The 833,438-nt window shown below is 33.8% G+C and overlaps 13 protein-coding genes and 12 long non-coding RNA genes across 58 annotated transcripts; 14 read left to right on the forward strand and 11 right to left on the reverse strand.

Moving 5' to 3' along the window:
* Positions 1-10,340: 10,340 nt before the first annotated feature.
* NaPi-III (Na[+]-dependent inorganic phosphate cotransporter type III) lies at positions 10,341-98,320 on the reverse strand. Of its 3 annotated transcripts, XM_074115965.1 has the most exons (14): positions 98,163-98,320; positions 34,189-35,223; positions 27,679-27,777; positions 21,969-22,112; positions 20,740-20,922; positions 18,943-19,062; positions 17,305-17,361; positions 16,834-16,970; positions 15,322-15,412; positions 15,185-15,243; positions 14,101-14,219; positions 13,765-13,950; positions 13,426-13,578; positions 10,341-11,914 (listed from the first exon to the last, which is right to left on the reverse strand). In XM_074115965.1, exons 2-14 carry the CDS (start codon positions 34,379-34,381, stop codon positions 11,821-11,823), a joined length of 1,635 nt encoding a protein of 544 aa, XP_073972066.1. In that variant the 5' UTR covers positions 34,382-35,223; positions 98,163-98,320; the 3' UTR covers positions 10,341-11,820. The 3 variants fall into 3 exon arrangements, with proteins under 3 accessions (XP_073972066.1, XP_073972067.1, XP_073972068.1); XM_074115966.1 differs by lacking the exon at positions 17,305-17,361; XM_074115967.1 differs by lacking the exon at positions 13,426-13,578.
* Positions 57,691-74,543, forward strand: LOC141447979 (E3 ubiquitin-protein ligase MARCHF3-like). Of its 2 annotated transcripts, none has more exons than XM_074115975.1 (3): positions 57,691-58,011; positions 62,029-62,161; positions 72,708-74,543. In XM_074115975.1, the coding sequence occupies exons 1-3, from the start codon at positions 57,897-57,899 to the stop codon at positions 73,114-73,116; spliced, it is 657 nt and encodes a 218-aa protein (XP_073972076.1). In that variant the 5' UTR covers positions 57,691-57,896; the 3' UTR covers positions 73,117-74,543. The 2 variants fall into 2 exon arrangements, with proteins under 2 accessions (XP_073972076.1, XP_073972075.1); XM_074115974.1 differs by lacking the exon at positions 72,708-74,543 and adding an exon at positions 71,254-71,968.
* A 3,601-nt stretch (positions 98,321-101,921) lies between the features above and the next one.
* On the reverse strand, positions 101,922-104,574 carry LOC141447978 (cilia- and flagella-associated protein 300-like). 2 transcript variants are annotated; one of them, XR_012454736.1, is made up of 7 exons: positions 104,267-104,574; positions 104,083-104,164; positions 102,973-103,042; positions 102,707-102,876; positions 102,461-102,633; positions 102,127-102,380; positions 101,922-102,050 (listed from the first exon to the last, which is right to left on the reverse strand). XR_012454736.1 is itself a non-coding variant. In XM_074115973.1 (6 exons), the coding sequence occupies exons 1-6, from the start codon at positions 104,371-104,373 to the stop codon at positions 102,182-102,184; spliced, it is 801 nt and encodes a 266-aa protein (XP_073972074.1). In that variant the 5' UTR covers positions 104,374-104,573; the 3' UTR covers positions 101,922-102,181. The 2 variants fall into 2 exon arrangements, 1 of the variants encoding a protein (XP_073972074.1); XM_074115973.1 differs by having other exon boundaries at positions 101,922-102,380; positions 104,267-104,573.
* Positions 104,575-104,644: 70 nt separating this feature from the next.
* On the forward strand, positions 104,645-121,288 carry Karybeta3 (karyopherin beta 3). Its single transcript, XM_074115959.1, has 23 exons — positions 104,645-104,804; positions 105,062-105,211; positions 105,294-105,520; positions 105,594-105,690; positions 109,005-109,109; positions 109,193-109,318; positions 109,420-109,631; positions 109,748-109,870; positions 109,950-110,058; positions 110,145-110,298; positions 110,686-110,795; positions 110,896-110,996; positions 111,898-112,015; positions 112,824-112,950; positions 113,362-113,535; positions 113,637-113,828; positions 114,268-114,380; positions 114,485-114,625; positions 115,079-115,228; positions 115,838-116,045; positions 116,987-117,149; positions 117,276-117,495; positions 118,463-121,288. Exons 1-23 carry the CDS (start codon positions 104,724-104,726, stop codon positions 118,553-118,555), a joined length of 3,294 nt encoding a protein of 1,097 aa, XP_073972060.1. The 5' UTR covers positions 104,645-104,723; the 3' UTR covers positions 118,556-121,288.
* A 2,033-nt stretch (positions 121,289-123,321) lies between these two features.
* On the reverse strand, positions 123,322-130,680 carry LOC141447977 (battenin-like). 5 transcript variants are annotated; one of them, XM_074115969.1, is made up of 3 exons: positions 130,577-130,680; positions 130,290-130,398; positions 123,322-126,664 (listed from the first exon to the last, which is right to left on the reverse strand). In XM_074115969.1, the coding sequence occupies exon 3, from the start codon at positions 126,535-126,537 to the stop codon at positions 125,326-125,328; it is 1,212 nt and encodes a 403-aa protein (XP_073972070.1). In that variant the 5' UTR covers positions 126,538-126,664; positions 130,290-130,398; positions 130,577-130,680; the 3' UTR covers positions 123,322-125,325. The 5 variants fall into 5 exon arrangements, with proteins under 5 accessions (XP_073972070.1, XP_073972069.1, XP_073972071.1 ...); XM_074115968.1 differs by having other exon boundaries at positions 130,481-130,642; XM_074115970.1 differs by lacking the exon at positions 130,577-130,680 and adding an exon at positions 130,477-130,504.
* A 106-nt stretch (positions 130,681-130,786) lies between these two features.
* On the forward strand, positions 130,787-134,317 carry LOC141447980 (small ribosomal subunit protein uS8A). Of its 2 annotated transcripts, none has more exons than XM_074115976.1 (4): positions 130,787-130,943; positions 131,261-131,397; positions 132,062-132,227; positions 134,186-134,317. In XM_074115976.1, the coding sequence occupies exons 2-4, from the start codon at positions 131,265-131,267 to the stop codon at positions 134,277-134,279; spliced, it is 393 nt and encodes a 130-aa protein (XP_073972077.1). In that variant the 5' UTR covers positions 130,787-130,943; positions 131,261-131,264; the 3' UTR covers positions 134,280-134,317. The 2 variants fall into 2 exon arrangements, with proteins under 2 accessions (XP_073972077.1, XP_073972078.1); XM_074115977.1 differs by having other exon boundaries at positions 130,802-130,943; positions 131,264-131,397.
* A 34-nt stretch (positions 134,318-134,351) lies between these two features.
* LOC141447987 (uncharacterized) lies at positions 134,352-135,502 on the reverse strand. The gene is made up of 3 exons (XR_012454746.1): positions 135,143-135,502; positions 134,884-135,043; positions 134,352-134,651 (listed from the first exon to the last, which is right to left on the reverse strand). It is a non-coding gene; the product is annotated as an uncharacterized lncRNA (long non-coding RNA).
* A 1,342-nt stretch (positions 135,503-136,844) lies between these two features.
* On the forward strand, positions 136,845-140,454 carry LOC141447985 (uncharacterized). 2 transcript variants are annotated; one of them, XR_012454745.1, is made up of 4 exons: positions 136,845-136,990; positions 138,167-138,294; positions 139,213-139,358; positions 140,012-140,454. It is a non-coding gene; the product is annotated as an uncharacterized lncRNA (long non-coding RNA). The 2 variants fall into 2 exon arrangements; XR_012454744.1 differs by having other exon boundaries at positions 139,213-140,454.
* A 510-nt stretch (positions 140,455-140,964) lies between these two features.
* On the reverse strand, positions 140,965-142,359 carry LOC141447983 (uncharacterized). Its single transcript, XR_012454742.1, has 4 exons — positions 141,975-142,359; positions 141,812-141,880; positions 141,475-141,598; positions 140,965-141,386 (listed from the first exon to the last, which is right to left on the reverse strand). It is a non-coding gene; the product is annotated as an uncharacterized lncRNA (long non-coding RNA).
* An 89-nt stretch (positions 142,360-142,448) lies between these two features.
* Positions 142,449-145,482, forward strand: LOC141447981 (uncharacterized). 2 transcript variants are annotated; one of them, XR_012454737.1, is made up of 4 exons: positions 142,449-142,689; positions 143,488-143,607; positions 143,886-144,521; positions 145,182-145,482. It is a non-coding gene; the product is annotated as an uncharacterized lncRNA (long non-coding RNA). The 2 variants fall into 2 exon arrangements; XR_012454738.1 differs by lacking the exon at positions 142,449-142,689 and adding an exon at positions 142,697-143,316.
* LOC141447982 (uncharacterized) lies at positions 145,474-148,510 on the reverse strand. Of its 3 annotated transcripts, none has more exons than XR_012454739.1 (3): positions 148,112-148,495; positions 147,115-147,310; positions 145,474-145,915 (listed from the first exon to the last, which is right to left on the reverse strand). It is a non-coding gene; the product is annotated as an uncharacterized lncRNA (long non-coding RNA). The 3 variants fall into 3 exon arrangements; XR_012454741.1 differs by lacking the exon at positions 145,474-145,915 and adding an exon at positions 145,979-146,299; XR_012454740.1 differs by lacking the exon at positions 145,474-145,915 and having other exon boundaries at positions 145,979-147,310; positions 148,112-148,510.
* A 41-nt stretch (positions 148,511-148,551) lies between these two features.
* Positions 148,552-150,268, forward strand: LOC141447984 (uncharacterized). Its single transcript, XR_012454743.1, has 4 exons — positions 148,552-148,852; positions 148,977-149,182; positions 149,449-149,529; positions 149,628-150,268. It is a non-coding gene; the product is annotated as an uncharacterized lncRNA (long non-coding RNA).
* A 25,033-nt stretch (positions 150,269-175,301) lies between these two features.
* sdk (sidekick cell adhesion molecule) lies at positions 175,302-447,528 on the forward strand. Of its 4 annotated transcripts, none has more exons than XM_074115983.1 (36): positions 175,302-175,781; positions 397,934-398,029; positions 425,949-426,125; positions 426,736-426,952; positions 428,191-428,367; positions 428,465-428,673; positions 429,921-430,074; positions 430,366-430,493; positions 431,363-431,434; positions 433,241-433,360; positions 433,474-433,629; positions 433,755-433,881; positions 433,988-434,139; positions 434,229-434,366; positions 435,050-435,235; positions 435,480-435,658; positions 435,744-435,870; positions 435,958-436,089; positions 436,224-436,403; positions 436,496-436,692; positions 437,430-437,639; positions 437,787-438,041; positions 438,370-438,598; positions 438,687-438,989; positions 439,071-439,266; positions 439,357-439,572; positions 440,327-440,523; positions 440,610-440,806; positions 440,888-441,127; positions 441,207-441,410; positions 441,974-442,115; positions 442,200-442,478; positions 444,214-444,371; positions 444,453-444,615; positions 445,736-445,998; positions 446,085-447,528. In XM_074115983.1, the coding sequence occupies exons 1-36, from the start codon at positions 175,646-175,648 to the stop codon at positions 446,325-446,327; spliced, it is 6,555 nt and encodes a 2,184-aa protein (XP_073972084.1). In that variant the 5' UTR covers positions 175,302-175,645; the 3' UTR covers positions 446,328-447,528. The 4 variants fall into 4 exon arrangements, with proteins under 4 accessions (XP_073972084.1, XP_073972083.1, XP_073972085.1 ...); XM_074115982.1 differs by having other exon boundaries at positions 175,303-175,781; positions 445,733-445,998; XM_074115985.1 differs by lacking the exon at positions 175,302-175,781 and adding an exon at positions 178,389-178,623 and having other exon boundaries at positions 445,733-445,998.
* LOC141448001 (uncharacterized) lies at positions 397,856-427,806 on the reverse strand. The gene is made up of 2 exons (XR_012454767.1): positions 427,542-427,806; positions 397,856-398,060 (listed from the first exon to the last, which is right to left on the reverse strand). It is a non-coding gene; the product is annotated as an uncharacterized lncRNA (long non-coding RNA).
* Positions 447,529-447,927: 399 nt separating the features above from the next.
* On the forward strand, positions 447,928-456,912 carry LOC141447995 (uncharacterized). Of its 4 annotated transcripts, none has more exons than XM_074115989.1 (8): positions 447,928-448,098; positions 448,177-448,328; positions 449,954-450,265; positions 451,303-451,595; positions 451,761-451,910; positions 452,939-453,068; positions 453,350-453,563; positions 454,685-455,424. In XM_074115989.1, exons 1-8 carry the CDS (start codon positions 448,071-448,073, stop codon positions 454,840-454,842), a joined length of 1,437 nt encoding a protein of 478 aa, XP_073972090.1. In that variant the 5' UTR covers positions 447,928-448,070; the 3' UTR covers positions 454,843-455,424. The 4 variants fall into 4 exon arrangements, with proteins under 4 accessions (XP_073972090.1, XP_073972092.1, XP_073972091.1 ...); XM_074115991.1 differs by lacking the exon at positions 454,685-455,424 and adding an exon at positions 456,717-456,912 and having other exon boundaries at positions 447,929-448,098; XM_074115990.1 differs by lacking the exon at positions 454,685-455,424 and adding an exon at positions 455,438-456,157 and having other exon boundaries at positions 447,929-448,098.
* Positions 456,913-457,136: 224 nt separating this feature from the next.
* On the reverse strand, positions 457,137-459,255 carry AIMP2 (aaRS-interacting multifunctional protein 2). Of its 2 annotated transcripts, XM_074115993.1 has the most exons (4): positions 458,755-459,255; positions 458,155-458,229; positions 457,782-458,013; positions 457,137-457,559 (listed from the first exon to the last, which is right to left on the reverse strand). In XM_074115993.1, the coding sequence occupies exons 1-4, from the start codon at positions 459,073-459,075 to the stop codon at positions 457,189-457,191; spliced, it is 999 nt and encodes a 332-aa protein (XP_073972094.1). In that variant the 5' UTR covers positions 459,076-459,255; the 3' UTR covers positions 457,137-457,188. The 2 variants fall into 2 exon arrangements, with proteins under 2 accessions (XP_073972094.1, XP_073972095.1); XM_074115994.1 differs by lacking the exon at positions 458,155-458,229 and having other exon boundaries at positions 458,755-459,214.
* A 245-nt stretch (positions 459,256-459,500) lies between these two features.
* On the forward strand, positions 459,501-507,082 carry E(bx) (nucleosome-remodeling factor subunit NURF301 E(bx)). 3 transcript variants are annotated; one of them, XM_074115978.1, is made up of 40 exons: positions 459,501-461,260; positions 461,332-461,492; positions 464,233-464,354; positions 467,796-468,004; positions 468,136-468,212; positions 469,326-469,374; positions 469,458-469,553; positions 470,340-470,489; positions 470,635-470,817; positions 470,934-471,155; positions 472,976-473,124; positions 478,705-478,849; positions 478,944-479,072; positions 479,227-479,408; positions 479,775-480,069; positions 480,717-480,970; positions 481,065-481,273; positions 483,037-483,199; positions 483,295-483,486; positions 484,187-484,342; positions 484,466-484,628; positions 485,515-485,650; positions 485,769-486,007; positions 486,252-486,407; positions 486,494-486,607; positions 487,500-487,571; positions 488,005-488,177; positions 489,607-489,744; positions 489,860-490,075; positions 490,185-490,424; positions 490,708-490,882; positions 490,964-491,118; positions 491,213-491,330; positions 491,421-491,694; positions 492,591-492,756; positions 495,224-495,576; positions 496,584-496,751; positions 497,573-497,768; positions 497,861-497,945; positions 503,410-507,082. In XM_074115978.1, exons 1-40 carry the CDS (start codon positions 460,228-460,230, stop codon positions 503,610-503,612), a joined length of 7,716 nt encoding a protein of 2,571 aa, XP_073972079.1. In that variant the 5' UTR covers positions 459,501-460,227; the 3' UTR covers positions 503,613-507,082. The 3 variants fall into 3 exon arrangements, with proteins under 3 accessions (XP_073972079.1, XP_073972080.1, XP_073972081.1); XM_074115979.1 differs by having other exon boundaries at positions 492,591-492,744; XM_074115980.1 differs by lacking the exon at positions 489,607-489,744.
* Positions 507,083-507,826: 744 nt separating this feature from the next.
* Positions 507,827-516,478, forward strand: Gabat (4-aminobutyrate aminotransferase). Its single transcript, XM_074115988.1, has 10 exons — positions 507,827-508,055; positions 508,135-508,244; positions 508,323-508,490; positions 510,220-510,300; positions 510,670-510,868; positions 511,191-511,363; positions 511,439-511,573; positions 512,135-512,292; positions 512,386-512,654; positions 513,787-516,478. Exons 1-10 carry the CDS (start codon positions 507,995-507,997, stop codon positions 513,906-513,908), a joined length of 1,476 nt encoding a protein of 491 aa, XP_073972089.1. The 5' UTR covers positions 507,827-507,994; the 3' UTR covers positions 513,909-516,478.
* On the reverse strand, positions 508,057-509,252 carry Atg10 (Autophagy-related 10). The gene has a single exon (XM_074115995.1). The coding sequence runs from the start codon at positions 509,035-509,037 to the stop codon at positions 508,498-508,500; it is 540 nt and encodes a 179-aa protein (XP_073972096.1). The 5' UTR covers positions 509,038-509,252; the 3' UTR covers positions 508,057-508,497.
* On the reverse strand, positions 516,296-558,396 carry LOC141448000 (uncharacterized). Of its 3 annotated transcripts, XR_012454766.1 has the most exons (6): positions 558,240-558,396; positions 558,007-558,066; positions 555,587-555,732; positions 555,145-555,318; positions 551,998-552,144; positions 516,296-516,686 (listed from the first exon to the last, which is right to left on the reverse strand). It is a non-coding gene; the product is annotated as an uncharacterized lncRNA (long non-coding RNA). The 3 variants fall into 3 exon arrangements; XR_012454764.1 differs by lacking the exon at positions 516,296-516,686 and having other exon boundaries at positions 549,320-552,144; XR_012454765.1 differs by lacking the exons at positions 516,296-516,686; positions 558,007-558,066 and having other exon boundaries at positions 549,320-552,144; positions 558,240-558,395.
* Positions 545,510-819,743, forward strand: LOC141447998 (uncharacterized). Of its 6 annotated transcripts, none has more exons than XR_012454760.1 (5): positions 545,510-545,996; positions 811,682-811,812; positions 811,890-811,922; positions 812,008-812,141; positions 812,827-819,743. It is a non-coding gene; the product is annotated as an uncharacterized lncRNA (long non-coding RNA). The 6 variants fall into 6 exon arrangements; XR_012454759.1 differs by lacking the exon at positions 545,510-545,996 and having other exon boundaries at positions 811,109-811,812; positions 812,827-818,627; positions 819,487-819,743; XR_012454762.1 differs by lacking the exon at positions 545,510-545,996 and having other exon boundaries at positions 811,109-811,812; positions 812,827-818,360; positions 819,487-819,743.
* On the forward strand, positions 546,004-549,330 carry LOC141447999 (uncharacterized). Its single transcript, XR_012454763.1, has 4 exons — positions 546,004-546,251; positions 546,342-546,374; positions 546,460-547,941; positions 549,074-549,330. It is a non-coding gene; the product is annotated as an uncharacterized lncRNA (long non-coding RNA).
* On the forward strand, positions 555,981-562,283 carry LOC141447993 (ionotropic receptor 21a-like). Its single transcript, XM_074115987.1, has 9 exons — positions 555,981-556,070; positions 557,786-557,972; positions 558,064-558,212; positions 559,116-559,338; positions 559,435-559,602; positions 560,102-560,388; positions 560,469-560,894; positions 561,093-561,358; positions 561,444-562,283. Exons 1-9 carry the CDS (start codon positions 555,994-555,996, stop codon positions 561,845-561,847), a joined length of 2,187 nt encoding a protein of 728 aa, XP_073972088.1. The 5' UTR covers positions 555,981-555,993; the 3' UTR covers positions 561,848-562,283.
* Positions 586,910-597,703, reverse strand: LOC141447989 (uncharacterized). Of its 3 annotated transcripts, none has more exons than XR_012454753.1 (7): positions 596,967-597,703; positions 592,519-592,615; positions 592,108-592,293; positions 591,701-591,975; positions 590,903-591,142; positions 590,274-590,443; positions 586,910-588,963 (listed from the first exon to the last, which is right to left on the reverse strand). It is a non-coding gene; the product is annotated as an uncharacterized lncRNA (long non-coding RNA). The 3 variants fall into 3 exon arrangements; XR_012454750.1 differs by having other exon boundaries at positions 592,108-592,296; XR_012454752.1 differs by having other exon boundaries at positions 592,108-592,326.
* On the forward strand, positions 593,509-595,702 carry LOC141447988 (uncharacterized). Of its 3 annotated transcripts, none has more exons than XR_012454748.1 (4): positions 593,509-593,746; positions 594,423-594,487; positions 594,616-594,773; positions 594,855-595,391. It is a non-coding gene; the product is annotated as an uncharacterized lncRNA (long non-coding RNA). The 3 variants fall into 3 exon arrangements; XR_012454749.1 differs by lacking the exon at positions 594,855-595,391 and adding an exon at positions 595,460-595,702 and having other exon boundaries at positions 593,515-593,746; XR_012454747.1 differs by having other exon boundaries at positions 593,528-593,746; positions 594,616-595,391.
* Positions 819,744-833,438: the final 13,695 nt, after the last annotated feature.

Here is an 833,438-nt window from a genome sequence, read left to right on the forward strand (position 1 = left end):
TTTTTTTTTTAGAAAATTAGCATTTTTGACTTTGAACTTTTATATTAAAGTATTGGTAAATCTTTACAATAGCCCACGGAGGTGTGGCCTAATATCGAAGTGATTCTAATTCGCTGTTACCATATAACCCGCCAAATTCAAATGTAAATATAAAAATATTTCTTTATTTTATATTTACATTTAAATCTGGCGGGTTGTATGGTAACGCGAATCAGAATCACTTCGAATTATTAATTCAAGATTGAAAATTTTATTTAAAAACAATAGTTTGAATTAAATACAAATTATTGAGGATTTACACTGAGGTCTTAATGTATTTTTTTCTTTTGTTTAGTGCTTTCACCTTGGGCTTTTTCGATTTTTTGTCAACTTACAGCCCGTTAAGCTCAGCTTTCACATGACATGATCATTTTAAGGGCTCCTCAGTACTTACTGTAGCACGACCGTAAATATGAGGTGACTCACAAACATCCATTCTATTTCTAGTAATAAACTAAACTAGAAAATTACCTACACTCCATCTGGGGAACAGTTCTTCAGGTAGTTTTATCTATTATTTCATACTAATATCCTAGTTCTAGCATTATTCCTAGTAATACTAGGAATTCAATTTTTAATTTGAAGGAAAAATACAACATAAAACGTGCACGTTAATTTCTATATCATCCTTCAATCACAAAAAACATAGTCTAGCTAATAATAATTCGTTTTCAGGGAAGGGATTAGCTATGAGGTTAGCATACTGGACTCCCACGCGGAGGTCCCGGGTTCGAATCCAGCAGCTGACCCTTAGATTTTCTCTTCCTAGGAGCTTCTTACAGCTCACTGTCCGGTGATGGACAGTGTTGTCTGTAACGAGAGAACACTGTCCGGAGGCCGGCAGTGCACTGGAAAAAGCTCCGAGCGCTAATGACCTCAGCTGTTGATGCGCAAAAAAAAAAAAAAAAAAAAAAAAAAAAAAAAAAAAAAAAATAATAATTCGTTTTCTTAAAAATAATTAAAAATTTAGCATATTAGTGGAGTGTGTGTTGTATTTTGCAATCAGATTTATTAAGGAGAAAGTAAGTCAAGTTCATTCAGTCTTTGTTTTTTCTTAATTTTATTATTCTATTTTTTAAGCTCTAATTGTTTCTTAAGTCAATATCCTTCTTTTTTTTTTTTAATTCTTTAAGGTATAAAAAAATATTAACTTTGCTTAATGTTCCAATAATATATTAATTTTATATATTAATTCAGATGTTTATTGTGCATTGTGTTATAGCTTAAGCCCTTATTAACATGAGTTTTGCAGTGGAAAAAATTAAATACAATTATTGACATTTTAAAATGCAAGGATTAAAACTGTCCGGTAGTTATGTAAGGATTGATCCTCAAAAATGAAGATATGGACTATGCCAACTTAAAACAGCAGCAAAAACAGCTGATAAGAAAGCTCTAAAATTTACGCGCATAATAGTGATGTGTATAATTAAAAAAATGAATACATAAATAGGTTGCAAGAGACCCGGCAAAAAATAAATTAAATGTATGTTCAAAGCGACTCAATATAGGTCTAGAGAGTCGCCGGCATGGTTAAATGGGAGTACAAGATAGTCCTATATAGATCTAGATCTAGGACCAACATAGTTAATCGTAAGTATGGGTAATCTTATTTAAGTCTTTAGAGTCATCAGCATGGTTAAACGTGAGTGAAAGGTCGTATATATGTCATGAAAGTCGCTAGCATGGGAAAATGTGAAAAAGTCATGAGAGTCGTTAGCATGATTAAATGTGAGAAAGTCATGAGAGTCGTTAGCATGATTAAATGTGAGAAAGTCATGAGAGTCGTTAGCATGGGAAAATGTGAGAAAGTCATGAGAGTCGTTAGCATGATTAAATGTGAAAAAGTCATGAGAGTCGTTAGCATGGGAAAATGTGAGAAAGTCATGAGAGTCGTTAGCATGATTAAATGTGAAAAAGTCATGAGAGTCTGTGGGATGGTTAAATGTGAGGAAGTCATGTGAGTCGTTAGCATGGTTAAATGTTAGTGCAAGGTCGTATATATGTCATGAGAGTCGCCAGCATGGTTAAATGTAAAAAGTCATGAGAGTGGTTGGCATGGTTAAATGTGAGATAGTCATGTGAGTCGTTAGCACGGTTAGATATGAGTGCAAGGTCGTATATATGTCATGAGAGTCGTCAGCATGGTTAAAAGTTGGGAAGTCATGAGAGTGGTTGGCATGGATAAAAGTTGGGAAGTCATGAGAGTGGTTGGCATGGATAAAAGTTGGGAAGTCATGAGAGTGGTTGGCATGGTTAAATGTTTGGAAGTCATGAGAGTGGTTGGCATGGTTAAATGTTTGGAAGTCATGAGAGTCTTAAGCATGGTAAAACAGGGCATGGGAGCGATCTAGCGGCAGTTTGCTGAATGTTTGGCGGTTGGCATGGTGATGTGACGCGTTGTTATGGAAACATGGCCTCCAGAGGGTATATAAGAAAGTTCGTCGCGGGGGTGGGGTTGGGTGGGGAGAATAGTTGCTTTCCGGCCGTCGAAGCGACAACATCTTCATAACCATTACACTGCCATCATGATTCTTTGGGAGAGAGGTGTCGACAAGATATCGATGTTTTTTGGAGTGACGAGCGAGAGCGATATACCCCCCTGCATCACTCAAGTCGTACTGAAGAAAATTTGTTTACGTTTACGTATATATACCAGAGGTGACAGCTGTGCAATCTGGTGGTCATTTTTAGAACTACTAACTGTCAAAGTTGTTTACGTTTGTAAACAAACTGCTAAACTTGCCTGTTTTGTGGCGCCCTCCCGACGGATTTTTTAGAACTAATTTTTTATTAACTTTTTTGATGTTTTGCGTACTCTTACGCATTTTTTTAGAACTAATTTTTAATTTTTTATCTTTTTCGATATTTTGCGTTCTCTGCCGGATTTTTCTTGAACTAATTTTTTATTTTTGATGTTTTTTGTTCCAATTTTTTCTTTTTTTTAGTTTTTATTATTTTTTAGCACTTCTTTTGGCTTTTTTAATAATTTTTATTGTTTTATTTGTACAATAATAGAATATAAATATTAAGTCTGTGTAAAAAAAATAGGTATTCAAATAAATAGACTTTTTTTTTTAATTCAAGTGTTTTCTTTATTCTCATCCAAGCTATACATTATATTTACAAAAGTAAAAGTTTCATTTAAATTAATTAGATTGTGACATACATGCATATTACCAACTATATAACTAAATAATACATTTTATAATAGCTGACTGATAACAAAAGTTGTTTGTATATTTTCATTGAATGGATGTTCTCCACGTCTTTTTCATTTTACCTTCATTTGATGAATAGATTTGCAGGTAGTACTCCCAGTATTGGCTGTTTCAATCTGAAAAGCATCATTATTCAATGAAATAAAGTGTAGTTAATCTTGAATTAAAACACGTACTGTCTAAAGATACTACAAATTAAAACTCGAACTATTTTTACTTACCGGAATTAAAGAAATAAATAAAATCTTTTTAACAGAATGTTTTATGAGTATTAGTCTTTTAGAATGAACTACGAGTTCATTAACTCTATTGTTCAGTAACTGTTGTAAAACATACGAAACAGTAAATAATTTGACCTTGAATGGCTTTTACGTTGCAATTTTACTTTTGTACTGAATTTGTTCTAGTTGAGTTACACTTATTGCCATAGATGTATGAAAAATAATCACACGTAATTCTGCAATAAACTTAATGAACATGGTTGAAATAAACCAACCGAGCTGACATGTATTAACACCTAAATGTTTAATAACCTTTTTTTTATCAATAAAATGGAATTAAACCTACAAAAGTTCTTTTTTTTATTGTCAACTAGCTCAAAAGTCTAGATAATTAAATGAAATTTTTAAGTTTTCAAATACTTTTCAACTTCTACATATCTTCTACAAAAGTGAAAGGAAACATTATTTATTCTGATTTAAAGGGAAAGATTAATCATCATAAAAAAGGTTTTTAGTTCTCATCAGTTAAAAGCTAATACTTAAAACGTACTAAATAATGGAGATGATTACCTGAAGCAAATTTTCACAAGCCAAATGGTAGGTATGTAGATATCCTTGACTTCTTTTTTCTCCAGACCATTCTGATGGAATGGTTGAGAATAGGCAGATTCTCTCGTTTAGTTTATTAGCAGGAACAGAATGGATGCGAATTACCTTATATTTACAGTCGTGCTGATGGAAGTACAGAGGAGCCCTGAAATAATGAAATAATCATTTCATGTGAGAGCTGAGCTTAACAGACAGCGAGTTAACAAAGGATCGGAAAAGCCCAAGGAAGAAAGCACTAGAGAAAAGAAAGAAATACTATATTCAAACCTCAGTGGATAATTAGAATTTATTCACACTATTGAACACAATTGCTAACGAACGATTTTTCTGTTAAACTACACCTTTTTTTAAATGTAAATGTAAATTAAAACAAACTGATTTTTCAAAGAAAAAATAATATGATTCAAAAAGTTTACCTATTATCGGAAAAAGATGGATTAATCACAAGTAATTCTTACTACGAACAAACTAAATGAACTGGTTAAAATAAACCGAGTTGACATGTACTATTAGATACATTTTCTACAACTATACTTCATGTTTACAAATAAAATCTTAAAAAATACCTTACATATTTTATTGTCAATTAAAAAAATGAACAAAATTTTTAAATTTTCATACATTACAACAAGTTTTCTTCAACTTTTCTTGTACGAAAGTGGAAAATTACTTATTCCGATTTAAAGGAAAAGATTAATCATCATAAAAAATGTTTCATTTTGAACGTATTGAATGGATAAGATTACCTGTTGTACATTTTCACATACCAAATGGAAGGTAGATTTCATTTACTTCATACTCCAGGGTGGAATGGAAAACAATCATCTATACGTATTTACCAACGTACTCCTGAAAGTGTAAAAGGTAATCACTCCAGATGAAAGCTGAGCAATCCTGGTCTACAAACCGGCAAAAAATGGTAAAAGCCCATGGATGATACTGGGCATTTATAAAGAATTAATAATTCCTTAATAATAAAAAAGAAAAAATAACAATCAATTAATAATTTGAACTAGATTCACACCTTCTGTATGAATACAGAAATCAGAGCATTTTTAAGTTGATGTAAATCTTTTACCAAGCAGTTTAAGTAGTTAGCAACCAAATTAAACCATTCCGTATTCAATTTTCTTGGAAAAAGTTTCACTAGGGTCAAAATAATTAAATATTTCTATTTCAATAAAGTCTCCATCACGCACTATTTCACATATTATGGAATAAACAAGACTAATCACACGTAATTCTTATTGACAAACAAACTAAATGAAAGTACTAGAAATTTACCACGAATTAATCATTTTAAGTAAACTCACTCTTAAGCTAACTATAACATTGATGAAGTAATCTTTATTGGCACGCATATTTGTATTGTGAAAAGACACTTACATAGTAAAAAAGTCATCCAGATAAATGAACAGAGATGCAATTACATTTTGCCCGTACAAAACGATCATCCAAAATCCAGTCACTTCTTGAGATATTGGTGTAGATCCCCTTAACCATTTAATACATTACTAGAACCCTTAGTAACCTGTTTGCACTTTAAGTGAGATTATAACCCTCATATAGCCTGCTTAGATAATAAAAAGTAAATCGAATAAGGGCTAGAAGTACTGCCTGTGCTATCTAGCGACGGCTAAATGAACTAACTGCCACTTAATAATTCCACTTAGTTTAAGCAATCGTCACTAGATAGCACAGGCATTCACTTTCGCACAACTTTTAACAGCCTAACAGTTTTTTGTTTAATAAGATTTTGTTTATCGTCTTTTAAGTAGTAAATAGTCAACATGAAATTGATAGAACACTATTGATTCCCCCGAACGTAGTGTACTTTTTTATAAGCTCTATTCTGTGGACATATCATCTAAATTTATACAAATCTCAGAGTTAATATAAAGATTCGCCACCTACAGTTTGGACCAGAGATGGGCTAACAAACATGTTTGTATCTAAAGTAGGTCTCAGGCAAGGATGTACATGATCACCAAATTGATTTACATACTTTATTAACGATCTACCGGAGTTGCTCGAAGGCGGTGTTAAGAATGGAAATAAAAAAGTAAATTGCTTAATGATTGCAGACGACATTGTCTTGATGGCAACTGAACCTAATTGATTATGACAAAAAGATTAAGTGAATATTGCTCATAATGGAATTTGGAGATAAATTTAAATAAGACTAAAGTAATGGTATTACGCAAAGGAGGAAGACTTTCAATGAAAGACAAATGGACGTACCAAGGAAGTGGCATTGAAATCGTTAACTACTATAAAGTATCTTAGAATTGGTCTGTCCCCCAAAATTGTTGAAGAAACATTTCAAACATACTTTGCAAAATTTGGGATGCATTCCACATGGCCCTCTTTTATTCATAACAAGAATATCAATTCAACAGCATAATATTTTTGAGGCTGATCTGTTATTAGTTATGGAGCACAGATTTGGGGATATGAAAACATAAAAGAGGTGGAGGATGTTCACTAATTTTTAATTGAGAAGTTGTTTTGTCTGCCAAAGAATACACCTGATTATGTATTATACATAGAAACTAAAAGAGACCCTTTATATTTGTATACATTGAAATTGCACTTGCAGTAATTGAATTAAGTATTTCACATGCTTGAACTCGTTTACCATTAATTGTTGCCGGACAAATAATTAAAAAGAATATTTTCTGGTATCCAAAACTCGTAGAATTAAGTAGTAAGGAATAATTAATATAAACTAAATAAAAGAAACCGAAAAAAGTTATCAGTTATTTAAAGTTAGAATTTAGTAATGAAATGTTTAATTGAGTGAAAAAGTCAAATTTTCATTTGGTGTATAAGGATGTGAATTGAAATTTGGAAAAGAATGTGTATATTACATTGAATAGTAAGAATATAAATATGATGCGTATCAATATAATGGCAGATCAGATATGTTCAATTTGAATTATTTGAATTATGTGAAGATAGATGGTTTTGTTCTTTATGTAATCCCAAACAAATAGAAAATACCTATCATTTTGTTGATGTTTGCCCCGTGCTAAACGAATTTAGATTTATGTGTTTCAAAAGCAAAAGTTTAATTATCAAGAATTTATTTTGTATTTAAATGGGAAAAATTGGCAAGCACTGTATAAATTTATAATTATCGCGGGTGGTTACAGACGGTTTATGATAGGAGAATTCAATTATTAATTAAGGAATTTTATACGCAAAAGTAATGTAATTAAAAAGTAAATATCAGTATAATTTTGTATGTTTAATAGTTTTATATTTTGTATTTATATGTTGTCTGATCATTCTGGTTTTGTAATAGTTTATATTTAATTTTAAATTTTATCATTTACGCCTTATAAATGTATGTAATTTATATTTGTTTTAATCAAGGTCTATCGACCAGGAGTATTGCTTTATTTGACTTTAAATTCAAACATGTAATTTGGAGTTGTATATTTTAAATAAAGCATATTATTATTACCTGCTCAGATAATAAAAATCTGTTATTCCTTATTTAACGAATTGCTGCCTGTGCTATCTAGCGTCGACTGAGTAAACTAACTGCCACTTAATAAATCAAACTAGTTTCAGCAATCGTCGCTAGATGGCACAGGCATTCACTTTTGCACAACTTTTGACAGGCTATCAATAATTTTTTCTACATAAGATTTTGTTAATAGTTTTTTAAGTAGTAAGTAACCAATATGAAATTGATATAACACTATTAATTTGTTTGCCTATTTCTTTCATTTGGGCAGATTTGTAAGTTTTAAATTTTCAATCGTATTTGATATTCACATTGTACAAATATCTAAATAATATACTAATAAATTCTGCTCTCATCAAAAGCTGTGCGTTAAAAATCCCGTGAATGTTTTATAAATTCGATATAAGATTTTTTTTTTCACAGCCAAACTATTCCTTTAAAATTTCCATAATGCCTACTTTTCTTTACAAGTAACTAAAAGGAAAGTAATAAACTACAAGTGATCTGTCGTCTGTAAATTTAAAGTTTCTATGGAACCTATCTGATCTTGTATATCAGTAATCTTCTGCAGGCCTCCAATCTTCTATAGTGATATGTATTACTTGCAACTGTATTTTCCGATCAAAAATCAGCCAATCTCTAGCCACATTAATGAATAGGAAAATCTCCAATAATTTCTTAAAATTTACATGCTTAACTCGCTAGAAAATGGGAGTTCTGTTTATTCAAAAATTTAACTACCATTCAAGGAGAAAATGAACGGGATCAATTCAATGCAGGATCGGCATTCTTTCGAGATACTTAAGACTGTCCAAATGGGCAAACTCAAATTGTGCTCTGTTCGGCGATGATGAGAACCACAGTAAACATTGGCTGGTAACAGCGAGCCTTAAATTAATTTCCTACAACTTGCTTCGAAGAAAAGTTTAATGAAAACATTTCCTTAAGTCAACTTAATTTTAACTACTTCCCAGGTGCATTATTACAAAATAAACCGATATTTTGAAAAAGTATTGCAAAAAAAAAAAAAAAACAGTACCCACTTCGTTTGATGCACAAAAATGAAAATTATTTTGGTGTTCCTTCGTAAAGAGGGGGGGACTCTTAGAAAGAAAAAAAAAAATTCAATTTTCACATAGCGAAAGTAAAAATTGATTGCAGCTTTTATTGTAGTCCAAGACTTCATTGATTTGGACCGTTTTCGGAATTTTCATCCATTACCAGAGATCTGTTTGGTATACAGAATTTGACATCCACCAAGATAAGTAGTGTGACAGTCGTTGATGATGGGAAAAATCCGAGACTGGACTGAAATTAAAGCAACAAACTAGCCCAGACGAACAAAGTCATTGATGTTATACTACAACATAATGAATAAAATGTACAATGTACAGAAATTTACGAAGAGTTTGTATTAATACCCAACAACCGTAACGAATACTTAAGACAAAAAAACATACTTCAAAGATGCACATTTTAGTTTTAAACACGAACTACGTAAAAATCCTCGGTTAAGGTATTACCCAATTCTAATCGCTCGATTTTTATTTGATTTTTACCAACTTCAACACGTAAAATCATTATTGTTTTTTTTTATTCATTACTGTACCTCATAAGTTTGGTAAAAATGCTCAGTATAAGGTAATTTTATTATTTATTATTTCTTTAGTTTATTGAAAAAGTGGATGGAGCTCTTAATTTCTCATTAAAATAATATTGATAGAATTGCTTTTCTAGTGAAAATACGCATCACGGGGAGCTGACCAACTAGACTTGTAAGAAACATGAATCTAGGAATTTAAAGACGAACGACAAATTTCTTTTTCCTTCTTTTTTTTTTACAAAACATTATTATTTATTGACCAGTTCAGGAGAGAAAGTAGAAAACTAAGTTAATTTACAAAAAAAAAAAATATATTAACAATAAATAAAATAAATTATTGAAAAATACGTAGTTTTTTTGGTACTTTGTTTTTGTTCTTTTATTTATAAATTCTTGAGAATCTAACCAAATGTAAATAAATCATTACCTTATGTATATTTATTTTTAAACCTGTTAATTTTTACAAAAACAAATTTGTAGAGATTTGATAATAGGTTTAGGGAAACAAATAAAATTTTAAAAATTTAATCTCTCACTATTAGGTTTTTTAAATATGTGTATTTAAAAAAAAAAAAAATAAAAATAAACTTCTTTGTAAAAACTCTAAAAAAAAATATATCTAATAAAAAATAATCTAATTAACACACAGTTAATTATAAAATAATCCATTCTACTAAGTATTTGTTTTCAAAAATTATTTCTTTCTAAAAAAAAATTCTTTTGTACTATAAATAATTTGAAATTTCTTATAACAATGATTTACTTTTCATTGGTAACCAAAATAAATACTAAAAACGATCGAAAATTCACAAATAAATAAATACCAAATAAACTGAACCATTTATTATAATCATTGGAAAGGTTTTTTGTTTATTTTATTTTTCTCTTTTAGATAAATAATTGTTAAATAAAACCCAAAATCTATTTAGAGAGACTGCTAGGTTTCTTTGCTGGAACTATTTTTGTGCATATTGAAACATTGTAATAAGCCGCTTACCGAAGTCTACTAAAACTGGTGATTCCATCAAATTACTAGATAGTACACATTATAGCTAATTAAGTAGAATTATTGTTGACAAAATGATTAAAAAAAAAAATGAACAATTAATTGTTTTGAACCAGTGGCGTAGCTTCCTGCCCCGTCTGCACAATATATTTTCTTGTTATATTGCTTGTTTTTTTTTTATCTTATTTTTCATTATCGTATTTCAGCACACAAATGCAGCTTTTCCATGACAATAAAATCCTTAAGGACTCTACGAGTAAATAGAACTCTGAACGTTCATGAACTATGAAGAAAAGCTCTTTTTTATGTCCTTAATCTCCATTAAATGGCATTGCATGAGAAGTACAGCAGACTATAAGTTCTTCTAAATGACTGTGAACCACAAAAAGAATACAAAAGAGTTATTTCACATTGGGAAACCAAGCATATAGTAAAAATAAACCTGGTTTTCGTACAAATTTTATAAACAAACCTCTCATGTGGTTTAAGAATTTACAATTCGGCTAGAAATGAAAATTAGTTCTTATGGAATTTATTTTAATTAAGGCTTTTAAATTGGAATCGAACAGTTACAACAGGTATTTTAATAGAATCTGCCGTCTTTCTACACTTAAAACAAATTTTAAGAAAGTGTAAAACTTTCAAAAAGTTGGTGTTTTATCCTCGATTACCCGGCATGATTACACCTGACCTAGATGAACGTAACCATGCTACGCCACTGGATGGAACTACATTGAATTTTGTTTGTTTATAAAAACAAAAACAAAAATTATAACCACAAAGGTTATTTTTTTAAGAGATTAAAGCCAAGTTCAAACTGGGAGCAAATTTCACCAGCTGGGTTTTTTGTATTCTCTACTAACTCCATTTTCTACCTTATTATTATTTATTCATTTTAAATGAATAAATAATAATATTTTCTAAAAAAAATACCTTGGAAAAAGAAAATGTTACAATAACAGATAAAAAATAAAAACCATGGGGTACAATTTGAGCAAATGAGTGCACAATTGAACAAAATTTTATGTTACCTCTTTTTCAATTGGTCAAATTTGCCGGAAAAAAAAAATAAAACAAAATATTTTTTAGAAAACAGTGATAGGGAATGATTTTAAAGAAATTTAGGTATTCAATCCTTTAAAATAAAAATAAATAAATAAAATGAAATAGTAAATAATAAAACCCCATTTTTCCAATCACAGTGTTTTTATAATTAACTCCCCTTAGTTATTTGCTAAATTTTAGGCTTTTTTTTTTTTTGTTTTCCTCCATCTTTACACATTTATAATACTTTGTATAACATCCTTCCCGTACATGGTCATTTATTATTTAATTTTTCTTAATATCAAAAAATACAGTAATTTCTATTTCTTTGCCAGTTTGAACAAAAATATATATATATTTAAATCACTGCTTTGTTTCAATTATTGGGATAACCATTCCTTTTTTTTTTATTTATTTAAATTATTATTAACGCCTTAATTTATTAATTAAATATGCAAAAAGAAAAAACAAAAAAAAATTTAATTACATCTCTATAGATTTAAAACCTACAACATCAATATGTAGGAGAGAAGTAATAGAATAGAATTTGGATGATGAAATTTTACTTGTTAAAATTTAACTCTGATGGATGATAGCTGGGTTCAGTTGACAACAAATGGACGCAGTAGGGCCATAAAGCCACCACTAAGCAGGCCAGCAACAGGCACTGTCACCACCCAAGCTGATATTATATTCCTGGAAATGTAATAAATACAATTCTTGTTAAATATATTTAATTAATACAAAAACCAAATTTCCTTCTCCATTCCCCCTCCCAACCCAAAAACAAAATCCCACGAAGAGTTCATACTAATACCCAACAACCGTAATGGATACTTAAGAAAAAAAACATACTTCAAAGATGCACATTTTAGTTTTAAACACGAACTACGTAAAAATCCTCGGTTAAGGTATTACCCAATTCTAATCGCTCGATTTTTATTTGATTTTTACCTACTTCAACACGCAAAATCATTATTGTTTTTTTTTATTCATTAGTGTACCTCATAAGTTTGGTAAAAATGTTCAGTATAAGGTAATTTTACTATTTATTATTTCTTTAGTTTATTGAAAAAGTGGATGGAGCTCTTAATTTCTCATTAAAACAAAGAGGCCAAATAATTTGACTAAAGGATGATTTATAATAGTTTCTCTTAGGATCATGATGGTAGGGTGACAAAGCATTTCAAAAAAGTTGCCCATTAAAACGATATTTTGAATCTTAGTCTGACATTACTGATACTTGGTAAATCCGAGGTCAACAAAATGTCAACCTTAAGACTCTACTTATTATTGATGATAATACAGCGTTTTAATTCTGTCGTTACAGAATTTAATTCAATAATCACTGAGGAGTGTTTTAAAAGTGCAGCGGTCCTCTTATGCTGTGAGTGACCTTCAATTATCCACTCTTAGCGAGATAAAGTACCGACTAAGGCTATCAGGAAGTAATTTGTATATTTGTAGCCAAGAGGAATCTTCGGCATATGTCCTCTGCCTAGATTTGGCTACGATGGGTCTGAATAGATAAACTTTGGCTTAAAAAAAAGGCTGGTCTTATACAATTCAACATCGGAGATTTCTTGCCTCTTACATTGAAAGCTTTGGAATCCTAAGGCACACTTCTATAGAGAACTCATTTTCAGTTAACTATGAGATTTACCCAGTTATACTTGTTTTGTGAGTTGTCGAGAGATTTTAAGAAGAGAAAATATAATGGAAGTCAATTAGCGCTATTACTATGCTCATTAATTTCAACTTCCACACACAAAGAAACAAACTGACAAGCTTTAGTGGATCTCAAAAGCAAACTGGGAGGTCGAACAAATTACCTATTTCAGTTGTTCCGACTTGTAAGGACCAAATATTAGTAAAGTTTGGATTTTATAAAGTTTGGCAAAAAGAAAAAAAATGACTGAAATTTGCAATAAACATTCTTTTGAATTTATGAATCAAGACACCAAAAACGATGTGTATGTGATGTACATAATCATGCATGTTTTACTATAACTGGATTCATTCATTGTTGTGGAAAAGCTCCATTTTCCGATATTTATGCAATTGTAAAACAAAAAAAAGGAGCTATTCAAAATTAATAGTCCGAGAAAAGTATGCCCCACTCCATGAAAGCTAAAAGATACCGTATTATTTATCTTTTTTGTTTTATTTCTTTTCTATTATTACATAATTAATAATTTCAGATTTACCTAAATAAATGCCAGTCAACTCCAGCTGAAGAAGAGCTAACCCATCCAACAAATACCACAGAACCCACTTTGCAGTGTGTCGTACTAATCGGTATTCCTATTTTTGAAGCTAATAACACGGTAAGGGCTGCTCCTATTTCAATTGTAAAACCACTAAAAAGGTACAAAAAGTTTACCATATTGTGAAGAAAACTTTTCTTCTTTTTACTATTATTATTTAAAGAAAACAAAATGAAATCAATTAATAATTTATTAGATATAATAAAACTAAAATTGATTGTCTTTTTTTTTAATATAGCAATAAATATCTCTGTTGATTTATATAAAAGGTACACTTACGTGGACGGCGTGATCTTGGTCAGATCTTCTCCTATAGTTTTGATAACTCTTCTTCCCCACACCCACAGACCGACAGAAATACCGACACCACCGTATACCAGTATCAGTAGTGGGGTCTCGGATTTTTGTAAAACACTACCTTCAGTGAATATCAGCCAGACAGCGATTAACGGGCCAATGGCGTTACTGCAACAAAAGCAGATATCTTTGAATTTTCCAAAGATATTATTTTACTGAATATTAGGAGCTAGTAAAATGTTAATCGTTATACAAAAAAAAAAAAATTAAAATAAATAAAATATTTCTATTTTTTAAAATCATAATCTATTTACTAACCTAACATCGTTTCCACCATGAGCAAACGACCCAAACGTTGCCGTCAGAATCTGAAGAAATGAAAAAACACGAGCAATTTCTGGCCGTTCTTCATTTTCTGCTTTAGTAATGTCAATTTGCTGGTAAAAAAAAAAACAAAAGGAATTAGATTCGAAAATTTATTATATTAAAAAAAGAAATTGAAACAAAAGTTCGGTTGCTTAACAAAATAGAAAAGCAGGACCAATTAAAGAAGTATTTCTTATACTTTTAAAACATGATGAAAATTCCAAAAGAAAAACAAATGCAATCATTAAATTAAAAGGCAAATTTTATTCATACATATAAGAATATATATATTTTCAACCCTTACTTAGCCTTTCGACTTACGTCTTTTTCGAATAATACACAAGAAGTGCGTTTATTTCAAAAATGAATCTTAAATAGAATGCACTGTTCCTCAATTGAAGGCACAGAGGTAAATATTCTCCTGCCATGAATTCTTCATTTAAGAGCGACTATTCGCAACTCCTATGCGTTGCAGGTGCATCTACAGTAGGTAGTGGACAAAATTACTTTAGACTTTTAAGTCAAAAACCAGAACTGTAAGGTGGCTTCATTCTCAAGTAAAATAGTTAAAACTGTATTGACCATTACATCAAAACGATCAATTTATATCATGTTGAAACATGTTAATATTTACCATATGAATATTATACCACACCAAGGGAATAATGATGTGTCAGTTTGTGAGAATTCTGTAAAAATATCACTTTAAATAGATCGTTACTGAATTAATTTTTAACTTTGATTATGATGTATGCGTAAGAAGTTGGCTTAAAAAGTCAATCTGTTGAAGTTTTCCAAATTATATCCAGTATTTGATGGAAAATAGCGATGGCACAAAAGAGCCAGGCATCTAAAATGTTATTTGCACCAAACTGTTTACCCTATGTTAAGCTTCAGGAAAAATTGAGGCAAAAAAAGCCAACAACCTAAATGAGTAGCCAATTCACTTCTACCATTATTAGAACAATTCAATCCAGAATTTCTAAATCTTTTGAAGTGGCAAAACAAAAGAAAATCAAATAGAAATGAAATTTACCATTGGTTCAATAGGCTTTTCTTTTATTAACGGTACAGCGCTGCTGTTAGGCGACAATCCTGAGAAAAAAAAAAAAATTATTGAGTTAAGTTTTAAGTTTTAGATCGCTTGTAATAATAATGTATCTAAATACAAACCGTAAGCTGGTGTGACGTTTCCATTTACAGGTAATGTTAATTTCGGCGAAAGATGGTCTTTGACAGTCTTACTCTCCTTTAATGGTATATCCTATACAAAAAAAAAAAGAAAGATGAAAGCATCTCAATAAACAGACCATATTGTTTCAATACCAATAATTATAATTTAATACAAAATGTTTGTGTAAAGATGGCTAGCAAATTTAAAATAACAGCAAGTACAATAATGATTCTGTAGATACATGATTAGCACTTAAGAATAAATCTCTTGTTTTCCTTCTTGTATCATTTAAGTTTATAATTAAATAAAACGCACGAAATAGCAGTTTGGAAATTTTATTAAGAATGACTGCAAGCTAAATCATCTACAACGTATTTAGAGACATCCTTTAGTGATGTAGATTACTAATTAAAATGAATTTTATGTAAGGTTTTCTTGAATAGCAATAAATGTAATGTTTAATAAACAATAAAAGAGATCATTTTTAATCAATAATTTTTCAATTTCTTTTATCTGACTCTTGACAACACGTTTTTAGATAGAAACTTGGAAATGTCAAAAGCTTACTGATGTGCAATTAATTGATTGTTCTCTTCAGTTAATTCCACAATTAACAGAAGAGAATTGGAGAGTCAACATCCTCCGAATTGAAGACTACTATTGGACTCGGTCAGTCCAATTCAAACACAGAAAAGTTCTTCAGAAGGAAAAGAGTAGATCGCCAGTTAAAAAAAAAAAAATACTCTGCTTATAATACTTGCGATAAAGTATGTAATACTATTATTTTTTTTTTTGCTTTTTTTGGCATTGGCTTCCGCCATACAGCCAGCATCGTCTAGGTGCTTATCACTAGAATATCACTCACTCTCCATTCTTACCTACAAATACCTTCGCTTCACACATTCATCATTCTACTATATACAACTATTTACATAAACTACTGCTAATGGATGGAGCAGCACTCTGTGCTCCTGCCATCCTTATAGCTTAACCAAAATTAAAATCACGTAATCCTTCTCTAAGCATTTTCTTCCATTCATTCTAATTCGGCTATAGCTTTTAAATACATTCATATTTCATTGCTAGCTCTGCTATCGACTTAAGCACATAAATGTTGGTGGAGAATATAATGTCTTCGTAGCGAACTGGTGCATCTAAATACCTGTATATATCGTCAAACATTCGTTTCCTTTCTACCACATAACGTGGACATATCATTATTACATGTTTGAAATCCTCCTCCTCATTGCAATCTACGCAAAGAGGAGAGGACCTTTTGTTGATCCTGTGTAGATACGATCCGTACACCGCGTGGTTCGCTCTCAGCCTGCTTATTGTCGTAACAACCCATTTATTAGTGACAGTTCCCTTAAACCATTGTTGTCTAGGTAACTGATCTGCCATAGTTTTATAGAATCTACCTTTATCACCATTATTGTAATCTGTCTGCCATTTTTGTAGTACTGCTTTTGCTATTATTTAAAAAAAAATATATATATACATTTACTCACAGATAATGATTCTGATTGGGCAAGTATATATCCATTATTGTTAGCCGGCACTTCTACTATGACTGGAAGACCTTTTGCTGTAGCTATGCCTTCTTCCATCAAACGTGATGTCCTTGGACTGCCATCTCTTGAAGAATCTATTTCAGGGGGAAGGATAATCATTACAATAAATAATATATTTTTAACAAAAAAAAAATTTAAAGTCAAAATGCAAAACCTAAGGCAAGACCACAAAAGCATCATTTTCTTTTTGTGAATATCAATAAAAAAAAATCGATAGTAAAAACAAAAAAATTAGTAAGCAATAAATTATCTTTTAAAAATAGTTTTGAATATTTAGTGGGAAAAATGTTTGAAAGTGCATTTTTAAGCCATTCAAATTGAAAAAAAAATTGCAAAAAATAAAATTATCCCACAAAAAGTTTTTTTGGTAAAAATAAAAAAGACAAGAAGAAGAAGCCCTTTTTATACCTGTCGATTCCCCAAAAGTAAACTGAACATCCTTGTTAGTTGATTTTCTGATATCCTCTGAAAATAATTTTGCCAAAAAAAAAGTCTTATTAAAATTTTTTTCTAATTTTAGGTATAGTTAAATAAAAAGCAGATACAAAAAATTAAGTAAAAAAGAGCCATATTCAGTGTCATAGTCACTTCATAAGAATTAGATTAATTAAAAAATGCCTTTTTTATGAATGGGAGCTTGAACGAGACAAAAATCACGAAGGTTCGTTCGTTCGAAAAAAAAGAAAAGTTATGTATACATAACGATGGGCTAATTTTGCAAACCTTGATACTTTTATAATAATTCTAAAGTGGAGCAGTTAAAAGTAATTTTTCACTTATAAAACCAATTAACTTAAAAGATCGAATTAAGAGATACCTCGCAACACGTAATTTTCTCATCAGTGAGTTAAAAATGGCAACCAAAATGGCTGTAAAATGAATTTTCTAAGTGGGGGGAAGTTACAAACTAAAGTTTTAGTCCTTACAAAAGTTTAGCAAATGATTTTACTAAGCAGAGTAGAAATGATTCTGAACAAATTTATTTCAAACTTTATATGAATTTTCAAAGAAATTAGTCGTAATGAAAGTAATAGAAAAATTAACATCAAACCAGATCGACAAAAACTAGATTATAAGCTTGTTAGGAACCCCAAGATGTATTTGTATCGAAAAGAGCAAAGAAAAGACTGATCACAGCATATATCCAAGTAGGAAACATGCTTATTTTTATAGACTAGAAACAATTTTTAATGTGTTCTTAAGAATGAACTGTCACAATCAAAGTACGAGTAATTGAAACATCACCACAAGTACGTAGATCTTTAATTTTCTTCAAGCAGTTGCTATAAAGCTACATCTACTGCGATCTAGAAGATCAAAGGTACTATGGCTTCCTACCATCACTGTATTGTTTATTTAATGTAGCTTGCTCATGTTAAAGCCCAAAAGTTATACGTAGAAGCGCCAACATTTAATTAACGACAGGTATTCTCGCATAGGCCCCCCCCCCCAATTCCTGAATAAATTTACAATCTTAAATAGAATTTAAAATGGGGAATTTCGACAGATATATTTTTTGATACGTTTCAAGTTTTATAACTGGGCAAAGCCACATGAATTAAACTAAGTTAAAATTACAAATATTGAAAGCTTGTAAAGTTTCGCACGATTTACCTGTACCGTAAATAGCTTGTAAACACGACACCAACACGGAAAGAGCTTAAAGAATCAACTTCTTTGGTAAGATAGTCCTCAAAAGTATCTCAACCAAACACATCTCGAATGAACCAATTTTCTTAAAGGAAACCATTTTGAAAAATTATTTTCTTAAGTATAAAGCATACGCTTTTTTTAAAAACTAAATTATTTAATGAAATGGTCTTCCAGTAAGATAGTTAATTTTTTTTTGGAACTGAAACCTTTTAAATACAATTACACTAGTCCTAAAAGCTCTACTGTAATTATTACCTCCTTGAACAAAATAATTTTTTGAAAAGAATATTTGGATTAGATTTTTCTACGCTAAAATAATTAGTACTGTAGGAAATATTTCCTCGTACCAAACTACGTAATAAAGTGTATTTAAATTTGATTAATCATACTTACCGAGTACCTTCCGCCTTTGCCAAGGTACCAAAAATAATTGTACTACTATGGCAACAATGCAACCAATGCCCACACTAACTACGAGCGCCAACCATAATGGAGTATTGTCCAGGTATAACACTGCAATTTACAAACATTATTAATAAAGATTATACATAAATAGAATTTTACATAAAACTTGGTTGACGGTAACTATAGGAATAGCCTTTTATTTTAATCAAGTATTGCCCACACTAACTACGAGCGCCAACCATAATGGAGTATTGTCCAGGTATAACACTGCAATTTACAAACATTATTAATAAAGATTATACATAAATAGAATTTTACATAAAACTTGGTTGACGGTAACTATAGGAATAGCCTTTTATTTTAATCAAGTATTCATTATAATTTTACGAAAATTATACTTAAATCTTGTTCATTCAGTGTAGCAGTCAGAACTAAATATAGAAAGGTAGGGTGATATTTTATTTTTGTCGCAGCCACAAAAATGGCTAGAATCTGTTAAATGATAAATTTTTATTTGGAACGAGATGAAGTTGCAGTTTCCTAACGACTTATAATTTTGAATTTTGCAGCTAAGGTTCTAAAATTTACTAGCGACAATGCTGCTTAAAGTATTTCTGAAATGAAATACGGAAAGCTACTAAGCATAGCCCACTCAATTTTATACCTATTCTTATACTTGTACATGAAAATGTTCATTATAAACTCTTAACAGAAACTGAACTACTTGCCAAAAAAAAGTTGCTGACTTGAAACATTTTAAATAGCAAATGATTTTAACTGTGGAAAACAATGACAACAATTAAAGAAGGTGTTTAACAATGCGGTATAGTAACCATGTTTAACAATAAGTTCTGTACCAAGACACAATTAAGATAATCGACGACCTCAAGTGGTAACTCATTCTAAACTTGCTCAAGGTAAGACTGTGTTGTTTTATGGATGGTAGGGATGGTCTTAAACCCTAACATCATCCATATTCATCAATCCCATTCAACGCCATTACGCCCATATTGGATTCAATTCGGGAGTAATAAGCTGGCAAGTAAAATGTTCTTCTTGGAAAATGGCACCAGCATGTTCGTTCAATAAGAATTTTAAAAACTTGTCTTCTTTCGTTGATATACGGAACAGCATTGAATCTATTTTTGATAATAGGTGACCTAAACCCAATACCTACATCAATCCATACCATAACACCTGAACTAACGCCACAATAAACCCGAGCGGCAAACAAGTCTTCTACCAGACAACAACCTCAACGTCAAAAAAGAAGATCTTATAGCCAAAGATAATGATGCAACACAACTGTACACAAAAATACTCTTCATCCAATCCACTCCAATATCAGCCAAAGGATGTAATTTTTTTTCAAAATTCATTTCGTCGCAGCCAAATACATAAGACTACTTGCTTATCAGCTATTTCTGCACCATTACCAGGAAAACCGTACTGGATGTCTTTCTCAGACCAGGATCTCTTAACAAAAATTCATAGAAGAATGGTTTCGGTTCGTATGACACGCGATTTAACGAAAGAAGATAGCTATTTCCAAGAATTAATTGTTAGGTTTAACAATAAAATCTTTTTAACACAAACTTCTTTAATTTTTGTTCATTTTGTTCCCTTAATTTTCTCTTAGGTTATGTAAATAAACTTAAAAGTTTCGGAAATTTCGAGTATTTTGGAGTTGCAACAATCTTTATGGCAAGTAGTTTACATATTTATTGGCTACTTATTTAACTTAAATTTCTTAAAACTAATAAAAAATATATAAAAATAACTTACATTTGGGGCCATTATGTATAATGGAGAATATATTGACGGATATAGTAGCCATATAGATGAAAGGTAATGCCCGAAGGGCAGGTTTAAGAGGTGTTTCAGCCGATAAGATGAACCAGTTTATGCATTTGAACAATAACACAGACATCAGTCCAGACAATACTGGTGAGATAAACCACGAGGCCACTGGAACAAAATAAAATTTGTGTAAAAATAAAATTTAATAAAATCAAAACATTGTAGTATGTATAAAATTATTTAAGTATAACATCTAAAAATAAAGACTAAAAAATGAACTATGCAATCAATTAAAAATCCTTATTTCACAATGATCAATTTTAAAGATGCTCAATTACAATAGATCGAATCAATGAACTGTTGATTTATTCCACAAGATTGGTCCGATTAATAATTGAAAATTATCAATATTCCCACACTATTAATAATATGGTAAGCATGAAATGAAACAAGACTCAACAGTAACGGTCTAAATTTCGTGTAATTGCATTACTAATCGTACAGATTCAATATCTTTTAATAATTTTAAAAAGCTTCTCAAATTCTACTGATAAAATTTATGTTTCCAAACTATATTTTATAGAGATACTTTTCCGAAATTAGTTCCCAGCTTTTTTTTGTAAGAATTAAGCACACATGCAACTACTTTGAAAGGAATAAAGTAATCCAAATTAATAAAATATACGAGCGTATATACGCTGTCTAACCCTTGATTAACAATAATTACTAATCAAAATTAAATGATAAACATTTAAGAGGCATTTACAATCAACAGATTTTCTACAAATTAGAAATTTGGTTCATTAAATTCCTAAAAGTATTATACAAATAACGTGGCAGTACATTACATTTAAACGACGCTTTTGAATCAAGCAAAACCCCACGTTTATATTCTGAGTAAAAACTTAAAATAGAAAAATCTACACGCAATACTAGGAGTAAAAAAGATAAAAGTAGTAATTAGTTAAAAATTATTTGAGCAAACAATTTCTTGGTCTGTATATTCTCTGGATATTTATTATCTGAATTATTTCCCATAACACTATAAAAATTAATGACGTCAAAAAACAGCCAAATGTGATATATTATATAATAAAGAAGAAATTCAGTATCTATCATCATAAACCATTTTATAACTAGTAATACTTAAGAAACTAGTTTCGTTTCTTCTATAAAACTTTTGCAATATTTATGTTATGGATGTTTTTATTTACCTATAGTTCCCAATGTTTTCAAATGTAATCCATTAGTGCCACGACAGACTAGTGAAAAGCCGACCGTAGCACCAACTATTGAATGTGTGCCAGATATTGGAAGCTTTAGAAATGTGGCCGCTATCAACCAGATCGCACTTCCAACTGTAAAAATTAATAACAATACAATTTTTTAAAGCAAACAACAAAGAAATTGCAGTAAAAATTAATGCAGTAATGCAATAGGGTGGAATAAACTAGTACCTTTAACTACGAGTATTTCTATTAACCCTCAGCTTATCTAGGAACTATTTACGAGAAAGTAAGCATGTGATAACCATTCTGGACTCAATGTTTTTTTTTGTTTAAGTTACAAAAACTCTTAGAAATTGTAAACGAGATGGCTGAACTTTTTAGCCTCTAAGGTTGTAAATTTTACAGTAGTAAAAAATGATATTCTTTATATCATTAAAAGTGAGCTTAATAACTATTAACTCAGCCAACTATTTCTTAGTTGTACAATAAGACTGTAAATTGTTACAAGCTGATAAAGATACTTCCATTAAACAATTTAACATGGCGACATTAACGAGCAACAACCATACCCAGCTGATCACATCGATCACTAAATAAATCAGCTGTTTTCAAGAGAAACTTGATCTATTCGTCTTAATTTAAAAAATGTGTAATATATATTTCTAAATGAGAGTTTTAATAAAATAAAAGTTCAAAAAAATAAAATAAAATAATAAACTGCTCCACAAAAAAAAGTGGCGCACTTTGAAAAAAGCGTTTATTTTTTGTTTTATCACATTTTGGGGAAAGATTATTAGTTTTAATTATTTTCATAAACTGTCAGGGAACAATTAATCGAATCAAGGTCCAAAGTTTCTTGTAAATAGAGAAGCAATTCCTCGTTTAATCCCCTTCGGTCTATTTGTGTAAACAACAACGTGAACTTTACCTCAACAGTAAATAAATTTATTGACCTCTACAGTTGCGTTTCGACTTTTTTCAAGCTGAAAGCATTGCAAATTCTCAATTACTGCTGAGCAAGTGGCCCGTATTATTGCATTAGTTGAGGATGGACGGAGTCAGCGGTACGCAGCACGGTTTGCCTGAGACCACCGTCCGTAGAGCCATCCATCGTTACCGGGAGACAGGTCTCTGCACTCGCAGACAAGGTTCGGGTCGACCAAGAGCCACAGAAGCACTTGATGACCGATTTATCAGAATTCACACTCTAAGAAATCGTACATTAACTGCTTCTGAAACAGCTCAAACACTGCTTATTGTTACTGGAGTTTCACTCAGTGCCGAAACCGAACGAAGAAGGTTCGCTGAAATGAATTTACGCTCTAGGAAGAAGCCACAGGACCATTGCTCACCGTAGATCATCGGAGAGCCCGTCTAGAGTTCGCTAGGGAACACCGTAACTGGTCTGAGAACGATTGGAGAAACGTTCTCTTTTCAGACGAGTCCCGTTTTGCTCTCTATGCACCTGATGGGAGGCGACGAGTTTACCGAAGGCCTGGGGAGCGTTACGCTCCGTGCAATATTTCTGGTAGTCTACAATTCAGAGGTGGTTCAGTGATGGTGTGGGCTGGGATTTCTATGGAGGCTAAGACTGAGCTCCACGTGTTCAACAGGGCAATCTTGAAGGCAGATTTGTATGTGAGGGAAATTTTGCAGCAATATGTGATACCCTATCACCATTATTTATTGGGGAGAATTTTATTTTTATACAAGATAATGCCCGACCACACACTGCCGCCTGTGTTGTTCAATATCTCCACGATACTGGCATTCGTGTTCTGGGATGACCAGCACGCAGCCCGGATTTAAATCTAATTGAACATCTTTGGGATGAGCTGGGTAGGCGATTAAGATGGAGAAATAATCCTCCCAGGAGCTTAGAAGAGTTGTGAGGTGCTCTGGTGGAGAAATGGGAGGAATTAACACAAGATTTCGTGAGAAATTTAATAAGGAGTATCCCGAGGAGATCGGATGCAGTAATGCGAGCAATACACGTCACTAAAATTCTTTTTCTCTTTTTTTAATCGGAAGAAATACATTGTTTTTCCAAACTCATTTTTTGCTGAGAAGTACTTTTTTGTTAAATTAAAGGTTTTCATTTCTTTTAGATCATTTTTTATTTTATTTTAGCCTTCCCGTAACTTTATACATCTTATATTTGCTAACTAAAATAAAATGTAGAATAAAAAAGTTACAGAGAAAAAAACAACGCATTTTTAAAGTGCGCCACTTTTTGTGTGGAACAGTGTATTTTTGTACTTCTTATTTATGAACAAAAAATTAAGTACGGTTCAGTGATCTAATTTTATGGAATGTAGCCCCCCTAAAAATTAAATTTCTCGTATAAAAAAAAATAAGGCAAAATAAAATAGAATTGAAGAGTATACATTTTTTATAAATTAAGGCGAGCCAGCCAACGTTAAAGGTCAGCTATTTTTTTTTTTGCCATCCTCTGGAAAATGTTATGTTTTCCTCAGTGAAATTTATTATTTTCACAAATTAATTATTTAACCCTTCATTTAAAAATGTTTTAGGAAAGGCTTTAGCTCGGTGTTTAATGCAATGAATTTCCAGGGGTAGGTTTCTTGGTTCAAAAGCAGCTACTTCTTTACTTAAGAATTTCTTCTTACAGCTCAATTTCTGGTGGTGGATACGCTGGCTGTAACGAGGGAACATTGTGCAAATGCAACGACAAAAAAAAAAGCTGTAGGTGCTAATGACCTGGAGAAGTTTAAACGATTTTAAAATACACAAATAATAATGCTAAAAATTAAAAATAATAATTCGATGACATCCAAATGATTGAAGCTAAGTAATATATACAGTAACATTGGGCCAAGAATGTGAACTTCGTTATTTTAACACACATTTTTTTTAAGCTGTCAATTCTTAGCGTATCGCATCCCCTAAAATGAAAACATTTCCCCTGCAACTATTTTTTCCAAGTCTATAGTTACATCCCCGCGTTTGCCATTAATTTAAACCACTAAAATAATAATGGATACCTGCATGTGGTATAAGAGATCAGTTTTATTATTATTTTGGCTTGACGAATATACCAGCAAACTTCACTACACAATTTTGTACATTTTTTCCTCCCAAGAGCTATAATCCAAAAGAATTCTAATGCTCCCACCTGTTGTATAATTAGGGGGCACTCCATGATAGTACCTCTTCCAGGTCTATTTTCTGAATCCTCTGTTTTGCAAAGGCAAGATAAGTAACCTTACTTGCAAACTTCCTCTTAAAGATGGAATCACAGATCTAATATCAATTTTAGTTATATTTTTTTGGCCCTTTTATAAAAATAAATAAATTAAACATTTGTGAGATTTAAATTTATTTGCCAAGTTAGGAAATGACCAGACCCTATAAAAGCTAAGAAATTAAGAAGTGAAGAATGAACACACAACGTTTACGATGTGATTATGATCACTTATCTCGCTGCACTTTTACTAGATATTCTAAGTAAAAAAACAACATCCTCATTTTTCCTAATTTCTTCAGACAAATTCAATAAAAGACTCTTGCAGAACCAGAAACAGAAAAGGTGGCATTGATCATTAACTTAGTTTGACAGCCATAAGTGAGTGATGAATATCTGCAATAAGTCAGTGCCAAACACTTGCCAAATAGTGACTGGAAAGATCTCGGTTAAATCTTGATTTACAAGAAACATGCCAGCTTTATCAATCCCACTCTTTTTCTTAAATATAGTTAATAAATCCCATATTACCAAATATAAATGCGGAGTGCGTAGATTCTATACTTAATGAAATGAGGCTAATTATGATATTTATTATTTTATTTTTTTCTCTTACTGTAGCAAGTGGAAGCATTGCAATCGTACAGGTTTTGAGTTTGCACCAGAAATATCCGTTTTGAGATTCGTGGAGTACCAAAAAAAAAAAAAAAAAAAGTTTGGGTATATTAACTCTAGAATAGAGCATCACAGAGAGTTCAGATTTACTATCGTGAATCAGTGCCCAACTTTGGACCAGGTTCAACATAAGGTCTTAGAAGTTTTTGAGTTTTTGGAGCGCAAAAAAAGCGGCTCCAATAATTTACTTTATAACATTGAACATTTTTTCCAAGTAAATGCTTCTCAAGGAGAGTTCAAAATTTGCTATTATAGACTGATTCATTTTATTTTTGCCAAATTAATTATAGGAATTAAAAGTAAAATTCCAAAATTGGGGGATTGATTGTTGGTGCCATTTTATGGAAAAAAATATAGTTTCTTTCTGAGAGAGATAGAGAAAAAACTATTTTCATAAGCTAGATATTATGAACATGATGTAAGCAGCATCATAATGGGCTGTAGCAATCTGTTATAGATACTGCAATTGTTAATCCACATTAGAGATCTATTTGCACACAATACCAGAGACACATATTAGGACAGGTGAATAGAGCAGTAATTCAATTATTCATCAATGAATTAACTAGTGCAAATCACTGCATCGCCGCTTCCATTTCCTCTTCATTCAATATGTACAAACTTGCAATTTAAATTGAGGAAGGAGAATGTACAAGAAATTTACGCAGAAAACAGGAAATAATTCAATTTAAATAACCAACAGGGTAACCTTGTTTTCTGTTCTTCATGCAGCTACGTTACTTTTTTTTAATAATTAAAGAGAAAAGATTAAAAATAAAAAGATGGTTCTGGCGTTGTAATAATCAGCAAGGACTTGAAAAAAGGGGTTCAGAGGAAATGATTCCTGCGTGCAGCTAAGTTTAATTTGTTAATAGATAAGTATGTGCTTCTGCTACCGTCTACGACGTTAAACCACTCCTAAAACAAAAACAATATGAAATTAGTTCACTTATTACCTTTTTGGACAGATATTAATGGATAACGTTCTTGTATAATGAGGGAGGGACTTAGAAACTGAGTAACTTGGATTAGTGAAATTCATCCTCTTCTCAGTGATTCTTTATTTTATTTTATTTTTTAAAAAAATTCTATTCAAAGATTCAAAGTAGTGCGCGATTTACCATCACTTCCAGATAATGTGTGTGTACTCGTCATAGATCACAAGGCCTTTGAACGAAATGATGCATAATTTGACTTATTTTCCTCTTGGGGTTTAGAAATCATGGATGAGGAGCCAGAGTCAAGAGTTAATGTCACTACTAACGAATAAAATTTACCTTGATCTGGAAGCTAAACTTACGGTAATAATTTGAATCCTCTTTAGTAATGAAGACTCCAAGCTACAAGAAACCATTTCTCTGTGAGCTAGTTACTTCCAAAGGTTGAAATAGTATATCTATGAAATCTCATAAGAGTAGAAAGGTTGGTTAAAAAATACGTATACATATAAAAGAAACAAAAGTTCCTGAGCCGAGAAAGATTTGAGATGGACGTCGTAAGAGATGAGATATTTACAAGAGGTCTCCGAAAAGAGCAAACAGGAATCACTTTTGAGCATTAGGAATGCGATTCGCTCCAAGAATTGCCAGCTTAACAACAAGTTACAGCTTTTTCCTATTTTTTATGTACAAAATTCAAGGCTAAATATTTAATAAAATAATACAATAAACTATACTCTTCAATACAATTTCACTAAATCTAGCGAAAAGGATTAATTAAAGATGAACTAAAATGAAATCAGGGGCACATTACCCTCATTCATCTTACACAATTATTTTTAAAGTATATATAAAAAAGTGAATAAGTCCAACTTACTAAGGGAAGATAGACAACCAGTCATCAATTCCATTTCAGCGTTCTGATACAGGTTCACATCCAATATTCCCTTTCTCATTGTGTCAGACACCTTATAACCTGGAAAATTTAATGAAATATCAGATATAAGGTCTACTTGGAGAACACCAAACAATTTAATATAGGATATTTTAGGGAGGTTGAAAACTCACTTTGTCGCCATGAAGTGAAAAATATAATGAACATTGTTCTAGTGGCTAGTACAATAACAAACACATCTTCATTAAGCAATTTGGGAAATCTTAATTAGAAAATGCGGATAACAACATGACTAGGATGGAGCCGAAGACATTCATTCTCTGAGTTTTACTAGTTATGCAATTTCAAATAAACTTAAATTACCAAAAATAAATATTAATAAAGAAATTGTACGGAGAATTGGAAGAGTTGAAAAAGAAAAATTTAATAACAGATTACGGAAGACGTCGGAGATGATAACCGCCTGGGTCGCCATTCCACGTCCAAAACGGATGAAAATATCGATTACAATTAATTAACATTACTACCGTGAGGTGTTTGCTCAACTCCGTGAAAGAGTAAGGAAAAAACGACCCGATTTGTGGAAGAACAAGTCATGGGTTCCCCATCAAGACAACGTGCCGGCTCACATTGCATTGTCTCTCAAGACATTTCTAGCCAAGTACAACATCCCAGTTTTAGGCCATCCGCCATATTTGCCTGACCTGGCCCCATGTGACTTTTATCTGTTCCCCAAAGTCAAATCTGCGTTAAAAGGAACGCGAGATTTCAGTCCGTTGAAGCTGTGAAAGAAAAAGCCACACGTGTCATGCAGGAGCTCACGGAAAAAGACTTCCAGCACTGTTTCGAACAATGGTAAATTCGCATGGAGCGTTGAAGGGATAGGGGAGGGGTGTATATTGAAGGTGATAATAACCAAATATGTGTAAATTTAAAATAAAATGTTTTACAGCAATAGTCTCGTTATTTAATAGCCACACCTCGTAGATACAAAGAGGTATGTAAAACTAGCTGCTTTGGACGCGGCGATTTACTCTTATTTTGGAAAACAATAAATACAAGTCTGAACGATCTGTAAGCGTTCATCAGGGCGGGTTGTCATGCTTTCAAAAGGTACAGGGCTAAGCTCAGGATCTGCACTAACTGATTTGCATCCAAGATGTAGAGTTATAGGAGCTCTACTTTAACCAAGCTAAAAAGCCGAAATTATTCGCCATTTAATGAAACATAACCCAGAAATCAACCTGTCTATTTTTGACATTATCAAGAGAGAAGCGCCTGATACATTTTTTTTGGGGGGGGCATATCTGAAAGTAATGACAATTTCCTCGTTGTTATTATATTGACAATAACGAGAAGTCAAATAATTATTTGGCACCCATTAAATACATTATATAATAATTTATTAATAATCGCCAAGCACATAAAATTTGCCCAAAAAACAATAAATATTTAGAATGGCCATTAAATTTTGCCAAGGAATTTTAATATTCTACAGTAAATAAATTAAAACTATATTATATAGGTGTTTCGATATAAATATTACAGACTAGCGCCTACAAATGCGCACAATGAAATGTAGCAGTATCTTGGGATGCCAGCAGCCAAATGCAATGACCTCAACAGTGCAGGCGGGGTGTTGGCCAGGGCCTTGCAAATATCAACTCGCGAGTCGCTCTCTTTTGGCTCTTATATTTATTAATATTTAATGGCCCATATTCTCGTATCTTGCATTAAAGTTCATTTTATTACTGGCAATTAAAAACAGTTACTCATTCATAGATACAAAAAATAAGATATGAAAAACTAGTACTTTTATCTCTTACTAAAATTTACAAAATAAAATTGTTTGTATTCTTAGCATCCAATGTTTGTTATCTTTAAATTGAAATAATAACGAGTGGAGGAATCATAACTTCTGCTTTCCATCTGAATCCCAAAAATGAACCAGAAAAAGTTACCAAAATCACATGAGCAATTTTCTGTAAAATCATCAAAAACGGAAAAAATATATTCACTATAGTAGTAACTTTTTGAGAGATGATTTTCAACTTAAATCTTACTGTCCGGTAGATTAGGGCAGCGGGCATCCTTCACAGCGATTTCCTCCCCAAGTTATGGTATGAATTGCATTAATCTAACTATAATATTAAGCGAGATATAGAAGGTTAAATTTTGGATGTTTTCGATCTAAGTATTCAAATTCGTTCTAAAATCCCTGTTAAACACCAAGGGATCGGAGAGATTAGAGAATAAACGATTCCCCTAGTTTACCCAGCGAGAAAACATCCTACCCTAATTTCTGGAAATCACTCGAGATTTTCTGGGTGCACCTCTAGGGAAAGATTAGGGAGAGAGCTCAATCATGCTGTAAGGTTCTCTAAGCATCGGACGGAGGGAAGATGAAGTTACTGTAACTAAATTTTCTTCGTCTTAAGATAACAGCTTCCTTTCATTTATTTATTCTGAGTGGTTGTTTCTGTTTAGAAATCATTCATTAAGTAGAAATAAATTTAAAGTTTACTAGACCGAAATAATTTAACTTTTGAGCTAAAAAAACCAGAGAGAGAAACTCCATCAGATTCTGTTAACATCTGACAAGATTAATTGTAGACATTCACGTAGATGTGCAGAAATAAATTGAATTCTCACGACCCCAGAACCGGAAAGAAACTGCAAACGTTATTTTTGTTTTTTACCGTCATAGAAAGATGTTTATTTGGGTTACCATTTAATAATATTGCTGGTACTTTGCTAGGTTATGTTACGCTAAAGTTTTTATACGAGGGTCGTTTGAAAAGTCCGTGCAAAAATAAAAACTACTTAATTTTTTGGGGTAAACCTTTTTTATTTTTCAACATAGTCTCCTTTTAGGCTTATACACTTCGTCCAACGCTGCTCTAGTTTGTTGATCCCTTCCGAATAATAGGATTTGTCCAAGTCTGAAAAATAGCCATTCGTTTCTGCAATCACCTCCTCATTTGAATAAAATCTTTTTCCCGCCAGCCATTTCTTCATATTGGGGAACAAATAGTAGTCCGAGGGAGCCAAGTCTGGAGAATAGGGGGGATGTGAAACGAGTTGGAACCCTATTTCCATTAATTTTGCGACCACAACTGCTGAGGTGTGAGCTGTTGCGTTGTCGTGATTGAAAAGGACTTTTTTGTGGGCCAATCATGGGCGTTTTTCTTGCAGCTCGGTTTTCAAACGGTCCAATAACGATGAATAATATGCACCTGTAATAGTTTTACCCTTTTCCAGATAGTCGAAGAGGATTATTCCTTGCGAATCCCAAAAGACAGTCGCCATAATCTTTCCGGCCGAAGGAACGGTCTTCGCCTTTTTTCGCGCAGATTCCCCCTTGGTCTCAGGAGTGTAGTGATGTATCCATGTTTCATCCATAGTGACGAAACAACGCTTAAAGTCCTGCGGATTCTTCTGGAACAGCTGCAAACCGTCCTTGCAACACTTCACACGATTTCGTTTTTGGTCAAGCGTGAGCAATCGCGGCACCCATCTTGCAGATAGCTTTGTCATGTCCAAATGTTGATGCAAAATATTATGTACCCGTTCATTTGAGATACCCACAGCACTAGCAATCTCACGCACCTTCACTCTTCTGTCATCCATCACCATATCATGGATTTTATCAATGATTTCTGGAGTAGTAACCTCAACAGGGCGTCCAGAACGTTCAGCGTCACCTGTGCCCCATATAGCCACTCCGAAAATTTTGAAACCACTTATAAACTGTTCTAATCGAAGGTGCAGAGTCACCATAATGTTTATCAAGCTTCTCTTTAGTCTCCTGAGGCGTTTTGCCTTTCATAAAGTAGTGTTTAATCAACACACGAAATTCTTTTTCGTCCATTTTTTGAAAATCACTCGACTTCCTCGATTCAAACGAATGCCAAACACAAAGAAATGGACCGATCTGGCTGAAACTTGGTGTGTGTTCTTCCAAGAGATGCTACTAACTAAACATAACCTCGATACGCGCCAGTAGTGCTATCTCTCAGACTTCGCACGGACTTTTCAAACGACCCTCGTACATTGCAACCGTTTAATTTTATAAGCAAATAAAGAAAACGTTTTAAGTATATCTCATTCTGTAATAAAATTTCTATGGCAGACAGCAACGTTGAAAGATGGTCATTAATTTTCTTCCGACGTACTGCATGCACATGGTGCAGAGATAAAGTCCTAAAACTAGACTCGTGGCCAAATAATTAAGGAGACAAGTAAGCAACATTATTCGTACAGCGGATATGCGGTTAGACCTCTTTAAAGGAATGGAGGTGATTTAAAGATCAACATCCTGTTTATCTCAGTTAATTTTAGAATATTTCCCAGCAATATATCTTATTTATTTATTTATTGAGCAGTTAGAATCGAAGGATTATTTACTTACTTAGTCACCCTAATTAAGAGTTTATAATAGTAGCCAACACGCTGATGAAAACCATATTTCGATAAATGAATAACAAAGAACAGAAATGGACTAGATATCGCTAAACAGTTGTCAAAAAATGCACTACCTCTGCTGGATATATAGGTTAAATACAAGAAATGTCTGTCATCTAATTTATACAATTTGGGCGCCTCAATGCACAATCTAAAACAAACTGCCGTAAGCCCAATTTACCACTTTAATATTAAGCGTACATATTTTGGAAGTTTTTACAAGAAGGGTGAGCTCTAATTTGATTCTCACATAGTCTTTGAAGGCATATTGAAGACTATGTGGGAATGACTTTTATCAAGGATGTCTGTATGCCTTTTTCAGTCCAGAAACTCAATACTCGAAGAACATGCCAAAGGTTGCGGTTGACGCGTTTTCTGGAGAAAGTAGATAAATGTTCCAAACTTACAGGACAATTCTTCCTTCCTCTTTTACGAAAGTTCAATGTTCCACTTCCTCATGATTATTATTATTTTATTGAATAAAAATCTCTAACAATTGCTTAAATATGGCTTTGTCCTTCGTATAAATTTTGATAAATAATTTGCAAATATCAACTAAATTCAAGAAAGTAATTATTCAACACCAAAATCATAATAGCACAGTAGAACTGTGTTACTAGTATAAAGACCTTGTTACCAAAATATCTTAGACCACGCCGTACCGTCTAGAGAAAACGGTGACTCGCTAACGCGTAAAAAAATAAAAAAAAAATAAATAACCCAAATATAATTACAATCAATCGTTCTATCAACCAAAGTAAAGTTATCTTCTTAATCTGTATTATTCTTAAACGTTCCTAGAAGATACTGATGACAACGTTAGAATTAGCAACGATATCTACTCTTTACTCTTTAAGCAAGCAAGTGAAAGTGGATTCAGTAACAATAATTACACCAAAACTTATATCGTTTTGTTCAAACATTTAGAAATAAATTTTACAACGTTATATTTCCCTGTAGAACCGAAATACTATATGACTTCAAAGCTCACTTTACTAGAGGAGGTAAGTACGTAGAATGTGGAATGCAGGTTAGGTGTACTGATTAACAGCTGTTCTAAATAAAAACAGGGATACCAACTTAATTTATTGAAATTTTTTTGTATTCTTATAAATATCTTGTAATTCGCAATTATGCGTTATTTTACGTATAGAATCTATTTTGGTAATTATTAGTTTAATTTTATTTAAAAAAAACTACTAATTTACAAATGATATGTTGTAATTAAGAAAATTGGTATCCCGAAGCAAACGAAACTTTTGCTAAATAGGAAATACAAAAAAGTATATTTCTTTCGAGTAGCATCTTGTTAGAAAAGTGCTAACCGATTTCCAAAAGTGTAAAGTCGTACGGCAGAAGTATCTTCAAGAATTGTCCTATAGGTCCTAGTTGATGAAACTACATCAACAAACTATATCTAGCTCAATGAAACTATACTTTCATGCAGCCAGTTACGACAAGCCAGATGAACAATTAGTACTATGGCCTGCAATCGGCAGCCGCAAATCAGTTTCAAACTATAGTCAAACCGCTAACCAAAATAGATTGTCATCGCATACGGTGGGTATGAGTAAAATACATTTATTGACTTTCACTAAGTGCCTAGAGGCGTAACATTAACAAACGAATTGGAAGTTAGCCAGTAAAATACTTTGCTCCTTCACATTTACAGTAGTTTGCGTTTTCTCATTGCGTACACCCAGGTAATCACCAATCTAAAACGCTTTGTTGGAATCAAATTAAATAAAAGTAAAGTAAAGTAATCGCCTATTTTTTCAGGCGAGGAGTTAACGTCCAACTACCAATTAGGGTATCGTATACGGAGGCGACTAGCAAACATACTTTACTATAAATTTCTTTTTATTAACCATTAAATAAAATCCAAGGCCTCTAGACCGGGGAATCGAACCCAGTACTACAATACATATTAGCTTCGCAGGTCTCGCCTCTAACCGCTCGGCTACCGTGGCGCCTGAATCAAATTACATAAAAACGCTTACAATAAAATAAATAAATAAATAAACTTACCAATCAACAATGCTCCAGCCATTTCAAAGATGGTGGCCAAAATGCAGGCAAGTTTAACGGTTAACACTTTAGATCCGACAGAAGTTCCAAATGAGTTTGCCACATCGTTCGCACCAATACCGAACGCTAATATAAACGCTACCATAAAACTGACTATCACCAGCCATAATGCTTCATCCGCAAATGCTTCCATTATTCTACCTCTCCTCAGGACTATTGCTTATATACCTCACTACCGTTTCCTCAAATTACCTCTATTCTTACTTCCTCGGATGCGCTTCGACGTTTACTCCTTTTTTTTACTATATATAATTTTGTATTTTTTTATGTGTTCATAAATCAAACCAACTAATTATAACAGTTCTGTAGCCCTGTTCTTGTTTTTTTGTTCAACAAGACCGAATTGATTTTATTTTTATGAAACCCAATTTTCCAAACTTAAAAAACTGGAGCCAAAAATAGGAGAAGAAATTATTGAACAATCTTATTTCCTTTAACAATCAATTGCTTCCGCAAACGAATTTAAAAATTAAAAAAAGAAAAAAGAAAATAATTCTATCACAGCCAATAAAAACTTATTACAAAAATACCTGAGTTTTTACTAAATTTATTTATTACTTTCTTTTTTTAATTATTATTAAATTTGAAAGAAAACTGATATTGTTTATATAATGGGAGAATTTACGTATTTATATGTTTGTTAAAATTCAGTCAATTGTCTTTTCTTGACGTGCGCTTGCACGTGACTGTGGTGCCTGATATCGGCCATTTGGATGTTCACCTCTCTTTGGAAGAGGAGGGGCTTCCTTAAGGGGGTTTTTATTTACGGGAAGAGTTTTTCCTCTTTCGTCTGATTTCTCCCCTCTTTGTTTTCTCTCAATTCTCTGAAAATTCGAATTTTCCTTAGCCTCCTTTTCTATGTTGAATTTAAATGCTGCTAAATTTTATTTCTTTCTATTGTTTATTGGACTTATAGCCGTAAATGGTTATCTACTCCGCTTATTTTCAAAGTCTTCTATCTTGATTTTTTCACACCTGCAACATAAAAAAAAACAAAAATTCAGTCTTAAAACTTTATGTTTCACAATTTGCATACACTTTATTGGTGGAAAGGGGAAAATTGGGAGCAAAAAAGGATGAATTGAGCCGTTTATTTTGAAAATGGTGCAAGTCCATCTTAGGTTGAAATTATTTAACCGTACAGCAAAATTTAACTCCGGTTGCTGTATGGTGAAGCAATTGTGATGGTTTAACATCATGTCTTATCTATCTATCTCTGATATTGGTGACAGTATTGGTGACAATCAGTGATTGTACAATATTTCATAAAATTTGTTATTATTTAATGATAATAGGTATATCTTAATTTTGTGTTTCGATAATACCACCAACACCGGGAAATTTTAGTACTATTGGCTCTGAAAAACTGTAAATTGTATAACATTCGACTTATATTATCGGCTATCAAGTAAGTTGTGTTGTTTTGTGCTCGGTGTACGAAAAAAAGTTTCATTATTTGAAAATTAATAACGGATTGTGGTTTATTTTATAAAAAGAAAAAAATGGCTGAAACCGATTACAACGGTAATTATAACTCTGATGCATCTGAAAGTGAATCTGGTTGGTAACAAAAATAAAATAAAAATACTTTTCTGGGAAATAACGCCATTTCAATTAAAATCCTCGTTTGTAAGTAATTTTATTATGTTTGTAGAAATAAGACCCGATGACAATCGGTAATAAAAGAAGAATCTTGGAATCAGAATCTGAATACGAAGGCAATTCGGACCAAAATGGTTTTAAAAAAGAAGAAGAATAGTCGAACTATAGATTAGTATTTTGTTTTTATTGTTAAAAAAAGACTGATACGACTGAAATATCCATTTAAATCAACGATTACAATAATTCATTAATTTTGAAAGTGAGGCAAGTCCATTTAGTTATAATAAAACCTTTATTTTTCTTAGCCAGCACTATAAACACTATTGGATTACGAGGGTCGTTTGAAAAGTCCGTGCGAAGTCAGAGAGATAGCACTACTGGCGCGTATCGAGGTTATGTTTAGTTAGTAGCATCTCTTGGAAGAACACACACCAAGTTTCAGCCAGATCGATCTATTTCTTTGTGTTTGGCATTCGTTTGAATCGAGGAAGTCGAGTGATTTTCAAAAAATGGACGAAAAAGAATTTCGTGTGTTGATTAAACACTACTTTATGAAAGGCAAACCGCCTCAGGAGACTAAAGAGAAGCTTGATAAACATTATGGTGACTCTGCACCTTCGATTAGAACAGTTTATAAGTGGTTTCAAAATTTTCGGAGTGGCCATATGGGCACAAGTGACGCTGAACGTTCTGGACGCCCTGTTGAGGTTACTACTCCAGAAATGATTGATAAAATCCATGATATGGTGATGGATGACAGAAGAGTGAAGGTGCGTGAGATTGCTAGTGCTGTGGGTATCTCGAATGAACGGGTACATAATATTTTGCATCAACATTTGGACATGACAAACCTATCCGCAAGATGGGTGCCACGATTGCTCACGCTTGACCAAAAACGAAATGGTGTGAAGTGTTGCAAGGACGGTTTGCAGCTGTTCCAGAAGAATCCGCAGGACTTTAAGCGTCGTTTCGTCACTGTGGATGAAACATGGATACATCACTTTACTCCTGAGACCAAAGAACAATCTAAACAATGGGTTACCAAGGGGGAATCTGCGCCAAAAAAGGCGAAGACCGTTCCTTCGGCCAGAAAGATTATGGCGACTGTCTTTTGGGATTCGCAAGGAATAATCCTCATCGACTATGTGGAAAAGGGTAAAACTATTACAGGTGCATATTATTCATCGTTATTGGACCGTTTGGAAAACCGAGCTGCAAGAAAAACGCCCACGATTGGCCCCACAAAAAAGTCCTTTTCCATCACGACAACGCACCAGCTCACACCTCAGCAGATGTGGTCGCAAAATTAATGGAAATAGGGTTCCAACTCGTTTCACATCCCCCTATTCTCCAGACTTGGCTCCCTCGGACTACTATTTGTTCCCCATTATGAAGAAATGGCTGGCGGGAAAAAGATTTTATTCAAACGAGGAGGTGATTGCAGAAACGAATGGCTATTTTTCAGACTTGGACAAATCCTATTATTCGGAAGGGATCAACAAACTAGAGCAGCGTTGGACGAAGTGTATAAGCCTAAAAGGAGACTATGTTGGAAAATAAAAAAGGTTTACCCCAAAAAATTAAGTAGTTTTTATTTTTGTACGGACTTTTCAAACGACCCTCGTATAAACTTACATTATCTAACACCACAAAATACAAAAAATATGCCTATTAATATTTACCAATATTTTTAAATTTATTGAACCGCAAAACCTTAAATATCTCGAAATAAAAAATGGACTTGCCCCACTTTCAAAATAAACGACACAATTGTTAATGTTATGTTGGTCACAATAAGCCTACAATCGATTGCTGCCTCTGCAGATGATAATAGAAATCTTAATGGGATTCGATAAAAACATCGAAAAAGTATATAACAAAGTAAAAAAAGAAAAGTATATAGCTTTTGGAGGTGATACTGGGCTAAAATAAGAAGCAAATATGGGGCTATCTCGTCAAAATGATCTGGGTGGACAATGTCGGTCAACGGAACCTTCCCAGAAACCACAGCTAACAGCACAGTTTACTAGGGCTCTTCTATCAACGGTCAATCTTCTCCGTCAGAACGATGTTCGTTAAAATGACTAAAGGAATCACTCCTGAAAACTCAGGAAATCTTATCGCACCCAGGAGGCGGTCTTCCTCTTTGCCATAATGGGAGACAGGGAATGAATTGTGGTCAGCAATGTCCATAGTCTCCGTTGGAGTCTTATCCAGCGAGGCTCGTTCGAGCTTCCACTTGCTCGGTCCAAAATAATCACAAACATTCTTTCTTCTTCGTGTTATTTTCAAGGTTCTTGTAATAAAGCATCTTCCAGTTCACTTTTTTTCCTGGAAATATGATTGAATAGGTCATCTCAGTCACATCATCGCGGAGAACCGGACACTCTGTCTTGACAGAATGGAGAGACCAAACACATTGTGTAGGTTAGAACCTCACCCTGGTTGCAACCATAGGCGACACAGTTCCCTAGAACGTGACAACGGTAGCTGAGCTTAGAAAAACTACTCCATCTTAGACAGAATTATAGTTAGCGATTATTATACAGAAATAAATTAAAACCAGAAAAGATCCTTCGTTTGAATCCAATTCTTATAATAATTTTCAACCCTGACCCAGTTAGAGTAAAATAATGGCATATTTTTTGGAGGAGGGGCTTAAAGTCCAACTACCAATTAGGTATCTTGGACGGGGGGAAGCTCATACTTTAACTATAAACCATTTTTTCCAACAAATACACACGCTGGATTCGAACTGGGGATCTCCCACTTAAAAAAAAACACGCTCTTGACCACTAGACCAACTGACGGCCTCTTGACCCAGATAAAACAAATACTATAACACTTAGATTTGATGTCGCTCTGCTGTTTACACGACTCACTAATGACCTGCAAAGTTATTATTAAATTGTGTAGAGTATGCAATACTGTATTCTATTATTAACTTTGTCACTACCAACTTATTTAGTTCGTCTGCATTGTTAAACATATCCGGATTTTATTTGTATTTATTTCCTACTGTAAATGCAGTTTAAGAAATATGTAGTATAGTTTTTAGAATTATATGTTTGCACTAAGAATGTTTTTTGGAAATAGAAGTCACAGATATGGACGCCAAGTTTAAAGGAAGCTGTGGTAGAAATGGTTTTTGTAAAATTCATTAAAAACTGAAAAATCTATTCATCAATAAACTGGTTCCAGTTACCAATTTTGTCAAAACCGGAATAAGATATTTAATTTTTCAGTTATGGTGGACACACACACACGCCACTCTTCCGAAAACTCAAAACGGAACCTAAACACGGATATATCCTGCGAAAATACGAAATCGGCACGATTACATTACTTCTCTCATAGCGGAGTAAGAGAAAGAACAAAATTGAGTACATTGCATATCATACTTAAATTTCTTTCGCGTATAACTAACCTAGAGTTGTAACTTTTTTATTCTTTAATTAAAAAATTTAAGTTTGCTACTTCATTGAGATTAGTTAAGCACGACACACTTAACGCTTAACTTATTATTAAGTGCAAAACGAAAAAAGGAGCATTTATATCAAAATTTCCCAACCATACTGTTTTGGTTATTTCCGCTAGAGATCCGCCACAAAGAGTACGAGGTAAGATCTACCAAGTGGAAAACTAGCTCACCAAATTTAGCTTTATCACTACTCCCATTTCAATCAGGATTTGGGGATCAAGGAAGAAGTTTCTCTATAAAATGTTGTCCCAGGTTAGTCGCTTCTTAAATCTCTATTATTATCCCACTGTAATATTGACTAGCATTAATATTAAAGTTTTTCACATTTAAAGTTCTACTTTAGTAAAATTATGAACTACGTCTAAAACTTTGAATTAATGAAAATAATGAGAACTGAGTTCTATTTGATTAAAAAAACATCGCCCAGAACACAGTAAATTATCCTAAAACACCAAATCTTTCGCTTGGAAGTATACGACTCTCGTTAACATTAAAGATATTACTGACGAACAGAGAGAACTCGAAAGACATAAAAAGTAGTGGCACACCGTTTCTTCTTATCACATAATTCCAGCAATTAGGAATGAACATCCTCTATCTTGTATAGTTGACCATGCTGCCCAATGAGTACACCTAGCCAATATCTTAAGCTGAGTACTTACTCAACCTATCTAGAAGCAGCCAACAATGGTGGTCTCTTCATAACTATTCCAAACTCTCTGAAATACATCTTAACTTGTAGATAGCTTAACTGAACTCTACTGAGCTTTATTTCAGTCTAAATACCGACCCTTCATTGCTAATTTTTGTAATGCCTTCTAAATATCGACTAATCAATAACTTTACCAACCTTTACTTTATAAGTCTTACAAGTGAATAGAAGAACTGCTTTGCAGTAATAAAAAGAAGCAATTTAGACCAGCACATCTAAGTTTCAATTTTCTTAGACCACACGCAGCAAACTTAATTTTGGAAAACTGAAACTTGTTTTTCTGACTAGAAGAAGAGAAGATGGAAAAAATCCTGGATGTTGATTAAGAAGCGAGGAAGATTTCTAAATGAGAAAACACTAATTACCGAGAATGAGACGGCAAAGAGACTAGTGGAGGAGTTTAGAGGTTTTATTTTTAGAAACATCAAAGTCCAGCCAGTTTTTTTTTTTTTATCATCTTATCCTGATTTTATCTTCAGGATTACTGGAATAAACTGGTCTTACACAACTTCATTAAGGATCTCTGAACTATAGTTACAAAATAGAACATTCTAGAACGCCAGATTACTAATATCTAGTTATCATTGTTTTTCTATGACCACTACTCAAATTAGTTTTAATTAAAAATAAACTTTCAAGTTATATAAAAAAAAAGTATTGCCGGAAATGGCCGGCCTTCACAGACGGGTAGATAAATCAATTCAGGCTTCCGTCGGCCGCAAACTACTCGTAGTTACAACCCTCATGAAGTTGGGGGACCTTTACCGCAAGCTGACCTAACTTCAGTGGACTAAAGTAATTACAGCTAAATGAAATTAGAGGCTACCTTTCAAGTTACAACCATTATAGGGACACATGGCTTCTTATCCATCATAAGAAAAATGAGCAAGAAACAATGAAGATGTTAGATGTTATTGTTATAAGAAACGTTTTGAGGCTCTGTACCAAGTAAATTTATAGGAAATTTAATGCTAATAATTTTCGTTTGGAATAAGCAGATTTGTTGTAGGATTTTTTTTTTTTTTTTTTTTTTTTGGCATTGGCTTCCGCCATACAGCCAGCATCGTCTAGGTGCTTATCACTAGAATATCACTCACTCTCCATTCTTACTTATAGATACATTCGCTTCACACATTCATCATTCTACTATATACCGCTATTTACATAAACTACTGCTAATGGATGGAGCAGCACTCTGTGCTCCTACCATCCTTCTACGAGCTTAACCAAAATTAAAATCACGTAATCCTTCTCTAAGCATTTTCTTCCATTCATACTAATTCGGCTATCGCTTTTAAATACTGTAACGAAGTTGACCTGGGCGGAGAAGAAAGGCCTAGATTGTTCTAGAGGTTGAACGACCAAAGTCAGTAACAGGCCGCCACTGCATAAACAAAAGGGGCGGTATCTACTTGTGGCAGAAAAGAAAGGCCTAGATTGTTCTAGGGGTTAAGCGACTAAAGCCGGTAACAGGCCACCACTGTGTAGACAAAAGGGCCGGTCTTTATTGAACTAGAAAGGAAAGGGCTAGATTGTTCAAGGAGTTAGTGACCTGTGTAAAAGCCAGCTAAGAGAAAGGCCTCAGTTGGGGTGGTGGCATATGTGTTTCCCAGCCTGTGATTGACAGGTGAGAGGGAGACAGACGGAGTTGGAGAGAGACGGAGAATGGGAGGAGGCGGCTCACAGCTGAGGTGGTGGCAGTATGTTTTCTCCAGCCAATGAACATCAGGAGGGCGTGGAAACTTATGCTCAGAGAGTTGGAGGAGGGCAGTCCCAGTTGGAGGGAGGCACGCAGTTAAAAGGAGGCAGACACAGCTGGAGAAGTCAGTTTTCAATCTAGTTTTCAAGTCAGTGTTAATCGAGTTTCAAGCAAGTTTTAAGGAGTTATTAGAGTTTATAGTTATTAGTCAAGTTTATGAGTTAGTCTTGGGAGAGTCAGTGTTGCGGAGTGCTTCAGTGGTAGCTAGTTGGGCAATTAGTCAGTTGATGAGTAGAGCTGTGTTAGTGTAGCTGAGACTAGTGCAATTCGGTGCAGTGCGGACCAGTGGTCAGTCGTGGAACAGTTTTGTGGCGTTACGAAGTGAGTAAGTAACAGTAAACTGTTGTGACTGTTGTAAATGGTGACTGTAATGAATAGCGTTAGTTGCTTGTAAATGTTAATGTGAGTAATGTTAACGTGTGAATAAATCAGGTTATTACTTACAACTTTAGCGAGTTTTATTATGTAATCAAACCCATATATTAAAATAACTAGTGGCAGGCACTAGTTGTGTAAGTAAAGTTATTTGGAAAAAGTTTACATTGGTGTCAGAAGTGGGATCTAGTAGAACCGCTAAACGAGTAAGTGTGAATTGCCGGAAAGTTTTGGAAAATAGACGAGTGTTATATGCCAGTGAGTACTAGGAAGCAGAACATGGAAGAGTTAATGACACTGATGAGGGAGATGATGGAAGACATGAGAAAGGGCCAAGATGAGATGAACAAGCGCCAAGATGAGATGAACAAGCGCTTAGATGAAAGAAACAAGGGCCAGGAAAAGATGAAAGAAGAACTAACAAGGGATATAACCAGGCAAATAAGTAGGATGCAAGAAGAAATGAAGAATGAAATAGGTAAAGTCCAAGAAGAAGACGAAGGCGGCAAGGATGATGCAGGTAGTGGAGATAGCAGGTCGCAATGTATATGTGAATGTGACCAGATTAAGGGAGGACGTAGCCGGGTAGAACTTCAGGAAGCTGCGTGGGAAGAAGAAAGCATAAAAGCGCTAGAAAACTGCAGCGGACAGGAAGAGCAAGACCAAGGTAAGAGTACCATTATTGTTCAACCAGGAGGGGAATGGAGCCCTGAAGCGACCAGGGAGGAACAACTTCTGGGTGAGGACACGGGGTCTGTGCTCAAGTGTCAGGAGGAAGCGGTCCGGAAAGTGGTCCTCAGCAGTCGGGACGTACCGAGCTACTGTGCCCAGCGGAATTCGCTCGCCATTGAAATGGACATTTTGTCGCGAGACCGGAAAAGTTTGGACAGGAAAGAAGAGGAGCTGTCGGGAATTCACGGAGGTATCACCGAGAGGCACCTTGGAGTGAAGAGGGCATGGGCCAAGCGAAGGCAGCGGTTCTCTTTGGTAGGCTACCACGAGGACGGTGTAGACTGGGGTAGTCGTAGCACCGAGTGGGTAGCAAGAAAGGGAACCAGCCGGAAAACCAATGGCGCCCTGAGGCAGGACAAGGTTGGGTTGACGCTCAAGAGGATAGCCTTCGATATGGCAGGACCTTTTCCTGATTCCAGAAGAGAGATACGCAACATTCCGGTTGTGAAGGACCACTTCAGTAAGCGGGCAGAGGCCCACGACTTAGCAGGTCAGGACTCGTCACCGGCAGCTGCAGCATCGGCGGTCTACCAGATCCTCGGCGTCAGGAGGAAAAGGACAACGCCGCTACACCCTCACTCTGACGGCATGGTGGAGCGAATCTACAGGACCCTAGAAGGCAGCTTGGAAGCTGAAGAGTCGGACGTGAGCGGCTACGTTGCGGAACTTCGCCGGAAGTGGAGAGCTGCACGTGGAAAGGCACGCGGCAGGAAAAGACTGGACAGCGACCGGACGAGGACATCGTATGACAGGCAGGTCATTGGAAGAACGTTCCGGAGAGGTGAGGAAGTTTTGTCGTACAAGCGTGTCCGCAAAAAGGGAAAACCTCCTAAGTTGCTGGGAAGGAACTTGCACCATTGTCTGTCGGCTCAACGACCTGGTGTAACGGATTCAACGCACGCCCAGATCCAAGATGAAGGTGGTACACTTGGACCGATTGCTGCCCAACATCACGAAGGAGACTTCTGTTCGGGACGAACAGTTCTAAGAGGGGAGCAGTGTAACGAAGTTGACCTGGGCGGAGAAGAAAGGCCTAGATTGTTCTAGAGGTTGAACGACCAAAGTCAGTAACAGGCCGCCACTGCATAAACAAAAGGGGCGGTATCTACTTGTGGCAGAAAAGAAAGGCCTAGATTGTTCTAGGGGTTAAGCGACTAAAGCCGGTAACAGGCCACCACTGTGTAGACAAAAGGGCCGGTCTTTATTGAACTAGAAAGGAAAGGGCTAGATTGTTCAAGGAGTTAGTGACCTGTGTAAAAGCCAGCTAAGAGAAAGGCCTCAGTTGGGGTGGTGGCATATGTGTTTCCCAGCCTGTGATTGACAGGTGAGAGGGAGACAGACGGAGTTGGAGAGAGACGGAGAATGGGAGGAGGCGGCTCACAGCTGAGGTGGTGGCAGTATGTTTTCTCCAGCCAATGAACATCAGGAGGGCGTGGAAACTTATGCTCAGAGAGTTGGAGGAGGGCAGTCCCAGTTGGAGGGAGGCACGCAGTTAAAAGGAGGCAGACACAGCTGGAGAAGTCAGTTTTCAATCTAGTTTTCAAGTCAGTGTTAATCGAGTTTCAAGCAAGTTTTAAGGAGTTATTAGAGTTTATAGTTATTAGTCAAGTTTATGAGTTAGTCTTGGGAGAGTCAGTGTTGCGGAGTGCTTCAGTGGTAGCTAGTTGGGCAATTAGTCAGTTGATGAGTAGAGCTGTGTTAGTGTAGCTGAGACTAGTGCAATTCGGTGCAGTGCGGACCAGTGGTCAGTCGTGGAACAGTTTTGTGGCGTTACGAAGTGAGTAAGTAACAGTAAACTGTTGTGACTGTTGTAAATGGTGACTGTAATGAATAGCGTTAGTTGCTTGTAAATGTTAATGTGAGTAATGTTAACGTGTGAATAAATCAGGTTATTACTTACAACTTTAGCGAGTTTTATTATGTAATCAAACCCACATATTTAATAACTAGTGGCAGGCATTAGTTGTGTAAGTAAAGTTTTTGGGAAAAACTTTACAATACATTCATATTTCATTGCTAGCTCTGCTATCGACTTAAGCACATAAATGTTGGTGGAGAATATAATGTCTTCGTAGCGAAATGGTGCATCTAAATACCTGTATATATCGTCAAACATGCGTTTCCTTTCTACCACATAACGTGGACATATCATTATTACATGTTTGAAATCCTCCTCCTCATTGCAATCTACGCAAAGAGGAGAGGACCTTTTGTTGATCCTGTGTAGATACGATCCGCACACCGCGTGGTTCGCTCTCAGCCTGCTTATTGTCGTAACAACCCATTTATTAGTGACAGTTGTTGTAGGATAAAGGATAGAAAAGTTACGGCCGTTTTTATGGTGGGAAAAAAAACGCGAATATCGACCTGAAAAGTTAAAAATGCAAAATATTTTGGTCACTATTGAAAATTGGGCCAAAGTGAAGAGAATATTTTTTGTTCCATTTGAGCTGTTGAATCACCTCCCAAAGTTTCGACCACTCCTCCGTATACACCCTGTATAATAGGAGGTTTCAGGCTGCAGTGCCCTATATCCTCTCCACAACATATTAACATTTATCTTGGTGGATATAAGTCGAACTTAATACTAAGGCAAAACATTTTTTTTAAAAAAAACCTTACTACATACAGTTAATTAAAGCAAGATATGTTTAAACCTTCTATGCTTGTATTTTTTATAATTAAGAGAACTTCGAGTTATAGTCAACAATACTCTTTATATGTGGGTAGGGACTGCGTTTACAGGAGGTTACAAAGTTTTCCGTAGCAGATTATTATATAAATATATTACATATTATTGTAAATAAATAATAATATTAAAAACTCAGCTTCGAAGTTGTTTACAGGGTTGATAATATAAGTTGATAAAAATAATAAAAGATGGCCGAAGAAGAGCAAGACAAAACGCACGTACCGTTGGATTTTTATGAGTTAAATTTTGGAAATTTGATTTTAAATTCGGGAGCATTTCGGGGGACTGAGCGTTCATCTATAAAAATTAACACTAAAAAGAAATAAAGGAATAATTAAGGACTTTGTTGGAAGGTTTCAAATGGTGGCGATTAAAAGAAATCAACAAGCTTAGGTTCTTTCTCTTGCTCGCAGCTTCTCTTAGCAGATGGTATTTCCGGTGATAGACAGCACTGCACTGTAACGGGAGAACACTGTTCACAAGAGCCAACGGTGCAATGAAAAAGAAAAAAACAACTTCCGGTCCCAAAATCCTTAGACTTAAATCAACGAACACAAAAAATGAACATACACATAGAATTTACGCGTACTTTGTAAACCAAACCTTAACGTAACATCGACCCTTAGTAATCTCCCTCTGGCTCCATTTTGGTTAAATTCCATCCCTAATCTCTCTCCGCGTTACAGTAATTAAACACACATCTCAAATTACACAAAAGGGCTTACTTTACACTTGTGTGTGTAAACACCTGTTTCTCAACTTTCTCAAATAGTTTTAATTATATGTCATTATAATTATTTCAGACAGAGAGAGAAAAAAAAGTTGGTTTCATTAATAAACTTTGTTTAAATTAATTATAACTACAAGGATGAATATTTTCTAAATATAGATTGAAATGGCCAGTTATTAAAATAGAACCACTAAATAAACTAAAGCTATAGGCGCCACGATAGCCGAGCGGTTAAAGGCAAGGCCCGCAAAGCGAAGATGTATTGTTGGTTAGTAGGTTCGATCCCTGGTTCTAACCCCTTGGATTTTATTTAATGCGGTTAATATGAGAAATTTACAGTAAAGTATGTTTAGCTAGTCGTCTCCGTCCACGGCACCTAATTTGATAGTTGGATGTGTAAAGTCGCCTGAAAAAACTGGCATTATACTAAACTAAAACAATACTTTACAGTATTATAACAATATTTCATTTTATTAAACGGAATAACGTGGCGATCAGAACCCCGTTCTTAAATAAAACAAAGAGATATTTATGATGTTACAGATGGTTCACGATGGTTTAGGTCAGGGGTTGGCAACCTATTTCAAGTAGAGAACCATTTTTCCTTAAATAATTTTAATAAATCTTACCAAGAGCCGCAAGGATGATAGTGAAGGAACTCTGTAGATCATTCACAAAATATTATTTTATGATATTCAATAACATTGTTTTATACATTTATTTTCACACCTTGCAAAGTAAATAAACAAATAAATAATAACTTAACGAATGAAAAGGCGGCAGTCTTACAATATAAATCAAGTACTTTATTTTGATATTGTATAATTCTATTCAATTTCGAACCTATCATATTTAAAATTATTTTTGAAAAAATACCTTTAATAAATGGAATTTTCATTCGTTTAAATAAAATTAAAATATACAATATATTTTGGGCAGGCTGAAGAGCCACACAATTTGGATAAAAGAGCCGCATGCGGCTCGCGAGCCGCGGGTTGCCGACCCCTGGTTTAGGTGATTCATATTTCAAGATGCAAAGGATGTCTTCGAATTTGGAATTTTAAGAAATATGTTTGCTTTTCGACAAATTATAGAAATAAATAAATACTTATGATCTATGTGGGAAGTTTTGAGAATAACGTAGGTGAACTTGTGGGTTTCTACCTAGTTAAGTTGTAATTTCGGTAGAAATATTTTGATGGCTGTGTTGTATTTAGATCCTTTCGGTGCAATCCGATCTTGTCAAGTTTCAAGTGCACCCAAGACTGTCTAAATTTAAGAAAAAAAATCTGTTTATTTTTTGGAAATATTTTATTATGATGTTATTGTTACTATTCAATGTATTTTGTCTAGGTATTCAGAATAAAGAAAATATCGATCTATCGTTTGTATTATTTCCCTGTCTGTATACTTATAAATAGTAAATAGAGCATTTTATTTTGTTCAGCTAAAAAAAAACAAAATTCTACTAAATTTATGGTAAATGATAGTTGAATAATTGTCGATGTCGAATAAAATCGAAACGATGCGATCTGTTAAAATTGTCATGAATGAATAAGCGACAAACACCTGTCGGCTATAAATTCACAAAAAACAAACATAGCAAAAGAAGAATCTTTTAAAAGAATTAAATTCTAGAAGAGAGAGAGCAATAGTCAGTCTCCAACATTTAAATTCTCCCACGCAGAACTTTATTCTAAAATTATACAGGAAGGAAGCGACCAACACCAGGTGATAGTAGAGATAAATTAAATTTAAACTGGCGAAGCTAGCGGCTGGTTGCTACTCCACGCGCTTGGGAAATCTCAATTAGTTACAACTTGGAAAAATACGGCCACTATTTATACCCTAACATTTAAACAATTTTTCTTAGACAGTTATAAATAATTATAAAAAATATTCATCAAATAAATTTAGAATTTGATAGAAATTTCCTCCTTGACTTCATCATCTATTTATATAGATAAGCGCATCACTCAAATTTTCTTTATTTATAAAATTGGAAGGCTCAAAACTACAGTTTATGATAAATAATTATTCTGCTACTAAAGATCTGTGCGAAAGTAGTATGCTTAAATTATCGCAGAGTATTCAATTATATTAATTTCAAAATTGGTGGCCATTTAATGGGGCTAGAGTTTCGAAAACTAGGGCCTTATTCTTGAAATTAGAATAAAAATAAGCCTATTTTTATTAAGAGGACCAACTATCATTAGAGAGGGTAATAATAATAATAATAATAGTAATAAGGGAAGGGATTAGCTATGAGGTTAGCATACTGGACTCCCACGCGGAGGTCCCGGGTTCGAATCCAGCAGCTGACCCTTAGATTTTCTCTTCCTAGGAGCTTCTTACAGCTCACTGTCCGGTGATGGACAGTGTTGTCTGTAACGAGAGAACACTGTCCGGAGGCCGGCAGTGCACTGAAAAAAGCTCCGGGCGCTAATGACCTCAGCTGTTGACGCGCCTTAAATCATTTGAAATAAATAAATAATAATAATAATTTTCCATAAATATATAAACATAGCAGTAAAAATCATTAGAAGGGGTATATTCCAACGCATTTTTGTATTCCAGTGCACTTTTTGACGATCAACCCTACCTGAACAGTTTTAATTAGATTATATTCGATAAGTCTTTATCTAAGTAACGAACCAATCAGGGCAGAAAGTAAATTTACCAACCTTTTAATATTAAAATATGTAACCAGTTTAGCAATAATTGCAAAAGTAAAGTGCAACTGCAATAAGAACCATTAATTGCAGGTATCCTGCGTACCAGATAAGCCGAACAGACCCACAGATAAATACTCTACCAATCTTTTAGTCGTTCTTGGCAAGCCTAAAATCTTAACATCATTTATCTTCATTGTATTATATTGAAATCTAAAGAAACTATTTGTAATATCAGTTAATGTATGCAAATTAAATACATTATGAATATGCAATAAACCAGGGAACAAATAATAAATGAATGGAAATAGTACAAATCTAAAAATTTACCTGCAAAAATTTAGAAGCTACAGTCCAACTTGTACTACAAATATTGACAAGGCACTAACCGCTGTCCAAACATTGGAGCACATCGTAGATTACTGGTCCAAACATTCTGAGGAGGAATGGGCATCTTTATTGACTTTGGGAAATTTATTTATAGTAACCTTTTTACATCATTTCTGTCAATTAGCCTTGTCACTTTAATTTGCAACATATAGGGCTAGAATATGTACGAACATTATTCAATTCTTTGAAAATTGTGTTCACAGGAAGGAAGTAATTTCAATTTATAAAACAAAATTTGTATTTGTTATGGTGATATTTTTAAAAAATTAAAATTGCTTTGGACATATTTTAGATTTGTAAATTGATATTTATGGACTGGTCGACTACAATTGGTTAAATGGATTTAAATTGAATTGTGTAATGTAACAAAACGTTTAAACTGGTTACATTTAATTAAGCCTCACTTTTTAAATTCTTCTACATTCTTCACTCAATGCCGCCTAAACAGAGGGATTAGCTTCTGATTTTCAAAACCTAACATAGTTCTAAAGAAAAGTTTCTTAGTTACAGAAGGGTTACTTCCTTAAGGGGTTATAGGCAGTCAGAAATTTGAAAAAATCGATTTATTTTTTATTTTTTTATATTAAAGTATCTCAGGAATGTTGTCCTAAAATTTCAAGTCGATCCGAGCAAAATTGTAAGAGTGAAAGTGTTTACAAGCCCCGACCGTTCGAATTACCATCGCTGAGCACAGAGCTCAACTTGCTACGCGGGAGACAAGAATCCTACGCAGACAGCAGAAATCGGAAAACTTGGACATTTTGGAAGACATGGAGGACTTATTTTATGGGCCTGGAATCGATGACTCTGTGTAAGTTGAAAAAAAAGATTATCCAGGTTTTATTCGCAAACCTTTAACGGCTGAAAACTTTAAACGCGTTTTTCTCAAAACTACGTTTTCAAAGTCGGTGGACACGATATCTCAAAATCTACTGCACCGATCTTTTTGAAATTTTACGTATTTCTTTTACACATATTAAAATCGTACTTGGACGAAGGATTTTTTTTTTCAACGAGTAGAACTTGTTTTACAAACATAAAATGGTCAATTTTTTTTAGTGAAAATCGTGAATCAAACTTTAAAGTTGTCCCAAAAATTAAAAATTCAATTTTTTTCTAAATCCTTCGTTCAAGTACGAGATAAAGTCATCTACTAACGAAATCTTTTCGAAATTTTGATTTCAGATGACCCAGTCTCAAGATATCATGTCCACGAGAGGGTTGCATTTTTTTGACGTGTTGCATTAAAATATTCGCCATTAGTACAATTATTATTAATTTGTAACGAAAAAATTACAATAAGTTCTTTAAACATGGACTGAAATGACGCAAAAGTTCCCGAATAAAAAAGTAAACACGTTTTCCCCCCCAAAAAATTGAAAAAATGACTTTTTTGGCGCCTCTGACTGCCTATAACCCCTTAAATAAAATTAAATTGTGACTTTCGTCAAAATCTCTACCGTAGCATGACATAAACTTCTGTAATGCGCACCGTGAATAAGTTTTGATATTAATCATGAAAACATTTTGGAAGTTTCTTAATTAGAATTACTGCTTGCCAAAAATATACTTAAAACTGAAAAAAAAAAAACACCTAGCACGTAGCTCATCCAAGAAATATTATCTAAATAAACTATTTGTCTTAATTTTTCCATTTTTTCAAGCCAAAAAAACTTCTCCCATTAAGTTATTTAAAAGTAAAAAAAAATAAAAAAAGTGCGATATAATGTTCGCCATTAACAAATTATTTGGCTAGTAAGATATGAAGCGGATTGACGTCATTTGTTCTTACATAAATGAATGTTTTTCTTATGACTAATAATTTTCAAAATAAGAATAAACATATTCTAGGGAAAGGATTAGCTTATCGAAGGCGGAGATCTCAGGTTCGAATCTAGCAGAATGAAGTATCTTAAGACTTACTTCTTTAAAGGAGCTTCTTCTTAACAGCTAAACTATACGGTGATGAACAGTTTGTAACGAGATAAAACTGTCCCGAGAGGATAGTAATGCACTGAGTAAAACTCCGACTGGGCCATTCAAAGCCATTTACCACCATTAAATCTTAAGTTTGGTCATCCAACCACAAAACCATTTGGTGCTAGAAGTGAACTAGTTAAGAAAAACCAGACGCTTGTGAGGGTCTAAATATTTACTGAAATTAGAAGATAGTAGATTTTGTTACGACCTCTTTCATTGCCTAATCCATTCTATTCCAAAGTATTGCCTACTTTTTTCAGGCAAGCTGTCACATACTTTACTATAAATTTCTCATTTTAACCGTTAAATAAAACTTAAAGCCTAGACCGGGGATCGAACCTACTAGACCAACAATACATCTTAGCTTTGTGGGTCTAGCCTCTAACCGCTCGGCTATCGTGGTCGCTTAATACGACTATTTAAAAGAATATTTTAAGTTGAGTAATAATTTTTCGCGGCCAGGTCATTGATCTGAACTATAATAGAAAGACCAGACCAGTTACCAAGGTAACTATTAAAAATCATTTTCAGTTCTGTATAAAATAAATATAAATGCCAATCAAGTGAAAATAAACTTGCTTATGGCTGAACAGGCCTTCAATAAGACCACAATGGATGAAATATAGACAAGAGAGGTCCCCAGCAGCAGGTGGCGTATTTGATTTGCAGACCAGAGGAGAGTCCTAGCTGTGCTGGTACTCCCCTATTGTCTGCAGACTGCACTAGTCAGTTAGGACATCCTCTGTCAGCACCCAGGAGATGTGCAGCACACACTTCCAACGATTCCCTTTCCACAATCAGCCGTTACTGTCTCTGCTGGCTTCTAGTTCACTTTGAACAATAAACATTTTACCAATACTGGAGAGCCTACTATACTATCACGGATCTCTGTGTTCACATACGTGTTCCTGGTGGTGTTGGCTATATCACCTGCTACTATTTGACTGGGTGAGAATCGCCATCTTTGAACACTATGGTTTTTGTCCGGGGAAAGTCTCACCCTCTCTTACTCCAGCAGATAACCTTTCTCACTATAACCTCTCTGTTACAGTCTCCTCATGTCAATAAACGACGTGACAATACTGCGATATTTCCATAATAATTCTACCCATTTCCAAGAAGAATAATGTAAATGTGACCCTATTTTATAACAACATAAGTTTAATTACAGACGGAGGCAAACAATGGTTTCGAAATGTTAGATTAATAACGATTTAACTGAATCTGAATACTAGAATAGGCACAGATCTTACTGTATAAACGGTTAAAGCTTTAGAATCAGTGATTGTTCTATATCTGTCTGTAGTCTACATGTATCTGGTCTACTGGTTCATGTAGTAGTTGTGATAATGATATTGATTCTGTAGAAGTTGTTACAGCTTCAAAGCAATCACCTGAATTAACCAGGAAACCTTGTAAACACTGTCTCCGCAACCTCATATAACCTTTGTTTGTTTCTAACAATGCAATTCTGCTCATTATCATAGCAAAATGTAATCTTGAAACTAGCAAAACAGGGAATAAGGAAACTACTACTTGATAATAACAGGAAAACATTAATAATTTCCACGTAAATATTGAATTTTTTGAACTTGAATATTTTCAACAGACTGTAATTAAAAGAAAATCCCGAACCATATGAAGTCAATTCAGTGACCGTGGCAAACCACAAACAATTTTTAGTTTGAACTCTTCTAAAGAGTCACATCTCAATAATGTTCACATGAAAGTAACAATTTTAAATTTAGGATAGGGTAAAGTCGGGTGAGATGGCCAACAGCCGAAATTTAACCGAAACGTCATCCGACGGCGCTGCGTGACCTCTCAAGTGATGAACCTTTATGTCTGACTACAGTGAGTTCATTTTAGGTCTGCGTCAAAGCGTTATTACTTAACTCAGAGAATAAAAACATTATCGTCTCAACAAAAATTTTTATGATAGTTGCGTATTGCGTGCTGCAGCGAATGTATGTGCCGAAATTTTAGAGTTGTTTTTTACATATTAGGAAAGTACAGTATACATTAATGAATCCTAACTTCTAAAACTGTCAAAAAGTCCGCGTTGAGTTATGTTTATCATGTTGGCCATCTCTCTCTCTCTAGCATTCGGGACAGATGGCCATTCCAACAGTAGGGATAGATGGCCAATTATTTTTACTTTTTGCTGTTATAGTTTGGCTCAGTTTCCAATTCACTGCAGAAAAATGCCAACTGAGCATAAAAGGCAGAACACTAACCGCGGAAATTATACTGTAGAAAATTTGAGATCGTATTAACCCCACACCCAAAACTGTCGTCTCTGCAAGAAAACGAGCCAAGTCTGTTGTCACTTTATTAACTTCTCTCGAGCACATTGCTGTTGTTAAAAACAGAGTTGCAAAGAAAACCAAACCAACAAGAAATACCATCCCCAATAAGACAATTCTGAAAGAAAGGATTGTCCGAAAAAGAAAACGCTCACCTTTCCCAAGTTCCGATGAAGAGGACAAAACAGGAATCGAATTTGAAGAGGAAAGTGATGCGATTTCAGAAATCGATGAAACTGAATGTACAAGATATGGGGAAAGCTACAACAAGACCAGAAGAAAAAGATTGGTTGGAATGCATAATATGCTGGAAGTGTTCCACGAAAATTGCTCTTCTTTTGCATACGCTTGCCCAAAATTGTAGTAAAAGTGCATTTAAAAAGAAGAATAATAAGTAAATATTAAGTAACCATTCATTTCTTTCTGCTATTTTTACGTTTTACTAATGCAATTTCATTTACAATATGTGGCCATCTCTCCCAAGTTACACTGGCCAACTCACCCAACCCAGTGGGGATAGATGGCCAACTGCTATTTTTTTTTTTTTTTGTAAGAATAAAAAAATGTTTCCCTTAGCATTTTCTCTGAAATTTTCTCCTTCTCTTATGTTTGTGAGCGTATGAGGTTTCCAAAAATAATAATAAAGTAAGCCTAGCCCCTTGCAGGCACCCTCCAAATAAAATGGTGGCCATCTCACCCAACTTTATCCTAACAGATAACTTACTAAGCGCAAGCTAAGCTGGAATACTCAGCAAAAATGATTAAGCATTGAATGTTCAGTGCAATTAAAAACTTGGTATTAGTTGCATAATTTAAATTCTTTATGAACTAACTGGTAATATAGAAATTTCGAGGACACTATATAATATAGATCTACTGTAATTATGCTTTCAGAAGAACAAATATTTATGTATAATATTCTTTTAAAAAAAGGGTGATTCAAACGTTTAAAAGTGCAGCATTATTAGCCTTGAACCCATTTCACTCGGATGTCACGAACAGAATCTGTCAATCTCCTAAAAAAAACAACGGGAATAACATTCTATGATTTTGTTTTTCTTTAGCAATTCAAAAAATTGCAATTATTAATTGTCTCTGCAGACTTCAGTGTCATTGCATTGACATGGTAGAAATATGAACGTCAGATACGACAGGTAGAGCGCCAAAATCTTTGAAAAAATGGCTAGCCCACTTTCTACTTGCTGCTCTGGGAGAAGCTCTGTTCAGATGTTGGAAGATAATTAAGATTAAGTTAGGCATCTCGGATAGATTGATGACAAAGTTAAAGTTGCAAGTCTTTTCCTTAATTTATACAATTGCAAAGTCAGTTACAAGAAGAAATTTGGGATTAACTTGGAGATCGCAGTAGTAGAGGCCAGAACCTCTTAAGCCGAGTTGTTACTGAAGTGGAGGATGATGTCTCTAACAGTAATTATCTTTCTTAAAAAATCTTAATAATTATTTCATTTAAGGGGGAAAAAAAAAAACTCAATAATCTAGTAAGCAGAGATACACAAAGAGTGAACATCCCTTTTTTTTAAGCATAAAAATTGTAAAAAAAGATATTTACTAGCAAGATCTGCAACGCACCGGAGGAAATCCATATCTTCTGTAATTAAGAAGGATGATTTAAATTTTACAGAAACTCTAAAACACCCGAAGAACTTGATACAAGAAGACGGTTGATGGAATCCGGCTGAAGACTGTTCTCCCAGCCAATGGGAGTATCGTTTATATGTCAATACGTCAGTGTTTTCCGCAGTGATAAAGATAATTGGTCAAAACGTAAATAATCCAAAAACAAATAAAATTACTTAGTAGAAGTGGTTACAAATTTTGATGTATGTATATATATATATATTTTCAAGAATCAATTACTATTTGTTATTAAATTATTATCAACTTAGTTTTTTGGACAAAATACGTAGACCGGTAGAGCTTATTGTCGTATAGAATTTTCCAGAACTTTTCTAGGTATAAAAGAAAGTTATTAAAGACTTTTCTTTTAACTTAATAATACATTATTTTCATCAAGCTTTGACGAAATATTTTGGTCGTAATATTCGAGGGGGGGCTTCTGCGGAGATTATCAAAATTTGGAATTTGGAAAATAGGTGGTCCGGGTAGTTGGATTTTTCTTTAAAGTTCCCTCTTTTTGGTTTAATTTTGGGCGATTTTCTCGGAAACTAAACGAATGCTTTAAACCAGAAGTTGAGAAAATGCTTTAAGCTAATAGATATGATGCTTGCTTGAATAGTAATCGAGCTTTGCTTGAAACGTTTTCCGTGAAAAATTGATTATAGAATAGTTTCCATGCAAAGAACCATTTGTGGAAATGCAAAGATTTTGACAAGTTAAAACTTACTGCAGTAAGAGGATGATCTACAAGTTTTTCATGTAGGATTTTTTCGTCGTACCGATCAAACAGGCGGTGGTTATAATTAAAACCAGACAATGCAGGAGGAAAAGAGTTCTAATGGAAAAAATTTAAAAAAAATTGGTCAAATTTTAATCGAGAACTCCTATTTTTCCTACGATACAATGTAAAAGGAAAATCCGTTGAGAAAATAGAATGGTGTAGCCTGAAGTATCGATTAGCAGCCTGCAGTAAGCACTGAATAAATACCTCGTAGACGGAAGAACGTCATAAATAATTTATACGTATATAAAGACGATAAAGCAAAATCAAACCATTCTCCGCCAATTCTTCAAAAATATATCTTTTGGTACAAAACCGTATTACGCGCACAATTTAAAATTGTATGACGTAATATTTATAATATTACGTCATACAATGAAGAAAGATTCTCTGAAAAGGTTATTTCCACATTTTTGAAAAGTTAATCAACTAAGTTAGTTTGGACAAAATACAAAGCAGTTAACTTTGTCAATTACTTTAATGATCTTGGTATCAACAGATCAAGGACCTAATCACTCTCTCTCTCTCCCCCTTCAAATTTCTTCTTAAGAAGTTTGAAGAGTAATAACTCTTTGGTTGATGACCCCCTATTTTTCGTTCATTGCATTTTGAACCCTTTAACTTGGATGAAAAAATTGTTTTCCTAGATTCTCGCCGAACGCTTTGGCACTGGATATGTGTACAATCTTTGGTGTCACTGTTGTGTTATGAATGTACGAATCGCGTAGGTTATACTTGGTTGAGGTTACATTCAAATTATTGCTATAAAGGTAGATTGCCACGGTCATCTTAATCTGAATTTGGAATGGGTGGTAAATTGTTGAATTAAGATTTACATCAATATACGAGTATATTCTGGTACTCCTAAATTCTAGAGATGAATGAATCTGGAAATAAAAAAAAAAAACTCTGGGTTTTTCACAATAACTGTCCAAAAATAATAATAATAATAATAATAATAACTGATGAGCAGATAAAGTTTTAAGGTAGCTGATTGCTCTAAAAGATTGACGGCCAGAGACTCCTCAGAACAAAAACAGAACTGAACGGACTCTATAGAGGGATGTAAAGTGTACCAGTAGTGACATCGTTGAGATGTCTGGATTACGTTAAAAGATTTTGGACGCTATAGCTATACGTAAAGTCACGTGGTGCTTGAGAGAAAGACGAATTAATTTACGACTGAAGTGGACTAGATATCAGAAGTAAAAAAAACGAAAGTCTGAAGTAATTCAAAGCATTTTTTTTAATTATTTTTAAGGCGCGTCAAGCTGAGGTTAATTGGCGTCCGGAGTGTATTCTAGTGTTTTGCCAGGCTCCGGACAGCGTTCCCTCGTTCCAGATAACACTGTCCTCATCGCTCAGTTGGAAAAAGCTATTTGGGAGCAGTTAAAAAGTCATTTTGCAGAATGTCAAGGTGAGATTTAACCACTTTCATTAATTTTCATCCTACAGGAAACCACTTCAACATCTAGTACAGAAATTATTACACAACATTCCAAACACAATACAATGAAATCATCAATATTTTGGAATTCAACGTCCAGAAGATCAAACCATCATGTGATTTTTGAACATATGCTAAGAAAAGATTTAATTATTTAAAAAAAAATTAATGATACAAATTTAGGAAATACTTAATTCAATTTAATTTAGATAATACATTTTAGTATTAATAATTGAGAATAAAAAAAAATTGAAAGACAAAACGGAAGGCACACGAGAAGATATAGAAGACGAACGTAGTGAAATTAAAATACCAAAAGATGGCAGTACGACCGAAGAAGAAACAACAGAAATGTGTACAGTACAGACAAATCGTGACGGAGCATCAAATATTTCACTGTGTACCTGCAGGATATGTCAAACGGCCAAGAGTAAGGAAGCACTAATCTCTCCTTGCTACTGTAAAGGTAAAGTCGATTTTTTTTAAAAGGATTATTTGAATGATTGATGGGTCAAAAAATGTGGCTCATTTTAATCGTTGTAAATTTAAAGTTAAGTGGTACGGCCATCAGAGTACACGAAAATGGCCCCCTTAAGAAGGAAAATCTATTAATACATAAAACTTGACAAAAAAATAGCCCAGTAATGAAGGACTACCGAGGTTTACAAATCAATCTTAACAAATCCAGCCGGTTGTCCCCACAGATGATGGACAGTGTTGCCTGTAACAAGAGAACACTGTCCCGGTAGCCGGCTGTATTACTAAAACAAGGCTCCAGATGCCAATGAACTCAGATGATGACGCGTTAAGGAAACACACCAAAATGAAAGGTTATACATTATTACCACGTTAATTGAGGTAAAAATCCATCCCCTCCACTCTTATGACCCTAAAGGTCACCACAGTGCTTATCTATTACACTTAAAAGGTAAATTAACGTTTAGCGAGAAACCGAGGTCTTTTTTATACCTAGTACGTACATATTATATACTGACGTACACGGAGGAAGGTGATAAAACGTAGGTCGGGAAAAACTGTCTCCATTAGCTGCCGGCATGAAAGAAAAACTAGTGCAAAGAACAGAAAATGAAATAAGTTTACGATTTCCAACCAGGAAAGAGCTCCACCAAGAAATATTTTATAATTTTACTTTATTTTACATCTATAACAATACGAATTTGTGAAATATAGATGGTGAGTGGTACTGTACTTACATTTTGCTACATCTCAAAAGTTACCGAGAAATATGAAATAACGATAGCTTAATTAAAATTAAAGAGTTCATTAACAATTTTTACTTGCCTCAATTATTATTTTATTTCTTTGCAATAGAGCTTCATTTGCACACTGAGCTTATCTTTTTCTTACACTACGAGTTGTGGCTATTAAATAACGAGACTGATGCTGCTACAGAAGAACTATGTATGCGCCAAATCCTAACGACCGACAGCTGTGCAGCGTAAAGCCTTCTCTTTTGATTGCAGCGTCTCACGTTTTTGTAGAGAAATCTGTCTCTGACCGGAACCGTCGTTTGTGTCAGAGCTGTTAGTATCTTTTGTCGAAAACATGATACTACACATGTAGTAGAGCAACGAATTGTCGTGAAATTTCACATGAAACTTGGTAAAAACTGCTACTGAAACTTATCTTTTATTAAAAGAAGTTTAAGGCGATGAATGTTTATCACGTGCGCGAGTTTTTGAGTGGTTCAAAGCGTTTCCAAGATGGCCGAGAAGACGTCGGAGATGATGGCCGCCCGGGTCGCCCTTCCACGTCCAAAAAGGATGAAAATATCGATTATAATTAATCAACATTACTACCGGTGTGGGTGCTTGCTCAACTCTGTGAAAGAGTAAGGAAAAAAAAACCGACCCGATTTGTGGAAGAACAAGTCACGGGGTTCTCGATCAAGACAACGCGCCGGCTCACACTGCATTGTCTGTCAAGAACAGTTTCTAGCCAAGTACAACATCCCAGTTTTAGGCCATCCGCCTTATTCGCCTGACCTGTGACGTTTATCTGTTCCCCAAAGTCAAATCTGCATTAAAAGGAACACGATTTCAGTCCGTTGATGGTTTTGAAAGAAAAAGCGGCACGCGTCATGCAGAAAAAGGCTTCCAGCACTGTTTCGAACAATGGTAAATTCGCATGGAGCGTTGTAGGGATAGAAGAGGGGTGTATATTGAAGGTGATAATAACTAAATATGTATAAATTTAAAATAAAATGTTTTACAGCAATAGTCTCGTTATTTAATAGCCACACCTCGTACATTCAACATCGCGGCAACCTTATTGGTAACAACTCCAATAAATAATTGGGCTATTTAGTACATTACTTAGAGCAAGTTGAATACGTGACTCAACCAGATATTTTAAGCTCTCCATTCAAGAGATAGATATAGCGTTTGCACCTTTAAAAATATCTCGTTAAGTTTAACATGTTTTTATCATACAACGACAATCAGACCCAACAATAACAACTTCTTGAAAAGATTCTAAAACTAATGAAGGAAAACAATCAAGATAAAAAAATAATAATAATTCATAGATATTCTGCAATAAAAGATAAAATGACTCAACTTGTGTTTGAAGAAAACTTATTTGTTGAGAATTCGTCTATATTTTCTCTTCTATTACTATTACTATTACTATTACTATTAGAGAGTATTCTAGAAAAAGAAATACTGAAATACCTCAATTTTCGAGAGGTTATCGAGGGAAAAAAAAGTACCGTGGTTAATCGAATCGCAGGAAAAATCGTGATAAATGGAGATGTCAATTTCTGATGACGATTTTAGAGTCTGCCATTTTAGAAATTTCTTACAGTGCCACATAAATTTTTTGTTTTTAAATTTCTTAGTCAATTTTCTTATTTATATTTCTCTTATTAATTGTGCCTTTTTCAACAACCAGTTGTTATCTATTTCTACGAATGAAGCGCAGGAAATAGGATATGAATGTTCTTTGTTTCTTAATCTTAACCCATTAACTGCCACGATCCCCAATTGGGGATATTTTTTTATATATTTTTTTAAAAATTTGTAGAACTGTTTTAGGCGGCAAATAACAAATTAATTTAGAGCAGTAAGCAGTGAACTGTATTGATGGTAAACATTTACATTTTCTTGCCTAGTTTTTGGTCAATAAGAAAACAAAGTGAAAATTTCCAGATTAGTCGTTCATAGCAGCCATGTTAATTTTCAAGTTTGTTTTTTATCAATTATTTTTGTAATAATTAAACTAAGCGTTTTAGCACAGTTAATTCAAAGGTTCTAGTTGTAGGAAACAATATTATCTTCCATAAATATTTTGGAGAATTAGAGAAAATGGAGTTTGAACAGTGATCCCCAAATGGGGATCGTGGCATATAGGGTGAACAAATTTCCGAGTTATAGAATACTTTTAGTATTTATTTATAGAAATGGGAACCAAATAATTTTATACATTCAGTGAACTAGAAGAAGGAGTAAAGGGCCTTCACTTTTTAGAGCAGTTTGACTTTGAGTCTGATACTGATTCAACAATAGATATTGTTGAACAGCCTCCGGACTTACTAAATATTGTTTCTGATGTTGAAGAAATTGACGAAAATGAATTAGTTCATTGCCAGCCAAAGGATGTCCCGGAGATATTAGAGCTTCATTCCAGTAATTTTTCTGTAGAGTTCTCTTTTATGAAACCAGACACTGTCAGTTATATCCCACCAAATCAGATCAAGGATGTACAGATAGTGCGATATTACGGTCATCACTTTTTGAATCAGTTTATAAGAGGGAAACCAATACGATTTGGCTTCAAGCAAGGGGTCATATGCAACCGGTTACGGTTTTCGTGCTGAATAATACGAAGGCAAACAAAACGGTGCGTTTCAAGTTGAAAATTATGGTGCTTCCGTCATATTGAAAAATATTTCAATCCATTGATAATCCTTCAAATCTATTTTCTATTATTTTTTTTTTTAAATTTTCTATTACTGACAAATAAGAAAACCCGTTAAATCCACAGAGCTAATAAATACATGTTTCAATGAGACGTAACAACTAGTACTCAGTTTTGAACATACAATCTGCCACGATCCCCAAATGGGACTTTTTTAAAAAACCTTTTATTTTTTTCATATAATGCATTATTTCATAAATTTCACTTATGAATGACAATTTTGACTCAAACTGAACATGATAGAGTAAAAAAAAAAATACATTTGAAAAATTTGGCAGTTAATGGGTTAATGTGATATTTTAATCTCATTGTTAATATGGATGCTACTTCATTTTCAAATCCTATAAACACAATATGCACAATGTGTGATTGCGAGTAAAGTTTTTGAAATTTATTGGTCACGATAAGTTGGAACACAATAATGGGAATTTCATTTTCAAATTTGGATTACGCCAAAAAACGAGAATCACGTTTTTGACATCATTATTTGTCAAAAATTTTAGCGATTATATTTTAAAATATTCTTTTCATATTTTCTTTACAGGAACGCTTGGTAAAGTTCATTTAAGCTGTTTAGAACGATGGCTAAACATGTGCGAAAGACAACATTGTGAAATATGTAGATACCAATTTGAAGCTAAACGTAAAAGACGTTATACAATTTGCCAAGCTATAAGGTAGGTCAGAATTTTACCAATATAATTTAGTTAATTAGTTACTATGACGTCATATTCTATGTGACTAGTCTCGTTTAAATTTATTAATTATGTCATAGTCGTTGATTATAGTTAACGTGAATCTAGTTCTAGTTTTTGTACACTAGAAAGGATTAATAAATTTTAATTTCAAATTTCTTTTTTATTGTATTTAATTAAAATTAACCTACGCAAACAGAAGCCTGGAACCCCATTTGATGATTAAAAATTTTATTTGCTGCAAAATTGGATACGTCAAATTAGCTTCAGTGGAAGGAGAGGATAAGCACATTCTTGTCTTTCTCGAGTGGAGACATACCTACAGAATGTGGAGATTAATATTTTTTCGCAGGTATTAACTGATAAGCTAAGTTAAAAGTTACGTGCACTAAATAAATAAGCGACATACGTCATCGTTAAGAAATAAAATTTTAACACGAAATCTTATCTCAAAAATAATTGAGCGTGTCTTTTTGTTTTCCAATCGTTGTACATACTTCTTGCTAACCAGAGAAAGTAAGAGATGCAAATAATTTAAGATAAAATAAGAAAATAGCGGAAATTGAACTAAATTCAATTGAATAAGTTGACAATGAATATCGAATTGGAATGAATTATTGAGGTGATAAGAGTGAGTAGGTAAGAGATGGATTGATATGGCCACCCATCAATGTACGAGGTCTGTAAATTAAGTAATGAGACTGATTTTTTTTAATTCAAAAAGAATTACAATTCTATATTGTCACCTTCAAAATAACTTTCTTCTGAAGCCACACAGCGCTGTGGAGACGTTTCTTCCACTCCTCATAGCAGTGCTCGAACTCCGATACTGGAATAGCCTTCAGCTGGTCGGTTACAGCCGTTTGAATGTTTTCGTCTGTCCCAAAATGAGTTCCCTTGAGGTGATTTTTTTCAACTTCGGGAAGAGAAAAAAAAGTCACAAGGACTCGAAGTCAGGCGAATAAGGAGGCTGTGAGGAGCCACAGGAATGTTTTTTACTGGCCCAAAACTCTGGTTTATTGAAATTGCTGGGTGACAAGCGAGCATTATCGAAGTAGAAGATCAAATGCATGCTGATTTGTTTTTTCGATATCCACGGAATCGTCCACAAAGAGTTTCTACCTCAAGGTCAACACTTTTACCGAGAGGTTCTTGAAAAAAAACTTCGAAAAAGGGTCATTCGTGTGAGACCAAACATCCAAGAACAAGTGGGTGTTGCATCACGATTATGCTCGCTTGTCACACAGCAATTTCAATAAACCAGAGTTTTGGGCCAGTAAAAAACATTCCTGTGGCTCCTCAAGCCTCCTTATTCGCCTGACTTCGAGTCTTTGTAACTTTTTTTTCTCTTCCCGAAGTTGAAAAAAATCATTTCAAGGGAACTCATTTTGGGACAGACGAAAACATTCAAACGGCTGTAAGCGACCAGCTGAAGGCTATTCCAGTATCGGAGTTCCAGCACTGCTATGAGGAGTGGAAGAAACGTCTCCAGCGCTGTGTGGCTTCAGAAGGAAGTTATTTTGAAGGCGACAATATAGAATTCTAATTCTTTTTGAATAAATTTTTTTTTAAAAAATCAGTCTCATTACTTAATTTACAGACCTCGTATTATACAATCTGAAGAGACCGGAGAGAATATATTTCATTCAATCTTAGTGAATGGAGATAAAAACATTACAATGCATAAGATCAATGGTGGACAATTGTCAAATAAAAAAAAAGCAGAGTAGTTATGTGTATAACAACTTCCGGAATATTTATTTACGCTACAGTTACATAATAAATAATCAAGAAAATCTCATCTTAAACTCATACTTTTCGATTTCGAAAAATAATTAATAATTTTCTTACAGATAATTTTGTATTTATGTAAATCCCAGCCTAACAACACGAATAAATTACGAGGGTCGTTTGAAAAGTCCGTGCAAAGTCAGAGAGGTAGCATTACTGGCGCGTATCGAGGTTATGTTTAGTTAGTAGCATCTCTTGGAAGAACACACACCAAGTTTCAGCCAGATCGGTCTATTTCTTTGTGTTTGGCATTCGTTTGAATCGAGGAAGTCGAGTGATTTTCAAAAAATGGACCAAAAAGAATTTCGTGTGTTGATTAAACACTACTTTATGAAAGGCAAAACGCCTCAGGAGACTAAAGAGAAGCTTGATAAACATTATGGTGACTCTGCACCTTCGATTAGAACAGTTTATAAGTGGTTTCAAAATTTTCGGAGTGGCAATATGGGGCACAACTGACGCTGAACGTTCTGGACGCCCTGTTGAGGTTACTACTCCAGAAATCATTGATAAAATCCATGATATGGTGATGGATGACAGAAGAGTGAAGGTGCGTGAGATTGCTAGTGCTGTGGGCATCTCGAATGAACGGGTACATAATATTTTGCATCAACATTTGGACATGACAAAGCTATCCGCAAGATGGGTGCCGCGATTGCTCACGCTTGACCAAAAACGAAATCGTGTGAAGTGTTGCAAGGACGGTTTGCAGCTGTTCCAGAAGAATCCGCAGGACTTTAAGCGTCGTTTCGTCACTGTGGATGAAACATGGATACAACACTACACTCCAGAGACCAAGGGGGAATCTGCGCCAAAAAAGGCGAAGACCGTTCCTTCGGCCGGAAAGATTATGGCGACTGTCTTTTGGGATTCGCAAGGAATAATCCTCATCGACTATCTGGAAAAGGGTAAAACTATTACAGGTGTATATTATTCATTGTTATTGGACCGTTTGAAAACCGAGCTGCAAGAAAAACGCCCACGATTGGCCCCACAAAAAAGTCCTTTTCAATCACGACAACGCAACAGCTCACACCTCAGCAGTTGTGGTGCAAAATTAATGGAAATAGGGTTCCAACTCGTTTCACATCCCCCCTATTCTCCAGACTTGGCTCCCTCGGACTACTATTTGTTCCCCAATATGAAGAAATGGCTGGCGGGAAAAAGATTTTATTCAAACGAGGAGGTGATTGCAGAAACGAATGGCTATTTTTCAGACTTGGACAAATCCTATTATTCGGAAGGGATCACAAACTAGAGCAGCGTTGGACGAAGTGTATAAGCCTAAAAGGAGACTATGTTGAAAAATAAAAAAGGTTTACCCCAAAAAATTAAGTAGTTTTTATTTTTGCACGGACTTTTCAAACGACCCTCGTACATCTGACATTAATACACAATAAGAAAAGTTCCGTTTTTACCCCCGCCTTATACAAAATTCTTAAAACATATTCCAAAAAGTCTTGTCCAAATCGCCATTCAACCTCTTTAATCAATTTTAAATTCATATCAAATTTATTATTACTTCAAAATGAATTTTTTTTTGAACAGAAAATACCATTCAAAAAGGAAATTGTTGAAACTTATTACTCAGGAAGGAAGTGGGCCTTTGTTAACTACATGTTATACGTATATCGTATATATACATGGAACATCACGGATACAATTTAATACTTAACAATAAATCACTTAAGCGTATTCGAGTTCATCCATGCAGTATACATGCAATGTACCTACGTCATCAGCAGAGCTATTTAAAGCTCAAAATTATTGTTAGTGTTTTGCAATGGTATTCAAGTGTGCAGTCTGTGCAGGTGTACTGTTGCACCCACGTAACCAAGCTCATACATAATATATTGTAAGATGGATGAAGGGTGGGTGGGTAAGAGAGAGTGAGATGGAGAATAACAGAAGTACCAACCTTCAAATTATAACTAAGTGTTGCTATTGAATACTTAATTAAGGAAAATGTTGAAAATAAATTAATTCAATAGCGATTTTATCATCCAAAAAAAAAAAAATAATGACAAAACGATAACCACCATCGGATATCCGGGCTCGAGTCTCTATGTGCGCGTAGATTTATTTCTCCCTTCCTCTTCTGCGGAGTCTCACGTTCCTGGTCAAACAGTGAAAAAAATCGACTCGAATAAAGTTAGCACTTGCTTTTAGATCGATTTTGACAAGAAAAAATATCAATTTTGAACTGACTACGACTTTTTTAGTTTTTGGTGGCTGAACTGGACACGCTCTTACTTACAGAGAGAGAAACCAAGTTTGACTTTACACTATTTTACTCTTTGAGGTATAAATGGAACCTCAAACACCCAATCAAAAACCCAATCGAAAAACACGTTAGTAATACTTTACCTACCAAATAAAGATCGATAAGTTTTAATATCCCTGACTGGCTGCAGAATTTCCTTCATCATTAGAAATAGATTAATCTGATTGGTTGTAGAGATGTACGTATGACTGAATGAGGTAAGTTACACACAGCTCTACACTTGCTGCCTGATTTAAGGGAGGTTACTTGGTGCTAATCTCTGTTATCCCAAATGTATCGTACGTAATTATGTAAATATAATGGAATAAAATTATTAAAATTTTTAGTACTTGTACTAAGTATTTTGGACTTTTATTTACATCAAATGTAATTTGATGAATGGAAAACCGAAACCAGCCATTAGATACAAATAAACATCCATCGACGAATAAAATCAAAGTTATTATCCAACATGGCGGAACCTAACCACATTTTCAAAACTTTATTATTGCCTACAATATGAGTGGGTAATACCGAATCAATAGGCTACGAGGGTCGTTTGAAAAGTCCGTGCAAAAATAAAAACTACTTAATTTTTGGGGGTAAACCGTTTTTATTTTTCAACATAGTCTCCTTTTAGGCTTATACACTTCGTCCAACGCTGCTCTAGTTTGTTGATACCTTCCGAATAATAGGATTTGTCCAAGTCTGAAAAATAGCCATTCGTTTCTGCAATCACCTCCTCGTTTGAATAAAATCTTTTTCCCGCCAGCCATTTCTTCATATTGGAGAACAAATAGTAGTCCGAGGGAGCCAAGTCTGGAGAATAGGGGGGATGTGAAACGAGTTGGAACCCTATTTCCATTAATTTTGCGACCACAACTGCTGAGGTGTGAGCTGGTGCGTTGTCGTGATGGAAAAGGACTTTTTTGTGGGCCAATCGTGGGCGTTTTTCTTGCAGCTCGGTTTTCAAACGGTCCAATAACGATGAATAATATGCACCTGTAATAGTTTTACCCTTTTCCAGATAGTCGATGAGGATTATTCCTTGCGAATCCCAAAAGACAGTCGCCATAATCTTTCCGGCCGAAGGAACGGTCTTCGCTTTTTTTGGCGCCGATTCCCCCTTGGTAACCCATTGTTTAGATTGTTCTTTGGTCTCAGGAGTGTAGTGATGTATCCATGTTTCATCTACAGTGACGAAACGACGCTTAAAGTCCTGCGGATTCTTCTGGAACAGCTGCAAACCGTCCTTGCAACACTTCACACGATTTCGTTTTTGGTCAAGCGTGAGCAATCGCGGCACCACCCATCTTGCGGATAGCTTTGTCATGTCCAAATGTTGATGCAAAATATTATGTACCCGTTCATTCGAGATGCCCACAGCACTAGCAATCTCACGCACCTTCACTCTTCTGTCATCCATCACCATATCATGGATTTTATCAATGATTTCTGGAGTAGTAACCTCAACAGGGCGTTCAGAACGTTCAGCGTCACTTGTGCCCATATGGCCACTCCGAAAATTTTGAAACCACTTATAAACTGTTCTAATCGAAGGTGCAGAGTCACCATAATGTTTATCAAGCTTCTCTTTTAGTCTCCTGAGGCGTTTTGCCTTTCATAAAGTAGTGTTTAATTAACACACGAAATTCTTTTTCGTCCATTTTTGAAAATCACTCGACTTCCTCGATTCAAACGAATGCCAAACACAAAGAAATGGACCGATCTGGCTGAAACTTGGTGTGTGTTCTTCCAAGAGATGCTACTAACTAAACATAATCTCGATACGCGCCAGTGGTGCTATCTCTCTGACTTTGCACGGACTTTTCAAACGACCCTCGTATATAGTCGCAAGATTATACGGTGAGCGCTTTAAATTGCAGGACTTAAAAGAGCTTTCAAAAAGCTATCTAGCTTTTCATTCGCTTTCCCATTTACGACCATCCCTAGCGTCAAAAAATTCCTGGATAAATCGCCACCAAAGTTATAACATTTCTAACCTATATTTTCCTTTTTTTAAAAAATATTTTTTGTTACTTTACTGTTTTATTACAAAATGTTTTTCCTTTTAAACAGTGGCGTGATGCTGTTATGTTTACTAAATCAATTTAATTTTGAATAAGTTATCTTTAAGTATTTTAAATAACAATAATAAATACTTCAAGAATATTGTCGAAATTTGTTGTTCAATAAAACAATATATATAGTATTATCTTATTTGGGCACACCCCACAAAAATGGCATTCTTTTAAAGTTTACTAATTGTTCAAAAAGTGTTTATTGACCAATTTACATAATTTATTACCTAAAATGTTTAGTTAAAAAAACTATAGAATTAACCACAGATGGTAGAATCGCTCTTTGTAAGACACACTGCAAAAAGGTAGACCGTAATTTTTGTAGTCCATAGTAATGCCTTAAAAAAAAGTCAACTTTTTGGGGCAATTTTGGGATAAATCTAAAGTACTTCCGGATCCGCATTTTTTTTTTTTTTTCTAAAATCCAACCCACGAAGATGAGTTCTCCGAAAATCCTTCATTTTATCCCTTTACTCAGGAAGTTTAAGAAATAAAATCAAATTAAAAATGAAAATATACTTTACAATCGCAGTACTTACTTAATAAGTTGAAGTACAATTAAATAGAATTACCATTAATTGATCAATTACCAGTTTTTCAAATAACCTATTTTAGCAAATTATTATTACAGCGATGTATATAAACAATATTTACTATAATTTATAATTTACTTTAATATTTAAAGTACCCGAGATTTCAAAATATTTCAAATTGTAACTTCAATCAATTGCACGCAATGTTTACGGATCTTGCGAATTCATGGAAATGATACTAATTATAATGATGGTTAACTTGAAGGTTAATTTATGCGAATATATTTTTTTGCGGAGGAGTAGAGAAGAGCTGTATAAAACTCTTAAGATAACAGGTCTACCAATCTCTATAAGTTGTGCCAATCTAGAATTACTGGAGTGAATTGATAATACTATATACTAAAGCCGTATCCAGTCATTTTGGAAATGTGAAAAAACTGATGGGTATAACTCGATAAAAAACCGAGACGGTTCGGCCATATTTTGAAGCTAACAAAGTGTAGTAGCCCTTCCTCCTGATCTTTAAGAGAGGGAGACCCCCGAAGAACCAGGAAATGATTAGTTTAGAAATAGCCGCCACTATGAGATTACTCTATAGGTACACTATTTCCGGTTTTACACAGGGGAACTTGTCTTAAGCCGGAAGAAAAATATAAACAAGTTCTCAAAACAGCAAAAAATGATTTGACTATCAAAATAATTAAAAAAAAAAAAAAGGACACTTACCATAACTACTTTTGGAAATTGAAAAAGATTCTTGTTTAAAATACTCACCTGAAACGGAAAAAAAAGTGTCATTAGTTAAAGTATTTTGGGAAAAGTTTATTTATTTTTGATTTTTCAACACTAAAATCTGCAGTGAGCCTTATAAATGTTAAGAATTTAGTTAAATTTTACCGTAATTATGAGTATTCAACAATTTGATTATCAGGCTAACCCAATTATCAAACATTTGCCCACAAAAATGCTCTAAATTTGTTACCCAAGATATCAGCTCAATTTATCAAACTCAAGATATGAACTCAACAGTACTTTTGTGCCCAACCCTTTATAATTATCATTCTGCCCAATAAAAACTCCACCCCTAAGCTTGGCCAACACTAATTCTTCTTCTTGAACAGTAGCGGGAGATCCTATCCTAGATCCACATCTATTTATCACTTTCAATTATCCTCATTCTCAATTAACGAAACAGGACACTTACACTACCCGAAATTAAAAACAAAATAAAAGATATATCAAGACCAAAATTTAGAAATATGTAGATTATTAGACTATATTTCACCTGTTAGATTACAAGACATAACAATATACAGCTGCACTGCTAATCTCCACTATTGCACAATTCACCATAATTAAACCTTCTTTTACTTACAAATTATTTCTCGAAGGTTAAAGCTTTTCACAGAATATATATTTTACATAAATTTAAATAAATAGAATAATATTTTACAAGAATCGTTCTAAACGTTACCAGTAATAGTAATATTTGGGGCCAGATGGTTTGCTCTTTTTTTTTTTAAATAATCCGTCAAAACATCAAAAGATAACTTCGTTTTAGGGCAGCTGAAGTTGTTTTTTCAGCTTGATGGAAATTATTTATGAAATTTTAACCTCATTCATATTCATTATAAGACTATGTTTAGTTTATATTTAAGTTGAAAGTAAAATTAAGTAAAGATAAATACAAAAAAAGATATATTAAAAAAATAACTGACATCAATGTAAATTAATAGCAAAACGTTTTATCAATGGACTCCAATAAAACAAAACAAACAGACTAACCTTACTAACTGATAACAGTGTAATATTATAACAGCACCTATCTCATGATCTCTTTTAAAATACTACGCGTATCATCTGGGCACACTTCAAATGAATTTTACTTCATTTTTTTTTTTATATCTATATTTATTGCACACAAATTTAAAATTCAGTGAAAAAATATAACGTAACAGATAAAGACACATATTTACTGAGTTAATACTGAGTCACTTTGTGTAATATTTCACAATATGACTTTTATTTATTTATTTATTTATTTTTTTACTAATAAAAAAAACTATATTAAGATCGTGTAGATTTTTAAATTTTCAATTTTTACGGGAAATATCTGTTTTTGGCAAAATTACATCCGAAAAATGGTGTTTACAAAATGAGTGTTTTGTATGGCGTTAGTGTGAGCAGCCATAACTTACAATACGAAAAATTGCGGAAGGGTTCTTAATTTGATATTTCGAATGGGGTGCAACAATTTTTTGGACCGGAAATGTCAATTTAATGAGTTGATTTTAAAGGGGTTTCCCCCTCTCACCCCACCACCTATGTACGACGACCAAGAAAAAGAAATAACTTCCGTTTTGTTCATTTATCTAACCTTACTTATTATTCTCTTGTGTTTTATAGGATCTGGGTACGTCATCCAGCCCATCGTATGCTTATGAAATCAGATCTAATAGTGGCCTGCATTCTGACAACGGTTACCATGGGATTGTGTTCAGTATCCATATTTGGTTTGAAATATTTTGTTGAAGAAGGACAGAAAATTGGTGTACCATCCGTTTATACGAAAGGTGTATTAATAATGTTTTTAGCCATCATAATCATTGGCTATTTAACCTCATTATATCTAATGGCTAAAGATCATATAATACCATGGTACCGATGGTGGACCAGATGTATGATTATAAAGATTGTTGTGTCCACATCCAGGATATCGCAAGATGAACTGTTGAAACAAAATCCAGAAACCTCCAATCGGAAACTACAACAATCGCTGCCTCTGCACCAATCCGTGACTATTACCTCGCCAGTACGCGAAGCGTAAAACAGTTTCTGCTCATGATCAGTTGTTTTTTAATCAAAAAGAACGGAAAAAGGGAAACTCAATTTTGATTTATATTATTATTTATTTATTTATTTTTTGTATTCGGGAAAACTGCAAAAAAGTTTTCTGTTTATATATTATTGAAGTGAAAATGCACTGTATAGATAAGTGAGAAATTTTGTTTACCATATATTTTTGATACTTTATGTATTTTTCTATTATTATTTTTGTGTGTATCATTAAATGTATCTTATTTTATATATTTAATAAAATGTGAGTTAAGATTTTTCCTTATTTTGATTATAATCAATAATAGATTTTATGAAATATTCCGATGATTTTCTACAGATTAGATTAAATTTTATGCTTTATGGATCAGATACTTGATTATGCAGGCACTGAAGCCAAAATGGGCTTATTTGTGGCTTCCTTTTTAATAAATTAAATAAATAGATAGCCAATTCAAATACTTACGTCGGTCACTATCTAAGGCAACCCAATCGGATGTTGACAGTTGTTAGAAATTAATTTAGAGATATCCCAGAACCCATTTAAATATAACATAACCCATTTCCATCTACTTCATCCTTAGCTACAAAATTTCCTTTTGCGATTCATGTTCATTATTCAGAAAGCAGTGAGTTATTCGCCTACATAGACCTTCTTTTTCCATTCTTGACGATCCAGAACCATTTTCTACCACTTAAAATCACATTTCTTAGTCACAGATATGTCTCTATCTTCTTATTCTCCTTCTGGGTACTTCTCGCAGGCTAGGTATTTTATCTTAAGGTTTCATCTTCTAAACTGAGGGCGCTCGATTAGCAAGTGTATTTTCTGTATACCTGTATTCTCTAGTTCCTGTTTGCTTCTATATTCCCTTATTACGCCCCCTATTTCTTTTGTTACGTCTTTTTTCATACTTCCTTCCATGCTGTGGGTTCCTGGGTTAGACCCTTAGTTTATTCTGATAGATTCAAGTTTTTCATTCATTAAATTTTTATTCTATCTTTTTTATTTGTTTTTTTTGTAGGATCTGGGTAAGACATCCAGCACATCGTATCCTCTTGAAAACGGATCTAATAGCCATGTGCATCTTGACCACACTAACCATGGTACTGTGCTCAATATCCATCTATGGTTTGAAGCATTTTTCAAAAGAAAGACCAACGCTTGGTTTAGGAACTGTTTATGTAAAATCTGTATTAATATTAGTTTTAACTACAACACTTATCGGTTATTCATATGCATTGTATTTATTCGTTAAAGAGCACATAACACCGTGGTATCGTTGGTGGAATAGATGTAAAATAGTAAAAATTTACGTATCAACTAGAATATCTGAGGAAGGTATTGTGATAAATACACCAGAAAGCGCAAATAAGAAACTGCAACATTCACACCAAAGTATCAACATAAACATGCCGACAAGACAATCATGAAAACATTATTTTTTCCTTAAATAGAGTTTTAGTTTTTGTAAAAAATGAAAACTAAAAATATGTAAATGTAAAACGTTTTGTTTTATTTCTATTTGTAAAAAAAAAAGAAGTTCTGCTTCAAGTTTATTGTTTTATGCTCACTATAAACCTGTATTCAACTTTTAAACTGGGCACATCCGCCAGGAAGAAGCTCCGAAGAGAATGAATATTAACGGAAACATTATAGTCAAGATAGTGGAATAAGGCGTTTCCTGTTGTAAATTCGAAGTGGAAAAAAAAAATTTGGCACCATCGCGATTAAATAAAACAGTCAACCTCCACTCCTGAATGAAGGAAGTTTCCAGTTTGAATAAGAACTTGCTCCTTTGGACAATCAACTAAAAAGTAATAGAGTAACAGAGGTACGACGAGAACAAGCGATTTAAGACTTCGCGAAGTAGTCGAGAGACCACTACCGTCAATCAGCACCCACTGTAATGGATTAGATTATAAATCTGGCAGTATTTAATGATGCCTAGACAATGCCTGAGAAATTGCTTAGGCTTAGTGTGTGGTTTCACCTCTTCTAGGACCTCAAATCGGCTAATTAGACCTTTTTTTTTTTCTCTTCTCAGGTTTCAATCGATTAACCTTAGAGCCTTTGTTTTGTGACACTATAACAGAAAAGAATAGTGAACAGCCACTGTTCGATAGTTTTAGAATCGCTAGAACTTTGGCAACCTAAAAGAAATGAAGACGAAATTACGTCGCAATGGACGAGGAAATAATGGGCAGTATTTGCTTGAGTTCCGGCCAACGAGTTCGAGCAAACAGTCGTTGATAACAGTTATTGTGATGTAGTTGACCTTATTATAATTCTAGACAGATTTATAATATTATAATTCCAATAAAATTGCCGAAACGTCTAGGATTTAAAAATCAAAAAACAGAAATACATCTACCAAAAAAATGTTTTGGACCCACACTTCAACATCCCCAAGAAAAACCACTGATTAATTTTTTAATTAATAGTTTCGGAAGAATTTTTAAATTTTTCATTCATCTTCTAACTTCTTCAGCAATACTCTCTTTTCTTCCGTTGGTTTAAGAGATGAGTTAGCAAGAGTTTCGCTGGGTGAATGCTAAAACTATAGGACACGAACTACTTGTTTTTACTGACGTAAGCGTATTAGATGAGTTAGAACAGGAGGGGATATATTCAGTATAGCCGCAGGGATGGTGATCTTGCTAAACAGAATTCTGCTTACTAAATAAGAAAACAAGATAGATCACTGTAGTAAAATTCCCTAATCATACCATAGAAATCATCTAAAAACACATTGTAGAAATGCTGAAGTATTGAAGTGTCTAGTTTATAAGAGAGATAAGGTATTTATGATTTGAAGTTACCTTTAAAAAAATGAAATAAAATGAAATTTTTGATGCAACAAATAATTAATAATTAATTAAAAGGGGCAATTATAATTATAACAGTATTAGGAGAAACATAATTGTAATTTTAAAATTAACCAACAAAACTTAGCACCCAAAATAACATTAATTTGCTACAAACTAGAACAACTTACAAAAAAGATATGATAATGTTGCATGTTAAAGAAACCAATCTCTTACCAGTGCTATAAATCAAGTCTAGACGGTAACTCTTATTGTAAGAGAACTGAAAACTGTAAGAGAAGAGATATGTATACAGATTAACTTTTTACTCTAATATGGCGTGGTCACACAAGGGGGGTAAGTGTGAAGACTTAACCCGCAATACAGGTACGTTATGCGTTATTAATATAACCTCATAACCTGTAAGGCGTCGAGATAGCTTTTTAAAGGAGAAGAAAAAGGTTTTAATTAATTATTTTCAAGGATACAATTAGGGAGTCTGTAGAACTAATCTACTTAAATCTGAGAAATTTACTGTAATTAGTACAATGAGAATTACGTAACTAGTAATTTATTATTATATAACCAATATTTTAAGGAATTATTTTCAATACTAAGTTGAGACAATTACTCGAAAAAAGAAGCTTACAACTCATTTACCGGAAATATGACAGTGTTTTATCGTCTGGCAGCCGAAGCTGAAGGCGCCAAAATGGGGAAACTTGGTATCTTTCTTCCTGCAGACATTTCCGGACCAATGCAGGATGCCCCTTATTTTCCGACTGCACTATTAGTGGCTCAATTTTTCAACGAATCAACTTATTTTTCAATTTATGATTCGCAATCATAAGTGAGAAAGAATGAGGATTAATAATGTAGAGCAATATACTTGCTATTTAGTTTTATAATTACAAAAAAAAAAATGGGATTGTAGGTCAATTCCTCACATCCCAGAAAATTAAAAAGTTTAAAAATAGCCAACTTGGACGACGCTCCAAATTATCCATTGAACACAAACGATTACTATACAGCACTATCCTCAAACCTATGTGGACTTATGGACTAGAGCTGTGGGGTTCAGCCAAAGCAACAAACGTACGGACTGTACAGGACATTTCAGTCAAAACTCCTCCGACAGATAGCTGACGCTCCTTTCTACGTAACTAACCTCACCCTTCACACCGACCTCAACATTCCCTTCATAGGCCAACACGCTAAGACGAAATAGCGCAAGTTCCACCCTACTCTCTCGACTAGCTCTAATCCTCTTGTACAGTCTCTCGCCTCCTCTGACATCCCTAACAATACTACTCGACCACTAAATCGCCAGTGGCCCCGCGACTTCCTTACAGTCTGAAGAACTAAATCTCTCCTCTCTCCTGCTCAAATTCTCCTCTTCACATTCCCCTATCTCACATAGAGTGCTACTCTCCTCCTGCTCTTCCTGCACCAGTTCATCTCATTCATCTGCTATTTACTTATTGTATATATTTATACAGATTGTAAATTACAAAATAAATTAAAAAAAAAAAAAAAAAAATAGCCAATGGAAAAATCGGACCATTTCTCAATTATTATTTTTTTTAATTACTGCCCGTTGAAAATAATAAATGCGATTACAACCAACCCATAAACAACTGAAAGAACTGAATGAGAACCAACCAACGATGACCAATCATAAGGGCGGCTAACACACACACAGGATACCTATAAAGTGACTTCGAAGGATTTCCTGTTCTATCATACGATGAAGTGACCTCAAGGCCGACGTCACTTCTACTTTTTCTAGCTTGGCACTACAGTCCATGAAGGACCTTGGCCACCTCAATAATGCTGTGCCATTCATCTCTCTCTCTCTTAGGCCACTCTTCTCCATCTTCTCAAGCCCAAATCTCTCAGATCCTGCTCAACACCCGGAGCCTCCCTCTCCTCCTAGCCCCTCCTGGATGTCCAAGAAAGAGTTTCTTGGCTATTCTTTCCTCCAACCCATTCGCTCCAAGTGACCTAACCATCTAATCCTTCCTTGTTTGATAAGGCCAACGAGGTCCTGACCAGAAGGACCTTGTTGGACCTTATCCTCCATCTGCCTCCTTCCAGAATGGTGCCATATATTCAACGACACTTCCTCAGCAGAGGAAAATTAGAAAATCCAAAATCTTGTGGTGAACACACGCAGGCAATTTTCTCTTACCGCTATTTCATTTAGTGAAATGGCATTTCCGGTCGCAGGAGGGGGTTCATCGTTAAGTTAATGTCAGATTCCCTGTAGGGGGAGTAAATTTACAGTTATAGCTCCCTTCGATTTCCTGTTTTAGCCATTGTTCTTAATGATGCACACATGCACATCAATTCTCAATAAACCATTTTGATGGAAACTTGATCCAGATAATTTGACGCGATTATAATATAATATAATATAATATAATATAATAATAATAATAATAATAATAAAAAAGAGATGTATCTTCATCGACACTACAGCAGCCAGAGTGGATTGTATTAAGAAATCAATAAAGCGACGGCGCGGCCACTAGTGCATGCAACGAAAGTGGAGCACTGACTTCAAAATGGACTCGGCAAATAAGAAAGCTGGTCTAAATCCATGGATTTATAAATTAAATCCTATACTAAAAAGGCTTTAAGAAATCAAAAAGGCGATCATAAAATCAACGTTACCAATACTTTGAAAAGAGTCTCAAGCATTTGAAGAAAAAAAAAAAAGTATTATTAAAAAATGACCTAGATTTAAAATAATAATTATAAAATGCATTTTTCAAAATGCCCTTTTATTTTTGTTTAACTTTAAATTATTAATACAAATATTTATTTAGCTACCAAAAACCCTTTTATACATGAAGTGTACCATAACTTTTAACTTGAGATAAAGGTTGCTGATAGATAAAAAATAAATCGAGTACTTTTAATTTAATTTTTTTAGTTTAGTTTCCTGTTTATCTCCATGCTCCACCCCCTCAAAAAAATGTATTCGAGAAAGCAACAAAAAAAATCTCAAAAATAGAATATTTTTTTTTGAACAGCGATATAATCGTTTCCGGTCAATTTCCATTAATGAATCGATAATATCGATTTTTTTTAATACTCTCAACTATTGCTATTGGTTTATTGGTGACTCTTGAAAAACGATTTACCTAAAACGCATTTGCAAAAAATAATAATCTATATATATAAAAATGAATGTGTGTTTGTTTGTTTGTACTCGATAGATTCAAAAACCATACATCCAATCGCCGTGAGAGTTTGGGAAATTATTAGGTACGAGGGTCGTTTGAAAAGTCCGTGCAAAAATAAAAACTACTTAATTTTTTGGGGTAAACCTTTTTTATTTTCCAACGTAGTCTCCTTTTAGGCTTATACACTTCGTCCAACGCTGCTCTAGTTTGTTGATCCCTTCCGAATAATAGGATTTGTCCAAGTCTGAAAAATAGCCATTCGTTTCTGCAATCACCTCCTCGTTTGAATAAAATATTTTTCCCGCCAGCCATTTCTTCATATTGGGGAACAAATAGTAGTCCGAGGGAGCCAAGTCTGGAGAATAGGGGGTATGTGAAACGAGTTGGAACCCTATTTCCATTAATTTTGCGACCACAACTGCTGAGGTGTGAGCTGGTGCGTTGTCGTGATGGAAAAGGACTTTTTTGTGGGCCAATCGTGGGCGTTTTTCTTGCAGCTCGGTTTTCAAACGGTCCAATAACGATGAATAATATGTACCTGTAATAGTTTTACCCTTTTCCAGATAGTTGATGAGGATTATTCCTTGCGAATCCCAAAAGACAGTCGCCATAATCTTTCCGGCCGAAGGAACGGTCTTCGCCTTTTTTGGCGCAGATTCCCCCTTGGTAACCCATTGTTTAGATTGTTCTTTGGTCTCAGGATGTATCCATGTTTCATCCACAGTGACGAAACGACGCTTAAAGTTCTGCGGATTCTTCTGGAACAGCTGCAAACCGTCCTTGCAACACTTCACACGATTTCGTTTTTGGTCAAGCGTGAGCAATCGCGGCACCCATCTTGCGGATAGCTTTGTCATGTCCAAATGTTGATGCAAAATATTATGTACCCGTTCATTCGAGATGCCCACAGCACTAGCAATCTCACGCACCTTCACTCTTCTGTCATCCATCACCATATAATGGATTTTATCAATGATTTCTGGAGTAGTAACCTCAACAGGGCGTCCAGAACGTTCAGCGTCACTTGTGCCCATATGGCCACTCCGAAAATTTTAAAACCACTTATAAACTGTTCTAATCGAAGGTGCAGAGTCACCATAATGTTTATCAAGCTTCTCTTTAGTCTCCTGAGGCGTTTTGCCTTTCATAAAGTAGTGTTTAATCAACACACGAAATTCTTTTTCGTCTATTTTTTGAAAATCACTCGACTTCCTCGATTCAAACGAATGCCAAACACAAAGAAATAGACCAATCTGGCTGAAACTTGGTGTGTGTTCTTCCAAGAGATGCTACTAACTAAACATAACCTCGATATGCGCCAGTAGTGCTATCTCTCTGACTTTGCACGGACTTTTCAAACGACCCTCGTATATCCCCGGGAAGGTTTTTGGATTTTTTTTTTTTAAATCAGAGTTGGGGCTCTAGGCGCACCCGAACAAATATCCCAAAAATATCAAAATAACATTTAATTAGTAATATTTGTTGAAAGTGTAACCATGAAAACTATGAAAAACAGTTTTTTGCAATTATTAATACGAGAATAAATTATACCGAAGATGGTGGAAAATCCATTAAACTAAAAGAACTCAACAATACTATTGATGTTGATAATCGTTGGGTAGTACCATATTCTCCATTACTACTAAAAACGTATAACGCACACATAAATATTGGGTACTGCAATTTAGTGAAAGCTAGAAAATATATTTGCAAATATGTGAACAAAGGAAGCGATATGGCAGTGTTTGGAATGGAAAATACAACTGCATCTAACGATGAAGTCACCCAATATCAACTGGGACGCTTCATAAGTAGCAATGAGGCTGTATGGCGTATTACCTGTATATCATTTTCCATTCATGCAACGATATTCAACGGTTGTTCATTTAGCTGTACATCTTGAAAATGGACAGCGTGTGTATTTTACATCAGAAAATGTACGTGCAAGAGCAATGTCACCACCGCCAACAACATTAACTGAATTTTTCACATTATGTAGAAATGATACCTTTGCAAGGACACTACTGTACTCTGAAGTAGGGGTAATTTTATTGTTAATTTTCATTTCGATGTATTGTATACATTTGGTCATTAATAAATTATGTTTGAGGTATCAAAACTGCCTTTTTGTTCAAACACAGCAACGTGTGAACGGGTACAGCTAGTAATTCATAAAAATAAAAAACTAATTCTAATGGTGGTGGTACACTCCAAAAAAACGTGCCTTTTGGGGGGGGGTTCGACGCTAACAGTTTTACAACGTCTGGTTCTTTTAAAAACGGGTCACTAAAAAATAAAAAATCAATCACGCTCAAAGAGATTTAGAGTTCAACATACCAGCACCGAAACGAAACCAGCACTATTTTGGTGACCTCTACAGGGTGAACCCTAACCAAGACTCCTGGCAAGTGCTAACCAAATAAATTCTGGAGGAGAATGGTACACAGTCTAGCCAACTATAATTGGAAATGTTTAACAGATTTCGTGTAAAAACAGGAGGAATTGTGTGTCACAATATACCTGTATATTATAACTAAGTACATTATCTATGGTGTAGAGTAACCAGTAAACGTTATTACCCCAAAACTTGGTGGCAATGATTAAAGCCTGACATCGCTCAGTGGAGAAGGGGGTGGGCGGCTTAAATGACCAAAAAAAAAGGAATCGAAGAGGAAGCAGAAGTATCAGGGAAGAAATTAATTCAAAAACCGGTAACCGTTGAGCGCCACGCTGTTAATAAAGTGGTAACAGCGAACCACAAAAAAAAAGGATAAAATAATAAAACAATGAACAGAAACAAGAAAAAAATAGAACAATAAAAGTTAATATCAAACGCAAAACGCAATATGTATTTATAATAAAGTGAAAAAACCCAAATACAAAAAAAAAAAATGACAAATACAGTTTATTAAATTAATAATTAACTATTGGCCAATATTACAAAATGATCTTACAGCTTTGTTTTCGCAGTTTTCTAAAGAAGCCTCACTTCCGGTCGTCCACGTAGGTGGTAGGCGTTTCCCTAAATCCCTCCGAGGTGGTCTGCCTGAGAAAACTCCTCCAGACAGGTACGCTGGCAGGGTACCTCTGTTTGCCTATTTTGTCCTTAAGAAAAAGTTCCTTAAAAAATCCGGTATTGACCGTATAATGGACGTCCGTCTCACATGAAGTCTTTCAATACTCTGTCCCCGTCTCTCCCCTCTCACGGCCTCCGCGTCCACCAGTCTCCTATTCCCCCACCGTTCTAAGGGGTTTCCGGCCTATTCCTTTTACGAGTATTAATAAAATAAATTATCTATATTACCCGAATATATTCGGGTAATAACGTATTTATAGTACATTTTAAAAAGAAAATGCCCCCCCCCCAAAAATAATAAAAATAAATCCGTGAAAAACCAATTACAAGATCTATTTGTGAAAGAAAAGCGTCAGCTGATAGATTGTTGGGGGAAATCCATTGCAGGAGAACTGAACCAAAACCTGCACACCTGTTGCTTCACCTAATTTTCCAAGCTCTCAGCTGGTTCTTTTTCTTTTTTGTTTCTTTGAAACAACTTTATTTTATAAAAGTATCATTTTACATTAAATTAAAAGCTCCAATTTAATTCCCTTTTTTAAAAAAAATCACTTTACTGATTCAATTGACCAGATTCAACATTATGAGATTCAAGTTTTAAAACAACCAAATGATTCAATTCAACAAATTGGATGACCTATTGTTTCTGTTAATTCTGCAATGAAGTCAATTGAAAAACTGTCTTAACACGGAAATAGTTATTTATTTAACAAGTGTGGAAAGTAGTACTTTTCCTCACACGAGGCAGGGTTTGCACGCACGAGCAAGCGAAGCGAGGCGAGTGCAAGGGCAAATTGCCGAGTGTGAGGAAAATACTTTACACTCGAGTTAAATATTATATTTTTTCTGCAACCATTAGGGTTATTAACTAAAAAAAAAACTAAACAGGAATCACTAGAATCCATTTTAAATTTCTATAAGGTAACACTATAACCTGTTTAACTGTTATAATTAAAAATATCTAATTATTTATTAAAGTATTATTTTTATTTCTATATTCCTTTCAATTTTTATTTTATTTTTTAATATTCGTTTTTTAATTATTTAGTTACGTTAAATAAGCTTATTAAAGTTTTACAGAAAATATTTAATAACAAAACTTCTTATATCAAGGAAGCACAATAAAGTTTTTTCACTCACTTGTGAGGAAAGTGACACTAATGGGAATTTATCCCCACTAGTGAGGTAAAGTTGGGCATTACACAGCTGATTTTAATTGAGTAATGAGAACATTCCTACATGGTTGCAGAAAAAGATAATTTATTATTATTATTATTTCAAGGCGCGGTAACATCTGAAGTCTTTGGCGCCCGGAGATTTTTGTTTTCAGCGCTCGGCAGCCACGAGTGATCTCCTCTCGTAACAGACACTCACGACAATCACTGGACAGTGAGGTATAAAAGGTAGCCTGTGCCAGCAGCTGGATTCGAACCCAAGATCTCCGCGTGAATAATTATCATCTATTAGTGGCTTTAGCTTAGGTTTAGACTGTGTGGGCGGAGCCTGTACTATAGTATATTAAAAATTAAATAAATCTGTATTTTATATATTTAATAAATTTATTACTGTAGTATAAGAAATCCTATGTATCCATGCATCGTGTCCTCTTTGTACTGTAACCAGAAATACTCGGATTCAGTTACAATCGCAAGACAATCAGGATAACAAGAGGGAGTAAATTGTACGAGGGTCGTTTGAAAAATCCGTGCAAAGTCAGAGAGATAGCACTACTGGCGCGTATCGAGGTTATGTTTAGTTAGTAGCATCTCTTGGAAGAACACACACCAAGTTTCAGCCAGATCGGTCTATTTCATTGTGTTTGGCATTCGTTTGAATCGAGGAAGTCGAGTGATTTTCAAAAAATGGACGAAAAAGAATTTCGTGTGTTGATTAAACACTACTTTATGAAAGGCAAACCGCCTCAGGAGACTAAAGAGAAGCTTGATAAACATTATGGTGACTCTGCACCTTCGATTAGAACAGTTTATAAGTGGTTTCAAAATTTTCGGAGTGGCCATATGGGCACAAGTGACGCTGAACGTTCTGGACACCCTGTTGAGGTTACTACTCCAGAAATCATTGATAAAATCCATGATATGGTGATGGATGACAGAAGAGTGAAGGTGCGTGAGATTGCTAGTGCTGTGGGCATCTCGAATGAACGGGTACATAATATTTTGCATCAACATTTGGACATGACAAAGCTATCCGCAAGATGGGTGCCGCGATTGCTCACGCTTGACCAAAAACGAAATCGTGTGAAGTGTTGCAAGAACGGTTTGCAGCTGTTCCAGAAGAATCCGCAGGACTTTAAGCGTCGTTTCGTCACTGTGGATGAAACATGGATACATCACTACACTCCTGAGACCAAGGGGGAATCTGCGCCAAAAAAGGCGAAGACCGTTCCTTCGGCCGGAAAGATTATGGCGACTGTCTTTTGGGATTCGCAAGGAATAATCCTCATCGACTATCTGGAAAAGGGTAAAACTATTACAGGTGCATATTATTCATCGTTATTGGACCGTTTGGAAAACCGAGCTGCAAGAAAAACGCCCACGATTGGCCCCACAAAAAAGTCCTTTTCCATCACTACAACGCACCAGCTCACACCTCAGCAGATGTGGTCGCAAAATTAATGGAAATAGGGTTCCAACTCGTTTCACATCCCCCTATTCTCCAGACTTGGCTCCCTCGGACTACTATTTGTTCCCCATTATGAAGAAATGGCTGGCGGGAAAAAGATTTTATTCAAACGAGGAGGTGATTGCAGAAACGAATGGCTATTTTTCAGACTTGGACAAATCCTATTATTCGGAAGGGATCAACAAACTAGAGCAGCGTTGGACGAAGTGTATAAGCCTAAAAGGAGACTATGTTGAAAAATAAGAAAGGTTTACCCCAAAAAATTAAGTAGTTTTTATTTTTGCACGGACTTTGCCCCCCCCCCCCAGTACAAAATGTTAGTGTAACGAGTAATAAATACAAATACATCTATAAATAAATAAGTATAATGGGTAGAAACATGAAGTCAAACCACGTGGAAATTTTACAGCTGTTGCAAGAATGGGAAATAGAAAAGTTACAAAATTGTTAAGATTCTGAAAATAGAGACGTTAACGTTTTGATCTAAAAATATTTAGTTGAAAAGTGCATAAGGATAACCCGTATCTTAAAAAGTTGCAATCTCCATAATTCATGCACGCTCCAGTTCATTAATTTTCCTACTCCAATTTAATTTATTTATTTATTTTTTAAACAAAGGCGCGCCTAACATTTAAGGTTGTTGGCGCCCTAGTCTTTCTTTGTAGTGCACCACCGGCTTCCGACACTGTGTTTACTCGTTAAGGACAACACTCGCATCAATGGATGGTTGTAAGAAGCTTCTAGGAAGATAAAAATCCAATGACCGGCACCTGGATTCGAACCAAGGATTCTGCGGGAACTAATCTTCAATTTTTTATAATTACTTTTAACAGTAACTCTATCTAGTGATTATTACATGAACTCAAATAAATAGAATTACAAAAAGTTGAAAAACTTTTAAATAATAAATTCTGGCTAGATGCCATTAGTCTGGCTAAAATATTTCTGTTCTTAACGTCACTGTAACTTACTTTTATTTTAAATTTTTTAAATCATAATATGCTTGTTTTTATAGGTCTCGTAGATTCATTTTCGAAACAATGTTAATTCTCTATACACTGTAAAAGATACTAAATGCGATCTCAAAACTCTGTAATTTTTTTCCTCAGGTCCAAATGAGATAACCTTCCTTTTTAAACTATTCAATATCCGGTTAAATTGTTAATAATTCTTTAATCAAGACTGAATTCAATAATCTGACTTTCAGAATCTGACAATTCTTTAATCTGACTTTCATGTGTTCCAAACATTTTAAAAGAGAGATTCTATTTAAATTGACTCCAAAATCAGTCCATTAGTATAGTTAATTGAGGCACTACGGGCAGTAATAATGATCTCCTTTACTCTTGTATCCGTTAGAATAGGAATATTTAAGAAATGAAATGTAGGTTAAGGAGGCTGTAGAAGCACTCTTCTATGCTAAGAAGAAGGTTGCAATATAATGGACAAAACTCTCATTTCTTGCCACAGTATCTCCTGAAGATAAGTCTTGTGGTCGCGGATGGTGCGACAGAGATCCAACGTAGTCTAACTCGTTTGCAGTTTACCATATCATATCGTATTGATACGGTACGGTAGTGTGGAGGAACACTCTTTGTCTGATCTGACTCAGGTTTCAGGTGAGAAAGAAGAAAAAAAAAATGACACTACACAAACCGTAAAAGTGACTATGGAAAATTATAATGGCCGTGAGAATCCACTTTTGAGAGAATCTTCAAAGGAACAGAGCTGCAAAAGCTTAGATCATCTCTTTGAGGAGGTGATGAATCCATGAGATCATAAATGAAGAAAAATTAAAATTTAGGCATCGATATTTCAATTACAATGCAATCGATAATTTTATTGCAGGCTAAGCACTTTGCGTAATAACTTGGAATCGATCGTTAGAGTGCGCGTATCTCATTTTTTTTGTAAAAATTTCTCAACATTTCCGGTCTAATAAATAAAATATAATATAAATATGAGTGACTTGTTAAGTGTAATCAGCATTAAAGGCAAATCTCAAACAAGTGACGATTTCGATTTGTTTGGAGGGGGAGGTTTCTGAGGGGAAATTTGTTTCCTCTAAAACAGCTCTACTTGGTTTTGCGTACGATACGATAATGGAATATTAAGTATAAAACGCACATACTAGAGCAATTAATTATGCAAAACTTACATCAACTAAAAAACTATCTCGCATTTTATTGAGAATATACAGCTTAACCTTCATAGTGTTAGCGGATTGGATGCACTTTATTGCCCCCGGAAGTGGGGGGGGGAAACTATGGCTACTGCTCTAATTTTTTCAGGATAACCACTTCCTAATGTGCCTGGATAGGCACGACCTCCTACGGCAGCGCTGATAATTGTAAAATAGTCGAGACTTCAGCCTAGCAAATTAATTAGGCAAACATTGAACAATTTGCATCACTTCTCCGGCCTTGAAATGAGAAAATATCAAGGACAAACTAAGAATATACTCACGATCAAAATTCGAAAAACGAAACATGATTTAAGTACGATAATTTAAAAAAATAAAATAAAACAAATAATAAGTACCTTTAAATTACTTAATTCTATAAAACAAGGTGGAATTCTTACAGAAAATTGTATTAACTATTACATCATTTTGGATAAAGATTCTTAAACTTAATAAATAAGGATTACACCTTAAACTCAGGGAGAGTAAACTAGATACAATGGTTGAATTATCCAATATAAACTAGGTCAAAACAGGTGTACAAATGCCAATCTGTAATGATGTCAAGGTAATTGCAAAAAAAAGATAAAATTAATTATTAATTACTTTAAAAAAATAAATAAATAAAAAACGAATTTTACACTTGATTTCGATTTGACAAAATAAAAAAATTATCGATAAGTATAAAAAAACACATGACGTAATTTATAAATAAGAAAAAAGAAAAAAAGATCAGGTGAAGGAATCTTTTTAACCTTCACCAGGGTTATAGTTAGAAAATCTAGAATAGATTTATAAGGCTTTGCCAAAAAATTACTTTCTTTTATAAAATTAGGGTGGACCCCCTTTTTTCTTTTTTTTTGGTTTTTTTCCTATGACTTTAAAATCACTAATCATATTGTGGGGGGGATACACTCCGAGATTCTAAGTGAAATCGGTCTTTTTAATTGAACTAAGAAACGTAATAAGCTATGATTGGTAGAGCCTAGAAAGTCGACTACAAACAATTCATCGCAAAAAGAAAAAAGTATTTGAATAAGTCATAGACGAAGAAAAACAACACATAATAATGCAGTAAACCTGCACAATTCCTGACGATCTCAACAGCAATTATAATTTTTAAAAACTTATCGAAATGCGCTGCCTGACGTCGAATGAAAAGCAAGTCAATTTCTGCAATTGAGTGGGATGAAATAGATATTATACAAAGAAGAAAGATAAAAGAGTTTCATTGTATTTAAAATTAAAAACAAGAAAATGCATTCACGATTAAAAATTATCATTATCTATATTGCTATTATCACAGTCCTTAATCAATGTATTATTTACTTCCTACTTAAGAATCATCAATTATTTGAGTAAAATAATAGTCTCATTAATTATCAATAGCAGAAAAACTAGTTGTTCTTAGCAAACATCTCTGGTCTAACCTGATCTCAAGAAAGACGAAGGTGGGGACTCTATAAAACACTGAAATACGGCCAGTTCTTACCTATGGCTCGGAAACCTAGACCACTAGAAAGGCAGATGAAAAGAAGCTCCTGGCGTTTGAAAGAAAAAAATACTCCGCAAAATATATATTGCCCCGGTTAGGAGCGGGCAGATATGGAGAAGAAGGAAAAAAAACCAGGAGCTTTACAGCCTATATGAGGAGAAATGGATGTGGTAAGGTTTATAAAACTAGGAAAGCTAAGATGAGCAAGGACACTGGTTATCAAAATGGAAGAAGGCGAGATAGCCAGGAGAGTGCTGAAAGACGAGTAGATCCACAGTCTAAGAAAGGTGTGGATCGATGGTGTTGCCGCGGACGCAAGTTCATTACTTAGCGTCACAAACTGGATGGATGCCGCACAAAATAAGGATGCCTGGCGGAGGAGGCCAAGACTCATTAGTGGGTTTTTGCGCCATTTAGGTAAGTAAGAAAAACTAGTTTTAGAATGTTCCTAATGGAGAAGGTTCTCTTTTAACAACCACATGGTTACAATTAATCTGGAAAATATTCAAAGAAAACAACAGCAAGTAAAGCTCAAAGAAAATTCGTTTGAGATAGAACTTCATAAGAATCTCAGGTGGAAAAATTAGTACGGCTTTTCAGACAAGATTCATTTTCCTCTTTATTAATCGCCTTAAGAAAAGGAAAATAAAATGAAAAATAAACTTTACCTTTTTTATTAGATAAATGTTAACAGAAAACCTGCTAACTTGATTACTTTACACAAACAGAGAGGGAAAATAAAAAAAGATAATTGCTAAAACTGTTATTATGTTTACATAGAGCTCCTATCCGCAATGTTGTAATTTGTTTATTTAGATGACAGCTGGCCGTGAACAAAAAAAACCAAACTGTTGTGAAACTGTCACGCGAACAGAACAAAAAAAATAAGCGCTCTCATAAAAATTGTAAACATTGTAAAAACGTTTTCAGTTTACAATTCAGTAAATAGAAACAGCGAACAGAGATCTCTCTACAAAAAAAAAAACTTAAAAGGTATTCTTTTTTTGGTATTTTTACATTCCAATTTTAATGTTTTACTAACACTAAATTTGAAAGAATGTGTTTAGTTATCCTTAATTATATATTGATAGGTAAAACTGCTAATTGGAAGGTTGCACGATAGCCGAGCGGTTAGAGGCAAGGCCTGCAAAGCTAAGATGTATTGCGTTATAGTGGGTTCGATTCCTGCCTCAGGTGTTTTGGATTTTATTTAATGGTTAATATTAGAAATTGTTATTGTTTAAGTCGCCTACGACCACGATCATGGTCTTCTTTCAAATTTGTAATTCCAGGTAAAGCTGTGTAATTAATACTACTTGTATTATACTAGCGATATCCTAGGAATGGGATTAAGCTTACAGGTTGGTGTCTATTGGCTTTCAACGCGGAGATTTCAGGGCTCGAATCTAGCTGCTGGCTGTTAAGATTATCCTCTACCTAGAAGCTTCTTTCAGCTCACTGTCTGGTATTGGTCCAGTGTTATTCGTAAGGAGAGAACATAGTACGGAAGATGGTAGTGCACTTATCTTGTTTTGAAATAAGTGCACCGATTAGAATGAATGCAAGAAAATGATTAGAGAAGGATTACGTGGTATTAATGTAGATTAAGCTATAAGGATGGCAGGAATATAGAGTACTGATCCATCCATTAGTTGTGGTTTATGTAAATAGTTGTATATAGTAGAGGGATGAATGTGTGAAGCGAATGTGTTTATAAGTAAGAATGGAGAGTGAGTGATATTCTAGTGATAAGCACCTAGTATGGCGAAAGACAATGCCAAAAAAGGCACAAAAGAAAAACAAAACCTTGTTTTGAAGTGACATGATTGCAAATCACAATCTCCTCACTAGGAGTAGGAAATAGTAAGTAAAGTAAAGTAATTGCCTATTTTTTCCAGGCAGGCTTTACGTCCAACTACTAAATTAGGTGTCGTGGAAGGAGGCGACTAGCAAACATACTTTACTGTAAATTTCTTTTATTAACCATTAAATAAAATCCAAGGGCTAAAGACCGGGAATCGAACCCAGTGCCACAATACATATTAGCTTTGCAGGTCTCGCCTCTAACCGTTCGGCTACCGTGGCGCCTGAGTAGGAAATAGTAATGAGCAGTCAAATAAACGAGATCTATAGAACAAACATTAATCTTAATGGACCGCGATAATTTACAGAGAAAGAGAACATCACCAATTGGAATTTAAAGCGGAGAAAGGCCATCCAACTATTAACATAGTTTAATTGAACTGTATTCAAAAACCACGTGACCTCCATGTGAGTGCATGTATTGGCTTCAGTTTCTGCTCACTTTTTGAATAGTTTCAGTATTTAAAATTACATAGTTTTAAGAAATACAAACATTGAATGAATTCTGGCTTACAATAGTTATTAATGTAGCGACAATAACTTTTCTTTCCAACCCCCCAATGGTCCCCAAGAGCCATAATTTCCGGTTCCGCCAATCTCATTTTCTAGGTCCTCTAGAGTCTATGCTTGACACTCTACATCCTCTATCCAGCGTTTTCTAGGTCTACCTCGTTGGCATCTTTGTTTTGGAAGGTACTCTTTTTGGCCAGCAATTTCCGTCCATTCTCATTAGATGGTCACACCATTTTAGGCGTTTAGATTCCATAGCTATAGTTTTTTTTATTATGTCAACTCACTAACCAAAAAAAAAAAAAAATTAATATCGAACTATAAATTTTGGGTAAAAATTATATTTGGAAGCTTTTCAAACGACCGCAACCGCTTTCTTTTACCGGAAGTGAGAGAAATTAAAAATATATATATATATAGTACTGCGATGAAAACAGGGTCAAATAAGTAGGGCAAGGACAAAAATTTGGAAACTAATGTCAATTGGTATTTTAACCAAGGCCATTGGCAAGTTCATGACAGCCGAACATATGATAACTGCTTTTACTTAAAGCATCTAAGATATACATTTCTAAACTTAATGTACCTATACATCTAGCCAAAGAAATGTCACAGATATCCGTTCTAGAAGGTAATATATCGAAACAAATTCTTCAAAGAAAGCTACAACTTATATTCACTAAACAAAAATGTTTCATAAATGCTGACACAAAAGGATGTGTAATCGATAATGATGGGTAGATATCCCAAGTGAAATAGTTAATAATCATTACCCAGTTCGATTAAGTCTCAATTAGGCCATATAAGTTACATATGGAGTCCCTCAACAACCTGTCTAAGAATCCTAGCACACTAAGTATGAAAAAGCAACTCGTGAACCTGCTAAAGAATCGAATAAGGTTTCAACAGGAAAAAGAGGAATCGGCATAGCATGTAAAAGTGTTCTTGCACAGGCTTAGGAGTTCGGCTCCGTCGAGATCTAGAAGAGGAGCTCGCACTAATGGTGCCACAAGCAGGATGTACAGAAAAGGCTGGCTTTCTGGAATTCCACCACAAGAAGATAATCTTATCTTCCTGGTCAAGGTTTATAAGTTAAGACAGTCCAGTTTCAAAACAAGTACTGGATTTCCCCGCGAAGATTCCAGGTACGAATCCACGCTGCTAAGCCCCTTGGAGCTTCTAACAAGTTTAAGAGAACACGGTAGTGCACTGAAAAAAGACACCGGGCGCTTATGACCACAGATGTTGACGCGCCTTAAATTAGTTTTGGAAAGAAAAAAGAAGCTACAAACGTGTGCGTTGGTTTAACCCCAAATTTCATTTCTACCCCCCCCCCCATAAAACCTCCATTTAGAGAAAGGAGTTTCCACATTTTCCAAAGAAAATGCTGGACTCCAGTACTTCTTTTAATATTCCACTTTCATGTTCATATAATCTTCAAACAGTGAACTTAATCACTACTTTCTAAAACAACGAACAGTTTTCATTTAGGAAGTCACATAATTTGGATGAATCTTTCATAATCTATTTCAAAAATCTAAAACCACGCAACACTTACTTTTAGAAAACGAAATTTTCCAACAGATAAACAATGGCCTCTATTTAGAAATGGAATCAACAATAGAAAAATTGTGATACCCATCTGTGACGTAAATTCTATTCTATCATTGGCTATTTCATTTACAAACCAACATTTACCTCAAAACCTTGGAAACTGATTTTGATGATGTTTTTTTTCACTTAAGACCATGAGCTCTGCAGATGTAATGATTGCATCATCCGACATTAACATTAAACATTACTTGCATAATGTCAATAATTTTCTTAACATTACGTGAGTCATGTATCCAACTTTATCGTCCCATAGTACGCGTATTGTATTTTTGTTTAAATTTCTGTCCAGATTCGGATTTTCATCCATCATCAGAGCTCAATTAATTAGTTGGGAGTAGAGGATTTAACTTCAACTGTGCCTGCATCGTACACTTCACCATGCTGACTGAGTGAGGAAGGTTACATAGTGGGAATAAACATGTGTTATTTAAAATGTTAACAGTAAACATTTTTTGTATAAAAATAATGAAATAAAATTAATGAAACCTATAATATAATTTATGCTGTGAGCATAGGCAATGTTTTAAAATTTTGGAAATTGGAGTTGTACTTTATAAGAGGGGGCGCGCAAATTTAAGTCGGCAATACTGAATTATACCTAGTTCATTTGTATTGGGAAATAATTGTTATATTATTCTAATCGTTAAATAAATAATGAGGAAATTAGTAAAATCTTTAAAAGAAAACTATAAACTGTAGAGAGCTTGCAACATGCTCGTATTATTAAAGTCAAATTCTCTTACAACAGAATGATGAATCAACCTCTCTGAAGGTGGACCGATCAGGAATACAATACGAGGGTCGTTTGAAAAGTCCGTGCAAAGTCAGAGAGATAGCACCACTGGCGCGTATCGAGGTTATGTTTAGTTAGTAGCATCTCTTGGAAGAACACACACCAAGTTTCAACCAGATCGGTCTATTTCTTTGTGTTTGGCATTCGTTTGAATCGAAGAAGTCGAGTGATTTTCAAAAAATGGACCAAAAAGAATTTCGTGTGTTGATTAAACACTACTTTATGAAAGGCAAAACGCCTCAGGAGACTAAAGAGAAGCTTGATAAACATTATGGTGACTCTGCACCTTCGATTAGAACAGTTTATAAGTGATTTCAAAATTTTCGGAGTGGCCATATGGGCACAAGTGACGCTGAACGTTCTGGACGCCCTGTTGAGGTTACTACTCCACAAATCATTGATAAAATCCATGATATGGTGATGGATGACAGAAGAGTGAAGGTGCGTGAGATTGCTAGTGCTGTGGGCATTTCGAATGAACGGGTACATAATATTTTGCATCAACATTTGGACATGAGAAAGCTATCCGCTAGATGGGTGCCGCGATTGCTCACGCTTGACCAAAAACGAAATCGTGTGAAGTGTTGCAAGGACGGTTTGCAGCTGTTCCAGAAGAATCCGCAGGACTTTAAGCGTCATTTCGTCACTGTGGATGAAACATGGATACATCACTACACTCCTGAGACCAAAGAACAATCTAAACAATGGGTTACCAAGGGGGAATCTGCGCCAAAAACGGCGAAGACCGTTCCTTCAGCCGGAAATATTATGGCGACTGTCTTTTGGGATTCGCAAGGAATAATCCTCATCGACTATCTGGAAAAGGGTAAAACTATTACAGGCGCATATTAATCATCGTTATTGGACCGTTTGAAAACCGAGCTGCAAGAAAAACGCCCACGATTGGCCCACAAAAAAGTCCTTTTCCATCACGACAACGCACCAGCTCACACCTCAGCAGTTGTGGTCGCAAAATTAATGGAAATAGGGTTCCAACTCGTTTCACATCCCCCCTATTCTCCAGACTTGGCTCCCCTCGGACTACTATTTGTTCCCCAATATGAAGAAATGGCTGGCGGGAAAAAGATTTTATTCAAACGAGGAGGTGATTGCGGAAACGAATGGCTATTTTTCAGACTTGGACAAATCCTATTATTCGGAAGGGATCAACAAACTAGAGGGATCAACAGCGTTGGACGAAGTGTATAAGCCTAAAAGGAGACTATGTTGAAAAATAAAAAAGGTTTACCCCAAAAAAATAAGTAGTTTTTATTTTTGCACGGACTTTTCAAACGACCCTCGTAAACATGCATGCTAAGACAGATAAAATCAAAGATATCATCCAGTAATGCTCTCCTAACCACACTTTTAACGACTCCCTCCTTTTGCGTTAATTCTAACATTTATCTAAGAATTGTAAATTATATAAATTTAATTGACTTCCATTAAAGCGATGAGGAAGATTGCCCGGGAAGAAGAGCTGATGGATTTAATGGATTAAGACAGAAGGCCGTTTTAGTAATGATAATGAATTGAGACGGAGTGATATTAGGCTGTGAAGCTTACGGTAATAGGATTTAGCAAGATCAGCGACAAAAGAGATGTGAAGTTAATAGTGAACGATAAGATTTAAAATGAAATACGAATCATTACGTTTAGAATGTGGAATATAATTGAGCACCACAATGTAGCTACATGTTGCAGGTGAAAAACAAAATTTAAATCGACTGATTTTGAGAACTATAAAAATTTGAGGACCAATTAAAATGAGATAATTTTTAATTAAATTGCTAGAAAAAGAACCCAGGATATTCTCCTTAAAGCTTGCTGATGTTTTTTAATTTTGAGACGTTTTAGACAATCGTCCATCTTCAAAATGTCTAATAAAACAAATCATGGTTGATGAAATGGAACTTTGAAATTGTTATATGTCGACTGTGTTGTTTTATTATTGGAAACATTTTTAAAAATGGATAACTCCCTAAAACAGTCATTAACAATGACCCAAGTATAATAAAAAAACAAAATACATTACATGTTAATAGTTATTGTGTATACAGTGATATTAAGATGTCGATAGCTGGATGACATTTCATTAATAGATTATTATTTAAACGAAATTTAAGCAAGTTTTCAGTAGATCAAAATAATTGTATAAACAATTTAAATTCTTTAAAGCAAATTTCTTGTCAGTAATTAGGAATAAATCAGCTGATCCACTAAGGCTGAATTAAAAAAAAAAACAAATGATTTCCAAATAGTAAACAAAGGGTAATGCCCCTCCAACGTAAAACCAGATTCCTAAACTAAACGAGTAGAATCTTAATGTATAATTATATATACATTACCATATAATTAAGTTCAATTTATCTATGCCAATTTAGTTAGAAGACCTTCACGTTCAATTTTCCTTATAGCTTTCTAAGTAGAAATCATAGAGAATATTCTTAGAAGCACATTTCCTGACAGCTACACAGAATGTTATGAAGAATTTTGGAGGACTTGAGGATTATTTCAATCCATAATTAACAATTAAATATGCGATCCAAACTTAAGATTTATGTACCACAAACACTTTGTTTGAAAACGTTTCCAAAAAAATAAAAATAATTTTTTTCCAAATTTAACTAGTAGAATGTTCACCAAAAACCAATAAATATTGTTCACAGACTTACAACAATTTCATCCTTCTTCGACGCGAATAGATCTCTGGAGTGCTGAACAAGCAGTTATCTAAGTGTTAGATCTAAGGTTATTTGTTGGTGACGTACGGTCGGGACCTAGAGCTAACTCGGTTAAGAAACCGAAACCAGAAGAAGGAAATATCTCGAACAGAATAAAGAAAGCGAATTAAACATCTTAGAAAAAGAAGAAATGAAGGGAGAATAGCGATATAGAACTTCCTAGAAGATCGGGCAGATAAACAGTTGCAAGAAGTATCGTTACGATATACAAACAGTGTAGGGAAATTTCTTGTTAAAGAGGAATTCGCGATAAAACCCTGAATTCTTGTATAAGAAACCTTTTTTACAGCAAAAGCAACAAAAAAAAAAGAAAAGTATTACCATTGAAACATAAGTGTTCGGAAAATGCTTATTTTAAATTAAAACAATGTTTGCTTAATAAGTGAAAAAAAAAATAAAATCGTAGCTCACAATAAATCATGGGGTTGTCCTTTTAAATAACAAACTACAATAATGGGTAATGTTCTTAGTAAATTAATGGCAATTTACAGGGTCCTTGAATTACTTTTATAATCACGTGATATATTTTATTTAAATAAGCAGAGTTAATTTGGGATTAAATAGGGTTAACAAGAATTTTATTAGGTTACAAAGATTTTTTTAAATAAAATGAAACCAAATTTTGTTGGTGATCTTTTTTAAATAGGGAAGGGACTTTATCTAATCGAAAAATGCATCAAACGTCAACATGGCTATTGAATGACTTTTTTTTTTACTTACATTATCTGACAGAACTTATTTCGTCAGGAAGTTCGACGTTGAGTCGTCGTTTATTATTTCCTACGATTATTACATTTGATAAGCAAAGCCATTCTGATCTAACTATATTTAAACTTAATACGAAATAACAATAATCCGAAAAGATGCTAGCTGAATTATATGAATGCAAAATCTAAGTAATATTCTTTTTCAAGAGATCTAAAAAAACAGCATTCACAGAAAAAAGAAACAAGAGCATAGATTAGGAAATTAGATTCCCTGTTATATATATTTTGGAAATTATTAATCATCTTGAAGGGTTTATATATGACGCTGACCTAAATAATAGTTGAAATGAAAAATTGATACAAGAGAGTTGAAAAAAAAAGAAAGAAAATCTCAAGTAATCACTTCAATCAGAACTTGAATGTAACAGAATGTCGGTGGTATGAGAATGTTAGAACTCACGGGCTCGTAAAGAACATTAAAGTAGGAGGTATGGAGGAATCTCTGTTGAAGGAGAAATGGATATGAACTCGACGAATTCAGGTCTAATACTTGGGAGACCATTCGCCCCAAATTAGGATACCCGAGGTACATCTTGAGATTTTATAGAAACAAGCAACGACCAAAGCGTGAAATCTGATAAGTAAACAAGATTTTCAGATAATGGTTGGCCCAGTATTTGAACGGTACAACGGTACACGAAAAATGAAAAGAAAAAATGAAGATTAAAATTTCGATTGGTTCTTTTAAAATCAATCAATCTAACATTTTTAAAAGACATAAAAACCAAAATCCACAAAAGTATCTAAGATCCAAAGATTTCAATCGAATTTTAACATTCAATTGTTTTCACTAAACTCTCAAAACAAAAAATTCAACTGTTGACTCCTAAAATTTTGGAATCAATCAAAATTCAGTTGCAATAACAAAAATAAAGAAATTATTTTTTATTAATTAAAAGTTGACTTGTTAGACCTACTAACATACAAATGAAAATACAAAATGATAGATGAGTTAAGAATCGATTTCAGACATTTATTTTTATTTTTAAAAAGCTAGATTCTAATTCAGTAAAAATTCAGCTTTAAGTTTTCAATAAAAATTCTATAAGATGGTTTTTAATTATAAATACCATTATAAATGTTCACTACTATTGTAGATGATAAATGAAAAGTAATGTTATTCCTTAATTCTAATCAGAATTATTTTTATAACAAGGACTACATTAAATTGCATTTAAAATAGTTCAATTTTAGGTAGCTAAAATAAACTTATTTCAAACTTAGATCAATATTGGGGGCAGCAATCTCTTTCTTTAACCTTTAGCCGTAAACATAAAAAAAATAAATAAATATTCGCAACGTCCTTCGCAAAAATATTTACATTCATCTATTATTTTAGTTCAAATTAACTATACATTTTATTTAATGAATAATTCATTGAAAATGTTCTGAACTGAAATTTATTTTTTTAATTACCTTTAAATGTTTAAAGTTTAAGAAACAATGATTTAACTTACTTTATCTTTTATTTAAAAGTTAATTTAAGATTTGTAACTAATTAGAGCCACAGTGACCAAAGATTGCGATTTTAACAATATCAAAAAAATGGTAAAAGTTTGAATATCTAAGAGAAAATTATTTTTCAATCAGCGAAAAATTCACAGCTTAAATTTTTAAATAAATAAAGCATTTAGAATTCATTATCATTCTTTGATACACAGTTATAAAATTGAATCTTCACATTCAGTTACAACTAATATTGCTAATTAGTTTTTAAAAAAATCTAAAAAATCGTCTACTTAGGAGCTAATAAAGAAAATAGAGAATAATTATTCATAATTATAAAATATTCATTACGTAATGCTCTTAATTTAAGGAATAAAGATATTCCAATTTGCATTAACGATTGACGTACCGGCTTGTTCTAAGAATTTAGTCCAAAGGAATGTGTACAAAAAATGTAGGGGCTCATTCCATTATTTTGGGTGCTCGCAATGGGTTACAACAGGTACCTGACCTATCTTAACATCGGAAGGGTCCAGACCGGTATATGATATGCTGCGTTTAGATTGTTTTAGAAAAATCACCTTTCTACAAAAAAAATAAAAATAAAAACTACCTAATTACTATCTTAACTATTCAATGAAGTAAATTATAACCAAAACCAACAATTAAAAGTTACACAATTGCAAAAACTAGTTATAAAATCATAGCCAGCTAAATTGGGTTAAGTTCTAAAAAAAAAAAATCTTCAAATAGATCAATTGATTAGCTATTAATTGCAATTAGAAGAAAGCAACGTAACCGTATTCATAAAAAAATTAATCATATGGCCAATAAACTTTTCCAATTGTGCGTCAGAACAATCAAAAGTCTATTATATTTTTAGTACCAGAGCTACAAATTCTTTTGAAAGTTTGTTTCCAACACTGATGTTCTTTCTTGGCACCAATGTATCATTATAAATGTTCAGTTTTATCAGCAACATTGTATTAACATAATCAAAAAGTGAATTGGGGTCTTGGATAAGATTCAAATTACAAAAAAAAAAAAAAAAAAATAGTAAGGTAACTTTGATGATTGCGTTATCAACGTAGAAAGTCTCCCGGTATTCTAAGATTTATTGAATCAATCATAATTATTATTGAATTTTTAGAAAATATTAACTCATTAAAATTAGCATCAAACAAGAAAAGTGATGCAACAATGAAATGTAAAGCTATTATCGATACAAGAGGTATTGCGGTAACACGTGGGTGAAGTTCGGTTATGGGAATAGATACGATTTTTATCATCAATACTAATATTTATAACAATTTAGAGTTAAGAAATAAATAAACAATTCATAACTTACCAATTAAAAAATGAGCCTATACTCTGATTACCCTGTCACGATAAAAAAAAAAATCTGAAAAAAAATTAAACCACCCTATCACCGGTATTCCTTGAAGTTCCAATAAAGTATAACAGTCCACTAAATATAAGGAACTAGGTTCTTCCACTGTATGGCGTGTACTGATTTGCGCATGCGTGCACACGCTAGCAATGTCCCTGGCAAAAGCGCGGCACTTGGGCGCATCTTGGCATGTGTCCATCTTATCGATTATTGGTTACAGGGTTTTTTGCTTTAACCCTTTTCCTAGAAAAGCACTTATTTGTTGTTTTTTTTTTCTCTACAGATATGGATTGTAATAAAAATACATTACGAATTACGCAAATATTATGGTCAATAACTCGTAGAATATAATAAAATAAAAAAAATAACTAACGCAAAAACGTCAATTACCTTTTTGATAATTCCTAAGCACCACTTAACAAATTTCTATTACCCAATTACTACAATGTAGTTAATTTTTCTTATATTTAGAAGTGAAAATTGCACTTATTTATTGACGTATTACTTTAGAAGAAAGTAAATTTCCAAACTTCTGTTTCATTTTGAACAGCAACATTTTTTATATATATAATTTGAGACGCGTTCAACAGGTGAGGGACAATAGAGCCTGGAGCCTTCTAAGTACCCTTCCATCCTCTGGGTAGTATCCTTGCGATTTAGACACAGTTCATAATCGGACGTTGAGTTGTAAAGACAAAAAAGTATCTAATACCCATCACTTACACTCGAACCTGGGAATTCCACTTGGGTGTCCGCAACTACCCAAAGTAAAAGCTTTTATTGTAGTTCTATATTTATGGGTACCGTAGGTGTAGATGGCCATCCATCAACTTGGAGTTAAAAGACCTAGCACGTTATAACTGGTTTTTCAGCCCTTTGTTTTTCTTATGGCCTATCTTTTATCTAACTCCTATTCTTTAAGGAAACATACAGGAGACCTCTAACCGTTTGTTTTTCGTAACCTATTCATTCTTATAACATGTCCATATCATAGTAGTCTGTTCAGATAAACGAATCTTAATATTCTTGAAATCGGACGGTCTCTCCTTAAACATATATCACGTTTTCAGTTTCTAAAATAAATCATTTGTGAAGTAGGCTGCCCAAAATACAAACGTATATAGAAGCGTTTTTTAATTTAAAAAAAACCCTTAAAGTGGCTCTTAAAGTGTAGATAACTGTGCTAATTTGGAAATATTGTCTCGCTAAACCATAAGATAAACAAGAATCCAAACCTAAAGAAGGAAAACAGAATAAGTAGCCACATTTTCAGAGATCGTAACATTCTTGCGTGTAACATCCCCTACAATCAAATTGAACATAAGAGGCCCAGCAAGGTGATAAACCAAGTTCTCGCCAATCAGCACAAACACATTAACAAACTGTATTAAAGGATACTACTTCTGTTTAGAAAAAAAATTATGAATCAACAAAACAACTTAATTTTGAATAATCTATATGAGTAAACATTCGAAGTTAAGAAAAGGCAAGACTTCTAAATCCTTGGCGCTTCAGTGAGGGATTACAGTCAAACAATTTGAAAAATTGGAACAGTGTCTTATATCTTACGGAGTTTTCAAATAATCCAAACCAAAGAATAAATAATTAGACGGACAGTTTGTTGAAAGAAATTCCTGTCTCAAAAGCACATCTAATCACCATCTATTGTAATATATACCACCTACAGTTTTCTAGTATGAATAATGTATATCTGTGATAATAATAATAATAATAAAAATAATGATAATGATAATAATAATAAATAAATAAACGCGATATCTATAGTATTTTAAAGTACACATTTTAAAAAGGAACTAAAACATTTAAGACAAATACCTGGTACAATTTCCCCACTTGAAACTTGTTTACTTTAGTTATACAAATATATTCTCAAGGAATAGAGATAAACAATTATTAAAACTATATAAAAAAAACTATAATTAATCGTTATAAAAAAGTACCAAGAGAGAAAAAAATTTAAACCATATAATGCCCAATAAGGCACGTTTTATATTTGAAAAGTTTTTTGTTTTGGTTTTTTTTAGAAGATTATTTTATTGTGAAAAACAAAAAAATCTTAAATATAAACGCCCTCAAATATCTAAGGTGAATATTTTATCACATATTCTACATTTAGTTTTTTTCCTCATTACTTTTAAGGTGAAAAGTAAAACTAATATATGACTGAAAATTCTCAACAACTTTGAGCTGACTCATACGACTTGGCTAAGTGGTTTAATGCTATAAAATTATGTGCCAAGACAGGCAAAAAAATTGAAAACAAATAGTTGAAGTGTTTATAAAAAACAATTGTTTAAGTGCTTCCTGATAATTTTAGATATTTCACTGCATAAAATTCACTTAATACAGAAATATTTTAATGATACTACGTTAAAAATAAATCTATTACATCATTTGATTCTTTCATTTTTTCTTTTCCATACCATCTCTTTTAAATAATTAGAAATTTCAGCGAAAGAGATGAGTAAGCAATCAATATTAACTAAAAGGAGTGTTCTAAATTTGAGTAATTAAATAACTTTCTTATGCAATAAAAAAATATTTTGAGAAAATGGCTTATTCTGAGTTAAATAAAATTAACAACCGTCCCTATATCAATTTTAATGAACAAAAAATATTAAAAATCCACTTATATTTTTCCAAATACTGTCCAAGACAAAAATGTTGGTTGTACGCTGAGAAAATTTATAAAAGTCTATCTTATCAAATCTAAAGAATGGTGAAAAGTTGAACTTTTCAGTTTGTTTAAAATGAAAAATACCAAAACACTAATCTTATTATTATGCTGCAATATTTGTATATGCACCTGAAAGAAATGCCACTATAATAACTATTTCATACATATAAATCATACACCTTTATCGTTAGTACATACTTATACAAGCACTGAAAGCTATTACTGGTATTTATGGGTGCAGGATTAAATATTTTAATGTTTTTCGTTAATGATAGTTTAAGCAGGATATTTCTGAAAACATATATTACAGATGTTCAACAGAGACAATAGGATGTATAAGACAGTTTGAACACCATATTTATTGGCCTCACAGTTTTAAAAGTTTTGAATTAAGATATAGGAAATTAAGAAACATAAAGATCAGGAAGAATACAAGAATAATGAGGAATCAACAGGAGTTGATAGATGTCACGCAACTATCATAGTAAGGACTAAGTAAGGAATTTGACCGCAAAGCTCAACTATGGCGGTGATGGACAAGGAATATTTATTTTGAAGGAAAAAAGAAAGACCTAAGAAAAAAAATGAAAGGCTAAGTTGAGGACATGAGTCAGATTACCGGCTGGAAGAAAGAACATGCAAAAGATGTAAAGGTTAAAGGTTACCACTAATTGTTGAAAATTACTGATAAATAAATACATATGTTCCAGCACATCATCAAATATCTTCTCTCGTTCTTTAGAATCTATCAGTGTACAAACAACACTGCGTTGTGCGATTATGTGCGACTGTCAATGAGTGTATGCTCTCCGACTTGGTCGATAAAACGTAAGTTAAGTAGTGAACAGGTAAAATGAACGCTGAGGTTATACTTTACACCGAAGCTAAAAGCGGAGTTAAGTACTTTTTGTTTCCAATCCCAAAGAATAGTATCATCGAGGGATTCAACAGCTGGTAGTCGGAAGATTTACAACAGTCATAGTGAACTAACTATATTTTAAATATAAAAAAAAAAGTAATTTACGATCATTTTTTGAAGGAAACTTCATTTTATTAAATATCTCAATTTTTAATACAATTTGACTTTTCCTTTCATCTAATTACATAGCTGAACATATCCGCAATAAAGACCATGATCTAATATAGAGCTAATAATAAAAATACTTTCAGACGACAAGGAATATGAAATTGTAGAATTTTTTTAGTATAAACTAAAAAACCTACCTACTATTTATACTTTAGATTTTCCAGTAGAGAAATTTTCCTTTTAATGTAGTACTTATAAAAAAACATTTCCACTGTCCTGATGTGTAAGTACAGCCACTTGCCTTTTAAAATCATCGATGATAAGATAAACAACATTTTGTTTGTTGCCAGGATCAACAGGGCAAATTGCTTCATGATCTTTCCCATAGGCAACAACTTTTAACACTGTAGTTCGTATGTTAATTTCATTTTCTTTAGCTCCACGATGCACACTAAAATTTTTAAAAAAAGTTTAAAATGAAAAGAATCTCAATTTTTTATTCATATCACAAAATAAACCAACATTGCTAACCTAATTAATTCTTTATAAGTTTCCCTAGTCATATCTAAATATGGTTGAATTTCAATTTCTTGCTGGCAATATTTACCTCCTAAGGTAAAAAGCATCATAAGTAAGAATATGAATTCCCGTCTTTCAGACGAAGAATACAGGTTGAAATATTCACTACTCGGATCAAGAAATAACTGGAATAATAATTAAATGAATTAACTGTTTATTAGGAAGCACCACAAGATTATGCTTTAATTAATTACATACAGCACGTAGATTGTCATTGACATAAAATCCATCAATTGTTTCCTCCATACACTGTTTAATAGAACCTTGATAGGTGATACCATTATCAGGTGCAGTAATTCTACTAAAAAAATCCATGGAAGTAACAGTACATGGAATTTGTTGAAAACTTATTTCATTAGCTGGCTTTCCTAAAAATATTTTTTTTAAATAAATAAAAGTTTTAATAAAGCTTAATTTAATAGGAATAAACATAAAACCCAGATGTATCATCTTAACTAACTTACTTAAAATGTTCCATGTTCCTGACTTCACAGTTTCAAATGTCGCGCAGACGTTGGGATCAGAAAAAAATGACTAAAACAAACAATATTTCTTAAGTGTGAAGGAGATTCGAAGATTATTCTTTAATAGTTTAATTTTTTTTCATATGGAATTTAGTGACGGAATTGAAAAGAGAAATTTATTCAATTCTGAGACATGATTTAATAAGATGTAGCTCAATATTTTGTTAGAAGAATAACGATGAAAAAGTTAGAATTCCTACATCGTTGGCTCATCCCAAGTTCATCACCGCTTTTCATTGAGAAGTTTTAGTCTCAATAACATAAATAAATGATTAAGTATCGTAGAGCTACCGGAACAGCAACATTTTTGGTGAGAATGTGACAATATAACCAAATATTCTGTTAAAAGTAGTAAATCAGAATGCATACTTTTTTATCTACTTACTGTAATAGTTTTAGTTTTTATTGTTTAGTGTTTTTGTGCTTAACCCACGGTCGATAACCAACAATTTTTAAAGAAACAGTCCAACGTCTAACACAATTGGTCTCAAATCGTTAATGTTATGTTTACTATCAGACCATATAATGCGTTTCTAATAAGTTATTGTTGAATCTCTTATGATTCTCACCCATAGGAAAAATAAATCACTCAATGCTATTGTGGGGCTTCAAAGATTTACTTTAAAAATGGAATTACATAATTACCTGGATTGTTCACAAATAGTAAAGATACATGTGATAAATGACAGGCATCGTTTACCAATTCTTGAAACTTTTATTCTGCAAACGATCTCCTGTGATCGCCCAGGTGGAGCAAATCATAATTTATAACGCGAATACTTTGGCGATTAAGTATATTCCTGAAAGTCAATTTATAGAAAAATGTGCTTATAGGTAATTGATAGACTAGAAGGAGTCCTTCTCTTCCAAAAAGGCCGTAACTAGGAATGAAACAAAAAACCCAAATGTTTGAGAACATTAGGCTCCAGATAAGTAGCTCTAAGGTAACAAAAGAACACGCTACTGTTATCTATAGGTTTAGGAACTAAGATCGAGTCAGTTGACTATTAGTATGTATTAAATTTAACAACACTACATTAAAAAATTTACCTCAACAAATTCTTGCTTTTGGCAAGGAAGAAACTTTTCATTAAAGTTGTAGTATTTAACTTTAATGTTGCCTTTAAGGGACCTGAAAGAATGTATTATCAATTACTTATACCTCAAATAAGTCAGAACATACTACAAAAATGCAAAACTACTTTTACAAATAATAAGTAATAACCAAGTTTACCACTTCATTAAGTAAGTCAAATTGGACTTCTTTTGAAGACACTGGAATTCTTTTTTAGGTAAGTGTACAAAATTAAAGTTCCCGCTCTGCATTTTGTTTCCCGCCATTTCTAATTTTTTTTATTTAATGACGAATTAAAATAAAATTAAAGTATTAAGTTAAATTTAATTAAGTTAAATTTACATTAAATGGCTTAATAATGCGTTTTTTAAGTGCAGCATACGTTGTTTATATTGTATGCATAGCAACAAGCAATTTACAATCTCTTTATTAAGGCACAAAAGTTATTAGTTTTATATCTTTTTTAATTTATATTTCATAGTTACATATATTTAAAACAAAATATATCATTTTAGTTGTAACACTTACTTAAGGTTATATGCATGAAATAAAGAAATCGTAAATAATAGAGGTGGTGCTCTTTATAACCCCCAAACCCTTTTGGATGTAAGTGAATATGGCGGCAGATCCGGAGAGATTTCATCAAATTTTAATTTCTCTGTTAAGTAGTGACAATGACATTAGGACTCAAGCAGAGGTATTTTAAATATAGTATAATCAATTGTCTAAGCTTTATTAAAGCCTTTTTTCAATTTGGATGTAACTTTTTACTTCATTATTCGTCAAACCCCATGTGTCATTAGGCGCATGGTTAAATTTCCTTGTAAAAATAGTTGTTAATCTTGCTGAACTTTGTTATCATTTATATGCTGATAGACATAAGTTACACCATTAATGAAGTAAAATTATAAATTTTGACTTGTCAGTAACACTTAAGAATTTATTGCTTTACAGAAATCGTACAATGAACTCCCTACGGAAACAAAAGTGCTGCTTTTATTGAATGTTATACAAAATGTATCACAACGGGAAGAAGAACGTCAGATGGCAACAGTCCTGCTACGGCGGCTCTTTTCATCCGAATTTTCAGAATTTTATCCTAAGGTTAGTAGTTGTTCAACATAACATCTGTTTCATAGGTTTTAAAGATCTATTTTTAGTGTTCTTTGGCGATAATCTTTTGTAGATACCACCAGAATCACAGCTGGAACTCAAGAGACGTGTGCTGTCTATTTTACAAACAGAACAGTCGGATAACTTAAGACGTAAATCATGTGAAGTTGTAGCCGAAATGGCTAGGAATTTAATTGATGATGAAGGCAATAATTCATGGCCAGAGTTTTTAGAATTTCTTTTCCAATGTGTTAATTCTAATTCACCAATCTTGAAAGAATCTGCCCTTCGTATGTTCGCGTGAGTAATTCAGAGTTCATTTGTTTTCAGTGATTTTCATCTTGGCAATATCTAAAACCCTTTTTGTTTATAGATCTGTACCCGGTGTTTTTGGTAATCAACAAACTCAGCATCTCGATCTGATTAAATTAATGTTACAGCAGTCACTTGTTGATTCTACGTCTTATAATGTGAGTCATTATTTATTCTGATATTTGATTGCACTAAACGTACCTTTAGGTTGTTTATTTCGATTTTTAAACTTATTACTATTTGTTGCGTAATACTCACAAACATTGGTGATTTTTAATTGAAAATTGTGATAAATTTTAAGTGTTAAGAACACAGAGTTGATTCTAGACAGGGTTCCTTTTTTTTATGTGGTTAGGTTCTGTTTTTGTGATATCATTTGGAACCGTCAGCATTTTAAGCACATTTCTGCCAGTGTAACCTTCTCATTTCAATGCCGTCACCCGTACAGTGTTTTCTCGTTAAGGGTTAATATAAAGGACTGCATGATGCAGAGGATACGAGGAGAATTTGAACCTGATATTTCGGGCTTGCAATTGTACCGCGATACCAACTGAGCTAATGCATTCCCTTTTAAGCTATTGTTCTATGCGAGGACTTTACAGCTGAAGTTTGGACAATTTCGAGGTTTCGTAAAGATTGCAGTATCTCAACCTCCAATTAATCCTTATATAAAAATTAAAGTTTTAACTGTAATTCACATTTCTTGCAATACATTAATATCCCAAATATATTTCCCAAAGTTTAAATTCATACTTTACATTCCTTACCCAATACCATGTTTCTTCTAAAGTATTCATAATATTTAAAAAAACTGGTGAGCTTACTTAAAGAAATACAGTTTATAAACCTCGAAATATTCCGACCACAGACGGTAGCGGTTTTTAAGAAAGTAGGCACTCAGTTTGTTTTGTTAACTTCACAATGTTAGGTTTAGTGTGTGTACTTACTTTTTAAGTTTGTAAGCTATTCGAAATAGTTCTTTAAATTTCAATTATGTGTTTTAGCCAGACCATCCCTCGACGGTTTTTTCTTTTTCAATTTTATTGTAGACGCTTGCCACTCTTTCAAACTTCCATAACCGTCCGGTATCCAAAGTTTCTTCACTCTATTTTCTTGGTCTATCCACCTCATCTGCGCTTTCTCAATTAATTGAACTAGTGTTTCGCATTTTACCTTGATCTGATCGTAATTTTCCGATTCAGTCTCTGGTGGCCATGTCATATAAAAAAAAAACAATATTAAATAAATGAATATCTTATTAACTCTTTGGATACTCTGGTGCAAAGTAACAAACAAATGGCCTAACAGAGAAAGTTTTCTTCAGGGATTCCGAATGTTAATGATGGTTTGTTTAGGATTGTGTATCCTTAGTGAAACTCACTGAAAGTGCCTATATTCTTTGACACTCAACGGAGTTCAATCGCGTATTTACGTTGTAGTTTTACTCTCTTCCCTCTTCAAAAATCGATAGAAACAAAGTGCGCTACTAGAATATATTAATATTTAAAATGACCCCTTGAGTCATTATTGATCATTAAAGATCTTATTGAGGCAGACGTGTCTTAAATGGAGTGATGGCGGCATTTGAGAAAATAAGCAAGGTGATAGTCTGTTGACGTCAGAGCGAGTTTGCCTAACTAGAGGGGCCTATTTAGTGGCTAGGCACTATCTCGTCTGCGGTTTGCAAGCGTTGTGCGGTTCTCTTCATCATCGCTTTGTTAAGAAAGTTATTGGATGTGAAGTCATCACTTGCTGCCGATTATTCACTAGTCATGACAACCTAGAATCTCATTAAGTAGACTACGTAATCTGAAAATGGATTTTATGTCAGACACCAAACACAAAATGGAATTAGAAAAAAATCTAAAGCATTTAACTGAAAGCATTTTGTATAAAAACTGATTGTAAAAACAATTTTAAAAGTAATAATAAGATAATAATAAATTCCTTGATATGAAGAGAAAAAATGAGAATTTTCTATAATTGCTTTCTTTCAACCCAGCCTTCTCCGTATTAATTTTTGGGCGCGAAAATAATTTCGGATACAAAAAGTTCACTCTCTTAAATTTTTACTGTACACGGATTGTACTGGTGAATTTATTAGTGCAATTCATTATTTTAATTTAAAAAAATTATCCCAATTAATTTAAAGTAAAAAAGAAGTAATAAATAATACTTTGGAAAAAGACTGCCTAAATACTTATGCTTCTTTTATTTTCAAAACCGTATAGTGTCTTTTATTTTACTTTAACAAATGATTAAGGCGAACGAAGAATAATTTAGACAAGTAAATGCTGTTAGCAACTTGCTGTTGCAAATCAATTGCAAAAGTTGGGAAAGTGGGCGTAAAAAAAAAAGATGAAAAGATTTTCATCCCACGTACTTAATGTTCTTGAACTTTTTTAGTTTCTCTTACTCTATTATTTCTAGGCGATCGGTGGCAAATATTGAAAAAACAGCATTTTCAGAAATTGTAGCCTTTTGGAAACAACGTAGCGTCTTTAGCTTCAATCGATTTTTCATAAATGAAGTGTCATTCTATTAGAAGTTTTACGTAGATATGGCTCATTGTATACTGAGATCCCGTGATCGAATCCAGCAAACTGTCCAAAGGCCGGCATTGTTCTAAAAGCTCCGCTCGCCTATGACCTCAGATGTTGAAGCACGCACTTTAAATTAAAACAAAAAAAATGATAACTCTTTAAATCTTCTCCCGATAATGATAAAAATTAACAGGCTAGAGCTTCTTTACATACCATCCTGCTCTTACACCTACCTACTAACGGAAAATACTCGTATTAATGTCATGTCGTATTCGCAGTGCACTTTTTCTTTGCTTTTTTAGGGAGAAATATTGTAATCACCGTTTAATTTTTTTATTTATTCAAAGAGAAAGTACTGCAATCGCAGTTTAATTTCTCTTACTTTTCTTTAAAGAAAGTTCTACAATCGCAGTGTCATTTTTCTTCCCCTTTTTTAGAAGTTATTGTAATAGCAACTTGATTTCTTTTAAATTCTTAAGAGGAAGTAATTTAATCACACTTTATCATACCAGCTCTTAGAAATTATTGTAACCTCAACTTTCTTTCTGTTATCATACTTAACTTTCTTAAAGTCTGATTCTTCTTTCCGCAACTTAGTATCGTTCACCCATAACTTTTCTTACAGTCTAACATAACTTCGTCAATGTTTCTAAATTGCTAAAATTACGAATTTGCTTTTTATTTATTATGATTCTTGCACTGAATATCATAAACGGGTCATTGTTTATTCATGTAAATAAACATAACAAGTAAGTTACAAAAATAGTGTAGTGCTTACAGCTTAACAGACGTAAAATAAAATATCTTCTTCCACAAAAAAATTCAGTCAAGTAATGTAAATTGTCTGCTCCTATTGACATGCTTCAAGCGGCAGATTTATAAAGAGTTGTATTACCGGTACAGTAACTAAAATGTATGTTAATTCACAGGTAAGGTTTCAAGCAGTGAAAGCAGTGTGTGCTTTTATTATGTTACATGCCAAAGAAGACCAAATCCATAAATTTTTAATCGAATCATTAGCACCAATTATTCAGGTAAAGAAGTACATTCTTTCTATTGGACGAATAGGTTTTTCAAATGAGTTAAAGTATTTGTTTCTAATTATTATTATTATTAGGTAATTGCTGAAAGTGTAGAAAAGAATGAAGATGATTCCTTGCTGAAATGTTTGATTGATTTAGCTGAAAGTGCTCCTAAATTTCTTCGTTCTCAATTGGATAGTATCATGCAAATGTGTCTTAAGGTATATTTCATCATTATTAATCATTAATGATTTTTAATCTTAATTAAAATATTAAACGTATTAATTTTTTTTTTTCACTGGCCAAATTTAAATAATTGCAGGTAATTTCTAATGAAGACATGGACAATGCTTGGAAACATCTCGCTTTAGAAACTTTAGTAACTTTAGCAGAAATGGCACCAGCTATGGTTAGAAAAGAAGCAAGTCAATATATACCAGTACTTATTCCTCTTGTTCTAAATATGATGACCGATTTAGAAGATAATCCTGAATGGAGTGTATCTGATGAAATTGTTGAAGATGACAACGAAAGGTAAAATTTAGTTAATTTCTTTTGTTGAGAATTAAGAAGCTAAGCCATATAACGACCTAGGTACACTTCGACATATTGGGTTAGGTATAATCTATTTTTTTCTTTCTTTGTTTTAGTAATAATGTTGTGGCCGAATCAGCGTTGGATAGGTTAGCTTGTGGACTTGGTGGGAAAACAGTGTTTCCTCAAGTAATATCTAATATACCACCGATGCTTAGCAATCAGAATTGGAAATTTAGGTACGTAAAGATTATTACTTCAATTATTTTCTTCTCATACTCTTCGTCATTTCGGGTAACATCTTATTTTCCACCCTAGACATGCTGCTCTAATGGCAATCTCAGCAGTTGGCGAAGGATGCTTTAAACAGATGGAATCAATGCTGCCACAAATTATGGAAGGTGTTCTTAATTATTTACAAGATCAAGTAGGTGTAATGAAATTATTTTTTGTTTTAAATTATAATAATTTTTTAAATAAATTTCCAAGTTTTTTTTCTATATTGTTTGATAGCATCCAAGAGTTAGATATGCTGCTTGTAATGCAATAGGACAGATGTCTACTGATTTTGCACCATCTTTTGAAAAAAAATTCCACAGTAAAGTTATACCTGGGCTACTGATGGTGCTAGAAGATGATCAAAATCCAAGGGTGCAAGCTCATGCAGGTATAAAAAGAAACAAAAGTTAAATAGATTGATTTTACAAACCGTGGCAAAGAGTAGATTTTTTCAAAGTGGCTTTTTGATGGTCTCGATTTGTTTTTAGTGTTCCCTTTATTCTTGTAAGCTTCTCAAACAGCACGGTCTGATTTTGTTTATACTTATCAGAACAAAAAAAGATCTAAGGGGAAAAAATTGAATATAATAATATAGAAAGGTGGGTTTGGCGACCGAGACAGCTATAACACTTCTCTAATATCCCGTTAAGCGTACCTTGAAAGATGAAGTAGGATGTTTTATTCTGTGCTATTTCTATTGTAGACACCGATTATCCAGAAATACTAATGATTATTTCCCAAATTTAGTGTACCATAAATGTATTTGTAATTTCAGGTGCTGCACTCGTAAATTTTAGTGAAGATTGCCCAAAACCAATTTTAATTCAATATCTGGATGAAATCATGGCCAAATTAGAGGCCATTTTAAGTGCAAAGTTTAATGAGGTATTACTACCTTCATTTACATTCTCTTTTAAATAATTATATGAGATAAAATTAATTTATATTTTAGAATTTGTTTATAATTTATACATTGTGTCGTTAGCTCGTAGAAAAGGGTACTAAGCTAGTCCTAGAACAGGTTGTCACTACAATCGCTTCAGTCGCCGATACATCAGAAGAACAATTTATGGCATATTATGATAGGTTAGTTTCTTTTTTAATTTTAATTGTATAATTAGAAAAGTGTTTACTGTTTATTAGTAATTTATGTATTAAAACATAAATTAACACAAGCTGAGGCACAAGTCCAACCTTTAGGCAATATGTTTTGACTTGAATGTTTAACGCTCTCCTGCTTATTCTGACAGTTTCCACTAATACTACTTTTTGCACTTCAGAAAAAAAAAAAATTAACAGAAACTGTGGAGATAATAATTCGGCAGTATTTATGATTAGGCAACTGTTCCAGAGCCTCCATCAACTGCTGGTATTCCTTAACAATTTCCCTCATTTTTATTACTGAACACGCCACACTCGCATTATTATTTTCTGTCTCATTTATGGTTATATTTGCCCTGTTATGGCCTTACGTTTAATATCAGTAAAAATACGTTGCGTTGTATTTTCTCTCTTTCGTCTTTTAAAATTCTGCGCCGAGAGTACAGAGAATAGGAAGAGCTCACAATTGGATGCTCCAGATGGTAAACAAACCAAGAAAACATGCCCAATGTCTTCTCACACATTCGCAATATGTTGGATGGATTTAATAGTCCTTTCACTGAGTCTATACATAACGGGCAAATCAAATTCTTACAAGGAATACCCCATATATGCACTTATTTCGATCGCCTGGTCTTGAATGGTCACTCTGATTAGAAAAAGAGCGGAGACAGCAGGTTGTCATTGGCCATTATTATTTTTTTGTACTACACACAATTATTTGAGATTGGAGATACTAAATAGGGCACAATTCACAACAGCTCTTAAAAGTTTTTTTTACTACTTTGGCAAATCAGCCATCTTAAAATTGTTCTAAGTAAAAAACGTTTTGTCCTAAAATTATTGTTACGCCATTCTTGTTGATTTATCATTTTATTGTTTACAGACTTATGCCTTGCTTAAAATATATAATATTGAACGCCAACACAGCTGAATTAAAAATGTTAAGAGGCAAGACAATAGAATGTGTTAGTCTAATTGGATTGGCAGTTGGAAAAGAGAAGGTATTTTCAGACATTTTGTTTTTTTTTTATTCTACTAGTGTTGAATGATGTTTACAATCGCTTTTAAGTAATAATCGAATCTAATGACTTGCTTATTGTTCTTAAACTTAATCAGTATTTAATTAATCATGGACACAAGAATTCCCACAACAGTTTCAGATCATCTTACTTTTACTAATTAAGATTTGATGTGAGCACTAAGTGTTTGATATCATCAAGTTCTTAGCATGTCTTGCATAAATAGAGGGTCTTTAATATTGAGCTAGATATTGATGTAGTTCCACAGGCAACTTTCAATGGTTATTTACCAAATGCTTGATTACCACGAGACTCTTTAAACCATGGAGGATTTCCCAATTTAGTTAGTTTTACATTATAGAGGTTTAATTACCTGTATCATCCCATTCTACTCGATATTTCACTTCCGCTGAAGGGAGATATATAGATATTTTCACCCGATTGGCAACAATACCAATATTGTCACGTTTATACCAAAACAACTTTAACAAAAATGGAGTGGATTTTCCAGTTTTACCAACAAAGTTTTAATATCATTGAATATTGGAAATTTCTAATCCTTTCTATAGTATTTATTATTATTGCAATAATGTATATCAGCAGTTTTGGATAAAGTTAATACATCATACTAATTATAGAGCTCATTTGCTTTTAATAGATAACGATCCGGCTTGAAAGTCAATTCCGTATTTAGATTCATTTTATTTTCAGATTGTATGCATTAGTATTAATTGTTAAAAAATATCCTATTCTCTCTTTACTATTAGAATTAAAATATTATACTTCACAGTTTATGAGAGATGCTACAGAAATCATGGATCTACTGCTTAAAACTCATGCTGAAGGTGAATTACCTGACGATGATCCTCAAACGTCATATCTAATTTCTGCTTGGGCCAGAATTTGTAAAATTTTAGGTTAGTTAACTGTCATTTATATATTATAATAAAGAAATGATTTCCCTTATTGTCGGATTTTACCAAATGAGATTATTTGAGTTGTGCTAAAGTATGTAATGTCTATCTGCTAAAATAGACATTACTAAAAAATTTTATTTTGGCGTATCACTTTTTCAAATGTCGATTTTTGTTTTCTGATAATGAACGTAGCAAAACTAATTCATGTGATCTTCGTCGTAATTTAAAAAGGAATTCGATTCATTAAAAGCTATAAGAACATTTCATAAGACCTTAAACTTCGTCGAACAAGGAATTGTTGACTCAAGAATTTGTAAATCTACGATAGATGTCAGTGGTGTGTGAATAATGTGGCAGGAATTTCAATTGGAATACCCTGTAAGTTATATAAATCACTTGTGTTCTTTGTAGGTAAACAGTTCCAACAGTACCTGCCTTTAGTAATTGGTCCAATCATGCGGAAGGCTTCACTTAAACCTGAAGTGGCACTTATGGATAATGAAGATATGGATGAAGTATCCGGTGGGGATGAATGGCAGTTTGTATCATTAGGTGAACAGCAAAATTTTGGAATTAGAACAGCTGGTGAGTAAAAGTACCTTATTGAAGGATAAATAAGTTTCTAAGTGTATTTATCAATCAACATTGCTACTGAACATTTTTAATTCTATTAATACTTTTTTTAGGAATCGAGGATAAAGCTTCTGCTTGTGATATGCTTGTATGCTACGCTTTAGCTTTGAAAGAAGGCTTTGCTGATTATGCTGAACCGGTAGTGAAATTAATGGTACCAATGTTGAAATTCTATTTCCACGATGGTGTTCGAACAGCGGCTGCACAAAGTCTTCCATGCCTGCTGGATTGTGCTAAAGTAAAAGGTACATTTTATAATTTCCTCTTCACTGTAATATTTAGTCTGCGTAGAGAGAACTGGCCACTTGTTAAGGGATCGCAGCATAACCTCTCAAACATAATTATTAGTTTACTGTCGAATAATTATTATTATTCTAATTATTATTGTGATATTATAATATTTAATATATTTGTACAAATTCTGGCTCTGAATATGAGAATAAAATTTAAAATTCATTCATTCATTTATTCATTGAAGCCCAGAGTTTTTTTTTTTATGCACTGCCCTCATAAGGACAGAGTTCTTACTTTAAGGACACTTACCGTACAGTGAACTGTAAGAGCCGGCAGCTGTATTCGAACATGGGATTTGCGCATGGGAATCCAATATGCAAGTGCCAGTGCCAGTGTGATAATGAAAATGAATCATTATGATAAAAATAAATCTTCCTTTGTATTTTTAAGGTACAACATTTCTGAAAGGGATGTGGGATTATATCTGTCCAGAATTATTAAAAGCAATTGAAACAGAGCCTGAAACGGATGTCCGACATGAACATATGTTTTCTTTAGCCAAGGTTTGATTTTTTTTATCATTATTATCTATTTCTTCATATCTATATTGATTCCTTCTTTATTCTAATTAATTAAAATATGTTTATAATTCATTTTAATTCCATAGTGTATTGAAACTCTTGGTAAGGGATGCATGAATGAAGAATCTATGAAAGAACTTTTAAGAATATTAGATGTATTACTGAAGCAACATTTCGAACGAGCTACTGAAAGATTAAACAAGAGAAAGGATGAAGATTACGATGAAGTAAGAATATTTAACAGTTACTTATTGATTGAGCAATTCATAATTATCATCAGGAAGAATATTTATTTTTACTTTTTCTTTCTCGTAATAGGAGAAAATATTGCTATCGTGATCAAATTTTCGACGTCGAGTTTTGCTTAGAATTACTCTTTTTTGAAGACATTTGCGTACAAACTTTATATTTTATTGATTCATATTCCATGTGACCTGACCGTAATTGGCAGTCAAAAACCAGGGGCACCTCTATATTGCGATTTCTCATTGCAAGCATGAAGATCTATAACATACACATTACATATCGTATAAATCTATAATTTTTATTTGAAAGATTTTTTTTTTTCTAGGAAAATTCGATTAAGGCATTTCCCACCGGAATTTTTACTTTGTTTTAAAGGAAATGAATTAATATTTCTTTCATGCCTTGTCAATAATGTGCTCAATTTTTATTTACAGATTGTAGAAGAACAATTAGAAGATGAAGATACTGATGATAATTATACATTAGGAAAAATTGCTGACATACTTCACGCACTATTTGTCACATATAAAGAAGAATTCTATTCGTACTTCGATTTGATTGTGGTGCACTTTATTAAAATGATTGTAAGGAGTTGTTTGTTTTACTAAGATTATTTGGAACTATAGGTTTTTAGGAAGGTGCCCTATTATAGGGAAGGAGGGAGGGGATACTTTCATCGGTTCTCAAAAAGTGTCAAGATTGAGATCTTCAGCCATTTTTTTAATTGTTTTCTTAAGTCCTAACAAAATCTATTATGAAACGAGAACTTTTTAGCTAAAATATAATAACCAAATAATGATGGCAGGAAGATATAAATTGGTGATGGTTGCAGAGCCAATTTCTCTACGATCTAAAATAACGTATGTTTGTTAATAGAATGAAGTTGTCTCTAAGATATTTATTGAGTGAAGAGGTTTTTCGCTCTGCTAGAGCTAATGAGTTAGTGTTCGCCAATGGGTAATTGAGAACATTAATGCCACTAAAGACTAATTCTGTACTGTGTGAATGTTAGAGAAAACAAAGCGCGCTATAAAATTTATAAAATTACAGTATTAATAAAACTAATAAAACAAAAATTGTAGGATGGCTTTGTTTATAAAAAAAAGGGCAAAAATTGAAAATCTCTACTTAAATTTAAAAAAAGGTAATATTAATTAATTTTTTGGATTTTCTAATTGTATAAATTATTACAGGGTAGCGATCAGCCTTGGTCAGATCGTCAATGGGGATTGTGTGTATTTGATGATGTAATCGAATTTGGAGGACCTGCCTGTGTTAAATATCAACAATATTTCTTACGCCCAATAATTGAAGGTGTTTCTGATAAAAATGCAGCAGTCAGGCAAGCAGCTGCATATGGTTGTGGCACGCTAGCAATTAATGGTGGACCAGCTTTTGCAGGTAATTTTTCTTTATCTCGTTTGTGATTTTAAAGATATCATGAATGAAAAAAAGTAACTCAATAATTTGTTTTGATAATCAAGAGCAATATTTACGTTCTTGCTTAGAACTGGAGCTTCAAAAGATGTATTTATTATTTTTTTTAAACAGAAAAAAAGAAACAGAATAATCTCCACTGTAGGAGAACCAAAGAACCTAAAAATAGATCTGTGAAAAAAAACTCAGGCCTTTTTTAAAACAAGAATTCTTATGGCCCTTAATTTGCTTTTGAGCAAGAAATTTTGCAATTATCCGTCTAATGGAAATACTTTCTCCTCTCCTCATTATGGTTTCACCTGAGAGTGAAGATTCTTCTTATTCCTGATTTTCCACGTACAAAGTACATCAAAATTTCCCAGGATCTACCATCAGCGGCCAAATTTTTTCATGAAGATTGTTGACTTGGCAAAATATAGTGATGACAGATACCTATAATCCATTGGTATTTCCATTCTGAAGACTTTTATCTAATTTAACATTACAGAATTCAGGTAGATGTTGAAGAGTGTGGAAGTTGTTGCATCCTTACTTAAGCCGTCTGATTTTTCCTTACTCAAAACCATGATTTTTTTTTTTAGATATTTCTTTGCCAATCGTACGATCATGCTAAATTTTCATATAACTTACCCATCTGAATTAATGACTGCCCCTTATTTTTTAAAGAGTTTATCTACAGCCTTGTTATCGTTAAATTGGTGAAATTGAGTTTTGACAGGTATCTAGTACTAAAATGTTTTTCGGGCATGATTGTATAAAAACAATTTTGGTTCGTAGCTGGACAAGATGATTTTTTCATAAAATCCTTCTGTACTTTTATACATGTTGAAAAAACCTTCTTGAAAGAGGCCATCTTTTTTTTTTTTTTGAAAGTTAATAATTTGTGTGTGGTTTCTATGTTACAGCTACGTGTGCAGAAGCTCTACCAAGATTAGCAGAGATGATTAATGACCCTGAATCTAGATCGGAAGAAAATATTAATCCTACAGAAAATGCAATATCCGCTGTTACTAAAATACTGCAACATAACAATTCAAATATAAATGTTGATGAAATTTTACCTCATTGGTAAGTACTAATTGTGAAGTCCAGTTAAAATAAGTATTGGGGAGGTTTTTTTTTTTTTTTCTTTGTTACCTAAGTGAGAAAATATTTTAACATATTATATCATTATTTTAAAATTAATTTTTCTAGGCTCTCATGGTTACCCGTCTGGGAAGATACAGATGAAGCACCTTATGTATACGGATACCTCTGTCATTTAATAGAAACTAACAATAGTATAATACTTGGGCCAAATAGCAGTAACATTCCTAGATTAATCGCCCTAATAGCAGAAGCTTTCTATAGAAATGCCATACCTGTAGATCACCCTGTTGCGCAAAGGATGACAAATATTGTTAGACAAATACAGGTAAATAAATCTAAATTATATGAGGGAATTTTAATATTAATTATTTAGGGAATTATTCACTGATACAAAACTTGCCAATCCCTTACTTTGGTTTCTCTAATCAACTTCTTCTTCTGATGATGTATCCTTTGATGGGCGGCGTGAATAACATTCTGAGCCATCCTACTTGTCACCCGAGATTCATGATAAGAATCCCCTTTTGCCAGTGGGCAGAAACTCATTAACCTTGCTTCATTTCCGCTTCCCATTCTCAGATCATGGACACCTCATCGAAATCAACCAACATTTGGATTCTATTCCAAGCTCTTCTCCAATTACTTCCTCGAATTCAATCCCTTAAATCACCTCTTTCCCAAGATCCGCCTGAGAAAGAGCATTTCTACAGTCTAACATTTTGCGATCATACGCACTTCAATTCACAGAGGAACATATGCAGTAAGTTTCTCTGGCTACAATGCCCTGATCACTCTCCCCAAGATTCGAAATTAATAAAAATATATCGTACTGTACAGGTGTTTGGGCATTGCTGCTTTCTAATTTGGAGTGGTTTATTCAATAGAAAATGTTTTTTACTTCTCTTTTTACTGTTCAGTAAGTCCTGGTAGTTAATTTTGCCAATCAGCGACAATGTAGAGAAGTGATTCTTGGTTATTTGGTTGAGATCAAAGCTTAGTATTTAATTAAATTCATAGAAAATAAATTATATGGGTGTCTTATGAATGATAAGCTCAAAGGATAATATTTAATATAACCCTTGTATAAAAAAAAATTATGCTTGTTTGGTGTTATTTAATATTAGCGAAGGTTATATTTTAAAACATCAAACTAGGTTGATAAGCAATGGAACTGGGAAAAAATCCCTTCCTTACCACAATTGCTACATTTCGTTGTTGTGACTGCCAAAATACGCCAATTAGCCCACTTTGGGAGATTTTAATTAATTTTAATGCTTGATTTATATTTTCAGGGCAGTGGTGAAATGTTTCAAATTTGTATAAGCCAGTTAACATCGGAACAACAAGTTGCTCTCCACGATGTGCTCAGCAGTCCAAACAAATAAGAATGATATATTTTTCTTTCCTTTATATTTTTAAGAATAATAGAAGAAACAAAAATATTTCCACGAATCCTTTTTATCCCTAAGACAATTTTTGATATTTTTCTGTGATTATTAATTTTTCTTTCTTCGTTTTTTTTGTTTTTTAAGAAAAATTTTTTCGACCATTTTTCAATTAATATAAATGTTTTAAAAATATTTTTTAGATCTTTTAGATATTGTATAAAATGTTAGTTAAAAAGGAAAAAAAAAAAATAGTTAATTTCAGCTTTATGTAGGGGCGTTATTTCATTGAAATACGACATTTAAAATAACAATAATTAAAAGTAAAATAAAAATATTTTTATACAGAAAAAAAAAGAAAAAAGAAACTTTTGATGAACTGGGATGAAAAGAGAAAGAAAAAATCCGAAAGGCGTGTCAGTTAATTATTTATAATCAATTGCAAATAGAAAAGTTGTTGTTTTCCTGTATCTTGTATATAGTTCTTTAAAAAAAAAATGGGAAAAATCTTATTAATCCTTTTTTTTTTAAATCACAAAGAAATTCAGGTTCTAGATTTAGCAAAACATGGGATGTATTGCTAGTTATTTTTATTTTTTTTAAAGTCCGTAATTATTCTCAAGTATCTTGCTTTTTTTTATTGAGTTATGTTTCTATTATTCTCATAACATTTATTTTTATTCGTTAGAACAACTCTATAGGGCAATGTATAATATTAAAAATAACTGTTAATTATGAATTGAGAATACTGTAAAAATTTCCAGAAATGTTTGTTTATACCCTTAAAAGTCTTAACATCCCCCCAATAAGAGAAATTTTTTGTGAGGAACTTCCCATTACTCCAATCACAATTCTTGAATCTGGCATGGAGAGAGCACGGTGCTTAAAACCTGCTAGATTTCGTATGTAATTATTTAATTAAAGGCATTTTCATAATATGTGGGCCAATTGAAAACAAAGTAGGAAGCGGAAAATAAAGCCACTAACATTTAGGTAGTTAATAGAATGTATCTTTAAACTTGAACGACAACCAAATAAAATAACAAAATATATATTAAAACTGAACCACTGGAAATGCCACACATTAATGCCGAGAAGCGTTAGGCTTTTGAATGTAGGTAGTAAACAACAAAATATGTAAATAAAATAAATGTATTTTTGTGAATAGAAAAGTATACGTGAAAGTTTTCTTCGAAACATTTTTTGACCATTTGTACAAACAAAATCATTCAATGTCTTCTGCAAATTCCCTCATTTGCGGACAAAATTCCAACGTGTTACGAGAATTTGTCAAAAATATCACATTCTGTCCGCTAAGGCATACTTCCTTTTTTTTCAATGGCCTTCTCAGAATTTCATGCCAGCTTCAGTGACAGATTCAAAATCAAATGTATTTAGAGATTTTAGTAAACTTCCGCGTTTCAAAAGTGATTTAAAAATATTAACTTTCGATGAACCTGACACTTATAGAATCACATCAAGAGAGCTGTCCAAAATTAAGGAAAGAATAGATTCTGTGATAAGACAGTAACCGAAAGACAAACATTCGCCAACAATACAGGAACCTGACTTTAATTTTATTAAGAAAATAATCCTTAAAATATTTAATTCAGAATCACGATCCGATATTTTATCATTCAATATTTTAAAAAAAGTTGTTAGGAACAGAATTTTCATGCAAGATTCAAGAATTGTTAATACACTTCAGTGATATTTAATAAAAGTATATCAGCCGTCAATAATAATAGGTTCTGAAACAAATGAGAGATGTAAAGATGCTAACGTTTCTTTCTATTTAATATCTTATGCTACACTAGAGATAGGATGTGTAAAATGATGCTTAATGCATCTCTAGGTATTGTGTGTAATAAATAAAATATGATGCATTAAACAAAAAAGCATATCACATCTATGTGCCTTGAATGGGATATTAAATATATCGAAACTTGGACATCTTTACATGTTTTATACGTTGCTGCTTTCATAATAATTACAGACAAATATTTAGTAAAATGGTAGCAAAATTTAAATAGGAACCTTGTCTAGGAAGGTTTATTTCTTATTCATATTGCCTTAAACCGTACCAAATTTAAAAAGATTTGGTGTTCCTAACATTTATTGCTATTTATTATTAGTGCTTTCGAATGCTTTATTTTTATTATGTTATTTTTAATTTAATGGATTCTAATTGCAAATGATTACATATTTTCTTAGGAATGTATATATTTTTTTTTTTTCTTAATTTGGTTATTATATTATTATATTTTTAAAATAGTTTCAGAGCTTTTATACAGTTGCAGTTATTATATTGAAAATCGTTATTAAATATGCAAAAAAAAAGTATTGTTAAACAGGCAGATCATACGATATATCAGTGAAAACGTATGGGATGTACCTTTTTGAATTGGTTGTATTAGTCATAATACAGTTTTTGTTACATTTCATTTCGTACAAATAAGGTGCATCAAAATTTAATTTGTTTCATAAAATTCCCAATGCGAGAGATAAATAAACATTATAAAATAAAGGTATTCTTTTTTTTTCAGTGTAAATAATCAATTCGACAAATACACTTTGTATCTACTATCTTTTTAGGCCTAATTTAAAATTGTAAATTTTTTGTTGTTTAAAAAAAAAAAGTAAGTTTTCAAAAATGAAAACAAAATGCATAAAATTACTTTTTAAATTTGTGCAAAATCTGAATACAATGAAAGATTATTATTGAAGAAATAATGGATTTGTTTTATTGCCAAATTACCTCTCCCTTAAATTATTTCTTTTCTTTATTATAATTTTTTAAATAAATCTATATATACATATAGGTAAATATAAAAATGTACTTCTTTATATAACTTTAGCCAAAACTATTACATTCTCAAGTTTTAAGCATTCATTTGAAAAAAAAAAGGATATTTGTATACAGGGTGAACCAGTAAGAATTGTCCATAGGCCTACTGTATGTAGTACATCAAAAGTGGAGTTCAATGACGTATTGGCCAACTTCATATTTTCCTCTGTTCTTGAGTGACACTTTAAAGTTTTTTTCTAAAATCATTACTTTTTTCCAATAAAAATGTTATTACTCAGAAAGTTTTAGTCTGGATTCGATTCTGATGACACAGTTAGAAAGGCAGATAAATTTTCTAAAAACTGACTTCATTTCGAAGCATAAGTTATTCTCCAAACAGCCTCAATCTTCCACCGAATGCTGGAAAAATAAAAGTAATCGAAATTTTTAAGAAAACTCATTCAGCCCTTACGTGATCATTATCCGACCTAGGTGCTGGCACTTTTTGTAAAAGTTTCCTTGTTTAATGGGCTTTCAAACGATGTATTATTTTCCATGATTCCTTTTATCTTCGTATGATAATAAATTACGTTTGTATTACCAGAAAACGTGTTCACGAGCACTCAACAGTGTTATGGTACGATAGAAAATTTTGAAACCAAGGTAACAGATAAGTGAAGTTTATTTGTAAGGCCCTAGTTGTACTGGTTAATACCTAATTCAGATACAACGATTATCTGTTAGAGGGTTCAAAGGGCGGTTAAGGCTTATTTACATTTTTTTCTTTTTCAACAGTGTATTGTGTGTGAAATTGTAATTTAGAGTTAATACAAACTAGGTATATGATTTTTTTTGTTTATAAAAATAGTACTTGTTTAAAATATTTCCTAACATTTTCTCAGATATTTCAGAATTTAGATTTTTTTTTTTTTTAGTGCAATTTGTAACTTTTGACTTCCTAATTTAAGGACAGTCTACATTAAAATTGACTACTGGTCCATCTAAAAGAGTTTTCAATGAATTAAACAACTTGATAACTAACACTGTTGAGGCCTCGTGAACACGTTTTCTTGTAAAACAAACGTAATTTCTCATACGAAGATAAAAGGAATCCTGGAAAATGATATACCGTTTGAAAGCCCATTAAACAAGGAAACTTTTATAAAAGTGACCAGCACCTAGGTCTGATAATGATCACGTAAGGGCCGAATGAGTTTTCTTGAAAATTTCGATTACTATTATTTTTCCAGCATTCGGAGGAAGATTGAGGCTGTTTGGAGAATAACTTATGCTTCGAAATGGTATCAATTTTTAGAAAATTTATCTGTCTTTCTAACCGTGTCATCAGAATCGAATTCGGACTAAAACTTTCTGAGTAATAACATTTTTATTGGAAAAAAGTAATGATTTTAGAAAAAAACTTTAAAGTGACGTCACTCAAGAACAGAGGAAAATATGAAGTTGGCCAATACGTCATTGAACTCCACTTTAGAAGTACTACATACAGTAGGCCTATGGACAATTCTTACTGGTTCACCCTGTATATTAAAGTGAAAAATTCGTTTTCTTCTGTTTCCGAACTGGCTATCCGAAAATTAGTTGAGAATATTCTCTTAAGAAAATGTACGTACTATGGAAAAATAGGTAAACTTTTAATTTACTTTTTTATAATGAAAAGCAGGCTCTACACCTTGTTCCAAATGAATGTTAATTTGAAGCTAGTTTTCAATGTTTAACGATACCTTGCTTGTAAATTATTTTTATTACCTCTTATACTATATTTAAATGGAAAGTTGCCTTACACTAGCGGATTCATCTTAATTGAGCCCAAGACAATTATTACTCTCAGTCCAATAGCTCCTACTTGTTCATGGAAGCGTTAATGACCAAACTCTCATCAATTTGAAGGAAGCAAAAGCATGGGTTTAAACCTCAGGAATACGATATAAATGAAACATCTATAAAATAGAAAAAGATGGAACTACAAAAAGTGTATATTTATATTAGAAAAATTCAGATTACATATAAAAAGATCTTTCATTTCTTGAAGAGCACAATCACAATCATTTTTCTTTAATTATTGCGAAGTATAAAATTATAATAAAGATTTCATTTATAAAAATAGTTGGATATGTATTCTGAGACATGTTTCATTAATTTTTGCTATTAGAGAAATAATCTATTAGAAAAAAAGGATTCTATCCAGTTAATTCTAATAATCTTAATAAAATGAGATTAACTTACCCTTAAATTACTGTAAATAATCGCTTCTTAAAAAGTATAAAATTAAAAAAGTAAAGTCATTATACTAATACAAAATATTGAATTATACATATTTTTTAAAATTCCATTAGAAAATAATAATATAAAAAAAGGGTCAAAAATAAGTACTGAGACATCTAACCACTTTCGCCTGATTTGTACTGTTAACTGGCCATATTTTACTACCATAAGCTTCTTTAAGTAAATAATTTAGTTGATATTAGGAACAGATAACTTATGTTTCTTAATTTTATTAATATTATTTTTAGGCGATTTTATGAGATGGACGTAGTGAATTATTTTCCTGAGTCCTTGTTCACTTCGTTATTATTTTTGAGATACTGGAATAATACAAAATAAAAAATTGTGATAATGCTAGACCGTTGATAACATCAAAAATCTAATCGTTTCTGATGCTCTTTTCAAGCCTGAATTTGCAACACTATTATTGCATTAAGCAAATGTATTCGAGTAAAAACAAAAATATTAAATTAAAAGATGAACTGTGAAATCTTAAGTAAAATCAGTGTTTCTTACGATAGTCCAACCTTATAACCATCACTAGAGGAGCTAAATCGACCACGGTTTTCTTGAGAGTCGAAGCCCTCAGAAGAAGAAAAAATCTGTTCACTTTCTGGGCGGAAATATATTTAAAAATGCAAAGGACTGCACTCCATACGATGTGCAAGTAGATGTCCAAAATCCCATAGAATATTTCATGGTCAGGTGGAAGAATGGCCCAACGAACACCAACTGAGGTCAGGTATCCTTAATGCCGTAAATGCGTTACACTTGTAAGATTTAACTTGTAAGTAATAGTCTGATGTTTTCAAAGATATCAACAAGTAAAAATTTTTACCATGGAATTAAACTGGTGTATTCTAAAAAATATATACCAACAACTAATATTCTAACAAGTTGAAACATTTTGAAATAAAACGTAATTGATTAATCAATGTAAATTTGGATCAATATTTTTAAATTATCTGTTTGTAACACCTAAATTTTGAATCAACAGCAAAATCTGCACAATGCTAGAATGAAATTTTAAATGAAAGCACATAATTGTACTCTTACCCAGGAGAACACCTGACTCTATCAGACCTACAGTCATTTGGCCCAAAGATGTCACAAGAAGTCAGAGTAGCGGAAGAAGCCCGGACTGTAACATACAGAATGACCGAGAGGTCACAACTGCAAGTAATTAATAAGTTATTAATTAAAAAGGAGAAGTTGGTTCGTTTCTTTAATAATATGTAACTACTTAAAATATTTCAAAACTAATTTAAACTATTAAACAATATAAGACATGAAAGAAAGTGAAATATCTAAAACTAAAAATTAGAAAATAAATCAACTGGTAATGTTAAACATTACGCTCACCAAAAATATATGTTGATACTTCTACTCTTTGGATAGAACTCACTAAATTACATAAATATTAAAATATATTTTGGAATTTATTGTATAAATCCAAATGCTAATGAATACTTTTTTTATTTTTGGCACAAATTTGGCAAGTTCAGTTTATTTTAACTTAATACTTTTTTCTTTTTTGTTTTTAATTGAATTAAAATTAAGCTTTAAAACTTTGTTATTAAGTAAAATTACGAATAATATATGAATATATATTTTTTTTATTATTATTTTCTTTTTCCATTAAAAGTGTTAAAAATGAACACATCCAATTACAAATAAATTTCGGGTAAGTATGGAGACTTTAATAGTAAGGTGATTTCAATTTGCACAATTGGTTATGAGACGGTATAGCAATAATGCCAGCAAGTGTAATCATAACTGCATCCCCGAATGAATTCATTGCCATTGAAAACTCTCTTTCAGCTGGGGCAATTTCACTGGCAATTCTTCTGTAAGTATTTACATAAGAGGCTCCACCTAGTAATCCTTCCCATAGTACAACCAACATTACTATTATTAAATATCTCATGTAACCATAGACCACTTCAAGTACTAACAATATTAAATTTAAGCCTTGTAATATGGCTAGTAGCCAAGTATTGTTAATTTTCACTAAATTCATTGAAGATCTAGAGATGAATACCCCTGTTTGATACAGTACTTGATACCATCTGTATTGGCTATGATGGTTCAAAAATGTTTGCGGAAAGTATAACAATTCAAATAGTCCTTGGTTAACAAAATATTCAAACAGGTATACTAAACCAAATGGAGCTGTATATACTACTATTAAATGTGGCAATAACGCCACTTTTTCCTTGAATGTATGCTTATCTTGTACTGTGGGTCGATCAACCTCTAAGTAACTTTCTTTTTTATTAATTTTTGGATGTTCCACTAAGCCCCAAAAACAAAATGCCATCGCTGCAGGTGACACTAACATACTAAGTAGAGTCGTGGTCGGTGATAAGCCAAGGTTAATCAAAGCGGCATAAGCAAAAGAACCAAAGAGTCCGGCAGCTCCTGTACCCGAAGACCAAGTAGAGATAACGTTCTTTGTTTTGAAAAAAACTGTGTACGCAAGTAAGGACGTTTCACCCAGACCTGATGATATTGAGGTCAGAATAACGCCTAATATAATCGACCATTTGTTCCACTTCAGTGCCACAAGTATAAATCCAAATGCTGAAGTAATTACAGTTGTAGCTACTCTTACATGTATGAAAAGTGGAAAAAATGGTGCCACTAATTTTATCAGAATTGATGGAAAGATGTCGGCTAATAATATGGCACCAGTACCGTATACATTACATTCTCTTTTATAAAATGCTTTAACTTTCTCTACAGAACCGTCGGTTTCATCAAATTCTCGCATTATATCATGCGCTGCACTCAACATAACCACATATCCAAAATTATTGCACAAACCAAACATCCAAAATGAAATCATGGTTTTTAAACCTTGCCATCGTTTAGGACGTTCTTGTGGTGTTTCTTGTCTTCGTTCTTCCATAACTTCAATTTTTTTAGTAGTGCTTATAATTTCGCAAGTTTCAATAAAAAGTCTATACTTCTCTTTTAGCGCAATAAGGATTGATTTTTATAACAGTAAAACTTCTTTATATCTTCATTTCAGGAAACTGCAAAATCAAAAAAAGTTTACTAGTACAACTTTTATCATTTTAAACATCTACTTATAAAACTTTTTACTAAGCTTTAAAGAAAAAGATCAATTAATTTCTAAGTTTTCATTAGTAGGTGGCATGTTTGACTTCGATAAATACCTATAGCACCTAGTACTTTTAGAACCATTTAAAAAGCTGTATTTATCTCTATGATTATAATTATTTTTGTGAATACCATTTTCTGTATAAGTGTGAGCATAAGAGATAATTGTGTTACAGAGAAAACTGTATCACTACAACAGTGAGAATATTAAGAGGAATTATGTTAACACAGAATTCTTGATTTGAGGTTATTTAATATCTTAAGGAGCGTTTTCTTTTCTCAGACAATTATCTTTATATTTGGACAGTGGAAACTCTTACGAAAAGAGAAATCTGTGAGCGGTAAGCTGCACTGCACTTGAACTCAGTTTAAAGTCCGATGCATTATGTAAGACAGATGGTTTCTGAACAAAAAATTGTTACCTTGTTTTAATGAAAACAATCCTGATCCAAAGCCAATGCACTTTATTCTACATACAATTACTTCATTAAAAAATATAAACCATTTGGAATATTTTAGAAATAAAAGATACAATTATTCATAAATGGAAACCAAAAATCAATTATAGTACGTTAATTATGCACTGGCAGTATTATTAACATGTTGAGGCAGAGATGTGTCTCCATCAGAAGTACCCATATTAGGCGCATGAAATACTTTTTTCACTATGTAGATTTTCCGATTTGATAAGCAGATAATGTAGCAGTAATCTTTATAGATAACTGAAACAATATTTTTATTATTTACAATTAAACCATTTAAATAGAGAACAAAATTAAAATTATATTGTAATAGGATTGTTTTGAGCACCTTGTGGTATCTGTCACTTGATTTTACAATTTACGGCATACATAAGCGAATTAAAAAATTACGCGTTTTTATGAAATTAAAAAATAAATTTAAACGCAGATTATTGGGGCAGAATAATTTAAATAATTTCCACAAGCAATAAATGACAAAAAAATTGTTTTCGCCTAATATGGCGGGGACTGATATTTTACCCTTACATTATAAAGAAATATTCACTCAAGTTTCTTCAATCATTTCCATTTTAGAGGGTGACACAAAGAGATAGCAGGAAGTGGGATTTAGAGTTTAGGTTGTTCTCCAGGATGCCAAGCTACTTTAATATTGGCTGTTGTAATGGCTTCTCGGGCCATCGTTGGGCATCTAGACTAGTCAAGTTCTTTATCTACGACCTATTATTACAACTTTTACCCGTGAGTGTTAATCAGACAACCTACGCCACTAATAGACCTCTTGGATCTATTGTGGTAACTTCAAGGAGGGCACCGATTCCAGTGTTAAGAGTTTAATTAAGAGTTTCTTGATCTCTCAGTCCAAACAAACAAATCACACTAGCATTATTCAAACTTTAAAATTTAGATAAGTTTAAAATGACATTGCCTATGAGCAGAAAATCATTCATTACTTCTGCGATACAAGCACTTGGCTATAGTTTATAAAACATCTTTGTAAGCGCAAAAAAAAAGAAGAAAAAAAGACAAAAACCACGACTACAGTCTGTGTCACAATGAATCTATTGCTTCAAAAAAGAAGTACGGACTTTTTGATCTCAAAGAATAGTAAATAAATTAAAAATATTAAAAGAGAAAAATTATAAAAATACTAAAAAAATGGCAGAGATAATAATTAGATTTAGGTAATGAAACTTCAGCAAGCTTGTTCTAAGTTCAATGAATGAATTTGTGAATGAGTTTTTACTAATGAATTTCGTGAATCTATCAAAGTTTCTTGAAGTCAAAAACTATAACTGTAACCAATTCATCGATATTTTAATTTGTGGAGTGCAAATACGTGGAAATAGATAATAACTAGTCAGTCTCTGTAAGTAAGTTTTTGACGATCAACCCTTATACAACTGTCCTACCGGACAGTTTTAACCCCTTAACGTGCACGCTCGAGTTAACTCGAGCGCGCTAAATTGGCCAAACTGTGCACACTCGAGATAATTCGAGCGGCGTTGTACTTTATGCTGCTTTATCTCAGCAATCCAAATTTAATTTCCATCGTGCATAAAATGTATGAAAAAAGCATTCTCAGATTTGAAACAATTACTGTAATTTAGATTTTACTTCCATCTAATGTCATTGAAAAACTATCCGAGAGTTGACGAAGTATATATTAAAATTTAAACCACCATATTGGGTACAATGCCAAAAGAGTGTTCTAAATGGAGTCACCTCAAATGCCTCAAAAGAACAATCAATTTAGAGAAATGTTCCCAAATATAATTTTTAATAGAAAAAAAGTCATACCACTGGTGGATAATTGGGCATGGTATACAAATACATCTAAGATATTGCTAAACAATTGGTAACTATTGCTATATAACTATTAAGATACACTGTTTTCTGATTTCTGCGATGTGGAAATTGTGAGATTTAATTTCAGACTGACAAGAGTTAAAAGAATTCTTTTACTTCAGCAATAGCTCTGAAAATATTGAAAGCTAGAATAATGGAGATGGAGGGCCAAAAATAAATACTAGATATAAATTGCTGATGTTCAGGTTTAAATTAGTCTGTTTTTTTTTTTTAATTTATTGTACAAAAATTTTATGGCTGCTTATACTGGGTAAAATATAAGTTTTTGTAAATTATATGTATTATAAATTCTCTGTAAAGTCAGACGTATCTTATGAAAATTTTTACAAAACTACACTCGTTGATTCCAATATACTGTCACTACAAGAAAATGTTTACTTTTTGAGGCAGCTGTATTTAAATGTAATAAGTTTCTGACCACTATTTATGCGCATTTAATTCTTATCCCTTAAATAACGACGAAGTGTTATTTTAATTAACAATGTTTCTGATCAAACGCTTTAAAATTAGTCTCTTTATATCTTATTCATTGTACAAAATTTTTGACTGTTTATAAACTAGTTAAAGCACAGTTACTAAAGTTAACGTAAAGAGAAGCCTTTGCTTTAAAGTTTTGGTACTTTTCCGTTAGCCGGGCGCAAATGTCGCCAATTGTGAACCAAACGCGAGCCAAGTCAACGGAAAAAAGTCGAAAACGTTCAACTATAAACAAATATTAATTAATAGTAAGCAAAACAAGATCAACTATAAACAAATATTAATGAATTGTAAAGAAAACAGTTTTACCCAATACTGTTTTTCGCTTGCGCCCGGCTAACGGAAAAGTACCAAAGTTTTTTTTGGCTTCAGCTTTTAGATAATTATTATCTCAACAGTTTTGAGTATTCTCATTTTGTAAAAATTTAAAGCTTGAAGAAACCTCGAGAGTTCTGTAAAAGATCTTAAAAGCGTTCACATCAGATTTTTTTTTTTGCTTACATGAAAAAGAAATATTCCTACCAATTTTTTTTTAAGCCTTTTCAAATAAAAATTACAACCACAATTAAGACGAAGCGTGAACCATGTTAGTGAAAAGGTCTGGGGAAACTCAATTGAATTTTCCCTGTGATACAAAGTTCCCAAATAAAATGCTCAATTACTTTTTATATAAATACGAAATGAATATTATAAAAAAAAAAATTCAAGTCACCTGATATCTTTTGATACGGTTCTTCGTCTTGTTTCAGTTTATCGCTCAATGAAATAAGGGTTGGCACAACATTAATTAAATGCTCTGCGTTTTCAAGATCCCCTCCAGACTGTGTATGAAAAAATACATTCATTTTAGCATATTAATAAATATTTCTTTAAATCACTAGCATTATTATAAAACTTACAGACATTATGGTAGTATCTTCATTGAGAACTAAATATCCTAGAAGATCTGGAATATTTTCCATACAATTCATTTAATAATAAGAAATTGAGATTAATTACCTTGGAATTCAATTAACAATTACTGGCTATTAACCAACTATGCTATGCACTTATTAAATGCTGGAAGGTTTCAATCTCAATTCCACTATGGATGTAATATTTTCAGTAAATAAAAAAATAAATAATTTTAATTTTAGAAACATCTTTTGTATTAATTAAATGTAATAAAGAATTTTTTTTAGAAATAAATAACAAAGACTATTTTTAAAGTATAAAATAGCAAATTGAGTCAAAAGTATACTATTTTTTGGGCAGTGGTACTTAGGTACTTGTACTTTCATGACTGCCATTCCAACTTCCTTTTGTTTTTAACTGTACATTTGTTACATTAAATGCTTAACGTGTGTGAGTAAATATCAAATCCCAGGTAATCCAATAATTTTGTGGTCTAAATTTGAAATCTTTATCTTTACTGTTATAATTTTACTTTATTAAGTGACTTTTTATTATTTTGAGCAACTTTCATTACATGTGGATGTAGTGTTTATGTTATTAACATAACCTATATTGCAACCGATTAATTTGTCTTATTTTCTACTCTTGTATTTTTTTTTGTTGATTCTATATATATAATATAAGAAAAACTACATACAGCGGTTATTCTAAATATTGAAACATAAAAATTGAAAATATTCTTCAGAAGTTATTGATTTTGAGGCTTGGTTTTATTACTTTATTGTTTAGCAGGATGGTGCGTATGAACGTTTTAAGCGATGCCCTCAAATCTATCAACAATGCTGAAAAGAGGGGTAAAAGGCAGGTTCTAATTAGACCCTGTTCAAAAGTTATAATCAAGTTTTTAACAGTAATGATGAAGAAAGGTAAGTGATTTCATTATATTTTGCTTTTTGTTATTAACATAAAACTAATCCAAATTAAATGGTATACTGGCACGGATATGCCCTAGTATGTCCCTCAATCCCTTCTTATCCCCAAAAACAGTATTCGAACTTAATTAGTTCACCCCTTGTTCTTCTACTAGTAAAACTTTTCATCACTTTCTCGACATGGTTTTCCCACTGTAGGTTTTGGAAGTTAAGAAAGAAACTTGGGTGGTTGAGGTGAATACACCTCATTTATTTATTTTTTTAATCTATCCATGAAATAGAAATAGCGGCTTAATATTCAACAAATGCGGGGTACTTTTGGTTTGGTTAGTTGGTCTTTGATCTTTTGAAGAACGCTTCGCCAGATAGCATTAATAAATTCGCTTAGCTCTAATACATTTTTCAGATCAGAACTAAGATACAGGAAACTTTCGTCCTCGACTTTACATAGAACCTGCTTATCTGGCGGCTGTAAACTTTGCATTGAGGTTTAATTGCATTAAGACGTGTCTCGGTTTCTAAAAAAAAAATATAGTAATAATTGAATTGTATGAAGTAGTATCTGAAATTCTTTTCCCTCCATAAGAAAATTAAAAGTGGCTACCTGACAACTTTTGCAATGGAATAGAACAATTAATGTTGATAATTTTTATTCTAGGTTACATAGGAGAATTTGAGATAGTCGATGATCATAGATCTGGTAAAATTGTAGTAAACCTCAATGGTAGGTTGAATAAATGTGGTGTCATATCCCCAAGATTTGACGTCCCTATTACACAAATTGAAAAATGGACAAATAACCTTCTACCTTCCAGACAATTTGGGTAAGTTATCTTACTTTTACATATTATTAATAATATCTGTAATATATCTAGTTTTTTGTAAGAGCATTTATTTTCAAATTTACCAAGTTAGTGAGGCCCATTGTGTCTAAGGCGCGGCTTTATGAACTTTTTAATAGTTTATTCCTTTTAAGGAATTAGTAAGCCACATCAGATCCTAATTGTTTTGTTAGAGAATCTGGTGTACTTGAATTACCTTCAAAGGCGACAAGATTAGTGAATCCCTAAACTATACTGAATTTGAATTCTGATTATTATTAAACCTGAGTAAATGGTTGCACTATTTTTCATTTTTTCTGTTTGATCTGCTACAGAAAAAATTCATTAATGAATTACAGCTGAAAATCTACTTCCCAAAATAGTGACTTTTTGTTCAGGACAAGACGTCCATTCTCAATTTCTTGTTTGAACATTTTTATTCTGAAATTGCCTTGAGCTGAAGGTTCTTTAATTTCTTTTTTAGTAGCACTTCTCAACCTTCCTTTCTTCATAAGTAATTTCAGTTAAGACAAAATAAGATTGTGATAAATGAAAAGAATAGTTCAGTTAATAAAATTCGGCAGACCGATCTCAGTCTCATAATCTTGATGACGTCGCTGTCTATGCTTCGTCCTGGAAATTGGACACGATAGTCAACAGGCTTACTAGGGCCATGTCATGTATGGACCGATTTTTTACCAAGTGGAAAATAAAAATTAACCCCTTAAAAACAGAGGCTATCCTTTTCACTAAGCGCAGGCCGATCTTGTATCGACATGTCCACTTCGGGGGACGGATTGTGCCGTGGGCTGCCACTATCAGGTACCTGGGTGAATTAATGGATCGCGGGCTGACTTTTACCCCCCACATAAAGGACAGAGTAAATAAAGGCAAGGCAGCCATTCGAGTGTCATTCCCGCTGTTCTGCAGGGACTCTAAACTGTCTCCAGAGAATAAACTCCTCCTGGACAAGGTAGTGGTCAGGCCCATGTTACTTTATGCTTGTCCCTCCTGGAGTCTGACGTGTCGATCCAATATCGCCTCGCTGCAAATAATCCAAAATAAATTCCTCAGGCTTGTGAAAACTTACAACCTCGCTACACCCGTATTATAGACTTACACTCTAACACCAACATGGACTAGGTAGAACACTACATCAAGTACTTCGCTACTGGTTTCTTCAGTAAGTGTGTATTAAGTCACAACCACCTATGCAGACAAATAGAGGACTATAGTTTGGACACGGTGCACGGGCACACAGGAGAGTTAAGGACTCCCTGAAGTAAAACTTTCCTTAGAGGCTGAGGGTTTTTCATTGTTTTTTTCCCCCATTACTTTTATTTTTTTTATTTTGTAACAATTTATGTAATTAGCTGGAGGTTATAGTATTTATACTGGAACTCCGATGTACATAAGTATGTATAAACTTTCAACTATTAAATAAAATGTTTCTTCTTCTTCTTCAGTCTCATAGGCATTTTTGCATATTTCTGTTTATGGCTATTATTTTTTAAAAAGGAATGCACTAGTAGAAGAGTTACGAATGTCTTCCAAGTTTAATGTTTAGTTTATTGGCCACTTTTTTCCATCTACGAAAATGGATGTCAAATCTACATTGCCCTACCCATTTTTCACAATCTATTTTCTTTAAAGTATGTAGTCCTGTCGTGATGATTCAGGTCTCCTATTCATTATAAACTTCACAGCTTTTCACTGGAAGAAGAAAGCATGAATTTGGCGAAACGTTTGTGAAAAGCAGTAACTTAGCTACCAACTCCCGACTTGTTAAACTTAGTAGCTAACTTTTATTAGTGGTTCTACTAATAAAATATTCAATAAAATTATTGTTGAAGGGAGATGCATATAATTTCGAAATAAAGGAAGCTTATTTATTTTTTTTATTATTCTATTTTCACTCAACGAATTTAAATATTTTATGCTTATATTTTTTTTGTTTTCAGATACGTTGTATTAACAACGAGTGGAGGGATTATGGACCATGAGGAAGCGAGGCGGAAACATCTTGGGGGAAAAATTTTAGGATTTTTCTTTTAATGTGAAAGAATAAAAAAAATAAATTTTTTATTTCGTTATATTCTTTCTCCTTATTTCTTGTGGCATGAATTTTTGTTTTTTTTTTAATGAGTAAAGATTATGAGACTGAATATGATTTAAAAACTACTAACAAGGCACAAATTGTCTTATTTCGAGAGTTCAAATTAGATGTAGTTTTTTGTCGTTGTCTCATACTGATTTTCGGCTTAGATGATTTCATTTCTTTAATTACATTCAAAATCTTCCAACTAATTTATCTTTTAAGCTTACCACTGTATGAATAATGTTGTGCATTCAAAAAGCAGTAAAGATTTATGTCTATAGATTTCTGGATGATGAAGTCAGCTAGTAATTCAGTTCAATTTGTATCCCCTTTAATAAAATTGAGATAATAACTTGTTAAGACTCAGACATGCGAGAATAATATAGCAAATAAGGGGTAAAATGTAGCAGTTTAAGAGAACTACTTTTTTAAGAGCAAGCATCCAGAGGCTAGCAGGTTTGTAAACACTTGTTTAGGAAATAAGCAAATTTTCCTACTGAAAAATATTATTTAATGGAATAAAGAAAACAATTTATACAGTATGAAGTAAAGACGACTCACCTGTTGATAGTTATGCTGTCACAAAATAGTACATTGCGTTTTTTGTACGCATATTTTAATTTTCAAAGTTTAAAACGAACTAAAGAACTACCGTATATCTGCCAGATTGTAAATTATATTTTTAGTAAAAACTCTGGGCTTTCTCATACTGTTTTATGGCCTTAAACAGAAACAATAATATTCTTTTTTACTTAAAAAAAAGGAAGCGCTCTTTCTAACTTAAAGTCTAGAAATTGATTAAAATTCATAATAATATTACCAAATAACATTTTTAAAAAACCTATATTGAAAGAACAAAAATAATTGAATCACTAAATAAGTTAAATGAAAAATAATATTGCCAAAAATTAAGGAACGAATGTAAACAAAAAAGAGCTCCTACGCCGGTTTGTATCCTAATACAAAACTTGATATTTTGACCATGTTTTAAGGTTGTTGAAGCTTTTTTCCAGTTTGGAGAGCACCCTGGTGGCGATTTTTATAAACCTAATGTAAACAATAACCTTTCTCTTTTGCTAATATTCAGTTCGTATTCGTAATTTAATGAACAATAATTTGCTACATTCTCTACTATTATGTTTTTTTCGATAGGATAATAGCAAACCGACTTTATTGTTATCTTACACGTCAAGTGCATATCTTGCTTGGGAAGCTACGATAATGAAGAATTCTGTAATGGCAAAAGTTTCCTGAAAGAAAGGTATTATTTATTATTATTAAAATGTTACTTACTTAGTAGGACATATCTAGAATTGGCATATCACAGACAAATCCACTTGTTCTAAAAGGATCTGTGGATTTTAACACAAACTTCGTTCGGTGTTGTTTTTTTTATAGCCCTCTTCGTAATCAGTTAATTAATCCTTCTATTGATCACCTGCAGAACTCCAATGATGTATTCAGCAGTAAATGTTACTAAGTAATTTTATGTCAGGGAAGGCCCGTCATGTTATAAAAGTTTGTGGATAGAAATAAGCCCCATTTAACTCAGGTTCCAACAAATAATATATGTATGTACCTGTTACATGTACAGCTATGAAATTAGCTAAATTGTTCCGCAATGGTTCATCTGGCCGTCTTCTTTTGACTTGGCACAGGTTTCTCTGGGTAGAATTATTTTTTCAGAGCCTCTGTGAAAGGAGAAACTATTGGCTTGTACCGTGTTTGTGCTTCAATCATTAGTTTGCGATATGATTCCATTGACTTACAAAATTGTGAGGTCTGATATGTGTCCCACATATTCTCTCAACGGAGAAGCATTTATTTATTTGTTATTCTATTAAAATGTGAGTAATTTTCTTCTGGAGTAGGTAATATTCTATGATAGATAGATGTTTATCGAGTTGATATAAAAGCCAAATCCGCTTTTAAAGTTTTAACACGTATTTCTCTCTAGTGTAAATATTCATACTTTTTTTTAGCTTTCGCCCGTGTTGGTGCATAGACTGGGTTTTGTCCTCTGAAAATAAATATAAATCAATTTTATATGGAGAGCTTACTTCGCAAGATAGAGATAATACAGATCGCTTTGGAATGGTTTAGAGTGGTAAGAAATTGTTATAGTATGTTGATTTGAGAATTAATGAAAAAATTTCAGTTAAAATTTGTCGTAATTTTGGATGTATGTGCCCTGATCATCCTTATTTGGTTAAACAAAGAAGAGAAATGGCCAAGCAGTATAAATTAATTTATGGAAAAAGTTCAAAGAATGGCTATATTTGTGCAAGAGTATATTCAGTGAGGGTATGAAGTAAAAAAAAAGTATTTAAATCATTTAAGTTCTTTTAATATACTTGAAGCTAATTGTTGAGAATCTTTCATCACAAAATTCATTGATAATTAAATTTAAGTTCTTCGTCATCTTTAATTTCTATTTTTTTTTTTTAGAGGTGCTACATATTGCTAACAAGTAGAACTAAATAATTTTAGTACAAATTGAATGGGTACCAAAAAAAAGAAGAAAGTGGAGTGATTTTGAGGACTGAATTTATATTTCGCAGAACTGTGAACAAATACTTATTTGAAATTTTTGTTTTACAACCAACCTGAATTGGCGATTAAAAAATATAAAATTCAGCTTGTTACGAAAATATTGCCAGCATTAGTCGTATGTTTTATTTATATTAATTATTGTAGAGTACTATTTACATTTTATGATTATGATTATTATTATTCATTATTTCTAAGGAAGATAGATTATTGCCAGTTTGTTTTACATTGTGTGTCCAATTTTACCAGTGAAACTCACGATACAAAACAAGTTACACTGCTAATAAGTATTGAAGGTGACCTAGTCCCTAGAAGAAAGTTTGACAAAACAACAAAGTTAATACAGAAAATGGCAATAAACTAATTTCTCTTTTTTTAATTATTACAGAAATATTATTATAGAATCTCCTGCGATACCCCAACTATATGTATCCGTCAGTTGATGTCACGAAGTAATTTTGTGATATAGGTGACAGCTAAGGTATTTAGAGAGGATAAAGATAGTTGGGAAACGAGCCACATTAGACTAAGTTTCCAAGTCGTTGACACTTCAAAATAATTACATAATAATGTGTAAAACCTATAAATTATGCTATACTCTAATAAATATTATAAATAAAATATAATATTTATACTTAACGGCAATAAAGTACGCGTAAACCTGCAGAATTAGATGAATTGCACTAGACTGATTCATCTGGCTATACTCTTGTTAGAGAAAATCTTCTCTAGGTGAAATATTGGCTTTATATAACATGTTTATTGCCTAAGGTGAATGCAAAAAGGACTGGTGGTAAAACCCAAGGATGTCAGAAAATAGGGAGGATTTTCTCTCTTACAGACCTAGAAGAATTATCACGTTTCTTTTGGCAGCAGATTCTTGGGCGTGGGAGGTGGTGGTCTAATTGGAACGGAACGAAAAGGAGCATAATTATTCATTGTATCCAAAATATAACTGTTGAATAGCATCACTTGATCGTCTATAGAAGTAGATTCCTGCAAATTAGACCAGTCACGTTCTGTAAATCTACTGTATAATTTCCAATCGAAAAATATTTTAAGTCTCTAATAATTAAACTTTTTCCATTTAAACACAAAACTTAAAAACTTTCCTGTAAGTACATGTAGGAAATATAGATGCTGTCAGAAGACACTACATTCATGTCCGTATTCTTTCACCTGATATAATGTGATTGTACTGGTGATAATATTGATGAAACAAATTTCCAAGTCCAAAGTTAAAACCTATCTTAGTATAATAATATTTTTGATGACCGTTGATCAATTATTTCAGAAAAGAAGAATCCAGGTCGGGAACAATGTGGAGCAGCTGAAGTGGCTAATGTATTGGCATGTAAAGACTGATGAGCAAACTGAGCTTCACCACCACCCATTTTCACCAAACGGACCTACCTAATTCATGTAAGATTGACCGCTATATTGATTGATGTTAAGTTTCAACCATGTCTCAGACATAGAAACAATATGTTAGAAATTTTCTTAATAACAATATGGAATCTTATGTGTAATCTATTAATTTTTTTTTCGTTTTTCCTGTATGATTTTCTCTGAACATATTTAAAGCAGTAGTATTTCCCACTTCTTCGTTCTTTATAGATGAAACTTCATTGTTTATCTAGTTAATTGTTATTATTATTAATAATTTAATATTAATAATAATAATGAATAATATTGCTGCGAAAGGTGTTGCAGGAGTAGAATCAATTCGTGCATTTCTTAACTCCCTATTACAGTAGCTTCTCATACAGGGCTTATTAATTTATTTAAAAATTGTCTATTCGTCAATAGAGAGACCAGCCTAGTTAAAATGAAATAAGAAGTTATAATTATCGCTGTACCTGAGTGCTGTTGGCGCTGCGCGTTAAAAGAACATTGCAGTTGCCATATTTTGTCATCAATTCTTATCAATAGTGTAGAAGCTACAAGGTCAAAAGTTCAAATAATAGATCCTCCAAAAATGAAAGAGATAAATGTATCCGTAGGTGTTAATTTATAAACATACTTAAGTATTATAAAATAAACAAATCGGTCTTTCTTCAAATAACTCATTATTAATTCAACAAAAAAGTTTCTAATTAACGCAAAAAACAAAATAACCTATTAACACTATGGCATGCAAAAACTAGCACTTAAAACTACATAAATTCAAAATGATAATGTACACGACTAAACTGTGTAAAAGCTACCAGCTAAGAGAGAGATAGTGCATCGGACTTTTACACTTTCCTTTTCGAATTCCGGCCACTTATGTGAGGAATGGTATTAAAATTCTATGAATGCTTCTTATCTCCAACATCAGTCCTTTACTATATGTTACAGATAATCCGAGACATTGAAATAGGATGTTGCTGAACATTCAGCTATCTAACATTGAAGGAAGGATTTAAGGTCAAATGACAGCCGTATAGTTCGGAGATTTTGTCGTCCCGGTATTATAAGGCAGCGTTTTTATAAAATGAGACGAGGTATTAAATTGCATACTAGTTTTTGTAGTTCCAGCAAGAGTGTTGCTACTGTTAGTGGTCGCGAACAGTGGACCATCTTAATTTTAAATGGATGAATTATATGATGTATGATTGCGACAATGATACGAAAAGCATAAAGGCTTATTTGTAAACTTTACGGGGAAGCTAAACTTTTGAGTACAGGACAATCTAAGAACGAGTTTGATAAGTTAAGCGGTTATTATAATACTAAGTACCATGAGGAGAATTTACAAGCTGGAACTTATCATTTTCTTGAAGATATTACTATTAATGTTCTATCTGGAACTGGGCAAAAAGTATTTGAGTACTTTTATAATAATAGTTATACTAAGAAAGGTATTACACAAACAGCTTTTACTATACCGATGGAATCCTAAGACTAATACTGTTGATGCTTCGGATTTATTAAATGATTCTAAGACATTTGGTGCTTTTTGTAATAAATTGAAAATTAAAAAGGCTCCGCCATTACTGTATATACGTCCCTATAAGTGGGGAAAAGAAAGATATAAATGTTCAAGACGGTACTCAAATGATTGCTTCTTATATTACATGTAGAGTTAGAGCTTGTTATAGATAGCTTATTTATGTTTAGTGGCCGTCTTTATAATGTAAATATTTGATTTTTGCAGATGGGCGCTAGAAGAATAAATATGTTTGAAAAGTTTAATGTTGTCTATTCATTGAAACTCTGGCCAGCCTACTTCCTTGAGGTTCTGTTTTGTATGAATCTTAATTACTACGCAAATAGACTTAAATTTGCATCATTCGTCGGTATAAATGAATTCCCATGGAATGACATAGTGGACATACTGGAATTGTTTCACGAGAATTTGTCGGGCAGGAATTATGTTAATAATAATACAGGAGTTGGTGACTGCGATGAAGTGTGATTTAGAGGCTGTATCCGATCACGAAGAGACTACCTCGTGAACATTCCTTAAGGGTACTGTAATTCTGCTAGAAAAACATTTCATCAGTTAAAGTTTATTGTTCAAAGGAGTTATCGTTTGTATTATTCTTATTATTGTAATATTCATGTTCTCTATTAAATAAATTTGGATAAATGTTGGTATTTTTTATATATTATATTCCACCTAAACCTTATCAAATTAAAAGTTTAAAAGACGTAAAGTGGTAAGTCAAATCGTACTTCAAATCTTGGAGCTAAATTAATTATATTACAAACATAAACTACTAGTTATCTTTTGCAAAAACTGAAACATTCATGCCGACATACCCAAGTACATCTGAGGATTGCAAATATTCTTCTAACTCACCATATCAAACCTTATTGAAACAGATTCACGTTAAAATTAATTAAGTTAATGTTTGGAACAAAATTTTAAAATTAAGGTAGCCTAATTTTATTTATTTCTATGTTCAACAATAATTTGTTTTCTTATAGATGAAGTTAGCATATTCAAAAGACTGTTATTATTATAATAATTAAAAAAAAATCATTTCATCAAGAGATAACATTATTAAAGTTTATTAACCATTGATTCCATGGTTAAATTGATGTGGTACTGTACATTTAATATAAAGTGCAGAAGTTTTAATGCTGATATTTGGTATTAATAAATTATTTTACTTAACAAGACTTTATTTACAAGAGATCCAAATAAATGGCTTACCTAAATACAGAGTTAGGAAGATATTTCTAATAACCATGCACAGTGCAATTGAATAGTAAGTGGCGGTCTCCAATATTTTTTGATTATGTAGAGCACATAATTGATACTTTTCAATTATTGCTAATTCTATTATTCTATTTAAACAGCACTACCTATGTTGGATCTTTAATCTTGACTTATCAATACTTGTCTTAAGTAACATCCCCACCTCAAGCTGTAGATTATTCAGTACTTCGTGTTTAGAGAAATTTAAAGCACAAAAGCGGTATCTTGCGACCAACGTATCTTGTTGAAACACTTGGAAGTCCTTACAGTTTACATACGAGATATCCCATATCCTCCTTTCTTCTCTAACTGTGGATGGATCAGTCTAAAGGAGAAAACATAAGTTTAGATTAATGATTTTCAACAAGATCGCTAAGGTAAAAGTAGAGGAAGACAGAGAAAAGGAAACTAACCTATAACGTTCCTTTGGAAAATTGTTACATACTTAGTACATTAATACGACAGTAGTTTTTTTTCGAATAAAATATGGCAATGAAGTCTGCAAAGTATTTTAACACTAAATTTTCACATTATTCTCTGAAAAATAGGAGTTAAAATTTTTAGCAGGAAAATATTTGTGATATTTGCAGGTAAAGAGTAAATGGGTAATGTCTCTAAACTTGTTTTAAATAAAATGAAATTACTCATAATTTTTTGAAAACCTAGACTAGTTTCTATTTTTAGAAAGACGTTTTAATCTAATTTCCCAACGTAATAAAGCTAAGTGATTCTTCAAAGTATTTAACTTACAAAGAGCAAGGGAGAGACTTAGAAATGCAGAATTATTTAAATTGACCAGTTCTTGCTTATGTTATTTTCCTGTAAAAACATACTTGCTCTTAAATAGGTATTTTAAATCACTTTTGCATAAGCCACAAGAACTTATCACTCTTAATCATATTGTGAAATTTACCTTGTGACTGCCAGTTTGTAAATTATTCTCTTAGTAAAACTCAGGGCTTTCTCATACCGTTTTAATTTGTTTCTAAAATTTGTAATTTCCAAATAGTTTTTAAGGAAATTGTGGCCTGTAACAGAAACATTTCATTCTTTATACACAAAAAATGATAAAAAAAAAAAAAAAAAAGGTAATGCTCCTCCTGACGCAGATTAAATAGAAAACAGGTTAAAATTCACAATAATGTTACTAAATAACATTTTTAAAAAACCTAAAGTTAAAAAACACAAATCATTTTATTTATATATACGTTAAATGAAAAATAAAATTGACAAAAACAAAAATACGAATGTAAACAGAAAAGAGCTCCTCCGCTGGTTTGTATCCTAATACAAAACTCGTAATTTTGACTATGTTTTAAGGATGTTGAAGCTTTTTTCCAATTTACAGAGCACTCCAGTGGCGATTTTTGGAAACTTAAATATAAATATTACCTTTTTTTTCAGTATTCAGTCCGCATTTTGTGGGGAGACAACTAGTTTGGGGTGAAATTTAATTTTTTTATGATTTCATAATTTTGATTCTCTGATAGAATGATAGCATAGTGACAACATTCCATAGTGATTCATCAGTTGCATATTTTTCTTTTAAAGCTACAGCAAATAAGAATTATGTTAATGGAAACGAATTCCTTGAAAAAAAAAAAAAAAAAAAGACTATTATTAAAAAAGTTAGTACTAATATTTTCTATTTCCTAAAGGATCTGTAAATTGTAACATTAACTTTCCTTTAGGGTTCAATTTTTGTTAGCTCAAATATTCTCTCAAATGGAGAAGCATTTATTTATTTGTTTTTCAATTAATATGTGAGTAATATTCTTCTTGCACTGCACGTGTTGTGTCAGTGTAAGGGGCTTGTCTGGCCAAAGATTTTACTTCTCTGGGAGGAAAAACCAAGTCCTGTGGGGCTTTACCCAGGAGTCGCTCTCCAGAATTAAGAGTCTGATTAAACGTGCAGGTCTGGAGGGCAAGCCCTAAAGTTGGGGAGCCACAATAGATCCAAAGAGGTCGCAGTGTGTAGGCCTTGGGCCGCCCTATTAGAATCTTATCTTAATAATATTCTTAGTTGAGTGCCTTGAGTGTGGTTCCTTTCTTTACCAGAAAAAATAAGTTTTCATGTTCTATTTTCCACCCATTGCTCTTAATTGAAACCCAATCTTTAGTTTACATATATCAATTAATTAATTGGTTAATAATTCTTTAGGTCCTGAAATAAAAGACCTTTTCGTCCGTAGCTTAAAATATATCAATTTTTTAGTTTCTTTTTCTGTTGGCATCATTCAATCAGGAACTTTTGAGTGAGTTTCTGATGTAGTTAACATCAGAAGTTAACAGAATCACATTCAGAATATGAATAAAGAAATAAATAAAAGGCACCAACGAACCCATAAATATTAATTAAAACAAAAAAATTCAGCTTATTTCTTGTGAATATCTAATTAATTTTTAAAATTATTTTCATTTCTGAGGAGTTCCACCTTTTGGTATCTCACTATTGATCAGCGGATTGGATGCTGGCGAACGGACTTGACTCCAGAGTGGTACATCAGAAAGAATTTAACCAATGGAAAAACATTTCTTGAAAGAAGGTTTATTTTATTTCTATTATTTGTGCTAATGGCAAATGTTTTATAGTATTCCGCACTTTTTTATTTTCACTCATAGTTGGCCACATTTTCTAATCTGATAATATACTCTTCTGTTATGTGACCCAAATATTCTCTCAACGGAGAAGCATTTATTTATTTGTTATTATATAATATTCTATGATAGATGTTTATGGAATTGATACAAAAGCCAAATCTGCTTTTAATGTTTTAACACATATTCCCCTGTAGCGTAAAAATTCACTAAATTTTTTTTTTAGCTTTCGCCCGTGTTTGTATAGACTGTTTTTGCCACTGTAAATAAATATAAATCAATACATATGAGATCGCATTGGAATGGTTTAGAGTGGTAAGAAATTGATACAATAATATGTTCGATTTGAGAATTATTGGAAGAATTTCAATTAATATTTATCATAATTTTGGATGTATGTTCCCTGATCATCCTTATTTGGTTAAAGAAGGAAGAAAAATGGCCAAGCAATATATAAATGAATTTATGGAAAAATTGTGCAAAGAATGGTTATATTTGTGCAAGAGTATATTCAGTGAGGGTATGAAGTAAAAAAAAAGTATTTAAATCATTTAAGTTCTTTTAATATTCTTGAAGCTAAATGTTGAGAATCTTTCATCACAAAATTCATTGATAAGTAAATTTAAGTTCTTCGTCATCTTTAATTTCAATTTTTTTTTTTTAGAGGTGCTACATTTGCTAACAAGTAGAACTAAATAATTTTAATACAAAGTGGAGTGATTTTGAGGACTGAATTTATATCTCGCCGAACTGTGAGCAAATACTTATTTGAAATTTTTGATTTTATTACAACCAACCTGAATTGGCGATTAAAAATTAAAATGAAATTCAGCTTGTTACGAAAATATTACCAACCTTAGTCGTATGTTTTATTTATATTAATTATTGTAGAGTACTATTTACATTTTATGACGATTATTATTCATTATTTCTAAGGAAAATAGATTATTGCCAGTTTGTTTTACATTGTGTGTCCAGATTAACGTGTTTATGAAGTTGATGTCAAAGCCAAATACGCCGCTCATGAAAGATCTGTGTATTCTGATACAAACTTCCTTAAGTGTTATATTTGTAAAAACGTTTTTTAAATTCCAATTGGCGACCGTGTTTGTATAAAGAATTTTTCTCCTGAAAATAAATATAAATATACGGAGAACAGTCTATTCGTCAGGTGGCAGTAACAAGCGATACTATTAGTATTGTTTACAGTGTTGAGAAGTGTTCAAAAAAATAACTCAAAAAACAACTTCAACAAATAAAATTGTCAAATGCAAAAAACTAGCAGATAAAATTTCCGAAAACTATAGTAAACAGTAAATATATTTTAAAAGACACGATGTGAACTGAGTAAAATCTACTTATTATTCTTATTATTGTAATATTCATGTTCGCTTCGGGACAGATAGTTCATCAGTCTGTTAAATTTCCTTGTCGAATCCCTACCACTTATGTAATCATGCGAGGAATTAATAGATTAATTCCTCTTATCCCCAATATCAAACAGTCCCTTACTGTGTTTCAGATATTCCGAGACATTGAAACTGGATGTTGCTGAACATTCAGCTGAACTATCACTGAAGGAAGGATTAAGGTCAAATGACATCCGATAATATAGAAGTTGGTGACTACGATGAAGTGGGATTTAGAGGACTGTATCCGATCACGAAGAGACTACCTCGTGAACATTCCTTAAGGGTACTGTAATTCTGCCAGAAAAACATTTCATCAGTTAAAGTTTATTGTTCAAAGGAGTTATCGTTTGTATTATTCTTATTATTGTAATATTCATGTTCTCTTTTAAATATATGGGTATTAATTGGGTATTTATTTCTTATATATTATATCCCACCTAAACCTAATCAAATTAAAAGTTTAGAAGACGTAAAGTGGTAAGTCAAATCGTACTTCAAATCTCAGAAAAAGAGGAGCTAAATTAATTGTATTACAAATATAAACTACTAGTTATCTTTTGCAAAAACTGAAACATTCATGCCGACATACCCAAATACATCTGAGGACTACAAACATTCTTCTAACTTATTATATCATATCTTATTGAAACAGATTCACATACGTGAAAATTAATTAAGTGTACATATGTATGGAAAAAAATTATAAATTTAAGATAGCCTAATTTTATTTGTTTCTATGTTCAACAATAATGTTTTGTGTTGTTTGTAACGAGAGAACACTGTCTGGAAGCCGGCAGTGTGCTGTAAAAGCTCTGGGCGCCAATGATCTCAGATGTTGACGTGCCTTAAATTAAAAAAAATAAATAAAATAATTTGTTTCTTCATCTTACTAGTTAAAGTTAGCTTGTTACAATGAAATAAAATATAATTTATTAAATATAAAGTAATATAATTTTAAAAAAACTACTTAATTTCATCAAGAGATAAATTATTAATGTATAAGAGCACTAAATAGTTACAAAATTTAATTTAAAAAAACATTTACAGAGCAACCAGCGATAAATTTTTATATAAGATAGTAATAATACAATCATTGGCTCCATGTTGAACCTCATCAGATATTGTACATTTAATATAATGTGCAGTAGTTTCAATGCCGATATTTGGAATTAATAAATTATTTTACTTTACAAGACTTATTTACAAGGGATCCACATAAATGGAGTACCTAAAAACAGAATTATGAAGATATTTCTTTCTAATAACCGTACACAGTGCAATTGACTAATAAGTGACAGTCTCTAATAGTTTTTCATGGCGTAGAGTACATAAATGATTACTTTTAACATCTATTCTATTCATTCAACCAGCACTGCCTACGTTGGCTCATTAATCTTGACCTTATCAGTAATTGACTTAAGTTGCAGATCATCTTAAACTTTGTACTTTAATAGAAATTTAAATCACAAGTACAATATCTTGTGACCAGGGATGGAAAATTTGTAAATAATTTCTCTAAAGAAATCTTTAGTGTACAAAGAAACGATCCCATATCATCCTTTCTTTCCAAATGAGGATAGGATCAATTCAAAAATAAATCCATAAAAAAAAATGAAAATAAAATTTTTACATTCAATATAAACTGCAGTAATTTTAATGCCAATATTTGAAATTAAACTCTTACTCAATTTAACTCAAGTTTAGATTAATGAGTTCTAATGAGATTCTTTAATATTTTATTATTAATATATTAAATATTTTAATGAGGTAATATGAAAAGAAAATACTGTACATTTTGGAAAAATGAACATCAGATATAAATTCAACTATATTAAAATATGGTAATAATGAGCAGCAAATATGTATTTTTTTTATTAAAATTTTTATGATGTTTTCTAAAATATTAGGAGTTAAATATCTTTGGCATTTAAAATAAGTTTCTGAGAAATAGAGAAACAATATTTAACTAACCAAATAGATTAGAGAGGAAAATATCTGCTAAATGCAAAACGATTACCTAAATAGAATATATTTTATGATTACCTTTTTTGAAATGTTAATTTTACGGTTTCTAAATGCTTTCAACCATCAATATGTTGGTAAAATCAGCCTTATCAAGTAAATTATTATCTAAAAATTGGTAATTTTTCTGTTATACTTGCTTTCTTCTTTCTCAAACCTCGTGGATCCAATCGTATCTTGAGAGCAACACCCTCGCCAGGAATGTCAATCTTCATTCCTAAGATTAGTAAGATTACATTAGTATTTTTGGTGTTTTAGAGAAAATAATTCAGATATTCGGAAGGAATGCATTAGCATATATTAATACTGATAAGGACTTTTACCTATTTTAACTACTTTTGTTTTGAAGTGTAAATGAGCTTTTTTTTAATGAACTTTAACTTAACTTTTTTGAAAATCTGTACCTATTAAAATCTTTTTAGAAAGTTATCTTAATTTGATTTTACAACTAAATAATTTTAAATGATTCTTTAAAGTATTCAAATTACAGAGAGTAAACAAGAGATATGGTCATTTTTTTTTTAAAATTTAAATTGAATGGTTCTAGCTTTTACTTTATTTTATAGTAAAAGAATTTTTCTTTTATCCTAATATGTTCAACATTTTATCTAAAAATAGGCTGAAATATCAGCAGAGCTTTACTTTCCTGAGAGGTCTCAAAGCAGGAATTTGTACATAGTTGCTTTCTGTTTCACTTCAATTACTTATGCTTTCAGTATTCTTAAAACTAATCTTTTACAAGCTACGAGCACACGACACTATTAATAATAAGGTGATACTTGAAAAGAGATTTCAATAAGAAAGTAATATAGTTTAAAGTCAAAAACACCATTTGCCTTAACCCCAAATTGAGCTGCATTCCCTTGAAAATTCAAAAAACCTAGACCATCTTTTAAACTTGTAAAAGCTAGAATCATTATATATGTCACTGTTGAAAAAATTAACTATTAAACAAACTATCTTTACTAAGCAAATTTCTATTTTCTGAGTTAAAAAAAAAAACTTAAGAATTACTTACCGTGATTGCCAGTTTGTAAATTATTCTATCAGTAAAACTATGTACTTTATCATAATTTTTATGAGATCTCTTTACAATTTATAACTTCCACATAGTGTTCAACAAGTCATTGGGTCCTGTAATGGAAACATTTTATTTTTCTTACCTAAAAAAAACTTAATTAAAAAGTGGGAAATCCTCTTTCTGAACTTAGTCTAGAAATTAATTAAATAAATTTAAAAATGAATTTAAGTCACTAATTTAGAAATAAAAAGCTTGCATTAATGCATGCAAAAAATTTTATAACTATAAATGAGTAAAATGAAAAAAGAAAAATAAATTAAAAAAGACGTGATGTAAACAAAAAAGAGCTCCTAGGCACATCTATCTCCTAATACAAAATTGAATATTTCGACATTGTTTAAGGTTGTAAAAGTTATTTTACAATTATCAGAGTGCTCTGGTGGCGATTTGTGTAAACGTAATGTAAACAATAACCTTTTATTATTTTTTGAAATCTTTTTGGTATTTAATGTAGCAAAATTTTGTTTTGGGCTATGATTTTATTTTTTATGATGTTTATTTTATTTTCAATTGAAATCTATTGATAATTGTGTAAGTGCGGGGCCTGATAATCGTTTATTGTTTCAAAAAATCTACATAAATGTCCCAGCAATATAAATTAATTTATGGAGAAAAGATTCCTACGCCTAAATTAGTACAAAGGATAGCTATAGATATGAAAGAATATAATCAACCAGGGTATGTAGTCAAAATTATTGAAATCATTAATTTGCGTTATTATTCAATATTCAGAATCGTACATTCATTGATCACTAAATTTTTGCTGGCACTTAGATTTTCTATTCATTGGAGCTTCTTACAGATCATTGTCCGATGATGGGCAGTGAGAACCTTTAAAGAGAGAACACTGTCTAGAGACCGGCAGTGCACTGAAAAAAGCTATGGGCGCGAACGTCCTCCGATGTTGGAGCGTCAAAAACAAAAAACAACAACAGTAAATTGAAGTGTTTCGTCACCTTGAAGTGTTCATTATTTTTAAGGATGCTACATATTTCTAATGAGTAAAACGTAAGTGATTAGTTTTGCAACCGTTCAGTTAAAACACTTTAGGACATAGAAGGGTAATTAAGCACTGAATTGCTCACCCAAATGTAAGCAACCTCTAGAAGTGTTAATATTATTACTAACCACTTTCCTCTGTGATGTGAAGATTATTACAAAAATTAGTCGTCAGCTTTATAAATAATTGTAGCTGTTTACCTCTTTTAGTGACTGATTATTAATCTTAGAAAAAGATAGTTTATTACCTTTTTAATTAATATTTTTTGTATTAGTTTTAGTGTCAATCTTTCCACCTTAGGAGTAGGTCATCTTCGGGTCTTATACTTATTAACAATTTTAACTGGCTTTAAATTGTGAGTTGATATTAAAGTTTACATACTCTATTTAATTAAAATAACAAATATCTGTTTATTTCTTGTAAATCCTCATTTTCTTATTGTTTTGATTTCAGAGAAATTCGTCTTTTTGGTGTTTCACTATTATTCTGCGGATAGGATGATGCCAAATCTTAGGATATTACAAAAATGGGAGGATTCTCCTACTAGACCTAGAAGAATCGTGTCATATTTTTTGGCTGCAGTTTCTGGGGATGCCCTCATTCCGTAATCTGATAATTAGCATTCTAACTGTAATGTAACTAAGAAAATCTCAGAAGAACAGCATTATTCATTTTTGTTCTGTGGAAATATGAATCAAATTCTTCTGGATTGAGTTTGGAAATATATGTCACAGTTAACATCGGTTCTGAATTATGTTAATAAATATTGTTCACTTAAAAGTCAGCAGATTTAATTGAATTTATGTGAAATCGATCCGTTTCAATTTCAATGATTAGAGTTTCAGTTTTGATGATCAGTTTCTTATTTTGTAGAATTAATTTGTAATTAAAGATGAAAATTGTGCACATTTTACGAGAATAAATGAGTATTGGGGAAATGTTTACATTTGTAGCAAGAAAGGACGTGGAAACGGTATTCTCGAGCTTACTCTCGTAAGGTTTAGAGCCCATTGAAAATAAATTCATAGTCTAAATACTATTGAAACTGTTATAAATACAGCTATTGCAAAATATAAAGAAATTTCGTCATTAGGTGCCACAAGATTGGAAATTTCTGTAATTTCGTAAATAAGTTTCTATCAGGTGCTGGGCAAAGCATAATAGATTTGGTTTTTGAAGATCAGAATATCACTGAGATAATTTCGGATAAGGGAATTTATATTATATCTGATAACTGAAATCATTGACTCTGCTGGCTCTCTTTAGGAGAACAAAATCGTAAATTAATATTCGGATTGATAAAAATATCAAATAGGACAATAACGAATGTTCAATTTTTGAATTCAGTTTAGGAGCTTCATATAATTGTGATTTCTATAAACTTGATATAAATGGGCTGTACGATAGGTTTGTTAGTGATATAAAATTATGTATAAATAATAATTAAATAGACGTAAATGTAAGGTACAGTAATGTTGAAGAAATTTGTATTAATAAAAAATAAACTCTGGTAATGTATGTAAATCTAATAGAGCAGAAATATGTAGATCAAGCAGGAAGCTTAAGAATAAGCTAGACCAGTGTTTAATAAGCTAGTGCTCTTCAAAATTATTTACTCTGCAGAGATTTTTATTGGCGAACTGTTAAAAAGAAACGTAATTTATTCGCTCCATATATATTATAGATTTTCAATATTTCGTTATAGTTAAGTATTGTGTGAAGCTATTAGATAAGTTACACCTTTTTCTGTTAGTAAATGTGCAATTATTTTCGCAAAATGATTAATATTCTATGTTCCTAAATAAGGGTAAGCGATTCGAAAACACCCTCTCAACAAAGTACTTTACTTATTTTTGTATGATTTGATCTCGAAATGCAAGTTAAATAAAGCTATAGATTTGTGTAAAAAGATTTCTCAGCATTCGGAGTTGGTCCCTAAAATTATCTTTAAAAACTTAGACCTAAAATTGGCGAAAGTATATTTTACAATTATTCCATATTATCATAGAAAAGGCAAACAACATTAGTTTATTAAACTGGGCTAGTCAGGTGCAAAATATTTTTGTATCTGACAGTGCTGATTATGTTTAAAAAAAATCTGAACTATGACGTGTTAGAAAACTACCGAAATACTTTTATTGCAGAAATGCGAAACCATTCACTCTCTAAAGAGCTAGCTAGTGTATTAAACTCCTGACCTGTGCACTGTCCAATTTCTTCCTTAAATTCTGAAGAGCACTACATCAACTTTGAATGTGTTAACTTCTATTTTAGGCCTTAATCTAATGGAAATAAGATTAATCAGCCAGATAAGAGACTCAAATAAAAAAGTCTTCAAACATGAATACATAGAGGAATCTTTTACTTCAGTTAACAGCTAATTTCACCGGGTGTGCAATCATAAAGAGGGAGATGATCCCTCCTTTTTTCGCTGCCTGAGTTTTGTGAAGTTAAGGCGATCTTATATTGAAATATTGTGTTTAACCAATGATTCTGTGACTAATACTTTAAGAGTAGACAACGAACAACCTTTTAATTGTCTATGCTATTACTATCCAAAGATCTCTTATACTGAGAAAATATTTCTTACAAGAATGTTCACTTAATTATTGCAGTTCCAATTAATTAAGACAACAAAACAAAAATTGTATTACTTTAACTCTGTGTACCCCAAATTTCTTTATGTATTAAGTTTTTGTAAATATATTAATACAAAATACTTAAACTCTGTGTACCCCAAATTTCTTTATGTATTAAGTTTTTGTAAATATATAAATAAATAAATATTCTTCTGGATTCAGTGCTTGAGCATGGTTCCAGTAGAACTCTTAAAAAGTGTTCAGATTTTCATTTCTACTCACAAACCCATTCTTAATAAGATATAAATATCAAAGTTGATACATCTAAACAATCAGTTCTCTGCAAGAATTACTACTATTTTAGGCCTTAAAGTAATGAGAATTGTTAGGCTTTAGCAGGAAAAGTCTTTAAAACAATCAATTATTTTTCTTTCAGTTTCTGGTCCATAGGTATCATTCATCAGGGTCTTTTGAATATGTATCTGTTGGCAGAAGATGTAATGGTTAACATAAAAAGATTACAAAAATATCTACACAAGAAAATAGGTGAAAAGAAACAGCAGTAAACAAAACTAATTAAAAAAATCTTGAAGTAAAAAAAGATGAATTGTTTTTCTTCATACATTATATTTTTAAGCCGAGGGTACATTAAGTCAGCTAGTTTAATTAAAACAGAAGCTAAGAAATAAAAGGAAAAATGGAAAATCTTTCTCTCGTTAATAGGAATTACTTATTTTGGGTTTCAAACATTGTATTTCTATGCCAATTGTTTATTTTACTTATAAGATTGGCTAGTTATACATACAGAGGTGCAAGAAAAGAGGAAAACAAAATCTTTCATAGTTATACTGGAATTCTCTGCTTCCTGCATCTAACATTATATTTTTATGTCAAACAAGTATTATACACGTTAGATCGGCAAGTTTACAATACAGAAATTCAGGAATAAAGGAAAACCAAACAATTCTCGAAAATATTACTGGAATTTCCTCGCAATCTGATTCTAACGTATTCTCATGCTAGCCCTAAATTATTCTGATTAGGTTGACTTGCATTTGGATATGGAGGCTTAGAAAGAAGTGGAAATTGTCAAATCTTACTTAGTTTCACTGGAATTTCCTTGCTTTCTGTTTCTATTATAGTATTCTAATGCCAGGTCTATTTTATTCTGATTACGTTGGCTTCCTTTTGGATCTGGGGGCATAGAAAAAAGAGGAAATTTTCAAATCCTACTTAGTTTTACTGGTGTTTCACTGCTATCTTTTTCAAATATTGTATTATTATGCCAGACGAATATCATCCTCATTAGGTCGGTCGTTTTGCATGTAGAGGTTCAGAAAGAAGTGGAAAATATCAAATCTTTCTTAATTATACTGAGATTTCCCTGCTTCCTGTATCTAACATAGTATTCTAATGCCACGCCTATATTATACTTATTAGGTAAGCGTTCTATGGGATCTAGAGGTTCAGACAAAAGTGGAAAGTGTCCAATCATACTTAGTGTTACAAGAATTTCCCCGCATTCGGTTTCTTATATTTTATTCTTATGCCAGGCGAATATCAACCACATTAGGTCGGTCGTTTTGGATGTACAGGTTCAGAAAGAAGTAGAAAATATAAAATCTTTCTTAGTGTTACAGGAATTTCCTAGCTTCTGATTCTAACACAGTATTCTAATGTCAGGCCTATATTATACTCATTAGGTTGGGCTGTTTTTGTACTGGTGGCTTAGAAAGAATTAGATAATGTCAAATCTTACTTAGTGTTAAAGGAATTTCCAAGCATTCTGTTTCTAACATAGTATTCTAATGCCAGGCCTATATTATACTCATTAGGTTGGCCTGTTTTTTTTACTGGGGGCTAACAAAGAGGTGGAAAACGCCAAATCTTCCTTAGTTTTACTGCAATTTCCATGCTTTCTGTTTCTAACATAGTATTCTAATGCCAGGCCTACATTATACTCATTAGGTTGGCCTGTTTTTTTTACTGGAGGCTAATAAAGAAGTGGAAAACGCCAAATCTTCCTTAGTTTTACTGCAATTTCCATGCTTTCTGTTTCTAACATAGTATTCTAATGCCAGGCCTATATCATACTCATTAGGTCGGCCTGTTTTTGGACTGGAGGCTTAGATAGAATTAGATAATGTCAAATCTTACTTAGTTTTACTGCAATTTCCATGCTTTCTGTTTCTAACATAGTATTCTAATGCCAGGCCTATATCATACTCATTAGGTTGGCCTGTATTTGTACTACACACTTAGAAAGAAGTGGAAAATGTCAAATCTTACTTAAATTTACTGGAATTTCCTTGCTTCCTGTTTCTAACATAGTATTCTAATGCCAGGCTTATATCATACTCGATAGGTCGTCCTGTTTTTTGGACAGGAGGCTTAGAAAGAAGTGGAAAATGTAAAATCTTACTTAGTTTTACTGGAATTTCCTTGCTTCCTGTTTCTAACATAGTATTCTAATGCCAGGCGTATATCATACACGTTAGGTCGGCCTGTTTTTGGACTGGAGGCTTAGATAGAATTAGATAATGTCAAATCTTACTTAGTTTTACTGCAATTTCCAAGCTTTCTGTTTCTAACATAGTATTCTATACCAGGCTTATATCATACTCGTTAGGTCGTACTGTTTTTGTACTGGAGGCTTAGAAAGAAGTGGAAAATGTCAAATCTTACTTAGTTTTACTGGAATTTCCTTGCTTCCTGTTTCTAACATAGTATTCTAATGCCAGGCTTAAATCATACTCATTTGGTCGGCCTGTTTTTGTACTCGAGCCTTAGAAAGAAGTGGAAAATGTCAAATCTTACTTAGTTTTACTGGAATTTCCATGCTTTCTGCTTCTAACATAGTATTCTAATGACAGGCCCATATTATACTCATTAGGTCGGCCTGTTTTTGGACTGGAGGCTTAGATAGAATTAGATAATGTCAAATCTTACTTAGTTTTACTGGAATTTCCATGCTTTCTGTTTCTAACATAGTATTCTAATGTCAGGCCTATATTATACTCATTAGGTTGGGCTGTTTTTGTACTGTTAGCTTAGAAAGAAGTGGAAAATGTCAAATCTTACTTAGTTTTACTGCAATTTCCATGCTTTCTGTTTCTAACATAGTATTCTAATGCCAGGCCTACATTATACTCATTAGGTTGGCCTGTTTTTTTTTCTGGAGGCTTAGAAAGAAGTGGAAAATGTCAAATCTTACTTAGTTTTACTGGAATTTCCTTGCTTCCTGTTTCTAACATAGTATTCTAATGCCAGGCTTATATCATACTCGTTAGGTCGGCCTGTTTTTGGACTGGAGGCTTAGATAGAATTAGATAATGTCAAATCATACTTAGTTTTACTGCAATTTCCAAGCTTTCTGTTTCTAAAATAGTATTCTATACCAGGCTTATATCATACTCGTTAGGTCGTCCTTTTTTTGTACTGGAGGCTTAGAAAGAAGTGGAAAATATCAAATCTTACTTAGTTTTACTGGAATTTCCTAGCTTCTGATTCTAACACAGTATTCTAATGTCAGGCCTATATTATACTCATTAGGTTGGGCTGTTTTTGTACTGGTGGCTTAGAAAGAATTAGATAATGTCAAATCTTACTTAGTGTTAAAGGAATTTCCAAGCATTCTGTTTCTAACATAGTATTCTAATGCCAGGCCTATATTATACTCATTAGGTTGGCCTGTTTTTTTTACTGGGGGCTAACAAAGAGGTGGAAAACGCCAAATCTTCCTTAGTTTTACTGCAATTTCCATGCTTTCTGTTTCTAACATAGTATTCTAATGCCAGGCCTACATTATACTCATTAGGTTGGCCTGTTTTTTTTACTGGAGGCTAATAAAGAAGTGGAAAACGCCAAATCTTCCTTAGTTTTACTGCAATTTCCATGCTTTCTGTTTCTAACATAGTATTCTAATGCCAGGCCTATATCATACTCATTAGGTCGGCCTGTTTTTGGACTGGAGGCTTAGATAGAATTAGATAATGTCAAATCTTACTTAGTTTTACTGCAATTTCCATGCTTTCTGTTTCTAACATAGTATTCTAATGCCAGGCCTATATCATACTCATTAGGTTGGCCTGTATTTGTACTACACACTTAGAAAGAAGTGGAAAATGTCAAATCTTACTTAAATTTACTGGAATTTCCTTGCTTCCTGTTTCTAACATAGTATTCTAATGCCAGGCTTATATCATACTCGATAGGTCGTCCTGTTTTTTGGACAGGAGGCTTAGAAAGAAGTGGAAAATGTAAAATCTTACTTAGTTTTACTGGAATTTCCTTGCTTCCTGTTTCTAACATAGTATTCTAATGCCAGGCGTATATCATACACGTTAGGTCGGCCTGTTTTTGGACTGGAGGCTTAGATAGAATTAGATAATGTCAAATCTTACTTAGTTTTACTGCAATTTCCAAGCTTTCTGTTTCTAACATAGTATTCTATACCAGGCTTATATCATACTCGTTAGGTCGTACTGTTTTTGTACTGGAGGCTTAGAAAGAAGTGGAAAATGTCAAATCTTACTTAGTTTTACTGGAATTTCCTTGCTTCCTGTTTCTAACATAGTATTCTAATGCCAGGCTTAAATCATACTCATTTGGTCGGCCTGTTTTTGTACTCGAGCCTTAGAAAGAAGTGGAAAATGTCAAATCTTACTTAGTTTTACTGGAATTTCCATGCTTTCTGCTTCTAACATAGTATTCTAATGACAGGCCCATATTATACTCATTAGGTCGGCCTGTTTTTGGACTGGAGGCTTAGATAGAATTAGATAATGTCAAATCTTACTTAGTTTTACTGGAATTTCCATGCTTTCTGTTTCTAACATAGTATTCTAATGTCAGGCCTATATTATACTCATTAGGTTGGGCTGTTTTTGTACTGTTAGCTTAGAAAGAAGTGGAAAATGTCAAATCTTACTTAGTTTTACTGCAATTTCCATGCTTTCTGTTTCTAACATAGTATTCTAATGCCAGGCCTACATTATACTCATTAGGTTGGCCTGTTTTTTTTTCTGGAGGCTTAGAAAGAAGTGGAAAATGTCAAATCTTACTTAGTTTTACTGGAATTTCCTTGCTTCCTGTTTCTAACATAGTATTCTAATGCCAGGCTTATATCATACTCGTTAGGTCGGCCTGTTTTTGGACTGGAGGCTTAGATAGAATTAGATAATGTCAAATCATACTTAGTTTTACTGCAATTTCCAAGCTTTCTGTTTCTAAAATAGTATTCTAATGCCAGGCTTAAATCATACTCGTTAGGTCGTCCTGTATATGTACTGGAGGCTTAGAAAGAAGTTGAAAATATCAAATCTTACTTAGTGTTACAGGAATTTTCTAGCTTTCTGTTTCTAACACAGTATTCTAATGTCAGGCCTATATTATACTCATTAGGTTGGGCTGTTTTTGTACTGGTGGCTTAGAAAGAATTAGATAATGTCAAATCTTACTTAGTTTTACTGGAATTTCCTTGCTTTCTGTTTCTAACATAGTATTCTAATGCCAGGCTTATATCATACTCGATAGGTCGTCCTGTTTTATGGACAGGAGGCTTAGAAAGAAGTGGAAAATGTCAAATCTTACTTAGTTTTACAGGAATTTCCTTGCTTCCTGTTTCTAACATAGTATTCTAATGCCAGGCTTATATCATACACGTTAGGTCGGCCTGTTTTTGGACTGGAGGCTTAGATAGAATTAGATAATGTCAAATCTTACTTAGTTTTACTGCAATTTCCAAGCTTTCTGTTTCTAACATAGTATTCTATACCAGGCTTATATCATACTCGTTAGGTCGTACTGTTTTTGTACTGGAGGCTTAGAAAGAAGTGGAAAATGTCAAATCTTACTTAGTTTTACTGGAATTTCCTTGCTTCCTGTTTCTAACATAGTATTCTAATGCCAGGCTTAAATCATACTCATTTGGTCGGCCTGTTCTTGTACTCGAGGCTTAGAAAGAAGTGGAAAATGTCAAATCTTACTTAGTTTTACTGGAATTTCCATGCTTTCTGTTTCTAACATAGTATTCTAATGACAGGCCCATATTATACTCATTAGGTCGGCCTGTTTTTGGACTGGAGGCTTAGGTAGAATTAGATAATCTCAAATCTTACTTAGTTTTACTGGAATTTCCATGCTTTCTGTTTCTAACATAGTATTCTAATGTCAGGCCTATATTATACTCATTAGGTTGGGATGTTTTTGTACTGGTGGCTTAGAAAGAATTAGATAATGTCAAATCTTACTTAGTTTTACTGGAATTTCCATGCTTTCTGTTTCTAACATAGTATTCTAATGTCAGGCCTATATTATACTCATTAGGTTGGGCTGTTTTTGTACTGTTAGCTTAGAAAGAAGTGGAAATTGTCAAATCTTACTTAGTTTTACTGCAATTTCCATGCTTTCTGTTTCTAACATAGTATTCTAATGCCAGGCCTACATTATACACATTAGGTTGGCCTGTTTTTTTTTCTGGAGGCTTACAAAGAGGTGAAAAACGCCAAATCTTCCTTAGTTTTACTGCAATTTCCATGCTTTCTGTTTCTAACATAGTATTCTAATGCCAGGCCTATATCATACTCGATAGGTCGTCCTGTTTTTTGGACAGGAGGCTTAGAAAGAAGTGGAAAATGTCAAATCTTACTTAGTTTTACTGGAATTTCCTTGCTTCCTGTTTCTAACATAGTATTCTAATGCCAGGCTTATATCATACTCGTTAGGTCGTCCTGTATATGTACTGGAGGCTTAGAAAGAAGTGGAAAATATCAAATCTTACTTAGTTTTAATGCAATTTCTTTGCTTTCTGTTTCTAACATAGTATTCTAATGCCAGGCCTGTATCATACTCATTAGGTCGGCCTGTATTTGTACTGGTTGCTTCGAAATGTGTGGAAATAGTCAAATCATACATAGTTTTCTGGAATTTCCATGCTTATAGTTTCTAACATAGTATTCTAATGCCAGGCCTATATTATACTCATTAGTTTGGGCTGTTTTTGTACTGGTGGCTTAGAAAGAATTAGATAATGTCAAATCTTACTTAGTTTTACTAGAATCTCCATGCTTACAGTTTTTAACATATTATTCTATGGCCAGGCCTATATCATACTCATTAGGTCGGCCTGTATTTGTACTGGTGTCTTCGAAATGTGTGGAAATTGTCAAATTATACTTAGTTTTACTAGAATCTCCTTGCTTACAATTTCTAACATAGTATTCTAATGCCAGGCCTATATCATACTCATTTGGTTGGCCTGTTTTTGGACTGGAGGCTTAGAAAGAAGTGGAAAATGTCAAATCTTACTTAGTTTTTCTGGAATTTCCATGCTTACAGTTTTTAACATATTATTCTAATGCCAGGCCTATATCATACTCATTTGGTTGGCCTGTTTTTGGACTGGAGGCTTAGAAAGAAGTGGAAAATGTCAAATCTTACTTAGTTTTACTGGAATTTCCATGCTTTCTGTTTCTAACATAGTATTCTAATGCCAGGCCTATATTATACTCATTAGACTGGCCCGTATTTGTACTGGAGGCTTAGAAAGAAGTGGAAATTGTCAAATCTTCCTTAGTTTTACTGGAATTTCCAGGCTTACAGTTTCTAACATAGTATTCTAATGCCAGGCCTATTTTATACTCATTAGGTTGGCCTGTATTTGTACTGGTGGTTTAGAATGAAGTGGAAATTGTCAAATCTTACATAGTTTTCTGGAATTTCCATGCTTATAGTTTCTAACATAGTATTCTAATGCCAGACCTATATCATACTCAGTGGACAGGCTTGTGTTTGTACTGGAGGTTTAGGAAGAAGTGGAAGTTGTCAAATCTTCCTTAGTTTTACTAGAATTTCCTTGCTTCCTGTTTCTAACATAGTATTCTAATGCCAGGCTTATATCATACTCGTTAGGTCGTCCTGTATATGTACTGGAGGCTTAGAAAGAAGTGGAAAATATCAAATCTTACTTAGTTTTACTGGAATTTCCTTGCTTTCGGTTTCTAACATAGTATTCTAATGCCAGGCCTATATCATACTCAGTAGACAGGCTTGTGTTTGTACTGGAGGCTTAGGAAGAAGTGGAAAATATCAAATCTTACTTAGTTTTACTGGAATTTCCTTGCTTTCTGTTTCTAACATAGTATTCTAATGCCAGGCCTATTTTATACTCATTAGGTTGGCCTGTTTTTGGACTGGTGGCTTAGATAGTTGTGGAAATTGTCAAATCTTCCTTAGTTTTACTAGAATCTCCATGCTTACAGTTTTTAACATATTATTCTATGGCCAGGCCTATATCATACTCATTAGGTCGGCCTGTATTTGTACTGGTGTCTTCGAAATGTGTGGAAATTGTCAAATTATACTTAGTTTTACTAGAATCTCCTTGCTTACAATTTCTAACATAGTATTCTAATGCCAGGCCTGTATCATACTCATTAGGTCGGCCTGTATTTGTACTGGTGGCTTCGAAATGTGTGGAAATAGTCAAATCTTACATAGTTTTCTGGAATTTCCATGCTTATAGTTTCTAACATAGTATTCTAATGCCAGACCTATATTATACTCATTAGTTTGGGCTGTTTTTGTACTGGTGGCTTAGAAAGAATTAGATAATGTCAAATCTTACTTAGTTTTACTAGAATCTCCTTGCTTATAGTTTCTAACATAGTATTCTAATGCCAGGCCTGTATCATACTCATTAGGTCGGCCTGTATTTGTACTGGTGGCTTCGAAATGTGTGGAAAAAGTCAAATCTTACTTAGTTTTACTAGAATTTCCATGCTTATAGTTTCTAACATAGTATTCTAATGCCAGGCTTATATCATACTCGTTAGGTCGGCCTGTATTTGTACTGGTGGCTTCGAAATGTGTGGAAATAGTCAAATCTTACTTAGTTTTACTAGAATTTCCATGCTTATAGTTTCTAACATAGTATTCTAATGCCAGGCCTGTATCATACTCATTAGGTCGGCCTTTATTTGTACTGGTGGCTTCGAAATGTGTGGAAATAGTCAAATCTTACTTAGTTTTACTAGAATTTCCATGCTTATAGTTTCTAACATAGTATTCTAATGCCAGACCTATATCATACTCAGTAGACCGGCTTGTGTTTGTACTGGAGGCTTAGGAAGAAGTGGAAGTTGTCAAATCTTCCTTAGTTTTACTAGAATTTCCTTGCTTCCTGTTTCTAACATAGTATTCTAATGCCAGGCTTATATCATACTCATTTGGTTGGCCTGTTTATGAACTGGAGGCTTAGAAAGAAGTGGAAAATGTCAAATCTTCCTTAGTTTTACTAGAATCCCTTTGCTTATAGTTTCTAACATAGTATTCGAATGCCAGGCCTGTATCATACTCATTAGGTCGGCCTGTATTTGTACTGGTGGCTATGAAATGTGTGGAAAATATCAAATCTTACTTAGTTTTACTGGAATTTCCATGCTTACAGTTTCTAACATAGTATTCTAATGCCAGGCCTATATCATACTCATTTGGTTGGCCTGTTTTTGGACTGGAGGCTTGGAAAGAAGTGGAAAATGTCAAATCTTACTTAGTTTTACTGGAATTTCCATGCTTTCTGTTTCTAACATAGTATTCTAATGCCAGGCCTATATCATACTCATGAGGTCGGCCTGTTTTTGCACTGGAGGCTTAGAAAGAAGTGGAAATTGTCAAATCTTACTTAGTTTTCTGCAATTTCCATGCTTATAGTTTCTAACATAGTATTCTATTGCCAGGCCTGTATCATACTCATTAGGTTGGCCTGTTTTTGGACTGGAGGCTTGGAAATATGTGTAAATTGTCAAATCTTACTTAGTTTTCTGGAATTTCCATGCTTTCAGTTTCTAACATAGTATTCTATTGCCAGGCCTATATCATACTCATTTGGTTGGCCTGTTTATGAACTGGAGGCTTAGAAAGAAGTGGAAAATGTCAAATCTTCCTTAGTTTTACTAGAATCCCTTTGCTTATAGTTTCTAACATAGTATTCTAATGCCAGGCCTGTATCATACTCATTAGGTCGGCCTGTATTTGTACTGGTGGCTTCGAAATGTGTAGAAATAGTCAAATCTTACATAGTTTTCTGGAATTTCCATGCTTATAGTTTCTAACATAGTATTCTAATGCCAGACCTATATTATACTCATTAGTTTGGGCTGTTTTTGTACTGGTGGCTTAGAAAGAATTAGATAATGTCAAATCTTACTTAGTTTTACTAGAATCTCCTTGCTTATAGTTTCTAACATAGTATTCTAATGCCAGGCCTGTATCATACTCATTAGGTCGGCCTGTATTTGTACTGGTGGCTTCGAAATGTGTGGAAATAGTCAAATCTTACTTAGTTTTACTAGAATTTCCATGCTTATAGTTTCTAACATAGTATTCTAATGCCAGGCTTATATCATACTCGTTAGGTCGGCCTGTATTTGTACTGGTGGCTTCGAAATGTGTGGAAATAGTCAAATCTTACTTAGTTTTACTAGAATTTCCATGCTTATAGTTTCTAACATAGTATTCTAATGCCAGGCCTGTATCATACTCATTAGGTCGGCCTGTATTTGTACTGGTGGCTTCGAAATGTGTGGAAATAGTCAAATCTTACTTAGTTTTACTAGAATTTCCATGCTTATAGTTTCTAACATAGTATTCTAATGCCAGAACTATATCATACTCAGTAGACCGGCTTGTGTTTGTACTGGAGGCTTAGGAAGAAGTGGAAGTTGTCAAATCTTCCTTAGTTTTACTAGAATTTCCTTGCTTCCTGTTTCTAACATAGTATTCTAATGCCAGGCTTATATCATACTCGTTAGGTCGTCCTGTATATGTACTGGAGGCTTAGAAAGAAGTGGAAAATATCAAATCTTACTTAGTTTTACTGGAATTTCCTTGCTTTCTGTTTCTAACATAGTATTCTAATGCCAGGCTTATATCATACTCGTTAGGTCGGCCTGTATTTGTACTGGTGGCTTCGAAATGTGTGGAAATAGTCAAATCTTACTTAGTTTTACTAGAATTTCCTTGCTTTCTGTTTCTAACATAGTATTCTAATGCCAGGCTTATATCATACTCGTTAGGTCGGCCTGTATTTGTACTGGTGGCTTCGAAATGTGTGGAAATAGTCAAATCTTACTTAGTTTTACTAGAATTTCCTTGCTTTCTGTTTCTAACATAGTATTCTAATGCCAGGCTTATATCATACTCGTTAGGTCGGCCTGTATTTGTACTGGTGGCTTCGAAATGTGTGGAAATAGTCAAATCTTACTTAGTTTTACTGGAATTTCCTTGCTTTCTGTTTCTAACATAGTATTCTAATGCCAGGCTTATATCATACTCGTTAGGTCGGCCTGTATTTGTACTGGTGGCTTCGAAATGTGTGGAAATAGTCAAATCTTACTTAGTTTTACTAGAATTTCCATGCTTATAGTTTCTAACATAGTATTCTAATGCCAGGCCTGTATCATACTCATTAGGTCGGCCTGTATTTGTACTGGTGGCTTCGAAATGTGTGGAAATAGTCAAATCTTACTTAGTTTTACTAGAATTTCCATGCTTATAGTTTCTAACATAGTATTCTAATGCCAGACCTATATCATACTCAGTAGACCGGCTTGTGTTTGTACTGGAGGCTTAGGAAGAAGTGGAAGTTGTCAAATCTTCCTTAGTTTTACTAGAATTTCCTTGCTTCCTGTTTCTAACATAGTATTCTAATGCCAGGCTTATATCATACTCGTTAGGTCGTCCTGTATATGTACTGGAGGCTTAGAAAGAAGTGGAAAATATCAAATCTTACTTAGTTTTACTGGAATTTCCTTGCTTTCTGTTTCTAACATAGTATTCTAATGCCAGGCCTATATCATACTCAGTAGACAGGCTTGTGTTTGTACTGGAGGCTTAGGAAGAAGTGGAAAATATGAAATCTTACTTAGTTTTACTGGAATTTCCTTGCTTTCTTTTTCTAACATAGTATTCTAATGCTAGGCCTATTTCATACTCATTAGACTGGACCGTATTTGTACTGGAGGCTTAGAAAGAAGTGGAAATTGTCAAATCTTCCTTAGTTTTACTGGAATTTCCCTGCTTACAGTTTCTAACATATTATTCTAATGCCAGGCCTATATCATACTCATTTGGTTGGCCTGTTTTTGGACTGGAGGCTTAGAAAGAAGTGGAAAATGTCAAATCTTACTTAGTTTTACTGGAATTTCTATGCTTACAGTTTTTAACATATTATTCTAATGCCAGGCCTATATCATACTCATTTGGTTGGCCTGTTTTTGGACTGGAGGCTTAGAAAGAAGTGGAAAATGTCAAATCTTACTTAGTTTTACTGGAATTTCCATGCTTACAGTTTTTAACATATAATTCTAATGCCAGGCCTATATCATACTCAGTAGACAGGCTTGTGTTTGTACTGGAGGCTTAGGAAGAAGTGGAAAATATCAAATCTTACTTAGTTTTACTGGAATTTCCTTGCTTTCTGTTTCTAACATAGTATTCTAATGCCAGGCCTATTTTATACTCATTAGGTTGGCCTGTTTTTGGACTGGTGGCTTAGATAGTTGTGGAAATTGTCAAATCTTCCTTAGTTTTACTAGAATCTCCATGCTTACAGTTTTTAACATATTATTCTATGGCCAGGCCTATATCATACTCATTAGGTCGGCCTGTATTTGTACTGGTGTCTTCGAAATGTGTGGAAATTGTCAAATTATACTTAGTTTTACTAGAATCTCGTTGCTTACAATTTCTAACATAGTATTCTAATGCCAGGCCTATATCATACTCATTTGGTTGGCCTGTTTTTGGACTGGAGGCTTAGAAAGAAGTGGAAAATGTCAAATCTTACTTAGTTTTTCTGGAATTTCCATGCTTACAGTTTTTAACATATTATTCTAATGCCAGGCCTATATCATACTCATTTGGTTGGCCTGTTTTTGGACTGGAGGCTTAGAAAGAAGTGGAAAATGTCAAATCTTACTTAGTTTTACTGGAATTTCCATGCTTTCTGTTTCTAACATAGTATTCTAATGCCAGGCCTATATTATACTCATTAGACTGGCCCGTATTTGTACTGGAGGCTTAGAAAGAAGTGGAAATTGTCAAATCTTCCTTAGTTTTACTGGAATTTCCAGGCTTACAGTTTCTAACATAGTATTCTAATGCCAGGCCTATTTTATACTCATTAGGTTGGCCTGTATTTGTACTGGTGGTTTAGAATGAAGTGGAAATTGTCAAATCTTACATAGTTTTCTGGAATTTCCATGCTTATAGTTTCTAACATAGTATTCTAATGCCAGACCTATATCATACTCAGTGGACAGGCTTGTGTTTGTACTGGAGGTTTAGGAAGAAGTGGAAGTTGTCAAATCTTCCTTAGTTTTACTAGAATTTCCTTGCTTCCTGTTTCTAACATAGTATTCTAATGCCAGGCTTATATCATACTCGTTAGGTCGTCCTGTATATGTACTGGAGGCTTAGAAAGAAGTGGAAAATATCAAATCTTACTTAGTTTTACTGGAATTTCCTTGCTTTCGGTTTCTAACATAGTATTCTAATGCCAGGCCTATATCATACTCAGTAGACAGGCTTGTGTTTGTACTGGAGGCTTAGGAAGAAGTGGAAAATATCAAATCTTACTTAGTTTTACTGGAATTTCCTTGCTTTCTGTTTCTAACATAGTATTCTAATGCCAGGCCTATTTTATACTCATTAGGTTGGCCTGTTTTTGGACTGGTGGCTTAGATAGTTGTGGAAATTGTCAAATCTTCCTTAGTTTTACTAGAATCTCCATGCTTACAGTTTTTAACATATTATTCTATGGCCAGGCCTATATCATACTCATTAGGTCGGCCTGTATTTGTACTGGTGTCTTCGAAATGTGTGGAAATTGTCAAATTATACTTAGTTTTACTAGAATCTCCTTGCTTACAATTTCTAACATAGTATTCTAATGCCAGGCCTGTATCATACTCATTAGGTCGGCCTGTATTTGTACTGGTGGCTTCGAAATGTGTGGAAATAGTCAAATCTTACATAGTTTTCTGGAATTTCCATGCTTATAGTTTCTAACATAGTATTCTAATGCCAGACCTATATTATACTCATTAGTTTGGGCTGTTTTTGTACTGGTGGCTTAGAAAGAATTAGATAATGTCAAATCTTACTTAGTTTTACTAGAATCTCCTTGCTTATAGTTTCTAACATAGTATTCTAATGCCAGGCCTGTATCATACTCATTAGGTCGGCCTGTATTTGTACTGGTGGCTTCGAAATGTGTGGAAAAAGTCAAATCTTACTTAGTTTTACTAGAATTTCCATGCTTATAGTTTCTAACATAGTATTCTAATGCCAGGCTTATATCATACTCGTTAGGTCGGCCTGTATTTGTACTGGTGGCTTCGAAATGTGTGGAAATAGTCAAATCTTACTTAGTTTTACTAGAATTTCCATGCTTATAGTTTCTAACATAGTATTCTAATGCCAGGCCTGTATCATACTCATTAGGTCGGCCTTTATTTGTACTGGTGGCTTCGAAATGTGTGGAAATAGTCAAATCTTACTTAGTTTTACTAGAATTTCCATGCTTATAGTTTCTAACATAGTATTCTAATGCCAGACCTATATCATACTCAGTAGACCGGCTTGTGTTTGTACTGGAGGCTTAGGAAGAAGTGGAAGTTGTCAAATCTTCCTTAGTTTTACTAGAATTTCCTTGCTTCCTGTTTCTAACATAGTATTCTAATGCCAGGCTTATATCATACTCATTTGGTTGGCCTGTTTATGAACTGGAGGCTTAGAAAGAAGTGGAAAATGTCAAATCTTCCTTAGTTTTACTAGAATCCCTTTGCTTATAGTTTCTAACATAGTATTCGAATGCCAGGCCTGTATCATACTCATTAGGTCGGCCTGTATTTGTACTGGTGGCTATGAAATGTGTGGAAAATATCAAATCTTACTTAGTTTTACTGGAATTTCCATGCTTACAGTTTCTAACATAGTATTCTAATGCCAGGCCTATATCATACTCATTTGGTTGGCCTGTTTTTGGACTGGAGGCTTGGAAAGAAGTGGAAAATGTCAAATCTTACTTAGTTTTACTGGAATTTCTATGCTTTCTGTTTCTAACATAGTATTCTAATGCCAGGCCTATATCATACTCATGAGGTCGGCCTGTTTTTGCACTGGAGGCTTAGAAAGAAGTGGAAATTGTCAAATCTTACTTAGTTTTCTGCAATTTCCATGCTTATAGTTTCTAACATAGTATTCTATTGCCAGGCCTGTATCATACTCATTAGGTTGGCCTGTTTTTGGACTGGAGGCTTGGAAATATGTGTAAATTGTCAAATCTTACTTAGTTTTCTGGAATTTCCATGCTTTCAGTTTCTAACATAGTATTCTATTGCCAGGCCTATATCATACTCATTTGGTTGGCCTGTTTATGAACTGGAGGCTTAGAAAGAAGTGGAAAATGTCAAATCTTCCTTAGTTTTACTAGAATCCCTTTGCTTATAGTTTCTAACATAGTATTCTAATGCCAGGCCTGTATCATACTCATTAGGTCGGCCTGTATTTGTACTGGTGGCTTCGAAATGTGTAGAAATAGTCAAATCTTACATAGTTTTCTGGAATTTCCATGCTTATAGTTTCTAACATAGTATTCTAATGCCAGACCTATATTATACTCATTAGTTTGGGCTGTTTTTGTACTGGTGGCTTAGAAAGAATTAGATAATGTCAAATCTTACTTAGTTTTACTAGAATCTCCTTGCTTATAGTTTCTAACATAGTATTCTAATGCCAGGCCTGTATCATACTCATTAGGTCGGCCTGTATTTGTACTGGTGGCTTCGAAATGTGTGGAAATAGTCAAATCTTACTTAGTTTTACTAGAATTTCCATGCTTATAGTTTCTAACATAGTATTCTAATGCCAGGCTTATATCATACTCGTTAGGTCGGCCTGTATTTGTACTGGTGGCTTCGAAATGTGTGGAAATAGTCAAATCTTACTTAGTTTTACTAGAATTTCCATGCTTATAGTTTCTAACATAGTATTCTAATGCCAGGCCTGTATCATACTCATTAGGTCGGCCTGTATTTGTACTGGTGGCTTCGAAATGTGTGGAAATAGTCAAATCTTACTTAGTTTTACTAGAATTTCCATGCTTATAGTTTCTAACATAGTATTCTAATGCCAGAACTATATCATACTCAGTAGACCGGCTTGTGTTTGTACTGGAGGCTTAGGAAGAAGTGGAAGTTGTCAAATCTTCCTTAGTTTTACTAGAATTTCCTTGCTTCCTGTTTCTAACATAGTATTCTAATGCCAGGCTTATATCATACTCGTTAGGTCGTCCTGTATATGTACTGGAGGCTTAGAAAGAAGTGGAAAATATCAAATCTTACTTAGTTTTACTGGAATTTCCTTGCTTTCTGTTTCTAACATAGTATTCTAATGCCAGGCTTATATCATACTCGTTAGGTCGGCCTGTATTTGTACTGGTGGCTTCGAAATGTGTGGAAATAGTCAAATCTTACTTAGTTTTACTAGAATTTCCTTGCTTTCTGTTTCTAACATAGTATTCTAATGCCAGGCTTATATCATACTCGTTAGGTCGGCCTGTATTTGTACTGGTGGCTTCGAAATGTGTGGAAATAGTCAAATCTTACTTAGTTTTACTAGAATTTCCTTGCTTTCTGTTTCTAACATAGTATTCTAATGCCAGGCTTATATCATACTCGTTAGGTCGGCCTGTATTTGTACTGGTGGCTTCGAAATGTGTGGAAATTGTCAAATTATACTTAGTTTTACTAGAATCTCCTTGCTTACAATTTCTAACATAGTATTCTAATGCCAGGCCTGTATCATACTCATTAGGTCGGCCTGTATTTGTACTGGTGGCTTCGAAATGTGTGGAAATAGTCAAATCTTACATAGTTTTCTGGAATTTCCATGCTTATAGTTTCTAACATAGTATTCTAATGCCAGACCTATATTATACTCATTAGTTTGGGCTGTTTTTGTACTGGTGGCTTAGAAAGAATTAGATAATGTCAAATCTTACTTAGTTTTACTAGAATCTCCTTGCTTATAGTTTCTAACATAGTATTCTAATGCCAGGCCTGTATCATACTCATTAGGTCGGCCTGTATTTGTACTGGTGGCTTCGAAATGTGTGGAAAAAGTCAAATCTTACTTAGTTTTACTAGAATTTCCATGCTTATAGTTTCTAACATAGTATTCTAATGCCAGGCTTATATCATACTCGTTAGGTCGGCCTGTATTTGTACTGGTGGCTTCGAAATGTGTGGAAATAGTCAAATCTTACTTAGTTTTACTAGAATTTCCATGCTTATAGTTTCTAACATAGTATTCTAATGCCAGGCCTGTATCATACTCATTAGGTCGGCCTTTATTTGTACTGGTGGCTTCGAAATGTGTGGAAATAGTCAAATCTTACTTAGTTTTACTAGAATTTCCATGCTTATAGTTTCTAACATAGTATTCTAATGCCAGACCTATATCATACTCAGTAGACCGGCTTGTGTTTGTACTGGAGGCTTAGGAAGAAGTGGAAGTTGTCAAATCTTCCTTAGTTTTACTAGAATTTCCTTGCTTCCTGTTTCTAACATAGTATTCTAATGCCAGGCTTATATCATACTCATTTGGTTGGCCTGTTTATGAACTGGAGGCTTAGAAAGAAGTGGAAAATGTCAAATCTTCCTTAGTTTTACTAGAATCCCTTTGCTTATAGTTTCTAACATAGTATTCGAATGCCAGGCCTGTATCATACTCATTAGGTCGGCCTGTATTTGTACTGGTGGCTATGAAATGTGTGGAAAATATCAAATCTTACTTAGTTTTACTGGAATTTCCATGCTTACAGTTTCTAACATAGTATTCTAATGCCAGGCCTATATCATACTCATTTGGTTGGCCTGTTTTTGGACTGGAGGCTTGGAAAGAAGTGGAAAATGTCAAATCTTACTTAGTTTTACTGGAATTTCTATGCTTTCTGTTTCTAACATAGTATTCTAATGCCAGGCCTATATCATACTCATGAGGTCGGCCTGTTTTTGCACTGGAGGCTTAGAAAGAAGTGGAAATTGTCAAATCTTACTTAGTTTTCTGCAATTTCCATGCTTATAGTTTCTAACATAGTATTCTATTGCCAGGCCTGTATCATACTCATTAGGTTGGCCTGTTTTTGGACTGGAGGCTTGGAAATATGTGTAAATTGTCAAATCTTACTTAGTTTTCTGGAATTTCCATGCTTTCAGTTTCTAACATAGTATTCTATTGCCAGGCCTATATCATACTCATTTGGTTGGCCTGTTTATGAACTGGAGGCTTAGAAAGAAGTGGAAAATGTCAAATCTTCCTTAGTTTTACTAGAATCCCTTTGCTTATAGTTTCTAACATAGTATTCTAATGCCAGGCCTGTATCATACTCATTAGGTCGGCCTGTATTTGTACTGGTGGCTTCGAAATGTGTAGAAATAGTCAAATCTTACATAGTTTTCTGGAATTTCCATGCTTATAGTTTCTAACATAGTATTCTAATGCCAGACCTATATTATACTCATTAGTTTGGGCTGTTTTTGTACTGGTGGCTTAGAAAGAATTAGATAATGTCAAATCTTACTTAGTTTTACTAGAATCTCCTTGCTTATAGTTTCTAACATAGTATTCTAATGCCAGGCCTGTATCATACTCATTAGGTCGGCCTGTATTTGTACTGGTGGCTTCGAAATGTGTGGAAATAGTCAAATCTTACTTAGTTTTACTAGAATTTCCATGCTTATAGTTTCTAACATAGTATTCTAATGCCAGGCTTATATCATACTCGTTAGGTCGGCCTGTATTTGTACTGGTGGCTTCGAAATGTGTGGAAATAGTCAAATCTTACTTAGTTTTACTAGAATTTCCATGCTTATAGTTTCTAACATAGTATTCTAATGCCAGGCCTGTATTATACTCATTAGGTCGGCCTGTATTTGTACTGGTGGCTTCGAAATGTGTGGAAATAGTCAAATCTTACTTAGTTTTACTAGAATTTCCATGCTTATAGTTTCTAACATAGTATTCTAATGCCAGAACTATATCATACTCAGTAGACCGGCTTGTGTTTGTACTGGAGGCTTAGGAAGAAGTGGAAGTTGTCAAATCTTCCTTAGTTTTACTAGAATTTCCTTGCTTCCTGTTTCTAACATAGTATTCTAATGCCAGGCTTATATCATACTCGTTAGGTCGTCCTGTATATGTACTGGAGGCTTAGAAAGAAGTGGAAAATATCAAATCTTACTTAGTTTTACTGGAATTTCCTTGCTTTCTGTTTCTAACATAGTATTCTAATGCCAGGCTTATATCATACTCGTTAGGTCGGCCTGTATTTGTACTGGTGGCTTCGAAATGTGTGGAAATAGTCAAATCTTACTTAGTTTTACTAGAATTTCCTTGCTTTCTGTTTCTAACATAGTATTCTAATGCCAGGCTTATATCATACTCGTTAGGTCGGCCTGTATTTGTACTGGTGGCTTCGAAATGTGTGGAAATAGTCAAATCTTACTTAGTTTTACTAGAATTTCCTTGCTTTCTGTTTCTAACATAGTATTCTAATGCCAGGCTTATATCATACTCGTTAGGTCGGCCTGTATTTGTACTGGTGGCTTCGAAATGTGTGGAAATAGTCAAATCTTACTTAGTTTTACTAGAATTTCCTTGCTTTCTGTTTCTAACATAGTATTCTAATGCCAGGCTTATATCATACTCGTTAGGTCGGCCTGTATTTGTACTGGTGGCTTCGAAATGTGTGGAAATAGTCAAATCTTACTTAGTTTTACTGGAATTTCCTTGCTTTCTGTTTCTAACATAGTATTCTAATGCCAGGCTTATATCATACTCGTTAGGTCGGCCTGTATTTGTACTGGTGGCTTCGAAATGTGTGGAAATAGTCAAATCTTACTTAGTTTTACTAGAATTTCCATGCTTATAGTTTCTAACATAGTATTCTAATGCCAGGCCTGTATCATACTCATTAGGTCGGCCTGTATTTGTACTGGTGGCTTCGAAATGTGTGGAAATAGTCAAATCTTACTTAGTTTTACTAGAATTTCCATGCTTATAGTTTCTAACATAGTATTCTAATGCCAGACCTATATCATACTCAGTAGACCGGCTTGTGTTTGTACTGGAGGCTTAGGAAGAAGTGGAAGTTGTCAAATCTTCCTTAGTTTTACTAGAATTTCCTTGCTTCCTGTTTCTAACATAGTATTCTAATGCCAGGCTTATATCATACTCGTTAGGTCGTCCTGTATATGTACTGGAGGCTTAGAAAGAAGTGGAAAATATCAAATCTTACTTAGTTTTACTGGAATTTCCTTGCTTTCTGTTTCTAACATAGTATTCTAATGCCAGGCCTATATCATACTCAGTAGACAGGCTTGTGTTTGTACTGGAGGCTTAGGAAGAAGTGGAAAATATGAAATCTTACTTAGTTTTACTGGAATTTCCTTGCTTTCTTTTTCTAACATAGTATTCTAATGCTAGGCCTATTTCATACTCATTAGACTGGACCGTATTTGTACTGGAGGCTTAGAAAGAAGTGGAAATTGTCAAATCTTCCTTAGTTTTACTGGAATTTCCCTGCTTACAGTTTCTAACATATTATTCTAATGCCAGGCCTATATCATACTCATTTGGTTGGCCTGTTTTTGGACTGGAGGCTTAGAAAGAAGTGGAAAATGTCAAATCTTACTTAGTTTTACTGGAATTTCTATGCTTACAGTTTTTAACATATTATTCTAATGCCAGGCCTATATCATACTCATTTGGTTGGCCTGTTTTTGGACTGGAGGCTTAGAAAGAAGTGGAAAATGTCAAATCTTACTTAGTTTTACTGGAATTTCCATGCTTACAGTTTTTAACATATAATTCTAATGCCAGGCCTATATCATACTCAGTAGACAGGCTTGTGTTTGTACTGGAGGCTTAGGAAGAAGTGGAAAATATCAAATCTTACTTAGTTTTACTGGAATTTCCTTGCTTTCTGTTTCTAACATAGTATTCTAATGCCAGGCCTATTTTATACTCATTAGGTTGGCCTGTTTTTGGACTGGTGGCTTAGATAGTTGTGGAAATTGTCAAATCTTCCTTAGTTTTACTAGAATCTCCATGCTTACAGTTTTTAACATATTATTCTATGGCCAGGCCTATATCATACTCATTAGGTCGGCCTGTATTTGTACTGGTGTCTTCGAAATGTGTGGAAATTGTCAAATTATACTTAGTTTTACTAGAATCTCGTTGCTTACAATTTCTAACATAGTATTCTAATGCCAGGCCTATATCATACTCATTTGGTTGGCCTGTTTTTGGACTGGAGGCTTAGAAAGAAGTGGAAAATGTCAAATCTTACTTAGTTTTTCTGGAATTTCCATGCTTACAGTTTTTAACATATTATTCTAATGCCAGGCCTATATCATACTCATTTGGTTGGCCTGTTTTTGGACTGGAGGCTTAGAAAGAAGTGGAAAATGTCAAATCTTACTTAGTTTTACTGGAATTTCCATGCTTTCTGTTTCTAACATAGTATTCTAATGCCAGGCCTATATTATACTCATTAGACTGGCCCGTATTTGTACTGGAGGCTTAGAAAGAAGTGGAAATTGTCAAATCTTCCTTAGTTTTACTGGAATTTCCAGGCTTACAGTTTCTAACATAGTATTCTAATGCCAGGCCTATTTTATACTCATTAGGTTGGCCTGTATTTGTACTGGTGGTTTAGAATGAAGTGGAAATTGTCAAATCTTACATAGTTTTCTGGAATTTCCATGCTTATAGTTTCTAACATAGTATTCTAATGCCAGACCTATATCATACTCAGTGGACAGGCTTGTGTTTGTACTGGAGGTTTAGGAAGAAGTGGAAGTTGTCAAATCTTCCTTAGTTTTACTAGAATTTCCTTGCTTCCTGTTTCTAACATAGTATTCTAATGCCAGGCTTATATCATACTCGTTAGGTCGTCCTGTATATGTACTGGAGGCTTAGAAAGAAGTGGAAAATATCAAATCTTACTTAGTTTTACTGGAATTTCCTTGCTTTCGGTTTCTAACATAGTATTCTAATGCCAGGCCTATATCATACTCAGTAGACAGGCTTGTGTTTGTACTGGAGGCTTAGGAAGAAGTGGAAAATATCAAATCTTACTTAGTTTTACTGGAATTTCCTTGCTTTCTGTTTCTAACATAGTATTCTAATGCCAGGCCTATTTTATACTCATTAGGTTGGCCTGTTTTTGGACTGGTGGCTTAGATAGTTGTGGAAATTGTCAAATCTTCCTTAGTTTTACTAGAATCTCCATGCTTACAGTTTTTAACATATTATTCTATGGCCAGGCCTATATCATACTCATTAGGTCGGCCTGTATTTGTACTGGTGTCTTCGAAATGTGTGGAAATTGTCAAATTATACTTAGTTTTACTAGAATCTCCTTGCTTACAATTTCTAACATAGTATTCTAATGCCAGGCCTATATCATACTCATTTGGTTGGCCTGTTTTTGGACTGGAGGCTTAGAAAGAAGTGGAAAATGTCAAATCTTACTTAGTGTTTCTGGAATTTCCATGCTTACAGTTTTTAACATATTATTCTAATGCCAGGCCTATATCATACTCATTTGGTTGGCCTGTTTTTTGGACTGGAGGCTTAGAAAGAAGTGGAAAATATCAAATCTTACTTAGTTTTACTGGAATTTCCTTGCTTTCTGTTTCTAACATAGTATTCTAATGGCAGGCCTATATCATACTCATTAGGTCGGCCTGTATTTGTACTGGTGGTATAGAAGAAAGTGAAAATGGTCAAATCGTCCTTAGTTTTACTAGAATTTCCTTGCATCGGGTTTCTAATATTGTATTCTCATAGCAGGCCTAAATTATACTTTTTAGGTCGTCCAGTTTTGCACCTAGAGTTTCAGAAAAAAGGGAAAACTGTTAAAACTTAGTTTGACTGTAAATTGCTTGCTCTCTGTCTTTAACATCGTATTCTTATGGCAGGTGTGTTTTATACTTATTTGGTTTGCTAATTTTCCCTTAGAGCTTCAAAAAATGTGGGAACTATCAAATCTTATTTAGTTTTTCAAGAATTCTCTCGTATTCTGTTCCTAACATTTTATTCTTATGCCTGTCCTTTATTATTAAATTATGGGGAATCATCACTATTTTTGTTAGCAGAGTTTTTTGGGAATTAGATAAAATGGAAATAGGGAATTATCTTCACTCAATATTCTTTATTTTTTTCTTTTAAACATGCTATGCCAATCGCAGTGGTTGATGGCACAAAGTAGACTTAGTAATTTTTGCTTTGGAGCTTCATGAAAAGAAGTAAAATTGAATAAACTTAACTTTTTTAATGGTATTGAATTATTTGAGTTATTGAAAGTGCTTTATGCACCATAGTAGGTGTCGGTAGCTGGTGGTTACCGTTAGAACTAGTCGTGGCAAGATGGCTGTGTGAAGTGGAATAACTAGTTCTGGCATAACGGACTGTTCAATTCATTTCATTGTAGTGCGGTGCTTCTTGGTGTTGTGAACTACTGTTCCGTCGCTCCCATTCTATTGAAAGTAGTTTTTTGTTGGTTTTAAACTAAATGACAGTGTCAACCATGGTGTTTGTTAGTGTTAACTTGTATTCAGAATTCGGATTTTCAGAATTTCCTAATGTTTCAGTGTTTAACAACGTAGGAAATTGAAAAAAAAAAATTAAATAAGAGATTAATTCCTTTAAGTGTTTTCATCTCTCTTAAATTAATTTTAAGTGTGTGCCATCGTTAATAGATCTCTAGTATTTTTAAGATGGATATACTGCAGAGATTCTGTGTAGATAAGTGAGATTATGTTGAGGGAGCGAACGGTTTTTAATAAAATGGAAGAAAAGGAAAGAGCGTTAACAAACATTCTGTTCTTGGGAAATGTCAAATGTGTTTTCTTTCTGTTTATTTCCTTTATAATGACAGGAAACTTAAAAGCAGGTAATTATTTTCCATGTTTTCTATGATTAGTTTTTAGAATTGGTTTTTCCAATTATGTTTGGTTTCTTTTACAAACCTAAGAAGAAAGCCTGGTCAGGTAGATTGCAGGTGTTCAAGCTTCTTTAGCAAACATTCCATTTATGGCAGCATATTTGTTAAATAAAGTAGCCTAAAACTTTATTTAAAAAAATAAATAAATAAAGGCTTTCTTTAAAAATTAAAACCAAAAATGGTTTCTACAATTTTAAAATTGTTAAAACTTGGTATCTCCGTTTTGCTTGCTTTAAGATTGGCAAAGGACCTTCAAAAACTAGTTCCTGTCTCTCAACTTGATTTTTTGTTAATGATATTTTTTTTTTCACTTCTTTACTCAGCACTCAGTTATTATTAGTGCTTTAGATCGTAATATAAAAGAAGTAATTGTCAAGAAAAAATTCTTAAATTAAAGGTACAATTCTTTAAAAAGGTCGGCCTAAGGCAATTAATTGGAGATCATTTTTTAAAATATCTACTTTTTGGGGTTCTTTTAAAGATAATTTTTTGACCATTAATCCGATAATTATTATGATAGTTTTAATGCACTACTTTCTTCGGCTTCCACTTACTCAAGGGTCTTGTCTTAGTGATTGAGATTCAACAAAGACAAAGAAGAAGAAGAATACAAAAAATGAATAAACTGAAGTGGTATTTTAGTGGCTAGTCGCAATTATTTCACTTCGCATTGCATCTCGCCTATTTAAGTCTCTCAAAGATTTCAAATTAGCTATAGCTAGATTCAGTGTTAATTTTAATTAATGGTACTTTGGGGATTGTTTTTTATTTCCTTGTATTTTTCTTTATAGTGAACTGTTTATGCGATAATATAGAGTTATTTATTCATTGGCTCTATTAAAATTTATGCAGAAAGAAATATTGATGGAGCGTAATTCTGCTTCATTAGTAATTATGCTCTGTACCAATGTTTAGATCTTTACAGCTACTCGGAGACAATTTAAGACTTGCCGTAGTGATTTTATTTAATGTTGTCTTTGTTAGAGAATTTATTGTATATTGGAAGAAAACTTTTCGAAATAGTTCTCAACGGGAAATACAAGTTTTAATGTCTCGGATTTCTGGAATAGTGTTTGAAGTATCGACTTTTATTTTGTGGCCTCCCTTGATGAGGATTTGACTGGAATTTCATCAACCAAAAATGTGTCTTTCTTAAAAAATGATCTTTGCAATTTTCTTTACTACTTTATGTGACATTTCCTATCCATCGAGCATGATTGTTGTATTCATAAATTCAACAGTCATTATCAATTAACATTACACAAAAAAAAAGAACCATGGTTAGAGTTTTTAATTTTGGTTGAACCAAAAGGTTCTTTACACATTTTTGGAACTTATTGGACTGTGTCAATGTTGTATGATGATAATTTTACATACAATGCATTGTGATGTAAAATCTTGTGAGTGTATACTCAATTATTATTTTGTAATATCCTTTAAACGCGTTAAAAAAAAAAAAAATAAATAAGGAATATTCTCACCAAACTGTCAATAACTTTAATATCGCCACTATAGATGGTTGCTTTTTTTTTTCTTTTTTTTTAATTTAAAACATAAATCGCGTCATATCTGAGGTCATGGCGCCCGGACAGTGTTCTCCGGGCATTAAGCTGTAAGAAGCTTCTATTGGAGGAGGGAAATACAATGCTGGTATCAAGATTCCAAACCTGAAGAACTCCACGCGAGTATTCTGGAATTTATTCTAATTATGTTGACTTGTAGGAAGTTACTTAAGTATCTTACATACTTTTTACAATCAAAACTTGATTAAATCATAGCAGGAAATTGAATGAATAAAGCCTGGGTTTGAGTTGACTTCAGTGTGGTACAGGTTTGATGCTTTGGGATACATCTTCTTGGCTTTACCCTAGCCACAGGTTGCGCTCTGTTGGTGTAGAAGCTTTGTGAAACTTGGTATGGAATAGCTGTAAAATAGTTTAAAGATATGTGTTTTGAGCTTTAGGAATGGTCCTTATCACCATTTAGGCCCTGAGGCAGAATCCTCGTCTAAGTGCCAAGTATTAAGTTGAGTTGTTTGCTTAATTTAATTAAATAATCCCAACAAAAACTTGATCTCTTTTTACTTCTTTCTTTTGTGGTGCAATACACAAATTTAATTTCCTAAATAAAATTTTACTCTTTGAAATAGAAACATTCAACATTTTTGTCTTTTTTTTAATTTACATTTAATTCTCTAATTTAACTTTCATTATGTGCACCAATTACTTTGTTCTAACTCGACTTCTTTTTTTGTAGAAAACATCCTTAAAATGGCTTAATAAAAGAAGAAATAATAATTTGCATATTAATGAGAGAGAATTTTATGTAATTTCAAGGTTATGACTTGTATAATAGTTAAAATAAGATGGAATAACATTGTCTGGGTAAAACAGTTGTTTAACCTCCTTATAAAGAGGACATACCTGAGAGAGATTAATATATTGGCATGTGTATACAAATTACTGCCTTCTTAGATTTGATTAGGTTGGCAGTATTGTTTTCAATCTAGTTATCATTAGGAAACTTAACTTCCATTTTCTTGTTAAATTCGATTTGAGTGGTTTATTTAAGTGATTAAATTAAGTTTTACTTTTGTTCTTTTCTATTCTTTAAACTGTAATTCAATAAAATTTCAAATTCTATGTGTCTTAAAGTTTAAAATAATAAATGAAGTGTTAGTTTTCGGAGTTAGTGTAATATCGTGAGGGAACATTTCTTGAAGACTGAAACCCATTTCTTTTGTTTGATATGAATAGAACAGATCTTTCTAGAACGTTTTTTTTTTTCCAAGGTAAGATGAAATATTGAAACATTAATCATATTTTACAAATCAACAATAATATTCTGGAAAAATCTTTTATTAAGACTGGTGAAAAGCGAATGAATTTTGTTGGAAATTAGTTAAATACAAATTTTCTTAGTGTAGCAGCCATATTGTTAGATTGTCATTTAACATATGGAAATTCAGATTTAATATTCAACCAGCTCAGTTTATACTTTATTTTAGTTTTTACTTTATATGTATTCCTTATTGATGTTTTAAAACTGGAAAAAGGATACATATTTTTAAGGAAAAACATAGAAAATCATTTTAAAAAGTTATTTTAAGAAATTAACAATTTCCCATTATTCTATTTGAGTGCTTAAATATTTTGTTTTATTCAATATAACTAGAAATGGAACGTTCCTTTTCAGTTCTCAAGGCTGGAAAAGTGGTTATATTGATTTTTCTTGCACCCCTATTTAGCAGAATTACTAAAATAAAAAATATTTTTTCTTGACTCTTGCCCATTTTAAGAGGAATTATTGCAATCGTGCAGATTTACGATTTTGATTGTTCACATGACATTTTTTTTAGAGGTCGATTTGTCTTGTACTCACTCATGTAATGATTTTTATCTTATTAATATTTATTATGATTTTACTCGATTATGATCGACTTACCGGAAATACGACTTTTACTGAATTTCCTCATTTCTTTTTTATCATCTTCCTTCTTTAACTATTTAACTTTTGGTTACGATTAATGTGAGTTAATATCTCTCAATTAAACAAGACTCACTGTCATCACAATGGATGAGATAACTTTCTTATGTTTTGGTTGTTATTTGTTGCTTTAATTGAGTATACCACTTGTATTTTGGTAGATCAGTAATTTAATATATCTGGTAACATACAATTATGACCCTCATCTTGTTTGATTAGATAAAAATTATATTCTGAATTGTCCTCTGTGAGTTTATTGTGCCTCCAGCAACTAAATTGATTGGTAACATTTTTAAACATTTATTTCATTAATGTTTTTCTTCTTTTTTTTAACTTATTATTGGAAAAATTCCATTAGACTTTTCCTAAGAATGGAAAACACAATGTTAAAAATCATTTTTATTTTATTCTTTTGTTATATAAGAGATCTTGGACCACCTTTAGCTAATAACTCCACTTACCGGAAATACGATTGTATTGTATATCTAATTTTTGGAAGATTTTCTGGCATTTTATTCCATTGATTAAATATTATACTCTACCACACATTTGGCTTATGGACCCTTTTAATGTATCGCTTCGGTTCACTCCCTCTAACTAATATTGTAACAATAATCAGGGAAGAAATTTAGTTTTATGGTTAGCCTACTGGATTCCCACGCGTATTACCCATGTTCGAATCCAGCTGGTGGCCCTTACATTTTTTTTTTTTTGTTTTGTTTCCATTACAGACAACATTTTACCGGAAGCCAGTAGTGCACTGAGAAATACTTCGGGCGCTAATCACCTCACTAATGTTTTGTGCGCCTTAAATTAAAATAGTAATTAACAAATTCATGAAAAATCATCTGAATTTAAGGTGAACAGTGTAGCCAGCCGGCTAATTAGGATGAATTTCTCTCAAATTTTGTAGACAATCAGGCCACTTTGTCTAATTTATTTTTTTTCGTAATTTTTGATATTTATTCGATGACGGCCGCTGCATATTTATTTAAACTTTGTGCAGTAATTGAAATTCATAAATCTAAAATTTGAAATATTATTTTCCGAAAATTCGATTCAGGGTACTTCTGCAAGGAGGGGGGCGTGATTTGTAAAATGGTTGGAGTTAAAAAAAAGAAATGCAACTGTTACCTTGATAATGGTATTATGGCAAAGTCTTGTGGGTCTGTAGACCATTTTATTTTTGCAATTAAGGGCAACCGACCAATAAAATTTAATTTACAAAATACCTGCTTTTAATACTAATGATTTCTTTTCGTGTAAATTGAATTTAAATCTATTTTGTGCGCCAGTTTCTTTGCATATTGATTTGCAATTTGCATTGGTTTAGTTGCAGATGTTGTTGGCTGATATATTGAAATGTGAGTTTTGTCCAGTGTGCGAACATCTGTTCTTATTTAAATTAGTTTGCCGTTTCTTCTGTTCATTGTTGTGTGGGAGGGTTTGAGAGGAGGAGGAGGAGGGGGGGTTTTGGCCCTTCGGTTGTCAATTCTTGCTAAAAACGCTGTTGTTCTATGTCCGGGTGTGAGCAGTCATGTTTGTGTATGTGTCTAGGATTATTTTCTATCTTGTTATACGTACATCGCACTGTATTAAGTTTTTTCATAGTTGCCCAACGTAATTTGTATAAATCTGACTTCTTTCTCATTTGCAAAGTTCTAACCAATACATTTTCTCCATTATATAATGGGAATAATTTTAAAAATTTGTTCTTTTCACATTTGTATGAGCTCTAATTCTCAAATTTAATATTGGACAGAATAATTTACTTAACTGTTCATTATTTTTGGTGACTGATTCATAGTTTCAATAGGATGAAAAATTAATGCCAGTTTCAGTTATGATAGTTTTCAAAATTATTTACCTAATTTACAATCTAATATTTTACGTCATTAAAGGGTTGGTGTGTCTTCTGTCTTGTCTGCACATGGACTGAGTGTGATCCGGTCTGTGTGTGATATGTGTTAAGATTGTGTGGAAGTCAGTGTTGCCAATTGTCAAGTATTTTGTAGTAAGTTTGGCGTATATGTTGTTTAAATTGTTGGTGTCAGTTTTCGAAATTTAGACTGTTTTCTGTTTTAGTTATGTATATATAATTTTTCTACAACCATGTAGGAATGTTCTCATTACTCAATTAAAATCAGCTGTGTAATGCCCAACTTTACCTCACCAGCGGGGAAAAATTCCCATTAGTGTCACTTTCCTCACTAGTGAGTGATAAAACTTTATTGTGCTTCCTTGATATAAGAAGTTTTGTTATTAAATATTTTCTGTAAAACTTTAATAAGCTTATTTACATTTATTTTATCTAAATAATTAAAAAACGAATATTAAAAAAAATAAAATAAAAATTGAAAGGAATATAGAAATGAAAATAATATTTTAATAAATAATTAGATATTTTTAATTATAACAGTTAAAAAGGTTATAGTGTTACCTCATAGAAATTTAAAATGGATTCTAGTGATTCCTGTTTAGTTTTTTATTTTAGTTAATAACCCTAATGGTTGCAGAAAAAATATAATATTTAACTCGAGTGTAAAGTATTTTCCTCACCCTCGGCAATTTGCACTTGCACTCGCCTCGCTTCGCTCGCTCGCTCGTACGTGCAAACCCTGCCTTGTGTGAGGAAAAGTACTACTTTCCACACTTGTTAAATAAATAACTATTCTAGCACTTTCCATTTTTGTGTGTTGGTTTCTGATTTAACATTGATTTGTGTAGTATTTTTATAGTAAGTTGGCCGTATATGTTGTTTAAATTGTTGGTGTCAGTTTTCGAAATTTAGACTGTTTTCTGTATTAGATATGTAAAGGGTGACCCAGTGAAAATGACCGCATTTATTTCTTTAATAACAACCAAATTTTTACAGATATAAAAGTAACAAAAAAATCTTTGAAAAGTAGAAAGATGGGAGATTATTTGTGGAATATTACATCCTTCAAATGATGACCGTTCTGGGCTTTACATTCTTCCAATCGTTTAACCAAGTTTTTGAATACTTTCTTCAGCATGGAAGCCGAAATTTTTGCGAATTCGGCTCTAATCCTCGATTTTAAATCCTCTAGATCACGGGGCTTGGTTTCATAAACACGACTTTTCAAATACCCCCACAGAAAAAAAATCTGGAACCGTCAAATCTGGCGAGCGAGCGAGGCGGCCAAGCGAAATCTGAAGAACGTGACAATAAACGAATTCCAAACGTTTCTTTCAACAACGCAAGTGTAAGAGCGGCGGTGTGACAAGTTGCCCCGTCTTGCTGGAACCAGGTTCGATTCAAACGACGTTTGCGGCGGAGTTGGGGGATGAGGAACGAGTTTAACATCTTCCTGTATCTCTCTCCATTGACGGTTCCGTCGAAAAAATACGGTCCGATAATTCCCCACGACGCTACACCGGCCCATACTGTAACTCGTTGGCTATGTGACGGTTTTTCTGGAATGAATTGGGGATTACCACTTGCCCAGTACCGAAAGTTTTGTTTATTTACCGATCCAGAGAGTTCGAAATGAGCTTCATCGCACCATCCTCCAATTTAACATGTTCTCGGCGAAAAGTAATCTCTGTCGGTAATCAGTTTCTTTCAACTCTTGAGTGATCATCAACTTATATGGATGGTGGTTCAAGTCTGAGGTTAGAATTCGACGCACAGATTCCCTTGATAACTTTAAAAGAAGCTGCGTGACGGCGAGCGGAACGAATTGGACTAATTTTTATTGCTTGGCAAACTTTTCCGATGTTTTCCGGTGTACGAACTGTTCTTTTGGCACCTGGATGAATCTTATCAGTCGTCTTGCCACTTTCACGGAAGTTTTCAACCCACCTGAGGATCGATTTTCGCGTAGGAACAGATTCATTACTTTTAATTTTGAACTGTTTACGAAACGCTCTATGAACTTTCACAACCGATTTATCTTGAAAATACGCTTCTACACAAAATGCTCGTTCTTTTGCAGTTTAACGTTCCATGATTACTAAAATGTTGATAACAGGAATCTCCCAGGTTTCTACTAACCATAGAGCGCGCATTCGTCCCTGTAGCAGTGTTACCACCACAGTTATTCAAAAAAGAAATGTGGTCATTTTCACTGGGTCACCCTCTACATCCTCTACAGAAGCCAAATTGTTGGAGGTTTAAAACATTTTTTTAACTAGAACCATTATTTAGCAACTTATACAATCAACTTTCCCGGGAAATTGTTGCAAAAAAAAATCCAAATATCTGTATTCGCTCAAAAACATTTCCGCCTTTCACGAAACTTACTAAAAACCGAAACAATGGGCTCAAAATTAAGATTTTGTATTTAATAACATAGTTGCAGATTTTTTATATTTGTTACTGAAAATATTAGGTTTTTTTTTCATTTTTTTGCCTCTGACGTCCGGGGGAAGGGTTGTTTAAGCAGCAAAACGTCACAACCGGAAGTCTCGTTGTACTGAATGGGATATTTTCACGTTCCAGAAACTTCTTTTTTTTTCCAACTCCAACGTTTTCCCGGAGGTCTCCCACTGGACTCCCACGCGGAGGTCCTGGGTTCGAATCCAGCTGCTGACCCTTAGATTTTCTCTTCCTAGGAGCTTCTTACAGCTCACTGTCCGGTGATGGACAGTGTTGTCTGTAACGAGAGAACACTGTCCGGAGGCCGGCAGTGCACTGAAAACAGCTCCGGGCGCCAATAACCTTAGATGTTGACGCGCCTTAAATCATAAAAAAAAAAAAAATAATAATAATAATGGTCCCGGGTTCGAATTCAGCAGCTGATCCTTAGATTTTCTCTTCCTAGGAGCTTCTTACAGCTCAATGTCCGGTGATGGACAGTGTTGTCTGTAACGAGAGAAAACTGTCCGGAGGCCGGCAGTGCACTGGAAAAAGCTCCGGGCGCCAATAACCTTAGATGTTGACGCGCCTTAAATCACAAAAAAAAAAAAAACAGGAATCTCCCAGGCCTCTACTAATCATAGAGCGCGCGTTCGTCCCTGTAGCAGTGTTACCACCACAGTTATTCAAAAAAAGAAATGTGGTCATTTTCACTGGGTCACCCTGTATATCATTTCTAGTTCGAAAGCTCGGCATAATAAAAATGTATATCATGACTGAAACTGACAATTATTTTTTTCATCCTATTTACTTAACGATCTTTTTTTTTTTTTTTTTTTTTTTTTGGCGCATCAACAGCTGAGGTCATTAGCGCCCGGAGCTTTTTCCAGTGCACTGCCGGCCTCCGGACAGTGTTCTCTCGTTACAGACAACACTGTCCATCACCGGACAGTGAGCTGTAAGAAGCTCCTAGGAAGAGAAAATCTAAGGGTCAGCTGCTGGATTCGAACCCGGGACCTCCGCGTGGGAGTCCAGTATGCTAACCTCATAGCTAATCCCTTCCCTTACTTAACGATCTAATAATAAATCAATTTCATAATATTGAGAAGAATAATAACCAACGGTTTGTAAAACCATATAAGGTTACATTAAAGAGAAGTCTACCCCTCTCATGACTGCCTTAAAATGAATTCTTCTTAAAACATTATTTAAAAAAAAAGAAGATATTACAGACGTACACGCATGTTTATGTATTCTATATATTTTTCCATACAAAGCACGTAGAGTCTATTCTTCCCTTGAAAAAGCATTAAAATTTTAAAGGTTTTTTTTGGCTATCAAATGGGGGGGGGGAACGCTCTATTGTTTTCTAGCTAGCTAATAGATTTTTATTCTCGGAATTACAGCTGTTTTGTATTTTTAACTTTTGTGTACTTTAGGGTTTATATATTATTTTATAAGTCCCAAGTTGGTTTGGTGCGGGTGAATTTAATAGTTTTATTCCTTTTACCTTGCCTTTCTTTACTCAATGGTCTTCTTCATCTTTCATAGCCCTTTCTCAACTTCAAAGTGTTTTTTTTTTTTTTTGTAAGGAAGTGGTTGGTATTCCTGAAAGCAAACAAACCAAGCAAAGGGTGGAGTGGGGAAGCAAGAAAAAAGGTTGTTTTTTTATGTGTAACCAGTGCCTTGTACACTGTGTAAGCATAGACAGTAGTGTACTCTAGCGAAATGATGCTTCAACTATTCATGTAACAATCTGCCGGAAGGTTCGTATATATCTGTCCCTGGTGGTTTTTATGGACCCCAAGCTCGTTACTTTACCCAAACACAAGAACCATGGTCCACTACCTGGATACCATACAGCGCGCGGCTACCTGGCTCTGGGCGTATTCTATGTATGTGTGTTTTGCGAGTCCATATACTATATGTAACTAAAGCGATTTTTTTTTTTTTTTTTTTTTCCACACTTTCTGTTGAAATCCTAGTTTTCAGCCAAAGAGATAGCAAACAATTAATAATGACCATAGAGGTAAAGCTGGCTACAAAACTTCAGTTAGGAGAGTCTATAGTCTTCTAGGTTATCTTACTCCATAGAATTTGTTCACCTCTCTCTCTCAGTTGCTACCTCTGATTGAAACCGGTTTGTGACGTCACCATGAATGCCAAGGTATCCCCTCCTTGGTCCCGTTGAACAGCTGCATACACATGCATGTCCCCAGTACGCCCAGTGGGGTTTTTTTCTTCTCTCTTTCTCTGTCTTTTTTCTATTAACATCGCATTCTTGAATACTTCCCTTTCAAAAGTTTAAAACATCGATTAACATATTAACTGCTGTTTGCACATCTATGGTTTGCTTTCTCTTCATAGTGAGGATGACTTCATAGTTATTGTGGAATTATTCTTCACTTTGGCTCGTATTTTATACATTACAAAAAAAATCTTTGCAATTCACTTTAGAGATTAAATTTCTATTGTTCTGAAAATAGTTCATCTAGGATTGTTTTTTTAGGACGATTACTGCGACTTTTAATATCTGTTGTGCCGCTTTATACTGGTGCCAGGCGAGTCCTACAGAACCGCCCCCGTAGTTCCATATGTCAGTAAAACGTCAGTATCTAAGAGGGTGCAAGGGAAGGTAGCTTCTGCAGCACCTGGTAGTTTCCCAGGTACATGAATTGGCCTTAAATTAGGGCATCATGGTTAGGAGGGGAAATGGAGTTTACACATGGCTAGTGCCATGATTTGTTGATTTTGTAGATTTTATTAGACGAGCGGTTCCATCAGAAAGGGGAAGGAACGCAGGCAATCCAAAAAGACCATTGTTCCCCCGCCCACCCCTCATCTCATGAGAGATACCGGGGTTTTAAAACAACAAATCCGGCTAAAGTTTGCCAGAGGCCAATACAATAAACTAATAAAGTAGTAACAGGACACTAGGGAGCATGGCGACTCAATCGCCACAGTGCACTGAATAATCCTAGAAAGTTCTGGTAAAGATTACCAGATGCTACAATCTCCGGTAGGGAAACATTAAACCTCCCGAAGACGAGAAATCTAGTTTCATGATTTTCTAGACCCCGATTAAAATTTCCAAGGCAGATAATTGATTGCCTCAGGACACGGTAGTGTGGTCCAAACAGTACCTAGCACAGACGTTTTTCTACACTTCTACAGCTCTTCAAAGGGGAAAAGAAACCCATCGCCAATCCCACAAAAAAAAGAAAAGAAAGAAAAGTGCTTTCACTGCCCATTTCTTGAGTTGGACAACAGGAGTTCAACGCTTTAACCCTGGATGCCCGGTCTTCGGATAAAAGTAAAGTAAAGTAGTCGCCTATTTCTTCAGACGGGGCTTTACGTCCAACATCCAAATTAGGGGTCGTGGACGGAGGCGACTAGCAAACATACTTTACCATAAATTTCTCATATTAACCATTAAATAAAATCCAACGCCTAAGACAAGGGAATCGAACTTATTAGCTTCACAGGTCTCCGTCTTCGGATAATCTCGTTCCAAATACTCCCTCGATTAGGATTAATAAGGATTTAGATTGTATTAAAGGGTGGTTCCACAAAAAAAAGGGGGAAGGAACTCAGGCGATTGGAAATTGCCCATTGTCCCCTCCAAAAAGAGTTTTATTAGAATTGATAAAGTAAAACATACACAATCGGTTTTTTTAAACTTGTTAGCATTACCATACAAAAATAATGCATTTATCAAAAAGTTATAGGTCAGATGTGGCGTAATCTGGGGCGCGTGCGCGTGTGTATGTGAAGGCCATTTATATGTTGGAATTAGCCTTAACTTTGTTCAATAGAGTTCTATAACAGCTGTAATACGATTCCAATAATAATAACAAATATGCGGAAAACAAATGTAACGAACCTTTTTCATTATTATTTTATTTAGTTAAAAAAAATCATTAAATTAATTTTATCATTAAAAAATTGTCAGAAAAAAGCGGGTCATCGGGTCTAACTTGGAAGAAAAATCGGGTGGGTTCCTTAGTCCTGAATTATTATGCGAATCGGGTGCTCTGAATGACTACATCCAACGATGTAAAATAGAGCAACATACGTAGATGCCGCAGGTATGGTCGCTATGACTCCCAAGATTGCTAAATCTCTGTATCTTTCCAGAGGAGTTTATTGTTCCTCTGTAACTAAAAACTCCAACTCCAGGCCGCCCAAATTAAAGCTGCATAGAGCGATCCTAGACTTAACTACTGCCGTTAACATCCAATTCCAGTACTCTGGGACTAAGTCCTTCAGATTACCTACTACTTCTTCCCAAACGGCACAGCCAGAGAGTTCTAAACTGTTTTCATCATTTCAATGTAATGATGTCAGTTAAGTTTCTTATAAAATAGGATGAAAAAAATAACTGCCAGTTTCATTCATGATATATTTTTATTATGCCGGAGCTTTCGACCTAGGTACTAGGTCACATCTTCAGGGCTAATTTACAATGCAGTCTTTTACATCAATTAAGGGTTGGTGTGTCTTCTGTCTTGTCTGCTCATTGAAGTGAGTGTGTGCCCCTGAAGATGACATAGTCCCTTTAGGTCGAAAGCTTGGCATAATAAAAATATATCATGACTGAAACTGGTAGTTATTTTTGTCATCCTATTGAAAACTATGAATCAGTCACCAAAAATAATGAACAGTAAAACTCTATGATACTTTATATCTCCCGAAAATATCAGGTGGACCTTTAAAATGAGTTTAAAATGGATAACAGGAAAGGTATAAAGGCTCATCACAGTGGGGGTTAGCTTTTACGCGGAGATGCCGGATTCGAATCCATCTGCTGGTCTTTAGATTTTCTTTTTCTAGAAGCTTCTTACAGCTAACTGTCCGGTGCTGGACCATAAAACAGAGACACGCCTTTAATTGAAAGACTCTTTTTTTTTCGTAAGTTAAGCCCTGTCACTTTGGCTTAACTTTTTGTCTCTGGGAATATTGATTTAGGTCGCAGATCTGTGAAGTCCCAAAAAACGAACTTTTTGTCTTAACTTGTCTGATTGGGCCATCTCTTACTAACATTTATAAAAATTAATGGTACAGTAAATGGGACCATATTATCTTCATTGAGAAGCGTTTAATCTACTTTTCTTTTCTTTTTTTAACCAATCTTTCGGTAACTTTATTACCTTCTTCAGGGTCTGTTACAAAAGAATGAACACAAATTAGGGTCAAGTTAAGTTATGAAATCTTTCATTGATTGAGAAATGAGGAATTGATCTGAGAGGGGCATAATTCTGTCAAAATTGTGAAATGGAAGATTTTTGAAATGAATTTCGGAGTTTTCTAGAAATGGAAAGTAAATGTTTTCTGAATTATTTTCCCAAGATTTTCCATTCACACTAAATAAATTACATACAAACATAAATATTTACGTAGTGGTTGTGTAAAGTAAGTGATTTAAGGCTGTTTATTAATGCTAAGGACAAAGTTAACGCTGTTAATGATCCATATACTTATAGGGAAAGAAGTGTAGAGGAATCTCGTGGCCATTAAGCCAGAGCGGACGCTGGTATTGCAGTCGAGGGCCGGATATGGGTGAACTGTTTTTTTTCTCCTACAGCCTCACTTTGGTGCTCCTAATGGAACGTAAATTCATGCCCACCGATTGAAGTACTCTAGTGCAAAGGAATTAAAAGTAGAGGCCGTTCTTCACTTAGTATATCCTAACCACTACTTCACCATTGAGGATACTTAATTTTTAAAAGTTGCATAGCTTTGCGGGTTTTTGTCTAAGTTTGTCATCTTATTTTCTTGTTTCAGCTTGATAACCTTTTTACCTGAGTTACATTATTGTTCTTATTTTCCGAATTAATAACCAATATCATCATAGATTTAATAGACTTATTAGCTTTAATAGCTTTATTCTTACTTTTTACACCCCTCAATATTCGTTTGCAGGTTTTCTCTTTTTTCAATTTCACCTGGAACAAGGGCTCAATTCGATTCTTTGAGTGTTCTATTTTTGTATCTAAAATGAATTGTTCACTTCCAACTGTTAGAGAATGAAACTGAAACTGTTATATTACTAACCAGGTGAACTTATATACTTCTATCCTATAGATTTAGGTACCAGGAGAGCCGTACGGTTATATGCTAGACCCGCAAAGCTAAGATGTATTGCGGTACTAATCTAGGTCTTGGATTTTATTTCATGGTTAATATGAGAAATTAGTAAAGTATGTTAGGCGGTTATAGGCTAGACCCTCAAAGCTAAGATGTATAGCGGTACTAGTCTAGGTCTTGGATTTTATTTCATGGTTAATATGAGAAATTAGTAAAGTATGTTAGGCGGTTATAGGCTAGACCCGCAAAACTAAGATGTATAGCGGTACTAGTCTAGGTCTTGGATTTTATTTCATGGTTAATATGAGAAATTAGTAAAGTATGTTAGGCGGTTATAGGCTAGACCCGCAAAGCTAAGATGTATTGCGGTACTGTCTAGGTCTTGGATTTTATTTCATGGTTAATATGAGAAATTAGTAAAGTATGTTAGGCGGTTATTGGCTAGACCCGCAAAGCTAAGGCGTATTGTTGGTTTAGTGGGTTCGATGCCCCCATTTTGTTTAATTGTTAATATGAGAAATTTATAGTAAAGTATGTTAGGCGGTTATAGGCTAGACCCGCAAAGCTAAGATGTATTGCGGTACTAGTCTAGGTCTTGGATTTTATTTCATGGTTAATATGAGAAATTAGTAAAGTATGTTAGGCGGTTATAGGCTAGACCCGCAAAGCTAAGATGTATTGCGGTACTGTCTAGGTCTTGGATTTTATTTCATGGTTAATATGAGAAATTAGTAAAGTATGTTAGGCGGTTATAGGCTAGACCCTCAAAGCTAAGATGTATAGCGGTACTAGTCTAGGTCTTGGATTTTATTTCATGGTTAATATGAGAAATTAGTAAAGTATGTTAGGCGGTTATAGGCTAGACCCGCAAAGCTAAGATGTATAGCGGTACTAGTCTAGGTCTTGGATTTTATTTCATGGTTAATATGAGAAATTAGTAAAGTATGTTAGGCGGTTATTCGCTAGACCCGCAAAGCTAAGATGTATTGCGGTACTGTCTAGGTCTTGGATTATATTTAATGGTTAATATGAGAAATTTATACTAAAGTAAGTTCGGCGGTTATAGGCTAGACCCGCAAAGCTAAGATGTATTGCGGTACTAGTCTAGCTCTTGGATTTTATTTCATGGTTAATATGAGAAATTAGTAAAGTACGTTAGGCGGTTATAGGCTAGACCCGCAAAGCTAAGGCGTATTGTTGGTTTAGTGGGTTCGATGCCCCCATTTTGTTTAATTGTTAATATGAGAAATTTATAGTAAAGTATGTTAGGCGGTTATAGGCTAGACCCGCAAAGCTAAGATGTATTGCGGTACTAGTCTAGGTCTTGGATTTTATTTCATGGTTAATATGAGAAATTAGTAAAGTACGTTAGGCGGTTATAGGCTAGACCCGCAAAGCTAAGGCGTATTGTTGGTTTAGTGGGTTCGATGCCCCCATTTTGTTTAATTGTTAATATGAGAAATTTATAGTAAAGTATGTTAGGCGGTTATAGGCTAGACCCGCAAAGCTAAGATGTATTGCGGTACTAGTCTAGGTCTTGGATTTTATTTCATGGTTAATATGAGAAATTAGTAAAGTATGTTAGGCGGTTATTGGCTAGACCCGCAAAGCTAAGATGTATTGCGGTACTAGTCTAGGTCTTGGATTTTATTTCATGGTTAATATGAGAAATTAGTAAAGTATGTTAGGCGGTTATTGGCTAGACCCGCAAAGCTAAGGCGTATTGTTGGTTTAGTGGGTTCGATGCCCCCATTTTGTTTAATTGTTAATATGAGAAATTTATAGTAAAGTATGTTAGGCGGTTATAGGCTAGACCCGCAAAGCTAAGATGTATTGCGGTACTAGTCTAGGTCTTGGATTTTATTTCATGGTTAATATGAGAAATTAGTAAAGTATGTTAGGCGGTTATAGGCTAGACCCGCAAAGCTAAGATGTATTGCGGTACTAGTCTAGGTCTTGGATTTTATTTCATGGTTAATATGAGAAATTAGTAAAGTATGTTAGGCGGTTATAGGCTAGACCCGCAAAGCTAAGATGTATTGCGGTACTAGTCTAGGTCTTGGATTTTATTTCATGGTTAATATGAGAAATTAGTAAAGTATGTTAGGCGGTTATAGGCTAGACCCGCAAAGCTAAGATGTATTGCGGTACTGTCTAGGTCTTGGATTATATTTAATGGTTAATATGAGAAATTTATACTAAAGTAAGTTCGGCGGTTATAGGCTAGACCCGCAAAGCTAAGATGTATTGCGGTACTAGTCTAGCTCTTGGATTTTATTTCATGGTTAATATGAGAAATTAGTAAAGTACGTTAGGCGGTTATAGGCTAGACCCGCAAAGCTAAGGCGTATTGTTGGTTTAGTGGGTTCGATGCCCCCATTTTGTTTAATTGTTAATATGAGAAATTTATAGTAAAGTATGTTAGGCGGTTATAGGCTAGACCCGCAAAGCTAAGATGTATTGCGGTACTAGTCTAGGTCTTGGATTTTATTTCATGGTTAATATGAGAAATTAGTAAAGTACGTTAGGCGGTTATAGGCTAGACCCGCAAAGCTAAGGCGTATTGTTGGTTTAGTGGGTTCGATGCCCCCATTTTGTTTAATTGTTAATATGAGAAATTTATAGTAAAGTATGTTAGGCGGTTATAGGCTAGACCCGCAAAGCTAAGATGTATTGCGGTACTAGTCTAGGTCTTGGATTTTATTTCATGGTTAATATGAGAAATTAGTAAAGTATGTTAGGCGGTTATAGGCTAGACCCGCAAAGCTAAGATGTATTGCGGTACTGTCTAGGTCTTGGATTTTATTTCATGGTTAATATGAGAAATTAGTAAAGTATGTTAGGCGGTTATAGGCTAGACCCTCAAAGCTAAGATGTATAGCGGTACTAGTCTAGGTCTTGGATTTTATTTCATGGTTAATATGAGAAATTAGTAAAGTATGTTAGGCGGTTATTGGCTAGACCCGCAAAGCTAAGATGTATTGCGGTACTGTCTAGGTCTTGGATTATATTTAATGGTTAATATGAGAAATTTATACTAAAGTAAGTTCGGCGGTTATAGGCTAGACCCGCAAAGCTAAGATGTATTGCGGTACTAGTCTAGCTCTTGGATTTTATTTAATGGTTAATATGAGAAAATAGTAAAGTATGTTAGGCGATTATAGGCTAGACCCGCAAAGCTAAGGCGTATTGTTGGTTTAGTGGGTTCGATGCCCCCATTTTGTTTAATTGTTAATATGAGAAATTTATAGTAAAGTATGTTAGGCGATTATAGGCTAGACCCGCAAAGCTAAGGCGTATTGTTGGTTTAGTGGGTTCGATGCCCCCATTTTGTTTAATTGTTAATATGAGAAATTTATAGTAAAGAATGTTAGGCGGTTATAGGCTAGACCCGCAAAGCTAAGATGTATTGCGGTACTAGTCTGTACTAGCCTTGTATTAAAACTGTCCGGTAGGACAGTTGTATAAGGGTTGATCATCAAAAACTGCACGAAAAAGCGTAACGTTGAAAAACACCCAACTTTGACAATTTTTTTCTCTTTTTCTATAAAAGATAAAATTCCCAAATTTTCTTTATAATGTAGGGCAAATCCTCCTTTATGACTGTAATTTTTTTGCAACAACCTAGATTTGATAGGTTTTGAGAAAAAAGATGCTGAAAATGAGCAAAAACGGCATTTTCAAAAAATGTTCTTGTTCTTGTTCTTCTTGTTCTTCTTCTTGTTGTTGTTGTTGTTACCTTTTTTGTAAACAACGTAGCGCCTAAACGCGTGAACCGATTTTCATGAATGAGGTATCATTCGAGTCGGAATGTTATGTAGATGTGCCTTTTGGGGGTCTCGACCCTGTACATCAAATGGGAGAGGAGTTAGCCCCTTTTATGTAAGGCCCCCTCCAAAATTATTATCATTAATTACTCTGTAAATCTTAGCCCGATTTTGATAAAATTTGGTAGGATGACAGGGTTAGGGTTCCCCTACGTAACATTAAAGCGACGATCTGCTCCTTCACTTGTTAAGGGGAAGTATTGCAATCGTTTCAAATTATCGAAACGTGAACCGATTTTCATGAATGAAGTGTCATTCGAATCGAAATTTTGTACAGATTTGCACTTTAAAAGTCTCGACGCTGTGCCTCATAAGGAGGGGAGTTTGCCCCACCCAAGTAAGGCCCTTTCTAAAACTATTATTACCAATATTTCTATAACGCTTAGTCCGATTTTGATAAAATTCAGCCCGAATAAGTGGTTAAAGCTCCTCTACGTGGCTGTGAAGTGCCATCATGCTCTTACACCTACTAAGAGGAAGTACTGCAATCGTTAAAATTTTCAATGAGTGAACCGATTTTCATTAATGAATTGTAGTTCGATTCAAAATCTTTGCCTCTTTGCCTTTTAGGGAGAAGTACTGTAATCGCAGTTTATTTTTCTTACTCCTCTTAAAGGGAAGTACTGAAATCGCAGTTTAATTTTGCTATTTACGTACAAATTACCTTCCTATTTTATTCAAAACGCTTTCTCAAAAAAATTGTTATTGAGGATGGTTTGGGGACCGCAACTATAATCATTCTTTAAAAAGATCTCTCCAGTGGTAGTAACTCCGACTTAACACCTTTTCAGGTTATAATGATACAATTAAAATTTATTATTCCAAATTTTAAAAAAATCTGTAAAGCAGATATGTAACTTTGCAAAATAGACAAAAAGGAAAATCCATCCAAAAGGTACAAAAATCTCTTTAACAAAAACTTACAGTTTAAAATGTTAAGTATAAGGGTTGATTAAACGCCACGTGCCTCATAAGGAGGGGAGTTTGCCCCACCCAAATAAGGCCCTTTCTAAAACTATTATTACCAATATTTCTATAACGCTTAGTCCGATTTTGATAAAATTCAGCTCGAATAAGTGGTTAAAGCTCCTCTACGTTGCTGATTCTCTTGCTCCTACTAAGAGGAAGTACTGCAATCGTTTAAATTATCAATGAGTTAACCGATTTAAATCAATGAATTGTTCGATTAAAAAATCTTTGCCTCTTTGCCTTTTAGGGAGAAGTACTGCAATCCTAGTTTATTTTTCTTACTCCTCTTAAAAGGAAGTACTGAAATCGCAGTTTAATTTTGCTATTTACGTACAAATACCTTCCTATGTTATTCAAAACGCTTTTTAAAAAAAATTGTTATTGAGGATGGTTTGGGAGCCGCAACTACAATCATTTTTTAAAAAGATCTCTCCAGTGGTAGTTACGGTTCCGACTTAACACCTTATCAGGTTATAATGATAGAATTGCCTATTCCAAATTTTAAAAAAATCTGTAAAGCAGATATGTAACTTTGTAAAATAGACAAAAAGGAAAATCTATCCAAAAGGTACAAAAATCTCCTTAACAAAAACTTACAGTTTAAAATGTTAAGTATAAGGGTTGATTAAACGCCAAAAGGTACACAAATCAGCGAGTACCCAACATTTCATTAATACTTCATTAATATTTAAGTAATTCTACTGCATTAATTTTCATTAATAAGTTATTTTTTAGAATTTATTAGATATCACAGACCTTTATGCTGGCCACTTCATTTATATTATTTTTTTGTTATAATTATGATAAATCACATATACGTACATGCATGTTAAAGTAAAGATAAAGTTAGAGTAGGCTACTGTCTTGAATTCGTCTTACCGAAATATTCGTGAGCACAATTAACACACAGTTAATAACAAGTAGATTATTAAACAATAGTTATTCATTTCTCTATTGTAATTTAATTTAGTCCCCCTAATTTTACTTATACTAAAATACTGGAATAATTAGCTGTCCTAAATATATGCATATCTTATTTACTTTATATTGCATATATACAACATTGTGAGAAGAACAGCTACATTGAGAATGTAATTGAAGAAAACTATATTATTTGCGATAAAGCCATATAATTATTACCTATTATTATAAACGTTTGACTACTTCATACAATAACAATTACTTTAATCGAAGAATGAACTTAAACCGACGATTTTTATTTAAGAAATAAAAATAAATAAATAAAATAAACAAAATCATTGATGTAAGTTGGTGTAAGCATTTTTTTAAACAAGGTTTTGAATTTTTTAGCCTCATATTTTTATTTTATTTTTTATAACGTTTTTTTTTTAACCTGTAATTAATAGTTTGATTATTATAAATAACTAGATATTACAGTCAATCTACAGTGCTACTTGAACATATATTTTGTAGACGAAAATGGCCAGCATAAGGGTCTGTGATATCTAATAAATTCTAAAAAATAACTTATTAATGAAAATTAATGCAGTAGAATTACTTAAATATTAATGAAGTATTAATGAAATGTTGGGTACTCGCTGATTTGTGTACCTTTTGGCGTTTAATCAACCCTTATACTTAACATTTTAAACTGTAAGTTTTTGTTAAGGAGATTTTATTTAATGGTTAATATGAGAAATTCATAACCAAGTATGTTTGCTAGTCGCTTTTTCTAATGGTAGTTGGACTTAAAGCCCACCTGAACTTGATTGACTTAACTTGACTTCACGATCGGATTGACTTCATTACCTGATAGACTTCCATCAATCTCATCAATCTCGCTAACAACCTTCACACTGGTTGATTGTCCTTCCTTTATTTAAAAAAAAAAAATTGCAGAGGAAATAGACTAACTGAATTGTTAGGCACTAGATTTTCACACGGAATTCATGGGTTCGAGTCCTGGGTGCTCTTAGATTTCTTATTTTCCCCTAGGTACTTCTTACAGTTTGCTATCCTATGGGTGGACTATGCTGTCCGAAAAATGAGCGAAGTTTTTTTTTCCCGGAAGCCAGCAGTGCTCTGAAAAAAGACTTCTTAACAAAACGAAAGATATTAAAAATGAGTAACTTTTCCGTCATTAAAATATTTTATGTACAGTAAACAATCTCCTTTAATATTGGTGTCATATTACATAACTAAATTATGTAACTCAATCTATCGATTAATTTAGTCTAATTGCAAGCCTCCATTGTGTTTTACTCGTTTTTTATTTATTTATAAACAAATTAAATTTACAATTTAAATTATTATTATCATTTTTTAATTTGATGCGCGTAAAACGTTTAGATCATTGGTCCTTAGAGCATTTTCAGGGCACTGCTGGCCTCCAGACAGTGTTCTCTCTAATCAGATTCTAAATCACTTTCAACCACACGAACTGCGATGAAATTTTGCGTGTCTTTCACATTGATTCCATTGACTAAAAAAAATGACATCAATATTAAAGTATACGTCGTCAAGTTAATAACTTCCTTGTATTGGATGATGTTAACAAATTATCCATGGAATGCCCACCATTGGTTAGCTACATTTGCCCGTACATTGCTACAATAGCCGCCATTAGGATTAGCTAGTAAGCTAGGCCATAAATTAATCCAGTATATCGTTGTTATCACTTAACCATGGTGGAATGTATTGGTAGGATAGATGGGTGGATTAACTCCGGCTGAGGATATATTACCTGCTGTTAGTTGATTTAGCTGTTGCCAGGTGTGATTTGTAAGTTTTGCGCTCTATTACCTTAACCTCGAAAGTAAGATCTTATTAATTTACTAGTTTTCTAAAACAAAACAAGATTTAAGGCGTGACATTTTCCATTCAGGTAATGCTTTAATGCTCACAAAAATTTGAAAATATCCTACACATTTTTTGCGAAATTTATTATGAAGTCAGAGTTCAAAAATCGCCGAATTCGCCGGAAAGATATCGGTAAGAGAAGCAAGTAATCTTTCTAACATTACCATAATCAAACTAAATTGGCAGCTTTTAAAGACATTCCGTAAAAAAAAAAAAAAATGTATATCCGGTTTGTTCCGAGTGAAGCTTAAATGGATTGCTAAAATTACGAGATTAGAAAAATATATATCATCCCGGAAGTGGGAATTACTTGCATTTTTTTTGCTCTTTTAAATCGAAAATCTGAAGAATATTTATCTCTCATAAGTGTAACGAGTTTGAGTACATCGAGCCGGTTTTTGGTTTTAAATTGAAGGAGAATATATTTACAAGGTTATTTCCTTTTCGAAGACCACGATATATTGTGAAGCATTAAGTTAAATTTAAGCCACCTAAATTTAATTGGGACTTCTAAGTCTTTTTTGCATCCTCTGATCAATATTCCTTAATTATCAAGTACCTTTATTCCTTAATAACGAAGGGTTTAACAGAAGTACATACGTCATATAAAATAAATCAGCTATTCTTAAAAACCCCGTGTGTTAGAAGTGGAAATCCCCTCTGCTAATTCGCCTTGTATTTCCTATCTTTAATTAATGCGATTTAATTGTTTCCTGGTTTTTCTTTTCATTATTCTAATTAGAGCAGTTTTTTCTTTCGTATTTCGTGTACCGCAGGAAGGAAAAAGAGATTTTTTTTCTCCAACTGGAGGAGAGATGTTAAGTGAAGACTATATCCGGTTTGCTAATATAGTATTCCAACGAAACCAAAATCTTTTCGACATTCAAAAAAGTCGTTCAGAATTTATCTACACATAGAATCTGATCCCCTACTTCCGTTTAGAGTGTAAGACAGTCCTTACAGGTGCCTCCAATCTGAAACCACATCTCGTCATTGAATCCACTATAGATCCTCTTGTCTGAAATACTTCTCTACTTTTTTTCTATTTCTTGGCCATTCTCCGGCATCCTCTAGCCACTATTCTTGGCTAAGACTAACTAGCTGTGGTTGTAGGTCTAGATTAGTCCCGGATGGTTCTTACTTCTTATGCTATCTCTTGTTTTCAACGCCAAAACTATTTTAAAAGAACTGGCGGTCTTTCTGGTGATATTGAAGCTAAGCTTAGGCGCCTCATGTACTGCTTCATGAGATTTATTTTCAGCATTTCCAGAGACTCTCGCATTTCGCACGGCTACGATGAGTTGAAGTGGTTTTTTCCTGTCTATTGCCGCCAATATCTTTTGGCTTCTTTCCTTTTTCAAGTCATCCAGTCTCAAAGGCCTTCCTATATTTTTCAACTCTTTAGGTTTAAATCCTCCATCCATTCCCGTAATACTAGATCTCGCTCATCCGATCTCTATATTCCCTCTCACCGTAACTCATCCTTTGACAAATCCTTCCTTGTACGTGCTACCTCTCTCTGGAACTCCTTGCAATCATCTGTCCGCCATGCTCCTACCCTATCCATCTTATATCCCGTCTATTCAGTTATCTCCTTTCTATTCAGCTTCCTCCGAAATTCTAATTGTTTCAACTTATTTCCTTAATTTCTGCTGTTATTTTTATTTTCACTTTTTGTAAATACTTATTTATTTATTTATTTTTTGTTTAATCACAGGCCAAACTGTTAAGGCCTCTATTTGTTCCTGTATTTATTCTTAGGGGACAATTGTCCCAGTATAATAAATTTCTTTTCTATTTCTATTAAATTTTACCTACTCTTTGCCATGCTCTCTTTATCTATATCAAGTCCTCGTGTTCAGTGTTCATTGTTCAGTCCCAGTACCATCTCTTGGTTTTTGCAACTCCTTGGCTTAGTATTTTTCCTTTTACACCGTTCCTATTAGAGTAATGTCGCGCTAGATTGTGGGTGATAGTAAGAGAAGAAGTCGTTCTTGAACACTGTTAATCTAGTCCACGCCTTTTCTGAGCAAGCTAAAGAGTCATTTCTGCAAATCTAAACCTCTCATTGTTCTTCTCAACTCATGTTCTTGAGTTCAATTCATAAAATATTCAAATTGATGCACTTATTCTCGTTTTTTACTTCCTCCAAGCGTACCAACCTTCTCGGTTCTAATTATTAACAAGAGAAACAAGATTGCTGCGGCGGATATAATCAACGTTACTGTACTCCAAATACATTTTTAACAGAAATTTGGCGTAGTACAACAATTATTCACTTGTCTTTTAAATATTTTTTACGTTTAACTCCCTTGCACACCTTTTAACTCCCTCCATTTACATCATTTTTTATTGTTATGCTCTTTGTGATTGCACAATTGACCTAATATAGGTGAAATGCTTACGTATTCATTAGCTATCTGGTAGTTGTAAATTGAGTTTAGTTTAGTTTTAAGCCGCTATGCATTTTGCATTTTTTTTTTTAAACGCCCTACAATTTCCAACAAGCCGATTTGTATGGAACTCAGTAAATATCAATTGAGGTGGCTTAGAAATGTCGGACTTTGCAAATACGTGATCTATTCTTTAGATACTTAATTATGTTTGTAATAGTAAAAAAACTAACTATTCCTGTCTAGTTTTACGATAAATGCCCTATTTTGCATTTTATATACATTTACTTTCAAACTCACAACTACTCTTTTTTTTTCTGTTTGTCTGTTTATTGTATCCTAAGAGGCGTGTTGCATTGTAAATTTACTATTTTAGATTATTTTACCGGAAGAAAAGATAGTTTACATTTATTTGACTTCAATTCTTTGGAGGAGGCATTTAAACATCTGTTTAATTTTTTAATAATTAAGAATTAAAGTAAATTGGAAAATAACAGTGTTTGTAATTAATAGCGGTTGTTAGGGAAAGGATTAGCTATTAATAGAAGGGTTAGCGTACTGGACTCCCACGCGGAGGTCCCGGGTTTGAATCCAGCTGCTGACCCTTAGATTTTCTCTTACAGCTCACTGTCCGGTGATGGACAGTGTTGTCTGTAACGAGAGAACACTGTCCGGAGGCCGGCAGTACACTGAAAAAAGCTCCGGGCGCCAATAACCTTAGATGTTGACGCGCCTTAAATCATTAAAAAAAAATAGCGGTTGTTTGTAGCTTTGGCAAGTTTTTTTGGCAAAGTGATGGAAAGCGTTTATTTTAACAACATTTCCTTTTTTTAGTCCAATGATTTAAAGTTTTAGTCTGGGACTTAGCCTCCTAGTTGGTGACTTCAGTATGTAATATTAGAAACCTTTTCTTACTTAAATTGTTATTAATACTTTGTAAGGTGAGTTACCTGTTGAATGTTAAGGGGGTTAATACATATTTAAGCGTGCGAAGTTAGAAAGGTTAAAAACATTATATGATGTGAATTCTTAGCCAATAAGTAAGCCAGATCTCAACGCCATAAACTATTTTAAAAGAACATTTTGTTCCAACTGCATTAAATTTTACCTGTTTTTTGAGATGCCCTTTTTACCTGTATCAGATCCTCGAGTAGGAATGTTCAAGGATGGCCTAAAACTGGGAGGTTGTATTTGCCTAGAAACATCTTGACAGACAATGCAGTGTGAGCCGGTGCGTTGTCTTGATGGAGAATCCCGTGACTTGTTCTACCACAAATCGGGTCGTTTTTTCCTAACTCTTTCACGGAGTTAAGCAAGCACCTCACCGGTAGTAATGTTGATTAATTATAATCGATATTTTCATCCGTTTTTGGACGTGGAAACGCTTGAACCGCTCATAAAACTTGCGCACTTGATAAACATTCATCGCCATAAACTTCTTTTAATAAAAGATAAGTTTCAGTAGCGGTTTTTACCCACTTTCATGTGAAATTTCACGACAATTTTGTTGCTCTACCACATGTGTAGTAGACATGTTTTCGGCAAAACGAAACTAACACCTCTTAACTACACAAACGACGGTTCCGGTCAGACAGATTTCTCTACAAACACGAGAGAGACGCTGCAATCGAAAGTGAAGGCTTTACGCTGCACAGCTGTCGGTCGTTACGGATTTGGCGCATGCATAGTTCTTCTGTAGCAGCATCAGTCTCCTTTTTTTAATAGCCACACCTCGTATAATTATGAGAATAAAATGTCGATGTAAATTCTCGAATTTGGAAAATTGCGGTTGATTGATAGTGCCAAAATATCTCTAACGATTTATTGTTTTAAACTTGGCTTCTAGCTGACTGGTCCAGAGTCCATCTCTGCAGATTTCTATCTTTCTTTCTTCAACTTCTCACGAAGAAAATCATCGCCTAAGCCTTGTTTGTCGGCCACTTCATTCCTCTCCACGCCGACGTGATTTGTAACCGACATGAAAATTTCAATAAGTAAAAAAATCGCGTGACTAGATTTCCTTTAATTATTTTATAAGTTGGGCCAAAAAAACTAGAAGAAAAAGAAAAAAAGAAATCAATAACTGGCTGGTTGTTGCATTTTGCATGCTCTGTAATCATATTAGCCAGCTATTCACAGACTTGTGCAGGTTAAAGTGTCTGATGTAATTGTGCGGTCTGACATATAAAGATTGTATTACAGAGAACGGGTTGTCATGGTGCGGTTGGAAGGGGCGAGACAGCAGGTTAGAAAGCCTTTAACATCCACTCACAATGGCCACCTGAATATTAACATCTACCATCTTTTTAATATATATATATATATATTTTTTCAACCTTTTAAAAAGGTTTTTCTCAAACCTGCACAAAGGTATATTTGCCCTTTCTTTTTAAATTCATTTTCTAACCTGTTCCATTCAGTTACACCTGTAAGTTAAGCAATAAGAAGATCTGTCTTTCGTATATTTTGAAGGTTCTAATTGCTTTTAAGCGCATATTATAATTAAGCGCTTCTACTTCCTTTTTATACATTTTACGGCATACCTAACACAATTATCGATGCATCACACCTGGATGACTCAGGTACAAGATCCTTGAACGATAGAATTAACTCTTATGATCAGATTCATTCCTTCTGAGAACTATCTATCGTATTATTAGATTCCAAAGTTTATACGTCAGCCAGGGTCGGATTTAGATGAAAAGAGGCCCTAGGCTATTCCACTTATGAGGCCATTTCACCTCCCATTTTTAAGTTTGTAAATTACTCGTACATGAGAGTTAATAAAATACATCACTAATGTGATTAAAACTGTCCGGTAGGACAGTTGTATAAGGGTTGATCGTCAAAAACTGGCACGAAAAAGCGTAACGTTGATAAACACCCAACTTTGACAATTTTTTTCTCGTTTTCTATAAAAGATAAAATTCCCAAATTTTCTTTAAATTATTGGGCAAACCCTCCTTTATGACTGTAATTTTTTTACAATAACCCAGATTTAATAGGTTGCGAGAAAAATGTTGCCGAAAATGAGCAAAAACGGCTTTTTCAAAAAATGTTCTTGTTGTTACCTTTTTTGTAAACAACGTAGCGCCTAATCGCGTGAACCGATTTTCATAAATGAGGTGTCATTCGATTCGGAATTTTATGTAGATGTGCCTTTTGGGGGTCTCGACGCTGTACATCAAATGGGAGAGGAGTTAGCCCCCTTTAAGTAAGGCCCTCTCCAAGATTATTATTACTAATTACTCTGTAAATCTTGGCCCGATTATGATAAAATTTGGTAGGATGATAGGGTTAGGGCTCCCCTACGTAACAATAAAGCGACGATCTGCTCTTACACTTGTTAAGGGGAAGTATAGCAATTGTTTCAAATTATCGACACGTGAACCGATTTTCATGAATGAAGTGTCATTCGAATCGAAATTTTGTACAGATTTGCTCTTTAAAATAAAGTATATCAATATGTTAAATCAATATGTTGTTATTGGTACTGTTTTTAGAATAGTATAATTTTAATTTTGCTAACTACACTGATGGACAGAATTAACGCACCATCCTTATTTTTTTTATTATTTCTAATTTGTGCAAATTTTGGACTTTCAAAATATTGTTGGCTGAAAAAATAAGCCATTTGTAACTACGGCCATCTGAAGAATTTACGCCTATTCTCACCTCATCTGTAAAGAGAACTCTCTTCCAGTTGTCTTAAGTCCAATTCACATGTTCACGTGCAAACTGAAGCCTGGTCATTTTGTGAACTGTGGTAAGGAGAGGGCCACGAGCAGGATGTCTGGCTCTAAGGTTACTTTCATTAAGTCTTCTTCTAACAGTCCTGCTGGAGATGGAAACATTTCGGACTCGCCTTATGAGACTTTTTATCTCATTTCTCGTTATGCTCCTGTTTCGTAAAGCCAGGTGCCGGATGTACCTATCGTCTCTCTCTCTGCTGTACATCTCTTCTTGAATGACCTCTTGTCTCCCTAAATCGCTTTAGACAAGTGATGTACGTCCAACACAAAAGCGGAAGATAATTTATTTAATTTTAACTAAACAAAAACTGAGTGGTGCGCTAATTTTGTCCATCAGTACGTATATTTGAATGTAGGCCCTTCTTGATCTTGAGGCTCTAGGCTGAAGCCTAGTTAGCCTATAGGAAAATCCGGCCCTGACGTCAGCTTATAGTTAAAATTTTCATTGTCTGTCTAGTCTCAATTTGATTACCTGTAATCTTTTACATTGAGTAATATTGAGTGAATTCTTAAATTTGATTTTTTTTTAAAAAAAATTTAAAGAACGGTCAACTTCTAAGTTCATTGTTACGTTTCCCAATAGCTACAATAAAATGTCAGCTCGAAAATTCCGCTATGGGGAACAAAGTCGTTCTCCACATTTTTTGGGGAGGTTGTCAAACAGGTTTTAGTTCTTCTGAAATAGCGACTGTTTATTTATTATTTGTTTTTCTTGTAAACTAGAAGATGCAGTTATAACTTACTTTTTTATTTTGTTTCACGTGCATTCTCTAATTTAATTGGATTAAATTTTTTTTTTTACTAAAGAAAACATCTGGTTGAAACATATACACGCCATTCACCTTACCCCATTTTAAGAGGGGTATTATTTATATTATAGAACAGGATAAGCACCTATTTCCTCAATTATTTCTTTACAGTTCTTACATTTCCCCAAATCTAAGTGTGGATAATCTAAACTCTAATTCGTCTGCTAAAACTCCTTTCCATCCTAAACTGCCATTCCAATCCACTATACCGCGACATATGTCTGCTCAAACTCCTTTCCATCCTAAACTGCCATTCCAATCCACTCTGCCGCGACATAGCCTCCTACAGATCCTTCTACAACATACAGACACAGAAGACTAAAACATATCCTACTCTAACTCTCTACACTAGCAGCAGGTTTTTCCTCTCCTTTTTTCCCTGTATTCTAATCCTACTCACCTAACTTTTCTCTTTCTTCAGTAGATTAGAAGGTTGAAATGTTTTTATACATTTATACTTCTATATTTATTTTATGTATATATTTATTGTAATAAATATTTATTCAATTCATTCAATTCTGAACTCTAATTTAATCAAATCAATTATTTTTTTTTCCGGCGCATCGATAGCTTGGTCATTAGCGCCACAAATTTAGGCAAGAATTTAATATACAATCAATCCTTAAATGTACATATACGTATTTTTTTGGAACTTATTTCTCATTAATATTAAAATAGGTGATAAGAGATTAAAACTGATGCTTTAGTTTAAAGGGAAGTCAAATATAACCTCTATCTTAACCGGAACTCACGCTGGACAAATATCGATAGGGTAATTTAAGCCACTTTAAGTGCATTTGCTAGGAATCAAGTACCCTTAAACTTGTTTTTGTTGGCTAATTAGGACTTGATAGGGGGAGATCACGATTACCTGCAGTAACATACAATACATATAGATTGGAGGGAAGGAAAGATTTTCTCCTGTGGCCTCAAAGGAAACGCTAAATGTCGTCTTAGATTTAAAGCTAGCACCGCTCAATGGCGCATCTTTAAAAATTTATGTAGCAAAAGAAAAGGACTTCCATTAAGGAAGAAGCCTTTCGTCAATGTTTCCTTGTTGATCAAACTTAAAAAAAATAAAATTAGAGTTGGAGGTAAACTTTACGCTGCAAATCTGCACGCACGTTCGAAGTATTTCCGCTAATATGTGGTGATGGGCGAGTCACAGTTAGTGAAATATTATACATATTTCCATGAATTGTCTTCAAAAATTATAATTAGAAAACTCCCAACCTGGACATGCATTTGTTTTTGATAGCAGAACGTGTACGGAAGAGATTTCTGTTAGTAGCGTTTCTGCCTTAATAATATACCTGTTGGCAGTGGCACTTCCTGTCTTTGTATTTAACGAGGGTTTCCATTGTTTCACCTGTATATAATATAATTTGTAAAATGTGCCCATGAAAGCACTCTTGCAATGAGAAATGAGACCTGGCTCAAACATGTGCTAGTGGAATAAGGAACAGGTTATTTATGGTAGGTTTTTTTCTTTTAGTTGGTTTAGGTGTTGTGTTGTTATTGTTTAAGATTGTTAGTGGCAGCTGAAGAGAATTCTAGTAAATAACATCACAAAACATAGCGCCTAGTTTTACAATATAAGATTCTTGACAATACAAACGTACCTACATACTTATAGACACTTAGAGTCTGGCTCTTTGAAGGCTACCTGTACAAGGAGAGTCACTGACCGTGCACAGTGTTGCCAACTCTCATCTTTTTACTTCTTCTTCAATTTTTTTATTTTTTTTAAACGGTGACTCTCTGTTTCTTTCTTTGGTTTCTTAAAGGTTCTGTTCTAGTATCGGTGGAAAAGGAAGAAGTGCATCGTTACTAATTTTTTAAATTGAAAAGTACAAGTTTGAAGTTTGTTTTTTTTTAGAAAATAAATAGTTTTAAGTAATACTTACGAGTGATACTTGTGTTGTAACTATGGTTGGGGGAGCAGAAAGTCAAAAACAAAAAGAAACCGGAGTCAAAAGGACTAAAGAGCTTAGTATTCGTCTGGCCTACATCCGGTGATTCAAAACGTCCAATTTTCGCTCATTATTTTTGGTGACTGAATCATAGTTTCAATAGGATGAAAAATTAATGCCAGTTTCAGTCATTATAAACTTTATTATGCCGAGCTTTCGACCTAGAGACTAGGTCATCTTCCGGGCTAATTTACAATTTACTGTTTTTACATCATTAGAGGGCTGGTGTGTCTTCTCTGTTCATGGACTGAATGTGCACATTCATGTAAAACAGTACAGTGGAGTCTCGGTTGTCCGTCACCCTTTTATCCGTCTATTCCAATTAACCGTCACTGTCCTCAGTATTTAAAAAAAAAAAAAAAAAAAACTTGCTGAACGCAGACCAATTCGTTAAGTTACCATAATTTAGACTCTAATAAAAGATAAGATAATCAGACCATTGTCTGATTATAATCGTAATCTAGGTGGACAGCAGGACTAGCAGTATCATCATCTTGCACTGTTAATACTATCCGTCAATACTAGCCTACGATCCGTCAATAATATCGTACTATCCGTCAATAATATCGTACTATCCGTCAATGCTATATGCACACTAACAAAGGCTCTGATTTGAGCACCAAATTAACATTTACAATGAACAATTCCAGCTCTGTATTGTAAAGGAAACTTATAAGTCAAACCCTGTTTTTAAATATATTGTGCGAATATTTCAGATCATAACCTCATCTTCCGGATAACCACATGATAATAATAACCTCCTCTAGATGTTTAACCTATTTAGTTTTAGATATGTAAGCGCCTCCTTAAGATAAATCTTAGAACCCATAACCGTTGGGGTACCTCCTTTGGATAGTAACTAATTTTCTAGTACGTCACTTAAACTGAAAACTTAGCCCATTCTAGTTAATATAAGTTAACCCCATTTTCAAGTATAATAACTAACTTAGGCCTGGAGTGGTTGAAGCCTCTACTACGTACTATCGCAGCCTCACTCATTCCGTCAGCTTCCTCCCCCACTTTTGACTTAGGGAAATACCCTAATTAATAAATCTTTATCCCTCGGGCGGGAAGATCATCCTATCCCATAGCTGTGTTCGTACAGATGAACTATTTAATATTCTCCAGTTTATTCCCTGCTTCCGGGTTGCCTAAAATATCTTCTGGTTCCCTCTTTCTCTCTACACAATCCAAATCTATATTAAAGCATTTAATGAACTAACTGACCTTATTATTAATCAAGTGACCTTATTAATAAATACTATTAATAATTTATCTATAGAGGTTTCGCAGCAGTCTAAAATCTATGTTCTACATTTATAAAGGCTTTTGTAAATAACAAAAAACAAAATTATGTCTATTATTATTTTTTTTTTTTAAATGCAATATCTGTCGTTGATACCATTCGCTCCCAATTGTACTTTCATATCAATTCAATTTCACTGGCTGATTTGGGTACCTCAAGACGTTTAATCGACGCTGTTAAATAAAAGTAAAAGTAAATAATAACTTTAAAAAAACTAAATTTTGTGCAACTGTATTAATTAAATACTGCATACAGTGGTTGCAATTCTTAATAAATATAAAAAATAATTAATAAAGGGTTAACGTGAATCTAAAAGTAGGCCACAAGTTAACTGTGGGCGATCTGCCACCAGGTAGCTTACCTTTAGTGACGAGATATTACCTTGTAACGCTCAAATGATCCATAAACTGTCCACCTGTGACGTAATAAAATCTTCAGTAACCCTTGTTCAACTACATATATCTTCTGTTTTTTTTTTAACTTGGCTACCGTAAATATTTCTTACATTAATGTTGGTGAGTTTTACAGTATCAGTATTACTGATCAAAAAATATGTATTTATTTTTTAATATTGGTCCTTAGATGGCTTTTAGGTTTGGTTATTCGATAATAATATTTATTTTTTTATTATGGAGGGCGACCTTACAATTTTATTTGATAAAAAATGCAACATCTCCTCCTTACCGCAGTAAATTGAATCAAATTTAAGTTCTTTATTCATCAGTTGACTTCAAAACCCTGCACTCTACAAAATCCTGAAACTTTGACCTAAATATACCTCTCGCTTCTGAAGTAGTTTACGGTGACGTCTTTTATTTAAGAGAACAGTCCTTTATTTCACCGCTCTGTCCTCTAAACTTTATTTATTTTCTAAATTAGGCCTTTTTGTCTATTATTTTGTAAAGTCGATGCAAAGTTTAAAAAAAAAAAAAAAATCGAATATTTTCATTGGTGAATAATATGGGAGACGAATGAAAGAAAGCCAGTTAAAGGTAAGCACATTAGAAGCATTTCCTCTCTTATATTCCCCCATTTCGACTATGGTTGTTTAGTGTATGGCGGTCTTTCTGGTGATATTGAAGCTAAGCTCAAGCGCCTTCATGAACTGCTTCATAAGATTTATTTTCAGCATTTCCAGAGACTCTCGCATTTCGCACTGCTACGATGAGTTGAAGTGGCTTTTTCCTGTCTATCGCCGCCAATATTTTTTAGCTTCTTTCCTTTTTCAAGTCATCCAGTCTCAAAGGCCTTCCTATATTTTTCAACTCCTTAAGGTTAAATCCTCGATACATTCCCGTAACACTAGATCTCGCTCATCTGATCTCTATATTCCCTCTCACCGTACCTCATCCTTTGACAAGTCCTTCCTAATGCGTGCTACCTCTCTCTGGAATATGGTGCATCTAAATACCTGTTTATGTCGTCAAACATTCGTTTTCTTTCTACCACATAACGTGGACATATCATTATTATATGTTTGATATCCTCCTCCTCATTGCAATCTACGCAAAGAGGAGAGAGAGAACCTTTTGTTGATCCTGTGAAGATACGATCCGCACACCGTGTGGTTCGCTCTCAGCCCGCTTATTGTCGTAACAATCCATTTATTAGCTCCCTTAAACCATGGTTGTCTAGGTAAGTGATCTGCCATAGTTTTATAGAATCTCTCTTTATTACCATTACTGTAATCTGTCTGCTATTTTTTTAGTGCTGCTTTTGCAATTATACACTTGTGTAAGAGATTGTCGTGTGAGTGGTTATTTTCGTATTTTTATTGGTTGTAATTAGTACAAATAAATGGGGGGGGGGGGCAGTCAGGTTAGGGACTTACCGCTAGCAGGTCTGTCGTTAATATAATTTTTTTCATGTGTAATAAACCTATCTAATGTTTACTTTTTATGGAGTGTAATAAATTTTTAAAAGCAATTTTGCTTTTATTACTGACCCTTAAAAAATCTTTACTTATTTTTTTTTATAGCCATATTTATAGTTAAACCTTCTGATTGTATTAATTACTTCACTTTCTTGGGTGTTGGAGAGTCGCCAAAGATCTGAAAATCATATTAGAGTTCGCTTAGTTTTGGTCCAATTTAAGACGCATCAAATAACTGAGGTTATTGGCGCGTCTTGAGCCCCTTTTTGAGTGCATAGGAATTTACCCTGATCAATACAATGTTTTTTTATCAACCCGGAAGTTGGCCAGTTCAAGTTTATCGAATTGTCATCACTTTCTGATTTAAATTAATTAACTAACCTTCACTGAAAAGAGGATTTCTGTGAAAGTTTGGTTTTTCCGTGTCAGAAATTTTCTTTAATTAGGCTTTTACTTAAACTACTGGAAAAATTACAGTAATTTATTTTCATTTAGTTGTGGTAGTTATTTTATTTCACTTCTTTTTCACACCAATAAACAACTTTACGGAATAACATGAAGATTGGTAGCCATTAAGTAGTTACTTTCAACAAAAATAATTGGAAAAAACGAGAGAAATTGATAATTATTTATTTGCAGAATGGTTTGCTCAACCATCCAACATCCAGCTGGATCTATTTCCTGTATCTACGTTCTCTTCCATTCTAATAGTTGACTTATTTTTGTTCTAATAAATATACAAAATTTCAGATGTAAGCGAGTGCGTGCTTAATGTCCAGTTGAAATATACTATTCTGGATTAATACTAAATTCGAAATTTAGTTTCTAGTTTCCGGTTTGTTGCTACCAAATAGGAAATTTTGTTTGTTTGCAGAGAAAAATTATTTTGTATTTCTATTCATCCTTCCTAGCACTTATTACCTCATACTCAGCTCTTACCTCTCTGACAGATTCTTTCAAGTTCTTCAAGGCACTACTCACTCTTCCATCTATCCTGTCCTTGCTGGTGTACCACAGGGAAGTGTCTTAGCTCCTCTACTTTACACAATCTACACCGCCGACTTACCTTCTAACCTTAATACCTCTATTTACACCTTCGCTGACGACACTGCCATTCTCTCCACACACTCTGACCCTATCCTCGCAGTAAGCTCACTACAGTCCCACCTTCACTCAATAGAACCTTGGTTAGAAAACTGGCGTATAAAAATTAACCCAACTAAGTCTAAATACATAGTCTTCACTCTCAAACGTCAAACTCCACCACCTGTCTTCTTGCATCATACACCTATTCCACCAGCCGACCATGTGCGGTACCTTGGAATTTACCTAGACAAGAGACTTATCTGGAACCCCCCATACGAGACTTAAACGTACCGAACTAAACAAACGATACAAACTTCTAGCCAGGCTACTCGACAAACGCTCAAAACTCTCACTACAGAACAAACGGCGACTCTATACAGCTCTTCTCACCACCAATATGGACTTAAGGACTCGAACTTTACGGAGCAGTTAAAAAAAATCCAACATCAATTTGGACTGCAAACACTCCAATTCAAAATACTCCGCCGCATAGTAGACGCTCCATTCTATGTTAGCAACCCATAACAATCCATACAGATCTCCAAATTCCACTCATCTCCAAACTTGCCAAAATCCGATATAAAAATTTTCATCAAAAACTCTCATTTTATCCCAACCCTTTAGCTGCAAACTTGTCTTCAACTACGCTGCCCTCCAATCCTCGAAGACGGCTGAGGCGCAGTGACCAACTGGGTGACTGATGGCGGCCATCACTGGATGACCGTCATTCACTTCTGACACGTTCTGTATACATACAATCACCTTATTTACTGATTGTACCCTGTAGGTACAGGTGTAAATTTCATTAAAAGGATAAATAATAATAATAATAAAAAAATTCTATTAGTTTACAAATCGATAATTGCATCTAAAGTCGATATCTAAATTTGAACTTATTGCATTTTATCTTCTTTTTTTTTTTAAGTTAATCTGATTTCACATTGCGCAGAACTAATTCGTAAAACAAAGATTTTTAAGATTTCGAAATAAATTAATCGAGGGTAATCTCGTTATTGAAAATTTGACTCGTTTCAATAATTCCAGTTTCCTGTTTTGTAGTTAGAGAAAGTAAAAAGACTAAATTTCCTGCATCACATTAAAGTCACTTTACTGCTTGTTTGGGCAACAATGGACGCACGTACGGGGGGACTGTAGTGCCCACTTTAAGGTTCCTTACAGAAGACGCTATTTACTGAGCGTTTCAAAACGAAGAATATTTTTAAATAGCATCCGTCCATGACGTGTTCTATACAGTTGGGAATCACTAGGAGATATAAAACTGGCAGGAGCGGTACACTTTGTTAGGGTATATCCTGCTGATGGACATACTGCCTTTCCGGATCCAATGATCTGAAGTGTTTGTATATCTGTGCGTGCTTGTATGTGTGGAGAGAGCGAGAAAGACCAACAATAACAATTTGTTAATGTTTAGATTAGCGTTCTAAATCCATTTTTATGTTAAAGTGATGTATGGGGATACAAACATGCTATCCAGTTCTTTATGTGTGGCTGTAGACAGAGAGACTTGTGGTCGCCACATGCTGTTGTTCTTCCGGTAATTATAACCCAACTTAGAATAGAACCTCGTTTTGGCCTAGCCCGTTCTTGTAAACAATACTTCAGTTTCCTACATACTGACAAAAGAATTAGATCGCAACGTTTCCTTCCTCCCACACACTGTCAGCTTCTCTACCTCCTCCTGCTTACTGGTAGTTAGTAAAATAACTTCTGTCCAACAGTTATGGCTCTTTCTTTTAAACTTTACTGTAATTTAGGACTCTTAAAGCACCTCAGCACTTCTCGGGTTGCAATGGTCGTTCATTTTCTTTTCGTCACTCTTACTTGAAAATCTGTGGAGGAAATATGACTATTACTGCAATATTAAAATAATGTGCATATTATCCAAATTGTATCCATTATTGCAATTTTTATGGTGTAGAACATTTTTCTGAAAATTAAATTAATTGGAAATTACTTATTTAATACTTATTGTTATTTAGTATTAATAAAAATTAAATATTAAAACAATTTTTTTAAATATGACCAGAAGTGCCACTAAATACATAAATATATATTTTTTTAAATGTTTTCATCTAATTTTTTTAAGTTCAAATTTTACGTTTCGAGAAAATTTGAATATCAATTTACTTGAACTATTCTAAAAGAATAATTCGTTTGAGTGTTTATATGGTTTTAATTTAACTGCAAATTTAGATATTATTATTTAAATGAAGAATTTTTGTGATTAAAACTGTCCGGTAGGACAGTTGTATAAGGGTTGATCATCAAAAAATGCACGAAAAAGCGTAACGTTGAAAAACACCCATCTTTGACAATTTTTTTCTCTTTTTCTATAAAAGATAAAATTCCTAAATTTTCTTTAAAATAAAGGGCAAACCTTCCTTTATAACTAATTTTTTTGCAACCACCCAGATCTAATAGGTTTTGAGAAAAAAGTTGCCGAAAATGAGCAAAAACGGCTTTTTCAAAAAATGTTGTTGTTCTTGTTGTTGTTGTAGTTACCTTGTTTTTGTGAACAACGTAGCGCCTAAACGCGCGAACCGATTTTCATGAATGAGGTGTCATTCGATTCGGAATTTTATGTAGATGTGCCTTTTGGGGGTCTCGACGCTGTACATCGAATGGGAGTGGAGTTAGCCCCCTTTATGTAAGGCCCCCTCCAAAATTATTATTACTAATTACTCTGTAAATTTTGGCCCGATTTTGATAAAATTTGGTAGGATGATAGGGTTAGGGCTCCCCTACGTAACATTAAAGCAACGATCTGCTCTTACACTTGTTAAGGGGAAGTATAGCAATCGTTTCAAATTATCGACACGTGAACCGATTTTCATGAATGAAGTGTCATTCGAATCGAAATTTTGTACAGATTTGCACTTTAAAAGTCTCTTAAATATTAATGAAATTTTGGGTGCTTGCTGATTTGTGTACCTTTTGGCGTTTAATCAACCCTTATACTTAACATTTTAAACTGTAAGTTTTTGTTATTATTATTAAAAATTGAATTGTCAAAGTTGGGTGTTATTCAACGTTACGCTTTTTCGTGCAGTTTTTGGTCGGATCAACTCTTATAAAACTGTCCTACCAGACAGTTTTAACCAGTTAAGCGCGGAATTTAGTTTGAAAAATCCCCGCACAGTGTGCGTAATTAAAATCAGAAAATGACGTGTATATACGTGTCGAACGTAGGACAAAACAACCAAAAGTTTACAACGTCACTGCAAGCACTTCTTCTGGGGCTTGAGATTACCAGAGCATTCCTGTGCTCATTCAAAATCTTGCACCGCTTTACGTATGCATTGCTTTAGTTAACTAGGGATGCAAGAGCTTTTACAAGGAGCTTTGAATTCTATACAAAATGAAATCATGCTAGTACTGAGGTCTGAACCTCTAACAAAGGTAAAAACGGCATTGCACTAGGGTTGAAAGCTGCTTAATTCCCCAATCTCTAATGCGGAGACCAAACATGTACCAACCACTTATCATTTGGTTGACTCCCACAACCTCCCTCCGTATAAAATACTTGACAGTTCTATTGGTAAGATAAAGGAAACATCCTACCAAATAATATTCTTATTGTATTTTATTAAAATTTCGAGGTTTTATAGTTAATGGCAATTTTATATTTTTCACAACGAGTATACAAGTCGAACGCACACGGTAATAGAGATTTGGTTTGACGTGTATACACGTCAAATACACTTAACAGGTTATTTATTAATGTTTTTGTACGAACAAAAGGACATTGACTTTTTAAAATGGGATAATTTTAAATTATCTTAAAATTTCTCTAGCCAGATAAAAACGATCTAATAATGGGCTAATTGATTTCTGCTATTCATCATTATTCTAATGATTTCTTAGAATTCCATAGCAACGATTAGTGCAAGATTTTTTGTAAAGAATATTTTGAATTTATCAAATTTTAATTATATTTAAAAATGGTTTTAATTGGTTTGTAACAGTTGGGAATTTATTTTACGGTTCTCTCCCACATTTTCTATTTTTATAAGTCCTTAAGGATAGTTCTTTGGCCAATAACATGCGTGATCAATAACAATTAAATAAACTTGTGACACAAATTAAGGAAAATTTTTAAGGGCAATTTTGAGGGGCGGGATTCACAACATTTTCGTAAAAATGTTATCCAGAGAACAGTGTCCGAAGGCCGGCAAGGACCTCTGTAGGCTTCAGGCGTCCAGTAACTGGATCTTGATGTGTCCTCGTAAAGTCTGTTACTACAATTAGTAGCAGCGTTACTATGATTACACTTTCTAGATACACGTGTAATAGGATAGTGCTTCAACTAGTATGACAGATAGTGGCGGGGATATTGCGTCCTTGAATTCATGTTAGTTTAAACATAGTTATTTTACCAATTCATGAATAAGGCACACATACAGTTCATATTCAATTTATTTTAATCAGTAAAATTCAATAAAGAATAGATTTTTTTTAAATCTAAATTCTTGGCGATTAGTTATTAAAATAGTTCAATTGTACAGCCTCAAAATTCTAGTACTCAAAAAAAATAACTTACAGCTATGAAAATTATAGATTGGTACCTAAAATTGGGATCAAACTTATATCCCAGCTAATTCATCAGATAAAATTTTAGAAGCAAGACGGCGTTAAATCCGATAGCACGCATTACATCACAGCTTAGCGGGTCTAGTCTTAGAACGCCTTAAAAACGTTCAGCTTCTATTTGGGTTAATCAAACAATTTTTCCTTATTATTTATTTATTTTGTTTACAATTATAATTGTTTATATTGTGAGAGAATTAATTGTTTTTTACATTATAAATAAACAATTATATTATTATTACTTAATAATTAATTAATTCATTTCTGAATTCTTTTCAAGCCTTAGTAATTAGTTTATAAATAATTTTCGATTTTATAAATTAAAATCGAATCAATTAAAAAATATTAATAATAATTTACATTTTCTTAATTATAAGTTGAATTTTTGATTCTCACGTGGAACCCACACTCTAGACTTAAAAGACAAGCAATGACAAATCGTGCGAAACTACTTTACAGGCAACTTGGAGGACGCTCCAAATTGCCCATTGAACTCTAACGTTTAATATACGAGGGTCGTTTGAAAAGTCCGTGCAAAAATAAAAACTACTTAATTTTTTGGGGTAAACCTTTTTTATTTTTCAACTTAGTCTCCTTTTAGGCTTATACACTTCGTCCAACGCTGCTCTAGTTTGTTGATCCCTTCCGAATAATAGGATTTGTCCAAGTCTGAAAAATAGCCATTCGTTTCTGCAATCACCTCCTCATTTGAATAAAATCTTTTTCCCGCCAGCTATTTCTTCATATTGGGGAACAAATAGTAGTCCGAGGAAGCCAAGTCTGGAGAATAGGGGGGATGTGAAACGAGTTGGAACCCTATTTCCATTAAATTTGCGACCACAACTGCTGAGGTGTGAGCTGGTGCGTTGTCGTTATGGAAAAGGACTTATTTTGTGGGCCAATCGTGGGCGTGGCGTTTTTCTTGCAGCTCGGTTTTCGAACGGTCTAATAACGATGAATAATATGCACCTGTAATAGTTTTACCCTTTTCCAGATAGTCGATGAGGATTATTCCTTGCGAATCCCAAAAGACAGTCGCCATAATCTTTCCGGTTGAAGGAACGGTCTTCGCCTTTTTTTTGGCGCAGATTCCCCCTTGGTAACCCATTGTTTAGATTGTTCTTTGGTCTCAGGAGTGCAGTGATGTATCCATGTTTCATCCACAGTGACGAAACGACGCTTAAAGTCCTGCGGATTCTTCTGGAACAGCTGCAAACCGTCCTTGCAACACTTCACACGATTTCGTTTTTGGTCAAGCGTGAGCAATCGCGGCACCCATCTTGCGGATAGCTTTGTCATGTCCAAATGTTGATGTACCCGTTCATTCGAGATGCCCACAGCACTAGCAATCTCACGCACCTTCACTCTTCTGTCATCCATCACCATATCATGGATTTTATCAATGATTTCTGGAGTAGTAACCTCAACAGGGCGTCCAGAACGTTCAGCGTCACTTATGCCCACATGGCCACTCTGAAAATTTTGAAACCACTTATAAACTGTTCTAATCGAAGGTGCAGAGTCACCATAATGTTTATCAAGCTTCTCTTTAGTCTCCTGAGGCGTTTTGCCTTTCATAAAGTAGTGTTTAATCCGCACACGAAATTCTTTTTCGTCCATTTTTTGAAAATCACTCGACTTCCTCGATTCAAACGAATGCCAAACACAAAGAAATAGACCGATCTGGCTGAAACTTGGTGAGTGTTCTTTTGGAAGATACTACTAACTAAACATAACCTCGATACGCGCCGCCAGTAGTGCTATCTCTCTGACTTTTCAAACGACCCTCGTACAGTACCATCCTCAAACCTATGTGGACTTACGGACTAGAGCTGTAGGGGTTCAGCCAAACCTACAAAACATACGGACTGTACAAGACATTTCAGTCAAAACTCCTGCCGACAGATAGTTGACGCACCTTTCTACGGTGACTAATCTCACTCTTCACAATGACCTCAACATTCCCTTCATAGACCAACTCGCCAAGACTAAATATCAATAGTTCCATACTGCTCTCTCTACTAGCTCAAATCCTCTTGTACAGTCTCTTGCCTCCTCTGACATCCCTAAGAATCCTACTCGCCGACTGAATCGCCAGTGGCCCTGCGACTTCCTTGTAGGCTGACGAACTAAATCATTATTCTCCTCCTCACATTCCCCTATCTCCTATAGAGAGTGCTACCGCTGGGTAGCTTCTCTCCTCCTGCTCTCCTCCCGCTCCAGTTCATCTCATTCTCCTCCTATTTACTTATTGTATATATTTATATGGATTGTAAATTACAAAATAAATTAAAAATGGTTTTTGATTTAATTTTCTTCAAGCACATAGTTCTGCATTGTTAATTGCAAAATTGAGAGTAATTAAGTAATCAGATTGCATTTTTTCTGTACCCTGCACTCTGGTGGGTCCAAAAAAATTGTTTATTTGATAGAAAATTTATTCGAAATGAAAAATCATTGGCTTTTCATAGCATATTGTTAATTGAGAAAGCAGAATTTCGTCTCATGTGGTTTTATTGTTAAATAAATAATAAGCACAATACAAAAGGAAAGAAAGAATATTGTTTTTTTTGGCCAAGCTTTCTAGCAAAGGTACCTAGGTCTTCTTCAGCGGCTTGTGCTTATTAACAGTTAACAGTTAGAGAAAGACAAAGCGGTAAAATTTTTACGTGAAAAACAACCAATCATGCTTTTTATTACACAATGAACGTTGGAAAATATAAGGCTGGGTTTATTTCTACCTTATATTGGCAGTCTATTAAAACCAATGCCTTTTTTTTTGTATTTTGTATTTTTCCGGCCCCTCAGAAAGAAAAAATTTTTTTATGTACAAGCAAGGTAACAGCCCAATAAATAGATATAATATACAATAGTATTTGGAGCGATATATTTACCAAGTTTATAAATATTTATATTTCTTTATTTAAATTTTTGATACTACATATTTTATCATTACTCCAGGAATATGATGATGTATTTACATAATAATATAATGTAAATTTAAATCTGTATATGTATTTGTATTTATATACATATATACATATATATATATATATATATATATATATATATGCGGCAACATGCGAATGGGAAGGTAGAACTAAGAGTCGACAAGTGAGAATTTCTATTAGAGAGCGAACGTTAACTATTTCTGGGCTAACTGGTTGGATAATGTACGATATACTGAACTGTCTCTGAGTTACTAGCTTAGTTACCACCATAGGATACATGTATATATGCATCTGTTTATATACATATGTTTGAACATGGTTAATATGTAAGGCATTTTAACTATACAGAGCGGTACATACCGCTCTGTGTATTAGGAAACAATAACGTGTATATATGTATACTGACAAACATTACACATATACATTATATCTATGTATATAAAATCTTATTCATTCTTAACTCATCAGAGCACAATTCAAAGTGGTATATAAGTAGTTTTATCAAAATGAATTGCCATTGTTGAAAGCTGCGTTCGTCTGTTAGTCTGATGAAGTCGGCAAGAACTTCCTATAAAAATAAAAATTGGCCTTAAATCTTGAGCCAATTTGGTACTGAAATCTTCTGCAGGAATTTTGGCCTTTTCTACGTACTGATTTACCTTGCTAGGTATAGAAGGAAAGGGCATTGCGATCATACAAGAGCTTTTCTTTTAAATTTTTCAAATTCGATGAAGTTTTGCACGAATATGTTAGTGGTTTCGTCGACTTACTATACTTATACTCAGGCGTTTCCCCTGAAGAGTTCGCCTCAAGTCAGCACTTCCTTCCACAGCCACCTATCATCCCAATATCAGTCTCTCAGACCTCTGCCTCCTCGATTTCTTCCAGTCGTGCTAGTCTTCCACTTCTTCTTCTAGAATCAAATCCCGCACTTTCACGAACCATTTGTTTAGAGGGTTAATTCGACGTACATGCCCATAATATCACGGCTTCCTTTCCACTATCTTATGATCATTTCTTCTCTTGATGCTCATTTCTTTCAGAATTTTTTCATTTTTTATAATGATGGAATCTTGTTTTTCTTGAATATCTCCTTCAATTCTTCATTCGTCACTTCATTCATTTCGATTGCTTTTTATTTCAAACATAGATTTTCGGAGGTGTTCCAAGTTTAGGACCCTTACAAAAGGAGTAATGGAGCTGAAGATTCTAATTTTACATCCGCTGGAAAGAATTTGGCCACCACCTAACGCTTCCATTATTCTTCCCACAGTACAAGTTGATTAAAGTGCATTATTTGATAAATTAAGGAATAAGTTTGATCCTTTACATGAAAGATATTGATCACTTAAATATGTGGCAGGAGGTTTCCAATTTTTTTCGGTAATTAAACGCAACTCTCCCAAAATTACCAAATAATTATTAAACCTTCTTGTTTGTAACAGATGTAAAATTATTTTTTAGCCATTTTGTGCATGCTTGAGAACATCTAAAGCTCTTAACATTTGATTTTTCTTAGAAAAATCACTCAGGAAAACTACTTATTTCCCCTTATACTAGAAAAATACTAGCTTTACTGTCTTGGCAATATTTTCAGAAGAAAGAGCATGAAAAAAATACATAAAAATGACCAATCGCGAGCTCTTCTTTCTCTTTGATAACAAGTTAAAAAATTGAAATATGATTAATAAATACCAGATTTTGAAATAGCCTAGCATCTTTAATTTTGAAGATATCGAATTACGGTTTCCGGTTTCTTTCATAACTTTTTATACTCTTTAAAACTGAGTACATGAAAATAGGGGTCAACTGCGTACCCTCACTTTTGGTCGCGCGTCAGCCGCGTATGTGGGCAGGAATCAAAAATCAAGTCACATATTCTAAAACTAGAGGCGACTGGCGACAAATTTTTCCTCTACCATTTTTTGCCCAGATCAACCGTTTAAGCATGAAATGCATTTGAGCCGTCTTAAAATGAACACCCTGTATAATATAGAATTTCATTATGTTGGTACAAATTTCATTATAAATTATAGAAGAATGTGTAGCATTGTTAGAATACTATAAAGCCTTTTTATAATACTTATTTGGGATAGGGCACTTTGATATTTAATTTCTTTTATACCTTTGAAGGATAAATCCTGTTTTATAAATTGAAGTTTACAAAAGAGGCAGGATAGAACAGGAAAGGGGAAAAAAAGAGAAAGAGAATAATTCTTTTGTTGAATCATTGGATTGGAATGTCTTGGACAGGAAGAAGGTTGTAAGAGCGCGGCCTCAGATCATCAGCCAGCTTGTTGCATTGTGTATCCATAGAGAGTATGATAGTCTGGGAGATTAACCTGTGCGACTTGATCTGGCTCCTCTTTTGTGGTATTTATCCCTGGAAGGTCGTACAATATTACTTTATTTTCAATTAGAGAACTTAGTTTAAGAATTTCTTCTTTTTCAACTTTTTATCTCCTTCAATTATAGCTCTGACTTGCGCAGTTATATTCAAGTACAAATAAAGTTTCGATCGGCTTACTTAATTTTTCTTTTATTAAGGTATATTTTCCTTGATATTTATGCTACATTAATTCTTTGTTTGATTTCCGCTTTCCAAAAAAATTTAATCAATTAAATTCCAATTGAATCATCAATGGGCTCATCACCATCAATATAATCACTTTACTGAAACTCGGCATCTTCATTCTACCAATACGAGTGCCGCCATTAATTGTAGAAAGTGCTTGGAAAATTAAGAAAAACTTTTGAATTATCTTCTCTCTAACTATTGTTCTCTTTCTCTCTAAAAAAAAAAATAATCTAAATTTAGCAGCGTTAAATTGTGCCACGTAAATTAAAGCATCCTACAGTTTTTTTTTCGTTCCCATGTTGCTTTGTTCTTACAGACTAAGGAACACAAAGGAAATCGAAGCTTTCCCTATCCTTTCCATACGATGAAACGTAGTCACCGACCTGAAGAATTGGGTCATAACCTGTCTGGTAGATTGAATTAGACTTTATCTCTAAAATGACATTTCAATTTAGGATCAATTCCTAGCAACTGATACGATATTATTATAGAGAATGACCTTTTGAGATGTTGATGTTTATCCAATCGACTTGACAGGATTTCAAAAAAAAACTTCCAGTGGTATTTAGACTTCGAATGATTAAGGAACTCAAATTTTTATAAAATTTAAATTAAAGAAAACAAAATTTGCAACATCTTAAATTATTTTGTACCGAGATTAAACACGTCATTAGTTATCTTTAGCTCAGAATTTGGCTTTTAGATTTAGAAAATTGGGCATACAATTTTTCACTTCTTTTCTTCGTATCTAAATCGTGCAGATTTTCTATTTTAATTTTTCACGTTTTTTTTTTTTAAAGTCACCTTGTTTTTGGAAAAGTATATTTTACAAATATATTTGTATCAATAGTTGCACTCTAGCTCTTTATCCAAACAGAGAATCTATTGACAATTTTATTCTACGTACGGCTGTTTTTCATAACGGAAATGGTTGTATTATATTGAATGGACGGATATCACATACAGTAGGATTCCTTTGTTCGTCTATATAAAAGGGTAATTATGCAATAAAGGCTAACTACTACATTTTATTAGATTCCTCTAGTTGAACTCTATTTATTAAATATATTATCTCACGAAACCTACTTGATTTGCATTGTTGCGAAAAAAAAGTGCAGTTAAAAAGAAAAACATTTGGAAATTTCATGTTTTGTAGAGGAAGAGGAAAAAATGGTCAAAGAATTGCTTTTCTCGTCCTTCCGGAATGTTTTATTTCATTTATTTTTTATCTAAAATTACTCCCCATGAATACGATATTTTTTGCTTCATGACTAATTTTCTTTTTAATTTTCTCTTTGGACAAGTTCTTTTTTAACTGCTAAATCCTATCTATTCTACCATTTTCTAGTGAGCCAAATAGTTTAGAATCGAAAAACGAAAACTATTCCTTCAATATGGCTTTGCCCTTTTATTAGCAACAGCTTTCTCTTCCTTCATATGTCTGCAATGGACCTGATGCAAGACTTGTTACTCTCAACTATGAGACTGTGTCGTTCCTCTGTAATGGCTGCCTTAGATTGCCACTTCCTTATATACTTTTCCAACCGAGGAATGTTCTCGATGTTGTCCATTCATCTTAATGTGCGTTTTTTCTCTTTGTGCTATGTTCTCGTAGCACATTATTTTTCTTCCCAATTTATTCGTTCCTCATGAGGCCAAGTTATCGCTAGTCTTCCCTTTTCTTTCGTTGATTTTTTTATCCTTAGTTGGATGCATTGTTGCACCTCTGACCGGTTGGCGTACTGATGTCCATTTTGAGAGGTAATCAGTTTAGAGCAGAGAATCTCTTTTCGTCTTACACTAAACTTCTATACAAGTTTACATTGTTATCTCTTTCAGTAAAAACATATGTTTATCTCAGCCCTGAAGATGCTCTAGTTCTTAAGACGCAAAAGCTTGTCAAAAAAAGTAAAATAAAATTAAAACAATAATGACTGAGATAGCTATATCGTGTGTTTAATGAATCAGTCACCAAAAAGTAGATGAACGACCACTTGTTGAGCTACTCGTGAGCAGTGAGAAAGAGAGAAAAAACTTTAACATCGATTCAGAAAAATGCCACTTCCGTTTCGCAGATTTCCTTCAAAAGAATACAGACCGGATCTTATGATTGCAACTAGTGAAATATCAATTTTAAATTTACTATTTTTTTTTAAAAATCTGCACGATTACAAATACAGTGGACTATCGATAATTCGAAACTCGATAATTCGAATTTTTCGATAATTCGAACTCTACAGCTGCTAACTTCGGTAAATCGAAAAAATTCAGTGTATTTAGATACGCTCGATAATTCGAAATGCTTTTCTTAACAACAGGGGAAGAGAAGGCTCTATAATTCGAACGAGGCCGCTTCCCCTCTTTATAATTCGAATTTTCCCTAGTAATGTTTACTTCTCATTTTCCGCTTATTGTTCATTTCCTGAGTAATGTTTCCCTCCTTCCAGCCCAGTTTAACTTTACAATTCTCTTTCTTAGTTTGTCACGATAGGAAGTACGTCTCCCTGACTATGTCCCACAAAGAAAACAGTATCGCGGCCGTGAAAAGTGGTTCGAAAAAAAGAAGATATCGCCAAAATTTTCAATATTCCACCATCAACGCTTTCTACAATTCTAAGTCACTTGACTAAGTCAAGCCACATTCAAACAAAAAACTGTTCTTCATTTTTTTAATTAGGTACATATGTATATTATTATTTATTGAAAGGTTAATACATATGTAATTTTTTTGTTCTTTTTTGTCGTTTTCATTATTTTTACTTTTTTACTTGAGGCTGTATATGTCTAAAACTTAGGTAAGCTCATACGTATTTTCAATATACGTATGTACATACATATATACATAATAAAAACTCTTAATAATTCGAATTTTTCTTGTAGTCCCTTGGATTTCGATTTCGACTGTACTTCCTCTAACTGGTAAGAGGAAATAATAGACACAAACTTCCTGTGAATATTTGACCAGAGGCCTACTTCTTTTTTTTTTTGCAGTTCAAAATGGCGCTTTGGAAGCGATTAATGAAGCGTGATGCCTTTTGTAAGCGGTAATAGCTTTCTCTTTGCCCTGGGAATCCCTAATTATGAAACATCTGGGCACAATTCGGGTCATTTCCATTTAGAGTTATTGATTTATCTTGTTAACAATAATTTATTGAGGTCTCTTAAATCTTACAACTATTGGAATATCTATCCATCCACCTTATTGAACTAAGTCTAATCCATTTCTTGCTAATTATTTCTGGGGAGTCAAGAATCTTTTTGATAAAGTAAGTTTCATGCTCACGTCAGTTTTATAACTACTAAACTGTCCTTTATGCAGGGTGAACACGGAGGAGAGGTCGAAACTTTGGGAGGTGATTCAGCAGCTCAAATGCAACAAAAAATATTCTATTCACTGAGAACTGGTTCTCAATAGTGTCCAAGATATTTTGCATTTTTAACTTTTTCGTCGATATTCGCGTTTTCCGTCATAAAAACGTCCGTAACTTTTCTATCCTTTATCCTACAACAAATCTGCTTATTCCAAACGAAAGAGCATTAAATTTCCTATAAATCTGCTTGATACAAAATCTCAAAACGTTTCTTATAAACAATGAAATTTTTACTTTAAAGTCTCAAAAAAATTTGTTTTCGATAATTTTTTGTTAAAACATTTTTAGCTCTTTATTTTAGTTCTTCTACTTCGATCACTTTTCTTAAGTTATTGTTTTTCTTAATATTTTCTGAATAAATTGATTTCGGAATATGGTTAATTGCCGGAGAACAGTGTTCACTCAAGACAAAACTCTTTTACCACCATTAATGAAATACTTTGTCTAGTAATCGAAGTGAACATTAGTTTTTTTGTTGTACTTCCTGTTGTTGATTTGGGACTTTGTCGCTCCTTGGACATCATGGGCTAACGAACAAAAGAAAAACTGTTGGGACCAAGATCACGGACAATAAGGCGGATGTGGTGAATTTCCCAGCCTAATTTCTCTTTAGTTATGAGTTAGAGAGCCGCAGTTTCCGGACAGGCATTGTCCTATAGTTTATTACACTTTTCCACAGCAAACTATATAGCTTAGTTGCACTTTTCAAAAGTGTTCTATTTCTCCCTCTAAAAGCACTGTTCAAAATCACTTAAGTATTAAAAAAATTGCAATTAGAGTTATAATATTGTTGGTATGAATACCTGAAAGTGCATTACATCAATTTTGCTCCTATATCTATCATTAACACAATTATTAGTCATTATTTAACTGCTCCATGCACCAAAAATATATTACTCTGCTAGAAATGCAAAATTATTTTTAAAAATTTAACTTTTAATGGATTTTTCTGTCTTCTTATTAATTTTTTTTTTTTTGTAAAGTGGGGGCTGCAAAGCAAATCGTGACCGTTATTAAGAAAGATTTTGCAATATCGTGACTTCTTTGACAAAAATGGCGTGATTTATTATTATTATTAAGGAAACTATTCCGTTACATTGATTTGATTTAATATATTTTGTGAATAATTAAATTTAAGGTAAAAAACTTGGATAATTTTTTACAGTATTACTTTTATTATTAGTTGTTTTAAAAGTGAATCCTCCAACAGGTGATAGTACTGACGAAAGAACAGGGAATAGAATTGTTATTAGCTTTCTAAGTGAGCCGCATACTCCTAAATCGATCTTAGTTACCCCATTCTGGAAGGGTATAATTAGAAAGAAGGAGACAAACTCCTTTGGTACAGGAGTTTTTAGTTCCTTTAACAACATTTACGTTTGTGTGCTAGTTGATTACTTTTTTCTTTTTTTTTAATTGGTAATTTAGAACTTCTATAATTTCCTATTCTTCTTTTAATTAAAACTTATCAAAATAGGATGCAATAATACGATATTTTGATCAATGTAAATTGTTTAATCGATTATTGTAATCAATATTGCTTTCCGGCCCGAACAATTTTAACAATATCACACAGTACTGTACAGCGTCACTTCACTTGTATCCTCAATTAGTCCATAGATATTCGAATTAATGTTCTACCTGTCATGAAAATGGATAAAATGGATAAGCTAAAATCAAAATTTTAATTTATATCCAATTTTGTTCGTCTACTGAATTTAGTCAAAATTAATTGATGTCCATTTTCAAACTGTCTTTGTAAAATCAATTTTGTAAATAGTTATATCCAAGTTATGTTTGTATTTCAATTAATTGCATTTATCTTGTTTATTGGAGAGATTGCTCCTAGTTATTTGTGTAACTAATGCGGGAATTGGTGACTATTTAGGCGTGTACCATCGACCTTATGACTTAAGTGACGTGAGAGGCCAAAAAGCTTTACTCTTTTTAGTTATTTACTTAGTTTTTTTTTTTTTAGGCTAGAAGGTGTGAATATCATGGCCTTAACAATTTATTAATGATCTCTAAATATCTGCTGTTCTGTCAGTTTGTCTGTAAGATTTTTGTCCAACTTAACTGATAAAAAAACAGACTGTTTTTTTCCATAGCGATATTTTAAGCGTCATTTCTTTTAACGGTGAGCAAATAAAATTTGAGATTCATATATCGGGTCTGGCACTCGGGCTTACTGCACAAACTTAAAAATCGTCTTCCTTTCACCTACTATCTGATCTTAAAATCTTACTTAACCGATCGGTACTGCCGCGTTCGTCAAGGGCAGGCCCTCTCGTCCTTTATACCCATAAAAGCTGGAGTCACTCAAGGAAGCATACTGGGCCCTTTCCTTTCTCTAATATACACTGCTGACTTACCTCTTTCCCAAAATACAATAGTTTCAACATTCGCTGATGATACTGCTATACTTTCATCCCACTCCGAGATCCGGTCCAAGCCAGTCAGAACATTCAAACTCACTTAAAGCTTCTCGAAACCTGGTTCCGAAAATGGAAAATTAAAATTAATGAACAAAAGTCAGTACACATTACTTTTACTTTACGAAAATCTGCGAGTCCACCAGTTCAACTGAACGGTGTAACGATTCCTTCAGCTGACGTAGTACGATACTTAGGACTGTACATTGACAAGAGTCTCACCTGGAACCCACATACTCGACTGAAATGACAAGACGTGAACAGACGCTACAAGCTACTTAGTAGACTACTTGACCGCAGATCCAAACTCGACGTGAATCACAAATTGATTATTTACAAGACCCTGTTAAGACCCATATGGGCATACGAAGCAGAAGTGTGGGGCTCAACCAAACCCTCTAACTCCAAACGCCTACAGACATTACAATCTAAAATCCTAAGGAAAATCCTGAATGCTCCATACTACATTTCTAACCTTACCATACACACTGACCTACACATCCCTTTTGTCACTGACAGAAAGTCTCGCTAGCGCAAATTTCACAGCCTCCTAGCTCTCCATCCTAATCCTCTTGTCCAACAACTCTCCTCTCCTCACCTTCCCGACAATCCTCCTCGTCGTTTGAAGCGGAAGTGGCCTAGGGATCTATTGCTGTGATTAAATCACTTTGAAAGAGATTCACCAGTCGGTGATTGCTCTGACCATGTCATTACAAGTGAACTGAACCAGTAAGATCAAATTTACTTGATGCAACAATTGTTGCAGTTGTAAATATGGCTAATAAAGTGAAAAAAAAAAGATTCATATGATTATCACCGACCTTTCTGTCATAGAATTATTGTCATGTCCATAGAACGGTATATCTACAAATAATTGGCCGCCGTCATTTCCTTGTTGGTAATAATCCATATTGTCGGTCTCAGATGTAAAACGAATTATATATTATTAAATTAATTATTATAACAAATTTTGTTGCTGATAACAGGGTATTCTTTTAAAATATTATTTTGTTTTTCTTCAGATTTTTTTAAAAAATTGAATTGACCAGAACGCTGACCTTTCATTATTATTTTTATCATTTTTAATCCTTTATCTTTCATATTCTCAGAATAATTTTAATGAACTCCGTAATGTAATTAAAATGGTTATGTTATAAAAAATTTAATATTACTTTTTTCTTTTTTTTAAATTAACGCAAGAGGGAGTATTATAATTAAGTTCCAAAGTTTTGATATCAGCTGACTGAAAATACCAATCAGAAGTTCGCATGAGACCAAATTAGTGGTATTTTGAAAATTATAAGTGTATTTTTTTTTACATATTTAAACACCCTAGCAGCTCAAAGGCGGCAAATCGCCGGAAGTTTCACGAAATCTGACAGAAAATTAACATTTTAGAAAAGCCGACTACCGGGAAATACCTCTTTATCGAATGATTATTTTTTAATTTTATTTTTCGAGTTTCTCTCATAAACGGCTACAAAGATTTTCTTTTTGACGTGAATACGTCTTTAAATTTGCTAGCATATGGAGGCAATCCAAAAAAACCTAATGATAACAAAATCGGGGGATAAAGTTTGGCACTATAGTTTCGAATCTATCGTCTACATCCAAAATTAAATTAGACCACTGGATAGCTAAAGGATCAAAGAATTCATTACGATAAACGAGAACTGTGACGCATCGCGCGCGGTAGAGGGGGAAGCGCCGCGCCATTTTGAGATCATTTTGCTGCGTATCGAGATTTGCAATTAGTATAACTTTTGACTCGGAGAAGCTACGATGTTCGTTTAAGTTTTAATCGTCAGCTGTAGTCACAATCTATCGATTGTATATAAAACATTAGTGTAAAATAGTGACAGTGAATATAATAAGGTGTTAGAATAAAAAAAATATTATCAAAAATATATAATATCCGTCTATATGCATCGAAAAGCCAAAACCAAATTCAGAGATCGTATACGGTTGGAAAGGGCTTCTCAAGAACAGTCGAATGGTAATGATAAAACACCATATGATCGGGTCCAGCTGTGTCGGGAACGTAAAAGAATGAATGCGGCCGAGCGGATCAACCGAGCGGTGTCAGTGCATCTGCAGCTGGGGCGGTTGAAATTATGCAAGTGGATGATGGAAATCGCTTCTACATCGACAACGGACTGTATAGGCGTAGATTGTGTTCGGTCGTCGATTTGTTTCCTTGATTTCATCGTAAATATATAAATAAAAATATTTTGTATTAAAAATATAACCCGTTACGTAAACGTCTTCACATAGAAAACACGGTCGTGTCCATGACACAGCCACAGTTTTTTTCTGTGGTATTTACCCCCTGTCTTAATCCTCTCCCACATTCAAAGTCTCTGGAGAGGGCACCTTGTATTCGAACAGCACAGTTAGAGCCTTCCATAGTCATCCGAATCAGTCGAACAAGTTTTGGGGGTACAGACATCTCTAATAATGCCTCATAAAGCTCCTTCCGCAGAACGCTATCATAGACCGACTTGTAATCGACAAAGATGTGGTGGGTGGTGATATTAAATTCCCTACTTTTTTCCAAGATCATACGCAAAGAGAATAGCTGATCTGACGTTGATTTGTTACTCCTGAAACCACACTGATAATTTCCTATCTCCCTTTCGGCATGCGGGAGCAGTCTTTTATAAATAATATTCGATAGAACCTTGTAGGCGCAGTTTAATAAAGATATTCCCCTATAATTATTACAGTCCAAATGATCTCCCTTCTTAAATATTGGGCAAATTATTGCCATACTCCAGGATGGTGGCATTTGTTCTGTAGTCCAAACCTTTAGAAAAATTTCCTGTAGAATCCTAACAAGATCATTACCTCCAAATTTTAGGAGTTCAGATGGTAGATTGTCTGGACCAGGAGCTTTGTTACACTTCAGTTTTTCCAATTATTTCACTTTCTTCTGGGGGTTCTATCTCTTCACAATACTCCTCTCTCGGGCTGGTCTCCTCCTGCATATTACCGTTCATCAATTCTTCAAAAAATTCTGCCCATCGGTTCAAAATTCCTTCATTACTGGACGCTAGAGATCCATCCACTAGGCGGCAGGGGCCTAATTTTGACTTGAACGGGGTCCTAACTCGGTTAACCTTCTGAAAGAACCGTCTAGTATCTTTTGAGCTACTTAGCTCCTCAATTTTTTGGATTCCGCTTTTTTCCCACTGTCTCTTTTTCCTCCTGTGCACCTTCTTCTCTCTTCTCCTCCATGCCTTGTACCCTTCCTTTGATGCCCTAGTCGATCTTACTTGTAGCATTCTCTTGTAGGCCTTGTTCTTTAACTCTGTAATAATCTGGCACTGTTCATCGAACCAGTGGTTTCTTTCATGGGCTTGCTCATATCCAATGACGGAGCGGGCAGCTTTATCGATTGCCTCAACACAATTTGTCCACTGATCGTCTACACTTTCTCCAGGACTGAGGCTTAATATTAATAATTAATTAAAATATATGGGTATAATTCCGCCATCAAAGAAAACCGCTTGACGTTCAGGTGGGAAAAATAAAATATCAGTTGCCTTTCAGTAGCCTCTGGTAAAGCAGAGATTACAGCATTCCAATACACTGTACTGATTACAGTATTCTCTTTAATGACATTTTACTCGCCAGAATCTTCATTGATTTTTAGGGTTCGTTGTGTGTGAAGCAATCAACATGTGGGCGAATTATTTTCTTTTTGCTCTTAATGGAAGTAAAGTTCTGGGGATTGAGGGATAAATTTTTATATATAGAAGTTTATATATACAGAGAACAGTTGCTCTGAGACTTCCTGTGATGTAAACAATTTAGAAGAAGGTATATCTAGTTTCTTGTCCGCGTAGGCGACACTAATATCCTACGCTTTGACTCCTACGATCTTATTTTGGCTTTACTCAGTTCTTTATTCTTTATTTGAACTTCACATTACTTTAGTATATTGATCATTGAAACGGAAAGAATATGTGATAAATTATTTTCATAAAAGTAATGTTACTCCGATAAGAGATAAGAGCCTAAATTATTATCAGTACTTTTTATTTATTATATTTGTTATTAATGGTTTGTATGTTTGGTAAATTAATAAAAATATTGGTTGATGAGCATACCTTTTTAACATTAACATGCTCCAATAACTACAGTAAGAACTGGTAAATGGTAAAAAAAAGAACTGCAAATCATGTTGCATTATTACTTTATCAGATGCTGTCTCTGCGACATCTATGTCAGCAAACTGTTGCAATTCACACGGTTACTATGTTTACACATCTAGTCTTCGATTAACGATGATCTCTCTAGGAAGTTGTAATAATTGAAATTATTTGTGCCATGCAGGGTCTTTTTGTTGTGTTTTAACCGGAAATCAGGTTTTGATGGCTGCCTTTGAGTTCCAACTTTTACTTTTTTGCCCCAAACCCCTCTTTCTCTTTTACTGTTCCGTTTAAATACTCTCAATCACATCCGGTACTAAGGTCCCACACAATCGAAGTGTGACTTACAGAATGTTTTATAAATTTTTAGTAGTAGGTACCCTTTAAATTGTTTCCAGCTCTTAACTTACTGCAATAAGGTTTAAGGTAAACCTTTCTTAATTTTATTGAAAACATCCTCAAGAACAGCGTTTCTTAGTGATCTCACAATTAATGAATAAAGGAAATAAAATGAAAACGCTGCTATGGGCCGTTTAGTTTGCCACATCAGCGAAATAGATTCGTACATTTCCGGCTCAGGTTTTTTTTTTGCAAAAAAAAAGGCTGTAATTCACGAGATTTATTGAAAATCACGATCTTGGTCTTTTTTTTTTAAGTTTAGCTGCTCTAGTTATTTTAATAAAATCATTGTAGAATTTGATTGTAAATTCGAAAACATTTATTCTTAGTAAATTCTTGATTAAATTTTCAAAGAATTGAAATCTTGATTAAATTTTTACATTTACATTTTTCATTTTAAAATTTGAGACGAACATTTTTCTTTTATCAGTTATATGACCAATATATTCCTTCCTGAATTCTTGAACATTTTCTTGAATTTCGTGAATCTACTGTGAGGGGATACAGTTCGAAGATGTGCAATCAATTGTCTCTTTAATACCAGTACTGTTAATAAATTTAAATAACTATAAATGAGTGTAATTTAAACTATAAATGGGAATATATTTTAATTATTAATTTCTATTTTGCAGTTTTTCTAATTATTATTATTATTTTTGTTCCAGGTAAGAACTATAAAATGTATTCTTCAGTTTTCAAAATAATAACGTAAGTGAATTTTCTTTTTCCAAAATGACGTATGAATTCTGAATTTTTTTGAATGTAATTAATGTTACTTTATCCATCATATATTTTAAGATTGAATTTTTAAAAATATTGAATATTCCGTTGAAATCTAAATTATTTGATGAAGCAGATCAGCCAGATTTTCCCCAGGAAATTCAAAAAAGAGAAGACGGAATTATAACTCAAACCTCCCATTGATGCCCTCCCTAAATATTCTCTTTCATACCCTAGCTACTCCCTTGAACGCTCGCAAGAAGTTCACCTTGATCAAAACGGGGATACCAAGCTCATCAGGAAAATTTTAGACAGAGAATGGAGCCTGTAGACAGGTGTAATCTCATTGGGTGACTTCCATAGATGCTTGTAGTTGAGACCAACTTAAAGGTTGGTTAGTGTACTACAGAGTAACCCTGGAAACCGTTCAGGCCAGGATATCAGGTAGAGATCACTTGCTGGCCTCTGACCCCCCTACTCAAAGGGGCAAGACGAGAGAAAAGATCCGATTTTGATGACCACTACATAAAAAAAAAAAAAAAAGTCCCCTTGCTTACTACCCGATATTTACGAAGCCTTTCAGGGGAGGTGCCCTCTAAATTTAGGCTATTTACTCCCAGAAAACGCCGGGTTTTTGTCTTTCTTATTAAATTCGATAATTTTAAATTTCAAAACAAATGAACTAATACAATATCGGAACATGAAATTGAATATTTTCAAATTTTACCAACAGTCTGACAGTTTTCTCGCAGATCGTGCACCAAACAATGACGTTATATTCCAAACAATGACGCAGAAATTTATTACAACTATTATCGCATTTGAATTAAACTATATGATGATTAGATGATTTCCTTAAAGACAATGAATATGAAAGATGATACTAAATTCTTTACACGCCAGGGAGATATACCTGTATAGAGTTGCAAGATAATGTAATTGTGTTGAAGTGTGCATTTAGCAACAAAGAAAAGAGATTCTCTTTGATTCACAGTAAATAACTTGAATGAAGATTTGAAATCTTATCATCACAGAGAATCATATTTCTAATCTTCTCTTCTATCTATTTTTTCTCAAGGTTCTTGTATTTTATTTTTTATTTTTTTAAACAAATTTCTATTGTTCTCTCTTTATTGTTTCGCCTCTTCGGTTATCGTTCTTCATCAAGCGAGAAAAATGCACAATTAGTTTTACAATATACTGTATTTTTTTTTTAATTAAATTGATAAATGTTAAAGTTGCAAATGATCTGAGTGAGATTATGGTTGTACTTATAACCTTTGGTGTACCTTCTCTTTAAGCTCCAAGGCTAAGCCTACCCAAAATATTTAAAAATATCAAAATTTGCTTTGATTAAGTAAGCCTTTTATAAATAATATATTTCAGCTTATAAAATAGAGCTTTGATAAAAGTAATCTGAATAATTTTGAATTTCGTGCTCTATATGATTAAACGGAGCATGGTATACTTATTTAAAGTAAGTCGATTTTCACAGCCTCCTGTTCTTCCGCAGTTATCCCACTTCAGCTGTGATTATTGCTTGTTAATATTGAAGGCTAGCTTTTTTGTCTAACTTCGTGTATTTTCGCACAGGTTGCTTTTTAATCAAGCTATCATTTTGCTATGTAAAACTTAAAACTTAAACGCTGGTTCATTATACAGTCGGAAATACTTTCGTCAATTTCCTGTTAACCATATCACCGGTTTTCATTACTGTATTAGTGTGTAGTTATTTTTTTTTTTTTGTCCCGTGTTGGCAAGAGAAATACTGTGAGATTGAAAATGATAAATAGTTTGTACAGAATTAATATCTTTTTTTTCTTATTTTTTGAACTCGATCTTGGCATTAATTTCAAAAATTTAACGGACACTTTTAATCAAATCTCCGTGTTTTTTTTTTTTTTTTTTTTTTTTTTTTTTTTTTTTTTTTTAAATCTCTAAAAGTCAGCTGACTGCTCTAATGTAAGCAAGACGCGATTATTTATTGTGCTTATTGAAATTAAAAGTTTTTGGTGATTTATGGACTATTTGTGCCGATTTTTGGTAAGTAAGTACCTTACCTCAAGTGGTACTTGATTCTAAAACATTCTCCGGTACATTGTGTTCGGAAGTTTGATTTTTTTTTTCCTTCTTTTCCTAGTGACAATTTATTAACAATATTATTAGCTAGTTTTATGTGACATTTATTATTTTTAGTGAGTATTTCGGTTTTAGGATCTAATAAACTATAATAGCAGTAGAACTTATTTTAAAAAAGTTCAAAAAGTAATTGTACAAATTTAACCTGGACAGTAATTTAATTATTTTGTTTATAATTATAATCATATGTTAAATTGTAAATATTATTGTAAATATTATTATTAGTGTTAAGTTGTGTACATACGCATTTAGTTCGCTTTTCTTTTTTGTTTATTAACTTTTTATTACTCTCTTTCTGTTTATATTGTTATTCTCTTATTTATTTCTCTTTCACGATGAGCAATTCTAGTGACCGCACAGTAATAGCTACCTCCACGGACAACGAGTCCACTACGTCCACTTCTTACAAGAGGAACTATCCTTCCGGTGTCTCCCCCAAAAAAATCAAAAAAACCAAAAGTTCACGGAACGCCTCTGCCAAGAAGAGTCCTCAGTGCCCCATGCGCACTGCAACCTGCACTGCGGATCAACCGCAAAACCCTCCTGTTTTTGTTCAGCCAGCAACACCCCTCGCTCAGAAACCTGAAGTCTCAGCGACTGTAACAGCTCCCCCAGGAGTGCTAACCAATAATCCCTTCGCTCCTTTGGCTGATCTACAGGACATGGAAACTGCAGCGCCCGCCTCAATACGTGTCCACAAGCCACCTCCTATCTACGTGAAAAACCTCAGTCAGTACACTGTTTTATGCTCTGCATTATCGCAACTCGTGGGAAGAGATACCTTTATATGCAAAGCAAGAATCACAGATCTAGTCATACACGCAAAAACAATCGACAGCTACAGGGGTATCATCAGGTACCTCAAACAAAATAAAGCAGACTACCACACATTCCAACTGGAGGAGGACAAAGCCTACAGGGTAGTCTTAAGACACCTCCACCAAAGCGTGCCCGTAGAATATATAAAGGAAGAACTTAATGAGCTGGGCCACACTGTTCGAAATGTGGCACCAGTTATTCACCCAGTCACCAAACAGACATTGCCTCTCTTCTTTGTGGATCTCGAGCCACGGCCAAATAACAGAGATGTTTTTAATATAGAAACTCTTTGTTACTCGAGAATTAAGGTCGAAGAGCCACACAAGCAACGGATTGTTGTGCAGTGCAAGCGCTGCCAGGAGTACGGGCACACGAAGAGCTACTGCCAGCACAAACCAAGGTGCGTTAAATGTGCCGGTGAGCACTTTACTCAAGATTGCGGCAAGATGCCAACCACACCAGCCAAGTGTGCTCTCTGCAGCGGCGACCATACAGCCAGCTATAAAGGGTGTATGGTGTACAGAGAGTTGCAGCGAGCTCGGAGACAGCCTCCCGTGTACGAACATCGCTCAGCACAACAGAGTACTCCACAACCACCGCCGACAACACAACAGTCAAGAAACTTTCCTCCTCTGCATACTCCCATCACTAACCAAAATCTATCATATGCAAGGGTGGCCGCGGGACCTCAGCCGCCTCCTATTTCTCAAATGCCCACGACCTCATCCACAGGAGACATCAATACACTTCTCACAAGCTTCTTAACAGACTTCAAATCCCTCATCACACCTCTGATATCTCTCCTTACAACTGTCGTTTCCAGACTCCTTCCTAACCAATCTCCTTAATGGCTCTTTCACAACACTCTCTTACCATCATCGTCTGGAATTCTAATGGACTGACTAACCGCAGACATGAACTAGAAATATTACTACGAGACAAACGTATTGACATCGCCCTTATAACTGAGACGCACTTCACTGACAGATCAAGATTTTTCATCCCAGGATACACGACTTACAAGACCAATCACCCTGACGGAACTGGACACGGAGGAACTGCAATACTTATTCGAACTTCTTTACAACATTTCTTAATACCCTACAACGCTACACCCTTCCTACAATCTACAGTAGTCTCTTTACTGACAGAGCCCTTCTCCTACACTTTTGCAGCTGTTTACTGTCCTCCTAACCACAATATCCATCAAAACGATTTCTCATCCTTTCTCTCTTCTCTTGGGTCTCGTTTCATATGTGGTGGCGATTACAACGCTAAGCATCCGAGTTGGGGCAGCCGGGTGGCGAATCCGAGAGGTCGAACTCTTTGCACTATCCTCAATCAAAATAGTTACATTTCCTTATCCCCTTCTCAACCGACTTACTGGCCAACTTCTCCTCGCAAAAGACCTGACCTTCTTGACTTCTTTATCTGTTCTAATATTACCTCTTTACACACTGACATACAAACATTAAACGACTTGTCTTCAGATCATAGCCCCGTCATTCTAACCCTTGACATTCACCCGAAACAAGCTCTTCCCCGACAAACCCTAATAAACGGAACTATTGACTGGGACTTATTTCGAGAAACTCTTGACGAAAAACTGAACTTAAATGTGTCCTTAAAAACTCCTCAACAACTAGACGATAACGTGGCATACTTGACTACCGCTATTCAGCAAAGTATTTGGCATTCTACTCAACGGACTTCACATAACAGAACTGCACCATTACCTCTCAATCTACCTCTTCACTTGAGAGAACTGATAACGCGCAAACGTCGCGCTAGAGCTCTTTGGCATCGCACCAGATATCCCTCTCACAAAAGACTGTTTAACCAACTTACTAGAGAACTGACAACAAAACTAAGGGACTACTTTAACGACCAATTCTCTGATTATACACAATCACTTACAACTGAAGACAACTCTCTGTGGACAGCAACCAAAAGAATTCTCAAATACAGAAAAACTTCTCACCCACTAAGACGCCCGGACAATTCTTGGGCTAAATCCGACGAAGAGAGAGCCCAGTACTTTGCCGAACATCTTTCTACAGTCTTCACTCCTCATCCCGACGTACAAGACTTACAACATACTGAAAATATTCTCAAAGAACTGGAAATCCCTCTACAACTTTCACCTCCTCCTAAGCCATTCACTCCTAAAGACATCATGGACGTAATCAACTGTCTTCCCAAAAAGAAAAGTCCGGGCTATGATCTGATTACTGCTAACATCCTTTTACAACTCTCCAGGAAAGCAATAGTATTTCTAACTACTCTCTATAATGCTGTACTTCGAACCACTTACTTTCCTATTCTCTACAAATTCTCTTCTGTAACAATGATCCCTAAACCAAATAAACCTTCTCATTTCCCCAACTCTTACCGACCAATCAGCCTTCTACCCATCCTGGGGAAAGTCCTCGAAAAACTTCTACTACTCCGCCTCCAAACTGAAATAGCCCCTTTAAATATCATTCCTGACCATCAGTTCGGTTTTCGGAGTTGCCACTCGACTGTTCTCCAAGCACATCGAGTAGTTGATGTAATCGCTACTTCCCTTGAATTAAAGCAGTATTGCCCGGGTGTCTTCCTTGACATATCTCAGGCATTCGACCGGGTATGGCACGCAGGGCTGCTTTATAAACTCAAACGCCTACTGTCTTCTACCTTTTATCTCATTCTTAAGTCTTATCTCTCCGACCGTTTCTTCCAAGTTAAACAAGGTTCTTCTTCTTCTCTTATCCTTCCAATACTTGCTGGAGTTCCTCAAGGAAGCATTCTAGCCCCCTTACTTTATATTCTCTATACTGCCGACTTACCAACTCACCCGACTACAATTACTTTCACATTCGCCGACGACACTGCAATCCTTTCTCCTCATCTAGATCCTGTAATAGCATGCCGTGCTCTCCAAACTCACCTAAATCTTCTCGAGCCTTGGCTGCAAAAGTGGAGAATCAAAGTGAATGAATCAAAATCTAAATACATAGTATTCACTCTAAACAAGAAAACTCTCCCTCCTCTCTCCTTCCACAATACTTCTATACCAACGACTAACCAAGTACGATATCTCGGACTACATCTTGACAAACGACTGACGTGGAACCCACACACGAGACTCAAACGAATTGACCTCAATCTCCGATATAAAATGTTGAAAAGGCTACTCGACAAACGATCAAAACTGACCCTGACGAACAAACGATCTTTATATACCGCTCTACTTGCCCCAATATGGACGTACGGAATACAACTCTACGGAAGTGCCAAAAAATCGAACATCAACCGACTTCAGACCTTACAATCAAAAATCCTGAGAACAATAGTTAACGCTCCTTTCTACGTCTCCAATCATACAATACACACTGATCTCAATATTCCTCTCGTTTCTGAAATAGCACAATCTCGCTACACAAAACTCCACTCAAATCTACACAGTCATTACAACCCTCTTATCCACAACATGTCTACCACAACACTTCCTTCTAATCCTCATCGCAGACTAAAGCGGCGGTGGCCACGCGACCATCTCAACACAACGCCGACCTCCTAGGATGGTTGCTGTGTAAGCTTGCCAATCAGGCGAACTAACGGCTTCCATCACTGGATGGTCGTCGTTCACTCCACTCACGCCTCTTGGCGCACATGCATATGCGCGCGCGTGTATATAAGTGCATATATGTGCGTGCCCGTGTATTTGCGCCATTTCCTTACTCTCATCCCTTTTGCTTGTTATATCTATTATAGTTGCAAAATAAATAAACAAATTAAAAAAAAAAAAAAAAAAAATCTCTAAAAAAAAAAAAAAAAAATTAAAACTCTTTCAGGAGAGTGAAATTTCTCGGCTAAATTGCAATTTATCAAGCGAGTCCTTCCATAGTGCGGCACCTTTCTTTTATTAAGGCGCCACGCCACGGTAAACAAGCGGTTAGAGAGGAGACTTGTAAAGCTAATATACGAGGGTCGTTTGAAAAGTCCGTGCAAAAATAAAAACTACTTAATTTTTTGGGGTAAACCTTTTTTATTTTTCAACATAGTCTCCTTTTAGGCTTATACACTTCGTCCAACGCTGCTCTAGTTTGTTGATCCCTTCCGAATAATAGGATTTGTCCAAGTCTGAAAAATAGCCATTCGTTTCTGCAATCACCTCCTCGTTTGAATAAAATCTTTTTCCCGCCAGCCATTTCTTCATATTGGGGAAGAAATAGTAGTCCGAGGGAGCCAAGTCTGGAGAATAGGGGGGATGTGAAACGAGTTGGAACCCTATTTCCATTAATTTTGCGACCACAACTGCTGAGGTGTGAGCTGGTGCGTTGTCGTGATGGAAAAGGACTTTTTTGTGGGCCAATCGTGGGCGTTTTTCTTGCAGCTCGGTTTTCAAACGGTCCAATAACGATGAATAATATGCACCTGTAATAGTTTTACCCTTTTCCAGATAGTCGACAAGGATTATTCCTTGCGAATCCCAAAAGACAGTCGCCATAATCTTTCCGGTCGAAGCAACGGTCTTCGCCTTTTTTGGCGCAGATTCCCCCTTGGTAACCCATTGTTTAGATTGTTCTTTGGTCTCAGGAGTGTAGTGATGTATCCATGTTTCATCCGCAGTGACGAAACGACGCTTAAAGTCCTGCGGATTCTTCTGAAACAGCTGCAAACCGTCCTTGCAACACTTCACACGATTTCGTTTTTGGTCAAGCGTGAGCAATCGCGACACCCATCTTGCGGATAGCTTTGTCATGGTCCAAATGTTGGTGCAAAATATTATGTACCCGTTCATTCGAGATGCCCACAGCACTAGCAATCTCACGCACCTTCACTCTTCTGTCATCCATCACCCTATCATGGATTTTATCAATGGTTTCTGGTGTAGTAACCTCAACAGGGCGTCCAGAACGTTTAGCGTCACTTGTGCCCATATGGCCACTCCGAAAATTTTGAAACCACTTATAAACTGTTCTAATCGAAGGTGCAGAGTCACCATAATGTTTATCAAGCTTCTCTTTAGTCTCCTGAGGCGTTTTGCCTTTCATAAAGTAGTGTTTAATCAACACACAAAATTCTTTTTCGTCCATTTTTTGAAAATCACTCGACTTCCTCGATTCAAACGAATGCCAAACACAAAGAAATAGACCGATCTGGCTGAAACTTGGTGTGTGTTCTTCCAAGAGATGCTACTAACTAAACATAACGGACTTTTCAAACGACCCTCGTATATTGTGTGGTATTGGGTTCGATTCCCGGTCTTTAGGCCTTGGATCTTATTTAATGGTTAATAAAAAGAAATTTACAGTAAAGTATGTTTGCTAGTCGCCTCCGTCCACGACACCTAATTTTGGTAGTTGGATGTAAAGTTTGCCTGAAAAAAATAGGCAATTACTTTACTTTGCTTTACTTATTATTTAAGGCGCGTCAATATCCATGTGATTTGCGCCCGGAGTTCTTTTTGAGAGCACATCCGGCCACCGAACAGTGTCTTCTCTCGACGGAAACAATTCTCTCAATTCGTAAATCGATTCTCAGAGAGTGTTAAATCGATACTCAGAGAGAGAGAGACGACATTTTTTGTTGCTGTATATTTTACATTGTCTAGACGACATACATTCGTAAAAAAAAGCAAACTTTGTTCGAAAAATTAATTTAAAAATATAAACATGGAGTTTCATAAATATTAAAAATAAAATATATAAATGATAAAAAGTAAAGTATACGTAGAATACTATATGAATGTATTATTTATTACAATATTCAACAGGTGAGGCTGTATATGTACCAGTGTATGTCTGTAACATACACCTTTTCCACCTATATGAGATGAAGCTATTATTATTTTGAGCATAAGGAGATTACATATAGCTCGCTTTCACTCGTTCAATCTATATATTTCTCTCAAATAGGGAAACTTGTGAAATGAGATTTTTTTGTGGGAGGGGGAAGGCTGGAAGGTACAGTGAAGGTTATTATAACCTTGTTGAAAGGCGGGACTATATTTCTATTGGAAAAGGAATTAAAGTGTTAATGGGCGGGAAAAAAGAATAAGCTTCTTTATATCTATTTACTGGAAGGAAAAATTGCAATTATTTTCTGCTTAATAATATTTTACAGTTCATTGGACCTGTTCTTTATAAAGATTTTTCTTTTCTGTTGCCAGGAAATCAAATAAGTTATATTTTAGGTTCAATTTAATAGTTTTTTTTTCGTAGCAGATTTAAAATTAAATTTTTTGAAAAAATAGTTGAACAATTACAAAAATCAGATGGCAACACCCACGCATCCTCTCTTTTACCATAATTTGAGTAAAAATATTTTCTTGCAACTATATTTTAATGCATTTATTCAGTAATCCGAAATCTCTACACTAAACTGCTTTTTTAATCTGCCTCTGATAAATGGATGGAAATCTGAAATAGTTAAGGGATACAACTCATTTATCTGATCTCAAATCTATTAGATCTGAGTTGTTGCAAAAAAATTGCAGATATAAAGGAGGATTTGCCCTTTATTTTAAAGAAAATTTGAGAATTCTATCTTTTATAGAAAAAGAGAAAAAAATTATCAAAGTTGGGGTGTTTTGTTTTTCAACGTTACGCTTTTTCGTGTGATTTTTTGACGATCAACCACTTATACAACTGTCCTACCGGAAACAGTTTTAATAAACTGGCTCATTATGATTAGTTAAAAAGCCAATAATATTACACCTTATTACCACATTTTCAGACAATAATTAAACATTAAATTGTTCCCGTTAACGTTAGATGTAAAAAAAAAACGGGTATCGGAACTCAGTACCCCAATACATCTTAGCATTGCTGGTGTAGCCTCTTATCCGCTCGGCTGTTCGGGGCACTGATTGGTGAAAGTCGAGAACCCAAAAAGGCACATCTACATAAAATTCCGGATCGAATAACACCTCATTCATGAAAATCGGTTCACGCGTTTAGGCGCTACGTTGTTTACAAAAAAAGGTAACAACAACAAGAAGAACAAGAACATTTTTTGAAAAAGCCGTTTTTGCTCATTTTCAGCAACTTTTTTCTCAAAATCTATCAGATCTAGGTTGTTGCAAAAGAAATTACAAAATCGACAAAATATAGTTTATTCTAAACCAAGTCTCAGAGCCTCAAAACCTTTTTGCATTTTTATTGATTAAGCAATCTTACGCTAATTGATCGAATACTTTTTCAGCAATAAAAAATTCCTTGTTTTAAAATTTTTACTTTTTCTTAAAAAGAATTTTCTCAGTTTTCTTTTTCACTAATCAAGTTGGCTCTATGTGTACACGTATTTTTCAGAAAATTTAATTTCAGCTTCTTTTCTTAGTTCAAGTATTAACAAAAATAAAGGTTTTACTGTTAGCTGAGATTTGTTGTGTCTTTATAGTGTTTAAACTGAGCCAGTCAAGGTGAAAAGGGACAGAATGATAGTGTGATTGAACAGTAGGGTTTGGGTTCAAACTTTACCTTTACCACCTAAGGCAGCAATGAATGTATAATATAGTGCAAAGAAGGTTATACTAGATGGTTGGTTATGATTCATCCCCCACTCTGGCTGTCAAGAATTTGTATTTCCCTTTAAAGATTGAGTTTTATTGTACACCTATTTCCTTTCACACAGCATCCGCCTGTCTTAAATATCTGTTTAATTAACTAATTTAATTAAAGTATTAAATACATGCATTTTAGCTGTTTCTCTCTCTTGGTTTGTTAATTAAACTCGTCCTACTCTTTTTATAACCTGTTGAGTATAAAATTAATTCACGTCTATAACCTTTCTTCTAATCCCGTTTTGTTGTTTTAGCTCGCAGCTTGTCTTATTTTCTGACAGTATACCATTTGCATAAATTTGGTTTATTTTTATAAAATATTGGGCTTCATTCATTTCTGGATTAACAAGAAAAACCAAAAAAAGGAATTAATAATTGTTTTAGATTAATCCAGGCAACAATACTTTATTTACACATCATCCAAAGATAACCAACAATGCAGAATTACTGTAAAAAACGACTAATCTGTAGTATAGAATAGAATAGCCTTATTGGGTAGAAATATATATACAATTTTATATTAAATAAAAGGCTACAAGAAAACAAAAAGCATTTTCGGCTTGGTAAATTACCGTCAGCCTAGAATTGCTGGTTTATTTACACAACTGAAAAAATATAATAATAGGCAAAATTCAAAAAAAAAAAAAAAATAAAAAAAAGCATTGTGGCAGGTGGTTTTCAATTTTTTTGGTAATTAAACGCAACTCTCCCAAAATTAACAAATAATTATTAAACCTTCTTGTTTGTAACAGATGTAAAATTAATTTTTAGCCATTTTGTGCATGCTTGAGAACATCTAAAGCTCTTAAAATTTGATTTTTCTTAGAAAAATCACTCGGAAAACTACTTATTTCCCCTTATACTAGAAAAATACTAGCTTTACTGTCTTGGCAATATTTTCAGAAGAAAGAGCATGAAAAAATACATAAAAATGACCTATCGCGAGCTCTTCTTTCTCTTTGATAACAAGTTAAAAATTTGAAATATGATTAATAAATACCAGATTTTGAAATGGCTCATCACCTTTAATTTTGAAGATATCGAATTACGGTTTCCGGTTTCTTTCATAACTTTTTATACTCTTTAAAACTGAGTACATGAAAATAGGGGTCAACTGCGAACCCCCACTTTTGGTCGCGCGTCAGCCGCGTATGTGGGCAGGAATCAAAAATCAAGTCACATATTCTAAAACTAGAGGTGACTGGCAACAAATTTTTCCTCTACCATTTTTTGCTCACAACAACCATTTAAGCATGAAATGCATTTGAGCCGTCTTAAAATGAACACCCTAATCTAATTTGAACTTCTAGCGAACTCTAAATTCTGCAGACCCCCCCCCCCCCCGACAAATTTGATAAAAATTACTATTTCTAAATCATATGCCCGGATATTTCTCTTATTAGTTAGAGATAAGTTAAAATCTAATAGGTTGTGAGTTCAAACTTTATAAGCTTAAGTTAATTATTTTCTTTGGATCAAAATTGAGGACCCATCGCTGTACTAATTACATTTAGTTTCCTTTTAAATCCTGTAGGACAGGAAACAGGTTGACCCATCATGTAGCCATGAAATTAATTAAGATATTTATTGAAAACTACCCTCCAGATTCGGCGAACTTCCACCAATTATATATTCAGAAACGCATCACCCATTACTATAATCATGTTCCAATAAAGTTTTCATCAATTACTTTAATAAGTCCATTACTTAATTGAATTATAAACTAAATTCAAGAGTATAATTATTTTTTAAGTATATAATATGCAAATTAAATGTATACATATCTTGAAACTAGATTTTATTCAAAATAGGCTGGAATGGATTAAGTCATTTATGAATACATAAAATCCTTTTGATCCAAACGCCGCCCTCTTTAGTTCTCTCTACGTGGATTATTAAGATACAATGGAGGGGTATTTGTAGTAACATGAAGGGGAGGGGTTACTAAACATTCAAGTGAAAATGTTCTCTCCTAAAACATGGCCTCTCTTCTTCTTCTGTCGGGTCGTTGTAAGACTTAGGAGGAACAAAATGATACTACGAGGACAAGCTAGAGAATCACGCTTTCGGATTTTCCTCAACAATTGTTTGGGGGGGGATACATTTAAGGGAAGCTCAAAGGGCTTTTCTCTGAGCACCTGCCAAAAATAAATCTTTCCAAAAAAAAAGTTGCAAATAAACGTGGATCTCTTTGTAATGCCAATTTTCAAATAAACGTGGATCTCTTTGTAATGCCAATTTTCAAATAAACGTGGATCTCTTTGTAATGCCAATTTTCAAATAAACGTGGATCTCTTTGTAATGCCAATTTTCAAATAAACGTGGATCTCTTTGTAATGCCAATTTTCAAATAAACGTGGATCTCTTTGTAATGCCAATTTTCAAATATACGTGGATCTCTTTGTAATGCCAATTTTCAAATATACGTGGATCTTTTTTAAGGCCAATTTTCAAATAAACGTGGATCTCTTTGTAATGCCAATTTTCAAATAAACGTGGATCTCTTTGTAATGCCAATTTTCAAATATACGTGGATCTCTTTGTAATGCCAATTTTCAAATATACGTGGATCTTTTTTAAGGCCAATTTTCAAATAAACGTGGATCTCTTTGTAATGCCAATTTTCAAATAAACGTGGATCTCTTTGTAATGCCAATTTTCAAATAAACGTGGATCTCTTTGTAATGCCAAGTTTTAAGATTATCTTTGGAGCTTTTCTCGAGGAAAAATGAAATCTGGTGTAAACATTCTAGATAGTTTTGATCCCCACTAATTAAGAAATTGATTTAAAACAAAAATAAACGATACAGAAAACTCCCACTTCAGCCTGCAATCTCATATAAATCCTCTAGCTCAAACTCTTTCTTCAAGAACCCTTCCTGATAACCCGGACAAGATGCCTTAAGAGACAGTATGGTCTCGTGATCTCCTCTCAAGTGAAGAGAGTGACTAATACCCTAATATTTTGGAGTGTTACCACTGGGTAACTTCTCCACTCAATTACTTCTACTGTTCACTGTTATCATTGTTACTTATAGCGCTAACCCGCTGATTGTAGCACAAATAAACGCAAAAAAAAATAATAATAATTATAAAACAAGTATAATTATATACTATACATTTTCCAGCATTCCATATTACAGAGATAGCTATAACACGGTGTATATTTCTTTTAAAAGACAACCGATGTGCTGTACGACCGGTTATTGACTTAGAGATAACCTTTCCTTTGTCCGGAGATAAGTTGTGCTAACTTGTATGTTTCCAACATGAGAGATAACCGTTATTTAACGACTAGGTTAGCCTATTATTAAAACGTATTATTTTGTGGAAAAGTTTGGTATTTATCTTATTTGTGTCACTTGTTGCATTCTCCTGTGGAGAACAGTTCCTGAGAGTGTTGGGAGTTGGACAAGAATTTCATGCAATTGTTTAAGGAGCTCAAAGTACCCTTATAAGTCTACTTCCGCTTCAGTGCAATTGTTTATAAGGTCCCTTTTTAGCTAATAGTTGTAATTGTGCGAAAATCCAATATCTGCTCTTGATTTTGAATTTACCGCCATTTTCTCGTGTTTTATTTTGTTTTTTAAGTTTTTAGCGATTTCTTTCTCAAAACACATTTACTAACAATTTCCCATTTTCTATGAACTCCCAAAAGATTTTGTTTTTTAAGTTTTTAGCGATTTCTTTCTCAAAACACATTTACTAACAATTTCCCATTTTCTATGAACTCCCAAAAGATTTTGTTTTTTAAGTTTTTAGCGATTTCTTTCTCAAAACACATTTACTAACAATTTCCCATTTTCTATGAACTCCCAAAAGATTTTGTTTTTTAAGTTTTTAGCGATTTCTTTCTCAAAACACATTTACTAACAATTTCCCATTTTCTATGAACTCCCAAAGGATTTTGTTTTTTAAAACTTCGGAATGGGAATTTCCTTTTAACTCGGAATTTCAACAATGCATTGAACCATTCTTCATCAGTTATACACCAGGCCGAAATACTGAATACCGAATACTGAAATGGAACAAATAACACAGTTAATAACAAGTAAATTATTCAACAATAATTATTGATTTCTCTATTGTAATTTACTGTAGTCCCTTTAATTGAGTACTTGCAGTAAAATACATTAATAATTTATTGGCTGCCCTAAAAATATACATATATTTATCTAGTTTATTACATATATACAACATTGTGGGAAGAACACCTAGATTAAGAATGTAGTTGAAGAAAACTATATTATTTGCGATAAAGCCAGATAATTATTACCTATTATTATAAACGTTTGACTACTTCATAAAGTAACAATTACTTTAATCGAAGAATGAACTTAAACTGACGATTTTTATTTAAAAATATAAATAAATAAACCAAATCATTAAAGTATGTTGATGTAACCTTTCTAAAAACGTTTTTTTAACGTTTTTCTTTTTAATCTGTGATTAATAGTCTGATTATTATAGATAAATAGATATTGCAGTCAATCTAAGTTAAGTGGTGTGCTACTAGAAAAATCTATGAAAATAGCCAGCGTTAGGGTCTGTGACAATATGAATATACGTGACCGTAAATTATTAAGCTAAGGATTCAAGATTGGCGAGGAATCGGTGAAATAAAAAACAACTCCTTCTTTTTGCCAACGTTTCGACAAATATATTGTCCTCTTCAGGGCCTGGATATTACAAATACACAAATATAAACAATTTAGAGAATCAGTAACATAGAAAATCAGTAAAAAAACAGTAATATAAAAATAAAATTAAATATAAAAATTAAATACAATAAATTCTTTATAATAATTGAAAACTTACTTATGAAACTTAATTATAAAGAATTTATTGTATTTTATTTTTATATTACTGTTTTTTTTACTGATTTTCTGTGTTACTGAATTGTTTGTATTTGTGTATTTGTAATATCTAGGCCCTGAAGAAGACAATATATTTGTCGAAACGTTAGCAAAAAGACGAGTTGTTTTATTTGACCGATTCCTCGCCAATCTTCAATTCCTAACTTTAACAATTTATGGTCACGAAACCTATATATTCTTATTTTTATAATACAGTAAAAGCTCTTTATTCGCGGGATATACGAGGGTCGTTTGAAAAGTCCGTGCAAAGTCATAGAGATAGCACCACTGGCGCGTATCGAGGTTATGTTTAGTTAGTAGCATCTCTTGGAAGAACACACACCAAGTTTCAGCCAGATCGGTCTATTTCTTTGTGTTTGGCATTCGTTTGAATCGAGGAAGTCGAGTGATTTTCAAAAAATGGACGAAAAAGAATTTCGTGTGTTGATTAAACACTACTTTATGAAAGGCAAACCGCCTCAGGAGACTAAAGAGAAGCTTGATAAACATTATGGTGACTCTGCACCTTCGATTAGAACAGTTTATAAGTGGTTTCAAAATTTTCGGAGTGGCCATATGGGCACAAGTGACGCTGAACGTTCTGGACGCCCTGTTGAGGTTACTACTCCAGAAATCATTGATAAAATCCATGATATGGTGATGGATGACAGAAGAGTGAAGGTGCGTGAGATTGCTAGTGCTGTGGGCATCTCGAATGAACGGGTACATAATATTTTGCATCAACATTTGGACATGACAAAGCTATCCGCAAGATGGGTGCCGCGATTGCTCACGCTTGACCAAAAACGAAATCGTGTGAAGTGTTGCAAGGACGGTTTGCAGCTGTTCCAGAAGAATCCGCAGGACTTTAAGCGTCGTTTCGTCACTGTGGATGAAACATGGATACATCACTACACTCCTGAGACCAAAGAACAATCTAAACAATGGGTTACCAAGGGGGAATCTGCGCCAAAAAAGGCGAAGACCGTTCCTTCGGCCGGAAAGATTATGGCGACTGTCTTTTGGGATTCGCAAGGAATAATCCTCATCGACTATCTGGAAAAGGGTAAAACTATTACAGGTGCATATTATTCATCGTTATTGGACCGTTTGAAAACCGAGCTGCAAGAAAAACGCCCACGATTGGCCCCACAAAAAAGTCCTTTTCCATCACGACAACGCACCAGATCACACCTCAGCAGTTGTGGTCGCAAAATTAATGGAAATAGGGTTCCAACTCGTTTCACATCCCCCCTATTCTCCAGACTTGGCTCCCTCGGACTACTATTTGTTCCCCAATATGAAGAAATGGCTGGCGGGAAAAAGATTTTATTCAAACGAGGAGGTGATTGCAGAAACGAATGGCTATTTTTCAGACTTGGACAAATCCTATTATTCGGAAGGGATCAACAAAGTAGAGCAGCGTTGGACGAAGTGTATAAGCCTAAAAGGAGACTATGTTGAAAAATAAAAAAGGTTTACCCCAAAAAATTAAGTAGTTTTTATTTTTGCACGGACTTTTCAAACGACCCTCGTATGTTCCATAAATATGCCGCGAATACAGAAACCGTGAATACGGAATGGTAATTTATATGGGATTATAGGGGATACGTTCCTAGCTGACAAAATAAAAAAAAACTAATATATAAAAAAATCAATTTAATTGAAGTTTTTGAACATTTTGATAAATTATCTTAAGGCTTAGGCAATGGTTTGAAGAATTTTGTAATTTTCTCTTGCTTGGCAGTTTTTAAAAGCTTTTGTTTGCAGTCAAAGTTTGAACTTGCCACTACAACTACCATCAGGTTCTTTAAAATGAGCGTAAAGATACTTTGCCTTCACCCGGACCATTGGACCACTCAGGGGCACCCTTTTTTGATTGCGGTCTTCGATCCATAATGGCAACGCCACTTCCATTTTTCCTATTGCTGGATCACGAACAATTACTTTCATTCTGTGCATTTACATTCTCAAAAACACCGATCGCGGCGAAGGCGGCATATGTCAAAGTCCTCGGCTATATCATTTAACAACATACTTTAGGCAAAGTTGTAATAAGATCTATTTTACTTTTTTTATTAGTCCATTTGACGGCATTTACAAAGGATATTGGGTTGGATACCTATTGGAATCCTTTTATTATCATAGTGTACTTCCGCGAATATCCGCGAATATAGGAATTGGGTCGCATTTTTTTAATCCGCGAATAGTGAAAACGCGAATGAAGGAAGCGCGAATAAGGAGCTTTTACTGTATTTTTTACTTTCTTATCATTAAAAGTATTAATGAAATGTTGGGTACTTGCTGATTTGTGTACCTTTTGGCGTTTAATCAATCATTTATACTATTAACTTCTTATAGTGTAAGTTTTCGTTAGAGTTGGAAATTGTGACCGTCGGTGAACCAAAAACGTTGCTGCATTATATTCCTTATAAATTTCTATCCACGCTTATAAGTATTGAGTCGATATAGTTGAATAGATAAAAGGGAATAGTGGAAAGTATACACTTTCAAAGGTAAAAGTACCAGTAAATTCTTACAAAGGTAAAACCCTAGCATTAAAGGGCTGTCATTAGACAAATCGTGACAATAGCGGTCTTACCTCTACCATTTTTATCTTGTTTAAGACCAGGTTACCTGAGGCCCACTTTGTTTCTTTTTAACTTAAAACGTTCATCTTTCTTAACTCACCTTTTCCTTCTAGATTTCTTTTTATTATAATTTTTATTCTTACAATTCAAAGAATAATCGAAATTATTTTTTTAATAGAAAGATTTTGAGTTACCTTTGTAAATAAAATATTGAAACAATGAAAGAGTGCCTCAGCTTTATGCCTCAAAATGGTAACTCAAATTTGTGATTCCGTTCGAATACTTCTAAGAAGGTTTCCTTGACAACTGACAAAAATGAGCTTTTATCTTTATTAGTTATTGATTTTTGGGGAATATTGAGGCGCGGTCAATAAATTTACTAACAAATATCTTCCTTCATACCAACGTTTTAAAAGTTATGATGATGTAGCATTAACATTAAACTCCACAAATTTTTCAGCATCCTGAAGAAGGTAATAAATTTACTGTAACGTTGGTGTGAAGAAGGAAATTAGTTTTGTGAATTTATCGATCGCACGTCTAATGTTGCCAAAAATCATCAATTAACAACGGTCGAAAACCAAAACTATCTGTTAGAGGAAATATGGCGTTCGTTATCGGTTCCCTTGATATGTTTGTCAGTGTATGTGCGGAAAACTATTTTAAAAAATGGAAATCGCCGTGAGCTTTTTACTTTATATTACATTTTTGGTTCTTGTAAATTAGGTTATCATAATCTTCTAATCGATAGCAGGACCATGTTACTGAAGAGGTATTTTATATGTATATTTAACTCCAGACGTTTTTTAACTTATCGATAAAGGTTTCATATCGCAAACTAGTTATCGCATCGAAATCGAACAGGATGTGAGAGGTTGGAAATTTATTTAGGACGTCTCGCACTCAAACAGGGTCAGAATAAACAAACCCTCTCCAGGCAATTGTCTTCCGACTTATCACCACTTATCTGGCATATTACCACTCTTCCTGTTAGAGGCTATGGGGTTCATCTAATCGAATTTCTCTCTGAACTTTTTCCGAAAAGCGTAGTTTTCTCACGAAAAGCTGGGTAGATTTTTTTTTTTTCCAACTGTGCCAAAATCTAAATGGCTGTTTATTCTTGGAGATCGCGCACGGGGACCACAGACCAATCTGTCCTATAATGTGCATTAAATTGGTAGTAGCAAGACTAACGGATTTAATTGGCAATTATTCTCTGCCGGAAGCCAATTCATGAAGGTTTTTGAACATTGTTTCCTCTTTGGTCTACAAATTCCTGTGTGTTTGGGTGTTCGAGTATCTATTTGTGATGATCTGTTGTACGGAGTATGACTTGACGAGTTCCTTGGTGATGCCGTTCTCTCAATAGAGGCAGCTCTCTATATTTTATTGGTTTGGTATGAGAAATAGATATGGCAAGAAGTGGGAGATTCCGGAAGTGAGAGAAAAACTGGCCAGCGTAAGAGCTTTTTCCACTTCCTCGACCAGAAAAATAATTATCTTCAACTAAATGACAATTTAAATTGATAACGTGAAGTAATCGAACTATTAATCACTTCCAGCCACTTGTAATATTAATTGTGCCTGATAAGTGATATCGTAGAATGAACACGTGTCAAGAACAGACATGTCTGATAGCAGTGGAACATTAAACGTACTTTTTTTTTATTAAAAGAAATAATAATAATGTGACCGAGCGCCGCTAAGGGCGATCAGGGCAAGGGGAATTTCGCTCGCTCAGCAGGGGGGTACAAATAACTCGTCAGGCTATGAATACACTGATTTATTGTTGGTCCCAATACACCAATTAGAAAATCGCATACAAAGAGTTGAGCTCATTAATACAAAACCAAACTAATACTTCCAAAAACATAATTAACAATAGAAATATAAACGAAACTGAAGAAACTATAAGATAACATAAAAGTAAGATTAAATAGGCAAATTACAAATTAAATCAACAAAGTTGGGCCCTTATTCTCAAACATTCCATTATTATTACTGTTATTATTATTATTATTATTATTATTACTATTATTATTATTATTACTATTATTATTATTAATACTATCGGTTATCTTTTGTTAATCTACACTCTAGCAAATGTACTTCTCCCTCACTACGGCAACAGTTAGCCTCGGCCGGAAGCAATGCGTAAAAATTTATGTTCAATACTCACAGCAAAACAATCCCATCAAACGCATAACACTTGTTTCCTCTCACACACTCTAACTAACTCTGCCGGTGTCTATACACTATACACCACGCGCTCGCTATTCTCTCTCTCTCTCTCACGCGGTACATTGCTCTCGGCCGCTACCAGCCGTGCCGTCAGCAGTTTAACTTAACAATTGCATTTTTTTCCTACTAATTATTCAATTATTATTTACAAATTAAATGCTCTCCCTTTACACTTACCCCCCCGTTAAAGTGGGTTCTACCGCCTTGCGGAGGACCCACCACTCGCTTGTCACTTCCCAACTCTCCACCGGGCTCTCCGGAGCTTCGCGTCTTCACGCTCGGCGGACGATAGGGAACAAGTGGTGCCCCTGCATTCGCTGGTTGGTTGTCTCCAGGATCTCTCTGTGTCGGTGGGTGCCCTCATGCCACGGCGGTGCAATTCAGCTTGACTGGCTCGAGCAAACTGTATAACCACTCGTTCGACTCCTCCCTCCAGCTCTACGTAAGCTTGAATCTCGTTACCAGCATCCGCCACGCTCACAAGGGGTTCGCCTTCTCTTATAGTTTCTTGAACAGTAGTGTATGGCGAGACGGTCTATGGAGGGAGAAGACCGGCAATCGTGCTGGGCAGATTAGTGGACTCCTTCCCCAACAGTGCCTGAGGTCCTCCGTTTTCAGAAACACGAAGCTCTCTCAGTCTACTCCCACCAGTGTGAAGTCGGCCTTAGGTTGTAGCAGCAGGTATAGTCCAGTTATCGGATCCTTCACGGGTATTGGTCCACCCGGTAGTTGTCAAAATATATCTTCCTTTGGTCACCGAGGGTATGTCCACCAAGATGTGAATGTCGTCATGTGTGGAGGCAGCGTCTATCTCAGCGATGCCGTAGTAATGGTACATATCCGCCGGCAGCGGTTCCCGACACGAACCATAGTCTCTCGGATAATATCTGACTGTCTTTATACACTATCCTACTCAGTCACTTGGGGCCAATAGCCTGCTAACTTTCTCCTGGCTAGGGTGCTGAGGGCACCCTCGAGCGACCGCAATTCCACCTTCGCCTCCAAGGTATTGATCTCAAGATTCCGGAGGACGTGAGGAAGAGGAGGTGCATGAGGTTAGAGGTGGTTACCCTTAATTCCCTAATGGCTGTGCGGGTGCCTCCCATCGTGGTTGTCAAGGCTAGTTGGCTAATTTTGTCATTGGTCCCGGGTCAGCAGCACTCGTCCCTCGTTCGGGGACTCAGCTCCGCTGCTCAACCAAATTCATCCGACCACCGCCCAATAGTTTCCTACACCGGATTACTTCATCAGTCCTCCCGGCTCCTTTGGGAACGCAACGCGTAGGACGAGCGAGTGCAGGGAAGCCTAGGTGTACCGACTGGGGTGTATGTAGGGTCTCGTATCGTGTCATCTGGGGGTGAGTACGCCGACGGGGAGAGCTCTCCCACGTTCAGCTCAGTGGCTAGTTCTGTCGTCTCCGTTCTGTCATCAGCCCGCTGGTAACCCCGCGGCCTCAAGTTGACCCCTGCATAAAGATCGTCACCTCCTGAGGTGTTAATTTCAGTCTGCTCCTCTTCGATGGATTCTGCAGTTTGTCCAGACTCGGCGTTCCTTACGCCGTTCCCTGCAACTTCTCCCACGATCCCCGGCGCCCCTTCGAGTGACAACCCTTCGTAAAACAAGTCGTGCGTGTCCTCCGCTCCTAGGTTCTGGCTTAAGGAGGTGGGGACATCTTCCTCCGGGGTTTCTTGGGGGATTCCCTCCACCACCACCGGTTTCAAGCGATTTATATGCACCATCCGAGTGCTTCCGTCGCCCATCGCAATCTCAAATGTCACATCTGTGATACTCCGCTGTACGCGGAAAGGCCCCTCCCACGGCCTGCGGAACTTCTGCGCTTCTCCTCGGCGTCCAGCGGGGTTGTGTAGGTAAACCCATTGCCCTTCTACCAAGCTCCGTACCCGCGCCTTTTTATTATACTGAGCCGCTTGTCCCTCGAAGGCCCGCTCGGTCGTCTCAGCGGCTATCCGGTATGCTTCCCTTAACCTCCCACGTAATGCCTCTGCATAACTCGTTTCTTGATCTACCTCTTGACGAGGCCTAGGGTCGAGTGCGCTAGGGCGCGGCAGCTCTCGGCCGTAAAGGAGATAATTCGGGGTGAATCCCGTCGCAGAATGTGGCGTACTATTATATGCCATCAATACGTAGGGCACCCATCTGTCCCAGTCTTCCCCATCGCGGCGCACAAAATGCGATAACGCATCTACCAACGTGCGGTGGAACCTCTCCACTCTTCCGTTACTCTGGGGATGGTAAGCGGTCGTGAACAACTTCTTTATTCCAAGCGTATCGCAGGCGTCCCTTACCAAGGCCGAGGTGAAATTTCGTCCCTGATCAGTTAGTAGCCGACTAGGAGCTCCATGTCGGACTACCAAGTGGTTCACAAATTTTTGGGCCGTCTCTTGGGCTGTTTGGCTTTTTAGCGGTACTGCTTCGGCGTAGCGCGTTAAATGGTCGATCATCGTAAGGAGGTACATGTTACCCTCCCTTGTTCGTGGTAGGGGTCCCACTATGTCCATGGACACCTGCTCAAAGGGGCGCCCGGCCGCGTATGGTACCTGCAGTGGTACTCGTAACTGCTGGGGCGTCTTCCGTTCCAGGCAACTCCGGCACTTCTCTATATGCCTCTTAGCGTCTTGAGACATAGTCGGCCAATAATAACCTTGCCTCAACAGAGCCAGGGTCCTCTCTAGTCCGGGGTGTCCCGCGAAAGGGGAGTCATGGCACTCCTGCAAAATGGTCTCCCGCATTGGCTCTGGTACCATCAGTTGGTACGGCTCGTTTCCCCCCGCAAATCTATATAATAGTCCGTCCAGATCCATGACGCATTGAGCTGTGTTGGTGTTCTTAAAGTGCACACAGTCCGCGTCCGCTAATTGCAGCGCCCGGATCGTCCCTCTCCCCGAATCCGCTTCCCCGTTTATCGTGGCCACCCGTCGACTCAGCGCATCGGCGTTGGAGTTTTTACGCCCAGGCTTATGAAACACTTCATACTGAAATTCCGCTAGGCGGAGCTGCCATCGAGTTAGACGCGATGATGGGTCTTTCACTGTGAGAAGCCACCGCAGCGCTGCGTGGTCCGTGATCAGGTTGAAGGGCCGGCCGTATAAATAACACCTAAAGTGTTTCGTGGCCCAGACGACCGCTAGCATTTCCCGTTCGGTCGTACTATAATTTTGTTCTGCCTTATTCAGTTGGCGACTTGCATAAGCAATGGGCCGTTCCGCCCCGTCTTGTAGCTGAGACAGTACCGCCCCGAGGGCAACTCCTGAAGCGTCAGTAGCTAAAATGAAGGGTAGTGAGAAATCTGGATATGCTAACACCGAATCGCTGCATAGCTCATCCTTTAGGCCCTGAAAGGCTTGTTCCTCTGCCTCTCCCCACTGGAACCGCTGGTCTAGGCGTGTCAGATAAGTTAGGGGTCGGGCTTTTTCCGCAAACCTTGAGATATACCTCCGGTAGTAACCTACTAGCCCTAGAAACGAGCGTAGCTCTCTAACATTGCCAGGAGGGGGAAAGTCCTTCACAGCAGTTACTTTCTCAGGATCCACTTGAACTCCCCTCCGACTCACAACGTGCCCTAAGTAGCAAACCCTTTCCGTAGCGAATTGGCACTTGGCGAGGTTAACCACTAGGTGCGCTTCTCTCAGTTTGCTCAACACCCCACTTAGTCTCTCGGCATGTTCTTCGATCGTCGCGCTATGGATGATCACATCATCCAGATATACAAAGCATGTTACTCCTTTAAGGTCCGCTAATAGCCGGTCCATCAGTAACTGGAACGTAGCAGGAGCCCCCGCCAGGCCGAAAGCCATCCGACGGTACTGATAATGCCCCTCGGGTGTGGAAAATCCGGTTTTTGCCTGGTCCTCCGTAGCTATTTCGATCTGGTGATAGCCCGAGGCCAGATCCAAGGTGCTGAAATAGCGGCTCCTTCCCAGACTTTCTAGCGTCTCATTGATATTTGGTAGCGGATAAACCGGAACCTTCGTTACAGCGTTCAACGCCCGGAAATCGGTACAAAACCGGTACTTCACCGATCCATCGGAGGTCTTCTTCCGTACCAACACCACTGGTGCCGACCATGGACTGTCAGACGGTTCAATTACGCCTTTCGTCAGCATGTCGTCAACCAGCTCCTTAATAGTTTCACGTTGGTGGTATGGCACCCGGTAAGGGCGCTTCGCAATAGGGGTCGCATTTCCCGTATTAATGGTGTGTTTGATTTGGGAAGTACACCCTAGCGAGGATGTGTCCGGGTCCTGAAAAACATCCTCAAACTGGGCTAGAACCGTAGCCAAGAGGTCTCGTTCCTTCCCCCGTAAATGGCCTAGCTTGTCCCCAAGGAGCTTTCCCAATCCTTCACGGGCTCTGGGAACCCCGCCACTCTCTTGGCAAACGCCGACCCACTTGCTTCCCTGAGTTTCTATTTCCGTCACCCACCCTAGCCTCTCAGATTTCCCTATCATCACTTCCGTTTGCGATACATTTACCATCCGCACCCACACGGCGCCATCAACTACTTGACTTATCCCTCTGCCTACACACCAGTCCCGATTGGTCTCTGCTGGGTAGGGTTCCACCAGCACAGTGGCGCCTGAGCGCCAGCCGGAGGCCCTACCACGTACCAACACTTCACAACGGGGTGGGATCCTTATCTTTTCTGCCGCGACCAGGTATACGGCTCCCGACCCATCTCTCTCTTCCTCGTCCTCGGGGAACTCATTTCTCTCAACTCTGGATTGAGGTTCACCCTTCCCTACGAGTAACACCTTCTCCTGTCCATCCGAGGCTCCTTCCCCCTCATCTCCTACCAATTCACGCGTCCGCATATCCAGCCTCATCTTCAAAGCAGCCATACCATCGATCCCTAGAATGCCATCTCCCTCAACATCTATCTCCGCTATTAAAAACTCCTGGGCGATGGTTTGACCCCGCCACATCAAGTCTAGCCGCTGTACTCCCTTGACTCCAACGGGGCTACCCGTCACACCCCGTGCTACCACCCCACTCTCTAACAACGGAACCCCCGGTACTGGTTGCCGCAAGATGGAAACACCCGCCCCCGTATCCACGAGCAAGGTCCTGGTCTCTCCTGAGAGCTTCACCGGGATCCTGATGAATCTGGAGCTGGGAGTGGCAACGTTTATAATCCTGTATCTTGGCCCCGTGGTGGCATCCCTCCCGCAGGTGGGGCTGACTGCGGGAGGAGGGATTTTGGGGCAGCCTCCAAATAGTTGGATTCCCTAACAGCATAGTCTGGTCTCACGGATCCAGGTGTAGCTCTCTTCGGGCACATCCTACAGATGTGCCCCAATTCCCCGCAGGTATAACATTTCACACCCCTCGCCCGTGGTTCTCTCACCCTATCACTAGTACTCGAGCTTTTCCACTCACGAGGGGGCGACTGGTAGGGGCGGGGGCACTCCCGCGCAAAATGCCCCTCTTGTGCACAGTTGAAACATCTCCCCCGGCGCCCATAGCTACTATCCGCGTTTCTTGCTATGGCATATATCCCCCTCTCCAGGGTGGATCTAGCAATGCCGGGCCCGCTTTCCGCCTCTTCAACCAGATGCGCTCGCTTCACAGCTTCCGCCAAGCCTGTGGGGGGATGAAAGCGTAACTGGCGTCCCGGTTCACCCGCGAGGCCCTGGATGAACGCAGCGAGGACCACTCGCTCCATGAAATTGCGCTCCCACTGCTTCTGCTCCCCGCTCCCCGAGTGAGAAGTAGCAAACTCCCCCAATTGCCTACAGCGATCCGCAAACTCTCGGACACCCTCCCCACGACGCTGGGACACTGAGTTGAGCGCGAGTAAGTTTTGCTCAGGGGTACGGTGGTCCTGGAATCTTTCCAGGATGGCTCTCTTGTAGTCCTCAAAGGAGGACACCGCAGCGGAAAATATAGGGTGGCTCGACACAAACACAGCAGCTGCGCCTGTCGTCTTTAGCTTACAGATCAGCCTCTTATCGTGGTCCGTCCAGGCACCACTCTCCGCCACCATCTCTATCTCGTTCAGGAAGTCCTTCGCTGGGGGCGCCCCGGTTTCCCCCGACCATGGCTTGATCAAGGCTTGTAAGCCCATCTCCCTCCGCCCGGAATGACCAGTCGATTCACGCTCGCTCGCTAAGGAAGGGCCATCCGTGCCTACCATTGTCCTCAACGTGGTTAACTCCCCCTCCATGCGTAAACGTTCCTCATCTAGGGTCTGTAACTCACGATTGGCTCGGCGTAATTCCTCCACCTCCCTCCTCAGAGCCTCCATGGTAGGGTCCGTTAGTGGCATAGAGATCCCACTTCTGACACCAGAATTGTGACCGAGCGCCGCTAAGGGCGATCAGGGCAAGGGGAATTTCGCTCGCTCAGCAGGGGGGTACAAATAACTCGTCAGGCTATGAATACACTGATTTATTGTTGGTCCCAATACACCAATTAGAAAATCGCATACAAAGAGTTGAGCTCATTAATACAAAACCAAACTAATACTTCCAAAAACATAATTAACAATAGAAATATAAACGAAACTGAAGAAACTATAAGATAACATAAAAGTAAGATTAAATAGGCAAATTACAAATTAAATCAACAAAGTTGGGCCCTTATTCTCAAACATTCCATTATTATTACTGTTATTATTATTATTATTATTATTATTACTATTATTATTATTATTACTATTATTATTATTATTACTATTATTATTATTAATACTATCGGTTATCTTTTGTTAATCTACACTCTAGCAAATGTACTTCTCCCTCACTACGGCAACAGTTAGCCTCGGCCGGAAGCAATGCGTAAAAATTTATGTTCAATACTCACAGCAAAACAATCCCATCAAACGCATAACACTTGTTTCCTCTCACACACTCTAACTAACTCTGCCGGTGTCTATACACTATACACCACGCGCTCGCTATTCTCTCTCTCTCTCTCACGCGGTACATTGCTCTCGGCCGCTACCAGCCGTGCCGTCAGCAGTTTAACTTAACAATTGCATTTTTTTCCTACTAATTATTCAATTATTATTTACAAATTAAATGCTCTCCCTTTACAATAATAATTCTAACATTATTACAGGAAACCTAAAAGATGAATCAAATTTATATACGTGATAAGCAAAAAAGAAATTATATTTTTCGATATTGAAAGAGTAAATATTTTTGGGCTGAATATTGCTGCTAAATAAATCACCTTATTCTTTATAGCTTGAGGTATGTTCATAATTGATGTTGAATTGATGAATTGATGTTCATAATTGCTGTTAAAAGTCAGCGGACCGGAAGTGCGATCTGAAAGAATGAATTTATTTAGTGCCTTAAGTGAGCACAGAATTATTTAAATAGAACATTACAAAGGTCATTTGTCCAATTGGTACTACTTTTGGAAAAATCTAGATTAGTTTTCTTGAAAACACTAGCTGGTATTGATTAGAAAATTTATGAAAATCGCTTTTCTTCGTGTTGAAGGAGAAAAAGTTTATCCTTTTTGAAGGGGGCAAAATCTGGAGAATAGGTTGTTTTACTGGAGAACTCGGATTAGCTGGGTGGGTGATTTGGTTTATTTGTGCTATGAAATCGAGCGCTATATTATTTTGGACGATGACCTCGTTTCATCGATTTAGACGTTACTGTTGAGTTGCCATCTTTACATAGTTTCTAACACATCTTCCTGAGTTTGAAGTCTTGGTTTCCTATCTGAGTTTAACCAAGTTCTTTCTTTACCAGAACAGTGGTACCGCTTTTCATCTTCAATGACGATTTAAGCTAGAAAATTGATTTGTGATGGCCAGAATTGGACCAGCAGCAACGAACAAATATACAAACATGCATGACTTCCTTCCTTTGTTCCTTTGTGGTGAGAATGTGCGACCGATTCTAGTCCCTCTAACAACATGATGAAAGTTGACGATTGGTTTGACGAGTATCCCATGTATACAACTAGCGATCATGTTGAAACTATTCTCTCTCATCAAAAAAACGATAGACGAGCAGAGCTTAAAGAAATCATCACCAGCAATTGTACCATTTTATGACTCTGCTGAGCAATTAGACAATCAACTTTTTGGCTGAGGTTTTCTTGTAAAACTCGTAAAAGGATTGCCAGAGGATGTAAGTTCACCTCTACATCCTATAAACGGACGAACGTTTTGCCAAAATCGCATAACCTACTTTGATGTAGTACTAGCCAAATAGACAAAAGATTATAACCAATTTCAGTAATAGTTTTTTTAAAAAATTTTTCCCCAAGTTTACGATCAGGGACTCTGTTATCTTCTGGGCTTATACTTATTAATTGTTATAATATTAGGAATTGAAGATTGGCGAGGAATCGGTCAAATAAATCAACTCGTCTTTTTGCCAACGTTTCGACAAATATATTGTCTTCTTCAACCCGCATAGCCACGCTCTGAAGAAGACAATATATTTGGCAAAAAGACGAGTTTTGTTTTGTTTGACCGATTCCTCGCCAATCTTCAATTCCTAACTTTAACAATTTACGGTCACGAAACCTATATATTCTTATTTTTATAATATTTTTTACTTTCTTATCATTAAAAGGTCGATTTTAATGTGTTCTATTTGATCAACAGATATTTCTACTTTTTAGCTTAGTGAATTAGACATCGAAAACGACGAACTCTACCAACAGCAATGACTACATTTTGATGCCCCATTGTTTTCGTCATTATAAAACGGCCTGAATCTAAAGTACTATCCAATTATTAAAGCCTTAACGATCAGATTATTAGCACATTCACTTTCTAAATCCAAATTTAGAGTGCAATAATGCAACCCTTCCAAAAAACTTGCAACTTTTCAGAAAATTGGTTGAATAATTCTAGTAAGAGAAAATACAGTTACAAAGTTGAATTTTTCAAACTGAATAAGAAAAAAAAGAAGCGTGAATAGCATGATGCTGGGGCATCATATTCGTTGCATCTGTTACTTGTAAATATTATAGTTGCTTTTATGCAATGAAACAAAAGACTGAAACACTATCCTTGTAAATAAAAGTGCAAATAATTATTTCAATCCATTTTATAAATCATAATAACTGTTAATAAATATTTTATAAATATATAGAGAAACGTCATACCAGTAACAACCAGAGGACTGCCAGTTCCGGCGGCCAGTCGAACTGTGTAAATAATCTCCTGTAACATTTCCCGTCTCGTCTTGCCGCTGTTCCTTCTGCTCTCGGCTAGTCTGGTCATGTTCCTTAATAACTGTTCCTGTAGATCTTGTTTTTTTACTCTCTCCTCTTTCTCCTCTTGTCTGGTTCTTCTCTTCAACTCTTCTCCTCCACTTATCTACTAATTCTAAGTGTAAGTGTGTTGTTTGTACGCGGTTTATCAGTTGAAACCCTCTTTAAAAGTGAGCTCTGTTTTATGAATGCCCACTCTTTGTTACAAGAGGTTCTACTAGCCTCCTTTTTGCCCCCTTTTTGGTCTGGATTCCCCTTCACTGCTACGTTTAAAATTAATCAGGGTATCTATGCTGTTTTGATCTTAACAAAGATGATACTAACTTAGCTTGTTCGATAACTCCACAATTCGATAGTTTGGTTTATACTCTGTTAACAATTTTCATTCTCCTATTATCAGGAGAATTATATCGATTATTTCAAATTTCCAACTGGAAATGGTACTTTGTTAAATGGATTTTTCAAATTTTTGAGACATTTTCTTTTAAGTTTTTCCTACGATATTATTTTACTTTGTTCTTATTACTTATTCAATTCATTGAGTTCACTTTGATTCGAAACATTTTTTTCTTTATTCGGGAAAATTTTGGTTAAGACATATCTGTGGAAAAGCGTTAATTATATTTATTTATTTTCTCCTTTTTAATAAATCCCTTAGCAATATCCTTGTGAATTAAAATGATTTATACTCTTTAACTGGGTTTCCGAGCTTAGGAGCTGCTTTTATTTGTTGGGTGCCGACAATGTTTGGTCGGAACAGAATCCTGCTCTTATTAAGAAATATAAAAAGCAACATTTTGTCTAGATTGAGAAACCATTTGGTCAGTACAGACATTGAATTTGTATTAAATTCCTTTTATAATCCATGGCACAGGAATATTTCTTCCTTTGGTTTACCTGAGAATTATTTAGCATTAAAATGTCACATAAATAAGATCAGATTATTTAGCCAGATAAGGTTGGCATATAAAAGGCACACCCGAATTATTTGTGGTGAAATGCGCTACATATTTTCTGAAGAGAAACCTTGCGAGCTCTGCCAGTCCCACCAGCCAGAATTAAAATGGTTTGCTAATATTTATAGTTTTAAGGGAAAACCCATTTTATTACAGATTTTCCGCTATTTTCTTGAAAACACCTTCTGTAACTTTAATTATTTCTATTACACCATTTTACTACTGCACGCCTAGTTTTAGTTGCTATTACAAATGTTCCAGTAAAACTGTTAAATCATAAAAATTTTATTGCTCTAAAGTGTAGAGTATAATATAACCGGCTATTAAACATTTTAATTGCGCCAGTTCATTTTTTTTCCTTACCAATGGCATTTTACTTGATTTATTACAATGTTTAATAAAGTTGTATTATAATATTTTCACTTAGAATGCTGTTTTCACCGTTAATAAAAACTGGTGTGAACACTTATACAGACTTTGTGCAATACTCTGGGTTTCCTACCAAATTAGGTGTCGTGGACGGAGGCGACTAGCAAACATACTTTACTATAAATTTCTCATATTAACCATTAAATAAAATCCAAGGGCTAGACTAGTACCGCAATACATCTTAGCTTTGACGTAGAAAGGAGCATCAACTCTATTTGTGGCAATAACCTAAATTAAATTGCCTGAATTCTCCGTACATTTAGTCTGCTTGGCTTAGCCTAAAAATTTTAGTCCGTAGGTCTACATTAAATCAGCCTTCGTCGACAGTTTAGATCGTCTTCTAATAAATCAAGAAGAAATGGACGTTAAAGACGTTTAACATAGTTTAGTTATGGCTCATCTTTTGCGTGTAGTTAGGTGCCATGTTTAGTCGTTTAACTGTGGCACCAGATCTATTATTGAAGAAATCAGATGGACAATCAGGTGTGTGTAGTATGTGCAGTCTATTTTCCAGGTGTTGTGGACGGAGGCGACTAGCAAACATACTTTACTATAAATTTCTTTTATTAACCATTAAATAAAATCCCAAGACCTAGACCCTGGGAATCGAACCCACTAAACCAACAATACATCTTAGCTCTGCGGGTCTAGCCTATAACCTCCTAGCAAACATACTTTACTGTGAATTTCTCATATTAAACATTAAATAAAATCCAAGGGCTAGACTAGTACCGCAATACATCTTAGCTTTGCGGGTCTAGCCTATCACCGCCTAACATACTTTACTATAAATTTCTCATATTAACCATTAAATAAAATCCAAGGGCTAGACTAGTACCGCAATACATCTTAGCTGTGCGGGTCTAGCCTATAACCGCTCGGCTATCCGTGGCGCCTAAGTACTTGAAGCAAACCTACGATATCTGGCTCTATAGGCCTACGCTCTAACTATCTGCTTTACCATTATTTAATGACATTTAATGGTAATTAAAAGTTACTTAGTTTTATGGATCGAATCGAACCCAGTACCACAGTACAATTTAGCTTTGCGGGACTTGCCTCTAACAACTCGGCTACCGTTGCGCCTTTTACTAAATGTAAATTTCCTTCAATGTAATTGTTCAATTTACGCGATAGTTTAATTTTAATTACAAAAAATCAATTTTATATTTTTTTGTCTGTGCATATAATTTATAATTTTATTATAATTCGATGGCCTAATCAATAAAATGATTAAACTGTGGCTGTAAATCAATTAATCAGTAAATGAAGTCATTTAAAGGAACTAGCAACAATTAAAACGCAAATAATTTAAACTGAAATATTTGTATAAAAACTAATTTGTAATATATTCAACTTAGTCAGGTAACAGCACTGCTTATCTGTAATAGAGTCGTATACTAGAGAGTGAAAGAGATAAAGGCTCGGAGAAGTAGTGGGAAACGTTATCTAGACGGCTGGTGTAGTTTGCTTAAAAACGAAACTTGTAACTATTTCTCACGATAATCGATTTATCATCCTTTTTTTACTATCGTTTACCGCTCGTAAATATAATTGTAGTAATCGTGTTGATTTTTAATGTTTTAATGTAGTTCTAGTAGCTTCTTGTTGATACATTTCTATAAAAAATTAATTTTGGGACATTTTATCGAAGGGTAGACGTTAAGCTACCATTTAAAGTGTCATTTCAGAAATTGTGTACTCTTTAATCGTATGTAAAACATTAAGTTCGAATTGTGAAAGAAAAAATTTGAAAAATGAAACTTATTGAGTCGTCACGTGCCAGAAATATTAGAAAAAGTTCAAGTAACTCTTGGATTGTGTACAAATTTATGGAGATGATTGGATGTAATGCTTTACATCATATTTTATTACAGGAGTCATAAAACATATAGTTTTATTACTATTATGGTAATTTTCGCTGGACCTTGTGACGCCAATTTGTTGTCAGCCTGCCTATTGAATGAGGTTTGGCCCGCTAACCTTTAAATATAAAACTAATCGATTATTGATTCCAATTTCAATAACATACGTCCAATTACCGCGCTGAACTTTTTGCCCAAGTTTGTTAAAATGCGTAAAATTTTATGATACTAATATTTTTGTAATGAATGCTAAATTTCGCATTTTTTAGTATGAATTTCCGCCGGAAATTTATGTAATGACGTACCGGGCAGTTTTTTTAAAAAAAAGTGGCTCAAATTGTAACGATTTTATTTTTCTACACCAACAGGAAAGATTAGGTTAACTCGAGTTATTTATTTATTTATATTTTTTTTTTTGTGGGGCATTTTTCAAGGCGCGTCATCATTTGAGGGCATTGACGCCCATAGCTTTTCTTCAGTACAATCTAAGGGCTAAGGGTTTGGATTCGAACCGAAGAACTCCACGTTGGAATCCAGTACACGTTAATTGACCTAAACCCTTCTTTGTTTTGTTAAAGTAAATTAATTATAAACCCTATTTTTGTGTCTGTTTTTGAACAGGCCTAATTGAATTGAGTGGTTTTAATTAGTGGGCAGGAAGTAAGTTTCATTCCGTAAAGGCCAGTACTTTCAGAACACGTAACCAAGTCATCGATCATCAGTCATTACCATCGATATCTTAAGATAACTTTTGGTGGAATGTTTACAATTTTTTATCTAGTTTTTTGTAACAAAAATATTTATTCAAACCATTTTGGATGTTTAATTTTCGTGAATAATTGACTTTAGTACTTGAATAGTTTAACTAAATTTTATAGTTGCTTCAATTTTAATTGACGGGAGCGTTGCTAGCTAAGAAAATGCAATAAAGCAGTTCAACTGTTCCTTCCTTTCTATTTAATTAAATAGAGAATATTCAGTTTTATTAAGATGTTTTATATATATATATATATATATATATATATTTGTGAGCGTGCCGAGAGGGAGGAAGAGCTGTAGTACTTCCGTCTAGATCAAGCGGCACTTTGTTATTGCTGAAACAGCTGACTGTAATTAATTTTAATAAAGACTTTTTAATTACATATATTATAACTAATGGAGAAATAGATTTTATGATTATGGATTTCTGTAAATATTAAATCTATATTACTGATTAGTTTTTCCACTTCATCATGTTACATACATGATCCTCAAATAATGTTATTGGGCAGAATTTCGATTTTTGGATTTCCAATAGAATTTTGCACTTTTTTTTTCTGAGCTTTGAGTAGGTTTTCCCAAATTGTATATAAACATATATGCGTTTGTGAGTGTGTGCTTTCAAAACATAGATCTATTTCTATGATTTATTTCGTCGTAGCTCGCAGATTTATGTTTCTTGAATCCCTGACCGCTTTCGAACTTTAATTCATTCAACAGAGATAAATTATTCTAGCTCTAATGATGAACGTAGATCAGAAATTGGCCAGGAAAATCAATGAATGTGCACGCTACAATGGATAAAATCAAAGACATCCAACATTACGGTACTAATCACATTTTCATTGTTCCAAATTTTATTGTTTAAATTAATGTGCAATTTTAAAGCTATCTCTTGAACAACTTTGAATAACAATTAGTTGCAAATCGATTCCACCGGAAGTGAATAGTAATAGTGACTACTTTTTTTAACAAATCCACAGGAATCTGGAGACACTTACTCGGAAAGGTATTTCTGGTGGAAAATTAATATTCAAAACCGATCACGAATAGATAAAATTGTAACTTAGATCATAAATATCTCGACAAATATTACGGATATCGAAACGGGGTCAACGGCATTTTCCACAGTTTTTTTTTTATGTAGTTTTCATAATCATTGTGAAAACCAGTGGTCCTTGTGAAACCTCAATCAGGTTTTTGGCCGTAACTCCGCCAAAAATGAAGATACAGCATCAGGGGTAAAAAATTTGAAAACTAGAGCCAAAAAAAACCTATAGTTTACTTTGTGGATTTTTTTTAGAAATTCTGCTTTCCTAAAACGTTATTAGCGATTGGTGCGTTTTAGAATGGATCACCCTGTATGTACGAGGATAGCACTACTGGCGCGTATCGAGATTATGTTTAGTTAGTAGCATCTCTTGGAAGAACACACACCAAGTTTCAGCCAGATCGGTCTATTTCTTTGTGTTTGGCATTCGTTTGAATCGAGGAAGTCGAGTGATTTTCAAAAAATGGACGAAAAAGAATTTCGTGTGTTGATTAAACACTACTTTATGAAAGGCAAAACGCCTGAGGAGACTAAAGAGAAGCTTGATAAACATTATGGTGACTCTGCACCTTCCATTAGAACAGTTTATAAGTGGTTTCAAAATTTTCGGAGTGGCCATATGGGTCACAAGTGACGCTGAACGTTCTGGACTCCCTGTTGTTGAGGTGACTACTCCAGAAATCATTGATAAAATCCATGATATTGTGATGGATGACAGAAGAATGAAGGTGCGTGAGATTGCTAGTGCTGTGGGCATCTCGAATGAACGGGCACATAATATTTTGCATGAACATTTGGACCATGACAAAGCTATCCGCAAGATGGGTGGTGCCGCGATTGCTCACGCTTGACCAAAAACGAAATCGTGTGAAGTGTTGCAAGGACGGTTTGCAGCTGTTCCAGAAGAATCCGCAGGACTTTAAGCGTCGTTTCGTCACTGTGGATGAAACATGGATACATCACTACACTCCTGAGACCAAAGAACAATCTAAACAATGGGTTACCAAGGGGGGAATCTGCGCCAAAAAAAGGCGAAGACCGTTCCTTCGGCCGGAAAGATTATGGCGACTGTCTTTTGGGATTCGCAAGGAATAATCCTCATCTACTATCTGGAAAAGGGTAAAACTCTTACAGGTGCATATTATTCATCGTTATTGGACCGTTTGAAAACCGAGCTGCAAGAAAAACGCCCACGATTGGCCCACAAAAAAGTCCTTTTCCATCACGACAACGCACCAGCTCACACCTCAGCAGTTGTGGTCGCAAAATTAATGGAAATAGGGTTCCAACTCGTTTCACATCCCCCCTATTCTCCAGACTTGGCTCCCTCGGACTACTATTTGTTCCCCAATATAAAGAAATGGCTGGCGGGAAAAAGATTTTATTCAAACGAGGAGGTGATTGCAGAAACGAATGGCTATTTTTCAGACTTGGACAAATCCTATTATTCGGAAGGGATCAACAAACTAGAGCAGCGTTGGACGAAGTGTATAAGCCTAAAAGGAGACTATGTTGAAAAATAAAAAAGGTTTACCCCCAAAAATTAAGTAGTTTTTATTTTTGCACGGACTTTTCAAACGACCCTCGTATCTCTACCAATCACATTGCAATTATTAGTAAGTTATTTTTCGTGTATAAAATTTTAAGATTAAATTTTTTTTTTTTTTTGAAGTGTTTACACAGAAGATAGCGGCGCCATGTTTGTTTTTCCGCGCCTTGTTTTATAAATATATAAGGTTAAGTGTTCTCAATAACATTTAACATGACAAATTACAGATATAATTATACAAACATGATCGATTTTTTTTTTTAAATTTTTATTTTCAACATTTATGCTGAAAAATTAATCTTAAGCGCTTAAACGATGAGTTTAATTACTAACAGCCGTTACAAGATACAAGGAGTTACAATAAGAAATTATTGCTCGCTCGCAAGGCACACGACCTAACCTTAACGGTTTTTACCTTTTTTTTGATTTTTTATCTTCCAAGTTCCATGTGCGAGGTAAGAACTTGGGTAATAAAACAGTGTTATAAATAGGCTGTTTATGGTTTATGTTTGTATTTTAAGTTAAACTCGTAGAATTAAAATAATAAAAAATCTAAAATTTATCATAACAAAAGGGATGTTGAAATAAATAAATGTTATGGCCATGTTAAATATGGCCCAATAGCTGAAGGCAATTTTCAGAGACGTCAACCATTAACTGAAACTTTTCAAGAGTTTAGGAACTGTTTTGATTCTTTTTGCAATAAAGTCAAGCAATTATCGGTTGTCATGGTGATAACTAGAAAGAAAGTACTTAAGCTACAACATTAGGGGGTGACTGGATCAAAACAGAAAAGCTGATAATCTGATAGAGAAGGCCTTTTTAAAATAATTAACAGTGAAATTGTAATTATTATCAAATTTATTGGTATACAGCCAAACATCGATAATCGTTTGAAGAGCACTGCGATAAGGCAGGCTACATTATTGAATATTTCATCTCATTTTCTAAAACATATGTAAAACAAAGAAGTGAACGTGTAATGTATCGATAGTAGCGGAGAATGAGGTCAAAGAGATAAATCTAAATAAAACAGAACACTTAAACTGAACAAACAGGATTGGAGAGAGCAGATAAAACACAGGAATATATTAAAAAACAAAAATAAAGAAAATCCATTATGTTTCCAGTAACGGCTTTTCACTTATCCTCAACTTAATGGGGAATTTCTCTCGCTTTATTTTTTTTCTCAAATAAAGAGTATTAATGGAAAGATAAAGCAAAATAAAATATTAATGTGAAAAAAAAAATATTTGCGAGATGTATAAAGAAGGAATTGTTTAAATAATTTAGAATTTAAAATTCATGCAGATGTTTTTGAAAAGTGAGAAGTTTTGAATTTTTTAAATTGAAGACTCAAGCATATAAATACTAAAAGCATATTTCACAACTTAAAAGCCTTCACAAAAAGTATTAAGTATTTTGTTTTGTAGTTCTTCAGGCTTAAATTTATGAGATGCAAGGTTGTTCGGCAATGACTAAAGAATTTTAAAACAGAATCTTTTGTTAAACTCTTTAAGAGTACCAACTGACGGTGTTCATCAACAGATCCTTAAGGGTTTAAACTGGGACAACTGGCTCGGCACAATAAAGTTTTGACAAATTTCCTCAATCAAATCCAAATTAGGCACATCATAATTTTTTTATTTTATTTATTCTTTTAATGTAATTTACACCTGTACTTACAGGTTACAATAAGTAAATGCGATAAGTGTATATGAATAGCGTGGCAGACGTGAATGACGGTCATCCAGTGATGGCCGCCATTAGTCACCCAGTTGATCACGGGAGCCAACGGCGCCTCAGCCGTCTCTTCGAGGATTGGAGGGTAGCGTAGTTGAAGACAAGTTTGCAGCTAAAGGGTTAGGGGATGAAGTGAGAGTTTTTGGTGAAAATTTGTATATCGAATTTTGACAAGTTCGGAGATGAGTGGAATTTGGATATCTGTATGTATTGTGTGGTTGCTAACACATAGAATGGAGCGTCTACTATGCGGCGGAGTATTTTGGATTGGAGTGTTCGTGCAGTCTATTGATATTGAATTTTTTTAGCTGTTCCGTAAAGTTCGAGTCCGTAAGTCCCATATTGGTGGTGAGAAGAGCTGTATAGAGTCGTCGTTTGTTCTGGAGTGAGAGTTTTGAGCGTTTGTCAAGTAGTCTGGCTAGAAGTTTGTATCGTTTGTTTAGTTCGGTACGTTTAAGTCTCGTATGGGGGTTCCAGGTCTAGGTACATTCCATGGTACCGCACATGGTCGGCTGGTGGGATAGGTGTATGATGTAAGAAGACAGGTGGTGGAGTTTGTCGTTTGAGTGTGTAGACTATGTATTTAGACTTAGTTGGGTTAATTTTTATACGCCAGTTTTCTAACCAAGGTTCTATTGAGTGAAGGTGGGACTGTAGTGAGCGTACTGCGAGGATAGGGTCAGAGTGTGTGTGGAGAGAATGGCAGTGTCGTCAGCGAAGGTGTAAATAGAGGTATTAAGGTTAGTCGGCAGAGTAGATTGTGTAAAGAAGAGGAGCTAAGACATCATAATTGAAATAAAACATATTCCGCAATAATTTAGTATCCTTAGTTGTTGGTGAAACGTAAAATAAATCTTCAAAATAAATCTCTGACGAAGTTTTGAAAGTTCTTTTGCCATTTCCTTTATCATATCTTTACTATTTTTGTCATTGGTAATTTTGGGAGAGGAGGAAACCTCCTGCCACATATTTAAGTGATCATTATCTTTCATGTAGTCTTTCATACTTATGTGAATCAACATTTTCAACTTTAACGTTTATTAAAAAAACAAAGTACCTTTCCATTATAGAAAATATTGAATATAGACTTTAAATATAGACCTTCAATAATAAATATTTATCCCACATTTAATTTATTGTGCGAAGCTAAAAAAGCACATCCTTCTCATTAAAAATAATTAAACAATTGTAATACGAAACATTTTTTATAGTTTTCTAGTTACAATAAAAGTTTATTTCTGATAATTTAAAATAAAATTTATATTTATGTTTTTTACTTTTTAAGAAGTGCTGATATTGATTATCAATATTTTTCTAAATTTATAAGTCTATTAATATACGGGTTTTTCATTTTTACAAATTTTTTCCTTTTTAAAAAAATCCAGGATATATTTAGCGGTGTTACAGCCTAATGTTTTCATATTATACTCGTAGTAACTATAACCTTCTACTGGGTGTTCATTTTAAGACGGCCCAAATGAAATTCATGCTTAAACAATTAATCTGAGCAAAAAATGGTAGAGGAACAATTTTGAAGTCCGTCACCTCTAGTTTCAGAAAATGTGACCTGATTTTAGATTCCTGCCCGCATACGCGGCTGACGCGCGACCAAAAGTGAGGGTTCGCAGTTGACCCCCGTTTTCATATACACAGTTTTAAAGAGTGTAAAAAGTTATGAAAGAAACTGGAAACTGCAATTCGATACCTTCAAAATTAAAGATGTTAGGCCATTTCAAAATCAGGTATTTATTAATCATATTTCAATTTTTTAACTTGTTATCAAAGAGAAAGAAGAGCTCGCGATAGGTCATTTTCATGTATTTTTTCATCCCCTTTCTACCAAAAATATTGCCAAGGCAGTAAAGCTAGTAATTTTTCTTAATATCGGGAAATAATTCGTTTTCCGAGTGATTTTTCTAAGAAAAATCAAATGTTAAGAGCTTTAGATGTTCTCAAGCATTCACAAAATGGCTAAAAATTAATTTTACATCTGTTACAAACAAGAAGGTTTAATAATTATTTGGTAAATTTTGGGAGAGTTGCGTTTAATTACCCAAAAAGAAATTGGAAACCTCCTGCCACATATTTAAGTGATCAATATCTTTCATTTTCCTTAATTTATCAAATAATGCACTTTACTCAACTTGTGAAGTATGTACTGTGCCTTCAAAGGTGCCTCCTCAGATACAGAGAGCAGTTGATAACCTCTTGGCTTGCGAGCCAGAGGAGGCACCTTTTAATTCACTCCACAAGCTGCGTAAAACAATTTTTGATAAAATATTTAGTATCAGAGTTCACAGCAGCTTTTGACGTATGTATAGAGATGTTTTTTTTTGACTAAAAATACCACAATTTATACCACCAACAATATTATTAAGAAAATTAGCACTATCATTGTTTTTTCTAGAACATGGCCGCTAGATGAGTGTATGTCTGTGTGTGTAAATCAAAGCTGCAAGAGTTGATGACTCGATGAAATTCTACTACTTCTTCTTTCTTGACTTTAAGCATGAACAGCTGGTTTTTTATTAAAAAAAAGCAAAGAAAACAAGATGGCTACAAAGCGTCTTTACTAAATTGCTAGAAGATGAAATGCATATCCCAATGATGGTGTACGTGATTCTATCAAGATTCCATTTTTTTCCATCTTGACATTTCATGGTTCTTTTTTTTTAGCTAAGGATGAGTGAATGTAGTAGATTGGCATTGTCACTCTGCTGCAGTTAACTAGAATAGTGCAGCATGCAATAGCTTTACTCTTATTTTTTTTTAAAAAATATTACGATTGCATTACTTCCTTTTTGTTTTATGGTCGACCTGTAATGCAGAAAAGTTAATTTTCAACCATTTATGTAAGTTTTTTCGTTCGTTCATTTTGACGTAAAATAGGGTTTGATTTCCGGTGTTGATCTTTGATTTCCGATGTTGAGTTAGTGGTTGGAGGTAAAGCCTGCCTAAAATAATGGGCATTACTTTACTTTTACTCAGTAAATATTGCGATTAACCAAATTCTCGATATAGAATTCGCTCACGCAGTACAGGAAATGCGAAAAATGTTTTCTTAATTAGCTAAAGGGCGAAAACGTTGCGGCTACCTCTTTATATTTCGTTTGCATTCCTCCATGATGCCTAAATTTGGCATGAGAATCCCTAAACTGGAAGTACAACTTTTTTGATGATTTATTTTTATTTTTAGGGGGTCATCATGCCCAATTTCTGCACAACCTCTGTCCTATTTTGAGGCCCATTAGTCCCCTGATTAATCATGATGATGTAGCTCATACATATACGAGGGTCGTTTGAAAAGTCCGTGCAAAAATAAAAACTACTAATTTTTTGGGGTAAACCTTTTTTATTTTTCAACATAGTCTCCTTTTAGGCTTATACACTTCGTCCAACGCTGCTCTAGTTTGTTGATCCCTTCTGAATAATAGGATTTGTCCAAGTCTGAAAAATAGCCATTCGTTTCTGCAATCACCTCCTCGTTTGAATAAAATCTTTTTCCCGCCAGCCATTTCTTCATATTGGGGAACAAATAATAGTCCGAGGGAGCCAAGTCTGGAGAATAGGGAGGATTTGAAACGAGTTGGAACCCTATTTCCATTAATTTTGCGACCACAACTGCTGAGGTGTGAGCTGGTGCGTTGTCGTGATGGAAAAGGACTTTTTTGTGGGCCAATCGTGGGCGTTTTTCTTGCAGCTCGGTTTTCAAACGGTCCAATAACGATAAATAATATGCACCTGTAATAGTTTTACCCTTTTCCAGAAAGTCGATGAGGATTATTCCTTGCGAATCCCAAAAGACAGTCGTCATAATCTTTCCGGCCGAAGGAACGGTCTTCGCTTTTTTGGCGCAGATTCCCCCTTGGTAACCCATTGTTTAGATTGTTCTTTGGTCTCAGGAGTGTAGTGATGTATCCATGTTTCATCCACAGTGACGAAACGACGCTTAAAGTCCTGCGGATTCTTTTGGAACAGCTGCAAACCGTCCTTGCAACACTTCACACGATTTCATTTTTGGTCAAGCGTGAGCAATCGCGGCACCCATCTTGCGGATAGCTTTGTCATGTCCAAATGTTGATGCAAAATGTTATGTACCCCTTCATTCGAGATGCCCACAGCACTAGCAATCTCACGCATCTTCACTCTTCTGTCATCCATCACCATATCATGGATTTTATCAATGATTTCTGGAGTAGTAACCTCAACAGGGCGTCCAGAACGTTCAGCGTCACTTGTGCCCATATGGCCACTCCGAAAATTTTGAAACCACCTATAAACTGTTCTAATCGAAGGTGCAGAGTCACCATAATGTTTATCAAGCTTCTCTTTAGTCTCCTGAGGCGTTTTGCCTTTCATAAAGTAGTGTTTAATCAACACACGAAATTCTTTTTCGTCCATTTTTTTGAAAATCACTCGACTTCCTCGATTCAAACGAATGCCAAACACAAAGAAATAGACCGATCTGGCTGAAACTTGATGTGTGTTCTTCCAAGAGATGCTACTAACTAAACATAACCTCGATACGCGCCTGTAGTGCTATCTCTCTGATTTTGCACGGACTTTTCAAACGACCCTCGTAACTCTACAAATTTATAATTTTTGCCTTAAAACGTCGATATGAGTTCAATCTTCAATGAATTCAATATCTTCAGTCTAAAATTCTTCGCACTATCGTTAAAGCTCTATGTTTCAAATCTAACCATCCACACAGTCTTAGAAATTCCGTTTGTAAGTCCTGGTTGCACGAACTAGCCATAAAATTTTTCATCTAAACTTACACTCTTTCATTCCAATCCTCTTGCCCGCCATTTATCATCTCATCATCATCCTGATCATCCTCCTAGGCGATTAAAATCAGCCAGTGGCCTCGCGATTTTCTCACTTCTGAAGAGTGTAGCTAATTCTGGAGACGACTTAGGGAGTGTTATCACTGGGTAACTTCTCCCCTCAATTAGTGAGTTTGTAGTGGTGTCAGTTATTGTCATTGTTACTAATAGTGTATCTAGCGCTGGTGTAACTTAACAAATAAATTTAAAAAAAAGAAGTCTGTATGAAAAAAGATATATGTCTACAAAATTTGATTGACCGCTCCTCAAAATTTCCAAGGACAATCTATTAAAAACGGTCGAAAATCAAACCATCATTCTAAAAATTTACTATTACTTTAAAGAATTATTACTTTCACAGATCCTTTTGAGATTAGGTGCTCTGAATAATGTTTTAACAGACATTGCAGGCGCATGGAAGCAAAACTTTGTCCAAATATTAAATTATACGATTACATGATAGTGCAGTGACTGGTCCACTTCCGTTTTCTGCTTGTCATATTATGAAAAAATTTAAGAAATATAATTTTACAAAAATTACGGACGATTTGAATCAAAACTTTAAAAAACGGATGAGTAGCCAAAAACGCTCCTTTTCTAATTTATTAATGAAGAAGAGAAGGCTTTGGTTTTTTTAAGGAACTGGTTCTTTAAAATTTAGAAGGTTGATAAGCGGCAGGAACTGCATGGTTACCAGCAGCTACAGTAGATCTTGATCAGAACAGAACCCAGCAACTCACAAGACTGAAGACAGTATAATATCCTTCTTCCAAAGTGAGAGGATTAATCAAAACGTTTAAAATTAGATAGTTTATCATTAGATAAGATTTCTTAACTTCCTTTTGCACATAAAGGGACGTCTTACTGATTTCCGAATATCGCCAGATCTGCATGTAGGTACAGAAAAATATTTTTTTGTCCTGCAGGGCTTGATTTGAACTGCACGCATTCTCACATAAATATTCTATCAACCTAAAGGTACGTCATTATACGAGGGTCGTTTGAAAAGTCCGTGCAAAAATAAAAACTACTTAATTTTTTGGGGTAAACCTTTTTTATTTTTCAACATAGTCTCCTTTTAGGCTTATACACTTCGTCCAACGCTGCTCTAGTTTGTTGATCCCTTCCGAATAATAGGATTTGTCCAAGTCTGAAAAATAGCCATTCGTTTCTGCAATCACCTCCTCGTTTGAATAAAATCTTTTTCCCGCCAGCCATTTCTTCATATTGGGGAAGAAATAGTAGTCCGAGGGAGCCAAGTCTGGAGAATAGGGGGGATGTGAAACGAGTTGGAACCCTATTTCCATTAATTTTGCAACTACAACTGCTGAGGTGTGAGCTGGTGCGTTGTCGTGATGGAAAAGGACTTTTTTGTGGGCCAATCGTGGGCGTTTTTCTTGCAGCTCGGTTTTCAAACGGTCCAATAACGATGAATAATATGCACCTGTAATAGTTTTACCCTTTTCCAGATAGTCGATGAGGATTATTCCTTGCGAATCCCAAAAGACAGTCGTGATAATCTTTCCGGCCGAAGGAACGGTCTTCGCCTTTTTTGGCGCAGATTCCCCCTTGGTAACCCATTGTTTAGATTGTTCTTTGGTCTCAGAAATGTAGTGATGTATCCATGTTTTATCCACAGAGACGAAACGACGCTTAAAGTCCTGCGGATTCTTCTGGAACAGCTGCAAACCGTCCTTGCAACACTTCACACGATTTCGTTTTTGGTCAAGCGTGAGCAATCGCGGCACCCATCTTGCGGATAGCTTTGTCATGGTCCAAATGTTGATGCAAAATATTATGTGCCCGTTCATTCGAGATGCCCACAGCTCTAGCAATCTCACGCACCTTCATTCTTCTGTCATCCATCACAATATCATGGATTTTATCAATGATTTCTGGAGTAGTCACCTCAACAACAGGGCGTCCAGAACGTTCAGCGTCACTTGTGCCCATATGGCCACTCCGAAAATTTTGAAACCACTTATAAACTGTTCTAATCGAAGGTGCAGAGTCACCATAATGTTTATCAAGCTTCTCTTTAGTCTCCTCAGGCGTTTTGCCTTTCATAAAGTAGTGTTTAATCAACACACGAAATTCTTTTTCAACCATTTTTTGAAAATCACTCGACTTCCTCGATTCAAACGAATGCCAAACACAAAGAAATAGACCGATCTGGCTGAAACTTGGTGTGTGTTCTTCCAAGAGATGCTACTAACTAAATATAACCTCGACACGCGCCAGTGGTGCTATCTCTCTGACTTTGAACGGACTTTTCAAACGACCCTCGTAGTTATCCCATGTGTAACGAAATTTATCAAATTATTTACTTTTGTTGATATTAATGCAAAATGCCATAGAAATTGTCTGATATTATTTTACATATCTACCTCAATATCTGACATTTGTTACATTTACGTAAATCTATCAATTTTACAATTATTTAAAATTCATGACGTGACCATTATTCCGCTTTTTGAAAAGACTAACCCAGTTTTGGATTGGTTTATTATGAATAGCCTAACTCAAACGGTTGACTGTTGCATCCACTCTCCTGGAGATAGCATAAATATTGTCCAGTTTAATGACGTTTGGTAGTATTGGCTAAAATAATCAGAAAAAGCATTGCTCCTAAAATAGATCTCTGAGGTACTCAGAACTGATAGCGTTCAAATATTATTGATTAGTTATCAACAAAAAACAGTGGGCTGGAAAACAATTTGATACCTAAGTTTTTTGACTAAGCTCGAGAAGCTTTTTGTAAGTTCTTGCATCTATGTTAATTAATAAAAAAAAAAACTGAATAAGCTAAATAAAACCGAAATTTGTTGAAAAATGCCTTACCCTGGCGGGGTTCCATTCTTCGTATCTTCGCTAATAAATCTGTCACTAATAGACCTGACTTCCTTCGGCTGTTCATAAACATACCACTCACCTGAAGTCCATAAATAAGAACTTGAAAGGCAAGCCAAGTGCAAACATATTCACCGAGGAAGATCGAAACAACTGACGGAAATAAAAAGACCACTCAAGAATTAAACCTAAGTGGAACTCTAAAGTCCTGGTGGACAATACAGACATTCTAGTCCAAGGAATTGAGACAAATCTCCTGTCCCATAAAGTCTCTTGCCGTTCCTGCCATCCCTGAAATCAACCATGACGGCTCTGTCCACCAGGAACCCAGTAGATTTCCTCCGGAACTGATATCAAGCGCCCAGTTATCAAGTCGAGAGTGCTACCTGTTGGTAGTTTCTCTCCTCTTTGTGTTCACATCTTAAAGATCCCACTTAAATTACATTTAATACTTTTATTAAATTTACATAAGCACTTAATTAAGAAAAAAGATGGCTACCCTTCCAATGGCTTCCAATTCTCTGTATTAATTGACCTAATTTTTAATGATAATGGAATAGATTAAATAAAAATAATGCAAGTCTAACCAAAGGAGTGATGGATTTATTCAAGTATAGCGCCAATACGACTGCATACATGGACATTACGCATACATAAATATATAGTTAGGTTCGTCGTTCTGTGTGAACAAATAGAGAACATTCATCATTATAATTGGAAGTGGCTAACGGCACTATGGTTTAATTAATCTCCCATTGATTGGACATAATCAAACTCTGTGTTTAAACTCATCTGTTCATATTAACACCTTTATAAGTGTTCGTTCGCCGTTCGCTCGCTTCTATTGTTCAAACTTACACGTTTAGCCGCTATAATGTATTTTGATTAAATAGATTAATTTTAGCTTTTCCATTAGTGTTCACTAATTTGTGAAAATTAAAAGGGTGGAGGGGTTAAAAAAAAGGCATTAATTTAAACTTTCGGCTTTTCACTCTTGATTTCCATTAGATTTTCTGTTAATTGTCGGTCACACTGTGAAAGGGCAAAAAAAATTGAAAACGGGTCAAATATACGATATCATAAATAAGTATTAAGAAAAAAACAATTAAATAAAATAACGAGGCCACCAAACAAATTGTGAATATCGGGTAACATAAAGTGCGATGAACTTAAGTATTGAACTTAGAAAGTAGATAAATAACATCTTTTTAAAGTACTGAAACTTTAGGTCAACCTTTCTAGCTATAAAATTTTAATACTTTCAACTTCTTTTTCTTTTTTATAGACTCCTCCCCCCCCAAGAAAACTGTGGAAAATTTAAAAATTTATCCAGTTCAATTGATATATAGGCCTTTGAAGTTTTCCTTTATATTTTCTTTGGATATAATCATTAGGAAAATCCTGGGCGGCTTTCATTTATTTATTTATTGCTTTATTTTATTTTTATTTTCTAAAGATGAAAGGTAAGATAAAGTTGAAGCGAGAAGATTCCTCAGATTCTGTATTTTATTAAAATAGACAGGCAATTTTTTTTTGCTACAATAGATGCCTTTATAAAATAGTGGGCGTTTCTTCTAGCAGAATAGAAGATCTATGCAACTTTACTGTGCATCACCTGCATATATTCTCCTTCTACGTACAAACTTTACGGCCTTAAAAAAATCCTTACAGAAAAAACAAAAATTCCTTCTTGATTCCTTAAACAGAAATAACTTCCTGTAAAAATAAAAAGGTGTAATAACGTCGAATTCAGTTTACCACAATGTTCCCCATGCCAAGACATTACATTTCTCTTGTAAAAAATATGTAACATTTTTCTTCTTTGGAAATGTTATCTGCATTTATGATAATTACTATTAGGCTGGAAACATAGTGGAGCGGTGATGATAGCGAAGAGCGAAGCGGTGAAAACAAACATAAGTTAACCGTATGGGACCGCGCATAGCGGGGGAGCAAAGCGAAGATAGAGCAACGCTACCAAGAGAGAGAGTAGAGCAACTTGTTGTGACATGTTTCGATTTCTTCGCTCTCATCGCGTTTTATAGTTAAGATGGATATTGCTGCATTTATTGGTGTAGTAGTTTTTTTTAAAGAAACCTCTGTGGAAAGAACTGGAACAGGATTAATGGGGTTAACACTGAAATTAGTCCTATTATATGCCTTCAACACTGGCTAGTAAGTGATCAAATGTTGAAATAGATATTCAAAAATACGTGTGAAACTTGCTAGGATGCTCCCCCGAAGTTGTTTGGTACAAAGTGATGGAATTCACCAAGTTCATGTCCTAGTCCTGTTTATAACAAGGAACACTGCAGCCTCCTGCTTCTAAGCTGCTGTAAATACCAAAATATTTTCATATAGAAATAATTCCTCCTCCATCATATTTCGTCGAATGGAGAAACACGACTAAACTTGGTCACTAGTTGCACCTCTTTTTTGGTCGTTGCTCGTCGCTCTCTTTGATTTGAAGCAACTATCATCGCCGCTCCACTATGTTCACAGCCTTTTGGGAAACCCATACTTACCAGTGTGGGAATATTGCACACTATTCTATGTGAAAGACGTATATGCACATAGCTTCCGGTTTTGAGAAAGTTCACGTAAACTGTAATCGATTCTTAATCGTTTTGAGACAGCGGTCATTTTATTTATTTTTCTTTAATTTTCTTTTTATAAATATGGTCTTGATCTCTTAGGGACGTTTAGCAAATTTAATTACACCATTCGATTGGAAGTTTGATTTTTATTGTTATTTTATTTGGCTCTGCATGAATAAATATTTCGCAATTGTAACTACAAAAAAAAATGGAAACAGATATTTCATTCGAAATTTTTTTCTGGGATGGGGCTAAATCTGTTCCCCACTAATGAGGGCCCACAGGAGACTAATTAATAAAAAACAAAATTTTCAAAACCAAGTCTTACATTTTAAAACACCCATTTTCTGTGGAATCAATGTAATTAGTTAGTGTATTTGGTTCCATAGAGAAAGGTTTTTTATTTTTAAATTTGTATATTTGTTTCCAATTAACACTTCCGGCTACCGTATTTTTAGTATTTTTTCATCCCCTTTTTTAATGGACTTTATTGATTTTGTTTAAATTGGTACAGTAATTGGAAATAGTGTTTTGTAATTCTGTTTTAAATTTTACTTTAAAATAAACAAAAATTTAGAACGCCATTTTGATTTTGATTTTACTAGGTTTTTGTTTTTTTTGGTGCAATTCCCTTTAGGTTTTCATTTGGTTTTTCTATTACTCAGAAAGAAAAGTCACTCATGCTGTGTTTTCCATCAACTTCCGGTCTAGAATAGAATAGAATAATTTTACTCGTTTTCAGGGTATTACCCTATATCAGGGGGTCGGCAACCTATTTTAAGTCGAGAGCCATTTCTCCTTAAATAATTTTAATAAATCTTACCAAGAGCCTCAAGGATAATAGTGTAAACAAACTCTGTAGTTCAATTTGTATTCATAAATTATTATTTTATGATATTCAATAACATTTAATTGTTTTATATATTTATTTTCACATATTGCAAAGTAAATAAACGAATAAATAATAACTAAACCTGTGTTTGAATGAAAATGGCGGCAGTCCTAAGTATTACGTACTGTATTTTAATATAATTCTATTTAATTCCAAACCAAATCTCATTTAAAATTCTTTTTGAAAAAATATCTTTACTATAATAAATGAAATTTCCATTTGTTTCAATAAAATTGAAATATACAATATATTTTGGACAGGCTGAAGAGCCACAAAATTTGGATAAAAGAGCGGCTTGTGGCTCGCGAGCCGCGGTTTGCCGACCCCCGCCCTATACGAATTGAGTTTGGTTACATAAAATAAATTATGTATTATCTCATTTCACATAAATAAAAACTTAAATTGTACATAATATGTTAGAATATATTATATTCTAATCGAATAAAAAGCAACTAAAAGAACCTAAATTTAGAAACAAAACAAAAGTAATCTTTTATAAACAGAAAACGAAATTCCTCATTTTCAAAGCACTCCGTACGAAATGAAATAAATGATTTAATTTGTCAATATCGGCTACATCTAATAGAGCTTGAACTTGAGTTCTACGACTGAAATACTAGAGATGTATTTATTCAAGTATTTATCTCTACAAGATTGCAGCCTCATACATTTTAATAAAAAGTGCTGTAAATCCTCTTTTTCGGAGATGCTGGAAAGTGCAAGCACAGAACTTAAGCTAAACTTTTCGACATAAACAAAGTTTCTGTCCTCACAATAATCCAGCTTCTCCTGCTGGACAAGACAGGGCATCGCTCAATCCTACCTTAGCGCCCGCAGAACATGGTGTGAAAATAGCCAGTAAATAGGCGGGGAAAATGGATGATTTTCCAGCTAATCTTCCACCCGAAGACACAACTTTTTCGCTCTATTCACTTACCTTCTTCCTGCATAACCATACGAGGTGTGGCTATTAAATAACGGATACTATTGCTGTAAAACATTTTATTTTAAATTTATACATATTTAGTTATTATCACCTTCAATATACACCCCTTCCCTATCCCTATAACGCTCCATGCGAATTTACCATAGTTCGAAACAGTGCTGGAAGTCTTTTTCTGGTGAGTTCCTGCATGACGCGTGCCGCTTTTTCTTTCACAGCTTCACAACGGACTGAAATCCTGTTCCTTTTAATGCAGATTTGACTTTGGGAAACAGATAAAAGTCACATGGGGCGGTCAGGTCAGGCGAATAAGGGTGGATAGCCTAAAACTGGGATGTTGTACTTGGCTAGAAACGGTTTTGACAGACAATGAAAGCTGGCGCGTTGTCTTGATGGAGAACCTATGACTTGTTCTTCGACAAATCGGGTCGTTTTTTCGTTACTCTTTTACGGAGTTGAGCAAGTACCTCACGGTAGTAATGTGGGATTAATTATGATCGATATTTTCATCCGTTTTGGACGTGAAAGGGCGACCCGGGCGGTCATCATCTAATATAATTTAAGATTTGAATTGTAGATTTCAAAGCTTTGTTAGATGGTAAGATGGTGTACGTATACACCAGTTATGTTTAAATGTAAGGAAAAACCATTGCAGATAGGAAATTTGTGAGAATTTTAATTGGGCATTTAATGAGGCATTGGATGGTTTATCTATTTTTAGAAAATGTATTTATTGTGGAAAACACAATTTGACAATTTGGCACAATCGTACAACTCCTTCTAGCTTACAGTAGGAGGTAAAAAAACACAATTTGACAATTTGGCACAATCGTACAACTCCTTCTAGCTTACAGTAAGAGGTAAAAAAACACAATTTGACAATTTGGCACAATCGTACAACTCCTTCTAGCTTACAGTAAGAGGTAAAAAAACACAATTTGACAATTTGGCACAATCGTACAACTCCTTCTAGCTTACAGTAAGAGGTAAAAAAACACAATTTGACAATTTGGCACAATCGTACAACTCCTTCTAGCTTACAGTAAGAGGTAAAAAAACACAATTTGACAATTTGGCACAATCGTACAACTCCTTCTAGCTTACAGTAAGAGGTAAAAAAACACAATTTGACAATTTGGCACAATCGTACAACTCCTTCTAGCTTACAGTAAGAGGTAAAAAAACACAATTTGACAATTTGGCACAATCGTACAACTCCTTCTAGCTTACAGTAAGAGGTAAAAAAACACAATTTGACAATTTGGCACAATCGTACAACTCCTTCTAGCTTACAGTAAGAGGTAAAAAAACACAATTTGACAATTTGGCACAATCGTACAACTCCTTCTAGCTTACAGTAAGAGGTAAAAAAACACAATTTGACAATTTGGCACAATCGTACAACTCCTTCTAGCTTACAGTAAGAGGTAAAAAAACACAATACGTAAAACATGAGCTAAGTATTTCCATACATGATTCTTTATTTGCGCATGTAATCAATTTTCTAGCATATAATTGGAATTGGGAGATATGGGCCACTGAGCCGCCCTAAATTTGCTTACGACAACATAATCTGGATCTGGCCCTTTAAATGGACCTTATTACGCCTTGACTAACTAAGCCTACGTGGCGAATAATTGGTTACTCGTGGTAGAATTCCTAAAGAAATTGCCTTGGCTGAATTTAATTGGATTTTGGATGAATAAGCAATTAAGAAGTGTGAATCACCATGCTGTGTGAAGTTTTATATACGAGTATTATATATTTTTGAAGTCTACAGCAAATGCATCGACCTTATGCTCAATATTAGGTTGCTGAGTTTTATGCAATTGAACTTTAATTAGGTGTTTTCCGTCCAATTTCAGGTGGCTCCTTTTTTTCCCTAATAATTTCTGCTGGAAACGAATATACCATCTTCGAATATCCCATCGGGTACACTATTCAGAGTAAGATTTTAAGGCCTTTTCTGTCCATTCTGAGTCCTCGTTTGTGTTGCATTCAGTTGTCAATTCCTCAACGCCTTAGCAACATCATTATCATCATCGATATCCTGTAGAGCAGCGTTTCCCAACCTTTTTTTGGCTCGCGTACCTCTTGGTAGTATATCATTCTAAATTGTACCACTTCGTCAAAATGATTGTATTTCGTGAAATTTGTTATTCCGAGTGTGTTATTTTATTATTATTATCTTTATTTGTATAGAGATACAATTTATCTGTTACAAAGGAGTTCAAGTTCATGTTCATTTTATAAACTTTGTAAAGTGTAAGATCTTAGTTTTAAACTTTTTTTTTGGTTAGAAAACTGGCGTATAAAAATTAACCCAACTAATTCTAAATACATAGTCTTCACACTCAAACGTCAAACTCCGCCACCTGTCTTCTTACATCACACACCTATCCCACGAGCCGACCATGTGCGGTACCTTGGAATGTACCTAGACAAGAGACTTACCTGGAACCCCCATACGAGACTTAAACGTACCGAACTAAACAAACGATACAAACTTCTAGCCAGGCTACTCGACAAACGCTCAAAACTCTCACTACAGAACAAACGACGACTCTATACAGCCCTTCTCACACCAATATGTACTTACGGACTCGAACTTTACGGTACAGCTAAAAAATCCAACCTCAATAGACTACAAACACTGCAATCCAAAATTCTCCGCCGCATACTAGACGCTCCATTCTACGTAAGCAACCACACTATACATACAGATCTCCAAATTCCACTTATCTCCGAACTTGCCAAAATTCGATACAAAAATTTTCACCAAAAACTCTCACTGCATCCCAACCCTTTAGCTGCAAACCTGTCTACAACTACGCAACCCTCCAATCCTCGAAGACGGCTGAGGCGCTGTTGGCCCCGTGACCAACTGGGTGACTAACGGCGGCCATCAATGGATGACCGTCATTCACGTCTGCCACGCTATTCACATACATTCATCGCATTTACCTATTGTACCTGTAGGTACAGGTGTAAATTTCATTAAAAGGATAATAAAAAAAAAAAAAAAAACTTTTTTTTAAATAATTAAAAATTGCGTGCATATTTTTCTTTTCAAAATTATTAATTAATTTACACACTTCCTTTAAATCCACAGCGCAGACTAAAGCGGCGGTGGCCACGCGACCATCTCAACACAACGCCCACCTCCTAGGATGGTTGCTGTGTAAGCTTGCCAATCTGGCGAACTAACGGCTTCCATCACTGGATGGTCGTCGTTCACTCCACTCACGCCTCTTGGCGGACATGCATGTGCGCGCAGGTGTATGTAAGTGCATATATGTGCGTGCCCGTGTATTTGCGCCATTTCCTTACTCTCATCTCTTCTGCTTGTTGTATCTATTATAGTTGCAAAATAAATAAATTAAAAAAAAAAAAATTACAAAGTTAAAGTTCTTCTTTAGGATTATTTTATTTGTGCCCAAATCTTCTAAATTAATTTCTTTTAAGCAATCAACAGTCTCTTTAAGCAGATGTTTATATAGTCATCATTTAAGTTCTGTCACAAGATAATTCTATTAAATTTTCTTTATCTTTTGTTGATAAAGATGTAGCTTTTCCTAAATTTTCTTTATAGAAGGGGTTAGAAATCCAGTTATATTTATGTTTTCGGGTTTTGGAAAATACTCCATGAAAGACAATTTGAATCCAGTTAAATGTTCTATTATATTTTCTCGTATATCTTGAGAGAGACTTACTTTATTACTGTACATATTAACAATTTTACTGCATAATATTATTAATTAAAATAATTTATTGTCGGAAAGACGTTTCTCTGGGATTTTTATGATTAAATTTTTAATGTCCGCCATTTTAGAATATTTTTCGCGTACCACAGGTTGGGAAACGCTGCTGTAGAGAGTTGCTATCGCTGGGTAGATTCTCTTCTCTTCCTGCTCATCACGCATCATATATATCTTCACCCATATTTACTTTTTGTATATCTTTTTACACAGATTGTGCACTATTAAATAATATACAAAAATAAAAAAAATAAAACGTACAACTTCAGTTTCTGCTTCTATGTATTTATAGACAAAGAAAATGACAATAAGAGAAACGTTAGCTATTTATATGCGCATATCAATTGTTTCCTTTCTTCCCATATAAACCTGATTTCAGCTTCATTAATACAGGCAAGAAAAATGAACTTATTAATTAAAATAAATTAATATTGTAAATTATTGTTACAGGTAAGACGCAGTTTTTGCATTTTGAATTCAAATCACATTTAACGTAAGTAATACCATTAAAATATAACTTTTTCTTTGATAGATATTTTTAATTGATTTGGATTTAAGAATTATTAACATTATTGAATGGAGAATGAGATTATATATATTAGAACATAATATTAGAGATCGTTCACCAAATACGTCATTATAATGTGCGCTAGTCATTTATCTTGTATTGTAGGCAATACACATATAATGTACATATAACAGTGTAGGGTGGAGTCGCCAGCTATTCCCCTAACTTCTTAGGGACAAGAAACTATGAAACCATGTTGGGCGTAATATTCTATTTGAAATGGCGGATTTTGTTTTAATAATTTTCTCCCAAAATTGATTATAAAGTAAATAAATTGTTTGACGTGAATACGTCTTTAAATTTGCTATCATATGGAGGCAATCCAAAAAAAACCTAATGATAACAAAATCGGGGGATAAAGTTTGGCATTATAGTTTCGAGTCTATCGTCTACATCCAAAATTAAATTAGACCACAGGATAGCTAAAGGATCAAAGAATTCATTACTATAAGCGAGGACTGTGACGCATCGCGCTTGGTGGAGGAGGAAGCGCCGCCATTTTGAGATCATTTTGCTGCGTATCGAGATTTGCAATTAGTATAACTTTTGACTCGGAGAAGCTACGATATTCGTTTAAGTTTTAATCGTCAGCTGTCGTCACAATCTATCGATTGTATATAAAACATTAGTGTAAAATAGTGATAGTGATTATAATAAGGTGTTCGAATAAAGAAATATTATCAAAAATATATAATGGCGGCCTATACGCGTCGAAAAGCCAAAACCAAATACAGAGATCGTATACGGTTGGAAAAGGCTTCTCAAGAACAATCGAATGGTAATAATAAAACACCATATGACCGAGTGAAGCTGTTGCCGGGAACGTAAAAGAATGAATGCGGCCGAGGCGGATCAACCGAGCGGTGTCAGTACATCTGCAGTTGGGGCGGTTGAAATTATGCAAGTGGCTGATGGAAATCGCTTCTACATCGACAACGGACTGTATAGCCATAGATTGTGTTCGATCGTCGATTAATGAAGACACATTGGGCAGCAACTAGTGCACGTTTCACTACGACGTTTGGTCAACAATCCATTCGGACGTAAGTGTGAAGTGTGTGATCGTCTATGGTTTCTGCGCTCATTGAAGCTAACAAAAGAAAAACACTTACCGCTCCTTTTTGTTTCCTTGCTTTCATCCTAAACATATAAATAAAAATATTTTATATAAAAAAATAACAGTTTTTACTTAGTCCACAGACTTATAATACAGGCTGAGATAAACATATCCAAGAAATCGGAGCCATATCCAAAAAATCTCCATTTGGTAATAGCTCACAAATAATTTTAAGTAATCATAGAGTACAACTATAGTTTTGAATTGAACTATTTTTTTTTTTTTGTTGTACAAATCTTCAGTTTCAACGAAAGTTTAGAGATTAACATGTTCCTTAATTCTACGTTTCCGTTACTTTATGGATTCCGTCTACCTGTTTTCCATTGCCAAATACACTTCTATCAGGTCCTTTGCTCGAAGAGGAATTATTTTCTTTTTTTCTTATACTTTTATTTCATTCTTCTCTCCGAATCAAAGAGCAAGAGTAAAAAAGTAACGAAAGTGCAGATATATATATTCCATTAGGTATTCACCCTTTGGTCTCCGCTGCTTTACAAAATACGTTTGTTGAATTTAAACAAAGATAATCCCTTTTTTTCTGTGCCTCCTTGATCCTTCCCTTCGCCATTTCCTTCAACCTCTTGTTCACAACGGGAAATAAGGTTTTTTTTTTCGTTTTTCCCTTTTTTGGCTCTTTGCTTTTTTCAAAAGTAATAATTATTAACTCGAAGATTGTTTTAAGTTGAAACACAATGGCTTAAAAATGGAAGAGTTAAATGGACTGTTTCATTGCGCTATTAACCTTCTCTAATGAGTTTAATTCAAGTATCAATTTGATAATAAAAAAAAACAAATTCTAAAAATATGGGAATATTATCTATAATATTGGAATAAAATTGAATGAGAAATACGCACCTATTTGAGGAGCACTTAGCCTTTTATTGGTCGGGGAGTGACTTATTTCTTCACGACGTGTATCAACAGAACTTACGCTAAACTGGAAAGTGCAAAGACAACTGATCTTCCGCCCGAAGACACAACTTTTTTGCTCTATTCCCTGCCTTCTTCTTCCTGCATAACCATACGAGGTGTGGCTATTAAAAAACGGAGACTATTGCTGTAAAACATTTTATTTTAAATTTATACATATTTAGTTATTATCACCTTCAATATACACTCCTTCCCTATCCCTACAACGCTCCATGCGAATTTACCATTGTTCGAAACAGTGCTGGAAGTCTTTTTTCAGTGAGCTCCTGCATGACGCGTGCCGCTTTTTCTTTCACAGCTTCAACGGACTGAAATCGTGTTCCTTTTAATACAGATTTGACTTTGGGGAACAAATAAAAGTCACATAGGGCCAGGTCAGGCGAATAAGGGTGGATGGCCTAAAACTGGGATGTTGTACTTGGCTAGAAACGTCGTCTTGACAGACAATGCAGTGTGAGCCCGGCGCGTTGTCAAAGATGGAGAACCAATGACTTGTTCTTCCACAAATCGGGTCGTTTTTTTCCTTACTCTTTCACCAGAGTTGAGCAAGCACCTCACGGTAGTAATGTGGATTAATTATGAACGATATTTTCATCCGTTTTGGACGTGAAAGGGCGACCCGGGCGGTCATCTTCTCCGACGTCTCCTCGGCTATCATGGAAACGCTTGAACCACTCAAAAAACTCGCGCACGTAATTAACATTCATCACCATAAACTCTTTTAATAAAAGATAAGTTTCAGTAGCGGTTTCACCAAGTTTCATGTGAAATTTCACGACAATTCGTTGCTCTACTACATGTGTAGTATCATGTTTTCGGCAAAACGAAACTAAACACCTCTTACACAAACGACGGTTCCGGTCAGACAGATTTCTCTACAAACACGTGAGACGCTAGAATCGAAAGGCTTTACGCTGCACAGCTGACGGTCGTTAGGATTTGGCGCATGTTCTTCTGTAGCAGCATCAGTCTTGTTATTTAATAGCCTCACCTCGTAATTCATTTATGGTAATAATCATTAGGCTCAATTAGTTATTCAAGTATAAATGTTGGTCTAGTTAAATAATTTTTTAATTTACTTTATCTAAAGTACATTTTAACTTCTATTCACTCAAAACCTACTTTTAGCAGTTACATTTTTGACATCTATATATTTCTCCATCACTCTATACATATTTACCGAATTCAGGCTCATTATTACCGTGTCTGTAATACTGCCTTTCCAGAATTGACTAATATTTTTAAGTAATAACTTTTAATAAAATATTTTAATTTTAAGAGATCATTAAAAATTCTCACACTTTTATTTTTAATAGTGGGGGAAGGCATGCAACAACTGGAGAAATTCCCATGGCTCCTACCTCCTCTGACTCCAGTTCAAAATAATAACGTCCAAAAAACATTGAAACAATCTCTTCCTAGCCTCCCTATAATTACCTTTAATGATGGTTATCACCGTTCAGAAAAAAGGTGGTATTTAAATTGTTCTTTAATTGTTTGAAATTTCCGGTGTAAATTTTTATATCCTTTGGATTAGTGATCGAGTACAATAACCTGAAAGGTGCGAACAAGTGATAAAGTTGGATTAGATGTCTTGTTCTTTTATCGCTTTCAAAGAATTCCTGAGTTTTTTGAAAATATGATACAATCGTGTTGCACTAAATGGGTGGAGTCTATAGTTATTTATCTGTAATTTCATAAGTATTTTCAGAATTTATTCATGAGCTTGTGACATAACTAATGTTGTAAATTTAGACGGGTGGCACTTCCGTCTGGGTACGAACATTGAAAACTTTTAAACAGGTTGTATCAGAGGAATGATTAACGAAGGAGCTCATTTGGTGACAGCTTGTCTTTCACAGTTATAAGAAAATTGTTCACTTTTGCTGTTTTCTCAAATAATTATTAACTTTAAAATTTAAAAATGAATGAATGAGATTTGAAAACGAACCCTTCCATGCCTAAAAAAATAAAAATAAACTTGAGAATGGCTGTTGGTGTAGTGGTTATGAAGCGTGGATCTGTAAGTGGGAGATCCTCAGTTCGAATCCCGCGTATAGCTCCTTTTTTTTTATTTGTTAGCAAAAATGCTGCAGTAAAGTATGTGCTTCTGTCCCGAACAAGACACTTAATTTAGTAGTTGGACTTAAGGGATTAGATTTAATGAAATGGCACAAATACATACGCATAAACATATAAATATATGCACCTAGAGACATGATTGGACTGAATGACGACCATCCAGTGATGGAAACCGTTAGTTCGCCAGGTTGGCTTGCTTACGCAGCAACCATCTTAGGAGATCGGTGTTATGTGTTGAGATGGTCGTGTGGCCACCGCCGCTTTTGTCTGCGATGTGGATTTGAATGAAGTGTTATAGTAGACATGTTGTGGATCAGATGGTTGTAATGACTATGTAGATTTGAGTGAAGTTTTATGTAGATTGATAGATAAATAATCTTTATTATAAGATGTACAATAAATAAATACATGAATTGCCAATGAACAATACATTATAACCTTCATAACAATGGTATGTGAAAAGCTTAAGATATGAAGGTTAAAGAATGCAGGGAAAATGGATGGAAAAATCTGCAGCTAGTGAAGAAATTTATAGAAGAATGTGTTCTAGTGATTTGTGCCTTGTTGGGAATAGAAGGATCTGTAGGAGGCTATATCGTGGCAGAATGGGTTTGGGTGACAGTCTAGAGTGGAAAAGAGTTTGAGCAGACGATTTTTGGATATAGGCGTGTACCAGGGGATAATGGATGCAGTCTCGTGATTTTAGTGCATCATGGAGAGCCTGTCGAGAGTCTGTGTTGTTCTGGAATTTCTTGATGTTGCTACTACAGGTTAGGCTCCAAGCGGAACAACATTAGCCCGATGACCACCTCTGTAAAGGAGGTGTTTGTTGGGCACAGTCATATGTTGAGTCACGTGAGAAAGGAGTTTTATGTAGGCGAGATTGGGCTACTTCAGAAAACGAGAGAAATATTTAGGCCTAAGTTTATTGAGCGATTGGAGACGGTAGAAGGCTGTAATGTCTTAATTAATTTTGAATTTTATTTTAGCACTTCCGTTCAGCTGTATTCCATTTTATCCATATTTGTATTTAGTTTTCTTTTGCTTCGTTAATCAGTTTTGAACGTTTATCGAAGTAGTCTATTTAACATTTTTGTATCTCAACTTGAAGTCAATTCGTTTGAGTCTCGCAATTTTCAGTTTTTATAATTTTTTATTGGCTAAAATGCACATAAATAGATGCGCAAACTATATTAATCTGTAAAAACCACTTTTCTGAACTTAGGAGGTTCACAAAACGTATATAAAAGAAAAGAAGCGATCCTATTTTAGTAAAGATAAACTAAAAACACTTAGATCATTTATTAAAATCTAACTATCTGCATATCGGTAAAAAAAAAAAAATTACATATTCTTTGTATTTCTTTATATCTCTTTGGGAGAACAACTTATTGTATTAAATTGATTCTGTGATGATTTCTCCAATATTGTATATTACATTACTAATATTTTTTCCTTTTGTGCAGTAGTGTGCGCGTATATGTATGTATATATAAAGGAATATTTAGTATGGCAGACGTTATCTGTTTGTCTGACTGTACAACAGCGGCCCCATTTCCTGCTATAGCAGACAGAAGGAAATACCGCGGTGAGCCGAGCTGCTCTTGTACCACCGTTCTTCTAGTAAATATATATATATATATATATATATATATATATATATAACCTTATGAATTCTTCATCACTTGATGCATATACAATATCCTCTCGCCATAGCCCCAATTTCCCCTCACTCTTTCTCTCAGTAACATTAGAGAAAATATTGTACCGTCGTAACAAATTTTTCTAAATTGATTTAGCTCTTGAAGAGAAATGTCTTGAGATAGACGGAGCAGGAGAAACAAACAAAAAAGGGTTTTAGCTTAAGGTCTTTTGTATGCATGAGTAAAAAATGGTTCAGAAGAAAACATCGCAAGAAGCTAATATAATTCCGTCCTGCAGCACGATCAGATACAAAATGGAGGTTTAGGAAATACGCCATCTACTGTGCAACTTTATTGAGTTCATATTTTTAATTCTACAGTTAAACTCGATTTTTTTTTTTCGATTGTTATCTCTATCCTTCAATTCTACGAGGCATGTCCAGTAAGTAAGTGTACTGAGGCTCTCACGGCCGGTGGGATTTTTTTTTTCTCGACATGTTGGCTACACTGCCGTGTAGCCTGATTCCTCTCCTCCGCAACGAGACCGGTTCGAGGTCAGTACGTTGAGAACTGTCGACGCGACAATAGGTTTCCTGCAAAAATGTCAATCCAATCTCCCGCCAAGTGCGAGTTTTTAAGACGCTACAAACTCTGTGGAGATGAATTTCTCCACTCCATTGTTACTGGAGATGAAACTTGGGTTTCAACACCTGAAATCAAAAGGCAGTCTCGAACAGTGGCGTCACACCTCTTCACCCTCCGCCAAAAAGGTTCAAAACCACCACAATTTCAGCCCTAGAAAATCATGGCATCCGTGTTTTGGGTCTGTCAAGGCATAAATTTAATTGAATAATATGCCTCAAGGGGAGATCCATCAACTCTGCAAGGTACTGTGAGACACTAAAAAAAAATTGCGGAGGGCGATTCAGAACAAGAGAAGAGGCATACTGACAAAGGGAGTCTGCCTGCTGCACGCGACAATGCCAGACCACACACGGCCAAAAGCCACGAAGGAACTGCTCGCCCCTCGTTTAAATGGGATGTCCTGAACCATTCCGCGCATTCCCCTGACCTAGCACCTTCAGATTACTATATCTTTACCTCCCTGAAGCTGCATATGGGTGGAAAAAGGTTTTCAACCGACGAGGAGACGAAGGGGTTAGATTAGATTAGATTAGATTCCATCTGGGGAATTGGCTATTCAGCCTACGCCACCGCGACACCCCAAGAGACGAAGGGGTTGGCGGAAAACTACTTCGAGGAAGGCATCAAAAAATTATACCCCGGGTTCACCACCTGCACTGAGAGGAATGGTGACTATGTCGAAAAATAGCTTACCTATGTACTAATGTAACCAGGTAATGTTTTTGATCAAATAAACATTTTTGTAACCTACAAAAATTCAGTACACTTACTTTCTGGACATGCCAGAGTATAAAGAACAAGATTCGATTTTAATATTTTTTAAGACCTGTGTAGGCGCTTACACCCAGGTGCGAAGACGTTCCTCTAGTTTCCTTAGTTTGCAAGCCCCACCACTTCATCAAGGTTGGACACAAAGTGGAGTCAAAGGCCGGAAGGACCCAGGGCCTTAAAGAGGGCAAAAATTAAGAACACCGAGAGCCAACCTTAAAGCTGAAGATGGAGAAAACACTGATGGTGAAGTGATGAAAATGTAAAGGAAACAGGAAGGCGGTTGTTGCTCTTTCTGGCTTGCCTATAGAATGAGATGCACTGTCTAGTAGCCTGGAGGCTACAGAAGATTGACAGGAACCAGAAGCGCTGGAAAAGGCGTAAAGATGATGGCGGGAAAGTAGTGCGATGATTGGAAAGATAAACCGCCAAGAAATAGTTGTGTACGACTGAACAAGTACCAAAACGAGACAAATTGTTTGCACCTTTAGGAATATGCAACAAATATTGGCCTTAAGATCCATAAAAAAACTGTTATCTCTAATAACTCGGACGTCCAGCGAGTTTACAGAGCTAAGTACGTAGAAATGACTCACTATTCTCGTGTAACCTTCTAAAACTGGTTATAAAATTGGTAATAAAAGGTGGTAGTCAGCCAGGTGATTGTTTATACCCATTTATTTGTTCTCTCTGATCGTTAAAATTACCAGTATTGTGTTTGTTGAAATTTTTATGATTTTTAATTAATTTTATTTTGTTTTAATGACAATTTTTTTAGCAAAAGAGTAATTTAAATTTGCAATTTCATTTATATGGAAGAGTGACTTAATTAAAATGGTTATGACGAAATAATTTTGTTGTGAAAAATCTCCCACCACTTTTTGTTAATTGCAAACTATTTAATTAAACGTTTTTGAGATTTAGAATTCATAATAAAGAAATGATTGGTATCAAAATTATAAATATTATAAAAAATACATTATTGTACTTAAATTATTCTGCTGAAGGATGCGTAACGTCAAATTTTTGAAACCATTGGATGAATTTCTAAGAATAAAAAATAAATGAATCGTTCTGAACTGGAAAATTCAATTTTGGCTTTTTCAACGCTCAAATTATATCATCAGTAATACGATATATGAAATGGCATTTTGCCTTCATCTCTGTCTCTAAGTACCCGCGTTAATATAGTTTCTTTTTGCAAAAATATTTAAAATACAAGTTGAGAGAACTTTATCAATTGCGTGCAAAGCACGATAATCGTAGGATCAATTTTCTGGATAAACTAAAAACCAAAAACATAAACTTTGATTCAATCACGTGACACTTCCCGTTTGATAATTCTGTGGAAAAGCTTTTTCATCGGGTTTCTTTTACGGTAAACCAAGTATGAGCTTTGAACATTGTTAATTTTCATTTTTTTTTAATTTATGGTGGATAGAAGACAGACTGACAGATATGCTGGCTAATTTGTTTAAAAAACCATCTTAATAATTAGAGACGTTTGAAGTTTTGAACTGCAAAATTCTGTGATCGTAAAGACACGATACTTGTTTTAAACCAGAAACATTTTTAGATAAATGTGTAAATAAATAAATAAATAAACCGTGTGGAATCTTTCACACCAAAATACCGAAAAATATTTGCAAAATGAATCCATCTAGGCATCCATCAATTGTAGATGGAGATATTGTCAAGAAATGGACTAAATGTACCGGAAATTACACCCAATGTAGAGACACCATTGGCCAACTGGTTGGGGTCCGATTCTGTTGCATGACAACCTTCCCTCCCCGCCAACATGTTTCACAAATCACCGGTCCAAAAAATTGAATGAGTTTTGGAAGATCGAAGTTATGTATAGCTAAGGACCAATAAGAAATGGCTAGGATGTTTTTTTTTATTTATGTATATATACTCGTATTTAAGGCGCATCAAAAACCTGAGCTTTTTTTCTGTGCACTGCCGGCCTCCGGACAATGAATTTCTCGTTCCGGACAACACTGTCCGACAACGGATACTGTAAAGAGCTAAGAAGAAAATTTTCAACTTCTTATTCATAATCCTGTATTTCTATCCTCTTGAATTTTCCTTGTTGTTGCATTTTTATAGTTCATCTTATCCCGCACCGTACGATGAAATTCTTTGTTAAAGAGTTAAGCATCGATATCTCTTTTCTCCTAAAAACGAAGGTGCTGGAAGTCTTCAACATTTTTGTCTTCTCCCACTTCTACCTTAACTGCAGTCTATGATATTCTTCATGTGATCACTATCATTGATTATTATTGCTTCTTATTATTCTAACCCATTTCATATTCGGTTCCGCCAAACTTCTGCACGTACCATTTCCATTAAAAAGCTTCGTAAGCCAACCAGCTGATCATCTTCAAAGAGGAAGTTATACACTTTATCCAAACAAACGGTTCCGCTTTTCATTTTCTGGTTTCAATTAAACAATATAATGAACCTTTGATATGTTATCGCATTAAATATTAACATGACGCCATTTCTATCTAGAAAAAAACTAAGTAAAACCATTTTAATTCTGGTTACTTTAGTGAAGAGTTTGGATGGTTATTGAAATACTGAAGTTTCGCCCGCATTGATTTTTTGTTTTTAATTTATGCAAAACAAAGGACGGTATCGAATTTCACCCTTTAAGGGACCTTTTTTCACCCTTTAAATGATCTGAACACTTCCCTTAATAAAATTATCAACGATTTTTCTAAGTATTTACACGATTTTATTTGGTTACGTTAAAAAAAAGAAAAGTGTTTTCTCAGAAGGTACCCAGTAATAAAAGGCTCCTTGAGGGAATTTTTTTCCCTCGGAAACACAATTTTCATGAACAGCATTTAAATCAAGGAAAAACTCTGGTGAGTTTTCGAAGTCTAGCTAGAACTCCTCAAACCAATTCATGGCACAATTCAATGGAAAATGCTTTAAAAAAGCAAGCCAAACTCTCCTCCCTCAACTTTGATTAAATTGCGTTTTCCTTGAAAAAAAAATTACAGATCTGGACGTTTTCTTAGTATATTTGAAAATTTAATTACGTAATGAAAAATTACTAAACTCCATCTAACAGTCTCGATAGTGTCATCGTCTAATTTGAAAATTAGCATATTCGTACTAGTTTTTTCCAAATTTTTACCTATTTAAATGTATAATTTGTTTTATAATTTTCTATTTTCATATTTCATTTTTACTGTATAAAAATTCTAAAGCGCACACTCGCATGACTTTATTAAAGATTAATTTATATAAAGAATTTTTCTGAAATTTATTCTGCGCAAATATTCGCTTTCAACCATTAAATTAAATTCAGTAAAATGGCCGTCTCATACAAAAGATTTCTTTTTAAGTTAGAATTTTACTTACAATTAGATTCCTTTTAGTATTATAAAGATTAAAAGGCCGTACATTGTAATTAAATGACACATTAGAGGCCTTAAGAAACATTTTCTCTAAAAAAAAATAAATAAATAAAATAAAACGAAGTGAAAACCAACTTCGGTTAGCTATTTTTTGTCCTAAAGCTTAATAGCGGATCCTCAAGATGGCACTGAGTCGAAAGAACAAATTAGAACTTTCCGGTGCGTTTTCTTTTCCGGTATTGCGTTTTGCTGTCCATAAACATACAAACCCGACAGGCTAATTAGTGGAAACATCTTTTTTCGAGTTCAGGGTGCCTTAAAACTGCTATTTCCGGAAAATTCTCAAAAATCTTCACGCTCACTGTTTCCGGTTTTTGGTGGGAAAAGAAAAAGAAAAAAATCGATAATATTTGATCTTTTAGGTCTATCAAATTCCATAGCAATAAATAAAATTCCGGAATTCTTAAAATTCTTGCTTAGAATAGTTTCAGAAAGAAACAAACCTATGCTGGAAGTGAAGGTGTGTTGCGGTGTACTTTAGTGGAAGTAGGTCTGTAAAGGGGGAGAGAAGAACTCCAATGCAGGCCAAGAAGAGGAACACTAGGGTGGTAGTAGGTGCAAGATTTATGCGGCAGTGGATGCTGTATAGGTGTCGGCCGAGCTGCGGTAGCTGGAGGTCTGTTGTTGTAGGGTCACCTTGCCACTGCAGAAAAACTGTTAGACTTTGTCTGTGTCTGTGTTTGTCACGCAGTCTCAGCGCTCTCCAGCAGCACTGACCGTGGAGGGAGGGATGTAACAGAGCAGAGGGTTCAATAATAAATAAAATTTTTGTAGAGGCAACACACCGGGACAGGAAATGGTTGGGACTTTCAATACAACACGAAATGACTTAGATTTACTGAAGAGTAAGATTTACCCAGTGACAAGATAGGAGATTTGGTCTGGAGCCATGACTGGGATGGTCCAGCTGTAGGTATGATTGTGACCTCCTTGAGGGAGTTCGCCGTACTGAGTTTGAGAGCAGGAGGTCTGGTGAAAGCTCTGGAGACTCCAGGCTTCCTCATACTCAGCAACCTGATAAGCTCCTGTTTTCCTTTTGCTCTCATCTAATTGCCATCACAGCATCACACTCTTCTTCAACTTCTCCACCACCACCATCTCCATCTTATTTGTAAAGCCTCCCTCTACTATTGAACCAGACCAAGACTTTTTTTCTTTTTTCCTGAGGCATACAATACCGCCTTCTCTAGTTGTTTCAACTTACCAGTTTAATTTCTAAGCCAAAGAATATGAACAAACTTTTTTAAAATGAACTCTTTTCACGAAGACTTAGAAAACTCTTCTCTAGACCACTACACAAGCTGCTCTTCTCATTTTCCACAACTCTTCAAGATTTTCCTCTCTCCATTTTGACAATTTCTTTTTTGTTTTGTTCCTACCTAATTCCTATCTAATCAAATCAGTTTTTTATTCTCCCCACTATTTGCACATTTATATTCAGAAAAGTTTTAAGTGGCATATTTTTTGTCTCTTCTATAAGACACCCTTATTTTCTTGATTGTTTTTTTTATTTTTCTTACCAATATTAAGAGAAATCGTTTCATACTTTCTCATTCTAGAGTTTTGACTCGATGTTTTAAAGATTTCCGGTTTACAAAAAAGATTTTAACGTTTAAAGGTCAAAAAATTAGCTCCTTCCTCTCTCTCCGTCACACTCTTTCACAATAATGATTGTTGATCTTCATTTAGAAATTTACAATCTGCGTAGTTAAGCGCACAATCAGCCGGAAGCGAGAAGCGGGAGTTGTGAAACTACCTTCTCAAAGTGTTACCCATCTTGCTGGGCAGAATAGAGATGAGAGACTTCACGAAATGATTAGGGCAATGGAAGAGGGTATCTTTTTGGTATTTCGGGTACATTTCCATTCGCTTTACGGAAGAAATACTGAAGTCGTTAAGAAAAAATAAGATTTGTGACGTACAAAAGGATCATCAACTCTATTTGTGGCAATAACCTAAATTAAAATGCCTGCATTGTCCATACATTTGTCTGCTTGTCTTAGCCTCAGAATTTTAGTCCGTAGGTCCACATTAAATCAGCCTTCGTCGACAGTTTAGATCGTCGTCTAATAAGTCATAAAGAAATGGACGTTAAAGACGTTTAACATAGTTTAGTTATGGCTCATCTTTTGTTTGTGGTTAGACGCCTTGTTTAGTCGTTTATCTGCGGCACCAGATCTATTATTGAAGAAATGAGGTGGACAATCAGGTGTGTGTAGTAATGTGCAGTCTATTTTCCAAATTAGGGTGGACGGAGGCGACTAGCAAACATATTTTACTATAAATTTCTCATATTAACCATTAAATAAAATCCAAGACCTAGACCCCGGGAATCGAACCCACTAAACCAACAATACATCTTAGCATTGCAGGTCTAGCCTATAACCGCCTAAGATACTTTACTATAAATTTCTCATATTAACCATTAAATAAAATCAAAGGGCTAGACTAGTACTGCAATACATCTTAGCTTTGCGGGTCTAGCCTATTACCGCCTAACATACTTTGCTATAAATTTCTCATATTAACCATTAAATAAAATCCAAGACCTAGACCCTGGGAATCGAACCCACTAAACCAACAATACGTCTTCGTTTAATGGAATTTCATCAAATTTCAGAAAATCATTATTATTTTTATTATTATGTCAGTCTGACTACAATAATGTATTTGGAAAAAGCTTTTTACTTATTCCATTAATAAAAGGCTTACTCACAAAGGAAGTCAAGGTATTTAGAGTTCGTTTCGGTAATAAAGAAAATCCCAAAAGGGATTACGTGTTTTATTTAGGATTAATTAACATTTAAAGGAATAATCTTTACAAAAATTTAATTGAAATCACAGCTTGTTGTAAAATAGAATATTCTGGATTAAATCTAGCTTTTATTGTGATGTATTTGAGAATAAAGGGAATGCATTATGAAATACTCTTTAGAGTAATTTATTAATAAAATTAGGGCATTTTTTTGGATAGTTTTGAATTTCTGTCAGATTTACGATATTAAATTCTTAATAAATAATTATATAATTTGACAGTTTTCAGACATAACTTCTTTTTTGTACTCTGTCCAAAACTAGCCTGAAGATGGCGGCATCTACGAGTAATTCACACTAAAATTGGCTTATTACTTAAAACTTTTTTTCTTGCCCCTAATTATGTATTCATATTACCGGATATTACTTAGTTATCTCAGTTGACTTTGAAGTAGCGATTTTAATCATCATTTTGTTGCGGTTGTTCTTTACATCCTGTTGAATATATATACATAATGGTGTTTGAAGATAGGGGAGGAAAAAATGAATTTTGTGAACTTCATGAACAAACAGTAGATGAATGTCCCAGAAACTTGACCAGTTAAGCACGTTTGACGTGTATACACGTCAAACCAAATCTCTGTTATGGTGAGTTCGACGTGTGTACTCGTTGTGAAAAATATAAAATTGCCATTAACTATAAAAACTCGAAAATTTAATAAAATACAATAAGAATACTATTTGGTGTGATGTTTCCTTTATCATACCAACAGAACTGCCAAGTATTTTATAAGGAGGGGGATGGTGGGAGTCAGCCAAATGATAAGTGGTTGGTATATGTTTGGTCTCCGCATTAGAGATTGGGGAATTACGCAGCTTTCAACCCTTGTGCAATGCCGTTTTTACCTTAGATAGAGATTCAGACCTCAGTACGAACGAGCATGATTTCATTTTGCGCAGAATTCAAAGCCCTTTTCTTCCTAGTAAACTTGCCTAGTTAACTAGAGCAATGCATACGTGAAGCGGTGCAAGATTTTAATGAGCACAGAATGCTCTGTAATCTCAAGCCCCCCCCACCCCAGAGATTGCAGAAAAAGTCGCTTGCAATGAGTGTTATGGCGTTGTAAACTTTTGGGTTGTTTTGCCCTGCGTTCGACGTGTATAATACAAGTCATTGTCTTGTTTTTAATTCCGCACACTGTGGGGAGTTTTTTTAAAACTAAATTCCACGCTTAACTGGTTAAGTTGAGCAGGAGATCGTTTTATCATCCAATAATTAATAAGACATAATTGCTTGAGCAATCAAACAATAATATGGACAAAGATTAATGTTCGGTTACAAACTACATAATCTTGGTGAGAGTTAATATGGGCATAATATTCTGGGTTTGGAGATACTTTGTGGGTTAGAACCTTGTGGGTTACTAGAAAGATAAAGTCGTACGAGTGTTCACAGCAAATTTTTTTGTAATTTAATTTAAGGGGCACCAAAATTAGATCAATTTTGTTGAATTATTTTAATGACTGCAGCAGTATTGCTATAATTAACTAAATTATTCAATTTTTCGCTATCGCAGCCTGGAACTTCCTCCATGATAAATGACGTAAAAATTATTTAATCAATATCCGCCCAGCAAAGTAGGTGCCTGTGCCACAACAACTTTATTGGTGAACTAATTGTAGCTGGGAGAGGCTTCTCAATAAATCAAAATCCAAAGATTTTATTGGAGAAAGTAATACTAAAGTATTGGCTCGCTGCTCAATTTACATGGCATCAAATTAGACCATTGTCCTGGCGACTTGCTGTTGACAGGTACCCGGCTGCCCCTCCAGACATCTTTTAACAATTGATTCTTACTTTTTTTGTGTACTAACACATACTCGTTCCTTTCTTTATTGTTTGCCAAAACTGGGTTGCCCTAAAAATAGCAAAGTTAATTAATTATACATTCAAATATTGTAGCGGTGTGAGGGGTGACCACGAGACACCAGCGGTGCTGATACAGTGGGAAGTAGACATTACGGTTGGTAACCTTGCTCGATACGGTGAAAAGATTACGGTGAATTCTAGACCAGCACCACTCTAATAATTCAGATCTTATCTCTTAGTTTTACGTCAACCTAGCCAAGTTTATCTATTTTACAATATAATTTCATGCTACAATAATTTACTATTTCAACAACCTTTCAGCGGTTGTTTTTAAAATAGATATTATTATTAATATTATTATTTAAAGCAACTGAGGTCAGTGGCACCCTGGAGTGTTCTCGGTGTACTGCCTCCATTCAGAGGGCATGTTCCATCAAAGGGCAGCGATCTGTAGATATGAGATTATTGCCAGAGGGTTGGCCACTAAGCCACCTCTTTCTATCAGATGGCCTGTAGCGGCACCCTCTAAATAAAGGTACGCCCTTTGGTGGTTGCACTGTACGGGCATTATGCAATGCCACAAAATAGTTTGGCCCTGTGAAAGGGCCTTATTATGTACCTTGAATGTACCCAGATGAAAAGTTCTTCTGGCTACTAGTTCTCATCACGGTTTTCTGTACAATCCTTCCTACACATGCCTTGAGCAGACCCTAAAAGAATTTAATGGCCAGTAAAGCCGCTGGGCTGACGGAGGAATTAATTACGATTTTGGAATTGATTATTTCGTGATCATATGTAGATCTTTTCAGCAAAAAGGTACATCGTGTCCAGCTCCGTCTGAAAGATTGTGACTCTCCTAATTATCACTAGGAACTCTTCAAACTTTGAATGTTTACTAACGTTGTTGGCTTCAATTCAGTGTAATGAAAGACCACCTGTCTTCTTACATCATACACCTATCCCACCAGCCGGCCATGTGCGGTACCTTGGAATGTACCTAGACAAGAGACTTACCTGGAACCCCCATACGAGACTGAAACGTACCGAACTAAATAAACGATACAAACTTCTAGCCAGACTGCTCGACAAACGCTCAAAACTCTCACTACAGAACAAACGACGGCTCTATACAGCTCTTCTCACACCAATATGAACTTTACGGAACAGCTAAAAAATCCAACATCAATAGACTGCAAACACTCCAATCCAAAATACTTCGCCGCATAGTAGACGCTCCATTCTATGTCAGCAAGCACACAATACTCGTACATACAGATTTCCAAATTCCACTCATCTCCGAACTTGCCTAAATCCGATGTAAAAATTTTCATCAAAAACTCTCATTTTATCCCCTACCCTTTAGCTTTAGAAAGAAAATTTAAAAACGAAAAAAAAACGTGACATTCAAGAAAAACCAATTTTCAAAGTGATTGGTCTTTATCTGGAGTTGGTGGATTGTTATCGCTGAAATTTGGGATCGTTAAGTTGAGCGATAAGTTTGACTACGTTGGCCAATTGTTTTCAATGCGAATCTTGCATCTTTTCCGCTTTGCTATTGTGGCGCCTTGGAAGAACTAGTATTTAGGGGATACATGTTTCCAGTCTGGAATGCTTGCTACCTAATTTGAGGACGATGTGGGATTGCTCTAGGGTGATGATATCCTGGTCTAAAGCAAGCATCCTGGATTGGAACGGAGACATGTACTCTAGGCCCATTAAGGAGTATTAAGGGAGTGCGTGTTTTGAGCTGGAGAGGCCTTATGCCATACCAGTTCAATATCTATTAGCCTATGTAGTCAATAAATGGTCGCGAATCTGAAACTAAGCTAAATCGAGTGCCCAACCAGATTTATCTAACCTCAGGCTTTTTCATTACACTCTATAGGTCACAAAACACAGCCTACTTATAACTTGTAGTTAATATTGATTTTATCGTTACAGGTAAGTCGCTGTCCCTTATTTATTCAAGTAAAACTGATGTAAGTAATATTGCATTGTTGAAATATTCATAGATCTAGACACAATTTACTGCCGAACTTAGTTTTAATGAATAATCCGCTTCGAAATTAATAATTTAAATTTATCTGGGGCTTCGTAGCATTTAAATATTAATATGTTTATCCCAAATAACTAAAATATTCACCATAATATAACTAATAGACATCTAATCTTGTCATTTTGGCTAGTTCCGAAGAGAGGAACCTCTGATTTACAAATTTTCAGGGTCTGGTGATGATCGATTCGAATATTAATCGATTTACGATTAGGGGAATTCAACACTTAAGATATTTTACCTCATGGAATGCTATCTGATCTGAATTTCAGACTTCTGTTGAGGACTTACGAGGTTTTATTTCGTCAACAGTATTGCTCATGAGTTTAGCTTATGATGATGATACTTTTGGCTCTTCTAAGTCTGATAGACTGATATTTTTCGAACGTTGTGAATCTTATCGCGAGTCTCCGACCTTATTATCGTTTAGTCTCTGCTTGAATGATATACATCTCACATAAGTTAGATGTGAAATACAAACAAAAAAAATTAAATTTTGCTTTCAAACATTTTTACAAAATACACTTTTTTATTTATTTGATTATCATTTAGAAATTAGTAGGTAAATATTTTTCATTCAGAATCACTTTAGAGAAGTTTGCATTTAAGTTAATTATAAGTGAATACATTAGTATTCATGTAGAGATAATTAGTAAGTAGTGAAATACTGAATCATTAACAAGATGAGGGACGATGGTACCTACCGATGGTCTGTACACACAGAGCTTGGACGAGCAAACATTAATTCCCTCAGCAACACTGTCCACTGATTAGCGAGCAAATGTTGGGAGTTCAAAAATTTACAGAAATTTTATTGATATAAACACGGCCGGAAGAGCATTCATCTTCCACATTATCTCTGGAAGATATATTTGTTCTCTTATAAATTTCTATCTTCTGTTTATCCATTCACTTCTTCTTCGTGTTTTTTTGGTCTCTCCTTTTCACCAGTGATTTCGCTATTTTTGTGGATTCCTTCAACCTTCTTATGTGGTAGTGCTTCTTTCTTCAAGTTGCAAGTTCCATTGTTCATTGTCGCGTCTGTCTTTATGCCGCCATCATCATCCTTTTCTTATCCTCTCTTTATTTGATATATTAGAACCATGACTTCTATCTTATCTAGGACGTTCGTTTCCATTTTCATCCCTCTTCATTACCATGACTTTTCTAATCTTCTCTGCGCCTCCATAATCCTGTTGATTTCCACCGTATTCACTGGCAAGAAAGAAACGTTGTCTTCTCTTCAGAACTCAGGTACACTCTGGAAGATTAGTCTCTTAGCAGCTGGCTCTAGAGCATTCTAATACTTTCTTTCGCCCCGTTCGATTCTCTTATCTATTTCCTGCTAGGAAGCAGTTCTATTAAATCCTTTACTCGCTGTTGATGTTCAATCTATTGATGCTCTAGCGTTCCATTTGTAATATCTGTACCCTATCGCAAACAGTCTCCGCTTTTTATTGAAACTTATCCTCTATTTATCCCATTCAATAGTTCTGCTTCTAACACCCTTCACAGAATCTAGCATAGGTAATGACAGTGATCTTCAGCATAGAATAGGTACAGATTTCCTACAATCTGAAAACCCATTCTACTACGCATCTACTTTCATCTTTTGAGAGCATGGTGACGGTATATTTAATGTAGGATGTTCATAAATGCTTAGTGTTTAAGCCTCGCAAGATGTGATTTAGGAGTCCTATTTCTTAAGTTGGGAAATCTCCAAGATAGTTTGATAACTAAAGTAATACAGAGAAATTAATCTATCTTTTTCTGCGATATTATTACAATATTTTCTTAATTCAACAATATAACGGAGTTATCTTAAACTGAACATAACTTTGGAAGTAGTTTTTAGTAACTTACTTGCTAGTGAACAGAATGTTCCTACACATTGTAGAATTTGTAATTAAAATAACAAATAATTTACCTTTGTGAATATCAAAAAACTTTGTGAATATCAAATTTTCATTGTGAGCGAGCAAAATGGATGAGCAAAAATGAAGAGATCCTGCCCTGAAGATAAGAAATATAATTAACAGAATGAAGTAGAGTGACGTGCCTCAAGAAATTTCTGATAACGTTAATGTTCTCATTTCAAAGAAAGAACATTTTAGCCGTCAAATTAACTCACAAAGCTTAAGAATTAAAGTGGCTTTTTTCTAAGAAGTTTTTTTTTATAAGCAGAGAGCGCTTCTAGCTGATCTTAAGCTAGCTTTCAAGTTGTGCTTCATTTCCAAAGAATTTTCTTAATCTTCTTAAATAAGAAAATAATAATTTTAGTTAGAGATAATTCAGCTAGCAGGCAATCTGGTCTAGTCAGGCTCAATTGTTAAGAACCATTTCAGGAAAAATAAAAATAAATAGTTTTTGGCATTACTCCTTTTGAGGACTAACTACATTTACACAACTTGAGTTCAGAGGAACTCTCAGAATTTTCTGAGATGAGCAATTGCGCAAAAGTACGTGAGTGAACTCTGATGGATCCTTTTTACATTTGTTTTGGTTGTTTCCTTTTAATCATTGAACATGATTTTCTAAACTTAAAAAAAAAGAGTTCATTAAAGATGCAGTTGTAACGGATGAGAAACACTAAGTATGAGAGATACAAAAAGAGGCTGATAATGAAGTAGTGAATGAAGTAAAATTAGAGAAGGGAAAACTTGCCCTTTTTGTTGCGTCTTTCTCTCTAGACCAATAGGAACGCCCTGGAGCCCTTTCTATTGCTATCTATAGGGCACAGACTTGGGACGTAACGAAGCAGTAGGGAGAGAAATCGCTAGAAGCTTCATTCTTTTTTTTTTTTGAAGAAAAGTCTGCTAGAAAATCGAAAAGAGAGAAAAATTGAGAACTACGAAATAAAGTGACAAATTAAGAAGAAAAGGAAACCACCTGGAGATCAGTAGATACTCCACAGTATTTTGGCCACCCACAGTCACAAAGAGAACAGATAAAATAGAGAAGAACCAAAGAGAGAGATAGAGATAGACGAGTGTATGGCTCAGATCGCAGAAGGAGGATTCAGAAGGCAGTACTGTGGGAGACGTGAGGCACTCCATTCTAATTAGGGGGCCCAGGATGGCCTCGTTTTTGAGGAGAAATTCTAAAAGAAAATACAAATTTTTTTTTTATTTCTTTTGTAATTTACAATCTGCATACAGTTGTATACAATAAGTAAATATGGAGAGAGTGATGAACTGGTGCGGGAAGAGCAGGAGGAGAGAAACTACCCAGCGGTAGCACTCTCTGTATGAGAGAGGAGAATGTGAAGAGGAGAATACGAGGAGGAGAGAGGAGAGATAGGAGAATAATGATGTTTAGGTCTTCAGACTACAAGGAAGTCGCGGGGCCACTGGCGATTCAGTCGGCGAGGAGTATTAGTGATGTTAGAGGAAGCGAGAGACAATACAAGAGGATTAGAACTAGTCGAGAGAGTAGTGTGGAATTTTTGGTATTTAGTCCTTAGCGAGTTGGTCTATGAAGAGAATGTTGAGGTTGTTTTGAAGAGTAAGGTTAGTCACCGTAGAAAGGAGCGACTGTTAACGAAGTCGCGGGGCCACTGGCGAGGAGTATTAGGGATGTCAGAGGAAGCGAGAGACAATACAAGAGGATTAGAGCTAGTCTAGAGAGTAGTATGGAATTTTTGATACTTAGTTTTGGCGAGTTGGTCTATGAAGGGAATGTTGAGGTCGTTGTTGAAGAGTGAGGTTAGTCACCTTAGAAAGGAGCGTCAGCTATCTGTCGGAGGAGTTTTGACTGAAATGTCCTGTACAGTCCGTATATTTGTAGGTTTGGCTGAACCCCACAGCTCTAGTCCTGTAAGTCCACATAGGTTTGAGAATAGTGTTGTATGTTAAACGTTTGAGTTTTAAGGGCAATTTGGAGCGTTGTCCAAGTAGTCTGTAAAGAAATTTCGCACGTTTTTTGTCATTGCTTGTCTTTTAAGTTAGTGTGTGGGTTCCACGTGAGTCATTTGTCTATGTAGAGCCCAAGGTAGCGCACCAGATCTGTACAAGGAAGAGGATTGCTGTTGTAGAGGACAGGTGGACAGGAGCTCCGCCAGAGAGTAAACGTGGCATGCTGGCATTTCTGTGGGTTCAATACAAAAATTAATAATAATCCTGGGGTCAAACACGGCAAGACTATTATGCCCTTGCTGTTTAAACAAAGAACCGAAGGTACTCTGTGCTTGGGCAGAAATCAGATTACTCTGATCACAGGCCTATTCACAGGGGCATGGTAGGTTCAGAAAGCACCTGTACAAGGTGGGGGCTTATTAGCTTGGAACCGTTGGGCAGATTGTGTCAGGAAGAGGAGGAAATGGCCTCTCACTTGTTCGATTGCGTTGCAATCTTGGCGGTTGCGCTATGATATCTTTGGAACTTTCGAGACCAGAGAAGATTGTAGCGCTGAAGGAACTGGTGGGGAAAGTCCTCAACCTTTTTTAGAAGGGGGAGGTTTCATCTATTAGACTTAAAGGGGAAAGCACAATAAGCCTCTTGTGGTTGAGGTTCTAATCTAATCTAAGATGGTCTCGAAAAAATCAATTTAAAATACTTATTTTCCAGGTAAATTTAACATTTACAAAAGTAATTACTTCAGTAAATTGATTGAGCGTTTCACACAGTATTACACTTTATTGTTACTGTCCAATAAAAGTAACAGTTACTGACCAGAACAAAAGAGAGCTTTGAGGCCAATAACACAGGTCTACAGTGATTTTGCTGTTTTGAGTTTTTGAGTCATTTTGAAGTAATATGCATGTCCTGATACCAAGTATGATACCCGTTTACTTGTATCACATACCATTTTCTTTTTTAGTCATAGTCTTAATTTTTTAGTCTTAGTAGCGTTATTGCATACTTCACACTATCTTTTATTTTTAATATTGTAACGAAGTTGACCTGAGGAGCCTGGCAAGCCTTTATAGATGTAACCAAGAGGTTTTTAGGAAACACCAAAAATCCTTACTACGCAAAATTAGTAGCCACAATGCTTGAGAAATTCAGAATTCTCGGATGCAACATGAGTATTAAGGTGCACTTTCTATTTTCGCATTTGGATGTATTTCCTGGGAATCTGGGGGCGGTGAGCGAGGAACAAGGCGAACGCTTCCATCAGGATATCCGGGAGATGGAACGACGGTACCAAGGACGATGGAGTATATCAATGATAGCGGATTACTGCTGGACGCTTCAAAGAGAAGACTCTGCAGCAGGTCATAAGAAAAGATCACTGGAAGGCAAACGAACACGTTATTATTGATTAAATAACATTCTAGTGAATCAACATTGCGCATTTCCAAGTAATACAACCAGCATTTTAATCAAAACTGTACCAACATTTGAAAAGAAATAGGTATTTTTTGCAATTAACGCTGAATTTTTCATTCTCGATTTGTGAAAAAACTTGACGTGATAGGGGAAAAGGGGGGTTATTTTTGAAAATGGCTGTACTCAATTGTATATAATCACTTTGCAGAAGTGAAACAGCTCTTAAAAAGTTTCATTTTATAGACCTGTGTAATTCATATTCACAATTGGAATTGAAACCTTCCATTCGATTGGCGGTCCAACAAAAGACCGGAATTCTGGATTGATTACCTCTTGACCAATAAAAAGAGAAAGATGAAAATTGACAATGTGATTTAAATTTCTATTCAAATATTTAATTTCATAAATTAATTAAAAAAAACAAAAAATAATTTACTCCCTCTTGTTTAAATTTATTTATTTTAATTTTTTTAAAAAAAGAAGACCTTGCTCATATCATAAGCACACTTACACTAAAGAAATAGCCTTTAAAAAAAATTAATGTAACCAACTCTGAGTAGTTGTCACAAAGTTTACCTGTCACAACTGTCTAACTTTTAATTTTTGAACTTAAAAAAAAAATGTTAAAGCTTATGAACTTATTTCTTTTTTAAATTTGTTAAATTAAAAAAATAATTGAAAATAATAATTATAAAATCTGTAGTTTACAAATACTATGCAGGGCTTTAAAGCCTCTTTAAAAAAAAGGGAATTTAAAAGAGAACACAACTCAGAAGATACAGTACGGCGACGACCCAGCATCCATTTAGAGAAACTCTACAGCCTTAGGGGTTTTTTTTTCGTCATTTGTTTCAAGCTCCTCGATGGCTGATCACTTCAAAACCTTGAAGCACAACCTTTAAAATTAATGGGTTGCAGTGTACATAAACTACATCTCAGTTTATTGTGCAATTTTTAAGTTAAATTGCACTCCCAGCTCTCTCTGTAGGGCACGAGTCCCCAGCATCTCTGGATCCACTTAACATCAGTTCTCAAAAAGTCCTCAAACCAAAAAAGTGACGCTATCGATTGACAGGAACTAATGGAACCGGAACACGCGTCACACAATATGTTTCCGGTAATAAAAACTTGAAAATTTAATTATAGAATTGGGTCAAATATTTTAATAGTCCTATTAACCAATAGCACTTACTCGCTGTGAATATTCTAATTAGTATTTTGATTTATTATTAAATAAAGTTGAATTATTGCCCCAACTGATGGTGTTTCCGATTTTAGTGTTCACGCTTTTTTTTAAATATTTAATAATTCCACGCCCATGTTAAATGAATTAAAAAGCCAATCAATTCGATATCAATACCGTGCTAATTATGACGTCCTAGTTTAGCTACGAGGGTCGTTTGAAAAGTCCATGCAAAAATAAAAACTACTTAATTTTTTGGGGTAAACCTTTTTTATTTTTCAACATAGTCTCCTTTTAGGCTTATACACTTCGTCCAACGCTGCTCTAGTTTGTTGATCCCTTCCGAATAATAGGATTTGTCCAAGTCTGAAAAATAGCCATTCGTTTCTGCAATCACCTCCTCGTTTGAATAAAATCTTTTTCCCGCCAGCCATTTCTTCATATTGGGGAACAAATAGTAGTCCGAGGGAGCCAAGTCTGGAGAATAGGGGGGATGTGAAACGAGTTGGAACCCTATTTCCATTAATTTTGCGACCACAACTGCTGAGGTGTGAGCTGGTGCGTTGTCGTGATGGAAAAGGACTTTTTTGTGGGCCAATCGTGGGCGTTTTTCTTGCAGCTCGGTTTTCAAACGATGAATAATATGCACCTGTAATAGTTTTACCCTTTTCCAGATAGTCCATGAGGATTATTCCTTGCGAATCCCAAAAGACAGTCGCCATAATCTTTCCGGCCGAAGGAACGGTCTTCGCCTTTTTTGGCACAGATTCCCCCTTGGTAACCCATTGTTTAGATTGTTCTTTGGACTCAGGAGTGTAGTGATGTATCCATGTTTTATCCACAGTGACGAAACGACGCTTAAAGTCCTGCGGATTCTTCTGGAACAGCTGCAAACCGTCCTTGCAACACTTCACACGATTTCGTTTTTGGTCAAGCGTGAGCTATCGCGGCACCCATTTTGCGGATAGCTTTGTCATGGTCCAAATGTTGATGCAAAATATTATGTACCCGTTCATTCGAGATGCCCACAGCACTAGCAATCTCACGCACCTTCACTCTTCTGTCATCCATCACCATATCATGGATTTTATCAATGATTTCTGGAGTAATAACCTCAACAGGGCGTCCAGAACGTTCAGCGTCACTTGTGCCCATATGGCCACTCCGAAAATTTTGAAACCACTTATAAACTGTTCTAATCGAAGGTGCAGAGTCACCATAATGTTTATCAAGCTTCTCTTTAGTCTCCTGAGGCGTTTTGCCTTTCATAAAGTAGTGTTTAATCAACACACGAAATTCTTTTTCGTCCATTTTTTGAAAATCACTCGACTTCCTCGATTCAAACGAATGCCAAACACAAAGAAATAGACCGATCTGGCTGAAACTTGGTGTGTGTTCTTCCAAGAAATGCTACTAACTAAACATAACCTCGATACGCGCCAGTAGTGCTATCTCTCTGACTTTGCACGGACTTTTCAAACGACCCTCGTATTTATTCCAGGCTGAATATTTGCATAGAAGATTCTGTTTTATTTCTCTATTGAAATGTTGATGTAGTTCAACCTTATAATTAAATTAGGTGCATCTTTGAATTATTATTTTATTTATTGCATTTTTTTAGCAGCATCTATGGCTGTAATCAATTCAGAGCATTGAATAAACTCCCTAGTTCTTTAAAAATGATATTCTTTCTTATCTAAAAAATTGAGTATTTACTTTATAAAAATTTGGTTTCAAAATTAACGGCTAGCTTTTGTTTTTTATAATTAATTTATTCCTTTATACAAAAATAAAAAGGTCTACAACCTCTTTAGGCAAAAGAAAAGCTGATATGAAACATTTAGGGCTGGTTTGAAAAGGTATTGATAAGAATATGGGCAAGAAAAAAGAAAAATTAAATAAATATAAAGCCCTTCTAAACCCTTATCTATTTCATGTATAAATTAGTTTCACTTCTAGTTTTATTTACATTTCGGTTAAAAATTTACCTTCTTAAAATAAATTGTAGTCTAACATGCTACTTAAATAAAAAGAAAGGAAAAAAAATTATCAAAATTAATTTCAATTTTTTCCTTTCAATTAATTTTCTCCCAGCCGGAAAAACTTTGAGGAAAAAAAACAACAACATCAAATGATCTCCACAAGTGTGCATGCTAGTGAATCTGTCTCGAGTACATTACTACACAAAATCGAAGAATAGTTCAAAAATTTTTTTTATTTAGGTGCAGTCAATGATAATAATTTTGTACAAAATTACCTAAAACAGAAAGAAGTGTCAGTTAATAGATGATTATTTTTTTTCATTTATAAACGGTTTATGACGTAAACGATTCCAGCGATTTCAAGATGAGTGATTCCGGTTTGTATGTGGAACTACCCAATTAGGTGTCGTGGACGGAGCCGACTAGCAAACATACTTTACTGTAAATTTCTCATATTAACCATTAAATAAAATCCAAGGGGTTAGACTAGTACCGCAATACATCTTAGCTTTGCGGGTCTAGCCTATAACCGCCTAACAAACACTTTACAGTAAATGTCTCATATTAACCATTAAATAAAATCCAAGGTCTATACTAGTACCGCAATACATCTTAGCTTTGCGGGTCTAGCCTATAACCGCCTAACATACTTTACTATAAATTTCTCATATTAACCATTAAATAAAATCCAAGGGCTAGACTATTACCGCAATACATCTCAGCTTTGCGGGTCTAGTCTATAAACGCCTAACAAACACTTTACAATAAATGTCTCATATTAACCATTAAATAAAATCCAAGACCTAGACTAGTACCGCATTACATCTTAGCTTTGCGGGTCTAGCCTATAACCGCCTAACAAACACTTTACAGTAAATGTCTCATATTAACCATTAAATAAAATCCAAGGGCTAGACTATTACCGCAATACATCTCAGCTTTGCGGGTCTAGTCTATAAACGCCTAACAAACACTTTACAGTAAATGTCTCATATTAACCATTAAATAAAATCCAAGACCTAGACTAGTACCGCAATACATCTTAGCTTTGCGGGTCTAGCCTATAACCGCTCGGCTTCGAGGTAGATTATTGTCTCGTGCTTCAATTTATTGAACAAAGCACTATTTGGTTTTTAAATATATCAGTACCACGGAGGTACACCACACTATGTCATATTTTTAATTTTTTACAGGAGAGCAAATGAAAGATGTTTTTCGCGGTATTTACTTATAAGCCCACGGGAGTTATTTTGCTTAAATCTTTGGTGGATAATAAGTAACATACGAGGTGTGGCTATTAAATAACGAGACTGATGCTGCTAAAGAAGAACTATGCATACGCCAAATCCTAACGACCGACAGCTGTGCACCGTAAAGCCTTCTCTTTCGATTGCACCGTCCCACGTGCTTTTAGAGAAATCAGTCTGACCGGAACCGTCGTTTGTGTGTTAGTTAGGTGTTAGTTTCGTTTTCCCGAAAACATGATACTACACATTTAGTAGAGCAACGAATTGTCGTGAAATTTCACATGAAACTGGGTGAAACCGGTACTGAAACTTATCTTTTATTAAAAGAAGTTTATGGCGATGAATGTTTATTACGTGCGCAAGTTTTTGAGTGATTCAAGCGTTTCCAAGATGTCCGAGAAGACGTCGGAGATGATGACCGTCCAGGTCGCCCTTCCACGTCCAAAACGGATGAAAATATCGATTACAATTAATCAACATTACTACCGTTAGGTGCTTGCTCAACTCCGTGAAAGAGTAAGGAAAAAAACGACCCGATTTGTGGAAGAACAAGTCATGGGTTCTCCATTAAGACAACGCACCGGCTCACACTGCATTGTCTGTCTTTCAAGACGTTTCTAGCCAAGTACAACATCCCAGTTTTAGACCATCCGCCCTTATTCGCCTGACCAGGCCCCCATGTGACTTGAATCTGTTCCCTAAAGTCAAATCTGCAATAAAAGAAACACGATTTCAGTCCGTTGAAGCTGTGAAAGAAAAAGCGGCAAGCGTCATGCAGGAGCTGACAGAAAAAGACTTCCAGCACTGCTTCGAACAATGGTAAATTCGCATGGAGCGTTATAGGGATAGGGGAGGGGTGTATGTTAGAGGCGATAATAACTAAATATGTATAAATTTAAAATAAAATGTTTTACAGCAATAGTCTGGTTATTGCCACACCTCGTAGATGCACGTTAACAGATGGTTGAGTAATAAAAAAGATTATTTTGAATTAGAAACTGTGGAAAAAATGGACTTAGTGTTGTGTGCATCCCTGGTACTGATATTTATAATCGATGTGGCAGACAGAGTGCAATTTTATGCAATATAATTTTAAGTAGAATAGATCTTTTTTTTTTGTTCCTAAGTGTTGTAAAGTGTACAAGATAATCTTAAGATAATCTCCTTGGAAATCATTCTAGATGCTGACAAATTCTTGAGAAAATAAAATTAAAAAGTGAGCACAAAAAGAAAAAAACAGGTAGAGTTTAAAGAAGCAGAAAAGAGAAGAGAGATTCCTGATGGATAAGTACAGATTGTCTAGAGGTTGAGGGGAACAAGGTTTAACCATTAAGAGTCAGCTGATGCTGGCTGCTGCTCTACTGCCAACTTGATCACTCTTTTTGCATTTCAATCATTTATCAGTCTTTCCCGGCGTGGAGGAGGAGGCCCCGTTGGTAATGGCGAGACTTCTCACGCCTCTTTCGACTAGTTTTATCTCCACAGCAGCTTTTTTTTTTTTGCACATCTGCACATCGTGTTGCTGCTGCTGGGATGGCCGTTTTATAGTAGACGATCAGTCAATATTGAATTATTTGATAATCTAAAAATATGAGTCCGCTAGGTTGTCCATCAATCCTCCAAGCTCGTATTGATTTGGTCCAATGGACATTGTTCACATGTAGTTTATCTGGGACTAATTTGATTTATTTCTCCACGTTTTTCCTGTGATAAAACGTATTTTTCATTATTTCTTTTAACATACTCACAGTATGAGACAAGTTTTACGGTCGTACTAATTTTTTTTTTTTTGAAAATTGAGTACTCTTTAGCCCCAAAATTCTAAAAAAAACTCTCTTTGGTGAACACTCACATGTCTCTTACTCGAATGCTCAAATTCCCAGATTTGTTTTTTCTGTCTTTTGACTTACTTACTCCATGGCTCTACAGCCCTTGTAGGGCCTTGGCCTCCTTCAACAATTCACTCCAAGCCGTTCTATCTCTCGTTTTCCTTCTCTATCCTCCCGCATTTAACTTGGAGAGGTCTTCCTCGACCTTGTTCAACCATCTTAGTCTTGGCCTCCCTCTAGGCCTTCTGCCTCCAGGATGCCCTTCATAGGCGATGCGAGGTGCTCTACCTTGGTCCATTCTGTGGAGGTGCCCCAACCAGCGTAGTCTTCCCAGCTTAATGCTCTTTACAATGTTCGCCTCCTTAAAAAGCTCCCTCAGCTCAGCATTTTTCCTACATCTATAAGTACCATTCTCCACCACCGGGCCATAAATCCTTCTCTATACCATTTCTCTCCCAGCAGTTCAGCGTACTTTCATCCGCTGAGGTTAGCGTCCATGTTTCTGAGCCATACAATAGGACTGGTTTGATAAGGGTCTTGTAAATGGTGAGTTGGGCATTTCTCGAGATGTCCCTTTTTCGGAGGATCGGGCTTAATGTCCATAGGCACCTATTTGCAGCTGCAATCCGACTGGTAATGTCCTCCTTTACCTCGTTTTTTGAAGTAATGGTGGCACCAAAATACTTACGCCATTAAAAACGTGCTGAGCAACTTGTAGGCTGCCAAATCTTCTTGCTCTCCTAGTTGTCACCATATATTTTGTCTTACCCTCGTTCACCTTAAGCCCATATTCCAGCTCAGTGTAGGCCTTTTTCAAATCCGCAGCTGATCTTACGATTATTGCTACATCATCAGTCGTTTGACCATTTTCCAAAAATAAATTTGATGATCCCCTTAACAGAAGTCTGATTAGAGTGACTAGTCTCCATTTCGGGCCTTATCACATTTACAATGACTTCCCAGACTTGATAAGCACGTCCTTTATAGTCCTGTAACACAGATAAGAACCTTAGTCTTTAAACTCACTTTTAAGAGTTTCCCGTTGTCTCTATTTAGTCATAACAATGGCCATAGTATTGTAATTAAATGCATTTTACTTCATTAATTGCAGTACCGCTGCAACTCGTCCATTCAAAAAAAAGAAAGAAAAAGTCTATCATTTTCTATGTCGTAGTTAGGACGGTACAAAGCGGCACCGTAAAGTACTTTTGTTGCAAATGCTTATTTACACTAGCAAATAGTATTTCTTATTTCAAAGTCGAAACGATTTAGAAGGTAGTCTTATGCTGAACACCCTGCATAAGAGATTTTTTTGAAAATTGAACCGACTCTTTACTAAATTCTTTACATTAAACTGCGCAAATCCTGTTCCGGAAAAGAGATACCTTATTGCTTAGAATAATTGATATGATTGATCAAATTAAATGTGAGATCTAAATTAATTTTGTTATTTTAACGGTAATACCAGTAAAATTATTTTTATACAAATTTTTTAATATTTACAGGCATTTTTAATTACAATCAGCAATTGTTACATTGTCTTACATAACAAGTACTAAAGTAATAACGTCATACTTGGAGAAGTAATAGTGAATAGGGAGACACCCCTATATCAGTTCAGGTTTCCTTGTCTCTTGAACCAGCTTTCTCCCCTCCTTGTTACAGGAAGTACGCTCTACAGAACAGGAAGTGGCAAAACCACATGATCAACCCCTCTCTCTTCCCTTCATCATACCACAGGAAAGGCCACATAGTGGAAGGTTCTTTACAGCAAAATATTGATGTATTATATACTTAACCAGTCAGCTCTTTCTATTCTTCAATGAGGAAAACCAAAATTCTGCCATTAGATTTAATTATAGATAAAAAGTGAGAGATCACATTTCCTCCAGCCTCTTTCCAAAGTCGTGCTGCTTTAATTAGTTTACCAGTTTTTCCCAAAAAAGGCTGTTTTTTTTAAAAAAAAAAAAATTAACCAATTATTTTTCTTTGGAGTTCAAGCAAGCAACTTTTTTTTGATTGGATTGTTCTTAAATTGAGTTTCCATTTTCTGGAATCAAATTTACAATTTAAGATTTCTTTTTTTAGAAATAGTGCTGGAATGTTCAAAAGATTAGAAAGACGTTTCTTCAGCTTCTAGATGCACCTCCTAGACCTGGGTTGCCAGGTCATATGGATATTTCATTAAAATGATTGAGTAGATTTTTTTTATTGTCCAGCTTTGATTGTCTCGAACTTGCTGTTAGCTTGTCACTAAGATCATATGTCCTCCTAACTTCCGGAAATGGATAGCTTCCATAGTATTCAGTTCAAGTGATGACCGTCAGTCACTAGCAGTTCTGTTTGTAACATGATTCTGTCATGAGATTTGTAATTGGATCTCCTCTTACTGAGTATTATGATTTAGGGTGGTGATTTAGTTGCTGTTGTTACATTTTTGGCAGGGGGGTAGCTTTTGTGTATTTAGGAGAGACATTGGGACAGGTAAGCTTTTGTCAACCCTTGACAATTCTACCTAAATGGCCACCGGCAGTTAAATAAAATTTTACTTTTTTTGGTTGTGACAGGTTGAAAAATTAATGTTTTTGTAATATGTATATACCTCTGTTCCAACCACTGTAGTAAAGCTTGTTTTGGAGTATCGTTTACCTGATTTCCTGGTTATGATCAGCAATGATTATTATTTGAACAAAAAAATGGCGTTCTAAATAACATGCAAGGCTAAATAGCCATTCGTTTCTGTAATCACCTCCTCGTTTGAATAAAATCTTTTTCCCGCCAGCCATTTCTTCATATTGGGGGAACAAATAGTAGTCTGAGGGAGCCAAGTCTGGAGAATAGGGGGGGATGTGAAACGAGTTGGAACCCTATTTCCATTAATTTTGCGACCACAACTGCTGAGGTGTGAGCTGGTGCGTTGTCGTGATGGAAAAGGACTTTTTTGTGGGCCAATTGTGGGCGTTTTTCTTGCAGCTCGGTTTTCAAACGGTCCAATAACGATGAATAATATGCACCTGTAATAGTTTTACCCTTTTCCAGATAGTCGATGAGGATTATTCCTTGCGAATCCCAAAAGACAGTCGCCATAATCTTTCCGGCCGAAGGAACGGTCTTCGCCTTTTTTGGCGCAGATTCCCCCTTGGTAACCCATTGTTTAGATTGTTCTTTGGTCTCAGGAGTGTAGTGATGTATCCATGTTTCATCCACAGTGACGAAACGACGCTTAAAGTCCTGCGGATTCTTCTGGAACTGCTGCAAACCGTCCTTGCAACACTTGATGCAAAATATTATGTACCCGTTCATTCGAGATGCCCACAGCACTAGCAATCTCACGCACCTTCACTCTTCTGTCATCCATCACCATATCATGGATTTTATCAATGATTTCTGGAGTAGTAACCTCAACAGGGCGTCCAGAACGTTCAGCGCCACTTGTGCCCGTATGGCCACTCCGAAAATTTTGAAAACACTTATAAACTGTTCTAATCGAAGGTGCAGTGTCACCATAATGTTTATCAAGCTTCTCTTTAGTCTCCTGAGGCGTTTTGCCTTTCATAAAGTAGTGTTTATTCAACACACGAAATTCTTTTTCGTCCATTTTTTGAAAATCACTCGACTTCCTCGATTCAAACGAATGCCAAACACAAAGAAATAGACCGATCTGGCTGAAACTTGGTGTGTGTTCTTCCAAGAGATGCTACTAACTAAACATAACCTCGATACGCGCCAATAGTGCTATCTCTCTGACTTTGCACGGACTTTTCAAACGACCCTATGTAAGTGCATGTATGTGCGTGCGCGTGTATTAGCGCCATCTCTTCTGCTTGTTGTATCTATTACAGTTGCAAAATAAACATAAACATTAAAAATAAAATAAATTGATGATTGGAACTCCAATTAGTTTATTTATTTTATTTTATTTCGAAAATTGATGTTAAAATAATGAGACGCAAAACAAGATTTCGAAAACTTTGAGCAGGAAATGAGAGCAGTGTTGCCATTCAATTTGAGAGAAACATTCACATTAAATTTATTCTTTTGTTTAAAAATAAATGTTAATTTTTTTTTATTTTATTCTAAAGAATCTTAAATAGTAATACAATGAAACTAATGGATTCGTGAAACTGTAACAAAAAAAAACTATTTATCACTAATTTTGCGGTCTAATTACTAGAACTATTGTTATGTAGATAAATATGTGAACAGATTAACTAAGAAAAGTAACAATTGTGCCAATAAACGTGAGCATTCCGTTTTGATGCCCATTGTTGTCCCAAACCTGTGAATCCGAAGTGCTGCGTCTTGAGTATGACCACTAATAGTTATTGGCTCCAACCCACTTCTTAAATCATTGGCTCCTCTTCCTAATCTTTTCCTTTGCAATACCCCAATAAAATATTGTTCCTCTGTGAAAAACCTTGGTATCACTTTCGATCAAAACCTATCCTGGAAAAACCATGTTTCCCAAATCTCTCGTCATTCCATCCATATCCTTAAGCAGTTTAATAGTTCCCGTCACCTTTTTCCAATTAAGACCCGGCAACTCCTAGTTTTCTCTCTCATATTCCCCCATTTCGACTATGGTTGTTTAGTGTATGGCGGTCTTTCTGGTGATATTGAAGCTAAGCTTAAGCGCCTCATGAACTGCTTCATAAGATTTATTTTCAGCATTCTCCAGAGACTCTCGCATTTCGCACTGCTACGATGAGTTGAAGTGGCTTTTTCCTGTCTAGCGCCGCCAATATTTTTTGGCTTCTTTCCTTTTTCAAGTCATCCAGTCTCAAAGGCCTTCCTATATTTTTCAACTCCTTAAGTTTAAATCCTCCATCCATTCCCGTAACACTAGATCTCGCTCATCTGATCTCTATATTCCCTCTCACCGTACCTCATCCTTTGACAAGTCCTTCCTAATACGTGCTACCTCTTTCTAGAACTCCTTACCATCATCTGTCCGCCATGCTCCTACCCTATCTATCTTTAAATCCCTTCTATTCAGTTATCTCCTTTCTGTTCAGCTTCCTCCGAAATTCTAATTGTTTTAATTTATTTCCTTAATTTCTGCTGTTTTATTATTTTATTTTTACTTTCATTTTCACTTATTATATTTTCACTTTTGTAAATACTTATTTATTTATTTATTTTCTGTTTAATCACAGGCCAAACTGTTAAGGCCCCTATTTGTTCCTGTATTTATTCTTAGGGGACAATTATCCCAGAATAATAAATTTCTTTTCTATTTCTATTTCTAATAAGTCTGGGCCTCCTCAATAAGCCTCCGCCAGGCATCCCTATTTTGTGCGGCAGCCATCCAGTTTGTGACGCTAAGTAATGAACTTGCGTCCGCGGCAACACCATCGATCCACACACCGCCTCGCCTTCGGCCGGCCAAATCTTTCTTAGACTGTGGATCTTCTCATCTTTCAGCACTCTCCTGGCTATCTCGCCTTCATGCCATTCTGATAACCAGTGTCCATCTTAGCTTTCCTAGTTTTATGAACCTTACCACATCCATTTCTCCTCATATAGGCTGTAAAGCTCCTGGTTCTTCCTTCTTCTCCATATCTGCCCGTTCCTAACCGGGGCCATACATTTTGCTGAGTATTTTTTTCTATTTAAACGCCAGGAGCTTCTTTTCATCTGCCTTTCTAGTGGTCCAGGTTTCGGATGAGTATGACATTGACTTCATATAAATACAGATGGTGGAAATTGTACTTTCATTTTTCCGACTACAATTTATTATTTAATCTCGCCTTCTCTCTCTCTCCATTTTCTGCCAGTCAGAAAACAGATATGACATTAAACATGGAAAATACGTATGTTTTATTTAAATTTCATCCCTTTTTGAAGAGCAAAAAATATTTTTTCCCCACTCTAATTTTTACTAATAATACAACATTCTCACAAAGTGAATTCTTTTACAACTTTATTTTTATCTGCGAGAAGAGGATATAGCTTTGTAAAAGAAAGATTTTTGCTATGTTATAAAAATTCTATGTGTAGATATACAACAAAAATGGAATTCACTTCTCATATGCCACAATATGAATAAATAAATTTATACCTAAAAATAAATAAATAAAAGCTTTTTGAATGAGAGAAAAAGGAAAATCGGCAATAAAATTTCTTTTTGAGAGGAAAACCAGGCAATGAAATTGTTCTTTTGTACGCTGGAAAGATGAATTCTTGAAAATACCAGCTACAGGAATTTAACCTCGCCTTCTAAACAATTTCTTTAAAATAAATATAAGTTTTTCTTTTACCGTTTTTCCCTGGTTAAATATTAAATATGAACAATTTTACCTTTTATTGAAATTCAATTAGATCCCCGTTAAAGCTAAAATTTATTTAGAGTAGATTTTTTGCGGTTTTTAGATTTCATCCGGTGTCCACGTTTTACTGTTGTCAGAATACGGAAAAGCCTTACGTTTACTAATAACACAGATCTACAGTGATTTTGCTGTTTTGAGTTTTTGAGTCATTTTGAAGTAATATGCATGTCCTGATACCAAGTATGATACCCGTTTACTTGTATCGCATACCATTTTTTTTTTAGTCAGTCTCAATTTTTTAGTCTTAGTAGCGTTATTGCATACTTCACACTATCTTTTATTTTTAATATTGTAACGAAGTTGACCTGAGGAGCCTGGCAAGCCTTTATAGATGTAACCAAGAAGTTTTTAGGAAACACCAAAGATCCTTACTACGCAAAATTAGTAGCCACAATGCTTGAGAAATTCAGAATTCTCGGATGCAACATGAGTATTAAGGTGCACTTTCCATTTTTCGCATTTGGATGTATTTCCTGAGAATCTGGGGGCGGTGAGCGAGGAACAAGGCGAACGTTTCCATCAGGACATCCGGGAGATGGAACGACGGTACCAAGGACGATGGTGTATATCAATGATAGCGGATTACTGCTGGACGCTTCAAAGAGAAGACTCTGCAGCAGGTCATAAGAGAATTTCCAAGAAAAGATCACTGGAAGGCAAACGAAAACGTTATTATTGATTAAATAACATTCTAGTGAATCAACATTGCGCATTTCCAAGTAATACAACCAGCATTTTAATCAAAACTGTATCAACATTTGAAAAGAAATGTGTATTTTTTGTAATTAACGCTGAATTTTTCATTCTCGATTTGTGAAAAAATCTGATGTGATAGGAGAAAAGGGGGGCTATTTTTGAAAATGGCTGTACTCAATTGTATATAATCACTTTTCAGAAGTAAAACAGCTCTCAAAAAGTTTCATTTTGTAGACCTGTGTTATTGTCAAATTTCTAAAATTATCTTCAGGCTCCAAATTTTGTAAAAACCATATTTCTATATTTTCTATCGTTTCTATTTTATCGCTGTGTCTATTTTTATTTATTTTAAACCTGTATATTTTACCAAAATACCATTTTATCTCGCTTAGAAATAAAAAGATACGAATAAAGGTTCCGGGATCTACTTATACCAGTAAGTATTTGTCCATAGGCCTACTGTGTGTAGTGTAGTACGTCTAAAGTGGAGTTCAATGATGTATTGGCCAACTTCATATTTTCTACTCTTCTTGTGTGACGTAACATTAATTTTTTTTTTTTTTCTAAAATTATTACTTTTTTCCATTAAAAATGTTATTACTCAGAAAGTTTTAGTCCGAATTCGATTCTGGATGACACGGTTAGAAAGACAGATAAATTTCCTAAAAATTGATACCATTTTGAAGCATATGTTATTCTCCAAACAGCCTCAATCTTCCTCCCGAATGCTGGAAAAATAAAAGTAATCGAAAATTTTTGAAGAAAACTCATTAGGCCCTTACGTGATCATTATCAGACCTAGGTGCTGGCACTTTTTATAAAAGTTTCCTTGTTTAATGGGCTCTCGAACGGTATATCATTTTCCAGGATTCCTTTTATCTTTGTATGAGAAATTTACGTTTGTTTTACAAGAAAACTTGTTCACGAGCACTCAACAGTGTTAGTTTATCATGTTGTTTAATTCATTGAAAACTTTTTTAGATGGACCAATAGTCAATTTTAAAGTAGGCTGTCTTAAAATAAGGAAGTCAAAGGTTACAAATTGCATTAGGAATTAACCAATACAACTAGGTGTCTTACAAATTAACTTCCCTTATCTGTTAGACTTGGTTTCAAAATTTTCTATTGTACCATATTTGAAACTAAGCAAATTAACCTTCGATTATAAAAATAGCATTTGTTCGAAAAATATTTCCTAACATTTTCTCAAATATTTCAGAGAGATCAGATTTTTTTTTTTTGAAGTGCAATTTTTAGTTGTTTTTTTTAAGGGTCATTATGTATGTAAAAACCCAAAATATGGTGCAAAAATAAAAAAAAAGGATCGCCGTCTAAGATAGGAGTTGATCTCTGGGACGAAATGGCTTTTTAATTTACATATTTTCACAAAGGCATCTTACTGATGAGTCTACCGATGCACCCATATAATAAATACATACTTATATGTGCATATATACATTCATAGGTACAAATGAATACTGTGTATTCGGTTTAACCGGGATTTCTGTTTTCCGGGGTGGGTATAGCCGGAGGTCAGCCCGGTTAATCGAGGTTGTACTGTAATACAAATTAAGGAAATAAATGCATTCAATTATTATTTCGGAGGAAGCTGGGTAGAAAGGAGATAATTGAACAGAAGGGATTTAAAGTTGGAAAGGGTAGGAGCATGGCGGACAGATGATGGTAAGGAGTTCCAGAGAGAGGTAGCGCGTATTAGGAAGGACTTGTCAAAGGATGAAGTACGGTGTGAGGGGAATATCAGAGATCAGAGGAACGAGATCTAACATTAACGAGAATGGATCGAGGATTTGGAACTTGAAGAGTTGTAAAATATAAGAATGGTCTTTATGATTGAGGATAACTTGGAAAAAAGAATGAAGCCCAAAAAAGTACTGGCGGCTGTAGACAGGGGAAAAAGCCCTCTTCAACTCATCGTAGTAGCGCAAAATGCGGGAGTATCTGGGAATAATTCTCTTCATTTTACCGCCGTTTTCCCCCCAACAGTTTTCATTTCTCATATTTTTTATTAATTTGTCTGGCATTTGTTCTAAACCAGAAAAAAAATTGGGACGAATATTTTTATTATTTAATGGTCTCCTGTTTTTTGGTTCTGCTTTTTGAATTTATCTTAATTCTTTATTACGTGATTTTCTTTTCTTTTCTTTTTTACACAATTTGAAATTAAAGTAACTGAAATGGTGCTTAAAAAAAGCTATAATAGTATTATAATTATAGTTGGGTTCAAGTGAAGTGGGTGGTTACAGTGATAAAATGCAGATGTCACATATGTAAACAGAGTTACAGTATAAACATATGGCTCGGACCCTTTACTTATTGCTCCATAAGTCTTCCTCTGCACGTGGCACATATTTGTCTGTCTGTACTAATTTTTTTTAATTTTTTTTTTTTTTTTTTATCTTTTGTTATTTTCATTATATAATTTTTTTTTCAATATATATTTAAATTCAATTAGATTCCATCCATTGGATGAGAAGCATACTTCTGCTAGATTGAAAAGAGCATCCAGCTCAGCAATCTTCCGGTATAAAGCCTGCGAGACATGAACAAAGAATCCGTGACAAATTTTCTAGCTCCGTAGATGGATTTCTGGCAAGAATGAACAGTGAATAAGAAATTCTTGAATCAAGAAGGGCCCATAATGAACACAAAAGAAAAAATTTCCTTCAAAACTATCCAATGAATTGAGATGAGACTTGAGAGAGAGAGAGAGAGAGAGAGAGAGTGGTCGGCCATGTGAAAAGAATGCCGCAAGCAAGGTGGAATTCCCGAAGGAGACTATATAATAGGTGGCTAAAGAAAGTAGACCCAAAAGGTAGGGCCATGACCGTACTTGGGTGGTTTGGGATAGAAGTAAGCCACAGGAAGGAGTGAGACCTAAATGATGAGGCGATCCCTAAAGGGGGCGGTGGAAAATTGCAGACATTTAAATTCGTTGGGAAATATGTGCCTAGCTTTTCACTTTTCAACCACTAAATACTTTAACCCTAAATCTGTGTATTATAAATTCTTAAAATGTTAAATCAATTGAGAAATCATATAGTTTAAAAAGAGATTATCTGCAGCTTGCAAAGTTTGCATCATGATTATCTTTAATTCTAGAATACCTATCCCAAGTGAGGGAAGATCGTGCAGATTTTTACTCTCTCTTTCTCTTAACGCTACTGCAGTAAGAGAAAATATTGTAATCTTCATATTAGATTTCTTCTTCCCTAAGAGCTTCTTACATCTCACTGACCGGTTGTTGTTGGACAGTGTGGTCTGAAATGTGAAAAATTACTGTCTGGAGGCGACGGCACGTTTTTTTTTTGTTAAAATTGTCCCGCTCGGAAGTTGTTCAATCCCTAATTGTTGTTGTTTAGAAATTCCCAAAATTTAGAGTTTGAGAGGGGGATAACCAGGAACCAATAAAAAATATAATGTGCACTAGATTAAAACATGAATGTTGTTTGTTTAACGATCAATAATTAGTAATTAGCTTAAGTTATTCTTAAAAGAAAAATAATTATTTCCGCTTTTATTGTTTCAGGTAAGTTGCTGCTATTTGATCTTTGATCCAAACAATTTAAATAACGTGAGTAAATTATTACAGTATTTATTCACGAATAATGTATTCTACGTTAAATGCATACTCGTAACAATGTGCCAAACATTCTCATGCTTAAAATAATTATTAAATACTTGTTACCTTCAATTTTTTGCTTAACTAAAACTAAAGCTGATCATTATTTTTGGTGACTGAATCATAGTTTCAATAGGATGAATAAATGCCAGTTTTAGTCATGATTAACTTTATTATGCTGAGCTTTTCGACGTAGGGACTAGGTCATCTTCAGGGCTAATTGACAATGTAATATTTTACATCATTAGAGGGTTGGTGCGTCTTCTGACTTGTTTGTTTATGGACTCCAAGAGAGAAGGCACACCAACCCCTCTAATGATGTAAAAATAGTGCATTGTCAATTAGCCCTGAAGATGACCTTGTCCCTCCCTAGGTCGAAAAGCTCGGCGAAAGTTTATCATGACTGAAACTGGCATTTATTTTTTTCATCCTATTGAAACTAAAGCGTTTTTTGAAGGGCCATTTTCTTGCCCCAGTTCTCTTAAAATCAGCCGGAAAAGGAAATTACCAACAAAACGTTTAGACAGTTATCGGGAGTTGTTCGCTGGTCAAACACAAAACAACTGTGGCGGGGTTGTTGTGGATATCTATGCAATTGGTAGGTTGGTTATAGATGCGTGTACTGACTTGGGTGTCACGTGGTTGCTATTCATTCTGAAGAGGCAATTAGACTAACTCCTTATCCCATGATCTAAGATAGGGATATGGAAAAGGACAAGAATATGGTAAGACTTAAAATTTAAAGTGGGAGGAAATTTCAATACAAGCGAGTAGGGTTAATCCGTGAGCTCGCTAGAGCTCTGTCAAGGTGTAGCCTTTGTATTAGGTGTCCGGCACCTTGAGGAGGACTCATGGCCAGCTGGAATTGCTTTAGGCTTTAACGGTTAAATTTTAAGAATAAGAGTACTGAACAATGTTATCGTAGTTTAAAACCAAAACCGGAAATAGTAATTTTGCGAAAACACTTTTAACCGTATTTCTATCAGATTAATTTCCACTTCCTTCAATAAAAGATTAAGTTCCAAAATCTCGTTAAATTTTTAAGCCGTATTTATCTTCAAATAACTATACTACTTGTATACATTCTACTGTAACACTTTGACCTTTTGTTCGTCGTGTTAGAAGATAAATACTTGATGAATTAACTAGGTATTGATGGAGAAACACTGTCGGCAAAGTTCACACTAAGCTTGCCGTAGAAGGCGGGCGTATCTCGATTGATTCCTAGGGTAGGAACGGCCCACCGTTACAAACCACAAACCCTTGTAGCAATAACCAATAGTGAACCACATATCTGTAACAATTACAGGAACAATTCATCAACTTATCTTATTTGGCCTTTTAATTAAAAGAGCGTCGTGATCAAAATGTTTTATAAATTGAAATTTGATTGTTTTGTAACTAAAAAATTTAAGTTTTGTTTTTTTTTCACTTTATTTGTCATATTTACACCTACAACAAATGTTGCATCAAGTAAATTTGATGAAACTGGTTAAATTTTCACATGAAAGACACCACCCATTGATGGAACTCTTTCTCAGTGGATTGCACTCACAACAGTAGGTCCCTAGGCCATTTCCGCTTCAAGCGACGAGGAGGATTGTCTGGAAGGTGAGGAGAATAGAGTTGTCTGACGAGATGATTAGGATGGAGAGCTAGGAGGCTGTGAAAGTTGTAGTAGCGAGACTTTATTAGGTCGGTTACAGGGATGTGAAGTTCAGTATGAATGGTAAGGTTAGAGATGTAGAATGGAGCATTCAGGATTTTCCGTAAGATTTTAGACTGTAGTGTCTACAGGCGTTTGGAGTTAAGAGGGTTTGGTTGAGCCCCACACTTCTCCTCCGTATGTCCATATGGGTCTTAACAGTGTCTTGTAAATTGTCGGTTTGTGATTCAAGTCGAATTTAGATCTGCGGTCAAGTAGTCTCCTAAGTAGCTTGTAGCGTCTGTTCACGTCTTGTCGTTTCAGTCGAGTATGTGGGTTCCAGGTGAGTCCCCAGTCAATGTACAGTCCTAAGTATCGTACTACATCAGCTGGAGGAATCGTTACACCGTTCAGTTGAACACTGATGGATTCGCAGATTTTCGTAAAGCAAACGTAATGCGCACTGATTTTTGTTCATTAATTTTTATTGTCCATTTTTGGAACCAGGTTTCGTGAAGCTGTAATTGAATATTCTGACTGGTTAAGTATTTTTTAAAATTTTTAAGTTTTTAAATCTTATTTCAGAATATTTTTATTATTCATATTATTTTAATAATATTTTTATTTGAAGTTCAAGAATTTTTACGATACTTTTTTACGGTTAGTACGCGACATCTGAGTCATCGATGATCATAATCGATATCACAATTGAAATCAGGCTGCAGTTCACATATTATATTGATTAGCAACGTTTATGATTGCTAATTCTTTTAAATTGGGCTTCGCCTGCAACCATTGTATCTGTTCTGCTCCAGAAGTTGAAGAAGTCATCACAAAAACAGAAAAGGGATTGGTCAATTGAGAAGCAGATATCATCAAAAGAAATCATCCTTAATAAACCTTTTTTATTAAACCAGCGCACCCTACTCAGAACATTTTTTTGGGAAGCAGCAGGATAATAACGCAGTGGTGCTGCATAATAGGCTAAGTTGATACAGCTCGTGTGAGCTTAGCGTTGTGAGAAGCAGGATTTTCTCTGACTAAATAGGATAAGAAACACATATCAGATGAGAGGCGCCAGGACCTGTAGCCCTCTCTCTCCCCATTTCAAGATGAAAATGTAACCCTTAAGGGCTAGCATTCTTTAGTACTGTTCTTATCGAGCCAATTAGTGTTCTACCATGTTTCATATTTCCAACACGACTCCATATTTGTCTTACAACGTATCTTCAAATATTCATTTATTGATTTACATAATTCATTCTCTATTCTCAGTTTATTTGTATCCCTTATACTGAGCGTTACCAGAGATCTGCAGAGCTAATATGTATTGTGGTACTTGGTTCGATTCCCGGTCTTGGATTTTATTTAATAGTTAAATGAGAAATAGTAAAAGTACGTTTGCTAGTCGCCTCCGTCCACGACACCTAGAAAATGGTAGTTGGACGTTAAGCCCCGCCTGAAAAAATAGGCGATTACTTACTGACCGTTTACCATCTCTACCATTCTTGTACACATCATCTCAGCAAATATCTAAATTCTGATTCTATAACCGTTACTATAAAAATTCAAAAGATTGCCAATCATTTTCTAAAAGACAAAAACAGTTGCCCACGGTTCAGAGAGTTGTTGGATTCAATGTCGATACCATACTTTAGATTTCGGAGTAAAGAATTCCCGATACTATATCCTAAGATTTCCTTTAAATGATTAAAATCACCGGCCTGGAAAGGAGCCATTTATCGGTGGAATCCATCAGATCTGGGTTGTTGCAAAAAAATTACATTTCTAAAAGAAAGATTTGCCCTATATTTTAAAGAAAACTTGGGAATTTTATCTTTTAAAAAAAAAATTCTCAAAGTTGGGTGTTTTTCAATGAAAAAGTTGGGTGCAATAGGATGAAAAATTAATTACCATTTCAGTCATGATACATTTATTCTGCCTAGCTTTCGACCTAGGGACTAGGTCATCCTCAGGGCTAGTTTACAAAGTAATATTTTTACATTTCAGGGTTCGTGTGTCTTCTGTCTTGTCTGTTCATGGATTAAGTGTGATCGGTCCTCACAACCATACACATATCACGCACAGACCGATCACACTCAATCCATGTCCATCAGACAAGACAGAAGACACACCAACCCTGTAATGTAAAATATTACTTTGTAAACTAGCCCTGAAGATGACCTAGTCCCTAGGTCGAAAGCTCGGCAGAATAAATGTACGTATCACGACTGAAATGGCAATTATTTTCTCATCCTATTGAAACTATGAATCAGTCACTAAAAATAATGAAGAGCAGTTACTTGTGCACTTTTTTTTTTGACGATCAACCCTTGTACGACTGTCCTACCATTCTAAATGTATGCCAGATAGAGTAAATAGGCTGAATGTAACTGGATAAATTGCATGAAGTACTGGTATTTCTCCCAGGTTAATTTCGATATATTAGAGATGCTGGCAATTTCTGAACGAAATCTAGCATTAAACTCACAAGTTTCTAGCTGTTCAAGAATGGTGGTGATCACCAATTTGCTAATTGGTTTCCTTCGACTGCAGGTCGTCCTTTTTTCTTCAATATAGTGTCTACAAACTAAAAAATTGTATAAACCCCAAATTGCATTGATCAAATGATAGAGAAAAATCGCCCCAAATTTGTATTACTTACAGGACTAGAGCTGTGGGGTTCAGCCAAACCTACAAAACATACGGACTATACAAGACATTTCAGTCAAAATTCCTGCCGACAGATAGCTGACGCTCCTTTCTACGGTGACTAACCTCACTCTTCAACAACGACCTCAACATTCCCTTCATAGACCAACTCGCCAAAACTAAGTATCAAAAATTCCATACTACTCTCTAGACTAGCTCTAATCCTCTTGTATTGTCTCTCGCTTCCTCTGACATCCCTAATACTCCTCGCCAGTGGCCCCGCGACTTTGTTAACAGTCTGAAGAACTAAACGCCATTATTCTCCTTCTCACACTCTCCTCCTCACATTCTCCTCTCTCCTATAGAGAGTGCTACCGCTGGGTAGCTTCTCTCCTCCTGCTCTCCTCCCGAACCAGTTCATCATACTCTTCATATTTACTGATTGTATACAATGTATACAGATTGTAAATTACAAAATAAATGTGTATTATGTTCAAAGAACACTTTATCAATGGTACAAGTATCAAGTAATGTCATTCACTAACCAAGTCTTGCTCAATAAACAGATTCTAGACTCAATACAAATGATTAAACATAAAAGAAAACAATTATTTTGACACCCCCCCCCCCCACCCGTTAGAAGGGAAACTAAATTTCCCATCTCTGTTTATTCAAGGGTGATTTTTTTTTTATAAATAATTTATGTTAAGGGCTTTTTTCCTGTTCAGTATTCCCTTCCAAACATAAACGAATTTCCCTCTACTTGTACCAAACTATACACGTAATTTTTCCCATCACAAAGGGAGAAGCACTTCAAAGACTCGAGTAAGTCTTTTTACACCACATTATCTGACCGTTACTAACTTTTTTTTATTATTATTATTATCATATTCAATTTTTCAATAAATGTTTTATTATTTATTTTATTTAAACTATTTTCTTGCTCGGAAAAACTCTTTTTTCTTTGGAGTTTTTCACCTGAAATATCCGTTTTGAGATAAAACTGAGAACAAAAAAAAACGCAAAATACGAAAGAGGAGAATTCGTTTTGATGGCACTTCCAGTGAAAGGGTGAGGTTGGGCTTCTCTTTAAAGAAAACCATTACTTATCTTTATGATGGTCTACCTCATAAACAATAATTATTAATACAAATTAAAACACCTCTTAAATACGTAATTTTACAATTACTCTTCATTTAGACCTTTTTCCAAACGACCCTATTTTCCGGACCGTATAGCGGCAGCATGGCCTCGCAATTTCCTCGGCGATGGAGGTCAGTAATTAAAAAAAAAAAAAAAAAAAATCCTGTAATTATAGATCGCTGGATCCATTTCTCATTCATGATCACTCCATTTAGTTGCTTTAAATTTCACATAAATAAATCAAAAATCTTCGTTCATTTCAATTCATTTAATGTGACATAAAATCATAACGAATTGTTTGGAATAAATTGCCACGCATTTACAGGCGGGCTGTATGCCGTCGTGTTCGCGGGCTATTATTTACGGATAAATGTATATATATATACGTATATACATCAGAAGCGGAAAGATTATCTGCGCTATAATGTTTGGTGGTAAATTTAGTAAAAAAAAAAAAAAGACAAAATAAATGTTATGAATGAAAACGAACGACTTCCGTTTTTTGTTTCACAAAGCAATTCGATGTTCATATTGCATGTTTTGCGCCAGTGTGTAATTGAGTAATGTACGGTTATGTCTTTCCTCCTCCTCTGCCGCCCCCCAAAAGTGGGTAGCGTAACCCAAATATATATGAAAATAATGTTTTTCTATAATTCTCTATTAATGCACACTGTTTCTTTTCAGACATTTTGGTTTTTTAACTTCATTTTTTCTTAGTACTTTATTTTCCTTCTTTACTATTTATGAGCTTTTGTAGCCTGTTATGGGAGAAGCTTAAGGGCTTTTTCGGGGGTTAAGGGTAGGGGGATAAATTAACCTATTTCACTTCCTGCTAAAAAAAAAGAAGAAAAATCTAAATTGTGACTTCCTAAGCTTTCAGTGCCCTTTAAGCAAAATTTAGGCGACTGTAAAATTTTTGAATATGAGTGTTGGGGAGGTATCAGTTCAGGTTGTAAGACTGGGCTACCTGCAGGGACCCTAAGGTCCGTGAAAAAAAAATGTGTATGGCGTATTTTCAGGTATATTTCAGTCCGATTTTGAGCTAAAGTAAATCTAAAAGCTTTCGAAGCTTCTTCATCAAAACCTTTTTTTTGTAATTAGTCCTTAAATAGTAGTCTATTGTTTTTAAAGTAGGATACATTTTATTTATTTATTTTGTAATTTACAATCTGTATAAATATATAAAATAAGTAAATAGGAGGTGATTGAGATGAACTGGTGCGGGAAGAGCAGGAGGAGAGAAGCTATCCAGTGGTAGCACTCTCTATAGGAGAGAGGGGAATATGAGGAGGAGGGTGTGAGGAGGAGAGAGGAGAGATTTAGTGCTTCAGACTGGCGATTCAGTCGGCGAGGAGTATTAGGGATGTCAGAGGAGGCGAGAGACAGTACAAGAGGATTTGAGCAAGTAGAGAGAGCAGTATGGAATTTTTGATATTTAGTCTTGGCGTGTTGTTCTATAAAGGGAATGTTGAGGTCGTTGTGAAGAGTGTGAGGTTAGTCACCGTAGAAAGGAGCGTCAGCTATCTGTCGGCAGGAGTTTTGACTGAAATGTTTGCACCGTCCGGCGTCCGTACGTTTGTTGGTTTGGCTTGAACCCCACAGCTCTAGACCGTAAGTCAACATAGGTTTGAGAATAGTATTGTATAGTAATCGTTTGAGTTCAATAGTCCAAGTAGTCTGTAAAGCAGTTTCTCACGTTTCGTCATTGCTTTCCAATTCCACGTGAAAGTAGGATACAAAATCCCTTACAAAAATTTAATTTTGACAGACTTACATGCGGCCAAACGACTAACTTGGAATGCCGAAAAGAATTGAGACTAACAGACAATTTCGCAAGTGATTACAATTAGTAACTAAAACTGCCAACCAAAGAGAACAAATTGTTATTAAAGATATCCAATATTTTCTTTATATTATTTATAAAATAGAAATATATTTACGTGCCGAATATAAATATGTAGATTACCATATTAGTAAAGAAATGCGGCTCTATTGAACTCTATACGTGCGGTTTACGATCGATTCAAATGGCAGTGGCTGATATAGGAAAGCTGGACGGAATGATAAGCAACACAGCTTCTCCTTGGATTTCTAATTTTTGCTGATCTAGTCTACATATTGCGAAAATTGTGATTTATTACTATTCGCTGGCGCAGAACTTAAATAAAAAAAAATTTGAAGAAAATGGGGAGATCTTTCTTTTATTTACTTTGAAATTGGGTCTTTTGTTTTTTTATATTTCTATAAGTCTACTATGTATTTATGGTGTATTTTATTGAAGAGTTTACAAAAATATTTTAGGTTTTTAAAAAAACTCTCTCTGGACAACAAAAGACTGATTTATACTTCTATTTTGAAACCCATCTGGGCGTATAGAATAGAGCTGTGTGGGGTTCAACCAAACGTTCCAATCTCCTCAACCTAAAATACTTCGAACTATTTGTAAACGCTCCATTTTATGTCTCCAACCTGGACTATACACACTGACCTTGACATAACATTCCTTTTATCGCAAGAGTCGCTGAAAACACGATACAGAAAAGTCCACTTCAGCCTGCAATCTCATATAAATCCTCTAGCTCAAAATCTTTCTTCTAGAACTCTTCCTGATAACCCGGACAAGACTTCTTGAAAAGACAGTGGCCTCGTGATCTCCTCTCAATTGAAGAGAGTGACTAACCACTCTAATGTTTTGGAGTGTTACCACTGGGTAACTTCTCCACTCATTTACTTCTACTGTTCACTGTTATCATTGTTACTTATAGCGCTAACACCGCTGATTGTAGCACAATAAACGCAAAAAAAGGAAAAAGGTTTTTAAAAGAGACAGTAAAATGAGATACTCAATTATTGTTTTATATTGACTTTTTAAGTGGAATTCTTTAAGGAATTTATCCTTCTGATGCTAATTTATGGAACTGGCATAATCATCTGCTTTATCTCTTTTACTTTTCTTTCTCTTTCGACCAATAAGCTTAAAGTTTATGAAGTAAATAGAGGCTGGAGTTTGCTCTTAATTCTGTTTTGGAATCTTTTAATGAAAAGAGGCTGTTGAGGGTTTTTTTTAGAGAGGGGAACAAAGGCTCCATTTGCAGCCGAAAGGAAGCATTGTCCTAGAAAGGCGCCGCCTCTAGATTAGATTAGATGAATAAGTGTGAGTAATTTTAGTGCCAAGTTATATACGTGCAAACAAAATTCTTTTTTTGTCCAGCCTATCGCCTTTAATCTACATGATCTGTACTATTTAAGTATGTCTGATTTATAAATCAAGTTTTATCACAATTTAGTCGTTCTTAGGAAGTCAAACAAGTTCTTTTTTTTTTGGCTATTGACATCATGTAGTTTGTTCGGGAGCAGTCAGAATGAAGTCCTAGTCAGTTGTAAGGTCAGCTTGTCTGTGAAAATGTGTTTAAGTTTGAAGCGTGAGAACCTCATGATGGGCAAATTGATGGAAATGGTCCATGTGTCAGCCTCAGAGGCGGCTCATTATCAATGAATCACTTGTTTCCAATTCTCTTTTTAATCAGATTCAATTTTAGTCTGATACTGGAGCCTACAGATTCAGAATTCTGTCGTAATTTTATAATAGCTCTTCGAGCTCCGCTGTCAACCACTTAATTGTCGGTCATGCCTAAACGACCAAATATAGTTTACTGAAACAATGAAAGCCTGAAATATTAGTTTGAACTTCTAATGTCGCAACTTTTTTGCTCTTCAAAAATTACAAACGTAATTTTTTTTCTCAAGCAAGTTCACATGTACAGGAGTATCTTGTATATCATTGGGCCTTGTTTTTTATTTATTTTTTTTAATATCCTTTTCATTCAGATGTCTGTAACGTACGTATACGTGCCAAAATTGTACTCCTTAATTTTGACTTTTGTGTAATTTTTAAGATAGTTCATTAACTTTTTTCCTTCATTTCTGGAAGAAAGCAAAAAAAAAAATTTCTTGATTCTGTAATGTCAATATTAATACTTTTAAGTTCATCTAAGCACAATAATTTTCAAATTGGCCCAAGTTAGAAACCTGCTCCTCTTGAAAATAATGTAAGAATTTACTTCTCAACCAGTTTAAAATTTTACATCCTGTAAAGAAATGACAAAGATCGTCCTTAGAACTAGCCTCATTACACAATTTACATTGGCATTTAGGAAAAAATTTGTATTTCCTTCCGTTAATAAATAATCGAACAGACTTTTTAGATAGTAGTAGCGAAGTAACTACTAAGTCCAGTATTATACCATGGTCTCCTTATGTTTTATACTTTTCCCTAAATTGATGTATGAACCAGTAATTAATGTCCATAGGCCTACTGTGTGTTGTACATCTAAAGTGGGGTTCAACGACGTATTCACCAACTTCATATTTAACACTGTTCTTGAGTGACATCACTTTAATTTTTTTTTTTTTTCTAAAATCATTACTTTTTTTTGCAATAAAAAGGTTATTACTCAGAAAGTTTTAGTCCGAATTCTGTATTCCGATAACACGGTTAGAAAGACAGATAAATTTTCTAAAAATTGATACCATTTCAAAGCATAAGTTATTCTCCAAGCAATGTAATTTGTAACTTTTGACTTCCTTATTTTAAGACAACCTACTTTAAAATTGACTACTGGTCCATCTAAAAAAGAGTTTTCAATGAATTGAACAACTTGATAAACTAACACTGTTCGAGCACTCAACGTTTTCTTGTAAAACAAACGTAAATTTCTCATACGAAGATAAAAGGAATCCTGGAAAATGATATACCATTTGAAAGCCCATTAAACAAGGAAACTTTTTATAAAAAGTGCCAGCACCTAGGTCTGATAATGATCACGTAAGGGCCTAATGAGTTTTCTTCAAAAATTTCGATTACTTTTATTTTTCCAGCATTTGGGAGGAAGATTGAGGCTGTTTGGAGAATGACTTATGCTTCGAAATGGTGTCGGTTTTAAGAAAAATTTATCTGCCTTTCTAACCGTGTTATCAAAATTGAAATCGGACTAAAACTTTCTGAGTAATAACATTTTTATAGCAAAAAAGTAATGATTTTAGAAAAAAAAAATTAAAGTTACGTCACTCAAGAACGGTGGCAAATATGAAGTTGGCCAATACGTCATTAAACTCCACTTTAGATGTACTACACACAGTAGGCCTATGGACATTACTTACTGGTTCACCCTGTATATATTGTGAAAGGGCCTGGTGAAAGTAACGTATTCTACAGATTTTTTTAGAAGCTAGTCTAATCCTGAGAAATAATTCTGATTTTGCTGATTTGAGAAATTGAATTCAGATAAGTATCTTGGCCAACTAATAAACTATTGTAGTATTCCTGTAGAACAAATAAAAATTTGAATTTATAGCAGAATCTATATCTTTTCTCAAGTAATGACAAAAAGACAAGTAGTGCGGGGGGGGCCTGTAAATCTGCCTGAAAATTTTAGGCTAACTTCTCAAAGAGGGAGGTGCTGGTGAAAGTTTAAAAAAAATAAAGTAAAAAACCACCAAGTTCATGGAGAGCGAAGAAAAACTTTCCTTTAACAACATGACCTCTGCCCTTCGTATAAATATGTTAATATGGATCATATATTATACATATATGAATACATAAGCAACAACGCATCCAGTGTTTAAGTATTATGTATTTTGTACACGCATGATGGTGTAGTTCAAGCAAAGGAATTGTGAAGGTTTTAACCTCCGTCCGCAAGTTGAATATAAAGAATTCCATCAACAAAGCTTTAAAGCTTCAGAACAGTTTTCTTCAGCCTGTGTATTGTGTGGTAGATGTCCATGTTCTAACCAAGCGTTACACGGCATACATAAGCTTCTTGCTTGCCAGCAATCATCTCCCATCATCACTAGAAACAAGGCAAAGAAGTAGACAAGGCAGGCAAGTGAGTTCGAAACTTTAGAGGACGATGTCTTTACACTACGTAGTGGTAGCGAAGTAACTACTAAGTCCATGGTCTCCTTATGTTTTATACTTTTCCCTAAATTGTTGTGTATATATAAATTGTGAAAGGGCCCTGGGTAAAAGTAACGTATTCCAAAACTTCCAACTAAAAACATACATTAGTTAAGTTAGTAAAAGGGTTTCAGTTAACTTTACTTGACTCTACCTTTCACCCTTTTTCCTTCCGCATGTGCGTCAGTTTTGTATAATATTTACATAATATATTCTCACACCGAGTCTACAGCTCTGTAACTACTTTAAAGGTATACTTACAGAAATAAATACATATTTATTTATAAAGTATACATTAATCTTACTCACTCTAACTAAAGGTCATTTTAATTTTTTACTTTTTTATCGAATTTGCTGCAAAAAATCTGCTGGGTTCGATGTACATATTGAGGCACGAGATATTGTGAATAGTGATTCTCTAATTTACACGAGCATAACTTGAAACTTGTCCCGTGAGTCGCACAATTTTAATTCCAAACCTCGCTCAACTCTAAACTATATTAATAGTTTATTAACATTAATAAGATTGTCCAAGGTCCTCCTCCTCTTTGCGTAGAGTGCAATGAGGAAGAGGATTTCAAACATATAATAATGAATATGTCCACGTTATGTGGTAGAAAGGAAACGAATGTTAGACGACATATACAGGTATTTAGATGCACCATTTCGCTAAGAAGACATAATATTCTCCACTAACATGTATGTGCTTAAGTCTATAGCAGAGTTAGCAATGAAATATGAATGTATTTAAAAGTTATAGATTGAATGCTAGAAAATGATTAGAGAAGGATTACGTGATTTTAATTTCGGTTAAGCTATAAGGATGGCAGGAATATAAAGTACTGATCCATCCATTAGCTTTAGTTTATGTAAATAGTTGTATATAGTAGAGGGATGAATGTGTGAAGCGAATGTATTTGTAGGTAAGAATGGAGAGTGAGTGATATTCTAGTGATAAGCACCTAGACGATGCTGGCTGTATGGAGGAAGCCAATGCCAAAAAAAAAAAAAAAGTAATGAATCTTCATTCTAGAAAAAATGCACCTGTGCAGATATTGAAGATCATGGACTACCACTTTGCACAAGCTTTTTACCGCAATAGCGTGAGACTTTTTCCTAGTAACAAATTCTTAATGTTGGAAGAAATTAATTCAGAGATTAGTTTGTAGTGGTCCATCCACTCAGTGATCCCTGCTTCTCCAGGCACATTGCACTAGTTACCAGCGCTGATGACCTTAGAGTCGATGCGTTCTTAATTAAAGAAGAGTAATAATTATAATACATTCTTATTTTTTTTTCATTCAATCTGAGGTTCTTCTAAAAGCTCCCAGTTCTCAGATTAGCCTCTTAGTTCTGGGTTTGTTTCTCCGTCAAACCCAGCCACTTCTAGGCAGGTAGTTAACTTTGAATTTTCTTAATGAATTAATCAAGGCCAATAAAGGAAATAGAACCCAGTTTCCCGTGTAACCTTAACTCTGAGGTCCTCTCATATACTGTTTTTTTTTTCTTTTTCTAATGTACCTCAAATGTTTCCTGCTAGATGTGATCAGCTGCGAAACAGAGCAGGTGTAAATTCTGGAAATATGTAGTTGAAAGGGTGTAGTTAACTGAAGCATAACTGCATCGCCATTAGGGGAACTTCCCCTCTCCACTACTCCTAACTTTACTAAACTGCACTCATTGAGCTCAGTAAAGAGGGATGTGCACCCTATTTTTACTACGTTTTATTGTCTCCTTCAGGAGGGAAGGGAAAAATAACTATTCATCTTAGCCTTTAAGATTCTGTGAATCGGTGAGGACAGTGCGGTTCGTTACTCCCCTAACTTTAAAGGATAACTTCTTGGGTAAAAAAAACTTTAAAGAAATTAGTGAAGGCACTTGAAAGATTGAAATTTAAGTCGCACTGATTCAAGAAATACCTGATTTGTTTTCAAGCAACGATATGTATCTTCATGTAGCCAAATAAAAATACAGACAGGAAGTGAATGACGTACAAAAACTCATGCCACTTCCGTTTACCTACTTTGAGGGCTCTTCCGGGTTTAGCTCAAGTTCTTGACGTCATTTCCGAAGACTTTGCTCAAGTCCCTTACCCAGCTTTAATTTATTTTCTGTATTTCCTATTGTTAGTTAAAAAATAACTTTGCTTTTGAAAAATCTTTTCTCAGTAGAGATCCATTTTAGAAATTTCTCAAAGTAGGTTTAAAAAGACGTTCCTAGAAGATTCGTTCCTTTAGTTTTAATTTTCTTGTAACAATTGTTCAAAAATGTTTGCGAATAATATAATAATATAAAGTATCATTGATTTTATTCATAATAGCATGCATATTTCTTGTATCCCTAATCGGTTTCGAACGTTCATACATCATCAGAGGTAGATTGTAATCAGTTTAATGTAGTGATTTCGACTTCTCTTACGTCACCGTTACGCACTACACTTGCTGATTGAGTGGCAGAAGTTTTATGGTTATATATTTGTAAGTCGAAATTTTAATGAATCTTTTTTTTGCGATTATTTGTGCTACAATCAGCGCGTTAGCGCCATAAGTAACAATGATACAATGGAGTAGTAAATGATAAGGTAACGAGTGGAGAAGTTACCCAGTGGTAGCACTCCAAAACATTATATGGTTAGTCACTCTCTTCACTTGAGAGGAGATCACTGACTTTTAAGACGTCTTGTCCGGGTTGTCAGGAAGAGTTCTTGAAGAAAGATTTTGAGCTAGAAGGATTTATATGAAATTGCAGGCTGAAGTGGAGTTTCCTGTATCGTGTTTTCAGCGACTTGTGCGATAAAAGGGAATGTTAATGTCAGTGTGTATAGTCCAGGTTGGGAGACATAAAATGGAGCGTTTACGATAGTTCGAAGTATTTCAGATTGTAGCGATTGAATCCTTTGGAGATTGGAGCGTTTGGTTGAACCCCACAGCTCTATTCCATACCCCCAGAGAGGTTTCAAAATAGAAGTATAAATCAGTCTTTTGTTGTTAGTCTTTTGTTCAGTTTTGATCTATTGTCAAATTTGATCATTAAGCTTTATAGCCCATCTCTTGAACCACTGTTCTAATGAAGAGAGATGAGATTGCAGATTTCTGTGAGCAAGTACAGGATCATGATTAGGAGACAGTAAGGCAGTGTCGTTTGCATATGTAAGAAGTGTGGTGTTAGGATTAGTTGGTAAGTCTGAAGTGTAAATGGAGTAAAGAATAGGACCAGAATGCTGCCCTGTGGAACTCCAGCATCGATAGGTTTAAGTGGGGAGAAAGAAGATCCTATTTGCACTCGGAAGTATCTGTCGGACAAGTAAGATTTTATGATTAAATAAAAAGTGGCTGGTAAAATATTCTTAAGCTTCCATAAGAGGCCAGTTTAATGAATCGTAAAACATTTGTAGTTATGAAGATGGACATGTAGAACATTTGAAGATGGACCTAACTAAATTTTTAAATCCATTTTGTAAATGCGGAACTTCCGTTTGAGATATTCGGATCGCTAAGACACAGTTGGGTTACCTGTTGGGATTCCAAAGAAATATACAAGTATAACTTCTTGCAATTTTTCTATTTTTGGGCATCACTTGCGCACACAAGACCATTTTATAAAAAATTATACTGAGAGAACTTCAAAAAAGGACATTCCAGGGTTCAAAGTCGAATATTTGACTCTGTATTTTGACTCGAAAACAATTTGATCACAATACTTCTTCATGCCAAAAAAAGTTATTGTAATTATTAGAGTGAGTAATAATCTACGAGTTGTATACACATAAAATGAGTTAATCCTCCACTGTGTCAGCCGAGCAGATAATGAAAACAGTTGTTAAAAAGATAATAACGGGCAGTATCTCTGTTAGCTACTTATCTACTCTGTTCGATAAAATTAACTCTGTTGTTAACAGAGCAGAGTTGGCAACATTAGATTCCCTCTCCGCGGGCTGTAAGTAGCTGTAATAATCATAATGGTAATTCTATTTTGAATGAACACAAATTATTATTTGCCTTATTCCTCCTTAAAAATTACTTTCTTTTGGATACTTCATTTTATTTTATCGTTTTTCCTCTCTGTTTCTTCCTTTTTTTATTAAGCATAATAAAAAGTAAAATATGTTCCTAAATTATCTATTCAAAGAAAAAACAACATCAACAACATGGGATGTGGGTGGGTATATTTTGGATACGCCTTTATGATTATGCACAATGCGTAATTCTATTTATGCTTTATCCCACAGCCTGCGCGAGATAATATACGTTTTGATAAATCTGTTTTTTTTTTTTATATATATAATTTAAACATCTCTCTTTTTTTATTTTAACTTCCTGTCTTATGAAGCGGGAAGGGAAATGACGTAAAGTTTAGGAGGAAGGTTGGGACCATATAAAGATGATTGTATCTGATTTTACATGATTTTTTAGAATCGTCTTTCTTTCATAATTTTATTATACAGGGTGTTCATTTTAAGACGGCTCAAATGCATTTCATGCTTAAACAGTTGTTCTGAGCGAAAATGGTAGAGGAAAAATTTGTTGCCTGACACCTCTAGTTTCAGAATATGTGACTTGATTTTAGATTCCTGCTCGCATACGCGGCTGACGCGCGACCAAAAGTGAGGGTTCGCAGTTGTCCCCCATTTTCATATACACAGTTTTAAAGAGTACAAAAAGTAATGAAAGAAACCGGAAACCGTAATTCGATATCTTCAAAATTAAAGGTGCTAGGTCATTTCAAAATCTGGTATTTTTAATCATATTTCAATTTTTTTAACTTGTTATCAAAGAGAAAGAAGAGCACGCGATAGGTCATTTCTATGTATTTTTTCATCCCCTTTCTACAAAAAATATTGCCAAGGCAGTAAAGCTAGTATTTTTCTTAATATCGGGAAATAAGTCGTTTTCCGAGTGATTTTTCTAAGAAAAATCAAATGTTAAGAGCTTTAGATGTTCTCAAGCATACACAAAATGGCTAAAAATTAATTTTACATCTGTTACAAACAAGAAAGTTTGATAATTATTTGGTAATTTTGGGAGAGTTGCGTTTAATTACCAAAAAAATTGGAAACCTCCTGCCACATATATAAGTGATCAATATCTTTCATGTAAAGGATCAAACTTATTCCTTAATTTATCAAATAATGCACTTTACTCAACTTGTGAAGCATGTACTGTGTCTTGAAAGGTGCCTCCTCTGGCTCGCAAGCCAGGTTAGCCAGGAGGTTATTAACTGCTCTCTGTGTCTGATCTGGCACCTTTAAAGACACAGTACATGCTTCACAAGTTGAGTAAAGTGCATTATTTGATAAATTAAGGAATAACTTTGATCCTTTACATGAAAGATATTGATCACTCAAATATGTGGTAGGAGGTTTCCAATTTTTTTGGTAATTAAACGCAACTCTCTCAAAATTACCAAATAATTATCAAACTTTCTTGTTTGTAACAGATGTAAAATTAATTTTTAGCCATTTTGTGTATGCTTGAGAACATCTAAAGCTCTTAACATTTGATTTTTCTTAGAAAAATCACTCGGAAAACGACTTATTTCCCGATATTAAGAAAAATACTAGCTTTACTGCCTTGGCAATATTTTTTGTAGAAAGGGGATGAAAAAATACATAGAAATGACCTATCGCGTGCTCTTCTTTCTCTTTGATAACAAGTTAAAAAATTGAGATATGATTAAAAATACTAGATTTTGAAATAGCCTAGCACCTTTAATTTTGAAGATATCGAATTACGGTTTCCGGTTTCTTTCATTACTTTTTGTACTCTTTAAAACTGTGTATATGAAAATGGGGGACAACTGCGAACCCTCACTTTTGGTCGCGCGTCAGCCGCGTATGCGGGAAGGAATCTAAAATCAAGTCACATATTCTGAAACTAGAGGTAACAGACAACAAATTTTTCCTCTACCATTTTTCGCTCAGAACAACCGTTTAAGTATGAAATGCATTTGAGCCGTCTTAAAATGAACACCCTGTATATTATAGGGGATTTTTCAACTGAAGATTCTCTTATAGTTATCGTTGATTTTATCCGTCCATAGTTACCATAGTTACCCCATTATCCAGTACCGCGGTGCTAACCACTTTTTCTTGATAGTTTGTATGGTTTTTGATACGCGTAGAATGGTCTATCTTATTGTGTTGTAGCTACATAATCAACATGATTGTTTCCTGTATTGTGTTTGTGGTGAGAAAAATCATCACTCATCGTGCAAACCGGAAAGCCTTGAAATTCTTCAAAGTGAATCTTTGATCTTTAAAATTGATTAGAAATGATCTTAATTGTGAATCCAAGGGAGTCTTCCTCTCTTAGGTGAAGAAGTTATACCAGGAATGCTTTTGTTTAAATGTCCAGAGGAATAAATAATTTTCTCAGGATAGTGATTTTATTATATTTCCGCTTCCTCTAATTCCGAAGAAATTGGTTCTCAAGGTACTATCTTCTGTACCGAACTATTTATAATGCAAATTAGTACTCAGTCAGACCTGTGAAGCTAAGAAGTATTGTTGGTTACTGGGTTCGATTCCCGGTGACTAGGCCTTGGATTTTATTTAATGGTTAATATGAGAGAATTTACAGTAAAGTATGTTCGCTAGTCGCCTCCGTCCACGACACCTAATTGGTAGTTGGACGTTAAGCCCTGCCTGAAAAAATAGGCGATTACTTTATTATTCAGTCCAATCCTATTCATACGAATCTAGGCAACAGAAAAACACTAAATACAACTATGCTTTGCTCTTTTGCATTGTCTCAGCATAACTCTGGACAAATAAATTGATAACAAAAACGACCATTCAGTTGCAACTCCTCAGGAGCGAATCTAAGTTATGTCCTCTTAAGCCTGCATACTTCAAGGAGGGGTTTAGGCTGTTATACGTCAAGAAGTGCGTGAAATTATGTGGTGAATTCTTGATTGAATCCACACTTGAATCAATTATTCCATTCTTCTTGGCATGTTTGTTTTCTGCTAAGCTTTTCCGGGTTCATATCATCATGTATCTTTGAGAATGAGGAGATTGGAGACTGATGAAAATCCCTAAGCGTTTTTCCACATACTTCTTTTCTTGACGTGCTAAAGGGAATTAATCTTTCGCCTTCCTTTGAATCTTAGGGTTCCTAAGTTGCTTTACCGCACTCTCTTTTAGAATTTCTAAACGAATTCATCAGTAAACATTACCTTCCTTTCATTTTAAGATGTTAGAATAGAATGATGTGGAATACAGTCGGCCCTAATCATTTATATTCCATACCCATATCTTGAAGCATTTTCTTTCTTGTCTTGAACGCAGCCGTATGTTAAGAGACAATTCTGAGAGGTCGTCCTCTAAGGGTGCGTGTTAATAAGGGTTCAGGGATTTTTTCAATTAAAAAAAAAAAACAAAAACAAACGAGTTCTAACGGAAGTGAAAGTTAAGATAAATTTTGGTAAAATTCTTATAATTGCAAGATAAATGTTACTCTTCAGTAACTCTGTTCTATCCCATAGTTACCGACTGACGATGCAACCCATTCCTGTATCGAATGTTCAACGTAACAGTCAGACATCTGATAGATTTTGTCTTTTAGCCTATCAACCAACCGACCTAACTGACAGACAACACCCTCCCTAGGTCTGAGCAAGCATATTGGAAACCTTACACCTGACTCCTAGGAAGCCTTCCAAGTATTCTGACCTATTCTTCAAGAGCTTTGTCAGCTTAACATCTTTAAATAAATATTAGTCACAAATTGTTCAAATAATTTACCCATTCATTTGATGTCTGCTTATTTTAAAGTACTGTAAGTTTACGTAGTTATTTAGTTCCAAATGTGATAAAATCTGTGAAGGATTGACTTTCCCAAATTATCCTAAAGCTGTTTTATATCTTCTTTTTTTATTTTTTTTTTTCAATTTAAATTTAGGGCGCTTTTTAAGTTTGAGTTCTGTTCCTTTCTTCTATATTTTAATATAATTTTAAATTGGGTATTTGGATTTGTTTTTTTAAATTCTAAAATTCGATTTAAATATTAATTAGTCACATATTACTCGTATCATCAACAAGGGCAGCAATTAGCTCAGAGGTTAGAGTTTACTGGATTTCAACGCGGAGATCGCAGGTTCGAATCCAGCTGTTGGCCCTTAAATTTTTCTCTTTCTAGAAGCTTCTTATAGCTCACTGTCCGGTGATAGACAGTGTTGTCTGTAACGAGAGAACACTGTCCTAAAGTGCTCTGGAAAAAGATGCGGGCGCCAATAACCTCAGATGTAGAAGCGCCTTAAATTAAAAATTATCGTTAACAACTATAGTGTAATTGAAAGAAGAAGTAAAGTTCTCCGTAATGTTATTTAAAAATTACAAAACTGACAGCAATTTGAAGTAACATTAAGGCCAAATTCGTCACTTTATGTAGTTAGAAGTTATCATGCAACCTTGGTCATGCGATTAAAAGTTAGCAAATATTTTAATTGAGAATGTTCGTTTGATTGTGCTGTAAATGTTTATATTGTATGATAGCGAGTAATTAAGGATTGTGCTATTTTTTATTGATTAATTTACCTAATGGTAATTAAGTATTAGGTTTCGTCTCAAACGAATTACTAAGTTTGGCTTGCATTAAAGTAATCAGACGCCATGTTCGTCCATATCTAGAGGAAGTATGGCCGATAAAGTGATTGGGTTCTTTATTTCAACTTCCTGCTTGTTTCAAATTTTTGTAATGGTACTTTTACTACTTTAAAGTTGTATGAATGAGAGATTTTCATTCACTAATTCCAACATGGCCCTTTTGCAGTTAGCAAATGAAAACAAAAGCACTAATGAAAGCCTTCCACTTTAAATAATCAAATTTAAATAGCTGGAAAACCTAATATTTACCTTTACTCTTCAACAAGCAGCTGGGTAATGTAAAATTTTGTAGACTTACTTATTCTGCTTGCTAAACAGGGGCTTTACTACTGTTGAACTTTAGTTACGTAAATACTCTAAAACTGTTCCACCTAATTTTAGAGTTGTTTGGAGGCGGTAGAAAAAGGGAGTCAGTCGCTCACTCAAATTTTATTTAATTAAACTAAAAGAATTAATTATTTCGAGGTGGTTTACGGGTATGGGTATTTTTTTATGAATCGTGGATTAAAAATTGTCCTGCAGGATTGAATAACAAAATAGGTTTTTGTTGAAAGTACCCATCTTTGACTGAATTTTTTCTGTAAAAGATGAAATCTAAAATTTCTTGTAAAATTAAGTTCTTATCTTTGTTTATAAGAGTAATTTATCGCAACATTGGAAATCAAATAGATTTCTAAATTTAGGAATATTTTTCTGTGTCTAATTCTTGTAAACAACGTTGAGCCTAAATTACATGAATCCATCTATATCAGGGGCCCCCAAACTTTTTACACAGGGGGCCAGTTCGCTGCCCCTCAGACCGTTGGAGGGCCGGACTATAAAAGAAACTATGAACTAATCTCTACGCACACTGCACATATCTCATTTTAAAGTAAAAAAAAACAAAACTGGAACAAATAGAATATTTCAAATAAAGAACAAGTAAATTTAAATCACCAAACTGTCCAGTATTTCTGTGGGAATTATGGGCCTGCTTTTGGCTAATGAGGTGGTCAATATCCGGTTTAGTTATAGTGCTTTGTCTTTCTTCCTACATCCGCTGTAATTTCACACTGCTTCCGGAGCCACGTGACTTATGCGTCCCGCGGCCCTGCGGAAGTAGTACTATACTCCAGTACTCCAGGAGCACAGGATGCGGATGTGCTCTCCTCTCACTGACCACCAATGGAAAAGGTGCCTCTTTTGGAAGTGCAGCGGGGGCTGGGTAACTGGCCTCAGGGGGCCGCATGTGGCCCGTGGGCCGTAGTTTGGGGACTCCTGATCTATATGATTAAAAATTTTTATTCTATTCCACATTTCATGTGGATCTACCTTTGAGAGGGTGGAATTAGGTGCTGCTGAAATCATTAAAAAATAAATAAATTGGCAAATCTTATCCGTATTCTGCTGAAATTTTTTAGGAGAAAGAGGATAGGGATTTCCTATTTAATTGCAAAGTGCGATCCTTTTTTTAAAAAACGAAAATAAAGGATATATTGCAAAAATGTCACAAAATTTTAGAAACGGAATGCTCACTGGGTATGGTCCGCTTAGAAAGGTCCTCTGACGTCAAAAAGGGGTGTTTTTAAATGGAGGGGCTGTTGTATCTCTCTCTTTGTGGGAGGGATAGTTAGTATATTCCCCCCCCCGCAAAAAATAAATAAAACAAAAATTGCAGATAGTTTTAAATTGGAACAGAACGGGGAGGCACTCAGTAACATGTTGGGTAGGTCGAGATTTCAAAACGAGCGTCTACCTTTTCAGAGCAGCCCCATCAGTTTTTTTGTGTTCTCTCAGGTTTTTTTTTTTGTTTCGAACCTGGTAACTTTATTCCATCCGTTCCAATTAAAATATATATATATATTTCTATCCTGTAAACTGACAAGTTACCTTGTGCATCGTGCTACATAAAGCCTTATTATCGCTTCTCTCGACACATTTTTGTAACGCTGACGATGCTCTTATTTCAGACCTTCGTCATTCATCATCAACTACAACCATTAGTCTTTAAAAATATATATCTATATATATGTATCTATTACTCCATGTGTTAAAATTATGAACGCAAAATCCTAAAGAGGTTTAAAAACCAGCACAAATGTATTTATGCTCTGTAAAAGAAAAAGATAAAGTATTTTAAATAAATAAATAATTTTTTCAGTATAATTTGAGGCTAATTCATAAAATTTGATTGGTCAATGCTGGTTTTTTCACCTTTAAAAAGAGAATCAATAAATTATTAATAATGAGAAAGTATTGATTAGGGTTTTTTTTTTCATTAATTTAAATAATTAAAATGAGGTAGTTGGATATATTGAAATGAGAAAATCTCAAATTACCAACACAGCATCCAAACAGTGGGAGCTAATTAAAGTCAGAGCTATTGTTCTGTTTTCTCCTATTTCTTTTTTTGCCTTTACTGACGTATGAATGTTGTTGCAACTGGGTGAATGGTGCATAGAGAATGAACCATGCAGCAGTGTACATTGTCTCTAGTTGTAGGATTAATCATGCAGAGTGAGACAGATCATTGTTACAATTACATTTATAGCACTCTGATGGTGCCTGAAGTGGAGGAGGGAGGTTGACAACTTTATGATGTCACGGCTAAGATACCATTCTATTAATTAAATTTATCAGGTCCTACTCTCCGCCCCATATACACCACCTCGTCTAGTTTCTCATAATTAGATGTACAAAATCTACTCGCTAAACTTCATAGTTTTATGCCATGTCATTCTATTTTATCATCAAACTAATCATTATCATAAAGTTCATTCCCATCTGGGCCACTATCATCTCTCTGTCTCTAAAATGTATTACAACCAAGTCTGCAGCTAGATTCTTGTCAATTTTAATTATGTATATCAGAATTTGGATTAAGGATTTAGCGTTTAATAAATATTTTCAGAAAAATTGTGTCTTACTGTTACCATGTTTGTACGTTTATTACTAAGACGCCTTGCCTTGTTCTTCTGGGATCGATCCCGGATCTAGGAATAAAAATAACTACTTTAAGGCGTCTCAACTGCTGAGGTTGTGGTCGGTCGGAGCTTTTTTCTCAGTGCACTGCCGGCTTCCGGACACTCTTTACAAACAACACTGTCCATCATCGGACGGTGAAAGCTGTAAGAAGCTCTTAGGGGGGAAAAATCCAAGGGCCAGCAGCTGGATTCGAACCCAAGATGTCCGTGTTATTATTGGTAAATGAGATTATTATATAATGGGTAATTTGGAAAAAGGAAATATAGAAGATCAAGGCTTACTAATTAATTGTTTGAAATTTGAAAATGCAAGTATATAATTAGACTCATTAAACAATAATTAGATCGCTGTTATTACCATTATTATTTTGTATTAATCTAGCAAACAATTTGAAATGACAACACTGCGGTAATTTAGTGAAAATGGGATGAAAACTTTACTATCTTTCCCCAACACTTATATTGGCATTTTTCTTTTTACGGGCTCACAACTATGGTTCGCACTATCACCTAGTCGCCATTTTGCTCATATCTGCATTATTTATGAGGTCGAAAACGCAATAGAATGTGCTAGTAATTGTAACATGTGCCACTATGATACATTTTTTTGCTATATTACTTTTTTTATTCTTGCTTTTTTTGCCACAGATCTTTAAAGTGGTATTGATTATTTGGTTTTTCAATTGAAAAAGTAAAATAGTTTTGTGCACAGATATTTACATATTTCAAAACGTGTAACGATGCAACAAAGTTCAATTAGAGCATTTAGTTTCAAAATAAGTAGAAAGTGCATCTTGTTTTTATTTCAATTTAAATGTGAAGGTTACGTTTGTAGATATATTTTATACTAAGGTATCTTTGTATCACACACATTAAGCTACAGCATATTACGCCATAACAGTGAGCTATATTAAAAGTATTCTCAGTTTTTAGACAATTTTATTTAGTTTATATTTGATAAAAGGAAGGCAATTTTAATCTTGCGCAATACCATTATTGGCGCTTATAGACTATTTCATTATTTTATTCGAATCTTTTTCTTTTAATTTAGGCGCGTCCAATACGAGGGGGTACCCAAAAAAAACCGGAATTATTTTTTAAAAGCTATTTATTTACAAATTTTTTACAGAACAACCTTATCCCCTTCAAAATACTCTCCATTACAACTAATACATTTGTCCCACCGGTGCTTCCACTGTTCGAAACATTTTTTGTAGTCATCTTTAGAAATGGCTGACAGCTCCTTCTTCGTTTTTTTCTTGACCTCTTCAATGTTGTGAAATCGGTGACCTTTCATGCCCTTTTTCATGCGTGGAAATAAGAAAAAGTCGCACAGAGCCAGGTCAGGCGAGTAAGGTGCGTGGGGCCAGCGGAACCATGCCATTTTTAGCCAAAAACTGTGTAACAGAAATGGCTGTGTGTGCAGGTGCATTGTCGTGGTGGAAGAACCAGTCTCCTGTTTGCCACAAATCGGGTCTTTTTTGGCGAACACTATTGCGCAATCTTTTCAAAACTTCCAAATACAAGGTTTGATTGACGGTCTGACCTGGAGGGGACAAACTTTGAATGGACTACGCCTTTGGCATCAAAAAAGCAAATCAGCATTGTTTTGATGTTTGACTTGACTTGACGACATTTTTTTGGTCGGGGTGAAGATGACGTCTTCCATTGGCTCGACTGTTGCTTTGTTTCTGGGTCATAACCATAGCACCATGACTCATCACCAGTAATGACCTTTGACAGAAAGTCTGGATCAGTTTCAAGCTGTTATTTCAAAGCACGACATGTTTCAACTCGATGTTCTTTTTGATTGTCAGTCAGAACTCGAGGAACAAACTTGGCAGCAACCCTTTTCATCCCCAAATCTTCCGTTAAAATTCGCTGAACCGAGCTCCAAGATAACCCACTACTCTCTGACAGTTGATCAATTGTCTGTCGACGGTCTGTGAACACCAGCTCTCGAATTTTTTCAACATTTTCGTCGATTCGGGCAGTTGATGGACGTCCAGAACGAGGTTTGTCATCAATCGACATGTCGCCATTTTTAAACCGAGTAAACCACTCGTATACTTGAGTTTTTCACATAGCGTCATCTTTGTAAGCTGTTTTCAACATTAAAACACTTTCAGCAGCATTTTTGCCGAGTAGAAAACAAAATTTCAGAGCTGCACGTTGTTCACTTAAACTTGCCATCATAAAAAACGAAAGAAGAACAAAACAGCGCTGGTAAAAACAATCACTGCAGATGAACAGAACAAGCCAGGCAGACAACACAGGCAGGACTGAACTGGCAAAGAATTGCGCTATACACGTCTAGCGGCAGAAATGCGTACTACATAAGCTCCATGCGCGGCAACGCAATTCCGGTTATTTTTGGGTACCCCCTCGTATCTTGGGTAATTGGCGTCTGGGCCACTTTTTCACTGCACTTCCGGCCTCCTGACAGTGTTCACTCGTTACTGGACAATCCTGTCCATCATTGGACAGTAAGGTGTAAGAAGCTTTTCAACGGATCTTAGTACTACTTGACGGAACAATGAATATTGTTTCTACAACTACCTAGATTGGACGAATCTTTTATTACTAGTTCAAACATATCGATTACAATAGGATGGAAAAAATTATTGCCAGTTTCAGTCATTATAAACTTTATTGTGCCGAGCTTTCGACCTAGGAACTTGACAAAACAGAAGACACACCAACTCTCTAATGATGTAAAACAGTACATTGTAAATCAGCCCTGAAGATGGAACTAGTCCCTAGGTCGAAAGCTAGGCATAATAAAGTTTGTAATGACTGAAACTGGCAGTAATTTTTTCCATCTTATTGAAACTATGATTCAGTCACCAAAAATAATGAACAGTAATATAGATTACAGTTTGCCTTTCAACGAGAATAGTTTTAAAGTTATTAAAAGCAATTTCTGAATTATTTTTGAAATTTCTACTGTCATCAGCTGACCATTTCAATTTCGGCATCAATGGCATAACTTTATTTTCATTTCTAACAATATTCAAATTAAGAATTAAATTAGTGGGTAAATGAGCAGACCAATCCCGGGGAAGAAGCTCCTAGGAAGAGAAAAATCAAAGGGCCTGCCAGGAGCTGGATTTGAAACCGGGATTTCTGCGTTATAAGCTAACCCCTGAGCCAATCATTTTTCTCTACTTGACTTCATATATTGGGTGATTGCGGATTTTAAATAAGAAGAAAAATTCAAAATTTTCGCTTAAAAATATAACTTTATTCAATTAAGCATTTTTCGTTTTTGTCGATGACCTTTTGCCATATTTCAGGCAGTGTCATAATTCCATGTTCAGAAAACTTCTGATTTTTGCCAGCAAAAAACGAATTAATTGTGATTTTACATCATCAGCATCATTAAAAATTTTACGATTTAAGGAGATCTGTATGGAACGAAATAAATGGCAATCTGAAGGCGCAAGGTCTGGGCTATATGGTGGATGTGACAACACATCCCAACCTAGTTCCAATAATCTTTGGTGGGTGACCAAAGATGTGTGGGGCTTTGCGTTATCATGCTGGAAAACAACACCCTTACGATTTGCCAATTCTGGCCGCTTTTCTTGAACTTTATCGCTCAGTTTGGCGAGTTGTTCAACGTAGACGCTTAAATTAATCGTTTGGTTTCTTGGTAAAAGTTCAAAGTGCAGAATTCCTTTATAATCTCAACAAACTGACAGCATAATCTTTTTTTGTTGAATCTCAGCTTTTGGTGACGTCTGGGCTGGTTCATTTTGCATCATGCACGACCTTTTCGGATTAACCTTGTTGTAAACTAATTTCTTTTCGTCGCTAGTAATCAGTCGTTTCAGAAATGGATCAATTTCGTTGTGTTTCAGAAGCGAATCGCAGACGCTAACGCGTTGCGTCAAATGAATTTCCTTAAGCTGATGAGGGATCCATAAATCGTGTTTCTTGACGTAGCCAAGTGGTTTTAATTTTTTTTTTAATGCATGTACGCGATACATTGAGCTACTCTGCAATCTCACGAGTTGTGCTATGACGATCTGAATCAAAAATAGTCTTGATATGGGTCTCATCAACTTCAACTGGACAGCCAGATCGTTGCGCATTTTTCAGTGAAAAGTCACCAGAGAGAAATTAGGCAAACCAATTTTGACACTGCCTTTCTTTCAAGGCTTCATGCCCATTTATGGCACATAACGTCTTATGTGCTTGCGATGCGTTCTGGCCTTTTCGGAAATAATATGATAAAATTTGTCTGAAATGCGCGTCTTGTTCTTCCATTTTTAAATTGGATAAAAAGGAAACTAAATGACTTATCGATAAAATTTTTTTTACTAAATTAAAGGCGAAAGTCCTAAGAACAAGAAAACAATCCAGCTTAGATGCTTTGATCACGTAAACAAAGCAAAAGAATGTGCTAAAACCATCTGTTGGCAAAATCCGCAATAACTTAGTAGCCGACCCATTACATTAAGTTCTTGAATTTGCTCTGAAATCGTCACTTAGTTTCACTTCAATGAGACTGAACAGCGGTTTAAGGAAAATCTTTTTTCTTTAGAAAGAGAATAGGGAGGTGATTCCTCTTGGGAGTGATACTAGAAGAGAATTCCTTGACTAACAGTGGATTGGCCGGGACTTGGTGTTGGGGACTTGGCTTTGTAAGTAGCAGATCTGCAGTTCGAATCCCGCGTGTAGCTACTTTTTATTTCTTAAATAAATATATTAACCGTAAAGTATGTGCTTCCGCCTGAGTCTACGACTAACCTAATTCGGTAGTTTGACATTAAAGCTCGCCTTAAAAAAACAAACGACCTACTTTACCTTTTCTTTTTTTTTACCGTGGATTGTTAGTGACTTCGCACATCCGCAAGCCTTAGTGATGGAATCATTTTTATTTATTTATTTATTTTAACTTTTTGGTGAATCGTCCAATCGGATTAATTGAAAAATTGAAACTGTTAGTAATAAATATGAAAATGAAAAGCCTTCCATGACTTATTGCCTAGAAAACCATCCGCTTTTCTTCTTTTTCCGTTTACTTTAATTCTGTAGGTAATATTAAAACTCGAACAGCACGCACTATCGTTTCGCAGATTAACGACTTTTTGTTATAGTGGTGGGGGTGTGGCGGGACAGGAAATCCACCCTCACTTTTCTACTTTTCATCTTCGGTCCCCTTCCTTTTGAAAGTGAAGCCCCTAATTATGGCTTCCAGATACTTACCAATGAAGTCCATTGTTAGTCATGTAATTCCAGATGGAAGCGGTCGAATAACACCTCGAATTGCTGACTGTCACGCTATCCCGTACATTCCAGAGTCAGGAATAGAAGTTCTATATTTTTTTAAATAAAATAATTTTTAACATTTCATGTTTTTGTTAATTGTGCATTAAAGATAGTTTTTTACTTCTTTTCAATTTTAATATTTTGTTTTTTATGCTGCAATTAAATGGCTGTAATTTAGTAGAAGATAGAACTAAGATAATTTTTTGTAATTCATTTTGAAAGTAACACCTAGAGCTAGATGCATTAATAGTAACTATGACGATAATATTGACCCTACTACAAACAAGGGGAGAAGTTATTCAGCTCTAAGTCATCTCCCGAATTAACTACACTCTTCAGAAGAGAGAGAATCGTGAAGTTATTGGCGTTTTAATCGCTTGGGAGGATAATCTGGAAGGTCTTGAGTTGATAAATGGCGAACAAGAGAATTGGAATGAGACTGTAAGTTCAGATGAGAGTTTTTATGGGGAGTTCCAGCCACCTGGATCTATAAACGGAATTTCTAAGTCTGTGCGGACGTTTAGATTTGAAACATAATATGGAGACTACGTCGCCTTGAGTTCCGATTAGAACTTGAAAATAGCGTTCGAACAAATGAGACTCAGGAGATGAGTGAATTGAGGTATGTCCTTGAAGTCCCAGAGCAATCCTGGGTGCTAAACAACACTCTTCTTTCTCAAAGGAGGATGACATTGTATCTACTACTCGATAACACTGTTACACTTTGTAGCCTAAATCCAAACTGATGCTCTGAGATAATACTGAGGAAGGTTCGAGTATGGGAAGAATGTGTTTAAAAATAAGTTTCTCAAGTATTGGCAGTAGACTTTATCAGTCAGCAAGAGAAAGAAAGATTTTTGAATGAAATTGCCATATTTTTTTGGCAAAATATGGTATATCTCGGATGCAGAACTGTCTCTCACAAAGATGTGAACATCTATTAACAAATAGTGAAAGGGTTAATACTAAGGCTCCATTTTTAAGGCAGACTCCATTTGATTCCAAAGAATCCCGGTAAATATAGTTCAGCACAGAATGTAAGTAAAAGTAAAAGTAAAGTAATTGCCTATTTTTTCAGGCGGGGCTTAACGTCCAACTACCAATTAGGTGTCGTGGACGTAGGTGACTAGCAAATATACTTTACTGTAAATTTCTTTTATTAACCATTAAATAAAATCCAAGGCCTAAGACCGGGGAATCGAACCCAGTACCACAATACATAGGTATTAGCTTTACTGGTACAGCACAGAATGTACTTGGTGATCAAATGAAGTGAAGAAGGATATTGCTTTTTCCTCTTTTGAGTTAAAAGTAGAACAGTTTCCTGTTAGAATTCTGGGTATTGTTCCATTTTAGACCAAGCTCACAGAGAGTTGAAGAACAATTGACTTCTGACATTTATAACAACTCCCCATCAGCACAAGAATAACCACGAGGTAACTTGTTTCTTAGAGATAGGATTCTGTTATAAAATCTTGAACGTTCTATTGGACTTTATCTAATTAAAGAATCTTATTCGCAATTTAAAAAATTGAAGTTTTTATAAAATAATTTTAATGTGAGTCAGTGTTCAGTGTAACTCAAAAAATCGGAAGCTTTCAAAAATTCTTCTATTTATTTATTTTTTCCCAGTTTCCGGTTTAAAATGTACATTTTTTCCGTCTTTCGAATTGTCACGCACAGACAAAAAAAGGAAATTGTTCGTGATTATGGGCTAAAACTGAAATAACTTTTTGTTTTTTGTCTAATCTTCTATTTACTGTCAGTGCTCCATTGCAGTACACAATCTAGAATTAAGCATTAGAGATAGTTTAGAGTCTGTGATAAATTGCCCAAACTATTAATAGAACGTGGAAGTAGTTTCTAACAGCTTTTTTAGCTGTGTGCTTTGATTAATATCATTACGAAGATAAACCTATGCATATGGCAAACTCAAAACGGAAATAGATTCTTTGAAGGTATTTTTTATTTTCTCCTACTCTAGAAAAAAAGAAGTATTGCTATCCTGTTAATTTTCAAAATTCCTGCCTTCAAAAAAAACAAGTCCTTTTGGCTAAGAAGAAACGTCTTCTTTACAAAATTTTTGAAAAATAATTTACTCATTTCAAACTTGAATCAGAAATGAACTGTTATTTTTATACGTATAAAAAAGTATATTAAAGAAATATACAATTATTACGTATTCAATCCTTACGCAATTCCCAAATTAAGTCGTGTCCTTAAACAGCAAAAGGAATTATTCCTAGTGAGTGATTGTTTAAAGATAAAGGGGTTTTTCAAATTTAGTTTTCTGAAAAACGTGTTCATCTTGAACCAGTTAGTTTTGTAACACATTCCTCCTACTTATTCTGATCACCATTGTTTTTTTGGGAAATTGTAAGACATTAGGACATAATTTACTAGGATGTCAGACTAGTAAAGTAACAGTGGCCGTGTGACATCTTCACGGCTTTGTACCTATCAACATTTATCTTTGAATAACCACTTCAGAGAATAAGAACTGAATGAACAACAGAATGGATAAAATGCAGACATTAAAAAGAAGTTAAGCGTACAGCTGGCCTAAAAAAAACCAAAGTCTACGATGTAAGTTCTGAAAGATTCATTGGAATCATCAACAATATTTCTGGCTGAAATCTTCATCATCAAAAGATCTGTGCTGAAGAAAATCTTCAGAATGAGGGGGGGAAAAAAATAATTAAGCTGCTCTAAGCGTTACCATCTCATCCATTGCCAATAAACTGTAGCTTACTTGGTAAATTTACATTTTAGGGTGTCAGAACTAGCTGGATCAGAAGAATTCAATCTACCAATCAGTTGGCCAGGAATAGGGCAACCTTCCTTTACATTAATCCTAGAACACAAGCGAAAGCAAGGTATTAAGGGCACCGAGCTAATATCTCTTAAGCAAGAAAAGCTCTGGCACAAAAAAAAAAATCCGCCAACAGCGCAGTAATTCAATACCAGTACTGAGGTGACAAGATAGATGAAAACCTGATCAGGGTGAACCTGATTCCTGTAGGGCCTCCTACTTTCAGGAAACATCCTCTACAAGAAAGCGTCCCTCCCTCTTTCAACCTTTTGGATTGCTTCTTTGGCATTTCAAGTCCAGAGGAGACCATTTCACAAAACCCATGAAGTAATCTCTAGACGATTCTTATGAAAAGTGAATGTTAAAAATCTTATGCAATAAAGTTTATCTAAAAAATAACTTTTATTTAATGCAAGAATATGGGCAAATAGTATCATTTATCAACTTACGTTAGTAATGGCCACATTTCTGTGCAATGTTCTCCTAAGTGCCATCTGTTAGGACGTAATGTGTAAACTTCTTAATGTAGAAGTCTTCGCTTTTATTTGAATTTACTTTCCTTTTCAATATTTCTGTAAACATTTATTCAGATTTTATGCAAACGTGATGCCTTTTAACTAAGGACACAACTAAATGTTATTGATTATTTGCAACTAACGTTTTGCAGTGCGTGCCGTTATCCTTACCATTTTGAAACACGTTATCTGTTTTCCATTTTCATACTTTATGCAGTTGTATACAGCCCATCCGGTCTAGTGAAAAAATATTCCTCTTTGTCCAGATCTTCAGGAATCCGTGATTATCCGGTAGTGCAGCTTCTGCGGTGTATTATTAGATAAGAATTGAGTGTGTAATTAAATCGCCATTTTTCAGAATATTAGTTGTGGAAGCATCAATGGCATTCTGTTATTTCCGGTTGTATATAACCTGCATCTGTAAATCGGCTTGCAAAGTCATTTTTGAAAAATTTGTACATCTTAGTATCTCAATTAAATCGGCTGCATCGCATTGTCTGGCTTTGTTAATTTGAAAAAAGAAAACTTTGTTCCAGAAATTTTAAATTAATTTGAAATATATTTTATAATACTTCTACAACAAGGAAATTCAATCGGTCTACGATATAACTGTAAATATAACTTTTACCTCCTTAGAAAGTAACCATAGAATAAACAGGTTGCATTAGTTGACCATATTAGACAAATGCATTTGTTACCAACAAATAATAAATTGTTAAGTGCTGATGTCATAGTTATATTTGTAAATGATGTCATTTATTGTTAAAAATTAGAATTTGTTGCGTTTATTGTATGGATAGACAAACGAACGGAAAAACACATACGACCAAATTTTGTAATCCCTTGAATTTGTTCAGGAAGTGAGTTGTCTACCGTTATTTAATGTTTCTGGTTTAAAGTCTTTTGGTTATTCTACTTCCTTTTTGTGAGACCGCTTTCTGTGATGAAGATACTGGTTCGAATCCCATATTGGGCACTGGTTAAATCTTAAACTATTATTATGTATAGGAACTAATCTGTTAAAGAGAATCTATTTCTAAAGTATAAAACAAAGTCAATGTTCTACAAATTTTAGAAAATCTAAAAGTATACAAACTAAACACGCAATGTCAAATCATGTGAGTGTTCATACGAGATTCTTTTCATGAGAAAGTAAAGTGAAACTGTCGAATATTGGCGAAAACTATTCGAAACCGATCTTAACTTAATAACAAATTGCTTGTAAATTAAGAATATTTGAAAAAATAATAATAATTTGTTAGCTATTTTTCTCAATATCCACTTAAGATTAATATTTTTTCTAAAATAACAAAGAAAAGTTAATAAAATATGAGAAAATAATGAAAAATATAGAGAAATAAGAGATAGGTATTGTAGCACCATTGTTAATACGCTTTGGCCCAGCCCATAACTGGTTTTCATTGGAAGGGGCGTGACTAAACTAGAGGTGGGCATGACCCGCCCACCGCTTGCTACCTTACTGCGCTGTGATTGGCTAGTGCTTTAAAATCAATGAAATAATTAATTTAAAATTTTTTTTTCCACATTTCTCCCATAGGTATTTGATAAACAATCGATTTAAGCAAGAAAAAAAAATCTTCTTTAAAATTCGATAAATAATATTTCTTTTGGAGTAATACTTCATGTTTTACCTAATTATCGATAACAGAAACAAAAAAGTTCAGAATTTGAGTTGTTTAATCGTGAAATAGATAAATGAGAAATAGGCATATTATAGACTGTAAGCCGCCATTAAATAGGCTGTAAGCTTACATTACAGTCCAGTCGGTGGAGAACTCTAGTGGCAATTTCTGTAAACAGAAATGCAGTTACTACAGCTGGGCTATTTCTTGATTTTCTTCTCAGTATTTTTTAGGTTTATAAATTGAATTTGCTCGGAAGGTTTTTTTTTTCTATTTTCAGTTCATGAAATAGATTCTTAATCATCTTGGTAACTCACAGGACTTTTATAGGTCAACCTTACACTCACAATTAACCATGTAGGTAACTCAGAAGACTTATATAGATCAACCTTACGCTCACAATTACCCATGTTGGTTACTCACAAGACTTATATAGGTCTACCTTACACTCACCATTAACCATGTTGGTAACTCACAAGACTTATATAGATCAACCTTACGCTCACAATTACCCATGTTGGTTACTCACAAGACTTATATAGGTCTACCTTACACTCACCATTAACCATGTTGGTAATTCACAAGACATATAGGTCTACCATACACTCACATTCAATAACTTTGACGACTCTCTGGACTTATATAGGACTATCTTACACTCATATTTAACCATGTTGACCACTCACTAGACTTATATAGGACTATCTAACCACGTTAGTGACTTACAAGACTTATACAGGTTTACTTTGCAATGGTATTTAACTTATTATTTACCACATTACATGTAACCTATTCATGTAATAATCTATTTATTGTCAATCTATCTACTACATATCTTCATGTTAGTAAGTAATTTGAGCTACTTCATTTTCATCTTTGCTATACCAGTTTCTTGAGAACCTCATTTTTTAGGACGTCCCAGGACTAAAAAGATCCTACGTAGGACTAATTAATAACTAATTTTAGCCCTTTTAAATTTGTTTAATCAGGTTTAAAATTATATTTTGGTTTAAATATTGGAATTTTATTGATGCAATTTTTAACCATCTCTGTCCCAGTCTCCACCGTTTAGATAATGGCCGACATCGTTTCCGGATGACCATCTCTGGCTAATTTCGTTGGAATACAATCCTAAGAGCAAGTAAGAGTATGTAGTGATCATAAATGTCTTTTCTATTTCTCACTTATAGGGTTGTGAAAAATCTGTATGCAGGAAATGAAAATTTACAGAAAGCACGACTAGATATCAAGGATTAGTAATGACATGATACCCTAAAGATTTGAATCCGCAAAGTGCCTCTAATGACTATTCTATAGGGTTTTACTATTTTTGCCAATCAATGAATAGCTCTTTTCCTACTGGTAGTTGGTTTTTTACAGTTCCGATAATTGAAGCAGTAGTGTGGTTGTAGTTTTAGTTTTCTTTTTGGCTATTGTTTTGATTAAATTTTAAAACAAACTTAAGCAAAAAACAACATTCATTAAATAAAAACGGCATTCTATTGTAGTATTTATTTTTGGAAAGTCCAATTAAAAATTTATTGCAGTTCTCCAATCATTTCTTTTTTTTTCTATGGTATAACAAATTTAGATTTATTGCTGGGGAGGTACGCTATGTAAATTGGTTGGTTGTGCGTATGTTCTATCGTTGAAATTTGATTTGTTATAACGGTGATTTATTATTCACATGCTTTTAACTTAATTCAACTTTTGTTTTTCTCTCTCCATTTTCTCTCCCTTAAATATTTAATAACGGAAGTGAAATGAAAAATGAAAAAGCTCTTAAACTAACTTCCTTAACTGTCGTAAGATTTTTTTCTAGTTTTTGGAGATCGAGTTTCCATCCAAAGAACATGTATTGTGGTCTTCCGATTATAGAAAAAATAAAATAATGGGATCTCGGTTTATTATTTAGTATGTTCAGTAATATTATTAATATATTAAAACTCTGGATTATTGAAATTGCTGTGTGACAAGGAGCACTATCGTGATGCAACACCCACTTGTTCTTGATGAATTTCAATAAACGAGTTTTTGGACAGTAAAAACATTCCTGTGGCTCCTCAGCCTCCTTATTCGCCTGACTTGAGTCCTTGTGACTTTTTTTTTCTTTCCGAAGTTGAAAAATCACCTCAAGGGAACTTATTTTGGGACAGTCGAAAACATTCAAATGGTTGTAACCGACCAGCTGAAGGCTATTCCAGTATCGGAGTTCGAGCACAGCTATGAGGAGTGGAAGAAACGTCTCCAGCGCTGTTTGGCTTCAGAAGGAAGTTATTTTGAAGGTGACAATTTAGAACTGTAATTCTTTTTGAATAAAAAAAAATAAAAAAATCAGTCTCATTACTTAATTTACAGACCTCGTAGTTTCCTAGTTTAGGAAGGATCTAAATCTAGTTTATTTATCAGCTATTATTTCTTTATTTTGATTTAAATCCTGAATCAGCTAAAGCTAACCATTTCTTTGTTAATACTTATCTCTTTGTAATCAAAATTTTTTTCAAAATCAAAACAATAAATGATGAATTATTTGTTGCAGGTAAATTTCACTTATCACACTATTTGATCGCAAGCTTACATTTTATAGCGTAAGTAATATTTCTTTAGATTAATTATATTTACAAAACAATAATCTGTTAAATATGTATATAAATTACATAAATGAAGTAACAGGAAAGTTATAGAGTAATATCTTCTAAAGGAAGATATCCTGGAATGAACAAGGATGAAGAAGACTTAAAAATTTAAAAAACGGGGGGTCCGAACTTGTGGGATTATCGGTAAATCAAGTAATTTAAGGATGACTGGTTCAAGTAACAGAAGATATACGAAAGGTATTCTGAGTTAAAGAGGGTATTTTTAAAGAATAGATATCGAGAACTAAGTACTGGGTTTTGTTGTTGGATCGATAATGTTAAATCGATAACTGTACTAAGCTAAAAACAGTGAAGAAAATTGTTTTTTTGTTATCATTGATGTTATTTCTTTCCTCGTTAATTTTTGAATAGATTAAACATCATTGCATGAACTGGGGTGTGACTATTTCTGTGTAAGCAGTCTTCCTTTTAAACTGCACTTGGAAATTTTTATCTGCAACAGTTATCCATGGAAATTAATTCTATGGCAGGCGCCTCGGTAGCCGAGCTGGTTAAGAGGCGAGACCTGCAAAGCTAAAATGCATTGTGGTACTGGGTTCGATTCCCGGTCTTGGCCTTGGATTTTATTTAATGGTTAATATGAGAAAATTATAGTAAAGTACGTTTGCTATTCGCCTCCGTCCACGACACCTAGTAAATGGTAGTTGGACGTTAAGCCCCGCCTGAAAAAATAGGCGATTACTTTACTTTACTTTAATTCTATGGCTGTTCCAGGTGTGGTGCTAAATTAAAACTGTCCTTTGTGCACCTTTTGGCGTTTAATTAATCCTTATACTAAACATTTAAAACTGTAAGTTTTTGTTAAGGAGATTTAATTTTAGTTAATCTTAATGGGAATTAAGTGGGTTGGTAAACTTGGATGCGTAAAGAAAATTGCATGGCCTAAAGTGCAATTTCCAGGAGTCAGTTTTCTGCGATTTATTTTTTTAGAAAAAACTTCAGCTAATATCTTTAATAAACTAAGTGCATTAACTGCATTCTGGCCAACAGTTTAGTTTAACTGCATCCGACGTGCCTTAGCGATGACTGTAAGAAATGATTCCATTTTTTCATTAACCTTTAAAGTATTTATAAGTCCTTCAATATTTCAAGTGGATCGCCTTCTCTCATCTTTCTTTAAAATAATAAATAAAATTGAAAATTACTTTCTAAAGGTCAGGATTATTTTTATTTTTCCTTTTAAAGTGAAAATTCTATGTTAATTTTCGCACGCATTCACACACGCATATTCTAATCAATAATTGTTAAATGATGAGTGAAGATAGATACACGAAAGCTATTTCAATAAAACATTAAAACGACACTAAATTATTATTTAAAAGCCGAGAATGTGGGAACTAAGCCGAATATGAGGTTCACATAGATGTTCAATTCCCACATCAATAGTTTACGTTATTGAAAGCATCTGTACATTTAGCACACTATGTACATTTCTTTCACCATCTATTTATCTTATTTTTAAACTTAAAACAAGATATATTGTGTCCAAGTTCATTCGTCAGTAATTAAATGTTTGTATTTTTTGCTATTGGTTAAGGACGGGCACTTTATTAATTTATTTTTAGATGCAATATCCATAAAACTATGAAACTTTTAATTACCATTAAATGTCATTAAATAGTGGTAAAGCAGATAGTTGAGTGGTTAGAACGTAGGCCTAGAGAGCCGGATATCGTAGGTATGCGACCTGGTTACCTCTTCAAGTACTCGTACTTAGGCGCCACGATAGTCGAGCAGTTAAAGACCAGCAAAGCTATGATGTATCGTAAAGTAATGCCTATTTTTTCAGGCCGGCTTTACATCCAACTACCAAATTAGGTGAATGGACGGAAGCGACTAGCAAATATACTTTACTATAAATTCCTCATATTAATCATTAAATAAAATCCTGGGCCTATAGACCGGGAATCGAACCCAGTACCACAATACATCTTAGCTTTGCAGGTGTGTATTGCTGGTTTAATAAGAGAGATTTCTAGTAAAGTATGTTTGCTAGTCGCTTCCGTCCACGACACCTAATTTGGTTGTTAGATTAGATTAGATTTGACTAGGCCTACGCCACTGCGACCCTTTTGGATCTATTGTGGCTCACTTTAAAGCTCACCCTCCAGACCCGTCCTTTTGATCAGACTCTCAATTCCTGGAGAGCGACTCCTGGGTAAAGCTCACCTGCCTTGGTTTTCACCTCCCCGAGAAGTAAAACATCCTTAGCCCTAGACAAGCCCCTCACACTGACACAACACGTGCAGTGCCGTTTCCTCCTCTTCCTCTTGACAGAACCTACAGAGGCTATCATCTGCCAGGCCCATGCGATGCATGTGTTTTCTGAGCCTGCAGTGGCCCAGTTAATAGGCCTACAATTATCCTTATAGCCCCACGCGGCCTTGACGGATTAATTCTGCAGTCAGCCTCGGCGAATAGCCTTTAATAAACTCCTTTGCCTGTCTCTGCCCAGTGGTGGCAAGCCACTACTCCTGAGACCCTACTCTGCACCCATAAGTTAATGGTCGCAGTCTTAACACACTTCGGAACCCCAAAACAGGGCTCCGGGCCAACGTTTAATATGAGAAATTTACAGTAAAGTATTTGCTAGTCACCTCCGTCCAAGACACCTAATTGGTAGTTGGATGTAAAGCCTGCCTAAAAAAAAATAGTCTTTACTTTTTACGTCCTTAAATAGTCGTTTGTTTCTTTTCATTGTTAACCTTCCCATTTTTTTACTTCTTTTATGTTCTGAAATTAGGGTTTTTTAGCCAGCAGATTCGGCACAAATGTTGGCCCTCAGCGGTGGCTATTTCGGTATATGGAACTGTGCTACGAGAGAGAGAAGTACCACTCTATTTAGGATACAATCAGGAGATCATAAAGTGCCATCGGATCGTAAAACTATGGTCTCTGTGAGAACTTAATTCACAATGTAGTGAAATTTTTTTTTTTTTTTAAACCCCAATAAACTAAACGTTTTACATCCCACATTTTTTTGGGGCATTCAGGGTTTATTTAAGGGCAATAATCAATGTCTCTGGGCAATAATTATTTAATATGCGTTATGTGCATGTATATAAATAAATATATATAGTGTTATGTACAAGATACCATGGCTACACTTCACGCAGTGTAAGCCAGACATAGTTGATCGATAATGGATGGTTAATACAGTATTTTGATGGCTATGTACCAGATTACTCTTTAAATCTCTCTCTTTCTCTCTCATTTTCTCTCTCTATCTTTCACAAACACACTCCCTCTTTTGATTGTGATAAATTTGAATTTAGTAATTAGTTCAAATTCTTTTTTTAAAGGTGTATGGCTTGTTATTTAGTGGTTTAGCAATTGCTTCTGCAGCCTTAATTCGTCAGGTAGGGAGGGATAAGGCTACTAACCAATGAGCTTTTTCTTCCCATTATTATTATTATTTTATTATTATTATTATTATTAATATTATTCTCGAGTGTTCAGTCCATGACTACCATTCAGCTACCTCTCCAGATACCTAAGTAAATAATTGTTAGGCTGTTAGTTTTAGGGGGCAGGGTCAATGTTGAGATCTCCGAAGATGAGGGCTCCCCTCTAGGGATTACACTCCCCCTTCTGAAAGCAATATTCCCGCCTGTAGATGAGTTTCGAGTAGAAGTATATAGCCAAGTAAAGTAATTGTCTATTTTTTCAGGCAGGCTTTACGTCCAACTACTAAATTAGGTGCCGTGGACGAAGGCGACTAGCAAAAATACTTTACTATAAATGTCTCATATTAACCATTAAATAAAATCGAAGGCCTAGACCGGGAATCGAACCCAGTATATTCATCGAGGAAGCAGAAGTTGAATTTCGATAATTAAATCGTTATTTTATTGAATCTTAAAATCCCCCAAAAAAGAAAAATGGTGTCAGATCTTCCAAGACTTATCTCTTATCGTAGCTTACAAGTCAATTTCCTTGAAGCTTTGTATTTCCACAATAAGATAATATTATATATATTGTCCATCACAATAAAAGGTTACTGTTAAAGCATGCTGACTGTCCCAACTCTCTCTCTCGCGTACCTCCAATAAAATCAATATTCTCAGAGAAGAGAAAGTGTGAACCCAAAGTGACTGGCTTTGCTAGGCGTACGTGATGTCCTGGTCACTAAATGCCTTAGTGACTATTCGAGACTGCCACGAGATTTTTGGTGAGCTGAGTATCTTGCGCGACTAAGGATTTTAGCAATATATATAATCCTTAAATAGTTTACTGGTACTTGCTCTCCAATCTGAACTATATTCCTATCATACCAGCAATGTCAGATATTTGGACAAATCTCTCGTGTGGAATCTCCATACCTGAATCAAGCGACCTGAATTTAACTTAGAATACCGAATGATCAAAAGACTACTCGACAAACGATCCTAATTGACTCTTATGAACAAATAGGAGCTCTATAAAGCCCTACTAGCCTTAATTTGGACATACTGACTTAAACTGTACGGTTCAGTTGAGCGCACAAATTCTGCCAATTGAAAATCGGTTGACGCCCCTTTCTAAGTTATTAATCAGACTATTAAGACTGACCTAGCCATATCCTGTTACACGAAATTCCATTCCATACTGTTCTCCAGCATTACCATCCCCTCCAATCCTTGTCCGAAGGCTCAGATCTTGCATTCGTATAATAGAAAAAAGAGCATCCTATGAAATCACTTCATCAGCATCCTTAGTTTAGCCTACTGAAAAATGGTCATTGTTACGACTATAAGCAGGCTGAGAGCGAACCACGCGGTGTGCGGATCGTATCTACACAGGATCAAAAAAAGGTCCTCCTCTCCTCTTTGCGTAGTTTGCAATGAGGAGGAGGATTTCAAACATATAATAATGATATGTCCACGTTATGTGGTAGAAAGGAAACGAATGTTTGACGACATATACAGGTATTTAGATGCACCATTTCGGCTACGAAGACATTATATTCTCCACCAACATAAATGTGCTTAAATCTGTAGCTGAGCTAGCAAAGAAATATGAACGTATTTAAAAGTTATAGCCGATTAGAATGAATGGAAGAAAATGATTAGAGAAGGATTACGTGATTTTAATTTAGCTTTATAAGGATGGCAGGAGCACAGAGTACTGATCCATACATTAGTTGTAAGTTTGTATGTATGCAGTAGAGGGATGAATGTGTGAAGCGAATGTAATGAATATTTATAAGTAAGAATGGAGAGTGAGTGATATTCTAGTGATAAGCACCTAGACGATGCTGGCTGTATGGCGGAAGACAGTGCCAAAATAAAAAGAAAAAGAAACTTCTTCCCCTAAGAACCCCGCCATAAATAAACTTACCACCAAAAATATTTAGATAAATCTGATTGGCTTACATCGTAGAACTAGCGTAAAGAAAATCGTAAGTGCATTATTTGAGAAAATTGATACAGTAACATGGAATTTTCGGTTGGTAGATCTAGTTTAAAATCTTAATTTTTGCTATTTCCGTTTTTAAGTTCAAGTTACTTCACATTTTCTGAGAGTAATACAGAGAAATACCTCAGGATTGTGGAATCCGTATTTTTTATTGAAAATTCGAAAGTCTACATTCTTAATCTGCATTCTGTCTACAGTTATGCAGTTGTAATATCGTTTTTTAATAATTAAATTGGCCATCCATTGTAGTAATTGCACTTACATGGGTACCAGGTCAAAGTCATAGCATTTAGATTTCGTGCTTTTGTAATTCACTTAATTAATAATTTGTAATTTACAAGTAGAGAGGTGAAGATACTTTTGTTTGTTAGTCTAGCGACGTAGTATCCAGGTACAGATAAAGAGATAAACTTACGGGAAGGTTAATATTAACGCATTAAGGAGGGTGTGTTTGGAACAGTTAGAGAAGTAGCGGTTGGTTATTCTACTATTCTAACAGTATGGAGAAGGTAAATTAATGGGAATAGGTGGTGAGCAGGAAGTGGTGGTAACACTGTATACAGCCACCAGAAACAGGATATAACAATAGAGAAGTGTTGAAACAAACCCTTAGCCTGCTACCCCCTTCTCCAAACCCCTTTAAATTCCGAATACACAAACAATGGATCATGTTTTCTTAACTTTACACTTAAATGTTGGGAAATATGATATTTTGTTAGTTGTTGATTATTTTAAACTGTATATATTTCCCCTTAACCCTAAAACATACCTTCTAATTCACCGCAATAGTTCTCGAGTCTCGAGTTTAACTAATAGTCGGTCTTCACACATTTTAAACGCTTTATGCTTTAAGAAATTAAAGTTTGTTCCGTTTAAGGGGATTTTGACACCACTAAGTTATAGTTTAGGTGCTTTCAAAAATCAAACTATACCTACTACCGTCTTTGCATTTTGAGAATATTGGATCTTCATTATCCAGACTAAGGAGCCTTCAAAACAAAAATTTTCTTTTAAAAACGAATCTTTGCATGATTGCAAATAATTCCTCTTAAAGAAAGTGTTAATGGAACAAAAACAAAAAATAATTATTTTTAAAAACCAAATCTAGACGTCTTAAAAGACAGTGGCCTCGCGATCTCTTCTCTGATGAAGAGAGTCAGTAGAATCATGTAGAATGATATTGGAGAGTTACCGCTGGGTAGCTTCTCCACTCTGGTATGTGTGATACGAGGTCTGTAAATTAAGTAATGAGACTGATTTTTTAAATTTTTTTATTCACAAAGAATAAAAATGATAATTCTATATTGTCACCTTCAAAATAACTTCCTTCTGAAGCCATACAGCACTGGAGACGTTTCTTCCACTCCTCATAGCAGTGCTCGAACTCCGATACTGGAATAGCCTTCAGCTGGTCGGTTACAGCCTTTTGAATGTTTTCGACTGTCCCAAAATGAGTTCCCTTGAGGTGATTTTTCAACTTCGGGAAGAGAAAAAAGTCACAAGGACTCAAGTCAGGCGAATAAGGAGGGTGAGGAGCCACAGGAATGAGCATGGAGCGACACACTTCAACCTCTCCATGGCCCAAAAAGCAAGGATGGCGAAGTCGAAGAACAAATGCATGCTGATTTGTTTTTTCGAGATATCCACGGAATCGTTCCAAACAAAGAGTTTCTTCCTCAAGGTCAAACGGTCAATACTTTTACAGAGAGGTTCTTAAAAAACTTCGAAAAAGGGTCATTCGTGTGAGACCAAACATCAAGAACAAGTGGGTGTTGCATCACGATAATGCTCCTTATTACACAGCAATTTCAATAAACGAGTTTTTGGCCAGTAAAAACATTTCTGTGGCTCCTCAGCCTCCTTATCATGATATTTCTGCTTAAACGAGGTTTTCAATGTTTAAAATAAATGAACTATTTCAATGTGTAATGTACGATTCTAACACTCATTTGCTTCTTTGAATCATTTTCAAGATGAACAAATCATGAGGAATGGTACTGTTCACTCCAGGATTTTGTTGTTTACATAAACGAAGAAAATCTTTTTTGTCCTCCGAAAAAGGGCAGAAAACTTTGAACTCTTTGTGTTTTCCCTTTGGGTATTGTGTTGGATCTTGAAAATGACAAAAAAAAAAAAAAAAGGTCCTCTGTACAAGATACCACTGTGCTCTGTCAGTCAGTGGAGGCACTAACTCCATTGTATTGAGAACCGGCTTCAAGCCGAGTGTGGAACGAATCGTGATGCCTTCTTTTGCTTTTCACGATCTCTTTTCCTTCCTTAAATTAGCTCGCCAATTAAATCTTTATTTATAGCTATCTACTTTTTTCCCCCCGTATTCTTTATATTATTATTAATTTATTTTGACATTTAATATAATGTTTATAGCAATTTTTATGTTGAACATCCATCATTTTTTAGTAATTATTTCTTATGTAAAAACGTTAATTAATTTAGCAAAGATATTAGCTCAGTGGTTCAAATACCGGGTTCAAAATCAGTTGCCTCTCCTTAGGATTTTCACTTCTTACAGATCTTTTATTGTGGCACCTTAATTCTAGCTTTAATATCCACTTTATGAGACTAAAGATGCCCTGGAATTGTGACGAAATCTTAATCAGCACACCCAGTGGTTAATTACCAGCAGCAGGTCTCAGATCCCTGGCTAAGTAGTCGCTCATATACATCGCAGTTTCTCACTTAAGTAATCGTTTACTTACTTTCAATTACTCTGACGGATTCAAATTGTACATTCTGTCGAAATTCACAAACGCTTCTCAATTGTTCATCCTTTCTCTTTCATGTTTAGAGATGAAATTAATGAAATGAAACGAAAAACACGTTATAACAGGACAGGAAATATTTTTTTGAACAATATTTTGCTTATCAATTATCAACTTATCTATTTATTCTCTAAAGAAATCATAAAGTAGCTGTTAAATCAACTATTTTCTAGCAGTTGACCGTAGAAGTGAGTCGAACGAATTGGTTCGATACGCCCTCCACCGGATGTGGCCTTGAGTTGGTCATCACCACCTTAAGAAGCCAGAACCTTGGACATTGACAGATCCTAGACCTTTTTCCTCTTCAATCTAAATTGAATTTAATATTTCCTTTTTCGTTTGTAATTCCAACAGAATTTGACTTCAGCATGATTTATTGGCTAAAGAAATTTATTTTCATCTTGGGGGGGTCGTATTATCAATAAATTTTTTAGTATTTTTACTCCACAAATTTTTAAATTAAGCATATAATAGGGCATTAATCTGCCTTCAGCATCCCTAACTTAGGAAAATAGGGTTTATGAGTCATTGAAAATAAAGCATTAAACCTTTTAAATTAATAAACCATGGCATGCATTTCAATTATTCTAACATGTGCCTTATTTTTAAGCTTAAATTGTAACTTTTTTTTGCGTTTATTTGTGCTACAATCAGCACGTTAGCTCTACAAGTAACAATGATAACAATGGAGTAACAAATGATAAGGAAACGAGTGGAGAAGTTACCCAATGGTAACCCTCCAAAACATTGAGACGGTTAGTCACTCTCTTCACTTGAAAGGAGATCACGAGGCTACTATCTTTTCTTATTGGGTTATCAGGAAGAGTTCTAGAAGAAAGATTTTTTAGCTAGAGGATTTATATGAGTTTGCACGTTGAAGTGGTATCGTGCGATAAAAGGAATGTTAAGGTCATTGTGTATAGTACAGGTTGGGAGACATAAAATGCAGCGTTTACAGTAGTTCGAAGTATTTTAGATTGTAGAGATTGAATCCTTTGAAGATTGGAGCGTTTGGGTTGAACCCCACAGCTCTATTTCATTCGCCCAGATGGGTAAACTGTATAAATTATTGGAGCATTTGGAAGTAAAGAGCACTGACTCCTCACTGCCATGTCAATCGTCCACGGCGTTTCCTAGCCTACATTCCTCTACCACTTCCTCAAATGGTTTCAAGTTCAGTTTGGCTCTTAGTGGGTGGCTCTTTCTTACTCTTCTCCACTCCATTTTCTCAGCCTTTCTCTTAAACTTCTTTACAAAAGGGGTCCCTGACTCTGATGAGCTCGTTTTACTATCGGCAAAAAGTGTATCGATTTATAGCCTGGAAATTTTTTAGTTTGTATCGATAGTTTCCTTCGATTTATGATCCAGTTTTTACAGATTTATACATTCTTGCGTCACCCCTAATCTGTTCACTTATTTCCAAAGCTTCAGCTTTTATGAGATTCGTGTTATTTAAAGCTTGAGTTCTGTTCACTTTCTTCATTATCTTAGTCTTCTTTTTATTGATTCTCATCTTATTTATGTCACCTAATTCCTTCTTCAGAAGGTTAAGATGCTTCAGAAAATTATGATCTATTTTTGCTAGTACTTCCCAACGCTTACAGGTATATCCGTGGTGATATTGTGGCTTCCATTGACCAAATTCAAGCCTTGAAGGCTTCCCTCATGGTCGAAATACTGTCTCTTACTTCAGTAAGAAAAAAAGTAACCATTCTTTAAACAGAAATGCCTATATTATTTTATATTTTAGGGTGGTTTTATTAAACCAAAATCTAGTAAACATAAAAAACTACGTTAAAAGCTCGGCTTTTGTCCGACAGAAAGAGAGTTTTAGAGGTAAATTTAGAACCAAGGAGAGTGGGTAGATACAAAATAAATATGGTGCACTCTCCAGGGAGCTGAATAAGTCCAGCTTTGCCGCTGTGAAACATCTCTTGTTCTTTGTGCTATTGTTTTTACTTCTAGGATGTTTAACTTTCTGTTAGGTTGTATCTTGGTAGTAAACATAAATTAAGAAATAAGACCAGTTAGGAAGGCATAATGGGCTGCTAAGCCGGAGGGGCTGCAGAGAGGGCGTTATGCTCACTTCAGTAATTTATTTAGGAGGCTGAGGTAAATAAGTTTGTTGTCTACTTCTGATTTGAATCGTTTTAATTCATTGAACATCCCGTTTTTTATTAAAGTTGTCAAACCTAAGGATTTATAATACTTCCTGCTTTAAACAGATAATGGAATCTTTTAGAATAACTTTTATTCACAACATATTCTTTATTCTGGAAAGTATCCCAAACACACACACATACACCATAGAAAATACCATCATAGGCTCTAAAATAAATCATCAGATCAAGGCACGGTTCTGCCAGCAAAATAGTAAAAGATTATTTGCTTATATTTAAAAACGTCACTAGAATAACCTGAATCTGAAGACCTATTTTACGTGTGGCCGACCAAAGTTTGACAAGTTCCGGCTGCGGTAGACCTTCCATTTATATTCTGTAAATAGGTAAACCTGGAGGGCGGGCGATCAGGATTGACGTCCTGGATACATGTGAATGAAATTGAGGATGGGATGTACACAGGGTACAGAATCCGGTAGCTTGTAATTTCCAACTAAATAGCGTACAGTATTTACGAGGGGCACTTCTTATATTTTGAGCCTTGGCAACACTGAGTGTTTCCACTTGAAAGTTTCGACATTTTTGACCATAACCTTCTTCAGAACGTTTTGTTATTTGAGCGCGATTTGTGTTGTTTACAGTCACTTGAAAATTGTGTCTCAGTGAAAAAATGAAATTAACTCGTGAAAATTTTCGTGCAATGATTTATTACGACTTTCGACCTTCGTATGTAAGTAATATGATCGTAGATATGTACATAAGGTTTTTATATGCTCTCAGATGTATTAACATCTGTTAAGTGCAGATAAAAATATTAATAAGATAACTAATGATTAATATATTAATTAATGAGTGATAATTTAGATGATTAAGTGGGCGTGTCAACATGGCGGTGGCCAACGAGCCAATGCAGAAAATAAAAAATTTAAACGAAAACACGCCCTAGTTTTTTGAAATTTACTTGAAAATCGGTCTGCCATGTTTCTTTAAATATCCCATCATTTTTTTAAAAAACAATTCTTACTTTTGGGGAGTTCTTTGGAATTTAGGAGTCTGATCTGTTCGTTCGGAGAGAGGACGAAATGTAAGATTATAATCAAAATTATAAAACTGGCAGAAGAATTACGTTTAATGAATTTATGAATTAGAGAGACAGTAGTTGTATTTTTAAACTCACGTAGATTGTACGTAAACTTTACAGTATATTGTAAGATTGACTTTAGATTTTGGGCTAGATTGGTGCTTTGAACGATTGAGTGAGAATCACAAAGATTGTAAGGATTTTGGTTCTTCAAATTTCCTCTTCTCTCTTTAAATTTCTCCATTATAATTCTTTATTTCATGAACTTCTTGCAGCTGAAAGTTATTTCTTACGTCCACTATTTCTCTTCCTCTACCCCAGTTTGAAAGGAACCCACCAATGTGGACCCCAATTGTAAATATTAGCCAACTTACACCAACAAATCTTACCACTTATGGTTTTGGAGAGAAGTACCCTTTTACGCCCATTTACAGTGGTAAATTAGAATTGGTAATTATTACCGTAAATGATCAATCGTGTGAGTGTAGTTCATAGCAGGATTTTGTTAAATAACAAAAGATATATGTGTACTCGAAACAATGGATACAATGTGTTACACTTTAGAAACAAGAAATTGTCTTTAGCGTTATAATCCATTTATCAGTAAAGTATGGATTTTAGATTACTGTGGCAGTTCGCTGAGCTTATAACCTCTTATCCGGTTATGGATGTATGTATGTACGTTTGTGCGTTCACAGATTGTCTAACATGGATCTATTCCGGTGGAGATCTACAGATTACTCCTACAAACTTGAACAGAGGCTCATCACTTGTTTGTCTCCGTTGTATTGCATGTTCTAACAATTCTAGTTAATGATTTTGAATTCTGTAATCCAATTTCTGTGGATAACAGGTTCTTATTTTACATTTGGTTGGGTTGATATCTGCCATATCGCAGGTCTCGTATTTCCCTACTCCGTATTTCTCTTCGCCTCTCTTCATACCATTAGCTTTGTCTCAAAATACTTTTATTTGTTTGTTTTAAATTTCCAAAATACTTAGTGTGGGTTCTATTCCTTTGTTCTCGGCCCACTTTTAAAGTCTATGTTTGGACCAACTCATCCGTAGAACTGATAGTATTATCTTCATAAATTAATCCAATATATTCATATATATGCTCAGAAAGACAGAGAGTGGGAGTGAAAATGAAGAAGAGTTATGTATTTCCGGAAAGTAGATTGTTTCAATGTTTATTTTTCTTTATTTTGTACTTTTTTTCCACTTCCTGGCGTATGAATTATTTGGGATCTTGGTATCCTAGGTTACCAAAAAAAAAAAAGAATTAATTATGCCATACCAACATTATCGTTGAGTCGTGAGTCGTTTCAGAAATGGTCAAATAGTCAATTACCTTCTTAAGCTGATGAGCGATCCATAAATCTTATTTCTTATCATATCCAAGTTCTTTTAATTTTCTTTTTTTGAATGCATGTTTGCTATACATTGAGCTTTTCGGCAATCTCACGTGTTATTCTATGGCGATCTAAATCGTTAATGCCCTTGATACGGGGTCTTCATCAACTTCAACTGGACGGCCAGCTCTATACGCATTTTTCAGTGAAAAATCACCATAACAAAATTTGGCAAACCAATTTTCTGCGTTCCAGCCTTTTCGGAAATAATATAATAAAATATGTCTGAAATGCGCGTCCTGTTCATCCAATTATAAATGAGGATAAAAGCGAAACTAAGTAACTAATCGATACAATTTTTTTTTTTTACTAAATTAAAGGCGGAAGTCCAAACAACAAGAAAACAATCTCTTTGAACACGCAAATAAAACTAAAGAATGTGCTAGGATCATCTATTGAAAAAATCCGCAATTACTTATATCCGCCAACCTAATATTTGGGTTTAGTCATCAAAGGCTCATTGCAGCTCATAACATGAGCTTAAATTATTGTATTAGCTATACAGACACGAAAACGATTTTAACGTTGCGTTATACTTAGCATTGATTACTTCCTTTTAAATCTACCACGTATTTCCTAAAAGCCCTAAACTGTTGTTGGAAATCTGATGTTTTTTATAAGTTTTAAGGCAAAAATAATCAAATTCTATTGAATTTAATAAAGTTTTATATTTTCATGCTTTTTTTTTGTTAATTTAAGTCGAGTGCAAAATCACCCGGAGCCATCTCAGTGCACTGCCGGCCTTCGGACAGTGATTTCTCTTTATCATTGACAACAATGCCAATCGCTATAACCGTGAACTTTAGAAGAAGAAGAAGTCTAAAAATAACGCTCCTGGATGTTTGCTTTATTTATATTTATATTTAGCGCAGTTGTACTTGGATTGCGTTGGCGATTTTCCAGGTTCCTAGATAGTTTTTACTGTGCAGAATGTAGGAGAGGTTGGGGATACCAAAGTGTGGTGGCGTTTCAGCTTTATTCTTTCTTTACATGGAGTCCCTGATGGATTCTTGGCATCTAAGAATCTGCCAATCACTGAACACATTATATGCCAAACAAGAGCGGTGAAGTAAGCACATTATCACTTTCATTTTTCTCCTATATTCAGGTCAGCGATCAGCGGGAAGGCTATGGTATCCTTAAAGAACTAGTAGAACAAAAGAATTAGCATTTAATGTACTTTTTAAGCCGAAAATTATGAAAAATCACGTGTCTCTTATGAGAAATTGCATGAATGGTTACAGATATTAGAGCTTTATACTTCATTGTGAGGACTTAATATGGCACCCTAAACTTGGGCTTTTTGGGCTAAGTATCAATTTCACAACCTAAGGCCCTTCTCAAATACCATCTTATCATTATCCTCTCTCTAATTTCACGTCAGGATGAAAGTTCAATTCTGGTTTGGTACCAGAGATCTTGTTTTAAGCCCAGCCACTACTTACCAAGCTGTAAGCTTGCATAAATAAGATGGCAACTCCAGAAGATTTTATATTTCCTAGCCAAAGAAGTCCAAGCTAAATGTTTTGGCTATATACAGCCAAGGTGACGACGCCAACTTCTTTGTATTGCGTGTTACATGTTGCGGGTTTCCTGAAGAATGTGTTCTTCTACCCATTGCTCTTTTTCATCCTTCATTAAATAACCAAACAAAAACAATTACTATTTTGTATGCTCTATCATTAATTGATTAATTTAAATGTTTAAAATTATTTCAATTGTCAAAATTAATGTAGAGATGAATCGTTAAATTAAAATACCACCTCTAATCGAGAACACTTCTACAATCGTTAAAGTTCTAAATATTTTATAATTAATGTAATTGTCTCTGTCGCTAAATGCTTATAATTACAAAATTTCTCACTTCATTCCTATAAAGTCACTTGAAGTTCACTGATCATTTTAATTTTCATCGTTAAACCCGGACTCGTTAAATTTTTATTCTTGGTAGTGTCGCATTTAGATGCTGCAAAACATGGCTTTCTTAATATTATTAATAATGACTTTTTCATGACGTCTTGTTGAATTCTAATTGCTTTTTATTTCCTTTCTTAGCTATTTCATTAAATTATGAACATGACTATTTTCGAAATGCTATTTTGCACCGGAAATAGTCTAAACATAATCTTGAACAATCAAAGTATTTTCCGGTTTTCTCTAAATTGGTAATAACAGTGCTTTAATATAATCGAGAGCTTTTCAGACAAAGTTTAAAACAATAACCGTTTTATTATCTACAATTGATAGTCACGAACATTTATAGGTGAAATTTTTTCGAATAGAGGGCACTAAATAAAAAATAAAAGATTAACTTTAAATCAGACTCCCTTTTTAAATTCTGTTTGATGATTGAAAATTTTATAATTCTTCTTTTAAATATGCTGCTACGCAATCATTCAAGAAAGCTTTAGAAACCTAGGTAATTTACAGGCGGTGAAAAAGAGTTGCTTTTTGGGGAAATTCACACTTTCGGTAGCCCAATATTATTTAAACTCTAGAGTATAAATAATCTAAATACTCTCTAGATATATTTTCCAATCCAAAAATGGACTCCATTTTGAAGGGTGGCCTTAAAATCCAATTCTTCCAGAAATAGAGAGTAAATCAATTTTATCGATTTAATCGAAACATGAAAGTTGTACTTTTGCAATTTTTTTTTATTTACATTATTTATTTAATTTTCCTAACAGACAACGCAATAGACATACTCAGAACGCACTCAGTCATCGATCATTTCCGGTCACACAGCAGTTTTTCTGGTTCAGAATAATTCGATACTGGTGAATAATCGATCCTAGTACTTTCTCTTGATAGGAATAAAAATGAAATAGGATTTAAATTCTTATACTCAATATATATTTGTGAAAAGATACCCAAGTACTTGGTTTACAATGTTTCTGTATCTACTACATATACACGTTGCTCGAACAAAACGATTTTAATATCCCGCCGTAGAGGAACTAACGGTACTCCTGCGGCGGAAGTGAATTCTACACCTTCTTCACCACCTTGAAGCTCAGTGGAATGTGTATTAACATTCTAAATATATACTTTTATATATATATATGAACTTTTTTTATTATCTCATTAAAAATTTCTTTCTCAACTTTCTCAAGCCTGTATAGTTTCCTGCGTGCTGTCATATATACCTACGTGATTAATAAGGTAACTTTTTTGTTATTGTCCTACTTGGTTGGCACCACTGGGAATATTTTTCCATTATATTCTCAGATGGCTTCTCCATCTTGTGGAAAAGTAATTAATATAATTATAATTATAGCTATGATCGAAAATCGGGTGTGAAACGTTATGACTGACTCTCTTACTGCGATTAAACACAATTTTTTTTTTTTTTTTAAAGAAAAGGTGCTCTTCAACAGAACGTTTCTCCCACCATTTAGATGTTTTTACCATAATAGTGTCACGAGTTCTGTAAATTAAATAATGTGAGACTGACTTTTTTAAATTTTTTTATTCAAAAAGAATTACAGTTCTATATTGTCACCTTCAAAATAACTTCCTTCTGAAGTCACACAGCGCTGGAGAAGTTTCTTCCACTCCTCATAGCAGTGCTCGAACTCCGATACTTAAATAGCCTTCAGCTGGTCGGTTACAGCCGTTTGAATGTTTTCAACTGCCCCAGAATGAGTTCCCTTGAGGTGATTTTTCAACTTCGGGAAGAGAAAAAAGTCACAAGGACTCAAGTCAGGCGAATAAGGAGGCTGAAGAGCCACAGGAATGTTTTTTTACAGGCCAAAAACTCTGGTTTATTGAAATTGCTGTGTGACAAGGAGCATTATCGTGGATGCAACACCCAATTGTTCTTGGATGTTTGGTCTCACGCGAATGACCCTTTTTCGAAGTTTTTCAAGAATCTCTCGGTAAAAGTGTTGATTGACCGTTTGACCTTGAGGTAGAAACTCTCTACGACCGTTTGGAACGATTCCGTGGATATCGAAAAAACAAATCAGCATGCATTTGATCTTCGACTTCGCCATCCTTGCTTTTTTTGGGTCTTGGAGAGGTCTTGAAGTGTGTCACTCCATGCTCATTCCTGTGGCTCCTCCAGCCTCCTTATTCGCCTGACTTCGAGTCCTTGTGACTTTTTTCTCTTCCCGAAGTTGAAAAATCACCTGAAGGGACTCATTTTGGGACAGTCTGAAAACATTCAAACGGCTGTAACCGACCAGCTGAAGGCTATTCCAGTATCGGAGTTCCAGCACTGCTATGAGGAGTGGAAGAAACGTCTCCAGCGCTGTGTGGCTTCAGAAGGAAGTTATTTTGAAGGTGACAATATAGAATTGTAATTCTTTTTGAATAAAAAAAATTAAAAAAATCAGTCTCATTACTTAATTTACAGACCTCGTATATTACAATTCCCAACACTTGGTTACTAACTTCTGTATGAACTCCCAATTTTTTTAAATTTTTATTTAATTATTTTTAATATCATTGGTTGCCCCAAACCGTTTTAATTTTTTAAACCAATACAGTGCTGCGCTTTTAACCAGTTTGACGAAAATCGTCTGGAATTTCTTCATCTGCATGTTACGGTGGTCCAAAAACAAATTGTGTTTACTTGTTTCAAAATACTCAAATAAAGGTGGCACTTCCGCTCTAACTATCTTGTTTAAATTGGCAGCATTGTCAAAGCACGCAAAACTTCCTTTACAACTTTAATAAACGTTTGTTCCCTCTATTCTTGTATTAGTTTCATTCATTTAAAAGAAAAAAACCAAACTATTATTTCATTCAATCCTATATTTAACAATGACCGACTTAGTGGCTTACCCAGTGAAACTATAAATTAATTGATAATTTCTTGAGTCATTGTTTTGATTAAATAGTTTGGGAATAGGTCCGTTGTATAAACTCTGAACGAGGACAGATCATTCAAGATCATGGACCCACTCAATTTACTGGGTAAACACTTCAATTAATTTGCTTGCTTACACCAGAACAAACAACGGGACACATAGTCTATGTCTCAGAGTTTTGTGTAAAGCAGATAATTGGTTGTCGTTAATGATAATTCAATACTGGCACTTAATAGGTTATTGTTTAATTGCATTTAATTAGACTACTGAACTAGGTTTTCTGCAAGCATTTCTTAATTATGATCAGAAACTTTTGGAATTTCTCTTTTCTTCCATCTCTTTTTACAATTCCATTACAGGACATTGAGTTATTATCGTTAGTAACTACAGTACCCTTAGAATTGAACGGGAGCGAACTAAATCTTAGATGGATTTTCTATGTCGAATTCTACGTATATTTTCGTGTAAAAACTAAGTACCTTGAAGAAGAGATCGCCAAAACGTTGGCAGTTATAAATTATGTATTTATTTGACCAGACTGAATATATTTTGAAATAAATCATTTCGCTAAAATTAATTCAATTTAATTGAAACACTGATTGATCATGAAAGCAGTGCCAAGACTAACATTAATTGGGAAATTGCGTGTTGTCCCTTTATTACAGTTTGTCCCTCATATTGTTATTTATTTTGAAGCTATTCGATTTTTATTGAAACTTTTCGTTACATTAGTCAAATCTTCATCAAAAATCATGCTCATTTATATACCCATCCTAATAAATACTAGGAGAACATTTTACTGCACAAACTCCACTTCTTGAAATATCTTACAATTTAAGCATACGAGTACATAGTCTTCACACTCAAACGTCAAACTTCACCACCTGTCTTCTTACATCATACACTTATCCCACCAGCCGAGACCATGTGCGGTACCTTGGAATGTACTTAGACAAGAGGACCCCCCCCCCCCATACAAGACTTAAACGATACAAACTTCAAGCCAGACTACTCGACAAACGCTCAAAACTCTCACTACAGAACAAAAACGATGACTCTATACAGGCTCTTCTCACCACCAATATGGGACTTACGGACTCGAACTTTACGGAGCAGCTAAAAAAAAATCCAACATCAATTTGGACTGCACAAACACTCCAATCCAAAAAAACTCCAGCGCATAGTAGATGCCCCATTCTATGTTAGCAACCACAATAACAATCCATACAGATCTCCAAATTCCACTCATCTCCGAACTTGCCAAAAATCCGATATAAAAAGTTTTCATCAAAAACTCTCCATTTCATCCCCCAACCCTTTAGCTGCAAACCTATCTTCAACTATGGCTACCCTCCAATCCTCGAAGAGACGGCTGAGGCGCCGTTGGCCCCCGTGACCAACTGGGTGACTAATGGCGGCCATCACTGGATGACCGTCATTCACGTCTGCCTCGCTATTTATTTATACACTTCTCACATTTACTTATAGTACCCTGTAGGTACAGGTGTAAATTTCATTAAAAGGATAAAAAATTAAGCGTCAAAACACTTGGTTTACCAACTTTTTATATTTATAACAAAATTTCCCCAAATTAAAACTGTCCGATAGGACAGTTGTATAAGGGTTGATCGTCAAAAACTGCACGAAAAAGCGTGACGTTGAAAAACACCCAACTTTGACAATTTTTTTCTCTTTTTCTATAAAAGATAAAATTCCCAAATTTTCTTTAAAATATAGGGCAAACCCTCCTTTATAACTGTAATTTTTTTGCAACAGCCCAGATCTAATAGGTTTCGAGAAAAAAGTTGCCGAAAATGAGCAAAAACGGCTTTTCCAAAAAATGTTCTTGTTCTTGTTCTTGTTACCTTTTTTGTAAACAACGTAGCGCCTAAACGCGGGAACCGATTTTCATGAATGAGGTGTCATTCGATTCGGAATTTTATGTAGATGTGCCCTTTGGGGGTCTCCACGCTGTACATCGAATGGGAGAGGAGTAAGCCCCCTTTATGTAAGACCCCCTCCAAAATTATTATTACTAATTACTCTGTAAATCTTGGCCCGATTTTGATAAAATTTGGTAGGATGATAGGGATAAGGCTCCCCTACGTAACAATAAAGCGGCGACCAGCTCTTACACTTGTTAAGAGGAAGTATAGCAATCGTTTCAAATTATCGAGACGTGAACCGATTTTCATGAATGAAGTGTCATTCGAATCGAAATTTTGTACAGATTTGCACTTTAAAAGTCTCGACGCTATGCCTCATAAGGAGGGGAGTTGGCCCTACCTAAATAAGGCCCTTTCTAAAACTATTATTACCAATATTTCTATAAAGCTTAGTCCAATTTTAATAAAATTTAGCACGAAGTGATTAAAGCTCCTCTACGTGGCTGTGAAGTGCCATCATGCTAACTAAAAGTGATTTATCATAATTATAACAAAAAAATATTATAAGTGAAGTGGCCAGCATGAGGGTCTGTGACATCTAATAAATTCTAAAAATGTGAAGGAAAAGTTAATGCAGTAAAATTACTTAAATAATATCAATGAAGTATAAATGAAATGATGGGTACTTGCTGATTTGTGTACCTTTTGGCGTTTAATCAACCCTTATACTTAACATTTTAAACTGTAAGTTTTTGTTAAGGAGATAATAAATGGACTAACACCATTAAATGATAAAAATTTTACTGGCCATTGGATAGTAAATAATTTATTTCTGCGAACATATTGATTAACTCCCTATGCTCGTTATGTAAATCGTTGTAATAATTTAGTAGCAGGCGGCTACTGTATTTGAATTTATATTACAAACGTAATTTTTTTTTAAAAAACCATTAACATTATTTCAGCTCATTTCTCCATATTTTTTTTTGTATTGTTTGTGCAGTGAGCGGCTCAAATATTGCCCAGTATTGAATTTATTTCCAAAACTTTGTATTGACCAAAATAAAATCTAAAGATTAAAATAAACATCTCCCCTTTTTTCATCCAGTTAAAATAATGATAAAAAACAGTTTGAGTTTCAACTGAAAGCTTCATCCATTCAAAAGTTTTATTTTTAATTTTTAAACACTCATTAATTATAATAATGTAGCCAAACCACAGCCTCCTCTATCTTGTTCTCACTTGGAGTTATGGATAGCCTAACATGTCGGGCTTGTTTTCTAAAACTGATTATACCCGGAAAATTCTCCACATATCCTCTTCCGCCGGCATCCCTTTAGATTTAGAAGCTACTAGCTACAGTCTCTCTTACCTGTAACCCATTTAGAGAATGACATGAATAGAATATAATACATACATACTTGTATGTATATATATGTACACACACACACACACGTGTATGGTAGGAATTATAATTGATAGGTTTTGCATTGATCCAAATAAATCCAGTAGCTTGAGAAAATATGAGAAAAATTTCGTCATTTCTCTGGTTGTTTTTAACCTACAGGGTAGGGCTAAAGGTATGAACCGGTTTTAAAGGGATGTAAAACAAAAACAATTCAACTTACAGAAATTATGTTTATATTGTTTAATTCAGTACAGAATCTAGTTTTTTTACATTAAGTTTCGAAAGATGATATCACGTAGGTGGCGGCCGTCAGCCGCGATGCACTCTTGAAGGCGAATTATGAAGTTTTCAACCGCTCTTCTGCACATTTCGATGGGGTATTGCCGTAACTTCCTCTCTGATTCTGTCCTTAAGTTCTTCCTGGGTATGTGGACGATGTTTAAAAACTTTTTCCTTTATGTAACCCCAAAGAAAAAAAAAAATCACAAATGCTCAAATCTGGTGAGCGCGCAGGCCACTTCACGTCACCCCTCAAAGAGACGAGGCGCTGGGAGAAAACTTGCCTCAATCTCGCCATTGAAATACTAGCAGTGTGGGATGTAGCCCCGTCCTGTTGGAACCAGATTTCTCCCAGATTAGTTGCTTCACTCAATTCTTCCAGCTTCCGTCACTGTCCACCGCTCAGCGGTTCGCCCATTATCCTCGAAAAAGTAAGGACCAATAATCCCAAATTGGGATACTACACACCATACAGTCACTTTAGGGGAGTGAAGTGGCCTCTGGTAAATTTCCCTTGGGTTTTCATTAGCCCATCAAATGTGCAGCAGAGCGGTTGAAAACTTCTGAATTCGCCTTCAAGAGTGCATCGCGGCTGACGGCCGCCACCTACGTGATATCATCTTTCGAAACTTAATGTAAAAAACTAGATTCTGTACTGAATTAAACAATATAAACATAATTTCTGTAAGTTGAATTGTTTTTGTTTTACATCCCTTTAAAACCGGTTCATACCTTTTGCCCCACCCTGTATCTATAAAGTAAGTAGAATAATATTTTACAATATTTGTTCCAAGCAATGCAGAGATTTCTAATTGAAGATCTATGATGTTTACATTGTTAGATTAATTTAACCTGATTGAAAGATATCGCTGAATATCCTCTGTGTGAACTCGGTGACCACGTGACTACCGATTATAATCGTCGTGAAAGCCAATAAACGCTGGCGCTGAAACAAAAACAAAAACTGCTCTACAGTTTCAAAATATACAGGATTTGTGCTCCAACCAAATGGGCTGGATACAAAACTCAAATTTTGGGGTAAATATAAAATTCCTACCTAAGGGAACCTAAAGTTGCGCTAACCAATTGCAAAATCATGTTCCCTGGTGACCATTTATCAGAAATCCCTTTTCAAATAACTAAAATGCAAGGATAGAAGATTTGTTATTAATTCTGGTCTATGATCTATACAACTATGATCGTGTATTGTCGGAAAATAATCTCCTAAAGTTATATAAATATGAAAAATAAACATTAGGATAGAGAACATTGTTTTTAGAAAATTGGAATGCACTAGGAGACGTAGTAATTGATTATTGATCCTTATTATTTATTTTCCACGGGTTTTTGCATCATCTATACATATTTATCTATTGTTATTGCTGTATAATGCAATAAATTTTTAAAGTAAACATTATAATACTATTTGTGGAGCCTGGAGGGCATAGTTTAGAACAACAGATTATCCCTATACGGACTAGATCGACTTAATAAGTGGGGCTTTATGGATCATTTTATTGTATAACGTAGGGCTTTTCCTTATTTGCTGAGCAAGATATTGCTTGTGGATGCCACTCAAGGGTTTGAGGCTTGAGCGGCCAATGGATTGTGTAAAAAAAGAGTTTCGCCCAGAAGACAGGATGTAGCAGTTTAATAGTTCCCTGACACCTTTTTCCCAATTAAGACCCGGCAACTCCTAGTTTCCTCTCTTATATTCCCCCATTTCGACTATGGTTGTTTAGTGTATGGCCCGGTCTTTCTGGTGATATTGAAGCTAAGCTCAAGCGCCTCCATGAACTGCTTCATAAGATTTATTTTCAGCATTTCCAGAGACTCGCGCATTTCGCACTGCTACGATGAGTTGAAGTGGCTTTTTCCTGTCTATCGCCGCCAATATTTTTTGGCTTCTTTCCTTTTTCAAGTCATCCAGTCTCAAAGGCCTTCCTATATTTTTCAACTCCTTAAGTTTAAATCCTCCATACATTCCAGTAACACTAGATCTCGCTCATCTGATCTCTATATTCCCTCTCACCGTACCTCATCCTTTGACAAGTCCTTCCTAATACGTGCTACCTCTCTCTGGAACTCCTTGCCAACATCTGTCCGCCATGCTCCTACTCTATCCATCTTTAAATCCCGTCTATTCAGTTATCTCCTTTCTATTCAGCTTCCTCCGAAATTCTAATTGTTTTAATTTATTTCCTTAATTTCTGCTGTTATTTTTATTTTCACTTTTTGTAAACACTTATTTATTTATTTATTTTCTGTTTAATCACAGGCCAAACTATTAAGGCCTCTATTTGTACCTGTATTTATTCTTAGGGGACAAGTGTCCCAGAATAATAAATTTTATTTCTATTTCTATTTCTATCCTGATGCGCAAAACTATGTAAAATTAACTGGATTCAGTTTGACAAGAAATAGAATCAAACTTATACTTAAGGAAAAAAAGACTAGTTAGTTTTTTCAAGGTTCTTGACGTACACAAAGACAAAACAGTTACACTGAACCCATCTAAACCCAAATAAAGTGTATTATAGTTGAGTAACAACGCGCTCATCTACTTCTGTTTGGCAGAACCCATGTACAAAAGCAAACTCTAGGTTTACCTTTAACCCCACATTCTCACTTCCATTTGCAAATTCCTAGCTTTTACTCCCCGTATAAACTAACTCCAGACAACACGAAGATTCCAAACTAGGTAACCACAAACAGATATTCTAGCTTGTACAGGAAATTGCTTTTCCAGTCCCTGGCCATTAAACTTCTACACCTATACTATTACCAATTGGTAAACTTTAAAGGTTTTCCGTTTTTACTGGGATATATTTTTCATTTCAAATATCATGACGTCCCTGTGAATTTTAAATAATTAGTTCCAACCATTTAAATAATATTCTATTATAGAAAAATATGGATGAAACTGTAGAACTCTAGTGAAGGTGGTGTAAAAGGAAGCGGACAGAGTGCGTGACGGACAGGCCGAGGCTAATTGTACGCTGGAATGCCAGTCCATCAAGGACGCCGTGCCAAGCGCAATACGAGCTCTTTACATGCATTATACATGCAGCCCATCGGTAGCCGCTGGTTAACTCAACCAACCGTGATAATGTCTTTGAAACGATCGTAAAAAAAAAAAAAAAGACTACAGTATTTTACAACAAATCTTTTAAAATCCATAAAGTGTTCCACAAATATTGCTTTTAACATTTTTATATTACATTTAAAAGAAACAAGCTCGCGTTACTTTTAATATGAATTAATATTTTACTTTAATTTATTCAAATTTTTGAAGCTAACAATTTTACGTTTCTACAAATTAATTTTTCAAAAATCGTGTTAAAAAAAATACATCCGAGCCGTTGGCGGAAGCACATCCTGGTGGTGAACTTGAAGATCTTCAGCAACCTTCCGGTCTAAACGTTTTCCTTTACTAGTCTTCCAAGCCCATGGTACCTTGCTAAGGACATTGAACTTGAAGATTTGCAGCCCATAACAGGGTAGATAACGAGCAGACAACCGGCTCAATGTCTACAATTTTGATGGGTCATCAATACCTGGAGCTAGTGGTGCAGGTTGATTCTATAGGCCAGGGATGGCGAACCTATGACCCGGGCGGGTCAGACACAGAGCGCAAACTTTTTCATTGACCCACAATTGCTAGGCAACCATTTGTTTGTGTTTACGCGGGTTGATTTAGATTTTCTAATTGTGTGGATAAATTTATATTCTATCTGTATTTTTTTCAATCACGCATTGACACAAAAGCAATTTAAATGCTATCTATAACCTTTTTGTTTGATCATTACAGTTCTAAAACGCAAATGACGACAAATGCTTTTGTAGTATTTGAAATAAAGCAAAAGTGTTTAACAAAATATCAAATAAAATGTATAATTTTATTCATATTTTATTTGTTAAAATAACCAACAACCCAAAGCAAATAACCATAGATAAAACACACTTTTGTAAGGTTTTGTTCAGTTATGTTTGTAAAAAGAGACTTCCATAGCCACTTGTTTCGTCCCGTTTTACCCGTTAAGCCAACTGAATTTTAAAGATGTTTAGTTTTGAAAATATTCAGTTTAAAATTTTTAAACTTAACTCTTGTGCAAATGGGCATTAGTGACCCAAGAGCTAGTACTACAAAAAAAAAGAACAAAATTTGACCCACGTCTCAAAAAGGTTCGCCATTCCTGTTCTTGGCTATAAAGTTAGTTTAGTAAAATGTCGTAGTCAAAAAATGGTCGGCTGTCCATCAGAGCCCAGCCTTAGAATCGTTCAACCATTGAAAATGAGCCAGGGAGGGTTTTTTATCGCCTAAAAGCAAACATAATTAATCTTATCTGCGATTAGATTTCCGTTACTCTTAAAGTAAATAAATGGGCTTACAACAATCCTAACGAGCTAAATATTGTTCAGAGGGAGGGAAGGGAAACAAAATGGCTCGCTTTTCCGCAATAAACACAATAACAATTGTAAACTGGTAAAAGAATTACAGCGTGTAAAAAAAGTAACTATTCCTTAAGTGGTGGGACAGTTTTAAATTGCGCCACTGATTATTATGACATTTAGCAACAAGTGTTAAATTAACCGTTCTATTTGCTTACACTACTTTTACTCGTCATTCCTAGGGGTCGTTGGACTTAACAAACTTGGAACAATGATCGGTCTAGTGAGTCTTATGCTTCTGAAGTCCAAGTCTATTTAAAAAAAAAAAATTAATCGATAAGTTTTAGTTGGAGCAACTCAGAAAGGTGGCCTCGCCAAAACCGTGGTACAAACCATTACAGTACAAACTCGATTAACCGGGCTGACCTCCGGCTATACCCACCCCGGAAAACTGAAATCCCGGTTACAGTATTACCTAGTACATTTGTAGCTATGAATGTACATATGTATATAAGTATGTATGTATTATACGGGTGCATAGGTAGACTCATCAGTAAGATGCCTATGTGAAAATATGTAAATTAAAAAGCCGTTTCGTCCCAGAGATCAACTCCTATCTTAGATGGCTATCCTTTTTTTTTATTTTTGCACCATATTTTGGGTTTTTACATACATAATGACCCTTCAAGAAAATCAGGTATAAAAGAGTTGCTGCCACACCTACCAATTATGTTACATCGGAAGACAAAAAATTTTCCTGTCGCCACCGAAAATTAACTTTTGTTTCGGCGCCGATCTGAGGTGTTCTTATGATGGACTCAACATCATCTCGGTTAATCCGAATCCCGATTAACCGAAAGCCGGTTAATCGAGGTTGTAATGTATTTTAAAACTCTAAAAATTTATATTTTATTCCAGCAGTTTCTTGATCTATTTAGGTTTTAATAGACTCGTTAAGTGTAATGGTGGGAATTGTAGCCTCAAATTGAGGCAGCCAGTTTTGCTTGATGGAGGAAGTGACACGCCCTAATTTGCTCTTATGAGTTAAGAGTTTAGTCCCTCTAATATATTACTCAAAGTACCAAATTAAGGACGTTGCGTTTCCTCGAGGGAGTTATTAATGCATGATCTCTTTGTCCATCTAAATAGTCTGTAGTGGCAAACCCACTGGGGTTTAGATTCCCTCTTCATGTTCCGTCTGTGTGATCCAGGGATTGGCTCCTGGCCAAAATACAAGGTGAGCATGAAGGTGGACCTGGGCCCTGATACAATACGTGCGGTAGCCATTTCCTCTTCTTCTTCTTCTTGGTAAGACTAAAACCTACTCAGACTCTCTGTTTTCGGGTCTAAATGTTGCATGTAATTCCACAGCCTGCAGTGGAAGCCTATGATTATCCGAAAGGCTAGAAAACCATTGTGCACAGGAAGCGAGTAGCTAGCCAATAAAAAACTTTCTCATTTTTTACTGTTATGTTAGAAATAGCAGAGATAAATTCCACAGAATTTAAACCTATAGAAAAAGGTGTAAAAAGGCCGAAGGCTTCACGTACATAAAGGACGAGGATAGATAGTGGTACCAACCTATAGCTATCTCTCTCTACCTCTAAAGTTTATTTAAGATACTGACCAGAACTCCAGAATCTTTATGGTTCAACCATTCTGCCTGCTTACGCTGCCGATACGCACCATTTAGCCCTAAGTACTTAATCTTAGATTGTGTTAGTTAGTTCCCCTGTTAAGTATTGCAATTACTTCTCGTAGATTAGGTGAGTATTAGTGTCGGCCATTGAGCTACATAATATTTAAATCTAACTTTATTGATTATTATTATTATTTATAATAGCCTTTTCTAGTAAAAAAAAAAAGAAGTTAAGTAATCGCCTATTTTTTCAGGCGGGCTTTACGTCCAACTACCAAATTAGGTGTCGTGGACGGTGGCGACTAGCAAACATACTTTACTGTAAATTTCTCATACTAACCATTAGATAAATTCCAAGGCCTAAGACCAGGCAATCGGACCCAATACCACAATACATCTTAGCTTTACAGCCATTTCTAGTAAATTTCTTGTAATTTACATCTCGTTTACACGAAAATACTTTGTAACTTCCATTACATCTGCTTCTGACCTAGCGATTTTCACATCACCACTTCAACAACTTGTTACGCTCCATGCGTTTTTTTTTTTTTTGCCTGGCCAAAGGATTTAGACCTTTCTGAAAGCTTCTCCAGACCCCTGTTTCAGGGCGATCAGTTTTGCCACCTTATTGTTACGAATTCCCGAATAATTTGGCCATTCAAACTTTTCCAATTTTAAAACTTGAACAGATTTCGCTATTCTTAAGCAGCTTACTGTAGGAGTAGAGGCTATTGTGGCTCCCCCTATGAGGCCAAAAGCTCAAACTAAATCCCCTATTCCTATTTTTTTTTACCAGCTGATCACTTTTCACTTTTAGCAATAAGAAAAAGTTAGAAAATACAATTGAAAAAATTTGCTTCTTACTGTAGGTTGTAATTTAGACGAAATAGATAATGTTTGATTGAAGGCCCTTTAATTTGATTGAATTATAGACTTATTTAAGACCAATTATTGCTCTTCCTCAATAGTCTTTCTCAAATAGACAATTCTACAATGAATTGAAGCCCACTTTAAAAGGAAATGCATGAAGTTTATTTTTCTTTCTTCCAATCATAAATGTATGACGTTATTTTTAAAAAAGAAAAGAAAATAGAACATACAAGAGTTTTCCAATCCCATTGCGATGCAGTTAAATCGTTTTTCCATCTAGCTGAACCATTCCTTAGACCATCATCCAGTAATCTTATACAACGTCAGACAGGGAACTCACCATCATCGAAATCTGCATCCAGATGAAACTTTATCTTGTTTCTCTTCATTTCCATTCTTCTATTTCTTTCTAACCTTATTTTTCCTTTAAATAGAATTCCCATTTGTTTGTGGTCCTTTACAGCGTGCGGAAGAGTTCTTTGCAGATAAACATTGCTAAAGTACGATATACTTTTTTTACGAAAACTAAAAATATTTTTGATATTTTTGTAATACTCAATTTTAACAAAAGATTTTTTTGGGGGGGAGGTGGCGTGTATAGTATGTATTTTGAAAACAAGAATGTGAACTATGTACAGGTAATAGTGGTGCACAGCATAAAAAGAAAATGGAAAAGCTGAAAAGGTTTTTATTTAGAAAAAAGAAAAGAAAAATCACGTTGTGGAAACGATCACTCTTTTTGCTTGCCCGTCCTGAAATTATATTGAATGTCATCAGTTTGTTATTTTATAAAGATAACAACGAACATGGTGTTCATCCGGTATAACTCATTGTCTGTCGCTTGGTTAGCTTGATTATTCAGCTGTAAGTTTTCTAGCATATATTGGTTTAGATTTTCAACATTGTCAAACATCTTTTGATTCTGTTATAAATGAATTTATTAAAAGCTCTTCAATTTTGCTAGTAACTTATTCAAAAGTTCATGTCTTTATATTTTTAAGACTTTGTTTGATTTAAGGTTGAACAACATTAGGCAAACTTAAATATGATTGATTCAAGACATAAATTTCTTATCCTTAAATGAGCTTCAAATTTAAAAATCATTCAAATAATTTTAAATCTCTCTTATCCGTCAAAAGAGGAAGCATTTGTGATATTAAAGAAATGTCGTTTCCGTTTTTTAGGTTCCCTGAAAGGAACAATATTTAACAAAACAAAACTATACAGGAACATAAAGTGGGATTACAGCAGGGTTGAATCGATAATCTGCTTTATATTCTGGGGATTTTAGAATTTCAATTTTTGGAAATATAGTACACTTACAGATATACAGTGGAGCCTCCCATAAAGGACACTCTCACTAGCGGCCACCTCCATTTACGGACAGTTTTTTTGGATTTCCCCGTTTTATCCCTATACACTTTCTATATAAAAGAACCTCCGTCTAACGGACACTCTACATAGCGACCGTGAACATTGATTTTGGGGAACGGATTACTATATGTTTCACCTCCCACCAACCGTCCACGTTATTATTAAAAGTTCGTTTGACGCGGTGATAAAAAGTGATTATCCCCTCTCAAGTTTTTGCTTTTTTTTTTACTGGTTTTTCCAAAAGTTTCCTATATAAGCTCCATACATCTTGTACCATTTTAATCATTTTTTCAATATTACTTTGGACGAACAATATTATTTTTTCCTATAATATGTCTCTCAAACGAAAGTGGTTAACTCTAGAAGAGAAAATAAATGTGTTGGAAGATTTTGCAAAAACCAAATCGAGCCATCGTCAACTTGCCGAAAGGTTTGTTCTATTTTTCTAATAATAGATGATAGTATGATGATAATTTTACCATAAATTATTATTGTTATGAATAAATGTGATGATAATTATAAAAATTATTAATTAAGTCAATAATATGTAGTTTTTTGATAAATTTTTTGGATAATTAAGAAAAACTTGATGCATATCATATAGCTGCAATAATTATGCAATTATGTACGTTTTTAAATCTATTAATAATAAACAATTTTTAAATAGGTGTTTGGAAAAAAACCCATATTTTTTCATTATGAAACTTGCCGTACACTCCTTCTAACGACCACCTTCAAACAGCGGCCATTTTGCTTTCCCCCGCCAGTGCCTGTTATTGAGAGGTTCGACTGTAATTAAATTTTTACTAAAATAGGGTAAAATTTTGGGAGAAAAAAATATGCAGAATAAGTAAGCAACAAATGTAAATCTTAGAATTATAAATATGTAGAAATAAAAGCTACTATAAATAGAATCGTCAGCAATAGTCCTCAAATTGGCCCAATTATCAATATCGCCTCCAGTCATCCTGGGAGGTTCTTTAAAATGGTCCCACTAAACTTAGTTCCTTCGACATCACCACTTAATAATGAGTCACTTTCATCCAAGGTGTGCGTATTTCGTGTTATTATTTCTGGGAGTGTATTTCTTCTTGTTTATTTTTTAGATAATCACTTATTGATTGAGAGAACCAAACTCATTATCTAATATTCTTAAAATATTATTAGAACATAAAAGGAATTTAATTTTTATTAATAGAATTATTAGAAAAACTGATGTAAGTAAATTGAGTTTGAATCTTCTGCTCGAATGTGTCGGAAGCTTGCTCTACTTTAGCTATTTCGCTGACAGTATAAAGTTAGCTTCTTCCAGCAATGACAGTAAACCGGTGCTTCAGTAATTTAACAGACATACACAGCCGTCATATCAATCTGGTCCCAAAGATGGATGCTGCATTGACTCCTTCACAAACAGAAGTAAAACTTGCGGAGGTTCCTGAATAAAGTGACCACCATCTATTGAAACCTTTTGAAATTCCCTAGCACCAAAAGGATCTCCTCAGCGTAAACCTTGCAAAAACGAATTCACCTGAAGAGACATCAGGTACATCAACACTTTTAACTCCATCTTTAGATATCCAGCCCCCGACAGTAACCAGTTATACCCGCTAATCCAGAGGTTCTCAATCTTTTTCGGTTTGAGGTTTCCTGGATAATCGGTTTTTTTTTTTTTCCGCGGCGCTTTGGGAATCACCTGTGCTAATCAATATAAACTCTCCAGCTCAAACACTTTTACACCCTTATTGCTCTATAAGGAGACATTGCTTAGATCTCTTTTTAACAATACCTCCTACACAGTTTGGGGATTACAGCTAAGCAACACACTGTTGCAGTTAATGTCCATGCATTACTCTAATCTACAAAGAATTCTACATTACAGATCATTCACACTCTCATGACTAAACTTGAGGATAAATTATCTTTCGCACTTCATACATTAACATGCCACTATCACTGTAATGCAAATCTCTTAGTGTGCTCCACGATGTTTAATTAGTAAATGTAATTACATATTACTTTGTCAAAATTAAATAAAAATACTTACAATACATTTTTTCTTCTAAAGTAATAAATATTTAAATGCTTTGACTATTTGACCATCAGGATGTGGAAAGGGTAAGTTTATGTTGGTAAAAGTAGAAGAATAAAGGAAGTGGAAGCTGTGAGAACGGAGGAAATTGCTTGAAGACGCTCTCCTCTAGTTGTACATCTAGATGAATATAGATCCATTGGAAGTACGATTGCAATAGCTGTCCTCTCTCTATCTCCCTCTGCCTGGAACTTCTCTTTTATTTTAGTTTTCTTTACTCCTTGGGTTCTATTTTTATTCTGCGTTCCAGCAATATTCCAGTTTTGAAAGGTTTTCTTCCCACCCTACTTATTGTCGCTAGGTTTTTTCCCTCTTTTATATTGCCAGTAGTGTGAAGTCTATTTTACTTTAATACTTATTTTCATGGACGCTACTTTTTTTGTGATTTTTTTTTATTTTTATTCATTTTTTAAAGCGGTAGTTGTCTTTCTTAGTTCTTTCTATCCCGATACTCTTTTGGTAGCTTACAGTTTTCCTAACAATACATAATTTAGTTCACTACCTCCCGTTCTCATGTGGTGAAAGTACGGTGAAGAACTTGGCCAACATCATAAATTTTAAGTGAAAACTTAATTCAGTTTCTTAATTGGTGAATAGGGAGGGTGAATTCAACCAAACTGTAGTTATTTCACTGAGAAGTCCACGTGGATAATGCTGCTTCTAACTTCCTAAAGGGGGTCTAGCGGGGGTTGAAATGAAAGAAAACCAGAAATGTATCAACTTTTCGCCGTTTAGATCTCTCAACTTTGGTGATTTAGGAAACTATAAAGTCCCTACTATTGGGTTAGGGTATTATTGGGTACAAAGTACCCGGTGTTCCCGACTGTAAGTGATGCATTCTAAATCTGTTGTTTGCATTGATTGAATGTTGCATGTTCCATTCCTTAAATAACAGACAGGTTTAAATTAAAAGAATTTTATGATGTAGTGCAGTGATGGCGAACCTTTTGAGCTCGGTGTGTCAAAATTTGTTAAAATCGAAACATAATTTTCGTGGCGTGTCCACACATCACAAAAGTAGACTAAAAAAAAAATAGAAATAATTATACTTTTTTAAAGTTAATTATTAATTTATTAATACCATTTAAAATATTTTTATATTAATACCAATTTTGATACAATGTATTTAAATGTATTTAAATATTTAATATTTTATAAATGTATTTAATAGTATTTAATTTGTTACTTGTGGTTCATTCTTTTTGGTGACTGATTCATAGTTTCAATAGGATGAAAAAATAATTGCCATTTCAGTCGTGATCTATGTGTATTAGGCCGAGCTTTCGACCTAAGGACTAGGTCATCTACGAGGGTCGTTTGTAAAGTCCGTGCAAAAATAAAAACTACTTAATTTTTTGGGGTAAACCTTTTTTATTTTTCAACATAGTCTCCTTTTAGGCTTATACACTTCGTCCAACGCTGCTCTAGTTTGTTGATCCCTTCCGAATAATAGGATTTGTCCAAGTCTGAAAAATAGCCATTCGTTTCTGCAATCACCTCCTCGTTTGAATAAAATCTTTTTCCCGCCAGCCATTTCTTCATATTGGGGAAGAAATAGTAGTCCGAGGGAGCCAAGTCTGGAGAATAGGGGGGATGTGAAACGAGTTGGAACCCTATTTCCATTAATTTTGCAACTACAACTGCTGAGGTGTGAGCTGGTGCGTTGTCGTGATGGAAAAGGACTTTTTTGTGGGCCAATCGTGGGCGTTTTTCTTGCAGCTCGGTTTTCAAACGGTGAATAATATGCACCTGTAATAGTTTTACCCTTTTCCAGATAGTCGATGAGGATTATTCCTTGCGAATCCCAAAAGTCAGTCGCCATAATCTTTCCGGCCGATGGAACGGTCTTCGCCTTTTTTGGCGCAGATTCCCCCTTGGTAACCCACTGTTTAGATTGTTCTTTGGTCTCAGGAGTGTAGTGATGTATCCATGTTTCATCCACAGTGACGAAACGACGCTGAAAGTCCTGCGGATTCTTCTGGAACAGCTGCAAACCGTCCTTGCAACACTTCACACGATTTCGTTTTTGGTCAAGCGTGAGCAATCGCGGCACCCATCTTGCGGATAGCTTTGTCATGTCCAAATGTTGGATGCAAAATATTATGTACCCGTTCATTCGAGATGCCCACAGCACTAGCAATCTCACGCACCTTCACTCTTCTGTCATCCATCACCATATCATGGATTTTATCAATGATTTCTGGAGTAGTAACCTCAACAGGGCGTCCAGAACGTTCAGCGTCACATGTGCCCATATGGCCACTCCGAAAATTTTGAAACCACTTATAAACTGTTCTAATCGAAGGTGCAGAGTCACCATAATGTTTATCAAGCTTCTCTTTAGTCTCCTGAGGCGTTTTGCCTTTCATAAAGTAGTGTTTAATCAACACACGAAATTCTTTTTCGTCCATTTTTTGAAAATCACTCGACCTCTTCGATTCAAACGAATGCCAAACACAAAGAAATAGACCGATCTGGCTGAAACTTGGTGCGTGTTCTTCCAAGAGATGCTACTAACTAAACTTAATCTCGATACGCGCCAGTGGTGCTATCTCTCTGACTTTGCACGGACTTTTCAAACGACCCTCGTACAGGGCTGTATTTACAGATTGTTAACAATGATTCTATTAAAATGAATATGTATAATATAACGATACATTATATGTATAATGTATAATACCTAGTTTACAAAGTAATATTTTTATATTACAGGGTTGGTGTATCTTCTGTCTTGTCTGTTCATGGACTGAGTGTGATCGGTCTGTGTGTGATATGTGTTAGGTTGTGTGGAAGTCAGTGTGCCCATTGTCAAGTTTTTTATTGTCAAGTATTGTGTTACACATATTATTATACTTGTACATGCACGTCTGGGTTCAGAATTAAATTATTAATTATTATTAACGTAAGCAATAATATTATTAATAACAAACTCTGGCCGTTATGAGAGACAAATATTTGAATTATGAATTTTTTTTTTATCTTTGAAGATGCGTGTCCACCAAAAATGAGCTCGCGTGTCATAGGTTCGCCATCACTGATGTAGTGTAAGCTTTCGATCTTTTTTCAAGACGTCTGAAGAGATGTTTGGTATCGTCAGTTCAGTTCAAGTTTGTCTTAGAAATAATACAAACTTTGATAGGAAGAGGTGACTTCATTTTTTAGTTTCTCTTAGTTTCCTAAAGGAAGTAGTGTTTGGTAAAGACTCATAGGATTCAATTTGTGTGGCGGAAGGACTCAATAAGAAGTGCCAGTTTGGTTTTGATGAGAATTCCTATATAATCAGAGTATCTGAAATGGAAATCCTAGTTTATTTCATCTTTCGAATAGGAATCCAGGTGACTTCTGGTTTTATCCTAAAGAAGGCGTTATTGTGATTTTTAAGAGTCTTATTTTCATCGCGAATCTTAAGAATTGAGTCTGTGAATCAGAGGAGAGAAAAAAAAACCCTTTGCCCTCAGATTAAGACATTTTGGGTGCGGAAAAGGTTAAGGTTGATGGTACAAGAACTTGCACAGGTTGCTCGTGTCATTATTAATTCGATTCATGATGACTGAAGTCCGGATCTGGATTTACGTCCTAGGATTCGTATTCTCTTCTGTTCTTGTTCCCTGGTCCAGGTATTATGTTGTCATAAAGGACGTCTTAATAGAGTTTTGTTCCTCTCTCAATGACAAGTTATATTATAGGTATAGATCCAAAAATAACGCCCATAATGTTTGATAAAAAAAAGCAACCAGAAGTTCGTGTTAAAATTTCAGAGACTTCCCGCAATTTAATGACGGAATCTATCATTAAAATATTCAATTATGTTCTGAATTCTGATTTAAATGTTCTCTTTTATTTTTTAGAGAATGTAATTAATACAAATTATTATTTATTACTTTTACTATTACTAAATTAAATTATTACTAAATTAATTAATTACTAAATTATTACTATTATTAAATTATTATTACAAATTATTATTTAGGCAGAAATTTGATTAGTTTATTTAAGCTAATTGAGAATGCATCGATCCATGTGAGCTTGCTGTTTCCGGTCGTGTGTTCCAAAAAAAAAAAGAACACGCAAAAGACGATTTGTTGCATTAAAATATGCATTTTGGAAGCTGGTTGGATGTGAATAACTACAGAAAAAAGTGTATATATTAGTTTCACTTCTCCAAATATACGTTAACCACGCAGTGTTGCATTAGATTCAGATGAAAACTACTTTAAGAAAACTATCCATTTCCGGTTTAAATAAATAATAGGAAATTGTTTTGTCTTTTTTTTTTTTTAAAGTAATTTCACAAGTAATTTCTCTAACTTTCTTTCAACCTGACCCTCTTGTTCACGCACAGGTAAACTAGTTTTTCTCACGTTTTTCCTTTTTAACAGAGAAATTCTTAATTATTAGCAGTTCGAAATTTTCTTTTTGTTTTTTTCCCCTAGAAAACTTATTGTTTTTTTTAAAAAATGCTTTAAATGTGCCCATTTGTATCTGTAACCAATTATAACGAGCAATTTCTTTTCCTTTACAAACTACTGCTCTCTTCTTCTTTGTTAATAAAGGAATTACTTTTAGCTGGATTTACAGTGTTAATTGTTAACAGTAGTAATTATGTCAATCAAAAGTATTTATTTATTAAAACTATCCGGTAGGACAGTTGTTTAAGGATTGATCGTCAAAAAGTGCATGAAAAAGTTGTAACGTTGAAAAACACCCAACTTTGACAATTTTTTTCTCTTTTTCAATAAAAGATAAAATTCCCAAATTTTCTTTAAAATAAAGGGCAAACCCTCCTTTATGACTGTAATTTTTTTGCAACCACCCAGATCTAATAGATTTTGAGAAAAAAGTTGCTGAAAATGAGTAAAAACGGCTTTTTCAAAAAATGTTCTTCTTTTATTGATAAATTATCGCATATAGTTCATATTTTTTTATTATCTTGAAATGAGGCACTGTATTCTGAACGAGAATTCACTGGATTCAAGCTTAAGCTTGAAATTTTACTACCTTAGAACCTTGGGAATATAAAAAGACATATGCATTTTTAAATCAGATTTTTATTTGTGAATATAATAATTTTTCTTTCAACTTAATTAACTGAGATTAACTGTTTACAGAATCACTGCAGGCTCCCAGGTTCATCACTCAGCCATCTTCCTCAAGTAGTTACGTTAGTGAGGGTAGAACGAAAATTCTTCAGTGCCAAGCTTTAGGTAAGTGAAGATTTAGTTTTGATTGTTCTGTCTGTGCGTACAAATAAATATTATTTTAGGTTAATTGCAAACTGGTGAATAGCACCAATATCGTGTTTTCAGTAAAGGGTGAATATTAAAACTGGTATTTATCTTTGGTGGTTGTAGAAGAAGAAGAAGGAAGTAAATTGATTATCCTGGGACTATTGTCCCCTAAAAATGAAAACATGTACAATTGGAGGCCCTATTAGCTTGGCCTGTATTTCAGATATTTATAAACAAAAATAGGCAAATATTTACAAAAATAAGAATACAAATTAAGGAAATAAATCCATTCAATTATAATTTCGGAGGAAGCTGGGTAGAAAGGAGATAATTGAACAAAAGAGATTTAAAGATGGAAAGGGGTAGGAGCATGGCGGACAGATGATGGTAAGGAGTTCCAGAAAGAGGTAGCGCGTATTAGAAAGGATTTGTCGAAGGATGAAGTACGGTGTGAGGGAATATAGAGATCAGAGGAACGAGATCTAGTATCAACGGGAATGGATCGAGAATTTAAACTTGAAGAGTTGGAAAATATAAGATGGCCTTCGAGAGGCTACTACTTTGTAGCAGGTTGTTCGTAGTACGCAACAAGTGTAAAGCTAATTCAAGGTTTACAAAAAAAATAAATAAAACGGAAGACAAGTTGATTTGTAAGCAATATGTAGAAGTGCAGGGGTAAATTCTGTTTGTAGCTGGTACAGTCGGAGAAGAACTACATCCACCTTTAGAATAATAATCAGTTTATGTCCGACCATATTATGAAGTTCTTTGAACTTGTATGTTCATTGTTCACTCTATTTCAACAGATTGTTTAAGAGCAACACACTGATATTTCTTAATAACGACCATTTTTTTTTTTTTTTTACTTTTGTACTGAAGATCATCCTTGCTCACCTTCTTTCTCAACGATTTCAAATCTCAGTGAGCTGCTTCTGATAGAGATGAACTCTCCTTCTCGCAGTTCTCTTCAAATTCTCCCATGGAATACCAATTACCTGGGAGACCACTACGAGGAACACTCATTACTGTTGAACGACAGATAAATTGAAATTGCCTAAATTTACCTTTACCTTTGCTTTTACCAAGCGCTCAATCAGTGACCACGAACATTCCAATCAAATGATCTTTAATTTTTTGTAAAAATGTAAAATATCCTTCGCTCTTCTCATACAGTTAAACATCATTATTCCACTAATTACTCTCATCTCCCTCAACTTTGCTTGTAAATACCTTCATCTCATCCACTATCTATCGCCTGCATATTTCTCCATTTCTCATTACTTGTAATTGTCACAGAGGGTTGTCACTGGCGTAAAAAGAGAAAAGTGTTTTTCTGAAAATGGTAGCAGTTCTCAACCAATCGTCAATAAGATATTGTATCTAAAGAATCTTTAGTTTTGGTAAAAATTCTTTTAAAACATTTTTTAAAAAAAGTCAACTGAGAATATCTGAAGCTCATTACTGTTCCTGAAAAAGCTCTAAAGTTGGAATCATCTCCCTGATGCTGTAGTATTAATATTCTATCTTTTCTATGAAAGTGTGCTGTGTAAACAAGGCCTATATATGAGAGAAAAGCGCTGACAAGTAAATAAAAGAAAATCTACTTATTGAATACAGAATGTATTATACATATTGTTTTCAGCCTTCATATCCTCCAACGGCAGCATCAAGCTTCGCTAGTCTTGGCTGTAGAGGGTGAAATAGTAGATCTTGCTAACAGAATGTATTGCTGATACGGCATTTGGGCTCCCGCCGGATGTAGGCTAGGCCTTTAGCTCATTCTACTTTATGCCACCTTTTTCCACTTATTTATGTTCATTTTTCTATCCATTCTTCTTATATGGCTAATGTTTTTGCCTTATTTCATCTTATAAAGAGCACTTCTCTTCGTAATTATATCTACATTATTATAAGGCCGCCATTTGCTGTCTTATCTGTCAGAGGCTGAGTTTGCTTTTGTTTTGAGAATGAAGGTGATTAAATAACAAGTTTTAATATCATTCCATAAACAACTTCAGATGATTATGCGTTATTAGAAGAAAGATCTTTTAATTCTTAATTACCAATCTGATGACGAGAATGAGATCAAACTAAAAAAAAAGAATATCAGCTAATAGAGGTTAGCGTATTAGATCCCCACGCGGAGATCCGAGGTTCGAATCCAAGCTGCTGGCCCATAGATTTTCTCTTCCTAGGAGCTCCTTACAGCTTACTGTCCCGTGGCCGGCAGTGCACTGAAAATAGCTCCGGGCGCCGTTAACCTCAGATCTTGACGCGCCTTAAATAAAGGAAAAGAATATCAGCTAATAAAGTACACCCTGGTAAAATCAGTACATCTAGCATTTAGTTTAGATTATTTAGACACCGGAATTAGTTCAATGATTTCTGTTGAACTAAAGTATAAAAAAAACACCTCCTTCCGTTTAAGAGGATGTTTTCAACAGTGCTTTTCCTGAAAAGGGAGGAAATTATGAATATTTCTATAGAAGTACAAATGAATACCAGAGTTTCAGTTTCCGCCCATTAGGACATTAATATTAATTTCCGGCAGACGGAAAAACCATGCCGATTAAAGTATTTTGTTCTGTTTAAAAAAGAAATCTTGAATTTTGAATTTAAATAAACTTTATTATACTATTATTATGAATATTTTAAATAAACTCGCATCACTTTATGCTTTAATACATGAGGCACTGGAGAATGAAGCCGCAGTAATGCTATAGTTCAAAATTACGAGTATAAACTAAACCTATATCATTTATTTTTAGTTTCATTTTCAAAATTCTCCTTGAATATTAGTATTTTACTTGCATGTCTAAACGAGATGGGATTCACTACCGACAATGCTTTTATTTGTGGTCAAGTTCTCACGAACGGAAGTATGAAGTCAAGAAAACGGAAAAAACCACAGTTCGATAAGGCTAGAAAGGAATCCACAATCCATAAGGCTTCAGAGGATAGCGTGAACTCCTTTCTTTTGCAAAAGGTTCCTAAAATACTTCCTGGGGAAGATTAAGATCTAAGGTTGTACAAATTTACAATCAACTCAAAGAAAATAGTTAAAGTTTTTTTTTCTAGCAATTTATTAGAAAACTGAATACAAAATATTAATAACAGTGTTAACTCGGTTGAGAGATTTAGTAGTTTCGGTTGAAATATTTTGTCCACTAAGTTACAGTTGGGAAACATCCTAATATCCAATCCTAACTTAAAGTGTTTCGTGTTTTTCCGTTTTTGAGTTGTTTACTCAAGAAGACTGATATACAAAACTGTTTCCTCTCTTAGGGGACTCAAAACGTGTACTTTCAGTACAAAACTTGATATCAAATATTTGAAATAATCGCGTAGTATCCGCTTTGTAAGTGAAAGTAATACGTGAATTGGTAAAAAAAAAGTGCAGATATTTTTTTTAAAGTTGTTTGCAAAGTTTTAAGCGGTAAACAAAATTAAGTTCTACAATAAAAATTTACTGAAAATAGTTGACTCTTCAAAAAATAAAAAAGTATTGTGAGAAAGTTGAAAAACACCAGAACGTAGAAGATTTAAGACCGTTTGATAGTGATCCAGGAAGACCGAATTGAAATAAATGGCCAGAAATAATGGTTGGAACGGTAGTTCTCTTCTACAAATATATTCGCTTTTATCTTTAGAAGCAATAGATTCTGGCTGTCTTTGAAAATCCATGGTTAGAAACAAACACACTAATATGGATTTAGAATGATCTGATTTTTCCTAAAGGCCCGTTTTGATAATCTTATCAAATAGTGGATCCATTATCCTCTTTCTCACTTCTGTAACAATTTTTATGTTCCTCTTATCTTCAGCAAGTGGAAGTGTTGCAATCTTGTTGCCTTTAGTGGCCCCGAAGGCACTTTTTTGTGGGGGAGGAAGTGATAAGATATTCCTCTAAAGAACTATTTAGGTGTAATATATTGGATTATAGGCGCCACGATAGTCGAGCGGTTATAGGCTAGACCCGCAAAGCTAAGATGTATTGTGGAACTAGTCTAGCCCTTGGATTTTATTTAATGGTTAATATGAGAAATTTATAGTAAAGTATGTTAGGCGGTTATAGGCTAGACCCGCAAAGCTAAGATGTATTGCGGTACTAGTATAGCTCTTGGATCTTATTTAATGGTTAATATGAGAAATTTATAGTAAAGTATGTTCGGCGGGAAACTGGTTTGGGACTGTCTGGGTGTCCTGAAGGAAATTAGTGACCATAATAAGGTCTTTCTGGCTTGGGTACCTGGTCATTCAGGTCATAAGGGAAACGAAGCGGCAGAGTTATTGGCCCGGAAAGGCTCTGCGGGTCACTTCATTGGCCTGGAGCCCTGTTTTGGGGTTCCGAAGTGTGTGAAGACTGCGGCCATTAACTTATGGGTGCAGAGTAGGTCTCAAGAGTGGTGGCTTACCACCACGGGGCAGAGACAGGCGAAGGAGTTCATTAAAGGCTATTCGCCGAGGCTGACTGCAGAATTAATCCGTCAAGGCCGCGTGGGGCTATAAGGATGATTGTAGGCCTATTAACTGGGCCACTGCAGGCTCAGGAAACACATGCATCACATGGGCCTGGCAGATGATAGCCTTTGCAGGTGTTGTGTCAGTGCTTTGGGGCTCGTGCGGCTAAGGATGTTACTTCTCGGGGTGGTGAAAACCAAGGCCCGTGAGCTTTACCCAGGGAGTCGCTCTCCAGCATCAAGAGTCTGATTAAAAGGACAGGTCTGGAGGGTGAGCTTTAGAGTGAGGGGAGCCACAATAGATCCAAAGGGGTCGCAGTGGCGTAGGCCTTGAGGCAGCCCTAGTTTAATCTATCTATCTATCTATGTTTGGCGGTTATAGGCTACACCCGCCAAGCTAAGATGTATTGCGGTACTAGTCTAGCCCTTGGATTCTATTTAATGGTTAATATGAGAAATTTATAGTAAAGTATGTTAGGCGGTTATAGGCTAGACCCGCAAAGCTAAGATGTATTGCGGTACTAGTCTAGCCCTTGGATTTTATTTAATGGTTAATATGAGAAATTTATAGTAAAGTATGTTAGGCGGTTATAGGCTAGACCCGCAAAGCTAAGATGTATTGCGGTACTAGTCTAGCCCTTGGATTCTATTTAATGGTTAATATGAGAAATTTATAGTAAAGTATCGTATGTTTGCTGGTCGCCTCCGTCCGCGACTCCTAATTTGGTAGTTGGACGTAAAGCCTGACTGAAAAAATAGGCAATTACTTTACTTACTTCATTACAAACTATTTTTTTTTTCAAATATTTTTATGGTTAACTGTGCCTTCGAAATTTCAAATTCAACTAAAAAATTAAACATAAATAATTCCAAATTATTAAAATTTATAAAGAAAGTATTTAGGTATATTACAATTTTTATGCGATGTGTAAACAATTAAATGGAATTTTGTACAATAAAAGACCATATATATGTTAATCGTTCTAATCATGTAAAACAGAACAATAGTTTAATAAAAATTAATTATAGAATTAATTAGTGAAATTGTAAGTAATCAAAATTAAGTAACTGACAATCAATGTTAAAGATGTGAAAAGTTTATATTTTTGAACAGCTGTTTCCACTTTTCGGAGAAAGTTCTGTGGGAAGAGGTTTTTCTTTTCTGCGTTAAAATGAATAAATTCAAAAGTAACAGCAGTTTGACTACAAACATCTGATAAGATCCGGTTGTTCTTATCTCCTCTTTAACAGAAGGACGTAAATTTTGCGCAGTTACTTAGACATAATATATTCATTTGATAGAAATCAGGTATAAACAGAGCTGTTTGCTTTCTTTTGTTGCAATTAAGTATCTCAATTGAAATTGTAAGATATTGTCTGCATTTTCCCATAATTTACATGGACGGGTTAGTTCAATTAGTTGAAACGGGAGTCTGTACTTTGGGGAGTTAAGTGTTCTCTTATTGGAAATGCATGTTTTCAAGTTAAATCTCCTGTCTGCCAAATACTTTACACTTGCAGATCGTGTAGGACAGTGGTTCTTAACCGGTGTTCCGCGAATATGGTCCAAGTGTTCCGCGAAATTTCAATTTTTAATGTATTGAAAATTAGAAACTTAAGAAAGATACGAAAACAAAAAATCGTTCCCTTTTTTTAAATTTGAATTTTCCACTACCAAAGCTGGCCTATCTTTTTAAGTCATAGTCTTTTACAGCATTTTTCCAGTGGAAGTGAATTAGTGTTGGGCAAAATCGTTCATTTTTTAAAACTATGTAATAATTTATCCTTTTTAATTTCAATTAATACATATATCTTTTTTGAAAATTATATTAGATTTTTTAGTATTCATTAATTTTAAGTTCTTGCTAAATACCGAATTTCAAATTTTTTAATGTTAGTGTTCCGCGAAAAAATATATACATAATTGTGTTCCGCGTCTTTAAAAAAGGTTAAGAACCACTGGTGTAGAATATGGGCAGAAACATAGTAAAGTCTAATTCACTATACCAATTTAATGAGTCAATCTCTGAAGATGATTGAAAATTCGAAACCAGTCAGGGACATAAAATACATGTAGCCTAAGAACGGTTAAAATCATCGTTTTACTTAATTACTACTTTAGATTACCTCTGCTGTTTTGAAATGCCCCTCGTTTTTGAACCTAAAATGAGCACCTGAGTTTTCTCAACGCTCCAGAGCTTCACTCTGGTCAGAAGCTTAAATTCAAGTACTTGCTTAAATTTCTGTAGAAACTTCTTTGTAAAGTAATTGTGGACTTTGTCGAGGCTTCATAGTTAAGTAAATTCATTCGCCCATTCAAACCAGTAAGCGCTAAAATAAAGACTCTTTTTTTTCTGTCCCTTGTAGTTAACCACAAAAACAACGAGGTTTCTTGTTGTTGCTTTTAAGGCTAAAAATATTTCTTCTAACATCTTTTTAGACTTTACTATGGTATCCGGAACAACGAAATAACCGAAAACATTTCTAGCTATTAAATAACAGGCGCTTAGCCAAAGTTTAATTGTTTGACACCATTCTCTAGGAGACATCAGGCATATCTCCCTGTATTCTGTACTTTACAATGCAAGTAACCATTACATTACTTACTACTTAATTTTGTAACCCTTTTATAAGAATGCCAAAGTCCTAGATCGTTCGATGAAGTGGCACTAACAGAACACTATCGTATTTAAAATCATTAAATAAGTGAATGAGTATCCAGTATTCACTTTCTTTTTTCCTCAAATCATGCGTATGGAGAAAATGTTTGCTTTACAATGTATTTAATGTTGCAGTCGTAATTGTAGTTATATATAGTGTCGCGTTACATTTATGTTCTTATTTAATCAATATCATGTTCCTCAAAGGTAATGCACTTCACAAATATCTTCCGTTTATTCCCGCCTTCTACTCCATCCATGTGGTTAATATTTCCTCGCGCCAAAAGCCAAAGGCCAGTATGCTTTGCCCGGCAGAGGCATTCAGTTACATGATCTACTTAAATTGTTGAATGGAATCAAATCGGCTTAGTTCAGCTGTGAGTAATTGTTATTTCCTGACTTTCCATCTCTATCCTATTTCAGGATTTTTCCCTGTACGCTTATTTCTACCGGTGCTAAATTTGATTAGATCTAGTTTATGTTCTGTGGTGTAATTTTTTCCCTCTCCCTGCTTTGTTATTTCCAATTAATGTTACAAAGATAATAGCGAAGGAATTAATGATGATGATTTTGTTTGATTATTTTTTATTAGAGGCCCGACAACATCTGAGTCCATTAACGCCCGGAGTGCACCAGCGCTAGATGCACTATATTAGTAACAATGACAATAATTGATACCTCTACAAACTCACTAATTGTTGGGAGAAGTTAGCCTGTGATAACACACCGTAAGTCCGTCTCCAGGATTAGCTACTCTCTTCAGAAGCAAGAGAATCGTGAGGTCATTGGCGTTTTAATCGCCTGCGAGGATGATCTGGAAGGTGATGAGATGATATATGGCGGACAAGAGGATTGGAATGAGAGTGCAAGTTTTTATAGCGAGTTCCAGCAACCAGGACTTACATACGAAATTTCTGTGCGGATGGTTAGATTTGAGGCGTAAAATGGAGCGTTAACGATAGTGCGGAGAATTTTAGTCTGAAGAGATTGAATTCTGTGATGATTGGAGCGTTTAGTTGAACCCCACAGTTCAATACCAGTACGTCCAGGTGGGTTCTAGTAGGTATAGAATTGTAAATCAGTCGTCACCAAACGTTAAATACTTTTTTCTTGTTAATGAAACATTTTGCTTTTTATAGAAAGGTAACCAAGGTTTTTCTCTAAAATTTCGCAAACAATAGTTCGGCTTTTAATAGTTTTTTATTGATAATAGTTTTTCAATTAAAAACACTTTTTTCACGAGCACTCTCTGCAATAAAATGAAAACGAACGATGTGAAACAGTTTATTTGATAAGAGAATTATAAAAACGAAATAGTACAAAGTTCAATTTACCTCTTGCATTTAAGCTTCCTGAATAGCTTCCGGCTCAGTTAAAGGTTACGAGTACATCTGCAGTAATTTTTATAGATAAATTTGGATATGTAATTGCTATAACTGAATTGTTTTTGAAATTATTACGCTAAAAGCGTAATTTCCTCTAGCGAATTGAACGCTTACTAACTCGATAGTATGTCCTGTCTTTCTAATGGATACTTCCGGGTTAATGATGGTTCTACCTTAAGCTATAGAGGCTGGATTTCTTCCAGGTAGTATTCTTGGACCTATTCTCATCACTTTGTACCATTGCAACCTTCCAACTCCTTCAAACAAAACATCACTGACTTACGGCGGACCAATCTAGTATTCTTCTCATTGTGTTTCCGGTACAATCCTCTGAACATTCAGGAATGCTGGTTTGAGTAATGGAAAATGTCTGAATATAACTTTCACTATTAGACTTACTACTTGCCTTTCAGTTCATCTAAAATAGGCTGCTTACCCTTGCGCCGGTCACCATCAGGAATTTAGGGCTGTACATTGCAAACAACTACATGGTATCCGACATTCGGCTCAAACCAAAAGAACTAAAGAAACGTTACTTGCTAGCGCGACTTCTTGACAAAGGTTAAAAACTAATCCTGACCAATAAAGTACTTATAAAGAAAGTAGTAGATAACGCTGAGTTAGTCTTACGGACTTGGTGTATGGTAGTCATCTAAGCAGTTTAATATCCATCACCTTCCAATATTAGCCATTCAAAATACTTTGATGAATAAAAAATAAGGCATAATGATCTTAACGTATCTTAATATCTTCTCGCTTCAGGAAATTCGATACTATTCAACCGGATCATCTACTAATCCAACAGCTCTCATCAGCGGCGTAACTAGATTTTTTAGGCCCATAAGCAAATTCTAACTACGGGGCCCCACCCCTACTAACATTACGTGGATGATTATTTAATAATGTAGTTTTGTAGTTATAATTTAATTTTAAATAAATGAATATATTTGATATTTTAATACTTCTAAACGATATTTATAAATAAAAAAAGTTAATTAGGTAAATATATGATTTTTTATGACATAAATAGTAAATAAATACATTTTTAAAGGGGCCCCGGCTTTAGGGGGCCCGAAAGCGTTGCTTCCCTGTAGCTACGCCACTGGCTCTCATCTTTTACTCTTCCCAACAATTCTATTTGAGGTTTGTGGTCAGGAATTGGGCATTGTTTTTGGAGAGCCACCATTATGTGTTGACTTCTCCCACACGTCCATTTCAACAAAACATTTTACATGTTGAAGGCAATCTTTCTCAAGTTGTACATTTCAAATAAATGTATTGAAAAAAAACTGTAGTTCTTTAGGTGCGAAAATTGAAATACCATTATATGGTTGCATTTGATAGCTACCATATTTGAAATTATTTTTCAACCAGCTCCGATGAAAGTTATATATCGACTTCGACCCCCCTGGTACAAAATTCCTGTAGCTATAACCTGTAAGAGTACAATAATAGCATTGTATAGTATGCAATAAGTAGGGTTTGTGTAGCCTGGCAAGCAATGCCTTCTGCCCTCACTTTCTTTTTAATTAAAGTGTGGAATTTTTAATTGCAATATCCTGGAGAGAGAGACCACAGAATTGGTCTAGCCACCACCATTAGGTATTTCTGCTAGAGTGATGAAATAAAAAAAAAACAATAAGAATACAAAGGTGAGTCTTGCAAAATAATTAAGTTCCTTACCTGGTGATGTTCTTCAGCATTTCTTCATAAATAAAAGACTGGGTTCAAAAAAAATGGCGCCATTTTTCTTCTCTCCATAACAGACATCTCATTCTGCATAAACATTACTTCCTCTTCTTCCTCTTCTTCTTCTTGGAGTCGTCCTCTTGTTGCCTCCTTCTCGTTTATCATGTCTTTACTAACAACTAATCGTATTTTTTGATTCGCTTCATCAGAATTTTAGATCAAACCGGAAGCAGACGTAAAAGTTTATTTTTAAAAAGTTATTTAATTTAAGGCGCGCTAATATATGTGGTCATTGGCGCCTGAAGTTGTAGACAACATTGTCCATCGCTGGACAGTGAGCTGTAAGTAGTTTTTAGGAAAAGAAAATCCAGCTAGCAGCTGGATTCGAACCCGGAATGTACGAGGTCTGTAAATTAAGTAATGAGAATGATTTTTTAAAAAAAAATTATTCAAAAAGAATTACAATTCTATATTGTCACCTTCAAAATAATTTCCTTCTGAAGCCACACAGCGCTGGAGACGTTTCTTCCACTCCTCATAGCAGTGCTCGAACTCCGATACTGGAATAGCCTTCAGCTGGTCGCTTACAGCCGTTTGAATGTTTTCGACTGTCCCAAAATGAGTTCTCTTGAGGTGATTTTTCAACTTCGGGAAGAGAAAAAAAGTCACAAGTACTCAAGTCAGGCGAATAAGGAGGCTGAGGAGCCACAGGAATGTTTTTTTACAGGCCAAAAACTCTGGTTTATTGAAATAGCTGTGTGACAAGCGAGCATTATCGTGATGCAACACCCACTTGTTCTTGATGTTTGGTCTCACACGAATGACCCTTTTTCGAAGTTTTTCAAGAACCTCTCGGTAAAAGTGTTGATTGACCGTTTGACCTTGAGGTAGAAACTCTTTGTGGACGATTCCGTGGTTATCGAAAAAACAAATCAGCATTCCTGTGGCTCCTCAGCCTCCTTATTCGCCTGACTTGAGTACTTGTGACTTTTTTTCTCTTCCCGAAGTTGAAAAATCACCTCAAGGGAACTCATTTTGGGACTGTCGAAAACATTCAAACGGCTGTAACCGACCAGCTGAAGGCTATTCCAGTATCGGAGTTCGAGCACTGCTATGAGGAGTGGAAGAAACGTCTCCAGCGCTGTGTAGCTTCAGAAGGAAGTTATTTTGAAGGTGACAATATAGAATTGTAATTATTTTTGAACAAAAAAAATCAATCTCATTACTTTATTTACAGACCTCGTATGCGTGAGGATCCAGTACGCAAACCACTGAGCTAATCCCTTCCCTCCTTTAAAAGAAAAGTTACTCCAATAAAGCACCACGATATCTGGGCGGTTATAGGCTAGACCCGCAAAGCTAAGATGTATTGCCTTACTAGTCTGTGTTCCCAATGGTTAATGTGAGAAATTTATTGTAAAGTATGTTTGCTAGTCGCCTCCGTCCACGACACCTAATTTGGTAGTTTTGGATGTAAAGCCCGTCTGAAAATAAAGCCGTTTCTGTACTTTCATTTTATTTTGTTTACTTCAAGAAAACTGTCAATTCATTTAGAATGTTGCAGGCTTCTTGAACGGCTACTACAAACTGAGTTGACACATGAGTTGGGCCTGACAATGGATAATCTACATTGGTTTTTCCTTAAAGAAATAGTGATTCTCATCAGATGTTTTGACGTGAATCGAATAAACAAAGTTTCTTTTAATTCGACGAGTTACCGAAATGGAAGATAAGTAAGGCCCGTTTAATAACAATCGCACTTTGCCTCTGACGTGACACCAGACCTTCAGGTTTTGGTTAAATAGTGTTCATTTTAGAAACAGGTCGCGTATCTAGGAGGATTAAATTGTTCAACCCTAAAAAGCAGGTTATAATGTTTTTACAATTCTATTAAGGTCCAGGGTTTAATTAATATTTGAATTTAATATATTAAAATGAGCTAATCTGCTGATGATATTTTTTTGTTTCATTATTGTAACTAATTTAATTAAATGAACGTTTTCTTTTTTCGAACTCAGGAGACCACAAAACGGAAACAAAATAGTAATCAAATTATTAGACAAGAAATATGCCACTCAGTTAACACTATTAAATAAATGGGATAATCTGGAATGTTGGTAAAAGAGTATGGGGTTGTTGAAGGGGCTGTACAATATTTAAGCAGATAGATAACACATTTGTATCACAAAAGCCAGCAATATAGAGAATATGGTTATTATATGCTAATATGAGTGCAAGAGGTTACATTTGTGGGCGGGGTTGGATTGTAAGTGAGCACGATGTCGTCGAATGGGTCTCGGGTATCTCAACTAACTTCTACACATTACTGCACAATATTAATACAAATTTGTGTTTTTGTCTGTCTGTCCGGAGTCAGTGTTTCATGCGCCAACTTTTATAAATATATACTTAGATATATTTCTTTATATTGATCAACCAGAAGGAAACAGATAATATTCAAGATAGAAGAGATTTATAAAGAAAAGAAATTTCTCATTCATCTTTGTTCTCTTTCCCTTTTGTGTCGCCATTTCTTCCTTGTTTAACTAACTCTTTGAAGTTTATTTTTTTAGTTTTAATTTTTTTATTTTTATTTTTACATTGTCAAAATTATCTCTCTATTGAAAGTAGATATGCCCTTTTTCTTAAAAATGGCAACCCCTCAGGCTGTACTATCCAATCTTGAAAACTTGTTTCACCACGATTGAAGGTGGTGAAGAAAAAGTTTATTTTAAAATAGTTGTGACAGCTGCTGCGTGGATCTTTATAGGGGTTGTCGCATATATAAAGTTCTGTTAAGAATCTACAGGTCGGAATGAATGCAAGTGAGGGAGGTTTTTCCTCCTCCAAGGAACATTGTAGAAGACTCAGAAGACTTCCTGAAGAAGCTGGGAATAAAGTATTTTGATTCCTGGCCGGAATGTGGTGATTTGTTCAGGCTAGGTTTTAAACAAACTGGTTATTCCCATTTGTATCATCCTAGAAACTTTTCTGCATCCTAGAATTTGTTGAAGAACAAGGCTTGAAAGAAAAAGCAATGACGTAGATTAGCCTGCTCAAAATATTTCCTTGAAAAAATAATTATTTGCCATTACAATCAATAAGACTACAGTCAATATTAATTAACACACAGCTTCTTCTTCTTCTTCTTCTTATTTGGCGCGACAGTCCGTCTAGCGAACCTTGGCCTCCGTCAAATGCTTCCGTCAGTTTTCCTGATTTTGGGCAGCCATTTTCCAGTTACTTACGCATCCCTACTTCACTCCGTCCAGCCAACGTTTGGCCTGCCTCTCTTCCTACCACCGTGTAGTACCACTAGCATAAGCCTCTTCGGCACGTCATCATCACACAATCTAGCCACATGTCCCGCTCACATCTTAGTCTGCCCATCCTTATCACATTAATGATGTCCAGTTCTTTGTATAGTGAGTAGATTTCCGTTTTAGTGCGTTTTCACCAAGTCGGGCCATCCCGAATTGGTCCAAATATTCTTCTTAAAATCTTTCTCTAAAAAATCAGGAGGTCTTTTTCCATCTGTTTTAGAAAAAGCCCCACGTTTCCGAACCATAAGTTTATAACTGGGCGAATTAGTGACTTGTAGAGGATGATAGTCTTCCTACAGCTATCAGCTTGCTTTTCATCTGCTTGGTAAGTCCAAAAGTAGCATCGATTCGCGCTTATTGTTCTACTTTTAATCTCTGCTGATATTTCATTCCCTTGAGTGTAACCACGGATCCGAGGTATTTCAAGTTGTCAACCCTCTCGAATTTATAGGAACCCACCGTTATATCGGTGCCACCACTGTCTGTACCATCTCCTCCAGTCTGCATATACTTGGTCTTGGCTTGGTTGACAACTAGGCCTAATTTCTTTGCAGCTTCATCTAAACATAAGAATGCTTCTTTCACCCCTCTCGAGAGATCTCCCGATTATGTCGACGTCATCTGCGTATGCCAGGATTAACACACAGCTTAGTTGCCATTTAACGACAGAGTATAGCCACGACACTATAGCGTTATTCAGTTTGAACTCAGAAAACTGTTACCAATAAAATTATTACGTCATTTATATGAAGAATAAATGTTTCAACATTTTTTTCACGAGAAATCTGGAGAACTCAACTAAAGATTCATGATTGGCAGAATTTATGGTATTTCCGACCAATTAAACTCATAACATACCTACAAACACATGTCTAGGGAGAGAGAGATTAGATCAATAATATGGCTTCCGTCATCCGATATCATAAAACTATTAATGAAGTCACTAAAACTATATTTCCTAATCAAACACAGTCCATTATTCTTTTTAATTTATTTAATTAGACGCCCATAAACTATTATACAGTTATGTCATGTATAAATTAATTGTGTAAATTAAAAAAAAAAGCCTGCCTATTAACCCATTGTTCTGACATGTCTGTACATGTCTATGTGCTCTTAGTTAACCTCCATTAAGATAATGATGCACTTGAATAAGATACCAGAGATGTGCTCTCCCCCAATTCAGGTCAATATACAGATATTGATTCCATTAATCATACTTTTTTTTCTTAATTATAATCAATCATGTCTTCCTGATTGGTGAGATATTTCTTTTTTTTGTTCCTTTTTGTGGTCAAGAATTCTTTAAATGAAATATTGATGCTTCGCTCGCCCATGAATGCAAAGCATTCCAATGCATTTCTTTGGATTTTTTTTATATTTTATTAATTAGTATTCCTGACAGTAATTGTTTATGAAAAGTTTTTAATTTTGATAAATATAACCAGAATAATTTGTTTTAGAATAATTATTAATTTAAAGTAAGTAATTATTGATTTGTGTCGTTCAGCGGCGACACGGTTACGCTGTTAAAGAATATAAAAATATGCGGTTTTATAAGATAAACCGCCTGTTGGACAATTGTAATTTAGTACACGCAATAACTTTTAGCAGCACTATGCAGGCGGCTTTTTCTTGAATTAAAAACTGAACGACTCTTACGTAAAAGAATTTGGTAGCCATTTTTGTGTGTTTTTTTCTGTATTTAGTGCTGAATTTTTAGGAATCTACCTTTTTTGCTCTATTTTGCGGCGAGGTCATTTGTTATTTATTGTAAATAATGAATAAGACGATATAATTGAACAATTATTTGAGAATCTATTAATGGCAAAATAATTCAATGCAGTTAATTGTATGTTTGTAAACTTTTATAAGAATTTTTTTTTTATTTTGTAATTTACAATCTGTATTCAGTATACAATAAGTAAATATGAAGACTATGATGAACTGGTGCGGGAGGAGAGAAGCTACCAAGCGGTAGTACTCTCTATAGGAGAGAGGAGAATGTGAGGAGAAGGAGTTACGAGGAGGAGAGAGGAGAGTAATAATTTAGGTCTTCAGCCTACCAGGAAGTCGCGGGGCCATTGGCGATTCAGTCGGCGAGGATTGTTAGGGATGTCAGAGAAAGCGACAGACAGTAAAAGAGGATTAGAGCTATTCGAGAGAGTAGTATGGAATTTTTGGTATTTAGTCTTAGCGAGTTGGTCTATGAAGGGAATGTTGAGGTCGTTGTTGAAGAGTGAGGTTAGTCACGTAGAAAGGAGCGTCAGCTATCTGTCGGAGGAGTTTTGACTGAAATGTCTTAAGAATATGTTATAAGAATTAAATACTAGTTTATAAAAATGTTTTTAAGTACATTATTGCATGAGTTGGGTTAAACCCAGAAGGCTTGGTTGGTCACTTAAATTAGAAAGTTATCAGATTCGTAGCAATTATAGTTCCAGATTGTATTCCATTGTTCGATTAAAGTTCTCTGCCTCGGAAAGTGTGCGAAAAATTTTCTAATTTGTTTCATTTCAACTTGGAAAATAGTTTTAGATCCTCTCATATCTTTTGAGAAGTCTTCAATGAATTATCAATTAAATTAATCCAATATGTATAATAAGTGGTAAATAACGTCATAGGGGACTTGAGGGGAATGAGGTATCAGGCCAAATTAATAGCTGGTGCCAGTTACCAGTGTGACCTCGACAAGAAGCTAGTACGATGGACTGGTACGCCGTAGACTGGCCTTCCTTAAGTTAAATTTCTAGCTCCAAAACTACAAAGGCTGAAGAAGGTCCTGTAGGGCCAGTTCAGTAAGACTTAATACCTGAATGTGAAGCCAAAAGATCACCCAATAGGCTATCTACTTTGGCCCAGACAACGTAGATAACCGACATTGCGCCCTAGAATAGCCTAGAATCGTTTAATACCGAAATATAAGGTTGGAGCTATGGAATACAAAAAAAATTGAATGCCGAATGGGAAGTCAATCTCAACTTATGTAATTAAACATTAATTTTAAGAATTTTTAAAAAATAATTAACACAACGAATGTTTGCATTTGCAAGTTGAATTACCATTTCTAATGAATTAAATATAAGTGATGGAAAATATAATAGCCTTTAAATAATGTTAAGCTCAGGTGTATTTGTGCAATTCTGGGTGCAAACTAGAAAAAGGAAGTACAGCATTGAGGCAGTAGAGCTCGCCACGACTGTTCCCTCGGCAAGTGAGAGAGAGGTAGCCTCTTTCCTTTCTCTCTTATAAATGATTCCAGCAGTTGCAGGAGCTCTGGGCATATTGCTGAACACTAACCATCTCTCAGCCTCCTACTTCCTCCATAGTCGGCATGCCTTACGTTTTCCTTTCGTTCGTTCGGCCAGCTTACCCCCCCATACCCTTCAACTTACTCTCTCTCTCTCATTTTACACCCCTTTATTTTTATTATTATTATTTTTTTTTTGTAGAGATGTGAAATTATTCTTCGCTACAGGAAATGACCTGCTTGGACTGCTCCAATTTTTTTTAAAGCTTACTCCACTTTTAAAACAGTTAAAACTTTATTTTTTCCACTTTATTATTTTTCAAGGCGTAAAATTTATTTTCATTCTATTCATATTTTATCTTAATGTGAATGTGGTGACGACTCTTTTTTATATAACCACTTCTCCAGAGATCTATGCTGGTGCCACAGCAAAGTATAAAGTCATGCATCCACTTGTTGCGAATTGGCACAATGTTACCACTGTTGCGCATTATATACGGCAAACGTAGTTTCCGGCCCTACAATCTGTGATACAAAGAAACGCAACTGTTTGGCCTTTATTTATTACCTACCACACCGTAGAGATGTTACGATTGGCAGCACTGTGAACAGCTTTTTGAATAACAGTCTGTTTCTGTTCGGACCACCAAAACATTTTTTTTTAAACATGTTTTTGGTTCCCATTTTTGGGTTAATGCATTTCATTGTTGAGTTCATTAAAGTAAAGTACAGTGGAGTCTCGGTTATCCGTCATGACCGGGACCGAACACGTGACGGATAGTCGAATAGACGGATAATGGAGAAAAACAGGAAAATTTCCAGATTCTTTTGTTTAACGTGTATAAAACTTTGTATTAACTGGAATACATATTTTATACGTTTATACGCTTAAGCTTTAAAGGTCAGGTATCTTTCATTATTCAATTCATTCTATTGTGTATTAAAATTAATGAATACAATGTCTGCGACATAATATTTTGGGAATTTTTTTCATTTTTAAATACTGAGGACAGTGACGGTTAATTGGAATAGACGGTTAAAAGGGTGACGGATAACCGAGACTCCACTGTAATAGCCTATTTTTTTCAGGCGGGGCTTAACGTCCAACTACCAATCAGGTGTGGACGGAGGTGACTAGCAAACATATTTAACTGTAAATTTCTTTAATTAACCTTGTAAATAAAATCCAAGGCCTAAAGACCGGGAATCGAACCTAGTACCACAATGCATATTTGCTTTGCAGGTCTCGCCTCTTAACCGCTCGGCTATCGTGGCGCCTGTTGAGTTCATTATTACAGCTTTTAACACTAAACTCAGGAACGAGCGTAAATTACACTAACTAATTAGGGTCTACTAACGAGTAGATTAAATGCTGCGATATGAGTGAATACATAGCATATGTAACGGTCTGGCGTCCCTTATACTATACATATTACCTTATACTATCCAAGCGGACAGCTTCTATTTTTCTGAGTCTGGCTATAACCCTTTAAACCCTTCGCATCTAATATTTCTAACTTTTGAATTACCTAATTCTGTGACACTACATCCCTACGGCTACATCCAGACCGAACTAAGGGGGAGATTCAGAAGTTAAAGTTCCCCAATTTTTTTGAAAGATAATCAGTTTACTTCACGCTAACCGTTCGCTAAAAAGAATTTTTTTTTTTTCCGGCTCTCAGAACCTCAATACATAAAATTTCAGATAAAAATCTTATTATGCAATTTACCATAATTGCAGTACTTTCTCTAATGAGCAGTAATAACTCGTTAAATACATTATTGCAGCATTGATTCGAAAAGTTTTTTTCTTTTTTAATGCATAAAAAACTCTCAGCAATAAATGCTATAATATGCATCGCCATAAGAATAAACTGAATAACTGAACTACAGGTAGGCATGGCCCTTTTATGACTGCGAACAGTAAGGGCTTGGGCAGAATGCAAGGGTCATTAAATGAAAAGTTGTAAAAAATTTATGACTTTTATATACATCTATAATCAAATTGCAAAAGCAGGTCACTAAATGCGTTCCTATAAAAAAATAAAAGAAAATAAAATAAATAAACTAATTTATAACTTGTGATTTTCTTCTTTAAAGCTCTTCAAAATCATTGTGTTATCCAGAATCACTGTTTGAGCTATCCTATATCTGAAATCCGTTTTGAACTTATTTTGTTCGAAAAATCCCGGCCTTAGGCTACATCGCGTATTTTGTTTAGTTTCTAATATAGATAGCGCCCAGTGCATCTATTTAAATTTTAAACAATATTTTTAAATTCAGCTTTAAATTTCCTGATACATCAATTTAATTTCATTTTTATAGAACTTCAATAAGGGTTTTTTTTTAAATCAAGTTTTATCACAGAAAAAGTAAACAATTGATAGTTGCCAATCTTTCAAAAAATAAAATAGCCCTGGAGTTCTTCGTCAAATTTCACAAAAACTTTTGCATTTAAATAAACTCTTTAACAGTGTGTTGTAAGTTGTAAAAAAAAAGTTCACTCTTTCTTTGGAGGTAAAAAAAAAAGTGATTCAAGCGCTTAAAAGTCAGTTCACGCGGGAATTATTAGCCTGAGAAATTTTGGAACGTTTCAAAAAACATAACCTAAATATGTGATGAGATTTTATTCAACAATCGGAGATAGTTCATTCAACATTTTGGGATTCAGCATCTTTTTTTTAAATAATTTTGTATGAAAGAGTTAATTTTTGGTTAACACTAAGTGAAGTTTACTAAAAATGAAAATAGATTTTATATATGTTACTCAGAATTTAGTGCTAAATTCTAAATTGTGATTTAAAATAGAAATAGTTGTAGTAGAACTTTAGGAAGGGCTGTGTTAGTGCTTAAGGTCGGCAGGTTTTTTTCAAGAAAGAAAATTTTAACTTCAAAATGCATTGAGGATGAGGTATAGTTGTTTTTGGATTGAGAAAAACTATCTTGTATGTAGCGTGTAAAGTTATACCTTAGTTGTTAGTAGTACAATAGTAATAATGATATTTACTTGCCAAACTTTAAAGTTTTCGTTTGAGACTTGAATTTAAAAGTTAAATTAATAGTGGTTACTTCAGAAATCATGAAAATTGTAATATTCTTCCTTCTAAAGGCATAGATTGTCTTCGTTATCTATCTTAGTGCAATATATATAACTACAGCTCACAAAATGGAACTTAGTACTGAGTAACTATCAACTATTTCCCTAAACTTCTATTCCTAAATTTGTAACCATCCGTGCATCACCGAACGAAGAATGTCATACCTTTTCTCTGGATGGTCAAGATTTCTGTATAAAGTGATTTTAAATGGGATTCCAGATTCTGGATTATCTGATTGTGATGTTAAATCAATTATGAATGCTTTATGCTGCACTAAAACGTTTATTTATGTAGTATACCCAAATCCCTCGTCGTTCCATCCATATCCTTAAGCAGTTTAATAGTTCCCGTCACCTTTTTCCAATTAAGACCCGGCAACTCCTAGTTTCCTCTCTTATATTCCCCCATTTCGACTATGGTTGTTTAGTGTATGGCAGTCTTTCTGGTGATATTGAAGCTAAGCTCAAGCGCCTCATGAACTGCTTCATAAGATTTATTTTCAGCATTTCCAGAGACTCTCGCATTTCGCACTGCTACGATGAGTTGAAGTGGCTTTTTCCTATCTATCGCCGCCAATATTTTTTGGCTTCTTTCCTTTTTCAAGTCATCCAGTCTCAAAGGCCTTCCTATGTTTTTCAACTCCTTAAGTTTAAATCCTCGATACATTCCAGTAACACAGATCTCGCTCATCTGATCTCTATGTTCCCTCTCACCGTACCTCATCCTTTGACAAGTCCTTCCTAATACGTGCTACCTCTCTCTGGAACTCCTTACCATCATCTGTCCGCCATGCTCCTACCCTATCTATCTTTAAATCCCGTCTATTCAGTTATCTCCTTTCTATTCAGCTTCCTCCGAAATTCTAATTGTTTTAATTTATTTCCTTAATTTCTGCTGTTATTTTTATTTTCACTTTTTGTAAATACTTACAATATATTTTCTGTTTAATCACAGGCCAAACTGTTAAGGCCTCTATTTGTTCCTGTATTTATTCTTAGGGGACAATTGTCCCAGAATAATATAATATAATAGAATATAATATTTAAAATGAGATTAACATTTCTCATGCCTGGACTGTTTTCTCTGGTACAAATCTTCAGCATATTCACTTTCCTAGTACAATTGTAACATTGTACAAAAAAAAAAGAAGAAGAAGGGCCTCCCGCGATATTTCTTGCTGCGTAATTTCTATTTTCTTGACGTATACATAAGATGACAAGAAGACATTGTCATCAAGTTTTTGTACATAAATAATATAAAGAAATATATTACACTTCAGACACAACAGCCAGTGCAGAGTGAGATAAGGAGAGCGTTGCCTGTTCATAGGAGACAGAAAATTCCTCGTGAAGGATCTAGCTGGAACGCCAGTACTTACTCTAGTTATAATATATAAGGCAGTGACAAGGCTAGCTTCCATCACATGATACATAACTCTTGTGTAAACCTTGTACGTGTTACAAACTAAAGTATAGCACTCATACGAATTACATGCAACTTTTACAAGAAACTACTTACATATAAAACATAGTTTTCTACTTAGGTAATGTTTTTTAATTATGAGTTAAAATGATTATTAGAGATATTTAAAAATTTGGCATTTTATCAGTAGTACGTGTGGTGAATTCGCTGAGATAGAAAAGACATAATCTTCGAGAAAACTTCTTGGCAACGTGGTGCTCCTTTCTGCAAAACAAGGACCAGTGTTTTTATATCCTGTGCCTTCGCTTTTAAAAATGCTAGTCCGCTCCTTTGAGCCCTTGGTTGTTCTGGGTATTTCTCTCCTGACCTGTTCCGAGTATTTTTGCTTCATATACCTTTCTTAGCAAACGATTTTTCCGCGTTCTTAAAGTCAAACTAACTTAACTCATTTTTTTTTCGCCCATGGTCAAAGGTGATAAAGCATTCCTGCGGCCTGAACCCAGCCTTTTCTTTGCGAAACTTGAGTCACACTTTGGGTTGGAGATGAACGAAATGTTTGAAAACTGCGATCTTTGAGCTTTTTCGTGAATTCACTTCTTGGAAAGGAGCCGTTTTTTAAAAAGTTGGAATAACTTCAGGTTGAAACATTTAGTCGTATTAGTTTCTCACTCATTAACTTACAATCTTCATGTTATTTTCTAAAACTTTTTATAATTTCACAACTTCCGTTTCTTCAGAGTTCATCAACTAGTTGTCGTTCCTTAATTCTTTCTTTTGATCTGTTAATCCGTCATGTAATCCCAGACCCTTCTACCTTTGTTTTCTTATAAGTCAAAATTTAAGGATGGTACACAGTAATCCAATTTCAACATTTAATCAACACCCTACTTATAACCTCCGGCTTATCATTGCCGACTGACAGCCATCCATTTGGGATCAGGAACTAGCTGCTAGTTACCATGTATTTAACTTCAAAAGTTAAATAAAACGAAGGTAGTTTCTAGGCTTCTTATTTGGATGTAGTTGAAGCTTGACAAGTCTCAACTTTTCCTACTTTAAAAGAGTTAGATGGGGATAGAGTAACTGACGTAAATTTAAAAAGTTTTCTTTAAAGAAGTCTTTGAAAATTATAATATATATTTACCATTATTATATTCAAAGTAAAATTTGTATTGAATTTGAAAACTTATACTTAGATTCAGCTAGATAAATATTTCAACACTATATCGGAGAAAACTATTATCAAACTAATTTTCAAGTTAAAAGTAATGTTATCTCATCTACTTTCTTGGAAATCACTCCATCATCCTGAGTGTGCCTTACCATAACTTAAAAACGAAAAATCACAGAACTTTTCAAATTTGTTCTGTGCTACGTGATTAGGTAAGCAGGTTTTGGAGAAATCCAGTATTTTAGGTGCACCAATCACAGTCGGATTATGGTATCTTAAGGGATAACAAATTATTTCAGCTAGTATTTCCTTTTTTTTTGTTATTTGTTTGAGATATTTTGTTAGTATTTTAATAAATCAGATGCGCGAAATTGATGGAAACTTTCAAAGCCCAGAAAGTGAACAGAATTTAAAGATCGGAGGCTTTTGAATTTAATGATTAAAAAGGTGAAAGGTCTGTAATAAAAAAAAATTAAATTTTCAACCAATAACGTTAGTACTTCTTTAAGCAGGACAAAAGGGAATAAATAATTAGGTATAAAACTGGGGCACACTTTTGTGAACCTATCACAATAAGCCTTAGATGTGCATATAAAAAGAAGAATTATTATTTTGCGCATAGTATGTTTTGAAATAAATGACATTTATCGAATTAAACTATCGATCTTAGGAGGATGGAGGTAAAATAAAAATATCTTGTAATTAATATATTTTGATATTAAACACTGAACTGTAAACCTATCGAACAGGAATTATACGCAATATCCATATCAATTGCACATTGATTGGTTTAAGCGATTCCATTTAAGATGGAATCAAACTTTAGGAAACATAGTACGTTTATCTAGCCATAATACACAGTTCATCCAAGATTCACATTCACTTCTGGATGAATTATTAAGATTGTATTGATTTGAGAGCATAGCTAAGAATTTATAAACTATTTATTTTATCCCAACTAGATAGGTAGGATATTGGGCCCTCATTTTCTTGGGAAAATGGAAAAATTTTCTCAACTTCAGCTTTATTTTCATGATCCTCGACTGGTTTTGGTTAGATTATTTTTTTTCAAGTATTGATTCCATGCCTATTTTGAAAACAACTAAACATTTAGAAGCAAATGCCAGCTTTAGCGAACTTTAAATTGAATTGTGAGGAGTTGGATCAATGTATTAAAATTAGTACTAATCACTTAAGAGACTATTCCGTTGTAAAAGTAATTCTGGAGACTTATGTACTACATTACTGCATTTTTAATATTGAGTTTAACTCTAATTGAATTTGTATAATAGAACTCTACTTGTCTAAATCATACTTCTTCCTTCTTTCTGTGACGCGACGGCCCGTGCAGAAGGACCTTGGCCTCCTTTAATAACTCTCCCCTACTTTTGGAGGTGTACCGTCTTTCTCCACCATAGTCACACTCCCAAATCCTCCGCTACATCGTCCAACCGACTGCATTGAGATCTACCACAAACCTCGAGATATCCTTCATATAACCGGCTCGCACCACAATCTCTTTCTCCATGCAATGCAGAGCCGAATAGTCTTAGTTCTAGCATCAAGAACTTCTCTCATCAAAGAGCTCTTTCAGCCGTTAGTTTTCTTCGCGCATTGTACACCCGATCTTTCCACTTTTGGATCTAAGATGTTCCTTAGTATTCGCCTCTTACCATCAGATGCTATAGTCTGGACCCTGACTCTGAGCTTTACCCATGACTGCAGGCCGCAGTCATGTTTTTTTTTTTTTTAAACAGTTAATTTGGGAGATGTTCTTATTTCTTAGAATAAGGCCTTAAGCCAGCGGTACACCTATTCCCATTCGCAAGCCGGCTCCGCATATCTTAGGTTACAATCCGTCGCTTAAACATATTGTAGTTCATCGAAAGATCAGCAAATTGCTTCCTTATCCTAATCGTTACCATAAACTTGTCTTTCTCTGCATTTACCTTTAACATCTAGCAGATTTCTGCTCTAAATCTGCCTACTTTATTGGTAAGTAATATTTCCTCTTTAAAGAGCAAATCACAAATTTTAAGTTTTAATTTGTTTACGTGTTATAGTATTCGTTGTTTTTAAAGATTAATTTTGTCTGCTGGCTCTATTTTAATTAGAACTAGTTTTTCCTTTGGAAGTACCGAATTTCTTCTTCTTCAACTGATATACGAGAGTTTCTTTTAAACTATTCATTTTAGTGCATAATTCTTAATTAATAAAGACTCTTTAGATGGTGTAGAAGGAAGTGAAGATATGAAGGTTGGTGAAGGTCATCCAATCCCAACGGTAAGTGGCAGAGAGAGGAACAAACTTAGCTGTTGTAGAAATGGTTGCAAGAGTGAGTGAATGCTCAACAACTTGATGAGCACGTTCTCCGCTGGTGAACCCAGAGCCGGTTTGCTCGCTATCCAAGAATGCAGTCCAGTTTCTTCTTGGTTCCCATGTCCCCGCAGACTTGAGAGGAAAAAAAACTGGAAACTATCTCCCATAAATTAACCACGCATTACTAACCATTTTTTGTTTTTCATACTCTTTTTTTTTACAAAATTATTTCTTTCACTTCACCCGTACATAACTGCCAATAAATAATGAAATGATAATGAAAATTCGAGGACGATCTTCTAATGCATTTGCTGCGTGGCTAATTTTATAATTAGGCGTGCATTGTTATGTGCAAGAATCTATATTTTATATTTTGAATTCCTCGTAGAAGTTGTTCACATTTGCATAATGGTCTTATTTCCCAAAAATATGTCTTTCGTGTCCCACCAGATTCTCAATACCATCTTAGAATGAAAACTTCTAGCCTTAAACCATTCCTTCCTGTGCAGGAAATTTAAAAGTTTCACCTTCTATGTCGATTAGAGCAAGGACGAATGCGGTCCATGAGTGCTCCCGAACAGCCACCGGCTAATCTGTTTGACCTAGCTGAGGATGTACGAGGTGTGCTATTAAATATAGAGACTATTGCTGTAAAACATTTTATTTTAAATTTATACATATTTAGTTATTACCACCTTCAATATACACCCCTCCCCAATCCCTACAACGCTCCATGCGAGTTTACCATTGTTCGAAAACAGTGCTGGAAGTCTTTTTCTGTTAGCTCCTGCATGGACGCGTGCCGCTTTTTCTTTCACAGCTTTACAACGGACTGAAATCGTGTTCCTTTTAACGCAGATTTGACTTTAGGGAACAGATAAAAAGTCACATGGGGCCAGGTCAGGCGAATAAGGCGGATGGCCAAAAACTGGGATGTTGTACTTGGCTAGAAACGTCTTGACAGACAATGCAGTGTGAGCACCGGCGCGTGGTCTTGATGGAGAACCAACCCATGACTTGTTCTTCCACAAATCGGGTCGTTTTTTTTCCTTACTCTTTCACGGAGTTGAGCAAGCACCTCACGATAGTAATGTTGACGTGGAAGGGCGACCCCGGCGGTCATCATCTCCGAAGTCTTCTCGGCCATCTTGGAAACGCTTGAACCATTCAAAAACTTGCAAACATAAACATTATTCGCCATAAATTACTTTTAATAAAAGATAAGTTTCAGTAGCGTACCAAGTTTCATGTGAAATTTCACGGCAATTCGTTGCTCTACATGTGTAGCATCATGTTTTCGGCAAAACGAAACTAACACCTCTTACAGAAATGACGGTTCCGGTCAGACAGATTTCTCTACAAACACATGAGACGCTGCAATCGAAAGAGAAGGCTTTACGCTGCACAGCTGTCGGTCGTTAGGATTTGACGCATGCATAGTTCTTCTGTAGCAGCATCAGTCTCGTTATTTAATAGCCACACCTCTTATTGTAGGTTTGCCATTTGGGAAAAGCAACAATGTAGAAGTGTTCGGCTTAGTTAATCCCTAATTCGGCTATTAGTCAGTTACCAAATGACAGAATGAGATCCCTATTATATCTAGATACGCAGTATTAAGATGTAGGAGATCTGTTATCAATGAAATGCAACAGGTGTTGTGCTCTAAAAAGGGTTTATAAATATTTCGTTCAATGGAACTGGCTTTGATTATAGTAAAGTACAACTGAAATTAATCAAAGGAAATTAATTAAAGGCTTCTTAATATTTGATTTTTTTTATTTTATTAAAACAGATTATTTTTTTGTAAAGTATAAAACAAGAAAAGAAATGAATCTGTTTCAGTTACAAGAAATGTTAGATAAGCTGCCTGCAGTGAATTAAACCGGAAATTAGTACGATCGAATCCAATCTTAGTAACCAGATTAGTCGTCTCAATAATTAATATTTGAAACTAGATTTAAAAAAATTAAAAATCGTCAACACTTTATTGCATTTTAAGTTAATAAGTATTTAACCTTACACAATTCATTTATTATATGAGGAATAGAAGTATGAAATGTTACATTAAATGTAGGAAATTACTTTAGACAGCTAGGTTACACCTAAACTCATCATACATTTGTTGACCAAGTAATTTCAAAACCCTTATATTATCTACTTATTATTATTATTTTTAGATGATTTTTGGGGAATATCGAGGTGCGGTCATCAATAAGAACAACTTTTTTGCTTTATACCAACGTTTCGGTAATTTTTTACTACCTTCTTCAGGGTATTATAAAAAAAGTTTGTGAAGTTTAATGTAGAGCTATATCATCATAACTGTTGATTAATTTTGAAAATGGTCATTTTAATCTCTAAATTTAATAAACTTTTCTTATATTTTTGATTAATTTTATTTAACTCATTAACAAACGTCTTATTAAAGTTTATTAAATTTAGAGAATTAGTTTCAAGACTGCAGACAAGTCAACATGCCACCTAAAGCAACTTTGGTCAAGAACAGTTATGATGATATAGCTCTACATTAAACTTCACAAACTTTCTTTTATAATACCCTGAAGAAGGTAGTAAAAATTAACTGAAACGTTGGTATAAAGCAAGAAAAGTTGTATTTATTGATGACCGCACCTCGATATTCCCCAAAAATCATCCATCAACAACGGTCGAAAAATACCAAAACCAATTATTATTTTTAATTAAATACCTATGATTGCAACACACATAATATAAGATAATCTGTACGGTCAATTTTGGATCTTAACCCAGTAAGAGGTAGTTCCTCAGAGCTACCGTGGTGGGGAACATGAGGTATGTTGGGAGGGTTAATGGTGAAAATTCACTTAAACCGGATATTTCCTATTTACTGTTAAATATTTCCTTAACAAAAACTTACCAGTTTTAAAAGTTAAGTTAAAGGGTTGATTAAACGACAAAAGGTACCCAAATCAGCGAGTAGCCAACATCTCATTCAGTAGTGGTAAAAGTCGTGAGTGTGTAGATTTTTCTAAAATAGTTTCATCAGAATTTATTGTGTAATTTACTAATCTATAGATTTTCATTTCCAAAAAAAAAATAAACTGTATTTTATCTATACATCTTTTTATTTATGTTCCAGGTTATCCACAGCCGCAGTACAAATGGTTAAAAGATGGTGTAGAACTATCAGATTTCACTTCTGAACATTTCCATAGAATTCTAAATACAAGAAGGGAAGATGGTGGCTCCTACCAATGTATGGCTAGGAATGATGTTGGTGCAATACTTAGCAAAAAATTAGATATCACCGTAGCCTGTAAGTGTTCTCTCTACAATAATATTTATATTTTCTAATTAATATAAATATTTAAAAGTAAAAAACAACAACAAATATGTCCAACCATAGAAGTTTAACAATAAATTGTTTAACAAATCTTATTTACAATTCTCTAGTAATAAAATTTTATGTATCAGCCACAATTCTCTCAGTTTTTGTGGTGAGTAATAAATCTAAGGGATTTAACTATGTAATAAAAACAAGAAATTTTAAAACCAAGAATTATGAAATAGTATGGTAAGCAATAAAACGTGTTACAGCTATAAACATTTTTAAAACGTTTTCTGTACAATGTTTAATAATTAATTATTTTTCTTTGATTTTGAACCAAACATACCAATATCCAAATACCAATCCCTCCATTTAAAAAAAAAAAAGTGATCGACAGTAAATGCCCCTTTTTACGACTAGTAACTACAAAATTAGAGGTACTACAAGTACAGATCTCAATATTTAAGTCACAAGCAAATCTTCTTGTCCAAAATCTTTCTTCAAGAACTCTTCCTGACAACCCTTAAAAAACATTGGCCTAGTGATTCAGTGCCTTTTTTGGAGTATTGCTTAATTAATTACTTATTCTGTATTTCAGATATGGGAGTATTTGATGATACACGAGAGAGGACAGTACAAGTTCGTCCTGGAGAAGCGGCCATATTAGATTTACCATCAATATCTAGCCATCCTGCACCTTTAGTACAGTGGCAAGCTGACGATGGATCACAGTTATTTGACAGAGATTACGCTATATCACCATCAAATCAATTAATTATATTAGCCGCTAAACCATCGCATCAGAAAGCTTACAGGTTTGTAATAACTTTGTGGCATTAATTGGTCTTTATTTGTGCACTATTATCCCATTTAATTGTTAAACAAAAGGGTAGGATGCCCAATTTAGGATGAATGAATTTCACAAAAGATTTCAGAAAACCAAAGTTACATTGTGAATCTCAGTTTTAGTGTTTGAATACAGCTCAACAAGATAGTTTATGAAATCTTAGAAGATGCGCTAAGTGTTGTCATCTTCATGCCAGAAGCCTTAAGGGCAGCTATAGCAATACGTCAAAGGTCTCATAATATCTTGTCGAGCTATACATAGAATATAAACTTGAAAGTGACTGTTGGTAAATAGGGTGTATACAATGGAATTGGAGACTGCCTTTATCGGTACGCTAAAGAAAAGGAAAATTGTAGCACAGATCAACTACCTCTCTACAGTCCATTATAAATTGTGTGAATGTTGCATAATTGCATGTCTAGTTCACTTATTATAGGCTGCTATCAACAATAACACTAGCCAGGATACCAAAAGCTTTGTTTAGTAGCTAAGCCACTTTCTTCCGAAATGCTAATAAATACTGGTTGGTCTAGAAAATTTCAAAATAATTTACTTACATCATCCGTTTATAGTTTTCTTTACCCAGGAAAATATAAAGGAGCACGAGACTCGCATTTATATTTTTGGAAAAATAGTAAAGTACTGGAGCATTTTGGGTTAAGCCTACTTGCAAAATAAGCATTGCTTGATCGTATTAGAACTGATAAAACAACTAATTATAAATCGTAAACGAATTTCTTGAAAGAAATTTATGTACAATAAAACAAAAAATTAAAACAATTGATAATCAGCTGTTTATAACCTCCCCATCTATTCTCAGCACACCAGTTGCAGCACAACAGCGTATCAGGGGCTGTCAAAAAAGCGCAAATCCATCACGAACTGTTTGGCAAATTTAATGAATTAGGGAAATAGGTTTTTTGGTGTAATTGATATGAGTTCGGAATATAAATGGAAGATCCCAAGTTTCGGGCTTTTCCAAAATACAACTCATGTTCTCTAAGAAAGTAAACATAAGTGAAATGCACATTTCTAAGTGTTTTATCAAACTTTTTTGTTTGTAGTTCAGTTTATGTTATATACAGTTTTAACTAAGTGTAAATTATACTTGCCATCAATCGCGCGGTCTAGTATATATAAAAGAGATTTTCTATCTTATCAATTGACTACAGGTGCTGTGTAATGTTTTTTTTTATTCCTTTATAGGGCGAGAGCCACAAATACTCAACTAGGTAAAGAAGAAAACAGTGCGTACATAAGACTGAGAGTTGTTGGTGAAGATAATGAACCCGAAGTGGCACCAGAATTAATAGTCCCACCACAAGATGTTCATATTATTAAAGGACAATTAGAAACTAACTTACATTGTATTGTTAATGCTAAGTAAGTTTTTTTTTTGGACTCAATATTTAGTTATCTAAATTTACTGATTGATTTTCTTTAACAGCACAGTATAATTTGTTTTTGTTTACATTTTCAGGCCATTGTATGAATTAGAAACAATATGGTATAAAGATGGTATTATCATTGAGAATACTGGAATTAGTTATACGTTTAGCGACCCTTGGAATAGAACACTTTCCTTAGTTAGCGCTAACTTAACACATACTGGACAGTATACATGTACTGCAGCTTTAAAAACTGGCGGATTTTCACCAGTTAGTGCAACAGCTAATGTTATCGTACTTGGTAAGCTAGGAAGTCTTTATTTTCTAAATTTTATCTCATGAATAAAATAGTTAGAGATGAAAATCGTGAAATGGATTAGTTTTGGAATATAGCTTGGTGTGTAAGGGCAATTATTTAGCACGCATTAGTCAATGCATAAATCCTATATTACTCCAGGCATCAGGGCGCGTAATCATATCGTGAGTATAATTTCGATTAAAGAAACCATTGCCTTAATTTCAAGAATTTCGATCAGGCAAAAATTGATCGTAAAGAAAAAACGTATAATCTTCTTACACTCACCCTCTTTATGAATGCGTAATTGACTGAAATAATCTCTTTCAGGATGGAATCTACCTAACTTGGTAATCTTTGTTTAAAACACGCGACGTGAAAATATTTCCTTATTGAGGATATAGTTTCTATCTCTTAGTTCTGTCTCAGTTCAACTTTATTTTTAAACTAGTACACTGATATATTACCGAATGGCGTGATTTTATTTTTAAATCACTTTTGGATTATCGCACTAGCATTTAATTATCTTTGCCAGTTTTTTAATGCTTAAATTGATTAATTTTCGGAAAATGTTGCTCCGTACTTTTGTTTTTGAAATGACTCAGTTTTTTTGATTTGGATTCTTTCCCAAATGTTTAGGGCTGTTAAGGTCGTACTGTTTTTGTGCAAGGGCAGATTATTATTTTCTATATGTGGTTTAACAATGCAAATACTAGTTTGAAAAACTGTACATAGGTATGGATTAAATGAAGCGATTAATCCTGTTCAGAAAGGTCGCTTGCTGTTTTTATCATAGTTCTCTTTGCGTTCAGTCACGTTTAGGACGCGGAATGTTCATAATAATTTTAGGAATATATTATCTTCGGTTATCGAATTTGTCATTAGCATACGTAATTTGTTAGACACTTATTTTTACTAACTATTAGATAAGAAACTGCAAGTTTCATATAATTAACCTACTAGATAGCTCAGTCCTCTTATTGAACTATTACACAATGTGCGCGTCTATTTTTATGTTGTAAACAGAGCTACTTAAGTTAAATGGTATTTTATTCAGATGTGTTACACATAATTTCATTTATCATTTATATAAATCGGAAAATTCTTCTGAAAAGAAGCATTTAAAGACTTGCAAGTCTTCTGTCTGCAAAACATTGGTGCAGTTCAGATGGTGCACTTTGAATTTTTTTTCAGATGGATTTTAAACTAAAAAATCCTTGAAAATTTTTAAAAATTTATTGTTCATATTTCAGAAAGCCCATCATTCGTTGGTAGTATGCGTCCAGAGACACTGACTGAATACGGTTCTACGGTGACCCTTCCTTGCGAAGCCATTGGTGTTCCTGTTCCTAATATTACCTGGTATCGAAATGGTTATAATGTTTTATCGACTGCGCAGAAAGATAGGTGAGTTCAATTTTATAAAATAGTTTCTTAGTAATTTAATTTTTTTTTTCTCTTTTAAAGCTTTGTCTATGCTACAGCTTTAGTCGAACATAATTTCTTCACTTTTAAGAAATATTACTCCAATTACTTTTAAAAATTAGTACTAAATGTCGTAACAGATTGTGGGTGAGGATTGAATCTAGTACTCCCATAAGGCACCCAATAGAACTAATTCAGCTTTTTTTGGAATACTTTAAATTTATTAATTCCAAATAGTGTATAAACATACTTATTAATGTATTTATTTTTTAGATATAGAATAGAAGAAGATGGTTCCTTAATAATTAAAAAGATCAAAATGGAAGATACAGGAATGTTACAATGCGTAGCGACAAATGAAGCAGGTTCTGAATCTGTAGCAACTTGGTTAAAAGTTAAAAGTAAATATATTTGTATATTTAATAATTATTTTTAATTAAGTGATTTTAATATTCTTTGTTTTTTTGTTGTTTTTTTTGTGGTAAACGTGTTATTAAAAGAACTTTAAAAATTGTTTCTTTATTAAAGAAAAATTCATGTCATGTCGTTGCTTAAGTGTGCTTTGGTAAAACAAAATACAAGCTTTCAGATTTTTTTATCGAAGAAAATAAGTATTTTTACAATATAATGCATTAATCTTTAGTTAATAGTTAATTAGCTGATTTTTAATCAGATGTTATCAGTTAGAGTACTGGATTGGACTTCTAATTTCAAAAGTTCTGTCTCTACAGCGACAGCCGACTGCGATAAAGAGAAACTTTATGAGTGGAAATCATATACTCCACAATTAATTTAAAAATTAGCTGCAAATAATATCAGATATAGTAGTCAATACTGCGGGCTCAACAATATTATCAAATAATTAACTGCTCATTTTCTTAGTATCGAATTTATTGAAGTTTAAATTAGTACTAGGCATTATAGCCTCGTGTCAAACATATTGGCTGTACCAACCGCGACATCCTGCAATAAAAATTGCCATGAGTTCGGTTTAAGATGTTCTCCAGAAGTTACATCAAGATTTTCATAACTAGAGGCGTTAAAACATAATTTATTCAAGATTAATTGTTATCTGAAGCTTGTATTTTATTTGTTTGCTCAATTGCTGGGTTTTTAATGCCACTACTATTGCAATTACCTCCTTACTAGTACAATTATTGAAACATATGTAAAGAATAAAGAACAATTGAATTTATTAATTCAAAGTTTCTAATAACTTCTTAAATAAAGAAAAAAAAATCAAAATTAAAACATCCACATTTTCTGACAGAAGTGAGATTTCGCCGATGGGAAGAAAATATATTTCGCCTTCGTGGTTCACAATTTCACAGGCCTACTTATTGTAAGAGATTTATTTAAATACAAGATTTAAAATAAAAAATTCCCCTTTTATTTTGTTGGCATTTTTAATTATTATTTTGTCTTCACTTCGTGTGTGCTTGTAACACTGTTTTTTGATTTTGTTTTTTTGGCACGATTTTTTATTTATGTTTTTATTTTGTATTTTATAAAGCACGCACAAATTTCTACTTTCTCTTACCGCCAAGAGAAAGTCAGCTAAATCGTTTTGGTTGGATATAGTTATCTACCAGATAATGTTGTTGGAAAAAATAATTATAATTGAGTGAGCAATGCGTAACAGAAAGTATTATGAGTTTTCTTTTACAACATATTTTTTGTTTGTAAATTTATTTTCATATTGTTTTGGTCCCTTTTTTTGTTTTATTAGAATTGAATATTTTTTTTCTAGAAAGAGTAGAAAATAGATATTAAAATTTCTATTCATTAGAAGTAGTTTCAATTTTTTAAATTAGTATTTGTTTCAGTATGTCGAAGCTTTTTTTTAAAAAAACAAAAAAGTTATCTTGCTAAAAAAAGCGTTTTTATACGTAGCTTACATTATTATTTTGAATTATTTCATTAGCTGTTCTATCTCCCTCTTTTTTTCACCACCTACCACTAGAAATTACAAGTAAAGGTTATTATGAATAACAAAATTAAAATGTTGTATTCATTTATTCTCGATTTTGGTAAAATCAAAAACTTTTTTGAAGCAGTGCATAAAATCGTTCTTGAAACTATAATTGTATAAATATTTACAAGATTTTTTAAAAGAATCACAAAACAATACGAGGGTCGTTTGAAAAGTGCGTGCAAAGTCAGAGAGATAGCACTACTGGCGCGTATCGAGCTTATGTTTAGTTAGTAGCAACTCTTGGAAGAACACACACACCAAGTTTCAGCCAGATCGGTCTATTTCTTTGTGTTTGGCATTCGTTTGAATCGAGGAAGTCGAGTGATTTTCTCACGCTTGACCAAAAACGAAATCGTGTGAATTGTTGCAAGGACGGTTTGCAGCTGTTCCAGAAGAATCCGCATGACTTTAAGCGTCGTTTCGTCACTGTGGATGAAACATGGATACATCACTACACTCCTGAGACCAAAGAACAATCTAAACAATGGGTTACCAAGGGGGAATCTGCGCCAAAAAAAGGCGAAGACCGTTCCTTCGGCCGGAAAGATTATGGCGACTGTCTTTTGGGATTCGCAAGGAATAATCCTCATCGACTATCTGGAAAAGGGTAAAACTATTACAGGTGCATATTATTCATCGTTATTGGACCGTTTGAAAACCGAGCTGCAAGAAAAACGCCCACGATTGGCCCACAAAAAAAGTCCTTTTCCATCACGACAACGCACCAGCTCACACCTCAGCAGTTGTGGTCGCAAAATTAATGGAAATAGGGTTCCAACTCGTTTCACATCCCCCCTATTCTCCAGACTTGGATCCCTCGGACTACTATTTGTTCCCCAATATGAAGAAATGGCTGGCGGGAAAAAGATTTTATTCAAACGAGGAGGTGATTGCAGAAACGAATGGCTATTTTTCAGATTTGGACAAATCCTATTATTCGGAAGGGATCAACAAACTAGAGCAGCGTTGGACGAAGTGTATAAGCCTAAAAGGAGACTATGTTGAAAAATAAAAAAGGTTTACCCCAAAAAATTAAGTAGTTTTTATTTTTGCACGGTCTTTTCAAACGACCCTCTTATCTCTTTGTGATTCTCTTTTATAATTTTACTCAATAGAATTTTTTGCTCAACAGTTACATTTTTATTCACATTATTTCTCATGTTTTTAAAAAAGCTTCTGCTCCAGTCATGGAATCTCCACCTCAAAATGCCACAGTTTTAGACGGAAAAGATGTTATTATGGTTTGTAGAGTAGCTGGTTCTCCACTTCCGAATATAACATGGATTTATGAAGGTTAGCTCTACTATCATTTTTTTTTTTTAAATTTTTAATTTTATAACTCTCTCAAAAATTAACAATTTTATTTAATCATAAAAATTAATAATTTTATCCTACTTTTTTTTAAGATAATGAAATTGTTGGAGCTACGGGACGAATACAAGTTTTAGAAGCCGGTGATTTGCTTATTGCTGCTGTCCGTGAAGCTGATGGTGGTAAGTATACTTGCGTCCGAACGAATGAAGCTGGTAAAATTGAAGCTACAGGATATTTGTCGGTTTTAGGTAAATATAACTTATTAGTTTATTGATTTTTTTATTGCATTGTTTTAAAATGATAAAATGATTTATTTATTTAGTTGGGAACTATTGATTTTATCAATTAAGCACGATTAAACGTTTTGTTTTAGTACGTACCCAAATAATACAACCTCCTGTTGATACCAAAGTTTTACTGGGCAATACAGCCGTGTTACAGTGTAAAGTCTCTAGTGATCCATCTGTACCTTATCAAATTGACTGGTTCCATAATTCAAAGTAAGCATTAAGGCGTGTAGTACACATGAAATAATGTCAAGAAAAATTCCACTTGACTAAAATTATTAAATTATTCAGTAAAATGAATGGAGCGTTATTTTTATAGGCCGGTAGGTATTGGAACACAGAGGGTTAAGGTAGGAGGCGATGGAACTTTAACTATCAATGCTGTCAGGGCAGCAGATGTTGGAAATTATACTTGCATGCTTGTCTCGGCCGGTGGAAACGAAACAAGAACTGCTAAACTTAGTGTCATTGGTAAGTAATTGTATACTTACTGAATTTATTTTTGTAAATATAGTGAACTTCTAATGAAAATGCGATTAATTTCTTTCTTTTTCGTTTAGAATTACCGTACCCTGTAATGGGTGTAAAGGCAGTACGGTCCAATCAACGTGTGGTCAATGTAAGTTGGACCCCGGCTTTTGATGGTAACAGTCCAGTTATAAAATACATAATTCAGCGAAGAGAGGTTTCTGATTTTGGTGAGTAAAATTATGAATACATGTTGTTTTGATTAATTTTACTAAGTTATCTACAAATTAGAATCGCCTTAAAATCTTTCCTTTAAAGGTGGAGGTTAAAAAAAACATAAAAAATGGTTCTATTCTGTGATTTCCTCATGCTATTTGGATTATTAGTTCAAGCAAACGTTTAGTTCTAATTTGTTCACTTTTTTATTCTTCATTATCTTCCTACCATGCTACTAAATATGCACTCATAAATATGCTTTTTTTGCACATTTCAGTAAGCGCGATGTTGGACGTCAGGATACGTCCAGAACATCTTCATTTCTGATCATTTAACAGCTTCATTTGGTAGCATTTATTGTGTAATAAATTCTTATTACTCTTCTACTTTAAAGAGTGGATGACAAATGATTCAGTAGCAATTTTAATGACCCTAGTTTTGTTTTGTCTCCAAAAGTGATCAGTGGAAAATTCGTATTGTATCAGATAGAATAAATAGCATACGATGAATGATATGACTAGAAAATCACTTTTATTAAACGATTAAAAAGGACACGCCAATGGAACGTCACTATATATTTCTTTAATTTTTTTGAAGCATATAAGACGTCATGTTTCATCCGACTTATCCGAATTTAAATAACTCTTTCTTTAGAAGTTGTCTTCAGTTGTTCACTCTTGATGTTATTCTTTTCCAGGATTAATTGCAGACCCACTATTAAATTGGGTTACAGAAGATACCAATGTTTCTGCTAATGCTAGATGGGTAGTGTTAAACAATTTAAAGGCTGCTTCTTCTTATCAGTTCAGGGTTTCCGCTGTGAATAGCGTTGGTGAAGGGCCGCCTTCTGATCCGAGTAATATTGTAGCCTTACCGCAAGAACGTAAGTATCAACTGAATCATTACAATTTTTTTTTTTTTAAGTCCTTTTAGATTTCCGCGCATGATATTCTTGTAAATCTAGAGAAGACATGCTATTTTTATAAGGGCCAAAACTTGAAGCTTACAGTGTTTGATGAAACACGTTTTACAAAAAATTTAGTGGTAGATATCTGTAATTGCAGATCCAGGATGTAGAACAATTTTTTTGTGCTATTTTAAGCCGAATTTTTCATTGTAATTTATAGCACCATCTGGCCCTCCTTTGGGTTTTGCTGGATCCGCTAGATCTTCCTCAGAAATAATTACTCAATGGCAACCTCCTTTAGAAGAACATAGAAATGGACAAATATTAGGTTATATGATTCGTTATAGATTATTTGGTTATAATCACAGCCCATGGACAACACATAATGTTACGAATGAAGTAAGTTTTGGGATTCTTTATTTTTATTTATTTATGTTTGTAGATAGTACTGTATATTTAAATATTGCAAATGTTTTTGTTTTAGGCCCAAAGAAATTTTCTAATTCAAGATTTAATAACATGGAAAGATTACATTTTACAAATAGCAGCTTATAATAATAAAGGCGTTGGAGTATATAGCGATGGTATAAAAATAAAGACCAAAGAAGGAGGTATACATCTTTATTTGAATTAATGATTGGTTAAATTTGCAGTTTTTATTTATTTTTTCTTGAATTATTGCTTATGAATAATTGCAGTACCCGAAGCTCCACCTGCTAACGTTAAAGTGACGGCTGTAAATTCTACAGCAGTTTTAGTTTCTTGGAAGCCGCCAAATCCACAGAAAATCAATGGTATTAACCAAGGTTATAAACTGCAAGCTTATCAAGGTAAAAAATAAGGATAAATCGCCAGTTTTAGAATATATATATATATATAAAAAAAAAAACAATCTTACATAGTCTAAAGCTAAGTTCCCATTAAGCAGAACCTATATATGATGTATTGTTATATTTTGCTTTAGGCAACAACATAGTACATTCTATTACGGTGCCGCCAAGCCTGTTAGATCCGTTAGAGGAACAGAGCGCAATTATGAATGGCTTAGAAAAATACACAGAATATAATATCACTGTACTATGTTTCACCGACCCTGGTGATGGTATTCAAAGCAAACCTGTTCAAATTACAACACTTGAAGATGGTATTGATATAAATTATACTTAAAATATTGGTTTTTAATTGATACATTAATCATACATTACATATTTTTATTTTGTCTTCTTTTTTTTTTAGTCCCTGATGAAGTTGTCAACTTACAATTTGAAGATGTATCTGATAGAGCGGTTAAAGTTGTTTGGAGTCCACCCACTCATCCAAATGGCGTATTAACTGGATACACATTATCCTATGCTATGAAAGATCGTCCGGAAACTTTAAAAATTGAAGAACTACCATCAGACACTACCAGTATAAAAATTGAACAACTGCAGGTAAACCTATTAAGACAAATATTACTTTTGGGCAAAGTTTTTGGATCTAGCTAGTTACATATTTATTATTCTCTCTTACTAAGAAAGCGTTAGATATTGATTCTTCCGTTGTCCATCACACCTAATTTGGTTGTTGGACGTAAAGCCCGCCTGTAAAAATGGGCAATTACTTTTTATTGATTTTTTTTTTAGAATAACTTTTAATTCACAGATTTCTTAAAACTTTCCCTAAACTCAGTTTTTATGACACAGTATATTACTCAGTTTTTCCTATGCCGATTCCGGAGGGAATGATCGATTTCCCTAGGGCTTTCAAACATTTGGTAGAATTAGGTTTCCAGGAGTATCTCTTCATTACTTGAACAACCGAAAGCTATCAAGTGGGCTGGATCCATTCTAGTAACACTGCTATTTAAAGGACCAGTAAACAAAGACTTTGTATAAAAAAAGAACCGTAATCGGTGGAGGTTAGATTGCCCTATGCCCGGCGGAAATTCGCCGTGACGTAGCTACGCGGAAGGTTAATTACCTAGTAAATGTTCCCACGGCTTTCTCTAATCACTTGGTGAAACGTTACTGGGCCTTCTGACAGCAGAAGATAGAATTTGGCTTTTAAACTTAGAATATTATAAAATATATTTATATTTTTTATAAATTTTATTGCATATATTGTTGGTACTTGAATTTGGGGCCTTCGAAATAAAAAAATATATTTTAAATTTTCTTGTAAATTTCAGGCTACGACCCATTACAAATTTTCTGTTGCTGCCAAAACAAGTAAAGGTACTGGCTCAGTGAGGGAAGCGACCATCCAATCAGGAGTAGAACCAGTTCTGCCCTCTCCTCCTTCAAAATTAGCTGTAACAAATATAGAACCTTTCTCAGTAGTTCTACAGTTTACACCTGGTTTTGATGGAAACAGTTCAATCACCAAATGGACTGTTGAGGTAAAATTGATTTTATTCAGTGATTAGAAATTTTGTTTTAATGAGAAATATTATATAATTTTTTTAAATATATTAGGATGTACTTAATATCTTCTTTAATATTTATAATGTAGTGGCGGAAATATGTATAATGTTTTTTCCCTTCAGGCAAAAACTGCTAGAAATACAACTTGGTACACTATTCAAGAAGTGTGCAACCCAGAAGGAAATACGGTAACAGTAAAAGGTTTAATGCCGTTCACTGTGTACATGTTAAGAATGATTGCCAGCAATGTTGTAGGAGAATCTGAACCATCTCAGCCAACAAAAGAATTTCAGACTATACAAGCCCCACCAGCCCATCCTCCAAGGAATGTTACTGTTAGAGCGATGAGCGCTACAGAGCTTCGAGTTAGATGGATTGTAAGTCTATTTTGATTTGTGAAAAATTCTTATTAACTTTCTTCCGTCACCAACCAATCACCAACCCTCTGAACCATACTCAATTTCTCTTCTCCCGTCACTCCATGCCGAAAGTATAAATCAGGAATTGGTAAAAGGGACGTTAGTGTTCAAAACCTAAAAATAGGTCAGTTAAGCTTACTCTTGGAAGAACATCCAAAGCCGGGCAGGGATTTAAAAAAAAATACAATCATAAACTGCCTCTCTTAGTAATTTACTTTTTTGTTTTATTCAACTTAAGTAGAAGAAAGATATAACATATGATAATTGAAATCATCCTATTTTGCAGCCCCTACAACAAGTTGAATGGTTTGGAAACGCTAGGGGTTACAATATTTCATACGCAGAGATTGGAACATCAGATTTTAAAAGCATAACAATTGAAGATCACACTGCTAATTCTCATATTTTAAATAACCTAGAAGAATATACCCAATATCAAGTAATTATGACTGCTTTCAATGACGTTGGAACTTCTCTGCCAAGTCCAGCTGCTTTGGAAAGGACTCGTGAATCAGGTAACTTGTTTTTATTATTGTTGTTATTATTTTGTTTGACCAATTATAATTTTCTTTTTAAAAACAAAAAAAAAATTATATTTTATAGTTCCATCATTTGGTCCAATGGATGTTGAAGCAAATACAACTTCATCTACAACAATTGTTGTAAAATGGGGAGATGTACCAAAAGAACATCGCAATGGTCAGATTGAAGGTTTTAAAGTGTTCTATGGTGGTGTTAGAAATCAAGCTGCAAAAATTAAAGACATTCCTTCTAACAAAACGTTTACGACAACTTTAACCGAGCTGCGTAAATTTCAAGTGTATAGTATACAAGTGTTAGCGTACACCCGACTTGGAGATGGTATATTATCATCGCCGCCAGAAAGAGTTCAAACTTTTGAGGATGGTATGTAATTTATTGTTTTTTTGCAACATCACTTTAAATTCTAAAAAAAACTACATCAATTCATATAATACTTTTTTTTAGTACCTGGTCCTCCATCTAATGTATCTTTCCCTGATGTTTCACTGACAACTGCTCGCATTATTTGGGATGAACCTGAGGAGCCTAATGGAGAAATAATTGCATACAGAATTACTTATACCTTACAAGATTCGGGACATTCCAGCTCTCCTTCCACTAATTATTCAAGAGAATTTCCTCCATCAGATAGAACTTACAGGTACTGATTTTTATCAATTTATTACAGATTAGTTTTAGTATTCCAGTATTAAAGCTAATCAGCTTATTAATTCACTTCACAAAATTTCAGGGTAACAGAGCTTGAAGCTGAAAAGAATTATTTATTCGCCGTTGGTGCTCAGACAAGATTAGGCTGGGGTAAAGTTGCAACTGCACTTGTCTATACTACTAATAACAGAGATGCACCAGAACCGCCTTCTAAACCTCAAATATCAAGAAGCCAGTTGCAAGCTACTCAAATAACTTTCAGTTGGACTCCTGGTAGAGATGGATATGCACCATTAAGGTGATTTAAAGTTTTGTATTTAGTTAAAATGTAGGCTTGAAGGTTTCCTAGTTTTTAATTTTCTACTGAAGAAATTATGTTAGAGACTTCTGTCGAAAGTTTTTGTGAAGAAATTGTGCATACTGCATACATCCCCCACATCCTTTTTTATATTTAGTAACTGGTTTGATGCCTCTCTGTCTTTGTGCTCCCAGACTACACCAAAGTTTTTCAACTGTCAGAAGAACGTTTAGCTGCAAAGTTAAAGCAATACAAATAATAGTTTATAAATGATCCAGGTTTAAAGAACTTTCCAAAACGTACAGCAGTCAATTTCCTTAGATAATTTACATATTTTTGAAAACATATTTACTGAAGTGGGTGATAAGTATTAAAATATTAAATCTATCAGGTAGGACAGTTGTATAAGGGTTGATCGTCAAAATCTGCACGAAAAAACTTGAAACGTTAAAAAAAACTGCCATTTTTTTTCTCTTTTTCTATAAAATTTGCTTTAAAATACAGGTAACATCATCGTTTTCAGGAGTAATATTTTTACAACTACGTAGATTTGACATATTTCGAGAACAAGGTTTCAAAAAATGAGTTTAATACGTGATATTTGAATTAAAAATAATTACACTTTTTCCAATTGTGCTGGTCTACTCACTCCTACAACTTAAGTTTAAGCATTAATGTCTATATTTCTTTTTGTTGAAATGATTTTATTTCTGTAAATTACATAAATAAAGATTTAAAATAATAAATTTGTTAGATACTACACTGTGGAAGTATCGGAAGGTGTAGGCCCATGGGTTGGATTGACCGACAGGTTGGATCCTCAGGTTACATCGTTCACTGCTACAAATCTTAAGCCTTTTACACTTTATCGATTCAGAATACAAGCCACGAATGATATTGGTCCTAGTGGCTGGAGTCCGGAGAGTGCCCAAGTGAGAACTTTACCAGCTGGTACGTTTAATTCTACTTCACTTTTTTGCAATGTTTAAGTCAGCGCAAAAAAAAAAAAGTGTTATTTTAAATGAATCACATTTTAGCACCAAGCAGAGCTGTAACTGGTGTCAGAGTAGTGCCGATCACCACGACTAGTGTAGAGGTGCACTGGATACCGATATCGGCTGCATATTGGAGCGGTGACCAACAAACTGGCGGATATCGAATCATGTTTCAACCACTCTCTGACTTCCCAACATCACTTCAGACTACCCCTAAACAAGAGGTTCAAGGCGTGGAGGTCAGGGATACTCCTCTTAATAAAATGTTTTTTTATTTTTAACTTTTTAATATTACCTTTTTTTTTACTCGTTTGTTACAGTCCAAAAAAGTTGTACTCACCGATTTAACAAGAGATCATAATTATGAAATTGTAGTGGCTGCTTTTAACTCAGAAGGTGTAGGACCGTTAAGTACTCCTGTAACAGTGTATGTCGGTGAGGCTGTTCCTACAGGTCAACCACAAAAAGTTAATGCCACCCCAGTATCACCTACTGAAATTAAAGTTAGTTGGACCCCACCACAAAGTAGTATGCAAAACGGCGATCTGCTTGGATATAAAGTGAGATTATTACTAAAGTTGTACTGTTTAAAAAATTCTATTATTCTGTAAACTAAATGTTAATAAATCCTCTGTTTAGATATTTTATTTAATGACTGATTCACCACAAGAGCTCTCACCAGAAGAAAAGGTTGAAGAAGAAACTGAAGTTGTACCAGCTTCCTACACATCTCACAGCCTTGTATTTCTGGATAAATTTACTACTTACAAAATACAAATACTTGCTTTCAATCCAGCAGGAGATGGGCCAAGATCTGCTCCTGTAACCGTTAGAACTTTTCAGGTAATTTTCTAAATTAGAATTTTAGGCATTTTATTAAAAATTCTTGACCACCTTTTTTCAGCACACAGGATTGTCTCCTTTTTTTGTAAACGTGTGAATATAAAAGATGAAAAAATCAAAGAAAAATCAACTGCCAAAATAAGTTAAAAAAAAAAAAAAATCTTGTGTCAAAATAAGGGCGAAATTTAAAGCTCTGATTCCCTTATTCCTAAATCCAATAGAATTTTTGTATTTAAAATTTTCTTCTTTCAGCAACCCCCTTTGTGCGTAAACTTGGACCAAATGCACTAAAGGTAATTACGCAAAGGGATCTCTAGCCTTTTGGCAATACACCGTTTTAATTTTTCCTCCAGGCTAACCATCGAACCTATTATGTGTAAGCGATAAATCACAGAAGCTTGCACTCCGACTAAAATTGCTGTTTTGACATGAGTGCTTTGTTTAAAAGTTAAAAATCAGATTTACTTTTGTATTTTTTTATTATCATGATTTTTATTTTCCCTTTGGCGTAAGCAACCATTTTCATTTTAAACCTTGATCAATGATTGTGATTCAAATTTTAGGGCCTTCCTGGACCTCCTAGATCTTTAAGGTTTTCAGAAATCACGATGACAAGTTTATTAGTTTCTTGGGATCCTCCTAAGAAACGTAATGGTGAACTTAGAGGTTATATTGTCACGTATGAAACTGCAGAACAGAATGATAGTAAGTATTGAAGGCTGACTTGAAATAAAACAATTTCATTATAGCTTGCATTGTAATTAATTTTTTTTTTTTTTTTTTTTTAAGGATTTAGTAAACAAGTTAAGCAAAAAGTATCTGAACCAAAACTAGAAGTACAGACTTTAGAAGAAGAAGTTACTTATACGTTTGCTGTTAGAGCTGAGACAATAGATTATGGACCACCAATTAGAGCAAATGTTACAACAGGTCCGCAAGAAGGTTCGCCAAGTACCCCAAGGGGATTTTCTATTGGGAAAACTGTTTCCAGTGTAGAAATGCACTGGTCTAATGGTGCTTCAGGAAAAGGGCCCATACTTGGCTATTATATACAAAGTAAAAGGAAAGGTTGGTAAAGTCTGTTAATTTTATAAATAAATTTTATCTTGATGTCAAAAATTACTCTTGCATTGCGTATTACTCCTTAGGTGACAGAATACTATTCTCACGTGATAATACTCAAAGGATAGTTTTTTAAATGAGAATATTATCAAAAATATAATCATCAATATTTTGAAATACTCCTTGTTCTCTGCTCTAATTTCTACTTGTTTGTTATACTTATTTTTCGCAGTTTATATTATTGATATCAGAATTTTTTTGCTGAAATTCTAATATGAATAAAAACTATGGACTAGAAATGATAACCTCTTAAGTCACCTCTTTTTTTTTTTTTTTTTTGCAAACTGACGTGCAAATTAACGTGACGTTTCGGGTCGTCACTCCTTTCTCAAAAATCCTTCTATTGCACTGAACTAACATTAACGCAAAGTAGTTTGAAAAAACTTTGAGAGTTCCAGTAACAAAAAGTTGTGGGAGTGTTAACATCCAAATTTATCATTAGTTTCTAAATTTGCAGCTCATTGCCCCTTCATGAAGTTAATTATGAATCTTAGATCTCAATAATTGTACTCTTAAGTGAAATACTTCTATTAAGATATTAAAATTATTTTTACAGTGGGAATTGTGTGGAATTGGTGTAAGTAAAACTATGAAAAAAATTTGTTTGGCACTGGTTTTTGTAAAAGATAGATTAAAACAAACATAAAAATAATTGTTGAGTTTCTTTCAACTATTACCTGTTGTTGTTTCCTGGTGTTGTTGCTTTTAAATTAAAAAGTAAAAATATTCTGCAATGTTGTAAAAACTTTATAAATTATTAAATTTCACATCTGTAGTATAAGTTAATTGACGCAAAAATTCCAATATAACTTAGATATTGATTATGTGGCCATTGAAATGAGGGTTTTTGTTTTTTAAGCTGTTAGGCAAAACTATGGAATTAGTCAGCTAACATAAATGTTGTACTTTTGAATTTAAAAACTTCTTTTTTTTTCAATATTTACTTCTTTTCACTAAAATTCTCTTGTTGATCCAATGACTGTATTGTTCAAAACAAAAATCTATTTTATGATCATTAACAACTTTGTAGTATTAATGTTACTTCTAAAGGAAAGGATAAATCCCTTCGTTTTGTCTAAAGATGACGTAGCTTTACCTAGGGAAGGGTCAAAAGCACACTACCAATCCTACTCCACTAAGGGCGAATTCCCTGGTAAGGATTTAACCCGGATTCCCAGTAGACCGAAAAAATCTTAATTGGAATCCAAATTACCATAAGCGCCTATAGCTCAAGGCTCTTTCACGGTCAACCTGTTCTGAATGACTCAGTCTTTTACAACCCAAGCTATCCAGAAATGAAAGATGCTTCCTCTTTCGTATCCTAAAAAATGGTTCTGTTAAAAGTCTAATTAGAGATAGATGTCTTCTTAAATCAGAATGATTATTGAAATGTCCTCAACACACACTAATTAATCTGTTCGATCATTCGTAATTATATTTAATGTGTAATTATTGTAAGAAATATTAAATAAAGCTAACTTGTTTTTAAGTAGATTTGAAACTAACTGCACTAGTGCCAATATTGTAATTTTTCGTACTGAAGTTTGTTCACTTTTACTCTGTAATAATATAATATTAATTATAAAGATAGAGTATTCAGATTTTAACTTTGAGTAGAATTTGAAAAAGTAAGATTTCCAACGTCAATGTATAACCAAGCAATATTTTTCTTTTATTTCAGACGATACAAGATGGTCAACAGTAACTAGAACTGGTAATGGCCCCCTTCAAGAATTTAGTGTCTCTTATCAAAATTTATTGCCTTCAACTACTTACAATTTTCGGCTAATAACTTATAATAAATTTGGTATTAGTTACCCGGCATACTCTGATGTTAATGTAAGTGTTTTAAAGTACTTTCTATTGACGATGATCTTAATATAAACGAAGTGTTTTCAAAAAGTGTTATCTATTTTTCAGATTTTAACCCCCTCGAAATTATATTTAGAATATGGTTATCTTCAAATGAAACCATTTTACCGGCAGACATGGTTTATGGTCGCTGTTGCAGCCACATCAATTATCATTATCATTATGGTGATAGCAGTGCTTTGTGTGAAAAGTAAAAGTTATAAATACAAACGTAAGTTAAAACTGCAACAAAACGCATTTTTCAAAAAATAAGTAAAATTGAATAAGAAAATATTTAAGCCTTCTTTTATTCAATTTTTCACTTTTGTATTCGTATTTCTTTCTTCTGATATTTTAAAAAGCCTCTCTTTCTCCTTTTCTCCTTGCGAACTCAAAAACTTTTGAGTTGGTTTTTAAATTATCCGATGTAAATTCTTACGTTTTTGTACAGCTTTGGCAAAGTATTTTGAAAAAATATTTGTAATTGCTCTTTATTTCTGTTCCACAGGGGTTCCTCTCTTTAGAGTTGTAGAGTAGAATTCGTTCCAAAAATGTGAAAACTGAAGTTTTTCCAACTCATTCACAAAAAGGGACCCTCGATGTACTCTTGTTCAAGTCGCATTATACTTAAAACTCATTTTCTTATGTTTAACTAAAAATGGAAATTGTAGCCTTAAAGACTTAGGCTTCAATATTAATTCATTTCGTATTTTGAAATGATTTTTTTGATCTGTTGGTTTCTTTAGAATGCAGAATATGTTTGTGCTGTGCTTTTAATAATTTCTTTAAGTTATTATTCCTATCTTCAGACAGTTGGTGCTGAAATAAAAAAAGCACAAAATTTACATTGAAAATTGACATTAATTGTTGTTTTAAGGCTTTCAATATGGCCCGGGAAGCCGTTGGTCTGTTGCATGTTGGTTTTCTGTACATGTTGGTGCGATAAGTCCAGCATCCATTGTCTACAGGTTATCTCTAAATCTGTTCTGTCTTTGTGGTCTTCGTTCTGGATCCTTCAAATTTCCTGTGAATTTTGATATTCAATTTTATTTTGCAATATCGCAATTAATCTTATTACCCCTCGATCCACCAGAAGTGTAAGTTGTAAAAGTCTTACTTAAGATATAGGGGCATTCAGGATTCAGGAGTCAACACCATTGCAGTTTTATGGGTTTCCCTTGGTTAATTAGATTTCTAAAGATTAAGATCGGATTCAGTTTTAAAGTTACGAGTGAAGTACAGCATAGTCTAGTATCGTGTTCTATTCCAAGATATTTTAAGATTTCGCCCAATCTTTCATCGTATGTAAAATGTTGTAGATCATGCTCCTACAATTTTGTTTTGTTTAGAAGAAGCTCAGAAAACTTTAGAAGAATCAATGGCAATGGATATTGACGACCGGCAAGAATTGGCCATGGAAGTATATCGTGGCAAACGAGGAGGTACACTGGGTAGATCGACTGCAGCACCGGTACTAGCTAAATCTCCGCCTAGACCATCTCCAGCTTCAGTCGCCTATCACAGTGACGATGAAAGCCTTAAAGCATACGATGAAAATCCAGACGATAGTAGTTTAACGGAAAAACCTTCAGAAATTAGCTCTACTGATTCTCAAGTATGGATATTCAATACTCTTTATTTGTCACCTATGTAAAATTATACATATTTTAAATCATTTTTCCTCTCACCTCTTTTTTTTAGGGTTCTGAAAGTGAAAATGAAAGTGTTAGATCGGATCCGCACAGTTTCGTAAATCATTATGCAAACGTGAATGATTCATTACGTCAATCATGGAAACGCCAGAAACCTGTACGCAATTATTCCAGTTATACAGATTCAGAGCCAGAAGGTAGCGCAGTGGTTAGTTTAAACGGTGGACAGATAATTATGAATAATATGGCCAGATCTAGGGCACCTTTGCCAGGATTTTCATCATTCGTATAATACCCACTTGGTAAAGTAGAAGAGGAAGAAATTGACAATCAAAATGTAAATAATGTTGGAAGTGAAAGGTTTTAAAAAAATTAAGAAATTAAAAAAAGCCTTATGTAAATATTCGTAAATAAAAGCTTAAAAACACTTCCGAAAAAAAATGACGCCTCTTCTACTTTACCGCAGGAGTAATTTTTTACTTAATTAATTCATCAAGAGACTCTCATGTTGATTTGTGAGAGAAAAGCCTGGTAAATATGTTTACTTTATAACAAATAAACATGTAATGCAGGGAATTTAATATTTATTTATTTTTGTATTTTCAAACTTTTTTTTTTTTTGTAAAAATAAATAATATTAATAATAATGAATTTATATAAAGTAAAGATGAACGTAGAAAGTATTACTTCTACATCATTTTGTACTGAAAATTAAATAGAATAATAATGCAATTTTGTAAATTTAATAAAAACTTTTCTACTTTTTGGATTCTAAAAGTGGAATCCCTTTTATACTTTTTAGAGTTCTGTGATAATTATTTTATCTAATTCACATTAGGCCTAATTGCATCTTTTATTTTAAAAAATGATAAAATAACAATAATACTATAAATTTCATTCAAAATAATTTGTCTTATTTTTAAGAAAATTGTTAGAAATTTTATTAAATTTTATAAAATTTCAGTTCTTAAGACTTTCTATTTATCAAAATTGAGATAAAATAGTTGTAATAAATTAGGTTAAACTAAAAAAAAAAAAAAAAGAAGTTTTTTGTGTGTAAATAACCGTTGAAATGTTCAAATCTTTGTAAATAAAATATTATTATTTTATTTTCCTTTAAATTATCATTGTACTGATAAGTGAAGTTTCAAGTTTAGAAAATTTTTAAGGATGTTAATTTTGTATTTTTTTTTTTTTTTTTTTTATCCTTCACTGTAAATACCATGTCTTTAATTATTATAGTTAATTGGTCCTACATTGTCTTTCCTTAGATTTAAATATGTTGCATTTGAAAAAACTCACAAGGTGACTTTTATCAAATAATGCAACATTGAAGTACTGAAATTTCGCCCTCACCTCCGCTCTTTTTATATAATAATTATTATATAAATAGATAATATTTAGATGCAAATAAGCTGTAGAAAATAGAAGGCCATAGTGAAGAAGAAAAAAAATATATATAAGAATTTATAATAAAATTAATTCATAATGTATTTCTCTCTTCTTTTTTTTTACCTTTGAAAGTTTCGGAAAGTTATCTCTCTCGAGGGGTATTACATTCATGCAATATAATATTTTGAGATCCCCTAAGACGATTATATATATCTGTCTGAGTAGGTGTATCTCAAAATTGAAAATATCGCAGAAAGTTCAAATTTCTATGTTTGGTGTTGCTACTTTATGGGAAACAACAGTGTTTTTAACTAATAATGTATTGTCAAAAAAAAATAAATAATAAATAAATAAATAAAACAGAGAATGTGTGATACAACTAACAAATTTAGACAGCATCAGTTATTGTATTGTCGAATTTTTTTTTAGATAATATAAAATAATTTATTTCCTAGAGCTAGCTAAAAAAAATAATCGTTTCCTAGATACTAATAAACAAAAGTTAGAACGAGTTAAGAGAAAGGTTTCCTAGATACTAATAAAACAATTTCAGCAAACTTAGACTTTTATATAGTAATTTCAGAATTGTTCATTATAGAATAATTTTTAGCATATTATAAATATTTTCTCATCAATAAAAAAAATGGCAAACAAGCTGAAGAAGATAGGAGGTATTTTCATTTAATAACTTAGTTTAGTTAGTTACAAGTTAATGAATGCAAGGCTTACTCTTTTTTCATTTTTAACAGAAAGCGCTAAGATTTATAAAGATTTCTCTTCAGAAAAAACTGGTACTTACTCAGACATACCTAAATTTGATACCTCAGATATTGTATATAAGGTGGAAGTTAATAAAATTAAGCAAATCCTGCGTGAGACGCTATACAAGTTCAAGTTTGCGGTGAGTTGACTGTATTCATTTTTAGTTAAATACAATTTTTTTCTTAGATTATTAATAGAATTAATTAATTAATTTCTTGGAATTAGTAATGGTTTTAATAAACGCGGTCATCAATGGAACTACTCTACTCTATTATTATGGTTCGTTTTCAATCAAAATTGCAAGTTTAAAATGTAGGTAATTCAACATTATCAAATTTTGCCATTATTTTTTCTCTCTCTAAAATATACTCCATTTTATTTAGACTTCATAAATATAATTTATTTTACACCTTATTGTATGGATAATCAAGTATAGTAAGTCTTGCTAACTTACAAACCTAAAATGGACACCGATGCGACCATGCTAACATGCCCTACCGTGTATCCGCGCCCTATTGAGTTCTAGAGTTACGAGAGAAAAAGCTTATTGAGATGATCCCTTGCAGTTCTGTTGAGAACAACCTTGCATTCTTACAAGGTTCTGGTTTTCCTACCAATCGTTTTTGAATACTATCTCTTTTGGTCTCTAAGTGACAGAAACCTCATATCGTAATCTGTCAAGGTACGCGAGACACATTTTATCATACACAGTCTGAGTTGGAGATGGGTCCAATGAACAGTGGGACACCCGGGGAAAGAGTTTTCTGAGCCTATATGTAGGCGTACTAAATCGGTGTAGTTAGTCAGTTACAGCTTGATCCCAAGGAGGTATGCCGTTTGCCTTTACACGGAGCTAGAGGGATGAAGTGTGTGGCAAGCTGGGACCAATCAAGGCACAAAAATGAGAAACTTGAGCGAAGCGAGATGACGCCTTTCCACCATAAAAAAGCAAATTGATATATTTCTGATGAATAAACTGGATGTCGGACCGAGGTTACTAGTTATAATGATAAGTTATGCACTTGTTACTTTTGGAACCTAGAAACACAAATTTTCTATTGAAAGTTCAAAGTTTCGGACGCCTCTGGTGTCCTTCATCAGGAACTCCAGAAGAATTTAAATTAAAATTGAAATTGAGGATATAAATATGGAAAAGAACTTATAAGACATACTATACATGGGGAAGAGAGTGTTGTGGAGGTATTGAAGATTGAAGGTGATACATGCAGCCGATGACAGAATATTGATGTGACTTTTTAAATAGTTTATTATACATATAAAACAAAAATAGAAAAGACTAAATAGTTAAAGAAATATACAAAAATGACAAGGAATTACAAGGAGAATTAAAGTGCTACGATAATAAACAAAGAATAAATTACAATATTGAATCCAGAGATTTTGTGAGGTGACGAAAGATGTTACTCTATAAGGATGTGATGACGTCCTTACAGAATTAGGGTGGTAATGGATGTGATAGATCCGGAAGTAAAGGAGAGGTCAAGGGTGAGACGTGTTTTCCATGTGCAGTTCCGACAGTTTTTTGGTCCCAAATCCAAAACAGTGTAGAAAACGTGGTTGATAGAATTAATATTTTTATTTTTTTAATGTCAGAATAGTCCTGGAGTTTCGCAGTTTTTTAAGCGAATAGAAACTAATTAAGAATTAAATGAAATTATCATTTCAAATTACTTTTCTTAGGGTTAATTAAAGTACTACAACTAAAATTGCAACTTTTAACACAAGTTTATTATGTATTTATAGGTTTGTCTGCCATATTTGTTGGACGAAAATTGCAAATTGCTTTCACAATTGTTGGACAGTAAACAAGATTTCGAAAATATTAGACACTTAATTGTCAAATATAAGCCCAAGGAAGATATAGATGAACCGAAAGGGGAGAATACAGTGGAATTTGACTATGCAAATGTACAGGAATTTCAAGATTTTTTTAACAATTATGTATCCGAGTTTCGAGGCATAGACAATTCATATGACGAACTAAATTTAGCCATTGATTTCTTATATAAGCAAGATAAAATTAAAGATGTTTGTGATAAAGCAATATTTGGAGAGGTATTTTTTTTTTTTTTTAAGTTTTTTTGCTGAGAGGAAAATATACTTTCTCGTAGACATTTATAAGAAAAAATTACATGTGTCAGTAGCCCAACGGTAGAAAAGCATGATACAAATACACATATTGAGCAAGACTGGAACAATAAAAAGACGACTAGGCATGATACTTGAACTTCGTTTCAAAATTATTCTCTCAGTTTTCAGATAAAATCAGAATTTATAGAAAACGGTTTCAATTAATTCATCCGACTTGGCATGCTTGATTTCTTTCATTCTGAACGGTTTTGGATTTTCAGTGATGGCTTCATCTAGCAATTGAACTTTCACTTATAATGCTTTGGTCACTTTGTCACCACACTGTGGTGGAGTTTGAAGGTACTGGACCGGGAAGGGTCTAACTAAATTTACCTGCGACTAAAACTCTTCTGCGGCGTGCAATCTCTCACAAGAACAGCCGAAAGAGGTCTTGCTGGGTCGCTCTCAAACATTTACGACAGACTTTCTAACCGGGACCAAGGGGTTTGAGAGTCCTAATCCGTCAAGGCCAGGAAAGTACAAGCATAAAAGGCATTTGACCCAATTTAGCCCAGAATGATCACAACAGATTTTTGTTTGATTGAGGAAGAGCCTTCTTCGCTCAACTCACTCTAAATTGTAAAAGCAATGAATGAAGTTGTAAAACCTGAAGGAGCCACAAAACGTTTAAAACTGGAAGTTTTTAGAACTTTTCTTGCTTCCTATTCTCTTGATAACCAGAAATAAGTAAAAAATGTTGATTTCTAAGTTAGTTTGCAAAAGAAAGTTTAAAACTTGAACGTAAGTTTAAATTATTAATACTAGAGTACTTCACAATGTTTATTAACCAACTTCTTAAGTGAAAATTAGCATATTATAATATTAATATAATAATTTGTCCAGGCAATTTTATAAATCACCATTAATTAATTAAGCTAGAATAAGATCTAAATAATTTCAAACATAAATAGTTACCTGTGCAATACGTTGAGTCAAGTAACTATTTCTTTTAATTGTTGCAGTTACCAAATAATATTCAAGATTTAGTGAAAGCGTTGGATCTATTTTTTAATATTTTATTAGATCGTATGAGTACAACGCCACGTCAAGAACGTATGTCTGAATCAAATATTTCGAAAATCATCAACGAAAGTTCTGGTATTACAGATGAAATTAATAAATTACAATCTATAGTGTTGAAACTTACTGACGAGAAAACTAAAATCGTTTTTGGTAATCAAAAACAAATTGATAAAATTGAAAGCGATACAATAGAACTACGTGAAGTCTTACGCAAAAGTTTAGAAAAGAATACGTAAGTATGGAAATAGACAAATAAATTTTCGGTATAAATCATTCTAGTGATAATGGATTCAAGGAATTATTATTTTTAACCGAGGAAATTGAATGTTTTGCCATTGCTACAATATACGTTGAAAATTAATTGCTGAGGTCAAGCAACTTGTAATTTTTTTTTCAGGATGCTATTTGAACGGAAGATGGAGTGGGAATGGAAGATACATGACGTAAATGAAAAGAAACAATTGGAAATCCTTAAAGAGAAAAAAGCAGTTTTAGAATCATTAATAAATACGAATGCAGATCAAGAATCCCAAGCGAGAACTCTAAAGTATTTTTTTGTTTGTTTTTTTTTTTTTTGTATAAGTACAACTTATCTACAAAACATTTCTGACTAGAATTCATAAAAAGTACATAAATTCCGTTTACTTAGGTGGATTGAAGTAAGGTACAGAGCAATTATAATTGCGCCACTGTAATTCCATTTTATTTATTTATTTTTTTAACTCTGGCCACAGCAGACAATATTGTATATTATTATATAATATAAAGAAAAAATATGTAACGTATAATACAGCAATAGCTCATTCGATCACCTCTCTACTTGTGTGCTTTTGTTGGATTCGAAGTGTTAGCGGCTAGGCTGAAGATTGAATTGCTTAGAAAAACTAAGATAGTTGTACGATTGGGTCATTGTAGTCTGTACAAAACACGCAGCACTGAGTTGGCTTCAAAAGGCGTACCACAACTATTCCAGAAGTGTATTAACTTCATCAGAACTCGATTATCACATGTCGCTTCACGATATTACTGAAACTGGCTTTCATATCTATCTTTTGGTAAACTGAGATTTATCCTTTTTGAACAATCAGTCTCATTATTGAAGAATCGAGCAGAGGAAATAGCTGTATTCTCTCAGCACTTATTTAAGACTGGCTTAAGGTCTCTTGCCCTATTGTGTGCTGAAAGAAATGTACGCCTAAAACTTACGACGATGAATGGTGTTCAATAAACTTCCGGTAGTATGATTAGTAATAATTCTAAATGTGAATGAATTTGTGCATATTTATAAGCTAAGAATTTTGACTGTGGGCGGGCACTATGGACTCAAGTAGTTGCAAAAATATATATAAATTTAAAGGTAAACCAAAAATTGTTATTGACAAAAAACAGACTGTAATGGAAAAAAAATAATGCGAAAAATTATTTATTCAAAAAGCAGAAAACAGTATGTAATAAATAAATTATGATACTATTAATTGAAATATCTTTTCTTCAAATAGGTTTGGTAAATTTTTTGTCTTTATTTATTCATTTTTTTTTTTTTTTTTTTTGCTCATTATTCTGATCTCGCTACAGATTCAGGCAGAACACACAACTTGAAGCGTTGATAAACAAGTATGATAAGGATATGACTGAAAAGAAACATTATCTGGGTGAACTTTCAAATAAATGGAAAAAATTAAGATTAGATTTGGCTTACGCTGAGGTAAAATCACATTTTTTTTTTTTTAGTTTAAATCACAGATCTATCGTAATGTCATAAATAAGTTGCCTCTTTTTTTTTCTTTCATTAGTCTGCTGAAATTCAATGTTTAAATGTTTTCAAAGGATACATAAACTTTTTAAATATGTATTTAGTAGTAATAGTCTTTATTGAATTATACATAAACCTTGAATACTACAAATTTAACATATTTACAAATAAACTAGACAATCACCATGGTCATGGACCAAATATGTATTTATACATATATATTTTTTTTTCAGAAAGTCTTTTCCGATCAACATATTGATTATTTAAAACACAAAAGTGATAAACATGCTTATGAAAAACAATTATGGGATAAAAAGTTATACAGGATTAGATGCAGTATTGCAGCACGTAAAATACAAAGATATTTTCGACTTTATCTTAAAATTGCTGCAAAATTTGAGTCTCAAACTCCTAAAAAATCGAAAAGTCGTCAAAAGTCAATTTTAGGTATGAAAGTTATTATTATTTTTTTGTTTATTAGAAATCGTATTCTGTATTATGAAAACAAACAATTTATCTGTTTGTCTAAATGTTTTGTTAAATTTATTTTCTAGGGAGTAAAGGTGTTTAAATGGGGAAAAGGGACTAAACATTTAGCGTTATCAGCGTTCATATTTCCAGTGCTTCCTTTTCTAAAGCACCAAAAAAGTTTAAAGAAACCACATACACTTTATACTTATTTTTTAACTCCATTTCAAATTTAGTTGCTAGAAAATAATTCGTAGTAGTAAAATGAATCATTTCAATTCAGTCGAAGAGCAATAAGTTTTGTTGGCTGACAGAAATTTGCTAAATCTTTTTTAAGAAAAAATCTTTCTTATTATAATAGGTTTCTGGTTCTTTATCAAAAACTTTTGGAAGGTCATTGTTAACTGACAGTAAAAGTTAAACCTAAATTATAATAATTTTATCCGAATCGTAAAGCAAAATTGAAAATTTTTACCATCGAAATTGTCTGGCCATTGTCGGAAAAAGTTCCTTCCTCTCAGTGATAAATTTTTTTAACATATGTAATTTAATCAGAAATTGCTACGGTGCGGTCTATCTTTTGCTATTTCTTCTCTTTCGCAAAGAGCTAAACTTAATTATCATAAAATTAATTAATTAATCATATCAAAGTTTCAGTTAGAGATCATTTTTCCAAATTCACAATAATTTTGTTTATTAAATGCCACCTCTTTATTATAATGCAACAATGTCGAATAACGGATCTCACAGCAACCTCTTGATTAGAAGAAAACCATTATTACCTGAAACCATTATTGCCGGAGCTTTTGATCGGAATATCACATATTCATTTTAATAAGACTTCGTTACTCTTGCCTATTCTTGATTTTGTAAGAAAGATTTTTCTAGATTCTACTCCTCATATCATAAAAAGTAAAATGCTTGACATTATAGATGTGTATTATGCCCAAACTACCATTGTGGGTGGTTAGCAAACATTTTTGATGAATAGTTTAGATATTCTGATAAAATAATATTATGCAGGCTACTTTAGGATTGATAATGTTTCAAAGGATAGAAGTAATGTATTAAATAAGGAAACCTAACAGAAAAGTTTGCAGGAAGAAAGTCATTTTCCATCGGAGTATACTGTCAAAAAGGTCGCAAACCCACAGATGGAACTGAGCAGAATTACTTCCTCTACTCCGAAAAAAAAAATCGATTATCTAGACAATTTAGACAAAGTGAAGAAAACGCAGAGAATGAGAGGGAGGATTGAACCTTTAACCACCGCCATAAATAATACAAATACTGACAATTTATGACATTTTTAGTCATCAAAAGAATTGTGTAATCATATTTATGAGTAAAGTAACCAGAGTAAATCAAATCTCCACCAAGATTTTTTTTTTTATTTATTTTGGTCAAAGGGAAAGTAAAAGATGAAGAAAAAGAAGAAGAACTGCAAGATGTTATAGCTTGTACTTTTTAAAATTCCTTTGGGTATCATGGCGCTTTCCACTTTAATAATTGGAGCTCATTATTTTCTTTTTATATGTTCCCTTGCTATTGCTAATTTTTAATTCATAAATTATATATCCTAAGATTTAAGTTCATACATCTTTTTCCCCTTAGATGATTTTAGGTGACAGAAACATTTAGAAAGTCAGTTAAAGAGGAGGACTATATTTTTCGAGTTTTGAAAATAATATTAGGGAAACTGGACTTAGGTGGACGGAGTGGAAAAATATCTGAATTTTCTCTTTTATTTTTGCAAGTTTTGTTTTCTTGATTTGTAGTTATAATTCACCGCGCTTTTTTAATTATATTTAACCAACAGTGAACACTTCTCAAGCAATTTTTTGCTGTTTCAGCGGTAACCAACTCCAGACTAGTTGGGAGACGTCTGTTTAACGTGATTCCAGTGCTATATTTCAGTGGTTGGCAGGATAATAAAATGTTATTCTATTAGTTTCCAAATCCAAAGGACTCCTTAAGGTAAATGGAAAATATTGGTGGTCTACTTTAAGGTGTGCCTCCGGAATTGGAGAAGTAAATTGGGAATCCGCTTAAGGGAAGAGCATACAAAGATAGCCTGCTTACTTTTCGGCGATCAAGTCGAGTAAAATTCTAGATTTTGAATCAAAAGAAAATTATGAAGCAAATGGACTTAAAAGTATGGTAAACAGAACACCGGAAAAAAGAGGGAGTTAAGCTTGAGCAAACATCTGAAATTGGGAGACTCACCATAGTGAGTATTAGGGGCAGAAGCATTCTGGAGGGTACATAAAAAAACATATGGCAAAAGAACGTTTGCGAGACTGGCAGCCAGAACTTTTCTGGATACGATTAAGTACGTAAATGACAGTACAAAAAATAAATTTGAAAGATTGCCGAAAGAAAGTTTAAAAATGGCAAAAATAATGAAGTAATAGTCGAGGTAGGCAGTGTATGCTTGACATGTTGCTTCCAAATTTTGCTAATCACTCAACCCGATTAACCATACTTTATAGGATGATGGATGCAAACCTGCTACTAAAAATAAGCCAAGCAGAAAATGTTTATTCTTATTTAAAAAATGCTTTTTCTTTAAATGCAGTTTGTTTTTTTATTATTAATTTTTTAATTACAATTAATTAATTTACAATCTGTACACATACATACAAGCGAGGAAATAAGAAAATATGCGTGAAGAGCAGCGGGAAAAAAAACTACCCAGCGGTAGCACTTTATAGGATATCCATGCTACTGATAATAATGATCTTCAGACCTCAAGGAAGTGGCGGAGGCATTGACGATTGGCGTGGTGGACTGTCAGAAGAGGCAAGAGACTGTATAAATAGATTAGAGCTTCAAGAGTTAAAAAGTTAAATGTAAATTTTATGGATATGATTATTGATGACAAAACTTTGTCTCTAAAACGTAATTTTTCTTAATATAAATGCCATCATTTTCTCAGTAACTCTGAGAAAATAGGACTTAGTAGTGTAAAACAGTAGCTCTATATATATATATATATGTGGTATGTGGTAGAAAAATCCAGATGAAATTTCATATTATGTTGAGGATTTTTCTTTTCGCAAATGTACTATACAGTTCAGTGAATAAATAAACTTAATTACAATAATTTAGCTATTTTATTAATTTTTTCAGATTCCAGTGAACTAAAAATTGGGCTAGAGTTTGAAGCCTATGACACCTTTTAGTAGAAGTAGAAAAATAATATGTAGAAGCAATGTTTTTAAGCACTTATGTGATGTACATTCATAACTAGAAGAAAGTTATTTGGCAGGGAACTAACAGAAATTTTATTTAAGATTTGTATTAAAGGAAATAGAAGCAGGTCTAATTATTGTCTTTCTACTGATAATAGCATACTGGAAAAGTATGGTAGATAATCTGTACTCTAAATCTAAGTAATATAAGGTAGAATACTTGAATTCTTTTAATTAATTTTTGTGAATGCCATACATTTCTCCATCTTCATTTTTGAAGATTTGACTTAAATACAGACAATAATATTTTCTTTCTTAGGGGACAAATAGAAAGGTAAAAACAAATAAATAACCAATATTTTGGTTAAAAGTAAAATACTTTAATATATGTTGATAAGTACAATAATCTCTTAGACATCTAAATATTTATTACATTTTTCAAACCAATTACTCAATAACGGAAAACAGAAATTAAGTTTTTTCATTTGCTTAAATACTGACCAAGCCGCCAAATCAACGACTGTCACTTTCTCCCCGCAAAGCCATTGAGTGTTTTGTTCTAAACCATTCGATAAAATTTGTAAATACGTTTTCACATCGTCATTAGTGTTATTACAGCGAGATAAACAATAACAAGCGTCCAATTTTTCATCGATTAACGTTTGTGTTACAACGTCATTATTGTTACTGAGAGAAGCGCCTAAGAACCTCAAGAAATTGACTTCACCAATTAGAGGTACACTTTTGATGGGTGAAATGATAAATTCACAATCAGTATCAGCTGAAACATATAGCAGTAATTGAAATTAAAACGGTATACAAGAAAGGACAACAAGTAAACAACGCAAGTACTTAAAATAAAAGCAATTTTTAGATGTGCAAAAAATACTAATATTAATCTATTTTGCTGAATTGTGACACTTCATTACTAGCACTACTGATACAGCAATTAATGACGTAAATACTAAAAATTCTAGTTCAGTTATGATTATATTATCCTTACCTACTTTCCATACTACTCTAATGTTCAGATCTGGTTCACGATCGAGTACTTTATTATCTAAATGTTCCTGGAATTGTTTGAAAGCTAGCGGGAGATCTGGCGCAGAAGAATGAAGATGCCATGAGAACTTCATTACAATTTCCGGCCAGATCTTATCTATAGCTAATAGAGAGTACGGAGGATACTGTCTGGCCACACTTATATTTAGTACTACGTCGTGAGTGATTCCAAACTGAAAATAAGAAAACACTTCTATTGGATTTGATTAAGTAAAATAATAAAATAGGAATTAGTAAAAAGAAAGAAACATTCCTTTAGATTAGCATAGAGTAGGGACTCAAAATTCAAATAGAGGGTTTTAGAAGAAACCTGCCTTTTTCATTAGGACCAAATTTTTCTCAAAAGTTTGTTTAGTCTCTGAATAATGTTTCATAACGCTAACTAATAACTGCAATGTAATCAAACAAGTAAGAGACGTAATTTTACTTATTACACATTACCAGTTTGTTGACATGAATCGGGAGGATTTTTTAAAGATATTTTTGGCAAGCAGCTATTCTTTTTAAATCTTTTCCACAATATGGAGATGTGTGGGCACTGCCAGTTCTGAAGATACTGCTAGATTACTTGCGTTTTGCTTTACTCGACAGCTTCCTCTAGACACTCTTAAACATCTCAGGTGCCAATCTGCATTTGTTGATAGCTTTTAAGGCACATGGTACATTTTTGGTAGTAAAAATACCGTCTGTTTTATACACTTAATTATAATCTTCTGCATGAATTATCTTTTTCGTCTAAGAAAAAGTATTTTATTCATCATTACCAAAAGCATTAGCTTCACTGGTTCCACTAATAAAGCATTGTAATCTATTTTTGTGCTTATATGAAATAGCAAAACTTCAGATAATGTTGACAATAGGGTCATAAAATTATATAGAAATAAAAACCGAACCATATCTAAAGAATTACTCACTTCTGTAAAATTAGGTTTGTTGCACATATTTAGGGTCCCACTTCCGACTGTGGCTATTTTTGGCGCATGCAATTCATCTTTTAAGGTGGACAGTATCTTTTTTATCTCTGCTAACTTAAGCAGTAAAATTTCTTGCCTTTTCCTAATTTTCTCCAAACCAGTGTCATCTTCCAAACCAGTACCATTTGTTGCTGTATCTGAGCAATTAATAATTCCCGTAGATTGCAAATTTCTCATTTTATACATATTGGTAGGTACAGAAATTTCCTTTAGCTCGAAAACTGGTTTCAAGCGGTACATCGCTATACCGTCACTTTGCATTTCATTAATGAAATCGATTCGAGAAACGTTTAAGCATAAAATAAACACAATGTGTTCATAACCTGATATACAGCAACCTATTAGCCAAGTACTAAAGCATGTTGGTTTTCGTTAAAACAAAATGTAATTTTTTATGAATAGTCAATCAAGAAATTGGGTTCTTTTGTAATTTAAAAAAAAAATCAAATCAATATTATGCGTTTCTTCAATTAGTTTTAGAGTTTTTTAGGATTTTTAGTATTTAAAGGTAATTTTAGTGAGATTTGTAATGTTTAGAAAACTTACAGGTTTTGAAATGTTGTAGAGAAAAGTGAAGTTTGCATAAATTGATTAAGTAATAAGTTATAGGCTAAGGGAATTTTAAAGGACATTCTTACACTAGTTAAGAAAAAACCAATTGGCAACATTGATTATTACTATATTATTAAAAAATGTGTATCTTTGACAGTTTTACTTATATGAGAAACTAAAAAATTATTCAGTAAAATGTAGAACCGCCATATTATTTTCTGCCTGAATCTGGATTTTAATGTTGATCACTTGTAAAAATAAAATTCTCTTCCAAAACACAGTTCAGTGTTAGTGATGTTTAGGTTCTGTTATTGGCAGACGCCATGTTTTGTTAACTATGTAACGTATTTATGGTGACTTTGGTAACTGGTTAACTACTTTTTAGAAGCTTCCCAAAACACCGAAAGGTGATTTTTTTTAAAAAATCATTCGTATAAGATTATTTTGCCTTCATAATGTGTGGTCATTTATTCATTTTGACCTATTGATGAGGGGTGGAAATTGTGGCCAATCAGGGACTTCGTTACATAAAAGTTTAATCTTCACTGCACTGTACATACTCAACTCCCTGTATGGTACTTTGTGTTGTAATATTGCAAAAGAAACTCGCGTTTTTTGTTTTAACTGTGCTTAAGTGATGAGTTAGTGATTAAATAGGTTTTATTTTTGGGTATTTAAAAATATTGTGTGCAGTCTGAAAGCGTCTGCTAGGTCACGTGACCTGAGTGAAAAATGGCGCAAAGATGGACTGCAAACATGGACCCGTCTTGATAAAGTTATGTCATTTGGATTTGTTTACCAGTGCAAGTTAACGTAAACACGTGAATTATAACCTGATATAGTGTAAATAATACATCAAAAATGTCCGCCAGAGGTGGAAAACGAAGGGGAAGGCCTCCGAAATCTGTTGTTATGGAGAGGCCTAGAAAATTTCAGTATCACTTAATGAAAAAGCCAAAATACCTCCTTGGACTAAATAATGATGGGAAAGGTTCGGAAACACCAAATTCTCAAACAAGTACACCGACACCATCTAGAGCTTCTTCGCCTTTTGGAAGTGAAAGCAGTAGAAGAAGTTTTAGGCCTAGAGGAAGACCAAAATCTATTAGAGGTACAACAAGAGGTAGGCCTCCATATAGAAGGGGTTATAATCCTGACATAGTAGATTACAAAGACTCTGAGTACCATTATGGTTCTGATTTTGGTGAAGATTCAAGTGGTAAAAGTGATCACGACGACGATATTTTGTCAAAAAGTAATAGTGAATCAGAATCAAATCCTAAAGATGATTTGAGTGATAGTGATTTTTCTTTGTCTAGTTACAGTACGGCGAGTGGTGCAACTCGTAAATCTTACAGTTATATACGAAATCCAAGTCCTATTCCTTTATGGCTTCAAGATATAGAACTACCTTCTTTAGTATTACCAAAATCTTCAGATGATCTGCTTATTCCTAGGGATTTAATAATGCAGGCCTTATCTGTTTATGAGGTGATAAGACATTTTAGAAATCTTGTACGGTTATCTCCATTTCGTTTTGAAGATTTTTGTGCTGTAATGATGTGTGAAGAACAAACATATATGATAGCTGAAATGCATATCATGTTATTGAAAGCTATTTTGAGAGAAGAAGATGCCCAACAAACCCATTTTGGTCCTTTAGACCAGAAGGATAGTATAAATATTTCACTCTATTTTGTGGATGCAGTAACTTGGCCTGAAGTATTACGGTCTTATGTAGAAAGTGATAAAAGTTTTGATCAAAACGTTTTAGAAATATTAACTAACTGCGATTATCCTTTTACCGATGTAGATAATAGGTTGAAAGTTTTACAGTTTCTCACTGATCAGTTTCTAATAACGAATCCTGTTAGGGAGGATCTAATTCATGAAGGTAAATAAACATAATTAAGTACAATGAGTTTTTATTAGATAGAGCATATCAAATAACTTACTTGGGTTTAGGAAATTTTACCTATGATGACCACTGCCGTATTTGTCATCGTGTCGGGGATCTTCTTTGCTGTGAAACTTGTCCAGCAGTTTTTCACTTGGAATGTGTGGACCCTCCACTCCAGGACATCCCGCAAGAGGATTGGCAGTGTAATATTTGTCGAGCCCATAAAGTAATTAATTTTTATTAATATACTGTTATTACACGCACTTATTATTTTCTGAGCTTCATATTTTAAAAATGTATTTAATAAATGTAGAGTACTAGTACTAGTAACAGTTGGTTTTTTCATGTCATTCACTCAGGCGATCCCAGATATTTCTCCATGTGATTTAAATTAAAAATTAAATTCATTTTTATGAAATATTAACTTTCATTCGCTAATGAGGTAACATTTTATCTTTGAATTATCCGTTGTAGCATGCATGTTCATTGTATCCCTGATAAAATAAAGATATCCACCTCTACGGCCCTTAACACATTTTCAATAATATTTTGCATTAATTGAGCCTTTTTAAAATTTGTGATTTTACTAGGGACGATCATTTCGCCCACCCGTTTAGTAATTTAAAAGATTTTCATGTTTTATATAACTTCATTAAATTTTAGACCCATAAAATTCATCTTTAGAGTGTTATTTTTTTTAAATTCAAAAATAGTACAATTTGTAATTTCAGTGAATTTTTATATTACTATATGAAATTACTTATTACTTACTTAAATCAATTATTTTCGAATTTCTGGGAAGCTTAAATTTCGCAGTTCTTGTCCATTTTATTCTCAATATAACTAATTATGAGAAATTCGAATTATTCACAATGTATGCATCTGTATCATATTTTTTACATTTCTGCCACATTAACTATGAAACATGATTTATTTATTTTATTTTATTCTTTTGTTTTTGTTGAAGAAAGACAGAGTGAGTGAGGGGGCTAGAAATTCATAAAATAACGCCAATAATGTTTTTATAAATAAAATACTTAATTTAAGTAATGCAATATTATCTTTTATGGTAACGGCGACATACTTCAATAAATTAGTGTTCATTTTATTTTGTTTATTTAAATTATCTAACTTGTCATTAAAAAAGGTCATTTTCAAATATTCCAGTGTTCAAAAACAAAGAATTCTAATATTGGGATAGGATTTTTTTTCAAATTTTTAATACAATTTTTAAAATAACTTTTCTTACATAAACGTTTTAAAATGCATTCAAGCTACATTATCTTCAGGGTAAATTATCGATTTAAAATTAAATGAATGTAATTCTTTTAATACAATAATCAGACTAGCTTTGCCTTTAATTTAAGTCATCAATATTCCCGGGACAATGACAGCTATTCACCTAATCGATGTGGACTAACTGCATGCTAGAAGTAGGTTGGACTCGTTTTGATCTTCATTTTTGTCGCTACCTTTGTTTGAATTTATTATTTAATAGTCAGTTCTAAATCGAGTTTCCTCAAGTTTATTATCTAAATAATCAGTTAATTCTAAATCCGTTGCAACATTGAGATCGCGCTCATTATTATTGAACTATTCACTACAGCTGTCGTTAAACTCACTAATATCTGCTGTATTAAAAGGTAGCCGAGAAGAACATTTGTTTTCAAATGAATAATTGTTGAAAAATTCAATTATAATATTCATTGTTTTGGGTAATTTTTTTTTATATTTGCACTAAATATGAACCAAATTTACTTAGAATTGTCACAAAAATGTAGTATTTATCAGAATAAATAATCTTCTTATTTGATATTTACAGTTTACTTAAAATAAATACTATAAGTAAATATATTTTATGTGTTGATGATGCGAGTTCTTGAGGTGAGAAGTTACTTATTGGTAACATTTCTGCTAGATATTAGACTATAATGGCACAATAGTGATTAGGATTCTGGAATGTATAGTGGAATACATAGTAGAGGCGAGATTTTAGAAGGAGAGTTGAAGATGAGATTTATGGAATATTTGATATTTGGATATTTTTTTTCTTTATATATGGAATATTTAGATCTTTATGTAAAATATAATTAGATTTGTAATTTGACAGAGAATTTCGAATGGGAAGGATAGAGTTTTTTGTGCGTTCGAGCGTTTGGTTGAAACCCACAAATCTTTTCCGCACAATTCTCATTGGTTTTGAGTGTGTCATAAAAGTGATATTTCTATCTTCTTCGTAGTGGTGAAAAGTAGTAAGGTTCTTTAAATGCTAGGTTTCCAAAACAGTAGTTTTTTCAATGCGTTTGCTTAGATAGTAAATCATGTTTCCTGGAATGTGTTGAGTCAAGCTTGACGAAAGGCCAAAAGTGGTATACGTCGCGGTATACGATGTGTACTGCGTTTGTGATGATTGAATATGATTCGCCACTTTTTGGATTAGAATTGAAGAAAAATGTATCATTCTTCAGTTAAGGCTGAGTCTCCTTATCGCTTGTTTTCTCTCTCTCTCTGTCTATCTCTCTCTCTCTCTCTCAACATTGAGACAAGTGTTAATTTTGTTTTGAGCATTAAGCAAAATAACAAGTTTTAAAATTATTTTAATTATATTTTTAAATTGTCGATGGACCGTCTAAATAATCTAATTTTTCATTTTACCTCTTTTCAAGTTAATTAATGAACAAATTTTTTGATAAGTCATTCTAATTTATTATTAATGCACTGAATTCAGCTTCCTAAATTTTCTTGTTCGCGTTTTGTTTTCATTTATTGTTAGTCCAATAGATAACACAGGAAATCGATTCATTTTAGTACCTCAATGAGGTAATAAGAGTACCGATTTTTTATTCATATTTAATGAACTGGCTTTTTTATAATTTTTATTTTGAAATTATAATTTTAATAAGTTTATGTTTCACTATTTATTTTTGAAACAATAATATTAAAAATTTATAATTTTTTTATTTTAGGTTAGTGGAGTCAATGATTGTATACCCGATGTAGAAAAATCGGGACAATTATGTCGACAAGAACACTTGGGTTTTGATCGACATGGAAGAAAGTATTGGTTTTTGACAAGACGAATTTTCGTGTAAGTAAAAGAACATTAATTCTTAAATATTGTGAATAGTTCTTAAATCTGTGAAAGATAGTAAACTTAAACAATTTAATATTTTTATAAAAGAATATTTTGAAGAAATAACTTTTAAAAATTGGGAAGTTTAATTTCATGCACAGACATTATTTATTGATATCATTATTTCAAGTTCTAGCTAAGAATCTAAACATGAAAAAAATAAATAAAACAATCAATTCTATATTCATAAGCGAATAACTTGGGCTAATAGTTGTATAGTAAGATAACATTACCTTTATATTTACTTATGTTCCTCCTATAGAAGCGGAAATTAATGCTGTGGACGTAAATTAACATTCATGCAGTGAATAATCCTTGTCTATCAACCCTTCCCCCAAAGTGACCTCGTTTTCTAGGGATGTCCTGATTGACTATGTATGACTTAACCACTGATATTGCAGTGATACAATATACGTCGATAAATCTATATTTCTTCAAACCTAAATTCAATTGATGATAAATCACATGATAAATTTGTCAAAGTAGACTTGTTATTAAATTTTACTTGAGATAAAATGTTAATAAAGGTTGATCTTCCGCCCTGACCGCAACACCTAATTTGTAGACGACGGTAAACAGCTTAAAAAATGTGGTCATTATTTTAGTTATTTTAGATTTAAAATATCCAGTGCAGATGATAGACAGGGGTACATTTGCGTGGACTTCACAACTTGGTGAGAATATCCTTCACACCTACCACTGAAGGCCTAACTGTACTAGTTTCTTCTGTTTTGCGTTTTTGGAACTAACATTGAGCACAGTTCATTTCATCACCTATTCCACCTTCAACTTCATAAATGTTTCTGATTGTTTCAGTTGTAGAATTTTTCAATAATCTCTTCCAACAATATTGAATGATCAGAATTTGAATAAACTTTTTGTCATCAAAGGTAGAGAATTAAGATATCATGTGCAACTAATTAAAAAGCGACCAGAGATTGACAGTATTGCCAGGCATACACAGTAATTAACAGGACTGAATTAAAAATTACAATTATGAATAACATTTAAATAGAAACCTACCAAATTTGGTTTGATAGTTCAAACTAGTAAAATAATTTGGTTAATTCCATAGCATCTACTTATTTTAACTTTGTATTTAAAGAAGGTAAAGTCTTCCGCCAGGTATACACAGATGATTAAATTCATCTATTTTCTTTATTATTATTATTTATTTTTTATTATTATAGAACTTTGTTTGAAATTGTAAACTTCCCTTCTATGTTCTTCTGTTAGTTAATCTTATCAAGGAATTTCATGATGCCTACTTTCATGTATAGGGCGATATAAAACCTAAATTCTAAAGTACTAAGTATCTTCGTGAACTCTGATTGAACGCGTTTCTATTTTATTTAAATTTACTAGCAGCATACTTATAGATAGCTCCTATGTGTGAAATTCGGATGCTATTTACCTAGTTTTCCCTTTTTGGTATGTTTATTTTTTAATTACCTTTTCAATTGCTTCAGGTTGTTTCGCAATTGCTCCTTGACGTGGTGTTGCATTGCGTTATTTTATTATTATGTACGATCCTGCACTCTACGTTTGTCTTTTCGTATGAAACACTTTTACAGGCTCACAGTCAAACAGTAACTTTTTAAACATTCTCTGACAGTTAACACAGTTGAGCAATCGACTTGATAGAACTATACTTAACATATGTGATTCTTTTATAATTAAATTTCACCCCTTGAAAACAGTTGTGTTCTCGCTAAGAGTAATTTTTCTAGAGAATTGGTCTATCACTTTGTGAACAAGATTTTTTGTATTAAATCATAGGTCATACAAGTTTTATTAGATTATGGAGGGCAAGTGCTGCTAGTTTTTATAGTGTTGGATTTTCAATCTAATCCATAAACCATTAACTTTTTCATTTCCTTCAATTTTCGTAGTTATTACTGTTTAATTCGTGTTAAACACGATGCCAGTGTTTCTAGTAAATTTTCGCTTTGACAGGATATTATACAAAATTTCAATCTCTCTCTTTTTTTCTTTTCCCGGAAATGGAACGAAAGCATACACATAAGTTAAAAATGCTTTGTGACTGTCTTATATGTAGTTTGAAGCGAGAAATTGAATTATTTCCAACAAGCTAATTAAAAAATATTTCGCCGCACTAAGATGTGTCAAATTTTATAGTTATCCTTTACAATCAAACAATACTGAAAGATATATCTAACGGCTTTCATTATATTATCAACTATGTACAAATCATATTAGGTAATTAACGTTCATCGAGAATTTAGAACAAGAAGCTATTGTAAAAAACTGGACATGTGCAAACTATGTTCATTTACTTTGTCATAATGGCCTGTGTATACTTGTACCATGGAACTACATACAATATTGTTATCTAAATTACTACGATAGTTTGTTTCCTCAATAAAATAAAAATAATAAAATAAAATAAGTCATTTAATGTGAATTTTAACCAATGCTATTTTTATTTACCAAAAATAACTACAAAGAATATAATATTTAATAGTAATGCATGTTTCGGTAACAGCAAAGTTGTGTGGCTCTTCACAAATGCTGACTGATTTTAAATAATAGCATTCCATCGTTCATTGGCGATAACCTTGTCGAAGGGCCGATATTAACTTTTAGTGGATTAGTTCATACTAGATATTAAAATTTCTTAATATTTTAATAAAAAGAACTAGTTACTAACGTAAACCTCTTCATAATACAATTGATTTAACGTTAGTCTAAATTCAGTCAATTGTTTCCAATTTTAAAAATTAAATAAACCTGCTTTATTATTATTAATAATATTATTAATAGGGACCTATCGATAATATCTAAAGCCATATTATCTGCTTGTTGCCAGTGGTGACATTGTATACACTGATCCAAAACTTATGCTATTATAACTTGATTTCATTTGTCGAATGTAAATTTTATTATTTTGCGCAGCACTACCCAATAAGTGATACAGTTGTAGGTTTTATCCGTCATACGTATGCACACCCAGAAATTAGCAGCAGTTGGTCTACGTTTATTCATATCCCTTGAAAAGTAATGAACACAATACAACCAGTGCAGTGTACAAGCTTATTAGGTTGTAGACTTCTATCAGTTCCGAGAATTTCAGTTTTTACTAGAATGCAACCAAGAAGTGATTTAGAATCTATTGGTTGTTAATTGGGATGTAATTTCTAAATACTACATTTTGGAAAGATACTCGTATTCCAGCCCAGCACTAACATGACGTTTTTTTTGTAACTTTTCCTTCATGTTTCGGGAAAAATCGTCTTATAGCCGTTCGGTCTAATTGTGTTGCTTTGTATTTTATTTGATAAAGAAAAAACTGCGTGCACTTTCTGATAATACATTATTGACTGTTGATAGGTCAATAGGTCAAAACTTTAATGTACATTTTTTTCTTTTTTCCAGTGAAAGTGACGATGGAGAAGCTTGGTATTATTCTTGCCCGGCGCAATTTGAACTTTTACTAGATACATTAGATAGTTCAAATTATGAAGTCGCTCTTTGCCAAGAAATGTTCGAATTTAAGGAAGAAATTATACGCCAAATGAATATAACAGAAAAAATTACCAATCAAGCTAAGGGAAATAGAAAATCCTATCTAGAAGTTGAAACTTGTAAGTAATATTGTTTTTATAGTTGATGTTATTGCTACAATTATTCTGCTCCTACTTTAACAATTTTTGCCTTATATTAATATAATAAGTTTGTTATTTAAATCTAAATTCTAATTAAACTATGTGTCTAGTGGCTATTCAGAAAAGAAGAAGAGAAATGGAAATCAGACAAGAGGAAGGAAACGAAAATGATCATTTCTCATTAATGGTACTTTGCCTTATTCAATTTATAATTAGCATTAGAAATATTGAAGAAATTCTTTTTATTATATGTATCACTCTCCATTAATTTAGCTCTAAATCGGTCCTACTCTAAGTATCCTCTTTTTGAGATGTACTCTTACAGGTACAGTAACCTTTAGCTAGTAATTTCTCGTATACTTTGCTGCCAATTACATATTTCTCCTTCAAGATCTGGAATCGTCCTGCAATTTTGCTATCCATTTTGGTCACAACCCATCTGTACCTGCGTGAACACATGTAACATCCTAAATGGACCTAAGATTCTAATGAAGAACTAGCTTATTGGCACCGAAGGGCTTTGTTTGTGCTATAGTTTTGATACATTTCTAACCCGGAATCCCAGGATAAACGGAGTTTATTCCTAAGTTTTAATTCCTCTTATTATTGACATTAGTTGGCCATATGCGTACGAGAGTTGCTGATAAATTCATTTGCAATCTATAAGATCTGTTATTGCATCCTAGGTGTAAGTCGTTGATAAAAGAATCTTATCTCTCTAAGTAATAGAATGGGTACGTTATTTCGGATAGAATGTGACGAACTACCTAGATCTGTTGAATGCTGAACATAAGATATAAAAATCCTGGTTATTCAATGGTAAAATCTGCTGAGATAAGATGTAGAAGTTTTCCTCACACAAGTTGCTAACGATATCTACTTTATTTCCGTGAGACGTCACTGACAAATACCCGTTGCAATAGACTTTGCGAAAAAAATAATGCCGAAATATACTAAACGTCTTCCGAAAAACAAAATGTAACTGCTAATTCAAAAATGCATTAATGACAACTTTTTTTTTGTTATAGTCATCTATTCTTCTAAAGGCCTTCTTTATTACAACAGTGTTTCGTCACTACTGTTCCCACAGCCATAACTTTTAGAATTTATAAACAACCGACCTAATCATATTCTCCATGATTTTTTAATTCTCTCTCTCTTTCGCTCTTTTTATTTATTTATTTTTATTTTTTAAATTCTTTCTCCTAATAAAAAGATGTTGGGTTGAATTAAAAAAAAAAAAATGTTACTTATACTTTTATAAATATTTATACCAATATTTATTTTTTATTTTACCAAGGGGTCTTCGGATATAGGAAATGAAGAAATAGTGGACTCAACTGATGCAGGTAATTTATTCTTCAGTTTGGATTATTTAAATTGATCAGCCTAATTTTCAATCTTTATAATGGAAAATAATCCTGTTTGAAAGGTTCTCCACAAACATCACCCGATGAAAGTAAAAGTCATGATGATATGGACTGTGAAGATGATGACAATATGACTACTACCAAAATTGGTAAAGATGGTAAGTGCTATTGCTTTTCCCCTCTTCTTTTCTCCATTTTGGAGGTTGATAATTGTTAATTGAAGGCGGATCAGTGAACCTTTGGCTTCATAATCCGTCACCGCTAGTCTTTTCCATTTTTTTTTCTGCAACCTTCCAATTTCGAACGTCTAATTGAGGTCTATATTACCACCAAATTTACTAAAATCGAAATCTACATCTCCATCTAAATTTACATTATTGGCTACGTAGCACAATTATGCCTGGTAGTTTATCATCTCCAGATCTCATCATGTTTTTGTCTTAAAGATTTGTTTATATTGTATATATATATATATGTACATATATATATTTTAGAGATTACTTGAGATTTTAAACGATAGGTGAGTAATGTCATCGGAATCTCCTACAGTATTTTTGGAGACCTATTATTACTCACCTGTCAACTTAATTCTAAATAATACCTGTATTCACTCGTCGTATTCTCTCCTCTCTATTTAACTTTCGGAATACCTTACAGACCCTTGCGGTTAAGAGTTACCAAATGGATGACATTGTGCAACTCTTTCAGTGATTGTTTGATATCGAAGTTTCTCCACCTACACACAGGTTGAGATTTTACTTCCGTTTAACATTGTCATTCTGTACGGTCCTAGCCTGAAGGACAAGCACGGATAATGAGGATAAGCTCCCTGGATGTCCTTGAATGTCTCTTTCTGCAATGGGCCTTTTGTATCGTCAAAAAGATTACCATACTTAGCTGGTATTAGTTACTTTCTTTAATAATTAACATATTAATAATTACAGGAAAGAAGCATGCAATTGTAACCCGTTCTAAAACTGGTGCCATTACTCCAAAGAATTATACCCCCGAAGAATTGAAAAAGAAAGGAGAAAAATCAAATTCTGGTGAAAATAGCAGGCTAACTCGTCTTAAAGCTCATCAGATAGCTACTGGTAAAATTATCTTTAATGTATTTATCAGTTCATAAAAAAAAAGTGCAAATTTTGTGTCGAGTTTGATTGAAAATAAATCTAATCTTTAAAAAGTTAAGATTCATTAATTTAAATTAATTTTTCATCCATTATTTCTTGATTGAAGGCACCCATTTGTTTAAATTGGGCATGGAAAATGGATTTAAAGCTTACAATAATCAATTCAGTACAAATGTAGCTGCTTTAAATAAACCTCAAAGAAATGAAGAAAGAGATAAGAAAAGATATTTATCGCATAAATTTAGTTTAACCCAAGTATCTGAATTTAAATGGGCTGGTCCTGTTCATGGTAAGTTATATAGTAGCTTTGTTCTTTAAAAATATGTAATTTTACAATTCGTAGTTCTGATTTCATTTCAGAGGACAATATGAATTAGTTTTAACAATACTAACTACATTTTTCAGGTACAAAGAGTCAAATTCTTTCAACTGTACGACAGACTTTATTGCAATTAGAAAATGCAATACCAGCTCCATTGATGCATGTTAATTGGAATCAAGTGAGAAAACCGTGGGTGTCAGCAGTAGCTGCTTGTACAAATCCAAAAGATTTTGCCCGGGCCATTATTGTTTTACAAGCTTGTATGAAACCTGCCGTGTATGCTCCAGTTTGGCCAGAACAGTTAGGTTTGTAATTTTTTTTTTTTTTTAATTATTTATCTTCTATGCAAATACTTTAAGTTTTATGTAGTTGAGTGCAAAGTTTGGTTAAATGACAATAAGTTCAAAAATGTGGAAGTATCTTCAGTTTCATTCGTATTTTGTTTTCAGCTCGTAATTTCAACCAATAGAAACTTTGGTATAACTGAAATTTCCCTCCGTCCTGGAATGATTTCCCTCATAATTAATTGGTGATCCTTCTAATTTGTACTAAACGTACTCAAACATTCGGTTTTGTACAATGTTTTGATGATTCCTTGCAGAAGACATTAAAAAGTAAAAATCCTTTGTTCTTTTAGAAATTTTATAATAACTGATACCATTTTAAGTAATGTATTACATTACATTTTTATTAATTGTATTTAAAATTTATTAAATGCTCTAGACTCTTACGCTGATTATTATCTTTTATCAAATATTTATTTTTTTCAAATAATATCAAAATGTGTATTGCTGCTTGAGGAATAGCAACAATCACTTCATTAATTTTATATAAAAAAATGTTTGCGATTTATTTAAATACTTATGAACAATCATTACAAACCCGCACACATTAAATGAGAATAAAAGAAAGTTACCATTGGTTGGTATTTTATTAACGTTTTAACCAAATTCAAACTTGAACCCCTCAAGAATGTAAACGTAATAAATTATGCCCAGTTAAGTAATAAATAAATGACTTTTATAATCAACTAATTAAATTTTACGTGCTCACTTATTTATATTCTTCATGTTTGTAAAATGACTACTGTACATGGACATGTTCGTTCAAATGCAGTCTTACAATTAAGTTCTTGACGTGCAAAGTAGTGTAATTATTTCTCTCGATCAACCTTTACTACCAGGAAGTTGTGGTTATGAGGAAATAGATAAAAGTTGTAAATAAAATATTAACTTTTTTGACTATCTTCATTATGCATAGAGCACCTAACTCAGAAGAATGTGGATACCTGTGACTGTTGCGCCAAAAGTTGTGAGGTGGCTCACACGAGGTTTCCATCTCTACATTGTTATTGGAAATACTTTACTTCTTAGCCTTCTTTTTGCCGGTGGAACACAGAAGTTCCTAGATACGAGGACGTTTGTATAAGATGGTTTGATATGACATTTAAATTTCATATCCAAGCGTTATCGCCACCTAAACAATTCACCTAAAGTCATAAGTATTCTTTGCTTATTCCTGAGCATTAGTTATTGTTTAGCAGATTTGCTGCATTTGCTTTTGGATTTTGGCCATCAAAAATTTTTGTTTTACTCAATCTTGTTCGTTTAATCTGGGTGTTCAGCTTCTGTAACGTTTCTTTTTAGAAATCAATAACCTGGCAACGGTCTCTCAATTTTTCAGTTAAGTGACGTGGAATGTCGGCACCCATCTTACGGCCGCTTTTATTGAAATTCGGCAAGGATAATATTGTGTGCTGAATCAATACTAATATCCAGATCATGGCTATATCTTTCACTTCAAAATATGCCAGTTTTCTATCTCTAGAAATAACATCAAATCATGATTTTGTTCGTCAGTATAGGATGTAACCTAGCCCGCTTCTCCACAGAAATTATGCCGTTTAAAAATGTCATTCAATACGTAAACTTAAAAGCTAGAACGCAATCGATTATCGTCTGCGCTTTCGTTTTACGAAATTAACTTCGATATCCAAAAGAATAACTCCTGTCAACTATTAAAAAAATATTAATTTTTCAGAATTCTACCTCATTTTTACATTTTTATTTGAATCACCTTCGTATTAGTTATAAGTCAAGATTAATTGAAATATTTTTTCTTTTAGGACATATTCGGCTGCAAAGAATTACAGCGCCAGAACGGGAAGAGAGGAAGCGAATAGATAAAAAGGAAAAGAAAGAGAGGGAAGAAGAGGAGGAAAGAAATAGGCTAACTTACAATTTTGTGAAATACACACTTGGACTTAAACATCAGGTTAGTGTAAAAACATAAAATTTAATAGGAAAATAATTTTCTGAGTACGCATGAAATTAAAAAAAAACTAGTTACCATCAATATAGGAGATACCTCGTTTTTCTGCATAGGATAACATGAAAATTTGGCTAATATTTATTTCTGTGCTAGTTACGAGCGATGGCGCCTCCTGCTTAAAACATGATTTTACTTTATTATTTACACTTTGAAATTGTTTTGAATCGTTATATAATTCTCGTAACAAGTTAGAAATCCTTGTTTCATACTTAACACCTATGTTTTGAAAGTCCTCCAGATTGTAGATGTGTTTGAACCTTAAGATTAACTTATTAAGATTTTGTAATCTGTATAATGAAAAGTCTTCTGTTATTTTATGGACTATCTGTAGAGACGTCGAATTTGAAATCCTAATTGATACTTGATGTAAATTTCTCTTCCTTATTTCTCGCAAATCGTTTTTACCTTTCCTTAAAAAAAAAAAAAAACCTGGTTCCTTAACCTTAAAGTACTATAAAAATCAAAATCATGGTTTTTGGTACGAAAATCCGTACAAATGGAAGGTTCTTTTGTTATTTCATTGTATAATAAAATGAATGCATACAAATTTAAATCTAGCTTTTAGTAGGAAAAGTAAATAAAAAACAAAAGTAAAAAAATGTATTGAGTTTGAAGAGTATAAAACTGTGGCCAATTAAATGTTTTGTCAATATCTAAAAAACGTCTGTAGTACGAACACCTCTTTTAACTTTTTAAAATAATTGCTAGGAGACACTGGAATAATACTTTTTTTACATGCCTTGGCTGTGTTGTCTTGCTGGTTTGATGTGTAGACATTAAAATATAGAATAGAATAAGATGTCTTATTAAGGGGCCTTGTAATTGCTCCATCAAGCAAATACTACTTAAGCAAAACCAATTTAGATACGATTTTGCTTTGCTAATACGCTAATTTACTAAATGTCCCTGCCGGATCCGGAACTTATATATTGTGATTTTATAGTTAATAACAGCCTCTATCTCCAGTTTGAATCCCGCTTGTAACTTAATTTTTATTTGATGGGAAAATAGTAATAGTAAAGTATGTGCTTCCGCCTCCGTCCACAATACATAATTGGTAGTCTGACTTTAAAAAGCCACCTGCAAAAATAGGCGATTACTTTTTACTTTTATAATAATAATTTTTTTTAAAAAACATCAATTTGTTTTATTTATATATAAAAAAGTTTTTACTTTTTACAAAGCAGTCGTTAATTTTTGTCCTTAGATAAATTAATGATCTCTTTCAGAAACCTCTACTTTAAAAAAGGGATTTAATCGGGGAATTAGAATTAAATAATTAAATTTTAATAAATAAAATTTACTTCAGCCAAACAAAGAAGAGAAAGAAAGATCTGAACGGGCCCATAGTAACTCCGCATCTGTGGAAACGTAAATACTTTTATCTCTTTATTACGTTATAAAGATAACTTCCCGAATTCATCATCAGAGCGAGGAAAAAAAGACAGATCTGATCGATATAAAAAGAAGAAAAATATTAAAGGAGGCTATAAGAAAATCGAAAGAGAGATAAGGAGAGAAAATATGTAATTAAATATCTGGTTAATGTAAGAGTTAACAAAGACCATTCTAAATACATTGTTTTTCTTTCATTTATTTAATTTTTTTTTTTTAATTAAGTTCATTCCGCGTATTATTTTAGTTTTTAAATTAAAAGTTGCTACATTGAGCTAAAATTTTCTGCGCTAACCGAACGCTAGCTAATATGTAAATTCAATAAACACTGTAAATTTTATAGCTAAATTTAGAAAAAATAAGTGATGAATTGGATATCTTGATAAGGGGGAATCACTGGTACAAAAGTTATCTGTACTTAAAAATAGGATTAATAAAAAAAGAAGTAGGCGAATGCCTTGAAATTTTTTTTAACGTTTTCTCAAACCTATGTTCAATTTTGATTGGAATTGGTAACTTTTAATGAAATATTGATTTTCTGATGTAGTAGAAGATTAATTTGGGAAAGAATATCATTATACTATACCGAAATATCTTAATTAAAAATTAGAATTCTTCAGGATTCTATTCCAAGACTACTGCCTTACCCTGAGAATTCCAAATTCAGATACAAAACAACAGAATTATACAGAAGTATAATTTACTTCCACATATCTGTATAATAAGAAAGTCAAAGAGACTGGGATCGTTCTTTTGTAAGGCCAGATGCCTCTTTTTCCGTATGAGAGTTTCAGAGAGCTTGGTTCTTTTTGTGAAATCGCGCTTTAAACTGGTCTATCAAAGCACTACGACAATGCACTAGGAGCGGCAGTTGCACCTCATATTTATTAGACTATAGCGAACTGCAGGTAGATTTTAGCTGCATCACACTCTCTTAATATCCCTACATTTAAATTTCTTAGTCATTTACATTCGATGCACCAACGTTGATACTTTTGGGAAGCTTCAATAGACTTCTTAGGTTTCAGTGGATTTGGGAGGAAACTCAGTTTTTAACAAGATTTTTCTCACATTATCAAAAGTGAATTATCATTTTTATTACAAACGACGTCCCTGATCTAATACATGGCTAGAATTAGGGCGCCACGGTAGCCGAGCGGTTAGAGGCGAGACCTGCGAAGCTAATATGTATTGTGGTACTGGGTTCGATTCCCGGTCTTGGGCTTTGGATTTTATTTAATGGTTAATAAAAGAAATTTACAGTAAAGTATGTTTGCTAGTCGCCTCCGTCCACGACACCTAATTGGTAGTTGGACGTTAAGCCCTGCCTGAAAAAATAGGCGATTACTTTACTTTTTTACATGGCTAGAATTCTTGAACTGATCGTAGCAAAATACGGCACAACAGTTGACAGACTTGTTGGTTTCGCTGCGAGAGATTCCATGCAACAGATTTTTAACAACTAATTGCAAATGAGAAGAGTATAGCAAAATCGTAACCCACGTGCTCACAATTCCTATAAATTTATACTGCAGCTTCATTCATATTAAGATTAGTGTTTCGGCGGTAATTGTTTCCCTCAAAAAAGTTTAAATGGGTTTAAAGTAAAATGCCGGCGGCACGTCCACTGCGAACAGGAGAATGTTAAGTTTGGTGAGCATACAAGCTTCACTTTCCAAATAGAGTAAATGAAGCAAAAGAGAATTGGTTTAAGGTCACAAACTTGTCTGACACCGGCATGTCACGGAAAGAACTATTTTATTTTTGAATATTGAATTACTGATATAACACCTAAGTACAGTTACTTGACTACCATCATAAATTTGGATCCAACACATATGTTAATTTTAAAATTACAAAGGCATGATCTCCAATCTAGTGCAGATTTTGTTACTTCTCAAAAAGGTCGATTGCTCTGGGTTGATTAATATTAATAAATTGTCTAGTCTAGTTGCCCCTCCTGAAGACGGCCTGATTTTAACCCAGAACATTGTTATCTTAAAAAAATTATAGGCGGTTCAGAAAGTCACGAAAAAATTGAGAAGTATATCCAGGCAAGAAATGCCTCTATAATTAGTAACATCTCCAGTATCGCTCGTATTAAGAAGGAAAAAATAAGTGTATAATAAAATATGCTAGGAGATAAACCAGTATTAATGTTTAACTAAACTGTGGAATTAGCTTTTTTAGGAATGTGAAAAAATGGCATGTTTTGTAAATGATATACGACCGTCACAGGGTCAATCTATTTTTAGAATAGTAACTGAGAAGTACTTCCATGGTAAAAGATGAATCCAGTAATGGATACATGATACTAGGTACTGCTTACAAATTAACGTAACTGTAAAGAACGGGTTTAACAAATCACAAAAATTAGCTATCCAGGCGTTCACTTATCTGATATCCCAAATATATCCTTCCCGCCTAAAATTTTAAGTGCAATACATGCTTTGTGTAGTAAAAACTAGAAATTTCGAATTCCATGTGGTGATAAAACTCTTGCTTTCTTATCCTTACAAAGAATATTGTAATCCTACTATAGGTATCATTTACAATTCAATTGTAAAGTATGAAAGTATTGGTTCTCCGTATCAGGTTAAGTAAATTAAATTACCTTCGCTAGCATAATCGAATAGTAGTAAACAAGCATAATTATACCAACGCCTTTTTTGATGAAATGTAATGTAATGAGGTGCCTAACCCGAATCATAATTAGTGGATGCAATCTTGATGAAATTTGTTAGAAAATTCATGCCAGTTTGCGGTTCAGAGACCAATGGAAAATCTATAAACAGAAATCAGTAAATTTTTGTTTTGTACTCATAAAACTCACCGATTAAAACAATTTAAAAAACGCTAGACAAGACATTAAACACATCCTGGCCCTCAAAGAAAGAATTTTGGCAGTGTAAAAGCTGTTTCCAGCAACAATCCGGTCGGCAGAGGTTTCTAGCGACAATCGTTCCATTTACATTACTATGATTTCATTATTTGATAACAGAACCTGCAAAATTGAAACTATTTGATGTATCTTACTTTCAGATAATCTACATCCAGGGTTCATATAAATAGTTGCATCTAGAATGTCTAAATTATTCATTATTAACGAAACAATAGCTCTGCCGTCAATATTATTAAAGTCGCCAAATACCATATCGCCTCAATTGCGACCAGACATCCAATCTTTGTTAGGGGTTCCCAGAACAGCTTATAATCGAGAAAATAATTTGAAAAATAACTAAATTTATCTCGCAGTACAGATGTTTCAAAAAGTAATAGTACAGTGTAGTGATCTGAAATAAATTATCTGAGATCTTACTTCTAAATCTGCAATTTTATAAGACAAAAACTTTCGAAACAAGTAGTTCTAAAGGCACTGCCTTAAGTTTCCTACAGTCGTATCTTTCTTAGAATCGACCAGAAAAGTAAGAGTGCGAATCTGGAATTGGGGTGGAAGGCACTGACCGAAAGTTTGGTTAAAAAGTAGTCCTTGGGTAGATTGTCATTAAATACTTGATAAATAAATTAATTCAAATCTGCCTAGTTAGATAGATTGGTAAATTAATAATTTCTATGACATAAACCCTTCATATTCTATCATAAAATGAACACCGTCTACAGTTAATCTGTCCAGTCTTCAATCTATTTCTTTTCGTACTAGAATGAGTTCTATTCCTTCTAGCAGTTCCTGACACATCCTGATTGATTATAAATCTAACACTTTTATTTATATTCTCGGCACTGATAACGTTTCTTGGAAATAAGTAAATAACTACTCAGGGAAGGATTATCCCTCGAGTCCCCAAAAAAAGCGTTCTCCTGACGCCTGTTTATAGTTTGTTTAATTATTATTGAACTGTACATCCGACTGTAACTTGAAAAGTATAATTTTTAAATACATTTCCTTTTTCTTAATATTTATTATTTTCTTATTTTATGGGATTGTAATAATTTTAAATTTTAAGTAGGCCTCACTTTACGAATCTATTTTAAGATAACACAACTTTCTTTTTTTCCCCTTTCATATACTTAATTATTATTTTAGCAATATTGTTAATGTAATCAATTTACTTAGTTATTTTAAAGAATTAAAATCAAAAAACTAATTCTATTAAAACAAACTTTTAGGTGTGGAAGCAAAAAGGCGAAGAATATAGAGTTCATGGCCAGTGGGGTTGGCAGTGGCTGTCTAGTATTAGAAATTATCGGGCCGTTGACTGCAGAACTGTTGGTCTAAGAGCAGGACCACAAAAGTTTATGATACAAGTGAGAGGTATGTGTCATTTTTCTTTTAAATTATTAAACAGCAATAATCATAATTATAAGTATGAATCTACAGATAAATTATATTTATATTTATTTTTCAGATGAACAAGGTTTAAAAATTTTAGCAGTGGAACCAGCTACTTATAAATATTTAATGGAAAAAAACGATAAAGGCAACAGTGAAGAAATAGAACATAATAATCCAACCTCATCGGAAGTTACTAACATCAGTAAGTGTAATAAAAATAATTTACGATTGAATACGATTTCAACAAAGTGATATATGTAAAGCGTTAATTTTATTCGATGTAGCACGCATTTTTATGGCATTCTTAACCGATTTATATAAATGTAAGTGAACACATATGTACGACTTTTTTTCAGATTTAAATAATTTGAAAGTATACCCACCAATTACAAGATTTGAAGAAATCAATATAACCAAAGCCCTAACTACCCCTGGACGGCTTCATTATCCAAAGGTTGCAAAAAAGTCAAAATTAGATGATTTTCTAAATCGTCGAACGCAACTTAAAATGTTGGAAGAACGTCAGATCGCTCAGACTGTAAGTAAACCTACTCCAATATTAATTTCATTACATTCAAGAGAAGGCAATTGTGTAACCAATACGAAATATTCAAATACTCAATTCAATAATTTGTTTTATCGTGTTGTAAAAGTTCTAATGATAAGTTCTTATATAGTATCTAAGTTCAAAATCAAGATTTTTTTTTTTTTTTGTATGTAATTCATAATTTTATTTTTATTCATCAATTACTCTAATAATTTGTTAACACTTTGTTTTCTTTAGCAATCGATCTGTAGCAGCTTTTTTGTTTCTCTCTCTATTTATTACAAGTTCTGCCAAGCTCTCTTTTAATTTATATTTTGTAATACAAATTATGAAATTAACATTAATCTATTATTTTAGAATTCAGCAAGTAAAGGCGGAGTTGGTGGTGGGGCTTATCTGGACAAAGATCTACGTTCAGTGCTCACAGCGATTGGTAAACGTGTGGCTATTATCAAAAATCAATATGCAGCTTTAAATAAACAATGCAAGTTGTACAGATGCTATAGTATGGACTGCGACAGCCAAGGAAATTCTGGATGTTATTCGCCTGTCTGTTCACAAAGATCCGCCTTGAGAAAAGAACTGTTAACATTGTTGAGAAAAGCTAATACTGCACGAAGTAACAATTTGTCTGGACTCTCTAGTCTCCATGGTAATTTCCATTTTTTTTTTTTTCTTAGGTTTATGGAATTCTTAATTTTACCTTGTATTTTGGAGATGTCTTTGGTAAATTGTTAATGTTAAATGATATTTTTTGAATGTTAATCAATTGACAGAATTCAGTTCAAGTGTTTCACACATTGAATTGTAAAATACAATTTTTTGACATCTAACCACACTTGCAATTAGCTTTTATTATTATTTTGTCTTGGAAATATTTTGGAGTTTTATAATATAACTCCCTCTCATCGTACAAGTGGTCCCACAGTATTATGAAGAAAATGTTAAGATTATTACGGCTTACTGTTTCATTTTTACTTCTGCCATAATCGTCCAAAACAAACTGCGATGAGTGTAGATATCCATCCAGTTTGGACTGAAAGAAGATTAAAAAAGAATGGCATAACTTGAGAGTCATCAAGTTATTTTAAAATTGTCTATTGAAAAGAATGATTCCCCTTATCTAGAAGTTAATATGTCTTAAAAAGTATAAATGTTTATTATTCCGACCGTAAACATTTGAAATGAAATTTCAATTCCGGGTGTGACTCTAAATGTTATTAGTAAATATTGTAATACAAATTATTATTATTTAATAAAAAAATATTATTTTCTTAAGTATTTATTTCTTACTAATAGATAACGACAACAACATAGACAAAAAGAATCAAAGTACAACCCATGGGGAGTCTAAACCTAGCACCGGCAGTGAAACTCTTCGAGCTGTATTAGAAGGTAGATGTGAAGATCGAAAAACACAATTGGATTCAAAACCTATAAAAACAGAGCCATCTATTAAAGCAGAGCCTGTTGACACTCAAATAAAAACTGAAGTAAAAACTGAAAATGTTAAAATAAAACAGGAACCACCAGATCCTGATGTCAAACATAAGGTAGAGTTGATTTTTTTTTTTTGTATTCATACTTCATAGTTTTCATAGATCATATTAATATGGATTTTTATATTAATAATTGTTATTAATATAGGTAGTTGAAGAAGATGAACAGATAGAGGTGTGCCATGAAGTTGAAATAGGCACCACTGAGGAGCCGGAAGTAAAAGAAGAAAAGCCTACAATTACTGTGACGGTAACTACTTCCACAACAACCCAGCATACGGTCACGATGGCTGGCAATAAAGTGAAAAGTGCCCAGTCTACACAGATTGTGACTACAACCACTTCTACTGCCACTAAGTACGTAATGAGACAGTTCATTTTGTATGTCCACTTTTGAGTAATATTTAGGAAACAAATAGTTTACTTTTAAATTTAGCGCGGAATTCATTTCATTTTATTTATTTAAAACTTTTATTTACATTTATTTAAATGCGATATGTTTATTTGTCGTAACGTATATATGTATATATTTTTTATTATTATGAAAATGGTGTTTAAGTCCATTTTTTTGTGGCTTAAACTTTGGAAACCAAGAAATAAAAGTTTGTAGAGATTGTGATATCTCAAAAGAATGTGGTGATCAAATAGAAGGTCTTCCTGGTGAACAAGAGCAGAAAAATTCAATTTCAATTGAAATGAAATCTAAGCACAGACTCTGCTTAGAGCAGAGAAACAAAATAATTTAAGCCTACCCCCGGGGGGTTACGATCCGATGCTTGGAGGTGTTTCCTTAAAATAATTTAATCGGGATAATGCCGGAAGCTCTATCCTTAAACTGTAATAAAAACTCTTATTAAACCCTATCCTTTGAAGAACAAAAAATTATCACGGAGACAAAAAAAAAGAAGAGGCTGTTCTAATCTCTGATTAAAAGTGAGATTCTGTACTGACGCTAAACATCTGCATTGTCTGAAATGAGATAATTATGCTGGTCGTAAAGGAATTTCTTGGTAAGTGATCATATAAGAAAGAGGAAAGTACAAGAGAGAGGGCATGTGGAAGGCACTATTCTCCAGGAGTCTGTGCTTAGGAAACTGAAATGATGATAAGGCATTAGCCCAAGAATGGGATTTCTTTAAGGATTAGTTGTACGTTGTGTGGAAGGCACTTACGGTTAGAGCTTCGAAGGAGACTTGCTAAATCTAGAAGGGCGTTTGTTATTAGGATGTGACCAAAGTAGTCGCCTCCCTCCATCAAAAAAAAAAAATAAATAAATAGAGAATAACAGATATTTCTTTTTTTTTCTTCAATTAAATACGTATTAAACTAGATTTGATAAAAATCCTATAAACTTGCTATTGATAATCGGAGTAAACAAATTTAGTAAGCAACTAAAATCGGAATAAATTTAACTTAAAACCGGTTTTTTGCATCGCAGTATGAGAAACAAACAAGAATTTAAGTAAAGGGTATTATTGAACTAGTGCAAGTCTGCTGTTCATATTAAATTATAGTGAGAAAAATAAGTGAGTACGCTGTTTTAAAAAAAGAATTTGTTTCCTCTTACAATCGTTAACAAAATAGTTTCTGATCAATCAATTGAAGGTTAGCTCCATTGTTTTTTTTTGGTCTTAGGGATACACGATTACAAGTTTGGATACTACTGAACTACTGTCGGAGAATACATTAATAGTTTGCCAATATTCAAAAAATCATCTCACAAAATTCAAAACGAAAATATTTAAATCCAAATTGTTTTACCAGCAATATTAAAGTTCATGGAAACAAAAAAAAAAAACGTAATATATGTGCCATTGACACAATTACAATTTGGCTCACCCAGGAAAATAATTTAAAAATGGTGTAAGTCTATCTGTGACCTTTAAAAAACATATTACTTCAGTTTATTGTGATAAAATCATTTTTATTATTTAAATTAATGGAAAATTGATAAACTTAGTTAAACTTAATTTTTTTTTTTTCTGCTTTATTAAAATCCAAATGCATTTTCATAATAAACAACCAGTTGGTAACATTTATTTAATTAACTAATGTAACAATTATGTTATTAACATCTTCCAACTTCTTCGAAAGGGACATTTCATTGAAATGATTTTCAGAACATCTGCTGGAGAAGTGAAAAAAGAAGAATCCGATGAAGTGGCAGTGACAGTAAAAAGTGAACCAGGAATTAGTACATCTACCACTGTTACGACATCTAGTTCGTCCAACGTCAAGGATGGTATTAAGAGAATTTACTCTTCTAGTTGTACTAAAGGAAAGGTAATAATTATAATTCCTGGAATGATTTTGAAACTCTATCTAAATTATAATAACTTGAATTTCTTAAAAAAAAAAGACCTCTATTGTTTTTTAAGGTATACTTGAAGAAAGTTGTTGTTAATCCTGAAAAACGTAAGAAACGGACTCAAGTAAAATATCCAAAATGTTCTACATTTCACACTAAAAGCAAAAAGAGAAGTATCTTTATTTTACCACAGCACGAAATATCAAAAATTGCTAGAAATGGTGGGAAAATACCTGTAAATGGTTTTAATCATCTGGCCAAGGTAAATATTAATTCTAAAATCTTCTTCTTTATTGATTTTTTTATTTTTTATAAAGCTAATACAGGTGTACTTTTATCACGTAACAATGTGGCTTTTTCCGGACTTTATTAAAAACTATTCTTATCCCCGGCTTGAAGAAGTTAGTGTGTCCCATCGTCGTGATTTTTGTCTGAGAGACAAGAACACTTGCAGCGTCACAACCAAACTATTTATGAATGGAAAATTTTGTTTAATAAAATGTATGCATTTAGCACAGAGTTATACATAATTGTTACCGTAAGTACGCCTTCAATTACTCAGGCGGTATATAAACCGGTTAGTGATATAATAAACAAAAAACAACACTTTTCTCATTTTAATGTGTTTTCTTTAACATACGTGTAAACGAAGAACCGAACTATTTCGCGATGGAAACGTTAACTAATCTTGTTGGCTCATAAATATTTAATGGTTGTATCAGTCCAAAAACGGGGCAAGAACACAAAAAAGAAGTTTAAGAAGATCCCTAGTTCGAATCCTGCGTTTAGCTTCTTATAAAGTAAAAAAATAAGTTAACAGATATTTTATTTTCTTTGTTGTTAATTGAAATTTCTAGAATTAAATCTGCTGGTAATCATGTTAAGTATTCAATATGTCGTAATTATTAATCAAAAGTACGTTGTTAATTTCTTATTAATTAAATTGAATAACCTGTTTTAAGTTTTCACAGACAAACACTGCTAACTGGCCTTATCCATGTTCAAGACCAACATTTAAAACTTGTTGGCTATATCGTACAGTATCTTTGAAAACCATAGCTTCAGCAGGATTACAGTTGAAAATTATATGGGCATGTTTGCGATGGGATGATATGGCGGTAAGAATTTTTACTGTAACCATATTATGTTATTTCTTTGTTGCAAAATGAGTAGTCTCGTCTCATTTTCGTATTTTTTATTATTATTATTATTTTTTTTTTTTTTGTCTTTATGCCTCAAAGGTTAAACCCCCTCAAACTGATGGTAAACATCAAGTGACCACAGATACAGAGATAATGACCACAGAAATTTTGAAACATCGTCAACTTGGAACATTTCTTGAAAGAACTGAATATTTATTAAGGAAAGTTGTCATTCCATTAGAAGTTCCCAAAACAATTAGAGGTAAATTTTTGTTCTATTTAAGCAGTTGTAATTTAGCAAATACAAGTGTTCATAATTACTTCCTGGAATTGTTTACAAATCGTTCGCAATGATATATGCTTGATTGATAACAGCAGTATTATTCAATCAGCAATTTTAACCAAAGTAATTATTTTTGAATAAATTTCGAAATAGACAGTTCTTGAGAAATCTAATGTTGCCCATTTAAAAATAAATAAATAAATGCCCTTCATGCTATTTGAATACGTTCAGAGAAATAATGAACGAAGGATTAGACGTGATCAAAAATTGTTCATAGAGAACTATTTGTTATCAAATATATTCGTTGGCAAGGAATATATTGGTGGGCGGGACATGGTTTACGGACAGAGGCTATTCATAGCATTCTATCCGAAAGAGAGAAGCTAGGAAGACACGAAATTTAGAAAGAGTGAGTGAGCATTGACGTAAAAACTCTTAGAATTCAGAACTGGTAGGCTGCAGCTCGGAGAAGAATGATATTCTTATGTCAAGACATTAATGATGTTAAATTTATTTGGAAATTATACTTGTAATTATTTATTCATTTAATATTTACAAAATTATACGTTGGGGAGGTATTAAGAGCACCGATTGCGCTGTGGACTCGTCGGCCAGGTATTCTGGGTTCGAGACCAGGCATTTAGTTCTTAATCTTCTTTTAGTAGTAATCTCTACAGTAAACATTCCTGGGTAGAAATGTATCCTTTTATAATTATTAAATTAAATTTATTTAAATTGATTTCATAGAGACTCAAAAATAATAACTTGTATTGATCTATTACGACAATTAAAGTCTTTATTAGAATATTAGCGGTTTAATAAATTCAATAGCGTTTGACATTTTTCTTTTTATTCCCAACTATAGAAGTCCAGTCAATAAGAACAGGATTGCGGAAAAGAAAAAGAGAAGAAGCACCACAGAATACTGAACCGCAAGTGTCTGAAGAATGGGTTGATGAATCAAAATTGGACCTATGGGAAATAAAATTGTATGGAGAAAGGTTAGTGTAATAAGCATCAGTTCGATAATTACTACAATTGAATTATTAAATTTAAAAAAACCTAGTCAATTTACAATATTATAAGTTCTAAGAAATAACTTTAATTAATTTATTCTAGATTAGAAAGAGCTTCCGTCCAGCATTCTATGGCCAGGACAAGAAGTTCCACAGGAGCTTTACCCAAGGATAAAGAAAAAGTAAACGTTGAAGAAGTGAAAGAAAAGTTAGAAGCACAGCTTAAAATTCAAAGAGCTGCACACCAACAGCGAAGAGGAGCTGCTGCATCTAATGCAGCGTCAGATAATAAAGTTCAGCCCTCACCGCAACATGTTATCAAAATTGTTCCTAACGCCAGTGGTAATTATATTTTACTTTTTATTTATATCATTGTTTCTGATATTTGAGCGTTACAATAGTTAAGGGCTAAACATTCCAATACGATAGAATGTAATCAACAATTACATTCTGTGTAATGTTTTTTAGAATGATGGGCAAATAATATTGCCATAAGTATAATTGCAAATTGCGTAATATTGATTTATATTACAGGAAAAAAAATTGAAATAATTTTATATATTTAAAAAAAATATATATTTTCTAGGTGGATTGGATACATACAAAGTCGTAACAAAAGTGGCAATACCTCCGACACCGACTACTGCAGCTAAGAGCCCACTTACGTCATTATTAACTACCACAACGCCTGGCACTCCATCTACTAAAAACTTTGGTACAAGAAGGATTATTATGACAAAGAGTACGTTTTCTTTTCTTCTTTTTTTGTCCCTACTGATAAAGAAAGTGAGATACAATGAAGAACTAATTTAATTTTCTTCCTGTTAGATGTGGATGGAACCACTAGAGTAGTTTCTGGTCCGACAAGTATTCTACCAAAAGGTAGTAATCCAAACACTCCCCAGGCGGGTCAACAATCCCTTGTCAAAATATCATCACCAGGTATGTCTATAAACTTGCATTTAATATGAGAATAAGGTTTTTCGGGTATCGAGGGTATGGACAGTCTGTCCAAATCGAGAGCCTCTCCCTCACTTTCGAAGCAGCTTTGCCTGCTGCTTGATTCTTGCGTGTTTGGTTCGCAAGCTTGGACAGCCAGCAGGTTTCATCCTTTGTGGGCTACAGACAATCCAAATTGTTGATTTAGCACTCGTTCAGAGTTGTTGAGATGTTGTGGGGCCTCTCTTAAGGCACCTGGTTGGATCCCTGCAAAACCCTTTCTGTGAGTTTGAGAGACGGAGGATGAAACACCCAGCCATCTATATTTTAGGTTGTGAGGAGACTAAGTTTTTAGGATCTTTTGTCGGTGTTTTACACCCTTTGCAATTTCTTAAAAGTTAGTCTCGCATGTGATACTCCAACATGTGGAGGTACATAATTCAATACAGGTCTATCCAGGACCTTATACAACAATATTTTATTGGCAAATGAGGAGTATCTGTTTAGAAGTGGAAATAGTTGAATTATTTGGCCTTAACATTTTTGTACTATTGCGTTAATAGAGGAAGTGAGTTAGTGAACAGTTTAGTATTAAAGATAGTGCGCAAAAAGTAAAAAAGAATTCTTTCGGTTTCGAGGTGAGCTGTACAATAAATCGACCATAAACAGCAAATCATGGGACTTTCATTATATTGTGTCATTGGTTTGTTTACGAAAAACACCTCCATCCCACCATAAGCTAATCTTATAATTGAACTGTCATTACATATTGTTACCAATACATAATATTTATTTCGAATAGGAAATATTGTAATACGTGTTTTTTAATTTAAAAACAAATAATTTTTTATTATTTTCTAGAAAAAAACTTAATTTAAACAATTTTTTTTTTTAGTAACAACTCAACAAAGAGTTCAAATTTCCAAAGGACCTGATGGGAAACTACAAGTTAAAGGATTGATGCCTGGTTAGTACAATTTTATTGTAATCAGTAGCATATATTTGAAAAAGAAGTATTTTACAAAGTATTGGGTATGTTACAAAATTTCACGAAAAATATGTTGATGTCGTAGGAATATAATTATTTTAGGTTAATTTCTAATTGATTGGGCATCATACATTTGCACAATTTAAACGTGCCTGTAGAGGTAGTTATGGGTTAATTGCTTGAGTTTAGCGAAGGCACTGGCAAGCTCTAGCTCATCTTCATTTCAAACACATTGACACTTGCGGTAGGGAGGCATAGATCTTTACAGTCGTTCCTAAACAGGGACCTAAAAGAACTAAATGTGAACTGATGAAACACAGATCTGGTTTCTCTCATTTTTTTTAAAAAAAAACTTCATTTTAGAACCCTTAATTCATAAAAATTATTGTGAAATATTTTCTTCTCTCTTCAGGTCAACAATTGGTTCAACTACCTGATGGTAAATTACATGTACTTCATACTAGTAATCCTACAGTAACTTCAGCCACTACTACAACCTCAGGAACTCCAGTTACCAGTAGTAGGCCGTCACCACAACAAGTTACCGTTGTTAAAACACCTAGTAAAGGAAATACTGGAAAGCAGGTACTTATTGTAATTACAGTACCTAGTCTATTCTTAATATTTTTATTCTTAAAAAAACTTCGATTTTCTTATGTATTCTCTTTTTGAGTTGTAAATACTTAGCAAGTTCTTGAGCATCAGCACATATTCTTTTCTTTAAATAGAAACTATTAAGAATTTTTTTTTTAATTCTTCTTTTGGTAAAAATCTTAGATGTAAAAAGGAACTTATGTATTGAATTCTTTTATTATCTTTCTACTACCAGTTATTTTAACATTAAGGCTTACCTAGTCTGCATAATAAGGTTTAGGTCTAAAATTTACTATCTTCTATTTATAATGTTAACTAACCATCTAAAATTAAATTTAAAACTAATATTGCTCAATTTCTTTTATTTTTATTACTAATTTTCTAAGGTTGAAACCTGTTTATTAACAGGTTCCACTTCTGCTTTTGCGATAGATGTCAGATTTTGATGTTGATTGTTTTTTCTGCACTTAAAACAAAAGCTACATAATTTTTTTTTAACATATTCCCTGTTTTAAAATTGTCTTTCGTCAAAATTCTTGACCACCTCGGGGTCTTTTTCTACTGGGATTCCCATAGTTTTTCTTCATTCCATTTTTTTTAAACATGACCTAGTCATCTTAGACTGCAGGTCTTATGCAATCTACCCTTCCAATTCTACTAACAGTTTTTAAACTTTTCGTTCTGTCCTGATGTTAAATGCATCTTGTAATCTTGACAGAATTTTTTTTTCAGTGAGCCTAACTAATCCAAGTACAACCGCTCTGATCAACACCCTCTTTTCAGAGAGAGCCTAGGTTTTTTATAGGACGCAGACGGTCTTTTAGTGAATAGTAAATTATTCGTACACATTAAAAAAAATACAAAAAAAAATTACGAAATAATTTATTGAAGAGACATAAGCTTACAAACAAACATTGGTTATTTTAAAGATTTCGTCTGTATGCTACAAAATGTACTATGTCATTTCTCTCGTATAAGATTGTCCTTCCTTTGACACCTTAGTTTCGGTCGCCGGTTTGTGTACTTTCTGTACAAGATACTTACATTATCGCGAGATGTTCTGCCTGAACTAATTTTATTCACTTTATTAACAAATATGACTCCATCTTCTGGTAATAAGAAATGTGATACTGTGCTTATAATTTTGATGATTTTGTTTTTGTGTGAGCAAAAGTTTTTTAAAGACCTTGGTTTCACTTTATGCTGCAGCATTTCATTTTTCTATCTTTTTTAAACTTACTTTCTTTTACCTTACTAAAGTTAATTTTTCATTATGAAAGGTAGAATCGAATTCAAAATAATTCCGGGAATTTTATTATGATTTATAAGAAATGAAAAGTTGAGTGCAAAAAAGGACGTTAAATAAATAAGTTGTAGTAAGTATGACAGTTATTAAATATAAAAATATTAAAATTCGTAGCAAGCTGTGGTATTAAAACAAGTAAACACACCTGTGGGACAGAAAGTCAATAACAGCAATACAATGGTTGTTTCCGGAGGTCAAGTGTTGACTCCAGGGCAGATTGTTGTTAACGCCACCGGTGCCAACACACCACAGGTACATTTACTTTTTTAATCGACAGTTCACATTGTGCTACATTCTTTTATATTCTAGTGTTCTTTTTTAATAACGTATTAATTAATTTTAATGTATTCAATATTATTTCATTTAGGTTGTCAATGCGAATCAGATAGTATTGAATAGTGCAAGTCTGGCCCAACAATTAGCTTCTGGTAAAGCAACTTTGGCAACATTGAATGGGCAACAAGTTTTAATAAGAACAGCTGGTTCGCCTGGTAATCTTCTTATTAAGTCCCCACAGCCTGCTCAAGCTTTGGTTGCTAAATTGCAAACGCCACAGCAATCTATCCCTACTAAAACTGTACAGGTAAGGAGAAAAATAAGTAAAAAAAACTCGAATTTTTGTTAAGACTTTACAAGGCTTTTAATTGAATATATATACACATTCATTCTAATACATGTCCTTTTGTTTTTAGGTCAGTGGGGGTGTGCCGGCTACAGCTAAAACAGCAGATGATGCGGTTATCAACTCAGAAACAAATAAAGGAACAAATCCAGCGGAGACCGCTGCTCAATCATCGACAGTAAGCACCGCCACCGCCGCTGTGGCCTCCCAGCAGCCAGCAGCGTCGGTGGCGGGCGAGTCCAAATCAACTGAACATGTGGTCACTGCTACCAATCCTCCTCCGCTTAAGAAAATCATGTCCGATGAACAGGTAATTTAGTGCATTCTGTGAGAATAATGATGAAGATTATTTCAATTATTTTTGGTAAATTGCAAAGCGCGCCGTGTTCCTCCTTTGTTAGCTTCTGGTATTCGTGTCTATAATGTTTGAAATAGGCTCTTGACATGATGTAATAACGGAATTAGTAAAAAATAATTATGTATTAATACTACTGCTTTCTCTTATTAGAACCAAAATCTTTTAAAGAAAATTTGTGAAAGGTGAAGATTTTTTTAAGTTGAATTTAACTGTACCAAATTATAAACCTTTATAGGAATCTGCGTTACTAGCTGGACAACCACCGGGTACAGTTATAAAGTGTATAACTGCGCAGGTTATACAAACACAGCAAGGTCCAAGGATTGTTTTGCAAGGTTTAACTGGTTCAAATTTTTCACAACAACAGTTAACAATTATACAACAACAAGTCAAGCAACAGCTACTTAAAGGTGCACTAAATTGTTAAATACATTTTTCTTTATTTATGGTACCACCTAAATTTCACTAATTCAGTCTTAATAATAATTTAGCCCAAGCCGAAGCTGGTAACCAAGGAGTTCTCGGCCCTACAAAGATATATCTCGCTGTACAACCGGCAACCTCTGTTCCATCTTCTTCAAAACCTACAGACACTGTTGATTCTTCTAAAACACCAATGAAAGTTAAACAAGAAATTCAAACAACGGTATTTATTAATTTTTGGGACTTCTTTTTTTCTAATTCCTTGTGATTAAAGATTTAACTTAGCTAATTGAAAATACAATGAAAATTATTTTCAGCCTAAGAGCATTGTAAATGGACAGACAGCTACAGGGCAGGCAAGCGTACCTACTGCAAATGTTAAAACATCTCCGTCTGGTTCTAAATTCGTTCTAACGCCAGACTATATTCAACAAAGTTAGTGAAAAATGAAATTTTTCCTTTTTTATGTCAATTTTTTTGTATTGAAGTATTTTAGATTCACAATTATTTTTATTTCGTAACCAGCTATTAAAAATGCGCTAAAACAAGAGAATTTGAATCCTGAAGTGGAAGAGAAATTAATAAAACTGCAAAGGTACCAAGAGAAACAGAAAATGAGTAAAGAAGAAAGTAATTCAACTACCCAAGGGAATGTGTGCTCAAGTCAACATAGTGTTAACACGGCCACGAGTACCACACCTGTACCAACACCTGTTGCGAGGAAGAGGCCTCTTCCTCAGGATCCGCAACCAGAATCCCCAAAAAAGAAAACTGCTAAAATTGAAACTAAGGACATAAAGTAATTATTGATATTGTTATTTCCTCTGTTAGTGTTCTTATTTAAAGCATTATAATTCTCTGCTCTAACGTTTCCAGTATTCCATTAAAGAATTTTGTGCCCTAGCGTAGTGTTGTCAAAACTTACTCAATGACAAATTATTATTAATCATTTTCCCAACTAGTTCAATACAATCGTTACTCTCAGGATTACCATTCTGCCTACTTTGTGTAAATGGTAGGCTACTATAGCTTGAATAGATGCCCTATCTGTCAAAACTCAACTATTGTATCCTACTGTTATCGTCAAAAAACTTCGCACTGCCTCTTCCCTTTTAAATTCCTCATATCGTTAGTAAGAGTCATAGGTTCGATTTAGCAGATTTTTCGATTTCATTTTTTTACAGGAAATTTCCGTTTTTTGAGATTCCCTCAGTCAAAAAAGTGTTTATCAAAATTAGTATATGTGAGTGTGTGTGTGGTGTTAGCATATTTAAAAACAGAAAAATCAAATTATGTATTTCGAATCTGTGACATTATGGGGGCCTGGAAATAAACTTTTAGACAAAGTGCTTACTAAAATGCCATTTACTGAATCGTTTTGTCAGTTTTTTTTTGGGATGATTTACAAAATGGTTTTCTTTAAACCACTTATGCTATTTCACACCAACTTTGGCTGATTGGAAGAAAATCGGTTAACCCAGAAATGCTTTTTTAATGAATAAATATTATAGTTTATATCGATTTTTTCAATTTTCAAGAAAAAAAAAACATAAATTGCATTAAAAAAAAGTTGAGTGAGTTTCGCACCAAAATTTTGTAAATCTTTTTGTTCGAGAGGCACTTATTATAAAGTAAACTAAAATTATTTTAAAGTTTAAAATTATTTAAGCTTAACCAGAATTAATTTATTTACAGAGGAGTTGTTAATGTAAAAACTAAAAATAAGGCTCAAGAAGATAAGAAAAAACAACAAATTCAATGCAAACTCTTAGTATTACTATTTAAACACAAGGAGGCATTGAAGAAAGACATATTGAAGAAAAGGAATCTCCTTGAAAAAGAACTGCAGGTTACTATAAAGGTTTGAATCTAACCGAATTAAAGTATAGTCAAAGCCATGAAATAAGGGACAAATTAAAAAAAAAGAAGTAGAATTTGAACCACTTAAAATAAAAATTAATATTTTTTATGGTAAAATGTTTAATTTATACATAGTATTCTTTTAAAAAAGAAAATTTAGATTACTAAATGGCTTTTACTGTACAAAATTTTTAATACTATATATGGCATTTAAAAAAAAAAGTAATGAACGTTACTTTTTTTATTATTATTAAGCATTGATGCAAAGCTGTCGAAAGCAAATTGTATGGTTACATTTCAGTGAAACGCACCATTACATGGTATTAGTGAAATAGTAAAGATTTGGGGAATTAGCTGAACCCTGACGGCAACGGGCAAGTGAGTGGGGGGATCTTACTCCCAAATACACAACCCATGGAAGTGGGGGAGTTGTCCCTAGTTGAAGCAGAGACAGTCGGTATGTAAGTCGGACGTCCGTTGAGAGGCGAGGAGACCAAGTCGAATAGCTTTGAAACGTGCGTGTGAACCCGAGAGACCAGGAATAGAATACTATTCTATTCTGTTCTATATGTTTGATCAGACTTAGGTGTCCAGCGAGAAGCAGCTCCTAGAGCAATGTAAGAAATAGTGAAGAACGGAACTCTAATATTCTGACTCGGTTTGGATCCTGTTCCTCAAGGTACTGCAGCCAAATTGTACTGTTAAAACTTACCCAATACTTTGCGTCATGCCAGCTATTCTTCGATTTTGAATAAAGCTACTCGTTTAGTATCAATTCTTTCAAAAAGGGCTACAGAGATAACTTCACTTCGTAAAAAACCTAAAGATAGAAGGTGACCTTAATATGACTCACCCTAACACTAGCCTAAAAACTACCATATCCGGAAAGAAACCGTGCTCTTATTAACACTTAAATTGAAAAATGGCAAATAAAAACCTCTTACTGCGATGAGTGTTAAGCTGATCTGCAATTAGTCGTTATTAGTAGCTAGTTGAAAAATTACCATTGGAACTTTTGTTTTCATGACAATTTTTTAATTTTTCAAATAAAAATTACTGAACATCAAATCTATATAAGTTCCGTGTATAGCGTGTAGATTATAGGGTAACTATTATTGCTTTCTATGCGAGAAATCCATATTTATAAAATGTATGCCTAAACACATGGCAAACCAACAGATGACGAAATATTCAATTTTTAATTAAAGAAACAATTTAAATTTAACTAAATTAGTTTTTTTTTTTATTTAAGCAAAATTGTATTTCATTGTTCTACAAAACAGTTTTTTTAAACAAACCCCAAATCAGCTGTGATTGATTTATTAAGTGTCATTTTATTATTATTGAATATAATAATAAAGTTTTAATATATTCAAATTGACCGATAATGGAAGAAATAATTTTGGTAAGGTTTTTAAATTTTTATTGTTATTAACATTAGTAAGTAGCTAATGTTTAACGGAAATTTCAAAAGTCATTCTTCCATAACTTATTATATTACGCAAGGAATTTTAATTTTTTTAGTTTAATGTCTAAGTCAGAATTTTTTTTAAATTGAACTATTCCTCTAATTGACATAACTTCTTAAGATATGAAAACATATGCCGGATTTATGTTTCGATTTAGTATTCTTAAAAATTATCATATGTTTTTGAATATTTTTGGAATTTCGGCGAGTTTTTCCTGAAGAATAAAAAATATTGAATTATTAGGGATCTCGATTGCTTCATATTCAAATGTCTTTTTATAAAGAGTTACTTAGATTGTTTTTTAGTGGTCTCGAAATTATTGCTTGTTGTCGTTTGGTTCAGGCTTTTTTATAAGTATTGTACTATAGATTTTATCTTATATGAATGTCCAAAATTCATATTTCATTGGGGTATAAACACCATGGGAAAGTAACTTAGCTCAATATGTTGGAAGAAGGGTTCAGATATCTTTGGATATAGGGGGTGCTTTAGAGATTCGCCTGAAACCAGTAAGAGGAGCACAATAAATATTGAAAGAGTCACTGTGCACTATTAAAATCCACCTATCGTGGTACTGGTTTTCCCGTTCTAGCTTTTCCTGAAAATGCCACCGAAAGATTTACTTTAAACTTCGTACGTACATTATAATCTTTATTTTAACCTTTTTCTAGGAAAATTAGAATGTGAAAAAGAGAATTTTATAATTAAATATGGTTCATGATTGTAGAAAATAAATGTTTTGAACCTTAAGAATTAGATTAGAGAAAATCGTCTGAGGGTAGGTAGATTTTACCAAAAATTTTTTGTTCTTCATTACATTAGTTTGTAAGGTTCGTTGAAAAAATGGTTTATTTAGATTTTCTGTTTGTGGAAGTTTTCCTGAATGGTTACAAAGAAGCTTTATTTACATTTTGTAATTCTTCTTTTTTAGTTCTTTTTTCAATAGAATAAAAAATAATTAAACCGTAAATGCATAGTTTGTTGTTTTTATGATAACAGGCAGAAGTAGCTCAAGAAATAGCGGCTAGAACAAAAGCGGAACGATGTAAACAAGAGGAAATACGCATAACAGGAAGCAGTAAAAGGAAGTCGGGTGCCTTGCCTACTCCAGTTTTGCCTGGTAAACACAAGAACCGAAGAGCGGTTGGATCTGGTGCGCATATCTCACCTCCCGCGCCATCACAACCACCGCCTTCGCCGACGACCACTTCCCCTATAACCACGGCTACCACTACTGCCGTCACCATGCCAGTCGTCACGTCTCATCACAATACCAATCCTCCTACGTCTAACCATAGGTCCAAGAAGGAGAAATTACTTTGTATTTGTAGGACACCGTATGATGAAACTAAGTAAGTATTTATGTAATGTAAATCAACTCCGAGATCTAAAAGTATAGGAATCAAAAATGGGAATCTGAGTGCAAAGGTCCTTAATTGAGCTTTTGAACGATCTTATTCTCACGAAATGATTCTTCATAGTTTTTAAGATGGAAACAAAAGAAAAACTGTCAGTTTCTACTGACTTGCCATAAAAAACAGCACAGTATTTAATACTCATAGCTTTTACATAAATAACTTTGTTACGAGGAAATTAAGTTTTCCTGACTCTGTTTGCCAGTCTTAATTCAGATGTTTATACATCGGCTGTTTGCTGCACAGCAGCCTCAAGGGTATTTTTTGTATATTTCGTCTTCTCTTCTATCCGTATTGAGCCGTATCAACCTACTACAATCTTCTCTAAAAAAAATTATCACCAAGCGATTTCATTTCTTTATAAATAAAACACTTGGTAGCTCTTTTTTTAAAAAATAATAATAATATAAACCGAAAGTAAATTTTAAACTAAAAAACTACTGCTTACAAAATGTTCACACTCTTCTCTCTTAGTAGTGTACACATCTTATGTGGTGACTATTTCTATTGTTAAATAAAATAGTAATTCAATTTTTTAAAAATATATACTCTAGATTAGGTGCACACGTAATCATTATTACATTTTTTCTATAAAACCACTCTTAAGTTGGTTCTAAACAAATACATACGTATACCAGTGCTGAGTAAGCAGTTTTTATTAAATTCATTTAAAATTTAGGGGAGGTATTAGCTGAGGGTTAGCGAATACTGGATTCCAACAATCACGAATTCGAATCTAGCTGCAGAACCTTTTATTTTCTCTTCCTAGGAGCTTGTTACAGCTCACTGTCCGATGGTGGACAGTGCTGTCATTAACGAGAGAACACTGTCCAGAGACCGACAGTACACTGGAAAAAACTCCTTACGCCTATTTCCTCATGATGACGCGCCTCAAATACAAAATAAATAAATAAATTTAAAATAACAAGACTGTAATATTTTAGATTTTACGTTGGTTGCGACCTCTGCAATAATTGGTTCCATGGGGATTGTGTCGGAATAACCGAAGAAATGAGTAAATCGCTATCCGAATTCGTGTGCAGTGAATGTAAACACGCCAGGGAAACTCAAGAACTTTATTGCCTATGTAAACAACCCTATGACGAATCACAGTAAGTATCGCCTTTGTTTTAATTTATTAATTATGAACTAATAAAGATTTATCTCTTGTAGTGATTAATTTTAATAAGAACAATTTTTTACTTGATCATTAAAATCTGTCATCTGTTTTTCATCTAAAAATTATATATTTATATTTCTATATTATTTTTACAGCTAAAATGCGTATATGTAAATCAAACTGTGTCAGTATTCAGCAACATACATATGTAATTATCAAGACAGCTGCTGAAATCCGGCGCCATTGTTGTAACCCCATATTACTTCCACTGTAGGGCACCAACACATCCCAATCTAGCCTCGCTAAGTGCTTATCTGAGCTTTAGGTTTACAAATGTTTGTTAGATCAAAATTTAATTCAATTTCACCTAATCATTTTGGGGAAACCAAAATCCATCCATAAAAATTACCCAGAGAGCACAAATTTTGAGCGATCCTACCTCCAAGGCTTAAATTCAATTTGAACAGCCCTTACCTAGACTTTAAAACTCGCACTGTTTTGCCTCTGCCCTTAGACCTGAGTCCTGACCGACCTCAACGTGATAAGCGTAGAGGGTTATAAACTGTCCGTTTGAATATTGTGAGATTTAGTTACTGCATTTTTTACCTAGATTTTTAAAATATATTTAAATTTCAGTTACTAACTGTAGTTAAAATTGATTTAAGCCGAACTCAGTTTTAGAATGTAGTTCAGGCAAAATTCAAGAGCAACTTACGAAATATATTTTGAATAATTCATGCACAATAAAAAATGAATAATATGTTCTTGTTCATAAAAGTGTTCCTACAATAAACGTTTATTTAATTTTTTCAGATTTTACATTTGTTGCGATCGATGTCAGGACTGGTTTCATGGGAGATGTGTTGGAATTCTTCAATCAGAAGCTGATAATATAGATGAGTACGTTTGCCCTAACTGCCAGCGAAATTCCGGAATTAATTTTGCAAACATGAAAAATCTTGGCACAAAAGATTTTGAACAATTACGAAAATTAATTAAACAAATACAGGTAAATTTTAGTTACTACATAAATTTTTGCATAAATAGAAGTTTTAGAGCACTTTTTTAAAAGTACAATTTATTTATTTTTTGATTTTGTAGACACATAAAAGTGCATGGCCATTTATGGAACCTGTTGATCCCACCGAGGCACCTGATTACTATAAAGTCATCAAAGAGCCAATGGGTAAGCAGTAAAAAAAAAATTATTGCTTCTTCTATGAAGTTTTCTTTAACTTTTTTTGCAGTCTTTTTCTGCTTATTCATTAGTACCATGAATACAATAAAAGTTATAAACTTGGAGATTCCTAAAATGCTTAAAAAGATATTATTTTTGCCATCATTGTATTATTAGATTATTGTGGTATTGGAGAATTAAAATATTCCTTGTGTAATGCTGTTGTTTGTGCTGATTTCTTGTTTAGATACTTCTCTTAATTTTAGCGCAAAGCTTTATTTAATTGCTTTAAGTTTATAGCTTTTTTGGGACAAAACAAATCTCACAGTAAATATTAGCCCAAGAATCCATTTTTTGTTTAATATTGTACTAAAGAAAAGACTGTATACTATTTTAAGTACCACAAAAACAAAGAACCTTTAAACTACTTAGTTTTGTGACTAATTGAAAATTATGTAATAGGGGCCAAATTCTTTAATTTCGCATGATTGTCGCTTGCGTTTATTGATGTATTAATTCTAGCATTCCCAATAGTTTTTAAAAATACTACTTTTTGGCCGAGAATATGGGTAAGGGCAGAGATGAGGAGAAAAATCTGTAAAAAAAAGGATTGTCGATAGATTTTTTCCCCCCCAAGTCCTAGAAGGGATCAGTCTCAAATGTTTCTGTCAAAGAGTCCTAACTTGGATTGCAATTTCATTCAATTAATATACTAATCTTCCACTATCCAACAGTTCTAAATTAAATTCAACTCTGTTTTGCACTTTACGCTTACTGGAATTATCACAGTTCTAAACTTAACTAACATTCTTAAACTTGAAAAAAGGTAGTGAGTTACTAACTTCTTACACTTCCTTCCTGTGAATTATTCGGAGTCAAACAAACGGAACTCCCGAATCCTACAGTTCACAAAAAACAATTTTTTCAGAGTAAATTTCCAAACTAAAATGACGAAGTATACATCTGTTTCAAGAAAATAATTGCTGTTAATTTAAACAAAAATTTGATAATAATTGGATGATATTCTGTTCAATTGTTAAATTTCACTTTAAGTTGAAACATTTTTCTCCAAACATTTAACTCATGTTTTGATTTTGATTTAATTGATATTATTCAGCTATCGTAACTTAATAAACTGTATTGAATGGCATTTTAAGGGATTATTAACATCTCATTGAAATCATTGTAGCTGAAAAAAAAAATGCAGAAAAAACTATGAAAGGTAGCATCAGTAAACTTTCACCTGTTTTTATGTATGTATACTAATAATATATATTCAACCGAAATAACAGCTGAATATAAATAATTGTAAAATAATACGAGTAGTTTAATTCAAGAGTCTAAGGTGTAGAGGTAGCCGTTTAAAGTGCTTTTTGATATAATTGTTTATACAAAAAGAACTTATAATAGCCGAACAATGTTTAAAATTACAATTAAATTTAATCAAAATTTTTGCCATTTACTTCACATTAAAAGTCATTAAATTCATGCATGCTACAATTTTATTTGAGATTCAAAGAATTGGGTCCTTAAAATGGATATTTTTTATTTTTCAAGATAAACAATTTTTTTTTTTTTTAATTATCAAGTTTGTAATCTAAAAAATTAATTACTACATTTTTAGTTTTTATTTCGTGCAATTATTGTAATTAACGTGAAGTGTTTTATTAAATTTACTATTGTTCAGTTCAGAATTGAAGGTTTTAGAACAAAATTATTTATTTAAAAAAAAACAACGGTTGGGTTCTTAAGATTTATGGCATTATTTTGAGTGGACAGATTTTCATTTCAATTGGGACAGTCACTTTACTACGATTAAAATTAAATATCAAATCTATTGAAAGTTTTATTTAATTAAAACGCGCCCATTAATTGAACTCTTATGAATATTTTATTTTATTACAATTAATTTATTTTTAATTTTTTTAAATTTCACAAATTCATTGTTATTTATTCTGTCACGTAAATGTAAGAGATCACTTAAATGCTCGTCATTATTTCACTTGAGTTGTTATCATAATTTCAAATTCCTTTAACCATGATTTCTGAGCATGTAATTGTTTGTCGATTCCTGCTAACTAACAACTAATTCTACTAATTATGTTAAGGATGGTGCATGACTTCTTTTACACGTTCTAAGTCACCTATCTGTAATCCTTGTTATGGATAAGGAAAATATTACAACATTGTAATGTTTTTTTAAATAGTGACTGCAACTATTTAAGAACTAGTTCTATTTGATAAAAGGTGCCAGATATAAAACTGCACAGATTGGCACCGAGAAGTTCTTTCAGTACACTTATTCCTATGGTCTTGTAGTAAGGACTGAAATAACTAGAACAGTTCAGCCCTCTTTATATATTCATTTAATATCCTAAAGCAACCTGAAACATTTAGAACTAAATCTTCCTTAATGAACTCCGACTACAAAATCTTTTTGAACTGTCTAGTAGAATACTCGATGGTTCTACAATAGTCTAGTCACCAACCATGAGAATTTAAAGTGCCGAATTTTTGTCTTTCTCAGTAGATGATGCTACTTCATCGACATCTTAGTAAGTTTCCTATCCGTCTCCGTCCATGGCACCTGATCGGAAATGTACCTAAAACCCGTCTGATAAAGTTAACATTACTTTTAGTAAGTGAACTTTGTTGCGCGATCTATGCGCCACAATATTTAGTTTTTATAACTAACAAAGTGCTTTTTCCTCATGCTTATTAAACAAAGTATGAATGGTTTAGCACATCCCTTCGACTTATTATGACAATTTAACGATTTACTTACGAAAGGATTCTCTTAAAAGTCTCATTCACTTGTGTTCTCAAGTATTTTCAGTAACAATTAAAATAGAAAATAATACTTAAATGTAACAATTTAATTAAAAAACTTGGGTGTAGAATTGTTTTAGTTTACAAGTCATGCCACATCCTGATTTTTTTTAAAGCATTGATTAACGATTTTGTTATCAGTAACGAGACGAATGACGAATGCTTAATATATTGTAAAAAAAATGTTTTAATATGTTTATTTTTCTCATTTAAAATTAGGTATCTTCTTTTTTTGTTTACAATACAAAGACGTTTGAAATTCATACTTAATCATTTTTTTTTATTTCTTTATTCCATATTTCCTTTCTTTATATTTTTCCTTTAATTCATCTCTTTCATTCAAAAATGATTTTAATGGTATTCTTCATAATTCATAATTCAGGTTCATAATTATTTATAAGGGAAATCTTCTTTTTTTTTTTTTTCTAATGCATATGTTACTAACAATTTTTCATTAATCACTAATACTTTTCCATTTTTTCATCTAGTCTTGGGATTACTTTTAAGTTTCGGATTTCTCTTCTTGAACTCTCTTGAAAATTCAAATTATTATTATTATAGGTCAAATTTTATAGATAAAGTACTGATAGTAATAGGCGTGTTATGTTTTCCTCTAAATTGCCATATTAGAGTGTGGTACAATCGTTTTTTGAAAGAATTAACAAAAAGTTGCTAAAATTCAGAGTTAAAAAGCATAGTGGAATGGGTCATTTGCTTATTTTTTTAGTTTTATTTTTGGCAAAATCTCCAAAAACCGATCGAGTTTAAAACTATTCTTTTTGGGGGGGGGATTTCCAAGAAGGAAGATTTTTGGAATATCCTATAAAATGCCATTTCTGACAGTTATCTACGCTTTTATTGTCTACATAATATTATTAAGAATTAAATATTTTAAGGATTGCGATTTTGCTGAAGAAGAATAATTGTCTTTACATCAATGAAATTTTGATTCCAAATTTTTTATTAAAGATTTAATTATAAATAACTAATCACACAGAGTGTTTAGGTTTTTTATTTATTTTTATCTTGATAGTAGACAAGCGGAAGATCTCAGACAGGCCAAGCGTTTTGCTTATATCTTGTTTGTTTCTCGTAAATGATTCATTAATCCAGAAGGTAATAATAATGCCAATTTCACTCATGATTATTTTAAATTATTTTGCCGACATTTCTTTATTATAATACTTTATAATAATGATGTAAAATTATTATATTGTCCTATAAGTCTGAAGATGGCCGGTCTCTTGGTCGATAGCTCGGCAAAATAATTAAAAAAAATTCATGACATGCAGTCTTCAATTCCAACGATTTGGGACTCTACATAATTTTTAAACACTGCAAATGTGAACTGCTTTAATAGATTGGCAGTTATTTCTTTTTAAATTAAGACGAATTTAAGGTATATTTTTTCAAATCCCAAAAATCTTATATTTTATAAAGAAACCACATCAATTACCCCAATTAAAAAAATGATAAAGAACAAAATTAAAACGGAAGTTTCATTATACTACATATTTGAAATATCTAAAGTTTGGGTTATCAGATTTGAAAATATAGAGTGGAAGGAAGTGCTGGACAGATCCGACACGTACACGAATGTTTTTAAATGCATGAAAATGCTCACGAAACCATTTTCATCATCAACATTAAAAATTTGCTATTCTTGTCTTAAATATTAATAACTTAAACAAAATGTAATTACATATTTTCTGCAACACTTTTGGGAGAAGTTGTGTGTGAGTTGTGGAGGAGTTAAGTGCTAAGAAAGTGGGTAAAAAGAGAAACACTGACTAAGAAAATCTAAGCCCAAACTGGCGTGGGACACTCCACGAATTCTCCTAATGCAATAATTCCTCGCAGGAGAAAGTGACTTACCACTTCCTCAGGGAAATTGACGTCCCAGTGAGTACCCAAACCTTTCAATCCTGACAACTACAATGCAAAGCGTATTTGGCTAGCAGAGGTAGTTGACTTGTGTAAAATTAGATCTTTCAAGTTTGTAGTGGATTTGATTTTATCAACAGATCCTTCTTCAATCTGCAAATCTACCACAATAATCGTTAATGAAATATTTTTCTATTATAATTATTGCATGTTCTTCATACTAAACGTTTGTATTCAACATAAATACATATTGGGGAACAAGTCTGGCTAATTTTATTATTTGGTACGCATACCAATTCGCTCGTTCTTCGTCCTTCCCATGAAACAATAACCACCCCTTATCAAATGTAATCAAGACTCCACTTTACCCCGGCAATGTTAATAAACATTTTCCATGGAAAAATGATATTTGTCAGTCTATCTTGCGGAAAATTAGTTCAACTTAAACTTTTAATTGTGAATAAGTTTTTTTTGCACATCGACTTCATGATTTTAATTATATTTCATCAGTAGGTTTTTTTGAAAGTTAATTTCATAAAACGAGTTAAAAAAATAAGTATATTAAATTTTTAATAAAATGTATTATCACAGAGATTAGTGATGCATTTGTGCAATATTGCAGTGAATTATCAAATTCAAGGTTAACAATGACTATAAATATACTTCTTCTTTTTTTATTGTGACATTTAACGCTAATCTTTTTTTTTTTTAATCATCGGAAAAAATAGAAAACTTAATTTAATTTTATTTTATTTTACAGATCTGCAAACAATCGAACTACGAATAAACCAAAGGTATTATAAGAAATTAAGCGAATTCATCGGTGATATGACAAAAATATTTGACAATTGTCGCTATTATAATCCAAAAGAATCGCCGTTTTTTAAATGTGCTGAATCATTAGAATCATATTTTGTGTCTAAAGTGAAAGGTTTAAGGGACAAACTATTGGATGGTAAATAAATGCGTGGAATAGACTTTGTTTTGGTCAGTTATATATATATATAAAAAACAAATAATGTGATCGGCTTTCTGTGAGGAGTGTTGTGCTTTTTTGCAATCGTGGTGAAAATAAAGGACGAATAGGGGAAAAAAATCACAAGAAATGTTATTTTATTTTATTATTTTAATAATGTTAATCAACAGTAAATGATCCTCCCTTGTATAATGTACAAATTTTATGAATAATTATTATTAGTGAACAAGTAAAAGATATATGCCGTTTTTAAGTACAATAATTACTTTGTGGATGATATACATTTCTCTTTTAAAGAAAATATAAACAGTTTACGCCCACGGATTTAATTTTTAAGGCCTATTTTTTCTTTTTTAAAATTTGAAAATTTAAAAGTAAGAAGAAAAAAAAAATGTAAATTTTTAAAATATTTTAATTTTAGTGGAAGTTCTTTTTCTTTCTTTTTTTCTGCAGCCCTTACACTTTTTTAGAACTACGCTACTAATTTATTATAGTTGATTTAAATTGTACATAAATTTTTTTTTTTCTTGGAATTTTTTTTCTTTTTTAATTTCTCTCATATTATATATATGTGTAACAAAATTTTCCCGAGAAATCGCAGAAAAAAAGGCTTGTTTATTGTATTATATAGTTTAAAAAAGTTTATTATTATTATTTAATGAAGTTTTCACAAAACAAAACGTGAATTCTGATATTGAAAAAAAAAGAAAAAAAAAAAGAAAATTTGTATTATATTTGTCATATTTTATACTTCATCCAACAATATTTTTTAATTTAATTTGTGTAGCTCTCAAAATATTTAAAAAATTAGTATAGTTTTAATCATTACAATAAGGAATCTTAATTTAAAAAAAAAAAATACAATGTAAGTACATTGTTGTAAATACTTCAAAATTTATGTCACAATAATGTTTTATTTTTTCGCCAGTTTTCACTCAAAAATAAAAACTTACAAAAAACCTCTTTTATATATATACATATGTATAAATATTTAATTCATCTTAACAGTACATTTTTTCAATTATGTAGACATGTAATAAAAATAGTACAATTTTTTTTATTTCATTACGTCATTTTGTAAATAAAAATGAAAGGAAATAAATTAATAATTGTTCAGTTAAATTATTAAAGGTCATTGTTTACTTGTGATTTTCTTTTCTTATTACTGTTTACTTATTCAGATACTACAACTCGGACATAAAAATAAAACAAAAACGGAATATCCTATTTTATTATGAGATATCGCCATTTTTCAGGGTCCGTTTTTAATTAAGACTATAGAGTAACAAGTGCAACGGGCAAATCTCACATCCTGGTCATTTTCTTTACATCCATTTGCCTCTTGTTTGGTAATATAATTTGTGGAACATAATTAAAGTTCATTCAAAGAATAAGGGCATTCATCAACCATTCTTTAACTAGTTTCTACTTCGTCTGATCGTTAAATTAGGATATTTTTTTTAAAAAATATTCAAGGAAAGTATTTTTAAAAATCCTTAATTACTGCTGTACTTCTCAGGTACAGTCGATGTTCCTTCATCAGATGCTCGTGGAATATATGTTGTTGAGGAGCACTTCAAATCTAGAGAATCTATTGATTGTTTTTTAAAATGACTCTCTTGGCCATTTTTAAAAAAATACCTTCTCCATTTTTGGTTCAATCAGATCAGATGATGACTAGCAAAACTTCCAGGCCTAATCGGCAATCTCCACGAGCTAGCTTTGTTTCAAGTGTTTTCATTCGTGGCTCATTTATTTAATTCAACTCCATAAAACTGTCAAGAGAGGCGCGAAAAGTCCTAAATCAATTTAAAAGTGATTGTACTCTTATTCCTTATCCTCCCGCTGTCTGATCTATGTCTTTTGCCAGTATCCTTAGAGCTGGTTCAGTAATAATGCCTTGCATGGCTGTTTAGGAAGAAAGTTCAATATATTTGTAGATTATTCTTCTTGGTATTTCCTGATCGGTAGTTGGGTGAAGGCCGCCTGAAATAATAGGCAGTACTTAATTTTTATTTGTTTGGTGTCAAAGTCAAGTTAGAGAATCCCAAGAGCCTAAAGCAAATAATAGACAATGATAAGTAATTTTTCTACTGAATTGCACGAATTTTGCCGAGTAGTAGGGACAATCTTTCTGAATATTTTGAAGCGCCCTTACACTCTCTATTTGATTAGAAAGAGGCTCAATCCTTCGTTTTTGGAGTACTTTGTGTCAAAGTTCAATGTATTGGTAGATCGTAGATAGTAAAGGCAGTGGCTTATGCTACGTTTAGTTCTCATCCTAATCTAATCGTCTGATCATTCGGACGTAAGTGCCAATTCTTATTGGATGGATGTTTGGTCGTTAAGTACTCCATCGCAAAAGAACATTATGTCATAGAATTAGTGCACGTCTCTGTATGCTGTTAATGTGTGCGATGAGCTCGAGGTTGCCTGCGGATCCGTTTAATAGTTCTTACATCAAATATCTCTGCAGGCCTCACGGAATCATTTTTGTGTTTAAGGGTTCAATTTTAATATTGTGCAAATGTAGGAATATTCGTAGGGAGGCCAAGTTGGGTTAGTCCATTACTCCTTACTTGGGCCATTTACTTGTAACTTCTACTTTCTACCAAATTAACAACACCTTCGCTTCGCTTATAACACATATTTGCTCCGGTGTTAAATAAACTTATTGCGTAATTATAAAATGATGGACATAATTTTTCAAACCTTGAGGATATTCTCGAATTAGTAATTATACTTCACATTCTGGGTGATTAATTAAAAAAATGATGAAATTTAGAGAAAGTTCAGCTAAGTATTTTACATAACAAGGTGTTCCGTTTTTGTTTTTTAATAAATCCGAGTTATTTAAGTAAAATATAAATGAAAATAATTACTATCAGATTTTTGTGGAATAATCTTTTTTCCTAAATAATTATTACCGAATAAAAAAAATTGAAAAGAAAAATTATTAGGTATTAGATTTATAAACTTATATACCAATTTACCTTGTACATAATGCTTATGTAAAGTACTTGTTTAATTAAAGATGCTTAGAAAAAAAAAAAAAAAATAGCAATTAGTTTTTTTTTAAGCCAGATAAAAAAAAGGATAAGAATGATTGTAAATATAACATTAAAAAAATCCTTATTCTTTGTAAAAATTTTAAAAAAATAAATAAATAGTTGAATAATCTGAAATTTTGTATGCCTCCAATAAAAAAGAAAAGAAATCTAAAGGATTAAAAAAACAGTTGCTTAAAAAACAAAAAAATCAGGTCCGTTATTCTTAAAAAAAAATCATTCGTATACATAAAAAAACTATTATTTTTTTATTCCTTTATCAGAAAATTTGGAAAATAAAAATTGTTAATAGTTTAATGTTACCAAAAAAAAACTACTTTCCATTTCAACTACATTGTAAACTGTAAGTTGTTGAATGAAAAATATTAAAGAGAAGTTTTCAATGAGTACTTCTATGTTATTATATTTAATATCTGCGCTATAAAATTCATCAAAGTTGAGGTACCAAATTATTTAAATAGGCATGACAGGATATGCAGAGACTATTTTTCATTACAAGAATGTCTTCAGAACTCGACTGCTTCTATTGAAGGATATTTGTAGACTAAAAGGGAAATTCAAATGTTTTAAAAGCGATTCCAGTCATGCATAATAAAAACCGTACATTATAAGTGAGATAAAACAAGTTAATTTGAGGCAAAATATCAAGGAAATCCTAAGATTGTGAAATACAACGCGATCATTATATTAAGTTACAGCGATTTTTATAACTCCATGATTTTGCTAGAGTACACAAATTACATTTAAGACTTTGTGGGTTGTCTCAAGAAACCGGTAAGTACGAATTCCGTTATGCTAATATAAATGTTGTTTTTAAGCAATATTCAACTTTTTTGTTCTCTAAATTATTGCCAATATCAGTAGTTTTGTAATTTCTTTTTACAAGCTATCGGCATAGATTTTTTTCAGGAATAGAATCTGAGAAACGTACCAGAAGTTATTGTAATTGATTTATACGAATAATTTGTTATATTTTTCTCTGGTTCTAGAATTACCACGATTGTTTTACGTTACGCTGATATTAGAGAGGAATTAAAGCTAGTGTCCCTTCTGCGCAAATATACTTGACTTTGTATAGTGCTCTGTTATATGCAGCAGCGTTGTTACAGAACAAGTTGAGAGTCCCTTTAGTTTGTAGGGGACCAGTCAACTTATCGATCGAAACCGGTGGGAGGCGTGGTTTGTAACATGGAGCAAGGCCAGTTTCATTTAAACAATAAATTGTCATCAAAGCTGTTATTTAATGTTTAGCAGCTGTTGAAGTATCGTGTTTGTAAAGCAAATACAGTACTCAAGTAATAATGGCTGTTTCAAAATATGTAATTTTCAATACATCAATTAGTAAATTTTTATTAAAACAACGTAAGTACATAAATTATTTATTTATTTTTAGACAGATTATCTTAATGTTATTGCATATTAATGAAAAACTAATTCTTAGAGCGCTTTTTGAGTTTAATTCCTGGTGAGCCAGAATGTCCATCAGTTATAACTGAAAGCATCCCAGGACCCGTCTCGAAACAACTGCATAATGAACTAAATAAGATTCAAGTAAGTTTCTAAAACGCTAAATGTGAACGAAAAATATACAAAAGTAGCGTTACATGTTTTTTACATAATTATTTTCAGAAAATAGGATCCATACAATTATTTGCTGATTATGAAAAATCCCTCGGCAACTATTTAGTCGATGTTGATGGAAACGTTCTGTTGGATGTATTTTCACAAATATCCTCTGTACCTGTTGGTTACAACCATCCACATCTGCTGAAAACATTGAGTGAAGATGTCAGCATTGTAAGTTTCAGTTTTTATCATTAAGTTCCTGTTTTGCATATTTTAGACTTAAATTTAAATTAACTGTTGTTGCAATACAACTCAACCATGAGATTAGTTTATTGTTTGCGCTTTTTGGAAAAATGAATTCTGCCGTTCGACAAGGATGTAGATAATAAAACGGTTTTCTTAATATAGGATGTTCAGTTTGACTTATCACATTTTCTATTTTTAGACAGCTTTTTGTATCTATGTTGAACATTGATATAATTTCATCTACTTGAAGATAACGCCCTTCTGAATTGCTAACTTTAAAATAAAATACTGGAACGGAATAACTAGGGCTATATAGAATGTGATATTCCCAAATATGTGGCTGAGATTGGATGACGTCGATTTCCTGTTCGATCGAGATTTGTTGCGATTTTAATTCTTTTTTTATAAGGTAGACTTCACCCACACAATCTTCGTTTAAAATTTTCAACTGCCAACCATCACAAAGTCTATCGGAAATTGAAATAAATTCTTTGGCAAAGTTAAGAAATTCCAACCAAGTAATAGCACCCATTTTTATTTTCACTTTTTGTTTCCAAAGTAATAAAAAATAACCTTTGTTTAACTTTCCTATGAGTAAATGTTTGTGCGGTTACAGCCTGATAAAACTAAAATTTCACAAATGATGTATCAAACTCTTCATAACGAAGTAAAACCTACTCTAATTAAGACTTAACCGGTGGCTGAATAGACTTACTGATTGTTTATGTCTGTGCGTAATGATAATATGTATGTAATGTATGGGTAATACTATTCATCTGTGATGTCAGCTGCTGTTAATGTTGCGCATGCGCCTGTAAGTGCGCATAGTCATATTTCGTATATTTTCAAGGTCTTGATAAGCAGAGTCAGTGAATAGGAGGTGGAAGGCACGAAAGCCTAGTTTTAGGGATACAGTTCTGATGAAATTTTAGTATTGTATTCTGTATCTTTAAGATACATGATAAGACTCATAACGTATTATCATTTATTCTCTGCAGATTTTGTAGAATTTTTTAACAATGTTGACAAAATTGCAGTTAGTTTTTTTTAAAATATGAACATACATATATGGTAATGTATCCCTTACTGCTTTCTCAAGATTTTCTATGGTTTTCAGTAATTAAAAGATTTTGTGGAAAGCTTGACTTTTCAGATTCCATATCATACAAGAATTATTTAAGAAAAGAATTGAAAACAAAATTAAGAGTAAAAAGTATGAAAGCTAAATAAAATAAGTAGTTCAAGAGATTCACGTTTTCAGTCAAGCAATTTGTCACTGGGTTTATTGCAACAACGTTAACACGTTGACTGTCACGGCACTTTTCAGGATTCCGGTCTAAGAAGCCAATTTAATTTAATCATATATTACCAAAAACTTTAATTATGGTTTTATGAGCTAACTCGTAGTTGGCGTTCTAGGCAAGTAAACAACCTAAGACATATCTCTTAGTTGGCAGTGAACGTGTTAATTATTTATCTTGTGGATTCTGAGTTTTTATTTACTATGTTGTTTTATAATTTGTTATGTCTCTAAGTTTTGTTTTTGGAAGGATCAAGAAAAAGTTATTAACAAAACAATAAGTAGAAAATCAGATGCTGCTTTTTAATTTCTATTAATGTAACAGAGTAATTTCATTTATAAATAACAATTAGCTTTGATTTCTTAATTTTCAGTGGTTACAATTATTATTGACTTATAGCATTTTTGTTGCAGAAAACAATTGCGAACCGACCAGCTTTAGGAGTTTTTCCTGGACGAGATTGGCCAAAGAGACTGGAAGCTACATTGTTAAGAGTAAGTGTAAGACCTGAAGACTATTTCCCTATGTATAAAGCTTGGCATTAATTCAAATAAAAAAATTATGACCGGCGATGGCATGTAAAGAGACGCCAAACGGCTCAACAAAAGTGAAGTAAGAAGTTCAAAAATATTAACTGAGACTAAGTAAATAATGAGGGAGATAACACAAAAGAAAATAAAAGAATAATTGTAAAAATTAGTTTATAAAAGACAGAAAAATATAATTAATTGGAATTGAAGGATCTCTCCTGTTCAAATAAAATGAAAAAAGTTTTTTTTTTATTCTTTTAAATTAACTATATACCATCTAATTAGGGCAATTCACCTCCGAATATTTTCTCTGATATTTGCTGATGTTTCTAGATCGCACCTCCAGGATTGAAGGAAGTAATGACTATGATGTGTGGTTCATGTTCAAATGAAAATGCTTATAAAATGTTATTCATGAAGTACATGAAAGTAAAACGTGGCGGGAAAGATGTGTTCACAGAAGAAGACATGAAATCTTGTATGATTAATAAACCACCTGGATCGCCAGTTTTAAGTCTTCTATCATTTCATGGTATTTTTATGAATTAAATTATCATTACTGTATTTTTTAATTTAAGGGACGTCAACATCTGAGGTTATTGGCGCCCGGAGCTTTTTTTCAATACACTGCAGGCCTCCGGACAGTGAGCTGTAAGAAGCTCCTAGATAGAAAGAATCTAAGGGCCCGCAGTTGGATTCAAACCCAGAATCTCTGCGTTGAAATCCAATGTACACTAACCACAGAGTTAAAACCTTCTCTAAAATTTAAATGATTATTATTATTTTTTAATGAAGTTTTAGGCATGAAAATTCCATAGGGTTGTTCTAGGTCTACGATATTCAATATGTTCAAGGTGGTTTCCATGGTAGAACTATGGGTTGCTTAACTACTACGCACAGTAAAGAGATTCACAAATTGGACGTACCAGCTTTTGCTTGGCCAGTAGCAGATTTCCCCGATTACAAGTATCCGCTCAGCGAACACGTCCAGGAAAATAAAAAAGAAGATGAACGATGTTTGGCACAGGTTTTTAAAAACTTTTTTATGGTTTTATGTTCTATATTTATTTAAAGCTTTATAAAATTGTTTTGACTTTTTAAGGTAGAAGAACTAATATGTAAATATAAAGAAAAAATGCCAATAGCTGGCATTGTTGTAGAACCAATACAGTCAGAAGGAGGGGATAATGAGGCGTCCCCAGAATTTTTCCAGAAACTACAGCAAATTTGTAAGAAGGTACACTTTTGTTTTTCTTAATATCAAGAGAGGGAAAAAGCAAATTTTAGGACAAAGTAGATCGGGCAATTTTTTAGCAATCAGGTTACTCCAGTCTAATAACATTCAATTCATCGTGCGCCGAAATGGGCATCATTTGAAAGATGTCATTTTTAAAACCTAATTTTCGAGTTTTGATTATTTAAGGGCAAGTCCTTATGGAACATATTACTAAAGTTTTGAAAAATATTTGTCTGTGTCATTTTTTTAAGCGATGAAACTGTAAATAGAACCCTGAAACTCCTTGTAATTAAGTAACATCGTGAGAACTTCAACTGTCAAGACAAGAAGACCCTCCACCGTTTAAGGCAAAAACAGATATGTAAAAAATATTACAATTGTACATAGTTATAAGCCCTGGAGATGACCTAGTCTCTGGGTCGAAAGTTTGCATTAATACTTATTTTTTATAAAAAATATGACTGAAATAGGTAATAATCTTCCTCTTGGAGGGGGGAATATTTGAATTTGTATGTATATAAATATATATAAATAAATAAGTATACATATTTCTTTGTTCAGGAAACGATTGGTTTATTAATTGATGAAGTACAAACAGGTGGAGGGCCGACTGGAAAAATGTGGTGCCATGAATATTTTAACTTGCCAGAACCTCCCGATGTTGTTACTTTCAGTAAGAAGTTGCAGTTAGGAGGTTTCTTTCATAAATCCGAATTTAGGTATTAGTTTTTATAAATTCACAAGAAAATTTATCTTAAAATTAATTACAAAATTAATATAAAGTGATTTTCTTTCTCTCTCTAAAAATAAAGAGTAGAACAACCGTATAGAATCTTTAACACCTGGATGGGAGATCCTGGTAAATTGGTACTTTTGGAAGGAATAATTGACGTGATAGAACGTGACAATCTTTTGGAAGTTGTACTAGAATCAGGATGTGTACTGAAAACTGGTTTGGAAGAGTTACAAAATAAATTTTCTAATTTAATCAACTCTGTACGAGGAAGAGGAACTTTTCTAGCTTTTACTGCTGCCAGTGCTGATTTGAGGGATAAAATCACAGCAAAACTAAAATTACAAGGTAAAATTATGAACTTATATTTGTGAATAATATAACGAAGTTTATAATATAGTTTTTTTTGGTTTATATAGTATAGTTTCATGTAATAGTTATTTTTCGTTCCAACGTTCAAAAATTATATTTTTGACATTTTTTTTTTTTCCCATGTGGCCATGTGTCTTGGATATTTAACATTTTGTGAATTCTGGAACGATGCACATTATTCAGTGCTCTAACTTTGCTACTTATTAAAAAAAAAGCTGATCCAAAATTGGGCTCTGATAGTTAAGTGTAGGTCTTGTACACATATTTTTTTATCTAAGTGCCCAACAGAAACGGCAATTTAGGTTGAGTCCCAACCTTTCCTTCCACTCAGAAGTGTCATACGAATTTTCCTTATGATTGTTTTTGGACTTTCATCCATTGAGATTGAATCTCAGTTTTGAGTAGACAATTTTCAGTTCCACTTACAATATATCTATCACGTCACTGCACTCTTTGATTATCTATTTCTAGTATAGATAAGATCTGTAATTTCTAGAAGTCAGAACGTTCCAGGATGGATCAAATCTTAAAATTGAGCAATGAAGATCTACAAATTCATTTTTTTTTTTTTTTAAATGTGTTATTGTTAATACCTAAAGTAGTTATATTTATTTATTTTTATTTATTCGCAGGCCAGATTATTTGTTGACGTTTTTAACGAAATTTTGGGGATGCTTTTTTTACTCTTCAACATAATATAGGACCTACCTTTAATATTAATCACAATTCTGTCAAAGTAATTATTATTACAGTAAGCGAATGAATTTACTCGCTGAAATTTTAAATTGTCGCTAAGTAATTTTGATTTTGCCAGTTTCATTCTGAGAAATCTTTTTTGGCTTGTATGATAAAATTTGCTCACCCCAAATTCTAAACAATAGACGCCAAAGTGCTATTAAGTTGATAGGGTTTTATAGTGATATTACTTTCAACATGGTATTTTTGCAAGCCAACTTACGTTTTACTTATGCTTTTTGAGTGAAATTAGTAATTAAAGCGTTTAAAAAAAAAAAAGTCGTATAAAAATAAAAACTAAAAGTAAAGTGCCATTTTAGGTTTTTGAGGAATTTTGATTGCTAAGTTACATCGGAGATTTATTAATTTACAGGCATCCAGTGCGGTGGCTGTGGTAAAGCCAGTGTCCGTCTAAGACCGACCCTTGTCTTCCAGCCTAATCATGCGCATATCTTCTTGGAAAAGCTAAACAATGTTTTAAACGAACTCAAGTAAAGTATTGTCTTGATTTTTTTTTTTTTTTTAATTTTTGACATTACATAATACTTTATTTAATATTCTCCAAACGATGTGTGAATGTATGTATTCATTTTAGCAAACAAATGTCTCCTATTGTATTAAATTTTACTGTCTTATGTATTACGTGAGTTATTATTTGCAGTGAAAAATTGAATACTGTAAATTTGTTATCTTTTAACAAAAAACTGAATGAGCCCAAAAAATATGAAATTGAAATATAGAAATATATGTTTCCCAAAATAAATTATTTATGACAATTTTATTCAATCTGTCATAAAATTCGAAATTTAAACAGTGAATTAAAATTAAATTCATGGATAATAATATTGATTTTATCCGATATATTTACTATCGAAATATTTTCACAAGTTTATTCAATTATTTATCGTTGAATTACAGTATTAGGAGTATTCAGTAAAAATTATTGATAAGGTCGGTAGAAATTCCTGATATTTTGAGAGTAGCCTTTTTCATTTCAGTTCTGTATTATATCACTGAGAGGTAGTAATCATAAATTCTTGCCATTTGAATAACATAAACCATAAAACTCAGAATGGGCTAGAAAACTTGGGCAAACTACATTAGTTGTTGATGTGTTCTATGTTAGTTAAATGCCCTACACACTTAAGGTTTGTTCTTTATGACGTCCTTTTTCTATCTTATCGTGGAACTGTTTTTGGGGGTTTACCTCATAGAAAGGATATTATGAAGTAAATTTGTCGCCCAATGTCTGAATTGAGACTGATTATTGAAGTCTAATAAATCGACAAAATATTTGCCAATCATCTTTCAAGAATGTTTCATAAATAGTCAGATTTTTCTGAAGAATTTCATTATAAATTTATTATACATGAATATTTTTTATTTTCAAAGATTTATATAATTACATAGTTGTATTTTTCAAAGTATATATACCTAATAAATGTTATATTAAATTAGTTTTCTTTCAAGTATTGATTATCTTGAATCAGTATATAAAAATTTGTTACTGACGTTAAAGATCTCCTTCTTTGTAATCTTTTTGATATTTATAATCAAAGATCTATCTTTTAAGGTAATTATCCATTTTTGTTTCTTTATTTATGAATTAAAAAAATTGATTCATTTTATAGCAATTATTTTACATTTAGACATTCCGTGTATCAGTTTTTTTTGTAGCTTTGTAGTTTCCTAATTTGTTCTTTGTTTAACTTATAATTGATTTTTGTATTACAAAACATGTTTCTGAGACTGTGCATTATTGGCGCTCAATTATAGGAAAAAAAAATTGTATACAATAAGATTTTCTATTTTCCTTAAGATTTTTAGTTAGATCCAAGGATAGTTATATTTTTAATGAAAATAATGACTGCGAATAGCAAATCTATCTTAAAATGTTTGGCAAAATAACAGTTCCATAATTTCTCTCTCTCTGTGTGTGGGTACATAGTCGATGGACAGTTGTTAGATAACGCCGAAGTATTGATTCATTTCATTGCTAACTATGTGACCATAAAATTAATAGTGACTTAATCAGATTATATTTTCCTGTTGAAATCTCTCAATCTTGACTTGAAGATATAATTTTAGGATATCGGTTCTTAAAGTTTATTGAAAAAAAATGTGTTGGGTGTTGACAATCGAATGATGGTTGCATTAGATCATTTGTTAAATAGCGTTTTAATTCGTTACCTAACATTTCCGTTCAGAAACTGCTGAACAAGCCTTCGTCCAAGCAGTGGATAATATAATATAATAAGATCTTACATTCAGTGCAATACGGTTATAATTGAAACTATATGTTTCAAATCTTCTTATTATATTATCTATTTATGCACATATATTACTGTTTAAAGAGTACAATTTTATGAAAAGTGGTCAATGGTGTGATTAACTCTAGTTTTTGTATAATCCCTTCGTAATGAAAGAAGAAAAAAAAAAATTTAACTTTCGTACTGTGTGATTAAATATTCAAAAAAACAGGGTCTTAAAAAGTCTTCCAAACTTATAATATTATTAATCAATCTACAGATTTATATCTTTCGTTGCCATATTCAATGTTCGTAGTTTAAAACTACGAAAGTATGAAACAAGATTGTAGTCTAAAGAGATTTTAATGATCATCCCCTTTTATTTTAATTTTATTATTCGTTCATTAATTAATAAGGGGAAGTAGGGAATGGCAATGGTTATTTTATTGTGCCATGATAGTATTTAATTTTTAAATTGGTGAATAGTCTGATACGAAGTCTTCCAGGTTCAAGCAAAGAGAAAAAAATATGAATATTTGTCTTCCATTAATAAAAAGAAAAGGTAATAATAAAAACATTTTAGTTGGATATATTTGATTTATTCTAATTAATTATAATAGAAATTAATACATGTATTTATAAATTACATTACAATACAATACAGAATAACATCTTGGATTGTTCTACAGCAAATCCAATTTAGATTATGGTATAACAAATAAATGCTTTTTTTTTGTGATATATTTTTTAAAAAATGAAAAGAAATAGTTTACTTCCCTTACATCTTGATGTTTGCAATAAACTGGTTGTTTAGAAGTGGTATTTTATTCACTCCCACAAAAAACAAACAGTATTAACGGTTGTTAAAAAAAATTTAAAAATGTAACATAAATAAATATAAGCTCTACAAGGTAAAAGTTGGCAAAATGGCTAGAAAGGCCACGATTGCACTCACAGTGATGATGGTGTTCAGCAAAATCTGAAAATCCTTTGTCACCTTCTTTATAATCGTACCACGCTTTCACTGTAACAAATAATTCTAATTAATTTTCACTTTTGCAAGTACAATTTATTAAAAATGATAATATACTGGCCATCAATCTAATATTATCGTACTCCATAAAATAAGATCTTTTGAGGCAGATTTCCTTTAAAAACAACTCTCATCAGTTCTGCCTGTAACAAGAATGCCAAACGGTATTTGATGCTTCTCAGGTTCGAAACTCGAACTACCTTGTCTTCTACTTAAGATTTTTTTTTGGAAATGGTTTACTACAGGAGTATCCAAAAATTTAAAAACTTTGAATTCATAATTATAGTTTAAGGATGTTTTAAAGCAAAAATTTATTGTAAGGAAAATTTTTACTTCCAAGAAATATTGATTCATTTATGTAAACAAGACTAAAAATTACTGCTTAACTCGAGAACTTGTCTCACAAATAATTTTTTTTCTGATTTAAATCCATTTATTTTGAAAAGAATGCTGAGAAAAATTTATTTAATCACACTTTCTTATTGATTCTAATAATTCTCGGTATAATGGCAGAAGGTAAGAGATAAGTTTTTCCAATCTGGTTGTTTGTCTTTCTGGAAAAACTATAAAATTGAAAGTAATAACACCTCTTTCTTACTGTAATTCTCAATAATTTTTTTTACTTTCTGATGATAAATTTTCGACTTGTTAGTCACAACCATTGTGAAGAGCGTATCTAATTCTTTTTTCCCCAAAATTTAAGGAAACTTACAAGAGGAAGGCAATTTTACCCAATAAGTTGGACTCAAAAACTGACACATTAATGATTTATTAGTTTGTTCTTTTTAGTGTATTCCCCTTTTTTAAATGGCCGACAGCAAATATAAATTAAGGTTTAGTTCAAGGCAACTAGTTCATTAATTAATAGAATAATCATAAAGTAAAATTATCTGGAGCTACGAGTATTACAATCTGTTACAATTTTGCCCGACTTCTTCTCTGTTCTTTATTGCCATTTATTGATCTACCTTTTTTTAAAAGTTATAATTCAAAGTAATCAGAGCAAATTCTCTTAAAAAGTTCACTGTACTTGGATGAAACTAAAAGTTGTTAGTATTGCTTTAAAATTTAAGCATGTTGTGACGACATTATTGCAGATTTAATTTAATGATGATATTGCTATAGGATAATAAAAGCTTACTGATAATCTTACCATTTGCTACGAATAATACCGATCCAATCATTATCTTAAACAACATCAGTTTATGAGACATTGTGTGATATTTTATAATTCACTAATTTTCACAAAACTTTTTGTAAAAACTGACTCGTTTCACTTTTACAACTTATTTCAGTTGAAACAATTTTCTACAGTTCAACTGCAAGTTGAAGAAAAGTGAAAGTAATAGATAAGAAATGAGGATATCTCATAACTTTTTACAGGTCTATTTACTTTTTCTTCCGGGTTTGCATTGAGCGCATTTATTTTATTTATCAACATCAAGGGGGCCATTGCAGTAAAAGTAATTACTGACTTATTAATAATGTAATCATTTAATGAACCCTTCTTTTGATTTCTCAAATGCCAGACTGTCGCCTCATTTAAATTTTAAAGTTTACAATCAATTCTAAAAATTACTCCCAAGGACTTTGACTATTGTAGTAAAACTACGTTCTATTCATCTTTGTTGCATTTCTAAACTGTCCTAAACTTATCTAGATTTACTGGTGGATTATCGTTTTCCCTTATTTACAATAAAAACAAAAATAAAGCTTCACTACCGCTATAAAGTATAGCAAAGTATTTACCAAACTCTTAATTACTTAGGAATTTCATCAGCTCTAGCGTTCGTATTCTCCAAACCTAAAGATAATTTAGATGGGTATCTTAGTCCACGATCTGAGGGATCCATTCACGTCACAAAACTCCTCCAGCTTTTCTAGACCTTTCCTACTTTATCATCAAATGGTAAGTAACTCGAAGTATACCTTAATGAGTTATTTAGAAAATGGGTCACAAGTTTCCGTCTACACTTATCTATTGTTCTTTAATATGATATAATAATCAATTATAAACCGTAAATGATCAGTAATTACGAGCTAAAATTTCATTGTGAAAGAATATTGACGTAACTAGCTTTTCCACTCTGAAGATTGGGTAAAGCCTGATTTGAGTTATTTAAAAAATGGTTCACAAGTAAATGTTTCCGCCTACACTTAACTATTACTCTTTAATATGATATAATAATCAATTATAATGCGTAAATGATCAGTAATTACGAGCTAAAATTTCATTGTGAAAGAATATTGACGTAACTAGTTTTTCCACTCTGAAGATTAGGTAAAGCCTGATTTGAGTTATTTAAAAAATGGTTCACAGGTAAATGTTTCCGCCTACACTTAACTATTACTCTTTAATATGATGTAATAATCATTTATAATGCGTAAATGATCAGTAATTACGAGCTAAAATTTCATTGTGAAAGAATATTGACGTAACTAGCTTTTCCACTCTAAGGCTTACATATGAAACAATTTCAATGCAAGATTAAGATCTTACTGCTAACGTAGAAATATAGGCAATGAAGATTTTATACAAATATTAACTTAAAAGATAAAATTATTTCGTAGGTTCGTGGAAATTCGCCAGGTATATGGGTAGGTAATAGGTTAAGTAGTTATTTCGGATTTTCTTAAAAACAGCTTCAATGATTTGGTTCAAACTTTGTGTACTTTTATTTAAGCTGTATTACATTAATTTTACTGAAAACTGTTTTCTGAAATCTTATTTTGAGACCATTTTTAGAGTACACCTTCATCCCTAGGTCTAACTCGTAAACTAGCATTTAAATAAAATTTTAAGTTTCACCACTAATTTATTATTAAAATTTACCTATTATTTAATAAAAATTACAAATTTGAAGTAAATCTATCGAGCAGATTTTTAAGAATTAGCCAAAGAAGGTCAGAAGTATAGGTGCTCATTTTTGCCTTAAAAAACAATTTCGAGTGGAAAATCAATTTTTAGCTACTTAATTCAACTTGATAATTTAATATTCTTTCATTTTTTAAAAGAAAACAATTAGTATTATTAATTTTTAATTGGAACTACTTTTTGTAATCTTCAGCAAAACCATGTGCTTAGGTGTGACGTCATAAAGTAGTCCCAAATTATTTATTTAAAAAAAGACGTTAAACCTATTAATAGTGTGGGAAAATCATTTTTTTATCTAAATTAACTTGTTATTAATCCATTTTAAAAAGAATTATGCTTAAATTTGATTTTATAAAAAATCCAAGTTCAAATATGGCGACTAACGGATTTTTGCAGTCAGTTGCCATTGGGCTCCCGACCAGTGAACATCTATGTAGTTCATGTAAGTAAGATTTTACTATTTTTTTAATTAAATTCAATCAAATTTTTATTAAAATTAATTGAAAATTAAATTAGTGATACAACTATATTAAATTTACGGGGTCAGATATTTTTTTATTAAAAAATTAAACTAATTGAATTAGCACGTGGTCGACCAATGAATCTTGCATGCCTGAACAAGCAATGATTCGTATTTCTTTAATTATTTTTCTATTTCACTTTATTAGTTTTTACATTTTAACTGGAAATTAATTTGTATTATTATTTTAAACATTTTTTTACTAAAAAATTAAACAATTTGAATTAGCACGTGGTCGGCCAAAGAATCTTGCATGCCTGGACAAGCAATGATTCGTATTTCCTTAATTATTTTTCTATTTCCCTTTATTAATTTTTACATTTTAACTTGAAATTAATTTGTATTATTTAATTTTTTTTTTTATAATCTGAGCAATTTCTAAAATTCATTTCAGATATAAGTACATTTAAATTAATATTTAGAATTAATTCATTTTTATTTTTTGTAACTGCACTCTTGAAATAGCTTTAGCCCTTGAAACATTTCTTAACCACTTCACTAAAACAATCAATAATCCAAATTATGAAGCAAGTCACCCCGAACAGGCGATTGTCTTTACCTACCTTGAACTGAATACGCAGGGGTTAAGTAAATTTTAGAAAAAAACAAGTAAGTAATATTTATTATTATATTCAATAAGAACTGCAAATTAAAAATTTTTAATAGAAATTCAAATAGTTTAAAATAAAATGAATTAATGAAATCAATTAAGGATTCAAATGAAACATGCTACAAACTACAATTGATTGGATTTTGAAATAATTTTAAAGCGCACAAAATGAAAGACAAACCTTCACTTTAGAGTTAAGCAATAAATAAAAAGAAAGATGTAAATATCGTTGATTTAATGAGAAATGGGTAAGTTAATTACTTCCTAAAGTTGATCTAAAACAATCTTCATAAAATTCATTGTTTAAAAACAATATCGAGATTTTCAGTTAGTACATTGCATTAATATAAGGACAACTATTCCTAGAACTTATTTTTAATAAGAAATTCGGTAGATAGAGGTTTTTGGGGAGCGAAAACTGATCTCTACCTCCACGAGGTGCTCCCCGGGCAACTACTCCCGGGAGTAGGCTAACAGAGACAGTACACTTTTCAAACCTGTTAAATTAAATTTTTTTCCAAATTTAATTAAAAGTTGTAGAATATAAAATATTATCTGGTGCAGTATCGCAAACGTTTGGGTTGTCTATATCAAAACTATACAAATTATTTAATAGGTTATTTACTAGGATATTCTTTTATTAACAAATTCTCATCCATGTAAAAAAAAAATAGTTTTAAGAATTAACTTAATCATAAGTGGTTGTAAAAAATGATACAAGGCACTAGTTTTAGTTACAGTATTAGTTATGGTTTAGTTTTAGAGTAGATAATAAATTAAGTATTAGTTGTAGTTATATGTATAGTATTAAGAATTAGATATAGAAGTAGCTATAAGAATTAGTTATAAAAACAGGTAGTTTTAAGAATTAGTTATAGAAGCGTGTATAGTGTTAAGAATTAGTTATAAAAATAGGTATAGTTTTAAGAATTAGTTGTAGAAGTAGGTGTAGTTTTAAGTATTAGATATAGAAGTAGGTATAGTTTTAAGTATTTGATGTAGAAGTAGGTACAGTTTTAAGAATTAGTTATAGAAGTAGGTATAGTTTTAAGAATTAGTTATAAAAATAGGTAATTTTAAGTATTAGATATAGAAGTAGGTATAGTTTTAAAAATTAGTTGTAGAAGTAGGTGTAGTTTTAAGAATTAGTTATAAAAGTAGGTATAGTTTTAAGAATTAGTTATAAAAGTAGGTAATTTTAAGAATTAGTTATAAAAATAGATATAGTTTTAAGGATTAGTTATAAAACTAGGTAGTTTTAAGAATTAGTTATATGAATAAGTATAGTTTTAAGAATTAGTTGTAGAAATACTAGATATAGTTTTAAGAGTTAGACATACATGTAGGTATAGTTTTAAGAATTAGTTATAAAAATAGGTAATTTTAAGTATTAGATATAGAAGTAGGTGTAGTTTTAAGTATTAGATATAGAAGTAGGTATAGTTTTTAGTATTTGATGTAGAAGTAGGTACAGTTTTAAGAATTAGTTATAGAAGTAGGTATAGTTTTAAGAATTAGTTATAAAAATAGGTAATTTTAAGTATTAGTTATAAAAATAGATATAGTTTTAAGGATTAGTTATAAAACTAGGTAGTTTTAAGAATTAGTTATATGAATAAGTATAGTTTTAAGAATTAGTTGTAGAAATACTAGATATAGTTTTAAGAGTTAGACATACATGTAGGTATAGTTTTAAGAATTAGTTATAAAAATAGGTAATTTTAAGTATTAGATATAGAAGTAGGTATAGTTTTAAGAATTAGTTGTAGGAGTAGGTGTAGTTTTAAGTATTAGTAGTTATTTGAATAAGTATAGTTTTAAGGATTAATTGTAGAAATACTAGATATAGTTTTAAGAGTTAGACGTACATGTAGGTATAGTTTTAAGAATTAGTTGTAGGAGTAGGTGTAGTTTTAAGTATTAGATATAGAAGTAGATATAGTTTTAAGTATTTGATATAGAAGTAGGTATAGTTTTAAGAATTAGTTATAGAAGCAGGTATAGTTTTAAGAATTAGTTATAAAAATATGTAATTTTAAGTATTAGATATAGAAGTAGGTATAGTTTTAAGAATTAGTTATAGAAGTAGGTATAGTTTTAAGAATTAGTTATAAAAGTAGGTAGTTTTAAGAATTAATTATAAAAGTAGGTATAGTTTTAAGTATTAGTTATAAAAATTGGTATAGTTTTAAAAATTAGTTGTAGAAATACTAGGTATAGTTTTAAGATTTAGATATAGAAGTAGGTATAGTTTTAAGAATTAGATATAGAAGTAGGTATAGTTTTAAGAATTAGATATAGAAGTAGGTATAGTTTTAAGGATTAGTTATAAAACTAGGTAGTTTTAAGAATTAGTTATAAGAATAAGTATAGTTTTAAGAATTAGTTGTAGAAATAGGTATAGTTTTAAATATTAGATTTAGAAGTAGGTATAGTTTTAAGAATAAGTTATAGAAGTAGGTATAGTTTTAAATATTAGATATAGAAGTAGGTATAGTTTTAAGTATTAGTTATAAAAGTAGGTATAGTTTTAAGCACATTTATAGGCCATCATATCAGTTTACATTCAATGTAAAAGCTCAGGTGTTATGAGATACAATTTTAATAGATAATTGCATTAAAAGGAGTAGGATTAGGGCAGCTTTACTCAAAAAATGATGCAAGTGCCTCGAATTGATTTTTATTTGTTGCTCCAAATAATGCAAATAATAAAATGGTGACAAATATGGTTTCTGTCATAATATTGACATTAACATAGTCTTATAAATTAATATCTCAGAGAACTGATTTTGATGCTAATTTTTATAAATGCACTTTTAGTTTTTTATTCCTCTGAAACATTTTGCACCTTTCACATCTTTGCATGTTAATAAAAAAATAATTCCTAGCTTAAATTTGGACTTAATTTTTCTAGGGTTCACTAATACGTTATACGATATTTTAACAGTATGGTACCATTCTACTAATATCTGGGCAACTAAATAATTTAAGAAATGTCTGTGGGGAATAAAACGGAGCGCGTACTGGTGATATTAGTATTGAAGGAACTTCTAGGCAACGATAAAATCGGATATACGGGTATTTTGATAATCCGTGAATGTCAAAATAATTCGGTGTTAAATATCCTCCGCCCGAGTTACTATTTTATTTTAAGGAGCTTAAAAGATTATTCGGCGTGGAGCGTGTTCGGGAAGTAATACGGTGTGGCAAACGGAACTGAATCGATTTGCGGTATATTTCGATAATATGTGATCTCTAGAACAATTATATACGACATATGACCGAACAATTAGTTAGCAGTTTAAACATATAGTATAAACTATTTAAGTATTTAGTTTATAAGTTGGCAAAGTTGTATGAGCAGTATGCCCCCGCTATATTAAAAGGAACCATATCTTTGGAATCTCACTGGATGTCCTAAGTAATTAGAAAGGCAGTATGCTTCAGTCATATCAGAAGAAACCATATCATTGGAATCTCAATGGACGCCTTAAGTAATTAGTTTGGCAGAATGCATCAGCCATAAGAGAAGAAACCATGTCTTAGGAATCACAATGGATCGCATAAGTATTTAGTATTAAGTATTTAAGTATGTAAGTGTTTAGTTTTAAGAAATTATGTAAGTCTTTAGTTTAAAAGTTAGTCTAGTTGTCAGTTGGGCAGTATGCCCCTGCCATATCAGAAGAAACCATATCTTATGAATCTCAAAAGATCGCTTCAGTATTTAGTATTTGAGTGTTTAGTATGTAAGTACTTAGTTTATAAGTTAGCTTAGTTGTAAGTTGGGCACTATGCCCCTGCCATATCAGACGAAACCATTTCTTAGGAATCTCAATGGATCGCTAAATTATTTAGTTTATAAGTTAGGTTAAGCTTAGTTTTAAGTTGGGCAATATGCCCCTGCAATATGAGAAGAAACCAAATCTAAGGAATCTCAATAGATTGCTGAAGTATCTAGTTAGTAAGTTAGGTTAAGCTTAGTTATAAGTTGGGCAGTATGCCCCTGCAATATTAGAAGAAACCATATCTTAGGAATCTCAGTGGATGGCTGAAATATCTAGTTTGTAGGTTAGGTTAAGCTTAGTTGTAAGTTGGGCATTACGCCCCTGCAATATGAGAAGAAACCATATCTTAGGAATCTCTGTGGAACGCTAAATTATTTAGTTTGTAAGTTAGGTTAAGCTTAGTATTAAGTTGGGCAATATGCCCCTGCAATATGAGAAGAAACCAAACCTAAGGAATCTCAATAGATTGCTGAAGTATCTAGTTAGTAAGTTAGGTTAAGCTTAGTTATAAGTTGGGCATTACGCCCCTGCAATATGAGAAGAAACCATATCTTAGGAATCTCAGTGGATGGCTGAAGAATCTAGTTTGTAAGTTAGATTAAGCTTAGTTGTAAGTTGGGCATTACGCCCCTGCAATATGAGAAGAAACCATATCTTAGGAATCTCAATTGATTGCTGAAGTATCTAGTTAGTAAGTTAGGTTAAGCTAAGTTGTAAGTTGGGCAGTTTGCCAGAGCAATATAAGAAGAAACTATATCTTAGGAATGTCAGTGGATGGCTGAAGTATCTAGTTAGTAAGTTAGGTTAAGCTTAGTTTTAAGTTGGGCAGTATGCCCCTGCAATTTGAGAAGAAACCATATCTTCGTAATCTCAGTGGATGGCTGAAATATCTAGTTTGTAAGTTAGGTTAAGCTTAGTTGTAAGTTGGGCATTACGGCTCTGCAGTACGAGAAGCAATCATATCTTAGGAATCTCAATGGATCGCTAAATTATTTAGTTTATAAGTTAGGTTAAGCTTAGTTTTAAGTTGGGCATTACGCCTCTGCAGTATGAGAAGAAACCATATCTTCGTAATCTCATTGGATGGCTGAAATATCTAGTTTGTAGGTTAGGTTAAGCTTAGGTGTAAGTTGGGCATTATGCCCCTGCAATATGAGAAGAAACCATATCTTAGGAAATTCAGTGGATGGCTAAAGTATCTAGTTTGTAAGTTAGGTTAAGCTTAATTGTAAGTTGAGCTGCAATCCCCTGCAATATGAGAAGAAACCATATCTTCGTAATCTCAGTGGATGGCTGAAATATCTAGTTTGTAGGTTAGGATAGGCTTAGTTGTAAGTTGGGCAGTTTGCCCCAGCAATTTGAGAAGAAACCATATCTTAGGAATTTCAGTGGATGGCTAAAGTATCTAGTTTGTAACTTAGGTTAAGCTTAGTTATAAGTTGGGCATTACGCCCCTTCAATATGAGAAGAAACCATATCTTAGGAAACTCAGTGGATGGCTAAAGTATCTAGTTAGTAAGTTAGGTTTAGCTTAGTTGTAAGTTGAGCTGTAATCCCCTGCAATATGAGAAGAAACCATATCTTTGGATACTCAGTGGATGGCTGAAATATCTAGTTTGTAGGTTAGGTTAAGCTTAGTTGTAAGTTGGGCATTACGCCCCTGCAATATGAGAAGAAACCATATCTTAGGAATCTCTGGATGGCTGGAGATTCTAGTTTGTAAGTTAGATTAAGCTTAGTTGTAAGTTGGGCAGTACGCCCCTGCAATATGAGAAGAAACCATATCTTAGGAAATTCAGTGGATGGCTAAAGTATCTAGTTTGTAAGATAGGTTAAGCTTAATTGTAAGTTGAGCTGCAATCCCCTGCAATATGAGAAGAAACCATATCTTCGTAATCTCAGTGGATGGCTGAAATATCTAGTTTGTAGGTTAGGTTAAGCTTAGTTGTAAGTTGGGCATTACGCCCCTGCAATATGAGAAGAAACCATATCTTAGGAATCTCAGTGGATGGCTGAAGTATCTAGTTTGTAAGTTAGGTTAAGCATAGTTGTAAGTTGGGCAGTTTGCCCCAGCAATTTGAGAAGAAACCATATCTTAGGAATTTCAGTGGATGGCTAAAGTATCTAGTTTGTAACTTAGGTTAAGCTTAGTTTTAAGTTGGGCATTACGCCCCTTCAATATGAGAAGAAACCATATCTTAGGAAACTCAGTGGATGGCTAAAGTATCTAGTTAGTAAGTTAGGTTTAGCTTAGTTGTAAGTTGAGCTGTAATCCCCTGCAATATGAGAAGAAACCATATCTTTGGAATCTCAGTGGATGGCTGAAATATCTAGTTTGTAGGTTAGGTTAAGCTTAGTTGTAAGTTGGGCAGTACGCCCCTGCAATATGAGAAGAAACCATATCTTAGGAAATTCAGTGGATGGCTAAAGTATCTAGTTTGTAAGATAGGTTAAGCTTAATTGTAAGTTGGGCATTACGCCCCTGCAATATGAGAAGAAACCATATCTTAGGAATCTCAGTGGATGGCTGTAGTATCTAGTTTGTAAGTTAGGTTAAGCATAGTTGTAAGTTGGGCAGTATGCCCCAGCAATTTGAGAAGAAACCATATCTTAGGAATTTCAGTGGATGGCTAAAGTATCTAGTTTGTAACTTAGGTTAAGCTTAGTTTTAAGTTGGGCATTACGCCCCTTCAATATGAGAAGAAACCATATCTTAGGAAACTCAGTGGATGGCTAAAGTATCTAGTTAGTAAGTTAGGTTAAGCTTAGTTGTAAGTTGGGCATTACGCCCCTGCAATATGAGAAGAAACCATATCTTAGGAAATTCAGTGGATGGCTGAAGAATCTAGTTTGTATGTTAGATTAAGCTTAGTTGTAAGTTGGGCATTACGCCCCTGCAATATGAGAAGAAACCATATCTTAGGAATCTCTGGATGGCTGGAGATTCTAGTTTGTAAGTTAGATTAACCTTAGTTGTATGTTGGGCAGTATGCCCCTACAATATGAGAAGAAACCATATCTTAGGAATCTCAATGGATCGCTAAATTATTTAGTTTATAAGTTAGGTTAAGCTTAGTTTTAATTTGGGCATTACGCCTCTGCAATATGAGAAGAAACCGTATCTTCGTAATCTCAGTGGATGGTTGAAATATCTAGTTTGTAGGTTAGGTTAAGCTTAGGTGTAAGTTGGGCATTACGCCCCTGCAATATGAGAAGAAACCATATCTTAGGAATCTCAGTGGATGGCTGAAGTACCTAGTTTGTAAGTTAGGTTAAGCTTAGTTGTAAGTTGAGCAGTATGCCCCTGCGATATGAAAAGAAACCATATCTTAGGAATTTCAGTGGATGGGTAAAGTATCTAGTTTTTGTAACTTAGGTTAAGCTTAGTTTTAAGTAGGGCATTACGCCCCTTCAATATGAGAAGAAACCATATCTTAGGAATCTCAGTGGATGGCTAAAGTATCTAGTTTGTAAGTTAGGTTAAGCTTAGTTGTAAGTTGAGCTGTAATCCCCTGCAATATGAGAAGAAACCATATCTTAGGGATCTCAGTGGATGGCTGAAGAATATAGTTTGTAAGTTAGATTAAGCTTTGTTTTAAGTTGGGCATTACGCCCTTGCAATATGAGAAGAAACCATATCTTAGGAATCTCAGTGGATGGCTGAAGTATCTAGTTTGTAAGTTAGGTTAAGCTTAGTTGTAAGTTGGGCAGTAATCTCCTGCAATATGAGAAGAAACCGTATTTTAGGAATCTCAGTGGATGGCTGAAGTATCTAGTTTAAGTTAGATTAAGCTTAGTTGTATGTTGGGCATTACGCCCCTGCAATATGAGAAGAAACCATATTTTAAGAACCTCAAGGATGCCTAAAGGAATTAGTATATAAGTTAGCTTAGTTTAAGTATGTGCAGTATCCATCCTTTAGCTCAGAAGAATACCATATCTTTGGAATCCTAATAGTGGATCTGACATTAGTTCATAAGTAGTATTTTAAGAAAATTGTTCGGAACAAATCGTTTAATTAGTTTCATACCGACTATAATAGTAATTTTAGTATACCTCATCTAATAACACATTCTAAACTAACTTAAGTGAGCACTTCAATTTTGTTTTGCAGACTGTTGAAGTATTGGTATATGTTTAAATTTCACTTTTATTTTATTTGTACACTTAGCATTATTGGTGCAAATAAAGGACTTTGTTTCTTTCGGAACAGATAGAGTACATTTCCTGGCAATATATTTTTTTAATTAATCTGGGTTTTAATCCTAAAAGGAAGGTTGTATTTAGGTAAAAGAATGACATTGATTAGAAGGAGGAAACGGTTGAACAGGTTGATTGCGTTCATTGGTTATTGGGAATCTTGTCGAGAAGGTTTCATTTCAAATTCTTCCAAGGATGGTGATCTTTTCTAGCTAGTATTGATAGCATTCTCAAAAGTGTCTGATTGTTTCTACATTAATAGCTTCGCATTCAGTCGGAAATCTTTAGGATTTAATTACTAATAATTGATTCACTTACTTTTACAAATTTCTATCATAATCTTGGGTTCAATAATAATTATAATTCCACTTATTTTTCATTTTCATATTCAATTAATATGGTGTAACTAATAGCATGATAATAATGCATGAAAAACTTAAATCATTTCACTAATTGCATGTGCACTAATCACTTAAATGAATACTTGGAATTATAATTATTTAAAACATTTTAGTGGTAACTATTAATGTTTTTCTTCGGCTTTTAAGGCCAACTGTGAATCAATTGTACAGACCTATAAAATATTGTATTAGATTTATTTCGCATACACATTCTGCACAACACTTCGTGACAAAATAACACTGGCTCCGATTTTACACATTACCCGATTCAGTTTTTTTTTAATTTGTTGCTTCTAGGTTGATTTGTTTAATTTTAGGCTGAGGTTTCTGTTGTTAATCGTCTTCTTGTTGTATCTTGAAATTCGTTTTCTTTGTTTGTTTTGCAGACTTGGTTTTCTTCAAGTCTGAATCTTTTTGTAAGTCCAATTACCCACAAGTCCAAAAACCCTTTTCTTTCCGAACGCCTTTCTGATTATCCTTCCCTATTTCCCAAATTGCCCCATCTTATATATAACCTAGAAATCTAGGTTTACGTCATTCTAGTCACTGGTCTATGCAGACAGATCTCGCTGTATTTCCCTCAGTCACTAAATGATTTATTAACCCTATTCCCCTATCCTCCAATTTTCCCCAAACACATTTTTCCGAACTCCTTATCTGGAGTTCTATGTTACCTTATGCCTGCTTAAGAGACCATCTAGAATGCGGATGTGGGTAGAAAGGCGTTCTTTGGGGAGCGAAAACTGATCTCTACCTCCTCGAGGTGCTCCCTGGGCAACTACTCCCGGGAGTAGGCTAACAGAGACAGTACACTTTTCTAACTTATTAAATTAACCATTTTTCTAAATTTTCTTAACCTTTATAAATACAAAGATATATAAAGAATGTAAAAGTGTTATCTGGTGCAGTATCGAGAACTTTTGAGATATCTGTATCAAAACTAGCTTAAAAAAATAAACTTCTACTGCTCCAGTTCGAGCTTGAAATAAAACTAATAAGATCTCGTCAAGTTATTTCTTCTTCTCCAGCAAACGGGCTGAATTTTTTCAATTTTTTCTTGCATTGATGTCTTCTTTTGACTTAAATTTGCCGTTTACTTTTTATGAGCGAAACTTAAATTAACTAGCAAAAATTTATTGCCAGCTAAGTGTACTATTTTTGTACTATTCTTGGAATCCGGGTTCGTTATAAATCAATAATGGTATATTTACAAAACAAGTCAAAGTGATAAACAGAAAAATATATACATAGCGATACTTCATGGCAGAATAAACATACTGACCTGACAGAATTAAAGAAGGCCTCTCGTTAGTTTAAGTCTAGTTTATTTAGTGACGTTTCACAGAAATAACATTATAGTTTACCTAACAAATTAAACTATTCATGTTCCAAACAATTAGTTTTAAGTATAGTTAAGATAATCATTAAGATCAAGGGTAATGAAGAACGTCAATGATAATGAAGCTGAGGTACCTAGCTTTGATGAGGAAACCAACAAATTTAAATGCTACTTATTTATAAGTTAGTTTTAAGAAACGCTAATTCCAAGCTGTGATGAGGAAACCTAACTTCATTTAGTTAAGTTAGTTTTAAGATATTTTAAGTTTGTATATTTCATTAAAAAAAAAAATGATATCTCACTCTTTTTCTCCCTAATCCTCTTTACATTAAGCACCAGTATGATGAATTGTACGACCAAGGAGAAAGCAGCTATGATATGGAAGCCAAAAATCATTTATAGGAATTAAATAAGTAAGAAGCTATAGAAGTAAGCCAAATCCTGACAGTGAAGTGGAAGTCAAACATCGTTTTAAATTAATTAATTTAGTAAATTTATAGCTATAACTGTGATGCAGTGATGTGAAAACAAAAAAATTTTGTTAACATAAGTTAGTTTTAGAAAAAAGCTTAAATTAGTTTGGGAACCTATTTTTGTTTAGTTGTTAGTTATAAGATAGTTTAAGCAAACGCTAATTCCGAGCTGTGATGAGGAAACTAAATATCATTTAAGTGCTAATTTAAAATCTAATTCTTTAAGAAGATGGGATGTGGAATGAACTCATAATTTAATCGTTAGTTAGTTATAAGTTAGTTTTAAGAAAACGCAAACGCTAATGCTGGGATGAGGAAACCAACAATAGTTCATTAGTTTCAAGTAATATAACTGATGCAGTGATGTGGAAACCAAAATTTTTTAAAACGTAATTAAGTTAGTTTTATAAGAGATTTAATTTTAGTTAGTTTAAGTTAGTTTTAATCTTTATGAGGTGATGTGAAAACCAAAAAATCGTTCAAACGTACATTAAGTTAGTTAGTTTATTTACTCTTATGTAAGTATAATCCAGAAGCTGTGATGTGAAAACTGTGTAATATAATAAGAAGTTATATGATTCGAAGTTGTGACTACTTTGATGTCTGACATGAGAGGATAAATAGAACATGGTATCTACTTTTTATCTACAATATTTGATATATGGGAAAAGAAATACAAGGATTTCTTTGTAATGAACAAATTCTTATCCAGGTAAAAGAACACTTAGTTTTAAGAATTAGTTTTAATGAGACTGGGTATTCCTTTAAATGATGATGTTATGGATTGGCAAAATGGATATGGATGAAGAAATGGAGTTTAAATAGACCTACAAATACTTTGGATGTAATTAGTAGATGGATTAGCGGACAATGGAGAAAAGAATTTGTTCTACACATTTGGTGTTTGTTGAAATTGGTTCTTTCGTTGCCGCAAAATCTTATGGTTGATGTTTTTCTCTATTCTTTATTTTATTAAAATGTTGATTGGATTAATTGCTGTTTGTATATTCTCACATTTGCTTTGAGTGCTAGTTATTGAATTGATACTCCAAAAATGATTCACATGGTCTTTAGAAAAACAATTCTTTCGTTGGTCCCAGGCCCAGTCGATTATTAACCTCGATTGGATTATAATCACTGCTGCTCATCACTGAATATTTTGGGAAGTAGATTGGTGAACTCTGTTCTTATCTTTTCTGATCCTTTATATTTATCTCTGGCATTTATATATTTTTTTTATTAGTCTTTGACTTTGTCAATCATTTAGGCATTTATTTTTCCTGAAACTCATCAGTATTGACACACTTTGGAATTCCGTAAAGTTCAGCTTTGATACTTGTTTAAACTTTTCTTAGTGAATCTTTCCCTTATGTGTTAGGAAGTAAGAATTGAAACTGACTCAATGATAAGTGACAATAAAAACTGATAGATGGCACTAGTTTGAGTTGCAGTTTAGTTTAAGTATAGCATTAGTTTTAGAGTAGCGATAGAATTAAGTATTACTTATAAAAGTAGATATAGTATTAAGAATTAGATATAGAAGTAGATGTAGTTTTAAGAATTAGTTATAGAAGTAGATGGTATAGTTTAAGGAATTAGTTATAGAAGTAGGTATAGTTTTAAGCACATTTAAAGGCCATCATATCAGTTTACATTCATTGTAAAAGTTCAGGTGTGGTGAGATTCAGTTTAACTAGATAATTAACCTAATTTGTTTAAAATTCTTACTCCTCTCACATTAGGTTACTAACTTGTATAAAACTACAGATAGAGTAGTAGAAAGGGGGTATCTTAAATTTGGTTGCAGTCTTGAGATTGACATTAACACAGTCTTATAACAAATTAATATCTCAGATAAATGAATTTGATGCTAACTTCCAGACATGCAATTTTACTCTTTTATTCCTCTAAAACTATCCGCACCTTACGCTTCTTTGCACGTTAATAAAAAAATATATTCTAGCTTAAATGTGAGACAAAATTCTTCTAGGGTTCACTAATACGATACTATTTTAACAGTATGGTACCATACTACTAATATCCCGGCTAATATAAAATAAAACGGTGCGAGTTCTGGTGATATTAGTATTGGCGGGACTTCTAGGGAACGATAAAATTGGATATCCGGGTTTTTAGATAATCCGTAAACATTAAAACATTCCACCGTCCGAGTTACTATTTTATTTTAAAGAGTTTAAAATATTATTCGGCGAAAAGCGGGTTCGGAAAGTAATACGGTGTGGTAAGCGGAACTAAATCGGTTACCGGTGTATATTCGATAGTATGTGATCTCTAGAACGACATATGTCGCCGAACAAGTAATTTACTGTTATTAATATGCCAAGCAGAACTGGACGCAGAGCTTGTATGAGTAATAATTTGTAATAATAATGAGTAATAATAGTGAAATTGCTTGCCTTGCTTCGAATTCGGTTACCTACACATTCTGACACAGATTGTTGCTAAAGATTTTGATTTGATGAGACAATTCTTAAGCAAAAAATCATGACTGTGACTAATTTTTGAGTGCCTCAGTCTCAAACAGTCCATTTGTACGGATTGATGTGTATATTAGGATTTTGGTTAAACATTTATGTAGAATTTAAATTCTAAATAATTTCAAAAAATGTGCTTTTATTTATTGTATTCAACGTTTGGAATTTAATGTTTTGGGATAGTTTTTCTTTCTATTGAGAGTTTAATGTTCATGGACTTGTTTTCGCTGCAGTAGATTAACAATCCTTAGGGGTTAAACTCTAAATAGATGAAAACCTTTTTTTAGATTCGAAACGTGTGACGTTAAATAAAAGTATTTTCGTTTTTATGGTTTATGTAAATTTTAAATGTGTTAGTAATCAAATATTTAGAAGCTCATGTACTTCTTTTCTTTTTCTATTTACGTTGACCTGGATCTGCGAAATCAGGAGATTGTTTGGCGAACACAGCGCATCGTTTTGTTTGGTTTGTGTTCTTTGTGAATTCTCGATAGCTGTTCTTCAGTAAAAGTGGTCCATTGGAAATTAATTATACCTTTAAAGGCAGTTACTTTTGTAATGTAAATAGCAAATGGAAGTAAACCTGATTCCTGTTTTGTTTCTTTGATGTTCTTGGTTCATAGATTCATTGTAGGCTGTTACTTCTGCTGAGCAGCTAAAACATGGAACCAATCCAAACCACCGCATTACGTAAATCTACGTATTTTGAAACTCAAGCTTAGCGAAAATTAAAATAGAATTAGTTTTTAAGTTTACATAGTTATAAGTTGAGGAAATTTTACCTATCATGGCAGAAGAAAGCTACATGATTGGTATCCCAATGGATGCTAAAATCAGTTCTAAGGTAACTTGGCTGAAAGAGAGAAATGAACCAATTATGTCAGATGAATGTAATATCTTATGAATCGCAAAGGTTGCCACACCAAATTCACATTTTACGAATATTATTGGGAGCGACAGGTGTTCAGTTTATAAAGTAATGGATTAGAATAAGCTATCAAAGTTCGCGTTTATATTTTAAGACTTAACGTATTGGTGTTCACATCACTTGCAAGTAATTTAAAAGTAAACAATTTGCAACCTCAAAACTTAGTAAGTTAAGTTAGCTGTAAGTTGGACGAAATACTCCTACAAGACTACTCCAACACATATCTTAGGAATATCAACGTGGATCTAACGTGATTAGTTAGTAAGTTAAGTTAGCTTTAAGATAGACGATTTACACCCGCCATTTAAAACGAAACCCGTACAATAGGACTATTAATAAAAACCACATATTATTAGTTTTTATGGGAATAAAATAATTTAAGCTTATACTCTAGTAAGCGATATTCAATGATTATATCACATCATCTGCAATTAGCTTAGTTAGATAATTAATTGTTTTTAGTTAGCATAGTTATACCATATCTTAGGAATTACCGTGGAAGGCTGAATTATCTAGTTTGTAAGTTAGATTAAGCTTAGTTGTAAGTTGGGCATTACGCCCCTGCAATATGAGAAGAAACCATATCTTAGGATTCTCAGTGGATAACTGAAGTATCTAGTTTGTAAGTTAGGTTAAGCTTAGTTGTAAGTTGGGCAGTATGCCCCTACAATATGAGAAGAAACCATATCTTAGGAATCTCAGTGGATGGCCGAAGTATCTAATTTGTAAGTTAGGTTAAGCTTACTTGTAAGTTGGGCAGTATGCCCCAGCAATATTAGAAGAAACCATATCTTACGAATCTCAGTGGATGGCTAAAGTACCTAGTTTGTAAGTTAGGTTAAGCTTAGTTGTAAGTTGGACAGTATGCCCCTACAATATGACAAAAACCATATCTTAGGAATCTCAGTGGATGGCTGAAGTATCTAGTTTGTAAGTTAGGTTAAACTTAGTTGTAAGTTGGGCATTAGGCCCCTGCAATATGAGAAGAAACCATAACTTAGGAATCTCAGTGGATGGCTGAAGAATCTAGTTTGTAAGTTAGGTTAAGCTTAGTTGTAAGTTGGGCAGTATGCCCCTACAATATGAGAAGAAACCATATCTTAGGAATCTCAGTGGATGGCTGAAGTATCTAGTTTGTAAGTTAGGTTAAACTTAGTTGTAAGTTGGGCATTAGGCCCCTGCAATATGAGAAGAAACCATAACTTAGGAATCTCAGTGGATGGCTGAAGAATCTAGTTTGTAAGTTAGGTTAAGCTTAGTTGTAAGTTGGGCAGTATGCCCCTACAATATGAGAAGAAACCATATCTTAGGAATCTCAGTGGATGGCTGAAGTATCTAGTTTGTAAGTTAGGTTAAGCATAGTTGTAAGTTGGGCAGTATGCCCCAGCAATTTGAGAAGAAACCATATCTTAGGAATTTCAGTGGATGGCTAAAGTATCTAGCTTGTAACTTAGGTTAAGCTTAGTATTAAGTTGGGCATTACGCCCCTGCAATATGAGAAAAAACCATATCTTAGGAATCTCAGTGGATGGCTGAAGTATCTAGTTTGTAAGTTAGATTAAGCTTAGTTGTAAGTTGGGCATTAGGCCCCTGCAATATGAGAAGAAACAATATCTTAGGAATCTCAGTGGATGGCTGAAGTATCTAGCTTGTAACTTAGGTTAAGCTTAGTATTAAGTTGGGCATTACGCCCCTGCAATATGAGAAGAAACCATATCTTAGGAATCTCAGTGGATGGCTCCAAGTATCTAATTTGTAAGTTAGGTTAAGCTTACTTGTAAGTTGGGCATTACGCCCCTGCAATATGAGAAGAAACCATATCTTAGGATTCTCAGTGGATAACTGAAGTATCTAGTTTGTAAGTTAGGTTAAGCTTAGTTGTAAGTTGGGCAGTATGCCCCTACAATATGAGAAGAAACCATATCTTAGGAATCTCAGTGGATGGCCGAAGTATCTAATTTGTAAGTTAGGTTAAGCTTACTTGTAAGTTGGGCAGTATGCCCCAGCAATATTAGAAGAAACCATATCTTACGAATCTCAGTGGATGGCTAAAGTACCTAGTTTGTAAGTTAGGTTAAGCTTAGTTGTAAGTTGGACAGTATGCCCCTACAATATGACAAAAACCATATCTTAGGAATCTCAGTGGATGGCTGAAGTATCTAGTTTGTAAGTTAGGTTAAACTTAGTTGTAAGTTGGGCATTAGGCCCCTGCAATATGAGAAGAAACCATAACTTAGGAATCTCAGTGGATGGCTGAAGAATCTAGTTTGTAAGTTAGGTTAAGCTTAGTTGTAAGTTGGGCAGTATGCCCCTACAATATGAGAAGAAACCATATCTTAGGAATCTCAGTGGATGGCTGAAGTATCTAGTTTGTAAGTTAGGTTAAACTTAGTTGTAAGTTGGGCATTAGGCCCCTGCAATATGAGAAGAAACCATAACTTAGGAATCTCAGTGGATGGCTGAAGAATCTAGTTTGTAAGTTAGGTTAAGCTTAGTTGTAAGTTGGGCAGTATGCCCCTACAATATGAGAAGAAACCATATCTTAGGAATCTCAGTGGATGGCTGAAGTATCTAGTTTGTAAGTTAGGTTAAGCATAGTTGTAAGTTGGGCAGTATGCCCCAGCAATTTGAGAAGAAACCATATCTTAGGAATTTCAGTGGATGGCTAAAGTATCTAGCTTGTAACTTAGGTTAAGCTTAGTATTAAGTTGGGCATTACGCCCCTGCAATATGAGAAAAAACCATATCTTAGGAATCTCAGTGGATGGCTGAAGTATCTAGTTTGTAAGTTAGATTAAGCTTAGTTGTAAGTTGGGCATTAGGCCCCTGCAATATGAGAAGAAACAATATCTTAGGAATCTCAGTGGATGGCTGAAGTATCTAGCTTGTAACTTAGGTTAAGCTTAGTATTAAGTTGGGCATTACGCCCCTGCAATATGAGAAGAAACCATATCTTAGGAATCTCAGTGGATGGCTCCAAGTATCTAATTTGTAAGTTAGGTTAAGCTTACTTGTAAGTTGGGCAGTATGCCCCAGCAATATCAGAAGAAACCATATCTTACGATTCTCAGTGGATGGCTAAAGTACCTAGTTTGTAAGTTAGGTTAAGCTTAGTTGTAAGTTGGACAGTATGCCCCTACAATATGAGAAAAAACCATATCTTAGGAATCTCAGTGGATAGCTGAAGTATCTAGTTTGTAAGTTAGGTTAAGCTTAGTTGTAAGTTGGGCATTAGGCCCCTGCAATATGAGAAGAAACAATATCTTAGGAATCTCAGTGGATGGCTGAAGTATCTAGTTTGTAAGTTAGGTTAAACTTAGTTGTAAGTTGGGCAGTATGCCCCAGCAATTTTGAGAAGAAACCATATCTTAGGAATTTCAGTGGATGGCTAAAGTATCTAGTTCGTAACTTAGGTTAAACTTAGTTGTAAGTTGGGCGTTACGCCCCTGCAATATGAGAAGAAACCATAACTTAGGAATATCAGTGGATGGCTGAAGAATCTAGTTTGTAACTTAGGTTAAGCTTAGTTGTAAGTTGGGCAGTATGCCCCTACAATATGAGAAGAAACCATATCTTAGGAATCTCAGTGGATGGCTGAAGTATCTAGTTTGTAAGTTAGGTTAAGCTTAGTTGTAAGTTGGGCATTACGCCCCTGCAATATGAGAAGAAACCATATCTTAGGAATCTCAGTGGATGACTAAAGTATCTAGATTGTAAGTTAGATTAAGCTTAGTTGTAAGTTGAGCAGTATGCCACTGCAATATGAAAAGAAACCATACCTTAGGAATCTCAGTGGATAACTGAAGTATTTAGTTTGTAACATAGGTTAAGCTTAGTTGTAAGTTGGGCATTACGCCCCTGCAATATGAGAAGAAACCATATCTTAGGAATCTCAGTGGATGGCTGAAGTATCTAGTTTGTAAGTTAGGTTAAGCATAGTTGTAAGTTGGGCAGTATGCCCCAGCAATTTGAGAAGAAACCATATCTTAGGAATTTCAATGGATGGCTAAAGTATCTAGCTTGTAACTTAGGTTAAGCTTAGTATTAAGTTGGGCATTACGCCCCTGCAATATGAGAAGAAACCATATCTTAGGAATCTCAGTGGATGGCTCGAAGTATCTAATTTGTAAGTTAGGTTAAGCTTACTTGTAAGTTGGGCAGTATGCCCCAGCAATATCTGAAGAAACCATATCTTACGAATCTCAGTGGATGGCTAAAGTACCTAGTTTGTAAGTTAGGTTAAGCTTAGTTGTAAGTTGGACAGTATGCCCCTGCAATATGAGAAGAAACAATATCTTAGGAATCTCAGTGGATGGCTGAAGTATCTAGTTCGTAACTTAGGTTAAACTTAGTTGTATGTTGGGCATTACGCCCCTGCAATATGAGAAGAAACCATAACTTAGGAATATCAGTGGATGGCTGAAGAATCTAGTTTGTAAGTTAGGTTAAGCTTAGTTGTAAGTTGGGCAGTATGCCCCTACAATATGAGAAGAAACCATATCTTAGGAATCTCAGTGGATGGCTAAAGTATCTAGTTTGTAAGTTAGGTTAAGCTTAGTTGTAAGTTGGGCAGTATGCCCCAGCAATTTGAGAAGAAACCATATCTTAGGAATCTCAGTGGATGGCTGAAGTATCTAGTTTGTAAGTTAGGTTAAGCTTAGTTGTAAGTTGGGCATTAGGCCCCTGCAATATGAGAAGAAACAATATCTTAGGAATCTCAGTGGATGGCTGAAGTATCTAGTTTGTAAGTTAGGTTAAACTTAGTTGTAAGTTGGGCAGTATGCCCCAGGAATTTTGAGAAGAAACCATATCTTAGGAATTTCAGTGGATGGCTAAAGTATCTAGTTCGTAACTTAGGTTAAACTTAGTTGTAAGTTGGGCATTACGCCCCTGCAATTTGAGAAGAAACCATAACTTAGGAATATCAGTGGATGGCTGAAGAATCTAGTTTGTAAGTTAGGTTAAGCTTAGTTGTAAGTTGGGCAGTATGCCCCTACAATATGAGAAGAAACCATATCTTAGGAATCTCAGTGGATGGCTGAAGTATCTAGTTTGTAAGTTAGGTTAAGCTTAGTTGTAAGTCGGGCAGCATGCCCCAACAATTTGAGAAGAAACCATATCTTAGGAATCTCAGTGGATGACTAAAGTATCTAGATTGTAAGTTAGATTAAGCTTAGTTGTAAGTTGAGCAAGCAGTATGTCCCTGCAATAAGAGTAGAAACCATATGTTAGGAATCTATGTAGATGGCTGAAGTACCTAGTTCGTAAGTTAGGTTAAGCTTATTTGTAAGTTGGGCAGTATGGTTCTGCAATATGAGAAGAAACGATATCTTAGGAATCTTAGTGGATGGCTAAATTATCTAGTTTATAAGTTAGGTTAAGCTTAGTTGTAAGTTGGGCATTACGCCCCTGCAATATGAGAAGAAACCATATCTTAGGAATCTCAGTGGATGGCTGAAGAATCTAGTTTGTAAGTTAGGTTAAGCTTAGTTGTAAGTTGGGCAGTATGCTTCTACAATATGAGAAGAAACCATATCTTAGGAATCTCAGTGGATGGCTGAAGAATCTAGTTTGTAAGTTAGTTTAAGCTTAGTTTTAAGTTGGGCAGTATGCCCCTACAATATGAGAAGAAACCATATCTTAGGAATCTCAGTGGATGGCTAAGGTATCTATTTTATAAGTTAGGTTAAGCTTAATTTTAAGTTGGGCAGTATGCCCCAGCAATTTGAGGAGGAACCATATCTTAGGAATTTCAGTGGATGGCTGAAGTATCTAGTTTATGAGTTAGGTTAAGCTTGGTTGTAAGTTGGGCATTACGCCCCTGCAATATGAGAAGAAACCATATCTTAGGAGTCTCGGTGGATTGCTGACGTATTTAGTTTTTAAGTTAGGTTAAGCTTAGTTGTATGTTGGGCAGTATGCTCCTGCATAAAATCATATAAAAGAAGGTTGTATTTAGGTAAATGAGTGACATTGATTAGAAGGAGGAAACGGTTGAAAAGGTTGATTGCGTTCGCTGTTTATTGGGAATCTTGTCGAGAAGGTTTTATTTCAAATTCGTCCAAGGGTAGGTGATCTTTTCTAGTAATTATTATCAAAGGCTTCGTTTGGGCTTATCAAGTAATTCTTTAATGTCTAGTAATTTTAAGTTTATTCGAATCTAAAGTTAGTAATCACTTTGCTTAGCTTTTATCAAATTAAATGGTTTCTTTCTTTTATCTATTAAAACAACTGATTTCTAGCGTTTTTACTACTACTAAATTGGCACTTTTTTCCTTACGGTTATTCTTAAAATTAATATCCTTGAAGAAATTGCAGTATGTTTTTTTACGAGCTTCGGGTTTTCAAAATTTATCGACATGATTACATTGTTATTTTTCGATACATAACGATGCCCTGAATTGGGAAATAGCTATTGTGCCTCCCTTACGACCCCATACGTTCCTAGTAGAAAACCTCGCCAGGAAAGCTGAAAATCCAAGAGGATTCTATGGACAGGATATCATCTTTCAATGTTCCAGGATATAACAATGACCTGATTCTCTGGAGAGCATGGCTTCCCCCAGCAAAAGATAGTTCTCAGGAGTCTGATTGTTTCTACATTAATAGCTTCGCAGTCAGTCGGACATCTTTTGGAGTTTAATTACTAATAATTGATTCACTTACTTTAACAAATTTTTATTATAATCTTGCGTTTCAATAATAATTATAATTCCATTTATTTTTCATTTTCATATTCTATTAATATGGTGTAACTAATAGCATGATAATAATGCATGAAAAAATTAAATCATTTCACTAATTGCATGTGCACTAATCACTTAAGTGAATACTTGGAATTATAATTATTTAAAACAATTTAGTGGTAACTATTAATGTTTTTCTTTGGCTTTTAAGGCCAACTGTGAATCAATTGTACAGACCTATAAAATATTGTAGTAGGTTTATTTCGTATACAGATTCTGCACAACACTTCGTGACAAAAAACACTGGCTCCGATTTTACACAGTACACGTTTCAGTTTTGTTTTTATTTGTTGTTTCTAGGTTGATTTGTTTAATTTCAGGCTGAGGTTTCTATTGTTAATCGTCTTCTTGTTGTATCTTAAATTTCGTTTTCTTTGTTTGTTTTGCAGACTTGGTTTTCTTCAAGTCTGTACCTTTTTGTAAATCCAATTACCCACAAGTCCAAAAACCCTTTTCTTTCCGAACGCCTTTCTGATTATCCCTCCCTATTTCCCTAATTGCCCTAACCTATACATAACCTAGAAATATAGGTTTAAGTCATTCTAGTCACTGGTCTATGCAGACAGATCTCGCTGTATATCCCTCAATCTCTAAACGATTTATTAACCCTATTCCCTTATCCTCCAATTTTCCCCAAAACCATTTTTCCGAACTCCATTATCTGGAGTTCTATGTTACCTAATGCCTGCTTAAAAGACCAACTAGAATGTGGATGTGGGTAGAAAGGCGTTCTTTGGGGAGCAAAAACTGATCTCTACCTCCCCGAGGTGCTCCCTGGGCAACTACTCCCGGGAGTAGGCTAACAGAGGCAGTACACTTTTCAAACCTATTAAATTAAAAATTTTCCAAATTTAATTAACCTTTATAAATACAAAGATGTTCATCAACGATAACACCTCCCGTAAGGGGGAAGTGGACTAACCACTTCTTCAGGGGGCTTTGGCATCCCTGCGGGTACCCTAGCATACAACACGAACAATACACGTTCACCAAAATTTACGCGACGTATTTACTTGTTTTAAACAAAGCGAAATGTTTATTCTCTTGAAATTACAACAAATTATGACAATTTTTAAAGGGTTGTAGAATATAAAATTGTTATCTGGTGCAGTATCGCGAACTTTAGAGATATCTATTATGAGACAAGGGAGCTATGATATGGAAGACAAAAATCGTTAATACGAATTAAGTAAATAAGAAGCTACAGAAGTGAGCCAAATCCTGACACTCAGTGATGTGGGAGTCAAGCATCGTTTTAAATTAATTAATTTAGTAAATTTATAGCTATAACTGTGATGCAGTGTTGGGAAAACAAAAAAAATTTGTTAACATAAGTTAGTTTTAGAAAAAAGCTTAAATTAGTTTGGGAACCTATTTTTGTTTAGTTGTTAGTTATAAGATAGTTCAATGAAACGCTAATTCCAAGCTCTGATGGGGACACCAAATACCATTTAAATGCTAATTAGTTTTAAGTTACTTTTTAGAAGCAGGGATGTGGAAACAATTCATAATTAAATCGTTAGTTAGTTATGTTATTTTTAAGAAAACGCAAACGCTAATGCTGTGATGAGGAAACCAAACATCATTCAGTAATTAAGTTCGCTAGTTTCTAATAATAGTTATATTCCTGATGCAGTTATGTGGAAACCAATATTTTTTTTAACGTAATTTAGTTAGTTTTATAAGAGAGTTATAATCATCTCATGATGATGTGAATACCAAAAAATCTTTTAAACGTAGTTAAGATAGTTAGTTTACTAACTCTTATCTAAGTATAAAACAGAAGCTGTGATGTGAAAGCTGTGTTATATAATAAGTTATATGATTCACACAAACTTTGATGTCACACAGGAGATGGATAAATAGAAAAAGGAATCTACTTTTATTCTACAATAGTTTTCCATATGGGAAAACAAATACAAGGATTTTTTTAAATTAACATTCTCATCCAGGTAAAAAAACTTAGTTTTATTGGGGTTGGGTTTTTTTTTTTTAAATGTTGACGTTACGGATTGGCAATGTGGATATGGATGAAGGAGTGGAATTTAGATAGACCTACAAATATTTTGGATGTAATAGCAGATGGCTTAGCGGACAATGGAGAAATGAATTAGTACTACACAATTTGGTGTGTGTTGAAATTGGTTCTTTCGTGGTCGCAAAATCTTATAGTTGATGTTTTTCTCTATCCTTTTTTTTATTAAAATGTTGATTGGATCTATTGCTGTTTATTCTCGTGTTTGCTTTGAGTCCTAGTTATTGAATTGATACTCCAAAAGATTATTCACATGGACTTTAAGAAAATAATTCTTTCCTTCAGTCTCTGACCCAGTCGCAATAAATATCGATTGATTAATAATCCCTGCTAATCTTCATCGGTGGGGAATATTTTGGGAAGTAGATTTGTGAATTCTTATCTTTACTGATCCTCTATATTTATCCTTAGCATTTATATACTTTGTTAGTCTTCTGGCACAGAATTTATTAATTATTTGTGCATTTATTCATCCAGGAACTCATCAGTATTCTACCTGTTTTATTTTTCTACTAATAATACCGTGTTGGAGTTTCATAATGTTGATTAAACTGTTCATGCCAAAATTCTTAGTGAATTATAAAATTATTATCCGTATATCGACCTAGGTACACTTGGGCTTATCGGACCTTTAAAATGTTATTTATAAAACGGAACTTTAGACTATTGCCAGTTTCAGTCATTTGTTTTTAATTTCATTTTTTCAGCCAAGAGACTGTTCTTGAGAAAGCAAGAGTGAGAGAGAGTAAATGAGAAAGATATCTTTTTTAATCATGCAAAAGAATTGCATTAATATTCGGGTGCTTCTTATCTCCAATACCATAAAGGCGTTGACTCTCATAATCCAATATTACTTATATTCCGAGTTATTGGAACTGTACATTCAGCTAATCTAACACTGATGGAAGGATTTACAAATCAAATGGTAGCCGATAATATAGAAGTTGATGTTTGTGATGAAGCGCGATTTAAGTATGATGAAAGTACCATGGGAATAATAGTTCTGCCAGGAAAACATTTCATTAGTTTTCTTAAAAATTATATCCAAGCTAAACCTCATCAAATTGAAAGCTTAGAAGACGTGAAGTGTTCAATTTATGCCAGTAGTCGATTCTTTCATTCATGGTAGGAAATCTAATCGTTCTTTAGATCTCAGAGAAAGACATTATACGCCTTTCTTCTTTAACTGGATCAGTATAAAAAAGAAAGCACAAGTTAAATTGTTTTTACCGACATTCCTAATGTAAGGTGAAAGTGAAAATAGAGAGGGAGCAAAAAAGAAAACTCTTCAAATCTTCTTGAAAATTGGAATATATTTTACATAACAAATAAATACAATAATTATTGTTTTCAAGTAAAATATGGCAATTAGGTCTATCAAATGTGATTTTGTCCCTAAATTTTTACATTATTTACTAAAAATTAGAAGTTAGTATCTATAGCATGTAAAACATTTGAAACCACATTAGCTGCAGGTAATAAGTAAACGGGTAAGGTCTCTATTTATTTTTGTCTTTTAACTGTTTAGCTTACAGAGCGATAAGGAGGGACTTACAAATTTGTACACATTTAAATTGGACATTTCTGACGAATTGTTTCTTTTCTTGAAAAAAAATACTTGCTGTTAGATACGTACTTGAAATCTCCCTTCTACAAACCACAAGAACCCATCACTTTTGATCATTATATGATAATTAAAGTATTCTTTGAGGAACGTTCAGAGTAGGACCCTAAAGCATTCCAAAGTTCGATTTTTAATTTTTTTCAAAGAACGGGGAAGGATTTTAAAAATTGATTCCCTTATTCTAAAAAGATTTTAAAATCTGAATCAATAAATTAGTGTTGAGAGATATATTACACTAATTTTCCAGTTTCCCAAAGTGAGCTACGTTCTCTTGAAAAATTGAACCAAAAGCCACATTTCTTCAGCTGAAAAAGTCGGGATCACAAAATATTTTTATTGTGCATTACCGTTTTTACTGCGTACATTTTTATATTCAAAATTTTAAGGAAAACAAACAAAAAGAATTCCTTGTGTCTGACAGCTTGTGAATTGCAGTAAAAATTAGTAGAAAAATACTCTTTTAAATATTTTCTAAAACTAATAATATCAAATAGTTTTAAGGAAATTAAGGCCTGTAATAGATACATTTTATACTTTTTAAATAAAAAAAATGATAAAAATTGGGCAGTTCTTTCTAACTTTTAGACTCTAAATTAATTAAAATTTACAATACTAATACTAAATAGAATAATTTGTATTATATATTTGTCAAATATTTAAATAAAATTGGCAAAAAAAAAAAAGGATTGTTAGCAAAAAGGAGCTTCTGAGCACTTCTACATTCTCAATCAAAAGTTGATATTTTGGCCTTGTTTTGAGAATGTTAGTTTTTTCCAGTTTGCAGAGCACTCCAGTGGTGACTTTTGGAAACTTAGATGTTTGCAATAACCTTCCACTTTTATCAATATTTAGTTGGGGCGTAATGTAGGTGTAATTCTTTCAGTCCGTGTTATTATTTTTTTGATTTTTGGATATCACAATAACAAAGCATCATTATTCCAATGTGATTCATCAAGTGCATGCATTTCTTTGAAAGCTGCAAGAGTGAAGAATTTTGTTGATGGCAAAACTTTCCTAGAAGTTTTATTATTATTAAAATATTTCTATTATTATTGGATGGATAGAGGGCATACAATATAAATAAACCACTGCTTCTAAAAGATCTGTGGATTTTATCACAAACTTCTCTTCAGTGTTGAATTTATATTTTTACTGTTGCCGGAAAAATCTTTAAAAAAAATCAATGATTTTCTTGTTAGTCTCTGGTTCTATTGTATCATTCATCATGAAATTTCTAGAGGTTTTAGTGGTCACTGGTTAACAATAAAAGGTAACAGAATCACTTTCAGAAACTCCTGATGAAAGCCTAGGAAGGAGGAATAATTAAAAAAAAAAAACTGATTTATTTTTTGAGAATATTCTTAATAATTTAGGTTTCAGAGAAGATCTTACTTTTGGTGTTACACTATTGATCTGTGGATGGGATGATTGCAAACCAGTGTGATCCATGTGTTGCTAGCTTTCCTTGGAAAGCTATAGCAGTAAGGAAGAATTATATTCATGGGGAAACTTTTCTTGAAATAAGGTTTGTTTTATAATAATAATACTTAAAAACGTTTTTGCTTTTGAAAATAAGTATAATATAAATTATTACGTAAAACTTTCTATTCGTAAGGTGGAGGTAACAACAGATCACAGATTTTTAGCGGTAAGAAATTATTTTTTAATTAAAAATGATTCTGGAAGACTATTAATTTAAGAATTGTAATTAAAATCTATCGATAATTTTGAAGGTGTGGTTGTTGAGTTATTGGTTGAAACGAGCGAGAAAAATGGCATTTTAATATAAATTACTGGTACTTTATGGAAGGATACGCAAGATTCAACTAATGCTAAAGGTGGCAAGGGTTATGCAAGAGTGTATTCAAACAGGGTATGTAGTTATAAAATATTCAAATAATTAAAATTCCTATAATACTCTATAAAGTTTAATTGTTTAGATTCGTAAACTTCAAAATTAATTGATCAGTTAATTGAAGTGCTTCGTCGCCTTCAAGATTTCATTATTATAAGGGTTGCACTTGTTCCTTACTAGCAAAAGTAACATTCATTGATGCAAAATTGTACGGTACGAAATTAAAGCGGATTGTGGGGTGAAACTGATCACTGATTTGGTAGCTCACTAATCTGAATAGAATGTTCAGATATTTGCAATGTATCCGTTTTATGAGCCATAGAGAGAAGAAATGCATTACATAAAGACACTTAACATGGTAGGCTCTTTTTACAAAATGATAAATCAAATATTAACTTGAAAATTCAAATACTTAATTACGCAACAAAAAAATAAGTATTGATTTGTTAAGTAACTGTTAAAATAAATTTAAATATGAAAAAAAATTATCAGTATAAATAAAATTAACTAAACTTATTAATAGCATTAAATAATTTATACAATTCAATTTTAAATGTTGCTATGGGTTAATAATGTTGGAGGTAAAGATTTCCATCATAAAGAGGACTGAATAAGCAATGAATATTTGCAACTAACGGTTCTGAATAGAGATATAAAGAATTAAGTATCAACTTCTGTGCAGAACTAATCTCATGAATATCAAATAAATGTTACAGGTGTTTATTCCTGAAGAGCATTACAAGAAGTTATTACCTAGCGTCGATCGTTAGATGCTCTATGTTTTTGATGTGGCTATTAGTTTTGATATGATATTAATATAAGTTCTTTTTCTTGATTAAATGTGAAATGTTCAAACACAAAGAAGAATATGCTAGCTTGTTTTTTGATTATCATAAATTTTTTAATTATCTTATCAAGATTTTTCTTATTTATGTACTTATTATTTGAATCACTTATTTATCATTATTTAATTTAAAAATAATTATTTCTTAGTATAAATGAAATAATTGTAATTATTTCTCAAGTTATCTTAAACTCGAAGCCCAGTGTTGGTTTAATTAGTAATAGATAGGTGAGTCCACAAAGAAATGAAACTGATGAAACAAAGCCGTGCGATAGATGAGTAGGGATGACTGTGCAGTCTATAATCTGTAGTCAGAAGCGTTCTATTTTTATCCAGTACTTTCCAAAACTTTGCCAAGAATGCTCAGCTTTCTTGTGGAAATGATTACCTCTATGGACCCTTCTTTACATCCAGCAGCACGCCGTTATTAGGTGATTCTCATCAATTCTATTCTGGGATATTAAGAGTCAAGGTATACAGTCCACTTGCCACTCTGCCTATGTGGGACTTCTTCAGGTAATCTTATCTATTATTTCATACATTATCAGTATTGCAACATAAACTAAAAGCTCCTTCCTCATAAATAATCTTTCCCTTTTAATCGGAATAAGTAATGTTTTAATTTGTATAAAATTTTATTTGATAAATTGGCGAATTCTGTAGCATTTTCAATCAAATAACTGCATTCTTTAGCCAGGTTGACCTTTTCGAAATTAATCTCGCTGTATCTGATCTATTATTTAAAAATAAATTTTCTTCGAAAAATTACAATTTTGTTAGAAAAAGTTAATGTTTAAACCACATAAAAATGACGTTATTTCTCCCAATAGAAAGTGATGTATTTTATTCTTGACAAGAATTCATTTATATTAATCAAAAAATGTTGCAGTTCTTAAACAGTTACTTAAATTTAATATCAGTCCTGTATCTTTAATCATTGAGCAAAATTATTCACCCAAATTAAACTTTTTTTCAAAAATATTATTTTTTAATTAAACCATACTCTTTTAACTTAAATTTCATGGAAAAAGGTTCAATTTTAGTCAAGAAAGGTAGCATTAGAGTGTTCCAAAATTAAAATTTGTGTTACAAACGAGTTAACCCATTGCCAATTAACCTGGTAGTTCTAATTTTGGTTGGAGAAAAGGATAAAATTTGATTGAAATATTCAACGTTAAACTTAAATTCGTAGGATGCAGCATTTTCTAAAATTGACTAAGAAAACTATTATTCCCCAAATGAAACCTATTTTTCTCTGAATATTAATTTCGTTGTAAGTATTTGATTTGTTAGAAAGTGGTAATATTCAGGTGTAAAATAGTAATATAATATTTAATACAAGTTTAGTACAAAACTAAAATTTCATCGTAGGAGTGGGTCAGGTTCAAATAATATTCTTTTTTTTTACTAAATTTACTATTTTTCAATGCGTCGTGTTCATTCAAAAATCTGATCATATCTGTTTACAAGATTTAAACTTAAATTTTTATTTTCAATCATTTAATTCATTTTTTTAATTCCTGTAAGATTAACGTTTCTCTTTAAAAATGGTTGAGTGTTAATTTGTAGTATATTTTGGTAGAACGCTTTATAATTCAAGATTAACTGTTATAAACACTTTATTTCATTGAATAATGATGCTTTTCAGATTGAAATAGCCAATACTGGGAGTACTTCCTGCAAAACTGTTCATCAAATGAAGTTAAAATGAAAAAGACGTGGAGATGACATCCTCCGAACGGAAATATAAAATAACTTATGAATCACCTTCTAAAAAATGTATTATTTAGTTGTATAATATGTAAGTTTATGTCACAATATAATTAATTATATGAAACTTTTACATTTGTAAAGATAATGTATAGCTTGGATGAGAATAAAGAAAACACTTAAATTAAAAAAAAATTCTATTTATTTGAATACCTACTTTTTTTACACAAACTTAATATTTATATTCTATTATTGTACAAATAAAACAGTAAAAATTATTAAAAAAGCAAAAAGAAGTGCTAAAAAATAATAAAAACAAAAAAAAGGAAAAAAACATCAAAAATAAAAAATTAGTTCATGAAAAATCCGGCAGAGAACGCAAAATATCGAAAAAGATTAAAAATTAAAAATTAGTTCTAAAAAAATCCGTCGAGAGGGCGCCACAAAACAGGCAAGTTTAGCAATTTGTTTACATATGTAAACAACTTTGACAGTTAGTAGTTCTAAAAATGTCCACCAGATTGCACAGCTGTCACCTCTAGTATATATAGGTGAACATAAACAAATTTTCTTCAGTACGACTTGAGTGATGTAGGGGGGTATATCGCTCTCGCTCGTCACTCCAAAAACATCGATATCTTGTCATCACCTCTCACACAAAGAATCATGATGGTAGTGTAATGGTTATGAAGATGTTGTCGCTTCGACGGTCGGAAAGCAACTATTCTCCCCACCCTTCCCCACCCCCGCGACGAACTTTCTTATATACCCTCTGGAGACCATGTTACCATAGCAACGCGTCCCATCACCGTGACAACCACCAAACATTCAACAAACTGCCGCTAGATCGCTCCCATGCCCTGTTTTACCATGCTTAAGACTCTCATGACTTCCACACATTTAACCATGCTAACCACTCTCATGACATCCACACATTTAACCATGCTAACCACTCTCATGATATATACACGACCTTGCACTCATATTTAACCATGCTAATGACTCTCATGACTTTCAAACTTTTAACCATGCTGACGACTCTCATGACTTCCACACATTTAACCATGCTAACCACTCTCATGACATCCACACATTTAACCATGCCAACCACTCACATGATATATACACGACCTTGCACTCATATTTAACCATGCTAATGACTCTCATGACTTTCAAACATTTAACCATGCTAAACTACTCTCATGACTTCCACACATTTAACCATGCTAACCACTCTCATGACATACAAACCACCTTGCACTCTTATCTAACCATGCCAACTACTCGCATGACTTCCAAACATTTAACCATGCTGGCGACTCTCATGACTTCGAAAACTTTTACCATGCTAACAACTCTCATGACTTCGAAAAATTTTACCATGCTAACTCTCATGACATCCACACATTTAACCATGCTGACGACTCTCATGACTTATGTATTCCTATCTCGCAGAGACATTTATCCATGCTGGCGACTCTCATGATATATATTTCTAACCCGCACACACATTTAACCATGCTGGTGACTCTCATGACTTATACAGCACTACCTTACACTCACATTTAACCATGCTGGCGACTCTCATGACTTATATATTCCTAACTCGCACACACATTTTACCATGCTGGTGACTCATGACTTACTTATTATTACCTTGCCCTCCCATTTAACCATGCTGGTGATTCTCGTGACATAGATAGGTTTACCTTACACACACATTCTGACTTTGCTGATGACTGTCGAGGGCTGCCTTACACACCCTTTTAACCATGGTGGGAACTAAATTACAAAATATATAAATACATATTTATCTGAATATATACACATTGTTTGTTTTTTGCATTGTGTTTATAATATATTTAATTCGCAAAGGTAGACAATAAGTCATTAATTGATATTTAGAATGGTGTATAGTAGATAAATTAATAAAAATGTGGACTAATACATGATGAAAAATAATTTAAATTGTAAGGATAACGTAGATTTATATATCTTACCAGCATGATTAAATGTAAGTCAAAGGTAATTCTATTTAGGTCTACAGAGTCATTATCATGGTTAATTGTGATTGTAAGGCAATCCTATATGTCTTGTGAGTCGTCATCATGGTAAAAGATGAGTGTTAGTTAGTCTCTATATAGGTCTAGAGAGTCACCAGCATAGTTAAGTATGTGAGTGTAAGGTAGTCCTAGAGAGTCATCAACATGGTTAAATGTGTGTGCAAGGCGTCCTATATAAGTCATGAGAGTCGCCAGCATGGTTAAATGTGAGTGTAAGGTAGTCGTATGTAGTTCTAGAGAGTCACCAACATGGTTAAATGTGAGTGTAAGGTAGTACAATGTAGGTCTAGAGGGTCGCCAGCATGGTTAAATGTGACTGTAGGGTAGTCGTATGTAGTTCTAGAGAGTCACCAACATGGTTAAATGTGTGTGCAAGGCGTCCTATATAAGTCATGAGAGTCGCCAGCTTGGTTAAATGTGAATGTAAGGTAGTACAATGTAGTTCTAGAGAGTCACCAACATGGTTAAATGTGTGGGCAAGGCGTCCTATATAAGTCATGAGAGTCGCCAGCATGGTTAAATGTGAGTGTAAGGAATGTAGGTCTAGAGTGTCGCCAGCATGGTTAAATGTGACTGTAGGGTAGTCGTATGTAGTTCTAGAGAGTCACCAACATGGTTAAATGTGTGTGCAAGGCGTCCTATATAAGTCATGAGAGTCGCCAGCATGGTTAAATGTGAATGTAAGGTAGTACAATGTAGGTCTAGAGAGTCGCAAGCATGATTAAATGTGTGGTGTAAGGTAGTCGTATGTACTCGTAAGTGTCGAGTGTCGCCAAAAGTAAATAATAGATAAATTTACCTGAAAAACAGGTCCATAAGATAACGAATTAGTAGTTTCCTTAATTGAATATAATGCAGAAAGGGATGCGAATTACTTCAACTCATGTGAGACGTCCTGTGATAAATGGTCACCATGGTATCTTCGAATCAGCGAAGAGAACTGGATCTAGAAAATATTGAGCACTATTATATAAAAACCACACGAATAAATAAACAGGTTTTTAATTGATTATTGTAAACCTTTTTTAAGCAATTTAGACTCTGAAATGTTGCCTGCTCTTTTTACATCAGTCTAATACAGGGGTCGGCAATCTATTTCAAGTAGAGAGCCACTTTTCTTTAAATAATTTGAATAAATCTTACCGAGAGCCGCAAGGATGATAGTGTAAACAAACTCTGTAGATCATTTGTATTCACAAATTATTATTTTATGATATTCAATAACATTTAAATGTTTTATATATTTATTTTCACATATTGCAAAGTAAATAAACATATAAATAATAACTAAACCTGTGTTTGAATGAAAGTATTATATAATTACGTACTTTATTTTAATATAATTCTATTAAATTTCAAACCTATTACATTTAAAACTCTTTTTGAAAAAATATCTTTACTTTTATAAATGAAATTTTCATTCGTTTCAATAAAATTGAAAAATACCATATATTGAGGGCAGGCAGAAGAGCCACACAATTTGGATTAAAGAGCCACGGGTTGCCGACCCCTGGTCTAATATAATGTATAGCGGACAAATTAGCCATTATACATTTTTACAACTTCTCTCGAAGCTGATAAGCCTCTACAATAACTTATCAACGCGATCTAGTCAGCTCCATTAACTAGATTTATCATTTCTTCAACCAATACATTTTTTTTTCCATTAACCATTTACTTTTAATATCACCATAGCGCGTACATGCAACTAGGAAGTGATGCAACTATCATACGTCATTTAAATGACAAAGGGAGTATAAATTATTTGTAGTTAATTTAAAAGGTACCTATGGCTTAACCTTAGAATGCCACTTCTGATCTTTCTAAGAGGAGGCTTCTATTTAAATAGTTCTTAGTACCTAACTCAAAATGCAACGCTCCATTAATGATTGTAGAACTCGTAAATTATTCAGATCCAAAATAAAATTTTCCTAGAACAGATTTTCTAGGTTTTTGCGTATTTCAATAAATACATTTCACCACTCATGTATATTCTCTTATTGATAGCATGTTACCCAAATTTAAATTATTAATTTCATTAAACCATGATAGTTTATTTTCAATAATAGTTATTGCCAATTTGTCAGTAAACTGGTCGTCTGGTAACTGACGAACATTACAGATATAATCATGATGTAATCTGAGGGTATAGAAGAACAATGAATTTCCAGATGGAGAATGGCCAAATTGGCAATCTAAACAATTTCTTTTTAAAATGAAATTCAGAAATTTTCCAATCTCCTCAAACTGAGCACCACCACATATCTGTGCACCAAAACATACGATTGCCCTACTGACAGTTTCAAACACCTGTGCTTCAGTTCGAAATTGTACATCCTTATTTTCCAAAAAGTCTTGCCACAGCACACTCAGACCAAGTTTAGCTCCGTTTACTTATTCAATGTTTCCTAAACGACAGCCGTGATGTTAAGCTTAACCCAACACTCTCAATAATTTATAATTTCAAATTAATTCATTTTTAGAATAGCAGTTCTCATTATTCCCTCCTTTTCAGAAAACCATTATTTTTTTACTTTTCCATATTGTGCCTAAATTTTGCTTTAACTAAGGCCCATTATAGTGCATTTAATGTAAACTGGTAATCTAAAAAATATTTTATAATTTAAGGCTCTGCATACTGAACATCACTAATCAAAGTTAAAATATTGTACGATGAAGAGAAATGAACTATCCCACTGATGCAAGGAGATATTACCAAATGAAAAACTGCTTCTATTTCCCATGCAACTAACTACATCCCAAACAATGTTTCAGTTTATGCATCACTGTACCTGTTAAGCTTATTTAAACGTAACATTATGTAATCCTCATTAAATTGTAAATATACAACAATTTGTCCTTAACTCGATATGTTCTTTTAAATTTCCTTAAATACCTTATAACATTCCTTAGTGAACCAATTCTGCTTTTACACAACTTTTTCCTTAGAATTAAGGTTTTTATTATAATTCGCTGCCAGTTTTATAGAATTACATAAATAAATTTATTCTCCAATCCACATCACTCGTAACGTAATCTGCCGTCCTTAAAAAAAAACCTGCATTTGTTTACATTAATTTTGCATATACTGGGAAGGCACAATCTAAAGATTTTGGAGCTGTTTGATCATTTGAAAACGATAGGGAAATATTACTTGGTATGTGATCTGAGAATAACTGGCTGTCAATCTTAAATTAATGAATTAATGTAATCAAATCTGAGCTAATACACCCATAATCGATAAAGGATGAACCAATCTTATTTATATACGTCTATTCACCATCCAGTCTTCCATTTAACACAATTATATCAAAGTCACTTAGAAATTCAAACAATTTAAACCCATTGCTATTACCTATTTTATCTTTAGAACATCTATTAGAATTTCCCTAACAATATAATGCTACCCATACTATAAGTAGACAAAATATGTATTTCTCCCAATTCAACAATTAAAATCTCCCAACATAAAAAAAAACAAAAAAAAACTATTACCTTGGTATTCATACACAAAATAAGTAAGCTAATCATAAAAGTCTTGCTCCCAGTCTACCAATTTAGTTTGGAACAACAATTGTAGCAATGTAGATTGGAACTAAATTTAACATTTTATCACTGATATGTAATTCTATCACATTACAATTACTTAGTGAAATAAAATAAAATTTACTTTGAAAATCTACGAAGATTTGCTTTTTTTTACCGTACACACAGCCTCCAATATTGGTTCTTCTTTGCATAGATATCAATTTTTACAGCGTTCCTCACTTATTACGAACATTACATATAAATCCAGTCAAATAAAAACAATTTATTTTTATGAAATGGAAGAGATAGCTTAATTTAAAAAAAACATTTAGGCACAATTCTAGCTCATTTTCTGATTATTTTAAACAAAAAGTTAGATAAGATTCATAAATAAGTAATAAGCCAAAGAACAACTAACCTGGAAAGCACAGAATGTTGTGTGCTGCTAATAACGCCATAAGTTATTCCAATGAGCAAATAGAGATACGGCCTTTACTACGTATTAAACTGATTTATATGTTCTTAAGATATATTCACAGACTTACAGTACTGTATATAAATATTTTATACCAAGAGTTTACTGCAACAAGGCCTGAAAAAAAGCCAACGAATTAACTTAGTTCAGAACTGGTAAAAGAACATTTTTTTTCTTATATTACCTTGGAGCGATCGTAAATAACATAAACACACACAAAAATGGGCAAGCAAAATAATTATATTATATTATATAAGCTAATGCTTATATAACGTACTGGATATTCCCTTAAGTAAGCATAAAGTTGTTTGGAAGAAGGAGAATGAATTGTTGCAAGATTTATGGCCTACTTTTTACATACATCTGAAGGAACTTAAAATCGTACCATTAGTCCAAGGAGGATGATATCGTGGCATGTTGAAAGAACTGAGGAAGGTACCCTCCCCAAAAACATCACAAGAGTTGACCCTTTGATGCTTCTCTGAGAGGTAGGTATTTGGACGATGTCCATGAAGGCCACACTTCCAATTGCTATTAGAAAATGAGAAAAGATAGAGACCGTTGTAACATAGATGGAAAAATCACACCAAATAGTTTTAAAACAAATTTAGTTTAGGTAATTGAAAATAAAATGTAGTAACCTTAAGAAATTGCAAATAAAGTATTCTATCAAAGTGCATGATTAAAAATTGAAAGACGAATTGTGAATTCAATTACCTTAATGGAAGTGTGCTACATGCAAATGTTGTAGAATCACTCAAATGTCTCATTTACTGGATACTGGCAGTAAGCATGAGAACAGTACTCGCCTACATTATATTTAGTATGCCTCATATTACAGTAAATTCAGCCAACAATAATACCATTTTGTAAGACTTATTGATAGTTTTCATTTAATAAAACTAACAACATTCGAATATTACATTCTGATTATATACACTGGGCCAAAAAAGTCTGTGAACACTAACCTAAATTTTATTACTTTTATTATTATCTTAGTAGAAACTTCTTTTATTTCCAAATGAAATATACTATTCGATAGAGAGAAACCAGAGTTTTCATTTTATATTCAATCTTTTATTTTTGTTCAACAGGAATATCACAATTACATGTTTAACAAAACAACCCCACACACGAATGCAAAAAAAGTCTGTGAACACTTTGCAGAAATAAATCATTCTTACACATTGTACGTGTATTATAAATTTTAAAAACTTGTAGGACCTCCTTTGTTCCTAATCACTTCCAACAAGCGAGCTTTCATCGATCCTACTAATTTTGTGGTCGTCAATGTTGGAATTTTATTCCATTCTTCTAGAATAGCGTTTTTTAGTTGTTCACGGTTTCTTATTTCTCTTTTATTTATTTGGCGGCTGATTTCATCCCACAAATGTTCTATTGGGTTAAGGTCTGGCGATTGTGGAGGGGCGTTTAGGCGCCGGGGTGTATTATATAAAAGCCATTCCCGAGTTTTTAGTGCGGTATGTTTCGGGTCATTGTCTTGTTGGAAGACAAACTTTCCCTCCAAACCTAATTTTTTTGAACTTTCTCTTAAATTGCGTCTTAATATATCCACATACACATATTGGTCCATCATACCATTAATTAGATCTAACTTGCCCACTCCTTTAGCACTCATGCACCCCACACCAGAATGTTGCTTCCCCCATGCTTAAAAGTTGGCTTTATATTTTTCATTTTCATAGCTTCATTTCGTTTTCGCCACACTTTTTGTCGTCCATCAGACCCACAAACATTGAATTTCGACTCATCTGAAAAGATTACGGTTTCCCAGAAACTAGAAGGCTTAGAAACATATTCTTTCGCGAAATCCAATCGACGCTTACGATTTATTTTATTGATAAAAGGTTTTTTCCTTGGGACTCGACCGCAATAATCGTATTCATGTAATTTATTTCTAATTGTCTGAGGTGTTACGCTTACACCATAATCACTTGATAATTCTTGACTGATTTTTTGAGCGCTTGTCCTGGGTTCTTCTTGAAATGAATCGTTTATGAAAGGAATTAAGTTTTGGTGGCCGCCCACTGCGTGGCCTACTAATCACATTTCCGTACTTTTTAATTATATTATGCACCGTTGAAGGGTTTTTTTGAACTATCTTCCCTATTTCTCGAATACTTTTTCTTTCATTTCGCAACGTCACAATAAGTTCTCGAATTGGTCTGGGAACTTCCATATTAGTGGTTAAATATGTACTAATTAGATTATTTATTCACAAAACTGACTGTAGTGGTTTCTACAATACAATAGAGAACTTTGAAACTTTATTCAATCGTTTTTCTGTTTGTTATCTTAATGTTTTTACATATTTATACAGCTGTTCACAGACTTTTTTTGCATTCGTTTGGGGTGTTGTTTTGTTAAACATTTAATTGTGATATTCCTGCTGAACAAAAATAAAAGATTGAATATAAAATGAAAAACTCTGGTTTCTCTCTATCGAATAGTATATTTCATTTGAAAATAAAAGAAGTTTCTAATAAGATAATAATAAAAGTAATAAAATTTAGGTTAGTGTTCACAGACTTTTTTGGCCCAGTGTATATTTTTTTGTTATTAGTTCTACAGAATTGTTCAACCGTTTTCAAGAACTTAAACAGGATGATGATTTTGGATGGATGTTAACTCATTTAGCAAGAAAATTAAGTAAAAAAGTGAACTGTCTAACGTTAATAACTGATTCTTATTATAATTTCGTATTTAGTAATGAAATGTTTCACACGTTTCATGGGATACCCTATTTTAAAGTAGGTCTCTATTCAATTAAAGTTTAAAACTCACCTTTTTGTTTTAATTCTTACACGATTATAGAAAGCAATTTCCTTTTATTTGGCACAGGTCCTAGTTAAAGATTACGAAGACTTATTAGCACCAAATTTTCAAACATTAACCGTAATACAACAATCACAATTGAAAGGATGTAATGCTTATATTATTTTAATAGCAAATGCTGATCAAACTGCAAGATTTCTTAGATTTGGAGACAGGTTTGAACAAAAAAAATTTTAACTTACAGATTTGCTTCTTTGACAAGTGATTCTAATTTCTTTTAGTTTTATTTCACTTTTAACAATAAATCCAATAATTTAAACAGATTTAATTAACTTCCACTATTACTAATTACTTTTACATGATCCGCACGTTACTGAGTCACATCACATACGTACTAGATAACATGCAACGGTTATAACCTACCTTTAAAAGTTCTTAAATAGGAACAGTTTGAAATAATTACTTTTTTTTTTAATCAGACCATTTTTTTAAATTAATCATGTAACTTTAAAATAAAAAATAAGTGAAAGTAAATAGCCTGATTTTTTATTTTTAATTTAAAAAAAGTTTCAGAAGTGCATGTTAGTGCTACCTATCGGCGCTTTTGGTAACTGTTTTAAAAATAATTTCTTTAAATTGCCGCTAGATAGCATAGGATGTACATTTACCATTATCATTTGTACATTGGTTACTTTATTTTAATTCAATATGTTAGGTAATAGCATTAAAAATCTGATTCTAAAAGAAGTATCAGATTCTAAACATCGTAAACTGACCTGAATTATGAATTAAAAATACCTATTCACACTCGTTGCTCTACAAAATGTTATTACTCTGGTTTGATAAGTTAATGCATTTATTTCTCGTTTCAAATTCTTTTAAACTATATAGGCACTAGAAAATTATCTGAATCAATTAGTCATTAAAAAGAAAAAATGGACTAATGTGTTGAACAATTTTTAACGTGTTCAATCTCAAGTGTTGATTCTTGACAGCCTAAAATCTTTATTCTTGTTCCTTGTATCCTTGTTAGTGAGATGCCACACACTTTTTTCCTATAAAACTCACTTTTCAGCAATAATGCTTATAATTTATAAAACATCTCTATTACTTTCTAGACATAGAGTGCTGGATACTAGAGCCATGTATATTGTTATCTATGATCCTAGACTGTTCCATAGGGAACTCTACTATTTATGGAAAAAAGTTGTAAATGTAATATTCATTAGAAAATTTCAAGAAGTTCCTAGATATGAATTTTCAACCGTTCCTTTTCCAGCTTCAATTAATTCTAAATTTGTTCCACAAAGAATTGACACATGGAGAGGTGGTAAATTTCAGGTATAAGTTTTAAATTAGATTCAGTTATAATTCCTTACATAGTGGTTCTAGCTCCCTATCTTCATTCTATATATTTAAAACTTAACAAACTTTCAGAAAGATAAAGAATTATTTACGGACAAGACTTATAATCTGAAATATAACACGCTTAGAATAGCAGTATTTGATCATATGCCGTCTGTGGTGAGAATCGCAACACCTCACAGTGATGAAAATTCGCAATTAGCAAATTCACCAGCTAAATTTGGAGGACTTGAAGTCCAAGTAAGTATTAATGTACTGTACAACCTCAGAACCATTAAAACATCTCCAGAGAACTTATTCTACAAAATGGTAAAATAGCCAACTGCTCGTTCTCGCTTTAATTTTTGCACTATTTTGATTTTGGGTCTCAAGTTATGGAGTGTCTCTTGCGCGATCTCAAATTGATATTCTTCCTGGATTCTGTTATCAATATTTCTATCAAATGATAAAAAATGTTTCATATGAACTTGGAACTCTGCTTCAGTGTACAAAACAGGCTTTGTTTCTCAAAGTTATCTTCACAGACATATTTCTTTCATTATCTCTTCTTTATGGAAATTCTCCAGTAACAAAATGAACAAAAATAAATTAGATAGAAACTTTGTTTTCGTAAGACGAAGATTTATTTCATAAGTTTTTGAATCCTCAATGAAAGGAGCATAATCAAATCAGAGAAAAAGCTTTTTCTTCTTACAAGTCATTTCTAAATGTTATTGATTTTTTTGTTTCTTCTTCACAGATTTTGCAAAGTTTATCAAAAGCAATGAACTTCCAAACAGTACTTTATGAACCAATGAATGCAGATGTTGAAGCCTGGGGGAGAAAACAATTGAATGGTACATTTTCTGGAATTCTGGGAGAAATTACCACAGGAAAATGTGATATGGCTTTAGGGAATTTCCTGTACACACCTTACAATCTAAAGTTGATAGATCTAAGTAGACCATATATAACGCAGTGTTTTACATTTTTAACGCCAGAATCTACCACAGATAATTCGTGGAAAACTTTGATATTACCATTTAAGTGAGAATTCTTGTTTGTCATGATTTCATTAAATATAGATTGTTGTAAAGATGAATTCATGGAAATCTTAAATGTTTCAGGCTCTACATGTGGATTGCAATCATTCTCACGCTTATCACTTGTTCCTTCATCTTTTATGGTCTTGCTAAATTCCATACATCATTAAATCAATATCCAACACAAAAACAAAAAGCTGATCGTGCATTCTGGAAAGATTTACTAAGACTATGGAAAGATGGAAAGTCTAAAAATACTATGCAAATAATGAGCGTAAACAATTTGACAAATCATGGTGAAGAAAATGGTCCAAAAGGATTGTATTTATTTCAGAAAATGGAGGACAGTCTGATGAATGCTTACAGTATGATGTTGTTAGTGTCTTTACCAAAAATGCCAACTGGATGGTCACTAAGAACGTTGACTGGATGGTGGTGGATCTACTGCCTGTTGGTTACTGTTGCTTATCGGGCTAGTATGACGGCAATTCTGGCGCATCCAGCGCCGAAGTAAGTATGCAGATACTACCTGTAATCTATCTGTAAAAATGGGTACTTAACTTTTTCCCCAGGTATTTATAATCGGTCCAATTCAAGTGATAAAAAGTGTGAACCCAAAACCATAAAAGAAAACGACCAAAAAATCAGTTTATCTTACGAATATTAACAAACTATTATCTGAAAAAAAGAGAGACTTATTGTTTTTAGAATAACCATAGACACACTCGAAGAACTGGCTACCAGTTCGATTGGTTGTGGAGGATGGGGCGAAGAAAATAAGAAATTCTTCACTACGTCGTTAGATGTCGCTGGACAACGAGTTGGTAAAAAATTTGATGTAGTATACGATGCAGACGAAGCGATAATGAAAGTAGCGGAAGGAGGCTACGCATATTATGAAAATATTTTCTATCTGCTTCACGCGAAGGTTAAACAAAAATTGAAATTAATGTCACAACATAATTTTACGCATTGTAAGTAAAAAATACTTGCCTTAATTTTTGCTCAATTTATCTGTTTGTCTTTTTTATTTTTATTGACCTCTTGAACTTTGTAAAGTTTCAGAAAACAATGCCACAAGTGAAACAATTGTAAAAGATCTTCATATAATGGGCGACTGTGTTATAAACATGCCAATATCATTGGGTTTGCAAAAGAATTCTCCATTAAAGCCAAGAGTTGATGTTTTCCTACAAAGAGTCATTGAAGCAGGCTTGGTAAAAAAATGGTTGGGCGATGTGATGGTGAAAACTACAGCTGCTGAAGCACCATTAAATAAAGCTGAAATTAAAGCTTTGATGAGTTTGAAGAAATTTTCAGGTGCTCTGGTGGCTTTACTTTCTGGTTATGTTATTGGAATTTTGGTATTGATTGGTGAAAAGATATATTGGTATTATTTTATTATGAGAGATCCAATGTATGATAAATATTCTAAAACATTGAATTTTGGTAAAATTACTTAAAAGTATTCATTTTAACTTTTTTAAAAAGGGTACACTTTAGATCTGCACTGCTTTTGGCCAATCGAAAGAAAACATAAGAATTTCTACCCTGAAGTCCCCCTCTATGAGCCTCCTTAGATGCCTCAACGTGATTGTAACTTATTTATTTATTTCAGTACTTAATGAAAACTTATTAGATTGTAACTTGATATTAGCCTGGCATATGGATAGGCTTGTTTTCTGCAGGCCATATGTATAGGGAGGCTTCACAGTGTTATTAGGCTGGGATACCCTCAGCATGGTCGCCAAGATTCTCAAAGGATTGGCTAATCAATTATCTTCAAGGGACTTCAGATTTGTAAACAGAATTAGTTGTTAGTAAATTTGAATTTTGTGAATATTGAACTGCAATAAGCATTACTGTTTTTTTATCATTACTGAATAAAAATGGTTTTAAATGTCCATAAAACAATTTTAATAATTGTTTAAAATGTATTTCTTTTTAAATAAAATAAATTAATAACAACAAATGTGTTTATATATTTAATGTAATAACTACACTAAAAATAATGTTTCTATTTTCAATAGAAATTTATAGCATAAAACCTAAAAACCTGCAGAAAAATTGAAATCTACAATCATTATCACATCATCATTATCTACAAGTTCAATTCACTTTGTTTTGGCCTGAATTTACAAGAATGAATCAATCCCTTAAAGATATGCCTTCATAAAGGCAAAATTTTGAAAAGAAATAACCATTCTGAATGGCTTAAATGAATTTATACATAGTGACACAAATTAAAAACTAAGAAGTCAAACAAGCCTATTTTTGGCGAAGAATAATTTTATTGATTATCTGTTGACTCAGACAAAGAAACGTATTCTAAAATTAAGGGCATTTTCCATTTGTTGCATTTCAAACAGTGAAAAATTGGACTTACAAGAGAACAACCAATAAAAAAAATCTGTATTTGGTAGTTAATAAAAAGACAAATGCTACATTGTAGAATGTAGGTCGATCTATTTTGAAAAGCAGAAGTAAAAACCATTGCAAAAACCGAAAAAATCTACCAAATTCCATAGAATGAAACTATTTCTGTATCTGAGCCTCAATAATAAAGCCAACGTTAGATTGTACAGGTTGAGCCGATCTATTTTGAACAACAAGTAAACGTAATCATAGGAAAAAGCGAAAACAATCTCCTAAATTACATAGAATGAACCTATTTCTGTATTAGAGCCTCAATAATAATACCAGCGTTAGATTGTAAAGGTAGGGTCGATTTATTTCAAAAAGCATGAACGAAGAAAAACTGCAAAAAGCTGAAAAAATATCCAACCTTCAATAGAATGATGCTATTACTGTATCTAAGCCTCAATAATAAAGCCAGCGTTATATTGTACAGGTTGGGTCGATCTATTATGAAAAGCAGGAAATAAGAACAACTGGACAAGGAGGAAAAAAACTCCAAAATTCCACATAATGAAGCTATTTCTGTATCTGAGCCTCAATAATAATGCCAGCATGGGATTGTACATGTTAGGACCCTCTATTTTGAACAACAAGTAACCTAAACCATAGGAAAAAGCGGAAACAATCTGCTAAATTCCATAGAAAGAAGCTATTTCTGTATCTGAGCCTCAATAAGAAGGCCAGCGATAGATTGCAAACGTTTGGTCGATCTATTTTGAAAAGCAGAAGCAAAAACAATTGGAAAATGCGAAAATAATTTTGTAAATTCCATAGAATGATGCTATCATTCTGTATCCCAGCCTCAATAATAAAGCCAGCGTTAGATTGTGCATGTTAGGTCCATCTATTTTGAAGAACAAGTAACAGAAACCAAAGGAAAAATTGGAAATAATCTCTTCAATTGCATAGAATGAAGCTATTTTTGTATATGAGCCGCTATTATAAAGCCAGCGTTAGATTGTACATGCTAGGTCCATGTATTTTGAACCACAAGTAACCAAAACCATAGGAAAAAGTGGAAATAAATAATCTCCTAATTCCATAGAATGAAGCTATTTTTGTATCTGAGCCTCAATAAGATGGCGAGTAATAGATTGTAAAGGTTTGGGCGATCTATTTTGAAAAGCAGAAATAAAAACAATTGGAAAATGCGGAAACAATCTCCTTAATTACTTAGAATGAAGCTATTTCTGTATTAGAGCCTCAATAATAAAGCCAGCGTTAGATTGTACAGGTTGGGTCGATCTATTATGAAAAGCAGAAGTAAGAACCATTGGAAAAAGCGGTAATAATCTCCTAAATTCTGTAGAAAGAAGCTATTTCTCTATCTGAGCTTCAATAATAATGCCAGCGTGGGATGGTACATGTTAGGTCCATCTGTTTTGAACAACAAGTAACAAAAACCATAGGAAAAAGTGGAAATAATCTCCTAATTCCATAGAATGAAGCTATTTGTGTATCTGAGCCTCAATAATAAAGCCAGCGTTAGATAGTACAGGTAGGGTCGATCTATTTCGAAAAGCAGAAGTATGAACCATTCGAAAAAGCGGAAATAACCTCCTAAATTCTGCAGAATGAAGCTATTTCTGTATTACAGCCTCAATAATAAAGCCGACAATAGATTGTACAGGCTGGGTCGATCTATTTTGAAAAGCAAGACATAAGAACAACTGAAGGGAGGAAATAATCTCCAAAATTCCACACAATGAAGCTATTTCTGTATCTGAGCCTCAATAATAATGCCAGCGTGGGATTGTACATGTTAGGTCCATCTATTTTGAACAACAATAACCAAAACCATAGGAAAAAGTGGAAATAATCTCCTAATTCTATAGAATGAAGCTATTTTTGTATCTGAGCCTCAATAAGAAGGCCAGTGATAGATTGTACATGTTAGGTCCATCTATTTAGAAGAACAAATAACAGAAACCACAGGAAAAAGCGGAAATAAACTCCTAAATTCCATATAATAAAGCTATTTGTGTACCTGAGCCTCAATAATAAAACCAGCGTTAGATAGTACAGGTATGGTCGAAACATTTCGAAAAGCAGATGTATGAATCATTCGAAAAAGCGGAAAGAATCTCCTAAAATCTGTAGAATGAAGCTATTTCTGTATTACAGCCTCAATAATAAAGCCGGCGATAAATTGTACAGACTTGGGTCTACCTATCTTGAACAAGAAGGAACCGAAACCATAGGAAGAAGAGGAAACAATCTCGTAATTTACATACAATGAACCTTTTTCTGTATTACAGCCTCAATAATAAAGCCGACGATAGATTGTACAGGTTGGGTCGATCTATTTTGAACAAGAAGGAACCGAAACCATAGGAAAAAGAGGAAACAATCTCCTAATTTACATACAATGAAACTATTTTTGTATTATAGCCTCAATAAGTAGGCAAGCGATAGATTGTAAAGGTTTGGGCGATCTATTTTGAAAAGCAGAAATAAAAACAATTGGAAAATGCGGAAACAATCTCCTTAATTACTTAGAATGAAGCTATTTCTGTATTAGAGCCTCAATAATAAAGCCAGCGTTAGATTGTACAGGTTGGGTCGATCTATTATGAAAAGCAGAAGTAAGAACCATTGGAAAAAGCGGTAATAATCTCCTAAATTCTGTAGAAAGAAGCTATTTCTCTATCTGAGCTTCAATAATAATGCCAGCGTGGGATGGTACATGTTAGGTCCATCTGTTTTGAACAACAAGTAACAAAAACCATAGGAAAAAGTGGAAATAATCTCCTAATTCCATAGAATGAAGCTATTTGTGTATCTGAGCCTCAATAATAAAGCCAGCGTTAGATAGTACAGGTAGGGTCGATCTATTTCGAAAAGCAGAAGTATGAACCATTCGAAAAAGCGGAAATAACCTCCTAAATTCTGCAGAATGAAGCTATTTCTGTATTACAGCCTCAATAATAAAGCCGACAATAGATTGTACAGGCTGGGTCGATCTATTTTGAAAAGCAAGACATAAGAACAACTGAAGGGAGGAAATAATCTCCAAAATTCCACACAATGAAGCTATTTCTGTATCTGAGCCTCAATAATAATGCCAGCGTGGGATTGTACATGTTAGGTCCATCTATTTTGAACAACAATAACCAAAACCATAGGAAAAAGTGGAAATAATCTCCTAATTCTATAGAATGAAGCTATTTTTGTATCTGAGCCTCAATAAGAAGGCCAGTGATAGATTGTACATGTTAGGTCCATCTATTTAGAAGAACAAATAACAGAAACCACAGGAAAAAGCGGAAATAAACTCCTAAATTCCATATAATAAAGCTATTTGTGTACCTGAGCCTCAATAATAAAACCAGCGTTAGATAGTACAGGTATGGTCGAAACATTTCGAAAAGCAGATGTATGAATCATTCGAAAAAGCGGAAAGAATCTCCTAAAATCTGTAGAATGAAGCTATTTCTGTATTACAGCCTCAATAATAAAGCCGGCGATAAATTGTACAGACTTGGGTCTACCTATCTTGAACAAGAAGGAACCGAAACCATAGGAAGAAGAGGAAACAATCTCGTAATTTACATACAATGAACCTTTTTCTGTATTACAGCCTCAATAATAAAGCCGACGATAGATTGTACAGGTTGGGTCGATCTATTTTGAACAAGAAGGAACCGAAACCATAGGAAAAAGAGGAAACAATCTCCTAATTTACATACAATGAAACTATTTTTGTATTATAGCCTCAATAAGTAGGCAAGCGATAGATTGTAAAGGTTTGGGCGATCTATTTTGAAAAGCCGAATTATAAAGAATTGAAAAAAGCGGAAATAATTTCCTAAATTCCCTAGAATGAAGCTATTTCTGTATCTGAGCATCAATAATAAAGCCAGCGATAGATTGTATATGTTAGGTACATGTAATTTGAAGAACATGTAACAGAAATCGCAGGAAAAAGCGGTAATAATCTCCTAAATTTCATAGAATGATGCTATTTCTGTACTAGACCCTCAATAGTAAAGTCAGCGTTAGATTGTACAGGTAAGATCGATCTATTTCGAAAAGCATGAACGAAGAAAAACTGGAAAAAGCTGAATAAATATCCTACATTCAATAGAATGATGCTATTTCTGTATCTGAGCCTCAATAATAAAGCCAGGGTTAGATTGTAAAGGTAGGGTCAATCTATTTCGAAAAGCATGAACGAAGAAAAACTGGAAAAAGCTGAATAAATATCCTACATTCAATAGAATGATGCTATTTCTGTATCTGAGCCTCAATAATAAAGCCAGCGTTAGATTGTAAAGGTAGGGTCAATCTATTTCGAAAAGCATGAACGAAGAAAAACTGGAAAAAGCTGAATAAATATCCTACATTCAATAGAATGATGCTATTTCTGTATCTGAGCCTCAATAATAAAGCCAGCGTTAGATTGTAAAGGTAGGGTCAATCTATTTCGAAAAGCATGAACGAAGAAAAACTAGAAAAAGCTGAAAAAATATCCAACCTTCAATAGAATGATGCTATTTCTGCATCTGAGCCTCAATAATAATGCCAGCGTGGGATTGTACATGTTAGGTCCATCTATTTTGAACAACAAGTAACCAAAACCATAGGAAAAAGTGGAAATAATCTCCTAATTCTATAGAATGAAGCTATTTTTGTATCTGAGCCTCAATAAGAAGGCCAGTGATAGATTGTACATGTTAGGTCCATCTATTTAGAAGAACAAATAACAGAAACCACAGGAAAAAGCGGAAATAAACTCCTAAATTCCATATAATGAAGCTATTTGTGTATCTGAGCCTCAATAATAAAGCCAGCGTTAGATAGTACCGGTAGGGTCGATACATTTCGAAAAACAGAAGTATGAACCATTCGAAAAAGCGGAAAGAATCTCCTAAAATCTGTAGAATGAAGCTATTTCTGTATTACAGCCTCAATAATAAAGCCGGCGATAAATTGTACAGACTTGTGTCCACCTACCTTGAACAAGAAGGAACCGAAACCATAGGAAGAAGAGGAAACAATCTCGTAATTTACATACAAAGGACCTTTTTCTGTATTACATCGTCAATAATAAAGCCGACGATAGATTGTACAGGTTGGGTCGATCTATTTTGAACAAGAAGGAACCGAAACCATAGGAAAAAGAGGAAACAATCTCCTAATTTACATACAATGAAACTATTTCTGTATTATAGCCTCAATAAGTAGGCAAGCGATAGATTATAAAGGTTTGGGCGATCTATTTTGAAAAGCCGAATTATAAAGAATTGAAAAAAGCGGAAATAATTTCCTAAATTCCCTAGAATGAAGCTATTTCTGTGTCTGAGCCTCAATAATAAAGCCAGCGTTAGATTTTAAAGGTAGGGTCAATCTATTTCGAAAAGCATGAACGAAGAAAAACTGGAAAAAGCTGAAAAAATATCCTACATTCAATAGAATGATGCTATTTCTGTATCTCAGCCTCAATAATAAAGCCAGCGTTAGATTGTAAAGGTAGGGTCAATCTATTTCGAAAAGCATGAACGAAGAAAAACTAGAAAAAGCTGAATAAATATCCTACATTCAATAGAATGACGCTATTTCTGTATCTGAGCCTCAATAATAAAGCCAGCGTTAGATTGTAAAGGTAGGGTCAATCTATTTCGAAAAGCATGAACGAAGAAAAACTAGAAAAAGCTGAATAAATATCCTACATTCAATAGAATGATGCTATTTCTGTATCTGAGCCTCAATAATGAAGCCGGCGTTAGATTGTAAAGGTAGGGTAATCTATTTCGAAAAGCATGACCGAAGAAAAACTGGAAAAAGCTGAATAAAAATCCTACATTCAATAGAATGATGTTATTTCTGTATCTGAGCCTCAATAATAAAGCCAGCGTTAGATTGTAAAGGTAGGGTCAATCTATTTCGAAAAGCATGAACGAAGAAAAACTGGAAAAAGCTGAATAAATATCCTACATTCAATAGAATGATGCTATTTCTGCATCTGAGCCTCAATAATAAAGCCAGCGTTAGATTGTAAAGGTAGGGTCAATCTATTTCGAAAAGCATGAACGAAGAAAATCTGAAAAAGGTGAAAAAATATCCTACATTCAATAGAATGAAGCTACTTCTGTATTAGAGCCTCAATAATAAAGCCAGCGTTAGATTGTACAGGTTGGGTCGATCTATTATGAAAAGCAGAAGTAAGAACCATTGGAAAAAGCGGTAATAATCTCCTAAATTCTGGGGAAAGAAGCTATTTCTCTATCTGAGCTTCAATAATAATGCCAGCGTGGGATGGTACATGTTAGGTCCATCTGTTTTGAACAAAAAGTAACCAAAACCATAGGAAAAAGTGGAAATAATCTCCTAATTCTATAGAATGAAGCTATTTGTGTATCTGAGCCTCAATAATAAAGCCAGCGTTAGATAGTACAGGTAGGGTCGATCTATTTCGAAAAGCAGGAGTATGAACCATTCGAAAAAGCGGAAATAACCTCCTAAATTCTGCAGAATGAAGCTATTTCTGTATTACAGCCTCAATAATAAAGCCGGCGATAGATTGTACTGGCTGGGTCGATCTATTTTGAAAAGCAAGACATAAGAACAACTGAAGGGAGGAAATAATCTCCAAAATTCCACACAATGAAGCTATTTCTGTATCTGAGCCTCAATAATAATGCCAGCGTGGGATTGTACATGTTAGGTCCATCTATTTTGAACAACAAGTAACCAAAACCATAGGAAAAAGTGGAAATAATCTCCTAATTCTATAGAATGAAGCTATTTTTGTATCTGAGCCTCAATAAGAAGGCCAGTGATAGATTGTACATGTTAGGTCCATCTATTTAGAAGAACAAATAACAGAAACCACAGGAAAAAGCGGAAATAAACTCCTAAATTCCATATAATGAAGCTATTTGTGTATCTGAGCCTCAATAATAAAGCCAGCGTTAGATAGTACAGGTAGGGTCGATACATTTCGAAAAACAGAAGTATGAACCATTCGAAAAAGCGGAAAGAATCTCCTAAAATCTGTAGAATGAAGCTATTTCTGTATTACATCCTCAATAATAAAGCCGACGATAGATTGTACAGGTTGGGTCGATCTATTTTGAACAAGAAGGAACCGAAACCATAGGAAAAAGAGGGAACAATCTCCTAATTTACATACAATGAAACTATTTTTCTATTACAGCTTCAATAATAATCCCAGCCTTAAATTGTACCGGTAGGGTCGATCTATTTCGAAAATCAAGAACAAAAAGAAACTGGAAAAAGCGGAAGTAGTATCCTACATTCGATAGAATGATGCTAAATCTATATCTGAGCCTCAATAATAAAGGCTGCTCTAGATTGTACGGGTTGGGTCTATCTATTTCTGAAAAGCAGAAGTATGAACCAAAGGAAAAAGGGGAAACAATCTCCTAATTTACATATAATGAACCTATTTCTGTATTACAACCTCAATAATAAAGCCGGCGATAGATTGTACATGTTGGGTCGATCTTGTTGGAAAAGCAGAAGTAAAAACAATTGGAAAATGGAGAAATAATCTCCTAAATTCTGTAGAATGAAGCTATTTCTGTATTACAGCACAATTTTAAAGCCAGCGTACGATTATACAAGTTGGGTCTGTCTATATTGAACAAGAAGGAATCGAAGCCATAGGAAAAAGAGGAAACAATCTCCTAATTTACATAAAATCAACCTATTTCTGTATTACAGCCTATATAAGTAGGGTAGCTATAGATTGTAAAGGTTTGGGCAATCAATTTTGAAAAGTCGAATTAAAAAGAATTGGAAAAAGCGGAAATAATCTCCTAAATTACATAGAATATAGCTATTTCTGTATCTGAGCATCAATAATAAAGCTGGCGATAGATTGTACAGGTTGGGTCGATCTATTTTGAAAAGCAGAAGAAAAAACAATTAGAAAATGCAGAAATAATCTCCTAAATTCCATACAATGAAGCTATTTCTGTATTATAGCCTCAATAATAAAGCCACTGGTAGATTATAGATGATAGGTCCATCTATTTTGAACAACAAGTAACAGAAACCATAGGAAAAAGGGAAAATAAACTCCTAAATTCCATATAATGAAGCTATCTGAGTATCTGAGCCTCATTAAGAAAGCCAGCGTTAGATAGTACAGGTAGGGTCGATCTATTTCGAAAAGCAGAAGTATGTACCATTCGAAAAAGCGGAATAAATCTACTAAATTATGTAGAATGAAGCTATTACTGTATTACTTCCTCAATAATAAAGGCAGCGTAAGATTGTGCATGTAATGTCCATCTGTTTTGAACAACAAGTAACCGAAACCATGGGAAAAAGAGGAAACTATCTCCTAAATTGCATAAAATGAAGCTATTTCTGTATTAGAGCTTCAATAATAAAGCCAGCGTTAGATTGTACATGTTAGGTCCATCTATTTTGAAGAAAAAGTAACCGAAACCATATAAAAAAGAAGAAATAATCTCCTAATTTACATACAATGAACCTATTTCTCTATTACAGCTTCAATAATAATGGCAGCCTTAAATTGTACCGGTAGGGTCGATCTATTTCGAAAATCAAGAACAAAAAGAAACTGGAAAAAGCGGAAATAGTATCCTACATTCGATAGAATGATGCTAAATCTATATCTGAGCCTCAATAATAAAGGTAGCTCTAGATTGTACGGGTTGTGTCTATCTATTTCTGAAAAGCAGAAGTATGAACCATAGGAAAAGGAGGAAACAATTTCCTAATTTACATACAATGAACCTATTTCTGTATTACAGCCTCAATAAGTAGGCCAGCGATAGATTGTAAAGGTTTGGGCGATGTGTTTTGAAAGGCGAATTATAATGAATTGGAAAAAGCGGAAATAATCTCCTAAATTCCATAGAATGAAGATATGTCTGTAACTGAGCATCAATAATAAAGCTGGCGTTAGATTGTGCATGTTATGTCCGTCTGTTTTGAACAACAAGTAACAATAACCATAGGAAAAAGAGGAAATATTCTCCTAAATTCCACACAATGAAGCTATTTCTGTATCATAGCTTCAATAATAATGCCAGCGTTAGATTCTACAGGTAGGATCGATCTATTTCGAAAATCAAGTACAAAGAAAAACTGGAAAAAGCGGAAATAGTATCCTACATTCCATAGAATGATGCTATTTCTGTACTAGACCCTTAATCATAAAGCCAGCGATAGATTGTACATGTTAGGTACATCTGTTTTAAAGAACAAGTAACTGAAACCATAGGAAAAAGCGGAAATAAACTCCATAATTCCATAAAATGAAGGCATTTCTGTATCTGAGCCTCAATAAGAAGGCCAGCGTAAGATTGTACAGGTTGCGTCGATCTATTTTGAAAAGCAGAAGTAAAAACAATTGGAAAATGCAGAAATAATCTCCTAAATTCCATACAATGAAGCTATTACTGTATTACAGCCTCAATAATAAAGCCAGCGTTAGATTGTACAGGTTGCGTCGATCTATTTTGAAAAGCAGAAGTAAAAAGAATTGGAAAATGCGGAAATAATATCCTACATTCCATTGAAAGATGCTAGTTCTATATCTGAGACTCAATAATAAAGCCAGCGTTAGATTGTACAGGTTGGGTCTATATATTTCGAAAAGCAGAAGTTTGAACCATTCGAAAATGCGGGAATAATTTCCTAAATTCTGTAGAATGAAGCTATTACTGTATTACTGCCTCAATAATAAAGGCAGCGTAAGATTGTGCATGTTATGTCCATCAATTTTGAACAACAAGTAACCGAAACCATATAAAAAAGAGGAAATAATCTCCTAATTTACATACAATGAACCTATTTCTATATTATAGCCTAAATAATAAAGCCACTAGTAGATTGTAGATGTTAGGTCCATCTATTTTGAACAACAAATAACAGAAACCATAGGAAAAAGGGGAAAAAAACACCAAAATTCCATAAAATGAAGGCATTTCTGTATCTGAGCCTCAATAAGAAGGCCAGCGTAAGATTGTACAGGTTGCATCGATCTATTTTGAAAAGCAGAAGTAAAAACAATTGGAAAATGCAGAAATAATCTCCTAAATTCCATTCAATGAACCTATTTCTGTATTACAGCCTCAATATAAAACCCAGCGTCAGATTGTACAGGTTGCGTCGATCTATTTTGAAAAGCAGAAGTAAAAAGAATTGGAAAATGCGGAAATAATATCCTACATTCCATTGAAAGATGCTAGTTCTATATCTGAGACTCAATAATAAAGCCAGCGTTAGATTGTACAGGTTGGGTCTATATATTTCGAAAAGCAGAAGTTTGAACCATTCAAAAATGCGGGAATAATTTCCTAAATTCTGTAGAATGAAGCTATTACTGTATTACTGCTTCAATAATAAAGGCAGCGTAAGATTGTGCATGTTATGTCCATCAATTTTGAACAACAAGTAACCGAAACCATATAAAAAAGAGGAAATAATCTCCTAATTTACATACAATGAACCTATTTCTATATTATAGCCTAAATAATAAAGCCACTAGTAGATTGTAGATGTTAGGTCCATCTATTTTGAACAACAAATAACGGAACCATAGGAAAAAGGGGAAATAAACTATTAATTTCCATATAATGAAGCTATCTGAGTATCTGAGCCTCATTAAGAAAGCCAGCGTTAGATAGTACAGGTAGGGTCGATCTATTTCTAAAAGCAGAAGTAGGAACCATTCGAAAAAGAGGAAACTAACTCCTAAATAACATAAAATGAAGCTATGTCTGTATCATAGCCGCAATAATAATGCCATCGTTAGATTCTACAGATAGGGTCGATCTATTTCGAAAATTAAGTACAAAGAAAAACTGGAAAAAGCGGAAACTATCTCCTAAATTACATACAATGAACCTATTTCTCTATTACAGCCTCAATAATAATGCCAGCCTTAAATTGTACAGGTAGGGTCGATCTATTTCGAAAATCAAGAAAAAAGAGAAACTGAAAAAAGCGGAAATAGTATCCTACATTCCATAGAATGATGCTAGTTCTATATCTGAGCCTCAATAATAAAGGCAGCTATAGATTGTACAGGTTGGGTCTATCTATTTCTGAAAAGCAAAGTATGAACCATAAGAAAAAGCGGAAACAATCTCCTAATTTACATATAATGAACCTATTTCTGTATTATAGCCTCAATATTAAAGCCAGCGTACGCTTATACAAGTTGGGTCTATCTATTTTGAACAAGAAGGAACCGAAGCCATAGGAAAAAGCGGAAATAAACTCCTAAATTCCATACAATGAACCTATTTCTCTATTACAGCCTCAATAATAATGCCAGCCTTAAATTGTACAGGTAGGGTCGATCTATTTCGAAAATCAAGAAAAAAGAGAAACTGAAAAAAGCGGAAATAGTATCCTACATTCCATAGAATGATGCTAGTTCTATATCTGAGCCTCAATAATAAAGGCAGCTATAGATTGTACAGGTTGGGTCTATCTATTTCTGAAAAGTAAAGTATAAACCATAAGAAAAAGCGGAAACAATCTCCTAATTTACATATAATGAACCTATTTCTGTATTATAGCCTCAATATTAAAGCCAGCGTACGCTTATACAAGTTGGGTCTATCTATTTTGAACAAGAAGGAACCGAAGCCATAGGAAAAAGCGGAAATAAACTCCTAAATTCCATATAATGAAGCTATATCTGTATTACAGCCTCAATAATAAAGCCAGCGTAAGATTGTGCATGTTATGTCCATCTGTTTTAAACAACAATTAACCGAAACCATAGGAAAAAGAGGAAAATATCTCCTAAATTACATAAAAAGAAGCTATTTCTGTATCATAGCCTCAATAAGAAAGCCAGCGATAGATTGTATATGTTAGGTACATGTAATTTGAAGAACATGTAACAGAAATCGGAGGAAAAAGCGGTAATAATCTCCAAAATTTCATAGAATGATGCTATTTCTGTACTAGACCCACAATAATAAAGCCAGAGTTCGATTGTACATGTTAGGTCAATCTGTTTTAAAGAACAATTAACTGAAATCATAGGAAAACGAGGAAACTATCCCCTAAATTACAAAAAATGAAACTTTTTCAGTATCTGAGCCTCGATAATGAAACCAGCGTTAGATTGTACATGTTAGGTCCAACTATTTTGAAGAACAATTAACTGAAATCATAGGAAAACGAGGAAACTATCCCCTAAATTACAAAAAATGAAACTTTTTCAGTATCTGAGCCTCGATAATGAAACCAGCGTTAGATTGTACATGTTAGGTCCAACTATTTTGAAGAACAAGTAACCGAGAACATATAAAAAAGAGAAAACTATATCCTAAATTACATAGAATGAAGTTATTTCAGTTTCAGAGCCTTAATAATAAAGCCAGCGTTAGATTCTACATGTTAGGTCCATCTATTTTGAAGAACAAGTAACCGAAACCATATGAAGAAGAGGAAACAATCTCTTAATTAACATACAATGAACCTATTTCTGTATTACAGACACAATAATAATGCCTGCCTTAAATTGAACAGGTAGGGTCGATCTATTTCGATAATCAAGAACAAAGAGAAACTGGAAAAAGCGGAAATAGTATCCTACATTCCATAGAATGATGCTAGTTCTATATCTGAGCGTCAATAATAAAGGCAGCTCTAGATTGTACAGGTTGGGTCTATCTATTTCTGAAAACAGAAGTATGAACCATAAGAAAAAGCGGAAACAATCTCCTAATTTACATACAATGAACCAATTTCTTTATTACAACCTCAATTTTAAAGCCCGGGATAGATTGTACAGGTTGGGTCGATCTATTTTGAAAAGCTGAAGTAAAAACAATTGGAAAATACCGAAGTAATATCCTAAATTCCATACAATGAAGCTATTTCTGTATTACAGCCTCAATATTAAAGCCAGCGTACGATTATACAAGTTGGGTCTATCTATTTTGAACAAGAAGGAACCGAAACCATAGGAAAAAGAGGAAACAATCTCCTAATTTACATACAATGAACCTATTTCTGTATTACAGCTTCAATAAGTAGGCCAGTGATAGATTGTAAAGGTTTGGGCGATCTATTTTGAAAAGCCGAATTAAAAAGAATTGGAAAAAGCGGAAATAATCTCCTAAATTCCATAGAATGAAGCTATTTCTGTATCTGAGCATCAATAATAAAGCTGGCGTTAAATTGTGCATGTTATGTCCATCTGTTTTGAACAAGTAACCGAAACCATTGGAGAAAGAGGAAACTGTCTCCTAAATTACATAAAATGTAGCTATTTCTGTATCATAGCCTCAATAATAATGCCAGCGTTAGATTCTACAGGTAGGGTCGATCTATTTCGATAATCAAGTACAAAGAAAAACTGGTAAAAGCGGAAATAGTATCCTAAATTCCATATAATGAAGCCATTTCTGTATGTGAGCCTCAATAAGAAGGCCAGCGATAGATTGTATAGGTTTGGGCGATATATTTTGAAAAGCAGAAATAAAAAGAATTGGAAAGAGCGGAAATAATCTTTTAAATTCTGTAGAATGAAGCTATTTCTGTACTAGACCGTCAATAATAATACCGACGTTAGATTGTACATGTTAGGTCCATCTATTTTGAAGAACAAGTAACCGAACCATGGAAGAAAGAGGAAACTATCTCCTAAATTACATAGAATGAAGCTATTTCTGTATTAGGGCCAAAATAATAAAGCCAGCGTTAGATTGTACATGTTAGGTCCAACTTTTTTGAACAAGAAGGAACCGAAACCATAGGAAAAAGAGGAAACTATCTCCTAAATTACATAAAATGAAGCTATTTCTGTATTAGAGCTTCAATAATAAAGCCAGCGTTAGATAATACAGGTTGGGTCAATGTATTTCGAAACGCAAGAACGAAGAAAAACTGGAAAAGCGGAAATAATATCCTACATTCCATAGAAAGATGCTAGTTTTATATCTGGGCCTCAATAATAAAGCCAGCGTTAGATTGTACAGGTTGGGTCTATATATTTCGAAAAGAAGTATTATGAACCATTCGAAAATGCGGAAATGATCACCTAAATTCTGTAGAATGAAGCTATTTTTGTATTACAGCCTCAATAATAAAGCCAGCGTAAGATTGTACAAGATGGATCTACCTATTTTGAACAAGAAGGAACCGAAACCATAGGAAAAAGAGGAAACAATCTCATAATTTACATTCAATGAACCTATTTCTGTATTACAGCCTCAATATTAAAGCCAGCGTAAGATTGTACAAGATGGATCAACCTATTTTGAACAAGAAGGAACCGAAACCATAGGAAAAAGAGGAAACAATCTCCTAATTTACATACAATGAACCTATTTCTGTATTACAGCCTCAATAATAAAGCCGGCGTAAGATTGTACAAGATGGATCTACCTATTTTGAACAAGAAGGAACCGAAACCATAGGAAAAAGAGGAAACAATCTCCTAATTTACATACAATGAACCTATTTCTGTATTACAGCCTGAATAATAAAGCCAGCGTAAGATTGTACAAGTTGGGTCTATCTATTTTGAACAAGAAGGAACCGAAACCATAGGAAAAAGAGGAAACAATCTCCTAATTTACATACAATGAACCTATTTCTGTATTACAGCCTGAATAATAAAGCCAGCGTAAAATTCTACAAGTTCGGTCTATCTATTTTGAACAAGAAGGAACCGAAACCATAGGAAAAAGAGGAAACAATCTCCTAATTTACATACAATGAACCTATTTTTGTATTACAGCCTCAATAATAAAGCCAGCGTAAGATTGTACAAGATGGATCTACCTATTTTGAACAAGAAGGAACCGAAACCATAGGAAAAAGAGGAAACAATCTCATAATTTACATACAATGAACCTATTTTTGTATTACAGCCTCAATAATAAAGCCAGCGTAAGATTGTACAAGATGGATCTACCTATTTTGAACAAGAAGGAACCGAAACCATAGGAAAAAGAGGAAACAATCTCATAATTTACATACAATGAACCTATTTTTGTATTACAGCCTCAATAATAAAGCCAGCGTAAGATTGTACAAGATGGATCTACCTATTTTGAACAAGAAGGAACCGAAACCATAGGAAAAAGAGGAAACAATCTCCTAATTTACATACAATGAACCTATTTTTGTATTACAGCCCCAATAATAAAGCCAGCGTAAGATTGTACAAGATGGATCTACCTATTTTGAACAAGAAGGAACCGAAACCATAGGAAAAAGAGGAAACAATCTCATAATTTACATTCAATGAACCTATTTCTGTATTACAGCCTCAATATTAAAGCCAGCGTTAGATTGTACAGGTTGCGTCGATCTATTTTGAAAACCAGAAGTAAAAAGAATTGGAAAATGCAGAAATAATCTCCTAATTTACATACAATGAACCTATTTCAGTATTACAGCCTGAATAATAAAGCCAGCGTAAGATTGTACAAGTTGGGTCTATCTATTTTGAACAAGAAGGAACCGAAACCATAGGAAAAAGAGGAAACAATCTCCTAATTTACATACAATGAACCTATTTTTGTATTACAGCCTCAATAATAAAGCCAGCGTAAGATTGTACAAGATGGATCTACCTATTTTGAACAAGAAGGAACCGAAACCATAGGAAAAAGAGGAAACAATCTCATAATTTACATTCAATGAACCTATTTCTGTATTACAGCCTCAATATTAAAGCCAGCGTTAGATTGTACAGGTTGCGTCGATCTATTTTGAAAAGCAGAAGTAAAAAGAATTGGAAAATGCAGAAATAATCTCCTAATTTACATACAATGAACCTATTTCTGTATTACAGCCTCAATATTAAAGCCAGCGTTAGATTGTACAGGTTGCGTCGATCTATTTTGAAAAGCAGAAGTAAAAAGAATTGGAAAATGCAGAAATAATCTCCTAATTTACATACAATGAACCTATTTCAGTATTACAGCCTGAATAATAAAGCCAGCGTAAGATTGTACAAGTTGGGTCTATCTATTTTGAACAAGAAGGAACCGAAACCATAGGAAAAAGAGGAAACAATCTCCTAATTTACATACAATGAACCTATTTTTGTATTACAGCCTCAATAATAAAGCCAGCGTAAGATTGTACAAGATGGATCTACCTATTTTGAACAAGAAGGAACCGAAACCATAGGAAAAAGAGGAAACAATCTCATAATTTACATTCAATGAACCTATTTCTGTATTACAGCCTCAATATTAAAGCCAGCGTTAGATTGTACAGGTTGCGTCGATCTATTTTGAAAAGCAGAAGTAAAAAGAATTGGAAAATGCAGAAATAATCTCCTAATTTACATACAATGAACCTATTTCTGTATTACAGCCTCAATATTAAAGCCAGCGTTAGATTGTACAGGTTGCGTCGATCTATTTTGAAAAGCAGAAGTAAAAAGAATTGGAAAATGCAGAAAAAAACTCCTAATTTACATACAATGAACCTATTTCTGTATTACAGCCTCAATATTAAAGCCAGCGTTAGATTGTACAGGTTGCGTCGATCTATTTTGAAAAGCAGAAGTAAAAAGAATTGGAAAATGCAGAAATAATCTCCTAATTTACATACAATGAACCTATTTCTGTATTACAGCCTCAATATTAAAGCCAGCGTTAGATTGTACAGGTTGCGTCGATCTATTTTGAAAAGCAGAAGTAAAAAGAATTGGAAAATGCAGAAAAAAACTCCTAATTTACATACAATGAACCTATTTCTGTATTACAGCCTCAATATTAAAGCCAGCGTTAGATTGTACAGGTTGCGTCGATCTATTTTGAAAAGCAGAAGTAAAAAGAATTGGAAAATGCAGAAATAATCTCCTAATTTACATACAATGAACCTATTTCTGTATTACAGCCTCAATATTAAAGCCAGCGTTAGATTGTACAGGTTGCGTCGATCTATTTTGAAAAGCAGAAGTAAAAAGAATTGGAAAATGCAGAAATAATCTCCTAATTTACATACAATGAACCTATTTCTGTATTACAGCCTCAATATTAAAGCCAGCGTTAGATTGTACAAGTTGCGTCGATCTATTTTGAAAAGCAGAAGTAAAAAGAATTGGAAAATGCAGAAATAATCTCCTAATTTACATACAATGAACCTATTTCTGTATTACAGCCTGAATAATAAAGCCAGCGTAAGATTGTACAAGTTGGGTCTATCTATTTTGAACAAGAAGGAACCGAAACCATAGGAAAAAGAGGAAACAATCTCCTAATTTACATACAATGAACCTATTTTTGTATTACAGCCTCAATAATAAAGGCAGCGTAAGATTGTACAAGATGGATCTACCTATTTTGAACAAGAAGGAACCGAAACCATAGGAAAAAGAGGAAACAATCTCATAATTTACATTCAATGAACCTATTTCTGTATTACAGCCTCAATATTAAAGCCAGCGTTAGATTGTACAGGTTGCGTCGATCTATTTTGAAAAGCAGACGTAAAAAGAATTGGAAAATGCAGAAATAATCTCCTAATTTACATACAATGAACCTGTTTCTGTATTACAGCCTGAATAATAAAGCCAGCGTAAGATTGTACAAGTTGGGTCTATCTATTTTGAACAAGAAGGAACCGAAACCATAGGAAAAAGAGGAAACAATCTCCTAATTTACATACAATGAACCTATTTTTGTATTACAGCCTCAATAATAAAGCCAGCGTAAGATTGTACAAGATGGATCTACCTATTTTGAACAAGAAGGAACCGAAACCATAGGAAAAAGAGGAAACAATCTCCTAATTTACATACAATGAACCTATTTTTGTATTACAGCCTCAATAATAAAGCCAGCGTAAGATTGTACAAGATGGATCTACCTATTTTGAACAAGAAGGAACCGAAACCATAGGAAAAAGAGGAAACAATCTCATAATTTACATTCAATGAACCTATTTCTGTATTACAGCCTCAATAATAAAGCCAGCGTAAGATTGTACAAGTTAGGTCTATCTATTTTGAACAAGAAGGAACCGAAACCATAGGAAAAAGAGGAAACAATCTCCTAATTTACATACAATGAACCTATTTTTGAATTACAGCCTCAATAATAAAGCCAGCGTAAGATTGTACAAGATGGATCTACCTATTTTGAACAAGAAGGAACCGAAACCATAGGAAAAAGAGGAAACAATCTCATAATTTACATTCAATGAACCTATTTCTGTATTACAGCCTCAATATTAAAGCCAGCGTTAGATTGTACAAGTTGGGTCTATCTATTTTGAACAAGAAGGAACCGAAACGAAAGGAAAAAGAGGAAACAATCTCCTGATTTACATACAATGAACCTATTTTTGTATTACAGCCTCAATAATAAAGCCAGCGTAAGATTGTACAAGATGGATCTACCTATTTTGAACAAGAAGGAACCGAAACCATAGGAAAAAGAGGAAACAATCTCATAATTTACATTCAATGAACCTATTTCTGTATTACAGCCTCAATAATAAAGCCAGCGTAAGATTGTACAAGATGGATCTACCTATTTTGAACAAGAAGGAACCGAAACCATAGGAAAAAGAGGAAACAATCTCATAATTTACATTCAATGAACCTATTTCTGTATTACAGCCTCAATATTAAAGCCAGCGTTAGATTGTACAGGTTGCGTCGATCTATTTTGAAAAGCAGAAGTAAAAAGAATTGGAAAATGCAGAAATAATCTCCTAATTTACATACAATGCACCTATTTCTGTATTACAGCCTGAATAATAAAGCCAGCGTAAGATTGTACAAGTTGGGTCTATCTATTTTGAACAAGAAGGAACCGAAACCATAGGAAAAAGAGGAAACAATCTCCTAATTTACATACAATGCACCTATTTCTGTATTACAGCCTCAATATTAAAGCCGGCGTTAGATTGTACAGGTTGCGTCGATCTATTTTGAAAAGCAGAAGTAAAAAGAATTGGAAAATGCAGAAATAATCTCCTAATTTACATACAATGAACCTATTTCTGTATTACAGCCTCAATAATAATGCCAGCGTAAGATTGTACAAGATGGATCTACCTATTTTGAACAAGAAGGAACCGAAACCATAGGAAAAAGAGGAAACAATCTCATAATTTACATTTAATGAACCTATTTCTGTATTACAGCCTCAATAATAAAGCCAGCGTAAGATTGTACAAGATGGATCTACCTATTTTGAACAAGAAGGAACCGAAACCATAGGAAAAAGAGGAAACAATCTCATAATTTACATTCAATGAACCTATTTCTGTATTACAGCCTCAATATTAAAGCCAGCGTTAGATTGTACAAGTTGGGTCTATCTATTTTGAACAAGAAGGAACCGAAACGAAAGGAAAAAGAGGAAACAATCTCCTGATTTACATACAATGAACCTATTTTTGTATTACAGCCTCAATAATAAAGCCAGCGTAAGATTGTACAAGATGGATCTACCTATTTTGAACAAGAAGGAACCGAAACCATAGGAAAAAGAGGAAACAATCTCATAATTTACATTCAATGAACCTATTTCTGTATTACAGCCTCAATAATAAAGCCAGCGTAAGATTGTACAAGATGGATCTACCTATTTTGAACAAGAAGGAACCGAAACCATAGGAAAAAGAGGAAACAATCTCATAATTAACATTCAATGAACCTATTTCTGTATTACAGCCTCAATATTAAAGCCAGCGTTAGATTGTACAGGTTGCGTCGATCTATTTTGAAAAGCAGAAGTAAAAAGAATTGGAAAATGCAGAAATAATCTCCTAATTTACATACAATGCACCTATTTCTGTATTACAGCCTGAATAATAAAGCCAGCGTAAGATTGTACAAGTTGGGTCTATCTATTTTGAACAAGAAGGAACCGAAACCATAGGAAAAAGAGGAAACAATCTCCTAATTTACATACAATGCACCTATTTTTGTATTACAGCCTCAATAATAAAGCCAGCGTAAGATTGTACAAGATGGATCTACCTATTTTGAACAAGAAGGAACCGAAACCATAGGAAAAAGAGGAAACAATCTCATAATTTACATTCAATGAACCTATTTCTGTATTACAGCCTCAATATTAAAGCCGGCGTTAGATTGTACAGGTTGCGTCGATCTATTTTGAAAAGCAGAAGTAAAAAGAATTGGAAAATGCAGAAATAATCTCCTAATTTACATACAATGAACCTATTTCTGTATTACAGCCTCAATAATAATGCCAGCGTAAGATTGTACAAGATGGATCTACCTATTTTGAACAAGAAGGAACCGAAACCATAGGAAAAAGAGGAAACAATCTCATAATTTACATTTAATGAACCTATTTCTGTATTACAGCCTCAATAATAAAGCCAGCGTAAGATTGTACAAGATGGATCTACCTATTTTGAACAAGAAGGAACCGAAACCATAGGAAAAAGAGGAAACAATCTCATAATTTACATTCAATGAACCTATTTCTGTATTACAGCCTCAATATTAAAGCCAGCGTTAGATTGTACAAGTTGGGTCTATCTATTTTGAACAAGAAGGAACCGAAACGAAAGGAAAAAGAGGAAACAATCTCCTGATTTACATACAATGAACCTATTTTTGTATTACAGCCTCAATAATAAAGCCAGCGTAAGATTGTACAAGATGGATCTACCTATTTTGAACAAGAAGGAACCGAAACCATAGGAAAAAGAGGAAACAATCTCATAATTTACATTCAATGAACCTATTTCTGTATTACAGCCTCAATAATAAAGCCAGCGTAAGATTGTACAAGATGGATCTACCTATTTTGAACAAGAAGGAACCGAAACCATAGGAAAAAGAGGAAACAATCTCATAATTTACATTCAATGAACCTATTTCTGTATTACAGCCTCAATATTACAGCCAGCGTTAGATTGTACAGGTTGCGTCGATCTATTTTGAAAAGCAGAAGTAAAAAGAATTGGAAAATGCAGAAATAATCTCCTAATTTACATACAATGAACCTATTTCTGTATTACAGCCTGAATAATAAAGCCAGCGTTAGATTGTACAGGTTGCGTCGATCTATTTTGAAAAGCAGAAGTAAAAAGAATTGGAAAATGCAGAAATAATCTCCTAATTTACATACAATGAACCTATTTCTGTATTACAAACTCAATAATAAAGCCAGCGTTAGATTGTACAGGTTGCGTCGATCTATTTTGAAAAGCAGAAGTAAAAAGAATTGGAAAATGCAGAAATAATCTCCTAATTTACATACAATGAACCTATTTCTGTATTACAAACTCAATAATAAAGCCAGCGTTAGATTGTACAGGTTGCGTCGATCTATTTTGAAAAGCAGAAGTAAAAAGAATTGGAAAATGTAGAAATAATCTCCTAATTTACATACAATGAACCTATTTCTGTATTACAGCCTGAATAATAAAGCCAGCGTTAGATTGTACAGGTTGCGTCGATCTATTTTGAAAAGCAGAAGTAAAAAGAATTGGAAAATGCAGAAATAATCTCCTAATTTACATACAATGAACCTATTTCTGTATTACAAACTCAATAATAAAGCCAGCGTAAGATTGTACAGGTTGCGTCGATCTATTTTGAAAAGCAGAAGTAAAAAGAATTGGAAAATGCAGAAATAATCTCCTAATTTACATACAATGAACCTATTTCTGTATTACAAACTCAATAATAAAGCCAGCGTAAGATTGTAGAGGTTGCGTCGATCTATTTTGAAAAGCAGAAGTAAAAAGAATTGGAAAATGCAGAAATAATCTCCTAATTTACATTCAATGAACCTATTTCTGTATTACAGCCTCAATAATAAAGCCAGCGTAAGATTGTACAAGTTGGGTCTATCTATTTTGAACAAGAAGGAACCGAAACGAAAGGAAAAAGAGGAAACAATCTCCTGATTTACATACAATGAACCTATTTTTGTATTACAGCCTCAATAATAAAGCCAGCGTAAGATTGTACAAGATGGATCTACCTATTTTGAACAAGAAGAAACCGAAACCATAGGAAAAAGAGGAAACAATCTCATAATTTACATTCAATGAACCTATTTCTGTATTACAGCCTCAATATTAAAGCCAGCGTTATATTGTACAGGTTGCGTCGATCTATTTTGAAAAGCAGAAGTAAAAAGAATTGGAAAATGCAGAAATAATCTCCTAATTTACATACAATGAACCTATTTCTGTATTACAAACTCAATAATAAAGCCAGCGTTAGATTGTACAGGTTGCGTCGATCTATTTTGAAAAGCAGAAGTAAAAAGAATTGGAAAATGCAGAAATAATCTCCCAATTTACATACAATGAACCTATTTCTGTATTACAGCCTCAATATTAAAGCCAGCGTTAGATTGTACAGGTTGCGTCGATCTATTTTGAAAAGCAGAAGTAAAAAGAATTGGAAAATGCCGAAATAATCTCCTAATTTACATACAATGAACCTATTTCTGTATTACAGCCTGAATAATAAAGCCAGCGTAAGATTGTACAAGTTGGGTCTATCTATTTTGAACAAGAAGGAACCGAAACGAAAGAAAAAGAGGAAACAATCTCCTGATTTACATACAATGAACCTATTTTTGTATTACAGCCTCAATAATAAAGCCAGCGTAAGATTGTACAAGATGGATCTACCTATTTTGAACAAGAAGGAACCGAAACCATAGGAAAAAGAGGAAACAATCTCATAATTTACATTCAATGAACCTATTTCTGTATTACAGCCTCAATATTAAAGCCAGCGTTAGATTGTACAGGTTGCGTCGATCTATTTTGAAAAGCAGAAGTAAAAAGAATTGGAAAATGCAGAAATAATCTCCTAATTTGCATACAATGAACCTATTTCTGTATTACAAACTCAATAATAAAGCCAGCGTAAGATTGTACAAGTTGGGTCTATCTATTTTGAACAAGAAGGAACCGAAACCATAGGAAAAAGAGGAAACAATCTCATAATTTACATACAATGAACCTATTTTTGTATTGCAGCCACAATATTAAAGCCAGCGTAAGATTGTACAGGTTTGGTCGATCTATTTTGAAAAGCAGAAGTAAAACAATTGGAAAATGCAGAAATAATCTCCTAAATTCCATAGAATGAAGCTAATTCTGTATCTGAGTCTCAATAAAAAGCCAGCGTTAGATTGTACGATACATGTTAGGTCCATCAATTTTGAAGAACAAGTAACAGAAACCATAGGAAAATGCTGAAAATAACTCCTAAATTACACAAAATGAAGCTATTTCTTTATCAGAGCCTCAATAATAATGCCAGCGTTAGATTGTACATGTTAGGTCCATCTATTTTGAACAACAAGTAACCGAAATCATAGGAAAAAGAGGAAACAATCTCCTAATTTACATACAATGAACCTATTTCTGTATTACAGCCTCAATAATAAAGTCAGCGTAAGATTGTACAGGTTGGGTCCTTCTATTTTGAAATACAGATGTAGTAGAAGCTTTTGGAAAATGTGGATATAGTCTTATAATTTCTGTGATAGGCTGCTGTTTTTGTATTTGTCATTCAATAATAATGGTAATGGTAGAACATACTAGTACATGTTGGGTCGATCTATTTTGAATAGCCAGAATTAAAAAGTTTGGATAAAGTGGAATCTTTTATCTTTATGGAATATAATAAATAACGATAGATGCATAAAATAATTTCAATTGTTCAGTGTAGGTTAGAAAAGTGTTGTGCTCATGATTCAGAAGAATGTATAGACTTGAGTTTAATAAATAACGGGTATTGTGGAGGATTAAATAAGTTCTGAATTTGAAAATTGTTTTATCTTCTGTTGGTGCTTAAGAGGAGCATAAAATTTGATCTTTCTTCCATTTTTAGTTCTGGGTACCTGCTCATACCAGACTAATTTAATGGAAACCATTTTTCCGGTGTTTGGGATACTTCAAACTGAACATTTCCAGTAAAACATTAAAATCTAAAATCTACATGTTTAGCAACCTACTCTTCTCTTGTTTGACTAAAGGCCTTCCAACATCTGATGTTACTGCCGGTTTCTTATTTGGTGGAACGTGTAGAAGATCGTTCCAAGTTCCTACAGGAATCTCACTATGATTATTCCTCTTGTTTGATAGAAAAATATTAATATGAAAACTAAACGCCAGAGGAATAAATACGAACTTGTTCATTCCACTAATTCAACCATCATGCATTTATTTTATTATCTGTATTTAACTTTATACAAAGCATTACAAAGGAGTTCACAGTATACAATAATTAGACTTTAAAATTAAAATAAATTTCTAAAATATAGTAAAAAATAGAAAATAACAAAAATTTATATTTAAAATACATAGTATGAAAAGAACAATAAACAATGAAACTAAAAAGGAAACGAGGCATTATAGAAAGAGAAAAAAAAAACATTTTAAAAATAGAGAACTAGAATACTGTCAGAGTCAAAACAACAATCAAAGTTAAACATTTACAATAATAATAAAGAAAAAGAACAAGATATTCAAAAGATAAGCTACAAGGCAAAGCTATAAATATTAAAGTTATAACAGTGCTATCAGATCATAATAATAATATTTGTGCTAAATTCAATCATATTTTAAATGAATATTTTGAAGTGTCTTCTTTAAGAAGACCTATTAAACTTCCATCAAATAATGTTACAGGCCAATTTGACTCAATAAGATTCAAATAAAGAACTATTAATAAAAAAATGAAAAAGATCATGTTTCGAATTTAGACTACAATATTGGCATATAATTAACATATGCTTCGTATCCCAATAGCAGTTAATTTTATCTAAAGAAAAAGAAATTTATCTGACTAAGAATTAGGTAAGGTATCTTGCCAAAAATGACACCACTTTCTTAATCTATGCCTCAAAAATTCAAGGAAAAATGGTAATTTAACTAAAGTTTGTGAATCTGTAAAAGGAAGCTGATTTGTATTAAGGAGATCTCAGCGAAATTTCAGTGTTCACCAATGAATCACAAACAGAACCATTGTTACAAATATTCAAAATATTGGGCTTAAACTTTAAATCCTGTCCAAATTATATAGTTGCCATTTCTGGCCAATTAAGACTTCCTAAAAGAAATTAAGATGCACTTTCTTAAAAAGAGGAATACCTTTTAAGTGAAAAAGAAGTATAAGTCAGTTTATTAATGAATTTAATCAAAATAAAAGACTGAAATGTATTTCCAAAAAGTATTTAAGCAGTTTTTAAAGAGCTGGCAATGAATGCCAAGCAGAGAGCGAGAGAAAGGAGAGAAGAGAATTGCGAGCCAGCGCCCCCTAACAGTGAAGGTGAGACAACAGTGAAGGTGAGACAACAGTGAAGGTGAGACATCTAATTTAAGATGCTCTCCACCAAGAGTTCATATCGTGTGACTGCTAATCATTGTATTCGGTGGAACCATTAAAAATTAAGAAGTATAATAATTTTTATGTTCATTAGAAAGTTAATAACAAATGTTCCATTTCGGATATTATAAGACTTAGAGGAGAAGTTATCCTTTCAATCGTTCTGACAGACAAATCAAAAATATTTTGAAATCTGAACTTTAATCACGCCGAGATGGCCATTCAAAATAGTAGTGTCTTTAGTAAAATATGTCAAGCTAGTTGAGTTGCCGCGGAAGACAAAATTATCTGCTAATACCATTGTCAATGACAGGGCATGGAAACAAAAAGTTGCTCTTCAGGTGTACTTATGGTTGGAATACCCGAAGAACTTCCCAGAAAATATTTAAAAAAATACCCTTTCCCACTTTTCTAAAAATCCACTACATCTAAAAGGAATAAATAAGAAGAAACTACCCTTTAAAAAAAGGATGAAGAATCATTTGCATTTATAAGCATCAATTGCATTTTTGAATAAGCGAATAAATAATTGAAAGATCAACATCTCCGCAAGATCAGATAGAATAATCCCTAGATTTTTAACAACAGTCATCAGCAATTACATTCCTTGCTGGCATAAAGTACAAATATTTTCAAATCTGAAACTTTTTTTGTTTTTATATCTGCAGGAAAATCAATCTTAACGGTTAAATACTTTGCCAATATCCCAGAGTTTTCTTAAAGGCTCATGGTTGGTCAAATGTCTGGTCACTGTTCACAATCTCCTTACTTCCTCAAACGTATCTTCAGCTTAGAGATGTACTATCTTCTCATCCCCTCTGTTGAAGAGGTGATAACTCGACATTAGCCTCTTAATCAGCAGATGTAGATTATCTAATTACCAAATAAACATGTTAGATAGTGCAGTTTAAAAACAATGCAGTAATTTTATTCAACCAATCGAATTATTTGGGGGCTAAAAATTGTCTTTTCATGTCCAGAATTGGGTCTTTTTTAACAAGAAAACTTAGATGTAATTAAGACATTAAATGAAATCATTTTTTTTTTTTTTTTTTTTTTTGCGCATCAACATCTGAGGTCATTAGTGTGAAATCATTTAGTTTGTCACTATTGATCTTTAACATAAGTTTTTTTAAATCTATCTGGGAAGCGATGTAACAGTTGAAACACATTTAAATAGATGTATGAAACACCTCTAAAGGTATTGTAAGTGGGACAAGAGAAACGGAAAGTGATATGAGTCATCCAACCATTAAGTGTTGAACAATTTAAGTCTTTATCGAGTATAGAAGTGGTATCTACTAAGATTATATTATTAAAAAAACCTAATCTGATTCTCACAAAACTTAAGAGAGCTACAAAGCAGGTATTGGATATCAGAATCGATTTCGCCACTACTCTGAATATTTTCTTAGGATTTAATCAGTTCTCTCTTAATTGCACTAAAATTGTTAAGCCCTCTGCAGGACAAAAACTCTTAAAGTATTCTAGATTATGTAAGAAAACTAGTTGAAGGTCATATTAATTAACACTAAAAGTAATCGCCTTTTTTTTTTTTCTGGCGGGGCTTAATGTCCAACTACCAATTAGGTGTCGTGGACAGGAGCGGAAGCTCGTACTTACACTATAAGCAATTTTTTTCAAAACAAATAAAAAGTACGCAAGATTCGAACTGGGGATTCCCCACTTACAAGACCACGCTCTTGAACTGTAGACCAACACCCGCCCCTTCGAAATTTTTTACTTTAATTTAATCAGTCAGATCACATTCTGGTAAATAAATTCATGTTAACTTGAAATGTACCAGTTTTAACTATATCCATAGTGTATATGTGAAACCGTTTGGTCCTTTTGAAGCCATAGGGAAATTGAATTTACACGATGAACTTAACGTGTTATCTGCTCATTGTTGAGCACATACACGATTTGTTTTCAATCTTTGAACTGATTACCTAAATTACCAAGATATTTTCTCTTTTTAATTGTCTAAATGTGCCAGACTTGATTACAAATCTACTACTACAGAATCTAGCGAGATTTACGGTGACATAGGTATGCTTGACACCACACTCATTATCTAAACATAAGTTCTTTCATTTAGAGATTTAGACAATTAAAAGACTAATTTTTTTTTTTTTGAACTTAAGAATATTGCATCATAATTAGAAAAAAAAATATGTTACTTCGAAATTTAAACTGAAATAATCTCCAGCTGTAGAGTTATGACCAGCATATACCAAAAAGCAGTATGTGATGTGAGACCATCTGCGCTCCAAGATGTGAAGAAACAATAAAAAAACCTCTCCAGCATCCATTTTGCACGTCATCACCCCTCAATCAGCTGACCAAATTCCTATTTTAATAAATATGTATAAAAATTGTGCAAAAAGACTACAGAATTAGGATCCAATATTCTCTAGAATAAAATAAAAAAATTAAAAAATAAATATTAAATATTCTTAATATATTTTTTTATGATTCATTTTAGTTCTTATAAAATTAAAATGTCAATTTATTTTCAGAATTAATGTTTAATTAATTAATGCAATTTAAAAAGCCAAAGTTCTGTAACATTTCTGCTGACTTCTTCTTTGTTAGTTTCCGTTTTCGATAAAGTTCTTCTAGATGAGATGGGTTTGCTGTAAATTAGACTTTTTAATAAACTTCATTTTATCATGTATAGATAAATATAATTAATTTTATGCCCATTATTGATTATTGTAATTGCTGGAATATTCTTATTAAGAGTTAAGAAAGTTTGTGCCCATATCCTAACAATACTATTAAGAACTTGTATTTCTTTTCACTTAACTGAACTGAGGCAATAGTCGTTAGAAGCAGGACTCCTAGTTTTTCCTGAAGTCGTCTCCTTCTTCGGCTTTACATGCTCACTCCTAAGCCACAAGATCTTCCTTTAAGTAGTGGTCACCTTGTTGATACCTTCCGGGTTATTCAGCTAGCAGCACTCTTGTGAACCTCTCCAACGGCGCTCTCTACACGTCCAAATCCAAACATCTGGCCAACTGCTTTGCCAAATAATTGTTTCCCAATCCTAAACAAAAGTGTAAGTATTATTTTTCTGGGCAATACAGGAACGATGTGAGGTTTTCTTGCACTACATACATATAGCTTCCTTAACTTATTTTGAATTACAAGAATGGAAATATTATTCTTATGTAGGTAACTTGAGAAATAAATATTGTACAACTAAGTAAGGACAAAAAAATTTATTGTAATAAATATGCAAGCATAAATGTAATTTAAAGCTCATTCCTAAACAATTACTGAAGGATATTTGCTTTTCTCACAGCTTAAGCTTTGGAAGAATCCATGGTTTAACCAAAAAACTGAATCCTAATAGTCCAATGATCTGGGCTGCTAAGTAGTAGTATTTACTGTTCAGTAGCAAAACCCAAAAAGCCAATCTTCATCAGGTCTGGCAAACCAATCCCAAGATGTGTTAATAGTCCAAAAGCAAATTTCTAGTAACAGAATTCCATTTTCGGAGCTAATAGGAGCAAAATAGCTCCCATTGCTTTAACCAAAATTCATCAACAATTTCAAATAATATTTTATTTTAAAAAACTAGTAAGCATTTTAAATTTCTCACTTTTGTTTTCATCAGGTGAGCAGCATCAGTTGACTAACAAGAAACTGTCTCTGAAGCTCATAGATCTGGCTTGTAAAAAGAACTCCACTGTCCTGAAGTCCTACAGTAAGCTCGAAGGGCCAATCTCCATGGCTGGGTTGAACTAGTTCCAAAGTAATGGTATCTTAGCTAAGACAGGGTCCTTCTCTACAATTGGATCTCACCATTCCAAGATACTGTATCCAAAGCAGGGTCCAAAAGCCAGCTACTAGCACAACAGACTTGCATTTGTGAAGCTAACAGAAACAGAAACCCGTTGCTCTAATAGAAATTAACCAATGATATTGAATAGAAATTAATTTCAATTAAATCAAAGACAATTTTAAAGTTCTCACTCCTCATTCTGTTGAAAAAAAAGAAGAAGCTACCTCAATAGTGCGTAGATATCGGCCCTTTTGTGTACTCTAAAAGACAGCTTCAGGTCAAGTGATAAACCAATTGCCAGTTAACTTCTTTCTGAGCAGATCGATGTTACACAGGATCATTCTTCACAGCTTGAGGTAATAATTCCAGGCTATGGCCTTACCGAGCTGAGTCTGTGCTCCAAAAGTCAGCTGCTGGAAATTAAACTACTTTTTCTTTTGCAGCTATTAAGAACAAAATTTTTTCTTGACACATACTGCACCAAAGTGCAAGGGGCACTTTACAAACTAAAAATTAACTTAAAATCAGTTTTTTTTTTTAAAAAAATTCACAATTTAGGGCATGCATTTCTCAATGATTTTAGGAATATATACTATTATAAAACTATATCCAAAAATGAATATCTTTATCTTTACTTAACGAAATTGTTGTTCCAAAAATTTAGAAACCAATTAGCTGTGATGAAATAGCAGTTTTTCCATTGAAACGTCAATCAGCCAATCTCCAGATATTCTTTAAACAAATAAACAAAATTGAATTTTTAATTGATAATAATTAATTATATTCAAAGTTTCATTCAATTTACGTTTTACTGTTAATTTAAATTTTCACAAATAGAATTTTCAGTGGAATTACACTTTACTAAATACAAATTTCTATCCCCTCCACTTTTTCTTAATTAAAAACAAAAATCTCCGAAATAACAAGAAATAATTATTAAAGAAAATAACAATTACATGAGTTACGTATCTTCATCTTGTAGGATGTTCAACTTTCATTTCAATATCTGTCTATATAAATGTTTGCATAGTAAAAAGCCAATGTCAAAAAATAAAATAAAAAATCTATCTGTTTATGTATCATATTAAATATATAATATATATTAAATTAATTTATCTTAGAAAAAAAAGAAGATTTTAATTTGCTCAGCCTCCATTTAATGTAACTTCGTAAAATTTCAAAATAAAGAAAATGAGACTAAGAATATATTGTGGTTTTCTTTTTCCAAAAAAAGAAAAAAAGAAGAGAGGGAAATAAGGTATTTACTTACGTAATAAAATTTAATAATTTCATTTTTTTATAATAATTATAAATAATAATTAGAATCTTCCTCCTATTTAGTTCAATCAATATTTTTATACTTTTAAATGAATAAATTTGATCCAATTTAAATAATAGCTGATCATTTCTTTCATCTTTAGAAAAAACTTATAATTTAAAATTCAGGGTTAGTTAAGGCAGCCATTTATTTTCACTTCGCTTGTACTTAAGAAAAAACACAGCCTTTATAAATCTATTACGTCACAAAATAAATCTGAAAGCTTCCTTTTCTTTACTAAATAATTCCTAATTAAAAGATCAATTCTGATTGGTCCACGTATCTATCTGATGTTCATCCACATAAAACTTCAACTTCAAATGGCAATACAAAAAAATAATCCCTGAATATTGAGTTTATTAATGCTTATTTTTTAAAAAAGACCATATTAAAAATTCTTTTTCATTTTTTTACAATAGAATATGTATAAATTTTCTAGTTTAAAAACAATTTTTTTTTAATTGAAGCTAAGACAAGAGGCTGTCGTAGCAAGTGCAAAGCCCCCTTCTCCTGCCTGCTCTGGACCTGTGAAGATCAGCCCTGCTGTAAGTCCTTTTTTCAAATTAATTAATAGGAAAAATTTCCCAATTCCCAGCTAATTTTACTTAAAACTTGTTTATTGTGTTATAAGCTTCAAAGTGATATATAATTTTCCATATTTTCCCATGGATTGATATTAGAAAAATGTGTTTAAAGAAAATTCAATTTGACTGAGAGAGAATCCAATATGGCCAGCCAAATGGAATTGAATTTCATTTTTTTTAAATTACTTTTTAAACTTGTTTTCACAACTACCAATCCCAAAAACTTTCTAAAAATGTTTAATCCATTCAATATTAACTATTTAAAATATTTTTTTTATTAATTTTCTTCTTTTATTTAAAAAAGTGAAAATCGGTCCTATTGCGCAATCATCCGTCAATTTTAATATTTTTCATTTTAATTTTTTTTGCCATTTTCTTTTGCAAATTCTTTAATGATCCAACTAAAAAATGTTAATACTTCACCTTTTTAATAATAATTTACTATAGTTAGCTGTATTAATTAATTTTGCCTTCAAAAAACTAAAATTGATCCCTCACGCTAATTCCCGTGATATAAAGAATTTTTTTTTTTCATTTTGTCTCACTAATTCTTTAATAATTCAACTAAAAAATGCTAATACTTCACCTTTTTATTAAAATTACATATTTTTTTAATTATTTTTATGATTTATTACAGAAAAAATAGAAGCAGGCTTAGAGAAGGGAAATTAATTAAGTTTTTCCAAGGTAGAAAAGCCCAAGGTAAGATGCAATAGAAAAAAATTATTTACTTTTTATGTATTTTTTTAAAATTTAAATTTTTTACAATATTTAATAGATTTCAGAATTTTTTTTTTGCAGTTTTTATTAATATTTAATTATAATTTCAGATGGGGGAATTTTTTCTATTGCAACACTTTGGTTAACTGATTCAACATGGAGAATATGATCCTGATTCATCCCACAAAAAAATATATCTTAACTGATTCAACATGGGGAATATGATCCTGATTCATCCCACAAAATAGTCACAAAAAAATATAACAAAGTAAGAGGAACAAAAACTATTTGATACATTTATGTTGTTTCTATTTTTTTTAAATATTTTTTTTTTATATTGCATTTTCAGAATTAAGTGTAGTTCTTTTTTTAGACCTTTAGATTGTCTGATAGTATTGCAATAATTGAAATTTTAGGTCTGTATAAATACAATGTTAGGATTGAAAACTTTAAATCCTAACTATTAAGGCCTAAAATAAGATCAATTTTGTAAACTTAAAACACAATAATTCTGAAAGCAGAAATATAAAGAAGAAAAAAAAAATAGAAATAATGAAATATATCTATCAATTAGTCTCCATTTGATGAGTCGCCAAGGATCTGAAAAAGAAGATTTTGTTTTTATTTCTTTATCCAATTGTTTCAAGAACAAATTTCCTTATTTTACAAAAAAAAAAAAAAAAATATATAAGTTTAAAAAAAAAAGAGTCATATATTTTCATTTTCGAATTGGAAAAATCAAAACTCGTACATTACCATCCCATTTTTTAAGCGGAAAGTTAAAAAAATTCTATAACTTTTGAACTGAAAACTGCTAGAAAGGCTGGAAACACTTGTGGTTGAAACGTTGGCAATAAAAAAATATATTTTTTTTACTGATCCTCAAGATTTTTAGTATTACTATGTACCTATTTTTTTGAAAATACATTTTGTGGTTCCTTGTCCACCCAACAGATTCCCAATGATAGCCTACATTCACACAGGATTATTCTGGGATAACGTGCTGATTATCCAGAGTAATCTAAACTGGCCCAGATGGTCAAAATCTCTGTCGTAGGCAAATAAATTTATTTTATGGAAAAAAAAAGAGTCTGATACGACCGGAACCATCAGAAATACTTGCTAAGAGTCTCAAACGATAAAACAGGAAGTTTATAGTGTTACTTTTGATTAAATAAATATTTAAAAAAAAAAAATACAAGTAAAAATTTTTTACTTTTTTTTCTTTACTAATTATACTTGAATTTGCTACATTTAAACCAACTTGGGACATCACCATACAGCTTAGATTTGTTTGCCCTTTTTTCTAGCAAAGTTAATTTCTTGGTCATATTTGTCTACAAATTATTTTATTTTTTTGAAATGAATAATCCACTTATTTTAAAATGCTTTTGCATAATATTCTTTTTAATTTTTTGTCACTTTTTAATGCATGGAGTTTTCTATTCTGTATTAATTTCCTACATGATAAGGTGCGTCCACTTATGAATGTATGACCAATGAAAACTAATGAAATAAAACTGGAATGCAGGGCCCTAGTGCGAATATCTTTCCCCATGAAGGAAAATCAATACAAATTTTTAAAAAAACTCCAAACATTATAAAGAAAGAAAAAAGAATACTTTACTATACAAAGGATTATTACCTAATAGAACAGAATGGGATTTTACCCCCAATAAGAAAAATTATATAGAAAAACAGCATTAAGAAAGTTAATTCTGCAAGATAAATGACGAATTAGGTGATTTTTGTTTTTTATCGACTTTTTATGAATATAGAAATTAATTGATTTAACAAAACAAAAATTAAGGATAACAAGAAAGGATGTCCTAAAATGAAAATCCTCCAACAAGCCCCCCTCCCTCTAGGGAAATAGGAAAAGCGAAGAACTTAGAAGAGACAGCTGCTGATGGAATGATGGAGCAATGCTGGTAAACTTAGAAGGGGTCCAATACCAAAAACCTCTTTATTCGATTAATTTGTTTAATTAAACCATTTTAAGTTTATAGAATTGAATTTAAGTAGATGACGCAAGTGCATTAGTATTAAAACTATTGATTTTTATTTCCCAATTTTTCTACGGAAGATAAAATTTTCAAATTTTCTTTAAAATAAATTCACGGGAAAAAAATTTGGAGTGAACACTCACATGAATTTCTCTTACGTCACAATTTACGTCATTAAATTATAGAAATATAAAAATATTTCTTTATTTTATATTTACATTTAAATCTGGCAGGTTATATGGTAACAGCGAATCAGAATCACTTCGAATTATTAATTCAAGGTTGATTTTATTTACAAAAAATTCGTGGGGGGCTGTGCCCCCACGCCCCCTAATCTATTTTTTATTTTTATGGGGGGCTTCGCCCCCACACCCTCTCCTGCCAACTGATCCACATACACAACTCTTAATTTGTAATTCACTCACATTATGAAAAACAAAAGAAAAGTGGCCTACCTTATTAGTGCAATCCCTATCCTTCTGTTTGTACCCTTTATTCACTCCCTCAAATAATCTCATGTGATCGCCCGTGGAAGAATGACTCCTTTACATTCTTATCTCACTTCGGATATACATATCTATTACTAATTAAACGAACACCCATTCAAAATGATAAAACTTTCATCTCCCCCTTAAAGAGAAACTGTAAATTCAAAACTCTAATCTTTTATGAAGTTTAAAAAAAAAGGCACCTAGAGTTACACACGGGACACTAGCGGGAACTGACAATACGTTGAAAAGGAAGCACTATGCAGTAAGTGTACTGCGCATGCGTGCTAAACATAAATACGTAAGAAATTCAAAAAAATTATACACAGCAAAATTAGCGGGAAGTTGAGAAATTTAAAAAGAATATATTGAACATTGGCGGGAAGTAGTTTAAAAAGTGAACAGTAACTACTGTACTGCACATGCACTAAAAATAAACAGTCCACACCTCCGGGTAACTATTCTTGACATTAGTCCTCACCAGTGTCACACTAGAATAAAAGACCACTCCCAACACTTTGGACAGTAAAAAGACTGAATTCCACCAATAATGTTAATAATCACAATATACAAAGGGAATAATTTTTAAAAAAATAACATAGAATTTAAAATCAACATTTCAACAATCTTTCATCATTTTGATATGGACTTCACAATTCACCAGCGACGTAAAAAGTCAGAAAAGTAACTGCGCAAACAATATCCCCACTCCAGTGATAAAGTGTTTAGTCGTATGCCATTGGTCAAAAACATGTTTATTTCTACTAGTGATGGGCAGAACGAGTCCGTCTTTGGACTCGTTGGATTTGAATCAGTTCCAGGGTTGGAATCGATTCCAACAACTCGTTCACCGATTCCGGTCTCTGTACTTACCCTATGCATTAGTAAAAATGTCACGCAATTTATTAAAAAATATCATTAAATGTTAGCTTTCCCAGTTAATAACAAAACTATATTTCTTTAACACACATTGAGTACTATCCCTAATTTCCAATTGCACTGATAAATATAAAATTAACAACGTAACACAAAAATTAACATAAAAATAGACTAGTCAATTATAAAAATTAAAGCAATGCTGTTTAGTCATTATCTAGCTTGACCACTGGAAGACTGGAGTTAACGTGCTTCAAGAGGATCCAAGGTAGAGAAACGGAAATGGGTAGGAAATTATTCCCATAAAAAAAATTCTAACCCTTCAAGCAAAATGATAATTACTCATAAATAAAGAAATATTTATTTACTAGGACTTGTATATCAAGCTTTAAAAATATTATCTTACGAAAAGAAAAAGCTGTGTGCTTAATCTTTAACATAGCGCTGGACACTCTTATTCTTATCTTCATTGGGTAAGTTTAACCGTGTACATAACCGTGAGACAGTCAAAGTAACACTGAGCCAAAATTTAGTATTACCTAATTGGTTTACTTACTGCAGTATCCCTCCCACTCTATCACCAATTTCACAAACATTCATGGATTGGAAATAATTTTTAGTTAAATATTCGTTTTATTTGAATACAAAAAACATTATAACGCTTTCTTAAGATGATTTTAATTTTTAAAATTTGTTTTTGTCCATTACTCTTATATAATACGAAGAATTTCAAATAAAATATAATATACAAACACAATGATCTAGTATGCAGGTGGAGTCAGTCCTCGTTACCATAGCAATGGAACCGTTAAACAACTCCGGTTCCAGCTCCAGCAATTTCTATTGGCTAGATTCAGTGAACGAAAAAATGGAACGAGTCCGGTTTCAAAAGGATTTAAATCACTCCGGATTCGACTCCACCAACTCCAGTGGATTTAACCAATGAAAATGCTAGAGCTGGGCCGGAGTCGTTTAACGGTTCCGTTGTCATGGAAACTACGACTGACTCCACCTGCACACTAGATCATTCTGTGTTTGTATATTATATTTTATTTGAAATTCTTCGTATTTTATAAGAGTAATGGACAAAAACAAATTTTAAAAATTCAAATCATCTTAAGAAAGCGTTATAATGTTTTTTGTATTCCAATGAAACGAATATTTAACTAAAAAATATTTTCAATCGATGAATGTTTGTGAAATAGGTGATAGAGTGGGAGGGATACTACACTAAGTAAACCAGTTAGGTAATACTAAATTTTGGCCCAGTTTTACTTTGACCGTCTAGCTGACATGTACACGTTCAAGCTTACGCCAATGAAGATGAGAGTAAGAGTGTCCAGCGCTAAGTTTAAGATTAAGCACACAGCTTTTTCTTTTTGTAAAACAATAAGATAATATTTTAAAAGCTTGATATTCAATTCTTAGTTAATAAATATTATGAGTAATTATAATTTTGAAGGGTTAGAATTTTTATGGAATAATTTCCTACCCATTTCCGTTTCTCTACCTTGAATACTCTTGAAGTAAGTTAACTCCAGTCTTCTAGTGGTCAAGCTAGATAATGACAAAACTGCATTGCTTTAATTTATATTTGACTAGCCTATTTTTGTGTTAATATTTGTATTACGTTGTTAATTTTATATTTATCAGAGCAATTGGAAATTAGGGATAGTACTCAATGTGTGTTAAAGAAATATAGTTTTGTTATTAACTGGGAAAGCTAACATTTAATGATATAATAATATAATAAATTGCGTGACATTTGTTCTTATGTTTAATCGTTCCAAACCTTCTGCTGCCTCATTTTCATTTTTATTTGCCTAAATTTTTTGGGGCGGGGCGGAATCACTTTTTTTAAAAATAGGGATTTGAATCAACTCGTTCCACCATCGGACTCGTTCCAATGGAACGAGTCCGCTCAAATAGCCCATCACTAATTTCTACATCTTTTAGCCTAAGTCCTTCTTAATAATCCATCAAATTAATAACATCCTTTCTGTTAGTAATAAGAAACAAGGGAAATGCAGACTTTGTAATAAAAATAAGAAAATACATACAATCTGCTGGTGTAATTCAACCTTTTAACTTTCCTGTGATTAATTTTGGAAAATACCTCTAACTGTAAAGTTATAATTTACATACATTCAGATCAATATCTTTATTTTATTTTATTTATTTTTTAACCTTTTATTGAAATTTACAACTGCAACAATTGTTGCAAGTATATTTGGTACATGATAGCACTTTGTCAGAATTATTATCGCGAACATTTATCTTTACTGCTATCATGATGAGAGTAGATCGCGAGGCCATCTTCTCTTCAATTTCCTTGGAGGATTACCAGGTAAAGGCGGAAATGGATAGGTGGATCGGTTTAAAAGATTTTAGGATGAGCTGCTGTTGAGTAATGAAATTCTGAAAAAACGGAGTTTTCTTCAGATCTTTGAGTGATATAGGGATTTTGAGGTCATTATGGCTTTGTGTGGTTAGATACATACAATGGTATTTTTTGAATGTCAGTAACTGGTTGCTTTGAGAATTGGAACATTTAGTCGATCACCATACCTATAATGCCGTTTTACCAAAAATAGGGCGGGGTTAAAAAGGTAGATATAAGACTTTTCTTATTCAGGTTGAGGGTGATGGGTAGTTTCTTGCCTTTTCAGTGTTGTATGGGGGGGGGGAGGTATTCCAGGACAACCATTTTGTCTAGCAACAGTCCAAGGTAGCGTATTAAAACTGTCCGGTAGGACAGTTGTATAAGGGTTGATCGTCAAAAACTGCACGAAAAGGAGTAACGTTAAAAAACACCCAACTTTGACAATTTTTTTCTCTTTTTCTATAAAAGATAAAATTCCCAAATTTTCTTTAAAATATAGGGCAAACCCTCCTTTATAACTGTAATTTTTTTGCAACCACCCAGACCTAATAGATTTCGAGAAAAAAGTTGCCGAAAATGAGCAAAAACGGCATTTTCAGAAATTGTTGTTGTTCTTCTTCTTGTTGTTGTTGTTGTTGTTGTTACCTTTTTTGTAAACTACGTAGCGCCTAAACGCGTGAACCGATTTTCATGAATGAGGTGACATTCGATTCGGAATTTTATGTAGATGTGCCTTTTGGGGGTCTCGACGCTGTACACCGAATGGGAGAGGAGTTAGCCCCCTTTATGTAAGGCCCCCTTCAAAATTATTATTACTAATTACTCTGTAAATCTTAGCCCGATTTTGATAAAATTTGGTAGGATGATGGGGTTAGGGCTCCCCTATGTAACATTAAAGCGACGATCTGCTCTTACACTAGTTAAGGGGAAGTATAGCAATCGTTTCAAATTATCGACAGGTGAACTGATTTTCATGAATGAAGTGTCATTCGAATCAAAATTTTGTACAGATTTGCACTTTAAAAGTCTCGTCGCTATGCCTCATATGGAGGGGAGTTTGCCCCACCCAAGTAAGGCCGTTTCTAAAACTATTATTACCAATATTTCTATAACGCTTTGTCCGATTTTGATAAAATTTAGCACGAAGAAGTGAATGAAGCTCCTCTACATGGCTGTGAAGTGCCATCATGCTCTTACACCTACTAAGAGGAAGTACTGCAATCGTTAAAATTATCAATGGGTGAACCTATTTACATTAATAAATTGTCGTTCGATTCAAAATCTTTGCCTCTTTGCCTTTTAGGGAGAAGTACTGTAATCGCCCGTTTATTTTTCTTACTCCTCTTAAAAGGAAGTTCTGAAATCGCAGTTTAAATTTGCTTTTTACGTACAAATACCTTCCTATTTTATATAAAAAGGCATTCTCAAAAAAGTTGTTATTGAGGATGGTTTGGGGACCGCAACTATAATCATTCTTAAAAAAATCTCTCCAGTGGTAGTTACGGTTCCTACTTAACACCTTATCAGGTTATAATGATAGAATTGCTTATTCCAAATTTAAAAAAAACAGTAAAGCAGATATGTAACTTAGCAAAATAGACAAAAATGAAAATCTATCCAAAAGGTACAAAAATCTCCTTAACAAAAACTTACAGTTTAAAAAGTTAAGTATAAGGGTTGATTAAACCCCAAAAGGTACACAAATCAGCAAGTACCCAACATTTCATTCAAGCTTAGTTGATATAATTTAAGTAATTTTGCTGCATTAACTTTTCCTTCACATTTTTTAGAATTTATTATCGTAGATGTCACAGACCCTTATGCTGGCCATTTTCATCTACAAAATATTTGTTCAAGTAGCACTGTAGTTGGTATGAGAATTGGCTGATGAAGATGGGGGAACTTTCAGTTGAATAATTTTTGGCGCATTTCTTTTCACGTCATTTTTATGAAGGATTGGTGGTACAGTCTTGTTCCTTTCAGAATCTAGGTAATGATAAATATATTTTAAAGTTTTAATGCATAAGTTTGAAATTCAAGGAACACGGTATGAAAAAGTTAAAGGAGTGTTTGCACTAAAATTTTTATTTCGCAAATACAGCTCAATATTTTGTTTCATATTGCAATTGTTTCTAATATTGGATATCGATTTATTTACTGGGAATTTGAAGGATTTCTCTCTCTGGAAAAAAATGCATTTTCTCTCAGTGTGGGTGTGTTTTTCTCTTACTTATGGTAAGAGAAAGTAATTCTGGGTTTCTCTCTTTCATGATAGACGTTGTGACAAGAATTTTAGAATAATACAACATTGGGTTGAAAGGTCACCCAGCAATTCCTTCCGCTAGATATCTGCGTCACCCTCCACATTAGCTCTTTCCACTTTTCTTCTTCAGATTCGTCATTAGTCTTTTTCTTTTTTATCACGATTTTTCCAATTTAATTTATCGAGTATACCTTTAGTTCACAATCTTCTTTATTATTATTCATTAGATAATCATTTTCTTTTACTTGAAAGTTTTATTGGGGGCCCAAACATCTCCTTCGCCCTAAAAAAAAAAGGCCCTTAATAGAGTAATCCTGTAATAGCAAATTCTTATTGTCACACCCGCTTTGGTAATTATTATTATTGAAACAGGTGGCAGGTGCGCTTTCTTTGAGGTTGTAAAGAAATAATTGGTTATTAGTGCGTTAAGTACGATTATTTTGTGATTTCTAGCAAATTGATTCTTTATTATGTTGCAGTTAATGTTAATTTATAAATTTTTATCGATTCTGGAGCGATAGTATAGTTAGTTTTAAGCCCAAACATTGGTATATCACAAATTTAAGAATGATAAATAAGTAATTAATCTTTTCCTGAAAATAACTTTTTGAGATCCCTTTTTAGATTTCCTTTTTTGTAAGAATACTTTCAATCACCAGTAACTTCTATATATAGAAGATACTTACTATAGTAAGTATTTCTTTCATGTTAATCTTTCTCTAATTATGAGTACATTAACTTTGTATGTTGGTAATCACATGAGCAATGTTGGTAAATGTAAATACAATATAATTATATCTATTGTATACAAAAATTATTATTATTGACAGAACCACAGTAAATTTAAACAATTAATATTATTGTGCAGTATTTACGGAAAAGTAATAAAAGTTTGTTTCTGTTACAGGAGTGCGGGAACGTTAAAATTCTCGGGAGTGCGGGAGTGTTAAAATCCCCGGGAGTGCTTTTAGCGGAAGTGGTTGATTACCCTTTATTAAAGTGGAGGAAATACATTTTAACTTGTGCGCTTAAAAATAAACAAATATTCTCCGGTTATTTTCAAAAGTCCGTCTCTAACAGCAAATACGTCAGTTTCATTTCCGTTAAAAACTTTTAAACTGTGTCCAGTGTCCAGTGTTGACGAGCTGCAGAAGACATCGATGGATATGCCCTGCAAGTGATTGGTGCGTATCCCAGCCGACAGCTAAATCAGGTAGGTTGGGGAATTAATTATGTGGTCCATATTTATGATTTTCAAATCTTTTAAGTGTCATTCTTTGGAATAACTCACCACTCCTGCGACAAATCTATCCTCAAAATAATAACTTTATCTACAATAATTATAGTTCCAATTATTTTGCTTGCATGAAAAAAAATGTCACTAGTCATTTTAAAAAAATAAACGGAATTATAATTATTTAAACATTTATATGGCCACTGTTAATATCCTTCTTCGGAACTTCTAGTCCAAGTTGAGCAGAGAAAGGTAAGACTATTAATTTCTATTTTTTTTTTTTTTTAATCTAATATTACTTCAAAATTAATGTTTAAATAATTTAATTATCTTTATACTTTAAGGAGGCGTTCTGCTATATCAGATGCCAAAGTGCAAACAAACACTTCGTGTTCGTATTCAACTTTGTTTATAATTTCTATTGTTGTGTTATTCATTCTGCTGTTGTTTCTTCAAATTGGTTCATTTGTCAGTTGCGACTTCCTTCTTTATACAGGTTCATATTGTCTCTCCTATTTCCTATTTATCGCTTGGTTAATTGTCCATTGCTTAAACGAGTCCAAGTTACCCCATAAATCTCATCTTCCCAAACGCGGTTCTACAGAAATAACGTATCCTGTATTCTGCCATTCCTGCTATTTGTCCATTACCTTACCCAAACCCCATCTAATCGTATTCCTTAACGGGTCCAAAGCTGGTTTTCTCCTTCCCCCTCTGAACATCGCAGGTAATGCATCTCCATTGCTAATGAGATTTGCTACTACGCTTGCTTAATAGAGGATGAAAACCAGTTGGAATACGATATTAAAGGCAGGATGGCATTTTGGGGGGCAAAAATCTGAGCTCTACCTCCACGAGGTGCCCCCCGGACAACCGCTCCCCGGAGCAGGCTAACAGAGCCAGTACCACTTCCATCAAGTATTCTGAGTGGACATTTCTTGAGAATGAAGGCTCAGGTTAGCAGTAGTCCAATACATTTCAGAGTATTCTGGCAGCTGCGTAAGTCTGACTGCTCACAACATTTCTGAGACACTATGGTACCAAAAGAAACCTTCACCCTTAATGAAGTAGCTAAGAATACTTTCCAGTAGTTAGATACCATTTACCATTTCTTGTCATCTTCTTAATGTCGTCCTCAACCCAAATATTTATTAGGATTGTGACAAAGTCTTTACGATTTAATTGTTTATTAAAGTAGTTGAAGTATTCAATTTCGGCAGCAATTCGAATTGGTTCCATCTGCAGTGATCTGTAAGATCTTCTAAGCAAAAATCGTATATAAGTTGAAGTAACTACGTGAGGATTAAGCTACATTCAGATATGGAAGATATCTGTAGCTCACTGTAAAACGTAATCATCACCTACTGCAATATTAAAATTATCTGTCTAGGGACCTGAGTGAATAGATAGATACTACTTAATCATTTTGCCGCCCGCATAATTGAATTCGCTGAACCATTGAGGATTAGATTTCTACACTAACCGTCAGTTAGGTTGAATTCCAAGACTTTAGATTGAAGCCACATTCTTATTCTCCCGCTAGAGTCCTGCCCACCCTGTTAAATACTTTATTGGAAGAATATCATTTTTTTCATAATTGAATGCTACTTCTATTTCTGAAAACCCATCTAACAGAAGCCCGCATGGAGCGATTGTTGCATGCAGTCGCTTGGGAAGTAGCGACCCCACGGGTACCACAGCTCAGTACACCATGCACCCAACACAACACTTATTTACTGCCACTATTACGCGTTTATATTCAATATTAGCGTATCACCAGCAAATTGATACAACTTTTTATTTATTGCGAGTTTAAATATTATTAGGGTGTCTCCAACAGGATGATACCACTCTCTATTTATAACAGCATTACGCGTTTAGATATAGTATTAGTTATTGTTAACGTATCACCAGCAAGTTGATACAACTTTTTATTTATTGTGAGTTTAGATATTATTAGGGTGTCTCCATCAGGATAATACCACTCTCTATTTATGCCAGCATTACGCGTTTAGACATAGTGTTAGTTATTGTTAGCGTATCACCAGTAGGTTCATACAACTTTTTATTTATTACGAGTTTAGATATTATTAGGGTGTCTCCATCAGGATAATACCACTCTCTGTTTATGCCAGCATTAAGCGTTTAGATATAGTGTTAGTTAATGTTAGTGTATCACCAGCAGGTTGATACAACTTTTTATTTATTGTGAGTTTAGATATTATTAGGGTGTCTCCATCAGTATGATACCACTTTCTATTTTTGCCAGCATTGCGCGTTTAGATATAGTGTTAGTTATTGTTAGCGTATCACCAGCAGGTTGATACAACTTTTTATTTATTGTGAGTTTAGATATTATTAGGGTGTCTCCATCAGGATAATACCACTCTCTATTTATGCCAGCATTACGCGTTTAGATATAGTGTTAGTTATTGTTAGCGTATCACCAGTAGGTTAATACAACTTTTTATTTATTACGAGTTTAGATATCATTAGGGAGTCTCAATCAGGATAATACCACTCTCTATTTATGCCAGCATTAAGCGTTTAGATATAGTGTTAGTTATTCTTAGCGTATCACCAGCAGGTTGATACAACTTTCTATTTATTACGAGTTCTGATATTATTAGGGTGTCTCCATCAGGATAATACCACTCTCTATTTATGCCAGCATTACGCGTTTAGATATAGTGTTAGTTAATGTTAGTGTATCACCAGCAGGTTGATACAACTTTTTATTTATTGTGAGTTTAGATATTATTAGGGTGTCTCCATCAGTATGATACCACTTTCTATTTTTGCCAGCATTGCGCGTTTAGATATAGTGTTAGTTATTGTTAGCGTATCACCAGCAGGTTGATACAACTTTTTATTTATTACGAGTTTAGATATTATTAGGGTGTATCCATCAGGATAATACCACTCTCTATTTATGCCAGCATTACGCGTTTAGATATAGTGTTAGTTATTGTTAGCGTATCACCAGCAGGTTCATACAACTTTTTATTTATTACGAGTTTAGATATTATTAGGGTGTCTCCATCAGGATAATACCACTCTCTGTTTATGCCAGCATTAAGCGTTTAGATATAGTGTTAGTTAATGTTAGTGTATCACCAGCAGGTTGATACAACTTTTTATTTATTGTGAGTTTAGATATTATTAGGGTGTCTCCATCAGTATGATACCACTTTCTATTTTTGCCAGCATTGCGCGTTTAGATATAGTGTTAGTTATTGTTAGCGTATCACCAGCAGGTTGATACAACTTTTTATTTATTACGAGTTTAGATATTATTAGGGTGTATCCATCAGGATAATACCACTCTCTATTTATGCCAGCATTACGCGTTTAGATATAGTGTTAGTTATTGTTAGCGTATCACCAGCAGGTTGGTACAACTTTTTATTTATTACGAGTTTAGATATTAATAGGGTGTCTCCATCAGGATGATACCATTCTCTATTTATGCCAGCATTACGCGTTTAGATATAGTGTTAGTTATTATTAGCGTATCACCAGCAACATGATTCAACTTTTTATTTATTACGAGTTTAGATATTATTAGGGTGCCTCCATCAGGATGATACGACTCTCTATTTATGCCAGCATTACGCGTTTAGATATAGTGTTAGATATTGTTAACGTATCACCAGCAGGTTGATACAACTTTTTATTTATTGTGAGTTTAGATATTATTAGGGTGTCTCCATCAGGATAATACCACTCTCTATTTATGCCAGCATTACGCGTTTAGATATAGTGTTAGTTAATGTTAGTGTATCACCAGCAGGTTGATACAACTTTTTATTTATTGTGAGTTTAGATATTATTAGGGTGTCTCCATCAGGATAATACCACTCTCTATTTATGCCAGCATTACGCGTTTAGATATAGTGTTAGTTATTGTTAGCGTATCACCAGCAGGTTGATACAACTTTTTATTTATTGCGAGTTTAGATATTATTAGGGTGTCTCCATCAGGATGATACCACTCTTTATTTTCGCCAGCATTACGCGTTTAGATATAGTGTTAGTTATTATTAGCGTATCACCAGCAAGATGATACAACTTTTTATTTATTACGAGTTTAGATATTATTAGGGTGTCTCCATCAGGATGATACCACTCTCTATTTATGCCAGCATTACGCGTTTAGATATAGTGTTAGTTATTGTTAGCGTATCACTAGAGGTTGATACAACTTTTTATTTATTGTGAGTTTAGATATTATTAGGGTGTCTCCATCAGGATAATACCAACCTCTATTTATGCCAGCATTACGCGTTTAGATATAGTGTTAGTTATTGTTAGCGTATCACCAGTAGGTTCATACAACTTCTTTATTATTACGAGTTTATATATTATTAGGGTGTCTCCATCAGGATAATACCACTCTCTATTTATGCCAGCATTACGCGTTTAGATATAGTGTTAGTTATTGTTAGCGTATCACCAGCAGGTTGATACAACTTTCTATTTATTACGAGTTTAGATATTATTAGGGTGTCTCAATCAGGATAATACCACTCTCTATTTATGCCAGCATTAAGCGTTTAGATATAGTGTTAGTTAATGTTAGCGTATCACCAGCAGGTTGATACAACTTTTTATTTATTGCGAGTTTAGATATTATTAGGGTGTCTCCATCAGGATAATACCACTCTCTATTTATGCCAGCATTATGCGTTTAGATATAGTGTTAGTTATTGTTAGCGTATTACCAGCAGGTTGATACAACTTTTTATTTATTGTGAGTGTAGATATTATTGGGGTGTCTCCATCAGGATGATATCACTCTCTTCATTTTTGCCAGCATTACGCGTCTAGATATAGCGTTAGTTATTTTTAGCGTATCACCAGCAGGTTGATACAACTTTTTATTTATTGCGAGTTTAGATATTATTAGGGTGTCTCCATCAGGATGATACCAATCTCTATTTATGCCAGCATTACGCGTTTAGATATAGTGTTAGTTATTGTTAGCGTATCACCAGCAAGATGATACAACTTTTTTATTTATTATGAATTTAGATATTATTAGGGTGTCTCCATCAGGATGATACCACTCTCTATTTATGCCAGCATTACGCGTTTAGATATAGTGTTAGTTATTGTTAGCGTATCATCAGCAGGTTGATACAACTTTCTATTTATTACGAGTTTAGATATTATTAGGGTGTCTCCATCAGGATAATACCACTCTCTATTTATGCCAGCATTACGCGTTTAGATATAGTGTTAGTTAGTGTTGGTGTATCACCAGCAGGTTGATACAACTTTTTATTTTTTACGAGTTAGATATTATTAGGGTGTCTCCATCAGGATGATACCACTGTCTTCATTTTTGCCAGCATTACGCGTTTAGATATAGCGTTAGTTATTTTTAGCGTATCACCAGCAGGTTGATACAACTTTTTATTTAATGCGAGTTTAGATATTATTAGGGTGTCTCCATCTGGATGATACCACTCTCTATTTATGCCAGCATTACGCGTTTAGACATAGTGTTAGTTAATGTTTGTGTATCACCAACAGGTAGATACAACCATTTGTTGTTACGAGTTTACACATTATCAGGGTGTCGACATGATGATGATACCACTGTCTATTTTTGCCAGCTTTACGAATTTCGATATAGTGTTAGTTAATGTTATTGTATCACCAGCAGGTTGATACAATTCTTGTTTTATTGCGAATTCAGATATCATTAGGGTGTATCCATCAGGATGATACCACTCTTTATTTATGCCAGCTTTACGCGTTTAGATATAGGGTTTGTAAATCTTAGTGTATCTCCAGCAGGTTAATACAATTATTTTTGTATTGCGAGTATAGATATTATTAGGGTGTATCCTATCAGCTTTATGGTTATGAATTGTGAAAGTATCTAATAATTATTTAGAATTTTGTAAAATATTTCTTAATGATTTTAAATCATCATTTTATTTTATAATGTAAATGAATTTTCTGTCATCTTACAGTGGAACATTATTACTGGTGCTAATAAATTAAATTTCAGTGCACATTAATGGATGATTGCTGCTTTTTAAAAGTTCTTTAGTGCACATTATTATGACATTAGTGCATGTTAGTATAGTACTGTTGCATATTAATGGAACTTTAGTGCTCTTTAATGATTATTGGGGTAATTAAATGGATCATTAGTACATATTAATGAAATTTCATTATACATTAATGGTACATATTTGCTCTTTAAGAGATCATTAGTGCACATTATTGCAACATTAGTGCATCTTAGTATACTAATGCACATTAATGGAACATTAGTGCTCTTTAATGATTATTGGGGTAATTAAATGGAACATTAGTACATATTATTGAAATATCATTGCACATTAATGGTACATATTTGCTCTTATTGGAGATCATTAGTGCACATTATTCTAACATTAGTGCACCTTAGTATAGTACTGATGCACGTTAATGGAACTTTAGTGCTCTTTAAATGGAACATTAGTGCAGATAAATGAAATTTCATTGCACATTAATGGAACATAACTGCTCTTTAATAGATCATCAGTGCACATTATTGTAACATTAGTGCATCTTAGTATAGAACTGATGCACATTAATGGAACTTTAGTGCTCTTTAATGATTATTGTGGTAATTAAATGGAACATTAGTGCAGAAAAATGAAATTTCTTTGCTCTCTAATGGAACATATTTGCTCTTTATGAGATCGATAGTGCACATTATTGTAACATTAGTGCATCTGTGTAGTAGGCTAATGCACATTAATGGAGCGGTAGTGCATAATTCATGACGATATGTGTAAATCATTGGTTCATTAGTGCACACTACTGAAATTTTCTTGCACATTATTAGAAGTATATTGCCCTAATATTTCACTAAGAGATGTAACTATTAGATTTATCTTGATTTCATCCTGCAACAAAAATTTTTCCGAGGCAGTCCATGGGTAAGGGCCCTCAATCGTTTTCGTCATTGGGCTGTTAATCTATAAAACTAAACCAGGTTTATGTCCAACACCAAAACTTGTTTATTTATTTTTTTTATAATAATAATTATATGTTGTGAATACAGTACGATGATAGATAGATGTGTTTCTATTTTGACAATGTGATCTGTTCAACAGAATGTGCGTTTAGTAATTAGGATTAGGGTATCGCCATCAGGTTAATACAACTTTTTGTGTTACTAACTATGACCAGATTAGATATTAAGATTAAAGTACTTTAATCTTTAATTTAAATTATTATTAGGGTATCAACTTTAGTTTTATAGAACATTTCACCTTTATTAAATATGACCCGTTAGTTAATAAGATTAGGGTATCACCATCAGGTTGACACAAGACTTAACCGTTATTAAATATTACGCGCACGTTATTAAGATAAGGGTATTGATACAATACTTTACCGTGTTAAAATATGACGCATTTAATTACTAAGATAAGGGTATCACCATCAGGCTGATTCAACGCTTTACCGTTATTAAATATATCCCGTTAGTTATTAAGATTAGAGTATCACCATCAGGTTGATACAACAGTTTTCTGCTGCTGGCTATTACGCATTTGTTTATTAATAGTTGGGTATCACCATCAGGTTGATACAACACTTCACCGTTATTAAATATTGCGCGCCCGTTATTAAGATAAGGGTATTGATACAATACTTTACCGTGTTAAAATATGACGCATTTAATTACTAAGATAAGGGTATCACCATCAGGCTGATTCAACGGTTTACCGTTATTAAATATATCCCGTTAGTTATTATGATAAGGGTATCACCATCAGGTTGATACAACTCTTCACCGTTAATAAATATTACGCATCAGTTATCAAGATTAAGGTATAACTATCAGGTTGATACAAACTTCACCGTTATTAAATATAATTCGTTAGTTATTAAGATTAGAGTATCACCATCAGGTTGATACAACAGTTTTCTGCTGCTGGCTATTACGCATTTGTTTATTAATAGTTGGGTATCACCATTAGGTTCACTTCACCGTTATTAAATATGACCCATTAGTTATTAAGTTTAAGGTATCACCATCACGTTGATACATTTCACCGTTATTAAATATGACCCGCAGTTTATTAAGATTAAGGTATCACCATAAGATTAATACTACTCTTCACCGTTATTAAATATTACGCGTTAGTTATCAAGATTAAGGTATCACCATCAGGTTGTTACAACACTTCACTGTTATTACGAGTAATAAGATATCGTAAATAAGACCCGTTAGTTACTAAGATTAAGGTATCACCATCCGGTTGATACAACAGTTTTCTGCTACTGGCTATTACGCATTTATTTGTTAAGATTAGGGTATCACCGCCAGGTAGATACATCTGCTTCCTGTTTTTGGCTATATCGCATTTGTTTGTTAAGTGTAGGTTATCACCATCAGGTTGATACAACACTTCACCGTTATTAAATATTACGCGTTAGTTATCAAGATTAAGGTATCACCGTCAGGTTGTTACAACACTTAACTGTTATTAAATAAGGCCGGTTAGTTATTAAGATCAAGGTATCACCATCCGGTTGATACAACAGTTTTCTGCTGCTGGCTATTACGCATTTGTTTATGAAGAGTAGGGTATCACCATCAGGTAGATACAACACAACACCGTTATTAAATATTACGCCTCAGTTATCAAGATTAAGGTATCACTATCAGGTTGTTACAACACTTCACTGTTATTACGAGTAATAAGATATCGTAAATTAGACCCGTTAGTTATTAAGATTAAGGTATCACCATCCGGTTGATACAACAGTTTTCTGCTACTGGCTATTACCCATTTATTTGTTAAGATTAGGGTATCACCGCCAGGTAGATACATCTGCTTCCTGTTTTTGGCTATACGCATTTGTTTGTTAAGAGTAGGTTATCACCATCAGGTTGATACAACACTTCACCGTGATTAAATATTACGCGTTAGTTATCAAGATTAAGGTATCACCGTCAGGTTGTTACAACTCTTAACTGTTATTAAATAAGGCCGGTTAGTTATTAAGATCAAGGTATCACCATCCGGTTGATACAACAGTTTTCTGCTGCTGGCTATTACGCATTTGTTTATGAAGAGTAGGGTATCACCATCAGGTAGATACAACACAACACCGTTATTAAATATTACGCCTCAGTTATCAAGATTAAGGTATCACTATCAGGTTGTTACAATACTTCACTGTTATTACGAGTAATAAGATATCGTAAATTAGACACGTTAGTTATTAAGATTAAGTTATCACCATCCGGTTGATACAACAGTTTTCTGCTGCTGGCTATTACGCATTTATTTGTTAAGATTAGGGTATCACCACCAGGTAGATACATCTGCTTCCTGTTTTAAACTATTACGCATTTGTTTATTAAGAGTAGGGTATCACTATCAGGTTGATAAAACACATCACCGTTATTAAATATTATGCCTCAGTTATCAAGATTAAGGTATCACTATCAGGTTGTTACAACACTTCACTGTTATTACGAATAATAAGATATCGTAAATAAGACCCGTTAATTATTAAGATTAAGGTATCACCATCCAGTTGATACAACACTTCACCGTTATTAAATATGACGCGTTAGTAATTAAGATTAGAGTATCACTATCAGGTTGATACAATAGTTTTCATCTGCTGGCTATTACGCATTTGTTTGTTAAGATTAGGGTATCACCATCAGGTTGATACAACACTTCACCGTTATTAGATATGTCCCGTTATTTATTAAGTGTGGGGTATCACCATCAGGTTTATATAACACTTCATCGTTATTAAATATGATACGTTAGTTATTAAGATTAGTGTATCACCTTCAGGTTGATACAACACTTCACCGTTATTAAATTTTACGCGTTAGTTATTAAGATAAGAGTATCACCATCAGGTTGATACAACAGTTTTCATCTGCTGGCTATTAGGCATTTGTTTGTTAAGAGAATGGTATCACCGTTTATACAACACTTCACCGTTATTAAATTTTACGCGTTAGTTATCAAGATTAAGGTATCACCATCAGGTAGATACAACACTTCACCGTTATTAAAGATGACCCTTAGTTACTAAGATTAGGAGATCACCATCAGGTTGTTACAACAGTTTTGTGCTGCTGGCTATTATGCATTAGTTTATTAAGAATAGGGTATTATCATCAGGTTGATACAACACTTGACCGTTATTAAATATGACCCGTTAGTTATTAAGATAAGGATATCACCGTCAGATTGATACAACAGTTTTCATCTGCTGGCTATTAGGCAAGTGTTTGTTAAGAGAAGGGTATCACCATGGGTTTATACAACACTTCACCGTTATTAAATTTTCCGCGTTAGTTATCAAGATTAAGGTATCACCATCAGTTGATACAATACTTCACCGTTATTAAATATGACCCGTTAGTTATTAAGATTAGGGTATCACCATCAGGTTATTACAACACTTCACTGTTATTAAATAAGACCCGTTAGTTATTAAGATTAAGGTATCACCATCCGGTTTATACAACACGTCACCGTTATTAAATATGACGCGTTAGTTGTTAAGATTGGAGTATCACCATCAGGTTGATACAACAGTTTTCATCTGCTGGCTATTAGGCATTTGTTTGTTAAGAGAAGGGTATCACCATCAGGTTTATACAACACTTCACCGTTATTAAATTTTACGCGTTAGTTATCAAGATTAAGGTATGACCATCAGGTAGATACAACACTTCACCGTTATTAAATATGACCCTTAGTTACTAAGATTAGGAGATCACCATCAGGTTGTTACAACAGTTGTCTGCTGCTGGCTATTATGCATTAGTTTATTAAGAGTAGGGTATTATCATCAGGTTGATACAACACTTGACCGTTATTAAATATGACCCGTTAGTTATTAAGATTAGGATATCACCGTCAGATTGATACAACACTTCACCGTTATTAAATATGATATGTTAGTTATTAAGATTAGTTTATCACCTTCAGGTTGATACAACACTTCACCGTTATTAAATATGACCCGTTAGTTATTAAGATTAGTGTATCACCATCAGGTTGATACAACAGTTTTCATCTGCTGGCTATTAGGCATTTGTTTGTTAAGAGAAGCGTAATACCATCAGGTTTATACAACACTTCACCGTTATTAAATTTTACGCGTTAGTTATCAAGATTAAGGTATCACCATCAGGTTGATACAACACTTCACAGTTATTAAATATGACGCGTTAGTTATTAAGATTAGAGTATCACCATTAGGTTGATACAACAGTTTTCATCTGCTGGCTATTACGCATTTGTTTGTTAAGATTAGGGTATCACCATCAGGTTGTTACAACACTTCACCGTTATTAAATATATCCCGTTATTTATTAAGTGTGGGGTATCACCATCAGGTTTATACAACTCTTCATCGTTATTAAATATGATACGTTAGTTATTAATATTAGGATATCTCCGTCAGATTGATACAACAGTTTTCATCTGCTGGCTATTAGGCAATTGTTTGTTAAGAGAAGGGTATCACCATGGGTTTATACAACACTTCACTGTTATTAAATTTTCCGCGTTAGTTATCAAGATTAAGGTATCACCATCAGTTGATACAATACTTCACCGTTATTAAAAATGACCCGTTAGTTATTAAGATTAGGGTATCACCATCAGGTTATAACAACACTTCATTGTTATTAAATAAGACCCGTTAGTTATTAAGATTAAGGTATCACCATCCGGTTGATACAACACTTCACCGTTATTAAAGATGACCCTTAGTTACTAAGATTAGGAGATCACCATCAGGTTGTTACAACAGTTGTCTGCTGCTGGCTATTATGCATTAGTTTATTAAGATTAGTGTATCACCTTCAGGTTGATACAACACTTTACCGTTATTAAATTTTACGCGTTAGTTATCAAGATTAAGGTATCACCATCAGTTGATACAATACTTCACCGTTATTATAATATGACCCGTTAGTTATTAAGATTAGGGTATCACCATCAGGTTATTACAACACCTCACTGTTATTAAATAAGACCCGTTAGTTATTAAGATTAAGGTATCACCATCCGGTTGATACAACACGTCACCGTTATTAAATATGACGCGTTAGTTATTAAGATTAGAGTATCACCATCAGGTTGATACAACAGTTTTCATCTGCTGGCTATTAGGCATTTGTTTGTTAAGAGAAGCGTATCACCATCAGGTTTATACAACCCTTCACCGTTATTAAATTTTACGCGTTAGTTATCAAGATTAAGGTATCACCATCAGGTTGATACAACACTTCACAGTTATTAAATATGACGCGTTAGTTATTAAGATTAGAGTATCACCATTAGGTTGATACAACAGTTTTCATCTGCTGGCTATTACGCATTTGTTTGTTAAGATTAGGGTATCACCATCAGGTTGTTACAACACTTCACCGTTATTAAATATATCCCGTTATTTATTAAGTGTGGGGTATCACCATCAGGTTTATACAACTCTTCATCGTTATTAAATATGATACGTTAGTTATTAATATTAGGATATCTCCGTCAGATTGATACAACAGTTTTCATCTGCTGGCTATTAGGCAATTGTTTGTTAAGAGAAGGGTATCACCATGGGTTTATACAACACTTCACCGTTATTAAATTTTCCGCGTTAGTTATCAAGATTAAGGTATCACCATCAGTTGATACAATACTTCACCGTTATTAAATATGACCCGTTAGTTATTAAGATTAGGGTATCACCATCAGGTTATAACAACACTTCATTGTTATTAAATAAGACCCGTTAGTTATTAAGATTAAGGTATCACCATCCGGTTGATACAACACTTCACCGTTATTAAAGATGACCCTTAGTTACTAAGATTAGGAGATCACCATCAGGTTGTTACAACAGTTGTCTGCTGCTGGCTATTATGCATTAGTTTATTAAGATTAGTGTATCACCTTCAGGTTGATACAACACTTTACCGTTATTAAATTTTACGCGTTAGTTATCAAGATTAAGGTATCACCATCAGTTGATACAATACTTCACCGTTATTATAATATGACCCGTTAGTTATTAAGATTAGGGTATCACCATCAGGTTATTACAACACCTCACTGTTATTAAATAAGACCCGTTAGTTATTAAGGTTAAGGTATCACCATCCGGTTGATACAACACGTCACCGTTATTAAATATGACGCGTTAGTTATTAAGATTAGAGTATCACCATCAGGTTGATACAACAGTTTTCATCTGCTGGCTATTAGGCATTTGTTTGTTAAGAGAAGCGTATCACCATCAGGTTTATACAACACTTCACCGTTATTAAATTTTACGCGTTAGTTATCAAGATTAAGGTATCACCATCAGGTTGATACAACACTTCACAGTTATTAAATATGACGCGTTAGTTATTAAGATTAGAGTATCACCATTAGGTTGATACAACTGTTTTCATCTGCTGGCTATTACGCATTTGTTTGTTAAGATTAGGGTATCACCATCAGGTTGTTACACCACTTCACCGTTATTAAATATGTCCCGTTATTTATTAAGTGTGGGGTATCACCATCAGGTTTATACAACTCTTCATCGTTATTAAATATGATACGTTAGTTATTAAGATTAGTGTATCACCTTCAGGTTGATACAACACTTCACCGTTATTAAATTTTACGCGTTAGTTATCAAGATTAAGGTATCACCATCAGTTGATACAATACTTCACCGTTATTAAATATGACTCGTTAGTTATTAAGAATAGGGTATCACCATCAGGTTATTACAACACTTCACTGTTATTAAATAAGACCCGTTAGTTATTAAGATTAAGATATCACCATCCGGTTGATACAACACGTCACCGTTATTAAATATTACGCGTTAGTTATTATGATTATAATATCACCATCAGGTTGATACAACAGTTTTCATCTGCTGGCTATTAGGCATTTGTTTGTTAAGAGAAGGGTATCACCATCAGGCTTATGCAACACTTTACAGATTTTAAATATGACGTATTTAGTCATTTAGATTAGGATATCACCGTCTGGTTGATACAACTCTTTATCGTTATTAGACATGCGTTTTTAGTAATTATGATTTGAGTATTATCGATTATATGATACAATATTTTGCTGTTTTTGTTTTTTGTTACGCATTCAGTTTGTAAGCTTAGAGTACCACTGTCAGGATGTTAGGCGTATTAAGGCGCGTGCAGTAGCTAAAATTATGTATCACCGTTAAGATAATGAATCACTTGTCTGTTACTTGTTGTTACTTATTTAGTTTTTACTATTAATGTATCACCATGAGATTCATTGTATATTTTTATGTTGCTGGTTATGGTTCATTTATTTAGTTATTTCACCTTTGCCTTTTGCCAGTTTGGTGAGTTTCGTAATTAATTTAGTATTTTATTTTGGTTTTCATTAAATTGTTGACAATTTTTTTTTTTTGTATTAGTATGTTACTGCGCGTTCAATGTGTTAGGGTATCACTGTCTGGTTGATGGAACACTTGAATATAAATCGTTAAAGTGTTAGTGTGTTAGCTATTTTAATATAGTCTTTACAGGGTAGATTAAATCCGGATCATTATAATTTATGCATAATGGTATTTTTCTTTTAACTTGCCCCCTAATAATTTGGTGGTTGACATTCCGATTCTGGAGGACAATCTAATACTGGCTTCATTAAAGTTCTTTTAATAATTACGTTCAAAGTGGATAGATGCAATTTACGAATGTTATATCTTATTAGCTACCTGAAGTACTTGGGTGGTCTATAAACATTCTGATTAGTTTTGGAGTGAAACAGTGGCGTGATGAGGACGATTGGCTCATGGATTTCCTCTGAATGTGTTCTGTTAATAATGCTGCTGGATTTTTGTGAAACGATCAGCTTTGTGGTTATGAATGAAAACAGCATCTAATTGTTTAAAAGTTGTTTTTCATTAATTTTGGAACGTTGTGATTTTTTGTAGAGTAATTAACTTTTCTTTTATCTTACAGTGGAACATTATTGCATATTTGTGTAACATTAGTGCACCTTAGGTAATGCTAGTGCTAATATGTAGAATATTAGTGCACAATAATATGACATAGGTGCTCTTTTCGATATCTTTAGTGCACATTACTAGAGCATTAGTGCATCTTAGTAAAATTCTAGTGCACACTAGTGGAACTATAGTGCACATTAATGATTTTAGAGTTGTAAATTGGAACATAGGTGCATTTTATGAAATTTTAGTGCACATTAATGGAACATTCCTGCTTTTTAAGAGATCATTAGTGCACATGTTTGTAACATTAGTGCACATTAATGATTGTTATGGTAGTTGAGTTGAACCTTAGTGCATTATTAGTGAAAATTCAGTGCACTTTAGTAGTACATAACTGCTCCTTAAGAGATCATTAGTGCACATTATTGTAACATTAGTCATATTAGAGGAATACTAGTGCACATTTGTGAAAGTGTAATGCACATTGATGAAGATTAGACGATTAGAAGGCACACTAATTGTAACATTAGTGTAAACTAGTTGAACTTAGGTGCGAATTAGTGTAGCTTTTATGCACTAATATTTCACTGTGAGATGTATCTACTAGATTTGTCTTAAATTCTTCCAGCACCACATTAACAGTACACTATCGGAGGCAATTCGTGAGTAAGGGCCCTCAATCGTTCGCGTCATGGCTCTGTTTAACTCCCTAGCTAACCAGCTACTTTAGGTGCCACATTGTTTGTTTGGTTTCTTCCAAGTTAGGTTCTCTAATTTACTTTATTTAGAGTATTACATTGTTGGTATGTTAGTGTTTCACCGTGAGGTAGGTGAGACATTTTTCCGTTAATACATAGGATGCGCGTCATGTTTAATCTTAGTTCATTACCACCAAGTGGATACTGTATTTTTCAATTTCTTCAAGGTTCATATTTTCTTTGCTATTTCTTATTTATCACTTGGTTTATTGTCTATTGCTTGAGTGAGCCCAAGATTACATTTAACTGTTTTTTCCCAAGCACAGTTCTTCACAAATAGCGTATCCTGTATTCTGCCATTCCTGCTATTTGTCCATTACCTTACCCAAACTCCGTATAATCGTATTCCTTAACGGGTCGAAAGCTGGTTTTCTCCTTCCCCCTCTGAACATCGCAGGTAATGCATCTCCATTGTTAAAAAGATTTGCTACTACGCTTGCTTAATAGAGGATGAAAACCAGTTGGAATACGATATTAAAGGCAGGATGGCATTTTGGGGGGCAAAAATCTGAGCTCTACCTCCTCGAGGTGCCCCCCGGACAACTGCTCCCCGGAGCAGGCTAACAGAGCCAGTACCACTTCCACTTCCATCAAGTATTCTGAGTGGACATTTCTTGAGAATGAAGACTCAGGTTAGCAGTAGTCCAAGACATTTCAGAGTATTCTGGCAGCTGCGTAAGTCTGACTGAACACAACATTTCTGAGACACTATGGTACCAAAAGAAACCTTCACCCTTAATGAAGTAGCTAAGAATACTTTCCAGTAGTTAGATACCATTTACCATTTCTTGTCATCTTCTTAATGTCGTCCTCAACCCAAATATTTATTAGGATTGTGACAAAGTCTTTACGATTTAATTGTTTATTAAAGTAGTTGAAGTATTCAATTTCGGCAGCAATTCGAATTGGTTCCATCTGCAGTGATCTGTAAGATCTTCTAAGCAAAAATCGTATATAAGTTAAAGTAACTACGTGAGGACTAAACTACATTCAGATCTGGAAGACATCTATAGCTCACTGTAACACGTTATCATCACCTACTGCAATATTAAAATTATCTGTCTAGGGACCTGAGTGAATAGATAGATACTACTTAATCATTTTGCCGCCCGCACAACTGAATTCGCTGAACCATTGAGGATTAGATTTCTAGACTAACCGTCAATAAGGTTGACTTCCAAGACTTTACATTGAAGCCACATTCTTATTCTCCCGCTCAAGTCCTGCACACCCTGCTAAAAAATTTACTGGAAGAATATGATTTTTTTTCATCATTAAATGCTACTTCTATTTCTGAAAACACTTCTAAAAGAAGCCCGCATGGAGCGATTGATGCATGCAGTCGCTTGGGAAGTAGCGACCCCACGGGTACCACAGCTCAGTACACCATGCACCCAACACAACACTTATTTACTGCCAGTATTACGCATTTATATTCAATATTAGTGTATCACCAGCAAAATGATACAACTTTTTACTCATTGCGAGTTTAGATATTGTTAGGGTGTCTCCATCAGGTTGACACCACTCTCTATTTATGCCAGCATTACGCGTTCAGATATAGTGTTAGTTATTGTTAGCGTATCACCAGCAGGTTGATACAACTTTTTATTTATTACGAAATTAGATATTATTAGGGTGACTCCATCAGGATGATACCACTCTCTAATTATGCCAGCATTACGCGTTTAGATATAAAGTTAGTTATTGTTAGCGTATCACCAGCAGGTTGATCCAACTTTTTATTTATTGCGAGTTTAGATATTAATAGGGTGTCTCCATCAGGATTATACCATTCTCTATTTATGCCAGCATTACGGGTTTAGATATAGTGTTAGTTATTGTTAGCGTATCACCAGCAAGATGATACAACTTTTTATTTATTGCGAGTTTAGATATTATTAGGGTGTCTCCAAAGGATGATACCACTCTCTATTTATGCCAGCATTACGCGTATAGATATAGTGTTAGTTATTGTTAGCGTTTCACCAGCAGGTTGATACAACATTTTATTTATTACGTGTTTAGATATTAATAGGGTGTCTCCATCAGGATGATACCATTCTCTATTTATGCCATCATTACGCGTTTAGATATAGTAATAGTTATTGTTAGTGTAACACCAGCAAGATGATACAACTTTTTATTTATCGCGAGTTTAGATATTATTAGGGTGTCTCCAACAGAATGATACCAATCTCTATTTTTGCCAGCATTACGCGTTTACATATAGTGTTAGTTATTGTTAGCGTATCACCAGCAGGTTGATACAACTTTTTATTTATTGCGAGTTTAGATATTATTAGGGTATCTCCATCAGGATGATACCACTCTCTATTTTTGCCAGCATTACGCGTTTAGATATAGTGTTAGTTATTGTTAGCGTATCACCAGCAGGTTAATACAACTTTTTATTTATTGCGAGTTTAGATATTATTAGGGTGTCTCCATCAGGATGATACCACTCTCTATTTATGCCAGCATTACGGGTTTAGATATAGTGTTAGTTATCGCTAGCTTATCACCAGCAAGTTGATACAACTTTTTATTTATTGCGAGTTTAGATATTATTAGGGTGTCTCCATCAGGATGATACCACTTTCTATTTTTGCCAGCATTACGCGTTTAGATATAGTGTTAGTTATTGTTAGCGTATCACCAGCAGGTTGATACAACTTTTTATTTATTGGGAATTTAGATATTATTAGGGTGTCTCCATCAGGATGATACCAATCTCTATTTTTGCCAGCATTACGCGTTTAGATATAGTGTTAGTTATTGTTAGCGTATCACCAGCAGGTTGATACAACTTTTTATTTATTGCGAGTTTAGATATTATTAGGGTGTCTCCATCAGTATGATACCACTTTCTATTTTTGCCAGCATTGCGCGTTTAGATATAGTGTTAGTTATTGTTAGCGTATCACCAGCAGGTTGATACAACTTTTTATTTATTGCGAGTTTAGATATTATTTGGGTGTCTCCAACAGGATGATACCACTCTCTATTTATGCCAGCATTACGGGTTTGATATAGTGTTAGTTATTGTTAGCGTATCACCAGCAGGTTGATACAACTTTTTATTTATTGCGAGTTTAGATATTATTAGGGTGACTCCATCAGGATGATACCACTCTCTATTTTTGCCAGCCCTACGCGTTTAGATATAGTGTTAGTTATTGTTAGGGTATCACCAGCAGGTTGATACAACTTTTTATTTATTGCGAGTTTAGATATTAATAGGGTGTCTCCATCAGGATGATACCATTCTCTATTTATGCCAGCATTACGCGTTTAGATATAGTGTTAGTTAATGTTAGTGTATCACCAGCAGGTTGATACAACTTTTTATTTATTGTGAGTTTAGATATTATTAGGGTGTCTCCATCAGGATAATACCACTCTCTATTTTTGCCAGCATTACGCGTTTAGATATAGTGTTAGTTATTGTTAGCGTATCACCAGCAGGTTGATACAACTTTTTATTTATTGCGAGTTTAGATATTATTTGGGTGTCTCCAACAGGATGATACCACTCTCTATTTATGCCAGCATTACGGGTTTGATATAGTGTTAGTTATTGTTAGCGTATCACCAGCAAGTTGATACAACTTTTTATTTATTGCGAGTTTAGAAATTAATAGGGTGTCTCCATCAGGATGATACCATTCTCTATTTATGCGAGCATTACGCGTTTAGATATAGTGTTAGTTAATGTTAGTGTATCACCAGCAGGTTGATACAACTTTTTATTTATTGTGAGTTAAGATATTATTAGGGTGTCTCCATCAGGATAATAACACTCTCTATTTTTGCCAGCATTACGCGTTTAGATATAGTGTTAGTTATTGTTAGCGTATCACCAGCAGGTTGATACAACTTTTTTTTATTGCGAGTTTAGATATTATTAGGGTGTCTCCATCAGGATAATACCACTCTTTATTTTTGCCAGCATTGCGCGTTTAGATATAGTGTTAGTTATTGTTAGCGTATCACCAGCAGGTTGGTACAACTTTTTATTTATTGCGAGTTTAGATATTATTAGGGTGTCTCCATCAGGATGATACCACTCTCTATTTTTGCCAGCATTACGCGTTTAGATATAGTGTTAGTTATTGTTAGCGTATCTCCAGCAGGTTCATACAACTTTTTATTTATTGCGAGTTTAGATATTAATAGGGTGTCTCCATCAGGATGATACCATTCTCTATTTATGACAGCATTACGCGTTTAGATATAGTGTTAGTTAATGTTAGTGTATCACCAGCAGGTTGATACAACTTTTTATTTATTGTGAGTTTAGATATTATTAGGGTGTCTCCATCAGGATAATACCACTCTCTATTTTTGCCAGCATTACGCGTTTAGATATAGTGTTAGTTATTGTTAGCGTATCACCAGCAGGTTGATACAACTTTTTTTTATTGCGAGTTTAGATATTATTAGGGTGTCTCCATCAGGATGGTACCACTCTCTATTTTTGCCAGCATTACGGGTTTAGATATAGTGTTAGTTATCGCTAGAGTATCACCAGCAAGTTGATACAACTTTTTATTTATTGCGAGTTTAGATATTATTAGGTTGTCTTTATCAGGATAATACCACTCTCTATTTTTGCCAGCATTACGCGTTTAGATATAGTGTTAGTTATTGTTAGCGTATCACCAGCAGGTTGATACAACTTTTTATTTATTACGAGTTTAGATATTAATAGGGTGTCTCCATCAGGATGATACCAGTCTCTATTTATGCCAGCATTACGCGTTTAGATATAGTGTTAGTTATTGTTAGTGTATCGCCAGCAAGATGATACAACTTTTTATTTATCGCGAGATTAGATATTATTAGGGTGTCTCCAACAGAGTGATACCAATCTCTATTTATGCCAGCATTACGCGTTTAGATATAGTGTTAGTTAATGTTAGTGTATCACCAGCAGGTTGAAACAACTTTTTATTTATTGCGAGTTTAGATATTATTAGGGTGTCTCCATCAGGATGATACCACTTTCTATTTTTGCCAGCATTACGCGTTTAGATTTATTGTTAGTTATTGTTAGCGTATCACCAGCAGGTTGATACAACTTTTTATTTATTGCGAATTTAGATATTATTAGAGTGTCTCCATCAGGATGATACCACTCACTATTTTTGCCAGCATTACGGGTTTAGATATAGTGTAAGTTATCGCTAGCGTATCACCAGCATGTTGATACAACTATTTATTTATTGCGAGTTTAGATATTATTAGGGTGTCTCCATCAGGATGATACCACTTTCTATTTTTGCCAGCATTACGCGTTTAGATATAGTGTTAGTTATTGTTAGCGTATCACCAGCAGGTTGATACAACTTTTTATTTATTACGAGTTTAGATATTATTAGGGTGTCCCCATCAGGATAATTCCACCCTCTATTTATGCCAGCATTACGGGTTTAGATATAGTGTTAGTTATCGCTAGCGTATCACCAGCAAGTTGAAACAACTTTTTATTTATTGCGAGTTTAGATATTATTAGGGTGTCTCCATCAGGATGATACCACTCTTTTATTTTTGCCAGCATTACGCGTTTAGATTTATTGTTAGTTATTGTTAGCGTATCACCAGCAGGTTGATAAAACTTTTTATTTATTGCGAGTTTAGATATTTTTTGGGTGTCTCAAACAGAATGATACCACTCTCTATTTATGCGAGCATTACGGGTTTGATATAGTGTTAGTTATTGTTAGCGCATCACCAGCAGGTCGATACAACTTTTTATTTATTGCGAGTTTAGATATTATTAGGGTGTCTCCATCAGGATGATACCAATCTCTATTTTTGCCAGCATTACGCGTTTAGATATAGTGTTACTTATTGTTAACGTATCACCAGCAGGGTAATACAACTTTTTATTTATTGCGAATTTAGATATTATTAGAGTGTCTCCATCAGGATGATACCACTTTCTATTTTTGCCAGCATTACGCGTTTAGATATAGTGTTAGTTATTGTTAGCGTATCACCAGCAGATTGGTACAACTTTTTATTTATTGCGAATTTAGATATTATTAGGGTGTCTCCATCAGGATGATACCACTTTCTATTTTTGCCAGCATTACGCGTTTAGATATAGTGTTAGTTATTGTTAGCGTATCACCAGCAGGGTAATACAACTTTTTATTTATTGCGAGTTTAGATATTATTAGGGTGTCTCCATCAGGATGATACCACTCTCTATTTTTGCCAGCATTACGCGTTTAGATATAGTGTTAGTTATTGTTAGCGTATCACCAGCAGGTTGATACAACTTTTTATTTATTGCGAATTTAGATATTATTAGGGTGTCTCCATCAGGATGATACCACTTTCTATTTTTGCCAGCATTGCGCGTTTAGATATAGTGTTAGTTATTGTTAGCGTATCACCAGCAGGTTGGTACAACTTTTTATTTATTGCGAATTTAGATATTATTAGGGTGTCTCCATCAGGATGATACCACTTTCTATTTTTGCCAGCATTACGCGTTTAGATATAGTGTTAGTTATTGTTAGCGTATCACCAGCAGGGTAATACAACTTTTTATTTATTGCGAGTTTAGATATTATTAGGGTGTCTCCATCAGGATGATACCACTTTCTATTTTTGCCAGCATTACGCGTTTAGATTTATTGTTAGTTATTGTTAGCGTATCACCAGCAGGTTGATACAACTTTTTATTTATTGCGAATTTAGATATTATTAGAGTGTCTCCATCAGGATGATACCACTCACTATTTTTGCCAGCATTACGGGTTTAGATATAGTGTAAGTTATCGCTAGCGTATCACCAGCATGTTGATACAACTATTTATTTATTGCGAGTTTAGATATTATTAGGGTGTCTCCATCAGGATGATACCACTTTCTATTTTTGCCAGCATTACGCGTTTAGATATAGTGTTAGTTATTGTTAGCGTATCACCAGCAGGTTGATACAACTTTTTATTTATTACGAGTTTAGATATTATTAGGGTGTCCCCATCAGGATAATTCCACCCTCTATTTATGCCAGCATTACGGGTTTAGATATAGTGTTAGTTATCGCTAGCGTATCACCAGCAAGTTGAAACAACTTTTTATTTATTGCGAGTTTAGATATTATTAGGGTGTCTCCATCAGGATGATACCACTCTTTTATTTTTGCCAGCATTACGCGTTTAGATTTATTGTTAGTTATTGTTAGCGTATCACCAGCAGGTTGATACAACTTTTTATTTATTGCGAGTTTAGATATTATTTGGGTGTCTCAAACAGAATGATACCACTCTCTATTTATGCGAGCATTACGGGTTTGATATAGTGTTAGTTATTGTTAGCGCATCACCAGCAGGTCGATACAACTTTTTATTTATTGCGAGTTTAGATATTATTAGGGTGTCTCCATCAGGATGATACCAATCTCTATTTTTGCCAGCATTACGCGTTTAGATATAGTGTTACTTATTGTTAACGTATCACCAGCAGGGTAATACAACTTTTTATTTATTGCGAATTTAGATATTATTAGGGTGTCTCCATCAGGATGATACCACTTTCTATTTTTGCCAGCATTACGCGTTTAGATATAGTGTTAGTTATTGTTAGCGTATCACCAGCAGGTTGGTACAACTTTTTATTTATTGCGAATTTAGATATTATTAGGGTGTCTCCATCAGGATGATACCACTTTCTATTTTTGCCAGCATTACGCGTTTAGATATAGTGTTAGTTATTGTTAGCGTATCACCAGAAGGGTAATACAACTTTTTATTTATTGCGAGTTTAGATATTATTAGGGTGTCTCCATCAGGATGATACCACTCTCTATTTTTGCCAGCATTACGCGTTTAGATATAGTGTTAGTTATTGTTAGCGTATAACCAGCAGGTTGATACAACTTTTTATTTATTGCGAATTTAGATATTATTAGGGTGTCTCCATCAGGATGATACCACTTTCTATTTTTGCCAGCATTGCGCGTTTAGATATAGTGTTAGTTATTGTTAGCGTATCACCAGCAGGTTGGTACAACTTTTTATTTATTGCGAATTTAGATATTATTAGGGTGTCTCCATCAGGATGATACCACTTTCTATTTTTGCCAGCATTACGCGTTTAGATATAGTGTTAGTTATTGTTAGCGTATCACCAGCAGGGTAATACAACTTTTTATTTATTGCGAGTTTAGATATTATTAGGGTGTCTCCATCAGGATGATACCACTTTCTATTTTTGCCAGCATTACGCGTTTAGATATAGTGTTAGTTATTGTTAGCGTATCACCAGCAGGTTGAAACAACTTCTTATTTATTGCGAATTTAGATATTATTAGGGTGTCCCAATCAGGATGATACCAATCTCTATTTTTGCCAGCATTACGCGTTTAGATATAGTGTTAGTTATTGTTGGCGTATCACCAGCAGGTTGATACAACTTTTTATTTATTGCGAGTTTAAATATTATTAGGGTGTCTCCATCAGGATGATACCACTTTCTATTTTTGCCAGCATTGCGCGTTTAGATATAGTGTTAGTTATTGTTAGCGTATCACCAGCAGGTTGGTACAACTTTTTATTTATTGCGAGTTTAGATATTATTTGGGTGTCTCAAACAGAATGATACCATTCTCTATTTATGCCAGCATTACGGGTTTGATATAGTGTTAGTTATTGTTAGCGTATCACCAGCAGGTTGATACAACTTTTTATTTATTGCGAGTTTATATATTATTAGAGTGTCTCCATCAGGATGATACCACTTTCTATTTTTGCCAGCATTACGCGTTTAGATATAGTGTTAGTTATTGTTAGCGTATCACCAGCAGGTTGATACAACTTTCTATTTATTACGAGTTTAGATATTATTAGGGTGTCTCCATCAGGATGATACCACTCTCTATTTATGCCAGCATTACGCGTTTAGATATAGTGTTAGTTATTGTTAGCGTATCACCAGTAGGTTCATACAACTTTTTATTTATTACGAGTTTAGATATTATTAGGGTGTCTCCATCAGGATAATACCACTTTCTATTTATGCCAGCATTAAGCGTTTAGATATAATGTTAGTGTATCACCAGCAGGTTGATACAACTTTTTATTTATTGTGAGTTTTGATATTATTAGGGTGCCTCAATCAAAATAATACCATTCTCTATTTATGCCAGCATTACGCGTTTAGATATAGTGTTAGTTATTGTTAGCGTATCACCAGCAGGTTGATACAACTTTTTATTTATTACGAGTTTAGATATTATTAGGGTGTATCCATCAGGATAATACCACTCTCTATTTATGCCAGCATTACGCGTTTAGATATAGTGTTAGTTATTGTTAGCGTATCACCAGCAGGTTGGTACAACTTTTTATTTATTACGAGTTTAGATATTAATAGGGTGTCTCCATCAGGATGATACCATTCTCTATTTATGCCAGCATTACGCGTTTAGATATAGTGTTAGTTATTATTAGCGTATCACCAGCAAGATGATACAACTTTTTATTTATTTCGAGTTTAGATATTATTAGGGTGTCTCCATCAGGATGATACGACTCTCTATTTATGCCAGCATTACGCGTTTAGATATAGTGTTAGATATTGTTAACGTATCACCAGCAGGTTGATACAACTTTTTATTCATTGTGAGTTTAGATATTATTAGGGTGTCTCCATCAGGATAATACCACTCTCTATTTATGCCAGCATTACGCGTTTAGATATAGTGTTAGTTATTGTTAGCGTATCACCAGTAGGTTAATACAACTTTTTATTTATTACGAGTTTAGATATTATTAGGGTGTCTCAATCAGGATAATACCACTCTCTATTTATGCCAGCATTAAGCGTTTAGATATAGTGTTAGTTAATGTTAGCGTATCACCAGCAGATTGATACAACTTTTTATTTATTGCGAGTTTAGATATTATTAGGGTGTCTCCATCAAAATGATACCACTTTCTATTTTTCCAGCATTATGCGTTTAGATATAGTGTTAGTTATTGTTAGCGTATTTCCAGCAGGTTGATACAACTTTTTATTTATTGTGAGTGTAGATATTATTGGGGTGTCTCCATCAGGATGATACCACTCTCTTCATTTTTGCCAGCATTACGCGTCTAGATATTGTGTTAGTTAATGTTTGTGTATCACCAACAGGTAGATACAACCATTTGTTGTTACGAGTTTATTAGGGTGTCGACATGATGATGATACCACTGTCTATTTTTGCCAGCTTTACGAATTCGATATAGTGTTAGTTATTGATAGCGTATCACCAGCAGGTTGATTAAACTTTTTATTTATTACGAGTTTAGATATTAATAGGGTGTCTCCATCAGGATGATACCAATCTCTATTTATGCCAGCATTACGCGTTTAGATATAGTGTTATTGTTAGCGTATCACCAGCAAGATGATACAACTTTTTTATTTATTATAAGTTTAGATATTATTAGGGTGTCTCCATCAGGATGATACCACTCTCTATTTATGCCAGCATTACGCGTTTAGATATAGTGTTAGTTATTGTTAGCGTATCACCAGCAGGTTGATACAACTTTCTATTTATTACGAGTTTAGATATTATTAGGGTGTCTCCATCAGGATAATACCACTCTCTATTTATGCCAGCATTACGCGTTTAGATATAGTGTTAGTTAATGTTGGTGTATCACCAGCAGGTTGATACAACTTTTTATTTATTACGAGTTAGATATTATTAGGGTGTATCCATCAGGATGATACCACTCTCTTCATTTTTGCCAGCATTACGCGTTTAGATATAGCATTAGATATTTTTAGCGGATCACCAGCAGGTTGATACAACTTTTTATTTAATGCGAGTTTAGATATTATTAGGGTGTATCCATCAGGATGATACCACTCTTTATTTATGCCAGCTTTACGCGTTTAGATATAGGGTTTGTAAATCTTAGTGTATCTCCAGCAGGTTAATACAATTATTTTTGTATTGCGAGTATAGATATTATTAGGGTGTATCCTATCAGCTTTATGGTTATGAATTGTGAAAGTATCTAATAATTATTTAGAATTTTGTAAAATATTTCTTAATGATTTTAAATCATCATTTTATTTTATAATGTAAATGAATTTTCTGTCATCTTACAGTGGAACATTATTACTGGTGCTAATAAATTAAATTTCAGTGCACATTAATGGATGATTGCTGCTTTTTAAAAGTTCTTTAGTGCACATTATTATGACATTAGTGCATGTTAGTATAGTACTGTTGCATATTAATGGAACTTTAGTGCTCTTTAATGATTATTGGGGTAATTAAATGGATCATTAGTACATATTAATGAAATTTCATTATACATTAATGGTACATATTTGCTCTTTAAGAGATCATTAGTGCACATTATTGCAACATTAGTGCATCTTAGTATACTAATGCACATTAATGGAACATTAGTGCTCTTTAATGATTATTGGGGTAATTAAATGGAACATTAGTGCATATTATTGAAATATCATTGCACATTAATGGTACATATTTGCTCTTATTGGAGATCATTAGTGCACATTATTGTAACATTAGTGCACCTTAGTATAGTACTGATGCACGTTAATGGAACTTTAGTGCTCTTTAAATGGAACATTAGTGCAGATAAATGAAATTTCATTGCACATTAATGGAACATAACTGCTCTTTAATAGATCATCAGTGCACATTATTGTAACATTAGTGCATCTTAGTATAGAACTGATGCACATTAATGGAACTTTAGTGCTCTTTAATTATTATTGTGGTAATTAAATGGAACATTAGTGCAGAAAAATGAAATTTCTTTGCTCTCTAATGGAACATATTTGCTCTTTATGAGATCGATAGTGCACATTATTGTAACATTAGTGCATCTGTGTAGTAGGCTAATGCACATTAATGGAGCGGTGGTGCATAATTCATGACGATATGTGTAAATCATTGGTTCATTAGTGCACACTACTGAAATTTTCTTGCACATTATTAGAGGTAAATTGCCCTAATATTTCACTAAGAGATGTAACTATTAGATTTATCTTGATTTCATCCTGCAACAAAAATTTTTCCGAGGCAGTCCATGGGTAAGGGCCCTCAATCGTTTTCGTCATTGGGCTGTTAATCTATAAAACTAAACCAGGTTTATGTCCAACACCAAAACTTGTTTATTTATTTTTTTATAATAATAATTATATGTTGTGAATACAGTACGATGATAGATAGATGTGTTTCTATTTTGACAATGTGATCTGTTCAACAGAATGTGCGTTTAGTAATTAGGATTAGGGTATCGCCATCAGGTTAATACAACTTTTTGTGTTACTAACTATGACCAGATTAGATATTAAGATTAAAGTACTTTAATCTTTAATTTAAATTATTATTAGGGGATCAACTTTAGTTTTATAGAACATTTCACCTTTATTAAATATGACCCGTTAGTTAATAAGATTAGGGTATCACCATCAGGTTGACACAAGACTTAACCGTTATTAAATATTACGCGCACGTTATTAAGATAAGGGTATTGATACAATACTTTACCGTGTTAAAATATGACGCATTTAATTACTAAGATAAGGGTATCACCATCAGGCTGATTCAACGGTTTACCGTTATTAAATATATCCCGTTAGTTTTTAAGATTAGAGTATCACCATCAGGTTGATACAACAGTTTTCTGCTGCTGGCTATTACGCATTTGTTTATTAATAGTTGGGTATCACCATTAGGTTGATACAACACTTCACCGTTATTAAATATTGCGCGCCCGTTATTAAGATAAGGGTATTGATACAATACTTTACCGTGTTAAAATATGACGCATTTAATTACTAAGATAAAGGTATCACCATCAGGCTGATTCAACGGTTTACCGTTATTAAATATATCCCGTTAGTTATTATGATTAGGGTATCACCATCAGGTTGATACAACTCTTCACCGTTAATAAATATTACGCATCAGTTATCAAGATTAAGGTATCACTATCAGGTTGATACAAACTTCACCGTTATTAAATATAATTCGTTAGTTATTAAGATTAGAGTATCACCATCAGGTTGATACAACAGTTTTCTGCTGCTGGCTATTACGCATTTGTTTATTAATAGTTGGGTATCACCATCAGGTAGATACAACACTTCACCGTTATTAAATATTACGCGCCCGTTATTAAGATAAGGGTATTGATACAATACTTTACCGTGTTAAAATATGACGCATTTAATTACTAAGATAAGGGTATCACCATCAGGCTGATTCAACGGTTTACCGTTATTAAATATATCCCGTTAGTTATTATGATTAGGGTATCACCATCAGGTTGATACAACTCTTCACCGTTAATAAATATTACGCATCAGTTATCAAGATTAAGGTATAACTATCAGGTTGATACAAACTTCACCGTTATTAAATATAATTCGTTAGTTATTAAGATTAGAGTATCACCATCAAATTGATACAACAGTTTTCTGCTGCTGGATATTACGCATTTGTTTATTAATAGTTGGGTATCACCATTAGATTGATACAACACTTCACCGTTATTAAATATGACCCATTAGTTATTAAGTTTAAGGTATCACCATCACGTTGATACAACATTTCACCGTTATTAAATATGACCCGCAGTTTATTAAGATTAAGGTATCACCATAAGATTAATACTACTCTTCACCGTTATTAAATATTACGCGTTAGTTATCAAGATTAAGGTATCACCATCAGGTTGTTACAACACTTCACTGTTATTACGAGTAATAAGATATCGTAAATAAGACCCGTTAGTTATTAAGATTAAGGTATCACCATCCGGTTGATACAACAGTTTTCTGCTACTGGCTATTACGCATTTATTTGTTAAGATTAGGGTATCACCGCCAGGTAGATACATCTGCTTCCTGTTTTTGGCTATAACGCATTTGTTTGTATTGTAGGTTATCACCATCAGGTTGATACAACACTTCACCGTTATTAAATATTACGCGTTAGTTATCAAGATTAAGGTATCACCGTCAGGTTGTTACAACTCTTAACTGTTATTAAATAAGGCCGGTTAGTTATTAAGATCAAGGTATCACCATCCGGTTGATACAACAGTTTTCTGCTGCTGGCTATTACTCATTTGTTTATGAAGAGTAGGGTATCACCATCAGGTAGATACAACACAACACCGTTATTAAATATTACGCCTCAGTTATCAAGATTAAGGTATCACTATCAGGTTGTTACAACACTTCACTGTTATTACGAGTAATAAGATATCGTAAATTAGACACGTTAGTTATTAAGATTTAGTTATCACCATCCGGTTGATACAACAGTTTTCTGCTGCTGGCTATTACGCATTTATTTGTTAAGATTAGGGTATCACCACCAGGTAGATACATCTGCTTCCTGTTTTAAACTATTACGCATTTGTTTATTAAGAGTAGGGTATCACCATCAGGTTGATAAAACACATCACCGTTATTAAATATTACGCCTCAGTTATCAAGATTAAGGTATCACTATCAGGTTGTTACAACACTTCACTGTTATTACGAATAATAAGATATCGTAAATAAGACCCGTTAATTATTAAGATTAAGGTATCACCATCCAGTTGATACAACACTTCACCGTTATTAAATATGACGCGTTAGTAATTAAGATTAGAGTATCACTAACAGGTTGATACAATAGTTTTCATCTGCTGGCTATTACGCATTTGTTTGTTAAGATTAGGGTATCACCATCAGGTTGATACAACACTTCACCGTTATTAGATATGTCCCGTTATTTATTAAGTGTGGGGTATCACCATCAGGTTTATATAACACTTCATCGTTATTAAATATGATACGTTAGTTATTAAGATTAGTGTATCACCTTCAGGTTGATACAACACTTCACCGTTATTAAATTTTACGCGTTAGTTATCAAGATAAAGGTATCACCATCAGTTGATACAATACTTCACCGTTATTAAATATGACCCGTTAGTTATTAAGATTAGGGTATCACCATCAGGTTATTACAACACTTCATTGTTATTAAATAAGACCCGTTAGTTATTAAGATTAAGGTATCACCATCCGGTTGATACAACACGTCACCGTAATTAAATATCACGCGTTAGTTATTAAGATTAGAGTATCACCATCAGGTTGATACAACAGTTTTCATCTGCTGGCTATTAGGCATTTGTTTGTTAAGAGAAGGGTATCACCATCAGGTTTATACAACACTTCACCGTTATTAAATTTTACGCGTTAGTTATCAAGATTAAGGTATCACCATCAGGTAGATACAACACTTCACCGTTATTAAAGATGACCCTTAGTTACTAAGATTAGGAGATCACCATCAGGTTGTTACAACAGTTGTGTGCTGCTGGCTATTATGCATTAGTTTATTAAGAATAGGGTATTATCATCAGGTTGATACAACACTTGACCGTTATTAAACATGACCCGTTAGTTATTAAGATTAGGATATCACCGTCAGATTGATACAACAGTTTTCATCTGCTGGCTATTAGGCAATTGTTTGTTAAGAGAAGGGTATCACCATGGGTTTATACAACACTTCACCGTTATTAAATTTTCCGCGTTAGTTATCAAGATTAAGGTATCACCATCAGTTGATACAATACTTCACCGTTATTAAATATGACCCGTTAGTTATTAAGATTAGGGTATCACCATCCGGTTGATACAACACGTCACCGTTATTAAATATGACGCGTTAGTTATTAAGATTGGAGTATCACCATCAGGTTGATACAAATGTTTTCATCTGCTGGCTATTAGGCATTTGTTTGTTAAGATTAGTGTATCACCTTCAGGTTGATACAACACTTTACCGTTATTAAATTTTACGCGTTAGTTATCAAGATTAAGGTATCACCATCAGTTGATACAATACTTCACCGTTATTATAATATGACCCGTTAGTTATTAAGATTAGGGTATCACCATCAGGTTATTACAACACCTCACTGTTATTAAATAAGACCCGTTAGTTATTAAGATTAAGGTATCACCATCCGGTTGATACAACACGTCACCGTTATTAAATATGACGCGTTAGTTATTAAGATTAGAGTATCACCATCAGGTTGATACAACAGTTTTCATCTGCTGGCTATTAGGCATTTGTTTGTTAAGAGAAGCGTATCACCATCAGGTTTATACAACACTTCACCGTTATTAAATTTTACGCGTTAGTTATCAAGATTAAGGTATCACCATCAGGTTGATACAACACTTCACAGTTATTAAATATGACGCGTTAGTTATTAAGATTAGAGTATCACCATTAAGTTGATACAACAGTTTTCATCTGCTGGCTATTACGCATTTGTTTGTTAAGATTAGGGTATCACCATCAGGTTGTTACACCACTTCACCGTTATTAAATATGTCCCGTTATTTATTAAGTGTGGGGTATCACCATCAGGTTTATACAACTCTTCATCGTTATTAAATATGATACGTTAGTTATTAAGATTAGTGTATCACCTTCAGGTTGATACAACACTTCACCGTTATTAAATTTTACGCGTTAGTTATCAAGATTAAGGTATCACCGTCAGGTTGTTACAACTCTTAACTGTTATTAAATAAGGCCGGTTAGTTATTAAGATCAAGGTATCACCATCCGGTTGATACAACAGTTTTCTGCTGCTGGCTATTACTCATTTGTTTATGAAGGGTAGGGTATCACCATCAGGTAGATACAACACAACACCGTTATTAAATATTACGCCTCAGTTATCAAGATTAAGGTATCACTATCAGGTTGTTACAACACTTCACTGTTATTACGAGTAATAAGATATCGTAAATTAGACACGTTAGTTATTAAGATTTAGTTATCACCATCCGGTTGATACAACAGTTTTCTGCTGCTGGCTATTACGCATTTATTTGTTAAGATTAGGGTATCACCACCAGGTAGATACATCTGCTTCCTGTTTTAAACTATTACGCATTTGTTTATTAAGAGTAGGGTATCACCATCAGGTTGACAAAACACATCACCGTTATTAAATATTACGCCTCAGTTATCAAGATTAAGGTATCACTATCAGGTTGTTACAACACTTCACTGTTATTACGAATAATAAGATATCGTAAATAAGACCCGTTAATTATTAAGATTAAGGTATCACCATCCAGTTGATACAACACTTCACCGTTATTAAATATGACGCGTTAGTAATTAAGATTAGAGTATCACTAACAGGTTGATACAATAGTTTTCATCTGCTGGCTATTACGCATTTGTTTGTTAAGATTAGGGTATCACCATCAGGTTGATACAACACTTCACCGTTATTAGATATGTCCCGTTATTTATTAAGTGTGGGGTATCACCATCAGGTTTATATAACACTTCATCGTTATTAAATATGATACGTTAGTTATTAAGATTAGTGTATCACCTTCAGGTTGATACAACACTTCACCGTTATTAAATTTTACGCGTTAGTTATCAAGATAAAGGTATCACCATCAGTTGATACAATACTTCACCGTTATTAAATATGACCCGTTAGTTATTAAGATTAGGGTATCACCATCAGGTTATTACAACACTTCACTGTTATTAAATAAGACCCGTTAGTTATTAAGATTAAGGTATCACCATCCGGTTGATACAACACGTCACCGTTATTAAATATCACGCGTTAGTTATTAAGATTAGAGTATCACCATCAGGTTGATACAACAGTTTTCATCTGCTGGCTATTAGGCATTTGTTTGTTAAGAGAAGGGTATCACCATCAGGTTTATACAACACTTCACCGTTATTAAATTTTACGCGTTATTTATCAAGATTAAGGTATCACCATCAGGTAGATACAACACTTCACCGTTATTAAAGATGACCCTTAGTTACTAAGATTAGGAGATCACCATCAGGTTGTTACAACAGTTGTGTGCTGCTGGCTATTATGCATTAGTTTATTAAGAATAGGGTATTATCATCAGGTTGATACAACACTTGACCGTTATTAAACATGACCCGTTAGTTATTAAGATTAGGATATCACCGTCAGATTGATACAACAGTTTTCATCTGCTGGCTATTAGGCAATTGTTTGTTAAGAGAAGGGTATCACCATGGGTTTATACAACACTTCACCGTTATTAAATTTTCCGCGTTAGTTATCAAGATTAAGGTATCACCATCAGTTGATACAATACTTCACCGTTATTAAATATGACCCGTTAGTTATTAAGATTAGGGTATCACCATCCGGTTGATACAACACGTCACCGTTATTAAATATGACGCGTTAGTTATTAAGATTGGAGTATCACCATCAGGTTGATACAAATGTTTTCATCTGCTGGCTATTAGGCATTTGTTTGTTAAGATTAGTGTATCACCTTCAGGTTGATACAACACTTTACCGTTATTAAATTTTACGCGTTAGTTATCAAGATTAAGGTATCACCATCAGTTGATACAATACTTCACCGTTATTATAATATGACCCGTTAGTTATTAAGATTAGGGTATCACCATCAGGTTATTACAACACCTCACTGTTATTAAATAAGACCCGTTAGTTATTAAGATTAAGGTATCACCATCCGGTTGATACAACACGTCACCGTTATTAAATATGACGCGTTAGTTATTAAGATTAGAGTATCACCATCAGGTTGATACAACAGTTTTCATCTGCTGGCTATTAGGCATTTGTTTGTTAAGAGAAGCGTATCACCATCAGGTTTATACAACACTTCACCGTTATTAAATTTTACGCGTTAGTTATCAAGATTAAGGTATCACCATCAGGTTGATACAACACTTCACAGTTATTAAATATGACGCGTTAGTTATTAAGATTAGAGTATCACCATTAAGTTGATACAACAGTTTTCATCTGCTGGCTATTACGCATTTGTTTGTTAAGATTAGGGTATCACCATCAGGTTGTTACACCACTTCACCGTTATTAAATATGTCCCGTTATTTATTAAGTGTGGGGTATCACCATCAGGTTTATACAACTCTTCATCGTTATTAAATATGATACGTTAGTTATTAAGATTAGTGTATCACCTTCAGGTTGATACAACACTTCACCGTTATTAAATTTTACGCGTTAGTTATCAAGATTAAGGTATCACCGTCAGGTTGTTACAACTCTTAACTGTTATTAAATAAGGCCGGTTAGTTATTAAGATCAAGGTATCACCATCCGGTTGATACAACAGTTTTCTGCTGCTGGCTATTACTCATTTGTTTATGAAGGGTAGGGTATCACCATCAGGTAGATACAACACAACACCGTTATTAAATATTACGCCTCAGTTATCAAGATTAAGGTATCACTATCAGGTTGTTACAACACTTCACTGTTATTACGAGTAATAAGATATCGTAAATTAGACACGTTAGTTATTAAGATTTAGTTATCACCATCCGGTTGATACAACAGTTTTCTGCTGCTGGCTATTACGCATTTATTTGTTAAGATTAGGGTATCACCACCAGGTAGATACATCTGCTTCCTGTTTTAAACTATTACGCATTTGTTTATTAAGAGTAGGGTATCACCATCAGGTTGACAAAACACATCACCGTTATTAAATATTACGCCTCAGTTATCAAGATTAAGGTATCACTATCAGGTTGTTACAACACTTCACTGTTATTACGAATAATAAGATATCGTAAATAAGACCCGTTAATTATTAAGATTAAGGTATCACCATCCAGTTGATACAACACTTCACCGTTATTAAATATGACGCGTTAGTAATTAAGATTAGAGTATCACTATCAGGTTGATACAATAGTTTTCATCTGCTGGCTATTACGCATTTGTTTGTTAAGATTAGGGTATCACCATCAGGTTGATACAACACTTCACCGTTATTAGATATGTCCCGTTATTTATTAAGTGTGGGGTATCACCATCAGGTTTATATAACACTTCATCGTTATTAAATATGATACGTTAGTTATTAAGATTAGTGTATCACCTTCAGGTTGATACAACACTTCACCGTTATTAAATTTTACGCGTTAGTTATCAAGATTAAGGTATCACCATCAGTTGATACAATACTTCACCGTTATTAAATATGACACGTTAGTTATTAAGATTAGGGTATCACCATCAGGTTATTACAACACTTCACTGTTATTAAATATGACGCGTTAGTAATTAAGATTAGAGTATCACTATCAGGTTGATACAATAGTTTTCATCTGCTGGCTATTACGCATTTGTTTGTTAAGATTAGGGTATCACCATCAGGTTGATACAACACTTCACCGTTATTAGATATGTCCCGTTATTTATTAAGTGTGGGGTATCACCATCAGGTTTATATAACACTTCATCGTTATTAAATATGATACGTTAGTTATTAAGATTAGTGTATCACCTTCAGGTTGATACAACACTTCACCGTTATTAAATTTTACGCGTTAGTTATCAAGATTAAGGTATCACCATCAGTTGATACAATACTTCACCGTTATTAAATATGACACGTTAGTTATTAAGATTAGGGTATCACCATCAGGTTATTACAACACTTCACTGTTATTAAATAAGACCCGTTAGTTATTAAGATTAAGGTATCACCATCCGGTTGATACAACACGTCACCGTTATTAAATATCACGCGTTAGTTATTAAAATTAGAGTATCACTATCAGGTTGATACAACAGTTTTCATCTGCTGGCTATTAGGCATTTGTTTGTTAAGAGAAGGGTATCACCATCAGGTTTATACAACACTTCACCGTTTTTAAATTTTACGCGTTAGTTATCAAGATTAAGGTATCACCATCAGGTAGATACAACACTTCACCGTTATTAAAGATGACCCTTAGTTACTAAGATTAGGAGATCACCATCAGGTTGTTACAACAGTTGTGTGCTGCTGGCTATTATGCATTAGTTTATTAAGAATAGGGTATTATCATCAGGTTGATACAACACTTGACCGTTATTAAACATGACCCGTTAGTTATTAAGATTAGGATATCACCGTCAGATTGATACAACAGTTTTCATCTGCTGGCTATTAGGCAATTGTTTGTTAAGAGAAGGGTATCACCATGGGTTTATACAACACTTCACCGTTATTAAATTTTCCGCGTTAGTTATCAAGATTAAGGTATCACCATCAGTTGATACAATACTTCACCGTTATTAAATATGACCCGTTAGTTATTAAGATTAGGGTATCACCATCCGGTTGATACAACACGTCACCGTTATTAAATATGACGCGTTAGTTATTAAGATTGGAGTATCACCATCAGGTTGATACAACAGTTTTCATCTGCTGGCTATTAGGCATTTGTTTGTTAAGATTAGTGTATCACCTTCAGGTTGATACAACACTTTACCGTTATTAAATTTTACGCGTTAGTTATCAAGATTAAGGTATCACCATCAGTTGATACAATACTTCACCGTTATTATAATATGACCCGTTAGTTATTAAGATTAGGGTATCACCATCAGGTTATTACAACACCTCACTGTTATTAAATAAGACCCGTTAGTTATTAAGATTAAGGTATCACCATCCGGTTGATACAACACGTCACCGTTATTAAATATGACGCGTTAGTTATTAAGATTAGAGTATCACCATCAGGTTGATACAACAGTTTTCATCTGCTGGCTATTAGGCATTTGTTTGTTAAGAGAAGCGTATCACCATCAGGTTTATACAACACTTCACCGTTATTAAATATGACGCGTTAGTTATTAAGATTAGAGTATCACCATTAAGTTGATACAACAGTTTTCATCTGCTGGCTATTACGCATTTGTTTGTTAAGATTAGGGTATCACCATCAGGTTGTTACACCACTTCACCGTTATTAAATATGTCCCGTTATTTATTAAGTGTGGGGTATCACCATCAGGTTTATACAACTCTTCATCGTTATTAAATATGATACGTTAGTTATTAAGATTAGTGTATCACCTTCAGGTTGATACAACACTTCACCGTTATTAAATTTTACGCGTTAGTTATCAAGATTAAGGTATCACCATCAGTTGATACAATACTTCACCGTTATTAAATATGACCCGTTAGTTATTAAGAATAGGGTATCACCATCAGGTTATTACAACACTTCACTGTTATTAAATAAGACCCGTTAGTTATTAAGATTAAGGTATCACCATCCGGTTGATACAACCCGTCACCGTTATTAAATATTACGCGTTAGTTATTAAGATTATAGTATCACCATCAGGTTGATACAACAGTTTTCATCTGCTGGCTATTAGGCATTTGTTTGTTAAGAGAAGGGTATCACCATCAGGTTTATGCAACACTTCACCGTTATTAAATTTTACGCGTTAGTTATCAAGATTAAGGTATCACCATCAGGTTGATACAACACTTCACAGTTATTAAATATGACGCGTTAGTTATTAAGATTAGAGTATCACCATTAGGTTGATACAACAGTTTTCATCTGCTGGCTATTACGCATTTGTTTGTTAAGATTAGGGTATCACCATCAGGTAGATAGAACACTTCACCGTTATTAAAGATGACCCTTAGTTACTAAGATTAGGAGATCACCATCAGGTTGTTACAACAGTTGTGTGCTGCTGGCTATTATGCATTAGTTTATTAAGAGTACGGTATTATCATCAGGTTGATACAACACTTCACCGTTATTAAATATGACCCGTTAGTTATTAAGATTGGGATATCACCGTCAGATTGATACAACACTTTACCGTTATTAAATATGATATGTTAGTTATTATGATTAGTTTTTCACTTTCAGGTTGATACAACACTTCACCGTTATTAAATTTTACCTGTTAGTTATCAAGATTATGGTATCACCGTCAGTTGATACAACACTTCACCTTTATTAAATATTACCCGTTAGTTATTAAGATTAGAGTATCACCATCTGGTTGATAAAACAGTTTTCATCTGCTGGCTATTAGGCATTTGTTTGTTAAGAGAAGCGTATCACCATCAGGTATATACAACACTTCACCGTTATTAAATTTTACGCGTTAGTTATCAAGATTAGAGTATCACCATCAGGTTGATACAACAGTTTTCATCTGCTGGCTATTACGCATTGGTTTGTTAAGATTAGGGTATCACCATCAGGTTGATACAACACTTCACCGTTATTAAATATGTCCCGTTATTTATTAAGTGTGGGGTATCACCATCAGGTTTATACAACTCTTCATCGTTATTAAATATGATACGTTAGTTATTAAGATTAGTGTATCACCTTCAGGTTGATTCAACACTTTACCGTTATTAAATTTTACGCGTTAGTTAACAAGATTAAGGTATCACCATCAGTTGATACAATACTTCACCGTTATTAAAATATGACCCGTTAGTTATTAAGATTAGGGTATCACCATCAGGTTATTACAACACCTCACTGTTATTAAATAAGACCCTTAGTTACTAAGATTAGGAGATCACCATCAGGTTGTTACAACAGTTGTGTGCTGCTGGCTATTATGCATTTTTTATTAAAAGTATGGTATTATCATCAGGTTGATACAACACTTCACCGTTATTAAATATGACCCGTTAGTTATTAAGATTAGGATATCACCGTCAGATTGATACAACACTTCACCGTTATTAAATATGTCCCGTTAGTTATTGTGATTAGGTTATCACTACCAGGTTGATACATCTCTTCACCGTTATTAAATATTACGGCTTAGTTATCAAGATTAAGGTATCACCGTCAGTTGATACAACACTTCATTGTTATTAAATATGACCCGTTAGTTATTAAGATTACGGTATCACCATCAGGTTGATACAACCGTTTTCTGCCGCTGGCCATTACGCATTTATTTGTTAAGATTAGGGTATCACCGCTAGGTTGATACAACAGTTTCTGCTGCTGGCTATTATGCATTTGTTTGTTAAGAGTAGGGTATCACCATTAGGTTGATACAACACTTTACAGATTTTAAATATGACGTATTTAGTCATTTAGATTAGGATATCACCGTCTGGTTGATACAACTCTTTATCGTTATTAGACATGCGTTTTTAGTAATTAAGATTTGAGTATTATCGATTATATGATACAATATTTTGCTGTTTTTGTTTTTTGTTACGCATTCAGTTTGTAAGCTTAGAGTACCACTGTCAGGATGTTAGGCGTATTAAGGCGCGTGCAGTAGCTAAAATTATGTATCACCGTTAAGATAATGAATCACTTGTCTGTTACTTGTTGTTACTTATTTAGTTTTTACTATTAATGTATCACCATGAGATTCATTGTATATTTTTATGTTGCTGGTTATGGTTCATTTATTTAGTTATTTCACCTTTGCCTTTTGCCAGTTTGGTGAGTTTCGTAATTAATTTAGTATTTTATTTTGGTTTTCATTAAATTGTTGACAATTTTTTTTTTTTGTATTAGTATGTTACTGCGCGTTCAATGTGTTAGGGTATCACTGTCTGGTTGATGGAACACTTGAATATAAATCGTTAAAGTGTTAGTGTGTTAGCTATTTTAATATAGTCTTTACAGGGTAGATTAAATCCGGATCATTATAATTTATGCATAATGGTATTTTTCTTTTAACTTGCCCCCTAATAATTTGGTGGTTGACATTCCGATTCTGGAGGACAATCTAATACTGGCTTCATTAAAGCTTTTAATAATTACGTTCAAAGTGGATAGATGCAATTTACGAATGTTATATCTTATTAGCTACCTGAAGTACTTGGGTGGTCTATAAACATTCTGATTAGTTTTGGAGTGAAACAGTGGCGTGATGAGGACGATTGGCTCATGGATTTCCTCTGAATGTGTTCTGTTAATATTGCTGCTGGATTTTTGTGAAACGATCAGCTTTATGGTTATGAATGAAAACAGCATCTAATTGTTTAAAAGTTGTTTTTCATTAATTTTGGAACGTTGTGATTTTTTGTAGAGAAATTAACTTTTCTTTTATCTTACAGTGGAACATTATTGCATATTTGTGTAACATTAGTGCACCTTAGGTAATGCTAGTGCTAATATGTAGAATATTAGTGCACAATAATATGACATAGGTGCTCTTTTCGATATCTTTAGTGCACATTACTAGAGCATTAGTGCATCTTAGTAAAATTCTAGTGCACACTAGTGGAACTATAGTGCACATTAATGATTTTAGAGTTGTAAATTGGAACATAGGTGCATTTTATGAAATTTTAGTGCACATTAATGGAACATTCCTGCTTTTTAAGAGATCATTAGTGCACATGTTTGTAACATTAGTGCACATTAATGATTGTTATGGTAGTTGAGTTGAACCTTAATGCATTATTAGTGAAAATTCAGTGCACTTTAGTAGTACATAACTGCTCCTTAAGAGATCATTAGTGCACATTATTGTAACATTAGTCATATTAGAGGAATACTAGTGCACATTTGTGAAAGTGTAATGCACATTGATGAAGATTAGACGATTAGAAGGCACACTAATTGTAACATTAGTGTAAACTAGTTGAACTTAGGTGCGAATTAGTGTAGCTTTTATGCACTAATATTTCACTGTGAGATGTATCTACTAGATTTGTCTTAAATTCTTCCAGCACCACATTAACAGTACACTATCGGAGGCAATTCGTGAGTAAGGGCCCTCAATCGTTCGCGTCATAGCTCTGTTTAACTCCCTAGCTAACCAGCTACTTTAGGTGCCACATTGTTTGTTTGGTTTCTTCCAAGTTAGGTTCTCTAATTTACTTTATTTAGAGTATTACATTGTTGGTATGTTAGTGTTTCACCGTGAGGTAGGTGAGACATTTTTCCGTTAATATATAGGATGCGCGTCATGTTTAATCTTAGTTCATTACCACCAAGTGGATACTGTATTTTTCAATTTCTTCAAGGTTCATATTTTCTTTGCTATTTCTTATTTATCACTTGGTTTATTGTCTATTGCTTGAGCGAGCCCAAGATTACATTTAACTGTTTTTTCCCAAGCACAGTTCTTCACAAATAGCGTATCCTGTATTCTGCCATTTTTGCTATTTGTCCATTACCTTACCCAAACTCCGTATAATCGTATTCCTTAACGGGTCCAAAGCTGGTTTTCTCCTTCCCCCTCTGAACATCGCAGGTAATGCATCTCCATTGTTAAAAAGATTTGCTACTACGCTTGCTTAATAGAGGATGAAAACCAGTTGGAATACGATATTAAAGGCAGGATGGCATTTTGGGGGGCAAAAATCTGAGCTCTACCTCCTCGAGGTGCCCCCCGGACAACTGCTCCCCGGAGCAGGCTAACAGAGCCAGTACCACTTCCACTTCCATCAAGTATTCTGAGTGGACATTTCTTGAGAATGAAGACTCAGGTTAGCAGTAGTCCAATACATTTCAGAGTATTCTGGCAGCTGCGTAAGTCTGACTGAACACAACATTTCTGAGACACTATGGTACCAAAAGAAACCTTCACCCTTATTGAAGTAGCTAAGAATACTTCCCAGTAGTTAGATACCATTTACCATTTCTTGTCATCTTCTTAAGGTCGTCCTCAACCCAAATATTTATTAGGATTGTGACAAAGTCTTTACGATTTAATTGTTTATTAAAGTAGTTGAAGTATTCAATTTCGGCAGCAATTCGAATTGGTTCCATCTGCAGTGATCTGTAAGATCTTCTAAGCAAAAATCGTATATAAGTTAAAGTAACTACGTGAGGACTAAACTACATTCAGAACTGGAAGACATCTATAGCTCACTGTAACACGTTATCATCACCTACTGCAATATTAAAATTATCTGTCTAGGGACCTGAGTGAATAGATAGATACTACTTAATCATTTTGCCGCCCGCACAACTGAATTCGCTGAACCATTGAGGATTAGATTTCTAGACTAACCGTCAATAAGGTTGACTTCCAAGACTTTACATTGAAGCCACATTCTTATTCTCCCGCTCAAGCCTGCACACCCTGCTAAAAAATTTATTGGAAGAATATGATTTTTTTTCATCATTAAATGCTACTTCTATTTCTGAAAACACTTCTAAAAGAAGCCCGCATGGAGCGATTGATGCATGCAGTCGCTTGGGAAGTAGCGACCCCACGGGTACCACAGCTCAGTACACCATGCACCCAACACAACACTTATTTACTGCCAGTATTACGCATTTATATTCAATATTAGTGTATCACCAGCAAAATGATACAACTTTTTACTCATTGCGAGTTTAGATTTTGTTAGGGTGTCTCCATCAGGTTGACACCACTCTCTATTTATGCCAGCATTACGCGTTCAGATATAGTGTTAGTTATTGTTAGCGTATCACCAGCAGGTTGATACAACTTTTTATTTATTACGAATTTAGATATTATTAGGGTGACTCCATCAGGATGATACCACTCTCTAATTATGCCAGCATTACGCGTTTAGATATAAAGTTAGTTATTGTTAGCGTATCACCAGCAGGTTGATCCAACTTTTTATTTATTGCGAGTTTAGAAATTAATAGGGTGTCTCCATCAGGATTATACCATTCTCTATTTATGCCAGCATTACGGGTTTAGATATAGTGTTAGTTATTGTTAGCGTATCACCAGCAAGATGATACAACTTTTTATTTATTGCGAGATTAGATATTATTAGGGTGTCTCCAACAGGATGATACCACTCTCTATTTATGCCAGCATTACGCGTATAGATATAGTGTTAGTTATTGTTAGCGTTTCACCAGCAGGTTGATACAACTTTTTATTTATTACGTGTTTAGATATTAATAGGGTGTCTCCATCAGGATGATACCATTCTCTATTTATGCCATCATTACGCGTTTAGATATAGTGTTAGTTATTGTTAGTGTATCACCAGCAAGATGATACAACTTTTTATTTATTGCGTGTTTAGATATTATTAGGGTGTCTCCAACAGAATGATACCAATCTCTATTTTTGCCAGCATTACGCGTTTACATATAGTGTTAGTTATTGTTAGCGTATCACCAGCAGGTTGATACAACTTTTTATTTATTGCGAGTTTAGATATTATTAGGGTATCTCCATCAGGATGATACCACTCTCTATTTTTGCCAGCATTACGCGTTTAGATATAGTGTTAGTTATTGTTAGCGTATCACCAGCAGGTTAATACAACTTTTTATTTATTGCGAGTTTAGATATTATTAGGGTGTCTCCATCAGGATGATACCACTCTCTATTTATGCCAGCATTACGGGTTTAGATATAGTGTTAGTTATCGCTAGCGTATCACCAGCAAGTTGATACAACTTTTTATTTATTGCGAGTTTAGATATTATTAGGGTGTCTCCATCAGGATGATACCACTTTCTATTTTTGCCAGCATTACGCGTTTAGATATAGTGTTAGTTATTGTTAGCGTATCACCAGCAGGTTGATACAACTTTTTATTTATTGGGAATTTAGATATTATTAGGGTGTCTCCATCAGGATGATACCAATCTCTATTTTTGCCAGCATTACGCGTTTAGATATAGTGTTAGTTATTGTTAGCGTATCACCAGCAGGTTGATACAACTTTTTATTTATTGCGAGTTTAGATATTATTAGGGTGTCTCCATCAGTATGATACCACTTTCTATATTTGCCAGCATTGCGCGTTTAGATATAGTGTTAGTTATTGTTAGCGTATCACCAGCAGGTTGATACAACTTTTTATTTATTGCGAGTTTAGATATTATTTGGGTGTCTCCAACAGGATGATACCACTCTCTATTTATGCCAGCATTACGGGATTGATATAGTGTTAGTTATTGTTAGCGTATCACCAGCAGGTTGATACAACTTTTTATTTATTGCGAGTTTAGATATTATTAGGGTGTCTCCATCAGGATGATACCACTCTCTATTTTTGCCAGCATTACGCGTTTAGATATAGTGTTAGTTATTGTTAGGGTATCACCAGCAGGTTGATACAACTTTTTATTTATTGCGAGTTTAGATATTAATAGGGTGTCTCCATCAGGATGATACCATTCTCTATTTATGCCAGCATTACGCGTTTAGATATAGTGTTAGTTATTGTTAGCGTATCACCAGCAGGTTGATACAACTTTTTATTTATTGGGAATTTAGATATTATTAGGGTGTCTCCATCAGGATGATACCAATCTCTATTTTTGCCAGCATTACGCGTTTAGATATAGTGTTAGTTATTGTTAGCGTATCACCAGCAGGTTGATACAACTTTTTATTTATTGCGAGTTTAGATATTATTAGGGTGTCTCCATCAGTATGATACCACTTTCTATTTTTGCCAGCATTGCGCGTTTAGATATAGTGTTAGTTATTGTTAGCGTATCACCAGCAGGATGATACAACTTTTTATTTATTGCGAGTTTAGATATTATTTGGGTGTCTCCAACAGGATGATACCACTCTCTATTTATGCCAGCATTACGGGATTGATATAGTGTTAGTTATTGTTAGCGTATCACCAGCAGGTTGATACAACTTTTTATTTATTGCGAGTTTAGATATTATTAGGGTGTCTCCATCAGGATGATACCACTCTCTATTTTTGCCAGCATTACGCGTTTAGATATAGTGTTAGTTATTGTTAGGGTATCACCAGCAGGTTGATACAACTTTTTATTTATTGCGAGTTTAGATATTAATAGGGTGTCTCCATCAGGATGATACCATTCTCTATTTATGCCAGCATTACGCGTTTAGATATAGTGTTAGTTAATGTTAGTGTATCACCAGCAGGTTGATACAACTTTTTATTTATTGTGAGTTTAGATATTATTAGGGTGTCTCCATCAGGATAATACCACTCTCTATTTTTGCCAGCATTACGCGTTTAGATATAGTGTTAGTTATTGTTAGCGTATCACCAGCAGGTTGATACAACTTTTTTTTATTGCGAGTTTAGATATTATTATGGTGTCTCCATCAGGATGGTACCACTCTCTATTTTTGCCAGCATTACGGGTTTAGATATAGTGTTAGTTATCGCTAGCGTATCACCAGCAAGTTGATACAACTTTTTATTTATTGCGAGTTTAGATATTATTAGGGTGTCTCCATCAGGATAATACCACTCTCTATTTTTGCCAGCATTACGCGTTTAGATATAGTGTTAGTTATTGTTAGCGTATCACCAGCAGGTTGATACAACTTTTTATTTATTGCGAGTTTAGATATTATTAGGGTGTCTCCATCAGTATGATACCACTTTCTATTTTTGCCAGCATTGCGCGTTTAGATATAGTGTTAGTTATTGTTAGCGTATCACCAGCAGGTTGATACAACTTTTTATTTATTGCGAGTTTAGATATTATTAGGGTGTCTCCATCAGTATGATACCACTTTCTATTTTTGCCAGCATTGCGCGTTTAGATATAGTGTTAGTTAATGTTAGTGTATCACCAGCAGGTTGATACAACTTTTTATTTATTGTGAGTTTAGATATTATTAGGGTGTCTCCATTAGGATAATACCACTCTCTATTTTTGCCAGCATTACGCGTTTAGATATAGTGTTAGTTATTGTTAGCGTATCACCAGCAGGTTGATACAACTTTTTTTTATTGCAAGTTTAGATATTATTAGGGTGTCTCCATCAGGATGGTACCACTCTCTATTTATGCCAGCATTACGCGTTTAGATATAGTGTTAGTTATTGTTAGTGTATCACCAGCAAGATGATACAACTTTTTATTTATCGCGAGTTTAGATATTAATAGGGTGTCTCCATCAGGATGATACCATTCTCTATTTATGCCAGCATTACGCGTTTAGATATAGTGTTAGTTAATGTTAGTGTATCACCAGCAGGTTGATACAACTTTTTATTTATTGTGAGTTTAGATATTATTAGGGTGTCTCCATCAGGATAATACCACTCTCTATTTTTGCCAGCATTACGCGTTTAGATATAGTGTTAGTTATTGTTAGCGTATCACCAGCAGGTTGATACAACTTTTTTTTATTGCGAGTTTAGATATTATTATGGTGTCTCCATCAGGATGGTACCACTCTCTATTTTTGCCAGCATTACGGGTTTAGATATAATGTTAGTGTATCACCAGCAGGTTGATACAACTTTTTATTTATTGTGAGTTTTGATATTATTAGGGTGCCTCAATCAAAATAATACCATTCTCTATTTATGCCAGCATTACGCGTTTAGATATAGTGTTAGTTATTGTTAGCGTATCACCAGCAGGTTGATACAACTTTTTATTTATTACGAGTTTAGATATTATTAGGGTGTATCCATCAGGATAATACCACTCTCTATTTATGCCAGCATTACGCGTTTAGATATAGTGTTAGTTATTGTTAGCGTATCACCAGCAGGTTGGTACAACTTTTTATTTATTACGAGTTTAGATATTAATAGGGTGTCTCCATCAGGATGATACCATTCTCTATTTATGCCAGCATTACGCGTTTAGATATAGTGTTAGTTATTATTAGCGTATCACCAGCAAGATGATACAACTTTTTATTTATTTCGAGTTTAGATATTATTAGGGTGTCTCCATCAGGATGATACGACTCTCTATTTATGCCAGCATTACGCGTTTAGATACAGTGTTAGATATTGTTAACGTATCACCAGCAGGTTGATACAACTTTTTATTCATTGTGAGTTTAGATATTATTAGGGTGTCTCCATCAGGATAATACCACTCTCTATTTATGCCAGCATTACGCGTTTAGATATAGTGTTAGTTATTGTTAGCGTATCACCAGTAGGTTAATACAACTTTTTATTTATTACGAGTTTAGATATTATTAGGGTGTCTCAATCAGGATAATACCACTCTCTATTTATGCCAGCATTAAGCGTTTAGATATAGTGTTAGTTAATGTTAGCGTATCACCAGCAGATTGATACAACTTTTTATTTATTGCGAGTTTAGATATTATTAGGGTGTCTCCATCAAAATGATACCACTTTCTATTTTTCCAGCATTATGCGTTTAGATATAGTGTTAGTTATTGTTAGCGTATTTCCAGCAGGTTGATACAACTTTTTATTTATTGTGAGTGTAGATATTATTGGGGTGTCTCCATCAGGATGATACCACTCTCTTCATTTTTGCCAGCATTACGCGTCTAGATATTGTGTTAGTTAATGTTTGTGTATCACCAACAGGTAGATACAACCATTTGTTGTTACGAGTTTATTAGGGTGTCGACATGATGATGATACCACTGTCTATTTTTGCCAGCTTTACGAATTCGATATAGTGTTAGTTATTGATAGCGTATCACCAGCAGGTTGATTAAACTTTTTATTTATTACGAGTTTAGATATTAATAGGGTGTCTCCATCAGGATGATACCAATCTCTATTTATGCCAGCATTACGCGTTTAGATATAGTGTTATTGTTAGCGTATCACCAGCAAGATGATACAACTTTTTTATTTATTATAAGTTTAGATATTATTAGGGTGTCTCCATCAGGATGATACCACTCTCTATTTATGCCAGCATTACGCGTTTAGATATAGTGTTAGTTATTGTTAGCGTATCACCAGCAGGTTGATACAACTTTCTATTTATTACGAGTTTAGATATTATTAGGGTGTCTCCATCAGGATAATACCACTCTCTATTTATGCCAGCATTACGCGTTTAGATATAGTGTTAGTTAATGTTGGTGTATCACCAGCAGGTTGATACAACTTTTTATTTATTACGAGTTAGATATTATTAGGGTGTATCCATCAGGATGATACCACTCTCTTCATTTTTGCCAGCATTACGCGTTTAGATATAGCATTAGATATTTTTAGCGGATCACCAGCAGGTTGATACAACTTTTTATTTAATGCGAGTTTAGATATTATTAGGGTGTATCCATCAGGATGATACCACTCTTTATTTATGCCAGCTTTACGCGTTTAGATATAGGGTTTGTAAATCTTAGTGTATCTCCAGCAGGTTAATACAATTATTTTTGTATTGCGAGTATAGATATTATTAGGGTGTATCCTATCAGCTTTATGGTTATGAATTGTGAAAGTATCTAATAATTATTTAGAATTTTGTAAAATATTTCTTAATGATTTTAAATCATCATTTTATTTTATAATGTAAATGAATTTTCTGTCATCTTACAGTGGAACATTATTACTGGTGCTAATAAATTAAATTTCAGTGCACATTAATGGATGATTGCTGCTTTTTAAAAGTTCTTTAGTGCACATTATTATGACATTAGTGCATGTTAGTATAGTACTGTTGCATATTAATGGAACTTTAGTGCTCTTTAATGATTATTGGGGTAATTAAATGGATCATTAGTACATATTAATGAAATTTCATTATACATTAATGGTACATATTTGCTCTTTAAGAGATCATTAGTGCACATTATTGCAACATTAGTGCATCTTAGTATACTAATGCACATTAATGGAACATTAGTGCTCTTTAATGATTATTGGGGTAATTAAATGGAACATTAGTGCATATTATTGAAATATCATTGCACATTAATGGTACATATTTGCTCTTATTGGAGATCATTAGTGCACATTATTGTAACATTAGTGCACCTTAGTATAGTACTGATGCACGTTAATGGAACTTTAGTGCTCTTTAAATGGAACATTAGTGCAGATAAATGAAATTTCATTGCACATTAATGGAACATAACTGCTCTTTAATAGATCATCAGTGCACATTATTGTAACATTAGTGCATCTTAGTATAGAACTGATGCACATTAATGGAACTTTAGTGCTCTTTAATTATTATTGTGGTAATTAAATGGAACATTAGTGCAGAAAAATGAAATTTCTTTGCTCTCTAATGGAACATATTTGCTCTTTATGAGATCGATAGTGCACATTATTGTAACATTAGTGCATCTGTGTAGTAGGCTAATGCACATTAATGGAGCGGTGGTGCATAATTCATGACGATATGTGTAAATCATTGGTTCATTAGTGCACACTACTGAAATTTTCTTGCACATTATTAGAGGTAAATTGCCCTAATATTTCACTAAGAGATGTAACTATTAGATTTATCTTGATTTCATCCTGCAACAAAAATTTTTCCGAGGCAGTCCATGGGTAAGGGCCCTCAATCGTTTTCGTCATTGGGCTGTTAATCTATAAAACTAAACCAGGTTTATGTCCAACACCAAAACTTGTTTATTTATTTTTTTATAATAATAATTATATGTTGTGAATACAGTACGATGATAGATAGATGTGTTTCTATTTTGACAATGTGATCTGTTCAACAGAATGTGCGTTTAGTAATTAGGATTAGGGTATCGCCATCAGGTTAATACAACTTTTTGTGTTACTAACTATGACCAGATTAGATATTAAGATTAAAGTACTTTAATCTTTAATTTAAATTATTATTAGGGGATCAACTTTAGTTTTATAGAACATTTCACCTTTATTAAATATGACCCGTTAGTTAATAAGATTAGGGTATCACCATCAGGTTGACACAAGACTTAACCGTTATTAAATATTACGCGCACGTTATTAAGATAAGGGTATTGATACAATACTTTACCGTGTTAAAATATGACGCATTTAATTACTAAGATAAGGGTATCACCATCAGGCTGATTCAACGGTTTACCGTTATTAAATATATCCCGTTAGTTTTTAAGATTAGAGTATCACCATCAGGTTGATACAACAGTTTTCTGCTGCTGGCTATTACGCATTTGTTTATTAATAGTTGGGTATCACCATTAGGTTGATACAACACTTCACCGTTATTAAATATTGCGCGCCCGTTATTAAGATAAGGGTATTGATACAATACTTTACCGTGTTAAAATATGACGCATTTAATTACTAAGATAAAGGTATCACCATCAGGCTGATTCAACGGTTTACCGTTATTAAATATATCCCGTTAGTTATTATGATTAGGGTATCACCATCAGGTTGATACAACTCTTCACCGTTAATAAATATTACGCATCAGTTATCAAGATTAAGGTATCACTATCAGGTTGATACAAACTTCACCGTTATTAAATATAATTCGTTAGTTATTAAGATTAGAGTATCACCATCAGGTTGATACAACAGTTTTCTGCTGCTGGCTATTACGCATTTGTTTATTAATAGTTGGGTATCACCATCAGGTAGATACAACACTTCACCGTTATTAAATATTACGCGCCCGTTATTAAGATAAGGGTATTGATACAATACTTTACCGTGTTAAAATATGACGCATTTAATTACTAAGATAAGGGTATCACCATCAGGCTGATTCAACGGTTTACCGTTATTAAATATATCCCGTTAGTTATTATGATTAGGGTATCACCATCAGGTTGATACAACTCTTCACCGTTAATAAATATTACGCATCAGTTATCAAGATTAAGGTATAACTATCAGGTTGATACAAACTTCACCGTTATTAAATATAATTCGTTAGTTATTAAGATTAGAGTATCACCATCAAATTGATACAACAGTTTTCTGCTGCTGGATATTACGCATTTGTTTATTAATAGTTGGGTATCACCATTAGATTGATACAACACTTCACCGTTATTAAATATGACCCATTAGTTATTAAGTTTAAGGTATCACCATCACGTTGATACAACATTTCACCGTTATTAAATATGACCCGCAGTTTATTAAGATTAAGGTATCACCATAAGATTAATACTACTCTTCACCGTTATTAAATATTACGCGTTAGTTATCAAGATTAAGGTATCACCATCAGGTTGTTACAACACTTCACTGTTATTACGAGTAATAAGATATCGTAAATAAGACCCGTTAGTTATTAAGATTAAGGTATCACCATCCGGTTGATACAACAGTTTTCTGCTACTGGCTATTACGCATTTATTTGTTAAGATTAGGGTATCACCGACAGGTAGATACATCTGCTTCCTGTTTTTGGCTATAACGCATTTGTTTGTATTGTAGGTTATCACCATCAGGTTGATACAACACTTCACCGTTATTAAATATTACGCGTTAGTTATCAAGATTAAGGTATCACCGTCAGGTTGTTACAACTCTTAACTGTTATTAAATAAGGCCGGTTAGTTATTAAGATCAAGGTATCACCATCCGGTTGATACAACAGTTTTCTGCTGCTGGCTATTACTCATTTGTTTATGAAGAGTAGGGTATCACCATCAGGTAGATACAACACAACACCGTTATTAAATATTACGCCTCAGTTATCAAGATTAAGGTATCACTATCAGGTTGTTACAACACTTCACTGTTATTACGAGTAATAAGATATCGTAAATTAGACACGTTAGTTATTAAGATTTAGTTATCACCATCCGGTTGATACAACAGTTTTCTGCTGCTGGCTATTACGCATTTATTTGTTAAGATTAGGGTATCACCACCAGGTAGATACATCTGCTTCCTGTTTTAAACTATTACGCATTTGTTTATTAAGAGTAGGGTATCACCATCAGGTTGATAAAACACATCACCGTTATTAAATATTACGCCTCAGTTATCAAGATTAAGGTATCACTATCAGGTTGTTACAACACTTCACTGTTATTACGAATAATAAGATATCGTAAATAAGACCCGTTAATTATTAAGATTAAGGTATCACCATCCAGTTGATACAACACTTCACCGTTATTAAATATGACGCGTTAGTAATTAAGATTAGAGTATCACTAACAGGTTGATACAATAGTTTTCATCTGCTGGCTATTACGCATTTGTTTGTTAAGATTAGGGTATCACCATCAGGTTGATACAACACTTCACCGTTATTAGATATGTCCCGTTATTTATTAAGTGTGGGGTATCACCATCAGGTTTATATAACACTTCATCGTTATTAAATATGATACGTTAGTTATTAAGATTAGTGTATCACCTTCAGGTTGATACAACACTTCACCGTTATTAAATTTTACGCGTTAGTTATCAAGATAAAGGTATCACCATCAGTTGATACAATACTTCACCGTTATTAAATATGACCCGTTAGTTATTAAGATTAGGGTATCACCATCAGGTTATTACAACACTTCACTGTTATTAAATAAGACCCGTTAGTTATTAAGATTAAGGTATCACCATCCGGTTGATACAACACGTCACCGTAATTAAATATCACGCGTTAGTTATTAAGATTAGAGTATCACCATCAGGTTGATACAACAGTTTTCATCTGCTGGCTATTAGGCATTTGTTTGTTAAGAGAAGGGTATCACCATCAGGTTTATACAACACTTCACCGTTATTAAATTTTACGCGTTAGTTATCAAGATTAAGGTATCACCATCAGGTAGATACAACACTTCACCGTTATTAAAGATGACCCTTAGTTACTAAGATTAGGAGATCACCATCAGGTTGTTACAACAGTTGTGTGCTGCTGGCTATTATGCATTAGTTTATTAAGAATAGGGTATTATCATCAGGTTGATACAACACTTGACCGTTATTAAACATGACCCGTTAGTTATTAAGATTAGGATATCACCGTCAGATTGATACAACAGTTTTCATCTGCTGGCTATTAGGCAATTGTTTGTTAAGAGAAGGGTATCACCATGGGTTTATACAACACTTCACCGTTATTAAATTTTCCGCGTTAGTTATCAAGATTAAGGTATCACCATCAGTTGATACAATACTTCACCGTTATTAAATATGACCCGTTAGTTATTAAGATTAGGGTATCACCATCCGGTTGATACAACACGTCACCGTTATTAAATATGACGCGTTAGTTATTAAGATTGGAGTATCACCATCAGGTTGATACAAATGTTTTCATCTGCTGGCTATTAGGCATTTGTTTGTTAAGATTAGTGTATCACCTTCAGGTTGATACAACACTTTACCGTTATTAAATTTTACGCGTTAGTTATCAAGATTAAGGTATCACCATCAGTTGATACAATACTTCACCGTTATTATAATATGACCCGTTAGTTATTAAGATTAGGGTATCACCATCAGGTTATTACAACACCTCACTGTTATTAAATAAGACCCGTTAGTTATTAAGATTAAGGTATCACCATCCGGTTGATACAACACGTCACCGTTATTAAATATGACGCGTTAGTTATTAAGATTAGAGTATCACCATCAGGTTGATACAACAGTTTTCATCTGCTGGCTATTAGGCATTTGTTTGTTAAGAGAAGCGTATCACCATCAGGTTTATACAACACTTCACCGTTATTAAATTTTACGCGTTAGTTATCAAGATTAAGGTATCACCATCAGGTTGATACAACACTTCACAGTTATTAAATATGACGCGTTAGTTATTAAGATTAGAGTATCACCATTAAGTTGATACAACAGTTTTCATCTGCTGGCTATTACGCATTTGTTTGTTAAGATTAGGGTATCACCATCAGGTTGTTACACCACTTCACCGTTATTAAATATGTCCCGTTATTTATTAAGTGTGGGGTATCACCATCAGGTTTATACAACTCTTCATCGTTATTAAATATGATACGTTAGTTATTAAGATTAGTGTATCACCTTCAGGTTGATACAACACTTCACCGTTATTAAATTTTACGCGTTAGTTATCAAGATTAAGGTATCACCGTCAGGTTGTTACAACTCTTAACTGTTATTAAATAAGGCCGGTTAGTTATTAAGATCAAGGTATCACCATCCGGTTGATACAACAGTTTTCTGCTGCTGGCTATTACTCATTTGTTTATGAAGGGTAGGGTATCACCATCAGGTAGATACAACACAACACCGTTATTAAATATTACGCCTCAGTTATCAAGATTAAGGTATCACTATCAGGTTGTTACAACACTTCACTGTTATTACGAGTAATAAGATATCGTAAATTAGACACGTTAGTTATTAAGATTTAGTTATCACCATCCGGTTGATACAACAGTTTTCTGCTGCTGGCTATTACGCATTTATTTGTTAAGATTAGGGTATCACCACCAGGTAGATACATCTGCTTCCTGTTTTAAACTATTACGCATTTGTTTATTAAGAGTAGGGTATCACCATCAGGTTGACAAAACACATCACCGTTATTAAATATTACGCCTCAGTTATCAAGATTAAGGTATCACTATCAGGTTGTTACAACACTTCACTGTTATTACGAATAATAAGATATCGTAAATAAGACCCGTTAATTATTAAGATTAAGGTATCACCATCCAGTTGATACAACACTTCACCGTTATTAAATATGACGCGTTAGTAATTAAGATTAGAGTATCACTAACAGGTTGATACAATAGTTTTCATCTGCTGGCTATTACGCATTTGTTTGTTAAGATTAGGGTATCACCATCAGGTTGATACAACACTTCACCGTTATTAGATATGTCCCGTTATTTATTAAGTGTGGGGTATCACCATCAGGTTTATATAACACTTCATCGTTATTAAATATGATACGTTAGTTATTAAGATTAGTGTATCACCTTCAGGTTGATACAACACTTCACCGTTATTAAATTTTACGCGTTAGTTATCAAGATAAAGGTATCACCATCAGTTGATACAATACTTCACCGTTATTAAATATGACCCGTTAGTTATTAAGATTAGGGTATCACCATCAGGTTATTACAACACTTCACTGTTATTAAATAAGACCCGTTAGTTATTAAGATTAAGGTATCACCATCCGGTTGATACAACACGTCACCGTTATTAAATATCACGCGTTAGTTATTAAGATTAGAGTATCACCATCAGGTTGATACAACAGTTTTCATCTGCTGGCTATTAGGCATTTGTTTGTTAAGAGAAGGGTATCACCATCAGGTTTATACAACACTTCACCGTTATTAAATTTTACGCGTTATTTATCAAGATTAAGGTATCACCATCAGGTAGATACAACACTTCACCGTTATTAAAGATGACCCTTAGTTACTAAGATTAGGAGATCACCATCAGGTTGTTACAACAGTTGTGTGCTGCTGGCTATTATGCATTAGTTTATTAAGAATAGGGTATTATCATCAGGTTGATACAACACTTGACCGTTATTAAACATGACCCGTTAGTTATTAAGATTAGGATATCACCGTCAGATTGATACAACAGTTTTCATCTGCTGGCTATTAGGCAATTGTTTGTTAAGAGAAGGGTATCACCATGGGTTTATACAACACTTCACCGTTATTAAATTTTCCGCGTTAGTTATCAAGATTAAGGTATCACCATCAGTTGATACAATACTTCACCGTTATTAAATATGACCCGTTAGTTATTAAGATTAGGGTATCACCATCCGGTTGATACAACACGTCACCGTTATTAAATATGACGCGTTAGTTATTAAGATTGGAGTATCACCATCAGGTTGATACAAATGTTTTCATCTGCTGGCTATTAGGCATTTGTTTGTTAAGATTAGTGTATCACCTTCAGGTTGATACAACACTTTACCGTTATTAAATTTTACGCGTTAGTTATCAAGATTAAGGTATCACCATCAGTTGATACAATACTTCACCGTTATTATAATATGACCCGTTAGTTATTAAGATTAGGGTATCACCATCAGGTTATTACAACACCTCACTGTTATTAAATAAGACCCGTTAGTTATTAAGATTAAGGTATCACCATCCGGTTGATACAACACGTCACCGTTATTAAATATGACGCGTTAGTTATTAAGATTAGAGTATCACCATCAGGTTGATACAACAGTTTTCATCTGCTGGCTATTAGGCATTTGTTTGTTAAGAGAAGCGTATCACCATCAGGTTTATACAACACTTCACCGTTATTAAATTTTACGCGTTAGTTATCAAGATTAAGGTATCACCATCAGGTTGATACAACACTTCACAGTTATTAAATATGACGCGTTAGTTATTAAGATTAGAGTATCACCATTAAGTTGATACAACAGTTTTCATCTGCTGGCTATTACGCATTTGTTTGTTAAGATTAGGGTATCACCATCAGGTTGTTACACCACTTCACCGTTATTAAATATGTCCCGTTATTTATTAAGTGTGGGGTATCACCATCAGGTTTATACAACTCTTCATCGTTATTAAATATGATACGTTAGTTATTAAGATTAGTGTATCACCTTCAGGTTGATACAACACTTCACCGTTATTAAATTTTACGCGTTAGTTATCAAGATTAAGGTATCACCGTCAGGTTGTTACAACTCTTAACTGTTATTAAATAAGGCCGGTTAGTTATTAAGATCAAGGTATCACCATCCGGTTGATACAACAGTTTTCTGCTGCTGGCTATTACTCATTTGTTTATGAAGGGTAGGGTATCACCATCAGGTAGATACAACACAACACCGTTATTAAATATTACGCCTCAGTTATCAAGATTAAGGTATCACTATCAGGTTGTTACAACACTTCACTGTTATTACGAGTAATAAGATATCGTAAATTAGACACGTTAGTTATTAAGATTTAGTTATCACCATCCGGTTGATACAACAGTTTTCTGCTGCTGGCTATTACGCATTTATTTGTTAAGATTAGGGTATCACCACCAGGTAGATACATCTGCTTCCTGTTTTAAACTATTACGCATTTGTTTATTAAGAGTAGGGTATCACCATCAGGTTGACAAAACACATCACCGTTATTAAATATTACGCCTCAGTTATCAAGATTAAGGTATCACTATCAGGTTGTTACAACACTTCACTGTTATTACGAATAATAAGATATCGTAAATAAGACCCGTTAATTATTAAGATTAAGGTATCACCATCCAGTTGATACAACACTTCACCGTTATTAAATATGACGCGTTAGTAATTAAGATTAGAGTATCACTATCAGGTTGATACAATAGTTTTCATCTGCTGGCTATTACGCATTTGTTTGTTAAGATTAGGGTATCACCATCAGGTTGATACAACACTTCACCGTTATTAGATATGTCCCGTTATTTATTAAGTGTGGGGTATCACCATCAGGTTTATATAACACTTCATCGTTATTAAATATGATACGTTAGTTATTAAGATTAGTGTATCACCTTCAGGTTGATACAACACTTCACCGTTATTAAATTTTACGCGTTAGTTATCAAGATTAAGGTATCACCATCAGTTGATACAATACTTCACCGTTATTAAATATGACACGTTAGTTATTAAGATTAGGGTATCACCATCAGGTTATTACAACACTTCACTGTTATTAAATATGACGCGTTAGTAATTAAGATTAGAGTATCACTATCAGGTTGATACAATAGTTTTCATCTGCTGGCTATTACGCATTTGTTTGTTAAGATTAGGGTATCACCATCAGGTTGATACAACACTTCACCGTTATTAGATATGTCCCGTTATTTATTAAGTGTGGGGTATCACCATCAGGTTTATATAACACTTCATCGTTATTAAATATGATACGTTAGTTATTAAGATTAGTGTATCACCTTCAGGTTGATACAACACTTCACCGTTATTAAATTTTACGCGTTAGTTATCAAGATTAAGGTATCACCATCAGTTGATACAATACTTCACCGTTATTAAATATGACACGTTAGTTATTAAGATTAGGGTATCACCATCAGGTTATTACAACACTTCACTGTTATTAAATAAGACCCGTTAGTTATTAAGATTAAGGTATCACCATCCGGTTGATACAACACGTCACCGTTATTAAATATCACGCGTTAGTTATTAAAATTAGAGTATCACTATCAGGTTGATACAACAGTTTTCATCTGCTGGCTATTAGGCATTTGTTTGTTAAGAGAAGGGTATCACCATCAGGTTTATACAACACTTCACCGTTTTTAAATTTTACGCGTTAGTTATCAAGATTAAGGTATCACCATCAGGTAGATACAACACTTCACCGTTATTAAAGATGACCCTTAGTTACTAAGATTAGGAGATCACCATCAGGTTGTTACAACAGTTGTGTGCTGCTGGCTATTATGCATTAGTTTATTAAGAATAGGGTATTATCATCAGGTTGATACAACACTTGACCGTTATTAAACATGACCCGTTAGTTATTAAGATTAGGATATCACCGTCAGATTGATACAACAGTTTTCATCTGCTGGCTATTAGGCAATTGTTTGTTAAGAGAAGGGTATCACCATGGGTTTATACAACACTTCACCGTTATTAAATTTTCCGCGTTAGTTATCAAGATTAAGGTATCACCATCAGTTGATACAATACTTCACCGTTATTAAATATGACCCGTTAGTTATTAAGATTAGGGTATCACCATCCGGTTGATACAACACGTCACCGTTATTAAATATGACGCGTTAGTTATTAAGATTGGAGTATCACCATCAGGTTGATACAACAGTTTTCATCTGCTGGCTATTAGGCATTTGTTTGTTAAGATTAGTGTATCACCTTCAGGTTGATACAACACTTTACCGTTATTAAATTTTACGCGTTAGTTATCAAGATTAAGGTATCACCATCAGTTGATACAATACTTCACCGTTATTATAATATGACCCGTTAGTTATTAAGATTAGGGTATCACCATCAGGTTATTACAACACCTCACTGTTATTAAATAAGACCCGTTAGTTATTAAGATTAAGGTATCACCATCCGGTTGATACAACACGTCACCGTTATTAAATATGACGCGTTAGTTATTAAGATTAGAGTATCACCATCAGGTTGATACAACAGTTTTCATCTGCTGGCTATTAGGCATTTGTTTGTTAAGAGAAGCGTATCACCATCAGGTTTATACAACACTTCACCGTTATTAAATATGACGCGTTAGTTATTAAGATTAGAGTATCACCATTAAGTTGATACAACAGTTTTCATCTGCTGGCTATTACGCATTTGTTTGTTAAGATTAGGGTATCACCATCAGGTTGTTACACCACTTCACCGTTATTAAATATGTCCCGTTATTTATTAAGTGTGGGGTATCACCATCAGGTTTATACAACTCTTCATCGTTATTAAATATGATACGTTAGTTATTAAGATTAGTGTATCACCTTCAGGTTGATACAACACTTCACCGTTATTAAATTTTACGCGTTAGTTATCAAGATTAAGGTATCACCATCAGTTGATACAATACTTCACCGTTATTAAATATGACCCGTTAGTTATTAAGAATAGGGTATCACCATCAGGTTATTACAACACTTCACTGTTATTAAATAAGACCCGTTAGTTATTAAGATTAAGGTATCACCATCCGGTTGATACAACCCGTCACCGTTATTAAATATTACGCGTTAGTTATTAAGATTATAGTATCACCATCAGGTTGATACAACAGTTTTCATCTGCTGGCTATTAGGCATTTGTTTGTTAAGAGAAGGGTATCACCATCAGGTTTATGCAACACTTCACCGTTATTAAATTTTACGCGTTAGTTATCAAGATTAAGGTATCACCATCAGGTTGATACAACACTTCACAGTTATTAAATATGACGCGTTAGTTATTAAGATTAGAGTATCACCATTAGGTTGATACAACAGTTTTCATCTGCTGGCTATTACGCATTTGTTTGTTAAGATTAGGGTATCACCATCAGGTAGATAGAACACTTCACCGTTATTAAAGATGACCCTTAGTTACTAAGATTAGGAGATCACCATCAGGTTGTTACAACAGTTGTGTGCTGCTGGCTATTATGCATTAGTTTATTAAGAGTACGGTATTATCATCAGGTTGATACAACACTTCACCGTTATTAAATATGACCCGTTAGTTATTAAGATTGGGATATCACCGTCAGATTGATACAACACTTTACCGTTATTAAATATGATATGTTAGTTATTATGATTAGTTTTTCACTTTCAGGTTGATACAACACTTCACCGTTATTAAATTTTACCTGTTAGTTATCAAGATTATGGTATCACCGTCAGTTGATACAACACTTCACCTTTATTAAATATTACCCGTTAGTTATTAAGATTAGAGTATCACCATCTGGTTGATAAAACAGTTTTCATCTGCTGGCTATTAGGCATTTGTTTGTTAAGAGAAGCGTATCACCATCAGGTATATACAACACTTCACCGTTATTAAATTTTACGCGTTAGTTATCAAGATTAGAGTATCACCATCAGGTTGATACAACAGTTTTCATCTGCTGGCTATTACGCATTGGTTTGTTAAGATTAGGGTATCACCATCAGGTTGATACAACACTTCACCGTTATTAAATATGTCCCGTTATTTATTAAGTGTGGGGTATCACCATCAGGTTTATACAACTCTTCATCGTTATTAAATATGATACGTTAGTTATTAAGATTAGTGTATCACCTTCAGGTTGATTCAACACTTTACCGTTATTAAATTTTACGCGTTAGTTAACAAGATTAAGGTATCACCATCAGTTGATACAATACTTCACCGTTATTAAAATATGACCCGTTAGTTATTAAGATTAGGGTATCACCATCAGGTTATTACAACACCTCACTGTTATTAAATAAGACCCTTAGTTACTAAGATTAGGAGATCACCATCAGGTTGTTACAACAGTTGTGTGCTGCTGGCTATTATGCATTTTTTATTAAAAGTATGGTATTATCATCAGGTTGATACAACACTTCACCGTTATTAAATATGACCCGTTAGTTATTAAGATTAGGATATCACCGTCAGATTGATACAACACTTCACCGTTATTAAATATGTCCCGTTAGTTATTGTGATTAGGTTATCACTACCAGGTTGATACATCTCTTCACCGTTATTAAATATTACGGCTTAGTTATCAAGATTAAGGTATCACCGTCAGTTGATACAACACTTCATTGTTATTAAATATGACCCGTTAGTTATTAAGATTACGGTATCACCATCAGGTTGATACAACCGTTTTCTGCCGCTGGCCATTACGCATTTATTTGTTAAGATTAGGGTATCACCGCTAGGTTGATACAACAGTTTCTGCTGCTGGCTATTATGCATTTGTTTGTTAAGAGTAGGGTATCACCATTAGGTTGATACAACACTTTACAGATTTTAAATATGACGTATTTAGTCATTTAGATTAGGATATCACCGTCTGGTTGATACAACTCTTTATCGTTATTAGACATGCGTTTTTAGTAATTAAGATTTGAGTATTATCGATTATATGATACAATATTTTGCTGTTTTTGTTTTTTGTTACGCATTCAGTTTGTAAGCTTAGAGTACCACTGTCAGGATGTTAGGCGTATTAAGGCGCGTGCAGTAGCTAAAATTATGTATCACCGTTAAGATAATGAATCACTTGTCTGTTACTTGTTGTTACTTATTTAGTTTTTACTATTAATGTATCACCATGAGATTCATTGTATATTTTTATGTTGCTGGTTATGGTTCATTTATTTAGTTATTTCACCTTTGCCTTTTGCCAGTTTGGTGAGTTTCGTAATTAATTTAGTATTTTATTTTGGTTTTCATTAAATTGTTGACAATTTTTTTTTTTTGTATTAGTATGTTACTGCGCGTTCAATGTGTTAGGGTATCACTGTCTGGTTGATGGAACACTTGAATATAAATCGTTAAAGTGTTAGTGTGTTAGCTATTTTAATATAGTCTTTACAGGGTAGATTAAATCCGGATCATTATAATTTATGCATAATGGTATTTTTCTTTTAACTTGCCCCCTAATAATTTGGTGGTTGACATTCCGATTCTGGAGGACAATCTAATACTGGCTTCATTAAAGCTTTTAATAATTACGTTCAAAGTGGATAGATGCAATTTACGAATGTTATATCTTATTAGCTACCTGAAGTACTTGGGTGGTCTATAAACATTCTGATTAGTTTTGGAGTGAAACAGTGGCGTGATGAGGACGATTGGCTCATGGATTTCCTCTGAATGTGTTCTGTTAATATTGCTGCTGGATTTTTGTGAAACGATCAGCTTTATGGTTATGAATGAAAACAGCATCTAATTGTTTAAAAGTTGTTTTTCATTAATTTTGGAACGTTGTGATTTTTTGTAGAGAAATTAACTTTTCTTTTATCTTACAGTGGAACATTATTGCATATTTGTGTAACATTAGTGCACCTTAGGTAATGCTAGTGCTAATATGTAGAATATTAGTGCACAATAATATGACATAGGTGCTCTTTTCGATATCTTTAGTGCACATTACTAGAGCATTAGTGCATCTTAGTAAAATTCTAGTGCACACTAGTGGAACTATAGTGCACATTAATGATTTTAGAGTTGTAAATTGGAACATAGGTGCATTTTACGAAATTTTAGTGCACATTAATGGAACATTCCTGCTTTTTAAGAGATCATTAGTGCACATGTTTGTAACATTAGTGCACATTAATGATTGTTATGGTAGTTGAGTTGAACCTTAATGCATTATTAGTGAAAATTCAGTGCACTTTAGTAGTACATAACTGCTCCTTAAGAGATCATTAGTGCACATTATTGTAACATTAGTCATATTAGAGGAATACTAGTGCACATTTGTGAAAGTGTAATGCACATTGATGAAGATTAGACGATTAGAAGGCACACTAATTGTAACATTAGTGTAAACTAGTTGAACTTAGGTGCGAATTAGTGTAGCTTTTATGCACTAATATTTCACTGTGAGATGTATCTACTAGATTTGTCTTAAATTCTTCCAGCACCACATTAACAGTACACTATCGGAGGCAATTCGTGAGTAAGGGCCCTCAATCGTTCGCGTCATAGCTCTGTTTAACTCCCTAGCTAACCAGCTACTTTAGGTGCCACATTGTTTGTTTGGTTTCTTCCAAGTTAGGTTCTCTAATTTACTTTATTTAGAGTATTACATTGTTGGTATGTTAGTGTTTCACCGTGAGGTAGGTGAGACATTTTTCCGTTAATATATAGGATGCGCGTCATGTTTAATCTTAGTTCATTACCACCAAGTGGATACTGTATTTTTCAATTTCTTCAAGGTTCATATTTTCTTTGCTATTTCTTATTTATCACTTGGTTTATTGTCTATTGCTTGAGCGAGCCCAAGATTACATTTAACTGTTTTTTCCCAAGCACAGTTCTTCACAAATAGCGTATCCTGTATTCTGCCATTTTTGCTATTTGTCCATTACCTTACCCAAACTCCGTATAATCGTATTCCTTAACGGGTCCAAAGCTGGTTTTCTCCTTCCCCCTCTGAACATCGCAGGTAATGCATCTCCATTGTTAAAAAGATTTGCTACTACGCTTGCTTAATAGAGGATGAAAACCAGTTGGAATACGATATTAAAGGCAGGATGGCATTTTGGGGGGCAAAAATCTGAGCTCTACCTCCTCGAGGTGCCCCCCGGACAACTGCTCCCCGGAGCAGGCTAACAGAGCCAGTACCACTTCCACTTCCATCAAGTATTCTGAGTGGACATTTCTTGAGAATGAAGACTCAGGTTAGCAGTAGTCCAATACATTTCAGAGTATTCTGGCAGCTGCGTAAGTCTGACTGAACACAACATTTCTGAGACACTATGGTACCAAAAGAAACCTTCACCCTTATTGAAGTAGCTAAGAATACTTCCCAGTAGTTAGATACCATTTACCATTTCTTGTCATCTTCTTAAGGTCGTCCTCAACCCAAATATTTATTAGGATTGTGACAAAGTCTTTACGATTTAATTGTTTATTAAAGTAGTTGAAGTATTCAATTTCGGCAGCAATTCGAATTGGTTCCATCTGCAGTGATCTGTAAGATCTTCTAAGCAAAAATCGTATATAAGTTAAAGTAACTACGTGAGGACTAAACTACATTCAGAACTGGAAGACATCTATAGCTCACTGTAACACGTTATCATCACCTACTGCAATATTAAAATTATCTGTCTAGGGACCTGAGTGAATAGATAGATACTACTTAATCATTTTGCCGCCCGCACAACTGAATTCGCTGAACCATTGAGGATTAGATTTCTAGACTAACCGTCAATAAGGTTGACTTCCAAGACTTTACATTGAAGCCACATTCTTATTCTCCCGCTCAAGCCTGCACACCCTGCTAAAAAATTTATTGGAAGAATATGATTTTTTTTCATCATTAAATGCTACTTCTATTTCTGAAAACACTTCTAAAAGAAGCCCGCATGGAGCGATTGATGCATGCAGTCGCTTGGGAAGTAGCGACCCCACGGGTACCACAGCTCAGTACACCATGCACCCAACACAACACTTATTTACTGCCAGTATTACGCATTTATATTCAATATTAGTGTATCACCAGCAAAATGATACAACTTTTTACTCATTGCGAGTTTAGATTTTGTTAGGGTGTCTCCATCAGGTTGACACCACTCTCTATTTATGCCAGCATTACGCGTTCAGATATAGTGTTAGTTATTGTTAGCGTATCACCAGCAGGTTGATACAACTTTTTATTTATTACGAATTTAGATATTATTAGGGTGACTCCATCAGGATGATACCACTCTCTAATTATGCCAGCATTACGCGTTTAGATATAAAGTTAGTTATTGTTAGCGTATCACCAGCAGGTTGATCCAACTTTTTATTTATTGCGAGTTTAGAAATTAATAGGGTGTCTCCATCAGGATTATACCATTCTCTATTTATGCCAGCATTACGGGTTTAGATATAGTGTTAGTTATTGTTAGCGTATCACCAGCAAGATGATACAACTTTTTATTTATTGCGAGATTAGATATTATTAGGGTGTCTCCAACAGGATGATACCACTCTCTATTTATGCCAGCATTACGCGTATAGATATAGTGTTAGTTATTGTTAGCGTTTCACCAGCAGGTTGATACAACTTTTTATTTATTACGTGTTTAGATATTAATAGGGTGTCTCCATCAGGATGATACCATTCTCTATTTATGCCATCATTACGCGTTTAGATATAGTGTTAGTTATTGTTAGTGTATCACCAGCAAGATGATACAACTTTTTATTTATTGCGAGTTTAGATATTATTAGGGTGTCTCCAACAGAATGATACCAATCTCTATTTTTGCCAGCATTACGCGTTTACATATAGTGTTAGTTATTGTTAGCGTATCACCAGCAGGTTGATACAACTTTTTATTTATTGCGAGTTTAGATATTATTAGGGTATCTCCATCAGGATGATACCACTCTCTATTTTTGCCAGCATTACGCGTTTAGATATAGTGTTAGTTATTGTTAGCGTATCACCAGCAGGTTAATACAACTTTTTATTTATTGCGAGTTTAGATATTATTAGGGTGTCTCCATCAGGATGATACCACTCTCTATTTATGCCAGCATTACGGGTTTAGATATAGTGTTAGTTATCGCTAGCGTATCACCAGCAAGTTGATACAACTTTTTATTTATTGCGAGTTTAGATATTATTAGGGTGTCTCCATCAGGATGATACCACTTTCTATTTTTGCCAGCATTACGCGTTTAGATATAGTGTTAGTTATTGTTAGCGTATCACCAGCAGGTTGATACAACTTTTTATTTATTGGGAATTTAGATATTATTAGGGTGTCTCCATCAGGATGATACCAATCTCTATTTTTGCCAGCATTACGCGTTTAGATATAGTGTTAGTTATTGTTAGCGTATCACCAGCAGGTTGATACAACTTTTTATTTATTGCGAGTTTAGATATTATTAGGGTGTCTCCATCAGTATGATACCACTTTCTATATTTGCCAGCATTGCGCGTTTAGATATAGTGTTAGTTATTGTTAGCGTATCACCAGCAGGTTGATACAACTTTTTATTTATTGCGAGTTTAGATATTATTTGGGTGTCTCCAACAGGATGATACCACTCTCTATTTATGCCAGCATTACGGGATTGATATAGTGTTAGTTATTGTTAGCGTATCACCAGCAGGTTGATACAACTTTTTATTTATTGCGAGTTTAGATATTATTAGGGTGTCTCCATCAGGATGATACCACTCTCTATTTTTGCCAGCATTACGCGTTTAGATATAGTGTTAGTTATTGTTAGGGTATCACCAGCAGGTTGATACAACTTTTTATTTATTGCGAGTTTAGATATTAATAGGGTGTCTCCATCAGGATGATACCATTCTCTATTTATGCCAGCATTACGCGTTTAGATATAGTGTTAGTTATTGTTAGCGTATCACCAGCAGGTTGATACAACTTTTTATTTATTGGGAATTTAGATATTATTAGGGTGTCTCCATCAGGATGATACCAATCTCTATTTTTGCCAGCATTACGCGTTTAGATATAGTGTTAGTTATTGTTAGCGTATCACCAGCAGGTTGATACAACTTTTTATTTATTGCGAGTTTAGATATTATTAGGGTGTCTCCATCAGTATGATACCACTTTCTATTTTTGCCAGCATTGCGCGTTTAGATATAGTGTTAGTTATTGTTAGCGTATCACCAGCAGGATGATACAACTTTTTATTTATTGCGAGTTTAGATATTATTTGGGTGTCTCCAACAGGATGATACCACTCTCTATTTATGCCAGCATTACGGGATTGATATAGTGTTAGTTATTGTTAGCGTATCACCAGCAGGTTGATACAACTTTTTATTTATTGCGAGTTTAGATATTATTAGGGTGTCTCCATCAGGATGATACCACTCTCTATTTTTGCCAGCATTACGCGTTTAGATATAGTGTTAGTTATTGTTAGGGTATCACCAGCAGGTTGATACAACTTTTTATTTATTGCGAGTTTAGATATTAATAGGGTGTCTCCATCAGGATGATACCATTCTCTATTTATGCCAGCATTACGCGTTTAGATATAGTGTTAGTTAATGTTAGTGTATCACCAGCAGGTTGATACAACTTTTTATTTATTGTGAGTTTAGATATTATTAGGGTGTCTCCATCAGGATAATACCACTCTCTATTTTTGCCAGCATTACGCGTTTAGATATAGTGTTAGTTATTGTTAGCGTATCACCAGCAGGTTGATACAACTTTTTTTTATTGCGAGTTTAGATATTATTATGGTGTCTCCATCAGGATGGTACCACTCTCTATTTTTGCCAGCATTACGGGTTTAGATATAGTGTTAGTTATCGCTAGCGTATCACCAGCAAGTTGATACAACTTTTTATTTATTGCGAGTTTAGATATTATTAGGGTGTCTCCATCAGGATAATACCACTCTCTATTTTTGCCAGCATTACGCGTTTAGATATAGTGTTAGTTATTGTTAGCGTATCACCAGCAGGTTGATACAACTTTTTATTTATTGCGAGTTTAGATATTATTAGGGTGTCTCCATCAGTATGATACCACTTTCTATTTTTGCCAGCATTGCGCGTTTAGATATAGTGTTAGTTATTGTTAGCGTATCACCAGCAGGTTGATACAACTTTTTATTTATTGCGAGTTTAGATATTATTAGGGTGTCTCCATCAGTATGATACCACTTTCTATTTTTGCCAGCATTGCGCGTTTAGATATAGTGTTAGTTAATGTTAGTGTATCACCAGCAGGTTGATACAACTTTTTATTTATTGTGAGTTTAGATATTATTAGGGTGTCTCCATTAGGATAATACCACTCTCTATTTTTGCCAGCATTACGCGTTTAGATATAGTGTTAGTTATTGTTAGCGTATCACCAGCAGGTTGATACAACTTTTTTTTATTGCAAGTTTAGATATTATTAGGGTGTCTCCATCAGGATGGTACCACTCTCTATTTATGCCAGCATTACGCGTTTAGATATAGTGTTAGTTATTGTTAGTGTATCACCAGCAAGATGATACAACTTTTTATTTATCGCGAGTTTAGATATTAATAGGGTGTCTCCATCAGGATGATACCATTCTCTATTTATGCCAGCATTACGCGTTTAGATATAGTGTTAGTTAATGTTAGTGTATCACCAGCAGGTTGATACAACTTTTTATTTATTGTGAGTTTAGATATTATTAGGGTGTCTCCATCAGGATAATACCACTCTCTATTTTTGCCAGCATTACGCGTTTAGATATAGTGTTAGTTATTGTTAGCGTATCACCAGCAGGTTGATACAACTTTTTTTTATTGCGAGTTTAGATATTATTATGGTGTCTCCATCAGGATGGTACCACTCTCTATTTTTGCCAGCATTACGGGTTTAGATATAGTGTTAGTTATCGCTAGCGTATCACCAGCAAGTTGATACAACTTTTTATTTATTGCGAGTTTAGATATTATTAGGGTGCCTCCATCAGGATAATACCACTCTCTATTTTTGCCAGCATTACGCGTTTAGATATAGTGTTAGTTATTGTTAGCGTATCACCAGCAGGTTGATACAACTTTTTTTTTATTACGAGTTTAGATATTAATAGGGTGTCTCCATCAGGATGATACCATTCTCTATTTATGCCAGCATTACGCGTTTAGATATAGTGTTAGTTATTGTTAGTGTATCACCAGCAAGATGATACAACTTTTTATTTATCGCGAGTTTAGATATTATTAGGGTGTCTCCAACAGAATGATACCAATCTCTATTTATGCCAGCATTGCGCGTTTTGATATAGTGTTAGTTATTGTTAGCGTTCCACCAGGTGGTTGATACAACTTTTTATTTATTGCGAGTTTAGATATTATTAGGGTGTCTCCATCAGGATGATACCACTTTCTATTTTTGCCAGCATTGCGCGTTTAGATGTAGTGTTAGTTATTGTTAGCGTATCACCAGCAGGTTAATACAACTTTTTATTTATTGCGAGTTTAGATATTATTTGGGTGTCTCCAACAGGATGATACCACTCTCTATTTATGCCAGCATTACGGGTTTGATATAGCGTTAGTTATTGTTAGCGTATCACCAGCAGGTTGATACAACTTTTTATTTATTACGAGTTTAGATATTATTAGGGTGTCCCCATCAGGATAATACCACTCTCTATTTATGTCAGCATTACGCGTTTAGATATAGTGTTAGTTAATGTTAGTGTATCACCAGCAGGTTGATACAACTTTTTATTTATTGTGAGTTTAGATATTATTAGGGTGTCTCCATCAGGATAATACCACTCTTTATTTTTGCCAGCATTGCGCGTTTAGATATAGTGTTAGTTATTGTTAGCGTATCACCAGCAGGTTGGTACAACTTTTTATTTATTGCGAGTTTAGATATTATTAGGGTGTCTCCATCAGGATGATACCACTCTCTATTTTTGCCAGCATTACGCGTTTAGATATAGTGTTAGTTATTGTTAGCGTATCTCCAGCAGGTTCATACAACTTTTTATTTATTGCGAGTTTAGATATTAATAGGGTGTCTCCATCAGGATGATACCATTCTCTATTTATGACAGCATTACGCGTTTAGATATAGTGTTAGTTAATGTTAGTGTATCACCAGCAGGTTGATACAACTTTTATTTATTGTGAGTTTAGATATTATTAGGGTGTCTCCATCAGGATAATACCACTCTCTATTTTTGCCAGCATTACGCGTTTAGATATAGTGTTAGTTATTGTTAGCGTATCACCAGCAGGTTGATACAACTTTTTTTTATTGCGAGTTTAGATATTATTAGGGTGTCTCCATCAGGATGGTACCACTCTCTATTTTTGCCAGCATTACGGGTTTAGATATAGTGTTAGTTATCGCTAGAGTATCACCAGCAAGTTGATACAACTTTTTATTTATTGCGAGTTTAGATATTATTAGGTTGTCTTTATCAGGATAATACCACTCTCTATTTTTGCCAGCATTACGCGTTTAGATATAGTGTTAGTTATTGTTAGCGTATCACCAGCAGGTTGATACAACTTTTTATTTATTACGAGTTTAGATATTAATAGGGTGTCTCCATCAGGATGATACCAGTCTCTATTTATGCCAGCATTACGCGTTTAGATATAGTGTTAGTTATTGTTAGTGTATCGCCAGCAAGATGATACAACTTTTTATTTATCGCGAGATTAGATATTATTAGGGTGTCTCCAACAGAGTGATACCAATCTCTATTTATGCCAGCATTACGCGTTTAGATATAGTGTTAGTTAATGTTAGTGTATCACCAGCAGGTTGAAACAACTTTTTATTTATTGCGAGTTTAGATATTATTAGGGTGTCTCCATCAGGATGATACCACTTTCTATTTTTGCCAGCATTACGCGTTTAGATTTATTGTTAGTTATTGTTAGCGTATCACCAGCAGGTTGATACAACTTTTTATTTATTGCGAATTTAGATATTATTAGAGTGTCTCCATCAGGATGATACCACTCACTATTTTTGCCAGCATTACGGGTTTAGATATAGTGTAAGTTATCGCTAGCGTATCACCAGCATGTTGATACAACTATTTATTTATTGCGAGTTTAGATATTATTAGGGTGTCTCCATCAGGATGATACCACTTTCTATTTTTGCCAGCATTACGCGTTTAGATATAGTGTTAGTTATTGTTAGCGTATCACCAGCAGGTTGATACAACTTTTTATTTATTACGAGTTTGGATATTATTAGGGTGTCCCCATCAGGATAATTCCACCCTCTATTTATGCCAGCATTACGGGTTTAGATATAGTGTTAGTTATCGCTAGCGTATCACCAGCAAGTTGAAACAACTTTTTATTTATTGCGAGTTTAGATATTATTAGGGTGTCTCCATCAGGATGATACCACTCTTTTATTTTTGCCAGCATTACGCGTTTAGATTTATTGTTAGTTATTGTTAGCGTATCACCAGCAGGTTGATAAAACTTTTTATTTATTGCGAGTTTAGATATTTTTTGGGTGTCTCAAACAGAATGATACCACTCTCTATTTATGCGAGCATTACGGGTTTGATATAGTGTTAGTTATTGTTAGCGCATCACCAGCAGGTCGATACAACTTTTTATTTATTGCGAGTTTAGATATTATTAGGGTGTCTCCATCAGGATGATACCAATCTCTATTTTTACCAGCATTACGCGTTTAGATATAGTGTTACTTATTGTTAACGTATCACCAGCAGGGTAATACAACTTTTTATTTATTGCGAATTTAGATATTATTAGGGTGTCTCCATCAGGATGATACCACTTTCTATTTTTGCCAGCATTACGCGTTTAGATATAGTGTTAGTTATTGTTAGCGTATCACCAGCAGATTGGTACAACTTTTTATTTATTGCGAATTTAGATATTATTAGGGTGTCTCCATCAGGATGATACCACTTTCTATTTTTGCCAGCATTACGCGTTTAGATATAGTGTTAGTTATTGTTAGCGTATCACCAGCAGGGTAATACAACTTTTTATTTATTGCGAGTTTAGATATGATTAGGGTGTCTCCATCAGGATGATACCACTCTCTATTTTTGCCAGCATTACGCGTTTAGATATAGTGTTAGTTATTGTTAGCGTATCACCAGCAGGTTGATACAACTTTTTATTTATTGCGAATTTAGATATTATTAGGGTGTCTCCATCAGGATGATACCACTTTCTATTTTTGCCAGCATTGCGCGTTTAGATATAGTGTTAGTTATTGTTAGCGTATCACCAGCAGGTTGGTACAACTTTTTATTTATTGCGAATTTAGATATTATTAGGGTGTCTCCATCAGGATGATACCACTTTCTATTTTTGCCAGCATTACGCGTTTAGATATAGTGTTAGTTATTGTTAGCGTATCACCAGCAGGGTAATACAACTTTTTATTTATTGCGAGTTTAGATATTATTAGGGTGTCTCCATCAGGATGATACCACTTTCTATTTTTGCCAGCATTACGCGTTTAGATTTATTGTTAGTTATTGTTAGCGTATCACCAGCAGGTTGATACAACTTTTTATTTATTGCGAATTTAGATATTATTAGAGTGTCTCCATCAGGATGATACCACTCACTATTTTTGCCAGCATTACGGGTTTAGATATAGTGTAAGTTATCGCTAGCGTATCACCAGCATGTTGATACAACTATTTATTTATTGCGAGTTTAGATATTATTAGGGTGTCTCCATCAGGATGATACCACTTTCTATTTTTGCCAGCATTACGCGTTTAGATATAGTGTTAGTTATTGTTAGCGTATCACCAGCAGGTTGATACAACTTTTTATTTATTACGAGTTTAGATATTATTAGGGTGTCCCCATCAGGATAATTCCACCCTCTATTTATGCCAGCATTACGGGTTTAGATATAGTGTTAGTTATCGCTAGCGTATCACCAGCAAGTTGAAACAACTTTTTATTTATTGCGAGTTTAGATATTATTAGGGTGTCTCCATCAGGATGATACCACTCTTTTATTTTTGCCAGCATTACGCGTTTAGATTTATTGTTAGTTATTGTTAGCGTATCACCAGCAGGTTGATACAACTTTTTATTTATTGCGAGTTTAGATATTATTTGGGTGTCTCAAACAGAATGATACCACTCTCTATTTATGCGAGCATTACGGGTTTGATATAGTGTTAGTTATTGTTAGCGCATCACCAGCAGGTCGATACAACTTTTTATTTATTGCGAGTTTAGATATTATTAGGGTGTCTCCATCAGGATGATACCAATCTCTATTTTTGCCAGCATTACGCGTTTAGATATAGTGTTACTTATTGTTAACGTATCACCAGCAGGGTAATACAACTTTTTATTTATTGCGAATTTAGATATTATTAGGGTGTCTCCATCAGGATGATACCACTTTCTATTTTTGCCAGCATTACGCGTTTAGATATAGTGTTAGTTATTGTTAGCGTATCACCAGCAGGTTGGTACAACTTTTTATTTATTGCGAATTTAGATATTATTAGGGTGTCTCCATCAGGATGATACCACTTTCTATTTTTGCCAGCATTACGCGTTTAGATATAGTGTTAGTTATTGTTAGCGTATCACCAGCAGGGTAATACAACTTTTTATTTATTGCGAGTTTAGATATTATTAGGGTGTCTCCATCAGGATGATACCACTCTCTATTTTTGCCAGCATTACGCGTTTAGATATAGTGTTAGTTATTGTTAGCGTATAACCAGCAGGTTGATACAACTTTTTATTTATTGCGAATTTAGATATTATTAGGGTGTCTCCATCAGGATGATACCACTTTCTATTTTTGCCAGCATTGCGCGTTTAGATATAGTGTTAGTTATTGTTAGCGTATCACCAGCAGGTTGGTACAACTTTTTATTTATTGCGAATTTAGATATTATTAGGGTGTCTCCATCAGGATGATACCACTTTCTATTTTTGCCAGCATTACGCGTTTAGATATAGTGTTAGTTATTGTTAGCGTATCACCAGCAGGGTAATACAACTTTTTATTTATTGCGAGTTTAGATATTATTAGGGTGTCTCCATCAGGATGATACCACTTTCTATTTTTGCCAGCATTACGCGTTTAGATATAGTGTTAGTTATTGTTAGCGTATCACCAGCAGGTTGAAACAACTTCTTATTTATTGCGAATTTAGATATTATTAGGGTGTCCCAATCAGGATGATACCAATCTCTATTTTTGCCAGCATTACGCGTTTAGATATAGTGTTAGTTATTGTTGGCGTATCACCAGCAGGTTGATACAACTTTTTATTTATTGCGAGTTTAAATATTATTAGGGTGTCTCCATCAGGATGATACCACTTTCTATTTTTGCCAGCATTGCGCGTTTAGATATAGTGTTAGTTATTGTTAGCGTATCACCAGCAGGTTGGTACAACTTTTTATTTATTGCGAGTTTAGATATTATTTGGGTGTCTCAAACAGAATGATACCATTCTCTATTTATGCCAGCATTACGGGTTTGATATAGTGTTAGTTATTGTTAGCGTATCACCAGCAGGTTGATACAACTTTTTATTTATTGCGAGTTTATATATTATTAGAGTGTCTCCATCAGGATGATACCACTTTCTATTTTTGCCAGCATTACGCGTTTAGATATAGTGTTAGTTATTGTTAGCGTATCACCAGCAGGTTGATACAACTTTCTATTTATTACGAGTTTAGATATTATTAGGGTGTCTCCATCAGGATGATACCACTCTCTATTTATGCCAGCATTACGCGTTTAGATATAGTGTTAGTTATTGTTAGCGTATCACCAGTAGGTTCATACAACTTTTTATTTATTACGAGTTTAGATATTATTAGGGTGTCTCCATCAGGATAATACCACTTTCTATTTATGCCAGCATTAAGCGTTTAGATATAATGTTAGTGTATCACCAGCAGGTTGATACAACTTTTTATTTATTGTGAGTTTTGATATTATTAGGGTGCCTCAATCAAAATAATACCATTCTCTATTTATGCCAGCATTACGCGTTTAGATATAGTGTTAGTTATTGTTAGCGTATCACCAGCAGGTTGATACAACTTTTTATTTATTACGAGTTTAGATATTATTAGGGTGTATCCATCAGGATAATACCACTCTCTATTTATGCCAGCATTACGCGTTTAGATATAGTGTTAGTTATTGTTAGCGTATCACCAGCAGGTTGGTACAACTTTTTATTTATTACGAGTTTAGATATTAATAGGGTGTCTCCATCAGGATGATACCATTCTCTATTTATGCCAGCATTACGCGTTTAGATATAGTGTTAGTTATTATTAGCGTATCACCAGCAAGATGATACAACTTTTTATTTATTTCGAGTTTAGATATTATTAGGGTGTCTCCATCAGGATGATACGACTCTCTATTTATGCCAGCATTACGCGTTTAGATATAGTGTTAGATATTGTTAACGTATCACCAGCAGGTTGATACAACTTTTTATTCATTGTGAGTTTAGATATTATTAGGGTGTCTCCATCAGGATAATACCACTCTCTATTTATGCCAGCATTACGCGTTTAGATATAGTGTTAGTTATTGTTAGCGTATCACCAGTAGGTTAATACAACTTTTTATTTATTACGAGTTTAGATATTATTAGGGTGTCTCAATCAGGATAATACCACTCTCTATTTATGCCAGCATTAAGCGTTTAGATATAGTGTTAGTTAATGTTAGCGTATCACCAGCAGATTGATACAACTTTTTATTTATTGCGAGTTTAGATATTATTAGGGTGTCTCCATCAAAATGATACCACTTTCTATTTTTCCAGCATTATGCGTTTAGATATAGTGTTAGTTATTGTTAGCGTATTTCCAGCAGGTTGATACAACTTTTTATTTATTGTGAGTGTAGATATTATTGGGGTGTCTCCATCAGGATGATACCACTCTCTTCATTTTTGCCAGCATTACGCGTCTAGATATTGTGTTAGTTAATGTTTGTGTATCACCAACAGGTAGATACAACCATTTGTTGTTACGAGTTTATTAGGGTGTCGACATGATGATGATACCACTGTCTATTTTTGCCAGCTTTACGAATTCGATATAGTGTTAGTTATTGATAGCGTATCACCAGCAGGTTGATTAAACTTTTTATTTATTACGAGTTTAGATATTAATAGGGTGTCTCCATCAGGATGATACCAATCTCTATTTATGCCAGCATTACGCGTTTAGATATAGTGTTATTGTTAGCGTATCACCAGCAAGATGATACAACTTTTTTATTTATTATAAGTTTAGATATTATTAGGGTGTCTCCATCAGGATGATACCACTCTCTATTTATGCCAGCATTACGCGTTTAGATATAGTGTTAGTTATTGTTAGCGTATCACCAGCAGGTTGATACAACTTTCTATTTATTACGAGTTTAGATATTATTAGGGTGTCTCCATCAGGATAATACCACTCTCTATTTATGCCAGCATTACGCGTTTAGATATAGTGTTAGTTAATGTTGGTGTATCACCAGCAGGTTGATACAACTTTTTATTTATTACGAGTTAGATATTATTAGGGTGTATCCATCAGGATGATACCACTCTCTTCATTTTTGCCAGCATTACGCGTTTAGATATAGCATTAGATATTTTTAGCGGATCACCAGCAGGTTGATACAACTTTTTATTTAATGCGAGTTTAGATATTATTAGGGTGTATCCATCAGGATGATACCACTCTTTATTTATGCCAGCTTTACGCGTTTAGATATAGGGTTTGTAAATCTTAGTGTATCTCCAGCAGGTTAATACAATTATTTTTGTATTGCGAGTATAGATATTATTAGGGTGTATCCTATCAGCTTTATGGTTATGAATTGTGAAAGTATCTAATAATTATTTAGAATTTTGTAAAATATTTCTTAATGATTTTAAATCATCATTTTATTTTATAATGTAAATGAATTTTCTGTCATCTTACAGTGGAACATTATTACTGGTGCTAATAAATTAAATTTCAGTGCACATTAATGGATGATTGCTGCTTTTTAAAAGTTCTTTAGTGCACATTATTATGACATTAGTGCATGTTAGTATAGTACTGTTGCATATTAATGGAACTTTAGTGCTCTTTAATGATTATTGGGGTAATTAAATGGATCATTAGTACATATTAATGAAATTTCATTATACATTAATGGTACATATTTGCTCTTTAAGAGATCATTAGTGCACATTATTGCAACATTAGTGCATCTTAGTATACTAATGCACATTAATGGAACATTAGTGCTCTTTAATGATTATTGGGGTAATTAAATGGAACATTAGTGCATATTATTGAAATATCATTGCACATTAATGGTACATATTTGCTCTTATTGGAGATCATTAGTGCACATTATTGTAACATTAGTGCACCTTAGTATAGTACTGATGCACGTTAATGGAACTTTAGTGCTCTTTAAATGGAACATTAGTGCAGATAAATGAAATTTCATTGCACATTAATGGAACATAACTGCTCTTTAATAGATCATCAGTGCACATTATTGTAACATTAGTGCATCTTAGTATAGAACTGATGCACATTAATGGAACTTTAGTGCTCTTTAATTATTATTGTGGTAATTAAATGGAACATTAGTGCAGAAAAATGAAATTTCTTTGCTCTCTAATGGAACATATTTGCTCTTTATGAGATCGATAGTGCACATTATTGTAACATTAGTGCATCTGTGTAGTAGGCTAATGCACATTAATGGAGCGGTGGTGCATAATTCATGACGATATGTGTAAATCATTGGTTCATTAGTGCACACTACTGAAATTTTCTTGCACATTATTAGAGGTATATTGCCCTAATATTTCACTAAGAGATGTAACTATTAGATTTATCTTGATTTCATCCTGCAACAAAAATTTTTCCGAGGCAGTCCATGGGTAAGGGCCCTCAATCGTTTTCGTCATTGGGCTGTTAATCTATAAAACTAAACCAGGTTTATGTCCAACACCAAAACTTGTTTATTTATTTTTTTATAATAATAATTATATGTTGTGAATACAGTACGATGATAGATAGATGTGTTTCTATTTTGACAATGTGATCTGTTCAACAGAATGTGCGTTTAGTAATTAGGATTAGGGTATCGCCATCAGGTTAATACAACTTTTTGTGTTACTAACTATGACCAGATTAGATATTAAGATTAAAGTACTTTAATCTTTAATTTAAATTATTATTAGGGGATCAACTTTAGTTTTATAGAACATTTCACCTTTATTAAATATGACCCGTTAGTTAATAAGATTAGGGTATCACCATCAGGTTGACACAAGACTTAACCGTTATTAAATATTACGCGCACGTTATTAAGATAAGGGTATTGATACAATACTTTACCGTGTTAAAATATGACGCATTTAATTACTAAGATAAGGGTATCACCATCAGGCTGATTCAACGGTTTACCGTTATTAAATATATCCCGTTAGTTTTTAAGATTAGAGTATCACCATCAGGTTGATACAACAGTTTTCTGCTGCTGGCTATTACGCATTTGTTTATTAATAGTTGGGTATCACCATTAGGTTGATACAACACTTCACCGTTATTAAATATTGCGCGCCCGTTATTAAGATAAGGGTATTGATACAATACTTTACCGTGTTAAAATATGACGCATTTAATTACTAAGATAAAGGTATCACCATCAGGCTGATTCAACGGTTTACCGTTATTAAATATATCCCGTTAGTTATTATGATTAGGGTATCACCATCAGGTTGATACAACTCTTCACCGTTAATAAATATTACGCATCAGTTATCAAGATTAAGGTATCACTATCAGGTTGATACAAACTTCACCGTTATTAAATATAATTCGTTAGTTATTAAGATTAGAGTATCACCATCAGGTTGATACAACAGTTTTCTGCTGCTGGCTATTACGCATTTGTTTATTAATAGTTGGGTATCACCATCAGGTAGATACAACACTTCACCGTTATTAAATATTACGCGCCCGTTATTAAGATAAGGGTATTGATACAATACTTTACCGTGTTAAAATATGACGCATTTAATTACTAAGATAAGGGTATCACCATCAGGCTGATTCAACGGTTTACCGTTATTAAATATATCCCGTTAGTTATTATGATTAGGGTATCACCATCAGGTTGATACAACTCTTCACCGTTAATAAATATTACGCATCAGTTATCAAGATTAAGGTATAACTATCAGGTTGATACAAACTTCACCGTTATTAAATATAATTCGTTAGTTATTAAGATTAGAGTATCACCATCAAATTGATACAACAGTTTTCTGCTGCTGGATATTACGCATTTGTTTATTAATAGTTGGGTATCACCATTAGATTGATACAACACTTCACCGTTATTAAATATGACCCATTAGTTATTAAGTTTAAGGTATCACCATCACGTTGATACAACATTTCACCGTTATTAAATATGACCCGCAGTTTATTAAGATTAAGGTATCACCATAAGATTAATACTACTCTTCACCGTTATTAAATATTACGCGTTAGTTATCAAGATTAAGGTATCACCATCAGGTTGTTACAACACTTCACTGTTATTACGAGTAATAAGATATCGTAAATAAGACCCGTTAGTTATTAAGATTAAGGTATCACCATCCGGTTGATACAACAGTTTTCTGCTACTGGCTATTACGCATTTATTTGTTAAGATTAGGGTATCACCGCCAGGTAGATACATCTGCTTCCTGTTTTTGGCTATAACGCATTTGTTTGTATTGTAGGTTATCACCATCAGGTTGATACAACACTTCACCGTTATTAAATATTACGCGTTAGTTATCAAGATTAAGGTATCACCGTCAGGTTGTTACAACTCTTAACTGTTATTAAATAAGGCCGGTTAGTTATTAAGATCAAGGTATCACCATCCGGTTGATACAACAGTTTTCTGCTGCTGGCTATTACTCATTTGTTTATGAAGAGTAGGGTATCACCATCAGGTAGATACAACACAACACCGTTATTAAATATTACGCCTCAGTTATCAAGATTAAGGTATCACTATCAGGTTGTTACAACACTTCACTGTTATTACGAGTAATAAGATATCGTAAATTAGACACGTTAGTTATTAAGATTTAGTTATCACCATCCGGTTGATACAACAGTTTTCTGCTGCTGGCTATTACGCATTTATTTGTTAAGATTAGGGTATCACCACCAGGTAGATACATCTGCTTCCTGTTTTAAACTATTACGCATTTGTTTATTAAGAGTAGGGTATCACCATCAGGTTGATAAAACACATCACCGTTATTAAATATTACGCCTCAGTTATCAAGATTAAGGTATCACTATCAGGTTGTTACAACACTTCACTGTTATTACGAATAATAAGATATCGTAAATAAGACCCGTTAATTATTAAGATTAAGGTATCACCATCCAGTTGATACAACACTTCACCGTTATTAAATATGACGCGTTAGTAATTAAGATTAGAGTATCACTAACAGGTTGATACAATAGTTTTCATCTGCTGGCTATTACGCATTTGTTTGTTAAGATTAGGGTATCACCATCAGGTTGATACAACACTTCACCGTTATTAGATATGTCCCGTTATTTATTAAGTGTGGGGTATCACCATCAGGTTTATATAACACTTCATCGTTATTAAATATGATACGTTAGTTATTAAGATTAGTGTATCACCTTCAGGTTGATACAACACTTCACCGTTATTAAATTTTACGCGTTAGTTATCAAGATAAAGGTATCACCATCAGTTGATACAATACTTCACCGTTATTAAATATGACCCGTTAGTTATTAAGATTAGGGTATCACCATCAGGTTATTACAACACTTCACTGTTATTAAATAAGACCCGTTAGTTATTAAGATTAAGGTATCACCATCCGGTTGATACAACACGTCACCGTAATTAAATATCACGCGTTAGTTATTAAGATTAGAGTATCACCATCAGGTTGATACAACAGTTTTCATCTGCTGGCTATTAGGCATTTGTTTGTTAAGAGAAGGGTATCACCATCAGGTTTATACAACACTTCACCGTTATTAAATTTTACGCGTTAGTTATCAAGATTAAGGTATCACCATCAGGTAGATACAACACTTCACCGTTATTAAAGATGACCCTTAGTTACTAAGATTAGGAGATCACCATCAGGTTGTTACAACAGTTGTGTGCTGCTGGCTATTATGCATTAGTTTATTAAGAATAGGGTATTATCATCAGGTTGATACAACACTTGACCGTTATTAAACATGACCCGTTAGTTATTAAGATTAGGATATCACCGTCAGATTGATACAACAGTTTTCATCTGCTGGCTATTAGGCAATTGTTTGTTAAGAGAAGGGTATCACCATGGGTTTATACAACACTTCACCGTTATTAAATTTTCCGCGTTAGTTATCAAGATTAAGGTATCACCATCAGTTGATACAATACTTCACCGTTATTAAATATGACCCGTTAGTTATTAAGATTAGGGTATCACCATCCGGTTGATACAACACGTCACCGTTATTAAATATGACGCGTTAGTTATTAAGATTGGAGTATCACCATCAGGTTGATACAAATGTTTTCATCTGCTGGCTATTAGGCATTTGTTTGTTAAGATTAGTGTATCACCTTCAGGTTGATACAACACTTTACCGTTATTAAATTTTACGCGTTAGTTATCAAGATTAAGGTATCACCATCAGTTGATACAATACTTCACCGTTATTATAATATGACCCGTTAGTTATTAAGATTAGGGTATCACCATCAGGTTATTACAACACCTCACTGTTATTAAATAAGACCCGTTAGTTATTAAGATTAAGGTATCACCATCCGGTTGATACAACACGTCACCGTTATTAAATATGACGCGTTAGTTATTAAGATTAGAGTATCACCATCAGGTTGATACAACAGTTTTCATCTGCTGGCTATTAGGCATTTGTTTGTTAAGAGAAGCGTATCACCATCAGGTTTATACAACACTTCACCGTTATTAAATTTTACGCGTTAGTTATCAAGATTAAGGTATCACTATCAGGTTGATACAACACTTCACAGTTATTAAATATGACGCGTTAGTTATTAAGATTAGAGTATCACCATTAAGTTGATACAACAGTTTTCATCTGCTGGCTATTACGCATTTGTTTGTTAAGATTAGGGTATCACCATCAGGTTGTTACACCACTTCACCGTTATTAAATATGTCCCGTTATTTATTAAGTGTGGGGTATCACCATCAGGTTTATACAACTCTTCATCGTTATTAAATATGATACGTTAGTTATTAAGATTAGTGTATCACCTTCAGGTTGATACAACACTTCACCGTTATTAAATTTTACGCGTTAGTTATCAAGATTAAGGTATCACCGTCAGGTTGTTACAACTCTTAACTGTTATTAAATAAGGCCGGTTAGTTATTAAGATCAAGGTATCACCATCCGGTTGATACAACAGTTTTCTGCTGCTGGCTATTACTCATTTGTTTATGAAGGGTAGGGTATCACCATCAGGTAGATACAACACAACACCGTTATTAAATATTACGCCTCAGTTATCAAGATTAAGGTATCACTATCAGGTTGTTACAACACTTCACTGTTATTACGAGTAATAAGATATCGTAAATTAGACACGTTAGTTATTAAGATTTAGTTATCACCATCCGGTTGATACAACAGTTTTCTGCTGCTGGCTATTACGCATTTATTTGTTAAGATTAGGGTATCACCACCAGGTAGATACATCTGCTTCCTGTTTTAAACTATTACGCATTTGTTTATTAAGAGTAGGGTATCACCATCAGGTTGACAAAACACATCACCGTTATTAAATATTACGCCTCAGTTATCAAGATTAAGGTATCACTATCAGGTTGTTACAACACTTCACTGTTATTACGAATAATAAGATATCGTAAATAAGACCCGTTAATTATTAAGATTAAGGTATCACCATCCAGTTGATACAACACTTCACCGTTATTAAATATGACGCGTTAGTAATTAAGATTAGAGTATCACTAACAGGTTGATACAATAGTTTTCATCTGCTGGCTATTACGCATTTGTTTGTTAAGATTAGGGTATCACCATCAGGTTGATACAACACTTCACCGTTATTAGATATGTCCCGTTATTTATTAAGTGTGGGGTATCACCATCAGGTTTATATAACACTTCATCGTTATTAAATATGATACGTTAGTTATTAAGATTAGTGTATCACCTTCAGGTTGATACAACACTTCACCGTTATTAAATTTTACGCGTTAGTTATCAAGATAAAGGTATCACCATCAGTTGATACAATACTTCACCGTTATTAAATATGACCCGTTAGTTATTAAGATTAGGGTATCACCATCAGGTTATTACAACACTTCACTGTTATTAAATAAGACCCGTTAGTTATTAAGATTAAGGTATCACCATCCGGTTGATACAACACGTCACCGTTATTAAATATCACGCGTTAGTTATTAAGATTAGAGTATCACCATCAGGTTGATACAACAGTTTTCATCTGCTGGCTATTAGGCATTTGTTTGTTAAGAGAAGGGTATCACCATCAGGTTTATACAACACTTCACCGTTATTAAATTTTACGCGTTATTTATCAAGATTAAGGTATCACCATCAGGTAGATACAACACTTCACCGTTATTAAAGATGACCCTTAGTTACTAAGATTAGGAGATCACCATCAGGTTGTTACAACAGTTGTGTGCTGCTGGCTATTATGCATTAGTTTATTAAGAATAGGGTATTATCATCAGGTTGATACAACACTTGACCGTTATTAAACATGACCCGTTAGTTATTAAGATTAGGATATCACCGTCAGATTGATACAACAGTTTTCATCTGCTGGCTATTAGGCAATTGTTTGTTAAGAGAAGGGTATCACCATGGGTTTATACAACACTTCACCGTTATTAAATTTTCCGCGTTAGTTATCAAGATTAAGGTATCACCATCAGTTGATACAATACTTCACCGTTATTAAATATGACCCGTTAGTTATTAAGATTAGGGTATCACCATCCGGTTGATACAACACGTCACCGTTATTAAATATGACGCGTTAGTTATTAAGATTGGAGTATCACCATCAGGTTGATACAAATGTTTTCATCTGCTGGCTATTAGGCATTTGTTTGTTAAGATTAGTGTATCACCTTCAGGTTGATACAACACTTTACCGTTATTAAATTTTACGCGTTAGTTATCAAGATTAAGGTATCACCATCAGTTGATACAATACTTCACCGTTATTATAATATGACCCGTTAGTTATTAAGATTAGGGTATCACCATCAGGTTATTACAACACCTCACTGTTATTAAATAAGACCCGTTAGTTATTAAGATTAAGGTATCACCATCCGGTTGATACAACACGTCACCGTTATTAAATATGACGCGTTAGTTATTAAGATTAGAGTATCACCATCAGGTTGATACAACAGTTTTCATCTGCTGGCTATTAGGCATTTGTTTGTTAAGAGAAGCGTATCACCATCAGGTTTATACAACACTTCACCGTTATTAAATTTTAGGCGTTAGTTATCAAGATTAAGGTATCACCATCAGGTTGATACAACACTTCACAGTTATTAAATATGACGCGTTAGTTATTAAGATTAGAGTATCACCATTAAGTTGATACAACAGTTTTCATCTGCTGGCTATTACGCATTTGTTTGTTAAGATTAGGGTATCACCATCAGGTTGTTACACCACTTCACCGTTATTAAATATGTCCCGTTATTTATTAAGTGTGGGGTATCACCATCAGGTTTATACAACTCTTCATCGTTATTAAATATGATACGTTAGTTATTAAGATTAGTGTATCACCTTCAGGTTGATACAACACTTCACCGTTATTAAATTTTACGCGTTAGTTATCAAGATTAAGGTATCACCGTCAGGTTGTTACAACTCTTAACTGTTATTAAATAAGGCCGGTTAGTTATTAAGATCAAGGTATCACCATCCGGTTGATACAACAGTTTTCTGCTGCTGGCTATTACTCATTTGTTTATGAAGGGTAGGGTATCACCATCAGGTAGATACAACACAACACCGTTATTAAATATTACGCCTCAGTTATCAAGATTAAGGTATCACTATCAGGTTGTTACAACACTTCACTGTTATTACGAGTAATAAGATATCGTAAATTAGACACGTTAGTTATTAAGATTTAGTTATCACCATCCGGTTGATACAACAGTTTTCTGCTGCTGGCTATTACGCATTTATTTGTTAAGATTAGGGTATCACCACCAGGTAGATACATCTGCTTCCTGTTTTAAACTATTACGCATTTGTTTATTAAGAGTAGGGTATCACCATCAGGTTGACAAAACACATCACCGTTATTAAATATTACGCCTCAGTTATCAAGATTAAGGTATCACTATCAGGTTGTTACAACACTTCACTGTTATTACGAATAATAAGATATCGTAAATAAGACCCGTTAATTATTAAGATTAAGGTATCACCATCCAGTTGATACAACACTTCACCGTTATTAAATATGACGCGTTAGTAATTAAGATTAGAGTATCACTATCAGGTTGATACAATAGTTTTCATCTGCTGGCTATTACGCATTTGTTTGTTAAGATTAGGGTATCACCATCAGGTTGATACAACACTTCACCGTTATTAGATATGTCCCGTTATTTATTAAGTGTGGGGTATCACCATCAGGTTTATATAACACTTCATCGTTATTAAATATGATACGTTAGTTATTAAGATTAGTGTATCACCTTCAGGTTGATACAACACTTCACCGTTATTAAATTTTACGCGTTAGTTATCAAGATTAAGGTATCACCATCAGTTGATACAATACTTCACCGTTATTAAATATGACACGTTAGTTATTAAGATTAGGGTATCACCATCAGGTTATTACAACACTTCACTGTTATTAAATATGACGCGTTAGTAATTAAGATTAGAGTATCACTATCAGGTTGATACAATAGTTTTCATCTGCTGGCTATTACGCATTTGTTTGTTAAGATTAGGGTATCACCATCAGGTTGATACAACACTTCACCGTTATTAGATATGTCCCGTTATTTATTAAGTGTGGGGTATCACCATCAGGTTTATATAACACTTCATCGTTATTAAATATGATACGTTAGTTATTAAGATTAGTGTATCACCTTCAGGTTGATACAACACTTCACCGTTATTAAATTTTACGCGTTAGTTATCAAGATTAAGGTATCACCATCAGTTGATACAATACTTCACCGTTATTAAATATGACACGTTAGTTATTAAGATTAGGGTATCACCATCAGGTTATTACAACACTTCACTGTTATTAAATAAGACCCGTTAGTTATTAAGATTAAGGTATCACCATCCGGTTGATACAACACGTCACCGTTATTAAATATCACGCGTTAGTTATTAAAATTAGAGTATCACTATCAGGTTGATACAACAGTTTTCATCTGCTGGCTATTAGGCATTTGTTTGTTAAGAGAAGGGTATCACCATCAGGTTTATACAACACTTCACCGTTTTTAAATTTTACGCGTTAGTTATCAAGATTAAGGTATCACCATCAGGTAGATACAACACTTCACCGTTATTAAAGATGACCCTTAGTTACTAAGATTAGGAGATCACCATCAGGTTGTTACAACAGTTGTGTGCTGCTGGCTATTATGCATTAGTTTATTAAGAATAGGGTATTATCATCAGGTTGATACAACACTTGACCGTTATTAAACATGACCCGTTAGTTATTAAGATTAGGATATCACCGTCAGATTGATACAACAGTTTTCATCTGCTGGCTATTAGGCAATTGTTTGTTAAGAGAAGGGTATCACCATGGGTTTATACAACACTTCACCGTTATTAAATTTTCCGCGTTAGTTATCAAGATTAAGGTATCACCATCAGTTGATACAATACTTCACCGTTATTAAATATGACCCGTTAGTTATTAAGATTAGGGTATCACCATCCGGTTGATACAACACGTCACCGTTATTAAATATGACGCGTTAGTTATTAAGATTGGAGTATCACCATCAGGTTGATACAACAGTTTTCATCTGCTGGCTATTAGGCATTTGTTTGTTAAGATTAGTGTATCACCTTCAGGTTGATACAACACTTTACCGTTATTAAATTTTACGCGTTAGTTATCAAGATTAAGGTATCACCATCAGTTGATACAATACTTCACCGTTATTATAATATGACCCGTTAGTTATTAAGATTAGGGTATCACCATCAGGTTATTACAACACCTCACTGTTATTAAATAAGACCCGTTAGTTATTAAGATTAAGGTATCACCATCCGGTTGATACAACACGTCACCGTTATTAAATATGACGCGTTAGTTATTAAGATTAGAGTATCACCATCAGGTTGATACAACAGTTTTCATCTGCTGGCTATTAGGCATTTGTTTGTTAAGAGAAGCGTATCACCATCAGGTTTATACAACACTTCACCGTTATTAAATATGACGCGTTAGTTATTAAGATTAGAGTATCACCATTAAGTTGATACAACAGTTTTCATCTGCTGGCTATTACGCATTTGTTTGTTAAGATTAGGGTATCACCATCAGGTTGTTACACCACTTCACCGTTATTAAATATGTCCCGTTATTTATTAAGTGTGGGGTATCACCATCAGGTTTATACAACTCTTCATCGTTATTAAATATGATACGTTAGTTATTAAGATTAGTGTATCACCTTCAGGTTGATACAACACTTCACCGTTATTAAATTTTACGCGTTAGTTATCAAGATTAAGGTATCACCATCAGTTGATACAATACTTCACCGTTATTAAATATGACCCGTTAGTTATTAAGAATAGGGTATCACCATCAGGTTATTACAACACTTCACTGTTATTAAATAAGACCCGTTAGTTATTAAGATTAAGGTATCACCATCCGGTTGATACAACCCGTCACCGTTATTAAATATTACGCGTTAGTTATTAAGATTATAGTATCACCATCAGGTTGATACAACAGTTTTCATCTGCTGGCTATTAGGCATTTGTTTGTTAAGAGAAGGGTATCACCATCAGGTTTATGCAACACTTCACCGTTATTAAATTTTACGCGTTAGTTATCAAGATTAAGGTATCACCATCAGGTTGATACAACACTTCACAGTTATTAAATATGACGCGTTAGTTATTAAGATTAGAGTATCACCATTAGGTTGATACAACAGTTTTCATCTGCTGGCTATTACGCATTTGTTTGTTAAGATTAGGGTATCACCATCAGGTAGATAGAACACTTCACCGTTATTAAAGATGACCCTTAGTTACTAAGATTAGGAGATCACCATCAGGTTGTTACAACAGTTGTGTGCTGCTGGCTATTATGCATTAGTTTATTAAGAGTACGGTATTATCATCAGGTTGATACAACACTTCACCGTTATTAAATATGACCCGTTAGTTATTAAGATTGGGATATCACCGTCAGATTGATACAACACTTTACCGTTATTAAATATGATATGTTAGTTATTATGATTAGTTTTTCACTTTCAGGTTGATACAACACTTCACCGTTATTAAATTTTACCTGTTAGTTATCAAGATTATGGTATCACCGTCAGTTGATACAACACTTCACCTTTATTAAATATTACCCGTTAGTTATTAAGATTAGAGTATCACCATCTGGTTGATAAAACAGTTTTCATCTGCTGGCTATTAGGCATTTGTTTGTTAAGAGAAGCGTATCACCATCAGGTATATACAACACTTCACCGTTATTAAATTTTACGCGTTAGTTATCAAGATTAGAGTATCACCATCAGGTTGATACAACAGTTTTCATCTGCTGGCTATTACGCATTGGTTTGTTAAGATTAGGGTATCACCATCAGGTTGATACAACACTTCACCGTTATTAAATATGTCCCGTTATTTATTAAGTGTGGGGTATCACCATCAGGTTTATACAACTCTTCATCGTTATTAAATATGATACGTTAGTTATTAAGATTAGTGTATCACCTTCAGGTTGATTCAACACTTTACCGTTATTAAATTTTACGCGTTAGTTAACAAGATTAAGGTATCACCATCAGTTGATACAATACTTCACCGTTATTAAAATATGACCCGTTAGTTATTAAGATTAGGGTATCACCATCAGGTTATTACAACACCTCACTGTTATTAAATAAGACCCTTAGTTACTAAGATTAGGAGATCACCATCAGGTTGTTACAACAGTTGTGTGCTGCTGGCTATTATGCATTTTTTATTAAAAGTATGGTATTATCATCAGGTTGATACAACACTTCACCGTTATTAAATATGACCCGTTAGTTATTAAGATTAGGATATCACCGTCAGATTGATACAACACTTCACCGTTATTAAATATGTCCCGTTAGTTATTGTGATTAGGTTATCACTACCAGGTTGATACATCTCTTCACCGTTATTAAATATTACGGCTTAGTTATCAAGATTAAGGTATCACCGTCAGTTGATACAACACTTCATTGTTATTAAATATGACCCGTTAGTTATTAAGATTACGGTATCACCATCAGGTTGATACAACCGTTTTCTGCCGCTGGCCATTACGCATTTATTTGTTAAGATTAGGGTATCACCGCTAGGTTGATACAACAGTTTCTGCTGCTGGCTATTATGCATTTGTTTGTTAAGAGTAGGGTATCACCATTAGGTTGATACAACACTTTACAGATTTTAAATATGACGTATTTAGTCATTTAGATTAGGATATCACCGTCTGGTTGATACAACTCTTTATCGTTATTAGACATGCGTTTTTAGTAATTAAGATTTGAGTATTATCGATTATATGATACAATATTTTGCTGTTTTTGTTTTTTGTTACGCATTCAGTTTGTAAGCTTAGAGTACCACTGTCAGGATGTTAGGCGTATTAAGGCGCGTGCAGTAGCTAAAATTATGTATCACCGTTAAGATAATGAATCACTTGTCTGTTACTTGTTGTTACTTATTTAGTTTTTACTATTAATGTATCACCATGAGATTCATTGTATATTTTTATGTTGCTGGTTATGGTTCATTTATTTAGTTATTTCACCTTTGCCTTTTGCCAGTTTGGTGAGTTTCGTAATTAATTTAGTATTTTATTTTGGTTTTCATTAAATTGTTGACAATTTTTTTTTTTTGTATTAGTATGTTACTGCGCGTTCAATGTGTTAGGGTATCACTGTCTGGTTGATGGAACACTTGAATATAAATCGTTAAAGTGTTAGTGTGTTAGCTATTTTAATATAGTCTTTACAGGGTAGATTAAATCCGGATCATTATAATTTATGCATAATGGTATTTTTCTTTTAACTTGCCCCCTAATAATTTGGTGGTTGACATTCCGATTCTGGAGGACAATCTAATACTGGCTTCATTAAAGCTTTTAATAATTACGTTCAAAGTGGATAGATGCAATTTACGAATGTTATATCTTATTAGCTACCTGAAGTACTTGGGTGGTCTATAAACATTCTGATTAGTTTTGGAGTGAAACAGTGGCGTGATGAGGACGATTGGCTCATGGATTTCCTCTGAATGTGTTCTGTTAATATTGCTGCTGGATTTTTGTGAAACGATCAGCTTTATGGTTATGAATGAAAACAGCATCTAATTGTTTAAAAGTTGTTTTTCATTAATTTTGGAACGTTGTGATTTTTTGTAGAGAAATTAACTTTTCTTTTATCTTACAGTGGAACATTATTGCATATTTGTGTAACATTAGTGCACCTTAGGTAATGCTAGTGCTAATATGTAGAATATTAGTGCACAATAATATGACATAGGTGCTCTTTTCGATATCTTTAGTGCACATTACTAGAGCATTAGTGCATCTTAGTAAAATTCTAGTGCACACTAGTGGAACTATAGTGCACATTAATGATTTTAGAGTTGTAAATTGGAACATAGGTGCATTTTACGAAATTTTAGTGCACATTAATGGAACATTCCTGCTTTTTAAGAGATCATTAGTGCACATGTTTGTAACATTAGTGCACATTAATGATTGTTATGGTAGTTGAGTTGAACCTTAATGCATTATTAGTGAAAATTCAGTGCACTTTAGTAGTACATAACTGCTCCTTAAGAGATCATTAGTGCACATTATTGTAACATTAGTCATATTAGAGGAATACTAGTGCACATTTGTGAAAGTGTAATGCACATTGATGAAGATTAGACGATTAGAAGGCACACTAATTGTAACATTAGTGTAAACTAGTTGAACTTAGGTGCGAATTAGTGTAGCTTTTATGCACTAATATTTCACTGTGAGATGTATCTACTAGATTTGTCTTAAATTCTTCCAGCACCACATTAACAGTACACTATCGGAGGCAATTCGTGAGTAAGGGCCCTCAATCGTTCGCGTCATAGCTCTGTTTAACTCCCTAGCTAACCAGCTACTTTAGGTGCCACATTGTTTGTTTGGTTTCTTCCAAGTTAGGTTCTCTAATTTACTTTATTTAGAGTATTACATTGTTGGTATGTTAGTGTTTCACCGTGAGGTAGGTGAGACATTTTTCCGTTAATATATAGGATGCGCGTCATGTTTAATCTTAGTTCATTACCACCAAGTGGATACTGTATTTTTCAATTTCTTCAAGGTTCATATTTTCTTTGCTATTTCTTATTTATCACTTGGTTTATTGTCTATTGCTTGAGCGAGCCCAAGATTACATTTAACTGTTTTTTCCCAAGCACAGTTCTTCACAAATAGCGTATCCTGTATTCTGCCATTTTTGCTATTTGTCCATTACCTTACCCAAACTCCGTATAATCGTATTCCTTAACGGGTCCAAAGCTGGTTTTCTCCTTCCCCCTCTGAACATCGCAGGTAATGCATCTCCATTGTTAAAAAGATTTGCTACTACGCTTGCTTAATAGAGGATGAAAACCAGTTGGAATACGATATTAAAGGCAGGATGGCATTTTGGGGGGCAAAAATCTGAGCTCTACCTCCTCGAGGTGCCCCCCGGACAACTGCTCCCCGGAGCAGGCTAACAGAGCCAGTACCACTTCCACTTCCATCAAGTATTCTGAGTGGACATTTCTTGAGAATGAAGACTCAGGTTAGCAGTAGTCCAATACATTTCAGAGTATTCTGGCAGCTGCGTAAGTCTGACTGAACACAACATTTCTGAGACACTATGGTACCAAAAGAAACCTTCACCCTTATTGAAGTAGCTAAGAATACTTCCCAGTAGTTAGATACCATTTACCATTTCTTGTCATCTTCTTAAGGTCGTCCTCAACCCAAATATTTATTAGGATTGTGACAAAGTCTTTACGATTTAATTGTTTATTAAAGTAGTTGAAGTATTCAATTTCGGCAGCAATTCGAATTGGTTCCATCTGCAGTGATCTGTAAGATCTTCTAAGCAAAAATCGTATATAAGTTAAAGTAACTACGTGAGGACTAAACTACATTCAGAACTGGAAGACATCTATAGCTCACTGTAACACGTTATCATCACCTACTGCAATATTAAAATTATCTGTCTAGGGACCTGAGTGAATAGATAGATACTACTTAATCATTTTGCCGCCCGCACAACTGAATTCGCTGAACCATTGAGGATTAGATTTCTAGACTAACCGTCAATAAGGTTGACTTCCAAGACTTTACATTGAAGCCACATTCTTATTCTCCCGCTCAAGCCTGCACACCCTGCTAAAAAATTTATTGGAAGAATATGATTTTTTTTCATCATTAAATGCTACTTCTATTTCTGAAAACACTTCTAAAAGAAGCCCGCATGGAGCGATTGATGCATGCAGTCGCTTGGGAAGTAGCGACCCCACGGGTACCACAGCTCAGTACACCATGCACCCAACACAACACTTATTTACTGCCAGTATTACGCATTTATATTCAATATTAGTGTATCACCAGCAAAATGATACAACTTTTTACTCATTGCGAGTTTAGATTTTGTTAGGGTGTCTCCATCAGGTTGACACCACTCTCTATTTATGCCAGCATTACGCGTTCAGATATAGTGTTAGTTATTGTTAGCGTATCACCAGCAGGTTGATACAACTTTTTATTTATTACGAATTTAGATATTATTAGGGTGACTCCATCAGGATGATACCACTCTCTAATTATGCCAGCATTACGCGTTTAGATATAAAGTTAGTTATTGTTAGCGTATCACCAGCAGGTTGATCCAACTTTTTATTTATTGCGAGTTTAGAAATTAATAGGGTGTCTCCATCAGGATTATACCATTCTCTATTTATGCCAGCATTACGGGTTTAGATATAGTGTTAGTTATTGTTAGCGTATCACCAGCAAGATGATACAACTTTTTATTTATTGCGAGATTAGATATTATTAGGGTGTCTCCAACAGGATGATACCACTCTCTATTTATGCCAGCATTACGCGTATAGATATAGTGTTAGTTATTGTTAGCGTTTCACCAGCAGGTTGATACAACTTTTTATTTATTACGTGTTTAGATATTAATAGGGTGTCTCCATCAGGATGATACCATTCTCTATTTATGCCATCATTACGCGTTTAGATATAGTGTTAGTTATTGTTAGTGTATCACCAGCAAGATGATACAACTTTTTATTTATTGCGAGTTTAGATATTATTAGGGTGTCTCCAACAGAATGATACCAATCTCTATTTTTGCCAGCATTACGCGTTTACATATAGTGTTAGTTATTGTTAGCGTATCACCAGCAGGTTGATACAACTTTTTATTTATTGCGAGTTTAGATATTATTAGGGTATCTCCATCAGGATGATACCACTCTCTATTTTTGCCAGCATTACGCGTTTAGATATAGTGTTAGTTATTGTTAGCGTATCACCAGCAGGTTAATACAACTTTTTATTTATTGCGAGTTTAGATATTATTAGGGTGTCTCCATCAGGATGATACCACTCTCTATTTATGCCAGCATTACGGGTTTAGATATAGTGTTAGTTATCGCTAGCGTATCACCAGCAAGTTGATACAACTTTTTATTTATTGCGAGTTTAGATATTATTAGGGTGTCTCCATCAGGATGATACCACTTTCTATTTTTGCCAGCATTACGCGTTTAGATATAGTGTTAGTTATTGTTAGCGTATCACCAGCAGGTTGATACAACTTTTTATTTATTGGGAATTTAGATATTATTAGGGTGTCTCCATCAGGATGATACCAATCTCTATTTTTGCCAGCATTACGCGTTTAGATATAGTGTTAGTTATTGTTAGCGTATCACCAGCAGGTTGATACAACTTTTTATTTATTGCGAGTTTAGATATTATTAGGGTGTCTCCATCAGTATGATACCACTTTCTATATTTGCCAGCATTGCGCGTTTAGATATAGTGTTAGTTATTGTTAGCGTATCACCAGCAGGTTGATACAACTTTTTATTTATTGCGAGTTTAGATATTATTTGGGTGTCTCCAACAGGATGATACCACTCTCTATTTATGCCAGCATTACGGGATTGATATAGTGTTAGTTATTGTTAGCGTATCACCAGCAGGTTGATACAACTTTTTATTTATTGCGAGTTTAGATATTATTAGGGTGTCTCCATCAGGATGATACCACTCTCTATTTTTGCCAGCATTACGCGTTTAGATATAGTGTTAGTTATTGTTAGGGTATCACCAGCAGGTTGATACAACTTTTTATTTATTGCGAGTTTAGATATTAATAGGGTGTCTCCATCAGGATGATACCATTCTCTATTTATGCCAGCATTACGCGTTTAGATATAGTGTTAGTTATTGTTAGCGTATCACCAGCAGGTTGATACAACTTTTTATTTATTGGGAATTTAGATATTATTAGGGTGTCTCCATCAGGATGATACCAATCTCTATTTTTGCCAGCATTACGCGTTTAGATATAGTGTTAGTTATTGTTAGCGTATCACCAGCAGGTTGATACAACTTTTTATTTATTGCGAGTTTAGATATTATTAGGGTGTCTCCATCAGTATGATACCACTTTCTATTTTTGCCAGCATTGCGCGTTTAGATATAGTGTTAGTTATTGTTAGCGTATCACCAGCAGGATGATACAACTTTTTATTTATTGCGAGTTTAGATATTATTTGGGTGTCTCCAACAGGATGATACCACTCTCTATTTATGCCAGCATTACGGGATTGATATAGTGTTAGTTATTGTTAGCGTATCACCAGCAGGTTGATACAACTTTTTATTTATTGCGAGTTTAGATATTATTAGGGTGTCTCCATCAGGATGATACCACTCTCTATTTTTGCCAGCATTACGCGTTTAGATATAGTGTTAGTTATTGTTAGGGTATCACCAGCAGGTTGATACAACTTTTTATTTATTGCGAGTTTAGATATTAATAGGGTGTCTCCATCAGGATGATACCATTCTCTATTTATGCCAGCATTACGCGTTTAGATATAGTGTTAGTTAATGTTAGTGTATCACCAGCAGGTTGATACAACTTTTTATTTATTGTGAGTTTAGATATTATTAGGGTGTCTCCATCAGGATAATACCACTCTCTATTTTTGCCAGCATTACGCGTTTAGATATAGTGTTAGTTATTGTTAGCGTATCACCAGCAGGTTGATACAACTTTTTTTTATTGCGAGTTTAGATATTATTATGGTGTCTCCATCAGGATGGTACCACTCTCTATTTTTGCCAGCATTACGGGTTTAGATATAGTGTTAGTTATCGCTAGCGTATCACCAGCAAGTTGATACAACTTTTTATTTATTGCGAGTTTAGATATTATTAGGGTGTCTCCATCAGGATAATACCACTCTCTATTTTTGCCAGCATTACGCGTTTAGATATAGTGTTAGTTATTGTTAGCGTATCACCAGCAGGTTGATACAACTTTTTATTTATTGCGAGTTTAGATATTATTAGGGTGTCTCCATCAGTATGATACCACTTTCTATTTTTGCCAGCATTGCGCGTTTAGATATAGTGTTAGTTATTGTTAGCGTATCACCAGCAGGTTGATACAACTTTTTATTTATTGCGAGTTTAGATATTATTAGGGTGTCTCCATCAGTATGATACCACTTTCTATTTTTGCCAGCATTGCGCGTTTAGATATAGTGTTAGTTAATGTTAGTGTATCACCAGCAGGTTGATACAACTTTTTATTTATTGTGAGTTTAGATATTATTAGGGTGTCTCCATTAGGATAATACCACTCTCTATTTTTGCCAGCATTACGCGTTTAGATATAGTGTTAGTTATTGTTAGCGTATCACCAGCAGGTTGATACAACTTTTTTTTATTGCAAGTTTAGATATTATTAGGGTGTCTCCATCAGGATGGTACCACTCTCTATTTATGCCAGCATTACGCGTTTAGATATAGTGTTAGTTATTGTTAGTGTATCACCAGCAAGATGATACAACTTTTTATTTATCGCGAGTTTAGATATTAATAGGGTGTCTCCATCAGGATGATACCATTCTCTATTTATGCCAGCATTACGCGTTTAGATATAGTGTTAGTTAATGTTAGTGTATCACCAGCAGGTTGATACAACTTTTTATTTATTGTGAGTTTAGATATTATTAGGGTGTCTCCATCAGGATAATACCACTCTCTATTTTTGCCAGCATTACGCGTTTTGATATAGTGTTAGTTATTGTTAGCGTATCACCAGCAGGTTGATACAACTTTTTTTTATTGCGAGTTTAGATATTATTATGGTGTCTCCATCAGGATGGTACCACTCTCTATTTTTGCCAGCATTACGGGTTTAGATATAGTGTTAGTTATCGCTAGCGTATCACCAGCAAGTTGATACAACTTTTTATTTATTGCGAGTTTAGATATTATTAGGGTGTCTCCATCAGGATAATACCACTCTCTATTTTTGCCAGCATTACGCGTTTAGATATAGTGTTAGTTATTGTTAGCGTATCACCAGCAGGTTGATACAACTTTTTATTTATTGCGAGTTTAGATATTATTAGGGTGTCTCCATCAGTATGATACCACTTTCTATTTTTGCCAGCATTGCGCGTTTAGATATAGTGTTAGTTATTGTTAGCGTATCACCAGCAGGTTGATACAACTTTTTATTTATTGCGAGTTTAGATATTATTAGGGTGTCTCCATCAGTATGATACCACTTTCTATTTTTGCCAGCATTGCGCGTTTAGATATAGTGTTAGTTATTGTTAGCGTATCACCAGCAGGTTGATACAACTTTTTATTTATTGCGAGTTTAGATATTATTAGGGTGTCTCCATCAGTATGATACCACTTTCTATTTTTGCCAGCATTGCGCGTTTAGATATTAGTATTAGTATTAGTATTTTTATTGGAACATTTAAAATTATACATTTTACATTTATATATTATAATTTGCATCTGGGGTCTAGCCCCATACAAAAGGAGAAAAAGTTTGGCGCGACAATACAAGTAAATATACAAAGAAATACTGAACAATATCACAAATGTAGTACAAACAATGCAAAGATACAATTTTTTTTTTTTTTTTTTTTAATTATTTAAATGTTATTTAAATTTATTATTATTTTTTTAATTTTATTTCATTTTTTATTTATTTATTATATTTTATTTTATTTTTATTTATTCTATAAAGGATCTCAACCTTAGTGCTGATGAAAAAAATAAATAAATATTTTTATAATCTTTCTTGGACGAGGGGTTCAAAACCAGACCAGGCCAGGAGGAATCAGGGTTTATATGAGCGAGGTAGCGTTCTCTAAATGTCGTGAAGGCCGGACAGACAAACATAATGTGGTGCAGATTCTCTTTTAAATTAGATTTACATAGAGCACAAACTTGTTGCGGATCTATTTTATAAGAAATGGCGTTTATTGTTATTTTAATGTGATATTTACTTGCAGTTCTAAGTTGAGCAATCAGTTTAATAAATGTTATTGATATATTCTGCGTGAGGTAATTTTGTGTATCCTCCAAGCAGTTGTAAATTTCTTTATAATATGCGTTAAAATTAGAAGTTTGCAGGCTGCACACATCATTATTTTTTAAATATTCTTTATATTCTTTCAATATTATTGGAATTTTTAGCTTTATATATTTATGATCTGCTGATTCTGGCAAATCCGCGTAACCAATCAACCTCAAAAGACCTATCAGCTGAGAGACCCAGTTATATTTTGAGACCGTATTAGCTCGCGATCTCTCTAACAATTTTGTGAAACAAATTTTGGGGTATCTTGTGGAGCTCATTTTGACAAGTTTTACTAAATAATTCAAGGTTACTTTTAATATATACCAGCTGATGTGGAGCAATCCTGTTTCTAATCTTATTAAATAGTTGGGCGTATTTTTCGCTAACTGTAGGTGACGCTTAAAAAAACATAGATGCGCTTTCTCTATTTCATTACCATAGCGCAGTCCCCACACTTGGGCCCCATACAACAGGGTACTACGTATAATGGCGTCGCTAAGCCTCAGTTTGGATTTCCAACAGTTCAATTTTGAGCGCGCGCAAATGTCAAGTACCGCCCCTGTAGCTATATTAGATTTTGAGATAGACTGCTTAACAGCTTGTATGAAGAGACCAGAATTTGAGAAAAGTACTCCTAAATAATGAAAACATTTAACTATTTCTACCTGTTCGTTATTATAGAATATTTGTCGTTCCTTTCTCGGTCTACCTTTATAAAATTTAATAATCTTTGTCTTGTTTACATTCACTTGTAACGAGTTTTCTTCTGAGTATATTCTAAGTAATTCTAGTTTATTTCTAATATCAGAATTCGAGTCGCCAAAGATTATCAGATCGTCTGCATATAACAATATAATTATGGTAGAATTAGCTGAAATCGTAATACCATGAGCACCGTTTTTAGTAAAAAAGCTTTCCAGGTCACTTAGATATAGATTAAAGAGCAGGGGGCTAAGGGGATCGCCTTGAAGAACCCCTTCGGTTATCTCAAAAAATTTCGAATAGTTAGATTCGCATCTTATTTTCATTCGCACTCCTTCATAAATACTTCTCATTAACCTTATAATTTTACAGCTGACGCCCAAATGAAAAAGTTTGCACCATAATTTATTATGTTGTATTGAGTCAAAGGCTCTCTTAAAATCCACGAAAGCCGCATACAAAGAGCCTCCTTTATTATTTAATTTCAATTGCACAATGCTATTCAGAACAAAAATATTATCTAAACAACTCCTATCCCTTCGGAAGCCAGATTGATTTTCCGGAATTAAATTATTCTGGTTTGCCCAGTCGACAAGTCTATCATGTAAGATTTGTGTTAGGATTTTTAGAAAACAATTCATCAGCGAAATACTCCTATAATTATTCGGGAGATGCCTGTCACCCTTCTTAAATAACATGGTACCAACTACGTCATGACAGGAACTAGGTATTTTTTCTTCATTAAATATTTTATTTAAAAGACATTCAAAATATAAATACCAATTGTCAGGTAGCCATTTATAGAAATCATAAGAGATATTATCTAAACCAGGGGATGTACCAGATCTAGTTCGGCGTATCGCATTTCGTATATCATGAGCAGAGATGGGTAAATCCAATACAGGGTGCCCGACATCAAAATAATCATTGTCATCAATAACTCGGGTTGGATATATTTCCGTAAAGAATTTTTCCCAGGCTTCAGCATTAATTATATTATTAGAACTACCAGATTTTCGAAAGCGTTTTATTGTACTCCAAAATAATTTACTGTTATTACAATTTTCTAAAATCCCAATAATATTTTTTGTATGTTTTCTTTTTTTACATTTTAACAGATTTTTGTAACTATTTTTAGTTCGAATATAGTTATATTTATTTAATTCATTAAAATTAGATATTTTGCAGTATTTTAATAGACTTTTTAATGTTTTCTTTTTTTGCCGACACTCCTCATCGAACCAAGGTTTATTTAAATTTTTACAACAATGTTTATTACCGTTTAGTTTAACTGAATAGCTCATATTTATCTGGGAAGCAGAATTATATACAGCAGTTTTAAAATTCACAAAGAGATCATCTATGGAATTAGTAAAGTTTGTTGCTATTAGAGAACTGTACCTCATTATATCGCTGAACTCTGGCCCCTTATGTACATCCCACTTCAAAATTCTTGTGTATGACTCACCACTCCCGGCAGTGACTCGATTTTCCACCCCACCATCAGTGGAAACATTCATTTTAAGTATTAATGGAAAATGGTCGGAAATTGTTAAGATATGATGGATTTTTAAATCTAAAATTAGTTCCAAATGTTGACAGTCACACCATATCAAATCTGGCGTACTCGTACCCAAGTGGCTAGCGAAAGTAAAATTCCCCTCTTTGTCACTCGGCGATCTGCCATTTATCAAAATTAACGAATGCTGTTCCATAAATTCTAAAAGGAGTTTACCTTTTGTATTTATTCTTTTATCAAGACTATTACGAAAAAAATTAAGATGTGTCCCTTCAAATAATTCCTCCTGACCCGTATTTAATTCCCCTACTCTACAATTAAAATCTCCTCCAACAACAATTGCATGATTGCAGAATTTACTTTTTAAATCAATTAATACATCATCTAAATTTTCAAGAACGAATTCAAGTTCAATTGTAGGCTTAAAGTAAACAAAACCTATTATAAATTCAACATTTTTCAAATGAATCAGAGTAAAGAGCCAATATTTACAGGAGTTTATTACTTTTATTTTAATCATATTCTTCCTGAAGAAGAGTGCGAGGCCTCCACTTGCTCTGCCTAGCGTTTTCTCCTTCACAGCAGGAACTGATAAAATGTCAAATCCATTCAAAAAATTAGGAACCAGATTTATATTACTAGGGACATGAGTTCCATACGCACACAGAATATCACTATCATTAAACAGATCCACACTATCAGATAAATTGTTGTAGCCATTTACATTCCAAAATAGAATAGAGATAGAATTTACCTTAATTGTTTTAATTAACTGCTATTTCGGTTCACTACCTTTACTTGATGTTTTCAATTTTTTCAAGATCTTGTGAGCCTTCGTTCTATCAGGAGTGTTGAGCCAATAGTCCAACTGAGTTATTTTCGGAGTAGATGGGCGACTGGAGTCGCCAGTATAGGATTGTTCTTCGACATTAGATTCACTACTTCTTCTTCTTCTTCCTCTTGCATCTCTTCTCCTAGGGGTTGGTTTCTTTTTTGGAAGGGGTTTTGAAGTGTCCTCAATATTAAGAACGTCTTCATAAAACAATTTTTTACCATTCCAAATAATGTAATTGTAGCGTAGTTTAATATTTTCCTCTTTATCTCTACCCTGTTTATAAAACTGGTAAAGTATTCTTCTCTCTTCCCTTACCTCTTTCGGATAATCTTCAGACAAAAATAAATTAGTGCCTTTTAAATTCAATCTTTTATACAGAATTTTATTTCTTAATTTTTCAGATTCAAATCTAATAAGAATAGGAGATTTATTAAATGAATTGTAGAGCTTTCGAATATAAGTTATATCATTCTCCAAGCAGACAACTTCTAAATTATTATTAATTATTTTTAAAATCTCTTGTAAACAAATATCAGTATCACCACAATCAGCATTAAAACCATACAGTACGAGATTCCTACTCCTAACTTCTCGTTCCAACATTTTAATCCGAATATTTTGGTGTTTATTTAGTGTTTTTAATGCTGTATTTTCTTTTTTTAGTAATTTAATCTCCTTCTGTAAAACATCAATTTTAATATCACTTTCGGAAACTATAGTTTTTATTTCCTCTGTTTTAATTATATTTTCATCAAGTTTAGACCTTAGAGAATTTATGGCCTCAAGAACTTTTTCCATTTCTGACATAACGTAAGTTTTAAAGTTCAGATCCACAGAAAACAATCTCGTAGAAACAAACACAACATAATTAATTCAAAGTTTATAAACGCTGCATGAATGTCTGTTTAGATAAATATTAACTGAAGATAAATAATTTTAAGGGAGAGGGAAAAGTGAACAGAACAGTCTCCCCACTTATACACGCACACTACAATAATCGCACCAATACACCAATACTTTTACGAATTATAGAGGAAATTATCTTCTAAATATCACGAAAACCTCTCGATAATTTTTATTAAAACTTTAACAGATTTAGCAAAAAGCTATACACCGTAACTATACTAAATATTAAAGCGGAAATCCCAATAGAACTTCGTTTTTTTAAAGAAATAATCAAGAGCACTGGTAGCGATGTTAACTGAACAACAGTTGCGGCCAAACTCCGCGTTTAGATATAGTGTTAGTTAATGTTAGTGTATCACCAGCAGGTTGATACAACTTTTTTTTATTGCGAGTTTAGATATTATTAGGGTGTCTCCATCAGGATGGTACCACTCTCTATTTTTGCCAGCATTACGGGTTTAGATATAGTGTTAGTTATCGCTAGCGTTTCACCAGGTGGTTGATACAACTTTTTATTTATTACGAGTTTAGATATTATTAGGGTGTCCCCATCAGGATATAACCACCCTCTATTTATGCCAGCATTACGCGTTTAGATATAGTGTTAGTTAATGTTAGTGTATCACCAGCAGGTTGATACAACTTTTTATTTATTGTGAGTTTAGATATTATTAGGGTGTCTCCATCAGGATAATACCACTCTCTATTTTTGCCAGCATTACGCGTTTAGATATAGTGTTAGTTATTGTTAGCGTATCACCAGCAGGTTGGTACAACTTTTTATTTATTGCGAGTTTAGATATTATTAGGGTGTCTCCATCAGGATGATACCACTCTCTATTTTTGCCAGCATTACGCGTTTAGATATAGTGTTAGTTATTGTTAGCGTATCACCAGCAGGTTGATACAACTTTTTATTTATTGCGAGTTTAGATATTATTTGGGTGTCTCCATCAGGATGATACCACTTTCTATTTTTGCCATTATTACGCGTTTAGATTTATTGTTAGTTATTGTTAGCGTATCACCAGCAGGTTGATACAACTTTTTATTTATTGCGAATTTAGATATTATTAAAGTGTCTCCATCAGGATGATACCACTCTCTATTTTTGCCAGCATTACGGGTTTAGATATAGTGTAAGTTATCGCTAGCGTATCACCAGCAAGTTGATAACACTATTTATTTATTGCGAGTTTAGATATTATTAGAGTGTCTCCATCAGGATGATACCACTTTCTATTTTTGCCAGCTATACGCGTTTAGATATAGTGTTAGTTATTGTTAGCGTATCACCAGCAGGTTGATACAACTTTTTATTTATTACGAGTTTAGATATTATAAGGGTGTCCCCATCAGGACAATACCACCCTCTATTTATGCCAGCATTACGGGTTTAAATATAGTGTTAGTTATCGCTAGCGTATCACCAGCAAGTTGAAACAACTTTTTATTTATTGCGAGTTTAGATATTATTAGGGTGTCTCCATCAGGATGATACCACTTTCTATTTTTGCCAGCATTGCGCGTTTAGATTTATTGTTAGTTATTGTTAGCGTATCACAAGCAGGTTAATACAACTTTTTATTTATTGCGAGTTTAGATATTATTTGGGTGTCTCAAACAGAATGATACCACTCTCTATTTATGCGAGCATTACGGGTTTGATATAGTGTTAGTTATTGTTAGCGCATCACCAGCAGGTTGATACAACTTTTTATTTATTGCGAGTTTAGATATTATTAAGGTGTCTCCATCAGGATGATACCAATCTCTATTTTTGCCAGCATTACGCGTTTAGATATAGTATTACTTATTGTTAGCGTATCACCAGCAGGTTTATACAACTTTTTATTTATTGCGAGTTTAGATATTATTAGGGTGTCTCCATCAGGATGATACCACTTTCTATTTTTGCCAGCATTACGCGTTTAGATATAGTGTTAGTTATTGTTAGCGATGAGGCAAATGAAGTTGAAACCGGTGCTACTTCTCAAAATAAACCCGTAACAACGGAAACCATTGAACAACAGGCAGTAAATAAATCTAGGAGTCATAAAAAGCGATCACCAAAACAGAAAACATCAGGTAGAAAATCAGCGGATTCTTTTTTAGATCGACAGCGAAAGAAGTAGTATTAGATAATGACTTATTACAGGTAAATGATTTAAAAATTGTTTTCTGGAATGTCAAAGGTTTGAATACTTTATATAATTTTGGCCCTAACGAAATCAAACTATTTTTGTCATTCGATGTTGTATGTTTGTTAGAAACTTGGTGCTGCAATGAAGAGGTTAAATTACCGCTGTTTCTTCGTAATTATTCTATATTTAATTGCCCGGCTAGTAAATACTATAAAAAAGGTAGAGGTAGTGGGGGAATAATCGTATTAGTTCGTGATGGCCTATTTGATAATCTTAGAGTTATAAACAAAAGTCAGTACTGGCTTTCTGTCCTTTTAAACTACAATAGTGAATCGTATGTTATTTGCGCTAATTACTGGCGCCCTAGTCTGGGGGATGAATTTATTATTAATACCTTTAATGTGCACTTAAGTGACTTGATTGCCGAATTTGAATTGTCAAATATAGTCATAGGAGGCGATTTTAACGCCAGACCTGGCCTTTATAATAATTTAGATGGCGATATTTTTGCTGGTTCTCATTTTAGCCCATGTAGGGTTTCTCAAGACCAGATATCAGATCGAAGGGGTAAGTGTTTAGTTGATTTGATGGAAGACAGTGGATTTATTGTGTGTAATGGCAGAAGTCCGTCCGATATGCCCGGCCAATTTACTTTTCTAAGCGAGAGGGGCTGCAGTTGTATTGATTTATTATGGATTAATTATAACACATTACTAATTAGTAAGGACTTTAAAATTGTAAATGTGGCTGGTAACTCGGATCACAATTTGTGTTTGTTTTCTTTATTCTTTGATAACAATGTCAACTCCCAAGTTCGTTCCGAACCTTTTACTTCCTCTTATTATTATATAGATAGAGTGAATTCTGAAAAATGGAATGCTTACATTGAGACTATTGCTACCTCAAATAATATTTATGTGAATCACGACAGTGCCGATATTCTATCGTCTAATTTGATCAGTACCCTTTACAACGCGCTCGTTAAGGCGGGAATAATCAGGAAAATTTTTAAGATAAATTTTGGAAACTTGAATATTAGTAACAACAATAATCTTTGGTATTCCCCTGCTTGTAAAAAATCAAAGAGAAATCTAAACCGGCTTTATAAGATATATAAGAAAAACAATTCCGAAAAAGATTTATTAGTTTATTTGTCTGCTAAAAAGAACCATTTCAGTCTTATTCGAAGTACGAAATTATTATTTCAGAATAATTTGAAAAAAATATTTTCCGGGATAAATAACCCTGCAGAGTTCTGGAGGGCCTTAAGCAGGTATCGCGGGCGTAAGAACCCCGACTGTAACATCTCTATGTCTGAATGGCGGTCGTTTTATAATAATATATTTCCTGAGAATGTTGATTACAATTTTACTTTTTTTGGTACGTATCAACCTGCTTTGGATCAAGACATAGATCTACTTGAATTGCAGAGAAGTATCTATAAAAGCAGTAATGGTAAGGCCCCCGGTCTTGACCTCATACCCAATGAGGCTTTTAAATTATTACCTCCCTCCTGGGAACATTATCTGTTACAATTATTTAAAGTAATTTGGAATGAAGAAAAAATCCCCCAGGCCTGGTGTGCGGTCAAGCTAAAAATGTTTTACAAGAAAGGGGACCCCAAAGACCCCCTTAATTACAGAGGCATTGCCCTTATCAATAATATCTTAAAGTTATTCACGGAAATACTATATGAACGCATACTTAGCTGGTCAGAACAGTTATCTTTGATTCCCGAGGAACAGTGCGGCTTCAGACCGGGTGGGGGTTGTATGGATGCGATTTTTAGTCTTTCCAGCGCGATAAATCTTAATTTCAGATTTAGTAAAAGACGTGTTTATATAATTTTTGTAGACTTCAAACGCGCATTTGACTCGGTGCCTCATAATTTACTATTTAATAAATTATATAAATTGGGTATTAGTGCTAAAATGGTACGAGTTATTAAAGCACTGTATGAATATGCATCACTAACCTTAACAGACACTCATGACGATTTAAATTCCATTAACATCACACAGGGAGTGTTGCAAGGGGAGAAATTAAGCCCACTTTTATTTAATTTGTATACTTCAAATATTGTCGAATATTTTAAGATTAGGGGCGCCAAAGGAATTAGCATTGACAAATCTAATGAACTACTAATGCTATCATATGCGGATGATTTGGCCATAGCCGCTTACTCCCCAAAGGATGTTCAGTTTAAGCTCAATTTACTACAGTCTTACTGTGACACTAATTATCTCCAAATTAATACCTCCAAAACTGTTGTTATGCCTTTCTATAAAGGTAAATTATCTTCAAATATTCCAAAATTTTTTTGTAACAATGAAAGAATCGAAATTGTTAATTCGTTTTCCTACCTGGGTGTTCCTTTCTCGACATCGGGTAAATTCTTGCAGGCGGCCCAACATTTTAAAAATAAAAGCTCAATCGCGGTTTCTTCCGTACTCTCTTTGTTATCGAAGATAAAATCGGATTCTTGGGATGTAAAGAATTATCTGTTTAATTCTCTTGTCTCTAGCGTACTCCTGTATTCATCAGAGTTATGGGGGCTCCGCTATGCGGAGATTGCAGAAAGAATACCGCTAAGATTTTACAAAAATTTGATGAGGCTATCTAGAAACACGCCTGACTGTTTTGTGAGACTTGAAATTGGGATTATACATATAATATCGAAAGTTTTTAAACGTACTGTCTCTTGGTGGTTGAAGATCCTGACTATGCCACGCGAAAGAATTCCTCGTATCTGCTATGAAGCGCTTTTAGCAAATATTGACAATGGGAGCATTCCATTCAACTGGGTCACAAACACGCGTAAAAGTTTTATTATTATTGGTGCCGAAAATATATTTGACCAACAAGATATAGATTTCATTTCTAGCAGAGTACCTGGCATTATAACAAGTTTCAATAATCACCTCATCTGTAAGGACGTTGACATTGCGATAAATTCGAAATTTAATTCCATTTTTAGAAACATCAGCAGTTTTGGTTCAAGTGAACAATATATTCATTTTAAATGTAATATAAATGTGACCCGGGTTGCCTGCCAACTTAGACTGTTTTCCCAGAAAAAGCCCCAACTATTTGTTGATGGGAAAGTATATAAGTTTAACTCAGAGGCGCCTTGCCCCCTATGCAAGGAGGACAAGGACAATATTATGCACTTTTTAATAACTTGTCCAATTTTCGATGCTTTAAGGTATAAGTTCATAATAGAATATATTAATGTGCCTCCATCTAAAACAGTTATGGAAAATCTGTTATCTTTTGATAGTCAGCACCAAGTGAAATATGTTTACATTTATGTATCTAAAGCGTTAAAAATAAGAAGTTTTATTCTGAATAATTAAGAATTTGATATTTATGCAACTAAAGCGTTAAAAATAAGAAGTTTTATTTTGTGTAATTAAGAATCTGATATTTAGGCATTTCTATTATACTCTCATATTTTTATTCAATTTTTTTTTTTTTTTTTTTTTATTATTTTTTTTAATTCTATTTTTATGATTCCAGTATATTTCTTTTAACTCAGTTTGTGTACATTTACCCTTTTTAATATATATATATAATACCAGCAAATTTGTTATTAAGAAGAATTCATGTATGGAAAAAACATGTTAATCTACTTTTGTTTATTTCTTCATTTTGTGATCTCAGTTTATTTGTTTACAGAATAGGTATTTTATTTTGTGATTAAAGTTCTATTGTAAATATATGTTTAGGTCAAACCCCTTGCTACAAATTGTATTTATAAGCAAGTAATAAATAAATAAATAATAGTTATTGTTAGCGTATCACCAGCAGGTTGATACAACTTTTTATTTATTGCGAATTTAGATATTATTAGGGTGTCCCCATCAGGATGATACCAATCTCTATTTTTGCCAGCATTACGCGTTTAGATATAGTGTTAGTTATTGTTAGCGTATCACCAGCAGGTTGATACAACTTTTTATTTATTGCGAGTTTAAATATTATTAGGGTGTCTCCATCAGGATGATACCACTTTGTATTTTTGCCAGCATTGCGCGTTTAGATATAGTGTTAGTTATTGTTAGTGTATCACCAGCAGGTTGATACAACTTTTTATTTATTGCGAGTTTATATATTATTAGGGTGTCTCCATCAGGATGATACCAATCTCTATTTTTGCCAGCATTACGCGTTTAGATATAGTGTTAGTTAATGTTAGTGTATCACCAGTAGGTTGATACAACTTTTTATTTATTGTGAGTTTAGATATTATTAGGGTGTCTCCATCAGGATAATACCACTCTCTATTTTTGCCAGCATTACGCGTTTAGATATAGTGTTAGTTATTGTTAGCGTATCACCAGCAGGTTGGTACAAGTTTTTATTTATTGCGATTTTAGATATTATTAGGGAGTCTCCATCAGGATGATACCACTCTCTATTTTTGCCAGCATTACGCGTTTAGATATAGTGTTATTTATTGTTAGCGTATCACCAGCAGGTTGATACAACTTTTTATTTATTGCGAGTTTAGATATTATTAGGGTGTCTCCATCACGATGATACTACTCTCTATTTTTGCCATCATTATGCGTTTAGATATAGTGTTAGTTATTGTTAGCGTATCTGCAGCAGGTTGATACAACATTTTATTTATTGCGAGTTTAGATATTATTAGGGTGTCTCCATCAGGATGATACCAATCTCTATTTTTGCCAGCATTACGCGTTTAGATATAGTGTTAGTTATTGTTAGCGTATCACTAGCAGGTTGATACAACTTTTTATTTATTGCGAGTTTAGATATTATTTGGGTGTCTCCATCAGGATGATACCACTTTCTATTTTTGCCAGCATTACGCGTTTAGATTTATTGTTAGTTATTGTTAGCGTATCACCAGCAGGTTGATACAACTTTTTATTTATTGCGAATTTAGATATTATTAGAGTGTCTCCATCAGGATGATACCACTCTCTATTTTTGCCAGCATTACGGGTTTAGATATAGTGTAAGTTATCGCTAGCGTATCACCAGCAAGTTGATAACACTATTTATTTATTGCGAGTTTAGATATTATTAGAGTGTCTCCATCAGGATGATACCACCCTCTATTTATGCCAGCATTACGGGTTTAAATATAGTGTTAGTTATCGCTAGCGTATCACCAGCAAGTTGAAACAACTTTTTATTTATTGCGAGTTTAGATATTATTAGGGTGTCTCCATCAGGATGATACCACTTTCTATTTTTGCCAGCATTGCGCGTTTAGATTTATTGTTAGTTATTGTTAGCGTATCACAAGCAGGTTAATACAACTTTTTATTTATTGCGAGTTTAGATATTATTTGGGTGTCTCAAACAGAATGATACCACTCTCTATTTATGCGAGCATTACGGGTTTGATATAGTGTTAGTTATTGTTAGCGCATCACCAGCAGGTTGATACAACTTTTTATTTATTGCGATATTAGATATTATTAGGGAGTCTCCATCAGGATGATACCACTCTCTATTTTTGCCAGCATTACGCGTTTAGATATAGTGTTATTTATTGTTAGCGTATCACCAGCAGGTTGATACAACTTTTTATTTATTGCGAGTTTAGATATTATTAGGGTGTCTCCATCACGATGATACTACTCTCTATTTTTGCCATCATTATGCGTTTAGATATAGTGTTAGTTATTGTTAGCGTATCTGCAGCAGGTTGATACAACTTTTTATTTATTGCGAGTTTAGATATTATTAGGGTGTCTCCATCAGGATGATACCAATCTCTATTTTTGCCAGCATTACGCGTTTAGATATAGTGTTACTTATTGTTAGCGTATCACCAGCAGGTTTATACAACTTTTTATTTATTGCGAATTTAGATATTATTAGGGTGTCTCCATCAGGATGATACCACTTTCTATTTTTGCCAGCATTACGCGTTTAGATATAGTGTTAGTTATTGTTAGCGTATCACCAGCAGGTTGATACAACTTTTTATTTATTGCGAATTTAGATATTATTAGGGTGTCTCCATCAGGATGATACCAATCTCTATTTATGCCAGCATTACGCGTTTAGATATAGTGTTATTTATTGTTAGCGTATCACCAGCAGGTTAATACAACTTTTTATTTATTGCGAGTTTAAATATTATTAGGGTGTCCCCATCAGGATAATACCACTCTCTATTTATGTCAGCATTACGCGTTTAGATATTGTGTTAGTTAATGTTAGTGTATCACCAGCAGGTTGATACAACTTTTTATTTATTGTGAGTTTAGATATTATTAGGGTGTCTCCATCAGGATAATACCACTCTCTATTTTTGCCAGCATTACGCGTTTAGATATAGTGTTATTTATTGTTAGCGTATCACCAGCAGGTTGATACAAATTTTTATTTATTGCGAGTTTAGATATTATTAGGGTGTCTCCATCACGATGATACCACTCTCTATTTTTGCCTGCATTACGCGTTTAGATATAGTGTTAGTTATTGTTAGCGTATCACCAGCAGGTTGATACAACTTTTTATTTATTGCGAGTTTAGATATTATTAGGGTGTCTCCATCAGGATGATACCACTTTCTATTTTTGCCTGCATTACGCGTTTAGATATAGTGTTAGTTATTGTTAGCGTATCACCAGCAGGTTGATACAACTTTTTATTTATTGCGAGTTTAGATATTATTTGGGTGTCTCCAACAGAATGATACCACTCTCTATTTATGCCACCATTTCGGGTTTGATATAGTGTTAGTTATTAATAGCGTATCACCAGCAGGTTGATATAACTTTTTATTTATTACGAGTTTAGATATTATTAGGGTGTCCCCATCAGGATAATACCCCTATCTATTTATTCCAGCATTACGCGTTTAGATATAGTGTTAGTTAATGTTAGTCTATCACCAGCAGGTTGATACAACTTTTTATTTATTGTGAGTTTAGATATTATTAGGGTGTCTCCATCAGGATAATACCACTCTCTATTTTTGCCAGCATTACGCGTTTAGATATAGTGTTAGTTATTGTTAGCGTATCACCAGCAGGTTGGTACAACTTTTTATTTATTGCGAGTTTAGATATTATTAGGGTGTCTCCATCAGGATGATACCACTCTCTATTTTTGCCAGCATTACGCGTTTAGATATAGTGTTAGTTATTGTTAGCGTATCACCAGTAGGTTGATACAACTTTTTATTTATTGCGAGTTTAGATATTATTAGGGTGTCTCCATCAGGATGATACCACTCTCTATTTATGCCAGCATTACGGGTTTAGATATAGTGTTAGTTATCGCTAGCGTATCACCAGCAAGTTGATACAACTTTTTATTTATTGTGAGTTTAGATATTATTAGGGTGTCTCCATCAGGATAATACCACTCTCTATTTTTGCCAGCATTACGCGTTTAGATATAGTGTTAGTTATTGTTAGCGTATCACCAGCAGGTTGGTACAACTTTTTATTTATTGCGAGTTTAGATATTATTAGGGTGTCTCCATCAGGATGATACCACTCTCTATTTTTGCCAGCATTACGCGTTTAGATATAGTGTTAGTTATTGTTAGCGTATCACCAGCAGGTTGGTACAACTTTTTATTTATTGCGAGTTTAGATATTATTAGGGTGTCTCCATCAGGATGATACCACTCTCTATTTTTGCCTGCATTACGCGTTTAGATATAGTGTTAGTTATTGTTAGCGTATCACCAGCAGGTTGATACAACTTTTTATTTATTGCGAATTTAGATATTATTAGGGTGTCACCATCAGGATGATACCAATCTCTATTTTTGCCAGCATTACGCGTTTAGATATAGTGTTAGTTATTGTTAGCGTATCACCAGCAGGTTGATACAACTTTTTATTTGTTGCGAGTTTAGATATTATTAGGGTGTCTCCATCAGGATGATACCACTTTCTATTTTTGCCTGCATTACGCGTTTAGATATAGTGTTAGTTATTGTTAGCGTATCACCAGCAGGTTGATACAACTTTTTATTTATTGCGAGTTTAGATATTATTAGGGTGTCTCCAACAGAATGATACCACTCTCTATTTATGCCAGCATTACGGGTTTGATATAGTGTTAGTTATTGTTAGCGTATCCCCAGCAGGTTGATATAACTTTTTATTTATTACGAGTTTAGATATTATTAGGGTGTCCCCATCAGGATGATACCAATCTCTATTTTTGCCAGCATTACGCGTTTAGATATAGTGTTAGTTATTGTTAGCGTATCACCAGCAGGTTGATACAACTTTTTATTTATTGCGAGTTTAGATATTATTAGGATGTCTCCATCAGGATGATACCACTTTCTATTTTTGCCTGCATTACGCGTTTAGATATAGTGTTAGTTATTGTTAGCGTATCACCAGCAGGTTGATACAACTTTTTATTTATTGCGAGTTTAGATATTATTTGGGTGTCTCCAACAGAATGATACCACTCTCTATTTATGCCAGCATTTCGGGTTTGATATAGTGTTAGTTATTAATAGCGTATCACCAGCAGGTTGATATAACTTTTTATTTATTACGAGTTTAGATATTATTAGGGTGTCCCCATCAGGATAATACCCCTATCTATTTATTCCAGCATTACGCGTTTAGATATAGTGTTAGTTAATGTTAGTCTATCACCAGCAGGTTGATACAACTTTTTATTTATTGTGAGTTTAGATATTATTAGGGTGTCTCCATCAGGATAATACCACTCTCTATTTTTGCCAGCATTACGCGTTTAGATATAGTGTTAGTTATTGTTAGCGTATCACCAGCAGGTTGGTACAACTTTTTATTTATTGCGAGTTTAGATATTATTAGGGTGTCTCCATCAGGATGATACCACTCTCTATTTTTGCCAGCATTACGCGTTTAGATATAGTGTTAGTTATTGTTAGCGTATCACCAGTAGGTTGATACAACTTTTTATTTATTGCGAGTTTAGATATTATTAGGGTGTCTCCATCAGGATGATACCACTCTCTATTTATGCCAGCATTACGGGTTTAGATATAGTGTTAGTTATCGCTAGCGTATCACCAGCAAGTTGATACAACTTTTTATTTATTGTGAGTTTAGATATTATTAGGGTGTCTCCATCAGGATAATACCACTCTCTATTTTTGCCAGCATTACGCGTTTAGATATAGTGTTAGTTATTGTTAGCGTATCACCAGCAGGTTGGTACAACTTTTTATTTATTGCGAGTTTAGATATTATTAGGGTGTCTCCATCAGGATGATACCACTCTCTATTTTTGCCAGCATTACGCGTTTAGATATAGTGTTAGTTATTGTTAGCGTATCACCAGCAGGTTGGTACAACTTTTTATTTATTGCGAGTTTAGATATTATTAGGGTGTCTCCATCAGGATGATACCACTCTCTATTTTTGCCTGCATTACGCGTTTAGATATAGTGTTAGTTATTGTTAGCGTATCACCAGCAGGTTGATACAACTTTTTATTTATTGCGAATTTAGATATTATTAGGGTGTCACCATCAGGATGATACCAATCTCTATTTTTGCCAGCATTACGCGTTTAGATATAGTGTTAGTTATTGTTAGCGTATCACCAGCAGGTTGATACAACTTTTTATTTGTTGCGAGTTTAGATATTATTAGGGTGTCTCCATCAGGATGATACCACTTTCTATTTTTGCCTGCATTACGCGTTTAGATATAGTGTTAGTTATTGTTAGCGTATCACCAGCAGGTTGATACAACTTTTTATTTATTGCGAGTTTAGATATTATTTGGGTGTCTCCAACAGAATGATACCACTCTCTATTTATGCCAGCATTACGGGTTTGATATAGTGTTAGTTATTGTTAGCGTATCCCCAGCAGGTTGATATAACTTTTTATTTATTACGAGTTTAGATATTATTAGGGTGTCCCCATCAGGATAATACCACTATCTATTTATGCCAGCATTACGCGTTTAGATATAGTGTTAGTTAATGTTAGTCTATCACAAGCAGTTTGATACAACTTTTTATTTATTGTGAGTTTAGATATTATTAGGGTGTCTCCATCAGGATAATACCACTCTCTATTTTTGCCAGCATTACGCGTTTAGATATAGTGTTAGTTATTGTTAGCGTATCACCAGCAGGTTGGTACAACTTTTTATTTATTGCGAGTTTAGATATTATTAGGGTGTCTCCATCAGGATGATACCACTCTCTATTTTTGCCAGCATTACGCGTTTAGATATAGTGTTAGTTATTGTTAGCGTATCACCAGTAGGTTGATACAACTTTTTATTTATTGCGAGTTTAGATATTATTAGGGTGTCTCCATCAGGATGATACCACTCTCTATTTATGCCAGCATTACGGGTTTAGATATAGTGTTAGTTATCGCTGGCGTATCACAAGCAAGTTGATACAACTTTTTATTTATTTTGAGTTTAGATATTACTAGGGTGTCTCCATCAGGATGATACCACTTTCTATTTTTGCCATCATTACGCGTTTAGATATAGTGTTAGTTATTGTTAGCGTATCACCAGCAGGTTGATACAACTTTTTATTTATTGCGAGTTTAGATATTATTAGGTTGTCTCCATCAGGATGATACCACTTTCTATTTTTGCCTGCATTACGCGTTTAGATATAGTGTTAGTTAATGTTAGTCTATCACCAGCAGGTTGATACAACTTTTTATTTATTGTGAGTTTAGATATTATTAGGGTGTCTCCATCAGGATAATACCACTCTCTATTTTTGCCAGCATTACGCGTTTAGATATAGTGTTAGTTATTGTTAGCGTATCACCAGCAGGTTGGTACAACTTTTTATTTATTGCGAGTTTAGATATTATTAGGGTGTCTCCATCAGGATGATACCACTCTCTATTTTTGCCAGCATTACGCGTTTAGATATAGTGTTAGTTATTGTTAGCGTATCACCAGTAGGTTGATACAACTTTTTATTTATTGCGAGTTTAGATATTATTAGGGTGTCTCCATCACGATGATACCACTCTCTATTTTTGCCTGCATTACGCGTTTAGATATAGTGTTAGTTATTGTTAGCGTATCACCAGCAGGTTGATACAACTTTTTATTTATTGCGAGTTTAGATATTATTAGGGTGTCTCCATCAGGATGATACCACTTTCTATTTTTGCCTGCATTACGCGTTTAGATATAGTGTTAGTTATTGTTAGCGTATCACCAGCAGGTTGATACAACTTTTTATTTATTGCGAGTTTAGATATTATTTGGGTGTCTCCAACAGAATGATACCACTCTCTATTTATGCCAGCATTTCGGGTTTGATATAGTGTTAGTTATTAATAGCGTATCACCAGCAGGTTGATATAACTTTTTATTTATTACGAGTTTAGATATTATTAGGGTGTCCCCATCAGGATAATACCCCTATCTATTTATTCCAGCATTACGCGTTTAGATATAGTGTTAGTTAATGTTAGTCTATCACCAGCAGGTTGATACAACTTTTTATTTATTGTGAGTTTAGATATTATTAGGGTGTCTCCATCAGGATAATACCACTCTCTATTTTTGCCAGCATTACGCGTTTAGATATAGTGTTAGTTATTGTTAGCGTATCACCAGCAGGTTGGTACAACTTTTTATTTATTGCGAGTTTAGATATTATTAGGGTGTCTCCATCAGGATGATACCACTCTCTATTTTTGCCAGCATTACGCGTTTAGATATAGTGTTAGTTATTGTTAGCGTATCACCAGTAGGTTGATACAACTTTTTATTTATTGCGAGTTTAGATATTATTAGGGTGTCTCCATCAGGATGATACCACTCTCTATTTATGCCAGCATTACGGGTTTAGATATAGTGTTAGTTATCGCTAGCGTATCACCAGCAAGTTGATACAACTTTTTATTTATTGTGAGTTTAGATATTATTAGGGTGTCTCCATCAGGATAATACCACTCTCTATTTTTGCCAGCATTACGCGTTTAGATATAGTGTTAGTTATTGTTAGCGTATCACCAGCAGGTTGGTACAACTTTTTATTTATTGCGAGTTTAGATATTATTAGGGTGTCTCCATCAGGATGATACCACTCTCTATTTTTGCCAGCATTACGCGTTTAGATATAGTGTTAGTTATTGTTAGCGTATCACCAGCAGGTTGGTACAACTTTTTATTTATTGCGAGTTTAGATATTATTAGGGTGTCTCCATCAGGATGATACCACTCTCTATTTTTGCCTGCATTACGCGTTTAGATATAGTGTTAGTTATTGTTAGCGTATCACCAGCAGGTTGATACAACTTTTTATTTATTGCGAATTTAGATATTATTAGGGTGTCACCATCAGGATGATACCAATCTCTATTTTTGCCAGCATTACGCGTTTAGATATAGTGTTAGTTATTGTTAGCGTATCACCAGCAGGTTGATACAACTTTTTATTTGTTGCGAGTTTAGATATTATTAGGGTGTCTCCATCAGGATGATACCACTTTCTATTTTTGCCTGCATTACGCGTTTAGATATAGTGTTAGTTATTGTTAGCGTATCACCAGCAGGTTGGTACAACTTTTTATTTATTGCGAGTTTAGATATTATTAGGGTGTCTCCATCAGGATGATACCACTCTCTATTTTTGCCAGCATTACGCGTTTAGATATAGTGTTAGTTATTGTTAGCGTATCACCAGCAGGTTGGTACAACTTTTTATTTATTGCGAGTTTAGATATTATTAGGGTGTCTCCATCAGGATGATACCACTCTCTATTTTTGCCTGCATTACGCGTTTAGATATAGTGTTAGTTATTGTTAGCGTATCACCAGCAGGTTGATACAACTTTTTATTTATTGCGAATTTAGATATTATTATTGTGTCACCATCAGGATGATACCAATCTCTATTTTTGCCAGCATTACGCGTTTAGATATAGTGTTAGTTATTGTTAGCGTATCACCAGCAGGTTGATACAACTTTTTATTTATTGCGAGTTTAGATATTATTAGGGTGTCTCCATCAGGATGATACCACTTTCTATTTTTGCCTGCATTACGCGTTTAGATATAGTGTTAGTTATTGTTAGCGTATCACCAGCAGGTTGATACAACTTTTTATTTATTGCGAGTTTAGATATTATTTGGGTGTCTCCAACAGAATGATACCACTCTCTATTTATGCCAGCATTACGGGTTTGATATAGTGTTAGTTATTGTTAGCGTATCCCCAGCAGGTTGATATAACTTTTTATTTATTACGAGTTTAGATATTATTAGGGTGTCCCCATCAGGATAATACCACTATCTATTTATGCCAGCATTACGCGTTTAGATATAGTGTTAGTTAATGTTAGTCTATCACCAGCAGTTTGATACAACTTTTTATTTATTGTGAGTTTAGATATTATTAGGGTGTCTCCATCAGGATAATACCACTCTCTATTTTTGCCAGCATTACGCGTTTAGATATAGTGTTAGTTATTGTTAACGTATCACCAGCAGGTTGGTACAACTTTTTATTTATTGCGAGTTTAGATATTATTAGGGTGTCTCCATCAGGATGATACCACTCTCTATTTTTGCCAGCATTACGCGTTTAGATATAGTGTTAGTTATTGTTAGCGTATCACCAGTAGGTTGATACAACTTTTTATTTATTGCGAGTTTAGATATTATTAGGGTGTCTCCATCAGGATGATACCACTCTCTATTTATGCCAGCATTACGGGTTTAGACATAGTGTTAGTTATCGCTAGCGTATCACAAGCAAGTTGATACAACTTTTTATTTATTTTGAGTTTAGATATTACTAGGGTGTCTCCATCAGGATGATACCACTTTCTATTTTTGCCATCATTACGCGTTTAGATATAGTGTTAGTTATTGTTAGCGTATCACCAGCAGGTTGATACAACTTTTTATTTATTGCGAGTTTAGATATTATTAGGGTGTCTCCATCAGGATGATACCACTTTCTATTTTTGCCTGCATTACGCGTTTAGATATAGTGTTAGTTATTGTTAGCGTATCACCAGCAGGTTGATACAACTTTTTATTTATTGCGAGTTTAGATATTATTTGGGTGTCTCCAACAGAATGATACCACTCTCTATTTATGCCAGCATTACGGGTTTGATATAGTGTTAGTTATTGTTAGCGTATCACCAGCAGGTTGATATAACTTTTTATTTATTACGAGTTTAGATATTATTAGGGTGTCCCCATCAGGATAATACCACTATCTATTTATGCCAGCATTACGCGTTTAGATATAGTGTTAGTTAATGTTAGTCTATCACCAGCAGTTTGATACAACTTTTTATTTATTGTGAGTTCAGATATTATTAGGGTGTCTCCATCAGGATAATACCACTCTCTATTTTTGCCAGCATTACGCGTTTAGATATAGTGTTAGTTATTGTTAGCGTATCACCAGCAGGTTGGTACAACTTTTTATTTATTGCGAGTTTAGATATTATTAGGGTGTCTCCATCAGGATGATACCACTCTCTATTTTTGCCAGCATTACGCGTTTAGATATAGTGTTAGTTATTGTTAGCGTATCACCAGTAGGTTGATACAACTTTTTATTTATTGCGAGTTTAGATAATATTAGGGCTTCTCCATCAAGATGATACCACTCTCTATTTATGCCAGCATTACGGGTTTAGATATAGTGTTAGTTATCGCTAGCGTATCACAAGCAACTTGATACAACTTTTTATTTATTTTGAATTTAGATATTACTAGGGTGTCTCCATCAGGATGATACCACTTTCTATTTTTGCCATCATTACGCGTTTAGATATAGTGTTAGTTATTGTTAGCGTATCACCAGCAGGTTGATACAACTTTTTATTTATTGCGAGTTTAGATATTATTAGGGTGTCTCCATCAGGATGATACCACTTTCTATTTTTGCCTGCATTACGCGTTTAGATATAGTGTTAGTTAATGTTAGTCTATCACCAGCAGGTTGATACAACTTTTTATTTATTGTGAGTTTAGATATTATTAGGGTGTCTCCATCAGGATAATACCACTCTCTATTTTTGCCAGCATTACGCGTTTAGATATAGTGTTAGTTATTGTTAGCGTATCACCAGCAGGTTGGTACAACTTTTTATTTATTGCGAGTTTAGATATTATTAGGGTGTCTCCATCAGGATGATACCACTCTCTATTTATGCCAGCATTACGGGTTTAGATATAGTGTTAGTTATCGCTGGCGTATCACAAGCAAGTTGATACAACTTTTTATTTATTTTGAGTTTAGATATTACTAGGGTGTCTCCATCAGGATGATACCACTTTCTATTTTTGCCATCATTACGCGTTTAGATATAGTGTTAGTTATTGTTAGCGTATCACCAGCAGGTTGATACAACTTTTTATTTATTGCGAGTTTAGATATTATTAGGGTGTCTCCATCAGGATGATACCACTTTCTATTTTTGCCTGCATTACGCGTTTAGATATAGTGTTAGTTAATGTTAGTCTATCACCAGCAGGTTGATACAACTTTTTATTTATTGTGAGTTTAGATATTATTAGGGTGTCTCCATCAGGATAATACCACTCTCTATTTTTGCCAGCATTACGCGTTTAGATATAGTGTTAGTTATTGTTAGCGTATCACCAGCAGGTTGGTACAACTTTTTATTTATTGCGAGTTTAGATATTATTAGGGTGTCTCCATCAGGATGATACCACTCTCTATTTTTGCCAGCATTACGCGTTTAGATATAGTGTTAGTTATTGTTAGCGTATCACCAGTAGGTTGATACAACTTTTTATTTATTGCGAGTTTAGATATTATTAGGGTGTCTCCATCAGGATGATACCACTCTCTATTTATGCCAGCATTACGGGTTTAGATATAGTGTTAGTTATCGCTAGCGTATCACCAGCAAGTTGATACAACTTTTTATTTATTGTCAGTTTAGATATTATTAGGGTCTCTCCATTAGGATAATACCACTCTCTATTTTTGCCAGCATTACGCGTTTAGATATAGTGTTAGTTATTGTTAGCGTATCACCAGCAGGTTGGTACAACTTTTTATTTATTGCGAGTTTAGATATTATTAGGGTGTCTCCATCAGGATGATACCACTCTCTATTTTTGCCAGCATTACGCGTTTAGATATAGTGTTAGTTATTGTTAGCGTATCACCAGCAGGTTGGTACAACTTTTTATTTATTGCGAGTTTAGATATTATTAGGGTGTCTCCATCAGGATGATACCACTCTCTATTTTTGCCTGCATTACGCGTTTAGATATAGTGTTAGTTATTGTTAGCGTATCACCAGCAGGTTGATACAACTTTTTATTTATTGCGAATTTAGATATTATTAGGGTGTCACCATCAGGATGATACCAATCTCTATTTTTGCCAGCATTACGCGTTTAGATATAGTGTTAGTTATTGTTAGCGTATCACCAGCAGGTTGATACAACTTTTTATTTATTGCGAGTTTAGATATTATTAGGGTGTCTCCATCAGGATGATACCACTTTCTATTTTTGCCTGCATTACGCGTTTAGATATAGTGTTAGTTATTGTTAGCGTATCACCAGCAGGTTGATACAACTTTTTATTTATTGCGAGTTTAGATATTATTTGGGTGTCTCCAACAGAATGATACCACTCTCTATTTATGCCAGCATTACGGGTTTGATATAGTGTTAGTTATTGTTAGCGTATCCCCAGCAGGTTGATATAACTTTTTATTTATTACGAGTTTAGATATTATTAGGGTGTCCCCATCAGGATAATACCACTATCTATTTATGCCAGCATTACGCGTTTAGATATAGTGTTAGTTAATGTTAGTCTATCACCAGCAGTTTGATACAACTTTTTATTTATTGTGAGTTTAGATATTATTAGGGTGTCTCCATCAGGATAATACCACTCTCTATTTTTGCCAGCATTACGCGTTTAGATATAGTGTTAGTTATTGTTAGCGTATCACCAGCAGGTTGGTACAACTTTTTATTTATTGCGAGTTTAGATATTATTAGGGTGTCTCCATCAGGATGATACCACTCTCTATTTTTGCCAGCATTACGCGTTTAGATATAGTGTTAGTTATTGTTAGCGTATCACCAGTAGGTTGATACAACTTTTTATTTATTGCGAGTTTAGATATTATTAGGGTGTCTCCATCAGGATGATACCACTCTCTATTTATGCCAGCATTACGGGTTTAGACATAGTGTTAGTTATCGCTAGCGTATCACAAGCAAGTTGATACAACTTTTTATTTATTTTGAGTTTAGATATTACTAGGGTGTCTCCATCAGGATGATACCACTTTCTATTTTTGCCATCATTACGCGTTTAGATATAGTGTTAGTTATTGTTAGCGTATCACCAGCAGGTTGATACAACTTTTTATTTATTGCGAGTTTAGATATTATTAGGGTGTCTCCATCAGGATGATACCACTTTCTATTTTTGCCTGCATTACGCGTTTAGATATAGTGTTAGTTATTGTTAGCGTATCACCAGCAGGTTGATACAACTTTTTATTTATTGCGAGTTTAGATATTATTTGGGTGTCTCCAACAGAATGATACCACTCTCTATTTATGCCAGCATTACGGGTTTGATATAGTGTTAGTTATTGTTAGCGTATCACCAGCAGGTTGATATAACTTTTTATTTATTACGAGTTTAGATATTATTAGGGTGTCCCCATCAGGATAATACCACTATCTATTTATGCCAGCATTACGCGTTTAGATATAGTGTTAGTTAATGTTAGTCTATCACCAGCAGTTTGATACAACTTTTTATTTATTGTGAGTTTAGATATTATTAGGGTGTCTCCATCAGGATAATACCACTCTCTATTTTTGCCAGCATTACGCGTTTAGATATAGTGTTAGTTATTGTTAGCGTATCACCAGCAGGTTGGTACAACTTTTTATTTATTGCGAGTTTAGATATTATTAGGGTGTCTCCATCAGGATGATACCACTCTCTATTTTTGCCAGCATTACGCGTTTAGATATAGTGTTAGTTATTGTTAGCGTATCACCAGTAGGTTGATACAACTTTTTATTTATTGCGAGTTTAGATATTATTAGGGCGTCTCCATCAGGATGATACCACTCTCTATTTATGCCAGCATTACGGGTTTAGATATAGTGTTAGTTATCGCTAGCGTATCACAAGCAACTTGATACAACTTTTTATTTATTTTGAGTTTAGATATTACTAGGGTGTCTCCATCAGGATGATACCACTTTCTATTTTTGCCATCATTACGCGTTTAGATATAGTGTTAGTTATTGTTAGCGTATCACCAGCAGGTTGATACAACTTTTTATTTATTGCGAGTTTAGATATTATTAGGGTGTCTCCATCAGGATGATACCACTTTCTATTTTTGCCTGCATTACGCGTTTAGATATAGTGTTAGTTAATGTTAGTCTATCACCAGCAGGTTGATACAACTTTTTATTTATTGTGAGTTTAGATATTATTAGGGTGTCTCCATCAGGATAATACCTTTCTTTATTTTTGCCAGCATTACGCGTTTAGATATAGTGTTAGTTATTGTTAGCGTATCACCAGCAGGTTGGTACAACTTTTTATTTATTGCGAGTTTAGATATTATTAGGGTGTCTCCATCAGGATGATACCACTCTCTATTTTTGCCAGCATTACGCGTTTAGATATAGTGTTAGTTATTGTTAGCGTATCACCAGTAGGTTGATACAACTTTTTATTTATTGCGAGTTTAGATATTATTAGGGTGTCTCCATCAGGATGATACCACTCTCTATTTATGCCAGCATTACGGGTTTAGATATAGTGTTAGTTATCGCTAGCGTATCACCAGCAAGTTGATACAACTTTTTATTTATTGTGAGTTTAGATATTATTAGGGTGTCTCCATCAGGATAATACCACTCTCTATTTTTGCCAGCATTACGCGTTTAGATATAGTGTTAGTTATTGTTAGCGTATCACCAGCAGGTTGGTACAACTTTTTATTTATTGCGAGTTTAGATATTATTAGGGTGTCTCCATCAGGATGATACCACTCTCTATTTTTGCCAGCATTACGCGTTTAGATATAGTGTTAGTTATTGTTAGCGTATCACCAGCAGGTTGGTACAACTTTTTATTTATTGCGAGTTTAGATATTATTAGGGTGTCTCCATCAGGATGATACCACTCTCTATTTTTGCCTGCATTACGCGTTTAGATATAGTGTTAGTTATTGTTAGCGTATCACCAGCAGGTTGATACAACTTTTTATTTATTGCGAATTTAGATATTATTAGGGTGTCACCATCAGGATGATACCAATCTCTATTTTTGCCAGCATTACGCGTTTAGATATAGTGTTAGTTATTGTTAGCGTATCACCAGCAGGTTGATACAACTTTTTATTTATTGCGAGTTTAGATATTATTAGGGTGTCTCCATCAGGATGATACCACTTTCTATTTTTGCCTGCATTACGCGTTTAGATATAGTGTTAGTTATTGTTAGCGTATCACCAGCAGGTTGATACAACTTTTTATTTATTGCGAGTTTAGATATTATTTGGGTGTCTCCAACAGAATGATACCACTCTCTATTTATGCCAGCATTACGGGTTTGATATAGTGTTAGTTATTGTTAGCGTATCCCCAGCAGGTTGATATAACTTTTTATTTATTACGAGTTTAGATATTATTATGGTGTCCCCATCAGGATAATACCACTATCTATTTATGCCAGCATTACGCGTTTAGATATAGTGTTAGTTAATGTTAGTCTATCACCAGCAGTTTGATACAACTTTTTATTTATTGTGAGTTTAGATATTATTAGGGTGTCTCCATCAGGATAATACCACTCTCTATTTTTGCCAGCATTACGCGTTTAGATATAGTGTTAGTTATTGTTAGCGTATCACCAGCAGGTTGGTACAACTTTTTATTTATTGCGAGTTTAGATATTATTAGGGTGTCTCCATCAGGATGATACCACTGTCTATTTTTGCCAGCATTACGCGTTTAGATATAGTGTTAGTTATTGTTAGCGTATCACCAGTAGGTTGATACAACTTTTTATTTATTGCGAGTTTAGATATTATTAGGGTGTCTCCATCAGGATGATACCACTCTCTATTTATGCCAGCATTACGGGTTTAGACATAGTGTTAGTTATCGCTAGCGTATCACAAGCAAGTTGATACAACTTTTTATTTATTTTGAGTTTAGATATTACTAGGGTGTCTCCATCAGGATGATACCACTTTCTATTTTTGCCATCATTACGCGTTTAGATATAGTGTTAGTTATTGTTAGCGTATCACCAGCAGGTTGATACAACTTTTTATTTATTGCGAGTTTAGATATTATTAGGGTGTCTCCATCAGGATGATACCACTTTCTATTTTTGCCTGCATTACGCGTTTAGATATAGTGTTAGTTATTGTTAGCGTATCACCAGCAGGTTGATACAACTTTTTATTTATTGCGAGTTTAGATATTATTTGGGTGTCTCCAACAGAATGATACCACTCTATTTATGCCAGCATTACGGGTTTGATATAGTGTTAGTTATTGTTAGCGTATCACCAGCAGGTTGATATAACTTTTTATTTATTACGAGTTTAGATATTATTAGGGTGTCCCCATCAGGATAATACCACTATCTATTTATGCCAGCATTACGCGTTTAGATATAGTGTTAGTTAATGTTAGTCTATCACCAGCAGTTTGATACAACTTTTTATTTATTGTGAGTTTAGATATTATTAGGGTGTCTCCATCAGGATAATACCACTCTCTATTTTTGCCAGCATTACGCGTTTAGATATAGTGTTAGTTATTGTTAGCGTATCACCAGCAGGTTGATACAACTTTTTATTTATTGCGAGTTTAGATATTATTAGGGTGTCTCCATCAGGATGATACCACTCTCTATTTATGCCAGCATTACGGGTTTAGATATAGTGTTAGTTATCGCTGGCGTATCACAAGCAAGTTGATACAACTTTTTATTTATTTTGAGTTTAGATATTACTAGGGTGTCTCCATCAGGATGATACCACTTTCTATTTTTGCCATCATTACGCGTTTAGATATAGTGTTAGTTATTGTTAGCGTATCACCAGCAGGTTGATACAACTTTTTATTTATTGCGAGTTTAGATATTATTAGGGTGTCTCCATCAGGATGATACCACTTTCTATTTTTGCCTGCATTACGCGTTTAGATATAGTGTTAGTTAATGTTAGTCTATCACCAGCAGGTTGATACAACTTTTTATTTATTGTGAGTTTAGATATTATTAGGGTGTCTCCATCAGGATAATACCACTCTCTATTTTTGCCAGCATTACGCGTTTAGATATAGTGTTAGTTATTGTTAGCGTATCACCAGCAGGTTGGTACAACTTTTTATTTATTGCGAGTTTAGATATTATTAGGGTGTCTCCATCAGGATGATACCACTCTCTATTTATGCCAGCATTACGGGTTTAGATATAGTGTTAGTTATCGCTAGCGTATCACCAGCAAGTTGATACAACTTTTTATTTATTGTGAGTTTAGATATTATTAGGGTGTCTCCATCAGGATAATACCACTCTCTATTTTTGCCAGCATTACGCGTTTAGATATAGTGTTAGTTATTGTTAGCGTATCACCAGCAGGTTGGTACAACTTTTTATTTATTGCGAGTTTAGATATTATTAGGGTGTCTCCATCAGGATGATACCACTCTCTATTTTTGCCAGCATTACGCGTTTAGATATAGTGTTAGTTATTGTTAGCGTATCACCAGCAGGTTGGTACAACTTTTTATTTATTGCGAGTTTAGATATTATTAGGGTGTCTCCATCAGGATGATACCACTCTCTATTTTTGCCTGCATTACGCGTTTAGATATAGTGTTAGTTATTGTTAGCGTATCACCAGCAGGTTGATACAACTTTTTATTTATTGCGAATTTAGATATTATTAGGGTGTCACCATCAGGATGATACCAATCTCTATTTTTGCCAGCATTACGCGTTTAGATATAGTGTTAGTTATTGTTAGCGTATCACCAGCAGGTTGATACAACTTTTTATTTATTGCGAGTTTAGATATTATTAGGGTGTCTCCATCAGGATGATACCACTTTCTATTTTTGCCTGCATTACGCGTTTAGATATAGTGTTAGTTATTGTTAGCGTATCACCAGCAGGTTGATACAACTTTTTATTTATTGCGAGTTTAGATATTATTTGGGTGTCTCCAACAGAATGATACCACTCTCTATTTATGCCAGCATTACGGGTTTGATATAGTGTTAGTTATTGTTAGCGTATCCCCAGCAGGTTGATATAACTTTTTATTTATTACGAGTTTAGATATTATTAGGGTGTCCCCATCAGGATAATACCACTATCTATTTATGCTAGCATTACGCGTTTAGATATAGTGTTAGTTAATGTTAGTCTATCACCAGCAGTTTGATACAACTTTTTATTTATTGTGAGTTTAGATATTATTAGGGTGTCTCCATCAGGATAATACCACTCTCTATTTTTGCCAGCATTACGCGTTTAGATATAGTGTTAGTTATTGTTAGCGTATCACCAGCAGGTTGGTACAACTTTTTATTTATTGCGAGTTTAGATATTATTTGGGTGTCTCCAACAGAATGATACCACTCTCTATTTATGCCAGCATTACGGGTTTGATATAGTGTTAGTTATTGTTAGCGTATCCCCAGCAGGTTGATATAACTTTTTATTTATTACGAGTTTAGATATTATTAGGGTGTCCCCATCAGGATAATACCACTATCTATTTATGCCAGCATTACGCGTTTAGATATAGTGTTAGTTAATGTTAGTCTATCACCAGCAGTTTGATACAACTTTTTATTTATTGTGAGTTTAGATATTATTAGGGTGTCTCCATCAGGATAATACCACTCTCTATTTTTGCCAGCATTACGCGTTTAGATATAGTGTTAGTTATTGTTAGCGTATCACCAGCAGATTGATACAACTTTTTATTTATTGCGAGTTTAGATATTATTAGGGTGTCTCCATCAGGATGATACCACTTTCTATTTTTGCCTGCATTACGCGTTTAGATATAGTGTTAGTTATTGTTAGCGTATCACCAGCAGGTTGATACAACTTTTTATTTATTGCGAGTTTAGATATTATTTGGGTGTCTCCAACAGAATGATACCACTCTCTATTTATGCCAGCATTACGGGTTTGATATAGTGTTAGTTATTGTTAGCGTATCACCAGCAGGTTGATATAACTTTTTATTTATTACGAGTTTAGATATTATTAGGGTGTCCCCATCAGGATAATACCACTATCTATTTATGCCAGCATTACGCGTTTAGATATAGTGTTAGTTAATGTTAGTCTATCACCAGCAGTTTGATACAACTTTTTATTTATTGTGAGTTTAGATATTATTAGGGTGTCTCCATCAGGATAATACCACTCTCTATTTTTGCCAGCATTACGCGTTTAGATATAGTGTTAGTTATTGTTAGCGTATCACCAGCAGGTTGGTACAACTTTTTATTTATTGCGAGTTTAGATATTATTAGGGTGTCTCCATCAGGATGATACCACTCTCTATTTTTGCCAGCATTACGCGTTTAGATATAGTGTTAGTTATTGTTAGCGTATCACCAGTAGGTTGATACAACTTTTTATTTATTGCGAGTTTAGATATTATTAGGGCGTCTCCATCAGGATGATACCACTATCTATTTATGCCAGCATTACGCGTTTAGATATAGTGTTAGTTATCGCTAGCGTATCACAAGCAACTTGATACAACTTTTTATTTATTTTGAGTTTAGATATTACTAGGGTGTCTCCATCAGGATGATACCACTTTCTATTTTTGCCATCATTACGCGTTTAGATATAGTGTTAGTTATTGTTAGCGTATCACCAGCAGGTTGATACAACTTTTTATTTATTGCGAGTTTAGATATTATTAGGGGGGTGTCTCCATCAGGATGATACCACTTTCTATTTTTGCCTGCATTACGCGTTTAGATATAGTGTTAGTTATTGTTAGCGTATCACCAGCAGGTTGATACAACTTTTTATTTATTGCGAGTTTAGATATTATTTGGGTGTCTCCAACAGAATGTTACCACTCTCTATTTATGCCAGCATTACGGGTTTGATATAGTGTTAGTTATTGTTAGCGTATCCCCAGCAGGTTGATATAACTTTTTATTTATTACGAGTTTAGATATTATTAGGGTGTCCCCATCAGGATAATACCACTATCTATTTATGCCAGCATTACGCGTTTAGATATAGTGTTAGTTAATGTTAGTCTATCACCAGCAGTTTGATACAACTTTTTATTTATTGTGAGTTTAGATATTATTAGGGTGTCTCCATCAGGATAATACCACTCTCTATTTTTGCCAGCATTACGCGTTTAGATATAGTGTTAGTTATTGTTAGCGTATCACCAGCAGGTTGGTACAACTTTTTATTTATTGCGAGTTTAGATATTATTAGGGTGTCTCCATCAGGATGATACCACTCTCTATTTTTGCCAGCATTACGCGTTTAGATATAGTGTTAGTTATTGTTAGCGTATCACCAGTAGGTTGATACAACTTTTTATTTATTGCGAGTTTAGATATTATTAGGGCGTCTCCATCAGGATGATACCACTCTCTATTTATGCCAGCATTACGGGTTTAGATATAGTGTTAGTTATCGCTAGCGTATCACAAGCAACTTGATACAACTTTTTATTTATTTTGAGTTTAGATATTACTAGGGTGTCTCCATCAGGATGATACCACTTTCTATTTTTGCCATCATTACGCGTTTAGATATAGTGTTAGTTATTGTTAGCGTATCACCAGCAGGTTGATACAACTTTTTATTTATTGCGAGTTTAGATATTATTAGGGGGGTGTCTCCATCAGGATGATACCACTTTCTATTTTTGCCTGCATTACGCGTTTAGATATAGTGTTAGTTATTGTTAGCGTATCACCAGCAGGTTGATACAACTTTTTATTTATTGCGAGTTTAGATATTATTTGGGTGTCTCCAACAGAATGTTACCACTCTCTATTTATGCCAGCATTACGGGTTTGATATAGTGTTAGTTATTGTTAGCGTATCCCCAGCAGGTTGATATAACTTTTTATTTATTACGAGTTTAGATATTATTAGGGTGTCCCCATCAGGATAATACCACTATCTATTTATGCCAGCATTACGCGTTTAGATATAGTGTTAGTTAATGTTAGTCTATCACCAGCAGTTTGATACAACTTTTTATTTATTGTGAGTTTAGATATTATTAGGGTGTCTCCATCAGGATAATACCACTCTCTATTTTTGCCAGCATTACGCGTTTAGATATAGTGTTAGTTATTGTTAGCGTATCACCAGCAGGTTGGTACAACTTTTTATTTATTGCGAGTTTAGATATTATTAGGGTGTCTCCATCAGGATGATACCACTCTCTATTTTTGCCAGCATTACGCGTTTAGATATAGTGTTAGTTATTGTTAGCGTATCACCAGTAGGTTGATACAACTTTTTATTTATTGCGAGTTTAGATATTATTAGGGTGTCTCCATCAGGATGATACCACTCTCTATTTATGCCAGCATTACGGGTTTAGATATAGTGTTAGTTATCGCTAGCGTATCACAAGCAAGTTGATACAACTTTTTATTTATTTTGAGTTTAGATATTACTAGGGTGTCTCCATCAGGATGATACCACTTTCTATTTTTGCCATCATTACGCGTTTAGATATAGTGTTAGTTATTGTTAGCGTATCACCAGCAGGTTGATACAACTTTTTATTTATTGTGAGTTTAGATATTATTAGGGTGTCTCCATCAGGATGATACCACTTTCTATTTTTGCCTGCATTACGCGTTTAGATATAGTGTTAGTTATTGTTAGCGTATCACCAGCAGGTTGATACAACTTTTTATTTATTGCGAGTTTAGATATTATTTGGGTGTCTCCAACAGAATGATACCACTCTCTATTTATGCCAGCATTACGGGTTTGTTATAGTGTTAGTTATTGTTAGCGTATCACCAGCAGGTTGATATAACTTTTTATTTATTACGAGTTTAGATATTATTAGGGTGTCCCCATCAGGATAATACCACTATCTATTTATGCCAGCATTACGCGTTTAGATATAGTGTTAGTTAATGTTAGTCTATCACCAGCAGTTTGATACAACTTTTTATTTATTGTGAGTTTAGATATTATTAGGGTGTCTCCATCAGGATAATACCACTCTCTATTTTTGCCAGCATTACCCGTTTAGATATAGTGTTAGTTATTGTTAGCGTATCACCAGCAGGTTGGTACAACTTTTTATTTATTGCGAGTTTAGATATTATTAGGGTGTCTCCATCAGGATGATACCACTCTCTATTTTTGCCAGCATTACGCGTTTAGATATAGTGTTAGTTATTGTTAGCGTATCACCAGTAGGTTGATACAACTTTTTATTTATTGCGAGTTTATATATTATTAGGGCGTCTCCATCAGGATGATACCACTCTCTATTTATGCCAGCATTACGGGTTTAGATATAGTGTTAGTTATCGCTAGCGTATCACAAGCAAGTTGATACAACTTTTTATTTATTTTGAGTTTAGATATTACTAGGGTGTCTCCATCAGGATGATACCACTTTCTATTTTTGCCATCATTACGCGTTTAGATATAGTGTTAGTTATTGTTAGCGTATCACCAGCAGGTTGATACAACTTTTTATTTATTGCGAGTTTAGATATTATTAGGGTGTCTCCATCAGGATGATACCACTTTCTATTTTTGCCTGCATTACGCGTTTAGATATAGTGTTAGTTATTGTTAGCGTATCACCAGCAGGTTGATACAACTTTTTATTTATTGTGAGTTTAGATATTATTTGGGTGTCTCCAACAGAATGATACCACTCTCTATTTATGCCAGCATTACGGGTTTGATATAGTGTTAGTTATTGTTAGCGTATCACCAGCAGGTTGATATAACTTTTTATTTATTACGAGTTTAGATATTATTAGGGTGTCCCCATCAGGATAATACCACTATCTATTTATGCCAGCATTACGCGTTTAGATATAGTGTTAGTTAATGTTAGTCTATCACCAGCAGTTTGATACAACTTTTTATTTATTGTGAGTTTAGATATTATTAGGGTGTCTCCATCAGGATAATACCACTCTCTATTTTTGCCAGCATTACGCGTTTAGATATAGTGTTAGTTATTGTTAGCGTATCACCAGCAGGTTGGTACAACTTTTTATTTATTGCGAGTTTAGATATTATTAGGGTGTCTCCATCAGGATGATACCACTCTCTATTTTTGCCAGCATTACGCGTTTAGATATAGTGTTAGTTATTGTTAGCGTATCACCAGTAGGTTGATACAACTTTTTATTTATTGCGAGTTTAGATATTATTAGGGTGTCTCCATCAGGATGATACCACTCTCTATTTATGCCAGCATTACGGGTTTAGATATAGTGTTAGTTATCGCTAGCGTATCACAAGCAAGTTGATACAACTTTTTATTTATTTTGAGTTTAGATATTACTAGGGTGTCTCCATCAGGATGATACCACTTTCTATTTTTGCCATCATTACGCGTTTAGATATAGTGTTAGTTATTGTTAGCGTATCACCAGCAGGTTGATACAACTTTTTATTTATTGCGAGTTTAGATATTATTAGGGTGTCTCCATCAGGATAATACCACTCTCTATTTATGCCAGCATTACGCGTATCTAAACTAAGTTAATATTAGTGTATCACCAGCAGGTTGATACAACTTTTTATTTATTGCGAGTGTAGATATTATTAGGGTGTATCCATCAGGAAGATACTACTCTCTATTTATGCCAGCTTTACGCGTATAGATATAGTGTTAGTTAATGATAGTGTATCACCAGCAGGTTGATACAATTCTCTTTTTATTGCGAGTTTAGATATTATTAGGGTGTTTCATTTAGGATGATACCATTTTTTATTTATGCCAGCGTTACGCGTTTAGATTTAGTATTAGTGTAATGCAATAAACGGATGTTATATTTCTAGCAACTCAATGCACGTAAGTGGTCCATAAATGGATTAGTTAGTTTTGGAGTGAAACAGTGCTGTGATGAGGACGATTGGCTCATGGATTGCTTTTGAATGAGTACTTATTATATTGGTGCTGGACTTTAAACTATCAGCTTTATGGTTATGAATTGTGAAAGTATCTAATAATTATTTAGAATTTTGTAAAATATTTCTTAATGATTTTAAATCATCATTTTATTTTATAATGCAAATGAATTTTCTGTCCTCTTACAGTGGAACATTATTACTGGTGCTAATAAATTAAATTTCAGTGCACATTAATGGATGATTGTTGCTTTTTAAAAGTTCTTTAGTGCACATTATTATGACATTAGTGCATGTTAGTATAGTACTGTTGCATATTAATGGAACTTTAGTGCTCTTAAATGATTATTGGGGTAATTAAATGGATCATTAGTACATATTAATGAAATTTCATTATACATTAATGGTACATATTTGCTCTTTAAGAGATCATTAGTGCACATTATTGCAACATTAGTGCATCTTAGTATACTAATGCACATTAATGGAACATAACTGCTCTTTAATAGATCATCAGTGCACATTATTGTAACATTAGTGCATCTTAGTATAGAACTGATGCACATTAATGGAACTTTAGTGCTCTTTAATTATTATTGTGGTAATTAAATGGAACATTAGTGCAGAAAAATGAAATTTCTTTGCTCTCTAATGGAACATATTTGCTCTTTATGAGATCGATAGTGCACATTATTGTAACATTAGTGCATCTGTGTAGTAGGCTAATGCACATTAATGGAGCGTTGGTGCATAATTCATGACGATATGTGTAAATCATTGGTTCATTAGTGCACACTACTGAAATTTTCTTGCACATTATTAGAGGTATATTGCCCTAATATTTCACTAAGAGATGTAACTATTAGATTTATCTTGATTTCATCCTGCAACAAAAATTTTTCCGAGGCAGTCCATGGGTAAGGGCCCTCAATCGTTTTCGTCATTGGGCTGTTAATCTATAAAACTAAACCAGGTTTATGTCCAACACCAAAACTTGTTTATTTATTTTTTTATAATAATAATTATATGTTGTGAATACAGTACGATGATAGATAGATGTGTTTCTATTTTGACAATGTGATCTGTTCAACAGAATGTGCGTTTAGTAATTAGGATTAGGGTATCGCCATCAGGTTAATACAACTTTTTGTGTTACTAACTATGACCAGATTAGGTATTAAGATTAAAGTACTTTAATCTTTAATTTAAATTATTATTAGGGTATCAACTTTAGTTTTATAGAACATTTCACCTTTATTAAATATGACCCGTTAGTTAATAAGATTAGGGTATCACCATCAGGTTGACACAAGACTTAACCGTTATTAAATATTACGCGCCCGTTATTAAGATAAGGGTATTGATACAATACTTTACCGTGTTAAAATATGACGCATTTAATTACTAAGATAAGGGTATCACCATCAGGCTGATTCAACGGTTTACCGTTATTAAATATATCCCGTTAGTTATTATGATTAGGGTATCACCATCAGGTTGATACAACTCTTCACCGTTAATAAATATTACGCATCAGTTATCAAGATTAAGGTATCACTATCAGGTTGATACAAACTTCACTGTTATTAAATATAATTCGTTAGTTATTAAAATTAGAGTATCACCATCAGGTTGATACAACAGTTTTCTGCTGCTGGCTATTACGCATTTGTTTATTAATAGTTGGGTATCACCATCAGGTTGATACAACACTTTACCGTTATTAAATATGACCCGCAGTTTATTAAGATTAAGATATCACCATAAGATTGATACTACTCTTCACCGTTATTAAATATTACGCGTTAGTTATCAAGATTAAGGTATCACCATCAGGTTGTTACAACACTTCACTGTTATTACGAGTAATAAGATATCGTAAATAAGACCCGTTAGTTATTAAGATTAAGGTATCACCATCCGGTTGATACAACAGTTGTCTGCTGCTGGCTATTACGCATTTATTTGTTAAGATTAGGGTATCACCGCCAGGTAGATACATCTGCTTCCTGTTTTTGGCTATCACGCATTTGTTTGTTAAGTGTAGGTTATCGCCATCAGGTTGATAAAACACATCACCGTTATTAAATATTACGCCTCAGTTATCAAGATTAAGGTATCACCGTCAGGTTGTTACAACACTTAACTGTTATTCAATAAGGCCGGTTAGTTATTAAGATCAAGATATCACCATCCGGTTGATACAACAGTTTTCTGCTGCTGGCTATTACGCATTTGTTTATGAAGAGTAGGGTATCACCATCAGGTTGATACAACACTTCACCGTTATTAAATATGACCCGCAGTTTATTAACATTAAGGTATCACCATAAGATTGATACAACACATCACTGTTATTACGAGTAATAAGATATCGTAAATAAGACCCGTTAGTTATTAAGATTAAGGTATCACCATCCGGTTGATACAACAGTTTTCTGCTGCTGGCTATTACGCATTTATTTGTTAAGATTAGGGTATCACCGCCAGGTAGATAAATCTGCTTCCTGTTTTTGGCTATAACGCATTTGTTTGTTAAGTGTAGGTTATCACCATCAGGTTGATACAACACTTCACCGTTATTAAATATTACGAGTTAGTTATCAAGATTAAGGTATCACCGTCAGGTTGTTATAACACTTAACTGTTATTAAATAAGGCCGGTTAGTTATTAAGATCAAGATATCACCATCCGGTTGATACAACAGTTTTCTGCTGCTGGCTATTACGCATTTGTTTATGAAGAGTAGGGTATCACCATCTGGTAGATACAACACATCACCGTTATTAAATATTACGCCTCAGTTATCAAGATTAAGGTATCACTATCAGGTTGTTACAACACTTCACTGTTATTGCGAGTAATAAGATATCGTAAATTAGATCCGTTAGTTATTAAGATTAAGGTATCACCATCCGGTTGATACAACAGTTTTCTGCTGCTGGCTATTACGCATTTATTTGTTAAGATTAGGGTATCACCGCCAGGTAGATACATCTGCTTCCTGTTTTTAACTATTACGCATTTGTTTATTAAGAGTAGCGTATCGCCATCAGGTTGATAAAATACATCACCGTTATTAAATATTACGCCTCAGTTATCAAGATTAAGGTATCACCGTCAGGTTGTTACAACACTTAACTGTTATTAAATAAGGCCGGTTAGTTATTAAGATCAAGATATCACCATCCGGTTGATACAACAGTTTTCTGCTGCTGGCTATTACGCATTTGTTTATGAAGAGTAGGGTATCACCATCAGGTAGATACAACACATCACCGTTATTAAATATTACGCCTCAGTTATCAAGATTAAGATATCACTATCAGGTTGTTACAACACTTCACGGTTATTGCGAGTAATAAGATATCGTAAATTAGACCCGTTAGTTATTAAGATTAAGGTATCACCATCCGGTTGATACAACAGTTTTCTGCTGCTGGCTATTACTCATTTATTTGTTAAGATTAGGGTATCACCGCCAAGTAGATACATCTGCTTCCTGTTTTTAACTATTACGCATTTGTTTATTAAGAGTAGGGTATCACCATCAGGTTGATAAAACACATCACCGTTATTAAATATTACGCCTCAGTTATCAAGATTAAGGTATCACTATCAGGTTGTTACAACACTTCACTGTTATTACGAATAATAAGATATCGTAAATAAGACCCGTTAATTATTAAGATTAAGGTATCACCATCCGGTTGATACAACACTTCACCGTTATTAAATATGACGTATTAGTAACTTAGATTAGAGTATCACTATCAGGTTGATACAACAGTTTTAATCTGCTGGCTATTAGGCATTTGTTTGTTAAGAGAATCGTATCACGATCAGGTTTATACAACACTTCACCGTTATTAAATTTTACGCGTTAGTTATCAAGATTAAGGTATCACCGTCAGTTGATACAACACTTCACCGTTATTAAATATGACCCGTTAGTTATTAAGATTAGAGTATCACCATCAGGTTGATACAACAGTTTTCATCTGCTGGCTATTACGCATTTGTTTGTTAGATTAGGGTATCACCATCAGGTTGTTACAACACTTCACCGTTATTAAATATTTCCCGTTATTTATTAAGTGTGGGGTATCACCATCAGGTTTATACAACTCTTTATCGTTATTAAATATGATACGTTAGTTATTAAGATTAGTGTATCACCTTCAGGTTGATACAATACTTCACCGTTATTAAATTTTACGCGTTAGTTATCAAGGTTAAGGTATCACCATCAGTTGATACAATACTTCACCGTTATTAAATATGACCCGTTAGTTATTAAGATTAGGGTATCACCATCAGGTTATTACAACACTTCACTGTTATTAAATAAGACCCGTTAGTTATTAAAATTAAGGTATCACCATCCGGTTGATACAACACGACACCGTTATTAAATATGACGCGTTAGTTATTAAGATTAGGGTATTACCATCAGGTTGATACAACAGTTTTCATCTGCTGGTTATTAGGCATTTGTTTGTTAAGAGAAGGGTATCACCATCAGGTTTATACAACACTTCACCGTTATTAAATTTTACGCGTTAGTTATCAAGATTAAGGTATCACCATCAGGTAGATACAACACTTCACCGTTATTAAAGATGACCCTTAGTTACTAAGATTAGGAGATCACCATCAGGTTGTTACAACAGTTGTGTGCTGCTGGCTATTATGCATTAGTTTATTAAGAGTAGGGTATTATCATCAGGTTGATACAACACTTCACCGTTATTAAATATGACCCGTTGGTTATTAAGATTAGGATATCACCGTCAGATTGATACAACACTTCACCGTTATTAAATTTTACGCGTTAGTTATCAAGATTAAGGTATCACCGTCAGTTGATACAACACTTCACCGTTATTAAATATGACCCGTTAGTTATTAAGATTAGGGTATCACCATCAGGTTATTACAACAATTCACTGTTATTAAATAAGACCCGTTAGTTATTAAAATTAAGGTATCACCATCCGGTTGATACAACTCTTTATCGTTATTAAATATGATACGTTAGTTATTAAGATTAGTGTATCACCTTCAGGTTGATACAACACTTCACCGTTATTAAATATGACCCGTTAGTTATTAAGATTAAGGTATCACCATCAGTTGATACAATACTTCACCGTTATTAAATAAGACCCGTTAGTTATTAAAATTAAGGTATCACCATCCGGTTGATACAACACGACACCGTTATTAAATATGACGCGTTAGTTATTAAGATTAGGGTATCACCATCAGGTTGATACAACAGTTTTCATCTGCTGGCTATTAGGCATTTGTTTGTTAAGAGAAGGGTATCACCATCAGGTTTATACAACACTTCACCGTTATTAAATTTTACGCGTTAGTTATCAAGATTAAGGTATCACCGTCAGTTGATACAACACTTCACCGTTATTAAATATGACCCGTTAGTTATTAAGATTAGAGTATCACCATCTGGTTGATACAACAGTTTTCATCTGCTGGCTATTAGGCATTTGTTTGTTAAGAGAATCGTATCACGATCAGGTTTATACAACACTTCACCGTTATTAAATTTTACGCGTTAGTTATCAAGATTAAGGTATCACCATCAGGTTGATACAACACTTCACCGTTATTAAATATGACGCGTTAGTTATTAAGATTAGAGTATCACCATCAGTTTGATACAACAGTTTTCATCTGCTGGATATTACGCATTTGTTTGTTAAGATTAGGGTACCACCATCAGGTTGATACAACACTTCACCGTTATTAAATATGTCCCGTTATTTATTAAGTGTGGGGTATCACCATCAGGTTTATACAACTCTTCATCGTTATTAAATATGATACGTTAGTTATTAAGATTAGTGTATCACCTTCAGGTTCATACAACACTTCACCGTTATTAAATTTTACGCGTTAGTTATCAAGATTAAGGTATCACCATCAGTTGATACAATACTTCACCGTTATTAAATATGACACGTTAGTTATTAAGATTAGGGTATCACCATCAAGTTATTACAACACTTCACTGTTATTAAATAAGACCCGTTAGTTATTAAAATTAAGGTATCACCATCCGGTTGATACAACACGTCACCGTTATTAAATATGACGCGTTAGTTATTAAGATTAGAGTATCACAATCAGGTTGATACGACAGTTTTCATCTGCTGGCTATTATGCATTTGTTTGTTAAGATTAGTGTATTACCTTCAGGTTGATACAACACTTCTCCGTTATTAAATTTTACGCGTTAGTTATCAAGATTAAGGTATCACCATCAGGTAGATACAACACTTCACCGTTATTAAATATGTTCCGTTAGTTATTGTGATTAGGTTATCACTACCAGGTTGATACATCTCTTCACCGTTATTAAATATTACGGCTTAGTTATCAAGATTAAGGTATCACCGTCAGTTGATACAACACTTCACTGTTATTAAATATGACCCGTTAGTTATTAAGATTACGTTATCACCATCAGGTTGATACAACCGTTTTCTGCCGCTGGCGATTACGCATTTATTTGTTAAGATTAGGGTATCACCGCTAGGTTGATACAACAGTTTCTGCTGCTGGCTATTATGCATTTGTTTGTTAAGAGTAGGGTATCACCATTAGGTTGATACAACACTTTACAGATTTTAAATATGACGTATTTAGTCATTTAGATTAGGATATCACCGTCTGGTTGATACAACTCTTTATCGTTATTAGACATGCGTTTTTAGTAATTAAGATTTGAGTATTATCGATTATATGATACAATATTTTGCTGTTTTTGTTTTTTGTTACGCATTCAGTTTGTAAGCTTAGAGTACCACTGTCAGGATTTTAGGCGAATTAAGGCGCGTGCAGTAGCTAAAATTATGTATCACCGTTAAGATAATGAATCACTTGTCTGTTACTTGTTGTTACTTATTTAGTTTTTACTATTAATGTATCACCATGAGATTCATTGTATATTTTTATGTTGCTGGTTATGGTTCATTTATTTAGTTATTTCACCTTTGCCTTTTGCCAGTTTGGTGAGTTTCGTAATTAATTTAGTATTTTATTTTGGTTTTCATTAAATTGTTAACAATTTTTTTTTTTTTGTATTAGTATGTTACTACGCGTTCAATGTGTTAGGGTATCACTGTCTGGTTGATGGAACACTTGAATATAAATCGTTATAGTGTTACTGTGTTAGCTATTTTAATATAGTCTTTACAGGGTAGATTAAATCCGGATCATTATAATTTATGCATAATGGTATTTTTCTTTTAACTTGCCCCCTAATAATTTGGTGGTTGACATTCCGATTCTGGAGGACAATCTAATACTGGCTTCATTAAAGTTCTTTTAATAATTACGTTCAAAGTGGATAGATGCAATTTACGAATGTTATATCTTATTAGCTACCTGAAGTACTTGGGTGGTCTATAAACATTCTGATTAGTTTTGGAGTGAAACAGTGGCGTGATGAGGACGATTGGCTCATGGATTGCCTCTGAATGTGTTCTGTTAATATTGCTGCTGGATTTTTGTGAAACGATCAGCTTTATGGTTATGAATGAAAACAGCATCTAATTGTTTAAAAGTTGTTTTTCATTAATTTTGGAACGTTGTGATTTTTTGTAGAGTAATTAACTTTTCTTTTATCTTACAGTGGAACATTATTGCATATCTGTGTAACATTAGTGCACCTTAGGTAATGCTAGTGCTAATATGTAGAATATCAGTGCACAATAATATGACATAGGTGCTCTTTTCGATATCTTTAGTGCACATTACTAGAGCATTAGTGCATCTTAGTAAAATTCTAGTGCACACTAGTGGAACTATAGTGCACATTAATGATTTTAGAGTTGTAAAGTGGAACATAGGTGCATTTTACGAAATTTTAGTGCACATTAATGGAACATTCCTGCTTTTTAAGAGATCATTAGTGCACATGTTTGTAACATTAGTGCACATTAATGATTGTTATGGTAGTTGAGTTGAACCTTAGTGCATTATTAGTGAAAATTCAGTGCACTTTAGTAGTACATAACTGCTCCTTAAGAGATCATTAGTGCACATTATTGTAACATCAGTCATATTAGAGGAATACTAGTGCACATTTGTGAAAGTGTAATGCACATTGATGAAGATTAGACGATTAGAAGGCACACTAATTGTAACATTAGTGTAAACTAGTTGAACTTAGGTGCGAATTAGTGTAGCTTTTATGCACTAATATTTCATTGTGAGATGTATCTACTAGATTTGTCTTAAATTCTTCCAGCACCACATTAACAGTATACTATCGGAGGCAATTCGTGAGTAAGGGCCCTCAATCGTTCGCGTCATGTCTCTGTTTAACTCCCTAGCTAACCAGCTACTTTAGGTGCCACATTGTTTGTTTGGTTTCTTCCAAGTTAGGTTCTCTAATTTACTTTATTTAGAGTATTACATTGTTGGTATGTTAGTGTTTCACCGTGAGGTAGGTGAGACATTTTTCCGTTAATATATAGGATGCGCGTCATGTTTAATCTTAGTTCATTACCACCAAGTGGATACTGTATTTTTCAATTTCTTCAAGGTTCATATTTTCTTTGCTATTTCTTATTTATCACTTGGTTTATTGTCTATTGCTTGAGCGAGCCCAAGATTACATTTAACTGTTTTTTCCCAAGCACAGTTCTTCACAAATAGCGTATCCTGTATTTTGCCATTCCTGCTATTTGTCCATTACCTTACCCAAACTCCGTATAATCGTATTCCTTAACGGGTCCAAAGCTGGTTTTCTCCTACCCCCTCTGAACATCGCAGGTAATGCATCTCCATTGTTAAAAAGATTTGCTACTACGCTTGCTTAATAGAGGATGAAAACCAGTTGGAATACGATATTAAAGGCAGGATGGCATTTTGGGGGGCAAAAATCTGAGCTCTACCTCCTCGAGGTGCCCCCCGGACAACTGCTCCCCGGAGCAGGCTAACAGAGCCAGTACCACTTCCACTTCCATCAAGTATTCTGAGTGGACATTTCTTGAGAATGAAGACTCAGGTTAGCAGTAGTCCAATACATTTCAGAGTATTCTGGCAGCTGCGTAAGTCTGACTGAACACAACATTTCTGAGACACTATGGTACCAAAAGAAACCTTCACCCTTATTGAAGTAGCTAAGAATACTTCCCAATAGTTAGATACCATTTACCATTTCTTGTCATCTTCTTAAGGTCGTCCTCAACCCAAATATTTATTAGGATTGTGACAAAGTCTTTACGATTTAATTGTTTATTAAAGTAGTTGAAGTATTCAATTTCGGCAGCAATTCGAATTGGTTCCATCTGCAGTGATCTGTAAGATCTTCTAAGCAAAAATCGTATATAAGTTAAAGTAACTACGTGAGGACTAAACTACATTCAGAACTGGAAGACATCTATAGCTCACTGTAACACGTTATCACCTACTGCAATATTAAAATTATCTGTCTAGGGACCTGAGTGAATAGATAGATACTACTTAATCATTTTGCCGCCCGCACAACTGAATTCGCTGAACCATTGAGGATTAGATTTCTAGACTAACCGTCAATAAGGTTGACTTCCAAGACTTTACATTGAAGCCACATTCTTATTCTCCCGCTCAAGTCCTGCACACCCTGCTAAAAAATTTATTGGAAGAATATGATTTTTTTTCATCATTAAATGCTACTTCTATTTCTGAAAACACTTCTAAAAGAAGCCCGCATGGAGCGATTGATGCATGCAGTCGCTTCGGAAGTAGCGACCCCACGGGTACCACAGCTCAGTACACCATGCACCCAACACAACACTTATTTACTGCCAGTATTACGCATTTATATTCAATATTAGTGTATCACCAGCAAAATGATACAACTTTTTACTCATTGCGAGTTTAGATATTGTTAGGGTGTCTCCATCAGGTTGACACCACTCTCTATTTATGCCAGCATTACGCGTTCAGATATAGTGTTAGTTATTGTTAGCGTATCAACAGCAGGTTGATACAACTTTTTATTTATTACGAATTTAGATATTATTAGGGTGTCTCCATCAGGTTGACACCACTCTCTATTTATGCCAGCATTACGCGTTCAGATATAGTGTTAGTTATTGTTAGCGTATCACCAGCAGGTTGATACAACTTTTTATTTATTGCGAGTTTAGATATTATTAGGGTGTCTCCATCAGGATGATACCACTCTCTAATTATGCCAGCATTACGCGTTTAGATATAAAGTTAGTTATTGTTAGCGTATCACCAGCAGGTTGATACAACTTTTTATTTATTGCGAATTTAGATATTATTAGGGTGTCTCCATCAGGATGATACCACTCTCTATTTTTGCCAGCATTACGCGTTTAGATATAGTGTTAGTTATTGTTAGCGTATCACCAGCAGGTTGATACAACTTTTTATTTATTGCGAATTTAGATATTATTAGGGTGTCACCATCAGGATGATACCAATCTCTATTTTTGCCAGCATTACGCGTTTAGATATAAAGTTAGTTATTGTTAGCGTATCACCAGCAGGTTGATACAACTTTTTATTTAATGCGAATTTAGATATTATTAGGGTGTCACCATCAGGATGATACCAATCTCTATTTTTACCAGCATTACGCGTTTAGATATAGTGTTAGTTATTGTTAGCGTATCACCAGCAGGTTGATACAACTTTTTATTTATTGCGAATTTAGATATTATTAGGGTGTCTCCATCAGGATGATACCACTCTCTATTTTTGCCAGCATTACGCGTTTAGATATAAAGTTAGTTATTGTTAGCGTATCACCAGCAGGTTGATACAACTTTTTATTTATTGCGAATTTAGATATTATTAGGGTGTCTCCATCAGGATGATACCAATCTCTATTTTTGCCAGCATTACGCGTTTAGATATAGTGTTAGTTATCGCTAGCGTATCACCAGCAGGTTGATACAACTTTTTATTTATTGCGAATTTAGATATTATTAGGGTGTCTCCATCAGGATGATACCACTCTCTATTTTTGCCAGCATTACGCGTTTAGATATAAAGTTAGTTATTGTTAGCGTATCACCAGCAGGTTGGTACAACTTTTTATTTATTGCGAATTTAGATATTATTAGGGTGTCACCATCAGGATGATACCAATCTCTATTTTTGCCAGCATTACGCGTTTAGATATAGTGTTAGTTATTGTTAGCGTATCACCAGCAGGTTGATACAACTTTTTATTTATTGCGAATTTAGATATTATTAGGGTGTCTCCATCAGGATGATACCACTCTCTATTTTTGCCAGCATTACGCGTTTAGATATAGTGTTAGTTATTGTTAGCGTATCACCAGCAGGTTGATACAACTTTTTATTTATTGCGAATTTAGATATTATTAGGGTGTCACCATCAGGATGATACCACTCTCTATTTTTGCCAGCATTACGCGTTTAGATATAAAGTTAGTTATTGTTAGCGTATCACCAGCAGGTTGATACAACTTTTTATTTATTGCGAATTTAGATATTATTAGGGTGTCTCCATCAGGATGATACCACTCTCTATTTTTGCCAGCATTACGCGTTTAGATATAAAGTTAGTTATTGTTAGCGTATCACCAGCAGGTTGATACAACTTTTTATTTATTGCGATTTTAGATATTATTAGGGAGTCTCCATCAGGATGATACCACTCTCTATTTATGCCAGCATTACGGGTTTAAATATAGTGTTAGTTATCGCTAGCGTATCACCAGCAGGTTGATACAACTTTTTATTTATTGCGAATTTAGATATTATTAGGGTGTCTCCATCAGGATGATACCACTCTCTATTTTTGCCAGCATTACGCGTTTAGATATAGTGTTAGTTATTGTTAGTGTATCACCAGCAGGTTGATCCAACTTTTTATTTATTGCAAATTTAGATATTATTAGGGTGTCTCCATCAGGATGATACCACTCTCTATTTTTGCCAGCATTACGCGTTTAGATATAAAGTTAGTTATTGTTAGCGTATCACCAGCAGGTTGATACAACTTTTTATTTATTGCGAATTTAGATATTATTAGGGTGTCTCCATCAGGATGATACCACTCTCTATTTTTGCCAGCATTACGCGTTTAGATATAAACTTAGTTATTGTTAGCGTATCACCAGCAGGTTGATACAACTTTTTATTTATTGCGAATTTAGATATTATTAGGGTGTCTCCATCAGGATGATACCACTCTCTATTTTTGCCAGCATTACGCGTTTAGATATAGTGTTAGTTATTGTTAGCGTATCACTAGCAGGTTGATACAACTTTTTATTTATTGCGAATTTAGATATTATTAGGGTGTCTCCATCAGGATGATACCACTCTCTATTTTTGCCAGCATTACGCGTTTAGATATAGTGTTAGTTATTGTTAGCGTATCACCAGCAGGTTGATACAACTTTTTATTTATTGCGAATTTAGATATTATTAGGGTGTCTCCATCAGGATGATACCACTCTCTATTTTTGCCAGCATTACGCGTTTAGATATAGTGTTAGTTATTGTTAGCGTATCACTAGCAGGTTGATACAACTTTTTATTTATTGCGAATTTAGATATTATTAGGGTGTCTCCATCAGGATGATACCACTCTCTATTTTTGCCAGCATTACGCGTTTAGATATAGTGTTAGTTATTGTTAGCGTATCACCAGCAGGTTGATACAACTTTTTATTTATTGCGAATTTAGATATTATTAGGGTGTCTCCATCAGGATGATACCACTCTCTATTTTTGCCAGCATTACGCGTTTAGATATAAAGTTAGTTATTGTTAGCGTATCACCAGCAGGTTGATACAACTTTTTATTTATTACGAGTTTAGTTATTATTAGGGTGTCCCCATCAGGATAATACCACTCTCTATTTATGCCAGCATTACGCGTTTAGATATAGTGTTAGTTAATGTTAGTGTATCACCAGCAGGTTGATACAACTTTTTATTTATTGTGAGTTTAGATATTATTAGGGTGTCTCCATCAGGATAATACCACTCTCTATTTTTGCCAGCATTACGCGTTTAGATATAGTGTTAGTTATTGTTAGCGTATCACCAGCAGGTTGGTACAACTTTTTATTTATTGCGAGTTTAGATATTATTAGGGTGTCTCCATCAGGATGATACCACTCTCTATTTTTGCCAGCATTACGCGTTTAGATATAGTGTTAGTTATCGCTAGCGTATCACCAGCAGGTTGGTACAACTTTTTATTTATTGCGAGTTTAGATATTATTAGGGTGTCTCCATCAGGATGATACCACTCTCTATTTTTGCCAGCATTACGCGTTTAGATATAGTGTTAGTTATTGTTAGCGTATCACCAGCAGGTTGATACAACTTTTTATTTATTGCGAATTTAGATATTATTAGGGTGTCTCCATCAGGATTTCATTGTGAACATTTTATATAAAGATGATTTTTTAATTATTCTGAAATTAGCTGAAGGCTTTAATATTATTATATTGGGGTTAATTTACTGGAGACCCGGTAAAATGTATGATTTATACTTAGATACTTTAACGGAAATTATAGAAGATTTGTCTGGGGAACATGGAGAGTACCCTGTTATATTGGGTGGCGATTTTAACTCACGTATAGGCCATTCAAATCAATTATCCAGTGAAGTAACTGAAAATTCGTGTTTACTTTCTTACCGTGACTCATTAGATTCAATTTTTAATAAGAGGGGAAAGAAATTGGTAGAAATGATGGAAGAGAGTGGTATGATAGTGTTTAATGGTCGCTCACCAAGTGATTTCCCGGCACAGTTCACTTTCATTTCCCAACAAGGACGCAGTACGATAGACTTGGTTTGGGGTAATATTAGTAGCTTAGATATATGCGTAGATTTATCGGTAAATAACAATATTTTCCCCTTCCTTAGCCACCTATCTTGTTCATTAAAACTAAGTTTACCTGGACTCCGCCCTCAACAACAACCCACTGAGACGAACTTCATTGTAAACACTTCTATCACAAAATATAAATGGTCCAATATTTTAAAGAATGGTTATCATTTAAGCATGAATGAAAACAGAAATTTATACTATAATAGTAATAATCCAGAAGATCTTTATCAAAATCTTAATTACGCTATAAGTAACTCCGCTAAGTACTTAAATATGGTGAATTTGACTCGGTGTACACATATAAGTAATTTTAAACAAAGTAGAAATGATTGGTTCGACGCGGAATGCTCAAATGCTAAAAGAATTGTCAATAAAAAATATAAGGAATGGAAGAAAAATGGAAGCGAAAATGTATTCTTGGAATTCATCGATTTACGTAAAAAATATTGTAATCTAATAAAAATTAAAAAGAAAGAAAAAATAAATCAGAAGATCGAAAATATATCCAACGTGAAAAATTCCAAAGAATTTTGGTTAGCGGTGCGGGAATCAACATTTAAAATAAAACATGAAAAGCCTCATGTGAATGTGGACACCTGGACTAAATATTTTAATGATTTTTACTCTACCTCAAAAAATAATTTAATTATATACCCCCCTTCTTTTAATTATACTAATTATGACTTAGAACGAAATATAGACCTTTCTGAACTTCACTTAATTATATCCAAATGTAAAACCAATAAAAGCCCGGGTAGAGATCTTATTCCTTACGAATTTTACTGTAACCTACCTCCCTCTTGGATGCATTATATTATAAATATGTTTAACATTATCTTGAGGAAAGAAGAGGTTCCCGATTCATGGTCTTGTGTAGACATGAAGATGCTGCATAAAAAAGGCGACCCCTCCAATCCATCTAATTATAGGGGCATAGCCCTCTTGAACAGTCTGCCCAAGATATTCACTTCAATTCTTTCGGAAAGGCTGATAAATTGGGCTGAAGATTCCTGTTTAATACCAGAAATACAATCTGGTTTTAGAGCTGGAAGGGGCTGCCGGGATAATTTATTTATTCTTTCAACCTTAATTGACGTTAAATTAAGTAAAGGTAACCCTTTCTTTGGAGTTTTCATAGATTTTTCGAAAGCCTTTGACACGGTTTCACATAATCTTTTATGGTCCAAGCTGCTTAAACTTGGTGTCGGCCTAAAAATAGTTAACATTATAAAATCATTTTACCAATCCGCAAAAATGCGCGTTTTATCACGAATGAATTATACCTCAAACATAAACATAACCACTGGCGTCCTACAAGGTGACCCACTTTCCCCCTTCTTTTTAACTTGTTCACTTCAGATTTATTACAGTTCTTTTATTCGAAAAATGCAACCCTAGTACGTATAGACGGTGATAATAAACTCCTTATGCTGGCATATGCGGACGATATAGTCATTTTTGCGAACTCCATAATAGATATTAATGAAAAACTGAATATACTGGAGGAATACTGTAAGCTTAATGAACTCACTGTTAACACTGCTAAAACTAAAATTTTATATTTTTCAAAATCTACCCGTCCAAAAAAATTTAAAAAGATACTCTATGCTGGTCAACATCCAATCGAAATAGTTCAATCATTTCATTATCTTGGCATTCCATTCTCCTCTACTGGAAAATTCTATCAAGCCTCCAAGCACTTTGTGTCAATGGGGAAAATGGCCACTAACAAAATTAAAAATATATTTCCAATAAAATTAAAATATAATTAAAAATATATACTTCCAAGACTTTACATTGAAGCCACATTCTTATTCTCCCGCTCAAGTCCTGCACACCCTGCTAAAAAATTTATTGGAAGAATATGATTTTTTTTCATCATTAAATGCTACTTCTATTTCTGAAAACACTTCTAAAAGAAGCCCGCATGGAACGATTGATGCATGCAGTCACTTGGGAAGTAGCGACCCCACGGGTACCACAGCTCAGTACACCATGCACCCAACACAACACTTATTTACTGCCAGTATTACGCATTTATATTCAATATTAGTGTATCACCAGCAAAATGATACAACTTTTTACTCATTGCGAGTTTAGATATTGTTAGGGTGTCTCCATCAGGTTGACACCACTCTCTATTTATGCCAGCATTACGCGTTCAGATATAGTGTTAGTTATTGTTAGCGTATCACCAGCAGGTGGATACAACTTTTTATTTATTACGAATTTAGATATTATTAGGGTGTCTCCATCAGGTTGACACCACTCTCTATTTATGCCAGCATTACGCGTTCAGATATAGTGTTAGTTATTGTTAGCGTATCACCAGCAGGTTGATACAACTTTTTATTTATTGCGAATTTAGATATTATTACGGTGTCTCCATCAGGATGATACCAATCTCTATTTTTGCCAGCATTACGCGTTTAGATATAGTGTTAGTTATTGTTAGCGTATCACCAGCAGGTTGATCCAACTTTTTATTTATTGCGAGTTTAGATATTAATAGGGTGTCTCCATCAAGATGATACCACTCTCTATTTATGCCAGCATTACGCGTTTAGATATAGTGTTAGTTAATGTTGGTGTATCACCAGCAGGTTGATACAACTTTTTATTTATTGTGAGTTTAGATATTATTAGGGTGTCTCCATCAGGATAATACCACTCTCTATTTTTGCCAGCATTACGCGTTTAGATATAGTGTTAGTTATTGTTAGCGTATCACCAGCAGGTTGGTACAACTTTTTATTTATTGCGAGTTTAGATATTATTAGGGTGTCTCCATCAGGATGATACCACTCTCTATTTTTGCCAGCATTACGCGTTTAGATATAGTGTTAGTTATTGTTAGCGTATCACCAGCAGGTTAATACAACTTTTTATTTATTGCGAGTTTAGATATTATTAGGGTGTCTCCATCAGGATGATACCACTCTCTATTTATGCCAGCATTACGGGTTTAGATATAGTGTTAGTTATCGCTAGCGTATCACCAGCAAGTTGATACAACTTTTTATTTATTGCGAGTTTAGATATTATTAGGGTGTCTCCATCAGGATGATACCACTTTCTATTTTTGCCAGCATTACGCGTTTAGATATAGTGTTAGTTATTGTTAGCGTATCACCAGCAGGTTGATACAACTTTTTATTTATTGCGAATTTAGATATTATTAGGGTGTCTCCATCAGGATGATACCAATATCTATTTTTGCCAGCATTACGCGTTTAGATATAGTGTTAGTTATTGTTAGCGTATCACCAGCAGGTTGATACAACTTTTTATTTATTGCGAGTTTAGATATTATTAGGGTGTCTCCATCAGGATGATACCACTCTCTATTTATGCCAGCATTACGGGTTTAGATATAGTGTTAGTTATCGTTAGCGTATCACCAGCAAGTTGAAACAACTTTTTATTTATTGCGAGTTTAGATATTATTAGGGTGTCTCCATCAGGATGACACCACTTTCTATTTTTGCCAGCATTATGCGTTTAGATTTATTGTTAGTTATTGTTAGCGTATCACCAGCAGGTTGATACAACTTTTTATTTATTGCGAATTTAGATATTATTAGTGTGTCTCCATCAGGATGATACCAATCACTATTTTTGCCAGCATTACGCGTTTAGATATAGTGTTAGTTATTGTTAGCGTATCACCAGCAGGTTGATACAACTTTTTATTTATTGCGAGTTTAGATATTATTAGGGTGTCTCCATCAGGATGATACCACTTTCTATTTTTGCCAGCATTGCGCGTTTAGATATAGTGTTAGTTATTGTTAGCGTATCACCAGCAGGTTGATACAACTTTTTATTTATTGTGAGTTTAGATATTATTAGGGTGTCTCCATCAGGATGATACCAATCTCTATTTTTGCCAGCATTACGCGTTTAGATATAGTGTTAGTTATCGCTAGCGTATCACCAGCAGGTTGATACAACTTTTTATTTATTGCGAATTTAGATATTATTAGGGTGTCTCCATCAGGATGATACCACTCTCTATTTTTGCCAGCATTACGCGTTTAGATATAAAGTTAGTTATTGTTAGCGTATCACCAGCAGGTTGGTACAACTTTTTATTTATTGCGAATTTAGATATTATTAGGGTGTCACCATCAGGATGATACCAATCTCTATTTTTGCCAGCATTACGCGTTTAGATATAGTGTTAGTTATTGTTAGCGTATCACCAGCAGGTTGATACAACTTTTTATTTATTGCGAATTTAGATATTATTAGGGTGTCTCCATCAGGATGATACCACTCTCTATTTTTGCCAGCATTACGCGTTTAGATATAGTGTTAGTTATTGTTAGCGTATCACCAGCAGGTTGATACAACTTTTTATTTATTGCGAATTTAGATATTATTAGGGTGTCACCATCAGGATGATACCACTCTCTATTTTTGCCAGCATTACGCGTTTAGATATAAAGTTAGTTATTGTTAGCGTATCACCAGCAGGTTGATACAACTTTTTATTTATTGCGAATTTAGATATTATTAGGGTGTCTCCATCAGGATGATACCACTCTCTATTTTTGCCAGCATTACGCGTTTAGATATAAAGTTAGTTATTGTTAGCGTATCACCAGCAGGTTGATACAACTTTTTATTTATTGCGATTTTAGATATTATTAGGGAGTCTCCATCAGGATGATACCACTCTCTATTTATGCCAGCATTACGGGTTTAAATATAGTGTTAGTTATCGCTAGCGTATCACCAGCAGGTTGATACAACTTTTTATTTATTGCGAATTTAGATATTATTAGGGTGTCTCCATCAGGATGATACCACTCTCTATTTTTGCCAGCATTACGCGTTTAGATATAGTGTTAGTTATTGTTAGTGTATCACCAGCAGGTTGATCCAACTTTTTATTTATTGCAAATTTAGATATTATTAGGGTGTCTCCATCAGGATGATACCACTCTCTATTTTTGCCAGCATTACGCGTTTAGATATAAAGTTAGTTATTGTTAGCGTATCACCAGCAGGTTGATACAACTTTTTATTTATTGCGAATTTAGATATTATTAGGGTGTCTCCATCAGGATGATACCACTCTCTATTTTTGCCAGCATTACGCGTTTAGATATAAACTTAGTTATTGTTAGCGTATCACCAGCAGGTTGATACAACTTTTTATTTATTGCGAATTTAGATATTATTAGGGTGTCTCCATCAGGATGATACCACTCTCTATTTTTGCCAGCATTACGCGTTTAGATATAGTGTTAGTTATTGTTAGCGTATCACTAGCAGGTTGATACAACTTTTTATTTATTGCGAATTTAGATATTATTAGGGTGTCTCCATCAGGATGATACCACTCTCTATTTTTGCCAGCATTACGCGTTTAGATATAGTGTTAGTTATTGTTAGCGTATCACCAGCAGGTTGATACAACTTTTTATTTATTGCGAATTTAGATATTATTAGGGTGTCTCCATCAGGATGATACCACTCTCTATTTTTGCCAGCATTACGCGTTTAGATATAAAGTTAGTTATTGTTAGCGTATCACCAGCAGGTTGATACAACTTTTTATTTATTGCGAATTTAGATATTATTAGGGTGTCACCATCAGGATGATACCAATCTCTATTTTTGCCAGCCTTACGCGTTTAGATATAGTGTTAGTTATTGTTAGCGTATCACCAGCAGGTTGATCCAACTTTTTATTTATTGCGAGTTTAGATATTAATAGGGTGTCTCCATCAAGATGATACCATTCTCTATTTATGCCAGCATTACGCGTTTAGATATAGTGTTAGTTATTGTTAGCGTATCACCAGCAAGATGATACAACTTTATATTTATTGCGAGTTTAGATATTATTAGGGTGTCTCCAACAGGATGATACCACTCTCTATTTATGCCAGCATTACGCGTTTAGATATAGTGTTAGTTATTGTTAGCGTTTCACCAGCAGGTTGATACAACTTTTTATTTATTACGAGTTTAGTTATTATTAGGGTGTCCCCATCAGGATAATACCACTCTCTATTTATGCCAGCATTACGCGTTTAGATATAGTGTTAGTTAATGTTAGTGTATCACCAGCAGGTTGATACAACTTTTTATTTATTGTGAGTTTAGATATTATTAGGGTGTCTCCATCAGGATAATACCACTCTCTATTTTTGCCAGCATTACGCGTTTAGATATAGTGTTAGTTATTGTTAGCGTATCACCAGCAGGTTGGTACAACTTTTTATTTATTGCGAGTTTAGATATTATTAGGGTGTCTCCATCAGGATGATACCACTCTCTATTTTTGCCAGCATTACGCGTTTAGATATAGTGTTAGTTATCGCTAGCGTATCACCAGCAGGTTGGTACAACTTTTTATTTATTGCGAGTTTAGATATTATTAGGGTGTCTCCATCAGGATGATACCACTCTCTATTTTTGCCAGCATTACGCGTTTAGATATAGTGTTAGTTATTGTTAGCGTATCACCAGCAGGTTGATACAACTTTTTATTTATTGCGAATTTAGATATTATTAGGGTGTCTCCATCAGGATTTCATTGTGAACATTTTATATAAAGATGATTTTTTAATTATTCTGAAATTAGCTGAAGGCTTTAATATTATTATATTGGGGTTAATTTACTGGAGACCCGGTAAAATGTATGATTTATACTTAGATACTTTAACGGAAATTATAGAAGATTTGTCTGGGGAACATGGAGAGTACCCTGTTATATTGGGTGGCGATTTTAACTCACGTATAGGCCATTCAAATCAATTATCCAGTGAAGTAACTGAAAATTCGTGTTTACTTTCTTACCGTGACTCATTAGATTCAATTTTTAATAAGAGGGGAAAGAAATTGGTAGAAATGATGGAAGAGAGTGGTATGATAGTGTTTAATGGTCGCTCACCAAGTGATTTCCCGGCACAGTTCACTTTCATTTCCCAACAAGGACGCAGTACGATAGACTTGGTTTGGGGTAATATTAGTAGCTTAGATATATGCGTAGATTTATCGGTAAATAACAATATTTTCCCCTTCCTTAGCCACCTATCTTGTTCATTAAAACTAAGTTTACCTGGACTCCGCCCTCAACAACAACCCACTGAGACGAACTTCATTGTAAACACTTCTATCACAAAATATAAATGGTCCAATATTTTAAAGAATGGTTATCATTTAAGCATGAATGAAAACAGAAATTTATACTATAATAGTAATAATCCAGAAGATCTTTATCAAAATCTTAATTACGCTATAAGTAACTCCGCTAAGTACTTAAATATGGTGAATTTGACTCGGTGTACACATATAAGTAATTTTAAACAAAGTAGAAATGATTGGTTCGACGCGGAATGCTCAAATGCTAAAAGAATTGTCAATAAAAAATATAAGGAATGGAAGAAAAATGGAAGCGAAAATGTATTCTTGGAATTCATCGATTTACGTAAAAAATATTGTAATCTAATAAAAATTAAAAAGAAAGAAAAAATAAATCAGAAGATCGAAAATATATCCAACGTGAAAAATTCCAAAGAATTTTGGTTAGCGGTGCGGGAATCAACATTTAAAATAAAACATGTAAAGCCTCATGTGAATGTGGACACCTGGACTAAATATTTTAATGATTTTTACTCTACCTCAAAAAATAATTTAATTATATACCCCCCTTCTTTTAATTATACTAATTATGACTTAGAACGAAATATAGACCTTTCTGAACTTCACTTAATTATATCCAAATGTAAAACCAATAAAAGCCCGGGTAGAGATCTTATTCCTTACGAATTTTACTGTAACCTACCTCCCTCTTGGATGAATTATATTATAAATATGTTTAACATTATCTTGAGGAAAGAAGAGGTTCCCGATTCATGGTCTTGTGTAGACATGAAGATGCTGCATAAAAAAGGCGACCCCTCCAATCCATCTAATTATAGGGGCATAGCCCTCTTGAACAGTCTGCCCAAGATATTCACTTCAATTCTTTCGGAAAGGCTGATAAATTGGGCTGAAGATTCCTGTTTAATACCAGAAATACAATCTGGTTTTAGAGCTGGAAGGGGCTGCCGGGATAATTTATTTATTCTTTCAACCTTAATTGACGTTAAATTAAGTAAAGGTAACCCTTTCTTTGGAGTTTTCATAGATTTTTCGAAAGCCTTTGACACGGTTTCACATAATCTTTTATGGTCCAAGCTGCTTAAACTTGGTGTCGGCCTAAAAATAGTTAACATTATAAAATCATTTTACCAATCCGCAAAAATGCGCGTTTTATCACGAATGAATTATACCTCAAACATAAACATAACCACTGGCGTCCTACAAGGTGACCCACTTTCCCCCCTTCTTTTTAACTTGTTCACTTCAGATTTATTACAGTTCTTTTATTCGAAAAATGCAACCCTAGTACGTATAGACGGTGATAATAAACTCCTTATGCTGGCATATGCGGACGATATAGTCATTTTTGCGAACTCCATAATAGATATTAATGAAAAACTGAATATACTGGAGGAATACTGTAAGCTTAATGAACTCACTGTTAACACTGCTAAAACTAAAATTTTATATTTTTCAAAATCTACCCGTCCAAAAAAATTTAAAAAGATACTCTATGCTGGTCAACATCCAATCGAAATAGTTCAATCATTTCATTATCTTGGCATTCCATTCTCCTCTACTGGAAAATTCTATCAAGCCTCCAAGCACTTTGTGTCAATGGGGAAAATGGCCACTAACAAAATTAAAAATATATTTCCAATAAAATTAAAATATAATTAAAAATATATACTTCCAAGACTTTACATTGAAGCCACATTCTTATTCTCCCGCTCAAGTCCTGCACACCCTGCTAAAAAATTTATTGGAAGAATATGATTTTTTTTCATCATTAAATGCTACTTCTATTTCTGAAAACACTTCTAAAAGAAGCCCGCATGGAACGATTGATGCATGCAGTCACTTGGGAAGTAGCGACCCCACGGGTACCACAGCTCAGTACACCATGCACCCAACACAACACTTATTTACTGCCAGTATTACGCATTTATATTCAATATTAGTGTATCACCAGCAAAATGATACAACTTTTTACTCATTGCGAGTTTAGATATTGTTAGGGTGTCTCCATCAGGTTGACACCACTCTCTATTTATGCCAGCATTACGCGTTCAGATATAGTGTTAGTTATTGTTAGCGTATCACCAGCAGGTGGATACAACTTTTTATTTATTACGAATTTAGATATTATTAGGGTGTCTCCATCAGGTTGACACCACTCTCTATTTATGCCAGCATTACGCGTTCAGATATAGTGTTAGTTATTGTTAGCGTATCACCAGCAGGTTGATACAACTTTTTATTTATTGCGAATTTAGATATTATTAGGGTGTCTCCATCAGGATGATACCAATCTCTATTTTTGCCAGCATTACGCGTTTAGATATAGTGTTAGTTATTGTTAGCGTATCACCAGCAGGTTGATCCAACTTTTTATTTATTGCGAGTTTAGATATTAATAGGGTGTCTCCATCAAGATGATACCACTCTCTATTTATGCCAGCATTACGCGTTTAGATATAGTGTTAGTTAATGTTGGTGTATCACCAGCAGGTTGATACAACTTCTTATTTATTGTGAGTTTAGATATTATTAGGGTGTCTCCATCAGGATAATACCACTCTCTATTTTTGCCAGCATTACGCGTTTAGATATAGTGTTAGTTATTGTTAGCGTATCACCAGCAGGTTGGTACAACTTTTTATTTATTGCGAGTTTAGATATTATTAGGGTGTCTCCATCAGGATGATACCACTCTCTATTTTTGCCAGCATTACGCGTTTAGATATAGTGTTAGTTATTGTTAGCGTATCACCAGCAGGTTAATACAACTTTTTATTTATTGCGAGTTTAGATATTATTAGGGTGTCTCCATCAGGATGATACCACTCTCTATTTATGCCAGCATTACGGGTTTAGATATAGTGTTAGTTATCGCTAGCGTATCACCAGCAAGTTGATACAACTTTTTATTTATTGCGAGTTTAGATATTATTAGGGTGTCTCCATCAGGATGATACCACTTTCTATTTTTGCCAGCATTACGCGTTTAGATATAGTGTTAGTTATTGTTAGCGTATCACCAGCAGGTTGATACAACTTTTTATTTATTGCGAATTTAGATATTATTAGGGTGTCTCCATCAGGATGATACCAATATCTATTTTTGCCAGCATTACGCGTTTAGATATAGTGTTAGTTATTGTTAGCGTATCACCAGCAGGTTGATACAACTTTTTATTTATTGCGAGTTTAGATATTATTAGGGTGTCTCCATCAGGATGATACCACTCTCTATTTATGCCAGCATTACGGGTTTAGATATAGTGTTAGTTATCGTTAGCGTATCACCAGCAAGTTGAAACAACTTTTTATTTATTGCGAGTTTAGATATTATTAGGGTGTCTCCATCAGGATGACACCACTTTCTATTTTTGCCAGCATTATGCGTTTAGATTTATTGTTAGTTATTGTTAGCGTATCACCAGCAGGTTGATACAACTTTTTATTTATTGCGAATTTAGATATTATTAGTGTGTCTCCATCAGGATGATACCAATCACTATTTTTGCCAGCATTACGCGTTTAGATATAGTGTTAGTTATTGTTAGCGTATCACCAGCAGGTTGATACAACTTTTTATTTATTGCGAGTTTAGATATTATTAGGGTGTCTCCATCAGGATGATACCACTTTCTATTTTTGCCAGCATTGCGCGTTTAGATATAGTGTTAGTTATTGTTAGCGTATCACCAGCAGGTTGATACAACTTTTTATTTATTGCGAGTTTAGATATTATTTGGGTGTCTCCAACAGGATGATACCAATCTCTATTTTTGCCAGCATTACGCGTTTAGATATAAAGTTAGTTATTGTTAGCGTATCACCAGCAGGTTGATACAACTTTTTATTTATTGCGAATTTAGATATTATTAGGGTGTCACCATCAGGATGATACCAATCTCTATTTTTGCCAGCATTACGCGTTTAGATATAGTGTTAGTTATTGTTAGCGTATCACCAGCAGGTTGATACAACTTTTTATTTATTGCGAATTTAGATATTATTAGGGTGTCTCCATCAGGATGATACCACTCTCTATTTTTGCCAGCATTACGCGTTTAGATATAAAGTTAGTTATTGTTAGCGTATCACCAGCAGGTTGATACAACTTTTTATTTATTGCGAATTTAGATATTATTAGGGTGTCTCCATCAGGATGATACCAATCTCTATTTTTGCCAGCATTACGCGTTTAGATATAGTGTTAGTTATCGCTAGCGTATCACCAGCAGGTTGATACAACTTTTTATTTATTGCGAATTTAGATATTATTAGGGTGTCTCCATCAGGATGATACCACTCTCTATTTTTGCCAGCATTACGCGTTTAGATATAAAGTTAGTTATTGTTAGCGTATCACCAGCAGGTTGGTACAACTTTTTATTTATTGCGAATTTAGATATTATTAGGGTGTCACCATCAGGATGATACCAATCTCTATTTTTGCCAGCATTACGCGTTTAGATATAGTGTTAGTTATTGTTAGCGTATCACCAGCAGGTTGATACAACTTTTTATTTATTGCGAATTTAGATATTATTAGGGTGTCTCCATCAGGATGATACCACTCTCTATTTTTGCCAGCATTACGCGTTTAGATATAGTGTTAGTTATTGTTAGCGTATCACCAGCAGGTTGATACAACTTTTTATTTATTGCGAATTTAGATATTATTAGGGTGTCACCATCAGGATGATACCACTCTCTATTTTTGCCAGCATTACGCGTTTAGATATAAAGTTAGTTATTGTTAGCGTATCACCAGCAGGTTGATACAACTTTTTATTTATTGCGAATTTAGATATTATTAGGGTGTCTCCATCAGGATGATACCACTCTCTATTTTTGCCAGCATTACGCGTTTAGATATAAAGTTAGTTATTGTTAGCGTATCACCAGCAGGTTGATACAACTTTTTATTTATTGCGATTTTAGATATTATTAGGGAGTCTCCATCAGGATGATACCACTCTCTATTTATGCCAGCATTACGGGTTTAAATATAGTGTTAGTTATCGCTAGCGTATCACCAGCAGGTTGATACAACTTTTTATTTATTGCGAATTTAGATATTATTAGGGTGTCTCCATCAGGATGATACCACTCTCTATTTTTGCCAGCATTACGCGTTTAGATATAGTGTTAGTTATTGTTAGTGTATCACCAGCAGGTTGATCCAACTTTTTATTTATTGCAAATTTAGATATTATTAGGGTGTCTCCATCAGGATGATACCACTCTCTATTTTTGCCAGCATTACGCGTTTAGATATAAAGTTAGTTATTGTTAGCGTATCACCAGCAGGTTGATACAACTTTTTATTTATTGCGAATTTAGATATTATTAGGGTGTCTCCATCAGGATGATACCACTCTCTATTTTTGCCAGCATTACGCGTTTAGATATAAACTTAGTTATTGTTAGCGTATCACCAGCAGGTTGATACAACTTTTTATTTATTGCGAATTTAGATATTATTAGGGTGTCTCCATCAGGATGATACCACTCTCTATTTTTGCCAGCATTACGCGTTTAGATATAGTGTTAGTTATTGTTAGCGTATCACTAGCAGGTTGATACAACTTTTTATTTATTGCGAATTTAGATATTATTAGGGTGTCTCCATCAGGATGATACCACTCTCTATTTTTGCCAGCATTACGCGTTTAGATATAGTGTTAGTTATTGTTAGCGTATCACCAGCAGGTTGATACAACTTTTTATTTATTGCGAATTTAGATATTATTAGGGTGTCTCCATCAGGATGATACCACTCTCTATTTTTGCCAGCATTACGCGTTTAGATATAAAGTTAGTTATTGTTAGCGTATCACCAGCAGGTTGATACAACTTTTTATTTATTGCGAATTTAGATATTATTAGGGTGTCACCATCAGGATGATACCAATCTCTATTTTTGCCAGCCTTACGCGTTTAGATATAGTGTTAGTTATTGTTAGCGTATCACCAGCAGGTTGATCCAACTTTTTATTTATTGCGAGTTTAGATATTAATAGGGTGTCTCCATCAAGATGATACCATTCTCTATTTATGCCAGCATTACGCGTTTAGATATAGTGTTAGTTATTGTTAGCGTATCACCAGCAAGATGATACAACTTTATATTTATTGCGAGTTTAGATATTATTAGGGTGTCTCCAACAGGATGATACCACTCTCTATTTATGCCAGCATTACGCGTTTAGATATAGTGTTAGTTATTGTTAGCGTTTCACCAGCAGGTTGATACAACTTTTTATTTATTACGAGTTTAGTTATTATTAGGGTGTCCCCATCAGGATAATACCACTCTCTATTTATGCCAGCATTACGCGTTTAGATATAGTGTTAGTTAATGTTAGTGTATCACCAGCAGGTTGATACAACTTTTTATTTATTGTGAGTTTAGATATTATTAGGGTGTCTCCATCAGGATAATACCACTCTCTATTTTTGCCAGCATTACGCGTTTAGATATAGTGTTAGTTATTGTTAGCGTATCACCAGCAGGTTGGTACAACTTTTTATTTATTGCGAGTTTAGATATTATTAGGGTGTCTCCATCAGGATGATACCACTCTCTATTTTTGCCAGCATTACGCGTTTAGATATAGTGTTAGTTATCGCTAGCGTATCACCAGCAGGTTGGTACAACTTTTTATTTATTGCGAGTTTAGATATTATTAGGGTGTCTCCATCAGGATGATACCACTCTCTATTTTTGCCAGCATTACGCGTTTAGATATAGTGTTAGTTATTGTTAGCGTATCACCAGCAGGTTGATACAACTTTTTATTTATTGCGAATTTAGATATTATTAGGGTGTCTCCATCAGGATTTCATTGTGAACATTTTATATAAAGATGATTTTTTAATTATTCTGAAATTAGCTGAAGGCTTTAATATTATTATATTGGGGTTAATTTACTGGAGACCCGGTAAAATGTATGATTTATACTTAGATACTTTAACGGAAATTATAGAAGATTTGTCTGGGGAACATGGAGAGTACCCTGTTATATTGGGTGGCGATTTTAACTCACGTATAGGCCATTCAAATCAATTATCCAGTGAAGTAACTGAAAATTCGTGTTTACTTTCTTACCGTGACTCATTAGATTCAATTTTTAATAAGAGGGGAAAGAAATTGGTAGAAATGATGGAAGAGAGTGGTATGATAGTGTTTAATGGTCGCTCACCAAGTGATTTCCCGGCACAGTTCACTTTCATTTCCCAACAAGGACGCAGTACGATAGACTTGGTTTGGGGTAATATTAGTAGCTTAGATATATGCGTAGATTTATCGGTAAATAACAATATTTTCCCCTTCCTTAGCCACCTATCTTGTTCATTAAAACTAAGTTTACCTGGACTCCGCCCTCAACAACAACCCACTGAGACGAACTTCATTGTAAACACTTCTATCACAAAATATAAATGGTCCAATATTTTAAAGAATGGTTATCATTTAAGCATGAATGAAAACAGAAATTTATACTATAATAGTAATAATCCAGAAGATCTTTATCAAAATCTTAATTACGCTATAAGTAACTCCGCTAAGTACTTAAATATGGTGAATTTGACTCGGTGTACACATATAAGTAATTTTAAACAAAGTAGAAATGATTGGTTCGACGCGGAATGCTCAAATGCTAAAAGAATTGTCAATAAAAAATATAAGGAATGGAAGAAAAATGGAAGCGAAAATGTATTCTTGGAATTCATCGATTTACGTAAAAAATATTGTAATCTAATAAAAATTAAAAAGAAAGAAAAAATAAATCAGAAGATCGAAAATATATCCAACGTGAAAAATTCCAAAGAATTTTGGTTAGCGGTGCGGGAATCAACATTTAAAATAAAACATGAAAAGCCTCATGTGAATGTGGACACCTGGACTAAATATTTTAATGATTTTTACTCTACCTCAAAAAATAATTTAATTATATACCCCCCTTCTTTTAATTATACTAATTATGACTTAGAACGAAATATAGACCTTTCTGAACTTCACTTAATTATATCCAAATGTAAAACCAATAAAAGCCTGGGTAGAGATCTTATTCCTTACGAATTTTACTGTAACCTACCTCCCTCTTGGATGCATTATATTATAAATATGTTTAACATTATCTTGAGGAAAGAAGAGGTTCCCGATTCATGGTCTTGTGTAGACATGAAGATGCTGCATAAAAAAGGCGACCCCTCCAATCCATCTAATTATAGGGGCATAGCCCTCTTGAACAGTCTGCCCAAGATATTCACTTCAATTCTTTCGGAAAGGCTGATAAATTGGGCTGAAGATTCCTGTTTAATACCAGAAATACAATCTGGTTTTAGAGCTGGAAGGGGCTGCCGGGATAATTTATTTATTCTTTCAACCTTAATTGACGTTAAATTAAGTAAAGGTAACCCTTTCTTTGGAGTTTTCATAGATTTTTCGAAAGCCTTTGACACGGTTTCACATAATCTTTTATGGTCCAAGCTGCTTAAACTTGGTGTCGGCCTAAAAATAGTTAACATTATAAAATCATTTTACCAATCCGCAAAAATGCGCGTTTTATCACGAATGAATTATACCTCAAACATAAACATAACCACTGGCGTCCTACAAGGTGACCCACTTTCCCCCCTTCTTTTTAACTTGTTCACTTCAGATTTATTACAGTTCTTTTATTCGAAAAATGCAACCCTAGTACGTATAGACGGTGATAATAAACTCCTTATGCTGGCATATGCGGACGATATAGTCATTTTTGCGAACTCCATAATAGATATTAATGAAAAACTGAATATACTGGAGGAATACTGTAAGCTTAATGAACTCACTGTTAACACTGCTAAAACTAAAATTTTATATTTTTCAAAATCTACCCGTCCAAAAAAATTTAAAAAGATACTCTATGCTGGTCAACATCCAATCGAAATAGTTCAATCATTTCATTATCTTGGCATTCCATTCTCCTCTACTGGAAAATTCTATCAAGCCTCCAAGCACTTTGTGTCAATGGGGAAAATGGCCACTAACAAAATTAAAAATATATTTCCAATAAAATTAAAATATAATTAAAAATATATACTTCCAAGACTTTACATTGAAGCCACATTCTTATTCTCCCGCTCAAGTCCTGCACACCCTGCTAAAAAATTTATTGGAAGAATATGATTTTTTTTCATCATTAAATGCTACTTCTATTTCTGAAAACACTTCTAAAAGAAGCCCGCATGGAACGATTGATGCATGCAGTCGCTTGGGAAGTAGCGACCCCACGGGTACCACAGCTCAGTACACCATGCACCCAACACAACACTTATTTACTGCCAGTATTACGCATTTATATTCAATATTAGTGTATCACCAGCAAAATGATACAACTTTTTACTCATTGCGAGTTTAGATATTGTTAGGGTGTCTCCATCAGGTTGACACCACTCTCTATTTATGCCAGCATTACGCGTTCAGATATAGTGTTAGTTATTGTTAGCGTATCACCAGCAGGTTGATACAACTTTTTATTTATTACGAATTTAGATATTATTAGGGTGTCTCCATCAGGTTGACACCACTCTCTATTTATGCCAGCATTACGCGTTCAGATATAGTGTTAGTTATTGTTAGCGTATCACCAGCAGGTTGATACAACTTTTTATTTATTGCGAATTTAGATATTATTAGGGTGTCTCCATCAGGATGATACCAATCTCTATTTTTGCCAGCATTACGCGTTTAGATATAGTGTTAGTTATTGTTAGCGTATCACCAGCAGGTTGATCCAACTTTTTATTTATTGCGAGTTTAGATATTAATAGGGTGTCTCCATCAAGATGATACCACTCTCTATTAATGCCAGCATTACGCGTTTAGATATAGTGTTAGTTAATGTTGGTGTATCACCAGCAGGTTGATACAACTTTTTATTTATTGTGAGTTTAGATATTATTAGGGTGTCTCCATCAGGATAATACCACTCTCTATTTTTGCCAGCATTACGCGTTTAGATATAGTGTTAGTTATTGTTAGCGTATCACCAGCAGGTTGGTACAACTTTTTATTTATTGCGAGTTTAGATATTATTAGGGTGTCTCCATCAGGATGATACCAATCTCTATTTTTGCCAGCATTACGCGTTTAGATATAGTGTTAGTTATTGTTAGCGTATCACCAGCAGGTTGATCCAACTTTTTATTTATTGCGAGTTTAGATATTAATAGGGTGTCTCCATCAAGATGATACCACTCTCTATTAATGCCAGCATTACGCGTTTAGATATAGTGTTAGTTAATGTTGGTGTATCACCAGCAGGTTGATACAACTTTTTATTTATTGTGAGTTTAGATATTATTAGGGTGTCTCCATCAGGATAATACCACTCTCTATTTTTGCCAGCATTACGCGTTTAGATATAGTGTTAGTTATTGTTAGCGTATCACCAGCAGGTTGGTACAACTTTTTATTTATTGCGAGTTTAGATATTATTAGGGTGTCTCCATCAGGATGATACCACTCTCTATTTTTGCCAGCATTACGCGTTTAGATATAGTGTTAGTTATTGTTAGCGTATCACCAGCAGGTTAATACAACTTTTTATTTATTGCGAGTTTAGATATTATTAGGGTGTCTCCATCAGGATGATACCACTCTCTATTTATGCCAGCATTACGGGTTTAGATATAGTGTTAGTTATCGCTAGCGTATCACCAGCAAGTTGATACAACTTTTTATTTATTGCGAGTTTAGATATTATTAGGGTGTCTCCATCAGGATGATACCACTCTCTATTTATGCCAGCATTACGGGTTTAGATATAGTGTTAGTTATCGCTAGCGTATCACCAGCAAGTTGATACAACTTTTTATTTATTGCGAGTTTAGATATTATTAGGGTGTCTCCATCAGGATGATACCACTTTCTATTTTTGCCAGCATTACGCATTTAGATATAGTGTTAGTTATTGTTAGCGTATCACCAGCAGGTTGATACAACTTTTTATTTATTGCGAATTTAGATATTATTAGGGTGTCTCCATCAGGATGATACCAATATCTATTTTTGCCAGCATTACGCGTTTAGATATAGTGTTAGTTATTGTTAGCGTATCACCAGCAGGTTGATACAACTTTTTATTTATTGCGAGTTTAGATATTATTAGGTTGTCTCCATCAGGATGATACCACTCTCTATTTATGCCAGCATTACGGGTTTAGATATAGTGTTAGTTATCGTTAGCGTATCACCAGCAAGTTGAAACAACTTTTTATTTATTGCGAGTTTAGATATTATTAGGGTGTCTCCATCAGGATGACACCACTTTCTATTTTTGCCAGCATTATGCGTTTAGATTTATTGTTAGTTATTGTTAGCGTATCACCAGCAGGTTGATACAACTTTTTATTTATTGCGAATTTAGATATTATTAGTGTGTCTCCATCAGGATGATACCAATCACTATTTTTGCCAGCATTACGCGTTTAGATATAGTGTTAGTTATTGTTAGCGTATCACCAGCAGGTTGATACAACTTTTTATTTATTGCGAGTTTAGATATTATTTGGGTGTCTCCAACAGGATGATACCACTCTCTATTTATGCCAGCATTACGGGTTTGATATAGTGTTAGTTATTGTTAGCGTATCACCAGCAGGTTGATACAACTTTCTTTTATTGCGAGTTTAGATATTATTAGGGTGTCTCCATCAGGATGATACCACTCTCTATTTTTGCCAGCATTACGGGTTTAGATATAGTGTAAGTTATCGCTAGCGTATCACCAGCAAGTTGATACAACTTTTTATTTATTGCGAGTTTAGATATTATTAGGGTGTCTCCATCAGGATGATACCACTTTCTATTTTTGCCAGCATTACGCGTTTAGATATAGTGTTAGTTATTGTTAGCGTATCACCAGCAGGTTGATACAACTTTTTATTTATTACGAGTTTAGATATTATTAGGGTGTCCCCATCAGGAGAATACCACTCTCTATTTATGTCAGCATTACGCGTTTAGATATAGTGTTAGTTAATGTTAGTGTATCGCCAGCAGGTTGATACAACTTTTTATTTATTGTGAGTTTAGATATTATTAGGGTGTCTCCATCAGGATAATACCACTCTCTATTTTTGCCAGCATTACGCGTTTAGATATAATGTTAGTTATTGTTAGCGTATCACCAGCAGGTTGATACAACTTTTTATTTATTGCGAGTTTAGATATTAATAGGGTGTCTCCATCAGGATGATACCATTCTCTATTTATGCCAGCATTACGCGTTTAGATATAGTGTTAGTTATTGTTAGTGTATCACCAGCAAGATGATACAACTTTTTATTTATTGCGAGTTTAGATATTATTAGGGTGTCTGCAACAGAATGATAACAATCTCTATTTATGCCAGCATTGCGCGTTTAGATATAGTGTTAGTTATTGTTAGCGTTTCACCAGGTGGTTGATACAATTTTTTATTTATTGTGAGTTTAGATATTATTAGGGTGTCCCCATCAGGATAATACCACTCTCTATTTATGCCAGCATTACGCGTGTAGATATAGTGTTAGTTAATGTTAGTGTATCACCAGCAGGTTGATACAACTTTTTATTTATTGTGAGTTTAGATATTATTAGGGTGTCTCCATCAGGATAATACCACTCTCTATTTTTGCCAGCATTACGCGTTTAGATATAGTGTTAGTTATTGTTAGCGTATCACCAGCAGGTTGGTACAACTTTTTATTTATTGCGAGTTTAGATATTATTAGGGTGTCTCCATCAGGATGATACCACTCTCTATTTTTGCCAGCATTACGCGTTTAGATATAGTGTTAGTTAATGTTAGTGTATCGCCAGCAGGTTGATACAACTTTTTATTTATTTTGAGTTTAGATATTATTAGGGTGTCTCCATCAGGATAATACCACTCTCTATTTTTGCCAGCATTACGCGTTTAGATATAGTGTTAGTTATTGTTAGCGTATCACCAGCAGGTTGGTACAACTTTTTATTTATTGCGAGTTTAGATATTATTAGGGTGTCTCCATCAGGATGATACCACTCTCTATTTTTGCCAGCATTACGCGTTTAGATATAGTGATAGTTATCGCTAGCGTATCACCAGCAGGTTGGCACAACTTTTTATTTATTGCGAGTTTAGATATTATTAGGGTGTCTCCATCAGGTTGACACCACTCTCTATTTATGCCAGCATTACGCGTTCAGATATAGTGTTAGTTATTGTTAGCGTATCACCAGCAGGTTGATACAACTTTTTATTTATTACGAATTTAGATATTATTAGGGTGTCTCCATCAGGTTGACACCACTCTCTATTTATGCCAGCATTACGCGTTCAGATATAGTGTTAGTTATTGTTAGCGTATCACCAGCAGGTTGATACAACTTTTTATTTATTGCGAATTTAGATATTATTAGGGTTTCTCCATCAGGATGATACCAATCTCTATTTTTGCCAGCATTACGCGTTTAGATATAGTGTTAGTTATTGTTAGCGTATCACCAGCAGGTTGATCCAACTTTTTATTTATTGCGAGTTTAGATATTAATAGGGTGTCTCCATCAAGATGATACCACTCTCTATTTATGCCAGCATTACGCGTTTAGATATAGTGTTAGTTAATGTTGGTGTATCACCAGCAGGTTGATACAACTTTTTATTTATTGTGAGTTTAGATATTATTAGGGTGTCTCCATCAGGATAATACCACTCTCTATTTTTGCCAGCATTACGCGTTTAGATATAGTGTTAGTTATTGTTAGCGTATCACCAGCAGGTTGGTACAACTTTTTATTTATTGCGAGTTTAGATATTATTAGGGTGTCTCCATCAGGATGATACCACTCTCTATTTTTGCCAGCATTACGCGTTTAGATATAGTGTTAGTTATTGTTAGCGTATCACCAGCAGGTTAATACAACTTTTTATTTATTGCGAGTTTAGATATTATTAGGGTGTCTCCATCAGGATGATACCACTCTCTATTTATGCCAGCATTACGGGTTTAGATATAGTGTTAGTTATCGCTAGCGTATCACCAGCAAGTTGATACAACTTTTTATTTATTGCGAGTTTAGATATTATTAGGGTGTCTCCATCAGGATGATACCACTTTCTATTTTTGCCCGCATTACGCGTTTAGATATAGTGTTAGTTATTGTTAGCGTATCACCAGCAGGTTGATACAACTTTTTTTTTATTGCGAATTTAGATATTATTAGGGTGTCTCCATCAGGATGATACCAATATCTATTTTTGCCAGCATTACGCGTTTAGATATAGTGTTAGTTATTGTTAGCGTATCACCAGCATGTTGATACAACTTTTTATTTATTGCGAGTTTAGATATTATTAGGGTGTCTCCATCAGGATGATACCACTCTCTATTTATGCCAGCATTACGGGTTTAGATATAGTGTTAGTTATCGTTAGCGTATCACCAGCAAGTTGAAACAACTTTTTATTTATTGCGAGTTTAGATATTATTAGGGTGTCTCCATCAGGATGATACCACTTTCTATTTTTGCCAGCATTATGCGTTTAGATTTATTGTTAGTTATTGTTAGCGTATCACCAGCAGGTTGATACAACTTTTTATTTATTGCGAATTTAGATATTATTAGTGTGTCTCCATCAGGATGATACCAATCACTATTTTTGCCAGCATTACGCGTTTAGATATAGTGTTAGTTATTGTTAGCGTATCACCAGCAGGTTGATACAACTTTTTATTTATTGCGAGTTTAGATATTATTAGGGTGTCTCCATCAGGATGATACCACTTTCTATTTTTGCCAGCATTGCGCGTTTAGATATAGTGTTAGTTATTGTTAGCGTATCACCAGCAGGTTGATACAACTTTTTATTTATTGCGAGTTTAGATATTATTTGGGTGTCTCCAACAGGATGATACCACTCTCTATTTATGCCAGCATTACGGGTTTGATATAGTGTTAGTTATTGTTAGCGTATCACCAGCAGGTTGATACAACTTTCTTTTATTGCGAGTTTAGATATTATTAGGGTGTCTCCATCAGGATGATACCACTCTCTATTTTTGCCAGCATTACGGGTTTAGATATAGTGTAAGTTATCGCTAGCGTATCACCAGCAAGTTGATACAACTTTTTATTTATTGCGAGTTTAGATATTATTAGGGTGTCTCCATCAGGATGATACCACTTTCTATTTTTGCCAGCATTACGCGTTTAGATATAGTGTTAGTTATTGTTAGCGTATCACCAGCAGGTTGATACAACTTTTTATTTATTACGAGTTTAGATATTATTAGGGTGTCCCCATCAGGAGAATACCACTCTCTATTTATGTCAGCATTACGCGTTTAGATATAGTGTTAGTTAATGTTAGTGTATCGCCAGCAGATTGATACAACTTTTTATTTATTGTGAGTTTAGATATTATTAGGGTGTCTCCATCAGGATAATACCACTCTCTATTTTTGCCAGCATTACGCGTTTAGATATAGTGTTAGTTATTGTTAGCGTATCACCAGCAGGTTGGTACAACTTTTTATTTATTGCGAGTTTAGATATTATTAGGGTGTCTCCATCAGGATGATACCACTCTCTATTTTTGCCAGCATTACGCGTTTAGATATAGTGTTAGTTATCGCTAGCGTATCACCAGCAGGTTGGCACAACTTTTTATTTATTGCGAGTTTAGATATTATTAGGGTGTCTCCATCAGGTTGACACCACTCTCTATTTATGCCAGCATTACGCGTTCAGATATAGTGTTAGTTATTGTTAGCGTATCACCAGCAGGTTGATACAACTTTTTATTTATTACGAATTTAGATATTATTAGGGTGTCTCCATCAGGTTGACACCACTCTCTATTTATGCCAGCATTACGCGTTCAGATATAGTGTTAGTTATTGTTAGCGTATCACCAGCAGGTTGATACAACTTTTTATTTATTGCGAATTTAGATATTATTAGGGTGTCTCCATCAGGATGATACCAATCTCTATTTTTGCCAGCATTACGCGTTTAGATATAGTGTTAGTTATTGTTAGCGTATCACCAGCAGGTTGATCCAACTTTTTATTTATTGCGAGTTTAGATATTAATAGGGTGTCTCCATCAAGATGATACCACTCTCTATTAATGCCAGCATTACGCGTTTAGATATAGTGTTAGTTAATGTTGGTGTATCACCAGCAGGTTGATACAACTTTTTATTTATTGTGAGTTTAGATATTATTAGGGTGTCTCCATCAGGATAATACCACTCTCTATTTTTGCCAGCATTACGCGTTTAGATATAGTGTTAGTTATTGTTAGCGTATCACCAGCAGGTTGGTACAACTTTTTATTTATTGCGAGTTTAGATATTATTAGGGTGTCTCCATCAGGATGATACCAATCTCTATTTTTGCCAGCATTACGCGTTTAGATATAGTGTTAGTTATTGTTAGCGTATCACCAGCAGGTTGATCCAACTTTTTATTTATTGCGAGTTTAGATATTAATAGGGTGTCTCCATCAAGATGATACCACTCTCTATTAATGCCAGCATTACGCGTTTAGATATAGTGTTAGTTAATGTTGGTGTATCACCAGCAGGTTGATACAACTTTTTATTTATTGTGAGTTTAGATATTATTAGGGTGTCTCCATCAGGATAATACCACTCTCTATTTTTGCCAGCATTACGCGTTTAGATATAGTGTTAGTTATTGTTAGCGTATCACCAGCAGGTTGGTACAACTTTTTATTTATTGCGAGTTTAGATATTATTAGGGTGTCTCCATCAGGATGATACCACTCTCTATTTTTGCCAGCATTACGCGTTTAGATATAGTGTTAGTTATTGTTAGCGTATCACCAGCAGGTTAATACAACTTTTTATTTATTGCGAGTTTAGATATTATTAGGGTGTCTCCATCAGGATGATACCACTCTCTATTTATGCCAGCATTACGGGTTTAGATATAGTGTTAGTTATCGCTAGCGTATCACCAGCAAGTTGATACAACTTTTTATTTATTGCGAGTTTAGATATTATTAGGGTGTCTCCATCAGGATGATACCACTCTCTATTTATGCCAGCATTACGGGTTTAGATATAGTGTTAGTTATCGCTAGCGTATCACCAGCAAGTTGATACAACTTTTTATTTATTGCGAGTTTAGATATTATTAGGGTGTCTCCATCAGGATGATACCACTTTCTATTTTTGCCAGCATTACGCATTTAGATATAGTGTTAGTTATTGTTAGCGTATCACCAGCAGGTTGATACAACTTTTTATTTATTGCGAATTTAGATATTATTAGGGTGTCTCCATCAGGATGATACCAATATCTATTTTTGCCAGCATTACGCGTTTAGATATAGTGTTAGTTATTGTTAGCGTATCACCAGCAGGTTGATACAACTTTTTATTTATTGCGAGTTTAGATATTATTAGGTTGTCTCCATCAGGATGATACCACTCTCTATTTATGCCAGCATTACGGGTTTAGATATAGTGTTAGTTATCGTTAGCGTATCACCAGCAAGTTGAAACAACTTTTTATTTATTGCGAGTTTAGATATTATTAGGGTGTCTCCATCAGGATGACACCACTTTCTATTTTTGCCAGCATTATGCGTTTAGATTTATTGTTAGTTATTGTTAGCGTATCACCAGCAGGTTGATACAACTTTTTATTTATTGCGAATTTAGATATTATTAGTGTGTCTCCATCAGGATGATACCAATCACTATTTTTGCCAGCATTACGCGTTTAGATATAGTGTTAGTTATTGTTAGCGTATCACCAGCAGGTTGATACAACTTTTTATTTATTGCGAGTTTAGATATTATTTGGGTGTCTCCAACAGGATGATACCACTCTCTATTTATGCCAGCATTACGGGTTTGATATAGTGTTAGTTATTGTTAGCGTATCACCAGCAGGTTGATACAACTTTCTTTTATTGCGAGTTTAGATATTATTAGGGTGTCTCCATCAGGATGATACCACTCTCTATTTTTGCCAGCATTACGGGTTTAGATATAGTGTAAGTTATCGCTAGCGTATCACCAGCAAGTTGATACAACTTTTTATTTATTGCGAGTTTAGATATTATTAGGGTGTCTCCATCAGGATGATACCACTTTCTATTTTTGCCAGCATTACGCGTTTAGATATAGTGTTAGTTATTGTTAGCGTATCACCAGCAGGTTGATACAACTTTTTATTTATTACGAGTTTAGATATTATTAGGGTGTCCCCATCAGGAGAATACCACTCTCTATTTATGTCAGCATTACGCGTTTAGATATAGTGTTAGTTAATGTTAGTGTATCGCCAGCAGGTTGATACAACTTTTTATTTATTGTGAGTTTAGATATTATTAGGGTGTCTCCATCAGGATAATACCACTCTCTATTTTTGCCAGCATTACGCGTTTAGATATAATGTTAGTTATTGTTAGCGTATCACCAGCAGGTTGATACAACTTTTTATTTATTGCGAGTTTAGATATTAATAGGGTGTCTCCATCAGGATGATACCATTCTCTATTTATGCCAGCATTACGCGTTTAGATATAGTGTTAGTTATTGTTAGTGTATCACCAGCAAGATGATACAACTTTTTATTTATTGCGAGTTTAGATATTATTAGGGTGTCTGCAACAGAATGATAACAATCTCTATTTATGCCAGCATTGCGCGTTTAGATATAGTGTTAGTTATTGTTAGCGTTTCACCAGGTGGTTGATACAATTTTTTATTTATTGTGAGTTTAGATATTATTAGGGTGTCCCCATCAGGATAATACCACTCTCTATTTATGCCAGCATTACGCGTGTAGATATAGTGTTAGTTAATGTTAGTGTATCACCAGCAGGTTGATACAACTTTTTATTTATTGTGAGTTTAGATATTATTAGGGTGTCTCCATCAGGATAATACCACTCTCTATTTTTGCCAGCATTACGCGTTTAGATATAGTGTTAGTTATTGTTAGCGTATCACCAGCAGGTTGGTACAACTTTTTATTTATTGCGAGTTTAGATATTATTAGGGTGTCTCCATCAGGATGATACCACTCTCTATTTTTGCCAGCATTACGCGTTTAGATATAGTGTTAGTTAATGTTAGTGTATCGCCAGCAGGTTGATACAACTTTTTATTTATTTTGAGTTTAGATATTATTAGGGTGTCTCCATCAGGATAATACCACTCTCTATTTTTGCCAGCATTACGCGTTTAGATATAGTGTTAGTTATTGTTAGCGTATCACCAGCAGGTTGGTACAACTTCTTATTTATTGCGAGTTTAGATATTATTAGGGTGTCTCCATCAGGATGATACCACTCTCTATTTTTGCCAGCATTACGCGTTTAGATATAGTGTTAGTTATCGCTAGCGTATCACCAGCAGGTTGGCACAACTTTTTATTTATTGCGAGTTTAGATATTATTAGGGTGTCTCCATCAGGTTGACACCACTCTCTATTTATGCCAGCATTACGCGTTCAGATATAGTGTTAGTTATTGTTAGCGTATCACCAGCAGGTTGATACAACTTTTTATTTATTACGAATTTAGATATTATTAGGGTGTCTCCATCAGGTTGACACCACTCTCTATTTATGCCAGCATTACGCGTTCAGATATAGTGTTAGTTATTGTTAGCGTATCACCAGCAGGTTGATACAACTTTTTATTTATTGCGAATTTAGATATTATTAGGGTTTCTCCATCAGGATGATACCAATCTCTATTTTTGCCAGCATTACGCGTTTAGATATAGTGTTAGTTATTGTTAGCGTATCACCAGCAGGTTGATCCAACTTTTTATTTATTGCGAGTTTAGATATTAATAGGGTGTCTCCATCAAGATGATACCACTCTCTATTTATGCCAGCATTACGCGTTTAGATATAGTGTTAGTTAATGTTGGTGTATCACCAGCAGGTTGATACAACTTTTTATTTATTGTGAGTTTAGATATTATTAGGGTGTCTCCATCAGGATAATACCACTCTCTATTTTTGCCAGCATTACGCGTTTAGATATAGTGTTAGTTATTGTTAGCGTATCACCAGCAGGTTGGTACAACTTTTTATTTATTGCGAGTTTAGATATTATTAGGGTGTCTCCATCAGGATGATACCACTCTCTATTTTTGCCAGCATTACGCGTTTAGATATAGTGTTAGTTATTGTTAGCGTATCACCAGCAGGTTAATACAACTTTTTATTTATTGCGAGTTTAGATATTATTAGGGTGTCTCCATCAGGATGATACCACTCTCTATTTATGCCAGCATTACGGGTTTAGATATAGTGTTAGTTATCGCTAGCGTATCACCAGCAAGTTGATACAACTTTTTATTTATTGCGAGTTTAGATATTATTAGGGTGTCTCCATCAGGATGATACCACTTTCTATTTTTGCCCGCATTACGCGTTTAGATATAGTGTTAGTTATTGTTAGCGTATCACCAGCAGGTTGATACAACTTTTTTTTTATTGCGAATTTAGATATTATTAGGGTGTCTCCATCAGGATGATACCAATATCTATTTTTGCCAGCATTACGCGTTTAGATATAGTGTTAGTTATTGTTAGCGTATCACCAGCATGTTGATACAACTTTTTATTTATTGCGAGTTTAGATATTATTAGGGTGTCTCCATCAGGATGATACCACTCTCTATTTATGCCAGCATTACGGGTTTAGATATAGTGTTAGTTATCGTTAGCGTATCACCAGCAAGTTGAAACAACTTTTTATTTATTGCGAGTTTAGATATTATTAGGGTGTCTCCATCAGGATGATACCACTTTCTATTTTTGCCAGCATTATGCGTTTAGATTTATTGTTAGTTATTGTTAGCGTATCACCAGCAGGTTGATACAACTTTTTATTTATTGCGAATTTAGATATTATTAGTGTGTCTCCATCAGGATGATACCAATCACTATTTTTGCCAGCATTACGCGTTTAGATATAGTGTTAGTTATTGTTAGCGTATCACCAGCAGGTTGATACAACTTTTTATTTATTGCGAGTTTAGATATTATTAGGGTGTCTCCATCAGGATGATACCACTTTCTATTTTTGCCAGCATTGCGCGTTTAGATATAGTGTTAGTTATTGTTAGCGTATCACCAGCAGGTTGATACAACTTTTTATTTATTGCGAGTTTAGATATTATTTGGGTGTCTCCAACAGGATGATACCACTCTCTATTTATGCCAGCATTACGGGTTTGATATAGTGTTAGTTATTGTTAGCGTATCACCAGCAGGTTGATACAACTTTCTTTTATTGCGAGTTTAGATATTATTAGGGTGTCTCCATCAGGATGATACCACTCTCTATTTTTGCCAGCATTACGGGTTTAGATATAGTGTAAGTTATCGCTAGCGTATCACCAGCAAGTTGATACAACTTTTTATTTATTGCGAGTTTAGATATTATTAGGGTGTCTCCATCAGGATGATACCACTTTCTATTTTTGCCAGCATTACGCGTTTAGATATAGTGTTAGTTATTGTTAGCGTATCACCAGCAGGTTGATACAACTTTTTATTTATTACGAGTTTAGATATTATTAGGGTGTCCCCATCAGGAGAATACCACTCTCTATTTATGTCAGCATTACGCGTTTAGATATAGTGTTAGTTAATGTTAGTGTATCGCCAGCAGATTGATACAACTTTTTATTTATTGTGAGTTTAGATATTATTAGGGTGTCTCCATCAGGATAATACCACTCTCTATTTTTGCCAGCATTACGCGTTTAGATATAGTGTTAGTTATTGTTAGCGTATCACCAGCAGGTTGGTACAACTTTTTATTTATTGCGAGTTTAGATATTATTAGGGTGTCTCCATCAGGATGATACCACTCTCTATTTTTGCCAGCATTACGCGTTTAGATATAGTGTTAGTTATCGCTAGCGTATCACCAGCAGGTTGGCACAACTTTTTATTTATTGCGAGTTTAGATATTATTAGGGTGTCTCCATCAGGTTGACACCACTCTCTATTTATGCCAGCATTACGCGTTCAGATATAGTGTTAGTTATTGTTAGCGTATCACCAGCAGGTTGATACAACTTTTTATTTATTACGAATTTAGATATTATTAGGGTGTCTCCATCAGGTTGACACCACTCTCTATTTATGCCAGCATTACGCGTTCAGATATAGTGTTAGTTATTGTTAGCGTATCACCAGCAGGTTGATACAACTTTTTATTTATTGCGAATTTAGATATTATTAGGGTGTCTCCATCAGGATGATACCAATCTCTATTTTTGCCAGCATTACGCGTTTAGATATAGTGTTAGTTATTGTTAGCGTATCACCAGCAGGTTGATCCAACTTTTTATTTATTGCGAGTTTAGATATTAATAGGGTGTCTCCATCAAGATGATACCACTCTCTATTTATGCCAGCATTACGCGTTTAGATATAGTGTTAGTTAATGTTGGTGTATCACCAGCAGGTTGATACAACTTTTTATTTATTGTGAGTTTAGATATTATTAGGGTGTCTCCATCAGGATAATACCACTCTCTATTTTTGCCAGCATTACGCGTTTAGATATAGTGTTATTTATTGTTAGCGTATCACCAGCAGGTTGGTACAACTTTTTATTTATTGCGAGTTTAGATATTATTAGGGTGTCTCCATCAGGATGATACCACTCTCTATTTTTGCCAGCATTACGCGTTTAGATATAGTGTTAGTTATTGTTAGCGTATCACCAGCAGGTTAATACAACTTTTTATTTATTGCGAGTTTAGATATTATTAGGGTGTCTCCATCAGGATGATACCACTCTCTATTTATGCCAGCATTACGGGTTTAGATATAGTGTTAGTTATCGCTAGCGTATTACCAGCAAGTTGATACAACTTTTTATTTATTGCGAGTTTAGATATTATTAGGGTGTCTCCATCAGGATGATACCACTTTCTATTTTTGCCAGCATTACGCGTTTAGATATAGTGTTAGTTATTGTTAGCGTATCACCAGCAGGTTGATACAACTTTTTATTTATTGCGAATTTAGATATTATTAGGGTGTCTCCATCAGGATGATACCAATATCTATTTTTGCCAGCATTACGCGTTTAGATATAGTGTTAGTTATTGTTAGCGTATCACCAGCAGGTTGATACAACTTTTTATTTATTGCGAGTTTAGATATTATTAGGGTGTCTCCATCAGGATGATACCACTCTCTATTTATGCCAGCATTACGGGTTTAGATATAGTGTTAGTTATCGTTAGCGTATCACCAGCAAGTTGAAACAACTTTTTATTTATTGCGAGTTTAGATATTATTAGGGTGTCTCCATCAGGATGATACCACTTTCTATTTTTGCCAGCATTATTCGTTTAGATTTATTGTTAGTTATTGTTAGCGTATCACCAGCAAGTTGATACAACTTTTTATTTATGGCGAATTTAGATATTATTAGTGTGTCTCCATCAGGATGATACCAATCACTATTTTTGCCAGCATTACGCGTTTAGATATAGTGTTAGTTATTGTTAGCGTATCACCAGCAGGTTGATACAACTTTTTATTTATTGCGAGTTTAGATATTATTAGGGTGTCTCCATCAGGATGATACCACTTTCTATTTTTGCCAGCATTGCGCGTTTAGATATAGTGTTAGTTATTGTTAGCGTATCACCAGCAGGTTGATACAACTTTTTATTTATTGCGAGTTTAGATATTATTTGGGTGTCTCCAACAGGATGATACCACTCTCTATTTATGCCAGCATTACGGGTTTGATATAGTGTTAGTTATTGTTAGCGTATCACCAGCAGGTTGATACAACTTTCTTTTATTGCGAGTTTAGATATTATTAGGGTGTCTCCATCAGGATGATACCACTCTCTATTTTTGCCAGCATTACGGGTTTAGATATAGTGTAAGTTATCGCTAGCGTATCACCAGCAAGTTGATACAACTTTTTATTTATTGCGAGTTTAGATATTATTAGGGTGTCTCCATCAGGATGATACCACTTTCTATTTTTGCCAGCATTACGCGTTTAGATATAGTGTTAGTTATTGTTAGCGTATCACCAGCAGGTTGATACAACTTTTTATTTATTACGAGTTTAGATATTATTAGGGTGTCCCCATCAGGAGAATACCACTCTCTATTTATGTCAGCATTACGCGTTTAGATATAGTGTTAGTTAATGTTAGTGTATCGCCAGCAGATTGATACAACTTTTTATTTATTGTGAGTTTAGATATTATTAGGGTGTCTCCATCAGGATAATACCACTCTCTATTTTTGCCAGCATTACGCGTTTAGATATAGTGTTAGTTATTGTTAGCGTATCACCAGCAGGTTGATACAACTTTTTATTTATTGCGAGTTTAGATATTAATAGGGTGTCTCCATCAGGATGATACCATTCTCTATTTATGCCAGCATTACGCGTTTAGATATAGTGTTAGTTATTGTTAGTGTATCACCAGCAAGATGATACAACTTTTTATTTATTGCGAGTTTAGATATTATTAGGGTGTCTCCAACAGAATGATAACAATCTCTATTTATGCCAGCATTGCGCGTTTAGATATAGTGTTAGTTATTGTTAGCGTTTCACCAGGTGGTTGATACAATTTTTTATTTATTGTGAGTTTAGATATTATTAGGGTGTCCCCATCAGGATAATACCACTCTCTATTTATGCCAGCATTACGCGTGTAGATATAGTGTTAGTTAATGTTAGTGTATCACCAGCAGGTTGATACAACTTTTTATTTATTGTGAGTTTAGATATTATTAGGGTGTCTCCATCAGGATAATACCACTCTCTATTTTTGCCAGCATTACGCGTTTAGATATAGTGTTAGTTATTGTTAGCGTATCACCAGCAGGTTGGTACAACTTTTTATTTATTGCGAGTTTAGATATTATTAGGGTGTCTCCATCAGGATGATACCACTCTCTATTTTTGCCAGCATTACGCGTTTAGATATAGTGTTAGTTATTGTTAGCGTATCACCAGCAGGTTGATACAACTTTTTATTTATTACGAGTTTAGATATTATTAGGGTGTCCCCATCAGGAGAATACCACTCTCTATTTATGTCAGCATTACGCGTTTAGATATAGTGTTAGTTAATGTTAGTGTATCGCCAGCAGGTTGATACAACTTTTTATTTATTGTGAGTTTAGATATTATTAGGGTGTCTCCATCAGGATAATACCACTCTCTATTTTTGCCAGCATTACGCGTTTAGATATAGTGTTAGTTATTGTTAGCGTATCACCAGCAGGTTGGTCCAACTTTTTATTTATTGCGAGTTTAGATATTATTAGGGTGTCTCCATCAGGATGATACCACTCTCTATTTTTGCCAGCATTACGCGTTTAGATATAGTGTTAGTTATCGCTAGCGTATCACCAGCAGGTTGGCACAACTTTTTATTTATTGCGAGTTTAGATATTATTAGGGTGTCTCCATCAGCATGATACCACTCTCTATTTATGTCAGCATTACGCGTTTAGATATAGTGTTAGTTAATGTTAGTGTATCGCCAGCAACTTGATACAACTTATTATTTATTGTGAGTTTAGATATTATTAGGGTGTCTCCATCAGGATAATACCACTCTCTATTTTTGCCAGCATTACGCGTTTAGATATAGTGTTAGTTATTGTTAGCGTATCACCAGCAGGTTGGTACAACTTTTTATTTATTGCGAGTTTAGATATTATTAGGGTGTCTCCATCAGGATGATACCACTCTCTATTTTTGCCAGCATTACGCGATTAGATATAGTGTTAGTTATTGTTAGCGTATCACCAGCAGGTTGATACAACTTTTTATTTATTGCGAGTTTAGATATTAATAGGGTGTCTCCATCAGGATGATACCATTCTCTATTTATGCCAGCATTACGCGTTTAGATATAGTGTTAGTTATTGTTAGTGTATCACCAGCAAGATGATACAACTTTTTATTTATTGCGAGTTTAGATATTATTAGGGTGTCCCCATCAGCATAATACCACTCTCTATTTTTGCCAGCATTACGCGTTTAGATATAGTGTTAGTTATTGTTAGCGTATCACCAGCAGGTTGGTACAACTTTTTATTTATTGCGAGTTTAGATATTATTAGGGTGTCTCCATCAGGATAATACCACTTTCTATTTATGCCAGCATTAAGCGTTTAGATATAATGTTAGTGTATCACCAGCAGGTTGATACAACTTTTTATTTATTGTGAGTTTTGATATTATTAGGGTGCCTCCATCAAAATAATACCACTCTCTATTTATGCCAGCATTACGCGTTTAGATGTAGTGTTAGTTATTGTTAGCGTATCACCAGCAGGTTGATACAACTTTTTATTTATTACGAGTTGAGATATTATTAGGGTGTATCCATCAGGATAATACCACTCTCTATTTATGCCAGCATTACGCGTTTAGATATAGTGTTAGTTATTGTTAGCGTATCACCAGCAGGTTGATACAACTTTTTATTTATTGCGAGTTTAGATATTATTAGGGTGTCTCCATCAGGATGATACCACTCTCTATTTATGCCAGCATTACGGGTTTAAATATAGTGTTAGTTATCGCTAGCGTATCACCAGCAAGTTGAAACAACTTTTTATTTATTGCGAGTTTAGATATTATTAGGGTGTCTCCATCAGGATGATAACACTTTCTATTTTTGCCAGCATTACGCGTTTAGATTTATTGTTAGTTATTGTTAGCGTATCACCAGCAGGTTGATACAACTTTTTATTTATTGCGAATTTAGATATTATTAGAGTGTCTCCATCAGGATGATACCAATCTCTATTTTTGCCAGCATTACGCGTTTAGATATAGTGTTAGTTATTGTTAGCGTATCACCAGCAAGTTGATACAACTTTTTATTTATTGCGAGTTTAGATATTATTAGGGTGTCTCCATCAGGATGATACCACTTTCTATTTTTGCCAGCATTGCGCGTTTAGATATAGTGTTAGTTATTGTTAGCGTATCACCAGCAGGTTGATACAACTTTTTATTTATTGCGAGTTTAGATATTATTTGGGTGTCTCCAACAGGATGATACCACTCTTTATTTATGCCAGCATTACGGGTTTGATATAGTGTTAGTTATTGTTAGCGTATCACCAGCAGGTTGATACAACTTTTTATTTATTGTGAGTTTAGATATTATTAGGGTGTCCCCATCAGGATAATACCACTCTCTATTTTTGCCAGCATTACGCGTTTAGATACAGTGTTAGTTATTGTTAGCGTATCACCAGCAGGTTGGTACAAGTTTTTATTTATTGCGATTTTAGATATTATTAGGGAGTCTCCATCAGGATGATACCACTCTCTATTTTTGCCAGCATTACGCGTTTAGATATAGTGTTATTTATTGTTAGCGTATCACCAGCAGGTTGATACAACTTTTTATTTATTGCGAGTTTAGATATTATTTGGGTGTCTCAAACAGAATGATACCACTCTCTATTTATGCCAGCATTACGGGTTTGATATAATGTTAGTTATTGTTAGCGTATCACCAGCAGGTTGATACAACTTTTTATTTATTGCGAGTTTAGATATTATTAGGGTGTCTCCATCAGGATGATACCAATCTCTATTTTTGCCAGCATTACGCGTTTAGATATAGTGTTACTTATTGTTAGCGTATCACCAGCAGGTTTATACAACTTTTTATTTATTCCGAATTTAGATATTATTATGGTGTCTCCATCAGGATGATACCACTTTCTATTTTTGCCAGCATTACGCGTTTAGATATAGTGTTAGTTATTGTTAGCGTTTCACCAGGTGGTTGATACAATTTTTTATTTATTGTGAGTTTAGATATTATTAGGGTGTCCCCATCAGGATAATACCACTCTCTATTTATGCCAGCATTACGCGTTTAGATATAGTGTTAGTTAATGTTAGTGTATCACCAGCAGGCTGTTACAACTTTTTATTTATTGTGAGTTTAGATATTATTAGGGTGTCTCCATCAGGATAATACCACTCTCTATTTTTGCCAGCATTACGCGTTTAGATATAGTGTTAGTTATTGTTAGCGTATCACCAGCAGGTTGGTACAACTTTTTATTTATTGCGAGTTTAGATATTATTAGGGTGTCTCCATCAGGATGATACCGCTCTCTATTTTTGCCAGCATTACGCGTTTAGATATAGTGTTAGTTATTGTTAGCGTATCACCAGCAGGTTGATACAACTTTTTATTTATTGCGAGTTTAGATATTATTAGGGTGTCTCCATCAGGATGATACCACTCTCTATTTATGCCAGCATTACGGGTTTAAATATAGTGTTAGTTATCGCTAGCGTATCACCAGCAAGTTGAAACAACTTTTTATTTATTGCGAGTTTAGATATTATTAGGGTGTCTCCATCAGGATGATAACACTTTCTATTTTTGCCAGCATTACGCGTTTAGATTTATTGTTAGTTATTGTTAGCGTATCACCTGCAGGTTGATACAACTTTTTATTTATTGCGAATTTAGATATTATTAGAGTGTCTCCATCAGGATGATACCAATCTCTATTTTTGCCAGCATTACGCGTTTAGATATAGTGTTAGTTATTGTTAGCGTATCACCAGCAAGTTGATACAACTTTTTATTTATTGCGAGTTTAGATATTATTAGGGTGTCTCCATCAGGATGATACCACTTTCTATTTTTCCCAGCATTGCGCGTTTAGATATAGTGTTAGTTATTGTTAGCGTATCACCAGCAGTTTGTTACAACTTTTTATTTATTGCGAGTTTAGATATTATTTGGGTGTCTCCAACAGGATGATACCACTCTCTATTTATGCCAGCATTACGGGTTTGATATAGTGTTAGTTATTGTTAGCGTATCACCAGCAGGTTGATACAACTTTTTATTTATTGCGAGTTTAGATATTATTAGGGTGTCTCCATCAGGATGTGACCACTTTCTATTTTTGCCAGCATTACGCGTTTAGATATAGTGTTAGTTATTGTTAGCGTATCACCAGCAGGTTGATACAACTTTTTATTTATTACGAGTTTAGATATTATTAGGGTGTCCCCATCAGGAGAATACCACTCTCTATTTATGTCAGCATTACGCGTTTAGATATAGTGTTAGTTAATGTTAGTGTATCGCCAGCAACTTGATACAACTTTTTATTTATTGTGAGTTTAGATATTATTAGGGTGTCTCCATCAGGATAATACCACTCTCTATTTTTGCCAGCATTACGCGTTTAGATATAGTGTTAGTTATTGTTAGCGTATCACCAGCAGGTTGGTACAACTTTTTATTTATTGCGAGTTTAGATATTATTAGGGTGTCTCCATCAGGATGATACCACTCTCTATTTTTGCCAGCATTACGCGTTAAGATATAGTGTTAGTTATTGTTAGCGTATCACCAGCAGGTTGATACAACTTTTTATTTATTGCGAGTTTAGATATTAATAGGGTGTCTCCATCAGGATGATACCAATCTCTATTTATGCCAGCATTACGCGTTTAGATATAGTGTTAGTTATTGTTAGTGTATCACCAGCAAGATGATACAACTTTTTATTTATTGCGAGTTTAGATATTATTAGGGTGCCCCATCAGGATAATACCACTCTCTATTTTTGCCAGCATTACGCGTTTAGATATAGTGTTAGTTATTGTTAGCGTATCACCAGCAGGTTGGTACAACTTTTTATTTATTACGAGTTTAGATATTATTAGGGTGTCTCCATCAGGATGATACCACTCTCTATTTTTGCCAGCATTACGCGTTTAGATTTAGTATTAGTGTAATGCAATAAACGTATGTTATATTTCTAGCAACTCAATGCACGTAAGTGGTCCATAAATGGATTAGTTAGTTTTGGAGTGAAACAGTGCTGTGATTAGGACGATTGGCTCATGGATTGCTTTTGAATGAGTACTTATTATATTGGTGCTGGACTTTAAACTATCAGCTTTATGGTTATGAATTGTGAAAGTATCTAATAATTATTTAGAATTTTGTAAAATATTTCTTAATGATTTTAAATCATCATTTTATTTTATAATGCAAATGAATTTTCTGTCCTCTTACAGTGGAACATTATTACGGGTGCTAATAAATTAAATTTCAGTGCACATTAATGGATGATTGTTGCTTTTTAAAAGTTCTTTAGTGCACATTATTATGACATTAGTGCATGTTAGTATAGTACTGTTGCATATTAATGGAACTTTAGTGCTCTTTAATGATTATTGGGGTAATTAAATGGAACATTAGTGCATATTATTGAAATATCATTGCACATTAATGGTACATATTTGCTCTTATTGGAGATCATTAGTGCACATTATTGTAACATTAGATCACCTTAGTATAGTACTGATGCACGTTAATGGAACTTTTGTGCTCTTTAAATGGAACATTAGTGCAGATAAATGAAATTTCATTGCACATTAATGGAACATAACTGCTCTTTAATAGATCATCAGTGCACATTATTGTAACATTAGTGCATCTTAGTATAGAACTGATGCACATTAATGGAACTTTAGTGCTCTTTAATGATTATTGTGGTAATTAAATGGAACATTAGTGCAGAAAAATGAAATTTCTTTGCTCTCTAATGGAACATATTTGCTCTTTATGAGATCGTTAGTGCACATTATTGTAACATTAGTGCATCTGTGTAGTAGGCTAATGCACATTAATGGAGCGGTAGTGCATAATTCATGACGATATGTGTAAATCATTGGTTCATTAGTCCACACTACTGAAATTTTCTTGCACATTATTAGAGGTATATTGCCCTAATATTTCACTAAGAGATGTAACTATTAGATTTATCTTGATTTCATCCTGCAACAAAAATTTTTCCGAGGCAGTCCATGGTTAAGGGCCCTCAATCGTTTTCGTCATTGGGCTGTTAATCTATAAAACTAAACCAGGTTTATGTCCAACACCAAAACTTGTTTATTTATTTTTTTATAATAATAATTATATGTTGTGAATACAGTACGATGATAGATAGATGTGTTTCTATTTTGACAATGTGATCTGTTCAACAGAATGTGCGTTTAGTAATTAGGATTAGGGTATCGCCATCAGGTTAATACAACTTTTTGTGTTACTAACTATGACCAGATTAGATATTAAGATTAAAGTACTTTAATCTTTAATTTAAATTATTATTAGGGTATCAACTTTAGTTTTATAGAACATTTCACCTTTATTAAATATGACCCGTTAGTTAATAAGATTAGGGTATCACCATCAGGTTGACACAAGACTTAACCGTTATTAAATATTACGCGCCCGTTATTAAGATAAGGGTATTGATACAATACTTTACCGTGTTAAAATATGACGCATTTAATTACTAAGATAAGGGTATCACCATCAGGTTGATACAACTCTTCACCGTTAATAAATATTACGCATCAGTTATCAAGATTAAGGTATCACTATCAGGTTGATACAAACTTCACTGTTATTAAATATAATTCGTTAGTTATTATGATTAGAGTATCACCATCAGGTTGATACAACAGTTTTCTGCTGCTGGCTATTACGCATTTGTTTATTAATAGTTGGGTATCACCATCAGGTTGATACAACACTTCACCGTTATTAAATATGACCCGCAGTTTATTAAGATTAAGGTATCACCATAAGATTGATACTACTCTTCACCGTTATTAAATATTACGCGTTAGTTATCAAGATTAAGGTATCACCATCAGGTTGTTCCAACACTTCACTGTTATTACGAGTAATAAGATATCGTAAATAAGACCCGTTAGTTATTAAGATTAAGGTATCACCATCCGGTTGATACAACACGTCACCGTTATTAAATATGACGCGTTAGTTATTAAGATTAGAGTATCACCATCAGGTTGATACAACAGTATTCATCTGCTGGCTATTAGGCATTTGTTTGTTAAGAGAAAGTTATCACCATCAGGTTTATACAACACTTCACCGTTATTAAATTTTACGCGTTAGTTATCAAGATTAAGGTATCACCATCAGGTAGATACAACACTTCACCGTTATTAAAGATGACCCTTAGTTACTAAGATTAGGAGATCACCATCAGGTTGTTACAACAGTTGTGTGCTGCTGGCTATTATGCATTAGTTTATTAAGAGTAGGGTATTATCATCAGGTTGATACAACACTTCACCGTTATTAAATATGACCCGTTAGTTATTAAGATTAGGATATCACCGTCAGATTGATACAACACTTCACCGTTATTAAATATGATATGTTCGTCATTAAGATTAGTTTATCACCTTCAGGTTGATACAACACTTCACCGTTATTAAATTATACGCGTTAGTTATCAAGATTAAGGTATCACCGTCAGTTGATACAACACTTCACCGTTATTAAATATGACCCGTTAGTTATTAAGATTAGAGTATCACCATCTGGTTGATACAACAGTTTTCATCTGCTGCCTATTAGGCATTTGTTTGTTAAGAGAATCGTATCACCATCAGGTTTATACAACACTTCACCGTTATTAAATTTTACGCATTTGTTTGTTAAGATTAGGGTATCACCATCAGGTTGATACAACACTTCACCGTTATTAAATATGTCCCGTTATTTATTAAGTGTGGGGTATCACCATCAGGTTTATACAACTCTTCATCGTTATTAAATATGATACGTTAGTTATTAAGATTAGTGTATCACCTTCAGGTTCATACAACACTTCACCGTTATTAAATTTTACGCGTTAGTTATCAAGATTAAGGTATCACCATCAGTTGATACAATATTTCACCGTTATTAAAATATGACCCGTTAGTTATTAAGATTAGGGTATCACCATCAGGTTATTACAACACTTCACTGTTATTAAATAAGACCCGTTAGTTATTAAGATTAAGGTATCACCATCCGGTTGATACAACACGTCACCGTTATTAAATATGACGCGTTAGTTATTAAGATTAGAGTATCACAATCAGGTTGATACGACAGTTTTCATCTGCTGGCTATTACGCATTTGTTTGTTAAGATTAGTTTATTACCTTCAGGTTGATACAACACTTCACCGTTATTAAATTTTACGCGTTAGTTATCAAGATTAAGGTATCACCATCAGGTAGATACAACACTTCACCGTTATTAAATATGACCCTTAGTTACTAAGATTAGGATATCACCATCAGGTTGATACAACAGTTGTCTGCTGCTGGCTATTATGCATTTTTTATTAAGAGTATGGTATTATCATCAGGTTGATACAACACTTCACCGTTATTAAATATGACCCGTTAGTTATTAAGATTAGGATATCACCGTCAGATTGATACAACACTTCACCGTTATTAAATATGTCCCGTTAGTTATTGTGATTAGGTTATCACTACCAGGTTGATTCATCTCTTCACTGTTATTAAATATTACGGCTTAGTTATCAAGATTAAGGTATCACCGTCAGTTGATACAACACTTCACCGTTATTAGATATGACCCGTTAGTTATTAAGATTACGGTATCACCATCAGGTTGATACAACCGTTTTCTGCCGCTGGCCATTACGCATTTATTTGTTAAGATTAGGGTATCACCGCTAGGTTGATACAACAGTTTCTGCTGCTGGCTATTATGCATTTGTTTGTTAAGAGTAGGGTATCACCATTAGGTTGATACAACACTTTACAGATTTTAAATATGACGTATTTAGTCATTTAGATTAGGATATCACCGTCTGGTTGATACAACTCTTTATCGTTATTAGACATGCGTTTTTAGTAATTAAGATTTGAGTATTATCGATTATATGACACAATATTTTGCTGTTTTTGTTTTTTGTTACGCATTCAGTTTGTAAGCTTAGAGTACCACTGTCAGGATTTTAGGCGAATTAAGGCGCGTGCAGTAGCTAAAATTATGTATCACCGTTAAGATAATGAATCACTTGTCTGTTACTTGTTGTTACTTATTTAGTTTTTACTATTAATGTATCACCATGAGATTCATTGTATATTTTTATGTTGCTGGTTATGGTTCATTTATTTAGTTATTTCACCTTTGCCTTTTGCCAGTTTGGTGAGTTTCGTAATTAATTTAGTATTTTATTTTGGTTTTCATTAAATTGTTAACAATTTTTTTTTTTTGTATTAGTATGTTACTATGCGTTCAATGTGTTAGGGTATCACTGTCTGGTTGATGGAACACTTGAATATAAATCGTTAAAGTGTTACTGTGTTAGCTATTTTAATATAGTCTTTACAGGGTAGATTAAATCCGGATCATTATAATTTATGCATAATGGTATTTTTCTTTTAACTTGCCCCCTAATAATTTGGTGGTTGACATTCCGATTCTGGAGGACAATCTAATACTGGCTTCATTAAAGTTCTTAAATAATTACGTTCAAAGTGGATAGTTGCAATTTACGAATGTTATATCTTATTAGCTACCTGAAGTACTTGGGTGGTCTATAAACATTCTGATTAGTTTTGGAGTGAAACAGTGGCGTGATGAGGACGATTGGCTCATGGATTGCCTCTGAATGTGTTCTGTTAATATTGCTGCTGGATTTTTGTGAAACGATCAGCTTTATGGTTATGAATGGAAACAGCATCTAATTGTTTAAAAGTTGTTTTTCATTAATTTTGGAACGTTGTGATTTTTTGTAGAGTAATTAACTTTTCTTTTATCTTACAGTGGAACATTATTGCATATTTGTGTAACATTAGTGCACCTTAGGTAATGCTAGTGCTAATATGTAGAATATTAGTGCACAATAATATGACATAGGTGCTCTTTTCGATATCTTTAGTGCACATTACTAGAGCATTAGTGCATCTTAGTAAAATTCTAGTGCACACTAGTGGAACTATAGTGCACATTAATGATTTTAGAGTTGTAAAGTGGAACATAGGTGCATTTTACGAAATTTTAGTGCACATTAATGGAACATTCCTGCTTTTTAAGAGATCATTAGTGCACATGTTTGTAACATTAGTGCACATTAATGATTGTTATGGTAGTTGAGTTGAACCTTAGTGCATTATTAGTGAAAATTCAGTGCACTTTAGTAGTACATAACTGCTCCTTAAGAGATCATTAGTGCACATTATTGTAACATTAGTCATATTAGAGGAATACTAGTGCACATTTGTGAAAGTGTAATGCACATTGATGAAGATTAGACGATTAGAAGGCACACTAATTGTAACATTAGTGTAAACTAGTTGAACTTAGGTGCGAATTAGTGTAGCTTTTATGCACTAATATTTCATTGTGAGATGTATCTACTAGATTTGTCTTAAATTCTTCCAGCACCACATTAACAGTATACTATCGGAGGCAATTCGTGAGTAAGGGCCCTCAATCGTTCGCGTCATGGCTCTGTTTAACTCCCTAGCTAACCAGCTACTTTAGGTGCCACATTGTTTGTTTGGTTTCTTCCAAGTTAGGTTCTCTAATTTACTTTATTTAGAGTATTACATTGTTGGTATGTTAGTGTATCACCGTGAGGTAGGTGAGACATTTTTCCGTTAATATATAGGATGCGCGTCATGTTTAATCTTAGTTCATTACCACCAAGTGGATACTGTATTTTTCAATTTCTTCAAGGTTCATATTTTCTTTGCTATTTCTTATTTATCACTTGGTTTATTGTCTATTGCTTGAGCGAGCCCAAGATTACATCTAACTGTTTTTTCCCAAGCACAGTTCTTCACAAATAGCGTATCCTGTATTCTGCCATTCCTGCTATTTGTCCATTACCTTACCCAAACTCCGTATAATCGTATTCCTTAACGGGTCCAAAGCTGGTTTTCTCCTTCCCCCTCTGAACATCGCAGGTAATGCATCTCCATTGTTAAAGAGATTTGCTACTACGCTTGCTTAATAGAGGATGAAAACCAGTTGGAATACGATATTAAAGGCAGGATGGCATTTTGGGGGGCAAAAATCTGAGCTCTACCTCCTCGAGGTGCCCCCCGGACAACTGCTCCCCGGAGCAGGCTAACAGAGCCAGTACCACTTCCACTTCCATCAAGTATTCTGAGTGGACATTTCTTGAGAATGAAGACTCAGGTTAGCAGTAGTCCAATACATTTCAGAGTATTCTGGCAGCTGCGTAAGTCTGACTGAACACAACATTTCTGAGACACTATGGTACCAAAAGAAACCTTCACCCTTATTGAAGTAGCTAAGAATACTTCCCAGTAGTTAGATACCATTTACCATTTCTTGTCATCTTCTTAAGGTCGTCCTCAATCCAAATATTTATTAGGATTGTGACAAAGTCTTTACGATTTAATTGTTTATTAAAGTAGTTGAAGTATTCAATTTCGGCAGCAATTCGAATTGGTTCCATCTGCAGTGATCTGTAAGATCTTCTAAGCAAAAATCGTATATAAGTTAAAGTAACTACGTGAGGACTAAACTACATTCAGAACTGGAAGACATCTATAGCTCACTGTAACACATCATCACCTACTGCAATATTAAAATTATCTGTCTAGGGACCTGAGTGAATAGATAGATACTACTTAATCATTTTGCCGCCCGCACAACTGAATTCGCTGAACCATTGAGGATTAGATTTCTAGACTAACCGTCAATAAGGTTGAATTCCAAGACTTTACATTGAAGCCACATTCTTATTCTCCCGCTCAAGTCCTGCACACCCTGCTAAAAAATTTATTGGAAGAATATGATTTTTTTTCATCATTAAATGCTACTTCTATTTCTGAAAACACTTCTAAAAGAAGCCCGCATGGAGCGATTGATGCATGCAGTCGCTTGGGAAGTAGCGACCCCACGGACCGTATCGCCGCACAGCATGCACTACCACAGTACTAATACAACTAAACCAGAGAAAAAACATTTTACAAAAAACACAACTCAACGTTGATAGTCTATAATACAAAATAAATTTTCACTTCAAAATCAATGAATTCACCATCTTGTTGATACAACACTTTCCTACTGCCAGCAGTAGTATCACCATCAGGTTTTGGTACAACTCGGTTTAAGGACGAGTATGGCGAGATTAAATGTTATGTTAAGGTGTCACCGTCAGGATGATACAACGTTTTTTTACTTCCAGTGTTATGCGTTTGGATATAATGTTAGTGTATCCACCGTCTGGTTGATACACTTTTTTACTGCACATTTAACGCGATTAGATATAGTATTAGTGTACCACCATCAGGTTGATAACACTTTTCTTCTGCCAGTGTTACGCGATTAGATATAGGGTTAGTGTTGATAGACCATCAGGTTGAATAACGGCCATGTTGAATCGGTTAGCTTTATCGTAATGCATTTTTAAAAAATCTAATAATTGAGTAATGTTATGTAAGTTATATTTTATCAATTTTATTACATCATGATTGTTTCAAATATATTTATTTTACCTAGTTTCATCTACTCGTTGTGCCTTGTCTTTTCAATGTTGTAATAAAGTCCTGGAAATAGCTTACCAAAAATATAATAATATTATTTCCTTATCATAACAAAGGAAGCTTTTAATAACTATAACAGGATTTCCATTTAATATCCTTTCATAGAAATTATTAACAATCACAGGATGTATTTTTTAGCGATTCCTGTACTCTTTGCATGGATCATTTCAATTTAAAGACAACCTGAATTCATTGCAGACCACTATTATTCTAAAAACTACTTCTGAAAAAATTAGAAGCTTGAAGTTTCCTTGAACTAACTATAAATTGAGATGGTAGAAAAACAGTCGAAACTGAGCGTATTTAGATTTAGAATTCAGCAACTAAAAATCTTTGAAAATCCACTTCCGCCCGCCCCTACAATTATTATAATCATAATTGGACAAATCTTCTTGATAGATAGATACGATAGATAAATGGCATAATTTCTGAAATTACACGCAATAATTACAATTTTTGAATTTCGCATTTTTCTCACACGGATATATCTACCTGCCAGGAAAATCTGCTGAAAAGTAAAAATTACAACTCTTGAAATAACTAAGAAATAAAGTAATAAAAAATAAAAATAACTATACCTACCATAAAGCTAACAAAGCAAAAGCTGTTTCATTTCTAAGGTACATAAATGCATTGAGAAAATCATACGAGGAGATCAAAAAGAAAGCAACAGGAATTAGTTAATAGTTGAAATGGCGCGATAAACTTCCCATAATTCTCCCCAATTTTTACCATTTTTTCCCCAGTCTTTTGCATTCAGAATTAGAAAGACTACTTCTTGTTTCTGGTGGTTTGTATCTTCATTCTGGTTTAAATCTCACAGAGAGCACCGATATTCCTTATTTACCATAATATGTCTTACAATTCAAATTCACTAGAGCGCCCCTACACTTCATTACAATACTGATATCTTTTAATTTCAAATTTGTATCCAGGTAATTAATATTATAAATTCAAGTGACTGTAAATACCGTGATAAATTCCCTTTGTTGCTCTTACAATACATTTCTCCTTATACCCTGAAGCGATCCCTGCTTCGACAGTTGTATTTACTATTTCATTCATTTTTTCTGGGTGCGTGACAAGTTACAGGAGGGATTATATACTCTAGTTAGGTGTTCCCAGTTCTATTTTATCCTATTTACCTATTTTATTTTTCATTACTTCCATCATTATAGCAAATCTTCTTGAAAACTAAGAAGTTTTATTAAAGCTTTGGTTTCCCTTAAAATATCTTTAAATAAACAAGATGGTAAAATATTGTAAACTGTGTGTGATTCAGAACATTTGGTTCTGCAAGAATTCTTTTTTCAAATCTAATAAAACATTTAGGGAGATGACTCTATACTGTAGTAACTCCAGATTTTATTAAATTTAAGTATTTTATCAAATAGTACATTCATTTTTATTGAAAACGTTTAGAGAATTGATTTTTGAGGCATACCCATACATAGAATTAATAAATCTGTATTTATGTAAAATTCTCGATTTGTATTTAAATATGTTGCCCTTTAGAACTTACAATAAGAAGATTTTGGTAAAGCTTACAATTTGTCGTTAAATACGAATAAAAAGAAATGCTTATACAATAATTCAACGTTAGAACAATATTAGCTTTTTTTTTACTATTGTTACAAATATAATTCACAAATTCATCTTTGTTTTTAAGCTTAGTTTAATTTTGTTTGATGATGAACCATGTAACTGTAGCTATTTTTGGTAAAAAGATAAACCAGAATTGAGCGGTAGAACACTACCTACCTCTTTTCCACCAAATTTTACAATTATAAATAAAAAATAACATATTTACATAGAATTCGTAACTATTATGAAACTTTAATAGATATTAGACTGCTTACTGTTCTTGTAAATGATGGTAGATCACATAATTGGAAGGTATTTTGGACGAAATAAGATCCCAGATTCTCAATTCTTTGTAGCTATATTAATATTCAGGATTGTAGGTGATATATTATTGTTTAACATACTTTAATTTACTCTTAAATTGCTACATTGATGAATCAGAAAAGTAAATGTTGAACGTATGTATTGAGTATTGGTTTTTGAGCTATCTTAGTGAACTGAACATCACATTTAGGATCTTAACTGTTCTTAAGCTTAATATAGCATGTTTAAACCATGTACATTACAAAAGTAAAACCTAAATTTAGTTTTTTTTATTAATATTAAACAATAGAAAGGAAACTGATTGATTGAGTGCACTTGCAGGAAAAAGGAAGATTGTGTAAAGGCTGAATTCAGTTATTAAAAATGACTCACAGGTAAAAGTTTTCGCCTACACTTAACTATAAATCTTTAATATGATGTAAAATTCAATTATAATGCGTAAATGATCAGTAATTACGAGCTATAATTTCATTGTGAAAGAATATTGACGAAACTAGCTTTTCCACTTTGAAGATTGGGTAAAGCCTGATTTGAGTTATTTAAAAAATGGCTAACAAGTAAAAATTTCCGCCTACACTTAACTATTATTTTTAATATGATGTAAAATTCAATTATAATGCGTAAATGATCAGTAATTGTGAGCTAAAATTTCATTGTGAAAGAATATTGACGTAACTAGGTTTTCCACTTTAAAGCTCACATATGAAACAATTTCAATGCAAGATTAAGATCTTACTGCTAACGTAGAATTACAGGAAATGAAGATTTTGTACAAATATTAACTTAAAAGATAAAATTATTTCGTAGGTTCGTGGAAATTCGCCACGTATAAGAGAGTAGGTAATAGGTTGAGTAGTTATTTCGGATTTTCTTAAAAATGGCTTCAAAGATTTTGTTCAAACTTTGTGAACTTCTTATTTAGGCCATATTACATAAATTATATTGAAAACCATTTTCTGAAATTTTACTTTGAGACCACTTTTGGAGTACATCTTCAGCTCTAGGTCTAACTCGTAAACTAGCATTTAAATAAAATATTACGTTTTACTACTAATTTATTATTAAACATTACCTATTATTTTATTAAAATTCCAAATTTCAAGAAAATCTATCGAGCAGATTTTCAAGAAATCGCAAAAGAAAGACAGAAGTGTAGGTGCTCATTTTTGCCCTAAAAAACAATTTCTAGTGAAAAATAAATTTTTAACAATTTAATTCAACTTAATCATTTACAATTTTAACATTTTTTAAAAGAAAATAATTGATATTATTAATTTTTAATTGGAACTACTTTTTGTATTCTTCCGCACGACCACGTGCTTTATACGTGACGTCATAAAGTAGTCCCAAATTAATTATTTAAAAAAGACTTTGAAACAATTATTACTGTGGAAAAATCATTTTTTTTTATCTAAATTAACTTATTATTTATCAAATGTAATCAGAATTTTACTTAAATTTGATGTTATAAAAAAATCCAATTTCAAATATGGCGACTAACGGTTTTTGCAGTCAGTTGCAATTGAGCTGCCGACCAGTGAACATCGATGTACTTCACGTAAGTAACTTTTTATTCTTTTTTAAATTAAATTCAATGAAATTTGTATTAAAATTAAATTAGTGATACAACTAAATTAAATTTATAGAGTTTTATATATTATTTTTTACTAAAAAATTAAAAAAATAGAATTAGCACGTGGTCGACCAAAGAATCTTGCATGCCTGAACAAGCAATAATTCTTATTTCTTTTTATTTATTTCTATTCTATTCTATTCTATTTATTTTTCTAATTTACTTTATTAATTTTTACATTTTAACTTGAAATTAATTTTTATTATTATTTTATTTAATTTTTTTAATTGATTTTTTTTTTTTAAATCTGTGATAATTTCTAAAATTTATTTCAGATAAGTACTACATTTAAATTAATATTTTTGAATTAATTTGTGCTTAGGTTTCTTTTTTAACTAAAACCTAAAATTATCAACAGTCTGAATTAAGAAGCATGAGTCACCCAGAACAGGCGATTGTCTTTACCTACATATCTTGAACTGAATACCGTGGGTTAAGTAAAGACAAAAACAAGTAAGTGGTAATATTTATTATATTATTTAGTAAGAACTGCAAAGTTAAAAATTTTAATAGAAATACAAATAGTTTAAACTAAAAATAATTAATGAAATGATTTAATCAATCAAGTGAAACATTACTACAATCTACAATTTTTTAGTTTAGGAAGTTTAAATTTAGATTTTACACGAAATTATGTAGCAGTACAGTTACATATTCTAGGATAACTTACAGTTTAACTACGTATATAACAGTAAAAAAATTAATATAAGTAACTATTACACGATTTTTTCTTACTGTAATAATTGTCAAGGGTCTTCCTTTACTCTTCGAAACTGCAAATCTTAAAACATTTTTAAAAACAATCGATATTTTAAGTTTGTACTTAGCATTAATAATGAAAGTTATCCCTATACCTTATTGTTATTGCGAAAATCGGTTGATAGAGGTTTTTGGGGAGCAAAATCTGATCTCTACCTCCTCGAGGTGCTCCCTGGGCAACTACTCCCGGGAGTAGGCTAACAGAGACAGTACACTTTTCAAACCTATTAAATTAAAATTTATTCCAAATTTAATTAAAAGTTGTAGAATATAAAAGTATCTGGTGCAGTATCGCGAACGTTTGGGATATCTATATCAAAACTATACAAATTATTTAATAGGTTATTTACTAGGATATTCTTTTATTAACAAATTCTCATATATGTAAAAAAAAAATAGTTTTAAGAATTAACTTTATCATAAGTGGCTATAAAAAATGATACATGATACTAGTTTTATACTGTAACTAAAACAGTTAGTTGTAGTTTAGTTTTAGAGTAGATAATGAATTAAGTATTAGTTGTAGATATAGGTATAGTTTTAAGAATTAGATATAGAAGTAGCTATAAGAATTAGTTGTAAAAACAGGTAGTTTTAAGAATTAGTTATAAAAGCAGGTATAGATTTAAGAATTAGATATAGAAATAGGTATAGTTATAAGAATTAGATATACATGTAGGTATAGTTTTAAGAATTAGTTGTAGAAGTAGGAATAGTGTTAAGAATTAGTTATAAAAATAGGTATAGTTTTAAGAATTAGTTGTAGAAGTAGGTATAGTTTTAAGTATTAGATATAGAAGTAGGTATAGTTTTAAGTATTTGATATAGAAGTAGGTATAGTTTTATGAATTACTTTTAACAGTAGGCTTAGTTTTAAGAATTAGTTATAAAAGTAGGTATAGTTTTAAGAATTAGGTATAAAAGTAAGTAGTTTTAAGTATCAGTTATAAAAGTAGGTAGTTTTAAGAAATAGTTTTAGAAATAGGTATAGTTTTAAGAATTAATTACAGAAGTAGGTATAGTTTTAAGAATTAGTTATAAAAGTAGGTAGTTTTAAGAATTAGTTTTAGAAATAGGAATAGTTTTAAGAATTAGGTATAGTTTTAAGAATTAGTTATAGAAGTAGGTATAGTGTTAAGAATTAGTTGTAGAAGTAGGTGTAGTTTTAAGAATTAGTTATAAGAATAAGTATAGTTTTAAAAATTAGTTGTAGAAATGCTAGGTATAGTTTTAAGAATTAGTTATAGATGTAGGTATATTTTTAAGTATTAGTTTTAGAAGTAGGTATAGTTTTAAGAATTAGTTTTAGAAGTAGGTATAGTTTTAAGAAGTAAATATAGTTTTAAGACCATTTTAACGCCATCAAATCAGGTTACATCCAAGGAAAAAGTTCAGGTGTTGTGAGATTCAGTATTCAAATTAATCTCTTAGATAACTGAATTTGTGCTAACTTTCTGTCATGCAATTTTACCATTTTATTCCTCCAAACCTTTCTGCGCCTTACACATCTTTGTATGTTAATAAAAATAATAATTACTAGCTTAAATGTGAGACTTAATTCTTCTAGAGTTCACTAATGAGGTATATTTTAGCAGTATGGTACCATACTCTAATATCCGGGCGACCAAATTAATTCAGAAATGTCGATGGAGAATAAAACGGTGCGCGTTCTGGTGATATTAGCTTCGGCAACGATAAAATCGGAGATCCGGTTATTTCGAAAATCCGTGTACAGAGTTTAAAAGATTATTCCGCGCGGACCGTGTTCCGGAAATAATACGGTGTGGCAAACGGAACTAAATCGGTTACCGGTTATTTCGATATTATGTGATCTCTAGAACAATTAGAATTGACATATTATGACCGAACAATAAATTAGCTGTTATTAATGTGCCAAGCAGAACTGGGTGCAGAGCAAATAAAGAGTTCTAATTTAATGAAATTGCTTGCATTGCAAGTGCTTACTTTTCATAAAATATGATCTTCAAAATAATAAGAAAAGTTCAGAATGATGATTTAGAAGTTGGTTTGTTATCATGTGTAAGAGGGCGTTCACAGAAGTTGCCACTAGATTACTGATGGACACCACATTTCTGACTATCAAGTAGGCTGCACTAAGTAGACAGTTACTTTCGTTATGTAGATAGAGTATGGAAGTAAACCGAACCACCGCATTTCGTACTTCTACATCTTATGATTCCTGACCCTAGCAAAAAGCAGTATGCCCCTGCAATATGAGAAGAATCCATATCTTAGGAATCTCAATGGATGGCTAAAGTATTTAGATTATAAGTTAGGTTAAGCTTAGTTGTAAGTTGGGCAGTATGCCCCTCCAATATGACAAGAAACCATATCTTAGGAATCTCAATGGATCGCTAAAGTAATTAGTTTATATGTTTAAGCTTAGTTGTAAGTTGGGCAGTATTCCCCTGCAATATGAGAAGAATCCATATCTTAGGAATCTCAATGGATCGCTAAAGTAATTAGTTTATATGTTTAAGCTTAGTTGTAAGTTGGGCAGTATTCCCCTGCAATATGAGAAGAATCCATATCTTAGGAATCTCAATGGATCGCTAAAGTAATTAGTTTATATGTTTAAGCTTAGTTGTAAGTTGGGCAGTATTCCCCTGCAATATGAGAAGAATCCATATCTTAGGAATCTCAATGGATGGCTAAAGTATTTAGTTTATAAGTTAGGTTAAGTTTAGTTGTAAGTTGGGCACTTTGCCCCTACCATATCAGAAGAAAACCATATCTTAGGAATCTCAATGGATGGCTAAAGTATTTAGATTATAAGTTAGGTTAAGCTTAGTTGTAAGTTGGGCAGTATGCCCCTCCAATATGAGAAAAACCATATCTTAGGAATCTCAATGGATGGCTAAAGTATTTAGTTTATAAGTTAGGTTAAGTTTAGTTGTAAGTTGGGCAGTATGCCCCTGCAATATGAGAAGAAACCATATCTTAGGAATCTCAATGGATCGCTAAAGTAATTAGTTTATATGTTTAAGCTTAGTTGTAAGTTGGGCAGTATTCCCCTGCAATATGAGAAGAATCCATATCTTAGGAATCTCAATGGATGGCTAAAGTATTTAGTTTATAAGTTAGGTTAAGTTTAGTTGTAAGTTGGGCAGTTTGCCCCTACCATATCAGAAGAAAACCATATCTTAGGAATCTCAATGGATGGCTAAAGTATTTAGATTATAAGTTAGGTTAAGCTTAGTTGTAAGTTGGGCAGTATGCCCCTCCAATATGAGAAAAACCATATCTTAGGAATCTCAATGGATGGCTAAAGTATTTAGTTTATAAGTTAGGTTAAGTTTAGTTGTAAGTTGGGCAGTTTGCCCCTACCATATCAGAAGAAAACCATATCTTAGGAATCTCAATGGATGGCTAAAGTATTTAGATTATAAGTTAGGTTAAGCTTAGTTGTAAGTTGGGCAGTATGCCCCTCCAATATGAGAAAAACCATATCTTAGGAATCTCAATGGATAGCTAAAGTAATTAGTTTATAAGTTTAAGCTTAGTTGTAAGTTGGGCAGTATGCCCCAGCAATATGAGAAGAAACCATATCTTGGGAATCTCATTGGATCGCTAAAGTGTTTAGTTTATAAGTTAGGCTAAGTTTAGTTGTAAGTTGGGCAGTGTGCCCCTGCAAAATGAGAAGAAACCATATCTTAGGAATCTCAATGGATTGCTAAAGTGTTTAGATTATACGTTAGGTTAAGTTTAGTAGTAAGTTGGGCAGTGTGCCCCTGCAAAATGAGAAGAAACCATATCTTAGGAATCTCAATGTATCGCTAAAGTAATTAGTTTATAAGTTTAAGCTTAGTTGTAAGTTGGGCAGTATGCCCCAGAAATATGAGAAGAAACCATATCTTAGGAATCTCAATGGATGGCTAAAGTATTTAGTTTATAAGTTAGGTTAAGTTTAGTTGTAAGTTGGGCAGCATGCCCCTACCATATCAGAAGAAAACCATATCTTAGGAATCTCAATGGATGGCTAAAGTATTTAGATTATACGTTAGGTTAAGCTTAGTTGTAAGTTGGGCAGTATGCCCAAGCAATATGAGAAGAAACCATATCTTAGAAATCTCAGTGGATTGCTGAAGTATTTAGTTTATAAGTTAGGTTAAGCTTAGTTGTAAGTTGGGCAGTATGCTCCAGCAATATGAGAAGAAACCATATCTTGGGAATCTCATTGGATCGCTAAAGTGTTTAGTTTATAAGTTAGGCTAAGTTTAGTTGTAAGTTGGGCAGTGTGCCCCTGCAAAATGAGAAGAAACCATATCTTAGGAATCTCAAAGGATGGCTAGAGTATTTAGCTTATAAGTTAGGTTAATTTTAGTTGTAAGTTGGGCAGTATGCCCCTGCAATATGAGAAGAAACCATATCTTAGTAATCTCAATGGATCGCTAAAGTAATTAGTTTATAAGTTTAAGCTTAGTTGTAAGTTGGGCAGTATGCCCCTGCAATATGAGAAGAAACCATATCTTAGAAATCTCAGTGGATTGCTTAAGTATTTAGTTTATAAGTTAGGTTAAGCTTAGCTGTAAGTTGGGCAGTATGCTCCAGCAATATCAGAAGAAACCATATCTTGGGAATCTCAATGGATCGCTAAAGTGTTTAGTTTATAAGTTAGGCTAAGTTTACTTGTAAGTTGGGCAGTGTGCCCCTGCAAAATGAGAAGAAACCATATCTTAGGAATCTCAATGGATGGCTAAAGTATTTAGTTTATAAGTTAGGTTAAGTTTAGTTGTAAGTTGGGCAGTATGCCCCTGCAATATGAGAAGAAACCATATCTTAGGAATCTCAATGGATCGCTAAAGTAATTAGTTTATATGTTTAAGCTTAGTTGTAAGTTGGGCAGTATTCCCCTGCAATATGAGAAGAAACCATATCTTAGAAATCTCAGTGGATTGCTGAATTATTTAGTTTATAAGTTAGGTTAAGATTAGTTGTAAGTTGGACAGTATGCCCCAGCAATATGAGAAGAAACCATATCTTAGAAATCTCAGTGGATTGCTTAAGTATTTAGTTTATAAGTTAGGTTAAGCTTAGCTGTAAGTTGGGCAGTATGCTCCAGCAATATCAGAAGAAACCATATCTTGGGAATCTCAATGGATCGCTAAAGTTTTTAGTTTATAAGTTAGGCTAAGTTTACTTGTAAGTTGGGCAGTGTGCCCCTGCAAAATGAGAAGAAACCATATCTTAGGAATCTCAATGGATGGCTAAAGTATTTAGTTTATAAGTTAGGTTAAGTTTAGTTGTAAGTTGGGCAGTATGCCCCTGCAATATGAGAAGAAACCATATCTTAGGAATCTCAATGGATCGCTAAAGTAATTAGTTTATAAGTTTAAGCTTAGTTGTAAGTTGGGCAGTATTCCCCTGCAATATGAGAAGAAACCATATCTTAGAAATCTCAGTGGATTGCTGAATTATTTAGTTTATAAGCTAGGTTAAGCTTAGCTGTAAGTTGGGCAGTATGCTCCAGCAATATCAGAAGAAACCATATCTTGGGAATCTCAATGGATCGCTAAAGTGTTTAGTTTATAAGTTAGGCTAAGTTTACTTGTAAGTTGGGCAGTGTGCCCCTGCAAAATGAGAAGAAACCATATCTTAGGAATCTCAATGGATGGCTAAAGTATTTAGTTTATAAGTTAGGTTAAGTTTAGTTGTAAGTTGGGCAGTATGCCCCTGCAATATGAGAAGAAACCATATCTTAGGAATCTCAATGGATCGCTAAAGTAATTAGTTTATAAGTTTAAGCTTAGTTGTAAGTTGGGCAGTGTGCCCCTGCAAAATGAGAAGAAACCATATCTTAGGAATCTCAATGGATGGCTAGAGTATTTAGTTATAAGTTAGGTTAATTTTAGTTGTAAGTTGGGCAGTATGCCCCTGCAATATGAGAAGAAACCATATCTTAGTAATCTCAATGGATCGCTAAAGTAATTAGTTTATAAGTTTAAGCTTAGTTGTAAGTTGGGCAGTATGCCCCAGAAATATGAGAAGAAACCATATCTTAGGAATCTCAATGGATGGCTAAAGTATTTAGTTTATAAGTTAGGTTAAGTTTAGTTGTAAGTTGGGCAGCATGCCCCTACCATATCAGAAGAAAACCATATCTTAGGAATCTCAATGGATGGCTAAAGTATTTAGATTATACGTTAGGTTAAGCTTAGTTGTAAGTTGGGCAGTATGCCCAAGCAATATGAGAAGAAACCATATCTTAGAAATCTCAGTGGATTGCTGAAGTATTTAGTTTATAAGTTAGGTTAAGCTTAGTTGTAAGTTGGGCAGTATGCTCCAGCAATATGAGAAGAAACCATATCTTGGGAATCTCATTGGATCGCTAAAGTGTTTAGTTTATAAGTTAGGCTAAGTTTAGTTGTAAGTTGGGCAGTGTGCCCCTGCAAAATGAGAAGAAACCATATCTTAGGAATCTCAATGGATGGCTAGAGTATTTAGCTTATAAGTTAGGTTAATTTTAGTTGTAAGTTGGGCAGTATGCCCCTGCAATATGAGAAGAAACCATATCTTAGTAATCTCAATGGATCGCTAAAGTAATTAGTTTATAAGTTTAAGCTTAGTTGTAAGTTGGGCAGTATGCCCCTGCAATATGAGAAGAAACCATATCTTAGAAATCTCAGTGGATTGCTGAATTATTTAGTTTATAAGTTAGGTTAAGTTTAGTTGTAAGTTGGGCAGTTTGCCCCTACCATATCAGAAGAAAACCATATCTTAGGAATCTCAATGGATGGCTAAAGTATTTAGATTATAAGTTAGGTTAAGTTTAGTTGTAAGTTGGGCAGTGTGCCCCTGCAAAATGAGAAGAAACCATATCTTAGGAATCTCAATGGATGGCTAGAGTATTTAGCTTATAAGTTAGGTTAATTTTAGTTGTAAGTTGGGCAGTATGCCCCTGCAATATGAGAAGAAACCATATCTTAGTAATCTCAATGGATCGCTAAAGTAATTAGTTTATAAGTTTAAGCTTAGTTGTAAGTTGGGCAGTATGCCCCTGCAATATGAGAAGAAACCATATCTTAGAAATCTCAGTGGATTGCTGAATTATTTAGTTTATAAGTTAGGTTAAGTTTAGTTGTAAGTTGGGCAGTTTGCCCCTACCATATCAGAAGAAAACCATATCTTGGGAATCTCAATGGATGGCTGAAGAATCTAGTTTGTAAGTTAGATTAAGCTTAGTTGTAAGTTGGGCAGTATGCCCCTGCAATATGAGAAGAAACCACATCTTAGGAATCTCAATGGATCGCTAAATTATTTAGTTTATAAGTTAGCTGAAGTATCTAGTTTAAGTTAGATTAAGCTTAGTTGGATGTTGGGCATTACGCCCCTGCAATATGAGAAGAAACCATATTTTATGAACCTCAAGGATGCCTAAAGGAATTAGTTTATAAGTTAGCTTAGTTTAAGTATGTGCAGTATCCATCCTTTAGCTCAGAAGAATACCATTTCTTTGGAATCCTAATAGTGGATCTGACATTAGTTCATAAGTAGTATTTTAAGAAAATTGTTCGGAACAAATCGTTTAATTAGTTTCATACCGACTATAATAGTAATTTCAGTATACCTCATCTAATAACACTTTCTAAACTAACTTAAGTGAGCACTTCAGTTTTGTTTTGCAGACTGTTGAAGTGCTCTTGAAGTATTGGTATATGTTTAAATTTCACTTTTATTTTTTTTTGTACACTTAGCATTATTGGTGCAAATAAAGGACTTTGTTTCTTTTGGAACAGATAGAGTACATTTCCTGGCAATATATTTTTTTAATTAATCTGGGTTTTAATCCTAAAAGGAAGGTTGTATTTAGGTAAAAGAGTGACATTGATTAGAAGGAGGAAACGGTTGAACAGGTTGATTGCGTTCATTGGTTATTGGGAATCTTATCGAGAAGGTTTCATTTCAAATTCGTCCAAGGATGGTGATCTTTTTTAGCTAGTATTGATAGCATTCTGATTGTTTCTACATTAATAGCTTCGCATTCAGTCGGAAATCTTTAGGAGTTTAATTACTAATAATTGATTCACTTACTTTTACAAATTTCTATCATAATCTTGGGTTCAATAATAATTATAATTCCACTTATTTTTCATTTTCATATTCAATTAATATGGTGTAACTAATAGCATGATAATAATGCATGAAAAACTTAAATCATTTCACTAATTGCATGTGCACTAATCACTTAAATGAATACTTGGAATTATAATTATTTAAAACATTTTAGTGGTAACTATTAATGTTTTTCTTCGGCTTTTAAGGCCAACTGTGAATCAATTGTACAGACTAATAAAATATTGTAGTAGGTTTATTTCGCATACACATTCTGCACAACACTTCGTGACAAAAAACACTAGCTCCGATTTTACACATTACACGATTCAGTTTTTTTAATTTGTTGTTTCTAGGTTGTTTTGTTAAATTTCAGGCTGAGGTTTTAGTTGTTAATTGTCTTCCAGTTGTTTCTTGAATTTCGTTTTCTTTGTTGGTTTTGCGGACTTGGTTTTCTCCAAGTCTGTATCTTTTTGTAAGTCCAATTACCCACAAGTCCAAAAACCCTTTTTTTCCGAACGCCTTTCTGATTATCCCTCTCTATTTCCCTTATTTCCCTATCCTATACATAATCTAGAAATCTAGGTTTACGTCATTCTAGTCACAGGTCTATGCAGACAGATCTTCCTGTATTTCCCTCAGTCACTTAATGATTTATTAACCCTATTCCCTTATCCTCCAATTTTGCCCAAATCCATTTTTCCGAACTCCATTATCTGGAGTTCTATGTTACCCAATGCCTGGTTAAAAGACCAACTAGAATGTGGATGTGGGTAGAAAGGCGTTCTTTGGGGAGCGAAAACTGATCTCTACCTCCTCGAGGTGCTCCCCGGGCAACTACTCCCGGGAGTAGGCTAACAGAGGCAGTACACTTTTCAAACCTATTAAATTAAAAAATTTTCCAAATTTAATTTTTCCTTTATAAATACAAAGATGTTCATTAATGATAACACCTCCCTTAAGGGGGAAGTGGACTAGCCACTTCTTCAGGGAACTTGGCGTCCCTGCGGGTACCCTAGCCCTAACTTACACGAACAATTCACGTTCACCGAAATTTACGCGACGTATTTACTTGTTTTTAAGCAATGCGAAATGTTTATTCTCTTGAAAGTACTACAAACTATAAATTATGACAGTTTTAAGAGGGTTGTAGAATATAAAATTTTTATCTGGTGCAGCATTACGAACGTTTGAGATATCTATCTAGAGACGAAGCAGCAATGATATGGAAGCCAAAAATCTTTAATACGAATTAAGTAAGTAAGAAGGTATAGAAGTGAGCCAAATCCTGACACTCAGTGAAGTGGAAGTCAAACATCGTTGTAAAATAATTTAGTAAATTTATAGCTAGCTATAACTGTGATGCAGTGGTGTGAAAACAAAACAATTTTGTTAACATAAGTAAGTTTTAGAAAAAAAGCTTAAATTATTCTTGAAACCTATTACTGTTTAGTTGTTAGTTATAAGATAGTTTAAAGAAACGGTAATTCCAAGCTGTGATGAGGACAGCAAACATCGTTCAGCAATTAAGGTCATTAGTTTCAAATAATAGTTATAACTCTGATGCAATGATGTGGAAACCAATATTTTTCTAAAAGTAATTTAGTTAGTTTTATAAGAGAGTTATAATCTTTATGAGGTGATGTGAAAACTGTGTTATCTAATAAGAAGTTATATGATTCGAAGCTATGCCTACTTTGATGTCTGGCTTGTAGTGGATAAATAGACAATGGTATCTACTTTGAATCTACAATATTTTACATTTGGGAAAATAAATAATTAATTAAAAAAATTCTTTTATTTAGAAATTCTCATCCAAGTAAAAATAAATTAGTTCTAATGAGGCTGGGTTTTCCTTTAAATGATGATGTTATAGATTGGCAAAATGGATACGGATGAAGGACTTGAATCGTAATAGTCCTACAAATATTTTGGATGTAATAGAAGATGGCTTAGCGGACAATGGAGAAATGAATTAGTATTACACAATTTGGTGTGTGTTGAAATTGGTTCTTTCGTGGTCGCAAAATCTTATAGTTGATGTTTTTCTCTATTCTTTTTTTTATTAAAATGTTGATTGGATCTATTGCTGTTTATTCTCGTGTTTGCTTTGAGTCCTAGTTATTGAATTGATATTCCAAAAGATGATCCGCATGGACTTAGAAAATAAATCTTTCCTTCAGTCCCTGACCCAGTCGCAATAAATATCGATTGATTAATAATCCCTGCTAATCTTCATTGGTGGGGAATATTTTGGGAAGCGGATTTGTGAATTCTTATCGTTACTGATCCTCTATATTCTTCCTTAGCATTTATATATTTTGTTAATCTTCTGGCACAGACTTTGTTAATTATTTGTGCATTTATTAATCCAGGAACTCATCAGTATTCTACCTTCGTTTTAGTTTTTCTATTAATAATATCGTGTTGGAGTTTCGTAATGTTGATTAAGCTATTCATGTCATAATTCTTAGTGAATCTTATAAGAGCTAGGCCGTATATCGACCTAGGTACACTTGTACCCTTCGGACCTTTAAAATGTTATTTATAAAATGGCGTGTTAGATTATTGCCAGTTTGAGTCATTTGTTTTAATTTCATTTTTTCAGCCAAGAGGCTGTTTTTGAGAAAGCAAGAGTGAGAGAGAGTAAATGAGAAAGATATCTTTTTTTAATCATGCAAAAGAATTGCATTAATATTCGGGTGCTTCTTACCTCCAATACCACAAAGTCGTTGACTCTCATAATTCAATATTGCTTAGATTCCGAGTTATTGGAACTGTACATTCAGCTAATCTAACACTGATTGAAGGATTTAAAAATCAAATGGTAGCCGATAATATACAAGTTGATGTTTGTGATGAATCGCGATTTAAGTATGATGAAAGTACCATGGGAATAATAGTTCTGCCAGGAAAACATTTCATTAGTTTTCTTAAAAATTATATCCAAGCTAAACCTCATCAAATTGAAAGCTTAGAAGACGTGAAGTGTTCAATTTATGCCAGTAGTCGATTCTTTCATTAATGGTAGGTAAATCTAATCGTTCTTCAGATCTCAGAGAAAGACATTATATGCCTTACTTCTTTAACTGGATCAGTATAAAAAAGAAAGCACAAGTTAAATGGTTTTTACCGACATTCCTAATGTAAGGTGAAAGTGAAAATAGAGAGGGAGCAAAAAAGAAAACTCTTCAACTCTTCTTGAAAATTGGAATATATTTTACAAAACAAATAAATATAATAATGTTTTAAAGTAAAATATGGCAAATGTAGTATCAAATGTAATGTAGTAATGTTGTCACTAAATGTTTACATTATTTTTAAAAAATTAGAAGTTAGTATCTATAGCATGTAAAATATTTGAAACCACATTAGCTGCAGATAATAAGTAAATGGGTAATGTCTCTATTTATTTTTAAGTCTTTCAACTGTTTAGCTTACAGAGCGATAAGAAGGGACTTACAAATTTGTACACATTTAAATTGGACATTTCTGACGAATTGTTTTTTTCTTGAAAAAACATACTTGCTGTTAGATACGTACTTGAAATCTCCCTTCTACAAACCACAAGAACCCATCACTTTTAATCACAATATGATAATTAAAGTATTCTTTGAGGAACGTTCAGAGTAGGACCCTAAAGCATTCCAAAGTTCGATTTTTAATTTTTTTCAAAGAACTGGGAAGGATTTTAATAATTGATTTCCTTATTCTAAAAATATTTAAAAATTTGAATCAATAAATTAGTGTTGAGAGATATATTACACTAATTTTCCAGTTTCCCAAAGTGAGCTACGTTCTCTTGAAAAATTGAACCAAAAGCCACATCTCTTCAGCTGAAAAAGTCGGGATCACAAAATATTTTTATTGTGCATTACCGTTTTTACTGCGTACATTTTTATATTCAAAATTATAAGGAAAACAAACAAAAAGAATTCCTTGTGTCTGACAGCTTGTGAATTGTAGCAAAAATTAATCGTAAAATACTCTTTTAAATATTTTCTAAAACTAATAATATCAAATAGTTTTAAGGAAATTAAGGCCTGTAATAGGTACATTTTAAATAAAAAAAATGATAAAAATTGGGCAGTTCTTTCTAACTTTTAGACTCTAAATTAATTAAAATTCACAATACTAATACTAAATAGAATAATTTGTATTATACATATATTTGTCAAATATTTAAATAAAATTGGCAAAAAAAAAAGGATTGTAAGCAAAAAAGAGCTTCTGAGCAATTCTACATTCTGAATCAAAAGTTGATATTTTGGCCATGTTTTAAATGTTAAAGCTTTTTTCCAGTTTGCAGAGCACTCCAGCGGTGACTTTTGGAAACTTACATGTTTGCAATAACCTTCCACTTTTATCAGTATTTTGTTGGGGCGTAATGTAGGTGTAATTCGTTCAGTCTGTTATTATTTTTTTGTTTTTTTATTTGATTTTTGGATGTCATAATAACAGAGCGTCATTAGTTCAGTGTGATTCATCAAGTGCATGTATTTCTTTGAAAGCTGCAGGAGTGAAGAATTTTGTTGATGGCAAAACTTTCCTAGAAGTTTTATTATTATTAAAATATTTCTATTATTATTGGATGGATCCAGGGCATACAATATAAATAAACCACTGCTTCTAAAAGATTTGTGGATTTTATAACAAACTTCTCTTCAGTGTTGAATTTTTATTTTTGCTGTTGCCAGAAAAATCTTTTAAAAAAAATCAGTAATTTTCTTGTTAGTCTCTGGTTCTATTGTATCATTCATCATGAAATTTCTAGAGGTTTTAGTGGCCAGTGGTTAACAATAAAAGGCAACAGAATCATTTTCAGAAACTCCTGATGAAAGCCTAGGATGGAGGAATAATTTTTAAAAAAAACATTTATTTTTTGAGAATCTTTACTTCTTAATTATTTAGATTTCAGAGAAGATCTTACTTTTGGTGTTCCACTATTGATCTGTGGATGGGATGATTGCAAACCAGTGTGATCCATGTGTTGCTAGCTTTCCTTGGAATTATATTAATGGGAAACATTTTCTTGAAATAAGGTTTGTTTTACAATTATAATTTTGCTTTTGAAAATAAGTATAATATGAATTTTTACGTAAAACTTATTATTCGTAAGGTGGAGGTAACAACAGATCACAGATTTATAGCGGTAAGAAATTACTTTTTAATTAAAGATGATTCTGCAAGACTATTAATTTAAGAATTGTAAATAAAATCTATCGATAATTTTGAAGGTGTGGGTGTTGAGTTATTGGTTAAAACGAGCGAGAAAAATGGCATTGTAATATAAATTACTTTACGGAAGGATACACAAGATTCAACTAATGCTAAAGGTGACAAGGGTTATGCAAGAGTGTATTCAAACAGGGTATGTAGTCATAAAATATTCAAATAATTAAAATTCCTATAATATTCTATAAAGTTTAATTGTTTAGATTCGTAAATCACAAAATTAATTGATCAGTTAATTGAAGAGCTTCGTCGCCTTCAAGATTTCATTATTACAAGGGTTGCACTTGTTCCTTACTAGCAATAGTAACATTCATTGATACAAAATTGTACGGTACGAAATTAAAGCGGATTGTGGGGTGAAACTGATCACTGATTTGGTAGCTCACTAATCTGAATAGGATGTTCAGATATTTGCAATGTATCCGTTTTATGAGACAGAAAGAAGAAATACATTACATAAAGACACTTAACATGGTAGGCTCTCTTTACAAAATGATAAATCGAATATTAACTTGAAAATTCAAATATTTAATTACGCAACGAAAAAATAAGTATTGATTTGTTAAGTAACTGTTAAAGTAAATTTAAATTATCAGTATAAATAAAATTAACTAAACTTATTAATAGCATTAAAAAATTTATACAATTCAGTTTTAAATGTTGCTATGGGTTAATGTTGGAGGTAAAGATTTCCATCATAAAGAGGACTGAATAAGCAATGAATATTTGCAACTAACGGTTCTCAATAGAGAAAGAATTAAGTATCAACTTCTGTGCTGTTTCTAAGAACTAATCTCATGAATATCAAATAAATATTTCAGATGTTTATTCCTGAAGAGCATTACATGGAGTTGTTACCTAGGAAATACTTGCTTCAGTACTTCACACATAGCCAACGAAGAACGATGAAGTGAAGGGTAATATGTTCATGTCTATTTTAATTCAAAATATAAAGGACGTAGAAATTATGGACCTTAGCAATTTTAAATTCAGCTCTGCGGGTTATCATTATACATCAGCGAACAGTAATGAAGGTAAGGAAATATTGTTCCGACGAACTGTTTACGAAGTGAAATATACAGAATGTTTTAAATATATTTTATTTGGTACAACGTTTTTGAAATTTTTTTAGAAAGGATATTAACATGATTATTCCACGATGTTTTGTAATTGTGACACCCTAACATTTTGCTGATATTACGTATGGAATAGGGTTCTGATCTGCTGTAATGTTTAAAATGGAATCAGTAGTTAACTATTGTTCTGGCTCTTACAACAATCAGGGTTTTGGTTTTAGAAATATTAAACATAATGTGGATGGTTTTATTAAAACTGTCCGGTAGGACAGTTGTATAAGGGTTGACCATCAAAAACTGCACGAAAAAGCGTAACGTTGAAAAACACCCAACTTTGACAATTTTTTTCTCTTTTTCTATAAAAGATAAAATTCCCAAATTTTCTTTAAATCTTACTCCAAACCCTCCTTCATAACTGTAATTTTTTTGCAACCACCCAGATCTAATAGGTTTCGAGAAAAAAGTTGCCGAAAATGAGCAAAAACCGCTTTTTCAAAAAATGTTCTTGTTCTTCTTCTTCTTGTTGTTCTTGTTCTTGTTGTTACCTTTTTTGTAAACAACGTAGCGCCTAAACGCGTGAACCGATTTTCATGAATGAGGTGTCATTGGATTCGGAATTTTATGTAGATGTGCCTTTTGGGGGTCTCGATCCTGTACATCGAATGGGAGAGGAGTTAGCCCCCTTAATGTAAGGCCCCCTCCAAAATTATTATTACTAATTACTCTGTAAATCTTGGCCCGATTTTGATAAAATTTGGTAGGATGATAGGGTTAGGGCTCCCCTACGTAACATTAAAGCGGCGATCAGCTCTTACACTTGTTAAGGGGAAGTATAGCAATCGTTTCAAATTATCGACACGTGAACCGACCGAAGTGTCATTCGAATCGAAATTTTGTACAGATTTGCACTTTAAAAGTCTCGACGCCGTGCCTCATAAGGAGGGGAGTTCGCCCCACCCAAATAAGGCCCTTTCTAAAACTATTATTACCAATATTTCTATAACGCTTAGTACGATTTTGATAAAATTCAGCTCGAATAAGTGGTTAAAGCTCCTCTACGTTGCTGATGCTCTTGCACCTACTAAGAGGAAGTACTGCAATCGTTTAAATAATCAATGAGTGAACCGATTTAAATCAATGAATTGTCGTTCGATTAAAAAATCTTTGCCTTTTAGGGAGAAGTACTGCAATCGTAGTTTATTTTTCTTACTCCTCTTAAAAGGAAGTACTGAAATCGCAGTTTAATTTTGATATTCACGTACAAATACCTTCCTACGCTTTTTCAAAAACATTGTAATTGGGGATGGTTTGGGGGACCGCAACTATAATCATTCTTTAAAAAGATCTCTCCAGTGGTAGTTACGGTTCCGACTTAACACCTTATCTGGTTATAATTATAGAATTGCTTATTCCAAATTTTAAAAAAATCTGTAAAGCAGATATGTAACTTTGTAAAATAGACAAAAAGGAAAATCTATCCAAAAGGTACAAAAATCTCCTTAACAAAAACTTACAGTTTAAAATGTTAAGTATAAGGGTTGATTAAACGCCAAAAGGTACACAAATCAGCAAGTACCCAACATTTCATTAATACTTCATTAATATTTAAGTAATTCTACTGCATTAATTTTCATTAATGTTATTTTTTAGAATTTATTAGATGTCACAGACCCTTATGCTGGCCACTTCATTTATAATATTTTTTTGTTATAATTATGATAAATCACATAAATATGTACATGCATGTTAAAGTAGAAAAATACAAAGTTAGAGTCGGCTACTGTCTTGAATTCGTCTTACCGAAATATTCGTGAGCACAAATAACACACAGTTATAACAAGTAGATTATTCAACAACAATTATTGATTTCTCGATTGTAATTTAATTTAGTCCCCCTAATTTTACTTATAGTAAAATACTGGAATAATTAGCTGTCCTAAAAATATGCATATCTTATTTACTTTATATTACATATATACAACATTGTGGGATGAATACCTACATTGAGAATGTAATTGAAGAAAACTATGTTACTTGCGATAAAGCCAGATAATTATTATAAACGTTTGACTACTTCATAAAATAACAATTACTTTAATCGAAGAATGAACTTAAACCGACGATTTTTGAAAATCATTGATGTATGTTGGTGAAGTTTCTTTTAAAAGAAAGTTTTGAATTTTTTAGCCTCATAATTTTTTTTTATTTTTTGTAACGTTTTTCTTTTTAACCTGTAATTAATAGTTTCATTATTATAGATAACTAGATATTACAGTCAATCTACAGTGCTACTTGAACATATATTTTGTAGACGAAAATGGCCAGCATAAGGGTCTGTGACATCTAATAAATTCTAAAAAATAACTTATTAATGAAAATTAATGCAGTAGAATTACTTAAATATTAATGAAGTATTAATGAAATGTTGGGTACTTGCTGATTTGTGTACCTTTTGGCGTTTAATCAACCCTTATACTTAACATTTTAAACTGTAAGTTTTTGTTAAGGAGATAACTTACTAGATTTGCTGTTGGAATATGTTGGGTCGTTCTTAACTTCTATTTATCTGTTTTTGTCGACGAAGTCTTCCATCTTTTTGTAAATATAGTCTGAACTAAATTAACATTAACTATATAATTAGAACTGAATTGCCTATGCCCGCTTTGTTAATTGGTGATTATTGTCTTCTTTTGTGATTTAGGTTTTTTGTGGTTCAGTGTTCCTGATTGTTTAGTTCTATGTCTTCAGTTTAAAATGTGTATTTTTGATAATTTCAGCCGCTAAATGTTCGCGTACTTTTTTTATAATGAAGTAATTTTACTGCCATTCCTGCGTCGATCGTTAGATGCTCAATGTTTTTGATGTGGTTATAATTTTTGATATAATATTAATATACATAAGTTCTTTTTCTTGATTAAATGTGAATGTTCAAACTCAAAGAAGAATATGCTAGCTTGTTTTTTGATTGTCATAAAATTATCTTTTAATATTTGCTTTCCGACCGTCGAGGTGAACACATCTCCCATGACATATTATCAAGATTGTATATGTGGAGAGAGGTGTTTTGACTAGTTATTTTTGGGGAAGAGCGACTCTGCAGTCGTACTGAGGAGACATCTTGTTTGACAGTTGTATGTTATATACGCAGTTCAAGTGCTCCCTGGTGGCAAACATATGAACTAACTTTTCTTTACATAGCTAACAAGTCTAGTAAGTGCTGCTGACCTGGTGGCAAATATGTGAACCATTTTTTCTTTTTTACTTTTTACTGATGCAATTTTTTGGAACTGCTATTACTTTACTTTATTTTTTTTTGTTTAATGTGAACGGAATTTTTAGTTTTATACATACCTGTACATTACTTTATTTGCCTCTTATTATTTTTACTCTTTTTTAACTTTGTTTTTATAAAAATAAGAAGTCTATGGGAAAAGAGAAAATACATAATGACGTTTTTAATAATGTATAGATAATTCTTTATTTTGCTACCACTTATACATTTTTTTTTCTTTCGTACTACAGAAACATTTTAAATTCAATTACATCTTTTAGGTAATGATTCTTAAAATTATCTACATTGTAAAATTAAAATTTATGTTACATTTTCAACTTCATGTATACTTTTTTTTTTACAAATAATCGACTGAACAATAAAAGAGATGGAAGAGTTGCAGTTGGATAGTTGTTTTCCAATGTCTTTTTCATTTTGACTTAATTTGATGAACATTTTTTGCAGGAAGCACTCCAGTTTCGGCTGTTTCAACTCTGGAAAATAACGTTATACAATGAGAAAATGAGATAGACTGTTTACTGAATGATACTATAAATAAAACTCAACTTCCTTGAAAATCAATGTTAATTTGTATAGGTTTAAAGAAAAATAGATCAATCTTTTAGAAAGAAAACGCAAGATTTTACGTATTTACATAATTTTTATATTATTTGAATCACTTATTTACCATTATTTAATTTAAAAATTATTTCCTAGTTTAAATGAAATAAATGTAATTCTGTTTTTTGCATAAATTCGCACACTTCTCATAAGAAATAATACAACTCCAACTTTAAAGTTTTATAGGTTTTAGGAGGAATGCCTAATAAGAACTTAGTTTCATTGATTATTTTTACTGAAGATTTTACGATTTATTAACATCTGGTATAACACGTATGCACAACATGCGTGTAACCTTCCTTTCTTAGTCTGCCACAAAGTGTAGGCTGTAGTGTGTAATGGTAACTTTGTTAAAGTAGAAATAGTTAATCATTTTGACCCAAATTAAATTTTTTTCAAGAAAATTGAATACGGAATGGTTTAATTTGGTTGCTACGAACTTAAACTGCTTGATAAAAGATTTACGGATGGTTGGACTTATCCGTAAGTTCAGATTAAAAGGGAAAGATTATTTATGAGAAAGGAGCTTTTAGTTTATGTTGCAATACTGATAATGTATGAAATAATAGATAAGATTTGGTTCTTCTTAAAGAACCATCTAATAAGTATTACCAATGTGCTGCTGAATGTATAAAAGGTATAAACTGAGCATTTCTGTGCTGTTGGCCGGCAAAAAATAAGAAAAGTCGATGGGAGAAAGTACTGGAAATTAATAAAATTAATTCGTAAGTAATAATTTTAACTAAATTCACACCTTGTGTTAGACTGCAGAAATGAGAGCCTTTTTAAGTTGAAGTAAAATCTGGTTAATCTTACATTAGCCTTCGGAGTTGTGGCCTATTTATTTTGAGTGCATGCATTGTAGAGCAAAAGTTACCATTTACGAGTACTTTCAAATAATTTATTGTTAGTTCCCGCACACGCTAGCGCCTATTTAGTTTGAGTTTAGTTCCCGCTACAGTGCCGAGCCTTATCTTTCCTTCTTTTAACTTCATTTGTCATGTTATTGTTCACAGTTTTTATTCTCTTGAGGGCATGAATGTTGTCTGAGTGAGGAAGGCCACATGAAAGTTTTGAGATTTTGTATGGGATGTTGGTTTAATTAGTAATAGATATGTGTGTCCACAAAGAAATCCGTGCGATAGATGAGTAGGGATGGCTGTGCAGTCTATAATCTGTAGTCAGAAGCGTTCTATTTTTTTCCAGTGCTTTCCAAAACTTTGCCAATAATGCTTAGCTTTCTTGTGGAAATGATTACCTCTATGGACCCTTCTTTACATCCAGCAGCACGCCGTTATTAGGTGATTCTCATCAATTCTATTCTGGGATATTAAGAAGTCAAGGTATACAGTCCACTTGCCACTCTGCCTATGTGGGACTTCTTCAGGTAATCTTATCTATTATTTCATACATTATCAGTATTGCAACAACTAAAAGCTCCTTTCTCATAAATAATCTTTCCCTTTTAATCGGAATAAGTAATGTTTTAATTTGTATAAAATTTTATTTGATAAATTGGCGAATTCTGTAGCATTTTCAATTAAATAACTGCATTCTTTAGCCAGGTTAACCTTTTCGAAATTAATCTCGCTGTATCTGATCTATTATTTAAAAATACATTTTCTTCGAAAAATTACAATTTTGTTAGAAAAAGGTAATGTTTAAACCACATAAAAATGACGTTATTTTACCCAATAGAAAGTGATGTATTTTATTATTGACAAGAATTCATTTATATTAATCAAAAAATGTTGTAGTTCATAAACAGTTACTTAAATTTAATATCAGTCCTGTATCTTTAATCATTGAGCAAAATTATTCACCCAAATTAAACTTTTTTTCAAAAATATTATTTTTTAATTAAACCATACTCTTTTAACTTAAATTTCATAGAAAAAGGTTCAATTTTAGTCAAGAAAGGTAGCATTAGAGTGTTTCAAAATTAAAATTTGTGTTACAAACGAGTTAACCCATTGCCCATTGCTACCTTGGTAGTTCTAATTTTGGTTGGAGAAAAGGATAAAATTTAATTGAAATATTCAACGTTAAACTTAAATTCGTAGGCTGCAGCATTTTCTAAAATTGACTAAGAAAACTATTATTCCCCAAATGAAACCTATTTTTCTTTGAATATTAATTTCGTTTAAGTATTAATTTGTTAGAAAGTGGTAATATTCAGGTGTAAAATAGTAATATGTATAATACAAGTTTAGTACAAAACTAAAATTACATCGTAGGAGTGGGTCAGGTTCAAATAATATTCTTTTTTTACTAAATTTACTATTTTTACAATGCGTCGTGTTCATTCAAAAATCTGATCATATCTGTTTACAAGATTTAAACTTAAATTTTTATTTTCAATCAATTAATTCATTTTTTTAATTCCTGTAAGATTAACGTTTCTCTTTAATAATGGTTGAGTGTTAATTTGTAGAATCTTTAGGTAGAACGCTTTATAATTCAAGATTAACTGTTATAAACATTTTATTTCATTCAATAATGATGCTTTTCAGATTGAAACAGCCAATACTGGGAGTACTTCCTGCAAAACTGTTCATCAAATGAAGTTAAAATGAAAAAGACGTGGAGATGACATCCTCCGAACGGAAATATAAAATAACTTATGAACCACCTTCTAAAAAATGTATTATTTAGTTGTATAATATGTAAGTTTATGTCATAATATAATTAATTATATGAAACTTTTACATTTGTAAAGATAATGTATAGCTTGGATGAGAATAAAGAAAACACTTGAATTAAAAAAAAATTCTATTTATTTGAATACCTACTTTTTTTACACAAACTTAATATTTATATTCTATTATTGTACAAATAAAACAGTAAAAATTATTAAAAAAGCAAAAAGAAGTGCTAAAAAATAATAAAAACTAAAAAAAAAAAAATCAAAAATAAAAAATTAGTTCATGAAAAATCCGGCAGAGGACGCAAAATATCGAAAAAGATAAAAAATTAAAAATTAGTTCTAAAAAAATGCGTAAGAGTACGCAAAACATCAAAAAAGTTAATAAAAAATTAGTTCTAAAAAAATCCGTCGAGAGGGCGCCACAAAACATGCAAGTTTAGCAATTTGTTTACATATGTAAACAACTTTGACAGTAGTTCTAAAAATGACCACCAGATTGCACAGCTGTCACCTCTAGTATATATAGGTGAACATAAACAAATTTTCTTCAGTACGACTTGAGTGATGCAGGGGGGTATATCGCTCTCGCTCGTCACTCCAGAAAACATCGATATCTTGTCATCACCTCTCTCATAAAGAATTCATGATGGTAGTGTAATGGTTATGAAGATGTTGTCGCTTCGACGGTCGGAAAGCAACTATTCTCCCCACCCTGCCCCACCCCCGCGACGAACTTTCTTATATACCCTCTGGAGACCATGTTACCATAGCAACGCGTCCCATCACCATGACAACCACCAAACATTCAACAAACTGCCGCTAGATCGCTCCCATGCCCTGTTTTACCATGCTTAAGACTCTCATGACTGCCACACATTTAACCATGCTAACCACTCTCATGACATCCACACATTTAACCATGCTAACCACTCTCATGAATTCCAAACTTTTAACCATGCTGACGACTCTCATGACTTCCACACTTTTAACCATGCCAATGACTCTCATGACATACATATATACGACCTTGCACTCATATCTAACCATGCTAACGACTCACATGACTTCTTCATATTTTACCATGCCAACCACTCTCATGACATATACACGACCTTGCACTCATATCTAACGACTCACATGACTTCCGAACATTTAACCATGCTAACCACTCTCATGACTTCTTCAAATTTTACCATTCCAACCACTCTCATGACTTCCAAATATTTAACCATGCTGGCTACTCTCATGACTTATACAGTACTTCCTTACACTCACATTTAACCATGCTGGCAACTCTCATGACACACATACGACCTTGCATTCACTTTTAACCACGCTGGTGACTCTCATGACTTATAAATACGACCTTGCATTCACATTTAACCATGCTGGTGACTCTCATGACTTATATAAGACTACCTTATAATCACGTTTAACCATGCTGGTGACTCTCATGACTTATATAAGACTACCTTATAATCACGTTTAACCATGCTGGTGACTCTCTAGACTTAAAAATGACTACCTTACATTTTACATTTAACCATACCAGCGACTCTCTTGACCTATTATTTTCCTATTTTTTACCGTGTCACTTGCAACCTAATTATGTGTTTATCTATTACATGCATAACTTATAGTGCTTTCTCAACTGTAGTTTTATTTTCTTTTTTACGCTGGAATAGTCCAAATTTTTTTATCTGAGGATAAGCCCTCCTTATACAACTACCCTGCCGGACAGTTTTAACCCCTGCAATTTTGAAATGTCAATAATAGTATTTAATTTTTTCCACACTAAATAAGTGCATATTAAGTAGGGCTTAAGCCATAACACAGTACATAATAAACCACTGTATTAAATAAAAAATAATAAAACATATAATCAATAAATTAATGGAAGGAAGAATAAGCAAGGGTCACATTTTTTTTGTAGCTGTTATGAAATTAAAAAAATGAAGGATATTGACTTAAGAAACAATTGGGGCTTAAAAAATAAAAGAAAAATCAAAGACTGAAAAAACTCGATTTATTTTGTGATTAATAAAGTTGATTGCAAAATACAACATTATAATCTGGTAATATGCTAATTTTTCAAGTATATTTATGAAAATGGTTTAAAAATTATTAGCAAGACTGTGTTCTAAGTTATTGAAAAATACAGAATTAATGTGCACGTTTTATGTCGAACCTTTCCATCAAATTAAATCCTTCTTTCGACTAATATTAAAATTATTTTTATTCAGATTCAAAGGGAAAGATTTTAATTATAAGAAAAAAGTTTTGGTTTATGTTTTATTACTTTGGACGTATTAAATAATAGATAAATACTACCTGAAGAACAGTTCCACTGATGGTGATGGTAGATTCCCTTGTTTAGTTTATTATCAGAAACAGAATGGATGCGAATCACCTTATATTTACGGTCTTGCTGCTGGAAGTAAAGAAGAGCCCTTAAAATGACAACACTCAAAAAAAGAAGTTTACTAAAATCCCTCTTTCTTATGAGGAGTTCATTTGTAAAATAAGGTAGTATTATTTTTGACATAACATCTCAAAACATGCTTATTTATATCATTAAGTATTGACAATTATTATTACCTGAATATACAATGCATCGTTGACTTCGTCCTTCTTAGTACCTGTTGAATCCCCCACAGGTTCTGCACTTTCATTCATTATCAGCCATGATTAATCAGTTTAAATATGGAATGGATTGTGAATTCTACCTCAACCATTTTTCCAATTCACACTTGCTGACTGAGTGAATGAGGTTACATACGTGGTTACAACATATCACATGGTGGTGTGTGTGTGTTAATTAATGAGCTATCTAACATTTTTTGAAAAATAGTGAAATAAAATTAAGAAAACCTAGTATGTATTTCAGTCTTGCGTATTTTTGTTGCATTATGTTTTTAAATTGTATTTTACATGAGGGGGCCGCCTTTGGTAAGCACAAACACTGAATACCCAAGTTCAGGTGTTCTGGGAATTATTTGATACCAAATACATTACAATAAACATTAATATTAAAAACATAAATAAACTCTTCACAGGTAATTTTACAGTAAAAAGGAGTTATTCTCTTATAATATTTTGTAGGTTATCAAATAACGAAATTATTAATAATAATGCTAACAAAATAAGGCGTCCCAACCTTTCAGAGTAATTAGGTCTATTAAATTATTGATTATTGGCATCTACTGATGATGATATTTACGATTCCATTGAGGGTGGGAATTACAATTCAGGGTACTAAGATTTAAGATTGGGATATGCAGATGAGTTGGTGTTACTGCTGCCGAACTGGTATTCTCTTTCAAAAAAATGAATAAATTCCCTATCTGACTACTGCGATATGTGGAACTTAGTCGACGTAAATTTAAAAAATTATAGTGTTCAGGAAAGAGAAAAGGTTAGCCAGAAGAGAAAAGTGGCATAAAAAGGAAGCGATTGAGGTTCTTACTTTTAACAAATAACAAATAGCACAGGAAAATATCGTTTGGTTCTGAATTAAGTGTATTCAAGGCGATTCAAGTGCAATTTTGTATTTTTTGTGAAAACTTAACGGTCTTGACATTGAAATCATAGTCTTGGAAATGTAATTAATTTTATATATCAATTAGATAACGTGTAACATATGTCGTTTTAATTGGGAATCAAGAAATGTAATAAGAACAAATTGGACAAGGGAAGTTTAGCACACTGCAAGTGAGAAGACTTTCAAGTAAAACTCTTACGTTTAATATAAATACATTATTTTCATTGTATTTAGCGCTCTCTCTAAATTATTATTTTTTTTTTATTGCTAAAAAATTTTTGCGTTTCTGAATATATCATTATCTCGATTAATATCAAGGGCAGACAAAAATGGTTTTACAGATAAAAATTTTTGGGGATTATTTTGACAATCTGCCTAGACGCAGTTAAACCACTGCTGATTGAGGGGATCTTAACAAGTTTAAAAGTATCAACTCCTCAGTGCATCACAAACCATTGGACTGTTTACAGATCCAAGGGCTGCAAATGCTAAAATTTAAGGGTTTTTTTTGGTACTGGCTCTGTTAGCCTGCTCATAAGAGCAGTTTACCGGGGGGCACCACGAGGAGGTAGAGCTCAGGTTTCTGCCCCCCAAAAAATATACCATTCATGCCTATCGCGAAATTATTCAGGGGATTTTGGCATGAATGGCAGAATAAGGGATAAGTCGCGTTTGGGAATTTATAGAAAGGGAGGACACAACAACCAAGAATACAACCAACAAACAACTGAAAAGACAAAACAACAAAAGACAACAACAAAAAACAATAGAATAAAACACCTGAAAAGTAAAATACATACATAACACATATATTATAAATAATATATAAATATACATAATATAAATATAAAAAGATATCTGAAATAATCATGCAGAGAAAGCGAAGATGCTTAGTAACATGCAGAATGGACTGACCGACTCTGCTCTACTTGGACTTGAAGTTCCGAAGAAGGATATTAATAGTGGTCATATTAACGATCAGTATAATTATAATTCCAGTTACTTTAATAAAAATAACTAGTGTCATTTTGTCATGCACTAATAATAATCATGCACTAATGTTGATGAAGTTGATGTAGCTGGTTGATTGGTACCTGCAAACCCTAACTAAAAAGCAAACTCCAAACTTTAATTTTGTATTTATTTAAAGTCTAACTAATATGATGTCCACCTGAAAACCCTAACTGAAAAGCAAATTCTAAACATTACTTTTGATACTATATTAAAAACTAACTAATATATACGTTGTCCACATCCTTCCTTTTGAAGTCCCTAACATGCCCTAATAATTGGAATTATAATTATTTATTATTTAAATCGGTAGTTGGACGTAAAGTTATCCGGAAATAATAGGCATTACTTAACTTTATTTAGATCAGAGACGAGAGATCGGAGAATATTAATTTGGAAGCGAAGTTTGACCAAAATTTAGAGTAAAAAGAACTTGAAAATGGAGATTTTAGTATGCCGCTCGCTCTAGGAGAGCGACACACTAATCGCGCCCGACGCGTCATCAATATGCCACTAAGAATTCCCCAGTCTACCTTATACTGCTGTAGGTTGGGATATGTAACAATATCTTGCAGTTACATATCCATCGATGTGGCCTGCGACGTCCAGGTTGTTAGTGGAGTGGAGATAGAGGTCTGGTCAATTGACAGTCGTCTTGTGCACCGCATCAGAAGGATAGCGAAGCAGAAGGATAGCGTAGGATAGAACGGAGGATAGCGTTTCTCTTTGAGCTCCACATGAGAGTGGAGAAAACGCAAACTATATCGCATGAAATGGCGGAATTTAGAAAACTTACCAATTGGGGAAAAAAATATTAAAAACATTTCCGAACAATCACTCCCGGAACTTTAACGCTCCCGACCTGAAAACACAAAAAGTTAATGAAATGCTCCCCAATGGGGGAGGAAGTGGTTTGTGTTATGTCTGTATGTGTGAAGTTCTACTGTTATGCAGTGTGCATGGTCTTCTGAGCTGGGGTATCTGTGGGGTCGCTACTCCCCAGGTGACAGCATGCATCTGTCACCCCCTGCGGTACTCCCGGCAATATTACCTGAATTATGACGAAAAAATGCCAGAATCAACAGTTTTGGGCACAAAAGAAATACTGATAAATGAAGAATAATTAATTTTTGATCAACACGGAAGGCAAAAGTTGGTTCAAAACAGAATAATGAGTGCAAGAGCCTAGAAACCTCTAAAGTGTTCTTAGCAGTAATCATTGGCAGCCCAGGTAAACTTACAGGTCAGGACATCCGACCAGTACCAAGTCAAATACATATACTTAGTAGCAATTTAGGGATCAGGTCGAACATAAATAGGTTTAATTTTCACCTGTTCAGTATTAGTTTGAAATAAGAAGAGCTACTAAAAGCAATTTGATAATAAATTACCCAGGCTATCACAAAATGAAGTAAAATAGAACAATAAGAATATTGCATACTAACTCATTCAGCTGTAATTAAATATGCACTGAAAAAAAAAATCAAACCTAAGTATCGCTGCAACAATTGCACTGAGTTTTGTCTATGAACTCCTAAATATCTTTCTAATACCCACTAACCCCTAATCATTATACAATTCATTAGAAGACTTGCTAGAAGTGACAAATCAAAGAAATGTGAAACGATTATCTCAACATGACCCGCAGACAGAGAGCATTATTTAGCAAACAGGGATGTAAATCTGCCGCCTTGAATATGGGCATTAATAAAGCGTTCTTTGAATAGAACAAAATAGGAACTTTCACAATAAATGTTCCCAATACAGAAACTATCAGGTTAAAAGTGCTATATAAACTCAAACTCCAAATCACTACACATATTATTATATTAGGACACTTCAGGAAAAAAAGCAAGAATTACGTATTGCAAATTTCTGGAGCAGCTAGTCTTGCGAGTGTGTGCGCCTGGCTTTCAGTTGGAATCTGTAGAGATCTCTACAGACTGAATAAACTGGGCCAATCTAACACAAACATTAGGAGTGATCTTTTTTTCACTTATTAAAACCAAAATCGATAATCACAATCAGACTAAGCGTGTACCAATTCTCTTGAATTAAAACTTAACAGCATTTTCCCTATATGCCTTCTCACGCCGGGTCTACAACAACACGAACTTACGCGGAATACGGAACGGAAGATCGAAGAACGGCGTAAAAACGTAAAATGGGAAGACCCAGTTTTAGAGAGAGACCTCTTAGTTTCATTTCCTTTTATATTCAATCTCAGACAAGGTTCTCTAATAGACTTATCAGGAGTTATAAAACGGTAAATCAGATCATGATAAGTTAAAAAATACTTCGTTTTTGTAAACTCATCATTTCTGTTTATACTTCATTCTTAACCCACCTTTAAGAGAAACCTAAGGTAAATAAAAGATTTCTCAATTTAGAAACCCAGTTTACTTCATTTCTTAAATAGAGTCTGCACAGATCCAATTTCTCATTTTTACACAGCATTGAAGCAACATGATTCAACTCTCATCATATTTCTCAATAAAGCTTATTTAGTATCCACCCGTTAATACAGTAACAAAGGCACGCGAAGCAGATCTATTTTGCAGAAATTTCCATTGATTCTTTAAATTCCCGGATAGTTAAAAGAAAACTTGATGTTGAAATCAATATTTGCATTTAAACTAGATTTGTTTGGGCATCAGCCCTTGATTAAGCTACGGTAACCGCATACAATTAAATTATTTAACGCTCCTTGAAAAACAAATACATCCTACAATATTCCGACAAAGGACAAATAAAAAACAAGAAGAAAAGTGTCTCTAACTTCTCATAGATTCAAGTTATCCGATTATCAGATAATTTTCGGAGAACGCTGACAGCAAAAAACAAAAGCACTGATATTTTCAATTATATTTTACCCTCACCACCAAACTGGATCAATTTGTTCTGGACAGCGGATTCATAATCTTCCTTTTAATCAACAAATACGATTCCAAATATAATTTCATTTCGCCTTAAACCGAATAAAGTTATTACATATCTTTTTCTAAATTCCGAACAACAAAAAACTTCTATTTCTGTCTTTTAGCTAAAAATCCAATATCCATTTTTTTTTTACTACTAACAAACTTGAAGACCCTATATCGAGGTGACTCAGGCTGGCTGCAGTCCAACTACTGCAGTTACCTCAATACAGGTCTGTTGTTTTGTAAGCAGCTTTAAAAAATGCAATTGGAATTTCGAAGCGTAGACTATGAAATAAGGAAGATTGCTGTTTCGGTGTAATTTAAGTACTTACAACCTTTTTAGGTAATGCGATGGTAACGCAAAATACATATTAAAAATAATATATATAAAGGTCACCACGATTTCGCTTATGAAATTCAATTAACAACGCAAAAAGAAAAGAAATGGAATCATGTTTTCGAATTAAAGGAAGAGCATTGGAATCCTCAGCCCGAGAATGTTTGTTTGATGGAGAGTGTAAAAGAGATAAGTTTTCTGAAATTATCTGAGCACCTTTCTGCCGCCAGTGATCTACAAAAACGATCTAGCTGTTCGTTACAACTGGAGTGCTACAAGGAGTCATAGTCACGCTCACTTTTTTTTATCTAACATTTCTGGAATATTGTATTTTACTTCTACAAGGAACTAAACTTCCGAACTTATTAAAATTGTTATATTATATTTATCGGAAGTTGTCCGATTAGATTGGTAGCAATAACTAAATTAGATTTTATAGAAATAGATCTTAATTTATACTCGCGAGCTATCAGTTACGTTTAGAAAGCGATAGATACAAAGCTCTAAAGTCGAATGATGAGAGATGGAATCAAACTTGCTCAATTGAGCTGTTTAAAAACAAGTTAGACCGTTAGATATCGCTGGCTCGATATCATAGAGGTGGGTTTGAAAATGAGTTAATCTTTTACATACCTTGGTTCCTGCTCAACACTGTGGGGTAAAAAACCGCTAAAGTACCGTTCTATTAGTTCATATAAGTCAATGAATCTTTTATTAGATTGATAAATGAAAAATGAAATTAAAGACTTCTTCCTCCAATTTAAGATGACAAATAGAAAAAAAAAATGCTGTAGAGTTTTATATTCAAAACAAAAGATTGAACTTTTAGTCTGAAAGCAATTATAAGTTTGACTTAAAGCTGAAAAAGATCACATCCTGCATTTTATGTATTGTAAGGCCTACTCAGAAGTCAGAAATTTAAACACATTCATTTTGAACAAGCCATACATAACGAGCTATCTGATCCAGATATTAACGACGGTCCCAACTGAGAAGTTGAACGTTTTGTTTTTCACATATTGTGTACATAATAAGACTATGAGTACAAGGTTTGGAGATTTAGTTTTATATAAGCTTAACCATCTTGATTTCTATATAAGCATTTTGTTTTTTTATGAAAGTTCGTTTTAAGTTCTGCTCAAAGGAAACTTTGATAATGCTCAAATTCTAGCATCTACATAGCATTCCTTGTAAGCTAAAAATTGTCCTGCTCCATGAGCGTTAGTATCGGAATAATCATTTAAATTTAAATAATTACTACTTATAGCAAACTGCAAGATAAAACAAACTGCAAGTTTGGAAGATAATGGGGGAAGTGCAACTTATCTGCAGTTCAAGCAGACTAATCTTCAGTGCAATCGAGTGTTGCCATATATAATTATGATATTTTGTAAGAAAACATTTTGAATTACAGATCGTATAGAAAAGCATAAATTTTGAAACAAATCAGATAACACATTAAAAGCATTGTTTTGAAGGCGAGGTTCCGAAACATAGAAGTTAAACGATCCCAAATTATTGAAGAAAATTGAAATTTAATTTTTTTTTTCGAAAGTTTCGAAATAATGTCTCGCTTGGGTAGGATATTTCCTCATCAAATAGGTTGTTGACTTCTTCCTCTTGATACCAACAAAAATATATCTGTTTCAAACCAACTGTACCACAGTTTAGTAATAAAAATGGTACTATTCAAGAATCATTATACAACACTTTTTGATTATTCAAATGATAGAAAATTAATAAACTTTTTTAATGTAAAGTGATTCTATCCCAGAATGTAGTTGTGAGACATGTTACATTGTGTGATTGTTGATATCTGATATGGTGTCAGTGTAAGAGTGTTGTTTGTGTTATTAACATCAAAAGCTGGTAGATTGGCACCTGAAAACCCTAACTAAAAAGCTAACTCTGAATTTTAATTTTGATATTACTTTAAAATTTAACTAACATGATGTCCACCTGAAAACCCTAACTGAAAAGCAAATTCTGAACTTTAATTTTGGTATTTCTTTAAAAATCTAACTAATATGTTGTCCATTTCCAAAGTAGTTGGTTTGGTGAACCTGAAAACCCTAACTAAAAAGCAAACTCCGAACTTTAATTTTGTATTAATTTAAAGTTAACTAACATGATGTCCACCTGAAAACCCTAACTGAAAAGCAAATTCTAAACTTTAATTTTGGTATTTCTTTAAAAATCTAACTAATATGTTGTCCATTTCCAAAGTAGTTGGTTTGGTGTACCTGAAAACCCTAACTAAAAAGCAAACTCCGAACTCTAATTTTGTATTAATTTAAAGTTAACTAATATGATGTCCACCTGAAAACCCTAACTAAAAAGCAAATTCTAAACTTTAATTTTGATATTACTGTAAAAATTTAACTAATATGTTGTCTATTTCCAAAGTATCTGGTTTGGTGTACCTGAAAACCCTAACTAAAAAGCAAACTCTTAACTTTAATTTTGATAATATTTTAAAATCTAATTAATATGTTGTCCACCTGAAAACCTTAACTAAAAAGCAAACTCTAACCTTTAATTTTGATATTCATTTAAAATCTAACTAATATTTTTAAATATGTCCTTGTGTAAAACCTGGTAAAAAAATCATGCAGAGAAAGCGAAGATGCTTAGTAACATGCAGAATGGACTGACCGACTCTGCTCTACTTGGACTTGAAGTTCCGAAGAAGGATATTAATAGTGGTCATATTAACGATCAATATAATTATAATTCCAGTTACTTTAATAAAATGACTAGTGTCATTTTGTCATGCACTAATAATATCATGCACTAATGTTGATGATGTTGATGATGTAGCTGGTTGATTGGTACCTGAAAAGCCTAACTAAAAAGCAAACTCCAAACTTTAATTTTGTATTTATTTAAAGTCTAACTAATATGATGTCCATCTGAAAACCCTAACTGAAAAGCAAATTCTAAACATTACTTTTGGTACTATATTAAAAGCTAACTAATATATATGTTGTCCACATCCAAAGTAGCTGGTTTGGTGAACCTGAAAACCCTAACTAAAAAGCAAACTCCGAACTTTAATTTTGTATTAATTTAAAGTCTAACTAAAATGATGTCCACCTGAAAACCCTAAATAAAAAGCAAATTCTAAACTTTAATTTTAAATATATTATATTAAAAGCTAACTAATATATACGTTGTCCACATCCTTCCTCTTGAAGTCCCTAACATGCCCTAATAATTGGAATTATAATTATTTATTATTTAAATCGGTAGTTGGACGTAAAGTCATCCGGAAATAATAGGCATTACGTAACTTTATTTAGATCGGAGACGAGAGATCGGAGAATATTAATTTTGATGAGAAGTTTGACCAAAATTTAGAATAAAAAGAACTTGAAAATGGAGATTTTAGTGTGCCGCTCGCTCTAGGAGAGCGACACACTAATCGCGCCCGACGCGTCATCAATATGCCACTAAGAATTCCCCAGTCTACCTTATATTGCTGTAGGTTGGGACATGTAACAATATCTTGCAGTTACATATCCATCGATGTGGCCTGCTGCGACGTCCAGGTTGTTAGGTGGAGTGGAGTGGGGATAGAGGTCTGGTCAGTTGTCAGTAGAGGAGAAGCCTTGGTCTCTTGACCATGGTCAAAATGACGTATAACGCAACAAACACTTTGTAACGCATGACTGTAACGGAATTTGGAAAATACCGAAGCAATTTTTTTTTTGTATATTTAAAACGCACTGGCTGTTCGTCTTAATAAAGAGTTGAAACAATCGCAAGCAATCACTCCCGGGGATTTTAACACTCCCGAACTCGGTGTCTGTAACAATAAGAAAACACAAATATTAGTAAAAATTAGTTTGAAGGATACTTGACAATTATACATATATTAAGTGACATTATTCTCTTATTAGCGAAACATAAATAGCCTACTTTATTGCTAACAGTTCATTCAAAACTCAAATTAATATCTACCTTAAATTTAGTAAATAACTAATATGCTAATACAATATTAAAGAACTCATTAATTATTTAAATAATTTAAAAAGAAAAAAGAATCACAAGAATCTATAAACTACTCAGTTATATTCACATAATCTACTTCCAATCTGTATTCAAATAAAATAAATTTTAGGACCATCTTTAACATAAATAAATCTTCCGAGTTCAATCTAAGGTCACTTTAATAAATTCGAAAGAATAAAATTATTGAAAACACAGTTAGTTTTCAAATGTCTTAATCTGTACTAATTTTTTTTTTTTTTTTTAAAGTTGTACTAAAATATCAATAAATTAATAAAATAGCTGTTTAAAAATTAAAAGTTTAAAAAATAAATAAATAAGAAAATTACGTGTCTAAGAATTCATTCATGCCTGAAATTTGTGCCAATTTCAGTTATAAATTTGGGTCAATTTAAGTTAAATTGGGTTCGATTTAAGTTACATTATATGTACTATTTTTTATCATACACTGTAATAAATAAGTGAGCTAAAACTTATTTTATAGATTTGAAAAAAATACCTTCGTTTCCATCAAATTTTTATTATAAAAACTAATTTATCCTAAAATATTAATAAAAACAATAAAATAGAAGCTAAAAGATTGATTATTAACAATAAAACACTAATTAATTCAAGGAAATAAAAATTCATGCCTGTTGGAACAAGTCGCTTAAGCAGGCAGCTCTTTTTTTTTTCTATTTTAAATAAATAAAATTGTTTAAAATACATATTTTTTAATACTTTTCTTGCTTTTTTATTATTATATTAATAGTAATAAAAATTTGATGGAATATTTTCAATTTCAAATAAGAAAAGGAATATACTTTGCAACTACGATGTTGCCTGGCTGAGATCACCAGTGAAACTGGCAAAATGGCCGTTTCATAGAACATATGTTCTGCTTTACAAATATTATTAAAAATTATTTAATCAACTTATATTGAATTTAATGAAATTATGGCTAAATAAAAAAGTTTTTACACCTAAAATATTTTTTAATTAATTTATTAATTTATTAGAGAGTACTTTATGACGTCACTGCAGATGGTGACCATACGGTACTTTTGATAATAAATCACTAATTATCTTTTTGTTATTTTTTACATTAATTAGACTAGTTTTAGTCTAATTAATTTTTGGAATTGAGTTTGTAAAAGTAATTTAAGTTTTAAAGACGAAAGTAGAAAGCTATTACGTACGACTTCATTTTGGCGATTCTCGAAAATTGGCTCAATAAATTTCCTTTAAAATTGAAATTTAGGTCATGTGATGAACTATCTTTAAAATTTTATCAGTGATTGAACCGTCACATGAGTAAATGAGACTAGATCCGGATCTTAAGTAGGTAAGAGTGAAGGTCCCCATAGTGGGGCTTCCACTCCAAAAACCTTTTTGAAATCATATCTCAGAAAATAGTTTTTAATAAAAATAATAGAATATGATTTGTTCAGTAATTGGACAAAGTTTTGAACAATTTGGTGCAGACGTTTTCGAGAAACCATAAAACAAATAGGATAACCTTCGCATCCATCAACCAAAAGAGATCAGGGTTGAATTTTTAGTAGGTATTTAATGATATATCGTTAAAACGTATGTTAGATGGGAAATTTACGTAATTAAGTAGGAAAATTTCTTTAAAAATTCATAGAAATCTTACAAACATATCGTTGATCTATTTACTGTAAGTTCCTTAAATCATTTTTTTTAGGTTTAATAACTTTAAAAACAAAGTTGAATACCTATTTTATCATACATATAAGACTAAAATATATATAATAATTCCTTAATAGTGGTTTAGTCTATAACTTAACCTAGGATAAGTTTTACTTCGGTTTTCACGATATATGTATCTTACAAAACTGGGTTTTTATAGATTCTGTACACAACCAAAACTTCCATAAATAAAGTATTTAATAAAATATGTAAGCCTTGAGAAAATCTGGCAACCTAAAATCACCTGTTTATTTTTATGATTGACTGAATATATAATTTATATTAATAAACCAGCCTTGTTATAT

This window comes from Rhodnius prolixus, unplaced genomic scaffold (genome assembly GCF_049639745.1).
Source record: "Rhodnius prolixus isolate KJV_2025 unplaced genomic scaffold, Rpr scaffold_13, whole genome shotgun sequence".
Classification (NCBI taxonomy): domain Eukaryota; kingdom Metazoa; phylum Arthropoda; class Insecta; order Hemiptera; family Reduviidae; genus Rhodnius; species Rhodnius prolixus.

Bases quoted from the DNA above. Each gene is read 5' to 3' on its own strand.
- NaPi-III (XM_074115965.1), bottom strand. From the start codon at position 34,381: ATGGAAGCATTTGCGGATGAAGCATTATGGCTGGTGATAGTCAGTTTT. The intron at 15,413-16,833 runs GTGAGTAAATGT...TTTTTTGTATAG, and splicing joins CCCAATCAGAATCATTATCT to GATATACCATTAAAGGAGAG. The intron at 11,915-13,425 runs GTAAATCTGAAA...TTACATTTCCAG, and splicing joins GTTGACTGGCATTTATTTAG to GAATATAATATCAGCTTGGG.
- LOC141447979 (XM_074115974.1), top strand. From the start codon at position 57,897: ATGTGTACAGTACAGACAAATCGTGACGGAGCATCAAATATTTCACTG. The intron at 58,012-62,028 runs GTAAAGTCGATT...TTTTCTTTACAG, and splicing joins CTCTCCTTGCTACTGTAAAG to GAACGCTTGGTAAAGTTCAT. The intron at 62,162-71,253 runs GTAGGTCAGAAT...TGTGTTTTATAG, and splicing joins ACAATTTGCCAAGCTATAAG to GATCTGGGTACGTCATCCAG.
- LOC141447978 (XM_074115973.1), bottom strand. From the start codon at position 104,373: ATGGCGGGAAACAAAATGCAGAGCGGGAACTTTAATTTTGTACACTTA. The intron at 103,043-104,082 runs GTAAATTTTTTA...TGTTTGTTTTAG, and splicing joins AAAAGCAAGAATTTGTTGAG to TCATTTTTTTCTGATCCCAA. The intron at 102,381-102,460 runs GTTAGCAATGTT...TAAAAATTTTAG, and splicing joins ACTTATAAAGAATTAATTAG to TGTGCATCGTGGAGCTAAAG.
- Karybeta3 (XM_074115959.1), top strand. From the start codon at position 104,724: ATGGCGGCAGATCCGGAGAGATTTCATCAAATTTTAATTTCTCTGTTA. The intron at 109,319-109,419 runs GTATATTTCATC...AAATAATTGCAG, and splicing joins TCATGCAAATGTGTCTTAAG to GTAATTTCTAATGAAGACAT. The intron at 117,496-118,462 runs GTAAATAAATCT...TTATATTTTCAG, and splicing joins ATATTGTTAGACAAATACAG to GGCAGTGGTGAAATGTTTCA.
- LOC141447977 (XM_074115969.1), bottom strand. From the start codon at position 126,537: ATGGAAGAACGAAGACAAGAAACACCACAAGAACGTCCTAAACGATGG.
- LOC141447980 (XM_074115976.1), top strand. From the start codon at position 131,265: ATGGTGCGTATGAACGTTTTAAGCGATGCCCTCAAATCTATCAACAAT. The intron at 131,398-132,061 runs GTAAGTGATTTC...TTTTTATTCTAG, and splicing joins AACAGTAATGATGAAGAAAG to GTTACATAGGAGAATTTGAG. The intron at 132,228-134,185 runs GTAAGTTATCTT...TTTTGTTTTCAG, and splicing joins CTACCTTCCAGACAATTTGG to ATACGTTGTATTAACAACGA.
- sdk (XM_074115982.1), top strand. From the start codon at position 175,646: ATGTTGAGGGAGCGAACGGTTTTTAATAAAATGGAAGAAAAGGAAAGA. The intron at 435,236-435,479 runs GTAAGTATCAAC...TGTAATTTATAG, and splicing joins TGTAGCCTTACCGCAAGAAC to CACCATCTGGCCCTCCTTTG. The intron at 444,616-445,732 runs GTAAGTTAAAAC...TGTTTTGTTTAG, and splicing joins TAAAAGTTATAAATACAAAC to AAGAAGCTCAGAAAACTTTA.
- LOC141447995 (XM_074115989.1), top strand. From the start codon at position 448,071: ATGGCAAACAAGCTGAAGAAGATAGGAG. The intron at 451,596-451,760 runs GTAAGTATGGAA...TTTTTTTTTCAG, and splicing joins AAAAGTTTAGAAAAGAATAC to GATGCTATTTGAACGGAAGA. The intron at 451,911-452,938 runs GTATTTTTTTGT...ATCTCGCTACAG, and splicing joins TCCCAAGCGAGAACTCTAAA to ATTCAGGCAGAACACACAAC.
- AIMP2 (XM_074115993.1), bottom strand. From the start codon at position 459,075: ATGCAAAGTGACGGTATAGCGATGTACCGCTTGAAACCAGTTTTCGAG. The intron at 458,230-458,754 runs GTGAGTAATTCT...ATTACATTGCAG, and splicing joins ACAAACCTAATTTTACAGAA to TTATTAGTTAGCGTTATGAA. The intron at 457,560-457,781 runs GTAAGGATAATA...TATATGTTTCAG, and splicing joins TAGAGTAGTATGGAAAGTAG to CTGATACTGATTGTGAATTT.
- Gabat (XM_074115988.1), top strand. From the start codon at position 507,995: ATGGCTGTTTCAAAATATGTAATTTTCAATACATCAATTAGTAAATTT. The intron at 511,364-511,438 runs GTTTTTAAAAAC...TGACTTTTTAAG, and splicing joins ATGAACGATGTTTGGCACAG to GTAGAAGAACTAATATGTAA. The intron at 511,574-512,134 runs GTACACTTTTGT...TTCTTTGTTCAG, and splicing joins TACAGCAAATTTGTAAGAAG to GAAACGATTGGTTTATTAAT.
- Atg10 (XM_074115995.1), bottom strand. From the start codon at position 509,037: ATGGGTGCTATTACTTGGTTGGAATTTCTTAACTTTGCCAAAGAATTT.
- LOC141447993 (XM_074115987.1), top strand. From the start codon at position 555,994: ATGAGAACAGTACTCGCCTACATTATATTTAGTATGCCTCATATTACA. The intron at 560,389-560,468 runs GTGAGAATTCTT...TAAATGTTTCAG, and splicing joins ACTTTGATATTACCATTTAA to GCTCTACATGTGGATTGCAA. The intron at 560,895-561,092 runs GTAAGTATGCAG...TATTGTTTTTAG, and splicing joins CTGGCGCATCCAGCGCCGAA to AATAACCATAGACACACTCG.